Source organism: Ambystoma mexicanum, chromosome 10 (genome assembly GCF_040938575.1).
Source record: "Ambystoma mexicanum isolate Mex_15411 chromosome 10, UKY_AmexF1_1, whole genome shotgun sequence".
In the NCBI taxonomy this organism is placed as follows: domain Eukaryota; kingdom Metazoa; phylum Chordata; class Amphibia; order Caudata; family Ambystomatidae; genus Ambystoma; species Ambystoma mexicanum.
The window spans coordinates 1159990871-1161144303 of record NC_090932.1 but is presented as its reverse complement, the minus strand read 5'-3'; the positions used below and the strand labels follow the sequence as shown (position 1 = coordinate 1161144303).

The following is a 1153433-nucleotide window of genomic DNA, read 5'->3' as shown; positions in this document are numbered from 1 at the left end:
GGAATGCAAGAATTGAAAATTACGATGGTCCGTGTGTACTTCTACAGGAAACCGGCCCCCAGAAGGTGATGTCGCCATTCTTCAAAGGCGGTCTTAATGGCCAAGAGTTCCCTTTCAATGACCAGATAGTTATGTTCACTTGCTGTAAGTTTCCAGGAATAGTACGCCACAGGGAACTCCACCCCCAATTCTGGGTCATTCTGTAGTAGTACAGCACCCACCGTGAAATCTGAAGCATCCGCTTCTACAATGAATGGTCTCTCATACTGAGGATGGTGCAAAATTGGGGAAGTACTGAAGGCCTCCTTTAGTTGTTCAAAAGCGGCTGAAGCTTCCAAGCCTCAGACAAAGGGTCTCTTGGGACTGGTCAGACTAGACAGAGGGGGGGTCAACTGAGAAAAGGATGGGATGAAGCGTCTGTAAAAATTGACAAATCCAAGGAATCGCTGAAGAGACCGCAGATTACTGGGAGGTCTCCATTCCAGGATGGCACGTATCTTGGCAGGATCAATATGTATGCCTGAAGCACTGATTATATAACCAAGGAATTCAATGTGATCTTGGTGGAAAAGACATTTCTTCGCCTTGCCATATAGGTTGTTCTGACTAAGCCGTCTGAGAACCTCTTTCACCTGAGATATGTGTTCCTTGGGATCTCTGGAAAAGACCAAAATGTCATCCAAATATACCCAGACTGATATCCCAATCAAGCCAGCAAATGTATGGTCCATGAGACGCTGGAAAACTGCAGGGGCATTGCACAACCCAAATGGCATGACTCGATATTCGTGGTGCCCTGATGGTGTCTTGAATGCTGTCTTCCATTAATCGCCTGGTTTTATCCGCACCAAATGATAGGCCTCTCGAAGATCAAATTTGGAAAATACTCGTGCAGTATGCAATGATTCCATTATACTCCGTATCAGGGGTAACGGATACTGGTCCTTCCTTGTGATGTCATTCAGTTGTCTGTAATCAACGCATGGACGCAAGGTACCTTCCTTCTTCTTGACAAAGAATAATGGAAATCCCGCCAGAGAATTGGAAGGTGTAATATAGCCCTTCCGGATGCATTCCTCTAGGTACTCCTGTAACACCTCGTTCTCATGAGAAGTTAGTGAATACACCTTACCATGAGGTATCACAGTATCTGGTAACAAATCAATGGCGCAATCAAAGGTTCTGTGGGAAGGTAACAGAATATCCTTTGGTTCAGAAAAGACCTCTCGAAATTCTAAATACTCAGGTGGTATCGATGAGACTGAATATAGGCGAGAAACGCCATTTCCATCAGTCTGAGTAGAGATGGACAGTGTCCTCGGAGAGGACTCAGTGCCACAACACTCTTGTACACAACTATCAGAACAAAAAACTGGAGTCCGAGTTACCCAATTGATGTTGGGATTGTGATATAACAACCAAGGTAAGCCCAAGATTATAGGGTATGAGGGTGTCTTGATAACATCCAGAGAAATCTGTTCATGATGCCCCTCAATCTGTAATCTTAGAGTCCCAATGTGTTGACGAACAGGACCAGAAGACAAAGGAGTCCCATCAATGACTATCACCATTGTGGCACAGTTCTTATCCAGCAGGATCATTCCATTCTTGGTGGCAAAACCAGCATTGATATAATTACCAGAAGTGCCACAATCCAACAACCCCAAGACCTAAATAGTCTCTTTTCTGGGCCATGAGACCTTGATGCACAAGGCCATGAGTACCACCGGCTGCATGGGTTGCAGGACTAGCTTGGAATCAGGAAGGACTGGAAAAGGTGAAAGGCCCGTCTTTGCCTTCTCCATACACGACAGGCCATTTAGTTTTCCGATTTCTGAAGTGGTCGTAGAGGGCAGGTACCGAGGTAGTGTCCAGATGCTCCACAATACATACACAATCGGAGATCTCTTCTGCGTTTTCTCTCAGCGTCAGTTAGAGAACCTCTGACTGCTCCCAATTGCATAAGTTCAGAAGTGAGTTCAGGGGAACCAATTGCTTTGACTGGTACTGGCAAATATTTTGGAACTGTTCTCTCCATGCGACGCCTCTCACCTCGTCTTTCTGCCAGTCTATGGTCAATCCGTAGTACTTTTTCCTGAAGGGACTGCAAGGTGTTTGGTTCGGGAATATGAAGCAACTCATCCTTGTATTCTTCCCTCAATCCTCTTCGAAAAAGGGTTTTTTGAGTAACTTCGGGCCATTGGGAGTCGGTGGCCAACTGACGGAAGCGACTAATGTATGTAATGATGTCACTTGACCCTTGTCTTAGATCCATTAGCTGATTCTGAGCCGTTGCAGCCAGGTTGGGAGACTGAAACACTTCCAAAAAAGCCTTTTCAAAGGCCACAAAATCCTCCAAAATAGGACTCTTGGCTACCACCAAGGGCATAGCCCAGGCCAAAACATTTCCAGTTAGGTTTCTCAGGATACATCCGATCTTGGCCTTGTCCTGATTGAAATGCGTTGGGCGACACAAGAAATGAATCCTACAATGGTTACAAAACTCACCAACCCGGCGAGGATCACCATCAACCTTTACTGGAGTGGTTTGAGCCATCAAAGACTCAGCTGAGGTACTGGTACTGGCTCCTTGAGCAACCAACTGTCGTAAAGCCAGGTTTTCTTGATGCAAAGCCGTCATCTCGGTACGTAGAGCCCAGATTTCATTACTTAACTCCTGGGAATCCTCCATCTCAGAATCAGAGCTGGTGGTAAGGCATCTTAATCTGTTAAGATGTGCGTCACGTGGACGCTGCGTAACTGTGTTTCCAGGAGATGTTCGCACTGGAGAAGCCAGACTGGTTGATCCGCGGGCAGGATGAAGAAAAGATGACACAAGGAGTCAATCCCGATTCAGCCCTAATGGTACAGGGATGAACGGGGACCAACTCCCGACGCCACGGATGACACTTCTGTGACGTCAGGACAGTGCAAGCACTGACAGGGAAGGTTGATGGTTGCTGATAGTTCAGGTAGAGAATTGAAGACAAGTCCAAGGTGGTAGACGGAAGTGGAATTCAAATACTCTGTACTCCAGGTAGGCAATTGACAGGTGGCAGGACTTCACAATGCAGATCCAGGAGAGCGTTCAGAGTCAATACAGAAAGAGGTCCCAGTGAGCTGGCACCCAGCTAAGGCAGGTGAAGAACTCAAGCACAGGAGACAAATCAGGACCCTGGAGGGAATGAGACCAAGGGGGAAGCAGGTAACCCAAGGGAGAAAACCAGAAAACAAAACGGGGAATCCAGACCCGGGAAAACCAACAAGGACCCAGGAAGGCGAGGAAGGCAGAGCCAGGGAACGGGGCAGGCAAGGGAGTCCAAGGACAAAGGTAAAGGAGGTAGATCAATGATCCAAGCGCAGCGGAGAGTCAGGAACAAACCGCGTTAAGACGCAGCTTGTATCCAGACTCGGGCGCTATTTATGGCACTCGGCATGAAGCCGAGTTCTGCAGCGCAAAGCAACCCACGCATGCCCAGTAGCCGAACGGGGCTTGAAGCGCAAGCTCGTCCTGCTGCTCATGGCAACCCGTGAGGTGTGCACAAGCGTACGCTTCCGCGTACGAGTCGGAAGCAAGTCTGCCCTTGCAAGCCGAATCCGTGGGTACAGTCGCCAGGCCCGGAAGCGTCCTGTGGAAGGAGCCCAGGTAGGTGCCCTAACAACAAATTGTTTTATGGTCATTACATTTTCTTCTTATGGGTTTGTTTGATGTTTTCTCTCTTTATCTGATCCACAGCATGGAATACACTGCACAGGTTATCTGTGTCTCTGGAACATTTGAAGTTTTTTGGTTTACTTTCTCCAGTATTGTTGACCATAATTGGTGATGACTTGATGTTGAGGTAGTGAAATCTGTATTTGAGTTATAATTTGAGATGCTTTTGTTATTTTTTTAACGAGACTGCGTCATGCCGGGCTAAAATTACTTTTTTTATATAGGACAATAATTGGATGTTTTCTATTTTTGTTCTAGGCATTTGAGGTATTTCCCTGATGATGGCACAAAGGGTCCTGAAACACGTAGGATTTGTGCACCAGCTTGAAACCCTAATTTTTGTTTGTGAAAAATACTACCAAAAAACTGATTGATTTATTTGGCACTAAAGAACTGGAGTATTATTAATGAGTTATAGAATACTTTTGGTTTATACCTGTCTGTGTAATGTAAGGAAGGCATTTTGTCAAAGTAAGACCGACACAAGTGATCACAGTTCAAGGGTGTTTATTAAACTGTAAAATGGGTGAGATAAACACCTAATCTAAACCTAAATCTAAGATGGGATCAAGCTACAACCATCAAATAATAATAATAATAGTAATACGTCCTAGTGGAGTTTAGTCAAATAAACTGGGCCTATACTAATACAACCAATTGCCAATCCTTACCGCTAACTACAAAAGAGTGTGGGATAATGTTCACAAGAAAAGAAAGAAGTGTTCACAAAAGGATAAGTCAGGATGTTATGGCCGGGGTCTCCCTTCCCCAAGTTTTTAGCACGGGACAAGGTGGGACTCTTGAGCACCTGGGCTTCTCCAGCACAAGGTTACAGTTCCTTTTCTCAATATCAGGACCTTCTGTTTCCAAGACTCTGTCATGCAAAGTCTCTTGCTTCAGAAGGCCTGATGTAAAATAAACAACAAAACAAAGGTTCCTTCTACTATTGTTCACGTCGGGTTATTACTCTTCACCCTTAGTTCGCCCTCTGCCGAGCTCCGATCCTTCTCTCAACGTTAGCCTCCCTCAGTCAGGCTCAGACCAAACACTCACTGTGGACATCCCTCAGTCGTGTTCATGCTTGTCATCACAACGTTCACGGGTGTGTTACTGTTCACCCTAATTCTCAGGCATCCCTCATTCGGGTTCACATTTGCCCCCACAACGTGCCAAAGACTTTCGAATGTATAAGGGTTTTGGCTTGACCCATTGTATGACCACTTTGACACCTCACGCCAGCCTCCCTAGGGCTTCTTGGTACTTGTAGTTTACAACAACCAAAGGCTTTCCACTATGCACAGGATTTAACATAACCTGCTGCAGGACCACTTTGATTTCTCAGTGCAACACATTCTCCTTGTACAGGAGCGAGGCACCAGTCAGAGTCCTTCGAATGTGCGCCCACTTGGCGCCAGACCACTCTAACTCTGATACCAATTTGGGCTTACAAAGGACCTTTGTCCATTATTATTCAATTCCCTCCTCGTCGTCCTTTCAGGTGCTGCCGGCTTTCTCCTTCGTTGGAACTACCGTCCTGGAATAGCTAAATCCTCATGCGTTTGGCCTTGCTCAGAGTGTGCTTTCGTGCTCCACCTTTTATCCCTTTGGGGATAGGGAAGAGAAGTCAGGTGTGAGTAATTATTGGCAATTTTGTGGGATTTTGGCAAACACTGGACTAGTGAGGCGCTGGTAGGATTTGATAAGCCACTAGCAGTTGAAAAACAGTTTACACAAATAATTGATTGGTCACGTTTTTAGTGTTTTCATGGTGATTGTCACCCATGAGATCGTTTTATTTTTAACCAGATGTTACGTTTACACAGCCGACGCGCGTTTCAACCTGAGTCTTTTTCAAGGCTGTGATTTTGGTGATATTGTGTGTTAATGTTTTGGTAAACCCAGTGAGGTGCATACATGTCCAAATCGTATTTTGGATAATCAATTCACATCCATTAGGCATACATGATTGGGCAGTTGCACATGGTAGAACAAAACAATTCATGATTTACGTGAAAGCATATTGTGACAACCAGGGGAGGTGAATTACCATGTTAGGTTATGGTAAGTGAGAGTGACAGAAACATTTTTGAAAGTACAGAGCAAAAGAAATCAGTTGTTTGATTAAAAATGCCAATTGTAACATGATTAACATGAGGAGAAGAAGCCATGTACCAAGGGAGAAGAGCAGAAGGACAAAGGTTATGGTTAGTTGGGAGGATGGCTAGAAAATTGTTCCAATTAATCCTTTTAGAAGATGCGTTCTGTGATCTTACCTAAATGAGTTGAGGGTGAGCATCCGGGTGAAGTGTGCTGGTCCTCCCAATTAGGGTGCCAGTGGACTGGTTAGTCGTTTCTGTAAGAGAATGCACCTGGTTGGGGTATATGGCTGTGGAGGGTGGAGGGATACTTGTGGTAGGAATAGTAGTAGTATGGCGCGTTTAGCATGTTGGTTGGTGACCCCTGGTTGAATAGATGGTTTGCCGTGATTTATATGGTGTGATTGGAGGCTATGGACAGTGCCTATTGCCTGAAGTATATAGAATCCGGTGACTAGGCTGATGAAGTGGTTGGCATTCTCGGGGGAGGGGGAATGTGCATGGTGCTTGTGCAGCCGGTCCGCCTGCCAGTTATGCGCATATGTGCCATTTAGTGGTGCCTCGTTAGTGAGGGGAGAGCTAGGATCGACAATGGCGGTGGCCATGGTCTAGGTACCAGACGATGTTATATAATTGATTGAAGCGCTTGTGATTCGTAGGCGTGTTCTGAAATTACTAGCATTAGTTAGCAAAAGCAATAGAGGAGGTAGAGATCAGAGTTGTGGCGCCTGGTGATGTGTTTTAAAAGTGCGAGTGGTCGTTGACTTAATGTTTACGATATGCCGTTTATTTTAAGCAAGTTAAAGAGTAGGTGTCGTGAGCGTGCCCGGAGATCGGTAAATCCGACAGAGGTTCAGAACACACGTGTGCGTTAGCTTGGGAGGTGCCTGCCGTGGCGCTTACCTGGTGCCGGGTTCGGCTGTGCTGCTGCCGGTGGAGTCGCGGGTCGTCTAGTGTTGAGGTGCACTTCTTCCTTGTAAGACGAGGAAGGTGTGCTGTGATTGGATAATGCAACGAACGAAGTGATTCGTTCGTTGCATAGTGCCCATTGATTGGTTGATGGGCCAGTGTGTCATGATGTTGGGAGAAGGCGCATAGCTTTGTGTGAGGTTGCGATCAGGATAGCGCGATCATGCTGGGGAGTAGTGTCTACACGAGTGCGAGGTTTGAAAGCCTGATATGTTCGCGGTATTGTATGATGTAGAACGCTCTGGTTAGAGGTAAATGGTTATGGACAAAAATGAACTGATCAACCCTGGTGGTTGAGATGGAGGGAGAAGGGGGGATTGCCCGAAGCAGGTTGACACAAGAAGTTGGAGGAGGCCCGAGGTGCCCATGTCAGTAGTTGAAGGTGCATAGTAGTGGCACTGCACTGTGTTGATAATGAAAAGGGGTTGGAATTTGGGCACAGTCAATTGATAAAATGGTTCTAGAATAAGGATGGGCGGAGTACCAGATGCTGAGATGGTGTGGTAGGAAGGTTGGTGTCCTGGGTAAAAGAGCCAATAACCAGTTCCCTGTAGAGTGTGTTGTTTGAAAATGATCCCAGAATGTGCAGAGTACTACATTTGTATGTGTACATATTTATAAGAAAACATGAAAGTCATGGTCACTGTTCAATCCAAAGGTGACAGCTTGAAATTTGCATATCAGCTTGGCTTCTCTCTGACGTAGTTGGAGTTCTCTGTCTCCACCTCTCGTATTGATTGGTATTTTCTCCAGACCCATGAAGGTGATGTCTTCCCTGTTGTCCCACTGGTGTTTTTCTTGCCAGTGTAATGCCAGCGGATATCTGGAGTCTTGCGAGTGCAGGGAGTTCAGATGTTCCCTGATCCTGGTTCTGAGCTCTCTTTTTGTGCTTCCAATATACTTGCGATTACATACACAGTTGATAGCATGTACCACAAATTTAGATTTACAGTTGATGTATTGCCCAATTTTAAGCGTGTCGGTGGTGCTGAAAGTCACAGTCTTGGTTGTGGTGGCAAATTTACACATGGAACAATTTCCACATTTGTAGAACCCTACTGGTTTTTTGCTGGTGAACCAATTGGTATCAGTTTTTGGGGTTGGTGCCAAGAATGATGGACTAAGGATGTTCTTGAGTGTTCTGGCCTTGGTATAGGTAAGTGTGGGTTTGTCTGGGATCCATCCCTTGATATCTTCATCAATTGTTAGGATATGCCAGGGTCTTTTGAGGATTTTTTGTACTCTGTAGCTATCACTACAGAATTGGGTAATGTACCTTATCTCGCTGTCCTTCGTTGTCTCATTGCTGGTATGTATTTTGGGGGTAAGGAGTGTGCTGCGTTGCCAAAATCCCACAAACTTTCCAAACAACCAGGAACCCCGGAGTTGGGTCCTTGACAAACTAGGACGCAGGCAGCAGGTTCAACATAGTCAACAACTGACTAAATAGGTGCGCAGGAGTGAGGGAGTCCCGCCTTTCAAAAACTCCTCCCATGCTAAAACTACTCTTCAGGGACCGGATCCCCCGCAGCATCTGACCAAATATGGCTGACTATCTGGAATCAAGAAAAACTGATACTTTGAATCTCTTCGCACCAAAAGGTTCCACAGTGCATGCATTCCCCTCTACCCATAGGGCGCCGGACAACCTAAGGAAGCAATTTATCAAATTAGAAAGACTGTGTACCAAGGAAATAAATACATTTTGGGAGAGATTTACCCTCCAAACTTACCTGGAACAAGAAAAAATCCCAAGGGGGTTAAGAATCATTATCTTTCCTGACTTCACTGACCCAGATGACGCGGACCTGGCCGCCAAATGGGAAGAAAACCTTGTGATGGGCTCCAAAATTATGATGGAGTTACTCCTAGAGCATGCAGATAGAGCACATGGGAGATTGGTCATACTGATTGACCAACTCAAAGATGACATTGCGAACAACAACGGCCCTGCAGCTACAAAAGACAAAAAATACAAAACTATGTATGAAATCTTGCGAATCCACCAAGATGAAGTCAAAATCCGAAAATGCAGGAAGTTCGCCAGAGACGAGAGAGATTATCAAGACAACAGAGTTTTCACCTTCCAACCAGAATTTGACAAAATACAGGGAAATAATTCAAGAGATAGCTCTGCATCCAGCTCCCCAGCAACATCAGACGCTGACAGCAAACCTGAACCATAACAAGAACCAGAAGCTAATGAAACGTGTGACCAGGCACTGGAAACAGCACAAGGAGAAACAGAAGGAGCTACGATCACAATTGAAAATGAAAAAGCTGGAGACACAGCAAGACTGTCCAGACAGCATGATCTGAATAGAAGCATTGGCTACAACTTCCTTGACGAGATCCAGCGGTACAGGAAAGGTACCAGAGCTCCACAACAAAATCAGCAACAACAACAACAAAAAAATAACAAACATGTTCATTTTTTAGAGCCTACTTGGGCCAACATACCACCAAGATTTGAACCAAGAGAGGAAAGAGAGCGGGGACCAAGAAACGCCCAAGAAGAACAGGAAAGCGCTATCAGACTAACAAGATCAAAAACACAACGACAGCAACAAGCGCCACGGTAATACATCTTGTGACAAACCTCTCCAAGTATATCATATCTGAACATGATATGGAAATTCTGAACAAGGGTCTTTCCTTTGCACCAGCCAAACACACCAACTTTGTAGACGCTCAAATCGATCTATTCAAATATATCAGGAAGCTCAAGTTAAAGAAATTCTTCTCCAAACAAGTCAAGTGGAAAAAACCCAAAACGGTACCAGTACCCTTGAGTACTTTTGATATGGAACACCTCGAATATACCCATATTTTGACAAATCTGGACCAATCACCAGACAAAGAAATGCAGACCATGTCACAAACCATGCTTGATCTGAATATCGAGGAAAGTAACCTAATAATACCAGGAATGAAGCAGAAATCCAAATTTACTCCCAATCTTCAAGGGGACAATGCTATAGACATCTTCAGCCAGGCAGTCACAAGAGACCTCCAAGCATTAGAGGACCGTTTGAGATCAAACCCCTCGAGGAGAGCAGACAACATCACTAGTAAAGAACGCTTTGCACTGAAAAAATTACAGGACAACCATCAAATTGTAATTAAGGAAGCAGACAAAGGCGGCAACGTGGTTATTATGGACCGAGCAGACTACGTCAAAATGGCCACTACCCACCTAAACACTCCAGGTTGCTATGACAACATCAACAAGAATCCAACAAATGAGATTGTAACGGAAGTAAGCAGCATGCTGGCCAAATGGCACAGACAGGGTTTTTTGTCAGACGAGGAATTGAAGTACTTACAGCCCTCGCATCCAAGAATGGCAACTATATACTTCTTACCTAAGATACTGTCACGCCGCGGAGACCGTGGAAGTTATGGGCAAGATGGAGGCGTTATTAGGTCACGATGGTCTGTTGGTGAGCGGTCTAGTCTTTTGGTGGTTTGCGGCTTAAAAGGAAGCCACGCCCTCCTTGCTAGTTGCGTTGCAACTCGCTATGCTGACTTTCGCTTTCGTGTCTACGATAGCCAACCAAGCTCCTCTTTTGCTTCCTTGTTTGTACTCCGCGGTTCTTCGCCTTCTCGCAGGGCGAGGGCCGTTCTCTCTTGCCTTCCTTTAGTCCCTCGATCCTTCTATTTCTCTCATTCATACCCTCTCGCATTTCACACAATCTCGCACTCGCGCACTCTCATAGTCATTCGCTCTCTCATATTTACTTTCTAGCATTTCACTCAATCTCGCATTCGCGCACTCTCACAGTCACTAGCTCTCCCTTTTCTACTCTTTCGTGTTTTCTCTCCCTCTAATACTTTGGGCGTCACTCCTCTATTTCTTGCAATTACCCTCCAACTTACTTTCGTCAGCTGTTTCAGAGTCTGTTTTTTCCTTCCGGAAGCTGACAAGATATTCCTTCGTGACTCCCCAATCTAGCGCCTCTTCCAAGGCGCCCTTCTCTCTGTCAAGGAACCACAGTTCTGCTGTGGTTCGACTGTGGATCTCATCCGGACATTAGTCTCAAGACTCCTAAAGGCATCTGGATCAGCTATTCATCCAATCTATCCTCGCCAACGGCCTAACAGGGTTTTTTCAGCCTTACTGGCTTTTTCCCTGTCTTGGGAGGGGCGGACTCCCCAGGGTTCACCTGACGGTTTATTCTATAACGGTCAAGGTGGCCTCCGGAGGAGACCGTCCCTATCTCTTCGAACGCAAGAAGGGGAAAGGACTCCTTAAGAAGGACATTGAAGAGGAGAAGACCCCGAAAGACCGGAGGAGAAGACAGAAAGCCACCAGTCAAAGTGAAGATCAAGGTGAGGAGACTCCAGGGTCAGGAACTTTGGGAAGTGGTTTTGACAGTTTGCAACTCCAAACGAGTACAATGGCCTCCTTGGAACAATACCAGGAGATGGTAACAGCGATTCAGGGCCTCCAGGCAGAAGTTCAGAACCTTCGAACTGAAAACATCAACTTACGACAGCAGGTGGCAACCCGCGAGGATTCCCGAGGAGACCTGCCTCCCTTGACGTTCTCCTTCGGGAAATATGATGGCAGTCCACAGCTCCTGAAAGAATTTTTGGATGCCTGTATGATTTACTTTACCTTCCGACCTAAGGCCTATGAACTCGATAGGGCCAAAGTTGGGTTTTTGGTCTCCAACCTAGTGGGTAACGCCTTGGCATGGGCTACCCCATTAATAGCTCAAGCTAGTCCTGCGGTTAATGATTACGCACAGTTTCTTCTATTGATGCGGAATAGATTTGAACGACCAGAGGTCCAATATTCCTCATATGAAGCCCTTCTGGATCTCCGTCAGGGGAATCAAGGTGTACAGACATACGCCTCCGCATTTCTGAAGTTGGCAACGGAGGCAGGGTGGCCAGATACAGCCCAGCAGACCCTCTTCCGAAGAGGATTACATGATGAACTTAAGGATGAACTAGCCAGGATGGCACGTCCTGCTTCCTTCCCAGAGTTGGTCACGCTGTCTCTGCAATTGGAGTTTAGATTGCAAGAGCGAAGATTAGAACGAAGGAGGTTCCGACCAAATCAGACCTTTGGAGTAACTGCCTCAACCCCTTCTAATCGATCACAGCCAGAGGAACCTATGCAAATAGGATCGACTAGGGGTCCGTTGACTCCTGAGGAACGAAAGAGACGCAGAGAACTGGGTCTCTGCATGTACTGCGGATCATCTAAACATCTGCTTCGGAGTTGTCCCGAAGTTCCCCCGAGACGGTCGGGAAACGCGTCTCCCCGGTCTTAAGCAGGGAAAGGCACCGGGTGGAATCGATTGATCCCTGCAATTCCAGGCAACAGGATAAATCTAAGGAGGACCATAGGCTCATGGTTTTTACAGTCCAACTAACTTTCGGATCTCTAGCTTCAGTGGAAACCTTGGCGATGCTGGATTGCGGTGCTGCCGGGAATTTCATAGACATTCAGTGGGTTCGAGAACAAGCCATTCCTCTGATTCAGAAGGTCTGTCCTTTACCGGTAGAGGGTGTAGACGGAGTTCCTCTCTCTTCTGGACCCATCATTCAAGAGACTAGTCCAGCCACTATGTCTTTGTTCCAACACCAGGAACAAATTACCTTTGATGTCATCAGAGCCGCCCATTTCCCAGTCATCCTGGGCATACCCTGGTTGCGCAAGCATAATCCCAGGATAGACTGGGCTACTAATACTGTAAGTTTTCAGTCTTCATATTGTTTCACTTCATGTCTTCCCCAGACGATTCCTGTCAAGGGAGAGGGAGCTGCTATTCCGACCTCCTCGGCTGTGGTGCAAACAATCCCTCCGTATTATCAGCAACATGCCGAGATATTTGAGGACAAACTACCCCGCACCTTGCCTCCTCATCGAGCTGAGGATTGTGCCATTAATTTGAAACCTGAAGCTTCCGTACCCTTTGGACGCATGTATCCGATGTCCCTACCAGAAAGAAGGGCATTGAAGGAGTATCTAGATGCCAATTTACAGAACGGCCTGATCCAGGAATCTCATTCTCCTGCAGGGGCTTCAATGTTCTTCATCCCAAAGAAGGGCTCTACTGAACTCAGGCCGTGCATAGACTATCGAGGATTGAACAGCTTGACCATACGGGACAGATACCCTATGCCGCTCATAAAGGAGGTACTCGAAGCAGTCGAAGGAGCCTCTATATTCACCAAATTAGATCTTCGTGGAGCCTACCATCTGTTGAGAATAAAGAAAGGGGATGAATGGAAGACTGCCTTTCGAACCCCTCTGGGACATTTTGAATATAGAGTTATGCCCTTTGGCCTGGTGAACGCCCCCGCTGTCTTCCAGCGCTTTGTAGATAAGATTTTCTCGGACTTACTGTATGCCTCGGTGGTGGTCTATTTGGACGATATTTTGGTTTTTTCCTCCTCTCTCTCAGAACACCGAAGACATGTCTCCCTAGTCCTCCAAAGATTAAGGGAAAATCAGCTTCTGGTTAAGCCAGAAAAGTGCATTTTTGAGGCCACCTCAGTGTCATACTTAGGTTTTATTGTCTCCAAGGAAGGGATACAGATGGATCCGGAGAAGGTAAGGGCAGTTCTTAGGTGGTCTGTTCCGAAGAGTCCTAAAGACATACAGAGGTTTTTGGGTCTTTCCAACTTCTACAGAAGATTTATCCCAAGCTTCTCGGACATAGTCTTACCCATCACCCGTCTTCTAAAGAAAGGCCAGAAGTTTGAATGGGATGAGGATGCCGACCAAGCCTTCATGGTACTCAAGAAAGCCTTTACGACTGCTCCCATTCTGGTACAACCTAACCAGTCTCTCCCCTTCGTGGTTGAAACAGATGCCTCCGGAGGGGCGATCGGAGCTGCCCTTCTTCAAACCGGCAAAGATGGAGTGGAACATCCGGTGGCTTATTATTCGAGAACCCTTACATCTAGTGAAAGGAATTATTCGGTTCTGGAACGAGAGTTACTGGCTATCCGGCAGGCCTGCATCGAATGGAGACATTTGTTACAGGGGGCTGCCCATCCCTTTCTGGTTCGTACAGACCACCGGAATCTGAAGATATTGCAGCAAATGGAGTGTCGCAACTCCAGACACGCTCGATGGGCCTATTTCTTTTCCCAATATGACTTTGAGATCACATATCTTCCCGGGAAGGAGAACGCCCTAGCAGACGCTCTTTCTCGGAGCCTGGAATACCGAGAGGAAGAGGAACAGGGCCATGATGGGATACTTGCTGGCAAGAGAATCCTGGGAGTGGTCAGCTCTTTTCTACAAGAAGTAGAGCTTGCCACTAACCATATCGAGGTGGCTTCGGAGTATCAACCTCTTCTGGTGAAGAAGGGTGGATTGTACTTTCATCAAGACGCTCTATTTCTACCATCTAAAGAGTTCCAAACACAGGCTCTATATTGGTGTCACGACCTACCGTCGGCGGGTCACAAGGGACAGAAGGCAACCTTAGGCCTGGCTTCTAGATATTTCTGGTGGCCGACAATGGTAAAGGACATTAAGACTTATGTTATGAGTTGTCCAGTCTGTGCCGCCAACAAGAATACCACTCACAGACCTTTGGGTCTGCTCCAACAAGAGCCTCTACCATCTCAACCCTGGATGCATGTTTCTACCGACTTCATTGTTGATCTTCCCCCTTCAGGGGATTACACAGCTATTATGGTGACGATCGATTCCCTGAGCAAGATGGCACATTTCTCTCCCCTACAGGGCTTGCCTTCCGCCCCTGTGACTGCCGAGGTGTTCCTGAGAGACGTAGTGAGACTACATGGCTTGCCTCGGACCATTGTGTCTGACAGGGGTACCCAATTTACTTCTCGTTTTTGGTCAGCCTTATGCAACTCTCTGGGGATTCAGAGGGCATTGTCTTCTGGTTATCATCCCCAGAGTAACGGCCAGACCGAACGCCTCAATGCCACAATTGAACAATATCTACGTTGTTTCTGCAATCAAGAGCAGGATAAGTGGCAGTCCTATCTAGCTCTGGCTGAGTTTACATACAACAACACCCAACATTCTGCTACAGGTATCAGTCCCTTCTTTTTTACCTACGGGTATCATCCGAGACATATACCTCTTTTCGAGAGTTCTTCTACAACTGTACCCTCGGTAGATCAACGTCTTCATGATCTCCGTGTCATCCAAAAGGAAGCGGTACAGAACTTGGAGGCTAGTCGGATAAGTTACAAAAAATATGCGGATAAGAAGCGAGCTCCTAACCCTAACTGGGTGGTAGGAACCAAGGTGTGGTTATCCACCAAATATCTCCCACGTTGGGTTCACCCCGGAAAATTCTCGGCCCGCTTCATAGGTCCGTTCCCCATTGCAACTCAAGTAAATCCGGTGGCTTTTCGATTACATTTACCACCCAAGATGAAGAGGATCCATCCTGTGTTCCATACCTCTCTCCTAAAGGCTTACGTTCCCGATCCTACTAATTATCGTAAACCCTCTTCTTTAAGGATCGATGTCCCGGACCCTGAGGAATATGAAGTGGAGAGGCTGGTGGATTCCCGTTACAGACATGGTACTGCACAATACCTGGTCCATTGGAAAGGATATTCCACAGCAGAACGATCTTGGGAGCCCAGACGTAACATCCATGCCCCACGTCTTCTCAGACTGTTCCATCGCCTTCACCCAGGGAAGCCTGGGGGAGAAGGGGTAAGGAGAGGGCATACTGTCACGCCGCGGAGACCGTGGAAGTTATGGGCAAGATGGAGGCGTTATTAGGTCACGATGGTCTGTTGGTGAGCGGTCTAGTCTTTTGGTGGTTTGCGGCTTAAAAGGAAGCCACGCCCTCCTTGCTAGTTGCGTTGCAACTCGCTATGCTGACTTTCGCTTTCGTGTCTACGATAGCCAACCAAGCTCCTCTTTTGCTTCCTTGTTTGTACTCCGCGGTTCTTCGCCTTCTCGCAGGGCGAGGGCCGTTCTCTCTTGCCTTCCTTTAGTCCCTCGATCCTTCTATTTCTCTCATTCATACCCTCTCGCATTTCACACAATCTCGCACTCGCGCACTCTCATAGTCATTCGCTCTCTCATATTTACTTTCTAGCATTTCACTCAATCTCGCATTCGCGCACTCTCACAGTCACTAGCTCTCCCTTTTCTACTCTTTCGTGTTTTCTCTCCCTCTAATACTTTGGGCGTCACTCCTCTATTTCTTGCAATTACCCTCCAACTTACTTTCGTCAGCTGTTTCAGAGTCTGTTTTTTCCTTCCGGAAGCTGACAAGATATTCCTTCGTGACTCCCCAATCTAGCGCCTCTTCCAAGGCGCCCTTCTCTCTGTCAAGGAACCACAGTTCTGCTGTGGTTCGACTGTGGATCTCATCCGGACATTAGTCTCAAGACTCCTAAAGGCATCTGGATCAGCTATTCATCCAATCTATCCTCGCCAACGGCCTAACAGGGTTTTTTCAGCCTTACTGGCTTTTTCCCTGTCTTGGGAGGGGCGGACTCCCCAGGGTTCACCTGACGGTTTATTCTATAACGGTCAAGGTGGCCTCCGGAGGAGACCGTCCCTATCTCTTCGAACGCAAGAAGGGGAAAGGACTCCTTAAGAAGGACATTGAAGAGGAGAAGACCCCGAAAGACCGGAGGAGAAGACAGAAAGCCACCAGTCAAAGTGAAGATCAAGGTGAGGAGACTCCAGGGTCAGGAACTTTGGGAAGTGGTTTTGACAGATACACAAGAAAGTTGACCCCTTACCTGAAGGACGACCAATTCTGAGCGGAATTGGTTGGATCACTGAACCTCTGAACAAATACATTAACAATGTTTTGGCACCAGAGGTACCCAAGAGACCGACTTTCTTACGAGATACTATGCACACTTTGCTGATCCTACAAGAAATTGTATGGAACAATGAATACACTCTGGTTACTCTCGATGTCAAAGCCCTGTACACATCAATAGACCATGGACTAGCTCTCAAAGCCATAGACTTTGCCTTCACGAAGGTTTCTGCTTCGTATTGGTCACATCTGGAACTTACAAAAGAATTTTTGGAATTCTCACTAACTAATACCATCTTTTTATTTAACCAACAGTACTACAAACAAACAAAAGGCATAGCCATGGGGGCTACTTATGCACCCTCCATGGCTAACCTTTTCATGCACCACTATGAGCAAGTACATGCCTTCACTAATCAGAACTTCAACAAACTGATCCACACATGGATAAGATATATAGGCGATATCCTGATGATCTGGCGTGGAACAGAAGAAGAATTAGAGTCATTCAAACTCTACTTGAACCAGAACAATTTCGGCATTGAACTATTAGGATCTTCAAGCAAGGATAACATTGATTTTCTTGACATTACCATCACACCCGCTGGTGCAAGGCTCACAACCTCGACTTACAGGAAACCAACAGAAGTCAACTCATTTCTACATGCTTCCAGCTGCCATAACAAATCTGTTATTAATAACATCCCCAAGGGGGAATTCCTCCGAGCCAAAAGGAACTGTAGTGACCTGCCAGCATTTGGAAAAGAATGCACAACACTCAGCAAGAGTTTCCATGAGAGAGGCTATCCGGAACAAGCAATACAAGCAGCTGCACCCATGGCTAACAACAGAGAACGCAGCACACTCCTTAACCCCAAAATACATACCAGCAATGAGACAACGAAGGACAGCGAGATAAGATACATTACCCAATTCTGTAGTGATAGCTACAGAGTACAAAAAATCCTCAAAAGACACTGGCATATCCTAACAATTGATGAAGATATCAAGGGATGGATCCCAGACAAACCCATACTTACCTATACCAAGGCCAGAACACTCAAGAACATCCTTAGTCCATCATTCTTGGCACCAATCCCAAAAACTGATACCAATTGGCTCACCAGCAACAAACCAGTAGGGTTCTACAAATGTGGAAATTGTTCCATGTGTAAATTTGCCACCACAACCAAGACTGTGACTTTCAGCACCACCGACACGCTTAAAATTGGGCAATACATCAACTATAAATCTAAATTTGTGGTATATGCTATCAACTGTGTATGTAATCGCAAGTATGTTGGAAGCACAAAAAGAGAGCTCAGAACCAGGATCAGGGAACATCTGAACTCCCTGCACTCGCAAGACTCCAGATATCCGCTGGCATTACACTGGCAAGAAAAACACCAGTGGGACAACAAGGAAGACATCACCTTCATGGGTCTGGAGAAAATACCAATCAACACGAGAGGTGGAGACAGAGAACTCCAACTACGTCAGAGAGAAGCCAAGCTGATATGCAAATTTCGAGCTGTCACCTTTGGATTGAACATTGACCATGACTTTCATGTTTTCTTATAAATATGTACACATACAAATGTAGTACTCTGCACATTCTGGGATCATTTTCAAACAACACACTCTACAGGGAACTGGTTATTGGCTCTTTTACCCAGGACACCAACCTTCCTACCACACCACCTCAGCATCTGGTACTCCCCCCATCCTTATTCTAGAACTATTTTATCAATTGACTTTGCCCAAATTCCAACCCCTTTTCGTTATCAACACAGTGCAGGGCCACTACTATGCACCTTCAACTACTGACATGGGCACCTCGGGCCTCCTCCAACTTCTTGTGTCAACCTGCTTCGGGCAATCCCCCCTTCTCCCTCCATCTCAACCACCAGGGTTGATCAGTTCATTTTTGTCCATAACCATTTACCTCTAACCAGAGCGTTCTACATCATACAATACCGCGAACATATCAGCCTTTCAAACCTCGCACTCGCGTAGACACTACTCCCCAGCATGATCGCGCTATCCTGATCGCAACCTCACACAAAGCTATGCGCCTTCTCCCAACATCATGACACACTGGCCCATCAACCAATCAATGGGCACTATGCAACGAACAAATCACTTTGTTCGTTGCATTATCCAATCACAGCACACCTTCCTCGTCTTACCAGGAAGAAGTGCACCTCAACACTAGACGACCCGCGACTCCACCGGCAGCAGCACAGCCGAACCCGGCACCAGGTAAGCGCCACGGCAGGCACCTCCCAAGCTAACGCACACGTGTGTTCTGAACCTCTGTCAGATTTACCGATCTCCGGGCGCACTCACGACCCCTACTCTTTAACTTGCTTAAAATAAATGGCGTATCGTAAACATTAAGTCAACGACCACTCGCACTTTTAAAACACATCACCAGGCGCCACAACTCTGATCTCTACCTCCTCTATTGCTTTTGCTAACTAATGCTAGTAATTTCAGAACACGCTTACGAATCACAAGCGCTTCAATCAATTATATAACATCGTCTGGTACCCAGACCATGACCACCTCCATTGTCGTTCGTAGCTCTCCCCTCACTAACGAGGCGCCACTAAATGGCACATATGCGCATAACTGGCAGGCGGACCGGCTGCACAAGCACCATGCACATTCCCCCACCCCCGAGAATGCCAACCACCTCATCAGCCTAGTCACCGGATTCTATATACTTCTGGCAATAGGCATTGTCCATAGCCTCCAATCACACCATATAAGTCACGGCAAACCATCTATTCAACCAGGGGGCACCAACCAACATGCTAAACGCGCCATACTACTACTATTCCTACCACAAGTATCCCTCCACCCTCCACCGCCATATACCTCAACCAGGTGCATTCTCTTACAGAAACGACTAACCAGTCCACTGGCACCCTAATCGGGAGGACCAGCACACTTCAACCGGATGCTCACCCTCAACTCATTTAGGTAAGATCACAGAACGCATCTTCTAAAAGGATTAATTGGAACAATTTTCTAGCCATCCTCCCAACTAACCATAACCTGTGTCCTTCTGCTCTTTTGCCTTGGTACATGGCTTCTTCTCTTCATGTTAATCATGTTGCAATTGGCATTTTTAATCAAACAACTGATTTCTTTTGCTCTGTACTTTCAAATATGTTTCTGTCACTCTCACTTACCATCACCTAACATGGTAATTCACCTCTCCTGGGTGTCACAATATGCTTTCACATAAATCATGAATTATTTTGTTCTACCATGTGCAACTGCCCAATTATGTATGCCTAATGGATGTGAATTGAATATCCAAAATACGATTTGGACATGTATGTCACCTCACTGGGTTTACCAAAACATTAACACACAATATCACCAAAATCACAGCCTTGAAAAAGACTCAGGTTGAAACGCGTGTCGGCTGTGTAAACGTAACATCTGGTTACAAATAAAACGATCGCATGGGTGACAATCACCATGAAAACACTAAAAACTTGACCAATCAATTATTTGTGTAAACTGTTTTTCAACTGCTAGTGGCTTATCAAATCCTACCAGCGCCTCACTAGTCCAGTGTTTGCCAAAATCCCACAAACTTTCCAAACAACCAGGAACCCCGGAGTTGGTTCCTTGACAAACTAGGACGCAGGCAGCAGGTTCAACATAGTCAACAACTAACTAAATAGGTGCGCAGGAGTGAGGGAGTCCCGCCTTTCAAAAACTCCTCCCATGCTAAAACTAATTATCGGCAATTGCCTCACTCTACCTGACCCTTGTGTTGGGACATGTCAGGTATACGGCTTTGGTGTTAGTTTGTTGTCTTTCATGGTAATCGGTCCGTGAGAAAGTGTTTGTGTCAAGGAAAGGGGGGGGGGTGAGTTTTTAGATATCCTATGGGGTAGGATGGGGAAAAGGTGTCATAAGGAAGGAGGTACCACGTCTCACCCCTCGGTATCCCACTTCCACTCCCCGAAGACCCTTCACCCAGGTGATCCTCCCGCACTGCTCCACCACCAGGAACTGGATCCAATAGTGATGGCCATGTCCTGGCCACCTGGATGACAGATCCCCAAGGACTAGCGATTGAGACATCTTCAGATTTCTCACAGTGATGACAGAGGAACTTATTAGAGTGTGTTATCTTTTGTATAGGTGTGCTAGTCAATATTGTATTTTCCTTTTTTATGATTTTTTTCAATAATTAATTTAGAATAAGGACCAAAATAATATATTTTGTTGAGTCTCCAAGAAGACTGTATTTTTCTTTTCTACTTGTCTGTATTAAAAACTCTGTATTTAACAGAACCTCATTGTATAATATTATTTGAGTGTTGTGCTGGTAGTGTTCTTGGCAGATCAGTCCAGACATAATTTTTGTAGACTTTACTTTAGGGTTTGGGAGCTAACCCCTCTTGTACTATTAGCACAACGATTAGAATTGTTTATATATATTTTTTACTTTGTAGTAGTTACAAATTGGTACAATTTATTTGAGATTTCAAGTGCACTCCCCACCTTATATATTATCTCTTCCACAAGCCCAACATTCACTATGGCTTGCTTGGGTAACGGTAAGCCCTTGCAATCAGGATCCCCTTTCCTATGGCCCAGCTCCTTCCACCCGAAAAAACCTTTGGGTGGTGTGAGAAACCTGAAGGCACTCTCCCAACTACTTCCCAGGGATCTTCTGCTCCGGTGGCCAGGAAAGGTCCATGGCTTTTGGATCCTGATCCTGGGGGTGGACAAGCGAGGGAGGATCACCTGGGTTGAGGTTCATTGGGGAGAGGGGGCTGGACGACGAGACATGGTATCCCCTCTTCCCTAACACTTACTTACCCTGCCTTCCCTCAGCCTTCATGGGCTACTTCTATTTATGCCTTATTGTTTCTTGTAAGTACCCACCAAGTACTGAGCAAATGAAGACGCAACTAGAAGTAAAACACCACTCTAGTACTGAGACGAAGAAGAGGGGGTATGAAGGCATCCAGAACTGAATGGCAGGCATTCCCCATTAATTGGGTTCATTATGGTCCGGCAAGACAAGCCAACGACTCACACCCAAGGCCTCTTAATAGGGTTCAGGTGTATAAAGGGAGGAGAGCCAAGCAAGCAGAGAGGAAAACAGCCATGGTGGAATGAGACCAGGAGCTCTGAATGCCGGCAATCATCCCGGAGGACCTGCAGGACCTAGAGCAAACGAGTCAAGACCGGGAGCCCTCGAACCAGAAGGCAGGGAGCTGGAGCTGCCAAACAGCTGAGAAGCAGAAGGGACGCAGTCCGCATCCAGTTTGGACACCAGCATGTGCAGATAAGTGCCAGGTGAGTACACGGCGGCTAGGCGGTCTGCTTCCTGGCTACAGAGAAGGTGAGCCGGAGCAGCAGAAATCACCGCTGTCGTGAAGAGCCGGTGAGTGTCAGAGGACACTGGAAGACCAGAGCGCTCCAAATCTAAATGAATATTAACTATATTGAATACCAAACTGAATGGAAAGTGAGGTTTTAATGGAACTACATTATATTGAATATCGAACTGAATCGAAATTGCTATTTCAGTAAAACCCTGACATATTGAATACTGAACGAACATTTGAAGTTAAACAGACATATTGAATGTCAAACTTTATGTGAGCAGCACTGTGAGCCAAATGAAAGCATATGGAGAGTTGAATAATCACTTGAGTATTCTAAGAAACAATGTGAGAAAGAACCATAAGACCATGGTAAAGCAAAAGACTGAGTGTTACACTAAACAAAGACAATACAAGTGTGAGAAGTCAGAAGCCCGAGCCAGAAGAGCCTGTGAAGGGGCCAATCAAGGCTAAAGGAACGTATGGTTGTGCGACGTATGATGGGTGAACCATGTGGTCTGACAACTGTGCCTAGACCAGGGAGCCCTAAATGGTGACAAGCAACAGACATTGGAGATAAAGCACAGAGAACTGGGAACTGAATGCGAAAGCCAGCTGGAAGGCCGGTCAAGTGTACCCGTTGTTTTCTTATAGTAAACTGTGCAAGTGAAAGCAGTATAGGTGTTACAGTGAAATCTTGGGGAAAGGAACCCTGAGAACCGAAAGAACTGAGAAACCCTGTCTTGGTGATGGAAACCTCAAGACATCCTTATTGTTGTGTGTACTGTGCTAGATTGAACTTGGGAAAAGGGATCCTCAAGAACTCTCTTTTGTATAAACTATGCTAGATTGAACTTGGTGACGGGAACCTCAAGACCTGGCGGAACATTGGTAAGGCAAGCAGCTATTGGAACTGTTTTGAACTTGGAATAGAGAACCTAAGAGGAACTGTTGAGACTTTACTTTTAAACACTATTTTGTTGGCTAAGAACCCCACACCACGTTTTTCTAGATGTGATGTCAAGCATAGGTTTTGACACAGACAGACTTTGATTTGGATTTACAGACTTCCCTTAGTTTCCTTTAGGCAGGAGAAATCCCTACCTTAGTTATATGGAAAGTTAGACCCTACACCATCCGAATATTGAAATAAAAGATTATTTGAAACTTGAAATCTGTTGTCTGTGTCATCTCTTGAAACCATGCCTGTCTCACATTGGTGAGAACGTAGGTGTCCCAGTGTTAGGGGTTCCTGCACTCTTCTTTTCCATGTGTATGGCTGAACTAGAGTTTTGGGATTTCCCTTCATTCTTTTGGGGACCTCACTTTGAAGAAGAGCGGGTTAGACCTTTCTCCTTCCCATTCTTGTTAACTTTTTTGTCCGAAGATTTCTCTTCTGGTTTAGGTGTGCTCACCTGAGCCTTTTTCTGGACTCGAGTACTCACAAACCTGTCAGCAGACTTTGCACACTGCCTAGGGTCTGTAATAGTATTGTCCACAAGATGCTGGTGTAGGTCAACCTCACAATTCTTCAATACATGCTCACACGCAATCAATTTGTACATCCCTTTAAATGTGTTAACTTTGTTACCAGACACACACCCACTCAGATATTTCAGCGACAAGTGTGTGAACGCTTCAAATGTCTGCCCACTTTTCTTTCCAAACCCTCTGAAGCTCTTAAGATACTGTTCAGGGGTTTTACTGAACATCCTGATGACGGATGCCTTAATGCTCTCATAAACGGGCCTTTCCTCAGGAGTTAACAGAAGAATTGCATCAGTCCCTGGTGTCGGTAAGCGACTTGTCAGGGCTGCACCCCACAGTACCTCGTCCACCTCTTGTAGCTGAGCACTTCAAACCAGTCAAAAATATCCTTCCCCACTTTGAAAGCATGCACTAAGTCTTTGGGGATGCAGCGCCAGGGCTTATCCCAGGAACCCTGGTTGGAGCCACTAGTGCCGCTTTCGCTAGGGGTGGATCTGTTGGCCTCCTTCTCTTCAAGCACCAACTTGCTCAGCTCTATGGTGATCTTGTTCCACTGTTTATTATTATTTTTATGGTATTTCTGTTTCTGGCTGTTTCTGTTCCTCTAGTGCTAGTCTCCTTTCCTCCAGCAGGAGCTTTCTAGCTGCTGTCTTGTTAACAGCCGGAACAATTACAGGGCCACTTAGAGACCGTGCCAAGTCCTGGGAACTGCGGGATGCCGCAATAACCCCTAACCTCACTGACACTCTTGAGTGTTGGGAAACCAATCTTGCCCCCGGAGGGATGGTTGGCAAGAAACACTACTCATGCTGTCTTCCTTGTCATCTTCCACTACCCCTTCCAGAAGGTCTTCTTTATTCGGGTACACAGGGCCTGCCCCATCCCCTGGGATCTGCTCCCTAACCGCCCTCGCTTCTACCCAAGCTTGGAGGTCGGTCAGCAACTCAGGTTTATTAACCTTAGTGCTGTGGGGAAGTCCCCTCTGTTGACAAAGGACTCGCAGGACATCGTTGGTCATGCCTTTCACAGTCTCTATGTCAATATCCATCATTGTTACAAATACCTAGCAGTGTCTAAAGATTGCCTGCAACAGTACTTTTATAGTTGGATGACGAAGCTGTGCGCTAGGCTCCAACTAGATCTGGCCATCTGCCACCAATGTGACGAACCAACCTCCGGGGCACCAGCGGTCCAGGGATAAATATCGGTTTCTAAACCATTAATTAACCCCACACCTCTAGTGCACCAGAAGGGATCCAAACAGATTGGAAACACAAGCAAATTATAAACCTCCTTGTCCAATTATGGTAACATGGACATAATGGCAGGCTTATCTCAGAAAGGTCTTGGATCGTTGGTAAGTTGCAACACAGCGAAAATACAATTATTACCCAATGAAAAAAGGGACTGTCCAGTCAAGGTCGTATACAAATATCTACTTTATTATTATCACTACAGACAGTTCTAGCAACACTACGAAATATAATCCAACCTGTAAAGGATTGCAGAGGACAGACAGTTTCAAAGAAAGAAAGGGGATGCACTCTGGATACTGACAGGAGGGTAGTCTGTATAGTAAATAATCGCAACAGTTCAAGGATGCTTGGTTTCAGCACAAATGGAGCAATGGGACCTAAAATGTCTCTAGGGGCTTTCAGAAAAGGACCAGGGGGACAGAACTACAATGTACCTTGAGCTGGAAATGTTCTTGGTGCTCAACAGAGCCAAGTCAGTTTCAGGGTGCTTTGCAGCTTCTGCGAAGGAGTTAAAGATGGGAGACAGCTGCGGGCATCAGGCAGCAGGCAGTTTGGTGAGCAAGGCTGTACAGATGGCTGCAGGCTGACCTACACAGCGGCTCGGGGTCAGGAACTGTTTTCGGAGTGCTGGTTGGCGGTTCTGAAGCACTGGCCCAGGTGTCTCGGACAGCTATAGCGACTGCAGCGTAACAACTGTGCAGTCGGTTGCAGCTCAAGGGGCTCGACTGGCTGGAAAATGTCCTTTAAGGCAGACATAGGTAGATGCTTGTCGGTGCACTTCTCCTAGCTTCTTCACTGGGCTTGTGTTGTCCTTTAAGGCAGACGGCACAAAGCTGAGGAGAGTATTGCTGGCAGCTGCCTTGTCCTTGGTTTAGGGTTCAGAAAATTGCTGCCACTTCCTACCTAGGAAGCTTGCTGCAGAGCCTAGCAGGGCATGCTGTGTGCTGGCTGTGTACTGGTTCTGGAGCTGCTGGAGGGTCCTCTGGATTCAATATCTTCCTCTGTTCCCTGTGAGATGTTTAGGGGAGGGATCTTGCTTCCCTCTTGGAGGTCCTGGCCTTCCTTCACTGGCGGAAGATGTAAGGCAAACTGTACCTTCAGCCAGGGCCCAATAATGAGTTCTTCTTTCAGCCCTCGTTTAAAGCCAAATGGACCAAAGAGATTGGTGTAGGCTAAGCCTACCTTAATGAACCAATCCTGGGTCCCCACCAACAATCTCTCGTGAGGTCATAATCAGACTTCTTTGTGAAAGAAAAGGGAAAGGTGTGAAAACATGTAATACTAACATCTTCCTGTCTGTTGTGGATCAAAGGGTCCCTCTGGTTAATGGAGCTCTGTGGTCCCTGATTAAAGGGGCAGGTCTCCCTTGAAGATGCGACTTTCTGGCTCCCTCAAGCCACATACTCATCCACCTGCGGGGATGACTACTGTAAACATGCAGTCCCAGATATGACATTTCACTATCAATCGATACTGAGAGCAGGAGCAGGCTTCAGATTGACACAGTGCATATGAAAGGGTGTTGGAGTTACCCGTCTCCTTTGTTAGCCTCTGCAGCCAGACCCCATGTGAGGCTGTTTGAATTAAACTCTGATAAGTATGCAAATACTGCCACCTGCTACAAGGCTCAACAAAAGGACAGGGCAGATCCATGGAACCTTTGTTAGTTAATTAAGCTGGCCATGGCAGGGGGAAGGTTAGGCCCTCCCCCTTCGGGAGATGCATTGTGTACTCCACCTGTCAGATCCCAACTAAATATGACAGGGGGACTGCGCCTGTAGGCTGTGTTCACCCAGAGTACACAGGTCTATGCCTATGTCATGCGGTGAGCATAGGAAAATGTGTGCAGATTTAGCCCCACACATTTTCCATAGGTTGATCTACCATCATTCAATTTCTTTTTTTTTTTTTAAACAGGCGAGCACACTCCCACCGGGTGGATGATCGAATTCCTCACAATGCCCTTTCGCAGGAACACAACCAAAATCACTTTATATGTGACGATACCTTTCAACATAAAACACACCTCAACAACCAGCCATCCATGATCACTACAATGACACAATGAAGGATGATGGAAACAAGGGGGTGCGGATAGAAGAAATATAACTGAACCAGGTGACTACAACACACCCTTAACTAAAAACTGTGAAGATAACCAATTTGACCGACACAAACCTACAGACAACACCGAAAAACACATCAACCCAAAACGCAACCTTCTCAAAATACTTATTGAAGAAATGGAACCAACGAAAATCTTGCGTACAACTCAGGGACCAAAACCTAGCACAGAATCGCAAGGAAAGACAAGCCCATGCCAAATCAAATTATACAACACCACCCCCAAAGGACAGACTAAACTCAATAAAAAAATAAAAATCACTGCAACCCAGTCCAGTGGTAATCAACCTCATGTCCAGGGGGTCTCACACCCACAGTTTGAATTAAAAAAACAAAAACAAATTTAATGTCTTTTTTTTAATGCAATTTAAAAAAAAACAATCTAGAATCTAGACAGTAGTCTAGATGCTATACTAAAAAACAATCTGGTCTTCAGCATGCAACAAATATCATGTGTAATGGTACCATTTACTTGCACATGGCTATCATTACTCACAATATTCATTGCATGCTGAAGATCAGATTTAGCATATATTATAATGTTGCTTCTTTTCTTCTACTGACTCACATGATGAGCCTTGCTCTAGAAAGACTTATTAATAAAGCTGTGCCATTTAGAAATGGGAGTAACAGTGGTAAACAGGGTTAATTTTAAAAGAAATCTGCTCTAAAAGGCAGCATTTTAACCCATTATTTTAAAAGATTTCTCGGGGGAGAACCCTTCCCCTCAAGCCCCACTTGATTGGTTCGAACTCCCTCACTATGCTCAGTAGCAATGGCGTATCTGACAGAAAAATGAATGTCCCTCCATTTAAAAAATTCACCAGTCGCAGCTGGCACTAGGACTGTACTGGGAGCAGGGTGCAGGGAGCACAGAGACTGTGTGAGAGCAGGATGGGGGGAGCCATGGGATCGAGGTGGGAGTAGGATGAGGAGAGCCCAAGGTCTGTGGTGGGGTGGGGATAGCCCAGGGACAGGGCTAGGAGTGGGATGAGAGAGCCCAGGGACTGTGATGGGAGCAGGTGGGGGAGCCCAGGACTATACTTAGAGTAGGGTGCAGCGACGGCACGCGATAGTTCATAGCCATTTGGACTGGCTGTCCATTTGTTATTTTTAGGGGGTCCCGGCCTGCCCACATTTTGCTCAGGGGGGCCCAGGCCAGAAAAGTTTGAAGACCACTGACATAGTCAAAGGCCAGATCGATGTCACATCACAGAGATATCTGAGCCCCCTCAGCGATGGTGGAACGGACATACTGTACCTGACCAAAACACTAGCTAACTGAAGAATTCAAGGTAGTACCCCGCACTAATCCCTACCCAGCAACCTTAATCTGAAACAAGCAAACAGAAGGAAAAGGAGTAAGAGGCCTCACCATTGCACACAAAAACTATCCAAAGATCACACCATCACTACATAGCCCAAATTGTGAATCACTCCAACCCCACCAAACCAATTTTAAATTCCTCCAGATCTCCCACATACAATCTGTCTTTCGCAGACACATTTGTAGATGCCATAACCAACATTGCCATTAAATAGGACCAGCTGATCATATGAGGAGACTTTAATATATGGTTTGAAAAAGAATATGAACTCCGCTAAATCACTAACATCTCAACTAGCAACAATCCAACTACATCAAATGGTGAAGGGAGCAACCCACTCAGCAGGGCACACCCTAGATGCAATTTTCTGCATTGGAGGTTTGAAGATGATCAGATACCATCATAGTTCCAATCATAAACAATGTTGACTAGCGATCCAGCAGCATTATTCCCATGAACCGCCAAGAATCTTCTGGGAAACCAATATTTTTGAGTCCCAGAGGAGGGGAGAGCATTATTTGTATAAACCGCCAAGCAGCTTCTGGGAAACCAATGTTTTTGAGTTCCAGGGGAGGGGAGGAGTATGGTTGCAAAACTGAAAATTGAAGAAACCTGGTCACCACTTCACCCCCAATGCACTCTCTGTAGTGGCCACCTTAAATTACCCTTCGTAATCCAGGCAACACAAATACAATCCGACCATCTAAAAATCCCTACAATTTAGAAAATAAACTGGAAACCCCTTAACACCATGGACCTCAACACCAGACTAGAATACACAAAACCACTGAATGCCATCCTAGGGACACTTCTCTTAGAAGAAAGAATGGAGACACACTGAATATGGATCACAGAAACATGAAAAGCTATTGCACCACAAAAGACTTTCAATCCTTCACAACAGAAAATGACAGCGAGATGGATCACACCCCAACTCAGAGCCCTGAAGAAAACAAACAGGAAACTTTAACACGCATGGATGAAAAATTACAAAAAGCAAAATAAATGTGAATATTACAGACAGGACTTTATAAAATGGAAACCCTCAAAGCAAAAAACAATGAATGAATCGCAAAAGCAAGCAATACCCAGAAAGAGATTTTCAGTCTCATAAACGAGCTAAGAAACCAGACAGCCCGCAACAATGCCCCAACTCCCTCCCAGAAACTGTGTAACCTTGCAAACCACTTCAAAAACTAAATCATAACCATCCAGCAAGTCATCAAGAGTATGCACAACAACACAAACAACAATGCCACCAACCACCCAACTCTGAAACTAACTACAAGACTAAACTATTTCTTAGCAATCTCGAAAGAAAGGTTTACCAACCTAGTGGATCAAAGCAACAAAGCAGGATCACCAGCAGACCATTGACTTCCAGACATCCCCAAGATCATCCTCCCCCAAGAGACACCTGCAGAAAGCTTTCAGAACCTCATGAACCATTCTCTGCCAACAGGAGTTGTACCGCAAAGTTTCAAAGCAGTATACATTAAACCACTCCTCAAAGATCCCTCGGGAAACACAGAAGACATAACCAACTACCGACCTATCTCAAATATCCCTCACCTGGTGAAAATACTAGCAGCCTACTTATATGAACAAATCTTCAAACAAGTAGAAAGCAATCGGCTACTTGATCAGGCACAAGAAGATTTTAGATCCACAAGAGGAACAGAAACTGCACTATGAACTTGGGACAATCTGAAAACTAACTCTGACTCCAACACCACCACAGCGCTAATACTACACCTTTCAGCAGCTTTCGACAAAGTCCACCATGAAACTCTCATCACTATTCTTCAATATATGCATGACCCCACTCATTAAAAGACATGGATTCACCTGCTACAACTATGCAGACCACACACAGATAATTTATAAAATCAACACTAGTGGAGAACAAGACCATACCCTCATTAACTGCCTCACACAATCAAATGAATGAGCACCAACAGCCTTCAACTCAACTCGGACAAAGCATAAATCATGATCACACCTGTTAGAAAATATTTCTCTTTAGGCAACTTTCCCTTCAAACATTTTGCTTTTGTTTTTGAATCTGTACTGATATTTTACAGGGAAGTGAAGCCTTCAGCTTCACTTCCATGGCCTTTTGCTCATTTGTCATGGGGAAACTGACCAGTCCTTCAGCCAATCAGTCTCTCTTGGTTTCACTCTTTCCTCTCCAATCGCTCTCAGTAGCTATCTCTTTAGTCTTCTTTCTCTGCTCTATCTTCCTTGGTTTGTGGGGTTCCTCAGGGCTCTGCTGTAACGCTCACCTGACTCCCACGGAGGCGCTGGCCTGGTTCGCGCTGCTGTGACCTCTTCTAAGGTGATGCGCAGGGTTCGGAAGACGGTCTGGACCGGGCCCGCAAATCTGGCTTGTCTGGCCCGCAGAAGTATCCTTCTGTAGGCGAAAATAGGGGATTAACTGTCTGCGGGGTAATGCAATCAGCCTCCCACTTTCCCCTCTCACCCTCCTCAAAACCCTTCTGTGATTCCTCGTAGCGTCTCACCTTAGGGTCTGGAAGGACGAGCTCTCCATCCTGCTTCTGATGCAGGGGCGCGTTGGTATCCAGTTACTTCACTGGATTTTCGGATTGGTGAGAACCAAACTTGCTTGGCTTCCAGGTAAGTTTTTTTGATAAGAGGTTTCCCTTGTGTCCATGCATTAATGTACTAATGCTAGTGTCTTTTTCCCCATAGGGGCCGGGGTACGGAATGCCGGGGAACAGGCACCGACCCGAGATGAGAGGTGAAATCCTTGTAGAAATCAGGTAAGTCTTTAATGAGCGTTTTTTGGTAATGTCTTTTCATTCGCTCATTAACGCTGATGTCTCTTTTTCCCCTTAGGGGCCGGGGTCCGGAAATGCCAGGATGCGGCGCGGACCCGAAATGAAGAGGGAATGAATCAACAGGTAAGTCTTAACATGGAGATTCAGCTTTCCTTATTCCCTTCCCTCTCTCATCTTTTGTTCTGGTCTTTTTCTCCCTATTCGCTGGGGCGTGACTGCAAATCCGGATGATCGCTGCTGAACATGGAGGCGCCCTGTAAAGGTGAGTGGAAGGCGGCGCTGCAGCGATCGACGCGATGAGCTTTTAAATAAAAGTCTTCCTTTTCAGGATTGTCGGCGAGATGTCTCCGGGATGCGGATTTAGCAGGTGAGGACTTTTCCTTCTTCTGTTCTCTTCTTCTCTTCCTTTGCAGGTGATCCAGGATGCTGGCAGGAGTGGCAGAAGTCAGGATGCAGGAGCAGACACGGTGAGCGTCCAGCTGCTAGATGCAGAACAACGCGAAGCACGTGTGGCTGTTCGGGTGGGGTTTAAATAGCCTTGGAAGAAGTTCCAGGTATGTATCCTTCCTCCAATCAGGTATGTATCCTTCCCCGGCCACGCCCGGATGGTAATTAGTCCCACAGGTAAAGTAGTTCCTTTCAGGCCTCAAGGAGGCCGGGATCCTGCAGCATGGTCTGCATCAGGTAAGTGCACCCAAGCACTTCCATAATGAGCCTGGTGCCTATGGCGCCAGGACTGATGTCTTTTATGAGCCTGGCGCCATAGGCGCCAGGACACTGTCCAAAGGGCCCCTATATGGGGTTGCTGGGTCCTTCCTTGGGGACTGGATGTCCGCTTTCGGGGACGCAGGGCTTGAACCGGCTCCCCGGGAGCGGGCATCATGACAGCACTCCCCCCAAGGCCCCTCCCAAGGTTGTTCCCTCCGGGGGTTTTGGTTTGTCTGGGAAGAGTCGTGGAATTTCCTGACTAATCGAGGTGCATGCACATGGTCGCTGGGTTCCCACGACCTCTCCTGAGGTCCGTACCCCTTCCAATCAATTAGGTAGAACAGTTTTGACCTAAACATTTTTGAGTCTAGAATGTTCTTCACTTCGAATTCGGGCTCCCCATCTATTAGAATAGGTTCTGGAGGTTTGAGTAGTCGGGTTCCGGGTACCACTGGTTTCAGAAGTGACACATGAAAAACAGGGTGAATATGCATACTAGCTGGTAAATCAAGTTTAACAGCCACTGGGTTAATTATTGCCGTAATAGAATAAGGTCCCAGATATTTTGGGTTAAAAGTTCGAGGCCCTTTGAGTGGTAAATGTCTGGTAGCTAACCACACTTGATCCCCAATCTGATACGGAGGTGCTTCACTCCGATGTAGATCAGCATTCTCCTTGTATTTTCTCTTGTCTTGTTGTAAATGCGTGGTTGCCTCTTTGAAGGTTTGGGTAATTGTAGAATGCAGATGCTCTACTGCAGGCATTCCGAGGTTCTGAGGTGAGTCAAGGTTTGAGGTTCGAGGGTGATGCCCAAACAAAGTATAAAAAGGACTGTGGCCAGTTCCAGAGTGTACCGAATTATTATATGCGTATTTTGCTATCCAAAGAATGTCTTCACAGTTGCTTTCAGATTGCTGTAACATACACCGTAAGTATTGCTCAAGGGTCTGATTTGTCCTCTCGGTCTGACCATCGGTCTGAGGGTGGTGACTGGTCGATAATCTTACGTCGATCTGCGCCATTTGACAACATTTGCGCCAGAAGTGGGAAATGAATTGGCTTCCCCGGTCAGAGATTAGTATAGATGGGAATCCATGTAGCCGAACAATATTTTCGAGGAATTCTTTGGCTAGGACAGAAGCTGAAGGTAAACCTTTCAAAGGAATAAAGTGGGCCATTTTGGAAAACAAATCCACAATTACCAGAATAGTATTGTACCCCGAACAAGGAGGCAGGTCTGTAATAAAATCCATTGATAGGGTGTGCCAGGGTGCTGGCGGTATGTCTAGAGGTTGAAGGAGACCGGCTGGTCTTTTCTTTTGACTTTTATTTTGGGCGCAAACACCACAGGACATCACAAAAGATTTAACATCTTTTCGCCAAGAGGGCCACCAAAATTGTCATTTCACCTTTTCCTCTGTGTTGGCAATACCAGGGTGTCCCTCTATTAATGCATCATGATAACCGGAAATAACTAGTTCGTGTAATTCCTTATGTGGCAGGAATAAGCGTCCTTGGAAATAAGGTAAACCATTATCTATGGTAAAGTCTGATCCCTTTTGTATCCAATCCTGTAAGGTTGTAGGGTCCAGGAGTTGTTTCACTCTGGCTTGAATGTCTTCAAGCGTCTGTAACGAAGTCATGCCTAGAATCCTCTGTTCGGGAATTATTGGTACTGGTTCTGAGTTTGTATCAGATTCTCCCATTCCAATTCGGGATAAGGCGTCTGTTTTGCCATTCTTGCAGCCAGGTCGATAGGTAATCACAAAATCAAATTCAGCGAAAAACAAAGCCCATCGGAGCTGCCGTGATGATTGAGCCTTGGCAGTTTTCAAATACTGTAAATTCCGGTGATCAGTGATCACTGTGATGGTATGTCGAGCGCCAAGCAGATAATGCCGCCAGGCTTTAAAAGCGGACTTAATGGCTAACAGTTCTTTGTCCGTGATTGCATAATTAACCTCGGGTGCCGAGAATTTTCTGGACCAAAATGCTACAGGATGCAGTTGGTTGGTTTCGGGATCTCTTTGGGACAGAACAGCTCCCATGGCTAGGCTGGATGCGTCAGTCTCGATGACATAAGGGAGATCTGGACGCGGGTGTTTCAATATAGGTGCGGAGGTAAACTTAGCTTTTAAATCCTGAAAGGCCTGCTCGGCTTCTTCAGACCATTCAAAACGTTTATTTTTCCTCAAGAGTGCAGTCATGGGTTGTACCACGCATGAAAATTCCGGGTTAAACCTGCGATAGAAATTGGCAAAGCCGAGCATGCCTTGAACCCCTTTTACAGAGCTAGGTGATGGCCATTTGAGGATGGCATCCACTTTTCTTGAGTCCATTCGGACTCCTTTGGGTGTCAGGATGAAACCTAGAAACTCGACTCCTGTGGTATGGAAAACACATTTCTCCAATTTAGCAAATAGTTTGTGTTGGCGCAGTTTTTCAAGTACTGCCCTGACGTGTTTTCTGTGATCAGATTCCGAAGAGGAGTACACCAGAATGTCATCGATATATGCGACAACACAAACATTGATGAGTTCCCGAAGGACATCATATCATTCATGAAGTATTGGAAGGCAGCCGGCGTGTTACACAATCCGAAAGGCATCACCTGGTACTCGAATAATCCGTATTTAGTACGGAAGGCAGTTTTCCATTCGTCGCCTTCTTTAACTCGTACCAGATGATAAGCCCCCCGGAGATCTGACTTGGTGTATATGCCAGCGTCCTTCACCTGGTCAAGGAGTTCAGGGATCAGAGGCAGAGGATAACGGTTTTTAACCGTTATCTGGTTCAATGCGCGGTAATCGATACAAGTTCTAAGGTCGCCTTCTTTTTTGGGCACGAAGAACAAAGCCGAGGATGCCGGGGACTTTGACGGGCGAATAAAACCATTAGCTAGGTATTGATCCAAATATTGTCTCAAATGCAGATTCTCAGGTTCGGTAAGGGCATAAATCCTGCTACAAGGGGGTTGTGCACCGGGCACCAGATCGATTTGGCAATCGTACGATCTGTGAGGAGGTAACGTGTTGGCCTGTTCCTTTTGGAAGACGTCCTGAAAGTCTTGGTATTCCGGAGGTAGTTGCATGGAGGCAGAGGTTACAGATGCTAGATTAATCTTCAGGTTTTCTGGGTAGCAGGTTTGTGTACAATCCGGGAAGGTTTTTCTCTTAGCTCGCCAATCAATTCGAGGATTATGTGTCTCTAACCAAGGGATTCCAAGAATAACCTGAAACTGTGGAGCCTTGATTACATCAAACACAACACCCTCCCGATGGCCGTCGGGACCAATAAGAGTCACCTCAGTAGTGGAATGTGTTACCGGTCCAGAGGAAATTTCAGTTCCATCGACTGTGGTGATGACATCTTTGCTGGTTTTAGGACGGAGAGGGAGGTTAATCCTAGAGACCAATTCACGATCCACATAGTTTCCAATAGCCCCACTATCGATGTATGCCTTTATTGCATGCAACCGCTTAGGCTGTTCTGGATCTACGAGAACCATTGGCACAATGAAATGTGAGGTCTGAGAGTTAGTTTTCAAGCTCGGCAAGCGGACCCCTACACTTGTCGGGCGGAGTCGTTTCCCGAAACAGAGTCTTCATGGTTTTTATCAGCGGCTCCTACCGCCTTTCGTGGCGGTTTTGCCGGGCAATCTCGTAGAAAGTGTCCTGAATTCCCACAATAAAGACATAATTTTAACTGCCGCCTCCTTTCACGTTCCTTTTGAGTTAAGGGTCCTTTCACCCCTCCAATTTGCATAGGCTCAGAGACATCAACTCCCTTGGGATTAGCATGGGTCTTGACCAACACCCGGGTCTCAAACCTGGACCGATCTGCTTTTCTGTTTTGAAGTCTGTGATCCAATCGGACCACTAAGTATATATACTCTGTGCATTCTTGGGGCGGATTTACAACTTGGGCCAAGACATCTTTAAGTTCTCCGCGTAGGCCTCGATAAAACAACGTTACTCTTTTATCCTCTGGCCATCCCGTTTCCACAATTAGTCTATTAAAGGTTGCAATATAGGATAGGAGGTCCTGATTGCCCTGTTGCAGGGATAGAAGTTCGTCATCCAGAGCCTGCCCCTGAGAGTGTCGAGCAAATAACCTTTCCATGCTTGCTTGAAACCTTTGAAAATCACGGAGAATCGGGTCATCTTGAGTAACCAGTGGAACTGACCAATTGCAGCGCAGCCGCTGAGATATGACAATACAAAGGCTACCTTGGTCTGATCATTAGGGAAGGCCCCAGGTCTGCATAGGAAGTGCAAACGACACTGATTCATGAATACGGCGAATTGTTTGGGGTTCCCAGCAAAGCGTTCGGTTGGGGCCAGCGGCATGTTTCCAGATAGATTAATCTGCACAGGGTTACTGGAAACCACAGGAGTGGGGTTCCCTCCGGAACCAGGTAGAGGAGTTTGCCCAGCTTGACCTTGCAAAAGCTGTCTGGCCAGGTCATCAGTTCTTTCCTTTGATATTATTAATTCCCTCCTGAGGGCATTAGTCTCTTGACGAGCAGCATGTACTTCGGCCCGTAATTCCCCCAGTAATTGGGCCAACTGATCAGTCTCAGAACTTTCCATAGCGCCTGGGTGGGAATTTGTAGGAAGGCTTCGCGTTCTGTAACGCTCACCTGACTCCCACGGAGGCGCTGGCCTGGTTCGCGCTGCTGTGACCTCTTCTAAGGTGATGCGCAGGGTTCGGAAGACGGACTGGACCGGGCCCCCAAATCTGGCTTGTCTGGCTCGCAGAAGTATCCTTCTGTAGGCGAAAATAGGGGATTAACTGTCTGCGGGGTAATGCAATCAGCCTCCCACTTTCCCCTCTCACCCTCCTTGAAACCCTTCTGTGATTCCTCGTAGCGTCTCACCTTAGGGTCTGGAAGGACGAGCTCTCCATCCTGCTTCTGATGCAGGGGCGCGTTGGTATCCAGTTACTTCACTGGATTTTCAGATTGGTGAGAACCAAACTTGCTTGGCTTCCAGGTAAGTTTTTTTGATAAGAGGTTCCCCTTGTGTCCATGCATTAATGTACTAATGCTAGTGTCTTTTTCCCCATAGGGGCCGGGGTACGGAATGCCGGGGAACAGGCACCGACCCGAGATGAGAGGTGAAATCCTTGTAGAAATCAGGTAAGTCTTTAATGAGCGTTTTTTGGTAATGTCTTTTCATTCGCTCATTTACGCTGATGTCTCTTTTCCCCTTAGGAGCCGGGGTCCGGAAATGCCAGGATGCGGCGCGGACCCGAAATGAAGAGGGAATGAATCAACAGGTAAGTCTTAACATGGAGATTTAGCTTTCCTTATTCCCTTCTCTCTCTCACCTTTTGTTCTGGTCTTTTTCTCCCTAGGCGCTGGGGCGTGACTGCGAATCCGGATGATCGCTGCTGAACATGGAGGCGCCATGTAAAGGTGAGTGGAATGCGGCGCTGCAGCGATCGACGCGATGAGCTTTTAAATAAAAGTCTTCCTTTTCAGGATTGTCGGCGAGATGTCTCCGGGATGCGGATTTAGCAGGTAAGGACTTTTCCTTCTTCTGTTCTCTTCTTCTCTTCCTTTGCAGGTGATCCAGGATGCTGGCAGGCATGGCAGAAGTCAGGATGCAGGAACAGACACGGTGAGCGTCCAGCTGCTAGATGCAGAACAACGCGAAGCACGTGTGGCTGTTCGGGTGGGGTTTAAATAGCCTTGGAAGAAGTTCCAGTTATGTATCCTTCCTCCAATCAGGTATGTATCCTTCCCCGGCCACGCCCAGATGGTAAATTAGTCCCACAGGTAAAGTAGTTCCTTTCAGGCCTCAAAGAGGCCGGGATCCTGCAGCATGGTCTGCATCAGGTAAGTGCACCCAAGCACTTCCATAATGAGCCTGGCGCCTATGGCGCCAGGACACTGTCCAAAGGGCCCCTATATGGGGTTGCTGGGTCCTTCCTTGGGGACTGGATGTCCACTTTCAGGGACGCAGGGCTTGAACCGGCTCCCCGGGAGCGGGCATCATGACATCTGCCCTCTCGCCCACCCTGTTAATATTAACATCCAGCCTCTTGTTGCTCTCATCTGCTCCCACAGTTTCAGATGCTACTCTTATGCTGATGATACTCAGATCATAGTACGGCTGGATCTTCTCCACCCTTCCCATGCCACTCGGCTGAGGGACTGTTTGCAGGCCGTTGGGAGCTGGATGAGCGACAACAAGCTCCCTCTGGCCTCCCTCCTTTTGGCCTTTGTCTTTTGGTTCTTTCCGTGTCTCTGCTGCGGTTGTTAAAAATCTTGGTGTTACATTTTCTGCCTCCCTCTCCATGTCTTCCCAGATCAGCTTAGTGTGCCAGGCGGCCCGTTTCCAGCTGAAGATTCAGAGAAAGGTGTTGCAGTTTATCCCATCATCTTCGTGCCCCGGTGGTTGCAGCCTAAGTTCTTAATCGCATTGACTAATACAACTCCCTGTATCTGGCGCAAAGGGATTATCTGGTTCAACGCTTACAAATCTTACAGAATTCTGCTGCCTGGCTAGCTACTGGCACTCCTTTCAGGGATCACATCTCCCTTATTCTGCGTGCTCTTCTTTGGCTTCTTGTGGTCAAGCATGTGCACTACAAATCTATGTCTCTGTCTTGTACACAGGGTCTTTCATGCTGTGGGGCCTGAGTACCTGCAGCATATGTTCCAGCCTTATGTTCCTGACTATCCACCTCGATCGAGGGACAGGTTTCAAATTTTGGTGCCTATAGTTCGGTTTGTCCGAATTGGTGGCCTTTCATTCTCCCAATAGTACTAGCAACATCGCACAGAGGCCTACAGCAATAGCTGATCCACAATAATAAATATAGCTCTACATTCTCTCAATCGTGCATCTGCGCCTCAGGTCCCTACTTAACAAATTATTTACATTAGTCACATCCATCTTCTTCTCTCCTGAAATAGAAGCACAGACACACGAGACAACGAAAAGGGAGAAACGTACAAGACGCAATTTGTACACAAAGGAAGAAGGAACAAGGGTTAGGGGAGGAGGGAAAGAAAGAGAGAGAGAGAAAAAGTGAAGAAAGCGCTCCCAAAAAAAAGGAAAGATACAGAGCAAGCAGCTAAGCTTAGGCCTGCCACTGCCACATGTATAGTCCCTGGACAGGCTGGTGAGGTAGTCTGGGTACACGTACTGCTACACTTGTTTTAAGATAACTGATGTGTTCTCTTAAGGTGCCCTACAAACATCAGGGAGGTGGACCCAGTAGCACAATTCCTTGAGACTCACAGCGAGGGGAGTACAAAACAGCACCTCATAAAGCCCTCGGAATCAAGGGTTATTCCATCTGCGACACAATTGCAGACGTAAATGAAGTCCCCAGGCAGCAGTGGTCATATGCTCGGGATCTGTCACTGTACTGGCATCTCTGTCGTCACAATCCTGGGAGGTGCAATCTGTCAGGATACATACTTAATGTCCTAATTTGCATAGTCAAATACACTTTGTACACCTCACCTAGCACCGCTGCAGCCCTATGTGCATCAGAAGCCCTTCTTACGAGGGATACAGGCGTATGCACACGCCGGCCAGTGACCACTAAGTAAGGTGACAAATGGTGGTCTTCGCTTGGCTGCGTGTGTAAACTGAAGAGGGCCAGGGGTAAACCGTGCACCTAGGTTTTCTTCGACGTGGTACACAGTTTGCACAACCTACTTTAATGGAGCCCATTTATTCTCTCCACAATGCCATTGGCCTGTGGGTGGTAAATCGAGCACATCCGATGCTTGATGCAAAGTAGTGCTGTAACATGCTGAAATAACGTATTGAAGAAATGTGTGCCATTGTCTGACCTTAAATCATTGCACACACCCCATTGTGGAAGACTACCCGCACTAAAAACCTTGCAGCACACTTGGCATCCGGGTGTGCACATGGCCCTGTTCCACCCACCTTGAGGACAGACCACCACAATAAGGTACCAAGATCCATTAGAACGCTCACCCATATCAGCATAATCTATGTGTAATTCATGGAAAGGTCCAGTAGGGTGGGGCAAGGTGCCCCGTAACGTCCGTAGTGTCATCCTTGTACTGAAACCTTGACATGTGGTGCAATGTATGACCATTGTATGATCATTTCGGCCCCCAACGGACTTTCGGTTACACGCGATCGAACGCAAGACAGATGGTAAAAGGGATCTAACCCGACATTGGACGAGCGGACAATCTCTGCTAAAATAAAATAAAGGGGCACTAGAGAAACCGAGCCCTGATTTGAGAAAGGACTATAAAGGGACTGAAACACGTGTAATCATAAAGGGCACTTCTATATATTAAATCATCTTTTGAAACTGGGCGCAGTCTCATCCTGGGTCTTTTCTTTTTTATGAATGCTTACATGTGGTTTTCTCTTGGCTAAACAACAAACCCAGTGAGACGCGACCTTAGCAAAACCAGTTTTTTGAAAATAAATTGAACTACAATACCAAGTTCGAATTGACATGTCGCTGTGTTAGACCAGACCAACATAGCCAAGATTTGGTGAAATTTTATCATTTCTGTAATGATTTCCTAGATATTTGGTATAAACCAGTCCTCCTGTATATCTGCTGCAATGTGCTGCTACGAACTGAGGGGTGGGTAATGTAACTAATCAAAGGCTACTGCTAGCAGCTCCTAAGGCATTACTGTCATCCCAGAGCTCTCTTGCCTCCATAACAGAACTGTCGGGGTTGCTTACATGCGTCTCCTTAACCTCAACTCTTTATCCCTTTCAGGTGCCCTTCCTTGTGGTTCGATAATCTGATAATCTGGGAGATGGACAATGCTGTGTAAGGTATTGGCTACTCGCTTGCCGGTGGGACAGTCACAATATACTCCACGGGTATTTCATTTGGCAGATGCACCACAATTTCGCTGCCATATCGGAGGCTGCATTCCCCATCAATATTTCGTCTGTCCCGTTAGTGCGGGCGGCACACTTAACAACCGCCACAACAGATGGCTGTGATAACGCTTCTATCAGTATTTCTAACAGTGCTGCATGCTGCACTGGGGATCCATCCGCCTTCCGAAATCCCCTCTTCTTCCAGTGGGATAGACCGTTACTGTAATGTACGGTGAGTCAGAATATATTGTGACATGGCACCCTTCAGACACTCTGTGCTTCGATGAGCAACACGAGTTCTGCTGCCTGTGCAGAATAATACATAGTGAACCTTTTCAAGACCAACATCTTGTACTCCCCTTCCTCAAGTCCTACCACTGCTGCCCCTGTCCGTCTTTGCCCAACCTCCTGATCAATTGTGCAAGACCGGTCAACGGAAAGTATCTCACTCTCTGTCAATGTACAGTCCCTTGCTTTGGGAATGTCATCCTCCTCCCCCCTCGTATGTGGCACAGTTGTGCGCCGTAAAGTCCTCTTTAGTAGGCATGTCTCCCAAAAAGGTGGTAGGGTTCACTGTTTTACACCTAACCACATGAATATGGGGTTTAGAAATAATGATCTCATATGCCGAAGACCTTTGCATAGTCAGGGTAGATTTTGACCTTTCTAGAATGGCAAACAAAGAATGTTCCACATACAACGTGACTGAACACCCCATTACAATTGTAGAACATTTCTACAAAAGCAGCTGCTGCTAAAGCTGTATCCAAAGTACCACTATAGTAGGCCAAAGGCTTTTGACCCAAAGTACTTTTGTGTGTCAACACCGCTGTCATAAACAGGCCATCCAAATGTGAAAACAAATAAAATTCCCACATATAATCTGGGATGGCCAGTACGGGTGCCGAACTAATGACTTCTTTTAAGTCGTCAGACTGTTTCATCATTTCTGTCGTCCACTGTAACTTATGGTGGTTTGTTGCTTTGTCTTTTGCACTTCCCTAAGGGCCTGTAAAAGTCCCACTTTTCCTCTCTGCAGCCCTCCTTGTTGCCACTGTGGGCCGGGGTACTGTTTCCCCCCGCCCCACTGTCCTTTTCCTCTTTCAGCCCAGAGTGCTGCAATAGTGGCACTCACAACTGTCTGGGTCTCTCTGCTTCTTCCACCTGTACTGGCGTCGATACAGGCACCTGGACTGCAATCATTGCAAATATTTTCTCCACCAATTTCGCTTCTTCCCTCTGATGTCTTTGGAAGGTTTCCCTCTTCTGCTTCTTAATCCTTTTACAATGATGCACTATTATACTCTGTATTTCCGGCCACCCCTTCGCCTCAATACCCACAATCTTATCCAATGCCTTCTGCACTTCCTTCGGCAAGCCCCTCTTAACAATAAAATAGCAAAATGGTATTGACTGATCCCAAAGCCCACCCGTCTCAGCTCTCCACTTCTCTTGCATTTTAAGAATAAATCTAGCTGGGTCCTCCTCATCACCCATAGTATATTGCATCTCAGACTGTAAATCAGGGGTATCTGCGCAGGCCTTCTCTAGTGCGTCCCATACAAGTGCCCTAACTCCATTGAATGAATGGTGCTCCATCATATGCATCATCCCCCAGGGTTACTCCTGGGTATCCGGCCTTAACCCACACATCCCCCAGCCTGGTCCTCAATTATAGCAACCAGCAGGCTCTTAAGATCCCCTATTGCCAGGGGCACCCCAGCTGTTTGTTTTTCAAATTTGTATATCCACTTACTCGCCCCTGCTGTGAGAGTGCCTTAATTAAATGATTCTTATCCATTTGCGGCCAGAGCACATACTGTGCCCCCTCTGCCCCCTTATGTATAAGGAGCATTTGCATCTTTCCCCTACTTCCCACACCCTTCTTCAAAATTGCTCTTCTCTTTACCATTGCCATCCGGTCAGCCCTGTTTCTCATCCTGCCCCCGCCCATGGACCTTCTACTTGGGTGATATTCCCAGCCACCTCTTCACCCCTCCCTTCTTCTTCACTCTGATCCTCAGTAAACGTATCAGCATCCTCTTCCTCCACATTCTCTCCCAATACCGTATTCTCCTCTCCCAGCATAATTCACACACCCGGGTGTCTTTCTTGCTCCACACCTACACATCTTATTCCTTCAGTATCCATCCTAAGCAGCACTTCCCCTAATTTCCATTCTCCCGACCCTTCTCTTGATGTCCCTTTATCCCTTACTGATCTTGGGGATGTCTGTATCATTCTCAGTTCTGTTAGTAATCCTGTCAACCTATCCTCGAATTTCTTAAACCTGTAACCCGCCAATGCCGGTACTTCAGGCGGGTGAGTATATGGAGGTGGCGGAGCGGAAGCCTGCATTGTTACTAGTGCTACACGGGATCCCACCCTAGCAGAAGGGGTCCCTATCGCAGCAGGAACCTAGCTTGGATTAGTGTAAACTTCTGTGGGATATATTGTCAAGGGGTATATTCCCCCATGTTCCAATGGTACCCCGCCCTCTCCTTCTCCCTTTCTGCACTTCTCATCTCTCTGTCTCTGCGCCTCTGTTCCGTTCCCTTGATTTTGCATCTTCAAACATACGCCAGAGATCTAGAATTTCTTTTCTCATCTGTAGCTGCTTCCCCTTATATATTGCCTCCAAAAATGTGGACATGTGACCCTCTTCCCTCCTCCTGTCTCTGCGATCCACTGTTTATGATATTTTTCCACCCTGTCATGATACAGTGGCAGGGCCTTGTACATATGTTCTATTGGCATTCTACCCCCATTCTTAATGATATTTATCTCTTACTAACCCTGCAAAGTCCTGCAGTGCATGCTGCCGCTTGCTCGTAACAAAAAAGAAAAAATCAATACCATCCCTTCTCTATCACCCCTCCTTGCGCGCACACACCACTCCACAGAATTGTCCAACACCACACCGCACCACGACGCACACAATTACTGCCTCTTCTAGGGCCTGTTCTTCACCCAAAAAACGGGAACACAAACTAAAACAACACGCTAAACTAACAACCACTACTTTCGTTCGAGGCCTGCTACTTATACGAGACCACTACTTTCTATTTCCATATACTTAAATACTGCCTTGTGGTACCACCTTCCCTCCCCTTCCGAGGAAGGCCTCCCTGTCTTACCTTTGCCTTACCTTGTAATACCTTACCGAAACACTTCATTCATAGTACGAATTTAAACAAATAACCCTGACTTTATTCACGTCCCATTGACGACCTCGCTCTCCACGTGCTCACACCTTTCACACTTCCCTCACGCATCCGTCGCCTACTTCTTACCTACTTCTTACTTCTTACGAGAGCCTACTCAAATGTGTATGCTCACCCAAACTCCTCAATCACAGGGGTTTCAACACCGGCCTGCACACTCTTCAGAGCCACTCCCTGCTTCAAAGAGCACAGAGGATTTCTCTTAAAATGGCTCCTGCTAAACCACTCTGTACACATGTTTTTTTTGGTACCGGTCGCCACGGCCGGACTGGGACAAGAAATAGGCCTGGTCAGCCAAAACAAAGTGGCCCACCACACGCCTCAAAAAAAGTGGCCCACCCCTCGCGACCCTTGACCTCTGATGTCATCACTGGAAGTGATGTCATTTGACCCCACCCCAAAGTGACATCTCGCGAAGCGTTGAAACACGACCTTTCACACCTTGACAAAAAAGGAAGTGGCATCAAATAGCATTGTTCCTAAGTACACTAAATTACTGTGAATCCAAGCAGACGTCCAAGGCCAAATGATAATATGTTATTGTATAGCACTTACGCTTAAGTTCTTTTTTATAGAACAGATATGCATACAATGTCACCCAACCTGTGTTGGTACTCATTTATCGACCTAATAAGGATGAAAGGCTTTTTGAAAAGAAATTATTTTTTGAAAAAACAAATTTGTTTTTTTCATTTTTTCTTTTCAAACTGGCACAGGCATGGCCAGAAACCCGGCACCCACTCTCCAGGGATGATTTTGGCCTGGCCACGGGCCGAAAGGACAAGGTGCCAATCCGACCCTGCCGGTCGCTGTAAGTGAGTGCGGCTCCTTCTGGAGAAGCGGCCTGGAAGCCTCTGTAGGTACACAGGGTGCTGGGATCATGTCAGGGCCACCAATAGAAGGCACGCCCCAAAAGCTCACACCAGAGAGAATACAACCCGCTAGGGAAGAAAGGCCCAAGTTAATCTTGTAAGGATAACAAGTTTTAATCTCACACGCAGATGAGAGCAACAGCAAAGAACTCTGCTGCTAAGAACATTCTGCCGAAAAGGGGTACATGCAGAAACCTTTAAAGATACACAGAATCATAATTGAGCAACAGCATACAGTAAAAACCTGTGCGGCTGATTGGATGGACCCTATGCATGTTGCACCTTTACCCATAAGGGGTGCCAGTCTATTGGTCCAAGCCCAGTCTGTCCGTCTTCCATCACGTGGGTGCTGCACGGATCATCTTCTCACGTCGAAGGTCAGAGAACAAATTATTTTGCCTACCAAACAAATATTCTATTGCTCATGCTGTGCACTTGACGGACCGAAAGGAGGTTCTGGGACACTCTAACCTTCACACACACATTTTACTCACTCCCCATCCGGCTCAAATGTCACCACCCTCGTTTTGAACTATAATCTATTCCTCCGAGCACATCGCAATACAAATCACGCGATTGTCGCTTCATTGATATGCCCTGTCCGTCCTCTTTGAAAATTCCAGGACTTGTTACTTTGGAGTTGGTGGTCAAAGGGCACCTGGTGCCATGGAATTCAGGGATCTTACGGTTTAGTCAGTTATATGGGCTATAACTTGTGGTCACCCAGGAAAGGGTCCAGTCATGCTTTTGCCAGTGTGAGATAACATGCACACCAGGTGCCGGTCTATGATCGCAGCCTTGTAGGGCACATTCCTCTTAGGTAAAAACACATCTTTGCAACGCTGTTAGAACAATGAATTGATGTTGTGGTGGTAGGGGGTGTGAGCTGTCCTCATGGGAGCTTGGGCATGGCTGCGAATTTCTGTGGTCTCAGTGAATTTGGGCCTAGTGCATGCAATGCACATTTCCCCGTACAGGCCTTCCCTTCTTCCTATGATTACTAATATGTACGCAAAATAGCAATGCTGCATGCGCCTTAGACTGTATTATGTAGTTAGACTATATTTGGTTATATTAAAATAGGGTCCTGCTAAACAGGAAGGCGTCCCTCTCACTGTCCCCCCCTTTCACCTGGCCCATCATAGTCCCTCTAATGCATCTTGTCTCACTCTAAAGTGTCTAGGGGGTGGGACGGGGCTGTCCCTTTCCCAACAGACGGGCAGCCCCCAAGCAAGCGCAGCAGAGAGGAGCACCCCCAGTAGAGCAAGGAGAACAACAAGATGGGGAAGGACTAATTCCAGGGTTAGACGCAACCCATAGTGCCTTCATGAGGCCGTTCGATCCTTATGCAACGGGAGCAGCACTGAAGTGGGAGCTGTGGCTCCAACAATTTGAGCTCTGCATCAAAGCCAAGAAAATCACAGATGCAGAGGAGCGAAGGACGTTGCTAATGCTCAATTTGGGCACACTAGCCCTGAGACTATTAAATTCCCTGCCTAACAGAGGGCAGGCTAATGAATATGAAGCAGCGGAGACAGCCCTGAATGGGAAATTCAAACCAAAACTAAACCCAGACTATGAACGGTTTCAGATGAGCATGGCCTGGCAACGACCTGGAGAAAGGATAGATGATTTTCATGCCAGCATCAGGGAAACGGCACTGGGTTGTGAGTTCCCAGACGAAGATTTTTCAGTACATCAGCAGAACATTGATGGGATTTCATCAGAGAAACTGCAGAGATCGCAATTGTATTGGAGAAGAAACTACTGTTAGATCGAATCCTGGTGAAGGGCCGACAGAGGGAACGCACCCACAAGCAGGACGCAGCAATGGAAGTGGTGATGAGTAGACTGCAGATCGATAACTCCAGTGAAGAAGGAAACATAGCAGCCATCTGGTCCAAGTCATAAGAGAAAAGAACCACCAAAATCCCACCTCCACAGCAAAACAGGCGGCAACAAGCCTTTAACTGGTGTGGAGGCCCATGGCATAGAGGGGAACGCTGTCCAGCGCTAGGAGCCACCTGCTGAAAATGCAAACGCCTCAATCACTTCACAGCCATCTGCCTCAACCCACCCCCTCAGAGGGAAACAGGATGAGCAAGCGCCAACATGCACAAACAGAGAGACCAAGTGAAAGCGAAAGCCGTAGCAGTGGACCAAAGACAATTCAGTGATAGCGAAGGGGAAGACGCTTTGGAAGAAGAATCCTCACCAGAGAGGCCAATAAATCGGGCCAAGAAATGCAGTGAGCGCACCTACATGATATTGAAACGAATTGATATTTTATCTATATCGTGCTCATACACAAGTGTTTCAGAGCACGACAAGGCAAGGGAAGGGCAAACAGGGGAGAACAAAACAACCATCTTACTAGGCCCAGTGACATTGATAACGCGCAAGTGCATGGGAGAGGGGGAGCGGGAGGGGGAAAAGTGCATGGAAGGGGGGAGAAAAAGGAGAGTGCAAAGCAAGGAGAGCAGATAAATAATAATACATTAATAAATAAAAGGCAACAAACAATGATAGTGCAGCCAGCCAGTAGCAGGTGCTGGGTTTAAGACAGCAGACTGAGTAGGTCTGAATAAGTGCAGGAAGACAGAAAAAAGGGGGGAGAACTGTATGGGTATAGATACAGACCCCAGTGCAAGGGGTGGCCTGGAGGCAGTGCGGGAGGGTGGCAGGGTGAGCAGGTACCTGGGCCCGGAGGACAGAGGGTGGCCAGGTGCAAGATGCTGAGGGAGAATCGAATCAGCAGGGTAGAGGGGGTGCGAAGGCAGAAGCAAAGAGGAAGGTCTTGAGAAGCTTCCGGAACCAGAGATGGTTCTCCTCAAGTTTTAGAGTGGCAGGGAGGATGTTCCAGAGGGAGGCACCAGCCAAAGACAGAGATCTACCCCCAGCTTGTTTCTTTGAAAAACGACTGACCCTTAGGGAGTTAGAGGTAGAGGAGCTGAGAGCTCGACAGGGGAGGTATTTGCGGAGGGATATCGACCATGAAGCCAAGCAGGAAGTCACACAAGAGGAAAACGTCTCAGCCAACATGCATGATTCTGGCAGACAGGACCCCCATGAAGGTAGTGATAGACACCGGAGCGACAGTGAATGTGATGCCCCTAATGAAATTTGAAGCGCTAAAACCATTACCTCGGCTCCAGGACAAGAAGGTACAGCTTTTTACCTACGGTTGTAAGAAGCCCATACCGGTAGTAGGATCATTTTGGTCAGACCTGACCCACAATGGAACCAGGTGCAGAACCTGCATCAGGGTGCCGGACTGCTGAAAAGCTGAAACTGATACACTTTGCATTCAGCATCCGCCCACCAGAAATTGACAAACTGCTAGAAAAGCACACCAAGCTATTCCAAGGAATTGGATGTCTGAAGGGACGGATGGTCAAACCACACATTGACCCGACTGTTGAACCCAGAGCAGTATGGCACCGCCGTGTCCCTTTCCACCTACGAAAAGCCGTAGAAGCCGAGCTGGAGAAGTTGGAAAGCATGGGGATCATTGAGAAGACGCCTGACCACAATCTGTGGGTATCTCTCATGGTGGTTACACAGAAGCCCAAACAGCCAAACACTGTTTGCATCTGTATAGATATTTGGCGATAGAGCGTGAATTCCACATAACACCAACCATTGACGAGCTGATCGTAGGTCTGACAGGAGAGTGATGGGGTTTAGTAAGCTAGACCTACGATCTGGCTATCACCAGATACGCCAAGCACGTGAATCAAGATACATCACAACGTTCTCATCCCATCTCAGCCTCTGGAGGTATCTCACAGGCTGAACTTTAGGATATCCTCAGCGGCCAAGGTTTTCCAGAATGAAATCCAAAGAGTGCTGCACGACCTAGCAGGCACGACACCACACCCACCAGCCAGATTGGAAAAGTGGATGCTACAACTGCAGCCTTTTGACATAGAAGTCATATACCGGACAGGAGCAGATAGCCCTGCAGACTACAGCAAGAGCAGGAACACGCACAAGAGACGGAAGAATATGTGTGCCATGTAGTAGCGTGTGCCCGCCCGAAAGCGATGACCCTACCAGAGATAGTAGAAGAAACGGAGGACTCATGCCTGCAATGAGCAAAGCTTATGATATATTTGGGTGACTGGAAGAACTTTCTGTCGGCCATGGCACACCACACTAAGGAAGCACAAGAAAAGCTACAGACCCTATTCGGGATCAGAAACAAACTAACGTTCTCTGCAGAAGAAATTGTCCTGAAGGGGCACTGCATTGTGCTACCTAAGGCGCTGGAAGAACAGGCACTCTGATTGGCACACAAGGGATAGTGAAGACTCAGGCGTACCGAAAGTCCTGCATCTGGATGCCCAAGATTCAGCAGGGAGTCCTGAACCTCGTTGAGACCTGCGTGACATGTCAATCCGCTCAACAGCAAATGGCACCTGAACCCATAGCCAGCGCCCCCAGAAGCCAAAAACAATGAAAATCGATCAGTGTGGACTTCTGCATGGTAGTCAACAAAGGCCACCTACTAGTGGCCATAGACGCGTTCAGACAGTATCTGGAGGTCGAACATGTCAAGTCCATCAACGCAGCATCAGTCATCACTGCCATGGAGAAGATGTTCGCAGTTCATGGCCTACCAAGCAAAATGAAAAGCGACAATGGACATCCATTCACCAGCTGAGAGCTGCTGAACTTTTTATAGAACCTCGACATTAACCACCACAAAATGCCCCTGTGCTTGCCACAAGCCAACAGCGATGCTGAAAGATTCATGGGGTCGTTACACAAGACCATTCGAAGTGCCAAGGACCAACGGCAGCCATGGTTACCAGCAGTATATCGTTTTTTACGGTCTTCCTGGCAGACCCCCCACACAGCCACCCAAAAAAACACTGCAGCGCTGATATTTGGAGTGCAAATTCAATACACAAAGGCCCCTGTCTGGCCTTGTCCGGCGCTGGAAGGAGCCCGTCCATGCCACAGCGCCTGCAATCCTTCCATCTGCACACTGAATAAACTAACTACATCCCTGCAGTCAAGTGCATGAACAATTGGCCACCACCCCTGCACCGTTAAGCACACCGGATCACTTGCTTTGGGCATAAACTCTCCACCTAGTTGCGTGCCAACTCTTGACTCCCCTGACTCACAGCATCCCTGCTAACTGCTTCCCCCTTCCGCTTGACATGGTTCTTACTGTACATTTAATTTCTTAGCCTGTTTCTGCTACCTACCTGTGCCTAACCCTTCTTCTTTATACCGCACTGCTGCTCTTTGGCAAAGTGAATTCTAGGTGTGCTTTTTAAACTGTTGCTTTCTGGCAAAGTCAACTCTAGGTGTGCTTTTTAAACTGTTGCATGCTGCCAAAGTCAATTCAAGATGTGCTTTTAAACTGCTACATTCTCCATTTTGTACTATTTTAGTGCATTTTGCCAAAGTCAATTCTAGGGTACCGTTAAATTACCTACTACCCCCAGCTGCTAGGCTGCCTGGCGATTGTAAAGTGCCTATGCTAAATCTACTACTGTCCCTTTTCTCCCCTCTCTACCATCCTCTAATTCTCCCTCCATCTCTCCTATCTACTCTAACTGCTATTCTATCCCCTATCCCCCCCTCTATCACTAAGTCTTGAAAGAAAAAGTTCAAAAAAGATCTCCTATCTTGTAATCCTGGCTTACCTATTGCAGACACCTTTGTCAGTGTCACTTCCAGACAGATTGTCACTGATATTCTCTTTTCAGTCCCCACTCCAGACCTATGGACTCTGCATCTGATCTCCACTCTCTCCCCATCCTCACGTATTAATGGCAGCACTGGATGGGAAGTTCTCTTGGCTGCCTTCTCATCCTCATGGTGCATCATTAATGTCTATCACCAATGGCACTATCATGGCTCAGGGTCTTCAACCCAATCTCCTCCTCTTTGACCGGTGCCTGCCACCTCTCATCAACTTTTCCCCAGAATCTTAATGTCTCCAGAGCTCTGGTACTCTCAAGGCTAGACTACTGTAACAGCCTCTTCCTTAATCTACCTTCTTCTCTCAGCCCCCTCCAGCTAATTCATAATAGATCTGCAAGACTTATCCTTGGCTTCAAGCCCAGGGATCGTATCTCTCCAGCCCTAAAATCTCTCTACTTGCTCCCAGTTGCTGCAAGGACCATATTTAAATCCCTCTGCATCATACATAAAGATGGCCGGGGCCGGGGACCACGCTATCTGCAACTTGCTCTCACCAAATACACTCCTTTCAGAACACTCCGATCCTCCGGCACCAACTCTCTGCTTGTCAAGTGCTTCACTAAAAAGAGAGCAGCCGGCCGTTTCCTTTCTTCAGCTGGCTCCCTCTGGAACAGCATCCCGCTTTCTCTCCGTCTTGAACTGGATCTTCTCAAGTTCTGCAAGCACCTTAAGACTTTCCTCTTCTCCTCCTCCTTCCCCCTCTCCCTCCCGTGCTAATACCCGCAGTCGCTGTGATTGGTGGCCTGGGCCCTTATGTGTCCTCTTGGGTCCTGGTCTTCAGTCCAATTGCAGCATCCGCCCCCTGCTGAGAACTTCCCTTCAGGCACCTCTGTTAGCTCACTGGCCCTGCACTTATTGCATTGACTGGTGACCCCTCCTCCATCATACGGTCACTGCCTAGCACTTCCCTGTTGCCTTTGCAACTAACACTCTGGCACTTCCTCCCTCTGTGAAAACTCTTGCCCTTACCCCTTGCCCTTTCCCTTCTCTCTCTCTGCACTTGCATGCTCTGAATGCTCACAAGGCCTAGTTGGACCGTTCGTGTATTTTATACATCACTATGACTATATTCCATTCTCTTATTGTTCCCTTCCCTTTTCCCAGTGGGTGCTTTGAAACAATTTCTTTATGTATAAGCGCCTTACAAATGCCCAATAAAATAAATAAATAAATAAATAAATAAAGCAGCACTTCCCCCTCCACCCGAATTGGGTGGTACCAGAAGTGGATGTGGAAAGTACCAGGCAACAGCACAACGAGAAAGAAAGTTGTGCCTCTCAGGCACAACACCGAGAACTCCAGACAGGAGCCACTGTGCTGGTAAAGAATCGATCCCCGCCGAAGAAGATGAAAATGTCATACGAGTCACACCCCTGGACAGTAGTAGAGACAGACCATAGCATGGTGACAGCCAGAGCTCATCACCCGAAACACATCCCACATCTGGAAGGTATCTCCGACCTTATGGAAAGAGCAAGCAACAGAAACCTCTGGGAGGGATGAGGTGTATCAAGACGAAAGCCTGGGTGGAGAAGTAACGGCTGAAGTGGACAAAGCCACCGTAGCACCTGAGAGCCCTGGCCCTTACACCACCTGAAATGAAGAAGCCAACTCCCCAGAGAGGAAGCAAGGATCGGTATGCACTGAGAGAATGGCCTCAGCCATCCTCCAGACTACGAGGGCACGTGCCTAATGGGGTATACCATCGGGAGGAGGTGCCTAAATAAAAGGACATGTCTGAGGCATCAGGACACACACCTTGTGACGCTGCCCGATGACGGGACGCGCACGCGGCGGCATGATGTTGCACGCCGCTGCATATAGTATAAATAAACGGGGCGTGCCCGGCCGCGGCAGTGCGACCGGGAAGCCCGAGCCAGAAGGACGTGTGTGTGTGAGTCCTTCATGTGCTTGGGGGCTTACGGGAATCGCCGGGGGTCTGGACACACCCCCAACAGTGGCAACGAGTGGGGATGTGATGCCTGGGCCCAGCGGTGACGAGTCTGCAATTTTTCTCTCTGAAACAGAGTATTGCTGAAACTTCGTTTCGTGCTGTAGGCCGTGCATCACCCACGCGGCTGGCAGCCAGTTTGAAGACAAGGCCGTGGGACTTCACAGAGCTTCGGTTTGGGCAGTGAGGGGCATCCAGGCCTAATTTTTGGACACACTGCTAGCAGGCAGTTATACCTGCATGCCTATGCCCGATTTTTGATTTCTTTTCAAATTTTGGGTCTCCTACGTCAAGTGCAAGCAAGAAGATGAGCTACAATGGCTGGGCCTGCATAGCCCACAATTCCTTCTTGACTCAGTTTTTGGGCCAGCTGAGGGCTGAGGCCTTCTTCATCCTCTTCATCATCTGACTGGTGGCTCTGGTTTTCTTCATCTTCTTCATCATCACGGAGATGTGTTGCAGTTGTGTTTTTCACATCATCTGACTGGTGGCTCTGCTGTTTTGGTCCTCTTCATCGTCACGTGGTGTGTTGCAGCTGTTTTTCTCCGCTGGTGAACTTTCCTGTGCCTGGATGGGGTCGGAGTCTGAGTTGCGGCCCCCATTTCACATGCTGGGGGTGCCAGACTCATGAGTGACAATGAGGATTTGGACAGCGGCCAAGCAGCAGCGGTGCAGCAACCTCCGATTCAGCAGCCTCCACATGCTCAACCAGGCCCTCCGCCGCCAGCGCAGCCGTTGGCTGCACTTATTGTCCAGCCGTGACTTCCTGCCATGGACCAGGTACGTGCTCATGCGGCCTTGCAGCCCATCCCGGAGTTTGATGTCTCGGGCCTACCTTCTGGCTTGGGGCCCAGATGGAAAAGGTGGGTGGACCGCCTGGACATGTACTTTCGAGCTGCTCAGGTGGCAGACGATGACAGCATGCTGGCAACCATGCTGTACTCGGCAGAGCCCTCAATCCAGGAAATCTTTGAATCACTTCCACCAGAGGATGGGTCATACGGTCAGACAAAAGCTGTGCTTCAAGCTCACTTTCTGCCTCTTGCCAACGCGGACTATGAACGTTTTGTGATGTTGTCCGCCAAGCAGAAAGAGGATGAGACTTTGGACACTTTCTATGGATGCCAAGCGCCTGTCGCTGGCCTGTGCATGGGGAGATGCGGACAACATGATTAGGACCATGCTCATCCAGGCGTGCTCCTCCGGCAAGCTCAGACGCCAGGTATTAAGGGAGCCCGGGCTCACGCTCCAACGTATACTCGAACTGGGGCGGTGCTATGAGGTGTCTGAATCAAGGGCAGCCAGAATGGAGGCTGGGTCGCGCCCCATCAAGACTGAGGAGGTGTGTGCCATGTGGCGAGGCAGCAGAGGCACCAGAAGGCCTGGCGGTGGACCCCGTGACAGAGCTGGAAGGGCAGGGTAGCCCTGCCAAAAGGGTGGGTACGATCTGCCCCACCCAACGGAGTGCCCCGCGGCAGGAAGAACATGCGGAAGGTGTGGGCTGCCGGACCATTTCTCGAGGGTATGCAGGGCGGCCAGGCCAGTGCTGGTGCCGCGAGGCCCACCCCGATCCAGGCTTCTTCATCAGGGTAGACCGCCGAATGTTGCCCAGGTGGACCAGGGTGAAGAGGAGGCCCAGGCAGAGGAAGCAGACGAAGAGGAGGAAGAGAATGTTTTCTTCGTCTCCAGTGTGGCGGTCCTGAAGGGAAAGAACAGGCGACAGCCGAGGTGTGTGGTGGAGGTTAACCGGTCTACAGTCCCAGTCTTGGTGGACACAAGGGCGTCAGTCAATGTAATGGCCCGGGGACACTGCGACGCCATGGTCCTGCCCCCCCAAGCTGGTTGCACCAAAGGCGCTCATATTCGCCTTCGGTGGTCTGGACCCCATCCCTCTGGACGGAGCTTTTGTGGCAAAAGTGGAACACGACGGCTCGCAGATCACGGCACGCTTCTATGTGACGCCGGTGAGCATCAACACCCTGCTAAGCTGTGCAGCGGCAGAGGCCCTCGGCATCGTAAGTTTTGCGTACTCCGTCTACCTGGAGGACATTAATGACCTGCTGGAGAAGTATGCCGCATTGTTCAGTGGATTTGGACAGATGGCTGGTGATACAGTAAGACTGCATATTGATGAATCCGTGCAGCCCATCGCCCTGAAACATCGCAGGGTACCCTTTCACCTTCGTGAACTTGTGGACAAGGAGTTGGACAACTTGGTCGATTTGGACATAATTGAGAAGGTGGAGGGTCTGACTCCCTGGGTGTCCCCGATTGTGGTGGCACGGAAGTGCAAACAGCCAGATGCCATCAGAATTTGTGTCGACATGAGGCTGCCGAATAAAGCGATCAAGAGAGAGAGGCGCCTCACCCCGACAATCGATGACATCATTGCAGAGGTGCAGGGCGCTCGTGTCTTTTCGAAGCTGGACCTACGTGCAGGCTATCACCAGGTGGTTCTTCACCCCGAGTCGAGGTATATCACCACCTTCACCCCACACTGAGGACTTTACCGCTACAAAAGACTGAGTTTTGGTGTGTCCTCGGCGGCTGAAGTTTTCCGGGGCGCCCTGGCAGATCTGGAGGGCATCTTGAAAATCAGTGATGACATCCGGGTGTTTGCAAAGACTGAGGTGAACCACCTGCGGTGGCTGTTTGAGAGGCTGCAGTCACTGGGCCTCACCCTCCATAAAGAAAAATGCGAATTTCTGCGACCATCGATAGAATTCTTTGGCTTCGTGTTCAAAGAGGGTGGGGTGTCACCTGATCCAAAGAAGGTCCAAGACATTAAAAAAGCGCAGCCTCCGGAATCCGTGTCTGATGTGTGGAGCTTCCTGGGTATGGTTACATACTGTGCACGATTCATCAAGAATCTCGCCTCCAGGTCGGAACCACTCAGAGCCCTGACAAGGAAAGAGTCCACCTGGAACTGGGGCCCGCTTGAGCAGGCGGCCTTTGACGACATCAGGAGTGCGCTAACTGCAGAGGACACCATGTCATTCTTTGACTCTGCGTTACCATTGGAGATCATTGTAGACGCTAGCCCATTCGGCCTGGGGGCCGTGCTGACGCAGATTGATCGTGATGGGGGTGTCCGCCCGGTGGCCTACGCCAGCAAGGCACTGTCAGATACTGAGCAGCGCTAATCGCAGATCGAGCGTGAGGCGCTGGCGGTGCTCTAGGGCTGCAGACACTTCCGGCTCTATGTTCTTGGACGCCCGGTGACGGTGGTGACAGACCACAAGCCGCTGATTCCTATCCTGGCAGGGTCATCATCCAAGCCGCCGGCGAGGATTGAGCGGTGGATGCTCGCTCTCCTGGAATATGGAGTCACGCTGGTGTATCGGCCTGGTGCGAACAATGCAGCGGACTATCTTTTGCGACACCCGAGTGCGCCTGGGGCAGGAGTCCAGGGAGACCAGGACACATGTGGAGAAGAGGCAGAGGAACATGTCCGTGTGGTGGTGGAGGCAGCCACGCCTAATGCAATGCCCCTCGAGGAGCTGGAGGCAGCCGCAGCAGAGGACACGTGTTTCGGAATCCTGAGGCACTCCATGCAACAGGGATCCTGGAAGTCAGTGCTGGAGGCTCTGGCAGGTCGTACACAGCAGGCCAGAACCAGTCTGGAATAGCTGTGGAAGGTCCGGGAGGAGCTCTCCTTTTCAGCATCCGGCCTTCTGCTCTGAGGAGACCGCATTGTCGTGCCTCAGACCAAGGTGAAGGATGTGATTACTCTTGCCAAACGTGGGTGCCGCCAAGACCAAGGCATGCCTCAGGCGGAAAGTATGGTTGCTGGAACTGGAACGGAAAGTGGATGACTTTGTGGCGGCCTGCGTCTGGTGTCAGGCGGCGTCTCCTCTGCAGCGTGAGCCAGTCATCGAAGCCATGCCTCGAGGGACGCGACCATGGGAAGTCGTTCATGCAGACTTTGGCTCCACCACGATGGGCACCCACTTCCTGGTGCTGGTCGACAAATACTTTCGATACCCGGAGGTGGAGTTTGTGGAGTCGGTGGCGTTTGAACATGTCGTGGTAGCCGTGGAAAAGGTGTTTGTGGCCCACGGATTCCCCCACACACTGTGCTAGGACAACGGGTCACCGTTCCAAAGCGAGCGGTTATCAGAGCTGATGGAGAGCTGCGGGTTAATCCACCGGAAGATCATGCCCCTCTGGCCGAGGGCCAATTGAGAAGCCGAGCGGCTAATGAGAACCCTAAACAAGACCTTCAGAATTGCCCAAGGCCAGGGACAGTCCCTCCAAAGGGCTCTCTATCAGTTCCTGAGGGTATACCGCACCACTCCCCATGCCTCCACTGGGGTGGCACCGGCTGAGGCGTTATTCAAGCGGTGCCCTCGTGGACTGTTACCACAAGTGGGTGAGAAGGAGCCGGGGGAGATCGACAACCAGCAGGTCGAGGCAGACCGGCAAGCGAGGATCGAGCAGGAAAACATCCGGCAAGGGCTTCGACGGCAGCGACTGGAGCCGGGCGATGAGGTCCTCATCCGAAACAGACACCCCCATGGAAAGCTGTCCCTTCCACATGAGCTGGAGCCGCTGGACGTCATTGCAGTCAAGGGTTCTATGGTAACTGCTTCCGACGGAAGGTCTGCTGTAACACGCAATGTGAGCTTCTTCAAGAAGCTAGGGGACCCGAGGACTGACCCGCCCCCCGATCCGGACTTACTGGTGGCCCCGGAGGACGGAGGAAATGCACCCTGCCTGCCTGGATCCCCGGCCTGGGAAACGACCATGGACAGATCACCCATGCCGGAGGTGAGCGGGAGGTACCCCCAGAGGACTGGGCGAGGGAAACCCGCTCACCTCAGCGACTACGTATTGGGACACTTATTTGGTCGGCCCGAGGCTGAGGACAATTAAGTAAGGGGACCCGGGCGAATGTGAATAAAGGGGTGTTCTTGAAGGTGGGTATTAAAGTTGTATTGTTGTGTTGGTTTGCAGTGTATAGTTCTTAAATGTTTTGTTGTTTGTCCTCCTGAAAAAGGAGGAGTGTGGCGCTGCCCGATGACGGGACGCGCACAAAGCTGCATGACGTTGCATGCCGCCGCGTGCAGTATAAATAAACAGGGCGTTCCCGGCCGCGGCGGTGTGACCGGGAACCCTGAGCCAGAAGGACGTGTGTGTGTGAGTCCTTCATGTGCTTGGGGCCTTACGGGAATTGCCGGGGGTCTGGACACACCCCCAACACACCTGAACTGTTAACTAACCCCGCTGTTGATTAAAATACAAGTTTTGGAGGACTATGGTATTTTGCCCTGACATCACGTGATGGGAGAGGTAGCCCACCCAACGTGATGGAAGGAAGGAAAGGGAGGAACTAATAAAGTGCGCATGTGCACCGGAAACGGGAAGTGCGGTTACCGACCTCACCACGAGTGAACGGGTGTTTATTTGGCTGTACCCCATCAGGGCTTGTAACACCCACCCCTTTGGTGGCGCGAGAGGGAAGGTTGGAAACATCACAATGCGCATGATTTCTCATCACGATGCTCTGCCACTCAAATTTCCTTTGCAATAGTGGCTTCTCAGTCTGTATGAGGAATGTGCCTGGGCTGGCGTTTTCAGAAAAATGCATGTTTATTTCCTATAGTTATCCATGTACCTATAATTTCATCAAACCACAATGATAATGTGACAGACAGTGCTGTATTTCGCTAGGTCACATGGGTGTGCTTGTCTCAATCGGAAGCAAACAAATACCCTTCGGTTAAAACGACTCAAATATACGGTGTTAAATGAAGTGACACTTGGTAGAAAGATTGGTGAGCCAGGCTTTAATGGATTCAAAATCATGCATGAAGGATCTAAAGAGATTTCAGGCTCAGAAAGCCATGCTTAACATCCTGAGTTAGTTCGCCAGCAGCATGAGCTACTTCGCCAACAGAAAGTTTATTGACATGCACTTCATTGCACATTTCCCATATCTTTGGACACAAACTTAAGACATTCTTTTCTTTTCTTTTTTAACCATGCAGTATGCCCTAGGATTGTCATAGATGGGTAAAAGTTGATTTAGTTGAGGAGCTGCTCTTTTATTGCCTCTACTTGTCTCTAGGAAATCAGACTCAACCACCAACCATCTTGCCTTGTCGAAATAAACACAGAAGACTAGAGTCACTAAAATTCTTGCAAGTTTGGTATTACTTTTAAAGAAATGAAAGTGTTTGAGAGAAATGTGATATTTTTCAATATTCTCATCATAATGATGGAGTGTTGAAAAAGAAGTTTGCAACATGGTACATTTAATCATCACAGTATTTGAACTTTGCTTTTTGTAAGAAACACTTGTTTATATATCACATCTCTATTTTTAGAAAGAGGTCTCATGATTTGTCCAATGTGCACAGCTTCAATTCTGGAGGTTTTCGTTCCCTGGAATGATCTGCCACGTTGAAGCAAATCACGTGGAGTTTGTGTTTGAAAACACGCATTTAGTGACTATTAACCCTATTGCAAATTTGACAAGTTTGTGAAATAGAAAGGCCCCTGGATTTGTTATATCCGCCCTACGTCCCGCAGCGCGGTGACGTAGGGCCGTTTAATAAAAGCCCCGCCCCCGGCAGTGGGAGGCAGTTCCGGGCAAACCCAGCACAGCGTGTGGGTGTCTTTTGTTCGCGCTCCGACTGATGCCGCGCCCCAGGCCGCGCGGCCTCCTGGACCGGTGCCAGCCCCACGTGCGGGGTCCTCCGGAGCACCGGCCTACAACAATGGCGACGAGGGAGTGAGCGAGCAACCACGCGCTCGAGAACAATTCACACGCGGATGCCCCACGGACGTCCCGTACGAATTTTTGGACACCCGGTGGGGGCCACCGAGACCACGTGACCCCCACCGCAAAAAAAAAAAAATAAATAAAATTAAAAAAAATTTCTCTCTCACACCCTATCCTAAGGGGGTCGGGAATTTTTTTTCTCTTCTTCGCTATTTCTCCCGCATGGCGCACATGCTACAAGGCGCCCATCGGTCGGCGCACAAGTGCCAGGGGGCACGTTCACCACGAAAGAACATTCCTCAATGCAAAGTGCGGACAAACCCATAAGGCAGGACACCATCAGACCAGCTCGACAGCACAAACAACAAACCGAGGGTATGTGACACCATGGCGGCTGGGTCATCAACTCCTGGACCCTCCACGCCGTCCAGGATCGCGGCAAACCTGTCGATGGCGTCGCCACCACCCCGCACGCAGGGCAGTTCGTCGACGCTGGTCCAACCCTTCGACCCATTCACCGACCCATCGTCCAGTGGACCCAGATGGCAGTTATGGCTACAAAAGTTCGAGATGGCCATGGAATGCAAGGACATCACGTCATCCAGAAAGATGAAAGCTCATCTACTCCTCATTGTGGGCGACGAGGTGCTACGCATCTTCAACTCCCTGAATGTTGATGATGGCCAAGACGCATACCTGAGTGCAAAGGACGCTTTAACGGCACATTTTCTCCCGCAACTAAATCCAGACTATGAGAATTTCATTTTTTGCACGACCATCCAGGCCACTGATGAGACTCAAACCGCCTACCACACGAGGTTGAGGAAACTGGGCATGTCGTGTGAGTTCACGAACACTGAGAGGGAGATCAGAAGACAAATCATAAATGGCATTCATTCGGAGAAGCTGAGGCGACTCGTACTCAGTGAGAAAGGCATCCCTCTACAACGCATCCTGGAACTGGGTCGACAGAGGGAGCTTGCCCACTCCAGGGCCGCCAACATGGAAGCAACACTACAGAAACTGCAGCCGTCCCTCTCCACAGCGATGGTCGCCCAGATCTCCGACAGACAATTTACGAGAGGTGAAAGTGGCGGCAGCAACACCCAGAACAGGTGGCAACCTCGAGTACCAGGACCCACAGAATGTGGGTGGTGTGGTGGTCAAAGACACGGAAAGCGAAACTGCCCGGCGCAAGGCACCACGTGCAGAGCGTGCGGCAGGAAGGATCACTACGCGAAAGTGTGTATATCAGCGAACACGCCACTGCAGCCCCCACAAGGCTCTCAGGAAAAGGGGTCACCGAAAAAAAAGAAGCAAGCCAGCGCAAGGAGGGTTGCAGTAGTCAACTCCTCGACGGAAGAGGAAGGGGATGATCTCTCGGCCCTACGGCAAACGGCAGGCACGGAGAGCGAAGGAAAGGGCCGAAAGGTATACCTGGTATCTACACTGAACCAGGGGCCAGCACCACCGCAAAGAACCGCCACGCAACGAAAATGCACGGTCTCCATCCAAGGCCAGTACGTACAGATGACCATTGATACGGGAGCCTCGGTAAACGTCATGCCAACCAGTGTGTTCCAAACCCTTACACCACCACCTGAGCTCAAATCCACAGACACTCGGCTGTTTGCCTACAGCAGCCGGAGACCCCTGCCAGTCATCGGGAGGTTCCGCACCACTCTTGAACATGGCGAACAGAAGGTGTGGTCAAAGATATATGTCGTGAAGGCGGGAATCGAAAGCCTACTGAGCGGAGATGCGGCTGAAGACTTGGGCGTGGTCAAATTCATCTGCCACATTGACAACGCAGCCGAAGTCGAGAACTTTCTCAGGCAACACCCCAAGCTACAGAAGGGGATAGGCTGTCTCAAGGGAAAGACTATCAAACTACACATTGATCAATCAGTGCAACCACGTGCGGTGAGACACCGGAGGACACCGTTCTACATGAGGGAACAGGTAGAGAAAGAGTTAAGGTCACTGGAAGCTGCCGGCATCATTGAAGAGGTCACGGGACCAACGCCGTGGGTCTCCCTGATGGTGGTCACCAGGAAGCCCAAACAGCCCGGAAAAGTCCGGATCTGTATTGACATGCTCCTGCCCAATGCGGCCATAAAAAGGGAACGACACATAACACCAACAATCGATGAAATCATCACCGACCTCACTGGGTCATGTGTGTTCTCGAAGGTAGACCTAAAGGCGGGGTACCACCAACTCAAGCTCCACAGAGAGTCGCGCTACATTACCACTTTCTCAACCCACCTAGGTCTGAGGAGGTACAAGCGCCTGAGCTTCGGCATCTCATCGGCCGCGGAAGTCTTTCAACAGACCATCGAGGAGGTCATCAGAGGCATACCAGGGGTATTGAACGTGAGCGATGATATCCTAATACATGCACCTGACACCAAGGAACACATCACGAGACTCAAGACACTCCTGGGCAGGCTGGAAGAAGCCAGACTCACAATCCATCGAGAGAAGTGCGAGTTCCTAAAATCGGAAATAACCTTCTTCGGGTACAAGTTTGACCGCACCGGCATCTCACCTGATCCCCAAAAAGTGGCGGACATCCAAGCTGCTAGTCCCCCAGCGACCCCCACCGAAGTACGCAGTTTTCTGGGAATGGCCACCTACTGTGGCGGATTCATTCGAAACCTAGCAACCCTATCTGAACCGCTACGGGAACTAACAAAGGTCAGCACCAAGTGGGACTGGGGGCAGGAATGCCAGGAAGCCTTTGAGAGCATTAAAGACTCCCTGTCGACTGATACCAAGATGGCCTACTACGACACGGACCTCCCGACAGAACTATTTGTGGATGCCAGCCCAGTAGGACTTGGAGCAATCCTGATGCAGGTCACAAAAGAGGGCGAAAAAAGACCGATCGCATATGCATACAGGGCACTCACAGCAACGGAACAAAGGTACTCCCACATAGAGAAGGAGGCCATTGCCGTACTATGGGGGTGTCGACACTTCCACATGTACCTGTATGGGCGCAAGTGCACGGCAATCACTGACCACAAGCCACTACTACCAATCTTCATCGGGTCATCGGCGCACCCACGAGCCAGAATCACCAAGTGGCTGCTACACCTCCAGCAATATGATTTCAAACTCATCTATCAGCCGGGCAGTGGCAACCCGGTGGACTTCCTTTCGAGACACCCACGACCAGCCACTCAGCAGGAAGTTCTGATCGCCGAAGAAACGGAGGAACACATTTGTCAAGTGGTTCGCACCATGAGGCCCAAAGCGGTAAACATTGAGGACATTGCAACAGAAACCCAGAATGACCCCTGTTGCGACCTGGTAAAAGATGCCATCATGTCAGGCAACTGGAAGGAATTCATGACGGACACCCGCAACAGAACCGAGGGGGCTAGGGAGTTCCTATCCGGCATGTTCACGGTTCGACAAGACCTCTCAATCACCGAAGGAGGGCTCCTGCTACAGGGAGATCGCATCATCATACCCCCAAGTTTGCTAGACAGGATAGTAGCCCTAGCGCATGAAGGACACCAAGGTCTCGCAAGAACAAAGGCCCGGGTCAGACACAGGGTGTGGATCCCTCACATCGACGATCGAGTCGAAGGCTTATTGAACACATGTTTGCCCTGCCAAATAACGAGTGGGCCCCCAGATCCAGAACCGATTCTGTCGGCCGAGCGCGGCCGGGCACGATGGGAAGCGATCAGTATTGATTTTTGCAAAATCAGAGAGGGTCTACATCTACTGGTGGCAATCGATGATCACTCACGCTATCCAGAGGTCGAGATACTGGAGTCCACCGCCGCGGAAGTGGTCATCCCGGTGATAGAAAAGATGTTTGCCACTCATGGTCTGCCCACGACCATCAAGAGTGACAATGGACCCCCGTTCACAGGGGAAGAGTTCAAGCAATATCTACAGGAACTGGGCATCAAATACCACCACATCATGCCGAGGTGGCCACAAGCCAATGGGGACGTCGAGCGGTTTATGAGGACCATCAATAAGGTGCTCAGAGTATCAAGGGCAAACGCCAGCCCGTGGAAGATCGACCTATACCGGTTCCTGCGGAACTATCGGGTCACCCCACACAGCACCACGGGCATACCACCTGCTGACCTCATGTTTGGAACCATCATCAAATCGTCGATTCCCCATCACCCAAGCAGGACCCCCGATGACGTCGATAATGCACGCATGGAAATGAGGAGAACACGTGCCAATGCTCACATGAGTGCCAAAAGAAGAGCAAGGCCGTCCGACCATCGAGTGGGTGACCAAGTCATCATGTTGCGAAACCCCACGAAGTCCAAGCTAGACACCAGGTACGAGGAACTGCCATGGACTGTCAGCAACCGGCGCGGGACCATGATAACTGTGACCCGGGGACGTCGGAAAGTGACAAGGAATGCCTCCTGGTTCAAGCCCGTGCCCTGCACTCTCTGGACGGATTGCGAGGGGCCTCAAGACGACGACAACTTACAACAAGACAGCGAAGAGCTGGCGCAAGACCCAGAGGATGAAGCCGCATGGGACCGCAGCTGGCAACCAGAGAGCCAGCCCGGCAGTGGGGACATGTGCAGTGAAGGTGAGCAGATTCACGAGCCGAGCGGGAACAGCCCCCAGGGGAAGCGGTATGGTCTGAGAACCAACACGAGGCCGCCCGCGAGGCTGAATGACTATGTATGCTGAGCAGGACACCGTCGCCAGGCATCCCACACAAGGGGGAGCTGGTACAGTGTGAAGAGAGAACTGTGTCAGGAGGTTGAAGTTGAGTATGTTGATTGTGTTGATGTTAAGTTTATTTGAAATAAAGGAGGAATGTTATATCCGCCCTACGTCCCGCAGCGCGGTAACGTAGGGCTGTTTAATGAAAGCCCCGCCCCCGGCAGTGGGAGGCAGTTCCGGGCAAACCCAGTACAGCGTGTGGGTGTCTTTTTTTCACGCTCCGACTGATGCCGCGCCCCAGGCCGCGCGGCCTCCTGGACCGGTGCCAGCCCAACGTGCGGGGTCCTCCGGAGCACCGGCCTACAACAGGGTTCAATGTTTTACTGTCTGAGACTAAAAGGAAAGCATAACTTGATATGTTGTTACCTTTGCATCGTATATTCTCTTTGATTATTCTGGGCTTTCTCTGTCAATGCTGAAAGTCTAAAACGGACATTTATGTCTTTGCTTATCTCTTCAAAAAGGTATATGAACAATAAGGGAATGGAATAGTCAACAAATCCAAAAATGGTAGAAAATAGCATGTGCGAAGTGGTTTGCTTTTACACATACACTAAATCAAATGTACAAGGTGCTATATAAAATCCTTCTTACTTTGTCTCCCCTGCCTGTATATATTGAACATTCTAAATATTACAAAAGGAGAAATACTTCCATGATTGTTTGACAACAAGAGATCTCGTGGAAGGAGATGTAATCTGCTGACAAATTCCAAAGTGTACTACCAGGAAAGTTGGGACCCCATCCTGTCTTCCCCTCTTTGCTAAATTATTTTACCCTTGTGGACAAACCAGCATACCACACTGCGCTGCCCAAGGTGGGATGTAGGTGATTTTGCTAAGCATGCACAACAGAAACAGCCTTAACCATGCGTGGTGTATTAGCATATAGTGTTGGTCCATTTATGGCAATTTAAAGAGTGCACAGTGAAGATTGCCCACGCTAACAGGTCAGGAAGTCTTAATTCTATTAAAGACAAGGAGGCGAGCATTATGCATTAACTTTCTTTATTTACTGCCATACCAGCACTTTAAAAGGTAACTTTCAAACTGAACATTTGTGATTTCTTTCAATCTTCTTGAGAAAATCCAAATCAGAGAGGTTTAAAGTTCTTAACAAATAAAAACTCTCAATCCCCAAAACTACATAGCCCATGGTCCTCTGAGGTCTAGTGTCTTTGACCTCTCTTTCTGCACCTATCAGTGCTTGTCTCTATGTATAAGAGCTAGTCTCACTAGGTCCCTTCCTCTTTCTTTGCTTTCCATGCCACTCCTTCGAATATGAACTGTCCTATGTCAACCATGATCTTCCGATCGAACAGATAAATGCATCTCCCGAGCTGAGATGTCATGGTTCAACAGGATAACTTTGCAACTTGTTCTTTCGTACTCTTCATTGCAACACCTTCAGGCGGTTTTCTGGTCATCTCCTGTGAGAAAAGGAGAACATTTTAAGAGGGTGGGAATGCTCCAAGCTTAACATGACATATATTGCATGTACATGCGCATTATCCATTCTGGGTGGGAATATAATGCTTGCCTCCTTGTCTTTAATAGAATTAAGACTTCCTGAGCAGTTAGTGTGGGAAATCTTCATTCTATGACAAGACAGGAGGCTTGCATTATGCTTCTTCAAAGCTTGCAACAAATCTGTTCGTTATATCTGATATAGGCTTAAAATAGAATGTCTTAAAGGTCGATTCTGAAGACCAGTCTGCTGATTTCATTATGTCCTGAAGCGACACTCCCACAGTGAAGGCTCTAGAAGCCATACCGCCTCCAGCTGAATGTGCTCCGAACACTGACAAGTCTATTACTGCCCACTGCATCACTTCTCTCACCCATCTAGCTGTTTTCGCTGTTGCTACGGCCTGATAAGGTTTCCTGCACGCTATTAGCAACGTGGTCACTCCTTGCGGTCTAAGCTGCGCTGTTACCTCTTCGTAATCCTTAATGCACTGAGCTACGCACAATTTCTTATTCTCTGCAAAATAAGGGTATGAGATCACTCGCAAATCTCTCTTAGTTCTTTTAGCGATGGTAAAAGCCACTCCTTCAGGGTAGAAAATCTTCCTATCTATTTCTAATGCTGTGACGTCTGACACTCTATGACATGCTGTGAGGCACAACAGCATTGCTAGTTTGACTGATAACTGTGATCGAGAAAGAGCTGCATTATCTGGCCACCTCATGAGAAGGCTAAAGACTTCTCCGACATCCCACAAAACTGCGTATTTTGGTTCTGGCGGCCTCTTCAGTTTCATTCCTTTCAGTAGTCACAGTACCGTGGGGTGCTCGCCCACTGAACATCCATCTACTTTGTCGTGTCCTGCTGAAATCACCAATCTGTATACGCCCACTGTTCTAAAGGTGCATCCTTCCTGGAATCTGAAGGCTAGGAAGTTCAGCACTTGCACTACAGGTGCTGAACGGGATCCAAACTATGCTCTGAACACCATTGGGCCCAACCGTTCCGTGCACCGCTATAGCTTCTAATGGTGGAAGGCACCCAGGAATCCCTGATGCAGTCTGCAGCGAGTTGAAAAATTCCTGGCAACTCCCATCTTCTCCTGAAAACGTGCAGGCTATCAGCTGCAGCGTTCCTGCTGTGATTAGCGGGTGAAACTGACTGGATGGTCCGAGAAGAAGGTCCAGACGATATGGTACTATTCTCGGAAAATCAGAGGAAAGTTCCATCGCTCTGGAAACCAGGCTTGGGATGTCCAGAAGAGCAGAACCATCACGATCTCCGCTCGGTCCCTGCGGACCTTTGCCAGAGCTCTCGTTATCATGATGAACTGCGGGAAGGCATAATGGATTCCTCCACTTCACGATAGCAGGAATGCATCCGTGCACGCTGCTCCCGGGTCTATCCTCCAACTGAAATATTTCTGGGTCTGTGCGTTCAGTCTGGACGCAAATAGATCTATGTCTAGAGGACCCCCAAACCTCCTGCAATCTCCTTAAAACTAGCCGATGCAGTCTTCAGTCGCTGGAGTCTACAAGATAGCATGAGCTCCAGTCTGCTACATCGTTCAGAGTCCCTGGAAGATACTCTGCTGTAACCGATATTCTGTTCCGAAGGCAATAATGCCAGAAATCTTTTGCCAGCTCTGCTAACATTCTGGACCTCGTTCCGCCTAGCTTGTATACGCAACATCTTATCTTGTCTTTCGTGAAGGCGCGCACTACGAAAGAACCTGCTAACAGCTCGAGGCAGTTTATGTGCAGACCCAATCCTCTTCTGACCACCGCCCTCCTGTTTGGATGTGTTCGCACCTGGCTCCCCAACCTGATCTGCTCGCATCTGATTCTATTACTTGGTCTGGAACGTCTCCAAATATCGCTCTGCCATTCCAGGCTTCAATATTCTGCAGCCACCAGTGCAGTTCTGTGGTGGCTTTGTGGTCTAGAGTCACTAGCTGGTGGTAACCCACCCGTCCCTGGAGGTGTCTGATCATGAGGCGCTGGAGCGCTCGATAGTGGAGCGGTCTGGGAAATATCGCTTGAATGGAAGCTGCTAGAAAGCCCACTACTCTGGCGAGATTCCGAAGCGAAATAGCTTTCTTCGCTATCACTAACTTGAGTTCCTTCTTTATTGCCTTCACTTTGTGGCTCGGAAGCTCGAGGGTCGCTTTCCTCGTATCTATCGTGAATCCTTGGAATTCTATCCTCTGGACTGGTATCATCCGAGATTTGTCTAAATTCACTAAGAATCCGAGCAAGGACAGGAGCGTAACAATCCACTTATGTTCTTGGTGAGTGTTGCTTTGTCTGGACCTAGCACTAGAATGTTGTCTAGGTATATAATAATACAAATTCCTCTCTCCCTGATAGCTGCTGCCACGGGCTTCATCAGTTTGGTGAAAGCCCAAGGAGCGGATGCTAGGCTGTACGGCAGACATGTGAAGCGCCATATCTCCTCGTTCCAACGGAAACGCAGGTACTTCCGAAACGCTATCACTATCGGAACTGTAAAGTAAGCGTCTTTGAGATCTAGCCATGCTAGCCAATCTCCTGTGTGCAGAAGGTCTCGAAGAAGATGGATACCCTCCATCTTGAAGTGATTGTACACAAGCCATTCATTCAGGCTCTTCAAGTTTATTACTGGTTTTATTTTGTCTCCTCTGTGCACTAGGAACATGAACATGTTGCTGCGAAAACTTGTTCCTCCCTGGCAATCACGCTCTATTGCGTTCTTGTCTACTCATTTCTTTAGCTCGCGGTGCAATAGCAATTCTTCCTCTTGCGCCATGTGTATGGGGTGGGGCTCTGATATTTGAATGGGGTCCCCTATGAATTCTAACTGCAGCCCTACTACTGCTTGGAGCACCCATGCATCGCACGACAAGGCTTGCCACCCGCTTAAAAATTAGAATGTTCTCCCACCTACCTGCATGCTGTACTCACCACCTGCCGCATTGGGTTGTCTGTAGAACCCTCTGCCTCGGCGACCTCTGGGAAATCTCGATCTGGTCGGGAAGAAGGTGTCCTGCTGCTTCCCTTCCCAGTACTGGCCGCGCGGCCCCTAGGGTCTGTGGTGAAAGTGGAATCTTCCGGACGCGCGACCCCTGTGGCGTCCGGTCCCAGCAAAAACCTGTCCAGGAAAAAAATTCCGTTTCGAGCTATGGGCTTTCTCAAAAGCAGAGTATGTGCTCACAAACTGGGACATCTCCTTTGCAAATGTTTCGCCAAATAAAAGGCCTTTGGCGCCTTCCCCTGCCTCGTAGGAGGTCAGATCGCTCAATTTACTGTCAATCTTTAACAGGACGCCCCTTCTTCTTTCCAAAGACAGGGTGCAGTTGGCGTTCTGCAGGAGACAAACGGGTCATTGGACCCAGTTGCCTAATGCGAGGGAATCCACCGGCATTCCTGCGTCTTTCGCTTTCTCTGCTAGGTCCATTATTTTCACTAATGACCTGCTATTTCCAGAAGCTTGTCCTGACAACCTCGCCAGGCTCGGTCGACACCTTTTGTTATGTCCCACGCCACCTTTGTCACGAAGGTGGCCATTTTGGGGTTGAGGTCTGGTGTCTCTGCCAGTTTCCCAGGCAACTCTGGTCTCGGGCACTCTGATCTCATAGGCTGCTACTCTGGGTGATGGCACCCACTCCCAAGACTTCGGGTACCTAATGGCCTCTGGATCAAACATGTCTGTGGTGTTATCCACATCTTGGGGGTAGACGCTCTCTTCGGTGTGCTTATAGGGGTCTTCCTCTTCTCCCCCTTCATTATCGGGCGTGTAACCCTCGTCTTGGTCCCCTGAATTATTCACCCATGGGGCAGGGGGGTCTGTCCTGATATTCTTTTTTTCTTCGCCAGGAAGGCTCTTTTTAGCCTAGCGACAGGGTCACTTTGTCCTTGGGGAGCAACATCCTCGCTTTCTGTAGTGCTCGGTGGGGTCAAAGAGTTCTTGCTCTCCCGAGCCACTTTATGCCCCTTTGGTTCGACCCTGTCTGCGGGGTGTCTAGCTCACGTTCTCTCCTCTGGGCTTTCAGCCAGTCTTTTTCTGGTTATCTGCTTCTGCTGCTTTGCCATGATAGCTTCCAGCATTTCAAGTCTTTGCGTTATAGGCTGCACACCTTGCGAGACTGCCTGAGTGAGGGACTCTCCAAGCACCTTTTTAAAACTCAAGGATAATTCTGAATCTTGCTGAATGGAGTCCTCCCCCCACTCTTCTTACTTCCACTCTGTTGTAGTGGACAGTGTTTCTGTAGGGCTTTTGAAAGCCATACTCCTTGTGTTGGCAGAGCCAAACTTGGGGAAGTCAGCTGAGGCTTTGCCCTTAACACCTCCATGGTATTGTGCAGTCACGTGAAGCTGTAAGCTCTGTATCTGTTTAGATTCCTAATAATGCCAGTGTGCACCTAAACCTCCTTTTCTATTTTTTTTTCTTCAAATCACCTAGAGTACTTCGTGTTTGCTCAGCGTTCGTCTCATGAAATGAGCACAAACGTAATAGGAATTCCCAGGGGACGATGAGAAGCCTGTCAGGCAACCGCTCCCCTCGGTTCTGTCGACCGCCGTGTTTGCCGGCACGACCCATGTGTGGAAAAGGAACGGACCGGGAGCCTGAAGCGAGCTATGTTTACTCGCGGCTACGGTCACCGGTTCCTCAATGAAGTTATCCTACTTCTGCTATCCCACTACTACGCACCTTTTACACAAGATGATGCAGTGCTCGCAACGGCCCCTCAACGATCCGACGGGAGCGCACGTGACACATCATGAAAACACGGTTATTCCCTAGTAAATCTACTCGACAACACCTGTTTAACCGGTATAAACCCTGCGCTTGTAGTTATACTAGAAAAGCGCACTCAATTTACTAATATTTAATATACATTATTCTGAAACATCATATACCGGCAGCAAAAAGAAAGAGGAAGGGACTTGGTGAGACTGGCTCTTATACATGGAGGCAAGCACTGATAGGTGCAGAAGGAAAGGTCAAAGACACTAGACCCCAGAGGACCATGGGCTGTGTAGTTTTGGAGATTTAGAGTTTTGATTTGTTAAGAACTTTAAACCTCTCTGATTTGGATTTTCTCAAGAATATTGAAAAAAAATTGCAAATGTTCAGTTTGAAAGTTACCTTTTAAAGTGCTGGTACGGCAGTAAATAAAGAAAGTTAAAGCATAATGCTCGCCTCCTGTCTTGTCATAGAATAAAGGCTGCATTGTTTCTTAGGACAGTCATGGCAACTTCACTTGTGGGCAATAGCTCTTTCACAAAAAAGTATAAGAAATTATTAACTAATACAATGTTCGGGTTGGGAGCTGGAGTCAAAGAAACAACAAAAATAACTGAAAGATATATGGTTCATACTTTCTTAAGGAAAGTCATGTCAGTCAGTTCCACCAAGTGCACTGTATGCGCATCTATACATTTATTTGAGAGTGTGTGGGTTAGGGAGATAATAATGCGTGTGCATGCTCTTAATGGTTATTTTTGGATCAAACTAGTATAGTAGGAGATATATAATTTGGAAACGAGGGCCTTAGTTACATACAATCTCAGCCTGACCACACAAGCAAAGTGGCATGATCTCAGAAATCACCATATCCATAATTTCCTTAGCCCAGAAAAGATCCTGGGATTCTAAACAACAGTAGTTTGATTCTTGTGTTGGGGAGTAGGGCATGCACCACTCACTTCGAGAAGTTGATGAACATATTAGGTTAACCTACCCAATGGTGTCTGCATTGAATATGGGTTTACATTTGTTTGTAGCTGTCTACAAAAACATTTGGGAGGAGGTAAAGGTACATTCTATGCTGTTGAGTTCAATTCACATTAAAATAGAAAGTATGGAGGCTATGTGTATCCATGTTGCAACTATTGTCCAGCTGCATCCCAAATTAAGTCCATCTTAACCGCAGATACAAGGGTTGTAACTCACCAAAAAGATCAGTATGAATGTACTGGTGGGCTTCAATTGTACTCAGAGCCTTCTTCTGAACAGAATGTAAGTGCGGTTGTTAAGGATGCCTGTCCATGGCCAGGCTTGAATATACAAATAAATAAGTTGAATGAGGGAGAATCCCAGCCCGAAGAAAATAATATGTGCAAATTGCTAAATAAACTTGTGTTGCCTGGCAGGAGGGATATTCTGAAAGTCAATTTAGGGACTGCATATAATGAGGTTAAATGTGATTGCTATAAGAAGGTTTGAAAATGAGAAATATCTACCTAAGGGACCTGTGAAATCTATGAACAAGCAAGAACACTATGGGGAAAGTAATCATATTAAGAACGTGGTTAACCAACCCCTTTCAGAGTGCTGAAGTTTGCGAGGAGTAAATATATACATGGAACTGCTTTAGTTGTGGATAATAATAGAAATTCCTCAGAGAGGAGTGATATTGGTATACGATCTGTGATAAACAATAAGTTGACTCTGGCAAGTATGCATTGAGAGCATGCCCAGGTCTGTCCAAATGGTAGCAATATCCTCACAATATTCTCTGAGATCCCATCTTTAACAGCATTGGCTTCAGTGCATCTGGATAGGGTGGCATTTCTGTAACGAACGCATACAAATAAATGCACCCTTCATTTTCCCTCATTGCTGGTAAGGGAAATGGTTTTGTAGGAACTTTTGAAGTTGGAGAAATTGGGTTTCTCAGTTAAGCCTTGTGAGGAATATGATATTGAGGGGACAGCTAACGAGGGTGTGGGTCCTCTGAGAATTAGAATTTGTACCACTGGCATGGCAATTGAATGTAGATTTGGTCATTACCAAAAGAAAGTGGACTGGGTGGGAGTTACCTCTGTGTTGTGGAAGCCGAGGAATCCGTGATCCAAACATCTACTGTGCAGCTCAGCGGGCCCCACTGATTTGAATATATCACATTATATGGTGGGTCTAGGGAGTGCAGAGTTGAGTTCAGGTTCACAGTTTTATGAGGGAACGGACAATTTGATAGTTACTTTATGGAAAGTTGCTATCTTTTTAGTATCTAGGGGTTATAGGTTTATTGACGCATTCTAACTTTATTTTCCTGCAGGAGATGTGGCTCCTAGAAAAAACAGTTTTGGATGGGTACCAGATTTCTTTTCAAGCAGCAATGCCTAGTAGAGGTGGTCGTCCAGTAGGTGGACTTATTACTGCCTTAGGCTCAGGGCATGAAATCTATACTGAAATGGTGCTTGATCTCCCATATGGTATCTTAGCGGTTAAACTATCAGGTCTTGGTGGGGATTTGAAGTTGCTTTTTGTCAACGTTTAGTGGCACAAGGAAGTTTTCAACCTGGAGGTATTTTTAGAAATTATAGTTTGTACCATTCTGGATTGGCAAAGTGGGCATAAGGGGTATTTAGTCTTAGCAAGAGACTTAAACTCTAGTTGGAATGATTATGAGGTTGAAGGCGAACCGTGGGACTGTAGTATGGATGAGAAGTCCCAAAATGTGAAAAAATCAAATGCTAGAAGGTGGTTTGTGGCACTCTCATCAATAGATTTGCAGGTTCTAAATGGACAGGTGAAAGTAGATATCGCTAGTCAACACTCATGGTTCAGGGGAAATTCTAATTCTACCTTGGACTCTGTGTTTGTAGATCATACTCTGTTTCAAAGTTGTACAACATTTATTACTGTGAAAAACTCCTGCAGCGCCCACTCAGTCCTAACGGCTGTATTTGGAGTAAAATGTTGTGACACACTAAAGGGTGGTCCGTCAGATTTAAGCTATGCTACTGACAATCATCTGTTGATTCATCCTGGTAAGACTAAGATCTTGAGGTTGTCGAGGGGAAGGAAAGAAACAAAAATTGGCTGGACTTCGGCAGGCGTGACGATTGTAGGTGTAAGGAGTGTTGTGTATTTGGGTTTTCAATCTAAATGCTCAGCCTGCAAAAGTAAAATGCAGTGCACACTTAATCCAAAAGGCAAAATGGCAAAATGTTTACAGAACCAACTTGTGAGGTTTGACAGAAAGTTTGGTAAATTTCCAATTAGGCCAGCAATCTCGCTTTATGAAGGAAAGATTGCAACCAAGTTGATTTACAGCCTTGAATTATGGAATGATGGTATGTATCAAACTTTAGATCTTGTGGAAACTAATATCTGGCGTTGAGTCTTAGCTCTTCCAAAGTCAATCCCACTCCCGGCTATCCGGTATGAGCCTGGGCTCTCCTCTCTGAGAATAAGAGTCACCTGGAGAATGTTATCTCTATTTAGGTGCATTATGGGTTCTCAGGTAAACACATTGTATGGTGTAATGAAAAACTGTATTGAGCTGGGTGTATGCTCTGGAGGGAATCTTCAATACCTAATACAATTAAATAATTGTTGTGAAAATACACTGATTGAACTGAATCTGGAGTTGGATGACTTGCTCCAAACCCCTGACCGGGTAAAGCCGCGTTGCTTGATTATGACTGGATAGGTACAATCGATGCTTTCCAGGCTTATTCCTCTATGGCACACTTGTGAGAAGAACACAAAAAAGAGGGTGTCTTCCACACTATTTAAATCTGTTTCCAAATTATTACCTATGACCATCATGATAAAATTCAGGTTTAATATTCTCCCGATTAAAGAGACTCTCCCAAGGAGAGGACACATTTCACAAGTAGATGCATGTTGTAGATCTTGTAAAAACAAAGCAGGAGACCATGAAACATTTGATACTCTACTGCACTGTATTAACCACTCAGAGAAAGACGTTTGAGTAAGATACTTACTAAAATTGAATGGTTAAATGATGAAGAGTTTTGGAAACGCTATATAAGTTATGTGACTCGAGCTGATGGGTTGGCCATGGTGGGGTTTTTAAAATCTTTGAATTTGGACTTAGTATGATTGTGATTTCTTAATGTTTTTAATTCTTGATTTTAATTTTTCTATTGCGTAATTAAATTTGATGTATCCATTCTGCCTTTATCCTTGTGAATACTGAAATTTTATGAAATCTGATATTTATATTTTGCTATGTATGCATATATTGTAAAGTGTTTAACCATGAAAAATAAAAAAATAAAAAAGTCGAGCAGTTCGATAGATTGACATTGGGGGTCATTCCGAGGTGGGCGGTAGGGGATACCGGGCACCGGTAAGGAGACCGGTGCCGGTAATCCCCTACCGCCCAATTCCGAGGTCCCTTAGCGGGAACCGTAAGGGACCAGGGCGCAAATAACGGGCTTGCCATTCGCGAGCCCGTTATTTGCGCCCTCCCTATTCCCATTGAGCCCTATGGGGGCTCAAATGGGAATGGGGAATGGTTGGTGCAATGGGGACTTACCGGTCCCACCAGGGTCAGACTAGACCGGTAAGTCCCCATTGCACCACACCGGACTCGGTCCCGTTATTGGAGGCAGTCATGGCGCAAATAGCGCCATGACTACCTCCAATCTCGGAATGACCCCCATTGAATTTTGAAATCTATGTTGGTGAAAACCTTGGTTGTGTTCTTAAAAACACTTTGGTCTTGTGTATCAAGACGAAAGGTTCTGACCAATATGCCAGAAGTTCACTTATTCTTCTTATGGAAGTGATGGCAACGAGGAATGCAGCATTATATGTAAGGTACTTTAGTGGAGCTTTGTTCATTGGTTCAAAAGGTGGACACATACGCTTATATGACACAATGTTTTTATATTCACATGTTTATTAGCTTTTTACAATAATACAATAAAGATTACACATACACAGGCAGGTACGACAAAGCACACGTCCAGTAATCATATCAACTCTAAGAACCTCCTCCAAATTCCCTCATATAGATTCAATTTCTTCTGTTTGATCAGGATCCCCCTTCCCCATCAAAGACACTTTGCATAGGTCGTCAATCCAAGCAGACCTGCAGGGTGGTACCATTGGTGCATATATGCGCTTTACCCTTTCCCTAAAACCCTTGACCACAGAAACTCTCTACCAAAATACCTTGTGTTGGGATGTTGTGCAAGCTGTCAGTGCTGCTGGATACAGCTTAAGTGAATTGTACACCAGACCAATGTCTGGTAGACAAAGAAGATAAGCGAGTATGTTACTAGGTGAGAAATCGATGGATTGATTTGCTCCGTTGTATACCAAATGGCAAATCTTTTCCACATATTAAAGTAAGGGCCTGGTATTAGGCTTGCATGCCTCCTTAAGTATCTCTATTTATCGTGCAAGTAATTACAAATGTCCAGATTCTATGGCCTCAGTAGCCAAGATGGCTGTGAGAGGTGTCGGATGTATGGTCTGCTGGTGTTGTGCGAGTATTTGTGGTGGTAAGTCAGACATAGGAGACGGACCAGATGATATGGTTCAACAATTGATTTCATTAAAGGAAATAGCCTTTCTATGAAAGGGTTCCTACTCTTGAAAATAACAAATGGGTGCTTGTCAGAACGTCTCACAGATAAACAAGGTCCTCTGTCCATATCTATTCTAACCTACTATCTGCCTACCACTATAAAAAAAAAGAAAGACAAGAGAATCTAAGCTTGAGCATAGGTTAGGGTAACTTCCCCCTTTTGATGCATTATTGGTGGTTGATTTTCTGACCCACTCACTCTTTATTCTATGTAAAGTTTTCACCTCCTTAGCCTTGTGTACGCTATGGGCCTACAGTGATGTTTTACTTGTTGTGAGTACCACATTCCATATGTGTTGAGTTGTTGACAATGTGCACCCCTTGCTGTCATGGATGCATCTGTTTTAGTAAGATGTGTATTGGTGGGCTGACTAAAGGTTTTCATTTTGTTAAGTTTTCTTTGGTCCACCATTTTAGTGCTTTGACTAACTTTTGCAAGATCATCTCTTGATTGTCCCACTCTCCTGGTCCGCGACCACTGTTGTGCTAGCCGTTGTGGTCTGGGACATATGTTGAGCCTTGCATGTAAAAATGCCTGATGCCATCGTACAGAGTAGTTTAACCTTTCTGACTGGTATCTGACGACCAGGCACATAACTTGGAATCTGCGCCAGTAGACCTTGCACACTTTCCAGTGAAGGATAATCAATAACCATCTTTGTATTTAGTATTGCCCCTAGTAATAGCTTGTTTTGTCTTGCATTTAGGCTTCACTTCTTTTCGTTGATAGAAAATCACAATTTGCGGAGGAAATTTGTTCTGCAGTAGGCATTGTTTTGCGCTCTTTCCCCTTTATTAACCAGTTAGCCAGATATGGGTACACTGAGATTTCTTTGCGCCACAGGTGCACAGCTACTACTGTGAGCACCTTGGTAAACACATGATGTGCCGATCCAATCGCAAAAGGAAGTACTTTGAATTGAAAAGGTCTTTTGTCTATTTTGAAACTAAGATATCTGCAATGACCTGGAAACTTTGAAATAGGAAAGTATGCCTCTTTCATATCTAGGTGAGGGGGGATAGCTCAGGGGCAAACCGTTTTTCTTGGAAGCAAGACAATGCAGCGCAACACAGGTTCGAAGCCAGATCCCATGCTTAGAAACCAATCTCTGGTATTAAGCGTGTTATAGAAAGAACAATTATAATTAAAGTTGCAATATAACCTTCTTTCTTTAGAAGGGGGATGCCCTCTTGAAGTGTAGTCATTCTGAATTTTTTGGGTTTGACATACGTTTGTCGGACTTTGGTCTAACACCAGTCTTTTTGTCTTGTCTTTTTTTTAACAAGAAAGTAAATTGAATAGATTCCTCTGTTTATCTGATTTAGCAGTACTTCCTTGATGTCTCACTTGGTTAAAAGCGTGTGTATTTTCTCCTGAAGAAGTATGCAGTGACCATACAGTAGTTTTCTGCATCTTTGAGTCAGCATGCACGGTTTGTGTATACACTCTACACAGTCTTCTTCCCCAACTGTGGAAAGCACCCACTTGTCTGATGTTATTCCCTCCCATGTGTAGGTGTATAAAGCGATTTGCCCGCCACTGGGGTGACATGGGAGGGGACCTGTGCCAGCATGTCTTTGTTTGTTGGTAAAGGCATGGTGGCCCTGAGGAAGTTGCATGTTGGGAAGCTTGGCCTGCATATTACATAATGGAACCTGATGGGTATGTGTACTGTGGAAGGGTTGGGGTTGAAAAATGTGTCCGTTAGCAGTGGATCCCCTAGGTGTAAAAGGCTTATTTGTAATTTGCCCTAGATCCTGAATTGTTTTGTGTTTTTAGCTTTTTCAAAAGCACGCCCCGTGTCCTCCCTGTGTCTCCGTACCTTTGTGGTGCCTCCTTCCATCTGCGTGTGGCTCTTCCTGGCCTCAATGCTGTTCGCGTGTCTCCTGGATCTTCTGCCCCCTCAGCGGGCGGTGTTTCGCGTGCTCCTCCTGCGCGGCTGGGCCTCCTCCCGAGACGCGGGCAGCGTTTTCTGCCCTCCTGGGCGGGCGGCGCACTCCTTGGCTTCTCCTGTGCAGGCTGGCTCTCCTCACCGGGCACGCTGTGGGTCTCCGTCGCTCCTCTGGGCGGGCGGCGACCTCTCTGCTCCCTCTTCCGGGCCGCGTTGCAAGCTCCACCATGTCGGACCTCCTCACCAGCACTGCTGTGGCACTCCTGGCTGGTGGCGCCAAGTCCCTCCGTGACTACGGCGACTCCCCATACTCCTCCTTCCCCTCCTTGGTGGCGTGGGTTCTCCTCCGCTTCTTCGTTGCCAGTTATTGTGGGCGTGTATAGGCCCCAATAAGGATGCGGAAACTCAATACGTCTGCACTCTTCTTTATTCTTACATTAACTGCCGTTTCCCTCCTTCCCGCCTGCCTTCCGCCTGCCTTCCTCCCACCCCTCCCCCTTTCCCTCTTCTGCTTTCACTTTCTCCTAAAGGGCCCAGTGCCCTCTTCCCTTCACAACACTCATTCACTGCCTTTCCAAAAAGGCGTGAATCCTCAACAGGCATGTCGAATAATGTTGCCCATGTCTAAGGTCTGAAACCAGACCACCTGAGCCAACCATGTATTTTAATAACGATACTCTCTGCCAACAGTCGGCCCGCAGAATCCAACGTGTTTTTTAGTTATTGCGGTTGCTGGATGCTTTCCCTCAACTAACACTTTGTTTATGGCTGTTCTTAACCGTGCCAGGACTTTTTTTTTAGGTAACCTATTTGATCTCATTGTGCATCGTTGTATCCTGCCACTAAAGTGGTGGCATTTGAAAGGGTCACCTGGTAGGCAGCTGATGTGGAAACATTACAGTTGTGAGTGTGCATTTCTTTGCTCTCCTTGTCAGGGGGATATTCACTTGATGACAAAGACACTCCTCCCAGTTTCCATGTTGTGGGGACAAGAGAATCTGGAGTTAGATGACCATTTATGTTATTGATGTATAATGGCGCACAGGGTGAGGGTTTATACATGTTTCTATTCTGTGGTTGACAGCCTTTATAAGGACTGGATCAGTCGCTTCACCAAGCAACAAGTTGATAGATCTCTCTCTTCGGCTGGGGCCTCCCTCTGGAACAGCCTCCCTGAAACTTGAGGAGAACCATCTTCGGTTCCGGAAGCACCTTAAAACCTTCCTCTTTGCTTTTGCATTCTCTCCGCCTCTCCCCTGCTGAAGTCCTGCTGAAACTTATACTACAGGGTTACCTGGCTACCCTTCTGATCTCGGGCCCAAGTCCTGCCAGTTGCACGCCTGCACTGCCTCCCTGCACCTGGGGACTGTTTTCTGTATCCCTACAGTCCCCCCACCAGCACTTATGTCTGCACTCACCCTGCACTTGCCACCAGCTGGCCGTTCTTTTATTTATCTTGTTATTTACTATCCCATGTATTGCACTTTCCCCTCCCACTCCCCCCGCACTTTCCTTTCCCCCCTTCCCTTGCGCGATCTGAATGACACCTGGCCTAGTAAGATCGTTGTCTGTCTTCCATCTGTTCCCCCTCCCTTGCCTCGTCGCGCCTTGAAACACTTGTGTATAGGCGCGTTATAAATGCCATATCATATCATATTGACTACTGAAGGTGTGACTGCTCTTGATACATTGCAACTAAGGGAGATAATGGGCCACATACTGCTTCCCCAGCAAAAGATCTTCTGAAAAATCAGTATCCTCTTCTGATTAGTCTCTATTCCAAATGTATTGGCTGCCCTGGTTAAAAGATCATTGTAAAATGTTTTATCATCTGTGCGTGATGGTGCAATGGATGGCCCCATCTCATCAGGGGAAGCCATCGGATAAGGCTTGGGCTCAATATTTTCTGGCTCATCTGGGATACCCTGCTCCTCAAGAAAAATAGTCCTCCTGTAGCAGACCCTCATCCTGTTTTGTATGTTGTATGTGGATCTTCGACTTTTTAATGGGTTCTGTATTGTCATTGATGTCCTATTTTAATGAATGTCCTATTTTTTAAAAAATATGTCTTTGTACAAAATCCATAAAGAAGGTAATCCTATTCATAGTTGAAAGTAGCTGTTCGTTTTGTCCAATTCCCTTCACGAACTTCAGATTCAGAAAGATAACTTTTTTCTTCACTGCGTGAAAGTGTGAGCCCTCTCCTTCAACTGTATGTGAAGTATTCTTATGTTTACGTGCATTGTCTGTTTTTGTGTTTCTGAGGTTGAAAATCTTTGCCTAGACTCCTCTGGACATTTGGAAGTGTGACTGGAGTGTTCTGTACTCTTCTTTGATCAACTTACATCAGCATTGAATTTTGTGGCATTGACTCAGAGTGCATTACAGTTGTATTTTTCACAACTGTTTTCCATTTTGTTTTTAGCACCCAGCGTAGAGGATTTATGATTTGACTTTGGATGTTTCTCATCCATTTTTTATTTGGGCTTTATTTTGATGTGTACAGCCTTAAATATGCCAGGTGTTGTCAGGTTGCCCACATCGTTGTGTGGGCGGACCCCTGTTGGGTCCCACAGGACATGACGTCCCGGACGTGACGTCAAGGGAAGGGGGGAGGGACGAGGGCAGGTTCGGCAGTTCCGCCGATGTAGTTAATAAAGTAAGTCGCGTGTAACTCCTGGCTCCCGCGTGTTATTCCGGCGTGAGCAGGATCATCGGCCCGGGTCCGCTTCAGGGCGACGCGGAGACCCAACACTGGCGACGAGCGGGCACGGACCCCGCAGGCACCGTGCCGAGGTCTGCGGCCGAGCAGGTCAGCGCGTCGGCGCACCTCGGGCACGGCTGCCGACTCCGCACGGCCCCGCCTCCCGCATGACAGAGGCCTGGCATTCGGCCTGCAGAAGTACATAAATCACGGGTGCGCCGTGTGAGCGCGGCCCCGGCTCCCGTGTGACACAGCCCACAAGCCGCACAAAGGCGCCCACGGGACACGGGCGCTCCGGAACCGCTGAGGCACTCGCTACGAGCGGCCCCGCCTCCCCACACGCGGGTGCGCACGAGAAGACGTGTCGGCGCATCTGGCATACAGCAGGAGACGGGGGAGTAGAGCAGGACAAATTCCATACACCACGGCCGCGCAGCCCGCGCGCGCCAAGCAACAAGGCCACACCATGAGGAAGCGATAACGTGGGAGGAAACAAAACACTTCACAGAGCAGAAAAGTCGCTGTCCCAGCACAGCCTAGACGCTACAGCATATCGACGCACGAATCTCTTACTGCTGCGCAGTCATGTCGGACACAGCGACCACCCCAGCGTCCTCCTCAGGAGGAGCAGGACAGGCATCTGGAAGCGCTGACACAGCACAGGACAACAACCAGCATGCACACCAGGAAGGAGCAGCCCAAGTCATGCACATGCCCAACCCATTTGAAATCAGAGACACCTCCAACCTGGGGCCCAGATGGAACATATGGTTACAAGACTTCAAGTTCTACACAGGGGCCATAGGATTGACGGACGACACGAGGCTGAAAAATACACTGTTCATGGCAGTGGGACCAGCGGTAAGAGACATTGCGGGGGAGTTGCTGAACGTAGACACCGTCACATATGGGGAGCTACATGCCAAGCTGTCCGAATACTTCGCACCACACACAAACGTGGATTATGAGCGCCACATGTTCCACACAACAAGACAGGATAAAGGGGAATCCATAGACAGTTTTGTGATGCGACTACGCATCAAACTGAAACACAAGTACTCCAATGAAGAGGCGCTCAGGTCCCAAGTAATAGCTGGATGCCTCTCACAGCCTTTCCGCAAACAACTTTTACAGAAACAACGGTCACTAGAAGAAATCCTGGCGCTGGCCCGCATGGAAGCAGCGGTGGACTCACAACTGGACAGCCTCGGCAAAGTGTCCATACACCAACCCAGTGACAATGCTGAAGCAATCAATAAGCTATATACCCACCCAAGTCAGACCAACAAACACCCCGATGCAACATGTTTCAAATGTGGCTATGAATATCCACACACTGGCACATGCCCGGCCATAGGACAAAAGTGTGCCGCGTGCGGGGGAATGGACCATTACAGGGCCATGTGTAAGAACGCCCCGATCCACTCAACGCCCAAACACTGCTACCAAGAAAGGCGCAGGCCCACACCACAGAGCCCGCCCAGGCCGGCAGCGGACAGCGAAAGGCGGCGTGCCAGGAAAGAAGAAGGAGACCGCAGAAATCGATACACCGCGAAGACAAACGGTCATCTGAGGACACTAGAAGATCACACAGGCGGCGTTTCGTAAGGTACGTGGAGACACGATCCCCCACCAGTACAGACACCCTCTCGTCAGAGGAGGACCAGAGAAGGAAAGGGTACGTGTGGGCCCTACAGGACAACACGGCGGCCACCCAACACAGCCCCATCTTGACACTCCAAGTAAATGACACACCACTGAAGTTTCTCGTGGACACCGGAGCGACGGTCAATATCATCAGTGAAAGCGCATATCAGTCCTTGACCACCCTGCCAAAGATCCGAAAAGCCACAGTTGACATATACCCCTATGGATCCAGGACACCCCTGCCATGCAAAGGCATGATCACAGCCAGATGCACACACAAAGGACACTCGGCGAAGATCCCACTGTACATCCTAGACACAGAAGCCAACAGCGGGTGCATACTGAGCTTCCGGACAGCAGTGGACATGGGACTGGTACACATCTTATACCAGTTGATGGCCCACAAGTACTTCACTAAACCGGACTCAATTGAACAATCATTCCCTAGACTCTTCACCGGCCTAGGCAAACTACGCAACCGGAAAGTACACCTCCACATCAACCCTCAGGTCAAACCGGTGGCCCAACACTACCGAGGCATCCCGTTCAATATCCAGAGACAAGTAGAAGTGGAGTTGGACAAGCTCATCAAAATGAATGTTATAGAACCCGTATCAGGCCCGACGACATGGGTATCACCCATCGTCCCCGTCCCGAAGAAGTCACCAGAAGGATCCATACGGCTATGCGTCGACATGCGCAGAGCCAACACAGCCATTGAAAGGGAGCGACATCAAGCGCCCAGAATCACGGACATGATTCACCTCCTCCACGGGGCGAGGATCTTCTCCAAGTTAGACCTCACAAAAGGCTACCACCAAATTGAAATAGCACCGGAATCCCGTTACATCACCACGTTTGTCACTCATCTCGGCCTGTTTCAATACAAAAGGCTCAGTTTTGGCATATCCTCGGCCGCCAAGATCTTTCAGGAGGAGATTCACAAAGTGATCAGGCACGTCCCCAACTGTCTGAATTATTCGGACGACGTCCTAGTATACGGCAAGTCACAGGAAGAACATGACCTGGCACTGCACAGAGTATGTCAAGCGCTAGACGACGCAGGGCTCACCCTAAACAAGGCCAAGTGCGAGTTCTCCAAAGGATCGCTGAGGTTTTTCGGGCACATCTTCTCAGATAAAGGCATGAGACCCGACCCGGAGAAAGTGGAAGCCCTCAACTCAGCCACGCCCCCCCGTAAACACTACCGACCTCAGATCGTTTCTGGGACTGGCCAGCTACTGCTCCAGGTACCTGAAAGACTATGCCACCATCAGCAATCCCCTACGACTACTCACCAGGAAGGACACGCCGTTCACGTGGTCGAAGGAGTGCCAAGCAGCGTTCGAAGCGATACGAAAGGCCATCACACAGGCAGAGGCCATGGCATATTTTGATGCCAACCGTGACACCGAGCTGATAGTGGACGCCAGCCCGGTGGGACTAGGTGCCATATTGACACAAAAAGACCCCAAGGAGCCATGGACCACGCACGTGGTAGCATACGCCAGCAGGAGCCTGACGACCACAGAACAGGCATACTCTCAGGCGGAAAAGGAGAGCCTCGCGGTCGTCTGGGCTTGCAAATACTTTCATCTATTCCTATTTGGCAAAGAGTTCACCATCATCACGGACCACCAGGCACTACTCACCATATACGGCAGCCCGAAGGCCAGGATGCCACCAAGAATTGCCAGATGGGGCCTCTGCCTACAGGACTACAGATTCATCATACAACACCGGCCAGGAAAGGAGGAAAACCCAGCGGACTATCTCTCCCGGCATCCCATGCCCACGACGGCGTCTCAACCGTCCATAGCGGACGCGTACATAAATTACATCATACACCACCTACAACCACTTCCGGTAGGGTGGCTGGAGCTGTCCATCCAATCAGAAGCAGACCCAGCGCTGCGAATTGCCCGGCACTGCCTACAGGTGGACAAGACGGCCCTCATGAAACAGCAGGCCAGAGGTGAATCGGATACCACGAAGGAAGACATCAAGTGGCTGGATCAAGTCCGCGACGAGTTGACCGTGGTGGAGGATAACGTCATACTAAAAGGCTGCAAGGTCATCGTCCCGAGAACGCTCCGGGAGAGGATAATACACCTAGCCCATGAAGGACACAGGGGCGTAGTCGCCACAAAGCGCCTCCTTCGCCAGAAAGTCTGGTTCCCTCAACTTGATCGCCTGGTGGAAAATATAGTGGGCAACTGCCACGTCTGTGCGCAAGTGGCACCCCGCCACACCCGAACCCATTACAATCCTCACCGCTACCAAACAAAGTGTGGGAAGAGCTGGCAATAGACTTATTCGGACCACTGAATAACGGGACACACGTGGTCGTACTCATGGACGAACATTCAAGATACCCGGACGCCCAAATAGTAGAGAGCAGCGCCACAGCATGTGTCATTCCAGTTATCGACAGGATGCTCTCTGCCTATGGCATCCCCAAGATCATAAAGTCCGACAACGGTCCCACATTCATCAGTCAAGACTTTCAGCAATTCGCAAAATACATGGGGTTTCAACATCGACGCATAACCCCCCGATGGCCACAGGCCAACGGCATGGTCGAGAGATTCATGGCCAACATAAAGAGGACCCTACAAATAGCCCACGTGCAAAACAAGCCATTCGAACAGGCCCTTAATCAACTTCTACGAGAATACAGGCACACCCCCCACAGCACGACGGGTGTATGCCCGGCAGACCTGATGTTCCGAAGACCGATCACCACGCGACTACCTGAGGACCCGAGACCACAAGATCCAACACCGCTGGAACAAGAAGTGCAAGCAAATGACACCGCGAGCAAAGCGAAAACAAAAGAGATCACAGACAGGAAAAGGAGGGCTCGGGAGAACATAATACAACCAGGAGACGAAGTATGGCTAAGACAACCCAAGAACAGGAAAGAGGAAGCCACCTTCGCACCCACACCGCTGGTCGTGACACACAAGAAGGGTTCTATGGTCACTGCACAAAGAGATGACCACTCAACGATAACCAGGAACAGCTCGCACTTCAAATGAGTCAGACTGGCTCCAGCAGGCCAAGGGACCTGGGACAGAGATATCGATGAGGACAGACCACGCGAAGAAGCATATCAGGGAGACGGAGAAGAGTCAGAAGGCGAAGCGCCCCGCTCCCCACCCGCCAGGGATGAACCGACCCCGAGCAAGGCAACACGACCACAGAGGAGTCGTATGAAGCTGATGCGACTCATCGAGGAGATGGGGTAAGAGGGGAGCCCCTCAACTAACGTGTTAAAAAGGGGGGAGATGTCAGGTTGCCCACATCATTGTGTGGGCGGACCCCTGTTGGGTCCCACAGGACATGACGTCCCGGACGTGACGTCAAGGGAAGGGGGGAGGGACGAGGGCAGGTTCAGTAGTTCCGCCGATGTAGTTAATAAAGTAAGTCGCGTGAAACTCCTGGCTCCCGCGTGTTATTCCGGCGTGAGCAGGATCATCGGCCCGGGTCCGCTTCAGGGCGACGCGGAGACCCAACAGGTGTGATCTCCACAGCATGGCTTGAGGCATGCCCTATGGAGCTGGGGACTGACTGCATGGAAACAGATGTTTCCTCACTTAGAATCTTCTCTTCAGTTTCACACTCGAAAAAGATGCTGGATTCCAAATATAGCATATGACACACAGTGTGAGTCTTTCCAAGGACACGTAGGAGTTACAGGTGGGGCAAAACTTAAATGGGAGTATGCTCCATGGGAGCAGAATGTAAACCAGGAGCTCACAAATTTAATGGCAGGGGGCGTGTCCTGGAGCTCATCTTGTAAGGCTGCGTTCAAGCTGAGCTCCGGCATTCATTCAACAAAGATCCTGAACACAGCGCTTATATAGCTTCTTACATTTCCCTCTAATTGAGGTACTTAATTTCCAATCTCTGCATACGGAGAACCATGTCGAGCTGAGCATGTTTTCTGCTGCCGAAGCATAAGAAAATTGATCTAGCACCGGACCGACATGCAGCACAATCAGAGGCAAAATGGCAGCTGGCACACGCAGCTCTATTACATTGAAGCCTTGTTAGGAAGCAATAGAGCGGCTGAAGGGCATTGGTGGTTGCGTGGTGGACGGCGGTGAGACCAAATGACAACGCAGACCCCCTTGTGTCTTGTGAAAGCCTGAGTCCTGGGGAGGTTGCACCCTCACCACTCAGGTAGTGCGCTCCTGCGAACTGCCCAGCAGCTTCATTGAGGCAGCGCTAGAGAGCTGGGTGCCGCTTGCGAGCAGAAGGAAGAGCGGACCGTCTGTGTGAACGGTGCTGCTGAGCAGATGGAAAAAAGAGCAGAACTGCAGCTTTTCCTTGTACCGGAGCACCCATCGGTTGACACAGCGCTTCACTTGAAAGACGTGAAGCAGCCAACCTAGGCGGGCACCCAACCGCCAAATCAAACTTAGTCTTAAAGGTTACGGCGGAATAGTTGGCTACCAGCACCTCTACCAGAGGGGGCATTGAATGCAGCCAGTGATTTTGAAACGCCCTGCGAGACTGGTAAACTGCGCTGGGTGACGAGCAGTCAGCGGTTGGATCCCGGATTATTGTTGCCAACAGGTATCCAACGGGCACGCTGTTGCTCCCCTTGAAAGTGGAGAGGGCATCTGGACAAGCTAGCTCGGATTGTGGGCTTGCCCTCCTCCTTCAAGGTTGGCGGTTGCGCCATCAGCATTGCAGGCACGACCAAGACTGTGGAGGACACCAAAGCTGTGGAACCAACTAACAAAGACACCCTTTAACACATGCATAGCGGAAGGGAACAGTGAATTTATCCACAGTGACGAGACTCCCCCCTCCCCTGTGGGTGCCCGGGCCCTTCATAGGCATGCATGGCTGGGCTCTTGTGCCCCCACCGTGTGCCTGCACTCTAGGGGGGCGATTACAGGCTGAGCAATTGCACCAGGGCCCTCCTGAAAACCTGGTAAGTGGCTGCACTGCTTCCCCTGGCGAATATACATTTGCACATTGAACACTGCCCTCTGAGAGGCCCTGGGCACTTGTTCCGGGCACTGAGATGGTCCCTTGTGCTTGTGCGTAGTGGGTTAACGAGTACTTTGTTCAGCCTGACCCACTTAAAGCAAATAGCAGTGGGAAGAGCCTCCCTGCTAAAGAGCACACAACAACAGACTCTGTTTGATTATAAGCCCCTGCCCATAACGTATACGGGAAGAACCGAGAAGGTGATTGGAAGCCCTCGCATTGACATCATAAAACCTGGTCTGGGCTGTCGAACCTGTGAGCTCCAGCGTGCTTGGCTTGACCCTAGAGGCTGCTAGGTCTGTGTGCATTGCATATCATTACAACCAAACAAAGTACTCATGAACTGGGGAGGTACACTTCTTACGCCATTAATTAAGGAGTGGCAGTGCAGAGTGAGAATATATTAGGAGCGGCGCAGCCTGATAAATCGTCTGTGCAACTAGCTTGGACCACAAAGATCTTGCAGGGACCTGGGGGCTCAACCTAAAGTGAAGTTTCAACCGAAGGAGTGACTTGGCGTGCATAGTACTGAAGCACGCAGGCGGCGTTGCAGACTGCAAGCCACCAGGTCAAACATCATGTCTTCATCAAAAAGTAAGCAGAAGGGTAACATCATGGACTCCTTTGCAGGTCTTGGAAGAACACAAGCGCTGACCTCGGCATATTGTGGTATGGGTGTAGCGGCTAAAGAAGTCTGTGCAGACCCTCAAGAGGACAAAGTACTTGCAGCGATTGCAGCACTTAGGACCTCCCTAGAACACAAAATAGACAAGGTAAAAATAGATGTCCAACTCTTATGCCAGGATGTACGGTCCCTGGCGGAGTGAGTCAAGAACACTGAGGAACTTCTAAAAGACACCACTGCCACCACCACTGATCTCACCACCCGGCTAAAAACGCTTGAATCCAAGAATCGCTTCCTGGAACAAAGGGCAGACGATGCGGAGGGCAGATTCAGCAGAAACAATGTCAGGGTTCTTGGCATACCAGAAGATGCAGAAGGCATAGACCCTATGACCTACATTGAAAATCTGTTCCTGCAGGAGGTCGGCCCAGGCAAATTATCGCAAGGATTTGCAGTTGAGAGGGCCCACCGTTCTCTACAAAAGAGGCCCCCACCTGAGTCACATCCCTGCCCTATTATAGCCAAGTTATTGAACTTTCGGGACAGGGAGATGCTTCTGCAGTTCTCCAGAGATGGTGGTGTGATATAACGCGGTGGTTTGAATGTTGCCATCTATCCAGATTATACCCCCTTGATGCAGCAACAATGGAACCGATTCATCTCAGTTAAAGCCAGGCTAAGGAAAAAGGGGATCAGATACATGCTCACATATCTAGCGAGACTTAAAGTGATACATGAAGGAAGATTGAGGTTCTTCGAGAGCCCAGAGACAGTATCAATGTGGCTGGAGCACAATAACTTGGACACATACGAGGATCCAACGCAACAGGAGACAAGGACCGACGCCACTTAAATGGCACATAATCAAGAGCAACACCGCACCCCATCAAGATCAGACGGCAGGACATGGAAGTCGAATGTATACTCTGGTCTTGATAGAGCCAACAACACAGTTACAGATGTTACCTGAGGTTCTGCCTACAGCTGCACACCAACCTAAGACAGTATATATGTGAAGCCGTGGAAACAGCAGCTAGTATGCCGGAGCAAGTGACCAAGCCCCCTGAGCTCTGGAATTCACCCCAATCCATACGGAGAACTGAAAAAGGACATTTGTCAGCTTTTCAGGCAGGTGCCTGCTTCTGGAAGCAGGCACTGGCAAGCCCGAACAGGCTATGAATGTTGGGCATAGTTGGAACCCCACGTTCCGGGTTTGGTTGTTCAAGTTTAGTTCGAGTTACCCAACCAATGCAAGTTTTCATACCTATTGTTCGATACATAGCATGAAGCTGAGAGGTGTGCGAAGCTGGTCACTGTCTGAAATGTGTATGGCGCTATCATCACTTGTACATTTAGGTGTGCCTAGGGATACTGTTTACCAGCGCTTGTTAGTTACAGGAACATGTACAAAAAATGGCACAGACTAATATCATCACATGGAATGTGAGAGGCCTAGGCACATACATATGCAGGAACATAGTTAAATCATACCTCCAGCACAGAAAGATCTCAATAGCCCTACTACAAGAAACTCATTTGACAGTCAAGGAGCAAGAGACAGTAGTGAAATGCTGTGGAGGTACATTGTATGGGGCTCCATACTCCAAATATGTGCGAGGAGTCCTCATATGGGTCAACACTTTGCTTCCTTTTCTGTTCCTAAATTGCGACAGAGACACTGAGGGCCAATATGTTATCCTCAGTGGATATCTAGGTAGTACAGAGGTGGTCATAGTCAATTCGTATTTACCAAACCATGCTATACCAGCACACATTCAAACATTGAGCGCCCGTTTGACCCGCTACAGAGATGTCTTTTTTATATGGGGCGGGGACTTCAATTGTGTTCTCGACATTACATGCGATAGGTCCATACCACTTCGGTCCCGATCTTCCCCAGACACAACATCTCTTGATACCACCTAGAACGGATTAGCCTTAGTAGATGTATGGCGGGAGATCAATCCAGATTTGAAAGAATACTCTTATTACTCCTCTACGCATGACCTCCATACGAGGTTGGACTACATCTTTTTGAGCACTGAACACTTATATATGAGCAGAATATATGGGCCGCGTCATATTGGATCACTCGCCGCTTATTGTGACGTGGAATCGTGAGATACTGCATACCCCTGTTCCAATGTGGCACATGCCTACAGATGCATTGTTAGATCTAGCCTTTAAAGAACAACTTTGCGATACATTAGACCTCTTCTTGAAAGAAAATATTGGCAGTGTGAAAAGCTGGGGGACTGTCTGGGAAACCTTGAAGGTGGTCACTAGTGGAGAAGTTATTGCAGGCACTGGAGGGGTCTGTAAATAGTTAAAAGCGGAGCTGGAAATCCCAGAGGTCAAAGTTAGGGAATTGGAGATATTACAGCCATCAGAGCAGTCCACGGGGCGGGACCTTCGTGAGGCCCGGCTAGACTACCAAGCCACTTGGAAGGGATTAGCAAAGTTTGATTGTCACCAGTACAGCACGTACACATGTGGAGGGGGACAAATCAGGAGACTCCTTGCCTGGTTGTGCCGTAAGTAACATCCCAGAGCTCCGGTCATGCTTTTGCAAGATGAATGTGGGGAACCCTGGAGGGCGCAAACTGCGATTAATAACATATTTGCCACTTATTATGCCACACTATATAGCCACAGTAACCACATACCAGCTAATGACATAGCAGAGGCCTTCACACTAATCAAACTTCCGTGCCTTACTAGCAGTCAAAGCGACCTTCTGGACCAACCCTTCACCTTACAAGACCTGGAGGAAGTGATTACAGTATCTACCTCAGGGAAGACCCCGGGAGGCGACAGTCTCCCAGTGGAGTTTTATAAAACATATCAGAGTACAATATCCCAGACACTTTTAAAGGTCTTTGAGGAGACCTTCGAAACAGGAGAACTCCTGGACACAATGCGAGAAACATAGATAGTTCCCCATCCTTAAGCCTGGTAAACCAGCAGATATTTGCAATTCATACAGACCCTTAGCTATGCTGAATTGCGACGTTAAACTATTGACGACAATGCTTGCCTCCCGACTCCGGCGGTGCCTAACAACGCTCATACACTCAGACCAAACGGGGTATGTGTCTGGTAGCAGCACCACTCTGAATTTACGCAGATTACAACATATAATTGATCAGACAAGAGGGCGTCCATAGCAATACGTAGTAGCATCATTAGATGCGATTAAAGCCTTCAATTCAATGTATTGGGAGTGGCTAGAGGCTGTGGCTACCTTGCCCATCAGCGAAAGAGGTAGCCAGGACCAGAACACACTTTACTTTTTAACTCCCTCTACCACTCTCAATGTGTTTAGGGTATGCGTTTGTTCTGGGGTGTGAGCGACTTGTTTTCCCAAGTACCGGAAGAAATCATGTTCCCATTTCAATCCCCAGTCTAGTGTAGAAGTTAACCTGGTGTTGTTCAGCCCAGCTAGAGGAAATAAGCATGATTTATGATTTAGGGGATTCCAGATAACCTCGCAAAGTCATCCAGTACTTCCAACACTATGGATAAATTGTGATGCGGTTGACATAAGTAAAGTAGTACATCAGCGTACAATGAGAGCGGGTGGTATTTCCTATGCGTACCCCAGCCTCTAGGTATTCCTGTCAGAGATATACCGCTATAGGCTTTAGTACAAGTATATAGAGCATTGGAGAGAAAGGGCACCCTTGTCGGGTTCCCCGCTGTATATCCCACACTTTTGATATGTACCGCCCCAGCCTGACACTAGCAGTAAGAGAAGTGTAAAGTATTTTGACCCATCTTCTAAAATATGCTCCAAAGCCAAAACCCCTCAACGCAGCCTCTAGCCACTCCCAATACATTGAATTGAAGGCTTTAATCGCATCTAATGATGCTACTACGTATTGCTATGGATGCCCTCTTGTCTGATCAATTGTGTTCTGATCCCGGCTACCTCTTTCGCTGATGGGCAAGATAGCCATAAAAAATATGATCATATTACCCTGCCTACTATATGGATTCACAAATGTCACCTACTACATCACACCTCCCTTCTTTCGAGAATTACAGGCCACACTAAGAACCTTTTTATAGGACTCAGGGAGGCACAGTCTGTCCACTCCTATTCTGTCGCTTCCCTTTGAACAAGGCGGAATCCAGCTACCGAGGCTTTAATATTACTATCTGGCGGCCCATCTTAGTTTCATTACCAAATAGCTAGCGGACGAACCCACCACAGAGCATGGTTTGCTGGAAGCCCCAATCAGCCCTATGCGATTACGGGAAGCACTCTGGCACCCTGCAAATAAGCACGTAACCTATCCACTATTACTGTCAGTGGGCAGACGGGTCTGGCTACGGATGCAGAAAGCCCTGAAGCTTATACGTCCGTATTCTCCCAATACGCCCATCCTAGTCAGTACACAGTGGGACCCTGAAGAGTTGAAAGTAGCACAATGCTGGGAGGAGCCCGCCTTTGCAACGTGGGGAGACATGTACGAGAGCGGCACTTATAGGGAATTCCCATACCTCACCCAGAAGGAGGGTCTCCCAGGAGGGCAGTTCCTGAGATATATGAATGTATCCAAATTTGCTAGATGCACCTGGCCGGACTGGCCAACGGAATCCCATCCAAATGCGCTCCTCAAACTCATGTATGATTTAGATAATGGCTGGTGTCCAGGTTGTACAAGGTCCAAATTGAGAGCACAAACATTGACCTTACGAAGCTCAAGACGAGATGGGAAACAGACCTAGGAGCAGATATCACAGACAAACAGTGGCTGTGGGTGCTCAGCCAAGTGAAAAATGTGTTGCGCAATGCGAGGTTTCGACTGCTTCAAATCAACGTGCTTCACCGCACATATATGACCCCGGCTAGGGTTGCCAAATGTAGAAAAGATATACCAACTAGCTGCCCCCGATGCAGTCAGGAGAACACCCACTTATTACGCATGCTTTGGGAATGTGGTACGGTACAAAGGTTTTGGGCTAAAATTAAACACACCTGCGAAAGCGCAGGGATTAGCAGATACGAGTGGACCCCACAAGAATGCATACTAGGGATGCACACTAGAACCAGCAAGCACAAACATGTTTCTAGGTTCATGGACTTAGCCTGTATATTGGTTAAGAGGTGCATAGCCATGACCTGGAAGTCGAGTAGAGGTCCACAGTTTGAAGTATGGCTTAAAGAAATGCAACACTGGTGTGCAGACGAAACTACAGCATGGGGCCAGACTATAAATGTACATGAGGGTGAGGTGGGTCTCCTTTTTGAAGCATGGAAAGCACTAGTCAATGCTGTCCTTTATCGCTCTGACGATAAACCACCATGAACTGCCCTGAAGGATGTCAAGACTTGTGCGAGCCTATTCTCTAACGTTCGTCTTCTGTGATACAAACTGTACACCCCGTTTAATGTGTGAACTGCAATCTGTCCAATATTTGATTCCTGAATGAAGTAGGTTGTAGTATGAAGTGAGAGCTAAATTAACACTTAATACATTTGCACAATTGGTTGGGTATTGGGTTTCCTCTTTTTCCTTTTGTTTCCCTTCATCTCCAACTTATGTTACTCCCTTCCTGGTTCTAGTTCCTTCCTATCAAAAGCTTATTGACTTGTCGTGCTGCATTCTATGGGGTTGCGCATGTGCAACTCAATGTTGTTTAAACACTGTACTTGACAGAATGCCAATAAACTGATAAAGAAAAATTAAAAAATGTAAAATGTAACGGAAAGTGAAGCAAATGTACATTACTATTTCCCCCACTCCATCTACTGTTAGCCTTTCAGCACTGAGATGATGTCCAATGCAGCCAAGTTCTCGTTCTGCTTGTCCAATTGTCTCTTCCGAAGCGGACAATGCATTGTGTTCTGTGTCGAAGTAAAACTAACACTGTTTTTGGTTTCCAATTATAGACCTGCGATAACTAATCATTTTTTAACAAACTGCTCCCTCGTGGGGAGGACATGCGGGCACATGAGATTCTAAGCAGAAACAAGCTACAGAAAGACTATTACTGATAAGCAATACTTGCCTTGTGGAGCTTGCGAATCTGCGTAGTCTCTCATGCTTTGCAAAGTTTAGCAAGCAGTACCCTCTGATGGAGTGAGATGAAGGGGAATATGTGAATAAATGTTTTAGAATAGCCTGACCCACTTGAGAATCTGATATTGCTTGTGTGTCAACACAGTAGTGTTGTGTGAATGTGTGTATGGAACTCTATGTTGCTGCTTTGCAAATAACTTCCAGTGGTAAATTAGTGAGGAATGCTAAAGATTAAAGGCCTTAACTAATGGTACTTTTCACCATGCTATTTTATGTGGTGATGTGGTCCAAGCTAATGATGCTAATTGGGTATACAGTAATCAAATTGTGGCAAAAATTTCACCTATACAAAAAATCGCGGCAAGAATGATGTGGTTTGACCCGGTAAAGGTGTACCCTATTATACCATTTAAGGGGAGCGGAGGTTGCGGGGGTGTCCCCTGCTCCCATTAAATGGTATAATGGGTCTGGGGGTTGTGGGGGTGTCCCCTGCATCCTTTACAAGGATTAGGGGCGGGAAAACTACAGCCTTTTTGCCAGGAATTTTTGTGTAAACAGCAATTCTTGCTGCGATTTTAACACATGGAACCGCTAATTGGACGTTGAGCGTGTTGTAAACAAGACTCGAGTCCAACAGGTATAGCATGTAAATGACCACCTCTGTTGCTGAACAATCAATCAGATTGATGTCTTACACCAGATTATAAATCTTTTCTACTTGCTGAAATAATGTCTGGCGTAGGGTTTTCTTGCTTCACGAAATATATCCATACACCACCTGGGAAATTGTAAGTCAACGCAATTCCAATAGGGAGGGCCTTGAATTCGAAATTTCTTCTTCACTTTAAAGCTTTCCTGGGAACAATGAAAGTATTCATCTTTTATATCCAATGAAGTCCCCTTTCTTTAGCAGGAGTATGACCCCTTGCAAAGTGGCCGTTCTGATTTTTTGCAGTTTTACACATCTGTTTGCTGGCCTCTGGTCTAGAACCAGCCTTTTGCATTTGTCTTTTTTGGGTTCAAGAAAGTATACAAAGCAAATTCCTGTGTTCACTTGATTTCATGGAACCTGCTCTATCGCTCCCTTGAAGAGGAGACCTTCAATTTCTTCTTTTAGTAGAGTTATATGTTCCAGGGGTACCATTCTTGTTCTCAGTGACCTATCACACAGCTTTCACAGCAGCCCGATGCAGTATCCTTTCTTGGCTGTTCTTAACATCCACTTGTATGAAGTTATACCCTCCCAAATGTAGGAGTATGATGTTATGCAAGGGGACCACCACTGGGGAGTCATTTTGGGCTGCCCTTCTGGGGCTTGTATTCTGGCACCTGCCCAGCCTCTAGATGGTTGGTGATGGGCTGTAAAAGATACAGTTCCTCGTGAAAAAGAACCCCAGTAAATTTAGTTCCCTTGCAGATAGCTGGCGTGACCCACTGGATGTGGGCTCGAAAATATTGCCTACTGGCGAATGTCACCCTCTGTTGAAAAGGTTTACCAGTAATCTGACAAGCAGTTTTATGCTCTTTTTTTCTAGATTTTCGAGAGCCCCCTCCCCAGCTGAATCAAATATATAGGTGTCTTCAGCCAGTTGGTACAGTAACTAGCCTATGTTCCAGGTTTAAAACCGGACCCCTTTAGCCAAGTATGTCTTTTAATGATGTTAGACCCTGCTACCATTCTTCCAGCCCTATCAGCTACCTCTAGGGAGTTTTTAGTAATGGCATTTGATGAATGTAATAACTTTCATCATGGCAGATTTAAGTGGTTCGGGCACTTCCTCATTGAGATGTTCTAGTTCTTCCCACTGGTTTCCATAATATTGTACCAAAAGGGCAATAGCATTAGCTATTTGCAGTTCATATGCTGCTGATGTGCCTATCTTTGACCCAAAACTGTAAATCTTTTTGCTTTCTTTGTCACAGGGTACTCACTGGTTAATAGAGTCCCTCCCCTCCTGCTTGCTATAGTAGCCACTAGGGAGTCTACCCCTAAATTCCCTCTTATGAAAAGGAGGTCACTTGGGGCTGGCTTGTACTTCCTTTCTATACAATGCTGAACAAGTTTAGTTTGTACAGGGTTGACTAAAGAAGGTCTAACCCTCTTTTGCATACTTTTAAGTATAGGGATAGATTTAGAGACTGACCTTTTCATTTAAAACCTCCTATACAAAATCGGACTCATGAGTTTGTATATTGAACCGCTGGTGAGGAAGTAATGGAAGGTTCTACAATATGATCGCCTCCTCTGAATAATTGCCTTCCACAATGATGTCCTCTTCATCTTCTATGGACTGCTCTACTTGCACTGGATGCGTGCTTTCTTTTTAGATGGTGTGACATCCACTGGTGTATCCATCCACTGGTGTATCCCCTTTCCCGTTTTTAGGAAGTCGCTCATAGAAATCCCAAAATGACTCCATCTTCCCTGAAATAGATGCAAACTATTCTTTTGACCAAGGTTCCCCGTGTACACTGCCTTGCTGTGTTGTTTATGTGACCTCTCTTTCTCTAACTCCCCCTCAGACACAGAAGAGGTAATACGCTTTTTCTGCATAGCAGCCAAAAGGGTACCTCTCCCCACCACAGACATTGAAGATCATGGGGTGTGTTTTAGGAGTAGAAATCTCTTTGTAAGTGGATTATGCTCGAAACAGATTGATTGGACGTATGCCTGAGGCATGTGTCAGTCTTTGTTTTGGGCGTGTTTTCTGGGAGCAGTCGTATGGATGCCTCCACAGCACGGCCTGATGTCTTCCCTACAGAGAAGGGGGACCAGCTGTGAAGAAACGTTGGATGTTCCTCCTTATCCTACTCCTCAGCCGTGCTTTTGAAGCCAACAGCGGTAGACTCGGCCAATGTTTATTCTGCCTGTATAGCATAGCATAGGCTGTTACGGTAGATTTCCTAAAATACCATTTCACCGAAAATAGTAGTTAAAGTGGTACATGTGTAATGCATAATAGGTGGGGTGTTGGGTAAGGGGGAGCTGTGTGGGGTCCCCACCCCCGCATTATAAAAAAAAAAAAGAAAAGTAGAAAAAGTAAAACGTTCATTTAATTTTTCAGAGAAATTGATTAGGTGAAATCTCCATTAGGTTAAATATTTTCGAAGAAATCACATACATCCAGCATAGGCTGCCCAGCATTTGGTTCTCGCTTTAAAGAGCTTTCACCCTCTATGCTCATAATCATCATGGTCTTTTGGAAGACAACTATTGCACACATGGTGTGTCCCCTTCCAAGGGACCTTGGTGTTGCACAATGGGGTGAATTTAAATGTAGTATTCTACTTGGTGTGGCAAGAAGCGAGCAAGCTTGTGTTCTTGCATGTGGGATCATAGGCATTCTATACACCATGGGACTAAAGTGTGCAATTTTACTGCCCTTCCCCCACTCTCCCCTACTGCATTACCTTTCGGCATTGTGCGGCTTTCAACGTGATGTCTATCTTGACCACTGCCACCCTTGCTGATCATATCGAAGCAGATGAAATATGATCTTTGACCACGAGTGTTCGAGTTTAAGGAATGACAGACTTCGCCTTTTGCGTCCAACCTTATGGCGGGTAAAAAAAAAAAACAGGAATCGACGCGTGAAGGCTCATGGATACCCACACAAGTAGAGTAGGACTAGTGTTGCAGGTACGCCCGTCCACACTCATTTTCGAAATAGAAAAAATGAGATGTCATTCTTTGCACCAACTACCACCTAGCAGCTTATGCAAATCATTGCAATGTAGGCAGATTCACAAGCCCAGAAATATTCATCTATATATGACAACCATTACCCTCCAGTAATCAATAAAATCACCAACCTGGTGGTGGATTAGCTACCGGTCGGTGTAACCGTTTAACTCCTTCAATGAAGGCTTTGATAACTGGAATTCTCCACAAGGAGATTTTATTTTGAGACTCTGTCTAAGCAGACACTGCTACCAGATGAACATGTAAAGAATTAAATAATAGATCTGAGTCGAGAAAATGAAGGATGTATAATAGAATATGTGAATGCAAACAATCAAAAGGATTGATGTTAGATTTTGTACACCATATGACAAACCTCTTCCACTTAATAAAGTATCAATGCCAAGTGTTGGGTTTGCATGCCTCTTAATATTTCCATGCATCTTTCTGGTAAATTGAGGTGATCAAATTCTAGCATCTCAGGAGCTAAGTTTACAACACCATCATACAAGTTGTTTGTATGAAGGTGTGTATTGTGCAGATGGGCCTTTAACCCCTTAAGTGCCAAGGATGAGGTATCTCGTCCTTGGGATTACCTCCCCAGTGCCAAGGACGAGATAGCTCGTCCTTGGCACTTAAGGGGTTAATCACCTTAACCCAAAGCAAGCCCAGCACTTAAGAAGCAAGTGCACGTTTGTACGTAAAGCAAGTTTATTATACAATCGGTGGGGAGGGGTTAGATTATTCTATAGAGTCAAACTAACCACAGTCTCCCTGATCCACACAAGTTGACACATTATATACATTTTTGCAACAGTTAAAACACTCCCATATATTTTATTAGAAACCACCCCCACACAATTGGTCAAAACCTGTACAAAAGAAATCCAATCTTTCTCCAAACCCCCGTTCTCATTGGTCACAGTTATCTTAACTGACATCTGCAGCTCATGTGTACAAACACCCCCCTTTTAGGATTCATCCTTGCTAGGTCATGAACTCACACAGTTATACATTCACATATAAACATAATTCATTACAAGTCCCAGCTGGCCTGAGACCTCCTAACCCTGGACGTAATTGCACATGTTTTGTGAGTACTTCAACAGTATGGAGAGGGAAAGATAAACAGGTTCCCTTTGAACTAGCGATAATCATCTCACACATCCGGCTTGCTGACATCCTCAAAACACTAATTTAAACGACTACCAATTAAACACGCATGGCCTCCTGTCACATCCTGAGAAAACAATCGAAACCCATGAAGTATCGATCAACTGTGGCCTCTGGTGTCCCTTCACCCAAGGTTTATTGCTGGTCAAAACCAAATGGCCAAATCCCCCTGAATAATAACAAGCTCCCATGCATTTAAAAGATTGCATCTTCTTTACGTGATACTGCCAAGCCATAAAAACCCTGGGCCGGCCTGTTGGCTGACATGTGCTTAATGTCACCATTACTCATTACCTTTCTCTTAGCCTCCAAACCCTGCAAAAGTTTTTCCCAGTCACTCTGAATTCACCTCGCAAACACTGACTGCAGAGTTTAACCAATTTATGAAAAGAGCACACTGCATATTGATTTGTAAATTCCCCATGTATGTATATCAGTGCATGCATGTTTAATAACTACTGTGTCTTCTTCACAGTGGGTTCTTCGTGACAAATCCCATTCCTCGCGACAAATACCCTTACTCGCATGCCCAGCTCCTCGTTGCCAAGCTCCTGGGTGCTTCGTGGCACACCATACCCAGATTGTATTTATATTTCATTGGCATTATTGACATTTATCTTGCTGCACACGTGCAAATCTTAAATGTATCAACTTAAACAAAAAGTAAAACATACAGTAACATATCCCATTCTCATTAACTACCCTGGATACATATAAAATTGCAACATCGCACCAACTTTGCCACTCCCCAGTCACAAATATTGCGCATACAACGTAAATCCCTCTCTCATTGGTACCTTTCCTGACCACCCCAAAAATATGTAGGACCCACTGGCAACAGGTTCTGGGTGGGTGTCACTTTTATCATTAGGCCTACAGACATCTTTAGAAGATGGGAGTGCCATGTTTGCCATGCCCACATTGGTGCAATGAGTATTAGCATTAAATGTTCCTGGTGAATCTTGTGGACCACTTTGCCTAAGAGGGGGGTTGGGAAGCATAAGCAGATATCCCTGATCAATTGATCCACAGAAAATTCCCTGTGGGGGCCCTTCTGTGAGCACCTGGAGGCGTAACCTGGGTATTTTTCATTTTTTGCAGTTGTGGAAAGGTCTATTGCTGGTTTCCCCCATTGAGCAAAACTGTATGAGTACATTTGTGTTCAACTCGTACTCGTGCTCTAGCGATTGTGTTCTCCTTAAGCTGTCTGCCAGACAGTTGTGTTCCTCTGGAATATGTTGATGATGGAGGTGTATTGACCTTTTCAAGACCCCACCTCCAAATCTTTTGATCGAGTTTGGAGAACTTTGCGGAGTGTGTTCCAAACTGTTTGTCGATGTAAAACATGGCTGTTGTACTGCCTGTTGCAGTCAGAACGTTTTTCCCCCCTTCAATGTTCTTGGAAAGTATGTAGTGCCATGTGGTCAGCTAGAAGTTCCAGTACATTTATGTGCTGGTTCTTTAGTGACAATGACCATATCCCTTGAGCTGCCGGCAATGGGTGCCCTTACCTGTTAGGGAGGAGTCTGTTGTGATGGTTAGACGATTGGCGGGTTGACAAAAAGTTTCCCTTTTAGCATGTTTTCTTTTGCCCACCATTTTAGAGCCAATACCAATGTGTGCAAAACCTCTACTAGATCGGCCCAATCTCCTTCTGCTTGAGACCAGTGGTTTGCTAACCATTCTTGTAGTGGATGCATATTTAGTCTGGCATGTGGCACGATGAAGAGGCAAGATGCCACCATGCCAAGCAAGCACAAGTCCCTTCAAACTGTTATCTGCTGACCGGCTATGTAACAGGGGATCTGGTTTGCTAAATTTTAAACCCTCTCGTTGGAGATGAAGACTAGTGCTATCTTTGAGTTGATAATGGCCCACAGAAATAGTTTTTCTTGGCTTCGGGCTAGACAGTATTTCTTCTTGTTGATTGAAAACCGTAATCTGTGCAAAAGATGGATTGTGGTTTGAGTATTCATGCAACATGCTTCTGGATCCTCACCCGTTATTAACAGTTGTCCAGATAAGGATACACTGTAATGCCTTTCCTGCAAAGGAGTGCTGCGAACACCTGCAGCACTTTTGTGATCACGTGATGTGCTGAAGCAATACCAAATGTGAGTACCTTCAATTGGTAATGAACCCAACTCAGTTTGAACCTTATGTACTTTCAATGACCTGGGAATAATATGGAAGTATGCAGCTTTCATATACAGAGTTGCCAGATAATCGCCATCATTTTTGTGGTGTTACATATCTGTTTGCTTGTCTCAGATCCAACACTGGTCTTTTTGTTTTGTCTTTCTTTGGAATAAGGAAGTACATAGAATAAATACCCCTTTACCTGCGATTGTGCGACTTGTTCGATTGCTCCCTTTACGAGCAGTGCCGGGATCTCTGCCTGTAGAAGCCGTAGGTGCTCTGCAGGCATTATGTTTTTCTTCGGGGATAGATTGCGAGGTCTTGTGATGAATTCAATGTAATACCCTTTTGCCACAGTGGACAAGACCCACTTGTCGGACTTTATTTCCTCCCATGCGTGGGTGTAAGTTATTTGACCCCCTAACAGGGTAACATGGGAGGGAAGACCTCTTCAATGGCTTCTTCTCTGCCTAAACTGTCTCTGGAATCCTGAGGTGTTGGATTCTGTGGGCCTTGAGATCCAGCTGCCTGAGGATATTGTATAGGTGAACTGAGATGCTGCCCGGGGAAAACTTTGGGAGTGAAAACCACATCGATTTGCGGGAAACGTCCTTTTTTAATAGGTCTTCCCTGCAATTTGCCCCAAAAAAGTGTGGGTCTTATGTTCTTCTTTTTGGCCTTTGCCAAAGCTTCATCAACTGCATTCCCAAAAGAAACATTTTCCTCCACGGCATGTAAAGAAGAGTGGCCCTTGCAGCCAAGCATGCCCCTTAATAACGGTTCCTTGAGCAATTACTCTGCCCACTCTCTTGTATTCTTAATTACCGTATTTTCAGATTGTTTGCCTTCTTGCAGAACCTCTGGGATTTCAGCAGTTCTTGGACCTCCTTAACTAGGTCGTCCATCTGGTCCCATTGTGCTCAGTTATAACTGTCCATAGTGCGTGTTTTTGTATGCAGCAGACTAGCTACCTTTTTTCTGAAAGCATAGATCTTTTTGCTCTCTTTATCGGGTGGGGGGGGGGTCTCAGTAGATGCCAAAGGTGTCACAGCCAGTTTACAATTAGTCGTTACCAACAATGGGGCTGGCATAAGGTGCCCTCTTATATAAAGTCAATCAACCGGTGCAGGCTTAAACCTCTTTTCAATATGGGGTTAACGACTTTTGTGAGAGCTGAAGTAACCAGTGAAGGAGTTATCCACCTTTTTACAGATTGTTACAAAGGAATGTACTGCCCAATTTGTTTTTCCTTTAGGAATTCTTCCACAGAAATCTGTCTCTTCCTTGGACTCATACTTGAAAATGCTCTGCAACCTTCTTTTAAAGTCACTATATAGAATCTGATCATTCGTTGGAGATGATGAAATTGGGGGTTGGGGGGTGGTCAATGTCTGGGGAGGGCAGAGTAATATTCAGGTTCAATACCCTGATCTTTTCTCCAATGGGCTTCTTCCTTATCAGTGTAGTCTTTTAAATCTATGATCTCCTCCTCTACTGGCAATGTAGGTTGTTTTGCTCTTTTAAGTTTCATAGTGTCTTCAGTAAACACGTTTTCTTTTAATGGGGTGCTTATTGATATGATGGGCCTTTATAAAGCACCTGTACACAAGTGTTTCTAGGCGCGACAAGACAGGGAGGGGGGGGGGGGGAACAAAAGGAAGGACAAAAACAACGATCTTACTAGGCCGTGTGTCATTCAGATCGCACAAGAGCAGGGAAGGGGGAAGTGCTGAGGGTAAGGGGAGGATAGAGAAGTGCGGGACAAAGACGAAACAACAATAGTGGAGCCAACGGGTGGCAAGTGTGGGTACTCATAAGAGGTACTCATTGAGAGCACATCTTATCTAATGTCTTTTGGAACCTTTCCTTCGGGGTCATGTGGTTGTAGAGGGCTCAAGTGGGAAAACAATGTCCTCATCAGATTCAGAGTGCTCTGAGGTACTCTTCTCTTTATGGCATCTGATAAGGAGTCCTCCCCTGCAGTAAGGTTGGAACTATGATGTGTGTTTCAGGGCCTGAGATGTTTTTGGAACCTGGGATGAGTGGGAACCACCTGAGGTGGAGCGCTTCTGTTCTGATTTTTGTTTCAGGGTGGACGCTGGAACGAGCCTTGATCGGTTGTGCAAGTCACTGTGTTTAGACTTACTTGGCGTTGATACTTTGACTGTCGACTTATTACGGCTTTTATCTGAGTGTTATGTATTCTTCATTTTCTCGCCAGGTGTAGTCTCAATAAATGGGCGTAGGACATGAGGGGCATGGGGGGGACAAATCCCCACCACAATTTTAAGTGGGGGGATGTAATAGCTTTTATCCCCCCAGATTATTTGTGTCTCTGCTGCTGTAAAATACGACTGCAGGCTGCAGTTGTCATGTAAGCTTGCAAAAGTTAAAGTAGAGTCTACTTTTACGTTTGCAAGCTTACAGTAGACTGACCACTGGCGTAACAGGAGCACCCGCAGCCCCAGCTGTGCGGGGGGGCCCACCAGCACATGTTCTGGGAGGGGGCCCACCAGCACATGTTCTGGGAAGGGGCCCCACTTGGAGAAAAGGAAATGAAAAAAAATGTTTCAACAAAAAAAAATCTTTTTGATTTCACTCTACCTTCATAAAGAAGTTATTTAAATTTCTTTATGAAAGCAGAGTGACTACAAAAAGAAACTTTCTTTTTGAAGTCCGTCGGATCCCCCACCCCATGCCATGGAAGACCCTAGGCTGGAGGAACAGTTTATTTTTGAAGTCACTCTGCATTCATAAAGAAACTATTTCTGTTATGGTTTGCTCCTTAACGGAAATCATTTATTTATGAAGGCAGAGTGACTACAAAAAGAAATAATTTCTTTTTGAAGTAATAGGGCGCCCCCTCAACCCCATGACGTGTACGTGTGTGAGTGTATGGTGAAAGGGTGCACACTTAAATGTATGGATGGCTGCCTGGGTGTGCCTGTATGGTGAAAGAGTGCACACTTAAATGTATGGATGGCTGGGTGTGCATGTGTGTATATGGTGAATGGTGTGTGTGCTTGCGTTCAGGGGTGCTACAAAACCTACATTTTGAGGGGGCTAATCCTTCAAATGTTGGGAGAGGCGCTAACTTCACGGGCGGTGGGGAAGGGGCAAACTTATTTGTGCATCTAATTTCTTTACGCATTTTAATGAGACTATTCTAGTGCAGCTTCAATGTTACAAGCAGTTAACTCACTCCTTTAAGGTTGAAAGCTCCCACTTATGGACTGCTGCGAGAATGCGTGGTCTCCTGTTCCCTCTCTACCCTTCCAATCACTCCCCTGGCATGCAAGTACTAAACCCACATCACGATTTCAATTGCCTTAAACATTTGGCATTTGAATGCAGGTACTAACAGTGAAATGCTTTATGTTAGTAATTGTTGGGCTCTTGTTAACTTGTGTCCTGTTCTGTCCGGCAACTGCTCTGAAGGTCAGCCAGGTCGAGTCAACATAGCCCAACATTCCAGGGGGTTGGGGAGAGTGCTGAATCCCAGTCAACTCGTTGCACCACTACTTCTGTTTAATGCCTTGATTACTTATTGGTAATCTTCATTACTCCTAGCCCTATGCTTCCCTGTCCCAGTACTTGTGTATGAGGCACTCTGCCTCATACACAAGTACTGGGATGTGGTAGAGGTACATGGAGGTAATGCCTGACTTAGCTACCTGTAACCTTCATTACTACTAGTCCCACTCTTCCTCAGCCCATTACTTACCTGTGAGGCAAGGAGTCTCATACGTAAGTTCTGGGACAAGGAAGAGGGACGTGGAGGTAATTCGGGCCCAAGGAGCTGATTTTGGAGGTTGGGGTAGGGGTGGGAGGGAGAGGGGATGTGTGGGGGCTGAGGGGGTGGCAGTATTGTGCGACAAATCATAATGGTTCTCCATGTCCAGACTAAGCAGGCATGATATGTGGTATTAGTGGCTAGAGAGGCATTTTGGTGCAGCCAGTCTAGTCATTCCTCAGTTTGGTATGACTTTCTTTATAACTGGGCATCTCGGATAAAGCAGTCCTGCTAAGTGTAATTACCTGGCTAGACTGGCATTTGGGTGCTGCCAGACTAGCTGTTTCTTACTGCGGCAGTGTATATTTTCCTGGGCATCTATGATGAAATGATATGATAGGAGTCATTTATAACGCACCTGTACACAAGTGTTTCTAGGCACGACAAAACAAGGGAGGGAAGATAGAGGGAGGGCAAGACAAACGATCTTACTAGGCCTTTTGTCATTCAGATCGTGCAGGTACGAGAATGAGAAGGGGAAAGGGAGGGGGAAGTGCAAGGGAGAGGGGAGGGAAACACAGGGAAGCAATGCTCTGATTAAGTGCAGCCAGGGCAGCACAGCTCTGGGTTGTGAAAGGAGAACAAGGGACTGTAGGGTTACAGTTACAGCCCCTAAGTGGTGGGAGGCCCAGGGGCAGTTCAGGGGTGACTGATCAAGAAAGAGGTTGGACTCAGTGAGACTCTGAGGGTAGCCAAGCAACCAGTCTGTACAGCAGACAGGTAGATCGGGTAGGCCAGCAGGGGAGGGAGAGAGAAGCAGAGGAGAACAAGAACGTTTTGAGCTGCTTCCAGATCTTCAGGTGGGCCGGCTTAAGTTTGAGAGGGGCAGGAAGGCCTTTCCAAAGGGAAGCACCTGCAGAGGAGAGAGATCTACCCCTCCCCCACTCTCTGCCTGGAGAAGCGTCTAACCCTTAGAGAGTTGGAGGTAGCTGAGCTAAGGGCTTGAGAAGGAAGGTATTTTGGAAGAGCGCGTTCGATGTAGTGTGGGCCCGGGCCCAGAAAGCTTTGTGGACACTGCAAAGGGTATTGATCTTTATCCTTGCAGCAACCGGGAGCCAGTGGAGGGATTTCAGGGCTGGAAAGATACGATCCCTGGGCAGCAACTGGGAGCCAGTGGAGGGATTTCAGGGCTGGAAAGATACGATCCCTGGGCTTGAGGTAAAGGATAAGTCTCGCAGTCCTGTTCTGGATTAGTTGCAGAGGGTCGAGAGTAGAGGAAGGCAGGTTGAAAAAGAGGCTGTTGCAATAGTCCAGCCTAGAGAGAACCAGGGCTCTGGAGACAGTGAGCTTCTGGGGGAAAGTGAGAAAGGGAAGAGCCCCTTTGAGGAGGAACAGCTGGCAGTGGGAATTCTTGGCTATGTCTGAGATGTGAGGAGAGAAAGAGAGAGTGGAGTCAAAAATGACAACGTTTTTTGCCTCGCAGGAAGGCGAAGGAAGAGGGCCCAAGGCTGGCGGTCAGAGTGCGAGAGGAAAAGCAGGGGCAGGGGTCCCAATGAGAAGGATCTCCATCTTAATGGCATTAAGGGAGAGAGATCGTTGGAGGTGCACCAACCCTGAATCTTGGATAGACAGTCAGGAATGAGAGAGAGAGAGGAGAGGAATCTGAGGGGAGCATGAAGGAAAGCTAAGTGTCATCCACATAAGAGGAAAAGGTAGAGATCAGGTGGGCCAAAGGGGCCAAGGAGAGGTTGAAAAACCAGGGTGAGAGGATGGAGCCCTGGGGAACGCCACAGGTATAGAGAGATGTGGCGGAGAGAAAGGGACCAAGTTGCATCTGGGAGGGGCGGTACAAGAAGAAGGAAGTCAGCCACTCAAGGGCCTGATCCGTGATGCCCAGGTTCTCATGGAGTCGATTGATCAGGATGGTGTGGTTGACCATGTCAAAAGCAGAGGAAATATCAAGGAGGATGAGGACGGAAGGAATGCTGCAATCAAGGTTAGAGAGCAGATCTTCACAGGGGTTCAGGAGAACAGTTTCCGTGCCTCTGGCAGCTCTAAAGCCAGACCAATGGTCATGGAGACAACCAACAGATTCAGTCTGGAGAGTAAGCTGGGAGATGGGCAGTTTTTTCCAACAGTTTGCCCAGGAAAGGGGTGATGGAGATTGGGCGATAGTTTGCCAGGCAGGCAGGAAAGGCAGACAGCTTCTTGGACAGCTTCTTGAGGAGTGGGTGCAGAAGTGAGTGCTTAAGTGGAGAGGGGAATGTTCCAGTGGTGAAAGAGTGATTACAGAAATTGGCCACGGCTGGAGCAAGGGTGTCAATATGGTCCTTGATGGTTCTAAAGGAGCAGGGGAGCACCTGTTCTGACAACACGTTCATAGATCAGACTTGTCTAGAAACCTCATCAGGTATTGTCAGAGAGAAAGAGGAGAAAGGAGGAAGAGAAGTAGAGATGGCCAAAGGGGGGCCAAGAGAGTAAGAGGGAGAGGAAGAGGAGATGAAGGACAGGATGTCCTGAGTCTTAGCGGAGAAGTGAGAGAACATAGCCATACAGAGGGCCTGGGAGGGAACAGTAGATGTAAAGACTGCAACAGGATTGACCAGTTACTTGCAGATTTTAAAGAGTCTGGCTGTGTTGTTAGAGGCCACAGAGACGCAGCCTTGAATGTGTGTTCTCTTCTTGATGAGTGTTATTGCTTCGACTGGCATTTTGGTGCAACCAGTCTAGGTATGTCTAAATGTGGCCTGGCATGCTTTACTGTAATGTTATTACGTGTCTACACTGGTCTACATTGTGTAGACAGTTGGACATGTTTTCATTGTGGCATGGCATTTTTAATAGCAAAGCATTAATGTTTCTGTGCACTGTTGGTGACTTGCATGTATTGGATGGGTGTTACCCTACAAAACCATTGCACACACTATGGCTTTTTAGCCAATTTTTCGCAAAGTGTGCTGTATATTGCATTAAAACACATATTTATATCTTTCATCGAGTGCAGTGTGCAGCATACCCCTTCAACAGCACATTGGTGCGTATTGCGCAAGCGTGATAATCTAGGCCGGCCCAGAGTGTGGCGTGACCCGTGATTTGTTGCTGAGCAGGAGGGCCCCCACATTTTGTGTCACGCCACTGAGACTGACTGTCTGCAACTTCTGCTGCTGCCCCGCGCTGGCACATAATGAACGTGCCCATGGCGGAGAACAAACTGCACGTGCCCTGCCTGCGCAGTGCACTGCTGCGCAGCCTCAGCCTTCGTTTTCCAAAACAAAGGAGAAGCCAGGCAGCGACGCATGCTCAGTGACTCTGTGCTCGTGAATGCGTGTGTTATCGAAGGAGGCACAGTGAGAACAGGCTGAGCAGGCAGCAGCTACCGTAAGGTAAGTCAGTCAAGTGCCCCCCCCCGCCTCCTCTCCCAGGTGCAGGCCGGCATGGGGAGGATTTATTAGAGGGAATGTGGGGCTGTGCCAATGTCAGATATAGTTTCTAAACTCCCGCAGCGCATTGAAAAACTGATCATGGAATCCTGGCCTCTTAATGTTTCATGATGCACATGTTTATAAACTGTATATCTGACGTTGGCAGTGGATTTATTTGGGGTGGATTCAATGTGCCAATGCCAGATATACAGTTTCTAAACACTTGCGGCGCATTGCAAAACTCATCAGGGAATCCTGGCTTCTTAATGTTTCATTGAAACATTAAGAGGCCAGGATTCCCTGATCAGTTTGCAATGTGCTACGCATGTTTATAAACTGTATATGAGACGTTGGCAGTGGCACGCTATAATGAATTGAAAAACCTGAGGCCCTGCCAGTGCTGCCCTCAGGTTTTTCAATTCATGAAAGTGTGCCCCAGCCCCTGACAAAGAGGAACATCCCATTTGCATACTTGCCAACATTCTGTGACCAAAAAGATGTAGGATTTTTCAAGTTTGAAAAATAATAATTCCCATAACAATGACATCACAGGAAAATACAAAACATACAAAAAGCACAACATGGAAAGATGTTGAAATGTTAAAAATATAATTCTGAATGCTAACACCAAAATGTCGGCAGATACTGTGTGATGGTTGTGTGATGGTCCTACACTCTGCCACTTGCTTTCACTGCTGGTTCACCTAAGGGTTGTACCGGCAAGAGTGCAGGACAGAGTCACGCAGCTGTCAGGTCAGTAGATTGGTCCGAGTGCAATCAAAGAAATCGCCTACGAGTCCAGTGTATAGACAGACTAATTAATGTGTTGTATGCTCTGTCCTGGAGCCTGCCTTAGAATCACATAAATTACTTGCCACTGTAAAAAGCAGGAGCGATCTGTCACTGAAATCTGTAGGCAGTAGGGCTTCTTCAAAAGCAGTAGCCTACTGCGTAAATCTGTAGGGTTGGCAAGTATACATTCGGAACGGCTCTTTGTTCGTTCCTTACTGATGGGCAGCCAGGGCTCATATTTAAGCTCCAAGCATTGGCCAACACGGGCTTGCAAGGCCACACAAAAAAATATGTGGGCCATTCACCTATATAGCAGAGGTTCAAGGGTGCACAATGGGAGCCGGTATATATTGACATGTACATGCAGTTTCTATACAAATGCCACAACACCGTTTAATATATTATGTATTGCCTTTTTTAAGGAGAAGGGCGTGACGATTACTTTTGCTGCTTACACTATATTAGTGCCCCTAAACCGCCAGGTTACTTTGAGATTTTTTCTAGTTTATTTCCTTAGAGTTGCATCACGCTGACTGCACCTGATAAGTTTCTCTGCAAAACAACATTACAAATTCTATGTATCTATAACTGCTTCCCAAAATGAGACCCGGTCCCCCAGCTGGAGGTGACATCTATTGCTGTGACACTTTGTCCCTCTTCACACTCACTCAACATGCTTAGCATACATGGAGCAACAAGAAACTCTGTTAGAACATTTACGATTGAGGCATTTCGTTATAGTATACACTGACAACTGAGTCACTTCTAGGTGATCCCAAGTAAACGTATAAATAAAATAATGCACAGTGGGGGGGGGTCAAACGATTCCCCCAGGATCACACAATCTGGCGAAGACTGGATTTCCTCCAAGATGTCCCTGTACCCCAGGCCTGGCTTGCAAAGTGCAGACACTGCCTGAGATATCAGCCTGATATTGTATACGAAATCCTCATGAAACCATATACAGTAAAATGAGGATGAGCCAATCGCAAGAAGGGCCGCTACGTGGGATGTGTGCTCTTTTCCATAGTAATGTCTAAGGTATGCAAGGGAAATCACTTGATGTATACTCTAATATCAGTAGGCCTCACTTAAGGCACACCCCTCCACCTTTTCCCACCAACTCACACCTGCTTGAAGTTTGGATGGTACCACACCTAAAGCTTTGTGACACGAGGGCAACCTGCATTTCGCCAGTTCAAACCCAGCAGCAGGGTCCACTTAACCTTTCATTAATTCAGTACTAATCAAATGAGGGTAATAATACCTGTAATTACATTGCCTCGAAGCTGAAAGCATCTAGCATGAAGCGATATGACCAAAGTGTTATTATATTCCATAGAACAAACTATTACCAGCACAGACCGGAATTCTGTCCCTGCCCAAAATAAACCATTTGTTGGTGCCCATCCTGCGCATCTCTGAAAATAAATCAGGTGATAATCTTCTGTAGGTCTTGGCTAAGCTTCACCCTGTTTTATTCAGCCTAGCTGTTTCTGTCAGCGTACTTGAGCGGTCGCAGTGCGATCATATTTTGGTGGTAGAGCATAGGCAGTATGTGGATTTAGTGACTTCTGTGTCTATCCCCCCCTTCCAAATATTCATGCTTCTGACTATTTCTTAAGAGTTAATGCTTGCAGGTATCAATGGGCCCTCTTAAGGACATGGATCTGGCATGCCTGTTCCAGCTTATTCTGAGAAGCTATATGGAGTGGTTGGTCATGCAAGGCGGGCAAGAGAAAACCTGTGAAATGTAAGCCAGGATATCGAGGGTGCTCTGAAGACTGAGGAGAAAGTGCTGAGTAAGTGTAGATGAGAGTTGTGGGGTGCTGGCCATGGGTAAATGGGAAGCGAGGGACTGGGGTGCAGTAGAGTGTGGGACTGCAAAGTGAAAAAGGGTAGAAAGGGTGCAGAGGACAGAAAAAGAGAGGAGCAAGGGAGAGGAGAGATGGGAACAAGAACAGAGTGCAGATGAAAGATAGGGATGGTTTGCAGCACAGGGTGACCAGTGTGTAGGAAAGACCAGAACACAGGGAGAGTGGTGTAGGGCAGAAATGGCATAGGAGGTGCTTCAGGTTTTGCAAATGAGAGAGAAGTACAGACAAGTGAGAAAGTGCAGAGGGCAGTGTGTCAGAGGAGTGACTTGCTGTCGGGTGCTGGGAAGGGACTTGGGAGAAAAGGGTGTACAGCAGACAAGAATGTGGAGTAGAGAAGGGTACAGAGGGGAGATTTGTACAAGGAAGAATGGTGCCTCGCCTCATGTTCCCAGCTAAAGGGTGCAGTCATGAATGCGTCTTCTTCTAACGCTTGATCCATGCTCACGAGGCCTGCACAAGGACCATTAGAAGCCACTTGTTGAAATAATTGCACATATATACACTTGACCATATCTGTCTGCTCATTGATTGGGCCTGATAATACACAAAGTGGCCCCCCTCTCCCAGGTGCAGGCCGGCATGGGGAGGATTTATTAGAGGGAACGTGGGAACTCGGGCTTGGTGCTCTCCCACTGCCTCAGTGTCATCTGAGCTCCTGTCTGGTTCCTCTCCAGGAAGAGACAGTCACAGCAGGCTGTTCCTCCATCAACTCCCTTTTCACTCAATCCTGCCAGCAGCCTAGGTCTGAAGTCAGGACTAACCTCAAATTAGGTATATATTCACCTCTGACCTGTCCTGTAGTGGGAGCTGGTGCCAGGGTGCATGGCATCTTGCCTTGTGACACAGCATCATGTTATTTAGGCTATCTTAGCAACTTTCATGGGTTTTTGGTGGATGGATGCCACGCGGGCCGCAGACTCATTTTACGCCATAACCTATTCCTTTAAAAAAACACTAGAATGATCTATAAAGGGCACATAAAGTCCCAGTTCTGGTTTAGATAAAGCCACTGATTTAGGGATGTTTACTACAAAGCCCTTTGTAGTTAATAACGTAATTGGAGCTGGGAACATACTATTGGTGTAATACAAATGTCTCATCCAGGGATGCCTTCATCCACTCCTTTTCTCCTTAATTGTTCATTGCACTTTCACTATCTGAAATGTCAGGCTGATTATGATCGTTATTCTTCACATTTTTAATTGTTTCAAGGATCTGTAAGAATGTAACTGTATTTCTCCCATGCTCCCACCCCCCCTTGAAGCGCTTTGAAACACATTGTGTATAGGCGCTATACAAATAAGCAATCAATCAATCAAAAATCAATCAATCACTCTATTAGCACTATGAATTTCCTTCACAGAAGTCCTGCTAAAAACCAGCAATGGCAAGTGTTTGCTTGTCTATACGTATTGGGCATTTGCCAGGCACTGCTATTAAATGTCCAGGTACTTGCACCATTTTGCAGCTGCTACCATCAGTTGGTACCTAATACCACTATGGCCATGCTTGGCAAGTGCCTTTTTCATGCCTACATTAAAGCCCAAACAGTTGGCGTTGCCAACGCTTGTTTTAAAATAGGGATGCAACTGCATTTTTAGGACCCACCACCAGCTGAATAATGAGTTGTAGACAAGTTTTAATAGATGCCACCATAAACCATCTGGGCGACCCAGAAAAAAATAAAGCAGAGTCTCAAATTCAAAACAGCACTTGTTTCACCCACCAATGTACATACAGTGAATACCCTGGTGCCGAGGTATGCTTGCAGCCCATACACTGCCGCAAAGGGGCACACTCATGTTCCAACATTGAGGTTTCAAGTGGAATAGCATAGGATGGGTTGGCGAAACTCCATAAAGCATCTGCACTTTAAGCGCAGGTGAGAGTATTATAAAAGACCTCTCTAAAGGTCCATCACTGGGAATATTTTATACTCTGAACTGCTTTTCTTTTTCTTAATTTTCTTCAGTTTTCTTTTCTCTTGTTTTATACAGTGACGATATATGTAATTTAATACATACTGCTATTTTAATTTTGTGAAAAGTTGAGTTCTTTGACTAAAACACAACAAATAAATAAAAAAACAAAGTCCCCAAGGTGTCCCCTGTACCCCCAGATTTTATAGGTCTCCTACGCCCCTGTCTCCATAGCTAGACCGGACACTTGTCCTTCAGAGCTGGGGACCGGATTATGGGAATCTGAAGGTTCCCAAATGGTGGTCTCCTCGATATCGCTCTCGAAACAGACACTGTCCTAGATAGGCCTCAATGTTCTCAGTGACTGTGGAAGATTCAACGGATGCCTCAGCCTACATCATGAATTCTTAAGTGTCTTTGTCTTCACCCGCCACGTCTACTCATAATTATCATGTGAAGGCAGTAATTGAACACTTTGTGCATGTCCTTATTGGGACATTTGTTTTGCAGGAGGGTAAACACGTAATAGATGTATTCTCCATCGAAGTTGGAGGACAGGGAGATTAAACAGCTGGAAAATATAACAATATCTAATTTATTTCCTTAATGTAATGCCTTAAAGGTCTGGAGTATTAGTCGTCAACAGTCGGTTCTATGAAATTGAGGTGCCAGCCACCAGAGTTATTTTGCTGGGTGTGGAGTCTTCGAACGGTATTCAGTGTTAAGGTAAACTACTTGATATTGAGGGCTACGTTAATAACTATCCTAAACACTGCATATAACAACCAACCCGATGGTGGGGAAAAAAAAATCACATGAAGGATCATGGATACTGTATGCATAACAGTATATAATAGGATTACAGGAACATCCTGTTGCCACCCTCTTTTTTTGACTTCAAAAACAAAGGATGTAATATATATATATATATATATATATATATATATATATATATATATATATATATATATATATTTCTGAGGCTTGTGGAATCTGCTTAGATCACATGCTGTGCATAGGCCGACATCTAGTGGAAGCTGCGGAGTATTACAGTTTGTTTTTCGAAAATCGAAAAAGGGCGTCGACACAGGGCGTGCCAGTAATACTATCCCTAGTGTGACGTCCACTGTACCCATGATCCCTCACGCGTCTAGGATCCCCAGATTGTTTTTTTCCGCCATTCTGGTCGGAAGCACTTCATCGGAGTTCCCTGGCTTTGCCATATTTACACTTAAAACTAATTCTAATTTGCCCCATTTTGTCACCCTTACGTCGACCAGCATCTCGACGCCGAACCGGGGAGGAGATCAACGTCGAAACCCGACGGATTGGGCCTTGAGGCTTCCGCCTCGGCTCGGGCCTGGGCCGCTGGCCTCGGCCCTACAAGTAGGGAGAGTGGGGGGTGGTACACTTCCACACTCGGTTATAGACACCTTCTTACCTACACACACTTGCCCGCTGCCCACAGGCGCGTATGGAGGGTACGCCCTTTCAGTTTTGCCCCAAGTGTAATAAGAAATACCCTTGGGTAGATAAGCACGCTACGTGCAACCTTTGCCTGCCCAGAGACCACCCCGAGGCGGGTTGCAGGGCCTGTAGCAGGTTTAAGACAAAGACTCTTAAGGACCGCTCCACCAAGCGTTGGGCCCACCACGCCAAGCTAGCAGCTATGGAGGCGGAGGGTACCTTCAGCGACGGCAGCGACGCCGGACTTTCGGACGGCGAGGGCACCAAGGCGTCGAAAGACAGCCTAACGCACGTCCCCGGCCTCGGAAGGTCGTCCGTCCCGGCGACTATGGGGAAGTCCCCCGGCGACAAGAGCGTTACACATACACACGCTAAACACAAAAAACCCACCCGAGATTCGACGTCGTCGAAACCTCGGAAAGAGGCACAGAAGGAGCGGTCCGAAAGGACGTCCTCTGGGCGGTCCCGGTCGAGGTCGCCGCACGACGTCAGGCAAGCCTCCACACTTGCACATAGTGCCTCGCCCATTAACATCACGGAAGATCACTCGTCCGGAGACGAACACGGCTTCCATCCCCAGCCTGCACCCCAGGGAAAGGGTACATCACTTGGGAGTGAGGAGGGCCCAGTTTCGAAGCCTAGGTCGAAACACTGGGATTCCACCTCCGATCCTCGACGCCAGGCGTCGAAAGATAAGGGAAAGGGTAAACACACTTCCACCCACGGGGAAGGGGGTAAGCAACAAAGGAAACAACCCTTGCAATCCCCCACAACAATAGAACTGACTTCCCCGTCCAAGTCTTCTCAGGGACAGTCCATAGAGAGTTCCAGCAAGGTCACCCCAAGCTCAAAACTCTGGTCATGCGAGGACATTGACAGAGTAATGTCAAGGATGTCCTCCTTAGCAAATTTCTTCGAAAGACACCCTGACCAACTACTAGCTTTAAACCCTCAGGAATCTTCTCCCTCAGGTTCAAGGGACCCTATCCCTTCAAATAAAAGGCCCCGGGTCGAGACACCAGTAAAGGCTTCAGACCCCTTCGAGGTCCAACCCTATTCTTGCCTTTTCCCTACAGGCCAAGGAGACTCTTCCCTTATAGAGGGCCAGGATTTTGAGACACCAGAAGATCTCGCAGTGTCAGATTATTACGGGGAGGACGAAGACGAGGATGAGCCAGAAAATAGCCCAGATATTTTCAGAATGGACTCACCAGTCGAAAGGGAAGCCCCAGTGTCTGATTCCCCAATAGATAATCAGCCCCTCCTGAATGAACTGCTCTCTCGGGCAGCTAACCACTTCCACATAGACACACAAGGTGTCCAAGAAGAGAGGGACTTCGCGGAGGAACTAATAGGGGAAAGGAAGACAGTAGCCCAGACCATTCCCATCCTGAAATCTATTCAACGCAGAATAGCACCATCCCTTGTCAACCCAAACCTGACAAGACCTGTAAACCCGACAGTAGAGAAGCTGTTTAAAGCAGCCCAGTCGGACCCTCTATATATTAGAGGCCAACTTAAGCCAGACTCTCTAGTCGTAACTAACACCCGCAAGAGAGCTGGAACCCCATTATCTTCCTCGGAGGCTCCCCCCGACAAGGAAAGTAAGAAACTCTATGGTTTTGGTAGAAAAGTAGCTTCCACGGCAGCCTACCAAACCAGAATCGCGAATTCCACCACACTGTTGGCCAGCTACAACTGCCATCAGTGGGAAGAAGTGGCAGCACTAATAGATTCCGCTCCCGAACCCCTTAAGAGCCAGCTATCTCGCATTTGTGCAGAGGGAAGAAACGTCTCAGGCTGCATTTTAAAAGCAACTTTAGACGCCGCAGACAATGCGGGTAGAATTATAGCAGAGGGGACTGTCATCAAAAGACATGCTTGGTTGAGGCAGTCGGGATTCAGAGCAGAAACACAAGCTGCACTCTTAGACAAACCAGTGGAAAGTGATCTCCTGTTTGGAAAGGCAGTCGAGGACGCACTAAAAAACGCTAAGGAGGAATTCGACACCCTCAAATCCCTTGGCCAGTTAACTACAAAACCACCTAACCAAAGAGGGAACGGCAATTTTCGTCGCCCCCGCGGCCAAAATTCCAATAGAGGAAATAGCTATTCCCACACCCAGGGTACACAGTGGAACACCAACTCACAACAGTCTACCCAGGGGTATGGTAGGGCTAGTAGAAGAGGACGTGGTAGAGGCAGAGGCAGCCCCAGTAAAGGAGGCGGCACGCCTCCACCAAAGCAGTGACGCTCATTTCAGGGTCCCTTCCCATGCAACCCCAGTAGGGGGACGAATATCCAGCTTCACCCAGGCATGGGAAGGGATAACATCCGACAGATGGGTGCTGTCGACGGTATCCAAGGGGTACTGTATAGAACTACTGCAACGTCCCCGAAACCACCCTCCAAGACAAAAAGTCCACTCTTTAGAACATCAAAAGATCCTCCTCGAGGAAATCTACAATCTGCTCCTAAAGGACGCGATAGAACTCGTCCCAGGACACCAGGTAAACAAGGGTATCTATTCAACTTACTTCCTTGTGCCAAAGAAAGATTTAACAATGCGCCCAGTATTGGACTTACGACCTGCCAACAAGTATGTCAAGCCCCAAAAATTCCGTATGACCACGCTACAAGAGGTAATCCCACTCCTAAAAAAGGGGGATTACATGGCAACCTTGGATATGAAAGATGCCTATTTTCATATTTCTATGCTCCCGGCGCACAGAAAATACTTGCGCTTCAAGGTGGACAGTCGCCACTACCAATTCAAGGTACTGCCCTTCGGGATAGCTTCAGCACCAAGGGTATTCACCAAGGTACTGGCGGTGGCAGCTGCACACCTACGCAGGGAGGCAATCCCAGTGTACCCTTATCTAGACGACTGGCTCATAACGGGGGAAACCCCAGGAATCTGCAGATCAAACATTCAGAGGACTATCGACCTCCTCCACGAATTAGGCTTCTCTATCAACGAGAAGAAGTCAAGTCTGGTGCCAAGCACCTCAAAACAGTTTCTAGGAGCTATCCTAGATACTCAGAGAGAATTGACCTTCCCTTCGGAAGAAAGAATTCGGAATATACTTCTGCAAATTCCGCATTATCAGTCAGGTCAACAGATAACAGTACGCAAAGCTATGCGGTTACTGGGCATGATGGCGTCATGCATTTACCTGGTCCCCCACGCGCGTCTGCGCATGCGTCCCATGCAGGAATGGTTGGCGAAACATTGGTCTCAGGCAAGTGGTCAGTGGGACGATCTAGTGGTCGTTTCGCCAACACTCGTACAGAGCCTACACTGGTGGACAAGAGAGAATATCGCAAAGGGGAAACCCTTTTACGATCCCGAAGTACAGGCAGTGGTTACTACAGATGCATGCCTGACTGGGTGGGGAGCTCACCATCTCCACCACACAGCTCAGGGTCTCTGGTCTCACTCAGTAGCCAAGAACCACATCAATCTGCTAGAGCTTCTGGCAGTATTCCGAGCGCTGCAGGCGTTCGAGCCCCATCTACTGAACTTGTCGGTGCAGATCAGGACGGACAGCACGACAGCCATGTTCTATCTGAACAAGCAAGGAGGGACTCGTTCGCCAAATCTGTCCAAGCTTGCCCAGAAAATATGGATATGGGCACTCAGACGGAACATCTTCCTGTCATCGCAACATGTTCCAGGGGAGCTCAATTCCCTAGCGGATGCTCTAAGCAGAGACCCCCTCCCAGAAGAACACGAATGGGTCCTTCACAGAGACGTAGTAGAAGATCTCTTCTCTCAGTGGGGTTTCCCCACTATAGACCTATTCGCCACAAGCGAAAACAAACAATGCCCAGGATTTGCATCCAGGTTCCCCCAAACGGACTCCCAGGGGAATGCCCTGTGGATGAACTGGTCAGGTATGTTTGCGTACGCTTTTCCACCAACTCCTCTCATCAGGAAGGTGGTGTACAAGATGAACAAGGAATCAATGACGCTCATCCTAGTTGCTCCCATGTGGGCGAGACAACCATGGTTTCCACACCTACGCAGGATGGCGGTGTGCGAGCCCATCAGACTCCCAGCCTGGTACAACCTTCTGTCCCAGCAACAAGGTCAAACACTGCATCAGGAACCCAACTCTATGAACCTAGCAGCATGGCTCCTGAAGTCATAGAGTTTGGACATCTCAAATTACCACAGAGGTGTATGGACATTCTAAAAGAGTCCAGGAAACCAAATACAAGACACTGTTACTTTGACAAGTGGAAAAGATTCGTTATCTGGTGCCAGAATAAACAAATCAACCCGGTTGATTGCACTCCTTCCAACGTTGTAACATACATGCTCCACCTGCTGGATGCAGGGTTGGTTTTTAACTCTCTGAAAGTACACCTGGCAGCCCTCTCGGCTTACACCACATCCCATAACAGGGTCTCGTGGTGGAAAGTACCAGTGGTTAAAGCCTTCATGGAAGGAGTAAAGAGACTTCACCCTCCTATTTCGAACCCACCGCCAGGATGGGACCTCAACGTGGTGCTAGCTAAGCTCATGGGGCCCCCCTTCGAACCCATGCATAAAAGTAGTCTCAAACACCTGACTTATAAAACGGCCTTCTTAGTAGCCATTACCTCCATAAGAAGGGTCAGTGAAATTCAGGCTCTGTCAGTGCAAGATCCTTTCTTTACTATCCACAAGGACAAACTGGTTTTACGCACACACCCTAGGTTCTCACCAAAATTCATATCCAAGTTCCATGTAAACCAGTCCATCGAGCTTCCGGCTTTCTTCCAAAACCCACAAAGCTCGGCTGAGGTGAAACTACACACCCTAGATGTGCGTAGGGCGGTTTTATACTATGTAAATAAAACCAGACCGCTAAGGAAAACAGATCAACTGTTTGTCTCCGTAGCTACAGGCAGAGAGGGGGATCGCGTCTCTAAGGGCGCTATCTCTAAGTGGATTATCAACTGTATACAGCTGTGTTACTCTCTTTCTAAAAAGACTCTGCCGTTTACACCAAGGGCCCACTCTACTAGAGGCATTGGGGCCACTCTGGCTTTCATTGCAAATGTTCCCCTCGACACCATTTGCAAAGCAGCTACTTGGAGCTCTATTCACACTTTTACTCAGCATTACTGCATTGACACTCATTCCAAGACAGATACACAAGTGGGACAAGCGGTTCTAAGACACCTGTTTGCTCATGACCCTTCTCACATCCCACCTCCTTCTTCTGGTACTGCTCGCTAATCTATGCACAGCATGTGATCTAAGCAGATTCCACAAGCCTCAGAAGGGATACATTACTCACCGTAATCGTATTTCTGATGCTTGTATCTGCTTAGATTCACATGCGACCCACCCTTCCTCCCCTCCGAGAGAAGGCGCATGGTTGCTTGTAGTCTTACCTTTCTGTCTATCTGCTTGGACTATCTGTACTCACGCTACTCCTCATGCTACCTCATGTCAGGAAAAACACAATCTGGGGATCCTAGACGCGTGAGGGATCATGGGTACAGTGGACGTCACACTAGGGATAGTATTACTGGCACGCCCTGTGTCGACGCCCTTTTTCGATTTTCGAAAAACAAACTGTAATACTCCGCAGCTTCCACTAGATGTCGGCCTATGCACAGCATGTGAATCTAAGCAGATACAAGCATCAGAAATACGATTACGGTGAGTAATGTATCCCATATGTGTCTTCAGACTTCAGAGCACTGATATGTATCAGGCAAGATGAGTAGCACTCTCCACATCCATGGAGATGAAAAAATGTCCGGGAGCGAAGTAGTTCTTTTGTAAAAGTTTTACTGTCTTTATTGAAGCCTTACAACTCGGCAAAAAAGTTAAAATCCATCAGTGTATGGCACTCCCAAAATGCATAATAAAGGTGCGCGTTGGAGACGTTAACGCGTATCGCGGCACAACTCGCCACTTGATCACAACCAAGAGTCCCCTTCAACCAGTGAGTTTATAACATGGGTGTAGAGCAACCAGTTAGTGTTTACATAGAAATAGAGAAAGGACTCTTCTGGTTAACCCACTCTCTGCGCAGCAAAAGCATGGTCGCCATCTTTTCATGTTTAGAGCACAGGTATTGTATAGGCTAAATGCTGTCATGTATGAATTACACAAACAGTCCCTGTCAATAACCAGCATTTGATTTGATTACCATATATTGTCATGGCTCCATTATAGGATAAGGTGATCCTTGCCAGTGAAGTTGGTGTTCAGCCTACAACGGTGGTCTTTGAATATCTATGTAATATCTGGATGAATTACACTCTCTTTGGAGGAAACAAGTAAGAGATCGAAATAATGTGTCACATAATGTTATGTAGGGTGTTTGTGAGTGTGTTTCTTCTGCTGACCCACTAACTAAATTTTCTGTAAAAAGGTTAACATGAAAAAAGTAGTTTATGCAATGTCTGGCATAACGAATGAGGTTTATTATTTGATATCAACTTATTAGCTTAGAGCTATGGAGTACCTCTGTTGTAAAATTGTCTCACTTTTAAAAAACTACGACGTAACGTATGAATTGTTATATATGAAGTAATGGCATTCCCCTGTTTGTATTTGTAGATCCATGATGCTCCATCCACATCATACAAAAGACCAAGTGTGAAGAAATCATATGTCCTGAAGATGGCCTTTGTACTCATTTCTGAATGGACATTTGAGGAAATGTTCAATTTATGTGTGGGCCGAAACATGTCGACAACCTATTCCTTAGCTAATGTCCAAAGTTGGGCAATATAGCTCATGAATTCTGTTCCAAAATAGGGTCATTGGTTGACGCATTTATGTATTCTTTTGTGTATTTTATGTCTTTTCAGTTTTTTGTACTTTTTTGAGACCTGGATGTAGGAATTGATTTTGTCTTTTTAATATTTATATGATTAAAAACTTTTATAAGACTCAAAGGGTTTTTTTCAAGTATCTTCTTTGGGGGGATGTTTCTTTCGTGTTGCCTTTCTTTTGTCTTATATGAGTCCTTGATAGTGATGTCTGTTTGTATTTAGTATATGTGACCATTATTTTGTGATCTCTTTATATCTCTACAGTTAGAGTAGTAAGGGGTAATTAATTCTCGGTGCCTTCGGGCACGCTTGTCCTTCCCTATTTCTGGGTCCCGTTTGAGAATTTCTCCCCCGTAAACAAAAAATTTGGGACTGTGCCTTTTTCCTTTTTTTGATCACTCCATGTGTTTACATGCCATAAATTAACTGCTTTTGCTGCAACCGAGTGTGCCCCCAGAAAGCCTTTCAAGGCCCAATGCATACTTAGCACATGATGTGAAAGCGTTATGCAATTCGTATCACAGCATTCCCTTTGCTTGCAACAGATGGGTGCAACAGATGGGTGCCCGAGTTGCAACATCAATGAGTAAGCCCACAGTGCATAATTCGTATCGTGTACATGATGATTTAACCACTGCAATTGTACTTATGAATTGTATGGAGTGCTTCATGCCACTTTTTTCATAAAGTTGCAACTAGCTATACGGTATGTCAAAAACATTCGGCAGCATAGTGCTTTGACTGCCATTTCGTTTATGTTGCTTTTCCTGAAATGATGGATTACATAAAGTGCATTGTGCATAACAACAATAATAGTCAGCATCATACATTAATAGCAGCATGGTTATTAGGCGCAAAATTGCAATGAAATCGTAAGGTGCATAGATCACAATAAAGTGCATAGTGCAATAGTTGCGCTGTGGAAACAGTCACATGTCTGTTCCCTACTGTTAAGTGCAAAGTGCAATCATGTCATAAAGTGCATCAGTCACAATAAAGTGCATAGTGCAATGGCGATAATTCCAAAACAGTCATGTGTTGGTTTCATACAAGCATATAGTGTCAAATGCATAATGCATTTGGCCTGAACAGACACTGTTGGTGCAATTCTATGTTGCAATGCACCCTTACTCATTTCTTGCACTGCGTGGATTTCAAATCCTTGCATTTCAGCGGCTCCCAAGAATACTCTACACCGCATGTTAAAAAGAGGGGTCAAATATCACGTGTATAAAAACCAAATATGAAAAACAATCACCTAATAGTTTAAAATGTTAGAAAAAAGAGATTAAAAAGAGAGATTAAAATGCTGTCCGCCTCTAGCTAATTAAGTGAGCATGTTTCAGCATTTGCGAACTGGACATATAACAACAAAAAGTGGAACATTTTATCTTACTGCATGTACTCACTGAAACCTAGGAGGGAAAAATAAAAAAGAAAGAAAGAAGAAAAGGAACTCATTTCCAATCATTGGCCTAAAAATGTGTAGAGTTTTTCGTCTATATTGTGTCCTTTTGGAAATTTGCTTTCGAAGTCCAAAATACAACGAGTCTCTTTTTGCCGCAGGATTTTTTCTTTGTCTCCTCCTCTGGGTCCTGTCTCGATGTTGTGGATCCCAAAGAACCCAATACTCCCCATGTTTTTCTCATGGCAGTCTGCAAAATGCTTGGCCATCTGGTAGTTGACATCACTGTTAATTATCGCCCGTACATGCTGTTGAATGTGTGTCTTTAATTTGCATTTGGTGCTGCCTATGTACCATTTGTCACAGGCACAAGTGAGCACAGACAACATATTCGGTTTCACAAGTGATTTTGCCCTATATAAAAACCGTTTGGCCAGTGATAGGATGTTTGAAGGAGCCACGGGTCTTAGCATATTGGAAGACGCTGCAACGGGTGCATTTGAAGAAACCCTCCTTTTTGTTAGATAACCAGCTTGTCTTTTTGCTATCTTCCTCTTGGGTCATGTACCTTTGGACCAAGACGTCCCTTATGGAGCGATTTCTTCTAAAGGTTATCTGAGGGCTGGTCTGGAGGTTTCTGCGGAGATCTTGATCCGCCATAAGGATTTTCCAATGATTGTTTAAAATGCACCTAATTAGTTGTGCCTGGGTATCAAAAATTAAAATTAGTCGAGTACTGTCATTTTCAGTTTTCATGATGTCCTTGTGCTCGGTTCCTGCTGTGAGACTAGATCGTTCTTTGGATCTGGCTTTGAGGTAAGCTCTCTCAATGACTCTCTTTGGGTATTTTTGTCATGCAAAGCCATGAGCTGTAATTCTAATCTCTGTATCATAGGATTCCAGTGTGCTGTTATTTCTTCTCAACTGTATGAATTCTCTGTATAGAACGCTCCATATTAGATTTTTCGGGTGTCCACTATGTGCATGTAGTGGTATATTTGACCCCATGGCTTTCCAATGTAGCTCGCAAGTGAACTTGTTGTTCACAATTCTCACATTAACATCGAGAAAGGGAATCAATGTGCGGCTGTGCGTTTCCGTAAATCGGAGATTATTTTCATTGAGATTCAATCGGTTGATGAACTCCACCCATCCCTGCTCAGTTTCTTTCCAGATAATGAAGAGATTGTCAATATAGCTCAGCCATAGGATAACATTGTCTGTGTATTTGCAATTCATATCTGTCCAAACTTCGAGTTCTTCCCATGTGCCCATTGTTAGATTTGCATAGGACGACGCAAAGGTGGTGCCCATAGCAGTTCCCTGCAGTTGTTTAAAATATTCACTGTTGAAGAGGAAAATATTATTTGTGAGGCACAGGTCTATCGTTGAGAGTACAATTTTTGTGTGTTCCAGGTAGGTAAGGGATCTGGTGTGTAAGTAATGTTGACACGCCTGCTTTCCATACTCATGGCCAATAGATGTGTAGAGATAGACCACATCCATACTGACCAAAAGATATTCTTTCTCCCATGGTATGTCTTCAATTCTTGATGGGAAGTCCGTCGTGTCTCTCAGGTAAGATGGAAGTACCGAGACGAAGGGAAATAGGACTTTGTTGATGCATTTGGACATGTTTTCCAATGCTGAACCTATCAAGCAGACAATGGGCCTTCCTAGTGGTTTTCTCATATTCTTATGTACCTTGGGGAGAAAATAGATTGTAGGAGTGATTGAATTGGTGGTCGATAGGAACTTACAACTCACTTCGGTCAGAAGGCCCTTTCCTTCCCATTCTGCAAGGAGCATGCTGATCTTTCTTTCCAGTTCTTTAATATGATTAGTTGCAATCCTCATGTAGCATTTGCTGTCATTTAGCTGTTTATATGCTTCTCTTATATAGTCCGTTCTATTCTGTACGACTATATTCCACCCCTTGTCAGAGGGTTTGATGATACCATTTTTTAATTCATGCAGCTCTTGTAGTGCTTGCCTATCTGAGGCTGATAAATTATCCTTAGATATTCTTTTCTGTTCTTTCCTTCTCCATTTTTTCAGATCTTCGACTACTAGGTTCTGATGTCTGGTTCGTTGAAGTCTATGGATTCGCCTTGGTCTCCTGCGGCTGTTCCCTTTTCCAAACCAACCAAATCTATAAGTGTGTTCAGCTCCTTGATTTTCACCTCGGTTTGGCCTGTTTCTTTTACTTTGGGCGTTTTTTGTATGCATTTGTTGCAAAGAATTTCTTTAGATGTATCTTGCGTATATATTGGTCAAAGTCTATTCTTGTTTGTACATAATTGTTCTTAGTTTTGGGGCAGAAATTTAAACCTAGACTGAGTACCTTTGTCTGGTTAGCGGTGAGGACATGTTCCGATAGATTGATTATCCTGAGCTTGATGTCTTCTTCATCATTTTGCTCAGCTACTTTCCAGAGTGCAGCGATCTGGCCGGGATACCGCTTGTTGCGCTGCCTGCCCCTCTGCCCCCTCCTCGTAGTTTTCGTCCACCTCTGCCTCTCCCCCGACTTTGATTTGATATGTGTGTATATATATATATATATTCATATATATATATATATATTCTTAAGAACGCTACTAAAAACCTATGAAATTCACACAAAAAACTTTGTTAATGGGGCGTTATGGTTCCAAGTAAAACCAAAAAACCCTGAAATTCACCGGTTATGGTAAGCTAAGCAACCATAACTCGCACCACCACTGTGCACTGCTAAGACTAACACCCAGGACATCAAAGATGACATCACAAATGTCATTGATGACATCACTGATGATATTTGAAGGGCACGGACTCTGAAATTGTTCTATCATGCCATATAAAAACTGCACAAGTTTAAAAAGCAGCACATAAACACATTATAAGTAGTAATAAATAAGCATTGGAACCTACACGTCTCACACATGACCCATCCATTAAAATACCATGTATAATGAAAAGGATTATACCATAACAAAAAAAGTTATGCCTCCAATGTAATTACCTCACAGAAACTGCACAGCTAGGAGCGACAGTAGATGAACACAACACAATGAATACAAATTACAAGAAAGTAGTAAGTGAACTTCATTTTTATTGTATGTTTGTATACTTTTTGTATGAGGTGCAGAACAAATAATGTATTTCTGTTGTTTTCACACAGAAATGTGCAGTACTTTGGAGTGGTTGGAGGAGAATTTTCCGCATGGCGAAATGTCGGAAGATAGCGATAATAATGGTACACACTTCCCTGCATAAGCAAATCAATAGTCAGTACTTTATGTGCACTTAACATATATATATTCATTTTTAACAGACCATGCAAAAAGTTAACAAAGTCCACCAAAAGACACAGTGCAAGACACCTTGAAACGCATAGAAGAGAAAGTGGACATGCTTAAAAAGAATTTTAATGGGTTAAGGCAATTTGTGGAGGACCACGTCAAAGGAAAAATTAGATACCACTGTACTACCTGTACCTGTCCCCTTCTCCATTTCCCAGTGAACTATCCCCAAACCCTCAAGAAAAACAAACGTTTCGACGAAACTTCCATCCCTTCATTCCCTCACAACCAGTGCAAACCCCTCATTCCCCTATATTTGTTTCAGTGTCTGCTTCCCCCTCTCTCTCTATCTTAATTGCTGTATATGTGTTTAATAAAAAAAATGTTATGTTAGTTTGAATGGAATTGTTTGCGCCTAATTTGATTTTTTTTAAAAGAGTTAAAATGTCCGTGGACAGTGCGCTTGTTCGGCCTGTCCGTAATTGATAAAAAATGGATGTCCTAAGGACAATACACATACACGTAACATTCGCAACCAAGATAGAACTGTTCTTAGAACACACCAGCTGTCCAAGATGTCCGTAAATCAACACAATGGGGACGTCCTAAGGACTTTATACCTCTCCGTACTGTTCGCAACCAAGATGAAACTGTTCTTAGAACACACCAGTTGTCCGGAATGTCCGTAAAATAACAAAATGGGAGTGTCCTAAGGACACTATACCTGTCCGTACCGTCCGCAGACAAGATGGAACTGTCCGTAGAACAGGCGCGGTGTCTGGCCTGTGCGTAGTCAAACAAAATGGAGGTGTCCTAAGGACACTATACCTGGCCATACAGTCAGCAGAACATCTACGCACATGCGCACCACACCCTTAAGTGCTGCGAACATCGCGCCTGTCCGTAACTGTCCGTCTCACTTGTGTCGCACTTTTAATTAGTTTCAGGACCCGAACACTGTCCGTAGAACACCCACGTGCATGTGCACGACCGTTCCTGTGCATTTGGTGTCCTGCGGGCACCCATTTCCTTCGCGGATGTGTTCACGACATCATCATGTGACTGCACCCACGCTGAGCGTGTGTCCTAATTTGCGCACTTTGTCCGCTTCCGCAACATTTCAAAAGAACTTATGCAGACAAGCCAAATTATTTTACAATACAAAATCACCATTTCACATGTCCCATACAATGGCCCTAGCTTTCCACATATTGTTTGGAACTTTTTGAACGCTTTTGAGGGATCGATATGGTCACGAGGCGCACCCGTCCACCCCTATAAAAGGCCACACCCCCGAGCTCATCTTCATTGTACTTCTAGCGATTGTAGATTGAGCTTGGCTGCCTTTAGTACTCTAGCAGAGATTACCTCACAAACCCTGATGGCATCCATGGCTGCTGTTGGTACATCAGCCTGAGCACCACCCCTAAACCCTCCACCACCACCACCACATCCCCAAGGGCCTGCAGAGGGGAATACACATGAGGATGTAGAGAGCGAGGATGAGGAGGATGAAGATAATGAGGTGGAGGAACTCCCTACTACCAGCACTCGGTGGGAGTCGTGGGTGTGGCAGTTGTTTACCGTTTATGGTAACGTACCAAAAGCACGTGCGAACCAGGTCACCTGTAAACAGTGCAAGTTGGTGCTGAGTCGTGGGAGACCTGGTGCGTACAGCTTTGGAACGACAACCATGAAGCGACACCTAACTTCGTTCCACGGTGCGGACATTCGCAAGGTTGTACCATGTAAAGAACTTAGTAGGTTGAGTTCCTCCGCAGTATCCTCTGTTTCCGATCCTCTCACCACAAGAGACACTCCTGTGGGAGAGCACATCCCTCCAGCAGCTTCGCAGGCCATTCGCGATGCTGTTGACCCTTACCTTTCGAGGGTCACAATATTGTGTATGTACTGCGACGCAGTATTCTGCAGGCGGGAGAGTCTTCGAAGTGCTTTCGAGGCTATGGTCACGGAGCACCAGAAGAGCTGCCACCTACCTAAATAAGGCCCACCCTACATCTTTCTCTCTCCACCTGCCCTTTCTTATCCCCGGGGTTGGTGTCCCTTCCTTACCCTCCTTTCCCCTCCTCTCCTAGTGTGTCGTGTGAAAAAATCCCAAAAAATATAAAAACATTTTTTTAAAAAAAGGCTCTTTTCAGATCCGCCTTTCTCAGTTTAAAAATGGAACTATCAAGTAAACTGTGTAGGCCCCCGCACATTTTTCAAAAAGTCAGCGGACGGTCATAGGACAGACAAAATTTTAGGGTACAACCGTAGCAAAACCAATGCACTTTTCTCTGGGAGTAAGTGGTGGCTCTGAAAAGGGCCTTTTGGTGGTGTTTTGTGTGTGTGAAAAACTTGGATTCGTCAACATTTAATGCAAAATAGGTGACTATAATTTCAAAAAAGGTCGCAATGCATTTTGTACATTTCAAAGAAAAATCTAATTGCCAGCATATGTAAGATGGACTACATCTCTGTGAAAAATGAATGTGCTACGAAACATAATATTTTCATTGTGGAAAAAGGACATGCCAACATCTCTTAGAAAGGCACAAACAGCCGTATTGACATTGCGCCTCACTTTCTCCATTTGTGGACCAAATAAAGAAGAACGGAGCCACATTAGTCTTTGCGCAATACGAGAAAAAATTATTTGGCAAGTCCTTCCTTCATTGCAAATTGCAAAGAAATTCCAGACACATGCCCTAAACTGTTTCCTCCACAATGGATGATAATTATATCAGGATGACGCTCTGTCTGTAAAGTAGCACAGAGAGTTACCAAGTCCAGCCACTTCATTTCACGCACTCCACGCCAGTGCACTTCCACATGAGGGAATTCAAGATCTGCAGATATACTGCAACGTTCTGCATGCACCTTCAACCAATGTATCCATGAGTCTCCCAAAATCCAGATAATCTGTGTTCGAGCACACACAGCCATAGCCGTCTGTTCTCCTCTGAGGAAAAAGACATTCTCACTAAATCTCTCCGTTCACAACACACCCACTGAACTTTACTGACCAATCCCTAGCTCTGCTCATTCTCATTTGCATGCCTCTCCACCCCAGAATCCCCGTATGTAATACGCGCTGCCTGCAGACCACCGCCATGTCCGCGGACATGTAGAGGATCTGAGCGTGATAAATAGTGTTCCTCATTTCCCCTTTAAGATGGGCTCTGAAAAGAGCCGTTTTTTTGTATTTTTTGGGGGGGATTTTCTTCTTAGTTTACTCCTACAATCATCACATAACCTGCTCCAAAGCAAGCCTTACATTCCAAAAGAACATTGCATTTCCCAAAAAAGATAAAGAAACACCATCTGCTTCAAAATAAGCTGCATTACTGGAAACAATGTTCTCGTGACTACAGAAAAACATACCAGCTCTTAACATGAAAGCACGCATCCCGCAATTGATTGCACACCTACCAATACTTTGATCAGGACAAAAAACAGAACTGTTGTTCCATTTTGCTCTATGGAGTAAGCCAGAAAAAATGACTTTCGCAGTTGGAAAGATGTTGAAAACTGCGTGAACCAACTGTTCCAAATCTCCCAACAAAGTAGGTGAACTCACGTAGCCCAAATGGAAAGCACCATAGTGCAAAACTACCACATGGGGACTGTTCATTCTACGCATATCTCTGCAAACTTGGAGAATTGCATCTGCATTGCAGTCAGTCGCAGCGCTCCACACCACCTCCACTCCTCTTACATCGAAATTGTTTGCCACATGGCTACATTCAGAATAGTACTGTAAACCATGGACAAAAATATCTCCGAGCACCAACACCCTGACTGTCTCCACATCTGCCATCTTCACTACACACACACACACTCTCTTTCTACACAAATCAACAATGTCAACATCTGATTGGCTGATCCCTACGGTCCCCTTTCCATGCTGGATTTGCTGTAAAACCCTGTATGTGGCACGCCCTACCCGCGGACAGGCGCGGTTTCCGTGCGGCACTTAACTCTTAGCTAGCCCTTCTACCCTTTCCACATCACTCGCGAATCCATTGCCTCATTGGACACAGCTAAGCAGTCACACAACCATCCACCAATCACATCCAACACCTCTACATCTAACTCCACCATCAGAGTTCGGCACGTCAAATGTACGGTTGATCACTCTGAATACACGTCTCATATCATTGCAAAGCACCTACTACAAAGACTACTGTGCAAGTCTCGAGGATTCCTACTTACAGCTCCATGCATACCCACATGCATGATTACAAAGTACAGGTATGCATATTTTATTCAGAGTACATGTGCAACTCTTATGATTCCATGTAGACAAATTTATGCCACTAAATCTGCATAGCCAATACATACATACCAACGCTCCCGCTTTAAGCGCAAGACTTCCGATTTTTCATAGAAAAATTGCACTACTTCTTACTATCTCCCACATAACCTATACATACATACCAACCCTCCCGATTTACGCGCGAAACTCGATTTTCATTAAAAAATGTCACAATTTTTTACTGTCTTCCGCCTAAATTAATGCTACTTCCAATGCAATCGTATGAGAAAAATAAATGTTCCCGATTGATGTGGTGACATCTCCCTCTCAGGTGCTCCCGATTTTTCGCATTCCTACGTATAACATGAAAGTATTCAAATTTTTCCCATCTACTATAATGACCTATCACTTCCAAACCTCCCTGCTATCTACAACACAGCTGCAAAAAAACAAGGGAATTTCATGAACTTAAAATTGTAGTCATTTGCGAAGCAGGTTCAACTAACATACTGCAAATAACATATAAAGGCTACACATAGTCAAATGAAATCCACGCATACACTGTGTTGAGATATCAAACGAGAATACTTCCACGAAATCTTAAAAATGAAAGTGTACATTAACATCACTGCTTTAAACACACAAAATTACTAACTTCTTCCTTTTACAATTGCAGTGAAGACCACTCTCCTGAAAATCAACAGAATCTACACTACAAACAACATATCCAAAGAAACATGGTCATTCCACAAAACAACTAAGTACAATAGTACCTGTATATTCTTACTGTTCCTCAAAGAGACTGTGTGGGTCATTTATGTAATGTGCACACCAAAAAAAAAACATCGATTTCTGAACCAGTCTGCCCACAAATCTCCATTTATTAAACAAAGATTAACAGGCAGAATGGCACACAAATCCCAGTTTTTTTGGAACACAAATAACAAACAAGCCTTAGAATGTTAGTACTACAAAACAAATACACGTTTTAATTTTATACCTTTACGTTTACTATTAATGCTTCTCCTCACCACTAGCTCACTTTCTACTCTCATCTGAAGCACAGTGTAGTAACATACAAACAGAAATATAGCCTTCCCAATTCATTGTAACTGCCCAATAGACATTCACACACCACCACAAACATCTTCCCCATCAAACTCATACACGTATGCACACAGCACACATACATTGTAAAACAGACCAACCCATACCTTCTTTTTTTTCAACAGACCCCAAAGAATGCCTACCAAAAAGCAAGTCCGTAGAAAGGAATGCAGAAATAGAGCAAATGAAAATAAAAGTGTACCAGAGTTTGTGCAAAATGTTGAAACAAAACAGCTAATGCAGTCATTTAGCGAAACAAAGGAAGCTTCAACTACAGAAACTTTGCCTCCTCTATCAAAATGTGGCACGAAACAGAAAATGCTTAACAATAATTCAGCTACCACTACTGCGAACACTGCTCCTATAAATCCTCATATACTAGCAAGAAACCATAGTAAAAAAAGTATTTTAGCAAAAATGTTCCGTCACAGAGTCCTTCAGAATCTAATAAGAAGAGGAGCGAAATCATCCACAACCCTTAAAACCTACCGTAGAAAATTAATCCTCGAAGCTCTCGTAGACAGTGCAATCCTTCTCAAAAGGAAGTTATTTGTTTTAGTTTTGAACAGGATGAAACCACTAACAGAACTAACTAGTAAACTACAAAAGAAACTTCTCAATAAACGGAATGTCAACAAAAATAACTTCTCAAATATTGTGGAGGTGAATGGAGTCGCACAACGACCACAGAACCATATTTTAATGAAGAAGCATACAAACAAAATCAAACAAACACAATTGCCATCCATAGCAGTGGACGAGGATATGAAAAAAATCAATAATACCATCTTGGAACAAGAAACACTGCTACAAAAGTATCCCCAGAAAACTCAGAATTACCTCTCCATTCGACAGAACCAGACCGTCCATTAAACAAATGGCCGCGCACGTCAATGTGTAACATTTCCAACAAATATTTCAAAGCTTTACGCCAGTTCCTCAATCAGTATGTGAAAGGTAAAGACAAAATCAAAATGAAAGTGCTGCAAAATATGGATACCTGTCCAGTGCGCAAATACACAGGACTACCAGGACATTCATTAGCCTGCATTTCAGGACCTATTTGCAAAAGCACCTTCCATGATATCAAAATGATATCAACACATCATGCAAATGTAAGAAATCTAGTGTATAAACTGTACTATGCTAAAAGTCCAGCTTAGAACTAGCCAATGTAAATAACACTCTTCTGCATGGTACACCCAAATACCTACAAGAAGAAATCGACTGCATCCAGAGAAAATAATTTGGAAGTGAAAGCCACTTACAAAATGCTATAGCTTTAGAACAGACTCGCAACATTTCTGCACATGGCAACCTTCTATTACCCACATACAAAAAAAGAAATACTAAAATTTAAAAGTACATCCGCTGAAGTACCAAACCATGTGTGTGTGTGTTGCTGCAGAACCATTTACAAAAGTAACACAAAAACTATAGACATAACAATCAAAATAGAAGACAATGAAGATTCCAAATGGTTTGAATTAGCTCTCTACCTGTTAGCAGAAAACAAATACAAAATAAGTGAACTCCTAATATGTTGCAGTTACTGCACTACAAAACTTGACAACAACCAAACTCCTTCACGTGCTATCACAAATAATTTGGAATTATTCCCACTACCAAAACCCCTGCAACAACTCAGTTTGTATGAGAGCATCATAATTCAAACAGTACACCCATTTCAAGCAATAATACGCCTTCAACTGAAAACAGCAAAATTACCTCCCTCTGAATTGGTGAAAGGCATTTGTGGCAAAGTAGTTTATTTGCCATTAGATCTGACCGAAAATGTGCCCACTCTAGGAGTACAACGTCCAATAGAGCATTCTTTAATTGTCTTAGTAAATTGTGTACCAACAAAAGACCAAATAATTTGGCAACAACTCGTGGACTTACACAAAGTTAGACAAGCCTTGCAATATCTGAAAGACAATAATGAATACTACAAACAAATAAATATTGAAGAAAGCTTAAGGGAAACAACTGAAATAATTCAAGAGTCATCAGAAACTGGTCAATTTGAACTTCTGGATCCTGCTGCAGTATCCAATCTTTTGGACCATTATACAATTCATCAATTGCACTATAATGAGAGCATAGATGATACACTAGAAACTTACCAAATGCAACAAACCAAAGGGTCACCAATGAGCATATGGGAAAAAAGTATAGAACCACGTGCTTTTCCACTACTATTTCCTACTAGCAAAGGAGGAAGATACGATGATAGACCCACTCAGATAACAGCATCAGAATACCGCTCATTACGAATGTATTCTGAAGATCCCAGATTTAGACAAAATGCGGAATACATATTCCACCTACTCTTTGAAAGTGAACTAGCAACCCTATGTTACGGAGTTGCACACATATTGAAATCTGGAACCCACTTTCAAAATATGTCAGCTATGCAATTAATACAAAAAGTGCAAGAAAAAGATGAGGTTTTACAATCAAGCATAACAAATCTGTTTGCAAACATGCGTGGTACGAAAGAATACTGGTTCCGTCATCACGGAGATGTACGTTGTATTGACCTTCATGGACAAATTGTACAATTTCAAAGACACAAATGTGACAAATATTGTCGTCGCAAATACAAAAGAAAAGGGAAATACTACACCAAATGCCGCTTTGGTTTCCCTAGACCAGTTACAGAAACAGGTTAAGTGAACAAATTCATGTCTTCAGTTCAACATAGTGTTAAAGGTAAATCACCTAAGAACACGTATTACATAAAAAGAACAGAAGAATCAAAATATATCAATGATTACAATGCAATCATTGCCCTCTTATGGAATGCAAACATAAATGTGCAGTATATTGCAGACAATTCCACTGCAGTTGCATGATATGTTACAGCCTACTTAACAAAAGCAGAAAAAACAGCTGCAAGACCTCTGGAATGACCCGTCATCAGACAAAACACTATCTCAGAAATTGTACAGCCTAGGCCTAAAAATGCTCTCTCATAGAGAATGTGGCGCATATGAAGCTGCAGATCGTTTAACCGGTACTGCTTGGTATGGAAAATCTGAAAATATAGTATGGCTAAGTCTTGGTCCTGCTAAATCTAGAAAAAGTGTTCTCAGATCATATGAGGACATAGGAACAATATCCAAAAATGATCCCAACAGCCAAGACATTTTGAAAAACAATTTACTAGACACATACTACCCGAACAGGAGTACCACTTTTGAAACCATGTGTCTATACCACATAGCCCAAAACTTTGCATACAAAAATAATATAAAACCTGATGAAAGCAAAGGTAGATATAGAATGACAGATTGTGAAGGCAGCTTAGTGAAATTTAGCAAACAAAGCTTAATTAATCAGGTCAAACTGTCATTAAAAACCCCTCAACAGAAAGAAATATATTACATGGCCATGCTACAACTTTTTAAACCATGGAGAAAAGAGGAAGAGATACTAGATAACTATGACTGCTATGAACACGCTTTCAAAGCAAATGAAAGCGCTATCACCGATGTGAACTTTACGCAGTACAAAACAATGTTGCACACTGAACAGCAACACGAAGAAGAACTCCAGGCCCAACTAGATAAGGACACTTCCGACAGTAGTCAACCTTCTGTAACAGGAAGCCAAGAACCACTGGGACTGCCACTAATAGCAAATGAGGCAGAATTAGCAATGACAGAAGTGGAAAACACCATGTGTCACTATGAAAAAGATACAGAAGAATTAACTGTAGTATAATCAAAACTTAAAGACCAGCGCGCTATTTTTGAAGAAGTAACAAAAGAAATTGCACATGGTGTACAACACGAAAATAAAGAATGTATCTGCCAAAATTACAAACCTATACTGCTGTACGTCAGTGGTGTAGCTGGTTCAGGCAAAACATTCCTAATCAAAATAATCAGCAAGTTCCTTCAACAATTGACAAACAACAAACTTTCAGCTGTTGTAACTGTCACTTTACACTGATTACTACTCCTTCCAGTAGAACACCAAAACAAATTAGACTATTACAAACTTTCTACAGAAACTGCAATGGAACTACGCAGAGTATTAAAACAAATGAAAATGCTACTAATAGATGAAGTGAGCATGGTCTCCAACCTAATGTTGGCTTCGATTCACCTCACATTGCAAGAAGTACTTAAAACAAACTACGAAGAACTCTTTGCAGGAAAACACATTATCGTTTTCGGAGATCTTTTACAATTGACACCAGTGAAAGGTGAACCTATTTTTAAAACCTTAGGACACAAACTCTGCCGTAAAACTGTTGGCAGCATAGGAAATGTCAACCTTTGGCAACATTTCCAATACAGAGAATTAACAGAAAACATGCGTCAATCTGCAGACCTCACTTACACCAACATTTTAAAAAGTATTAGAATTGGTGTACTATCTCAAAAAGCACAAGCAATATTGAAAAACCAGCACATCCATGCACTTTATGGCGATAACGCATGTGCTACTGATTTTATGGAACAATTAGTGCACAAAAATGTCAATTGTATGGCCTTAATGCCAACTCTTGCAAGCTGTTCCAAATTCAATGAAACAATGTCAAAAAAAGAAATGCAACCAATAATTGAAATTTGCTCCACAGACAAACTGGACGTATATGGTATGACACTACCCATGTGTCAGCAAGCCACTACAAGACTAAATACCTTAGAAAATTCAATCTCCAACACAGCTGGGTTGGAAAAAATATTAAAATTATCCTTAAATTGTAGAGTAATGCTTAAACGTAACCTTGACGTGGAGCAGGGACTAGTTAATGGGGCACTGGGTACAGTTGTTGCCTTTCAAACATACCCACGTGACAACAACATTCAGTTTGTCGATAGGGCGCTCAACAGCTCGATTCCTTCTCTTTAAAGACATGTATGTACGTAGAGAACAATTTTCTCTAACTCTTGCATATGCAGTCACCATTCATAAATCCCAAGGTCTTACCCTAGACAAAGCATTGTTAGATATTGGAAACAGTCTTTAAAGAAGGCATTAGCTACGTAGCACTATCATGCTTACGTACACTTGACGGTCTATTTCTAATCAACTTTGATGCAAGTAAAGTGAACGCTGATATTCCCTACATTTTAGAGTACAATAGACTACGTTCACTGTACACCCCCATCTGAAATCATATCCTGTTCTAGAAAAAGGAAAATGTTGTAAAAGAAAACTAATTCAAACAGAAATGCAACAGAATCTGACTGCAAATCCTTCAAAGAGAGTAAAAGAAGCTAATACTAAATCAACTACCACAAGCAAAGAAGAACCTATTAGTGAAAGTAAATTGGGTACTTCTTCAAAGAAGGAACACAAACTCCGAAAAAAATCACTCGGACACAGAACTATCTGGTCCATTAAAATTTTCAAATGAAACTGGTGTAAGTTGCTACGCAAACGTAGCAATAAATATTCTATTTCAATTGCCACCAATTGTTAACAATATTTACTTACACAGTACAGACCAATTGTGTTTGCAAATGTTAGTCCTTCATAGAAACCAACAAACAATCCTGACAACACGTATAGTGTTCACGGAATAAGACAAGAATTGGACTACTGTGCTGGAATGGTGAGATTCACTATAAACTCACAAGAAGATCCACAAGAATTTCTAATGTACTTACTACAAGTACTGGAAAACAAAAACCTACCTATAAATGAAATCTTCCAGATTTCATACATGTGGAAACATACATGCACTCTCTGCAACAATGTGACACAGGAACAAATCCCTAATGAGCGATTTGTGTATGTATCCATACCTAATTGTGAATCCATTCCATTTCAGCAGCTTGTACAAAATGCAAACCATGGCAGATTATGTACTATCTGCAATTCAGATAATCACTCAACCTTACTGATACAAACACATAGAAAACTACATAATACTAATGCATCTACGTTACAATGCAGATGGTACCAAAAACAACTGCAAGCTGACTGGATTCACACACGTTCAAGTGTCACTTGGTAAGAAAACCTTTACAACAATAGGTATAATCTACCACACAGGAGCCACAACCAATGCAGGTCACTGCATACATTAAAAAGAAATGTGGATGGTCTGAATATATTGATAGTAGCATTACTCTAAAGCAGAGATTACCAGCAAATCTTACAAACTCTTATTTAATCTTCGTAAAGGCAACATGTAATAACTAATGTGTACTTCAACATTAACAAAAAATCAATTAAAAGACTATAAACAGTTAGAATATGCCAACAAGTATCTGCAACAAGCCAACATACATAACATTAACCAGAAACAACAAGCGAGCAGTCAAAGGAAACAAAGAAATAGTTTGTAGCATAGCAAAGAAAGGTTTTTTTTAATCCGACAAGGATTTTTTTCCCCCCAGACCCAATGATTTGAAAAACAAACACAGAAACTGAGCAAAATGCACAGTACACCGGTTTGTAAACTAAATATGAGGGTAAAAAAGCTAAAATGTCTATTATACAATGCAATAAGTCTTTATAAAATACAAACACTAACATGCTCTTTTCTTTTATCACAGAAATTGAAAAAGAAAATTTCCGCCAAGTACTAAAGTCATGTGAAAAATATATTGAATCTCAACAAATTAAACAGTAAGTATAATTTCACACATTTCATACATATTCAAATCTATACGTGTGATCTATGGCTGTAATATGGTGCAGTGGCTGTGGGCAGGGCGTAGAGTCTTGAATGTATAACCTACTGCCTACGCCATGCAACCAAGACTGTAGGTCCTACCCACAACCACCGCAGCATATCAAAACCATGGTGGCTTATAACTTCACTGCTTATAACTTTGGTCTTGGGTGCATAGTCTGCGGCCATGCACCTAAGACTCTAGGTCATGCACACAACCACCGCACCACATCACACGCATCCTGACTTATAACTTCAGTGCTTATAACTTCAGTCTTGGGTGTATGGCCTTCAGCCATGCACCCAAGACTCTCGGTCCTGGCCACAACCACTGCAGCATATCGCACCCATTGTGGCTTATAACTTCAGTACTTACAACTTTGGTCTTGGGTGCATGGCCTTTGGCCATGCACCCAAGACTCTACATCCTGGCCACAACCACCACATTATATAAAACCCATGCTGGCTTATAACCTCACAGCTTATAACTTTGGTCTTGGGTGCACGGCCTTTGGCCATGCACCCAAGACTGTAGGTCCTGGCCACAACCACTACAGCATATCACACCCATTGTGCCTTTTAACTTCAGTACTTACAACTTTGGTCTTGGGTGCCGGCCATGCACCGAAGACACTAGGTCCTGGACACAACCTGTGCAGTATATGAAATCCATGGTAGTTTATAACTTCAGGGCTTATAACTTTGGTCTTGTGTCCGTGGCCTTCGGCTATGCATCGAAGATTGTAGGTCCTGGCCAAAACCACCGCAACATGTCACACCCATTGTGGCTTATAACTTTAGTACCTAGAATTTTGGTCTTGTGTGCATGGCCTTCAACCATGCACCCAAGACTCTAGGCCCTGGCCACAACCACTGCAGCATATCAGAACCATGGTGGCTTATAACTCATTGTCACACCCATACAATGAAACATTTTAACTGCAGCATATACTCAATTTGCACCCAAGACTCTAGGCCCTGCCCACAACCAACTCATAGATATTCGATTCTATAGGTGTGATGTATGGGTGTGATATGCTGCGATGGTTGTGGCCAGGTCCTAGAGTCTTGGGTGTATGGCCTGCGGCCATGCACCCAAGACTCTAGGCCCTGGCCACAACTACCGCTGCATATCACACCCATGGTGGCTTATAAGTGATTAGCACATCCATAGAATGAAACATTTTAACTGCAGCATATACTAAATTTGCACCCAGGAGTCTAGGCCCTGCCCACACCTACCAGATAGATATTCGATTGTATGGGTGTGATATGCTGCGGTGGTTGTGGGCAGGGCCTAGAGTCTTGGGTGTATGGCCTACGCCCATGCACCCAAAACTCTACGTCCTGCCCACAACCACCGCACTATGTAAAACCCATGGTGCCTTATAACTGCAGTGCTTATAACTTTGTTCTTGGGTGCATGGCCTTGGGCCATGTACCCAAGACTCTAGGTCCTGGCCCCAACCACCGCAGCATATCACACCCATTATGCCTTATAACTTCACTACGTATAAATTTGGTCTTGGGTGCATGGCCTTTGGCCATGCACTCAAGACTCTAGGCCCTCCCCACAACCACCTGATCGATGTTCGATACTACGGGTGTATCTATAGCTGTGATATGCTGCGGTGCTTGTGACCAGGGCCTAGAGTCTTGGGTGTATGGCCATAGATATTCAAATCTATGGGCGTGCAGTATATAAAACCCATGTTGGCTTATAACTTCAGTGCTTATAACTTTGTTCTTGTGGCTTATAACTTCACTACGTATAAATTTGGTCTTGGGTGCATGGCCTTTGGCCATGCACCCAAGACTCTAGGCCCTCCCCACAACCAGCTGATCGATATTCGATACTACGGGTGTATCTATTGCTGTGATATGCTGCAGTGGTTGTGGCCAGGGCCTAGAGTCTTGGGAGTATGGCCTACAGCCTATGGCCATGCACCCAAGACTCTAGGCCCTGGCCACAACCACCGCAGCATATCACACCCATGGTGGCTTATAAGTCAGTACCACACTCATAGAAACAAAAAATTTTAATGCAGCATTTACTCAATTTTAATATTCGCTAACACCGCGCGTGTCCTTAGAACAGTTTCAACTTGCCTGCGCACAGCATGGACGGAAATACTATCCTTATGAGACCCCTCATGTTCAGTAATTACAAACATCCCGGACAGCGCAGGCATGGCGAATACATCATTAGCACCTGCCGCCTAAACAAATACAGTATTTCACCCATCTCTTACTCTCTGAACATCCCCAAGCACTCCGACACGCCAAAACACTCCCCAAAACAGCATTTCACCTCTGGTCGGCGCCGCGCTGTCGGCGAATCCAAGATGTCAGGCGCATCCACACAATCTGACGCACATCACGCCTCACTCCAGCCAATCGGAGAACACATCACGCGTCCGCGGCCATGACGCAAGCCCCTTAGCCAATCGTTATCTTGTCCGCGGAGCGAACAGGGAAGTGTGACCGCGGAGCGGACATAGATATCACACATTTTTTGAGACATACTTTTTGGTTGTTTTCAATAGAAACTACTAGACGGATTGCCACCAAATCTACAAAAGCACGCTTTCTGGACCAAGCGCCTGCTCCTGCCGCTAATTTGGTGAAAATCCCTCCAGCGGTTTGGGCTGTAGGCGTGCGCAAAGTTTTTCCCCCATTCAGTCTATGGGGAAAAAAGACGTTTTGGGACCCCCCTATAAGTTCCCCCCCCCCCCGGACCAAACAGAAAATGCAGAGTGGCCCATATACTTTTCTTGCAGTTTGGTGAGGATTCGTCCAGGGGGAGCGAAGTTATAAGCCGCCCAAAAAGTGCTCTTCCTATGGAAACAGCAACTTAACCATAACTGCACACAGCCACTACCGTATATATAGTATTTATTTTATTTATTGTGCATTTGTAAGGCGCTTATACATCCATAAATTGTGTTTCAATACACCCACAGGGCAAACGGGAAGGGAACAAAGGCAAGTAGAATAAAACTGATGAACAAGGAAGAGGCGGTCCTACTAGGCCTTGGGAGCATTCAGGAACGTGCAAGTGCAGAGGGAGAAGGGACAAGGGAAGGGGGTGAAGCGCTAGGTGTTCCATGGAGTTAGTTGCGAGCAACTATTAAGTGCCTGGCAGAGATCACTAGGTAAGGAGTTATCACCTGCCAATACAATAAGTGCAGGCCTGTGAGACAACTGGGCCAGTAGGTGCCCAAAGGCAAGTGCTGGCAGAGGGTGTAAGGCTGGGGGCGATTCGGCAGAAGGCCAGGACCCATAAGGGCCCAGTCCACCTATCTCAGGGACTGTAGGGTTTTAGCAAGGGAGGGAGAAGGAGGAGGTGAAGAGGATTACATTAGTCACCGTAATCATATTTCTGATGCTTGTATCTGCTTAGATTCATATGCTTTGCATAGGCCGACATCTAGTGGAAGCTGCAGAGTATTGCACATAATGTTTTTGAAGTTTTAAAAGGGACGTCGACAGGGTGCGTCTGTGATAATATCCCTAGTGTGACTTATCCTGTACCCATGATCCCTCACACGTCAAGGTCACTCTGATTATTTGTTTCTGAAAAGAGGGAGTGTAAGCTGTAGAGACCGTGAGGTGTGAAAGATCTATGTTTTCCCAAGAACCTTATACTCCAAGAGGGGAAGGAAGGGTGGGCGCATGTGAATCTAAGCAGATGCATGCATCAGAAATCCGATTACAGTGAGTAATGTATCCCTTCTGAGGCTTGTGAATATGTTGGGTGAAAGTGTGTACTGAACTCCAAGTGGTAGCCGTGTAGCGTTGTCCCTTGATCCAGAGTGAACAAATTGTCTGCCCAAGGTAGTTTCATGGGAGGACACAAGGACATAAAAGGTGGGAGAACCAGGGCTGCTGTGCCCACATGGCAGCTATTAGGATCAATGTTGCTTATTCCCTGTATAGCGTATCTAGGGGAACATTTGCTATGAAGGCTAGAGTTGCGCCTGTGCCTCGAGTTGAGTGTGCCCTAGGCTTAAATGTCAATGTTCTCTTAGCAAGAGAATAGCAAAGTTGGATGCAGTTGACAATCCATTTAGAAATTGCTGCCATAGAGATTGGGTCCCCTTCTCTTCCCGTGGCTATAGATACATAAAACGATCTGTTTTTCTGATAGGTTTGGTCTTTTGAAGGTAGAACATGACAGCTGTGCGTACATCTAGTGTACAAAGGCTTTTTTCTGCTGTGTTTGTTGGGTTTTGGATAAACGCAGGAAGTTCTATAGTTTAATTCACATGACATTTTGATGTAACTTTTGGTGCAAAACGAGTATGAGTGCGCAGCACCACTTTGTCCTTGTGTATTTACAAAGGGGTCTTGTACTGACAGAGCCTGTAGTTCACTGGCACTTCTGATATTGTTAATGGCTATAACAAATGCTGTTTTATGTGTCAGATGTAGGCTGGCCTTGTGCAAAGCTTAAAGGGGCCCCCCATGAGCCTTTTGAGTACGATGCTGAGGTCCCAGCCAGGAGTAGGATTTGAAATAGCAGGGTGTCATTTTTTAGCACCGTTCCATGAAGGCTTTAACTACTGGCACCTTCCACCACCAAATCTTGCTTTGAGATGTGGTCTAAGCGGAGAGAGCCGCAATGTGTACTTTGAGTGAGTTAAAGACTAATCCCGAGTCAAGAAGGTAGTTGACTGTTAGTCAGTTGGATTGAGAGACTGTGTCTTGCACCATAACACAAATTGCTTCCATTTGTTAAAGTAGCAGTGTCGTGTGTTAGGTTTATGTGCTTCTTTGAGTATTTCCATGCACCTTTGGTCTAGGTTTAGGTGACCAAATTCTATGACCTCATTAGCCAAACTGCTAAGTTAAATGTCTGAGGGCATGGGTGTAGCGTTGTCCCTTGATCCAGAGTGAACAAATTGTCTGGGCGAGGTGGTTTCATGGGAGGACACAAGGACATCATTTGAAGGTGGGAGAACCAGGGCTGCCATGCCCACATGGCAGCTATTAGGATCAATGTTACTTATTCCCTGTATAGCTTGTGGGGGGAAAAGGTGTTGGGGGGGGGAGGGGAAAGCGTATGCAAATCTCCCTGACCAATTCATCAGTAGTGCATTCCCCTTGGAACATTTCGGGGGAAACCTGCATGCGTAATCTGGACATTGTGTGTTCTCCAGAGTTGCGAAGGGTTAGGGTCTATTTGACCTAATAACATTTGATCAAATTTATTTGACCTTTTTTTCAGTCTAAAATTCATGGGGAGACCCCCTGCAACCCTGCCACACTTCTCCTCAACCTAATCTATACCCTTACCCACCCCATATATATATTTAATTAAATTTGACTGAAAAAAGGTCAAAAGAATTTGATCAAATGTTTTAGTTCAAATGTTTTTAGGTAAATTATGCTAATACCTTTTGAAGAGGTCTATTTCTGAGAATTCCCAGTCTGAGAAGAAGTTGTCTAGCATGTCTGTGTTTAGTTGCCACCCGTGCTCTGAGGGTAGCATTGCACTTCTGCTTAGCACGTCTGACAGACAATTGAGTTCCCCTGGATCATGTTGTGCCACCAGAAGCATGTGATGTAATGCCCAAAGCCTGATGTTCTGGGCTAGTTTGGACAGCCCTGGAGAATGTGCCCCCCCCGGTTACCAGTCAAATGGTCGAAAACATTTGGTCGACAGACAATTTGGTCGACACCGTTTGGTCGAATGCCAAATGGTCGAATTTTTCTTTTTTTTTTTTTTTACCCATTTTTTGTTTTTTTTCCCCCCCCAACCTCCTTTTTTTTCTTTTTTATTTTTTTTCCCCACACGAATACCCACAAAACATATATATATAAAAAAAAAATTCGACCATTTGGCATTCGACCAAATGGTGTCGACCAAATTGCAGTCAACCAGTTTGTCGTCGACCAGTTGACTGGACACCCCCCCCCCTATTTGTTTATATAAAACATGGCTGTGGTGCTGTCTGTTAAAACTAGGACTGTTTTGCGTGCTGAGGGTTGAAGGCTCGAAGTGCTTTGAGGACTGCTAGTAGTTTCAGAAGATTGATATGTTTCCTGTTTAATGCTTGTGTGCACACCCCGTGAGCAGTGAGATGGAGGAAGTGAGCTCCCCACCATGTCATTGAAGCTTCTGTTGTCAGAGTAGCCTCGATCGCTGGTGTGTTGAAAGGCTTTCCCTTTAACAGATTGTTTCTGGTCCACCACTGTAGTGATTGAACCAGAGGTTGCGAAACCACCACTAGATCGACCCACAATCTGCTTGCTTGCGACCATTGTTTTTTTAACCACTCTGGCATTGGACGCATGCTTAGTCTGGCGTGTGGCACTAGGTAGATGCAGGAAGCCATCATTCGTAGCAGGCGCATTGCCTTTCATACCGTCACCTGACGACCGGTTACATACTGAGGTGTTTGAAATAACATGTTTCGGACCCTCTCTTCGGATGGGAAGACCAAATTGCTTGTTTGTCTTGATTAGTACCCCCCAAAACTGTATTACCTGGCTGGGCATGTTTATGGAGAAGCCCAATTGGAACAACCGATTGTTTGTTGCATGTTTTTTAGGAACCTCTGGGGTTTGTCCCTGGTAATGAGCCAGTCATCTATGTAAGGGTACACTGGAATGGACTGCCTTTGCAAGTGACAGCTACCACTGCTAGGACCTTGGTGAATACCCTGGACGCTGATGCAATGCCAAATGGTAGCACTTTGATTTGGTATTGCTTGTCTCCCAATTTGAATCTTAGGTGTTTTTTGTGCGCTGGCAACATTGAAATATGAAAGTATGCATCTTTCATGTCCAATGTTGCCATGTAATCTCCTAGTTTTGTCAGTGGGATGATTTCCTGTAACGTGGTCATCCTGAATATTTGTGGCTTGACATACCTATTTGCAGGGCACAGGTCGAGCACTGGGCGCATTGTTAGATTCTTTCTTTGGAACAAGGAAGTACATTGAATAAATACCTTGATTCTCTTCCAGAAAGGGCACCAGTTCTATTGCTCCTTTTTGAAGCATTTCTTCTTGTATAATGTTGAAATATTCTGAGGACATTTTTCTCACTCGAGGTGGATGGTGGCAGGGTGGATGGTGGCAGGGTGTCTCTAGGCACTCTATACAGTATCCCTTGGACGCTGTGTCGAGAACCCAGCGATCTGAAGTTATTCCCTCCCACTGCTGCGCAAAGTGTGTTATGCGAGCCCTGACTGGGGGGGATGCATGGGAGGTCATTTGGCAGCAGGTTTTGCTGGGCCTCTAGAGGCTGCAATCCTGCCCTGCCCTTTTCCATGGCAAAACCCTCTCTGCTGGTATTGGTAAGAGGTTGATTGGCCCTGGGGCTATAGAAGCAGCACCAGATGTTCCTGAACCAGATTTGTTTGATATGTTGAAGCCTTGTGCTTGAAAAGTCCAGCATGTAGTATACACACCTTTCTGTACAAAAGAATTGTTTGACATCTGGCCCAATGTTTTGATGGTTTCATGTACTTTCTTGATAGTCGCAGTACAAATGAGGTCAAATCAAAACAAAAACAATCCCCACAGCAAGGTCTGTTACATAAACCTACTGTTTTCACCGTCTGGGGACCCCAAGACAATATTTTATAGTATAGAAGAAAACAGTTCAAATTCACATTTTAATGGGAAGAAAAGGTGTAACACACACAAGCTATATCATTAAGAAAAATATTTTTATTATAGAAAAAAGACATAATTCTCATTAAAACTGTGTTAAATAATACACAGATTAAGGAACAACCCTAAAACCAGGTTATCAAAAAACAGGACGATTACATACACAACTTCAATGTAAACATAAAAAACAACCATACCACATTAACTAAAAAAACAACATTTACCATACAAATATCAGTGAAAAATTCATTTGTTGCAATCTATATATAACCCAACATGTTTCTGTCTGTTGACTCTTAGATGTCTGACATTCATCAGGGGTAGCTCTTCTTAAACTTCTACAGTGATCGTCCCCTCCAGTCCTGGTAGGCATGGATCTGAACTTGATCCTTAATGCAATCTATAAAAACATACAACCATATTAAAAATTGCCATATTAAAAATTGTGTGTGCACCAACATTTCCCAAGATTTACCTACTTTTAATGTCATATGTCAACATTAAACAAACACGGAAGCCTGAATTAATAAAGCCACCCGTACCTAGTCCCCATTCGGGAACCCTTAGCACCAAAAATCTGCTGTAAACATATATACCTTGGGATATGTGTATTCAAAGGATCCAATGTCGCCAATAATACAGTCACATCCAGCCGAATATCAGCCGCTTATAATAGTAATCCTTTTCAATGGATTTGAGTAAGAACACACTAGAGAGGAAAACATAACGACACACTGTGTCACACTATAATCATACCGGAGTATAAAAAGTCAAAACACCCCATAGGAACATGCTTGCACATACCTTGCAAAATGCGGTAGCCAAATGTGTTCCCAAAAGAGAATAAGCCTTTGAGGAGAATAATCAGTCTTTTACGTGAAACGGCCACTGTGTCAAGTTTTAACTCTTCAAACACAATCTGTGGAGATTAAACACAATAAGAAGTAATCAACCGCTGTGTTCACTAGTGTTCACTAGGGTATTATTTAAACAAACAATTTTACTGCAGTTCCAAGGCCACTAAAAGAGGCACATAAATGATCTACAAAGTGCGTCCCCAAATAAAGGAATATACGCCAATAGTGAGCCTCAATATACACATCCTAAGCCCGAGCTCAATGTTATTTAGCCCAAAAAACGCATCTCCATTTAGCCTAGCATAATAAAATGCTACACACTGCTGAGCCTCCGTATAGTGTTTATCCCAATAAAAAGGGTTTACATGCTGCCTGTCAAATGTTGTTAAACTTCGTGCCGCCTCCAAAGTGCAATATCACTCCGTATGAAAACAACACATGCACGTTATGCTCCACACTCGTGAGCCTCTGAAAACTGTTTAACTCAAAGACTCATCTCCATATTGCATCGCAAGAATTCTTAAAATCAGTGCTGTATCCACTGTCCAGTTTCTGCTCAGTTTCAAAAAGGAGCCTGCATGCATGTAACCACGTTACCTAAGAACTACTGCATGCATCCCCAAATCAAAGCACAAGTTACAACACCTCATAACGGTAAACTTACCCGATTGCCGTGGTTCAGGTGCCACCATACAATCCTCTCAACGCCATTGTTGTAAACACAAAAAAATACCAGGAAGAACTGTCTACAAGTAGCTTTTACCCATAATGCAAATGGCAAGGTAAAACAACACTAAAAAGGGACTCATGACCGAAAAATAAGTTAAAATCCGTCAGAAGTAGAAAACGAACTGTGAAAAAGGCACTTAACACTTCTACATTTTGAAAATTCATGCCAGCATTCAACCTGACTAAAAAAGAAAATAACTTGGACAAGGAAGAAAACAACCACTAATGGAAAATACTCTAATAGAAAATACTCTGTCAAGGCAATCACCCACAACAAAGGGCATGGAGAAATACCACACTTAGTCTAAAAAAACAGGGGGCGGGGGCAGAGTAATCAAAAATGTTTTTTTGTCCGAGTAATTCAGAAAGACAACTCCTTGGCCTCTCTACACCAATGAGAACAGTGAGACTAGAGCCCCAATCAGGCATGAAACAGGGAAACAAGGCAAGAACTGTATATAAATATGCAGTCATCGACATGAGAAACAACAGAGCATAACAAATGTGTACAATGGATACAGCCAATAATGTCCATTATAACTTGCATGATAAGAAGAGCACGGCAAGCTGCACAGGGAGGACTAGGGCACCCAGAAGCATGGGCCCTCATCATTACATAGCCCTAACATTATGCCACTCGACATCTTCATTTAATCCAACCAAATGGCTACGGGTTTTAAAGATGAGTTTTTGTTCTAAGGTGACTAGTCTCTGATCTATAACTTCTTTGCTGGGTCCATTGACCCGTTTAAGGATCACCCACCTCAAATCTTCGTGTGAATGGCCATTAGCAATGAAATGTTTGACCATGGGTGCCTGTAAAGTCTTGGCCCTGATACAGCTCCTGTGCTCTATCATGCGAGTTTTACATTTACGGTTTGTCTTCCCAATGTAATGCAAACCGCATGGACAAGTTATCATGTAAACCACATTTATGCTGTTGCAATTACAAAATTCAGTAATGTTCCATCTATTTGCCAGCCCTATGTCTACCTCCTTCGCGGAATACGTAAGCTTACACATTACACAGTTACCACATGGGTAATTACCAACTACCGGAGGAAAACCCGACAAAGTTGTTTGTTTAACTATTGGTTGTTTTTTGGCCGGAATGTCATTCCTGATGAGAATATTTCTCAAATGTTGACTTCTTTTGAAAGCCACAAGGGGGGCACCATTCTCCTTACTATGTACTTTCTTCCAGTTCTTGTAGAACACACTTTTGATCTTGTATGACAGGTCAGAAAAAGTGTTGACAAACGCCAAATTATTTTCTCTCTTGTTTTCCTTTGGAGTCTGTTCCAGCAAGGCTTCACGGTTATTATTTTACGCCCGCTTGGCTGATTGTTTAATAAGACTCTCCGGGTACCCGGGTACAATTTTTAATATGGTTGTATGTTTTTATAGATTGCATTAAGGATCAAGTTCAGATCCATGCCCACCAGGGCTGGAAGGGACGATCACTTTAGAATTTTAAGAAGAGCTACCCCTGATGAATGTCAGACATCTAAGAGTCAACAGACAGAAACATGTTGGGTTATATATAGATTGCAACAAATGAATTTTTCAGTGATATTTGTATGGTAAATGTTGTTTTTTTAGTTAATGTGGTATGGTTGTTTTTTATGTTTACATTGATGTTGTGTATGTAATCGTCCTGTTTTTTTGATAGCCTGGTTTTAGGGTTGTTCCTTAATCTGTGTATTATTTAACACAGTTTTAATGAGAATTATGTCTTTTTTCTATAATAAAAATATTTTTCTTAATGATATAGCTTGTGTGTGTTACACCTTTTCTTCCCATTAAAATGTGAATTTGAACTGTTTTCTTCTATACTATAAAATACTTTCTTGATAGTCTCCAGCTGTTCATCTGCAGCTTTACCAAAAAGGACTGCCTCTTCGATAGGCATATTAATAAGGGCTGCCTGTGTTTTGGGCTCAAAGCCTGAATCTCTGAGCCACAAATGTCGTTTGAAGAGTGTTCCCTCTGCCGATGTGTCAGCAGAGTCTAGGACATTCTTAAGAATATTTTGTGACACTTGCTTCCGCTCTGTGGCGACTTTGAGCAAGTGTGAGCGTGTAGGTTCCGGTATGGAATCTAGGTATTAGATTACCTCATCCCACTGGGTGCTGCTATAGTTGGCGAGCAGCATAGTGTGGTCATCTATCCTGGTTATACATGCGCTAGAGGTAGCAATACGCTTGTCCAGAGTGTAGAGCTGTTTACATTCCTTATTTGGCCATACCTCAGAGGTGGAGAGTGGAACACCAGCTCTCTTCTTGTTGATAGTGACTACCAGAGAATCTGGCTTCATGTGTCCTTTGATATAGAGAGGATGGGATGGTGATGGTTTGAATATCTTTTCCACTATTTGGTTTACTGCCCTTGTGAGTGGAGGGAGTCGACCGCGACAGAGACCCTTTTTTGATGGATTAAAGTAAGGGAATAGCCTGACTAAGGGGCCTTTTCTTATTGAGAATGTCCTCGACAAAATCAGTACCCTCAGGGGTTGTCTCATCTGTTTGTATGCCAAAATGGTGGGCGGCTTTTTTTAGCAAATTATTATATAGCAGCTGGTCAGCTATGGGTGAAGTATGACCACTTTCAACTGCCCCAGCATCAGTTGGATCTACAATAGTAAGATCCGGGTCATCCTGATCCTATAGGTAAGTATTGTTGGGATCCTAATCCGGATCATCCTGATTGATAACCCAAATGTCCTGATCTGCTTAATTGGATTGGCCATCTACCTGTTGAGATTGAGACTGGTCACCCTGTTGAGAGTCCTGAAATGCAGGAATGGAAGTGATGGTAGGATTGGGAGTGGGTGGTGACGGGCACTGGGGCTGAGAAGGACCCCCATGCTCCCAGAATTGCTCCACTGTCTTTTGTCCAAGAGGGAACTTGTGCATAAAATCGACAAATGATGATACCTTATCCATGGTTTCCTCAAACATTTCTTGAGTCCATACCCCAGTTCTTGGATTTTCTACCAGTGGGAACACTATGTCTGGGCAGCTTTAAGGGTCTCTATAGGGCTCTCCCTAGGACATTTTTTATGTAGGGATAAAGAAAGCGGGGAACCAGCTTCTTCATAGTCATCAGAGGCACCTAGGGGGTCTGTTTTTTTATGAACATGATGTTTTTTGTGGTGTTTTTTCCAATGACCAATGAGTTTATGATATTTTCGACGGATGTTTCAGCATCTCCACCTGATCTGTCTTGAGAGGTTTATGCCCACTGCCGGAGTACCTTCTTGAAGGCCTTGTGGTAAGCATGGTTGTGGAGCCACAACAGGCTTTGTCAGTGGCAGATCGGTAGGTCAAGAGGCACATACCGCCAGCGGGCAGCCTTCCTTTGCCTGTTCCACTGAGCAATGGCCCTGGGGTATGCGCTTTGGTGTAGGTGTGTGTGCTGTCATCACCAGAGGCCTTCCTCATAGCATGCTGAGACTGCCGTCCAAGGCTAGGGACAGGCATGCAGGAACCAGATAGTTCCTCAGTTATTCCCTCAAGCTCCGAACCAGAGTCTCGGCTGCCTGAGCCTTCGTGATCTGATTAGAAGATTCCTGCAGCGGTCTCTGACTCCGCCATCATGGCGTGTGCCGTCCACCGCTTTGTTCGGTGCTCCTTGAGGGTTTTTGGCCTAAAGAACTTGCAAGATGCACAGAAAGACTTAGTTTGTAACCACTGCCTACCCTGTGATCACTATGTGTGTCTTTCCACAGGAACATCTGATTGCATTTTAACCGAGTACGCTCCATAGTAAAATGTGGACTAAGAGGCAGCAAAACAAAGGCAGTGGAGGCTGCGAATGGGGACAGGCATTCTCAAGATAGAAAGGACCAGTCCCTCCGCTCTCCCTACTGATGGGCCAAAGCCAGGTGTAGACTGAAGCCAGTTGTTGGAACATCTGTCTCAGTATCCAAAACTCAGGCGTTGAGATGGTTCCAAATGTCAGCCGTCGAGAAAGTGAATCGATCAGTAATCAGCAAGTTAATTTAAAAGGTATTAACTCCAAAGTAGCTTTGCTACAGGACTCCACGATAACAACTATCCAATGGCGGAAATAAATAATCTGAGGGACCTCGACGCCTGAGGTTCATGGCTACAGAGTACATCACACTAGGTATTGTATTACAGACACGTCCTGTCAATGTCCCTTTTCGAACTTCAAAAAACCTCATGTGCAATACTCTGCAGCTTCCACTAGATGTTAGCCTATGCAAAGCATGTGATTCTAGGCAGATCCATGAGCCTCAGAAATAAATATATATATATATATACACAAACAAAAAGGAAGGGTGGCAGGGGTGCGACTCTGGGTCCCAGCTACAGTAAGCTTAAACAGTCCAAAGGGGTTCTCCTCCTAATGCGCTTTCATTCCTCAGCAATCTTCAGGGAGGCTGATTGGATTCAGGTTTTCAGGGTTGACTCCCTCTGGTAAGTACCAGAATGTGGCAGCATGGAATTCTGGTAACTGTAGTGTAGAGCCAGCCAGGATCCAACTCTTCCCCCATTTTTCAATATTAGCCAACAGTGGGGAAGGGTGAGTGGGGGGAGTTCTCATCAGTATGGCACTCCAAAGTCAGGCATGTGTAGCCCCTATGAAGCCTCAGACTCCAGTTAGATATGCAAACAAAAAGAAAGGGTGGCACAACCAATCAGCCTCCCTGATTACTGAGGCATGAAAGCGCCCTAGGAGAGGAGAAGATCTTTAGACTGTTAAGCAGATTGCAGGTGGGGGCCAGAGTTGCGCCCCGGCACCACTCTTTTTGCGTGTGTGTGTGTGTGTGTGTGTGTGTGTGTATATGTATGTATGTATGTATGTATGTATGTATATATATATATATATATATTACATATTACACAGCCACAGTAGTGGCTGTGAAGTTATGGTTAAGTTGCTGTTTCCATAGGAACAGCACTTTTTAGGCGGCTTGTAACTCCGCTCCCCCTGGACAAATCCTCACCAAACTTTGCACAAAAAAAAGTATATGGGCCACTGAATTTTTTTGCTAAGTTTGGTGATGTTTGGTCCACGGGGGGAAAAGTTATAGGGGGGGTCCCAAAACTTCTTTTTTCCCATAGACTGAATGGGGGAAAAACTTTGCGCACGCCTACAGGCCAAACCGCTGGACGGATTTTCACCAAATTTGCGGCAGGGGCTTGGTCCCGAAAGTGTGCTTTTGTAAAATTGGTGACAATCCGTCCAGTAGTTTCCTTTAAAACGACCAAAAAGTAGGTCTAAAAAAATTAGTGATATCTATGTCCGCTCCGTGGTCACACCTCCCTGTTCGCTCCGCGGACAAGATATCGATTGGCTAAGGGGCTGGCGTCATCACCGCGCACACGCGACATCTCCACCGATTGGCTGCAGTGAGCCATGATGTGCGTCAGATTGTTTGGATGCGCCCGACATCTTGGATCCGCCGACAGCGCGGCGGCGACCAAAGGCGAAATGCTGTTTCTGAAACTTATTTGGTGTGTCAAAGTGCTTGGGGAGGTTCAGAGAGTAAGAGATGGGTGAAATACTGTATTTGTTTAGGCGGCAGGTGTTAATGATGTATTCCCTATGCCCGCCTTGTCCGGGATGTTTGTAAGTACTAGAAATGAGGGGTCTCATAAGGATAGTACTTCAGTCCGTGCTGTGCGCAGGCAACTTGAAACTGTTCTAAGGACATGCATGGTGTTAGCGAACATTAAAATTGAGTACATGCCGTAGTTACAATTTTAGTTTCTATGGGTGTGCTATTGATTTATACGCCGCCATGGGTGCGATATGCTACGGTGGTTGGGGCCAGGGCCTACAGTCTTGGGTGCATGGCCAAAGGCCATGCACCCAAGAATAAAGTTATAAGCACTGGAGTTATAAGACACTATGGGTTTTATATACTGCACACCCATGCATTCAAATATCTATGGCCTTACACCCAAGACTCTAGGCTCTGGCCACAACCACTGCAGCATATCACAGCTATATATATACACCCATAGTATCAACCATCAATCAGGTGGTTGTGGGAAGGACCTAGAGTCTTGGGTGCATGGCCGCACCCAAGACCACATTTATACGTAGTGAAGTTACAAGCCACAATGGGTGCGATATGCTGTGGTGGTTCTGGCCAGGACCTAGAGTCTTGAAGAACAAAGTTATAAGCACTGAAGGTGTAAGGCATCATGGGTTTCATATAGTGCAGTGGTTGTGGGCAGGATGTAGAGTTTTGGGTGCATGGCTGCAGGCCGTAGGCCACACACCCAAGAGTGTAGACCCTGCCCACAACCACCGTAGCATATCAAATTCACACATCACACCCATACAATTGAATATCTATCTGGTAGGTGTGGGCAGGGCCTACAGTCCTGGGTGCAAATTGAGTGTATGCTGCAGTTAAAATGTGCCATTCTATGGATGTGCTATTGATTTATAAGCCACCATGCATGTGATATGCTGCAGTCGTTGTGGCCAGGGTCTAGAGTCTTGGGTGCTTGGCCGTAGGCCATACTCCCAAGACTCTAGGCCCTGGCCACAACCACCGCAGCATATCACAGCAATAAATACACCCGTAGTATCGCATATCAATCAGGTGTTTGTGGGGAGGGCCAAGAGTCATGGGTGCATGGGCGAAGGCCATGCACCCAAGACCAAATTTATACGTAGTGAAGTTTTAAGCCACAATGGGTGTGATATGCAGTGGTGGTTGTGGGCTGGACCTAGAGTCTTGGGTGCATGGCCTTTGAGGTTATAAATTAGCATGGGTGTGATGTGGTGTGGTGGTTGTGTGCACGACCTAGAGTCTTAGGTGCATGGCCGCAGACTATGCACCCAAGACCAAAGTTATAAGCAGTGAAGTTATAAGCCACCATGCTTTTGATATGCTGCGATGGTTGGCGGTAGGACCTACAGTCTAGGTTGCTTGGCCGCAGGGTGTAGGTCATAGGTTATACATCCAAGACTCTAGGCCCTGCCTACAGCCACTGCACCATATTACTGCCATAGATCAAACGTATAGATTCGAATATGTATGACATGTGTGAAATTATACTTACTGTTTACTTCGTTGAGATTCGATATATTTCTTACATGACTTTAGTACTTGGCGGAAATATCCTTTTTTAATTTCTCTGATAAAAGAAAAGAGCATGTTAGTGTTTGTATTTTATAAAGACTTATTACGTTGTACAATAGACATTTTAGCTTTTTTTTTACCCTCATATTTAGTTTACAAACCAGTGTACTGTGCATTTTGCTCAGTTTCTGTGTTTGTTTTTCAAATCCTTGGGTCTGGGGGAAAAAAAATCCTTGTCGGATTAAACATTTTTTTTTGCTATGCTACAAACTATGTCTTTGTTTCCTTTGAGTGTTTACTTTTTGTTTCTGATTAACGTTATGTATGTTGGCTTGTTGCAGATTTTTTAAACAGTTAGATACCTGTTGGCGTATTCTAACTGTGTAGTTTTTGTTACGGATCTGTGGTATTCATTTATCTGTGTGGTTGTTATACACTCATGGGCAGTTAGATACCTGTTGGCGTATTCTAACTGTTTGTAGTCTTTAACTTGAAATTTTGTTAATGTTGAAGTACACATTAGTTATTAAATGTTGGCTTTAAGAAGATTAAATAGGCGTTTGTAAGATTAGCTGGCAATCTCTGCTTTAGAGTAATGGTACTATCATTACATTCAAACCATCCACATTTCTTTTTAATGTATGCTGTGTAGTGACCTGCATTGGTTGTGGCTCCTGCGTGGTAGATTATACCTATTGTTGTAAAGGTTTTCTTACCAAGTGACACCTGACCGTGTGTGAATCCAGTCAGCTTGCAGTTGTTTTTGGTACCATCTGCATTTTAACATAGAAGCATAAGTATTATGTACTTCCTATGTGTTTGTATCAGTAGGTGGAGCGATTATCTGAATTGCAGATAGTATATAATCTGCCATGGTTTGCATTCTGTAGAAGTTGCTGAAATGGGATCGATTCACAATTAGGTATGGATACATGCACAAATCGCTCATTTGGGATTTGTTCCTGTATCACATAGTTACAGAGAGTGCATGTATGTTTCCACATGTATGAAATCTGGAAGATTTCATTTATAGGTGTTTTGTTTTCCAGTACTTGTAATAAGTACATTAGAAATTCTTGTGGATCTTCTTGTGAGTTTATAGTGGATCTCACCATTCCAGCACAGTAGTCCAATTCTTGTCTTATTCCGTGAACACTATACGTGTTGTCAGGATTGTTTGTTGCATTTCTATGAAGGACTAACATTTGCAAACACAATTGGTCTGTACTGTGTAAGTAAATATTGTTAACAATTGGTGGCAATTGAAATAGAATATTCATTGCTACATTTGCGTAGCAACTTACACCAGTTTCATTTGAAAATTTGAATGGACCAGATAGTTCTGTCTCTGAGTGATTTTTTTTTAAATTTCTGTTCCTTCTTTGAAGAAGTACCTGATTTACTTTCCCTAATAGGTTCTTCTTTGCTTGTGGTAATTGATGAAGTTTTAGCTTCTTTTGTTTTCTTTGAAGGATTTGCCATCAGATTCTGTTGCATTTCGGTTTCAATTAGTTTTCTTTTACCACATTTTCCTTTTTCTGGAACAGGATATGATTTCAGATTTGGGGTGTAGAGTGAACGCAATCTATTGTTTTCAAATTGCAAGGAATATCAGCGTTCACTTTACTTGCATGAAAGTTGATTAGTAATAGACGGTCAAGTGTACGTAAGCGTGATAGTGCTATGTAGCTCATGCCTTCTTTAAAGACTGTGTTTCCTATATCTATCAATGCTTTGTCTAGGGTATAACCTTGGGATTTATGAATGGTGACTCCATATGCAAGAGTTAGAGATAATTGTTCTCTACGTACATACATGTCTTTGAAGAGAAGGAATCAAGCTGTTGAGCGCCCTATCCTTTTCACTTCTGAAAGTTTGTCAAAGCGAATATTGACAAACTGAATGTTGTTGTCACGTGGGTATGTTTGAAAGCCAACAACTGTACCCAGTGCCCCATTAACTAGCCCTTGCTCCACGTCAAGGTTACGTTTAACCATTACCCTACAATTTGAGGATAATTTTAATATTTTTTCCAACCCAACTGTGTTGGAGATTGAATTTTCTAAGGTATTTAGTCTTGTTGTGGCTTGCTGACACATGGGTAGTGTCATACAATGTACGTCGTTTGTCTGTGGAGCAAATTGTCATTTTTGTCTGCTAATTGTTCCATAACATCAGTAGCACATGCGTTATCGCCATAAAGTGCATGAATGTGCCAGTTTTTCAATATTGCTTGTACTTCTTGAGATAGTACACCAACTCTAATACTTTTTAAAATGTTGGCGTAAGTGAGATCTGCAGATTGACGCATGTTTTCTGTTAATTCTCTGTATTGGAAATGTTGCCAAAGGTTGACATTTCCTATGCTGCCAACAGTTTTACGGCAGAGTTTGTGTCCTAAGGTTTTAAAAATAGGTTCACCTTTCACTGGTGTCAATTGTAAAAGATCTCCGAAAACGATAATGTGTTTTCCTGCAAAGAGTTCTTCGTGGTTTGTTTTAAGTACTTCTTGCAATGTGAGGTGAATCGAAGCCAACATTAGGTTGGAGACCATGCTCACTTCCTCTATTAGTAGCATTTTCATTTGTTTTAATACTCTGCGTAGTTCCATTGCAGCTTCTGCAGAAAGTTTGTAATAGTATAATTTGTTTTGGTGTTCTACTGGAAGGAGTAGTAATCGGTGTAAAGTGACAACGCCTATGTTGTAGGCATCTAAACCTGTGGGGGCAGTTACAACAGCTGACAGTTTGTTGTCAATTGTTGAAGGAACTTGCTGATGATTTTGATGAAGAATGTTTTTCCTGACCCAGCTTCACCACTGACGTACAGCAGTATAGGTTTGTAATTTTGGCAGGTACATTATTTATTTTTGTGTTGTACACCATGTGCAATTTATTTTGTTACTTCTTCAAAAATGGTGTGCTGATATTTGTTAAGTTTTGATTGTAGTACAAATAAGTCTTCTATATCTTCTTCATAGTGACACATGGTGTTTTCCACTTCTGTCATAGCTAATTCTGCCTCATTTGCTATTAGTGGCTGTCCTAGTGGTTCTTGACTTCCTGTTACAGAAGGTTGACTACTGTCGGAAGTGTCCTTATCTAGTTGGGCCTGAAGTTCTTCTTCGTGTTGCTGTTCATTGTGCACATCGGTGATAGTGCTTTCATTTGCTTTGAAAGCATCTTCATAGCAGTCATACTTATCTAGTATCCCTTCCTCTTTTCTCCATGGTTTAAAAAGTTGTAGCAGGGACATGTAATATAGTTCTTTCTGTTGAGGTGTTTTTAATGACAATTTGACATGATTAATTAAGCTTGTTTGGTAAGTTTCACTAAGCTGTCTTCACAATCTGCCACTCTATATCTACCTTTGCTTTCATCAGGTTTCTTCTTATTTTTGTATGCAAAATTTTGAGCTATGTGGTATAGACACATGGTTTCCAAAGTGGTACTCCTGTTCGGATAGTATGTGTCCAGTAAATAGTTCTTTAAAATGTCTTGGCTGTTGGGATCATTTTTGGCAATTGTTTCTATGTCCTCATATGATTTCAGAACTCTTTCTAGATTTAGCAGAACCAATACTTAGCCATACTGTTTTCTGATATTCCATACAAAGCAGTACCGGTTAAATGATCTGCAGCTTCATAGGCACCACATTCTCTATGAGAGAGCATTTTTATGCCTAGGCTGTACAATTTCTGAGACAGTGTTTTGTCTGATGATAGGTCCTTCCAGAGGTCTTGATGCTCTGTTTTTTCTGCTTTTGTTAAGTAGGCTGTAACATATCGTGCAACTGCAGTGGAATTGTCTGCAATGTACCGCACCTCTATGTTTGCATTCCATAAGAGGGCAATGATTGCATTGTAATCATTGATATATTTTGATTCTTCTGTTCTTTTTACGTAATACATGTTCTTAGGTGATTTACCTTTAACACTATGTCGAACTGAAGACATGAAGTTGTTCACTTCGCCCGTTTCTATAACTGGTCTAGGGAAACCAAAGCAGCATTTGGTGTAGTATTTCCCTTTGCTTTTGTATTTGCGACGACAATATTTGCCACATTTTGTGTCTTTGAAATTGTAAAATCTGTCTATGAAGGTCACTATGTGTCCGTTGTGAAGGGATTTCCCAAGTGACATATTTTTGGATGAACTGCAAAACATTGGCATCACTGTCCTGACCAAATTTAGGTGCACCTTTGATCCATAAAAGCATGTGAATATGTGGTGCTCCTCTGGCTTGGTATTCTTTTCTCCAAAAGAAGTGTTGCACTTCTCTGAGGGGAAGAACAGTTTTATTACAAATAAAGTTCTCCAGGTGTTAGTATATCTATGTTGGTTTTGTTGTTGTTTGATATGCGTAGGAAATCATGTAAATCTTCCCATGCATACTCTGCACAACTTAATGTAACAAACCAAGTGGGTGGTCCAAGGTTTCTGATCATACAACGTACATCTCCGTGCCGTCGGAACCGGTATTCTTTTGTACCACGCATGTTTGCAAACAGATTTGTTATACTTGATTGTAAAACCTCATTTCTTGCACTTTTTGTATTAATTCCGTAGCTGACATATTTTGAAAGTGGGTTCTAGATTTCAATATGTGTGCAACTCCGTAAGTGTTACACTCACCTGGTATCCACAGGGACGCAACCCAGCCGGGTTACTCGCTGGTATGCTTCTCAGCTCTGCCCAGATGTGGTCTGCAGGGAAGGCTCTGCCTGAAAATACAGGAGGACTGTGTTCAAGACTGACCGACCGGGGTACGTATCCTCCCTCAACCCCCGTATGATTTCAGCCCCTCTGGACCCTCTCCTCACCTGTGGTAGAATTAGCCGTGCTCTCCGTCCTGCCTTCTTTGCAGGGGCGCGTTGTCTTTCTTGGGTATGTGCGGTCCAGTTACTTCACTGACGCCGGCCCGTTTGATATTGTTCAGGTAGGTCTTATTGCTGTTCTTTGGTTTTGTTGCTATCCTGCATGCCTTTCTTTATTTAGAATGTCTCTTTTTCCTCCCTTAGGTATGCAGAGCTTCAGCGCGGTGAACCTGCTTGGTTGAGCCCCGCTGGTAAATGATGGCGCATTAAGAGCGCTATGATGCGGTAAGTAAGTGCTATGCGCAGCTCTGCGAAGTCTTGCCTTTGCTAACCTGTGTTTTCCTTCCTTGTAGGTTGCGGTGTTCTTCAGCGCGAGTAGAATGTCCGGAATGGTGCTAGCCGTGAGGCGACCAGCCAGGTAAGTCTTTTGAGCAGTTTGTAATTTACAAATGTCTCTACTGCTTTTTTTAATGTTGCCTCTATCTTCCTCTTTCAGGTCATGCTGTCCGGGAGGCATGCTGATTCAAGGAAGCTGTCTCAGAAGCTGCGAGTGGTTAAAGATGAAGACTGCAGGTAAGATGCTGCTGCTAATGATGTTCCTTTTTTCTCCTTGCAGGTTCTGCTTCTCCGAGGTTCGAGGGAATAGCTGGACACGGTGAGCGTCACCCTGCAAGCTGCAAAGTAACGCAAAGCGTGTTGTCTTGCTCGGGTGTGGTTTAAATAGCCCCAACAAAATAGTCCAGGTAAAGTAGTCCCTAGGCTACCACACCCAAAACACTAGACCGCATAGCTTGGTTCTTGGGAACCAAGCTATGTGGATGCCTCCATGTTGGCTGGCAACTCAATAAGTAGTTCCCAAGCACCTGTTTCTCATGGTATATGAGCCTGACGCCATAGGTGCCAGGAGTGGCCCCAACAGGGCTTTGAAAAAGGATGCCTGGCTCTAGAGGCCCGAGTCCTGACTCCACCTGGCATCATCTATGCTCTCATTATAGTGCAATGGATGAATTGTATAATGGTCCAAAAGATTGGATACTGCAGCAGGATCCAGAAGTTCAAATTGACCAGTTTCTGATGACTCTTGAATTATTTCAGTTGTTTCCCTTAAGCTTTCTTCAATATTTATTTATTTGTAGTATTCGTTATTGTCTTTAGATATTGCAAGGCTTGTCTAACTTTATGTACGTCCACCAGTTGTTGCCAAATTATTTTGTCTTTTGTTGGTACACCATTTACTAAGACAATTAAAGAATGCTCTATTGGACGTTGTACTCCTAGAGTGTGCACATTTTCTGTCAGATCTAATGGCAAATAAACTACTTTGCCACTAATGCCTTTCACCAACCAAAAACAGCAAAATTACCTCCCGCTGAATTGAAGGCGTATTATTGCTTGAAATGGGTGAACTGTTTGAATTATGATGCTCTCATACAAATTGAGTTGTTGCAGGGGTTTTGGTAGTGGGAATAATTCCAAATTATTTGTGATAGCACGTGAAGGAGTTTTGTTGTTGTCCAGTTTTGTAGTGCAGTAACTGCAACATATTAGAGGTTAATTTATTCGGTATTTGTTTTCTGCTAAAAGGTAGAGAGCAAATTCAAACCATTTGGAATCTTCATTGTCTTCTATTTTGATTGTTACGTCTACAGTTTTTGTGTTCCTTTTGTAAAACGTTCTGCGGCAACACACACACACACACGATTTGGTACTTCAGCCGATGTACTGTTAAATTTTAGTATTTCTTTTTTGTATGTGTGTAATAGAAGGTTGCTATGTGCAGAATTGTTGCTAGTCTGCTCTAAATCTATTGCATTTTTTAAGTGGCTTTCACTTCCAAAATATTTTCTCGGGATACGGTCGATTTCTTCTTGTAGGTATTTGGGTGTACCATGCAGAAGTGTTATTTAAATGGCTAGTTCTAAAGCTGGACTTTTAGCATAGTACCGTTTATACACTAGATTTATTACATTTGAATGATGTATTGATATTCTTTCGATATCATGGAAAGTGCTTTTGCAGATAGGTCCTGAAATGCAGGCTAATGAATATCCTTGTAGTCCTGTGTATTTGGGAAACTGGACAGATATTCATATTTTGCAGCACTTTCATTTTGATTTTGTCTTTACCTTTCACATAATGATTGAGGAACTGACGTAAAGATTTGAAAGATTTGTTGGGAATGTCACACATTGACGTGCACAGCCATTTGTATACTGGACGGTCTGGTTCTGTCGAATGGAGAGGTAATTCTGTTTTTTCAGGGGATACTTTTGTAAGCAGTGTTTCTTGTTCCATGATGGTATTATTGATTTTTTCATACCCTCGTCCACTGCTATGGATGGCAATTGTGTTTGTTTGATTTTGTTTGTATGCTTCTTCATTAAAATATGGTTCTGTGGTTGTTGTGTGACTCCATTCACCGCCACAAATATTTAAGAAGTTATTTTTGTTGACATTCTGTTTATTGAGAAGTTTCTTTTGTAGTTTAGCACTTAATTTTGTTAGTGGTTTCATCCTATTTAACACTAAAATAAATAACTTCCCTTTGAGAAGGATTGCATGGTCTACGAGAGCTTGTAGGATTAATTTTCTACGGTAGGTTTTAAGGGATGAGGATGATTTTGCTCCTCTTCTTATTAGATTCTGAAGGACTCAGTGGCGAAACATTTTTGCTAAAATACTTTTTTTTACTATGGGTTCTTGCTACTATATCAGGATTCATAGGAGCATGGTTAGCAGTACTGGTAGCTGATTTTTTGTAAAGCTTTTTCTGTTTCATGCCACATTTTGATAGAGGAGCCAAAGTTTCGGTAGGTGGAGCTTCCTTTGTTTCGCTTAAATGACTGTATTAGCAGTTTTGTTTCAACGTTCTGTACAAACTCTGCTAGAGATGGATGCTTACTTTGGACACTTATTTTCATTTGCTCCATTTCTGCATTCCTATTACAGACTTGCTTTTTGGTAGGCATTCTTTGGGGTCTGTTGAAAAAAAAGAAGGCATGGTTTGGTCTGTTTTACAATGTATGTGTGCTGTGTGCATGCGTGCATGAGTTTGATGGGGAAGCTGTTTGTGGTGGTGTGTGAATGTGCATTGGGCAGTTACAATGAGTTGGGAAGGCTATTTTTCTGTTTGTATATTACTACACTGTGCTTCAGATGAGATTAGAAAGTGAGCTAGTGGTGAGGAGAAGAATTAATAGTAAACATAATGGTATAAAATTAAAACAGCTATTTGTTTTGTAGTACTATCATTCTAAGGCTTCTGTATGTTATTTGTGTTCCAAAAACACAGGGATTTGTGTGCCATTCTGCCTGTTATTCTTTGTTCAATAAATGGGGATTTGTGGGTAGAATGGTTCAGAAATTATGTTTTTTTTTGGTGCGCAAATTACATAAATAACCCACACAGTCTCTTTGAGGAACAGTTAGAATATAAAGGTAGTACTGTACTTACCTTTTTTGCGGAATCACCAGGTTTCTTCGGATATGTTGTTTGCAGTGTAGATGCTGTTGATTTTCAGGAGAGTAGTCTTCACTGCAATTGTAAAAGGAAGATGTTAGTAACTTTGTGTGTTTAAAGCAGTGATGTTAATGTACACGTTCATTTTGCATCTTTCGTCAGAGTATTCGCCTTTGATATCTCAACACAGTGCATGTGTGCATTTCATTTCACTATGTGCAGCCTTTATATGTTATTTGCAGTCTGTTAGTTGAACCTGCTTCGCAAATTAGTACAATTTTCAGTTCCTGAAATTCCCTTTTTTTTTAAGCTGTGTTGTCCATAGCAGAGAGGCTTGTAAGTGATAGGTCATTATAGTAGATGGGAAAAATGTGACTACTTTCATATTATAAGTACGAATGCGAAAAATCGGGAGAACCTCAGAGGGAGATATCACCACAGCAATCGGGAACGTTTATTTTTCTCATACGATCGAATTGGATGTAGCATTAATTTAAGCGGAATACATTAAAAACATTTGACATTTCTTAATGGAAAATCGAGTTTCCTGCCTATATTGGGAGGGTTGTTACGTATGTATAGGTTATGCGGGAGACAGTAAGAAGTAGTGCAGTTTCACAATGGAAAATCGGAAGTCTTGCACTTAAAGGGGGAGCGTTGGTATGTATTGGCTATGCAGATTTAGTGGCATTCATTTGTTTAAATCAAATAATAAGGGTTGTACATGTTCTCTGAATAAAATATGCATACCTGTATTTTGTACTCATGCATGTGCGTATGCATGGAGCTGTAAGTAGAAATCTGCGACACTTGCACAGTAATTTTTGAAGTAGGTGCTTTGCAATGATATGCGACTTGCATTCAGAGTGATCAACAGTACATTTGAAGTGCGGAACTCTGATGACGGAGTTAGATTTAGAGATCTTGAATGTGATTGGTGGATGGTTGTGTGACTGCTTAGCTCTGTCCAATGAGGGAATGGATTTGCGAGTGATGTGGAAAGGGTAGAAGGACTGGCTAAGAGTTACATGACGCACAGACACCGTGCTCGTCTGCGGGTAGGGCGTGCCACATACGGGGTTCTACAGCAAATCCAGCATGGAAAGGGGACTGTAGGCATCAGCCAATCAGATGTTCACATTGTTCATTTGTGTCGAAAGACAGTGCGTGTAGTGAAAATGGCAGAGGTGGAGACAGTCAGGGTGTTGGTGCTCAGAGATATTTTTGTCCATGGTTTACAGCACTATTCTGAAAGTAGGCATGTGGCACACAATTTCGATGTCAAGAGGAGTGGAGGTGGTGTGGAGTGCTGCGACTGATTGCAATGTTGCGGCACTTCTCCAAGTTTGCAGAGATATGCGTAGGATGACCAGTCCCCATGTGGTAGTTTTGCACTATGGTGCTTGCCATTTGGGCCACGTGAGTTCACCTACTTTGTTGGAAGATTTGGAACAGTTGGTGCAAGCAGTCATTAACATCTTTCCAACTGCGAAAGTAATTTTTTCTGATTTACTCTCTAGAGGAAAATGGGACAACAGTTCTGTTTTTTGTCCTGATCAAAGTATTTGGAGGTGTACCATCAATCGTGGCATGCGTGCTTTCTTGTTACGAGCAGGTATGTTTTTCTGCAACCACAAGAAGATTGTTTCCAGTAATGCGGCTTATTTTGAAGCAGATGGTGTTTCGTTATCTTTTTTGGGAAATGCCATGTTCTTTTGGAATGTAAGGCTTGCTTTGGAGAAGGTTCTGTGATGATTGTAGGAGTAAAGTAAGAAGAAAGAAAATCAAAAAAATACAAAATAACAGGTGTCTGTCAGGCATCTGCCCAAAAAACGGCTCTTTTCAGAGCCCACCTTAAAGGGGAAAAGGGGAATACTATTTAAATGTACAGTCGTCATGCTCAGATCCTCTACGTGTCCGCGGACATGGCGGTAGTCTGCAGGCAGCACGTATTACCAACGGGGTTTCTGGGGTGGAGACGCATGCAAATGAGAATGAGCAAAGCTAGGGATTGGTCAGTAAAGTTCAGTGGGTGTGTTCTGAACGGAGAGATTTAGTGAGAACGTTTTTTTCCTGACAGGAGACCAAACAGCTATGGCTCTGTGTGCTGAAATGAAGTGGCTGGACTTGGTACCTTCTCTGTGCTACTTTACAGATAGAGCGTCATCCTGATATAATTATCATTCATTTGGAGGAAACAGTTTAGGGCATGTCTCTGGAATTTCTTTGCAATTTGCAATGAAGGAAGGACTTGCGAAGGTCATGGACATGTTTCCAAATTGCCACGTAGTTTTTTCCCATATTGCACAAAGACAAATGTGGCTGCGTTCTTCTGCATTTGGTCCACAAATGGAGAAAGTGAGGCGCAATGTCAATAAGACTGTTTGTGCCTTTCTAAGAGATGTTGGCATGTCCTCTTTCCACAATGAAAACATTTTGTTTCGCAGCACTTTCATTTTTCGCAGAGATGGAGTCCATCTCACATATGCTGGCAATCAGATTTTTCTTCGAAATCTACAAAATGCATTGCAACCTTTTTTAAATTCATAGTCACCTATTTGGCAATCTGTTTTTTCAAATCCACAGTTTTTCAAGCACACCAAACGGCTCTTTTCAGAGCCACCACTTACTCCCAGCGAAAAGTGCATTGGTTTTGCTCCGCTTGCACCCTCCATTTTTGTGCGTTCTACGACTGTCCGCTGACTTTTTGAAAAATGCATGGGAGCCTACACCGGTCACTTCATAGTTCCATTGTTAAACTGAGAAAGGCGGCTCTGAAAAGAGCCCTTTTTGTAATTTTTGTTTTATTCAATTTTTTTACATTTTTTTTACACACGACACACTAGGAGAGTAGAGTAAAGGAGGGTAAGGAAGGGACACCAACCACGGGGATAAGAAAGGGCAGGTGGAGAGAGAAAGATGTAGGGTGGGCTTTACTTCGGTAGGGAGCAGTTCTTCTCGTGCTCCATGACCATAGTCTCAAAAGCACTTCGAAGACTCTCCCCCCTGCAGAGTACTGTGTCGCAGTACATACACAATATCGTGACCCTCGCATGGTAAGGGTCAACAGCACTGCGAATGGCCTGTGAGGCAGCTGGAGGGATGCGCTCTCCCACAGGAGTCTCTCTTGTGGTGAGAGGATCGGACACAGAGGATCCTGCGGAGTAACTCAACCTACTACGTTCTTCACATGGTACCACCTTGCGAATGTCCGCACTGTGGAACGAAGTTCGGTGTCACTTCATGGTTGTCGTACCAAAGCTGTACGCACCAGGTTTCCCGCGACTCAGCACCAACTTGCACTGGTTATACCTGACCTGGTTCGCACGTGCTTTTGGTACGTTTCCAAAAAATGGTAAACGAACGCCACACCGACGACTCCCGGCGAGTGCTTGTAGTGCGGAGTTCCTCCACCTCATTCTCTTCTTCCTCTTCTTCCTCGCTCTCTACATCCTCACGCGTATTTCCCTCTGCAGGCCCTTGGGGAGGTGGTGGCGGTGGAGGGTTTGGGGGTGGTGCTGAGGCTAATGAAGCAACAGCAGCCATGGATGCCATTAGGGTTGGTCGGCTAATCTTCGCTACAGCAGTAAAGGCAGCAAAACTCAATCTGCTATAGCCAGACGTACAATGAAGATGAGCTTGGGGGTGTGGCCTTTTATAGCGCTGTATATATATATATATGCAAATACAGCTTTGTTGTTATGCCTTGCTGTCACCATTTTATCTTTTTTAGAATAAACTTTGTTTTAACTACATGTGTGCTATACTAGTGTAATCTAATTATGTTACACTAGCCTTCGGTTGTATGTCAACGTTTACCTAAGCGCTAAAGGGAGAGGTAGCCTGGACACACCTTTTTCTCCATACATTACTCACCGTAATCGTATTTCTGATGCTTCGATCTGCTTAGATTCACATGCCATGCATAGGCCGACATCTAGTGGTAGTCACAGAGTATTACATGGCTTGTTTTTTCGAAACTCGAAAAGGGACATCGACTGAGCACGTTTGTAATACTATCCTTAGTGTGACGTCTACTGTACCCATGATCCTTCAAGTGTTGTGACCCCTCAAGATTTTTTCTTTCAGACATGAGGGTGCATGAAGTCTTTGCATGAGTACAAGAAATATAAAGTAGAAAGGTAAAGACAGACACATCTATGCACCTTCAAACTCCAGGAGAGGAGGAAGCGAGGTCACATGTGAATCTAAGCAGAAACAAGCATCAGAAATATGATTACAGTGAGTAATGTATGCCTTCTCAGGCTTGTGGATCTGCTTAGATCACATGCTATGCATAGATTAGCAAGCAGTACGTGGAGAAGGAGCAACAAACAGATATTTTAATACTGCTGGTCCCACCTGTGAATCTGCTTTAATGTTCGCGTCTAGGCAGTAATGTTGATTAAAAGTATGAATGGAACTCCAAGTAGCAGCTTTGCATATTGCATCTAAAGGAACATTTGAAATACATATTAAAGTAGCTCCTGTTCCTTGTGTAGAGGGACCTCTTGGTGTAAAAGGTAAAGTATTTTTTGACAGTGAGTAGCAAAGTTGGATGCATTTGACTATCCATTTGGAGAAAGCATTTTTAGAAATATGATCTCCTTCTTTGCCAACTGCTATGGAAACAAAGTTGTTCCATTTTCCTTATTGGTTTTGTTTTGTTTATGTAGTGCAAGACCGCCCTCTTTACCATCTAGGGAATGGAGGCTTTTTTCTACTGAATTTAAAGGGTTTTGGAAAAAAGTAGAATGTTCAATCGATTGGTTAACATGGAATTTAGAACACATCCTAGGTTTTCAATAACATTCATTTCTAAGAACCACCTTGTCTTTAAGGATGATAATGAAAGGGTCTTGTACGGAAAGTGCTTGCAGTTCACCGACTCGTCTTATTGAAGTGATAGCCACTAGAAAGGGCATCTTGTAAGTTAAATGCTTCAGACTGGCCTTGTGCAGAGGTTCAAAAGGTGGACCCATGAGTCTTGTCTCAACCTGGTGGTGGATTTGAAATGGGAGGGTATAATCTTTTTACTCCTTCCATTAATGCTTTGATAACTGGTACTTTCCACCAGGATATTTTGTTTGGAGAAGTAGTGTAAGCAGACCGAGTTGCTAAATGTATTTCCAATGGATAAATACTAAACCCGAGTTTAGTAGGTAAAGCATATAGTGAAGGTGATGGTGAACAGTCAATTGGATTTATGTTTTGTGATCTGCACCAAATGACAAATCTTTTCCACTTGTTAAAATAACAGTGTCTAGTGTTAGGCTTTTGTGCTTCTTTAAGGATATCCATACATTGTGGAAGATTTAAATGCCCACATTCTATGACTTCAGGAGCCAAGCTGCCAAGTTCATTGTCTGAGGCCATGGATGTAATGTTGTTCACTTGTGTTGGGACAGCATGTTGAATGGGCAGGGAAGCTTGATTGGTTTGCACATTGCTAGTCTGAGTGTGTGGAAACTATGGTTGTTGCACCCACATTAGAGGTATCAGGATTAGTGTGACTTGTTCCTGGTGCATCTTGTGCACTATTTTGTTCAGTAGTGGTGTTGGTGGAAAAGCTAAGCAAATTTCCCTGACCAACTCATCCACAGGGCTTTCCCCTTGGATCCTGTTTGGGGAAACCTGGATGCAAAGTCTGGGCATTGTGCGTTTTGCTTTGTTGCGAATAAGTCTAGAGGTAGATGTCCCCATTGGGTGAAGATATGGTCTAAGATATCCTTGTGAATTTGCCACTCGTGTTCTGCGGGTAGTAGTAGATCTCTGCTCAGTCTGTCTGCTAGCTAGTGAATGGTTTTCCCCTGGAACATGTCATGACACTAGGAACATGTTTCGTTTGAGCAACCACTTCCAAATCTTTTGGGATTAACTTGGCCACACTTGGCGAGTGTGCACCCACCCCCCCCCCCTTTTGTTTAGATGAAACATGGCAGTGGTACTGTCTGTGAGGGCTAGCACTGTTTGTCCTGCTAGGTGTTGTTGAAAAGCATTCAGGGCTTTGGAGACTGCTAGCAATTCCATTAGGTTTATGGGTTTTATTTTTGTTGTGTCCACACGCTGTGTGCAGTATGAAGGTAATTAGCTCCCCATCCGGAGAGTGAGGCGTCTGTTGTTAGAGTGGCTTGTAATGGTGGGTTGCGAAAAGGTTTCCCTTTGAACAGGTTTTCTTTTGTCCAACAGCATATAGCCTGCACTAGTGTTAGCAACACCACCAGTAGATCATCCCACTGACCGCTTGCCTGAGACCATTGTTTTGCTAGCCAATCTTGCATCGGGCGCATGCCCAGCCGCGTGTGTGAAACAAAATAACCGCATGAAGCCATCATCCCAAATAGGCGTATTGCTTTGCACATGGTTAACTGACGACCAGCTATGTAGTGAGTTACTTGAAATGTTTTGTACCCTCTCGTTTGAAGGAAAGACTAATTCTTCCTGAGTCTTTATAATTGCTCGCAGGAATTGTTTGATTTCACTGGAGACTAGACTTGATTTCCTTTGGTTAATGAAGAACCCCAATTCGAACAACAGATTGCACGTTGGGTGTTGAGATTGCAAATTTGTGCCGTTACCCCTGTTATTAGTCAGTCGTCCAGATAAGGGTACACTGGGATTGATTCTCTGCGTAGGTGCGCTGCTACTACTGCTAATACTTTTGTGACCACCCTTGGCACTGATGCAATGCTGAAGGGGAGGACTTTAAATTGGTAATGATCTTGTGCAATTTTGAAGCGCAGACATTTTCTGTGCGCTGCCAACATTGAAATATGAAAGTATGCATCTTTCATATACAATGTTGCCATGAACAACCCCCTTTCTTAATAAAGGGACTACCTCTTGCAGCGTTGTCATAAGAAGGTTTTGAGGATTAACATATGTTTTTGCTGGACGCAAGTCTAGTACAGGAGGCATAGTTAAATCTTTCTTTGGCACAAGGAAGTACGTTGAATAGATACCCTTGTTTACCTGGTCTGCTGGGACTAGTTTGATTGCGCCTTTTTGCAGCAGGGACTTTATTTCCTCTAGGAGAATTTGTTTTACTTGTGGCAACATCATCCGATGTTTTGGAGGCTGGTTCTGGGATGTTTCTAGAAGTGAACTGACAAATGTGGCCTCCAACTGGAGTTGCATGGGAGGAAACCTGTATTGGGGCATCATTGTTTAGAGGCAGGGCAGCCTCTGGTGGTGGAGGCTCTACCTCTAGATCTTTTATACTCTTTGAAAGTTAGGCTGGTAAGCGGTTCATTGACCCAGTGTGTGGGCCCCAGGATGAGTATTGCCCTTTGTTATATCCCATAATTGGTGGGTAACCTTAAACACCCGACGCTCCTTTTGTGGATAACAACCCTTGTTCAGTGAAAGCTTTGTTAGTTATCTGGCTACAGATTTTAGAGTCTCATGCTCTTCTTTTGCACTCTCTAGTGCATCAACTGCCTTGCCAAATAACACATTAAGTTCTATCGTAACCAGGTGTGCCGTTTGAGTAGGGTGCCTTCCGCAATAATGAGCCCAGCACGACCTACTGCATTTACATTGTTTTTTAGGATGCAGTTGGCAACCTGTTTCCCCGCTGAGATGGTTTTAATGAGCTGAGACTTTAAGGGCTCAGGCAGGGACTTCATTTCACCAAAATGCCAGGGGTGGTGGAAGTGAAATCACATGACCCATGGCCTCTGATGATATCACAGGAAGTGGTGTCATTTGACCCCACCCTGAAGTGACACCACAGGAAGCGATGGAACATGACCTTTCACCCCTTGACAAAACAGGAAGTTTCATCACATAGCATTGTTCCTAAGTACACTACGAAAAATATGGTTACGATATCACTGTAATGTGATATACATTTCATACAGGAATGGAGCACCATATTTATTGTTAATATCAGTGTGCATAGGCCAATATTACCAAATTATTGTGAATGCAAGCAGACGTCCAAGACCAAAAGACAATGATTTGTTATTATATAGCAGATTCGCTTAAGCTCTTTATATAGAACAAATTTACATACAATATCACTTGACCTGTGTTTAGTGCTCATTTATTAACCACAGAAGGATGAAAGGCTGAGTTTTCCTTGTCGGAATTCGAACCTGCAGATCACACACATCGCAGCAGAGAGTGCTCAACCCACTGAGCCATTTTACCGGCCATAGCTATCTTACCGGCTATAGTAAAATGAGCAATTACATGTCTGAATGTTCCCAAAGTCAGAAAGTAAATTACACTATGTAGTGATACCATTAAACTGGTAAATGAGATTTAACAGCAGGCCAGATCATCTGCAGGTCTGGTGCAAAGTTGGCCACATGTCAAGCCTGCATGGATCTACTTTTCAGGCTTCAGAGGTTGGCAAAATACATGCCATTGTGAGGGTTCATAACTGTGTATTAAAGAATTTAAAGTAGCACAGGGCAAGCAGCGCACTCACACTGCATCCTGTACTCTGGGCACTTGTTACTTCATACATGCAAACAAACATCCTGAACAGCATCCCAGGGAGATGGGAAAGATAGACACATTACAACAAAGCATTAATTGTGGCACAATGGTATCAAGGGCCACTTTATGTGCTCTGGTCAAACATTTCTACACTGTACACAATCTTTTAGGCACAAGGATGTTGTCAAGTGACTGAGGACACCGATATGGAATGTCTTGAGGTGTTTAAGTACAGACTAAACCTTTAATGAGTCTAACAATTATTGTGTAGAATTCCAGAAAGACAAATTATTTGTTAATCCTATTCTTTCTTATTTAGGGACACTGTTCAAAGTGTTACACTTGTGAAAACACCTGTTTTATTCACAGGCCTGAACAAGAAAACAAACAGCCATTCAAGAAACAAACAGAGCGCTGGCCACAGACCAGAAGCTTCCATTTATTTATTTTCTTAAAACAATTCGGTAGCAAGGGAGACCCCAGGGGTCGCAGCTGCGACCCCCGGCAACTCCAAAATGATGTCCCTGGGCTCAGAGATAGCATCAATTTGTTGTTGAATAGTATCCCAGACATGGCAGTAATAAGTGGCAAGTAGGGTGTTATTGGCAATTCGGATTTGGTATGCAGCAGAGGGTGCTACCTTCCTACCTAGAGTATAGATCTTTTTACTCTCCTTGTCTGGAGGCACCTCTGCGGAAGCTAGCGGTGTGCCTGCCCTCTTTCTGGTTGTAGTTACTACTAAGGAGTCACATTTTAGCTGACCTCTAATATAAAGGGGGTCTGTTGGAGCTGGCTTAAATATTATTTTGAGATTCAGGATGGTGGCCGGACGGTGAGACCGTGAACATGGTGAGCACAGTCTACGACGAAGTCTAGACAACAAGGCAAGGCACTGGTAGCTGTGATCGGACACCGCCAAATTAAACAAATATGTACTAAGGGCAGCCTTGAGCTGACAGCGACACCAGCTTAACGCAAGACTGCCAACCAAGCAGAGGAGACTCGACTCTCTGGCGGCCTGCACTGGCTACACTGAGATCCCGGTACAACCACTGCAGAAGTAGGCCTGGGAGACATCCACTTGACCCAGGGTTAAAGCAGTGGTAGTGGTGCAGGACACACTTGCAGGATAACAAGTAGCTGGATACACCTGAGGAATCCACGACGCGCTGGCCGACCCGGGAGTCGGCATAAAGCAACGCCCAGCCTGCAAGAAAAGGGCCGATCGGCAGAGAAGAGCCCGGTAAGAGACCACTGCTATGGGTTGCGAACCATCATCCATGCTACAAGTTGCGGGACTGCCGGCATAGCCATGGCCACGCTACCTTCGATGGCAACACCAGCTACGAGGACAGCAAGGTAGGCTTGGTGGATCCAGAGGGGCACTCCTACCTCCATAGACCCCTGCTCCCCAGACAGTGCTGTTTAAGAGTGGAGCCGCAACCCTCTGCCAAATCTTGGGATCCCTGGTGTGCAGTCCCCCGGGAAGAGGCCGGCGAACAACCTCGTAGAATTTGGAGGGTAGTCAGTCTACATAGGAAAACACAACATAAAGTCTGCGAACACAGGTCAGTGGCTCGGCCCTTACACGCTCGCTTCCACCGCTACCCTCCATCAGAAAAGCACCTGAGTGGGCCAGGAGTATAGGCAGAGCCTGACGTATGCTGGCAAACACATTAAGCACGGGGGGAGGGGAACGAAATTGGCACACTCTCTAACTGCAGGCCCCCAAGAGGACATAGTAATAATAGGAGGACGGTGAGCGGAGGGGAAGCCCCCCGAAACAAGGCGACTCTAGCATGTCCCCATGCACAGATACAGCCCACATGGTAGCCCAATGCCAGGAACAGGGGGGGAAGTGCACCCCTAGGAAGCGCCACCCACCTGTGGCACTACGTGACAGTATCATCCAACTTTGCTGGGCCAGGGACACCAAGCTCCAGCCTCAGCAGACCTCAGCACAAGAGTCCCAGGTAGGACCGGTAAGTGACGTGTCAACCACCATGGCTGTGGCCAAACAGGACCTGGAGGCTTGCTTTAATGACTTCCAGAATAGACTCAATGCATCCTTTTAAACACAACTCGCAACATTCACCTCGGAGGTAAAACAAGTAATTACTGACCTCAAGAATGATGTTGCTACACTCGAGGAACGGACGGACACCAATGAAAGGGCACTCCAGGACATTGTAGAGGACAATAGGAAAACTGAAGAAACCCTGGAAGACCTAGCCAGTATATCCCGCAATTTAGAGCTGCAATGTGAGGATTTGGAAAACAGATCTTGAAGATCGAATACAGAAATTACCAGAGGATGTGGGGACTCCGAATTAAAAGAAATCGTACTATGAATTTTTGCAGATCTCCTGGGCGACAGCATGACTGATGATATCCTCATTGACACATGACTGGCCCCAAAAGGCAAGAACCGGGCATGCAGCCAAGGGACACGCTGGTGGTACTAGCGCGTTATCCTCAAAAAGAGCTTATCCTGTGTGCGGCCCGGCAAGCAGAGCCCATAACCTACAATGGGGCGGAAATAAAACTATATCAAGACCTGGCTCAATCCACCTTGCAGAAGCAAAGGGAAATGGGAGCGGTGGTGAGAGTCTTGCAATCCAAGCAGATCAAATATAAGTGGACCTTTTCCTTCGGCCTCTTCTTCACTGGCGAAGGTCAACAACACAGAACAAAACATGGGAAGAAGGAACTCAGATTCTGCATCTCCATGATGAAGACGCATGACCTGAAACAACAGTCAGAGCTGGGCTCATCCCGAAGACAAAACCATGGGAATGGTCACAAGCAACGCAAGGGTGCAGACGGAATAGACAATGCAGAGCTGGTCCACAAGGCAGACATCTTTGCGGCATACACCGCACCACTCAGGCAAAGGAGTGAGTAATGGTTACCCATGCCTTTAAAGAATAGTAAACTAGGTCCGTCTGAGGCCTGCCTCTTAGGGACCCACTTGGAACCACACAAGGGGCTTTAGGATGCCTTGCAAGTTGGCCCTGGAAGTATTGGCAAGCTAAAGCCAAGGGTAGTTCACCCGAGGGTTTAGTCAATCAATAAACTTTTATTAGGTGTGCACAATCAAGTAAAACAGACAACAAACATCAATTGACAGAAAATAGGGAATATACTCAGTAGGTACACAAAGAACAGGTATAGCCAGCACAGAGTTAGTACACAGTTAAAAGGGGGTATATACAATTCATACAGTATAAAATCGAAACAAACTATTAAATATATATTAAACTGTCATCTATGAAACCACTGAGGAGGGCAATGCGCATAGCCTCAAAGTACAATTAAACCAGAGTTTTGAAGTCTTAGGTTAACTACTAGGTGACGGGTACATAAAAAAACCAAGCATTGCACTTACATATTGCCATAATGTGGATTGTCCTTAGGACTGCTCAATTACCCTTACGTTTCAACCCCTTGTTCCTTAGGAGCAAAGTTCTTTGGGTATAACATGCCGACCCAAAAACCACAAAAGGGTCCAAGCTCTGTTTTAACAAAATCAATGCCGATTTAGTATCCCAAACCCCTGAATTCCGTAATACTGACCTGAAATATATTCGCCCAAGGTGCATGGATTTTTGGCACAATAACATAAAATGTAAAACCGTTTCATTTGGGTTCCAACACATCGGACACTGTGCGTATTAAAGACATTCCATGTTTGGGTATTTTACCGGTGGCAGTTGTGACCCAATCTTAAGCATAAGTATAAGGACCTTTTCGAATGCTGCTCAGAGATAGCCCAGATAGCATTATAGCCAAAGGGAGTAAGCTCAAGATTATCCAGGCCCTTCTTTAGTTCCATGGCCATATACAGTAATTCATCTTGCACCTTGGTAGCCAAAGCCACTTTAATTCTTCTCTTGGCACCTACACAGTGGCTCTCAGGGTTGGACCACAGGTTGATTTTGCCAGCTTCACACAAGATGTTTATTATGTGACAGAGCCATACTGTGGAACTCCGACTGTCTAATGACATAAGATGTCTTAGTGCAGACTGTGAATTTTCTAGGCCCTCTTGGGTCCACAGCTTTAGCCAGAATAATACGGGTTTAAGCTTGAACTGGGCGACCACAGGAACTATATCAAGTTCGATGAACACCAATGTAGAGGGAGCACAAGTGGTCAAAAATAACGGCTTTTATTAGGAACTTAGGTTCACTTAAAATTATTTCTTTCACATAGGCATGGCCCCACAATTCAGCCCCATAAAAGGCTGCAGGCAACGCTTGTTTTCCATAAAGGTTCAGGGCGGGGGAAAGGGCTCCTCCTTCATGTTTAACATGAAAGGATTTAATAGACCCACTAAGTTTCTCCAAGGTGATAAGTGTGTGCTTCACCTGCTCTACCCACCCTCCCGTATCTTGAAACCGTACACCAAGATAATCAAAGCATTTAAACCTGGGCCAATTGTGCTCCCTCCACCTCGAGCACCAAGATAGTATATTTTACAAATCGGGGCCTAAAAACCAGAACTTTAGATTTTTCTATGTTTAGATCCAGTTTCCATATACATATTCCCAGGGCTTCCTTCAAGCCTTACGGTGTAGTAGACAAAGGGACTGCGTCTTCTGCATAGAATAAGGCTCAGTATTTATTTGGGGACATTTTCTGGCTATCTTGGCACCGCGTTACTAAATCATCAACAACCTCCTGAATATAGATGTTAAATAATAAAAGGTGACAGGGTGCAACCTTGACTTACCCCCTTATTGATTGGGAATGGCATTGTAGTTTCCCCTCCCAGCCCATAGTGAACAGAGGCACTGTTTTCAGAATACAATAAACTGATGATTTCTATCAGATCGGGAACATTTCATCGAGTGAGAATGTTCCACAGTTTTTCCCAGGACACTGAGTCGAAAGCAGTTTTAAGATCCAGAAATACCACATATAGTTTCATCTTGTTTAATACAACGTATTTCTGGATCACCAAATACAATATGAAACATTGATCTAGTGTGCCCTTTTTCCTCCTAAATCCTGCCTGAAGGTCTGTGATAACATGATTATTATTATCGGCCCAGTCCTGGAGGTGGACCTGGAGGTGGAACAGCAGAACCTTGCCAAATAGTTTGCCCGTGCTATCCAAAAGGGAAATTGGGCGGTAGTTTACCGGAAGGTCCCGCCCGCCCTTCTTATACAACAGGATTATTTCGGCCTTCCTCTGATATTTGACTTTCCCTAATGCTAGAGTTAAAAACTCTACATAGGATAGGTGCCCAGATATCAACCTCATCTCTTAAAAAGTCTCCAGGAATGAGGTCTGGGCCTGCGGCTTTACCGCAGTTCTGAACAGAAAGAGCGCATTCTACTTCCCCCAGGGTAATACATAATACAGGGTCAGACAAATGAGCAGACTCTGACGCGTGAGACAAAGGCTGTGGAACTGCTCAGTTCTGGGGGTCAAAGAGTTGAAAAATGCTGCCACCAGTCCTCTGCAGCAATACAGCAGTCTAGTTTTTGATCTCCCTGTAATACTTTGTCCGTAACCAGTTTCCAGAACAGCACATTCTTTTTGGACTGTAGAGCATCATACAGTGCCCTCCACTTATCGGATACATGTTCCTTTTTCTTCATTTGTGTTCGTTTTTTATACTCTAACCGAGCTTGCCGCAGAGTCTCTTTATTCACCTCCTCGTTCACTGCGGCACAATGATCTTTCTTTTAGCCTTATGACAATCCTCATCAAACTATCCCTCTTTATGGATCACCTAATCTCTTATTTTGCCATCAGTAACAGAGATAAAAGAAAGTATTTCCTTGTTTAGATTCTCGTAAGATTCTAGAATTAGCACATCATTAGCCTCGTTAGCACAGATTTCTTCAATATTGCCTGCTATTGCAGCATAAAGTGAAGGTTTCAGTTCTTTTTCTAGGACTTTTGCCCATGTTATGGATTTACGAGCATGACCAACTATTTCCAGGGGTTGGTTTTGAAGAACAAGTTACTTACCCCTGGTAACGTTCCTTCGACTGGATGTTCCTCCCACATAGTCCTCATCTTTGATATTTGATATCCAGCTTCAGATTTTTTTTTTTCGGCAGAGGGCGCTGTGCATCTACTCAATGTCCCTCGAAGGGCTCAGTCTCAAGGATGATGTCATAGAAGGCATATATAGCACGCGCAGTACCCATTGGCTTCAGTTCTGTTTTTTTCTTACAGTAGAAATACCTGCATAACCACGGGAATGACCATACTCAGCCTTGAAGGAACGAAAGTTATAATAACATGGGAAATTCTACTGTGGGGTAGGTTGGGAGGGCGATGAGGAATACGTGGGAGGAACATCAATTCTAAAGAACGTTACCAGGGGTAAGTAACTTGTTCTTTGAACAGATTGTGTCCTCCCACGTATTCCTCATCTTTGACAGACTGCCAACGCAGTGTTTGAATTAGTGGAGGGAGTAGAATTTATATTTTAATTGTTTTCATGAACTGAGTGCCGGACTGCTTTTCCAAAGCTCCCATCTTGTCCGAGGGAAGATTCCAGGCAGTAATGCTTTGTGAACGTGTGAATAGTAGACCATGTTGCTGTTTCACAAATATTTTTTATCGGTACTCCCCTTTGCATGGCTGTAGAGGTAGCGATGCCCATGGTGGAATGGGCCATTAAACCTTCAGGAGGATCCTTCCCTGCTAGCCTGTAACATTCTGAGATAGCCAGAATGATCCATCTGTATAAGGTCCGTTTAGTAACAGCCTGACCCAGTTTGTGGCCCGTATAGCCAATGAAAAGTTGATCATCAATACAGAGTTTTGACAGTCTAGTTACATAAAAGCTTAACGCTCTGCGAGGGTCCAACCTATGTAACCTCTTCTCCTCCTTTCTAGGATGAGGTGGGGGATAGAAAGAAGGTAAAACAATATTTTGTCCTACGTTGTAATCAGAAATGATTTTGGGTGAAAATGAAGGTTCAACCATTAGAACAACCCTATCCTTATGAGAGATAGCAAAGGGTGGCTTGGATGAAAGTGCATGCAACTCACTCACTCACTCACTCTACGGGCTGATGTTTAAAACCAATAGAATGGTTTTAAAGGTTAACAACCTTAAAGGACATGAGTGTAAATGTTCAAAAGGTGCACACATTAGGAATTTTAGAACCAGATTAAGGCCCCAAACTGGAACTTGGAAAGGAGATGGGGGAACACATGTGTGAGCCCCTTTGAAATGTGTGTCATGAGTGGAATTTTGAAGAATGAACATTCCTCTGACGAGCGCTTAATGATGTACAGCGTCATCAAATAGCCTTTAATAGTATCAATCTGGAACCCCACATTGGCTAAAGATAGTAGAAAGGATAAAACATCCAGAGTTTTACACAGAAAAGGATCTATGTTCTTGTCTTTGCACCAGTTGAAGAATTTGTTCCAACAGCAACGGTACAAAGACTTTGCTGCTGGCCTTCTAGCCGAAAGCAAAATCTCTTTTACATCATCTGGGAGGTCCCAATCCTTGTATCTCAGCCTCTTAGAATCAAGCGTCAAGGTTGAGTGTCATGACCTTGCGAGAGATGGTCCTTTCTTTGTGGAAGACGTATTGGAGAACAGATGGACATTTCCAGAAAGTCCGGGTATCATGTCCTCCTGGCCCAATCCGGGGCTATTAGGATCATGTGTTTCCTGAACTTTCTCAACCTCCTGATCATATGAGGAATGACAGGGACTGGAGTAAATGCGTACAGGAGTGGAAACTCCAAATCCACCCCAAACGCGTCTCCTAGATCTCCTCTTGGGAAAAATTCCCTGGAGCATACAGTTTGCACTTCCGGTTGACACTGGTAGCGAATAGATCCACTTGAGGGGTTCCCCAAAGGGTGAAGATCTCTTGAAGGACTTCCTGGGCTAGTTCCCACTCGTGGGAGACTGCTCTGCCTACTCAGAGCGTCTGCCGCCACGTTCTCTTCTCTGGCTAGGTGCCTGCCGATAGAGAGATTCCTTCTTGAATTGCCCAGTACCAGAGCTGCATTGCCTCTCAGTACAGTGGTAGTAACCCTACAGCTCCTCTTTTGTCGAGGTAGTACATGGACACTGTGTTGTCCGTCATTATCAGGACATTCTTTCCCCGCACAGAGGCAGGAAGACCTTAAGCGCTAGTCTGATTGCCATCACCTCCAAAAGATTGATATATAGTTTGGACTGCGGTGGAGACCAACGACTGCCGACTGTCAGATCATTGGTGTGGGCTCCCCACCCCGTGAGTGAGGAGTCTGTCGCTAACGTTATCTCCAGCCATGGTTGCCAAAATGTTTCTCCCTTCAGAATGTTGTCCTTGCAGGCCCCCCACAAAAGATCCCATGCGACCCTGCTTGGAACCTGAAGTAGGTCTGACATTTTTAATGGTAATTGGGATAATTGAGTTCTGAGAGCCCATTGAAGGGATCTAATTCTCAGGTGGGCCTCTGGCACCAGAAAAATGCAGGATGCCATGAGGCTGAGCAACCTAAAACAAAGATCAAAGGTAGGAAGACGCTGGCCACTTAGTGTGGCAAGCTCTTTCCCAAGGATGTGTCCAGAACAGCTCTGATAACTGGAGTTTCTGAGGTGTCATATGGGACTTCTTGTATTTGAGGGAGAAGCCCAGTCTGTGAAGAGAATGGCAGGTGACGTTGGGATGATCTAGGACTTGTTCGGTAGAACGCGCCCTGATCATCCCTGATCAGCCAATCGTCCAGGTAGGATAGACTTGAATCCCCCCTCTCCTAAGACTCGCTGCCACTACCTCCATCAGTTTGGTGAAAAACCTCAGGGCGGAGGTCAGCCTGAATGGCAGAACTCAAAATTTATGATAACCGCCAACCGCGAACCTCAGGTATTTTCTGTGCTTGAGATGGATTGTCACATGAAAATACGCATCCTGAAGGTCCAATGACACCATCCAATCCTGGAGTTGGAGGGCCTGAAGGATCTGAGAAAGTGTGACCATCTTGAACTTGTCCTTCCTGAGGAACTTGTTCAAGTATCTCAAGTCCAAGATGGGTCTCAGTCCACTGTCCTTTTTGGTATTCGGAAATAAGGGGAATACCATTCCTTGTTCCTCTCCGCTACAGACACCGATTCTATAGCGCCTTTCTCTAGCAGGGTTAAAATTTCATGCACAAGGAGTGGGTCTGGAATCCTCAAAGAGTGGTGGATTGCTCTGAGGTCTCTGTATGAAAGGAAGGCAGTAACCATGGGCCCTGGTTTCAAAGGCCCAGGCATCCAAAGTAATGTCTCGCCATTCTTCTAGATGATGGGACAGTCTGCCCCCCTCTGGTGAACTGTGACTCAAGATCTCAGAAAGGTTTTTAGATGGCTGATGCAGTGGCAGATGGTAAAGATGCCCCTGCTTGAGCTGGCTTTGCACCTCACACTCATCCGCCACGAGGGAATCTTTGGCCTCTTTGACCAGCCATTCTTCTGACCCTTCCAACTGAGGAGTAGTAGCGAAAAGATCTACCCCTCCAAGGCTCTCCACTATGTCGAAAAGGTTGAGGTTGCCCAATAGCGGCACCGAAAGATTTGGCTGCCGCCTTTGAGGTCTAACTTCTCAAGGCTCTCGTCAGCCTTGTTGCAAAAAAGATGAGACCTGTCAAAGGGCACGTTGAGGATTCTGGATTGCACATCCAGTGCAAAACCCTACTACCTCAACCACGCAAATCTGTGCATAATGGTGCCGATGGCCATGGCTCTGCTCATGCTGTCAGCAGCATCCATACCTAACTGAAGAGACTCCCACATGGCTTCTTTGCTGTCTCTAATTATGGCTAAGAACCTGTCTCTTTCATCCCCTTCGGGAATGTGCTCTGCCGCCATGTAAATGCAGTCCCATAGAGTGAATGTACATTTTTCAAGGGGACAAGTGGAGTTGGCTGATTTGAGCGCCATACTCCCTGCACAAAATACCTTCCTTACCCATCTATATACTCTTATCGTCCCTATCTGTAGGGATGCTAGGGTAAGCCACCTGCTTAGAAGTTGCAGTAGCTGCCTGAACCACCGGACTCTCTGCAGTGGGGTGTGTTGACAGCTAGTCGGGGTCACTACTGGAAGGGCAGTACTTCTTAGTTAAGTTTTTATTCACAGCCGATTGGTTTCTGGTGTTTCCCTATTCAACGCCACCCTTTTTTGCATGTGAAAAGGTAATATAGGATCTGACTGAGGACCCTTATCCAGGATGTCTGTCAGATCATCCTGTTCGAATGGCAATGGAGGCCTACTCCACCCCATGTAGTCCACTACCTTGGACATGAGCTGTATGTATGATGCATCAGCATGCTCTCCAGCCTCTGGACTCCCAAACTCCACTAGCCATCTGCAGGTTGTCATAAAGGGTCTCTCAACCGCGACGACTCTGAGATAAAACTCTCCAGTACATTTGGCGTGCCAAATTGGAGGCCAAATGGTGCCTCATTATCTGAGAGCTCATTCCCCTCATATATAGATGTAAGGGACTTAAAATAGTCCTTTCTTTGTAAAGGCACATAGGTCTTCTCAGGTATCAAAGGTTCAATGAACCACGAAAACCTTTTTCACTGGCACCATAGACATATATATGGGGTGCTCAGCGTAAATGGCGCAGCCGGCAATGATGGCGCAACTGGCGTTGATGCCTTCACTGTCTAAGTCAATGGTTTGGGTGGCGTCGAAGGCGCCACTGGTGTCGACGACCTTTACCCATGCTTGTGCTTTCGGCTAGACGGATCCTTCGATGACACGTCATCGGATCGAGGCCTCGACGGCTCCCGATGAGGATCAGGCCTTCGTCCCGGGCTCGAGGGCATGCAGGATTTAGGTTGAGCCCTTTCCTTCCCGGCTTCTTTCGAAGGCGTGGTAGGAGCATGGCTTGGAGGCTTTTGTTTTTCAAATATCTTTAGCATCTCTGCTCTGAAAGCCTCCCAGGATTTTTTAGTGGGGCAAGATACCCTCTCAAGGGAAGCATCCGATAAAGTCGAAGAAGGCGACCTATGGTGCCTCCTCTTGGGCTTCTTCGATGACGATGAGTGGTGGGCGCCACTCCTCGATCTCAAACAATTAACCTTTATCCTCTGAGGAGAGTCTCCTCTCGACTCAACGGTCGAAGGTTTTTTGGTCAGGGTAGATGACTTGGGGTTTCGACCTACTGTCAATTTCCCCTTTCGTTCCTTCAAGGCCTTTCCTTTCATCGACAGGCACTTGGAGCAGTCTGAGGTGTTACGGTCTACTCCGAGGCACCACAGACATATACGATGTGGATTGGTCAATGACATTTTCGACCCACAATCACAACACACTTTGAACCCGGTCTTGGGGGTTGTCAGTATCGAAAAACACATTCTCGATTTCTCAAAGTAATGAAGTCGTCATGAAGTGAAGAAGCGAGCCATATTTCTCGAAGGGATAGCATTCGTGGAAAAACAGAACTGAGGCCGACGGGCGCTGCGCGTGCTATATATGCCTTCGATGACATCATCCCCGAGACAGAGGCCTTCGCAAGACATTGAGTCTACGCACAGCGCCCTCTGCCGAAAAAAAAAATCCAAAGCAGTTGAAGCTGGATATCGAATATCAAAGATGAGGAATACGTGGGAATACACAATCCATTCGAAACGGCCCGTTGTCTCCCAGATCTCCTAGGGCGAAAGTCGTTGTTCCCCTAAGCTGGAGTACCATTGGGTTTACCTATGCCTTGATACTTCTCCTAAAAGAAATCGAAGAACTTCTTACTAAATCCAGCGTGTAATGGGGACTGAAATCTGTACTTCTTTAGGCATCCATCTATTCAAATAGTGTTTGACTGATTTTATTTTTCATATAATTTGAGCGATGGTTTCGTCATTTATGATGCGTTTGTCTGTAATTGTGTAAATGTGTGAATTTTACTTTATGATTTGTCTTTTTAAAGGTTTGTATAAACCAATAAAAAAAAATGGTCCCTTTCTGTTTATTAGAAACTTTAACTCGCACCAGGGGGGGCTGGTGGGAGAGGGAAAAGGGGGCTTGTGTTTGGGTAAAAAAGGAATGGGTGTGGGTGGGAGAGGGGAAGTTAAGGGGAAGATGGGGAAGGGAGGAGGTGTGCGTGCACTCCGTTCGGGTGTTGGAATCACCAAGCAGCAAGAAGGGATTAGATGGGGCAATGCTCCCACAAAATATAGTAATCCGCCTTCAAGTGCCCGATGCTTAATGTATGAGGGCTGAACACCCCTGTTAAAAGGAAGAGACTTGAAAGGTTTCTCTTGCATCAACAACCAGATTTGCTAGCACTAAAAGAAACCCACATAAGGAAACTAGACAGGCATACGCTTAAATTGAAGCATTACCTCCAAATATTCCATGCAAATGGCCAGGGAAAGGAAGCAGGGGTTCTGATCGCACAACAGGCGGGTGTGTCAGCCCGGGGCTTAGAATCGCGAGCAGGCAGGGAGGTGACCCATTTGTTCCTTACACTCCAAATAGGGGTGGTCATGCTAACAGTGGCCTCCATATAGCCCCCAAACTCCAGTCAAGATGGCTTCTCGAAGACAACCCTCACTGATTTATAGATGTTCAGAAAGGGGGAGGTTCTCGTGATGGGGGGACTTCAACTTGGCGTGGGATCCCCACAGAGACAGAAGCACCATTGCTCACTATGGTCACTCCCCCATCACAAGCTCTCGAAGCAAAGATTGGGCACCTAGCTCTGAAAGACGTTTGGACCTTGCTTTGGGGAAGGACAAGGGCTATACCTATTACTTGCATGTACATAACTCCTTTTCCCAAATCAACATTTAGTCATCAATTACACTTCTAGGTAGAATCACATGGGTGGACCTGCACTGCAAAACATGGTCAGATCATGCCACTATCACAATAATGGTTGACCAACATGAGAAGAGGGGACTCGAGCTGGGGGTTCCTACAGGAACTGCTCGCAGACGCAGTGCTGCGCACAGAGCTGGAAAGTAAACTCAAGGATTTTTTTGAAGCTAATACTTCCCCTGAGGCGTGGAGGGCATCCTTTGGGATGCCTTCAAAGCAACATGCAGAGGAGATTTTATTGCGATGAGGGCACGCCAGCAAACACAAATGAGCGCCCTAGAAGTATAACTAGAAAAGGAATTGAGGGCAACTAGGCTAAAAATTGAGACAGACTCAGGAGTTAAATTGTGCAAGGCATATAGGAATATTAGAGGAAAATTGGACTTACTCCAGATGAGAAAAGCAGAAAATAACCTGTTGCACATGAGGCAGAAATGCTATGTGAAAGCTAACAAAGCCGATCGGCTGCTAGCACCGCAACTCAAACAAAGAACGGCCTCACAGATAATCCAGGGGGTTACAGACTCTCAAGGGACAACAGTGACCACAACTCCCGAAATTACTGAACAGTTCAGGGCCTACTACTCCTCCTTATACACATCGGATCACCTTGACCAATCTTTGCAAAGGTCATACTTGTACTCAACCCCTCTCCCCAAGATTACCCCAGCAGAGCAGGAACCACTAGAGGCCGACATCACCACTGAAGAAATGCAGAATGTGATTAGAAGTCTCCCACAAAATAAATCCCCAGGCCCAGATGGCTTTCCACCCATATTCTACAAGACATCAATCACTAATAGCCCCTAAACTGGCCCGCCTATACAACTCCTTCAGTAGGAGTGGCCATATTGCACGAAGGAGGAAGCAAAATTGGTCTTCTTTTCTAAACCCACTAAGGACCCAACTTTGTGTGGATCCTTTAGGCCGATAGCTCTCATACATATAGACCCCAAAATATACACAAAAGTCGTAGCTAACAGATTAAATGACATTTTACAGAAGTTAATCCACCCAGACCAGGCAGGGTTCATACAATGACAGCAAACGCATGACAATATTCAGAGGGCCTGCCATCTCATAGAAAAAGTATGCCTAAAAAAGATTCCGGAGGTCCTCCTCTCATTAGATACTGACAAGGCGTTCGACAGGGTTTAATGGTCCTTCCTATTTAGCACCATGGAAATAATGGGATTTGGGTCTACATTTTTTAAACAAGATCCAAGCTAATTATAGCAATCCAGTAGTACAACTCTTAATAAACTGCCAACTATTCCAGACAATACCACTACGGAGAAGCACCAAGCAAGGTTGCCCCCTCTCCCACCTCCTATATGCGATGCACCTCAAACCCTTTCTAGCCGGGATCCGTGTGACAGGGACCATCAGGGGAATTTCTTTTTTGGGGGTGGGGGGGGGAGAGCTATGGCATATGCTAATATGCTCCTCACTTTGGCAGACCCAGAGGAGTAGCTACCAGAGGTTATTTGAGAGGCTGAAGCATTTGGAGCTGTAGCGGGGTTAAAAGTCAACATCTCCAAATCAGAAATTCTGAACCTATTAGTAGAAGAGAGGGATCAGTTGCAGGCCAAAGAGGCTACTCAATTTAAATGGGTCCCAGGGGGCATAAATTAGGGGTCATCATAACGCAGACATTAGGGGGACTGTACAGAGCGAATTACCAGCCATTGGTGCTCAAACCCAAACAGCAATTGTGCAAATGGGGCACGCTATCTGACTTGTGCGAATAAACACAGTAAAGATAGTCATCCTGCCCAAGATTCTTTATTATTTTCAAGCACTCCCAATCCTGCTGCTGCAGAAATTCTTCTGGATACTTAATAAAATTATTTTCTCCTTTATAAGGAACAAAGCTCCACAGACCGCACTGAAAACGCTAATGAAGCCTATACATAAAGGAGAACTGGGCCTTCCATATTTCCAAAATTATTATATAGCGGCTCAACTGTGGGTCATTAAAGATTGATTCACAGGGGAATCTGGGAAACGTTGGATTCAAATTGACAAGGAAGTGGTGGGGGCCTCATTAGAGGAGATCTTCTGGCTCAGCAGATTAAATAGGTCACAAAATATGCATAAAAGTACGATCATGAAACTAGTGTAGGACACGTGGTATAGGGTTGCCGCACATCATGGATCCACCTTCTTCTCTTCCCCCTTCGTCCCGCTATTTTTAAACCCACAATTCACTCCAGGACAGGCGAGGGGTGCCTTTCCCCACTGGAAAGCTGCAGGCTGCACCAAGATCAGGGACATGTTTCAGGGGGACGAAATCAAGCTGATCGATCAATGTAAGGCATAGCCATCACTAGACCCCTCATGCAATTTGAAAAATGACTCGTCTCTAATCCAGGCGACAAACACCTTATCTCCAGTTTGTAAAAAATAATAGCGAACAAAGCTTCCAACACGCACAGTGCGTACAAACACGAATCATACCCAAACTCACATGTGCCATACAAATCAGGGAATTCCTGGTATAAAGTTGTGACACAATGGCACCTTAACACTGGTGTGCCTACATCACATGAGCACCAAGGTATGCCAGAACTGTTGGAGTTTGGGGGAATCGGTGACTGGTCACATATTTGATGGGGCTGCCCAAAGTTGGCGGGATACTGGGGGTCGATAAAAAATATCCAAACGATTTTTGGAAAACAAACCAGCAGAGGACTGCAAGAATGTCTGCTGGGCATTGGGGACCTGAACAGTAAGTCCTGGCCAAAGCATAGGCGAAAGGCATACACCATTCTAAGCCTATCAGCTCTACTGTTTATCGCACACAAATGGAAATCTAAAGACCCCCCCCCCACACCCCACATGAGCAAGAATGTTTTTCCAAAGTATGGGAAGTTGTTTCTCTAGAATGGATCACATATTTGCTACAAGGAGACTGATATAAATTCTCTATGGAATGGGAAACTGTTCTGGCTTTTCTACACAGCGGCTATAGGGAATACTACTGTCCTCAAAAACGATGCATCTTGAGGGATCAACCGAAGTGCACATATATAACTACTACACCTCGAAACGTGCAATGGGGGCATGGGAGCATGAGGGAAGAAGTTACTTGTTTCTTTTAATTTGAATCTAAATGTTTATATTTTGGAAAATTAAAATAATAACATTTTCCTTTTTCTAAAAACATTGTTTTCGATACGGGGGTTGTCAGGGTAGGTGTAAGTAGCAGTGGCTGAATGCGTCTCTGCACCGACTGGAGAATTGGGATAAACTGGGTTACAGATTTTCTATCTTTCAGGATGTTGTCCAAAAAGTCTGTCATATTGGGCCTCCTTTGTATCTATTTTTTTTTTTTTAAACATATTTTTATTAAGAGAGCAGTTCATAAGCACAACAGTAATTTATACAGTTCCATTAACATACAAAGAAGGAGCATTCAGAAATAAGACGCCACAGCATCCACATTGTAAGTGCAAAAAACATCACTTGTAAAATAAGCAGATATCACAGATCAAGGTGTATGTTCAGATGCTACATCTGAGTCTGGGTCCAGGTCACACAGATAGAAGCGCAACAATGGCCAGATGTCCTTGGGACGAGAGGGCGATGGCACTGACAGTATGAATAATTCCTCATCGTCATTTACCATACAAAGTTCCTTCAAGAAGGAGGCCCTGGTTGGGGCGGTGGGGGATTTCCAGTATTTAAGAATACAACGTTTTGCGATGATGCATGATATATTGAATAACCTCCTCGTGGTTTCCTTTACCTTCCCTATGTCGCCCAAAAGATATTTCAGGGGCGAGAGATCTGCCGGAATGGCTGTGATGTCCTCAAGGAGTACTGCCACTTCCCTCCAGAATTCAGCAACCCTAGGACACGCCCAGTACATATGATAAGGCCCTGAGTTAGGGGAATCGCATTTAGGGCAGGCGCCCGTGCAAGTATTCACAAATTTAGCTACCTTGGAGGGGGAATAGTGGAGTTGGTTCAGTACTTTAAACTGGATTAGTCGTAACCCAGAGTTCATAGACACCGATCGGGTTAATTGACAGTACCGGGCCCAACGGACCTCATCTATCTGGGTGCCCGTGTCTCGTTCCCAGACCTCTCTCATCGTGTTGCGTGACGGGGAGTGGGCCTGAACCAGGGTGTATAGCATGGAGACCCCCTTGCCGCAACTATCCGTGGACACCATTGACCTAATACATTCATGGGATTGGGGTTCTTGTGGGAATTTTGGCCATCTCGCCAAAAAGGCTGCCCTCATTCTATAGTATTGAAGGTGTTTAAGTTGACCCCTGCCCACCACTGCAATGAAATCCGTGCGATCACAGAACTCCCCATCAGGGAACATGTCGCCCAGTGTAAAAAGCTTATTAGGATCCCAGGATTGCTGAAGGGCCCGATCAAATGTGGGGGAAATGCCAGAGAAGTCCCATAAGGGAACCCCCGGGTCATAGGGGGATTCCACGCTGATTCTTCAATATATCTTGGCCCATGCTTGAGTGATTGTATATACTGGGTCAAATGGGCATATGCCACCATAGCGCGGGTTAAGGAGGACTGTCGTATGTCGTTTGGGCGGACCGAGTGTCTTTCCATCAGTATGTGTGGGGCTGTGTCCTCAGGATCAAACCAGTGTTTTACGAATTGTGGTTGTGCACATAAATAATATAACTCAAAGTCCGGTGCAGCAATGCCACCCTTAACAAAAGGTTCCACCATTTTATCCCAACCCATCCTAGCTGTTTTCCCATTCCAAATGAACGAGGAAGCAAGAGATTTAAGTTTAACGAAGAAAGGTTTACCAGGCCAGAGAGGGATATTATTGAAATAATAAAGGAGCTTGGGGAGAACCACCATCTTTAGTAGCGCCACCCTCCCGTATAATGATAGTGGCAGGTTAGCCCACATCTGAAGCTTAGTGACCAGAGTTGACAGCAATTCCCCATGGTTGTGTACGTATAGCAGGTCCCTATTTCTAGCCACTAGTATCCCCAGGTACCTCACCTTGGAGGGGACAAAACGAAATCCCTCTACACCAGCTAGGTCCCCTGTGCTATCCGTAAGGGGGAATATTTCAGACTTGGGCACATTAATTCTGTATCCAGAATGTTTTGAGAATTCCTGTATGTCTGCCATGATGTGTTTTACGTTCTGAGGCAGCAGAGTGGTTACTATTACAGTCTGTGAATGTAAAATGTGATCCACAGTTGGTGATTGAGTTTATTACGATTATTTTACACAACAGTTACTTTAGGTACCAAGACTCATATTTTGCACAAATTTCTGGAACATCAATGGGGTCAGCGATGGCCCCTGTATATGCTAATATCTACATGTACTGGTTTGAAAAACAATTTGTACTAGACAATGTTGAATGGTCCAGTAAGATAATTGTTTGGAAAAGGTACATCGACGACATTTTTGGTGTGTGGTGTGGCTCCAAAGGTGAACTCGAAGTGTTTTTTGAGTATTTAAATACTGTTCATTCACGGATAAAATTTACTTTGGAAATTGGTGACCCCAAGTTACACTTTTTGGACGTTCAGTTAGAAATTGTTAATAATCAGGTCAAAACATCACTCTTTCATAAACCAACTGATGTAAATAATTTATTGCATTTTGCGAGTTTTCATCCTAAGCCAATGATGGCTAGTCTGCCATATAGTCAGATATTGCGAATTAAGAGAATTGTTATGGATACTGATGAATTTAAAGTTGAATGTGAGTCGCTCTCTAAAAAATTCTCTGAAAGAGGGTATCCAGTACAACTTTTGAATGAGGCCCAGAACAGAGCGCTCCCGATTACAAGGGAGCAATTGCTTACACCTAAGGTGAAGAAGGAGTCTGATGCAATTTTGCATATTTCCAAATTCTCTCGACAAAGTTGGCATGTTAAAAGAATCATACATAAACACTGGTTGATTCTCCATCATGATCCTACACTTCTGGGATTGTTTCCATCTCCACCAATGATGGTGTATAGAAGAGGTAGGAACCTGAGAGATAGGGTTGTGAGAGCCGAAAGAGGCCCGAAGGAAATTCAGATGACATTGGTGTCTAAAAAAAAGGGAACATTTCCTTGTCTGTCGTGTAGTCATTGTAACAATGTGGCTAAAGGAGAATACATTCTTCATCCGCAGACGGGCAAAAAAATCACTCTTAGAGATTTTGCCACATGCAGATCCACAGGGGTGATTTACAGCATTAAGTGCCCGTGTGGATTAATGTATATTGGACAGACAGCCAGATCCGCACGTGAAAGATGGACTGAACATAAATCTCAAATACGGTGTAAAAATGAGAAATCTTCAGTTGCTAGGCATTTTAATATGTCTAGACATACTATTGCACAATTGAGGTTTAATGTTTTGGAAGTGGTGAAGAAACCACCCAGAGGAGGTGTCTTTTTGAGAATATTAGCTCAGAGAGAGATGTTTTGGATTGACTTTATCTCCAAGAGGGCTCAATGAAGAGTTCTCTTTGAATTGTTTTGTGTAGGTGTTGAGGTATGGTTGGTGAATGGTTTAAGTCGTTCATAATGCATAAATTTATATGTGTTTGAGGTCACATGGAGTGATTTGTGTTTTCCGGGTGTTACATACTGGTTGTTCCATTAGAGGTGTATGGAAGAGTAGTTATTGGGTTTGTGTAATGAGTACATAACTAGTTTACTTGGTTATTTCTGAATTTGCCGCGTAGTTAGGTATGGTTGATGGACAGCAATTGTTTTAAGGCACTTATTCATTATTTTTTCTATTTTTTCAAAAATGTAGTCTTTCTTCTATGTCTATCTTCTTTTTAAATACACATACATTTATCTTTAGTACATAACTAGTTTACTTGGTTATTTCTGAATTTGCCGCATAGTTAGGTATGGTTGATGGACAGCAATTGTTTTAAGGCACTTATTCATTATTTTTTCTATTTTTTCAAAAATGTAGTCTTTCTTCTATGTCTATCTTCTTTTTAAATACACATACATTTATCTTTAGTACATAACTAGTTTACTTGGTTATTTCTGAATTTGCCGCATAGTTAGGTATGGTTGATGGACAGCAATTGTTTTAAGGCACTTATTTATTATTTTTTTAATTTTCTCAAAAATGCAGTCTTTCTTCTATGTCTATCTCCTTTTTAAATACACACACATTTATCTTTGGTGTCTTTTTTATTTTGTTTGATTTACTCACTCAGTACCTGTGTGCTTAGTTAGCATTACCTGTGTATTTGGCAGGTTGCAGGGAGCTTTGTGCATTCTTTTAGTATTTAGTGCCGGCGGGTCACGTGACTTTATCATGTGACTACCAGGAAACAGTATAAAATGAGCCAGGAAGTGTGTTGTGGGTTGGGATCTGTTACGTGTGAATTGGAGAGGAGCCGGTGAATCTGAGGTGAAGAGGTGCGCTTCTGGAAGTAAGTTTAAGCTGTGTGGATGTGTTTATATTTATTTATGTTTGTATTGGAAAGGTGGTGTTAGTTTGTAAATGGTATATTTTGTGTTTGTTTTTTAGTTGCATTATACATTTCTACAATCAGCAGGATTCTTTACATTGGATGCGGGGTACTGGAAGTCCTGAATTTGGAATGGATTGGCTATTGATTTGCCTTAGGTAAATAATATATGTTGGAAGAGTTGCACAATTTAAATTTTGGGTTTTCTTTGAGGATTTGGGCTTTTTAACTTTCTGTGTTAAGTTGATGTGTTGGCACAAAGATGAGGTGGTGGCACAAGGTTGTGGATTTTGGTGATCGTTGAGCTGCACAGATTAGTTGCCAATGAGTAATAGGTGTTTTTTGAACTAGTTGTTTAGTCATTAAGGTTTGGTGATTTAACTACGTGTAATTGGAGCTGATAGATATGCTTTGGTATTCCAGAGTTCGGCAATCACATTTCACTTGTTAAAGACGGCAGGAGTATTCGCAGGGATCCTGGTTCTGTGTACGTCGTGCACAGACAGATGCACAGACAGAGACTCTATTTTCTTTGACAACATTCCCACTGTGCGGTACATGCGAATAAGTGTTTTAGGTTTTAATGCATTTTGAGATTTACATTTGGAGCCATACCAGTTGTACCACTGTGAATATACAACCACTTGTGTATGTTATGTAGAATTGTGGGTGGATTTATGTGTACATATTTAATTAATGTATCCTCTTTATTTAATGTGTTTAGTTTGTCCAAACTTTTAATGATATGTGAGATGTCCTCTAATTGTATATATATCTATACTTGCAGATATTTTTGCTCCTGAAGAAGGGGATAGTCCCCGAAACGTGTAGAGCTTGAAACTGCAGTTCAAAATTGGGAGCTTATTTCTTTGTCTGGTTTGATTTGTTTTTCATGCTGGCCATATTGGAAGTCAGTTGATACCTTTTTTCTGTACTTTTATGAAGATATTTTGTCACCTATGTTCTAAATTGACAATTCTTTCTATATATAAAAGTGCAAATGTTATGAAATTTGACTGATTTATTTCAGCTTGTAAGGTGTGCAGGGGACGGGAGTGTCTTTAAGTTTAGACACTTTTTGTTTTATGTTTAACACATGCTCCAGTGTCAGGGCGTGTATTCCTCCCCAGCACCCAGAATTGTAATAAAATCTCTCTAAATAGTTATTTAGTTTTTGAGTAATTAGGTGTGCTCTGATAGATACTTCTTTTTGTAATTACGTTCTCAACGGGGTCTCGGACGTATAACAGGGTATCGTCCGCATATAGTGAGATTATCTGCGGCCCAGACATCCTAAGCCCTCTATGTGCGTGGTGTTGGCGTATGTATTCCGCCATTGGTTCAATAGTTAGAGCAAAAAGTATGGGTGAAAAGGGGCATCCCTGCCTAGTCCCCCCCTGTATAGGCGGAAAGCGGGGGAGAGAGTGGTGTTAGTCAAAACCCTAGCTGTCGGCTGTGTGTACAATAAACGCACACAGTTGATGTAGTAGTGACCCAGGCCAAACCGCTCCAACACCAAAAAAAGATAGGTCCAGGACACTGAATCAAACGCCTTCTCGGCATCTAATGCGACCACAGCCGCCTTGGCATTCGGGTCTAACTGTGCCATAACATTAAAGAGGCGCCTCAGATTGAGAGCAGTAGATCGAGCTGGAATAAAGCCCGCCTGGTCGGGGTGGACTAGGATCGACAAGTACGGGAGAAGTCTAGTGGCCAGCACTTTTGCAAAAATGTTTGCATCGGTATTAATTAGGGATAAGGGTCTGTAAGACGCCATGTCTTGTGCCGGTCTGCGAGGTTTCAAAAGGACAGTGATAATTGCCTCCCTCATTGACTCCGGAAGCACCTGCCGGTCCATCGCCTCCCCTCAGACCTTCAACAACAGCGGGGCCAATTCATCACTGAACTCTTTATATAGTTCCGCAGGCAGGCCATCAGAGCCGGGAGAGCGACCATTCGATAAAGCTTTTATGGACTCAACAATCTCTTCCACAGTGATAGGTCTGTCCAGCGCCCCCAGGGTCGCAGTGGTCAGTGTGGGAAGGTCAAGGTTGTCCAGGTATCGGAACGTATCCTCTTTATTTATTTGATCGTGATTAGAATAGAGAGAGGAGTAAAACTCCATGAATGCAGAGTTGATATCCCGTTCTCCGTTCACCAGTGTACCATTAGGGGTGTGTATACTCGGGATCGGGTTGTGGTGCCTGTCAGTTCTAAGCATGTTGGCGAGGAATCTCCCAGCCTTATTACACTCCCCGTATCGTCGCGCTCTGGCCGGTGCGGCCATGTACAGGACTTCTCTGTGAGTCCGTTTATGGAATTCTCGCAGTGTTGTGTGCAGTTGTGAAAGGGTTTCCTTGTTCTGTGTAGTACTGTATTCAGTCTGTAGTAGATCAAGCTTCACCTCAGTAGAGCCCAGTTCCTCCCGCACCGACCTCAACATACCCGTCGACCTGCCCAGGATATTACCCCTGACCCAGACCCAGACCTTAAATGCCTCCCACAGAGTCGCATAAGTTGGAACTGAACCCTTGTTTATTTCTAAAAATTCTGCGATCTCAACATGCAGCGACTCACATACATTAGGGTCTCTTAGGATTGTGGATGGCATCCTCCATCTTCTCGCCGGGGGGAGAGCGTCCCTCAAGTTTATGTCAAGTGTTATCAGTGAGTGATCAGAAAGGGTACGGGGGTGTATATCACACCTAGAGATAGCCCCAGCTAGGGATTGACTAATGATCCAGTAATCAATGCGCGAGTGAGAATCGTGCACCGACGAGTAGAAAGTATATTTCTTCTCGCTCGGGTGTAGTACCCGCCATGCGTCAAACATGCCCATCTGTTCCATCAATTGTTTAACCACTAGTGCCGCCCTGGTGGGAGTCCTGGGGACCGTCGACGAGCGGTCTAAGGATTGGTCTATTATCATATTGAAATCCCCACCCCAGATGACCCGCACCTCCCCAAATGAGATTAACATCTCCGCTAGGGCACAATAGAACTGTGGATCGTCTAAATTAGGGCCATATGTGTTTATCAGGACCGTCTGGTGCCCCGCCAACTCCCCCAATACCAACACGTATCTTCCTTGTGGGTCTATTTTGCTGGACTGATATTTAAAACACAGTTTAGGGTGTATAAGAGTCAACACTCCCCTGGATTGTGTCGAATAGTCAGTGTAATACCTGTGGGATCCCCATCTAGGCAAAAATTTAACATTGACCTGTCCAAGCGCATGTGTTTCCTGCATAAACAGTATTTGGGGGTTGGGTTGTGTCGTACCACGTACGCTGAGATCTTTCTTGCCTTAATTGGGTTATTTAACCCCCGGATGTTCCAAGAAAGGAGCTTGGCGTCTAGTCCTTTATTGCCCCGTGTCATGTTCATACCACAAATCAAGTGGAAGCCCACACTCTCGTCCCCCCCGCAAGAGAAACGGAGGCCCTGCTGTAGAACTGCTCTCAGGTTTAATCATAACAACTCTGAACGTACAATTCCTCAAACAGGACCGGCATAAACCCCGGTCTAACCATACCAATTTTCCACCCCCAACCCCCACCCGCATCATCAACCCCAACTGGACGATGTACCCTTAGAACCATAACCTAGGAACACTCCTGGGGGGTATGAGCGACACTCACACGGCCTCCAGCCCAAGAGATCTGCATAGCTTCGTTAAACCAAACATTAACATTCAGGGCCGACAAATGGCCAACAAGCTGCAACATTATAGTGGTGCAACATCAGGGGAACCACATCAACCCTCGGGGACATTGGGTTCCGCTACACCCCGGGGCGGCAGTTCGCGACCCCCAACCCAGTCCCGAGCCGGCAACGGGATGGAGGCCTCAACGTACAACATGGCTTCAGTTGGATTCTCAAAAAAGTGAGCCCGGCCACCATGCTGTATTCTCATTTTCGCCGGATAAACAAGTGAATACGGGACCTGGCGGAGCCTTAATTGCCTCTTGACGGGTTCGTAAGATCTTCTTAGTGTTTGGACATTCGTGGAAAAGTCCGGATATATGTGTATCCTGTTATTCTCATGTAGTAAGGTGCCCTTTTCCCTGGACATTCGCAGGATAGCGTCTCTGTCCCTGTAGTTTAGGAGGCGGGCGATTATTGTACGAGGCGGAGCGCCCGGTTTGGGCGGAGGTGCCGATGTGCGGTGTGCTCGCTCAACCAGAAAGTGGTCCGAGAATGTATCCGGGCCCAGGAGATCTTTCAAAAGGGCTTCTACTTGGCGCTCCATAGCTCCTTTACCAAAGGTTTCGGCCACCCCGACCAACCGTATGTTATTCCTCCTTGAACGGGATTCCAAATCTTCACACTTATCAAGGGTTTTTCGGAGGTCCCCCTTCAGTTGGGCAATATCGCGGTCATGTTGCGCTATCGCGTCTTCGTTGGTAGCGATTCTACCCTCGGCCTCAGTAGTGCGAGCACTCTCCTTGTCCACCCTCGCCTTAAGGGAACTAATTGTTGCCCCAATGTCATCCAGTTTTGTGTTCACCGCCAAGAAGCCACTCTGGACCATAGCCATCAGTCTATCCACCCTCTCCTCCATTGGTAGCTCGGGTGAGCCAACTGCTCGCTGTGACGGTGGATCCGCGGACCCACTGGGCTGAGCACTTGCAAAGGAGTCCATTGGGCCGGTTTTTTGGAGCGTATTCCCTTCTGATCGTGGCGGCCCATGTGCAAGAGGGAGTGGGCCAGAATCTCTACTACCTCCAGTGTCTCCTGTATCTGCCTGTTCTAGAGGCGCTTTATAGGGTAGGTAGTGTGTTAATCTCAGTCGCCGTGTGACAATTCAGGAGGGTGAGTCCAACGGGGCCGCAATGGGCACCAGCAAGGCAAGGTGGCAGTGGCCCCTATAGGGAGGAGTTGTGGGTAGGCGACCAGACCTTCAGGGTCAACAGTACAGTGTATGCCGTTGTGTGCAACCACCAAGTTCAGGCACACGGATGATAATGTGGCGCGTAGTCTAGTGCCCCAGCTGCCTAAGGCCTCAAGCCCGCACCAAGGAAGCAATCCCTGGTGAGCAGGCCTGGACCCAAAGTGTCACGCTATGTACGTGGCGGCAGCCGGGCCCCGCGATTTCCAGAAGGATTATTGTCCGGGGGAGGCCTCCCCGAAGGTGATCACACCCTCCAATGCCAGTTCCTTATTAAGGACGGTCTTCCCCCCACCAGCCACCACACCCGACCTTACTTGTGGTGGGATTCCTCTGGGGAGGGGGCCCCTCGCCCAACCAGAAACAGCAGATGTCGCCGCAGGTGTCTTCCATGGGTTCCGGGCCCCACGCAGTCTCAGGGAAGGCAGGGGAGGCAATCGTCCGGTAGGGTTAGCGGCCGGCACAGCGCGCAGCGTCGCGGTCGCCTCCTTCCCGTGAAACCGCCAGCAGCGCCCGCCGCCTCAGACCCCCCCGTCCGCAGGGTCGTGACTCGGCGCTAGCAGGGAGCACCCGCGTCCGTCAGGTCCTCCTGTCGTGCCGGCGCTCCGTGCAAACAGGATGGGTAGCCGCGTGAGGCGCCTCCCCCCGCGGCTCCTAATGGATTATGTATGGAGCCCGCAGGCGGCCAGCGATGCCGCTCCAAGCCGCCGGATTTCCTGGGCGGTATATCTACCGCACGGTCCAGTGCCCAAGCCCCAGATTTGTATGAGTGGGGGCCACGACCATCCGCCACACAACGGTGTGCTGATTGTGCTGCCAGGGCGGCCCTGAGCAAGGATGGTCGGTCTTCAGGATTGATCGAAGCCGGAGCTCACGGGCTAGTCGGCCATCTTGTCGTGCGCAACAGCGCCCCCTCCTCCTTTGTATCTATTTTGAAGTGCTGTGCAGCTTTTATGAGCAGCTCATTGTACTGGATCTGGTTTCCAATAGGGGAGTCAGCAATAGGCTGATCCTGGTCTTCTGGGGACAGCAAAATGTAAATGTCTGGATTGTCGTCATAGAACTGATCCTGATTAAATCGGAAATTCTGTGATACTTTGGTGGGAAGGGTTAACATCATACAGGTCATCCGAGGTGTCTTGGCTGAGAGAAGTAAAGGGTTGGTGTGTGGAAGTGCTCGGCTGTGAAGTGTTGGGCTGTGAACTGTCCAATCTGAAGTTTTGCAGTTGGTTCCCCACTACCCTGTGCACCCTGAGGCTGGATGAACTCTTCTGGATGCCAGTCCATAAAGTTGACAAAGCAAGACCTCTTTTTCATTACTTTTTCGAATTTGTCGGTGGTCCACTCAGTGGACTTGGGGAAAGGGTTTTGCCCTGAGGGGAGAAGATTCTTGGAGCAAAGCCTGTCTCTTCTGGTGTAAGGCCTCTGATAAAGTGTCTTCAGAGGGGGTATAGTCCTTTTCCAGTGATTTGTGTGATGTGATGTTGGCGTCAAAATATTACAAGTTTGACGATTTGCCCTTAAGCAGTGTCTTGGGAACATGTTTTAGAATAAGTTGCTGCATTTTCGACGTGCCTGAAGAGTGCAAAGATTTCTCTTTCGGCGTGAACTCTTCGGCGCGTGAAAGGAGGGCCTTTTTAGGCACAGTTTCGGAAATGGGCTACCTCTGCGCCGGTTTTTGGTGCTCTGTCGTGTGGAGAATGCGAAGGCCCAGAGAACAGTGGGCATTTGGATCTTTCCTTCTCCTTCGACACTGTGTGGCTGTACTTAGCCGTCAGCATTCGGCTGGGGGTGTCTTTAGTGTATTTGTGAGAGTGGGTGCTTTTGCCACCTCGTGTCTTCTCCACAACAGGGCTGCCGGCCTGCTTAATGGAGCTGGGGGAATCGCACATGGGGTTGTGTTGAACCTTGATCGTCCTCTGCATCACTATGAGCACCGTAGCTGCCTTCGGCGGATTAACCTGACATTGATGGAGGCCTCTGCCTTTACTGCGTGTGTGGCCCAACGTTTTGTGCGTCGATCTTTTAATGGTCTTCGGTTTAAAAAGCTTTCAGGACTTGCAATGCTTTTCGGGGTGATCCCGTGGGGGACGATGGTTACACACACGGTGCGTGTCCTTCCAGGGTTATTTACGACCGCAAGAAGAGCAAAATTGAAAAGGAGTGTTTTCCATAGCGCAAGGGAAATGCAGCATGACGATAAACAGGAAGTGGAGAGGGAAATAGGCATTTTCTAAGACAAATTGTGTATGATCTCCCCCACTCTCCCTACTATAACAGGCCTGAAGCATGGTGTGGGCCTGTGCAGGCCAGAGTCAATGTCCATCAAACAAGGGTTTCTCTTCGACATAGGCAACGGGAGCGGTCAGTTGATCGTCGTCTAAGATTTCTTAAAAGCGGGAGGCGAAAGAGCGATGGAGCGCAAATGTAATATTAAACTTGCTACAAATCAAGGCGTATAGCCAGGAATATCTGCAACACGCGACCGATTATGATGGCGGAAAAAACAATCTGAGGGACCTCGACGCGTGAAGGACCATGGGTACAGTAGACGTCACACTAGGGATAGTATTACAAACACGCCCAGTCGATGCGTCTAGGTTTTGAAAACAACTCATGTAATACTCTGTGACTACCACTAGATGTCGGCCTATGCATAGCATGTGATCTAAGCAGGTACACAAGCCTCAGAAATATATATGTATATATGGGATACTTACTCACCGTAATCGTATTTCCGATGCTTGTATCTACTTAGATTCACATGCTCTGCATAGTCCGACATCTAGTGGTAGTCGCAGAGTATTACAAGATTTGTTTTTGAAAATCGAAAACGGACATAGACAGGGCGTGTTACTAATACTATCCCTAGTGTTACGTGTACTGTACCCATGGTCCTTCACGCGTCGAGGTCCCTCAGATTGTTTGTTTCTGACATGAGGTTGCATGAAGTGTAGCGTAAGTAAGCAGAAACAGTGACAAACCAGAAAACATCTATGCGCCTTCAACTCCAGTAGGTGAGGAAGGGTGGGCGCATGTGAATCTAAGCAGATACAAGCATCAGAAATACGATTATGTTGAGTTATGTATCCCTTCTGAGGCTTGTGGATCTGCTTATATCACATGCTCTGCATAGATCTGCAAGCAGTATCTGGAGAAGGAGGTGGGATGTGAGAAGGTACAGCGGCAAATAGATGTTTTAGAACCGCTTGCCCCACCTGTGAATCTGCTTTAGAGTGAGTGTCAATGCAATAATGCTGTGTGAAAGTATGAATGGAACTCCATGTAGCAGCTTTGCAAATGGTGTCTAGAGGGATTTTTGTAATAAAGGCCAAGGTAGCTACGGTACCTCTGGTAGAGCGAGTCCTGGGAGTGAAAGGTGAAACTCTTTTGGATAGGGAATAGCAGAGCTGTAAGCACTTGACTATCCATTTGAGATGGCATTTTTTTTCTCTCCCAGATTCTATGGGAACAAAGCGTTGCTCTGTTTTCCTTGGGGGTTTAATTTTGTTCACATAGTACAAGACCGCCCTCCGTACATCAAGTGTATTGAGGTTTCTTTCAGCTGAGTTGGATGGATTTTGAAAGAAAGTAGGAGGTTCCATGGATTGATTAACATGGCACTTCGAAAAACCAGGATGTGTTCTGAGGACAACCTTGACTTGGTGGATTATGAAGAAAGGGTCTTGTACAGATAAAGCCTGTAGCTCCCCGACTCGTTTTATAGATGCAATGGCTACTAGGAATGCTGTTTTGTAAGTCAAATGTTTAGGCTGGCCTTGTGTATAGGCCCAAAGGGCGGATCCATGAGTTTGGAGAGCACATCACAATTCCCAACCCAGTGGAGGGTTAGAGATGGGTGGGTATAGCCTCTTTACACCCCTTCCACGAATGCTTTAATGACAGGAACTTTCCACCAAGACACCCTGTCTTGTGCATTGGTGTAAGCTAACAGAGCCGCCAGCTGTAACTTTGATGAAGTTGAATACTAGGCCGGAGTCTAGTAGGTAAAGCATGTAATGTTGGAAGGGGAACATTCAATTGGATTTAAGGATTATGACTGGCACCATATTACAAACCTTTTTCACTTGTTGAAGTAACAGTGTCTGGTGTTGGGTTTCCGTGCCTCCTTCAGGGTGTACATACATGACTTCAGGAGCCAGGCTGCCAAGTTCATAGACCGAGGCTGTGGATGGAGTGTTGTCCCTCTGTGCTGGGAAAGTATGCTGTAGGGGCACAGGAGTTTGGCTTGTTTGCACATCGCCAGTTTGAGCAGGTGTGAAAACCATGGTTGTCTTGCCCACATTGAAGCTATCCGGATTAGCGTGGCTTGTTCCTGGTGCAGCTTGTGCACTATTCTGCCGAGTAGTGGGGTTCGGGTGGGGGGGGGGAGAGCGTAAGCACATTTCCCTGACAAACCCATCCACAGGGCATTCCCTTTAGACTCTGGTTGGGAAAACATGGATGCAAAGTCTGGCCATTGTTTGTTTTGGCTTGTGGTGAACAAGTCTAAAGGGGGATAACCACACAGGCAGAAGACTGTCTAGAATATCCTTGTTGAGCTGCAACTCGTGTTCTTCAGGAAGAGGATTTCTGCTCAGAGAATCTGCTAGAGCATTGAGCTCCCCTGGAACGTGTTGAGAGACTAGGAACATGTTCTGCTTGAGTGCTCACTTCCAAATGTTTTGGGACAGTCTGGATTGCCTTGGAGAGTGTGTGCCTCCCTGTTTGTTTAGGTCGAACATGGCAGTGGTGCTGTCTGTGAGGACTTGTACTGTCTGACCTAATAGATGCTTATGAAAAGATTGCAGAGCCTTGAGAACTGTGTGGTTTTGGGCTGTGGTGTGTCCCCACTGGCCATGAGCTGTGTGGTGAAGGAAATGGGCTCCCCATCCAGAGACTGAGGCGTCAGTCGTTAGTATTGCTTGAACTGGTGGATTGTGAAAGGGTTTTCCTTTCAATAAATTGTCTTTGGACCACCAGCAAAGAGCCTGTACCAGGGTTAGCGAAACAAACACTAGATCGTCCCATTGTCTGCTTGCCTGCGACCATTGTTTTGCTAACCACTCTTGTATTGGGCGCATGCACAGCCGCGTGTGTGGAACTAGGTAGATGCATGAGGCCATCATCCCAAACAGGCGCATTGCTTTGCGTACGGTTATCTGGCGACCGGCTAGATAGGGAGGTATTTATAGGAGCATGTTCTGAACTCTCATTTGAGGGGAAGCCCAGACCTTCCCTTGTCTTTATAATTGCACCCAGGAATTGTTTTGTTTGACTGGGTACAAGACTTGATTTTTTTCTTTTTGATGGAGAAACCTAATTGGAACAGAAGGTTGATTGTCCTGGGTGTTGAATTTGCAAATTTGAGGGGTCTCCCCTGTTATCACCCAGTCATCTAGATAAGGGTACACTGGGATGGACTCTCTGCGTAGGTGCGCTGCCACTACTGCTAGCACTTTTGTGAACACCCTTGGAGCTGAGGCTTTGCCAAAGGGGAGCATCTTGAATTGGTAGTGTTCTCCCGCTATCTGGAAGCGCAGGTATTTTCTGTGCGCTGGGAACAATGAAATATGTAAGTATGTGTTGTGTACACGAAGCGCGCATGCGCGGCCCAGCGGGCCGGCGCATGCGCGCTAGTTAATAAAGGCGGTGCCCGGGGCAGTTCGCGCTGGAGCACCGGAACAGGCAGACGTCTCCGGCGTGTGTTCTTGCGCGCTGCCTGCGCGCGCTGGTGTCTGGACCCTGGGAGGCCCGCGCACCACCACAGGGCTTCCCCAGGACACAACAGTATGCATCTTTCATATCCAATGTTGCCATGTAGTCACCCTGCTTTTGAAGGGGAATCACTTCCTGACTGGTTGCCATGCGAAATCTTTGTGGCTTGACATACGTGTTTGCTCGACGCAGGTCTAGTACCGGGTGCATTGTTGGGGCTTTCTTTGGCACAAGGAAGTATGTTGAGTAAATACCCTTGTTTACTTAGTTTGATAGTAGGATTTCTATCGCGTCCTTCTCCAGCAGTGATTTCACCTCCTCCAGTAGTATGCGTTTTTGCTCGTGTTGATTTTCTTTGTTTTGGCGGGTGGTTGGATGGTCTTTCTGGAAGTTCTATACAGTATCCGCTCGCCATGGTGGATAATTGATTTTTATTTGACTTTGATATTTTATTTGTACACAAGTGTTTCAGAGCGCGACAAGGCAAGGGAGGGGAACAAGGGAGAACAAAAACAACGATCTCACTAGGCCCAGTGACATTGAGAACACGCAAGTGCATGGGAGAGGGAAAGTGGAAAAGTGCATGGGAGGTGCACGAGGTGGAAAGGGCAGAGCAAAGAAAAAAAGAATAATAATAAGGGCAACAAACAGTGGTAGTGCAGGCAGCAAGTGGCAATTGCTGAGTTTAAGGCAGCAGACAGGGTATGACTGAATAAGTGCAGGAAGAAAAGAAGAGGGGGTTACTGTATGGGTACAGATACAGGCCCCAGTGCAAGTGGTGGCACAGAGGCAGTGTGGTTGGGTGGCAGGGTGAGCAGGTACCTGGGCCCAGAAGGTAGATGGTAGGCCAGGTGAACAGTGCCAAGAGAGAGACAGATTAGCAGGGGAGAGGAACAGAGAAGGCAGAAGCAAAGAGGAAGGTCTTGAGGTGCTTCCGGAACCAGAGATGGTTCTCCTCAAGTTTCAGAGTGGCAGGGAGGCTATTCCAGAGGGAGGCCCCAGCCGAGGACAGAGATTTACCCCCCAGATAGTTTCTTTGGCAAATGACTGACCCTGAGGGAGTTCGAGGTAGAGGAGTGAAGAGCTCGAGAGGGGAGGTATTTACAGAGGGATAGCTGAAGGTATTTTGGACCCAGGCCCCAGAAAGCCTTGTGGACAATGCAGAGGGTTTTGGCATACAGGCAAAGATCGTTGGCGGCACACCAATCCTGAATGGCAGTTAGGCAATCATAGATGAGAGAAGGAGAGGAGGTGGCCGAGGGAAGCCTGAAAATGAGTGGAGTATCGTCAGCATAGCATTGGAAATTGGAGCAGAAAATGGTAATGCAGTGGGCGAGAGTTGCCAGGTATTGGTTGAAAAACCAGTGCGAGAGGTTAGACCCCTGGGGAACACCACAGGTAGAAAGGGAGATAGATGATAGGAAGGACCCCATTTGGACCTGGGAGGGTCGATCAGAGAGGAAAGAGGTCAGCCAGGCCAGAGCCTGATCAGTGATAACCAGGCTGTCAGGGAGACGGTCGAGCAGGATGGTATGGTGGACTGTGTCAAAGGCATCGAGAGATCGAGTAGGATGAGGACAGAGGGAATGTTAGAGTTAAGGTTGGAGAGCAGGTAACACCCACTTGTCTGAGGTGATCCCCTCCCATGCGTGGGTGTAGTGTGAGATGCAACCTCCTACTGGGGTGGCATGGGATGGCACCTGGAGTGTGTCGTCATTGTTTGGGAGGGGTGTAGCCCCTTGCAGGGGAGGGTCTACCTCAGATTCTTGATCTTTCATAGCCTCTCTGAAAATTCGAGGTGGAGGACTGTCCCCGCGAGGTGCCCCATGATGTAGATTGGTTACCTTGCCCATAACTGGAGGAGCATTGTGGGCCCTACCCATGGAACAGTCTTGTGTTGAAAGACCCCGTCTGCACAAACGGCTTGTTGGACAGCTTCCCAAGAGATTTTAGGGTGTCAGACTTTTCTTTGTCACTTTTAAGGGCATCCTCAACCGGTTTACCGAACAGTGCATTTGGTTCATTAGGCATGTTGAGTAACGTGTCCTATGTTTAAAGTTTAGAACCTGATTGCTTAAGCCAGGCATGACGCTTAATAGCGTGCCTTCTGCTATGATACGGCCTGCATTGTCCGTGGCATCCACGTTGTTTTTTAGGATGCAGTTGGCCACTTGCTTGCCTTTGGTTACAGTCGTAGGAGCTGAGATTTTAGGGGCTCTGGGTCGGTCTCAATTTGTAGTTGCAGTTCATCCCACTTATGGCAACTGTAGCTAGGCAAAAGGATAGGATTGTTGGCTATCCTAGTCTGATAGGCAGCCGAGGAGGCCACCTTTCTGCCAAAAGTGTAAATCTTTTTATTTTCTTTATCTGGTGGAGCCTTTGCACAGGCGTGCCTGGCCTTATCCTAGTTGTGGTAACCACCAGGGAGTTGGGTTTCAATTGACCCCTTCGTACAGAGGGTCGGTAGGGGCCACTCTGAACACCTTCTCGATGCTGGGATTGACTGTTCCAGTAAGGTTTGGCATTTGGAGAGAGGGTCGAATGAGCCTCTGAATAGATTTCAGGTGGGGAATGAATTGTGTTGCGGCCCTCTTGTCTCCAAGAATGTCCTCCACAAAGTCTTTATCAACTTATCAACTTGGGCCTCCTGGGTGTCTGTGTTTAAATGTTCTACGGCATTGAGGAGCAGCTCATTGTATTGGAGCTGGTTGTCAACTGGGGAGTCAACCACTGATTGATGTCGATGGTCTGGTGACTGGATGATGTAGACGTCATCATCGTAATATTGGTCTTGGTCGTCGTCCTGGTCATACTGGTCCCCTTGAAAGCCAGGATCAAGTGAACCTGAGGTGTCTACAAAATACAAGTCCTGAGATGGGAGGGGGAGCCGTGGGGTAGCCTGACTCTGGGTGGAGGTGCTGGGCTGAAAAGTGTCCTGGCATGCCTTCTTGGCTGCTGGTTCATCCCTAGCTATCCCTAGTGTGTGATGGGCCCTGAAGTCTAAACAGTTCTGCAGGGTGCCGGTCCATGAAGTCTACAAAAGAGGACACCTTCCTCATGAACCTATCAAAGCTCTCTGGGGGGTGCACTCAGATGACCTTGGAAATACTGAAGTAGGAGTGTCCTGTAAGGGTGTAGATTCCTTGCGGTGCTTGTTGCCTGAACGAGTGTCTAAGGGTGCAGGGGTGTCCTAGAGGGGACACTATCTTGGAAAGTAGAGGGCTTGGATGGTTGAGGTGTCCAATCTTTAGTGGATTTAGACATCTTGGATTTTAAGAGGGCCGGGACGTGTTTCTTAATGAGTTCTCGCATTATTGAGGTAGTGGAAGGGGATGTCAAAGTGCCTTTCGACGCGTGAAAGGGCGCCTGTTTTATGCACGATGTCAGAAACAGACTTGTTGATCTCTTTCGGAAACCTGTCATGCGGCGAATGCGATGGCCCAGAGGACAGGGATGTTTTCGAGGACCTTTACTTTGACACCGCATTGCTTTCAGCGGTTGACGACGTGGTCGACGGTCAGCCATGGGATGTGTGCTTGGTGTGGCGTGAAGTGTGCATGCTTGAGTCTCCAGGTGTAGTCTCTGTAACAGGACCACTGGCCTGCTTAATGGAGTTGGGGGCTCGCACCGACGCTACCATCACTGGAAGCTCCCTCCATGTCAATGGAGGCTTAGGCCTACATGGCGTGGTCAACCCAGTGTTTTGTTCTACAGTCCTTCAATGTCTTTGGTCGAAAGAGCTTGCACGATTTGCAGTTCTTTTCGGGGTTATCCCGTGGGAGACCGTGGTTAAACACCCTGTGTGTGTCTACCCAAGGGTACTTCCTATTGCAGGATGGACAAAGGTGTATTTTTCATGATTAGTGGAAAAGGCAGCACAATGAAGAGAAGGAAATGAGGGGAAGAGATCAGGCATTCTCTAAAAGGAGAAGCATGGCCTCCCCTCACTCTCCCTACTGTGATGGGCTGAGGCCTCTGTAGGCCGCAGCCAGTGTCAGTCGAGACGATTGTTTGGTCGTCGACTATGGCATCGTCCGTCAAAATCCACTGCAGATCCTGCGGCGGGCGATCAGCAGTTAGCGAAAGAATAGTAAGAAAGTCTATAATAAATGTTTTCTAATCAAAGGCATCAGCCTGAAGAACTCTGCAAACTAGCATGCGACTACGATGGCGGAAAAAAAACAATCTGAAGGACCTTGACACGTGACAGACCATGGGTACCATGGACGTCACACTAGAGATATATTACTGACACGCCCAGTCGACGTCCATTTTCGAGTTTCGAAAAACAAATCATGTAATACTACTTGATTACCTTGATTACAACTAGATGTCGGCCTATGCATAGCATGTGATCTAAGCAGATCCACAAACTTCAGAAATATCTATAGAGCGAATTGGAGAGGAAGAGAGAAATACAATCGATCCATAGAGTAAGCAGGACAAAAAGGGGGAATACACAACATTTTACAATCAATACTGTGGCAAGTGGTAATTCGAAACAGTACTGTGGCAAGCAAAGTGGGGGATAAAAGTCATTTAACACACAATTAGCCAGGCACCACCTCAGCTTGAGCAGTTCTTCCCTGATCGAGTAAGTAAATCCAATGTACCAAAGCGTTCAGTCCACAGGTGTGGAAGGGGGTTAGGAAGTCTTAAAAGTTCCATTACACAAGTTTTTGCCTCAGCCAATAGGTAACAAATATACGTTTAAAAACACAATTTAAGGAAAAATAGGTTTAATCGAAATGACAGGTACCCTAACAATTCCACCACTCGCATGGTTGGCCCAGGGGGAAATCCTAGGCCAGAACTCCACCACCGAAATCCAGGAAAGGGTAATGTGCTAGGGAGTGGACGTTCCACCCAGGCAATCCCTTTTGGGTGGGGTGGCAGCAAGCGTGTTATGTACACTTGCACACTGAAAATTATCACCACCAGTCGCTAAATAATTCATGTACTACTTGCAGCGTCTGTACTGTTGTGGCTGTTCCAAATTGCCATTGCAGTTGCGGTTTCAGAAGAGTTTTGGCTGGACAGGCCAAACTCCCATGTCGAGGATGTCCCCCTAGGACAGATCAGACATAGTGAAGCGGCAAAGAAACCAAAGTCTGAGCTCAGCTGTCTCAACTCATGGTGGCAGCAGAAAATGGGCTTCGGGAAGGCTCCTCTTCAGGATGGGGAGCAGCTGCTGGAGGGGAAGACGTTCCTGGGCAAAAGCTGAAGATCCACCAAGTCCCAGGCTACAAGTTGGGACACTGTATGATGCAGCAGAGAGGCCTTGTCAGTGAATGGGCAGTCCGTTGGATGGAATAGGGACATTACCCAAGTCCACAGATGGCAGCACTGTGTGATGCAGGGCACCAGATTGGTTGGTCCCACCAGTGTAAAGGAGGATGACAAAGATGTGGATGATATGGACTGGCTTTGGCAATGCTTTAATGCTTCTGCTGCCATCCGTTGAGTCTTCTCATCGGCGTCTTCTCCCTTTGGATTCTTTGTTCCAGTGGGTGAGCTCCAGAATGGCTCCAGGCTGTCCTCTCATTCAAAATCCAGCTTATGGGTTGACCCAACCCTCTGATACAAACGTATCTGCGTGCTCAAAAAGGCTGTCGCTATCTAGTCATGGACAGCCAGCTATACCACATCTGCCCTGCTTGGGACCAGACATTGCCAATACCCTTTTAAGCCATTTCCAGTCACAAAATCAACTGATTGGGAGTACAGAGCAGGACCCTGTGATGTTGCAAGCCATTATTTTGGGACTTTACCTGCTTGATAGGGCAGGAAGAGTGCCAAAAAAAAAAAAGATGGCCAAATGACAGTTTTTAAAGGAGCGGGTCAGCTGTTTTGAGCATAGGGTACAGAAAACGGCATTGTCGCTGCAAAAAGATGGTGCACAGTAGTGCACCAGAAAACGTTATAAAGCGCGTTTCGCTACCATCAGCCTACCCTAGGTACAAAAAATGTTGCCAGACAAAAAAGAAAAAGGAATTTAAAGTAGTCATTTAATGCTCCTCACAAGTTGGCATGCGTTACACAATGAAAACACAGGGAAACGAATGGGAGAAACTGCCTCTCTATACTGGCAGCCTTATGGACTGACCAGTGCCCCACAATAAATGGAACACTTGTGTATAGGCGCCTTACAAATGCCATGTCATATTTCATATCATGAGTAGAGCAGGCAAGTGAAGCTAAAAGGGCTTTTCTCGCCTCAAAATTCCTACAGGAATTCCATACACACAGATATGCTAAGGGGCCCTATTGCATTCAATGGCGGGAATGCTGCAAAAAGAAAAACTTACCTAACAAGATATGTTAGGGAAAATGTTCTTTTTTCACATTTCCTTCCATAGATTCCAATGGAGCCCCCTTTATATTGTGAACCCTGTCCTAACGTTTTGGAGATCAGGAAAGCCTTCTACTTTATTTCCCTTGCTTGTTTTGCTCATTCTTGGGTGGAAACCGACAAGTCCCTAAGAATGTCAGTACTGGGAGACTCTCCTGCAATTCTTGTATTTTTACAATTGAACACACCACCTTGCAGTGAAGCGCAGTTAGCACACTTTGTATCCCGATAACTTTTTGTACAATTCATTTTTGGTTACTTTGACAATGTGCCCAAGACAAGCTGTGCGATTTTTGCCTTTTGTGCACTTTTGCATTTACCGCAAATGGCTACTAAAGGTGACTAGCATCCTAAGAAGGCTGTGCCACAAGATTGTTTGCTTGTTCTTTGGCCATATTATCCTTTGGCCTTCTTCTTGCCTCCTCCGGTCAGAAAATACTATCTGGAAATCCCCTTCCCTGGGAAATCGGTGCCTTTCACAGGAAAGTGGGTTTTCGTGTGTGGGCCAGAGGAGGGGCCTGGGACTGTCTGATTCCAGTCCACATACTCTGGCACCTGAAAGTCTATTGATGGATGGATGGATGCAATGACCAGTGGTTCTCCAGGAATGGTCAACCCTGGGCTGTTTGAATGGTGCAGATCCATACCATTGCTGGATTTGGGCTTGTTCCCAGCCTGAATCTTGGATAAAGGAGGGTTCCTGCAGCTATTCGACAGATCATCGTTGGAACCACGACTTCTATGAAGAAGAGCGGCCCACTGACGACCCGAGAACGACCCCTGCAGCTTACCAGCATCAACTCCAAAGATTTTACCATTGTGCTTGATCTCAGAAGACCCTCATTGGTTATTTGACACTTGGACCGGTGGTAACAACCAGTCTCGACCCCTGCTTCAGGATCTCAGTCTTGGAAGCATTCAGAAGCAGCTCCCATCTGGGCTACCTCAATGAAGCCCTCGCCGTTCTGAGCAGAGCCATGGAACTTCACAGATCTTCAGCCTGTGCCACAAGTTGCCAGTCCTGGCAATTTCACAGTCTCACTTTAAGGGAAGCTGTGCTGGTGCTGCTTCTGTGTTCACCACTGGACAATCACCTGTCGCCTCCTGATAGTGGTAATCTTAGTTGGAGCAATCCTTTAATCCTGTGAAGTGTCCCAGAGGGTCTGCACCACAGAAGTCTGCATAATTTCCTCATCTGGGGGTATTCTTCTGGAAGCTGACTGGAACCATTTGCTGTGCAACACGACAAACTCCTGACCCAAAAAGTGACCTGTGCACCCGCGACCACTGGGCCTTCCTCACCTGAACCAAGCACATACCATTGTGCCCCCAACCGATTCCAAAAAACCTGCTGTGTCATCTGGAAAAATTGGAGTCAGGGGCAGGGGGTAATTTAACATACCTGTTTCTGCCCCCTTGTCCTCCATAGTGTAACACAGGGCTTTACCATGGAAAAAGGATAAAGTGGGGCACTTACCCGATTTTGAGAAAATACTTATCTGACTTTTGAAAAAGTAACTAAGCAGCACCACCAGCCCACTGCATCATTATGACTTACTCACCTCTTGAAGTTATATTCTGGAACTTGTGACTTTTGGGCTCAAATCAACCGCTCGACACCGGGCCTTGACTCAAACCACCAGAGTCACTTGCCCACTCAGACCAGAGTTTACACCACAACTCGATTCTAGAACTTCCACTTTGCTGAACTACATATTGCAGCAACAGGCTCACCATTTGGACAACCGCCACCCGTCTACTCGAACCACTGGAACGTCACTCATCGACCCTTCCCAGCAGTTACAACCAGACTCGACCTTGAAGAGCTCCCTGGCCTGCATCGCTGAAAGCCACCTTTAAGCTGCACAGAGCATTTGAACTGGCTCGATGCCCGCTTGCTGCTTGGGCTCACACGATCCACCGTGTCCGAACTGAGCTTGATCCGCTTGCATCACTGCTCTAATCCAGGTTCGATGCAGTCAACATCAAACTAGGTACTGTCGACCAATAACTGGCCCAGTTGGTCCATTTGGGCACCAGAGACTGGTGAGGTCACTTTTGCACCTTTTTTCACCCAAAAAGCTATCCTTTTTGTAGTTCTTTTACATCTTTTCTGTCTTTCCACAGGGGGTGGGTTTTGTGCAGTTTTTTCTTGATAGTTCGATTACAGAAAAGGTGTTTGATTTAAATGAATAAAAAAATATATATATATATATATATATATATATATATATATATATATAAAAAATACATTACTCAACGTAATCTTATTTCTGATGCTTGTATCTGCTTAGATTCAAATGCTATGCATATTTATTTTTATTTATGTGTATAGCCACAAAACCCAGAGGTATCTATCCAGGCGCTTAGATTTAAGAGATGGGTTGCACTGCTTCGGGTTACAGAAACAAAGTGCATGAAGGTGATTGCATCATCAAGGAACGTACAGAAGTAATACAACACACGCAAAGTGCAAGGGAGAAGTACAGGGTTAGCACATTCATGGACCCTGACCCCATTTTGCAGGGCGGCAGCAGCACACAAATGCAATGGTCAATTCAGGGGCAAATACATGGCACCTATGTTGCAGGGCGGCAGCAGCACACAAATGCAATGGCCAATTCAGGGGCAAATACATGGAGCCTAACCCCATGTTGCAGGGTGGCAGCAGCACACAAATGCAATAGTCAAACTCGGGCTTACGGCAGGAGTATGGCGTCTGGCCCTGGGGCGTGCTGGTAGTGGACAGGGAGCAGACAGGGGCCTTCATCGTGGGCCTTGGTAGATGTGGCCGGCTCCCACCTCCCGGTTACTGTGATTGGCCTATCAAGGCCAAAGCAACCAATGGGAGGGAGAGTGAGGCCAGGCAGAAAGGAACTGCAGCAGCGGCTGTTACTGCAGAGCAGTCATTTTAGAATGGGAATGAAACCATGATGCTGGAGGCAATAGTGCACAAAAATGCACAAAGCCCAAGTGCTGGGTTTAGGGCAGGTCAGGAAAAACACTCGAATCTCTTCCCCAAGTGCCCTTGTGAAGTATGACAATAACTGCAGCAAAGAAGAAAATATGTCGGCATATGTCCACATCTAGTGGAAGCTGCAGAGTATTACAGTTGTTTTCTAAACTCAAAAAGGGACGTCGACAGGGCAGGCCAGTAATACTATCCCCAGTGTGATGTCCACTGTACCCATGGTGCTTCACGTGTCGAGGTGCTTCAGATTGTTTTTTTTCCTGACATGAGGTTGCATGAAGTGCAGCGTGAGTACTGGTGTGATAAAGCAGATGTATCCGATAAAGCCCAAAATACATCTATGCACCTTCTACTCCAAAGGGGAGGCAGTGTGGGCGCATGTGAATCTAAGCAGATACACGCATCAGGAAATACAATTACAGTGAGTAATGTATCCCATCTGAGGCTTGTGGAATCTGCTTACCCCTACCTGGACGACTGGCTGATCACAGGGGAATCACCCCATCTTTGCAAACAAAACATGCAAAGAACCATAAACCTTCTCTTCCAGTTGGGTTTCTCAATAAACGAGAAAAAGTCTTGACATGTCCCGCCTCTCCTCCCACCCTCTGGCCCTAATTGGACTCTTGATTCTGTGCGTTTAACACAGTCACCTCGACCTGCACGCCACTTCCATCCGGGCAGTGCAGGCGAGTGTGTGAGCCCCCTGAGCCTCTTGGGCCCTGAATTTTGCAATTTAGTAAAATAATTTGAGCCCCAGCTCCTGTTTGCCTCCCCTTGCATAGCTGCATCCTCGCCTGCCTCCCCTTGCTCCCGCCTCCCCTCCCGCCCTGATTGGACCCTTGATTCCATGTGTTTAAACCCTAACACGGTCACCTCGACCTGCACGCCACTTTCATCCGGGCGGTAGAGGTGAGTGTGTGAGCCTCTGTGGGCCCTGAATTTGGCAATTTAGTAAAATAATTTGAGCCCCAGCCCCCGTTTGCCTCCCCTTGCATAGCCGCCTACTCGCCTGCTTCCCCTTGCTACCGCCTCCCTTCCCGCCCTGATTGGACCCTTGATTCCGTGTGTTTAAACCCTAAAACGGTCACCTCGACCTGCACGCCACTTCCATCCGGGCAGTGCAGGTGAGTGTGTGAGCCCCCTGAGCCGCCGTGGTGCCTGAATTTGGCAATTTAGTTAAATAATTTGAGCCCCAACACCCGTTTGCCTCTGCTGTGGGTCACAAAGGTAGTCCTGTTCTAACTTGCATTCAACTTGCACCTTGAAATGTAGTCCTCAATCCGTAAGTCATCGAGGCACCATGTCATTCACTGGCCACACCTGTGAAGCTCCCTGGCACAACCCTGGCCCCACTGAGCCACTGCAGTCGCTCTTTACCCCCCTCTACCACTCAGCTCACCCCCTTCCACAGCGCACATCCAACTGGCGCCCCTCACCATCCCCTTTTCCCCCGCTCCAACCTTACCCCACCCCCTGCTTCAGACTGTCACTCTCTTCCCCTACTCGCAGATCCCACACTGCACAATTAAGAGCAGCAATATGGAGAGAATGATCAGATAGCTCCCACCCTCGGAACACACAATCCCTGACGCAGCCCACTTACATTCCCCCCAACCAACTACAGACCTCTCCCACCTCCCCTCACTTAGCACAGCAAGAGATTCTCTAGCCAACACCCCACTCACCAGAGAACCCCCCCACTCTCTCCCACACTCCCATGACCGCACATAATGCAAGGAAAGGGCGGGACCGCAGACACCTAATGCCCCCCCTAGCATTTCCACTCTCAGACATAGTTCACAATCACCGCCACCACAATACAGGAGCAAAACCTCACCGCCTGCACCAAACCCAGCCCTAGTTCTCTTCCCTTCCTTCCCCTGCCCACCCACTCCAACTACCCCCTCATTCCCACACTCCTCCTCCCCCCCTTCCCGCCCTCACTGCCTCCCTCCACATCAGACCCTACTCTCCCCACATACACCAACCACCCTCCACCCACCCACCCACAAAGGCATCCCTCCAAATATCCTGCACCCTCATCAACGCCAGCTCTGTTTCCAAAAACAAACTCCACATCTACGACCTCATCACAGAAGAAAACCCACACATCCTCTTCATTACTGAGACCTGGTTCTCTGATGACTATGAACCTCTCGCGCACGAGTCCTTCCCACCTGGCTACACTCTCACTGTTCGTAACAGATCTCATAGGGGAGGTGGCCTTGCAATATTACACAAAGACCAATTTAAGCCATTAACCATTGACACCTCCACCTGCACCACTGATTACGAATCCCTCCCGATAAAACACCAACTCGCACCATCCACCACACAGTTTTCTTCTCATCTATAGACCTCCCGGTTATAAAATACATTTTCCAGACTCATTCTGTGAAGCTCTGGCTGCCAATCTCATCCAACACCCAACTCTCAATACCCTAGGAGATTTCAACATATGGTTAGACTCACCATCAAACCCCATGACCAGGTCACTTAGACATTCTAGACCCACTCAATCTGAAAAATCACACATCCACTCCTACCAACACGAGAGGCCACATCCTGGATGCAATATTCAGCACCTCAAACATATCAACCCAACCCTGCGCCCACTGTCATGGTCTGATCACCCCGCACTCTGTTTCACCATACCGCCCAATACTGTGGCCAGCGGCCAACATCCAACACGCCCCCACAAACTGCCTCCTCCTTTTTCGCATTATGGAACAAAGTGGTAATCACCCCAGATCTTGAACTCTCACTCCGCAACTCACTCTGCCTAGCGGAAGGGCCACCGGCGATTGACTCCTTCGACTTCTGGCTTTCCAATGCCCTCAAAACCCTCACCCCATCAAAACGTTCCTCGCAGAGATGTGGACCATCGCTGAGTTGTTTCTCCCCCAATCTCAAATCCCTCAAAACTCTCAAGCACCGTCTGGAACGGACCTGGAGAGCCGACCCTTCAGCTCAAAACAAAAATGCCCTAGCAAGGACAACCAGAACCTACAGATCAGAAATAACAAAAAATGCAAGAAATCATATTATGGTAACCGAATCCAAAATGCCGGCAATCCAAGTAAGGAACTACATAAAATCATAGCAGAATTCAAATCACCATCATGTTCTCACCTGACCATCCCAAGCTCCCAAGCATTATGCGACACCCTATCGCTCGACCTCTATAACAAAGCCAACGAATGACAATGCCATCATTGCCAAATTAAAAATCCTACCACCACCGCCCACAGTGCCCCAAACAAACCCCACCCCAATCTCAAACTTCTTTCGACGCTTTCTCTCCCATCACACACCAAGAATTCCTCTCACTGTTAGTGGGCAGCCGCCCAGCAGGCTCCCTGGAAGACCCGTGCCTACCCACATTGCTCAAGTAAATACTAAGCGCCACCTGTGCAGACAACGTCGCTCACCCAATCCTCAACCACTCATCAAGGTTCTATCACACGTAGCTGTGTGATGCCGCTTCAGTGTTATTTAATTTTGTTTTTCCCTCTGTTTCCTTCGTTCCTCCAATCCCCTCTCCCTCTCACCCCCTACACCCGCCTCCCATCCCGCCACCTCCCGTTGGCGCGGCACCTAGCACTGTGTGGTCAGAGTTCCCCCATTGTTGGCCCTGACTCGGCGAGGTTCTATCCCACGCTGCTGTGTGACGTCGTGCTGCGCGCCCTTTTGCAGGCCTCTGCGAGCCTTCTTGCATGTTGGTACCAGTGACCATGTGGTAGGTGAAACCCACCCCCGACCCACTTCCTTGTTGTTTAATTTTGTTTTTCCCCGTTTCCTTTGTTTCTCCAATCACCTCTTCCTCCACCCGCCTCCCATCCTGCCCGGCACCTCACACTGGCCCATTGGGCCCTCTTATGGAGCCCTCCGTGGGTAGCCCTCTGCCCGGCAGCCCCTGCGGCTAAGGGCCCCTAGGCAAAGGGTGGCACTAACTGAGGCGGTTCCAGCTGGTATGTGCAGGTGTCTGCAGGGGACACCAGTGGCCAGCCATCAACTGGGTTGACCCGCACACTACCCTGTCCACCTAGCAGACACTCACACTCAAACTTAGGTGCTTTGTCTCCGGTTTTAAAAAATTGCAATGGAAGTATTTAAAAGTGCATTGTGAAACCTAGGCCTTTTCCCCACTATTAGGACTCTCAAACTTAGGTGGGTCTTTTTCTCCTGTCTTTAAAATTGCATTGCGATAGTCTTTTAAATCTGAGTGTCTTTCGTCTTGCCCAATTGTTCAACTTGGATGGCCTCTGTCTCGTCTGCTTACACCGTGCCCTGTGTCCTCCCCTAGTGTCCCCTAGTGTCCTCTCCTCTCCCCTCTCACCACCTACTTTATGGTGCTCTCTGTCTCTCCTATTTTCTCTAACTGCTTCTCTATCCACTATCCTGCTCTCCACACTAAATCTGGTAGGAAAAAGTTTAAAAAAGGACATCCTGGTCTCCAACCTAGGCCTCCAACTCCTCTGACATCTGCCGCCTTCTGAAGGAATGTGTCCTCGGTCTCACCGAGACATGGTTCACAGCCAGCTCTGTCACAAGCTTGGATACTCTCCTCCCTGATGGCTACAAGATCCTCTCTGCACCCAGGTACAACCATTCCGGAGGGGGTGTAGCCCTGACCTTCCCTGAGTGGATTCCTGCCTCTGTCATTCCTATGCAGGCCTACTCCTCTTTTGAATGCCTCACCTGCAGGCTCTCCCTCTCCTAGCCATTCCTTTACTGTGGCTACTATCTATTGGCCACCTGGTCAGATCTCCTCCTTCCTCTCTGAGTGGGCGGACCTCTCCTCTTCCCTCCTGGTCTCGACCACTCAACTCCTCCTTCTTGGAGACTTCAACATCCACCTGGATGCTTCCTGCCCTTCCTCTGGACTTTTTCGCGACCTTTGTAACTCTCTCTGACTCTCTATTCTCCCCTCTGGCCCGACTCACACTGCAGGGCATACTCTGGATGTTCTGATCTCCTCAGACCTTCCCCTTTCTATCCCCCTCACCACTCCTCTCTCCTGGAGTGATCACTTTCTCCTTTCCTCTCATCTCACCCTCTCTACCCCTCAGGCCAAGCCAACTCCATCATTGCCGCCCACCTTCTCAGTCATCTGACCCATGAAGCGCGTGTCAGTTAAGGCGTTCGCCACCACTTTCTCTCCCCCCCTCCCCCTTTGGCTGACTCACACCCCGACACAGCCCTTTCCATGCTCCACTCTGCTATATCTGACACTCTCGGTGTTCTTGCCCCTGTCATGAGGATCCGCCTGAAACCGAAAGCCAAGTGCAACTCCTGGTACGACTCAGACCTCGTCACCCTTAAACGCAAGTGCAGGGTGGCTGAGAGGAAATGGCGTGCTTCATGTACATCCTCCGATAAACTGGCCTGCAGCCTGCTCCAAAGGCAATACCGGCTCTCTGTTCGCACTAAGAAGAGAGCTCACATCCAAGCCTTCGTCTCTGGGGCATCCAACAATTCGGCTGAACTCTTTAAAATCTGCAAGGAACTGGCCAATCCTGCCACAGTCTCTACCTCTCCTGTCCCTTCCCAGGCCCTCTGCACGGCACTGGCTTCTCATTTCATCTCTAAAACTCAGGACATCCTGTACGCTCTCTCTTCCTCTCCCCCTTTTCCCTCTACTCTCTGCTCTTCCTCTGGCCCATCTTCGGCCGCCTCTCCTCCCTCCTCCTCTGCCTTTCCCCATTTCTCCCCAGATGAGATTTCTAGACAAGTCCGATCTATGAAAGTCTCATCAAAACAGGTTCTTGCCTGTTCCTCCAAAACCATCAAGGACCACATTCACTCCCTCGCTCCTGCCGTGGCTGATTTCTGCAACCACTCCTTTGCCACTGGAGTCTTCCTCTCCCCCCTGAAGCACTCCCTTGTGCACACTCTTAAGAAACCCTCTGCCGACCCTTCCTGCCTGGCTAACTATCGCCCAATCTCCATCACTCCTTTCCTGGGCAAACTCCTGGAAAGGCTGGCCATCTCCCAGCTTTATCTTCACACTGAATCTGTTGGTTGTCTCCATGACCATCAGTCTGGCTTTAGAGCTGCCAGAAGCATGGAAACTCCTCTCCTGAACATCTGTGAAGACCTGCTCTCCAACCTTGATTCCAACATCCCATGTCCTCATCTTACTTTATCTCTCTTCTGCATTCAACATGGTTAACCATGTCATCCTGCTCAACCGTCTGATAACCTGGGGATCACTGGTCAGACCCTGGAGTGGCTGACTTCTTTTCTCTCTGATCAACCCTCCCAGGTTCAATTTGGGTCCTTCCTCTCCTCTATCTCCATCTCTACCTGTGGTGTTTCCCAGGGGTCTAACCTCTCTCCCTGGCTGTTCAACCAATACCTGGCACTTCTTGCCCACTGCATTGCCACGCTCTATCCCAACTTCCAGTGCTATGCAGATGACACAGCTCATTTTCAGGCTACCCTCAGCCACCTCCTCTCCCTCTCTCATCTCGGACTGTCTGTCCGCCATGCAGGATTGGTGTGCTGCCAATGATCAGACTTAATGCCAGTAAGACTGGGATTCTCATCGGCACACCCACAACCTCCTTTCCCGTCACTTTATGGCCAGCCTCTCTTGGCCCTCTCCCTGCTCCCACCTGTAAGGCTAAAACCCTCAGGGTCATCTTCGACTCCACACTCTCCTTCTCTGCTCACATCGCCGATGTCTATAAGAAGTCAAACTCCCAGCTGCACCTCCTCAGAGGCATCCTTCATTTCCTCTCCTCCCCTCAGAAGCTCACTGTCTCCAGAGCTCTGGTTCTCTCTAGGCTGGACTATTGCAACAGCCTCTTTCTAAATCTGCTTCCTGCTTCTACTCTCCACAACTCATCCAGAACAGGACTGCAAGACTTGTCCTTGGCCTCAAGCCCAGGGATCTCGTCCCTCCAGGACTGAAATCGCTGCACTGGCTCCAAGTGGCTGCGAGGATTAAGTTCAAAACCCTCTGCATTGTCCACACGGCCTTCTGGGGCCTGGGGCCTCAATACCTTCAACTCTCTCTTCCTAGATATCTTCCTTCTGGAGCTCTTCGCTCATCCGCCTCCAACTCCCTCAGGGTCAGTCGCTCCTCCAAGCAACGAGTTGATGGTAGATCTCTTTCTTTGGCTAGGGCCTCCCTCTGGAACATCCTCCCTGCCCCCCTGAAAGTTGAGAACCATCTCCGGTTCCAGAAACACCTCAAAACCTTTGCTTCTGCTTTTTCTCCTCCTCTCCCCTACTGATTCCCTGGCTGAAACTGAAACTGCACTGATTACCTGGCCACCCTCTGATCTCAGGCCCAGGTACCTTCCTCCGGCAGTCGCACACCTGCACTGCCCTCCTGGCAAACCCTGCACTTGGGGACTGTTTTCAGTATCCCTACAGTCCCACAACCAGCCCTTGACACCTGATGCCTGCATTTACCCTTTACCCTTGCACTTGCCACCTGCTGCCCATACTTTACTATTGTTATTTATTCTATTAACCCATGTACTGCACTGTCCCTCCCCCCTTCTCCCAGCACTTTCCCCCTTCCCCCTTCCCATGCACTTGCGTGATCTGAATGACACCTGTCCAAGTAAGATTGCTGTCTGTCTTCCCTCTGTTCCCCCTCCCTTGCCTCGTCGCGCTTGAAACACTTGTGTATTAGGCGTGTTATAAATGCCATATCATATCACATCAGGAACCTTCTCGAAAGCCCTAAAAAATCCTACACCAAACCCATTCTCAAAAAACCAACGCTTGACCCACTTCTTCCCCAAAACTACGACCTATCTCCAATAAGCGTTTCATCGCCAAACTGATTGACCGCGCGGCTTACAAACAGCTTGGCCAATTTGCTGAATCCATTAACCTCCTAGACCCAGCCCAATCAGGTTTCAGACGACTAAGGGGAACAGATGCCTCCCTCGTCTCCATCTGGGACGACCTAAAAAGAATAGCCGACTGTGCAGTTCTCATCCTTCTCGAGCTGTCCGCAGCTTTCGATACCATCGATCACATCATTCTATTAGACAGACTACAAACACTAGGAATCAAAAACACAGCCCTTTCGTGGATCTCTTCCTTCATCTCTAACCAGTCGCAAATCATGCACCTCGACCAATTCACATCCATATCACGTCCAGTCAGTAAAGACGTTACCCAAGGAGCATCCACGTCACAGCTAATCTTCAATTTCTACATATAACCCATTCCCGCAATCATTCGTTCGTACAACCTTACATGCTACAACTACGTATATGATACCCAGATCATCCTCAGAATCCGAAATTCCGAAGGATCCAGCAGCCCGGACCCATCATCGTGCCTCTCTGATATTGATCACTGGATGACGACCAACCACCTCATCCTCAACCCTGGGAAAACCGAAATCCTACTCTGCGGGAAAACCTCCCTCAACCTATCCTTTGGCCCGAATCACTAGGACAAGCACCAGCACCCTCAAACGTGGTTAAAAACCTTGGATGCGAATTACAGTCAGATCTATCCCTCACCAAACACACCACCAACGTATCCAAAACCTGTTTTTCATTTACGTATCCTCAGGCGGATTTTGCCCTACCTCACCTATCCCCACCGTTTCTCGGCCATCAACTCCATCATCCTCTCCCGCCTTGACTATGCAAATTGCCTCTACTTAGGAGCCCCTGCAACTCAACTACGGAAACTCGAAAGAATCCAAAATGCAGCAGCACGCTGGCTCATTAACCTTCCCGCCAGATAACACATCAGCCCTACCCTGAGAGTCCTCCACTGGCTCCCTATTGCTCGACGCACCACCTTCAAAGCCATGTGTATCACACATCGCGCAATTCACAACACTGGCCCTGAATTCCTATGAGACAAAATTGTCCCTTACCAACCATCCAGGAACCTCGGATCTTGTAATGCATTTCGCCTAGTGATCCCACCACATAGCTCCATAAGACTTGGCAGCTCCTCCTCCATCCAAGCGCCAATCATCTGGATATCCATCCCCCTACACATTCGCAACATCGAAAACTACCTGAAATTCAGGAAGTCCCTTAAAACCTGGCTCTTCCCAATACTCTCCTAAGCCACTGCACCCTGTGACTACTCAACTAATCTCCTCTGCTTTTGATCATAACTCAGGGGCCGGCAGCTCTCGCAGCAGTTTCACCCGACACACCACCACTCTCCGCTCAACAACACTGGCCGCCGTCTAGAACTCCAAGTAATGCCAGCAGCTATCGTTGTGGCTTTCCTGTTCCACCAACATCCCACCCACAGCAACATTCCAACCCTACAAGCACCCGGGCTAAGCCAGCAGCCTTTGCTGTGGCTACACTCGCATCACACTCACAGCGAAACCCTGCCCACCAGTCTGTTGGGCAGAATCCTGTGCAGTGCCCTTAGGGACCACTACACACAATTAAGACTACAGGTGGTAATATAGTTTGCCTTTGGTACAAGTCTGTACTACACTGCTAAAGTGGTAGCAGTAGCGGAGCAGCCAGGCCTATCTCAAGAGTAAATGAGCAGTAGTAGAGATTACACAAAGGACCACAATTATTGTGACTCAAGCAAACACTGACTCAAGGTTTCAGGTATAAAATATAAGTACATTTATTTTAAACCATGTGTTCACAAAACACTTCACTTCTATAAGTTCAAAACCACATGTAAAATACACCACACACAACAAATTCCACTTGTTCCAGTAAATTCAAGGTAAGTACATTAGGATTTGACACACCAGTGTTGCGATACTAATGCGTACCTGCGGATAGAAATGCTCAAAGTTAAAACACTTTGTACTTTAGAATTACAGACAAGGGAAAAGTGGATAAAATCACAGGCAATACTTTTGTCAAGGCAAGGAAATCAGAGGGCTCGTTCAAAGATACATATAAAGTCAATAGGCCTGCGCCAGTGTCAATGGAGCACATGCTCAGTTGCTGAGGATCACACGTTGAACAGTTTGAGATGCCAAGAGTACTTCGATATTGTCATATGGAAGGAAAAGTTATAAGAGGGAAGGAAAAAAGTACAAATCTTCGAGGAGGAAAAGGATTTACCCCGATTCCGGACGGTCAGATGGAGAGAACGACCAAATGTGCACAGTACCTTATTCCGTTGGAGAAAAGCTGGTGCCACGGCAGTTGTTCCTGGTAGTTCCTGCAGACTCACGGTTCCTGCGGCTTCAGTCGTGGAGACAAGAAGGACGACGTCTGGAGCGATCTGCACTACCCATGGATGAGGCCAGCAGCAGCGAAAAAGAAAACAATGAATAAAAAGGTGTACTCCTTTAAATCAGGAGAGGGCTCTTCTGATGGCTATCCGGACCAATACAGCACAGCAATGATTTCGACCCAAGAGAGGATTCTCTGACGGAAGAAAAGATGAGCTGGTTGATCCCACCAGGCTCAAGGGAAGAAGACTCCGGACTGATCTTCTCTTGTCGTTGAAGGGTAGATAGCTCGGGACTGCAGCAGGGCTTCATCGGGACTCGGGGTTGCAGCAGCCGTCTTCTTCTCCGCTTCTCTTCGGTTCTTTGCAGTTCCAGTGGCGACTCTGACTTCCAGCCCAAGAGTCCTGCCTTTTATGCCAAACTCCCCCATTCACACAGCCTAGCTGTCAATCACTCAGCAAGGGGGTTGTCCAGCCCGGACAACCACCTCAGCCAATCGATACAAAGTGTGACTTGGGTCTCCAAGGAGACCCTGTGCATGGGGTGACAATATCCCTCCCTCACATTCAGCCCACCTAGACACCCAGACGTCAAAGGAGGGCTTCTGGACAGAAGCCCACCAAAGGTCAGCGAACAAAGGAGGCAAACCTGGTTTGCCGCGCAAAGTAAAACCCAAGAAGGATATTAACAAAAAGAAATGGTGATTAAACCCAACCAGAGCCGAAATAAAAAGTATTTGGGCTAGCGGATATAAAGTTCGAGGCTACTAAAATAGCCTAAAACGTTACCACGTTATGTAATATAATCGCGGTAGGAAAATTAGGGTAGGTACCACTGCCACCAGCCAAGTCTTAAATGTTAAGGGAGCGAAACAATGCTCCAAGAGGCACAGATAAAAAGGGCTAGTGATTAACCCTTTCCAATACTCCATATAAAATGGGATGTACTAGATTTGTGGTTAAAGTGACTATGTAAAGTTAATGGCAACGTTACTCTTTTTGGGGGGACAGTAGTCAGCCCAGAAAAATGGAGTTGGTGGGAAGTCTAAGAGACAACCCTGTGTCACTGCACTGAAGGTGCTGTGTAACACACAAAAAGAGTGGGGCTCATGAAGTGGTGTACTCCAGAGCCCACAATCACAAAAAGAGTAGAAATACACATGGCAAAACACAGGTAAGAGTGGGGGGAAAAGCTCACACTCTTACCAAGTGGAAAAAATAAATGCCAGAAATCCAGCATAGCTGCTGAGGGACTCACTAGGTTACGGAAATTAGCCATAGAATGAGAATTCTCCCTAACACAGAACAAATGAGACAATTAACAATTGGATAAGGGCCCTGGCTAGCACACGCACATCATTAACTATTCACTGCCACTGTTAACCCGCAATGGTTACCCTGGGAAGCTCCCACCACTAGCAACCACCTTCCACAACCCTATTCCCCAAGCTAGGTCCAACAAGCCCTTGATGACCGTTACATTACAGATACTTATAATACAATAGGCTGTAACCTACGGCCTTTCATGCCTAGGCCCCCCTCCACCTACACGAATTGAGGGGTATCCCCCTCCGTTTGTTTTATATGGGGGCCCCCAGCACTGCGAAACCGGGGCCGCCTGCCGACCATAGAGGATTCTCAGTTTAGGCGCATCCTCTCTTGGCTTACTACATGACGAAACACACCTCAAGGACTTTCTACTTAGCCCTCTACTCAAATTGCACTGTTAGTGTAGGATCTAGCTTGTTTAGCCTTGTATTCAATTGCATTGTCAGGTGTAGGCCTCTATCCCACTATACAGGACTCTCGAATCTATGGTACGTTTATCTCACACTACTAGCGTGGACACAGGCCTCAGGCACTGCCAAGCAGCTATGCATGATAGAATATGCCTATGGCTAAGCACATCCGGCCTAGTGCACACATACCCGTCCAGACTGAAACACCCGACGTGCCTCAACACCTCTACCACTAGTATGCGGTGACCACCACCCAAAAGGAATTTGGTGTAGCTGACCCACAAACTCTCTCAACAATAGCAATCTATCTCTAACCCTCAACAGCACCCACCCATGTGTCTGACCTCTCTCGGACTGCTTAGCCGAGCCTTGCCAGCCACCCAAGTCCTAGAAGAGCAACATGAACACACGCAACTCCTAAACTAACCCCCCTAGAACTCTCCAACGACATCGAATACGGTTACCAAGGGCGTTCAACCAAGGAAATAGCACATTGAGGCCACAGCAGTGGGGAAAGAGCGCTATATAAATAACAAAATACAACACAATAAATGCAATGCATAGATTAGCAAGCAGTGTTTGGAGAAAGTGGTGGGTTGTGAGAAGGTACAGCAGCAAATAGATGTTTTAGTACCGCTTGTGCCACCTCAGAATCTGCTTTAGAGTGAGTGTCAATGCAGTAGTGCCGAGTGAAGGTATGTAATGAGCTCCATGTAGCTGCTTTGCAAATGGCGTCCAGCGGGACATTTACGATAAAAGCCAAAGTAGCTCCTGTGCCTCTGGTGGAGTGAGCTATTGGTGTAAAAGGCAGTGTCTTACTTGATGGAGAGTAGCAGAGCTGTATGCATCTGGCTATCCATCTGGAGATGGCGTTCTTGGAAATGTTGTCTCCTTCTCTGCCTGGTGCTATGGATACAAACAGTTGATCTGTTTTCCTTAGCGGTCTGGTCTTGTCTACGTAGTAGAGGACCGCCCTCCTTACATCTAATGTATGGAGTTTTACCTCAGCTGAGCTTGTTGGGTTTTGAAAGAAAGCCGGTAGTCTGATGGCCTGATTGACATGGAACTTGGAAATGAACTTGGGTGAAAACCTAGGGTGTGTTCTTAATACCAGTTTATCTTTGTGGACCACAAAGAAAGGGTCTTGCACGGACACATTTTCCAGTTCACTGACTCTCCTTATGGAGGTGATCGCCACCAAGAAAGCGGTTTTATGTGTGAGGTGTTGAAGGCTTGATTTATGCAAATGCTCAAAGGGCAGGGGGGGGGGGGGGCATGAGCTTTGCAAGGACTACATTGAGGTACCAACCTGACAGCATGTTTGAAATATGAGGGTGGAATCTTTTTACTCCCTCCATGAATGCCTTAATGACAGGGAGTTTCCACCATGACACCTTACTCTGAGAAGTGGTGTACACAGATAGAGCCGCAAGGTGAACCTTTATTGAGTTAAATACTAGCCCGAGTCTAGTAAGTGAAACATAGAATGTACCCCATCACACATTCTACATTACATCAGGTTTATTTGTTTTGAATGGTACCAAATTACAAATCTTCTCCACTTGTCAAAATAACAGTGTCTTGTGTTTGGTTTACGTGCCCCTTTGAGGATCTCCATACACCTTTGAGGTAGATTTAGATGTCCAAACTCTACGACTTCAGGAGCCAAGCTGCCAAGTTCATAGAGTGAGGTTGAGGGTGTAATGTTGTTCCCCCATGCTGGGAGAGCAAGTTAAATGGGCAGGGGAGCTTGATCGGTTCGCAGATCGCCAGCCTGCGTAGATGTGATACCAAGGTTGTCTCACCCACATATGAGCAACTAGGATTAATTTAATCTGTTCCCTGTGCATCTTGTTTACCACTTTGCTCATTAGTGGAGTTGGGGGGAAAAGCATAGGCAAATTTCCCTGACCAACTCACCCACAGTGGGTTCCCTTTGGAGTCGGGTTGGTTGAAACCTGGGCATTGTTTGTTTTCTCTTGTTGCGAACAGGTCTAGTGAGGGGTAACCCCACTATGTAAAAATGTGATCTACAACAATTCTCTCTGGTAATGGATCTGTGCTTATAGAGTCCACTAGAGTGTTGATTACCCCTGGAACATGTTGGGAAATTAGGAATATTTCCTGTTTGAGTGCCCATTTCCATCTTATCTGTGCTAGCCTGGACAGATTTAGAGAATGTATGCCCCCTTCTTGTTTATATAGAACATCGCACTGGTGCCGTCTGTGACAATTTGTACCAATTGATTTGTCAGATGTGCTTCGAAGGCTTGAAGCGCTTTGAGTACTGCTAGAAGCTCCAGCAGGTTTATGTGGTTTTGTGCTGTGATTTGAGTCCACCTACTATGTGCTGTGAGATGAAGGTGATGGGCCCCCACCCTGTTAGGGATGAATCTGTTCTAACGATTGCTTGTACCGCCAGGTCATGGAAGGGTTTTCCCTTCAACAGATTCTCCTTTGTCCACCAGCGTAGATCTTGTACTAGTGTTGGCGAAACGACCACTAGATCGTCCCACTGACTGCTTGCCTGAGACCACTGTTTCGCCAACCACACCTGCATCGGGCGGATGCGCAAACGTTCAAACGCATGCGTTCACTCTGTTCGCCTGATCTACACCACAGTCCCTATAGGACCTTGCGCCACCTCTCCCTATAAACCTGCAAATAGCTGACTGCATTAATGTGTTACCAATGTAAATTATGTAAAATGTAAAATATGTATATTGTACCTCCCTTATTTATATTGTACCTCCCTGTAACTTAGCTCCCTGCAAGTAACTGCGCCGCGATACCCATGGGCTGTTTTGTGCGCTATACAAATGTAACAATAAATAAACATGCGTGTGGGACCAGGTAAACGCATGATGCCATCATTCCGAGCAAACTCATTGCTTTGCATACGGTTATCTGGCAACCGGTTAGATCCAGAGGTAATTGCAGCAGTATGTTTTGAACTCCTTCCTTTGATGGAAAGACTAGACCTTCCTCTGTCTTTACGACAGCTCCTAAGAACCGTTTGATCTTGGCTGGTACAAGACTTGACTTTTTCTCGTTGATGGAGAATCCCAATTGAAAAAGAAAGCTGATCACCCTTTGGGTATTTTGCTTGCAAATGTGGGGGGGTTCCTCTGATCAGCCAGTCGTCCAGGTAAGGGTACACTGGGATGGACTCCCTGAGTAGGTACACCACTGCCGCCGCCGCCGCCACCAGTACTTTGGTGAATACACTTGGAGCGAATGCTAACCCGAAGGGTAGCACCTTGCATTGGTAGTGCTGGTTTGCCATCTTGAAATGCAAGAACTTTCTGTGTGCTGGGAACATTGAAATATGAAAATAAGAATATTGCGTATCCAACATTGCCATGTAGTCCCCTCGCTTTAGCAGTGGGATTACTTCTTGTAGTGTGGTCATGAAAATGTTTGTGACTTGACATAAGTGGACGCAGGTCTAATACAGGGCGCATTGTGAGATATTTCTTGGGCACAAGGAAGTACGTTGAATAGATACCCTTGTTTACCTGGTCCGTCGGGACGATTTCTACAGCGTCCTTTAGTAGCATCGCTGCCACCTCTTCTAGTAGGATGCCTTGCTCTTCCTTCAAGGTGTTTCGGTCTCGGGGATGGTAGGCGGGTCACTGAAGCAGCTCTATACAATAACCGCCCGCCACGGTTGAAAGCACCCACTTGTCTGAGGTGATTCCCTCCCATACTTGGGTGAAGTGTGCTATGCATTGTCCTACTGGAGTGGCATGGGAGGGAACCTGTAGCGGGTGGTCATTGTTTTGCGGGTGTGGATCCACCTCTGGAAAAGGAGGATCTGCCCCAGCCGTGAGATCTTCTCTGGCCTCTCTGGTAACCTTGTGAGGATTGGCCCTGTGGTGAGCCCGAGGAGGAGCTTTGACCATGGTTGTACCCAGATCCTCTTTGAGTATGTTGTCCCCTAAAGCAACGAAAATTATACTCTCCTCTCTACCCGGGTGGTTTATTGGTAAGCTGGCCCAGTGACTTTAAGGTGTCATTCTTCCTTGGCACTTTTGAAGGCATCTTCTGCTGCCTTGCCGAACAAGACATTAAGTTCTATAGGCATGTTGAGAAGAGTCGCCTGTGTCTCTAGTTTAAATCCAGACTGGTGTAGCCATGCGTGGCGTTTGATAAGTGCCTTCTGCAATTATCCTACACGCATTGTCAGCTGCATCTAGATAATTTTTTTAAATGCAGTTAGCGACAGCTTTCCCTTCTGACACAGCGAGAGAGAGAGAGTTGGCATTTAAGGGGCTCTGGGGCAGAGGCCATTCATTTGGCTACCTCGTCCCATTTGTGGCAGTTGTAACTGGCCATCAAGGTGGTATTTCTGGCAATCCTCGCCTGGTAGGCTGCCAATCTTGCGACTTTCCTCCTGAAATTATAGATCTTTTTACTGTCTTTGTCAGGAGATGCATCAGATGAGGCTAGAGGCGTTTCCACTCTTTCTTGTGGTGGTAACAACCAATGAATCTAGCTTTAACTGACCCCTGATGTAGAGGGGGTCTGAAGGAGCTGGTCTAAAGACCTTCTCAATATGTGGGTTTACCGCCCGGGTTGGGGGGTTACCAAAGAGGGTTGTATTCACCTTTGAATAGACTGGATAATAGGGATAAATTGGGTAGCAGATTTTTTGACTCCCAGGATGTTTTCAACAAAGTCTTGGTCTATTTGGGTTTCCCGAGTGTCAATTTGGAAATGTTCAGCTACCTTTAGGAGCATATCGTTATACTGGATTTGGTTATCAACCGGTGGGTCTGTATGATACGGGGATTGTATGACAGACATCTTTCTCGTCAGTGTCATAGCACTGATCTACCTCCCCCATGTCCCCTTGGTCCTCAGTGTCCGACTATGCTCCAGTGTCCTGGAAACCTAGAGTGGAATCATAGAATAAAAGCTGGCTTGGGTCTTGTTGAGAGGTAGCTGTCTGTAAGGTGTCTGTGTGGGGTCTTTTGGTGGAGGGTTGAGCAAGAGCGGGACCACTTGCTGGTGGTGTGCTTTAGAGATTTTCCAAGACCTCTGGGTGGCCGTCGAAGAAATTGGCTAGTGAGGACATGCGTCGCATGACACGGTCTATATCGTCAACAGACTACTGGGAAGAACTTGGGACAGCAGGTGGTGGTACAACGGTTCGAGTAGGTCTGGGAGTTGGCTCAGATGCAGGGTGCTGCCTGCGTTTCATAGCCCCTGAAATGGTCCCCTCCCCCTGGGACATAGTCTCCTTTTGTCTAGAGGACTCATGGGCCTTTGACTTGTGGTGTTTCGAAGTCTGGTGTGGTGGGCCCAGCACTTTGTCTTTCAGTCCTTTAAAGTCTTGGGTTTGAAGAGCTTGCAAGATTTGCAGTGGCCCTCGTTATGGTCCCTTGGAAGACAGATTGCACACCCGGTGCCAGTCCTTCCAGGGATATTTTTTATTGCAAGATGGGCAAAATTTCAAAGGTGCATTCTCCATTTTGTGAGTGGAAGACAGCTTGGCGAATAAAGTGGGAAGAAGGGGAGAAATGCATTCACAGTAGGGAGAGTGGGGGGTGGCTCATATCTAAGATATGAACAACCCCACTCCCTCTCCCTACTGTGAGGGCGTGGGGTGGCTCATATCTAAGATATGAACAACCCCACTCCCTCTCCCTACTGTGAGGGCCGAGGCAGCCTTCCGGAGCCGTTTGGAAAAGTTCGTCGAGGCGGGTTCCGCAGTTGAGCTTGGTAGTCCTCGAAGCCGTCGCTGAAGATATTATAGGGTAACGGCAAAGAAAGGACAGTAAAAGTAACCAGCTCTAATTATCGTTCATAAAATGGCGATAGCCAGAAAGGAATTCCGCTTTCAACATTCAACAATGATGGCCGAAAAAAAACGATCTGAGGGATCTCTCACAGGTGGCCGGGGCACGCCATCTCCTTTGTATCCAGACCCTGGGGGTGGACCAGTGCGGGGGGGGATCACCTGGGTGGGGGGTCTTCAGGGAGTAGGAGGGAAGGCAGACAAGGGCGAGATGCTGTATTCCCCTATTTTGTTCATCTACCCATCCTATTTTGTAGGATTTTCCGAAGTTCCAACTCCCCCCCCCCTTTTTTTTTTACACAAACACTGGGCCGAGGAAGAGGGTGACAGTGTAACCAGACTCACTCTCACTTCGTACTGGAGATGTCCCGTTAATCAGGTCAGGCAAAGTCAGGCACTTTACACTAAGTGCATAGACCTAATACCAATTAATTCTCAAGGCAACACCTAAAGACACACTGAGAAAGGCGGAACACGAGTACGAGAAGAACTTTCGTGATAAAGCCACACCCACTGGAGCATAGCAGCAGACTAAGGGACGAGAGCCAGTGGCCGAAAACCCCAAGGGTTCCCTATTGGAGGTTGTTGCCTCCGACAGAACGTGAAAGACATGTGGAGAAGGCCAGATCCCACAAGTAAAGACAGCATTGTGTTTCAAGGATGCCAGTGACCCTGCCGGGTGAACGGCAGAGTTGGGGAGGGGAGGCCAAGCCTGTGGTACTAACCTTGAATCGTGAATTGGAAATAGCAAAACAAGATAGACGCACACAGCCGATGAGTTGGCAAGTGGCCTGAGAGACCGGTGTGTGTTAAAGTGAATGTAGCAACATTATATCGCAAGTAAAGGCTGCACACGTGTGGATGAGACGCGAAGAAAGGCAGACCTGTGAATGAACTTTGAAGTAAAGACAGCTGTGAGATCAGCAATACTAAGTAACAGAGTGGTCCGGTGAAAGGAAGTAGTCACTCGAAAGTCTCTGTGAAAGGTACATTGAAGCAATAAAATCGAGTGAACAGCAAAAGTGAAGTAAGCAAGAGTAAATGTGAACTTTGAGTCGAAGTGGTCCTGCGGTGGTCTCTAAAGAGAGCCAAGCTCATTCGAAAGTCTTCGACATCCGAAAGTGGTCGAGCCCGATTGCGGGAGACCTGAAGTATAATAGGCTTGGCGAGGGGAGCCTGATTGCGGGTATGTGTTGAACTTCGATATGAGAGGTCTGAGCCCGACAGAGGGGGACCTACGTGAATTGTGTGGTGAAAGGTCTGAGCCCGACAGAGGGGAACCTTTGCGAACTTTGTGTTGAAGTACAATTTTGAAAGCCAAGAAAAGAGACTAACGTGGAAGGCCAGGCGAGCCTCAGACCACAGTTTGGAACCGTTTGTAATGTTGGAACCTGAGCCAGAGTGTGTGCTCTTGCCTACAGGGACAACCTTACTCCGTGAGGTCTAACAAGGGGAGGAGAGCTGGTTCAACCACATTTATTCATTTGAACACTGATGTTTCCTTTGCAAACATTTCTCCTTTTTACACTTTTTGTATAAGAGATAGGGCAGGCATTTGGTCTTGTTAGCATAGGCCATTTTGATTTCACGGACTCTACTTGGAATGTTTTGTTTATCGTTTGATGGTCGAAACTACTCCCATCTTAAATATAGGGCAAAGTAGGAGTTTCTCCAGCCCCAACATTTTCAATAAAGGTTTTACAAATTGTATCCATTGTGTCAATGTCATTCTTCTGATACCATGCCTCCCCTACAGCCCATAGCACCGTAGGGCTGATGTCCTTTTGCTCCTTGCTGAAAACTCCTGGTGTCCAAAAGAGTGCTCAAACTAAATACAAGCACAAGTTGGAGCCGGATGCGTCCCACTAAGAGTTGCGCGCAGAATGTTTGGAGTTTGCTTTGAAGTTAGCAGAGCGCGTAAAGTACAACAGACTTGAAAATATTAGCACCATTCACATTCTAACAGCAAAGGAAAAGCTTATAAGCTGCAAGCTTTGATGCCACACAACACACAAAGGGAGTAGGAGAGGGGCGCAATCCTAATTTCATCCATGCAAAATAAGGGCCTCATGGACTTCTCAGAGGCCCAAGATGAGTGGAAGGAAGAGTAAGTGGCACAGCTAGAGCCATCTCCCACTTTCACTGTTAATTACCAAAAATGGTAATTCTCCTCAAGGTTGGAACTGGGAAGATTTCAATGCCACTGTGGCTAGGGATATGTCATTTAGATAAGAGAATGGGCACAGAGCCCAAAAACAACATCAAGACACAAGCACTGAGGTACATCACAAGAAACCAAGAGCCCCTGCAGACATGCTTTCAGAAGCCGGGATGATTTATTTGAACAGAGAGACATGAAATCTGATCAGAGAGAGTAGCCTCTGCCAGAGGAGTAGGAGGTGGTTAATAACCCCGACAAGTACATTACAAGGCATGGATTAGCAGGGAATGCTAATTAAAATGCTCTTGATTAGCAAACTAACTTATTTGTTCAGCAATTTTGTATTACTATTTAATGTAACCAGAGGTTACTTGTACCTAGCAACAATACAGAATATGTTCTGAAATAAGACAGTGAGTGGAAGGTCTGTAAATGTTTACCTCCATGAAAGAAGAAAATTCTGGTTGAGTGGGCACCGCTAAATATATCTATTTTTCATTTTTAATTCCAAAGATACAGTATTTTCTAGTCCTGTTGCCAGAATAGCCCCACTTGCACTGTGGGTGGGTAGAATCAATGCTAGGGAATTTGGTCTGGGTTGGCACTAATCAGATGTCTGGAAGGACATAGGGTGAATATCTCACATGCGATTACTCTTAATTTGATTTACAAATATACATTTCCCAGCATTCAATGTTAAACATTCATGTTTCAACAATTTCTGCAATCTTCAATTTTTTTTCCATAAAAATGAAGCTTTAATTCTTTTCAGACATAGGCATTTTCATGATGTCCAATGCATTTCAGTGCAGTGGACCATCTTCAGGGACCAATTTCTATTAAAAAGAAATAACCAATCTGTCAATGGTTGGGGCTATTATATTCATAATGCTCATGGGGTGCTAGATTTGTGCATCAAGATGACCTGCCTGTGCTTTAGATTTGCTTCATTTATTTTCTTAAGCACTGTTCGCGCTATTCTTTAGTCTATGTTATAGACTGGTGCTCATCTTCAGTAACCTGGAATTTCAAATGAACATTTTCTGTTTTGGCTTGTATTGTGGCTTTTAAAGATAAGTTCATAATGTTCTGTGACATACCTTGTTTATTCGAGGTGTTCTTCTAGTGCAGCTGCCTCTTACTGTTTACCTGTACGGGGGCATATATGGGATACATTACTCACTGTAATCGTGTTTCTGGTGCTTGTATCTGCTTAGATTCACATGCTCTGCATAGTCCGACATCTAGTGGAAGTCGCAGAGTATTACATGATTTGTTTTCGCAACTCGAAAAACGGACATCGAGACGACGTGATTAGTAATACCAATCCTAGTGTGACGTGTACTGTACCCATGGTCCTTCATGCATCGAGGTCCCTCAGATTGTTTGCTTCTGTCAGGAGGTTGCATGAAGTATAGTGCGAGTACAGATGTTGTAAAGCAGAAACCGTGATAACCCAGAAAACCTCTATGCGCCGTCTACTCCAGTAGGGGAGGAAGGGTGGGCGCGTGTGAATCTAAGCAGATACAAGCACCAGAAATATGATTACAGTGAGTAATGTATCTCTTCTGGAGCTTGTGGATCTGCTTAGATCACATGCTCTGCATAGATTAGCGAGCAGTATCTGGAGAAGGAGGTGGGAAGTTAGAAGGTACAACGGCAAAGAGATGTTTTAGAACCGCTGGTCCTACCTGTGAATCTGCTTTAGAATGTGCGTCAATGCATTAACGCTGTGTGAATGTATAGATGGAACTCCATGTAGCAGCCTTCCAGATGGCATCTAGAGGGACGTTTGCAATGAAAGCTAAGGTAGCCCCTGTACCTCTGGTAGAGTGTGCCCTTGGGGTAAAAGGTAGAACCTTTTTGGATAGGGAATAGTAGAGTTGTATGCATTTGACCATCCATCTAGAGATGGCGCTTTTTGATACACGATTGCCTTCTCTACCATGCGCTATGGAAACAAAGCGTTGGTCTGTTTCCCTTAGGGGTTTGGTTTTGTTCACACAGTACAAGACCGCCCTCTGTACATCCAGTGTATGGAGACTTCTTTCTGCTGAGTTTGATGGCTTCTGAAAGAAGGTAGGAAGTTCTATGGATTGTTTTACATGGAACTTTGAAATGAACTTGGGGGAAAACCTAGGGTGTGTTCGGAGGACCACCTTGTCCTTGCGTATAATGAAAAACGGGTCTTGTACGGACAAAATCTGTAGCTCACTTACTCGTCTTATGGAGGTGATAGCTACCAGGAATCTAGTTTTATAGGTACAATGTTTTAGGCTGGCTTTGTGCATAGGCTCAAAGGGCGGACCCATGAGTTTGGAAAGCACAACATTAAGAGCCCAACCCAGGGGAGGGTTTGAAATTGGGGGGCATAGCCTCTTTACCCCTTCCATGAATGCCTTAATAAAAGGGACTTTCCACCAGGACACCTTGTTCTGGGAAGTGGTGCAAGCCGATAGGGCTGCCAGGTGCACCTTTAAGGAATTAAATACTAGGCCGGAGTCTAGTAAGTAAAGCATGTAGTGTAGAATGTCAGCTGGAGAACATTGAAATGGGTTTAAGGATTGTGATGTGCACCATATCACAAATCATTTCCACTTATTAAAATAACAGTGCCTGGTGTTGGGTTTTCATGCCTCTTTAAGGATATCCATACACCTTTTTGGAAGGATTAAGTGCCCAAACTCTATGACTTCAGGAGCCAAGCTCCCAAGTTAATTGATTGTGGGTGGAGGGATACCCCTTTGTGTTGTGTCAACATATTGTATGGGCACGGGAGCCTGATTGGGTCGCACATCGCCAGTTTGAGCAGATGTGGCAACCAAGGCTGTCTCGCCCACATAGGAGCAACAAGGATCAGGGTTGCTTGTTCCTGGTGCATCTTGTGCACTATCCTGCTGAGGAGTGGTGTCGGGTGAGGGGGGGGAGTGGGCGGGGAGAAAAGCATAAGCAAATTTCCCTGACCAGTTCATCCACAGGGTGTTCCCCTTGGATCCTGGCTGGGGAAACCTGGACACGAAGTCTGGGCATTGTGCGTTTTGCTTTGTGGTGAACAGGTCTAATGGGGGGTGACCCCAAAGTGAGAACATTGTGTCTAGGATATCTCTGTCGAGTTGCCACTCGTGTTCTTCTGGCAGTGGGTGTCTGCTCGGAGTGTCTGCCAGAGATTTGAGTTGCCCTGGAACATCTTGCACTTAAGTCCCCACTTTCCATATTTTTGGGGATAGCTTGGACAGACTGAGTGTGTGCCTCCCTGCTTGTTGAAATAGAACATGGCTGTGGTGCGGTCTGTGAGGACCTGCACCGTCTGAACCTGTAGATGTTGCTGAAAGGCCCGAAGAGCTTTGAGGATTGCCAAGAGCTCCAGGAAGTTCATATGTCTCTGGGCAGCAGCATGTGTCCACTGTCCTTGGGCTGTGTGGTGGAGGAAGTGCGCCCCCCCCAAACCGGCGAGTGAGGCATCTGTAGTTAAGATTGCTTGAGCTGGTGGACCGCAAGAAGGTTTTCCTTTTAACAGGTTGTCCTTGGACGACCAGCGAAGAGCCTGAATCAGGGTTAGCAAAACAACCACTGGATCGTCCCACTGTCAGCTTGTCTGAGACCACTATTTCACTAACCATTCCTGCATTGGACGCATGCACAGGCAAGGAACTAAACAAATGCAAGAGGCCATCATCCCTAGCAAGTTCATTGATTTGCGTACCGTTATCTGATGACCGACGTAATGAGGTACCTGCAACAGCATATTTTGTACTCTCCCGTTTGAGGGTAAAGCCAGCTCCTCCTTTGTGTTTAGGACCGCCCCCAGAAATTACTTTATTTGGCTGGGCACTAGACTTGATTTTTTTCTCATTGATAAAGAAACCCAGATTGAAGAGTAGATTTATTGTCTTTTACACATTTAACTTGCAAATTTGAGGAGATTCCCCGGTGATTAGCCAGTCGTCCAGATAAGGGTATACCGGGATGGACTTTCTGCACAGGTGTGCTGCCACTAATGCAAGCACCTTGATGAACACTTGGTGGAATACCTTGAATTGGTAGTGTACTCCCGCCATCTTGAAACAAAGGTATTTTCTGTGCTCAGGGTGCATTGAAATATGAAAGAATGCGTCTTTCTGAGAGCTATTTTAGAAACATATGCTCCTAATGTGTTCTGCATTACTGAGACCTGGTTTAATGCACACTCAGGTCCAGATATTGTTCAGCTTCTTCCAGCTAACTGAGATATTGCAATTAGATCGGTCACCTCCCAAGAGTGGAGGTAGTGTTGACTTTGTTGTTGAGAAGTCCCTTAATGGTCAGTCAGTTCAATTTGACCATAAACTCTCTTGTGAGCTGCTTCTCAAAGTACAGGTTTCCCCAGAATATGCTGTTAATTTTCTAGCGGCAATCAATTTGTGGTTGACTTTGCGCAAGTCATTGCGGATCTTGCCCTTATCTACCCTAACAGTTTTTTTGGGAGATTTTAACTTCCATCTTCTGCAACCCTTTGAACCTCATGCGCAGAGCCTTGTTGCTTCTCTTGAAGACTATGGTTTTTCTCTTTGCAACCATAGCCCCACACATGTAGGGGGTAATCAGCTTGACTTGATTTTTAAAAATACTATGGACCTCCAGGTTTCTAACCCCCTTCCTATGTTATGGTCATCATTTTTTGATCCCTTTTTCTTTTCCTTATATTTCTCCTAAAATCAAGTCCCTACCGCCAATGAAATTTCTACGACATTGGTCCAAGGTTTCTACTGACATTTCTAACACGTTTGTTGCTATACTCAACAGTGTAGTCACAATGGCATGAATATTTGCGATGCTCTGGTCACTGCTTTTAACCACAGCTGATGCTTTGGCCCCTCTTCAGCTGCTCCCTACTCGCACTGTGTCCTCCGCTTCGTGGTATTCTCCGGAACTGAGGCTACTGAAACTGAAGTGCTGTTGCTTGGAGCTGAAATGGCGCCTGCTGTCTGATTCCCCTACTAAGGTGGCTTATATGCAAGCTCGGAATCAGCATCAACGCTGTATAAAAATAGCCAAAGCTCAGCACTATGCTGATCGTATTATTAAGGTCCCTTGCTCTTCAAAAGAGCTTTTTGTGGTAGCCAAAGGAGACTCTGCTCCTGTACAAACCCCTTCTATGGTCACCCATACTCAAGCGCATTGTGACCAGATTGCTTCTTTCTTCCAAGATAAAATACATATGATATGGGAGAACATTTGTGTGGAGGGACCAATCTCCTGTCTGTCAAACTTGAGTTGCCCAACAGATTGTTGTCCCAGCACCTTCTGTTTTGTGACAGTCATGGAAAATCTTATGACAGATGCATTACTGAAGCTTAAATCTGCTTCTCCTACAGGCTCTATCCCTTTGCACATTCTGCAGTATCCATCTATGAACTTGGTTCCTTTGCTCACTGAGGCGCTCCAACACATGTGCTACAGGATTTATTGCTGTTCCCCTCAAGCATGCTATGGTTCCCCCTTGTTAAGAACCCCCACCCCCTCGATCCTGCAGTGGCTGAAAACTACCACCCCATCTCGCTTCTTCCGGCCATGACTAAGCTGCTGGAATCTACATCACTCCTCAGCGGTCGGCCTATTTTGAGTCCAATAATATTCTCCATCCTTTTCAGACCGGTTTTCGACCTGGGATGGGTACAGTCAGTTATGATCGCACTCCATGACGACATCGCTCTGCCCCTGGATCGCGGAGAGAATAGTGTTCTTATTCTACTCTATCTCTTTGCTGCCTTTGATACTATTGATCACCAGAGGCTTCTGCAATGCCTTGGAGCCTGGAGTTTCAGGAATGCCTCTGAAATGGTTTGCATCGTTTATCAGATCGCACTAAGGTGGTGTCTCCCCTCCTTTTTACCTCGCCTCCAATGGTGTTTGACTGTGGAGTCCCTCAGGGTTCAGCACTTTCCCCTTTGCTTTTTAATTTATACCTGGTGGCACTTGCCAAGCTCATTGCTACTTTTGCTGTGCATTTCTTTATGTATGCAGACAACACTTTTTTACGTCTAAATGCCCCAAGTGAAAATCCTTCTGAGCTTCAGAGAGACTGCATTTCGACTGTGTGCCAGTGGATGTCCGCAAACTGGCTAAAATTGAATGGGGAAAAGACTGAGGTACTGGTTATTGGCCAGGCCCTCAGTAGCTGGACCTCAGAGTTTTGACCCGTCTGCCTGGGACCCACCCCAAAACCTTGCACTGTGGTGAAGAGTCTCGGGATTAAGATCATGTCCTCAGGCTCCAGAGAGGCACAGATCTCGGCGGTCTGCCAGAGCGGGTTTGCAAAACTGAGGGTTTTGAGGAAAGTGCTTCCATTTCTCCCAACTGAGGCTAGGAGCAAAATTGTCACCGCCGCCATCTTGGGTCCAATTGATTATTGCAACAGCATTTATCTTGGCCAGTCAGAAGCACTACTTCAACGCCTCCAGATCTTACAGAATGCAGTAGCCAGGATTGCTCTTGGTGCCTCGAGACTCTCCCATTCTCACAATCTCTTCCAGTGCCTTCACTGGCTGCCCGTAACAACTGAGGTGAAATTCAAGGTCTTATGTACGGTTCATCGAGCCATTCACTCTGTGGGGGCTGAGTTTCTACAGAGAAAGCTCTCACTTTACCAGCCTAAGAGACCTCTTCGTTCATCCAATCAGTTTTTGCTGGACGTCCCCCACTGTCTCGGGGAGGCAGATCCTTTTCTACACTGGCACCTTCCCTGTGGAATGCTCTCGCTTTTCATACTAGGAGCATTCATTCATGTTTTGTCCATCTTCCGCAAGCAGCTAAAAACCTAAATGGTGTTGTACCCCTCTCCTCTCTGGTGACATTTTCCCACTGGTGCCTTGATGCCTCCAGGTCTTTGCCACGCTTTATAAATCCTTCATTAAATTACAAGATCGCCATGAAGTCCCCTCTTGTTTCAGGAATGGAACCACCTCCTGACGCGTGGTCATGCGAAACCTTTGTGGTTTGACATTTGTTCGCGGGGCGTAGATTTAGTACTGGGCACATGGTCAGATCTTTTTTTGGCACAGGAACTATGTTGAATCAATACCCTGGTTTACCTGGAAGATTTCTATTTCGTCCTTCTCTAGTAGCGCTTTTATAACCTCAACCAGTATGGCTTTTTCTTCTGTTGGTTTCTTTGGTCTTCACGGGCGGTATGGTGGTTTCTGAAGCAACTTGATGCAGCACCCGCCTGCCACGGTGGACAACACCCACTTGTCCGATGTTATCCCCTCCCAAGCATGGGTGAATTGAATGATTCAGCCTCCTACTGGAGTGACATGGGAGGGGACCTGAAACGCTGGGTCATTGTTTGGGAGAGGCTGAGCCCCTCCCAGGCGAGGTTCTGCCTCTACCTCTTTTATTCCCCCTTTGAAAGCTGGACCTTGAGACTGGTTCCAGGACGAGGACTGTCCTCCGACTAGCAAGAGGAACGTTGTCCACTCTGGCCCCGAAATCTCTTCGTGTTTGGGGAACCCCATTGGGAATAAGGTGTGTTAGCTGCCCAAGGGACTTAAGAATGTTATACTCATCCTTGGCACTCTTTAGGGTGTCCTCTACGGCCTTAACAAATAGTATGTTTGGCTCTACTGGCATGTTCAGGAGGGCTGCTTGGGTCTCTAGCTTAAACCCCAACTGCCTAAACCAGGCATGCCGCTTAATGAGCATCCCTTCGGCTATGATGCGTCCTGCGTTGCCTGCTGCATCGAGGTTGTTCAAGATGCAGCTTAAGATTTATTTGCCTTCTGAAACAGTCTTAAGCAGTTGGACCCTTAGTGGTTCTGGGACGGCCTAAAGTTGATCCAGCTCGTCAGATTTGTGGCAGCCGTAACTAGCCAACAGAGATTTATTGTTAGCAATTCTGGTCTGGTACGCTGCAGAGGAAGCTATTTTTTTAAATCTCTTTACACGCCTTGTCTGGCGGGGCTTCTGCTGACGCCAGGGGAGTGCCAGCCCTTTTTCTGGTGGTGGCGGTAGCTACCAGAGTCTGATCTGAGCTGGCCTCTAATGTACAGGGGGTCAGTGGGCACAGGTCTGAACAGTTTTTCTATCCTTGAGTTGACCGCCCTTGTAAGATTAGGTGTTGTCAGAGATGGTTGAACACGTCACTGGACTGACTGCAGTTGAAATGTTGAGCTGCCTTCAGTAACAATTAGTTGTACTGGAGTTGGTTGTCAACTGACGAGTCTGCAACCAGCTGGTCCTGATGGTCTGGTGACTGTACTATGTAAATGTCATCATCGTAGTACTGGTATTGGCCCTGGCTATAGAGGTCCCCTGAGACCCTGCTTGGTCGTCATGAGTCCTGAGAGGGGTCTTGGTACTGAGTGATGTCTTGGGATGCCGAGGCCAGAATGCCTAGAGCAGAGGTGCTTGGCTGTGGTTCAAGGCGAGACTTCTTGGCAGGGGGTGGCTCTGCCGATGGCCCTGGCTGGGAGGCATCTCGAAGTACTGTTAATTGCTCGGGGTGGTTGTCCATGAAGTTCACGGTAACAATTGTATTAAATTGTTTTGGAGTAAAATGATATTCTGGTGTGAAGCGCTTTGAAAACATTGTGTATATACACTATATAAATAAACTATCATATGGCTGAGCTGACAGGCCCTGGGAGGGGGGCGACATCTTAAGTAGGGGTAGGCTTTGAGGGAGTGCTATCTTTATGGCCCATAGCCCCACAGGCGTATCTAAGAGAGTAGATAACTCTGTCAGGGTGACCTTGGGGGTTAAGGGCCTCGACATGTTATGTTTTTCTGGTGACCTTGCTTTTAGTAGAGAAGCACTAACGTGTTTTTTAATTAACGCTTGTATTTTCTGCACTTTTTTTTAGGAGACGCCGAGATGTCTTTCGACGCCTGTTTTTCGGCACGTGAAAGGAGGACCTTTTTATATGCAGTGTCCGGACCAACTTCGTTTTCGGGAACAGTCATTAGGCGAAAGTGTGTGTGATGGCCCAGAGGACAGTGAGGAACCTGAGGCTTTATTCCCGATCCCTGAATGGGCCTCAACGCTAGACGGTGTCGTCGAGAGTCAGCCGTGGGGAAGGTCCTTAGCGTGCTTGCGTTTGTGTGTGCCGTGGCCGCCGGGTGTCTTCTCCATCACAGGACCGCTGGCCTGCTTCTCATAGTTGGCGGGCCTGCACTTGAGGTCCCGACGGATCCAGATCGGCCTTAGCGTTACTCATGATTCCGTAACTGCCCTCGCTGGAGTCCTGCGTCACGTCTATGGAAGCCTCGGCCTGCATGGTGTGAGCGGCCCAGCGTTTTGTCTTCCGATCCTTTAGGGTTTTTGGCTGGAAAAGCTGACAGGTTTTACAGTGCTTTTCGGTGTGATCCCTTGGGAGACAGTGGTTGCACACTCTTTCTATGGGAATTAACGGTTGCAGGAGGGACCGCATTTAAATGGGGTTTTGTCCATTATGTTTTAACAGGGCAGTTGAGCGAAAATAGAAGAAAGGGGATAGTGGGATAAACATTCTCTAAAAGGAGTCAGTATAGAGAACCTCTCCCCTCTCTCTCTACTGTAATGGGCCGAAGCCCGGAGAGGCCTGTGAGGCCGCACCTGGGGGTCGATTCTGTGGGTGTTCATCCGGAGCCGTCGAGTGGGTGAGCAGTCATGAGGCAAGGCGAACAATAAAAGGAAAGGAAGACATTCTACCAGTATAACTTTAGTAATTCAAAGGCATCAGACTGGAAGAGCATTTACTACAGACTTCGATGGCGGAAAAAAAAACAATCTGAGGGACCTCGACACGTGAAGGACCATGGGTATAGTACACATCACACTAGGGATAGTATCACTAATAACGCCCACTCTACGTCAGTTTGAGCTTGTACTCTGCGACTTCCACTAGATGTCAGACTATGTAGAGCATGTGAATCTAAGCAGATCCACAAGCTCCAGAAATAGTTTTATATGGGATACATTACTCACCGTAATCGTATTTCTGATGCTTGTATCTGCTTAGATTCACATGCTGTGCATAGGCCGACATCTAGTGGAAGCTGCGGAGTATTACAGTTTGTTTTTCGAAACTCGAAAATGGGCGTCGACACAGGCGTGCCAGTAATACTATCCCTAGTGTGACGTCCACTGTACCCAAGATCCCTCACGCGTCTAGGATCCTCAGATTGTATTTTTTCTGACATGAGGAAGCATGAGGAGTAGCGTGAGTACAGATAATCCAAGCAGATAGACAGAACGGTAAGACTACAAGCAATCATGCGCCTTCTCTCGGAGGGGAGGAAGGGTGGGTCGCATGTGAATCTAAGCAGATACAAGCATCAGAAATACGATTACGGTGAGTAATGTATCCCTTCTGAGGCTTGTGGAATCTGCTTAGATCACATGCTGTGCATAGATTAGCGAGCAGTACCAGAAGAAGGAGGTGGGATGTGAGAAGGGTCATGAGCAAACAGGTGTCTTAGAACCGCTTGTCCCACTTGTGTATCTGTCTTGGAATGAGTGTCAATGCAGTAATGCTGAGTAAAAGTGTGAATAGAGCTCCAAGTAGCTGCTTTGCAAATGGTGTTGAGGGGAACATTTGCAATGAAAGCCAGAGTGGCCCCAATGCCTCTAGTAGAATGGGCCCTTGGCGTAGCAGGCAGAGTCTTTTCAGAAAGAGAGTAACACAGCTGTATACAGTTGATAATCCACTTCGAGATCGCGCCTTTAGAGACGCGATCCCCCTCTCTGCCTGTAGCTACGGAGACAAACAGTTGATCTGTTTTCCTTAGCGGTCTGGTTTTATTTACATAGTAGAGGACCGCCCTACGCACATCAAGGGTGTGTAGTTTCACCTCAGCCGAGCTTTGCGGGTTCTGGAAGAAAGCCGGAAGCTCGATGGACTGGTTTACATGGAACTTAGATATAAATTTAGGTGAGAACCTAGGGTGTGTGCGTAAAACCAGTTTGTCCTTGTGGATAGTAAAGAAAGGATCCTGCACTGACAGAGCCTGAATTTCACTGACCCTTCTTATAGAGGTAATGGCTACTAAGAAGGCCGTTTTATAAGTCAGGTGTTTGAGACTACTTTTATGCATGGGTTCGAAAGGGGGGCCCATGAGCTTAGCTAGCACCACATTGAGGTCCCATCCTGGCGGTGGGTTCGAAATAGGAGGGTGAAATCTCTTTACTCCTTCCATGAAGGCTTTAACTACTGGTACTTTCCACCACGATACTCTGTTATGGGATGTGGTGTAAGCCGAGAGGGCTGCCAGGTGTACTTTCAGAGAGTTAAAAACCAAACCTGCGTCCAGCAGGTGGAGCATGTATGTTACAACTTTGGAAGGAGTGCAATCAACTGGGTTGATTTGTTTATTCTGGCACCAAATAACGAATCTCTTCCACTTGTCAAAGTAACAGTGCCTTGTGTTTGGTTCCCTGGATTCTTTTAGGATGTCCATACACCTTTGTGGTAAATTGAGATGCCCAAACTCTATGACCTCAGGAGCCATGCTGCCAGGTTCATTGAGTTGGGTGCCTGGTGCACTGTTTGACCTTGTTGCTGGGACAGAAGGTTGTACCAGGCTGGGAGTTTGATGGGCTCGCACACCGCCATCCTGCGTAGGTGTGGAAACCATGGTTGTCTCGCCCACATGGGAGCAACTAGGATGAGCGTCATCGATTCCTTGTTCATCTTGTACACCACCTTCCTGATGAGGAGTTGGTGGAAAAGCGTACGCAAACATCCCTGACCAGTTCATCCACAGGGCGTTCCCTTGGGAGTCTGGCTGGGGGAACCTGGATGCAAATCCTGGGCATTGTTTGTTTCCGCTTGTGGCGAATAGGTCTATAGTGGGGAAACCCCACTGAGAGAAGAGATCTTCTACGATATCTCTGTGAAGGACCCATTCGTGTTCTTCTGGGAGGGAGTCTCTGCTTAGGGCATCCTCTAGGGAATTGAGCTCCCCTGGAACATGTTGTGATGACAGGAAGATGTTCCGTCTGAGTGCCCATATCCAGATTTTCTGGGCAAGCTTGGACAGATTTGGCGAACGAGTCCCTCCTTGTTTGTTCAGATAGAACATGGCTGTCGTGCTGTCCGTCTGGATCTGCACCGACAAGTTTAGCAGATGGGGCTCGAACGCCTGAAGCGCTCGGAATACTGCCAGAAGCTCTAGCAGGTTGATGTGGTTCTTGGCTACTGAGTGAGACCAGAGACCCTGAGCTGTGTGGTGGAGATGGTGAGCTCCCCACCCAGTCAGGCATGCATCTGTAGTCACCACTGCCTGTACTTCGGGATCGTAAAAGGGTTTTCCCCCTGCGAGATTCTCTCTTGTCCACCAGTGTAAGCTCTGTATGAGTGTTGGCGAAACGACCACTAGATCGTCCCACTGACCACTTGCCTGAGACCACTGTTTCGCCAACCATTCCTGCATGGGACGCATGCGCAGACGCGCGTGGGGGACCAGGTAAATGCATGACGCCATCATGCCCAGTAACCGCATTGCTTTGCGTACCGTTATTTGTTGACCTGACTGATAATGTGGAATTTGCAGTAGTATATTCCGAATTCTCTCTTCCGAAGGGAAGGTCAACCCTTTCTGAGTATCTAGGATTGCTCCTAGGAACTGTTTTGAGGTGCTTGGCACCAGACTTGACTTCTTCTCGTTGATAGAGAAGCCTAATTCGTGGAGGAGGTCGATAGTCCTCTGAATGTTTGACCTGCAAATTCCTGGGGTTTCCCCCGTTATGAGCCAGTCGTCCAGATAAGGGTATACAGGGATTGCCTCCCTGCGTAGGTGTGCAGCTGCCACCGCCAGTACCTTGGTGAATACCCTTGGTGCTGAAGCTATCCCGAAGGGCAGTACCTTGAATTGGTAGTGGCGACTGTCCACCTTGAAGCGCAAGTATTTTCTGTGCGCTGGGAGCATGGAAATATGAAAATAGGCATCTTTCATATCCAAGGTTGCCATGTAATCCCCCTTTTTTAGGAGGGGGATTACCTCTTGTAGCGTGGTCATACGGAATTTTTGGGGCTTGACATACTTGTTGGCAGGCCGTAAGTCCAATACTGGGCGCATTGTCAAATCTTTCTTTGGCACAAGGAAGTAAGTTGAATAGATACCCTTGTTTACCTGGTGTCCTGGGACGAGTTCTATCGCGTCCTTTTCTAGCAGAATGGCGATCTCCTCGAGAAGGATCTTCTGATGTTCTAAGGAGTGTATTCTTTGTCGTGGAGGGTGGTTCCGGGGACGCTGCAGTAATTCTATACAATATCCTGCGGACACTGTTGACAGCACCCATCTGTCTGAGGTGATCCCTTCCCAAGCCTGGGTGAAGTTGGAAATGCGTCCCCCTACTGGGGTTGCGTGAGAAGGGACCCTGAACTGAGCATCACTGCTTTGGCGGAGGCGTGCCACCTCCCTTGTTGGGGCTGCCTCTGCCTCTTCCACGACCTCTCTTGTTACCTTTACTGTAACTTTGGGTAGACTGCTGGTTGTTGTTCCATTGTGTACCCTGTCCTTGGGCATAGTTGCCTCTATGTGAATTTTGGCCGCGTGGGCGACGAAAATTACTGTTCCCCCTCTGGTTAGGGGGTTTGTTGGTAAGCTGGCCAAGGGATTTGAGAGTATCGTACTCGTCCTTGGCATTTTTAAGTGCGTCTTCGACCGCTTTCCCAAACAATAGATCTGGTTCCACCGGCTTGTCTATTAATGACGCCTGTGTTTCTGTCTTGAAACCCGACTGCCGTAACCACGCATGTCTCTTGATAACAGTACCTTCTGCTATCAATCTTCCTGCGTTGTCTGCAGCGTCGAAAGTTGCTTTTAAAATGCAACCAGACACGGCTCTCCCTTCTGCCGAGATCCGAGCCAACTGGCCCTTTAACGGTTCAGGAGCAGAGGCTATGAGCGCCGCGACCTCTTCCCATTGATGGCAGTTGTAACTTGCCAACAGGGTGGTGGAGTTAGCAATCCTTGCTTGGTAGGCGGACGTTGAGGCTACCTTCCTGCCAAACCCGTACAGTCTTTTGCTCTCCTTGTCGGGAGGAGCTTCCGACGACGATAAGGGTGTCCCAGCCCTCTTCCGAGTGTTGGTAACCACTAGGGAGTCTGGTTTAAGATGACCTCTTATATAAAGAGGGTCAGACTGGGCTGCCCGAAAAAGTTTTTCGACTCTGGGGTTGACGGCTCTGGTGAGGTTAGGATTCACCAGGGATGGATCGATTCTGCGTTGGATGGATTTAAGGATAGGGATGGTCTGAGAGACCGGCCTCCTCTCTCCCACCAACTCTTCTGCGAAGTCCCTTTCCTCCTGTACACCGTGGGTGTCGATGTGAAAATGTTCTGCTGCGCGAGCAAGAACTTCATTAAGGAGGGGTTGGTTATCAACTGGCTAGTCGGTAACTGGGGCTTCGCTCTCTACCGGGGAATCTACTCTGTAAATTTCCTCATCTTCTACCTCCTCTAGGTCCTCATCCTCCGCATAGTATTCCGACCCGGTTCGTTCCTCCATAATTGAAAACTCCTGGTCCCCTTCAGGGAAAGGTTGCCCTTGGTATCTGGGGTGTGGAGTAGAGTATGGAGTAGAGTAAGGCTGCACCTCGAAGGGGGTCAGGTCTTTCGACCCGGGCCTTTTTACTTAGGGGGATAGGATCAGAGGAGCCTGAGGGTGTGGCCCCTTGAGGGTCATACGAAAGGAAATGTTCTGGGTTTTTGTCATAAAAATCCGCTAAGGAAGACATTCTTGACATGACCCTGTCTATGTCCTCACTGGACCATTCTTTGGAACAGGGTATGGCTTTAGTAGGCAACTTAGAGGACTTATCAAGGGTACCCTTGCTGGATGTTGCTGTCCCAGTAGATTTATGTTTATCTGTCTGCTTGGGGTGGAAGGATGGTCTTACAGGAGTGGAAGGCTGAGCTTTCCGCTGTTTCCCTCCCTCCCCGTGCGTGGAAAAATGTTTTCCCTGCCCTTTAGAGGCCCCAGAGACTTTCGACGCCTGGCGCCGAGGGTCGGGAGAGGTATTCTGTTTGGAGCGTGGGGCCTCGCTGGTGTTAACTGCGCTCTCGGTCTCTTGGAGCGCGGCCTGGGGGTGGAAGTCGTCTTCGTCTTCCGACGATCGAACTTCCGTTAATCTAGGGAGCGAGGCACTCTTGGCAAGAGTGGATGATTGCCTTGCGTCATGAGGCGATCTCGATCGAGAGCGCCCAGAGGACACCGAGTCGGACCGTTCTATCCGTGCCTCTTTCCGAGAAGTCGACGTCGTCGACGAGGTTCGGTTGGACTTAGTGTGCTTAGTGTGTGTAGGTGTAGCGCTTGCGTCGCCGGGGGTCTTCCCCATAGCCGCCCTGCCGGACAACCTTCCGAGGTCGGGGACCTGCGCTCGGCAGTCTTTCGACGCCGTAATGCCCTCGCCGTCCGAAAGTACGGCGTCGCTGCCATCGCTGAAGGCGCCCTCCGCTGCCATGGCTGCCTGCCTGGCGTGCCCAACGCTTTGTCGAACGGTCCTTAAGTGTTTTAGGTTTAAACCTACTACACGCTCTGCAGTTCGCTTCGGGGTGGTCCCTCGGCAAGTAGAGATTGCACGTGGCGTGCCTGTCGACCCAAGGGTATTTGCGATTGCACTTGGGGCAGAATTGGAAAGGGGTACCCTCCATACGCACCTTGAGGCAGCGGGCTGATAAGTGTAGGAAATATATATATGTACCTATATACCAAGAGTGAAGAGTATGTACCACCCCCCACTCTCCCTACTTGCAGGGCCGAGGCCAGCGGCCTACTAGGCCCGGGCCGAGGCCAGCGGCCTTCCGAGGCCCAGATCCGTCGTGCAGCAGCCGACGGTCGATGTCTTCTCCAGCCGTCGTCGAGATCGATGGTCGACGTTGGGGTGGGGAAGGATGTCAATAAATAATTTTAAATTGCAATATAATAGCAAAAGTATGGCTAAGGCCAGGGGACTCCGCAAGATGCTTCCGACCAGTATGGCGGAAAAAACAATCTGAGGATCCTAGACGCGTGAGGGATCTTGGGTACAGTGGACGTCACACTAGGGATAGTATTACTGGCACACCTGTGTCGACGCCCATTTTCGAGTTTCGAAAAACAAACTGTAATACTCCGCAGCTTCCACTAGATGTCGGCCTATGCACAGCATGTGATCTAAGCAGATTCCACAAGCCTCAGAAATATATATACTTGTGAGTTTCTTGACGTGTCTTAACAGGACATAACATCTCGTATTAATTAGTTTTGAGTTAGGCCAAAGTGGTAATTTGGAGAGAATCTCCATGTACTTCACAAGTAGATGCTCAACTTAATTTCACTGTTCTATGCTCTGGACAGCAGGATCCGGGGAGTGTGGATCTCTGCCTCCAGAGGACAGAGATAAATACGGAAATAGCACCAGCAATTGCGTGCATGACGATGTCATCAGGCCAGTGACTTAATCGCACGCTGGTTGCCATTTTGTTTATTTTTCTTTGGAGTCAGATCTAACACTCTCACCACATCAACACTGTATCCACATTTCCACCTCTGCATCCTCAGACAAAGCTTCCCTTATCTCTCCTACCCTCAGAGTCTCACCAATCTCGGCTTTCATCCTCTCCCGCTTAGACTATGTCAATTCCCTCTATCTGGGTGCTCCCGCCTAACAGCGCAGAAAGCAAATTCCTCAAACACAAGCTTAAACGCTACCAACCCATCAGAACCCTTCGATCTACCTCTAGAACCCCCCCCCCGTCTGTAACTTCTTGCACGCAGCATCTGCTCTCCTTCAGGATTTGCTCTGCTTTAGGAAAGCCCTCAAAACCTTGTTAGGCACTCCAGCAACCTGACTAATATTTCCCATTTCACACATACTTTCATGACACATAGGCCTTGACACAGTTAGTGCCTCCCCAGTATATTCTCCAGAGCAAGGTAAGGTATAAGTTCAAAGCAGACCAGATGATCAGATTACACAGCTACATCAAAAGCAAAGCTCCAACTGTGGCTCAAGGTACGTAGTTACGCACTATTTTGTTGGATACTAACCACAGGAACAGCCGCTCACTGCATGCATTTGCCTCCATACACCAGACTAAAAGACAAAGCACAATATCTCTGCCATCAGAATGCAGCTACTTCCTACGACACAAAATGAGGTCTAGCTGGACACAACGAGTCTCTCATATTTGTACTCTCCTGACCACTGCTCAGCACCCATCCACATGCCTGACCATCATGGGTAGCTTATTGGGGCTCGACCATCCCACCGAACTCCCTATTTTGGACAAATGCACGCACGCATTCTAATCCTTCTGACAGTTCTCCCATAGCATGGACTTTGTTCCCCCCACTAGCACATTGAAGCCATATTAATGGGATAAAGGCACTATATAAATGACAAATACTTATTGCTATAAGGCCCCAAATCCACTTATGTTCAGCGTTATTATATGTTAGAGAAGCTTTTCTTGTGGTGGTGTGCCACCTATTTTCTCCTTCTGACTATTTATCTGTAGTGCACTCTATATCTAGGGGTGAATGTATATATGTTACATATGTTTTTGATTGACAATACTTGCCTGTGAATTTGTATGTGTTAGTGTGTACATAAACAATAAATAACTATTGTTATATACTTACTGTCTAACATGAATTATTGGGGTTCTGGTTGGACTCATTGTAGCCCTAGACCACTATCACACTTTTCCTGAGACCAAGCCTTGGCTGCTCACTCGCCCAACTTGACTGGGTTTTGGCAAAGCTCTTTGTCTTCCCAGTTTACCATATATAGGGTGGCCTCCTGAAACCTTCCCACAAGGGCTGATTTTGGAAATCCATTTTAACAGTATAAAACCAAAGTTTATCGGGTGAAGTGTGGAAGGACAAATGGGAGAATCAAACAGTAGGCAATGACAGTCTCATTCTGTCTTTACAAGGACAAACTTGTCCGAGAAGGAAGTCCTTTTCTAACAGACTGAATGCTCCCTGCAGAAGCACTAAAGACCATTGTGCATGAGATATGGGAAGGACCTGTGGGACGAAAAGCATCTCTACAGAGGTTCAAAATGAAGGGTCTTGACAATAGTCAGAGGGACACAATGAAAGGTTTAAGTTACTTGCCTGTAACCCCTGTACTTCAGCATGGGTCTGGCATGGATTTACATGCTCATTAATATTCCCTGTCAGGCTGGGAACCCTCAGTAAAAGAAAAACAGTTTTGCTGCAGCTTGAAAACTGCATTTCTCCTCTAAACCAATCATTGTACTCTGAGGCATACTGCCCCCATCCAATGAAAGCCCTGTACCTAAGCTCCACCCCCGGTGGCCATCTTCAGATTTGGTAAGCACAAAGTGTCAGTATGAACCAAGAAGAGCCACAGAGGGGAAGGAGGGCGGGTTCACATGTGAATCCATACCAGAACCACGTAGGAGAACAGGAATACAGGTAAGTAACAAACTTTCTCCAGCATGGGGTCTGGCATGGATTCACATTCTGATAAGGAATATCTTACTCACCGCAATCGTATTTCTGGTGCTTGTATCGGCTTAGATTCACATGCTATGCATAGGCCGACATCTAGTGGAAGCTGCAGAGTATTACAGTTGTTGTTTTCGAAATGGGACGTCGACAGGGCCCATGATCCCTCACACGTCAAGGTCCCTCAGATTGTTTTTGTTCTGGCATGAGGTAGCATGCGAGTACAGTTTTATCTAAGCAGATCTATACAGAAGCTCATAACATCTTTGCACCTTCTCTCAGGGGAAGAAGGGCAGGCACATGTGAATCTAAGCAGATACAAGCACCAGAAATACGATTACGGTGAGTAATGTATTCCTTCTGTTGCTTGTGTAATCTGCTTAACAAGCAGTGTTATGAGAAGGTGGTGGGTTGTGAGAAGGAGCAGCGGCAAATAGATGGTTCAGAACCGCTTGTTTGACCTGTGTATCTGTCTTAGAATGTGTGTCAATGCAGTAGTGCTGAGTGACGGTGTGAACTGAGCTCCATGTAGCTGCTTGCAAATGCTGTCTAAGGGGACATTTGCAATAAAGGCTAACTTAGCCCCAGTGCCCCATGTGGAGTGGGCTCTTGGTGTAAAAAGCAGTGTATGGTTTGATAAAGAATAGCATAATTGTATACATTTGACTATCCATCTGGAGATGGCTCTCTTGGAAACGCGCTCTCCTTGTCTGCCTGTAGCCATGGAGACAAACAGTTGATCAGTCTTCCCAAGCGGTTTGATCTACGTAGTAGAGAACCGGCCTCCTTACATCTAGTGTGTGGAGTTTGACCTCAGCTGAGCTAGTTGGCTTTTGAAAGAAGGCCAGAGGCTCAATTGATTGGTTCACGTGGAAAATCAATTTAGGTGAGAACCTAGGATGTGTCAGTAAAACCGATTTATCTTTATGGATGATCAAGAAAGGATCCTGTACTGACAAAGCTTGTGGTTCACTGACTGTTGTTCTGGAAGTAATAGCCACTAAGAAGGCAGTCTTGTAAGTAATGTGTTTAAGAGTAGCTTGGTGAAAAGGCTCAAATGGGGGGGGGTCCCATGAGTTTTGCTAGTACTACATTGAGATCCCAGCCTGGTGGGGGAATAGAGATTGGAGGGTGTAGTCTCTTTACTCCCTCCATGAAAGCCTTAATGACTGGCACTTTCCACCATGAGACTTAACTTTGAGAGGTGGTGTAGGCTGATAATGCTGCTAGGTGGACTTTTAAAGAGGTAAAGACCAACCCTGAATCCAACAAGTGGAGCATATAGGTCAGAATGTGTGATGGAGACCATTCTATGGGGTTGATCTGCTTAGACTGACACCAAATGACAAATATTTTCCACTTGTGGAAATAACAGTGTCTGGTGTTTAGTTTACGTGCCTCTGCGGATATCCATACACCATTGTGGAAGATTAAGGTGTCCGAACTCTGATTTCAGGAGCCATGCTGCCAAGTTCAAAGAGTGAGGCTGTGGGTGTATCGTTGTTCCCCTGTGTTGGGTTAACAGGTTGACCTGATACAGGAGCTTGATGGGATTGCACAGATGTGGATACCATGGTTGTCTCGCCCACATAGGAGCAACTAGGACGAATGTTATCCGTTCTCTGTGTATTTTGTTCACTATTCTGCTGATTAAAGGTGTCCGGGGGGGGGGGGGGGGGGAGGGTGAAGCATAAGCAAATTTCCCTGACCAGCTCATCCATAGGGCGTTCCACTTGGAGTCCGGTTGGGGGAGCCTGGACACGAAGTCTGGGCATACCTTGTTTTCTCTTGTAGCGAACAATTCTAGAGAGGGGTAACACCATAGAGAGAAGATGTGGTCTACTACGTCTGTGTGTAGTTGCCACTCGTGTTCTTCTGGTAGAGGATCTCTGCTGAGCAAGTCCGCTAGAGTGTTGAGTACCCCTGGAACATGTTGGGAGGACAGGGACATCCCTCATTTGAGTGCCCACCTCCATATTTTCTGAGCCAACCTGGACAGATTTGGAGAGTGTGTGCCTCCCTGTTTGTTGACATAAAACATGGTAGTGGTGCTGTCTGTAAGGACTTGGACGACTGGTTTGTCAGATGGCTCTCGAAAGCTTGTAGGGCTTTGAAGATTTCCAATAGCTCCAGTAGATTGATATGGTTCTGTGCAGGGACTTGTGACCACATACCATGTGCTGAAGGTAGTGCCGCCCCCCCCCCCCAACCTGGAAAGTGGTTGTATACTAATTGACCTTTTCACAATTGACCTCGGGAGAATTTACCTAATTTAGAAGGTCAATTTGGACATATATGCGGGGGGGAAACCCCCCCCGCAACCTCCCCCACCGAATCCAAAACCCCCTGAAACCCCACACCTAATCCCCTTATATTATTTATAATACAAAACCAACCCAATACATATATGAAATAACTAAAATAATATAAAGGTCAATTGTGCAGAAGGTCAATTAGGACCACTATAATTACGTCAATTGCGCAAAAGGTCAATTGTAAAAGGTCAATTTGAGTAATACCCAGAAAGTGACGTGGCTGTTGTGACGATCGCTTGCGCCTCCGGTACGTGGAAGGGAAGAGTTTTCCCTTCAGCAGATTTTCTCTTGAGCACCAGCGTAGGTTTTGAACCAGTGTAGGCGAAACAATCACTAGATCGTCCCACTGACCACTTGCCTGAGACCATTGTTTCACCAGCCATTCCAGCATTGGTCACAGGCGCATGTGGGGGACCAGGTAAATGCATGCCACCATCATGCCTAGCAGACGCATTGCTTTGGGTACGCTCATCTGTAGACCGGCTTGATACTGGGGTACTTGCCGAAGCCCAATTGAAAGAGAAGGTCTATGGTCTTTTGCGTGTTTAACTTGCAAAGATTCTAAGTCTCTCCAGTGATCAGCCAGTCATCCAGGTAAGGCAACACTGGGATTGCCTCCCTGTGTAGGTGCGCTGCCACCACCGCCAGTACTTTGGTGAACACTCTTGGAGCCAAGGCTATCCCGAAGGGCAGCACCTTGATCTGGTAGTGCTGGTCTGCTACATTGAATCGCAAGAATCTTCTGTGCGCTGGGAACATTGAAATATGAAAATAAGCCTCTTTCATGTCCAATGTTGCCATGTAATTCCCCCGTTTTAACAGCGGGATTACCTCCTGTAGTGTTGTCATGCAGAATTTTTGTGGCTTGACAAATTTGTTTGCAGGGTGCAGGCCTAATACCCGGCGCATGGTTAGATTTTTTTTTTGGAACAAGGAAGTACGTTGAATAAATACCCTTGTTTACCTCGTTGCTTGGAACAATCTCGATGGCGTCTTTGAGGAGGAGAGCTGCGACTTCCTCCATCAAGATGAGCTGTTTTTCTTTTGATTACTTTATCTGGCGCAGGGGAAGGTTTGATGGGGTCCCAGAAGCTTTATGCAATAACCTCCCGCTACCGTAGACAACACCCACTTGTCTGTGGTTATCCCCTCCCATGCGTGGGTGAAGTTTGTAATTCATCCCCCGACCGGGGAGGCATGGGAGGGGACCTGAGCGGGCGTCATTGTTTGGAGGGTGTTCCCCAACCCCTGGAGGGGGAGCCTCTCCCTCGGCTGCGACCTCTGCATTGGCCTCTACGGTAACCTTGTGACGCCTGTTGGTTATTATTCCATAAGGAACTCTGGGTTTGACCATAACCGGAGCCTCTCTGTGCATTTTGGCTGCGAAAACAGCGAAAATTGTTGCCTCCTCTTTGTCCTGACTGCTTGTTAGTTAGCTGACCAAGGGACGAGAGTTTCATATTCATCCTTGGCTGATTTCATCGCATCTTCTACTGCTTTGCCAAACAAAACATTTGGTTCTATTGGTATATTTAGCAGTGTAGCCTGTGTCTCTAATTTGAACCCATACTGACAAAGCCAGGCATGACGTTTGAGGATGGTGCCTTCTGCGATGACTCGTCCGGCAGTATCTGTGGCGTCTAAATTGTTTCTAAGTAAGTTGTTTGCAGTTGCTTTGCCTTCGGCAGCCACAAGGGAGAGCTTAGATTTAAGGGGTTCCGGTGCTGACTCTACTATGGTTGTAACCTTGTCCCACTTAGTGCAGTCATAACTTGCTAAGAGGGTGGAGTTGTTAGGGATTCGGGTTCAATAAGCTGCCGAAGATGCTATTTTCCTTCCCACTGTATAGAGTTTTTTGCTCACTTTGCCCAAGGGAGCTTCGGCCAAGAGGCCAAGGGAGTACCTGCTCTCTTCCAGGTAGTAGTGACTATAAGAGTCTGGTTTGAGCTTGCCCCTTATGTACAAAGTGTCAGAAGGTGCCAGGCAGAAAAGTTTTTCTATTCTTGGGTTCACCACCCTAGTTTGATATGGCATCTCTAGGGAAGGTTGAATACTCCTCGGTACCAACTTTAACAAGGGAATAAACTGCGTGGCAGATTTCTTGTCCCCAAGATGTTTGACGAAATCCTTATCCTGCTGGGTTTCTTATGTGTCGATGCCAAAATAATCAGCAGCCTTGAGTAATACATCATTAAACAACAGTTGGTTGTCTACAGGGGAAATCAGGTAGGGGAGGGTCCTGTGGGACTGGGGAGTCCATAGCAAACACCACTGACTCGTCGTCACCATTATTGTCTCCCTCTCCGATGTCAACCCCGACATTATCATCATAGTAAGTGTCCTTGTCTAGGTACTCATCCGCTTCTGCATCTATGTCATAAAGATCAGTGCAGAAGCGAGGTGCCTTTTGGACTGGTGCCTCAAACTTCTGCAGGGGGGGGGGGGAGAGAGACCTCTTCCCTGACGGTTAAGACAACATACGGGACTGAAAGGGCATAGTCATAGAGCCTGACGTCTGGGTGGTAGAAGGCGTGTTTGCTAAGCTTTCAAGCGCCTGGGGGGTGCTCCTCAAAAAAGTTAGCAAAAAGGTTCATTCGACTCATAACTCTGTCTATATCCTGGGAAGTCCAGGTAGGAGAGCTGGGAATAATCCCAGGGTAGGTAGAGCCAGGACCAGAGGGTTTAGGCAGATTACTGTCTCCCTCTTCTTCCTCGATCAAGGTTGTACCATGATGATGTGGAATGTCCTGTATAGGAATATTATCAGATACCAAGGAGGTGACATTAGCAGGGACAGGCTCTTTACTAGGTGTATCCCTATTTTTATCTTGCATGTCTTTATTCCTGTCCTTCTGGGAGGAAACCCTGGTCTTATGTTTATCCCTGTGATCTAGGCTCTTAGAAGTTGACTTTTTAGCGCTAAAGCTCTTAGTAAGGCCCGTGTTTTTCCACTAAACGTGACATTCCTGACTCTTTGGGCTTCTTTCCTGGCGTAGGTCGAGTTTCGACACTGGGTGTTGTCTTCGCAGCGTCTTTTGGGGTCAGAAGAGGGGGTCTTATGTCCGGCGTCCTGAGGCAGCCAAGGCTCGGAGTGCCCAGAGGACAGCAACTCTTTGCCCTTAGATGTCGACTCTCGGCGTGTGTGACTCACATCGCCGCAGGGTATGTGCTTGGTGTGGGAAGGTGTAGTGCCCTTGCCGCCGGTTGTCATCCCCACAACAGGGCCGCTGGCCTGTCTACTAGGGTTGGGGGCCAGCACTGGAGAACGCCGAGGTTCCCCGTCACCCTCGCTGTCCAAAAGGACAGAGTCACTGCAAGCTCCCTCTACAGCCATGGCGGCCTCGGGCCCAACGTTTCATACTACGGTCTTTGAGGGTCTTGGGTCGGATCAGTTTACAGGCTCGACAGTGAACCGTTATCCTCTGCCTCGGATTCCTGAACTCCTTGACCAGGTGAAGGACGCTTGCATATACACCAAGTTAGATCTCCGGGGGGCATATCATCTGGTGCGAGTAAAAGAAGGCGACGAATGGAAAACAGCCTTCCGTACAAAATATGGATTATTCGAATACCAGGTAATGCCTTTCGGGTTGTGCAATGCGCCTGCTGCCTTCCAATTCTTCATGAATGATGTCCTTCGGGAACTCATCGATGTTTGTGTTGTCGTCTATATCGATGACATTCTAGTGTACTCCTCTTCGGAATCTGATCACAGAAAACACGTTAGGGCAGTTCTGGAAAAACTGCGCCAACAAACTATTTGCTAAACTGGAGAAATGTGTTTTCCATACCACAGAAGTTGAGTTTCTCGGTTTCATCCTGACACCCAAAGGAGTCCGAATGGACTCAAGAAAAGTGGATGCCATCCTCAAATGGCCATCACCTAGCTCTGTAAAAGGGGTTCAAAGCATGCTCGGCTTTGCCAATTTCTATCGCAGGTTTATCCCGGAATTTTCACGCATAGTACAACCCATTACTGCACTCTTGAGGAAAAATAAACGTTTTGAATGGTCTGAAGAAGCCGAGCAGGCCTTCCAAGATTTAAAAGCTAAGTTTACCTCCGCACCTATATTGAAACACCCACGTCCAGATCTCCCGTATGTCGTCGAAACTGACGCATCCAGCCTAGCCATGGGAGCAGTTCTGTCTCAAAGAGATCCTGAAACAAACCAACCAACTGCATGCCGTAGCATTTTGGTCCAGAAAATTCTCGGCACCAGAGATTAATTACGCAATCACTGACAAAGAACTGTTAGCCATAAAGTCCGCTTTTAAAGCCTGGCGGCATTACCTGCTTGGCGCTCGACATACCATCACGGTGATCACTGATCACCGGAATTTACAGTATTTGAAAACCGCCAAGGCTCAGTCATCACGGCAGCTCCGATGGGCTTTGTTTTTCGCTGAATTTGATTTCGTGATTACCTTTCGACCTGGCTGCAAGAACGGCAAAGCAGACGCCTTATCCCGAATTGGAATGGGAGAATCTGATACAAACTCAGAACCAGTACCAATAATTCCCGAACAGAGAATTCTAGGCATGACTTCGTTACAGACGCTTGAAGACATTCAAGTCAGAGTGAAACAACTCCTGGACCCTACAGTCCTACAGGATTGGATACAAAAGGGATCAGACTTTACCATAGATAATGGTTTACCTTATTACCAAGGACGCTTATTCCTACCGCACGAGGATTTACACGAACTAGTTATTTCAGGTTATCATGATACATTAATAGAGGGACACCCCGGTATTGCCAAGACAATGGAAAAGGTGAAACGACAATTCTGGTGGCCCTCTTGGCGAAAAGATGTTAAATCTTTTGTGATGTCCTGTGGTGTTTGCGCCCAAAATAAAGGTCAAAAGAAAAGACCAGCCGGTCTCCTTCAACCTCTAGACATACCGCCAGCACCCTGGCACACCCTATCAATGGATTTTATTACGGACTTGCCTCCTTGTTCGGGATACAATACCATTCTGGTAATTGTGGATTTGTTTTCCAAAATGGCCCACTTCATTCCTTTGAAAGGTTTACCTTCAGCTTCTGTCCTAGCCAAAGAATTCCTCGAAAATATTGTTCGGCTACATGGATTCCCATCTATACTAATCTCTGACCGGGGAAGCCAATTCATTTCCCACTTCTGGCGCAAATGTTGTCAAATGGCACAAATCGACGTAAGATTATCGACCAGTCACCACCCTCAGACCGATGGTCAGACCGAGAGGACAAATCAGACCCTTGAGCAGTACTTACGGTGTATGTTACAGCAATCTGAAAGCAACTGGAAAGACATTCTTTGGATAGCCGAATAAGCATAGAATATTTTGGTACACTCTGGAACTGGCCATAGTCCTTTTTATACCTTGTTTGGACATCACCCTCGAACCTCTACTCACCTCAGAACCTCAGAGTGCCCGCAGTAGAACATCTGCATTCTACCATTACCCGAGCCTTCAAAGAAGCAACCACGCATTTACAACAAGCCAAGAGAAAATACAAGGAGAATGCTGACCTACATCGGAGTGAAGCACCTCCGTATCAGATTGGGGATCAAGTGTGGTTAGCTACCAGACATTTACCGCTCAAAGGGCCTCGAACTTTTAACCCAAAATATCTGGGACCTTATTCTATTACGGCAATAATTAACCCAGAAGCGGTTAAACTTGATTTACCAGCTAATATGCGAATTCACCCTGTTTTTCATGTGTCACTTCTGAAACCAGTGGTCCCCGGAACCAGACTACTCAAACCTCCAGAACCTATTCAAATAGATGGGGAACCCCAATTCGAAGTGAAGAACATTTTAGATTCAAAAATGTTTAGGTCAAAGCTTTTCTACCTAATTGATTGGAAGGGGTACGGACCTCAGGAGAGGTCGTGGGAACCCAGTGACCATGTGCATGCACCTCGATTAGTCAGGAAATTCCACCGACTCTTCCCAAACAAACCAAAACCCCCGGAGGGAACAACCTTGGGAGGAGTGCTGTCAAGTTGCCCGCTCCCGGGGAGCCGGCTCAGGCCCTGCGTCCCCGAAAGCGGACATCTAGTCCCCGCGGAAGGTCCCAGCAACCCCTTATAGGGGCCCTTTGGACAGCGTCTTGGCGCCTATGGCGCCAGGCTCATAGAAAACGTCAGTCCTGGCGTCAGGCTCATTATGAAAGTGTTTGGGTGCACTTACCTGATGCAGACCATGCTGCAGAACCCCGGCCTCCTTGAGGCCTGAAAGGAACTACTTTACCTGTGGGACTCATTTACCACTCGGGCGTGGTCGGGGGAAGGATACATACCTGATTGGAGGAAGGACACATTCTAGGAACTTCTTCCAAGGCTATTTAAACCACACCCGATCAGCCACACGTGCTTCGCGTTGTTCTGCATCTAGCAGCTGGACGCTCACCGTGTCTGCTCCTGCATCTTGACTTCTGCCACACCTGCCGGCATCCTGAATCACCTGCAAAGGAAGGGAACAAGAGAACAGAAGAAGGAAAAGGCCTCACCTGCTAAATCTGCATCCCAGAGACATTTCGCCGACAATCCTGAAAAGGAAGACATTTTTAAAAGCACATCGCATCGATCGCTGCAGCGCCGAATTCTACTCACCTTTACAGGGCGCCTCGATGTTCAGCAGCGACCATCCGGATTCCGCAGTCGCGCCCCCGCACCTAGGGAGAAAAAGACAAGAACAAAGGTGAGAGAAAGAAGGGAAAAGGGAAGCTAAAACTCCATGTCAAGACTTACCTGTTGATTCATTCCCTTTTCATTTCGGGTCCGCGCCGCATCCAGGCATTTTCGGACCCCGGCCCCTAAGGGGAAAAAGACATCAGCGTTAATGAGTGAATGAAAAGACATTACCAAAACACTCATTAAAGACTTACCTGATTTCCACAAGGATTTCACCGCTCACCTCGGGTCGGTGCCTGTTCCCCAGCATTCCGTACCCCGGCCCCTATGGGGAAAAAAGACACTAGCATTAGAACATTAATGCATGGACACAAGGGGAACCACTTATAGAAAAACTTACCTGGAAGCCAAGCAAGTTTGGTTCTCACCCATCCGAAAATCCAGTGACGTAACTGGATACCAACGCGCCCCTGCATCAGAAGCAGGATGGAGAGCTCGTCCTTCCAGACCCTAAGGTGAGACGCTACGGGGAAGCACAGAAGGGTTTTGAGGAGGGTGAGAGGGGTAAGTGGGAGGCCGATTGCATTACCCCGCAGACAGTTAGCCCCCTATTCTCACCTACAGAAGGATACTTCTGCGAGTCAGACAAGCCAGATCTTGGGCCTGGTCCAGTCCGTCTTCCGAACCCTGCACATCACCTTAGACGAGGTCACAGCAGCGCGAACCAGGCCAGCGCCCCCGTGGGAGTCAGGTGAGCGTTACAGGTTGATACTGGAGGACATCATGCCCAACAGCGACTTGACCGCTCCTACTCTAGGTGACGGCGCTGATGAAAGGCGCTGCACCTTTCCTAGGATGGCCGACACCCTCTCCTCCGAGGGGGATGCCAGATAAGCAACCGTGTTGAGTCAGGCACCCAGAAACTGAGCGTTCTGCAATGGCTCCAAGCAGGAATTCGGATAATTTATAGAGAATAGCAGATCAGTCAGCAGACGCACAGTCCTCGTCGTGTTTTGGCTCGCCAGTGCGGGGGAGTGGGATTGAATGAGCCAATTGTCCAGGTATGGGTAGACGAGGATGCCCTTGAGCAAAGATGCACCACCACAGGAGCCAAGCACTTCATAAATACCCTTGGGGACGATTTCAGACTGAAGGTGAGCACCTTGAATTGATAGTGCCGTCCCTGGACCACGAATCACAGGAAATTCCTGGGCCTTTAGTGGATGGGGAAAGTAAGCAACTTACAGGTCCAGCGATGCCAGGAAGCTGCCTTTCTCCAGTTGGCCGTGCATGTGCTGCAACGTGACCAACCTGAACTACTGGGACTTAAAGTAATTGGTGAAGCTCTGCAGATCCAGGATCAACCTTCACCCTCCTGACTTTTCAGACCAGAAAGTATCTGGAGTACACTCGAACCCCGGAGGCGATGGCCTCCATCGCCCCCTTTCTTTAACATGGCGTGGACCTCCTGCAGCAGTTGCGCCATGTGTTGTTCTGGTCGACCCCCAGGAGGAATACGGGGACACCTGCACTGGAACTCCAAGGTGTGCCCCCGTTTGAAAATATCTAGCACCCATCTGTCCATGGTGATTGTCTTGCACGTGCTGACAAACCTCGCCAGTCGGCCTCCTACTGAGGTGCACAAGTGGGGACCCAAGTCTACAGCTGGTTCAGGCCTGTTTCAGCGGCGAGGCCCTGGCCTGCAGGCGGCGCAGACACTGTCCTCCGCTGCTATATGCCTGTGAGCGACCTCTGTACGCCTCTTGAGTCGTGGAGCAGGAGGTTTGTCTATTGTCTATAAGGGGTGGTAACCCTTGGAGCACCTGCCAGACTTTCCTCTAAAGGAATGAAAGAACGACGATCGACATTGGTGTAGGGTTCCTAGCGAACGTGCCATTTCTGTGTCCATCTTGATAGTTTGCAGAGACTCGTTGACGGTCTTGCCAAAGAGGTTTTCTCCATCCAACAGCATATCTACCACTCTGGACTGAACGTCCGGTCTGAAGTAGGAGGCCTTCAGCCATCCGCATCGACGAAGAGACGCTGTTGCCCATTTGGTAGAACCGTGTCTGCGATGTCCACCACCACTGTATGGCCCAATTTATACCATAGTTCCCAATCATACAGGACTGGTCTCATACGTACCCATGCGGTCAGTTAATAATAGTTCTAATTGCATCAGTCCAGAACTTTTGGATGAAGTTGGTAGGAAAGGAGTGGTAGCTGACTTGTATGAATGGCCTTGGTTTGGCTCTAATGAATGTGTTTTTCTTCTTCTGCCGTAGCATTCACTTGGACAAATGGAAATGCAATTAAGACAAAAGAAATTTTTCTGAGAAAAAACGTGAAAAAAGCACTAACGCTCGAGAGCAATAGCACGAGGATCCCAACACTTGAACGTGCGGTAAAAATCTGAAGATGGCTGCCAGAGGCGGGGCTTAGGTAGAGGGCAGTCATTGGCTGTGGTCAGTATGACGCAGAGATCAGTGATTGGTTACTACTTCGAAAGACAGATCAGAAACGAAACTGATACTGATTTTTTCTTTACCGAGGATTCCCAGCCTGGCGACAGGGAATATTCATGAGCATGTGAATCCATGCCAGACCCCATGCTGGAGAAGTAGGCGCATCACAGCAGTCTTTCGGAAACCAGTGCAGACACGATCGGAGACACAGCGCAGACACGATCACGAGGGAATCCATATTCCTCGTGGATTTTCGCGCACAACGGCACGAACGCCACAGCGCTTACTTCCACTCCTACAACATGCAGGAAACTGGCACTTGGGGTGACCACCCCACCATTGAATAGCACAGCTGCAACAAGCATGCTATCTGAGGTCTGCGGCAACAACATGCTGATATCTCAGTCCTTTACCAGCCTCGCCCTTTCCTTCAGTCAAGTATACCCAGAGGCCACCAGATTCGTTATGGGCTTTACCTCTACAGTTCGTCCTGAACATGTGAAGAATCCTTTGTTTTCCTAGCACGACACAATACACACACAAAACATTTAGTTTGTTCTCTCGTCCCGTCCTGATGAAGGCCCGTTCCAGATCGGCTGGCACAACAGTCATTGAGGGCCGAAACACAATTGTGTAGACAAGTCTTTAATCACCTTCGCAGTGTCTGTTAACACTGTTTTGCTCTTTTTTCAAGTGTCTTGTTGTGTTCCTCTCACCTGAAATGTTGCAATCACAGTATTGACGGCTGTTGTGATTTCACACAATAGTAGGCTTCTGCTCTCCTCCATTGAATGTTATTGAACTCCTGGTTTGAATTCATCCAAACTATTTGTGTTAACATTTGTTATATATACTGATATTGACAACTCCTGTTTATGTGTGTGAATAGACCAGTTGTGTGTACTTGTAAGTATATATATATATAACTTGTAAATATGTACACCTTACACTAACTCAACACAGTGTGTATTATACTTGATACAGAACTAATAGTTTGGGCAAGGGTGTAGGAATGGTAGACCCATTCTTTTGTCTTAATTATATTTAGCCCTCCTGGGCGAATAGGGCTGTTAACCAGGAGCCCTCACATACTCTAAATGGAAATGCATCCTCCACATTGGACACAGAGGGATTCTTTGCATACCAGCAGAAGGATTGGAGACAGTATGGCAGCATATTCCTGGTAGAATTCGGCCATCAGGCCGTCCAGGCCTGGGGCCTTGCTTTTGGGGAGGGCACGATTTCCTCTAGGGTGATCGGAAGTTAAAATTCATCCCGGTTTGAGCACTAATGCAGGATAACGGGATGTTGTGGCAGAGTGTATGAACGGTGTGTTAATCACTTGGTTTTGGTGCAGTGTACAGCGTGTGGTAAAAGGTGCCAAATACATCAACTACATATATGTTTGACCACTTGTTATTCCCATGCATGGCTAGCATGCAGTCCACCTGGTCTCTGCCGCGTTTGGCTCGGACCACCCTCGCTAGTGTCCTCCCCGGTCTATCACCTTCCCCGTACTTCCTGGCCGCAACCGGTCGAGAGAAGTACTGGGTTTCTCTCAAGGGGTGGCCCTCAAACCTTTCCAGCTCTGAACAGATCTGAGCAAGCAACGCTGGGTCGGAGGTTCTAGAGTGTTCTTGCTCAAGATTTTTGAGTGTCCTTTCAGAGTTTTCAAGGTCCCTTCTAATGCACTTAAGTACCCCGGCCTCTTGACATCGCTATGCCCCTGATGTATACCTTAAAAGCCTGCCATCTGGTGCTGTGAGAAGTGGCATCTGGTGCATTGGTGGCAATGAAAGTGTCAATATATCGGATTTGATGTCTGCTCTGACCACCACATCCTGCAGCACTGTGGATTTAAACCTCCAAAAACAGCTTGCTCGCCTGTTTTTAATTTCAGGGTTAGTGAAATCGGGGAATGGTCAGGGTACGAGGTCCGATTTCTACATTCTGGACTTTCCCCATTAATGAGGCCGAGATAAGGAAGACGGGACGACATGTTGCGAGTAGAAAGTATATTCTCTTAATAGCAGATGTGTGGTTCACCATGCGTCCAAGAGTTCAAATGCCTGCATGATGGATAACAGTTGGCGAGCTGCTCGGATTTGGGGCTGAGGGACTTTGTTGGATCGGTCTAGTGTGCCATCGAGAATTAGGTTCATGTCGCCTCCCCATATTAGAGGCAGCCCATAATAGCCGGTTAGGGTATCTTTTACATGGTCGAAGAATTCCAGTGAGTCGATATTGGGGCAGTAGGTGTTTATGAGTATGAGCGCCAGGCCCTCCAGGACGCCATGCACCACCAGGAACCTCCCGTCTGGACCTACATGTGTGTTTCACAACTAATTTCAGGGATTTGTGGATAAGTATCATAATGCCTCTGGATTGAGTGGAGTATGAGGTAAAGCATCTGTTCCCTCCCCATGAAGTGGCTATTTTACGGCAAGTGTTTTCTTTGGCATGAGTTTCTTGTAGGAATAGTATATTGGCCTTTTGTCTATGAGCATAAGGTATTATTTTGCATGACTTGAAGTTCCCCACACCCCGGATGTTCCAGCTTAGTAACTTTACCTGTTGTGCCATTCCCATTTAATGGGTCCTGATTATCACTAACTGCGATGTGTCTGCCCTCGTAGTCTGTATCCAGTATACCTCTGAGCCCAGTCACCAGGTTTTTATTGGTTTCCTCCCGATTTACCATTAATGGAGCGCAACTGGCGCTTTAATAGCATCTTGGGTCGTTTGGACCCAGTGCCTTCTTTCCCGCCCCCTCACTGGACCCCCTAACCCTGCAGTGTATGGATCCCACCCTCTCTTCCCCCAGAACCTGCCCTTTATGCCAACTGGGCTTAAAGGTTAAACACAACATAATCCACACGAGCAACTGCATATGGGAGCGCTGTTGCCACATGGCGTGGATCAACACAGGGTATCAGGTAATATCCCCATATATATGGTCGCCATATATAATATCGCTGGGAAAAGGTTAAGGTTGTGGCGATATTATATGGGTAACCATATATATAGGGACAGAGGCAGCAAAAAAAAATAAAGAAAAAAGGGTTTGGGGGTGCGGGGGTGTCCCCCACATGTTCCATGCAATAATGTCCCCACAAAAAACGGCCATTTTTATGTGACATTTTTGCATGGTGATATTTTTGATGGGACATTATTACATGGAACCCAACAAAGGACATTCTCGTCCGGGCTTAACATGTGTCGAGGTGGCTTTGACTTGCAGTAGGTTGCTATATGCGTATATCATAACAAGGGTCTTGGGATCATAGCTCAAGTATCACATATAGACAGGGTTGCTTAGCTCACTCAGCTGGCACTTCCGCAGGGTCCGGCACTGGACTTTGTGCCTCAATTAATTTTACGGCTTCGCTGCGGACCATAGAAAAGTACAATTTTCCCCGATATTGTAGTTTAAAGCGAGCTAGGAATAGCATTGCGTATTGTATGTTCCTCTGGCGAAGCATCTTTTTAACTCCCATAAATTGACGAAGTTCCAACTGTACAGGGATAGAAAAGTCAGGGAATATTTTGATAGTTTAGGATCCTAGCCTTAATTCCTTCGTTTCCCGGGCCAATTGGAGGAGTGCATCTGTCACGATAAGACATGCATTACTTACCGTAATAGCATTTCTGATGATTGTATCTGCTTAGATTCACATGCTGTGCATATGGTCCGACATCCAGGGGTAACCGCAGAGTATTGCATCTTGTCTTTCGGGGACCGAAAGGGGACGTCGGCATAGGCGTGTCTGTAACACTATCCCCATCATAACATGTAATGTACCCAAAATCCCTTACGCGCCGAGGTCCGTCCAATTGTATGTTTTCTGCCAGGCGGGAGCCCAAGGCTATTGTGAGTGAGTACATGAAGAGGGAAAGTAGTAAGACGTCAATGTTCCTTCCACCACGAGCAGGGAGGTAGAGAGGGCGAATGTGAATCAAAGCAGATACAATCATCAGAAATGCTATTCCGGTAAGTAATGCATGTCTTCTGATGCTTGTTAATCTGCTTAGAATCACATGCTGTGCATAGACTAGCGAGCAGTACCCGGAGGTGGGTTGTGAGAAGGAACAGTAGAGAAAAATGTGTTCGAGAATCAGACCTAGAATGAGTGTCTAGGCAACAGTGTTTTGTAAAGGTGAGTACAGAACTCCAGGTTGCCGCTTTGCAAATGGACTCTAGGGGAACATTTGCAATGAATGCTATGGACGCCCCAGTGCCCAGAGTAGAATGTGCTCTAGGCTTGAAGAGCAGTGCTCTCTTAGCAAGAGTGAAACAGTGTGATGCATTTGACAATCCACCTTGATATAGCTGATTTAGAGACAGGATCTCCCTCTCTACCAGCTGCCACTGAAACGAAAAATTGATTGTTTTAATCAGTGGTTTCATTCTTTCCAGGTAGAACATGACTGCCCTGCGCACATCTAGTGTGTGTAGGCTTCTTTCGGCCACCCTAGTGGGATTCTGGAAAAAGGTAGGTAGTTCAATCGATTGGTTCACATGGAACTTCGGGATAAATTTAGGCGCGAATCTGGGATGAGTGCGCAGAACTACCTTATCCCTGTGGACTATAACAAAAGGGTCTAGCACAGATAGGGCCTGTAGTTCGCCAACCCTTCTGGTAGAAGTGATAGCCACTAGGAAGGCCGTCTTATAAGTCAGGTCTTTCAGACTTGCTTTATGCATTGGCTCAAAGGGAGATCCCATGAGCCTGGTTAAAACCACATTTAGATCCCTTCCAGGAGCTGGGTGAGAAATGGGAGGATAAATCCTCTTAACCCCTTCCATAAAACCCTTGATCAGCAGTAGCTTCCACCATGACACCTTTTGTTGTGATGTGGTGTAGGCTGAAAGAGCAGCCAGATGAACCTTTAGGGAATTGAAGACCAACCCTGTGTCCAATAAATGGGTTAGGTACAGCACAATGTGTATGGGTAAGCAATCGATGGGATTGACACCCTTGGTATTACACCAGATGACAAAACGTTTCCATTTGCTGGCATAGCAATAACAGGTGTTAGGTTTTCTAGCTTCCCTGAGTATGTCCATGCACCTCTGCGGGAGCTGTAGGTGTCCAAACTCTATGACCTCAGGAGCCATGCCAAGTTCAGAGTTTGTGGGCATGGGTGTAGGGTCTCTTCCCCCCCCCCCCCCTCCGAGACAACATGTTGTACAGGTAGGGTAGTTTTACTTGTGGGGAGAGGGACATTTCCATTAGATGAGCGAACCAGGATTGGCGGGCCCACATGGGGGCCACCAGTGTCATGGTAACTGGTTCCTGGTGCATCTTGTGCACTATCTTGTTGAGAAGGGGAGTCGAGGGGAAAGCATAGACAAATTTCCCTGACCATGTTTATCCATAGACCGTTCCCCTTGGAGCGGTTCTGGGGGTACCTGGAGGCGTAGTCTTGGCATTGGGCATTCTCCTGAGTCGCAAACATGTCGATCTCTGGGAAGCCCCATTCTGCGAAAACGTTGGACACAATGTCTTCGTGCAGACGCCATTCGTATTCTATGGGCAGAGGAAAATCGCTGCTGAGCACGTCTGCCAGAACATTGAGTTCCCCTGGAACATGTTGGGACAACAGAAACATCTTGTGTTTGAGAGCCCACATCCAAATGTTTTGGGACAGCTTGGATAGCCCTGGAGAGTGGGTGCCCCCCTGTTTGTTCAGGTAATATATGACTGTAGTGCTGTCCGTTAGAATCAGTACTGTCTTCCCTTGTAGTTGCATCAGAAAGGCCTTTAATGCCTTGAACACTGCTAATAGCTCCAGTAAATTTATATGGTTGGACGCTACTTGTGGGGACCACACTCCATGCGCTGTCTGCTGAAGCAGGTGAACCCCCACCCCGTGAGAGATGAGTCTGCCGTTAGAGTGGCTTCCACTGCAGGGGTGGTGAAGGTTTTCCCCTTCAAGAGGTTTTCCCTTGACCACAACTGCAGAGAGAGAACGGGGGCTGGCGAGACAACTAACAGATCTTCCCATTGTCCGCTGGCCTGACCACTGGCTGTTGAGCCACTCTTGCATGGGACGCATGCTCAGCCACGCGTGGGGAACCAAGTATATGCATGACGCCATCATTCCTAGCAAACGCATGGCTTTGCGCACCGTCGCCTCCCGACTGGCTACATATTGAGGGATCTGAAAAAGCTTGTTCTGAACACTCTTGTTGGAGGGGAAGATGAGGCCGTCAATCGTCCGGATTAGAGCTCCCAGAAATTGTTTTATTTGACTGGGGACTAGACTGGATTTTTTTCTTGTTGATCGAGAAACCCAGACTGAACAGAAGGTCTACAGTCTTTTGGGTGTTCAAAAAACATGTGTCGTACGAGTCCCATGTTATGAGCCAGTCGTCGAGGTAAGGGTAAACCGGGACGGATAGTCTGCGCAGGTGTGCTGCTGCTACTGCCAGGACCTTAGTAAACACCCTTGGCGCCGAGGCGATGTTGAAGGGGAGCACCTTGAATTGGTAATGCCTATCCTCTATCATGAACCTTAGATATTTCCTGTGCGCTGGCAACATTGAAATATGAAGGTATGCATCTTTCATGTCCAATGTTGCCATGTAGTCTCCCTGTTTCAACAGTGGGATCACCTACTGTAGCGTTACCATGCAAAACCTTTGAGGTTTTATGAACTTGTTCGCTGGGGGCAGGTCTATAATAGGGCGCATGGTGAGGTTGTTTTTGGGTACAAGGAAGTACACTGAATAAATACCCTTGTTTACCTGAAGAATAGGGACGGCTTCTATGGCATCCTTTCCCAGCAGCGCTTGCACCTCTTGATTCAGGATCTTGAGATGGTCCGGTGAGGGGCACAGGAGCGCGGTGGTCTGAATTGTGGAGGTCGGGCGAATTCCACGCAGTACCTGTGGGCGACCGTCTTTATGACACACTGGTCTGAAGTTATCCCCTCTCATGCCGTGAGGAAAGATGTTAAGCGCCCCCTGACCGGGGTGACATGGGAGGGGATCTGGATCTGATGATCATTTCTGACCTGAGGCTGCGGCTCCTCTAGGATTGGGGCCTCTGCCTCTGGCTTTGCTGCATCGCTGACCCCTTGGTGGGTAATATGCAGGGCTTCCTGATGTTTGTCAAGGATTAATGTTTCCTGTGCTATAGTTGTTCTGACTTGCATGAGACTGCCCTCAAAAGGACCGATGAGAATTACTTCCCCTTTGGGGGAAAAGTTTTTGAGTAAACTGTAACAGGGACTTAAGAGTCTCATGCTCGTTTTTGGCCGTTTCCAGGGCCTCATCGACCGCCATTCTGAAGAGGTAAGTTTCTTCAATGGGTTTGTTGATGAGAGCGGCCTGTGTCTCAGGCTTGAAACCGGAGTTACGAAGCCAAGCGTGCCGCTTAAGTAAAGTGCCCTGGGCCAGAGAACTGCCTGCTGTCTCAGCAGTGTCCAGAGTGTTCTTAATCGCATTCTGGTTTACTTGCCTGCCTTCGGCCACAATGGTGAGAAGCCTGGACCCGACGGGTTCTGGGACCTCCTCGAGATCTTCCTGTACTAGGTTCCATTGAGCGGGTGCATAACTCGTCAGAAGCGTAATGTTATTCGCTATGTGTGTGGTATATGCAGCAGCCGAGGTAACCTGCTTACCTAAGGCATACAACCTCTTGGATTCTTTAGCCGGAGGCGCCTCCCCCGTAGCAAGGGGTACTCCTGCCCGTTTCCGGGTGGTAGTCACTACAAGGGAGTCGGGGTGGCGTGCCCTTTAATGTATTGAGGGTCCGAAGGAGCTGGCCGAAACAACTTCTACTTTTGGGTTCATTGCCCAGGTCTGAGCTGGCGACACCAGGGAGGGGGCCAATCTTCTTTTAACAGAATTAAGGAGGGGAATGGCCTGGCCTGAGGGGGGTTTCTCCTTGAGAACGTCTTCTACAAAGTCCTGCTCGGGTACTGCTTCTCGAGTAGTGATTTGGAAGTGATCTGCTGCGTTCCTTAACATGGCATCGATGGCCATTTGGTCGTCTACAGGCGAGGCATGGCGAGCCGGGGGTCGACAGAGGAGAATCCAGGCACAGAACGTCCTGATCTTGTTGGGGGGGGTCCATGGGTCCGTCCCCACTTGCTGGGTTTCTTCCCAATTGTCCGTGGCATCTGCCTGGTCCTCATTGTAGCCCTGCAGGAAGGAAGGTTCTTCATTTTCACTGTAAATGTCCCGATAAGTATCCATCTGGACGATGTCTTCATGATGGACGGGGACGGAGGGCTGATCTTCTTGGAAACGTGAAGCCGATTTAAGATTAGGTTCTCCACGAGATCTTTTCGGGGAAGGATGTTCAGGAAAAATTGATCATTTTTTAAAGACGATCCATGCACCCTTCAAATCTCTCCCTTGTCCACTTAGAGGAACCAGAAGGGCCTACGGGTGGAAAAACGAAATCTTCCGCCCCTTGACGCCGAAATTTGTCAATCAGGGTGTTGGAAAGAGGCTCCCGACTGTCCTCGTAGGTCTCACGAGAATCGGGTCACCATGGCGTATCTATAGATTTGTCCGCGGCCTGCCCCATGTTTTTCAATGGAATAGGTATCAGCCCAACCGCCAAAGTAATTCTTGCGATACTGTGTTCAATCACCGCCGAATCGGTGTGAGTTAGTGGGTCCGAAGGTCTAACGGTAGATTTACCGCCTACTGCGGCGTTAGAGGGCCTTGAAGGGTCGAGGACGGGCGTGGCAGACCTAGAAGTGTCCGCCTCGAGGTCTAACATCCGCAACAATTGTTTGGTCATCGGAGGTGCCCCTGTCACTGTCGGCGGGTGTGGCGGTGGGGGAAGAGGGTTCTGCCTGCGACATACCGTACGCGGCCCACCGCTTTACACGGCGCTCCACCGCTTTACACGGCGCTCCTTAAGGGTCTTAGGCCGAAGGAGTTTACAAGCCGCACACCGCTTCTCGTCGTGATCTAAGGGGAGACAGGAGTTGCATGTCCTGTGCTCGTCCTTCCACAGGTATCTGACCCTACATTTAGGGCAGAACCTAAATGGAGTCCTTTCTATAGTGAAAGGTGTAAACAAAGATGACAAGACTTACAGGGTAAAGAGGGGGAAAGAGGAAAGACAAAGATATGGCCATCCGACCCCACTCTCCCTACTGTGAAGGCTGGCCAGAGGGCCCCGCCACGTGGATGCTTCAGTTGCCGGATCTTAGGTGCCAAAAACCACTGCCATAGACAAATACCCTGTAGTCTTCGTCAAAGTTGTTCCTGCCATCGAAATGACTTAAAGGGGGGGAATAACCGACAAGTCGGTTTAAGATAAACAATGTCTCTTATGTAAGAGCTCCGCTATAGGAGCTTTGTACCCAGTTATCTGGGTGGAAAAAACAATCTGAGGGACATCAGCGCGTGAGGGATTTTGGGTACACTACACGTCACGATAGGGATAGTGTTAGACATGCCTATGCCGACGTCCCCCGAAAGACTAGATGTAATACGCTGCGGTTACCACTGGATGTCGGACCATATGCACAGCATGTGATTCTAAGCAGATTAATAAGCATCAGAATTTAGAATCTTTGCAATCATCCGTCTGGGGAAGTCGTCTGGTTTCGGCTTGGGTGAGAGGGCTCAGTGTGCTTGCTCCACAGCAAAGAATGGGTAGAGAGGTGGATGATCCAGCAGGTCCTTCAGAAATGTTCAACTGCAAGCTCCATATTCCCAGTTAGAGAGTCCTCTGGAACCCCCACAATCCAGATGTTATTTCTTCGGGAGCGCGACTCTAGGCAGTCGCACTTGCTTTTGACTAATTTCATATCTTTAGAAAGGGTATCTACTGTACCTTGCGGCGTGCAGATTTATTCATTGGTTCCGATTCTTCCCACTGCTTCGGTTATCCGGGCGCCCTTGTGAGCTAGTTGGGAACGCATAGAGGCCACACTAGCTATAATGTCTTCGTTTTTCGTGAACTGCTGCAAATCCCTTTGCCATTGCTTCCATCATGCCTGTGAGGTCTGGCACCTGTGTGGGATTTGGAGGTGGGGATGAGGGTGCAGCTGGGGGCTGTGGCTGCTAGGTCGGCTCATCGGGAGGGGTTGCTTTTGCAAACTTGTCCATTTTGCCAGTCTTTTTCGCTGCGGCGGCTCCCTTGGTCATCTCAGCTATAGTAAGGTGAGTGTGGGGTGTTGTACGGGTGTGGGGTCGGTGATGTGGAGCATCACGGATGGATCCTGTGAATTCCTGGATACAGAGAGATTGACGGGTGCAGCTGGGTGTCAATCAGGTGTTCCGCCTGGGGGTAGTATTAGTTCTGCAATGTTCCACAGTCCTCCGTGGTATTGGGCCGTGGCCAGGTCCCCTGTGATAGTGTAGCACAAAGACAGTGTTGTGGCGGGTCGGTGGTGTGCAGATGGCCTTTTAGAAAGTTACTTCAGGAGTGGAACCCTTCCCAGGGTGGTGCAATAGGGTTGTTTGGGTTCCGTGTTTCCTTTATGCCACCTGCTCATGGGAGACCCTGATGCGGACCTGGTTTGGGGGGCAGGGGGTTGACCCGTCTCCTCTTTTGGTCCTCGGGTAGGTGTATCTTAGTTTGGCAGCTGTGAGCGGTGGTACATCAGTAGGGACCAATCCCGTGAGGTGTTATTTGCCTGCGCTGGAGGTTAGCTCTGCTGACTGCAGTTTCGGGGATTATATGCCGGTATGGATGATCCAGCACTGATGGGTAAGGCATCCGTTGCAGGGGGCCAATTCTCTTGCATGCAGCTGGTGCGGATTGGGTATGTTGCTGTGCAGCCTTATGTGGAGTGGGGACGATTGCCCACTGGGATCCACCTTGCAGCGACACTGGGGGGGGGCTCACCACGCTAGGGTTCTGCTTCCATGGAGTGAGTTGTAGCCTGGGGGTTCCGGATCCTCTTATGTGGGCAGGAGATTCCGTTATGGGCTGGCTTGTGCAGGATGGTAAGGAGTGATATGGAGTATGTTGCTGCCCCCAGCGAGGAGGAGTGGGGGCTCGGGCCTCTACAGCCCATTTGCAGTCCGGGATGGCCAGGGATTGTATGTAGGAGCTGAGTTTGGAGATTACTGAAGGGGTGGGGGGGGGGGCGGGGTGGTGTTGCCTCCCCTTCTGTACCGCTCCAGCAGCAGGCGTCGGACCATTTATCTAGCAGCGGTGGAGTGCAGGAGCAATGCAGCGAAGTGTCTAGTCACCATTGGCTCCCATAGATGGCGGAACTCTGAAGGAACAGTGTCCCAGGGCTGCCACACGGCCGGAGGGCCGCCTTCGCAACAGCATGGTGAGTGGTTGCGCTGCTGGTGTCGTCTTTGGCAGGGCCTCAACCATTCCTCTCGTATGAAGCACAGAGTCGGGCACCAACAGTGGATGATGAGGGTGGTGAGGAGACAGCAGCGGTGAGCCCTCAGCACACCAGCAGCAATAGTGTGATCAGGGCCGAAGATCACTCAATGGGTAGACGTTCTTACACTCAAGCAGGTCTGTGTGGGAAGGTGTGCAGGTCTCCAGCGAAGGGCTGCCGCATGTAAAATGTGGAGGGGAAAGCAGAACTCCCAAGGGGAGGAGGCGGCGTAGCGGGCTCGCTCGGCATGGGGCCGCCAGCTCCCCGATCACAGAGTCCTTGCAGGAGGTGCCCGCTCACTGCAGCGGGGGCAGCAGCAAAATCTCCTGAATTGGGGTGGGCGAGAGCAGGTCCCAGCGGAGGGTTGCGATTAGAAGCTGCGCACGGTGTGGATCCCACGGTGCAGTCTCCCCCACGAGCCACGTCCGGTCAAAGGCTCTGGGGTAGGCAGAGTCCCCAGAGTGAGGGGGTTTGGGGGGAGGGCAGCTTGTGGTGTTGGGACATCTGATGCCCAGGGTGATCCAGCGCTGCTCCACAAGAGTCCACTGCAGCCGTTCGGTGCCTCTCAACCAGGCGGTGTGCGTCGGGTCATTCTGCAGAGGGGGTAGGACATGGGATTTGTTCGGGTAGGGCTCTGGCAATGTCAGCTGTGCTTTTGCGCCATAACAGTGTTCCTCAGCCGGGCCTCCGCAGTCCCTCTCCACCGCCAAGGCAAGTCCACAGATCAGTCGGCTGGGGCTCAGCGATGCGGATTCCTCCGAGGTCGAAACTCTGGCCAGTTATTCCCCAGTAGTACAGGAGCAAGTGGTCGGAGATGTTTGCAGTATATAGCTGACACCGTATGGCAAAATGTTCCGTGTTGCAGAGCTTAACGCTAATCGGCCATGTTTGTTGGTTGCTCAACAGCGCCCCCCCATATTTTCAACTTTCCACAGAGTTGACAAATACCTTATGTTTTGAAGATTGTCATTTTGTTCAATCCCACTGAAGAAGAGGAATATAACTCAGTGGTCTAACATTACCAATACAACTACATCCTCCTAAATTAAGAAGGTATTTTCGGGTGGAGAGAGAAACAGCTGCTATGGGGTACTGTGCATCATTAAGTTCGTAGATTTAAGATTGCGAGAGATTTGCCACATTCTTTGAGACAGGATATCCAGATTTGTGGTCGTAAGTCATAGAAGTTACTAATCCATCAATCTTACAAGAATCAAGTGAAATTGACAGCCAGCATATCACAAGAAATGTTCAGACAAGCTCAGAATTTTTTTTAACAACTTGACATTTATTCACACAGATAAAAGCACCACACACATCCATGAAAATGCATCAATGTCAGAACTGCTAAATAAAGCTTCAGGTGTTAACCACCACATACAAGACAAGGTGAGTGAATGATTAGGAGAGACTGAAGATGAGGTCAGGGGTCATAGGTCACATTAGAAAAACTTGCATCTTCCTTCAGATCTTTGGACAGTTGACTTGCAAGTCTAGGCCACTTTATTCTTTATGAAAATCCAGTGGCTTTTCACAATATTAAATGGGCCTTCAATCCCTCTGGGACATGTACATGGTAAAGTAGAACAGATCTTACATGGTTACAAATGACATTAACCTGTACCCTGAAATCCAAGGGAGGCGGGCCAGAAAAGGTAAATGCCTCACGAATGGGGCAGAGTTAGAGCTGGACATAGAGCACAGTTATTCAGCGACAAACCAAGAACCAGGTAGACGCTCTGGGAGGAATGGATGTCTCGGGGATAGTCATCAGCAAAACAATACCAAAATGGCTCTCCTAGTGGCCCATTTATTAAGGCCTATACCAAGCTATATTGTAGTCAGCACATTATGCAGCATCAACCCAGAGTGGGTAGGTGGCACCTTCAGATTGCGACAAGTGGTAAGGAAGTGATTGGGGTGGGCAGAGTGATACTGGGTGAAATCTGGATCTATGGTGGACTGGGTGTCATCACAAAAAGTTCTCTCAGTATCATGGCACATGCTTGGTGGAAGAACAGTCATACAAGAGAGTTAAGCTGGCAGAAAGAAGATATTTAGAGTCCAGTTTTTGTTAATAGACCCTAGATCAATCTGGACCCTGATCCATCAAAACACTTTAAAAGTTATGGGTCGATGGAGATTTTGGGTTAAAGTCTTGTTCCATCTGGCTCTAGTGTCTCCAGTACAAAGCACCACAACCACCCATCAACCACATAGAGAGCCAACAAGTGGGTTCAGCCATTTGTATTTAATAAAAAAGAAGCAGATTTCAATGTTTTTGAAGCATGTCTTACCCTACAAAGAAGACATTCTTTATAGCTAACATCCCTTAATGCGGTGGGAAAATGTGATTCTTCATATTCAAAACCTTGGACTGGAGTGCAAGAAACACATACATATCATGCTAGTTTAATCAAAAAACTGAAACCCAATGACATAAAAGCAAATTGATCTGCAAAATTCCTCAGACTTACTACTGCAAGATAATACTATGCCACTTCCCAGAGGTCAGCAGTAGGATTCCTGCCGCTGCAACATAACTTTTCAGATGCAGAGTCCGCAGGGATTCCCTACCACCATAGAGATCACGCCTAATCTCACTCCCTCCAACATCCAGTACAGTGAAAATCTGAATTAAACCAAGGCAACCTAGTTCGCACAATACTGATAAAGCATTAGCAGTTTGAAAAAAAACATGCATTACAAGTGCTGCGCTCAAAGGCCAGTTATATGGTTAAACCACAGGATTTCTGGCAACGCAATGCTGAAATGTATTTTTATCTTGTGTTTGTACGTCACTGCTGCAATTTTGTCAGCAGTGAGTACACGGGTGTGAACATGCCAGCCATTAGCTCTTGGACTAGCTGTTCATCCTGTCTTTACCGCTACTCATTGCAGATTGGCCCTGGCCTTCACTGCCGAACCACAAGTCACAATTACAGAGACACCTAATTTGAATCTGGCAATGAGATTCCATCTTGCATGTTCACTCCTCCGCTAAGGCGTTTAACCCCCAGCCCACGCAGATCAGCCTTAAGCACCATATTATTTCTGCTAATAATTTGGATGTAAAAAAATAATAAAGCAGGCCCCCAAGTTACGGCACAAAGCTCATTCATATTCAAGATTGAAATGAGCATACCAAACAACGTCACCACTTAACATTATGAAAACCTGCCTGTAGAACACCAAAACTTACCAATACGAGATACATCACTGTAGTTCTGTACCTTTCATGGATTAAAAGGTGCCCCTGTTCATAAAAGATTGACTACTGCAGCAACTATAGAGGCTCACACTAGCATGGACAAATGGGCGCTTGCAAAAGTGATGCACCTAAAGGAGCAGCTACATTGCTCTTAAGGGCTACATAATATGCATCACAGGAGCACTCTCCATACCTGCGAGGTCTATGGCATATACATCTCTACACAAAAAGAGGCAGGCTCAATAAATGTGTATTTTTCCGGATGGAAAGATCAATTGCTTGGTAAACCGATGCATTGGTTGTTGTGCTCAAATGTTTAACTTACAGAACTGCTGCATCTCAGCTACAAGGGACATAGCCTTTCAAGCTGTAGACTTAGGAAAAAAGGACAATTTGCTTAATGCAGACCTGAACACATTTAAGAGCTGTACATGGTGGAAGGAGACCTTTTGTACACGTCACAATTAAATCATAACGGAGTGACCAACTTTGCAGAAAGAAGTTCCGCAAACCTTTCACACTTGAACACGAGGGAGGGAAGTCAATCCTGCACGCATGCACACACGGACAGCGACTTCGGGGGAATGTTTGCATTGCTTCCTCTTCAAACAAAGATAAACAAAGAAAGGTTATGACAAATCATGGCTGGTCTCGCAGAGAGTCAAGTTGGTGAAAGATTAGCAAGGCCCTGGAGTTGCTAGAAGCACAGAGGCTAAGGTGCGCATTAGCAACGAAAAGGCCCCCAAGTGGTGCCTCCATTGCTAGTCAACAATTCGAATGGCGTCCCTTTAATGTCTGTTTCAGTGGCGCATGCTCGATTGTTGGATGGGTAGCAGTCCACAGCACTACCTCAGTGTCTGACACATCGGCCACAGAAGACTACAACTTGGCACAGTCCTCCAGTCTATGCATAGCCCATCTGCCCCGAGCTGTGGTTGTTGTCGTCATTGTGATCTGAGCTCTGTTTGACCTCAGTGTTGCTGATGCTAGCTTCCATAGGTCGGGGCACAGAGATGTAATCCTTCACTTTAATCTCCATGTTTGTAGCTCTCACTGCTGCCATGTGAAGCTTGTCCAAGAAATCTGGCATCCCTACAATGAGAAAAAGATTGTGAAAATCTAGGCCATCCAAAGCCAACCATAACATTATCCCCTCTATATACAATGCCAAACCCTCTACCCTCATGTGCCTTCCCAACATCCCAACCCCACAAAGTCATCCAAAACCTACTCTGCATATCCCAAAGTTCTTCAGCTGGGATGAGGGATGTCCATAGCCAGCACTTCCCCTGTGTACAAAGAAATAGTTACAGCTCAGGCTGAACTCCGAGGATAGGGGGACGAATGGAGGAGGCAAAATGTGCCCTGGGACCACTGCATGGTTCATAACTTAAGGCAGTGGCCTACATCCTGCGGCTGTCCAGAAGTTGTAGACTGACTCATGATCCTTCACCAATGATTATATGTTGGCGATGGCTGATGGGAGTTGTAGTCCAAAACATCTGGAGAGCCAAAGAATGCAGACCCTTGACTTGAGGCATCACAGCAGTGTGCCGATGGTCACTGCTGAGCTTCACATACTTCCGTCGTGTGAGGCGTTTTGGCAGGAACAGTTAAGCATCTTTTATTGAGGCTGGGGAACAGAGTGCCCTTGAACACCTGCATGACTGGCCTGCTCTAGAAGCCCAGGCCACAACTCACTCAAATGAAAGTGGCACAGAGCGAAGAGGATCAGGGACAACAGCTAAAGTGGAAGCAAACCCATGACCATTGCTCCAGAAATGTCATTGAATGAAGATACTTTCCTCAACTTGTTATCATTGATGGACACTCGACAATGCTTGATAACGTAAACTCTTTTACTTTGCACTTAGACCAGTGTCCTCGCCATTGATGTAGCACTAGGGATTTAGTTTATTATTTGTAGCGCACTCCAGACCCGGGGGTATTCAGGCGCAAGGCATAAGGATATTCAAAGCTTGGTTACAACATGAAAAAAAGCATGTGTGTGCAAGTGCCGATTGGTTACACGTTGGCACAATCAGGTTTCGATGTATAAGGGCAGGTACATTGAAGCATGCATAGGCTTACAAGGTAGGTTAGAAGGTGCTGCTGGTGCCTGCAATGTGGAGAGGGTAGCGGGCAGAGTCAGTGGGTATGTGCCTAGATGTCGGCTTCTTTGAGCCACCTAGTGATGCTATGGCGGAACTTGTGATAGGTTTGATCGATTCTTAGAGGGGATGGTAGCGAGTTCCATAGGATTGCTGCCTTGACCTGGAAGTTGCTGCCTCCGATTTTGGCAAGTTTGTATCTGGGGACCCAGAGGTAGTTGGTGTTGGCGAGTCTGGTGATTCTTGTGGTAGGCTTCAAGGTGCATCTGTCGCAAAGGTAGCGGGGTGCTGCATTGTTCAAGCATTTGTGGGTGAGGGATGCAGTTTTTAGTTTTATCTTATCGTGGGTGGAGAGCCATTTGTTGGCTCTCCTGGTATTAGAGATGTGTTCACTCTTACGGATACCCAAGGCTGCTCTCAGTGCGTTGTTTTGTAGGAGTTGGATTTTTTTGATGGTTTGTTTGTTGGCTCCTATGTATAGAGCGTTGCAGTAGTCCAACCTGGATAAGATGAGGGCTCTGGCTAGGGTGATGCAGTTGTCCTGTGACAAGAAGGCCTTGCCAGCTCTAATCAACTTGCATGTATATGCCGTGGCCGAGGCCAAGGCATTGACCTGCTTGTTGAAGGAGAGAGTGGAGTCCAAGTAGAAACCCAGAGTTTTAACCTCTTTGGCGACAGTAATATTATTGTCTATGTTAAATGCTGAGTATTTGGGGCTGAGTTTGAGGGTCGAGGGAGTGCCCAGGATGATCTCTGTTTTGTCATCATTCAGGCGTAGACCGTGGGTGGCCATCCTTGCCTGGATGATGAGATATATCCTGTTCACCAAGGCCAAATCCTTGTCGTAATCACAGGTAAGCGGTAGGAGGATCTGTGCGTCACCTGCATAGTTAGTGTAGGTGACACCCAGAAGGTCCAGAAAAGTCACCCTGAAGGCTCCCAGTATAAGCTATCAGAAGGGCCTCAACTATCCAGCAGGCACTATTGGTATCAAACAGACACTTGCGAAAAACTATTCATAACCATCTTCAAAAGGCTGCAGGGGAACTAGAAAGCAAAATTCACCAAGTGTTGCTCATGCTGTGACTAGGCTGAGTCAGCTCAATCAAACTACCACATTTAAAGACTCAGAAAACTGATGAGGCAAGATCCTTGAATGTTACAACTCTGGATGACATACAGTGCACAAAATGTGGCGGTTTGCCTAGCCCCTCTTATGCTTCAACTTTAGATTCAAATGATTTAACTGTAGCAACCCAAACAAACCAACTGTGGAACATGCTTGAAAGAGATGCTAGAGAAGGTTTCTAATCCTTCAAAAGACAATGCTAGATCACCACTGAATCTCACTACTACGCTACAAAATCTTCTATGTTTCATCCCTGCAAACAAAGCCCAAGCAAAGGCCTCAGTAAGATAAAAACGACACTTCTATCAACCAGGAAAGTACATACAAGTTCAGGAAGGTAGAGCTCTCTGCATATAAAATATTGGGCCATACTCTACTTGTACGGCCTGTACAATTTTGAGCAGCAAATTCACAGCCTGTTGCTTGCACTCTAGTAGCTACAATTCAAAAATCACTCACTAACTGAATCATTAGCAAGATTTTTATCAGAATGAAGGAGTACTGTAGAAGATGTTTGAAGACAATCCAACCATGTTGGTCCTCTCACTACATCCAACATTGCTGCAAACACAAAATGTTCACATCATGCTAGTTTAACACATGGGGAATGTGTGCTTTCTTGCTAAAAACTCTACACATTAAATCTCCACCTTCATGCTCGGCAAACCAGACTACTGCTTGAATTTACTCCTGGGCCTTGCCCTCTACTCCTTCCTCTCTTTTATTTGAACTTACGACATTGTTCATTAGCAAGAGAGATGGCTGTTGGAATCTCTAAATAGATTGACACACAGCTTACACAATCAAAAATCAACAGGTTGGAATGTGGAGGGAGGGTTTTGTATATGGGTGGCCACTGCACTAGCTTATGAAATTGTTACAATCACCCCAGAACAGTAAGACGACTGCAAAGATTTGCAACAAATAGGCCCAGACAAGGATTTTTTGCATTTGGTACATTTCTTCAATAAGCTTGCATTCTGAACAGTTTAACCCCCCAGTTAGATATCTTCAGCATGCTTTAGCTTGCAAACTGATGAATTGGTAGTGTGAACAAGATATTTGCTTGGCTCTGCATAGAGGTCCGGGAGTGGTTTTGGGGGACAGGCACTTTCAAGCCAAACCAGCAAGGGATGGATGGGGTGGACAGCCAAGACACTGCCCCACTGTTTGGGCTGCTTGGCAGGGAACAATCACAGCAGCACCAGTAAAGCATCTCCCCCAAGTGTGGCGAATACTAGAAACCTCCTACCCGTGGGCGCCACAGGTGTTCCAGTATGGCCTGCAAATGCTTATGAAAATGACAGGCTAAAAACAGAGCACTCGCAGAACCGTGTGTTTAAATGTGCAAGAGATCTCCAATCTTTGACAGGCTTGCAAACCTTCTTGCGACTACCACAAGCCCGCCCACACAGCCTGCGAGTCTGCAAACTCGGGAGAGCTATGCAGAAGCACCAAAGAATTCGACAACACACTGAGGGACAAACCAGATATCTCAGAAACACAGTTACTTACACACTTGAAAGTCTAGATTACACCCTCTACCATGCACTACTCAATGACCAGGCAAAATCCAAAGGGCCGAAATGGCTCATGCAGCCTCAGGCTGACACCCACAGCCTTATTCTTGTACGACAAGAAGAAAGCCGATTCTGGAGGAGGGGAGGCCACAACAGGAGGTATTGGAGAGAGGGCGACAGAGTAGGTTACAACGGAGGTAAAACACTGGAAAAGGTGGTAGTAGGAGGTGGTGGAGAAAGGGACATTAGAGGTTACATAGGAGGAGGATGTAGAAGACTGGAGGTTCTGGTGGTGGAGCAGATGTGGCAAAAGAGGTAGCATTGACCCACTGGGGACGGCAACAACTAAGCAAGAAAGATGAGGTGGTGGATAGCCAAGGAGGCTTTGAGAAAGTACCAACAGGAGGCAATGTATTGGATTCGGAGGTAGAGAAGAACCCCAAGGAGTGAAACCCCAGACTAGGAGGGAACAAGGTCATCCTAAGGCAGGTAAAAGTGGGGGGAGAAGGTGTGAGACTCAGGCAGGAAGGTCAGAGTATTGAGGATTAAGACACCAGTGGGATCTCTGACATCTGGAGCAGGACCAGGACCTGGGAAGCAGAGGACAGGATAGAAGTTCGAACGCAACCTGTACCTGAAGAAAGCAACCCAGAGTACCCTTTCAAATGGTCACAGCAGTCTACGAGCTTCAGACCTGGATGGTGGAACACCAATATATAGCTGAGGTTACATGACCCATGAATACCACAACAAGGTAGCCAACTAGGGAGAAAAGGGCAAGGAACTGGATTGGCCAGACAGTGAGTGGTTCCTTCATTGGAAAGCAAGGGCATTGTCTGTACACAGTTTGCCAAATAAAAAGACTTATACTACAAGATACTTGTCGGATCACCCACCTTAACACAGACAGCACTTATGGGTGGAAACTTTAATCTTAAATTTGGGAATGGATTGGCAGATAGTTTCTTCCTATGACAAGAATCTAGCTTGGAATATCCTGAAAGCAGACATTCTATATCTGCAATAGAGTGAGGTTTTAGGTTTGTGTTAGTTTTCTCCAAGAGTGGCAATTGGGTGCAGTTATTGTGCATTCTGTCGCTGAGTCACCGGGGAACATAACTTTTAAAGGGCATTGTCAATTATTAATTATTTGCAGATTCCAAGTCAACCTCTGACAGCTTGGAATGGTGTGGAACAGCAGAAACTGACACATATTGCAGAGGCAAAAACAGTACTTCCCAAAACTATTAGGGGTTCTCAAAAATAAATAAATAAAGCAGGTCTCTAAAGAAGGAAAGAAAAGAAAAGCTTAGAAGCTGCTTCAATAAGGTCTCAGATTTTGGAAACATTTTATTTTGTTTATTTATAAAGCGCTTACGCAGAATCGCTGTACAATAGTATAAAAGCAGTACAATAGCAGTTGAAGTGTGACAGTAAAACAAATAGTTACTAGGCTGCTGAGGAAATGAGAAGGTTTTAGACCGGAGCGAAAAAGGTTAAGGGAGGATGAGGCGTGAATAGAAATGGAACTAGAGTTCCAGGTTTTAGGAGCCAGGAGTGCAAAGGAGCAAAGCAAGATTGAGTGCATGGTGGTTTGGGGATGGTAAAGAGAAGATTGAGATCAAAGGGAACGGGGTGGGAGGGCGGAATGGCAGAAGTAGCTGAGTCAGGGATAAATAAGGTGGAGAAAGACCATACAGACATTTGAACATTAGGCAACAAAAGTGAAAGAGAATCTGATATACAACAGAAAGTCAGAATAGACAGAGCAGAAGAGATTGAAGATCAATCCGAAGATTAGAGATAGGATGACACTGGCTGAGTTTTTGTAGATATAGCAGAGAGGGGCCAGACAATATGCTGTGAGGAAAGTCAAGAGGGAAAAGCAATGAAAAGAGAACACAAGGGCAGTGACCAGAATTTTCGTGGCACGGATGGAAAGGACAGGTTTGATTTTACAAATGTTAAACAGTTGACAACGGCAGCTCTGAGAAATGTGCGCAGAAAAGGTGAGGAGTCAAAGATCCCTCCCAGGTCGAGTCTGGTGTCAATAGGGAGGGAAAGAAAGAAGAGATAGGGTGACATAGAAGCTGGAAATAAAAACGTCTGTTCAGATTTTGGCAAATGTTAGCCCAGGGCACGTATCAAGCACTGTTAACGTTGCATAGAAGGCTTCAGTTGATGAACTTTTATGAGGTTTTTTCACAACCTTTTGGGGATGGAAAGTGTGAAGCCACCTACATTAAGTGTGTGCACAGAGTGACCACCAAAAATGTATCAAACTCTCTCTACATGGTAACGTAGAAGAGCAGTTAGTGTCATACAGATTACACAACAGAAGACACTACACAGATGTATTGAAAATTAGATCTGTGGCCGGGAGGCTAGCTCCGGGGGGGGCAAAGCATTTGTCTTGGAAGTAAGACAAAGCATAGCAACACAGGTTTGAATCCCGGGCTTGCACTTAGAAATCATACCTGGTATTAAAAGAACAATTATATACACCCTTTATTATTAGTATTGTCACTAAGGTAACCAAAGTTCAATAAGTACTAAGAATAAAAACAAGACACAGTATTTTATAAAAACAGTAAAGGGTCTCAGAAGAGAAACTACCCACTAAAATAATGAAGAGCTTTGCTTGAAATACGTGCAGGCTTACCCGTATTCTAAAATTGTGTTAGCACTTAACATCACTGCCGGAAATAAACGGATCCCATTGAATTATTCTACTTTTTTTAAAATGTTTAAGTTCAGCATGACATGGCTATGTAACATACAGTCAAATGAAAAGTGAGATTACAAGGTAGTACATGACACTTTGGCACAATCAGCATTTCACCTTCCCAGTGTCTGGTCTAAAGCGGCAATACTTTTTACAAGGTTAATCTTTAGACAAGTAAGCTCTAAATTCACACCAGATATCTTTTGTCAGGATGCGTAGGGCAATTTCAACATATATAGTTCTTCACACTCATTGATCCAGGTTAATTATTTGAGCCACTCGCTAAAAGGTAGGTGGACCACAAGACCTCCATTTCTTCAATATACACCTTTTTGTTACCATACAACCAATATTTAGCAGGGCACAGCTTTCTTTCCAGTATATCATGCCATAATCCAAACATAGCGACATTGGAGATTCGTTTATCTAGCTACCAGCGATACTAGATAGTTCGACGGACATTGACTCCCAATATTATACAAAACTGGCCAGTTCCACAACATACGTAGAGTACCTGCATTTAGCGTCCCAGATCTCGGGCATTGACCGTTGCACTCTGGGTATATGTTTTTAGGTTGAAGAGGCATATAGTGTAGCATGTGCAGTATTTTATATTGGATCAGTTTGTCGCATGTACATGTATACCTATGTTGTGAATTTACATTTGCAGCCTATTGCATGCCTGACAACTAAGCTTAATTCTGCATCCCATATTTCCCAGGATGGGTCCATTCCCCTAGGGGTCGTGGCCAGAATTTCCCTGTATTGAGTGGCCAGTACATGGTAGCACCCTTCAGAGTAGAGTAGGTAATCTATGACAACAGTTAGGTGTCTGGGGGTTCTTTTGGGTAGTCTGGCCACTGATCTTGTATCGCTGCTCGCATTCTGTAGTAGCGTAGTACATCAGTCAACGTTACCACATGTTTATTTTTAATGACATGAATTTGCCCTCTGAGAATAAGTCTCCAATAACCAGGTATCCCCGGGGTTCCCATCGCTGCTTAATCGCCAAGTCACTTGTAAGGGTTAACAGGGGATCGCTCCATAGTAGAAGCCAGCAGTAATATGGGCTCCTAATTCAAGCTAATCAATATGCGCTTCCACGCTTCCAACGTGCACAGCACCGGTTTGAATTGACAATCATCAGTGTACATTCTATCAAGTATTAGTGTCCTCAATTCCATTCCGCTAGTTGCTTTCCTCTCTAGTTTGACATGCGGTGGGGCAGCATCAGTAAAATACCATTGGGTGGCATGTTGAGATTGGGCAGCCAACCAGTACACTTCCATATTGGGCCAGTTGAATCACCCCAGTGTATATGGTAGCATCAGTCAGCCATTTTTTCTGTACCGCTCTGGCATGCCACAGAAACTGGGCCATGTTTATGGAGATTCAGAAAAAATTGCTTCCCCGGCAAGGTTGGAATCTTCACAAATGTGTACAGCATTTTGGGTACCAATATCATTTCTATTAAGGCCATTCTACCCTTAGGGACATGGGTATACGAGTCCAGGCAAATATTTTCGCATCTACATATTTTGGCAGGGAGGTATAATTGTCTGCAATAAGAGTATTTTTAGCTCTAGACACCATCACCTCTAAGTATTTCAGCTTGTCCGGGGACCACTGTATTTGGGGGCGGAGCATATTGTCTGTCAGGGGAAATTTTTCTGACTTCACAGTAAATCCAGAATATGCACCAATCTGGGCTCTGTTATGCATTACTGGGTCCAAGTTATGTTGTGGGTCTCTAACATAGTAATACGTCGTCAGCGTAAAGTGATGTGATTTCCGACATGCCTACTGTTCGAATGCTTCTATTACAGTGACGGGAGCAGATCAGGTACACCATGGGTTCTATAGCCAGAGCAAAAAGCAGGGGTGACGGGGACAGCCCTGTCGAGTGCCTCTGCCAAGTTCAAATGAAGCAGACTGAGTAACATTTTTGTACAATAGTTTAATATAACTCATGAATGTGTCCCCCATACTGCATTTCTCCAGGACTGAACAGAAAAGGCCATGCGACCATATCAAATGTTTTTTTTTTTTTTTTTTAGGAGTCTATGGCTACCGCCACTGCACTTGTTTCTGGGGAAATACGTGCCAGGATGTTAAATAAATGCCTCAGGTTAAGGGATGTTGCTCTGCCTGGCATTAAACCCGCCTGGTCGTAATGGATCAGAGCAGGCATTAGAGGGAGCAATCTTGGCTAGGGCTTAGCGTACATTTTGGTTTCTAGGTTCATTAATAACTGCCTATAAGAACCGCATTCATCGTGTTTTTCCCCCTGGTTTAAGCAAGACTATCACTATAGCTTCAAGAAGAGACCATGGCAGTTGGCCAATCGGGACAGATTCTTCCCAGAGTCTCAATAACGAGGGTACTAGCAGAGCGCTGTATTCCATATAGAACTCAGCAGTGAGCCAGTCAGGTCCCGGTGCTTTGTTTCTGGGTCGGTCATTAATCACCTGCATAAATTCTGCTGCTATCGGGGCGTTCAATTGGGGCCTTACCTCAGGGGATAGAAGGGACCTAGGGATGTCATTTAATAGATCTCCCAACCCATATTCATCTAGCTCCCCATGTTTTTGGTATAGAGTAGTGTAGAATCCTGTAAACACGTCATTGATGCCCTGTTCTGTATATACCATTGTCGCTCGTCTCAAACCCAGACTATATGATTCCGCCCCCCACCGCCCCATAATCCTCACCAGGTTGGCCAATAGTTTCCCAGGTCTATCGCCTTCTCCGTATTTCCTGGCAGAGGCTGGTTTGGCAAAGTACTGTATCTCCCTATCCGCCAACTAAGGCCTCAAGTTGCGCTTGGATAGCCGCTAAAGGTATTTTAGGTAGGTGCTGCAGCATACTGCCGCTCCAGTGTCTGGAGTAGCCCCTCACATTTAGTCAAGTATGGTGCGTAACACTCCAAATTCACATGACAGCCATTCCTCTTATATATACTTTAAATGCTTGCCACAAGGTGTCCACCGACACGGTTTCATTATGATTGGATAGAAAGTATGTACAAACGTCTTCCTCGAGGTCGGTTCTAAAAACCAAGACCTGCAGCGCCAGTGACTGGAAACTCCACATACCACGGTCTATCGGGATATTGCCCTACAACAACGATACTGTAATCAGGGAGTGGACAGAGTAGGTTTGTTGTTGCATATCAGCTTCAGTAACTTGCCCCACCAAGCCATCTGATACAAAGAACATAACTATTCTTGATGACATGTCGTGTACAGTGTAGTAGGTACAATGTCTCTCCCCTGGGTGTAACGTACACCATATGTCATGTAAGTGTAATCTGTCAAGTATAGTATTAATACAGCTGGCTGCATTTGATAACGGTCTAGCGCTGGAACCAGTGCGATCAAGATTTAGACCCTGTATGGTATTCATATCTCCCATCCAAGTAAATGCAGCAGGCATATATGGCAGTACAAGGTCCGCTACTTTCTAATAGAAACCAGGGTTGTCCACATTGGGTCCATATGTGTTCACCAGTAAGACCTCTCTATTAAGCAGTTTGCCGTGCACAATAACAGTCCATCCGGGTCTATGTGCGTATTTAGTTGCGTAAAAGCAGATTTCTTATGTATCAAAGTTAACACTCCCCTGGATTGTGTGGACTATTCTGTATAGTACCTATTCAGACCCCACGTTGCTGCAAAAGAAGTGTTTCCGAAACCAGCTGCCTGAGTCTCCTGCAGAAGCAACATCTGAACATTGTGGGGGTTCACATAGGCAATCATTCTTCTTGCCTTAGTATACTTCCCTAGCCCTCTAACATTCCAGCTAAGAACTTTAATAGTCTCCAGGGTGGCTTGTGTATGTAACGCTGATGTGCAAGTGCCATTTCTCTTCCATTAGATTCTGCATGCTGCTCTGAATCATTCTTGTTGGACAGCCATGGAAAAATCTGGGTATAGATGGATTGTGGTGTTAGTGTAATAGCCCCATTTCTCTGGCGAGGCACAGCGATGCGTCACCGTCTCTGTAGTTGAGTAATTTCACCAAAATTGCTGGGGTGAGCCCCAGGTTTGGGACATGTGGGCGGTGTTCTGTGGACTCTTTCCACCGCAAAAAATGAGAAATTTTGCATGTCGAACAAGTCTTTCAAAAGATTCTCAACACTTACTTCCATGGTGCCTCGACCAAAGTTTTTATCTGGCAGGCCAATCATGCGTACATTAATTCTTTGCGAGCGAGATTCAAAGTTACTGCATTTGGACAGAGCTCTATTCAGATCAGTGGTGAACCTTTACATTGCAAAGCATTTATATCATCTTGTTGACCCAATACGGATTTCTGCCTCAGTTATTCGGGTACAAACTTTGTCCATTTTGCCATTCAGTGTATTTATATTAGATGTGATGCCACCTAAGTTGTCGGTCATGGAGGAACCTGTTTGAGACTTAGTGGCTCATTGGGAGTCTCGGAGGAGGCCATTTACACATTTGAGGTTCGACAGGTCTGTCCGGACAAGATGGATTAGTTTGTATCGCGAAAGCATGCAGCGTGTTCTGCTTTTTTTGATTAGTTCCGCCTCTGGGCATGGTTAGCTTTGTCTCCGCGGAGCAAGGCCTGACTTTTTATAAGTGGATTGCGACAATGTAGTAGAGCAATGGTCTCTGCATTGAGGGCGTCGTCTGCTGGTTTGTATGGTGAATGTAATCAGCTCAGCGCAATTGCCAGTCTCGCAAAGCAGGTGCAACAGGAATGCATTCAGTCTAGAGGTTTCAGCACTGCTCACCGCCACCCATGGGGCAGTATTTAGTCACGTCACTGGGAGCCAAGACCGAAGAAATTAGCACCGTATCCCCAGTTAAGTGGGTAACAGCAACAGTTAAGTCCAAAATGGGCTTTCTGAACCACCTCCCAATGGCCCACAACAGAGCTCTCATGTGCCTTGTGCACTGTTGTACTTGAGTATTCCACGTCACATTTGCATGAGAAAACCACGTCACATTTGCAGGAGAAAACCTCCTGATCCTGGATGGGGGAAGTGAGAGGCGCTCAACTAGAGGCGGGCTACTGTCGCTGTTCTCACAATGTGCATTGCCGCCACCTCCACAGACCAAAAGCACCGTCTGTTGGCAGGAGAGTAGTATGTGCTCATGTGTGTGTGCGCACAGTATGCGAAAGTTGAAAGGTCAAGTGTCGAGGCTGGCCACAGGTGGGGGAAACTCAAGGTCAATGGTTCCCCCATGCGCAATATTCACTGCCCGCTCCGAACCTTATGGTTGATGAACGTGGAATCGCCCACCTTTGAACCGACATCCGGATCTTCTCCGCCGTAGTCTACGGCGTTCTAGCATGTGCACAGTCCCGGTCTTAGGTCCCCAGAGTGCAGCCGGCGCTTCCGTTAGCGCTTTCCAAAGCTTAATTCGCAGATCCCACTACGCTAGTATCAGAGCGGTTACGTCCTCATACATGTCCCCAGGTTCGCATAGAGGATGAGTAGTCGGCGCTTCGCCCACCGGTATATACCGCCAGCTATGCATGTCTCACTACAGCTACCAGATCTCCGGCAGCTCGCGTCCTCTCCAAGTTCAGCATGCGTATGCCGCTGCAGGTTGACTGAGTCATAACTCCGGAATCTCAAGGAGTTTTGTGACAGTGATTTACCACGTTATTGCAGGATACTTCCGACGCCGGTGCATGGGCTTAGCTCATGGCATTTCTTCCCAAAAAAATGGGTTTACCTATTAATTCGTCGGCAGCACGCACAGGAGCTCAGAAAGTTGCAGCCATCTTGTTTCTGCTCAACACCCCCCGCCTGTTAGGACAGTTTTTCCAAAGTAAAACCATTCAACTGAGGCAGTAAAAGACTCCACTCTTAGTATAAGGCTGTACCAGCTGAGTTCATGGTAGAATAGACATAGCAGCCAGGCTTATCTTGGGAGGGAGAGAGGGCTGTAGATTCAGTACAAATGAAGACACACCAAGTATGTAAAAAATAAATGATTTAAATACAAGTAGGCCAAGATAAATCTAGGGGTAAATAACTACTATCACACATTATATGCAATCACAATTATAAAAACACAACACTATACTTGAAGGTGCACAGACCAAAGTATAAACCTTATTTGGAACACCTAACAATAGGCTCTAGGGAAGTCAAAACCTTTTCATACACATTCAGTATAGGTCACACCTATTCTTGGGGAGTAAAAACAAATTGTTACTTTCACAATTACATTCACTAATGCAAGGGCAGTAGACCCTACCAGTTGTACAGTGACTCAGTAATAAATCACAGTCACTCAACTGGACAATATACATTTTGAGAATAGTGGAACACTCATTCCAGGTACAGTAAAAACCTCTAACTACTTTTGTGATAACATACAGCTGTACTAGGTGAGTAAACCCTAGGGGATGTAATATTCAATTGCAGGTGATTTTTGAGATCAGTGGAACACAGATAGAGATAAGCAGTAACTCTAGTAACTTATTTTTGGATGGCACACAGCTAACTTACGGTAAGTAAAACCCATATACTTTTTAAATCTCACAATGAAGTCCATGTTAGATCTTTCCGAGTTATACAAGTAACATATGTATGACTTATAAGTGACAGTTAGAACCCAAAGACTCTTCTTGTGTCTGTCTATAACAGTACAGGGAAAGCAAAACCCAATGTTACACTTTACTGAATCACAACGTTATTCTAGGTAGGTAAGATCTAATGCAGACTTATTCTGGACAGGCTAGCAGCAAGTCAGGGGAAGCAAGGCCCAGTTGGGGGACACTCATACACTTATCCTAACAGGAATAATCTGGTGAAACCAACACATTACTTTTGGCAAGAGGCAGAACCAAATCACAGGTCAGTAATATAGAGAGATGTTGGGCCTTGTTAGCAACATGGATCGTGTTGGTATTGGGAGATGTGACAGAAGGGTGTTATGCAATGCAAGGACCAATTACTCACTTATTGAATGTGGCCAGGTTAATGCTGGCACAGTTTTGGAAGACTAAAGAGGGACCAGTCCTGGCATAATGGTGGGTAAGGATATGCTGGGTTCTGGCGATGGAGAAAATAACGGCATTAGCGAACTATGAGTTTCAGAAGTACATCAACGTGTGGCACCCATTCCAGTGATATGTTCAAACAACTCCTGCAGCCAATCAATGGATACTTGTTGGAGCCAGGATCCCTTCAAAAAGGAGCATCCTGTGTAGAAGACAAAGCTGGTGGCGGCAAAGTCAAGATCCAGCTCTGTCGGCCAACCACATTGTATTCTTCGTCCCGGGAAAGTCCTGCTATCACCAGAATGCCTCATCAGCGCTTCGACCGCTAGACCAGTGAGAACAACCAGTCTCTACCCTTGCAAGCCTCTGGAAGTGCCCCGGGAACCTCTCTCACAGCCCCAAGTTTGGCCTTGTAACTCTGCAGACCCTCAACTTTTAGAACAATTCGCCCTTCCCCTGCAGCTGCAGCTCACCAGCACAAAGGTGGGCCTTGCAGGACCAACTTCTTTTTTTCTGCCACAAGGGTATTCATACACTGTTGGATCAATGGTTATAGCGGTCTCCCACCTGCATCGTGTCCGGGAGTTCGCCAAGATAGTAGACACACTGGTGGTCCCTTCTCCATCGTGCCAAGCATGGTCCAACTGTATTAGAGCAAGTAACCATCCACCCAGAGCACGGAACTCCCTAATAGCTGGACCTAAATCCCAAAGACAAAAGTGACCGCTGCACCAGCAACCACTGGGCCTCCCTCGATGGAACCAAAGCAAAAAGTAAGTGGTCCAGCAAATTCACAAGCCTCAGAAGTGGTCCCTGAGAAGAACAAGTTACTTACCAACTGGTAACGTTTTTTTGACTGGATGTTCCTCCAACATATTCAGTAATCTTTGACATGTAATGTCCACAGCTATGCACTTTGGAAACTTTTTCGGCAGAGGGCGTCCTGCGTCGATGACGTCGGGTCGATGTCCCTCGAAGGCCTCCGTCGAGGGCGACGTCACAGGATGTTATAAATAAGACGCACAGCGCCGGTAGCCCCCGTTTACATTTTTTCCCCTCAGAACGTGTGGCACCAGTCTCATGCCTGCTTGACTGCACTTAGCCTTGCAGAAACGGAAGCTGCAATCGCATAGGAAATTCTCCAGAGTGGCAGGCTGAGAGGGCGATGTGGAATACGTTGTAGGAACATCCAGTCAAAAGAAAGTTACCAGTTGGTAAGTAACTTGTTCTTCGAATGGATTGTGTCTTCCAACGTTTTCCACATCTTTGACAGGCTCCCAAAGGAGTACCAGTAAATGGAGGAGGGAAAAGAGTACCCAATCAGATTGCGGAATAAAGAACCGCCTTCCCAAAGGCCATATCCTGCCAATGGATTGTATCCAGGGAATAATGTTTAACAAAGGTGTGGATGGAAGCCCATGTAGCGGCATCACAAATATTCCTAATAGGAACACCCCGCTGGAGGGTGGTGGAAGAAGCCACTCCCCTAGTGGAATGAGCTCTCAACCCTTCAGGAGGGTCCTTACCCGCCAACACTCCGTAATGGTAAGGATAATCCACCTGGACAAGGTCTGTTTGGTAACAGCCTGGCCCAATCGATGGCCAGCATATCCTACAAACAGTTGATCGTCCACTCTGACCCTGCACATCCTAGAAATGTAAAAGCTTAGAGCTCTCCTAGGATCCAACCGATGGAGTCGCTCCTTCCTTACCAGGATGAGGAGGCAAGATGGATGGAAGAACCACCTTTTGACTAAAATGATATTCAGAAACCACCTTAGATAGAAAAGAGGGACATACTCTCAGTACAACCCTGTCCTTCTGAAACACAGTAAAGGGTGGCTTAGATGAACGTGCCTGCAATTCACTCACTCTGCGAGAGGAAGTAGCCGCAACCAAGAACACAGTCTTGAAGGACAGTAATCTCAAAGGACAAAAGTGCAAAGGTTCAAACGGAGCACCCATGAGAAATTTCAAAACCAAATTCAAATCCCAAACCGGCACCTGGAAAGGGGACAGCGGGAATACATTAGTCAGTCCTTTAAGAACTGAGAAATCAAAAGGAATCAAAGTAAGAACATTCTGCAGAGGAGTGCTTAAAGCTAGACAGCGCTGCCAGGTAACCTTTAATGGTACCCACTTGAAGGCCCCTTTGGGCCAAAGAAAGTAAGAAAGATAAAACCCTAGGAATGGAGCGCTGAAAGCAGATCCTCTCAGTAGGGAAGACTGCATCCTATCCCAATTCGGAGAAATGAGGATTATGTGGGAACCGAACCTCAGTAACCTCTGCAACACTTGAGGAATGACTGGGACTGGAGGAAATATGTGCAGCAGTGGGAATGACCAATCCACCACGAACGCGTCTCCTAAGGCTCCTCTTGGAGGAAATTCCCTTGAGCAAAATCTCTCGCACTTCCGGTTGACACTGGTGGCGAAGAGATCCACTTGCGGGGTTCCCCAAAGGGCTACGATCTCCTGAAGGACTTCCTGAGACAACCCCCCAGTCCTGGGAGACCACGCTCTGCCTGCTCAGAGCGTCTGTCGCAAAATGTTCGTCTCCGGCCAGATGAACTGCCGAGATCGAAATCTCCTGCTGGGTGGCCCAGAACCAGAGCTGCATTGCCTCTCTGCACAACGGAAGTGAACCTACACCACAGCCCCTTTTTATGTTGAGGTAATGCATGGCCACTGTGTTGTCCGTCATGATCAGGACACTCTTCCCCTGCAGAAAAGCCTTCAGGGCTAGCCTGATGGCCCTCAGCTCTAACAGACTGATGAGTCTGGACATAGACCGAGACCAACAACCGCATGAGACCCCCATCCTGTGAGGGAAGCATCCGTCACTACAGTCTCGCCCGGCTACGGTTGCCAAAACTGTTCCCCCCCTCATCAGGTTCCCTTCGTTGGCCCACCACAGAAGATCCTGGGAGACGGAGGGTGGAATCTGAACGGGACATGACATCTTGCTTGAGAACTGACCACTGCATCTTGAGAGCCCACTGCAGGGATCTCATCAACAGCCAGCCCTCTCGCACCAGAAAAATTCAGGATGCCATGAGGCCGAGTAACCTTAAAAAATTGAAAGCCGGGAGACTCTGGGCATGTTGAAACTTGTCCACCATCTGCACAATGTGATGAGCCCTTGCCTGGGGAGGCGAACACTTCCCCAAGGACGTGTCTAACACAGCCCCGATGTACTGGAGCTGTTGGGAAGGTGTCAGATGCGACTTCTTGAAATTCAGGGAGAAGCCCAGCCTGTGGAGGGTGCGGTAGGTGACACAGATGATCCAGCACTAGCTCGGGAGAGCGCGCACAGATCAGCCAGTCGTCCAGGTAGGGGTAGACGTGAATCCCCTTCGCCTGAGGTACGCCACCACCACCATTAGCTTGGTGAAGACCTTCGGGCGGAGGTCAATCCGAACGGCAGGACCCGAAACTGAAAATGCAAGTCGCCAGCCGCAAATCTCAGGTACTTCCTGTGCGCGGGAAGAATCGGCACATGAAAGTAAGCATCCTTAAACCAGAGACACCAACCAATCCTGAAGTTGAAGGGCCTGGAGGACTTGAGAAAGAGTGACCATCTTGAACTTGTCCTTCCTGAGAAGTTTGTTCAACCAACACAAGTCCATGATGGGTCTCAATCCCCCCGTCTTTCTTTGGGATAAAAAAATAAAGGAGAATACCATCCCTTGTTCCTCTCTGCCACAGGCACCAGTTCTATAGCGCCTTTCTCCTGCAGGGACAAGATCTCCAGCGCAATGAGCAGATACGGAAGCTTCAAAGAGTTTCCCTGGTGGATTGTCGTGAGGCCGCTGAAGTAAGGGAAGGCAGTAGCCGTGGGCTATGGTATCCAGAACCCACGCATCTGAAGTAATGGCCCGCCATTCTTTGAGATGCTGAGACAGTCTGCACCCAACCGGCGAACCATGGGACATGGCCTCATGACTGTTTGGAAGAGGCTGCGGCAGTGCCTGAAGGCAAAGAGGCAGCTGCCTGAACGGCTTTGGCACCATGATTGCCCCGTCCACCACGGGTACTTTTTTGCTGGCCCCTTTGACTGGCAGCCCCTCTCGTTCTACCAAAGGAGGAGTAGTAATGAAAAGAACCTCCCCTCCATTGCTGTCCCATAGTACGAAAAGGCGGAGGTTTACAAACTCTGGCGCTCAAAGATTTTGCTCCAGCTTTTGAGGTCTGCAACCTCTCAAGGCTCTCGTCAGCTTTGCTGCCAAATAAATGTGCGCCATCAAAGGGCATGTTCCGAAGACGGGCCTGCACATCCGGAGCAAACCACGACTTCCGCAACCCCGCAAATCTGTGTGTAATGGTGCCCGCAGCCATGGATCGGCTAATACGGTCGGCCATACCAAAACCCGACTGAAGGGATTCGCACATGGCATCCTTGCCGTCCTGCACGAGAGCAAGGAACCCATCCCTTTCTTCCCCATCGGGAATATGCTCAGCCACCAAATAAACACAATTCCACAGAGTGTGAAAACCTTGCCAAGGTACACGTGGAGTTGGCCGATTTCAAAGCCATGCTCCCAGCAGAAAATACATTCCGGGCCCAACCGTCGAAGCGCTTGTCGTCCCTATCCGGAGGGATGGTAGGGTACGCCGCCAGCCTCGAGGTGGCCAAAGCCACCTGAAGCACCAAACTCTCGGGAGTGGGGCGAGTAGATAAATAGCTGGGGTCGCTAACTGAAGGGGAGTATTTCTTGGTCAAAGACTTATTAACACCCGGAAGAGATTCCGGGGACTGCCAAGCAGCTGCCACCCTTTTCTACAAGGTAAGATGAAATGGCAAAACAGGGTCAGAGGACAGACCTTGACCTAAGATGTCTGTTAGATCATCCTGAACAAAGTCTTCAGGAGGACTGGATCAGCCCATATACTCCGAGACCCGAGCCATGAGCCTCCTATACAAAGACTCTGCATGAGCCCCAGGCTCAGGTCTATCAAATTCCACTTCCGGGGAAGTGTCCAACCCACTGGCATCATGGAGAGTCTGCCGCAACTCCTTTTACTGATCAACATAATCTGAGTCGGTGATTATGACCAGTTCGTGGAGTTGGACGGCAGTGAGGATGGCCTGATGAACTGCCATCAACTCCGCCACCTGACTACTACGGGGACAGATTTTGTACCCAATGGAGGGTTCCAGGGCATCATTCACCCAGGCATTCCCAACGCCAGCCACCAGTTCCTTTTCCCCCGTTGTTGTCAACATGGTAGGAGCACCCGCCCACATAAACTGTGGGCATTCCCTGGCACTTTTCTTCACAGACCTTGTGCGGGGAATTCAGGCACGCCTCCATTTTGTCCTGGGTTTCAAGACTTTCGTCCTCTGGAGTTTTCTCTGGCACATTCTTGCTTTGGCCATATATGCCCTCCACAGGAAAACGATGCATTGACAGAATCCAGAAAGTAATTCTGGAATTACTCACATTTCCGGTCCGGATTCTGTCACTTTGGAGATATTGCAGAGGCTGGTGCGGAGTCTCCACTATGATGTGTTCCCACTCGAACGGGCAGTAATTTTTCAATGCCCACACCGTTGCCAGAAGTGCCTTCTCACAATCGTTGAATTTTTCCTCCACAGAGGATAAAGTCTTGCTTGCATAGGAGATGACTTTATTGACCTTGTGATGCTTTTGATATAATACTGCTGTCAAGCATGTATTCGAGAACCCTGTCTCCAAGAAGAACCTTATTTTTGACAGGGTAAGCTAGACAAGACACTTGTGAGAGACTTCTTTTGAGTTGTTTTATTGCCTCGGCTTGTTCAAGACCACACTCCCACTTGACCTCCCCCCTTCAATAGATGGATCAGGGGTCTTGTGATATCTACATAATCCTCAATGAACTTCCTACTGTAATTAGTCAGTCCAAGGAGGCTTCTTAGCTCACGCAGAGTTGTGGGGTCTTTTAGTTTTAGGAGTTTCCAGTTTCTTCTCCTGGGGACAGAGACCCTCAGGAGTTATTTCATTTCCCAAGAAGTTGGCACAGGTCCTGCACCAATGTGCCTTTTGGAAGGACAGTTTTGCTCCGGCAACGATCAACTGGGTCAGAACATAACTGATTTCCGCTATGTGTTCCTCCAAAGTTGAGCTTATCAGAACATCATCCACATAGGCCAGGTTGCCCCTTTCACCGAAGTCGGGCATGGCCTTATGTAGCAAGATGTTGAATTCGTTGCCAGAGTTTACGTATCCGAAGGGAGTCCTGGTCCACGTGTACTGCTGCCCCGCGAAGGTAAAGGCCAGCTTGTATTGGTCCTTCCTACTGATGGGCATGGTCCAGTACCCATTGGTCAGGTCAATGGCAGTGTATACCTTTGACCCTGGATCTGAGCCAGTCCTTGGTCAATGTACGGGAGAGGCCATCGGGACATGTGAACCCGTTTATTGAGCTCCCTAAGGTCAGCATAGTGTCTCCACTGGCCGTTTGGTTTTAAAATCCCCAGTACCAGATTGTTAAAGGTGCTGTGGACTGGACGAATTATCCCACGGGACTCTAGATTTTTGATGATTTCTGTCAGGGACTCCATGAATGCGAGAGGCAAGCGATATTGCTTTGCAAATACTGGAGTCATTCCGGGTCAGTGGGAATTTTAGTATGGATTTCAGTGCCACCACAGTCATACAAGTCCAGAGCAAAGAGATCTTGAAAATCTAAGAACACCTGTTTCAACTTTTGCTCCAGAGTCTCACAGGCATCAGCTAGGTTGACCCGCTCTTCAACCATTTGCCTGAAACCTGGAAAGATTTTGGGTTTTGCTATCTCAGCGGCCTCCTCTAATTGGGTCGAGGGGTCTCTGGTTAGAGTATTGACCTGGACAGAGGGTTTCAGGTAGGAGAGGCAGTCACTGTGGACCTGGAATATCACCTCATCCTGCCTGATGTCACAGGTCACCTCTTCCTCACCGTAAGGGCAGGAAGAGTACACCAGGAAATTCTTGCCTTGCCGGGTGGAGATCCTGTCTGGTGGCAAGTCATTGTCAAAATAGTCATTGGGGATTGGTCCCATCAGTTCATTTCCTAGATCCATGGAAAAAAGTCAGTCATCAACCGCCATTCCAATAATGGTGCCTGAGCCCACAGTGATACTCCTGAGGTCGCTGTTATCCACCACTATTGGAATGGTGTTGCGTTTTACATTGACTAATGGGATTGGGTTTAACCCCAACCCCTGCTGTTGGAGATGGGCATTGAGATGTACATATGCGTCAGGTTTTGCCGTTTGTCTTAATTTTTAATTCAAGTGGGAATTGTTGGGTCCGTCCTGGGATGGGGACAACTGCATACGGCAGCAATTGGGCTGACCGAAATGCTTTTTCATAATCAAAGTCCATGGGATTGCCCACTAGTTGGGACCAGGCCTTGTTTTTTATCAGGTCCAAATTAATGGCAAACCGATTGAGAATGCCACTGCCTAAATAGAATGCAGCAGGCACATCTCGCACGAACCAGCAATTATGTTCTATGCTTTTTTTACATATAGACATTTTAAGCATACACCTGCTAGGCAGGAGATGTTTGGAATTGGAGGTTTCCAAGCCCATTCCCACTTTTCGATTAATTTAAATGTGGGAATGGCTGGATCTTTTGGGAGCTTTCGGAACATGGCTTCGCTGATTAAGCTCTTTCCGTTGTTCACGCACACTCGGGCGAGAACAGGCTCCTTCCCCTCATTTAACTGAATAGGGATGAAGAACTGTTCTCCAATTTTCTGAATGTCAGCTAAACTTTGAGCTTGTTTTTCATCACTTGACTATAGAATTTGGATTTTCAGATTGGGGATCAGTATAACATTTCAAAGTTTTTCCTTCCTGTGTGGAATGCCACTTAAAACTTAAAACTGGAAGGAAGGATGATGCTTTGCTAACTGATGAATTTTCCCTCCTATCACCATTTACCCATTGTTAGATAATTTTGAGAAATACTCATTGTGTTTATGAATTTGAAGGGGCATGGGAAATGTATTATGGAAGAGCATGAATTGTATTGCCAAGTTTTATGAATTTAAATGTTGAAAAACAACATAAAAAGTGAAGGGTTGATTTTCAGGAATGGAGAGGAGTTCCCATCACCAATTTGTTGTCCTATGGCAATCACTGTCACGTCAGGTATTTGATTATTCTGGAAATGAAACTCAAGATTTGTGTTTAACCATGTGGCATTTAAACTAACATGGTTAACACTCTGCTTTAATTTTATTGGCCTGCTAGTCTGAGTCCAGAGGACCTTGTTCACACAATCTAATCACAAAATGACCGGGTGTTTCACCTTGTGTCGCCCTATTTTTATTTCCAAATCCACAGTCCCCTCGACAGGAATTTCATTCACGAAGTTCTGGAGTTGTCCAGGAAGAGGTGTGAGAGGGATCTGTTATCTCTCTCCCCCTTTCTGAATTCAGCTGCTCAAAGGCCCTTTTTGACAGAAGAGTGGCTTGGGATCCAGTGTCCACCAGTGCTGAAATTGTACATTGCCCTTGCACTTTAAGAGGGGCATAAAATCTCCCCTCCTCCTCAAGAGGGCAAAGGTAATGAGCACTTCGGGCAAGCTCGGTGGTCAATTTCTTTATTTTGGACTCTTTCACAGTGGCATTTTGGACTATTTTCTGTGTCGGAGTCTGGGGATCTGTAATAAAAATTTGACATCCTGAAATAGTGCAGATTTTCGACTCCCCTGTTTCTCCTAGCTCTGTGCTGCCCCCTTTTACCTGGAGGCAGTTGCTAGGACCAGTTTGTGAGGAGGATCCCGCCTTTACTATTTTACTCTCAGAATGGCAATTCTGGGGTTCAGGGATGGGTGACTGAATCAGTCCCCACACCCATCCAGTATTCATTTAAATCTCTTGGGACCCATCTTTCTGTGGGAGGAGTTTCCCCCATCCCTGAAGGAGAAGATTTATTTCCCAGAATCCTCTAAGGATTCTTCCCCTTCTAACTGGAGGACACTCACTTCCTCAACAAAATGGGCCTTTTTAATGTCTATTTATCCTACCCACCCTCTGTTCCCTGGGTTGCAGATTTGAGGGGGCAAGAGATTTTTGTTCCGGTTCCGGGGTGTCCAGGGGCTTTTCACAGGTGAGGAAGGAAGCTTCCTCTAGGGTTTAATACCCACCTTCCCCCCGTGCCGCCTCCTCTGGAACCACTGAATTGTCGGGGTTCTCTTCCCAGTCATTGTTCTGGGGTGCCAGACCCTTGGTTTGTGGGGTTCTGAGGTGTTTGTTGAGCCCTCAACATGCGACCCAGATCCTGGGTGAGGTTCTGGACCTGGCACTCCAGTTGGAACACCCATTCCAGCTGGTACAGGGATCTTTGTTCGTACCTAGGGGGTTCACGGGAAGGGCAACTATCCCTTCTCCCGGAGTACCCTGGGTATTGGGGGTGTTGGTAACCCTCCACCCTTGGCCTCCCCTCTCCCGGATTGGGTTGTCTGGGCTCCTGAAACTGAGGAAAGAAAGGAGGGTTGTCCTGCAGGTTGGGGTTTTTTGGATACCGGGGAAAGAAAGTTCACCCGGGATTTGGGGGGATTACTGTCCTCCTGCGGGAAGTTAGGGGGGGGGGGAAGTTTCATGGGGGAGTACTCTTACCTGGCGGGACACCCCCTCCCCCCCTTGGACTGGGGGAGGAGTCCATACATATCCCATGATAGGTTGGTTGCCCTTGTATCTAGGATTTACATAATCAGGAGAATTAGGGGTCCCACCATTGGTGGGATTATCTCGTTGATTACCACCTGTTTGATTGGCCTGAAGGCCTTCTTGGCCTCTGGTTTTGCTTGTGTGGGATTGGTGCATTTGTAGGCTCCCCCATTTCTAGGTCTCAAATGGGGGCAACCTTCACCTCTGCCACCTTAGCAGCAGCAGGGGTGTTGGTTGGGTTGGAGTTTTTAACCTGATTTTTATTTTCTGCAGGTTTTTGGACTTCATATAAACGGGTAGCCTGCTCTATTACCCAGTCCAGAGATCTTTTATCATGGAAATCCCTGTATTTTGCGAGCGCATTAAAGTAATTGTGATAAATTCTCTGCTATCCGTGCGCACCCTCCTAGTGGTTTATGCAAAGGCGCGTTTTAACTCCTGCACAAACTCTCTTGGGGCCTGAACTTCTCCACACTGTAGATTGTAGGCCGCTTTGCGAGCCTCTTGGGGGTTTCTTTGGGTGGAGAAGTGCTTCAAGATGGCGGCCTTGTAGGTGGACCATCTTGAATGTTTTTCGTCTTTCAGTCCAGCAAAGAAGCTGGAGTATTCTGGAGAGAATGTCCATTTGGCATAATCTATACAGTTCTGTCTATCTTTTATGTGAAATGTGTCCATTTGTTTATAGAGATCCAAATGCTCCCAGACAGAATATTTTGTGTTTTTATTGTACAGTGCCATGAAGTTCCTGATGGTCTTAATCTGCCTACTGGGGTCTTTTCACCAGAACTCTTGGTTTATCTGCCTTCTTACGCTGCGTCACCCGAGTCCATTCGCCCTCAGACTCAGAGGCGCTGCTATTGGAGTCCCCTCATGATCATCTAGGCGCTCCCCGATTCTGTGAGCTTGGGAGGGGCTCGCATGAATGGTGGGGCCTAGTTTCTTCTCCTCTGTGGCGCACAGGAGAATAGTCTGACTCATCCCTGCTTGCAGGGTTGGTGGAGTATCCCCCCACGGCCCTGATTGGGCAGAGTGCTTCAGGATGCTCTTTTTGGGCCTCTTTTCCTATTCTTGTGCAAATCGAACCAACTGGTCTCTTTGGAGGTAGCGATTCTGGTCAGAGACATCAGCCATTATATTTTTGTATCCGTACAGGGACGCCCTTCTATCAATTTCTGGGGGGCGCTGACCTGTCAGCTCCATCATGCTAGGCCTAATCATGCTAGGCCTATTTAATTCTGATGGCCTCATGGTTTCTGGCTCATGCGAACCGATAGCCATGAAGTCAGCATTCCACAAAGTATTAAATGGGTTTGAGTCTTAGTACAGAGATCATCATACTATGATCAGTGGTTGCCCTGTACCTACCTGTTCAGGGTCCCTCCAGTTTGGATTAAATCTAGGATACTTTTTCTCCAACCTCGCTAGATTTTCCTTCTCAGCCCCCATCTCTTGATAATAGGCAAAGATCTGAGCCTTTTGCTCGGCTATCAGAGCTTTACAGGCCTCTATGACCCGCGCTTGAGCTGCCACTTGCTTGTGGAGCCCCAACTTTCTCCTCACAGAGGGCCTCATCTCTTTGTGCTGCCTGTACAGTTTGGGAACACAGCCAACTTTTGTTGCAGGAGACTCACCTCCTGAGTTTGTGCATTTTTAGGTTGGGTGCTCTCTTCCACAGCACCTTCTACCTGTCTGGTGTGCTCCAATAACTTTCCATATTCTGTTTTTAGTTCATTTAGTTTCTGGAGGCCCAACTAACTTTCCTGTAAATCTGTTTTTAGATTGTTTATTTCCTGACGTAGGGCATCTTGCTCCCGATTTAAGGTGCCCCTCTGTTCAGACAGTTTATCCCTTTGTTGCTTGATGGGATTTAGTTTTTGGCGTTCTTGATCGAAGTTTGCCTGGAGGTGAAGCTCTCTATTAATTCCTTCCTCTCCTCTTTCAATTTGTCAACCTGCTTTTGTAAAGCGGTTACTTGCTCTGAACAGGCTCTGTTATGTTATTTGTGGTTTTAATTTCATTTGACCCTCTTCCAGAGAGTCAACCTTTTCTTGACCCTCATTTTTAAGGCATTTAATTGGGCCTCTTGGTCTATATTTTTTTGCTGTTGGAGAGTAAAGTCCTCTTAATTTAATATAATTTCCATATTCTGTTACAGAATCTTGGCTCTTTTGCAATTTTTGGTCTGCTAATTTCAGTTCAGTATGGATTTGAGCTAAGAGTTCGGATTGATTTTGCGCAAGAGTTCTATTTTCCTCATGCTTTTCCCGCATCACTCCCATATGGAGATACATGTAGGCTGTGATTCTGACATTTTTAACCTGCTCCTCTTTAATTTTCGGAGTCATGTACAACTCGCTCAAAGCTTGATGTAATAGGCCACCGTCCTGCCACGTGTCCATGTCTATGGCGGTGGCCTGTTGCATTATAAATGACATAATTTGTGCAGAAGGTGCTCCCCTAGCTATATTGAGCTCTACAATGGCCATTTTGGAAAGTGTTCTTTATTAATTTATTTATGCAAGGGTAATCTGTATTCTGTTGCTTTTTGTCTATTTTTGGGGTTGATTTAGCTTTAGTTTATACCCAGGCCTGGTATACATTTGTTTCGGGGAGGCGCTTCTACAGTGCAACCCAGTGTTCCAACCACACCAAGTATCACTCCCTTGCAGGTTAGTCTGCTGTGTTAAGCTGTCACGGGTAAATAAACAAACCCAAATCCCGGCCCAAGCCCCCAATTTGTTAAGGATTCCAATCGGGCGTCACACACCGGACCAGGACCTTCGCCCTCAGCCTTAGATGTAGCGCGCGATTAGAAGGCTTTTACTTTATTTTCTACGAATTCAATTGAGCCGATACCCGACACGTCTCACATCCCCTTTTACAAATACCCCGGGTCACAATGGACCATGAACCAGGCTGGTAACACAATATTTATTTTAAATTCAAAGACAATCACACAATTTTTATATTGCGCAGCAATCACCAATGGGGTGATTATTACATGAAAACCACTAAAATAAACTTGGGTAACTTTCTACAAGAACATATCCCAAACACAAATGAATAGGAGCACTTTTTCAATTAGGATAGATAGCACCCAAGTTAAGATTTCCTGCTGCAATGTTCCCTCAACCCACCATTAATCGAATTCCGAGTGGCTAGAAAGAAGCAGCAGATAGTCAAGGATATGAGGCAGCAAACAATTTAAATTATTCCAAATGCTGCTAAGGAGTTACAAGATGAGGTGAATGAAAGAATTGCGCCAACGCTAGAAAAACAAAGACAGGGTGCATAGAGAATTCGAACAGTTTTGGACAGGTAACCAGGGTAGGGATAGGATTACTTCGAGAGTAGAACAAAGACAATATCAAGATGGGGTAGGCAATGTGTTGCTATGGGAGGGGAAATACTCACAATCCACTCTTGGATTTGGGATTAGGAACAGTCAATCGGGTTCCGGTCACCAGACGGCGGACTCTCCTGGCAAAAGACAGCTGGGCAAAGGTCTGGTCACGACACAGCGACACCTCAGCGGGATGGAGTGGGTAAGCAGGGCAAGCAGGCAGCACTGGAGAATCCCAAAGCGGGCTCAGCCACATTTCCACTTTCTCCCTGAAGTTAGTGGGAATTTGTTATGGGGTTTTTAGTTGGATTTCTGGATCAAGGCCTTGCTGGATAGGATCAACTATGCTTTGGCCTTGCTGGGATAGGATCAGCTATGCTTTGGCCTTGCAGTAGAGTCTGGAATCTTGCAAAGGTGGATCTGGAATGTTATGATACACAGGCGCTGGAAATTGAGGAAAGTTTAGAGTTCTGTCAGGCTCCCTTATTTAAAGGCATGGTAACCTCATAGAATTATATGGTGGGGCAGGCTTAGCTTGGCACGCCTCTAAACAACTGGATTGATCAAGGTGATTGTTACTGCCTTGCTGTCAGCTGGTTGGATTCTTAAGGACATGACGACAGCTTTATGATGTGGGTTTACTATGTCCAGAACCTCCCACAGTTAATTTTGCCACAACCCAGTTTTGACAAATTACACATTTGTGCAGTTGTGGGAATTTAACCAATTACATAGGCAGATTATATATTTTATACAGAGCATGCCAGTCCAACTCTACAGTTTGTAAGACCTTGTTTCGTCCGCTTAACCATTTTCTTTCGTTTTCAGTGAGAAATATTCAGCCTAAAATTCTACAACTTTAGACATGTGTATAGATCATAAGGCATCTTTCCATTAATTTTTAACATTCCATCATATGTCCTTTGCTCATGATTCACATTCTTTTGGCGTTTGTGTCCCATACATGCTATGGACGGCCCCAATATCTTGTTTAGAAGCCATGAAAATCACATTTAAACTGTACAACTTTTACATTTCTGCGCTGTCTGGTTACAAAATTAACAGTCTTAAAAGTTTATTCATCACATAGTATTTTGAGACAAATGGGCAGCCTTTGCCCTTCAACTGGGACCATTTTTTTCAAGCTACCCCTCAAATGTCAGCTTAGTCCAGCGTTGTCATGGAGTTTTTTCTTTGAAGCTCCTTGGTTGAAGTTGCAGGGACATGTGATTTTTAATTTCGCACCTATGCGTCGCAGAATTTCTATTGTAAGAGCCTGGAGCACAGACAAAAAGTCTGACGAGCGTGTGATCTTTCTTTGTCTTGGTCATTCAGTTTCCAAAGGTAGCAATTTTCAGGCATGTGTCCCAAAACTCCCTTGTGGCTCCCGTTGGGGGAAGGCCTCAGTTTAGTCAGCAGAAAACCCTGTTTGGGCAGATTTCCCGCAATTTGATTGGATTTTGAAACAGAAGCAAACCTCTTGAATAAAACATCCCATATGTGTTTCCCAGCACGAACCCCATTTACATTGCTAGGCCAAGACAGGGCCTTCTTTCAACATTACACTTTTAAAACAGGCTTTTTTTTTTTTGTAAAAGCGCATTTTAACACAGGGTGAAGTCTGCTGGGCTGTTCCTTTCAAAAGCTTCCATCTCAATTTCCCACATTGTTCTGCAGCCCCAGTCAGTTTCTCTTTTGCAGCAATCTGTTTAAGACACAGATCCACTGAAATTGACATAGGCCCAGAGTGCCAGGGTCTCTTTGGAAGCAGTGATTTTTGACATTTTGTAACTCGAAAGTAAAACTTCTTTTGATTTCTCAGATTTGCCTGACACAGCCCGTCATTCAGGGATAATGTTCTATTTTGCTGGAGCACAATCTGGATATGGGTGGGCATGGCAGGGCCTCATTGATGAAAGCACAGTAATGAAGAACAGATGAAGAGCATCAGAGCGGCATCATTTAAAATGTGAAATATTTCCCTTGTTCAATGGGAAACTTTGGGCTTGCAGCAAAGCAGCGCTGTTTTGGCACTCTGCTTCTTTAGTACACACAAGAACACACCCTGGCAGCCTTTCTCGGGGTGCTCCCTGTTCCATCTTGCCAAATGGCGCTTGGCAAAACAGTGCAGTCATCCTTTTGTAGCTGCAAAACGCAGTTTTGATGCGAGGCAGTGGTGCTCAAAGGACCCAGCGCAGCCATTTTGCCGTTTCTGCTGAAGTGCAGCTTGGTGATGTGGGGAAGTACTGCTGAGTGGGTACATATATCCCACAGTATCTGCTTAGATTCACATGCTGTGCATATAGTCCGACATCTAGTGGTAATAGAGTAAAGCTTTTTTTTTTTTTTTTAAGATCGAAAATTTACATCATCCTGGGTGTCTCTTGAACACTATCCCTATCGTGACGTGTAATGTAGCCTGAAGAGAATGCGTGAGTGAGTACCAAAGAATAGAAGGCGTAAAATGTCTATGTTCCTTCAACTCCAAGAGGGGTGGGCAGGGTGGGCGCATGTGAATCTAAGCAGTTACAAGCATCCGAAATAGGATTACAGTGAGTAACGCATGTCTACTGATGCTTGTGAACCTGTTTAGAATCACATGCTGCGATTAGACTAGCAAGCACCAGGTGATGGTGGTGGGATGTGAGAAGGAACAGCAGCGAAGAGATGTCTCAACACCGCCTGTCCAACCTGAGAACCGGTCTTAGAGTGTGCATCTAAGCAGTAGTGTTGAGTGAAGGTGTGTACAGAACTCCAGGCCTTGCAAATAGAATCAAGTGGAACATTTGCAATGAAAGCCATAGTAGCTCCTGTGCCTGTATTAGAATGTGCTGGACGTGTAAAGGGTAAATCTCTTAGAGATATGGTCCCCTTCTCTTCCAGCGGCAACAGAGACAAAGAATTGATCAGTCTTTCGTAGTGGTTCTGTTTTGTCAAGGTAATACACCACTGCTCTCCTAACATCTAGTTTATGGAGGCTCCTTTCAGCTGAGTTAGTGGGATGCTGAAAGAGAGTTGGAAGTTCAATGGACTGGTTTACTTGGAAATGAATTCAGGCGCAAAGAGTGGGTGAGTGCGCAAAACCACCTTGTCCTTATGAATAGTAACAAATGGGTCTTGAACTGAGAGCCTGCAGTTCACTAACTCTCCTAAGAGAAGTAACAGCCACCAGAAAAGCTGTCTTATAGGTGAGAGCCTTAAGATTAGCTTTGTGCCCTCGCTCAAAAGTAGGACCCACACGTCTACTAAGGACAACATTCAAGTCCCTTCCGGGAGTTGAATTAGAAATAGGCGGGTGAAGTCTTTTTTTTTACCCCTTTCCACGAAAGCCTTGATTAAAGGGACATTCCACCAGGAGACCTTGCTTTGAGATGTGTTGTAAGCAGAAAGGGCAGCAAGGTGGACCTTTAGTGAGTTAAAAACTAGTCCTGAGTCTAAGAGGTGCGTTACATAAAGGACTATGTGCTTGGGTGAACAGTCAATGGGGTTGTTACGAGTACTGCAGCAAATGATAAAACGTTTCCACTTACTGGAATAACAGTGCCTAGTAGTAGGTTTTCGTGCCTCTCTAAGAATGTCAATACACAGTTGAGGCAGCTGGTGATGCCCAAACTATGACATCAGGAGCCATGCTAAGTTGAGAGTTGTAGTGCAGTGTTGTTCCCCGATGATCCCCATCTTACAATAGGGTGCTGGAGGGGTTACTTAGTATCCCCTTTGTCTATATTCTCATGTAACAATGTTATGTTACCCATTCTACAATTAATGGATGGTGGCAGTGGTTTACTTTTTCCTACCATTGTTTGTGTTTACCACGGGCTGCGTTCGCAGCTGCAGTATAGCGCCCCTGGGTGCCCTTTTTTTCAAAATGGCCTGGTCGACTTTTTTCACCATTTCCTGTTGGAAAGGTCTTTCTTGAGATTTACTCTGCATGCCAAAACATGTTTGGTCCCTTTGTTCGTTTTGGCTTTGGTGGGATTCAATGGTGAAGCCTGCCTCTGGTTCCAGCGTGTCTGGCAGGGCAGGAAGCAAGGGAGGATCCAGAAACTCCCTTGCTTAGTCTCCTTGGTTACAGGAATGCACCCAAAGGCGATTGGCCAGCTCGATGTCCTTGCAGGACAGCACACTGCTGTGCGAGTGACAGCTAGGCTGCGAATAAATGGGAATGACTTGCATTAAAAGAGGTCTTTTGCAAGGAAGGCAGAGTCGACCACTGGACGAAGGAATCTGAAGAAGAACTTGGAAGAGAAGCTTGCTGAAACTCCTGGACTGTTGGTTTGCCCGGTGAAGCCCTGCTGCAGTGCTGAAGCTCCGAATTCACCTCGACTAGAGAAGCCCTGCAAAGGACGACTTCTTCCCTTGGGTTGGTGGGACCAATGGACCCCAAGACGAACTCGACTGGAACCCCTTTCTGTGCTTGCTGTACTTCCATTGCTGCTGCAGGCAACGAGTGCCAGGGGACAGGAACACCAGAATCAAGTACATCGTTTTTAAGCAGGACCCGAGCTCCAAGATCTTCTTCCAGACTCCCTCGAAGCAGGACTGGCCAAGCCTGAGCCACCTCAACGGAGTGTTGGAGCCCAGAAGCAAGGAAAGTCCAAAAGGTGTCCGAGAACCGTGGTGGTGCTATTGCTGAGTAGCTGAAACCACAAAGTGCAGCTGATCTGAACTTTGCCCATTGCGGCCGCCGACGTTCAAATCGTAGTGCAGGAGTCCCCAGACATCCACCCTCTTGTGCCCACGACTGAGGCCCAGGAACACAGGATCTGCAGGACCTACAACAGGAACAGAAGCCAGCTGGAAGCATTTCTTCAGACCTAAGGTACTGTGAACTAAAGGGTACTTACCTCTTGTCTGTGTAGCTTGCTTGCTCTCTGTTGAGATTTGCATTGGCTGCCCTTTGCAGAGTTGCTTGCATCTTTGCCTTTCACAAGCCTCCCATCTTGTGACCCAACAGTGATTTCTTTTTCAACAAAAAGAACATTCTGCAAGACTTTTTACTTACCTTCAAGAACTGCATCAGCTCCCCTAGACTTTGCTCAAGTGACATGGGCTGTCCTGGCTCCCTGAAACTCTAACCTGTGTTTTAACAATCCCTCCAAAAATCATACATGCCTTACTTGTATAGCTGGGAAAGGGTTAACTTACATTGCATCGGGGGAAGGGCAGGATGGGAGGTTAAAAAGTGCTTACCTGTTTGAGAAACTTGTTAACCATTGTTTTCTTCCCTGTTTTTACCACCACTTCAGTATTACAATTAAAGGGTAATAAGTGATATATGTCCACATTGTCCTAGCTATTGAAGCCACCTGAGGGGGTAGGAAATTCTGTGTGCCATCCCAAAAGGATATCTACTTACTTTATTGAACTGAAGGAGTGTACTTATGAAGTATATATTTTTTATTGTTGCCAATTGCTCCCCTCTAAAGAAGGCTCATTTTAAAATGGACTGTTAAATTAATACATAATTATCTTAATCAAAAAACCTTGAGTATACCGGTCACTGTGAACTATGTTCCAACCCTACAGCTCACATTGACCCCTCTTGTGATAAGCCTGGCTGCTCAGTCTACCAATTTCTGTAGTACAGACTTATACCAAAGGTTGGGTTACCTATTGCCAAGAGGACAAGGCTGATTTAGTCTCCCACAGGGTTACTACATACATCTTGCCTAACACCATTCATGGCGCACTTTGCGGTTTCAGCTACCGGTCAATCGCACCACCGCGGTTCTGGACACATGGAGGGCTCCCCTTGCTTCTGGGGTCCAGCACTCTGTTGGGGTGGCTCAGGCTTGAGGAGTACTGCTTCAGGAGGGTCCTCAGTATCTTCCTGGAGCTTGGTTCCAGCTTAAAGAAGATGCATTCGTTTCTGGTGTTCCTGACCCCTGGCACTCGGTCCCAGAAGCAGCAAGGAAGTACAGCCAGCAGGGAGAGGGGTTCCAGCAAAGTTAGTCTTGTGGTCAGTTGGTCCCACCAACCCAAGTGAAGAAGTTGTCCATTCCGGGGTTCTCTAGTCAATATGAAAATTGGAGCTTCAGCACTGCAGCAGGGCTTCACCGGGCAAACCAGCGGTCCAGGAGGGAGCAGCAAACTTCTCTTCCAGTTTCTTTCTTTCAATGTTTCGTCCAATGGTCGACTCACAAGCAAGAAATGGCGAAAAAAGACTGGGGCCTTTTTGACAAAATGGGCACCAATGGGTGCATTACTGCAGTGGAGGATCCAGTCTGCGGTAAAAACGCACAATGGTAGGAAAATTAAACCACTGCCACCAGCCATTAAATGTAGTGAGGGTAATATAGAAAATGTTACATAAGTAGGAAAAGGGGCTACTAAGTACCCCCCCCCCCCAGTACTTCCACATAAGATGGGGTGTAGTGGACCTAAATAGAAATAACAGGTATGTAAAGTCAATTTCACTTTACTACTCTTGGGAACAATAGTTCACCCAAGAGAAGGTATCTAAACCTTATGAGAAATCCAAAGGACTTCTCTGTGACACTACACTGAGGGTGCTGTGTGTCACAATACAAAAAGTAGATGCCTATGGAGTTTGTCAGACTCCAAAACCAGATAAACACACACAAGAGTGGGGAAAAAGGTCTCTGTCTCTCCAGGATAACAATTAAAAGTCCTAAAGTCCAGCAAAAGAGCTGGGGGTCGCTAAGGTTGAAGGGAATTAGTACAGAAATGAGAATTCTCCCTAACACTGAACATCACCGAAACTAGCAGGAAGAGTGGTACTGTTAGCAATGCAGGCACTGTAGGCCACAGAAGAAGTGATTCTTTTGCCCAAGGCGTAGAGTTTCTTGCAGCCTTTTCTGGGGCGACTTAGATGAAGACAGGGGAACTCCTGCACGTTTTCTAGACGTGGAAACAGCCAGGGAGTCCAGGATGGAATGAGCCCGGATATAAAGTGGATAAGAGGGCACGGGGCAAAACATTTTTTTTTGGATGCGTGGATTCACCGCCCGAGTAAGGGAGGTCATAAGCAAGAAGGGGGCAATGCGCTTTTTAATGGAGTTAAGAAGCAGGATAGTCTGGCTGACAACTTTTTTCTTGAGGGTGTCTTCCAAGAAGTCAGAGTCAGGCACTGCTTCCGGGTTGACAAATTTAAAATGGTCTGCTCCTTGCCGAAGAATAGTATTGAATAGCATTTGCTCATCAATGGGGTGAGGGAGTGTGGGGGGAGGGGGAAGTGTCCCTGGTTTGGTGTACATGAGGGGCGTCCCGAAGGATCATCAGATTCTGCCTCCTAAGCAGGGGTAGTGGGCCAATTCCAATGATAATCTGCAGGAATCCAATCATCTGGGTCGTGAGGGTCTTGGGCGCCATCATCATGATCTGGAACATAGTAGACGTCTTTGCCCTGATCATACAGGTCATCCTAAAAATTGTCTTCAGCGGGAACAGGCAATTTTTAGTCCAGGTGAAGCAGAGTGAGCCTTAGGGGACTGAAGCCTCAGGGACTTACTTAGAGCCTTCTTCAAAGGAATGGGACCTCTTAAGAATTGCATCAAATTTATCTAAGAGCCCAATAAATTCAGACACTTTCTCCATGCAGTGTTCAAACCTTTCTCTTGTCCAGGATGTGGAGGTTTCTGGAAGAGGAAAAGCAAACTCATTTGGAGCAGGACCTTTGGGTCCTTGTAGGGAATGGGACAAATGAGGAGTCCTTGATATGCCCTCAGGAAGAGAAGGGGCTTTCTGTGGTCCAGAACCATGAGATGGGGCCTTAGAATGCTTTTCCCTCAGTTTGGGGTGAGTTTTGACTAAAGAAAGGAGTTTCAACGCATCATAAACGCGTCAAAGCTTTAGGGGAGCCACCCTGGGCTGGGTAACAAAAGATTTGGTACCATGTGCCAACCGCGACAGCAGAGGCGCAGTGGGCCCTGAACTATTAGGTTTACCAGGACCCATCAGAACTTTCGACGGGCATGCAGGTGCCGAAGGCTTTTTCGACAGGTCTGTTGAAGGAGGCTGAGGGGTTATGTGCTTGGCCCTGGAGAGAAAGAGGGTGTGCCCCTTTCGCAAGGGGGGTCAGGGAGGGTAATTTCCCCATAGCAATGCATTGTGCATGCCTAGTGGGGCTGGGGATGTGGGATTCAGCCAACTCCACAATGTCGTCTTCGGTCTCCGAAATGGACACGTGGCAACTACAGGATTCCTCCGATGTGCCGGCAGGAGAGACTCTTGGCCTGCATAGCATAGGCCACCCACCGCTTTGTGCACCTTTCTTGAAGCGTCTTGGGCCTAAAGAGTCAACAAGGCTTGCAACGCTGCTCGTCGTGATCACGAGGTAGACAATTACACTCCCTAGGAGTGTCCTTCCACAGAAACTTCTTGTTACAGGAAGGGCAACATTTAAATGTAGTTATTTCCATCATAAAGTGGAAAAGGAGTAGCCAGACAAGTAAAGGAAGAGGAGGGAAATTAAAGAAGAGGCATTCTCTAAAGAGAAGTGTCAAGAAAAAGGCCCCCCACTCTCCCTACTGCAAGGCTGCAGCCTGAAGGCAAAGGGCGACAACAGCCGCTAAATAGTTTTTTCAAACAAAGATTCACAGGACGGCAAACGGAAACAGTCGAAGACGCGTGGAACAGCTATAAATCTTGGCAACACGAGCTCTGCATTAAAGCGACCAACCAGAATGACGTTAAAAAAAAAAAAACAATCTGGGGTACTTCGATGCGCGAGGGATCTTGGGTACACTACACGTCACGATAGGGATAGGGATAGTGTTAGACAAGCCCAGGCCAACATCCCTTTTGGATCTTCGAAAAAAAGATGCAAAACTCTGCGATTACCACTAGATCTCGGACAGCATATGATTCTAAGCAGGTTCATCAGCATCAGAAATATTTGTTTATGTGGTTTTTAATTTACATTACTTACCTGCGATATTTATGTATTTAGTGTGTAAAAGGCCTAATAAAACAACTGTTTTGATATACTAATTGTCCAGCTTCAATTAATAAATGTTGTTCTGTGTGAACTCATTGTAGACCACAGTCAGACTTGATTGGATTTTCACTAACCTCTCAGTCTCTTCCCAGTTTACCATAAATAAGATGGACTCCTAAAATCCACCCCACAGGGGCTGATTTTGGAAATCCATTTTAACAACTCAAGAAATCCTGAAAGCCCTGAGGAACCAGTTGTTGAAAGAGGTCTACCCAACAAGAAAGCCAGGAAGAGAAAATGCAAGGAGAGAGCAACACACAGAGCAGTCACTTGTGCCAGTGGCCTTACACTGTAGGCACAAGTGGTGTGCTCCGCGGAAGAAAAAACGACCTGCCGAAATTATGACAGAGAAGGCGTCCCCAGAAACAGAGCATAGGGGCATACTGGCAAAATAAGTAGTATTCCGCAAGTGGTAGCATTAGGCAAGAAAACAAATTGTGGTGCACTGCAAGAGTTGTCCTCACCAGTCCGTGTCGAGAAAAAGACTGGGGGTTAGAGGCAAAGGAGCATCTGAGGGGAGGGTCCAACATGCACACATCCAAACACATGCACCTTTTGCCATTTAAAGACTGCTGTGCAGAGAGATCTGGTTTCATCTCTGTAGAGGCAACAACCCAAGCGTATGCAGGAAAGGAGATGGACATAGGAGTATTTGTTGTAAAGCACTTGCTATAGCAATTCTGCAAGTAACACTATTCAGATCTCCCTTACACTTCGTCCAAATTTCATGAACGCAAAGTTTACAGTTGTTTCACACATTACCCTGAGGTTTATTCCAAATGTCCCTGTAATCCCATATTACTGTCCGATACTCCCTGCAAATGTCGCTGACATTACCTGTAAATCGCTCCTGGTGTGTGGATATTCCAATACCCAAGCCTGCTTCTGTGAAACCTCTTGCTGTAATGCTACGACGAGGGTCCAGAACCAGTTGGTGTTTCACTTACTCTGATCACAGGTTCGTTATGACAATGTGGGTAACTGGGAGATGGCTGCAAGAAGTGAAATGGGAAAATGTATCTAGAGGTCCCGGTTAGGAAAGATATTTCTTATTGCAACTTTCCTTCCATTGAGATCAATGAAACCTCCATGTATTCACAATAGTTTGAACCAAGTGCTGACGTTTGGAGAACAGTAGTCATTTTGTTTACTCCCCTTGCCTAATTCGAGGGGCACTGGTCATCCCATTAGTTTACCAATGCAGGGGGGGGCTATCCCCGGTGTAAGATTCCCGTTTGCTTTACTGTAGCATACATCACCTTTTAGGTTAAGTGCTGCAGAGGCACTCAGCATCCCCTTTTCTATTGGAACATAGTTTCCTTTTTGATATACCTAGAAGGGGCTGGTGATGGCAGTCTACATTCTACAATTTTTTCGGTGCACTCATGTTTATGTTTATTTTTTACAGCATAATGCCATTTTGAGTGCCATTTTGAGTACCATATGCTCAAAACAGTGCCCTGTGATTTGCACCCGGACCTTTAGCCACACCGTTATTTTGACCACTTGTGGTCCTCGTCATGTCAGCAAATGCCACATAACAAATGCACTTCAGCAGGATCCAGCTTGGATTACCAGGCAAAGTGAGGGCATGTGTGTGACCTGGCTAGTCATGGGGGTTTGGACTGTCTTGTCCGAATCCACATTCCAGCCAAGGAATGTCTTTTGCTGGGCAGATGTTGGGTTTGTGGCTGTCCCGGATTGGGCAGCCCTCATCTGTTAGAATGGTGCAGATCCTTGTCATTGGTGGACTGGGGTACAACCCAGCCCGAATTTGGGACACAAAGTCCTGCAACTGTTTGTCAGATTGACCACTGGCGCAGAGGCCCTGCAGAAGAGAAGCCCATGCTGAAAACCTGGAAGCTACTGCAGAGGACAATCAGCATAGCCAAAGTCAAGTGAAGCCCTGCCACTCTTGCTGCAATGATACCTTAAGGCACTTGTTGGGGCTTTGGTAAGACCAACCATTCCAGACACCTCCATGAGAAACCTGGGATCAAATCCTTTGGGCTATACCAGGGCATCATCAGTAACCGTCCTGAGCTGAAGCTTCGGACTCAGCAGATCAACGACTTGTGGATGAAAAACATTCCCCTCCTGTTTTTCTCAAGAACAAAGAGGGGTTTTCCTGGAGCGAAGTCAAACTAATCATAACGAATCTTGACTGCTGCCCTGTCTGTCCTTGCCACATCCTGGGGCTCTCGTCTCATTGTGGGATGTGCTGTGGCTGCGATCCTTATGTTCCTGTGCAGTCCTGCTATAAGTTCTTCGTAACTTTCCCATTGGAGCATAGAACCATGGTTTAGCCTAGACTAATCCCAGCTACAATATCCGAGGCCCCTGAACCCCATGCAACTGGACCAACAGAAGTAAGCAGCCCCAGCAATTCCAAGTACACTGCGGGTGGTCACTCAGAAAATCTGAGTATGCGGTGCAAGCCTGCAGACCGATTTTTGATCCCCTCCTTCTGACAGAGATTGTAAGGGCATGAAGTCCACCCCCCTTTTCTCCACTGCCTGGTCGGGAATGGTTGAGGTTAGGAAATCTTTCTCTTTTGGCAACTTTCCGTGCTTAGTTCTATGGACCCCCAAACATTTTGTTTTTGAATCTGTCCTGACTTTTCTGCAGGTAAGTGAAGCTTTCAGCTTCACTCCCCTGGCTGTCTGCTAATTTTGTTATGGGGAAACTGGTCTTTTTTTACACTTTATAAGTTTTCAACATTGCACACAGCATCTTACAAAAGTATCCCCATTGCACTGCATTATATCACACTAGTCTTTTACACTTGGGATTTTTCCGTACTTTTATATGTGCCTAAAGACAAGATGGTGGCAGCAATTATATTTTTTTGTAACCATTTTTGTGTTAATTTTAGGGTGCACAATCGCGTTTACGGCATATGGCTACTAAACATGGCTAGTGCCCAAAAATTGGCATGCCACGAGACTTTTGCTTATTCTTTGGGCATATTGTTGTTTGGCCCTCTCCCTGCCTTGCCAGGTCAGGAAATTCGATATACGGTAATACATTTGCCTGTGAAAGCCCCAGCTTTCATTAGCCGGCTGGATTTTGGATAAAAGGAAGACTCCTGCAGCCATTTCCTCAGATCAGCGTTGGAGCAAAGAATCCTGTGTAGAACACCACCTGGACTGAAGATCCGAAGAAGACTCCTAAAGAGGCCCAGTATCCATTCCTGCGTCTGGCCTGCTGAAGCCCCGTTGGACTACCTGATCTGCCAAGGCTGTGTGTGGTGCTTCAACACCTGGAATGGTTGGACTAACCAGTCTCGACATTTTCTAGTATCCAGCCGTCCAGAGCCTTCGGAAGGGTCCCTGAACCACCCAGTGGAATGACAAGCTCTGCAGTGGTCTACCTTACTAGAACAATCGCAGTTCCACGTTAGCAGCCGGAACTTGTGTGGTTGCCAACTTGTGGTGTAAGTCGCCTTCCTGACAAATTTCAGCCTCCCAGCTTGAAGGGATCATACTCTGGAAGGTCTACTTCAACTGCAACTGGAAGAATGCCTGCCGTCGCCTGTGTGCGGTGGCCGTCGCTGGAACTCTCCTTCCCCCTTCTTGTATAGTGTCCTGAAAAGGTCTGCATCAGTGCTTTCTGCATTTCTTCCTCGCCAAGGGTTGCACTCTGCTCCTGGACCCGATTGGAAGAATCCTTGGCACATTCCACTGGAACCAATGGCACAAAATCCTACCTCCATTTACCCCCCCCCTCTCCCCACCCCCACAGTTGATCCATTCAGTCCTCTGGGAAAATTGGAGTCAGGGGGGTAAATAAACGCAAAGCATTGGTCTCCCCCTGTCCTCCATAAGATAACATTGAAATCAAGTCTCTTTGTATCCTTTCATTCCACTGCTTTTTTGTCATCGCACTTTAGCAGCTTTACCTGAAAGATAACACATTTTTACTTACCAGTAACTTTGTTGCATCTCTTCTCTTGAACATTTCACCAAGTACTTTAACCAGCATCAGCTACATTCTGGGGAGAAGCATTGACACATGGGCAAAAGACCCACTCGTCATAGCAATTTGACTTCTGAAGCTAGGGCTTAATTCTTGTGACTTGGTTCCATCTTACTGCATCACTTAACTTATTTCATTAACTTAAGTCATTGAATGCATATTATAACCTATGGTGACTGCGTGTTGTGCGATACCGCCCTATTGTTTCATTTTTTAGTGTGTGTTTTAGTCCTATACTGTATTCTAGTACATTCTGGTCTAAACTGAATTATTGATTGCTTCACTGTGTGGACTCATTGTGGATCTCAGACCTCCAACTCCCCCTCACATTCTCCTGTGAATAGCCTTGACTGCTCTCCTTTGCTACCTTGATTGGGTTTTGGCTAACCTCTCAGAGTTCCCTTGTTTATTAGAACTAGGGTGGCCTGCTAAAATCTGCAAACTGCGCCAGATTCTAGAAATCCATATTAACAGTGGACCTCTGGCCAAGTTGCCAGCCAACTTCTCAAGGATAATCCCTAGTGTGGCGGGGTTGGGAGAGGGTTTATTGTAATTTTAACAAAGCCTTTTTTACAGAGGTAAACTTCACTTAAAATAATAAAATACTGATTATTTTTTATTGGGGGTTCCGCCCAAATGCCCCTTTCACTTAAGTTTTAAACCCCACCCAAATCCCTCCACACCCCTTTTAATACCTTTGCGCCCTCCCCCTATACAATTCAATTTTGGTATTTTTTCGGAAACATTTAAAAAATGTTACGGTCAAAGGACTGTGTACCTTAGGGGAGAGTACCCCCAAAACCTTTGACTTATCTTTCTAAACTCTCAAAGCGCTTGATTATAGAACTGTACTCAACCCATTGAGTGAAATACATATTACATTGACTGTAGCAGGACAATTGATTACTAAATATTTGATAGATTCGATATTGCTAGTAGAATTTCACAGCGTGCAGGTTCTCTTAGATCTTTCTAAGCCTAAGCGCGGACCTATTGTGGGCAACATTGACCCACTAAACGGAATTTCTCCATAACCAAGCTGAGCATCTGCAGTCACCAGCAAAATGGCTGTGATGGCTCCTGTGAGCACCATTGCCTCAAAACTGCGTTTTTCAGCGACATAAAAATGGCTGCACCATCTTGCCAAGCACATATTGGGCAGGATAGAACAAGGGGGCACATTGAGGAAGCCTGCCAGTGTGTTCTTCCATATACAAAAGAAAGTGAAAAAGCAGCACTGCTTTGCCGCAAGTCCAAAGTTCCCATTGAAAAAGGGAATATGTGACCTCTAAAATGATGCCGCTCTGATGCTATTTTTCCCTGTTTTCACAAAACGGCTTTTCTCAAAAAGACCCTGTCACGCCCAGCCATATTCACATTGTGCTCCATCAGAAAAGAGCCTTATTCCTGAATGACAGGCTGTGCCAGCCAAACCTGAGAAAATCAACAAAAGCTTTCCTTCAGCTACATGGGAAAACGCTTAATTTGTGCTACAAAATGTCAAAAATCACTGCCTGAAAAGAAAATCATAGCTTTCTGTGCACTTGTCTATTCCAGGAGACTGTTACCTTGGACAGACTGGTGTGTACAAGAAACTAACTATGGCTGCAAAACAATGTGGGAATCTAGATAGAAAAAACGGATTTGCAAGAAAAATGCAACTTTCAGTCACCACATGTGAAATGTACTTTTGCAAAATAAAGGAAAATATCGGTTTTAAAAGGGCATGTTGGATAAGGCCCTGCCCTTCTCTAGCAATGTGAAAGGGATCGTGATGTGAAAATACATGTATGAGATGGTTCTATTCAGCAGGTTTTCTTCCAATTCAGAGCAAAAATAAATACAATTGAATCAAACTGCAATGGCTGCCTGGAGGGGTGGGGGGAGGGGGTCCAGGAGTCAGCCGAAAAATAGGTTTCTGCAGTGGCTACATGGGGGCGAACCAGCCAAACAAGTCTGCTGGGAGGATGCTAGCAACATAAAGACCCCCACAGTAAACTCCTTGAACACACAAGTGATAATTGCTAGGTTGGACAGACTTGTCTGTGCTCCAGCCTCGTACAATATAATTCTAGGACACTAAAGTGAGAAGTGAAAATTCACACCTCCTCGTGATTTACACCAGAAGCTTCAAAGGAAATCCCTGCGACAACCTGGGGTGGGGGGGTAGCCTTGGAAAGGCATGCTCATACATGGAGACCAATACTGACATTTGTTTCAAAAGACTATTTATTAATAAAAATGTTAAAGACTTATCTCTGTGATTTTGTGGTTCATAATTTAAGACATTGTAGCATTCACTGACCCCATGGGAATAGAAATGGCAGAGAATTGGGTATTATAAGGAAAGTATCCATGATACCACTGCAAATTTTATTACTCACATGCCCAATAATAATCCACACCCATGTATACATTTTAAGTAATATAATTCTCACTGAAAAGTGCGAAAAACTGATAGAAGGGCGAAACAATGTCTCACAAACTGTGGGATTGGACTGGAATTGCCTGCATAAAATATGTAACCTGTTCATGTAAATTTTTAAGAGACTTTATAAATGTACCATTTGTGGCAAAATCGGATTTTAGCTAAAGTAACTGTGGGAGGTTTTTGAACATTGTAAACCTCACATCATAAATCTGACATCCTGCCCTTGAAATCCAACCAGCTGAGAGCGAGGCGGGGACCATCACCCCTGACCAATCCAGGGGTTTAGAGGTGCGTTTAACTAAGCCTGCCCAGCCATATACTTCCTATGGCGTCACTATGCATTATAAATAAGAGTCCATGACAGGACTCTAGAGAGACACTGTTCCCGATTTTCCTGCTCCTGTGTTCCTGATCTGCTCGACTCATCTTGCTGACTCCAACTACAAGGCCTAAGCATTGCTGATCCTATTCCAGCAAGGCCTCAATTCTGAAATCCCACTAAAACCCCAAATAACCAAAGAGAAAAAGCAGTCAAAGCATCCTGAACCAGCCTGGCTTGCTGCCCCTTAACTACATTCCCTCTAACTGCATCCAGTGGTACCTGTGCATTCCAGTGACCCGAATTGCCTAGCTGTTCGCTACCCGGTGACCAGACCTTGCCCAGCGGACTTGCCAGGCGCACCGCCGCGTTGTGACCAGACCCTGTTGACTGTCCAAAAATCCCAAAACTAAAAAGTGGACCGAGTATAATCCCCACCCCCTAGAAACACATTGCCTTTGTCCGTATCCCACGCTCTAAGTAGTCATATTTATACCTTGGTAACTTGTTGAAACTTAAAATTATCCTCGTGTCCTGTCTTTAATTTAAAGTGCTAGCGGCATATCTCTTTTCATTTCTGTCTGGTGTAAATCCTAAGCCCTTAGTTATATTTGGAGTAATCAAAATAATTTCCATATAGTTTATTGTTGGGGTTGAGCACTGGGGTGACTAGGTTGACCTCGCGAATCAACCTTGGAGCTTACTGTGCTCCTCTAACAATATAGTCTAGATCATTTTGTTTTAAGTAACCTTCGCCTTTCTTTTAAAACCAATGTTTTTCATTTTAACTGCTCTATTTTCCTAAAAACTAACCACTCTCCCTTCCAAATCTCTCTTAATTCACCAGCTAGAGACCCATTTCCAACTCTATAGTGTCCCTGTGATATACCTATATCCCCAGCCCAAAAACTGCACTCCAAATCAGAGTATTTCACCCGTTTTTATTAAAAACCGTTTGGGTAATTTAAAGCAGGAATTGAGTAAATTGCTAATTATTCAACGGGTCATTTGGCTGCAGCTGTTTTTTCGAATTGTATGTTCCTTGTTGATCCTTTGCCTTATGATTGCTAGTGTTTATGCATGCATGCTTGTTGTGGTGAGAAATCATATTTGCCTCACACATTTTCCCTCTTATTTGGTGAGGGAAGGTCGGATTTTGGTTCAGTTTACAGCCTCTTATTCCCGATTAGCGGCTGCTTCTTTCTATCCACTCAGAACTCGATTATTTGTGGGTCGAGGGAACATTGCAGGGGGAAACCTTAACTTGGGTGCTATCTTTCCTAAATCATAAAGTGCTCCTATTCAATTGTTCTGTGTATATGTTCTAGGAGAAGGGTAACCAAGTGCATTGATTTCATTGTCATTGTAAGTATAACCCCATTGGTGATTGCTGCCCCATATTAAAATCGTGTGATTTCTTTTGAATTTTAAAATAAATATATTGCATTTCACCAACCAACCTGGTTCATGGTACATTGTGACCCGGGGTACTTGAAACAGGGGGGTGTGATACGAGTTGTGTACCATCTCAGTTTGAATCTGTATAAAATAAAGAGAAAGGCATCTCTGTTGTGCGCTACATACTAGGCTGAGACCAAGGTATGCGTCACCTGATTGAAATCCTTAAACTCGGGGGCTTGTCGCCGGGATTTGGGTTTTGGTTGCCACCCGTGGCAGTCTAACACAGCAGACTAACCTGCAAGGTAGTGATACTTTGTGTGGTTGGAATAATGGGTTGCACTGTACATGAGCCTCGCCAAACAAATACTCTAAGCACCAGGCCGTTGTCTAAAAGTAAAACTAAATCAACCCCAAAATAGACAGAAAGCAACAGAATACAGGTTACCCGTACACAAATAAATTAATGAAGAAAGAACATGTCCAAAATGACGTAGTAGAGATCAATATGGCTAGGGAGCACCTTCTGCACAAACTATTTGTCAGGGGGGAATGGCCAGAACAAGATGAAAAGGTCTGGCTAGAAGCAATAACACAACAGGTCACCGCCATAGACATGGATACATGGCAGGACGGTGGCCTATTACAGCAAGCATTGAGAGATATATATGACCCCAAAAATGAAAGTGGAGCAAATTAAAATTGCCAGAATCACGGCCTACATTTATCTCCACATGGAAGTGATGCAGAAAAAGCTTGAGGAAAATACAACTCTTGCGCAAAATCAATCCGAACTTTTAGCTCAGATACAGGTTGAACTAAAATTAGCAGAACAAAATTACAAAAGAGCCAAGAGTTTGAGGCAGAATCTGGAGATAACAAGAGGAGTTGGTCTTCCAACAACAGAATAATGTAGACCAAGAGGCTCAATTAGACGCATTAAGACTAGAGTGTCAAGAAAAGGTTGACTCTCTAGAAAAGAGTCAACAGAAGCTGACTCAACGATTAACCTATAACAGGGTCTGCTCAGGACAAATAACCATGCTGCAAGAACAGGTTGAAAGGTTGAAAGAGGAAAATAATAAATTAATTATGAGAGGCCTCCACTCTCAAGCAGAATTTGATCAAGAACGTCAGAAATTAAATACCATCAAGAAACAAAGGGATGCCAGGTAGTAAGCACATTAAAAACAGAGTTACAGGAAAGTGAGTTATGCCTCCAGAAACTAAATGAATTCCAAACAGAATATGGAAATCTACTGGAGCACGCCAGACAGATAGGTGCTCTGGAAGAGAATACCCAAACCAAAAATGCATAAACTCAGGCGGCGAGTCTCCTACAACAAAAATTGGCTCAGGATGCCCAAACTATACAGGCAGCACAAAGAGATAACTAGGCCCTCTGTGAAGAGAATGATGGGCTCCACAAACAAGTGGCAGTGCAAGAGCGGGTCATAGAGGCCAGTAAAACCCTGATAGCCGAACAAAAGGCTCAGATCTTTGCATATTATCAAGAGATGGGGGCTGAGAAAGAAAAACTAGCAAGGTTGGAAAAGGGGTATCCTAGATCTAATACAAACTGGAGGGACCCCGAACAGGTAGAGAGGGGCAGGGCAACCCCTGATCTTAGTATGAGGACCTCTCTACTAAGGGACTCGCACCCATTTAATCCTTTGCGCACTGCTGACTTCATGGCTGCCGGTTCACATGAGCCGGAAACCATGAGGCCATCAGAATTTAATATGTCAAACATAATGGAGCTGACAGGTCAGTGTCCCCCAGAAATTGATAGAAGGGCGTCCCTGTGCAGGTACAAAAATATAAAGGCTGATGTCTCTGACAAGGAAACCTGCTGTGAGGAGAGAGAGTCAGACCTACAGGAGCACTACCTCCAAAAGGAACCAGTTGGTTCAATTTGCAAAGGAACGACAGGAAAAGAGGCCCCATAAGAGCATCCTGAAGACCACCACCCAATCAGGGCAGTGGGGGGATACTCTTCCAACCCTGGGAGCAGGGAGGAGTCAGACGACTACTCTCCTGTGCACCGCAGGAGTGAAGAAACTAGGCCCCACCATTCTGCAAGCCCCTCCCAAGCTCACAGAATCAGGGAGCGCCGAGATGATCATGAGGGGACCTCAAGTAGCAGCACCTCTGAGTCTGAGGGCGAGTGGACTCGGGTGACTAAGCCAAAGAAGGCAAATAAACTCAAGAGTTATGACAAAAGACCCCATTAGGCAGATTAAGGCCATTAGGAGTTGCATAACCCCATACCACAGAAACACAAAATATTCTGTCTGGGAACACTTGGAACTCTGAGCAGATGGACACTTCATCTGAAAGACAACCAGAACTGCATAGAGTATGTTAAATGGACCTTCTCTCCCGAGTACTCCAGCTTCTTTGCTGGACTGCAGGACCAGAACCATTCAAGATGGTCCACCTACAGGGCGGCCATCTTGAAACACTTTTCCACCCACAGCAACACCCAAGAGGCTTGCAAAGCGGCCTACAATTTGCAGTGCGGGGAAGATCAGGCCCCATGATAATTTGTGCAGGAGCCAAAACGCGCCTTTGCACAAACCACTAGGAGGGTACGCACGTATAGCAGGGAGTTTATAACTACCTTCTTTCATGCGCTCCCAAACTATATTATGACCCAGCTGGTGAGGGACTTCCACAATAAAAGATCTCTGGACTGGGTTATAGAGCAGGCGACCCGCATATATGAAGTCCAATCAACCTGCAGAAAACAAAAATCAGACCAAAAACCCCAAGCCAGCCAACATCCCTGCTGCTGCTAAAGTAGCAGAGGTGAACTTTGCCCCCATTTTAGACCTAGATATGGGGAGCCTAAAAATATACCTACACAAAATCAGAGATCCAGAAGGCCTTCGGGCCAATCACAAACAGGGGGCGGTCAGGGAGGCAATCTCACCAATGGGACCCCTAACTCCCCTGATTATATAAGTCCCAGATACAAGGGCAACCGACTAATTTTGGGGTATGCATGGACTCCCACCAGCCCAAGGGGGAGGGATCCAACCAGGTAAGTGCTGCCCCGGGAAACTTCCCTCCTAACTTCCCCCAGGAGGGCAGTAATCCCCCAAATGCTGGGTTTAGTTTCATCCCACGGTACTCACAAAATCCCAACCTGCAGGACAACTCTTTCTTTTCCCGCTTTCAGGAAACCAGACAACCCAATCTGGGAGAGGGGAGCCCAAGGGTGGAGGGTTACCAAAATTCTCACTATCCAGGGTACAACGGGGAGGAGGGATAGTTACCCTTCCCGTGATCCACCTAGATTTGAACAGAGACCTCCGTACCAGCCGAACGGGTGTCCCAACTGGAGCGCCAGGTCCAGAACCTTATCCAGGATCTGGGTTGCATGTTGAGGGCTCAACAGAACCCTCAGATGAACATGGTGGCTCAGAACCCCATAAACCAAGGGTCTGGCACCCCAGAACAACGACAGGGAGAGAACCCTGACAACTTAGGTTCCAGAGCAGGCGGCACAGGGGCTGGGGGGGGAAGGGGGTGTAAAGCCCTAGAGGAAGCCCCTGGTCACCCAGGAACCAAACAAAAATCTCTTACCCCCGAAAATCTGCAAGCCAGGGAACAGAGGGTGGGTAGGAGAAATAAAGACCTTCAAAATGCCCATTTTGTGCAGGAAGTTCGTGTCCTCCAATTTGAAGGGGAAGAATCCTCAGAGGATTCTGGGAAAAAAACCTTCAGGGACAGGGCACTCCTCCCAAAGAAAAATGGGTCCCAAGAGATCTAAATGAAGACTGGGTGGGAGTGGGGACTGATTCAGTATCGCCCATCCTTGAACCCCAGAATGAGCATCCAGGGAATCAAGTATTAAAAGAGGATTCCCAAACTCCCTAAATCAATTCTGGTGACTGCCTCTAAAAAAAGGGGGGGTGTTGGGTCGGTAGCCCAGAATCAGAAAAGAAGGAGCCGGAAACTCCCCAAATATCAGAATGTAAAATTTTGCTTTCAGATTCCCAAACTCAAACACAGTATTATGCCAAAACTACCCCTGTGTCCGAGTCTAAAATAAAGAAATTGACCACCCATTTTACCCGGAATGCACATTACTTTTGCCCATTGGAGGAGAAAGGGTAGATTTGTTGCCCCGGTCCAAGTGCAAGGGCAATGTACATTTGCAGCACTGGTGGACACTGGATCCCAAGCCACTCGTCTGTCAAAAAGGACTTTTGATCAGCTAAATTCAGGCAGGGGGTGGAGGTACCAGATCCCTCTCACCCCTCTTCCTGGACAACGCCAAAACTTCGACGGGAATGAAATACCTGTCAAGGGGAGAGCGGATTTGGAAATAAAAATTGGGCGACACAAGGTGAAACAACCGGTCATAGTCGTGACTCCAGAAGGCACACCCGGTCTACTAGGGAATGACATCCTGCGCAAGCTGTCCCCACTAGTAGACTGTGTGAATAAGGTCCTCTGGACTCAGACTAACAGGCCAATCAAATTGAAACAGAGTGTCAACCATGTTAGTTTAAATGGCACATGCTATATGGTTGAACACAAACCTGATCATATTGAGTTTCATTTCCAGAACAATCAAATACCTGACATGACAGTAATTGCTGTAGGACAACAAACTGGCGACGGGGAGTTCTTCTTGGTGACAGGGTTCTCGAATACATGGACAGCAGTATTCTATCAAAAGCATGACAAGATCAATAAATTTATCTCCTACGCAAGCAAGATTTTATCCTCTGTGGAGGAGAAATTCAACGATTGTGAGAAGGCACTCCTGGCAACGGTGTGGGCATTGAAAAATTACTGCCCGTTCATCTATGGGGAACACATCAAAGTGGAGACTCCACACCAGCCTTTGCAATACCTCCAAAGTGACAGAATCTGGGCCAGAAATGTAATTCCAGAATTACTTCCTGGATTCTGTCAATGCAAGGCTTTCAAGTGGAGGTCAGATATGGCCAAAACAAGAAGAGTCCCCTTGCGCAAGGTCTGATTGACTTGCATAATTGTGCCACAGATAACTGTCCCGAGGACCAAAGTCTTAAAACCCAGGACAACATGGAGGCGTACCTGAATTCCCCGGACAAAGTATATGAAGAGGACAAGTGCGAGGGAATGCCCACAGTTTATGTGGATGGGTGCTCCTACCATGTTGATAACGGGAAAAAGGAACTGGTGGCCGGCGTTGGGAATGCCTGGGTGAAGGATTCCCTCGGAACCCTCAGCTGGGTACAATATCGGTCCCTGCAGTAGTCAGGTGGCGGAGTTGATGGTAGTTCACCAGGCCATCCTCACTGCCGTCCAACACAAACTTCACGAACTGGTCATAATCACTGATTCAGATTATGCCCGGAAAGGATTTGTGGAGCACCTGGTTAAATTGGAAAACCAGAGGCATGCTATTTGCTAACAACAAACTGCTTAAACATGGCAAGCTAATCCAAAATATTGATGATCGGGTCACTTCTAGTGGGATGACCATCTACTGGAAGAAGACCAAGGGTCATTCCAGAATAGAGGGGCCAGACAAAACTGGAAATGACCTGGCTGATCAGCTAGCCAAAACCAGAGCCATCCAGGGGGATCTCCTTGAGGTAGAGTCCCTGTTGGGGGAAATCTAGGTCACTGCTATCACTAGGTCCCACACAAATGCTCACAATTAACTCTCAACTGCCCAGTGGAGTAAGGAGATCCCAGATGCTCATTTAATCAAGGCACAAAAAGGGGATCCGATTATTGGTAAATGTTATCAACACATTGAGGACCCTGAGAACTTTCCCCTGACGGAAAACGATTACACTGGGAAAGAGGACCTCAGAGTGTTGATGAAATGTCCCAAAAATTTCTGAATCCAAGACGGTTTGTTGGTAAGGAGATCCATATCTGGCTGTGACCAGTGGGTGGTCCCTACCTCATTCCGAAGCCTGATGCTAAGTCACGCCCATGATGCGGCCACAGCCGGTCATCCGGGGTTTCACACTACTTTAGAAATCTTGCGAGAGGTTGCATACTGGCAACACATGGGGCAGGACCTCGACCAATACTTGAAGGGGTGTCTTGTGTGTGCACAATTTCAGCCAACTTCACTCACACACCGAGCTCCCCTCCAGAAGAGGGGGATGACACTGCCTTGGTCAGATTTACAAGTAGATTTCATCGGGCCAGTGATTCGCTCCTCTAGGGGGAACAAATACATTTTAACCGTAACATGCTTGTTTACCAAATGGGTGTAATGTCTGCCGGCCCCAAATTGCAAGGCAGAAACAGCAGCTGCCCTGATCAACCACATCTTCTCGCGTTTTAACCTACCCCAAAGGATTGAGTCAGACCTAGGTAATCACTTCACCAGCAAAGTGATGACAAAGATGTGGGAGATACGTGGGGTAAAAAGGAAACTTCACATTGCATACCGACTGTCCACTAGTGGTGGCGTTGAGAGGTACAATAAAACCATTGTGAGCATTCTAAAAAAGTTTGTGGCAGACACTGAGCCAAGTTGGGACATCCGATTACCGCTTGTCCTGATGGCCATCAGATCTACACCACCTTCTGCAACCAAGATGTCTCCATTTGAGCTGATGACTGGACGAAGGATGGTGCTACCTCAGCATCTGCTCTATAGAACACAAGAGCAGACACTGATAAACGCCTCTGCAACTCATGAGTATGTTGAGAATCTAAGAAAACATCTTCAACATGCTTTTGCGTACGCTCAGCAGAATCTGGAAAGATCGGCAGAGGGTATGAACACTCAATATGATTTAAAAACAACCAAAAAGGAATACCAAGTAGGAGACATGGTCTACTTGTACAATTTCCCAAGGAACCAGACCAAAGAGCGTACATTTTTGCCAAGCTGGCGGGGTCCTTTTGAAATCTCACCTGCCGCCTACAGAATCCGTATCCCAAAGGAGACCTGACAAAAGAGAAATGGGTCCATATTAATCAGTTAAGGAGTTGTCACCCTAGGCCCACTTTGCAGCAAATTGAGGAGTCAAGAGATAATCAAATAGGAGACATCTGAAGCATGAGAATAAGAAAAAGAATCAGAAGGGAACGATGGATTTAGAATTATAATTATATAACAAGGAGTATTTTCTTCACTATCGATTGTCATTATTGAATGCATGCGTGTCCCACTGCTGTCAATCCTATTGGAAGGCAGTTAGGGGGAAAATGAAGTCAACAGTTCTTATTTAATTGATTTGTACTGGTTGCGCCTATTCAAAGATCAAGGAGGACTTCCCTGGCGACCTGGAAAGGAAATTTCTAAGAAAATCTGGGGGTGTTGCTCAACACCATAAAGGAAGATCCAAGAGAAAGCTGTGGGTGTCGTTCCACGCTCCAAAAAGAGACAGCGAGAGGATCATGGTGTACAGCTCTCTGATGGAAGGACTCCTAACTGATGAAGCCCACCTTGCCCTACTCTCCCCTCGACAAGGATCTCAGAAGAGTCGGTGGGTGGGGGGGAAATTTGTGGGATACATTGACCCACTGAACAGAATATCTCCATAACCAAGCTGCGCATCTGCAGTCACCAGAAAAATGGCTGCGCTGGCTCTTGAAAGCACCATGGCCTCAAAACTGCATTTTGCAGCGACATAAAAAATGGCTGCACCATCTTGCCAAGCACATATTGGGCAGGATGAAACAAGGGGGCTCACTGAGGAAGCCTGCCAGTGTGTTCTTCCATATACAAAAGAAATAGAGTGAAAAAGCAGCGCTGTTTTGCTGCAAGTCCAAAATTCCCATTGAAAAAGTGAATATGTCACCTCTAAAATGATGCTGCTCTGATGCTATTTTTCCCTGTTTTCACCAAACTGCTTTTCTCAAAAAGACCCTGTCACGCCCAGCCATATTCACATTGTGCTCCATCAGAAAAGAGCCTTATTCCGGAATGACAGGTTGTGCCAGCTAAACCTGAGAAAATCAACAAAAGCTTTCCTTCAGCTACACAGGAAAACGCTTACATTGTGCTACACAATTTCAAAAATCACTGCCTGAAAAGAAAATCAGCTTTCTGTGCACTTGTCAATTCCAGGAGACCTTTGCCTTGGACAGACTGGTGTGTACAAGAAACTATGTCTTCAAAACAATGTGGAAATCTAGATAAAAAAAACAGATTTGCCCTGTCCTTATCTAGCAATTTGAAATGTATGAGATGGTTCTATTCAGCAGGTTTTCTTCCAATTCAGAGCAAAAATAAATACAATTGAATCAAACTGCAATGGCTGCCTAAGGGCAAGTCAGCCCAAAAATAGGTTTCTGCAGTGGCTACATGGGGGGAGGACCAGCCAAACAGGTCTGCTGGGAGGATGCTAGCAACATAAGGACCCCCACAGTAAACTCCTTGAACACACAAGTGATAATTGCTAGGTTGGACAGACTGTTGTCTGTGCTCCAGCCTCGTACAATATAATTCTAGGACACTAAAGTGAGAAGTGAAAATTCACACCTCCACGTGATTTCCACCAGAAGCTTCAAAGGAAATCTGACAACCTGGGGTTATGGGGTAGTCTTGGAAAGGCATGCCCATACATGGAGAACAATACTGACATTTGTTTCCAAAGACTATTTATTAATAAAAATGTTAAAGACTTATCTCTGCAGCAGGACTTTGTGAAAATGTCACCATTTAAATGTGATTTTGTGGTTCATAATTTAAGACACTGTAGCATTCGCTGACCCCTTGGGAATAGAAATGGCAGAGAATTGGGTATTATAAGGAACGTATCCATGATGCCATTGCGAATTTTAATACTTCCATGCCCAATGATAATCCACACCCATGTATAAAGTTATAGAATTTTAAGTAATCTAATTCTCACCGAAAAGCACAAAAAACTGGTAGAAGGGCGAAACAATGTCTCACAAACTGGAGGATTGGACTAAAATGGTCTGCATACATAACCTGTTTATGTAAATTGTTAAGAGACTTCAACTGTATAAATGTACCATTTGTGGCAAAATTGGATTTTAGCAAAAGTAACTATGGGAGGTTTTTGAACATTGTAAAACTCGCATCATAAATCTGACATCCTGCCCTTGAAATCCAACCAGCTGAGAGCGAGGCAGCAACTATCACACCTGACCAATCCAGGGGTTTAGAGGTATGTTTAACTAAGCCTGCCCAGCCATATACTTCTATGATGTCAATATGCATTATAAATAAGAGTCCATAACAGGACTCTAGACAGACACAGTTCCTGATTTTCCGGCTCCTGCGTTCCTGATCTGCTCCACTCATCTTGCTGATTCCAACTACAAGGCCTAGGCATTGCTGATCCTATTCCAGCAAGGCCTCCATTCTGAAATCCCACTAAAATCCCAAATAACCAAAGGGAAGAGGCATTGTTATTCTGGGAAGCATCCTGAACCAGCCTGGCTTGCTGCCCCTTAACTGCTTGCCCACTAACTGCATCCAGCGGTACCTGTGCCATCCAGTGACCCGAAATGCTCAGCTGTTCGCTACCCGGTGACCAGACCATGCCCAGCTGACTTGCCAGGCGCGCCGCCGTGTGGTGACCAGACCCGGTTGACTGTCCAAAAATCCCAAAACTAAAAAGTGGACTGCGAGTATAATCCCCACCCCCTAGAAACACATAGCCTATCTTGTCTTGCCTCTGTCCGTATGCCACTCTCCAAGTAGTCATATTTATACCCTGGTAATTTGTTGAAACTGTTAGAATTATCCGTGTATCCCGTCTTTAATTTTAAGTGCGAGCGCCATCTCTCTTTTCATTTCTGTCTGGTGTAAATCCTAAGCCCTTAGTTATATTTGGAGTAATCAAACAAATTTCCATATAGTTTATTGTTGGGGTTGAGCACTGGGGTGACAAGGTTGACCTTGCTAATCAACCTTGTAGCTTACTTTGTTCCTCTTTAACAATATAGTCTAGATAATTTCGTTTCAAGTAACCTTTGCCTTTCTTTTAAAACCAAAGTTTATCATTTTAACTGCTCTATTTTCCTAAAAACAAACCTCACTCTACCTTCCAAATCTCTCAATTCACCAGCTAGAGACCTATTTTCCACTCTATAGTGTCCCTGTGATATACCTCTATCCCCCAGCCCAAAACCGCACTCCAAATCAGAGTATTTCACCCGTTTTTTATTAAAAACCGTTTGGGTAATTTAAAGCTGGAATTGAGTAAATTGCAAATTTTTCAACGTGTCATTTGGCTGCAGCCGTTTTAACTTTCCACTCATTTCGAATTGTATGCTCCTTGTTGATCCTTTGCCTTAGTGTTTATGCATGCTTGTTGTGGTAAGAAATATTTGCCTCACATTTAACCGCACATTAATTATTTATTTGTCCATTTCCGAGTGTCATTTCATAACATTGCAAGGGTTTTTTCCTCTTATTTGGTGATGGAAGGTCGGATTTTGATTCCATTTACTGCCTCTTATTCCCGATTACCGGCTGCTTCTTTCTATCCACTAAGAATTTGATTATTTGTGGGTCGAGGGAACATTGCAGGGGGAAACCTTAACTTGGGTGCTATCTTTCCTAAATCAAAAAGTGCTCCTATTCAATTGTTCTGTGTATATGTTCTAGGAGAAGGGTAACCAAGTGCACTGATTTCATTTTCATTGTAATTATCACCCCACTGGTGATTGCTGCCCCATATTAAAATCGTGTGATTTCTTTTGAATTTTAAAATAAATATTGCATTTCACCAACCGGCCTGGTTCATGGTCCATTGTGACCCGGGGCATTTGAAAAAGGGGGTGTGATACGAGTTGTGTACCATCTCAAACTGAATTTGTATAAAATAAAGACAAAGGCATCTCAGTTGTGCACTACATACTAGGCTGAGACCAAGGTGTGCGTCGCCTGATTGAAATCCATGACACTATAATCTCCAAAGTTGGAACGAAGAGTTTGAACCTCATGAATTGTTCTAGCTGTACTAGAATGTAAGAGGTGTATATATGTATCTGGAAATATTACACCTGGCCCTACAAAAGCGAGAGTACTCAATAGAAATGTTTAATGGAGATTCTCCAATCCCACTAAGTTTCCTTTTTAATTCACAAAGGATAATCAATTAGTTTAAGTGCCTGAGTGAATTTATTTTAGTAAATCCTGTTGAGACTTTCCAAATTTGGTAAGGGAAGGAAGTGATTCATCCTCCACTGCTTTGCTAGTTAAGATCTTCGAAGAGGGAATTAGGAGGCGGGCTAAGATTGTTTACATACAAACAGTTTTATTTTCCAAAGAACCATGCTCTTGAGGGTAATGAATCCCAGTTGATGGCAAAGGAGGCAGTTGGGTAAACCAGGGGGGAATGCAAAGGTCTTGTTCCATAAGATACCTTCCAAAGACTCAAGAAAGGTCCCAAGATTATATGTAGTGAGGTCTAATACATGTGTTAGCGCCAGAACTATTTTCATCTAGTAATATTTTAAAGTGGGAATTAGTGAACATTTAGACAACCTTACGTAGACCCTTTTAAGTTGGGCAGACCGATTTGTTTTTATATCAAGGACACTTTTACAGATAATGATATTAAGTTGGCCTAAATATAATAGTCAACCCGCTGCAAATCAATTTCAGAAACATACTAACTCCAAATCTTGGGAGCTTTCTTTTTGAAAAGAAAACTATTTTTGACGATTGACTACATGATTGTTTAATTTAGCATAGGTTAAAAAGGCTTCCAAATTATGTTCTAATCCTAACAATGATGTCCGATCAAACAAAAGGAGATCCTCCGCAAATGCAAGCCAATGCAGGGACATATTGCTCAATTTAACACAAAAGCAACGGAGATCGCCCCAGAGCTCATCAATATCCGCAAAGTACAAATTAAACAACACCTGGGCTAATATGCAACCCTTTCTAAGCCCAACACAGGAATCAAAGGCACAGGAGATAGTTCCCTGACTATTAAATCTTATCAGGATTTGAGTATTCTGATGAAGAATACTGACAATTCAAAGTAAACAGTCAGGCATACCACATTTGAAAAAAATGTATACCATAATGTTTCTCTATTCACCGTTTCAAAAGCACTAGATAAACGGTAGCAATGGATGTCATTTTCCCCGAGTTTACCATGACTCCAGGTATGTAAATGTGCTAAAATAAGGCCATTCAACAAAGTACCCAATCTTTTTACGGAATCAAACATTACATTTTCTTAATGAGTTCAATTCCTGTAACCACAGTTCTAGTTCCTTCAGGATAAGAGATGCAACAATTTGAAGCGACATCTAATATTGCAACAGGTTGATAGTTAAGGGGATTGTCTCTTGTCACCCTTTTTGAAAAGAGGGGTAAGATAGATAGGGAAGGTGCCATGCAGGAGGTTAAGTGTCCATCTCTATAATGTCAAAGAGTAACTAGAATATCAGATCAAAGTATGCGTTATGCCCGATACTGATGGGAGCCAACGCATCAGGTATTGGGGTTATAGTTGTGATTTTCTTTATGAATGGCATATAGGATATCCTCTTTCGCAAATGTGCCTTCCCATGTGGTTAAATTGTCTCCGATTATGAACTGGGAAAAGTCTCTGTGCCAGGGGAGGGCATAGATTTTTTTAAAAATACGCAACCCATGTAGCTTTATCAATACAACGTCTTGTGATCAGATCACCAGATTGGTCAATGGCAATTAAAACATCCCAGAAAAGCTTGTCACCTTGAGATGAAGTAAGATAGATTGGCGGATTCAAATTGTTAGCATATATTTGTGGCCTTACACCAATTACAATAAGTTTGACAAATGCTCCTACTTGCTTGACAATACATAAGCGGATCGTCAATAACCGCTTTCCTGAGGGACCTTAACTTGGCTCTTTGTTTCCCTTTTTGTGTTGACGGAGTCAACATTATAGGTATGTCCAAGCCTGCCTTCTCTAGAGCACTCTGCTTTGCCAGTTCTTTTCTTCAGACACTAACCATTTTGTTTATCTGGGTGACACAAAAGTCTGCCTTGAGAGCTGGTCCGCTTCCATCAACCAGAACTCTCATACAGCTCGTAAAATTCCTTATGGCTGTGAGGTTCCATCGTACCCCTTTTACCCCGCTGCGGGGCTTTACAAGTGCTGAAAAACTCTTCCTCTGTAACCTAGAAAAAGAAATTAATCAAAAGGATAAGGTAGCAAGGTCACCGAGCCCATTAAAGAACAATCTAACAGCAGAACACATATCCATCAACACTTTAGAGAAAAATACATATCAGTGAGGCATGTGGCCTCTTCTCCATGACGTAAAGTGATGTAGCTGTACATCAGGGTAAGGTAACAGCATTTCAAGTCCCCACACGTCCATGAACTCCATCCAACAGTTTCCTCTTCGGATACTGTTAATGTTAAAGGGTCTTCTACCATACACTTGCGTGGTCTCTTAGCGCTCTATTTAACTTGTACTGATTAGTGCTATCAGCTGCGAGCCCCAGAGACCACGCCTTCCTTCCCGTTGCAGAGTCAGCATAAGACAGGCAGCCCGCCTTTGCAACGAAGCCCAGGCGGTAAAGCCTGCTTAGCTGTTGTGTGCTGTTGGGCGCATGGATGGCTGAGTCAATATAACCCCAACTGCTGCAGAAGGGGGAGTAACATAGGAGTTGTGTGTGGCCTTTACTCACTCTTCATGGAATGGCTCCATTGTGGGAAGGTGTCGGCCAACAGATGGCTCCTTTAGTCAGTCGGACGTGCCCCTCTGCCCTAGCGTTTGGTATAGCCTATACACACTGTACACCAAATTGTTACAAGGAAAGCACTGATTTGCACGCGACTCGTATTTGATTTCAGCTAATCATTTAATTGTGTATTGTTACTAGATGTATATATTGAATATATTTGTTGTCCTTTACATTCTCTTTCAGAAGTGTATGGTTGTGTGATTGTATGAGTAATTGAATAATTGTGTTACTTTGTCACTGAACAATTGAGTGATTGTGAGTGGCTGTGAGTGACTGAATAGGTGTATAAAAATCCCAGTATGTGGACAATGTACTGCCTTTTACACTTGTATTATTGAAACAAGTGGGGAATCATGTTAAAAAGAAAAGCTTCCACCTCCAGAAGTTAGGCAGAAGAAAATATCCTGGATGTTTAAACCGATGACAGAGGTTAATACACTTATAACTGAGATTAAAGATTTATTAAACGACAGATGGCCCAAACGGTAAAAACAATTTAGCAGATTAAGTGGGGATATTCACAAAAGGAGCAGAATTTAATTGTGTGGCTGACTATCTGAATGGTGGCCCCTTGTTAATTACCTTTGATAAAGCCCCACTGGGTTAAATTTCTGATAGTATACCATAAGTATGTATAACAGGCATGGGCTCGCTTGATCGCTTTGAGTTTGAAAAAAGACCTTGTCAGGAATGTGGAATAAATGCGATCCCAATTGATAAGGGGAGCGGGTATGGAGAGTTGTAATATAAGAAAAAGATAGAGCGATGGATAGAATATTGTAAATTTGACTGAAGAATTTGGCATGGAGCTGGGAGGTAAAACACCACCCCTGGAAGAAGTTACTGAGGTCAATCCTCAGATAATGCACAGCAATACATTTTCAGTTTTAGCTGATAAAGATGATTCAGCAAAGATCTTGCAAAAGAGCCAGAAAAGATTGTAAAAGTAGTTAACAGCTCCCAGGAAAATTGGCCCAAAAGCGAGGAAACAAAATGTTAAATCTGCAAACACCTCTAAGGGGAATTTGGTAACAAATGGTCAGGCACAAGAGATCCCATTAGACTGATTTTTCCAATCCACCAGGTATAGAGGTCAAGGGCCTTTTAATAAAAATGAAGTCCCTATTTGTTGATAAATTAGGTAGCTGCCTCCGAGAATTGGTAGGTGCAATGAAAACCCTAAAAGACAATGTGGCTATATTATCATCTACAATTAATGATGGGCAGCGCTTCGAATGGCAAACTGTCCAAGGTCCTGCAAGAATTCAGAAAATCAACATTTTCCTTGCCCGCCACTTTTGAAAATAAAAGGTCCACATCTAGTGGCCAAGGCAACCGCGGTCCTGCCAGTTTAGAGAGGACTACACTTAATCCTGGACAGGGTCATAAATATAACCTACGGATTTAAGGTCCAGCCTAAGTACTAGTAGAGTGCCCAACATACTACCTGTGGCTTAGAATAACAGTACTTTCACCGGCGAAAGATTTGTAAATGGGACTAGGGCGTGGCTGAAGAATCCACCCTTTGTCACTATGGTCAACGTCTCTAAACTTTAACGTAATTCCTTTGAGGAGGAGGATGCAGCACTGAAAAACAAAATGTAATTTTGGATAAGACATGTCAAACGCTGTCTATCAATTATAAGATCTGCTATAGTAAGATGCATCAGGGTGCCTATGAAAAACTATTCTGCTGACTAAAGTCAGAAATGAAAAAACTGGAAATTTCTACAAGGAAAGGATTGGGCTGGGCTGAAAATCAAGCTTCAGTATACAAACTGGCTAAAGGGGCACAGAATCCCACTTCATATTGCCAATAACCAATCTTTTTTCAAACGTTTGGTGGAAAAGGATACCAGAAGTATATGGAGGATACTAAATAGCACTCAGGAAAAACAATCTGCCCTGCAATCATGCTGCATATCTGAGGCAGAGTGGTGTGCCTTTGATCATAAAAAAAATAATATGGATAACCCTGGTACAATTCAGCAGATGTCCAATGTCGGCTCTGCCGTCCCTTGGACTTGCGAGTTTGATGCTGCGGATAGCTTGATTGCCATCCAATCCCTGAATAAAGAGCCAACGGCCCTGACGGAGTCTCCAATAAATTCCTCAAGGCGGATCCTATTTTATGGTCCGATATATTATGTAGACTATTCTGTCACATTGCTAGTGGTATAGAGCGTCCGATCTCCTGGTGATCTGCAACTGTTGTCCCCATCTATAAGAGCGAGGACCGACCATACCCACCAAATTATCACCCAATAGCACTGATTGACTCGGCAGCTAAGATCTTTGCCACGCTGGTCTAAAGATCTAAGATGATTGATGGGGAAAATATTCTTAGCCCACCACAAACAGGCTTTAGGAAGAAAGTAAGCACCCTTATGAGTGCAGCTGCCCTGTCCATCTGTACCTCAGACATTGGGGTGAACACTGGGAAATCGCTGTACGTGGCAGTTCTGGGCCTTAATGCTGCCTTTGATGATGTTAACATACAGAGGCTCTGGGAGAAACTCAGAAGATGGGGTATCAACGAATGTCTCCTCAGTATGATCCTATATGGAAAATACAATAACAATTAATCTAAATAATCAGGGTGAAGTTTCAAACCCCATTCAGATCCACAAAGGGGTAAGACAAGGGTGTGTGGTTGCACCAACAATTTTCAACCTATATTTAGTGGACCTATGGCACAAAAGCTTACAGTGGGTGGGGCGGGGGGGGTTTACGCACTGAGGTGGCAGAAACTGAGTTAATATCATCACCTATGTGGATGATTTAGTTTTAATGGATTATACGCCTGCAGGTCTGCAAAGGTTACTAGAGGGTCTAAAATCTCATCTAGCAACTAACCATATTAAAATTAACACCTTCACAACCAAATCTAACACCAAGAGGTATAGCTGGAAGGTAAATCAATCCCCGATCAAGGAGGTTATTAGCATAACGAATCTAGGCTTTCCCATCTCTACTAAACAGCACCTAATGATTCAAAAGGGGAAAATGGAAGCTAAAATAGGTACGTCCATTCTACTAATGAAAGTTCTAAAGAACAAGCTCTGTGCCTATTCTCTGCTTTCTCTAATCTAAGTATACAAGTTAAAAGTCACAGTCTTATATGGCTGCGAAGGAATTTTGTTTGGAAAGCGCACCTTCCTCAATAAACTGGAGGGTAAAATCTGGTCATCAGTATTGGGGTTTGCCGAAGTCTACTCAGATTAGTGGAATCCGTTTAGAACTGGGTCTGACCTCTTGGTGGGTGCAGCACATCAAGAGATCCCTATCGCTTCTGACCAAATTGGAGGAAGGGGAGGTAAACTCTTTGAATGCCTGCATTTATGCGCAAATGAGTAATGGCCAACATTGCAGCTCTTGTATTCATTTTCCAGGAAATGTATTGCTTATCAGAATCTGATCGAACTGAAGGTTTCCGATACTACTTATACAAGGAAAAACAAGATCAAGAGAAGAGATAAAAATAGTGATTATCAGAACTTAAACAGACTTCATCTGTACCAAAATAATCACTACCTACATATTCAGTAGAAGTCCCTAAGATCCTATATACAAATGTTTCTCTCTACAAAGCATCGACATCTTTAAGATTTAGTCTCCAAACTTTGCCAACAATGGAAGTTATGGGTCCAAAATTACAGGTTCCGAGGGAAATGCAGGACTGCTCAGTGTGTGGCTTGGTGCTAAGCTAATCACTTTTCCATCTGCTTCTTGAATGTCTGGGCTTTTCGGGGCTACGACCTATCTTTCTTGGAAGATTTTTGCACTCAACTGCGAGTGTCCTCACCGGAAAGTTTTGGATCAGAATGATAGACTGAAAACGAGGATTTGATTGTTGCAGTGAGTTCCCTGTTGAAGATTTTTCTCGAGGAGATGGGCAAGAGGACGCTCGAGGGGGAAGCTGATCTGTGAGTTTTGGGGAGAGTAGTCAATGCCACAGGATGTTGGTCATATATTTGTATGGCCCCATTGTGGGGATGGGGCAATGCTGGACACCCAGACTATCTCAATCTGTATGACTTGCTTTTACTTTACCCGATTTTGAATTGTTAGTAGGATACTGATGTATGTTGGAGCTGGCGATTGTTACTAAGGTACTGTGCCAGTAGAACTCTTAACTATTTTTCTGTTTTCTAGGTTTATAATTATGTTTGTTATTAGTGTAATACTTTATCCTATAAACTAAAAACACTTTCTTTTAATTGTTCTTCTGTAATGGGATATTGATGGTATTTTGGCAATTGACCTTCGGGCATTTCCGCCAAAGGCATGTGCTATCTCGATTAAATCTCATGTCCCTATATCTAACAATCAGGGGACGGTTGATAATCGGGAATGCAGAAATCAATCACTTCAGTCCAGGGATCCCCAACTCCCTTAACAAATCAGGGGTTAGGTAAAGCAGCAAACGAAGTAGACGGGGGATCGTTGGAAGCTGTGGACTGACTGGGACAGGGTTCTAATAGTTATGCATCGGACACTGGATGTCATCTACTGTCGTGGAACATTGCTGGCATTGTAAAAAACCTTGTGGACTCAAGTTGGATTGATGTTGATAAATTGATCCTTTTGCAAGAAACTTGGGCCATTGAGACAGGTTGTCATGCAGGGATATCAAGTTTTCCAGGTACCTACAAGAAAACACCCTTGAGGTAGGTAAAGTGGCGGTCTCCTTATTTCGCTGGTTACTCTATTAGATTGGTGGGTGATTGTTCGACCAACAGAGCTAGTTGAGCTTCAGCATTTGGCCGTTTGTATTGGGGAATCATTGGATTCTGTTATGTAATTTATATAAGAGTGTGAGGTAGCATCAGACGGGTCCCGGGTCTCATGCCTGGTAGAGCACACGCAACCCTCAGAACAAACAGCTCCTACAGGTCTAGGAACAACTGACAGACCGGATACATCTGACCATCCAGAGGGGAATGCAGCATGGGCTTGACCAATAGACAACCGCACTGCAGTCCAGCACTAATTGCAACCACAGAATGCCTAAAACAACTACTTCCAGTTTCAGCAGAATATGTAAATCTCAAGTCCCAGGGAAGCACCTTAACACTCGACCCCCAGGGGAGCAACCATTTTGTTCATTCAAGTTTGGAGGAACCAAAGTCTATAACAACGAGAAGTACAGATCCCATAAAAAGCCAAAAGTTAACTTCAACCATAGCAGCAAGAGGACAGCACCTACCGTATTCACGTAGTTGGAAACGGAGGCCCGCCCGAGAGGAGGGACCCGGGGGGCGGCAGGAGAAACCGGGCGAACAGGAAACATGGTGGGTGGCGGGAAAAACAGAAGGGGCCAGGGTAGGAAAAGGGGAGGGATTACACCAGCGGATTGAATGGGTTGGGAGTGCCTGCTGATTGCAGGGGAGGAGTTGTGGGATGTTAAAAACCTGTGAGCGCAAGATCATGGCCATTCTCTATTTTTCCGAATCTACACAGCCTGAGGACTGCAAGGAATGGAGTGAGGACACGGCCAGTTTCCACTGGGTGTATTAGGACGGTGAGCTCCCGATAGCGAGAAGGACCGTACTCACGTCCCAACTGCAAAGAGGAACGCTGAGCTGACAACCACCCGCTTGGGGCACCTTTTTTTTTTTTTAACATTTCCCAAACATCGTGCAAAGAAATTAGTGAGCGTAAAAAGGTTCACACTCACTCAGGGGAACAGACCAAAAAAACAGTAGTCGGCAAAAAGTGCTGGGGGACTCGCATTTGAAGGGGATTTCATATAAAAATGAAAATCTAGCCAACAGATCTTACCTAGAAAGGGAAGATGGGTGACAGGGCAGTAGGTTCCGAGATAGCTGGGGTCCATTGTTGGTTTCTTAAGAAGTGGGAGCATTTGTCCAGTCTTGAGGGTCGAATGGAAGGTGCCATAAATCAAAAAGCTGTTGATTACCAGGTAAGGGAGGTTAGGGTGATGTGTGCAATGGTGTGCAGTCATAATGTCGACAGTCAAAATGTCGACAGTCAAAATGTCGACAAATAAATGTCGAAAAACAATAATGTCGACAAACAAAAATTTCGACATTTTTCGATATTTTTTCGAAATTGTGTAATTAGTGTAAGAATAAATAAATAAATATATAATAGATTGTGTTGAGTATGAGGGGTGGGAGGGTGGTTGGAGGGGGTGTGGGGGGGTGGCAGGGGGGTGTTGGGTGAGGGGGGTTGGGGGGGGACCCCCCCAATAGTAAATGATACTCTTTTTTGTTATTTATTTATTGTAAAAATAAATACATAAATTATAATTAGAATGTGTTGAGTATGAGGGGTGGGAGGGTGGTGGTGGGGGGGACCCCCCCAATAGTAAATGATACTCTTTTTTGTTATTTATTTATTGAAAAAATAAATAAATAAATATATAATTAGGATGTGTTGAGTATGAGGGGTGGGAGGGTGGTGGTGGGGGTGTGGGGGGGTTGCAGGAGGGTGTTGGGTGAGGTGTTGATAGTTTTAAGGGTTTATAGTCATAATGTCAACAAAAAAAAAATGTCGACATTTTTTTTTCGAAAAAATGACTTTTTACATTATAAGTATAGGATGTCGACATTATTATTTTCGACATTTTTTTTTCGACATTATGACTATAAACCGTGTGCAATTGTAACAAATGAAATTCACTACGAGATACGTAGTCTCTGTACTGATGGTCTCATGACTTGTTTTAGAGTGGCAAACCCCATTTTACAGCAGAGTGCTGCAGGGGTACTTTGTTTCCCATTTCCCTTTTGTCTGGTAATATCTTTTTGCCTTCGTGATGCGCCCAAGATGTGCTGTTGGCAGTGAACTGCGTTTTTCATTTTTCTTATTTTAGTGCACTATTGTGCACCATCGCCTTTTACTTCATAATGCCATTTCAACTTCTATATACTCAAACTGTCCGTCCAGTGTGGTAATAAATCCTGTCCATTTTGCTTTTTGGCAGCCTTCCTGCCATCTCAGGTCAAGAAGCTCCATATAAAAAGGCATGTGACTGAACTGGTTAGGACTGAGTTTGGGACTTTCTAATTCCCAATCCACCTCCTTCCCAACTAGTGTCTTGCTAGGCAGAGGTGGAGTTTGTGGCTACACATGATTGAACAGCCCCTTACCTATCTGAACAGTGCAGCTCCTTGTCATTGGTGGATTCGGGCAATAGGAGCCCTGCCACCATTCTGGATGCAGTGCACTGGAACAAAGTCCAAAGACAAGAAGCTTGCTGATGAATACCTAGACTACTGCCATTGAAGTGGACAAATGCTTGCCCAGGTGCTAGGCTGGACGACTTCTGTCCATGTTGGGGTTGTGTGGTTTTACCTAGGTATGTCTTAAATTAACCACTTTTTCCAGCCCACTATTTGCGATAGAATTGTAGAACTATTCTTCTATTAAAAAGTGGGGCCTGTGATGTACAGAAACCCACACAAAACATAATTTACTCAGTAATAGTCTTTCTGGAGCTATTTAGAGTCACATGCTTTACAAATTTCATCATCTAGAAATTGGTCTAGAGAGTTACAAGTTTAATTCAAAAGCAAAAGTAGGCATCGACAGGGGTGTTCTTGCTAATCTATCCTTCTCCTACATGGAGAGGTTTTCAGAATGCCCCTCCATGCCTACGCCTTCAGATTAACTTCTCTGTAATTGTGATGGACTGAGAACTGGTTGTGCTAGTGCAAAGAACAAGTTACTCTTTTACCTGTTAAGGTTCTTTCGATGGGATGGTCTGACGACGTATTCCATATCAATGACATGTAATAATCACATCTGTGCTGCTTCGGAAAATCTTCGGCGTCTGCGTCCATGACGTCGATATGCCGCCCTCGAGGACCTCCTCCGACGGCCCACGTCACTGGATGTTATAAGTAGGACGCACAACGCCCATAGCCTCAGTTGTAGTTTTTTCCCAGAACGTGTGGCACCAGTCTTCTGCCAGTCTGACACACAAAGCCTTGCGGAAATGTAAGCTGCAATCGCATAAGAAATTCTGTAGCGGGGAAGGCAGGGAGGGAGCTATATGGAATACGTCGTCGGACCATCCCATTGAAAGAACGTTACCAGGTAAGAGAGTAACTTGTTCTTCAAGGGGATTGGGTCCTCCGACTTATTCCATATCAATGACAGACTCCCAAAGCAGTACCAATGCAAGGAGGTGGGAAAAGAATTTAGAAAACACAAATTTAGAATGCCCAATCCAATTGGGGCATAAAGGACCGCCTTGCCAAAGGCCAGATCCTGCCGACGGATTGAATCAAGGGAGTAGTGACGTAGAAAAGTATGTACCGAAGCCCAGGTGGCTGCATCACAATTGTTATGAATAGGAACACCCCTCTGTAGGGCAGTAGAGGCAGCCATACGCCTGGTAGAATGGGCCCGCAAGCCGACCGGTGGGTCCTTCGCCGCCAGCGGTAACACTCTGAGATAGCCAAAATAATCCAGCGAGACAGTCTGTTTCATCACAGCTTGTCTCAAACGCTTTCCAGCGTAACCAATGAAGAGTTGATCGTGCACTCTGACCCGGGACATGCGTGAAATATAAAAGCTTAACGCTCTCCTAGGATCAAGCCTAAGGAGCCTCTCCTCTTCCTTACCAGGATGTGGAGGAGGATAAAACGCTAGAAGAACAACCTTCTGGCCTAAATGAAATTCCGACACCACCTTCGGAAGAAAGGACGGACGAACTCTAAGGACAACCCTGTCCTTATGAAACGGAGTGAAGGGTGGCTTAACTGAAAGTGCCTGTAACTCACTCACTCTGCGAGCGGAAGTGACCGCAACCAAAAATACAGTTTTAAGAGTTAACAGTCTCAAAGGGCATGAATGCAAAGGCTCAAACGGAGCACCCATCAGAAACCTGAGAACAAGGTTCAAATCCCAATCGGGCACCTGGAAAAGTGACAGAGGGAACACATTAGTGAGCCCCTTCAGAAACTGAGAAATTAAAGGAATTTTAAAATAGGAACACTCTTCAGACGAGCGCTTAAATATGGACAGCGCCGCCAGGTAACCTTTAACGGTACCCACTTGCAAGCCCCTGTGGGCCAAAGAAAGCAAAAAAGACAGAACCATGGGAATGTCACATGCAAAAGGATCCACATTCTTAACGCTGCACCAGTCGCAGAACTTACGGAAACGGTACAGGGACTTTGTTGCGGGCCGTCTGGCCGAGAGCAACACCTCCATCACGTCTTCAGGGAGGTCCCAATCCTTATACCTCAACCTTTCAGAAACCAAGCGTGAAGGTTGAGGGATCTGACCTCTGGATGGAGAACCTGACCCCCCTCCCGTGAGAGAAGATCGTCTCGGTACAGAAGACGACGTGGAGGGCAGATGGACAAGTCGAGAAGGTCCGGGTACCACGTCCTCCGGGCCCACGCCAGAGCAATGAGGATCATCCGGGAACCGAACCTCTGCAGTACTTGCGGGATGACGGGGACTGGAGGAAACGCGTACAGCAGTGGGAATGACCACTCCACCACGAACGCGTCTCGTAAGGCTCCTTTTGGAGGAAATTCCCTCAAGCCGAACGCGTCTCGTAAGGCTCCTTTTGGAGGAAATTCCCTCAAGCAGAACCTCTCGCACTTCCGGTTGACAGTGGAGGCGAATAGATCCACTTGAGGGGTCCCCCAAAGGGCAAAGATCTCCAGGAGAATCTCCTGAGCCAACTCCCACTCATGAGAGATCGCGCTCTGCCTGCTCAGAGCGTCCGCCGTCTCGTTTTCGGCCAGATGAACTGCCGAGATCAAAACTTCCTGCTGGATTGCCCAGAACCAGAGCTGCATCGCCTCCCGGGACAGAGGAAGTGACCCTGCCCCCCCCCCCCTTTTTTTGTTGAAGTAGTGCATGGCCACCGTGTTGTCCGTCAGTATCAGGACATTCTTCCCTCGCACAGTCGGCAGAAAAGCCTTCAGGGCTAGCCTGATGGCCCTCAGCTCCAACAGATTGATATGGCGTTTGGACTCCGACGGCGACCAACGACTGCTGTCAACTCGTTGGCATGAGCTCCCCATCCCGTGAGGGATGTGTCCGTCACGATCGTCACCTCCGGCCAAGGTAGCCAAAATGGAGCCCCCTTCATAAGATTGTCTTCGACGGACCACCACAGAAGGTCCTGGGCGACCGAGGACAGCACCTGAAAAGGGTCCGACAACCTGCCGGAGGACAGACCACTGGAGCTTGAGTTCCCATTGCAAAGATCTCATCCGCAACCTGGCCTCTGGCACCAGAAGAATGCAGGATGCCATGAGGCCGAGCAATCTCAAGAACTAACTCTGGGAGACACTGGGCAAGCTGAAACTTGTGGACCATCTGCTTAATGTGATGAGCCCTCACCTGGGGAGGAAAACACTGCCCTAGGGACGTGTCAAGCACAGCTCCGATGTACTGGAGCCTCCGAGTTGGTGTCAAATGGGACTTCAAGTTGAGGGAGAAGCCCAGCTTGTGGAGGGAGTGGCAGGTGGCTGACAGATGATCCAGGACTTGCTCGGGAGAGCGCGCCCTGATCAACCAATCGTCCAGGTAAGGGTAGACGTGAATCCCCCCTTTCCTGAGGTGCGCTGCCACCTCTACCATGAGCTTGGTGAAGACCCTTGGGGCGGAGGTCAATCCGAACGGCAGGACCCGAAACTGAAAGTGCGAGTCGCCAACCGCGAACCTCAGGTACTTCTTGTGCTTTGGATGCATCGGCACATGAAAATAAGCGTCCTTGAGGTCGAGAGACACCAACCAGTCCTGAAGTTGAAGGGCCTGGAGGACTTGAGAGAGAATAACCATCTTGAACTTGTCCTTCCTGAGGAGTTTGTTCAAACTGCGCAAGTCCATGATGGGTCTGAAACCCCCGTCTTTCTTGGAAATCAAAAAATAAGGGGAATACCATCCCTTGTTCCTCTCCGCTACAGGCACCAGTTCTATGGTGCCTTTCTCCAGCAGGGATCGAATTTCCTGCGCAAGGAGCGGATCCGGACTCTTCAAAAGAGATTCCCCGGTGGATTGTCTGGAGGCCTCTGCCGGAAAGGAAGACAGTAGCCATGGGTTATGATCTCCAGAACCCACACATCTGAAGTAATGGCGCGCCACTCTGCAAGATGCTGCGCCAGCCTTCCCCCAACCGGTGAACCATGAGACATGGCCTCATGACTGAGCTGAAGCAGCTGCGGCGTTGCCTGAGGGCAAAGAGGCCACAGCCCGAGCGGCCTTGGCACCTCGAGTACCTTGCTTTCCACCTCTGGCACTCCTACAGTGGCCCCTTTGACTGGCAGCTCCTCTCGCTTTACCAAAGGACGAGTAATAACGAAAGGAACCTCCCCTCCAGAGGCGTTGCTAGGGGGTGGCTAAGGGGGCTATAGCCCCGGGTCTTTTGGTTGTAGCCCCGGATAGCAGCTCAGGTGCTACAACCAAAATGCTAGCTAGCCCAGAGTCCCGGCTGTCCCGACATTAGCTTAGCCCGTAATCTTTTCCATACCTAGCAACACCCCTGCTCCCCTCCATTGCTGTCCCCTAGGACGAAAAGGCGGAGGTTGGCGAACTGCAGCACCCAACGACTTCGCTGCAGCTTTGGAGGTCTGCAACCTCTCGAGGCTCTCATCAGCCTTGCTGCCAAAAAGATGTTCCCCGTCAAAGGGCATGTTGAGGAGCCGGCCCTGCACATCAGGAGCAAACCCCTGCTCGCCGCCATGGACCGGCCGACGCAATCTGCTATGTCCAAACCCGATTGAACGGCCTCACACATGGCGTCCTTACAATCCTGAACCATGGCAAGGAAACCATCCCGTTCATCCCCTTCGGGAATATGTTCAGCTGCTAAGGAAAAACCGTTCCATAGAGAGTGCGTGAAACGTGACAAGGCACATACGGAGTTGGCCGCCTGAAGCGCCATACCCCCTGAAGAAAACCCTTTCTTCGCCCAGCCGTCAAAACGCTTGTCATCCCTATCAGGAGGGATGGTAGGATACGACGCCTGCTTTGCCGGGGCCGTAGCCGCCTGCACCACCAAACTCTCCGGAGTGGGGTGCTTGGTCAAGTAGCAGGGGTCGCTACTGGCTGGGCGGTATTTTTGCAGCAAAGACTTGCCCACTGCCGGGAGACTCTCCGGAGCAGTCCAAGCCGCCGCCACCCTCCACTGTAGAGCCATATGGAACGGCAGTACCGGGTCAGTTGGTGGACCTTGGTCGAGGATATCCGTAAGGTCACCCTGAAGAAAATCCCCTGGGGGAGCAAACCAACCCAAGTACTCGGTGACCCTGGACATAAGGTGCCGGTACGAGGAGTCGGCATGAGTGCCAGGCTCAGGCCTACAAAACTCCACCTCCGGAGAGGTGTCCAGCCCACTAGCATCATGCAGGGATTGCTGCAAGTCTTCAATCCGGCTATGGCCCGAGAAAATCTCGTCCGGTACTGTATCCAGAACCATGCCATCATCAGAGCCCTCATCCACCTCCGAAATAAACTGAAGCTGGCGGAAAGAAGGCACAGAATGCGGAACAAAGCCATGCTTGGCCTTTGCCAGAGCCTTTCTAGGCGGTTCCACCGAGCCCCGGGGAACCCCCGTCGAAACAGCCTGGAAATGCGTTGAGGGCGTCGAGTGAATCTGCGTCGAACGCGGCGCCGACAGCATCGATGGCACCGACAGTCCTCGAGGCCGGGGCCCCAGAGCATGTCCCTCGACAGCAGACAACGAAGCAGAGAGTCGCCTCTCGAATCATCCGTCAAAAGCCCCGCAGACCTTGACTTCCGTGCCTTAGACACCTTACCTACCGATAACAACTTCTTGCGCTCCCGCAAGGCTTTGGACTTGAGCGACTGACAGTCGACACAGTCATCCGTGTCATGAGCCTCCCTGAGGCACCAGAGGCAGGCATCGTGCGAGTCCGTAACCGACATCTTGGACCCACAGTCCCCGCACTTCTTAAAGCCCGGACGCAGTGTGGAAGACGAGGTAGACATCTTCACGAAGAAAGACTTCACAATACGAAACAGGTTCGAAGAACCGAGAAAGAACAAGAACTCCAAAGAGTCGAGGCGCGTCGAGATCTCCGAAGCGAACACGTTCGCGGAAAAAACGGAACTGAGGCTACGGGCATTGTGCGTCCTAATTATAACATCCAGTGATGTCGGCCGTCGGAGGAGGTCCTCGAGGGCGGCGTATCGACATCGACGCAGGACGCCGAAGATTTTCCGAAGCAGCACATCTGTGGTGATTACATGTCATTGATATGGAATACGTCGGAGGACCCAATCCCCTCGAAGTGTATTGCCTGCATGGGGAGGGTAGGGGCACCCGACTCTAAACCGATACAACCACCAGAAAGACTATACTGGGTAAGTAACGTGTCTTCTATTGCTTATGATATGCTTAGACTCGCATGCTTTCCACAGACTAATGAACAGCGTTTGCATGTAGTGGTGGGAAAGATGAAGGGATCTCTCAAAGTTACAAAGCACTGCTTGATCCACCTTTGCATCTGCTCTAGCGTGCCTATCTGTGCAATAGTGTTGTGTAAAAGGGTGCACTGAACTCATTGCTGCCAAATTGCAAATAATGTCTAGCAGAACATTGGCTAGGAAGAAAAACCTATGCATAACCTCCTCTTGTAGCGTGAGCCCTTGGGGTTGCTTTCAGTGCCTTTTGTGCAAGTGTGTAGCACTCCCAAATACAATGTACAATTTATCTGATACTATATTTAGTTACTGGACTGCTCTCTTGCCCTATAGCAAAATAATAACTGCCTAGTTTTTCATATTTGTTTTGTTCTGTCCATTTATAACATTATCTCATTCTGTCCATGTGTAACATTATCTCATTGCTCTTCATGCATCTTGTATGCAAAGATCTTTCGACCCAGGATTCTAGCTTTCGAAAAATGCCATGCAGTTCAATTGATTGGTTTACATAACATTTGGATATACATTTCCATTAAAACTTTGGGCAAGATCTTTAAACAACATGTGTGTGTACCCCCTTGGGGATGTGAATACAACTAAAAATGCTACCTTGTATAGAAGATGTTTTAGTAAACTCATGGACAGATTTATATTGGGGAAGCATCCGTCTGTACAAGACTACCTTTAAATCCCAGCTTTGAGCTGGTTGGGTAATTGGTGGGTGTAAATATTGGAAACATCCAAAAAGACTGTATCCATTCGTACGAATGGTACAAAGGACCGAAAAAGACCTGTACCATTTCGTACAAATGGGAAAATACTGAACATGAGGAGTGGGGGTTGCCCCCCGCTTCCCATGTTCGGTCTTTTGGGTTTTGGGGGATGTAGGGGTATCCCCTGCATCAGGGAAAGCCTCTATGTAAAAAAACGACAATATAAAAGGGGGAAAAAAGGAAAGGACCCTGCAGCTCTGGTTCCTAAGCACATACGTGAAGGGAACCAGCTTCGCAGAGGGAAGTAGGAGATGGCAGCACACAAGAAGGTGTGATGGCCACAGTTAAGTTAGTGGGGTGGGGCAAGGACAAAGTCTGAAATGTTCAGGGGAGAGAACACCGAAAGTTAATTAAAAAAAAAAATAACTTTTCTCCCTCGAACATTTCAGCTACTGTCTTCCGACCCAAATCCGACATTTTACTCCTTTCGTGAAAATGGATACTCTGGACCATTACAAACTTATGTTGGGATTTCGTTTCTGCAGCAAGGGATCCAAGACATACCGTAAGAGTTAGAAATGAACCCAGAGAAAAATATGACAGAAGGTACCATGGCAATATATTTAAGTGAAGAAAAACAAAGATGTTCCCAGTCTCACTGCGCCAAGAAATTATAATTAGTTGTTTGTGCAAAGAGAAGCCTTTATTGTTTGTGCGAAGAGAAGCCTAACACGTGTTTTAAGCTGTGTACAGCTTTTCATCAGAGGCTTAGGTTGCAGCAATAAGAACTCCACATTTAGAGTAGGACAATGCCAGATACAGTTCTCAAAATGCCTCGCAGTTGCGGAAAGCTCAATGACCGTTTGTTTCAGTCTACTCGTGTTACCATTGGTTACAAGGTGAAATGGTAACACGAGTAGACTGAAACAAACGGTCATTGAGCTTTCCGCAACTGCGAGGCATTTTGAGAACTGTATCTGGCATTGTCCTACTCTAAATGTGGAGTTCTTATTGCTGCAACCTAAGCCTCTGATGAAAAGCTGTACACAGCTTGAAACACGCGTCAGGCTTCTCTTCGCACAAATAATAAAGGCTTCTCTTTGCACAAACAACTAATTATAATTTCTTGGCGCAGTGAGACTGGGAACATCTTTGTTTTTCTTCAACTATTCCTGTGGATGTGTATTGGCAGTACACCCACACCGCCCAGATACCCGCAGCCTTGATGTTTATTTTCTTAATCACTGTATAAGCGCTGTGGACTCGCGACTTTTTCTGCCATAACTTTGTTCTTAATATATATAAGTGTGCAAGCCGAAGGATTCACTAGGTTTTCCAAATAAAATGAAACCTTTCCTGCTTGTTATAGCATGTACAAGAAGTATTTGGTTTGCATGCATTTTTGAGTATGTCCAAGAAGCTTGTTGGGAGATTTAAGTGAAGGTGCTTTATGAACTCAGGAGCCAGACTGCCCTATGAGGTTTTGAGCATTCGGATGGGTAATGGCTAAAACTTTTCTATCAGCTAAAAATGATTGCTGGTTTCAATGCCATACAAAGCAGGTGGGGATACCACACTTGAGAAGCCCATGTTTACGCAATCAGGATTAGCGTCATGATCTCATGTTGTAATTTCTGTACTATTCTGGAGATTAAGTCGGATTCCACAGGAGACATTGTTGCAAAACCTGAGAGAATAGGCACTGAGGGGCATTAAGTGAATATGCACACATAGGAGAGAGATGGAGTGACAGGAGCACCCCTGTCAACACCTATTTTAACTTTTGAAGTAAACCACCAACCACTAGTGTTACAATGCATTGGTAGAATTTGGCATCAGGGCCCTCGGAGAGGTTAGCCAAAACCCAATCAAGGTAAATGTGGAGAGCAGTTAAGGCTATTCTCAGGCGAGAATGAGTGGGGTCAAGGGCCCGCAATGATCCACACAATAGAATACACAATAATTCAATTTAGACAGGAATGTGACATGCATTACTTACCGTAACAGCATTTCTAATTGTATCTGCTTAGATTCACATGCTGTGCATATCGTCCGACATCTAGTGGTAAACGGAGAGTATTGCATCTTGTCTTTTGAGGATCGAAAGGCGACATCGACATGGGCGTGTTTGTAACACTATCTCTATCGTGATGTGTAGTGTACCCAAGATCCCTCACGCGCCGAGGTCACTCTGGTTGTGTTTTTTCTGCCATGAGGGAGCCTTATGACCAACGTGAGTGAGTACAGTTAAAAAGAGAAAAGGTAAAGCATCTATATACCTTCTACTCCGAGCGGGGAGGAAGGGTGGTCGCATGCGAATCTAAGCAGATACACAATCATCAGAAATGCTATAAGTAATGCATGTCTTCTGATACTTGTGAATCTGCTTAGAATCACATGCTGTGCATAGACTAGCGACTAGTACCCAGAGTTGGAACTGGGGTGTGAGAAGGAACAGCAGTAAAGAGAGGTCTTCGTACTGCTTGTCCCACGTGAGAGTCTGAACTAGAATGAGTATTTAGGCAGTATGTTTAGTAAAAGTATGAATAGAACTCCAGGTTGCAGCTTTGCAAACGGATTTGAGAGGAACATTTTCAATGAATGCTATGGAAGTCCCAGTGCCTTAGCAAGAGTGGAGGCGGGGGAGCTACCCTTGGCCTGCATCATGGTGTAGGCCACCCACCGTTTAACTCGCCGTACTTTAATCGTTTTAGGACGGAAGAGCTGGCAAGACCAACAGGACTCCTTGTGGTGATCTCGAGGGAAACACTTATTGCACCTCCGGTGCTTGTCCTTCCAGGGATACTTGCTTTTACAAGAAGGGCAACATTTAAAAAGGTGTCCCGTCCATAGCTCAGGTTTATAGCGACAGCAAAACCAAAAGGGAAAAGAGGGGAGAAGGAAAGGCATTCTTGAAAAGAAACAGAATCCCGGACCCCACTCTCCCTACCGTGTAGGCCTGGCGTCGACCCGAGTAACAGCCGTTTAAGTCTGGCATAGTCTTCTGCGTTCCTTGGCGTAGGCTGTGCAGTCTTCATCGGTTAAGGGGACGAATATATACGACCGTAGGTCGTGGACAAAGTTATCTTATCAGCAATTTTTTAGAGCTCCGCATAAGGTGATCAGCTAGCTGGGTGGAAAAAAACAATCAGAGGGACCTCGACACGTGAGGGATCTTGGGTACACTACACATCACGATAGTGTTACAAGCACGCCCATGTCGACTTCCCCTTTAGATCCTCAAAAGACAAGATGCAATACTCTCCGTTTACCACTAGATGTCGGACTATATGCACAGCATGTGATTCTAAACAGATTCACAAGCATCAGAAATAAAAATACAATATTTATTCTAGGCCTTCTACAAAGACAAATGAAACTAGCAGGTCATACCTCACAACACTCCATAATAAACATACACACATTCATAAACGCATTAAAAGTCACTTATTCAACAGGCAAGTAAGTATATAAAATGCAGTAATGATGGAACCAAGTCTCAAGTAAATCTTCAACAGTCCAATCCCCTAAGAATGGAGCCTTGTGCCCAAAAGTCACAGGAGCCACAATGCTTTTTCACCAGAATAAATCTTTGCAGGCGAGTTCTAATTTACTTGCGTCGGTGATGGTTGAAAAATGGTAGTCAACTAGTGTACTCTGTCTTTCAGAAAATACTACCCATGCTAGATGACCAAAATGCAGTGGAATGGAAGGTTTAGGAAACAAAGTGACTTCGTCCCAATTTTATCCTATGGAGGACGGGGGACAAATACATTGCCTTTAATTGCCCCCCAATTCCAATTTTTACAGATCACTTGATGGGTCGACTGGGGATTGCTGGAGTTTGGATTACCCGCTGTTGGTTCCAGTGAGCGGTGCCCAGGAGCTGCGGGTGCAAGGATTCTTCCGGCCAGGTCCAGATGCAAAAGGCAATCCCAAGCGATGAAGATAAGCAAGATTCAATGATGTACGCCGCTTCAGGACACTTCACAGGCTCGGAAGAAGAGTTCCATCAACAGTCTCAGCACACAGGAGAAGAGTCTTTCCAGTCGTGGTTGTAGAAGCTTCTCTAGAACAGGATCCCTTGATGCTGGGACGTTGAAATTTAGCAGGAAGGCGACTTGTACCACAAGCTGACAACTACCAAAGTTCTGAGTGCAACCGCAGAACAGTGACGCTTCTGGTGAGGAAGCCCACGATAGAGCTGGTCAGTCCAGCGGGTGATCCATGGACACTTCCGAAGGCTCGGACGTCTCGATCCTCGAGAAGGCATAGAGACTAGTTGGCCCCACTAGTCCAAGGGCTGAAGCAGCGTTCAGGGTCTTCAGAGATCAAGTAGATCAACAGGACTTCACTGGGCCAGAGACATGAAGGGATGTTAGGAGTCTTCTATGGATCTTCAGTTGGCTGCTAGTCTATGAAGGATTCTTGGCTCCAATGCCGATATGAAGAAATGTCTGCAGGAGTCCGCTTTGTATCCACATTCCAGGCTGGAAGCAAGCCCACCCCCACTCATGTTAACAATCTGCACCATTCAAACTGCCAGTATTTGTCCAATTAGGGACAGCTATTGGTTTCACTCATGCACCACACAAGTTCTCTGGTTCCATGGATGTGGAATGGGACTAGACAGACAGACTTAACCCGTGAAAGCAGCAGCTCTCCCACGCAACTGCATAACTTTATAAGTAGTTTCTTGTTTTAGGGGTCCTTTTTTTTAAATTAAATTTTTTTACTTCCAGGGGTGTTTTTCTAGTGTTTTCAAAGATGTTCCGAATCTGTGTTTGTGTTTTGCCATGTGCCCCCTTCAAAAAAATAAATCACAGATACATGTTTTTTCCAGTGTGAACACACAAATGAGAGCTTTGCTGTGCTCGCCTTGCAAGCTGCATTCGCTGGAGTTCCTGCTGTCACTTCCCTTGGGGCATACAGAAGTGTTATCCCCTTGTTGCCTTTATCACCAGTTCCTCTGCATCAGCCACAAAGAATGTCTTTCAACTATCACAACGAGTCACATTTCCATACAAGGGCCTGCAACTTGCCTGATACTATGAAACAGACGAATAGCATAGCATTATTGACATTCATGAAATTCCACTCATGACATTTAGCGCTGCAAACCTTTTATTTCATTTCAATAAGATGTTTCAAATAATGGTTTCAAAGTGCGCTGCCTACTTTAGTATGCACTTTTATTTAGTATTCAATGGATAAGGCCGGAGCTGTAGAAGAGTGAGTCTTGTGTGCAGGAGCTCAGATTCCAGAAAGCCTATTTTAACTGTTTCTTTTTATGAAAATCAAATTTTATTGGCATTTAGGTTATAACATAACAGTCATACATTACCACCTAGTTTCAATTATAACATTTCCCCCCTCTACATCCCCCATCTAGCCATGGGTCACGCACTTTAGATCCCTTCACTTCCCATTCAGGATAGCTCTACTACGTACGCTAGAACATTGGGCGTACCCACATCAGCATCTCATTGTTCATCAAAGGTAACATGTCCCTTCAGCACAGTGCCCTCCCCCAAACAACTGCACTATCAGGTCCCTCCTGTAGTCGTTCCCCAATCCCATCAAGCGGATTGTCCGTATTTTTCAAAAAAGGGGAGCCAGATTCCATCAATGTTAGACCTGGATTCATCTATGAGATGAGGTAGACACTCCATTTTGTAAATTACACAGACTTTGGCTATCCACTCTTTCTCTCCCCTCTCATTCGTGGCCTTTTCCACCTCTGAGCAAGGCAGCACCTGGCCACCACCAACATAACCTGAAACATATGGCCTTGTGCCTCGCCATGGTCCCCTTCCATATTAACCCCTAAGAGAAGAAGCCATGGGGACAGGGCCCTCCTTATCTCATCCACCACCTTTATCCATGACAGGACCTCTCCCCAGTATGTCTGCACCACCGAACATTTCCACCACATGTGTGCATAGTCCCCCTTTTCAGTGCGACACTTCCAACAATGTGGGTCGTATCCCTCCCTCACCCGGGCTTTCCTGTGTGGGGGATAGTGCCATCTGTGCAGCAGTTTCAGAGCCTGATGTCAGTACTGGAGCGAGGCAGTTGAGCGATTGGCCTGTCTGCACATAATGGTCTACCTTCTATCATCGATATCCTCACCTAGATCTTGCCCCCACTACACCCGCGCTGGAGGAGGATCCCTCGGGGACGCCAGGAGTATGAGTTTATAGAGTCTAGCTATCACTCCCTTGGATCCCTTCTGCAAAATCAGGAATTTTTCAAATTCTGTTAACTCCCTCCTAAGGTTGTCCCCCCACCTGTTTTTGGTAAGGGGCCCCCTTTAGTTGCAAATAGCGAAAGGGTGAGAGGTTATTCAAGCCCAAGGCCTCCTTCAGCGACATGAAAGTCCCCCCCCACCCACAACTGTCCCGCCCTACTAAGACCAGCTACGTACCACTGTGGGAACGCAAGTGGTTCTCCAATCCTGTCCCTGAGCGGGGGAGCCCAAATGCAATTCAAAGGTGAGGGCCATGTTGTGAGCCATCTATCTTCACCACCTTCCTTCCACACGGACCACAAAATGCCCAGCACTGGGTGTTGCAGGACTCTCCCTGGGATGCATGTCTTGGGGACCCATAGACATTCATCTAACGTGACCGGGGGCTAGGACCTCATTGTCCATTGCCACCCATTGTTTCCCAGTCCCTGGAGTAAAGTGATCCACCAAGATCCTCAACTGAGACGCCCTTTAATACGTGTCTAGGTCAGGGAGTCCCACTCCCCCTTCCTCTTTTGGTCTCGTCAATACCTTGTACGAGATGCTGTGCTTTTTACCTGCCCAGAGGTAGTGCAGCATGGCCCGTCTGACTTCCATCAGAAATGACTTGGGCACTGGTATCGGGAGCATTTGAAACGAAACAGGAATTTGGGGAGAGTTACCATTTTCACCGAATTGGGGCGTGCCATCCATGAGAATCCTAACCCTGCCCACTGCTCAATATCCCCCTTCACCGCCGACCAAAGAGGGAGGAAATTACTGGCGAAAAGGTCCCCAGGGTTCTGTGTCACTTGAATTCCGAGGTAACAAAACCTGTCTCTGTATAGTGAAGGGGAGCCACTGCACGTATTTCCCTTTGGTATCCGATGTGTTTCCGGCCATGAACGCCACCGACTTCCCCAAGTTCACGATAAAACCGACAGCTTCCCATATTGTTCCAAACTTCACAACACACGTGGTACCCACTGGGATGGTTTGGTTACATAAAGTAACGTGTCGTCCGCAAACAGGTTAATCTTGCAATGTGTGTCCCCAACCCTTACCCCACTGATCTACCCATCATTCCAGATAGATGCCGCACATGTTTCCATCACCAATGCATATATATGAGCAGGGAAAGGGGGCAGTCCTGTCGTGTGCCTCTCCCCAATGGAAACGATCCAGATTCCTTTTCATTCACCACAACCCTCTGAGGGGCCGGAGTACAACGCTGACATCCAACTCATCCAATCTCGGGCCCATCCACAGGGATGCGAAAACTTACCCCATGAAGACCCAGCTCACCCTATTGAAGGCCTTTTCGGCATCCAAAGATAACAGAAGAGCCCCCTCTTCCTGCACAGCCCTTGAGTTCAGCACGTGGAGGGTCTTCCACATGCTGTCTGCTCCCTGCCTGTTCAGCACAAATCCCACCTGTGACGGATGGATCAGTTGGGGAAGGTATCTCTACAAACGTGTTGCCAGGATCCTGGCGAAGATCTTTGCATCCACATTTAGGAGGGAGATGGGCCTGTATGAACCGCATTCCACCAGGTCCTTCCCTGGCTTGAGCATCAAAGCGAACAGGGCCTGAAGGAATGTCAGTGGTATTGTGTCCTGCCCCCTGATTCGGTTAAACAACTTGGACATTGGTTTCACCAGGATGGATTGGTATGGTTTAAAGAAGTCGGCCGTATAGCCATCCCCCTTAGGGCCTTTCCTGTCTTCAGCCTTTTAATAGCTCCCTTCACCTCCTCCTCTGATATCTGCCACTCCAGGGCCTCTCGTTCTGAGTCCGTGAGTTTGGGAAGGGAATGCCCAGCCAGATAACAGATGCCCTCTACCGACTCCACCAGCCATTTAGTGTACAGCTCTTTATAGAAATCTACAAAGCATTCCGCTACCTTCTCCTCTTTACACACACCCCCCCCCCTTGTCTCGGATACCACCCACCCTCCTCTCCATCCTACAGCCTCTCGTTCTATGCGCCTGTAGGGTCCCCGCCTTGTTTCTCCTTTCGTAATACCTCTGCAGCGTATACCTCATCTTTTGGACCACTTCCCCAATGAGAACTGTATGCAGCGCCTGCCTTTTATCTCTCATTTCTCCCAAGAGAGCTCCTCGATTCTCATCTTTACGGGTGAGTTGCACCCGCATAGCCCTCAGTTCATCACAAAGACTGCCCTCGATCAATGTCCTTTCACGCTTCCTTCGTGACCCCTCCGAAATGAGGCGACCCCGAAAGGTGGCCTTCGCCGCTTCCTACCCTACCGTCATCCCGGTATTGTTGATCTCAAAGTAGGCCTCCATTTCTTTCCTCAGGAATTCTCTAAAAACGTGATCCCTCAATAGGGTATCATTACAACGCCACCTATAATTTCACGTGGCCCTTGGCAGATGCCAGTCCACCACCAACAGCTCATGGTCCGACCAGGTGATAGCCTCCACACGCTGCACCCCAACCTCACCCCCATCCTCCTCCGATATCAGTAGAAGGTTGATGTGATCAGCATATCCTCACACGTGCCCTTAATCCCCAAGAACCTCCCTCCGAAGCCCTGTTTGGTCTCGACATCCATGAGGTGTAATGACTTGCCCAGGAGTATGCCCACCCCTTCTTATTTAGAGGATTTATGGGAAGCCCAAAAGTTCCTCCCGATTTCCTTACCCTTTATTGGCGATTCCGCCCCCTGCCTGTAATATGTTTCCTGTAGAAAAGGGACCACTAATTTCTGTTTGCGGAACATGTTGCTAGTAAGGGACCGTTTATTTGGTGAATTCAGGCACTTAACGCTCAGCGTACCCACCTGTCCTTCAACCATTTTCATTGCTTACCCGTCTTCAAAAGTTTCCATGCGTCCTGCTCAGTTCAGGGCCTTCCATAAACTGAAGATCCATGGCTTTACCCATCTAACCCACCCCCCATTTTATCCCCCCCCCTTACCCCAAGCCTCACACGCCTCACCTCCCTCTCCCCTCCCTCCTCCCTCCCCTCCCCTCCCTCCTCCCTGACCCCCACCCCTCCATCCCTTTTGCGGCATCCGTCACCATCTCCCAGGATAGCTGGGATCGGTTGACGAACCAACAGGGACTCGTGCTCTGCCCCGGGTTACTCATCCAACAGGGATTCCGCTCCTACACCCCTAAGTGGAACCGTAGCATTCAGTGTGTCTCATTGGCCCTGGATAGGGGTCCCCAAACTCCGCCCCCCCCACCTCCTGCAACAGCGTCAGAGAACTTTTCGGCCCATCACGTGAACAGGCACAACCTTACAAACAGTGCATCACCAGTCCCAGCGGTGTCGACACAAACACAGAGAAAAGAACAAGTTATCCGTGGCAATTTGCATGGGCATTGCATTCCCCCTCAACCCTCAGAGTTCCTGTGGGGACAGCAGAGAGCATATAAATGTGCAGATCACCTGTGGAGAAATTTCATTCCACTTCACTTTAAATGCCCCCCAAAGGCGGCGTGGGGGGGTGTTTATTTTTTGGAAATTTCCAGGTCCCTTTCACCCTATGTTTCCCCCTGGCCGAGTCCAAGCCCCTAGTACTCAGAGTGGGATCCAGGTCTCCTTTGGCCCGCTCCACTGAGGGGCCCGCACGGCCGCCGACCAAGTCTTCCGTGATTCTCTGGATGTCCTCAGCCACAAGGTGATGCCTCTCCCCCTGCCATTCAAAAACCAAATAAAATGGGTGCCCCCCCCAGCGGTATCTGACCCCCTTCTCCTGTAGCCATTTGCTGAGGGCCCCACATTGTTTCCTCATCAGCAGCGTAAGGGCTGAGAGATCCTGGAAAATGGACACTCTAGAATCTCCATATTGTATTCCATGAAGGTTCTTCGCCTTCTCCAGAATCCTGGCTTTGTCTCTGTAGTAGTTTAGCCGTGCCAGCACTAAGCGAGGGCCTCTCCCACCCCCACTCTCCCCGATGGACTCTATCATGACCTCTTCCCCAGCATCTGCTCCAAGGACGATCCGGATTATGTCCTGCACCTTGCCTTCCAGAACCAGCGGGGTCTCGCCCTCTGTTTCCACCAGGCCAAAGAAGCGTAGATTTAGCCTCTCACGGTTCTCCATGTGGTCTACTTTGAGGCGGAGCTCCTCCTCCCAGCACTGCTCCTCCTCCCGGCACTGTACTGCCATGAATCTTGCCTCCATCTGTGTCTCCAGGTGTCCAGCGGACATTTGGTTGTTCTAGACATCGTCCATTCTATCTTCCAGCGTGGACACTAACCGTGAGGTCAGCCAGTTTGGCCCCCATGTCCATTCGTTCTCATCCCCCTTTTCTCCTCTAGAATCATTTGGATGTTTTGTATAGAGCCCAGGTCCGCCGCGGCCGTGGGGGGGGCCCCGCCATCCATCTCTGTGCCTCCTTCCTGGAACTGGTACTGTGCCAGTGCCTCTTTCCAGCTCATAGGTTGTCCTCCCCCCGGCACACCTGTGCCCGCCAGGTGTTTGCAGCTCAGTCCCGCTGAGGTGTGGGTCTGTCCCCCGGAGCCCACTTCAGTGGTTGTAGGTGGTGAGGCCTGTTGCCCAAAGAGGGGAGGGTGGCCGCAATGTGGTTGGAAGTGACTATGCGTCAGTGTGCTCTCCGCTGCTGTGTCCGTTCCTCAGAGGCAGGTTCCTACCAATTCCTCACCCCCCCCCTATGAGTGTCCGTAGTGTCTCCCTCGGCGGAGTGGTGGGCCCACGACCTCTCTGCGTTATGTATATCGTGAGGGGGGGGTGTTTGTTCCAGCCTCTGCTGGGCAGGACGTCTCAGTCTGGTTACCACTTCCAATGTAGGGCAAGCGTTGGTGTGAAAGTTGGTCTCCTATCAACGAAGAGAGCGGAGCCCTCTCTGGTGCATCTCCCACAGAGCCCCTCTAGTGTTGCATTGCACTGTGGTGGGCTCAGCTCACCTCCCCAGGGCCTGGGTTGGTGGTCTCCCCTGCAGTTCACTGCCTCCACAGGACACTCCTTACCTTCCTGGCGTGCACGTGTCCTGGCCTCCTGGAAATCTACAGTCTCCTCACTACATGTCTCTGGGCCCTGTATAGTTGCAGATCAGGTCTCAGGATACTGGGCCTCCTGACTCTGTGTTCGCCGTACATTCTGCCTTGAATGTCACCCTCCCGAGGGAGAGGGGTGCTGGGCTCACGTACTTCCCCACTGACTAGAGATCAGCACTTATCTCTCCCAGTGGGGCTCTCCGCTGGTTGAGGGCGCACCGAGGTATGTAGATCCCCTCCCCACAAAGTGCTAGCCTTCCGCAGTCTTAGTCTGAGCCCCCGTGGGTGTTGTGAGGGCCCCAGGGTCTCCAATCTATTCCCCTGCTGTCCTCGCCTGCTGTATGGCCCTACACTTGTTCCCCCTGCCAGAGTTGTTAAGGGTGCGCTCCCGCGACGGCCTAGGCTGGGGGAACCTTTTTTAAAAAAAAGGTTTTTATTAATTGGTTTATTCAAACAAACAATACAAACCAAACTTGCAGTTCATAAAATAACATTTCAATTATACATCGCTTAATTATGTTCACTGCTTCCCTTATCCCACCCCCCCACTCGAGCCTATTACTTCTCACTTTCTGTTCCTGCATCTTGTGGTAGGGTATCCCTTTCCATGGGTTCCGTTGGGTCTTGCATTGACCCAAATAACTGCTATTAATAATTTCCAGGCCATCACGGTCTCCGTCTCCTCCTCCCCCCGCACTGCTCGCTTCTTGCCACACCATGGTTTCTGCCTCCGCCCATTTCTGCAAATCCTTCCACCATACCTCTAGTCGTGGTCTATGACATTTCTTCCACCCCGTAGCAATTCTCCTTTTTGAAGTGCATATGCCAGGTCCTTTAGTTTGCTCACATGCTTGAGTTTCCGTGGTCTAGGGAACCCCCCCAGCAAGCAGGCCCACACTATCAACCACAATCTTAACCCCTCTCTGTTAGTTTGTGTATGACCAAAACATATGCACCATACCCGCATTTTCTTCGTCACATTTAGGGTACGCTTGCCGCCCTGCATTTTTTAAACCTGGATATCCTCTGGGGTGTCATACGCCCTGTGCGTAATGTACTGCTGCATCTGCTGTAGCCTTGCATACCTCGAAACTTTATGATACCGTTGGGCTCGTTCCCACATCCCATCATCCATCGGGGCCCCCACTTCCGCCTCCCAGTCTTGTCTCAATTGTACTACCTCCTTTCCTACATCATCTCGTATATTCTAGATATCTCGTGTCCACCCTCTGCTATGTCATATAATATATCTATAGTATCGTCTGATTCTTCTTCCAGTACCGCTTCGGGCCATGTTCTCTTAATTCCCTGCACCATTCTGTGGTACGTGATATATTGGCCTGCATGTAACCCGGTTTCCTCCCCCAACAATTCAAAATCTATTATAGTCCCCTCTTGCCAAATATCATCCATTGTTGCTATCCCAACCGGTTCCCAGTGGTTTCTGATTATCATCCTTAGTTGCTTCTCTCCACCTGTCAGTGCAACTAGTGGTACTTGCGGGGAACACGGGGATGGGTTCTCCATCTGGCATGCCCTGCGCCACATCTTCCATCCAAGTACCATCATCTTTGGACACCCTTCCATTTCTGTCTTGGGTAGCCACATAATGTCTCTTAAATAAAATGGGGCACAATCTTGGCCAAACAACCTGGGTTCAGAGGTCACCTCCTCCAAGAGCCATTTCGCAACATAGCTTGCTATATAATAGCCTTCATAATTAGGCAGTTTTATACCTCCTTTCTCATAGGAATTCTGTAGCTTCCAGAGGGCCACTCTGTTCCGTGTGCCATGCCACAGGAAATCCCTGCACATACTGTCCAATCTAGTGAAGAACATCTTTGGTATCAAGTGCGGTATATTCCCAAAAGTAGTGCAGGAGCCTAGGTAGGACCACCATCTTCAACATTGCCCCCCCCCCGTCCCATCATTGCTAAGGGCAGTTTCACCCAGAACCTCATGCAATTTTCGATTTTCTTAATGGCCACCTCAGTGTTACACTTATGCTCTTCTTCCACCGTGTGGTATATATCTATCCCTAAATAGCGAAATGTGCTAACCGCCCATCGTATCTGTAACACCGGTAGCTGTTTCAATGGGATCCCTTTAATATCCACCCAGTGGGAACATGCTAGATTTCTGAGGGTTCACTGCTATACCAGACAGCCCCGCATATCTTTCCATCACTTGCAATATGTATTGGAGGTTTTCCTCCGGGTGTCGCAAGTACAACATGTCGTCCGCATATAGGGAGACCAGATGTCGTTCCCCCCTCCCACGGCAATGCCTACCGTATCATATTGTTGCCTCAAGTAAATAGATAGGGGTTCCAGGGCCAGTATATAGAGCATAGGAGACCATGGACATCCTTGTCTGGTACCCCTACGGAGTTGCCATCTTTCCAATATCACTGCTCCCGTTTTAAATCTGGCCAGCGGTTCACTATATAACATTTTCGCCCACTGTAGATACCAGGCCTCATCCCATAGCCAGCCAAGGCCTCCAACAGCCATGGCTATTTCACTGAGTCGAAGGCCTTTATTGCGTCCAACGACACAATTGCCAATTCACCTTCGTTTTCGTTTCCATACTCAATAACTCGATAGAGTCGTCTGTGATTATTGGATATGTTCCTATTCGGGACACAGCCCGTCTGGTCAGGATGTGTTTGCCAATAACCCTCCTCAGTCTGTTTGCCAAAACGGCCATCAGTATTTTGCTATCTTGATTTAACATTGACAGGGGTCTAATATGAACCGCAGCTATGCCCAGGCTTGTTAGGTTTCGGAAGCGGTATTATGATCGCTTCTCTAAGTGACTCTGGCAGTCTGCCCCACTCATATGCCTCATTCAAAATTTCTAGCAGTGGGGGGAGCACTTCTCCTTTAAATAATTAATAGGGAGCCCATCAGCCCCCGGAGTCTTACTGGTGGCCAACTGTCTCACCACCTCTTCTAGCTCTTTTAGAGTGATCGGTGCATCCAGCTCCTCTCTTTCCTCAGCACTGATCTGCGGCAAACCTATATCCTCCAAAGTTTCTACTATCGTCGTGCGATTACACTCCCAATCATCTCCATATAGTAGCCTGTAATATTCTACAAACTCATGGTTAACGCCCTCCTGGGTATCAACTACACTACCATCTTCCCTCGTTATTGTTCTAATCATGGGTCTGGGGGTTTCACTCTTATATAGCCATGCCAAGATCCTTCCCGGTTCATCCCCTCCCGCATGCTGTCTCTATATAATTTTTGTAGTTAAGGTTGCACAGTCTTTCCCAGTGCCCAGCACATTTCTGCTGCAGCTTGAGTATCAGTTCAGTATCTTCCTTGGTATTATTTTCTTCCCTCAATGCCCTTTCCAATTCTCCCTCTGTTTCCCGAAGGTCAGCCAGGATCCCTCCTTGCAATCCTTTAGGTTTTGCTATAGCTACCCCTCTCATCACAACTTTAAAAGCTTCCCACAACGTGCCCGCCGAGTCCACGCTGCCAGTATTCGTCTCAAAGTAGCTAACTATCTCCTTCCTCATATCCTCGCTAAAAAAGGGGTCTCAGCGCCTCTGCTCTGAGGCGCCATGTCAGAATCCTCGCTCTCGGGGGTCGGTATTGCCATCCGAGGATCAAGGGCGAGTGGTCCGAAAGGACCCTCGCTTTATATTCTGCTTGCGTTATCTCCGTCAACACCTCCGGTGTGACAAAGACATAGTCCAACCTTGTATGTAACTGGTGCGGGGCAGAATAATGCGAATATTGCCTCTCATGGGGGTGTCGTGTCCTCCACACATCTTCGAACCCAAAGTCATTCAGCAGTGTCTGCAACGCTTTAGCGGCTGGGGCTGGTCTATCCATTTTCCCATCCGATCTATCAACCTTAGGGTTTAGTACGCAATTAAAGTCTCCTCGCCAAATCACCGCGCTCCCACACACATGCTAAGGTTGTTGCAGTGTCCTGAAATATGCCGCTGTATTTTGATTTGGGGCATACGTATTTACAATACTTATCTCCCTATTTTCCACCAATCCTCATTATGACTATCCTCCCATCCGTCTCAACTATCGTCTAACAGCTGAAACGGGACACGTGGCGCCACCCAAATAAGTACTCCCCTAGCATAGGCCGAATAGGATGAACCCACCACCGTTCTCTTCCATTTCTTCCCAATCATCTCCATCTTATCCTGCGTCAGGTGAGTCTCCTGCAACAGAGCTATGTCTATCTTTTGTCTACGCAGGTATAACATAACCTTGTTCCTCTAAGTAGCTATTGAGCCCCCTAACGTTCCAAGTAATTATTTTAAGGTCCCCCATGGCCTATTAGAGTCCTCCCCACCCCCCCATCGTTGCAGTCCATATCCAAGTTTATTCCCCTTCTGTAAAGGCTCGATTCCCAACTTAAACTCCCCTTAACTAAAACCACCTCAAACACCCCAACCCCCCTCCCTCCCACTTCCCTTCCCCGCCCCAACAATGCCCTCCCCAACTGTTGCCCAGCTCCATCCCTGGATCTCAGGCACCCCCGCATCTAGCCCTTTCTGGCAATAGCCTGTACTCGCAGCTCAGCAGGGTAAAGTCACCCTATTGGCTGCCTTACTACTACTTCTCAGGGATAGGGTGCCTTCATCCTGCTGCTCCCGTTTGCTTCAGATTCACCACGCTTCATGCTATCCAGTTTACATGTACACTTTTATGCTCTATAATCCAGTCCATCAAGTTCAATGAGTCCCAGAGCATCACAATACAACTTCAGCGTTACCCGTCTATGCCCTTCCTCTGCTAACTGTACCACAGTCTCCTCCGGGACTCCTCCCCAATTTATCATTTATCGGACTTATCGTGCTCCTCACAGTCTTGCTCCCCTTCTTGCTCCGGACAGCCCTGCAAATCCAACCAAGCTGTCGCTTCCTCTGGAGAGTAAAAAAAAAAAACACTTTACTTTTGGGCAGGACTTTGCTTCGCAGGATACAATAGCATGTAATTAATTCCAGCCGTGCGCAGCCTCCTCTTGACTGCCACATAGCTGTAACGCTGTCTCTGCACTAACAGTGTAATCATGATACGCTGTGACGGTTGCAGATGCTCTATCGATCCTCCTTTGCGAAAATACTCCAGAATTTTCCCTCTGTTCTTATAATTCAGGATCTTAGCAATTATTGCCCGAGGGGGAGCCCCAAGCCGCGGTCTCATCAAGGCCCTGTGCGCTCGCTCGACAACAAATCCCTGTGGAAGTTTGTCGGCCCCCATCTCTTGCAGGATCATATTCTCTACATAGTCCGTGGGGTCCTGTCCTTCTTCCCCTTCCGGCAGGCCGACCACGCGAATGTTACGTCTCGCCATCCCTTCTGCTCGGTTCTCAAGGTTGCCCACCTGCTGCTTTAATATATGGACCTCCTTTGCGTTGCTTGCACTAGTTTCTGTGTTGGTTTTCACTGCACTCTTCAGGCCACTCGTTCTTTCTGCTAGTGCTCCGACATCCTGTCACAGTAGGGCAACTTCTATTCCCACTGCATCTATTTTGGTCTCCAATGCAGCTCGTACGTCCGCCATTGTTGTTCCCCATGAGGACTTGGCTGGGGGAACTTTGCACTCTAGGTAGGCGGGACCGCTGATGCTGCAGCCCCCGTGTGGTCGCCTCCAGGCCAGTGAGGCGCAGGCGAAACGGCCCCCAATATGCTGGGGAGGTGGCGACTCGGCACCTCCCGCTCTTCCTCTTCCCTCCAAGGGATTAGCCTGTGCGCCCTCTCTCTCTGCCGCGTGTAGTGCAGCTGCCGCGGAGAAAGCGCCCGCAATGTCCGGATCGCACTGCACACCCCCTCTGAGGGTGTGTAGGGCCTTGTGGCAGGGGGGACAGCGGTTCCACAAGCGCCGGCGTGTATAGAAGTGGCCCTCCCGCTGTGGGTTCCCCGAACGCCCTGGGTTGGAGCACCTCGTTCTCTCCCACTGCCGTGTGTTGACTGGGGGGGAAGGGGCACTTCCAAGTAGCAGGAAGCCGCCTCAGAGTCAGGGAGTACCATAGAGCCCTGGGATTTCACCCCTCTATAGGTCTCTGGTTCAGCCAGCGATTCAGTCACCTCTCTGGAGCATGAAGGGACCCTTTCACCAAGTTTTCTCCACAGGTTTCCCGGGGTTAAGGACAAAGAGTACAGCTCAGGCAGCCATCTTGCCTGCGCCCCCTGGTGGCCTCCCGGATCTTACCTGCGTTTCTTAACTCTCATCTGTCTCTCTTAATCAACGTCAGAGGTTGCTGCGCGTTGCAGTCTCCTGGCCTGTACAGTCTCCTAACAGGGCACGTTCTGGGCTACACAGCTCCCAGCAAAAACACTAGCCTGCACCCTCCCCCCCAATATTGCCAATAACTTTTGCATGCTTTAGCTCAAGTGTGAAGGGACTCAAACCCACAATCCCTGGCTAACCGTCTTGCTTTTCCTCTTCTCTCGCTGGTGTCACCTGTACTGAGCCACTGATGGCTACAGGCATGTTTGCTCACGTCCATAGCCGCACTGCCCCAGCACAAGCGTACAACCTGCAACTGCTTGCACTCAGCGGGACACTTCCGCTTTATGGGACAAACAATGGAAAGTGGATGCAATTTCTAGACCCAACCTCTTTTCCGTTTTTGTATTCGGATGCTCTATTGGAAAATATGTCAAATTGGTAAAAATGACAAACCGCACTCCAACACTTCGCCTTTGGCTCCAAGCGGTGAGCAAGAGGCCTAAAACAGCAATAAATACAGAGAGAAAGAACGTGAGAAGCAAGCTCCTTCTCAATTCAGCTCTCAGGTCTATGGGGTTGGTGTGCAGCCTCTTGAGCACAAGCGCAGGTCCAACGTGAAAGGGCATGGGAGTGGAGTCACTCTGCTATTAATACTTAGCTAGCCTTTTATCCCAAATTGGAAACTAGAAGAAAAAACAGCAACTGAGCTTTTAAAACGACCCAATCTAAACAAGGAGTGAGAAATTGAAGGTGTGCCAAACAAAATGAAAATCAGCCGCGTTATGGGATGCTGGCATGCTTGGAACTCGTGGCTAAGCTACACCCGAGCGTGTGCCAGGAACACAGCAATGCGGAGTGAAGGCCGGCATTAACCATCATGCTATGAGAGGACCACAGTGAGTAAACTAAGAACTGAATATTCACAGTGGCACGCAGATTTGGGCTAATAGCTGCAATTTCATTACGAACTGCTGAATCAGAGCGTTTGTTACTTGGCTAAACTCAATTACAGTGAAATGGAGATATAAGCAGTGGCTCACCAGCTATGATATCATAGGTTATTTATAACACGCTTAATACCCAGAAGTTTCTAAGCGCAGACCCGGGATCGAACCTGCATTGCTCCGTGTCGTCTTGCTTCCAAGGCAACCACGTTGTCCCTGAACTATCCTGCAGATCTGTCTTTGAAGCAAGACAATGCAGAGCAACAGGGTTTCGAAACCCGCTCCCGCTCTTATACCTTGTGTGAGGGCGAAATTAACCAATTAAAATACTGGTGTTCATCAGACCCCCAGAAGAAGGAAATCAATCCCAGCAGTCAAATTGCAGATTTTTTCAGAATTTACCGAAAAACAGAAACCCTAACTATAAGGGATTTCCTGACCTGAGATTGCATGGCAGGAACAAGGCTAAGCTACAATATGGCCAAAGAACAAGCGAAAATCTCATGGCATGGCCATTTCAGAGCACTAATCACGGTAAACGCGAATGTGCACACTAAATGCAAGAATGGTCAAAATATCTGCAGTCACCAGTTTGTCTTTAGGCAAAAAAAGTAACCAAAAATCCCAACTGTAAAAAGCTAGGGTGATACAAAAGTATCCCCATTGCACTGATGCTGTGTGCAATGTAAAAAAGTCAAAATACAAAAGGGGAACAGTTTCCCAGTACTGATAGTCTGCAGCTTTCCCTGGGAAAGGGCTTACCACATATGAAAAATCTGGTCACTCCAAGGCCGAAGAGTCAAAGGGACAGGCAAAAATCTCGTGGTACAGCCATTTTAGAGTTTATGGTCCTCTAAATGGTATTAAGCAGTAAAATGCAAAAGACAAGACTATATAAAAAAAAAAGAAACCCTGCAAAAGCATCTGCTGCCAGCAGCCAAGCCTGGACACATCATGCAAATAACATCAAAGTTACCAAAAACAAGGTAACGGGGACACAAGGATTCCCTACCACACGTGATGTATGCAGGAAAAATAATCCAAAAACGTTACTGTGGAGAACAGTTCTCCGGCACCGATCGCCATAGCGACTGATCGGTGCCCTCAAAACAGATGAGCTTAGCAAGATAAGTAGAGTAAAAATGCTTCAATTGCCTTCAAAAGTAAGGAAATGTTAAACCCAATAGCAAATAGTAAGGTGTCCCCTTGATGTCTATGGAGGGATAGCAGCAATCTGTAACTCTGCTTCTTTGTGAGCAAAGAAGAGTGATGTGTGGACCAGTCGCTGGGAACATGCAACCTCTTCCTACGCTGCTTCTTTCTGTCCTTGCGGACCAAATAACATTCCTCCACTGGTTCATCAACCGTGGACTTTTTGGGCTCTACTAGTGGGGGTTTCAAAAGGTAATCTTTCCACTCATGTGGAAATAACACAAGATTTTTGCAGCACGATCCAAGATGGCCATGGAGGGCATAGACCTGCAATCCCCTGCGTAGTCGTCCTCAGGCAGTATAAGCGCATCTTGTGGGGATCACACAGATAGTTGCCTCACGTAGTCCAAGCAGCCTTGAAGCTGGAGGCCTTTTGGGTGGCTTGGCATGATGCAAGAGCAAGTAAAGCTAGGTAGAGTTCCAGAAGCATACCGAGTGTGTGGCCAAAGGAACTGAGGTCATGCTTAAAAGCTGGCTCTAAATACACTGGCCCCAAGGTCACGTCCAGTGTCTGGGCATTCAATGGTGCTGGGCGGAGCCACGCTTTACCTACTGGTGGCTGATAAGTTTCCGAAGACTGCTTGCACTGGAAATCCTAACATGAGGGAGATAGGAATCCCTTAAACCTTGTTTTGTTGTGCCTTAAAAAAAAATGCAAAATAACTACCTGTCTGGAAGAGAAACTAATATAACTACCCAACATTTAGAGGGAAATCAAAGGCGCTGCTCGTCAATGACTTTCAATTCAACCTACAATGCTAGGAGACTCAGGAGAATGTATTGTTCTATATAAACCCCCCACAAAAACATACAAACATTTGCATCTTGAGTAGTGGAGCGGTTTAACAGAATCATGGAAAGAAAATGCTAAAAGTAAGGGTAATCTGAAGTCTACTTACAAGCAAACAAACAAGGGGCCTTGGTGAGGGCTTTCAGAATTTCACAACACAAACAAGTAAAAGGCAATTAAGAGTGCATCCTTATTTTGCTCAGCACACCTCGGTTTTAAAATATGCCCCCTGGAAGGCACTATAAGGTAAATCCATTAGATCAAGAAGGTTAACACCATCGTCATCCATCCAGAAATTGCAGAATACTAGCCTGTCTGCATACAAGGAAATTCTGCCAAGGCGTATGTCCAAATAGAAGTTCAAAGATAAATGGTGGACAAGTTCAAATGCATCCCTGCTTGTGCCTTGCTCACTGATCAAGTAGATGCAGCCATTGGTGGAGACGGCAAAGGCCAGCGCACATTGTAAAGTCCAAGAGTATGAAAAAGTCTAAGATTTTCATTTTACAATAGACACAACTGAGAGGTTTAGTGGTAGAGGTGCTACATGGCTGTGTCCTCAGATGCTCCTAGTAACATGCCGAATGTGAGCAAATCCAGCCAGGTGTACTTCATGAAGCAGGAGCCCACACAGCTCAACCACCCACCCTGCTACAGCTCATCTTCCCTGTCCACGTCAGAGTCCGCTCGCAGGAATCTGGGTGCAAGCAGGTACTCCTCTGCCCCTTCATCAGCAATGCCAGAGTTCCCCTCACATAGAACAAATGCACTATGAGCATAATTTCAAGATAATAGGCAAAATAATAACCCAACCCAACGCATGTTACACTCACACAGAAATGTGATGAATCCTGCAGTCATCACTGACCCCAGCCTAAAGTCTCCTCCCATGTGGCCTGAGGAACGCAGTCACTACCTGATCCTGACCCTGGGGGCGGTATTCTGCGGGTGGATCAAATGGGTGGAGATGGCCATCAGAGGAGAGTGGTGCCTCCAGCAGGAGAAAAGTGATATTCTTCTCTTTCTTGCAAGGAAGATCCCTGAACTCCAGTTTTTAATGGCATGTTGTCATTCAGAACCATCCAATATAAAAACACTGAAAAGTGACTTTGTTCAAATAAAACCCTATTAAGTCTTCATGTGTGTAGATGGTAAACCTAGAAAATATCCAACATCGGATGTTTATGGTGATTGTACTTTGAAAGCAACTGTTCAACAATGTACCATGGAATCAGTTGAAACTTCCTTGGACTCCAAGTCCCAGAAAGCCTCAGGTAATGAGACGAGGCAGAGGAGCAAGGAGTCCATGTGGAGGAAATATGACATCAAGTGTAACGTGCAGTCTAGTTGTCAAGATCATAGTCAGCTGCACGGGACATTTAAACCTGAAAATCACCTGCAAGAGCGCAGAAGCAGAGAGGGAAGAGAGTATGGAGGCAGAGGCAAACTCGCAGAGAAGAGCCGTGGGTAGAGCAGGGCACGTCGGCTGGTAGCAGGCTGGCTGCGTTCAAGACCGGAGAAGAGGAACTCTGGTGAAGTTAAGGTGAAGTTAAGGTGAACGGTATGCAGCGGGGTCAGGGGAGATGCAGTCCTGCAGAGCTGCGCTGGTTCTGTTGGGGGAGGACTCAGGAACCAAATGAAACTCTGCCAAGAAGGGGAAGCGTGCCCAGTGAAAACTCCTCGCAGCAGCCGCACAGTGAACCGGTGAGTCAACATAGACTGGTAGTGTGGCTCGGTGATGTGCGAACATGTTTAACAGTATTTGGTAAACATTTTCCAATACCGACCAAACAGAACTGTAACGAGAAGGCAAATATGGTACAATTCTCCCAATACGAGATGTCAGTTGGGGGAAACTGACTAGGAGAGACTTCTTCTTTGTTATATTCCAACTAGTGTTGTGGAAGAGACATTTGTTTGGCCATCCTGAGGAAAGTATTAGGTAAAAGACATTTGCATTGCCTTGAAGGGACAGGTCTTGAAACAGAACATTTTGAACAACTTTCCTGAAATAATCCAAGGGAAGGGAACCAACCCCTGGACATCAGGATAGTTCTGGTTGAATTTATAGGTTTATGTTTTTGCACATTTTTGTTGAATTGAAATATGAAATGTTTGATTTGCTGTTAGTGTGAGGGTCAGATTTAATTTTGACACAATAGCGTGTTTTAGTTTCATAGGAAGGGACATTTGCTTTAGGATAGGGAAAGTTGGCACAATATAAAAAGCAGTTCAAGTTTCCTTCATATACAGAACAAATACTCACCGCTTGAGACCATCCAGCTGACACAGTATCTCGGGAACACAGTCTGTGGATTATCGCTGTAGGTCAGCAGGTAATCAAAGCCATTCTGTGAAGAGAATAATAGTTTAGATGCTCTACGAAAAAGCTGGCACCCTCCCCTGTACTCAAATATATTTCTCATTTACCGAGAACCATACACCATATATTTCTGGTATAATAATTCTCATATGCCTCCCATACAACTTGAAGTTCAGCTTGCTATTCCCGATTGTGGAGAATCACAGGTACAATGTTTGCATGTTATTTCACCATCTGTGAAAGGTACAGCGAGCAAAAAGTGTGTGCTGCAAACTCATCTCAGAACAGGTTATCATGCCATGTTCTTTCTGGAGAGGAGCGCCTGCTACCTTTTTTTTAAAATATATACATGTTCAGTTTATATACACACAGGCAAAGAATTATTTAGAAGGCAAGTGCTATCATAAGCAAATAACTCAAAATAAAAAAACAATACAATACTTCTGGTAAGTAATCCACAGTGTAAAAGATTTAGAATGGCAGTATGCAATTCAAAGGTGAGTAATAATGTTGTAGCACTTGTAACTTATTCTGTTTCAGGCATAATGCAGTTACACTTTTAAAACTTCTAGAATAGTAGACAATTCAAATGTTATTAAGAACTTAGCAATTCCTTTCTAGAAGGGCAGTATGCGATTCAAAGAGGAATAACCTAGTAATACTTTTCAGAATGGCAGTATGCAATTGATTGATTTATATAGCGCCTATGCACAATGTGATTCAAAGCGCTTTAAGACGAGGAGGGAACAAGGGAGAATTCAGTGAAGTCCTTGATACATTAAGAATGAGAAATAAAACTTTTGTACACAGCCTAACGACATTTCTGATAGTGCAAGAGCATTTGACAATAAAAAGGAGGGGAGGGGGTGGGAAGGAGCAGACCAGCGGCTACCTTACTAGGCCTGATGACAATTGAGGTAGTGCCGGAATTTAACAAGAGGTTGGGGGTGGGCGGGGCGGAATCAGGAGTTGCAGGGAGAGGGAGTAGTACAAAAAGAAACATCAATCTTACTAAGCTTGATGACATTTCAGATAGTGCTGGAGTTGGGAGAGGAAGAAACAATGGAGGGGGGGGGGGGGACAAACGAGCTGCTATCATACAAGTCATGCAACATTTCTGATAGGGTAAGTGCTAGGGCTGAATACAGTTTCAAGAGGAGGCACAGGACACCTGAAGGAGGGGACATACAACTCAAAACAAGCAGTGAGTAAGTCAAATAAAACGCTGAGTACTAACTTTGTAATACTTTCTACAATAGTAGACAATTCAAAGGTCAGGAAGAACTTTGTTTCAGATCCTTAAAACAGAAACATGAACACAAGGCAAGTTAATTAATCTCTTCACAGAACCTAGGCTTTAGGAGTCCTTCCCCATCTAGTTCGGAGTCTCTTTCAGGGTCAGATTGGAGGTCAAAAGGGCAGGCACAAACTGTAGAAATTCTTCTGTAGCAGTTCATTTATAGTTATTGCGGGTAAAAGGGTTCAGGGACTTCATAGAAGGCTTCCTGAAAGCATTCCAGTGTTAGGCCTGGTTAAACACGGATGGTCAAACTCCCAATTACACAAATTACTCCACCCCCGCCTCCTTAGCTAGACAGGAGCGACAGAACGACTAAGTATTAGCTCGAGTCTCACAGTACCTCAGCAATGAAGAGGTTGATGCAGACGGATGCCCTCAGGATGCAGCAATTGCAGGACCCGGTCAATGGATTTTTGGTCTTCATGCGAAAGAAAGGACACTGAAGGGGATTTCTTTGTAGCAGTCAAGTGGAAAGGCTCCCAGCAAAGGTTTCTTTGTAGCTTCTTGTGGCTCTGAGGATTTGGCGCCCTTTTCAAGACTCCAGATGAATAACGGTTGTAGTAAGATCGGTTTGCCTCGCTTTTACTGTCCAGCACTCTTGAGAGGGGACTTCCAAGGAGTTGAATCTTGCTTCTGGAGGTCCAGCAGGAGTCCACCGAAGTTTCAGCGAGATTCATTCTTCAGAAAGCCTCGAGGTCCCAGGGTATTGGCGGTTTGCACCCCAGGAAGACCGCAGCTCGTTGTGGGATGGCTCGAAACGCAGGTCTTGTTAAGACTTATTGGTCACACCAGTCCAAGGGAAGGAGACGTCCTCTTCAAGTCTTCTCTGTCGCATGGAAGAAAGGGTCAGCAAAGCAGCGGTCCCTTAGCAGGCATCACCGGTCGCTGAAGTAGCTACAGTCAAACCAGGACCTCCCCAACCCAGCATGGCAGAAGGAGGACCAAGAAAGAACAAGCACACAAGAAATGAAGAAAAAAAAAGAATACAGCCATCATTTTGGGTCAGTGACACTTCTGTGCTTTACCGGGGCTGTGAACAAAGCCTGCAGGTAAAAATAACACAAAAGTCGGTAGAACACATCCACTGCCACCAGCCACTCAGGTATGCTCGTCACTGTAACAAATGTTACAGGAGCAGCGAGAAGGAACAAGTTACTTACCTGTAACTGTTGTTCTCCAGCATGCGTCTGGCATGGATTCACATGCTCATGAATATTCCTCGTCGTCAGGCTGGGAATCCTCGGTAAAGAAAATAAATCAGTATCAGTTTCATTTCTGATCGGTCTTTCTTAGTAGTAACCAATCACTGATCTCTGGGTCATACTGCCCCCAGCCAATGACTGACCTCTCCCTAAGCCCCGCCTCTGGCAGCCATCCTCAGATTTGGTAGCACACAAAGTGGCAGTACGACCAAGTGAAGAGCCGCAGAGGGGTAGGTGGGAGGGTTCGCATGTGAATCCATGCCAGACCCATGCTGGAGAACAACAGTTACAGGTAAGTAACTTGTTCCTTGTCCAGCATGGGGTCTGGCATGGATTCACATGCTCATGAATAAAAGAATACATAGCAGTATACACATGCACAACCACGGGAGGTGGCAAAGGCTCAGCATTAAGCATTACGTCCAAAACTCAACATTAAGCAATTTTTACCTCCTCACCAGGCTCACCTTAGGCGAACAGGTTGCGCAGCACTGCTTGGCCAACCCTGGACTCCTCCCTGGAGTCCCGATCGACGCAGTAGAATCTTGTGAAGGTGTGTGTCGACCTCCACGTAGCAGCCCTGCAGATGTCCAGCAGGGGTACACCAGACAGGAACGCCGTGGTAGCAGCGATCGCTCTGGTCGAATGGGCTCTCGGACGGCTGGGCAGTGGTCGGTTTGCCAACCGGTGACAGTGCATGATGCAGCCGGAGAGCCATCTGGAAATGGAAGTCTTCGAGAGAGCCTTCCCTTGATTCACAGACCCAAAGTTCCCAAACAGTTGGGACGTCTTCCGAAAACTCTTTGTGCGGTCCACGTAGAACTTCAGCGCTCTAGCTACATCCAGCAAAGTCCTCTCGGCCGGCGTCGAAGGCGACGGGAAGAAAACTGGTAACGCCAAGGGCTCGTTGAGGTGTAAGTCCGATGGCACCTTGGGCATGAAGAGTGCGTCCTCAGCACCACCCTCGTGTCATGAAAAGTCAAGTATGGAGGCTTGCAAGATAGGGCCTGGATCTCTCCCACTCGTCGTGCGGAGGTGATGGCCACGAGGAAAGCAGTCTTCCACGACAGGAACTTCAAATGCGCCGAATGCATAAGCTCGAATGGGGCCCCCATGAGACTGGTCAGCACCACATTACGCTCTCACGCCGGGACAATAGCCTTCACCGGCGGGAACGATCGGAATAGTCCCTTCATAAATTCCTTCACCAGGCGATGAGAGCACAAGGACGCCCGTCCCGTAGTCCTGGTATATCAGGAGATGGCAGCCAGATGTATTTTTATGGAGGCGTGAGCCAGTCCAGCTTTGGCCAGCGACAGTAGGTACGGCAGTACTTGAGGGGCCATAATCCACAGAGGGTTAATCTTCTGTGCACGGCACCAGACAGAACCTCTTCCACTTATGAACGTAACACTTAAGAGTTAAGGACGCCCTGGCTTTTGCAAGAACCTCTCTGTAGTCAGCCGGGATATCGTACCTTCCAAACTCTAGTGCAGCAGGAGCCAGTCCTGCAAGTTCAGCGACTGTGGGTCGTGGTGGAGAATGGCGCCTCCTTCTCTGGAGAGAAGATCTGCGTCTACCAGCAGCTTGACTGGTGGGGACGTTGACAAGTCCAGAAGGTCCGGGAACCAGATCTGCCTCGGCCACGCCGGTGCGACTAGGATCATTCTGCATCTGGACTTCTTGAGTTGGTTGATGAGGCGGAGCGGCAACGGAGGGAACGCATATAGAAACAGGCCGTCCCAGGGGAACGAGAAAGCATCGCCCATGCTCCACGGTTGTGGGAACCTGCTGGCGAACCTCTGGCACTTGGAGTTCGTTGCCGTCGCGAAAAGGTCGATCAGGGGTTTGCCCCATCGTCGAAAGAGCCGGTCCACCTGGTCCTGACGTAGTTCCCACTCGTGGCACGAGCGCAGCTCCCTGCTGAGTGAGTTGGCGATGGTGTTTTTTATTCCTGCCAAGTGAAAGGGAACCAGAAACATCCCCTGGGCGACGGCCCAGTGCCACATATCCTGGGCCTCGTTGGATAGGGCTGGGGATCTGGTGCCCCCCTGCTTCCGTATGTTGAACATCGTGGTGGTGTTGTCGGTGAAGATCCTCACCACTTTGTCCTTGAGGGATGGAAGGAACGACTTGAGCGCCCAGAAAACTGCTCGGAGCTCCAGAATGTTGATGTGGAGAGACCTCTCCTGCGGGAGCCAAAGGCCTCTTGTGTGGAGGTCTCTGGTGTGGGCCCCCCAACCCTTCAGAGAGGCATCCGTCGTCACCACCTCCTGAAACGCCGGGGTCTGAAAGTCCGTGCCTGTAGTGAGGTGAGCACGGGTACCCCACCATAGGATCGCCCGACGTAACTCCTCGTCGAGAGGGATCCTGTTCTCGAAGCAGCCCCTCGCCTGAAACCAGCGGGCGTCGAGGAACTCCTGTAGCGGACGCATCCAAAGTCTGCAAAGGGGCACAAGATAGACGCATGAGGACATCATCCCGAGGAGGGACTTGATGGACCTCACCCTGGCCACGTCCATGGCTAGCAGGCGCCGCACCTTGCCCAGGATGGTCTTCGTCCTCTCCTCCGAAGGGGAGGCCAATTGCCCCACTGTATCGAGCTTCGTTCCCAGAAACAGTGCTACTTGAGACGGAACCAGGTGGGATTTGGGGTAGTTGATGGCGAACCCCAGTTCCGTGAGCAGACGGACGGTCCTCGCTGTGTGCTCGACGGCGAGGTCTCTTGTCCTTGCCTGGATTAGCCAGTCGTCCAGGTAGGGGTAGACGTGGATCCCCTGCAGGCGTAGCCGCGCCGCCACTGGTGCCAGGCACGTGGTGAATACCCTGGGTGCCAACTTTAATCCGAACGGTAGGGCTCTGAATTGGTAGTGGCGTCCCTGAACCACGAACCTGAGAAACTTCCTGTGCCCTTTTAGAATGGGGATGTGGAAGTAAGCGTCCTCCAGGTCCAACGACGACAGGAAGTCGCCCTCCTCCAGATGTCCCAGCACGTGCTGGAGGATGACCATCCTGAATTTCTGCGCCTTGATGTATTTGTTTAACCGACACAGGTCCAGGATGGGGCGCCAACCGCCTGTCTTCTTTCGGACGAGGAAGTACATTGAGTACACTCCGGAGCCCCGGAGCCTCCTGGGGACGAGCTCGATGGCACCTTTCTTGAGCATCGCCCTTACCTCCAACAGCAGTTGAGGGACGCGATTCTCCTTCCTGGCCACGGGAGGAATGCGAGGGCACTTCTTTTGGAATTCCAGCGAGTGCCCGTTGGCCAGGGTGTCCAGCACCCAACGGTCGGTGGAGATTGACTCCCACACGCTGACGAACTTTGTCAGCCGGCCTCCCACCGGGGTGCTTCGGTGCTTGGAGGAGGCCTTGCCGACGACGGCGGGATCCCCCTTGCTTGCCGCGACCTCTGTAGGCTTCCTGGGAAGAGGAGTGGGCCACTTGGCGGTATGTGGAAGAGCCACCGCTGGATCCTTTGGAGGCACCCTGTCTGCCTCTGGAGCGCCGAAAGGGCCGTCGTTGTTGAAGTACCCCTAAGGCCCGGGCCGTCTCCGAGTCGGTCTTGATGGCCTGTAGGGACTCATCCACCGCCTTACCAAAGAGGTTGTTGCTGTCGAACGGCATATCCAACACTCTGGTCTGGACGTCCTGGCGAAAGTCTGTCGCCTTGAGCCATCCTCGTCGTCGGAGGCAAACTCCGTTGCCCAGTTGGCGAAATCCGGTATCGGCAATGTCCGTTGCCATCGTTATGGCGTGATCTGACGCCACCTCGCCTTCCTGTAGAATTTGTAGGGCCTCTGCCCTCTTGTCGTCAGGAAGTCTAGCAGGGGAGCTATCTTGAACCAGAGCTCCCTGTCGTAACGGGCTACGATCGCTAAGGCATTGGCCGCCTTAATCGTCGTCGCCGCCGACGAGATGACTCGTCGTCCCATGGAGTCCAACTTCTTGCTCTCGCTGTCTGGCGGAGAAGTGGAAGGTGAAGCCGCCACACCCGCTGCTTTCTTCTTAGCTGCTGCCGAGACGACAGAGTCCGGCGTGGGCTGGGCCTGAGGCACAAGGGGGCGGCATCGGGGACACGGTACTTCTTCTCATACCTGTCCCTCTTGGCGGGTGCCGTGAAAGGGTTCTTGAGGACAGCAAGCCCCTCGTCCCAGATGTCGTCGAGCAAAGGCACCGCAAGGACAGTCTTCCTCTTGGCCTCTCGTCGTTGGTAAAGAAACCCTTCCTTTTTTTGTTCTGAAGGGCAGAGCTGGAAGGGCTCGGATGCCCTGGTTATCGCGTGAAAGGAGCCAATTTCGTCGGCTGGAGAAGCCCCAAGGGAGGGGGGTGGGGGGGACGGGGGTGATGATGGGATGTCCGCTGTGTCATCGCCGTCCCCGTCGCCGTATCCTCTCTAGGGTCCGGCGTGGGGGATGAGGGGTCCACAGGGCTCACGGGCACGAAGGGCGGAGAGGGGTGGACTCTCCTCCACTTGTTCGGAGCGTTTCCCCGACGGGCCATGTTCTGGCTCCTCCGTCCGGGTCCGCGGTAATCTCATCCTTATCTCGGTACATAAGGATTGGATTGCCAACAAAATGGCCGCCGAGCTATCCTGGGGCTCAGGCAATGGCTGCGACGGATGGGATGGCCGCTCCCCTGGGCCCTCTTCGTCGCCATCTTCGATCACGTCAGCGGATACCGTCCCCTGGGATCGAACCTTCTCGAACCTCTCGTTGAGGCCTATGAACCTCTCCTTGAGGCCCTTCTCGGCTTCCACCAGCTCCTCCTCAGAGGCTATTTTGAGTCTGTAATGGCCACCGCCGCCCCCCCCCCCTCTTTTTCCGCTGGGGACTTCACGGGGGTCTTAACAATGGGCTAGAAAGAGGATTCCCTCCGCAGTGGCAGGGATACTCTGGGCCCAGAGGTTGTTTCCACTGGCGTAGTTTCAGCCAGCTTCATCAGGGTCGCAGCGACCACTTAGATAGAGGCCTTTGCCGGCTGGATCAAAGCCCTCACCACCTTAAATGCGTCCTGGGCCTTCGCCTTGGGGGGAGGGTCAGCGCCTCGCTCCCCCTTCAAGATCGACCGGAGCCGCTCCAGCAGCTTACCCGGGTTCTCGGACTTCCTCTTCCCCGAACCAGAGCGCTGGCTCGTGGTTGAGCGTGCCGGGGGAAGACGCGCCCTGCCTGGCAGCCGAAGAGCCTGACCTTTCGGCGCTCCCGGTGCCCGCGGACTCGCAGTGCTTGGCCTTCTGTTGGGACCCCGTCGCTGGGGCGCCCTCACAGGACTTAGAAGCCCGCTCAGACTTTTTCTTCGCCTTCTAACCTACTGTGCCCTTCTCCAGCCAGACGGCGAGGCGGGAACGACGATCTTGTTTGGTCCGTTCCGAAAGGTTCTTGCAGAACGCACAGTCCTTCTCCACGTGCGTCTTGTCCTCATGAAGGCAGTAGAGACATCGCGAATGCTCGTCCTCCTTGAAAACGTTTTGTAATCCGCATCAAGGGCAGCACCTGAACAGCTTGGATCCGGGCGTCGAGCTTCCCTTGTCCTGGGCCATGTCCGTAGAGGTAGGCCTCAGATCTTCCGGAATCCTCCAAGAAGCGTAAACTCGACGAAAACCTCACCCTTGAGGGGCGTAGAAGAATTCCGAAACAGGTCCCTGTTACGGAAGTAGAAACGGTGGAGCTTGAGGCTCGATTAAACCAAAAAAATTAGAAAATCTCCTGAAAAAGTGCAAAAACGCAGCAAAAACTCGAGAGCTAAAGCACGAGGACTCCCAACACTTGAGCGTGCGGTCAAAATCTGAGGATGGCTGCCAGAGGCGGGGTTTAGGGAGAGGGCAGTCATTGGCTGGGGGCAGTATGACCCAGAGATCAGTGATTGGTTACTACTAAGAAAGACAGATCAGAAACAAAACTGATACTGATTTTTTTCTTTACCGAGGATTCCCAGCCTGACGACGGGGAATATTCATGAGCATGTGAATCCATGCCAGACCCCATGCTGGAGAAGGGGGATACTATGTAATACCTCAGCACTCCTAAACTTCTCGAGATACACCAGGAAAAAAGTTGAGGGTCGTACCTGGAACTATAAAAACGATATAAAAAAAGAACCCAAAGAATGCTGCACTGTCCATGTGGCCAGTAGATACCATAGGGAATCATAATATCCCTGTTAATATTCAATATCAATTTTAGAAAATATGTTATTAACATTCAATTGTCATTAAAACACATGCATACAAAATATAATTTTATAGAAATGTACAAACTAACTATGCCGCAAAGTGACTCTAGCAACGAATAAAAGTGACTTGTGCAATATTATTCCACAAATACATGCAGTACTCAAAAGGATAATAGCTAAAATGAATAGCCTTAGCTCAAAACTATCTGCTACCCAACACACAAGGTTACGTTTAAGACACTTCTTAGTTGTATGTGTATGTCGTGTCACCCTATTTTAGATTTTACAATACCAGGGCTACTGCTATGTAGCTTGCAGTAACATTCGATGTGTGATTAATACGTCTGCTCTAAAATGCAGTACATATATGCCCAACATGTTTCGTTCCTCCTTGTGTAATCACTATTGGTAGAACTTCTTCAGCTGACAAATCTCAACATTATAATAGCCTTCTCCAAGACACTCAGATCGATATATTCTTGGTAACAATCATTAGAAATAGATTCCTTAATCGTAATGTGTGAAGCCCCACCGATATTCAAACTGTTTGATACAATTCATTGGACTAGGACCTGATGAATTCATTTCTCCACACTCATGCCAGAGAAGATGCATCTAAATAATTCTGCTCAATAAATCCAGCGGAGGCACACCTTTTCATGGCGTTGCTGGAGTGGCCAAAGGCAGGATAAGGAAGTCAATGGACACTGCTGTTAGCTACATCAAAAGCGTTGCTGCGTGCACATTGCCTCTTTATTGAAGCAAGCTTTGGCTCGCTACGTCCACAGGTCGCTCTCCACATTTCCTTGTGGTTGCCAGCACTGCAACATAGGGTGGGGTGTGCTGATCCCATAATATAATATGTATAAGGGATACAAAGTATCCCTCTTCTCTTGGGGACAGTAGTTCACACAGGAATAAAAGAAAATACAAAGGGAAGCCCAAGGGGCTCCCAGCCACACTGCACAAAGTGCTGTGTGTAGCAAACGATGCTTGGAAAAGTTGGAGGAAAACATGACTCCAAACGAAGTGTGGAGAGACATAAAAACGAGTAAAAGAAAGGGTGAGTGGGGGGCGGGATAAGTTCCCACTCACCCAGGAACATAGAAAAGAAATCCAGAAGTCCAGCACAAAGTGCTTGGGATCTCACAAGTGAGGGAGATTTGGCATAAATTGAAAAATATAACCAAACATTCGCCACTAACACACAAATTCAACACAGCTGTAGAGGTAGGCTGTGCATGATGTCATTTATTGGATGCAGGTAATTTCTGCATGATTTGGTCATGTCCTGAGCTTGTGAAGTATCGGTTGCATGTATGCACAGAACTATTGTTAATGGTTTGATATACCATAAAGGTTGATACTTGTTGGGCTCTTAGGTCAAGGTGCCCAAAGTCGAGAGTAGATTTCTTCAGCTTGGCATTTTACGATCTAAGTGGGTCATACTGAAAGGTTGGAACTTACGTAAGCAGCCCACAATTAACTCCAGTCCATGAGATTTGACATGGGCAAACAATGACGTCTATATCTCATTAATGCAGACAATTACTCATCCTAAAGATATGTGGAATTATCTTGCATATTTATCATCTCACAATGGACTAAATGAGTATTGAAAACTAGCGCACCAAGAGGACTTAAAATATGCCACTTGACTAAGATGTAATGGTGATCAATTACAGAAATCAATATGAGCAATAAATGTATATTATGCCAAGATAAAGATATGCATTGTGCCAAGTGTTTTAAATAAAGTTGGAAAAAGGCAACCAGTTTTGGGGAGAAATGGAAACAGTATCAAAGTTCTTCCATATGTTTCAGTAGGGCGCAATGCAATAGTCTAGTGTACTTGGAAGAGTGACAAGTCTTAAGACATAATTTGTAGGTGTCCTGTGGCTGCAACTAGCACCTACCAATCCTTGATGTATACAGATTCTTTGCAGGATTCCTTACCCAAGTTCCACCATCAACGGTAAGGCCAAGTGAAGGACTTTGGGCCATATTAGATTCCATTGGGAAATGGGGACGACAAAACCAGTATGCAGTATGGCTCCTCAAACCCTAAGAAGACCAACAACCCCAGCTAAGTGCATGCTGTTTGGGATGTTGGCTCTCAAAATTGATTCAGCTTTGGGGGTCACGGATCTGAGATGGCTTTGGACAGCTGCTTCCAGATTGGATGCTCCATCTCTGGTTCAGGATACCTCCAGGCTGCATTTCAGGCTTTTGGTAAAGGTAAACCTATGCTTTGGTACCAACAACGAAGATGTGCCCCAGGAATGCAGCAGATGAGAAAAGCAGTCTTGACCCAGCATGGGTCTGCAGATGACTAAGGAGGTACACACAAGTCTGTCGCCAGGAAAGCTCCTCTTACTGATGGAGTAAGAGTAGAGCCTTGGAGCATGTGGCCATTAAAGAAATAACCCAGCAAGATGCACCACTCGGGAGGCTGCATAGAGTCCCCACTTAGGAATGTGCAAGCTAGCAAAAAGAACCACGACTACCACGGGCATGCAGAACAAGTTCAGAGATGTAAAGGATAATGAACCGGTTATTTCCACTGGCTAAAGGGAGACAGACAGTGCAGGCGTCCCCTGGTTGATAGAGCGCAGAGATTAGCCATCCAGGAGTTAGCTTTGGTAGCACTTGGCAGGTACAATTTCCATATGTCCCTCTGTGGCCTCTCGTGCTTCAGATCCTTGCATGCAGTGGTGGACGTCCTGAATGGCTCCAGAACCCTCCTTAATATCCAGAAACCTGGGCTGGTGACAACCCCAGCACACTTAACAGATGATCTGGAACACACCTTGAATGGCTAACCAAGCATGGATAGCCAGCTCAGGTACAGTCATAACATCACTCTGGTTGGAATGTGCATTGGAGCGGTCTGTAGCCCCCTATCCAGCCCAAACCAGTCCCAGTCAACCCTTTTTCTAGGCTTGGTCCATAGCCTAGAAAGAATATGACCAGATATGGTAATTGCCCACCGGTTAGAAAGATTTTCTTTTTGCTGCGTTCCTCCCATTTAGTTCTATGGGACCCCCTTTCTTTTTGCTATGGTTGGCTGCTGACTGGACTTTTTGGGAGCTTTTTAAAAAAAATGATTTTACATTTGTTCCGTTACGTTGCAGTGCTTCAATCAATATTCAATATCAGCACATTGTTATTAACACCCATCCCTGCAATACAACCAACCCTTACTAATTAACTACAACTAGTAACTCATGGCTTGTAACCCACAGAAGTTTCACCTGGGGCACTCCCCTCTTCCCCCCAACCCCCTTCAGGCCCTGCTCATCCTCACTTCCAAGTAAGAAGTTTAAGACCCTCTGCATCGTCCGCAAGGGTTTATGGGGCCTGGGACTGCACTACCTCCAACTCTCTTCCTAAACATTTGCCTTCTCCAGCTCTCCGCTCAGCCAACTCCAACTCTGAGGGTCAGTCACTTTTTTCCAAGCAGAGAGCTGGGGGCAGATGTCCATCTTCAGCTGGGGCCTCCCTCTGGAACAGCCTCCCTGCCTCTCTCAAACTTGAGCAGAACCACCTGCAGTTCCGGAAGCAACTCAAGACCATCCTCTTTGCTTCCACTTTCTCTCTTCCTCTCCCCTGCTGATGTCCCGACTGCTCCACGCACTGGTCACCTGGCTACCCTCTGAACTTGTGCCCGGGCACCTGCATGTCCAGTTGCATGTCACACTGTCACCTGGCTCCCCTTGCAATTGCGTTCTGTTCACATTTTGAGCTTCCTGCACTGAGACACCCACTGGCTGCACTTTGAGTTACCTGTGCTTCTCCCTTCCCCTCAGCACTTCTCCCCTTCGACTTCCCTGCACTTGCCCTACCTGGATGACACAGGGCCTAGTTAAGATTGTTGTTTTGTTCTCCCTTCTTGTCTTGTCGCACCTAGAAACACTTGTGTACAGGCGCGTTATAAATACCATATCATATAGGCTCTATGAAGAAAATAAAACTGGGTCAGCTTAATCCTGGCATTCCTTGAAAACGTTGAGGTATAACGGCACCCTGGACCACTCTTGAACGTCCTGCCCATGTCCAACTCCCATTTGCGCCTTACCTTGGTAATATCATTCGATAATACTACCACAATCCCTGGTACAACCTGGCCACTCCATACCCACCTTCGGATACATCGTACAACAGCCCCAGTATGCCATCTTCCTCCAGGAGACTCTGGGGAAACCCTGCCGCCACCTCTGTGCCTCATGCACCAATCTAGAGTATGTCAGGAACTGTCCCCTGTGCACACCAAACCCCTCTTCAATATCTCGAAACTCCAGGGATCCCTCGGGGGGGGGAAAGCAAATCCCCCACAGTTGCTCGCCCCTTCTCCTCCCATTGGGACCGCATCAATGCCAGGTCCCCTGCACCTTCTCCATAAATTGCCAGAGGGGGTACATGGGGAGAATAAGGTTCTCCCAATTTTAGCAGCGCCTTGGTCCTGGTCCAAATCTTCCTACCCAGCTGTAAGGGGGATGGGGGGGGGGGGTCTCGGATTCTACCCTTCCTCAACCACAGCACCTCCTTCAGTAAATGCGGAGCAGACACTGCCCGCAGAAGGGTGCGTTCCAGTGTCTCTGTATCAAACAGCCACGTGTCGCAGTTGCCCTGCCAGATAGTATAACTCGAAATGCGGGAGCCGTACCCCTCCTTCTTTCGTAGTCGCTGCACAAAGTGTCTAGGGCCAGCCTGCGCCTGCCAGATCCCCATATGAAGCCCCCTACTACTGTATGCAATTTCTTGGAAAAGGACCTCAGTTTGAGATACGGAATGTTCAAAAAGTAATACAATAAGCAGGGGATAGCGACCATTTCCAGTAGCGCAATTCTAGTCACCGAGAGAGGTAATTTCTCCCAAAACGTTATTGAGCCCTCTAGTCCCATCCTGGCCCGCAGTGTATTCTTCTGGTGAGGACATATCCCATCTGGTCCGGAGGGAATAATGCCCCCATCACCCTCTTAAGCCTCTCCGCTAGGACCGCCGTAAAGATCTTGCTATCCTGGTTAATCAAAGATATCGGTTGATACAATTCGCAATACTGCCCCACTTTCCATGGCTTCAACATCGGGACAATGATGGATTCCTCCATGCTTGGGGTAAACGCTGCGCCTCCTCAAAGGTTTGCAGTAGCTTCGGAGCCACGCCATCCAGAAATTCCTTATAAAACTCTACCGGAAGGCCATCCTCTCCTGGCATCTTGCACGTGGGCAATGCCCCAATCACCACCCTCAGCTCCTCCATCATGAGCGGCACACCCAGTGCCTCTGCCTGCTCCATGCTTAGGGTGGGTAAGCCCAACTCCGACGGGGTCGCTGTGATCTCCCATCCCCTATTCACCCCATGTGCCCCATATAAATCTCAGTCAACTCTCGGAAAAACATTGTTAATTTCCTTCTGCGACTTCCATAGCTCCAGCACTCGTCCTCCGTCTCGTTAATCCCAGTATGGTTTTCTTCCCCACAGAAAAGCCACGATAGCAACCTGCCCGGTTTATCCCCTAGCCCATGTAATTTTTCTGTGTATTTCACATAGCTATACCTCACCCAGTCATTCCCACTATTCCAGGCATTCCTGCCTAAGTGCGATGATGCTCCCCTTCCACATCGTCCTCCCATTGGAGAAGTTCTCTCCACTTGTTTGATATTCACCTCCACTTCCGCGCTAGCTCCCTCTGAATCCCCCCCCACCTTTGCAATGGCAGCTCCCTGCATCACCACCTCGAAGGCGTTGCATAAGTTCCCCCGGCAATTGCCACTCCCCTCATTGATACAGAAGTACTCTTCCATTTGTTCCACCATGCCGTCCTGGAAGGGTCCATCCCACAGGGTCTCTGCTCTCAGTCTCCACATGGATACCCAGGCAGGATGGTTGCTCATCACCCAATCTACAATCAAAGGAGAGTGATCCGAGAGCGTCCTGCTTCTTGTAACTCCAAATCTTCCAGCAGCGTCCTTAGGACTTTTGCTGGTGGAACTGGTGTGGTGAGCCTACTGCCTCATTGGTCCAATGTTGGGTTTAAAGTACAATTAAAGTCTCCACCCCAAAACCAATTCATCCCCTGAAAAAGGGGCCAGCCTGGCATAGAAGGAGCGGAAAGTAGACGCATCATGGTTGGGAGCCTAGGCGTTAATAAGGCACACCTCTTCCATCCATAGACCCATGAACAAACACCACCCTCCCTTTGTAATCTGTGCAAACTTCCACAATCCGAAAGGGCACTGTTGGGGCTACCCAGATAAGTACTCCTCTTGCATAAATGGAAAAGGCTGACCCATATCCCACCCCTCCCCAATTTTGAAGCGCCCCCAGGCCTGTTTCCCTACTGTGAGGTGTGTCTCTTGTAGCATTACCACCCCAATCTCTTTTCGACATGGATACAGAGCCGCCCTGACCCGCTTAACAGAATTGTTCAGTTCCCTGACGTTCCAGGCGGATACCCTCAGCAATTCAGCAATTTAACCATTCCTTGACCCTTACCCTGTCCCTCCTCATCGTAGGTATCCAGAGCCCCCTTGTTTGTCCTCCCTCATCTACACCTGTGAAACACCAGACTTCTTCCTCCATACAATATCAAGCCGTGTTGTAACCAAAACAAACTATACCAAACTTGAACTAACAACCCATCGGAACCAATCTGTAGAGGTTTAACCGCCACCCCCTCTTGTGGAACCCGATGGCCGGATACCACCAAGTATCCGTAATTTCAACCAAGAGAAAAAAAGACAAGTCGTGCGGGGCCAGCTTCCCAGAACCACCAGTCCACAGGGCCCCAGATCAAAGAAATAGAAATCGAATATACCATGCTACTCAACGTAGCTCCCAAATTAGGACGCCCTCTGCTGTCTGTGCATCCTATGTATCCAATGCCTCGCAGCTTCCCCCCTGTTGACATTGCATCAGGTGTTGCATCAAGTATTGTTCCTCTGGTCTGCCATAGGCGCCATGCGGTTATCGTCCATCCAACAGAACCCTTCCCTTATGTATCACTTTCAGCTTTGCTGGATATAGGAGCAAGTATTTAATGCCCTGCTGTCGCAATCTCTTTAGTCAGGACAAATTGTCTCGGGACTTGCCAGGTATAGCACGTGTAAATTGCTAGCACAGCCGACGCCTGCCGGATTTTACCTCCTTCACTGGAGAAGGCCAGGATCCTCTTGCCTTTTAAGTTTTGAAACTTAGCGATGATCAGTCAGGGCGGTGCCTCCCCCCTGCAGGGTCAGGGGGTCTCCTTACTAATGAACTGTGGGATCGCTCTACTGTGAATCCCTGTGATAATGTTCTCGTAGAACAACATATTTTCAACATGTGTAGTGGGGTCATTGCCTTCTCCCTCTGGCAGCCTCAGAATCCGAATGTTAATCCTCCTAGCCCTTCTTTCCGCCCGGTCTTGCAACATCCTTACCTTCGTCGTGAGATCCTGGACCTTCTCCTGCAGTTCCTTTGTGGTGACATCTCTTCGAGCCTTTCTTCAGTCTCCACTACCCTGCCAGCCAAATTACTCACATCTTGTCTTAGGAGGCCAACGTCACATTTGATCTTGTCTACGCGGAACTCAATTGATGCTCTCAGGGCCACAATCATCTCTATTATCCTGCCATTGGTTCCCCCTGTCATCAACCCCTGGTTTTCTGCCACCGGCTGCGCCTCGGAGTCATAGGATCCAGCCTTTGCTCTCCCTTCTTTGTAAAGCATCGATCTTCGCCTGCCTCAGCTTCGCTGTTTTATTTCCCAGTCTGTCAAGCGTCCTCAGAGCACCTTCTGGGCCCTCACTGGATTAATCTTCCTGTACCAAATCCTGTCTCTCCAGCATCTATGGTTGTGGCCGTTGCACTAGCCCCACTGTGCCCGTCCTGAATATACCTACTTCGTTCCCTAATGATGCAGCACCCAGCTCAATACAGTTCATGGGGGACCACGGTCCAGGCTCAATGCACCACCCAGCCCTTGGGCACTTCCTCCACTAGCAAATCAATAGCTGCATGTTCGTTCAATCCGCCAGATTGTCTACTGCCCTCCAGCAGCTCAGATCAATCAGGTCTCCGCCCACACTGCTCACTGTATCGCTTTCCTGCCCTTCAGTTTACTCCAGATCAGACGGCCACATCCCGGCCCAAAATGCCATTGGGTCTGCCCTCCTTGCTCCGGGTCACTCAGCTATCTATCAACTAACCTCTGCAGCAGGTCTCCTTGCTAGTCACCAAGTTTTCCTAGTCATGCCCGCCATCTTGGATCAGTCTGGTCCCACTGCACTTCACTTTCTACTTCCCGGTAGTCCTGGAGGATAGTCTCTCAGTCCGGAGACCTCTCAGACCCCTCTTTGGTGTGTGATGTTACAGGGGGAGTGTTTATCGGCCCAATCGGAAAGCGCTCTTCTCTCAGGGAGCTCAGTGGAAGCATGGTTTTCCTCACATCCCAGCTGGCCACGCTCACTCAACTAGTTGCTTTTTGCTCACTTTTATGGGGAAAATGATCAGTCCATATGAGTAGCATTACTCTGAGACTATGCCTCCTGTAGTGGATTTCTTGTATTTTCAAAAGCAGCACCCATCCCCTTAACGTGAAGTGCTTACTTCGTATCCCTTTAACTTTTCATTTTTTAACTTTTCGTTTTGGGGTTACAAATACAATGTGTGCAGGATGGGCTGGTGACAGCGGATATGCTTCTACATTGTTTTTGACTTTTTGCTCGTACACTTTTGCATTTTACAGTATAATGCTATAAAGGGTCACATACAGAGTCCCACACGCTGTAAAGGGGCCCGTGCAATAGGAGTCTTGCCTGCCCTTTAGCTATTATGTACTTTGGCCTTCTTCCTGCCCTCTTGGGTCCAAAATTGCCATATATGGAATGCCCTCTCTCAGGGAAAGCTCCAGCTTTCCCAGGCAAAGGGGTGGTCTGTGTGTGGCTAGATGTAGTGACTGGTAGTCTCTGGGCAAGGTCCACATTCAGGTCAAGTAGTGTATTGCTTGGCAGAACGTGTGGCCAGTGGCTAACCATGGTTGGATAGCCACTGCCAGTTTGAATGGTGCAAATCCTTACCATTGGTGGACCTAGGCGAGCTTTCAGTTCAAATCTTGAATAAAAGGAGGACTTCCACAGACATTCCACAGATCTTTGGACCCAAGACCCCTGTGAAAATGTGCAGCAGCTGACGAACAGAGGATGATCTTTGCAGCGGACCATAATCAACTCAAGTGAAGCTCTGGTCCTCTACCTGACCTCAATTAGACCCTTGTTAGTGCTTCAACCTCTTGACTGGAGAGAACAACCAGTCTCGACCCCTGCTCGAGGATTTGTGCCTTGGAAAGTTTCTCTGGACCAATTGGTGGACTGACCAGCTCTCTTGAGCTAACTCACTGCATCCTTTGCAGTTCTGAGTGCACCTTTGGAACTTTGAATTTTCCACTTGTGCTACAAGTCACCTGCTCCTGCATTTTCAGCCTTTTAGTCCTAGTGGAAGCTGTGCAGAGCCTGCCTCTTTGTTCGACCCTAGAGGTTCGGCTCTCACCGCCTGATCGTGGTGACTCACATTGCAATCAGTCTTCTTCACTCCCTGGTTTCCTGTGGTTGCCTACTCTGCAGAGGTCTTCTTCATTTCAAAGGTGTTCAGCTGGAAGATGTCTGGCACTGAGACCGATCAAAATTAAATCCGGTGACTGAAACAGACTCTGCACCCGCAACCCCTGAACTTCCATTGAACGGACGGACCAAGCACATAACCTGAGCACAATGGAATCCTGAACCTCAGCACTGGTCTCTGGAGAAACTGGCGTAAGGGGGGGGGGGGGGGGGGGGGGTAAATTAACACACACCACCCCGCACAATCCTCTATAGGGCATATTGGTGTAAGGTCCTGTCCCTAGATTTCTCTTCCTGACCTCGATCCTTGGTGGCCTAGTCAAGGATTCCCTCTTGTGCCATCCCCAGTGCAGTGGGATTCAGAGAGTTAAACACAGTTGAACTTGTCTTACTTTTCGGAACTCTGAATTGCAATCACTGGCATCGTCCAATCACATATTAAACATACATGAACAGTAATCTTTTGGAACTGGTGACTTTAGGGCACTAGGCAGCAATCGCGGAAGGATAGCTCAGGGGCAACACGCTCGCCTTGGAAGCGCGATGCAGAGCAAGAAAGGTTCCAACCCCGGGTCCGCGCTTAGAAACCTCTGGTTATCAAGCGTGCTATAAATAGCCAATTACAATCCACCACTGGGCTGAACTTAACTAACAGCGAACTGTTTTATGTTTAGGTTTATTGCATTTATATAGCGCTTTACGCCAAAACGCTTAATTTTAGTGTTGCTCTAAAGGGTTTCTACTGTGTTTTATGCATCCGACTACTTACCTATATTGCACTGGTTTTGAATCATTTGCTTTTCCATCTTCTCACACAAGCAAATGTATATATGTACTTTATAGTTGGTGTGTGTGACAATATCTGCCTAGAGGTTTCATTACTTGGTGTGCATGTTAAAGGCCTAATAAACCATTCTATAGTTCTGTACTTATCTAACTGGAATTGCTTTGCTCTGTATGAACTCATTTTATCCCTAGATCACTCTCACACCCCTCCTAAGGCCAAGCCTTGCCACTCTGCTACCTACCTTGATTGAGTTTGGCTAGACTTCAGTGTCTTTCCTGTTCACCATATTAAGTTGGCCTCCCAACCAACAACCCCGGGAGGATTTTGGAAATCCATCTTCACACTTCCCCCTGCATGTGTGGAAGGCAGTGAGCCACAAAGCCATGGTTGGTTTACACAATACGGTCAGCCATTTTCTACACTGCATTGGTGAAATGCTTGCCATCTGGTAAATGGCAAAGGTGCAATACAGCACACCTAAAAAGTGTACAAATAAGGTACCACTGCCAACTACACCAATTAAGGGGAAAATGGCGTTAAAATGAAAGAAAGGGTAAGGCACAAGTTACATACCTAACTATTGTTCTCAAGCATGAGTCTGGCATGGATTCACATGCTCATGAATATTCCCCGTCAGGCTGTCAATCCTCGGTAAAAGAAAAAGTTTCACTTTCAAACTGTATTTCTCCTCTAAACCAATCACTGTCCTCTGGGTCATACTGCCCCGACAGAACTCTCCCTAAGCCCCCCTCTGGCAGCCATCTTCAGATTTGGTAAGCACGTAAAGTGGTAGTATGACGAAGAAGAGCTGCAGGAGGGTTTGCATGTGAATCCATGCCAGACCCATGCTGGAGAACAATAAAGGTAAGTAACGTGCTCCTTATCTAGCATGGGGTCTGGCATGGATTCACATGCTCATGAAAAACAAATACACAGCAGTACAACATTACACAACCACGGGAGGTGGCAAGGCTGAACAGAAGCAATTAACCCTTACCTTGGAACACTCACCTCAAGCTAACAGGTTGCGTAGCACTGCTTGGTCGACTCTGGACTCCTCCCTGGAATCCCCGTTGACGCATTAGAACTTTGTGAAGGTGTGCATGAACCTCGACGTAGCAGCCCTGCAGATGTCCAGGAAGGGCACCCCAGCCAGGAACGCTGTCGTCGCAGCAATCGCTCTGATGGAGTGGGCTCTCAGACGACCAGGCAGAGGTCGGTTCGCCAACCGATGATAGTGCATGATGCAGTCAGAGAGCAACCTTGACATGGAAGCCTTGGACAAGCCTTCTCATGGTTCACAGGACAAAAGTTCACAGACCGTTGTGAAGTCTTCAGAAAACGCTTTGTGCGCGTCACGTAGAACTTCAGGGCGCGAGTGCAAGGCCCCTTCAGCTGGGAACAAAGGTTTCGGGGAAAAAAAAACAGCTAACATCAAAGGTTCGTTGAGGTGGAATTCCGACGGCACCGTCGGCATTGAAAGAGGGGTGCATCCGCAACACTACCATCGATTCGTGGAAAATCAGATATGGCTGTTTGCAGGAGAGGGCCTGTATCTCACCCACCCTCCTGGCGGAGGTGATGGCAACAAGAAAAGCTGTCTTCCACGAGAGGAACTTTAGGGGCCTGATGCATAAGCTCGAAGGAAGGCCCCATGAGCTTTGTCAGAACCACATCGAATTCTCACGCCGGGGCAGGAGCCTTCACCAGCAGGAAAGATCAAAAATGTCCTTTGAGGAATTCCTTGACTAGTCAATGAGACCAAAGTGAAGACCTTCCCGAAGACCTGGTGTAGCAGGCGATAGCCGCCAGATGTACCTTGATCGAGCCATGCGCCAGTCCGGCCTTGGCCAAGGATAGCAAGTATGGAAGAATATGCGGCGCCGTAACCCTCAATCTTCTGCAATCGGCATTACGTAGCGAAACGCTTCCACTTGTGTCCGTAGCATTACAAAGTAGACGATACCCTGGCCTTGGTGAGGACCTCCCTGCCGTCCGCAGACAACTCATATCCTCTAAACTCTAAGGCTGCAGGAGCAAAGCCTCAGGTTGAGCGATCCTGGGTCGTGATGCAGGATTGCGCCTCCTTCACTGGTAAGAAGATCCGGGACTGCCCACAGTTTGACAGGAGGCAGCGCTGACAGGCTGAGAAGGTCTGAACACGAAATCTACCTCAGCCACGACCAGGGCGATGCGTATCATCCTGCACTCACACTATCAGAGTGTGCTGATGACTTGTAGTAGGAGCTGTAATGGAGGCAAGGCATACAGAAACATCCCTTCTCAAGGAAGGAGAACGTGTCCCCCAGGCTCCTCGGTTGGTGGAATCGGCTGGAAAACTTCTGGCATATGGAGTTTGCTGCCGTCGCAAATCAATCAATCGATCGATCTGGGGCCTGCCCCACTTGGCAAAGATGCAGGCCACCTGATCCTGCCGAAGTTCCCACTCGTGGCAGGAGCACAACTCCCTGCTGAGGGAGTCCGCAATGGTGTTCTTGACTCCCGCTAAGTGAAGGGGGACGAGGAACATTTCTTGTCCGACAGCCCAGCGCCACAAGTCCTTCACTTCCCTGGAGAGTGCCGGGGATCGAGTGCCCCCTTCTTTCCTGATAAAGAACATTGTGGTGGTGTTGTCTGAAGATCCTCACCACCTTGCCCTTCAGAGACAGAAGGAACGACTTGAGGTGCCAGGCACTTCGTGAACAATCTGGGGGCCGACTTCAAGCCGAAGAGTAGGGCCTTGCACTGGTAGTGCTGTCTCTGCACTACGAAGCGTAGAAACATTTGTTGTTTCCTGTGAATGGGTACGTGGAAGTAGGCATCTTCCAGGTCCAGCAACGTCAAGAAATCCTCTTTCCAGTTGGCTGAGCACGTGTTGCAACGTGACCATTCTGAATTTCTGAGACTTGAGGTACTTGTTCAGTTCAGACATCGCAGGTCTAGAATGGGACCCCAGCCCCCCCCACCACCCTCTTTTTTCAGACCAAAAAGTATCTGGAATATACTCTGGAGCCCCGGAGTCGTTGGGCAACCAGCTCTATTACCCCTTTTCATAGCATGGCCAGTACCTAATCTCCCCCCCCCTCCCCCCAAGTGCCGAGGGATGTGCTGCTCCTGATGGGCCACATGAGGGATCCGCGAACACCTGTGCTGGAATTCCAGGGTATGTCTTTGGGCGAGAGCGTCCAGCACCCATCTGTCCACTGCCACTGTAGGCTTCCTGAGTCGATGTGGAAGGCTGACGGCACGAGGAGGAGAAACCTTTTGAAGACCTGCCCAACTTTCCTCAGGAAGAGTGAAAGGAATAGCAGTGCACCTGGGGGGTGTCCAGGGAACGGGCTGTCTCCGTATCCGCCTTCATGGCCTGTAGAGACTCCGACGACCTTCCCGAAAAGGTTCTCTGTCGAAAGGCATGTCCAGTACCTTCGTTTGGACATCCTGATGGATATTTGTGGCCTTCATTCTGCCTTGGCAACGAAGGCAGACAAAGTTCCCCATCTGTCAGAACCACGGGTCACCAACATCCAGCGCCACTGTGATGGTGTGATCAGACACTACCTTTCCATCCTGGAAGAGGGCGATCACCTCCATCCTCTGGTTGTCCAGGGCCACCTCCAAGCTTATACCACAGCTCCCTGTCGTACCTGGCTAAGATCACCAGTGCATTGGCCGCCTTGATGGTGGACGCCACTTTGTAAATCACCTTCCTCCCAGTGGCATCCATCTTCTTACCCTTGCTGTCCGGAGGGACTGAGGACGACGAGGACGGGTTAGTTGACCGTTGCCTCGCGGCTTCCGAAACCACCAAATCCGGTGATGGTTGCAACCTCAGGCACTGATTCCAGTACCCGGCACTTCTCCAGCCTATCCTGCTTGGCTGGAGCCGTGCAAGGGTTCTTCAAGAGGGCCAGGCCCTCCTCGAACAGGTCATCCAGGAGGGGCACCGCCATGATTGTCTTCTTGGCCTTGCACCCCTGGTACAGGAAATCCTCCTTCCTGGTTTCTTTGGGCACAAGCTGGAATGACTCAGACTCTGGTGATCATGGAGGCTGCGGGGACCCACCACTCGCCGCAGTGATATAGTCAGTTGGCGTGGCCGTATCCGTCCCAGTGTCTGGGTCTGCTGGGGGAGAGGAGGCCAGACACAGACGTGAAGGCTGAAATGGGGGCGTTGGATGGTGCTTCCTCTTCTTCGCTGGCGGTTGGTCGGAGGCCTGGGGGACCATTGCAACTGGCTCTTGTAGCATCCTCTTCTGGATCTCCGACACCAAGGTGTGGAGGGTTGATCGATGTCCAGAGACACATCCATCGGCGGAACTGGCGTGATAAAAACTAGGCCCACGTCATCGCCGCCATCCTCTTCCACGTCCTCATGGACCGTATTTAAAGGACTCCAGGTCCTCATCGTCCGTGGATGAAAATTTCCATGGCTTGGGCCTTGGCATGGGATTGATCCGGGGCCTCCTTCTGCCCCCCCACCCTCTTTTTTCCACATGCCGGCAGACCATGTCAAATTCACTACGGCATCCTCACACCTCGGACAGCAGGATACCTTCAGATCTTTGGGGGCTACATTCTCAGGGTCAGCACCCTTAGCTTTCAAGAGAGCAGCCGCCACTAGCTCCATCGTCGACAAAGACTTATCCTGTGCCGCCTGGGCCTTCTTGGGCAGCTTGGCCTTCTGCGCCTCCGTCCACGGCTTCGCAGGTTTCTCCCGCAGTTTAGTCGGGTTGGACGACTTTCTCTTCTAGGACGAGCTCGATTGCCAGCTGGCAATGGGGCAGGAAGGTGATTTCGATCGCGCCCTGTCTGACGTGGGATCTGCTTCCGCAGCAACCCCAGTGGACCCAGACTTTCCGTTCTTGGCCTTATCTTGGACCCCCATGGATGAGGCGCCCTCACAGAACTTCAAAGACCGTTTCTCGGACCGACCGGCCTTGAGTGAGGCATGCCACTGCTTGGAGCACGGGGCGGAGGCCTTGGCATTCAGCCATGCCGCCAGTGTACTGTGCCAGTCCTTTGTCGTCTTCTTGGAGAAACCACAGCATATCTCGCAATCTCCTTCCTTGTGGTCCGGATGCAGGTAGTAGAGGCATTACAGGTGTTTGTCCTCCACAAAACACATTTCGAAGCCCGCACTTGGTGCAGGACTTGAAGAGGGACCCTTCCTTCCTTCTCCTCCGTCATGGTCGGAGGGCACAAAGTGGACCCGATGACCTTCTGGAAACTTCGACGATTTTTGCCCTTGATGGGCACTGAACTTCACCTACAATGGATCCTCCCCTAACGGCAGATGGAGAGAAGAGCACACAGGCCCTTTCCTAACAAAAATAGAATCGCTTTCCATGAAAAATACGAGAAAACGTAGACATAGCTCGCAGAGGAAACTGGAGGACTCCCAACACTAAAGCGTGCAGTAAAAATCTGAAGCTGGTGCCAGAGGAGGGGCTTAGGGACAGTACTCTCATTGTTTATTTGTCTTGCGTGCCAGACCCGAAGGTATCCGGGCACAGAGGTTACAAGGAGATTTACAGCTTAGGTTGCAGAAATAAATTACACATGGCAAACAAATATGAAACAGACAGGCACAGGTAACAATTATTAATCTTTATAAACAGAAATGGGCGCACAAGCAAAGGAGTGCTATGTTCGAACATAATGGCAAGATCATAGCGGACTGTGTACAAAGTGGTAGGGGGGCCAGGCCTTAATGATCTGTTGACTTGAACCAGTTAAATCTTAAGTTCTGGTATGATTGATCTTCACGGATAGGGGGCGGCAGGGAGTTCCATAGCTGGACCGCTTTGACAGGAAAGCTGCTGCCTCCAAACTTTTTAAAAAAAAAAAAATTATTAACTTTTTTCCAACAATCAATCCATCACATAAAACAAACTTAGCGGTATATGTTGTACATTTTACATAGCACGTGTCATGTTTAAGTTATAGCCGCAAAAAAAAAAAATACCTTTGCCCTCCCCCACAACAACATGAGCCTATTCCGTTTCGCCTTCTGCCATATTCTCTAGGGATGTACCATCTTCCGTGTCTCGGGAGGTCTCAGCTGCGCTTGGATTTTCCTGGGTAGACCCTGATAATGTGGCCACCAAGTGCCTCCAGGCTGTCAATGTGTCGGCCTCTTCCTCCCCTACTCTATGCTGCCTCCAACCTTAGATAGTTTAAATCTGGGGGTGGAGAGGCAGTTCTTGTTGACTAGTCTGGAAGATCTAGTAGATGTTCTTCTGTGGAATCTCTCAGAGAGATAGCTGGGAGCTGCGTTATTCAACGATTTATGAATAAGTGATGCCGTTTTTTGCTGGATTTTGTCGTTAGTCGAAAGCCAGTTTTGTCGTCTGATCTCTTATATGATCTCTCCTAGCTACACCGAGGGCCGCTCTGAGGGCATTATTTTGGAGAGTTTGGATTCTCCCGATGGTAGATTTATTGGAACCAATGTAAAGGGCGTTGCAATAATCCAACCTGGACAGAATGAGGGCTCTGGCCAGGATGATGCAACTGTTGTTGGAGAGAAATGGTTTGCCGGTTCAGATAAGTTTACAAGTGTAAGCGGTAGCAGAGGCCAAGGTATTCACTTGTTTAGTAAAGGAGAGAATGGAATCAAGGTAAAAACCTAGGGTTTTTACCTCGTTGGCCACTTTGATGAGGTTGCCATCAATTATGAAGGAGGAATATTCATGGCCTAGTTTTTTTAGGTTAATGGGGGTACCCAGGATGATGAGCTCTGTTTTGTCATCATTCAGGCATAGACCGCGAGTTGCCATCCATGCCCGGATGAGGAGGTAAACTCTAGTCACCAAGGCCAAATCCTTAACGTAATCCCCAGAAAGTGGGAGGAGAATATGAGTATCATCTGCATAGTTGGTGTAGGTGATACCTAGATGGTCCAGATCATCGAAAAGGGGCTTACTGAATATGTTATACACTGTGGGGGAGACACAGGATCCCTGGGGCACCCCACAGGTAATGGGAATGGGTTCTGCCGCTGCTGAAGGAGAGAAGACGCTCATGGTCTTATCACTTAAAAATGACTCAATCCAGACTATGGTCTTCTTGGAGAAGTGTGCAGCTGAGTCTAGATGGCTGCATAAGACCTGTGGTCCACAAGGTCAAATGCAGCCGAGAGGTCGAGGAAGAGAAGGAGGGCCGATTTCCCCTTATTCCTTAGCTCGTCGACTTGGGCCTTCAGGTCGATGAGGGCGGTTTCTGTGCCGTGTTGGGGACGGAAGCCTGATTGGCGTGCTCCTAAGAGATGGTGTAATTCCAGATATTTCTGAATTTGTAGCTATGCTACATTATCTAATATTTTGAAGAGAAAAGGTACTGTTGTGTTAGGCCGGTAATTGGTTGGTATTAATGGTTCTAGAGTTTGGTTTTTTAACTGTGGAAGCATCCACGATTCTTTAAGGTTGGTGGGGATTGTGCCAGATGCGAATGAGGCATTGATGAGCTTCGATATAAAAAAGGGAGCTAGATCCCTTGCTGCATCCTTGATATGCTGGGCTGGACAAAGGTCACCCTGGTAATTGGATGGTTTGAGTGAGAGTAGGACTTTTTCTACTTCAAAGATCGAGGTTTTAGAAAAGTTGAAGTGGATGAGTCGGATGTCAGAGGTCGGAGGGGTATTGTTAAGAGATGTGGAGTTTAGGGAAGCTTTTTCTAAGCCATTTTATTTTGGAGGGTGGTTACTTTGTTAGAGAGCGCATGCTGGATGTCAGAACACCAGCTTTTGTCTTTAGTGCAGGTGTCTGGAGTGGGGGGTAGGGGTCTATAATTTTTTAAAGATCGTAAATATTTCCTTCATGCTGGAATTAGCTTCAGAGATCCGGTTATTGTAGGATTCGTGTTTGGCCAGGCAAATTTCTTTTTTGTAAAGGGAAGAGATCTTGGAAAGTTTGATTCTGTTTGCTTCAGAGGCTAGTAGTCTCCAGGAAGCCTTGCAGCTTCTTTCTTGCAGCAAGTTCTTTAGATGTGGTGTGAACCACTTGTTCAGATGGGTTGTAGGCTTACTTGGTCTCACTTTAAGTGGGGCAATGATATCTAACAATGTTGTCATGATTTTATTATACTCGTCGACAAGCGTTCCGGGATCAGTGCGGTCTGGAAGAGAATTGAGGGTTGGGAGTATAGCGGGAATAAGTCTATCCACTGTGATATTCTTTTTCTTCCTGGTTAAGGTGGGAGGCACGGAAGGGTTGTGTATGGGTAGGGGTCTGGTGGTGGTGAGTGTGAATGACAAAAGGGAGTGGTCCGTCCAAACTTGTGGGGAGATGGAGGTGATAAGCGTAGCAGTTGTAATCAGCCGCCCAATCTAATATTCTCCCTTTATTGCGAGTAGGCGCATTAATTCTTTGGGTCTGGCCAAGTTCAGACAGGATGTTGGCTGCAGCGTGCAACATTGACTCGGTGATGGCGAGAAAGTCGAGATTTTCTGCCAAAATCAGATCAGCAATCTCTGCGGCATGTGCTACCAAAGACCGGTGTTTATTAGGGCCCCCTTGAGCGGAGGAGTAGGGAGGTCTGTGGCAGATATGCAGGGAGTTAAGGAGTCTATTCTCTTAGGTTGATGAGCAAGACTGTGCTTGGAGGAAATGTGGAGAGGTGAACGATTGTTGGAGGGTTTGGCGCTTGTAGTATTTTGGCTAAAAGGGGGATGCTTTGTTTTCAGATTAGAAATGGGCATAGATCTGACGAGAGGTTCAAATAGTTTGGCTAGTCTAGATCGTAGTCTAAAATTCCTAATATCTGTATTACAGGGATTGCTACGGAGTAAACCCAGAGTAGAGATGCTAGGTTGGATTATGTTCGATAAAGCATCTGTAGTCATAGTAGGGTTGGTCAAGCTCAGGGGATCAAGAAGGTAGGGGGTGGAGGGTCTAGCAGAGCACAATATATTGAATAACTAATGTGGCTAGGGCGCCGAGGTTAGGGGCTGTGGTAAACATACTGGGCTAAGAATCTCAGTCGATTCTGCATTAGCATAGGAAAGTACAAACAATGGAATGGGCAGGCCTGATAGAAATAGCAGAATAGGCTAATCCAACATTAGCATAGGCAAGTACAATCAATGGAATAGCATAGGAGAAAACAATCAATGGAATGGGAAGGCATGAGAAAATCAGCAGAATAGGCTAGTCTGACATGTAAGTGTAGTCATAGCTACTAGTGTGGTCAGTATGTAAGTTGGTGTCAAGGGTTGCTATCGTGAGTCAAGGGGCGGTTAATAGCATTAGGGCCTTCCTGAAAATCAGTGATCACAACCTTATATCTCTTGAACAGTTGGCCCTGGAGACTGCTAAATCAGCTAGTTTGCAGTGCAACCGGTACTGAGGAGCAGAATGGGCAACGACATACTAGGACAGCTATGATACGATACTGCGTGCCTTGGATGAGGTGCAAACAGGTTTAGTTTACGATACAAGGCAAGAGCAGATAGCGGGTGTAGTAGATACATAGGCAATTAGGCAGCACTAACACATACTATTTGAACAGTACGGATGGCATTTGGTATAGAGCATGACATAGTGGCGTATGATCTGTGTGTGCTTACCATGTGTCAAGTTTAGAGGAGGCAGTTGGTAGGCATCAGCTCTATGTTTGCGGTGCTGCTCATGTCCGCTGCAGTCTTTGGGCTGGATTCATAGACTGAGTATGGCAGCGTAACGTGCCGAATGGCTGCACGGCCCGGACAGGCTCAGATAGGTTGGGCCTTATGCTTTCGGGGCCCTGGGCGAGGGGGGCCGGCAACCCTTCCGCCTATAAAAGCACGTTTAAAAAAAAAAGGTTGCTAGGCAACCATGTATAAAAAAAAATCTTTGCACCAGTTACTGAACTTGTTCCAACGACACCAGTACAGAGTTTTAGTTGCTGGCCTACTGGCCGAAAGCAAGATCTCCATAACGTCATCTGGAAGGTCCCAATCCTTGTATCTCAGCCTCTCAGAAGCCATGCGTAAAGTTTGAGTGTCTTGACCTCTGGATGGAGAACGTGACCTTCCTCTTGCGAGAGAAGATCTTTCAAAAAGAGGACGTATTGGAAGGCAGATGGACAAGCACCACGTTCTCCTGGCCCAATCCAGGGCAATTAGAATCATGGTATTCCTGAACTTTATCAACCTCCCTATTACTTGAGGGATCACAGGGACTGGAGGAAACGCATACACAAGTGGAAATACCCAGTCCACTACAAACGTGTCCCCTAGTGCTCCTCGGAGGAAATTCCCTTGAGCAGTACTGTTCGCACTTCCTGTTGACACTGGTCGCAAACAGATCCACTTGCGGGGTTCCCCAAAGGGCGAAGATCTCTTGAAGGACTTCCTGAGCTAGTTCCCACTCTTGGGAGACTGCTCTGCCTGCTCAGAGCATCCACCGCTGTGTTTTGCTCTCTGGCTAGATGAACTGCCGACGGAGAGATTCCCTTCTTGTATTGCCCAGACCCAGAGCTGCATTGCTTCTCTGCACAGTGGTAGTGACCCTCCTACTCCTCTCTTGTTGAGCTGGTACATGGCCACCGTGTTGTCCGTCATTATCAGGACATTCTTTCCCCGTACAGAGGGCAGGAAGGCCTTCAGTGCTAGTCTGATTGCCCTCAGCTCCAATAGGTTGATGTGTAGTTTGGACTCCGATGGAGAGCAACGACCGCTGATTGTGAACTCGTTGGTGTGAGCTCCCCACCCTGTGAGTGAGGCATCCACCACTAACGTCATCTCCGGCCATGGTTGCCAAAAAGATTCTCCCCCGAGGATAGGTTCCCTGCAAGGCCACCATTGAAGATCCTGCGCTACTCTGGTTGGAACTTGCAAAAGAGCTGACATTTCCCCTGAAAATTGGGACCTTGGAGTCCTAAGGGCCCATTGAAGGGATCTCCTCCTCAATCTGGCTTCTGGCACCAGAAAAATGCAGGATGCCATAAGACCGAGCAACATGAGAAAAATCTAAGGCCAGTTGATACTGGGCATTCTGGAATTTTATTACCATCTGCAGAATGTGGTGAGCTCTCTCTTCAGGAGGCAAGGCTTTGCCCAAACAAGTATCCAGGACTGCTCCGATAAACTGGAGTTTCTGTGATGGTATCATGTTTGACTTTTAAATTCAGAGAAAAGCCTAGTTTGTGAAGGAAGTGGCAGGTCTTGGACAGATGTTCCTGGGCTTGTTGTGGAGAACGTGCCACGATCATCCAATCGTCCAAGTAGGGGTAGACGTGAATACCCCCTCTCCTGAGAAAGGCAGAACTCGAAAACTGATAGTGAGAATTGCCAATAGCGAACCTCAGGTACTTCCGGTGTTTGAGATGTATTGGCAAATGAAAGTAAGCATCCTGAAGGTCCAATGATACCAACCAGTCTTGGAGTTGGAGAGCCTGAAGGATCTAAGAAAGTGTGACCATCTTTAACTTGTCCTTCCTGAAGAACTTGTTCAAGCTTCTCAAGTCCAAGATGGGTCTCAATCCTCAGTCGTCCTTTGGTATGAGGAAACATGGGGAATACCAACCTTGTTCCTCTCCGCTACAGGTACATGTTCTATTGCGCCTTTCTGTAGCAGGGTTAAGACTTCCTGCAACAGGAGCGGGTCTGGATGTTTGACAGTTGTATTCCGGCAGGTGTTACTGAGGTTTCTTTTGAAAAGGAAGGCAGTAACCTTGAGATACTGTTTCCAGTGCCAAAGCATCTGAAGTAATGCCCCACCATTCTTCCAGATGCTGTGAGATCCTGCCTCCCACCGGGGTCTTATGGGTCGAACCCTCAGTGGTTTTGTGGCAGCTGCAGCTGAAGGGACAGCTGCTGTTGCTGGGGCAGATCTAGTACCTTTTCCTCGCCCCCTGAGAAAATGTGCTTTGTCCTCTTTGACTGGTCTGTCCCCTTCCTTTTCCAAATGAGGAATAAAATCGAAAGGGATGACCCCCTCCAGGAAGAGGAGCCTGTGTAGGGGTGTTGTTGAGGTTGTCATATAGCAGCACTCTGGTTTTGCCGCCGATTTGGAGTTCTGCAGCTTCTCCAAACTTTCATCTGCCTTGCTGCCAAACAACCTCGAGCCGTCAAATGACAGAGAAGCCTGGATTGCACATCTGGTGCAAAACCTGACTTCCTCAGCCACGCAAATCTGCGTAGCACCGTACTAGACGCCATGGACCTACCGATACTGTCAGCTGTGTCCAAACCTGATTGAAGGCATTCCCCCGAAGCCTCCTTTCCATCCCTTACTATGGACAGAAACCCTCCACGTTCCTCACCTTCAGGGATGTGTTCTGCTGCCGCTGTCATATCGTCCCAAAGGCTATATGTAAATCTTGCAAGGGTGCAAGTTACAGTTGTAGATTTTAAAGCCATGCCCCCTGGCGTAAAAATCTTTCGGGACCATGCATCAATCTTTTTATCATCCCCATCTGGGGGAATTGTAAGGTATGCAGCATTTCTAGTAGAAGTAGCTGTCTGAATTACAAGACTTTCAGGTGATGGGTGTTATTCGGCATCTGAGGAACAGGGTCTGTATTTTGCCACATATTTTTTATTTACTGCCGGAATAGATTCAAGGTTTTGCCATGCAGTGTTAACCCTCCTTTGCAAGGCTACATGAAAAGGAAGTATGGGGTCTTGCGGAGGTCCTCCTGAAAGGATGTCCTCCTGATAGACAGGTTAATTTCTACTCCATCCTATGAATTCAGTTAGCCTGTTAATTAATTTTCTATATCCCGCATCAGCATGCTCAGCCGGGTCAGGCTTTTCAAATTCATATTCTGGAGATGTATCCACACCACTTGCTGACTGCAAGCACTCATAAGTCTTGCATCTTAGATTGAGGGTCAATTAACTCCTCAGGGACTTGCTGTGTACCGAATTTCACACCAGCAGGTGAATCATCATCTGCTGATGAATCTCCTTCATATATGGTGGACATGGTTCGAAAGAAATTTCTATTTTCTGGATGAAATACCTTTTCAGGTGGCATAGACTTCGACACAGGAGTCGATTTTTTTATTGGAGTGAATGAAGACGTCGACAAAAGCGTTGATGGCGTCGATGTTTTAGTCATCACCTTCGATATCGTTGAGGTAATCTTCGACACCTTCGAAGGAATTGTCGACCCCGTTGAAGGAATTATCAACACAGTCGACTGCACTCAACATAACCTTTTTGGGATGGGTTGTCGACACCTTGTGCCCGACCACCTTCGTTAGAGGTTTCAAGGACGTTTTAGACGAGGACTTTGATGGCGTATGAGAGTCTGACGCCGTTTTCTTGAGTTCGACCGTCGATTTTTGCACCGGTAGGCGTTTATGAGGCGTCTGGGAAGATTCCCTGGACGATACCCTCGACGATTTTTCTGTCACATTTTCTCGTCTTAGATCTTCCACTGTCACTTTTTTTTTTAACCAACTTTATTTTCATTTTTAACTTAAGACAATGGTTGGGCTTTCGTCACAACATGTGTTAAGAACATCGTTATCAACATGAACCTTTTATTCAGCACCCTTGAACTTTCTTGTAGAGTCTAGTATTGTCTTCATACTTTTCCCCACCCCACCCCCCCTTCCTTTTATTAATTGAACCAATCAAAACCATGGTTGTAACCAGAACAATTCCAAGAGGCAACCCCTCGCCATATCTTCTGCTGCCTTTATCTGATATGGATGTTTCTAAGAGCCTGGGGTTTAAAGTATTGATTCTCCCGCTCCCCCCACATAGTCCTGAAGTGGGTCCCATATGGCCAAGAATTTCAGATATGACCCTGATTTTGTGGCGCAGATGTTTTCCATTGCCATAACTCCACACTTTCACCCACCACCATGGAGTTGTAGGGCCCTCCACTCTCATCCTTGCTGCAGCCAGAAGGTGGGTTATGAGGGCCGCTCTGTTTCCTGAGGCTGCATAGTTCCCTTCTGCCACTGCCCCCAGCAGAATGACTTTCGGGGACCATGGTAGGTCTGCGCCCGTTATGTCCCTGATCAGGCTCAGTATTTTTATCCAGAATATTTTTATCCTTGGGCACGACCACCACGTATGGAACATGTCTCCTCTATCTCCACACTGACGCCAGCATTCTGGGGGGGTATGTGGGGATCATTCTGTGTATTCTACTTGGGGGTAAATAACAGCGGTAACAGTTTGTATGCCGATTCTTTAATTGCTGTGGATATGGATAATTTGTGCGCCCTCCTCCAAATTTGACTCCATTCTTCCTGCGTAATCTCCTCTTCTATGTCCCGCTCCCAATCCTTCATGTACTGGAGGGGGGAGTCTGTTTGTGCCTTATCCAGTAGCTTGTATAGTCTAGTGATCCCTTTTTCATGTGACCCCTCCTGTATTGTTAGTTCTAGGCCTACCGGGGGTCGTAACCCTGCTCTTTAAACCTCTGGGTGTGAGATCCAGTGACGCAATTGAATATATTTGAATCTGTGGTTTTCGACGAGGCTGAATCTATGTTTACATCCTTCGAAGGTGAGTGGGGCGTCGTCCTGATACATATCTTGTAGGGACAATGTGTCTGCTTCGTTCCAGCCTTCCCAGAATCTTTTGTGAAGCCCAGGTGAGAAATCTGGATTATGCGCGATAGGGGATAGTGGGCCCAGACCTAGTTTAACCCCCCCCTGCTACGGATAGCCTTATCCCAGCTGTGTAGGGTCATTTTAGTGGCTGCTAATAGGATACCTCCCGTATCGCTTGCTTTTGTTTTTAGGCATGGTAGCTTACTCAAAGGGATATCTGTCGCAGTCTGTTCTATTTTCCCCCAACCTGGAAGAGGGTCTTTACCCGCCCATTTCAATGCTGGTGCTAATTGAGCTGCTAACACGTATCTCCCCATATCCGGGACTCCCAGCCCCCCAAGTAGTGTGGGCCGCATCAGGATCCTTTTTTGGATCCTCGGCTTCTTATTTCCCCAGATGAATTTAAACACCGCCTTTTGGAGTTCTAGGATCTGTTTTGGGGGGATGTCCACTGGGGTTGATCTTACTACATACAGTACTTTGGGTAGCAAGGTCATCTTTATCGCCGCTATTCTAGCAAACCAGGACAATTCTTGGGCCTCCCATCTCTGCAGGTCTTCCTGCAGGCGCTTCTATAGAGGTGTAATGTTTGCCTTGAGCAGATTCTTGACGGTTCTATTGATATGGATTCCTAGGTATTCGAGGGACTGTTTTCCTCATTTCAGGGGATAATGTTCCTTCAGGAAAGCTATGTCCCCACTACCTTCGGTTATATTCAACGCTTTGGGTTTTGAATAGTTTATTGTGAACCCTGATGTCTTTTCGAACTTCTGCAGTTCTCTGATTATTCTGGGTAATGTGTGTCTTGAGTCTGCCATATAAAGCATGATGATATCTGCATAGAGGGCTATCTTGTTTTTAATCTCCCCGGTGCGCACCCCTCTAATTCCCGGGTCTTCCCTTATTCTGCAGGCAAATGGTTCCATTGCCATGGCAAATATGAGCGGGGATAGAGGGCACCCCTGCCGAGTACCCCTTCGGATATTGATTCTTTCTGAGGTGTAGCCATTTACCATTATTTGCGTAGATGGATGCTGGTAATTTGCCAGAACCATCTTGGTGAATATTGGTCCACAGCCAAAACCCTCCAATATCAGTTTTAGGTACCTCCAGTCTATGCTGTCGAATGCTCGTGTGGCATCTAATGCGGCGATCGAGAATTTTTGGGGGCCCCTACCCCCCAGTCTATTATGTCAATTACACGCCGGACATTATCCTGAGTATGTCTCCCCCTTACGGAGCCTGCCTGGTCTGCGTGTATTATCTCGGGTAGTACTGCTGCCAATCGATTAGCCAGTATTTTCGCATACAGTTTTGCATCTGTGTTGAGGAGAGCTATGGGGCGGTAACTGGTGCATTCTACTGGGTCTTTCCCAGGTTTTAGGGGTAATATCGTGGTCGAGTAGGGGCGTGGTCGAGTAGGGGCATGGTCTTCGTTAGGTGGTCTGGGCCGCATTCTCAAAAATTTTAGCATAGATACTCTGAACGCTTCCCACTTTCTTGGGGAATCATGTTTTGACGGACATGTCATGATTTCCTCAGACGTCGAGGAAGAGGGAAACCGGGGTCGTCTTTTCTCCGCCTTTTTTGAGGAAGAAGAGGACCTACTCCTCGACCTAGATTTTTTTTGACGTTTTGATGAAGACTCAGCCGAGTCTTTTCTCCCTCTCGAAGAAAAGTTTGAGGATTCCTCCCCCACAGCCAGTTTACCTCGCCGTTCCTTTAAGGCATTATGGGTCATCGACTGAGAGGAACCGCACTCGTCTATACGGTGGTCGGAACGGGGGCAACAGAGGCAATTCCGATGGGGATCAGTCAGCGACATCTTTCTCCCACATTTCTGGCATTACTTGAATACAGTCTTCGGTGTGGAAGGATTAGATGAAGACAACATCCTAATGAACTGAAGCACTGTTTTATTGAATCCGAAGCGAAGCTAACGGAAAAACGGAAACAAAGGCCAACGGGCGCGCTCGCGGCATTTATACAGCGAATGATGCCGGCGCTCGACAGTTGCCGCTGAGGGACATAGACGCCGCAGCCTCGAGTGGAGCGCCCTCTGGTAGAGACATTTTTTTCCAAAGCAGCAAAGGGAAGGATATATCGAAGATGAGTAATACGTGGGAGGACACAATCCATTCAAAATCCAGTTTGTAAGTGAAAGTGAAACAGTTTTTCTTTTACAGAGGATTCCCAGCCTGACAACAGGGAATTTTCTTGAGCAAGTGAATCCATGCAAGACCCCATACTGGAGAAACCTGCACATGAAAAACCTTGGGCGGGATCACAAATCAGTCAGCAGATATGCTGGGTACACCACTTGGATGTGAAAGCAACAAACATCCATCTTTCCCAACAGACAGTGCACAGGCATCAGGGATCGGAGTATGTCAAAGATGTGTACCTCAGCCAGATACTCATTTTGTTTCTGTGGTGTTGCTGCCACATCTAGTTATCTCAGCTGTTAGAAGTTGTGTATAACTTCAGTGAAGAGGTGAAGGAGTTCTGCACCATCTTATCAGCCTGAGACGACCTTGCCCAGTCATAAAAGTTTGGGTAGCCACACTAATGAAAAAAACACAATACCTTGCCAAGGTCTGCAACCTTTGTTTAATGCTTTGAAACAGATTATGAGATGAACTTTACTCTCTTTGTGATTTCATAAAGGAGGGTTTGGAATGACTGTACAGACATGGCAAAACTATGCTTTTTCGGCACTCAGTATAACCCTGCCACTAAACCTTCCAGATTATGCGTTTTGACTATAGGTTAGATGGTTCCAAGGCCACTTTTGCCAAAGGCCAGGTTCCTGTGCCGGTTTTAGTACTGTGGGAACACTTGTGTGCCTGCCCTCCCCCATTTCCCCCAATGAGGTAACACCCCCAAAACCCCTATTGTCTCCCATAGTCTTCCTTCACCCATTTCCCCAGTGTTTCGTGGGGCACCCTCGCAAACTCCGGTCTCAGAGCAGGTCCACTGTGTCTCCCCATCAGTCACTCTACCTCTTCCACTCACATCACCTTGTGCCTCCCTGACATCCTAAACCTTTCTTCCACACCCTGCTTCATCCCTCCTTACCAGTCAAGTCCAGCCGCCACTTCCTGGCCCCTCTTAAGTGCATGTGCTAATTTCCAGACAGGCCACTGTTTGGCAAAGGCGGCCGGTTGGGAAATGTAGTTCACGCATGTTAGGACCGATTTCCTATATTCTGGCCTGGTGGACAGATGTATAGAAGACCTACCTAGTATTGTGACAGGGACAACCCTGGGAGCTGTAGCAAAACCAGTTGAATGTAGCAAGGCGAGTGGTCTATGCTAAGTCTCAAGAGGTGGTGAGCTTGTAAGGGGTCCACAATGAGCACACAGTGAAACAGTCAAGGAACACACTTAGACAAACAGGTATAAAAAATACTTCTTTACTTATGGCCCTATAAAACAGTGAAAAATGCCCACTAACAGCTAATACTATCACACAACACTTATAATAGATAAAATACACAATTACTGGAGTATGGGGGAAAAATACATATCAAACCCCTGAAAAGGAAGGTATGATTAGTATAAGCACTACATGTCTACAGAGATACAATCCTAACTTCAGGTGTCTATCCCCAAGATGTATGGGGCCCTGTGCTCAAATGTTCAGCAAAGTTCCAAACAATTTTATGAAGCTGGAAAAAATGAAGGTAGTGTCTTGGGGTCTAATGAACAGCTCCAAGTGTTAGGGACAAGTTAATCTAACAAACAAACAAACATGTCCCCAACTTTCAGAGTATTTGTGTGAACAAGCATTGGAAAAGCCAAACTATTACAAAAGTAATACAAGTTGTCAAAACTTTTAAGAGGGAGTTAGGGGCTCAGGTAAGTATCGCTACAACTCACCCCCCTGTACTCTGATTCTTCGTAGGACTTGGCAGGGTTCGAGCACCCCTCCGGTCAGCGACTAATGCTGGTGCAAGGTCTTCCAGTGGAGAAATGCAAAAGAACCTGACGCGGGGCTCCTCAGGACAGGACTGGAAGCTGTTAAGCAGTTTGAAAGACAGTCACTGATGCACGGCGACACAAAGGGATTCAAATGCCGTAGTTGGACCTTTCTCCTATCTCAGGCCCCCTTGATGCTAGGACCACGGAAATTAGCAGAGGTAAGTCTTGTTGCACAAGCTGAAGATCCCCCCCAAGTTCCAGGCCTCAACTCAGAATGGTAACATCTGTAGAATGGTAGCCCAAACTAAGAGCTGGTCAACCACTGGGCATTCCAGGGGCCCTTTCGAAGGCTCTTCTTTGCAGGACTCCGAGCTGACGTCGATGTTAGGCAGAGTTTGTATGCAGTACCCTGTGGGACCACTACACACAACTAAGACTACAGGTGTAAGCAAACCAACCTTTGGTACAAGTCTGTACTACACAGTTTTGGTAACGTTGCTGAGCAGCCAGGCTTATCTCAAGAGGGAACGTGAGCAGTAATGTTACAGAGCTCTACAATCACAGGTGTTCAAATAGACTCTTACACTCAAGGTTTCTTGGTTAAACACTTATTAATTTATTCAACAGTTATAAAACATTCACTAGAAGGAGGCAGTTAAGTATTATACACAAATATACTTCAGTACTGTACACTAAGTTTCTGAGGCATTCAGACTGCTTTGAAGGAGGAGCAAAATGGCATTCAGACTACTTTGAAGTAGGCGCAAAAAAGCATAGGTTATCAGAACATTAAAAGAAATTACAATTATTCTTAGACAATGCAGATACTTCGAGTTCACCAGAAGAGTCAATTCAAATTCAATAGGCTAGGCCAAAGTCAATGGGCTAAAGTCTTGGATGGGATAATAACGGTTCTGGCAAGTAAACGGTAAAGTCTCTGTAAAAGTTCTCAGAAGTAGTTTGTAAAAGGAAGAATCGGGAAGAACGCCACTGACCAGCGAAGGAGCAGGCAGGAGCCCCCCCCCCCTTTACCCTGCTCACCTCGACGACGGATACTAGCAATGCAGCCGCAGCTCTTCAGTACGGATTGAACATAACTGCATGCTTTTGCCTCATCAGCTGCCCAGTTTCTACCTTTGCCAGCATTTTGCATGCCATTTATTAAATCATTGAGCCCAGAATCCCTTGTCCGCCATTATCCCCCATCCGCCACTTTGCGACGGAGCAGTTTGCCACTTCCAACCAAGTGAGGCCGTGTTTGCATGTTGCTAAGCAACACACGCCTCCTTTATCCAATCCGGGCCACCGTAGGCGGGAGCTGTCCCGCGGGAAAGGCCAAGGATAAGGCCTCCTGTTTGCCGCACTATGCCGACTCGCGTCCCAGGACTATACCATTATAGGACTCTTTGATGCCCACCTCCTCTTGCGCAATATCCAAGAGGATGGACCTGGACTCCCCCGTAAGTACATTCCCCTGAGCAGTCTGCGTCTTCCCGCACCCACATAACAGTTTAACGTCAGATCCCTTTTTGCTCCGCATACTTGCACTACAGCGGTCCTGCCTACATGACGTGTCCGCCCTTTCCAAGGAGACTCGGAGGTATACCTGCCCACCCACGGTTCCGGTTATGCCTTCACCTCCTCTAGTGCTGCGAACTGCACGCACAAGTGTCGCCACTAATGCTATAATTGCGCCAACACCTTCTTATTAGTATCGCATCCCTCAATTCTTGTGCCACTCATATGTAAAACGGCTGCTGCCGGTTCACTTCCTGCCAGCTCCACAGCTATCAAGTTTATTGTCTAGTCATCCCTAACCAAGCCTCGACTATGTATGCCACTGATATTCACCTTTTACATTGAGGCTCCAGCTACTGTATGGAATATAACTGCTGCCACTGCATTTTGTTACATACCTGAGACCCTTTGGTCGGCTGCCACTGCATTTTGTTACATACCCGAGACCCTTTGGTCGGCTGCCACTGCATTTTGTTACTTACCCGAGACCCTTTGGTCGCCTTCCACTGTATTTTGTTACTTACCCGAGACCCTTTGGTCGGCTCAGTGAAGTCTCCCAGTACTATGTGCCCCTCTGACACAGCCCTCTGTTAGCTATTGGAGGTCGTAAGATTGGCCAATGCCTAATGTCAACTACTGCGAACCTGCCTACTTGAGCTGCGCTCACAACTTAGTACACTTGGTACTAGTCCATGCCCCTTGCCTAACCTGCGCTAAACTACCTTGCTCTCCACTACTACCCACTACGAGATGGGTGGGTAGCCTTGTAGTCCTAGCTGTTACATAATCTGAAACCCGGTGCGAACGCGCCGGCGCGAAGGGGGCAAGCCGGTCTGTGCCGGTCCGTGGCCGGACGTGTCGGCGTACGGGGGTAAGCTACTCCTGCCTTTTGGTCAGTCATTCCGCACTGTGATTCTTCAGGGCGGCTTTTTCGCCTTGCAGACAGGGTCCATAGGGGAATCCTACCTGATATATATATATACCTGTCACATAATTTTGGGAGCAACATAGGCTAAGTGCTGTTATTGGTTCACTACAAATCCTCCGCCAGTTAAGGAAGGTTTCTACCTGCATATGCAAACAAAACCGCAGGAAGGGGGGGGGGGGGCTATAAATAACGAGATGGAAGGGAAAACGAACATTGAACCAACACAGGGGGGTTCGGGGAAGTTCCTGGACATTAATATTGGCCTACTCAATACACGCTCCTTAACTAAACACGCGACAGACATCAAAGACATGATTAGATCCAACAATTTTGACATTTTCTGTGTAACAGAAACTTGGCTTAAAGACCCAGTGGGGCCTGCCTGCGAGCAGGCCATACCAGATGACTATACTATTTACTTTGACAACAGACTGCAGGGCAGGGGAGGTGGGGTGGCAATTATTGCAAAAAATAGCCTCAAACTTTTTAAAGTGAAACTGGGATTCAGTGGATGTGAAGCTCTGCACCTGAAACTGGTGTTTTCACCTAACAACTGCCTCAATCTAATAGCTATATATAGACCACCGGCACTGGTCTCAGACTTCTCACTGGAACTCTGTTCATACCTAAACACGCTAAGATCTGTTAACGTATCGACGGTCATCATGGGAGACCTGAATCTATGGCGAGGGAATAAGAAGGACAAAGGAGCCATCGCTCTGGAAAAAGCACTGAACAACCTAGATTTTAATGTACTTAACAAGGATCCCACTACCCCTCAGGGTAACCAGTTAGATTGGTTGTGTGGATATAACATATCCCTGCAAGACTGCAGAACCACACCATGTATCTGGAGTGATCATTTTCTGATATCGGCTCACTTAAAATTGCCTTCATACGCACATAAGTATAACCCGCATATTAAAATAGCTGCTAGAAATTTCAAAAAGCTAAATAAGCCACAGTTAAAGACATGCATTGATAAAATACTGAGTTCCTTTCAGGTTCACGACACATGTGATACTCTTCTAGACAAATATAACAAGCATCTTCTCGAGCTGGTGGAGTCTGAAGCACCCCTCACTACAAGGTTTGCTAGGAAAAACAACAGCCAAACATGGTTTACACCAGAGCTCCACTCACTGAAGAAGGAAAAACGGTCCTTGGAAAGAAAATGGTCCATAGATAAATCTGAGGTTAGCAAAAATGAATGGAAAAGCAAAGACAAGGAATATAGGGACAAAATTAAGACAGCTAAGGCGGAATTTTTCAATTCTGAAATAGAGCATGCAGACAACAAGACCAGCAAACTCTTCAATATTCTGAAGAGTATTGAGAAACCTGCGTCCATCACTCCTCCTTTTATGCCCACAGAGGCAGATTGCAATACGGTCCTAAATGCTTTTCAAGCCAAAACGGATAAAGCCAGACAAAACATTATTAAGGCTAGATCCTCTGCTAAACAGGATTTGCCACCAACACAAATGAGGGCAATTATCAGAGAACAGCTTTTCAAATTTGACCCCATTTCGGAGGCAGATATGCTTGAGCTGCTGATTAATATGAATCCTACTACTTGTGCAGAAAACATCCTACCTCCTAGTATCATCCTCCAACACAGACATTTTTGCCCCGGTCCTTCGGAGAATAGTAAATGCATCTTTCCAAGAGGGCACAGTCCCTAGAGATCTGAAGAAAGTCACTATCACACCGCTTGTAAAGAAAGCTGGCTTGGATCCCAAGGACCCAGCTAACCTTCGTCCGATAACTAACTCCAACTTCATACTTAAACTCCTAGACAAGGTCGCAACACAGCAACTCCAACATTTTGTAGAAATCCAGGAAGTCCTGCACCAGCAACAGTCAGGCTTCAGGGCGTCTCACAGTACTGAGACAGCCATGCTGGACCTGCAGAATCGGATGCTGAGTTTGCTCGATAAGAACAAGTTAGGGTTGTTAATGCTCCTTGATCTAAGTGCCGCTTTCGATCTAGTGGACCATCATCTACTCATCAAGGCACTTAGAGAAAACGTGGGGTGCTCTGAAGGAGCCCTGGACTGGCTTTTGTCATTTCTATCTAACCGCCAAGCCAGAGTCCACTGGGGTAACAGTTTTTCTGATCCCTGTGACATCCTTTTTGGAGTTCCCCAAGGTGCTAGTTTATCTCCCATGCTATTTAATATATATATGCTCACTTTGTGTAGCTTATTGGTTGAAGCAGGTGTGTCGTTCACGAATTACGCGGACGATACCCAACTCATACTGGAACTGGGGGGCAGACACCACGCTATCGACAGTGAACTGATCGCCAGGATTTACATGACAATAGACGACTGGATGCAGGCAAACTGGATGTGCCTGAATGACTCAAAAACCGAATTGATGATGTTCGGTTCCAGCCGCCAGCTGGCAAATTTGGGGCCCGAGTACAATTCTTTTCTAATCAAAAATGCCACCATTCTGGTGGCTCCTACAGTGAAAACACTGGGTATGATGGTCAACTCTGCGGCCGACTCCCATGCCCAGACCAGCTACCTGCAAAAGAACACAGCGTATTACCTGAGATTAATGAAAGCTATCAAGCCGTTCCTTAATGAAGGTAACATGGCCACGATAGCGAGAGCCATTATATCTATCACGGCTTGATTATGGTAACGCTCTGTTGTTGGGGGCCTCTTCTAAGGACTTATCTAGCTGCCAAGTGATCCAGAATAATGCGGTCAGGCTTGTCAAGAACTTAAAGAAGAAAGACCACACCACAGCAGATAGACTATCATTGCACTGGCTCAGGGTTGAAGAGCGTATCAAGTTCAAGGCCCTCTGCTTGGTGCACAAGTGCTTCTACGGCTCAGCGCCGGTATATTTGAAAAAGAGCCTAGTGCCCTACATACCGAGGAGAAGTTTACGCTCGGAGGGAAAATGTTTGCTGTCAGTCCCTAACTTCAAGCTGAAATCTGGCTTGGGCAGATCATTCGTGGTGATGGCCCCCAAATTATGGAACAGCCTGCCCGAAGTGCTGAGGTCAGAGGTGAACCACCTTACTTTCAGGAAGCACCTGAAGACATACCTCTTCAGATGAAGAGCCTGGGGAAAGCAATGTTTCGGGGTCCTTAATAGGCCGCAGTGTTTGTTACTTTATGTCTGTCTTGTTGTTGCTGTATTGTAAGTGCAAGCGCCCTGATGCCCACGGGCTACCGGCGCTATATAAAATAAAATACATACTACATACATACATATACATACATATGCCTTAAGACCCAGATAGCATCTCTGCTGTGCCTTACCATATTCAGCATTGTCATTATTATGTCTTCCTATAAATACGCACTGTGTCTCACAATGGACAGAAACAACAGACTTCGAGCTAGACTACCCTGCCTTTATGAGCTCATATGTCATTGCAACAAGGCCTTTAATCCACATCATAAACTTACCTCACGGTACACCAAGCCATATCCCAACCCAACTATACCCTGCAACAATACTACTCAGCCCAAACTCATTCCAATAAAAATCCTACACACACCTAATGTAACCATACTATCTAGTGCATTGATCAGATCAATGCCAGATCCTTAGTGGCCCATGCCACTGAAATAGCAGACACTCCATCATCTGATAACCTTGACCTCTTGGCCGTCACTGAATCATGGATGCACGAAGCTGCAGGTCCAGCACTCACCCTAGCTATCCCTGAAAATGTCCAATTAATTAGAATGGATAGACCTAACAGCAAAGGAGGGGTTTATCTATTATAGCTAAAAACCAACCTTGCTATTAGACTACAAGCCTTAACTCCTCTCAAATCATGTGAACTCCTCATAGCCAAACTGCCCATCTCTAACTGCCACACACTATCTCCCTAATATACAGGCCACCTGGCCCCATTGGGACCTTCAAAGAGGATCTATCCAGTCTCCTAGCCAATAACACCAAAGACTCGTCAAAAATCCTATTACTAGGCGACCTTAACCTAGGATTTTACGACAGTTGACAAACCAGCCCAATCTACAGCCACTATGTTAGCTGAACACGGCTTAAACCAAAGAGTTGTCACCCAAACCCACAACAAAGGAAGGACCTTGAATTGGGTCGCTACCCTGAATTGTGCTACAGCTATCACCAAAATTACCCCTCAACACTGGACAGACACTACCTCATCAACTTTACCTTAACTCTTAATGCACAAACCACCAAAGAGAAAATCATGGCACCCCCTACCCACTAGAGCCATAAAGAAAATAACTCCAGACAATCTCCTACCATTGCTACTACCTACTATCAATGCTCTTCCAAACAACCAGCATCCTGAGATCCTAGTAGAAAGCTACAATAATGCTATGAAAATCGCATTAGACACCATTGCTCCTTTAAAACTTTAAACAAGTAAACAAGCTCACCTAAATGCTTGATTCAGCCCACATCTAAAAGTATTAAGAATGCAAAAAAGGAAACTAGAGTCTAAATGGCACCATAACCCATCTGAAGAAAAACTGCAACTTAGACTTTTCGCCAATAAATACAAAAAAGAAATCCTACTCTCAAAATAAAAATCTCTTTAATGAAAGAATTTGTAACGCAAGCTCCAACACTAGAGAATTATTTACCATCCTAAGGGAGCCGGAATCCCCCGTACCACCACCAGACAACATTGCCAAAGACAAACCATGGTGCACCAGCATCCAAAATGCCCTAGCATATAAAATGAAGACACTCCAAACTAAAAAAAAAAAAAAAGACTCCAACTCCCAATGAAACATCACTCATCACCATCCCTATGACTACGAACTCAGCTGGCCTCAACCCCTTCAAATTAAAAAAAATATCCATCCCGGAAACTGAAAAGTTCATCGCCTCCCTCAAACCATCCAACTGTAAGGGAGACAGCTGGCCAGCCCAGTTAATTAAGGACGCCGCAAGAGACCTAGCCCCCTTCATAACTAAACTGATCAATGCCTCCTTCTCCTCCAACACCATCCCAAGTAACCTAAAAGAGTCCTGGGTCCTACCCCTCCTCAAAAAGCAAACCCTAGACCCGTCATTCACACTAACTATAGACCCATCACCACGGTACCATTTCTCCTCAAGATAATAGACAGAGTAGCATACCTGCAAATCCAGCACTATCTTGAAACTAACCAACTCTTAGGCACTCACCAATCAGGATTCAGACCGAAGCACCGCACAGAAACAGCCTTAATTGATCTTAAAGTACAGATTGACAAACTCAATGACAAGGGAAACATCGCCATGCTACTCCTCCTTGATCTGTCGGCGGCCTTTGATCTGGTGGATCACGCAGTGCTGTGTAAACACCTGGCATCGGCTGCCCACTTTTCAAATGAGGCCACAGCCTGTATCCAATCATTTTTGGACAACCGCACAATGAGAGTTTACTCAACATTGGCATTAGCAGACCCTATCAAGATAACTTGCGGTGTACCTCAAGGTTCTTGCAACTCGCCAACTCTATACAATGTCTTTACCGAGCCCCTATTTGACAAATTGGACAGACTGGGTGTCACCTACACAAATTACGCAGACACCCAGATCCTCATTCCCCTTTCAGGCAATTTCGACATGGATACGGCCTTTGTAAACAAAATATATCTCATCATTCAGGCCTGAATGATGATAAAACTGAAATCCTACTCCTCGGATCCACTGCCAACTTAAAAAAACTTAGCCCTGACTACTCAGCATGTAACATTGATGGCAATATAATCATAGTTTCCAAAACAGTAAAAACACTAGGCTTTCACCTTGACTCAGCCCTAACACTAAAGAAACAAGTTAACTCCCTTGCATTCTCTACAGCTTACACCTGTAAGCTTATTAGGGCAAGCAGAGCTTTCGTCACCCAAGCCAGCTGTATCATCATTGCCAATGCCGGAATACTCTCCAAACTTCACTATTGCAATGCTCTGTATTTGGGAGCTAACAAATGCATCATTGACAAAATTCAAACATTGCAAAATAACGCCCTTAGAACTGCCCTCAATTTACCTTCTAAAGAATACATTTCTAACACTAGAAGAAAACACAATTGGCTCAAAATTTGCGACAGAATCTCACGTAAGACAGCATCAATCACCTTCAAATGTCTTAATAATGCAGCCCCCCCCCCCTTACCTGGTAGCAAGAATTGTGAGAAAACTTCCACTCGTCCCACCAGAACCGCCAACTCCTACTGCCTTCAGATACCGAAATTTAGACAAAAAAAACAGGCGGCAGCAACTTCCCAGTTAAGGCAGCCCAATACTGGAATGCCCTCCCACTTGACATCAGAACAGACCAGTCCTACTACAGCTTTAGACGGAATATACTTGCATGGCTACATTCCAATGACCCCCAAGATTAACCATGGGCCAATCCATACCTACTAACCTGACTGTAAATATGTATATTCTATAATTGATTTATCGTGATGTCATGTATATGTTTATACTCAACATTGGCATGTAACTGATGTAATGTACATGTTTATACTGTGCCTTGTAACTAAGTTTCGAAGGGATTGTGTCCTCCGACGTATTCCTTATCTTTGATATACGTTTCCAGCTTGCTGGCCTCGGAAGTTTCTCTGTAGAGGGCGCTGCGCGTTGACGTCCGCCGAGTCGATGTCCCTCGACGGCCACCGTATCAGCGCCGACGTCACCATGCCCATAAATAGACACGCGCTGCGTCTGTTGCTCAGTTCCGCTTTTCCGCGCTTCGTGGGGCCTCGGAACGTCTTTGCTCAGTTCAGTCAGTTTATCTATATCTAATTCGACGAATATTCCTTATCGTTCTCGATGGCTTCTTCATCAGAACCGACGCCGCCGCGATCCGGCTTCAAGAAATGTCGAGACTGCGGTAAAAAAAATGGCAATAACGGATCGACACAGGGTCTGTTTATGGTGCTTGGGGTCCGAGCACCATTGCTCGAAGTGTGAGGACTGTATGTCCATGACAGTGAAAGCCCTGAAGGAGCGAAAGGGGAAGCTCGAGAGAGGTAAGTCAGCCAAAACCTCCTCGAAGGTTTCGTCGGCAGAGTCGAGGCATTCGTCTCCTCGCCGTCGAAAACACTCCCATTCTAGATCTCGAAGCAGCTCCCACCATTCGTCGAGATCTAGACACTCAAAAAAGAGACGTCGAAGGTCCCATTCCTCGTCGTCTTCGGTGTCCCCAGAAAGAGACTGTCCCACCAAACAATTCTCAAACCGAGTGGGAGGAATTCAGAAAGAAAATGTTAAGCGTCTTCGAGAACGCGGCCTCGACCCCCTCGAAGACAGCTGAGGGTGATACCCTGGGTGAAAAACCCAAAAAATCAAAACGCCATGAGTCGCAGCACCCGGCGAAACATTCCACCCGAGAGCGCCATGAGCCATCGGGTAAGAAGGCACCGTCTTCGACGCCGAGGGTTCCTTCGATGCCGTCGAAGATTTCCCTCGACGGACGGGTCGGCGCCATCGACGCCGTTGTTGAAGGGTTCTTCGACGCATCGGTCGATCGATCGACTCGACGCCGACGAGAGGACCAAGGCTCCCACAGCCAACTGTGTTTTCAAGGGCCTCCGGCACAACGCCGAGACAGTCGTCGATGCCCTCGAGTAGGATCCCGATCCTCTCGAAATCTTCGAGGCCCCTTCCAGTTTTTTCGACACCATTTTCGGCACCTTCGAGGCCGGTTACATCGGCGTCGATGGCGTCGACATTTTCTCGTCCGATAACGACGAGTTTGGCTCCTTCAGCCCTAGAGATGGGCTTTACTCCATTTCAGAGAGAATACCCTGCTCTTTCTTCAATTTATGAAGAAAGAGAAGACTCTGACCAAGAAACTTTTGGTTTACAGAGATCCTCACTGCCTGCTGCAGAGGATTTCACCTCTGAAGAAAGGAGGCTGAAGGAACTACAGGACTCACTTCATGAGGCCAGTGGACTTGGCACTTCCCCAGAAGTGGAATTTGTAAAGCCAGACCCAGGGGAACATGCAGAAACACCATATAGAACCCTGATGGCAAGAATAATTGAGTTTATGGGTTGGTCTGCGCCTTCACCCGTTTTCCAACAGGATGATCTAACGGATATATTGGACAAAGGCCCACAGGAGGACCCGGTGGTCCCCTTCCATGCAGCCCTACAAAATAAAATTGCTTCCAATTGGGAGACTCCCGAAGTCATCCCAGCAGTCAATAAAAGACTGTCGACAAAGTATAGGGTAGCGGCTGCTGACCCTGAATACCTGTCAAAACACCCGACCCCAGAGAGCCTGGTTGTTCATAGGGGCAACTTCATCCAGCAGTAGGACTGCTTACCCTACTGTCCCACAGGACAGGGATGACAAGAGGTACGACTCTATGGCAAAGAAAGTCTTCTCTGCCTGTAGTATGGCGTTGAAGTCCATCAACGCCACCTGTACGCTCGCCAGGTTCAGTCACACATTATGGGAGTGTGCTTCATCCGCGACTGACTGCATACCCGATGGAAAGGAGAAGGAAGCCTTCCTTAACACCATTCAAGATGGCAAAGATGCCATGTGCGAGTCTCTTCAAACTGGCATCGATTCCGCTGACAGTATCAGCAGGGCCATGGCGGCTAGTACAACAATCCGCAGGCATGCGTGGTTGCGAAAGTCTGGCTTTGCTCCAGATGTACAGGCCAGACTTTTGAATATGCCCTTTGACGGCTCTTCGTTATTCGGAAAAAAGGCCGATGACAGTCTGGAAAAGTTACAGACTTCTAAAGCAGCGGCAAAAATCCTTAGGAGCTGCTATCCGCCAAACTCCTTTTCGCCCCTCAGGAACCTCTGGGAGAGGAAAGTCCTTTCGCTATTATTCCACATTCGGAAAAGGCAGAGGACAGCCGGCTCAAAGGGGCCAAAGAAGATCCACCCGAGGTGGACGGGTCAAAGGTACTAAGACCGCAGCAGCAGGTGCCTCTTTTCCCTCGGCATCTGCATCAGCCGCCCCCAAACCACTCTGAGGCCTTTGCACACAAGACACCTGTAGGGGTAGGTTAACTGACCATCTGACGGAATGGCAGGCTATAACGTCAGATGCTTGGGCGTTGGAGACAGTTGCCCAAGGTTACTGCCTACCCTTTCTACACATCCCTCAGAGTCATCCACCAGGGAACAGCTCCCGAAAAGTTCCAGATCCGCTCCTCTTGCAGGAAATTATGGACCTGCTAGAGAAAGGTGCCATAGAACCGGTACCTGTAGCGGACAGGAACAAGGGCTGGTACTCCCCCTACTTTCTCATACCAAAGAAGGACTGAGGACTGAGACCCATCCTGGACTTAAGAGAATTGAACAAGTTCCTCAGGAAGGACAAGTTCAAGATGGTACCTCTCTCTCAGATCCTTCAGGCCCTCCAGCTCCAGGACTGGCTGGTATCTCTGGACCTTCAGGATGGTTATTTCCATGTGCCAATCCATCTCAAGCACAGGAAATACCTGAGGTTCGCAATTGGCAACTCTCATTTATCAATTTCGAGTTCTGCCATTTGGGCTGACCTCCGCCCCGAGGGTCTTCACCAAGCTGATGTCGGTAGTGGCGGCGAGTCTAAGGAGGGAAGGGATCCACATCTATCCCTACCTGGACGATTGGCTGATCAGGGCCGTATCTTCGGAACAGGCCCGGACCCAGCTAGATTAGGTCTGCCTCTTCCTTCACAGACTGGGCTTCTCCCTCAATTTAAAGAAGTCACAGATGATACCATCTCAGAGACTCCAGTTCATTGGAGCGGTCCTAGACACTTCCCTGGGAAAAGCCTCGCCACCAGAGGGTGAGGGCTCAAGATATTCTACAAGGAGAACTGTTTTGGCAACCATGGCCGAAGATAACAGTAGTCACAGACGCCTCGCTCACAGGGTGGGGAGCCCATGCCAACGACTTGACCATCAGCGGTCGTTGGTCTCCATCGGAGTCCAGACTACATATCAACCTAGAGCTGAGAGCGATCAGACTAGCGCTGAAAGCTTTCCTGCCATCAGCACAGGGGAGAAATGTCCTGATAATGACGGACAACACTGTGGCCATGCACTACCTCAACAAAAGAGGCGGCGTAGGTTCACTACCACTGTGCAGAGAGGCAATGCAGCTCTGGTTTTGAGCAATTCGGGAAGGAATCTCTCTATCGGCAGTCCATCTAGCCGGAGAGAAGAATTTGACAGCGGACTCTCTGAGCAGGCAGAGCACAGTCTCCCACAAATGGGAGCTAGCTCAGAAAGTCCTTCAAGAGATCTTCGCCCTTTGGGGAACCCCTCAGGTGGATCTGTTCGCAACAAGCACCAACAGGAAGTGCGATCTGTTCTGTTCAAGGGAATTTCCCCCTTCACGCTTGGCTTCCGAAAGGTTGAGGTACAAGGATTGGGATCTCCCTGATGACGTCATGGAGGTGTTGCTTTCGGCCAGAAGACCAGCAACATAAAGTCTTTATACCGCCGGAACAAGTTTTGCAGCTGGTGTAGGGAAGAGAATATCGACCCTTTTTCATGCGGTACACCAACGGTGCTATCGTTTCTGCTCTACTTGGCAAACTCAGGCCTTCAAGTTGGCAGTGTAAAAGGCTATCTCGCAGCGCTTTCTATCTTCAAGCGCACTGCGGAGGAACCATCGTATTTCAAAATTCCTCTAGTGGTACAATTTCCCAAGGGTCTGACTAATGTTTACCCTCCAAAATCATTCCAGGTTCCATTATGGGACTTAAATTTAGTCTTAAACTTCTAAATGGGCACTCCATTCGAGCCACTTCACTCTTGCGCATTAAGATTTGTCACACTTAAAACTGTCCTACTTGTAGCACTAACATCGGCTAGAAGGGTGAGTGAGCTTCAAGCTCTCTCCTGTAAACCCCCACATACAATCTTCCACAAGGACAAGGTTGTCCTCCAGGTGAAGCCCAATTTTCTCCCAAAGGTAGTTTCTGAATTCCATATAACTCAGAAAATTACCTTGCCTTCATTCTACCCTCCTCCCCATCCGGGGAAAGAGGAGGAAAGGCTACACAGGCTGGACCCTAGGCAAGCTCTCAGCTTTTACATCAGCAGAATGGCTAGAATCAGGCAAGCAGACCAGCTGTTTGTAGGATACTCAGGTCACAAGTTGGGACTACCCATAACAAAACAAACCATCTCCAGGTGGATTATCTTGGCTATCCTGGAATGTTATAGACTAGCAGGGAAAGAGCCACCCCGAAACCTCAGGGCTCATTCAACCAGGGGTATCGCAGCTTCTTCGGCTCTCCAGAGAGGGGTACCGGTCCGGGACATATGTGCGGCTGCCACATGGTCGTCCGCACATACATTCACAAAATTTTACAACCTGGATTCCTCCACTGCTCAAGAGACCAGATTTGGCAAAGCCGTATTACACTCGGTCCATCCCTAAAGGGATATATAACACTATCACTCCCTCCTCCAATTACATACCACTGCTATGGGAATCTATCAAAGATGAGGATTACGTCGGAGGACACAATCCCTTCGAAGAACAAGTTACTTTCTTACCTGGTAACGTTCTTTCGACGGGATGTTCCTCCGACGTATTCCTTATCGCCCCTCCCATCCATCCACGCAGTGATAACTTCCCGTGTGGTTGCAGCTTTCGCTCCTTCAAGGTTACTAACCAATTCAGGCATGTCTTTCTTATACTACAAAACAGAACTGAGCAACGGACGCAGCGCGTGTCTATTTATGGGCATGGTGACGTCGGCGCCGATACGGTGGCCATCGAAGGACATCGACTCGGCGGACGTCGACGCGCAGCGCCCTATACAGAGAAAAAATTTCCGAGGCCAGCAAGCTGGAAACATATATCAAAGATAAGGAATACGTCGGAGGAACATCCCGTCGAAAGAACGTTACCAGGTAAGAAAGTAACTTGTTCTTTTAAGCAATCTTGTTTTCCTGTTCTCGTTAGCGCCCTGTTACCTTTGGGTTTGGCGCGCCATACAAAATCAATAAACAAACAAAAATACATATGTTGGTCACAAGCCGATTAGGCCTGCAAGTTGCAAAAGTTTCAAGCACTTTCAAAGCGAGAGGTAAGTTTTCTCAGTCTTGTTTCACAGTACCTTTCAAATGAAGAAAAAGATGCAGCTGAAGACTTCTGTTCCTGACAGTTCCTGCAGATCTCGCTGTTCCTGAGCCTCAGTCATGGGGACACGAGGGAGGACGTCGGGGGACTCCTGCACTGGGACTGGTCAAAGGCTGGCACTTGGCAAACTTCAGTTTCGGTTCCTGTGAGTCAAGCGAACAAACTGGTGTCCCTCTGCCTGGTTATATGGTTTCCTGCAGCACTCTGAGGAAATTCAACCAGCTCCGAGATAAGATGTCCAGGTGGCTTACTGTCAAGTTGATTGGTCCCACCAACTCAAAGGAAGAAGTCGTCCTTGCAGGACTTCTCTGTCGAGATGAACTTAACGATTCGGACCTGCAGCAGGGCTTCACTGGGGAAACCAATGGTCCAGGAGTTGCAGCAGCCGTCCTCGTCAAGCTAGTCTTCGGTTCTTTCGTTCCAGTGGTCGACTCTGCCTTCCAAGCAAAGACACTCGCCTTTTATTCAGTTCTCTCCCATTCATTCCAGCCTAGCTGTCATTCACCCAGCAGGGTGGCTGTCCTTGCTGGACAGTCAGCCAGCCAATCACGCCAGAGTGCATTTGGGTCTCCTAGGAGACTAAGCACAGGGAGTTTCGGCAACTCCCCCACCTGTGTAACAATGCTTCTTGTTAAATAACAAGGCATCTGGTAACTGTGAAGTTATCTATAATTTATACATATGTCTTCAAGACTTGAACTTCGTTTCAAATTCAAGTAAGGACAATTTTTATCCTTTTCAACAAACCCGATTGTATCCACTTTTATTGTTTACAGACACTGAGCTATTCCAGTCTTTTGTGAATTTTTCTATGGATCTTTTCCATGTTGGAATACCAATCTGTGGTCGAATAACTATACATAGATGTGAACTGCTGTCCACATTTTAGGAGCTACTTCCAAGACTTCATCACATTTGCACCCCCTTCTCCCTTTAAATTACAATTTTATTATCATTAATGGTAACATTTATATGTATAAATTTCTTTCAGCAAGAATCATGGGTTCACCAGATTGCCGTCCTCTTTTAAGATGATTCCCCGTCCATTTTTGATCAACAGGAACACAGATATTTAAGTAATCACAAGGTCAGCTCTCATTTTCTCCAACCTATTTTTCCCATGATGATATACTAGGAGTATAAGCTTTCACGCTACTAATCGCAATGGTGGTCATAATCATCATATGTATTGTGATGTTAAAGCATCTCATTTCCAACACTGCAATAATCTTCTTTAAACACTACATAGACCTGTACGGTCTATATGTAGACATGACATACATTATGTCCTTGGGTATGATCATGACACTTCTCTATTGTCTTTTCTTGACTTAAATGATTATAGATAAAAATGTTGAATGGTTGAAATGTCAAAAATGTACAATCTTTTTTTTATTATTTGTTTAGTTGAATTACTAAGGTACTAAGTGCATATACCCTAATTGGGTTTCTTTGCATTTTTTCCAGAATTTATCAATGATATGATTATGCCCCTGAAGAAGAGTACTTACTCGAAACACATTGGGCCAACAATACAATACATTTCTTGTGATTATTTTGTAAAAACTGTCATATGAAATCTCTTTGTTTATCATTTTAAGGTACATTTGATTTATTGTCAAAAACGGTTGAATTTTCACTAAACATTGTAGAATTGGGTAATGGTAGCCGCCTTCCCCATAGAGGCATGACCATGCCTAATACATACCACACACACATTATTGGTTTGATTGATTCAGACAATCGATAGTGTGCTGGGGACACTTTTCTGTTTTCCCCTCAGCATAGCTAAAGTAACCAAAAATCCTCTGAGTTTTAGTCTAGGGCAAAACAAAACGTGTACCCCATTGTACTACATTGTAAAATGCATTGTACAACGATAAAAAAGTTACCAAAAGTAAGTTAACAGTAGTAACAAAGTAACAAGACTAAGGGAAACTGTTTCCCAGCACTGACAACCTGAAGGACATGTCAGTTTCCCCATGACAGATGTGCAAAAGCCAGTGTAGTGAAGCTTAAGGCTTCACTGCTGTGCAAAAAGAGTAGGTCAGATACAAAAATAAAAGCAAAACGTTTAGGGGTCCATAGAAATGTAAGGAAAGGTGCTGTAAAGAGAAATCTTTCCTAACAACTCTAAGTGAGCAATACCATCCCTCAGCATAAGTTTAGCTAATTATTTTCCCTTTCACCCGAGGTTCAGCCCTTCGTTCATTCTGCTACTCACCAACCCAAAGAGGCCAAATATGTTTAGTGTCCCCTTTTGGGGTCCAGATCTCAACTCACCTCATCAAAAGTGGTGTGTGGCCGGATCACCATCTGAGACTCGTACGTCCGTACACGAACAAAGCTTGGCAACTCTGGTACATCAGGGTGTTCAACGGCTCTGAAAAAATAAAACACCCCATATAATACAAGGCTTGCAGCAATTCCATTCCCATAGAGGAACAATTGCAGCACTGTTTAGTATCAGTAATGATTAAGCAACTCACACCATCAGTCCTCAAATTCAGCTAAACTCTACACCATCTCCAGATATCTGCAAAGCAGGACTATTATGTACACTAAAACCTAGCTATTATCAACAACTCCTGAAGGACATGGGTCTAACATGTGGTTGATGGTAGTTTTGGTAACAAGCCTGGTGATTGCGTGCTGCATCAGCAGTAGGAGAGTTTGGTGGATAAGTGCATTAAAAGTACTTAGTAAGACATTTCTAAAGGAGTCGATGCAGAAAGGGTTGTCGATCATTTGGAACGAGTCTTGTAGTACCAAACACTCTGATCAGTGTTCATCCTGAGCTACAGACAGACCCAAGACTCGCACTCATGGAAAGCAAATAATTTCCTTTCAGTACTAGCAGTCACACCATGCAACACTTTTAGGTATGAGGTCCTTGCAGGCTCAGCATGATTTGCAAAATGTTAGCGGAGCTGCATGCAATTAATATGAACGATTAAAAGGGATTGTTCTGAATGTGGTACATGAGATGTGTTTGGCTTCTTCCTTTGAAAGAAACTCAACTAAACCTATTTTGTAAGTTAACCACATGTCACCTGCTGAAAGGGACAACAAAACAAATGTGTTTGCTCATAGCTACACAAATCAAGCAAATATTTAAACTTGTTGAAACTGAAAAATCAAGAAAAAGTGGACGCTTTGGTAAAGATTCTATTCTCAAGGTTATTCAATTTACTACCTCATCTGGAATTCAATTTATTTTATGCCCGAATCTTTTACTGATGTTGATGCCTTAAAAATACTCTGGAAGCTACTCCACTTCTGTGCTCCTATTCTAAGGGTTTGTCTTTATGCCATTCCACCTTTCGAGTCGTTTTTTTTTTAGATCACATTCATGCTTCCAGCCTAGAAGCCACTCATATTTTGTACTCCTTAAACAGCAGTTTGTCCTGTTCAAAGTCTATTTGTCTGGCTTTATATGCTCGGATTGAAAAGGAATAGATTACTTACATGCAACAATACTTTTCACATTACATAACTTCCAGTGAATATTCTTGCGGTCTTGTAAGTTCATCTTGTGGGTTTTGACAAAAGATGACTAATAACTCCACATGACATCGACCCAAGTGAACAATGCCTCACATAATTTGAGATTTGTTTTCTCTGTACAATGTAGGTCGGTACCAAAGAGTGCATACTGAGCTGTAACCATTCTAAAAACCGGGGGGGGGGGGGGGTGGAGTGAATGGTTAGGAACATGTGAATCTATGCCATATGTCAATGTGCAAATCTAACATTACAGGGAAGCAGCTATTTGTTTTCCAGTGCAAATCTGTTATAGATCAACATGAAGTTAATAGATTTCATAGGAGTGGTGTTCTCTACCCTATGGAGGCAGCTGTAATGAGGTTGCAAAATGATTTAAGTGCCGTTTGGCCTACTAGGAAATATCTTGATTGTATATCTACACAGCAATGTTTTGTGAAATGTGTAGAAACCTCAGTGTTAAATGTCTTGTAATTGGATTTTTCACAGAAATGTTTCTAGCAATGTGGTGCAATTGAAAGTTCTCCGTTAACAGTTTGGTGGAAAACCTGAACATACGGGTTGATCTAAAAAACACCTGCCTTGATTATGGAGTAATCTTTATCAATGTGCCCACAAATGACAAAATATATACTGGAAGCTTCTTGCCTATAAAGAAGCTCCTAGCCCTACTGACCCTAGATGCATGTGGTTGTTTTTCAAATGCATACTCTGGATGTGGAAAGAAGGTTAGCTACTTTGCAATAATTAAATGGTGTCCCTTGTTTGGTAAGCATCTTGTGTGTTCCTAGTGTTACCTTGTCTTTCAGAATTTGAACAATTAACAGAGTATTTGCACTGGACTATGTGTAGTAACAGTAATTAAGACAGCCAATACATGTGCAAAGTTTCCTGCATTCACTGTTCATATTTTGAGAATTTTGTTGGCGGTTTTCCAGGGATTTCAAAAATGCAAAGAATCTGTCTTTTGCATCGCCCATTCAATACAAACAATTGTGGCGCGCAGTCCTTGTGAAGTCCATCGAGAAAGGAGGTTGGTTTCATTACTGCATGCATGCATGCATGCATATTTCCTCAGATGCAAAAGTATTGTTAGGACGGAATTTCTATATCCTGGCCTGGAGGACAGATGTATAGGAGGCCAAAATAGTTAGTGAACAGGGACAACTCTGGGAGGTGTTGCCAAACCAATCAAGGTAGCATGGAGACTGGTCAAGGCTAAGTCTCAGGAAGGGGTGAGCCTGGTCAAGGGTCGACAATGAGTACACAAGGTAAGTAATCGAGGATTACAGTTAAACAAGTAGTTATAAAAATACTTCATTTCTGACCAAGCAAACATAAAATTGACCACAAGCAAATAATATCACACAAACTAATAATAAAATACATATATAGAGTCCCAGTAGCCAGTGTAATAAAACCGCAATACCCCCACACCAACAACCCTATCTTCAGAAGTCCAACCCTAAGTTGATTGGGGCCTTGTGCCCTGAGAGTCCACAAAGTCCAAAGTAGTTTTGTAAGGCAGGAAAAGGTTAGGAGGGTCTTGTGGATAGGAAAACAGTTCTGAAGTCAGGGAAGTGTCTATTTTAGCGAATAAAACTGTCCCCAGCTATCGGAGTGCTTGCGCAAACAAGCAATGGCAAAGCCAAAACTATTGTAAAAGTTTTAAAAGTTAGGAAATCATTTAAAAGGGGAGACGGGGTTAGGTAAGTACAATTGTAACTCACCCCTGTACTCTTAAGTTATTTACGTATATATCGCGCACCACTGAACCGGAGGCTTAAGGGCGCACCACACAAACATGTAAGCTGGACAGTCAGTACAACCACAGGGTCAGTTCAAGGAGGTAAATCAGACTGAGATCAAAGTAGTGCTGAGGTCTTCCACTGTCTAAACAAGAACAGTTTAAGTTTTTTTCTGAAACAGAGCTATAGATTTCTTTCCTTATATCAGGGGCTAAGGGGGTATCATTACATGCCATGGGAGCCGCTGCAAAGAATGCTCCCTGTTTTACTTGGTCATTTTATATATTGGAACTCTCAGTTGATTGGTATTGTTAGATCTAAGATAAGATTGCGTGCATTTAACTTAGTCTCCAACACTTCACTCGGGTATAAAGGGGACGAGCCGGTCAAACATTTATGTTATCACCAAAAGGCGAAAAACTATTCTAGCCTCTATGGGAAACCAATGTATGCTCCTGCTAGCCTCCGAGACATGAGTTCCAGAATAATTGCATTATTCTGAATCCCTTGAAGGCAGCCTGTGTCGGACTTAGCTCTGGTTTCTCTTGGGACTTTGCAGGTCTTCAGAGGGTCGGAGATCGTGTAAACCGACGTTTCTTCCGGACCTCTGTGTCCAAGAAACGTAGGTTCGAGTGAATCCCTGTCGACCACAGACGCTGGTGTAATGTGTTCCAGTTGAAGAATGCAGCTCACTCGGGTGCAGTCCTCCTCTCAGCACACAACTGAATGCGGGCAAGCCATTTCTGGCGATTGTCACCGTTGCACAGCGACAGGAAAGGACACAAATGTCGCTGTCAGCCAGACTTGTATCTTGGGTCCCTTAGATGCTGGGATGCTGATATTTCTCAGAGACGACTCTTGTAGGACTAGCTAGCAGTCTGCAAAGTTTCAGGCTGAAACGCGGAACAGTGACGTCAGCAGTGTGGTAGCTCAAAAGTCAAGCTGGTCAGCACTGGGTGGTCCAGGTGTACCTCTTTCCAGGACACTGTGCCGCCGTCAAAATGATTGGTCCCATCACTCCAAGGGTCGAAGGTCCACTAAAGAACTTCTGAAGATCCCCAACCAGACAGAGCTCCGCCAGGACTGTAGCAAAAGTTGGTCACCATGCATTCTTAGGATGGGGTCCACAGTCTTCACAGCTGGGCAGGATACTTGGCTCCTTGCAGGATGTCTCCAGGAGCTCTGAGGCATGGCAGCAGGACTCCTTTTCTTATCCAGAAACTCAGGTGAGACAGAAACTTTGCTCTCTCAATGAAGAACTGGCCCAAACACACCTCAGCAGTGGTCCAATCTGGACCACTGATGGTGAAACTCATGCATACACTCTACAGATACAAAAACCAGTATGTGGATTGGGAGCAGAGAGACCCAGCCCACTTCCTGGGAATGAAGAGTGTTAGGGAAAATTCTCAGAAATGTGCTAATTCCTCTCTACCTTTGAGACCCCTAGCTCTTTTGCTGAACTCTGACTCATTTTTTACCTGGAGAGAGTCAGACCCTTTTACCCACTCTCTCATGTATTTTAATGTGATTGTACTCTGTTTCTTTTGGTTTTTGGAGTCTAACAAACTCCATAGGCATCTTTTTACATTGTAGCACACAGCACCTTCAGTGTAGTGCTACAGAGAAGTCTTCAAGATTTCCCCAAATGTTTAACTACCTTTCTCTTGGATAACTACTGTTTGAGAGCAGTAAATTGAAATTGACTTTACATACACTAACATTTCTAGACCGAGCACACACTACCTTACAATAGGATGCTGGAGGGGTTACACATAGTATCCACTTTGTCTAGCTTCTCATGTAACATTTTATGTTACCCTTTCCTCGATGAATGGCTGGTGGCAGTGGTTTACTTTTTACTACCGTGGTGTCTCTTTACCGCAGGCTGTGTTCGCAGCTGCAGTAAAGCACCCTTGGGTGCCATTTTTGTCCCGTCTTCTTTTTTCGCCATTTCTTTGTGGAAAGGTCCTTCTTGAGATTTACTCTGCGCACCAAACCAAGTTTGGTCCCTTTGTTCGTTTTGCCTTTGGCGGGATTTGCGAGTGAAGCCCGCCTCTGGCTCCAGGGTGTTTGGTGGGGGCAGGAAGTGAGGGAGGTGCCCAAAACTCTGTGCTTTGTTTCCTAGGAGACAGGAATGCACTCCTTGGTGATTGGCCGGCTGGCTATCCGGCAAGGACAGCCATCCCATGACAGCCAGGCTGGAATGAATGGGAGAAACCTGCATAAAAAGGTAGGCTTTTTGGCTTGGAAGGCAGAGTCCACCACTGGACGAAGGAATCAGAAGAAGAATTTAAAGAGGACGCCTGCTGCAACTCCTGGACCATTGGTTTGCCTGGTGAAGCCCTGCTGCTGTGCTGAAACTCCAAATTCGTATCGACGGAGAAGCCCCAGCAAGGACGACTTCTCCCTTTGAGTTGGTGGGACCAATCAACTCCAAAGAAAGCCACCTGGACATCCTTCTCGGAGCTGGTTGAATTTCCATTGTTGCTGCTGGAAACTGACGCCATGGAGAGGCACACCAGTTTGTGTGCATTGCTTTTAAGCTGCCCATGAGCTCCAGGAAGATCCTCCAGACTCCCAGGAAGCAGGACTGACAGAGCCTGAGCCACCTCAACCCCAGATGCAGGGAAAGCCCATCTCGACAGCCAGGAACCGCAGTGGTGCCGTTTGCGGTAAATGCAAGGAGCTGAAACACTGAATTGCCACTAGTTTGAAGATTGCGGGTTGCTGTCGGTAACCGTCCCATTGCAGTGCAGGAGACCCCAGAAGTCCTCCCACTTGTCCCCACGACTGAGGCCCAGGAACACCAGGATCTGCAGAACTGCACAGGAACAGATGTAATCTGCTGCATTTTTCTTCTAACTAAAGGTACTGTAAAGTCTAGGAGAACTTACCTCTTATTTTAGATTTGCTTCTACTCTTCACAAGCCTTGATTCTTCTTCACTAAAGACTTCTAAAACATTGTGCAAAGACTTTTTTTTACTTACCTGCAAGAGGTGCTTCAGCTACATAGACTTTCGCCTATTGACTTTGGCCTAGCCCGTCATTGAAAGACTCTTCTCTCCTCCAACACTAAGGGAGGGTTGAAAAGTAGTTGCCTGCTTAAAAATATTAGTGATCTTTTGCTTGTTCTTAATAACCTTTTCTTTAACACACCTCAGTGCTATTCTAAATGCTAACAGTAACATATCAATGTGCACAGTGTCCTAACTATTGATGTCACCTGAGGGTGTAGGAAGTGTGTGGCATCCCAAATGGGTGCTTGCTGATTTAGGAAATAAGAGTGTTTTTGAAGGTATTTGTGTGTTACTAGTATATTGCTCCCTTCTAAAGAAGGCATTAAACAACTGGCTGCTAAATAAATAATTGTTTTATCAAGACACCTTGAGTTTAAGGGTTTGTTTGAATACTTGTCACTGTGAATCTTTGTGTAACCACTCTACAGCTCACATTGACCCCTCTTGAGATGAGCCTTGCTGCTCAGCCACACTACCAACCTGTGTAGTTCAGTTTTGTACCAAATGTTGGGTCCTATTGCCAGGAGGCAGAGTTTTTTTTGTAGTGCACCCTAAGGGTGCTACCCCAAATCTGTACCCATCTCTCTCTCACACACTCACACACACACGAAAACCAAGACTTTCCTGGGCAATGCAGGAGCATAAAAAGATTTTCCGGGCAGGAAGGCGGCCACACAAAAGAACAAGCAAAAACCTTGTGGCACGGCCATGTTGGGACGCTAACCACAATCAGTAGCCATGCGTGGAAGGGTGAACGAAAAATATTGCAAAAAATAGTCCAAATGCAACTGCTGGCACCAGCTTGTCTTTTAGGCACATCCAAAGTAACCAAAAAAGATTCAGGCGAGTGATCAAACTCAGCCCTCCAATAGCAAGGATCTGCACCACTCACGCAGCCAGCAGTGGTCCAATCGGGGACCAATGTCGGTTTCTTTTGTGCATGCACACTAGACATTCTGGCACCAGTTTGTGGATTGGGACCAGACAGTCCCATCCCACTTCCTGGGTCCACACACATGGTATGCACTAGCCTGTGAAAGCAGCAGCTAGCCAGGGCAAATGCATGGCCATTTAGGGTTTTACTGACCAGAGAGGGCAGAAAGAAGGAACGGAAATATGGTCAAAGGCCAAGTGAAAAATCTCATGGCATGACCATTTTGGGACACTAGCCATGTTTAGTAGATAGATGAGGTAAACGTGAATTGGCACACTAAAATAAATGTCAATATTGTATCTATGCATCTGCCGGCACGAGCTAGTCCTTAGGCACATAGAACAGTAACTAGAAATCCCCAGTGTAAAAGTCTAGGGTGAAATAAAAGAATCCCATGCACTGCATAGCTGTGTGCACTGTAAGAAAAGGTACCAAAACAAGTGGAACATAGGTTTCCAGTACTGTTAGTACAAAATGAACAAAACAACCTGTGAAGTGAAACCGAATGTTTAATTTCTCTATGAAAAGTCAGACCTGGTTAAAAACAAACATGTTTGAGGGTCCATAGAATATGGAGGGAAAGTTGCCTAAAAGAGAAATCTTTAACACTTCATTGAATCCCCTATCAGATGTTTATTCTCTCCCATTTAGAGCCAATCCTACCTCAGTCTGCTCGGATCCTCGATGGTTCCTTCCGTCTACCCCCCTTCTTATTCTGTTAATCACAGCTCTCTTCCAAAGGCTATAGTCCCTTCTCCTTTTAAACATGCATCTATCTTATCTATTCTCAAAAAGCCCTCCCTGGATACCTACTCTCCATCCAACTTCCTTCCCATTTCTCATCTGCCGTTCCTTTCCAAACTTTTTTTTAAAAAGATTTCTTTATTGAATTTTTAGTAAATCACATCAACTTCGCATATATTCAACAGAATTTTACAATAAACATTTATATCCACAATTCCTCAACAAATGTACTCACTACGACACACAAACAAAACAAACATAACCAAAGGAAAAGAAATACTACTCTCACTATTATCATACTTCTTTCCAATTTCTCTATTAATTCAATCATACAGGTCTTCAAACGGCCCCCATAACGACAAGTATACCTCTTCTTTACCTTTATTTTTCAATGAGACTTTTTCATATTGTGACGGTCTCTGTAATTCTATCAACCAATCTTCAACATTAGGTTTCTTTCTCGTCTTCCAAATTCTGAGTATCAGCTTAATTGCAATCATCACAGCCCTGTCAATCCATAAATTGTATTTCCTAGTTCTCATACATCTATCTTCATGTCAGAGCAAGATTAGGTTTGCTGCAGATCTTTGTAAGCTTATTCCAAAAACGAAATCAATCCTACCTATTACATCTTTCCAAAATGTTTGTACCCTTGTGCATTCCCACAGCAGATGCAAAAGAGTACCTTTACCAGTACCACAGCTCCAACACAAGTCATCCAATCTCAGTTTCAACTTGAACATTTTAACCGGTGTCCAATAAACCCTCCCAATAATTTTCTGTCTGATTAAATGCAAATTCATGTCTCCTCTCAATTTCATGGTTACCCTTAGAATATCCCTCCTATCTTTTTCGGATATGATCTTACTCACATCATTCGCCCGAGCCCCCTTCACACCATCCCACGCTAAAACATGTCCAACTTCCATGGGCCTGAACTGCATGCAAGTCTGTACACTATACTCCCGTTCCTCTAACAGTTTACTAATTTCAGGTTTCACTCCAAGTGAACCACTAGCCATATTCTTCCTCTGATTAATTAGGGCAACCAGATCCAAATATCTATTTCTCTTTGACCTAGATCAAATTTACTTTGTAATTCATCGAAATTCAGCAACCTGTTTCCATCCAATATATCTCTCAGCCTCAGAATTCCTCTCTTGACCCAACTCTTCCAGCAGAGACATCTATTATTCATTTGTAATGTTTCATTATGCCAGATAGAGGCATCTGAGCTGAAACAATAACTCTGTCCATTTTCCCTAAACCATAATCCCATGGCTTGTCTAGTTGCCACTATCGTTGGCAGTTTTAGCCTTTTATTAGACAACCTTCCCATACTATAGATGTTATCCAAATGAAACGGTGCACCCATCTCCCTCTCCATTCGCAGCCAAATCAGTTCCTTAGCATTTTCTTCTTTAAAATAATGCGAACTCTTTTTAAGCAAAAATGCATTGCAGTATTTCATTAAATCTGGATACCCAAATCCACCTTCCTCAACTCCTTGCATTAGCATGAATTTTGGAACAGAAGGTCTTTTATCAATTCCCCACAAAAAGTATTGAAAAAGTTGAAACTTAGACAATTGCTTTCTATATATTCGCAATGGGATTGAATAATATATAATAATTTAGGTAGCAAAACCATTTTAATTGCATTGATTTTTGCCCACAGATTTAAATTTAATCTCTCCCACTTTTTAATAATCAATGATATTTTGGGTAACACTTTATCCAAATTGCACTGAACTATTTTATTCAAATCCCCAATAATATGCATTCCTAAATACGTGACACCTCCAGGCGACCACCTACAATTCCAAGATTCCAGGATACTATTATCACATGTTCTAGATAACAGATCTCAGTTTTTCCCCAATTAACTGTGTCCAGATATTATTCCTACTTCCTCAAACATTTTTCAGTATAGATCCACATTCCTCTGGAATAGACAACAAAATCAACATATCATCTGCGTAAGACAAAATTTTAACCTCAGTTTTCCCTAAACTTAACCCTTTTATCACATCACATTGCCTGATGTATTCTGCCAGAGGCTCTAATGCCAAATTAAACAAAAACAGTGAACACGGGCAACCTTGACGTATTCCCTTCAAAAGCAGAAATGACTGAGATCTCCCCATTAACCTGCACCTGTGCCCTAACATCATGATGGATACACTACCATTTTCATAAATATTGACCCAAATCCCATTTTCAACAACGTGTATTCCATAAATTTCCAGTTGACCCCCGTCAAAGGCTTTTTCAGCATCAAAATAACAACAATTTCATTTGAATCCTTTCCATAATGTGTCCCAATCATGTCCTTATATCATCATATCCAAACCGTCCTGGAGTAAAACCTACCCGAGACCCATCAATCAGTTCACCTTTACAACATTTTTAGGTCAGCATTTAACAAAGAAATTGGTCTAGAAATCCCGCACCTTTTATGATCCTTGTTTGGTTTCGGAATTACAATGATCAATGCCTCTTTCATCGAGTCACACATTATTCCTGTTTGTAAAAAAATCATTATAGACTTCACATAAAATTGGTGCCACTTGAGAATCAAACCTCTTATAAAACTCTGCTACTAATCCATCCTGCCCAGGTGATTTCCCATCCTTCATCTGCGAGATAACAGGATATACCTCAGCAACATCAATCATAGAATCCAGCATGTTTTTTTTTTCCCTAGATCTAACTTAGACATTTTTTCAAAAAAAGTTTTAAAATTCTCAGCACTAGGATGTATTTCCTCCTTGTATAACTGCTCGTAGTAACCTCTTAAACATTCACAGATTTCTTTTGTCATATGCAAAGTAGCTCCTCCATCTGTTTGAATAGAAGAAATAAATGTGTCTGTAATCATCCCTCTTAGCCTATTAGCTAATAGTTTGCCATTCCCGTCACCATATTCCCAAAACCGTTGCCTTGAATAAAACATACCACTATTTGCCATCTTTTGTACACGGTCATTAATTTCAGCTTCCAGTTTCAATAATCTAATCCTATTCTGATCCGAATCACCAGTTGCAAACCTTCTGCATGACCTTTAACCTCCGCCAATTTACTAATCTCCCTCTGATTTGTCCTTTTAGCATGTGTAGTTCTACATATCAACTCACCCCTTAGCACTGCCTTAAAACAATCCCAAACAGACTTAATTCCGGCTGTATCTATTATCTTCAAAATAAAATCTTATAAAATCTTCAACCCTTTGTGACTAGATCATCCTTAAGGACGGTTTGCTTGCATCCTCCATCTTTTGTACTTCACTCATATGTTATTCAAATGAATTTGCATATCAAGCAAAGCATGGTCTGATATGCCACGTTCCCGAATATTCGAACCCACTACCTGGTTAATTATTGTTTTACTGACAAATAAAACGATCTATCCTTGAATACGAGTTATGGACAGGTGAATAAAATGAAAATTCTTCTTCCCCATTGTGAAGCTCCCTCCATACATCTGCCAGCCCACACAAACACAAAAGTTTGTAATTCCTCACTAACCTTTTCACTATTATATATACAGTCAGATTTCCGATCTATTTTACTTTCCATCACTATATTCAAATCTCCCACTAACACTTCACCCTGCATTTTGTCCAGTAATGATCCTAATTTATTGAAAAACTGTACATTTGGCGAACATGGAGCATAAACTCTCCCAATTGTCATCCTTGTCCCATCATAGATTATGTCAAGTAACAAAATTCGGCCCTCATCTGTCAATGTCTTTTCAACTCTTACCGGAAGACCTTTCCTAAAGAATATGCTCAGCCCACCTCGATCTAGAGTCATAATAATTATTTGAAATTACTTCAGAATATTTTGGACTAGATAAGTAACTTCCACTTTGTTCAGTTAAATGAGTCTCCTGAAGATAACTCACATCAGCTCTACTCCTCCAGATCCTAGCTAAGACCTTACGTCTTTTGATTGCATTACTAATCCCCTTAACATTCCATGAAACAAACTAACTGATTCGTCTCAATCTTTAACACCAACTCCTTTCTAAAAGAACTATATTCATGAGGGGACCATTGGATAAAGCAAAAGGAAAGAAAAAAGGAGAGAGAAAAGAGAAAAAAAAACTGCTAAAGACACACACAAAAAAAAACCTTAAACTTTGTTTAACCCCCAAAGCCTGATAATCATCAGGCTTAAAATTAGCAAAAGTATATACATCTAACATAGTATTCTGAACCATATCTACCAGATACCCTATGCCCTAACAAATATTTTATACCTCAGCATATCCCTTAAATTATCCATTTGCATTCATAAAAAAATTGATATTTGTCCTCATTCCCCCCCAACCCACCACAAATGTTAACTCCACCCTCTTTTTCTTTCCTCCATTTTGTGACCCTTGCCGTCAGTAAAAACTACTGTACATTAACTACCCACCACCACAGTTCTCCATAACTAATATCTCAAGCATTTATATTCTTGTTGACAGTGTCAATAACCAACCATCAATTCCAGTAAACGTAACACCTTAACCATCTGATTTTATTTCCAGATCTGTATGTACAATGATCCTAACCTACATAATCGCTGTAACCAATAGCCAAGCCAGTGTCCCAGTAACGTCAACCTCTATCATTTACATACATAGCACAATGTGTAACATTCATATTGCACTATATCAACCTATGCTTATGGGAAGCCACAATGAAATCACCTTAGTAATGCATTATAAGGCATATACAACAGGTTTTCTTTTTTTTAATTGTTTTTGGTTTATTCCATTAAAAACCTTTACAAAATCAATTTTACGTTTTTCATACAATACATAAAACAATTAAAAAGGAAAAAGAAGAAATTAAACATACTTCTAACACAATCCTAAATGTATTCATAAAACAATCCAAGTATTAAAGCGTTAATACATATTTGATATACAAAAACCATTAGACTGAAAACAGAAATTATAGACTGCAGACAGTGTTAAGGACTATGATTTTCACTTATTATAAATCTGATACCTATATACTTCAGAGCAAAGGAAAAGAGCAAGATGATCTATTACTTAGTACAAGTAGATCTATTATCTGTATTAACTTTCTTTACTCCATATAAATTATACAGACATTTAGTCACTTCACAGAGTTAGCACTGGATGCCTAGTTATACAATAGGCAGTTCCTCACACAGTTTTGCCTCAATGATGTCAAGGAAGTCAATCAGTTTTAAGGAAAGTCGTTGACTATATCCTTCCATGCATCGCTTCCATAAGGACTCCCCTAACAATAGGAGATTTGTTCGATAAATGGCAATCAAATATTCGAGTTCGGGGTTCTTCAAAGAATTTACAATAAATCACCAGATATTGCAAGGTTTCGATCTCATCTGACATGCAAAAACAACATTCCCGAGCCCATAATCCCATGGCATCTGTGCCAATACTTGGTTCTTGCATAAGTTGGAAATTGATTTAATCTAAAACGCATGTGCATTTTTCTAGTGACTGCAGAGGGGAACTGAATAAGATAGATGGGTCTATCACCCCATTTCCTTCGAAAAAAGTTGTATTCATAGAAAGAGGAGTAGGTCCCCATCAGATCCAACATACTGCACCAACGGAATCTTTGAAATGTTTTATTTTGACTGGGTAAACACATGCTCCTGGATTCTGGGGTTTCGTTGATGGCGTTGAGAATTATCTGAAGTTTTGAGGTGAGTTTTTTCAGAGATCGAATGCTGGAGTCGCCAAGAGATTTATGAAGCTCTACATAGAGTATTTTTTGGCGGATCCAGCATTTTTATCTAATTATTTATACATCTCCAGTTTCGTTTGACAGAGAGGTAACAGGTTTAACTCATGGCATATCAATGCGTTGGGAATAGAGAGTGGTTGTAGCGTGGGTTCACCACCTTTAAGCAAGGCAAAAGAGTCAGGTAGTTGAAATTTTGCTTTTATATGCGACACCCAGATTTCCGCAGTGATTATGGATTCAACCATAGTGGTAGAACCGGAAGTCAAGGTGCGCAGTATGGACCACACTTGCCTGGTGATATGTTTTAAGATAGTTTATCATTTTTTGGTTGTCCTCGTGATGCAGTTCTCTTCTCATCCATTTAAGTTTGTTTTTATAGGTTTGTTTAATCCTTCTTATTTGTTCCATCAGTGCTTCCAAATGGAATTTGGTTCTTAGCAGATGCCTGATGAATGAATTTTTTTCTGTTTTAAGAATGGCTAAGCGCAAATTGAAGGAATGAGATTGGGTTTAATAATTCCTTCAGTTGTCAATCTTTTCAAGTGACTTTGGATTCTAGTGGTGTTCTTGGTTTCAATTTCCAACAGACTGGGTCCCCCTGAAGCTATCTTGGTAATGATTTCACTATCTAATTCAATGTATTTTAAAAGCCTGTTACAGACTCTGATGTTCCATCTTACAGATAGATATTGGCGGTCAGGTTCTATGTAATAATTTGATAATCAAATGGTCTCCCAGAGCCAGATTGGTTATCGTTACAGGATTGGAGTACTGGTAAAGCCCTGATGAGACAAAGAAATGGTCAATCAATGAACTGCTGTCTCCCCTTGCCCAAGTGTAATTGTATGGTTCCAGAATAATAGCCGGGGCTTGCATGTCCCAATCTAAGAAAAAAGTCAATCCACATTTGCCCATTTTTCTTTGACATTTTTGAGTGTTTTTTCGCTAAAGCTTCTGAGTGAAGTGTCACATCATAGCAAAACGAATTCAAGTCACCACCTACAATTACTCACAGATGGGTTTGCTATCAGTGCTCCTTCCAACAAAAGATTCAATTCATCAAGAATGGCAACAATTGTCTTGGTGCATTTGTTCCAATAGATGCAAATCAATAGGAGAGTGATGGATGGATCCTCATCAGTTACTTGGATCGCCAATATTGTGTCAGAATTACTAACCAATTCGGTAGAGTATTTACAGGTGGTATTAATCAAGATAACAAGACCGCCCGACAGTCTTCCCAAGGAACCCCGACTAGCCACCTGAATATAGGCATAATAGCCCTCAACAGTAAAGTATGTTTGGTGCATGGTTTATTGCAGAAAAATAATATCAGGCTTATGGTGAGTGTTGGTCCTACACCACATCTTGAAATTATTTAATCCGCAAGAACTCCAAGAAATAATGTGGCAATTAGCAGAGCTATGATTCTCACATCAAATCAGACTGAATGCCTGTTTGCTCTGTGTAGGGATCCATCATTGTCATCCCTTTAATAGCCGACACAAAAGCCATAAATTGTTTCATTGTATTTGCGTCTATATTAGGGGAACACCTTGAGCAGTTCTAATAGAAGCATCCTCAACTGGAGGAGGGATAGTCGGGATAGTCTCTAGAAAACTTGTGGCATCTTCAAGTGAGGAGAATAGATTAGACAATAGACCAATTGATTTGAGATCATCCCTTTGTTCCCAAATAAGTTTCACTACAAAAGGGAGATATGAATTTACAAATCCTATTATTTACAGATGCCAGTTTTACCCAATCAATATCATTAGATCTTATGATACGTGGGGCTGGGATCTCCTGTATGTTAGGCAGAAACCTGTGCAGTTCCCTCTGGAACCACTGCAAAAGATTTAGGACTACAGGTGTTTGGCAGTAAACCCACTTGGTAGCAGTCTGTACCACACAGATTCACTTGGTAGCTGTGGCTGAGCAGTCAGACTTCCCTCAAGAAGAGTTAGGCAGTATACAGAGTATTCACAATAGGTCAAGAGAACACAGTAGAACAAGTAAACACTGACCAGGGCTTGGTGTAAAAGAGATAATTATTTATTTAAAACCACATCTAGAAAAACACACAGGCACTAATACTAAGCAATTCAAAAACATGGTCACTAAAAGATATACACTCCCTTAAAAGAATATTAGACCAGTCTTAAGGAAAGCCCGACTTATTTTCAGACAGCGGTGAACGCTTAACGTAGATGCACACTAATAGTTCGTTTTAAAAAGGGAGAGAAGAGCAGAGAACAAGTTGAAACAGATCCCAACACTTATCAGAACATAACAAGAGGGAAAGGCAAAGTAAAACCGTGAAGTTAGAGTTCAAGAGGCCGGATCCACTTTCAGAGGATCCAAATGAAATGTGTCCAAGGTCACACGGTTGCAGTGCACAAAAGTCTTGTAAAGGTTCAAAAAGGAGTTGGACCAAAGAAAGGGACCAGTTAGAGGGTCAAGGCGGCAAGCCCAGTCCAGAAGGTTAAGGGGTTATTATTACCTTGTAGCAATCTTTAGAAAGGGAGGCCTGGCAGACACGGTACCTTAAAGTGGTGAGAACGCTCCAGCGGGGGCAGTTGTTCCTGGCAGCGGGTGCATGTCGGTGTTTCGTCCAGGGGAAGAGGGGATCTCGTCGTGGAGGAAGACATGAGTCAGTTGCACTGCCAGGGAAGAAACCAGCCGCGGAGTTTCTCAGGTACAAGGAGCGGTCCGGTGATTCGCGGTTCAGTGGCGAGTGGCTATCCGGCTGCCGGGGTGCTTGGCACGGGCAGTTCGACCACAAACCGGGCTGGGGATGCGAATAAAGGAAGGTAAACTGGTTGTGCCCACCAGTCAGGGGAAGAAGCCTCTCCAGCCGGGAGATCTTCTCTCTCGTCGGGAAGTGGTGAGTCGGTTCTGCAGGGCTCCACCGGTGGTGTCGTCGTGGTAGGTCGGCTCAGCTTCTCCTTCGTCGATTCTCAGGTCCTGTGGCGACGTCTGAAGTTCCAGTCCCCAAAGCCCTGCTTTTATGCAGAAAACCCCCATTCACTCAACCTAGCTGTCACTCAAACATGCTAAGTGGTGAGCCGGCTGGCTCACCACTTGGGCCAATCACACAAGAGTGCGACTTGAGTTACCAAGGTAACTCCCTCCCACACCCCCTGTGGTACCCAGACAGAGTGGCACCACTTTAGGAGGCTTCTGTGGAGAAGCCGGCCAAAAAGTGGAACAAAGGGCTCGACTTGGGTTGGAGTCACAGAAGAGAACACAAACGCCATTTTAGAATCGAGTCTTGGCAAAAAATACCAACCGGCGAATGAATATTAATTAAATAAACCGGCGGTATGTTCGAACCTATGAGGATTAAATAATTAAAGTTGGTAGCCTCGAACAATGGGAAAATCCCATAGGAAAATATTTGCGGTCGAATATAAAAAGTAGTTTCCACTGCCACCAGCCAAAACTCGATCAGGGGGGACGGAGACGTGCCCCCTCGACTAACAGACCCCAGGGCAATCGAATTGCCCCGACCAGTACGTTCACAATATGATGGTTTGTACTGGTTTCTGTTAATAATTTGGGACTAGTAAAGCCAATGGTGACTTTACATGCCCTGGGAGACAGTAGTCAGTCCCAGGGTATGGAGTCTATGGTGGGGTGTCACTATGACACCCCTGTGTTACTGCACGGAGGGTGCTGTGTAACACATAGGAAAAACACATGAGACCCTATGGAGTAAAGGACCCCATAGCTCATAAAACACATTACCAGTCAAAGGAATACCATAAATCATGTCCAAGAGTGGGAGAAAAAGAGTCTCACTCTTGGCAGGAGGAAATAAAAAAACTCCAGAAATCCAGCAAAGCTGCTGGGGGATTCACTAGGTTAGGGAATTCAGCCTAAAGAGAGAATTCTCCCTAACACTGTAGAGTAGTAAGCAGAAAGGCACGGTTCAACCGAGCCTTTCCATGTCGGGTTGAGTCACTTTCCCATCCCATCAGGATAGCAGATTTCAGGTCATTTGGATTATCGCAGGCAGTAGAACATGGTGGTGCAGATGTCGAAGCACCACCACTAATCACTAAAGGGATCATATATCCCTGTCCATTCAGTGCTCCGTAAGAGGGCAGGCTTGCAAGCCCTTCTTCGCTAGTTTTAGCATTTCCTCCATCAATTTTGGGCGTTCGATCAACAGGAGCAGTTTGTTGCCCATTTTCTTTGATTTTAGTGAGTTTGCTTTTGGCTTTTATACATAGATCATTTGCTGTACCGATAATTACTCTGTTTTTTTTATACCCAGCATTGGATAAAAGTTCGATGGTACAGTTTGTTTTTGAGTAGAAGTTTTAATCTCCAAAGGAGATGCAGGAGGCTCGGTTTCTTTTCCATCAGTTAAACAAGCATCCACTTTATTGGATTTGGTGTTGGTTTTATTTCCACCCTTATCCATTTTTGATGGATTTGAACCTACTGTACCGCTAATACCTTGAGAGAATTTTGAGTCAAGTAATACCTTTTTCGTGGAATGACCCGATTGATTTGGCTCAGAAAGCTTGAGCAGTGCTTTTGATTCTTCGTTCAATTGGTTCAGATCAATGATTGTGACTCCCCCAGACAGATGACATATGTCTTTCATGTGTGTGTTATGTTTGTCTGTTGCTTGATTTTTTTTTTTTTCTGCTTTGCCCTTCATTCTTGTCATATTTTACGCTTTTCTGCTCTTGCCATAGCTCTTTTCTGTTTTCTCGTTTGTGGAAACATAGGAGGCCCTCCTGAGAGATTGTCTAGAACCAGCAATTGTTGAGTCTCCTTTAATTCGATGCACTCCCCAGTTAGATCAATAAGGTCAGTAAGCGCAGAAGGGCTGTCCAAGGGAACCTTCTCATGGTTGTCGATGAGGGCAGTAACTTCCATTTTATTTGTACTTGATTGGGCTTCATGAATGGAGACCATCTCTTTGACAACCAAAGTCAATTCCACCGTTTTTTGTGGCATTCAGAGCCACTATTTGCGGAAGAGACGGATCTAGGCCCAGCTCTGCGCGTGCCTTGTGCTGGAAGCTTGAGCCGCTACCTCAGCAAAGGACTTTGTCTGAGTGGCAATATTATTAGTTGTTGCCCTTTTATCGTGCGTATGCGTCAGCATGGAAATCGCATCGCAAGTGAAAAACAGTCCCTCCATTCTACTTAATTTGCCAATTAGTTCTGTCATTTGCAGTTGTAATATTTTGACTTCCCCATGAGTTTGTTCATGGCCCTTGTCTAGTAAATTAAGGATCCGGGTGATTACTGGAAAGGATTCTGGTCTATATTGCTCCTCTTCTGGTCTACGAGTCGACCGTAAAACGGGGACAAGGTTCATTGGCTCGTTATTTTGAGATTTTTGGTCTATGAAGCATTCAGGATTGAGAGAGGCTTGAGTCAACTGTCCGATAGATTTTTCGGAAATGGGGGAACTGTTATTCTGCACATTTCTGGCATCCACTGTTGAAATTCTTGGGGACAAAATACTCCCAATTTCCCGAACTTTCTATGAACAGTGTAGTGGGAAGGCACTGTGTATGAATAATTGGGAAGGTTGTTAATATGGGGTTGAAAATGTCTCTCTTTTTTACTTTTAGTTACAGGGGTAGATGGTTCGTGTGATAATCTTATTCGCTTCCCTAGCTCAGATTCAATTGCAGGAGTCAACATTGAAAAGTCAGCAAAGTCGTTGCCGAAATGTTCCACTCATTTCTTTTCTAATTTCGTCTCTATCGAGACTTACATCCAAGTTCACATCATCATTAGTCCATCCTCTTGGAGAGATTTTATTAGCCTCTTTTTACAGAAAGAGACCCCATAGCTTTCATATGATTCAAAGTTTTTTTTTATTAGGATTCGGCATTTCACAAGCAAAATAAGTGTGTACCTCATGTAGAGGACTGCTGTTGGTAGTCTTGACTTCAGATTTAATTATTTCAACTTGTTGTGGAGTGGAGGTCTGTGCTCCAGACTTATTGTGGGCCCGATCAGGAGAGATTGGAGGGGAAGGTTCCTTCATTGTATCAAGGAGAGGGAGGCGATTCACCACCTCCGATTTGATGGTAACCGGATCAGCTTTCCCCTGTTCGCATATGGCAGCTTTCAAAGGCGTAACATCTTCTTTCCTGCTAAGTGCCCCTCCATCTATCAATATGGTGGAAGCCGAACCATTTTCCTCTTCAGAAATAGAGGGATTATCCACTATGTCAGCTATAGGCAGAAGCGTAGAGCACTCAGCATCTGAAGTTTGCCCATGTTCAGTTTTTTCCCACTTCGCAAACCATTCACCATTGTCAGGGAATAATTTCAGTTTCCTCGCACAGCTAATAATCACTGTACAAGGTAGCAAATATTCACCTCTAAGTCAAGTTAGACCCAAGCAAGTAAAAATGTTATATGGTTGCTACGATTATACCAATACCTAGATGACAATTTAAATGATAATGCCCTCAGCTCACCAACAGCCCAACAGCCCCTTTGGATCGCACTTCGGATGCGCACGCACCGATGTAGAAATAGAAGTGATGCGGTGGGGGGGCGGGATGGGGGGCGTGCAAGAGGCAGAGTCAAAAGGAACTAAAAAGAAAAAGAAAGTATGCTCAGGTAAGCTATGGGCGGGACGCGCTTAAACACAGTGAGCCACGGTGGAGCCGCAGCTCACAAGATAATAACAGCTTAACAATGTCAATGTCCCATAAACAATTACTTGAGATGCAAGTCCAATGAGCTTCACAAGTCCATGTTGCGGCAGCAAGCGTACTTCTACTCGCGGATGGTGAGTTTTTCGGGTTACAGCAAGGAGCCCAACAGCCACTTTGGATTGCACTTCGGATGCGCGCGCACGATGCGAGCGCACCGATGTAGAAATAGGAAGTGATGCGGTGGGGGGCGGGCAAGAGGCAGAGTCAAAAGGAATTGAGATGCAAGTCCAATGAGCTTCACAAGTCCGGGATTCGGCAGCAAGTGTACTTCCCCTCGCGGATGGAGAGTTTTGCGGGTTACAGCAGGGCAGCCCTCAGTCCTCTGCAGCCCAACAGCCACTTTGGATCGCACTTCGGATGTTTTCATTTTCCTTCAATCTACATATAATTAGGATCTTACCCCCAACACAACACCTACAAATATTGTAATCAAAATATGTACATTGCCTTTCCATGACATGAGACCTATTTACTAAAATAACTGCTTCAATCAAGTACCATTGCACAAATTACCATTTCCATTTTTATCAATGTGCAATCATAAGACATCAGTATTGCATTTCCATATATAACGCTTCTCCAACACTTGTAATCCTATCACTGCATTGTTATTAAACACAGGCCAGCATGCAGTCCCTTTCAACTGCGTTATTGTTAGAGACAATACTAGTCTGTCATTTAAAAAAAAAAAATCCAGCTGACTTCCACACCTCATTATGGAAAAGTAAACAGTTAGTGAAGGCCATTATATGCGCCCCGGTGTACTCCGAAACACACACGGTATGCGGAAGTCTCCATACCCATCATAACGCAGTACCTGCATAACTTATTTCACCTCATTCATGCGACGATAGGGTCCAGCAGAGAGTATGCTAGGGCCGCTGCGGGCACACACTGCGAGATATCCCGCTGAACTTCTTACGTACAATCTATTCTCAGATGTTGCTGCACGTCATTTTGAATGCTCTTCTTCCCCCCCTAATCAATCAGGATTTTGCCCACTTCACTCTACAGAAAAGGCCTTCTTGCGGTTACTAACTTCTCTCACAGGAAACTATGCTAAACTCACTTCTCTTCTAGTCGTCCTTGATCTTGCTTCAGCTTTTGACAAGATAGAGTATAATTTTCTCCTCCCCGTCTAAACTTGGTTTCTGTGGGCTTTCTTAAAATGATTTGCTTCCTACCTTTCTGCACGCACCTTCTCTGTATCTTGGCATAATTAATCTTCACCTATTTTCCACTCACTTATGGGGTTCCTCAGGGTTCCCGTCCTAGGGCCTTTACTCTTTTCTCACTAAACAAGTCCCTGAGCCTCCATTATTGCTTCCTTCAGAGTCTACCAACACCTCTACGCAGACAACTCTCAAATCTTTCATCTCCACTTTCTCTTCTGAATTACAGTCTAACCTTTCAGCTTGCCTTCTCGCCATGCAATCTTGGATGGCCTCCCATTCCTTGCACCAAATCCTTCTAAAACAAAAGGTAATTTTCTTCAATGCCTCTACCATTTTGTTTTCTTTATTGTTTATGGTTTAGAATACACCTTTACAAAACATTTCAAAATACTAGATCGCACAATTCATACCTTTCAATTCATATTTCAGTAAAATCGCTCAGTTCAAAACAGAAACAGTTAAACAATACAATTATCCTCGATATTACAAATAAACTTTTAGGTAGGCCTGTGCCTCTTATAAGGAAATTCATATGATAAATAAGGTCAAAATTCCCAACATATAAAACATTAAACCTTCCATTGGCCTCCATATAGCACATCAATTTTCACTGGGCCTAAGCCTCATGGTTAGAATTTGCAATTACCTGGAAATCTCCCATAATTGATAGACTATCGAGTCGCCTCCCTATCGATTTTTGTTTTTTGGGACAGTGCATCCTCCAGAATGTCTAAAAACGTTGTTAGTCTAAGCAACAGCTGTTGGCTGTTCCCCCACATACATCGTTACCACAAGCTCTCTCTCCACATACAGGATGATGTAATCAAAAAGAAGCCAGAGATCACTGCCCTTTGTATTTCAAAAAATGTGCAGTCAATTGTCAGATGTTTGAGTTTCCAACTCATTGTAATGACTACAAAAGCGACATCGACCAGACGACATATCAACCACTTTCTGATCCCAGTATTGCACTTTTTCATTAGTCATAAGTTGGTTTAGTTTGAAACGGAGATAGGCTTTTCTTGCTTTGTTGCACAGAAAGCGTTCTAAATAGCGTGCACGAACACCCCATTTTCTTCTAAATTTAGAGTATTCATAGTAGGTTTTACAAGTACCTATTTTATCCAACATGATGCACCAGTAATAGGACTGAAATTTCCTTTTACATGCTGGAAGGCCGGCCACCAAGTCATCTTTTGCAATCATTGTGTCCTCTAATATTTTCTCCATTTTGGTTTTAATTCTCAGAATGGACGTCGCTCCTTTATCAGCCCAGCCAGATCTTCGTATAAGGACTGTTTCAGTGGCACAAGCATTTTGACATAACCGTTCAGCATGCGCACTTCCATTTAACAGACAGGGGGAGACCACCAAATTCATGACAAATCAACATCTTTGGGATTGACTGTGCCAATCTAAGTACCTGTTTCCACAGTCTGCCCTGGGCACAATCCAGGAAATCTTTCATCTCAGATGTGCAGATGTCGAGCGCATACAAAAGAATAGGTTCCACTTTTAAAAAGGTAGAACTGAATACTGGGCAACAGTGAGAATTTACTGTGGCAGTGATATATGATCTTCATTTGGGAGGTCAATGACTTAAGTTTTCCGTTGAGAACTTCCTTCCACATCGCCACAGAATAATTAGATGACAGATGATAGCCCAGATACCTGATTGATTGTGCCTTAGGTATTACAACCTCATTCAGAAACCAGGAAAATGTTGATGTTTGTTTCCTGCCATCTGCAAATATAATGATGAAGGATTTCACTGGATTAACTTGTAGGTTATTCTTAAAAGGCATAACATTGAAATAATGAAAGTTTCGCTTGGAGGCCAAATGGGGTACGATCCATAAACAGCAGATCATCTGCAAAGCCTAAACAGTTCAGTACCAACCAGCCCAACTTGACCGGATATAGAACAGCCTCACGCCAGGCTAAGTCTGCTAGATATAGATTAAAAAGTGTAGCGGCCAGATTACATCCCTGCTTAAGCCCCATCTCAGTGGTTATCGCATCTGTCACAACCCCATCCTTGGTCAACCTGAATCTATAGTTAGTGTTTTGGTGGAGAAGAGCAATCATAGCCACGAGATGGATCAGAAAACCCAGAGCAATCATCTTCTCCCATAAAACAGATCTAATGACAGTGTCGAACGCTGCTGCAAGGTCGAACACTGCCATATAAATTGGGCCACTGTTTGAGAATTTGGTTTGATCGTACAAATGGGCGGCCATAATGGTCGCATTTAACAGGCACCCCAGGTACTTGCAGAATCCTACTTGGAAACGCGGCAGCATATCAAGTTGCACAATATAATGCTGTATTGTCTCCAAATGTAGATATGTAAAGATTTTGGCCGAAGCGTCCATCAGGGCAATGGGCCTAAAGTTATTCGTGTCATCTAAACTGCTTTTCTTGTAAATGGGTTCAATGATTGCAGAGCACCAGGAAGGCAGGATGACGCCTTACCGATGGATATTATACTTATTCTGTAGGATCTTGGCCCATAGTACCAGGTCGGTTTTAATTAAACAAGGTGGAATTCCATCAGGGCCCGGAGCCCTAGAGCTCTTGATCTTCGATATGGCCCGAGTAATATCAACCGACCACAGAGGAGTTCTCAAAATCAGCTTCTCAAAGTTCCTAGCTCGCGCACTAGCAAACCACATAGGAAGAGCATATTTGTTTTGCATAAATTTGACCCAAGTTGGAGCAGCCACTGCGGCTTCCTTCAATGGTTCCCCTGATCCTACAATGGCTCTCAGCATGGACCACACCCGTCGCGTATCGTTTTTTTTAGTATATGATGGAACATTCTCTGGTTATCGGCCATCAACAGATCAATTTTTAGCATCTTCATCCTATTGCGGTAAACCTGGTTAATTTTGGCTTTATGATGGATGTAACTACACCAGTCATGTTTCAGTGAGCCTAGACAGCGTATTTATTTTCCTTCATCTTTTCGAAGATTCACCACAGATAAGTTATAACAGTGCCGATGCTTGGGCACCCCATTTCTAGCTTTCTGTGATATCAATTCAGATACATGTGCCCGAATTCTCCTGCTATTTTGAGATTCAGCCAATATGCAGTCTAAACCCGATCTTTCAGCTGGAAAAATAATCAGGGGATCGTCCCTTAAACTAGACACCATCCTATGGCACAATTTAAAGTCCCATCTCAAAGAGATGGAAGGACGGCCGGGTACAATCAGCCTCAAGGCTCTCTCAGAAGTGTAACGCCTTAATTTAAAGTCCCAGGAAGGACGGTCGGGTACAATCAGCCTCAAGGCTCTGTCAGAAGTGTAACACCTTATAGGTTCCTTCATGGATAATCTCAAGCCAAATGGTCACCAAGGAATAGATCAAATATTACCCTGTCCACTTCTCCCAGAAGTGCAGTGTAGAGAAAAAAATAGCCAAATGATCGGCACACCCCACGTGACCATGTGTATTCAGGCGATCCTACATTAGGCTGCACTAATTGAATAACCCATGCCAAGAAGTAGTTGACCCAGCTCTTCCCGTTACGTCTCGAAACGGCACCGGAAGAGCAGGGATAACCACAATCAACACCCATCTCAATGCCTGTGAAATTGAAGTCACCCCCTCAATAACCCTGGTACCAGTATTACCCGAGAAAGCATCTTCAAGGATCTTATCTAGCTGTTCAGAGACTTCAGTAAACGCTTTAACCGCTTTATTCCAACATACGCAAATAACCAAAATCCTCTCCGTGTTACCGCCGGGAAAGCTTAGATTAACTTCCAAAATGGAATAATTTTGAAACACTCAGAGGAAATTCTGCGGGCTTTATCAATCAATATTGCCAAACGACCTGAAGGGCACCCTTGTACTCCTAATTGCTGGCTGAGCATACATTTCATAGCAATCAACTTCATATTGCCCCAAGTGCATGGTCTCTTGGATCAAAATGACCCCCGGGCGTGAATCCTCGTCGAGTTGTGCGGCCCATAGCTGAAAGTTCTTCAAGCTGCACACATTCCATGACATCAGTGCCACCCCCGGACCATCACTCTAGTTGTCGTCAACTGGAGAGAGCACCTGCGACTGAGGTCTGGCATTGCCCCCCCCTTGAACCAGAAAAGGCTGCGGCAAGAGTCATAAATTGCCTAAACCGCTCAACACTCGAGTTGGGATTGCTCATTACCCAGCGACTGACCCACTAGCAACTCAGGCTTTGGTGGTGGCTTTTCCACAAAGGTGGTAGCTTGCTCTTCTGTATGGAAAATAGATGGAGTCAAACCAATCAATTCAAAATCCCATCTTTGGGCACAAATCAGTTTCATGATGTGCGAGTGATACCCACATATCATCCTGGTGTTATTTGAGGATAGGTGCACCCAATCAATGTCATCAGATCGGATCATTCTCAAAGAGGGTATGGCCTGAAATGCCTTAAGAATAGCCGATCGATTAAGACTCATTTTCCCCATTAGTAGATGCCTTACATTCACATCCCATGATCAACGGCATATCAGTGGTAAGAACTAAGCACGCCTCATCAAGTCTGGTCTCATTGCGGCCCTCCCCCCATTGTGGGCCACCACATACTCCCGCCGACTTAGGGGGTATCTCTGGGGAAGGTATTACATGACATTCTACATTCGCCCCTCCCACGGGTCCTGCCTCTACTATACCCCAGCTTCTTTCTCCTCCTTAGGTTTTCTTTTCTCCCATTTTACCATTGCTCTTTAATCTACTGCCCGGAATCTAGGTGTAATTTCTGATTCTTTGTCATCCTTTTCTTAACATATTTCGGTCGCATTGCATTTCGGTCGCTATCATCTGTAAAACATTTGCAAGTTCAGCCCGTTTCACACAACACATGCTACTAAGATATTGATTTTGTACATGGGGTTTTCTTGACTTTTCTACAGTTCATCCATTATCTTTGGTCTTCCTGTTTCTAGACTTGCAGCATATATATATATATATATATATATATATATATATATATATATATATATATATATATATATATATATATATATATATATATATATATATATATATATATATATATATATATATATATATATCCACTATCCATCTTCTCTTTTTACTCGCTCCCAATCACCCCACTTCAGACAATCTCTCTGCTAGCTTTCTTTTGGTACAACAGATTCTGAATTAACAATAACATTTTGATTAGTGATTGGCTAGCTGTTTCCTTCATTGAGCCAATCACCTTTGCTGGAAGGCGAACGCTGACCCCCCACTCAAGGCCCACAACTAGGCCTGGCACACTTCCTTTGTGCTATTTCATTAATTCGTCAGCAACCTGTGGGGGGAAACAGCTGATGCTGCAACGTGTGCATGCTCAGACCAAGGCAAGCCCATGCAAGCACTGAGGGACATTACAAATCCTTCTGTACTCCATTTTTCAATGGTGTGCTGGTGATCACTTCCCTGATGCTGAAAGTTGGGGGTATCTAAGAAAAAGAAAACAAACAAGAAAACAGACTCTGCATGTGCGAGGCCTCGCTGACTCGTTCGTCATCCATTTGCTTTTTAACATCCTGCTGGCCTTGCTTTGGCGGAGCATGGCCTGCCCTCCCATCATGGCCACCGCTCTTGCGAGTGCTTCATCTACTCCAGCCCGCAGTGATTGGCCAGCTGTTTCCTTCATTGAGCCAATCACCTTCACCGGCAGGCGAACGCTGGCCCCACTCAAGGCCCACAACTGTCCAGGCTGAGAAGGGCCTGGAGAGCCACTGACTCGCACCCCTATGATCCGCCCCCAGACTGATTACTGGACAGCTATTGGTTCATAGGCCTTCCGCAAACTCCAGCAGTCATGATTGCGAGTGTCTGTCCTCCACAACCAACTCTCCTGAGGTGTCTTCAATGTGCATCTCCTCCTGCATCCTCGCCTAGCTAACTCCATTCCTTTCACTGCATTTGTTACTTCATTGTTTAGCATTACCTGTGCACCATCGGTTTGCTGCATCCAACTTTAAAATCAAATCTGGGTGTGCTTTAACATGGAATTTCTGGTGTTTTAGCATTACCTGGGCACCATCTGCTTTGCTTGCTGCCTCCATTTTAAATTCGATTTTTTGTGTATAGTTTATACATCTCTATCACCTATCCATTGTAATTCTATTCCTTCTGAGTTTTATTCTCTCCGACTCAATCTACTAGGCATCCTAGTGAATTTAACCAGAACTGCGCAGTGCAATGCTGCCAGTATTACCTCACTCCTTGGCTAAACCTCAGCCCTCCCATGCCTCTCGCCCATATTCTCCAACTGCTACACTATCACCTATCCACCTCCTCTCTCCAAGTCCGGAAGGAAAAAGCACAAAAAGATATCCCGAGTGCAAACCCTGGACTTTCCATTGCAGACACCTATGTCAGTGCTTCCTCTAGAGAGGTTTTCCCAAATATCCTTTTCTCTGTCCCCTCTCCTGCTCGCTGCCCCCCCCCCCCCATCTCATCTCTACTCTCTCTCCTTCCTCACACTCCATTAACGGTGGCACCAAGTGGGAAGTCCTCTTGGCTAGCTTCACATCCTCTTGTTGCTTTGTTAATGTCTATCACACTGGCACCATTCTGGTTCAGGGTCCTCAACGCAACCTCCTTCTCTTTGACCGCATACTGCCTTCTCTCATTAACTTACTTCCTACGCCTTCATCTCCCCCTTCAACGCTCTCCCTGCCTACTCGGAATGGTGTACCACGCCCCTGTATCCCACCTCAGAAATCCTTCAAAAGCTCAGACCACCTCCAACTGGCGACTCAATGTCTGCTCAGCCAACAAACACGCCTCTGACATTTGTCTCCTTCTTGAAAACATTGGCCTCAACATACTCGCTCTTATCAAGACTTGGTTCAATGCCAGCTCAGTCACTGCTTTTGGCTCCCTCCTTCCTGATGGCTTAAAGATCATCTCCCAAGCCTCTACCTCACCGCTCTGGCCGGGAGGTTGCCTTTATCTTCCCTGACTGGGTTCTTGCTTCCATCTTACCTACCCAGACCTATTCCTCTTTAGAAAGCCTGGTTTGCAAATTGACCTCTCCCACCTCCACCCTGACCATTGCTACCATCTACCAGCCTCCAGGCGCCTCCTCCCTATTTCTCTCCGTATGGTCTGACCTCTGCTCTCATTTTCTTCCACCTCTAACCTTCTCCTCCTGGGTGATTTCAACATTCAACTGGACTCTCCTGGCTCTACATCCACTCTATTCACTCACCTCTGCTCCGTGCTTACCCTCTCCATTCTCCCTTCTGGGCAACCCACACAGCTGGACACACGCTGGATGCCCTCATACACTCTGACCTCCCTCTCCCCCAATCCATCACCCCTCTCTCTCCTGGACAGACCACTCTCTCCTGTCATCCCATATGGGTCCCATTGCCCCCCTGACCGCCCCTCCAAAAGACGCTCGAACCTCGTTCACCAACACCCACCCTATGAAACTAGTGACTGCCGCTGCCTTTGCCGCCAACTTCACCCCCTCACCTCTGACTCTGCCCTCAGCAACTGCCATCTTTCGATCACCAACCCTCTTCACATTCTTGCCCCAGTCATGAGGATCAGTCTGAAACCTGTCTCTAAGCGTACCACTTGGTACAACACCGAACTTGCAGCCATGAAACGAAAGTGCAGGTAGCACAACGGAAGTGGCAAACCTCAGGCACATCCTCTGACAAACTAGCCTGCCACCTGCTCCAAAGGCAATACAGCCACTCCATCCGTGCAAAGAAAACAGCCCACATTCAGGCACGGGTCTCGGGCGCAGCCAATAACTCTGCTGAACTTTTCAAAATCTGCAGGGAACTAGCCAAACTTTCCGCAGTCTCTTCCTCCCTTTCTCCATCCCAGGGCCACTGCAATGAACTGGCCTCACACTTTGCCATCAAAACTCAGGACATTCTGACCACCCTCTACTCTCCCTCACAACCCATGCCTCACCCCCCTCCACACTGCCCCCCTGCCCTATTCCTCCTTTTCTCCTGTCACACCCGTGGAAGTTACCAGAGTTGTCCGCTCCATGAAGGTCTCTTCTAAACAGGTCTCCCCATGCTGATTCAAACCTTGCTCTGACCCTACCTCCCCTGGCAGCTATCGTCTTATCTCGTTCACCCCCTTCCTGGGGAAGCTACTGGAGAAGCTGGCCTTGCCCCAATTTAACTCACACTGAACTTGTTGGTGGCCTCCACAACCATCAATCTGGATTCCGAGCATCCAGAGGCACGGAAACTGCTCTTCTGAATACCCGTGAAGAACTGCTCGGATCTCTGTACTCCAATTCCCCAGCAGTCCTTATCCTCATCGATCTCTCCTCTGCATGACACAGTTAACCATTCCATTCTCATACAAAGGCTCCATGATACACTTGTTATCTTAGAACGGGCACTGGATTGGCTGTCCTCTTTCCTCTCCAACCGCTATTCCCAAGTCATCCTGAGCCCTTTTTCCTCTACTACTTTCATCTCCTACGGTGGTGTCCCCCAGGGCTCTATACTCTTCCCCCTGGCTCTAACATCTACCTATATATACTGAGGACTTCGGTATGCCCATGGTGACAAGTAGCAGACTCGGGCATAGGAAATACAAAACCAAAAAGGAGGTAGAACTGCTACTGCCAAGGTTCACCACCAATTTCTGTCAATAAATGAAACAAAACATGTAATTTAAATTGGGGAACCTGGTATGCTAGTACTAATGGATTGAATCCCTAAGTTCATAACCCATGAGATTGTCCAGAAGGGAAAAAGAAACTCACACACATCAAAGACTGGATATACATAATTTGTATTGAGACAAAAACATCAAAAAGCAATTGTGAAAACATACATATAGCAGAATTCAATATTCTAAACACAGACAAATGGTGAAGTCAAAATTTAAAATCGTCTTCGGTACATGATTAATTTGGAGTACAAAACATAACCCGTGAGGGAAAGGTACATGATTAACTTGAAGTGCAAAGCATAACCCATGAGGGAAACATGTGGAAATCATAAGCATCAGTAACTTGGCGCTCTTGTGGACCTGTAATCATCTAGGTCCTAAAGTAGCTTATATACGGAAAGCATCTAATCTTGCAGGTGCCAACGTGGCAGGGGGAACTTGGCCAGGATAAAATGTTGAATTCCAGCCAACAAAAAATGGTAGAGATTATATAAACAATATATAATAACGGAACCCCAAAGAAATGAGATTATACATCCCCCTTGCACATGGTACATGTTTCGGCGGCAAAAATCATCCAACTTTAAAATACATCAGAGGGATATGTATTATTGTACGAGAACCGCCTAACTGACTTTCCTTGCACGCCTCATCTTCACCTTCTCCTCCAACATCCAGTGTTACGCAGACGACAACTCTTCATCAGACTCCCTGCTGACCCTCTTTCACCATCCAGCATCCATGACTGCCTATCTGCCATCCAGACCTGGTGCGACTCCGATCTCTGCCTCAAAGCCTGTAAAACTGAGATCCTTCCTCCTTGGTAACCCCTGCTCGCTCCCTCCTTCCCCTCACTGTGGCCTTCATTGGGCTCTTCCCTACTCCTTCAACTGAAGCCAGAAACCTTGGAGTCATCTTCAACTCCTCTCTCTCCTTCCTCCCTCACACTTAGGATGTTGCCAAGAAGTCCAACTATCAGCTCTTCCTTCTCAAAGGAATTCTACCTTCTCACTTTTCCTCAGAGGTTCAATGTGACTCAAGCCCTGGTTCTCTCCTCTAGACTTGACAAATCTAAGCCTCATCCTGAATATGCATTCTTCCACTCTGTGACCCCTTCAGCTTATCCAGAATAGGGCAGCAAGACTTACCCTTGGCATTAAGCCCAGGGACCACATCTCTCCTGCACTAAAATTCACTGGCTCCCGGTTGCTGCATGGATTAAATTCAAATCCCTCTGCATTATCTACAAGGCTGTCTGGGTCAGGGGACAACACCATCTTCAACCTTATCTCACTAAATATTCTCCCTCTAGACCACTTCACTCCTCTGGCACCAACTCCTTGTGTGTAAAGCGTTTTGCTAAACAGAGGGCAGGGGGGTCGCTCTTTCCTCTGCAGGCTCCCTCCTTTGGAATAGCCTTCCCCTCTCCCTGCGCCTTGAGTAGGATCTTCTCAAATTCCAGAAGCTCCTCAAGACTTTCCTCCTTTCCTCCTCCTCCTCTCCTAATCTCTCAGGTGCTGTATTTGTGTCCTTGGCCCTTATACATCTTCGTGTGCCTTGACCTCCCACACCAATTCTCCCCAGCTCCTGTCTATCCACTGCACTTTGCATCTGCACACCCTCCGCCCTGGAGGCTCGCACTTACACCTCACGCGGCCAAGGCCGTGCAGCACTCAACATCCCCATCACTTGATCCATGGCTCACCCTCGAGCTCGGACTCCCCAGCAATTACCCCCTCTTCCTTCTTCCTCTCTGCACTTGCAGGTTCTGAATACTCACAAGGCATAGTAGGTTTGTCCCTGCCCATCTTCCCGCCTCAGCTCATAATATTGTGTTGTAATTTGTATTTCCCCTCCCTCCCTGCCCTGTGGGCGCTTTGAAACAGTATATTCTTTTTGTATAAGCGCCTAGCAAGCAAACAATAAATAAAATAAATATTAACTTAAAAATCACAATAGAAAAACACTATCTTGCCCTATACTATAATGGGTTTTCCCTAATAAAGTTAAGTAAAGTCAAAGTCCAAGAGTTTAACTTGGGAATCTGTCGGTGTTCAAAACATATACTTGCCCTCACAACTAATCTATACAATGTCCAGGGATGTCAGCAACCAACAAAGCAGTATTCAACACAAAGTTTGGAGCCCTGTCTAGCTCGCAGCTTTCTTTCAGCTCCCTTCCCCAAGTATAAAGCAGTTCCAACCAAAGTCTCAGGATTGCCTTAAATTCAGGATAATGTAGAGTTAAGCACTCAGGGGTTCCCTTCCCCAAGTTTCAAAACACATTTCAAACACAAAATAACTTGAGACTCTGTCCTCAAGTCAATAAAGTAGTTCAAACCTCAGGGTTCCCTTCCCAAAAATGTACTTTCAATGGTATACTGATATAATGATGTATCACAGTGTTCTTAAAGTTCTGTGCCACACTTGCGCCCTCTGTATATGGTTAGTGTTTGTACAAAAATGTTTTCATTGAAAGTTGCAGTTAGTTTTGGTCCAGTTTAAATTTCCTCTCCAAAGTTCCATTCACTTTGGAGTCCATATATATTCAATTCACTTGCATTATTAAAGTTCTGCTCACTTTAAAGTTTAATACATATTGGTTTCTTTGGTTCAAAGTTTGGTTGACTTGTAGATTCAACATACATTAATGTTGCTTGCATTTAAAGTTTTCACTTTTGATGTTGGCACACTGGGTTTATTTGAATTTTAAATCTTCATTCCTTTATAATCTCTATAGATAAGTTTTCTTTCAGTGCAGTATTCAATTAGTATGAAGATATATTTGTTAAGCTTTGCATTCGGTTCTGGATTCAATAATTGTAAAAGGTTTTCATTTAATTCACTTAGTTATTTCCGTTCATTTCGTTGTAATATGCCTTTGTAGATGGTCTTAACGTGGTCAGCACTCGAAAACTTACCTTCATGTACACTCGGCTACAGTATTCTCAATTGTTCAATGATTAACGAGAATTCGGATCGGAGACCATCAAAAACGTGTTCATTCACGCGACCTCTCCGATACAAAATAACCTCCCACGTAAGTTCAAACACTAGCATACCTGGTTTCTGCTTTCATAGAAACTCACTTGTTGCTTCTTTGGGAGATTCCCGAAGTGCCTTCTCTTCCCTCAGGGGTCCAGCTCCGGCTCGTCAGGCACTCCTGGGTCGGCTTCTGTCCCCAGGAGAACAAGCACTTCAAACACCAGAAAAAGGGCCAGCCGCCCTGCATGGCTCAGCTCCCCTTCAGTGTTCATTCTGTTCCACAGAGCTCCAGCTCCCAGCCGCTCTCCCGTGAACTGTTAGCGTGCTGCACACATACAGCTCCCTGCTGCTTCTCTCCTGCTGCTCCACTATCACTGCCACTGCTTCTCCCTACAATATCATTTGATTGGGCTTTGTATACACCTGCAACCCTTTAACAGGCTGCAGGTGCGAATGTGCAATTAGCCCTGCCTGTCCATCATTAAGGGGACATGTCTGACCTCTACTACTCAGCAGGCACCTTCTTCGTCCCACCTAGTCTTCATTACTCCCAGTTGTCTCTTCTTCGTCCCAGTACTGTTAGTAGTACTATATGAGGGAGTCATGGCAGTTGACTCAATACCCCATAAAGGTGGGGTAAGGGTTAGGTTAGTCATTAGTAGGACAAGGGGGATGCATTGTCTCTCCCAAGGGCATCACACTCCCATTCCCCACATACCCTGCACCCAGGTGATCCTCCCTTGCTTGTCCACCCACAGGTTAGGGATACAAGAGGGATGGCCTTTCCCTGGCTACCTGCGCAGAGGACCCATGGGGAATAGGAGTAAGAATACCCTCAGGTTTCTCACAGTAGTCTCTTTAAATGTCTCAACGATGTTGCCATTAATTTCTTTCCATAACCCTACGTGTTTACTTGGATCACAATCTGTTTCTTCGCTCTGTCCCATGCGTGCCTTGCAGATTCTGGTCCTCACTACTAGCCCCCAAGTTCTGGAACGTCCTTCGCCCTTTTCTTCGTTATATAACTTCTTTACCTCACTTTAAAGCTTGTCTTAAGGAGAAACTTCTTTATTCCTGATTCCTTTTCCATTATGATGTATGCATTACTGTTTTATATGCTTGTACAGTGCTTTGGGGTATAGGCACGATATAAATCAAAGTAAAAACTACAAATACAAATAATGACCCTGAAGTGCAGATGCTACCTTTTTTCTGCATAGCAGATGATAGTGAACTTTTCCCTTCCATGGATGCAAGAATGGATATTCACTTGGTGTGGAACTCTAATTGTGTTTAAGACGCCAAAACGTCCTTTGAGATGTTCGTCCCCATTCAACCTTTAAATTAGTTTGGGTGTCTTGTGTTCTGGTTTCGACGCACTCGTAGAGTATTCTGAAGTACCTTTGTGTTTATGTGCACTCCTCACCTTGTTCCGTCGACGGCATACACTAAGGCGCTGAACTGGACAGTTCGTGTTTTTTGATTTCGGTGTTGAAACTGAAATGTCGGATGAATGTTTCATTCAGGGTTTGTCCAATTTAGTTTTGGGGTCTTGTGCAGCCTTATGGACACCAGGGGTTTGCTCAACAGCACAACATGAGGTTGGCCCCATGGAGAAGGGTACCGGCTGCAAGGAAACGTTCCACGTTTATTCTGTATGCTGCTCTTCAGCATCACTCACGAAGCCGATGCCTGCTTCCTCTGCCTTGAAATCTTCCACTATAGCAGTAGATATCCCCCAGCTTCTTTTCAGCCTGTATGGAGAATGCTGCCCACCTTTTTGCACAACGCTCTTTCAGGGTCTTCGGTTTAAAAATCTTGCAAGCTTTGCACAGTCTCTTGTCATGATCCTTTGGAAGATAGCTATTGTACACACTATGCAAGTCCTTCAAAGGGAATCTCGTATTGCACCCAAGGCAGAATTTAAATGGCATTTTCACAGTTGAGTAGCCAGGAAACGGGTGGTTTAAATATGACATGCATTACTCACCATAATAGCATTTCTGATGATTGTATCTGCTTAGATTCACATGCTGTGCATATGGTCCAACATCCAGTGGTGACCGGGGAGTATTGCATCTCGTGTTTCGGAGACCGAAAGGGGACGTCGGCATAGGCATGTCTGTAACACTATCCCTATCGTGACATGTGTAGTACCCAAAATCCCTCACGCGCCGAGGTCCCTCCGATTGTATTTCTTCTGCCATGAGGGAGCCCAAGGCTATAGTGAGTACATAAAGAGAGAAAGTAGTAAGACGTCTATGTTCCTTCCACTCCGAGCAGGAGGTAGGGAAGGCGCATGTGAATCTAAGCAGATACAATCATCAGAAATGCTATTACGGTGAGTAATGCATGTCTTCTGATGCTTGTTAATCTGCTTAGAATCACATGCTGTGCATAGACTAGCGAGCAGTACCCGGAGTTGGAGGTGGGTTGTGAGAAGGAACAGCAGAGAAAAGATGTTTTGGTACTGCTTGTAACCAAACAATACGGCAAGTTCTACAGAGTTAACAGGGTATTACCCTTAGTAGATAATGTTCACACAAAAGGAGTAGGCAACACACGTCTGTGCTCTAGGCTATTAGCAGCCGAAAGGGACCCAAGGAAGGTCCAGTTGATAAAACCAAACCCAAGAGTTACTGTGGTATGGACTCTAGTGTATTAATAGAGTAGAGAACAAGGCTGTGACAGAAGACAGAAGGATAGAGCAAAACAGAAGTACTATACCTGCCTACTGTGCACTCTCAACTAGGTTGCGGTGTTACAACGCCTGTCTAATAGTGACAGAATAAGAATGAAATTACCAACTTCTATGATGTGTAATGCATTCAGCCTTGTGAGTCCAATGCCACTCTCCTCCAGTTAATTTAAATCGGAAGAGACTACAAGTAAAAGCAGCACACCAGCGAGGGTAAAGAGGATAAATTCTTCCTCTTTTAGAATTTGTGTGGCATCTAATGGGATAGACAATTCTTTAATAGCCCATTGATTGTGTCATTTTTACCCTAGCAACCCAGGGTTAGTGTGACAAAAAGGAAGAGGATACATTCCTATTCCGACAACAACAAAGACAATACAGTTACCACTTTCCATACAGAGCTTATTTTTACTAACGGGAAGTTAGTAAAAATACAATATAAAACGGTTTGCTCAAGCTAAAGAATAGGCAAAATGGTGCCTTTTTAGATGTAACAAACACCGTCGACCGGTTTCAATAGCCTAACTTTGATAAAGCCACATTCATCAGGACAGTCGAAGCTTCCTCAAAAGCTGGTATAGTTCGTGACTCGAAAACCGGTTTGTGAGAGAAGTAAAAAAAAAATGGTAGATGCAGTAGTATGTTACCACCTTGCCGTAGGTGTCATAACTGGAACTGTGGGATCAGACAAAGTAAACGACAGTCACTAGGCGGCTGCTAAATTCCATGTATTGGATTATGGCTTGACACTATAGTAACGTGCCATCCATGCAAAAACAGTCAGAGGCTGTCCCAAAACACCACTTGCTCTTTCAGTCTTAGTATATAATTCTCGTCTCCTTGCTAAATAGCATAACACCTGCATCCAATAGCTACAATACTATGTTAGAAATCAGATGTTAGTTAAGAATGTTATTACATCTAAAAGAGGAAGAATTTATCCTCTTTACCCTCCCTGGTGTGCTTCTTTTACTTGTAGTCTCTTCCGATTTAAATTAACTGGAGGAGAGTGGCATTGGACTCACAAGGCTGAATGCATTACACATCATAGAAGTTGGTAATTTCATTCTTATTCTGTGACTATTAAACAGGCGTTGTAACACCGCAACCTAATTGAGAGTGCACAGTAGGCAGGGATAGTACCTCTGTTTCGCTCTAGCCTTCCGTTTTCTGTCACAGCCTTCTTCTCTACTCTATTAATACACTAGAGTCCATACCACAGTAATTCTTGGGTTTGGTTTTATCAACTGGACCTTCCTTGGGTCCCTTTCGGCTGCTAATAGCCTAGAAACAGACGTGTGTTGCTTAGTACTGCTTGTCCCACCTGAGAATCAGACCTAAAATGAGTGTCTAGGCAATCGTGTTTTGTAAAGGTGTGTACAGAACTCCAGGTTGCCGCTTTGCAAATGGACTCAAGAGGAACATTTGCAATGAATGCTATGGATGCCCCAGTGCCTCGAGTAGTGTGTGCTCTAGGCTTGAAGGGCAGTTCTCTCTTAGCAAGAGAGAAACATAGTGTGATGCATTTGACAATCCACCTTGAGATAGCCGATTTAGAGACAGGATCCCCTTCTCTACCAGCTGCCACTGAAACAAAGTATTGCTTAGTCTTCCTTAGTGGTTTAGTTCTTACCAGGTAAAACATGACTGCCCTGCGCACGTCTAGTGTGTGAAGGCTTCTTTCGGCCAGGTTAGTAGGGTTCTGGAAGAAAGTGGGTAGTTCGATGGCCTGGTTCACATGGAACCTCGAGATAAATTTAGGCGCAAACCTGGGATGTGTGCGCAGAACGACATCTTTGTGGATTGTAACAAAGGGGTCTAGAACAGAAAGAGCTTGTAGTTCGCTAACCCTTCTGATAGAAGTGATAGCTACCAAGAAGGCCGTTTTATAAGTCAGGTCTTTCAGACTTGCTTTATGCATAGGCTCAAAGGGAGCTCCCATGAGTCTGGTCAAAACCACATTCAGATCCCAACCAGGGGCTGGGTGAGAAATGGGAGGATAAATCCTCTTAACCCCTTCCATAAAGGCTTTAATCACCGGTATTTTCCACCACAACACCTTTTGTTGTGACGTGGTGTAAACTGACAGAGCAGCCAGATGAACCTTCAGGGAATTGAATACTAACCCAGTGTCCAACAAGTGGTTTAGATACAGCACGATGTGTGAGGGTGAGCAATCAATCAGATGACAAAACGTTTCCATTTGCTGGCATAGCAATAACGTGTATTAGGTTTTCTCGCTTCCCTGAGTATGTCCATGCACCTCTGGGGGAGCTGTAGGTGTCCAAACTCTGACCTCAGGAGCCAGGCTGCTAAATTCAGAGTTTGTGGACATGGGTGTAGGGTCTACCCCCTGTCCTGAGACATGTTGTACGGGCAGGGTAGCTTGACTGGTGGGGAGAGGGACATTTACATCAGGTGCGCGAACCAGGGTTGGCGGGGCCACCAGTATCATGGTAACTGGTTCCTGGTGCATCTTGTGCACTATCTTGTTGAGAAGGGGAGTCGGAGGGGTGCGGGGGGGGGGGGGAGCGTAGACAAATCTCCGACCATGTTATCCCCTTGGATCGGTTCTGGGGGTAACTGGTGGTGTAGTCTTGGCATTGGGCGTTCTCCTGAGTAGCGAACAGGTCGATCTCTGGTAACCCCCATTCTGCAAAGTAGTTGGACACGATGTCTTTGTGCAGTCGACATTCGTATTCTTCGGGTAGAGGGGAATCTCTGCTGAGTACGTCTGCTAGAAGATTGAGTTCCCCTGGAACATGTTGGGACAACAGAAACATCTCGTGTTTGAGAGCCCATATCCAAATGTTCTGGGACAGCTTGGATAGCCCTGGAGAGTGAGTGCCCCCCTGTTTGTTCAGGTAATACATAGCTGTAGTGCTGTCGGTCAGAATCAGCACTGTCTTCCCTTGCAGTTGTACCTGAAAGGCTTTCAGAGCTTTGAACACGGCCAACAGCTCCAGTAAGTTTATATGATTGGACGCTACTTGAGGAGACCAAACTCTGTGCGCTGTCTGTTGAAGCAGATGAGCTCCCCACCCTGTGAGAGATGCGTCTGTCGTGAGAGTGACTTCCACTGCAGGGGTGGTGAAGGTCTTCCCCTTCAAGAGGTTTTCTCTTGACCACCACTGCAGAGAGAGAACGAGGGCTGGCGAGACAACTACCCGATCTTCCCATTGTCCACTGGCCTGACACCACTGGCTCTTGAGCCACTCTTGCATGGGACGCATGCGCAGTCGTGCGCGGGGAACCAACTATATGCATGACGCCATCATTCCTAGCACGCGCATTGCTTTGCGTACCGTCCCCTCCCGACTGGCTACATATTGAGGGATCTGTGAAAGTATGTTCTGAACCCTCTCGCTGGAGGGGAAGACTAAACCGTCTTCTGTCCGAATTAGAGCTCCCAAAAATTGTTTTACTTGGCTGGGGACTAAACTGGATTTCTTTTCGTTGATCAAGAAATCCAGGCTGAAGAGGAGATCTACTGTTTTTTGGGTGTTCGAAAAACAAGCGTCGAATGAGTCCCCCGTGATGAGCCAGTCGTCGAGGTAAGGGTAAACTGGGACTGATAGTCTGCGCAGGTGTACTGCTGCCACTGCCAGGACTTTGGTAAACACCCTTGGCAACAAGGCGATGCCGAAGGGGAGTACCTTAGAATTGGTAATGTTTGTCCTGTATCATAAACCTTAGATATTTTCTGTGCACTGGCAACATTGAAATATCAAAGTATGCATCTTTCATGTCCAATGTTGCCACAAAGTCCCCCTGTTTCAGCAATGGTATCACCTCCTGCAGTGTTACCATGTGGAACTTCTGGGGTTTTATAAACTTGTTCGCTGGGCGCAGGTCTAGAACAGGATGCATGGTGAGATCCTTTTTGGGTACAAGGAAGTACACTGAATAAATACCCTTGTTTACCTGAAGAATAGGGACGGCTTCTATGGTGTCCTTTCCCAGCAGAGCTTCCACCTCTTGGATCACGATCTCCAGATGGTCCGGTGAAAGGTGCCATGAGCGCGGCGGTCTGAACTGTGGAGGTCGGGTGAATTCCACGCAGTAAGCGTGGGCGACCGTCTTTAAGACCCACTGGTCTGAAGTTATCCCCTCCCATGCCCTGAGGAAAGATGTTAATCGCCCCCTGACCGGGGTGACATGGGAGGGGACTTCGACTTGGTGGTCATTTCTGACCAGAGGCCGTGGCTCCTCTGGGATTGGGGCCTCTGCCTTTGCCGCGTTTCTGGCCCCTTGAGGGGTATAAGTGGGGCTTCCAGAAGTTTGGTTTGAGTTGAAATTACCTGTGCCGTAGTAGTTTTGGCCAGCACGGGCTTGCTCTCGAAAGGACCGCCGAGAGTTATTACCCCTCTGGGAGGAGGGTTTTTGTGTCATTTGATGCAGGGATCTAATAGTCTCATGCTCCTTGGCGGTCTCCAAAGCCTCATCTACCGCTTTTCCGAAGAGCTTAGTCTCCTCTATGGGTTTGTTAATGAGAGAGGCCCGAGTCTCAGGTCTAAATCCTGATGTACGCAGCCAAGCGTGCCTTTTCAGTAGGGTCCCTTGTGCAAGAGACCTGCCTGCAGTTTCCGCAGTGTCCAGTGTGTTTTTCACCACATTCTGGTTAACTAGTCTTCCCTCCGTTACAATGGAGAGAAGCTTTGACTTGGCGGGTTAAGGAACCTCTTGGAGGCCTTCCTGGAGCAAATTCCATTGGGCATCAGCATAGCTTGCTAATAGAGTAGTATTATTAGCAACCCGTATGGTGTATGCAGCTGTTGACCTGACACGTTTGACCAGGGCATACAGCCTCTTATTCCTTGTCCGGTGGCGATTCTCCCGTGGCAATGGGTAACCCTGCCCTCTTACGAGTGGTAGTCACTACCAGTGAATCTAGGATGGCGTGCCCTTTGATATATAGATGGTCAGAGGGAGAAGGTCGAAATCATTTTTCGACCCTCCGGTTCACTGCCGAGTCTGAGTAGATGAGACCAAAGAGGGAGCTACCCGTCTCTTAACAGAGTTAAGGAGGGGGATGGATTGACTCGCTGGAGGCTTTTCTTTAATAATATCCTCCACGAAATCCTGCTCAGGTACTGCCTCTTGAGTGGCAATTTTGAAGTATTCAGCTGCTTTCTTCAACATGGAGTTGAATGCCATTTGGTCATCCACAGGAGAGGCCTGGCGAGCCGGGGTGGACGGAGGAGAGTCTAGGCACAAAACAGTGTCCTGATCTTGCTGTGTCCATGGGTCTTGACCTTCCTGCTGGGTTTCCTCCCAGTTGTCGTTAGTATCCTGTTGATCTTCCTCATAGTTTGAGAAAAGAAGCTTCTTCATTATATATGTCTCTATATGTGTCCATATGGACAACGTCTTCCTGATGGAAAACCTGAGACTGATCCATTTGAATTTGGAGGTTAGGGTCTACCCGAGCCCTTTTCGGCAGAGGATGATCAGAAGAAATGATAATCTGCTCCAGCCGATCTATACACCCCTCGTATTTTTCAGTAGTCCATTTAGAGGACCCAAACGGGCCTACGCGAGGAGAAACTACGTTCTCCGCACCGCAGCGTCGAAAGGAACCTCTCAGGTTATCGGAAAGAGGCTCTCGACTATCTTCGTAAGTCATCGGAATCGGGAACCCAATCCGCAAAAAAAAATTCCGCGGCCTGGCCCATAGCTTTAGGTGGAACCGGGGTGAGGTCCACCGCTGCTATGATTCTTCCGATACTACTTTCAATAGTCGCCGAATCGTCGTGAGACATAGGCTCAGATGATTTGTCGGCAGTTGTAATACCATCCGCGCCACTAGAGGGCCTAGCAGTCAGTTTTCCGGGTAGAGGCCTAGCCGTAGTTTTCGGGCCTACTGAGGCATTGGAAACAGTCGAAGCGTCGGGTTCCTGCACTTCGACGCGTGTAGGTTTTGGAGTAGCGCCCTTAGTTTGTTTACATTGCCCAGTCGCAAAACGCTGCTGCGGATGCGGGGAAGGCTTTGGATCTGAACGATCCGAGGGAACCGGTGAAGTCTTCAGAAGCCACGTTGGCGCTTTCGCTTTTTTCGACGAAGGCGTCGAAATTGGCGTAGGGGTTGTGTGCTTGGTGCGATGTGCTTGTACGCCCCATGTCGCCGGGCGTAGTCCCTGTAGCAAGACCAGAGTCGAGCCTGGAAGGGTCGGGGACGGGCGTGGTGGACTTAGAAGCTTCCGCCTCGAGGTCTATAACATCCGCATTGGATGTTTGGTCATCCGAAGTACCCCCGTCACTTTAAGCTGGCGTGGCGGTGGGGGAAGGGGGCTCCACGTGTGACATGCCGAACGCGGCCCACCGCTTTACACGGCGCTCCTCAAGGGTCTTAGGCCGAAGGAGTTTGCACGCCGCTTTTCGTCGTGCTCTAGGGGGGAGACAGGTGTTACACGTCCTGTGTTCGTCCTTCCAAGGATATCTGACCCTACACTTAGGGCAGAATCTAAAAGGAGTCCTTTCCATAGCAAAAGGGAAGGATGACCAGACCAACCGGAAAAAGAAGGGAAAGGAGCAAAGACATACTAAACAATATGGCCACCCCGACCCCACTCTCCCTACTGTATAGGTCGGCCAGAAGGCCCGACCACGTGGAAAATCTGGCCGCAGGATCTTAGGCGCCAAAATCCACAGCCGTAGACGATTCCCCCGTAGTTTTCATCGAAGATGTTCTTGTTGGGCGAAGTGACTGAACGGGGAATAAACCGACAATTTGGTAAAGATAAACAATGTCTCTAGTAAGAGCTCCGCTATAGGGCGACCAGTTATCTGGGCGGAAAAAAACCAATCTGAGGGACCTCGGCGCGCGAGGGATTTTGGGTACTACAGACGTCACGGTCCGGATAGTGTTACAGACACGCCTATGCTGACGTCCCCTTTCGGTCCCCGAAAGACACAATGCGATACTCCGCGGTTACCACTGGATGTCGGACCATATGCACAGCATGTGATTCTAAGCAGATTAACAAGCATCAGAAAATAGGTGTACGTGAAACTACAGTAGGGGTTAAAGACATTCTCTAAATGTGTATTTAGAAAAATCTAACTTAGCCCCCGCGTCCACCGCCCCCCCCCCCCATTTTATCGCCTTGCCAGCGTGATGCGCCTTTCAGTATTGGGAAACGTTGCTGCTCTGGCCCTCGTGCTTGATGCCGACATTTTCTGAGGTGCACCTCGATTAGACCTCAATGATTTCAACTTCACGCTTCTTTACTGAGATTCTGCATTTGGCATCCGACCGTAATGGCAGAAAAAAAGCAATCTGAGATGCATGAAGATCATGGGTATCTGTACATGTAGGATAGGAATAGTGTTACAAGTACACCCCTGTAAACGCCCACTTTTTCGAATTTGAAAAAAGATATGTAATCTACACCAGCCACTAGGTGGTCTATGCAAAGCATGCAAATCCAAGCAGATTCACAAGTTTCAGAAATTATATTTCCCAACCGGAGAAGGAAGGAAAAGGGACAAGGCAAAAACTCCATGGCACAGCCATTTTAAATATATGGTACTCAAAAGAGGATGTGGTAAAAAAATAAACTTACACACTAGTGCACAGCAAAACTGTACAAATACAATCGGCTGCTAGCATAGCCTGCCGATCAAAAAGGTAACAAAAAAAATGATTAGCGCAAAAGAAATATGGGGTACATAGTACCCCTACAGCACTTCACTGTATAAGATGTTCATGGTATAGTAAAACAATGCAGGAATCACAGAGGGAACAGAGCGCTCCTGCACTGGCAATTGGAAAGATGAATATCCAAAATCAGCCCTGGTGTGAGGCTTTTGAGAGGCTATCCTATGATGAACAGGGAAGACAGAGGTTAGCCAAACCTAATCAAGATGAGGTAGCAAAGTGGCAGGGCTTAGTCTCACAAAGGGTGCAAGTGTGGTCCAGAGCTACAAAGAGTCCACACAGAGCAACAAAAGTTATACAGCAAGTATACAAATACAATTATTTATTAGGACTTTAGTTGACACACCAAGTACATAGATACCAGGCAAATATTGTCGTACAAAACGCTTATAAAACAGATCTATATGTTCACCCTTGGGAGAGCTAGATTAGCGTTGGATACAATGACCAGTGCAACATAAGAAAGTAGCTCAGATGCATGTAGATAGAAGGAACAAGTTACTTACCTGTAACTGTTCTCCAGCATGGGACTGGCATGGATTCACATGCTCATGAATATTCCCCGTCAGGCTGGGAATCCTCAGTAACAGAAAAAAAAAAAAATCAGTTCCAGTTTAAGTTCTGAACTGTATTTCCTAACAATCACTGAGCTCTGGGTCATACTGCCCCCAGCCAATGACCGCCCTCTACCTAAACCCCACCTCTGGCAGCCATCTTCATATTTGGTAGCACGTAAAATGACAGTAGGACCAAGAGAAAAGCCGCAGAGGGACAGGCGGGAGGGTTTGCATGTGAATCCATGCCAGACCCATGCGGGATAACAACAGTTAAAGGTAAGTAACTTGTTCCTTCTCCAGCATGGGGTCTCGCATGGATTCACATGCTCATGAATAAAGAATACATAGCAGTACACACATGCACAACCACGGGAGGTGGCAAGGCTCAACATAAGCATCTCTTACCTCCTCACCAGGCTCGCCTTCAAGCAAACAGGTTGCGCAGCACTGCTTGGCCGACTCTGGCCTCCTCTCTGGAATCCCTTTCGACGCAATAGAATCTGGTGATGGTGTGCGTCGATCTCCACGTAGCAGCCCTGCAGATGTCCAGCAGGGTCACACCAGACAGGAACGCTGTAGTAGCAGCGATCGCTCTGGACGAATGGGCTCTCGGACAGCCAGGCACCAGTCAGTTTGCCAACCGGTGACAATGGGTGATGCAGCCGGAGAGCCACCTGGAAATGGAAGCCTTGGAAAGGACCTTCCCATGGCTCACAGGGCCAAAGTTCACAAAGAGTTCAGACGTCTTCCGGAAACTCTTTGTGCGGGTTCACATAGAACTTCAGCGCTCTAGCCACATTCAGAGAGTGCAAAGTCCTTTCAGCTGGCAATGAAGGCGTCAGAAAAAACACAGGTAACACCAAGGGCTCGTTTAGATGAAAGTCTGATGGCACTTTGGGCATGAAGGAGGGGTGTGTCCACAGCACCACCCTTGTGTTGTGAAAAGTCAAATATGGTGGCTTACAGGACAGGGCCTGAATCTCACCCACTCATCGTGCAGAGTTGATAGCCATGAGGAACGCTGTCTTCCACAACAAGAACGTCAGTGGAACTGTCTGCATAGGTTCAAATGCAGCGCACATGAGCCTAGTCAGTACCACATTGAGTTCCCAAGCCGGAGCAGAGCCTTCACTGGCAGGATCAAGCGGAACAGACCTTTGACAAACTCCTTAACCAGACGGTGTGACCATAACAGCGACCGTCCCAGAGATCTGGTTTAGCGGGAGATAGCCGCCAGATGAACCTTGATGGAGGCATGGGCCAGCCCGCTTTGGCCAACGACAGCAAATATGGAAGCAACTGCGGAGCCATGACTCGTAGAGGGTCGATCTTCTATGCACGGCACGAAACAGCGAACCTCTTCCATTTATGTCCATAGCATTTCAAAGTAGACGATGCCGTGGCCTTGGCAAGCACCTCCTTGCAGTCTGCTGGGAGATAGTAACCCCTGAATTCTAACGCTGCAGGAGCCAGACCTTCAGGTTCAGCAATCCTAGGTCTTGGTACAGAATTGCGCATCCTTCCCTGGCGAGAAGATCTGCGACCACCTGAAGCTTGACTGGCGAGGATGCTGACATGCTGAGAAGGTCTGGGTACCAGATCTGCCTCGGCCATGCTGGTGTGACGAGGATCATCCTGCACCGGGACTGTTTGAGTTGATTGATGAGTCGAAGAAGAAACAGGTGGGGGAACGCATACAGAAACAGGCCATCCAAGGGAATGAGAATGCGTCCCCCATGCTACTCTGCTGGCGAACCTCCGGAACTTGGTGTTCATCGCCGTTGCAAATAGATTGATTTGGGGATTGCCCCATCTGCGGAACTGGTGATTCACCTGGTCATGCCGAAGCTCCCACTCGTGGCAAGAGCGTAGCTCTAGACAGAGTGTCGCTGACTGTTTTCTTTACTCCTGCCAGATGAAACATAAGGAGGAACATCCCCTGGGCGTCGGCCCAGTGCCATAGGTCCTGCGCCTCTTTGGAGAGTGCTGGGGGGGGCGGATCTGGTGCCCCCCGGCTTCCTGATGTTAAACATTGTGGGGGTATTGTCTGTGAAGACCTGTACCACCTTGGCCTTGAGGGACGGAAGAGACGACTTGAGGGCCGAAAAATACTGCCCGAAGCTCCAGCACATTGATGTGCAACGTCTTCTCCTCCAGCAGCCACAGGCCTCTGACATGAAGACTTCCGGTGTGCGATCCCCATCCTTCCATCTTGCCAAGCGTGATCTAGTCTTGGAAGCTTCCTGACACTTGTATCCAACGGTCGTCAAGGAACTCCTGCAGTGAACGCATCCGTAGCCTGCACAGAGTTGGATGAGATAGATGCATGACAACATCATGCCGAGCAGAGACTTCATGGTCCTCACTGTGGCGATCTTCTGTGCTAACAGCCGTTGCACCTTGCCCAAGATGCCCGCTATCCATTCCTCAGACAGTGACGCCAGGCACAACACAGTGTTGAGTCAGGAACCCAGGAACAGCGCGTCCTGCGATTGAGTCAAGCAGGACTTTGCATAGTTCACTGGAGAACCCCAGATCCGTCAGAAGGCGAACAGTCCTCGCTGTGTGGTCAATGGCGGCTTCCCTCGATTGGGCCCAGATGAGCCAAATGTCCAGGTAAGGGCAGACATGGATCCCGTGCAGTCATAGGTGGGCTGCCACCGGCGCCAGGCACTTTGTGAAGACTCTGGGTGCCGACATCAGCCCGAAGGGAAGGGCCTTGAATTGGTAATGTACCCCTTGAACGACGAAGCGTAGGAACTTGCGGTGACCTTTGTGAATGGGGATGTGGAAGAACGCATCCTCCAAGTCCAGCGACGACAAAGTTTCGTTCTTCCAGTTGTCCGAGCGCGTGTTGAAGCGTGACCCTGCAGAACTTCTGGGACTTTATGTATTTGTTTAGTCGTCGTAGATCGAGAATGGGCTTCCACATCTCGGTGGTCTTTCGTACGAGGAAGTACCTTGAGTACACTGCAGAGCCGCTGAGGAACAAACTATCGCCCCTTTCTTTAACATGGCCCGGACCTCCAGCAGCAGCTGAGGTAGGTGATTTCCTGCCAGGCCACTGGTGGTATTCGCGGACACTTCAGCTGGAATCCTAGATTGTGTCCTTGGGCGAGAGCGTCCAGCACCCATCGCCACTTCACCTTCCTGAGGAATCTCCAATACTTCTGCCTTCTTATCGTCGGGGAGAAAATCCAGCAGGGTGGCGAGCTTGAATCACAGCTCCCGGTCGTAGCACGCCATGATAGCGAGGGCGTTTAAGGCCTTGATGGTTGTTGCAGCAGAGTATATCACCCGCCTTCCCATCACACCCAACTTCTTCCCCTCTGTCAGGATGGTGGACGCAGCCGAAGACGTAGAGCCTGAAGACCTCTTCCTGGCCGCTGCAGAGACCACGGAGTCCGGCGACAGTTGGGCCCGCAAGCACTTGGGCGCAGAGTCCGGCACCCTGTACTTTTTCTCCAGGCAGTCCCTCTTCGCTGGAGCTGTAGAAGGGTTCCTCATGAGCGCCAGTCCTTCGTCCCCAAATGTCATCCAAGAGAGGGACTGAAAGAATGGCCTTCCTCTTCGCTTCGCAGCATTGGTATAAGAATCCCTCCCTCCTCCTCCGGCGGGATTTGCAAAAGCTCTGATGCTCTGGAGATCATAGTATGGAAGGATCCGTCTGGAGGGGACAATCTGGGTGGGGGGGGCGACGGGAGGTCCTCCATCTCACCGTCGTCATCCGTGCCCATCTTCGCTGTGTCCGGCTCCATCTCATCCCTAGGAGGGGGAGAGGGTGGTGAAGGGTGACGAGGCAGTAGCTGCCTCTTCCTCTTAGTCCTCGGTTCGCCCGTTTCCAGCAGGTCGGCTGGCACCAGAGTAGCAGGTGGGGGTAACCAGCTGTCACCACATTTGCCCAGCAACACTCCGATGTGTGCCCCCTCTGTGCCCACCACGCAAAATCCACAGCTTTCCACTGGAAAGGGATTTCCATTTAAGGCCTGACCTGGGAAGGCAGGAATAAGGCCAAACAACGATATGGACAAAATAAACAAGCGTAAAACCTTGTGGCACAACCAGCTTAGGGTGCTAGCCACCTTTAATAGCCATTTTTTTATAAATGCAAAAATATAATAAACAAAAAAAAATCTCACAGGTTCCACCAGCAGGTCTTAAATACATTGTAAAAGTAACCAAACGGGGGGCGTGGCCTGGAGCGCGGACTATGCAGTCGCCTCCTTGATGGCCTCCGTGGGAAGCCCGCTGCATCCCAGCTTGTGAAGGTTCCCAGGCAGCGTTTTCGGACCCAACTCGGTGAGGGGATGTGAGAAGGTCCGGAGCACCGCCGCTGAGCTGCTGGGACCCGGATTCGCCGAGACAAAGATGATCGAGCCGCCTGCACTTCGCGACCCCTCCGCCGCGTAATCCAAGATGGCGGACGGGACCCAGCGACGACGGCCGAGACGCGGCCTCGCCATCGGAGCTCCTCCTATGGACCCCTGAGCACTCTGGCGATCCAGCTGACATCCCGGGCGGCGGGAGACGAGGTAGGAGCTTCGGGCCCCGGGCCCCCTTTCGCTTCCCCCTCTGTCCCGGACGCCCCCAGGAGAAGAAGACCTTGCAGATACACCGGGGGCGCGCCACACCACGCAGCTGCGGTCCCTCGGCTCTCGCCCTCCGCTACGCCCCACCGCCACTTTGGAGGAGGGGGCCGGGGCCATAGAGTTCTCGAGGGCGAGCCTCGGACCTCCATTAGACTTTGCACCCCTGCAGGAACAGACCTCCTGGCCCATAGTTCCGGATAACGGCGCCACGCTCTACTGCCCTCCTAACGGTGACATAAACCCTCTACTGCCACCATTACCACCAAGAATCCGGCGGGCACCCGTGGCGATCTGGACCCGCGCCCTCCTCTCTGAGAGCCCAGCCTGAACTGGCGTGCCCCGGCACCTGAGCTGCTCCCGCTCGTCCCTTTGTTTGCTTCCTGGGGCGCCGCAGCCCACGCCCGCCATCCCCCCCCTGCCCAGCTTGGTACCAGTGAGACCGGGACAACACTTTAATCCTCCTCCCCTTCGCACTAGAAGCCCCTGCGTGCAACCAGGACATCGGAACAGCCACTTTTGCGTATGAACTGCCTGTGGCCCTGACCCACGCTTGCCAGGCCACACCATGTCTAGGCAACCGAAATCCGCCAAGTCCTCAGATATAGCAACAATGCTAATGTCGTCCGACAAAGCAAAGAAACTGGACACTCTTCCCCCCGCCTCACGAGAATCTCTGGACAACAGGGGACCGTTAGCAACTAAGGAGGACATTCGTGATTTCATGGCTGACATTAAAACCGAATTTCGATCATGTATGTCGGAGCTTACGGCCAAGTTGGAGACTACCGATAAAAGGGTCTCGGAGATAGAACAGAGAGTGGGGGAGATTGAGGATCGAGCCCAGGACCACGCCTCCTCCCTGTCTGAGATTCAGCGCTCCATGGGGCTTTTGCAGGACAAATGCGAAATCCTGGAGTATAAGCAGGAAAACTTGGAGAACAGAGCCCGGCGCAACAACCTCCGCATCCGAGGGGTTCCTATGTCAGTCCCAGACCAAGAGCTTGCCGGATACGTGGGCCTCTTCTTTCAGTCTCTCCTCCCAGATATGGAGGATTCACTGCTGCTACTGGATCGCACCCACAGACTAAACCCCCGCCGTGGAGTTGAGTCAGACGGCCCACCTGATGTGATCACCAGGGTGCATTTCTTTACAACAAAGGAAGCCATATCAGCAATAAGTCGCTCTGAGAACGAAATCACCTTCCAAGGGATCCCTCTTCAGATCTACCAAGACCTATCTCCGTTGACCCTCCAGAAAAGGCGAGCCCTTCGCCCGCTAACCACCTTCCTTCAAGCCCAAAAGGTTCGCTATAAGTGGCTCTTTCCTACAGCCTTGCAATTCTCCTATAAGGGTACCATACGCAGGATCAATCATCTAGACGACGCTGGAAGTATATTGCAGCCGGTCCCCGCTAACTCCTCGCCCTCACAGGCCACTGAAGCGGCAACTGACTCGGACCTCATAGCCTCCCCTAGATCCAAACAAAATACATGGTCGAGGGTTCCGAGATTCAGGAGGAGAAGATAACTTGGAACGACCTTGCAAGGGACCCTTCCGACCCCCTATGACCCAACTCAGCGATACTGGCGCAGCGGAACCAACCGCCACTCTTGTAAACATGGATGGACTTCATCCCCGATGCAGCGGACCCCCCCCCCACGGCTCATGCCCAGCTTCAAGGTACATTCCACCTATGAGTCCTTGGAGCAAACCACTCACATTTTCAGCCATGTTGGCTATTCTTTGGTTCACGGCCCCGTTGGCCAGGGGAGGGCCCATCCCCAGAATGGGTCCTTTATCCCCAGTTAAAACTTGGACTTCCCGTTGGCGGTCCGAGCAAAAACCCCAGAAGCAGGATAACAGATGGTCACATCTCCCACGACATAATGGCTGATCCCTCAGTAGCTCCCCCCCTCCCACAAGCTTCATCAGCGACCCCAGGTCCCGCTCCGGAACAGCAAACCTGGAAGTTCGTCTCTCTAAACGTCAAGGGCCTGAACTCACCGGCTAAACGCAAATCAATTCTACAAAAACTCCAGAATGAGGCCGCCGCCGTGGCCATGCTACAGGAAACTCACCTGCTACCGGCAGACTTCAGCCGCCTACACTCTCGCGACTTTCCAAAACAACTCTTCGCATCCGGCAACTCCAAGCGAGGTGGCACTGCAATCCTGTTCCGGAGGGGGCTGAATCCCCAGATTCTGGACACCATAAGCTGCCCGGAAGGACGCTACATAGCAGTGAAATGCCTACTAGCGGGACAACTGTTCTCCCTGGTCTCCGTATACGCGCCGAACCTGGGCCAAGCACCCTTCTATGATTCGCTCACCACAACTCTTTCGCCCTTTCTGGAGGGCCAGATAGTGATCGGTGGGGACTTCAATGGGGTCCCGGACCCCGTAAAAGACAAATCGCACCCACCCTCCCCTGGAGACTTCACCACAGCCTTAGCCCTCCTGCGCTTGTTCAGGACTTTGGGAGTGGTGGTCTCATGGAGAGTGCTCCACCCATCTGAAAAAGACTTCTCCTTCTACTCTTATGTTCACCGGACATTCTCCAGGATAGATCTCCTTCTAATATCCCCGCAAATCTTCGCCTTCACTGAAGAGGTGACCATAGGCTCCAGAATCCTATCCGATCACGCCCCAGTCACCTTGGAACTCCGAGTTCAGGGTCCCCCTGATCCCCAGCGACGCAGATGGACACTATACGACCCCATCCTTAATGAGATGCCACTCAGAGACGCTATCGCAACCACGATCGTCAATTTCTTCAAGGAAAACCCTAGCGAAGATACCTCCCTAGCTAACACCTGGGATGCAATGAAGGCAGTGGTGCGGGGAGAACTGATTGCCAAAGGGGCAGCCTATCATAGACAAACAACAAATTTGTCAGGGCCTTGAAGAAGAACTGGAGAAGGCAGAAAAGATCCATAAGGAGAAGGGCTGGACCCCTAAAACGCAGCGAGCTCTCCGAATAGCAAAAAAGAAAATTGAAGCCCACTATGCGGAACATACCGCCCATCAAATGACGAAAGCCAAACAGTTCTATTATGCCAAAAATAATAAAGCAAACAAACTACTGGTGGCTAAACTGGCTAAGATAAGAAGAAACAACACAATCGTGGGCCTACGGGACCAGCAGGGCAAGACGCAATACTCAGATCACGACAAGCTTCGAATTGCATCGGCCCACCTGACCCAGGTAATGGCCGCCCCGCCTCGGAAGGTCGAAGAACAGAGGGAATACCTGCAAAGCGCGGCGCTCCCCCGACTAGAGGATGCAGCCCGGGACTCATTGGAAGCCCCAATCACCGGCGAGGAAGTCGATGAGGCGATAAAATCCCTCAAGTCCCGAGCCCCTGGCCCGGATGGCTACACAACGAAATTTTATAAAATTTTCAAACCCCAACTCCTCCCACCTCTGGTACAGCTGTTTAATTCATTCAGAACCACGGGCACTATAACCCCGTCAATGCAAGAATCAATCACCGTCTTGCTGCCTAAACCTGGCGGCGACCCAAAGAATCCTGCGTCTTACAGACCGATTGCTCTGCTCAATATAGACGCCAACATATACTCCAAAATTCTGGCAACCCGCCTGTCCCGGACCCTACCAGAGATAATTGACGCCGACCAGAGTGGCTTCATCACACACCGTTCTACAGCTGATAATATTCGCAGAGCTTTGAACCTGGTGGAACTTGCCTCCCGAGACTCCCGAGAGCTGGTGCTTCTGGCCCTGGACGCAGTTAAGGCCTTTGACAAAGTGGACTGGAACTTCATGAGGCTTACTCTCGAGGCCTTTGGCTTTGGTCCAGAGTTCTGCGCCATGGCTTTGGCTAACTATTCTGCGCCCAAAACCCTTCTCAGAGTCAATGGCATCCTTTCTCCCCCTATTGGCCTGACCTGCGGAACCAGACAGGGCTGCCCGTTATCGCCACTGCTTTTTGCGTTAATCATGGAACCATTCGCCCAACGGATCAGGCGAAACCCGGAAATCAAGGGCTTCCAATCGGACACAACACACCATAAACTGGCCCTATATGCAGACGACGTCTTACTGACCATCACAGAACCTCGCACTTCCTTCCCTCAGGCCCTAGCTGAGATAGAGAGCTATGGAAGGGTCACCGGCTTTGCCATCAACTTCCGGAAATCAGCTGCCATGGGGGTGGCCCTTTCCCGAGAGACTCGAGAGGCTCTGGCCCCGCTATGCCCGATACAATGGTCAACTAAGAGCATCAGCTATCTGGGGGTCCAGATCCCAGCTGACCCGGGGGAAGTTTACCGAGCAAACTTTCCCCCACTGTTCACGGAACTCGTGGCGGACTTAAAACGGTGGACGGCGCAAGAAATCTCACTGATGGGCCGTATCACGGCCTGTAAAATGAACTTGCTTCCGAGATTCCTATATGCTTGCTCTTCGCTCCCAGTACCGATCCCGGCACCGGCCCTTCAAAATCTGCAAAAGGAAATGTCACGGTTCATTTGGAAAGGGAGAAAGCCTAGAATCCCTAGGACCACGATGCTGGGCAATGCTAGACTGGGTGGCCTCGGAGTTCCAGACCTACAAAAATATCAGATGGCGGCCCAACTCGCCTGTATCCGAACATGGCAGATACTTACCAACCGCCCGAGATGGGTGGACCTTGAACAGGCGCAACTGCAGCTCCCGCTACGCTTTCTCCCACATATCAATGTCTCCGAGCGCCGCCAGTGGCAGAACCTCCTGAGGTCCACCAAACACACTGTGGCTACCTGGGACAAAGCACTGAAACAAAAGAAAATCCCAGTGGGACTCAGCCCCTCCTCACCGGTGTTCCTGAACCCGGCCTTTACACCTGGCTGGGCCACCCGGAACTTCAGATCCTGGATAGCGGGAGGCCTGGTGACCCTGGGGCAACTTTTCGAAGGAGGACAGCCCTGCACTTTTAGGCGATGTAAAGAACTCTTCCAACTTCAGGAGCAGGACAGATTCACGTATATTCAGCTGCGCCACTGGTGCTCCCATCCACAGACCCGCCAAGCTGCCACCCGCCCCCCCACGGCCATTGAACTGACTCTAAATGATCTCCCAACTAGGGGGAGCATCTCTACCTTATACAAACGCCTCCAACCTGACTTCCTAATCTCTAAAACTCGGTATATGGCCCAATGGGAGGCAGACCTGGGCCACCCAGTCGAGGACCAGCTGTGGGTTGACATTTGGTCGCGGGCTCATACTTCATCTTGCATTACGAACAGGGAAGGCGCCTATAAAATCCTCCTCCGATGGTATTATTCTCCCCTAAGACTACACCATATGAACCCCACGCTCAACCCGAACTGCTGGAGGCAATGCGGCCAAGTAGGGACTCTCTTCCATATGTGGTGGTCATGCCCGAGGGCCCAGGCTTTTTGGGAACAATGCCTAGCAACAATCACAGACATCACTCAGGTGCGACTTCCCCTGGAGCCCGAGCCCATCCTCCTGGGAGCCCCAGTCACTGGAATCTACCCCAGATCTGGCCCTATGGCCAAACTGTTATCTCAGTGCCTATTGGCGGGCAGAAACGTAATAGCTCGCACTTGGAAAACAGCAGAAGGACCGTTAATGCCCTTTTGGTGGGTAAAAATCTGGGACATCTTAATCGCAGAGAAGGTGACGGCTGCCGGGGCAGGCCGCCTACATCGCTTCGAAAACATTTGGGGCCCAATCCTAGACTTTGATCGGAATTATCCAGCCCTGACATACAAGCCCCAACTAGCCAGGAGGACTTTACGGGACGATAACTCCCAGCGGCGACAGGAAGAAGAAGAATGTTAAGACACAGGGGAGGGAAAGGGAGAGTAATCTACTGTGCTTTCTTTATGCCATTTGTCGTGATTGATCACTTTGTATTGCCTAATCCTGCCTGTTTAAAATAAATATTTTAAAAAAAAAAGTAACCAAACGGCCAGAATATAAAAAAGATAAATGATCCTAACTACACTTCACTGTTAAGTGATGTGTGCAATTCTAATACCAGCATTCATAAAGAGCCAGTCTCTCAATACTGACAGTCTTAGGGACTAGTCAGTTTCCCCATAAGAATGTTCAAAACAGGCAAGGGAAGTAAGCCAAAGCCTTTATTTACCTCCAAAAAGTCAGGAGACTGTTCAAAATAAGCAGAAAGAAAGGGTGTTTCACAGAATTATATAGAGGGAAAGTAGCAAAAAGGAAAGCTGTCCCAACAGTAATCATAAGTGCTGTCTCATGATTAGGTTTCCTGCTCTACTCATCAAAGGTGAATTGAGCAAGGCAAGTGAAGCTAAAAGGCTATACATACCCCCCCCAAAGGTCAGGCTAGGGATCAAGCTATAGCAAATAGCCGGGGGTTCCATTGATGTTAATGGAAGGAAAAGTTGCTAAAAGATACAAATACCTTGAGAAATGTGCAGCTTCTTCTGGTTGATTAATTTACTTTTATTTCACTCTAAAGGGCGTTTTACTTTTGCCTCTGTGTTGCATCGTCTTTGCAACAACACTGTTAGATGTTCAGTTGCTGTTTTTAGTCTGCAAATGGGTTTTACGTCACCTGGTAGGCTTTCCAAGATGACTTTTTTCCCCCCCAAAAGGGTTGTCCACATAAAGAGATTGCACAAAGCAGTGAACCACTTGTTGATAATGGAGATCCCATGGAGGACAGCAATGGAAATAGTTTACTCAAAATATGCTGCGTTTCAATTTGCTGCCAATATCTTGTTATTAATGATTACGAGCACAGATTTATGTTGTGCGCTATACTCACCGAGATACCAGTATCATCAAATTGTTTTCTCGGTCCACATGATAACGGCGGACATAGACATAATCTCTGGAGTACATGGGATACTGAAATGAAAAACAAAACTGCATTAGTATCTAGAAAATAAAATCTCAATGCATCTACGGGGAGTAGAGTCTCCACCCCCACATCAGAGGTCACAAAAAACAAATCATTGGCGGTACATCGAAACTGGTTTGGATTTTAATATTAGTCATTGTATGTAGGGATTTCTATGGAGATTGATTGGAATATTAAAGATTCATTTGGCGAAATACACACTGGCATGTACAATTGATTGGGAACACTAGTGATTCTCTGGGTGCAAGCATTCCCAGAAAAAAAGTAATTGTGAGATATTAATGTAAATTACGATTAAAATGTTGTATTCGATTTTGAAAGATTTGTAACATGAATTAAGGGATCAAAAGTATTTATAGACAGTTTACGTTACATGATCCTTTATAAATGTAATTTGTATTAAATGGATTATGAAGTAATTTTGTTTTGTGTTTTTGTATTGAGACTGAACTGCTCTACCGAACATTGAAGGTTTCAATACTAATTAAATCAAATTAAGCGCATCATTTATCTAGTCGATATCTTTGTGTATGCTGATTTATTTCCCAATTGAGGGTGATGGGACTCCCTTTTTCTAGTTAGGATTGTGTCAAAGATGTGGATATCCATGTCCTTAAGAGAACAGTTAAACTACTAGGAGTAGCAGAATCATAGCAATCAGGGATTCTATTCTACAAACCATATTTTATGTTCTTACTATGACGGGATCTAATCTTAGCCACTAAATGTCTATAATTTCAAGGTTATTACATAGCCAAAGTACGTTATATCTTTATACTGAGTTAAAATGTTTGTGTAACGTTTTGTGTAGCCTCATACACAGAACATGTGGAAGACCACAGAGGGCACTATTGAGCACCCTTAGTCATTTTTCAAATAGCTGTTAGGAAGGGAGCTAGGGAAGAAACCACATGAAAATCCAGCAAAGAGTCAACACATTGTAGTAAGAGAAAAAGATCCACATGAGACACACTATGGCAATCACCCCGTGTTGGGGAACGAACATGGGCAGTAACGGTTTGCCATCCTGAGCAAAGCAAGGACCTTGGTGAGGGCTGTGGGCCATTAACGGCCATGGCCACCCCCAACCACCCCCCCCCCCCCCCGGGACAAGGCAGTGATCGCCATTTGCACCACAGGGTTCATCAGGGGTGCAAATCATTTTTCTTCTTTTTTTTTATAATGGGAAATGAGCTGCACAAAACTCCGGCCAGTAGGTAAATGAGAAGGGTACGATGTCTTTGACGACCATTTTTACCATGGCTGTTTTACTGCAACATTTTTGCAGAAAAAGAGAAAGGGCATATAAACGGTTGGGGAGTCCGGGGGATGGGGGGAGGTGAGGGGGTCGGGAATAAAAAAATACGTTAAATGACAGTGGGTTTGGGGGGGGGAACCCCCCCAAAAATATTTTTAAAAAAATCCAAAATGTTTTTGGGTAAACATTCTTTGGAAAAACATTCAAAAACAGGTGTCGATGAAATTACATCGAACCGGGATGTGGGAAGGCAACAGGGAGAGGCTCCCTGTTGCCTCCCCACAATCAAGATGGCAACCCCCGGGTGGCTGGTAATAGCAGGCTGTACACAGTGTATTCTCGCACGCTCTTCCAGCACCCCGGGAGAAAATTTCAGAACCATATATAATGAAATAACATAAGGGTGCACTAGACTGACACAGCAGGCAATGAAAGTCCAAAGTGGCACATTTAGAGTCTGCAACAGACTCTGAAACAATTAAAGAGAAGAAAACCTACACTAGAAACTCCCTCCAGAATGACAATGAAAGGAATGAAGACAGCATAAGAATCAACCCACAACAGAACAATGAAAGATTGTAAGGGTAATAAACCACCACAGCCACTCCCAAGTGGAAACAATGGCAAATCGTTGCACTGTAACAGAGAAGGAAATCAATGAGCCAGAAGCTAGAAAAGAATTCAAAAAGACGCTCAAATGGGGTTTGGAAACTACCCGGGACCAAAGACCTAAATGCTTTCAATGAATAAGAGGACGATAGAACTTACCGGAAAATGTGTCACCCAGTGAAGGACCTCAGATCCTGTGACAGCATCTCGCTCCAGCACTTCAAGCTTAATAACCAACGCATCCCACTTCTTCCGATATTCTGTGTCAAGCTGGAAAGCATAATAACATGGTATTGCTACTTGCTGTGAGGACAAACATGATGCTAGACGACAGTCATAGGACCATGACACTGTGCCTCCCATCAGGATCGAGAGAACACTAATTTATTTTTTATACTGCAGTTTTTAGGAAGCTGTTTTTATTTGCATTGTTATCTCTATTCATTACGCTGGAGCACACCACATACTTTACATCTCGCACTTAAACTCTGGCGCCTTTCTAGCAAGCTCAGTGTCCACACAGAGCATCTGTGCTCACGTTTGTGATTTCTCCGGCTGCTGATTAACTTATATGTGGGAAAAAATGCCTTTCACCTAAACATTTACACATTTGTTTTAAATGACCCGCTGCTGCATTCTCGTGAGGTGTTGAAATATCATATTTCTAGGCATTTATACATGCAATTTGGTCGCCTCAGAGGAAATGTCTGAGCTGACAAAATGAGTCTTAATTTGACAAAATGTGTTTGTTCATTTTATCCTGTTTTTTTTTTAGAGCTTTATACGCTTCAAATATTTCCATGTTCTCATTTGCATTTTACTGACGTATTTCGAGCAAAGTTCTTTTTCAAGGTGTTATTGTGATCGTTCTTTTTGCCAATCTTACCACTCCTTCCTTTGAGCCTCCCAGCACTACTACTGGACTTTCTGATTTCTGGTTTTGAGGGCACTGGTTCCACTTTATTGTGAAATGCATTCATAATAATGTTTTCACATTAAGAACACTTAAAAAAAAGAGCATCCAAGAACACTTTAAAAAAAAAAAAAACAATATTCTGGTTTCGAAGTAAAAGTTTAAAATCAGACAATTAGTTTAGTTAAAAACATTTTTTTAAACGTATTACTGTTAAACCCCAGCGATTACTTCCTGAGGTCAGGATTTGCTGCCATATAAAACCACAAGATGGAGATTTAGACCACGTAAAAAAAGATTCAAAGTGCTAAATCCGCCAGTCCGTTAGGGACTCTCAGTCCAATAACACATGCGTGCGTGACTGTTTCAATGATAGTTGCAAACTTACAGAACCTGCAAGTTCTGTATTAACGCTCGAAAACCTTCACGAGCCCAGGGATCGAAATTGAGATTTGATAAGCAGGAGCTAAAAGCAGCTCCTGGATATCCAGCATTAACCAGTGACCAGGAGCTACCACTGGAGGACCAGGAGCTAGTAGATCATGTTCTGCAAATTGAACTTCCACAGTCTGAAATGCGATTCTTTGTCAATTATGTATGTCCCCTTATGCTTTAAATATCATACCGAGGTGTCCTATTTATTTATAGATTGACCCAAACGCGCAGAGTTAAATTCACATAGGTGCGTTTGTTCAGCATCCATTTGCCTGGAGAGCCAAAAGAAGCTACTGGTGCTGTTGGAGTCAGGCTAACCAGGCTCTTCTAGGCTACAAGCAGGAGCTAAATAGCTCCCAGCACCCTCAATTTCAAACCGTCTGAGCCCCCAAATTTTATCGAGTGGTGAGGACGTTTAGGCATAGATGCAGCAGCTGGGCTCTTCAAGACGAACACTGAAACCTAGACAAGTACATGGTAAAACCCTGAATAAACATTGATAAGCACTCCCGAAACTGTCTTAGAAGCACGCACCTCATCCATCGTAAAAATCCAATCCTGCTCCCACACTTTATTTGCAGGGTGCAGTTTAACCAACATTAGCACTAAGATTACTTCAGCATAAGATTCGTACATTCAACAGCTCATTTGTTAATCGAAGAACAAGATTTCCCCTCCAACAGCTGCCTCAACTCCCACCACAAAGTAGGTTTAATTCCGGTCATGTTTATAAACAAATTTGTTTCCATGCAACGTGCGCAGGGTTGGACTATAGTCCCAGCTCGTAACACAAAACAGCTGCCAGCATTCCTGGGGGCAATCTCAGCACCATCCCAGTTTTGCCAAATTCTTAAAAGGGTGCAAGAACAAACTTTCAGCCCTATAAACCATTACCGGCAAAACCTTTGTTATGTAACTACGACAGGGGCCATTAAAAAAAACATTTTGTTAATTACAGATGCTTTTGCAGCCAATGTGGTAATCTTGGTTCTCTGAAAGAGAAAAATGTCATTGCTAGTGTGTCCCTCTGTTAGATAAAACTCCAAATAAACAAAGTTAGGGACTTGATCCAGGATTGATTTCTCTAAAAACCACCAATAATTAGCATGATACCTCCTCTTACCTGACCGGAATTAGAAAGATCTTAGTTTTGCCAGTATGAATAGCAAGTTTGTTGCTTTTCGGATATTCTGACAAATCAGCAAGTTGCCGCTGCATGGCCAATCAGCGTAAAATCTAGCAAAACTAAGTCATATGCATATGAGGAGGAAATGAACTCTGGCGCCTGCAAAATTGGGAGAAAAACAAGTATTTTGAAAAGCATCAGCAAGGTCAGAGATAAAAAGGTTTAAGGCCACGAGAGCTCTGGATTGTGCTTAAAAGAGTGCCAGAAGTATTTAGTCAAACTCAGACTGATCTATTGGAGTAGAGAGCGATAATCATGCTTAAAAGATGTAAGGGACAACACCAATTAAAGAGGTTCCGCCAAAGAAGATGCCTGTCGACACTGTTGCATGCCATTGGAAAAAAAAAAAAATAAATAATGTAAACCGGATTACTTTATCTTGGCTTCCTGTTCAACAGATTCAGAGTGAAACCATTTGCGTTGGTCCTATGCCCTTCGTAAAACCAGTTTGATGTGGGTTAAGCTTACCCGCCCCTCTAGCCCATGCCAACAGGTCCCGTAGCAAAAGTGATGCGAAAACATTTGAAGCCACATTTCAACAGGGCTACCGGGCAGTAGTTACTTGGATCATTACGAGGGCCCTTTTTATGTGTAGGGACAAAAATTGAAGTTAACCAATATGACAGGACTTTTTTTGTCTCCAGGATCTTTTCAAAGACTTAATAGCAGTCCCGTTCAAGACCATCATAGACAGCCCATCTGGGCTGGGGGCTCTAGAAGTAGAAGACTTATTTATTTTGACATTTGTATAGTGCATCTAACCCGCAGGCATCTAGGCTCTTTTTGCTTAAGAAGGATGGTTACATTTGTTGCTTGCATAGGTTTTAGGCAAACAAGGTTTCTGGCAGAGGTTACAGACATTGGTTACGCTAAATGCATCATCATTGGGTTATCGTGATTACATAGAAAACATCTAGGATACAGTTGAAAAATTGCTTTTCGGTAATCTTGTGAGCAGAAGGCGGGATGGGGTATGGTTGTTGTAGGATGGTGGTGCTAGGTGCAGGTAAGTGCATATGTGGGATATATTGACCCACTCAACAATATTTCCCCACGTCACCAAGCTGCATGTGCGCAGAAACAGCAAAATGGCTGTGCTGGCTACTCGGAGCGCTATGGCCTCAAAACTGCGTTTTTGCAGCAACACAAAGATGGCTGCACCTTCTTGCCAAGCATACATTGGCCAGGATGGCACAAGGGGACACGCTGAAAGAGTGTGCCACTGTGTTCTGACATGTACAAAAGAAATGGAGTGAAAAGGCAGCACTGCTTTGCTGAAATCCCAAGATCTCCATTATAAAGGAAACTTTTCACCTATAAAATAATGCTGCTGACGCCATTTCCATCTGTTCTTCCTTAAATCACTGACTAATAAGGCCCTGCCATGCCCAGGATCTCAATCTGCCTCAGCAAAACCAGGCATGATTTTAGAATGACAGGCCCTGTCAAACCAACTCAGAGAAATCAACAAGGACTTTCACTTTTACTTACACGGGAAAACGCATTAATTTCTTTACAAATGTATCAAAGCTCAGTAGTTCAAAAGAGACTCCAGCTATCTGAGCCATGTCAGTTTCGATGCATCTTTGCTTCAAATAAGCTACTGCCTAGAAGAAAATGACTATGGCTACAAGGCAATATTGGGATGGCAAAATCGAATTTGAAAGGAAATGCTAGCAGTTTAACACATGTGTAAAAATTGGCTTTTGCAAAACTAAACGAGAAGAATGCCCATTTAAAAAGTAAACTGTTGAATGAGAGCCTGCCATTACCTAGCAATGTGAAGGGGTTTGTGGCTGGTGAAAATACATAAATGGGTTATTTTATTCCACAGGTTTGTTTTAATTCAGGACCAAATATCAGAAAATAAAGGTTTTAAACCGCCTTGGCTGGATTTGCAAGCTGTCAAAAAACAGGTTATTCCGGTTGGCAGAGTTAAAGCTTCCCCCCAGGAAGGGAGCCACACCATAAACTCTCAGCAGAGACTAACATCCCACTGATAATTACAGGGTGGGAAAGAATCTATGCTGGGCTGAAACCAGACAAGGGAACTCCCAGGGCCAGTGCTTATCCTATTCCACGCAAGGCCTCAATTCTGAAAACCCACTAATCTCCCATTAAAAAGGGGAAAGCTGTGATACTCTTTTGGGCAGTATGCTGAACCAGCCTGGCTTGCTGCCCCCTAACTGCATGCCCGTGGCAATCCTGTCATCCAGCTGACCTTTAGTATCCAGTGACCAGAATTGCCATTCCACTCCAGTGCCATCGGTGACCAGAACTGCCCCGCTGTTTGCCAGGCGCGCTGCCGTGTGGTGACCAAAACCTATTGACGGTCCAAAAATCCCAAAACTAAAAAGTGGACTGCTAGTATAATCACCACCCCATAGAAACCCATAGCATATGTTGTCTTTGTCTTTATCCCACTCTCTAAACCCTCCTATCCTTATCCTGGTAACTTATAAAACTGCCAGAACTATCTGTGCGACCCTGCTCTTGATTTCTAGTGCTAGCGCCATCTCTTCAGTAATTTTGTCTCGAGTAATCCTAAGCCATTAGTTCTATTTCGAGGGATCGGACCGGTTTCCGCCAGGGTTGGGTGCTGGGGTGGCGGGGTTGAAGTCTCAAATCAACCCTGGCTCTTACTGTGTCCATCTTTGGTGGCCTAGCCTGAATACTCTAGTGTAAAGTAAAACTGCTCTTGTCACAACTGATTTCCTTTCCTATTTCACAGCTCCATTTTACTCAAAGCGCACCTTTCTAGATATTGCATAACTCATCCAATTTACCAGCTAGATACTTAATTTCACTTCCATATTGTTCCTGTGATATATCTCTATCCCCCAACCAAAGAAACCGCACTCCAAATCAGTGCATTTCACCCGTTTTTATCAAGAATCATTTGGGTAATTTCAGACGGGAATTAGAAAAATTGCAAAGTTTCCAACGTGTCATTCTGCTGCAATCTGTTTTAAACTTTCCATTCATTTTAGAACTGTATGCTCGTGGTAATCCATTTTTTGTGATTATTAGTGTCTTTGCATTGTTGCTTTAATGATGAATTATATTTGCTTCAAGGTTTTTAACACGCATGCATTATTTATTTGTCCATTTCCAAGTGTCATTTCATAACAATGCAAGGGGTTTAAAATCTGTTTTTCTCTCTTATTTGGGGAGGGAAGGTCAGATTTGAATTCCGTGTCCTGTTTTATTCCCGATTACCTGCTGCTTCACTTTATCCACTCAGTATTGATTATTTGTGGGTTCAGGGAACATTGCAGGGGGAAATCCTAACTTTGGGGCTAGCTTTCCTAAACCAAAAAGTGCTCTAATTCCGCTGTGCTTTGTCTATGTTCCACTAGCAGGTTAAACCCTGTGCATTACTCACATTCTCATTGTAATTATCACCCCATTGGTGATTGCTGCCCCATATTAAAAAGTGTATTTCTTTTGAATTTTAAAATAAATATTGTATTTTGCCACCCAGCCTGGTTCATGGTCCAGGGTATTTGAAAAGGGGGTGTGATATGAGTGGTGTACCATCTCAATATTGAATCTATACATATAAAGAGAGATCGGCATTTCAGTCGTGTACTGCATACTAGGCCGATACCACGGTGTGTGTCGCCTGATTGAAATCCTTGACAAATTTGGGGGGCTCGTGCCGGGGATTGAGTTTGGTTGCCACCTGTGACAGTCTAACACAGCAGACTAACCTGCAAGGTAGTGATACTTTGTGTGGTTGGAATACTGGGTTACACTGTACAAGCGCCTCCCAAAACAAATACTTTAAGTACCAGGTCTGTGTCTAAAAGTAAAACTAAAATCAACCCCAAAATAGACAGAAAAGCAACAGAATACAGGTTACTCTTATATAAATAAATTAATAAAGAAAGAACATGTCCAAAATTACCATAGTAGAAATCAATATGGTTAGGGAGCACCTTCTGCACAAGCTATTTGTCAGAGGCGAGTGGCCAGGACAGGATGAAAAAGTCTGGCAACAAGAAATAACACAATAGGTCACCGCCATGAACCTGGATTCATGGCAGGACGGGGGCCTATTACACCAAGCTTTCAGTGAATTATATATGACCCCAAAAGTAAAGAGAAGCAAATTAAAATTGTCAGGATCGCATGTACCTCCACATGGGAGTGATGCAGGAAAGGCATGAGGAAAACACGACTCTGGCGCAGGATCAATCTGAACTATTAAATGAAATCCAGATTGATTTAAATTTAGCAGAACAAACATTACAAAAGAGCGAAGAGTTGGAGGTAGACTCTGCAAACTACATCATAGAATTAAAAAGATTTGGCTCTCCAACAGCAAAATAATGCAGATCAAGAGACCCAATTAGACGCAGCAAGACTAGAGTGTCAGGAAAAGGTTGACTAAAGTCAACAGAAGCTGACTCAACAATTAACCTATAACAGGGTCTGCGCAGAGCAGATAGTTACCCTACAAGATCAGATCGAGAAATTGAAAGAGGAAAATATTAAGTTAATTTTAAGAGACCTCCACTCTCAAACAGAATTTGATGAAAAGCACCAGAAATTCAATACCATCAGGAAACAAAGGGATGACCTGGCTGAACAGAGAGGCACCCTAAGTCAGGAGAGAGCCGCCATAGGCCAGGAAGAAAGCAAATAAAAAATAGCGTTACAGGGAAGTGAGTTAGCCCTCCAGAAACTAAAATAACTCAAAACAGAGTATGGGAATCTACTGGAGCACGGCAGACTGGTAGAAGATGCTCTGGAAGAGAACACCCAGACCAAAGATGCAAAAACACAGGAGGTGAATCTCCTGCAACAGAAATTGTCTAATTATTCCCAAACCATACAGGAAGCGCAGACACACAATGAGGCCCTCTGTGAAAAGAATGATGGGCTCCACAAACAAGTGGCAGCGCAAGAGCGGGTCATAGAGGCCAGTAAAGCCATGATAGCTGAACAAAAGGCTCAGATCTGTGCTTATTATCAAGAAGCAGGGGTTGAGAAGCAGAAACTAGCGAGGTTAGAGAAAGAGGGTGCTAGATTTAATCCTAACTGGAGGGACCCCAAACAGGTAGAGAGGGACAGGGTAACCCCTGATCATAGTATAAGGACCTCTGTACTAAGGGACTCAAACCCATTTAATACTGTGAACACTGCCAACTTCCTGTCTACCGGTTCACATGAGCCAGAATCCATGAGGCCGGCAGAATTCAATAGGTTTAGCATGATGGAACTGACAGATCAGCACCCCCAGAAATAGAACGACGGGCGTCCCTGTATAGATATTCAAACATTAAGGCTGATGTCTCTGACAAGGAAGACTCCTATGGGGGGGGGGGGGTTTAGAGTCAGGGAATTAGACCCACAGAATACAAGGGACCAGTTGGTTCAATTTGATGAAATACCGAATTAAATGAGGCCCAAAAAGAGCATTATGAAGACCTCTACCCAATAAGGGCAGTGGGGTGGGGGGATACTCTGCCAACCCTGGGAGCAGGGAAGAGTCAGAAGACTACTCTCCTGAGCACCACAGGAATAGAGAAACTAGGCCCCTCCATTCTGCGAGCACCTCTCAAGCTCACAGAATCAGGGAGTGCCTAGATGATCATGAGGGGACCTCAAGTATTAGCGCCTCTGAGTCGGAGGGCGGGTAGACTCGGGTGACTAAGCCAAATAAGGCGAACAAACTCGAGAGTTATGACCAAAGACCCCATTAGGCAGATTAAGGCCATTAGGAGTCTCATAACCCCATATCATAAAAACGCAAAATATTCTGTTTGGGAACACTTGGAACTCTATGAGCAGATGGACACTTTTCATCTGAAAGACAACCCGAACTGCATAGAGTATTTAAAATGGAACTGAGTACTCCGGCTTCTTTGCTGGACTGGAGGACCAGAACCAAACGGGGCGGCCATCTTGAAACACTTTTCCGCCCACAGAAACCCCAGAGAGGCTCTCAAAGCGGCCTACAATCTGCAGTGCGGGGAAGATCAGGCCCCACGAGAATTTATGCAGGAGCTCAAACGCGCCTTTGCACAAACCACTAGGAGGGTGCGCACGGATAGCAGGGAGTTTATAACCACATTCTTTCATGCACTCCCCAAGTATATCATGACGCAGCTGGTGAGAGACTTCCACGAGAAGAGATCTCTGGACTGGTTCATAGAGGCGGCGACCCGCATTTATGAGGTCCAAAAACCTGCAAAAAAAAAGAAAATCTGGCCAAAAACCCCAAATCAGCCAACACCCCTGCTGCCGCTAAGGTGGCAGAGGTAAAGGTCGCCCCCTATGCAAAATCAGCAAAATCAGAGACCCAGCAGGCCCTCAGGGCAATTTTAAACAGGTGGTAGTCAGGGAGGTAATCCCACTAATGGGACCCCTAACTCCCTGATACAAGGGCAACCGACCAATCTTGGGGAACGTATGGACTGCCCCAGCCCAAGGTAGAGGGATCCAATCAGGCAAGCACGACCCCATGAAACTTCCCTCCTAACTTCCCTCAGGAGGGCAGTAATTCCCCAAATGCTGGGTTAAGTTTCTTCCTCCGATACTCACAAAACCCCAACCTGCAGGACAACCCTCCTTTCATTCCCAGATTTCAGGAAACCAGACAACCCATTTCCTTTAAAGTTAAAGTTTTGAATTTGATTCAATCCGAACCGGCAGCCAGTGGATATTCCGTCTGGCTGAGAAGATATGTTCTTTTTTTTTTTTAGGGATATTGAGGGTGGCTCTAATTGCATTATTCTGGATTATTCGTAGCTTTTTGATGTTTGTAGCATTGGAGCCTGCAAGGAGGAAGGTGCAGTAATCAATCCTAGACAGAATGAGTGCTCTGGCGAGGGTGATGCAATTGTCAGAAGTTAAGAAAGGTCCACAGGCGGTGTTAAGTTTGGCGGTGTAAGCCGCTGCCGTGGCAATGGCATTGACATGCTTTGTTAAGGAGAGTGAAGAGTCCAGGTAAACTCCTAGTGTTTTTATCTCTTGCTACCACGATGATGTTGCCATCAATGGTGAAGGTTTTATAGGCTTGAGGTAGGTTGTTTAGCCTATGTTGACTGCCAATAATGAGATGTTCCGTTTTCTCGTCAGTAAGACATAGCTCATGTTGTGCCATCAAAGCTTGAATGGTGAGGTAAATTGCGTTCAAAGATTTTGAGTCAGTGTCGTGGTTTCCAGTGATCGGTAGAAGTATTTGGGTGTCGTCCGCGTAGTTAGTATACGTGACTCCCAATTTATCTAGGTCGAATAGTGGTTTAGTAAACATGTAGTGTTGGGGAGACACAAGAGCCTTCAGGAACTCTGACTGGTGCAGGGTAGGGCTGCCGTAGAGGTGGAGAAGACTCATGTTGTAGTTGGAAAGGAAGGATTCAATCCATTTTATGATGTTGGTCGAGAAGTGGGCAGCTAGGGCAAGGTGTTGGCAGAGTATGTTATGGTTGACTAGGTAGAATGCTGCAGAGCAGTCGAGTAGGAGCAGTATGGTCAGGTACCCCTTGTATTTGATTTGGTCCATTTGAATTTTGAGGTCCAGGAGGGCAGTTTCTGTTTCGTGACCCGGGCGGAAGCCAGATTGGCTGAGACCTAGAAGGTTGCGGGTTTCCAAGTATTTTTGAATTTGCACGTATGCTACTCTGTCAAGTATTTTCAAGAGGAAGGGTACCGCTGTGATCGGTCTGTAATTTGTGGGGACATTTGGGTCTAGTGTCGGATTTTTGAGCAGTCCGAGTGCCCGGGCTTCTTTCAGATTTTCTGGGACATTGCTAGAAGAGAAGGAGTTGTTAATCAGAGTTGTGATAAATGGAGCAAGCTCGTCAGCACATTCTTTGATCAGAGAGGCTGAGCGAATGTCTCCTTGGCATCTAGAAGGCTTCAGCCCTTATGATTTTTAAAGTTTCGGCGGAGGTAACAGGGGTGAATGCGAATCTGGGAGTGGAGGTAGGTAGCTTGGATTTTGTTTTGGAGTAGTGCGATTTTGTCACTGAGGGCATTTTGGAAGTTCGTACACCAAGGTAGATCCTTGATGCAGTGGTCTGGGGATGAGGCTGGTGATTCAAGCTTCCGTATTATAGTGAAGAGCTCTCTTGTGCTCGAGTTGGCATTTGCGATTCTCGCATTGTAGCAGTTGCCCTTCGCTAGGATGGTGGCTTCCTTGTATTCTGAGGCAACAGTGCTAAATTGCAGTTTGTTTACGTGGGGTTTTTTTTTTCCCAAACATTCTCAGCAGTTATTTTTTGGGTGTTTAGGTTTTTGAGGCTGGCAGTGTACCACGCATTTGTGTGAGCTATAGGTTTGGCTTTGAGATTGCCCAAAGGAGCAACTTTGTTAATGACAACCTGGAGGGTTTGGTTGTAAAGTGTCACCATAGAGGTGGGATCAGTAGTGGTGTTTCGTAAAGTAGTTATGGTAGTAGCATGTGGAGTATGCTGTCTAGGGTTATGTTCCGATGATTTCTGGAGAAAGCCACTGGGGTGAGTTGGGGGGTAGAGGAGTGTTGGCTTGGTTTGCAGCACTAGTGGAGAATAGTATGACATTATGGTCCGACCATGGGCATGGGTTGTTAGCCATTATGTTGGTGTGGCAATTGGGGTCTGCTAGCCAGTCTAATATACGTCCTTTCTCATGCGTAGCGTTGGAGATCCGGTGGATGAAACCATGCTCTTCAACCGTGTTAGCGAGAGTGAGAGCCTGGGTGTCTAGTGAGTCATTGAGACCTAAATTGAAGTCACCCAATTTGATGATTTTTGGCAGAGGCTTGGTGTTGGATGCGAGGAGTGATGGTATGTCTTCCTCAAACGATGTCACAGGGCCTGGGGTTCAGTAGGTAAGGTGGAGAGTGATGGTGGTTGTGGCAGAGAGGGATATTTTGATAGAGATCAGTTCTCCGATTGGGAAGGCTTGATTGGTGGTTTCTCTCAGTCGAATGTTATTTTTGGCAATGATCGCTACTCCGCCTCCTTTGGAGACCGTTCTGCCTTATCTGAGGATGGTGTATCCGTCGGGGATGGCCATTGAGAGGGCAGGGCCAGCTACTGGGTGCCGCCAGGTTTCTGTGATTGCAAGGATGTCCAAGTCGTTGATAGTGATAATGTCAGCAATGTCCAGGATGTGTGCTAGGAGAGATCTGGCATTGATAAGGGCTCCGTTAATGTAAATTGTGTTATCTGCCTTTGGGTTGCCCATGGTGGCAGTTTTCAGGTGGTTAGGCTTTAGTGGTTTTTCCTTCGCATATGAATTGCGTTTTAAGGCTTTGCTTAGTTTTGAATGTGGGTTGGTGGTCTCATGTAGGCTTGCCTAAGTGACCCAGGTAGAAGGCATGCTGATGCGCCTGGCTGAATGTTGACTTCTGGTCGTTGGGAAGTTTTTCAATCTGGTATGGAGTAGTTCATTTCTTCATGTGATGGGTGGAGTGGTGATTGGTGTTTTTTTTTTTGACATATTGAGGCGGGAGGCTAGGCGTTTGTTTCCGTGTTCTAGCGAGCAGGTTTTTTTGAAGAGATGGGCAAGCTTATGGTCTATACTACAGGTAGTAATTACGGTACATATCTGGTGGGTGGATGGGTGGGGTGCAGACAGCTCGCTCTTGTGCTCCAATGGGTCAGGAGTTTTCAGAGGTGAGGTAGTCATGTGTGTGGTAGTTGAAGAGTTTGTTGCCAAGGGGAAAGGACACACCTTGGGAAGGAACAGGGAGGGTGGAATGGCATGCGAGTTGGGGAGTACCTGCGCCATTTGCAGTGGGCATGCATGTTTGGGCTGGGGGTGTTAAAGCCAGCTAGATGGGTAAAGGTCTCCATCGTTTGGTGGGCTCGAACAGGTGATTTGAGTTGTGGCCAGGAGGGACTCTAGCACATGTTAAGATCACACCAAGATTTGAACAGTAGCCAAAGGCTTCTATCATAAGTAAAAAAAAAAAAAAACTAGATTTGAACGGCAGCCAGTAGTAGCTAGTAGTAGAAACCTGAAAGCCAGAAGGCCTCTAGCACATGTTAAGCACAAACCTGGTTTTGAAAGGTAGCCAGAGGACTACTAACACATGCAAGGAGCACATGTAGCATTGAGCGGTGGCCAGGAAGCCTCTAGCACATGTTAAGAGCACATCTGGGTATGAGCGGTAGCCAGAGGGTTTCTGACACCCATGTATGGGGCACAGCTAAATTTGCTAGGTAGCCAGAGGGCCTGTGATACAGGGAGGGCACAGAGATCTGGATATGTAGGATACACATGGTTTGTAACGCCTACTATAGGCATGCCTGGGTATATACGACGGTCAAGGTTTGGTACACTTCTGGGAGTAGCCTTGCGTTGGCGAGGATAAGGTATCATGAGAGTAGCAGACAGTAGCTTGTAGGGTACAATCGAGCATTCTCACCAAAACTAGGGTCAGTTGAAATCCCATACCTTCTGTATGCGGATGACCTGGTTATTCTCGATAAGACAGCCATTGGACTGCAAAGGAACTGGCCATACTTGGCTCTTATGCCGAAGCAAACCAACTCATGATTAACACTCCAATGTGCTGATTTTTCACCGCCTACCCAAATCTGGGTATACATTTAAATGGCTTCTTGCAAAAATTCCTGTAAGCCAAACCTTGCAGTATAAATATCTGGGTGTCAATCTCAATACCCATATAAGTGATCAACCCTATAAAAGTTAATTAAAAAGCTGAATGAGACTTCTGGCCACCCAAAGTAAGGCCCTTCAGAGAAAATATGGAAAGTTCTCCATTAGACCAGCACTGATATTCTATAAACAAAAAGTGGTGCCCATTACCAGCTATGGTGCCCAGACTAAAGGTTTAGCTGACCCACCAAGGTCGGATATTCTGGAAGGCATCCTCTGAAGAAATAAATATTAGCCCTCCGATCTAGTATACCAATTGCTATAATTAGATTAGAGTTAGGCCTCACCTGCCTATCCACAATCGTAGCCTGGCAAACTATATCAGCTTACAGAAAATGCCTATTTCTCGCAAATAATTTGCACAACCTATTTCCCCCTGTAAAAATCTTATTAGGAGCATCGTTTTCTGGCACCTTGCAATCATGGAAGATAACCTGTCTAAAGACAATAGAAATCACCGATATACCAGTTGAATTACTTTTACAAAACCCTGAAAAAGCAAAGCTAAAGCTATACCAACAAGACTGGATTAACACCTGGGAAAAATGCAACACATACGTAGCGTTTAAAGCTGGCGCTTTCAGGCACAAACCTATGAATGAACTACCATCTTATCTAATCAAATTGCTGGATCCTATATACGCAAACTCGATCCTTTGTATGCGATTCGACTTATAGCCCACAAAAGTCAAATCAGCGACCTTGAATAAGTGCACACTCTCTGATACCATATGTCGTTTCTGTAAATTACAAGAACAACCAGAAACCCTTCGACATCTGATGACTGAATGTACCGCTCTTAGACATTAGACAACGATTCCTTTACAATCAATTCAAGCGCGCGACACCAGTAACCAAAGAACAACTTTGAGATGCTGTTTTTAACACAACAAACATTTCTCTGAACAGACAGTGCAGACCCATGCCTAAATAAATATTATGAAACTAGAAACTTATGGAACACTTCAAATCAAGTTGCTGATGTTCTTACTTGATACATTCAAATGATTTAGACTCTAAGGTCTGAAGATCGATCTTTATAGTAGCTCTCACAAATCAGATTTTTTAATATTTGTTAAGACTATGTACAATGGAGTTTTATCTGAAATGAATCTTGTTTTTACTATGTTTATAAAGTTAACCAAAGATTATTGTAGTTAAATGGGGAAATATTAATTTTACCACTTGTTTTAATAACTCATTTTATCACACAATTATGTTTAGACAACAGGTATACTCAAATAACCATACTAACAATTTTATTGATAAAGAAGAAATCATAGTTACACTGCTTATTTAAAATCTGAGATATAGTGATGGTAATGATTCAGACACCACACAAATGAATAACCACCTAACTATTACAAAAGTCTTGAAGCTAACCAGGTTATGATATTATATGGTTATCAGGAAATTGTGTTCACTCAAAGGAACGGTTGTCGTTCAAATGTAGAAACTGACCATCTAATAATGAAACTGAACAAGCTGAAATTCAACTAAACCAAATTAAAAAAAAAGTTAGGGCACATGAACTTGATCGAGTTGCATATCGGCAGTTTGAGCAGATGTGGAAACCAAGGTTGTCTCGCCCACCCAGGGGCAACCAGGATTAGAGTAACTTGTTCCAGGTGCATCTTGTGCACTATCCTGCTGAGGAGTGGTGTTGGAGGAAAAGCGTAAGCAAATCTCCCTGACTAGTTCATCCACAGGGTGTTCCCCTTGGACCCTGGTTGGGGAAACGGGACGCAAAGTCTGGGCATTGCGCGTTTAGGCTTGTGGTGAACAAATCTAATGGGGGATGACCCCACTGCGAGAACATTCCATCTAGGATATTTCTGGAGTTGCCACTCATGTTCTTCTGGTAGAGGGTATCTGCGTAGAGTGTCTGCCAGAGCATGGAGTTCCCCTGGAACGGGTTGAGAGTTAGGAACATATTCCACTTGAGTGCCCACTTCCATATTTTTGGGGATAGTCTGGACAGACTTAGAGTGTGTGCCTCCCTGCTTGTTTATGTAGAACATAGCAGTGGTGCTGTCTGCGAGGACCTGCACCGTTTGATCTGAAAGGTGTTGTTGAAAGGCTTGAAGAGCCTTGAGAACTGCCAGAAGTTCTAGGAACTTGATGTGTATTTGGGCTCTAGTGCGTGTCCACTGGCCTTGGGCTGTGTGGTGGAGGAAATGAGCCCCCATCCCGCGATATCCTACAAATATCATGTTTAGACTCCTTTGATAGAAGATACCCTCGTGGTTGCAACACACTTTCTATTGATTTCAAATCATTGTTGTGGAGTTATGTCAATAATGGTTTTCTAAATGCATTTCTGGTGCTAACTTTAAATGTGTCATTTCCTTGAGTTATAAAATCGTGTGTCCAGGCATGCCTTTTAGATTAACCTACTAAGCAGACAAGGGCCTCTTGTTTAGAAAGCCTCTCATGGCTTGGCAGATGGTGGACTTTATTACCAAACTGATGTCAAAAGCGGACCCCATCTGCATTTCGACCTTTTGAATTCCTGAACAACAGAGCTTGCGGTTATGTATTTAGCCCAGATTATAGGAGTCCCAGGTCTATGATTTTGAATTTCATTGCACATTATATTTGTATTTAGGTGAGCCTTGAGCAGATGGTGTTACTACTATAGGATCTTTAATCAGTTTTGTTGATGTTGGATAAATAATCCTTGTTTGTCTTTAATCTCTGGCAATTCCAACCCAAACTCCCCATTAACAAAAGGCAGAGCTGCACTTGAGTTCAGCTTGTGGTTATGTTCCCTTGAAAATCAGCATGGACTAAGCCATATTAAAAAAACAATGATTTCCTATACAGATTAAACAGTAATATATTCTCTGCTTTAAAGTCACGTGTTTCTTCGCATATTTACAAAAGAGTTCTATTTGCATTTATAAAGGCATCACTTATATTCAATATTATTTCACATTCTGAATTAAATGCACTGCAAGCCTACTTGCCTGGTACAATATGCTTCAATTGAAATTGGCAAAAATGAAGAATTGCTTTGTAGGTCATGGGCAGCTGTTCTGAAAATGTATAAATTATACGTACATTTTCAGAACAGCTGTGCATGACCTACAAAAGCAGTTTTTCATGTTTGCTAACTTCCGTAGGTTAGAGCATAGCCACAGCTTTTTGTAACTCGTGCAGCAGCCAACAATCAAGATCTGTATTTAGGCACACAGTACACTTTATAATTGACCAAACCTTTCAATTGAAATTACATGGCAACATTTTGGTTTATAAAATTACAGGTGAACACATTAAGCTTGGTTATAAACTTAATATTTTCTATGTAATGTCAGAACCGGTGGCACGTTTTCTTCTATGCTGGTCAATATTTTCCAAATAACATATACACTGTTGTCAGTCCTTTGGCTGTCATTACATTGTTCCAGTGCAGCCAGGGACCATTTTAGATGACTGTGGAATGTTTTTATTTCATCAGAATGGGCTTTTAGTATTTCTTGCCGTCAGTATTTGGGCCATAAATACATTTTCGCCTACGATGTTCATAGGAACGTTCCTGGTGTGATGCAAAATCTGCATTATATATCGGGTGCGGTCATTGAAGTGAGCAGGCAACCTATCTCTATCCAAATCAGTGATAAGTACTATTCTTTCTGCTTTTCTTTTTTCTCAATGAACAAAATATATCTCAATAAGGTTTTAGAATCATAAAAATGGAGCAGCCCCATTTTTGAAGCATAGATTGATTTCTACAATCTGGCCTGGTGGACGGATTATAGAAGGTCACCCTTGTTCTGGAGAACAGGGATACTCAGAGGTTAACCAAACCCAAACAAGGTAAGCATGGAGAGTAGTCAAGGCTTAGTCTCAGGAGAAAGCAAGTGGAGTCAGGGGTCCAAAATGAGTCCACGCAGTGATGCACACAATAATTAAATTTAGACAGGCAAGTACTTATTGTGGGCGCAAAAATAAACAAAGAAATGAAATAAGCAAGTAACAATATCACACAACACTCAATTATAAGACATATATACGGTTTCTAGGAGTGCATACAATAACTTAGTCAACACAACAGTAAGTAGGTAATGATGCAGTAGAATGGAACCAGTTCACATGAATACCGTAACTTTAGATGTCCGTAACTTTAGATGTCCGTAACTTTAGATGTCCATAGCGCCAGGGGACCACTCCGGTGGTGATAGTGCGGGGTACAAATATCCTTTAACATTAACATGATGTATGGGGCCTCGTGCCCAAAAGTCACAAAGCTTCTCTTAGGGGAGGGACAGATGTAGGAAGAGTTCTTTTGGTAGTAGAAAATGTTCCAGAAGATACTTAAACAATGTTACAGGTCAGTAAAATGATTTACCTGTCTTTAGTTACAGCTTTTAGATCAAACGGTCAAAAAGTGATTGAATGGAATAAACTAAAGTTTGTTGTACTGTACAATGCTATCAGGTTTTTCCCAGTTTTTCTCAACTGTTCTTTGCAATGCCCTATGAAAGGGGAGAACTGGATCTTTCCGGGGTCCTCTGACTATAATATCCATCATATCGTCTTGTTCAAACATAGGGGAGGCCCTTCCCCAACCCATATACTCAATCACCCTACTCATCAAATTCCTATACCCCGAATCTACATGTTCTGCAGGATCAGGTGTAGCAAACTCCAATTCGGGTGATGTGTCCACACCACTAGCAGAATGCAGAATTTCAGATAGATCTCTCATTTTTGTCTCAGGATTTATCAGTTCCTCAGGAACTTGTCTAGTCCGATATTTTACTCCAAGAGGAGTGACATCATCTGAACCAGATTCCTCAAAAATTGAAGACATGGACCTAAAGAAGTCCGATCTTTGTAAAGGTGCAAAACTTCACTCTTCTTCCTCATAATTTGTCGAAGGAATCTGTTTTCTTCGAGGGAGTCGAAGGAACCTTCGACACACTCGACAAAGCCTTCAACAAAGGCGTCGAGGATAAAGTAGGCTTCCTTATCGGAGCAGTCAGCGCCGATGGCGTCGAAGAAGTTGCACCCGACTTCGACAATTTTTGCTTCTTATGAGGAATCTGAGAGGCACTCGATCCTCAGGGATCTCTCGACGACTTGTCGACTCGAGATCTATGGGTACTACTAGGCTTAACCGTTGTAGTTCCCGACTTCCCTGCATCGTCCAAAGGAGCGACCGTGGTCTGGCTTTTCTGAGGTTTCTTTGAGGGGGTCAAGGCCGCGTTTTCAAAGACCTGCAACATTCTTTTTCTAAAGCTCTCCCACTTTGAAGGGGAATCCGATCTAGTCGGACATCGAACCAATTCTGTCGACGAATCGGACGATGACGACGGAGATCTAGTCTCCTTTTGAGCTTTTTAGAGGAAGACTAAGAAGATTGTCTCGACCTGCTACGAGATTGGGATCTCTTCGAGTGCTTTTTATGGCGTTCCGATTCCTTAGTGTCGGATGATTTTTTATGTTTTTAGATGAGGCTTTCGAAGAGCCCTTCGACGCCTCACGCCCCACCGCTAACTTACTTTTCCTCTCACGGAGGGCCTTCTCCGTCATAGACGGACAGAAGCCACAGTCGCCGGTTCGATGGTCTGAGCCCAGACACCACAAACCGATACAGTGAGGATCAGTGATGGACATCTTCGATCCACAGTCATTACATTACACTTCTTAAACCCAGTCTTGGGAGTCGAAGCGGTCGATGAAGACATTTTCTTGGCAGAAAATCTCAAAGCGCGCTGTTCACGAGAGCGAAGCAATTGGAAAAACGGAACTGAAGCCAACGGGCGCGGCTCGAGCCATTTATACCATCGGTGACGTCGACACGGTATGGAGCCAGTCGAGGGACATTCGACGCCATGACCTCGAGCACAGCGTCCTCTGCCGAAAAAAAATTTCGATGCAGCGAAGCTGGCCAAACGAATCACCACAAGATGAGGAATACGTGGGAGGACACAATCCATTCGAAGAGATACTTCATTTCACAGGATTTAATTTTGGTTGGTCACAGTGCACAGGAATCTGTTTGATAGCTTCCAGTTGAAGACCCAAACAAAGACAAGTGAAGACTTCTGTGGGAGGGATGGCCACAGGACCAAAGAGGAGACAAAATCCAACGAAGGTGACCATGGTCAGGTGACGACAGGGGATGTTAGAGCAGCAAACACAGAAACAACCCCAGCACAGCACAGAGTGAGACGGCTGAAAATGCAGGAGCAGTCAAAGGGTGGCACAAGCTAAAGATCTGCCAAGTTCAAAGGCTCAGTGGAAACGACGAAGGCTGCAGCGACGTAGCCAGAAGAGACGTAGCCAGGAGAGAGCTGTTCAGTTCACGGTTTGGTCCAGGGACACATCCGAAGGCTCAGCAGGAACGGATGCTTGAGCAGGGGTCGAGACTGGTTGTTCCCATCAGTCAAGGGGTCAAAGCACCAACCAAGGTCTTCTTGAGATCAGGTCAGAGGAGCAGGGCTTCACTGGGACAACACTGGAGTCAATGCTGGTCAGCTGCAGGGTTCGTCTTCGGGTCATCCCGCGGGCTGCTTGTATTCGTAGAAGTCTTTGTTCCAACGATGATCTGCCAAACAATCACATGAATCCTCGGTTTATCCAAAATGTGGACTGGAAGCATCTCCAGGTCACCAATGGTAAGGCTCTGCACCAAACAGCCAGGAGTTGTCCAATCATGGGCAACCATTGGTCACCACATCTGTCCAGCAAGAGACTTTGAGGCACCAGAGGATGTGAATTGGGAGTAGACAGTCCCAGCCCCTTCCTCTGGTTCACGCACACAATTCCCCTTAGCCAACAAAAGCCACAGCTTTCCCCAGGAAACGGATTTCCATACAATGTATTTCCTGACTGAGAAAGCAGGAACAGGGCCAAAGAATAATATGCAAAGTGTCATTTATATAGCACTTTTCACCATTGGTATGGTCCCAAGGCGCTGTAGGTTGATTGCCCTCGGGGGACTGTGGACCAGGTATGAGAAATGTCAGGTTTAGAATGTGTGTGCATTTTAGCCAATATGAGGTAGGTGGGGGTGGCCAAGTCCCTGCTAGCCACCCATGTCAAGCTAGCATGTGGATGGTGCCTAGAGGTAGTCTGATGAGTATGTGAGGGCAGGAGAGTAATTATATATGTGCATCTAGACCTTTTTTTTTGTTCATGGGGGTTGGGGAGATAGCTGCATTCTTATGGAAGTGTTGTGCAATGTGTCTTAGAGTAGTGCTTGTAGTGGATGGGTGCTGGGTGAATGCGCATGGATTCAAAAACATTAACTACCCTCAAAAATTAATCTAATTGCAATACATTAGCTGCCCTAAAAATTCATCTACATGCAATATATTGGCTGTCCTCGAATTTCATCTGAATGCAATGCGATACGTGGGCTACACTAAACATTCTTCCAGGTGCAAAACATTGGCTAGCTTTGCAGTGCAGCGAGATTCAACAGTGGTAAGAATTTTGTGGTACTGTTAAGGTAATAGGTTAGTGACAGGGTTTAGGAAGCACAGCGCTGGCCATTAACCCAATTCCTACCATCTTACTTTTATGTAGCAATAGATTATTTATACAGCGCCTATGGTAAACAGGCAATGGGAGATGCTGTGCCTCTGAAAAAAAAAGTCTTCCAGTGACGAGGGGGGGGTGGGGGCTGCAGGACCCATCCGGTTGTAGGTGGGCAGGTAGGGGGCGAGGGAGGCCAGCAGGGGTCTGGATGCATGAGGGAGAGGCCAGGAGAGAGTTTTTAGACCAAAGGAAAATGAAACCAATGGAGAAAATGAAGCGCTTACCAAGAGGTTTGTTGTCTGCAGAAGAACAAGTTACTTAGCCGTGCTAACGTTCTTTCGACTGGATGTTCCCCCCCATATATTCCTCATCCTACGATATCTCAATATCCAGCTTTAGCTGCTTCGGAAAATATTCCCAGCAGGGGGCACTGGGTGTCGATGCTGGTCGACGTCTCGAGAGCCACCATCTCTGTGCCAATGTCATCGACGGTATATAGCATGCACAGAGACCGTTGGCTTCAGTTCAGATATGTACGTGTATTGGTTTATCCTACACGCGACAGCTACTCGCCCTAAAAGAGCGTAAACTGTAATAGCATGGAAATTCAACTGCGGGGTAGGCTGGGAGGGGCGATGAGGAATATGTGGGAGGAACATCCAATTGAAAGAATGTTAACACGGGTAAGTGACTTGTTCTTTGAATGGATTGTGTCCTCCCACGTATTCCTCATTTTATGACACTCCGAGAGCAGCGTTTGTATTTCTGGAGGAGGGAGTCAAATCAGTTTGAAATTAGAATGTAGGAGTTCCTATTGGCCTGTGTGTACAGAATGTAACACTGCCTTCCCAAAAACACCTTCCCAGCCTGTGGAATAGTCCAGACTATATGTCCGCAGAGTCGAGACCAGTCTGGAGGGATTCGCACATCACATCTGTCCCATCCTTGACAATGTTTAAAAAGTCGTGTTGTTCTTCCCCTTCGGGGAAATGTTCAGCCGCCATTGCTATACAATCCACTATGTAAAAGTGAACTTGGCCAGTGCGCACGTGGCATTTGCTGATTTAAGTACCATTTAAGCGGCAGAGAAAACCTAGCCCAAGCGTCATAAGGCTTGTCATCTCTGTCCAGGGGGTAGTTGAGTATGCCTGTTGTCTGGATGTAGAAGTGGCAGCCTGAACTACCAAGCTTTCAAGAGTTGGATGTTTTGTTAGATAGTATGGGTCACTACTTGACACACAGTACTTGCTAGATAGTTTTTTGTTCACAGCTGGCAGTAACTCGGGGGTCTCCCAGTTGGCAACAACTCTCTTTTGCAGAGCTACATGGAATGGTAGAATAGGGTCCTTCTGGGGTCCCTTGTCTAAAATATCAGTCAGGGCATCGTGCTCAAAATGTGGTGCAGGCCTGCTCCATTCCAGATATTACATCACTCTAGATATCAGTTGTGTAAGATCCATCGGCATGGTCCAAGGGATCTGGCCTGCCATACTATTTCTGGGGAATTGTCCAACCCACTTGCAGTTTGCAGGGTGTCATGTAGGTCTTTAATTCTTGAGTCCTCTGAAATTAAGGCCTCTGGAACATTGTGTCCCATACTGCAAACCAAAAGGGCGAGATTCATCTGAAGATGGTTCATCCTCATAAATTGAGGAAAAGGATTTGAAATAATCCTTCCTTGGCAGTAGAGTATATGTTTTCTCGACATCTGAGGATTTTGGGACTTGCGTCGCCTTTGATGTGGGTGGCTTTGACATAAAGGTTTTTTTTAGGGCTTGACGTGAAGTCTTTCGAAGGAAATGATTTTGGCTTTCAAGGAGCCTTTTATTTGAGGAAAGCTCTGAGGGTTCTTGAGTTTTTTTCCTGGACACCTGGGCCTGAGGGAGCACAGGTTTTGTCCCTTGCCTTCTTTTTGTCCTGTTTGTCGACACTGGCATGGCTCTCCTGTTTCTTCAAAGGGGTCGAGGCTGCTTTCTCGAATACTTAGAGCATCCTTAGGCTGAACTTCACCCACTCAGCCGGTGAGGCCTATTCGGTCAGCACGAGACCCGCTCCGGGAGGAACTCGGCGAAGATGATGACATGTGCCGCCTTCTCTTCGACCGCCGTGAGGAAGACGAGTGGTGTGAGCCATTTTGTGATTGTGATTTTTAGCTTTCTTCCGACGAGGAGAGTCATCTCTCGACTTGTCGGGGGGGATCCCCTTTTTGACAGAGTTGTTGAAGGGGATATATAGGACGGACCTACCTGCAGCTAGCTTCCCTTTTTGCTCTTTCAGGGCCTTCGCTGTCATCGATAGACAGGACCCACATTCCGACTTTGAATGAAAGGATCCCAGGCACCACAGACCCACCCGATTGGGGTCCGTGAGGGAAATTTTCTACCCACAGTCATGGCATTTTTTTAACCCCTATCTCAGAGATGCAGGCGACGATGCCATCACTAAACGAAAGGTTAGTCAAAGAACCGAAGCGTGCCGATAATCCGAAGCATGAGCTCTCGTGGAAAAATTGAACTGAAGCCAACGGTCGCTGCGCGTGCTATATACCATTGATGACTTTGACACCGAAACATAGGCCCTCAAGGTACATCGAATCACCAGGCAACAAGGCGGAGTGCCCCCTGCTGGAAAATGTTTCCGAAGCAGCTAAAGCTGGATATGGAGAGATCATAAGATGATAAATATGTGGGAGGACACAATCCATTCCAAAGAGCAATTCAAATGCGCAGGTTTACAGGCTTAGTTTGAACTGGGATGGTTAGTTATGGTGCAACCCTTTTGAGTATACTCTTTAACAAGGGTAGATTGTGAGATGGAAGACATTTTAAAGGAAAGAAAATCTATTAAATCTAGTACATCCATCGACACCAGAGTCTTATTGTTAAATCTTACAGCAGCTCTCCTAAGGTATATAGCCGATTACGCCATCTCATCAAAGGGACATAATTAGCACAAACGGTATGGAAGTTATGCTCAAAATCACCACATAATTACCTGGTTCCAATGTCATCCATGATTTTCCAGAATTCACCCACAAATCTAAACAGCGTCCCGTGTGCAAACATGGCTGCATTTTATTATTTTTATTGCTGCAGTGACGTCACGCATACGCCATGCAACCTATTCCTTTACATATAAAATGGCATTGAACAATTGGCTGCTATCAAAATGGCCATGTGTGGATAGTATCCGATTAAAAACTCTTTTGGTCTCATATGGGATACATTACTCACTGTAATCGTATTTCTGATGCTTGTATCTGCTTAGATTCACATGCTGTGCATAGGCCGACATCTAGTGGAAGCTGCGGAGTCCACTGTACCCATGGTCCTTCACGCATCGAGGTCCCGCAGATTGTTTTGTTTCTGACATGAGGTAGCATGAAGTACAGGTGTATCCAAGCAGATATGTATCGAACAAGCTCTCCCCTCTCCAAGGGGAGGAAGGGTGGGTGCATGTGAATCTAAGCAGATACAAGCATCAGAAATATGATTACGGTGAGTAATGTATCCTTTCTGAGGTTTGTGGAATCTGCTTAGATCACATGCTGTGCATAGATTAGCGAGCAGTGTTAGGAGAAGGTGGCGGGTTGTGAGAAGGTTCATGGGCAAACAAATGTTTTCGAACCGCTTGTCCCATCTGTGTATCTGTCTTGGAATGAGACAATGCAGTAGTGCTGAGTGAAAGTGTACTGAGCTCCATGTAGATGTTTTGCAAATGCTGTCTAGAGGGACATTTGCAATGAAAGCCAGAGTGGCTCCTGTGCTCCTTGTGGAGGGAGCTCTTGGAGTGAAAGGCAGTGTCTTGTTTGATAAAGAATACCACAGTTGTACACATCAGACTATCCATCTGGAAACAGCATTTTTGGAAATGCGGTCTCCTTCTCTGCCTGGTGCTATGGAGACAAACAGTTGGTCTGTTTTCCTTAGCGGTCTGGTCTTGTTTACATAGTAAAGGACCACCCTCCTCCTATCTAGTGTGTGGAGTTTTACCTCAGCTGAGCTGGTGGGTACTGGAAGAAAGCTGGTAGCTCAATGTACTGGTTTACGTGAAATTTAGAGATGAATTTAGGGGAGACCCTAGGATGAGTACATAAAACAAGCTTGTGTAGGAGTTTGATAAAGACAGGATCCTGCACTGACAATGCTTGTAATTCACTAACTCTTCTTATGGAAGTAATAGCCACTAAGAAGGCAGTCTTGTAAGTCAGGCGCTTCAGACTTGCATAGGCTCGAAACGGTCCCCATGAGCTTATTAAGTACTACATTGAGATCCCTTTCTGGCGGTGAGTTAGAAATGGGAGGGTGGAGTCTCTTTAGTCCTTCCATGAATGCTTTGATCACCGACACCTTCGACCATGATACTTTACTGTGGGAGGTGGTGTATGCTGATAAAGACGCCAGGTGGAGCTTTATAGAGTTAAATACTAACCCTGAATCTATCAAGTAGAGCATATAATTTAGAATGTGAGATGGGGTACATTCTATGGGGTTCAATTGTTTTCACTGGCACCAAACTACAAATCTCCTCCACTTGTCGAAATAACAGTGTCTAGTATTGGGTTTTCGGGCCTCCATAAGGATATCCATACACCTTTGGGGTTTGTTATGATGTCCAAACTCTGACCTCACGAAACATGTTGCCAGGTTAATCGACTGAGCTTGAGGATGGACTGTTCCCCGTGTTGAGTGAGGAAATATGACTGGCACAGGAGTTTGATGGGATCGCACATCGCCTGGTTGCGCAGATGTGGATACCATGGCTGTCTTGCCCACATGGGAGCAACTAGGATGAGCGTCATTTGTTCCCTGTGAATCTTGTTCATGAGAGGAGTGGGTGGAAAAGCGTAAGCAAACCTCCCTGACCAGTTCATCCAAAGGGCGCTCCCCCTGGAGCCGGGCAGTGGGTACCTGGACGCGAAGTCTGGGCATTGCTTGTTTTCGCTTGTAGCGGACAAGTCTAGCGTAGGTTAACCCCATTGAGAGAAGAGATGGTCTACAACCTCTGTGTAGTTGCCATTCGTGTTCCTCTGGTAGGGGGATCCCTGCTTAGAGAGTCTAATGAATGGAGTTCCCCTGGAATGTGTTGAGAGGCTAGGAATATCTTCCATTTGTGTGCCCATTTCCAAAGCTGTTGTGCTAGCTTTAACAGATTCGGGGAATGTGTGCCCCCCCCTGTTTCTTGATGTAAAACATTGCTGTAGTGCTGTCGTTGAGGACTTGAACCGACTGTTTTGTTTGCTGTATTTCGAATGCCTGAAGGGCTTTGAATACTGCCAGCAGTAATAGCAGATTGATGTGGTTCTTCGCTGTGGCATGAGTCCACAGACCCAGAGCCGTGTGAAGAAGGTAATGAGCCCCCCACCCGGCAAGCAGCGCATCTGTCGTTACTATTGCTTGCACCTCTGGATTGTGGAAGGGTTTGCCTTTCAACAGATTCTCCCTTGTCCACCAGCGAAGGTTCTAAACTAGGGTTGGCGAAAAGACCACTAGATCGTACCATTGACTGCTTGCCTGAGGTCACTGTTTCGCCAACCACTCCTGCATGGGGCGCATGTGCAGACGTGCGTGCGGTACCAGGTAAATGCAAGATGCCATCATGCCAAGCAAACGCATAGCTTTGCATACGCTTATCTGGCGGCCGGCCTGATAATATAGTATTTGCAGTAACATATTTTGGACTCTTTCTTCTGAAGGGAAGACTGAAGCCTCCTTTGTGTTCATGACAGCTCCTAGGAACTGTTTGGTTGTGCGTGGCACTAGGCTTGATTTGTTCTCGTTTATTGAGAAACCCAATTGAAAGAAGATTTATAGTTCTTTGGATGTTTGACCTGCAAATCTGGGGGTGGGGGGTCTCCCTTGTAATCAGCCAGTCGTCCAGCCAAGGGTATACTAGGCTTGCCTCCCTGCGCAGGTGAGCTGCCACCACCGCCAGTACCTTTGTGAATATCCTTGGAGCAGATGCTATGCCGAAGGGTAGCACCTTGAATCGGTAGTGCTGGTTCGCCATCTTGAATCGCAAAAATCTTCTGTGCGCTGGGAACATCGAAATATGAAAATAAGTATCTTTGATATCCAATGTTCCCATGTAATCCACCCACTTTAGCAGAGGGATTACCTCCTGTAGCGCAGTCATGCAGAATCTTTGTGGCTTGACATATTTGTTTGCAGGGCGTAGGTCTAATACTGGGCGCATTGTTAGGTCTTTCTTTGGCACAAGGAAGTAGGTTGAATAAATACCTTTGTTTCCCTGGTACGCCGGGATGACTTCTATGGTGTCCTTTTGGAGCAGCGTTGCAATTTCCTCAAGAAGGATGTGTTCTTCCTTCGAATCTGCCTTTTGGCGCGGGGGATGGTTTCGCGGTTGCTGGATTAGTGCCACACAGTAACCATCCATTTGTCTTCGGTGATTCCCTCCCATGTTTGGGTGAAGTTTGAAATAGGTCCTCCTACTGGAGAGGCATGGAGGGCACCTGAAGCGAGTAGTCAGTGTTTTGAAGGTGCTGCTCCACCACTAGAAGTGGAGGACCTCCTCCGGCCGTGAGATTGGCGCCGTCCCCTTGGGTAACACTGCGAGGCCTGGCCTGGATTGTTACCCCAGGATGACCCTTGGTTTTGACTATACCCTGAACCCCTCTGGGAATTTCGTCATCTGAAGCGACGAAAATTACTATTCCCTCTTTGGCCTGAGAGTTTCTCTTTAAGCTGTCCCAAGGACTTCAGAGTATCGTACTCGTCCTTTGCAATCTTTTGTGCGTCCTCAGCCTTTTCAAAGAGGACGTTGAGCTTGATCGGCATATTTAGCAGTGTTGCTTGTGTCTCCTGCTCAAATCCAGATTGGCGAAGCCAAGCATGGCACTTCATAATAGTGCCTTCCGTAATTATTCTTCCCGCTTTGTCAGCGGTGTCTAAATTGTTCTTCAGAACGCAACTAGCGACAGCTCTGCCCTCTGCTGCTAGCTGGGCCAATTGTGTTTTTAAGGGTTCCTGGGCGGACACCTCAACCCACTTAAGAGAATTGTAGCTAGATAGGAGAGTAGTATTGTTAGCTGTTCTAGCCTGAAAGACAGCAGAAGAGGCTACTTTCCTGCCCATGGTGTAAAGGCATTTGCTTTGTCAGGTGGTGCCTCAGAGGTAGCTAATGGTGTGCCAGCTCTTTTTCTTGTGGTTGTGACCACAAGAGAGTCCGGTTTAAGCTGTCCCCCAATGTAGAGGGGGTCCGTGGGTGCTGGGCGGAAGAGTTTTTCTATGCGTGGGTTAACCGTTTGGTATGGTGTCTCCAGAGAGCTGGATCCTCCTCTGGACATATTGCAGGATAGGAATAAACTGATTTCTTATCCCTCAGGATATCCTCAACAAAGTCTTTGTCCTGCGGAGCCTCTTGTGTTTTGATCTGAAAGTGCTCAGCCGCCTTAATGAGCAGGTCATTCAGAAGGGGCTAGTTAATAGGCGAATCAACCACAGGGGGGTCTTGGGTGACGGGAGAGGCTATATTGTACATATATCTGCTGCTTCTCGTCACCATAGTTTTCTTCTGTGCCCTCTTGAGCTGTATAAGTATCTACAGCATCATCCTCATAGTCTGTCAGATCAACGTAGGGAGCTTCAACCTGTGATGAAATATCCAGGGTGTCTGGACGAGAGAGGTGGGGTTGAGTAGTAGGGGCATTTGCAGTGGCTTGAGAGCCAGAGGCAGCTGTAGTAACAGTTTTTTGAATGCTTTGGAAAGCTTCTGGGTTTTTCACAAAAGAATTCCCAATAAAGGTCTTCCTCCTCATGATCCTATCTATGTCTTCACATGCCCATTGGGTTGGGCTCGGAATGGACATAGGGCCTAGTGTGGAAGGCGGAGGAGTCGCAGTGCTTACTAAGGAGTCCTCTGTAATAGGAGTACCTAGGCCTGGTGAGGAATATTCTTCATAAGGTTGAGAGCCCTTGTGAGGTTGAGAGCCCTTGTGAGGTTGGGAAGCCCTGTCCTTAGAAGAAGAAAGTGACCTATCCTTATGAGGCATGACTTCGACTCCTTCCCCTTCAGTAGCCTTTTCGGGACGTGTTTGTCTACCAAATGGGCTAAGCCTGACTGCACTGAGCCTTTTGCCGATTCCGCCGAAGAATGTCGAACCTCGGCCGTGGTGCGTCCCAACGCCTCGTCAGCCGTTGTGCAACATTTGGGTGCGGATTTATGCATGCCTGCTGCCTTTCAACAGTCAGGGCCTGTTATGTGGCGATCGGGATCGCGAATGCCCAGAGGACAGTGAACCTGTGGTCCTCTCCCTAGACGTCATGCGTGTGCCTTTAGTCAACACCCGCGTGGAGTCTCGGCCTTGGGTTGTGTGTTTAGTGGAAGTAGGGGTTGTGTGAGCGCAGGTGCTCGTCCTATAACAGGGCCACTGGCCTGTCTGTTGGGGTCGGGGGCTTGCGCTTGGGATACTGTCTCCCCATCGCTTTCGGCGTCCGAAACAGCGGCGTTGCTGCTATCGCTGAAGGGCCCCTCCCTGTCCATGGTGGCTTCGGCCTGCATGGCATGGTGGGCCCAGCCTTTCATCTTACGGTCCTTCAACTTTTTCAGCTTGAAGAGCCTGCAGGCTCGCCAGTTCTCCTCAACGTGATCTCATGGGAGGCAGAGATTGCACACCAGGTGCTTGTCGGCCCACAGGATTTTTTTAAAAATTTTTTTTACACAACTGGGGCAGAACTTGAAAGGGGTTCTATCCATGATAAAAATGAAATGGCAGCTAGGCGAGTATAGTGTAAGAAAAGGGGTATGTACATTCTCAAATGTCCCCCCCCCCCTCCCTACTGTGTGGGCCGAAGCCCAGTGCGGCCATCCTGGGCCAAACGATCAGTCAATAGAGCCTTTTTCAACGGTTGTTTTCGTTCACCATTGTCGAAGATGATCCTGATAGTTACTCTTCCTTTCCTATCTCTGATCACAGACTAAATAAAATAATCAATGGCGGTATGCCGAAAGAGAACTCTGCGATTTTGCATCCATCTACGATGCCGGATAAAAACAATCTGAGGGACATCGATATATGAAGGACCATGGGTACAGTTGACATCACACTAGGGACAGTACTACTGGCAGGCCCCGTCAACGTCCCTTTTCGAATTTTGAAAACTACTGCAATACTCCGGAGCTTCCACTAGATGTCAGCCTATGCACAGATGTGATCCAAGCAGATTACACAAGCCTCAGAAATGTGGTTACACAGCTGTTTGGTGGGCCAAATGTACATCTTCACCATCACAATATATTTATACATTTGATCATGCCTCTTGTTAGTGCATGTTTATGTCCATATGATGAGATGGGGAAATGGGCTGATGACAACATATTATTTTAGGGACACAAGAAGACTACTACTGAATTACAAATTGAAGATTAACTGATGAGGACACAATGTTGAATACAATTGGTGAGCAATGAACACATGAATAATTTAAACTGGATAAAGTAATGCAATATTACATTGAGCGTATCATGATTATACAATATAATAACAGCAATAGCTCAACAGTAAGATTTGATACAAAAATGATCTCCACAGATAAATAGCTGCAATGGATGTGTATTGAACAACACAATACATTTATGAAGGAGGTCTATAGGTTGAGTAGATATTAATTACATGAATATGAGAGTTATTCATTAGCACAAAAGGCACAATGAGGTATATGGGTGGTCCACCTAGTGCATGGAATAAACACCTACTGTTGTAATTTGATAATTAGCGAATCCAGGATGCATTCTGTATGTTACACAGACGATTTAGGGATCTACAACCCCAGGGGTGCTTAATAATCTAATTGAATAGAGTAATGACAGAATATCCTTGCATGAATCACTAGGTAGTGCAGATGCACAACTTCACTACATCTTTATGTCACAAAAGAGTGCACACCTTTCTTTTGACCATGGAAGCGAAATGAGGGCGAATTGCATGCAACAGCATTGTTGGCGTCACTCAAGAGCATCAGGTGGTGATAGAATAACAATGTTATTGATTACTATAGAGGCAACAGAATTTTGGAAACATCTCATTATTTTAATTATTTGTCTTTCTTTACCCACCTGATTTCTCACTTCCTACCCAATGATGGCATTATGGTGTGATATCTATTTTGAATATATTGTATACACATACTTGGTGTTGCTTAACCATGGATCATGGTATAGAAGTTTACCAGTTTTGAGCCATAAAAAAGCCTTGATAAAGACCAAAGGTCGAAACGTTTGTCCGCTGAGGCAGTTGTATAATACGTTGAATAATGTTCATAGAATCTTACTGAAGATATGTGAATGGATTGAGAGTAATCAAAAATATTGTTTCAAATAAAAATCGAAATAAATTGGTTTAATGGGACATAGAATATTGCATATGTGATTCATTAGTTATTGTGCCATGGATGGTGAGAGGAAAAGCGCACTCACATTGGTATACACATTTTTGCTCGTTAACTAGATAGGCGGGGGCAGATCCTCAATATACCAGTGAATTAAGCTATCCGGAATATTTATATAAAAGCTATATCTAAATATTGAAGAGGGTGTAATAAACCCATAGCACACTAGAAGGCCTACATGGGGTTAATCCTGGATACCAGTAACTATTTTATATCCCAGGTCTGTGCAGATAGGACTAGAATTAACCGAAATGGCTAAATACTTACAGAACTGCAAAGAGGACAGGGCTTCACCGTTTGCTCCAAGGGGGAGCATCAGTAATGCCTTTCGATCAGACAGCAGTCAAACAAACATTACGTCTGAAATTTGTCAGACTGGAAAGACTCTCCAAGAAAGAAACTAATAAGTATTGGGAAAAAGCTTCCATGACTAAAACAAAAAAATACCAAGGGGCTTAAGAATTTTAATCTTTCCTGACTTGAACAGTGAGGATCAGGATTTAGCACAAAAATGGGAACATAATTTGTCAGAGTTCCAAAATCATGATGGAACTATTACTGGAACACACAGAAAGAGCATGCAAGAACCCTTACCCAAATTGATGAACTCAAACAAGAGACTGCTGATAGGAGCAATCTTCAAAGCACTAAAAAAATATAGATGACACTAAAACTTATTGCATATTAAAGGACTGCCAAGATGAAATTAAACTATGGAAATCCCAGAAATATTTTCACGATGATCAGTATTATAAGTAGTGTGTATACATTTAAATCACGATACGGTGACAATCGGAAAGGAACATCCAGAGAGTACGCCTACTTCCACTCCAGGGAGCTCCGATGTAAAATCTGAAGGGGAAATTTCATTTGGCACAACCACATCTATAACTAGTACATCAGAACCAACTCATGGGTTTACCAGTCTGAGAAAGGTTTTTGGAAGAAACAAAGCGATACAGTAGAGGGAACCAAAGGACATGTACCAAACCTGCAAAGAATGCCCTCAGAGGAAGAAGAGGAGGAGGCAGATGTAGGGGTAGGAAGAAATCAAGATCAGACAAAGACTAAGCAGATCCAGTCACAAGAAACTACTAACGCAAGGGCAGAACAGAGTCAGGTGATCAATCTCTCTAATAGAACTAACGGATTCAGAGATGTGTTCAATAAAGGACTTTTGTTTGCCCCAACAGCAGGAACCAATTTATTTTATTTTCAGATAGCATTTTACAAATTCATCAGAAAGATTAACCTTACGAAATTCCGCCATCAGAGTATAAACTTACAAATCAGCTGTCACTTATCTACCAAAGAGCAAATACACCGTAAGAGACATAGAAAACACACATCTACTCTTATCATTGGAAACAGGTAGTGACAAGAGTCGAGAGGAAATCTGTAAAGAGTTAGGGATTCATCCCAGGAATTTGGAGATTCAAGAATTAAATGCTTAATCCAAGTTTAACCCACAATCAACATCAGAAAGTGTTCTACAAACATTCCACAAAGCAGTTAGAGGTGAAATAAAGCGCTACATGGACAAGACAAGCGCTAAATATGGCACCAATAATTTAAGCAAAGAGGAGAGCCAATCACTTATGACTCTGTCTAAAGGCAACTTAATTGTGATAAGAGGCAGGCAGGGGGGGCGATGTAGTTGTCCTCAATAAGGAAGATTATATCAGTATGGGAATGTTGTAACATCCAGGTGTGGATAAATGAAAGAAACTCACAGGTAATCCTACCAAGACAGTAGTAAAGGAATTGTTGCTATTGATACAAAATTGGCATAAAACAGATCTGTTAATAGATGAGGAGAAACATTATCTAAGCGGAACAAAGGCAACAATGCCGACAATTTTCTATCAAAGGTCCACAAGTCATTTGAGACAATGCCAGAGGTACGACCCATAATGAGTGGCATAGAATGGGCTACGGAGGACCTTTCATAATATATAGATAATGTTAGACAGCTAGTAGTCCTATATTAGAGACTCCACCCAGATTTTGCAGATTTGTGAGAATACTGGTTGTCAATGCAACTATTTATTGGTTACACTGGATGTGAAATCATTGGACAATCATAGCCAATTGGCAGTCCGAGCATTAGACTATACATTTGTTGATTTTTCCGCGTCCAACAGACATGTAGAGATGGTCAAAGAGTTTCTAAAGTTTACTCTTAAACACAATATCTTTGTAGTCAATGATGATTACTACTTACAAACCAAAGGAGTGGCAATGGGAGCCCCATCACTAGCCAAACTTTTCATAGGTCAATTTGAACAAACACGCCCTGAACAATATGGTCTATGCCCAATGAATCTTTTCATTAAAACGATTTATAGATGACATTCTGGTCATCTGAAACGGTAATAAGGACACATTTATGTACTTTGTTGGATACTAAATAAGGACACATTTGGCAGAGAACTGACAGAGCAAAGTGACTCTGCAGCAATAGATTTTCTAGATCTCCATATCTATGTAACTTCTAGAAAGCCTACAATAGTGAATTTGTCTGTACACTACCAGTTGCCACAAAAAAATCTTTCTCCAATATACCCGTTTTACAGGGCACATAAAAATTGGAGTGACAACACCATTTACAAACAGGAAAGTGATTTGCTTTCCACTAGATTTTGCGGAAAGAGGATATTCCAGAGACTTATGAGCACACAGAACAAAATCAATTTCATTTTAAGAAAAATGTTGAATCCCATTCAAAAGACACTATAAAACAAAGTGTGAATATCATTACTAAATATTCCAAGGACAGTCAAGATCTGTTAAAAATGGTATGCAAACATTGGCATGGCCTGAAGATGGATACAGACTTGCAGGACTATATAGATAAACCTAGGTTTCACCTACAGGAGCGCACCTTCTAATAAAAACATGGTGAGCCCATCCTTTCCGAGACCAAGCCAAGATGCTTGAATTGGATATGATTGGCTGAGACAGCTGAAGGTTTTTTTTTTTTTTAAGTGTGGCACTTGCAGCATGTGCAGATGTGCGAATCCTGACTGACAAATTGTCTCCCGAACGCTTGCTCCTGTGTGCTTTAATTTGCCTGCAAGCAGCACTGCAAGCGTAGCTCTTGCTGCCAATTCTGCTTCCTGGAGGGGGCGGACCCTATCTTGCACACGTGACGGATCACGTGTCACTAATCCGACACAAATTGCCGGCCCAACCACCCTTGCGGCGTTAAGCCCTGGAGGCAGAAAGGGCTGGAGTCGCTGTTGTGCTGTTTGGCTGTGATCTGTGAGTAATCCGGATTGAGGCCTTCAGCTGCTAACTTTACTTGCACGTATTCTATTAGCTCTCAGGGTTTGGGGTGGAGAGTCGGACTCTGGCAGCGCCACAAGCTGTCGGGCGTTCCCTTCCCTGAAAACTGAACAGCTGCCTTAGACTATTCGGATGAATGATACCACTACTAAAAAAAAGGAATTTACATAACTGCGTATTGACTAAGAATACTATTAATTTAAATTTTTAATACATCTGGCATTAGTCTGTGTAGCACTTTGCGTGTGGCGCCAAAGTTTGCCTTTTTTTTATACTCTATCTTTTTAAAAATAAAAAAAAAAATGTATTAACAAATTCACCCTTTTTAACTGAAATATTAATCCAAGTGCTTTTTGGGTGGCGTATTAAATGCGCCGACGCTTTAACTATCTTAGATCAAGCAAACTGGCGGCAGTTCCATCTTCCCCACCTCTTGCTCCTCAGAAAAGGAAAGTAATGGCCAGTACGCCGCGTCCGCATGCGGCTTCAGCTTCCCGAGTTCCTAAAATCGCAAGATTTAAAGCAACAGTAGCGTCGCGCGATATACAGGTGATGCTCGCCACTATGGGCAAAGACAAAAGGGTATGTAGCAGTGATTTGCCCGGTAATTGTGCTGCGCCTGATATTCCATCTACCATAATGCAGCCTAAATCCAAGTGCTCTATTTCAGATATAACAATGTTGAAGGATAGCGAAATTCCAATACAACCGGCCCTTTTGCCGGATCCCAATACTGATCTGAGAAAATTACCATGTGACAAAGATACACAGGCTACAAAAGAAGTGAGCACACTGTTGCCGCGGAGTGATAATTGTACGCCCACTAGCATGCCTTTAGTTATACCTGGGTCAAATTGTTTATTAACTCCTGCTGCTTCGTGTATTCCTTCTATGTGTGGTACATCTTTTAATCCTACGGTTGTAGTATTGGCTGACGAGTTTATAAAGGATCAAGACGAACTTGATCACTGTTCTAATTCATCCTTTATTGATAATAATGTGGCGCCTGAGGCAAACTACGAATTACCAGAAATCTCCCACATTTATTCTGATGACGAGAAACATATGTCAGTATCCTCATATATAGCGCCTACTCCCAGACGGTCTCATATTATTCCGAAACCCATCCCTTCTCCTTCCATGCCCCTGCTTTCTTTGCCACCTCCATCTACTGCATGTTTTTCTTCCACAATATTAATTGAAACCACCTTGCATGCTATGAATCTGGCTATATCATCATAGTTTAAATTATGTGAGACCTTGGATGAAAAACTTAAAATCCAGGATAAACGACTTACTAAATTAATTAGATGGCAATCACAGTTACGCCTACAACAGTTGAAATCATTAAATGACATTGCTCTCATTTCTCCTAAAAAATCAAAGTTATCTCCTGCTAAATTATTACAGCAGAAAGCAACCAAGGATTCTCCATTTAATCAATTGGAGAAACCGAAATTGGCCATGGAAAATACGGCTACATCTGCCCAGTTTACCCTACCTACATTCCCACATATTATTCGAGAACTTCATTCCCCTGTTGAGAAGTGTGCTCCTGTATGTCCATTAGCTAATACTGTGTTGCCTTCAGCATCAGTGAATGTATTACAATCTTCTAAAGAACTATTCACAATTTTTTCAGGTGCTACCCCTGCTAAACAGACTCATACAAGCCCCTTAAAAAAGAAAACAAAAAAAAAATCAAAAAAAAAAAAATAAAAAAAAAAAATAAAAAATCGACCAAAGCAGCATATTCCCTCCTCGATCGCTAAATCATTCTTGAAAGGGCTAAAGCTACCTGCCAAAAATAAAATGACCATAGCTGCTAAAGTAGTACGGGATACATATGCAAAAATCGCTGCAGAGAAAAGCCTAAAAGGGCTTGTAAATGTACAACTTTCAGTTGAACACTCGCCCTTAAAGAACATTGTGGCCTTGATTGACAATGAATCTGTTGTAATTGATAATCACCCGAAATTAATCACTGCTCCAAGAGTGAATGATCTATTGGATGCTGAATTGTGTTTAAAACGTGCAGAGTTGCGCAAAGAAATAGACCTTTATCTAGACGCTAAAAGCCTTAAACTTCCTTTAGCTGAATCTAATATCACTGATGGATCTAAATTTAAAGATAGTTCTCTTTCTCAAATTGGAGCAAATAAGCCATCTCAACTTAGATTGCCCTCTACAATAAAATCTGTACCACAGCTGCCTTCCCTTCCTTTCTTGGCAGTTGCGAATAAAATGGATCAATGTAATTTATCCTCCATGCCTCCAACCTTAGATTGTATCATAGCTGCAGCCATTGAACAATACATGTTAAAATATCACCAGACTTCTGGTAATAGTGCTGTTACATGTGATGAAGGCGGGCAGAAATTACCTTCATCTATTGTTACTTCAAATCTAAACCAAACTGTATTCGCTGCTTCTAATTTAAAGCAAATTCCGTTTGGCCTTACTGAACAGGTAAGCTCCCATGCGATACCCACTACGAATTCGGAGAGTACTCAAAATAGACAGAAAAAACCTGATGTAAAAAAAAATCTCCATTCACTAATTATTAAATGTAGGCCTTTGCCTTATCATTCATATGATTTGAATCGTGCTAGCCTTTTAGCCATTTTTGGTGATATATATGCATTGGAGGATATTAATTCGGGTGACATTGAACAAGTTGAATCCTTAAATAACAACGACCTGTCTTTAGTGCGACTCTGGCTCCGCTCAAGAGTGGTTTTAAATACTCTTTGGGCCGCTCGCGCAGCCTTGTGGGATCTGGGTTTTGATCTAGCTATTGACCATCAAAGAAGCTCTGTTATTTCAGTTCCATGTAAAGATGCACAAGTAACATTGGGCGCCTCTACTAAAGCGGATTTGAGTGGTTCACAATGCAAACAACAGTGTAAATGTCGGTGCTCTGCCTCTCAAGCTTAACGTCTCCCCTAGTAAGCAACTTTCATTATTAAGCTGGAATACTAGAGGCTTCAAACATCTTCTTTCTGATGCTGCCATTAAACTAAGAGTACAATTTTATATTATTACAGGAAACATGGCTAACTAACTGCCCGTCGTGGGATGGTTATTATCCCATCCTAAATCCTGCTATTTCTGCTATTAAAGGTCGCCCAATGTCTGGTCTGTTGATGATGTTGAAAACAACTCCATCCATGAGTGTTATCTCACATGAAATCTTGACCCCATATATCCAGTTAGGTCAACTATCTATTGACGATTGTCAGTATTCTCTGATTAATACATATTGGAATCCAGCTGCTTTCTCCACCGATTCCTACTTGCGCTCTCTTGAGCGCTTATGGGAAAAAATATACCAATACAAGAAACAAATGCACATAATTTTAGCGGGAGATTTAAATCTCCATTGTTTAAATAATAGTAAAGCATTATCGGACGATCGAGTATGAAGCTGGAATGCGTTTATACAGTCGAAAGATATGTTCATGGTAAATGGATCATTTCCTGAGGACTCTCCTCCCCACCCGACATGGAAAAGGGGCAGTTCTGTGGCTACCATTGACTTCATTTATGTTAGCTGTTCATTGTTCTATCTCCTGAAGGGGTTTCAGGTTTTGCCATCCTCGGCTAGTGATCATAATATGCTGCATCTCCACTGGCCACTGAACTCTGGTGATCAAGGAATTGCTTCACTTGTGTCTTCTATAACAATGGAAGGTACTATTGATGTAAATCCTGGTCGAAACCGCTTACGTTGGACCAGTACCAAACTATTGCATTTTACAGATTGTCTTAAAATATCATGTAAAACCTCGCTAAATTATTGGAATTCTGATATTGATTACACAAAACTAATGTATCAATTTGCCGGTTCTACTAAGATAACAAGATCTTCAGTTGCAGCACATTCTTATAATCAAGATATGCAGAAAGCAAAAGCTCCATTTCGAAAAAATAAGAAAGCGGTCCAATCTCTACCAGTTGATCAACGCTGGCCTGCTCTTAAAGCAATTAAAACCAAACATAGGAATTGCAGAAGAACTTATCGCTCGCTATTATATCAAAAAGATGGTGAGGCAATGTTGGTTAAAGTGTTGACAAAAAACTCTGCAGGATGTTGGTCATTAATAACAGACACATAACACCACTCAATGTCAAATGCAGATTAATGATGTTGCTTCTTCCATATGGATCTCCCATTTTGCTGGTCTTTATGCTCTTCTCCCTTCTACTAATTGCGTACTTTCTGTAAAACCTGAGGGATCCTTCTCAATAGATTTTACAACAGACGATATTCTTTATCTTATCCACAAAGCTAGTAGATCCCGTGCTCCAGGCCCTGATGGGCTTTCTAATGCCATGCTAAAAGAATTTCCGGATTTATGGGCTCCCATCCTGTTTGAAATCTTCTCTCAAGTTGTAATTACCCAAAAGATCCCTAAATCGTGGTGTACTTCATTGATTGTACCCATTTATAAAAAAGGCGATAGACAAAATCCCGCAAACTATAGGCCAATTGCCTTATTAGATGTTCCAGGGAAAATCTTTGCTTCACTAATTTTAAGAGATCTCCAACAATGGATCAACTCATCGAACATGAGAGATAGGTTCCAGACAAGATTTGTGGCTGGTAAGGGAACGGCTATAAATATCGTCTCCTTGACTGCAATCAAGGCTCTCTGCTGTCAGCACAGGCAACCGTTATTCGTTGCCTTTGTAGACTTCAAGGAAGCATTCGATTCTATAGACCGCAATCTAATGCTGCATAAACTGCTGCTGTTGGGTTGCCCTTATTCACTGGTCAAGCTGATTTCTATCTTTCATGAAAATACATCAGTTCATATCCGTCTTACTCGCGATGGGATGCTAACTCCTCCCATCTCAACATATCGAGGACTGAAGCAGGGATGCATCCTGGCAGCTACTATATTTAACCCATTTATCCTTGATATGGGTGAAAAATTTCAGAATGTTAACTCTGATGCTCCCAAACTAGACCAAGAACAGATATCATGGATCCTTTATGCAGACGATCTTGTTCTATTGTCAAAAACTCTGGCAGGTTTGCAACGTTTGATTAATGGGTTATCGGAGTATACTGTAGAAAATGCCATGACTATAAACTTAACGAAAACTCAAATTATGATATGCCAAAATCGTAAAATGACAAAATACTCTCAATTCAAGTGGTATATAAAAAAGGAGCACGTTTTCTCAACTTCGATATATAGATACTTGGGTATTATGATCAGCCAGGGTAACAATGATAGTGTTCCAAAAAGAACTTGAATTGAAACTGCAAACCCTAATCTCCCAATCTAGGGTTATTTTATATAAGTTTGGAAAGTTTACATGCAATCATATAATATCATTCTATTCCATGAAAGCAAAACCCATTATCTCGTATGGCTCTGAAGCTGTATCGATGTTGCCCCGTTTAGTGTGGGATCGATTAGAGGGTAAATACTGGCGCTCAATTCTTAATTTGCCTACCTGTGTCCCCATTGCAATGATTCGTTTTGAATTAGGGCTGCTATCGTTATACAGTACTATTGCATGGAAATTGATAGCTCTGTTGAGAAAATGCATCCTGTCATTACAATGTGTAGATATATCCTGTATTTTGGGTAAAAATTTACTATATTCAGATCATCAATAGCCAAAATGCTGGTTAAATACAGCTATAAATATCCTTTCTGATGCGGACATCTCTTTAGATACTTTAATCCACAATCCAACGCAAGCTAAAATTAAACTGTATCGGCAAGATTGGATATATACCTTGGAAAAATGTTCCCATTCTAAAGACTGGAACATTGCCCAGTTTGGCCACAAAAAATGTAGAGTTGTAGAATCTTATATCTTAAAATATCCATCTCCAAAATTTAGAGATGACTATTCGTTTTCGTCTAAATTTGTGGCATACAAAGGATATTTTATTTAGGCGAAAACTAATAGATGCCAGTGAGAACATCTGTCGATTTTGTAAGGACCCTGATACCGCAGAAACGTTGAAACATGTCATCGCCTACTGTCCTGCATTATATGCTATACGTCGTAAATACTATTTCCACTGCTTTAAAGCGCAAATGATAACCGATATGGAAGAATTATGGCTACTGATTTTTTGTACAAAGAGAATGTCAATTAGATTAGCAACAACAGGTTTCTTAAATGAATTATACCCAAAGTAATTGTGAATGCTTTTATGAGGGGAAGGTGATGGAAAGGAAGGAAAGAAAAAAAGAAAAAAAAAAACAAGAAGAAATAAAATGCTGCTATTAAGGTTTTATATACATTGGGTGCCAGGCGTAAAATATTGAAACGTGTTATATACTGATGAATTGAATTGTAATATGTTTATATGTTTTTATTCATTTTTGTAATTATTGAAAGGTTGATTCATACAGCCAAACAATAAATAAAATAATAATAATATAATGTAACTAATGAGGGAATGGAAATCAAAATACATGATTGTATTAACTGTCGCACGAAATGTGGTGTATGTGATTATTTGTATCTGCCAGAAGATTTACGGGTCAGCACCAGATGTGAATTACGTATTGGAATCAGGCAACACATGTCAAGCCTGGGAAATCAAGACAACAGATTACCATTGGCAAGAGTCACACCAATTTGGAGACTAAACTAATATTAGATTTATTGGATTGCAAAAAGTGAAATGTGGTAGCCGAAAGAGCGATCAAAAGTTGATCCTTAGGCAGATGGAATCACAAATGATTTGTAGATTGCGATGTACCACTGCTGGCTTGAACAGAGAACACGAGAATGTTTTTTTAAATATAGTCTTACAACAATGTATTTAAGTAAAGTTGCTCATTGGATATTCATGACAATTTTGATTATTAATATTATGTGGCATCTCACAATATACACCAAAATGTGAAGTACCTCTCGGGAGGATAGCTCAGGGGCAACGCGGTATCCTTGGAAGCAAGACAACGCAGAGCAACATAGGTTCGGTCCATGCTTAGAAACCTCTCAGTATTAAGCACGTTATAAATAACCAATTATGATGATAATGAAGTAATCTAAACCAGTAATACTATTTTTTGAAAACTTTGGGTGACCATGTGACTTATATAACATTTGTACTCATATGTCAATCAATTCCCAAAATCATGGACTCACAAGAGTCATGATCAAATGTATAAATATAGTGTGATAGTGAAGCTGTACATTTGGACCATCAAACAGCTGTGTAACCACATATATGAGACACAAACATGATTTTTTTTAAATCTAATACTATCCACATATGGTCATTTTGATAGATGTCAATGGTTCAATGTTATTTGATATGTAAAGGAATAAGCTGCATGGGTACAGAAGAATAATTTAGTTACATGACACTTACATAGAGGCTAAAAGCAATGTCATTTGATAGGATGCATTAATGATGAATCAGGAAATTTGGACTGGAAGTTATAATATTGTGCTCTTCACCAGATGTAGAATAGGTCAAATAGATGAGGATTGTAAATATAAGTGCATGTCAGTTATTAAATAGGGAGAGACCTCCAAGCTGAATATCTTACTGAAATATATAATATCTGGATCATGTATAAGCAATCAGAATAGGTTACTTTTGTGAGAAGCCTGAAGGTCTCTCACCGGCTAGTCCCCAGAGATCTGTCGTCCAGGTGGCCAGGACACAGCCATAGCTATTGGATCCAGTTCCTGGGGGAGGACCACCTGGATGAGGGGTCTTCCAGGAGTGGAAGTGGGACACCGAAGGTTGAGACACAGTACCCCCTTCCCATTAACATCTGTTCCCTATCCTACCCTGTAGGGTATGTAGAAGCTCTACCCCCGCCCCCTTTCCGGCACAAACACTTTCTTACACCATGAAAGACAACGGACTAACACCAGAGCCATTTAACCTGACATGTCCCAACAAAGGGGGGGGGGACAGACACACACACACGCACGCCCACACACACCCACACACGCCCTTTCTCTTCCCCACAGGGATAAAAGGCAGAGCACAAGAACACACTACGTGCAAGGCCAAATGCATGAGGAAGCAGCTATTCCAGACCAGCACTTCAAACAGAGAAAAAAGGAGGCAAGACCTGAGAAGGGGACAATGAGGGAAGTGTCCTTGCCCTTTTCAAACCAGACCCGCGAAGCCTCTGTGAAAAGACTCATAAGACCGGGATTTACAGCAGGCGTGTGGTGTAACAGATGTAAACGGTGCACAGGGGCCTCCTGCATTGATAACCCAGACGGGGAGGCACGCTTGCTGGCGTGGTACCATCTTTGACTCCAGAGGAAAGACGAGCCAACGGTATCAGCACAGCCAGTGAGTCGGAGAGAGCTGATAGAAAACCGGACTGTGTTGAGCCAAAAGTTGTATGAACTTTTGAACAAAGAACTTGTGTGTGAAAGCTTGAAAGAAAGTCCAGTGAAGGACCAGCTGCAGAGTGGACAGGCACCACAGGGTTGCTCATTCGAAGGACTCTGGCGGGTCCCCTTTGTTGAAACTACAAGCTCCAGGAGGGCCATTGGAGAGGCTGGCGTGAGGAGTCAAACCCCTTGTACAATCAAAAGTCTGACACCTTGACAGGAAGGAAAACAAAGGGAAGTGAATCCCATATTGTGAGAAAGCAAAGTGTCATGATTCCTGCCCCTCACGTCCCCAGCCCTCCAAGATGTCATACGAAAGATGATACGAAAGGGGTGCATCGCGCTCTCACTCACCTTCAGCGCTACTCATCTCAGCAGCATCCACGCTGAAAACGTTGCGGCACCTAAAAGACACAGAAAACGAACTCAGTTCAATACAAATACGAAAGGGGTGCATCGCGCTCTCACTCACCTTCAGCGCTACTCATTTCAGCAGCACGCTGCTATCCCCGGACGCCGGGCATCATCTAAGGAAGGAAAGGAACGAAGTTAGAGAGCTGTTCAAAAGACTCATTATACTTACCTGTCGGACTCTTGCCAGTGAAGTAACTAGGCAGCAACGAGCCTGAATCGATCAATGCGCCCCTGCGCTGAAAGCAGGACGGAGGGCACACTATCCAAGAAAACAAGGTGAGCTGTGGATCAAAGGGACGGGTTGGACCCCGGGGAAGAAGGGGTTCAAGCACACAGAGACAATAGGGAGTTAAACTCTACCAATCCTGTGTTTCAGGCCAGTCTCCAGTCAAGTAGCCTCCAGGGAAGGGTTCGAGGTTGTAAGAGGTCAGAACAGGCTGAGTGACGTCCCCGTGGATACCAGGTGAGCGTTACAAAAAGTGAACTGTGCATTTGACCAACGTGAACCCGGCTGAGGGATGCTTGCGAATTGGGGTGAACAGTAATACACCCATGAACATTGTGTCAACAAGAGTGAACCTGGCTGAGGGTTGTCCACAGTGAATGGTTGTTTAAAAAGACCTTGAGACTCTTTAATGTTACATTGTGAATGAAAGGCCCTAGTGAACTTGACTGAGGAAGGCCCATGTTGCACGAGGGATCAGAGCCCGGCAGAGGGGGATCCTAAGGCGAAGAGTAATCCCCCCATGAAGATTTATTGAAGGAATGTTTGTTTTTGTTGATTGCAACACATCAGGTCCTCTGATGCAAGACACTGTGTGATAGACTTGATTTTGATTTGATTTATTGATTTATAGAGCGCTTTACTCCAAGGCGCTGTACAGTGGAAAAATATAATACATAACATTAACAATGTAACAGTGGAAGCAAAATTACATCATGAATCATTCGACAAAACAGTGAAAAGCGCAAGTAACTGAAGGGGAGTGGGAATAGGGGAGTGGGATTAGGTGGGGGTGGTGAAGAGTTGGAGGAGGGAATTGAAGGGAGAGAGAGGAGGGGTAGGAGATGGGAGAGAGAAAATCAAGGGGAAGAATGATGGGGGAGGGGAAGCAGAGAGGGCAGAGGGGGAGGATTCAAGGAGGAGAATGGAGGAGGAGGGATTTAAGGGAAGTGCGGAATGAGGGGAAGGTTGTGGTGGAGCAGATTGTGAGAGGGAGTGAGTTCCAGTGCAGGGGTGCAAGGAGTTGGAAGGAGCGGAAACGGCAGGACGCACAGGGGGATGGAGGTATAGTGAGAAGGAAGTGGTCAGCGGAACAAAGGGAATGGGAGGGGGAGTAGAAGGAGAAGGGAGGAGAGATAAGGAGGAGCAAGACCATGGAGGGATTTGAAGACAAGGCAGAGAAAGTAAAATTTTAGTTGTGAGTGAAATGGTAGCCAATCAAGGTAAGAGCGATGTAGAGATGGAGTCACGGGAGGTGAGGAGACGAAGGGTACGCACAGCAGAGTGGTAGATGGATTTAAGGGGGGCAAGAGGAGATGCTGGTAGTCCAAAGAGTAGAGAAGAGCAATAGAAGAGGCAAGAAAAGATGAGAGGAGATTGAGTTTGGTAGCGTGGAAAGTGAGGGAGGGACGGATTTTGCGAATGTTGTAGAGGTGGTATCGGCAAGTGCGAGTGGTGAGTGAAATGTGCTGGGAGAAGGAGAGAGAGAGAGGAGTCAAAGAGAACGCCTAAATTACGAGCTTGGGGAGAGATAGGGAGATTGGAGGGAGGAAAGTGAATGAAAGGGGGAGGAGAGGGAGCGGGAAGAGAGTTGGAGGGAAAGAAAAGGACTTCGATTATATCGGTGTTAAGAGAGAAAGCTGGGGGACATCCAGTTCCTAATGGCAGTAAGGCAGGAAGAGTTTTAGAAGAAGGTCAGTTGAGAAGGAGGAGCAAGAGAGAAAGAGTTGAGTGTCGTCGGCATAGAAATGGTGGGAGATGCCAAATGAGGAGATAACAGGGGCAATGAGGGAGGTGTAAAGAGAGAAGAGGAAAGGACCAAGTACAGAACCTTGGGGAACACCGTAATCAAGAGGAAAGGAAGGAGAGGTATGGCCACCCCATGATACAGCAAAGGAATGGGAAGAGAGATAAGAGGATAGCCATTTGAGAACATGACCTTTCAACCCAAAGGAGGAAAGAGTGTGGAGAAGGAGAGGATGATCGACAGTGTCAAAGGCTGCCGAGAGATCAAGGAGAATAAGGATAGAGAATTGCTTGGCATGGTGAGCAGAGAGGAGTTGCCACAGAAGGCCCATATATTTACGAAACAAACTAACATTGTGCTGGCGAGGCCCAGGAGTGTGCTTTGCTCAGGAGTTCTGCCTTGTGCAGTGCTAAAAAGGTGGGGAAGGGAGACCCAGCCATACCATCCTGATTTATTTTGAGAACACCTTTCTTTTCGGATGAACATAATCCCTCAGTATTTTGTAATTTAGCAGTAAGGATTGGCAATAGTTTTTTTTTTAAGTATAGGCCCTTTTTATTTGACAAGACACCGCTAGGACTGCCTTATTTGATAGTCATGGCTTGCTCCATCTTACATTTAGGTTTAGATTAGGCGTTTAATAAACACCCTTGAACTGTGATCACTTGTGTGTCTTTATTGTTGCCACCATGAGTTCCTTGCACTGTGAGCAGAGCAAGGCTAAGCCATCATAACAAGACTATGTCGTTAAGAATAACGTGGGGACATCACTGCACCAATAAAAATAATAAACAAAATGGCGGCTGCGTTTGCACACAGGACCCGGTTTCGATTTGCGGTTTGTTAATGGTGCCAGTGCTTCAGTGAATGATCTGCCGTATGGGCCTGGACTACCAGCAGGTCAGGCCGGCCGGTAGTTCATTGCCCCTACCGGCAGACTGAGTATGCCGGTCTAGAAAGGTGCCTGTACACGTTACCGGCACCTTTTTACAGAACGCCATACTCCTAATGACCCCATAGTCTCTCAAACTGATAGACTTAGGGACTAGTCGGTTTCCCCATAAGAATGATCAAAACAGGAAAGGGAACTAACTGGTTTATACAAAACCTTTACAACTCAACATGCATAACAATCAAAGCAAGTCATTCTCAACGGTACAAAATATAAAACAAAATTCATATCAAATTCATAGTTGTAATAACCAATCAAACAGGAGACGAAGTGGAGGGGTGGCTAAAAATTATACATCCTTTACAATTTGCATCACACTCTCCCCTTCAAGTGCCCCACAGGCTTTTCTTTATGCCATCATATAATCTTTATGGTCTTCAAAAAATTGACTACAATGATCAAATGTGTTGATGACGAGTCTTGCAGAATGTATCTTCAAAAGTGTTCTGAATTCAGAGAATCTATTTTATACACAAATCGACCAAAAAGCTCTTCCCTCACATTCTGCAAGGAGAACACAATCATTAGATGTTTTAAAGTTTCTATTGAAGAACCACAAAAGCGACAAATTGCAGTTTCCCCCAGACCTAATAACACCTCTCCCATTCGCAAGAGATTTCTATTTTTATTTTAGAAAGATCGGCCTTCCACCCCTTTCATGTGTTGTGCTACAGACAAGACCACCCCATGTTGAGACCTGCCCCCCCCACCAATTGCAAATATCTCCTCAATCTACAGCCTGTGACCCAACGCACATCCCTGGAAGAACGTCTCCTGCACGTACCCCTAGGGGCTACGCTTTGACACAAGGGGTTAGCCTCTGATCGGAGGTCAATGCTGAGGGTTGGGCCCCCATTAATGGGGCATGTGCCCTCCTCTGCGTAACCCAAAACCAGTTGCCCCCGCTGAGAGCAGCACAGGCGGACCATCAATAAATGCAAACAAAATACCTGAAAGGTGAACCCCTGAACCTCGCCAAGGCCTGAGCCCTCAGCTACAGGACCCACCTATCACGATTCCTCTCGAACACACCAAAAAAATTGGCCCATGCACTGGACCCCTCTGGTATTACAGAGGTCTCGGACCCGGAAAACGATGCAAGCGGAGGGAACTGCCCCTGGTCCCGGGGCGTGTGCCTCCTCCCACCAGCACGATCTCACCATCCTGGACTCCTTGAATCACATTCCACTACGTACCTTGAGAACTCCATACTACGCCAGTGCAGAGGGTAAGGCCCCATTCTAGGGGCGTGTGCCTCCTCGCATACAGGTATCAGATGAACATCCAAAGCAAGCTGGCCAGGTTCGCCTACGCCCCACCACACCTGGAACCGGAAATAAACGAGTCGGAGACAGGAGCGGCAGCCACGAAGGGAGACATCGCCGCCCTCTTGAGCGAAATTCGAAACATAGGCGCAAACCTTGGTGGCAACATTGATAGGATGACGCAAAGAGTGGACAAAATTGAAGAGAGATTGGAGGGTGTCGAAAACAATCAAGCCTCAATAGATACATTAGAAACCCAACTAGACCTCAGAATACGCAACAGAGAGGAGGGAGGACGAAATTTGTCTGAAAATTGACGATTTAGAAAATAAAGAAAGGAGAAATAACCTACGATTTTATGGAATTCCAGAACGTGAAGGAGAAACAGAGGAAGATCTCAAGCAAACTGTACATGACATCATACGAATCTTAGCAGCAGATGAGAACATCGATGAACCGACAATAGAGAGAATACACAGAGCCGGAGGTCCCTCAGGCGGCCCGAGATCCGTCCTTGTCAGATTTCACAAATACCAAGACAGAGCCAGGATACTCACGAAGGCCAGGTCCTGCAACGTTCTCACCCTAGGGGGAGCCCAGATAACCATTTTTCAAGACTTCTCCTCGCTCACCCTGGCCCTGCGGTGTCTCTGTAGCCCTCTAACGAAATGGCGTAAAGCACAAGGGACTAGATATAGGTGGGGATACCCCTTGTCCCTCACATTTGAGCATGGAAGTAGGAAGATAACCCTCTGCTCCGAAGAAGAAATCCGTGAGTGCATCGCAGACCTTCTCGGAACTACCCCAAGCAAGGGTATGCAAGAGGAACCACCACAAAACAGAGCGAGATGGGGACCACAGGGCCCGAGAAGGAAAAAAGTCAAGGGATCAAGGAAGTACAGACGACCCAATGACACACCAGACAGCAACAAATGAAACCGCATTAGTTGGTCCTTCACCGTGGCGAGGCACGACTTGACACCATTGTTCAGCGACCACCAGCATTTCGGAATTCAGTCCAGTGGCCCGGTCTTTTCTGGCACACGATAAAACCGCCATCCGAAGCGCAGAGACGAACAACTCGTGGAGATGAATCCTGAAACTGCATGTATTGATGCACTAAGTTTACGGTAACAGTTATCATTGTTTGTTAATGTGTTGCTAGGAGCAAAATGGAAAAGAAATGAAAAGGGGGGCTCAAAGTTACATAGATGATAGCCGCGGTCGGGGTCGTGCGGTTATGACCCTCACTACTGGTCCGACAGTAGACCGGCTGTGTGCATCTGGTCCAAATCGGACACCATCTAACTGGGACACAGACCCCCATGAGGAAAATGAGGGCCGGACAGCTGAAACTGGGGACAACGGGTATGAGGTTTAATATCCGGAGGGGGAAGGGGGGGGAGGGGACACCAAATCTTAAAGCCTCTGTTAATTAGGGGCAGCTATTACACTACTTCCATCATGGCAATTTCCTGCAATGGGCAGCGTGACGTTGCGACCGATTTCTATGAACATAACAATGACCCACAGTCATAACGAATTAAGTGACAGGCATAGCATACTCAAAATTGGCACGCTGAATGTTAAGGGACTTAACTCCCCCACCAAAAGATAGCTGGTAACAAGAGAGTTCAAGAGGGCAAAACTAGATATACTCTTTTTTACAAGAAACCTGATACAGCAAAGGAGGAGAGGGGAAGGTTTTATACGCTAAACTAGGCTCAGAATACTGGTGCTCCGGCCCACTAAAGAAAGTGGGAGTCGGCATATTAGTCAATAAAATGATCCGATTTGAACTCCTGAAGTCCTGGATGGACGTCAGTGGCAGAGCACTAGTATTAGTGGGCAAGATACAAGGCACCGTCATCACCCTTGCGTCAGTGTACGCACCCAATACAGGACAATCTAGATTCCTGCAGCAGATAATCCCGTAAATCATGAACGAAGCAGAGGGCGACGTAATACTGGGGGGTGATCTGAACACGTGGATGATTCCGAATCAGGATAGACAATCGGGCCACGCCTTTACGGCCCCTTCAGCGGGCTCCGGACACCCACCGGCTGCAGATATGATGGATGCCTACAATCTCACTGATGCATGGAGACATATGAACCCCAACCGAACTGGCTTTACCTTCTTCTCAGCACCGTATGCAACGTTTTCCAGAATAGACTATATATACCTAACCTCAGACCTCACTCCGGCGATGACTGAAGCCACCATAACTCCTGTCACATGGTGAGACCACGATATGGTCATTCTCTATCAGATGGCTCTCCCTCGAAGGAGCTCCAAATGGCGCTGCAACAAGACTCTCTTTAAGGATCCAATCTTTCGGGAACAACTTGAGCAGGACATCACCCAATACTTTTAGCATAACGCGGGCGAAACCTCCATGAACACAGTTTGGGAAGCTGGCAAGGCTACCTGGAGAGGGCTACTCATTAAGGAGGGAGCAGCGAAGAAAAGAGAATGCCAACTGATAGAAAATAGGCTCCGAAACCAAATTACCCAACTCAACCTCATGGCACAATCAGCAGACCAAGATAGACCACAAAAGATTAAGGAGGCCAACAACGAGGGAAGAACTACGACAACTGGTGGCGGGTAGCATCGCGCCCAAGCTCCAATGCCTGAAACAGAAGCATTATGAACACGGAGACAAAGCAGGCGCCCTGCTAGCCGCAAGACTCCGCGGTCAACGCCAAGAGCGGTGGGGGCCCACGATCCAAAACGAAGGAGATCCCCGCAACCCGTATCCCCCCCAGTGTCCCTGAAGCCTTTGCCGATTTCTACGAAGAATTATACACGTCACACGCTGCCCCGCACCCAGAAGCGATAACAGATTACATGAACAAAATACCCTTGCCCACTCTCCCGCACGATACAGTACAAACCTTGGAAGCTCCCATCACAGGAGAAGAAATTGAAGAAGTAATCAAAAGACTTCTAACAGGGAAAGCCCCCGGGAACGACGGGTACACAGTGGGGTTTTATAAGACTTTCAAAGATGCTCTTCTCCCATTCATGGTTGACCTATTAAACAACATCCTTCAATCCGGTGTGGCGCCCGAATCCTTCTCAGAAGCACTGATAACAGTCATTCCCAAGGAGAGTAAGGACCCAAAGCTGTGTGCCTCCTACCGCCCAATATCCCTTCTAAATATCGATGCTATAATCTACACGAGAATCCTCACTGCAAGGCTGGAGTTACACATGCCCGCAATAATCCACAACGACCAAGTGGGCTTCATCTTAGGCAGACAAGGTGCAGATTCCACCCGGAAAACCCTGCACTTAATTCACGAGGGCCAAAAATCGTTGAACACGCCAGCGTTATTTTCAATTGATGCCGAGAAGGCGTTCGACAGAGTCGAATGGCATTTCCTGGAGGCCACGCTAAAGAAGATAGGCCTAGGCCCCACCCTCTGTCGAGGGATCAAGGCTGTCTATACAACCCCAAGAGCATCGGTGACTGAACTCTCAATTCTCCCGCTGGTTTCCTCTCAGTAGGGGTACGAGACAAGGTTGTCCCCTTTCGGCAATACTTTTCGCACGGTCCGTGGAGCCTCTCGCCGTAATGCTCCGAGCAGATCCTGCTGTGGAGGGGATTCAGGTGAATGGCAAAGAATATAAGTTAGCCTTGTATGCAGATGACATCCTGCTCCATGTGTCAAATCCAACGTCCTCAATCCCACGAGCGATCCACTTGATAGAAGAATACGGCACACTCAGGTTTCAAAATTAACAAAACAAATCCATTCTTTTTCCACTCCACGATCCATCTCCCGAACATCAAATAGCTCTGGAACACCTCAGGCTGATCGGAGGCCCGACACAGATCCTTGGGGATCAATTTAACGCGGCACCTCGACAACCTCTACAAAGCAAATTTTCCTCCCCTTCTTGAAGCCCTCAAGGCTGATCTTATGAAATGGAAACCACTGACAATCTCCTGGATGGGACGCCTAAACACAATCAAAATGGTGACCCTCCCACGGTTCTTACACCCCGTTCAGGTCCTGCCCATCACGATCTCCCAACACTTCTTCAGACAAGTCAAAAAGGCCATACTAGAAATCCTGTGGAATGGAAAGAAACCCAGAATCCCCTACGACGTCTTAATACTACCAAAGGACTTAGGCAGAGTGGGCCTACCAGACATAGAACGCTATTATCAAGCCACACAACTCAGAACTCTGATCCCACACTTGCGATATAGAAAGGACCTCCAATGGGTCCAACTGGACAACAACATTCTAGCCACCGTAACTCTCGCAGAATGGCTATGGGTCCCCAGACCGAAACTCACTAGAAGACTGCGGGATCACCCGATATTGGGTACAATGTGGAACATATGGAAGAAGGGGAAAGCGATGTTGGGGGTCACCACGTGGCCTTCACCCCTGAGCCATCTCTGGTCCCCCGGGATCAGAGAAGAAATCCCAGAACACGCTAGATACCAAACCTGGTTTGATGCCGGCCTTGAGAGAGTCGATCAGCTGTGGAGAAAAGGGAAATTTATCTCAATTACGGAACTAGAGGAAGCCCTCCAAATTCACCCAATACCGGTCTTCTTGTATTTGCGACTGAAAGGCATACTATCCAGAAGGGAATGGAAGGCCACCACACAGACAGAACTAACGCCCTTCGAGACGATGCTGGACACGACCAACACTTCCAAAGGCCTAATAGCGCGAATGTACAGGGCCCTAATCACTAAAGACGACGTGCCGAGTCTCCGTCTCAAGGCAAGATAGGAAAGAGACTTTGGCAGAGTTTGACCAGCAGGCTTGGGACAAAATTTGTGAGACGCCATCCAAAATATCAATCGCAGCTCAGTACAAATTACACACCATAAAATTGCTCCACAGATGGCAATAGGACGCTGTCCAAAATGTTCCAAACCTCCAGCCCGAGATGCTGGCGATAATGTGGTATGGATGCAGACTACTGGCACATGTGGTGGAACTGCCGCAAAGTCTGCATCTATTGGCAAGAAGTCCTGGGATGGATTAAGCAGCTGGACGGCATAGAGAGGGAATCATCACCCCTCCTGATTCTTTTTAGCCTTGAGGAAGACGACGAACTGATTAGGGTGAAAGGACTAGTATCCCCCCTGTTACTCGCGGCGAGAGCAGCCCTCATTATAAAATGGAAATCCCCACGCCTTCCCGATAAAAAGGACTGGATACAGGCTGCCACAAACATTTATACAATGGAAAAAATAACGGCAATACTCCATGACAAGGCCCCACGACAAGAGGAAGCCTGGTGCGACTTCACCGAGCAATACATCACACGCCCAGCCACGGATGACTCAACGCAGCAAAGAAATTAGCACCCAGCCTACGCCACCAATGGCAGAACACTGCACGACTCACTGCCATCCACCCATGCCCGTCACAGACCCCAATGGAGATTTATGATCTAGGGATGATTAAAGATGAACGTCACGCAGCCCACTACGGTTCACCACAGCAATGCCACGAACAAAGACGACTCAAGAGCTGGGAGAGGGGGTGGGGGGAAGGGGGGTAGGGCTTTCAATTTCCTCTCATTGGAACTACGAACGTTAATGTTGTTAAGTATTGTTAAGGTGGACGGTGGACCAGAGCAATCTCTTGATATAACTGTTAACGCATAATATATACCCACCTGTATGTTCACTTCCAATGTCAAAATCAATAAAATTTAAGTTGGAAAAAAAAAAAAAAAAGGCGTTTATGACCTCTGGTGTTCCAAGAACAGAGGGATGCCCTACTCGATGGGTATCTTTTGCATGTTGATTGTTATAGGTAGGTCTTCATTCGGGGACTCAAGGTTTCACCTAGTACATTTGCTTTTCTTTTGTTCTGAGAGTTCAAATGCGAGTCACGCCATGTTTCTTGTGTTTTCAGAGCATCATGTGGATTTATCTGGTGATTATTCTTAGTGATGTCTCTAATCTTTGGATCAGTATTGTTTGCTGGCTTCATATTATTATATTTCGGCAGGTATTTCATTGATTTATTTCGGGAATGAGAATCGTATATAGCAAATTTGTTTATTCATTTTTTGGCAGCCATTGATCTTGTTACAAACACTTCTTCCGTTTTGAAGCCTAATCTTACTAGCTGTGTATTGGTGGACAAAACACATTGCATTGTTTCTTGGGTATAGAAGTCAATGTGGGCTGTTTCCATCTGAGTCTTATTAGGAAAATGTATCACCTCAATGTCACTAGAACTGATTTGAGCTAATTGTGGAACAACATTGAATAGACGCAGGATATTTGATCTATTCATGATAAGTGAGTAATCAGGATTTGCAGTAATTGGGGATAAAGATACTTTAAATACAAAAGTGCTTTCAGCGGATCGACAGAGTTTGGTCTGATAAGTGGTGTTTCATCTTGTTGGGACAGGATGTCAATGGTCTTAGGGCCTTTTTGCGATTCTGATGACGACCAGGATTCGTCATTTGACACCGTTGAATACACAAAAGAGATATTAATTGATGTGTTCTGGTTAATTGGGGTCATCAGAGATTTCCAAGGAGGTTTCATAGCATTCACCTAATACCATCAATAGATCATCTTGCGGGTCTATGGGATTAGTGTTATGTATGGTAGGGTGGACAGAGGTTCCGATATGGGTAACAGCCAGAGACCATCGATTGAGTTGGTGTCTCTTGATTGATCACAGCTAGAAATGCATCAAGTGGTTCGTCCTCCGGGTGGAGTAAAATTTCATGTTGTTGAGTTGGATTAGTTGTCGTTTCTCTAGTTGGAAGTCTTGATTCAACATGTTTTGGGTCGGACAATTCAGAGCAGAATCGTTTTTGGTAGGAGCAGTTTTGTGATGTAGGTGCAGCTTGTGAAAGACTTTTGGACTGATTGTATTTTTCTCAAGAACGCTCGAGAACCTGTCTGGGTTTTTTTTTTTTAGGTCTTTATTTTTTTTCAACATCGGTTGGTTTCCCACATGGCCTCGTTTTGTTAAGTGGAAAATATCAAAGGGAGTACATAATGCAGGTTCGGCATTAGCAAGGCTCGATGATGATGATGGTGGGTCCAAGGGTCCTAAAAGAGGAGTTTGAGTTTCATATTGGATAGTCTGATCTAATTTGGTTATATCTACCTGCACTGAGATCTCAGTTTGTGTTTGTTTGATAGGTTGATCTAGTTGGGTACACGCGTGAGGTTGCTTTTTTACCTTGTTGTCCATAAGTTTTATTATATCCATCAGATTATGTTTGTCGCTCGATCTACTCTTGCAACTTCCGCAAGGTGGCTTTGGTATATCCTGGAAGTTTCAGCTTCGTAGTTTAATCGCTCTTGTATAGTTCCTATGAAGCCTTCTAGTTGGGTTTGTTTGGTCATGATCATGGCTAGCAGTGTTGCTTGGTCTTTGGCTGCATCTACCATTGCTTCTTGAATTTTTAGGAAGGGTAGCATTGCTACTAGCGTGTTCTAGAGATCAAGCATCGTAGTAGGAATTATTTCAGGAGTGTCAGGTCTATTGTCCAAGGGGTCGACTATCTTTAGTGGGGAGAGGATTCTAACTCTAGGTCTTTGCTGTCAACTGAGTAGTCGTTAAGTCTTGAGTAGATTTTGGAGAGATTTTTGAAGTCGCCTAATTTTCCTTAATTACAATAGGCGTGGATGTATTAATTTTCTGATTTGGTTTGTTACTAGGCATCTCACCAAAAACTTCTGTTCTTTTTTCTTGGGAATCCCTGATTGCGTCTATTTCCGTTATGTCAAGAGAAAGGTGAGATATACGAGCAGCCAATGGTTTGTTTTTATAGCATTGTGGGGAGTCAATAGGGTAGTACATTGATTGCAATTGTTGCTTGGACGATCTTGCTCTTTCTTGCAGACTTGGTGTGAAGCAAGAATCATCGTGAGCAGTTTGAAGCTTTTTTCCCTTTGTGTTTGGGAGTGCACAGGTAAGGAAAGTGCTCGATTTGAGAGTTCAGCTGATTTTGTGTCAGTGGTGGGATGAATAGTCAATTTAGGCGACGTGATCCCTTGACTCTCTTGTTCTGATGTTTCGGAAGAGTCTAGAGGGTTGGAAAGATGGGATGGTGAAGTGTCAAGAATTGGTGGAGATAGAGTGTCTCTCCGTTGTTGGGGGGTTGAGAGGGCTTGGGAACCAAGAGACAAAGGATTCCTTGCTGCAGGTTTTGTGATTGCAGTTTTTGGTGATAGTTTCGGTAGGGGTAGCACTTGGTCTTCCGGTCGACATATTGCCGGAGCTCTGTCCGTAGTAGATATCGTAAAGGGACTTATCCTCCTTTTTCGGTTGCACGCGCAGTAGCCGTTAAGTCTGCCGTCTTTGCGTCGGTATTGTTTGGGTTGCGTATGAGATTTAAGTGTGGCTCCAATAGGTTAGTGCTTTTAGTTGAAATTGCTAATGACTCCAAGTTTTTCTTGTAAGCGCGTACGGGGCTTTATAGAGTCCATTAGTAGTTTGTTTGAGCGTGAGGGTATTCTAAGTGAGAGATGGTTTATGAAAATAATGAAACAACAATACAAGGGCAGGCACTTACTGCGTATCCAGCCGGAAACAGCAGTTAACAGTACAGGTCAGACGCCCTTGACTCCTCAGCGGGCTTCACAGATTAAATCAAAACCTTATAAAAGGTATCCCTGTACCGACTATCAGGACACTGTGTTGAGTACTTCTGGAGGATTACCTTCTTTTAACACTCCATAGTTATTTCTCTACACAAACTATACTTCACCAATCCGTATCCAAGATTTTCTGTTTCACCTGTCCGGGATTTTGCCGCAATAGATCCAGGGGCACTTCATAAAGCTCCATGATCAATTTACAACTCCCTTTGAACTCACAGAGAATGCCCTCCCCCCCTTAGATGCCATGTGGCTCGCCATTAGGGCGTACAGTGAGTTTTTTTCCACAAACCAGTAGTTTCCGATATAATAGGAGGGTCCTCAGATTTACAATTGTCAACAGGGAGTTCAACCCTAACGCAAAATGGACCATTGTCAAGGATAATAATAATAATAATAATAATAATTAGGCTTTTATATAGCGCTACAAACCCTCAGGTATCTGAGCGCTGCTTATTATTACCCACGGTGTGTGGTGCTCATTTATCGACCTCGGAAGGATGAAAGGCTGAGTTTGGCCCCGCCAGGATTCGAACCTGCGTTAACAGGCTCTGCACGGGTGTCAAAGCGGGCGCTCTACTCGCTGTGCCACTTGACACAATTAGGTAACCTTAATGCCTTTCGCAGTATAAAACCTTCCAGTTTATCCAACTCCAATTTGTCAGTCCAAGTAATAATGTCCAGACCATTATCAGACACAGAGGATAGAACTGGGATCACCTTTGATATATAGAATTGCATAAGAGGTTTAATAGTAAAGCGGGAATATTATTTGTGCCACAAGTTGGCAACCTTTAGCCCACAAGTCCTTATTATTAGTTATTAACTTCCTTTGGCCTTGTTAATCGAAAGCACATGTATTTCATAGAAAGAACTACCAGTACACAACCCCCCCTCATTGACACCTTAAATTCACAAGTTGAGTACTTGCTTCCTTTAAAGCAGTTGTTAGAATTTTTAGGGTTAATGGTCAAGCCATTTAGTGTTGCATATTCCTCAAGGCGCGAAAGCAACCTCCGTAGACCCACCTGCGTTCTATCTAATAGCAGGATGTCGTCAGTGTAGGTCACACAAAAGAATCTTTTATCATTTAGCTTAGGTGCAATAAAGTATGCTGCCTTCAGGAAATCCCACAAGTCTGCCAAGTACAAATTAAAGAGGCAAGGGTCAAGTATGCACCCTTGTCTCAATCCACAGAATGTAATTATGGGTTTAGAAACATCCCCTTTCGAATTCAGCATTTTACCATTGTGCCCCTATGCAACTGGATAAGAATGTCCAAGATGTATTGGTATATCCCAGTTCAAAAGCTTAGACCACAGCCTTGCTCCGTCCACGCTCTCGAATGCCAGGCTCATATACGCTGGCCACATGTAAGGGATCCTTACCCACCTTACATGCCTGATCAATTAATGATTGTATGAATAGGCCACTGGCATCAGTAACCGTTTTACGGCTAAACCCAGTTTGGAATTTTGAAGGTATTATAAAATCTCTGCGCCAAGCTTCAATTTCCTTTAGTACACATCTTGCAAAGATCTTGCTTTCAATATCCATCAGGGAAGTGGGTCTGTAACTGGTTCGTTCATTGCAGTTTCCCTTTTTGTAGATTGGAACAATTATTGACAAATCCCATGAGGGTCAGGATGGTTTTGGTCAAGAACATTTTGAAAGAATATGGAGCACCTTAGCCCACGCTACCCATTCTTGTTTCAACACCACGTTACACAAGCTGTTTGGGCCAAGTGCACGTGAATTTGACCCAGCTTTTATGTATGTTTGTTTTAATACTTGTATTGCGCACAAGACCCGTAGGTATTAGGGCACATTGCATAAGAACAATCACAGCTTAGTTACACATAAACACAAGCAAATTATATACGTACAGGATATATACAAACATGTGATTCAGACTAAGGGCTGAGACCAAGCACATGGGAACTTGGGAGAGTCGTGGTTCATAGGTGGTAGACTGTAAGGTGTAGGAAACAGTAATATGACCAGCTAGGATATTTGCAGGATGGTAGGCCAGTTAGTCTGGGTGTCATAGGCCGACCTAGAAGTCAGCGTCTTTAAGCCAATTTATTATGCTCCGACTGAGGTTTTGGTACGAGTGATCTACTCTTAGTCAGGAGGGTAGCGAGTTCAACAGTTGTGCTGCCTTGACCTGGAAACTGCTACCTCCAACTCTGGACAACTTAAATCTAGGGATCAAGAGGCAATTCGTATTAGAAAGTCTAATTGTTCCTGTCGTGCTTCCAAGTTGCCCTCTGAAATGTCCAGGTCCCAGCCCGTGCCGATTCTCTTGTTATTTTCTAGGTATGTCCCTCTTTATAGTTTGGAAAGGAGACTCGCCCAAATCTTCTCTGATACTGGATTTGTCAGGACATGCTCAGACACCCCTCCCCCCACCCTTCCAATGATTTATTAGGTTCCAGAAAGGTTTACTATTTTTAATCAGCATTGCCTCACCATGTCTTTGGAGGCGGAGACATCTGTGGCATTCAATCCGCTTTTCATAAGCTTTTTTTTTTTTTTAAACAAGGTTTTAGTCGACTCCTTTATCTTGCTAGTTTTCACTTTCCTAATCTTAGTTTGCATCTCCCTTTTCCTAACTTGAATCTCCTCCACATACTCATGGGGACGTTTAGAGTGGTTACCCCACCCCTGCTCTTAATACTCAAGTCTACTTCTCCCATAAGAAAAATGGGGAACCTTTGTCTCCAGTGTTGTCTCCCAATAGTATGTTCCATGCCCTACTGGCTCCCACCAAACCTATTGTTTTTGGTATTTGCAATTATGTTTTTACAATTTGTCAGGTAGGATCTATAAGTTAATGATTAAGCTTAGTTGATCATGATCGCTTACCAGGCTATTACCTCTAACAGGGCTACATCGTTGCAAATGCCATCCGAGGCCACAGCTTAATCCAGCCATGATCTGGAGTCATTTCTATGCCATGTGGGTTTTGCTAGGATGTCTCCAAGCGTTTGACCATTTAATATTGCCAACCCTCACCCTTCACAAAATGTCCTCCAAAGTGTACGGTAGACAATTTGTACACCCGCATGTGGGCTTTCAAAGAACTAATCCTCCCCCATCGCCATGCTAGGAGGAAGCCAGTATGAGCTGAAGTCCCTTACAATTAGTACCTCAGACTGTGTTCCATTTTAAAAAGGTGCCTATTCGATCATCCAATACGATAAGCATGTCCTTATCGCCACAATGGGCTGCAAGCCAATATAGGTTTGTCACAAGAATGGAGTTGCACACTAGGTTCTGATACAGCTCCAATAGCACCCCCCAAGATGCCTCTCTGGTCATTGGAAATCAGGTTCCCTTAATGCCTACCCCCTACATGATACAGATGCAGAGACCGCCCCCCTCCCCCCCCCAAAGGTTGGCCGGCATTCGGTCTAATAGCGGTTGGTTGAAAATAAACACCCATCCCAGGCCAGCTCATCAATAGCACAGGTTTCCTGAAGGCACACTATTGAATATTAATTAAAAAAATAATCCCTCACATTTCTGTTCACTAGTTTGCCATCACCCCTAATATTCCATGTAACCAGAGAGGCACAGTGAAAGTCCTATTCAAAACCAGCAAAACAGTTGTCCTAAGGCTATAAATGTTTCCTGTTCCTTCTTGGCCTTTTCCAGCCTTTTTGCTCATTCAATTACAGCTGCCACCAGCCTACTCTACATCACAAGTGTATGTAGATATAATCACGCTAGGAACAAAATAAGGTGCAAAAAAGCAACCCTGTCCTACAAACCATACAGGCATGTAATAAAGTGTTGTAATGACAAGGAGGCTTCAGTAGAAGTCCATCCAATATCAATACAGTAGAGCAAAAAAAACAAATGGGGGGGGGGGGGAAGCCAAATGTTTCGGAGGAGGTGGCGGGGAGCTGGTCCTATAAAATTAGATGGCAGAACACACAAAAATGTAATTCTGCCCTAACACAAACTAGACAGTTGAACACACAATGCATCTCAATCTAAACAGACCAACAAGCCCCCAAAAGTAGAATATTTACTTCAGGACATACTTCCTGGATCATTTTGTTTTGTACATCTGTGTGTCAGATTTGTACCTTTCACTAATTCACCTCCAAAAAGGGAACCCTTACTACTCAGTCACATTTACCAGTGAGGGTTTGGATTAACTTGAAGAAATGTCCTGCAAATTACTAACAGATGGTACCTCTGAACCCCACAGAAATGGTTTTCATAAAAATCTGCATAACACTGTTAGCTCAAAACCAATAAAAAGGTGGACAAGGACACGCATCCAATGTATTAATCTGAACAGCAGAGTAACTATGTTCTTATATTCCGAACTTCAAGGAAGGATCTGTAAGTGATCCAAGACACAATTCTGAGAATTTGCGTAAGTTTTAAAAAGGAGAAGTACAGGCGTCCCCCTCCCGTTTCAAACATGTTGAATTATTTTATTTCTAGTCAAGTCTTCGAAGGTAAAACATATGGTACTGAAAATACTGTGATACTGTTTCTATTCAATTGAAGATACCCTTCAGCATGAAATTACTTTTTCTTAGGCCTACTGTTTGAACCGTACGGCTCCTATTGCTCCTCTTTACAAACTTATTCAGAGCCTGCAGCACTCACCCTGCCCAAAGTTGAGAAATAGGATTTGAGCATGGTTGTTGACGCCCCAACTTTGGTGCATCTAGTGATCTATATTGGGGCCCCTGGCCATTCTGAGCAGATTCTTTGTGTATATTCCAATCATGTTTAAGCCAATAAACAAATACAAATTCAGACAATTGGGAACTACTTACTTGTACATTAAAAAACTGCCTCGGCGTGACATCTCTGTACGTTCCAAAAACTGCAGGGATAAAAAGTGAAGGAAACCGTAAATAGACAGGTCAATTTGAGGAACCAGGTATGTTTGGATGAATATAAAGTAAGCGACTTCAAAAGGTTTTGCTATTCAGTTCAACAATCTAGAATCTGGCCAAAATAAGATTAGCAGATAAAAGACCTCCAATAATACATAGCAAGGTGTGAGCTTATATTACTCTGTGCAGGTCTGAGCAGTATCTGAAGATCAGACACAGGGTCACTAGTGGGTAACATCCTATCTTTAGGTAGTGTTCACAGGCCAATCGGATGACAAATTTATTTTTTAAGCAGTTATTGGACTGTTTCGAAATGTGCCATCACTATTCGGTTTACAGCTATAACTGGTGAAGAAAAAAAGCACTTTGCACATCCAGGCCCTTTCTTCTTCATTCCCACCCTTTCCTTTATTTATGCAACACAGCATTGTACAAAGGGATACAAAAATAGGATACAATAGTACAATATTGCCAGTCACAATAGACAATTGAAGAAACAGGAGAAAAAATAATTGAACTAACAAAAACTTTCTAATGACATCTGGACAACATAGGATGATTCTCCTGGATGGTCATGTAGGTGGGTTGGGCGGACATTCACTGCAGCACGATTGATCTAATTTTAGTTACATTTATTCAAGTTAAGCAAAATTATGTGTTTATCATTTTGTTTGTAATAGATAATTCTCTGTATGAAATGTAATGGCTAAAAGGTTTTCATTTTTGTAAACCAAATTCAGCTAATCAAAAAAAAAAAAAAAATAGTACAATTAGGACAAAATATTATGGGTACTGTTAGAAGGCTATGCCGATAGAGATACAGAGGGTTCCAGGCAGCGGGTGCAGGTTAGTGAAAGAAAGATGGGTACAGTCTGAGCTCAGGCAAACCTACTAGTTTATCAGTCCATGAGATGCTCGTTAAACAGATTAATCTTCAGAAAACATTTCTCTGAATTGCGAGAGGGGTGAGGCAGTTCGATGTCAGGGTTAGGGGAGTTTTCCTAAAGTCACACTTGGAGTTAAAACTTTAGTAAGCTATCCCAGTGGTTTGTAGATCCCCCCTATCCCCCAACTCTTAGTTTAGTCTGTACTAAAGAATCTTGGTAGAGTGGCAGAGCAGTCTGGCTTATCTTAAGAGGAAGATGTGATCTGTAGGTAAGTACACTGGACCCAGACAGTAATGCACCTCAAAGAAAAACGTAAACATAAATGTATATTAAAATATAGATTATATACACAAGAGTCATTGTTAAATAATTAGCACAATAGACCAACACACATAGGCATATTTCTCAATACTTTCAAAGGGTTACTTCTTTGTTGCTGAACATCAGTGTCTGATTGGCCCATCGCCCACTCGGCCCGTGGCCGGGCCGAAATCATGTGTATGCGGGTGAGTCCCTGGGGGCCGGTTTGAGAAAGTTTTTTTTCTGCTGTTGTCGATCATTACAAGACATTCCATCTCGGTGTCCTCGGTCACCTGACAAAATCTTTGTACCTAAAAGCCTCTGTACAGCGTAGAACTATTTGACCACAGCACATCAAGTGGCCATTGACTTCATTGTGCCACAATGAATGCTTTGTTGTAATGGTTTGAAGTGCAAATTGAAAAGCAAACTAGTGTCAGTAGTAACACCTAATACTGTGGGCAGGCATGATTTTGGCCACCACGGCATGCTGCGGGCACAGAGCTGAGCGGCGCCACTGTGCTACCAGGACCAAGCGAGTCGGAGGAGCTGAGTGGCCGCCAGTGCCACTGTCCACCACAGCAGTGCTGCTGGCCTGCTGTTGTAGCACAAGAACATCTGAATAAGTAAGGGATGAGTATGTGGGCAATGGGCATCCACCACAGAGGAGGAGGCGGGCGGTTGGGGGGGGGGGGTGGGGATCAGGGGACCTCTGGCCTCGGCATATGTCCTGACCATGTCCTAGGAAAGACGATGATGCCGGACCCTGGGGAAGGGGCGTACTAGTAGTAACATGCTACGACTGTATTAGGAAGTGAACTGCATGAATCATGATGTACGTGCGTTTATCATGGGATATGTTTATACTGTTACCAAGTACTTCACGCTGATGGCAGCCTATGAAAGCGATGGGTTGTCCTCCAGATAACAGAATATTATGTGGACAACGGGTACTAAAGGGACTCAAACCCTCGGCCTCTGTTTGCATAGCCTAGACATTACACTGTCTGCTCTGTTCTCCCGTTTACAATTTCGGAAGGGTCCCTAGTAGAGGGCAATTAAAAAAATGCAACCGTAGGACTGAACTTTTCAGCACCAAGCAGCAACACCATGCCCGACACATCCTAGGCACTCAGGCAGTCATGGACGGACTCTGGGGCATACAACTGTCTCGGGCAACTATGAAAAAGTGTCCAACAGTGCAACTCGCGATTCATTCCTTGTGTGTCAGAGTATTTGAGTAGTACCCACGAGGGAGATTTTTGATAAAATGGGCGAGTACCGGATTGAGTACCGCTTACCCGCGCTGTATGCTGCTTGTGCTCCTGTGCTCCTGCTTCTTCCGTGCTGACTTCGCCTTGGTCCCTGTCACTGGACGTCGGACGCTCAACTTGGGAAGTCAACTTTGGCGTTATCGGCGCCGACTTCAGTTCGAGCACTTTTGGCTCCTCCCCACACTGTGGCGATTGGCTGCGTGGCGACACAGCCTTTTCAACAAATATCCAGCGCACGCGCACAGCGCGCGCGCACTCGGGCGAGTACCGGATTGAGTACCGCTTACCCGCGCTGTATGCTGCTTGTGCTCCTGTGCTCCTGCTTCTTCCGTGCTGACTTCGCCTTGGTCCCTGTCACTGGACGTCGGACGCTCAACTTGGGAAGGTGAAGCAAAGACTTTCCATTCAAAATAACTTTATTGACACTTTACATACACAGGGGAAGTGACACTGTGTTTGTTTGTTTGTTTTTTAGTCAACTTTGGCGTTATCGGCGCCGACTTCAGTTCGAGCACTTTTGGCTCCTCCCCACACTGTGGCGATTGGCTGCGTGGCGACACAGCCTTTTCAACAAATATCCAGCGCACGCGCACAGCGCGCGCGCACTCGGGCGAGTACCGGATTGAGTACCGCTTACCCGCTTTGCCGCGTTGTCGGTAGACGGTTGGCGTGAGTTAAACTATATCTCGATCCATTAGTAAGTGCCCTTATATAGCTTCCCCTCGGATTTAGCTTATAAATTGCTCTGAGCACTTTGTTCTGTCTTAGCGCCACCCAGTTGTATTATTTGGAATTCTATTTAGCCATTTTGCAATGTCGACGCGCGGACGGCTTTATACATTAAAAACCAACATGCCAACAATTGTAAATGTTGGTAATAGTTTTAATGGTCACCAACACAATCCGCAAAAAAAAATGACTTCACATAAGTCTATTGTTTTAACCCCCTGCCCTATGACCCCGAAGGGCCCCAGTACTACCGTGTTTCGCCCTGAGTGCCTGTCAACCCCTAATCAAAGTGCCCAACCATCAATTCAATCCCTATGGGCCCATAAGTCACTCAAGTCTACCAATAACCACGATCTCCCACCGCAGCGACCCGCTATTAAATCTATAGCTGAACTTAAGACTCCATGTGAACTCTCAGACAACACCATGTTAAATTCTCCTTGTCAAGCTCAACCGGTTGTAATAGACCGAACTATTCAATCCTCTACGTCTTTCGAGTCCAGCTCAGATTTAAATGACCTTAACCAGACCCAAGAGGTATCTCTCCATGCGAGCCAGTGCGAATCCCCAATTCCGATTAATAACTCGCAGAATTCTCATCAAAACTCTGTGTCTCGATCAGCGTCCATCCACTCACTGTCTGCAATATCATATGTGCACCCTACACCGCGTCGCCCAAGTACCCTTCCTCAAGGTGACCCTGTCGTGGCTCATCCCCCGCTGTTACAAACCACACTGACAGCTATCAATACTACACTAATGTCTTTGTTTAAACTCTTTGAGGTATTGAACTCAAAAATAACAAACCAAGAATCTAAATTAGATGATCTGTTGCTATGGTCACAGCAAGTGAAATTGGCGCCTACATCCCTCCCATGTTCAACAGAAGGGCTACAAAGCGGCGTTTCCTCTGACATGCAGATGGCAGCTGCCTCAGTCCCTCTAACTCCTAAGTCCACGCCTTATTTGGCGCTGCCTTGTATTGCACAGATTATCACAGTAAGTCCCCCAACAGTGGATGCTCCTGCAGCCATGTTAAATCAGTCCTGGGTGAGTGTACAAGACTCTCCAATTTCTGATCCTATGTCAGAAAATGTTCTACCTGCTATGAACTCTACAATTCCAGATGAGTGCCACTCTGCAGTCCCTCCGATCCCTAGGAAGATTCCTAAAATCACTGCTAAAAAGAAAAAGATTAAGAGCATGCCTGCTGCACGAATGACAAAAGCTTCCATGCATGCCTTTTTCAAAAAAATCTCCATGGATCGACCTGTGACTGCAAAAATAGTTAAACCTCTCCCAGCCTGTCCTATACTTACTAACCTTGATGAACATGCACTTTCTGTAATACCTGTGGCTCATGACCCATTGGACGCCCTAGTTGAAGCCCTTGACTGTGGTGATACTGATAATACTGGCGTTCGGACCCGGACTGATACTCGGCCTAGATCATCTGCTCAACCGTTACCAGTTTCTATCGGTCTAGAACCTGAAACACAACGGACAGCTATTATGAGTGAAATGCGTCACGCTCTGGACGCTTATATAGATGAGCGTTGCTCGCTAGCGAGCCAACTCCGTTCAAATCCGGCAGTGGATTCTCGGACCAAATCAGTTTCTTGGACCTCTCCGGTAGTTCAACCTAAAATCCTCCCACATCGACCACATAATAGAGGTCAGCCAGTATTGAAACAAGTATCATCCTTGCCTCCCGAACATCAACAATATACTGTGGAAAAAAATAACATTCCATACAATAATTTTGAGATGAAAAATGGCAGCAATAAGCAATCTCACAAATCTACTACTAATGTGCCAGCTTACCACACACTCATCTTAAAATGCCGTGATGGACCCTATCCTAAATTCAATCTAAATAGGCAAAGTGTCTTGAACATTTTTGGCGATATATTTGAACTAGAAGATCTAACTTCACATGATATAGCCCAGGTTGAATACATTTCAGATACCACCACAGCAATTGTGAGACTATGGATCCCTTCAGGACTAGTCTTAAATACTATATGGCTTGCTAAAATGTCTTTATTTGAAATGGGTTTTTTGCTGACACAAGACCCGGAGCGAATCACTAAACATGTAGATGCTCCATTAATCCCTCAACCACAAATTTATTTGAGCTCCCGGGATGATACGCAGACAACTTGGTCATAACCACTAGTGACTTCACAGCCCCATATAATTAAAATAGCTTCCTGGAATACTCGTGGCCATTCACACTTACATATCTCACTAAAAGCACTGACAGATTATGCTATAATTGCTTTGCAAGAGACTTGGTTTCTGGAATCCCCAACATGGGACAATTTCGATGTTATTTTACTACCTGCAAAGTTGGGAACACGCGGTCGGCCCTCGTCAGGGCTCTTGGTGGCTGTTAATAAGAAATTGGGTTTTAAAATCAATGCCTGGAAGCATGTTAGCAATTATATGCAGTTGGTGAAAATTGCCTGTCAAAATCATACAATAGCCCTTGTCAACATCTATCGTAACCCGGTAGGGCTATCAGATGTGACTTTCTTTGAGGGCTTGATAGCTTTCATTGATTTAATCTCAGTCACACCTGGCATTACTGACTTCTTTATCATGGGTGATCTAAACATGGATTGTTTATCCCTAGCTAATAGAAATCAGACGAGGGCGATTACCATGTGGTCACGCATCATGTCTAATTGTAACATGTGTATGATGAACGGCTCTATAGAAGGTGACATCCCACCGAACCCGACCTGGCAGCGAGGCACTAGTCAAAGCATAATTGATTATATGTATGTTGAGCGAACCATGCTTACTCACATTCTTTTGTTTGAGATAATAAAGGGAACCGTAAGTGATCATCATCTTCTCTCCCTCCAATTAACCTGGACACCTATGAATTCTCCTAGACAATGGCTTGACCAACATTTCATGGTTAATAATACTAAAAATCGGCTGAGATGGACGCATGGAAATCTTATGAAGTTTACGCAGGCAGTTCACCAGTATTATAAATCACCCAAATTGATTGAATATATTGATTTCCTCGATCCTTTTCGGCAAACAATTGTCCCAAGCCCCAAAGCAAAAACTCACAAGCATACATTTGACTATGTAATTAAAGCTCGCAAGTCTGAATACCGCAAAGAAAAAAGAGCAATTCTTATGTCAAATAATGCTAATACTAGCGCAATGCTAAAAACAGTTAAATGTAAATATTTGAATTGGATTCGAGGACATCGAGCCAAGCTTTACCAACAAGATGGTGAAGCAATGCTATCTGCTATCTGGTCTAAAAACTCAGCAGAAATATGGCGATACCTCAATCAAAAACCAATTGTGGCCCAGGCCTATGTTCAATCAAATCCTGTAACTGAGGCCGTTTGGATATCCCATTTCTCTGAACTTTATAGCGATTCAGAATTTGACGCAAATAGTTACCAGATTCAGTCCTCTAAACCTTGGGACATTCACTGCTCCCCTGACCTTTTAGAAGCAATGATCAAAAATTTAAGCTCATCCCGAGCTGCAGGTCCCGATGGCCTCCACAATGTCACTTTAAAGGACAATCCAAGACTGTGGGCATTAAATCTTCATGCAATCTTTATACAAGTGATGATTAATCGCAGACTCCCAGCCTCTTGGCTAAGTTCTGTGATAGTCCCTATTTACAAGAAGGGTGATCGCTTAGATCCTTGTAATTATCGACCAATTGCCTTGTTAGACACCCCAGGTAAATTGTTTGCAAAACTAGTTTTGTCAGAATTCAACCAGTGGACAGAAACCTGTGGTAAACGTGATCCTTACCAAACAGGCTTTGTTGCGGGCATGGGTACCTGTATTAATCTTCTTACATTGAACACAATTAAAGCCCTATGTCAGTCCCATAAGCAGTCAGTCTACTTTGCATTTATCGACCTGCATGCTGCATTTGACTCTGTCTCTCGACCATTATTACTGGCGAAATTAATAAGAGACAATTGCCCATCAGATCTTTTTGATATCATACTTGCATTTCATGGCATAACCTCAATTCGTGTAAGACTTACTTTGGAGGGATTGCTATCTGCTCCTATCCAGACCGCACGAGGTTTAAAACAAGGCTGCATATTAGCGGCAGCAATTTTTAACTATTTTATACATGATTTGAGTATTTCATTTTCACAGATATGTTCTGATGCCCCTGTACTAAAAGGAGTCAAAATTACTAATTTGAACTATGCTGACGATATTGTCCTAATTTCTAAGACGCCGAAGGGCTTGCAGAATCTTATAGATGTGTTTGACCAATATATATGTATGAATCAACTGGTGGTCAATACTAAAAAAACCCAGATTGTAGTATATCAAGCTAACAAATTTAGTAGGACTGGGTTGGTGTGGTCAATAAATAACACACCACTAGATACTGTACCAACTTACATCTACCTGGGTGTTAAATTTGATGGCCTAACCAACTCATGTAACCAGATCGAGCGCATGGAGGCAAAGTTGACTGCGGCTATTTCGCAGACCAAAATAATACTGCATAAATTTGGAAAATTTACCATTCAACCGGCAATAGTTTTTTGGACTGTCAAAGCAATCCCTTCAATTATATATGGAGCAGAATCCATTTTGAATTGTAAAAATCTCAGAAAATTTGTTTTTGATAAATTCGAGGGGAAATATTGGCGAGCAGTGCTATCTTTGCCGAACGGTGTTCCAGGTCCTTGGCTGCGTTATGAATTGGGCCTCATTTCAATGCATGCTACTTATACATGGCGCTGTTGTATGTTGTTGCGTAAATGTATAGTGGCATCTCGAAAAGTAACCATATTGTCGATTATTTCTGATTATATGTTAACATCGGATAAATCATTTGTGAAAGTATGGATTGATTTCTGTCTAGAGGCTCTTGCGGTTGCAAGCATACCGATAACCCTCTTAATCTCTAATCCAACAAAGGCAAAAAATCTTTTATACCAACTGGACTGGATTAGGACCTTAGAGAAATGCCAAAAATACCATCAACCATGTAAATACCGATTCTGGCCTAAAATGGTAAGAAGCCCCGAATCTTATCTATTAAAATTTCCATCAGTTGTACTGAGATCAGGAATAATGAGGGCACGTTTTGACCTATGGCCTACTCATCAAGTTCAAATGAGACGCAATTTGAGAGCTCGATCACTTTTTTCATGTAGATTTTGTAATGACTCAACTACGATCGAAACTCTTGAACATTTGGTCTGTAACTGCCCTCAACTATCCTTATTAAGAACAAAACATTTTTCAAAGGTGATGAGTATGCTAACATTTATTGCCTATGATATGCGCTGGTCTTTTCTATTATGTTCCAACAAACATTCTGTCCAGGTAGCCTTAGCTAATTTTTTGATGGCTATAAATTGGAATACTTCTATCGGAGAAGAGGCCATAAGCTCAAACAGTGATTGGATTGAGGAGGAGTAAATGATTACCATGACACCTACCAGATAATTCGTGTATTATGATTATTCTGGCTGTGATGTAATAATTAGACTGACTGAAATTTGTTAATTTATCTATATGTCTTCTGTGATGATAAAGTAATAATAGCTCTGGCGCTGTTTGAGTCGGCATAACCAACATGAATTTTAAATGCTTACATGAATATGATTGCTTTTTTAAAAAATGTTTAATGTTTGTTGTCTAAATTTTGTATATTTTGTATATTGAAAAGTTGTTTTTAACAGCTAAATCAATAAAAAAAAAAAAAAAAAAAAAAAAAAAAATTATGTATTTTATTTTGAAGTAATATTCATTCACGGTTCCTATGACCAACTCACCGGTAAGTCCCATCCCCTACAAGTCCCTCTGCCTGCCACTGGAGAAAGTGCAGCATCCCCTGGCAACAAATGCTGGTCCCTTACACAGAGCGTGCCTCCAAGTTCAGGAGGCGGCTTGTATTTTTGCTAAATGAGCTGGGAGAATTCAGTTGTCCACCTGGTCTTCAGCCACTATACATAAACTTTACATAGCGTCTCTTTTGTTAGGGGGCCCTCTTTGCTAAGGGGCTGTTGGGAGCGTCTGGTAGTGCTGTAGGGTGCTTTCCTGTAAAATACGAGGAGCTGGAAGCGTTCAAGCCTGGAAGCTGATGGGTTTTGCATAGCAGCCAGGTGGTGGTGCAGTGATGGCAGCCCCACTCAAATGCCACGAAGACAGACAGGTCAGGGAGCAGTAGATTTTGGGGGATCCTGCATTCCCTTCTGAGCAGTCCCAGAGGATGAGGCTGGCTCCTCGAGAATGATTGGACGCAACAGGAGAGTGAGAAGGTAGTAGGAGACCGATGTGTGTTTGGTGCAGCATGTTATTCCCGTCTATGCCCAGTGGCAAAATATTGCCAGTGTAAAATAGTATGCAGGGCCACTGAATGTTGGAAGATGAAGTTTGTTGGTGAACAGAAGATGTACACCTGTTTGCCTGCTGGGCACTACAACTCAGAATGCCAAGCGCTTGGCAGCAGGCTGTCAAGGGAGCTGCAACATCATTGCATGCCTTTATAGCTCTATGGAGGAATGGGTTCAGATTAGTCTCTGGCCCAGTATTGTTAAAATATGATTTTTTACAGACTAATTTCCATAAATAGACAGAAGGGCCAACTCTGCATAATGTTGACTTGCATCACCCACCGTTTTGAATTGTCAAATATAATGAAATAAATGCAGAAAAAGTCCATTGGTATGTTGGGAAAGCCAGGTTGCTGCGTTTTGCATTTTACTGACATAGTGCCCAGGGTCCTTGCATTAAAAACATTCAGCATTTATCTGAACTGTGGCTTTTTCTGTTCCGCCTGTTAGGAATCAGATTTGGCCATTACACCTAAAATGTCAATTGGCTTGCTTAGGATTGGGGGTGGGGGGGGGAGAAAGTGGGTGGGCATGACCACAGAACTCCCTCTCCACTGCCCACGTGTAGAGAGTTAGGCAAGTCCTGAAATCTAATATTGTATATAGGTTTCGAGCCAATATTCGAACTCATTACAAGCGTAATAATGGATACTGATGAACTTATAAAACTGAAAGTCCAAAGCTATTTCACAATTGAAATTTGAACATCTAAGTATATGTTGCGATGTGCAATTTCTTGGATTGAATACATTTTATTTATTTCTTAGTCTCAAGAAACAGCCGACACGTGTTTCGCCAAGCTTAGTTGTTCAAGGCTGTACAGTGCCATGATGATATGAAAACAAAATGATTTGGAAAATATTACAAAAAATTGTAATCCTACACATATCCAATGTACAATCAAAATAAAATAATGATAAAGAAACACATACCACACAGGATGTTTTAAGTGAAGAATGCACGCATCATGGTCAAAAATGTAAAAAATAAAATCTCATTTAAGAATCAAATTGGCTGTTCTCATTAAAAAAAAACAAGCAACTTAATTGGCGAGTATCATATTGGAGCAAAGATGCCTTGTATAATAGTAGGTTAATCATTATGATTAACGGTTATCCGATGAGGTGACCAGAGAGGTGTCGTTCATATTATAGGTAAGTGATTGACTAATAATTCTAATGGTTAAGGCACCCCCCAGCTGAAAATGGTAAAACATTTTTTGAATTGTTTGGTGAGAAAGCTAAGAAAGAAGCTTACCCCGATCTGTGTTGAACTTGTTCCAAATCTAAAAAATATAGTATTGAAATCCAGCATAATGCTGATTTATACTTTGTGCAACTTTAGATCAGATTTAAGCCTGAAAATCCCTATTTTCATGAATAGTCTGCAAAAGAAACATACCTCAGGGACCAATTTGTCCCAATACTGTGTATTTTGTGATTGTCTTCTACTGGAAATGTTTTTCAAATATTTCGATGCTGTGATGCTGTTCTTAATAGATGAATGGTGAATTACCCCATCATCTGTGTATGGTCGAATGCACTTCAAATTAGCCAATTTGCCAGGCTCACTTGAAATGTTCTTTCAAAATAAAAGGGAAAATTCTAATAATGGCCATATCCTCCTATTGCGTTGGCCCCCCTATATATGTTGAGCTCATGTTATATGCCCTTGAATTGGTGGCAATATCGCTAAATTCGCGTTACTTGCATTTCTATGAAATGCATTAAAAAATTAGAGATTAGTTTCATAAGTATTAGTCTTGGCGTCAAATTGAGAAACCGACTTGAATCCGAATTATGTGAACTATAAGTCGTCCCCAAAAACGTTCGGTATGAACAATGAAATGTGATTGTTGAGACAAAACTGGTGCTTACCTGATATGCATAGAGTTCTTGTTCACTACAAATAAATGGGTTCAATCCCTTCCGCTTTCATACATGCTGAATGGCGTTCTTCCATGCAACGGTCTCTGTGTTTCTGGTTACAGAGTCATCACATTGAAAAAATCCCGTTTTGGCGTGATGACGTCACCCGTACCGTGCGTGCGACGTCATAACTAAACAAATCGCGTAATTCTTTAAATGCTCGCAAGTTGCGAGTACGTTATATATTTGGTGTAGATTAAATATTTGTCATTCTGATTATTTACGATTAGAATAGACTCCAATGTACTGTTACAATCATTAAAGAATGTTAGGCAGACAGCATCCTATTCTAGAATGTCAATTTCAAAAGTGCACTGCCAAGAATGGTTTGGAAACATAATCTTGGTGTCATATGCTGCAATTGTGTCCACTTGGAGGATATGGGCAATAAAGTGTAATTTCTATTGGTAATAAAACAAATGTGAATGGCCAATGATTGATGCACACTGGATACTGGATAGTATGTATAGTATGTTGGCCAGAAACCAATCGCATCATGCGACAAACATCACAATCCTAGAATCGTCATTGTAACCAGAGGGCATCGATTTTGTGAAATGTCGGCCATTTGCTTTTTTCCTTTCTGTCAAAACGCTTTGCAAAATGTATTCTATGCTTCGAGCTCACACATGGTGCGAGGCCACGGCTTGAACGCTGACAGACAGGAATGTCAAACTATGCAGAAACACATTGTTTTTCTCTTTCGCCAAGTCCTTGAGACCGAGCAGAAGCCGCATTTAATCAGTAGTTCAAGTGCCAGCCTGTCTTGCAAACGCTGTAGTAAAAGGCAGTTAAACCATGAATTATATTCTTCTAGCAGTGTTCCTTCGAGGAGAGTGGTATTTTCTGTTTCAGAACTGTCTGACCCTTAGTTCATGAAACGAGACCCACAGATAACGTGTTAAGGAATGTTTCTCTGCTACGAACATGATATCTGTGCCGAGCTAAGAGCTCTATGTTCCCCATAACAGAAGGATGTGTCATCTGCTATTGCTAGAATAACTATGTTTAGACTGAATGAACTTGTCATAACGTGTCATAATTGTCATAACTGTCGATCACCGAACCCTAGCCTGAACGACACGTTTACGGGCGATCGAATTGCCTTCGTAAAAATGATATGTAATGCATATGTATATTACCGCTTGAGCGTTGCTCGCTCTCTTGCGTCTCACGAGGTTAGGGAACACACGTTGCGAGACGTTGAGACCCAGTCGGCCGACTGAGATACTTTGAAATAAACCAGACTTGTTTGGAAAGCGAACCTGGTGTCTGACGTGTAACTCTGGTATATAGTTATTGTGCCTTAGTTTCCATATGCGGTCTTTATGGCCTAGCAAATATGGCGCCTGAACAGGGACCCTCCCACTAATGCTCCATCGTATACGTGGAGTTTGAAGAAGGCAAAAACGTGTCTAGGACGAAGCAGTCGAGCAAGGATCGAAAGGTGTTCGGGGCACCCCTGTAGAAGTGATGACTCCTCCGCAGATCTGTACACAGCCGATTCCTGATCGACTAGCAGTGCCCAGAGCATCAAGACGAGGGTCCTGGAACGAGGCAGATTAAGCCAGACACACAGTCACAACAAATCTTGGTTGCGTCTGTATACCGACGAATTGCGCCCTCAGTGACAAATTGGTTGATTAGGTGAGTCGTGCCCCGATTCTTATACGTCCTGATATTGGTTAAGACTTGCTCTTGCAAGATCAAACGCCTAGGGTGATGATGACGCAGCTGTGCAAAGTTCCATATCTGACAACAGAGGCCTTGGTGAACAGCATGTATTGTTAGAATGCATGGGGAATTATCTTGTGAAAATGTGGAGTGATTTGACCGATAGAGTGGTAACGCAGGAGTTGCTCGATTAGTTTGTCTTTTCGAATTTGCGAGATGATGCGACGAAAGTACGAGAACATGTAGGCCGGATATTTGAGTTTAAGCACAAACCTGATCCAGTTGCATAATGAATTATTGAAAAGAGATAAACCGCATATGTCATATGTCCAGCAACAATTTTTGCCGCCGTTGAAACCTGTTGTGAAGAGATGCAAATTTGTACGCGAGATGGGCTTAGATGGATTACAGATGGATTAGAGATGCCGGCATTTCCCCAATAGAAGTGCATGATAAGTTTAGTCAGTATACATCAGAAATGCAGAGAAATGTATCGCAGGTCATGGTAGAGTACTTACAGGATGAATTTATGAAGAATAAGATGTTGTCCTGCTGATTTAATGACAATTTATGAAAGAGCATTTTCGCCTGAAACTGGAATGGCTGTTTCTCTTGATCTAGCTTTGTTGCTTAATAGACAAACAAATGTAGAATCGCCTGGTTTGCAGTTACCCATGAGGGTTTGTCCCAAAAGTAGAAGTTGCTGCCGATGGAGCGACTCCATGAATGATAGAAGCTCATTATATTGCACAGTTTGTACATGTCCCTTTTTTGAGACACGAGGTAAATACTATAAAGCAGACGATCCCTGATATTAGGAAGAACCAGTCAGGATTTTATAAAGAAATTGAATCTGTTTTGAATTCATCTGTTTTTACATTGATTTATTGTTTCCCGCGATTCTTCCTGTAGACATATGGAAACAGGTTAGAAATATAAATGACGCGCCAATATCAGGTGATACATGGGAGAGTTTGACTAGAATTGACAGTGAGACAAAGGCTGGAGAGAAGCCGCCGTTACCAAATCCGAATAGTAGAGAAAATGAAAACTTTGGTACCCGAAAAGAGAATAGTTTGGGATAAATTGACTGCTTGTTTGCAGGGCAAAGAGGTAGGAGCGACGGTTTATTTTAATCGATTTGAAGTAGTATTTGCACATTTTAGTGGTCAAGACTTAAGTACTGAACCCAGGAAGAGATGGTTGATAAATTTGTGCGAGGGTTGCTGCCGAAAATTCAAAGTTTAATAATGACATCTGAAAGTGAATGGCAAGCAAAAACACAAAGTGAAGTATTACATATTGCCCAGTATTATGAGAATAGCGTACATTCAGAGAAGGACAAGGAACTAAGGGATCAAGGGAATTTGAAGACAAGAGTATTGTTACAGCAAGTAGCGAACAATAATAGAGGTGGTGGGACCGCGCCGTGCAGAGTCCAATTTGCATTAACGTCCAACATGCAAGGTGGTCCAATAGGGATTAATCAGTGTGCCTATTGTAGACAAGGCCATTGTCGAGCACAGTGCCCGCATATACAGAATCGAAATGGGACTTTCCTGAGAAGACAGAATAGAGGTCGCCCGGGAATACAAGGACAGAATAGAAACCAAAGAGCACCACAGTTTCAGAATAACAAGGGTAATCAGAACCAACAGCGAAACAGTACAAGTGATGGGAATATTTTTGACAATCAGTTCAATGCATATTATTCTGGCAAATTTACATTCAACGATGTACTGTTCTACTAGGACAGCCCGAGACAGAGGTTGGAACCAGTAGTTATTCCCGTAGACCAGAAAGGGCCCTACGTAGAAATCAAGGAGCACATTTTTTTAGTGGACACAGGTGCACAAAAATGTTCAATTGGCCATCAGCAGGTTCCAGATATACCACTGTCAGGGCATAAGAATGTCTCAGTAGGGTTCTCAGGTACACCAGTAATTAGTCCAGTGTCACAACCAGTCTATAACACTAGGTCCATTCACCAATTCTTGCCCATTTCTTTTGACTAAAAATTGCGGCGAAAATTTGTTGGGATTAAATTTGTTGAAGAAATTGAATGCAGTCATTTATTGTTCTCCTGATGGAGTGTATTTGACAATATCGCCACAAAAGAATCCTGTATCGCAATTTTAATCCAAGCCATTACCGATTGAATTGAGTGAAGTACCAGCTTGTATATGGGCAGTAAATGAAAATGATGTTGGTTGTTTGAAACTAGAGCCAGTGAAAATGGTTTTGAAAGAAGGAATTACATTGCTGCGAAATCCACAATATAAAATTTCGACCGAGGGAGAGAAAGCATTGAAATGTATTATATCAGATTTAATTAAGAGACACGTAATTGAAGAAACTTCTGGTAGTACTTGCAATAGTCCGATTCTTCCAGTTTATAAGAAAGGAGGAAATGACATACCGTACCGTTTTATAATTGATTTGCGCGGAGTGAATAAAGTTGTTGATCCCCAATTACCATTAGTCCCGGATGGGACTACAATTTTGACTACGATTCCAGCATCTGCATCGTACTTTAGTGTTGTAGATTTGAAGAATGTGTTAAGTATTCCAGTGCATCCAGATAGCAGATATGTGTTTACTTTTACTCTAGAACGACGTTCATTTACATTCAGACGAATCCTGCAGGGCTACACTGAGAGTCGAGTATTTACAGTAGAGCTTTAAAAGATAAAAGAACAGCTAGACATGTTAGAACTACCGGCTGGTCGTGTTTTATTACAGTACATTGACTATTTATTAATAGCAGCAGACAGAAGAAATTTGTAAAGTACAGTTGCACCGACACATTTAGCAGCACATGGACACAAAGCTTCGCTAAAGAAATTCCAGTATTGTCGAAAGGAAGTGGCCTACTTGGGCTACCTCATTTCGAAGGAGGGAAGAAGATTGACACCAGAAAGAATAGCAAGCATCTCTGATATGCCTATTCAAATACGCAGAAAGAAGTCAGGGCTTTAATTGGCATGGCTTCATATTGTAGGCAGTGGATCGCTAATTTTTCTATGATTGTGAAACCAATAGTGACATTGACAAGGAAAGTTATTACCTTACCTTTGCCATGGAACATGGAATGTCAAGAAGCATTTGACCTGCTCAAAGCTGCATTGTGTTCAGCTCCAGTGTTGGGCATGCCAAATTATGAAAAGAAATTTAAGTTATTTGTGCATGAAAATAATTGGCTGTTTTGAGGCAGGAACAAGGAGGGAGAAATAGACCATGCGGCTACTTCTCTTCCACGTTGGATCCTGTTGCATGTGCTTTGCCGCGCTGCTTGCGAGCTGTTGCTGCAGTGTCAGTAAAACAAATCGAGGAAATGGTTTTAGGTCACGCTTTAACCATTATGGTGCCCCATTCAGTGGACGTTCTTTTAAATAGAACGCAGACTGAACACCTTAACATCAGCCAGATTAACAAGGTACGAAATAGTTCTATTTGCACCACATATTCAAATTATGAGGTGTAGCGCTTTAAATCCGGCCGAGTTAATGCCCCCTCCCAATGACAAAGGGGGTGAAAAACAATTCCCCCATGGATTGCTTAATGGTTACTGAGCAAGAGAAAAGGAATAATTGATCTAACTGATACCCAACAGAAAGAGCCAGATGGAGAAGTGTTTTGTGACGGTTCTTGTTTTAAATAACCCGATGGTACATCAACTGCTGCATATGCCATAACTACACTGAAAAGTATTGTAGAAAGCAAAAGAATCCATATAACTCAGCACAAGCTGCAGAGATAATAGCATTAACAAGAGCATGTGAAATTTCTGCAAACCTCAATTTTTTATTTATTTATTTATTTAATATTTGTATTGCGCCGGTAGCTCGCGAGCCTCGGGGCGCAGAGACAAGAACACGATAGACAGACGGACAAGAACAAACAGCAGAGACGGGACAGAAACATGCAGAGATTACTCCAGCTGGAATTTAGACGTATGGTAATTTATTTGAAGAAGTGGGTTTTTAGCGATTTGCGGAAGCGGATGTAATTAGGCTCTATTCTTAGGTGGTCCGGGAGGTTGTTCCAGAGATTGGCTGCGAGGGACGGAAAGGCTCTGCCTAGGCCGCTTTTAAGTTTATGTGGGGCTATTGCAATTTTGCCGAGTTGAGATGATCTCAGTGTTCTATTTGGAACGTATGGTCTGATTCTCGTTTTTAGGTATGTTGGTGCTTTTCCGTGGATGCATTTATGGACAATAGTTCGGGTCTTGAAGTGCACCCTGTCTTCAATTTTTAGCCAGTGAAGCTCCCTTCTGGAGTCGCTGATGTGCTCTGTTCTAGATTTAAGCTTCACAGTTCTTACTGCGTTGTTCTGTACAACTTGGTAGCTTTGTAGGCACCGTTTGGAGGCACCCAGAAGTAAGGCATTGCCATAGTCGAGGCGAGACAAGATGGTGGCTCTAGCTATGGTCGCGCAATTTTCCTCTGATAAGAAGGGTCTGATGGCTTTTATTAGACGGAGGTGGTAAGCACAGTTTTTCTTAACGTATTGTGCTTGGGCCTCTGCCCCCAAGGATGCTTCAAGCATCATACCGAGGGTTTTGACCTTGCCTAATACTGGTATAGGTGTGTCTTTGATCTGAAAGGATGCGTAGGATGTAGGTAACTTAGCTCGGGCGTATGATGAGCCAAAAATCATGAGCTCTGTTTTTTCCCATTAAGACACATCCAATTGGAGTCCATCCATTGCTCCACGTAATTATAAATCGTGTTGAGTTGCTCACTGTCCTTCTGATAATCGCCACTTAGTTCAAATACCAGCTGCGTATCATCAGCATAGTTAGCGAAGTAGGTATTAATATGGTCAAGAACTAGGCATAAGTACCTCAAGTAGATGTTAAACAGCAATGGTGACATGCTTGCCCCTTGGGGGACTCCACAGAGGATTTCTTTTTCTAAAGAGAACTTGTCCCCCCAGTGCACCCTGGATATTCTGTTTTTTAAGAAGGACATTATCCAGCTGATGGCTTCATCAGAGCAATTGGTGGACTTTTTCAATGCATCCTGGAGTAGGTTGTGATCAAGGAGGTCAAAAGCGGCACTGAGGTCGAGTAAAACAAGAAGGCCCGTCTTACCCTTGTCAATAATGCCGAGCATTTTGGTCTGGAGATCTAGCATGGCTGTCTCAGTACTGTGGGCGGGTCGAAAGCCAGATTGTTGTGGGTGGAGGGCGTTTGACTCCTCCACATATGTCTGAAGTTGCATGGTGGCAATTTTGTCCATAATTTTGAGAATGAAATTGCAATTAGTTATGGGTCTAAGGTTGTTCGGGTCCCTTTGGTCCAGATTGTTTTTTTTTTTACCAGGGGGGTTACTGTTCTGATCTCTGAAGGAGGCATTTATGATCTTTGTCAAGGTGGGGGCAAATATGTCAATGTTATCCAGTATTATTTTGGGAGGGATAATGTTCTCTGCACAAGTCGTAGGTTTCATTGTTGTCAATACCTTGATCATGTCACTACTGTTGATCTCTGAATTTAAAGGTTTCAATACCTGGTGTTGAAATCTCGACTGGCAGGGTCTCTATCATTTGTTTCTTAGACAAAGAGTTAATAATTGAATCCCTGGCTTTGGCAATTTTATTGAAGAAGGCGATCTGAGTAGTGTTGCATTCTTCTTGTGAGGGTGAGAAAGGAGGGGTGATAGCTTTTGGTTTTTCTATAGATTTGAGAATATTGAACAATTTGCTTGTGGAGTTGGCTGCTGTGGAAATCTGTTTGTTATAAAAGTTTTTTTTAAGCCATGATTATCAAGTGTTTGTATTTTGTTTCACTTTCTTTCCAAAGGGCTTTATTGGCTGACGAGGGGTCTTTAAGCCAGGCATTTTCTCTGTTTCGTTTATCTCTTTTTTGTTCTGCTAGTTCTTTGGAGAACCATTGTTGGTTCTTTTGGATAGATCTGGTTGACTTGGTTTGGAGGGGAGCTACTTGGTCTATAAGTTTATCGAGGTGACCAAGTAAATTTACTAGCATGGTTTCACATGTGTCATTCTCAGCTTGCTTTTTTTCAACCTCAGCCAAGCAGTGTATGAGATGGTTCCTGTCAATGTTTTTGTAATTCCGATAGGTCGAGAGAATGGGGCTGTTGGGGATTTTAGGTTTAGGAAGGGGTAGGCTGATGTGAAAGGATATGCTGTAGTGGTCGGACCATATGCATGCTTCCGTCTTGAACTCTCTTGTTTCTAGATTGTTAGAGATGACCCAGTCAAGAAGGTGGCCGTTGTTCATTGTGGGCTCTTGATTATTGATCTCAAAGTCAATGGGATTTTTGTAATTTTCTAGCTTCTTTGTCTTTGGGATCATCGTACCAGCGACTGAAATCTCCCATCACTAGAGTGGCTGTATTGGGTCCTTTAAGCATGTTAAGTTGGTGAGTTATTTCGTCATTAAAGTCTGGCATGGACGTGGGAGGCCTGTAGAGTACTATCAAGTTTAGGCTACTATTGGCCGTGGGAGTGTGTTTAAGGTGAAGTATTTCACAGCCTGTGCAAGCTATGCTGTTTGGGAACATGTGGATGTAGTCTCTAGCAATGACTGCAACCCCTCCCCCCTGTCCTTCTCTATTGGAGTAGAAGATAGAATAGCCTTCTGGTACTGCGATATCGCAGGTGGGGCCGATGGGGTCCTTAAGCCAGGTTTCAGTGATGCAGAAGATGTCTATTTGTTCGTCAACAATCTTGTCGTGAACACATTGTGAGTGTTTATTGATTGAGCGTGTGTTTAGTAGGCAAATTTTTAGGTCGAGCTTTGTTGGGGGGTGAGTGGACGGTTTTTCCTTTTTTGAGGGCCTTTTAATGGCGAGTTGTTCTCTAGTGTCTTGACTGTTACGGTCAAGGACAGAGTCCACCGCTTTTTTGACCAGGTTAATGCGCGCAAGTTTACTAAGGTCTGATGTAAGCTTGTCAAAAGGGAACATCCCCATGGTTGCCTGTGCGGAGGAAACTTACGTTTAGTGCAGAATTGAGCAGCGGTTTTCCCCTGAATGCCGCGGACGGCGTGGACCGGCGTAGACCGGCTTGCCCCTGAAAGCGCCGGCGCTGAAAGCGCCTGACGTGTCAAGATGTAGGCGGCAAGGGCACCTGGGAACAGTAGTTCCAAAAAGAAATGCAGCAAAGTTGCAAAATAAACAAAATACGAGTGCTTGCTCGTTGCGCTTATTATATAAGGAAAACTCTTAAACAAACAAAGCAGTTACAAGTCTTTCTGAACATATACACCGACAGTCAGTATGCCTTTGGGGTGGTACACAATTTTGGTTGATTATGGGCTGAAAGGGGTTTCCCGACATCACACGTAACCTAAATCCAACATGGCACTTTGATAATGAGACTGTTGTCAGCACTTGCACTTCCCAAACGATTTGTATTTGCTTCACATTTCATTATTGCTAAAGTAACATGTAACATTGGAAAGGGAAACGCATTTGCAGACAGAATTGCGAAACAAACTGCCACCGATTTACACACGAAAACGTATGTTGAACTAATAAAAGTAGTACCCTGCATGATCGAAAATAGGATTGCCACAGTTAAGGAAATGCAAGCAGAAGCTACTGTAGATGAAATAAAAAACTGGTCTGAGGGTCCAGCAGAATTAGATTCTGAAGGTTGTTGGGTGGACAAACAAAACAAGAAATGGATGTTGCCAAATGCCTATGTAATGGCAATGGTGACAATGGCCCACAGTCCAACGCAATATGTGCTAGGAAAATTATTCAACATCTGGATTCTGTATGGCAGAATCCACACATTAGAAAAACTGCCGACAGATTGGTACAAAATTGTATTCCTTGTTTAGAACATAACATTAGAAAGGGAACAGCGACGCCAGTAGGAAGTTTTGGCCCCCCATCTATGCCATTTGAAGTCATCCATTTTGATTTCATAGAAATGGAAAGGTGTCAAAACCATAAGTATGTTCTCATAGTGGTCTGAGCATTCAGCAAATGGGTAGAAGCCTATCCCCTGAAAGATTGTACAGCTATGTCCACAGCTAAAGTCATGCTAAAAGAGTACTTTTCCCGTTTTGGACTACCACGTGTCATATGGTCAGGTAACGGTCCGCACTTTATCGCAGCCGTGATATTGCAAATTTGTGCAGGCCTCCAAATTAACAAACGATTCAATTCGGCCAGACCCGATGAGTGCCGGTTTGGTGGAACGTCAGAACGGTATCTTGAAAAATAAATAGAGTAAGATCTTTGAGGGGAGCAATTTGAAATGGCCCAATGCATTATCACTAGCTTTGCTATGTATGAGAACAACTGTACAGGCTAGGACTGGTCTCTCCCCTTATGAAATCGTGATGGGGAGACCAGCGAATGTTTGGAATGCCCCTCAGCCGAAATGGCTGAGGGATATAGAATACCCGTTGCTCATCAATTACTGTAAACAGTGAACTCAAAACTTGCGTTTAATTCATCAGCAGGTGCAGGAGGCTCTTCCTGTCAGATATACCGGCCCAGGACATTGTCTGCAGCCTGGGGACTGGACCTCGATTAAAAATTTTGAAAGAAAGTCTTCACTCGCACCGTGATGAAAGGGGCCCTACCAGGTATTGCTGGCCACGCAGACTGCAGTCCGAGTGGATGGGCGCAGACGCTGTATCCACGCAACACACACGAAAAGAGTGTGGCTTTCTTTGCCACATGAGAAAGAGCTTGATCCTGACGTCGAACAAAATACAGCTGCACTTGATCAAAGATATCATCGCCAGTTCTCTGCCAGAAGTGCTTCCTAAGCCCGAGAAAGGGCCTGGGGAGATTGCAACGAAGATCGAAAGGCCAAAGGTGCCTCAACCGTGTCCGACCTCTGCCTCATCATCATGCACTGCATCGCAAACTAGCACTGATCCTGCATCGGGAAATGAGAGTGCATTGTTCATCGATCATACTGCACCTGGAGCTATAAGGTAAAATCTATGTTCACAAAATCGGAAGCGATCAGCGTTTTGTTTTGCCTTTGTTCCCAACATGGATGAAGTGGTAACAGAGGCTTAGGGAAAAGGAGCGTATGAGCTGTATCAAGCTGCATCAAATTGAAAGCTCTGAAACGCGGTTACCCGGTGCTACCATTGAAAAGTGAAGGACCGGTGCAACCTAGCGTGAACAAGCGGGGGCAACTGGTACCGACACTATCGAATTGATGCTCACTCCTGCCTTTTGTGAAGCTCTGTGCAAATTCGCATTGCCTTGCTGTCATTTGTTAAGCAAGCTAGCCTGAACGCTTTGCTGCTAATGTGTGTTGCTGTGGAGAACTTTCCCCGACGGACACTGAAAACTGTTCCTGAGATAAACATTGCAAGACAATGCCTATATTCCTTCCTGCTCCCTCCTGAACCAATGCTGTTGATGATATAGAAATAGAGACTAAGCCTGTTCCTAGAAAGACTTGGTTCGGAATGAATAATATGCTAATGATTATGATGCCGCTTTGCATTTCGATTACACTGGTCCCAATATTTTGCTATCTAGAAACTGTTTGAACTCTTAACTGCTACCGATGCTCTTATTACGAGCAGCTCAGTACATGTGCTCTTCTACTCTCCCCTCACAGGAAGTGAAACATCGAAAAGGTTATGACAATAATACATTGCTATTATGAATATGACACATGCTATTTTGAATAGGTCCAATTGTTGGGTCTGTTCCCATTTACCCCAGCACGAGGAAAAGAGGAATGGCTTGGTACGTACATCCTTTGCCACTTAATACCGCCTGTTATGCATCATTGAAAGCACTATTTTCCGAAGATGGAATGATAGTGTCACTGATCAGTTTGATGGAACAAATATAAATGAATTTGAGAGATTGGTGTTAGAACCGTTAGGTTGTTCCGTCTTTACAAGCAGAAGCAAAATAAACTCACTAACAACAAGTCCAGTAGATAGGCTCTCCAGGCCTTACAATAATCACTTTTAAAATTGCTCCAGTAGAAAACAAAGATGCTCTTCCTCCCTCCTATACCATCAATCACAGTCCACATTCTGCCCCGTTTTGCCTACGGAAAAAAGGGCTCCTATCCAGTGGGAACGTTTACTAGATGCATGAATACTGCCATACTTGAGCAAGAAGAGAAACCTTTATATAATAGTTGGTTCTGTCTATTTTGTATGTGGAAATCAGGCCTACCCATGGTTACCTAGAACCTGGGAATGGACCGGTTATTTAGGTATACTTTTACCTGGTGCATTTCTTTCCAAAACTTCTGAGATAGCAAAACTATCTAGATCTCGACCACGACAAGATGATACCGCAGGGAAAATAGTAGGGGATTAGGGGATATAGGGAAATCATTTATACCATGTTCAGCCTAGTTCAGTCCTAAATTCTGAAATTCATGTCCCTAAAGGTGGTTGGAATTTGAATATAAGTTCAAGGTTTTGGGAACTGATGCGCTCATGGGGATGGAAACTAATTGCAATTTTGGTCATGATATTTGGAATCCTCATGTTCCGCTGTTGCATACAATGCCCGCCAGTCCTCTGATCCCAAATTACAAATGAATGTGTACATGCGATCAAAACAAAACCTCCTCGCATGCTAAGTGAAGGTGCACAACACGAAAATGAAATTAAAGAATTTATGGCAATTCATATTTCTGATGACGATTACAGCAGTATGGGTAGTTCGGAATTGGACACGTGGTCCGATGAAGACGGGATGTATGGATGATGCTCTTGGCTTACAGCCAAAAGGAGGGTTTGTTAGACCAGAACTGACCCTATAGTATGTATAGTATGTTGGCCAGAAACCAATCGCATCATGTGACAAACATCGCAATCCTAGAAATGTCATTGTAACCAGAGGGCGTCCATTTTTTTTAAAACTTTTTTTTTATTTGACTTGACAGCATACCAGAGAGCAGAGGGAGCCACACGGCACCAGCAATGAAAAACAAGCAACACAGATATTGAGCAGTACATACTGAGTAGACTGAAGCGTATTGAAAAAAGGCAATATACAAGGTATTAATAACTGTACCAAAGGGGGTGAACATCTACGGGGAACCTCCCGGGGAGGAAAGGGGGGGGGGGGGTTGATGGTGAGGCCATGGCGGCCATAGTCTCGGAATCTCAGCCAGATGTCCCTCGGCCTTAAATGTGAGTGCTGCATTGCGTTCCAGGACTGCTCTGTGCTATGAGCCCATGTGACTGACCTGAGCCACTGTGTATAGGTAGGCGCCGCAGGGCGGAGCCAACATAGTAATATGCAGCAGACTACCAACCGCATGCAGAGACCTGCTAGTTTCTTAGAGTCGCGGTACAACTGAGGAAGGTCATGGAACAAGCAGTGCAGTGGGGTGGGGGCAATCGTGTGTTCCAGATAATGTCAGACAGTGTGGAGCAGATGTCCAGCCAAAATTGGGTCAGGTGGGGACAGTACCATAGCATATGGATATAGGAAGCTTGATCCATGCCACACCTGGGGCAAGTGGGAGGGACGGTACAGAACATGCAATGAAGTCTCATTGGTTTATGATGGTACCTGTGCAGGATCTTGAACTGGATAAGTTTAAATTTGGTGTTGTAGGACATCATGGGTGCGGGCACACATTCGGGTCCATCTCTCGTCGGTGATCTCAGCCCAGAGATCCTCCTCCCATCTGCGCCTTAGCTCGGTGAAGGGGGGGGGGGGCAGCTCTAGTCTGCAACAAGGAGTAAAGTCTCGACACCTTGCCCCTGAAGGAGAGAAGGAACAGAGCTCCGCCACTATAGGCTTGTCGGGCGGTAAGGCGGGGAAATCAGGATATCTGGACTTGAGATTCTCACTGAGTTAAGAGTATTGTAGCCACACCGAGGGCCGGCGTCTCAGAGAGGGCGATCAGGCCATTCGATAGTTTCCTTGTTCGAATGCATTACGGAGTGTCAGAAAGCCGGCATCCGCCCAGTGAGAAACCACTGAATGTGTGGGACATGAGGGAGGAAGTTCCATAATGGCAGATCCCCGTGAAATGGGTGGAGTGCGTCGACCATTGTCCAGAGTTTGGTCAAAGCCAAGGCTGTACTAGCTACAGGGTCTGTAGAGTGAGTCGGGGGGGGGGGGGGGGGGGGGGAGAGGGGGCATTGGCTCGAGGACCAGGAATCCAATCACTCGGTCACAGACCGTTAGTTTCTCAAGGCAAACTTGTGGGGGGGGGGGATAAATCGATGATATTGAACCAATATGCAGCAAAGATTGGGCCACCACCCAGTATCTGATGAAATCTGGTGCGCTTAATCCGCCCAATACCTTAGGGGCGGTCAGCGTAGATAATTTGAGGCGGACTGCCCCCGAGTGCCGGAAGAAGGTGTTACTTATACAGCGCAGTGTTTGGAAAAAAGCATTCCAGGGCCACAGAGGCAGATTGGAGAATCGGTACAGTAATTGAGGTAATACAACCATTTTAAGTATTCCAATTCTGTCTGCTAGCGAGAGGGGGAGTTTAGTCCAGCTGGAGGTTTTTGCCGCCAGGTTAGTTGGGTAGCCCCAGGTAAGTGAAGCTAGACGGAGACCAGTTGAACCCATGTAAGTCGGGCGGGGGGGGGGGGGGGGTTGTGTTGAGTCTGTGAGTGGGAATAAGGTAGACTTGTAACAGTTTACTTTCAAGCCAGATATGTCTCCAAAACGGGCTACATCCGCCAGTATAGGGGCAAGGTTGGTTTCATAGAGGGAGACTATATCAAATTGGCCGGCTGTGCGCAATCCCCCGTGCGAGTGATTGCCGAATCATGTCAGCGAAGGGCTCCATAGCTATGGCAAAAATGAGTGGGGAGAAGGGGCATCCTTGGCGTGTGCCTCTGGTTATCTGGAAGGGGGCAGAGCATCTGTCTTCCGTGCAGACTCTGGCCGATGGAGCGGTGTAGAGCAGTTTTATCCAGGTTCGGAAGTTGGGGCCGAATTTGCATTTCTCGAGAACTCGCCATAGGTATTTCCACGAGACTGAGTCAAATGCCTTCTGCATATCCAACGTAGCTGCAACCGCCTGTGTGGCTGGGCTGATCCTGCTGATTACATTGAAGAGCCTTCTTAAATTTAGGGAAGTGGACCTACCAGGGACAAAACCAGCCTGGTCGGGGTGGATAATGTGGGGCATGTACGGGGCTAAGCGGTTGGCTAGCAGTTTGACGAATATTTTAATATCGCTGTTAATCAACGAGAGTGGTTGGTATGAGCCGCACTGAGTAGGGGGCTTACCAGGTTTGGGGAGCACTAATCAGACCCCCCCGGAGGGACGGGGGGGGGGGGAGGAGTATTCTCCTGTCGCACGATTCCTCCCATAGGGCCAGCAGGTGTGGCGCCAGTTGGGACTTGTATTATTTATAGAAATCCATCAGGAGCCCATCCGGGCCAGGGGCCTTCCCGGATGCCAGCGACTCGATGGCCTCGACAAGTTCCTAAAGGGTGAAAGGTCTCTCAAGGAAGCGGCTTGTCTCGGCTGACAGGACTGATCGGGGAAGGTTCTCTAAGTAGGAGTCGATTACGGGAACCTGGGGCCCATCAGTTTCCGAATACAGGGAGGTGTAGAACGAGAGGAACTCAGAATTGATGTCCTGGGGGGAGGTGGAAGTGAGCCATCCGGGCTAGTTATGGCCGGAATATTGGGGGCACCTAGTTCACGGCGCAGCAGTCTAGCTAGCATCCGGCCGGGTCGCTCTCCTTCACCATATTTCCTCATCGACTGAGGGGAGTCAAGGAACTTAACCTCGCGCTCGGCAAGGCCACGGAACCTGTCCAGCACAGATCCCAGCGCGGCAAGGGTGGCCGGGGAGTGATCTACAGCGTATTGGGATTCGTTGATGGCCAGGGCTGATTCACTTAGCGGCAATATCGGCACGGATGCCCCTCAGGATGCCATAGTTTTTGGAGATGGCGATCCCTCTTGTGTGCGCTTTGAAGGATTCCCAGAGTACAGCTTGTGTAGACACAGAATTTGTGTTGATCTGAAAGTATTCCTCGATGGAGGATTCGAGCTCTGACGCGTAAACCTGGTCAAGAAGCGAATGGGGACTCATCCTCCCACTGCCTGGTTTTATTGGCATACAGTCCCCAGTTAAAGGAGATAAGTACCGGTGAATGGTCAGATAGTGTCCTGGGGAGGATGGCCAGGTGAGACAGGCATCTGACCAGCATGTCTGTAATAAGCCATCTGTCTATTCTAGAATGGGAATCATGTACTGAAGAATAAAAGGAGTATGTACGGGCTTCAGGGTTCATCAGAGGCCAGGCATCCACCAGTGCCAGACGGGGAAGCGTGGTAAGGATAGTATATGCTGCTTTAGACAGTTGGCGAGGCCTAGATCCCGATCTATCAAGGGTGACATCCATTATTGTATTAAAATCCCCGCCCCATAAAATAGGAATCAGGGGGTAGCCCTACAATAGAGTGGCCAGGTGCAGGTAGAAATCGGGGTCGTCAGCATTGGGACCATATATATTCAGGATGACGACCTCCTGATGTTGTAGTATACCAGTGATTAATACATACGTTCCAAGTGGATCTATGTGGGAGTGGTGACATGTGAACTTCAGGCTCTTGTGTATTAAGGTGAGGGTGCCACGGCTTTGAGTGGAATAGTTGGTATAGTACCTCTGGGGCCCCCACTGCTTGGCGAATCGTTCACATTGCTCCGAGCGAGCATGGGTTTCCTGTAAACATAAGATTTTAACCCTGTGGCGTAATCTGTCGCATCTTTTTGTAATTGCCTAATCCCCTGGTGTTTCAGCTCATAAAGGTCAGGTCGGTATTAGCCATATTTCAGGGGGTAATGATTGAATGACTGCGAGGGGATTCTCAGCAAATGAAAGATGTACGATCTGGATGTATGCGGTTGCACATCTACATATACAAGTGTTTTGGTGTGGCGCATGCAGCGTCTCCGGTGGCTGTCAAGACTTCTTTTAACCATAACGTCCTCCCCCAATCAGAGGGACGAAACCCAACCAGAACCAAAACAACCACAAGCTTTTAGGCATCAATGCCTGGGGTTCTGTTAGCAGCCTGCGCCGGACAGGGGAGAGTGTCAGGAGAGTTATGCTATGCAATAGGATTAACCAAAGTATTTAGAGTAGGAGCAGGGTGCAAAGGGCCCAGGCCTTTAGTTAGAGGACCAAATAGAGCATAGGGGTGTAGCCATGGGCCCCAACACACCAACTCTAGGGCAGAGTGTAGTCTCAGCATGGGCAAATCAGGGTCCCAGGGTATGACCACCGGAGGGGCCTGGCCATAGCGGCAGGGTAGTCACCAAGCTGGGAGCCCAACAGGAAGCGGACATTACTGCATACAATGCAACAGTGGGCCACTTACGCAAAGGAGTAATGGAGCAACTTTAACAAAACTAGCAACCAGTGAACTACAGTTAATAAGTGGCCATCATGGAGGGGCATCGCCGTGGCGGTCCCACCTGTGGCTTGGGTACAGCAATAACCATTGAGAACATGAATCTTGTATTAACGATGCTTGGATCAACCGGGAATGTGTTAGTCTATACATTTCGAGGCCTTTTCTGGGAAGGTGAAAAAGAATGTTTGGTTGGAGTGTTCGATCCTTAGTTTAGCGGGAAAGAGCATGGAGTACTTAACTCCTAAGTCCCGAAGTCTCTTTTTGACCGCAAGGAAGGTCTTACGCTTGTTGCACAGCCACAGAGAAATTCGGGTACGGGTGTATCCTCGCCTCCCCAAGACGTAGCTCCCCGTTGGCCCTGGCCGCTTGAAGGGTGTCGCGAACACGGAAATTTAGGATTCTGGCTATGATGGGACAAGGCGGCGCACCCGGCCTGGGCCTCGCGGTCAGGGAGCGGTGAGCTCTTTCCACTGCAAACTGTGCCAAAAGCTTGGGGTTATCAAGGAGTGTTAGAAGGGTACATTCCACGTAATCCTCCATGGGTTCTTTGATGTTGTCCTCAGGTATGCCGACGATGCGGAGGTTATTCCACCTAGAGCAGGATTCGAGGTCATTTTTCTTTTCGACCGCCGAGACCCGGTTGTTGAGTAGTCACAGCGGCGCAGACGGAACCCAGGTCGTCCTCTGCGGTGCCAACCCTTGTTTCAATCTCGGCAACCCTACTGTCTGTTCTTTCGATATGGGCCTTTATAGATGAGACGGTCCCATGCATATCGTCCAGTTTAGTGTGCAGCATGGTGAAGCCTTCGTGCATATACTCCAGCATTTTCTGCGAGTCATTGGGGGTTGAGGATGCCGCGGCAATCAGTGATTCCTCTGGAGGGTCGATCAGCGGCTTGGAGGGTGTTTTGCCGAACATATATAATGAGCTTTGCTTCTTGCCAGCCCCAGCTCCTTTGGTCATGGTGACAAGCCGTGTATGGCGCCCAGGGCCTTAGATGGAAGCAGCGATTAGGAATACCAATTGCCACCCTGCTGAATGCCCCAGGGGGGGTGACTCAAGGACAGTAGTTAGGCACGTTGGAGGCAGTGTTAGGGAGATTCCTCCAAGTCCTGCAGGGTCAGAGGCGAGCCCCCGGCAGCCAAAGGGGAGACCAGACGTGATGGTACCACAGGATCGCTGGTTCAGTGAAATAGTGCAGGAAGATATAGCTCGGATTGATGGCAGCATGGGGCCACGCGGATCAGTTCAGTGAAGCAGAAGGTAATGTGACTCAGCCTCTGCGGGGGAGCTATGAGCAGGGCAACCCAGGCGCCCACACGGGCCACCATCCCTAGACTGTGGGGCGCATGTATAGTTAGCGCAGGCGGGGGGTTGCGAGTGGGTCCACGGATCTAGTTCAGTGAGGGGGGCAGGAGCCCTACGGATCCAGCCCAGCAAATTATGATGACCAGTACTCAAGTCAATGAGGCCACACAGGTCAGCCCATTTATATAGTTGCAATGCTGTAGGGAGGAGGAGAGCCAACGCTCAAGAGGCAGGGGGATGGAGGCGTTCAGCAGAGTATTTCCTGGTGGGCTGCCCAGTGCAGGCCCGAGTTCACTGAGATGCGTGCCTGGGATGCACGCCCGGAATCTGCTGGTACATGTGCAGGGGGAGCGGAGGAGAGAACAGCGGCGCCGTGTGTACCAAGCAGCAATTAGGAGGGTGCCCCTGAGGTCTACAGGAAGGGGGCCGCCCTACCTCAGTTCCTACAAGGGGGGCCCCGTGTCGGCCCGCGTCACCAAAGTCCGGTCAATGCATCGCCGCCACAGCGGGGGTGCAGGGCGGCCGGGCCAGACAGGACGGAACCAGCAGCCTGGGCCAGCCACCAGGACCAGCGGCGCCCGCCACACTTGTCGCCCCCGCACTCCCTAACCTGCAGCTGTCTGGACGTGTTCTTGTAGAGGGGGCGACGGGGAAGGCGGCCAGCGATATGCAGAGGGGCCACCGCGGAGTACAAGGAGGCGGCGCAGGAGATCCAAGCCTCAGGAGAATGCTGCTGGCGGTGAAGGAGGCCGCGGCCCCTGGGGGGGGGGGGGGGGGGGAGACAGGGGGGCCAAGGCTGGCTGCAGCAGGGTGACAGTATGCGATGGGCAGCCTAGCTGGTCACAGCAGCCCGGTACGTCTCGGGGCTCAGCGCCCCTCCCCCACAGCAGGCCGCCACACCGCGCCTTCGGGTGGCCAGATGGGCCGCGGTCTCTGGAGCCTCGGGGCGGGCGTGGAAACCCCAGCCCAACCGGGAGGCGTAGCTCGGCGCCCAGGGTACCCCCGAGTCCGGGACCTCGAAGGGATGTTGTAGAGAGGCTTCTGCAGAGGCACCGGGGTTGTCGTGCAGATTAGCAAGGGTTGATGGCGTAGAAACGAGGATCGTTTGCTCTCCCCGTCCGGAGCTCCACACTTAAGCGACCATCTTGTTTTGGCTCAACAGCGCCGCGCCACCCCCCCCCCCCCTCCGAGGGCGTCCATTTTGTGAAGTGTCGGCCATTTGCTTTTTTCCTTTCTGTCAAAACCGTTACAAAATGTATTCTATGCTTCGAACTACCACGGTGCGAGGCCACGGCCTGAATGCTGAAATACTAACAGACAGGAATGTCAAATTATGCAGAAACATATTGTTTTCTCTCTCACAAAGTCGTTGAGGCCGAGCAGAAGCCGCATCTAATCAGTAGTCCAGGTGCCAGCCTGTCTCGCAAACGCTGTAGTAAAAGGCAGTTAAACCATGAATTATATTCTTCTAGCGGTGCTCCATCAAGGAGAGTGGTATTTTCTGCTTCAGAACTGTCCGACCCTTATCTCATGAACCGAGACACACAAATAACGTGTTAAGTAATGTTTCCCTGCTATGAACATGTTATCTTTGCTGAGCTAAGAGCTCTATGTTCCCCATAACAGAAAGATGTGTCATCTGCTATTGCTAGAATAACTATGTTTAGACTGAATGAAGAATTGTCATAATTGTCATGACTGTCGATCACCGAACCCTAGCCTGAACGACACGTTTATGGGCGGATCGATTTGCCTTCGTAAAGATTACATGTAATGTATATATTACTGCTTGAGCGTTGCTCGCTCTCTTGCGCCTCACGACATCGGGGAACACACGTTGCGAGATGTTGAGACCCAGTTGGCCGACTGAGTTACTTTGAAATAAGTGAAAGACTTCAACTTGAAGCGAAAGACTTCAACTTCTCCACCGAAGCTACTACCTGGATCAAATCTTTTCTTGCTGACCGCACCTCCAGGGTCGCCATAGGTAAAGAAGCCGCCAACCCCATCATAGTACCCATTGGTGTCCCCCAAGGTTCCTGTCTCGCACCAACATTATACAATGCATACACTAAACTCCTCTTCTCAGCGCTAGACGACATGGGTGTCATCTACACCAACTTTGCAGACGACACCCAGATCCTCATCCCTTTATCGGAGACTACACTCAAGACACCGACACTATCAACAAAATATATGCCATAATCCAAAATTGGATGGCACTAAATAGCCTCTGTCTCAATGATGAGAAGACTGAGGTTCTCATTGTGGGCTCCCAATCCAAAATAGAAGCATTACATGCTGATTACTCATCCATCAACATCGATGGCACAAACATATCAGTACTCAAACAAGTAAAAACACTAGGTGTCTACCTAGATGCCAACCTCACCATGACCAAGCACATTAACGCCCTCTCTTCCTCTACCTCCTACACCGCAAAACTTATTGCTCTCAGTCGCCAATTCTTGACACCCACCAACTGTATCACGCTGGCAAGAGCCTTAATCTTATCCAGGCTCGACTACTGCAACGTACTCTACCTGGGTACCTCAAAAGCCAATCTAAACAAACTACAGCTTATTCAAAATAAAGCCCTTCGGGCGGCCCTTGGATTAAGGAAGTCAGATCACATCTCAAATATTAGAAGAAACCATCACTGGCTCCCCATCAAAGCCAGGGTCACATTCAAAGCCCTGTGCGTCACATTCAAATGCATCCACTCTTGTGCCCCCATCTACCTCAACCACGCCATCACCAAAAAAGTATCAAAGAGGCCCCTCAGATCCAACAGTCAACTACTCCTAGCCATCCCCCGCTACAAGACAACCAAGGCAGGAGGCAGTAGTTTCCAATACCTCGCACCCACATATTGGAACACTCTTCCCCTCCCCATCAAAAATGAGCAAACTTTCTCAGGTTTCAAGAAATCCCTGAAAACGTGGCTATTTAACCAAGACTAAGGAAATATCACTGTACTGAAGCCCTGCATTAAATGTCTCCGTGTATGATTATTTTGTATTCACATGCACTGCGCCCGATTGGCAATTTCTAAGAAATGTTTTAACCAAGCTGTCTAACATCGCTGTGGTACCCAAGGGTTTGGGCGAGTAATAAATGCAATAAATAAAATAAATAAAATAAACCAGACTTGTTTGGAAATCGAACCTCGTGTCGGTCGTGTCACTGAAGTATATGGTTATTGTGGCTTAGTTTCCATATGCAGTCTTTAGGGACTAGCGATACTTCTCATTATAAATTTACAATGTATTATTTCTTGTTCTTGGGTTCATTGCTGCAGCTATGAGTTGTCCACATGAACTAGTAGGTTATAGAAATAAATACATTTTGTGGTCTGTATTTAGACCGTACTGTGTAGACCTTAAAAAACAAATAAGTTTGGATTCCATTTTGCGCAGTTTCAATGGCAAATTTCCACCCCTTTTCCCCTTTTTAACTTTCATCAGACCAACGAAACGTAGATCGTCTAGGTAGGCCATCTGGTGTTTCAGTTGCCAGTGAATGGCCAATGGAAGTTAGGGATCTGGATTCCTTAAACTGGATAAATGTTCACGTATGCGTACCCGTAGCTGCCCAATGGTGCTGCCTATATAATTTCTACACATACACACATGTCGGCTGTTTCTTGAGACTAAGAAGCAAATCTAATTTACTCAACCCAAGAAATTGCACATCGAAACATTTATTTGGCTGTTCAAATTTCGATTGTGAAATAGCTTTGGACTTTCAGTTTTATAAGTTCATAGGTATCCATTATTACGCTTGTACTGAGCGCGAATATGGTCTTGAAACCTATATACAATATTATTCATTATAATCCTTAGTGGGTGGTTCCAATGTTTTGAGTTTTTGGCTGCTGGTTAAATCATTTTCAAAACAGCATGGAGAATAGTGCACAGTAATTTGTATCAAACCTACTAACCGTGAATCCAAGTCCTGAAAATTGAACCAGCATAGCCACTCCCAGTAGGAGCAACACACAATTTCAACTACTCCAAGACACTCTCACTGATTAGACGCCATAGAAAGAATATATTTAATTTTCATAAAGGGATGTGGTAGGGTGTTAAGGGCAATACTGCAGACAAACTGGATTGACGAATAGGGAAGGTGGACCGTTAGATGGAGTCATGTTGGGTCAGCAAAAAGGTACTCCGTAGAAACAAATGAAGTAGAAGAGATACTTCACCTACACAGTTGGGAAGAAGGCACTACCTGAAATGTCGTCAGGCCTAGTACGATAGTCGCCCGTCTGTTTCCATTTCCTTCCCACTCTTCCCCCCCCCTCCCTTCCTTATCTATGTCTTAGCTCTTGCACTATCTGAAATGTCGCCAGGCCGAGTACGATAGTTAATTTCACATCCTTACTGTTCATGGCCTGTAAGTGTGTCCTTGTATTTTTCCTTGTTCCCTCCCTTGCCTTGAAGCGCTTTGAAACACATTGTGTATAGGCGCTATATAAATAAACGATCATATCATGTGTCTATCTTTCCCATCTCCCTGGCATGCTGTTCAGGATGTTCGTCTGCATGTATGAGGTAACAAGTGCTCAGAGTATGGGTTGACCTGTGATTGCGCTGCTTTCCCTATTTTGCCAACCTCTGAAGCATGAAAGTAGATGCACGCAGGATTGCCATGCGGCCAACTTTGCACCAGACCTGCAGATTAACTTAACAGGTCTGTTAATTCTCAGTTACCAGTTTAATGGTATACACTACAGAATAATTGCTTGTTTTACTATAGCAGATATGATAGCTCAGTGGATTGAGCGCTCACTGCTCTGTGTGTGATCTGCAGGTTGCAGGTTCGAATCCCAGCAAGGCCATCTCAGCCCTTCATCCTTCTGAGGTCGATAAATGAGGACCAACACAGATTGGGTGATATCGTATGCATATTTGTTCTATTAAAAAAAAAAAGCTTAAGTGTAAGTGCTATACAATAACATTATCATGTGGCCTTTGGACGTCTGCTTGCATTCACAGTAATTTGACAATATGGATCTATATACACAGATATTAATGCTACATATGGTGATCCATTATTTTTTTAAATGTATATCACATTAGTGATATCAACCATATTTTTCGTACTGTACTTTAGAACAATGCTATTTGATGCCACTTCCTGTTTTGTCAAGGGGTGAAAAGTCGTGCTTCATTGCTTCCCGGGATGTCTCTTTCGGGTGGGTTCAAATGACATCACTTGCAGTGATGTCATTAGAACATTAGAAGTCAAAGGTCACGAGGGGTGGGCCACTTATTTTGGGTGTCCAGGCCTATGTCTTGTCCCAGTCCGACCCTGCTGAACATATACAATTGTTAAAGGAGTTTGACAGTTCGATCGGTAATATCGCGCAACCAGAAAGTAATATGGTAATTGTATTTAGTCTGCATAAACCTACAAGATAGTGATTTTTGGAAAGGAAAACAATTGGTTAGTAGAGCTTCAGGTTCTAGAGGGAGTTTCGTGGCACAGCAAGTCTTTCAAAGTCAAAAATGTAACCCTAGCTAGCTAAAGGGCAGTTCGTAGTGGCTTAAAGTCTTGCAAAGCAGAAGAAATCAAACGTTCCTGTGGTCACTGTCTAGTCTCTAGGAAGGACACAAGTTAAGTTACGGGTTGGGTCAGAGATAAGAGGGGGGTTGCCCTGGACACCTCAATGTGCAATCAATGCTTTGGAGCAACTTTCTGGAATAAGGTAAGCAATACCTTTTTTCCCCACAGTCCATTAGGTTAGAAGAAAATGTTCGTGGTGGATGCTCTGCGATGTTGCTGCTCTGGACTAGACCTCCGGATTCCTTGGTCTGATGACTCTACGCAGAAGTATCAAGGGAGGATCAGTCGCACAACTTTCACCAACTTCTGTGGTTACTCTGCAGTTTTGCTGCCTTTTCTGCAGCACCAACAAAGGACGCGATTTGCCCGGTCAATCTTCTTCACTTCCTGCAGTGCCGCACTCTGATGAGGGGGTCTGGGCGAGTTGGATCAGATATCTGAAGTGTCCTTGAGGGCTCAGCAAAGATCTGGACAGATTCGGCCTTTCTGTGACAATGCACTCAAAATGGGCAGCAGGTCTCCTGGTATTGGGGTTCCACAGTTCTGGAAACTCTCAGGACCTCAGTAGATGGCTCAAATTAAAGTTAGTCTTGGGACTGGTTCTTCCCACAAGCCAAAGGGAAGGAGTCGTCCACTTCGCAGCTCCTCTGTTGCACGGAAAATGGGGTCAGGACAGTAGTGGTTGCTTCACTGTGTTCCAAAGGGTCTGCAGGCATCTCTGGTCATTTTCTTCTTCAGGTACTTCAGCTTCCAGTGGTCGACTGACTTCACTCCAGGAGCCTCACCTTTTATACAGTTCCAGCACACACTCCTCTGCAATCTCTTTTTACAGAAAGGGGTGTTTGGCTGTCCAATTAGGACAGCCAGACCCCCCCAGTGGGAGCTGGTTCTATTTTGGCACTTTAGCAGAAAAAGGACAGGGGGATGGAAAACTCCTGCACACTTCCTGCCTGCCCAGACGCTCTGGAGCCTCGGCGGGGACACCCAAGGGTTCCCGCCAAAGGCAAACCACACACACTGCCCCCACCCCCCAGAATGGTAGAAGGACCAACTAAGAACGACGACGTTCGTAATGGCGAAAAAAGAGGGGAGGCCCCAAGTTGGTACTTGGGTGCCCCTATGGTGCACTACCGAGGCTGTGGACATAGCTTGCGGTACAAAAATGACGTTGGTAGAACAACGTCCACCGACACCAGCCATAACTAGGAGATTGTCTTTGTAACTAAAAAGTCACAGGAGTAGAAAGAAGGGGGATACTATGTATCCCTTTGACACTCCATATAAGGTGTGTATGCCAAGGTGTGTATGCCAATCTCTCAGACTAACATTTTATGAGAGATACTCTCTCCATACATAGGAACTGTAGTTACTCTAGGATAAAGAATATAATCTCAAAGGAGGACCCCAAGGGTCCCCAGCAACGCAGTCCAGAAGGAGCTATGTACTGCCATAGAAAAATACAGATGCCTTTAAGAGTTATGGTGGAAAATGGACTCCCTAGTACAAGTAAAATACAAAGAATAGAGTGCCGAAAGACAGAGCCCATAACAATTAATGAAAGGAAAAAGGATCCACTCATTCAGGATTAAAGAAAAAGTTCCAGAAGTCCAGGAAAAAGCGCTGGGGGTCTCACTAGGAGAGGGGATGAAGCATCAAAATTATAATCTCTCTAACAGTCAGGTGGAATTTTGTACTCACTGGGGTGGACCCCCAATGTTTTGCTTTGTTTTTAAACCTGTTCTGACTTGTGAGGGGAAGTAAATCCTTCAACTTCACTTCTCTTGCCTTTTGCAGATTTCTTAGGGGGAACTGATCGGTCCTTCTGACTATCAGTACTTGGAAACTAGGTGTCCCTTTTACTTTTTGACATTTCACACATCTTGCAATGCAGTGCAATAGGGGTACTTTTGTATCATCCTAGTCTTTTATATGTACGTAAAGACCAGCTGATGGCAGCAATTCTATTTTTTACAATGTGTGTTATTTCTAGAGTGCACATTCACGTTTGCTACTAAATGTGGCTAATGACCACGCGATGTTCGCTTGGAGCTTAAAGCTGGAGGTAGCTCCTCCACTTTGCCTTAAAAAAATAACCTTTAAAAATCTTTTACAAAATAAAAGGCCAGTATTACCATCCGGTATAATACCGGCAAACTTGTAGCATGGCTGTGCAGGAAAAATTGAGGTAAACGTTATTACCCTCCACTTCGCAATGGGCCTCTATATCCTTTGCGGGTTAGAAGGGCTCCATATACCATATAGGCTGAGAAGGGCACCATGTCGTTGGTAGTTATCAGGTTCCTATAACCCTGAACCAACAAGAAGTGGACCAGGTGCTGTACCCTAGGTGTGGATTACAAATAGTATGCTAGGTGTTATACCCCTGTGAAGAGGACTTGTAGCAAAGAAGTGGCTCGGTGATATGTACCTGCGGCTAGAAAATGCATTTGGGTGCAATAACCCTGGGACTGTAATTCTCAAGTAAGGAATAGCTGAGCAGTATATTTCGGAGACACTGGATGCGAATACGAGAACCCAGCAGAGGATATTATCTCCATGATGGAGAAACCAGTGCTCTTTCATTTGACCCATCCACACACTGCTGACTTGAACTAATCTCACCCATAGTCATGAATCCTAACCATCCTCACTTGTGCATAAATCACATTTGAACCTTGATTTACAGAGTTACTTGTGTTGTTGATCTGCCACAGTACATAGTTTATTCATGTGAACATTTTCAGGATCAGGATGTGATGATGAAGAAGTAGTGAGAATAAGAAATGCTGGCACTGATGAATGAAAACTAGTGAATTTTGTAATCGGCATCCCTCAAAGGTCTTGGCTTGATATTAAAGCGCCCCCCCCCCCCCTCAAACTATACCATATTCTGTACAGTTATATGCACAAGGCAGGCCTCCTGGTTTCATTATACATTCCCTATTGTTATTCAATGGCATACATTAACAAACATTCTTGAACCAAGTACAGTAATCAGCTAGATGGTTGGATTCAAAGCAGGATTAAAGCATTTACTTACAAGTGACAAAATAGAATGCAAAAAACACTGATTAGTGAAGAATTACTTGGAGGTAGCTGTAACCATGCTTCGTGCACTAATTTCGTTTGTGTAACTGCTGCATAGTTCCTTTCTGGGGAGACAGCTAAAATGGATTTTTAAAATCAACGCTGGGGGGTGGAATTTAGGAGGCCACCCTATTATGGTTGATGGGGAAACACAGAGGACTAGTAAAAATCCAAACAAAAAAAGGTAGACTGCAAGACTTGGTCTCAGCAAGGCTGTGAGAGTGGTCTCGGGCTACAACTAGTCCACACAGAACACCACCAATACTTAAGTTAGACAGGTAATGGTCACACTGGTGCAGGCCACCTTAAAATAGTCATGTGGAACGCGCCGGGGCTGGGTGGTAGCGGGAAGAAGCTGAGGTGCATAATACTTGAAGAGGCACGCCATACAGCTGGTACTGCTGCAGGAACCTCGCCTGCGGGGCACGGAGCTGAAGATATTGGAATCTAAAAGGGGAGGGATGGTGTATGGCTCCTCATACTCCATGTATGCTAGAGTACCACCAATCTGGGTGGCCCTGGGAAACGCCCTGCAGGTGGAGCACACGCTAGGGGACACAGAGGGGGGGAGGGGGGAATACAATAGCTGTGGTGGGAAACCTAGAAGGCCAGGATATGTGTCGTTAATTCTTATGCTCCAAATGTGGATGACTAGGATTATTTCCTATGAGTGCTGAAATTGACAGGGGGTTGTAGATCTGGTTTATACATCTGGGAGGCAGATTCGAACAGTGTCTTGGACCCCGATCTGGATCGCACGCGCAGAACGGGTTCAATTAATCATCAAGCGAGGACGGCACTGTGTCAGGTCATGAAAAGGATGGATCTGGTTGAGATATGGCAAGAGTTGCACGGACGGAGAAGGGGTACTAGTACCGCTCCAGGGTCCATGACATACTCAAGATTAGATTACCTGATGGTTGGGTGGGAGCACTACCATTGGTTCGCCGATCCTACATATATATAGATGGAGTCATTTCGTACCACTCCCCACTAGTGGCCACCTTGGTAGACCCGCGTCGCGGGCCTGCGGTGGGGCTGTGGAGAAGGAGGTCGGGTCTCCTGGACGATCGGGCACATGCAGGCCATACGGGAGGCCATCGTCTCCTTTGAATTAAACAAGATATTGGTGGAGGAGTGGGGATGCAATGAGAGGGGTTCAAGGGGACCTTCAGTGGAATATCCAGGTCTCAGGCAGAAGGCGTTGGATAATTAAGGAGCCTGGAGGGGGAGATTCAGCAGCTGGAAAAGGACTGGAGGGGAGGGGAGCCTGCTGGATCTCATATTACACAAATCTGAGATTCAACAGGCGATTTGATGTCCTTGCAACAACAGAAACAGGATACATCAGGGGTGCTATATAAAAGGTTGTATTCATCGGAGGGCACCTACTCAGACCTGGACACCTCGGATTGGTTTGATCTGGCGTGTTTGCTCAGACTGGAGGGGGAGGCTAGGGACAGGCTGGAGGCGCCCATAGAGAGAGGGGGAAATACTGAACGCGATACGGTCCATGCAGACGAGCAAGGCCCCAGGGAGGGATGGGTTCCCGGTAGAGTTTTACCAGGAATTCGCAAAGATTCTGGTCCCCATTTGAAGAGGGTATATGACTATGACAAAGACACTCCATAAAGGGGAACTGCCAGTGACAATGAGAGAGGCAATAATTACGGTGCTTCTGAAAAGGGATAAGGACCCGGCCCAATGTGCCTAATACAGGCAGATTTCTTTATTAACGTGGATGCAAAAATCCTGGGCAAAGTGCTAGCATCCAGGCTAGCCCCTAGTCTGGTAACCCCGGACCAATGCGGGTTTGTGTGAGGGAGAGATACAAATATAAACTTACGCCGTCTGTACCATGTATTGATCTAGTTAAAGACTCACGAAGAGAAATGGCACCGGCTGCGCTGGACGCAGTCAAGGCGTTTGACTCCCTTGATTGACTTTGGTTGTTTATAGTACCAGAGGCCCAGGGGTTGGGGAATGTGATCTTGAGGTGGCTGTGGCTGTTATAGGAGAGCCCAACAGCCAGGGTCAAAACAGGAATAGTGGGTCGCAGGGATAGACCGTGGAGTGGTGTACGCGACAGGGCTGGCCAGTCTCCCCAATTCTATCTGCACTTGCACTGGAGCCATTGGCCCAGTATTTCTGATTGTACATCCCAGAAACAGGTATCCTAGCGGGTTGGGTGGTCCATAATATTTGGCTTTCTTTTAAATGTATTTATTTATTGTGTTACAGCCTACAAAACAAGCCTTTCACAACAAAACCATATTCCAAACATAAAATATCACTTGCGAATAGCCATTTGCTAATAACATTTAGTTCAAACATTTACATATTAAAATTCATCTAGTTTCATTAAAAATACACATAAGAAAGCATACAAAGCCAAAATCAATTTCACTGTGTTGCCCCACATCAACCTAACCCAGAACATTTCAGGCAGGGTTGATGCACCCATCTAACGCCGTCTCTCCTGCCTAAAGGCCTCACAATGCAAAACAATGTACTTTAGCATTTCCTTGGATTTTTCCCAAAAAACTTGCAGTCGCTACTCATTACCGACTCATCCCATTAACTCCTCCGGCTCAAGAGTAGCAAATTGGTTGAGGCGAGAGCACAGATAGACCCCGCAGATTTTCGGGCAGGGAAACAAGAGAAACATACATCAGGATATCCGCTCTTGTCAAATCTGCATATTGTCTGTAGAGGGAGAAAGTGGCCAACAAATCCAGGGTTTCAGCCCATTCAGCTGCAAACAATTTCCCCTGGACCACCCCCGCGTGACCTTCAGTTCATCCTCTGACGAACCAATCCAGTGCAGAACCCTGCACATGTTGACCTTAAGGTTGTCGCTGACTGTAGGCTTGACAAGTCACCCAGGCATTGGTAAAGAGAATCGTTAGGAGGATTTAGGAACTTAGCGTATTCGGCCAGCTTCTTCCACACAGCCCTTGCTGCCAGAGAGGTAAGGCCCAACTCGTACCTCACCACAGAGTTGTTTAGGCCCAAGGTTCTTCTCCAGAGCTGACCCTGGAGTATATTGAGGGATGTCCCCATATCAAAATTGCACAATAGCAAGGCCACAGAGGATTGTCGGTTTGACCATATGCAGATAAAATGTAATCAAGGGCACCTATGAGTACCAACATAACAGAGTACACTTTCATTTTCGATAGGAGACGCAAAAATCCTCCCTTGAAGAGAGCATTCCAAGCCCCTATGGACCGAGTATTGGTCACATTATAGCCTAGATATCTCATAGACAGTACCCTTTCAAGGGGTTGTTCCCTCCCCCCCCCCCCCACCTGCCACAAAAAGGATTACTTTTTGTTTTTATTTTTTTTTAAAATCGAAAAAATCCCCACCTTAGATTTTTGCCCATTGATCTTTAGGTTGTTTAGAACAGCATAGTGGTGGCAGAGGGCTAACTTTCAACGAAGTCGAATGGGTGTCTTATCAAAAAGGATAATATCTGCAAAGGCCAGCCAGTCCAGAATCAGTGACCCATTTTTACGGGATTTGTAACTCCCGTCTCCCACACTGAAGCCAAATCTGGCATGTAAAGTTTGAACAAGGTGGCGGCCACAAGCAACCCTGTCTAAGCCCCACAAAAGTGGGGTGGGGGTCTGGTGCAGAGATGGACCCCTCCCTGATCAACCTTACCCTCAAGTAGGAATTGCTGTGCAACAATGCCAAGATCTGAACCATTCTCATTGGGACATTCCTCCGCAGAAGTTTCTTTCATAAAGTCACCCGGGTCACTGTGTCAAAGGCATTAGACAGGTCTAAGGATGCCATGTAAAACCGGGCTCACAACTCCCCTTTTATTATTTATTTGATTTAATCAATTTAATGATTTTTACAAACAGTGTAGAAGAAGAAACTGCAGGAAAAAAAAGATGTATAAAGAGTCCCTTTTTTACTGCAGACGATAAATGGGAGACTATTCTGGCATTTAGGGAAGTCCCCATGCCCGATCGAAACCCCACCCGGTACCTAGAAAGTAGATTTAGTGATTTTATCTGCTGCGAGAGATATGCGAGTAAGAGGGAGGCGAAAAATTTACTAAATGCGTCCAAAAGGGCAATAGGCCTAAAATTCCTAGAGTCAGCTCTGTTCCCCGGTTTATAGATTGGTATGATAATTGCTGCCAGGTAGTGGGGATACTACCAGTTTGGTAAATACTCTCAAATAGAGAAATTAAGGGCTCCAACCAGACCTACAGATCTTGCTTTAGGAGCATCAGGTGAATTCCATCGGGACTGGAGCTCTGGAGACTTTAGCTTTCCCTATGCCCCCACCGTATATCTTCTCCCCATGACACGCACCCAAGTCCCACTGGCCCATTTCAAGAGACGAATACGCAACTTCCCCTTTTGGCAAAGAACATTTCTCCCTCAAATATGCGAGCCAGATATGTTCTGGTATCTCACAACCTGTCTGGCTAGGAAAGCCGTCCAGTTTCCCTAACCATGGACCAAAAGTTGCCATGATTGTTATCCACCAGAGTTTGGAGTATAGCTTGGTTTGATGAAATATGGACCCGTCGCTTGATTGATATAATAAGTCCCTTATAACAAGCTTGAATTTCATTTTTTCCCGTTTTATACTCAGGACTGTGAGCAACCCCAAGTTTCTCAAATCCTGGCATTGTTTTTTTAGCCCAAGCTATTTTACCCTCATAACTAGGACGATGGACTTTATCATTGGCATACTTTCCTTTCTTTGCCAGTAGTCCAAGATAAATCACTCCATGCAAGGCTAAATGCCTCTGCAGAAAAACGTCCCGCCAAAACTCCCTCAGACCTGACCGTTTGATCTAATATGTTCATGAAATTTCTGCACGCTGTAGCATTCCATTTCACCGTCAATCCCCCCTCCCCCCACCTCACAGGCGAAATGAAAGCCAAAGTGGGCTCAATCGGGAGAAATTAAAGGTTTACTCGCAGCATAAGTATCAAGGGCAGATTGCCAATACCTGTAGGTGGGGCCCTATCAAGCGACTCACACCGAGCCAGCAAGGACAAAGACACAAAGAAGTGATCAATCTACGATCTCTTGGTTCCCAGTTGTTCAAATGGGTTACCCACACATTTGCCGAGGACTCCTCTCCCAAAGGTGGATTAAAGGACCACGCCTCCGATTTTTGAAATTTCCTCCATCTACACAATTCACATTGAGTGTGTAGATCCTTTGGACTTAGGATCAGAATCTCTTGAGAAGATTGTGCCAGCACTGATGGATCCTCCTCTTCCCCCTGGTCTGGCAAGCTCCTTGAATGGATTAATATAGTTGGTACAGAGTTCCCCAAGAATGTTGTAATCTTGCTTTGTTTTTAAAGACCCTTTTTCTTAGATCTCCCCGTTTGAGTCATGCCTGTAAGGGAGGTATGTTATCACAAGTATGACACTGACACAAAAGCTACAATTTGTAAAACCTTCATTTGATTCTCTGGGTTTGGAAAAACTCCTATGCCCTACAGCTAAGATGGGAGTAGTCTCTACCATTAAATAATAAAGAAAACAGTCATAGTCACACTGTCAAATCAAAAAGGCCAATACTAAAAAACCTAATGCCTTATACAAAAAGTGTGTAAAGGAAATATGTATCCAAAGAAAATCTATGGGAAAATACAAAGAATCAAAGTGGCTGAGTCAGCTTGCCGCCCCCACATTGGCCAGCACGGAGTAAGTCGGTCCCCGTAGACAGGATAACACTGACTCAGGTTCTCAAAACAAAGTAGTTCAAAATGTGGATCGAGGCCCACCTGGCTTTCCACGTTAAAGTCAATTTTCAAAGTTAACTAAAGTTCTTTCAACGTTCAACAAAAGGGTTCACAGTTCAACCAAAGGTTCACGTAGGCCTCCCTCAGTCGGCAAAGACCTCTCATGCACAGCACTTGCGGGGGTTCCCTTCCCCAAGCTTTATTCACCTTTGTTAGGGGTTCCCTTCCCCCAACTTCTCACTTAATTTCCGGTCTCCTCAGTCGGGCTCTGACCTTTTCCCCGATATCGAAGACTTTCGAATGTGCAAGGCTTTTACTATAGACCTCTGCAGGACCACTTCGACTTTCCCTTCAACTCGCACTCTTGTGCGATTTGCTCCATTGTTACTTGGTCTACTGAGTTCAATCTCAAAAGCACAAAAGTTCAATATTCACTCTCTACTTCCCCTTTTTGCCAGTGTCAAATCTTAATCATCACGCTCTTTAAAGTTCATTCACTTTGTTGCTTTTTTAATAAAACATTTCACCTTTCGCTGAGACATTCGAGTGGGCTACTTTCATTCCCTGGACCACTCCGCTACTCTGTATCACTGCCTGCACAGTTATCAGTAATTTAAAGTTTACCACAGGTCTGCTTTTCTTCGGGTCTCATCCAAACGCTTGCAGCCTTCAATTGTCCGATTTACTTTTGCAACTTCAATATTCCCTTAACACACACCGGTCTATCATGTCATTCGCCAACTTGCAGGCTGTGTGCATTCCTTTCTTGCCTTTGTCTTTTAATTCATTAGCCAAATTTAATACCATAGGCTTGGCCTCGCCTTCCCAACTCCGTCGTTCACCTGAGAGTCGCAGGCGCCTTTGAAAGACAGTGCAGTCTTCTTGTCGGGAATTTGGCCTTCTCCACGTATCTCGTAAGATTCTTTGGAGGCAACGACTTCCTGCTGGGAACGCCCGAGTTCCTACACCCCTTGCTCTCGGCCCTCGATCCGTCGCTCTGCTCAAGAAGATTCGCCTTTGCCCCGGAAGTTCTGCTGCTTCTAGTGTTCCACCTTGCTCAGAGTGGGTCTCTATGTTGCGCCTTTTATCCGTGTGGGGAGAGCTAATGGGTATCGCATGTATGTGATTAAAGTCAAGTGCCTTTGCCTGACCAGATTAGCGAGACATGTCCAATGGGATGTGTTCTGGTTAGCCTTGTTCCTCTCAGTCACACTCTTCCTCGGCCCAGTGTTTGTGTGGAAAAGGGTGGTTGGGGGGATGAAGGGGAGGAGGGGAGTTGGGACATTGGAGACTCCTATGAAATAGGAGGGGTCATGGATACGGGAAAGGCGGGAATACTGCGTCTCGCCATTGGTCGCCTCATCCCCACTCCCAGAAGACCCCTCACCTAAGTGATCCTCCCGCACTGGTCCACCCCTAGGAACTGGATCCAAAAGCGATGGCTGTGTCCTGGCCACCTGGATGACAAGTCTGAGGAACAGCGGGTGAGACACCCTTTGGTTTCTCACATGCCGGAATGCCTGGACCCATTTGGGACTACAGGCAGGTGGGAAGGGGAATTGCAGCTGTGCCACTGCGATCATTGACTGAATCAGTGTCCGATAGTGTGCTTATAAAGTTCTGGATCTTTTTTCCCTTGTTTAAATTTGGGGCCAGGAGATTTTTTGTTTTTTTCTTCTCTAGCTCCCTTTTTTTTCTTCCGATGTCTTCTGGATTTTTCTTGCTGGAAGCCCTCATTATTCAAAGGGAACATTTCTGTGATTACCACAGGTTCTGTTTCCGTGTTTTTTTTTTACCATCTCTATCAGCAGGTGCTATCTCTGCCTTCTGGGACTGGAAATCCAGTAGAGCTGTTTGAGTATCCCAAGTCTCGCTTTGTTCCAGTATATCAATTCTATGCTGGAGCAGCACATTTTCTTCTTGTGCTACCCAAATGACCTCGGAAGCAACAGCAGCCTCAGGAGAACCGATTTCTGAAACCCCAGATGTCGGGACAGGCACACCAATAAGGCAACCTTGGCTTCAAGAGTTCCCAGCTTAGTAGCATTGTCCTGGACAATAGCTTTAAAGATTAATCATACAGCTTAAGCAGGGACTCTAGGAAGAGATGCAATGCTAAAATAGACGCTGGCCCCCAAGGAATCCACTTGTGGCAGCACCATTGAATTCCATCTCATTTCCATGTTGCTAGGCGTGAAAAAGTCCTTGCTCACAGGTTAAGGATGGATTTCGGATTTACTGTTGGGAGAAATCCCCATTGCCTAAAACAGGACTAGACTGCCGATCTACTTGCTTTCTGGAGGGTCTTGCCCCCAAAGTATTTGATCTGTAGCCTCTTAGTAATGCATTTCACAGTCGCTCGAAAGAATCATCCAACACTGTGGATGCCTCCAGGATTACCTCCTAGACCATCAAAAGAGCCGACTGTAGACCGCACAGTTCTTCCCCCACCGTGCTGGCTTCATGCCTATATACCCCTTCCTTTGTCAGGGTCATGGTGCCGGCCACCGGGGAACGGGAGCTTGAATTTTCCAATTCCACCAACAATGTAGAGCGATGTTTAGACCCAATAGAGCCGATGCCCACCACTGTATTCAAGGGAAGATTTACTGCGTCTGTATAAACTTGCGAGGGTGCCAACATCTGTTTGAGCCTTAGTCGATGAAGTACCTACCACTTGTGAAAACAGGGGGGTTGGGGGGGACTGATTTGGATATCAACATAGTCCCTCCCCACCCTCAATGGGTTTCAGCTGGTTGGCGTCTGCACTATTCAGTGCCGTAGACTACCGTGGGTGGGGCGTGTAGCCTCCTTCCCTTTCCTTGAGCTCCGCCAAACACTTTTCAGTCATCAACAAGCATCCACTCCGCAATTTGGGTATTGACATAGCAGTTGTACACTATCCTTAACCAACAATCGTCAAGAAACTATGTCAGTAGCAAGCTCACTCCTCACTGTGCTTAACATGCACAGGAACACAGTCACAGAAATCTGTCAATCGTCCGGTTCTGCTTTCCTGCACCCCTAGAGCCACAAGATCATAAGACCACTTTTCAATCCACATCATGATCCGCACTGTTTTGAAGGTTATGAGCGACTTGGCAGAGCGCCAGTAGCAGTAGCTCCTCCCTGTGTAGTAGAGTGGAAAAAGACATCAAGCAGGATACCGTTCTCTGTAGTGTGCCTGCAAAGCAGTCTGCGGCCATAAGACCACTTTACAATCCATTACACAATTTTGCTTTATGCGGACGATATTTTGCTGTGCATAGATAGCCTGTTAGACAACATAACCATTCTCCTGGAAGTACAAGATAATCCATCTAGACAAAGTCTGCTTCGTAACAGCTTGTCCCAAACGCCTTCCAGCGTATCCTATAAAGAGCTGATCGTCCACTCTGACCCAGGACATGCGTGAAATGTAGAAGCTTAAAAGCTCTCCTAGGATCCAATCTATGGAGCCTCTCCTCGTCCTTAACAGGATGCGTAGGAGGATAGAATGCCGGAAGAATGACCTTCTGGCTCAAATGAAATTCCGATACAACTTTCGGAAGAGAGGACGGACGAACCCCAAGGACAACCCTGTCCTTTTGAAACACCGTGAAGGGTGGCTTAACAGAAAGTGCCTGCAACTCACTCACTCTGCAAGCAGAAGTAACCGCAACTAAAAATACAGTTTTAAGGGTTAACAGTCTCAAAGGACAAGAATGTAAAGGCTCAAATGGAGCACCCATCGGGAATTTTAGAACCAGGTTCAAATCCCAACCAGGCACCTGGAAAGGTGACGGAGTTTGTTTGTGTGGTTTAATCACTTGTAATGCGCACCAGACCCAGAGGTTACTGGGCGCAGCAGTACAGAAAATGCGAGACTTGGGTTGCAGGTTACAAATAATGTACAGTGACAAAGATAATATACAGTTATATACACGTTACAAATAATGTACTTAGTGAGCCCTTTCAATGTAATTATAATGTAATTTATAATGCAATTATTGAGCCCCTTCAGAAACTGAGAAATTAAAAGGAATTTTAAAATAAGAACACTCCTCAGACGAGCGCTTAAATATGGACAGCTTTAAATGGTACCCACTTGCAGGCCCTCGTGGGCCAAGGAAAGTAAAAAAGACAGAACCACAGGAATGTTACATGAAAAAGGATCCACATTCTGAACCCTGCACGAGTCGCAGAACTTTCTCCAGCGGCAACGGTACAGGGACTTTGTTGCAGGCCGTCTGGCCGAAAGCAACAACTCCATCACGTCTTCAGGGGAGGTCCCAATCCTACCTCAACCTTTCAGAAGCCAAGCGTGAAGGTTGAGGGAGGTCCCAATCCTACCTCAACCTTTCAGAAGCCAAGCGTGAAGGTTGAGGGATTTGACCTCTGGATGGAGAACCTGACCCTTCCTCCCGTGAGAGCAGATCGTTTCGATAGGGAAGACGGCATGGAGGGCAGATGGTCAAGTCGAGAAGGTCCGGGTACCACATTCTCCAGGCCCATGCCGGAGCAATGAGGATCATCCGGGAACCGAACCTCCGCAGTACTAGCGGAATGACGGGGACTGGAGGAAACGCGTACAGCAGTGGGAAGGACCACTCCACCACAAACGCGTCCCCTAAGGCTCCTCTTGGAGGAAATTCCCACGAGCAGGACCTATCGCACTTCCGGTTGACACTGGAGGCGAAGAGATCCACTTGTTGGGTCCCCCAAAGGGCAAAGATCTCCAGGAGATTCTCCTGAGCCAGCTCCCACTCGTGAGAGATTGCTCTGCCTGCTCAGAGCGTCCGCCATCTCGTTTTCGTCTCCAGCCAGATGATACTGCCGAGATCGAAATTTCCTGCTGGATGGCCCAGAACCAGAGCTGCTTGGCCTCTGCACAGAGGAAGTGACCCTGCCCCCCCCCCCCTTTTTGTTGAGGTAGTGCATGGCCACTGTGATGTCCGTCAGAATCAGGACATTCTTTCCTCGCACAGTCGGCAGAAAAGCCTTCAGGGCAAGCCTGACGGCCCTCAGCTCCAACAGATTGATATGCAGTCTGGACTCCGACGGAGACCAACGACCGCTGAGTGTCAACTCGTTGGCATGAGCTCCCCATCCCAAGGGGGATGCGTCCGTCACGATCGTCACCTCCGGGGTAGCCAAAATGGAGCCCCCTTCATCAGATTGCCTTCGACAGCCCATCACAGAAGATCCTGGGTGACCGAGGGCTGCACCTGAACGAGGTCCGACATCCTGCCGGAGGACTGCGACCACTGCATCTTGAGAGCCCACTGCAGAGATCTCATTCGCAGACGGGCTTCTGGCACCAGAAGAATGCAGGATGCCATGAGGCCGAGCAACCTCAAGAACTCGAACGCTGGGAGACTCTGGGCATGTTGAAACTTGGGTACCATCTGCTGAATGTGATGAGCCCTCACCTGGGGAGGGAAACACTGCCCCAGGGATGTGTCGAGCCCTGCTCCGGTGTACTGGAGCCGCTGTGTTGGCGTCAAGTGGGACTTCTTTAAGATGGAGGGAGAAGCCCAGCCTGTGAAGGGAGTGGCGGGTGACGGACAGATGATCCAGGACTTGCTCTGGAGAGCGCGCCCTGATCAACCAATCGTCCAGGTAGGGGTAGACTTGAATCCCCCCTTTCCTGAGATACGCTGCCACCACCACCATGTGCTTGGTGAAAACCCTCGGGCAGAGGTCAATCCGAACGGCAGAACCCGAAACTAAAAGTGTGAGTCGCCAACCGCGAACCTAAGGTACTTCTTGTGCTTGGGATGGATCGGCACATGAAAATAAGCGTCCTTGAGGTTGAGCGACACCAACCAGTCCTGAAGTTGAAGGGCCTGGAGGACTTGAGAGAGAGTAACCATCTTGAACTTGTCCTTCCTGAGGAGCTTGTTCAAACCACGCAAGTCCATGATGGGTCTCAATCCCCAGTCTTTCTTCGCAATCAAAAAATAAGGGGAATACCATCCCTTGTTCCTCTCCGCTACAGGCACCAGTTCTATGGCACCTTTCTCCAGCAGGGATTTGATTTCCTGCGCAAGGCGCGGATCCGGACTCTTCAAAGAGAGATTCCCTGGTGGATTGTCGGGAGGCCTCTGCCGGAAAGGAAGACAGTAGCTGTGGGCTATAATCTCCAGAACCCACACATCTAAAGTAATGGCACGCCATTCTACCAGATGCTGCGCCAGCCTCCCCCCCCGCCCCCAACCGGCAAACCATGGGACATGGCCTCATGACGGACCTGAAGCGGCTGCGGCAGTGCATGAGGGCAAAGAGGCAACTGCTCGAGCGGCCTTGGCACCTCGAGTACCCTGCTTTCCACCTCTGGTACTCCTACGTTGGCCTCTGACTTGCAGCTCCCCTAGATTTACCAAAGGTCGAGTAATATCGAAAAGGAACCTACCCTCCATTGCTGTCCCCTAGGACGAAAAGGCGGAGGTTGGCGAACTGCAGCGCTCAATGACTTCGCTGCAGCCTTCGAGGTCTGCAACCTCTCAAGGCTCTCGTCAGCCTTGTTGCCAAAAAGATGGTCACCATCAAAGAGCATGTCGAGGAGTCGGGCTTGTACATCTGGAGCAAACCCCGACTCCCGCAACCACCCAAATCTGCGCATTACGGTGCTCGCCGCCATGGACCGGCTGACGCAGTCTGCCACGTCCAGACCCGACTGAACGGATTCACACATGGCATCCTTGCCATCCTGTACAAGAGCAAGAAAGCCATCGCGTTCCTCCCCCTCGGGAATATGTTCAGCCGCTAAGGAAACAATTCCACAGAGTATGAGTGAAACATGCTAATGCACACACAAAGTTGACTGCTTTCAAAGCCATACCCCCTGAAGAAAACACTTTCTTCGCCCAACCGTCAAAACGCTTGTCGTCCCTATCAGGAGTGATGGTAGGGTACAACGCCTGTTTAGCCGTGGCCACCTGCACCACCAAACTCTCCGGAGTAGGGTGCACAGATAAGTAGCCGGAGTCGCCACTGGCTGGGCGGTATTTTTTCGGCAACGACTTTCCTACTGCCGCGAGACTCTCCGGAGCAGTCCAAGCCGCAGCCACCCTTCTTTGCAAGGCCATATGGAATGGCAGAACGGGGTCAATTGGTGGACCTAAGTCCAGGATATCTGTCAGGTTATCCTGCAGAAGATCCACTGGGGGCGCAGACCACCCCAAGTGCTCCGACACCCTATACATAAGCCGCCAGTACGAAGACTCGGCGTGCGTACCAGGCTCAGGCCTACCAAACTCCGCCTCCGCGGTGTCCAGACCACTGATTTCGTCGTGCAACGACTGACGCAGGTCTTCAAACTGGCTATGACCAGACAATATTTCGTCAGGTAACTCATCAGGAACCAAACCTTCCTCAGCCCCTTCTTCCACCTCAGAAATATAATCCAGAGGCTGGAATGGGGGGCACATAAAAGGGACAAATACATTTTTAGACTTGGCCAGAGCCTTTTTCGGGGTTTCCACCGTGCCACGGGGTACCTCCGACAAAGCATCCTCGAAAGGAGTCTATGGAATCGGTGTCGACGCCGAGCGTGTCTTTCGACGGCCTCTGCGCCAATGGCGTCAAGGGTTTCCTCGGAGCCGGAGCCTCGAGTGAACCTCTCGACGGACATGGCGGTGATGGCGTCGAAGTCTTCGAAGATGACCTCACAGGCTCCGACGGTCTCGAGGGCGTCGAGGACCGGGACCTGGAGCGGGCATGGCTAGAGTGATCTACCTTGTCCGATCTAGACCTCGAAGGTTCTCGATGATCGCGCCGACCGCCCAAGCCGGAAGGCGTGCGAGTGGTGGCTCTAACAGGGTCACGGCCGGCTTCTCTCGAAGGCGCGGACGGACCGGAGCCCTGGGATTCGAAAGTCACCAACATTTTCTTGCGAAATGCCTCCCATTCCGCAGGAGTCTAATGCTTGCTCGGACAAGCATCCCGTCGTCGGGCAGAGTCCTCGAACGAGGACGGCGATGGCGCTTCTGTGAGGCCTCGACGAGACAGAGGAATGGCGGGAACCACTCCGGGACCGAGATGCCCTGGACCTACGCCGACTACACGGAGAGTCGCCCCTCGAATCGTCGGTGGAAAGTCCAGTGGACCTCGGGTTACAGGGCTTGGAAACCCTACCTACCGAAAGCTTCTTCCGCTCCCGCAAGGCCTTAAATGTGAGCGACTGGCATTCATCACAATTGTCCTAGTGTGGTCCTCCCCGAGGCACCAGAGGCAGGCTTTGTGCGGGTCCGTCAGCGACATCTTGGAACCACAGTCCCAACCCGACCGCGGGACGGAAGAAGAGGAAGACATAATACAATCTTCACAAACCAATTTCGAAGAACCGAGGCGCGCCGAGATCTCCGAAGCGAACACATTCGCAGAAAAAATGAAACTGATGCTACAGGCGTCATGCGTCCTACTTATAACACCCGGTGACGTGGGCTCAACTGAGGCTCTCGATGACAGCGTATCGACGTCATCAACGCAGAACATTTTCCGAAGCAGCACAGCTGTGGCGATTACCTGTCAGATATGAAATACGTCGGAGGACCCAATCCCGAAAATACATTAGTATCCTTATGGCTACCATACTAGTGCATTGGGCTACTAATGCAGTAAAGCAGACTGCACAAAACATACATAAACATACCGACCAACCCTAAAACCAACCAGACAAGGAGCCAGAGCACAAAATCCAAAACTTCCCAGAAATATCAGTAGAGACATTAGTCAAGCTGGTAAAACATAGCAAGAAAGCAGGATCGCTCATGGATCCCTGCCCCCTTGAGATCTACAAATCAATCCTCACACAAGGAACGCCATCTGAACACTACAGAAATCTCCTGAATCGGTCGCTCACGGGACTGTACCACGATCCTTCAAATCAGCATATATTAAACCACTTCTAAGAACACAAGTGGCAACATGGAAGAGCTCTCCAACTAGAGGCCGATTTCCAACATTCCCTACCCAGCAAAACTCCTAATAACACACATATACAAACTAACCCAAGAACACGTAGAAAAACACCAGTTGCGACCAAGCACAAGTCAGTTTCAGATCCGCAAGAGGAACAGAATCGGCACTCGTATCCATCTAGGACGACCTAAAAACAAACGCAGACTCCCAACACAACCTCGGCCCTGATTCTACTCGACCTCTCAGCAGCTTTTTACACAGTAAACCAGGACACACTGATCAAATGATTAGAAGATAAGCATAACGGACATGGCACTAATCTGGATTAAATCATTCCTAGCAAACAGAACAGAAACTGTATGGATAAAACAATTAAAGTCTACTCCACGAGTTAACGACTGGAGTACCACAAGGATCCTCACTATCACCATCACCACTATACTTCAATATCTACCAGACTCCGTTAATTAATATTTTCAAAAAATACATTACATGCTACAAAAAAAAAACGCAGATTACACTCCAATCACCTGCTTGTGTATCTTCGATTTTGTAGATCACTCAACTCTAGTAGAATGTCTAAAAGAAATCTATGACTGGATGAAAGCCAACAACCTAAAAATCAACCAAGGAAAGTCAGAAATCATGATCATATCCATAAACCAAGAGAACACCACCTACATTCCCAGGCCGATTTAATTGGGAACCGCGCCAACACCATCAAAGGTAGTAAAAAACCCTGGGGTCCTAATGGACAACGCTCCAACCTTGGAACCACAAGTAAACACTATAATTAAGAAATGCTTCTTCCTCCTTCACTTATCAAAAAGAATCCTACCTTTCCTCTCCTTCACCCACAAAACTGACAAGCATCGCCCTCATGTCTAGAATCGACTACGCAAACAGCCTCTACCTCGGAATGCTGGAATACCTCCTGAAGAAATTACAACACATCCAAAATGCAGCAGCTTGACTCCTCCACAAACTATCTAGAAGAGATCACATCACTCCAGCGCTAAAAAACGTTACATTGGCTCCTGAACAAACATCTTATCACGTTCAAAAATATGTGTGCACAGGGCAATCAACGGATAGGGTGCAGAACTCCTATAATCTACAAGCCAACAAGACTCCTCAGATCAAGCCAAACCAAAACCATACGCCAAGAAAAAACTAGCAGGCTCCTCTTTCTCCCACCTAGCCGCAAAAACCTGTAACAACCTCCCCAAAGGAATAAGAAATACCAATATCACCTAAAAATTAGAAAACTACTAAAAACCATGGCTCGTCAACACTTTGGGTCCAGACGGAAACAACTGAAACAAACCGAAAATACAAAAGAACAGGTTGACAGAATATATGATGGCACAGACTACACCTAGGACCGACTAAGGGAAACTCCTACAACAAGAAAATGCTAGGTGGAACAGAACACGAGCGATAACCCCATCATGATATAACAACAACAAACATACCTAACACAAAGGCACAACCACCAACCTTACCCACTGAGACAGGGTGTAGGTCGCAAGTAGCTCGATCTGAAAAGGACTAACTCACACCAACCACTAACTGGGATGGAGAGGTTGGCAAAAAACAAAAGATAGAAATGCAAAGTCTAGCCAACTTAACATATTGACAGAGAGATGAGACAGCCTTATCATGTTGGAATTTAATCACTGAAAGGAAGACAACCCTGTCTAAATTGCCAAACAGACACAATAGGAGTGTGCATCTCTCTGAGCTACAAGGATACTAACCAACCCCACAAAAACTTCTAAAAACCTCACCACTCATCACACAGCTCTCACACTCTACTAAACACAACACCTCAGACTGCAGCAACCCGCACACACTTCACCACACTGCAACAACACACACTACACAGACCCTCATACAACAGCACACGACAGACTCAGACCGGATACCACGCCAAAAAGCTCCGCTAACAGTGTTAACCGAACTGAAGCTGCCAACTGTACATCACAGCTCCCTTGCTACTCTCCAAACTTTGTCCTACTAAAATGCACTAAACTGCCCCTTTTTTCTTTCAGATCCGGCAAGGGACCATTCCGGTGGCGATAGTGCACAATACAAATATCCTATAACATTAACATGTGGTGAAGCCAAAACTAAATTGCAGCAATGAAAAAGAAAAACGTTTAGGTGTCTCATAATAGGACAAGGAAACACCAAAAATGAATCCTGCCTTAACTTGGAATCTTAGAGCAGCATGAGCAGGAAACGTGACCGGCTGTCTGGGATGGACCTCTGAATCCACATCCTGAGCATTCATCTAATCAGGTTTGAATTGGGTGGCTGCAAATTAATTGTGGAGACATTTTTGTATGCTATTGAAGTGGGAATACTTGGAGTGATAAGAAAAATGTGTATGCTTTCTAAATGTATGTTCCTTTCCAGAACTGACTATTCTGACAAACTTTTAGGACGTCTATTTTTATTCTAAAAAGGTTTTGTAGATCAATGTTTTCGATGTACAATTTTAGGAAATGCAAATCGTTTTTTGGGATTCACTTATGAATCCACATTGAGCGCTTGCCTGGCTGCTAAAGTTTTAAACAATGCAGTGCTCTATATTAGAAGCTAGAAGTGAATCCAGCCACCAAAATCTGCTTTGGAATATACACCTTAACCATACATTGGTTAAAACAGGTAGGGATTGCCACACAGCTTGAAAAAAGTTATTTCCGAAAAAGGATAAACACTCCACAATCTAATGGTGAAGTACTACTGTAATCGGCACATTCCAGAACATACCCCAGATGAGAGGGAGCCACGATGATGCTCCCTTCTGCCGTGACTGATGGGCACAATCAAGTTACCTACCTCCAAGACTCTGTCTTGTCTGAAGCTTCCTTTGTGGGCTTTGCCTCCCCTTCAAAGTGTGATTGGAAGCATGAAGTTAAGAAAAGGGAATGAGATGAAAGGAGAGGGGTGAAAAGCTATCCCTTTTTATTAACCACCAGAAGGATTCAGGGTTCCATTGTGATCTTTCAAGGAACAGAAAGGATAATATCCAGCAAGAGAAGGATGTTGCAGGGGTTGAAGCAAGTCAATTCTTAGACTTTGATCGACGGAGGAGCTGCCAAATAAGATGCCTGTGGTGGTCCACTGACACAAATGTAACGTAAAAAGATCCACTCTTACACAACTGAAATGGTTTGGTGGTCTTAAGGAATATAGTGAGTCTGGTCTACTGGCTTGTATTCCTTCTGCAAAGCCCACATAGTGTGCTGCTATTACCAAATTTCGGGCTGTTTGCTTGCTGTTAGAATGCATTTCTAAACTCTGGTCTGGAGGACAGATGTTTAGGAGGCCACCATTGTTATAGTGAACAGGTAGTAACTTCATGGAGTTTAGCCAAACTAATCAAGGTAGCAGGGAGAATTGGGATAGGGGTCCACAATGAATCCACAGATTGAGCCACCAAAAATTACACTTAGTTATAAAAATAACATTTCTTACAGGCCCAGAAAACGCATGAAAAATGACTAACGGCAGGAAATACGCTCACACAATACTAAACACTATAAAACATATGACATGCATTACTTCCCGTAAAAGCATTTCTGTATCTGCTTAGATTCACATGCTGTACATATAGTCTGACATCCAGTGGTAACCACGGAGTATTGCATCTTGTCTTTCGAGAACCGAAAGGGGACGTCGACATGGGTGTGCCTGTAACACTATCCGTGACGTGTAGTGTACGCAAAATCCCTCACTCGTCGAGGTCCCTCCGATTGCATTTTCTCAGCCGTGAGGGAGCCTATGACTATCGTGAGCGAGTACAGAAAAGAAAAAGTAGTAAGACATCCATGTTCCTTCCATCAGAGAGGGGAGGGAGGGTGGGTGCATGTGAATCTATGCAGATACAATCATCAGAAATTCTTTTGCGGTAAGTAATGCAGGTCTTCTGATGCTTGTTAATCTGCTTAGAATCACATGCTGTGCATAGACTAGCGAGCAGTACCCGGAGTTGGAGGTGGGATGTGAGAAGGAACAGTAGAGAAAAGATGTCTTAGGACTGCTTGTCCCACCCGAGAATCAGACCTCGAATGAGTGTCTAGGCAATAGTGTTTTGTAAAGGTGTGTACAGAACTCCAGGTTGCCGCTTTGCAAATAGACTCTAGGGGGACATTTTCATTGAATGCTATGGAAACCCCAGTGCCTCGAATAGAATGTGCTTTAGGCTTGAAGGGCAGTTCTCTCTTAGCAAGAGTGTAACAGAGTGTGATGCATTTGACAATCCATTTAGAGATAGTAGATTTGGAGACAGGGTCTCCTTCTCTACCTGCTGCCACTGAAACGAAAAACTGATTTGTTTTTCTTAGTGGTCGAGTTCTTTCCATGTAAAACATGACTACCCTGCGTACATCCAGTGTGTGCAGGCTTCTTTCTCCCATGTTTGAAGGGTCCTGAAAGAACGTTGATATTTCTATGGATTGGTTCACATGGAACTTTGAAATTTAGTGCGAGTGCGCAGAATCACCTTATCTTTGTGAACTGTTACAAAAGGGATCTAGAACTAAGAGCGCTTGTAGTTCACTGACTCTCCTAATGGAAGTGATGGCTATTAAAAAGGCAGTTTTGTAGGTGAGATCTTTGAGACTTGCTTTATGCATGGGCTCGAAAGGAGAGCCCATAAATCTAGTCAACGTCACGTTTAGGTCCCATCCGGGAGCTGGGTTAGAAATGGGAGGGTGAATTCTTTTTACTCCCTCCATGAAAGCCTTAATAGCTGGCATCTTCCACCACAACACCTTTCGTTGTGATTTAGTGTAGGCCGAGTTAAAGACTAGGCCCGAGTCAAGTAAATGAGTCGGGTACAAAACGATATGAGTAGGAGAGCAATCAATGGGGTTGATGCTCTTAGAGTTGCACCTGATAACAAAACATTTCCACTTACTGGAATAGCAATATTGTGTGTTAGGTTTTCTTGCCTCTCTCAGTATGTCCATATATCTTTGTGGGAGTTGCAGGTGCCTGAACTCTAGGACCTCAGGAGCCAGGCCGCTAAGTTCAATGTTTGCGAGCATGGGTGAAGTGTGTCTCCCTTGTCTTGCGACATGTTGTACTGGCAAGGCAGTTTCAATGGAGGAGATAGGGACATCTCCATCAGATGAGAAAACTAGGGTTGGCGGGCCCACATGGGAGCTACCAATATCATTGTGACTGGTTCCTGGTGCATCTTGTGCACTATCTTGTTGAGTAGGGGAGTCAGGGGGAGGGGTGACGGGGGAACGTAAACACATTTCCCTAACCATGTTATCCAGAGTCTGTTCCCCTTGGAATGGTTCTGGGGGTACCTGCAGGCGTAATCTTGGCATTGAGCGTTTTCCAGAGTTGCGAACAAGTCAATCTCTGGTAAGTCCATTCTGCAAAAAATGCTGGAGACGATGTCTTTGTGTAACCGCCATTCGTACTCCATGGGTAGTGGAAATCTCTGCTGAGTACGTCTGCCAGAAGATTGCGTTCCCCTGGAACATGCAACACCAGGAATATCTTGTGTTTGAGAGCCCACTTCCAAATGTTCTGGGACAGTTTGGACAGTCCTGGAGAGTGAGTGCCCCCTTGTTTGTTCAGATAGTACATGGCCGTGGTGCTGTCTGAGGATCAGGACCGTCTTTACCGCTAATAGTTCCAACAGGTTTATGTGGTTGGATGCTATGTCTGACGACCAAACTCTGTGTGCTGTCTGTTGAAGCAGGTGAGCTCCCCACCCTGTGAGAAATGAGTCTGTCGTGAGAGTGGCCTCCACTGCGGGGGTGGTGAAGGATTTCCCCTTCAAGAGGTTCTCCCTCAACCACCACTGTAGCGAGAGAACAGGGCTGGCAAGAAAACCACTAGATCGTCCCATTGTCCGCTGGCCTGACACCACTAGCTGCTGAGCCACGCCTGCATTGGACGCATGCACAAGCGCGCGTGAGGAACCCAATAAATGCAGGATGCCATCATTCCCAACAGTCGCATAGCTTTGCGTACCGTCACCTCTCGACTGGCTACATGTTGAGGGATTTGAAACAGCATGTTTTGGACCCTCTCGTTGGAGGGGAAGACAAGGCCGTCCTTTGTTCGAATTAGAGCCCCTAGGAACTGTTTGACCTGGCTGGGGTCTAGGCTGGATTTCTTCACGTTGATCGTGAATCCTAGACTCAATGAAAGATCTATAGTTCTTCGGGTATTTGACAGGCAGGTTTCGTAGGAATCCCCCGTTATGAGCCAGTCGTCGAGATAAGGATGAACTGGGATGGATTGCCTGCGCAGGTGTGCTGCTGCCACTGCCAGTACCTTTGTAAATACCCTTGGTGCAGAAGCTATCCCAAAGGGTAGTACTTTGAACTGATAGTGATCGTCTTGAATCATGAATCTGAGGTATTTTCTGTGCGCCGGCAACATTGAAATATGAAAGTATTCATCTTTCATGTCCAATGTTGCCATGTAATCTCTATGGCGCCCTTTTCCTGCAGGGTCTCGACTTCTTGTAGCAGGATTCGCAGATGTTCTGGCGTCAGGCATCTTGCTTGTGGCGGTCTGAACAGTGGGGTCCGGCTGAATTCTATACAGTACCCTTGGGCAACAGTCTTTAGCACCCACTGATCTGTAGTTATTCCCTCCCATGCTCGAAAAAAAACGATGTAAGCTGGCCCCCGAGCGGGGATGCATGGGAGGGGACACAGAACTGCGGGTCATTTCTGGCCTGAGGCCGGGAAGCCTCGAGGGTTAGGGTTTCAGCCCTTTCCTTTACCGCGTTGTTGCCCCCTTGTGGGGTATGGGGTGTTGTAGCTGCTGGTTCCCTGGGGATACGACCAGTTATTCCACGAGCTGTATTGATTTTGAGGGAATCGTTGCCCACAAAAGGAACATCTATTCCCGCTCCCCCTTCTTTGTGAAGGTCTCTGGGTGATCTGATCCGGAATCTTAAGGGTGTTGTGCTCTTTTTTTGCAGTTTCGAATGGCTTCATCCACCGCTTTTCCAAATAAATTAGTATCCTCCACTGGTTGGTTTATAAGTGAAGCTTGTGTCTCTGGCTTGAACCCAGAGTTTCTTAGCTAAGCGTGACTTTTCAGGAGGGTACCTTGAGCCAAAGACCTTCCAGCAGTTTCTGCTGTATCCAAAGTATTTTTATGCATACTTTGGTTAACTTGCCTGCCCTCCGTCACTGTTGAGAGCAGATGGGCTTGCAGTGGCTTAGGGACTTCTTAAAGGCCTTCCTCAAGCTTGGCCCATTGTGCATCAGCATAGCTGGCTAACAACGTTGTGTTGTTGGCGATGCAAGTTGAGTAAGCCACCGCAGTGATCCTTTTCCCCAAAGCATACAATCTCTTACATTCCTTGTCAGGGGGTGCCTCCCCAGTGGATAGGGGAACCCCTGCTCCTTTCATGGTAGTTGTAACAATCAATGAATCTGGAGTAGAATGGCCCCTGATGTAGAAGAGCTCAGAGGGGCAGGGTCAAAAAAGCTTCTCTACCCTCGGATTCACTGCTGTAGTAAGTGCAGGTGTTAATAAAGAAATGTCAACCTCTTTTTAATTGAATATAGTAGAGGAATAACTTGGCTGGTAAGAGGTTTTTTTCCCCCCAAAATCTCCTCCACAAAATCAGCCTCTGGAACTGCTACCCGAGTAGCAATGTTGAAGTGTTCCGCAGCTTTCCTCAATATGGCATTGAAAGCCATTTGATCGTCCACCGGGGAGGCCCGTCTAGTGGGGGTGGTAGGAGGGGAGTCAAGGCACAAGGCATCAGGTTCCGAAGTTGGAGTAGGTGACTGCCAAGGGCGAGGATCTATGGAGTCCAGGTCTACCCCCCCCCCCCCAACCCTCAGTGGGGTCTAAATGAACCTCCTCAGTCAATAAAGGGATCTTCATTTTGAGCCTCCTCCTCAGTGTGGTCATAAATGTATTCCTCCTCTTTCTCATCTTGAGTAGGGTCAAAGACCCTCTGCAGCTTAGCCAAAGGGAGAGGGGGGGGGGCGTGGGAGCGGGGGAGTGCTGCCCTAGACCTCTTGGGTGTGGACTTCAGACTTCCATAAATCTCTCTAGCCTATCCATACATCCTTTACATTTGTCTCTGGTCCAAACAGATGAACCAGAGCAGTCCAGGGGTGGAAAGGGCTCATCTAGTGGATCCTCTGTTGGCACACGTCGAGATTTGTTATTCAACGCTTAAGAAATCCCTTCAGGAGCTTTCCTAAAGTCTTTTCGGGGATCCGACTGTTGACACGTGTCCTTTTGTTTGTCTGTAGGCCTTTCCGCAGGTTCCAGTAAATTCTTCGGCCTAACCTTAGATTTCGACGAATCCTTGTGCTTGTCCTTGGGTTTCGATGAATCTTTGGACCCATGTTTGTGAGAATCCGCCAAAATGATCCTGGCGATGCTCTCGGTAATCACTTAATCATCGGGAAGTTCTGAAGTACGGGCCTCTGGTTGCGCAACTACTTTCGGCAGTACCAGGGCCTTTTCGGCCATGGACGCCTTCTTCCGATGCGTCTTGATGGGATGGTGGATATTGGGGTCAGCGCCCTTTGATTTAGTAGGCCCAGTCGCAAGGCACACCTGCGGTTGCGGGGAGGGCTGCCAACCCTGACGGTCAGCGGGCAGGGCTGAAACTTTCAGTGTGCCCGTTGGCGCTATGGACCTCTTCGACTGTTTAGTCGAAGACGTCCCTGGGGTTGTGTCTTTAGCGTGGGGAACATATACGTTTATGTCTCCAGGGTGTACATTCCCCATAGCAGGACGCAAGTCTTGCCTACCGGGGTCGGGGACAGACTGCACAGAGCGAGAGTGCTCCGCCGAAAGGTCAATAGCCTCCGAATCGGAGGCTAGTTCGTCACTCAACTGCTCGTCACAATCGGCGGTTGTGGCAGCGGGAGAACCAGACTGACTGCGACATTCCGTAGGCTGCCCACAGCTCGACACAGCGCTCCTTCAAAGTTTACAGGCGCAGGAGCTTGCAAGCCGCACAAACTGACTAGTCATGATTGATGGGGGGGTAAACACCGGTTACACTTACGGTGCTGATCATTCCAAGGGAATTTTGCCCTGCAAACAGGACAAAACCTGAATGGAGTCCTCTCCATAGCAGAGGAAATAAACTAACGAATAGACCCAGGGAGCAAAGAGGAAAGGGAAAGGCAAATGTCCACCCCAACCCCACTCTCCTTACTGTGTAGGCTGGCCAGAAGATCCGTGGACCGTCTTTGGTGGAGTACTGGAACAGCCATCGAGGGACAGGACGGTAGGGTAGGATAGGATAGGGTAATATCGATTACGTTCAGTCATGCAGCGTGACTACGGCCATGGGGCCTATGGCGGCCAGAACCAGCCTGCTTCTTATGGAATGGAAAGTAACGACCGGTAAGTATATATTTAATTCTCCTGCTTGAGTATTTAAGCTGCAGACGCGAAGGCCCCAGTTTAGTCTCCTACCTTAATTCATGATCGCGTTGCCTTTTTAAAGCAACCTTTAAGGTTTTTAAATTATATTGTTAGAGTGTATAAACAAAGCACTTTTTTTGGTGCTGTGCCGTAAGCAAACGGTTAGTGTCTACCATTGAGATGTGCGTATATGCTGACTTTTGCGGGTACAAGTACCTTCATGTAAGATTCGGCCAGATTTTCAGATGACTATCATACTCGTGGGGAGGAGGGGTGATGTACTAAGTGTACGCTTTCCCGTTACAGCATAACTTGTTTGAGTGGCTGATAATGCACTTTTACAGCCACACTTAATATTTTAATCAGTTTATTGTATATAGGTTATCCTCCAGTTTCGCGCAAAGCGACAGTGACCTCCGACTCACTTTGACAGTTTGTTGTTGCGACGTTAAAGTTGCTTTACGCACCTAAAAGCATGACATGGCCTCACCGACGCCTTCAAAGTGCAGCTTGCGTTTTTAAACCACAAAATTTATTTAAGCCTCATGAAGGGGGACCGCACGTTGGGCCTGCAGAAACATTCGCTTCAGCCACTGCTGCATTACTGGAAGAGCTGGTTTAAATCAGAATTTAGTCCACGGCTGTTGCTATTCACTAATCTCTGTATGATCAACATAGTAAGAGGGCCTGTGTGATGCTCGCATATCAGGCTGCAATTACTCTGGAACAATGGCTATTTTTAAGGTGTTGACAAATGGACCAGGCTGTGGCTGCTCCTTGGACAACACAATTCATTTAAATGATTCTACCAAACTTGCATGAAGGCATGGAAAGTAATTTAAAATCATATTGTATGTCGCCTTTAATGTAAGCCATAACCACGTGGAGCATGTTTTCTGATGCGCTTGAAACTGTTTGGAGGGGGGTGGGTAATGCTGGTTTTACAGGGGGAAGTGAAATGTATGCCATAAATGGAAAGCTACATGCTCCCTGCTGTCACCCTAACCTTGGGTGGCATCAAGGGGGTGTATGTGCTTTATAGTAATATAAAGGGTAGCCTCTTTGCAAATGTGTAAGGCCTGTCCATTCCATGTGTAAGGCCTGTCCATTCCATGTGTTCATAATTTATGGTCTAAATTTCCCTTGTACCGGACTATTTGGATGAATGTGACTGTTCAATATTAAAATAATGCAAATGTCAAACGTTACTTTTAAAAAAAATATATATAATTTCCTTGTCACCGGGCATATCGTGCAGTGACCTAGTTGAGAAATGGTGTGTGCCTTGGGATTTCGTCTGGTTATGTCCACGAGTATGCTGTCCATTCACTGACGACCGAGACAATGCTTGTAGTAGTGTGGACTAATGTTTAAAGTACACGCTTTTGAATCAAAACTAAGCTTGGGGTAGATCCTGTCGATTGGGGTGGGGAAAAACTCCTTGGCCTACTTGTAATTTCTCAAGATCACTCGGGCCGTGGTCTTAACATGTTTAGCAGTGGCTGTCGTTTTTTGCGGTAACCCTCCCATTAGAAACTGGTTTCAGTTAAGGTGCCGTCATAGTTTTTGGGTGCTATTGTGCTTTCCCATAGCAAAGAACAGGTTTACACACCTCAGTCTGCAAACTGATTCGGTCCTGGAATACTGTGCCTAAAACGTAACTTTACGAGCGTGCCACGAAACAGCACATAAGGTGTGCTTTAAAAATTGTCTGATGTAAAAAATATAACGCTACTTCCTAGTTCACTAATATCACCCCTCCTGCTATCTGGCTGTAAGGTTCTCGGCTGTCCTCATTAGCAGCACCCATCCTGCTGTCTGTAACCTACTGACTAGCTAAAAGAGCCTAGACACCCATGGGTTAAGTGCGCCGTTAGTAAAAGTAACTAATTTGACCTCCCCTTTTCAAATGCTTGATATCGTTTGTATAACAGTGAGAAATGTAGTTCTCGGCAGTCGCTTTTAAGCTCAGTGGACTTTCGGTTAAGCAAACTTAAATGAAGCCTGGCATTCTAATTGTCCTTTGCACCAAAGTGGAGGAGGCTATAGAGTGGAGGAGACTAGAGAGCAAATGAGTGTATAGAGCAAATGAGTGTATAGAGCAAATGAGTGTATAGAGCAAATGAGTGTATAGAGCAAATGAGTGTATAGAGCAAATGAGTGTATAGAGCAAATGAGTGTATAGAGCAAATGAGTGTATAGAGCAAATGAGTGTATAGAGCAAATGAGTGTATAGAGCAAATGAGTGTATAGAGCAAATGAGTGTATAGAGCAAATGAGTGTATAGAGCAAATGAGTGTATAGAGCAAATGAGTGTATAGAGCAAATGAGTGTATAGAGCAAATGAGTGTATAGAGCAAATGAGTGTATAGAACAGGATTGCTGCGTATTAACAAATGACTCTAAGGGACTAATGAGTGCATACTAATGTTGAAGCCGGGAAAGCATGAGTGCATAGAGCGGATGAGTGTGCGAAGCTGGTGAGTGCCGGGAATAGGTGAATGCGGGGAGCGGGAGCCTGCGCACGGTGGGTGAATGCGAAGTACAGGCCCAGACAGGATGCATGCGAGGGACAGACAGGAGTGGTGCGGGTGGCAGTCAGGAGCGCGCGGGGCGGACTGGAGTGTGTAGCACTGACGGGGACACATGAAATGAATAAAAGTCCATAGAACGGACTGGAGCACATAGAACTGCGCGACGTACATAGTATGGTCCGGAATGCGGAGAACGTATGAAAGAGCATGTAACCCATCATATCACACCCCACGCTTACTCTCTTCTTTACACCACCACTCAAGTAGAACACAGAGATACTATGACACCATTCGGTATAACTGTTCTCATACCAACACCTCCCGCTCACTCCCCATCACTCTAAGTAAACACTGCTGGTCACACACCCCCCAGCCAGGCGTTCTCCTGAGGCCTAACGCAGCCCCAGTCGGTGTGGATAAATCCTGCCAGAACTAACACATACCCCTGATCTCAACCACCACAACTACCACTAAGAAGCAGCTATTAATGAATACCGCACCAGCTGCACACATACCCAGTGCGCACACACGCCGTTGACTCTCTCTAGTCTCTCTACTGACCTGAACTTCGGTTCCCAAGGGCCTTCAACCTACCAGCGCCTTCAGACCATACCAATGGTATATAACGCGCTAAGTGCAAAATAACAAATATATTTTATGACCAAAGGTCGAAGAGAACAAAAGCAATTTCTCTGGACGAGCTCCACATAAGGCGATCAGTATGCTGGGCGGAAAAAAACAATCTGGGGGGACCTCGACGTGCGAGGGATTTTGTGTGCACTACACGTCAAGTTAGGGATAGTGTTACAGGCACGCCCATGTCGACATCCCCTTTCGATTCTCAAAAGACCAGATGCAATACTCTGCAGTGAACACTGGCTGTCGGACTATATGCACATCAAATGTGGACATTACCACCTGGACGGTCCGGCAACTTATTATGGCTATTAGCACCACAGGCTTTCATCCTGTGGTGCCAATAGGCATTTACTGAATAAAAAAAAAAAGTGAACGCGACAAGCGTGCAACCCGATCTTTCAAGAAAAACACTACTCTAACAAGGCTGCCATGGAAATGAAAGCATGGCTCCAATAGGAACCAGTCTTCCATTTCAATGGCAGCTGTTGGACTTGACAGGAGCGGCACCACAATCTCTTCAGGTAAGTGGAAGAAAGGGAAACCATGGGGTTGGGAGAGAAGAACAAGTTACTTTCTTACCTGGTAACGTTCTTTCGATGGGATGGTCCGACGACGTATTCCATATCTATGACATGTAATCACCACAGCTGTGCTGCTTCGGAAACTTTTTCGGCGTCTGCGTCCTGCGTTGATGACGTCGATGCGCCGCCGTCGAGGACCTCCTCCGACGTCCGACGTCATCCGATGTGATAAGTAGGACGCACGACGCCAGTAGCCTCAGTTGTAGTTTTTTCCCCCAGAACGTGTGACATTAGTCAACTGCCAGTCCGACACAAAGCCTTGCGGAACGTAAGCTGCAATCGCAACAGAAATTCTGCAGCGGGGAAGGCAGGGTGGGAGCGATATGGAATACGTCGTCGGACCATCCCATCGAAAGAACGTTACCAGGTAAGAAAGTAACTTGTTCTTCGAGGGGATTGGGTCCTCCGACGTATTCCATATCTATGACAGACTCCCAAAGCAGTACCAAATCAAGGAGGAGGGAAAGAATTTAGAAACAAAATTTAGAATAGCCAATCAAATAGCAGAGCAAAGGACCGCCTTGCCAAAGGCCAGATCCTGCCCTCTGATGGAATCGAGGGAATAATGCCGTACAAATGTATGTACTGAAGCCCAGGTGGCAGCATCACAGATGTTGCGAATAGGAACACCCCTCTGCAGGGCAGTAGATGCAGCCACGCCCCTGGTAGAATGGGCCCGCAAGCCAGCCGGTGGGTCCTCACCCGCCAAGCGGTAACACTCCGAGATGGCCAAAATAATCCAGCGTGACAAAGTCTGTTTCGTCACAGCTTGCCCCAAGCGCTTATGCGAGAAACATAAAAGCTCAAAGCTCTCCTAGGATCAAGCCTATGGAGCCTCTCCTCTTCCTTACCAGGATGCGGAGGAGGATAGAAAGCCGGAAGAACAATCTTCTGGGCCAAATGAAATTCCGTCACTACCTTCGGAAGAAAAGAAGGACGAACTCGAAGGACAACCCTGTCCTTGTGAAATACAGTGAAGGGTGGCTTAACAGAAAGTGCCTGTAACTCACTCACTCTGCGAGCGGAAGTAACCGCAACTAGAAACGCAGTTTTCAAAGTCAACAGTCTCAAAGGGCAAGAATGTAAAGGCTCAAACGGAGCACCCATAAGAAACCTAAGAACAAGGTTTAAATCCCAACCGGGCACCAGGAAAGGCGACGGAGGGAACACATTAGTGAGCCCTTTCAGAAACTGTGAAATTAAAGGGATTTTAAAGTAAGAACATTCTTCAGATGAGCGCTTAAAGATGGACAGCGCCGCCAGGTAACCTTTAATGGTACCCACTTGCAAGCCCCTGTGGGCCAAAGAAAGCAAAAAGGACAGAACCATGGGGATGTCACATGCAAAAGGATCCACATTCTGAACTCTGCACCAGTCGCAGAACTTACGCCAACGGCAACGGTACAGAGACTTAGTTGCGGGCCTTCGGGCCGAAAGCAACACCTCCATCACGTCTTCAGGGAGGTCCCAATCCTTATACCTCAACCTTTCAGAAGCCAAGCGTGAAGGTTGAGGGATCCGACCTCTGGATGGAGAACCTGACCCCCCTCCCGTGAGAGCAGATCGTCTCGGTAGGGAAGACGACGTGGAGGGCAGATGGACAAGTCGAGAAGGTCCGGGTACCACGTCCTCCGAGCCCACGCCGGAGCAATGAGGATCATCCGGGAACCGAACTTCCGCAACCTCCGCAGCACTTGCGGGATGACGGGGACTGGAGGAAACGCGTACAGCAGCGGGAATGACCACTCCACCACAAACGCGTCGCCTAAGGCTCCTTTCGGAGGAAATTCCCGCGAGCAAAACCTCTCGCACTTCCGGTTGACACTGGAGGCGAAGAGATCCACTTGAGGGGTCCCCCAAAGGGCGAAGATCTCCAGGAGAATCTCCTGAGCCAACTCCCACTCGTGAGAGATCGCGCTCTGCCTGCTCAGAGCGTCCGCCGTCACGTTTTCGTCTCCGGCCAGATGAACTGCCGAGATCGAAACTTCCTGCCGGATGGCCCAGAACTCGAGCTGCATCGCCTCCCTGCACAGAGGAAGTGACCCTGCCCCCCCCTTTTTGTTGAGGTAGTGCATGGCCACAGTGTTGTCCGTCATGATCAGGACAGCCTTTCCTCACACAGTCGGCAGAAAAGCCTTCAGGGCTAGCCTGACGGCCCTCAGCTCCAACAGATTGATATGGAGTCTGGACTCCGACGGAGACCAACGACCGCTGACTGTCAGCCCGTTGGCATGAGCTCCCCATCCCGTGAGGGATGCATCCGTCACGATCGTCACCTCCGGCCAGGGTAGCCAAAACGGAGCCCCCTTCATCAAGTTGCCTTCGACAGCCCACCACAGAAGGTCCCGGGCGACCGAGGGCGGCACCTGAACCGGGTCCGACATCCTGCCGGAGGACTGCGACCATTGCGTCTTGAGTGCCCACTGCAAAGATCTCATCCGCAGGCGAGCCTCTGGCACCAGAAGAATGCAGGATGCCATGAGGCCGAGCAACCTCAAGAACTCGAACGCCGGGAGCGTCTGGGCATGCTGAAACTTGTGCACCATCTGCTGAATGTGAAGAGCCCTCACCTGGGGAGGAAAACACTGCCCCAGGGAAGTGTCGAGCACTGCACCGATGTACTGGAGCCTCTGTGTTGGCGTCAAATGGGACTTCTTTAAATTGAGGGAGAAGCCCAGCCTGTGAAGGGAGTGGCAGGCGACGGACAGATGATCCAGGACTTGCTCGGGAGAGTTCCCCCTGATCAACCAATCGTCCAGGTAGGGGTAGACGTGAATCCCCCCTTGCCTGAGATGCGCTGCCACCACCACCATGAGCTTGGTGAAAACCCTCGGGGCGGAGGTCAAACCGAACGGCAGGACCCGAAACTGAAAGTGCGAGTCGCCAACCGCGAACCTCAGGTACTTCTTGTGCTTGGGATGGATCGGCACATGGAAGTAAGCATCCTTGAGGTCGAGTGACACCAACCAGTCCTGAAGCTGAAGGGCCTGGAGGACTTGAGAGAGAGTAACCATCTTGAACTTGTCCTTCCTGAGGAGTTTGTTCAAACCGCGCAAGTCCATGATGGGTCTCAAACCCCCGTCTTTCTTCGAAATCAAAAAATAAGGGGAATACCATCCCTTGTTCCTCTCCGCTACAGGCACCAGTTCTATGGCGCCTTTCTCCAGCAGGGCTTGAATTTCCTGCGCAAGGAGCGGATCCGGACTCTTCAAAGAGAGGTTCCCCGGTGGATTGTCGCGAGGCCTGTGCCGAAAGGGAAGACAGTAGCCGTGGGAAATGATCTCCAGAACCCACACATCTGAAGTAATGGCACGCCACTCTACAAGATGCTGCGCCAGCCTTCCCCCAACCGGCGAACCATGGTACATGGCCTCATGACTGAGTAGGAGCGGCTGCGGCGTTACCTGAGGGCAAAGAGGCAACTGCCCGAGCGGCCTTGGCACCACGGGTACCTTGTCGTCCACCTCTGGTACCCCTGCGTTGGCCCCTTTGACTGCCAGCTCCTCTCGCTCTACCAAAGGACGAGTAATAGCGAAAGGAGCCACCCCTCCACTGCTGTCCCCTAGGACGAAAAAGCGGAGGTTGGCGAACTGCAGCGCCCAACGACTTCGCTGCAGCTTTTGAGGTCTGCAACCTCTCAAGGCTCTCGTCAGCCTTGCTGCCAAAAAGATGTTCACCATCAAAGGGCATGTTGAGGAGCCGGGACTGCACATCAGGAGCAAACCCCGACTTCCGCAACCACGCAAACCTGCGTATCACGGTGCTCGCCGCCATGGACCTACTGACGCATTCAGCCAAGTCCAAACCCGACTGAACGGACTCACACATGGCATCCTTACCATCCTGGACCATAGCAAGGAAACCATCCCGTTCGACCCCTTCGGGAATATGTTCAGCCGCTAACGCAACACAGTTCCACAGAGTGTGCGTGAAACGCGACAAGGCACAAACGGAGTTGGCCGCCTGAAGCGCCATACCACCAGAAGAAAACACCTTCTTCGCCCAGCCATCAAAACGTTTGTCGTCCCTATCAGGAGGGATGGTAGGGTACGACGCCTGCTTTGCCGGGGCCGTGGCCGCCTGCACCACCAAACTTTCCGGAGTGGGGTGCCTGGTCAAGTAGCAGGGGTCGCCACTGGCTGGACGGTATTTTCGCGACAAGGATCTGCCCACTGCCGGGAGACTCTCCGGAGCAGTCCAAGCCGCCGCCACCCTACGCTGTAAAGCCATATGGAACGGCAGTACCGGGTCAGTTGGGGGACCAACATCAAGGATGTCCGTCAGATCATCCTGCACAAACTCACCTGGGGGAGCAGACCATCCCAGATACTCAGACACCCTAGCCATAAGGCGCCGGTATGAGGAATCGGCATGGGAGCCAGGCTCAGGCCGACCAAATTCCACCTCCGGAGAGGTGTCCAGTCCACTGGCATCATGCAGCGACTGCCTCAAATCGTCAAATTGACTATGGCCCGAGACAATGTCATCCGGCACCTGACTAGGAACCAGGCCATCCGAATCCTCATCCGCCTCCGAAATATAATCCAAGTGGTGGAAAGGCACCCGAGAGTGCCTGCTCTTAACCAGAGCCTTCCTAGGGGGAACACCCGAGACACGGGGCACCTCCGACACGAAAGGCGTCGATGGCGTCGAGCGAATCGGCGCCGACGTCGAGAAAACCGGCAACGGCGCCGAGAGGATCGGCGTCGACGTCGAGGAAATCGGCGTCGACGTCGAGGAAATCGGCGTCGAGGAAATCGGCGTCGACGTCAGATGCAGCGCCTCCAGTATCGGCGGCGTCGACACAGCCCTCGAAGCCGGAGCTCCGAGCGTGTCCCTCGACGACCTGACCGTCGACGGCTTCGACGACTTCCTCGGAGCCGGAGCCTCGAGAAAGCCTGTCGACGCCCTCGACGCCTCAGACGTCGATGTCTTCCTCGAAGACATCACAGGTGCACACGGTCTCGATCGCGTCGAGGACCGGGACCTGGAACGGGTACGGCGAGAACGAGCCCCCTTGTCCGAACGGGACCTCTCCCGTGACTCGCGCCGACCACTCTTGCGAGCGGTGGCTCTCGACCTCTCACGGCCGACCCCACTCGGGGGCGCGGACGGTAGAGTACCCTGCGACTCAAGAATCGCCAACATCTTCTTCCCGAAGGAAGCCCATTCCTCCGGCGTCGCACGGCTGGTGGGGTAACCGACGTGCCGGGCAGAGTCCTCTGAAGAGGACCTGGAAGGCGACCGGTGTCGGCGCTTCCGAGAATGCCTCGAAGAGGCCGAGGAGTGGCGAGACCGACTCCTAGAAGAAGACCGACGAGACTTCCGACGATGACGCGGAGAGTCACCCCTCGAATCATCCGTCGAAAGCCCCGCCGACTTCGACTTCCGGGGCTCGGACACCCGACCTACCGACAATTTCTTCTTACGTTCGCGTAAGGCCTTGGACGTGAGCGACAGGCAGTCGACACAGTCATCCGTGTCGTGGGCCTCCCCGAGGCACCAGAGGCAGGCATCGTGCGAGTCAGTCACCGACATCTTGGACCCACACTCCCCGCACTTCTTGAAGCCCGGACGCGGGGTTGAAGACGAAGTGGAAGACATCGTCGAAGGAACAATTCACAAACGAACAGGTCCGAAGAACCGGAAAGAACAGAACTTTAATGAGTCGAGGCTAGAACCGAGAAACACGAAGCAACACGTTCGCGGAAAAAACGGAACTGAGGCTACTGGCGTCGTGCGTCCTACTTATCACATCGGATGACGTCGGACGTCGGAGGAGGTCCTCGACGGCGGCGCATCGACGTCATCAACGCAGGACGCAGACGCCGAAAAAGTTTCCGAAGCAGCACAGCTGTGGTGATTACATGTCATAGATATGGAATACGTCGGAGGACCCAATCCCCTCGAAGTGAGGACAGCAGGGGGAGAGAGGGAAATGGGAAAGCAAGCGCTGGCAGCTCCGAAGTTGCTTGGAACGCAGGCTTATACCGTGAAGTTCAGCCAGCGTTTCGAGAAACCGGATTGGCTGCGCTGCTCACCCCAAGTGCGAATACTGAATATGATGAATGTCAGTTGGTTGATGGAAGTATATAGGCTCCTATTGACCACTAGCCCTTGTTAGGCAAGTTTTTCCAAAGTCCGACTCTACACAGCTTATCCCTTGGTTTCAGAACTCCAGCTTCTAATACAGGACTGAACAACTCAAGGTTGGTAGAATGGCAGAGCAGCCAAGCTTATTTTAGGAGGAGGCACGTGCGCTGAATCAGTACACAGAAATCCGAACATAAACAGATCCAAGGAAACATTTACACACAAAGTTATATCAAAATTATATATTTTATATACACACACAAGGCACATCAGTAACTAAAGAAATACGGTATCAACTACCATCATCAAATGCACCATTAACCTCTTCAGTGCCAAGGACGAGCCATCTCGTCCTTGACATTACGTTTGCAATGCCAAGGATGAGATAGCTCCTTTTTGGCACAAACCTTAAATCCAACCCCCGGGCTATGAGGGGGAGGTTCCGCCTCACGGCCCAGGGGTTGGATTTCTTTCAGTTTCACGTTGCTGTGCGTAACACACGCCGACATGAAACTGAAAGCAATTTCTGTGCGGCAGCCATTTTCAGCTGTCGCAGTGAAAGAGAGAAGGTGAGTGCCCTTCTCCCTCTATCTCTGGCTTTATTGAGCCTTTGAAATCAAGGGAGGTATCGTTGGAAAGGGGAGACTCTTTTCCAACCTTTTTTGAAGCATTGCTGGTCGCGGATCGGGCCCAGAGCGCTCGATTTGTGGCCAGCAATGCCACTGGACCACCATGGATGTGTTTGTGACGTGGGGGGAGGCGGGGCTGCTTGCTATGTAAGCGGCCCTCTTCCCCACCCGGCCCCCAATGCATGGGGATGCATGTTTGGTCCCATCTGCCCCTAGGGAAGGACCCCCATGAAAAGGGTGGGTGTCCCTCCCCCCCCACCCAAAATGGAGGGAGGGGGATCTCATGCAGCCCTCCCTGGGGGCAGATTTGAGATGCCCCCAAACATTTGGGGTGGGGGAGAGGGCCAGTAGAAAACTTCACACAGGGCCCCTAAAGCATGGGGCAGTGCGTTTTGCCCACCCTGAGTGCAGATAGCACACTTATGTGCCCATCTGCCCCAATGCGAGGGGGCAAAACAAAAATAACAAAACTCTCGTTTTTTTCTGTTCGTGTTTTGGGGAATTTGAGGCGCACTAGACACCAGGGATTATGATGAATGGAAGTGGGCTGGCTGCTTTGCAGGGAAAGCAAGTGCAATGCTGGGTGTGGATTGCTGGATCTGCACCTAGCAATGGCACAGCACATTGGTGTGGTGCTTACTTCCTGTGCACAGAATTCGGACAGGGGAAGTGAGCAACCATAGTAAGTGGGCATTGGGCATTTTGAAGGAATTAATGGTGCGAGTACCCCCACCACGGTGGTCAGTAGCAGAAGGTGATGGGAGCATGGCAGTGTGGGTTGGTTTTTGCTGGGCTGACACTGATAATATATGTGTTTTTTTCCCGGTTTACAGGTCTTGTACAGTTCAAGCTTCTCCTTTGTAATGCAAGTATGGAATTTGCATTTTTTCAACATTGTATATTACACAGGGGGCGGATTGTTAGTGGGGTAGGTGGGAACTGGGGCTGGAGTGTTGGTGTGAGCAGGAGTGGGTGCTTGGGGGAGGTATTGTGGTGGCCTGGGACACACTTGCAGGGGCAGGCCACGTATTGCCCCCCCCAGACCAGCTAAACAGTGCTGTTCCCCTGCGAGGGCAGTTTGCCACTATGCCATATGCACAATGTTTACTTAGTGGTTGGGGTTTCCATACGCCCTTTGATCTTATTCATTTCCCATCAGTGTGCAGTTCACGCTTCCGTGGTGGTAGATGACTGGGATGTGCCATGCATCTGGTTGAAGGAATCTAAAAGTTTGCAGATAGCAGCCTGAAACTTTGGATGTATTATTGGTGGACTGAGTACAGATTGTAATTCTTTTTTGTTTCCTTTGCAGTTGTGGCTAATCGAAAGATGTCGCCGATTTATGTTATTAGTACAAAATTTCCTTTTGTTATTATGCATTGTAATGTGGGGGTGGATGGTTACTGTGGTGGGAGGGACTATGGCTGTAGTGTCAGTGGTATGGGTGGGAACGGGTAGTTGGGAGGTAATGTGGGCAATGATGGGTGTGGCCTGAATAGAGGAAGTTGGCTGCTTTGCAGGAAAAAGAATTTAGTAAACATGACTACCACTTTCTGAAATATGTTTGCACTAGTGTTGCAGATGGCAATTTCTTCTGAGCATGCAATGAGCAGTTGGTATGGAGCTCTTTCCTTTTATTGGAACAGTCACCATTCGTGTTGTCGAAGTCCAGCAGTGGTCCCAGTGAGCCCCGCCAGGGTCCCCATCCTTTTGGAGGGGGTAAAGCTGTAACACAGGCCAGCCAGAGGGCCAGGACAGTCAGGGGGGTGGGGTGATGTCGCTGGCCTTGGGCGCCCGTCTCCCATGTGGGTCTTTTGTCCCCCAAGTTCAGCAGTGGTTGCAGGGAGCCCCGGCAGGGTTCCCTTCCTGAGAGGAAAGCTGTAGCGCTGGCCAGCCAGAGGTCTAGGATGGTCGGGGTTGATGTGGGCGCCTCTCTGCCTTGTTGGTAGAGTGCCCCAAGTTCACCAGTGGTCCTGGAGCTTTAGCCGAAGCTCTCACAATGAAACTGTCCAAAATTGTATCCATTTGTGATGACTGGCAAACATTCGGTCAGGGTGCCTATATTCATAGACCATCCATTGCACACTTGCTGTGGAGTTCATTTCCTCTGCCAAACTATCACAGTGCAGTACATGCAAGTCACCCTACCACCGTGCAGTACAATTGGTGGGCCACAGGAACAAAAACTTTCACTGATTATAATTGTACCAGCACAACTGTGTCATTGGCACAAGGTGACAGCGTGTCCTTCACCTCTTTCTCAGAAAAGTATGTGCCAATTACGTATTGATCTACTGTTCTCTTACATGTGAAGTGCATGTGAGATTGGGGCAAGTGTGTGTGTGGGATTGTTGCAAGAGACATGTGTTGAAGCAATAGTTGTGCTAATTGATAAACTGTATGTTTGGCCATATTCATGGGGGGTTCTGGTTTCCATTTCCTAGTGAGGATGAGGGTTGTGTGGATTATCAGCCACTCATTCATCCAAAGGGCTGCATGACATTTCAGAAGGCCAACCACATCTGGGTCTCGAAGGGATGCTCTCTCGGTCCACTGGTTTGGGGGTGGGGGAATGCACCTCCAGCAGCTCAGAGGAGCCATCAGCGATGCCAAGGCAAAAGGAGATTTGTCCCCCTGACCTCTAGTGGTGCACCTCGGAGGAAATTATTTGGCCTCTATGGGACGGAAAGGGGTAGCTATTGATGGCAGAACTGGAATGAATATCACAGAGGTTTCCAAAGACTGCGGTGGCCTGGTCCCAGACGATTCCCAGGAGGGATTGGAGAACTCCAGAGAAGGAAAGGGCCATCAACTCCTCAGTGAGTAAACTGAATAGCTAGCTGGCAAGACTGACAAAGGGAAATTATAGAATTCGGACAATTCACCATGGCTTCATAAAAGGTGAACTGATGTTTCAACGAGACGGGGTGCACCTTTCAAAGAGAGGCATGGGCATTTTCATTGCAAATATTTTGACATTTGCCCAAACGCTATGTTGCGGGGGGGGAGGCCAGTATGATGGACTTACTGGATTGTGTGGCATTTTAATAAATTGTGATTAAATATGTTGAGTGATTAGTACATTGTGTTCATGGGATGTCAATGTGTTCAATATGTCGGTGCTGCTTATTTCTTTGCAAACCATCACCACTTTCAACAGCATGATTCCACTTGCTGGCCCTTGCAGTAGTTCAGTCCTTGTGACCCTCCCCTCTTCCAACACAGAACTCTATGTGAATGAGCAGGGTGTTTTGTTGAAAGCGTGCCAACAATTGTCTGGAAGGGCCTGACATGTACTTTCCTGATCTTCACTGTCTGCGTCTAGATCGCCTCTGCCTTTTCACCTCACCCAATCACTAATTTACGTGGTTGCTTCTCACCTACATCCCATGGATGCGGGGAGGTTGCAACGCACGTTAGCTGTCTCTGAATTGGTACTGTGGGTTCCATCCTCGTCCCCACACTTGTATTTGTGTAATGTATAGCTGAAGTTGACATCTTGCTTAGATTTGTTGGTCTTCGTTGTAGTGCAGGTGTGTTGTAGCTGTCTACCCACTTTTTAAGAAAGCAGTGAGCTGGTCCTTAGCATTTCACCTGACTGTTTGCAAAATAGTACTCTGTTTTTTGTACCGTGTTGAGAGTACATCACATTGCAGCGGGCTGCTACAGTTTGTGAGCATAGTCTGGACATTTTGGCGTACTTGTGTGGTCTAGGTTTGTGGCACTGAATACCACTTACTCTACTAGGTTCCATACTTTGAGAAGCAAACATACTTATTGTTTCAGTCTGTTCTTTGGGCAGTGAAGGGTTCCATAGAGACAGTAGTCATGGCTTCTCGTCGAACAATGTCTGGTGCAGAGGCTTTCACTGCAGCGACGGAGTCCGGCTCGGAACAAGACAGAGCCGGATGTGCAATCTGAAACGGATAGTGCTTCGGGAAGGGAAGGGGGAGTCCTCCTCCTCCTCGTCCTCCTCCTCGGATGAAAGAGTACATGCATCTTTTCCAACACTTACCAAACACAGAGGACCTGTAAGGGTGAGGGGACATGAAGGATGTGCAAGGAAGGAACAAGTTACTTACCTGTAACTGTTGTTCTCCAGCATGGGTCTGGCATGGATTCACATGCTCATGAATATTCCCCGTCGTCAGGCTGGGAATCCTCGGTAAAGAAAAAACCAGTATCAGTTTCGTTTCTGATCTGTCTTTCGTAGTAATAACCAATCACTGGTCTCTGCGTCATACTGACCACAGCCAATGACTGCCCTCTACCTAAGCCCCGCCTCTGGCAGCCATCTTCAGATTTGGAAGCACGTGAAGTGGCAGTATGACCAAGTGAAGAGCCGCAGAGGGGTAGGCGGGAGGGTTCGCATGTGAATCCATGCCAGACCCATGCTGGAGAACAACAGTTACAGGTAAGTAACTTGTTCCTTCTCCAGCATGGGGTCTGGCATGGATTCACTTGCTCATGAATAAGGAATACATAGCAGTACACACATGCACAACCACGGGAGGTGGCAAAGGCTCAACATTAAGCATCACATCAACTCAACATCAAGCATCTTACCTCCTCACCAGGCTCACCTCAGGCGAACAGGTTGCGCAGCACTGCTTGGCCGACCCTGGACTCCTCCCTGGAATCCCGGTCGACGCAGTAGAATTTCGTGAAGGTGTGCGTCGACCTCCACGTAGCAGCCCTGCATATGTCCAGCAGGGGCACACCAGATAGGAACGCCGTGGTAGCTGCGATCGCTCTGGTGGAATGGGCTCTCGGACGGCCAGGCAGCGGTCGGTTTGCCAACCGGTGACAGCACATGATACAGCCGGAGAGCCATCTGGAGATGGAAGCCTTCGAGAGAGCCTTCCCCTGATTGACAGGTCCAAAGTTCACAAAGAGTTGTGACGTCTTCCGAAAACCCTTCGTGCGGTCCACGTAGAACTTCAGCGCTCTAGCTACATCCAGCGAGTGCAAAGTCCTCTCAGCCGGCGACGAAGGCGACGGGAAGAACAGAGGTAACACCAAGGGTTCGTTGAGATGGAAGTCCGACGGTACCTTGGGCATGAAGGAGGGGTGCGTCCTGAGCACTACCCTCGTGTCGTGGAAAGTCAAGTACGGGGCCTTGCAGGAAAGGGCCTGGATCTCTCCCACTCGTCGTGCGGAGGTGATGGCCACAAGAAAAGCTGTTTTCCACGATAGAAACTTCAACGGGGCCGAGTGCAGAGGCTCGAACGGAGGTCCCATGAGCTTGGTCAGCACCACGTTGAGCTCCCACGCCGGGGCCGGAGCCTTCACCGGCGGGAACGATCTGAACAGTCCCTTCATGAACTCTTTCACCAGACGATGAGACCACAAGGACGTCCGCCCCGTGGTTCTGGTGTATCGGGAGATCGCAGCAAGATGAATCTTGATGGACGCGTGTGCCAGACCAGCTTTGGCCAGCGTCAGCAGGTACGGCAGTACTTGGGGAGCCGTAATCCGTAGAGGGTTAATCTTCTGTGCGCTGCACCAGACAGAGAACCTCTTCCATTTGTGTCCGTAGCATTTAAGAGTCGAGGACGCCCTGGCCTTTGCAAGAACCTCTCTGCAATCGGCCGGTATGTCGTATCCTCCAAACTCTAGCGCTGCAGGAGCCAGGCCTGCAAGTTCAGCGATTTCGGGTCGTGGTGGAGGATGGCGCCTCCTTCCCTGGAGAGTAGATCCGCGTCCGCCGGCAGCTTGATCGGCGGGGACGCTGACAAGTCCAGCAAGTCCGGGAACCATATCTGCCTCGGCCACGCAGGTGCGACGAGGATCATCCTGCACCGTGACCTCTTGAGCTGGTTGATGAGCCGGATTAGCAGAGGCAAAGGAGGGAACGCGTAGAGGAACAGGCCCTCCCAGGGGAACGAGAAAGCATCGCCCATGCTCCTCGTCTGGGGAAACCTGCTGGCGAACCTCCGGCACTTGGTGTTCGTCGCCGTCGCGAACAGGTCGAACTGGGGTGTGCCCCACCGTCGGAAGAGGCGATCCACCAGATCCTGCCGTAGTTCCCACTCGTGGCACGAGCGCAGCTCCCTGCTGAGTGAGTCGGCGATGGTGTTTTTTATCCCTGCCAGATGAAACGGCACCAGAAAAATCCCTTGGGCGACGGCCCAATGCCACAGGTCCTGCGCCTCCTTGGACAGCGCTGGGGACCTGGTTCCGCCCTGTTTCCTGATGTAAAACATGGTGGTGGTGTTGTCGGTGAAGATCCTCACCACCTTGCCCCTGAGGGACGGAAGGAAGGACCTGAGGGCCCAAAACACTGCACGGAGCTCCAGGATGTTGATATGCAGGGACTTCTCCGTCGGGAGCCAGAGTCCCCTTGCGTGCAGATTTTCGGTGTGCGCTCCCCACCCTTCCAGGGAGGCATCCGTGGTCACAGTCTCCTGGTGGGCTGGGGCCTGGAAGTCCATGCCCGCCGTCAGATGCGCGCGGGTGCCCCACCACCGTATAGCTCGTCGGAAGCTCTCGTCGAGCTTGATCCTTTCCTCGAAGCTGCCAGTCGTCTGGATCCAGCGCGCATCCAGGAATTCTTGCAACGGGCGCATCCGGAGCCTGCACATGGGAATGAGGTAGATGCAGGAAGACATCATCCCGAGGAGGGACTTGATGGACCTCACTTTGGCCGCGTCGGCCACCAACATCCGTTGCACCTTGCCCAAGATGGTCCTGGTCCTCTCCTCCGACGGGGAGGCCAGAAGGGACACTGTGTCGAGCCTCGCTCCCAGAAACAGTGCGACTTGCGCGGGCACCAGGTGGGATTTGGCGTAGTTCACAGAGAATCCCAGGTCCGTGAGGAGTTGGACGGTCCTTGCCGTGTGGACCACGGCGAGCTCCCTCGTCTTGGCGCGGATGAGCCAGTCGTCCAGGTAGGGGTAGACGTGAATCCCCTCGCGGCGCAGCTGCGCCGCCACCGGTGCGAGGCACTTGGTGAATACCCTGGGTGCCGACCGTAGTCCGAAGGGAAGGGCTTTGAACTGGTAATGACGCCCTTGGACCACGAACCTGAGGAATTTCCGGTGCCCCTTTAGGATGGGAATGTGGAAGTAGGCATCCTCCAAATCCAACGACGATAGGAAGTCTCCTTCCTCCAGCTGACCGAGGACGTGCTGGAGGGTGACCATCCGGAACTTCTGCGCCTTGATGAACTTGTTCAGACGTCGCAGGTCTAGGATGGGGCGCCATCCTCCCGTCTTCTTCTTCACGAGGAAGTATCTCGAGTAGACTCCGGAGCCCCGAAGCCTCTTTGGGACGAGTTCGATGGCGCCCTTCCTGAGCATCGCCTTTACCTCCAGGAGAGGTTGAGGGGCGTGAAGTTCTTTCCTGGCCACGGGGGGGACGGCGCGTGGCCCCGGGCCAGGGCGTCCAGCACCCAACGGTCGGTGGAGATGGACTCCCACACGCTGACGAAGCCCGCCAGCCGGCCTCCCACCGGGGTGCTTCGGTGGGGGCCCGACCCCACGGCCGGTTCAATCCTGCTTGGACGCGGCCTTGCCGCCTTGACCTCCTTGGCGACGACGGCGGGGGGGTCCGCTAGACTTGCCTCGTCCTCTGTAGGCCTCTTGCGACGACGAGCGGGCCGCTTGACGGTAGGAAGCGAAACCGCCGCCGGAACCTTTGGAGGCGCCCTTGCCTCCGCTGCTCCGAAAGGGCGTCCGTCGTTGCTGCAGAACTCCAAGGGCCCGGGCCGTCTCAGTATCCGCCTTGATGGCCTGAAGGGAATCGTCCACTGTCTTCCCAAACAGATTGTTCCCGTCGAAGGGCATGTCCAGGACTCTGGTCTGGACGTCCTGCCGGAAGTCCGTAGCTTTGAGCCATCCACGACGTCGAAGGCAAACGCCGTTGCCCAGCTGGCGGAACCCAGTGTCGGCGATGTCCGTCGCCACGGTGATGGCGTGGTCCGAGGCCACCTCACCTTCCTGCAGGATCTCCAGGGCCTCCGCCCTCTTGTCGTCCGGCAGAAAATCCAGCAGGGGATCTTGTACCAGAGCTCCCTGTCGTAGCGAGCCACGATAGCCAAGGCGTTGGCCGCTTTAATCGTCGTCGCTGCCGACGAGATGACTCTACGTCCCATAGCATCCAATTTCCTTCCCTCGCCGTCCGGCGGGGAAGTCGATGTGGAGGCCGCACCCCCCCCCCGCTTTCTTCCTGGCTGCCGCGGAGACGACGGAATCCGGGGTAGGCTGCGCCCGGAGGCACAGGGGGGCCGTGTCCGGGACCCGGTACTTTTTCTCGTACCGGTCTCTTCTAGCTGGCGTCGTGGAAGGGTTCTTGAGGAGGGAAAGGCCCTCATCCCAAATGTCGTCCAACAGAGGCACTGCGAGGACCGTCTTCCTCTTGGCCTCGCGCCGCTGATAAAGGAAGCCTTCCTTTTTCTTCTCCTCAGGGCAGAGTTGGAAAAGCTCGGAAGCCCTGGAGATCATGGAGTGGAAAGATCCGATCTCGTCGGGCGGAGAAGCCCTGGCGGGAGGCGACGACGGAAAATCCTCGTCGTATGCCTCGTCGTCCGTACCCGTCGCTGCCGTGTCAGTCCCCGTATCATCCCCTCGGGTGGACGGGGAGGAGGGCTGGACGGGGCGCGACGGTTGAAAAGGAGGTGGTGGATGGATCCTTCTTTTCTTGGTAGGGGGGACACCAGAAGGTCCCGGTTCTGGATCCCCCGACGGGAGAGGTTCCTCCATCGGTAACGGTAGCCTCGTCCTTATCTCGGAGCATAAGGACTGTATGGCCAACAAAATGGCCGCCGAGTTGTCTTGCGGCGCTGGCAGAGGGGAATCCGACGGGCGAGCAGGGGCCCCGTCGGTATCCTCGACGATGTCGTTGTCGTCACCTGCGTCGGGGTCCATTCCGACGGGCTGGCCTTCTTCCACGCCTAGGCCGTGGCTTAAGACCTCGATCAGCTCCTCTTCTTAGGTTGAGGCCGAATCTACGACGACGCCCTGCCCCCCCTTCTTCCCCACGGAGGGTTTCACGGGGGTCCTATCGATGGGCACAAAAGAAGACTCCCGCCGAGGAGGCAGGGAGATTCTGGGCCCCGAGGTCGCCACCACTGGTGTAGCCTCCACAGGCTGAGCCAGGGCCGCCGCGACCGTTTCGATAGAGGGCTTGGTCGGATGGATCAAGGCCTTCACCACCTTAGGTGCGCTCACCGCCTTATCCTTGAGGGAGGGGGCACTGCCACGCTCCTCCTCTGCCTTAGAGCTCGACCGGGGCCTCTCCAGGAGCTTCGCCGGGTGCTCGGCCTTCCTCTTACCCGACCCAGAGCGTTGGCTCGTGGTTGATGGTGCCGGGGAGGGTGCGCCCTGCCTGGCGCCCGTAGAGCCCGACCGTTCGGCGCTCCCGGTGCCAGCGGACTCGCGGTGCTTAGCCTTATGTTGGGCCCCCGTCGCCGGGGCGCCCTCAAAGGTCTTAGAAGACCGCTCGGATTTCTTCTTCTTCTCGCCAGACGGGCTCTTACCCTCCAGCCAGTTGGCGAGACGTTGATGGCGGTCCTTCATGGTCCGTTCCGACATGTTGCCGCAAAACGCACAGTCCTTCTCCACGTGCGTCTTGTCCTCATGAAGGCAGTAAAGGCAGAAAGAGTGTTCGTCCTCCTTAAAGACGTTCTGCAGCTGGCATCCAGGGCAGACCCTGAACAGCTTTCCGGGCGTCGAGCTTCCCTTCTCCTGGGCCATCTCCGAGACCGGGCCTGAGAAGCTTCTGGAGTCCTCCGAAGTGTAGCTCGACGAAATCTTCACCCTTGAGGGGCACAGACGAATCCGACACGGGTCCCCGTTGATCGGATGTAGGATCGGTGGAGCTTGAGGCTCTTTTGACCGAAAGAATCGAAGTTTTTTGTGAAAAAGCGCGAAAAATAGCACTAACGCTCGAGAGCAATAGCACGAGGATCCCAACACATGAACGTGCGGTAAAAATCTGAAGATGGCTGCCAGAGGCGGGGCTTAGGTAGAGGGCAGTCATTGGCTGTGGTCAGTATGACGCAGAGACCAGTGATTGGTTATTACTACGAAAGACAGATCAGAAACGAAACTGATACTGGTTTTTTCTTTACCGAGGATTCCCAGCCTAACGACGGGGAATATTCATGAGCATGTGAATCCATGCCAGACCCCATGCTGGAGAATGTGCCAGATCCTGACATGGTTTATGAGTCGCAGTGGGTGCCTCCAGCAATGGCTCAGCCTGTTACAGAAGTCAAAAGGGGGCACATCAGGGTGCACAGTGAATAGAGATGAGTTTCAGCCTATTGACTTTTTCAACCTTTTTGTTGATGATGGGTTCATTGCAGATATGTTTCGGCAAACCAATGTGTACGCTGCACAGTTTCTCGAGGTCACGGGGTCCCACTCTGAAACCCCAATCCAGAGCACAAGCATGGGTTCAAACGACCAATGTTGAAATGGGGAAAAGTTGGGGTCTCATTCTGCACATGAGAATATCGCCGAAGCCGTCTATCTCAATATACTGGTCTATGAAGCAGTATTTTCAACCCTGTTTTATCCATCAACAATGAGTAGAAATAGTTTGAGCACTGCAACGTATGTTGCATTTCAATGTCAACTCGGCAGCATTATCCAGAACAGACCCAAATTGTGATAGGCTACTTAAACTTCAGCCATTTCTAAAGCACTTTACTCAGGGATTTTCAGAGGTGTATGTTCCTAGCCAGAACATATCCATTGATGAATCATTGATATTGTTCAAAGGTCGGCTAGTGTTCAAGCAGCACCTTCCGAGCAAGCGAGCACGATATGGGATCAAGGTGTACATGTTGTGCGAAGTACCACTGGATATGCCTACAGCATGAAAGTCTACTCCGGAAAAGACTCGACCTTAAACCCTCGGGGCTGCCCAGCCCATTTAGGGACATGTGAGAAGATTGTTAGGGATATTCTCAAAGCATTGCTCCACAAGGGTCACCCTTTGTATGTGGACAATTTCTACACAGGAATTCCACTCTTCAAGGAATTGTACAATGTAGGCACACTGGCATGTTGTACAAAGGCTTCCCCAGAAAACTTGTGTGTAAGAAGCTGGACAAGGAAGCATGTATGGCATTGCGGCGGGATGAACTGTTGGCAGTAAAATACTGCGACAGAAGGGATGTGCACATGCCAAGTACTATTCATGATGAAAGTACTCCAGTAGACACTGTGCGCGGGCAGGCTCAGCAAGTGCGGAAGCCCAACTGCATTCTGGACTACAACAAGTACATGGGTGGAGTTGATAAAGCAGACCAATTGCTTCAGCCATACCATGCTGAACACAAGTCGCACATGTGGTACAAAAAGTTGACCATACACATTATGCATGTAGCTACGCACAATGCTTATGTTGTATACCGTGCAGCTGGTCCACAAAACAGCCTCTCGTTTCTAAACTTTGAAAAAGAAGTTGTACAATGTCTGACCATTTCCAGAGGTAGAAAATGTGGCCAGATTGAAGGTCGACACTTGGCTGATTATGTTCCTGCCACACCCATGAAGACGCAACCTTACAGAAAATGTAAGGTGTCTACAAAACAAGGAATGAGGAGGGATACTCGGGTGTACTGTCCCCAATGCCCTTCCAAGCCAGCCCTCTGCCTACAGCCTTTTTCCTTTTCTATCATACAAAGGAAAAGTATTGGGAAATTGACCGATTTCCGGGAATGCCCATCATTCCTTGATAGGGACCCATAGGCTCTGTATTCGTGCATGCCTTACAAAGGAACGGCACGCATGCTCCCTGCATCGGAGGTGTACCTTCAATAAAAATACAACATTTCAACTCACTTCACTTTAGTGTGCCTTCACGAGCATTGCTAGTCCTGCTCCCTCCACTTGAGGCCTGCCTTGGAAAGGCACACCACTCCTGTACCTTTCACTTGAGGCCTGCCTTAGAAGGAAAGGTCAGTATACCTCCCTCTGCGTGAGGCGTGACTTGCAAAGGAACGCAATTCAGGCTCCTTCCACTTGAGGCGTATCTTGGAAAGGAATGCCACTCCAGCTCCCGCCACTTGAGGCATACCTTGGAGAAGAAGGAACACCAGTCTGGTTCACTCCCTTTGGGGTGTCTTGGCAAGGCATGCTAGTGCAGCTCGCTCCACTTGTGGCCTGCCTTAGAAAACAACATCAGTTAAGCTCCCTCTGCTTCAGGCGTGTGTGCTGCAGGACCCCCAAGCGGCCCATAGAGTTGGGGTTTGCCCGGAAGCATTTTAAGACAAGTTAGTATCACCCTTGAGATGGATGGGGGTGCAGATTTAATACTCCACACCAATCAATAGGGACAACTCAACGGTTTGGCAAAGGGAGTCTGTTTATTGACAAGTACAAAAAACAGGGAGTCATGAATATCAGCAATGGTGCGATCTTCCTTCCCGCTTAAACTGCAATAAACTTCATGAAAATCCTAACATTTATACTAAAAACTCGTCATCATTGACGTGTAAAAGTTGACATGTAATTCTATTGGTTCGGAAAAGGTAGCTTTACTATAGGCACTATATCTGTATATGGTAACAGAGTGAGTTAATTAGGTAAACACCGTCAGGTGGGCATCTAAGCCCTTCCTTCAAAAATGACTACTGCAGACGTCACTAAAAGTACGGCATCTCATTAGTTCTACTAACTATAGGACCCTAGATTATTTGGTCCACTGTGATTGGGTTGGCACCAACCCCATTCATACTTTTTCACTTTGCTTAGCAGCACGCAGAATGGTCGGCAAGGTGCAGGGTGCCCCTCAACTCACCCGGCCTTCCTTCAATCAATCATCACTTTAGTGGCCATGTGTCAATTATTTCGATGTGGTTGGCCTCAAGACTGCATCTTCTGCCTAAATATCTTCTCCTGGCTCACAGCCATGCGTAGGTGTGGGGGGGTCTTGCTCTGTTTGTTCGGCTGGTCACACGATTCAGACACTGGATTTGCCTTTTCTTCAACAATTTGTGCATTTGATTTTATGTTCGCCCACCACTTACCTTCGCCTTCTTATCTTGCCCCTTCAAAGCAGTATTTTCTGGTCCTTGCTTCAGTTGATTGTAGCTACTGCTCGTTCATTTCGATGGGTGCGACCGTGGTTCCTTAGGGACGAGTTGCCTCTGCAGAGTTTCGTTTCTGCCGCTCAGCTCCTGATTCCGTTGAATGTGAAACCCTTCTCGAATGGTCTTAGTGATTTTTGTTGATTCTGCTTTTGTGCAAAGTGGAAATATACTTCATATAAAGTGCTTTATTTAAGGTAGATCTGTATATGGCGCTTGCCGCACTATTCCTCTACTAAGCATACCAAGCCGCACGATTCTCTTAGCTTTCTTGCACTTCCAAGCATATGTACACGTGTAAACTGGTCAAATGTCTTTGCCATGCTTACAGTTTAAGCTTCTTTCATTTGACATTGCCTTCACACTCCAAGTTCATAATATCCTTGTTCATGGCGTTTCGTCTCTTTATGTCATTCTCTGGTCGTCATTTCTTCTACATGCGAGTCAGGTTTAGGTTCTGGTGATGTCACCATTCATCTTCCATTAGGACCTTTTTGGTTTCTTCAGGGACTGTACTCTGGCGATCTTCGGTTCGTCTCATTTGTTGAGGTCCAAGTGTCATGAAAATGGTACTTGGACACCATCTATTTGGCGGCGGTGTCTTGTGTATCTTGTACCACACAGCCTTTTTTATTGTTTGAAGTGCACTATTGTCATGTTTGGAGGGACTGAAATGTCTTCTCTAGGAATTACTTGGACACAAATGGTGTGCGAGTGAGGTACAGCTACGTAGTTAGTACATGCAGATGTGATTTCTGGGAATGCACTTTCCCAGCACTGCAGAAATGATTAGCATGTTAGTGGATGTGTGTTTAGTGTGGGTAAGGTTGCAGCTATGAATGTCTCAACATGAACGGTGAATACAGGCATACTTGCTATGGGCGTACTTGAAGTGTGTGTGAAAGACAGCGCCTGTAGGGCAGGTAGCCAAGTGAGCCAATGTCCACTTGCTATCAGTGTGCAGATACGTTTGGAGCCACATGACATTTAAATGCAGACACAGTTGATCTGCAAGTGCTGGAAAATGGTGTGAAAGATATTGCTAGTGACACAGTCGCATTGTGAGCAGATGTCTACATGCTATAAGTGTGCAGATGGAACAAGTTACTTACCTGTAACTGTTGTTCTCCAGCATGGGTCTGGCATGGATTCACATGCTCATGAATATTCCCCGTCGTCAGGCTGGGAATCCTCGGTAAAGAAAAAACCAGTATCAGTTTCATTTCTGATCTGTCTTTCGTAGTAATAACCAATCACTGGTCTCTGCGTCATACTGACCACAGCCAATGACTGCCCTCTACCTAAGCACCGCCTCTGGCAGCCATCTTCAGATTTGGAAGCACGTGAAGTGGCAGTATGACCAAGTGAAGAGCCGCAGAGGGGTAGGCGGGAGGGTTCGCATGTGAATCCATGCCAGACCCATGCTGGAGAACAACAGTTACAGGTAAGTAACTTGTTCCTTCTCCAGCATGGGGTCTGGCATGGATTCACATGCTCATGAATAAAGAATACATAGCAGTACACACATGCACAACCACGGGAGGTGGCAAAGGCTCAACATTAAGCATCACATCAAACTCAACATTAAGCATCTTACCTCATCACCAGGCTCACCTCAGGCGAACAGGTTGCGCAGCACTGCTTGGCCGACCCTGGACTCCTCCCTGGAATCCCGGTCGACGCAGTAGAATTTCGTGAAGGTGTGCGTCGACCTCCACGTAGCAGCCCTGCATATGTCCAGCAGGGGCACACCAGATAGGAACGCCGTGGTAGCTGCGATCGCTCTGGTGGAATGGGCTCTCGGACGGCCAGGCAGCGGTCGGTTTGCCAACCGGTGACAGTACATGATACAGCCGGAGAGCCATCTGGAAATGGAAGCCTTCGAGAGAGCCTTCCCCTGATTGACAGGTCCAAAGTTCACAAAGAGTTGTGACGTCTTCCGAAAACACTTCGTGCGGTCCACGTAGAACTTCAGCGCTCTAGCCACATCCAGCGAGTGCAAAGTCCTCTCAGCCGGCGACGAAGGCGACGGGAAGAACACAGGTAACACCAAGGGTTCGTTGAGATGGAAGTCCGACGGTACCTTGGGCATGAAGGATGGGTGCGTCCTGAGCACTACCCTCGTGTCGTGGAAAGTCAAGTACGGGGCCTTGCAGGAAAGGGCCTGGATCTCTCCCACTCGTCGTGCGGAGGTGATGGCCACAAGAAAAGCTGTTTTCCACGATAGAAACTTCAACGGGGCCGAGTGCAGAGGCTCGAACGGAGGTCCCATGAGCTTGGTCAGCACCACGTTGAGCTCCCACGCCGGGGCCGGAGCCTTCACCGGCGGGAACGATCTGAACAGTCCCTTCATGAACTCTTTCACCAGACGATGAGACCACAAGGACGTCCGCCCCGTGGTTCTGGTGTATCGGGAGATCGCAGCAAGATGAATCTTGATGGACGCGTGTGCCAGACCAGCTTTGGCCAGCGTCAGCAGGTACGGCAGTACTTGGGGGGCCGTAATCCGTAGAGGGTTAATCTTCTGTGCGTGGCACCAGACAGAGAACCTCTTCCATTTGTGTCCGTAGCATTTAAGAGTCGAGGACGCCCTGGCCTTTGCAAGAACCTCTCTGCAATCGGCCGGTATGTCGTATCCTCCAAACTCTAGCGCTGCAGGAGCCAGGCCTGCAAGTTCAGCGACTTCGGGTCGTGGTGGAGGATGGCGCCTCCTTCCCTGGAGAGCAGATCCGCGTCCGCCGGCAGCTTGATCGGCGGGGACGCTGACAAGTCCAGAAGGTCCGGGAACCATATCTGCCTCGGCCACGCAGGTGCGACGAGGATCATCCTGCACCGTGACCTCTTGAGCTGGTTGACGAGCCGGATTAGCAGAGGCAAGGGAGGGAACGCGTAGAGGAACAGGCCCTCCCAGGGGAACGAGAAAGCATCGCCCATGCTCCTCGTCTGGGGAAACCTGCTGGCGAACCTCCGGCACTTGGTGTTCGTCGCCGTCGCGAACAGGTCGATCTGGGGTGTGCCCCACCGTCGGAAGAGGCGATCCACCAGATCCTGCCGTAGTTCCCACTCGTGGCACGAGCGCAGCTCCCTGCTGAGTGAGTCGACGATGGTGTTTTTTATCCCTGCCAGATGAAACGGCACCAGAAAAATCCCTTGGGCAACGGCCCAATGCCACAGGTCCTGCGCCTCCTTGGACAGCGCTGGGGACCTGGTTCCGCCCTGTTTCCTGATGTAAAACATGGTGGTGGTGTTGTCGGTGAAGATCCTCACCACCTTGCCCTTGAGGGACGGAAGGAAGGACCTGAGGGCCCAAAACACTGCACGGAGCTCCAGGACGTTGATATGCAGGGACTTCTCCGTCGGGAGCCAGAGTCCCCTTGCGTGCAGATTTTCGGTGTGCGCTCCCCACCCTTCCAGGGAGGCATCCGTGGTCACGGTCTCCTGGTGGGCTGGGGTCTGGAAGTCCATGCCCGCCGTCAAATGCGCGCGGGTGCCCCACCACCGTATCGCTCGTCGGAAACTCTCGTCGAGCTTGATCCTTTCCTCGAAGCTGCCCGTCGTCTGGATCCAGCGCGCATCCAGGAATTCTTGCAACGGGCGCATCCGGAGCCTGCACATGGGAATGAGGTAGATGCAGGAAGACATCATCCCGAGGAGGGACTTGATGGACCTCACTTTGGCCGCGTCGGCCACCAACATCCGTTGCACCTTGCCCAAGATGGTCCTGGTCCTCTCCTCCGACGGGGAGGCCAGAAGGGACACTGTGTCGAGCCTGGTTCCCAGAAACAGTGCGACTTGCGCGGGCACCAGGTGGGATTTGGCGTAGTTCACGGAGAATCCCAGGTCCGTGAGGAGTTGGACGGTCCTTGCCGTGTAGACCACGGCGAGCTCCCTCGTCTTGGCGCGGATGAGCCAGTCGTCCAGGTAGGGGTAGACGTGAATCCCCTCGCGGCGCAGCTGCGCCGCCACCGGTGCGAGGCACTTGGTGAATACCCTGGGTGCCGACCGTAATCCGAAGGGAAGGGCTTTGAACTGGTAATGACGCCCTTGGACCACGAATCTGAGGAATTTGCGGTGCCCCCTTAGGATGGGAATGTGGAAGTAGGCATCCTCCAAATCCAACGACGATAGGAAGTCTCCTTCCTCCAGCTGACCCAGGACGTGCTGGAGGGTGACCATCCGGAACTTCTGCGCCTTGATGAACTTGTTCAGACGTCGCAGGTCCAGGATGGGGCGCCATCCTCCCGTCTTCTTCTTCACGAGGAAGTATCTCGAGTAGACTCCGGAGCCCCGAAGCCTCTTTGGGACGAGTTCGATGGCGCCCTTTCTGAGCATCGCCTTTACCTCCAGGAGAAGTTGAGGGACGTGAAGTTCTTTCCTGGCCACGGGGGGGACGCGCGGGCACCTTCTTTGAAACTCGAGCGCGTGGCCCCGGGCCAGGGCGTCCAGCACCCAACGGTCGGTGGAGATGGACTCCCACACGCTGACGAAGCCCGCCAGCCGGCCTCCCACCGGGGTGCTTCGGTGGGGGCCCGACCCCACGGCCGGTTCAATCCTGCTTGGGCGCGGCCTTGCCGCCTTGACCTCCTTGGCGACGACGGCGGGGTCCGCTAGACTTGCCTCGTCCTCTGTAGGCCTCTTGCGACGACGAGCGGGCCGCTTGACGGTAGGAAGCGAAACCGCCGCCGGAACCTTTGGAGGCGCCCTTGCCTCCGCCGCTCCGAAAGGGCGTCCGTCGTTGTAGGACTCCAAGGGCCCGGGCCGTCTCAGTATCCGCCTTGATGGCCTGAAGGGAATCGTCCACTGTCTTCCCAAACAGGTTGTTCCCGTCGAAGGGCATGTCCAGGACTCTGGTCTGGACGTCCTGCCGGAAATCCGTAGCTTTGAGCCATCCACGACGTCGAAGGCAAACGCCGTTGCCCAGCTGGCGGAACCCGGTGTCGGCGATGTCCGTCGCCACGGTGATGGCGTGGTCCAAGGCCACCTCACCTTCCTGCAGGATCTCAAGGGCCTCCGCCCTCTTGTCGTCCGGCAGAAAATCCAGCAGGGGAGCTATCTTGTACCAGAGCTCCCTGTCATAGCGGGCCACGATAGCCAAGGCGTTGGCCGCTTTAATCGTCGTCGCTGCCGACGAGATGACTCTACGTCCCATAGCATCCAATTTCTTTACCTCGCCGTCCGGCGGGGAAGTCGATGTGGAGGCCGCACCCCCCCCCGCTTTCTTCCTGGCTGCCGCGGAGACGACGGAGTCCGGGGTAGGCTGCGCCCGGAGGCACAGGGGGGCCGTGTCCGGGACCCGGTACTTTTTCTCGTACCGGTCTCTTCTAGCTGGCGTCGTGGAAGGGTTCTTGAGGAGGGAAAGGCCCTCATCGCACATGTCGTCCAACAGAGGCACTGAGAGGACCGTCTTCCTCTTGGCCTCGCGCCGCTGATAAAGGAAGCCTTCCTTTTTCTTCTCCTCAGGGCAGAGTTGGAAAAGCTCGGAAGCCCTGGAGATCATGGAGTGGAAAGATCCGATCTCGTCGGGCGGAGAAGCCCTGGTGGGAGGCGACGACGGAAAATCCTCGTCGTATGCCTCGTCGTCCGTACCCGTCGCTGCCGTGTCAGTCCCCGTATCATCCCCTCGGGTGGACGGGGAGGAGGGCTGGAAGGGGCGCGACGGTTGAAAAGGAGGTGGTGGATGGATCCTTCTTTTCTTGGTAGGGGGAACACCAGAAGGTCCCGGTTCTGGATCCCCCGACGGGAGAGGTTCCTCCATCGGTAACGGTAGCCTCGTCCTTATCTCAGAGCATAAGGACTGTATGGCCAACAAAATGGCCGCCGAGTTGTCTTGCGGCGCTGGCAGAGGGGAATCCGACGGGCGAGCAGGGGCCCCGTCGGTATCCTCGACGATGTCGTCGTCGTCACCTGCGTCGGGGTCCATTCCGACGGGCTGGCCTTCTTCCACGCCTAGGCCGTGGCTTAAGACCTCGATCAGCTCCTCTTCTGAGGTTGAGGCCGAATCTCCGACGACGCCCTGCCCCCCCCTTCTTCCCCACGGAGGGTTTCACGGGGGTCCTATCGATGGGCACAAAGGAAGACTCCCTCCGAGGAGGCAGGGAGATTCTGGGCCCTGAGGTCGCCACCACTGGTGCAGCCACCACAGGCTGAGCCAGGGCCGCCGCGACCGTTTCGATAGAGGGCTTGGTCGGATGGATCAAGGCCTTCACCACCTTAGGTGCGCTCACCGCCTTATCCTTGAGGGAGGGGGCACTGCCACGCTCCTCCTGTGCCTTAGAGCTCGACCGGGGCCTCTCCAGGAGCTTCGCCGGGTGCTCGGCCTTCCTCTTACCCGACCCAGAGCGTTGGCTCGTGGTTGATGGTGCCGGGGAGGGTGCGCCCTGCCTGGCGCCCGTAGAGCCCGACCGTTCGGCGCTCCCGGTGCCAGCGGACTCGCGGTGCTTGGCCTTATGTTGGGCCCCCGTCGCCGGGGCGCCCTCAAAGGTCTTAGAAGACCGCTCGGATTTCTTCTTCTTCTCGCCAGACGGGCTCTTACCCTCCAGCCAGTTGGCGAGACATTGATGGCGGTCCTTCATGGTCCGTTCCGACATGTTGCCGCAAAACGCACAGTCCTTCTCCACGTGCGTCTTGTCCTCATGAAGGCAGTAAAGGCAGAAAGAGTGTTCGTCCTCCTTAAAGACGTTCTGCAGCTGGCATCCAGGGCAGACCCTGAACAGCTTTCCGGGCGTCGAGCTTCCCTTCTCCTGGGCCATCTCCGAGACCGGGCCTGAGAAGCTTCTGGATTCCTCCGAAGTGTAGCTCGACGAAATCTTCACCCTTGAGGGGCACAGATGAATCCGACACGGGTCCCCGTTGATCGGATGTAGGATCGGTGGAGCTTGAGGCTCTTTGACCGAAAGAATCGAAGTTTTTTTGTGAAAAAAGCGCGAAAAAAGCACTAACGCTCGAGAGCAATAGCACGAGGATCCCAACACATGAACGTGCGGTAAAAATCTGAAGATGGCTGCCAGAGGCGGTGCTTAGGTAGAGGGCAGTCATTGGCTGTGGTCAGTATGACGCAGAGACCAGTGATTGGTTATTACTACGAAAGACAGATCAGAAACGAAACTGATACTGGTTTTTTCTTTACCGAGGATTCCCAGCCTGACGACGGGGAATATTCATGAGCATGTGAATCCATGCCAGACCCCATGCTGGAGAAATGGTTGCTGTGCCGCATGTGATTTGGTAGAGGTACGACTGCTGAAATGGATGCCTACTGACTGCAGAAACGAAAGGTGTATGAATGACCAGTGAAATGGTTGGTGCCTTGACGTGGCTTCACGGCTCACAATAACTTTACTCCTTCTGCTAAACCACCCCTGCCTGTCCGACTGCATTGTGAACTATGTATGAGAAGTGTGAGCAAAGGCGCATGTGAATGGGCTTCCAGAGAAGAAACAGGGTGGCAGTGGGTACAACCTAGTGATTCTTGTATTCCCAGAGCTTTACCCATTCTCACCCAGGTGACGACACCCACGCATACGAGGTCTGCCTCTCATTGGGATACCTGTGGGAACGCGGGAAGGTAGGCCATGTGTTGTTGGCTGCGTGTTTCAGTCGGGTGGTGGGAAAGGTCAGGAAAAATGTCTGACTTTGCTGGGGCTTGTGGGTAATACATTCTGGGGTGATTCGTACAAGGCAGACCTCTGAATTCCCACGGGTGTCCCCTTTTCAGAAATGCATGGGGTTTCTCGTTTTCCTTGATGGCTTCGACACCCCAGGCCCAAATATGTAGGTTGTCCACATGAGCAAAATCCCGCAAAATCTGCTATGCCGAAAGACTTGGGGTTACCAGTGGTTTAGCCTTTTCCCTTTGCGCCCAGGTAGGTGCACCCACACATGTGAGGTACCGTTTTAATCGGGACACCTGTGGTAACGCGGGATGGTAGGACATGTGTTGTTGGCGGCGTGTTTCAGTCGGGTGGTGGGAAAGGTCAGGAAAAATGTCTGACTTTGCCGGGGCTTGTGGGTAATACATTCTGAGGCGATTCGCGCTAGTCAAATCTCTGGATTCCCACAGGTGTTCTCTTTTCGGATATGCATGGGGTTCCCCGTTTTCCTTGGTGGCTTCGACACCCTAAACCCAAATCTGTAGGTTGTCCACAAGAGCAAAATCCCGCAAAATCTGTTCTGCCGAAAGACTTGGGGTTACCAGTGGTTAAGCCTTTTTCTTTTGCGCCCAGGTAGGTGCACCCACACATGTGAGGTACCGTTTTCGTCAGCGGGACACCTGTGGGAATGCGGGATGGTACGACATTTGTTGTGTTTGCGTGGTTTTAATAACATTTTGACACATTTGCTGCTGCACTTTGTCACACAACCCTTTCATTTCCCAAATGTGACCCACATTTAGTTGCTGCTTTAGGCGCTATACACTTTTGTAACCTGCACAGTCAACTACCCTTCAAAAGGTCTGCATCTGCTCTTTTAAAAAAATCGATGCTTGCCCTTCCTCACCACATTTGTTTTCCTCATTTACACATGCCAAGTACGTCCGTTTAGGCCGTAAGCATAGAAATCCTGTGTACCATGGCTCTGTTTTTGGCTAGTGGTGTTGCTTGTTTTGTGAAACATTATGAAAAATGTGCGATTTCCTAACTGGAAGAGTCGGGGGAATGTAGCGTAGCATTGTTTTTCTCAAAATTCACAGAAAGCCATTGCCTTACTGGGACAACCATGTCCACCACTTACCTTTTTTTTCTGTTATTTCCCCCAAACTATGGACTTTTTCCCTACATAGTTGTTGCCTGACCTGCGCACATCACCCGTTCCTAAACTTGGAATTTTGTCTACTTTTCAGAAATGTATGCCTTTCTGTCTTACCATTCGGCTTTCCTCCCCTTCTCTTCCATTCCATCCACGCATGTCATATTGGGAAAAAAAAGCCAAAATCGCCTACCTCACAAAAAGGCTGGTAACCATATCAAAATACATGTTTTTGTGGTTTCCACTCAACCTGTTCTTGAAAGCCTGGGAAATGGGGACTTCAGCACAGCTAACCATTTGTTCCGAGCATTTACAGGGAAAAACCACAGGCTTCTATGTACATCATTTTATTGGCATTTTCTGAAAAAACCCAACATGTTCTCTCTTTTTGGTTATTTTCTCTCACCCCTCACCCCCCCCACTCCCCACTCCCCACTAGGATGTGGGGAAACTAGGGGCCAAATTTGGCCAAGATATCTCATGTAACAAAAAAGTTACAAGGGATTGAATGCCGACATACCCAAAACACCAAAAAAGGCCTTGGCACTGGGGGGGAAACCATGGCAGTTAAGGGGTTAAACAGATAAGCACTGCTGTAGCAATTATTAGCGAGGTTTAAGCAGTCTTTTCCCTAATTAGAAATGACTTCTCAGTTCAGGTTTTAGAGGGAAAACAAGCAAATCCAAAGCCAGTAGCAATAGAAGATTGACTGCAAGGGAACCAGCAATGCCAAATTCAAGAGGAATCCAACAGTTCTGGTGAAAATCTTTTAGCACAGGTATGCAGAAATTTAGTTGTTCTTTAAAAGATTACAGTAGCTTAGGAGAATCCTTCCGGTAGGGGCACAAACTTAAGCCAGGGCGGCTGGAGTTGAGTGAACACCCAAACAACAAAAACTGTACTCCATGAACACTGGGGTGACAAATGCCTCAAGGTAATTTTACCCCGACTCCCACAGTACCCAGAGAATGAAAATGATGAGGCAGCCGAACGCCTTCTGGATGCACGCCTGCAAACCCCGGTCACCTTGTCCTTGGTCGTGGCGACTAAAGAGGGGACCCTGGATGGGATTCTGCAGCAGTAGTTGAGGGACTTGCCAGCAACGAATTAGTAACTCCTGCAAGAGCGAACGATCACGGCAGGCCGGAATCATCATCGTTTCTCCATCCTGCACTCTGGTGAGAGGTCTCTGGAGCGGATTTGTGCTTCTGGGGTCCACACAGATGCCACTGAAGTACCAACAAGATTAGTCAACGGCAAGACGATGCACTTCAAGGTGGTCAAGGTACCCTAGATATTTGGATTCTGCAGCCATGGAAGGTCGCAGGACGTCGGGGGATGGCTCAAATTGAAGAGTGTCTTGAGGCTGGTTATGCCCACCAGCCAAAGGAGGAAGTCGTCCTTGTAGGAGCTTCCCTGTCAATTCAAACACAGGGTCAGTACAGCAGCAGTGCTTCTGCAGTTACTGGAGGTGCTGCAGGCGTCTCTGGTCATCTGCTCTGGAGCTTCAGTTCCAGTGGTCGACTTAGCCTTCTGTCCAAGAACCTCCCCTTTAATGCAGGAACCCATTCATTCAGTCCTATGGATCCGACAATCACGTGGGGTGGCTGTCCTTGCAGGACAGCTAGTCTCCCAGTTCAAACTGGTTCCAGCCAGGCATATTCTCAGACAAAGGCATGCAAGTTCCGGGCTCCTCAGTCACTTCCTAACTCAGCAGAGACACTGGAGCCTCGTCAGGCTTCACAAAGTGACCCCGCCAAAGGCAACACTCGGGAGGACCCACCCCCGCCTGGATTGGTAGACGAAGGCCAAAGAAGGAACATACAAATGGAAAATGGCGATAAAAAGACAGGCCATTTGGGTAAAATGGTCACCCATGGATGCTGTAATGCCGCTGTGAAAACAGCCTGCAAGCAACTTCAACACAAAAGGTATAAAATGCATCCACTGCCACCAGCCATTTAGGTTTGTCTGTTACTGTAACTATAAAAGTTACAGGCGCTGTGGGAAAGGAGTTACTGACTAGCCCCTCAGCACTCCACATAAGGTGGTGTGTGCGGATCTCACAAAAGAAAGGTAAGCAAGAGGTATCCTACTATTCTTGAGTACTGTAGTTCTCATGGGAGAATACAAAATAAAAATGGAAGCCACAGGGACTTCCCAGCAACATTATGCAAAGAGTGCAGTGTGCTGCAGCAATCACTTACAGATGCCTGTACTAAAATACATGGAGGATAGCATGACTCCATTAAAGTACAAATGAATTAGAGAGCAGTAGAACAGGGTTCTTATGTCAGAGCCAGACTCATTCAGGAGAATAAAAACAAAAAAATCTGAGAAGTCCAGCAAAAGTGCTGGGGTCACAGGTTGAGGGGAATTGGCACAAGAAATGAAAATTCTCCCTAAAATCCCTTATCCAAGATTCATTCAAAGCTAGCCATCTTGTTTGATCAGCCCGAACCGAGGTAATCGATTAAAGACAAAACAAAGGTGTTCTTAAAGACACTACGTCCAGTTATTAGTTTTATATTTTTTGGCCAAGATGCATACACACATGCCATCAAACCTCCAACAATGTATTACAACCACTGGGAACATATATTGACTATTTTTTACAGCCGTCAATAGAAAAAACATTTACATTAAGGATACAAAACATGTTATATAATGCTATTTTGTTTACTGCTGATGTGAAAGGCTTGTACACGTCTATTCCCCATAAGGTAGGGGAAGAAGAGCAGTTGAATGGTTAATTCTAAGTCAAGACCAGAGGCAACCATTATGCTGAACTCTAATGCTACTCTTCACTGCAGCCGTATTAAAAAAAAAAAAAAAAAAAATAAAAAATAATCAATTTATTAAAATATTTCGGTTTTTTTAAATAACTAAGTCAAACACAAACTATCCTCACAAGGGACTACAAATCCCCAGAAGTCCCTGAGCTCCTGTAGGAGTGTCTTGTGAAAACCTCCAATCGTGGCTCAGCACTCCTACCACATCATGTCCTGTCCTCCACTCCTCCTGTTTCTTTGCTGCTCTTCAAGCAGATAACTCCTATTTCAATGTACTTCGCATTAGTGCAGTGCATTGTGATATTATACCAGAATGTTAATGTAGGATACAGTAATGACGTTCAGCATATGAGGTTTATTAGTTGGAACAAGGTTTGGCAGGTTAAAGTAGCAACCGGGTCAGCGTTGCCTTAATATCGCCAAGTAGCATTGTGTAGCGGCAAATGGAGCGCTACAAGCAGTGGCAGCAAATTCATTAGTTTGCCCCATATGATCCGGGGAGCGCAACGGATCTGCGAGTCACAACGCTCGTTTTAGGTTATCGGTGCACTCCCCGGTGAGAAAAAGCAGGCGTGTCCACACTCACTAGGGAGACTTCTCCCAGGACGCACGCAACCCCAGAAGACAAACGTATGCCGGCTGACGTCAGAACAGATGAGGAAAGCACCCTCGGATTTAGCGCATGAGCATGCACAATTGAGAGGGGCAAAGTTTCTGAATGAACGAAACAATCTGTTGTACTGCCTCTGAACACTACGCTCCTCGGGGAGCAAAATAAAGTGCCTGCTGTCTCCCAGCAGCCTGATAAACTCAGGCCCAGATGTGGCACCAGGCAGACAGTTAAGAGTGCTCACAGCTAGGCTGATGGCACAGATGGAGCCAGAAAGCTCTTCACCCGAGCAAGGTGAGGAGGATGAAGGGCAGGACAGACACTGGTTCTTAAGTTTTAAAAGAGTGCTAGGTGACTCGCTAGTATGGCAGTGGCAGAAGGTGTAGCCCATACACGAGCGCTTACAGGCACTCAAGTCCCCGATTGCAACAAAGCACACTGCTCCATGCAAAAGAAAGTTCAGCCCAGGTGAAGGTACCTCGGCTGCACACCCCAGAATGAACGAGGTATCCAAGGGGGAAATACAAGACCCAGAAGAGCCCCCACTCTTCTACCCCTCTCGGGTCACAAAGATGAGTCTGCAAGCACCCCAAGAGGTAGCCGACCTGTTTAACAAGCTGAAAAATGCTTTTCTGAGAAAACCTGCCAAACATCAAAGCCAGTACACCAGGGGCAAAGAATACAGGCAACGCTGACGAAGGTGAGACTTCCACAGACGAAGGGGAGGAGGCTGAAGGCCATCGGGAAGATCGCAACGTGGTGGACCATAGTAGCAAGGAGGTTGACCAAACCCAACGTAGTAGCAGTTACCCAGAGCTACCCCAGAGGAAGGGGACAACATGGGGGACATGTTTCATCCCGACAGAATAGCTGCCATCGCCAAGAGTAGCCCAGTATATGGTGCTGCGTATTAGGGAGCAAATGGAAAAAACGGGTGCGCTTCCGGATGAGGGCGGAGTGCCCAAGGCCAGACCTACCTGGCAAGGTAATGGACACCTGAACTTGACACATAAATGGTCACCTTTGTTACCAAGACTACCAAAGCTCTCGGGCGAGGGGTGGACCACACCCGGAAGAATGGCCAAAACAAGGCCCTTGACCTCGCCAGACCCCTGGCCAAGATAATGGACTTGGCAGAAAGAGCCACGGACACTGGTGAACCCGTGGATGCTCACAGCCTGGCAAGTTGGGCGCAGAGAGCGGTGTCTCTTCTTGGAAATACCAGCTGGGCTCCGAGAGAGAAGTCTTTTGCTAAAGATAGACAGCAAGCTGGGGATCTTGCTACCTATGAAGCAGGCAAAGCTGCACAAGGGCTGCTATTTGGCGAAGCCTTCGCTAATGAAATGTCCCGATTCGTAGAAACTTGCTAGAGAAAGCGCACTCCTCAATCCGCAAAATATTCCCCGGACGGGTGTTCGCAGGGACCAGCGCTTCAATTCAACAATCAGGCCCCAAGGCCCAATATTGGGAGAGTCGCCAAAATTACGCTTTCTTCCCATCCAGAGTGCGAGGCCCGCAGGGGCAAAGAGGACGTGGAGGCTATAGACAGCAGAACAGAGTGCAAAGCACGAGCGGTACCCCAAAGTGGGAGGAAGAACAATACAATATTTGGCCAAATGAGGTTTTGCTGTGTAACGCTGGAGTAGTCTTCAATGCAGTGGAAGGATATAACTCACACTGGAGTGGTGTGTGAGTGGAAGCAGTCATTGCAGTCTCCAACCTTTTTACTTCAATTCCTGTGCAGCTGCCTTGTTTTGGAGTCCTACCTTACTGTCTACTATTTGCTGGAGGAGAAGCAGTTAAAAACTCCTAGGACCGCGGAGCGGAGTGGTGTGCGAGTGGAAGCCGTCATTGCAGTCTCCAACCTTTTCACTTCAATTCCTGTGAAGCTGCCTTATTTTGGAGTCCTACCTTACAGTCTATTATTTGCTGGAGGAGAAGCAGTTAAAAACTCCTAGGACCGCTGAGCGCAGCGGAGTGGTGTGTGAGTGGAAGCAGTCATTGCAGTCTGTGCAGTCGGCGGAGGCAAGGCGGGGAGCTTTGATTTGCCTCTCACATTACCAGCTAAAGCTGTTCTGAACTGAAGTCGCTATACTGCCTTGACATTTAATACCGGCAAACTGAACTACATCTCGGCAGTTCTCGGCAGAACATTGGAACATTGGTAGCACGCACAGTTCATTCAGCTCAACACAACTGTAACCTCGTCTGTGCGGCTGCTGGGGCTCTTTGTTCTTGTGCTCCGTGTCATAATTATTATCGGGGGCGGCGTGTGCGGGGAGTAAGTGGAGCTCCGAGCGGCGACTGCAGGCTTTTTAGCCTTTGAGCCGCTCGGCTGCCACGCGTTTTGAATACACACGCGTTGGAACTAACAGACGAGCATTCCTTCGTAAACAGGTGCTCCGTCTAAAAAAACCTGTGCGGTACCTGTGGGCTCATAGCCTTTGAGCTGCACGGGGGTCCTGCTCTTTATCTCTTCCCCCCCGTCTTCCTCCTCCCTCTATTTCTCTCGCCCCCCCCCCGCTTTTCGGATCAGTGTGTTCCTTTTGGTTCATACGCAGGATCCAACGGACCTATGAAACTAAGGAGCAATTTGTTACATGATGATCCCAGAGCTCCGGAATGGGAGGAGCCCAAAATAGCAAAGTGCCATTCAAGTATGGGCGTTAGAGGCCCTGTGGAGGACATCAGTGTGGGTCAGCCTACGGGGGTGGGGGTGCAGCAGACTCAGGCTCTAGTGCATGCGGACGCTTGTCTCCCCTCTGTTTCCACTCCGGTGAGATGTGTCGGGGTCCTGGACACTGAATTGTCTCTAGCCGACAATTGGAAAAAGGGACTTGAATACACAATAACAAAAATTCTGAAAGAAATCGAGGAGCACTTTGGGGAAAACAAAGTGGCACATGAAAGAGCAACTCACAGAGACATTGATATGCCATCAAGCCCCTTAAGAAATAATAGACAACCTAATGAGACCATCAAGCCCCCACTTGTTTTGGATACAAGTATCCCTATTTTGAGCAATTTGAATCTGTCGGGTATAGAAACCAATCAAGAATCTACGAGTCTGGTGCAGGATGATCCGCCAACTGAATCATCAGTTATAATTGCAAGTGAAACGCAGGAGGCAATTATGGTTGTGGGGACCCAGCCGAATGCGAACACATTAAGTGCGCTCAGTTATGTGTTGAATTCGCTGGTCTCTGTCTTCGAGCTTTTGAAAGCTGAAGTACAAATCCAATCTGGCTCCTTAATGGAATTGACGAAAGAGGTGGCTGCACTGGATGGCTCTATAGTGGGTTGTTGCAATGTTGTCAATTCAAACATGTTGCTAAAATTACAGATGATGCAGCTCGAGTGTCAAACAAGGGCTGGATATCTCTGCAATTCAGGAGGTCCATTGCAGACATAAATAAATCAGAAGAGGCTGATAGATCCCTAAACAAAGCTCTACTAGCCCAATTGCAATTGTACAATCTGAACCCACAAGAACAGGCGGTGCCAGAGCATAAAGAGGGAGTCCCTCAACAAATGGATGATACATCTCTCTCGGCGTCAACTTTAGAAGAATTCATGAGATTGGCCAATGTGGAAGAGGGTCTTTTTGATGTGGTCCCAGTGGAGAAATCCCCCATGGTAAACATTGACGATCAGTTGGACCCCCAAGAGGGAGCAATTGAAGAAGTCAGTTTCATAAGTCCAAACTTAGGTGGCAAAAAACTCCGAAAGAGGGAAGCAAGACGGATAAAAAGACTCAAAGAAAAAAGATCTAAAAAAAAAAATCTGGAGAAAAAGTCAAAGAACCAACAGAGAGTAAAACAAAATAATTCAGAGACTAACTCATTCCTAAAATAAATTGGAACCTCATCCTTCAGTGGCGGAGGAGGACCATGAAATTATTGAATTGGCATCTCCGGATAGACCACAAGTAAAAAAGGGCGCAAAGAAGAAAGATATTCAAGAAAGACCTCTACAAGTTACTCACAAAGCCAAAATAAAACCCTGTTCCAACAGAAAAGAGGCGAATTACAGTATGTTCTCAAAAGGATCACAAACAGAAAAGCCTCTGGAGAAACAAGATGTGGGCCAAATACTGTCAAATCCGAAGAAGGGAGTTACTTTGGCTCCTATTTTTTTGAAAGTTAGATCAAATATGGGCCCTAAATCATCGAATGAGGTTGAGCTTGCGGTAGCACCAAAATCTAACATGAAGATCGCCCCAATCTTTGTAAAAAAAAAAAGCATCCGGTGCAAAAAAAACTTATTGTCAAATGATTCCGAGTTGAAAAAGTCTCCAAATGTGCCCAAGAAAATTGTAAGTCCACCATATTCACCTTTAGATGCATTGGTGAATGAAATTTCGCAGATCAAGCCACAGAGGTTGCAACATCAAACTGCAGTGCCTGTAATTAGAACAAGTAATCTCAGTGAAAGTGTGGACACAATCCCAGACAGTAGAGGGGAGGCTAGGTCCCATAGATCCGAAATAAGGAAGGCAGTAGATGCCTATATGCAAGGGCATTTTATTCCTCCACTTGTATTACCAATTCCGACTACTTTGCCTTGCAGATCTATAAACAGTGACAACAAAATTGTGGGCTCTTGGGAGCAAGCCTCGAGGGACATTGAAACAGGGGGGGCGGGGGGGACTGTCTCTGTGAACCCCGTAGTTGTGACACCTGACATTGCTTCTGTAAGTCCGGGAAGAGACCTTCCGGTGGTGGTCAATCCTGCGGTTGCTTCTAAATTGGCTTCACGATCACAAATGAGCTTACCTAATGATTTCTCTAAAGAAGTATTATCGCTCATCAAAGATGCTCTAGGTGAATTGGGTCCGAATTTGAAAGATGAGTACTGTTGCCTCTGGTAAGCCATTAAAAGTACAGGAGAGCATGGGAATTGAAAAAGTTATTCCTCGGCCGGCTTTGTGTTCCATGATTCTGAAATGTAGGCCCGCCCCATGCACTCAATATGATTTGAACCGAAGAGCCATTTTGGCAATTTTCTCTGATATTCAACTATTAGATATTACATCTGCAGATTTGACTCTGGTTGAATGCACATCTAATCAAAATTTGAATGCAGTACGGGTGTGGATGCAATCTAAAGGGGTTCGCAATCTTGTATGGCAGGTTAAAAATTCTCTGTTCGATCTGGGCTTTCTGCTTAGTTTAGAGGTGGATAGTGTAATAGAACCAGTCGTGGCAAGTAGTATGGAATCTGTGACAAAAGCTAAACCTAGGACTCTGAAAACAAAGCAACGATCGCAGGAGAGGAATGTTTGTGCTTGTAATTGTAATGCAAATTCGAACTAGCTAATCAGCCCTTCAAACTCTATTCTCCTTGCTTTGGTCAGTTGGAACTCGCGGGGATTTAAACACCTGTTGAATAATGATGAGTGGTTTAGGCAAGTTTGATGTAATTTTACTCCAAGAGACCTGGTTAATAAGCCCTATAGTTTAGTCAGGGTACCAGATACATCTGAACCCAGCCCGGAAAGCTGTAGCAGGTAGACCTTCAGCGGGTCTTGTGGTGGCCTTGAAAGATGGACCAGGATCCTCATCAAAACTTTGGGCAATGCCAAATGCGCATATGTTGCTTGTTAGGGCGGTGATCCATGGTGTTGTGTATGCGATTTTGAACATATACTGGAACCCGGTAGCCAGCTCATCGGAGTGTTTTTTTAGGGATCTCAACAATCTATTTGGTATAGTGATTGCGATGAAAATATTGTTTACTTCATCCTAGCGGGAGATCTGAATATGAATTGTCTGGTAAATAATGGTGTGCAAAAGAGTGAAAGATTATTGCAATGGAAATCTGTAGTTGCTCTTAGAAATTTGCAAGTTTTGAATGGAGCGTTTAAGTCAGTTATTCCGCCAGTGCCGACTTGGAAGAGAGGAAATTCCTCTTCAACAATTGACTTCATTTATGTAAATTCTGCGCTATGTCAGCGATGCGATCCTTTTGTGTGACTCCAACCATGGCAAGTGATCATAATATGTTGTGTGCCAGTTGGCAAGTAATGGTAGAAGCCATTGACGAGCCAAAGACATCGAAGGGTGGTGGTTTAGTGGTAAATGGTGGGAAGAACCGTTTATGATGGACCGAGAATGCCTTGATGCACTTTAATCAAATTTTATATGACTCAACTTGAATAATTGGCAAACGTCTGACATAGGCCTAATATATAGTAATGTCATGCAAACGTTCAGTCAACAAAAGATAACTAATTTGCAAAGAGAAAGGCATCTTCATACTTTCGATAGAGCCATATATATGAGGAAAAGAGCATATCGTGCCGAAGTGAGAAGTCTATCAAGGCATCCCCTCTCTGTCAGAATGGTTCTCATTAAAAAAGTGCGTTTGGCCTATAATAACTGGCTGAAAGGACATCGAGCCTCACTCTACCAAAAAGATGGAGCTATTAGGTTATCAACTTTAGCTGAGAAAAATATATAAAAAATGTGGGCCTTACTAAATCAAACGAACAACGTCCACCAATTAGATTTACAAACAATAGCAGTTGAGGTGCATCAGTGGGTGGAACACTTCCAACAACTGTATGCATTACCTACAAACATGAAGCCCATGCTAAACCCTCAAGAAGAGTTGAGTTTTTGGCTCCGCTTTGATCAGAATGAAATAAGGCAACTAATTATGACCTCAAGTAATTCACGCGCTGTGGGCCCTGACGGGATCTCAAACTCTGTGATGAAAAAGCACCCTGAAGTGTGGAGTTCCATTCTTTGTAAAATATTTTCTGTCATAAATAAACATCAAAAATTGCCTAAGTCGTGGACTGAAGCAATTACAGTTCCTATTTACAAAAAAGGGGACCGTCAACTTCCGATGAGTTACCGTCCAATCTCCTTATTGGATGCTCCTGCTGAGATATTCTGTAGAATCATATTAAAAGAGCTTAATGAGTGGGTGGATAAAAATCGGCTAAGGGACCCTTTCCAGTCTGGTTTTGTGAAGGGCATGGGCACGATACCAAACATCTTGGACCTGACAATGATACAGTCTGAACAAGTTGATGGTCGACTCCCTCTATACTTAGGGTTCATTGATTTTAAATCTGCCTTTGATTCTATAGATAGATCGATGCTCCTAGCTAAACCTAGGCCACATCAGTGTCCCACATCTCTAGTAAATCTAGTGATGTTACTACATTCAACCACATCTATGCGAGTGAAACTAAATATGGAAGGAAAATTATCTCCAGCCATCCTCACACAGAGGGGTGAAACAGGGTTGTGCTCTCGCATCGTTCCCGTTTAATTTCTTCATCCTTGATTTAGGTTCTGCCTTAATGAACTGTGCAGTAGATGCGCCTCGTATAGGTCACCAAAAGGTTGCCTATTTACTATACGCAGATGATTTGGTTTTGCTGTCTCGTACACCTATTGGTTTACAAAATATGCTAAACCAACTAGGTTCTTACGCAGTGGCAAATAACGTCATCAATACAGCTAAATCTCAAATACTATTCTGCAATAACAATATCTCTAAAAAATACCATTTAAGTCTCTTCAAAACTGTGAACTTGCCGAAGTTGTGAAATACAAGTATCTTGGAGTATACATTGAACACAAGAAAACTTTAAGCACTATGACTAGTGAAATTAGGGGAAAATTGAGTGCCTTGATATCTCAATCGAAAATTCTCCTAAGAAAATTTGGGAAGTTCTCATTGAAATACATTGTGTATTTTTATAAGTCCAAGGTAATACCGATTATTTTGTATGGAGTTGAGGCGTTGGTGCCGCAAAATCGCAAGTTTTGGGACAGCTTAGAAGCTAGATATTGGAAAGCTGTCCCATCACTTTCGCCTGGAACACTATTGGCAATATTACGATTCGAATTGGGATTGGTGTCTCTGTATGCTCACTTGGTATGGAAGCAGTGTGCCCTTTTACGAAAAATGCTGGATGGTTTAGGGAAGCCCAGCTTCATGAATGTACTGGGCCAAAATCTATTAACAGCAAAAAATGGCATATCAATGAAGTGGAGAAATCACATTGTAAATGCGGCATCCGATGCCTCAGTATCGATTGAGCTTCTTCTGACCAATCCTGATCGTGCAAAAAGTAAAATCTATCAAGCTGATTGGATTGGTAACATGGAACTTTGTACAAGACTTAAAGAGTTCAATTATGATGCATTTGGTATTAAAAGATATGGTGTTATATCTGATTATCTGTTGAAATTTCCGTCACATGCATGCCGACAGAAAGATCTAAGATTTAGACTAAATCAGTATGAAACAAATGACATCTTGTTTAGAAGGAAAGTAATATCAAAGGAACAGAACTTCTGTCGATATTGTCAAATTAAGGACCAAAGAGAAACGTTACAACATCTTGTAATTGAGTGCACTGCATTACATGATATGAGAATTAAATGTTTTGGGAAAAAATTGTCTGTTCAGAGCAATACAGATCATACACAAATATGGAATCTTTTATTCTCTAACCCGAGAATAACTATACAGATTGCAATTGTACAATTTTTAAATATAATATTTCCTGAAACTAAAACTTGATAAGGAACAAGTTACTTACCTGTAACTGTTGTTCTCCAGCATGGGTCTGGCATGGATTCACATGCTCATGAATATTCCCCGTCGTCAGGCTGGGAATCCTCGGTAAAGAAAAAACCAGTATCAGTTTCGTTTCTGATCTGTCTTTCGTAGTAATAACCAATCACTGGTCTCTGCGTCATACTGACCACAGCCAATGACTGCCCTCTACCTAAGCACCGCCTCTGGCAGCCATCTTCAGATTTGGAAGCACGTGAAGTGGCAGTATGACCAAGTGAAGAGCCGCAGAGGGGTAGGCGGGAGGGTTCGCATGTGAATCCATGCCAGACCCATGCTGGAGAACAACAGTTACAGGTAAGTAACTTGTTCCTTCTCCAGCATGGGGTCTGGCATGGATTCACATGCTCATGAATAAAGAATACATAGCAGTACACACATGCACAACCACGGGAGGTGGCCAAGGCTCAACATTAAGCATCACATCAAACTCAACATTAAGCATCTTACCTCCTCACCAGGCTCACCTCAGGCGAACAGGTTGCGCAGCACTGCTTGGCCGACCCTGGACTCCTCCCTGGAATCCCGGTCGACGCAGTAGAATTTCGTGAAGGTGTGCGTCGACCTCCACGTAGCAGCCCTGCATATGTCCAGCAGGGGCACACCAGATAGGAACGCCGTGGTAGCTGCGATCGCTCTGGTGGAATGGGCTCTCGGACGGCCAGGCAGCGGTCGGTTTGCCAACCGGTGACAGTACATGATACAGCCGGAGAGCCATCTGGAAATGGAAGCCTTCGAGAGAGCCTTCCCCTGATTGACAGGTCCAAAGTTCACAAAGAGTTGTGACGTCTTCCGAAAACACTTCGTGCGGTCCACGTAGAACTTCAGCGCTCTAGCCACATCCAGCGAGTGCAAAGTCCTCTCAGCCGGCGACGAAGGCGACGTGAAGAAGGAACAAGTTACTTACCTGTAACTGTTGTTCTCCAGCATGGGTCTGGCATGGATTCACATGCTCATGAATATTCCCCGTCGTCAGGCTGGGAATCCTCGGTAAAGAAATAACCAGTATCAGTTTCGTTTCTGATCTGTCTTTCGTAGTAATAACCAATCACTGGTCTCTGCGTCATACGGACCACAGCCAATGACTGCCCTCTACCTAAGCACCGCCTCTGGCAGCCATCTTCAGATTTGGAAGCACGTGAAGTGGCAGTATGACCAAGTGAAGAGCCGCAGAGGGGTAGGCGGGAGGGTTCGCATGTGAATCCATGCCAGACCCATGCTGGAGAACAACAGTTACAGGTAAGTAACTTGTTCCTTCTCCAGCATGGGGTCTGGCATGGATTCACATGCTCATGAATAAAGAATACATAGCAGTACACACATGCACAACCACGGGAGGTGGCAAAGGCTCAACATTAAGCATCACATCAACTCAACATTAAGCATCTTACCTCCTCACCAGGCTCACCTCAGGCGAACAGGTTGCGCAGCACTGCTTGGCCGACCCTGGACTCCTCCCTGGAATCCCGGTCGACGCAGTAGAATTTCGTGAAGGTGTGCGTCGACCTCCACGTAGCAGCCCTGCATATGTCCAGCAGGGGCACACCAGATAGGAACGCCGTGGTAGCTGCGATCGCTCTGGTGGAATGGGCTCTCGGACGGCCAGGCAGCGGTCGGTTTGCCAACCGGTGACAGCACATGATACAGCCGGAGAGCCATCTGGAGATGGAAGCCTTCGAGAGAGCCTTCCCCTGATTGACAGGTCCAAAGTTCACAAAGAGTTGTGACGTCTTCCGAAAACCCTTCGTGCGGTCCACGTAGAACTTCAGCGCTCTAGCTACATCCAGCGAGTGCAAAGTCCTCTCAGCCGGCGACGAAGGCGACGGGAAGAACACAGGTAACACCAAGGGTTCGTTGAGATGGAAGTCCGACGGTACCTTGGGCATGAAGGAGGGGTGCGTCCTGAGCACTACCCTCGTGTCGTGGAAAGTCAAGTACGGGGCCTTGCAGGAAAGGGCCTGGATCTCTCCCACTCGTCGTGCGGAGGTGATGGCCACAAGAAAAGCTGTTTTCCACGATAGAAACTTCAACGGGGCCGAGTGCAGAGGCTCGAACGGAGGTCCCATGAGCTTGGTCAGCACCACGTTGAGCTCCCACGCCGGGGCCGGAGCCTTCACCGGCGGGAACGATCTGAACAGTCCCTTCATGAACTCTTTCACCAGACGATGAGACCACAAGGACGTCCGGCCCGTGGTTCTGGTGTATCGGGAGATCGCAGCAAGATGAATCTTGATGGACGCGTGTGCCAGACCAGCTTTGGCCAGCGTCAGCAGGTACGGCAGTACTTGGGGAGCCGTAATCCGTAGAGGGTTAATCTTCTGTGCGTGGCACCAGACAGAGAACCTCTTCCATTTGTGTCCGTAGCATTTAAGAGTCGAGGACGCCCTGGCCTTTGCAAGAACCTCTCTGCAATCGGCCGGTATGTCGTATCCTCCAAACTCTAGTGCTGCAGGAGCCAGGCCTGCAAGTTCAGCGACTTTGGGTCGTGGTGGAGGATGGCGCCTCCTTCCCTGGAGAGTAGATCCGCGTCCGCCGGCAGCTTGATCGGCGGGGACGCTGACAAGTCCAGAAGGTCCGGGAACCATATCTGCCTCGGCCACGCAGGTGCGACGAGGATCATCCTGCACCGTGACCTCTTGAGCTGGTTGACGAGCCGGATTAGCAGAGGCAAGGGAGGGAACGCGTAGAGGAACAGGCCCTCCCAGGGGAACGAGAAAGCATCGCCCATGCTCCTCGTCTGGGGAAACCTGCTGGCGAACCTCCGGCACTTGGTGTTCGTCGCCGTCGCGAACAGGTCGATCTGGGGTGTGCCCCACCGTCGGAAGAGGCGATCCACCAGATCCTGCCGTAGTTCCCACTCGTGGCACGAGCGCAGCTCCCTGCTGAGTGAGTCGGCGATGGTGTTTTTTATCCCTGCCAGATGAAACGGCACCAGAAAAATCCCTTGGGCGACGGCCCAATGCCACAGGTCCTGCGCCTCCTTGGACAGCGCTGGGGACCTGGTTCCGCCCTGTTTCCTGATGTAAAACATGGTGGTGGTGTTGTCGGTGAAGATCCTCACCACCTTGCCCTTGAGGGACGGAAGGAAGGACCTGAGGGCCCAAAACACTGCACGGAGCTCCAGGACGTTGATATGTAGGGACTTCTCCGTCGGGCGCCAGAGTCCCCTTGCGTGCAGATTTTCGGTGTGCGCTCCCCACCCTTCCAGGGAGGCATCCGTGGTCACAGTCTCCTGGTGGGCTGGGGTCTGGAAGTCCATGCCCGCCGTCAGATGCGCGCGGGTGCCCCACCACCGTATCGCTCGTCGGAAACTCTCGTCGAGCTTGATCCTTTCCTCGAAGCTGCCCGTCGTCTGGATCCAGCGCGCATCCAGGAATTCTTGCAATGGGCGCATCCGGAGCCTGCACATGGGAATGAGGTAGATGCAGGAAGACATCATCCCGAGGAGGGACTTGATGGACCTCACTTTGGCCGCGTCGGCCACCAACATCCGTTGCACCTTGCCCAAGATGGTCCTGGTCCTCTCCTCCGACGGGGAGGCCAGAAGGGACACTGTGTCGAGCCTCGCTCCCAGAAACAGTGCGACTTGCGCGGGCACCAGGTGGGATTTGGCGTAGTTCACGGAGAATCCCAGGTCCGTGAGGAGTTGGACGGTCCTTGCCGTGTGGACCACGGCGAGCTCCCTCCTCTTGGCGCGGATGAGCCAGTCGTCCAGGTAGGGGTAGACGTGGATCCCCTCGCGGCGCAGCTGCGCCGCCACCGGTGCAAGGCACTTGGTGAATACCCTGGGTGCCGACCGTAGTCCGAAGGGAAGGGCTTTGAACTGGTAATGACGCCCTTGGACCACGAATCTGAGGAATTTGCGGTGCCCCTTTAGGATGGGAATGTGGAAGTAGGCATCCTCCAAATCCAACGACGATAGGAAGTCTCCTTCCTCCAGCTGACCCAGGACGTGCTGGAGGGTGACCATCCGGAACTTCTGCGCCTTGATGAACTTGTTCAGACGTCGCAGGTCCAGGATGGGGCGCCATCCTCCCGTCTTCTTCTTCACGAGGAAGTATCTCGAGTAGACTCCGGAGCCCCGAAGCCTCTTTGGGACGAGTTCGATGGCGCCCTTTCTGAGCATCGCCTTTACCTCCAGGAGAAGTTGAGGGACGTGAAGTTCTTTCCTGGCCACGGGGGGGACGCGCGGGCACCTTCTTTGAAACTCGAGCGCGTGGCCCCGGGCCAGGGCGTCCAGCACCCAACGGTCGGTGGAGATGGACTCCCACACGCTGACGAAGCCCGCCAGCCGGCCTCCCACCGGGGTGCTTCGGTGGGGGCCCGACCCCACGGCCGGTTCAATCCTGCTTGGAAGCGGCCTTGCCGCCTTGACCTCCTTGGCGACGACGGCGGGGTCCGCTAGACTTGCCTCGTCCTCTGTAGGCCTCTTGCGACGACGAGCGGGCCGCTTGACGGTAGGAAGCGAAACCGCCGCCGGAACCTTTGGAGGCGCCCTTGCCTCCGCCGCTCCGAAAGGGCGTCCGTCGTTGCAGGACTCCAAGGGCCCGGGCCGTCTCAGTATCCGCCTTGATGGCCTGAAGGGAATCGTCCACTGTCTTCCCAAACAGGTTGTTCCCGTCGAAGGGCATGTCCAGGACTCTGGTCTGGACGTCCTGCCGGAAGTCCGTAGCTTTGAGCCATCCACGACGTCGAAGGCAAACACCGTTGCCCAGCTGGCGGAATCCAGTGTCGGCGATGTCCGTCGCCACGGTGATGGCGTGGTCCGAGGCCACCTCACCTTCCTGCAGGATCTCAAGGGCCTCCGCCCTCTTGTCGTCCGGCAGAAAATCCAGCAGGGGAGCCATCTTGTACCAGAGCTCCCTGTCGTAGCGGGCCACGATAGCCAAGGCGTTGGCCGCTTTAATCGTCGTCGCTGCCGACGAGATGACTCTACGCCCCATAGTATCCAATTTCTTTCCCTCGCCGTCCGGCGGGGAAGTCGATGTGGAGGCCGCACCCCCCCCGCGCTTTCTTCCTGGCTGCCGCGGAGACGACGGAGTCCGGGGTAGGCTGCGCCCGGAGGCATAGGGGGGCCGTGTCCGGGACCCGGTACTTTTTCTCGTACCGGTCTCTTCTAGCTGGCGTCGTGGAAGGGTTCTTGAGGAGGGAAAGGCCCTCATCCCAAATGTCGTCCAACAGAGGCACTGCGAGGACCGTCTTCCTCTTGGCCTCGCGCCGCTGATAAAGGAAGCCTTCCTTTTTCTTCTCCTCAGGGCAGAGTTGGAAAAGCTCGGAAGCCCTGGAGATCATGGAGTGGAAAGATCCGATCTCGTCAGGCGGAGAGGCCCTGGTGGGAGGCGACGACGGAAAATCCTCGTCGTATGCCTCGTCGTCCGTACCCGTCGCTGCCGTGTCAGTCCCTGTATCATCCCCTCGAGTGGACGGGGAGGAGGGCTGGAAGGGGCGCGACGGTTGAAAAGGAGGTGGTGGATGGATCCTTCTTTTCTTGGTAGGGGGAACACCAGAAGGTCCCGGTTCTGGATCCCCCGACGGGAGAGGTTCCTCCGTCGGTAACGGTAGCCTCGTCCTTATCTCGGAGCATAAGGACTGTATGGCCAACAAAATGGCCGCCGAGTTGTCTTGCGGCGCTGGCAGAGGGGAATCCGACGGGCGAGCAGGGGCCCCGTCGGTATCCTAGACGATGTCGTCGTCACCTGCGTCGGGGTCCATTCCGACGGGCTGGCCTTCTTCCACGCCTAGGCCGTGGCTTAAGACCTCGATCAGCTCCTCTTCTGAGGTTGAGGCCGACTCTACGACGACGCCCTGCCCCCCCTTCTTCTTCCCCACGGAGGGTTTCACGGGGGTCCTATCGATGGGCACAAAGGAAGACTCCCTCCGAGGAGGCAGGGAGATTCTGGGCCCTGAGGTCGCCACCACTGGTGCAGCCACCACAGGCTGAGCCAGGGCCGCCGCGACCGTTTCGATAGAGGGCTTGGTCGGATGGATCAAGGCCTTCACCACCTTAGGTGCGCTCACCGCCTTATCCTTGAGGGAGGGGGCACTGCCACGCTCCTCCTGTGCCTTAGAGCTCGACCGGGGCCTCTCCAGGAGCTTCGCCGGGTGCTCGGCCTTCCTCTTACCCGACCCAGAGCGTTGGCTCGTGGTTGATGGTGCCGGGGAGGGTGCGCCCTGCCTGGCGCCCGTAGAGCCCGACCGTTCGGCGCTCCCGGTGCCAGCGGACTCGCGGTGCTTGGCCTTATGTTGGGCCCCCGTCGCCGGGGCGCCCTCAAAGGTCTTAGAAGACCGCTCGGATTTCTTCTTCTTCTCGCCAGACGGGCTCTTACCCTCCAGCCAGTTGGCGAGACGTTGATGGCGGTCCTTCATGGTCCGTTCCGACATGTTGCCGCAAAACGCACAGTCCTTCTCCACGTGCGTCTTGTCCTCATGAAGGCAGTAAAGGCAGAAAGAGTGTTCGTCCTCCTTGAAGACGTTCTGCAGCTGGCATCCAGGGCAGACCCTGAACAGCTTTCCGGGCGTCGAGCTTCCCTTCTCCTGGGCCATCTCCGAGACCGGGCCTGAGAAGCTTCTGGATTCCTCCGAAGTGTAGCTCGACGAAATCTTCACCCTTGAGGGGCACAGATGAATCCGACACGGGTCCCCGTTGATCGGATGTAGGATCGGTGGAGCTTGAGGCTCTTTGACCGAAAGAATCGAAGTTTTTTTGTGAAAAAAGCGCGAAAAAAGCACTAACGCTCGAGAGCAATAGCACGAGGATCCCAACACATGAACGTGCGGTAAAAATCTGAAGATGGCTGCCAGAGGCGGTGCTTAGGTAGAGGGCAGTCATTGGCTGTGGTCAGTATGACGCAGAGACCAGTGATTGGTTATTACTACGAAAGACAGATCAGAAACGAAACTGATACTGGTTTTTTCTTTACCGAGGATTCCCAGCCTGACGACGGGGAATATTCATGAGCATGTGAATCCATGCCAGACCCCATGCTGGAGAACTGTGAAGAGTAACCAACATGTGACATGTAAATTGAGAGAGACTATGTATGCATATTTGTTGTCTCAATTTTGTACAATTAGGTTTAAGCCATTTATAAGTATAGATGTCTGATTATGTTTTATGAAAATGAACAGAATATTTGAAAAGTTGGTTTACCAGCTATAACAAAAAAAAAAAAAATAAAAAAAAAATATGAGCTATCAGGCAATGCCTGGGTCTTGTAAAATGTAGCAGGTTTAAGGTTACAGTTTATGGGGCAGCCACAGCAGAGGCAGCTTCCCATAAGAATCAGTTTGGGGAAGGAGGGGGAAATACTCGACAGAGAACTACACAGCCTAGTGGGGAAAGGAGCGATAGAGAAATGCTTGTTGGTGGAACTATTGTTGGTGGAACTAGCAAAGTATTTCTGGCATCATTACCTAGACGGGAAGTTACCAATCACAGCAGAATAACTGCCTGGAAAGCAGACTGGAACTCCAGATACCTGGAGGACACCAGCGATTGGAAGTTGCACAAACCCATATTCTTGCAATTACAGTAGTGCTGGGGGCTGATGGACATTGAGCATACAACCTGATCAAACGCCCACGTATTTCACCTGGAGCCTGGACCCGGGGGCGCTGGGCACATACGCGTTCCTTCACAGTTGGATGGGGGTGCTGCAATACGCCTCCCCTCTCACCCCGCCCCCTGTTTATCATGCTAGCGAGGACATTAGCGAAGGTGCACAGAAAGCAAGCAGAGCTAGTGAATGTGGGTCTGCTGTGGAAAATGCAAGCCTGGTTTCTGATTCTGATGGAACTTTCCTCAGATTTCCTGAGAGCGATTCAAATCCAGCAGAGTTTAATGCACAACCCAAGGTGTCAGGAGCACCCGTTAGTGATGGCATGGACCCTACAGCTTCTGGCGTGCAGAATTTCAAGCAAAGCTGGGCGTTGCCAGGCATTTCAGAGGTTGCTACTGATTGTATCAGAGTCCTGGGTGCCTTCCACTCTCCGCTGCTTGCACCAAGTTGGAAGAGTGGTGCACGCTGCAGCGTATTCATCCTATTCTGCCTCTATAGTACATGTCCTACATTTCTTAGCGTAGCTGGCGCCTGGAGGGCGAACATTCCACACCATAGGGGTGTATGGGTCGGCCATCTCAGCGGGGCATGAGAAATGGGACAGGGTGCCAATTGGGGAAGGCTCTTGCGGGGATTAAAGATGCGGAAGTCTCCAGCAGCCAAATATTCGGTGCTCTGGGATGTAGAAGTGGTAATCCACCTCCTTAAACAATGGCCATGAAACAAACAGTTATCAATCCATCATCGGTCCAGTAAATTGGCCATGCTGTTGTGTTTAGTATCATGCAGGAGGGTGTCCTATGTGAAAGCTCTAGAGATGAATAGAAAGATCTTTTTTATCCGGAGGGAGTAGCTTTTCACATAGCACAAAGGACTAAGAGTGAGTCCTCCATTATGTCATACCCTTATTTGCCAGAGAAGACCAAGCTATGTGTGGTCCAATGTGTTAATGGGTTTATAGTGACTTTTTCAACAGTCACTATTTCGAAATACCAATATGTTGGACCAAAAGTGCTGAACATTTTTTTTTCGAATGCCTTTTTCATTTTTTTGGGGGGGTATCCCACCACCCTCCTCCCCCCAACCCCGTGTTTTTTTTTTAAATATTTTTTTTTTTTGCTAACAAAACAAAACTAAACCCTATAAAATAAAAAAATTAATTTGAGAAAAAAAAATTCAGCACTTTTGTTTCAACATTTTGGTATGTCGAATAAATGTTTTAGAAATATTAACTGGATACTGTATTAAAGATGAGACAAGTGCCTCTGAGTGCCTGTTGGCCCGAGACGCTGTTCCTTTGAAGCTCCCGCAGTTCACGTTGCCCTTTTATAGTTTGGATTTTTCCATGACTGGATATTGATGTTGGCCCTGCCCCCAAACTAGCTCAGACATCTGAAATACCCGGGCACGCGCGCCACTGGGAGTGCCTCGAAGTGCCTGTTGGCCTGAGACGCGGTTCCTTTAAAGCTCCTGCAGTTCATGTTGCCCGAGGATTCCATCTTTATATTTTGAACTTTTCCGTGACTGGAGTATGATAATATGGTCCCTTAAGTATACATTTATTTATGTGTTACAGTAGCATTTGTAGAAATAACTGAGTATTTACCTTCCTTTTTTTTTCTTTTTTTGTTTGTATTTGGTTTACACATAATAAACCTTTACAAAACGTTTACAATAAAAAAAGAACCGATTAGAACTCAAATGATAAAAATACAGATAAAACATTTCAATCAATATGTAAAAACACATCATTTTAACTTTAAAACATGAAATAAAATCAGAAGATTCCAAACAGAAACACTTCATCATAGATATACATTTTGGAAAAAGAACACCTCCCACCCACCTCCCGTCCAGAGGTTTCAACAATTTTATCATGTTATTACCTTTTTGCCCACCGAGTTCACCACATAGCTTGCCCAGGATCATTAACTAGGTTAAACAAGGGGTTCTAATAGCCCACACACTTCAGATAAAAATGTAACTATGGCCAATTTCAATGCAATCAGTTTCCCATGTAACATATTCCACCATAGGTCCTCAGTGTCCACCCTGGAAAGATTGTGGACAAATCTACCAAAAGCTACTAAACGTTGTGATACAAGTATGGGACATTCCAACAATAGATGTTTTAATGATTCATCTATTGCTACTATGGCAAAAGCGACATGAGATTTTTTGTGTCGCCCCTGAGCAAATATTTAGAATTTCGCCCGCAAGTAAAACGTTAAAGTGAAATCTCAAATATGAGACTCTTCTAGCTGGGTCCGGAAATTTATTGAGATAGGACTCAGGGGTTCCATTTTCTTTCCATCATGAACAAGGTGACAAAATATCCTAGATACCCTCACAGTCTCCATCGATCGCATCCAATCCCAACATTGGAGGCGGGACTTCACCCTCTCCGGATTCGATATTAGAGTTACTTGTATTAGACCAATATTGTCAAGAGATTTCATACAGTCGATCTGCAACGTCAATAGCCATTTAGATACTGTGGTGTCCTTTCTCAATCCATTTCCCAAAAGGGAATAGAAAGAGTGTTCTCGTGACATTAGAAGGTTTCGATAAAGAGCCAATCTTCTCCAGCATACTCTGCAGTCCAGAGATAAGAGACCCATCTCGAAAGATATGGCACTCATAGGAACATCCTTCGGGAGATGGTAAATAATCTTGCGCCATATTTTCGTTTCCAACTTCTCAACCAATCGAAAGGGAAGAATTTCCAAACTATAAATTAGTTTCCGCACAACTTTAAAATTATAGTACCTAATTAATGAAATAATCGAATATTTACAGTATTTTCCACCTTTTTCATTTGCGAAATCAGTTTATCCGCTTTATCCAGATAGAAATTCCAATACATAGATATTATTGATCTACTAAAGATTGGGAAGCCCAAGTAGCATAAAGATCTTAATTTGGTTAGAAGACAGGCATTTATATTCCATTTAAAGGAGGATATTTCTTTCCTATTGGTTAGGCAAACTACTACAGATTTCTTTTCATTAATAACAAGACCGTTTGCCCAGACATAGGTCGATAGGGCTACTAAGGCTGATCTGGGTGCCGTCAATGAGTAGAAGATCGTCAGCATAGGCACTCCAGCAAATTTGTATCCCCTCGATATTCGGTGAAATCAAAGAAGCTTCTACCATTGGCCCAGCCACATCAGAGATATATAGGTTGAAGAGTGTAGGTGCAAATAAACAGCCTGCTCTCAAACCACTGCAGGTTTGGATCTGCCTAGATAGATCACCAGCCGTGTTCATCCGGATCTGAATGGCTGACTCCTCGTGCAGACGTATGAGAATAGTCAATAGACCAGAGGGCATTCCCATCAGGGCAACCTTAGTCCATAGTCTAACCCTATCCACCTCGTCAAAAGCAATGGAAAAGGTCAATGGAGGCCAGATAGATAGGACTCACAGATTTCACAGATGCCTTTTCGAGTAGTAGAGTGAAGAGCAGACCACCTATTTTTGTGCCCATGCCCTTTCAGAAACCAAACTGACAGTCCGACAAGATGTCATTTGCCTCAGTCCATTCCACTATACTACTCCATACTAGGCGCGCAAAAATTTCATTTTTTCTAGTATTGATGTTGGCCATGCTCCCAACTAGCTCTGACACCTGAAATACCCGTGCGCACGCGCACCACAGGGAGTGCCCGTTGGCTTGTTTGCAAGCGGCAGAGGATCTACTTATTTTTATTTCTTCCATTCTTTTTGCTTTGTATTAATATACTTTGTCTGGTTGTGGAAGTAGAATATTAACAAATCACTGGCAGTGAGTCTGAGCCTACCATTGGACGCAAACTGTTTCATGCTTCTCAGGCTGATAAGACAAGGTATTGTAAACTAGTAACATGTTGTCTGGGCCTCGTACGTGAAGCATCAAGAGGCGCAGATGTACAATGCCACCTTTCCGCGCCTCTTGTGTTCACGCCAGTAAAAAATACAATGCGTATGGCGTCAACTATGCCACACCCGCCATCACCCCCAGCTATTAGTGATTCTTTGCTGCTGGAACAGGTGGAGGGGGAACCATGCCCAGTCTCAGAGTCTGGCGAAAGGACGAACGGAGGAGTGGGCCTGTGCAGGGGACAGCATAGTGTGGGGGCAGGGGGATGCATGAGGCAAATGGCCAGGCGTTGGATCAATCTTTTCTGAATACCCCACCGGCTTTTCAGGCGGGGAAATCACTCTACTTGAATTGTCTCAGTATCCCATGGGTGTTGAAGAGGTGGCAGATGACTTTATTCCATCGGCCCAAACGAAGGTAGATCTAGTCGGGGAATGGTTTCAAAGCAGGAAACCAAGTTGTTGCTTCCCATTTTGTCTGAATTGAGAATTCATACTACATGTTTGCACAAGATAATTGTGCTTTTGGGAAAACGTTTAAATGTAGTGTGTGGAATGGAGAAGTGGGGAGTAACTCGGATACAGTACTAATTGGAGATTGTGCCATTTTGGAACCAGCCATCAATGAAAATAGCATTGCACACTCAGTCTCCAGTCCCTCTCTTAATTCATCTTTAAGGGGGGGCCTCGAGTGTCAGGGAACTGGACAGAGGTAATCCTGGTCCGCCATCCCAGGCTCCCTTAAATGAAAGAAAAAAGGAATAAAAAGCACTCCCGAAATCGGCATCCACATTTGAATAAAGGTGGGAAGAAAGTGTCACAGAATAATTGGAGATCCCTAGTAACAGAGGCAGTCGTGGAAACTGAATCTTTTGGGGAGGGCTTGAAGGCTGACTCAGAAACAGAATCAGTAATAGATATGGGTGAGGGAGAGCTGGCAAGAAAATCCCCCCTCAGATTAAATGAATCAAAGGGTCGAAAAAATTTTAAAAAAGGGAAAGCAGTACAAATATGAATGCCCGTTAGTTGAAAAGTCAGATAATTGTAAGTCTCACCTAACATCTGAGATGGGTGGGAATCAAACAGAAAAGGGGCTGTATCAACTAATTACTAAGAAATCTAGCAAGCCACCTAGCTCACCAACGCCTTCTACGCCTCAAGTGGAGAAGACTCCAATAATTAGGGATATGCAAATTGGTCCCACAACCTTTGAGGAGGTTTTTAGGGCTCAGATTGGGTCCACACAAGTATCTAGTGAGACGCACTGTTCCATGCAATCGTAAGTAGCATTATTACAACTTGCATCAGCGGGTATGCAGGGACACAGGTCTAGCGATGAAATGAACGTGTCACAAAATGAAAAGGGTCCCGAGAAACTTCCCGAATTGGTGGCCTTTATTCGATCAACCATAGCAGAGAGGATACTCCAAAATCAGATCTCCAGTGAGTGTACCTTACCTTCTAATTCTGATATTGCCCAACCAAAGGTCAGAGTAAATGGAGAGGGAGGTGGGGGGCGGGTAATCAGAAAATTTGAGGAAGTGGTACATTTAGCGAATGCCCCCATTTTGTTGGGGGCAGGGGAAACAAAGGAGTGTGATGTTGGAAGTGAAATCCACTGAAAAGATGGAGGGAAAACATCTGAACAAATAATCTCAGATTTATCTGGGAAGGTTCCCAATTCAATATTTCAGAGTGACCTTAAGACTATTCACTGGAGTCAACCCACCTTTCTAGATAATCCGAGCATCATCTTATACTATCTGTTCGATTATGGGGGTCCTCCCTCATTAAATCATGAACCGAGTTCTAGCTCTATTAAACAAGATACCTGCTCTTAGACTTCTTTCCTCTGCAGATTTAAAATTGGTCGACTACATACATCCGGAACGATATGATCGTTTAGTATTTCATGCTCGTTCCGTGTATGAAGCCATTCTTCTGGAAGCCTCTCAGTTCAATCGTCTAGGTTATAACATTTTGATTTTTAGTCAGGACTGCTAAGGATTAATCAAGAAGAGAAACAAATAAGACTCTTAAGGAGAATCACGCATGGACAGCTTCTATGAATAGCAATAGGCGGACCTCTAAGGTAGAGATGAAAATAGTTGGAGATGGTTAGCCCTCTCATTGACGGACTCTATATCTCAGTTGAAATCCATGAAACAAGATCTTTAACTGTAACAAACATTAACGAGATGTTATTGGCATCATGGAATTCCAGGGGTATGATCCACCTTTCCTCCGCCAGAGAGCAGTGTACGAGATTAAAAAATGTATATCGTGCGTATTCAGGAATCCTGGATGATCTCTGAATTCTGTTTTGATGGATTTAACTGCTGGTCTCAACTTGCAACAAGGGGACATAGGTGTCACCCATCCGGAGGTCTCCCGATTGCTGTAAATAATAGGGAGGGCATTAGAATTCTGGAAGCAACCTCTCTTCTTACGAGAGCCCTGGCGGTGGTCTTGGGAGTTAAAAATGGCTAGCCTCATTACTTATATGCTTATTATACATATATATGGGAACCCGGTTCAAGATCTTACTTCCACTATTGGGAGTTAAATTATTTCCTAACCGAGATGACCATGAAATACAGGAGGTTACATATTTTGATGGCAGAGGATTTAAATGTTGAGATTCCACAAGGAGTACATTTGAATTGTGATCTGGAATCGGATTTAGGATTGACAGTATTGACCGTGGAGGGAAGACTAAGAATAGTAGGTGGTCCGGCAGGAACAACTAGGAAACGCCTACAGGGACACACATGGCATTACCTATTTACTAATTAGGGACTGTCTCATGTAAACCCCAAGCAAGACCTTGATTCACATACGTGGTGTGATAGCTCAAGGGTCTCAACAGTAGATCCTATCTTCATGTCCCAGCGATTATTTGATGCCTGTGATAAATGTACTATAATGGATACTAACAAGTGATCATTGAATGCCGAAGGTTGTGATTAATGTGGACAATGAGATTACTTGCTGGAGTCGCATTCCTCTGCACTTTGAATTAAACTCATAAAAAACAGAATTACATGGCACGACAGGAATGTAAAAAAGTTTAATATGGTCTTTCTGGCAGATTTTTATAAAACTCGCAGGAATTCAGACGGTCTATTTTTACGTATGATAAATTCCCTGGGTATCTTAACAAGATGGTAACCAAATCAATAAAAGTAAGCTGGGGCTTTGCATCCAAACCAATACGCTGGCATGCCTAGGACACTGGTTAACTCTCAAAAATATCTGTAAAAAGGAGTTAAGAAGATTTCTGAACAGCTCTTTAGATTGGAAGTTAAAATATCAAGAATGCACAGTCAGAAGCAGAAACTGAAAGACTGGCTAAATGGCCATAGGCACATATGATGCAGGCTGATAATAAAGCTATGTTTGATCCGAAAGATGGTACTGCACTGCAATTGTGGCGTTTGAAAAACATCGTGTCCTTCCAAGTCTCAGCACAAACTAATTGCATTTCAGAGAATACACAGGCAGGCCATTTTGGGCGCTTCTATGCATAAAATCATCACTTGCCAGATAAAATTGAGACATTAAGGACCCCACCCTGGGACTGCAACTTCTCGATATTAGCCATTACAATGCAAATCCAAAACTAGTTCATCTAGAGCCTCCGGTCCAAACAGACTAGCTAACTTAATATTGCAGGCCAATCGGGAGTTATGGGCAAAAGCACTGTCGAGTTATGGGCAAAAGCACTGTCGATTTTGTTTTAAGATATTAATGTGAATAGAGACATTCCAGCATCATGGCATTTATCGTACATCATTCCAGTTTATAAGAAAGGGAATAGAACCCTTCCTGCAAAACTACCATCCCATTGCCCTAATGGATGCTGACGCCAAGATTTTTTCAGGGCTTGTTCTTAAGCAGGTGGTGGAATGGTCAGAATCCAACACTATTTTGTCGAATAGGCAATTTGGCTTCCAAAAGGCAGTGGGTACAGAGATTGGAGGGCTATTATTCACCTTATTGCAAGAAAATGCCTGCAAAAAAGATGCTATCCCAATATACATTGCAGCTATGGATCTGTCTCTTGTATTTGATCTTGTTGATAGTGTATTGTTATTGTCGGAACGTCTGTCTTTAGGGATTCCTAGGCAACTTCTGACCATATTAATGCATCTACATGAAGGATCCCTAGTGCGGGTGAGACTCAATAGTGATGGTCAACTCTCCTTTCCAATCAAAGCAATGAACGGGTTGCGCCAAGGTTGCATTTTTGCTCCAACCCTTTTTAAAATGTGTACATGTCGGATGCTGGAATGAACTTCGATGCTGCTTCCCTGATCTCCCTGACAATTGAGGGGCTCAGAATAAATTAGTGCACCTAGGCTGATGATTTTCTATTAATAGCTAGCACGCCTGTAGGTTTACAGCGCCCAATCAAAGCCTTTTCTAATTATGTCAGCATTAACGGTCTTGTCATAAATGAAAAGAAATCAGTGATTATGCGCCTGAGTAACCGTCAGAAGCCATCTTTATTTAGCTGGTTTCTGAATAAACAAAAAGGCAACAAGGAGATCATTGCGGTATTTGGATTTTCCAGTAATTGATACCCCGAATAAATGTCTATACTGGAACAGACTGGACTCCTGATTTCACAAATGAGAAAGGTGAATCAGAAATTCTGCAAATATTTCTTAATACCTTTGATACGTTTTTATAAGCTAAAAGTAATTCCTACGTTATGGTTTAGAACAGTTTCCCTTACGGTTGCAAATGGATCTTCATAAAATAGAGGCAAAAATGTGGAGATCACTCTTGTTTTGTCTACCAAAATGTATCCCATTGGATGCCCTGGGATTTGAACTATGGCTACAATTGGTGGCTAATTTGGTAGAATGGAGGAGACTATCCCTCTATAGAAAACTAATATTGGACTCGAGAAACAGTTTATATTCCGACCTGGGTGGGAATTTAAGAGCAGGGAAAGCTGAGTCACTATTGTCGTCTGCTCTGCATGAAGCCTGCTTAACTATGCTGGGAAAAAAATAGGATTGTCTAAGGATGATCTCTTGGTAAACCCGGTGCGAGTTCAGCAATGGAGCAAGTGAATAAATCAGCACTATATATCGACTGGTCTCGAATTGGAAGTCTCTGGGCAATGCGGAATATTTCCCGATCCGGATTGGCGATTTGCATGTATGAGGTTTATATTCAATGTTTTGTTAACAGGGGAAATCATGGAGATTAGGGATCCGTCGGGGGGGGGGGGGGTTGTCATGTGCCCTGTCGATTTTGTAAGAGCATGAAAGTTAAGTAAACCCTCAGATATCTTCTGGATTGTGAATCAATCAGAATGTAACGTTTGAACAGTTTCAGTAAATTTGTCACAAACCCCAAGAGAGTTCTCCGATATAATCGGGTGGGAAATTATGCATGGTAAATCAATGGCACTAAAACTAGCATGTATTCAATTTTTGGTTGGTTTGTGGCCCAATTACAATAAGATCTCCTATTTTGCCAAAGCAATCCTAATTTCAATCTGTTTATCTGGTAGGTGCTATCAAATTTGGTAAGACATCAGAATCAATCTTTTTGTATCAGGAAAGGGGCTGACATGGTGAATCATTTGGTCTTTTCAGATGCTATCTTATAGGATTCTTCAGTTTTATTTTAAATGTTTGGAGAATAAATATTGTATTTTATCGAATTGGGTATGTATATTTTTTTGTATCCAAGATTATTTTAAATGCTTGATTTTGTCAAATGTTTTATTTGTTCTCATTTGTATATGGTTGCTTTTAGTCAGTACAGTGTTAACTGTTTGTAAATAGAGAAAAATGTATGAAATTGTCTTTGTAAAAAAAAAAATTGGAAACAAAAAACCAAAACAAATAAAAAAAAAATTACTATGAGAAAGTGATCAAAAGCATAAGGCCCTGCAGAGTACACAAGCTATTAGTTGTGCGTAGAAAGACTTTCCATGCAGTAGCATCCGCCACCATTGCTAGATGGGTTAGAGAGGTCATGCATATGGCAGGCATAGATTTGGAATTGTTTGGAGCTCATTCGTTTAGAGGGGCAATAGCATCCAAGGCATTTAGTGTTGGGGCTTCTCTACAGGATATTATTAAGTCTGCAGATTGGTCCTTGCAGGTGACTTTTAAGGCATTTTATTTTAAGCTTGTGTCATCAGTGGCAGCTGTGGTATAGGATAGCTTTAGACAAGCATAATGCTTGCCTCCGGTCTTGACATAGAATGAAGATTACCCAGCCTTATAGCACCAGGTAATCTTGATTCTATTGAAGACACAAAGGCGAGCATTATCCCACCCAGAATACACAGGTGGGGAGAGTTGACAGGAGGGCTGGTGTAGCAGTCAAGTTATGATCTATAATGTTAATGAAGAAGGTATGCACTTGTGCGCATTTCCCTCTCCTAATGGTGATCCTTTGTTTGATACCTAGGTGATGACCACAAGAATAACTGAGCGAGAGGTCCATCCGTGACTGCAGCAAAGGGGTTCGAGAGTGGAGGACACGACAGGCGTGCTGAGCCAGGATTGGATGTTTTCACAGCACACAAAACTACAGGAGCTCAGGGACTTCTGGGGATTTGTAGTCCCTTGTGAGGATAGTTTGTGTTTCACTTAGTTGTTTAAAAAAATATATATAATTTTAAGAAAGTGATGTTATAAAAAAAAAAGGCTCCTGTGAAGAGTGGCATTAAAGAGTTAAGCATAATGCTCGCCTTCATGTCTTTAATAGAATCAAGAGTACATGGCGCTATAAAGCCTGGGTACAATTGGGCTCACTTAAGTTATTCACTAAGGCGCTTTCGAAATGTATTGCACTATAACATGCATCCAGTTGCCTGGAGATTTAAAAGCGGACGAGTTTCACTTACAAAACTCCAGGCAACTGGATGCATGTCATAGGATAAACTGCTACACTAATTCGATTACTAGGTCCTCTAAGCCTTTGGTAGAACCATATGTCGAATATGTTTTGTTTAGATTGATTTGGACTCCACAGGAGCAATTGTGAAGGAGACTGATGTTGTCCCTGAAGAAGGATTTGTTCAATTCTTTATTTTTGGTTGCACATACAAAATGTTCAACATCACTCAATTACTTATTCCACATTTATGTCATTATGCATGCATCGTTTTCACATTTTACAACAAAATTATGCCCTCTCCCTCCACGGCAAATCATGTAGTTATTGAACGCTGGGCACAGGATGACGTTCTCATTCTGTGATGAAGTTGTGCGTTTCCAAGTGTCCCTTTCGTGCCATCACTGACTGTACACCCCCCTGTCCTATATTTATAGGAGCGAGCAACAGACAGGACCACATCAGGCAAAGAATTTTATTGAGAAGATGAATGTCGAAAGGTGCGAGAATGTGAACCAGATGCGCCTAAGAAGCAAGTGGAGTTGGACTTGGGATGCTCTGTGAAAACAGAGTGGGTGTGAAACTTACCTTTGAAGGAGAGTGCCTTTTCCAAGCAAGTCTATGACCTCACAGTAGGAGAAGTCACGATTGTGGTGGTTAGGGCAGAATTACATTTTCAGGGATCATTTAGTTAACCAAGTCCCCTAAACTTTGTCTTTTTCCTTTTGTTTAGACTTCTTTTTCTGTCAGAGTGACTTCTACCTATGTCTCCCTGCAGATGCAACTCTTTTCAGGTGAGCTGCCCTTACTAGCCCATATTGCTACCAGGGCAGGGCTGCTCCTTGAGCACCCATTGTGTCCATGGTTGAATAACGCAGAAAGTGTTAGGGAGTAGACTGGTCTCAGCTATAGCCTTTTTGCTGTGTTAGTAGCCAAATGCCCATATTTTGGTGCCATTTACAAACTACAGCATTCCTGCACCACTTTGTGTGGCCTTTCTTTGTTTGAATGGGCTATTAGACATGCTGGGAATGGCTATTCTCCCTACATTGGGTAGGCTGTCGAGAGCCTATTCAAGTGCCCTTTGACTGCTATCCATGTTATGTTGTGTGTATGGAAGTTTGTCTAGACAGTCCCGAGAGGTAGCCACCAAATCTTTGAATGCTGCATGGTTGTAGATTTGTGGGCAGTACGGCATGTGTGTGAGTCAATAACTAGAGAGAACCCAATCTGTTGTGCAGATCGGTCCTGGAACTTACTTTGGCAACTGCTGGAAAGATGGGCTGCTGCTAGGGATCCTTATCCTGCTTTGCTGGCTGGCTGGCTGGCCCCTGTACATTTGAGGCTGCATTCCTGTAACTCTTGCCTGAAGAATCCATTTGCCAGCCGTTCTACCTCTCCCTCGCAGTGTGCTGAACTCCAAGCCTGCAGTCTCCAATCCTCTCAGAGAAACTGCCCTTGAAACCTTCACTGGACTCAAGGGGGGAGCCACTGTGGTGACTGGTTGGACCCTAGGTCGACTGCTGCTCTCTGCCTCATGCCTGCTCCAGCATGGGACACTTTGCATAGACTCTTGAAGCTGCTCTCCATCATGGAACCCTTCCTGTTTCCTTGGCCGATACTTTGTAACCTTGAACTGCCTCAGAGCACCTTGGTGGGTCACGTTGATGCTTCATCCCTGATGTCACTGCCTGGGTGCCCTACGCTTTGTGGGAAACTGAAGTGGTTTTTTATAGGTTTACTGTTGCTTGGGTTCCATTTGCATGTGGGACTGTTAACACTGTCCAGGGACCCAGAGACAGGACTGTGTGTAGTTGTCCATGAATCCTAAGAGACCAAATCCGTTGTTGGTTCTGTCCCCAGGAGCTTGCCGCTTGTAGGAGCCGCCCTTTGCCTGGGATGATCATATCGATACCTTGAATGTCTCAGTGACAAACTTTTGTACGTCAAAAAATTGAAGATTCCTAGCCGTATCTAATTTTAGAATATGTAAGCGCGGTTCCTCTGTGGAAGGTCTGGTTACATTATTTAAAACATGCCTTATCCTTTGTATGTCGTATGGTTTAGAGATACTCACTGTAAAAGAGTGTTCTTGGTTAACAAAAATAGAAAGGAAGATATGGTGTAGAGAGCACTGTCTCTTCCAAAGAACACCACAGTTGAGGGATTGGCTTTTGAACTTGGTTTGATATCGCTAAACGCCCAAATGAGAATAAAGATGGGTATCTTTAATGTACAAATGTTATTTAAATGCAAGGACCATGAGTCACTCTTTATAGATGTTTTCTCCATTTTGACAAATAGTAGTAGATGTGCATTGAATTAATGGAAACAAGATATGTTTAACTAAATTGGTTTTACGATGAATAAGGAAATGCAGACCTGGAACTTACTCCTCACCTGTAAAGGTGAGGAGTAAGGAGGCCGGTAGTTCGAAACTTAGTACTCCCCAACTCACTCCGGCCCCCCCTTGCCCCTTATGCTGTTACAAACATAGGCAAACATGACCCCATAATAAACATGAATCCCTCGGAATTAAAGTCTTTTAAATACTGGTTCTCTTGTTAAGCACTCAGTGGAAATTGCAGATAAAATTCAGGAACTGGATCTCGATATCCTATTTCTTACGGAAACCTTGATGTCTGAATCCACACAGCATGCTATGCTTCTCGCTATCAATGCGGGCTACCTTACTGCTCAAACCATGCGAGAAAATGGCACAGATGCGGGGGTGGCTATTATTTTCAAACAAAATCTGAAAATGCTCATCACTAACCTGCCTAATACAGAGAATTGTGAAGCTCTTTTGGAAAAATGGAATATCAACGCCACATCCTCTATCAGCATACTACTGATATACCATCCACCTAGAGTATCTATTGGATTTGAAGAACAATTATTGGCCACTATTGGCAATATATCTACCTCTTTTCTTATTCTTGGAGATTTTAACTATTGGTACAATAATCCTCTTGAGAAAGTCTCCTTGGACTTCGTCCGGTCGCTGGAATCCATTGGGTTCCAACAATAAATTGGTAGTGCCACCCACAAAGATGGCAACATATTGGACTGGATTGTTACAAAAATGTACAAACCAGTATCTGCCATTACGGAATGTATCTGGTACGATCACTATCTCATTAATTTTGAATGTTCAACACAAAGACCAGTAACTCGCATCAAGAATAAAAACATTCCTTTGAAGAATTGGCGTAACAAAAAATAAAATGTGACGCATGCTGCATTTAAGGAACTGGTTATTCCTCTTCTTCCCCCCTCTATAAAAATACCACCCCCTTGATGAATTCACCAAAATGTTTAGGTTAGCTAATAACACAGCTTTTGACACGCTTGCCTCCCACAAACCTGCTAAACTGAACAAATCTACCAATCAGAATAAATGGTTTTCTGAAGACATTCCGACAGCGAGACACATTAAACGTGCTGTTGAAAGATGCTGGAGAAAAGTTTCGTCTATGGAAAAGAAAATTTAAGTGTTATAAACAGGCTGTAATAAGCTATAAGCAAACCATTTTTGATGCCAAAGCAAACCATTTTAACGATAGAATTCATCAGGCCAAATCTCATAGTAAGGAAATCTTCTCCATTCTGGAAGAATTAAAGAACCCTGTGGTCACCAATCAGTCACAAAAAACCAATGCTTGGTGTCAAGCCAGCCATGATCGTTTTATTAGTAAAACCGAGAAACACCAACAGGCTATCAAAGAGCAATTGAATACTCTTCTTAATCTTCCTGTGGTACTGGAGAATTTGGACCCTGGCATTAAACCACCATTGGAAATGTTTTAGTTTAAAAAAGTATCCGAATTTGGAAGTTCTGGAGTTCATTCATAAATTAATTAAAGCCATCTTCCTGTAAAGGCGATGCCTTTCCTGCAAAACTCTTTAAAGATTTTGCTGCTACCATAGCCCCTTGGGTCACACACTTTGTCAATCAATCTTTTGAAAAGTAAGAGAACCTTGATCCAGCGATATCTGGTAATTTTAGACCCATTACCAATGTACCGTTCTTACTGAAGATCATTGACAAGATTGCCTATGAACAATACTAGAAATGTGTAGAAAGTAATATCCTTGCTGAGGAACAGTCTGGGTTTCGGACCAACCACAGCAATGCGACAGCCCTTTTGGACCTTCAGAACAACATTGTGTCCATTATAGAGAATGGAAATCCGGCTCTCCTCTTGTTGGATCTTTGTTCGGCATTTGACTTTATCAACCATGAGCTTTTGGGGGGTGGGGGGGTGAGGGGGGCGTGGCCAGCAGGCGGCCGATGAAGACGTGAGCCCGCGCTGCTCCCGTGCCGCCAGCCAGATCCCGTCATAATCCTGCCTTTCTTTCGTTTGTAAATGTGCACCTGAACTGCCTCCTCGATGTGGGAACCTGCGCGGCACATCTCCGTCTGATCCAGGAGCAAATCGGTGCCCAGAAACCTAGTTTGTGGAGTTTCGAAGCGGCGGCTCCACGCGCCATATGATCAACAAAATGGGCACTGCACACCGCGGATGAGCGGCGGGTGCCGTACGCCAATAACGAACTCTGCCTGCGGGTCGGCGACGCTCCGGGGGAGAGGGAGCGACTGCGCCGACTGTGGGAACACATGCGGCGGCGCACGGCCGGCGCCGCTCCCTGTTTGGTTGGGCCGAGCGGATCCCGGCTGTGGACTTCCCGCCTCCCGCCCGCCGATTCCCCCCCTGAGACGGAAGATCTCCCTATCCAGCTGCGCACCCGAGTGTGGAGGCGAGGAGGTGGGCTGTCCCTGTGGGCAGCCGTGGGTTCCCCATCGCCCATCTACGGCCGCGGACACACGGATCGGCTGCCTTTCACCACTGCTGTGCCCGTGGCCTGCTGGCGGCTGCCTCGAGAGGGGAGAGGTAACGGCATCGGACCGCTGGAGCTGCGACGGCAGCGTGGGTGCTCTGCGCGGCATTGAGCGCCTGGCGATCTCTGGGAGCGGCTCCTACCCACTTCCCCGGCTGTTCCGAGGCGGCCCAGATTGGTGGTAAGGAGAGGGGGGGGGACGAGAGATTGGAGCCTGACCCCCCCCCCTAATTGTACTACGCCAAGGAATCTGGCCTTAAGCATACGCATAATACATTCCAAGCGCAGCCCCAAGCCCCGGAGGGGTACTACTGCTGTGTGGGAAGATAGCACGCCACAGCGAGCAACTTTACGCTACTCCAGCCATATCATAAGGAGCTGTAAGCATCACGCTACCCCAGCCGAGCCCTGCGTGAACACTATCTGTGAGCCGCCCTTGCCTAGAATGAACTGTTGCAGATAATCCACTGGGCCCATGCCTGTATAACCTGCCGATACCCTCCTCCTTGACCGCGCTGTATGCGCATCTACACAACAATATGAGCTGTATTGGGTGAAGCACCTATTCATACACGGTGCACGGAATCCTCGACCCACAGCAGACTTAGATCCAACGGTGGGCTTCTCCTCCATACGAATTCAGACGAGGGCCTACGGCCTGTAGACATTCCTCCCCTAGAGTTACACTGTTGCATTTAAGCGACAACTACCACGGCTCTCAGCCCTGACACAGACTGCATGGAGGAGAACATCTCCCTCAGGGACATCATGAGTGCCATTGCCAATTCAAGAACTACCATGGAGAAAAAGATGGACAGTATTGGTGTGGACGTATCTTTGTTAAGGCATGACCTGCAGAAGCTGACCTCACGCACCGGGGAAGCGGAGATGCGGATCTCGGAAACCGACAGTCTTCGCGGAGTGAACCGCCAGATGTCTGGCATGTTGGCACGCATAAAACTCCTGGAATCAAGAGCGGATGATAGCGAGGGTAGATCAAGACGCAACAACGTCCGTATACTCCGTCTTCCAGGAAAGGCAGAAGGAGATTGCATGGAGCCATTCCTTGAGGGATGGCTCGCGGACATATACGATCCACAGTCTTTCTCCAAGTTCTTTTCCATTGAGCGAGCCCATCGCATCCCTACCGGCAAGATCGTGCTAGGGGCACCGCCACGTACAGTCATCGCAAGGTTCCTAAACTATAGAGAGAGACACAGTACTGCAATTAGTAAGGTCTAAAGGAACCGTTACGTACAATGGTTCAAGAATTGCTTTCTTCCCCGACTTCACCAGAGAAGTACAGAAAGCACGGCAATCTTTTGATCCCCTCAAGAGACGCTTGCAATCAATGGGAGTTAAATATGGGCTAATATTCCCCGCCCAACTTAAAATATTTCACAAGAATGCAATGGTGCACTTCACTAATCCTAGGGAGGCGTGGAGCTGGGCTGAAAGGCACATAGACGGCGATTGGAGCACCGAGGGAAGAAGGAGAGGAGAACGGAACAGACCACATCCTGAGAGACCACCTGATCTGGATCCGCAGCAGCAACAGATTGAGAACCCGCAACATGCTGAGGCCTGAAAACAATGTCAGTATTTCAGACATCCAGACCATTACTAATGTACCGCATATGTGCTGTGTCGCACACTGCAAACGTAGAAATAAAAGCAATTCCGGCTGGCGGTCACCCAAATAGCGGGTCTCCACCCCCCCACCCCCCCAGACGTAAAGCGAACCCGGAGTACCGTAAGGCGGAGTTCCGCTGCCCTGCCCCGAGATACTTTCTGTGCCATACCGCCCGGCATACTGGTACTCTAGATCCGGATTGACTTGGGGCAAGCAGATGTAGAAATCAGTTAAATTGTTAAGAAGTTAACACTGGGACGACAGAGGCTTCAGTTGGGGATGGAGTATGGGGAGATGGGGGGGGGAGTTAGATTTCTTGTATTTATTCAATGTTTAGCATACAAAGACATGAAGAGCATGCTGAGTGGATCAAACGCGACAGAACTACCGCGAATGCAACCAGGGGTACACATCTGCGAAAGCAAATCCCAAACTGTTAATGGCAGCTGAAATCGACTCAACCCAAAGAAAGCCCAAACTCCTGGCATGGAATGTGAATGGGCTAGGTGCCAGCATCAAGAGGCGACTGGTTCTGCAACATCTAAATAGACATTCCCCGGATATAGCCTTTCTGACCGAAACGCATCTAGCTGGAAATGTATGCAAATTCTTCCAAAGATCAAACTAGCGCACCGCGGTACATGCCGGCTTCTCCATGGGTGCGAGAGGGGTGCTCATACTAATTCACAAAAGGCTTCCGCTGGTGATCACGCACATGCTACAGGACAGAGGAGGCCGATATGTACACATTCAAGCAACTCTTTGGAATCAAACACTAGCACTCATGGCAGTGTACTCCCTGCCAACTATCCTCAACGACCTGCTAAACGAAATTACCCCCATCCTGGCAGCTAGACCTGCGGACACATGGGTGATAGGGGGACTTCAATGAGGTCATGGATAATACCCTCGATCGCACACACCTGAGAGCCAGGAATCCCACCATCACAACCAAATTGGCTTCCTTCGCGTCAGCATTAGGCCTATGTGAAGCGTGGAGAGTCCTTCATGCTGAGGCTCGACAATATTCCTTCCACTCGGGGGCCCACGCCTCGATGTCAAGGATAGATTACTTCTTCTTACCACACCAAATCATTCATAAAGTAAGCAATGCATCCTTCCTCCCGCAAGGAATCTCCGACCACTCCCCACTGTTGCTCGAACTGGAAACGGCGAGACCACGACCGCCCCCTTCATGGCGGCTGAACTATTATTTGGGATTCCCGGAATTTCTAGAATTGTTGGAGACAGCCACTTCCAACTACTTTGAACTTAATGCAGACTCGGTCGATGATCCTAGTACACTGTGGGAGGCGTACAAAAAGGTCCTACGCGGAGAAATCTTATCATGGACATCCCATAAGAAGAAGGAGCATTGTGAGAAAATTATCGAAACCGAAAGTGAAGTCATGTCCAAGGAGTTAGATCGCATTGCCAGCGACAACCCGGAGACGAATAGAGCCTTATTAATGGCACAGAAGAAGTTGCACAACCTATACCTAGACTGCGCCAAAAAAGCACATGCTGCTATTAAGGCTCGTATATACGAAACAGGAGACAAAGCAGGCAAAATGCTTGCATGGCTAGAAAAACGCGACGAAGGTCAACAGAAGGTGAAATGCATAAGAACTCTAAACACAAACCTAGTCCACACCGATGCTGAGATTGCTGACCGCTTCGCTGAATTCTATGAGAACCTCTATAAACCCCCCACCAATGCCATAGATAGCGCCATACTAACTGATATTGACCTTCCAACACTCACCACAGGGCAAGCCACTCTAGACAGCAAAATAACTACTGACGAAATATCGATTGCCATTGCGCAACTCCAAGCAGGCAAGACCCCAGGCCCGAATGGGTTCCCACTTGACATCTGGAAAAAGCTAAACCACCTAGATATTCCCGTTCACTTACTCAACGTGTTTGAACACTCCCTAGATCAAGGCGAGCTTCCACCAGATCTCCATAAAGCCACCATTATAGTGATCCCCAAAAAAGATAAACCCCCAGAGGAATGCACCTCCTATCGACCCATATCCCTCATCAATAGTGAAGCCAAAATACTAGCCAATAGATTACAACTAGTCATCACGTCACTGATTCACCCAAACCAATGCGGCTTCATGCCCCCAAGGGTCGACCAGAATGAACATTCGCAGATTGCACCTCGCACTGGAGAGAGCACCGACCCTGCAGCAATCACTAGCTTTGTTGGCCGTAGACTTTGAAAAAGCATTCGATTCAGTTCACTGGAAGGCATTATGGGCCATATTGCGTAGGATGCACTTTGGGGAACCGTTCATAAAATGGCTACAACTCCTATACAATAATCCAGTAGCAGAGGTTAAAGTAAATGGGTGGTCATCGCGTACTTTCCAATTAGGGAAAGGTACCAGACAAGGTTGCCCGCTCTCGGCGATGGTGTTTGCGCTTATTATAGAACCATTGGCAGTCCTCTTGCGGAACACTACCACGTGGTCTGGCTTCAGATGGGGGCCAAATTGGGAAGACAGAGTATCCCTCTATGCAGATGATCTCCTAGTATACCTGGGCGACCCAGCGTCATCCTGCTCTGTGGTCACACAAATTCTAATTGAGTACGGAACCTTTAGCGGACTTAAAGTAAACTTGTCCAAATCCGTGCTGTTTCCGGTAAAAGGAGTAGATTGCATACCAGCGTCGGGTTCCCCATATAAGGTCGAAAACAGTTTCGATAACTGGACATTCTAATCACCAATTGACTAGATAGCTACATAAAACAAAACCTGCACCCACTTGTTAAGATATGAGCAAGATGTAGCCCATTGGCATGCATTACCACTGACACTGCTAGGCAGGGCGGCACTCTTCAAGATGTTGGCCTTAGCTCGTTTCCTATACATCCTCCAAAACGCCCCCCTACATGTCCCCACCGCAGAGTTTCACAGAATAGATGGCACAACACGTACACTCCTGTGGGGTGGGAAACGCCCGAGAATTTCCCTCAAAACCCTCCAACGCTCAGTTTGGGAGGGGGGAATAGGACTCCCGAACATCCAGATCTACTACTGGGCGACACAGATGGCAACAGTCAACGACATACTGCACGGACACCCAACCATTCCTCATATAAGAGCTGAACTAGCGGCGAGAAATGGCATGTCCCCGATTGAAAGCCTCTATTGTAAACAGACTCGCCAGTCTGTATGCACGATAGCAGCACACACAGCCCTGGTATGGAAAGAAGTACACCAACACCTAGGCTGGGACAACAAAATTACCCCAGTCCAACCCATTTGGAACAATGCTCACCTCCCAAACCTAAGTAACCTCCCAAGTGGCCAAACTGGGCTACAGCTGGGATACAGCTAATTCAGCAGATAATCGTGAACGATCGACTGATACAGTTCCCAGAGCTTGTTGCAGCACACAACCTCCCTGAGTCTGAACACTATCACTACGGACAGTTACAGCACGCAATTACTGTGCATAGGGCCCAACTGGCAGGCATGCCGGTATGCACGCCTATAGAAAGGAACATAGTTATTGACAGTGTAACTAATAAGGTCACGTCTACCATGTACAATGCCATCTCCTCATTTGCCACGAAGGAACTACTGTCTCTAAAGACGAAATGGGAAAGTGATATTGGTCCTATAGAACCTGAAGATTGTATTACGACCCCGATGTATCCGAGAGACTGCGCAATCTCGGCTCGAATTAGACTTGTTCAGCTCAAGATACTACATAGGATATATTATCCCCGAATAGACCTGTATAATTGGGGCAAAACGACCGACCCCAGATGCCTACGCTGCAAGCAAGCAGGATCCTTTTACCACATCCTCTGGCAGTGTACACGTATACAACGCTTCTGGCATAAATGTAGCGCGAGACTCTCCAAAGTCATATGTCGCCCAATGCCGACAGACCCCAAATTCCTCCTTTTGGGCATTGAAGACACAGTAGAACTGTTGCGCTTTGAAAAACTACTCGTCTCGACTGCCACAGGAACTGCCAAAAGGAACATCGCGCAGTTGTGGGGCTCAGAAAACACCCCGAAATATGACCATTGGGTATCGGACGTAGATACTGTCATCCTAATGTTACGCAGAGTCTATCAAGCTAGAGGATGTCCGGGCAAAGCAGATAAGCTCTGGGGAAAATGGGAACAGACACTATTATTCTGCTGCTACATGGATATTGTGCATTGTCACGTATTTCTGCTAAACTGCATGTGTCAATATCAGTCTTTGGGGCGAATTGAATAACATCAGTATCCCAAACTACCCGCTGTCTTCACTACTAATATACCTTACAGCGCGTATGTCTCTATGGTTGCTTATATCTAAATATATCCAAATATGTCTACTCGTACTGCTCCATCACCTGTATGCAAACTCTTATGGTTGTAGTTTGAAAGTTGTTGTACTATAGCATAAAATGTAATAAAATGTGTTAAAAAAATAAAAACCCATGAGCTTTTGGCCGAAAGACTTATTTCAGTAGGTAGATGCTCCCAGGCCGCAGCAGACTGGTTTAAATTTTCGAAGAGAATACCTGAGAGACAATTTAGTTCCCCTGGGTCTTATTGTTCGCAATGAACTTGCTCTCTTCCTGGATGACAATCTACACGCAAGGATTCAACAGAATAGCAACGAAATGTAGCAGGGACCTCATGGTGCTCACAATCACCACGGCTCAAAGGATACACCAACAGATCTCCATTGAACTTAAAACTGAAGAAGCTAAGTTCCTTAATGATAACACTATAGATAATGCATTAAAGGAAATAGACAAAACCCTGGACACATTCATGTCCAACACATTGGAAAAGAAACACAAAAAATTAGCCAAGGGTATAAAAAACAAACTGGAATTAGAATATCCCTATTTGGCAGTGGACTATAAAGAAAACAAAGAAAAAGAAAGACGGCAGAACCAATCAGGACCAACCAGGAACAGACGCAAAATGGCGTCCTTCTGGGACACTTCTAGCTCAGACTCTTCAGGAGATGACCAAGGTGCAACCAGAGGCAGCCAAGCCACTCGCAGTCAATTTCAACAACCACCCATGATGCCTTTTTTAGGACAAGGGGGTCCCCAGAGGAGGCTACTGGGGCCCACAACAATGCCAACCAATGCCTTATTACAACTTCCCTCAATGGAGGGCACCCAATTGTGGCAGGAGACGGAGGAGATTCTAGAAGAAATCCCAATCTTTGACCTATCAGAAATCACCTTAACCAAAGCAGAAAAACACCCTCTTAGCCAAAAGCCTCTCCTTTGTTCCCACCAATCATACAGACTGGTTCAAAATGGATCAAGAACTGGCCAACTTCTACAGGACCATCCGCAGAAAAGTTTTTTCATGACAAAGACAACCCCAACCAGCCAGAGGACTCAGGGTCAAATCAGATTTCAAACCTAAAGATAATGAGATGCCACCATCATTTCTAACATTCGAGAAATGCATCAAAGAGGAAATGAAATAAAGAACAAGTGAACTCTGTACCCAAAAGACAGAACCTCAGCTTGAGCGAACGTAAAACTTTGAAAACATTGGCTGACAAAAAATCCATGGTTATTAAAATCGGCCGACAAGTGAGGAGGGATTGTTGTCCAAAGTAAAGAACAGTACCAAGAAATGGTCATGACTCTTCTTAACAACAAAGGGAACTACAAAAAAAACTTAAGAAAGATCCTACTGAGGCCATAAAAAGGAAAATCCAGGAGATTACACAGTTTGCAGTTGGCAAAGACTGGATCTCTGATAAGGAGGAAGACTTTTTGAATACCTCTGAAGGCAGGACCCCGGCGTTCTAAGCCCTGCCTAAACTGCACAAGAACCGTCTACTACCCCCGGGAAGGCCCATCGTCTCAGGGTGTGGGTCTGTTTTAGAACCTGTCTGTAAATTCATCGATTATTTCCTTAAACCACTCAGTCAGAAAACACCCCCTTACCTCAGAGATACTATGGCCACTATATTGAAATTCAAAAATCAGCCATTTAACACCACAGAAGATCTACTTGTCACTATGGATATCAACAGCCTATACACAAGTATACCACAAGACTCTGCAGTTGAATGCATCAGATTGCACCTTACCCACCACATGAATCCCAAAAAAACAAAACTATACTAACTTTATAGTAGAACTGCTGGAGTTGGCACTTGCGCACAACTTTTTTGAATTTGATGATATCTTTTACATGAAAACATGTGGGACCGCCATGGGGGCAGCATTTCCACCCAGCATGGCCATCATCTTTATGGCTGAATATGATCATAACTTTGTACTCCATATTTCCAACCCCTTCCTTGACAGCATCATACTCTGGCACAGATACATAGATGACATGATCTTCATTTGGAAAGGTGAGAACAACAGCTTGGCAGACTTCTTCAACTAGATTAACAACCGCACACAAGAAATCAAATTTACCATGCACCACAGCAGTTCAGAAATACATTTTCTGGACCTCACCATCAGGCATCCGAACAATAAATTGGAAGGTACCCTATTTAGAAAAGAGACAGACCTCAATACAATCATACATTACCAAAGTCACCATCCTAAAAATCTCTGGGACAATTTGCCATATGGTCAATTCCTACACATCCTTACTGCACAACAAACTGTCAGCAAGAGGATACCCCAAGAAACTCTTGAGGAATACTCAAAAGAGAGCTAGATTTACACCTAGAGAATCCTTATTTAACATCAAAGAAAGGGCTACCTCTGGTGAGAACAACATTACCTGTGTCATTACTTTTTGCCCTAATACAATTAAACTCAAGGGGGCCATAAAGAAATTCTGGCTTCTGGTCCAACTGAGCCTACCTGATGAACCTCTACCGAGAATGGCCCTCAAGAGATCCAAGAACTTAAGACATGTTGACACATGCCAGAATAAGCAAAACCAGCACACGATCCTCTCTTTGGCATCTTAGAGAGATCGTAGGCCACCACCCGTCTGGGAGCTGCACTGCATGTAAATTCACTCGTAAAATGACCTCATTCCCCATAGGCAGCAAGGACTGGCAATTACGCCACTTTTCCAATTGCAAATCCTCAAATGTTATATACATAATTGAATGTCCGTGCGGCCTTAGATATGTGGGGCAAATCTCCAGACCTGTCCACAAAATAATCAGTGAACATAGATCTAGAATCCGGTGTAAAAACATTACTGCACCACTGGTATTCCACTTCGTAGAATTCCACCATGGCCCAGACAACTTCCTATGGTGGATAGTGGACAAAGTCACACGCATGAACAACCTGTCTAACTCAATGAACTTTAAGGAAGCCTGGTGGATGTTCAAATTAAATTCCATATCGCTCGGACTTAATGAGGCACATCCAGTTGGCCCTTGGACTCGAATCACCACCACCCACTTTGTATCGACCAAACACCTCAGTCGTCCACCTGGGGACCTTGAACCACCACCGGGCTGTCAAGTATGTAGATATCAGGGATTCATTCCGCTTAACCCTTTACTTAAGTACAGCATCATCCTATTAGTCTGGATGCTGCTACACCCACTGCCTTGTAGGGTCCCTTCCCTGGGTGACACCACCTTTGATAGACTTTCCAGTGGCCCCCTCTTTCCAGGGGGTGCATGTCCTAGGGGGTAACCTAATCTTTGGCCAGTTGCAGACACATCTTTAGGCTGTAGCAGTGTCCATACTAGTCGACAGCCCTGTCGCAGAGAGCCACCGTATCTTCATCTGCATTTCTATACATAATTTTTGTATAAATTCATTTTTATTACTGTTGTGACCTGCTGTAGGGGTACCCTCATGCTCCACTACACGTATCTTGCACACACAGATCACTATACTCACGGAAGCATCCGCCATCGGGGGTCTGGACATGCCTCCGTACTATTCTTTTCAGCAGATGCTGATGCCTACGTGCCCCTGCGACTGCGCTGAGGAGAAGCCTTTAGTCTCCTGCACATGCGCAGTCACACACGCGAGACAGCTCGACGTACATCCACTTTGATAGAGGACGCACATCAGGGAAGCTCCGCCACCCCCACAGCATTCCGGGCCCAAGTCAAGGCTACTTCCATGCACACAGGTGAGCCCGAGCTGCTGTATGAATGGACAGCTGGCCCTTTATTTATGCACATCTATGTTCACTCTGTGTTAGGCTCACCTGGTGTCCACAGGGACGCCACCCAGCCGAGTTACTCGCTGGTATGCTTCTCAGCTTTGCCCCGATGTGGTCTGCGGGGAAGGTTCTGCCTTGTGGTAGAATTAGGCGTGCTCTCCGTCCTGCCTTCTTTGCAGAGGGCGCGTTGTCTTTCATGGGCGAGTGCGGTCCAATTACTTCACGGACGCCGGCCCATTTGATATTGTTCAGGTAGGTCTTATTGCTGTTCTTTAGTTTTGTTGCTATTCTGCATGCCTTTCTTTGTTTAAAATGTCTCTTTTTCTCCCTTAGGTATGCAGAGCTTCAGCGCGGCGTACTGGCTTGGTTGAGCCTCGCTGGTAAATGATGGCGCATTAAGAGAGCTATTATGCGGTAAGCGCTATGCACAGCGCTGCAAAGTCTTGCCTTTGCTAACCTGCGTTTTCCTTCCTTGTAGGTCGCGGTGTTCTTCAGCGTGAGTGGAATGTCCGGAGTGGTGCCAGCCGAGAGGCGACCAGCCAGGTAAGCCTTTTGAGCAGTTCGTAATTTGTAAATGTCTCTACTGCTTTCTTTAATGTTGCCTCTATCTTCCTCTTTCAGGTCGTTCTGTCCGGGAGGCGTGCAGATTCGAGGAAGCTGTTCTCAGTACCTGCGAGTGTTTAAAGATAAAGACTGCAGGTAAGATGCTGCTGCTAATGATGTTCCTTTTGTCTCCTTACAGGTTCTGGTTCTCCGTGGTTCGAGGGAATAGCTGGACACGGTAAACGCCATGTTGCAAGCTGCAAAGTAACGCGAAGAGTGTTGTCTTGCTCGGGTGTGGTTTAAATAGCCCCAACAAAATAGTCCAGGTAAATTAGTCCCTAGGCTACCACACCCAAAACACTAGACCGCATAGCTTGGTTCTTAGGAACCAAGCTATGTGGATGCCTCCATGTTGGCTGACAATACAATAAACTAGTTCCCAAGCAAATTGTTTTTCATGGTGTATGAGCTTGGCGCCAGGACTGGCCCCACGAGGGCTTTTGAAGAGGATGCCAGGCTCTAGAGGACAGAGTCCTGACTCCACCTGGCCAATGGGTTTGCCAGAGGGGGTTTTGGGCGAGGGTCGTGACACTCTGCCCCAGCCAACACGTATTGTGCAGAAACTAAAACAGCATTATTCTTGCTTTACAGCCAAACGCTGCTGTCTGCCCACAGTGCTGCCTCAGCCCAGCATCTCAACCCCTGGGATGACAATGGCCAGCCTTTTCTCGGCTCGTACACCATTATGGACATTAAGGTATATCATTTATAAACCTTGACAATAATGCCAGCCTTTAGGTAGCCTACTGAGTTTCCTTTTTTAATCTCACGTTACCTAGGCACATATGCTCTTATTTTTTAGTGCCTCACTCCCAACGTTGGGTTAGAAGGACCTGTAGCAGTTCTCCTCAATGGCCTTCCTCTACCCCCATTGTATTTACTAAGCCAGTAGGCAACCACACCTGTTGCTACCACCGTTAAGGTCACTGCTAAAACTGAAGTGTATTTTCTAGACATTATTTTACCCAATTTTTTTTTTTTAAAGCCTGTGCACTTACTTCTCTGTCACTCATGTAGCTTTAAGTACTCATTAGATTACTTCATATATTGCTCCATTGTTTTACTTACCTTCCCCTCCTGTGCCTTGGGTGCAGAAGGCGGCTCTTTAACTACACATGCCGAAATGTCTTAGAACCCTGTCACCATTTGCTGCCCTTGTGTTCCACCCCGTTCGGGGTCTTTGATTCATCTTCCTGATGTCATAACAAGGTCACCCTTTAGCCTGGCTCTAGTAGACCTCCCCAAGTTCCAAACTCCTAGACAAACTATATTAATTATAACTTTACTAGGAGGATACATATTTATAAAAAGACAAAAAACTATACAAAGCTCCAGTGTCCGTCAAAGACATTACCTAACAGTATTTGTTTATCAATGTAAGGTGTAAATGTGTGCGCACCAAGTCCATTCTGACACCTGTGACTTTACTTTGTATGCATCTACAATGTATGTCCAATCGGCATGAATTAATGCCTTTCTGTATTTTTTTTTTTATTATTTTTTTTGATTTTTTTAAAATAATTCACACTGTTGAGATAACATTGTAACTATCTGTACCTCTTGAACCATGATATACCTTGCACTGTGATTTGTGAACCTCCTCTTGTCTTTGCTTACAATGTTCACAGTCTTTCATGTTTATATTCAAAGAAAATTAAAATAGTGTAGCAATAGGAAAAACTGATCCACCTCAACTATACTGAGTGCCTAGTTGTATTTTACACAGCAGCACATGACATGGTAGCAAAATAGTATGCAGGACCCCTCCCAGTTTTCAGCTTTTGTTAGCCCATAGTCCTGTCCCTGTGCTGGGCTCTCCCTTCTGTTACCTCAAATCTTTTTTAGGCCCTACATCGGCAGCTGTCATCAAGGGGAATTTCTCCTCCTTAATCATCTTACTTTTATGTGGTGTCCCTTAGGGCTCCCTCTGGGTTCCTGCTTATCGCCACTTCTGTTCAATATCTTCTCTAAACTCTTATGTGATATGCTACAATCCATGGGTTTCAGTTTTACAAATTATGCCGATGACACCCAGCTGGTGTTTATGCTATCCGGACACTATGAACAAGATGCCTGTAGAGTAAGATGTTTTTTCAGCGATACAAACCTGGATGGCATCAAACTCACTGGCTCTGAATGAAGCTAAAATGGAACTAATGATAATTGGTACCCCCAGAGACTAAAACCTATTGAGGATAAGTACCATAGTTTCAAAATTAACAACAGTATCAAAGTTTCTGATCATGTAAAAACCCTAGGGGTTTACATGGACTCATCTTTCGTACAAAAGATATGCATCTTATCTTAAATCAACCTGTGCTTTCTTCTCCAACTTCCTCTGTCAAATTCGCCCTGATCTATCCAAGCCCAACTTGGCTATAATAGCCGGTGCAATTGTTCATTCTAAACTCGACTATTGCAACAGCTTGATGATGGGTACTTCTAAGTCTAACATAAGCAAGCTGCAGACTAACCAAAATGGAGCCGTTAGAGCAGTCAATGGTTTAACCAAATACTCTAAGGTATATCCAAGAAGAGGAGTCTGCATTGGCTCCCAGTCGGACAACAAATTAAATTTAAAAGTGCTGTAACTGTCTTCAAATGTTTATCCGGGATGGCTCCCAAATACCTCTCGGATAAAATACAGAAAGCACCCATTAGGAGATATTTGCGATCCAACAGTAACATTGATTTGTTACAACCTCGCCATATCCTTAAGATTTTGTAGTATTACTTTCAGCTTTTGGGCTCCAAATCCTGGAACTCGCTTCCGCTGTCTATAAAAGAATTGTGGATCCATCAGTATATTTAAAAAAACAACTCAAGACGTGGTTGTTCGATGGAGGCACCGAGTAATCCATGCCTTCTTGCTTTTGGTTGTTGCCTGCTTTCTGTTATCTGTGGTGTTTGTCCACGTGAGCGCTCTGAGGCCTTTGTATAGAAGGAAGATGGATAGAAGGAAGATGGATAGAAGGAAGATGGATAGAAGGAAGATGGATAGAAGGAAGATGGATAGAAGGAAGATGGATAGAAGGAAGATGGATAGAAGGAAGATGGATAGAAGGAAGATGGATAGAAGGAAGATGGATAGAAGGAAGATGGATAGAAGGAAGATGGATAGAAGGAAGATGGATAGAAGGAAGATGGATAGAAGGAAGATAAGATAGATAAATAGGATTATGATGGAAAAGCAAATTATGAAGTTAGCTCATGTTTGGGACCTCGATGCTAATCTACCAATTCTTGCTAAGCATCGAAAATATGCACTTATGTTAAGCAAGAATTTACAGTAAATTGCCCTTGTTCATACCTTACCAATCATTTTAATACTAGGGTGAGAAGGTTCCTTATGATGCTAAAACTGGACAGGTTACCCACTAACGAGAATTGGCGTTTGGAAGGGTATATAGTATCCCAAAAGGCAATGCAGATTTTGCATGGAGGAGATTGAGACCACAAGACCCCTATTGAGTGGCTGTATCGAACTGGGTGTAATATATAATAGGGGATACTTTAGGATGAAATCTGAGCTAAAGAATTTTGCGTCAGACCAATCCTGGGGCGTAATTTTGTCGGGTAACTCCCAAAAAAAAAAAAAAAGTGTATAACTAGTCTAGTGCCTTTGTATGGATGTTCGAATACATATGCTATAGGTATCATAGGAACGCTTAGGATTGTTGTACTTGATGTGAACAAACGTGGTTGTTAAATGGATCTGGTTGTAAGCACTGTACTTAAATCTCTAAGATTTAGTATTTTATTTTAAAGTTACGCAACTAAGGATAATATTGTGATTTGTATGCTATATATTTTGATATATCATGTTTATCTTTTTCTTATGTATCTGTTAAACCGTTTATTTAACCATAATAACAAAATAAAAAAAGTTAGCTCAAGACAATGCAATGCTGAACTTGCCATGGCTACTACAGGGGCAAACCATCAATATGCCTTGGACGTGCATTCATTTTAGGAGGTAGAACATTCCTAGTAATAACACATGGGGCAGGTTCCAAGTCTCAAAATCTTGCAGGACTACACAATTCCCCACATAAGTGTTTTTGTTTTAAAGCTAGTAGCATAAGGGCACAATCTATATTCCTTTGCAAATGAAACTCCAAACAAGATAATGATTCTAAAATGTATTATTAACAAGAGTGTTCACTATTGCTGGGAAATCTCCTGGTTTCAGCCTAGGAGAGCCTGGTTGGCTTGAGACGAACAGCTACTAGGAGCAACTTTTGACTCCGAGTTAACTGGTGCCATGCACGCATACCTATGTGGCATTAACTTTGTGTGCTTGGGAATGGGTAAAATCAAACATTGGAGCACATTTAGAAGACATTTGTAGCACAATGTGTCATATATAAAAGAGGTATATGGTTTGAATTGAACGTGGAAGATTTTCAGAACACTGGTTTGTAGGACCCAGTTCCCCAGATGTGGCTCCTGTGGGATGTTCATGAGCCGCTTTTAGCACCTGCTCATCAATTTATTTCAATCCCTGCGCAATACTATTAAAGTCCATCCACCTTGGAACCACCAAATTCAGATTAACAGTGAATGCATGCATTTATTAGAAAACCGTATGCATTTACTTGTCACGCTGACAGGTCCTGCGTGCAGGCCCTGTCAGCAGAGGGAGGGAGCCCAGCCTGCAACATCCAGACAGCACCAGAGTGCAGGCCCCCTCGTAGCCCCAACTTAACTGAACACGGTGGCAGGGCAACAGCGAAGAACCCAGGAATTCTGGCAACACTGCCACCATCCAAGCAGCAGGAGGCTGCCAGAAGAGTGGCGCTGCGCCCAGAATGGCCACAGGAACCAGAGGCGGCAGCAGGTCGATGCCTCCAGAGCAGGACTTTGTTGGGTGCAGCCGTAGTCGTGAACACCGACTGCCGAAGGAGAACATGGTGCAATTACACTGCACGATGCAGAGAGCGCCACAACACCAGCGCAGCATCCCACAATTGAATGCGGCTCCAGCAGACAGTGTCTGCTGTAGCCAGCGAGAAGAGAAAGTCCACCACTAAACAACCAGGGATCATTAATTGTTAAAAAAGGCCTGTGGATGAAACCCCACTAAACCACCAGCGATGGTTTTATTAGAAACAGAAGGCCTCCACAAAGGCCAGGTTAATAAAAACATGTTTTCTTCCATGGTAGAAACGCTGCAAGATCACATGAAGGGGACAGGGCTTACAAGGCCTCATCATAGCCAGCCCACGTCATACCCCAGGAGTCAGGCAAGTCTATTGGTCAGGGTAAGTATACAATCATGGGAGGGGTGGATTACTTAAGGAGGTGTGTGCAAATTCTTGAGTGCGAGTTAGTTGGGCGAGGACAGGAGGTGGAGGACGTCAGAGAGCCCCGCGGAGGTGAAGACGACCGGAGTGCGAAAGCTATTGGAGAGAGGGTATCTGTAAAGTATTTGTGTGCGAGAATGGAGAGTGTAAGGTGTAGACGTAGCAAAGTAGCAGGGTGGTAGTGGTAGCAAAGTGAGTAGGAGGTGGTCACTGCTAGCCGTGGCCGGTAGCGAGCCTTCATGAGTGGTAGTCACAGTAGAAAAGGAGGTGAGAGATAGTCGTAGCAGAGAGGTGGTAGTAGTGACAGGGAGTGGTAGAAAAGTAGTAGCTGTAGGGGTAGCAGTAAGAAAGGAGATGCAGTAGTGGTAGAAACCAGGAGCTATCATAGGAGGGAGGAATTTATAAGAGTAGAGGTATCAGCGAAGTGGTAGTTTGAGGTCAGATTGATAGTAAGAACAGAAGTAAGAGGAGAAGTAAGATCAAAGGGTGGCGGTGGAAAGACAGATTGGTGGGATAGCAACGTGGTGGGAGGAGAACACCTGGGACCCAGTGTAGTGAAGTTTCTGGTAAGAATGTTTTTGAGAGGAGAGAGTGACACCGGGTGGAAGAAGGCACTACGTTAGGTCAGAGAAAGATTAGAAGATCCCTACAGAGTTAGTCAGCCACTGTCTTAGGGGACACAGACCAAGAAGCCAGCAAAAGACACATCTATTACCATTGGCAAGCATCAACATCCATGTAATGGATGCATGGGCTAGGGGAGAGGGTAACCGGCAGGAGCTAATGAGAGGGGGAAAGCCATAGCGCAAACTTCCCTGAAGGCCCCAGTAGACTAACGTTTCCCTAAAGAAGCCCTAGCCCAAACTACCTGTAAAGTCCCAATAAAAACCCTTGGAACATCTTTTGAAGTCAGCGTGGTTCTTGGCAACAGGCCACCCCGGCACACACATGAATTCTGGCCATTTCTATAGACACATTGTCTAATAATTAGTATTTTTTTTTTAAAGCATCAGGAAACAAGCATTAGAAATGGAAGATAAGTCAAGGATCAAACTATAAATAGCACAAACCAACTAATTCAAAGTGTGTGATTAAACCTTAAACTTGAAGCTGCTACAGTGCCTAGGTTACATTAACTCATATCAATAAAGAACTATCGATTTCTATCCAGTTTCTCTTTCTCGAATGGACGCAGAACTTTCTTGTTCATTGTGATCATTATTTTTGTAACCCGATTTGATCCAATCACGGACTTCAGCAAATACAACAGCAAAAGAACTTCATTTTAATGCACTACATTAGAGCCTGGGGCCTACCCAGTCATCCTCAGAGCAAAGTAATCAAGTTACGCCGAGTGATGCATGCAGCGTGTTACGTACCCCTATACTGATAAAGAGATGACCCTCCAATCGGTCGCCGCCACAGCTTGAACTGCTTCTTGCTGATCACGATCTCCCATGCCACCTCATCAGGAGCAGGTTGTGGATTCAGAGTCTGGAGGTCACTCCCTTCCCAGTTTGAGTTACCAACTGATCCAGAAAGATATAACATCTCAGCCGCTGACCTAATAATTGGAGAAGGGAAAGAGTAAGAACTCAGTTATACCAATCTGGACTGGCCCATGTGCATAAAAGTAAGTTTGAAGTAAACAATGCCTAATTGAAGCACTCTTCTAGACCCTTGTTTATAGGTTAAAGTGGGATAAGAAAAGAGGCTACATGGGCGAGAGGTAGGGGAACACAGCGCGACGCATACAATTTCAATCACTGCAATCAGCACCGAGCATGGTGCATGAGGAAAGAAAGGTGAAAATGGATCCTTACTCCCTGCACAACTCTGCAGTGGCGATGAGCATTCAGACCTTAACTTTGCACCAATTGTGGTAGGGTTAAATCATAATTTGCACACACCATCTAGATGCCTGGACATCATTTAGCTATTGTTTAACTACTACCCCGATGCAGTGGTCAGGCCAGCTAGTCTAAAAATAAGCTCTAAACTCGGTGCTGGCAGATTGCTAGTAGTACAATCGCAAAGTATACTTTGACTGCAAAGCTTTCTCAGATTTTGAACTTTACATATAACTCAAACAGAAGTGAATACGGAACTCAATTTGCATTCAACTACTGCATGCTTCTTAAACTGCTGAGAGCAAGGGCAGTTTGACACCGTTTTTATTAACATGTAATTTCCCAATAAATGTCACAAAGCTACACCTGCAGTGAGCTACCATTAAAGCATTCAGCAATTGGATGCCTTACAAAATAGGCGGCCATGGAGCAAAGACACTGTTCTCATTTTTATTCCAATCCCTTTTTCAATTACTAGCAAAAAGCATTTTAAAAAGTGTACTTTTTAAATAACGGAGGTATGTTTTTATCATACTTTTTTTGTTACCCTTTTTTATGTCAAGTTGTTTGGGGTAACTCGCGTCAGTCATTTTTGCAGTGTTTGACTGATATTGTGCCGACGTTTTCACCTACATCATTACGCTATATTGAGGACACTCACAAACTCATCCACATCATACAATCTAAAACTGTCTGGATGAAAGAAGCTGCCTGAGGGAGACCTTGATCCATGGATTTTCCCAACACTACTGTAAAGACCTTTTTTCTTATGTGGGAACACCACCTGAGAAATAAAGGCCCAGAAGGCTCTGTAAACAGATCACTGCAAGAGGAGTTTTGAAACAATGGACCAAAAGGCTCGTGCTATAGACTAGGTGTTTTCTTCCATCTTATAGGCTACATGCAAAAACTGAAACTTGCTCCTGCAGCACTCGTCCACCCCTCGTTCTCATACTGTGAGCATGGGAGTGTCTGAGGTGCTGAGCATTATGATTTAACAAAGGGAAAACCATGTGCATACATGTGAACACTTGTGTATGGCCGTACCCAACTCCAGCAACCAATGGTTGCAATCCCTTGCTCAGTTCTTTTCATCCATTTCTCTGGAACAGACACTTAACTGAGTAGAACAGTGTGCTTCCTGTTGGAATTCCACCTTCTAATTGGCTTGCCAAGTCCTCATGGTTTACTTCCTCCACAAAATGTTGTATTCATAGTTCGGACTTTCAGAAGTGCATGTCTTCATTTATTTAATAATTTACGGTGCATTTGTATGGTGCCTATACAGAAGTGTTTCCAGGCACCACAAGAAAGAAATGGGGGGCCGGGGGACATAGAAAAAAGAAAACAAAGACAGTTATATTGGCCTCGAGACAATCCTACCGTGCAAGTGCAAAGACAAAGGGGATAAGTGTAGGGGCGGGAGGAGTAGGGGACAGGAGGAGAGGGGAGGGGGTGAAGGGCAGCAGTGGGGTGGTTGAAGGGGGGGAGCAAGTGCTGGGGTGGCAACGAGGGAAAGTGCCAAGGGAAAAAGGGGGGGTGGGGAGAGGGCAGATACGTGTGATCGGCAGGGTGGACCAAATTCTGGCTAGTCCGGGGAAATGCTGGTAGGGGATGCAGGGGGAGAATCAGAAGGGATCAGGCACCATTCGCAGCAGCAGAGGGACATTAGCGCGGGAGAGGGAAGAGGGCAAGGAGGAGGAGAAAAGGAGAGTCTTGAGAAGTTTCCGGAACTTAAGATGTGGCTCAAGTCTTAGAGGGGGTGTTCCAGCTGGAGGAACCTGCTCAGGAAAGGGATCTATCTCCCACTCTCTGCTTGAAGAAATGTCTGACTTGCAGAAAGTTGGAGCTAGAGGACCAGAGTACTCCAGCAGGGAAGTATTTAGTAAGAGAAAGCAGGATGTAGAGATGTCTCAGGTCCCAGACAGCCGTGTTGATGTTGCAGAGGGTCTCGAATTTGATCCTTGCGGTCACCGGGAGCCAGTGGAGAGATTGTAGGGCTGGAGAGATGCAGTCCTGGGCTTGAAGCCAAGGATAAGTCTTGAAGCCCTATTCTGTATTAGTTGAAGGAGATGAAGGGAGGAAAGTGGCAGATTGAGGAAGAGGCTATTGCAGTAGTCCATCCTAGAGAGATCCAGAGCTCTGGAGACGTTGAGCTTCTGGGGAAAGGTGAGGAAAGGGAGAAAGCCTCAGAGGAGGTGGAGCTGAGAATTGGACTTCTTGGCAAGGTCCGTGATGTGTGGAGAGAAAGAAGAGTCAAAGATGACCAAGGTTTTTTTGTCTCACAAGAGAGTGAGGGGAAGGGGCCCAAGTAGGGTGGCCAGATTTGGGGGTGGGAGGACAGGGAGCAGGCTTCCCAATGAGAAGGATCTCAGTCTTACTGGCAGAGATCATTAGAGTACCACGCTTGAATAGCAGTCAGGCATGAGAGAGTAAGGAGAGGAGGAAGACGAAGGAAGCTTAAAGGAGAGCTGTGTGCTACTCGACACCACACTGTCACCATATTACTAGATACCATTCTCTGTGGTACGAAAATACAACTGCCTTTCACATTGTACTGCATAAAACTCTAACCTGTACATCCAAGTATGACTAGCAACAGTAAGTCTGTAAGCCTGTAACCAATTCTTAAGCCTGCATGACTTGTAGCCATCTATGCAAGCCTGCATGCCCTGTAACCAGATTCTTAAGCCTGCATGACTTGTAGCCATCTATGCAAGCCTGCATGCCCTGTAACCATATTCTTAAGCCTGCATAACTTGTAGCCATCTATGTAAGCCTGCAAACCCTGTAACCATATTCCTAAGTCATGCACCCAGATGCCAGGGCTAGGCGCGCAATACAAATGTAATAATAAATGAGGAGAGAAGGTGGAGATCAAGTGGGCCAGAGGGGCTACGTAGATGTTGAAGAGCCATGGTGATAGGATAGCGCCTGAGGGACGCCACAGGTAGAGAGTGAGGTGGAGGAGAGGAAAGGCCCATTTGCACTTGGGAGGGTCGGTTTGAAAGGAAGGTGGTCAACCACACCAGTGCCCGGTCTGTGTTGCCTAGGGTATCAGAGACTATTTATAAGGATGGAGTGTCAAAAGCAGAAGCGACATTGAGGAGGATAAGAACAGAGGAAATGTTAAGAGTCCAGGCTCAAGAGCAGGTCTTCACGGGTGTTCAGGGGAGCAGTTGCCGTGCTTCTGGATGCTCTGAAACCAGACTGGTGGTCATGTAGGCAGCCAGCCAATTCAGTGTGGAGTGTCAGTTGGGAGCTGACCAGATTCTCCATGAGTTTTCCAAGAAAGTGGTGATAGAGATGGGGCGATAGTTAGCCAGGCAAGAAGGGCCAGCAGATGGCTTTTTTAGGAAAGGATATTATATGATTATGATATGGCATTTATAATGCGCCTATACACAAGTGTTTCAAGGAGTGACGAGGCAAGGGAGGGGGATCAAAGGGAAAACAGACAACGATCCTACTAGGCCATGCGTCATTCAGATCGCGCAAGTGCATGGGAAGGGGGAAAAGGGAAAAGTGTGTGGGAGAGGGGAACGTGCAGTACATGGGATAGAATACATAAGATATAAAAAAACAGCCAGCTGGTGGCAAGTGCAAGGTAAGTGCAGACATAAGTGCAGACATAAGTGCTGGTAGGGGGACTGTAGGGATACACCAAACAGTCCCAAGGTGCAGGGGTTGCCAGGGAGGCAGTGCAGGTGGGCAACTGGCGGGGCCTGGGCCTGGGATCAGAAAGGGTGGCCAGGTAACCAGTGCAGTTTCTGTCAGGAATTCAGCAGGGGAGAGAAAGCAGAAGCAAAGAGGAAGGTTTTGAGGTACTTCCGGAACCGGAGATGGTTCTCCTCAAGTTTCAGGGTGGCAGGAAGGCTGTTCCAGAGGGAGGCCCCTGCCGAAGCGAGAGATCTACCACCAACTCGTTGCTTGGAGAAGCGACTGACCCTGAGGGAGTTGGAGGCAGATGAGCGAAGAGCTCTAGAAGGAAGATATTTAGGAAGAGAGAGTTGAAGGTATTGCGGCCCCAGAAGGCCGTGTGGACAATGCAGAGGGTTTTTTAAACTTAATCCTCGCAGCCACCTGGAGCCAGTGCAGAGATTTCAGTCCTGGAGAGATACGATCCCTGGGCTTGAGGCCAAGGACAAGTCTTGCAGTCCTGTTCTGGATAAGTTGCGGAGAGTAGAGGCAGGCAGATTTAGATAGAGGCTGTTACAATAGTCGAGCCTAGGAGAACCAGGGCTCTGGAGACGGTGAGCTTCTGGGGGAAGGAGAGGAAAGGAAGAATACCTCTGAGGAGGTGCAGCTGTTAGTGTGACTTCTTAGAGTCGTCAGAGATGTGACGAGAGGAGGAGAGGAGTCGAAGATGACCAAGGTTTTTAGCCTTGCAGGTGGGAGCAAGAAGAGGGCCAAGAGAGGCCGGCCAGAGAGCTGCAGGGAAGGAGGGAGTGGGTGTGCCTATGAGTAGAATCTCAGTCTTACTGGCATTAAGACAGAGGTCATTGGCGGCACACCACTCCTGGATGGCAGACAGTCAGGATGAACAAGAGTGCTTGAGAGGTTGTGGGAAGGAGCCAGTGGCAAAGGAATGGTTACAGAGGTCAGCCAAGGCTGGGGCAAGAGAGGCAATGTTGTCGTTTATGGTTCTGTAAGAACAGGGGAGCACCTGTTTGGAGGAGACTTTCATAGAGCGGACTACTCGAGACCTCGTCCGGTGCAATGGGAGAGGAGGCGGCGAGTAGGGGGGAATGTGGGGGTGGTGGCAGGAAGAAGGGGGGAGGGAGTAGATGACAGTGAGGACAGGATGTCCAGAGTTAGAGGAAAAGTGGGAGGCCAGTGCAGAGGGCCTGGGAGGGAGGAGGAGTAGGATTGGCAAGCTCCATGCAGATTTTGAAGAGTTCAGCCGTGTTATTAGTGGCCCCAGTAATACGGGCTTGAACATGAGCCCTCTTCTTGGACTATTAACCTGGAGAGTGGCGACGCATGCTGTAGTGGTCTGCCATCTGATTTTTTTTAACCCTCTTCTACGCCATCTAGATAGACCTGAATGTACTGTGATGGGGACATATGCTGAGCTGAATCCGAATAAATGGCAACCATGCTCCCCTGGGATAGTTCAAACGAAGGGATGAGGGCCACAAGCTCCGCAGCTTGAGCAGAGTAGTGTGAGGGGAATGGCACTTTCGCTATCACATGGTATTCTCCAGATTCAAGTGCAACTACTGCTGCTCCCGTGTGCCTGATCAGTGTTCTGATTAATCGTTGATGAACCGTCAATGAAGAACACCTGCGCTTCTTTGAGCGTATCCTCCAATGTATGTCCATTCGTCAGTGGTGCCATCGTATGTAGTGCAATCATGTACTTGGTCATTTCGCTGTACTGGTTCTGCGATAAACCTTGCTGGATTGACAGTGTGGCACCTGACCATGTGAATGTAAAGATTGGACATAATTACCTTATACCCTGATGCTCATTGTGTGGTGAGAGTGTGTGAGGAATTCGATCATCCGCAGGGGGAGAATGCACTCACCTGGGCTTTTTTGATCTTTTAATAATGAAAATGAATGATGGGAGACCAACCTCCAAGAAATGTGAAAGGCAATTCTGTGCACATTTCATCTGCTTCCTGCACAAAATACATAGTCACATGTACTCTGGGAAGACAGCCTACAGGCGACATCTTCCCCAGTCATATTCAGCTGGAATGTGACAGCCCCAGGTACATGAAAGCAGTCCAAGAAGGGGAAGGCACACCTTGCTCCAGCCATGAGCAGCCCAATTTAAATATCAAAGGCTCCATGGATCTGCATGCCTTTTGTCTAAATTCGGCTGGTTGCAGTGCAAACTATCGAGATAATTGAGGCAAGCCTGAAGGGGCTTGGTGGCCGAATAAGACAACAGGAAGGCAGGACCCATTGGTATGCAATGTGTCAACTTGAAGCTAGTTCCCACCTCTCTGTATGAAAGGCAGTGAATGGCCTGTCTGGGTCCAGCAGTTACCGCAGGTGTCCGTGCAGAGCAGAACCCTTTCAAACCGTTACAGAGGAACGAAGGTTGTGGTTTGGGAGAGACAAAGTCTGCTCCCAGCACATACTTGAAGGGACGCCTGCGCTTTAATCAAGAGTCACAGAGGGCTCAGTTAACCAGGGAGACACTTAGATCTACAATAGACAGGAAGATGGGTGGGACTTGGGTATATGTTTTTACCCCTTGTCTGTCCTGTTGCTTAACACCCTGGTCCTGACCTCATGCATAACAGAAGATTGTTGGTGGGGACCCAGGATTGGTTCTGCCCCAATCAATGGGGCCCATTTGGCTTTAAAAGGAGGGTTGAACCCCTCACATAGCAGATCTGAAGACTTCGAAAGGAGTAAGGAGGACTTAACTGGATTCGAGCTGAAGGTAGTCTACCTTACATATTCCGCCAGTGAAGGAAGGCCAGGAGTTTCAAGAGGGAAGCGCGATCCCTCCCCTAAACATCTCCCAGGGAACAGAGGCAGATACCAGACTCACCCATCCAGCAGCTCCAGAACCAGTACCCAGCCAGCACACAACGTGCCCTGCTAGGTTCTGCCAGCAAGCTTCCTAGTTCGGAAGTGCCGGAGAGTCTGCTGAAACCGGTAGACCTTTAGTGAGTTCAGGCTAATTCCCTAAACCCCTGGGACACTTGTATTATTTGGGAGCCTGGGTATTTAAGAACACAATATTTTTAAACATAGCAGAAGAATCTACATGTTTAATACACCAAAAAGGGAGAATTAAAGTATATTTCACTCCCGCTAGTTTGGGGGTTTTAAACCTTGCGATATTGGGAAAGTAGTAGTAGTGAGTTAGTCTAGGGCTAACCCTCTTTCCAACCCCTTTCCTAGATTGTCATGTTTTCAGTTAAAGACTTATTTAAAGGAAAATTGGTTGGGAAAATGCCTCTCTGACCCTATTATAAAAGGAGGAGTTTCCCTACCTAAAAACCCCAAAACGAAGTGTCAGTCAGGATGTCAAACTAAAAAGCTGTCCTTGTGTTTAAAACGTCCTATCCTGACCCTCACACTTTAACAAAATAAACTGAGAAAGGAAATGTCTTCAACCTGATATTGGCAAAAAGTGTACATAAATGAAAATGAGAATAGCTCCAACGAAGATTTTGTCCAAGGTGGTTCCATTCCCCTGGATTCTTAAATGGGATGGCAATGTCTCTTTACTAACAGTTCCTTTGTCTCTCTCCTTGATTCACAATACTCCAGTTAGGCAACAAGTTATGTAACAGACTTTCTTTAACACATGTTACTCCTTTATCTAACAAACACTGTCCTGCTTTAACATTTCTTTGCAAATTGCCTGGTGTACTCTACTGCCAGGACTGCTCTTGTGTTTTCAAGTGCCTGGTATCCGTGTCTTGCCAGGACTATGTATTTTCACAGTTCCTCTATATCACCAAAACTGCATATACCGTTCTTGGCTGAGTAGATCTGTCTGCTTTAATGTCACTCAAACTTTGCCCCACATTTGCATCTTATGCATTCATATCTTATTTGGGTTTGATCTGTACTTTGTCTTTTCTGCTTTCAAACAGTCTTCTTGTGGTTTCTCTATTAACAATTCAAATTGTCGGTGCGGTCGCCGGAACGCCCTCGGGTCCACACTTGCTTTGGGCGGACTCGCCTTTTCACGCCAGCATCACCAGTGTTGTTCGCACTTCTGCAGCGTGGCTCTGCCACTCGCTTCCCACTCTGGGTTGTGCAGATGACCTTCCGGCTTCCTACCCCACTCTGCTTTCACACGCCCCTGCTTCCCTTCAGATCCCGATAAGGAGAACGCTGCCAATTCGAGCTGCAGAGCGTCCAGGAACTCTCTCGGCTCCCGGCAGCTCCATGGCACATCCTACTCACGCACTGCATCTCTCCTTCTGGCTCGGTGAACTCCACTGCTCCACCACACAAGCGCATGTATTCAGCGTTCATAAGCCTCTGCAAAGAAACCAACGCCTACTCCTGCCCTGCCACACACCGTAGTGCGGTTGCCATCTTTAAATGGCCAGCGCACAAGTGGTTTCGTAGAACAAATAGTCAGGACACAGAGCTTTGGGCTCCCGTTAACCTTGCATCAACTCTTTCATCCTCCTCATCTCAGTTATGGGATTTGGGGGTCCATGGTTGTCATTGGACATACAGTATTTGGATAGTCTTTCTCAGTGGTTTTACATGAAAAAACAGTCCACATAAAGGCACACCAGAAGCAAAAATGTATGTTGGCGCTTTGATTGTTCAGGTCATAGGTGGGAGTTTGACCTAAAGAATAATTGGAAGAGATTTCTTTACTTCCTCTACAAGTGGGACAAACACCTAGCAATAGGCCATTCGGTCTTGGGCATTAGAGGGTCTTCCTCATGGGAAAGATGGGGGGAGGGGGGAAATACCGCATCTCGTCCAATGAAGTCATGGCATCTTGCGGGTACGTCTCCTCCCATGTGATCTTCCCTCATATAGCTGCCCCCGGGTCAGGATCAGGTAGTGGCTGCCGTCCCCTGGTCACATCGGAGGAGGTCACTGCCGGGGAATCCGTGATGATTCCATTGGATTCATCACATAAGACATGCATTGTACACTCAATTGGAGAAAGGAGGGGGTGCGTGAGCGGGAGGTGGTCGAAGCCATCACGATCCTGTACCAATCGATTAACAACTTTACAGCAAATAAATTAGATCAAGTTAGAGCAAAGTGGGGAAAAAAAACCTAGGAGCATTAGGAGGAGGAGTGGGTAGAAGTGCAGACAGTGGTCAGAGAGGTTAATATGTCTACAAGGCTCAGACTGGTAGAACTTAAGGTGCTACATCGAGTGTACTATTGAAGGGCCAAACTACACGGAATGGGAAGGGCATCAGATGAGTTCTGCTTGAAATACAGGCGGGAGGGGGGTGTTGTTGAGCACACTGCTGAATGGAGCATTATATGTGAGCTCTGCAGGCAAGCCTAGGTCCAGGGTCAAAAACTCACATTATCGCCTTGTTTCCTACCAGATTAACTGAATTGATGTGTGAAGATGTCGTCCAGTTGCGTGCCAAGAACTGAGTAAATTGATGCAGTATCTCCTGTGTAACATCGTGTGTTTCAAACAGCCCCGAACAGCCTCCTGAGAAGGCCAGATCGCCACGCGAGTTCGAGAGCGGTGGCTGCACTTAGTATTACAGTTGAGGTATCAACGGCACGCCCCACCTCCACCCCAGTCTGCAGACAAACGAAGTGGCCGCGATACGGAGCAACATAGAGCCGGCGACATATCCTGCGATGGCGCTCCGGTAAATGTCAGTTGAGTGCCTGCACATACACGGACATATGGGGAGAGGCTCCAGCAACCGCGATGCAGAACATTGCACGGGACCGCTCTATTGCAGGTGAGGCCAGCCCAGACCCTCCCCCCGACCGAGCCTACATCGTAGAACCCCAACCGCATACAACTCTGCCGTGCCCGCGACAACTCAGCGGGTCGGGCAGTGGAAAGAACTTTGGGGCTAAACATAATAATGTGACACGCCAGTCGGGAACGAGTACCGAAAAGAGCAGACACATGGCTGGCCTGAGGAGAACGGACAGCCCTCCTCCTCCCTGCACAAACTGAGGGCTCACCAGCAACCGTTCGAGGGCCACTACAGTAACTCGACCCATGGGCTAAGGAGCATAGGCCCCCCCACAGAGTGAAATAGAGCTGCACAATCGACTGGAGGGCCAACACTCTCCCTGCAAACTAACGCACCCTCACGGACCGGCCTGCAGTAACTGCAACTGTGCCCTAGCGGGACACGCTTTTACGCCCAGGCAGCAAGACTGCAGCCCTGCAGACACCCCGGAGGCTCGAGGGGGGACGAGGCGGCCAACACAAAGCGGCAGAGACATAACGCATCAGCAAACTATAGCCGCTAGCACATATAGAAGTAGACCCCTGCCACCCACTGCAAAAGTGTTATAAACTCAGCTGCACACCACTCGTGGGCCACCGAGAGCAGGAACCGAAGGGTTACACTGCCAGTTGTAACGCCCCAACACACTACGTGGCCCATACTACATGTGCTGGCTACGTACTACAGGGAATATAGTGCCAGTAGTGGACAATAACCCACAAAGGGCTACGAGAGCGCCTGGTGCCACAATGCATGGAATGACCCAATATCTTGAGAGAACAACCGAAGGAGGCTCAGGGCACAACATACACTGACTGTAAACGGCCCAAAATTCACCCTGGTCACCACTGGGAGAAGTCATTGAGAGCAGGGAGTGAGCAAAGAGTTCAGACCCATAAAGGACCGAGACCTGGACCCAACAAGAGCCAGCACTGCCTCCGGTTAAAACCAAGAACCAGACACCTTGGCACAGGAAGCACAGTCAAAGCAACATAATGCCGAGGAGGAGGGACTTGACACCACTCTCCCAAAAGACCTCCGTCAAAGAGACACAAGGCCCTTGTAGGACACAGAGCAGTAAGGGACACTTGATTACTATTGATCCAACCAGAAACTGTGCCGAGTATGGCTGAGAAAGACCCAAATGGATTTAAATTAATAAGTTGGAATGTATGGGGACTGGGAATGCCGGTGAAAAATAAGGAAAATAATGGCATAGCTTAACAGATCTGGAGCCCAGATTGCATTTCTTCAGGAGACACATTTACTGGGAAAAAAAGCAGAAAAGATAGCTCCGGGATGGGGCAGTCACCATTTCTACACAACTTACTCGAACAGAGCTCAGTGGGTACTAACTTTAATACATAAAACGTTACCATTTACACACTTTGCGACAGTGTGTCCCGGAAGGGCGATACATGTTGGTCCACGGGAAGCTATCTGAGATCTAGGTACTCCTTGTCAATCTCTAGGGCCCAAACATTGACGATCCTGACTAATATAACAAGATCTTCCAGGAATGTGCAAGATATCCTACAGCTCACATAATTATGGGTGGGGATTTTAATACAATACTAGACACCCAGAACAGCAGCACGTACGATACATACGCATATAACTGATCTGGATCTACGCGATGTCTGGAGATCGTTGCATGGAGAAAAGCGAGCATACACTTTTTACTCGACGGTGCACGACATGCACTCTAGGATCGATATCTGGTTGGTATCACAAAGAGTCCTGGGATGGGTGTCCGTGGCGACGATATTATCCAGAACATTGTCAGACCATTCACCTGTAGTGTTAACCATGCAAATCCCCAAGGTCTCCCCACAAAGATCCCTGTGGGGATTTAAAGCGGCCCCTCTATCTGATCATGTATATAAGACTAACCTGACCCAACACACAGACAAATATTTCGAAAATAATGACGGCTCAGTAGAGAGTTAGGCGATGCTATGGCAAACCTTTAAAGGCATATATAAGAGGCGTCGCCATGTCGACCAAGTTTGGGGTGCATTAAAGACATACGTAGGGAGCTCGGGAGGCGAGAGAAGCACATAGCACAACTACAGGAACAATACGCCATTAACCCAACAGCCCAGACTAAACTAGATATCAAAAGTCAACTAGAAGGCAGGGTATGCTGGACCACCAGTTAATATTTACAAATTGAAACTGCAAACAGATGATTTATGCTGGGGTTGTGTAAATGACAAGGGTACCCTATTATACCCTCTTTGGAGCTGTCCAAGAGTTCAAAGCTTCTGGAATGAGGTGATTGATAGAGTTGAAATGATTTTAAATATAGTTTTACAGAGATCAGCGGTGAATATAATCTTACTTCTACATCGGGATAGATGTAAAAACTTGATAAACTACAACAATTGGATAGATAAGGTTATGTTATTGGCAACGAGACTGATTCTCTGGGTCTGGAAAACTAGGAAGAATCCTTCAGTGGAAGACTGGTTAGTGGAATTGCAAACTTTATGGAATTATGAAAAACTCATTCAAGGCAGGGGAGAAAGAGGAAGAATAGCTTGTGATATGGGGGCCATTCAATGCCTTATATGACTGAATATTTAAGATACTGATGAGGAGTGGGTTACTTCTTGTTTTTCTCCTCTTCTCTCGCTCTCTCTTCTCTTTCTATTTCTTCTTCGCTGATAGCTTAGTTTGGTGTTTGTCTGAGTGAAGTCCTGTATTTGTGTCTGTGTCCTAAAAATAAAATTGTGTTTATATTTGTCATTTTTTTACTGCTTGCAAAAATTGGAAGTTGCTTAGTGTGTCTAAGGGGGGTGAATTTAATTGTAATGTTTACTTACTATTGTGCAATTAACAAAATGCTGTTAAACTGGTCATTTATGATTTTTTAAACACCGCTGTAATATACTGTGTAGAAATATATTTGTTGACATCCTAATAAAAAGATGGTTAAAAAAAACGTCAACTAGATGAGTACAAAGACACAGCAGAACGGGAAATTCGCTACTTTGACAGACGGGCTGCTGCTAGGCGGCATGGAGAGCTAGAGCACCCAGGTAAACTTCTAGCTAAGATGGTGAAAGGGGAATGCGGAAACCCCAACATCCCCTGTATAGATGGACCAGACGGGACAGTGGTTACCGATCAGGCAGAAATAGGGAAGGTCTTTAATGATTTTTACTCCGACCAATACTCTCACCAGAGTGTGGCCACGGAGGAGGAAATAGACAGATGCCTTGCAGGGATACCCACCACACTATTGTCGGCGAGACGAGGGATGCCCTGGAAAGTCCCCTGACCCAGGCTGAGATAGCAGAAGCGGTCAAATCCTTGCCAAACGGGAAAGCACCAGGATCTGACGGACAGGGAGCTGAGTTCTACAAAGAATTTGCTGAGATCCTGGTGCCCCGACTATATGCCGTTTGGACCGAGGCCTTAAAAACGGGTAAGCTGCCTGAAACATGTGAAGCAACCATAACCTTGCTGTTAGAGCCCGGGAAGCAACCTGAAGAATGCAGGTCTTATAGGCCCCTCATTAATAAATACAGCCGCGAAAATATTCACAAAGATATTGGCGACGCGATTGAACCGATTATGCCGCATATGGTCCATGAAGACCAGACGGGCTTTATACTGGGCAGGTCCACGGCAACGAATATCCGCTGCTGCTATAACATACTCACAGAGATCCCCAAGGACACTCAGGGAGTGGCATTGCCACTAGATATGCAAAAGGCCTTTGACACAGTCTATTGGCCTTTACTATTCAGGGTACTCGCCAACTACGGATTCGGGCCAAATTTTTTGAGCTGGGTGCAGATAGTCTACACGCAACCGTACGCCAGAGTCTCTCAACGGGACCCTATCGGCGATCCTTGAGCTGGCTGGGGGTACCAGACAAGGCTGCCCGTTATCCCTCTATTATTTGCATTGGTTATTGAGCCACTAGCAGATTTACTAAGGGCTTGATACAGTAAGAGAGGAATTTCACTGGCGGGCAGGTAATCATGCTGATGACATAATGGTGTATTTAAAAAAAACCTGAAATTAACCTCAGCAGAGTACTGCACTCAGTCAAGGAATTTGGAGAATATTCTGGGCTGAAATTGAACTCAACTAAATCTGAGATTTTTTCCCTAACTGAGGCCACCCACAAACCCACCAAGCTACATGGGCTTTTATGGGCCCCCATGCGGGTGAAATACATAGGCGTTGAAATTGCACGCATATCACAAATCGTACGCACTTTGAACTATGTAACAATTGCAGACGCGCTATGTGCCAAACTTGAACGTTGGCGGTCCCTGCCAATCTCACTTATGAGTAGACTCGCCTTGATCAAAATTATCATCTTACCCAAATTATTTTATTTAGCACTGTCCCTGTATGGCCAGCCAGATCATTCTTTACCAGAGTCCAGGGAGCATGTACACCGCTCGCCTGTAACGGACAGCCCAGAGTGAGCTGGCAAAGACTCACCCAAACTTACCCACAGGGTGGACTTTGCTACACATTTCGAATTATATTATCTTGCTGCACAGGCAAACTATACTACATACTGGATAGAAGGAAACCCCTGGGCACCACACTCTGCGATCGAAACACATACACTGGGCCCATTGAAGCTTATACAAAGAGCGGCTGAAGCCAAAATCAGAAACGACAACACCATCAACCCGGTACTGGTAACATGCACAGCCTGGAACAGAATGGCAGGGCGCCCCAGACACAAGATCTTATATCACCCAAACATGCCCCTGTGGGAAGCCCACTACCTCCCCCAACACAGGACAAGACACTCGCTGCACATTGGCGGGACAAGGGAATACACCGGTTTGGAGATTGTTTTTAGATAAACAATTTGTCACCTGGGAAGAGATCAAAAAGACCATAGGGGCAACCCTGTACAGAAGTTACAATACTTACAATTGCGCTCAGCCATGGCGGAAGTGTCCCTGCTGAACCAAGGGTGCATTTGGGTCTGTGATACATATTCACCGCTAACGTAATCAAGACATCCATTTCTACATTATATAAAATTGCATTATCTACCAGAGAGGCATTACCCCCTAGATGCTAGAAGGAAATGGGAAAATGATCTGGGCCAGACTATCAATGACCAGCAGTGGACAAAACTGTGTACACTGTCGAGGAACATCTCGTATAATTCACGGTATCGGCTGATACACTATAAAAAAAGTATTGCATAGGGCCTACTACATCCTGGCCAGGCTAAGCACCATATATCCGACGGGAAATGTCCCAGATGCAGAAGTGAGGAGGCTGGCATGCTCCATATGCTGTAGTTGTGCACGCCGCTGTCTAAATACTGGGCGGACGTGTGTGGCGTACTAGACGAAATGTCAGATCAGCCCATGGTGTCGGATCCAGGTATATGCATGTTGGGTGTAGTGAGTGGAATGAACCCCGCTTGGCGCAAGCTACTTAATCTTAGTTTGATACTAGTGAAACAAGCAATATTCATGCGATGGAAGGGTAAAGAACCACCCACGATAAACGATTGGGAAATAGATATGATATGGGCGAATGATTGCGAAGAAGTGTATGCCAGACTACTACCCGTACACAGCCGCCCCAGAGACATATGGACATGGGCGTAGGACTTCGGGGGCGACAAATCCCCCCCCACAATTTTAAGTGCGGGGGATGTAATGTCATTTATCCCCCCCAGAATGTGTTTGGTGTGATGTGCAGGGATCTGTTTTTGAAGTGGGGGGAGGGGCTGCTTACCTGCTGCCCTCTCCCCCCTGGCCCCCAAAGCATGGGGGCAATACCCTGGGGGCAGATGGGTGATCATCTGCCCCCAGGGAAGGGGGGCACACAAAACCAAAAATATATGGGTGGGACCACTAGTCACCAGGGATTTTTGCAAGGGGGTGGCCCTCTCCCCCCCCCTCCCTAAGTGGATGGGGGGCACCTTATGTAGCCCCCCCCTGGGGGCAGATTTCTACCCCTAGGAAGGGGTACATGAGATGCCCTCCATCCATTTGGGGTGGGGAGGGAGAGGCCACTGCAAATATTGGCAGAGCCACCCCCTCCCAAGCCTGGGGCAGTACGTTTTGACCCCCCCTGGGGCAGATGGCCACACACATGTGCCCATCTGCCCCTAGGGAAGGGCACAATAAATATATATATATATACAATAAGTTGATTTGGGTGGGGTCGGGGGGCCACTAGACCACCAGGATTTTTTGTGTTTGAAAGTGGAGTGGCCATCGCCCCACCCCAAGTGGATGGGGGCACCTTATGTAGCCCTCCCTGGCGGCAGATTTCTGCCCCCTAGGTAGGGGTACATGAGATGCCCCCATCCATTTGGGGTGAGGGGAGAGGCCACTGCAAATATTGGCAGAGCCACCCCCCCCCAACCCTGGGGCAGTACATTTTGCCACCCCCCTGGGGGCAGATGGTCACACACACACACACGTGCCCATCTGCCCCTGTGCATAGGCCGACATCTAGTGGAAGCTGCGGAGTATTACAGTTTGTTTTTTGAAACTCAAAAATGGGCCTCGACACAGGGCGTGCCAGTAATACTATCCCCTAGTGTGACTTCCACTGTGCCCATGATCCCTCACACGTTATATATAAGTAGTTTTGGGTGGGGGTCGGGGGCCCACTAGACACCAGGATTTGTTGTGTTTGAAAGGGGGGGTGGCCCTCTCCCCCCCCCCTAAGTGGATGGGGGCACCTTATGTAGCCTTCCCTGGGGCAGATTTCTGCCCCTAGGAAGGGGTACATGAGATACCCCCATCCATTTGGGGTGGGGGGAGGCCACAGCAAATATTGGCAGAGCCACCCCCCCCCCCCTCAGCCTGGGGCAGTACGTTTTGCCCCTCCGGGGGTAGATGGCCACACACATGTGCCCATCTTCCCCTACGAAAGGGGCAAAACAAAAATAAAACAAATTATAACTTGTTTTTGGTGGGTGTGGGGGGCCACTGAACCACCATAGATGTTTTTAGTGGAAATGGGGGTGGCCTTCCCCCCCACCCCAAATGGGAGGGCTACATGAGATGTCCCCATCCTGGAGGCAGATTGCTAGCACAATCTGCCCCTAGGAAAGAGGCAAAATAAAAAATAAAATAAAAACAAATTATTACTTGTTTTGAGTGGGTGTGGGGGTCACTAAACCACCATGGATGTTTTTAGTGGAAAGGGGGTGCCCACGGGTGTCTTCTTTTCGGAAATGCATGGGGTTCTCTGTTTTCCTTGGTGGCTTCAACACCCTAGGCCCAAATCTAAGTTGTCCACATGAGCAAAATCTGCTTTGCCGAAAGGCTTAGGGTTATCAGTGGGTTAGCCTTTTCCCTTTGCGCCGAGGTAGGTGCATCCACACATGTGAAGTACAGTTTACGTCGGGGCACCTGTGGGAACGTGGGAAGGTAGAACATCTGTTGTTGGCGGTGTGTTTCGGTGGGTGGGCAGAGGGAAATGTCTCTGAAATTTGGTTGAAAAAACAATTTTCAGATATTTCACTCTGGCCACCCACTGAAACACACCGCCAACAACACATGTCCTACCATCCTGCGTTCACACAGGTGTCCTGACAAAAACGGTACCTCACATGTGGGTGCACCAACCTGGGTGCAAAGGGAAAAGGCTAACCCACTGGTAACCCCAAGCCTCGGCAGAGCAGATTTTGCTCATGTGTACAACATACAGATTTGGGCCTAGGGTGTCGAAGCCACCAAGGAAAACAGGGAACCCCATGCATTTCCAAAAAGAAGACACCCGTGGGAATCCACAGAGGTCTGGCTTGCACAAATCGCCCGAGAATGTATTACCCACAATTACCAGCAAAGTCTGAAATGTAGTGAAAACACTACAATTTTCAGACATTTCCCTCTTGCCACCCACTGAAACACGCCGCCAACTCCACATGTCCTACCTTCCTGCGTTCCCACAGGTGTCTTGACGTAAACGGTACCTCACATGTGTGGGTGCACCTACCTGGGCGCAAAGGGAAAAGGCTAAACCACTGGTAACCCCAAAAGGGTTTGGGGTGACAACTTACAGTTTTGGCCCTAGGGTATCAAAGCCACGAAGGAAAACAGGGTACCCCATGCATTTCCGAAAAGAAGACACCGTGGGAATCCACAGAGGTCTGACTTGCATGAATCGCCCCAGAATTTAATACCCACAATCCCAGACAAAGTGAAAATTGAGTTTTTTTCCACCAAATTTCAGACTTTGTCAGGGATTGTTATAAATTATGGGGCGATTTGCACACGTCAGACCTCTGTGGATTCCCACGGGTGTCTTCTTTTTGGAAATGCATGGGGTTCCCCGTTTTCCTTCGTGGCTTCGACACCCTAGGCCCAAATCTGTAGGTTGTCCACATGAGCAAAATTCCTGAAAATCTGCTGTGCGAAAAGACTTGGGGTTACCAGTGTTTTAGGCTTTTCCCTTTGCACTCAGGTTGGTGCACCCACACATGTGAGGTACCGTTTTTGTCGGGAAACCTGTGGGAACGCGGGAAGGTAGGCCATGTGTTGTTGGCTGCGCGTTTCAAGAAGCATTCAAGAAGCACAGGGCACCCTCTTACCAACGACATGTCATGCCCAATCATTCTGATCACGAATTGCCATTTATCTGGGGTCATGTTAAATGTATTTATTGATTTTATTTATTACATGTGTGGCATCACGCAAAACCCCCAAGCATCAAGGCACAAAGTAAACTGCATGGAGTGGACCACATCCGTGGGCGCACGTTCTTACTTTTCCGCCACAAAATGGAACATTTTAGTGTAAAAGGCAGGTGAAATCACATTGCTTTTGCACTGGAGTGTAAATACCTTGCGCAATTAGCAATTGCTGGCAGAATTGACAATGGCATTTGCATAGCGCTACGAACCCTCAGGTTTCCTCTGGACTCCGCCCGCTTTTACCAGGTTTCATTTCCAAGCAGATCCCAGAGGAATCCCTTTCCTTATTTCCAGCATGAGAATCCATGCTGGCATTAAGGCCACATTTGTCTGGTGGAGCGGGAAATACAGGGGGTCCTGGTATGTCCACTCTGCTCCCGAACTCCACCCAGAAAATGCACAAAAATCTGGCCAATTAGAAAAAGTAACAGTAATAGTGTTTTCCACCACTTTTTCTGAACCAATTGACCTGGAAAATGCTGTGTTGCATCGGAAGCTGAATGCATTCACTCTGCCTATTATACCACTGGAAGATTAAGCCAGGAAGTGAACATAGGTATTACATATTCCTGTGCACAATCTGCATTTGGAGCATTAATTAACTGAGCTACCTTACAAATGATATCTCCTCTGTGGCTTTACCATCTTAACCCCTTAACTGCCATGGGTATTTCCCCTCAGTGCCAAGGTCTTTTTTGGTGATCTCGGTATGTCGCCATTCAATCCCTTGTAACTTCGTCACATGAGATATCTCAGCCAAAGTTGGCCCCTTTTTTCCCCACATGTAGGCGTTCGTAACGCCACCCAGGAATCCAAGTTTGCTGTAGTGGGGTGAGAGAAAATAACCAAATAGCAGAACATTTGTTTTTTTTCCAGAAAATGCCAATAGAATGTTGTACAAAGAAGCCTGTGGTGTTTTCCTTGGTGTTAAATGCGTTGGCAAATGCCCTTAATTGCCATCTCGCGTTAAGCAGGGGCTTAAACCCATCAGTGTGGGTTGTGCAAGTCGACAGAGGTATTTCAAATGGCCAATTTCGCTCTTTGGGTGAAATTGTCAAAGTGGGAGAATGTTGCCCAGCATGTGTCACTTTCTCTGCGGAGTGAATTGTACCCACACCGAGAAAGAAGTGTGAAAAACCCACAAGGGCAATGTCCCCTGCTCTTTCTGCGTGCGTCTTCCCCACAGGGCGACAGATGCAGACTCAGACATGGGTAAGTCTCAGGTGGCAAGCCTGTACCCTAGTTGATGTGAGAAAGGATTCCAGACTTCTGGGGCTGATAACATTAGTAGCATTGAATTACATGCCACCTGACAGGTATGTGTGATAAAGTTGCAGAGCTGTTAGTGGGCTAAAGCAGGAGGCAATGTCTGCTCACCCTCAAAGGGTACGTACAACCAAAAGTAATAGGCCCCTCCCCCCCATCATGGCTGTAGGGGCCAGGCTCCAAACCAGGGCAAGAATGCCCTCCAATCATCCATGCCCACAAGTAAGGTACCCCTTGTGCTGCAGGAACCCTGTTGAGCAACCTCTGTGCTTTCCAGGTGATACTAATGTTATTTAAAGCCAGAAGTCTAAAAGGTAATCGCTTAATTGCAGCTGGAAATTAGCTCCTGGCATGATCAAAATGCCTTAACCAAGTGTGACATCATCCCCTTCAATTATAAGCAATATATTTGTTCACACGTTTCTTCATCCACTGAATTACTGTTAGAAACAAAGCCAAGAGTTGTCTCTTGTATAGGCATTAGGAAGGCAGTTGCCAGCCTCTGGCATAATATGCCCATGTTCTTCCAATACTGGCTAGCTGTTGCCCTCTTCTGGCCAGGTAGAAACATCATGGCAGTGACTGGCAAATGCCTTTCCGCTGCAGACAGAAAAGCGGAAATAAGAGGCCAATTCAAGATACAGAACAAATGGAAGTTAAGACACACTGCAGTTGCCATTGCTGTGTTAGGGGGAATATGTTGGTTGTTCAAGCTAGTAGGCATGTATTAAGCAAGCAAGCAGTGAGACAAGGGAGAAGCAAAGAAAGGCCAGAGGAGCTCTTTGAATAATGTATCAGGCAGAGGACCCATGCTCTGCCGTCCTAGTAACATATGAGAGAATCAAATAGATCAGGCTTTGCAGTAAATGTTAAACGAGAAAGGAACAGAGTCTAGCTCTGCATTCAGAATAACAAAGGCAAAGAAAGGCTAGGCTCTGAAGCCAGCATGAGATGGAATAAGATGGACCAGATTCATCGTGAGAGGCTGGCCCGGCCCTCGCAGGGGCGCTAGAGGGGCAGCCCACATAGCGGGCTGCCCCTCTGGCCACCCCCCTGGGTCCACATACACCCCAACTACTAGGCATCCCCCGGGTCCGACACATCCGGCTGCGGGTCTCGGAGTGCTTATAAGGGGGTTGGCTTGCGATCGCTCATCCTCCTTGTTTGCTGTACCGCCCCCCCCCCCCCCCCACTCGGAGGACAATCAAAGCAGCAACATCACACACCTGGTCCCTCTACTCCCATAACAGGGCTTACTCAGAGGCACAAACAAGATTTCCTCTTTCTTTGAAACCACCATCCTTCCATTCCAAGAGACACACACAGTAGCAACTTGCAGTTGGTAGAAAAGGCTGCAACTCCTTTATTTGGCAGGAGTCCACTTACAGGTCTGCCTCTTAACGAGCTGGCGTCTGTAACGCTCACCTGGTTCCCACGGAGGCGCAGCGTCGAAGGCGCAGAACTCTGAAGATGGACAGGAAGGGCCCCTCTATTCTGGCTTCCCTGGCTCGTTGGATACCCTCCTGTGCGTGAAAAGGGAGTATTACCAACTGTGGAACAATGCTCAAGCCTCCCACTCCCTTCCAACCCTCCACGATACCTCCTCCACGATTCTCCGTGAAGCCTCACCTTAGGGTTTGGAAGGATGAGCTCTCCATCCTGCTTCTGATGCAGGGGCGCGTTGAAACCCAGTTACTTCACTGGATTGAGGATTGATGGGAGTTCAGGTAAGCTTGACTGTTCAGGTAAGGCGCTGTAAAAGTTCTGTTCAAAAGTTCAAGCTTAATAATAATGTTCGTTGTCTAATTGCAGCAAGCGCTAATGCTTATGTCTTTTTCCCCTTAGGGGCCGGGGTTCAGAGTGCCGGAGATATGGCGCCGACCCGAAGTGAAACAGTTCTGGATGAGCGCTCAGGTAATGTCTTTGCATTCGCTCATTCAATGTCTTTGTCTTTGTCTTTTTTCCCCATAGGGGCCGGGGTCCGGAGATGCCAGGAAGCGGCAGGACCCGAAATGCAGTGGGAATAATCCAACAGGTAAGACTTAAAAGGAAACTGAGCTTTCCTTATTCCTTTTCTGCCTCTCACCTTTGTTCTCGTCTTTTTTCCTCTAGGCGCCGGGGCGTAGCTGAATCCGGAAGATTGCTGCTGAAGATGGAAGCGCCTTGCCAAGGAGAGTAAAATGCAGTGCTGCAGCGATCGAAACGAAATGCCTTTAAAATGATGTCTTCCTTTTCAGAGCCGTTGGAGAAATGACTCCGGGATGCAGATTTAGCAGGGGCTTTTCGTCTCCTATTCTCTTCCTTTCTCCCCTTGCAGGTGTCCCAGGGTGCTGGCAGGCGTGGCTGAAGTCAGGATGCAGGAGCTGACATGGTGAGCGTCCAGCTGCTAGGTGCAGAACAACGCGAAGCACGTGTGGCTGTTCGGGTGGGGTTTAAATAGCCTTGGAAGAAGTTCCTGGTATGTATCCTTCCACCAATCAGGTATGTATCCTTCCCCGACCACACCCGGGTGGTGAAGTAGTCCTACAGGTAAAGTAGTCCCATTCAGGCCTCAAGAGGGCCTGGATGAAGCAGCAAGGTCTGCATCAGGTAAGTGTGCACCCAAGCACTTAAACACATATCCTCTTCTATGAGCCTGGCGCCTAAGGCGCCAGGACTGGGGTCCGCTATGAGCCTGGCGCCAGGACTGAGTCCAAAGGGCCCCGACTTGGGCCCGCTGAGTCTTCCCAGGGGAAAATGATGTCTGCCTCTGGGGTTGCTGGGCCCGGCCTGGCTCCTTAGAGGTAGGCATCATGACAGCGTCCTAGCTGTGGCCCACTGAAAGTAGTTATTTCCTCTTGCTTACCATGAGCTCATAGTCAGATGATTAATCCAGAAATGCAACATGTTCATTGCTGCTGCATCCTTTAATTTTCTTCTGTTTTCTTTTGTCTTGTTTTATACAGTGATATTTTTAATTTAATACGTACTGCTATTTTAATTCTAATTTTGTGAAAAGTCGAGTTCTTTGACTAAAAACACAATAAATAAATAAAGCAAAGTCCCCTGTCCCCCCCAGATTTTATGTGTCTCCTACGCTCCTGCATATGGAGCTGATACAAATAGTACCTGTCCGATAAATTTACAAGGGAAGGAAACAGACACAATGTAATGTATGCAAAGTGAACCCGCTTCATGCGAAGCAAGCAGAGTGACAATGATAAAGTAATGTCAAGTTGCGATATTATGTCTGTGTACGTTAAAATAAAAGTTTAAAAAAAAGAAATACAGGTGGGAGGTGGGGTGGTCCTTCCATCTCATAGGGGACTGCCCAAAAGTTAAGACCTACTGGGAGAGGGTGTTGCGGACCCTATCAAGAAAGGGGGGGGGGGGGGGGGGAGTGAGATCGCGAGATGCTCCAAGGTGGCCCTACTGCACATTCTGAAAAAGGGATTTGGCCAAAAAATGGTGAACGGAGGACATGCAGAAAACGGCCACATGGAAGGAGGGGATTGACCACTGTAAGACCCTGGAGAAGATTGTATATAGGCACAGAGGATGTCTGGGGAAGTTTCAGAGGATATAGGGGAAATGAGATCTGGCAGGATGAAATGAAGTCTGGGAATCCAGGAGTAGAACAGGGAAGAGATAGGGGAATCTTGAAAAATGGGTGTTACAGCTTCAGTAGGGGGAACAAAAAAAGATTGGGTGGGGGTGCAAACACCAATTGCAGGAGGAAGGGAAAGGACTGGGGGAATTCTGAGGTTGTATCTGTGGGCGGGGGTATATCTGATTACGCAAAGAATATTTTCTGCCATGCTGTTTGTGTTTCATTTGATAAAATGTAATGGTTTATAAAAAAGAAATGCAACATTAAAACATATTTACTATTGAGGTATAGTGGTTAGTGTACAGATTTCAATCACAAAATTAACCAAATCATAAGTGGAATGCTTTTCCAAAGGAATGGGAAAGCAACATGTGCCTTAATCTGCTGCTCTTTTCTCTGCACAAAAACACTTTATATTAAAACCCAAAATATGACACTAGTTTACAAAATAACAGTCAAACATTATGCTAAGCAAAGAAGTTTAATAGGTAAAGTTTCTGAGGTGGGCATATATTGTTGGGCAAGAGGATAGGAGTTGAGGGTTAGGCTGCACAGTCACATTGCAGATGACCTTCAAACAAGTTCTGGAAAGTTGGAATCTATTAATATGAGTAAACTGATCTACACAAACCAGGTACTTCATACCACCATTGGCCGTTCCCACCGCTGAAGTACTTGAAAGGTCAGGTGATGGTAAATATCTCCGTAATCAAACAGCTGATGCTATGGCGAGTTCTCTCTCCTACACTGTGGTGTATTCAGCACCAATTTGTCTGGAAACAGTTGTCGGACATAAAAAGTAGGAAGCTGTCTCTTCGAGTACTTGTGGCAAAATCTTTAAATAATCTTTTCATAAATTTGATTCCAATGAATTATAGGGACTGTTTCAAAGCAGAGAATGCTGTTCTTCCTCTCTGACTAACTGCAAAATAACCATTTCCTATGGCTATGGCTTACTGTTGACAGATGTGTTTTTCGGTTTGATTTTACTTGAGGTCTTGTATTTGCAAATGACAACAGATCAGGATGTCACACTGGGGTGTGGTACAAGTAGTTTACGACAGCACTGCCCTCTTCTTGGCACCATTTTAGCTTGATCTTGGCATGTAACTTTGCATGCCATTGAGCAATGGGTCAATTTGCTTGCCAAAAGATACAATGGATTCAAAGTTGTTCAAGAATGTATCCACATTCGCAAACAGCAGTACACTTTTATCAACGAATAAAAAGCTTAGAACTGCCCATCAAGAAAGATTATGCCTACATGTTTCATAACCACATCCAAATCACAGTCTATAAAACAGTATCTGCTTCCAAATTTCATTTGTTACTGCAAATTCAATTGGGTAAACTGTACTAGCTAAAACAGCATTTTTCTTCGCCACTAATCATGAAAGTTAAGCAACTTTTTTATTCACTTGTTTAGGGGCTAAAATTGCACCTACATGCTAATATTTTTCTTCATCCTTGTTCTAAATTCAATGACTTGCAAACAATAATTTTTGCTAGGGCCTGCACAGGATGGAATTGTGATCTTGATCATTGAGGACGGCCTGTAACAAAATGACTACTGCTCTGCAGGATTACAGAGTAGGGGACTTAAAAGCCTAAGACATTACTACTAAACCAGCAGTGATCTCAATCAGAAAGATTAAAGAGGCACAGTCCAACAGGTATACTGTCTTCGACTCCAAGGAAGCACGGGCAAGGACGGTTATACTCATGGAGAGATGTGAGCCAACACAGAATTGGAGGAAACAACAATAGCAGCTTATTTTGTTTAAAGCACAGACCCTACCTCGAGAGCAGTAGAGCACAGTACAGGATGCGGGTAGCCAGCATTTGGGCTGGCATATCGTAACAGTAGTGCAGTACTGTGAGTGTCAATTTGTGTGCCCATTGGGATTAGTCATTGGTCAGGTGCAGTTGAAAAAGCCATGATTTGGAGAGATTTGCAAAATGTGTGAATTGTGTGGGCATTCAGAGCGGATACCGGCATCAAGTTACAGAGGGTGGGTGCGTGACGAGAAGGATTATTTGGATAAGTTTGATGACGGTTGGTCAATTTGCTGCTGTGCAAGGAGGGCGTGCCACCAGTTACGCTGTTGTGCTACCCCGACTGCTTTGTAGATATAACATGCAGTCTTGAAGAGTATCCTGGCCTACAGAGGAAGCCAATGTACTTTGTGCAGGACAGATGCGATTGTTTCAAATTTCAAAGCCCTGTAATAAGACGTGCTCTGGTAGGGTGAACTGCTTTTTATGGGAGCCAAGTGAGTGGCTGAAAGCCCCATAAGAAGGCATTCCCCTCATCGATGTGCAAGACCACAAGAGCCAGCTCTATGGATCGGAAGTACTGTGGTGGGGTAAAGGGTTTGATTTTGCAAAGGATGGAGATTAGGAGCCATGCCGTTTGGATCTTCTCTATGTGTTTCTGGAAGGACAGGTTCCCGTCAATGGTGAAGCCCAACGATTTTGCTGAAACCGAGAATTGCAAATCAAATCCTTCTAGGCACATATCATTCAGACACTGCTGGACAAGTGGTTTGGCAGGGGAACCGATGAGGGCAAATTCGGTCTTGGAGGGGTTAAGGTTTGAAGTAGGCAGTCCATATCCATGAAGCCTGATGTACTATGGGCCTTTTACACTAAGTACAACGGAGTATCATCTGTGTGTTGGAAGATGGTTAGGTCAGGATCTTTGAGTGTGCCCAGAGGCTCTGTGTAAAGGTTAAGTGTGTAAAGGTTACTGTGGTACCAAAATATATTCATGTTCAAACAAGGTTCTACAACAGGATATTTTACTTAAATTACATACAAGAGATTTCAAAATGGCAGGCCGTTGCGTGAAGGCGTATCTCCCAAGCTCCGGCAGACCGACTTTCAGCAAGCCCGCGGGCTGGCGATTTTAAATGAATAGATGACGCTGTGGAGACCCCTGATGAAGGCGGAGACTGAGGCAGCGGAGTGACCACGAGAAAACGTACAATCAAGCTGGGAATATTTCTGAACATTGAGTAGGGCGTGGGCCAGGCACGAGAGGATAGGATCTGGTGACAAAACAATCAGTGTGCCTTTGTGGATTTGTGATGTATTTCAGCCAAGATTAAACAAATCAATGAGGCAGGTACAGCAGTGAAGCCCGAAGCCCGAAACCCTGCACTCAAGAACATTTTGGAAAAGGAAAACTGTGGGGCTGACAGCCGGTGAGTGACCATATTGGCATACAGCTATGGTCGCAAGAGGACAGGTGCATGTATAGAAAACACCAGCCTGCTTAATATTTATGAAGCCACCCCTCCGGCACCCCCCCCACCCCCTGTGACTCAAAGTGACTACAAGTGCAACATCCGTTTACGGTAAAAGGGGGTTGGTGTCCCGCATCCAAGGATATTATAAGCACTGCTCTCAGGGGCTGGAAGAAGGGGTGCAAAGATACACTGAATACATGGGAGCATTCATAAGATAATGGCGGAACATGCAAAAGAGACAGACTTAAAACAGATGTGAGGCAATACTGGGGGAAAATGTGAGGAACAGCCCTAAGGAGTGAAATAAGTATAAGAGACAAGTAAGGCTCCAGTGTTTGGGAGTCATACAGTGATTTCTCATTGGTCAACGTGAACCATGACTGGGAATTTACTTCGGTCAAGGTAAACCACGGATTAAAGTTGTAGTGGCAGATGCAAAAAGATGCAAGATTGGGCAATCAGATGCAAGATTGGGCAATCCAGTTGGCTTCAATTTATACCCCCATTCAATTACTTATCATCTGGACAAGTAAGGGTGGTGGCACAGTGACAGAAAAGCGAAAGAGCGTTCTGGAAGAAGAGGGGGACACGAGTAAGATTCATATTAGTACTATTGCAGTGGACTAATTGACTAATTTTTAAATTAGCAGTCGTTCAAGGATGGTGCATCCCCCGACCTAGAGGATACTTTTCAATTCCAGATGCCAGGTGCTAAAAGGGAAAACTCCTTCAAAGTCCAAGGCGCCTGTCACTTCTCAAAGGGGCCAGTTGGAACGCTGTTGAAAGCCTCGCACAAGAGACATCTCTTTGGGAGAGGAAGTATCGCAGTAGTCTTTAGGAGAAAGTCAATCCGACCAGAACAAAATGGCTTTAAACAAGGAAGATCTCCAGGATTGTTTAAATGTTTAAAAGGAATGGAAGAGAGGATGATGAATTAGATAACAGATACTGGGAAGGGGTCTTCCCGAATCTAGCTATCAAAGCTAGTTTCACACTTTCGTACTCTTTCCTATCCTCCTCCCCCAACTCCATTACCACATCAGTTACAACAGGGGGGAGCCTAGAGAACAGACAGGTAAGTAGCTCATTACCTGTGATGTTCTGGAGCCCATGATTGTACTCAAACAAACTCAGCCAATCCAACACATCCAACTTTGGTTCATCCATACCAATTAATTCCTTAGGCATCCGGGGTCTTTTGGGACTGGAACTTCTAGAGGAGCCAGAGACCGAAGCAGTTTCGACAGACAACTTTTTCATTTCTAACTCATGCTTAAGCTCCATTTCCCTGAGCCTAAGAATTTGTTGCATTTCTTGGTGTTTCTGTTCAGTTTGAGCAGTAATCCTTCTGAATTCCAAGTCTATTTTCATTTTTTCTAGTTCAAGGACTTGAGGACTTAGTGTGGGACCTGCTATAGGCCCAGTAGGTACAGCTGGTAAGGCAGACAGAGGAGATGGGGAGACAGTTTCATTAGCCTCTCCTTCCTCTTCAGCCTCGTTAGCACTATCATCCGAACTTTGATTTAGATCAACACCATTACTGTTACCTACCTTTGCTGGAGAAGTTGGTTCTTCTGAACCAGTACCCAGACTTTGGTTTTCCAGCAATCTCACTATCAGTTCTACTTTCTTGCCCCTTACAGACAGATTCTCTTGTCTACAGAGAGCTCTCAAACTCTCAGTATTTTCGCCTGACAAGGACACTTGACTGTAAACTTCCATAGTAGACATGTTTTTTTAAAGTTGCTTTTTAGTGCTAAGCTTTGTGGTTAGTTATCCTAAAGTGTCGAAAAGCACTCTAAACTGTATACTCGATACAAATCCCACCGCTGCCACCAGTGTTAGGCAGAAACCTGTGCAGTTCCCTCTGGGACCACTGCAAAAAGTTTAAGACTACAGGAGTTAGCAGTAAACCCAATTGGTAGCAGTCTGTAGCACCCAGATTTACCTGGTAGCTGTGGCTGAGCAGTCAGACTTCCCTCAAGAAGAGGGAAGCAGTATTTGGAGTATACAAAATAGGGCAATTTACACAGTAGAACAAGCAGACACGGAACAGAGCTTGGGTGTAACGATATATAATTATTTATTTAAGAACACATCTATGAAAAACACACTAGCACTATTACAGCAAACAACTTCAATCACAATTACTACAAGTATATCAATCCCCTAACAATATTTCAACAAGTCTAGGTTCACCGGCACCACTTATTTGCAGACAGAGGTGAATGCTTTAACCTAGATGGCACTCTAATATTCGTTAGAACGGGAGCGAAAAAAAGGCAGGGTATGAAACCAACTCGGTACCAACACTTTTACGAAGCAAATGCAAGACAAGCAAGGCAGGGTCTACTGTAGATCAAAGTTCAGAGGCCAGGCCCACTCGGAGAGAGGCAAGGCGGTATGTCCCAAAAAGTATCACAGTGGAAATGCACTTCAAGTCTTTGTAGCAAATTTTCACAGAAAGGTTGGACCAGTTTAGAACAAAAAGTTAAGGTCTGGAGGCGACCCAATGGAAAGGTAAGGATTTAAGACACCTCACGCTAACCGTCACAAGGGAAGCCAGGCGGACACGGTACCTTGAAAGTGAAGAGACAGCTCCGGCGGGGGCAGTTGTTCCTGGTGGTGGATGCAAGTCGGGGCTTTGCCAGAAGATGAGATGATCTCGTCGTCGAGGAAAGTTGAAGATCGTTGCACCACCAGGGAAGAGACCAGCCGCGGAGTGCTCCGTCACAAGGCACCACCTTTTGGTCGTGGTACAGTGGTTAGTGGCTATCTGGTTGCCGGGGTGCTCAGCACGGGCAATTCGACCACTACGTCCTGGAAGCGAAGAAAAAGCAAGGGACCGGTTGGTCCCACCAGTCAAGGGAAGAAGACTCCAGCAGGGAGATCTCCTCTGTCGTTGGGAAGTGGCGAGTCGGTTCAGCAGGGCTCCACCGGCGGTGTCGTCGTTGCAGGTCGACTCAGCTTTACCCTTGTCGGGTTCTTAGGTCCTGTGGCGACGTCTGAAATTCCAGTCCCAAAAGCCCTGCTTTTATGCAGAAAACCCCCATTCATTCAGCCTAGCTGTCACTCAAACGTGCTAAGTGGTGAGCGGGGCGGCTCACCACTTGGGCCAATCACACCAGAGTGCGACTTGAGTTGGCAAGGCAACTCAGTCCAGGGTGCCTAAACCCCCTCCCACACCCCCCCTGTGGTACCCAGACAGAATGGCACCACTCTGGAGGGCTTCTGTGGAGAAGCCCGCCAAAAGTGGAACAAAGGGCTCAACCTTTGGTTCGGAGTTACAGAGGCGAACACATATGCCATTTTAAAGTTTGAGTTCTGGCAGAAAATACCAACCGGTGGATTTATTTAAGATAAATAAGCCGGCGATATGTTAGAGACCAACGTGAAAAAGTATTAGCCTCCAACAATGGGAAGAATCCCATAGGAATATATTCGCGGTCGAATATAAAAAGTAGTATCCACTGCCACCAGCCAAAACTCGACGAGGGGGGGACGGGACAGTGCCCCCTCGAATAACAGACCCAGGAGTAATCGAATTACCCCTACCAGTACGTCCACAATAGGATGGTTTGTACTAGTTCTGTTAGCAAATTTAGGTCTAGTAAAGCCAATGGTGACTTTACATGCCCTGGGAGACAGTAGTCAGTCCCAGGGTATGGAGTCTATGGTGGGGATCACCTAGGACACCCCAGTGTTACGGCACGGAAGGTGCGGTGTAACACACATAGCAAAACATATGAAGCCCTATGGAGTAAAAGACCCCATAGTCCATAGAACACATTGACATTCAAAGGAATCAACCACATTCATGTCCAAGAGTGGGAGGAAAGAGTCTCACTCTTAGCAGGATGAAAAAAACAAACTCCAGAAATCCAGCAAAGCTGCTGGGGGACTCACTAGTTTAGGAAATTCAGCCTAAACAGAGAATTCACCCTAACAGGGGCACTGGATTATTGCAATGGAATATATCTGGGACAACCCAAGTATCGGATCCAGCACCTGTAGATTCTCCAAAACTCAGCAGCAAGACTGACTCATGGTGCCACGGCAGAACCCCCGAGCAGCTCTTCTGCATCGTTTGCACTGGCTGACATTGGCATCACGCACCGAGTTAAAGACACTTTGCGTTGTTCACCAGGCTGTGCATAACGCTGGTCCTGAATATCTAAAAAAGAAAATAGAGCGGTACTGCCCAGCCAGACAACTACGCTCTGCGTCACGTCTACTCCTCAAGATACCTAAATGCCAGTGGAAGCGACTGGGTGGACGTTCCTCGAGGCCCCATGTCGATGGAATGCACTCTTGCTATCTTTAAGAGCCATTGATGACCATCTCCCCTTCCGGAGAGTTTTGAAAACACATTTGTTTTAAATTGGTTTTCTCTGTAGTTTGAGTGTGAAGGATGGTTGCGTAGCTGGTGTCTTTTAGCGCCTAGATGCCCTAGGGGCTTAGTTCTACGCTTTACATGTTTTCTAATAATAAAAATAATAATCTCCAATAATGTATGGGATCACTTATGGCGGCAAGGACATCTTTCAGCGCGTCCCTCTCTAGTCCGCTCTTTAAAAATCCCCAGTTTTCTCCAGCGATGGTCCAGGGTTCATTCAAGAAATGGAAGGAAAAGAAATGTAGCAAAGTAGGGGATATGATAATAGAAGGGGAAGTAAGATTTTTTGAACATTGTAAAGAATGTATAGGGTTGACGGAAAGGGATAGGATGGAATATTACCAGTTAAGCCATTGGCTGAAGCAGCCAGACTTCAAAAAAGCCTACCAGAGGGTTTTAACGCCATTCAAACTTTATTACCACCAATAAAGGAGAAACAATTGATGTCCAAACTATATTCCACGTTTCCCAATACGGTATAAGAATGCTGAAGAGGATGTTTGGGGAGAGGGGGGGGGTGGTGGTGGTGGTGGTGGTTGGAGGCATGTTTGGTAGGACTGCCCAGAATTGAAGGTATTTTGGTGTAAAATAGTAAGGCAGGTACAACTGATGTTGATGGTTTCTACTGGATGTACTCCAAGGGAACTGATGTGTTGAATGTTTGACCCGTAAAAGAAATTCCCTCTGAAAACCCAACGCAAAGCATTCATGGTGTTGGTAATACTAGCCTGGCTAGTAATAGCAAAAACACAAACAAACATAAATCACCACCTACGATCTTAGAATGGCTGCATAAGGTGTGGGGAATATTGGCGATCGAGTGGGTAACTTATAGATTACAAGGGGGGCTGCTGCATTTAGGACGGATTGGGGGATCTTAATTGAATATCTAAGGGGAGAGTATATGCTGCAATGGTGCCCCCAGAACTTGAAAAAATTGGACATATTGTAGAGGACGGTCCATTCCTCAGTTATGTGGACATATTCATATCAAGGACTAACGTATTCTCGGCAAGTCATGCGGAGGGGTGAAGGGTTTGTTTTATTTACTGGTTGAATATGTAAATTTGAAATGCCAATAAAAATTAAAAACATTACAACAAGCAGACTTCCAAAACACTACAAATAGCCACCCCCCACCTGCCGACCATCCTAAAAACGCAAAAACAGAATATGCAGACTTTGAAGATTAAGGTTGCACAGACAATGATTTCAGGATTTCAGCAGCAAGGCCTGGAAGGGGGGGGGGGGGGGGGGGGGAAATCACTTCAAATATTTCTAATGCTGGTTCTTGGGCCCCAACAGCATCGTGCCAGGCTTCCAGGAGCTTTGCAATGAGTAGAGTTGATTGTTCCCCAATAAATCACAGGCGTCAAGACAATCGAGACAACTGGAGACAGTTAAGTGTTGTCCTGTAGCAGGGATGGGCTCGAAGTGGGCAAAGAACAGGCAGACTAGTCAAGTCGCCATCTCAAAATCTCAAATTGGTTGAGTTGGCTCGAAGAGGTGCATCATTTCAATGTGGTTCTTCAGTGGAGATAAGCTCGAAAACATCTTTTGAGGAGCAGACCTCTACCTAAGGAATGAGAAAGAAAAGATATACATACATACATACATACATACATACATACATACATACACTCGGGGCCATGATGTCCCAAGAGATGTTGGCCTCTCGCCAACAGTTTAGAAGACATTGGTCTGTGTCAGAGAATGAAAGCAGTCAAACAAGAGATCAGCCACAGCATTGCTCGATGAGGCAACAACCAAGGCTTGCATTATGCCGCTCGCATTATGCCGCTCTGAGGATAGATAAAGTCCTTATTTGAGGAATTGCTCTTCCATGACAGAATTAAAATCCAAGGTTGACAAAAGTGAGGTTAAGATTGCAGCACTGGAGAACACCCAGCAGTGGACCTCACCAAGATGAAGCATTGTGCGCGTAAGAAAAATGTAAAGGTCAAGGAATACGCGTTAGCACTGAAAATAGACTCTTAAGAACTATTAGACGCAATGTGAAGTCTGGATCCTGTGAGTTACAAAGAAAGAAGCAGAGATCCTATAGAGCTTGATAAACAGAGTCAAGACACTAATAAATGTATAAATGTATTCCAGGACTAAAGCAGTGATTACCTTTGACAGAACTCGCGGGGGAGGTTCCCCCACCTGGTGGTCCAGGATCTATACTAGCAAAATGTCATTAATACAAAGTAAAGATGGACACTTGGAGAAAGCAATGCTAAAAGAAGATGGGTCTTTGGAAGGATAAATGTTTCATATTTACCAGGACCTCTCAACATTGACATTAACAAAAGGGAAAGGGTGTCAACAGTTAACCAGTACGCTCACGGTTGTGTCAGAAGGTAGGCGAGTAAATCATAATATCCTTAAGAAACCTCTAGATGCTGCAGAGACAGCAGGGAGGACTCTGGCCCAAGGTATCCTTTTGAAGAGGCACGCGTGCTTAAAGAAACTCAGGGTTCAAGCCAGAAACACAAGCTTCTCTCATCAACAAACCGGTGGAAGAAGCTAACCTGTTTGGCAAAGCTGTAGATGAGGCGCGCTAGCAAGTGCGAAGAAAGAACATGAGACTTCAAAATCTTTAAATAAGATAACTTAAAGGCACTTTCAGCAGCCAGGTGGGAGTTCTTGCCGCTCCTTTCGCGGACAATCCTACCCACGGTCCCCACACAACCAATATGGCACAGGCAACACATGGTCCTCAGGAAAGAAAAAAAAAAAGGGGGGTGGGGTGAGTCCGTGCCTCAAACCAGTATCCACCTAGAGGACAGCGCTGTGGCAAAAGAAGGGGTCGCAATGCCACTCCTAGAGGCTCCCCGGCCTCCAATCAATCGCATGGGAGGGAATTACCACAAGATCGTCACCCAGGGCTACTGCATCGAGTTCAGCCGGCTACCTCGATTCAGACCACCAAAGTCCAGGCATCTCACACGCAACACCTGAAGATCCTGCTGCAAGAGAACGAGATCCTGCAGGAAAAGGGCGCAACCGAAGTCATCCCTGTTCTACAGGTAGTCAAGGGTATTTATTCAGTGTATTTCCCTGTACCCAAAAAGGATCGCACCATGAACCCTGTGCTAGACTTGCGCCCAGCGAACAAATTTGTCAGACCACAAAAGTTTTGAATGATAACGCCCCAAGAAGTAATCCCTCTGCTAACACGAGGGGATTACATGGCAACATTGGACATGAAAGATGCATACTTTCATATTTCAATTTTGCTGGCACACAGAAATATCTAAGGTTCATGATAGAAAACAAACACTATCAGTTAAAGGTTCTTCCCTTTGCCTCAGTCCCAAGGGTATTTACAAAGGTGCTCGCAGTTACAGCAGCTCACCTGCGCAGGCAGTCCATCGTAGTTTATTCTTACCTCGACGACTGCTCATAATGGGGGATTCTTCCGCAACATCCCTGTCCAACACCAAAAAGACGAGACACTCTTCAGCCTAGACCCCAGCCAAGTCAAGCAGTTTCTGGGGGCTCCAACGAGAGGGTTCAAAACATGGCGTTTCAGATCCCTCAATATGTAGCCATTCGGGAGGGACGGTACGCAAAGCCATGCGACTGTTGGGGATGATGGCAACCTGCATTTATTTGGTCCCTCACGCACGTTTGCGCATGCGCCCAATGCAAGAGTGGCTCAACAGCCAATGGTGTCAGACCTGCAGACAATGAGACAATCTAGTGATCGTCTCGGCAGCCCTCGTTCTCTCTCTGCAGTGGTGGTCGAGGGAAAACCACTTGAAGGGGAAGACCTTGACCACCCCCGCAGTAGAAGCCACTCTCACTATGGACGCATCTCACGCGGGGGGGGGGGGGGGGGGGGGGGGGTCACCTCGATGTCGCTGTATAACCCCAGCCCCTCGGGTCCCGTGATGTCTCCTTGTACCTCTAGGCCCTGCATGCTTGCTGTTTGCCCCTACCCCAGTCCCCCTATATGTCGCTGTGTCCCCCATGTACCGTTCCCAGGCATGCCCTCCTATCCGTGCCTTAGCACTTGCAGTCTGGATGTCTCTAGATTGAGTGCAGTAGCTAGTCATCGCATTTGCGCTGCCCATGACCTGTGGGAGTATCTCCGCGTTCTCCCCCGTTCCTTCCCTCGTCAGCGAGCACTTCGAAGCGCATGGTGCTTAGGCGCTCTGTAGATTAACCTTCATATGATTCACTACAATTACTCTACACCATCACACAATTAGAGTACAGCTATAACCCTCGATAAATTCGGCCTAGCTGCTCACATACGAACACTACCCCATGAACACCTCATCACTCCTAAAACGAAGCTATATCCCATGACAAACCGGGCTAGCTGCACACAAGAGTCATACAGGCCTAACGCAGCAAGAACCCAGTCGGGGTGTCCACCCACCAGACTGCACACATTAAACGGATATCACCACTACACCTAATGCTAGGATGCAGCTACCATCAGGCAATTACACCAGCTGCACACAACTGGTGCACCCACGTACCCTACGACACTTTCTCTCTCTACTGACCTGGACTGTGGTCTGTGGCGTTCAACCTACTAGCGCTTTGGAGGCAAAGTGGAATTGCCAAGAGGTGACTGTGCGATTTGTGAAATGAATGTGAAGGAGGCTGTTTGCTATAAGATAAGCCTGGTGACGTGTACCCCCTTTAAGGATCTGAAGGCTGTGCTGGTGACTGCGTCCACCCTCCCCCTGTAAACTGTACTCCTCTATATTACCTCACTTCCTCCGCAAGGTGGAGTTGCCAGGAGTTAAGTGGAGAAGCGCCCTAGCATCAATTGAAAATGCCATTGGATGCCTTCCCCATCTCCCCCCCTCCAACCCCAACCCCATCCATGAGCGCTAGAACTCGACAGCAGGTAAGGCGGGGGAGACAAGCGATGTTTTTGTACAACGGAGTTCAGATACTCCAAAGAGAGGAAGAAGCGGAAAGGGAAGCAGATGGGTTTAATGACTCGGCTGCTCCAGTGGAGGATTGGACAGCAACTGCCCATACGCAGGAGAGAATGGGCAAGAGGGAGAGGGATGGTTGCGAGGTTATCCTATTTTTGTGTCCAAGGGACCTAGCCAATGAATCTGTATTGGCGCTCCAGACCCCACAAATAAACTCGATTGACTATTCCGATCCATAGATATGAGAACGAGCGAGAACTTGGAAATGTGGGCAAACAATTCATCTCCATAGAAGTTACAGCGGAAGAGGAGAGTGTGGAGCTATCCGACTCGACCAGGATTGCATCCCTGGGAGATGTGGTAACCAACCATCCTAATAAAGAACTAAACAAGGCCGAGGCTAGGCTGCTTGGGGATATCAAGGATCCTCCTGGTGTTGGGGATATGGGGGGGTGGGGGGGCGGGTTAACATGAATTTAGGGCTTGCAGCTCATCTGGCTAAGGAGCTAGCGGACTTGTCAATTAAGATTGCCAAACAAAAACATCAAGTATAAGAGTGAATGATTGTCTCCGAATTCTTGTTCTTGACCAATCTTTGGTGCAGGCAGACAAAACTGGAGAGGCTGGAAAGGGAAGGTAGGGTCCCTCCCCATAGCCCCATGGTGAACCAAACGGGTGGGGTAATTGCCTCTGATGCAAACAATATGGACCTCCCACTGGAGGAAACTAGTAGGGAAGGCGCTGATGTGAACAAATTAAAGATTCTGTCCTCCCCTCAAATAAAGTGAGCGTTAAAGGAAAATGCCAGACCAAGATCAAGACATGCAAGACAGGACTCTGAATGGGAACAAGATGCGGATGTGGTATTTGAAGGATTGGGTTCTAGTTCTTCGTCCTCAATAGGATCTTCCTTAGTTGAGAGTGTGGATTTGGGGAGAAGGATAAAAAGGGAGAGTAGGAATGTTTCCGGAGTTTAGGTAAATGAAGAGGTGCAACAGTTGGTGATTGCTTCATTAACAACTGTTTTGGCCCCGTTTACTGAACTATATGAGGCCATTCATAACTCCCCTCAGGACCATTATGCTCCATTATCTACCATTAGTAGCAGGCTGTTAGGATTGGAAACCCTTGCTAACAAAGTTGAAATGATGCTTGATAGAGAAGCGGAAATTTCGGCATCCTGGCAAAATAGACAATTGGCTCGGAGAGGAATGACGGATAAAAGCTTGATGAGGCGTTACTCCAGGATTGTAAATGGATGTGGGCCGATTTCAAGGAGTACCAACTAGCCCCTAATGTTATGCCTACAAAGCCAGTAAAGGCAGTGGATCAGTCTGAGACGAGAAAGGATAACCAAGAAAAAAAGTCTAAATATGCCAGGGAATTAAAAAAGGCGATCCAACGGGCCCAGGACGTTCTTAAGACATCTCCGCCCACCTCCAGTGATGGAAAATGCACGTGCCCCATAAAAGGCAATGAAAGAACGACACTAAAAGAGCCAGGAAAAAATATTGCAGTGGTGGATAGCCCAGACAAGGAGGAAGCGATTGAGAGTAACTCTGGTCCCTCAATGGATATGAGTGATCGGATTGAAGAAATTGAAAATGATTGAGGAAGATGACAGGTGACAGGTGGAAGGAGTTGAGTCTTTCAGAATGGGAAACCATTGAAAGCCAACTTACACTTGCACCAAAATCCCTGACTAAGTCTGGAGTGATTTTATCAGAAACGCTTGGCTGCAGATGTTTGGTCTAACATGGCGACATTAGTCTTGTTGAGATTAAGTATTTTTCAAAACTTCATTAGATGCAACTAGTCGCGTCTCACTGGATTCTGGGTTTTACCAAGAAAAAAAAACCTTGAGCATAAGTATAAGGTATAAATAACCCGGAAAAAGACTGCGCCCAATGTTCAAAGAGGTTGTTGCGAGCGTTCGCGTTAGCCACACTAAAATAAGGCGGACAGTGTCTGTTCACAATTAACACTGTCCCATGATTTCTAAACTAGTCAGAAAGGAGTAACGTTACAGTTAACATCTTGGTGTATGTATGCAAAGATCAAAACGTAATCTATTGGTCTAACGGCATGCAGAATGGCTATATATGGGGGAAAGAAATCCAATCTCTTATTTAATTAGACACATAATGAGGTAGTTGCATGGTTTTGCAGTGAGCATCCACATGGAAAAAACAACAATAGGTTAAGTTTGCTATAAAACTAATTGTGTATAAATTCTAGGTTATTCAAATAAAGAGCAATGTGGTGATAACACACTAAACATTATATGAATGTTAGCTAAGACCATTTCATTGGCCTTGTTAAGGCCAAATATTGTAGAATTAAATTTGCAAATTATTTTCGCCTCCGTTTGTTTACGTTTCTTTTCTTGGTCTCCTCCATGTCTTCCTAATGTCACTCTTTGGAGATCAATGAACTGGATGTCCGCCTTATTATCCATTTGATGTTTCCCTTGCCAGTGGCATGCAAGTGGCAGTCTGGGATCTTGGCTTCCGATTTTTGCTAAGTGTTCTCGTATTCGGGTCCTGAGTTCTCTAATCGTACTGCCTATATACACCAACTTACACACACAGATAATTGCATAGACCACATATTTTGTCCTACAGTTGATGGGTGGTCTGATTTTCAAGGTCTTATTATTGCTGCTTGAGAATGAGTCAGTTTTCTTATGTGCCAACCCACAAAATGGCCAGAATTGTGGAATTTGTGGGGGAGAAGCTAACGGACTGGGTTCTTTTACATCTATTTTCCCAAGTTAAGAAAGATTAACTCCTGTCAGCACAAGAAACATTTCATATGAAGTGAGGGACTATCATGAAAAAAATCACAGATAGTTGGAGGGAAGCAACTGTACCAAGGGAAGTAAAGAATAATACCCTCTCTAAAAGTAAGCCCTCACAACGGGATGTAGATAGGAAGAACCTGCAGAAAAATGAGAAAACTGAAGTGTTGCTACCTGCGTGAGGGCTGATCCGATTGCAATGGACTTCACTGTTTCTAACATTGAAAAAAGAAGAGAAAAGGAATTGGGGCAAGATGGTAAAGGTGGGGGGTGATGGGAGTTCGTGGGCCTGGTTGACAGGTACAATTAACAAGCCTAGAGGGAAATAGACTTGCAGGGAAAAGAGTCAGGGCATATTGAAGATTGGATGTTGTAACACCAGAGGCTTTCGATCCTTATTTAATTAAAAGGTCCCTGATCTGGAGACGTTTGAAATTTTGATATTCAAAGAAACTTGGTTAATGAAAAAAAACACAGATTGTGAAGGATATGTAGCTTATTTAAATCTGTCTCCTAAGGGAATAACAGGACGTCCCTTTGCTGGATTGTTGACATCGATCAAGTTGGAATCAGGCTGGAGTGCGACAACTGTTAAATGCCCAAATCCTTATGGCTAGGACCCATTTCTAAAATACACAAAGGATGTAGTAGAGACTTCATTGGTGCTAATGTTTACTGGCATGTGAATATGATGAGATGAAGATGGTAGCTTCAGTGATGGAAATTGTAGATGCAGCAATGTGTGAATGGGAGGAGGCAAAAGTGGTTATCTGTGGTGACCTAAATAGAAGGCTGTTGGACAAAATGGGCACGCCCTTGGTGGAAAGTCAGTGTAAAGAAAGAGCGAGAGTGGATGTGCAATATGAAAATTAGAGAGATGCACTTGTTAAATGCCCAAGCTAGTGGGAATATACCTGGAGCCCCCACTTGGAAATGGAGAACTAGTCGTGTATAGATTACTGCTTTGTGTCTCAACCTTAGAGAGAAGGTGGAGTGATTTTCTATTATGCCTCAGCGATTTTTAGCAACCACAAACTGTTAACAATTCATATCTCAGGATGGGATTGTTCTAATCCCTTAAAAAGATGGGAGAAGTGGAGCTAGGCTGGGGTGGTAATAGAGTAAAATTGAAACAAGGTGTCAAAAGCTATTTGTCTATACTCTGAGCAAATCCAGGAAGACCCCAATAAGATTGACTATCTGGAAATCCTTAAAAAAAAATTCACTCGAAAAGAAAATCCCCATGGAAAAACACAACTGGGTCCAGAGGCATGTGTATGACACGGAACTAGTAAATAGGCGAAGGTCATTGAGAAAAGAGATAAGAATCATTAGACGAGATGATCAAAACGCTAAACTGATAAGAATAAGGATAATTCAGCAAAAAGAAAAGAATTGGTGTAATAGCTCCAAGACAATTAGAGCGCAAAATGATGCCAAAATGATCCTTAGAGCTGTATGTGCTAAAAGTTCCAAAAACATCTGGGAATTAATCAATAATGGGGGTGTGTTTCGAGAGGCTAGCACCTCGGCAATGGTGTCAGAGAGTGACTGGGTGCAGCATTATTCCTCTCTGTTTGAAGATCCCAAGTGGAGTGGTGGTGAAGCGAGTGAATCCTCTCTGTCTAGGTGGAACTTTTTTATTTGATTAACACAATGCAATAATGATGAATGAGTTCCTCACGGGCGGCGGGGCCCGACAGTTCAACTATGAATAAAAAAAAAAATAAGGAGCAGTGGGGCAATTTGCTAGTCATCCTGTTTTCACAAAGTATTGCTATCAACGAAATTCCTGCATCGTGGAGAGAGGCCAATATAGTTCCCATCTTTAAAAAAGGTTGCTGGGCAGAGCCTAGGAATTATCGCCCCATAGCCTTGCTCGATTCAATTGGGAAACTCGTTGCTACAGTATTGCTTAGAGATCTGTGAGTTTGGGCAGAGAAAAGGGAGATCCTGGACCCTAGACAGACTGGGCTCATGAAGGGGGTTGGTACGGCTCTTAAGCTTCTTGTTATTAACCTTCTAAAAAGAGAGGGCCCTGGATACGGGGAACACTCTGTACCTCGCCTTCATGGACCTTAAGAGCAGGCCTTTGATTGAGTCATCAGGTCCAAGTTGAGAATATGGGGATGCCCTGTTGACCTCGTTGAAGCCATCGAAGCCCTCAATACCGGTACGTCTGTCCGGATTAGATTGTCAAGTAAGGGGCTCCTCTCTGAAAAAATCTACACATTCCGTGGATTAAAACAGGGGTGTGCCCTAGGCCCACCCCCCCCCCTTCTGTTTTGTCTATACATAGCTGATTTACCTGATTCACAGAGCGAAGTAAGGGCTTTCCCTCCGGAGATTAATGCTAGGGAAGTGCTGTGGCTCTTGTTTGCGGACAATCTTGTCTTTTTAGATCAGGTCTGCAATGAAAATGGGGTGCCTTTGAAGTCTTGAGTATGAATGGCATGAAGGTGAATATCAAGAAATTGAAAATTGTGACTATGAAGTCTGCATGTAAAAAGAGGGGTGGAGATTTTATATGGAGAATTGCGGGGTTACCATTGGAACCATCAATAGGAGCCGGTGTGAAAGGGAACATTACTGCCATCTGAGATCTAGGCTAGTGACATTGATAAACCAAGGAAAGTCTTTCCATCGTAAATTTGGGAGGTTTACGCTTATACCCATGATTTCCTTCTACAAAACAAAAAGGGGGCTCAAATACTCAAATACGACTCTGAGGCTACCCTTCACCTATCATGCCTGGTGTGGAATCAGAGGGTATTTTTTTGGAGTACTGTGTTAAACATTCCCAATGGCCTCCCTACCCACGCGATCAGACAGGAATTCAAGCTACAATCATTGAAATCCATTGTAATATGGAAAACTATGTTTCTGTACAGAAAATGCGTGCATGCTGCTTTAATTGGGCCTTTAGAAATTTTGGACATAGGTTCGGACACTTCTGACAAACATTTAAATCTCTGGAAATTAAAAGTGGAGAAGATTTTGAAGGGAAGTGATATTGAGGTCGAGGAACTAATGGGGAACGCAATGAGGGTCAAAAGGAAGTTGCAGTCTTGGGACTGGATAGAACCATAGAGCGGTGTGAAAGGATACGCTTGGGTGTATTTGGATTGAAGAGGTTAAGGGCCTTAATATGCTTCCCCGCTACTTGCAAACATTTCCTTCACTGAGATACAGATATGTTGCTCAGGTGCCGCTTAAATATTCTGGATACTCGAGAGGTACAGTGGTTAAGGAAAACACCAGGGGTGGTTAAATCGCAGTGACGATTCTGTAGGGCTGAGAACTCAGTGGCATCGCCCGGGCACATCGTAATGACCCGTCAATCATTAAATCAAGAGAATGACCTTCCTTGAAAGATATAAGAATTGGGGAATAACCCCAAGTCCAATGGACAGGTGGAAATTGAAATTGATGGGTGACCATGTAGGCTTGGTAATTGCGGTTATGAAAATGCTGAAGTTCTATCTAGAACATGTGAGGTTTTCCTTTATTCTTCTTAACTGTAAGTGTTTTGAAAGGTTGGCTGAGGGATGTTGAAAGGATGGAGTTAATTTATGTTAAAGGTTTTTATGTCTGTGAACAATGCATTTGTTTTAGACCATGAAACCAATAAAACATTAAAAAAAATTAAAAAAATATATGCAATTGCCTGATGGTAGCTGCATCAGCTGCACAACACTGGTGCACCCACGCACCCTACAACACTTACTCTCTCTACTGACCTGACCCGACTGCGGTCCCCGAGGGCGTGCGTACCCACAACCCCTTAGACCGCCACGTTCCACTGTTGCCCAGACCATCTCGTCACTGCGCCCAAAAACCACCAGTCCACTATGATGCCACTGTGTGCCCAGCCCCTGATCTCCCTGCGGTGTCGCCATGCGCCCCCTGCTTCAGGCCTGGTCCCCTAAGATATCACAGTGTACCCATGCCCCTCCAGTGTCCCATGTAGTCGCTGCGTGCCCCCCCCCTCTGTTCCCCCTTGATGTCGCTGTATACCCACAGCCACTCTGGTCCAGTGATGTCTCTCTGTAACTCTAGCCCTTCTTACTTCCAGTTTCCCCCCTTCCCCCGCGATGTCGCTGTGTACCCAGCCCCTCCGGTCTCCATGTACCATTCGCAGGCATGCACTCCTGTCTGTGCCTTAGCACGTACACGGTCTGGGTTCTCCTGACTGAGTACAGTAGCTAATCTTCACAATCGTGCTGCTCATGGCCTATGGGAGTGTCTTTGCATTCGCCCTTGTTCCCTCCCTCGTCATCTAGCGCTTTGAAGTGCACTGTGCTTAGGCACTTTGTGGATGAACCATCATATCACTACACTTACTCTCTACACCATCCCAAAATTATAATACAGCTATACCCCTCGATAAATGCGGCCTAGCTGCTCACATACGAACACTAACCCATGAACACCCCATTACTCTAATAAAACGCAGCTATATACCATGACAAACCGGCCTAGCTGCGCACATAAGTGTCCTACAGGCCTAACGCAGCCAGAACCCAGATTGGGGGGGTCCACCCACCAGACTGCACACATTCAACTGATGATATCAACAGAACACCCAACGCTAAAATGCAGCTACCATCAGGCAATTACATCAGCTGCACACATAAATGGTGCACCCACACAACCTACAACACTTACTATGTCTACTGACCTGGACTGCGGTCCCCGACGGCGTTCAACCTACCAGCGCTTTGAGGTCATACCAATGATATATAGAGCGCTATATGAATGCCAAATAACAATGTCATGGTTGCAAGAGCATAACATCAAGTACATGTGTGAATATACCCTTTTTAGTCATTTGAATATCTTGAGGGGAATATTGTTTATTTATAGCGCGCGCCAGACCCAAAGGTATCAGGGCACGAAAACAACAATACTTTAAGCTTACATGGTTAAAGGGTTACATAGTCACAGATACAGGTCAATACAGCAATACATTGCATAACCTCTCAGGAATAAGCAGGAGGTGCATTAAGCCAATTGAAATAAAAGTTGCTGGGTGGCTGTGCATCCCAGCATCAAGGTGCGAAACAAGTGCAAAGGAGTGAACTGCAAAGTTTCAATCAGAGGTCCTATCAACGGAATAAGAAAATTCAGGAGGTTTAATACCTCACCAAAGAACAAGTTACTTTCTTACCTTGTAACGTTCTTTCGATGGGATGTTCCTCCGACATATTCCTCATCTTTGATGTTAATACGTCGGAGGACACAATCCCTTCGAAGTATGAATACTGCAGTTTTGGTGAACGAAACAAGTCACTTGCACATTGGGGGATCAATTTACTTGTTTGTGGGGAGCAGGCATATCCATTGTTACCCAAAGATTGGAAAGGAACAGGTTACTTGGGGATACTGTTACCAGGGGTTTACTTGACATCAACATTAGAAATATTGAAACACTGTCCTAGTAGATATATCGATGAATATATAGCTTGTCAAATATTAGGAGTTGTCAGAAGCGATAATTCCCTTTTGGCTCCCGACGATGAACTCCCGAGACATCAGAAGGTTGGCACGAGTGTTAGAAAGAACGATTAAGGAGATTACCAATATACTATTCAATATGAGATTAGAACAGAGAGCGATTAGGCTGGTTGCACTTCAGAATAGGATGGTATTGGACACAATGTTGGCTGAAAGAGGAGGGGCTTGCAAAATGGTCAGGTCATCTTGCTGTGTTTACATAGACTACACCCCTACTGTGTTTCAGGCTATTAAGAGGTTGCACACATTGGGGTCCGAAATTCATGGTAATGAAGGTAGCTCGGACATCGGTACCTGGTTTTGGAATTTGTTTACCACATGGGGTTGGAAAATGCTTTCTGTCCTTGCTATGATCGCTGTTGCCATTCTCTGCTGTTGCTGCAAACAATATTTACCTACTTTAGGATCCATGCTATGCCAGTGCTGTTCAAGAGCTCCAACACTTACAACCTGAACGCGTGACCCCTGGGAATGTGACAAATGCACTAATTATGCAGGATATGGAAATTCTGAAATCTATGAATATCGATATACATGCATTTGATGATGTATACAAAAAAAGTTTAGCTTCGGCTAAAAAGGAGGTTTTGTGAAAATGCATTTATTCAGGTTGGCCTTAAACTCATCCATTTTTCCATTTCATGCACTCACTCCATCTTGCAAAATCTCCTATTTAGAGCTAAAAATAACAACATGTTTGCGGCATAGAAGTGCTGAGCCACATAGAAATGTTTTTGTTTCAAAGATATGAGCTCATTGTTATGACAGCCTTGGATCTTGCACAGGCCGGACCAAGTGCAATAAAGATATTCTCATCTGCAGCTGTTAACTGCGTGGGTCTCACAAATGCACATAATAAGAATAGTTTGTGACACAGAAGATGGTCTGTTTGTACCAGGAAAGGGTTATTCTAAAGAAACTGTATAACATGCTGCTGCACAGTAACACTCGGTCATGAAAACAAAAAGATAATGTTGGTAGGAATGCCTCCTTTCAGTGAGAACAGTCTTGTCTTGTAAGGTCAGATATCTAGAATGTACAAGCATGAAATCACGGACATGTATGTTTTCACAGAAAACACTATATAACAGGGAGCTGTAAACTATCTATTACATCTATGACATCTATGACATCACACTCCCAGCAGAACTCGTGTAAAGTTGGATGCATAAAAGGATGTTATTTTCCTTCTGTAATTTGCTCACTTCTGCACAGCTATTGTCGTTTAAGAACCTGGGTCCGCTTGATGCGAATAAACTTTGCTTATACTCATCTCTGTGTCTGTTGGTCTGCTCTTGTTTGCAGTACAGTTACCAGATTTTGGTTTTACAAGGAGAAATGCTGTACTACAGCCCTACTACTCTTTCCAGCCCTATAATGAATGTTATATTAACAATCTGGCAGTACAACATTAAAACGACAAATTATGGACAAACTGAGGAGACATGCAATTTAATATATTAGAGGGGCCAAACGGAATCATACAATATTACCCGAAAGAGAGGCACCATTAATTCCCTGACATGAAGAGAGACACATTACTCACCAGGGTTTAACCACAACCATGTTCCTAAAAGCATGGCTGTATGATCTATCACTATATGTGATCTCAAGAACATGTACTTCAATACCCCTTGATTCTGTCACTAAGCTTGGTCGCTCTGTCTACAAAGGCACACATCAGCCAACCCATAATTAACTACACAAAGACAGCAGTGCGTTTGTCCCATCTAATGTCGAAGGACCCCACAGAATTACCTCTGAAGCTCTTCCTTCTTCACTCTCTCCTCCTCCCACATGAAGACGCCAGTCAGGGCCGCTATTAACTTGCATGCACCACCTTGACGGCCACGAAACCGGCGCCACAGGCAACTGAAGAGGCTCTTGCGGGACTGCTCGGAGTAGAGGTTGTTGTATAGCTGCCCAATCTGCTGGGCTCTCCATACTCGCTGCCCGGTGACATAGCTACAGTGGCTGGCAAGAAGAGAGACCAAGCTCTTCTTCTGCTTTGGACCTTGGGAAGATCGTTTCTGGAACCAGCTGAGAACCCATAGAAACACTGGGGTCTCTGGCAGTCTGACATCCGCTGGTTCAGGCCGTGCCACTCCTCGACTGGCAAAGCGGACAGGGTTTAGGTAATAGGAGTAGAAACCTGCCGGAGGTGTCCTGTGCAGAGAGTGCCACATATCTGCAACAGTGCCAATTCTGAAACAAGAACACAAGAAGGCATTTAGCACAGAATTCCTTTGCGTCCACACAGATATATAGCAAAACATCATTTACACCTTGTTTTTTTTAATTCTGAAAGACATTTTAACAACTGTCCCCAAATCAGGCCACACCCCTCCCACCTGCAAAGTTAGGAATCAAGCCAAAAAATAGCATCCAGCTGTCAGACCATTTCAAGATTGATGGCCCAAAAAGCCTCAAACCCCTGAAAGAAAGGTGAAGTTACACACATCTACAGAGTGACTTAAAGGAGAAGGTCTCTCAAAAATGCTATAGTTGAAAAATATTGCCCATAACGAAAAATATATATGGACTTTAAGAAAAGAAAGTTAAAATGTAAAATGTAAAATAAGCAGCAACTCTGCCGTAAAGTCTGTTTTAAAGAGTCACTATGCAGTTAGTCTTGTATATCGGTGCAGTTGCGCCCGATACTCAAAAACTGCCCAAAGGGCAAATTTTCTCTTAGTGCTTGGGGATGCCAGCTGTTAAATTGCAAAAGGGTATTTTTTGGGTGGGTTTCTTGAAAAGACTGGTGCCGATGGATTTATTCGGCATAAATCCATCGGCACCGATATACAAGACTATAAACTGCATAATGACTCTTTAAAACAGGACCTGAAAGACAGAGATTACCCATCACACATCATAAGAAGAGCCTATAGAAAGGCAAAGAACATACAGAGGAGAATGCCTTCAAAAACAAACAAAAACTGCTTGACAAAAACACATGCGTTTCGTCCTTTACTCCCATCAGTAATGATTTGAGGAAGTCTATTTTAAAAAATTGGAAGATGATCAACACCGAATCTTTCAACATACTCCCTCCCCGTTTTGCTTTCAAAAGACTGCAAAACCTTGGTGATAAATTGGTTCATACATACCCGCAACAATGAGATGTGACGAATACACAATCTACATTATGGGATCTCCCACCGGTCACAGGTCACTTTGGGTCCACATCCTCGTGGCGGTGATAGAGATTTGAAGCTCCGCAGACTGGAACAAAAATGGATCTATAATCTGGATTCAGTGAATAAGGGTCTCAATCTGTACATCGACTGGAACCTGTTTTTGCGAAAATAATGCCCTTGTGTCTCTAGTCTAGCGTATTCACACTAATTATGTATCCATCATACTGACACACTTATTTGAGTAGCTAACACTCAACCTTTGTCGGTGCTACATCTTAGGAACCCACGAATCACGCTGCCACCTTTGGGTATGTGATTTATTGCACATAATATCGGATGCGTAATACCCGTACATATGGGCACTCCGATTAAATGCATTTTGCTTTTGCACACCTGAACCAGGGTGCATCACTTGTGGTGAAGCAAGCATTCGTTTTTTTCCCCAGGTCATTTCTAAAGTCAAGTATCAGTTGTTCGCATTCGAACCATTTTTGTGTTCAGGTCCTTCCCATTTATGAGGTTTATATCGGCGGGCACTTTTCCGTCAGGCAGGGTGGCCGTCTGCTGCTAAGCATTTCCACCTAAATCACAGGTAGTTCTGAGCTGCGTTTGTAGTTTTTCTTCAACAAACGGAACTAAGTCACGCAGCATGCGCTCACGTGACTAGCACTTCCAATACTAGATCACGTGTTGCCCGTGCCGACAAACGCTGATTTACTCGCTACAGAGACACCGACAAAGAAACAGCAAACTGCTGTGTCTGCCAGCCTCAATCACCCAAGTAAGTTTGGAAACCGTTAGTTTTGCTACATTTGTTTAGCTAGCTACTACTGGTTGCTCCACGTTACCGACTGGTCTCTCCAACAGCTTTTCCCTCCTGTTCCCCCAGGTCAAACGGGAAACCGGTACACACTCCAGAAGCAGACGCGGTTTCATCCACCGCCAAGTGCCATCTTTGCACTCTCCGGTCTGAATCACCAAGGACTTATGCCTAGATATCGCTGCTTTTGCTTGATTGGTATGCAGCATTCACCTACCTGTCTCCGCTATAGGTAGGCTTCCACAATTATTTAATAAATAGAGTCAGGAGACAAAAAATAAAATCAGGCTACAATTCCTAAAGTGGTTACACTTGTTTTCTCCCCCCAGTTAAATGCACAGAAGACTTATGCTTTGTGTCTTGGCCATTATACATGGCCCTTTGAAGCAAAAGAATTAAGATTGCTGACAGTGGTCAGTATCAAAAAGGTACAGTCTCATTCTGTAAATGTTTGTTTACTGAACTGATATGCATAGAAGGGTTTAAGTCACTCAATCCCTTCTCTCTTTTCTCCCCTTCCTTCCCCCTCCCTTTCCCTTTCCCTTCCTTTCCTCCCTCACCATGTTTGGGCACAATTTTTCAAAATGCCATGAGCCGTTTGTTAATGGAATGAAATAAGGTGACAAATGATGGTTGTCACATGTACCTAATTTAGGTTTTTTCTTGAGCTTGTTTATAAATAAACTAGCATGTTGATATTCTTTGGCTGTTTAATGTATAGACTGTCGCCTATACATGAAAGGACTACATTTCTTTGATTTTTTGAATATGGTCAGTGAAAACTTTGTGTTTTTTTAGAATTGCTGGTTATAAATGAATATAGACCATCAACACGACATCTAAAAAACTTACCTATTTGGATCACAAGTGTCCTGATGAAAGCCTTAACGGGAAAGACACAAATCTACTATCGACCCTGAATTGTGGGGTACTAGTAGCTACCGTATCAACGCTGGAAACAGATATTGTTACTGTCGACACTTTTCTAATGGGCATTTTTGCTTTGTGTAAAGAAATGTGCAAAATATATATATATATCTTTTATCTGTATGGACATCACTCCTTATGTCCATGTTTTAAAAAAATAAAACTGATATTTTTTGGTAAATTCCGACCTCATCGTCTTTATATAGGTTTGGAAAGACGATTTTTCACCTTTCTCTTGTTCTAGGTGCGATGCTAATTTTGCAGCCAAATACGACATTAGCAGGTAGTTTGTTGTGGACCCTGGTTGTTTAAACATGTTTTTAAGTCCTCTCCCAACAAGATCCTAACAAAAAAAAAAGGACACCGCATTGCTTGTTTTATGATTGCACTGCAATTTGTCACAGAGAGCTCAATTAATCAGAGAGACACTTTGAACCACAACAGACAGGAAGATGGTTGGGACATAGTACGTCACCCCTTAACTTTCTTGTTGCAAAGCACTCTGGTTATGACTTCACGCACTACAGAAGATTGTTGGTAGTGACCCAGGATAGGTTCAATAAGGTAGGCTTAGCCTCCACCATTCACTGGGGCCCATTGATATGATATTTATATAGCGCCTATACACAATGTGTTTCAAAGAGCATTTGGTTTTAAAAGAAGTTTGAGCCCCTCTTTTTGCGATCATCTGACGACTTCGAAAGGAGTAAGGACTCATTTGAACCCTGGCTGAAGGTACAGTCTGACTTACAGCTTCCGTCAGGGAAGGAAGGCCAGGATTGCCAAGAGGAAAGCAAGATCCCTCCCGTAAACATCTCCCAGGTAACAGAGGGCGATGCCAACCTCAGAGGACCCATCCAGCAGCTTCAGAACCAGTACCCAGCCAGCACACAACGTGCCCTACTAGGTTCTGCCAGCAAGCTTCCTTGGTGGGAAGTGCCAGAGAGTCTCTGAACAAGGACAAGGCCGTTGCCTGCAAACTCTCTCCTCAGCTTTGGCCCGTCCGCCTTAAAGGACGACACAAGCACTGCAATGAAACTAGGAGGAGTGCCACAACAAGCATCAACCAGCGTTCATCTTTTAAGGACATTTTCAAGGCAGTCGAGCCCTCGAACCGCAACTGCCTGCACCACTGACTGTTGTCACGCTGCAGTCACTAAAGCGTCCGAGATGCCTCGACCAGCGTTCCAGATTCCCCCAACCAACACAGAGACAACGATTCTTCACCCAGAGCTGCTGCGTAGGCTAGCCTGCAGCCGTCAGTCCAGCTTCGCTTGCCGAACTGGCTGCTGCCGGATACCCGCAGCTGTCTCCCATCTTGAACTCTTGTCGCAGGAGCTGCAAAGCTTCCTGGAACAGACTCAATGCTGTCGAACATCAAGATCATCTCATGCACCAGGTAGATTGTGGTTCTGTCCCCTGGTCCTTCTCCGAAGGCCCCTACTGACATTTACAACCCCATTCCTCCCTTGGCGCCGAAACCAAATAACCTTGAACAGTTGCGACCGATTGCTTCACCGACTACCCTCCGGTCAGTATCCAGAGTGCATACATTTCCTTGATGAAACGGTCTGTCCTCTGTTCCTTTACAGGTGTATTTTGTAGTGTGCTAGAATGGTCTGTTGTAATAATAATAATAAAGTAGATATTTGTATAAAACCCTTGACTGGACAGTACCTTTTATCATTGGGTAATAATTGTATTTCCGCTGTGTTGCAACTGATCCACGACCTTGTGGAGGCAAGCCTGCCATTCCGTCCATGTTACCAAAATTGGACAAGGAGGTTTATGATTTACTTGCGTTTCTAATCTGTTCGGATCCCTTCTGGTGTACTAGAGGTGTGGGGCCAATTGATGGTTTGGAAACGGATATTCATCCCTGGACCACTGGTGCCCCAGAAGTAGAATCGTCAAAAAATAAAAAATTAAATTAAAAAAAAGGCTGGTATTCGAAGTCAGGTCATGTGGCTGAAGGAGCCAAACCTTCACCACAAGACCACGAGTCCCTTTGGAGGCGTAAGGCAAACGCACCTGGTTAAATAATCAGGACATGTAGGCCTCATTCACAGGACAGGTAGTCCTCTGAATACCACCCTAATACAGCAAACGCTTTTCAGCAAAATGATTCTGCTGAAAAGAGTTTTTTTGTTCCATTAAGATGTCATTCATAGGACTGTCTGACCTGTAAATATTTCAATTCTCTGCTCTACGGCTTAACAAGCACAAGCTACCATAGCATTGAATTAAAGAAACAGATTTCTGCATACAAAAGGGATGCCGCCGATTCCTTTAAAAGCTGGACTTTACAGCAGATTTGCTGCTCATTTTACATTGAACTTAAAGTGAATAAAAATAATGGCCATAACAAAAAATATATAAATGATAAAATGTGAGAGAACTTCTCCTTTAAGCTCAAACTACATACAGGTGACTGAAGGAAAAGAAGAAACGCTCTTCAGAACATGTTAGACTACACAGCTAGCAGAATGGCAAGGGAAACTAAGAAACTAGTAAGGGCTTGCCTCAAAGAGGATGGATATTACTATTGCATGGGCTGACGGGGGCTGGGCGGAGCAATCAGGAAATCTTGCTTCCAAAAAGAGCAATGAACGCACCAAGTGATTTCAGTTGAATTCATGGTCAACTCAGTAGCAGAACTAAACCAGCATTGTCAAAAATTAACAGTTTTGGCTTTTGTATGGTGAAAAATAAAGTATGGTTCAAAACAGACTCAGGCGGGGTGGGGATATGACTAGGAAGAGGCAAGTAAAGGTAGTAGAGGGTGAAGGAGGAGAGGGGAAATGTCACTGCACGCCAGGGCAGCAAATGTAACTAGGACAGGAGGGTTCCATGTGTTAATATTCCCACAAACATATTGCCATACAAGGATGGTGCCGTATTTTTGCGGCAATATTAACCCACTGAACCTGTGAGGGACACACCCGCAACCCCCATATTATTTTAAAGGGAGCAGGGGACACCTCTGCAACCACCGCTCCCATTTACCACCAAAATTAATCCCCACTAAAAATATCACCTACAGCCGTTCCAGACACTATATATATATATGGCGATATTATAGATGAGGATAATATTACCCAACTGACAGGAGGTGGGAAGAATACAAGTGCTAAAGAAGAGGGGCAAGTCCGAAGAAAGGGCTGCAAAAGAGAAGAAGAAGCTGGTTGAGAATAAGAAGAAGCTATGCAATCGCAGGTTCCAAGAAAGCTCTTAAAACATCTGAGAATATAGGTTTGAACATTTATGCTGATATTGAATGAAAATGCTGTTGAAACCATGGGCATGTATACATATTTCTGGGTAGAGGGTAGTTTGACACTTAAGTGTGGAGTATAGAACATAGGTCTGTGTATGTCATCCAGTTACCAATGTGGGAGATGGGGCTAGTATTACTGTTATGTATTGCAAGGGTCGTGTGTGTGTGTGTGTGTGTGTGTGTGTGCGCATGTGCGCGTGTGTGCATGTGTGTGCGTGTGCATGTGCGCGTGTGTGTGTATATGCGTGTGCGTGTGTATATGCGTGTGCGTGTGTATATGCGTGTGTGTGCGTGCGTGTGTGGGGCAAGGGCACTTCATGCGTGTCTGGTATGCCTACATGCCTAGAGCGTCACTGTCTGTAGCAGGGGCTCAGTTTGAGTTTAGAGGATTGGAGGACATTGTACTACTGTCAAAGGAAGCATGTATGGATTGCTGAATGTGTGTGCAGGGAAGAGGAAGCTACGTGAAAGGTATCAGGGTGTCAGATGGGTCTCCTCCAATCGAAATGGGACATTTATGCAGAGGTATTTCCATGGCGAGTGGTGACAAAATCGGTGCAGGGTGCCCCCGAGGATGACCGAGTTAAGGTGCTCGTGTGTGGGAGCATGGGGTTGAAATTGGTTTCGTGTATTGGTTGGCAGCAGGGCAGAGGGTTATTTGGAAATATCGAATAGCCATGTTGCGATTTATATGGTCCCAGCACATGAAATGCTCCCCTTCTAGTGGCGGCTTTACCACTTTACCATGAATTGTGATACTCGCCTAATCAATTTACCTGTGTGTACCAATTTCTTCGTTATATGCCAAAATAGTTTATACTTAGAAAGGAGTCAAATGTCAGATAACGCATGAAGAAAGCATAAATTGCGTCCAGACTATTTGCGTGTTAACTGGTTACATCTCAGACACAAAAATAAGTGTGCCTTCCTGGTACATAAAATAAATTATAAATGACTGTGTGGAACAGAAAAATTACATTTTAAATGTGCCAATGAGAGTGCATATCATCGTTACCGAAAAAGTGCATCCTAGTTCTCCATGTGCATTTAGAAAAGTACATCCATATTTGAGAGAAAAATATGCCTCTCAATGTGAGAGCAGATTTTTGCTTTGAAGGTCCTACAGAGGCCTTTTTAGATTGGTAGTGATGTACCCCCTACTTAAAGAGTTTCATTTTTACAAAACATGCAACAGCTTTTCTGCTTTATCCGATAAGATGGCAAGATCAAGATTCACAACGCATTTTCAAAAGAGACTAAAATGACATGGTGCAGTTTAACCCAAACATCAAATACATTAGTTTCGAGCTGATGGAAAACAGCTCTCCATTGAAAGCAAGGCCTTTGTGCACATTCCGTGATGGAGCCAGATAATTCCAGCAACCCACATTTACATGAGATCACCATCCATTGGTGTCAAGCCAAGGCACCAGTGGACGCCAGATCACAATACAAGGAGTGGGGGACGGGGGTGGCGGCGACAGCAAACTGGAGACAAAGGCGCTGTTGGGCATAAGAAGTTACGAGTGGAGGTACACAGTGAACGAGAAAAGGGTGTGTGGAGTCGCATAGCATACCTCAGAGGATGTTATACATACAATAACGGGTTCCATAATAAGAAGCTGCACATCTGAGCACAGTATTTGTCATAGTCTATATGTATGTACGGAATAGAGAACTCTTACTGGATAAATCTGATGAGTTAGGGAGAGGTAGATTTTAAAGTTTCCTTCATGAATTCTTAGGAGGGTGGAGAACCTTATATTGGTGCAGTACTGTCAGTCTAGAAATACGGATACCTCTACTTTGAAACCGCAAACGCATTTTGGTGGCCGTGGCCCAACCAAAATATAGGTTTTCAAGTTTGCCAATGAACGGCCATTTTGATGCAACAAGAATCGCCATTTTGTTTTCTAACCATTGCTCATTGCTTTCTGTTCCTATTGCTTCGCAGTCTATTTTCCGCTAACACTGCTCGACTGTGAAACATTGTTGTCTGTATGTGAAAAGGACAAGGCCGCAGGGCCGTGAGGATAACAAGAGTTCGCTGAAACAAACGTAGGCAGCGCCAGGAAGAATGCCCGGCTCCCTCCCGAATGTAGCCTTGAAGCAGAGCTGCAGGGCATTTAATAATTTCACAGCTGCCAGTCAGTCTCGTTATATGGTAGAATATGTTAGAATAATACCGCTAAAGGCTTGAATTATGCTTTTCTTACGGCCCCCCCTTTGCTGAGCCCGCTAGAGCATACCGGCTCCCAGGACGCGAATAGCACCTGATCGATAGCAAGGTCCGGAATGCAACTTCCCCCGTATGTAGTTCGCTTCCCAGAACAGAAGCGCTGTGTTCTATTCAATAACCGAAAGATGCCTTCGCACTCACAAATTGCAAATTGTTACTAGAATAGATGTTTCAAGGTGTCATAGTGGTCGGAGATGTCCATCATCATACCATGTTCAAAGAAACCCAATAAAGGGGGGTGTTAAACATGTCATAGCTGATTGTTTGATATGCATTTTGTATATATGTAACTGATGTACGTAATTCACTCTTGCGTCCCTCGAGGTCTAGAGATACACGTTGCGGGGAGTGAGAAGAGTGGAAATGTTTTCGATACACAGCCAAACACGTATTACAGTAATAGTAATGATTACACATCGGACGATGTGTTATTTCCCCAATAGGACAGCCCAGGACAGGGGTCAGAACCAGTGTCTATTCCCGTGAATCAGAGGACCCTACGTAGAAATGAGAGTCGGGAATGAGGAGCACCGCTTTCTTGTAGATACAGGAGCACAGAAGTGTTCAATAGACCATCACTTGGTTCCGGATATACCACTGTCAGGGGAAAAGAATATTTCCGTAGGGTTCGCAGGTACACCAGTTATAAACCCAGTGCCCAAACCAGTCCCAGTTACCATAGGACCATTTACTGAACATTGTCCTTTCCTTCTAACAGAACGTTTGTTGGGATTAAACTTGTTGAAAAAACTAGGTTCTGTTATACATTGCACGGCAGACGGAGTGTTTCTAACGATATGGCCACACGATGCCCCTGTGTCAGAATTCATGTCTGAAGCGTTACCAGGGGAACTAAGTAAAGTACCAACCTGTATATGGGCAATGCATGACAACGATGTGGGATGTTTAAAGATAGAGCCAGTAAAGATTATTTTGAAAGAAGGTGTTACCCTACCGCGAATACCCCAATACAAAATATCGGTTGAAGGTGAGAAAGGATTGAAGAGTATTGTTACAGATTTGGTGAAATTAGGGGTAATCGAGGAAATCATAGGCAGTACATGGAGCAGCCCGATTCTTCCGGTTTATAAAAAAAGGGAGGTAATGAGGTACCATACCGTTTCATAATTGATCTACGCGCATTGAATAAGGTAGTAGATCCGCAATTTCCTCTAGTGCCAGACGTCATTAAAATATTGAAAATGATACCTGTTTCAGCAGAATATTTTAGTGTAGTAGATTTGAAAAACATATTTTTTAGTATTCCAGTGGACAAGGACAGTAGATATTTGTTCGCGTTCACATTAGGAGGATGATCATTTATATTTACGCGGATTCCGCAAGGTTACACGGAAAGTCCAAGTATTTACAGTAGAGCATTAAAAGAGCAGCTAGACATGCTGGAATTACCCGTGGGTTGTGTACTTTCGCAATACATAGACGATCTATTGCTAGCTGCAGACACAGAGGAGATTTGTAAAGAAAGCACTGTATTACTACTGTCACACCTAGCGGCACATGGCCATAAAGCTAGTTTGAAGAAATTTCAGTATAATCGAAAGGAGGTGGCTTATTTGGGCTACCTACTTTCGAAAGGAGGGAGAAGACGAACGCCAGAACGCATAGAAAGTATTTCTTGTATGCCTATGCCAAAGACACAAAAAGGAGTCAGAGCCATAATAGGCATGGCTTCATATTGCCGACAATGGATTGGTAATTTTGCATTAATTGTGAAACCATTAGTGAATTTAACTAGAAAGGATGTGGTTATGCCTTTGCAGTGGGATGAGGAATGTCAGAAAGCATTTGATGGATTGAAAACTGCATTATGCTCGGCTCCAGTTTTGGGTACGCCGAACTATGAGAAAATGTTTAGACTATTTGTGTGTGAAAGTGAAGGATGTGCATTGGCGGTTTTGACACAGGAACAAGGTGGAAGAAATAGGCCGTGCAGCTATTTTTCTTCTGCGCTGGACCCTGTAGCGCGCGCATTACCACGATGTTTGCGATCTGTCGCGGCAGCTGCTGCGTCAGTGACACAAACGGAAGGGATGGTATTGGGGCACACTTTAATTCTGATGGTGCCACATGCCATAGACGTTCTATTAAATAGGACACAGACGCAACACCTCACCTCTGCTAGATTGACAAGATATGAGATTATCTTGTTTGCGCCCCATATCCAAATTATGAGGTGTAGCGCTTTGAATCCTGCAGAATTAATGGCACTAACCATAAAAGAAATTGGGGAGAATGAATCACCCCCCATGAATGCTTAATGGTCACTGAGGAAGAAACCAAGGGAAGAGTTGATTACATGATATTTCACAGAAAGAGCCCGATTCACAGCTCCGTCCCGTGAGACACTTTCCATCCGAAATTCTCCTGTTTGCCCCGGCACTGCGAAAAACCGACCCATTACTGGGATTGCTGGTGGGACCGGGAGTCTACCACGCGAATACCGCCCGCTGAGCCGCTCCTGCTGCGAGTTACAGCCCGCTGTGAGAGGTGCGGAAGCGTGTGCTTTCCGGCCCTGCTCTCGGCTCCAGGTGATCCCGTGTGGGTCACGCGGCTTGCGGCCTGCTGTGGGGGGAGGGGCGCACTACTCGCCCTGCGCGGCAGCCCTTTCCCGCCTAACACCAGAGGGGGCTGGCCTGCGCTGCCACCTCGTCCTCCGCATTGGTGCCGAGACCTACACTGGATCCCAGAGCGACCTGCTCCGCTGCCCTGGGCGGTGTGCTGACCAAGATTGAGTGTACATCGATCCGGCTCCGGGCGGTGAGTGGTCCGGGCCTCGACAACATCTGCGCCCGCCTCACTACAGCGGACCCGGTCCTACACCTCCTTGATTTTGGAAGCCTTGGGTGAAGCTTGATTTCCCCCCCCCCTCCGATACACGGTGGGTCCTGGGGTGCCCCGCGTTCCACACTGGACCCCTGCACTCGTGGCTGGCTGTGGGCGCTGCACGCGGGACTGGCTGGTCACAGCAACCCCATTCTTTCTCCCCTGGAAACCGCTGGCTCGGAGTCGCCCCCCGGTGGGTCTCCCCCCCCCCTAAACCTTCTGGCTGTGGTAGATGGTTTAACTACCTTATAAACTGATACGGAGACAACCTCAACTGTCTACTCCCTCCGTACCACCCGTCTGTTGGGCCTATTGCTACGTCTGTTCCCGGGCTCCGGGCCCCTCCATTTGCCCTTGACGACCTCCGCCTATTAGACCGAGTGCCGACCACCTTACTGCCTCATACAGTGGTGTACCCCTGCACTACCTCAGTACATCAACACCCAAGACTCCGGCTCCTTCTGCCTCTCCTGCTGGACATTGCTTCTTGGGCCCTGACCCCCCTACAGAATTTCTTGGGGCCGCTTGCTGTTCACTGGTTCCTACATAGAATAGCTGGCCGGGGAGGCCCCCCATTGGTTCCCCCCATCTGGAACGGAGACGCCATATTCTGTCCTGGTGTTCGGCTCGGCCTCCGCTCATACGCCACCTGCAACGATCCTGGTGCCTCCCCTTGGGGCCCTATCCACTCCCCCGTTTGGTCTTCTGGACTTAAGTTCATCCCCCACCGGCAACATGTCGACGCGAACTGGCAAGAAGCAATCCTCTATCAATGTGTTCACAAAGCCCTCGGGAGGCCCCGGGACGGAGACATCTGCACAGGAACCTTCCCCTTCATTGGCGCTGGAACCATCCGACTCCCAGAAAATGATGGAGTTCATCCGGGAGGGGTTCACCACAATTCATAGTAAACTGGATGTCATGAACGGCACGATATCCTCTATTAAGGCACATATGGAGAGAACTGATAGTCGTGTTGCCGAGATTGAGACGCGGGTGAGCACCGCCGAGGACGGCCTAGGTTCCCTCCGTGCGGAGGTCTCCACGCTATCCGCCCGCGTTACTGAGGTGGAGAAGAACGACGAGGACCTTGAGTCTTGCTTGAGGCGCAACAACCTCCGCATTGTCGGGGTACCGGAGGATGGTATACAAGAGCCCATGGAAGAGTACGTGGAGGGCATACTACTCCAACTTCTGGACTCCCCAAAACTCTACCCACAGTTTGCGATCGAGAGGGCCCACCGTGCACTCACGGCGAAGCACAAACCTGGAGCACCTCCACGCCCTATTATAGCCAGGCGAGAGTCAAGGGGGACCTTCTCTTGGGCGCAGCCAGGATCCACCTATATCCGGATTTTTCGGTGGCGGTTCAGCGTGAACGCAAGACCTTCCTGGCAGTGAAGAGGAGACTACGCAAACTCCAGGTTAAATATGCCATGCTATATCCCGCCAAACTGCGTATCGAGCATGCAAACCGAGTGTACTACTTCACGCTGCCTGAGGAGGCCTCCAGGTTCATAGATGAACACTTCCCCAGCTGAACTGTACTCGCAACAAGCACCGTCAGGGTCTTCCCCCACCCCCCCCCCTATTGCATCGGACCACGCGAGGAGTCATTGGCTTGTCACAGCATAGGCTAATTGTTGTATGGATGCCGTTGTATCCTGCCTCAGAACTTATCTGGACTTATGACGTTCTGTCATTACCTGATGTGGCTCCCATGAGGCGACATGGTCACACCTGTAACAAATAATGTTATTGTCTCTGCTGTTTCTCACTGTTATTGTTCCCTGACATACCACAGTATGGTCGGGCTGTTGGGCAGTCGATGGTGCGGTCTGATCCCCCATCGATGTGCCCCAGGTACTCGCTACATGCACTCTTTGCTTTGATTGCCCGGGAGGCCCGTTGAAGCCCCTTGGTCCCAGTGTTCTCTGTCTTTTCGAACTGCACTACTTTTAATGTTATTTATCCACCACCATTGTATTCATTGAGATATTGACGTTCCAGGCAATCACCTTTCATTGGGAGACCCTACTGAACGGCCATAGCCCACTAGCCGATTGTGCACCGTTGTGGCCCTTCCGGGCAGCTGCGACGTACACCCGACAGTCTCCTGTTGGGTTGTCTGATCTCGCCCTGGGCTCCCCCGCTCGCTTCTGGGCTCTGCTTGGCTCTGTCTCCCCTTCCAGGGGCTCCTTTGTCACTAGGGCACTCTCTCAGTATCTGTGGCTGAGCCCATACACCATCTCGGTCCAGTTTATCGGGAATTTACTTCTTACAATCCCGTTATATTGGTTCATTATCTGTTGACCATGCCCGCCCCTCCCCTACCCCCCCATGGCACCTCCCCTGGGTGGGAATGGATATTATCGGGCACTATGTTTATCCTAAAATTGCCTCATGGATCGGAGCATCGCCGCCAGGCCAGTTCGCAGGCCCCCAAGGCGTCGATGCCATTGTTTTGGATTTGGTTGTTTGGCTATGGGGTGCTCATCCCTGTTTGGGGGAAGGATGTGGGAGGGGAGGGGGGAATGGGGTTATACGTTAAAAAAAGCTTGGTATTCGCAGAGAAGGTAGAGTTCAGAACACCATGGTCCCAATGGCGTTACAGATCTGCCCGCACTGGGCACCGTCCATGGGGGGCACATTTCCATCCACCCGTATTCCTCTATGGCTACCCCTGGAGTGTTGAGTGAGGAAACTTTGACATTTATGAGCTGGAATGTACGGGGGCTGGGTAATTACAAGAAAATGAGGCTACTACAGCTTCAGGCCGGGCGACACGGGACTAAAATCCTGTTCTTCCAGGAGACGCATGCATGCACAGAGTATTGTGAAAAATTTGCTAAAACATGGGGTCCCCAAAGGTACTTTACCGCCTACTCTACCCAGAGCCGCGGCGTTATGACCCTTATTCACAGGAGCCTGAGATTCAACCACATTGCTACGATAATTGATCCCCTGGGCAGATACGTGCTACTCCATGGTACCCTACAGAATAGAGAAGTGGTCCTGCTAAATATCTACGGTCCCAACATTGACGATCCCGAATTTTACACACACCTTATAACTCTCTTAGATGGCTTCCCGCTGATACAGATTCTCTGGGAAGGCGATTTTAACACGATATTCGATGTGGATCTTGACAGATCTGGTTCCAGACCCCGTCAACTCTCCAGAGCTGCATATACTACACTCTCCTCCCTTCCCCGCTTGGCCCCGGATTGACGCATGGAGGCTTCTCTACCCCGACTCCCGCTCTTATTCCTTTCATTCCTCGGTTCACGATTCCTTTTCCGAGATTGACAGATGGTTGGTGTCTGATGTACTGATAAGGAGCGTATCTGGCATGGCAATCCTCCCCAGGACCCTCTCTGACCACTCCCCAGTGACTGTCACCCTATGTTGGGGTCCAGACCGGGACCGAAGCAGATGCTGGAAAATGAAGCCACTTTCTCTCCTCGATCAGGTCTTCAGCTCGGAGATGGAGTCGACGATCGAGGAGTTCTTCGAGATCAACACCAACTCCGTGTCTTCACAGGCCACTCTCTGGGAGTCCTTTAAGGTCTACATCAGAGGCATTGCCCTTTCCAAGGAAAACGGTATCCTCAAAACTATTCGTAGGGAAATCGCTGAGAGTGAGGCCACATTATCTGCGCTGGAGGCCCAGTATACTCTAGACCAAACCCCTGAAATCCTTGCGTTAATTGGCACGGAGTTGGACACCTTCCGTACGCTCGCGGACCGCGAGCTAAGGTTTCTTGATAACCCCGGGCATGCAAGGAAGTATGGTGAGGGTGAACGCCCTAGCTGTCTCCTAGCTAGACTTCTCCACCCTGAGTTTGGTGCCCCACCCATTCCTGGAGTTGAGAGACCTGACGGATCCCTGGCCACTTCGCCTGGAGAATGCTGAATTCCTCTCCTTCCATCAATCCCTATATGCATACTCAGACTACGGCAGAAATTGATGCCCATCTTGATAAACTTCCCCTCTCGGTCCTTTCTCCCGATACCATCGGATCCCTTGAGAATCCATTCTCCCCTGAGGAGGCTATAGACTCCCTCTCTTCAGGCAAATCCCCAGGATCGGACGGTATACCTGTCGAGTTTTATAAGCATTTCAAATCACTCCTACTCCCTCCTCTGGCTGCTCTTTGGGAGGAATCGGTGGAGGTAGGCCAGTTGCCCCCCCCCTCCTCACTCCGCGAAGCCACCATAACAGTCCTACTAAAACCCAATAAACCCCCCACTCAATACGGCTCTTACCGCCCACTCTCATTGATCAATTGTGACGTCAAGATTTATGCAAAATTACTCGCTCTACGACTTGTCCCCTTCATGCCACATATCCACCCAGACCAGGCGGGCATCCCGGGCCGCTCCACCTCCTTGAATTTGAGACGCCTTTTCAACATTATAAGTAGAGTGAGCCCAGGTGTACACGCGGTGGCCGCGACACTTGATATGCAAAAAGCTTTTGATTCGGTCTCGTGGAGGTATCTCTGGCGGGTACTCGACAAATGCAAATTTGGCCCCACCTTTGTCTCCTGGGTCAGGCTACTTTAGTCCAACCCCGTTGCCAGAGTCCGCACCGAGGACCGTTGCTCCCCCCTCTTCCATATAGCATGGGGCACTAGACAGAGTTATCCCTTCTCACCCTTAATCTTCGCTGTGGCAATGGAGCCGTTTGCGGACATGCTTCGCCAAAACCATGCACATAGGGGTCTACGTACTGCCGGTTCCTCAGATATAGTCTCTCTGTATGCTGATGATGCTCTCCTCTATATACGCTCCCCCGAAATTAACCTGGCCCCAATACTAGAGGATATTGTTCTCTTTGGACGTATCTCTGCTGGTCTCACAGTGAACTGCTCTAAATCAACCCTCTTTCCGCTCACTCCCAGCACACTCTCCCCCCCCCCCCCCTCCCGATACCATGGGATTCACATGGGCCCCATCTAAATTTACTTATTTAGGCATAGTGGTGTCTCGTCACACTGAACGGGTCTTGGAGGAGAATTATCAGGCATACCTTACAAACCTTATGATAAAAATACAGGGCTGGAACAAACTTCCGATTTCACTGGCGGGTAGGATAGGGGTACTGAAGATGGTGGTGCTTCCCCAACTCTTGTATAGATTTGCTAATGTTCTGCAGTGGCCAGGAGCTGACTTCTTTCAGGCATTGACACGCACCCTTAACACCTTCCTCTGGCACTCGAGTGCGGTCCGCCTTAAGCGCAAGACCCTTGCCGCCCCGATGGAGGCCGGCGGCTTTGGGGCACCGGACTTCCTCAAGTACTGGCTGGCGGCACAACTCCAGCACACTGCGCACTGGTTTAATATATCAGATCCCCCCCTCCCCAGGTCAGACTAGAAAGGCTGTCAGTGACCGCGACATTCGATCTCTGGTGATCACACCCATGCCAGTGGTATCAGACTCACTGGATCCAGCGACATGCACATCCTTGGCCTTATCCAAATCTTGGCAAATATTGGGCACCGTCCATCCCTTCCACGGTAACTTCCCAATTTGGAATTTTCTTCCGGAGGTCCCACAAGTCCCTCCCTCGGTGGTTCGTACATGGGCTGAGGCGGATTATGAATTGCTGCGTGACATATTCGAACGGGGTTATTTCATAGAATGGCCTGACCTCCCAGTGCCCCTTAGACGGAGACCCTCCGTTTGGCTTCAATATTCATCCCTCTGTAGAGTACTCAAACACAAGTACACGTGTTTCCCAGCACTGCCACCTGATGAACCTGCAATCACCGAACTTTCCTCACCTTTCCCTATGAGGGGGCAAAATTTCCAGATTATACACCTTGCTTCAAACCAGATCACCCCCCACATTCTCCAAACTAAAGCGATCCTGGGAGACAGATCTCGGCCTCGAAATGTCCGATGATCGTTGGACCCATATGTGTGCACGTATCCAGGGGGGTCTCCTTCAACTCCTGATTCAAATTAATTCAAGGTGCTCCACAGGTACCACTACACCCAGACTAGGCTACATCGCATCTCGAGTGACTCCTCCCCTAGGTGCCCTAGATGTGGCTATGAGGATGCTGATTATATCCACATGATCTGGTCTTGTCCCCGTCTCACTCAATTCTGGACTTCAGTGTGTTCCACTATGTCGTCCATCCTTGAATGCCCCATCCCCTCCATCCCCAATGAAATGCCTATTTCACGATTTCCCCGAGCTCCACCGTGACTCCAGGAAACTGGCTGGCCTCTGTATGCTACTAGCTGTGCGTACAATTCTACTTTGCTGGCTTCAGCCTATCATCCCTACTCACGCACAGTGGCTCAGGGCAGTTACGTGGGCCTCCGACACCGAAGAGTCCTGGGCGATACAACAGCCCGCCCGTTCCAGACCTAGAGATATTTGGCTTAAGTTCCGCTCATTTATGTCCCCCACTGACACCGACTCAGATCCTGCATCCCAAGCTCTTTCTCCTAGCTCATCCTTAGTTGGTCCTTGATTTATTTTCCACCTGCCTTTGTACCGACCTTCTATGTGTCCCCCATGTGCATATGATGATTCTTTTTCCCTTATGTATTTCGTTTGTATGTACCATATGAATCTGTGACGATTGCATTGTTTTGATTCCATATGCTTTATTGTTACTCACCTGTATCTGTGTTGCTGAGCTGAATAAATAATAGTTTTAAAAAAAAAAAGAAAGAGCCGGATGGAGAGTTTTGTGACGGCTCATGTTTTAAATTACCAGATGGCACGACAACTGCCTCATACGCCATCACTACCCTAGAGAGTGTTGTAGAAAGTAAAAGAATCCCCTATAATTCAGCACAAGCCGCGGAAATAATAGCATTGACCAGAGCCTGCGAGATTTCTGAAAATTTGAATGTGAATATATATACTGATAGTCAGTATGCTTTTGGAGCGATTCATAATTTTGGTCGACTCTGGGCTGAGAGAGGGTTTCCGACATCACATGGCACCAGAATTCAACATGGCCCTTTGATTGTACGATTGCTGTCTGCACTCAGGTTTCCAAAGCGCCTAGCAATAGTGAAATGCGAGGCACATAAAAAAGTAACATGCAAAGTAGGAGAGGGAAACGCGTTTGCAGACAGAATTGCGAAACAAACTGCCACGGATTTGAATACCAAAATGATGACGGTTCAGACAGAGGAAGTACCTTGTATGATAGAAGATGGAGTTGCGACTGTCAAAGAAATGCAGGCCAAATACAGGGATGGGCAGAGGGATCTGCTGAGTTGGATCTGGAGGGTTGTTGGGTGGACAAGGGAACTAGAAACTGGATGTTGCCAAATTCGTATGTGACTGCAATGGTCACAATGGCCCACAGCCCTACGCACATTTGTGCGAAGTAAATAATACAGCACCTTTCTACAGTTTGGCAGAATGTAAACATAAAAAAGAATGCAGAGAGGTTGGTGCAGAACTGTATCACGTGTTTGCAACACAATGTAGGGAAGGGAACGGTGACTCCAATAGGCAGTTTTGGCCCGCCCTCCATGCCATTTGAGGTAATTCATTTTGATTTCATAGAGATGGAGAGGTGCCAAAACTTGAAATACGTCTTGGTGGTGATCTGTGCATTGAGTAAGTGGGTGGAGGCATATCCTTTGAAAGACTGCACAGCAATGAGTACGGCAAAACTAATGTTGAAGGAGTACTTTTCCAGATTTGGCTTGCCCCGAGTCCTATGGTCTGATAATGGACCACATTTTGTGGGTGCAGTGGTATTACAGTTATGTGCTGGTCTCCAGATTGATAAGAGATTCCACAGTTCAAGGCATCCGAGTTCTGCCGGTCTTGTGGAGAGGCACAACGGGATTCTTAAATCAAAGATTAAGAAGATTTGTGCTGGAAGCAAGTTGAGTTGGGTGGATGCATTACCAATAGCACCATTCTGCATGCGTACGTCTGTACAGGCTAAAACTGGGCTCTCCCCGTACGAAATCGTAATGGGGAGGCTGGCAAATGTTTGGTGCGCACCTCAGCCAAAACGGCTTAGTGAGATAGAACATCCTGTCCTTAGTACTTATTGTGGCCTTTTAATGCAGAAATTGCGTTTGATTCATCAGCATGTGCAGGAGGCATTACCAGTGAGATACACCGGTCCGGGGCACGCGCTGGAGCCAGGAGACTGGGTGCTGCTAAAGAACTTTGAAAGGAAGTCATCATTAGCACCCAGGTGGCGCGGGCCCCCATCAAGTACTTTTGGGAACGCAGACGGCAATACGGGTGGATGGAAGGAAGTCGTGGATCCATGCCACCCATGCCAAGAAGATTCCAACTACACTGAAAGACTTGCCCGACACTGATGACCGGAAAGAGACAGCGGTCCCAGAAATGAAAGAAACTGTTGCCAGTAAGCAGCCACCTAATCTGCCAAAACGAGAAGTGAAACTCGAAACAAAGCCTGAGCCGATTGCCAAAGAGGGGGAAGGGCAAAGAGTGCCCCAACGTTGCCCAGCAGAATCGACATCACTGCTGACCGACGCAAAATATGCCTTGCAAATACCAGCAAAACCAAATCGTGTACCCCTTTGGCGCCCACCAGCACACCAAAGAACGGATCTGCATCATTGGCGCGGCGCACACCAGCACCTGCAGTAGCACCACAGGCTGACTGAGCCTGAATCTGGAAGTGCACCGGCACTGTTCACGGATCATATGATACCGGGAGCAAGGCGATACAACCTGCGGCCTCGGAAGACAAAGTGATCCGCAGTTAGTTTTGTTGTTTATGTCAACCTCTGGTTCAGCTCATGGACGGAGAAGGAACCAGAGGTGTAGAGGAGAGAAGTGTGAGAATTGTGCAAGTCGGACAATTCAAGACTCGCGGCTCCTCGGTGCGATCATAAAAAGTACATGTGTCCGGAACCAGAGCGGACAAGCTGGGCGCACATGATACTGAGGCGATAAATAACTGATCAAAGGTCCTCTGAGCAGTATCCGAAGGAACAAGTGATCTCGCCTAAAAACGAATAATCAAATCCAGGCTAAAAGGGACAGGCAGAACTGAACTGTGACAAATCCATTGAACTTATGAACATCAGAGCAAGCGCGACGAAGAGAGATATCCACAACAAACTGTGACAAAAAAGAAGGACGACGAGAAACATGCCGGGACCGGTTCCAGCCTCCTCCTGCACCACTACCGCTGAGAATGAGTCAATTATAAAGACTAAGCTTAAGAAAAACGCATGGTAAAACGAATTGTATGCTGGTACTAACGATAATAGTGTGCTTTATGAGCGTGGTAGCACCAATATCAACAGCCTTAACATCATGGTGGGTAGAAACAATACACCCATTAGAAATGTTTTTACCAATAAGTAATATATCCACTACTGAAAACCCGGTTCAGGTGATGCACTTATACCCTACCCCCAATGGAAGAAAAACACAGGGAAGGTTTTGGAAATAACACCTTACTGTTGGATAATGAACATGACACATGCAATCCTGAAGAAAACAAACTGCTGGGTATGGGCCCATTTACCACAGCATGCCGGGAAAGGAATAGGGTGTTATGTGCAGCCATTACCATTAAGTTCTGCATGTAGTGCATCTTTAGGTGCAATGTTCTATGGGAAATGGAATGAGAGTAATACGTGTCAATTAGACAGAACCAACATGAATGAGTTTGAGGAGATAATAATGAAGCCTGTGGGTTGTTCCATTTTCCGTAAAGCACAAGTAATAGCCCCAGAGCCCACGAGAAAAAGTACACGAAAGAGAACATGACAAAATAGACGAGACAGATTGTCCCCACCAGAAAAAACATCTGTAATGACGTTTCGTGCAAGAACAGAAGGGGACAAAGATGCAATTTCCCCCATCTTACACAGTGAATTATAGCCCAAGAACTATCCCTTTTTGTCTAAAAAAGAAAGGCTCTTTTTCAGTCGGAACATATGCTGGTTGTATGAATACAGTGGTACTAAAATGGGAAATAGAACCAGTATACGTAGGTGATCCAGTTTATTTTATATGTGGAGAGAAAGCATACCCTTGGTTGCCCAGAAACTGGGGAGGTACATGTTACCTAGGGCTACTGTTCCCAGGAGTATTCCTCTTAGAAACAGCAGCCTTGGCCAGATTATCCAGAACTAGAGTCAAAAGGACTGACGAAGGTGTTTTAATAGCAACAGATGTAGCGAAATCATTCATTCCATTCTTAGGGCAGATAGTGAACTCCTATAATATAAGGCAACTGTCCAGAATACTAAAGAATACAATAAACACAACAGATATATTATTTAACATGACGTTGGAAGAAAGAGGAATCAGGTTAATGACGCTGCAAAATAGAATGGCTCTCGATGTGATCCTGGTTGATCGTGGGGGAATTTGTAAAATAGTGGGATCAGCATGTTGTGTTTATGTTCCCCCACGATCTTTGAAGCAATAAAGAAAAGGCACGTTCTAAGCTCTGAACTGCCTACTGGAGAAGGGAGCTGGGGAATAGGATCTTGGTTTTGGGGAATACTACGATCTTGGGGATGGAAGTTGATCTCATTATTAGTAGTGGTGTTCGGAATATTCCTAACATGCTGTTGTTGTATACATTGTTTACCCATAGTTTGCGCTGAGGTAACTGAGGGATGTACGGAAGGATGCATGCATATGATAAAGAAAAAAACCTCATTATCGAACTAGCCCAGACCCAAATGAGATGAGAGCGGTAAAAGAGTTGATGGCAATAGATATTGATGAAGACGATGATGTCCACAATAGCATGCAAGACTCAGACATAAGTACTTCAGATTCATCATCACTAGAGGAGGTTTCAATAAATAGATGAGACGTTTGGCATACAGCCAAAGGAGGGTTTGTCAGTCTAGAAATACGGATACCTCTACTTTGAAACCGCAAACGCATTTTGGTGGCCGTGGGCCAACCGTCTCTTGCACGATATGACAAAATATAGGTTTTCGAGTTTGCTAATGAACAGCCATTTTGTTTTCTAATCATTGCTCATTGCTTTGTTCCTATTGCTTCGCAGTATATTTTCCGCTTACACTGCTCGACTGTGAAACATTGTTGCCTGTATGTGAAAAGGACAAGGCCGCAGGGCCGTGAGGATAACAAGAGTTCGCTGAAACACAAACGTAGGCAGCGCCAGGAAGAATGCCCGGCTCCCTCCCGAATGTAGCCTTGAAGCAGAGCTGCAGGGCATTTAATCATTTCACAGCGGCCAGCCAGTCTCGTTATATGGTAGAATATGTTAGAATAATACCGCTAAAGGCTTGAATTATGCTTTTCTTATGGCCCCCCCTTTGCTGAGCCCGCTAGAGCATGTCGGCTCCCAGGACGCGAATAGCACCTGATAGCAAGGTCCGGAATGCAACTCCCCACCCCCCGTATGTAGTTTGCTTCCAAGAACAGAAGCGCTGTGTTCTATTCAATAACCGAAAGATGCCTTCGCACTCACAAATTGCAAATTGTTACTAGAATAGATGTTTGAAGGTGTCATAGTGGTCGGAGATGTCCATCATCACACCAAGTTCAAAGAAACCCAATAAAGGGGGGGGGTGTTAAACATGTCATAGCTGATCGTTTGATATCCATTATTTTGTATATATGTAACTGATGTACGTAATTCACTCTGTTGCGTCCCTCGAGGTCTAGAGATACACATCGCGGGGCGTGAGACCGAGTTGGCCAACTGAGACTTGCTTTGCAATAAAACCCTCGCTTTGGGAATACAACCTCGTGTCTGGCGTCTATCGTGTGTGTGTGTGGTGACTTGACTCGCCTTGTTTCCATAGACGTCAGGGTCCCCTAGGGCCCCCTTTCAGTACGGGCTTGAAACACTGGGAACAGAGAGGATTCTAGTCTTTGCATTAGTTGGAGATGGCAAGACTTCGCTCATTACCAGGGAATGGCAGTTGCGACTAATCTTGACAATTCGTCCCTTCTCCCCCGAGGTGAGCCACCCCCTTAGCTAACTAGAGAGGTGAGCCCGCTATGCAAGACCCTCCCTAGGGGTCGGGGCAAGTGGGAACTCACTGGGATAGACTCCCCTCTTGGGGACAAGGACTGTTATTTTCTGTATGTTTTGTGTTCCAGAACCCTGTTGATTTTGGAACAAAGGGCAGTTGAAGGGGAGCTTGGGCTGGGGTGCCTGCTGCTCTCGGTGCTTAAACTTAATAAACCTTTTTAACTTCTACCTTCTGCGTGGTGTGTAACAGCAACTCATCAGTGGCAATGAGGTTGTGGAGCCGTTCCGCACAAGGGGGCGGAAAGAAGGAAAAGCACAGAGGCCCCTCCTTGAAACATCAGTCACTGCAGTGGAGAGAGGAGGATTACTCCAGCAGCAAGGTGAGAGGGGCGCAGTGTGGCTCTGCATGAAAGCGAAGGGTGGTGGACGAACTAAGTGGAACAGAAAAATATAATAAAAGTAAAGAAGTGGGACGCCACAGATCGTCAAGCGCTTGTGAGCAACGTTGCGCTCATGAGCACCTACCTCACAAATAGAGTGACGTGCAACATTATGTGCAATGTCCTCCTCCACCAGCCAAGCATTGTGACGCGCTGCTAAGCAACAACGCCTCACGGTTCTGCAAGAGTTTCCCAGCCCAGCATTGTGACGTGTTGGCCAGGCAACACAAAGGAGATAGAACAAAGGTTCCCAGCACTTGATAAAAGCTGTACAAGGGATACAAGCAACGTGCAGAGTAAAAGATAAGGAAAAAGGTGATAACACGTCAGGAAGTTCAAGACACCATGAGTAAAGAAACCAGAAAGTGAATACAGCACTCTCTATAACTGCCAACACTATTTGAAAAGCACTCTATACAAAATACAGAAGGCGATATCTTTTAAAGTGCAGAACAATTAAGAAACAGGAAGGTGCAACAAGCAAGTGCAACCATGGCTGCTGCAGCAATACCTCCTCCACCCCCATTCCAGGCGGAACCAGGAACAGCACCAATAAGATGGGAGATGTGGAGAAAAATGTTTGAGTGGCCATGGGTGGGGACAAGTTTAACCCCTCCAGGAAATGAGCACTGTTGCACAATCTAATCCCAGAGGAGTGCAGTGTTTTCTATGGTCTCCCAGAACCACAAGGTGAAGGAGCAGGGGACCTAGATGAGTTCACTGTGGCTGTGAGAAAAATAGATGAGCATTTTGAACCAAGGAAAAATGTGACCTTCGAAAGACACATTTTTTCAAAGAACTCAAGACCCGTCGGATCAGTAGACGTCTACGAGGCTGTGCTGAGAACATTAAGCCACACTTGCAAAATTGGTGCCCTAATAAATTCATTGATTCACGATCAACTGGTGAGATGCACCAATAATCCCAGGGTGCAAGAGAAACTACTGGCAAAGGACATGACTCTGGAACAAGCAGTAGAGCTAACCAGGAGTATTGAACAGACAACTGAATATATATGAACGAAATTAAAATAGAAAGGAATTGTGCGCTGTAAAACAAAAAAGATCATTTGGGTCAAGGAAAGAGTGGATGGGGCACAAGTGCTTCAGATGTGGCAATCCTAGACATTCAGCAACCAGTGTATTCTGCCGCAGCCAGTGTATTCTGCCCATCTAGAAATGCAGAATGCATCAAATGCAGACGTTAAGGGCATTTTACACACATGTGCAAGGATTCTACCATTAGCGCTGTGGAGCACAAGCAAAACCATTGTGAGCAAGAAAGTGCCCAGGTTATCCAAGGTGGTGAGATCAAGGCTCGACACATTTGAATTATCAGCAATGTCTGGGAGAATAGAAGGCCCTATGGATGTATTTCAAATTGATGGTTCAAAGTTATTAATGAAGGTAGACTCTGCCTCCCATTGGACCATTGTATCGGAGGACACCTTCACGAGAACTCTGTCGAGAGATTTACAGGAATTAACACCATCTCAAGTACAGCCTTGTGGCTATGGTGAGAGTGAAATAGAGTTGATATGGACATTTCAAGGGCTTGTGGGTTATAAAAAGGTAGACAATGTGTAGCAAACATTTTAGTGGCCAGGAAAGGATCATCCTTGCTAGGATGGGAAGAGCAAAGAAACTTGTGCGTTCTCGAATTCAAGCTAATGCACCAGTTCCAGTGTCAATAGCAGAGGTAGTCGACAAATGGGCTGCAGACTTCCCCAAGGTTTTTTTCCGAGAATCTGGGGAAGTTAGGACTTTGAACATTGTATCAAAATGTAGACTAATTCTCGGCCTGTGGTGTATAAGGTGCGACCAGTTCCCCACAATATGAAGCAACAATTGCACAAGGAATACATGGTACAGAATGGCCATCTCCAGTGGTCCTAGTGGCAAAGAACAATGGGAAGATTTGTTTGTGCGTTGACTTGAGAGAGCTCAACAAGAACATTTTGGTGGAGAGGGACCCTTTCCCAGTCATAAAGAAAGCTCTATCTGTGTTGAGAGAGTATAGTATGGATTTATCAGCAGCCTATCACCAAGTACTGTTGTCTCATGAATATCAAGATGTCACAGCGTTCATCATGGCGGAGGGAACTTTTAAGTATCTTAGGATGCCATTTGGTTTGGCATTGGCTGCAGCCGTCTTTCAGCGGGTGATGGAAAAGGTACTAGAAGGGGTCAAAAATGTGATTGTGTTCCAGGATGAAATTCATATTTTTGCCGATTGCATGGAACATGCTAAAGTATCGAGATGAGCGTTGGAGAAATTGGGCGAGGCTAGTCTGACAGTACAGCATAGAAAGTGTGGAGTGCGTCAGGTGGAGTATTTAGGGCACAAGATCTTGTCTTAAGGGATTTCTCCCAAGCACAGTCTGGTGGAGATTATAAGGCCCCAGCGGGATAAAGATCAATTGAGGTCATTCATGGGAATGGCAGAGTTCCATCACAAATTTGTCAATCTTTTTGCCATCATTTCAACATCATTAAGAGCGTTGCTAAAGAAATGACTTACCTTTCTGTGGTTGGATGAATGTAATGAAGCCTTCCAGCAGATAAAGGAGGGAATAGCAAAGGCACTTTCTTTAAGGAGGTTTGAGAGTGGACGAAGGACAGTGTTGCGAGTGGATGCTAGCATGCTGGGTCTGGGGGCATCATTGTCGCAGTTGGACTGCAGGAAGGAGAAGCATGTAATTGCATTTGCGTCTAGACCATTAAGGGGTGCAGAGAAAAAGGATTCAGTTGTGGAGAGAGAAGCATTAGTAATGTTTTGGGCTGTCATGCATTTTCAATTTGTCTTGTGGGGCCAATGATTTATGGTGAAGACTGACCACAGACCGTTGATGCAAATGTTACCTGGTGGGGGCTGGGCCAAGTGGTCGCCCAGAATTTCAAAATGGATGTTGGGATTGCAAAACTATAACTTTCAGATGTATTATGTCCCTGGCAAGGAGAATGTAGTGGCAGAATGCCTCTCGCAGCTCCCAGTGGAGGGGGACCATGAAGCTATAGGAAAGGTACAGGGAGAGGAGATGATTGTTGCCAATATCGTGCAAGGTGCCTTGGATGAAGAGGCTTGGATGGTAGCAGAGAGAGATGAGACAGTGCTTAGTAAGGTGAAGGAGTGGACTGTGGAAGGTTGGCCTTGTAAAAGTAGAGAAGAAATGTGATTGATGGAATGAGTTGTGTTTGTCCGTGTCTGGGGGAAAGCTCAGGAGGGGGCATAAGGTAGTTCCTCCTGAGGTTATCAGGGAGCAACTAATAGATATTGCTCATCAAGGACATTGTGGAATGAATAGTACAAAAAGGAGATTAAGACAGTTACTGGTTGCCAGCTATGGATAGCAGAGTGGATAGGAAAATAAGAGAATGTAATGTTTGTCTAGCATGTGACAATAGCAAAGTGGTGTGGGAGATGCCACTTTGGCCTGTGCGAGTACCTGAAGAGCTATGGCAGAAGGTAGCAGTGGACTTGATGGGTCCCATCCGGGGGCTGGGTGAAGGGATCAAATGTATTGTGGCGTTTGGTAGATTATCACTCGAAGTGGAAGGAGTGGAAGGGCCTAAGAGGCTACAACGGCAGGGTTAGTGACATTTTTTGAAGATTTATTTTTTCAGGAAGGGCGTTTCCCACAGAAATTGTGAAGGATAATGGTGTGCAGTTTTGTTCGGAAACCAGGAGGACATTTTTGTTACGGTTTGGCATTTTGCACATGCGCACTGCATTGCATCAACCCAGGGCAAATGGGCTGGTAGAGCGAGCGAACAAACAGGTTTCTAAAAGGGGGTATTCCGTTGGTTATGAGGTCAGGGTTGCCATGCAGTGAGGTTTTGAGGGAAATGGCGTGGAGTTCCTGTGTTACACCTCATTCGGTCACAAGAGTGCCTCCCTTTGTCTCGTTAAAGGGACCCCAACCTGGTACCAAATTATGTCCAAGTTGGGTAGGGTTGGCTTGCAGTGTGAATATCAATCGCAAGGAGGTGATGAAATTGGTGGAAGACGCTCAAAGAGAGCATTTGATGAAGCTTCTAAAGTAAAGGAGCGGGTATGGGTGATTGGAGATTTAGCCCTTATTAAGAATCCCAGATATGGTCTCAAATATTTGGCAAGTACATTTCTGGGACCAAAAAGGATTGCAGCAGTGAGGGATAGTGTGGCGAAGTATGGTCAAAAGGTAGGTTGGTGTTGAGCAAGGAACAGAGTCAAGAAGGGAGAGTAGTAGTGATGAAAGTAGTACAGTGATGTATGGGGGATGTGGAAGAAATACTGTGCTGGATGGGGAAGCGTAAGTAGTGTGTGATGGTGGAAGTAGTACAGTGATGAATGGGGGACGTGTCAGTGGAAGAGTCGGGTTTAAAGATTTTCTTTGTGTTTTACGGCACACTCTCAGTGGTCATCATTTCTCTTATTACTTTCTTGGTTGTCATGCATTGTTAAGGGGGTTTTCTGTTGGGTTTTTATGTTGTTCTTTACTCATTATTAAGGGGGAAGATATGTTATGTTCTGTATGTTTTGTTGTGTTCCAGAACCCCGGTGGCTCTGGAACACATGGCAGTTGAAGGGGAGCTTGGGCTGGGGTGCCTGCTGCTCTCTTTGCTTAAACTTAATAAACCTTTTTAACGCATACCTTCTGCGTGGTGTGTATCAGCAACTCATTAGACTATCGCTGTCCAAACCATCCTTTCTGCATACATGGGTGTCAGAAAAAACATGGTGTTCCCTGTTACAACTATAATGCATGGAGACTGTTCCTCGACTATTGGCTTCAGGTAATGGTGAACCTCCCCCCCCCCTCCCCGAGTGCCATGATCAAGGTAGACCGACATAATTTCATTGATTCTAATGACGTACATGGAAGAGAAACTACGAATTGAAGAGGAACTCCCCCACTGGGAGGAGTGCAAGTGCTATGCAGAGGCGTGCCCCTGAACACAGAGGTCCTGGAGGGGCAGAGATGTCGAGTCGCGGAGCCAGCAGTGACGTGCTCAGCGAGAAACCCGCTGGCTGGTACCTTGACCGAGCAAGCAGCTCCAGTCAAGGGGAAGGAAAGTAACTGAAAGCCAACCGTCTTCATGGGTGGCTTGACTACTGAAGAGCAGTGGTGGGCCTGACACCCAGCAACCAACGCCGAGACCCTAAGGAAGAAAAGAGCCTGAGGCTCAGAGATCCTTCAGACAAGTGCCTTTCCCGCCACCAAAGGTACGGATGGGGAAGAGACACTGCGGACGTGGAGGCGAGCGAGACATACGACTGCGAGTTTCCAGGAGGAGCGAAACCGATGCAGGTATGAAAGACAAAATCAATGCAATTGGCACTAACCAAGAGTTAAAAGGGATATGAAGACTAACCAAGGCTGGAATAGCAGCCAAACGTTGCGGGCACCCTGCCACACTAATCTCAAGAAAAGGGGCTATGAAAACGAATGCTTGGTTAGAATAGCTGCCAAAGGTATGAGAAGAGAAGAAAACGAGATAGACACAGCCCCAATAAATGAGAGTGGAAAAGATAGACAGACACAGTGTATCCAAGCTGAAACAACCGCTAAGTATCAAGGAGGCGCAGGCACAGGGCTTATGTTGAAACAGAGGGAAAGGAAGGTGAACACTAACCCTGATCGCAAAGTGCATGAAATCACGGGGGGCCGTATTCCCAGTCTGGGCATAAACCCCAAGCTATGTTCGTACCGAGAAATAAAACTAAGTCTGAAAGTCGGTGGGAAAGGAAGGGAGAGGGAATCCCAGACTGACTCAATTTGTTAAAGGATTTGATACTATAGCAGTGAATATAATCTGCAAGAACTGTGAGACTGAGAACAAGTCGAAGACAAGTGTGCCAGGCAGAAGCCCATACCGAGGCAATTTTACAAGCCTCTCTTTTATTTTTAGTTAGTATTTTTCTAAAGTGGTAGGGCCAGTTGGGTACTTACAATTCGGACCAAAGACTTTTTGTTTGGACTTGACGTGCACCCTAGGTAGAGAACTTCCTTTCTAGAGATAGGCAAGTTAGGAGTTTCTTTTAATTTAAATAAATCTCTTTTTGAACATATCACCAAGTTGTCCGACTCCTCCTGGTTCACCACATAGTTTGTAAGGGAGTGTGATTTGTTTGGGAGTCTAGTATCGTAGATAGGATATAGGCATGGTATGTTTTGAATAGGATGATTACTGGGAACCAATTTAATCAACTAACCGTAGTGGCTAACGTTCGAGTCTAGAGTTCCCTTTACACTATACCTATGGGGACATTCCATCCATCAGGACAAGACTGGGCACTTTTTTTGTAGCCCAAAAAAATTATTTTAATTTTATTTCCATACGCGAGCCAGTGCATGTGGGGCTTTAGCTCTGCCTTCGTATGCCCCCAACCCAAGCTTCACCCTTCAGTCCTTTTCCGATCGCTAAGCATGGTGATCTAATAACTAAGGATAATTTAAGAGAGGAAAGGGGGTGAGCGGGAAGGAGAGTGGGTTTGTCACTATGGTAACCTTTTCTTACTCCTTAACCTTCACCTTTCCTCCATACTTGTGGCAGATTCTGAAACACTGGAACTGGATTAATGGGTGGATGGTCCCAATGTCATATTACATAAAGGAGGTTTTTGAGAGCTGCCTGCCCAAACTGAGCATCTCAAGTCAGGCTTTAGTGTTTGCAGAAGGCCAATGGGGTAGCCCAAGTAGCTGCTTTTGTGACCGACTCCCAAGTCACATGTTTTTGGAAGGCAATTGAGGATGCATTAGCTCTCACTAGGTGCACATGAAGACCTTTTGGTGGTGGGAGACCTTGCACAGAGTAAACCTCCCAGGATGCAAGGAACTATCCACCAGACTTGAAGATGCTCTGAAGTCCTTTGTTCGGTCAAGATACTTGTTAGGAGAGAGGTTAAATTCTACGTAATGGAGGTCTCCATCTGCGTCAGACGACGGCTCGGGAACAAACAACAGTAAGGACTTTTCAATGGATAGATGAAAAGGTGTGAAAGGGTCATCAGCGGACAGGGCCTCAAACTCTCCATCTCTTCTTGCAGACGTCATAGCAACAAAGAATGCAACCTTCCAAGGAACCAATTTATTATTGGTAGTAGTCATGGGTTCAAGCGGTTTATTGAATATTACATGAAGCACAACAATAAGATCCCACATAGCATGAGGGGATTTGACAGGAGGGCAAAGGTGACAAAGGCCATCAAAATGGCACTTCATTACCAGATTTGATAAGGAGAAAGACTAATATTCCAAACTTGGGTAAACTACCAAAGCCGGTAGAAAGGGCCTACACTAATCTAAATTCAAATAGCAACAAGTTCTGAAATCAACAAAATAACCCGATCTAACTGAGGGGGCAAGGGATTTATCCCCTTTTCTAGGCTCCAGTGGCAAAACCGAAGCCATTTGCTTTTAAATTAAGCATGCATAGAGGGCTTGCATGCCACTTAAATGATATGAAGGTTCTCTTCTGAAAGGACAAGGTGACAGTGACTTGATCTCAGGAGCCACGCCGCCAAGTTCAGCGATTGTGGGAAGGGATGTAGTATTAGACCACTGTTCCGATGAAGTAGGATTGGAGGTTCTGGCAGACAGACTGGCTGATGAAAGTAAAGGCTCATCAGATCTCAAACACAGAATCTCACTGCCCACCAAGGGGCTACCAGAGGAATGCAGTTAGTTGCTTTCCCGAGTTTCAATAAAGCTTGGTGGACTAGCGGTAGAGGAGGACATGCTAACACGGATATATTGTTCCAGTATACATTCAGGTAATCTCCCAGTGAATTCAGTCCTAGACCAGCTCTTGAGGTATACATTGAAACTTTCTTGTTGACGTTTGTTACGAATAGATCGACCTGTGGGACATCGCACTCACTGAAATTCGGATTTAGGGCCGATTTAAGGATTGTGCTCCGATTCATTGTTTGCTGTTGCCCAGCGACTGAGCGAGTCCGCAGATGAATTCTCCAATCACAGAATGTTAAGCCATATTCCTCTCTGTCGCCCATTCCCACATCTGTACTGCCAGAAGAATTATGGGGTAAAACTTGGTCCCGACAATATTGCAGGCAGGCCAGTCTGGTTGGGTTTGGGGACTGTTTGGGACTACAATCCGTCGCCTTTTCCCGTCAGTGGGAATTTTTCCATTGCTTTCATAGAAAGACATTTCTCTACTTCCTTCAGTAGAGCTGGGGTTCCCTTCTGGGATAGAGGTGGACAGAAAGGAGGAAGGCAGACACCTTCAAACAGCGAATGAAAGAACCTATGCATGTGGGTTGATGGTCCTCCATGAATCCAGGTGGTAGGAAATGCATCCTCCCACTGGCATTCCATGGGAGCAGCCCCGACCACCACTTTGTTCAATCAGTGGGGGCAGAGGGTCTCCTAATGAGGAGGGGAGAAAGATCTACCTGCAGTCCTTTGCTGTTTTCACCGCTTATCACTGGGGTTCCAATCCGGTAGTCTGGATTTGCTGTCCTGAAAACCTCCAAATCCTGCAAATGATCGAGAGGAGAAAAAAAAAAAAAAAAATAAAATCAAAATCAGGCCTCTGTGGAAAGGCAGACTTCTGAGTCGTTGGTTTAGTGAGGATTAACAGATTTAGCATGCATGGAAATGGTCTTCCTTTTTGGAACTGTGAAAGATATCCTTTCCCCTCGAAGGGTAAAGCTGGCACTGTAATCTAAATGTCTTTGGCAAACTTTAAACCATGCATCCATGCCTGCCGGCAGGTATTCACTCGAATTATTATTATTATTATATTTATTGAGTGTGGACCTAGCTTCAGGAAGCAACAGAGGGCTTTACAATCATAGGGTGAAGAACACAATTGCAAGCCCCTTAGAAGAGGCATCCACATGAGGGGGCAGGGACATCCTTGCATCCGATAGGCCGCTATTGAAATGTTCATGTCAGCGGATGTATCGTCCAAATTCCGACAGCTCTTGCCAGAGTTTAAAATTAGCTGCAGCTAAGATCGCCTTAGTATTTGCTTGAAAATATTACCCCCACTGCTTCTAAAATCTTATTCTATTTAAGAAGAACCCTTTGAGTAAACGGTAGCCACAGCTACGACTGTTGAAGACGGTTGAGGGCATGTAGTCAGCAGGGAGGTTCTCCAACCAAAGTAGTCTGTATCTAAATCAATCTTACGATTGATGCGTTCCCGAATGTGGCTTCTTGCACTGTATTTTGGCTTCAGAGGAAAGGAGAGTCCAAAACATTTAGATGATTTGGAGAGAAGTCAGCCGTCAATATCCCTACTTCAACCGGAGGCGATTCTGGCCTCGGAATGTCAATCTAAAATTAGGTCAAAGACCCGACCCGGACATGAAATGCACACACTGAAGAGGAAGGTTCATCTCAATCTTGTATCGGTGTTGCCTTTATCTGAGGCCTCCATCCACTCTCCAAAAATCATCATTAATGGCCATCTGAACTGCACCGTCTTGGTCCAGGTCCCTCATTCCAATCTCCGCCTAGTTAATGGGAGTCTACCGTGTCTTATCAACTTCCTTCTGCTACTCGTACTAGCACCTTGCTGACTCCTCAGTCACCCCTTGCTTCCACCACTGCCCACTCTCGGTTTCCACTTCCGCTTGGTGTACCTCAAGCCTGTACTTGTTCAAATGTGGCAACATGCTCCACGTTGCTACTCTCAATTCTCGCTCTGCGCTCAAGCATCTCCTCGAAGAACTTGACCAGGATATCCTTGCTCTCACGGAGACATGCTTTGCTGCCAGCTCTGTCACGAGTTTGGACACACTCCTCCCTGCTGGCTACAAGATCCTCTCAGAGCGCAGAACCAAACGACCCGGAGGTGGTGTAGCTCTGATCTTTCCTGAGTGTCTCCCTGCTTCTGTCATTCCTACGCAGGCCTACTCCTCCTTTGAACGCCTGGTCTGCAGGCTCCCCATCTCCCCTGGCCTCTCTGACTGTGGCCACCATCTCCAGGCCACATGGCTAATTTGCACTCTTCCTCTCAGAGTGGGCTAGTCTCTCCTAGTCTCAACCTCTCAACTTCTCCTCATTGGAGACCTCAACATCAATCTGGATACTTCAAATCCCTCCTCTGGGCTTTTCCGCAACTTCTGCAACACGCTCTCTCCATTCTGCCCTCTGGTCCGACACAATCTGCTGGACATTCTTTGGATGTTAGAAACACTTGTGTACAGGCGCGTTATAAATGACTTGTATCATATTAGACATCCCCCTCTATATATCCCTCTCACCACTCCGCTCCCTTGGACTGACCACTTTCTACTTCTTCTCACTTGAAACTCTGTCCCTCGGGCAAAGCCCATCCCAGCACTGACCTCTACCTTCACGGTCATTCGGCCCATGAATCATGCGTCAGTGGATGCCTTTGCCTCTACTTTCTCTGCTCACCTACTCCTGTGGCTGACTCACACCGACAACAGGAGTCTCTAATCTCCAACACTCTGGATCTCCTTGCCCCCGGATGAAGCCCACCTCAAAGTTCAACTCTTGTATGGCCCGGACCTCACCGTCCTGAAACACAAGTGCAGGGTAGCTGAGAGGAAGCGGAGGGCTTCAGGCGCATCCTCTGACAAACTGGCCTGCCACCTGCTCCAAAGGCAATACAGACTGTCTTGTCCAAAAAGAGTGCCCACATCCAAACCCATGTCGCTGCAGCCTCTAACAACACAGCCAAACACTTCACAATCTGCAAGGAACTGGCCAATTCTGCTGCAGTCTCCACCTCTCCTGCCCCCTCCAGGCCCTCTGTACGGCTCTGGCCTCTCACTTCACCACTAAAAATCAGGACATCCTGTCCTCTATCTCCTCTCCCTCTCCCAACTCTCCCTCTCCTCCTAGTTTCTCCTCTTTCTCTCAGAGTACACCTACTGAGGTTTCTAGACAAGTCTGATCTATTAAAGTGACGTCCAAACAGGTGCTCCACTGCTCCTCCAGAACCACCAAGGACCATATGGACACCCTCGCTCCAGCCTTGGCAGATTTCTGTAAATCACTCTTTCGCCACTGGAATTTTCCCCTCTCTCCTCAAGCACTCCCTTGTGCACCCCCTCCTTAAGAAGCAGTTTGCTAGACAGGTAGGATCAGGAGACAATCGCCTGATCTCCATCACCCCTTTCCTGAGCAAACTCCTGGAAAAGCTGGCCATCTCCCAGCTTACTCTCCACTGAATCTGTGGGTTGTCTCGACGACCAGTCTGTATTCAGAGATGCCAGGGGCACTGAAATTGCTCTCCTGAACACCCGTGAAGATCTGCTCTCTAATCTGGATTCCAGCATTCCTTCCGTTCTCATCCTCCTTGACCTTTCCTCTGCTGTCGACACGGTCAACTACACCCTCCTGATCAATCGACTCTGAGAACCTGGGCATCACGGATCAGGCCCTGGAGTGGCTCACCTCCTTCCTCCTGGACCGTCCCTCCAAAGTCCAACTTGGTTCCTTTCTCTCTGCCACCACTCTCTCACCCTGGTTCTTCAATCTCTACTTGGCCCCTTTGGCCCACCTGATCACTACCTTCTCCTCTAACTTTGTGTCATGCAGATGACATTTAGCTCTCTTTCAGGCTCCCCTCAGTCTCCTGTCCTTTCTCGCTCATTCCAGACTGTTTATCCACAATTCAGGATTGGTGCGCCTCCAACAAGCTCTCCCTTAACGCCAGTAAGGCTGAGATCCTTCTCATTGGGACCATTGCTCCCGCTTTCCCCCCTCCAACGCTGGCCGCCCTCCTTGGGCCCTCTTCCTTCGTCTTCCTGTGAGACAATCAACCTTGGTGTCATCTTCAACTCCACTCTCTCCTCTCTCTTCACATCTCGGACCTCGCCAAGAAGCCCCAATTCCAGCTGCACCTCCTCAAAAAGGTACTCTTCCCTTTCTCACCTTCCAGATGGTCACTGTCTCCAGAGCCCTGGTTCTCTCTAGGCTGGACTCCTGCAACAGCCTCTTTCTTAATCTTCCTTCTGCTACCCCTCCGGCATATGCAACTAATCCAGAATAGGACTACGAGACTTAATCCTTGACCTCAAGCCCAGGGAACCGCATCTCTCCACTGGCTCCCGATGGCTGCAGACCCTTTGCATCGTCCACAAGGCCCGCATTACATCCAACTCCCAAAATACCTTCCTTCTCAAGTCCTTTGCTCAGCTACCTCCAACTCGCCAAGGAGGGTCAGACGCTTCTCCAGGCAGAGAGTGGTAGGGGCGGGGGGGGGGTAGATCTCTCTCCTCTGGAGGTGCCTCCCTCTGGAAGGGCCTCCCTGACCCTCAAACTTGAGCCAGACCACCTGAGGTTCCGGAAGCAGCTCAAAAAATCCCCCCTTGCCCCTTCCCCTCCCCCTTCCCCTCCCCCCCTTCACAGACTGGTTGCTTGGCTACCCTCAGTTTCACTGGGTACTAGGCTTCTCATAATCAGTCACCCCTTCACTGCCTCTGGGCCTACCATGCACTTAGGGGCTGTAACTGTATCCTCTACAGTCCTGTGCCTCCATGCACTTACCCAGGGCCGCACTGCCCTGGCTGCACTTAGAGCAATTGCTGCCCTGTTTCCCCTTCCCTCTTCCCAGGACCCACCCCCCTCACCCCCAAATCCTTGCACTTCTCGTTGTCGCACTTGCACGATCTGAATGCCACAAGGCCTAGTAAGATGTTTGTTCTGCCAGTCTTCCCTCACTTGTCTTGTCGCGCCTAGAAACACTTGTGTACAGGTGCGTTATAAATGACTTATGATATCATAGGTTGCCGCAAAGGCGCTCCTAATCATGGGTCCACAAACCATAAAGGAGAGGAAGGATTATTGTAGATGGCAATGACATCCTGGTATGTGCTAACCATTCCACCCTAAGCGCAAAAGGTATGTCTGCCCAAGGATGCAGTAAACTGGCATAAGCCTCGTACCAACTTGCATAGGTGACGAAGACATGAAGTTAATGGCCGCCATCAAAGTGTCCTGAGTGGCCACCATTTTGAGAGCTGATGCTGTGAACTGTCACAGATTTAACCGAGGTATCTGATGATTTAGGCATCTACCTGGAAACTTTTGACTGCACCTTCTGAGGATTCGAAGCTTGTATGGAATCCTTTTCCAAGGAAACATGTTTAGCCGTTTTAACAGAATCCTCAGCAATGCTGTTTTTTTAGGTCTATGGGCGAGCCTCTGACCTTGGCATGACTAGTAATTTGTTTAGCTCCTTTGTTTTGAGTCAGAGATCAATCCCACTAGTTTCAGAGCTAGGCATGGATCCCCTCTATTGCCTGAACTTTTTTTCTCAATTTGATTTACATTTTCAAGAACAGAGTAAAACATTCAATGCAATCTTCTACAATATTACAATAATCACATTGACAACTACAAAATCGTCAATTCACATATAAAAGGAATCTCACCAAAACAAACAAGGAAAGAAATGTAAAAAACACTAGAGCCAGTCATGCACAAACATGTGGTCAAGAGCCATAACTCAATCCACCATCAGATTCACTATATAATTCATTAAAGGCTGTCCAAATGTTGGCATAATCATCAAAGCATTCTCTTCTTTTAAACATCACCTTTTCATATGTGGACAGTACAACCAACTCACTCAACCAATTATCAATTTGCGGCTTTTTCCTCGTTTTCCATATTTTTTGGATTTGTTTGTGCAATCACCAGCGCTCCGACAACCCACATCCTCAAATGATAGTCCACTCCCATGCAACATCCACTCAGCCTCAGCAAGGTGCATTTGGGGCATCTCAAAACCTCTTCATTCACAACCAATTCAATTTGACCAAGGACTTCTCTCCAAAACAACATAACTCTCTACCATCCCCAGAACATGCGTATTAGAGTTCCACCCCAATCCCCACAACCATCATCATCTTGGCAATTGCTTCCTCTCAGATGTCCAATATAACTTGCATTTTGCGACAGGTGCGGGTCCCCTGATGCTGACTTCCTGCACCTAGTGTGGAGCTGCCCAACAGTGTCTAAATTCTGGTCAGATGTGCTCGACGAAACTGACGCAATAATTGGCGAGAGGGTGGGGCACTCCCCCACTAGTGGCACTCCTTGGCCTAACGAGACCTCTGTCCTCACACGTTAGAAAACTGGCAAGCATGCTATTGGTTCTGGCACGTAGAAGAGTGGCCATGGCGTGGGGACGTGGCACACCCCCCACTTTTGCGAACTGGAGGAGAGACATTACATACTGCCAAGAAACAGAATCAGAATTTATAAAGACACTTCCCCACCACGCAAGACCCCCAGATATTTGGGGCCCGTACATCTCGCACCTCCTCTCCAGCGCAGCACCAACCGAGCCATCTGATCAGCCACCACAGACTTCACCCGAGTAAATCAAATGCAATGACTGCTTGTTGTGTGATGGGACTGCCGGAGGGTGGCGGGGCAGGCGTGGGGGGGGGGGTCACTGTCTCCAGAGCCCTGGTTCTCTCTAGGCTGGACTCCTGCAACAGCCTCTTTCTTAATCTTCCTTCTGCTACCCCTCCGGCATGCCTCAAGAGCATCGCCTATATTTATTATAACCTTCGATATCCAACTCTTACAATACAACAACTTGTTATTTCATTGAAGAGCCAGATTATTCCACAAGGACGCCTCCTTATGTAACCAGACAATTTGATAATTCTCAGTCGACCATGCCAGCAATACATCACTTGGCATTCTGATGCTAGGCTAAAAAGGAATAGCTCTTAGCATCTTACACATAGAATAAGCACTCGTAAGACAGATTGGAGATCTTGACAAAGTTTCCATAGTAACCCAAATTGGTCTATTCACGGGTTTAAGTGCAAACCCCCTATAATATTTACCAAGGTCTGGGTATCCAAAAACCCCACTTTTGAAATTCTGGGCTAAAACATATTGAGAAATGCATTTAATCTTCTTATCCGCACATAGAAATTCTTTAAAAACTTTATCCTGTTCAATAATTGCTTTGAAAAAGGCAAGGGTAATACTGAATACCAACACTTTTGTTAACAATTTCATTTTTAATGCACTAATCTTTCCACATATGTCCAAAGAAATAATCTTCCACTTAGCTTTCCCAATGCCTGTAATCACCCTTTCAACATTAACCTCTCTCGTCCGACCATTTGCAATTCCATCTCTCAAAGTCAATTATTGAACTGTTGTCCATTAATGGGAAGATCTCACATTTTGACCAATTAATATTGTGACCAAATAGTATCTCAATTTCATTAAAAATATTCTTCAGAAGTGAACATGATACCTGAGGTTGCGAAAGTGCAACTGCCTGTACATTTTGTAACCCCTGTAAGGAGAACCTCAAGGTTGCCTCCGGTAACTTTTGCATCTAAATTTGGAACCCTCCACACTACAGCTTATTCCCATTGTGGGGTACCTCGAACAAGTGCTAGTAAGAGTGGGGGGGGTTTGGGGGGGGGGGGGTTCGGGGTACATGACCACTCCATGCACCAGAAGTCCCTGGAAAGAGGTCACCAGGCCAGAATGCCCTGAATAGTACTTACCACACAATGATGCTTCCCTTTGATCAAGTCCTTCAGTTGATCCGGAGGAATGCAGTGAAAAACGTCCTCCTACCAATGTAATATTCTCTCAAATACGCGTAACAATAGTGAGTCACAAATACAAGCAGTCCACCTTTAGTCCAGACCGAGGCACAGGTTATGCGGATTCGCCACCGCATAATGGCCCAAACCATTTATGCTGTGGCATAGGTGCAGAGAAACAGACCATGGGAACGGGCAGAATACATTTGACAGGAGAAGAAAATAAGCAAGGAAAAAAAGCGTGCAGGTGCTACTGCATTTCTGATTCCAACCGCCTGGAGAGAATAATGGTTCTGTGTGGTTGAAGTCCACTCAGGAAAAAAGGGTGATCAAGAACACCTGGTGATCTTGTGCTATGAATGCTGCACACAAGAGTAGAAAAAGCAAGCATCAACCTTTATTGTGTAAGATTAAAAAAAATGGGTCTTCAAGGCCTAATGCCATTGCTGTTTCAGTGTTGCACCCAGGTAGAAACGCGACGGGTAGGTCTGGAGCAAGTGGTGCTCATCGACCAATGCATGTTGTTATTGTGACAAATGGTGTTCTTAATGTTGACCAAGCTGAAGTGTGTGAGATCAGGTAGATCAAAATGTTGTCTGGGTTGCAGGGGTGAAAGTTTCAAGTGGCATGCAAATAGCCAGGCATAAAAAGGAACTCCATTCTCCATGTGCAAACAGCATACCATTTATCGCCAAGAGTCCATTATTACTCAGCACTGGCTGGTGACGTGCACATTTTTAAACCGTGCAGAGTTGTGATGAGGCTTCTCCAGAGAAGGAGTGTGGCTTTTTTTGTGTGGACAATAAGGTCCCCTTTAGAATATAGTATTATGGGGCATATTTATTTATTACATTTGTTATACACCCAGACCCTGAGGTATCACGGTGTAGTAGTTCGGTTAATACATTTTCACAATTAACAGTAAGGAAGTCAGGGCAAAACACAGAAAAGAAATACAATATACAAATCAAGATTACATCGGCAAGGAGGAGGGTAGTCATCGTGGACAGATAAAACATTAATAAGGTAGGAGTCTAGTTAGGCTACATGGGGCGAGTTAGAATTGGTTAAATAGCCATGTTTTTAGTGATTTTTTAAAATCGCTGGCAGGATTCTTCGTTCTTGATGTTTATCGGGAGAGCGTTCCAATGTCTAGGAGCCAGGACTTTGAAGCTGCTGCCCCCAGTGCTGGAGCTTTTGTAGCGTGGGATTTCCAGGAGTGAGTTTTTGCTAGATCTGAGAGTTCTGGTGGAGGTTTTCTTTTTGTGACTACATTATTAATGTATTTCGGGGCTTTTTTGGCGATGCATTTATGTGTAATGCGTAAAGTTTTATAAATGAGTCTCGCCTTGATGGGTAGCCAATTGTTTTCTCTCCTGATGTGGGAGATATGATCAGTCTTTTTTTTATACCTAGAGCTGCACGTAGTGCTTTATTCTGCATAAATTGGAGTTTAGCGAAGTTGGTGTTAACGTGCCTAGAAGGAGTACATTGCAGTAGTCCAACTTTGAGAGTATTAGGGCTCTTGCTAGGGTGACAGTTTTTAGGTTGGAGGAATTTACGACTTAGGGCAATAAGCTTAACCGTGTAGGAGGTGGCTGAGGAGAGGGTGTTTATTTGTTTCGCCATAGTTAGATAGGCATCTAGGTAAACGCCAAGGGTTTTCACCTGTTTGAGTACAGGTATTGTGGTACCATCAATATTGAATGCAGTATAGTCAGACTGTAATGAGTTGATTTTAGTTGGGGACCCAACTATAAGCAGCTCTGCGCTTTCGTCATTAAGACAGATTATTATGGGCCATCCAGTTTTGGATTAGTGCATAAATTTCATTAATCAGTAAGGTGTCCTGCTCGTAATTACCCGATAGGGGAATGAGGATCTGGGTGTCGTCTGCAAAGTTCGTACAGATGACACCCATAGCATCGAGTGCTGTAAATAGTAGCTTTGTGTAATTATAGAGGGTGGGTGATAGGCAGGATCCTTGGGGGACGCCTATGGGAACTTGTATGGGGTCAGCCGACTCTTTGCCGATAGAGACTTGTGATGTCCCCTCTGCTAGGAAAGATTTTACCCATTGGGTTGCATCCTTAGAGAAGCTAAAGTCCTTGGTTAAAGTGGCACACAGTTTGTCATGATCTACTAAATCAAATGCCGCAGAAAGATCCAACAACATTAGTAGACAAAGTTTGCCTGCCTCTCTTGTGGAATCCCTCTAGATTTTCAAATTGAGGAGTGCCGTTTGAGTACTTTGGTTCGGGCGAAATCCCGATTGTCTACCACCTAGGAGTTGGTGTTGCTCTAAATGATTTTGGATGTAAGCTATTTTGTCTATTATTTTTAAATAGGAACAGGACCTTAGTTATTGGTCGGTAGTAAGTGGGGACTGATGGGTCAAGTGTTGGCTTTTTCAGAAGAGGAGTAACCCATCTGTGCAACAGATGCTCAACCCATGAGCTGATCCCAAACCTCTTGACATTCTATCGTATCACCCTGTTGCTTTATACCAGCTACCCTGAAAGTGAGATGGTCACAAACTACAATCGTTCACCTAGTTTGCCCAGTTTGCTGCCTAAGCCAAGCCATCAAATCTGCTTATTCCATTTCTTTCCTGTTACATAACGAATACACAAAGCTAACTAGATGTTTAAGCAAAGTAGTGTTCAATAGTTCCATCCAGTCTATACATCTACAAATCTACTGCAATACCATGCACAGTAGTTGGCCCGCAGAGCTCGCTTTGCTTCAAGATTATGATTGCTTTATATATTAACAAGTGCATGGAGAGGTTGGGAGCAGAAGAAGAATCTGCAAGTAGCTGCCCGCATTTCATGCCGGACTGCTGCACCTCGCCAAAACCTGTGCTTGAAGGCGGTGCCCCTGAACAAGTCTCCACTGGAGTGCCCCCCCCTCTTGGCTCACATCCAGGACCTGAAAATATTTATTTCCAATTAGACATCTATGCAATTTCATTGCAAGGGAAGCATGAATTGATGGGGCTCCGAGTGCTTATAGCAATAAATACTGCTTTCATGGGTGTACAGGGTTGGTATTCTGCGCTTGGGCTTTCCTCGTTCAGGCTTGAGGAACTTTAGAGGCCCTGTACCTCCCCCAAAAGTGGTATTTAATGCTATATTGAAAACAGTTGATCTCAATGGCAGGCAACTGCCATCTTGTCCATCTGAAGATCACAATTACACTGACTGCCGCTTCACCATACTACATACTTAGTCTCAGGCTAAGACTAACATTGTGAACCTTTTGATTTACAAAACTTCTGAACTTCTCCTTACACAACAAATGGGTGAAGCATATAATATATACGGGACACTGCCTTGTTCAACACCAGATTTAAATAGCAAACTCAGCTAATCATTTTTTTTTTTAAACTAATTTATGCCATGAATACTCCAAATACCTACTACATAGGCAGTCACACAAGCTCGCCAGGCAAGAATGATCTACTGGGAGTTCAATTGGAGTTTATGTACAGTAAGGATTCCAATTGATGCCCAAATGAAGTGACATTGACCAAAAAAAGATAGCAAAAATGTATTCTGCGGTCCTAGTTCCCCACATCCAAGAGATGAACAAAGTGATCTTGAGAAACCCTGATGACAGGAAGATCACTGAAAGCTTGATCGCACTTGCAGTGGCAAACTCAGGAGACTAAGTTATAACGGTTCTTATACGGCGCACCGTTGCCCCCTCCGTTGTCTCTTGGCGCTCTGGCAGATCTGTAATGCATGGTGGGGGGCTCGTATGTTAGTATTATTCAGCAGAAAAGAAAGCAAGAGAGCTGTGATGTGCTGTTGGCAGCTTCAGTTCGATACACCGGTAACTGAGCGTCGGTGTGTTTTTTCAGTTGGTTGCCGGCATTTGGTGTTGGGCGAGATCACGTGTGGTTTGCGTTGTCGTCGTGGTGCTGTAAAGTGCGTGCGGTTTGTGGTGCTGTATAGGGATGGTTGCGTTTAGTTCAGAGTTTGAGAGGTTTATGCAGAAGGGTGGCTTTGTTAGTGGCAGTACATTTCCTTTGCAGGATGACTATCTCACACCCTAGGGGAAAAACAAAATATCACTATCTCATTTGGGCTAGTTGTGAAAAGAGACTACCTCACAAGATTAGGGTAAGCACAGAATTTGACTACCACAGTTTGGAGAAATGGGTTGAAAGCTAGCTATGGCTGACCAACACAATTGGCCTAAATGCAAGATATGGAGGACTGACATTAGCAGTCAGTCTTCTAGTAGGTAATAAGAGTGGTAGGCCTTTACTGGAGTACAGTAATGGCTGTACTCCCCACCCAACCACACTCATCTGTCGCTGCTGGTTGACTGCAGCAGAGTCTAAGGAAGAGACACTAATTTAAGGCCCTCCCTGCCGAATTGCCGACCACCCTGTAATGTCACGTGTATATTCACAAGGTGCCAGTTGTCAGGTCAAAAATAGCTCCACGAAGTAGTACATGGTAAGCTAACAAGGATCTTCGATGCAACAAGCAGGAACAAAATTCCTCCGAGCTTGCAATTACTTTGATCTCAAAGGTTTGAACCTCCTCCAAGTCAGCCCCATTTGGGAATCGCACCCTTCCAATAAGAAGATTAGTACAACATGTTGCTAGCGTTTCCAATTCCAACTGTACCCTTTACCTCATCAGCTTTTAGCCAGCAAGAGAGACTGGGAAGCATCCGTTTGAAGGTCAGGGCATTGTGTGGCAGGTTCTATGCATAATTCCTAGTCGCTTATCTCCAATTTCACCACTGCCTCTTGTTTGTTTGCTGTTAGGCAAGAATTGATGTAATAACCGTGTGGGACACTACACAATCCTTGTCCTCTTGGTATTAGGTAACCCCACCTTTTGGTATAGGCCTGTACTACACAAGTTGGTAGTGTGACTGAGCAGCCAGGCTTATCTCAAGAGAGGTAAATGTGAGCTGTAGAGGTGTAACAATGAAAGCCACCAATACAAGTTGCCAATACTCAACGTTTGTTATAAATGTATTTAACTGTAGTTTTTAAATAAGCATTCTTTAAAAAGGGCAATTAGTGTAACAAATAAATACACTTTAAAATCAACACAAAGCTAGTAGATACTCTTTAGGGATGCTTCTTACACACTTCCTACACCCTGAGGTGACTTCACTAACTCGGACAGTAATGGCGGTAATATATCTAGTACACTTTCTAGATCCTGAGGTTTGTAGAAAGGAAATGTTAAGGGGAGGAAAATCCGTTAAAACAGGTTCTCAGAGCATGTGAGCACTTTTAAATCTTCCAATGAAGTCTAGATAAAAACATTTCACAGCAATAATAAAAACCCAAGGATCACCTTTGAGGAACAGTAAGTGTCAAAGTCAAATGGACTAGAAGAGTCTTCAGGGAGCCAGGATAGCAAAAGCCAATTGGATCACAGTCTATGGTACTGAGGCACTTCTTGGATGGCGAAGTCTTGCGCAAAGTTGTTTGCTGAAGAAAAATCACTGTAGGGTCACAAGCGGTTACACTTGTGAAGGGTAGAGTTGAGATCAACTCTAGAAAAGTAGCTTCTGCAAGTCTCAATGGAGAAGAGCAAAGCAACAGACACTGTGGTAAGTACCCCAAGACAGAACAGTACCTTCGGTTAGAAGATGAGTGGTCCAACTGGCTTCTGTCTGGTTGTGCAGCGATGCAGATCCTGGGCCACAGTCGTGGGGACAGGAGGGAGGACGTCTGTGGACTTCGCGGCAGCAATTCGGAGGCAGCTACAGGTTCTTTTCAGCCCAGTGGCACTTCACGGTTTCAGGGCTCAGTAAACAGCACCACCACGAACCTTGGATACCAGTTGTGCTTCCTTCACTCCTTGAAAAAAGTAGATGCCTGTGGAGTTTGTCAGACTCCAAAAAACAAAGAAAACAATCCAAATCAGGTCAAAATACATGAGAGTGAGAAAAAGGGCTCACTCACTCCAGGGTTAAAATTAAAAAGTCCTAAAGTCCAGCAAAAGAGATGGGGGTCTTTAAGGTTGAAGGGAATTAGCACAGAAATGAGACTTCTCCCTCACAGTTGCCAACTCATTGTGTTTCCTTTTCACACTCTTCCACTGAGTAAACTGGGTTGTGGGTTGCTGTTGTAGTGCTGGCTGGAGCACTTACCCAACTCCCCCACACCCGTCCACCCTTACTCTTGTACAGAGTGGTGTGATGTTCGTTGAGGGTTCTAAAACTATTGTGCATCTACAGAAGCAATTGGTCTCTAGTCGGTCTGCTTCCATTTTGCATGTCGTCTCAGGGCACATGATATGAAGCCTCATTCCCTGCCACTGAAAGTTCCAATTATGGTACGCAAGTGTGTTACGCTACGTTAGGGTCACTTGTAGAGTGCTCATACACTGCCAAGATGGTTTATTAGCATGAAGCGTCAGCAGGGCAAGTAAAGGGAGAGGTGGATAATGTAAACTAGGAGAACAGCAAGGTTTGCAGATGACCGCAGATATAGAGAGGTGGCACAAGAGAGCCATGACCTAGCAGGAGCTTTTGCCAAGCGAGGGAGCAAGAAATTAGAAAGAGCAACCATCTTTACAGCAGAGACGAAAACAAAGAATGTCGAGACGATGGTTAGAAGAATGTAGCTTGAGGAAAGGAATAATGAGGAGTAAAAGATGTCTATGTGAATAGAAAGAACAGTGAGTGAGATTATGTTTCATGGACAGCCAGTGAAGTTTAAATAGACAGGGATATACGTGTTCATTTTAATGAAGGCCAAAAATGAGACATGCAGAAGCATTCTGAAGGAGCTGAAGATGATATAGGCAGGATGGAAGCCCAATACAGAAAGAGATGCCATAGTCTAAGCAAGGCTGGACTTGAACAGTCACTACAGAAATTGCTGCTGAAAAAGAGAAAAGTGGGGAAATGAAGGTTGTAAAAATAAACATATAACACACAAGGGAACTTATTTAACTTGGGGGATGAGAGTGAGTTGAGAATACAATTTTACACCTTTTTCACTAAAGTGACTGGGGGTGAACAAGGTGGTCAAAGACTGGGCGTCCAAAGAGAAGGGTTATTGCCTATGACCAGAACCTCCGTTTTATTGGAGACAAGTTTCAGATAGTTGTTAATCATCCAGTTAGAGATTGGAAGCATACAGGAGGGAAAGCTAAAGATTAAACAGGACTGCAGCCCGTTGAGATTAAGGAGGAGTTGGAAATCATTGACATATCTATAGAAAGAAAAGCAAAAGGACTGGATTAGGGAAATAAAGGGTTGAATATAAATATGAAAGAGAAGGGGAGAGAAAGAGGAACCCTGTGGGACACCGCAAGTGATGGGGCAAAAAACCAGTGAAATGGGGGGTTGCAGAGACTGCTTGGGACCTGCCAGAGAGAAAGGATGAAAACCTGAAGGGGACACTCCCAGAAATGCCTATGGCACAGAGGCAATCACCGAGGATGAAATGGTTGAACATATGAAATTCCACTGACTAATGCAAGAGACCTAGGGCAGCAGTTGAGTCATTGTCTGCCACTAGGCGAAGCTCGTCAAGGGCAGTGGTAAGGAAGGATTTAGTGCCATGACCACGGCGGAAAACCGACTTGGATGGGGTGAAGGAGAGACTGAGATTCAAGGTAGCATTGAAGTTTGGCAGAGGTATGGGATTCCAGTAGTTGGCCGGGGTGGAGAGAATGTAAACTTGACAGAAATTGGCAGGTGGTGGGGGGCCAAGGGAAGGTTTTTTGTCAATAGGGTAGAAAATATGTCAGCACAAAGCCAATCGAAACCGAAGAGTTAAGATTGGCTAAGAATGAATTAAAAGAATAGTGGATCCAAGCTTAAGAAGTCAGATAGGTACACCGCAATGGGATAAAATACTTAGGGGTTGCAGTCACCATCTGGGCGACCTCTATAAAGCTAACTACCACCCGCCCCCCCCATTAATGAGTACTTTGTTTGAAGAAATGGTGTGGTCTCAGCGGACACTTTCATGGGTGGGGAGATTAAATGCAGTGAAAATTATGTTGCTGTTTAAGATTCTATATCTAGATCAGATCCTCCCCATAGAAATCCCAAAGGAAGACTTTTCTGAGTTGAAGCATAGGACAGTGCGGTTCATCTGGTAAGGTGGAAAACAGAGTGGGTTACACCACTCTGATAATGCCACGGATCGAGGGGGAGGGGGGGGGGGGGGTTGGGACTGCCGGATATGAATCTGTATAATAGAAATTATGCACACAAAAAAACAAACAAGGGGGGTGGGGGAGGGGTTCTGGGAGTCCCTCTGCCGGACATATTTTTTTGCATAATTTAAGAAACTTTGGGTCTCACCTTAAGTTACTAGGGGAATCCAGACGTGGAGAGGCACAGCTCCCCACCCCCGTACTGATGAGGTCCAACCATACCGAAAAATGTGTCTGGGGTTGCTGTTGGTACTCTTGTTCAGAGGAGAATTGCCTAGCATTTCGGTGCTTGACTGCCCCAGGGCAGGACAAAGACCGATATGGTTTGGGTATTTCTCCTCTGTGAAAGATAATGAGCTAAAGACTCTGGGTAAGGCTCTCGTAACTGTGACCAATTTCTGGCAGAGGGACTCGCAGGACGCCCCCCCTCCCTTGTTTTTTGCAATGACACCAATATACAAGTATTGCCGGCAGGGCCTCCTCCAGGTGCAAATGGCCAGGCTACGCAGGGGTTGTTGTTGCACCTAGTGGCCCAAGGGTGTAACCATAAATATCCTATCACCACTGACTGGCCCAGTGAGGAAAATAAGCGGTACATGTTAAAGAGGCAATTCAGAACAGAGAGCATGCTGTGAATGAGGCAGTTCATGTAGACTAAACGGAACATATGGGGGTGGTGCCACTGTCAACCAGAAACAAGATTATAAGTACTGCCCTACCCGCATATAAAAGTGTCATTATGACTATTAGTAGGTATACCTGGCATTCCAACGGATGAGGTGGTTGATGCAATTCGGCAACTGTCGGACCTGGGTGAATGGGACAAAGGTGAGGACAGAGAGACTGGCGCAGTGAGAGAAGAACGGATAGTAGACTCCCGGGTGTCAAGAAAGGAAATTGAGTTATACAAGGCTTGCAAGGAGCCCTATAAACAGGTTAAGATGCAAGTGGCGACCAAGCCAAAATAAAATCGTTTTTTTTTAATTATTTTTTTTTTAAAAAGGAGACCCTTCACCTTTGGCTCCTCCTGAGGAGGAACCGGAAGAAGGGTCTATGGGAGTCCCTTCCCAGTACCAGCCAACGTATGGCGATTTGATTATGGGGAGAGCAATGTTAGAGTCCGATTCTAGATATGATAATTCTAAATTTGACTAGGATAATGGCCAAGCCCCGGCAGCGTCCGCTCATACAAAAGTTGACAGATGACCACGTGTTAGTGTTAAGGTATTTTGGAAGCATAGAAACACACAAGAGGTCGGAGCTTGGATAGATACCGGGGCGGAGGCCCGATTGATTCTTGGAAAACCTTCAAGATTTAAAGGTCAACACTTCACTATTACCGGGCTTGGGTGTGGGGGGGGGGGTGGTTGGGGGGGGGGGGGGGGGTGGAGAGGAAACGCCAGCAGTACAGACAGGAGTGGAGATGAAGATGAAGATGGGCAATTTGCCAAAAGCAGAAATGTCAAGTGTTGATTGTCCCGATGCCAGAGTATAAAATTGGTTTTGGCATTATGGAGGGGTTGACTTTAGGACTGGGAGGTTAAAACCTATCAGTTTGGAGTGAACACATGAACTTGTACGCGGGTTATTGTAGGCAAATTGAAAATCCCTCCGGTGCATGCGCCTTTGGCCACAAAGCGTGCATCTATGAAGCAATACTGCATTCCCAGGGGACATAGGGAAACTTCAGACACCATTAAGGAATATGTAGAAGCCGGAGTGTTGCGTCCAGTTACTACTGCTTCAAATAACCCAGGGTGGCCTGTGAAAAAGGGGGGGCGTGGGGGAAAATGGGAGCTGGAGAATGACTGTGGATTATAGCGAATTGAACAAATACACTCCCCCCTCAGTCCCTGCAGCCCCAGATACCATCACGTTAATTGAGAACATACAAAGGTTTGAGGGAACCTGGTATGCGGTATTAAACCTAGCAAATGTACCAGGAACAGTTTTCATTTTATTGGAATGTGCGTCAGTAGATCTTCACGAGGTTGCTTATGGGGTACTTGCACAGCCCAACCATTTGTCACCAGCTGGTGGCAGAAGATTTGGATAAAATTACTGTCTAAACCTGACATACAATTTTCGCATTACATTGATGACATTTTGATTCAGAGCAAAGATGAACGATTTTTCTAAATCAGTTGGAAGTTATCATTGATTGGCTGAAGAAGTTGCGGGAGATTAACCCTAACAAAATACAAGGGCCAGCTGGGACTGCTATATTTCTGGAAATTCAGTAGCATAATGGGCATCGAGAGATGGTGCTGAAAGCTTAGCAAAAGATACTTGAGTTTACGACTCCTGTGAACAAGAAAGCTCAACAGTTCATAGGGCCGTTTGGGTTTTGGAGACAGCATACACCACATTTAGGGCAAATATTGGCTCCACTCTACAAAGTGATGGGAAAGAAGTAAGAGTTTGAATGGGGAGAGGAACAAAGAGTGTTTGACTTAGCAAAAGACACTGTGCATGCAGCATGTGCTCGATTTGCAGCCTTTGAAGTCAGGAGAAGTGGAATTAAATGTGTCTGTTCAAGAAAATTATGCCAACTGGAGCTTGTGCCAAATGCAAGACAGAAAGCAGGTTCCCTTGGGATTTTGGAGTTGCAAATTACCCGAGGCTGTTGATAGATACACTCCGTTTGAGAAGCAATTGCTAGTGTGTTTTTGGGTTCTTGTTGATACTGCACAAACGACGGTGGGTCATTATGTACTGACCAGGCATGAAATCCCGATACATGCAATTGGTTTTAAGTTTTCCTAAAAAAAACACAGGATAGGACACGCCCAGGAAGCCAGTATAATCCAAGTGGAAATGGTATATCTAAGATACAGCAAAATCAGGAAAGGGTGGGGTTGCAAAACAACATGCGCAAGTGGCTAGTGTACCAGCTGGAGACTAATGCGTGACAGACGTGCACGAGTCGCCAGTAAAACGGGGAGTACCTTATGGGGATATGACAATGGAACAGACAGAACATGCCTGGTTCACTGACGGCTCTGCTCGCTATATAGGAACTGAGCATTATTGGAAAGCTGGGTCGTATAATCCCAAGACAAAAAAAAAAAAGATCTGAACGACAGGTAAAAGGGAAGAGCAGGCAATTTGCAGAACTTTATGCAGTGTATCAAGCTTTGAAACAAGAAATACCTTGTCAATGCCATCTGTACACACATTCATGATCCGTGGCTAATGGGCTAGCTATGTGGCTGTCGACATGGCAAAAAAATAAATGGGTGGAAAATTCATTCAAATAAATTGTGGGGAAAGGAGCTGTGACAAGATATCTGGGAAATACTACCACAAAGTGAGGCAACAGTGCATCACGTGGATGCGCATTGTACTACTGAATCATTGGGAACGTTGGTTCAATTCTGTTGCAGACGGACACACCAAGATTTCCTCTGTGGACACGGAGGCTCAGGAGGGCGATCTCGAGGGGTTGGCAAAGTGGGCACACCAGAAATGTGGACACTTGAAAAGGCTACTTGCGGGTGGGCACAAGCTCTCAGGGGATTACTATCCCTTTAGAAGTAGCGAAGATGATAATTCTTTAATGTCCGCTGTGTCAACATCAGCAGCACAAACCCATCCCTCATATTGTCTAGGACACTTCACGAAGAGGTAAATTGCCGGGTCAAATCAGGCAGATCTATTATATCGACCCTCTTCCAATCAGTAAAGGCTGTCGGTACACATGCACGATTGTGGACATCTGATGGCGCTGCCATGCAAGCGAGCCACACAAATTAACACTATTAAACTGTTAGATCAGATGACGTTGTATTATGGTGAGGCGTTGCAAATCCAGAGCGATAACCGGTCGCACTTCAAAAAGGTACGTTAATATTCTGAAATTGTCTAGGAGTTCCCCCCCTTCTCACCTGGATACGGTGTTTGCTGGCGTGGTTCGATCGCTGCCTTCTTGCGAACGCTCCTGGTCTTGAACAGCGCTGCTCGATTCTCGTCTGGTTCCAGGTTGCGTTTAGTTCCGGGAGCGCGAGTCCAGGAATCCGGGAGTCTTGGAATAGCTAGTAATGCTCGGAATCAGGAAGGAGGAAAGGGTCAGGAGCGGGTAATAGCACTGGGACAAGGAAACAATACCGGGAGCTACAAACACACGTCTGAGGCTACTCTACAATAGCATTGAGACGCGGGGAGCCGCGGAAGGCGTGGTCTATAAATAGATCTTGCCGCGTTCAGCGCATGGAGCGAGCAAGGGCTTCAGCGCTTGACAGCCATGTTGGAAGTAGTACGGAATGTAAGCCCAGTTGAGACAAGGAAGTCCAAAAGGGGCGTGATCTGAAGTTCATGACAGAAATACTGTCAACAGAACACCATGGAGTGGCTTTATCATGTACCATATCATCCCCAAGCGGCCGCTTTGATTGACGCATGAATGGTTTGTAGAAAGAACAATTGCACAATCTGGCAATGGCAGCCTGAATGACTGGCGTGATCGTTTTTGATGTTCTGCACATTTTGAATAATAGACCATTGACTGAGAATGAAACATTGTTGATGTGAATGTTGACACCTGCATTGCAGATGCAACCTAATCCAGCTGAAGATACTTTATTGTAATGGGAGATAATACCAGGTGCTTTAGCTCCATACTGCGCAACCCCAAAATCTGCAGGGGTAGATTGCATTCTCATCAAGAAATCATGTTAGAACCAAGAGGTATAATACCAATTGTCCATGATCAGACTAGGGGAGCCCCCTACAGCGTTAAATACTCGTGGGGACTGTGGTTTTGGCTCATCAGACAGCCTGGCACAAGGTGCGAAGGTGTGGGTAGAAAAACGAATGGCCCGCCCTTACCCGCCGACGTCATAGCATCCAGCAAGGACCAAGTAGTCTTGGTAATGGAGCCTGGCAAAGAGAAAATGGATTATGTGCCAGCAGACAAATGCTATTTAAGAGAGGGTTTATCAACACTGATGGTGAAATTGTGATGCTAAATGGACTCCAAGAAGGTTTAGTGGCAAACCACAGCAAGGTGCATCTGTGCAGCCAACCAATGCAAGTCTGACGATGCAGAGGAATGTTCGGAGACCGCTTGATGCTGACACCAACGCACCCGCCACAACAGGCACGAAGAACAGGATACAAAGCGCTGATAACACACAAGGTGCTAGCTCAAGAAACCATGCTGCCAGCTGTACATTTTTAGCATGACAGATATTTGCCGATTATTGCGCAAACAAAAAACATGTGGGCGTATCTCACACAAAAGGTTCTGAACATTTCACATTTCTGTTTGACGGACGTGCACAATGCAGGAGACCTGCCGACTACATGTTTGGAAGCTGTGCCAACGCCCGTTTCAATTTTGAGACAGATTTTGGGAGTTTTGATTCTTTAGTGGAGGATTCCTATTTGCAGCAATCATTCTCCATCTACAAGTCCTGCAGGATTACTTCTAGTTTGCAATTATTTGAAATACCTTTTCTTGCCTAGCACTCCCACACAAGCTTGTGGAGGAGAGTATTACTGCTGCACTTTCTCTCCATTCGCTCCTTTGAAATTGCAGAGAAACCAAGGGTAGAGAACCCTGAAAGCAAAAGAGGAATGCAGGATGAGCTGAGCTTTCATTTAACAGGGTAATATAAATAGCTAGTTGTGCGACACAAGTGTCAATTTCATTAGCAAACCTACAGAATTGCATAGCAAATTACAATGCGACAGGGCTTACTTTATGCCTCCAATCATATATGAATTAAATATGTTTGCTGTAGAGTGTGTGTCCATCGGTGAGGTAATCTGTGAGGTTATGCGCCATGAACAGTGTAGATCGGTGCCCAAGTTATTCTTCCTTTGGGAACCAGAACTGGTGATTTTTGGGAGTTTTGTTTTCTTGCAATAATGTCCCTTCAACAAAGTTTTATAAATTAAGTATTGCAGGCCACAATTGGCAAGTGATAATTGACTCTTAGCGAGTAAGAAAGCATGTTCTGCATGTGCATGCAGAGAACTGAGGGAGCAAGTGACATTGTATGTCTACCTAGTGGACTCCAAGTCGCAATTCTTTTTCATTATGAACATTAATTAATCTAAGTTTTTTTGTTTTATAGGGGAAAGAAAATAAGGTACATTTCATTGGAAACTCAAGAACATCATGCTAGCCTCTTTATTTACCTGGGTTTTCACATAACATCCCTCTAAAGGTATTTGAAGAGATCCAGGATCACATTTTCTGCATTTATAGGGCAGAGTAAACGGATCAAAAGTTAAGTATGGATGATTTTCCTGTACTCCAACCGGTCAGTTTTAATAAGCAGAAAGTGGTGCCAAGCCCAATTTATGAACTGAAAATGGTTTTACACAGCGATTGGAAATTACTCTCTACATTGGAAGATATTCTCTGGATGAAAGTTCTCTTCCTACCCCCTGGTGTTCCGACTGGGATCCTGAGGTACGAACTTGGTCTGTTGTCTCTACCAGCTTTCATACAATGGAAACAACTGACATTATACACAAAGCTTCTGGACCCGCTTCCAAATACTTTGTGGACCTGCATGATGTTGTGGTTATTCATTCTTCGAGGGTGCTCTCCAAGTGGACAGACCAGTGTGATCAACTACTCCAGTTCCTTGGAGTGAATGCAAATAATCTATAGGTAAACCTATTTCCCAACAGAATATATAGAAAAACTTTGAGAACTTGCTTCAGTCTACTTCCAATATTGGATTGAGAAATAAATGGGCTACCCTACCCGTGTGTACACCTGTAGATTCTGCTCTCCATGCGAACACCTAGAGTCGCTGGAACATCTCTTGACACAATCCACCTACTTAAGTTGACATAAGAACGTGATACTTGTCAAATTTGATACAGCTCAGTTCATCAACTTCAAATGATTTTTAGAACTGCCTCTTATCTGGGGAACACATTTCTTTGGTTAGATTTATGTACTACTGCCATCAGAACTAATTCTTAATGTCAAATTGTTCTTTTTCTACTTTGCATTTCTTGTATGTTTATTTAATGCAATTGTGTAATGACGTTTACATTTTTGGCGCTTGGGACTCAACATTTGTTTTCATTGTATGCAGATGTGTCAAACAGTGAAAACAATACTTGCCACAGAATGTTTTCAAATCCAAAAGGCTCATAGGCGCGCACACACACACAGGTTATGCTGCTCCAACAACCGACATTAAGTTAACCGGAAGTTTCGGTTATTCTGTACCATTGGGTTCCCCATCAGTGTCAGATAACCAAGGTTTTACTGTACAACTATATAGAGGGTGCAAAACTTGCACTCGCAAATAGCCATTGGCGAATGATATTTGACTCTTGGCAAGTAGGAAAATGGTGTCGCGAGTGACTTTATGGCTGGCTAGTAGCTTGAATTTTTGATATATGTACACACTGCTCAGAATTGTGGCAAGTGACTTATTAGCTGGTTAGTAACTTGCAACTGCAATTTTTTACCTCTGATGTGTTATATATTGCCTCGTTACTAGCACAAGACATAGTTAAGGTTAAGACAAAATCTTTATGGCGTTTCAGAAAATTACTTTCCTCACTTTCGAACGAGTGCATAAAAAATAGGAAAATATTCCAGAGTAACATTTCGAGGCAGCAGCCTGCGCATGCACAACTTCGGATTTGTACATAACGGCTTCATAGTTTATAAAATGTTTATATTGATCACTGTTTGCCCAGTTTTTAGCATGGGGTTTTCCCATAGGAAAATAACTATCTTTTACGGCCCAATTGGCCGCTTCAATTTTCCTAATTTTTTGCAGGCATGTAAATTTTATCTGAAATTGTTGCACTGAAGAAAAAAAAAAATTCAAATCGACTTGGCCAATTGAAAGATATTAACGTTTGAAATGTATCTATATATGATGCATGCACGGAATGAATGCACATATTTCATATGGAATCTGGACTACCATCTGTGGCCAACCCTCGAAGGTATATTCTGGAGACGTATCCTTAAACTGCCAAAGGGCGTTCCAATGATTTCCACAAGATACGAACTTGGAATTGAATCAATGCACAATATAGTTATCTGGAAATCGTTGGCCATGTTACGGAAGATGTCATTAAAGGATCAGGCACCGGCCTATCAAATCTTCTCAAACATAGCCCAACAACAACACTGTAGTATTATGCTAGACTGGTCCAGCGGCCTAAAAACGATCCTAGACTCTGCAGACATAAAGTGGGAAACACTTATAGCAACGCCACAAATCGCGAAACAGAAATTAAGAAAGTGAAATTGGATCCAGAATTTAGAACAAAGAAATCTATCTTCGTCGATCGACTTAGGTCCTTTAACAAATTGTCTAGACGGTTTACCTAGATATCTCCAAAAATTTCCTTCAAGAAAAAATCGCAACCAATTTATGAGACTGCGCCTGAACGCACACACAACAAAGGAGATCCAATGGAGACGAAGAGTCATCAACATTGAGAACAATCTCTGTAGGTTCTGTGAAAATTCAGTTGAATCGATAAAACATCTGATCACTGAGTGCCCTAAAATTACGCAGCAACGAACACGCCATCTGGGTTCTTTTGCTCCAGTTGATGAGGATATGGACAAATGGTGGTATTAGATCTGGAACAAACGTTTTGCTCACGTGTGCAGTCTGTGAATTTGTGGAAAGCATTCTGAGCGAGGATTACCCTTAATTAATTATAAAATTTGGACAGTACTTTGTGCTTTTTCTGAGGGTTTTCTGTGTGTGCTTTCCTGTTTATTTATGTATTTCTATGTGAAAGTTGGATTACTTTATTGTAATTGAAGTTTATTTATAAATTGTTACAATTAAAATAAAAATATGAAAAAAAATTACACAATTAACATCTTCTAAAAACTCACAAAGACAAGTCTCTGCTGACTGAGGTCAGTTTGAAGGTGATGGAATAAATGTACACTTTTCATACGAAAACAAACACTTTAGGAGGCATACAATGTATGAGAAGAATGAAGGTACATTTAATGTCACACGCTCCTACGGTCGTTAGGAAATAAGCAGGAGTCCTACCTGGTAGATTATGGCCGCCTACCTGGACCAGAAGATATGAAATTGCCAGCATCAATACCTATACACGAGAAGCTGGTTCCCCTTTCAAGATGGCCACCAAACTTAGTCCCTTCTCGCTGTTAATTCTTTTCAAGACGACGGATTGGCACCTTTACAGGTTACAGAACCTCCCGATCCAAGATCGCCGACAGACGCGGTCGAACACTCGTTGACGCAGCACTGAAGCTGTTCACATAAAAAGGAAAGCGAGATGCAGAATGCGCATCTCGCCACTGTTCTCCATATCCCTGTCCTGTTTGCAAGTAAATAACATTTTGCAGTCAATACCTAGAATTGCCTAGGACCGCTCTCTTCTTGGTTTTGTATCTTGCCATGTTCCCTCCTCTGGTCTGAACTAGAGGAATCCATGTTAAATAGGAAAAGCCCCGACTTAAAGGGATTTTTGCCTGAGAACAGACTTAAGCACTGAAAGGATTTCTTCCCAATACCTTTGTGGGCCTTTCCCCTGTGAGGTAACAGGGACCTTACGTCCCAGGTGGTTTTAACAAAGCTCTTCAGGAGCTTAGCATTTCCTTATTTTTCTTGTGTACAACCCGTATTCCATTTACAGAGGTTAGCCTTTCCTGCTTTCTCACCCTCAGTAGCTCCTGAGCTGGTTACGCGAGGCTGCTGATATCAGGGGGCACGTAACATAAGTCACTACTGCCTGGGGAGTGGGGGGGTGAATCATTCCCCTACTTTTTTAATTACCCAGAGGAAGGTCTTGCTTTCCCCCCCATAATTGGATTGACTCTCCTCTGTGACTCCTAAGAGGGCTTGGATATCCCGCTACACATCCATGCGCGACACACACGCTCCTATGGTATGAGCTGCTACAACAACACACATTCCTAGAATACAGGCTCCGATGACAAGCACACCTACGACACATGCTCCTACTACATGCTCCTGCACACGACATGCACTCCTGCACATGTGCTGCAATCACATACGCAGAGCGTATGAGATTTACAGATGGCACATTACACAATTAACATCTAAAAACTCACATCAAAAGGCAAGTGACAGATAGCTTTGATGTCAGTTTTAAAGTGATGGAAGTGTACACGAAAATGCATGCTTTAGGAGGCATACAATGCAGAAGCTGAATGGAGGTCAATTTTTTCTTTAACACCCTACACATACATATGTAATATTAACATTGTCTATATCAACACTAATAACATGTTCCTACAACATGCACACCTAATACGAAGGCGCTTACTACACAACATGTAGATGTACACCTATGACACCCGCCGGTACCACACACGCTAACCGGACACTCTTACGACACACACACACACACACTCAATGACAAGTGCTGTTATAAAATGCACTCCTAAAACACACTTCTATAATTAAGGTACATATTCCGATGACAAGCACACCTACTATACATAGCATGGTCCTACGACACATGTGCTGCAATCACATAAGCAGAGCATATCAGTTTTACAGTTGGTACATTACACAGTTAACATCGCTTAAAAACTCACATAAAAAGGCAAGCAACAGGCGACCGATGTACATTTATTCCATCACTTGAAAATGGACACTTTAGAAGCCATACATTGCATGAGAAGAATGGAGGTATATTGTTTTTTTTTTTAAATGGAGGTACATTTTATATTAAAACCCTACACATACATTTGTGATATTAACATTGTGTATACTAACACTCCCAACACATTCGACAAGCGCTTGTCAATGAACTCCTAAAACATGTGCTTCTACAACACACGGTCCTAAGACAATCTTACTTCTATGGCACGCGCACCTACGACATGCAGTGCTATTACTCACTTTTACGACACACTATTATCTCCCACAATCCTGACAAATGCACCTACAACACGTGCACATACAACGCAAGCTCCTACAGCACATGTTCGCATAATAGACCATCTGACAATACACACTCCAAGGCATAAAATAAGCAGCGTCGTATAGCAATTAGCTATGCAATTCTGTAGGTTTGCTAATTAAATTGACACATGTGTAGTACAGATAGCTATTTAAGTTACCCTGTTCAGTGACAGCACAGCATTCCTCTCTTGCCCTCGGGCCTCTCTCCACCCTTTTTTCCTCTGTTCACTCATCCAGGGCACGCAAAGTCTACCTGCCCACTCATAGTCAAGTAGATTTTATGAAGGGTAAGTACCATTTCCAGGGGATGTTTGAAAACTTTTATTTAATATTTGCTTTGCTTGCAATAAATGTCAAATAAAGGTTTAACTGTGCATGGCTGGCCTCTGGGTGGCAGCAGCGTGCCAAACGAAGTGGGTTTTTGGTGACATGTACCATTTTACAGAAAGCGCAGTTACATTTTTTGTCATCTGTTGCCAAGGGTCGAGTACAATTCTCTTGGGTCGAGTAGGTAAACCAAGTTACTAGACATGCAGGTCTAGCGGAATTGTGAAGAATTTGCAAGTTCTGACTCCTTTTCACTATTGTTTCACTTCAGCGGTACACAAAAATGCTGTATTGTTGCCAGTTTTAGGTCTTGGCTACAAACAACTTCTGGTGACATTAAACATATTGGTATACCATTGCTAGTCAAATTGGTTTGTTTGCTAGTCAAGAACATTTTAATTATCAAACTCTGCTAATCAATTTTTGAAAACTAATTTATGCCTTGCACTCTTATAATACACACTATTCTGACACACACTCCAACAGAGAAACATACAAACCACGTACTTACGACACATACAAAAGGCATAAATTAGTTTTCAAAAATTGATTAGCAGAGTTTGCCAATAAAAAAAAAAATTCTCATTAGCAAACAGACCCATTTGTTTAGCAAATCTGCACCAATATGGTTAATGTCACCAGACGTTATTTGTACCAAGACATGAAATGAGCAACAATACCAGATTTTTGCAAACTGCTAAAATAAGACATTAGTGAGAGGAGTGACACCTAGCAAATTCTTCAAACTTCAGCTGAACCTAGTTTACCTATTCAACCCAAGAGAAATGCACCCAACCCATAGTAACCGAGGACAACAAATTCAAAATGCTATTTCCGTAAAATGGTCCATGTCACTACAAAACTACTTTGTTTGGCACACTGCTGCCATCCAGAGGCCAGCCATGGACAGTGAAACTGACATATAGTGCAAACAAAGTAAATGTTAAATAAGAGTTTCAAACATCTCTGGTAAATTCTACTCGCCCTTCATAAAATCTACCCAACTATGCGAGTGGGCGAAAAGACTTTGCGAGCCATAGGTGAGGGTTTTTAAAACGTAAAAGGTTAGCTGCATGAATGGGCACAAATAGATATGATAAAAAAAGCTTCTGAAAACAGTTTGGCCAGTTATCTCCTGCAGGTGGTAATATATAATACAATCATAATGCAAAGCAAGCTCTTCAGCCCAACTACAGTGTTTGGTATTGCAGTAGATCTGTAGATGTACAGACTCGAACTATTGATCACTACTTTGCGTAAGCATCTAGTTCTAGTGTATTCATTATGTAAGAGGCAGGAAAGAGACTAAGCAAAGTGGATTGTGTAGCAGGCAGAGAACTGGACAAACTCGGTGGAGTACTGTAGTTTATGGTCATCCCACCTTCAGGGCACCTGTTATAAAGCAACAGGGTGATGATCTAGAATGTCAAAGAGTATGGGTTCGCTCATGGGTTGGCCCCAGTTGCAAGATTTATGCAAACTGCAGGTTACAGAACTAGGTCTAACAGCAAGAGCATTTGATCATGTACATTTTCAAAAGTGTTCACTCGTCAACATGATGCATCTTTCCCAACAAAATGAAATATATTTGACACTATGAAATTTAGATACACTAACCTAAACTTTACTGTAAAGCATGGAGATTATGCAGTGTTCTACAGTATCAATACTGTAATTATGCATTATGTAACAAGTTACATTTTAGGAATTAATTGCATGACTGCCTTTAAAAATAAAAGTTGACACATACTGGTCTTTGCCAGACAGAATATAGAAAGCTTAATAAAAGTATCATCCCGATTACTTCTGGATTGCAATTATTTGAAAAAGAAAAATTCTTGCCTAGCACTCCCACACATATGGTACTTACGAGTGGAGGAGAGGATTACTGCTGCACTCTCTCTCCATTAGCACTTGAAGTGACCAGAGAAAACGGGCGACCTGTACTTGCATTGAAGAGGGCAACTAAAATAGCTAACTTTGCTATACAAGTGTCCATTTGATTTGCAAACCTATTGAATTGCATAGAAAATTGCTATGTGACACCGCCTATTTTATGCCTTGCATACACTTATGCCACGAGCTGTATGAAACATGCTCTTATGCCACACAAAAACACTACCATTACATTATTTGAAGAGAAAAAAAGAAAGAAAAGTCTACAAACATCAGAAATAATGTTAAAGTAAAAACAATCAACTTGATTAATACATATATTAAAAGCAAATACAGTAACCTTAACTCACACACTTAGAAGCACACAATATTAACATACACTACAATTTCAAACATAAAAACAAGTAATGGTATAAAATGTAACATTCAAAAGTACATTAAACGTACACCTATAATATGTTAAAACGAATAACATTTTTGTAACACGAAATAAATACATACTAACAAAGTTTAATAGACGAAAGCATAATTCTGCCACTAAATTGCAATTAAAAAATACACACTATTTTAAAAATAAATCTCCAAAATATACATGAGCATTCATGTGTCAAACTTTACATATACAACAATATCAATTAACAAGGCACATGCGATTGTAAATACATATAATTTACTAAACAAAAAGAAAACACTAAACTAAAAAAGTATTAAAATACATACATTAAAAGCATAGTAACATTTACTAGTAAAATACCTCAGGCATATAAAATGCAAACATGTAATGTGTGCTAAATTAAATTCAGTAAATGATGCAAGCTGTAAATACTAGCAAAAGAAGCACAAATGTAATTCACATTAAAAACAAATAAAAAAAAGTTAATTTAATAATATTCACACAACACAATATTCACACAACACATTACATTAAACGATAAAGCATTTTAGAGAAAAACAAAATATTGCAAAATAATAGCAGGGTGAGTTAAGATATTTTCATACACTTTTTTAAATGTATGAATAACTATTATGTGGTTACCTTAACATTATTATTTCTGAGGTTTGTAGGCTACGTTTGTGTTGGTTTATCCTTAACTCCGTAACATTTGTTTTCCTTCAAATAATATATGTATGTATATGGGCCGGGAAAAGGGGGGGGGGGATATCTCAGGGGCAACGCGCTTGTCGTGGAAGCAAAATAGTGCAGATCAACAAATTTGAATCCCAGTCCTGTGCTTAGACACCAGTCTCCGGTATTTAGCGCGTTATAAAATATGAAATATATATATATACACACACACACACACACACACACACGCTTACATTACACACGAGAGAGTCTGTGCCCTCGCCATCGTGAAACACACACTGCTACTGAATCCACATATACCAATACAAAAGATATATGAGGAAAGTAAACCAAGCACCACTTCAATAAAGGAAAAGACATTTTAATAAAATAAATGCTCATGGTTCCTTACCTTTAATGTGTGACACAACATACACACAGAAAATACACCCTAACAACTGTAAACATTAAATAGAAGACAATTTCCCTGGGTAGTTACCATGAGGAGCGTTGACACGAGCAGTACATGGCAGTAGCCAAGTTAGGATTGTATTACGGCGGCAGTGGCACAGTTATGACTGATTTCAAAGCCATAACTGGCAAATCTTCTGGGGTTTCTCTTATTGCACTGAACCCATACCGAAAGTATTTACTAAATTTCATTGTTCTTGAATGATATAAAAACATATCTACAGTAGCACCCAATAATCCTCCAAAATTGACCAATGTTGCCATTTAATGCCCATTGTGGGTCTCTGGCCAGTGCCCACTTTTTCGTGGAGCATGGCTGAAGCAAGGCCAAGTCTTCACGTGAGCCCCATTGTGGATCCAAGGGCTAGTCACTACACCCTGTCCAAAGGGCCACTCCGAGTCTAGGCCCGGAACAGGGTCTTGGCTGAACCACGTACTGCGAGAGCTGCACAATAGGGACATCTTCCACACCTGCTTTCTTCCCCCCCCCCCATCCCCCTTTAGGGTTGTGTGGATCCTATTGGCCAGCAGAACGGCATATAGTATTTGTGAAGCGGGATTCACAAGACCTGCTAAGAGTTCACAAAAACAAAAAGGTGGCAATTTAAAACATTTTCTAGGTCTGCAAACTAGCGCCACAAGTGGTCAATATGCTCTATGTGGGACTGCGCACTGTACCCGAAAAACCCAGATATCACCATTTGATTTTTTTCCTACTTTTGTGCACTTTTAAAAGAAACCATTGGACGGATTTGCATCAAACCACTAAAGGTTGGGAAGCGAGACCAGACCCAAGGTCCTTGGAAGGTTTGATGCAAATCCATTTACCGATTTGGGCTGTAGGTGCCTTAAAAGACATGTAGGTACAAAGTGAGAAAATAAATATTTAGGAAATTCCCTCCAATTTTGCCACCCCACCCCTTTGCAAAACCACATAAAACTTTTCAAAATAATTCATAAATTCAATATTTTCTATCAAGGCTTTGTGCAGATTTGAACAGTGAAAAAACAAATCACAATAACTACTGGGTTGCTCCAAGTTGGTTTTGTTTAGTTATAGAAACTTAGCCACAGGCCAAGTGAATCTTTAACACAAATTATTATATACTTTTTTTTTTTAAATAAGAACACATTAACTGTGGCTGTTCAAAGACAAAAAAACAGGACTCATATTTACACACGTCTTGCTTGGTTTAAGGTCATGCAGGGTTCCAAATTAAGGTTCGATGAGCAGGAGCTAAAACCAGCTCCTGGGTGTCAGGCATCTCCCAGTAGACAGGAGATTCGTTTGGGGAACCATTAAACAGCGCACTGCAAATCTAACTGCCACATAAGATGCAAACTAACTTTTTACCCATTATGTTTAAATGTGTCCTAGATGGGTCTTCATTAACATTGAATACATATATATATATATATTTATATTTGAAAAGAAGGGAAAACAGCCAGACCTCCGGCACCCCAAGAGGGGACCTGCACATCTGTGCTGCGCCAAATCTTGAAAAACCAGCCTGACTCGGGTCGATTTCCTCACAATGTCCAAAGTTTATTAGATTGTTAAACCATTAAAAAAAATTATAAAAAGAAGAACGCCCGTATGCCGCGTTTCGCAGCGTGCTCGTTCTCATACAAATGTTTTAAAGCACCAAAAGGTGATACATATACACACTAAGTCTCTATGGTTTCCACTCCACAGTTGTCCTTTGTCCATTTCCTCTTTTCTCCAAATTCAATGCAGCGTTTGATGTTTTACACACAGATACCATGGCGGCCATTTTAAGCTGGTTTCTAAACCACTGGTGGTATATTTGTAGAGCTCTTATAGATGCTTAATTATAGCATGCTTTCTCGCTAATATAATTGGCTATTTTTAGAGGCTATTTTCCTGAGGAGAAAATAGTTTTGCAAAAAGGACATTTTCACATGGCTAAATATATCGGAGCCATGACAACAATAATCGCTATTGATCCAATACAGCGCGTAGTGCTTGAAAAGTGCTTAGTTTGTCAATAAGCTCATGGCAGCAGTTTTTTTTTCGCCATTATGATCATAAAGTGCTAAATGCGAAAGGGGAACATAACTATTCTTATTTTCGTTCCGATTATAAAGTGCTTAGTGCCTCGGAACCATAACAGCAGCAATCTCTATTTTCATAGTAAAGTGCATAGTGCTTGAAGTGCTTAGTTTAACATAGCAGCCACTTTTTTGTCATCACAATTAATGCATAAAAGTAAAATCATAGCTGCCCATATATTTTTTTCTTCTGTTTGTAAAGTGCTCAATGCCTTCTTTGCTGGGGGGTCACATAACTACAAATTATGTATCCTACAATACATCATGCATAATCATAGTTGCCATGAGGGTTTGTTGTCATAGTGGGATGCTCCATGTCAGGAGCATATGATGCTTATATTAGTGCCTTTCAGTACTATATATCATATGAGAATAGACTAAGCGTGCATTAGACATTTCAACAATAGTCTATATTTGTACTCAAGATCCCAGCTATCACCAGCATTGCACATCTCAACCACATGGATATATGCCATGACTCTAATTTAGCAACTGTGGACAAATCAAATAAGAAACCAAAACGAGACTGTGCTGCCCCACCTAATCACCAATAAAACCAGAGACTGGCATACAGCCATCTCTGTGAATTCTGAAGTGAAACTACAACCATACTATAAAGAAAAATTCTGACAATTTCATTAGCATCAGTTTGCTATTTGCTGATAGGACACACTTTTTTCTTTTTGTGTTTCTTAACCATACTATATATAGACGCAAATGAAGACCTGTTTAAGGAAAAGATAATAACAGCGACACTTGCTTCAGACTTGTATATCAATTTAAGTTCCTAAAAACGTGCACAATTCTTCATCCAAATTGTGTCCCTTTGGCTTTTTCATTTCAAAATCTATAATGAATCTTGTTTCCATTTGTCTGAATTCTAATTCTCGGTTGCCTCCTTTTGGGTTTTCTTTAACGCGATGTACACCATAGTCATATGGCCATGTGATAGATAGCTGAGTGATGTGCTGTCCAAGAAATGTTTACACGCGATTTTTCGATCGCAGTGATTGATTGATGTGTATGACGACACTAAGTCTAGTGTTGCAAACATAATTCTCCTCCCATATGATTCCATTGATTTTACTGAGGAAGTCCTTTGTATCCCGTAGGTACGATGGTAGAGTGAACACCAATGGCAGAAGGGTCTGATCAATATACTTGGACAGGTTTTCCAAAGCTGCACCATTTAACATGACAATGGGTCTAACAGGAGGATGTGAAAGATTTTTGTGCACCTTTGGAAGGAGGTAAATAGTAAGTATTGTGGGGTATTTGTTGAATAAGAAATTGCAGTCATCTGTGAGAATATCTAGGTCCAGCCATTTGTCAACTAGACACTTTACTTTCATTGTAATTTGTTCAGATGGATTAATTGCCAATTCTTCGTAACAGCTAGTGTCTTGCAATTGTCGATAAGCTTCCTTAATGTAGTCATCTTTATTTTGGATTACTATATTAGTTCCCTTGTCTGAGTCTTTAATCACAATTTCCTTTATATTTTGTAATTCGTGTAGGGTCCGTTTTTCTTTAAGTGATAGATTTCATTTCATTTGTTTCTTTGACCTAGCTTTTTTAAGGTCATGGGTTACCAGATCCTGAAATGCCTCTAGGTGCCCCTGCCCCCCCAAACGGTTAAAACATAGGGTTAAACTTGGATTTGGATTTCAGATTGCTACTAATTGACCAATCTGTGTCAATATCAAGCATTTCCAATGTTACTTTGGTTTTATTTTCATTGGCTTGTGCCATTAATTCTAATTGCGCCAAATCTAGTAACCCTTCCAGATCTTCAATGGGTACTGTTTTTTTGCCTTGCGGTCGCTTGCTGAGTTTTTCCTTTTGGAGGATTCATGATGAAAAATGTCTTACGTCTTATCTTCCACATGTATTTATAGAAGTCTTCTCTTGTTTCAGCATAATCATAGCTGGCCATTGGGCAAAAGTTGAATCCGTGTTGAAGCACTTTAATTTGTTCGTCAGACAATTGATATTTGGACAAATTGATGATGCCATTCTGTGTTTTTGTGGCTCATTCTGTGTTCTTCTTGGCAGAGCGAATTCTTGTGTTCCCATCTGACTCTGAGCTGCTTATTCCTTTGCTTCCATGTCCTCGTGCTCTTCCCCGGCCTCTTCCTGAAGTCTTTTTGGTGTTGTTGCATCCGTCTAGTCCCAACATTCCCATTTCGTCTAAAAAATGTGTTTTTTGGGCTGGTTGTCACTCTCACTAGCAGTGGAAGTATATATTTGTGAAAGTGTGTTTGTATGTTCGGGGTTGGCTCCAGCCACATAACAGCTGGTGGGCTGAAATGTTGGCACCAGGTCGGCATACCAGTTTGGGGTGTACTGGCAATACTAAAATCTGACCAACCCCACCCATTCTCCAAGCACAGGACAGGGTCTGGCCCTGTGTTATCAGTATAGGGGATTCCGGGAGAAAACCAATTTCCCGATTTTTCACAAATATGCAGTTAGGACACAATATGACATCCACAAGGATATAGCAGACACCCATGTGCATGTCAGCTACAGACCCGGTCAATGCCTGGTGGTATGGCTAGTGTCACATTTGCAAGGTACGACTTGACCTGGGGAGCCAAGGATAACTCCCGGTAGTTATTGATTTCAACTAACCGGGCTCACCGGAGGAGGAAGCAGGAGCCAAGTAGCTCCCAGCAATTGCAAACCCTGCAATGTACAGAATCACAACAATGTGATGCAAAACCCCACCATACCTTGCTCAGTGGACAGAGGTGGCACAGTATTTCAGGAAGGAGACACGGCCAAAGGTTCACAAAAAGGATACGTTTAATCAGTGCTCCAATTAAGATTTTGAGGTGGGAGTATTTTTCTAATTTTTAAACTTTGAGAGTAAACGCAATCGCAAGGGAGTAAAAATTATTCTCCTTTGCATTCAGAAGACACGTGCAAAAAGTTATCTGTATGGAAATTACCACGTGACAGCGGTCGACATTGTGACAGAAAAGCATGTTTTGCTCACAATTTTACAGATAAAGCACATTAGCACAACCACTCTCTCACCAACAGAGCAAATGAGAACACCAGAGCTTCCTTTGCATGCAAATAATTTCATGGTCAAATGCTGGCTGGGCAGTTAGCCTTGAATCCTTCAGAAGTCAGTAAATTATCGACGGCAACAATAATCACAGTGCTTAAAAGTTAAAGGAAGTCTGCATAAACCGCTACCAAAAGATTAAATACCTGTCAGGATTACCTCTAGAGGGGCATGTTTTTATTTGTATGCATTGGAGATTTGTAATGCGCCTATGCAACAAATGGTATTTCAAGGCGCCTATACAACAAATGGGGTTTCAGGTCTTGCTTAGTTTTCATTCCATTTACAAATGTAATCGTCTTTGTTTTCTCAGAGCACTTGCACAGGTTGGAGAGTCATGGTTTGAATTGTAGCCTTGAAGATCTGAAAGAAGCTATGAACAATGACTGCAATTACACCATTCACTCAAACTAGAACAAGGCCCTGCTGCCGCTGACCATTTACCACATTGGCTCCAAGTCAAGGTTGGTCGATGTTTAAACTAGACATTCCATACCCACCCTGAGCCTCGGTTAAGGTTTTGAGCCAGGAGTATTTTACACACCTTTTATAATTAGGGTGTTATTAAATTGTAAAGGTATAAGTGATTGCCTGAAGAAGAGTGTAAAATGTATCACAGGCAATTAAAACATGGCTGAACTCACTTTCCAAAACAGAATGACCTCCATTTTATTAGTTTAAAAAAATCAACAACAAAAACTCAGGCTAATTCACCCTTGCAGATGGCACTCCACACACAGAACCCCTTAGCCAACATCATGGAATCCTTGTCTACCCCTTTTCAGTTGTATGCAGATGACACTTCAATTGCCTTCAGGCTATCAAATACTTTTGACATCACTTAGATAATTTCGCCCTGCATAGTATCCGTGCAAGATATGGCAATTGAAAACGTCCTTTGCCCGAATGCCTCAAAACTGAAGTTGTCAGATTTCAACTGCCCTGTGCCACTCTGCTTCAATTGACCTCCATTCATGGGGCCTCCACCTACTCCTGCCATTGAAGCCAAGACCCTGTGTGTTTTCTTTCAACCATGAGCTATCCTTTAACAAACAAAGAAATATCTAAAGCTTGTCACTACCAACTCCACATGCTTAAAAACATCCTGCCCTACCGTCACGTGCAACTTAAGATGGCAATGGCGAACACTAAAACGCTGCCTAGGCATGATTACTACAACAGCTTTTTTTCTAAAGTACCTTGTCCTCAATCGTCAATGTATCCATAAGGTATCCTGATGCTTGCTCTTTTTATCCCTAGACCACGTCTAGGAGATTATGCGTTCAACGGTCGATCGGCGCACACCTTCCAAGCACAACACACGAGGGACCTTTCAAGCACAACACACGAGGGTGATGTCACATGGTTTTGGAAAGTAATCTCTCTCTGAGGTCATAGGAGATATTAAACAATTTTAGAGAGTAAAAAAAGGAGTTGCAGTAAAGCAGATCGTATTCAAGTCAAAAGGGAGGCATTTACCTTTTCGGGACGTGAAAAAGAACCTTAAAATAGGCCGGCACAATCGAAACAAGGGTTTGCTGGGGATGCTCGCTTCATAAACGAACACGTCCACTGTGGCTCAAAACCAACACCGATAAAAAACACCTCCGCCCAAAAATCATAATGTCCTCCCACCCATAATAAATTAAAGTCACACCCCTACCATGACCCCCGTGACCTAGCCCTGCCAACCTCCAATCCCCTACCATGATTAAGGGGTCTCTTCATGATGCAGGGACTCGTTCGCACATAACACCTGTGCACGCAATTCCATACAGAAAACCGCCCACCCCTTAAACTCCACTTCTCTCCTATTAGAGACCCTCGCCGACCCTTACCTTTTGCTAACTTGTCACACCCCCAGGCCGCGGTCAAAGCCAACCACCACGAACAGTAAGGTGGTTTGTGTCTAGTTCCTATTCGAAAAACGGACCTACGCAAGACGTCTGCCCCATCACGTGACGCGCAACACGTTACGTTCCCTGGCGTGTATGCCTGATCTACATAGATGACAACTTTTTAGAGTGAATCACTTGCGATGCCTACATACCCCGCAGATATTTGCATAACCACACCCATACCTTCAAAAAGATATATTATGCTATGAGCCCACTACATTGAGGACTTTTTGCAATAGAATCAGGAACAAGCTCTGTTCAGTTTTGTTTACCTTTTGTAATAGTGTTTAATACTGTTTATAAGTGTATTTTCCCAAAAAGAGATGATCTGTCCTTAAGTGACTGACATTAGTTTTGGACAGAACATTTAACCTGATTTGCATATCTCAGTGGAAGTGTGCACTGCATTTAACTTTTAACGTACCCTTTAATTCGTGTTACAAAGTGTTGAGATTACGGTGGCCAACTTTACAAAATGGGTTCGCAGGACTTTAGACGTGGTCACACACCAGAAGCGGCCTGCAGTGCGCACTGTTGCATACAGTGTCATTTGTGCCCCCGCCCCATCCATTTTTTTGGTAAGATTTGTGGCAGATGATATTTTAACACAAACAGCACAAAACAAGCATTGGCAAAGGCAATAGTGTTGGTGTTTATTGATATTAATTTTGCATTTGTAGGCACCAGGGTGCGAGGAGGATAGGGCAAAGTTTCAAAGAAGGATACAATAAGGTGGACAAGAGCATGAGAAGGAAGGGGAATAGAGCAATGGAGAAAGCGATTGAGAGAGGATGCCATCGAAGATGAGCAAGAGGGAATATGAGTGAGAAGAGGGTAAGATATAAAGAGAGTGTGAGAGGAAGGATGCGAGGGAGTAGAGAGTGGGGGTGGTGTGGGTGGGGAGTAGAGAGTGGGGGTGGTGTGGGTGGGTGGTAGAGAGAGATTGTTGGGCTAGAGACATAGCTCTCAACTCACCCGCTTTTGGCGGGTGTCTCCCGCCTTGCAAAGGGCTGCCTCACCCGCCAAGCCTCCTGCACGCCCATTCATTTCAATGGGCGTCTCACCCGCCAAAAACAAAATCGGGTGATTTCACCCGCCTTTGCGAGACAAATGGTTGAGAGCTATGCTAGAGAAGTGAGTGGGTGGGGGTAGAGAGGGTGGGGTAAAGAGAGTGGGAGAAATTGGGTGGTGGTAGAGAGTGGGGAGGTTGGGTGGCGAGAGAGAGCAGGGTAGGGTGGGTGGAGATAGAGAGAGTGGGGTAGGGTAGGTGAAGATAGAGAGAGTGCTGGTAGGGTATGGTACGGATAGACAGAGTAGCGGTAGGGTGTGTGGGGGAAGAGATCATGGAGGTAGGGTGGTTGGTTCTGTAAAGAGACTGGGTACGGTGGGTGGGGATAGTGGGGGTAAGGTGGTTGGGGTAGAGATTGGGGGTACTTTGGGTCGGGGTAGAGAGCAGAGTTAGGGTGGATGGGTGGGAGTAGAGAGTGGAGGTAGGGTGGGTGGGGTAGAGACAGTGGCGGTAGGGTGGGTGGGTTAGAGAGAGTGGTGGTAGGGTGCGTGGGTGGTGGTAGAGAGAGTGCAGGTAGAGTGGGTGGGGGCAGAGAGAGTGGAGATAGAGTGGGTGAGCTAGGGAGAGTGGGGGTATGGTCAGTGTAGGTAGAGAGAAAATCGCGGCAAAAATGGCTGTGGTTACAAAATATCACAACAAAAAGGCTGTTGTTTTGCCGCTGCAATCCATGTAAAGGATGCAAGGAGCACCCCTGCAACCCCTGGACCATTATACCATTTAAGGGGAGCAGGGGGGACCCCTGCAGCCCCCGCTCACCTTAAATGGTATAATGGGGTACACCTTTACCGGGTCAAACCAGAGCATTTTTGCCCCCATTTTTTTTACAGGTGACATTTTTGCCACGATTTTATCACTGCATACCGTAGAGAGTGGGTGTGGGTGGTGGCAGAGAGGGGTGGACGGGTGGGGGTCGAGAGAGTGGGGACAGGGGTACAAAGAGTGGGGGAGATTGGAAGGGATGGAGAGTGGGGAGGTTGGATGGGGTAGATAGATCGGAGCTTGGGTGGAGGTAGAGAGAGCAGGGGTATGGTATGTATAGACAGTAGCAGTAGGGTGGGTGGGGAAAGAGAGCGTGGAGGTAGGGTTGATGGTTGGGGAAAGAGAGACTTGGGGTTATGGTCAGTGGGGATACGGTGGAGGTAGGATGGATCGGCGGGAGTAGAGAGTGTGGAGGTAGTGTGGATGGGGATAGAGAAAGTGAAGTAGAGAGTGGGAGTAGGGTGGGTGGGTGTGGTTAGAGAGGGTGGTGGTAGGGTGCATGGGTGGAGGTAGAGAGTGGGCATGTAGAGAGCAATGTTCCCTCTAAGCTGTGCGCATGTGCGCTTGCCCAGCTTCCTTCTGGGTGCCGCTCAGATGAATTTTAGCAGTGCACACAGACAATTCTCACATGTTCAAAAAGATTTAATAAGGCACAAGCCACAGCAATTGCCCTGTTCTTTCTCTTAAAATAAGCATCTAGTCTTCATATTCTGCTCATTTGGATTTGCAAGGGTAACTGTAAACACCCAAAATCCCTAAAAGCAAAATACACACAAAATAGGTTAAAAACGAATATGAAAAACTGCCTCCATGAACTGAAGAATCTAACCAAGATATGCCTGCACACATTAACCAAATAACATTCGCTCCCCACACGACTCCTAAACTTGACTACCACACTTTCACCTTATGACTCTAACTTCTGCCCCAGAACACATTAAGATGCTACTGGTGTCATGATGCCTGCCCCCGGAAGACCAGACCAGGCCCAGCAGCCCCGGAAGCAGGCATCATGCCACTTGGAGCATGCCCAAAAGCCCCAGTTAGGGGCTGTTTGGGTGCAGTCCTGGCGCCTATGGCGCCAGGCTCATAAAGATAAAGTCAGTCCAGGCGCCATGGGCGCCAGGCTCATTATTGATAACTTACCTGAAGCAGACCATGCTGCATACTCACCTGAGGCAGACCATGCTGCATGAAGACTCAAGCCAAATGAGGCTTAGGAGGGACTATTTTACTGAAGGGACTATTTTGTTACTTGGGTGGGGCTGTAGAAGAATACTTACCTGGAACTTCTTCCAAGGCTATTTAAACCACGCCCGGACAGCCACACGTGTTTCACGTTATTCTGCTTGCTGCAGCGTAACGCTCACCGTGTTTTCAGCAGCTCCAGTCTTCAGCCACGCCCGCCTCAGTCCTGGGACTCCTGAAACAAGAAGAAAAGAAGGATAAAGGTTAGAACAGGAGTTTCAACTTTAATCCTTACCTGAGTCCTGATCCATTTTGCCACGGAGCTGAAAGACAGAAGTCTTTGAAGCATCGCTTCGCATTCCTACGGCGCTGCGCTGAACTCACCTGCTTGGCGGTACTTCAGCATTCCATCACGCTCTCTCCATCTCACGGCCGCCCTCCGACACCTAAGGAGACAAAGACAGCAAGGTGAGCAAGGGAACTCTCTAAGGCTATACAAGCTACCCCAAGGACTTACCTGATTTACCACGGGGGGTACTCACCTCATCTCGGGTCGGCGCAGTCAACTCTGCTTCATCGCCGTACCCCGGCCCCTAAGGGGAAAACCACAATAGACTTACCTGAATCTTACCAATTGCCATTTGGAAATCTTCGAGTGGATTAATCGGCAACCTGCAAGGAATCGGACAGAGTGAAGATCAGACATTTGAACTCTTATGAACAATTGGACTTTAGAGTCATAACTGGAACTCACCAATTCCTCTACGCCAGTGAAGTAACTGGTCATCAACGCGCCCCTGCGGTCGACGCAGGTTGGAGAGGTCATCCTTCCAAACCATCAGGTGAGACTAAGGAGGGGACATCAAGAGTGATCTGTGGGAAGACAACGGGAGTGGGAAAGGTGGGTTGCCACTCAATTCCACGGGTGGTTAATTCCCCTTCTCCTTTGCAGAAGAATTTTCCTGCGAGCCAGACAAACTAGGCTGAGCGGGCCAGTCCAGTCAGTCATCTCGGCGCTACACGTCACGCTGGTGGAAACAACAGCGGCCCAGTTCCGGTCGACGCCCCCGTGGGAACTAGGTGAGCGTAACAACTGGACAACCTTGACTCTTCCTCTCTTGGCTCTGCAAAAGGCTAGCAGACGTGTAGCTACATCCACTTGTTTTATGTTTTTTGTGATATGAATAACGTTCACCCGCCAGAATTTCTGTTACTCATTGTGCCTTACCAAAAGCGTCACCCACACTATATAATCGAACTACCAGCTCAAATATAAGATACTGACTATAAGTAAGCAGGCTACTTGGATGTTTAACCTTATCCCATTCTGCCTCTTCTTTGTACATATGTCACACAAGTGCTTTGAAGTAGCCCCCTTGAAAGTTAACACATTATAAACCTTAAATATTAATTTGCCCTTTAAGGATTTTGAGAAAACAAATGTGATGCTCAGCATCTTCTACTTTAGCATTGCTATCATTACCCTATAAGTGGAGAGCAAAATTGCAATATCATTCACTTTGCCTACAAGGGATAATGGGTATGGACTATGCCTGGAATTACTCGTCCATAGTATCAGGGCACTGGATATTCAGACAGGAGAATGCTTTTCACACAATCTGCATCATTTCCAAGTGTTCAGTGTTCCCTTGGGCATAAACCATCACACATTATATGGTAACTCGCTGCTATACAAAAACGGTTTCACTGAGCACTAGTGTAATCCTACACAATGATATAAGGGGAGGATATGTTGCAAACAATCTGGTATGCACTGCAAAAGAATTGTGTACATGCACTTAATATGTTGAGGCATATAATATGCATTGCTTGCAAAGTACTGTGGGTCTGCAAATATCCCAGTGGATATTTACTGCTACAATCCGTCACTTTTTACAGTGCTCTCAACTAGTATTGGAGTCTAGCACAGGGACACTCCTTGCGTGTGATGAACAAAGCTGCACATTTGAAAAACCAAGGCAGACGTTTCGGCAGTACACTGAAGGAAATGTGTTGCTTGTTTGCTGAAGGATAGGACATTTTAGTACCTGTCTCAACAGTTCCATATGATATTTTGGCATTTTAAAGACCAAACACAAAAAACACTTTTTTTTTCGGCCCTTTTTGTGTTGGCTTTAAAATGCAGAAATACCACATACTACCCCCGCAAGTTAATCCCTTCCCCACCTCCAACCTCTCCCGCTGATTGTTTTGTTAATCAAGGGTTTTAAGCTCCCCTTGCCCCGAATACCCTAATTCTCCACCCCTTCCCAGCATAACACACACTTACTCGCCCACACATACGTACACAGACACAAAGACATACACAGACACTCAGCCAACACTCCTGCAATGACTCCTCTGGGTCTCACCCTGCATGTCAGCCCATGCACGCACTTGTGTGCAGCAGGGGCATGACAGATTTAGAAAGACCACTCTGTGTGGTCAGAGAGCGGTCTTTCTAAATCGATTTTTATTTTTCCTTGGTAAGTGAAAACTATTTTTCACTTAACACCGTCTAGACAACAGCACCTTCTTTTTCTTTCAATGCTCAGCTGCTGAGGGCTTTTCAATGTAACCACGTGTTCTGTAATTCTTTGTTATCGGTTAAATAAGATGCAGGGAGATGCTAGAGACGATACACACAGAAGAGGGATCCATAGTTACAGAAGAAGACACTCAATCAGTTGTATCTCTGATGAATTGATGCCATCAACTTGAAATGCATATATATATATATATATATATATATGTGATTTTCTTCAATAGGGCTACAAAATAAACCTCAGTAAGGCTCTTGTTTAAATTTGATCTAGGCTGTGGTGCGGAAGGGTTGGCAAAACTATAGCCTTTATTATGTGTCCTGTAATTTCACTCCCTATGTCAGGGGTACAAGTAGGGCTCTAATCAGATTTTACTCCCTAACTGGAGTGAAATGATTTTTGAGGGAGTATAAAAGTAATTAGCTTTGCCAATAGGGATACTTTCTGTGTATTAAAAATGTCCTTTCCCCTGAAAATTTCTCTTGAAATCGGCCATTAATATTATTCGAGTTCCTTCCTATGCCGCTGCACTACTGGTCACTAATTCAAAAAAATATCAGTGGAGCTTTGTGGGTTGAAGCAATGATATGTGTAGTATCTTGGGTAGCAGGAAATATCAAGTAGTAAGCAGGAACCACTCCAGAGCCAGATATGTACAAAAGGTAAGCTTGCTTTATTGTTCCAGTTACAGGGAGGAAGGTGAGTAAGGAGAGCAGGTAACCAGCTTCCACTCCCTCTGGCTCTCTATCTCTTTCCCCACCAACCATCATCCCTGGAACCTAGGTGCCACCTAGGTTCTAGACCCCTCACCACATTCCAACCTCCAATCCATTTACACACACAGCTCATCCTGCCAGGTACTAGGCCACTACAATATGTTCATTGTTTCTCGTTTTTGTTAGGCACCTTTTTTTAGGGTGTAAAAATGGATGGTGCATATGTCTCTTAGCTGTAAGGCTGGTGTTATCACTACCCACAAAACAACATAATGTGGATAGTAAGCAGAGGCACAGGAATTTGTGATCATCATATTCTGAGATGCAGTTATTTTGATGCAATTATCAGCCTTACACACATCATTAGAAGCCTGTTCTCTTAGCCCTTGAATTACCTCATTAAAGTGGCACTTCAACTCCAATCAGCATGTTTTTTGACCCATTGTTTTTAATTGCCATTTATCCATCGGCAAATGTTGTATTCTTTCTGAATTTCTTGACAGCCACATCAGTTATGACACGAGATATTTGTGTTTTAGAATACACGTGACATGAGTGATTTTCCAGTGGCATAAAACATACATTTTTCTCTGCATAGAAATATGTTTGCAAGGTACTTTGGCAGATGTTGAAGTCTTGGACTGGTTGATGCGTTTTCTGTATAATCACATATGACTGTATAATCACATATGACATTTTTTATTTAAGACTATGTGTTTGGAAAAAGTGTCTTAAGATTTGTAAAGAATTGCAGTGGCTGGGAAGAAGACATTCCTTTCCAAACTCTTTTCTGCGAAGGTAGTTCACTAAATATGCATGCTCACAAAGTTGCTTACCTCATTAGTTAGTTGCGCACATAGAAAATAACGTGCGCACAACAGCCAACCATTTCCGCACAAAGAAAAAAATAATTAGAGGGATCATTGGCTGTGGGTGTTGAATAAATCACGGTATGTGGGCCGGTGAAGCGCTCCTCCTTCCATTTGCGAACGTGATTCTTGACAAATATCTTCTCCCCTGGGAAAGAGGTGCTGCTTGTGGAAATTGTCCTGATTGTCTGGTTTTGAGTTTTTGGCCTCGTCTGTAAGGATATGTATCGAAGGGATTTTGTAAATTCTTTGTGATACGTATCAAATTCCCCCCCAAAATGCAAGAAGAAGAATGTGCATCAGAGATTGTACGCAACGACGGAATAGGTGCATGCATTCTCCGCCCTGTAACAATCTTCAGAGGAGTCGAGTTGTGATCTCCTTCAGGCATATTGCGCAGTGCAAACAAAGTAAGAGGCAAGCAGTGCACCCAGGATTTTACAAGCATTTGCGGTAATCTTTTCCAATCGCATCTTAAGCAGTCAATTCATCTTCGCTACCAAACCACTTGTGGATGATAAACCATGCATAGTTTATGCTTTATCCCGAGGAGTGTTGTTACCTCCTTTATTAAATCATTAGCAAAATGCTGACCCTTGTCGGAACAAATTTCATCTGGAATCCCCCACCTTGGGAACACCTCCCTCAAAAGGAATTTGGCCGCAGAGCGGGAGTCATTATGGGCACAGGGACCAGCCTCAAGCCAACGTGAGAATGGACACACCACTACAAGCAGGTACCTATAAGAGGTACATCTCTCTTGCATATCAACATGGTCAATTTGCAAGTGCCGGAAGGGGCCTTGCTCTCGCAGCAACGTTCCCTGCACAACTCTCAATGTGTAATCTGGCAAATACTTTTGGCATATCATGCAGTTATTGACAAACTCCACAACATTCTTATGCAAATTTGGTATGAACCAGTCTTCACTTATCCCTGCAGCCACATGCTCTTTCGATATGTGGGCAGAGTAGTGAGCTGTTCCAATGCAACCCACAATAATTTCCTTGGCATAACCACTTTTCCTGTGCTATCATACCACCATACCAAATCAGTTGGGGATAAAGAGCATCTCTCCTCTTCCACAACTCTTTCTCCTCATATGATGCCTTTCCCTGCAACTCGATTATCTGCCTGGATAGGGGGTCCTTGGGGAGTGGGACACCGATGGGTGAGACGCAGTATCCCCCTTCTTTCAATACCTTTTCCCCATCCTACCACGTAGGACATTCGAAAACACAACCCCCCTTTTACGACACAAACACTTTCGCACAACATGAAAGACAACGGACTAACACGAGAGCCATTTACCTGACATGTCCCAATACAAGGGTCAGGCAAAGTCAGGCAATTGGCCAGATTCACACAATCCTGACAACCCTTTCCCTTCCCCACAGGGATAAGAGGTGGAGCGCGAGAGCACAGTACGGCCAAGGCGGATTGCACAATTTAAGAGCTAACTCAGCGCAGCAGTTTGAGAGGAGGAGAAAGACGGCACATACAGAGAGGGTGACAAGGAGAGAAGCGACCTTGCCTTTTCTCTCCAAAGCCTGTGAGACCTCTGCAAAAGAAATCGTAAGACCACGAACAATAGCCAGCGTGTGTTGCAGCAGATGTCAACGGTACACGAGACCCTCCTCCTCTGATAACCAAGCTGGGGAGAGACGCTTGTTTCCGTGGTACCAACCTTGACTCCAAAGAGAAAGAAAGCCAAGCGGTTCATCACAGCCAGTGAGTCGAGGGGAGAATCGTTAAGAAACCGAACTGTGTTGAACGAAACGTAGCAAACGGCTAATTGAACTGTGAAAGCATAAAAAGCTATTGATGCTAGAAGGGGGGAAAACCAGCAACAGAGAAGTCCGGCACCACGTGGGTGCTTCCTCAGGAAACTCTGGGAGATTACCCGATTGTTGAAAATTCCATAACCAGAAGGGGTCTTGTAAAATCCTCTGTACAGTCGAAAGTCTTTGACCGACAGATGATTGTGAAGCTAAGGGAAATGAATCCCACATTGTAAAAGTCAAATGAGTAAAGCATGATTGATAAAGTTGGCAAGAGTGAACCAGGGGCAAAGCTTGAAGTCTCTGTGAACAGTGTGTTGACACGAGTGAACCCAACCGAGGGATGTCCACAGTGAAGAGTCATGAATGCAAGAAAAGCCATAGTGAACCCGAAGAAGGGAGGTTGACGTCTGAGAGGGGTCAGAGCCCAAAGGAGGGAGATCCAGGGGTGGAAAGTCATCACCCAAGGTCCATTGGAAAGGAACTTTTCTTTGTTTTGTTGAATTCATCAGGCCCTCTAAGGTAACAGAATTTTTGTTGAAAAGAGACTTAACCATTGAAGAACCTGACAGCTGGTAAGGAACTGTCGGCTCGTGCTGGGAAAGCTTGAGTATGTGCTGTGCACAGGAGATCCACCTTGTCTCGTGCGCAAAACATGTGGAAGGGAGACGCCTGGCAATCACATCCTGACTTATTTGTCAACACTTCTTTCTTTATTGAAAACCTTATCCCACACTCTTTCTGTAATTAGTTATAAGGATTTGGTAATAGGTTTTTTAGTATAGGCCTTTTATTTTGACAAGACGCCACAAGGACTGCCTTATTTTTCGTTTGAGGGTCAAAGCTTGCTCCCATCGTAGATTTAGGTTTAGGTTAGGCTTTATTCCGCACTGCATTTACAGTTTAATAAACACCCTTGAACTGTGATCACTTGTGTCTGTCTTTACTGTTGCCACCATGAGTTCCTTACAGGGATTAATACTTTATTAAAGCTAGTTCTAATGGAAGTGGTAACATTTCTAGTAATTTACTGAATAATCCTGCATGCTGAACAGGTGTGTGTGAGAAACCAGAGGGTGTCTCACTTGTTAGTTCCCAGGAATCTCTCTCTCAGGTGGCCAGGGCACGGCCACCGCCTTCGGATCCAGACCCAGAGGGTAGCCAGTGCGGGAGGATCACCTGGGTGGGGGATCTTCAGGGAGTAGGGGTGAGACAACCAATGGTGATACGCAGTATCCCCCATTGCCGTACCATACCCAATCCTATTCTATAGGATTCTCTGACATTGCAACTCCCCCCTTTTCAACACAAACAATGGGCCGAGGAAGAGGAGGACTGCGAGTAAAGAGGCTAACCCTTTCATATCCCATTGGACATGTCCCGTTAATAAGGTCAGGCAAAAGCAAGCACTTGACCTTAATCACATACATCTGATACCCATCAGCTCCCCCACACGGATAAGAGGCAGAACAAGGAGATACACTCTGAGCAAGGTGAAACACGAAAATGAGCAAATCTTCCAGGGTGAAAGCAAACGCACTGGAGCAGGGCGACCGATCGAGTGACCAGAATGAGGGGCGTGGAAACCCTGAACATCCCTGCAGGAGGTCGTTGCTTCTGGGAAACTGTGAGAGATACGCAGTGAAAGCCAAAATCCAGACAGGAAGAAGCCTGCATTGTGTTTCAAGGATGCCAGCAACCCTCCCGGGTGAGTGGCTGAGTTGGGGACGTGAGGCCAAGCCTGTGGTATTAACTTTGACTTGTGAATCAAAGCCGCAGAGAACAGAAAAGAATGCACACAACAGGTGAGTTAACGAGAGACATGAAAGGCCGGTTTGTGTCAAGTAAAGATTGAAGCCGCAACAGTGTATCTCCGAATTGAAGGTTGCGCACATGCAGATGAGACGCAAAGGAAAGCAAACTGTCATGATCTCTGCTTCCAAAAGGTCAGGGTTTTCCCAACTCCCTTGGAAGCAGATCCATAACCCAGGTTCCGAGTGCCAACCAGTCCCAATTGGGACCTTTTGGACCCAGTCCTGGCGCCAGTGGCACCAGGCTCATAAATATGCCCAGTCCCAGCGCTGGAAGCGCCGGGCTCATAATGCTTGGGTGGACTTACCTGCAGCAGACCATGCTGCTTACTTGCCTGCCAGTTGAGCCTCTGATCCTCTTCTGTTTGGAACTACTTTTCCTGTTGGGTGGGGCAGGAGCCACTCCCTAGATTCAGAACACTGGAACTCTTCTGGAAAGCAGGAACTCTTTTCTTACCTAGGCGTGGCTGTGGAAGGAGACACCTAAGCACTACAGGAGGCTATTTAAACCACACCCGATGGATGAATCTTGCTTTGCGTTATTCTGCATCCTCTGCAGCAGAACGCTCATCGTGTCTTCTGCATCTGATCCTGGGCCTAAGGAAAAAGGCTTACCATCCTGAATCCAGTCTTCAGCAACACCTATAAAGACAAGAAAGAACAGGTTAGCATTACGGTCTTCAGTGACAGCTCTTCACTTACCTGGTCCATCGGCTGTCACCAACGCCTCGCGCTGCATTCCGGCATCTGAAAGACAAAGGCTTACCTACTCTTCGTGCGCTCCGGAGGTCTTCACACTGCATTCCGGCATCTGAAAGACAAAAGCTTACCAACTCTTTGCACGCTCCGGAGGCCTTCGGCGCTGCATCCCGCATCTGAAAGACAAAACAAGGTGCGTTTAAAGACATTGGGGAACTTTAATACTCACGTGCCATTACTCCTTTCCACATCTAACCCAGTGGGTATTCCGGCACCCTGCAGCCGCTCCGAACTTGTACCTGCAAAATAAAAAGACAGTTAGAGCGCATCGTGAAGCAGGCAACAAGCGCTTACTTACGTGCTTCCAGGCGCTTCTATTCATCACACAGGCTCCATCTTCAACTCACTTCAGCCCGTCATCCGCCATCGCCGGAACCCTGCAAAACAAGAAACATCATTACTAAAGACTTTAAAGACATTAGAATTACTCGAAATTTACCGTTCGTGCAGTAAACGACGGACAGCAGACCTCTGAAGTCAAGAGGCCTGCTCCCCTTATCCAGTGAAGAAACTGGTTACAGCACCCTGCCCCGAGGCAGATGGAGAGCACGGCGTTCACTTACCTAAGGTGAGAGCGTTAACCTTTGGGGTTCTACAGGAGAAGAGAAAGGGAAGAAGAGAGAGACATTCAATAACCCAGTTCCTTAATCCCATATTTTCTATCTGCAGACATCTTACCCTTCGAGTCAGACATACAGTGCACAGAGGTCCAGCCCAAAGAGCCAGCCGTGTGTTACACATCACCTTTGAAGATACGGTATACGCCCAGTCAAGACCGGCGCCTCTACGGGAATCAGGTGAGCGTTACAGAACGCAAAGCCTACCACAAAACTCCCGTCCAGGCGCTATGGAAACCTCGGATACCGACCAGCTAGCCCAGTTACTTGGGGAACTAAGGGCAGAAGTGCATGCAGCCCGTCAGGAAACGAACGCTCTAAGAAGGGAACTGATTATTTCCAAGGAGCGAACAGATGATCTCGCTAGACAATTGCTACAGTCACAAGCCGGACAGACCCCGTTACCCGCATCTGGGGGAAATCTTCCTTCTACATCCTCTATGAATCCAGTGCAGATCAACCTACCTGGGAATGTACCTCTGGCTCCGCCCGAATGATTTTCTGGTGACCCAAAGAGGTTTGCAGTATTTATCAATCAGTGCCGGTTGCATTTCTTATGCCGGCCAGCAGCCTTTCCAACTGATCAAACTAAAGTAGCTTTCGTGCTTTCGTACCTTAGTGGCAATGCGGCAGACTGGTCGATCCCTCTAGTAAATCAAGATGATCCGGTCCTCCATGATTTTCAAGCTTTTCAGCTCAGTATGGAAAAACTGTTCGCAAGACATTCACAGGGGCAGGCCTTGGACAATGAGCTTCTTTCGTTGCGACAAGGTAATCAAGACCTTTTGGCTTATATTGCGTCTTTCAACAGACTGATAGTGGAAACTCAATGGCCTGAGGACAAAAGGATTACGCTGTTTTATAGAGGTCTACGTGGAGAGCTCAAAGATGTGTTAGCCCAAGTAGTGAATCCCCCACAAGATTGTTCGGACTATATAGACTTAGTCGTTCAAATAGATCACAGACTGCAGAACAGGAAGGCCGATCGTTCCAAGTTTGATGCTCGAGTATTTTCCAAACCGCCAACTCCTTCCAAAGGAGTAGACTCCGGGGAACCCATGCAAATAGGGGGTCTGAAAGGTCCTCTAACACAAAAGGAGCGGGAAAGGAGAAAACAGTTGCAATTATGCCTCTATTGCGGAAACTCAGGGCACTTTCTTCGAGACTGTCCGGTGAAACCTGCCAAGAAGGCAGTAGGAGCTGCAGTTACCAAAGTTACAAACTCTGAGCAGGGAAACGACCTCGCCCGACAAGAATAGAGGTCCTCTTGCCGAGCGTGAAAACCAGTTCCGTGACCTCGCATTTCGTGATACCTATGGTCCTCATTAGCCCTGATAATCCTGATCGATTACATGCAATTGAAGCTTACGTCGACAGCGGTGCCATCGGCAATTATGTGGATCATGAAATGGTTTTGAGGATGAATCTAACTCTTTGTCCCAAGGCTGTAAAGGACGTCATTACTACGGTGGATGGTACGGAGATAGCCTCAGGGCCAGTAACGCATACCACTCAAGAGGTGACGCTAGTAAGTCAAGATGGACACCATGAGAAGATCGTGTTCGATGTGATCAAGGCCCCTCAGTTTCAGATTATTCTTGGAATACCTTGGTTAGAGAAACACAGTCCTCTGATCGATTGGCGAGCAAGAACGGTCCAGTTTCCAGAATGTGTCTCTACTTGTCACCCTCCACCTGGTGTTGCACTGGCAGCAATTTCTTCAGAGACTCCCCAGTTACCTCCCGAATACCTAGAATACCAAGATGTTTTTCGGAAGGATCAGGCTAACTCTCTACCTCCTCATAGGTCTTATGACTGCCAGATAGACCTGATACCTGGATCTACTCCTCCTTGTAGTAGAATTTATGCCCTCACCGAGCCTGAGAACCTTCACCTTCGACAATACCTGGATCAATACCTGGCAAATGGGTTTATTCGTCCTTCCAAGTCCCCTGCTTCTTCAGCTTTGTTCTTCGTTCCAAAAAAGGAAGGAGACCTTAGAACTTGTATAGATTATCGCTCCCTGAACCAGATCACCGTTAAGAATAGATATCCGTTACCTTTGATCCCTGAACTCCTGGACCAAGTCAGAAAAGCATGCATATATACAAAGCTGGATCTTAGAGGAGCTTACCACTTGGTACGAGTAAAAGAGGGCGATGAATGGAAGACGGCCTTCCGCACCAAGTATGGGCTATTTGAATATCAGGTCATGCCCTTCGGACTTTGCAATGCCCCGGCCGCCTTTCAATATTTTATGAACGATGTCCTCAGAGAGCTCATAGATGTGTGTGTTGTTGTTTACATTGACGACATCCTCGTTTATTCTTCATCGGAATCTGAACATCGGAAACACGTGAAAATGGTCCTCGAAAGATTGCGTCAACACAAACTTTTCGCTAAGTTGGAAAAATGTGTTTTCAAAGTGACTGAAGTTGAATTCTTGGGATTCATATTATCACCTGGCGGAGTGCGTATGGATTCAAAGAAGGTCGATGCAGTTCTCAAATGGCCATCACCATCCTCCGTAAAAGGTGTGCAAAGCATGTTAGGCTTCGCTAACTTTTACCGCAGGTTTATCCCCGAATTCTCTCGAATAGTCCAGCCCATCACTGCCTTGTTAAAGAAAAACAAACGTTTTGAATGGTCTACCGAGGCGGAACAAGCTTTCCAGGATTTGAAGACTAAATTTATCTCTGCACCAATCTTAAAACACCCTCGCCCCGAACTCCCCTACATCGTGGAAACTGATGCTTCAAGCCTTGCCATGGGGGCAGTTCTATCACAAAAGGACCCGGTAACCAATCAGTTGCATCCCGTGGCATTTTGGTCCCGCAAATTCTCGCCTCCTGAAATCAATTACACGATTACTGACAAGGAACTTCTGGCTATCAAGTCTGCCTTTAAGGCTTGGCGGCATTATCTGCTGGGGGCCCGACACACCGTTACTGTGATTACGGATCACCAAAACCTGCAATATTTGAAAACCGCAAAAGCCCAATCCTCTAGACAACTCCGTTGGGCATTATTCTTTGCCGAGTTTGACTTCATAATTACCTATCGACCTGGTACAAAGAACGGTAAAGCTGATGCCCTTTCTCGGATGGGAGTGGAAGAACACTTGATCAACCCTAAACCTGTACCAATCATTCCCGAACAAAGAATTCTGGGTGTAATCGCCACAGAATCCATAGAGGAAGTTAAGGATAAAGCCAGGCAACTTGTAACTCCAGCAGACATACAGAATTGGCATCTGCAGGGAAAGGACTTTGCAGTAAAGGACAACTTATTGTATTTCCAAGAACGATTATACCTACCCAGCACAGATTTACAGAAAAAAGTAATCTCTTGTTATCACGATTCTTTAATGGAAGGACATCCCGGTATGGCCAAGACCTCAGAAAAGATCAAGCGCTACTTCTGGTGGCCGTCTTGGAAAAAAGATATCAGAGACTTTATAATGTCCTGTGGAGTATGCGCCCAAAACAAGAGTCAAAAGGAAAGACCAGAAGGCCTCTTACGCCCTATTGACATCCCACCTCGTCCTTGGCATACGCTTTCTATGGACTTTATCACCGATCTACCTCCATGCTCCGGATACAATACGATTCTAGTAATCGTGGACTTATTCTCCAAGATGGCGCATTTCATTCCGCTCAAAGGCTTGCCAACAGCAGCAACTCTGGCCCGAGAATTTCTCGAAAACATCGTCCGACTGCACGGTTTTCCTTCGGTTCTAATTTCGGATCGAGGTAGTCAATTTATTTCTCATTTTTGGCGAAGTTGCTGTCGGTCGGCTCAAATTGATGTGAGACTATCGACCAGTCACCACCCTCAGACCGACGGACAAACCGAGAGGACCAATCAAACTCTGGAACAGTATTTACGCTGCATGCTGCAACAAACTGAAAAAACTTGGAAAGACATCCTTTGGATAGCCGAATATGCCTACAATAACTCTGTCCATTCGGGAACTGGGAAAACCCCGTTTTTTCTTTTGTACGGCAGTCACCCTCGAACCTCGGAGTTGGATCTCCTCATAGATCTTGAAACACCAGCAGTAGACTACCTGCATTCTACAATCACCCAAGCCTTTAAGGAAGCTGTTTCTCACCTTCAAAGGGCTAAAGAACAATACAAGAAAGGAGCAGATCAACATCGGAAGGAAGCCCCTCAATATCAAGTAGGGGATCAAGTCTGGTTATCCACCAAATATCTACCTCTAAAAGGGCCACGCACATTCAACCCAAGATACCTTGGTCCCTATTCCATCACTACCATAGTAAACCCAGTAGCGGTCAAGTTGGACTTGCCCCCGCACATGAAGATACATCCGGTCTTCCACGTCTCTCTATTAAAACCCGTGCAACCTCAAACCCGACTAACTAAATCTCCAAAACCTATCCTAGTTGATGGAGAACTCGAGTTTGAAGTCAAAAGCATTCTGTACTCCAAGATCTCCAAATCTAAACTATTTTACCTAATTGACTGGAAAGGCTACGGCCCCCAAGAGAGATCCTGGGAACCTGCTGAATATGTCCACGCTCCTCGCCTAATCAAAAGATTTCACCGAACATTTCCTGACAAGCCAAAACCCCCGGAGAAGCCCGGTTTGGGAGGGACCTTGAGGGGGGGTACTGTCATGATCTCTGCTTCCAAAAGGTCAGGGTTTTCCCAACTCCCTTGGAAGCAGATCCATAACCCAGGTTCCGAGTGCCAACCAGTCCCAATTGGGACCTTTTGGACCCAGTCCTGGCGCCAGTGGCACCAGGCTCATAAATATGCCCAGTCCCAGCGCTGGAAGCGCCGGGCTCATAATGCTTGGGTGGACTTACCTGCAGCAGACCATGCTGCTTACTTGCCTGCCAGTTGAGCCTCTGATCCTCTTCTGTTTGGAACTACTTTTCCTGTTGGGTGGGGCAGGAGCCACTCCCTAGATTCAGAACACTGGAACTCTTCTGGAAAGCAGGAACTCTTTTCTTACCTAGGCGTGGCTGTGGAAGGAGACACCTAAGCACTACAGGAGGCTATTTAAACCACACCCGATGGATGAATCTTGCTTTGCGTTATTCTGCATCCTCTGCAGCAGAACGCTCATCGTGTCTTCTGCATCTGATCCTGGGCCTAAGGAAAAAGGCTTACCATCCTGAATCCAGTCTTCAGCAACACCTAAAAAGACAAGAAAGAACAGGTTAGCATTACGGTCTTCAGTGACAGCTCTTCACTTACCTGGTCCATCGGCTGTCACCAACGCCTCGCGCTGCATTCCGGCATCTGAAAGACAAAGGCTTACCTACTCTTCGTGCGCTCCGGAGGTCTTCACACTGCATTCCGGCATCTGAAAGACAAAAGCTTACCAACTCTTCGCACGCTCAGGAGGCCTTCGGCGCTGCATCCCGCATCTGAAAGACAAAACAAGGTGCGTTTAAAGACATTGGGGAACTTTAATACTCACGTGCCATTACTCCTTTCCACATCTAACCCAGTGGGCATTCCGGCACCCTGCAGCCGCTCCGAACTTGTACCTGCAAAATAAAAAGACAGTTAGAGCGCATCGTGAAGCAGGCAACAAGCGCTTACTTACGTGCTTCCAGGCGCTTCTATTCATCACACAGGCTCCATCTTCAACTCACTTCAGCCCGTCATCCGCCATCACCGGAACCCTGCAAAACAAGAAACATCATTACTAAAGACTTTAAAGACATTAGAATTACTCGAAACTTACCGTTCGTGCAGTAAACGACGGACAGCAGTCCTCTGAAGTCAAGAGGCCTGCTCCCCTTATCCAGTGAAGAAACTGGTTACAGCACCCTGCCCCGAGGCAGATGGAGAGCACGGCGTTCACTTACCTAAGGTGAGAGCGTTAACCTTTGGGGTTCTACAGGAGAAGAGAAAGGGAAGAAGAGAGAGACATTAAATAACCCAGTTCCTTAATCCCATATTTTCTATCTGCAGACATCTTACCCTTCGAGTCAGACATACACTGCACGGAGGTCCAGCCCAAAGAGCCAGCCGTGTGTTACACATCACCTTTGAAGATACGGTATACGCCCAGTCAAGACCGGCGCCTCTACGGGAATCAGGTGAGCGTTACACAAACCTGTAGTGACCTTTAAAGTCAGCGGTAACTGTGAAGCCAGTGATATAGAGTAGCTGGGTGGTCCGGCGAAAGGAAACAGCCCACTCGAAAGTCTGCGCATAATGTTTGATGTTTGTTATAAAACAACAAAGTGAACGAACTTTGAAATACGCGATAGTGAAGATGAACCCCAACGAAAGGAGAAGTTAAAAGGTGATTGAATATAAGAGAAAGAGCTTTGAACTTTTCTGATTGTGTTGTGGAACTACCCAGACCAAGAGACACTGGGGCAAATACCATAAGGAAGAGCTGAAGTGAAAGTCAAAGTGGTCCTGCAGAGGTTTATGGAAAAGCCTTGCACATTCGTAAGTCTTCGACATCAGTGAAAGGTCTGAGCCCGGCTGAGGGAGACCAGGAACATGAAATAAGTTAGGGGAAGGGCACCCCTAACGAATGTGACTAGAGCTTGGGGAAGGAAACCTCCACAAGTGCTGTGATTGCTGGGTCTGAGCCCAACTGAGGGAGATCTATGTTGAATCAGGTACTTTTGTTGAGAGGTCCGAGCCCAAATGAGGTAGACCTACATGAACTATTGATGCCTTGAGAGGTCTGAGCCCGACAGGGAGACCTACATGAATTTTGTTTCACTGTGAAAGAACATTTTTGTGAATTCAAGTGCCTTTAACACGAAAGGCCAAGCAGGCCTCGACCCATGTTTTGAACTACCTTTTTTTGATAGCCTGAGCCAGAGTGTGTCATTCTCTCTTCAGGGACTGCCTTACTCTGTGCTGTCCAACGTGGGGAGGAGAACTGACTCAGCCATCTTAATCCTTCATGTTATAACACTGACTTTCCTTTGCATACACATTCCCCTTTACACACTTTGTATATAAGAAATAGGGCAGGCATTCGTTTTTTTTCAGTATAGGCCATTTTGATTTAACATAGACTGACTAGGACTATGTTTTCTTTATTATTTTATTATTTGATGGTAGAGACTACTCCCATCATAGCTATAGGACAAAGTAGGAGTTTTTGCAAACCCCAAGAATTTAATAAAGGTTTTGAAACTCGTACCTCTTGTGTCAGTGGCGTACTTGTGATACCATGCCTCCCTTACAGGTGCCATCACTTCTTTTGAACCCTCTCCTCTCCCACCTTGCTAGTCCTGAGTGCACCGTGGAAGGAACATAGGCCAAATCAGACTTTTATTTACTACCTGGCCCTCTGACATATCCAGTGCCTCAATCAAGGCCACCAGTTCCGCTGCCTGTGCAGACTAATGGTCTGGTAGTCGTGTCTGTGAGTACACTCTCAACTCATCTCCTTTGTGTACTCCATGTCTGTGCCCCACTACTGCGGAACCTGAATGTCTTTGTCCCATGGTTTGATCAATACCGGAGCATACATCAATGAAAATCATGGCCCTCTTCAATCACCTCTTCTTTAACCAGGGGGCTTCCTTTTCTTCTGTCTATGGATAATATGCAGTCATGTATGTAATCTCCCACCTCAGTTTGTTCAGCCATGAACTCTGCTGGGTTTACAATCCTACATCTCACCACTTCTATTGCTGGGTTTGTCAGTATTACCTCATGCCCTGAATATCTCGGAGTTGTCAATGTTGATTTAGTTTTTTCCAGTATTGCAAATAGTGCATGCTCCGCATATAAATTTACGGGGCACCCCATAGTTATTGTCGAAGCCTTCTCAATTGCAAATGCAGCAACAGCAAGTGCCTGCTCACATGGGAAATGTCCCAGCATCACTGCATCTTGGGATCCACTGTAATATGCAAGTGGTTTGTGTCCCTGTCCTTTATTCTGCGTCAGCACAGCTTTCATTATTTTTCTATCTGAATGGGAAATGAGATGAAACTTCTCTTTGTAATTGAGTGTAGTCAGTACTGGTGCATGTGCTAACTCATATTTTAGTTCACAAAGCTCTTGCCCATTTCAGCTGTCCATTTCATGTTATTTTCATGTTTCTAAGCTTATTTTAATGCTTGTAGCAATGGCCTGGTGTAAGTGGAGTAATCAAAAACCCATGCTCTGCTGCATGATGAACTGATGCATCTCTTTCACTTTTTTTGGTTGTGGAGTTCTATGTATGGCCTCTATTGTTTCTGGTGTTATTTTTCTCCCATCTGCTGACACAATCTGACCCAAGTACACCACTTCTTTTTGACAGTAATGCAATTTCTCTTTGTTCACTATGTATTCTTTGTCAGCTAGCAAAGTCAGTAGTGTCACTGAGTCCTTTCTGCACTCCTCTTCTGTCGTGCTACAATAAGTTGTCATCATACTGTATCACTGTGCTTGCAACCTGTAAGTTGCTCAAATCCATTTGTATAACTCTGTTAAAGATGCTAGGTCCCTCACAGTACCCTTGGGGCATTCTACAGTGTTCGAATCTGATCCCACGATAAGTAAACACAGGGAGATACCTGGAATCTGGGTATAGTGAAATGGAGAAAAATGCGTTCTTCAAAACTACCACGGTAAAAAAGTGTTCTTCTGCTGGAATGCTACAAAAAATCATCACGTGATTTGGGGCCAATAGATACTCTTCCTCAATAATATTGTTAAGAGGGCATAAATCCTGTACAAAACACTGCGCCCCTCCTTTGCTTTCTTGATCAGATAGATAGCCGTGTTGCAAGGTGATGTGCTCTCCTCTATTATACCTTGCTGCCATAAGGCATGCAGTGTCTCATAAATCCCTTCATCTGCTTCTGGAGAAAGTGGGTACTGATTTAATCATGACAATAGTGCTCCTTTTAATTTGATGTGTACTGCCCGTCCCCTTTTAGTATCCCTACATCATGGGGTCCTGTTGTCCATGAGCTGTTTGGAACCTTTTCCAAATCTTCCTGCAAATATTTGGTATTTTATTTTGTTATCTGAGTAATCTGGGAAACTGCCCTTTCTTTTATGTGTACTGGACAAGGTATGCCCAATTCAAACACTACCTCTCCTTCTTCATTGGACCTCATTACGAAGCTGGCGGTAGCCGTGCCTGTACTACAGGCACGGCTGCCGCCGGTAGCCATTTCTTTCCGGCACCCGCGAATTGGCAATTACCGGGTCATGCCGAGTTTGGCAGACCCAGTAATTGCCCATTCGTGGTGCCTGTAATAAGGGACTCCCCATCCCCATTTGGCCCCATAGAGCTCAATGGGAATGGGGAAGGTGGTAGCACCGGTAATGTTAATAATGGTACCTGTGCTACCATCATGTTCTGCTCGCGGGTGCCGGTACGGCCACCAGGTCAGACCTGGTGGCTGCAAGTGCACCCGCGAGCAGAACTCCTAGTATGGCGGTACGTTAGCAACGGTGCCGGTAGCGCAATTGTTACCTTAGCGCCATAATTGTAATGAGGCCCATTGTCTTTTGTTGCAAACAACTCTGTGTCACTCCTTTTAACGTCAGTGTGGGCTAAATACATAATATTGAACGCCATTCCATGTTGTCTTATCAGTGGCAACCAATATGATCATGTCCTTCCGTACCACTACTTCCTCTAGGTAGAGCTGCGTGTGTGTGCCTGAACTAACAGAGGAGGGACACCGTGGCCTGAACAAAAACGCATTGGACTGCAAAACACCCTTCCTCCAAATCCTGGTGTAAGGAAGGCATGATATCAACAGCAGACACAGACACAATAGATGCAAGTTTCAAAAACATTTATTTTCCATTTTGGTTAGGTTGGGAGAATTTCTAACAGGCCCTAACTCTAGAATGGCAGTAGTCACGACCATTAAACAAATAACAAACTAGTCCAAGTCAGTTTATTTAAAATTAAAAGGCCTATACCAAAAAAAGCGAACCTTGTGCCTCATTACGACCATGGCGGTCCCGTAATGAACGGTGCCGGTACGGGACCGGCACCGTTCATTACGGGATGCCCTATTATGAGGTTCCCTTGCGGGACCCGCTCAGAACATCTGGTCAGACCAGACGTCCTTAGTGGGTCCCGCAAGGGGACCAGGGAGCTAATAACGGGCCCGTTATTAGCTCCCTCCCCATTCCCATTGAGCCCTATGGGGGATCAAATGGGAATGGGGATGGGTTTTTTCAATCAGTAATTACCGGGTCCTCCAAGGTTGGAATGGCCTTTCATTGAAGGAACCCAGAGCTGGAACCCAGTAAGGAGGCAGCCATGCCCTTATTAAGGGCATGGCTGCCTCCATACTCGTAATGCGGCCCCTTGTCTACAAATGTGTAAAGGGGATATAACAAAGGAAAAATAGTGTCTTAAAAGAAATGTCAGAATGGCTTAGGTAACAACTCCTTTCCCCACATTCAGAAGCATGGGGTCTGAAGAGTTTCTTAAAAGGATAGGTGGTTGGCATAGTTCTATCAGTCGTGCCTACTTTGACTTACTGGTACAATTCAACAGTTCAGGCTTGGGCTTCAAGCTTTTGACAGTTCAATAAGTTCTTTATGCTTCGTCTGCCTTACCACAAATACAGTTCCACTCTTGATTTTTACTTTACCACAATTCAACACAGTCTTCCTTCCGACGGGCTTGAGCCTATCTGTCTTTGCACATTTAACTTTCACTTTGTCACAGTTCAACCCAGACTTCCCTCCACCGGGCTCGAGTCTGTCTTTCTTGTCACACTTAACTTTCACTTTACCACAGTTCAGCACAGGCTTTCCTCTGCCGGGCTTGAGCATGTCTTTCCTTTCACATACGTTTGAAATTTCAGTTCTCACATGGGTCTCCATCCGCTGGGCTCAAACCCTCCTTTCTCTTTGTGGGGGTTCCCTTCCCCACATTTTGTTTCATCCAACGTTTTACTGTCGAAGAGTTTCGAAACTGCAAGGATTTTATGTAGACCTCTGCATAACCACTTCAACCTCTCTTTAAACAATTTATCAATCAACAATCTACATCACCTCGCAACACTAATGCTTCTTGGTACTTGTAGTTCCTTATTCTCTTCAAACATATAAAGAGATTGTTCCATGTACATGCGCTGATATTTGCAAAGCAAATCATATGACAGAAATAATCAGCATTGGTGAATTAAGTCGTCAATGTTTATTCATTGTCATTGATGAACAAAAAATTGTGCGACACGTGTTTCGTCCACATCCGTCTTTTTCAAGGCAAATGATTAAGTCTATAGTCAGAAAATTCCACAAACATTAAACAAATAGTCAATTATATATCAAGTTATAACAAAAAAGAAACCAAATTAAATATAAAATTGAATCCAAAATTAAGTATCCATTTGACAATGTGGCCATTATTGGTTACAAATTCCATTGAAAGAGGAAAGAAAAACAGGGATGGGGAGGAAACAAAAAACAAAAAAGAATAATGAACATAAGTAGAGTTAACAAATAATGCACTTAGCCAACTACTAAGTCGGCAAAAACAGATATTGGAATGTACTGTTCATATCATCAATCTTAAAGCGCCATTTGGCTGCCCCAGAGAAAAGGCAGAATGAAACTCTGCGAATCCAAGACTTGAAAACATAAAGAACATCTAAAGCATCTGTGTGACTGGCCACAGAGAATGCCAAACAGGATAAATACTTGCCATAAATGTACATGGCAAAAATGCTGTAAATGAACACTGCTCCTTACCCTCTTGTCAACTGATCAGATTGCACGGATGTATATCGAATTCTTGATGCTGCTAAAATGCAGCAGTCTTATAAAACCATGTCACTAGAAAAAGCCTCCAAAGAAAAAGAAGGAGGGGTTCAGTAAAGAGTATTAGCAGTATTGTATGATTTCAGTAATCAATTTGTTTGGTGCCTGGTACGTTGCTGCTGCACAAAACAAAACATACAGTTGAGTGATTTGGTCTCAGAAAGTGCGTGTGACAAAAAATGCATGTGACAAAAAATTTCAACCGAGTTGTATCAGTTAGGGAACCTGGTCAAACAGGTCATGTTTACTGGGGATTAGCATGGGATGCGGATGTGTTCCTCTTAAAGTGCTGTGAAGTCCATGCTGTGCATAATTTAGCGCTGTGAATCCGCAAATTGGTGTTACCAAAAAGTAACTCAAGATACGTTGCATGCGGTGGAGATGACCCTGCAAATGATTTGGTTTAGCTACAAAGCTCACTTATTGCAAATGGTTACGTAGGCTGAAACTGCTTGTAGCGCGGTTCCCCGCAAAGGCAATATAGGTTGCCAATATCTTTAAAAAAACACATGGTACATGCTTTGGTTACTCACTAAGTGTACGACCGTATTAGCGACAAAGATGTGATAACAAATCAGTCTTGAAAAGACTTGCCAGTAGTCATTTCGGGTCTGTCCAGCTCCCGACCCTACCATTGTCCGGCGTGAGCGTTGGTTGATAACGTGGGTGCCGGAGCAGTGTTCATGGATATAGTTCCAGGATGGTTCAGAGAACACGTGGTGTCGCATAAGCATTGTGTTGTAAACTGCATGCTTTATAGCCATGATGGCCACCGGCATCCGCCCGCCCAGAATGATTGTGTTTATGCGTGTGTGAGGTTCGTGTTGGAATGAGATAGTGAGAGTCAGTTGAAGAGAGTGTCTTGGGCGGCGGATGCAGGTGGTGCGCTGGGCTGTTCATTAAACAATAAACTTACCCTTAAGGTTACGCAGGCCTCATCGTTGTCAATTATCACAGTTGGCGATGAGGACGGCCCGGCGTGTAAGAGTACCCACGTGACACTTGAGACCTGGAGCTCCGGGGGATGTGTTGTGTCCCCTGTGCTGAGGCAACTAAAAGAAACCGGTAGATATTGCGCACAGTAAGAATTATAGGGAGCCAGTGTAGGAAGACTACAGCCCTGATCTCCTACATTTATACAAACAACATGAGGATGCAAATGAAGGGAAGCTATTAGTGGAGTGAAACCATTAGAAAACAGGACCTTACGGAGGCATGAGACCTGACTCCATTTTGTCCCATTACAGGAAGACTGGAAATAATCTTCATGACCAGGAGGTGATCAAGCTCTTCTTCGTGACAGTACTTCGGGGGAAAAAAAGGAATTCCCGTATTGTAGCTTCTTGTCTGTTATAGAGAGACTGTGCCCTGAACTCACAATAATCATTGACAAGGCACACAACAGACACATTAGATTTTACAGACACAAAGATACATACCAGGAACAGCCTCAGATGAGAACAGGGATGCAGATCCACTGGCTGAACATTGCAGTTTTGAATTTCAGATGTCTTGGAACCTCACAGAAATACAGCTTCTTGGTTGTAAGTGCTTACCTTTTGAGGTTGAAGTTCTGTGAAATAAACAACAACTGTGGAAGTGTGTGTTATAATATTTAGGGAAGGATTGCATTTGAGCATCAGGAGTTGGCCTTACATGAGTTCTTTCTATTTTTATTTAGTTAGTAAGTGCTTCCATGTTAGGTGAGCAATTGTTGCAATATCTCCACTACAGAAAACCATCTCTTTACAATGTCAAAATCTTCACCAAGCCAGCTCAGAAAAGAGCGGGAAAAATGTGGGAGGAGCTACTTAATGGTTTGGTGCCTTGTGGGCCATTCATGGGATAAAAAAGGCAAGCACTTCTTCCACAGTGCCCATACCAGGAACAGCCTCAGATGAGAACAGTGATGAAGACCCACTGGCTGAACATTGCAGTTTTGAACTTCAGATATCTTGGAACCTCACAGAAATACAGCTTCAAGGTTGGCATCTGCATTTTATATATTTGTAAGTTCTTCCCTTTTGAGGTTGAAGTTCTGTGAAATATACAACAACTCTTGAAGTGTATGTTATAATATTTAGGGAAGGATTGCCCTGAATCATGCTGTTCCCATCTTCATCTTGTATCCTGGCTTGCAACATTATGTGTTACTACTGACTTCTACAATTGTATTCGCTCTCCCCTCTTTTTGACTGCTTACTCTCTATCCTCCCCGCCATTTTCCTATCTCCACCCCTTCTCCGCTTACTTGCTTCTAAGCACCTACTCTCTCAAAATTGTCCTTGGACCTAGTATGATAGCAACCTCGTCTGTCGCTCCCCCATCCCCTTACTGCCCCCCCAACCCTCCCTCCAGCACTATCTGAAACGTTGTCAGGCCTAGTACGATAGTCGCTTGTTTTGTTCCTCCCCTCCCTTTCTGCACCCCTCTCCCTCACCTTGTGTTTTCCTCCGCCTCTGCCAGAAATGTCGTCAGGCCTAGTACGGTAGTCACCTGTCTGTTTCCATTTCCTTCCCACTCTCCCCTCCCTCCCTTCCTTATCTATGTCTTAGCACTTGCACTATCTGAAATGTCATTAGGCCGAGTACGATAGTTAATTTCACATCCTTACTGTTCATGGCCTGTAAGAATGTCGTTGTATTTTCCCTTGTTCCCTCCCTTGCCTTAAAGCACTTTGAAACACATTGTGTATAGGCGCTATATAAATAAACTATCATATCATATCATTGAGGGTATCACTATTCAACCACCTGCAAATTCTTTACCAAGTTCGGGCCAACTAGCAGTAGTATGGTTAAATTACATCAAAACAGTTGAGCACGAAGGGCTGACATCTGACAAGAAGAAACTGTTGTTATTACATGCCCTGGGTTTGGAGGGTCAAAGAAAATCCAGAGAACTACCGGAGCTATCAGCAGATGAGGCAGGAGACACAGATGAACATGAAAAGGCTCTGAGACAGTTAGACAAACACTATGCCCCTGAAGTTAATGTAGCTATCAATAGATATAATTTCTATACCAGAACACAAAAGGAACAAGGATCCATTGAGGAGTACGTATCGGTGTATCAGCGTTAAGGACATTGGCCCATACATGTCGATTTGGTACAGGCATTACTCTAGATGAGTTGATCAGATAATCATCCACACAAAAGACTCTGTAAATCAAGATAGACTTTGAATGGTGGGAAATCCTTGGTTACCTGAAGCCATCGCAATAGCTAAAAGAGTAGCACATACTCAGCTATGCTCCAAGGAAATGAAGAATAAGAAATTGGAGGCCGCTCAGAGCAGGACCTGGAGGAACAAGTAACCGTAAATGCTGTGCGCATCAGAAGAGACAGAGAACGGGCAGATAATTCCAATAGCAAGGTATACAGACCTAAAAGAGTGGATTATAAAGAAGTGAGGGGTAATCCCAGAAGACTTTGGACAAAGAATGAAGGAAAAATGTATTTCCCACAGGAAGAGACAGGTATAGATGTTTTAACTGCGGCAGATCTGGACATTACGCCAACTAAGGAATTGTCCTGCAATTGGACAAACATTTAGAAGCTGCGGGGAAAAAGGACACTTTGCAGTAACGTGCAGGCATAGGAGGAGAATATCTGTGGTGCGAGAAGATGAAGAATCAGAGGAAGAGAGAGTAGTAGTTGTTCGAGAGCCACCTGAAGAGTGCCCACTATGTGAAATCATACTAGACAACTGGAAGCTTTTGGTCATGGTAGACAGTTGTTCGCCATATACCATCATCACACGCAAGACTTGGGAAAGACTCACTCATGAAGGACTCAAGTTTAAGCTGCGACCACCGGACATCAAGAATCCTGGAGGGTTTGAAGGTTCGAGAATCCACATAACAGGATGGTTCACCAGCATTGTTCAATTTGAGGATCGCCAGGCCCAAGTGAAAGTGTACGTAGCGGAAAAGGGAGTAAATGTGCTTGGCTGGAGAGATCAGGCAACTTTGCGAATAAGATTAGATCCATGTAAGAGTGAGCCCATTCTCTTAGTAAAGAGCAATAGTGAATGCACAAGCAAGCATGGAGGTGGCTCTGAAGATGTATTTCAGTCAAGTTTAGGCTTATTAAAAAAATGTGCTCACAAAGTAAGAATGAAACGAGGAGCAATGCCAGTATCACACTACAAGGCTAAGCCAATACCGTTTGCCTTGGTAGACAAAGTGGAACAAGAATTAAGAAGACTTGAGGAAGAAGACGTGATTGAAAAGATTGAATTGTCGTTGTGGGTGAGCCCCATTGTCGCCGCTGTGAAGAAAAATGGCAAACTAAGAATCTGTGTAGACTTAACGGATGTGAAAAACAACTTTGTGGTAGATATGTATCCTCTACCGATTATATCAGAAATGCTGAACTGTATTGAAGTGGCGAACACGTTCACCACTTTGGAGTTGTCTAGTGCTTACCATCAGATACTTTTGACAGAAGGTTGTAGAGACTACACCGCGTTTATCACATCTTTTGGATTGTAAAGATATAAGATAATGGCATTCGGGCTGGCCTCTGCAGCGGCTGTGTTCAGAGAGTGATGTTGCATGTGTTGAAGGGACTGGAAGGAACTTTGTTCTACCAGGACGATATTATTTGTTTTGGGAAGGGTGCAAAAGAGCATGATGGAAGGTTGAGTGAGGTTTTGTCCAGGCTGAGTGAGACAGGTTTGAGAGTGGAGCAGAGCAAATGTAAATTCAAGATAGCAAAAGTTGAATATCTGGGACACGTAGTCAATGGTAAAGGTTATAAACCAAAGTTAGAGGCCATGAAAGCGATCAAGGAATCGCCTGACCCCAAAACAAAGGATGAGTTGAGGTCATTTCTTGTGCTATGTGAATTATATAACAAGTTTGTAGAAAATGTTGCCAGTTTGACTGAGCCATTGAGAAGATTATTGAAAAAAGATGTTAAATTCAGCTGGAGTGTTGAGTGCAAAAGGTCAGCTGAATGTATTAAGAAGAGTATCTGTGAATCCATTGAATTAGGTGGTTTTGTGTTCGGGAGGCAAACTAAACTTACCATGGATGACAGTGGCATTGGATTGGGAGCTGTTTTGTCACAATTTTTAGAAGGTGGTCAAGAGAACATTATATGTCATGCATCCAGGGCAGTCTCTGACATTGAAAGTAGGTATTCTGTAATAGAAAGAGAGATGTTGGCTTGTGATTGGGCGATCAATTATTTCAGGAAGTACCTGTGGGGGAACAAATTCATAGTACACACTGATCACAAACCTCTTGTGGAGGTGCTTTCAGTACGTGGCATGTGCAAAGCATTGCCCAGATTAGCTCGGCTGAGTCTCAAACTCCAAGATTACCATTATGTGGTAAAATATGTGCTAGGCAAGAGAAACCAAGTTGCAGATTTTCTTTCAAGGTTGCCATTGGAAGAGCCAGATGTTGGTCAATTCGAAGATGTAGAAGGGGTGGCTGCTGTAGTTGAAGTGACATCTAAGGAAGAGTGGTTGCAAGAGCTCATGAAAGATCACACATTAATCAAGGTGATAGAGTACCCCAGATGTGGGTGGCCAGAAAGGAAGGTAGTGGAGGAGGAGTGTTTGAAATTTGGGGAAGTTAAAGATGAGTGCTCATTAGAAGAAGGTTTGTTGTTGAGAGGGGATAAATTGGTTCAACCCCAAAGATTGAGGGAAGATTTTGTGGAAAAGGGTCATCAGGGGCATCCTGGTGTTTCGGGCTTTAAGAACAATGTACAAGCTAAATCTTGGTGGCCAGGGATGGACATTATGGTGGAGAGGTTTGTGAGGAAATGCTGGACGTGTCAAAACTGTGACAAAAGTTGTAAGATATTCAATAATGCGCCGATGAGTATACGGAAGGCTGAGCAACCATGGGAGAGAGTTGGCATTGATATAGTGGGACCGTATGAGAATTTAGCTAATGAGAAAAGGTTTGTGGTGGTTATGGTAGATTGTTTCTCCCAGTGGATGGAGGTCAAGTTAGTGAACAGAATAGATACTAATGAGGTCATCAAGTTCATGTTACAGGTTTTTAGGAGAGAAGGGTGCCCAAGGACATTGGCGTTCAGTTCAAGAGCAAGGCGATGAGAGATTTTTCCAAACGCATGGGGATTGAATGGAGGTTTTCTGCGTATTGTCATCCTCAGACAAATGGCATGGTAAAGAGGTGCAACAGGGTTGTGGTGGAAACCATAGAACAGGCATTAAGGAATAATATGTTGGTGGAAGAAGTTCTTCGGGAAAAACTGTGGAGCAGTAGGATTGCAATCAGTGGTGTTACAGGCAAATCACCGTTTGAAATTATGAGGGGCAGGGAGCCTAACACGATGTTGAACCATGAGTGGGTTAACCATAGGAAGGTGGAAGAGAACATCAGGGAGGATGATGAACGTAATAGTATGGTCAAGTTGAGAGTTTCTCCAGGTGATTTTGTCATGATAGAAAAGGGAAGAGTTGTCAGGAAAGGATAGTCTACATTTTCGGACCCAGTGAAGGTGGTGGAGGTGGTCAAGCGTGCCGTCAGAATTCAAGATGGAACTATTTGGAATCTCGACCGCATCAGTAAGTGGAGATGGCAGGGGGGTGGTTTGCAGTCATATCTGAGGGACAAGAGGACAGCTAAGAGTGAGGGAAGGAGAGCTTTTGAGTTGTTTGACAAAAGTGTACAATTGGATAGAGGGTTGGAGAGTGCACATGCAGTTGAGGGTTTGGGGAGTGGTGGTAGTGGTGAAGAGCAAACATTTAGAATTAGGAAACGTCCGGTGTGGTCCAGAGATTATGTGATGGATTAAGATGCTCATTAATGTGTGTAGTATTGTTTCTGTAGACCATATTTCAGAATGTTATCCTGTTCTTTGTTATGTTCCAATTTTCTATGTTTCTAATTTCCTTTATTGCTTTTGTAAATTGTTCAATGGTTTATGGGGAGGGATTGTGTTGTAAACTGTATGCTTTGTAGCCATGACGCCCACCGGCATCCACCCGCCCAGAATGTTTGTGTTTATATGTGTGTGAGGTTTGTGTTAAATGTATGAGATAGTGAGAGTCAGTTGGAGAGGGTGTCTTGGGCGGCGGATGCAGGTGGTGCGCCAGGCTTTTCATTAAACAATAAATTTACCCTTAAGGTTACGCAGGCCTCATCTTCTTCAATTATCACATGTTGTTTGGTTTGAGGCTTAAGAGTTATAAAAGCGCCAGTGTTTGTTTACACGGCTGCAAAATATAAAAACACAAAGGGCCTCATTCCAAGTTTGCCAGTTTGGTAACAACGGTACGGGTAAGCTTGCTGTTACCGTTGTTACCGGACCGGCAAACTACATGGTCTGCTTGCAGGAGCCTGTCCACCCGCCAGGTCTGACCTGGCGGGCGGAACTGCACCCGCGAGCAGACCTACACGGTAGCACCGGCACCGTTAACAACGGTGCCGGTGCAACGGGCCTCCCCATTCCCATTGAGCCCTATGGGACTCAGATGGGAATGGGAGCAATTATTCCCGGCATCCGGCAATGGACAATTACCGGGTCTGGCGGGGCCAGAATGCCCTGGTAATTGCCCATTGCCGGATGCCAGTAAATTCATGACTCCGGCGGCAGCTATGCCTGTATTTACCGGCATGGCTAACGCCAGACTCAGAATGAGGCCCAAATGCTCGTTGTACAAACCGAATATGCAGACGATATTCCTGATCCTATGTTCAATTATAGGTATTCCTGATACATATTTCAAAACCTGACTATTGTTGTGTTCGGATTTATAGACATGGCCTCCGTGTACAGAGATCACATGGTATTGCATGCGCATTGTTTATATTAGGGCTTGAAAGTTCCTTAAATGCCCAAATATGCATAGTTGCAAAATGTGTATTCAGATTCTTCTTATATCAAACAAAATGCAATAGGTATTATTGACATGAAGTTCATGGATATCAGCAAAAAGTAGCATTTGGATGCTCTGGAATGGGTAACATGAATATGTAATCGATGAAAGTGGCTGGTGTTGCGTTATGCAGGATGGGATAAGGGATCTTAAATATAGATATATGGAAGGAAAGCTTATATCTATCTGCTGCAAAACAAGTAAGTGTGAATCTACAGACTCGTTAGTACCAAAAAATGCTGATAAACGTGAGTCGTTTGCCATACAAACATTGTTTAGCACAGAATAACGTTGAATGTGTCAGATGAGTACAGCTTATGTACAGGTAGTCCAATCTCACAAGGGCACATTGCCCATGTTGCTAATGTTGGTTGAAATCTAGGATATGAGTGGTCACAGTGGCAGTTGATAATTTCCCTATTTCATATTCCTTATATACCTTTCTAGCCACAGCGCCCTTATACCTGGTTTCCCCAATATTATTTACCTTATTCTGTTTACATTGCCCTGTTGGCATCTTTCAAAGTTCATATACAGAGTTCATATATTTTGCTTTTCACTCAATCAACTCTTGTTCGGGATCGCGGTTACTTTCTGTCTTCGTTTTCTGCTTTATCACAACTTCAAACATTTTACAGAGACTTTCAAATGTGCAATTCTGCCTCGCAGGAGCACTCTGTTACTTTGTATACTTTCATCACAATTCAGCAATTATCCTTTCCATTATGTGTTTTATCGGCACACGCGCAACCTTCAATTCTTGTTATAGTCACTTTTGCTTTTAACACAAACCAGGCCTTTGTTGCCTTCAACAACTCATCGGTCATGTTAATTGGCTTTCTTTCTTCAATGCCTTTCATGTAACAGTCAAGGCCGTTACCAACACCTCCTCTACAACTCCCCAACTCCGTTGTTCACCCGGGAGGATAGCAGACCGCCTTCAAGTACTTTGAAGGTGTCTCCTTTCTGCTCACTCGGTTTCTGTCTTGGAATGCTTATGGCTTTCCGAAAGTGTGGAAATCTCGCCTGTCTCTCTCTCTCGTTCGCTGCAACTGCTGATCAGCCCCTTGGCCTTCCAACTTCGATAGCCGGGATTGCATCAGCTCTGGGAGAACTGCTCATTCTCGTACCCAGCCTTGCTCCCCGTATGCCTGTGCGTGCCACCTTTTATCCTGACAGGGAGTGTTAACAAGTGGCAGGTGTGTGTAGTTAGGATTACCTGCCTGACTCTGTCTGGTCTCATTAAAGGGACACAGCCATTGCAAGTCAGTTGAGGTTATCTTCCTGCCCTTATTCCTCACCTTTCTTAGCTCAGTAGTGTTGTCAGTGTGAAGTGGGCAGGAATTATGGGAGCTGTAGTTTACCAAAAAATAGGTAGCTATAGGGGTTAGATGGGTTGTGGAAAAAGGGGCATACCATGTGTAGGGAAGGCATGGTATCCCGAATGAAGACAGACACAAATAAGGCACAGTTCAAGGGTGTTTATTTTGCAAAGATGGAGTGGTAGAACGCCTATCTAGCCCTATGTCTACGTATGGGAGCAAGTTCGACCACCAAATAATAAATAACGCAGTCCTAGTACTGTCTTCTCAAATCAAAATGGCCTATACTAAAATAAAAATATTGCTAATCCTTACGCTATAAGAAATGTGTGTGGGAAAAAGGTGTATGCAAAAGAAAACAATGTTCAAGAAAGTGTGTATCAGGATGACTGAAGGGTGGGGTCCCTTCCCCACATTTTCAGCACAGGACAAGGGGCACACTCGGGCTTTGGAACACTCTCTGGCTTCTTCGACTACAGGATGCAGTTCGGGACATAAGCCAGGGCCTTCGGCGACAAAGTCTCTTTCCAAAACAAAGTCTCTCCTTCGCAGAATGCCTGGACACACACACAAAAAGGTCCTTCTCTTTAGGATCTCAAAGTTCTCAAGGCTCAGGTTCACAGTTCATGCTGGATCTCCCTCGATCGGGCTCGGACTGCATTTTTAAACACAAAGTCTCAATAGGACTCACTTGGTCAGGCTTGGACCCTTTTAAAGCAAAATTTCACGTAGGTCTTCCTGAGTCAGGCTCATAGGTCTCCCTAGGTCGGGCTTGGACCTTTCAAAACAAATGTTCACGTAGGCCACCCTCAGTTGAGCTCAGACCTTTCAAAACAAACGTTCATGTAGGTCTCCCTCAGTCAGGCTCTGACCTTTCAAAACAAAAGTTCACATAGGTCTCCCTCAGTCAGGCTCAAACCTTTGACAAGGGATTTAAAAGTTCCTGTAGGTCTCCCTCAGTCTGGCTCAGACCTCTTTCAACAAGAAGCACTTGATTCCACATAGGTCTCCCTCAGCTGGGCTCGGACCTCGCAATCACAACATTGGTAGAGGTTTCCTTCCTCTAAACTTCTAATCCCTTCAATTGACAGTTTCTCAGTCTTAAAGGTTATTCTAAACAGAAACTTTCGATTGGGCACTTTTATTATGCCGGGCCACTCTGCTACTCTGTAGCACAGTTCACAAGTTATAGACAAGGTGCAGATGTCTTCGGGGTTGTATTTTCCCTACATGTCCTCACAAGAAAAGTTCATATATTTCGGTCAAATTCCTGCTTCACCCTCACACGCGTGCTAGGTACCCCTCAGAAACTCTCCGGCCACGCAATGCTGTCGGGCAAAGACTTGCCGCTTTCAGGTCTGAGCTTGGGTCTCGCTACCTGCCCCTCTGTCTCCCTGGGGATCAGCCTCCACCCAATGGCCTGTATCTGGCCTGCTGCAAGCAGCTTTCCTTGCTTTTTGGCTATCTCTCCAGGCTGCAAGCCTCCAGCCATGGTTTACCTACAGTATTTCGAATGACATTTTTTTGATTAACCCTTTTTTACTCACGAAACCAAAAAAAACATGTAAATTAAAAAATAACACATTCGAAAAAAAAATATTCAGCCAAATGTTTTCGACATGGGCCTCATTACGACTCAGGCGGTAAGGGTTTTACGGCGGCGTAAACAGCGCCGACCCTTACCGCCTGAGTACGAGGTCCCTTAGCGCCATGGCCGACTTAACACCTGCTTTTAGCAGGTGTTAAAATCCATGGCGCTAAGGGACCATGGAGTTAATTACGCCACCGTAATTTACGGTGGCGTAATTAACGCCTTCCCCACTCCCATTATGCCCTATGGGGCAAAAATGGGAATGGGGAAGGGTAAATGGGGATTGGGGACTTACCGCCCCGCCAAGGTCGGAATGGGGCGGTAAGTCCGCCAACCACCATGGCGTAAACGTAGTTTACGCCATGGTGGTAAAGTCACGGCCCAGGCGGTAACTTACCGCCTGGGTCGTAATGAGGCCCATTGTCATTCGAAAAAATAAATTCGAAACATTAACTGGGTACCTCGAGCCACACATGCCGCCTCCCTTCAGTTCTCCCAACTGCTGCTCTCTTTTCTGTCAGGAACTCCACCTTTTATGCACCTGGGTTTCTTTAACAGGTTGTAAGTGTGAGTTCTAGGCTGGGTCTGCATGTCCTTACCTGACTCTATTAGTGGGACAGTCCAGTATTAACATGGGGCAGTCTGTCTTCTGTCTCTCAGTGTGGTTTTGAGTAATCTTTATTCTTCTTACTGATTTTCGAAATTGGGAAAGGGGAGATGTGATGAAATTGTCCTTTAAAGGCAGAATGAGTGGGATTGTGATTGAGCGCTTGACCCTGCTGGGTCTCAGTGGGGCAGGCCCACTGCATATTACTAGAGGTATTCTTTCTAGTTGTAGTACATGGGTAACTCAATGGGTTAAGAGAATTATGGGAGTTTTAGTTTCCTGTTGTGATGGTAGATAGCTTGTGTACGGACACGTCAGAAAAGGAGGGATATATTAAAACTCCTCTGGGTTTAGAAGAGGGGAGACTAGGTTACCTTTAAGGGTCAAAAAATAGTTTAATTTCCCATGGTGTTTTCTTTTTCACTTTTCTAAGTTAAAGAGATGTGGTGCGACAGGATTCTACTGACAATATCCTCCAAAGACAGAGGGGATATCGGGTAGGGGCGTGTCAGACAAAAGGGGGGGAATACTGCATCTCACCTGAGGGCATTCCTCCAACAGTCCCCAAGGAGCCCCCATCCAAGTGTTCCTCCCGCACTGGTCCACCTACCCCCAGGGTGGTTCCAAAGACGATGGCGGTACCCTGGCCACCTGAACAAATAATCCATGGGGTCTATATGTGAAACCACCCTCAGGTTTCTCACACATGTCTCACCATCAGGTGCTTCTCCCCCACTCCTGAGGACCCCCTATCCATGTGATCCTCCATCGCTTGTCCACCCCCAGGATTAGAATCCAAAAGCAATGGCCTTTCCCAGGCCACCTGAGTACAGGATCCCCGGGGACTAGGTTGTGAAACACTCTCTGGTTTTTCATATACCCTTCCCCTATGCGATGTGGACGAATCTGTTTCAGGGGAGAACCGAGAAAGGAAATCCACATTGCTCTGATCTTTAACTTTCCGATATTCTCCTGTGAAACAGTATGGTTACTGTTCAGGAACCATCGCATAACACGTGGTTTGGATTCCTTTTGCTGACTTATCCAGACAAGGGGAGAATGGTCAGTAACTAGGATGAATTTTATTCCCAAGAGGTCATATTTGAGAAAAAGGATGGCCCATTTGGTGGCTAACGCTTCTAATTCTAACACTGAATAGTTCCTCTCTCTGGGAAATAATTTGTGACTGGCAAATAATATAGGGTGTTCTAAACCGTTGTGTATTTAGGACAATACAGCCCTAAATCCAGTCAGAGAGGCGTCAGTCTGGAGTATAAACTCTTTTGAGAAGTCTGCCACTTTCAATATGGGATTTTGACATAAAGTTTGTTTTAAACTGTTATTACAGACTTCATCCTCATCCTTACAACAAATCATTTGAGGTTCAACGTTTTTTAGCTTGTCAGTCAGTCAGAATGTTTTTTTTTTATGAGAAATTGGGGACAAACCTGCAGTAGTATCCAATCAGATGCAAACATGCTCTAAGGTCTCGTATGGTCTTAGGTGCTGATGCATTTATAACGGCTTTTACTTTGTCTTTCTGAGGCTGTATACTACCATTTCCTACAAAAAACCCTAGATATTTTACAACCGATTGAGCTAGCTTACATTTTCTAGCGTTAGCTGTCAGCCCGGCTTTTCCTATGGGCTCTCATAATGGTGTAAAGATGATAGAGATGGTTTTCCCATGTTTGGCTATAAATAATATCATCAATATACGCTCCACAGAAATCAGAATAGGGTTGTAAAATCCAATCCTTTAATCTTTGGAAAGTCGCTGGTGCACTGTGTAAACCAAAGGGTCTGACCTTGAATTGGAAAAGTGCTATCAGTGTTGAAAAGGCAGTTTCTTCTTTATATGGGTCATGTAAGGGAACCTGCAGGTATCCCTTAGTTAAATCCAACATTGATAAGAAAACTGCATTGCCTAAAATATATACAACATCTTCAAGTTTGGTCTGGTTTGGTCACCAATACAATGGCGGATGACCAAGGACTTGAAGGTTCGATAGCGTTAGCCCTGAGCATACTTTCCACTTCGTCAATAATGATCTTTTTCCTTGCCTCTGGGAGTCTGTACGGTTTTAAGTGAACTACTTTCCCTGGTGGAAATGGAAAGTCTGGCTTTGAGGTAAGTTGCTCTGTAGGGCGACACCTTATAATCCCAAAACTACGAAGTCGAAAAACTGGTACTGATGAAATATTGTATCTGTGAGTACATGGATGTCGCAGGTCTCTGGAACCAGACGGTAGTAAAGCCTAACCGTCACCACAAGGAATGTAGAAAAGAAAAAATTCCAGGACTCAGCGCCACCTGTTATATGATCATTTAATTGTGTTGTATTGTCACACATTAAATGGTGAAGTAGAGCCCATAAACGATAACATGTTTCGGCTCGCTCTGAGCCTTTTTCTAATCTGGGCTAGTTTGACATCACATACAAATAACAAAAAAATGTGTGACAACAGCAAAGATACATTCATAGAATAACAAAAAAGTTAAAGCATCATGCCACAATGAGCATTGTCAAATCACAAGATTAATAAATAGACAGAAAAACAAGGGTTGGTTGAGGGGAGGATGCAAGGGTCTAAAAAAGCATATCAAAAAGTATTGAACACATTATAACGAAAAACAACCCACAAAATGACATGAAACAAAAGGAGAGACAGCACAAAAGAATGAGAGAGAAACAGAAAATGTTGGTGATTAATGAATGAGTAATATTTGTGTCAATGAGAACAATTAATCAACAAAGTAAGTTCAAGGAAAACGCCATGATAGCGCTTACCCAGATTACGATGAACCAATCCAAAAGACTGTATGTCAATGTAGTAGTAACGGGGTTAGATCCCCCAAACTCAATCTGAAAACAGGTAAATGTAATTTCAAACTTCATTATAACAGAGCGCTTGTCATTCAGCAAATAGACATTGCGGCCAATGAACCTCTATTACGTGTAAACACTGTGCCAATAACATAATGTGCTGGCTCAAGTTAATGTGACATCTCACTGTATTCAGAAATGTTCATGGGCTAGGGTTTAAGACAGAAACCTGATAGAAAATAAATTCTACAAATGCTGGACAATGCGTACTCAACGCTAGCGTGTGTTAATAGAAAATTAACCATCAAAACGAAACCAAAAATCTTGTTGAAGCGGATCGAAACGTGGAGTGACCTGGTATTACGTTTCCTACATAGTGCATTTGCTAACACAGCATTAGAGGACCTAAGATACTTCTGGCTTACCTTGATTCTACGGCAAGAAAATAACACGCGTCGGCAAGAATGGAAAGAGGGCCCATGAACGCCATTTTATCAACTCTAACAAAGACGTTGTCCATGGCAACGCGTCCAGCGGAGATCTGTATATGTCGGAGCGTTCAAATACGTCCGCCGTAAAGTGATTCCTCCATCTTGGAGGTACCGGCCGCTATTTTTAAAGGAGGGCCGAATACACGGAAAAATGATTAACCCCAGCGCACATTAAGCAAATTAATAACCTTGTGCTGACACTGTCAAACATAATAAAATTAAAGGTAAGTACTCTGCATAATGCAAACGTAACAGGCAGATTAATTGCATGAAATCATTCAAGTTTGTATAGATGCAAGCGGAACAAGCAAATTAATTGCCAGGAGTCATTCAAATGTGCATAATAACACAGTCAGGGTGTCAACTTGCTAGCCGCACTGTAATCTTCAGAAAAGAGTGCAATTCACGATCAAATAAAGTAAATGCTGATAAAGATCGAAACACAAAGATGAAGAAAAGTAAGCTAAGGGACAGTTGACCAACACTACAAAAAAGAGACCATTTCATTGTCACTGTTGAGACCTGTGGATTTGGAATTGGTGTTCCCTGGTGGTGTTCTTATATAGTGGTAAGTTCTGTGTACCCTCCCTGGTGTCTCACAAAATACATCAGTAAATGCGGAAACAAGATCATTCAAACTTTCTTTCTTATCACTGGGAAGTTCTTGGAGTGTAAGTTCTACGTTATCAATTTCTTGAGGTCCAAACAAGAAAATATAGGAGTGTGGGAGGATGCTGGATTTTCCTTCCACTCCTTTAGAAGGTTGGTATGGTAGATATGAGTCTTTTGGCGTCTCTCTGGTTAAGATACTTTGTATTTGCATGTTTCCATCTGTTCCAATACCTTATAAGGCCCGTGCCAATTCTAGATTAATTTATTCTCCGAAGTGGGCAAGAGAACCATAACTTTTTCTCTGACTGAAAATGTTCTTAAATGTACTTTCTTATCATATGGAAGCTTCTGTTGGTGTTGAGCTTTCTCCATGTGGGTATGGACTAGAAATCTGACTGGGTTCACGTGTTCTCGTAACCGATTTGCGGTCTGAGGCCTCCTGCCTCTCTTCTCAGGTTTCCCTGAGCATGTCCAAGACATCCCTTGGCTCTCTGCCATATAGTAGCTCAAAAGGTGAAATAAGGTAGATGCTTGAGGGGTGTTTCTCACAGCAAATAATGCCCATGGAATCTTGCGATCCCAATCTTTTCCGCCTTCATCAACTAGTTTTCTTAGAATGGTTTGAATGGTCTTATTAAATCATTCTACCAATCCATCAGTTTGAGGATGATAAACTGAGGTTCTTTACGTAGTGATATAAAGTAATTCTTTAACTTCTCCCATGAGTTCCTATATAATTTGTTCTTTTGGGAACCCGATCCAGGAAAAGAATGGTAGCAGATGTTTTAATATTTACTGGCTTGTACTAATGCTCATGGGGAAGGCCTCAGGATACCTGGTAGCACAGACAACGACCACTAAGACAAATGTATTGCCAACTTTAGAAGCTGCTAGAGGTCTAATGATGTCCATCCCGATCCGGGAGAATGGAATGTCTATTATAGGTAGTGGATTCAAAGGGGCTAGTGGAGAAATATTTGTGCTGGTCTTTTGACATATCTCACATGTCTGCACAAAGTTTTTAATGTCAGCATATATTCCTGGCCAATAAAACTTTCCACTGATATGGGCTTGGGTTTTAAATTGTCGTAGATGTCCCCCCGTTAAGTGTGAGTGGGCAATTTCCAGAACTATTTTCAAATGGGTTTTGGGTATTACCAACTGTGTTTTACATATTCCTTCCCGTGAGGTTTCCGTTCGATATAAAAGTCCCTGTTTTAGAAAGAAGAAGGGACCTCCTTTATCACTACCATCAGGCTCTGGCATTACTTTTAAGAAAGCCTCTGCTAATAATGGATTGTTTCTCTGAACAAAAGCCATTCTGGGAGGACAGCTGGTTCATCATCATGGCTATTATTGATGTGAGGTATTTCATCAGCCTCTCCAAAACTAGCTATCCTCTCTCCATCACCTCCTGTTCTGTGTCTTCTTTTAACTGGGGAAGTAAGGCCCTTTCGAGAATCCCTTGTGCTATTTTATCCCCATGATGAATGTTAAATGGTGTTTCCCCATGATTCTGTAAAAGGACTTTCACATCTCCTCCGAATTCTGGGTCAATAACTCCTGCAAGTATATCTAGTCTGAATTTCCAAGCTAAACCAGATTTGGGGACTAGTCTGATGTAGAATCCAGGGGGAGGTATCAGAATTAAGTCATTGGGAATCATACTTCTTTTCCCTGGAGGAATGAATGCTTCCCTACCACTGCAGATGCTGAATCCAATAGAACCTTTTGTAGCTATAGTGGGTTTGCGGCTCAGCAACTTAGTTTTTGAAATTGTAGGGTTCCCCAATTTGTTTCAATTGAGTTGCATACCGCCCCTGACACCATATGTAAGGAAGGCATGGTATCAACAGCAGACACAGACACAATAGATGCATGTTTCAAAAACCTTTATTTTATATTTTGGTTAGGTTGGGAGAATGCCTAACTGGCCCTAACTCTAGAATGGGAGTAGTCTCGACCATTAAACAAATAACAAACTAGTCCAAGTCAGTCTAGTCAAAATAAAAAGGCCTATACTAAATTTTAAAAGCTTGCCCTCCTTCTCAAATGACAAATGTGTAAAGGGGATGAAAAAAGGAAAACTAGTGTCTTAAAACAAATATCAGAATGGCTTATGTAACAACTCCCTTGCCCACTTTCTGAAGCACAGGGTCTCGAGAGTTTCTTAAAAGGATAGGTGGATGGCTGTCAGAATTATCCTTCATAAACTTGACCCCGTAGTGTAGAAGCAGAAATCTTCCCACTAATGTATCCCTCTGGATGTATGAATAAACATACAGAGAGATCAATTAATTGAAAGACTGGATTCCCTCGAGACCTCGTGGCTGTAAAGAGAGACACGTAAGATTAATATCTTGAATCAAGACTGTAGTATAAGCGTACAAGATTAAATAATAACACTCACCTGTGAAGCCAGTGACAAAACCAAGATATTAGAATGGGAATCTAGCCAATAGTCTTGAAAGCTCCTTTAACACAAAACAGGACAGAATAGTTGGATATAGTATTACAGTATATGATACAGAATGAGCAAAAAGGCGTATGACAAAAGACTAAACAAGAAGTATGATGGAATAACAAATCACTAGGACCTGAAGTAATCTGAACTATTGGGTTTCTCCAGATACTATACAGTAACCAAGTGTTTACTGTGTGAAAAACCCACCAGAACCAGAACTAAGGAGTAGAAGGCAGAATCACTATGTTAACACACCAGAATTAGTTCCATGAAAAAACTTCCACGTCGCAGCAGATGCTGACTGAATCCCGTGGAGCAGCTGAGGCTGAAAACAACTCCCACGTTGCAGCAGAGGCTGAACTATGTTCGCGGTACGAAGGTAAGTAAACCAAGGATAGCACAAAAAATAGAAATAAGCGGAAGTTCAAAAAAGTTAATGTTTCAGTACGGGTACCAAAATACACCAGGTCAGGCAATGAGCAAGTCGAGACAGTCCAAGTCAAAAAACACAGGCGGGCGGCTTCAAGACCAAGGAGCAGGCAAAAGACAATCCAGGGACGTAAGCCGATAATTCTAATAACCAGGTAGTTCAGGGTACAAAGACAGACAAGGAAGATCCAAAATGCAGGTCAAGAAACGTTAGCCAGAAATACGAAGGAGTACGAAAAAACCACAAGACAGAAAAAGCTCAGTCAGAAGCACTGAAGCCTGGACAAGGCGGGGCTAAATAGAGAAGGTCATGTGACTAGCATTCGCTTCCTGGACGCCGGTTCCCTCCCCTTGACAACAGCTTCCAAAGTTTCCAAGGTAACCTCCAACCCCTACTGTAGGAAAAAAGCTGAATCCTTTGTTGTTTTTGGCCGTTCTTCCGTGCTAGATAAGTTTTACCAGGGTATTTGGCAAGCCGTGAACTTCTTGAATACTGTCTCGAGTACAGTGGCGTGACAGTACCCTCCCCAAAAGATAGACCACCACTCAGAGAAGCCCAGAAATCGGCAATCAAACGAGGGGCTTAGATATGACCAACGGGTTCCCACGTATGGTCTTCCGGACCATATCCCTTCCAATACACAAAATACCATCTAACACCCTTGGAAACTTTAGTAGAGAGAATCTTGTGACCTTCATATTCCTCACCCTGCACCTGCAGGGGTAGTGGACGGGAAGGAAGACTGGTGTCGGGTGGAATGGTTTAAGAAGGGAAACATGAAAAACAGGATGTATCCGCCACTTGGGAGGAAAATGCAGACGCACCGCCACTGGGTTAATTAATGCGTGATCTTGTAAGGACCCAAAAATCAAGGAAAAAGGCCATTCCTCCCTGGAAGGTGTAGATTTTTAGTCGACAACCACACTTTCCCATCCACAGTATAACTCGGGGCCGGAAAACGATGAGCATCAGCAAAATGTTTAGCACGTTCCTGAGCCACCTCTAAATGTTGTTTAACCTGGCTACGGATAGACACCAACCGTTCCACACAAGAAGAAGCCGCTGCAGGAGGATTAGTAGGACAAGGGGGAGACAAAGGAAATGACCTAGGATGGCAACCGTACAAAGCAAAGAAAGGCGAGGATTGAGTGGAAGAATGAAGGGAATTATTATAAGCAAATTCCGCCATAGTAAGAACCAAGAGCCATGTGTCCTGGTATTGATGGGTCAGACACCTAATGTATTGTTCCATGGTTGAGTTCAAGCGCTCCATCTGCCCATCAGTTTGAGGATGATATGAGCTGGAATACCTATCATCTCTTCCAAAAGAAGCAGTCAGTGACTTCCAAAAATGAAAGGTGAACTGCGAACCCCTGTCCGAGACAATAATCGAGCGGAGACCAAAGAAACGGAACATGTTCCTTAGAAATAGATCCGCTAAGACAGGAGCTGTTGGTACACCTTGACAAGGTACAAATAAGGCCAACTTAGTTAAGTAATCAATAATGACTCAAATGGTATCAAAACCAGATACAAAAGGTAGTTCCACTACGAAGTCCATAGATACCATATACCAAGGCTGATCCGGGATTGGCATGGACTGTAGCAACCCCACTGGTTTCGCATTAGAACTCTTACACTGGGCGCAAACATAACAGCAAGCAATGTATTCAGTAACATCCTTGACCATGGACGGCCACCAACACCAACGATGTAATAGGTTCATGGTTTTCTTAGTACCAGGATGTGCTGCCACCCTAGAATCGTGACACCAGCTCATAGCTTTCTTTCAAGTATCATCATCTGGCAAATATAACAGACCCTTGACATATTGGAGACCCCGTATGATATCAAGGTTCAACTGTTTAACCTCATCTGGATTTCTCCTCACCCAATCCAGCAGCTCCGAACGAAGCGTGGGTTTAAGTGTACAACCACATACCACCTGATGAGGTAGACGCAAAGGACCATCGGTTCGTATCAACGAAGGGACACCATGCATACGTGACAATGCATCAGCTTTAATATGTAATGATCCAGGTCTGTATGTGATGGTAAAATTAAACATTGAAAAGAATTCGTGCCACCTGGCATGTCGAACTGTGGAACACTTCACAGATAGCAAAGCCAGTAGGTTCTTGTGATCCGTAAATTCCTGAACTGGTAACGCTGAACCCAATAAATGATGCCGCCAAGTCATAAAGGCATCCCTTACTGCCAGCAATTCCTTCTGTGTTATGGTATAATTACTTTCATAAAATGTCAATTTCCGGGAATGAAAGGCCACCGGATGTAACCCATGGGTTTCCGGGCATACCTGGGATAATATTGCACCAAGAGCAATGTCCGAAGCATCTGCCTCGACCACAAAGGGAAGAGCGGGATTTGGATGCTGAAGAATAGGAGCAGTTGTGAAAGCCGTTTTGAGATTGACAAAGGCTTTCGTACAGTCCTCTCCCCATAAAAAAGATAAAAAAGACCTTATACTGCTTGTAAAAGCAGTTAAAGGAGCTTCCACTGTAGAGAAATCCTTGATGAACCACCTATAGAAGTTTGCGAACCCCAAAAAAGACTGGAGAGCTTTCAGAAATGTGGGTATTGGACAATCCAAAACCGCCTTTACCTTAGATTGACTCATTTGGATTCCCTTACACGTTATGTCATACCCAAGAAATTCGACTTCAGTGGCATGGAAAATACATTTTTCCAATTTTGCAAACAGTATGAGTATCGCAAAGTCGTTGTAAAACCTGGGTAACGGGTCGTACATGGAGTTCATATGTTTCTGAATAAACCAAGATATCATCCAAATAGACGACAAGAAATTGATCTATCATATCATGAAAGACATCATTTATGAAATATTGAAAAGTAGCAGGAGCATTACAGAGTCCGAATGGCATGACCCTGTATTCATACAAACCATATTTTGTCTTGAAAGCAGTTTTCCATTCATCTACGCTACGAATCCTGATCAAATTGTATTCACCTGGGAGGTCTAACTTGGTAAATATGACTGATGAACCAAGCTGATCCATTAAGACAGAAATTAGTGTATGGGATATTGATTCTGGATAGTTATTAGATTCAGAGCCATGTAGTCAATACATGGATGAAGATCCCCTTCCTTTTTGGGGACAAAGAATAGAGGGGAAGCTGCGGGAGACCGAGACGGACAAATAAACCCAGATTTCAGAGCCTGATCAATATATTCTTTGAGAACCTGGCCTTCTTTATGTGTCAATGAATACATTCTCCCAGATGGTATCTTGGCCCCAGGAATGAGATCAATGGGGCTATCATAGGGTCTATGAGGCGGTAACACCATGGCACCTCCTTCATCAAACACGTCTTGAAACTCATCGTATTCTTTCGGTAGTTCCCCCGTGATCACAGCTCCAATTATGGATGCCGCATCTAGCAGAGGGCGACATGGATTGTCAATGGGGGGTTTTGACCGCCAACACTGGTTTTCACAGTGTTCCGACAATAATTCTATATTATTCGTGAACCAATCGATGGTTGGATTATGCACTCTGAGCCATGGGATCCCAAGGATCAACTTGAACTGCGGAACGGAAATGAGATCAAACCCCATGGTCTCAGTATGGCCATGAACTGTTTCCATAACAAGGTCAACAGTCTGATGGGTAACCATGCCAGATAATAAAGAGGAACCATCTACTGCATTGACCACCACGGGTTTGTCTTTCTCAAGGATAGGTAAGTCTAACTCTTTGGCATATTGTGTATGAATATAGTTTCCCGTGGCACCAGAATCAAGCACTGCAGTAGCTGGAACTATATTCCCAGGAGGGACAATGAATGTAACTGTCATAGTAAATGGAAGTACCAAACTTGGGTCCATTAACAGGGAAGAGCTTGGCAACTGGACTCCTTTCATTGCTGAGCTTTCAAGTTCCCCTGTTTCCTCATGGATTTTTTGGTACAAGTTTTTAAGAGATGATCGGAAGCACCACAATAGAAACACAAATGGTTCTTTTTTCTATTTTCTCTCTCCTCCTGAGAAAGGGGTCCCCGTGTAGCCGCCTCTATCTGCATGGGCTCTGGTCCCTCTGTAGCCGGAGTAGGGTTAATGGGGACTGGAGGAAACAAACCCCTCTTCTCACCCTTTCTGGCGGCCTTTCGGGCACCAATCTGCAGAACCAGTTACAATAATCCTGGAAACGTGCTTGTGACAACAGGTACCATAGCAAGAGTATCTTTCAAATAATCGGATAACCCTTTGTAAAAAAGCGAGGCTTTTTTTATCATCAGGCCAGCCTGTTTCGGCAGTCAACTGATTAAATTTGGCCAAATAAGCCAGAAGTGTTGAATCACCCTGTTGTAAATTTAACAACTCCAACTCCATAACCTGAGCCTTGTATCGTGTATCGAAAGCCTTGCCCATGGCTTCAATCAATGCATCACAATCAAACAGCAGCGGGCTACCCTCCTCCAAAAGAGGGTTAGCCCAGGCTGCTGCAGGTCTCCCAAGATGGGACAATAAGAAAGCGGCTTTGGTTGCTGAATCATGGAAAGATCCTGGTCTGCACAAGTAGTGCAACCGACATTGATTTAGAAATGTCCTAAAGTGTTTAGGATCCCCATGAAACCTCTCAGGTGGAGCCAATGGAAATTGTGAGGTAATGTAGACTGGCCCTGCCTCGGCCTGTGCTGATGCAACACCTGAACCCGAAGGGGCTGAAGGTGAAGGATCCGGAAAAGAAGGCGGCTGCATGGCCGGTTGTAATTCCAAAATGTGTTGCTGGGTAGTGGCATGTGCTGTAGCCATGTCAGTGCGCAAATCTGCCACTAACTGAAGGAGGTTAGCCAGGGTCTCGTTAGGATCCATTTATGAGGCTTTTGATTATGTCAGAATTCTCCTTCATAAACTTGAACCCCGTAGTGTAGAAGAAGAATTCTTCCCACTAATGTATCCCTCTGGATGTATGAATAAACATACAGAGAGATCAATTAATTGAAAGACTGGATTCACTCGAGACCTTGTGGCTGTAAAGAGAGACACGTAAGATTAATATCTTGAATCAAGACCGTAATATAAGCATACCAGATTAAATAGTAACATTAACCTGTGAAGCTAGTGACAAAACCAAGATATTAGAATGGGAATCTAGCCAATAGTCTTGAAAGCTCCTGTAACACAAATCAGGACAGAATAGTTGGATATAGTAATAGAGTATGTGATACAGAATGAGCAAAAAGGCGTATGACAAAAGACTAAACAAGAAGTATGATGGCGTAACAAATCACTATGACCTAAAGTAATCTGAGCTATTGGGTTTCTCCAGATACTATACAGTAACCAAGTGTTTACTGTGTGAAAAACCCACCAGAACAAAGGAGTAGAAGGCAGAATCACTAAGGTAACGTACCAGAATTAGTTGCATGAAAGAACTCCCACGTCGCAGCAGATGCTGACTGAATCCCGTAGAGCAGCTGATGCTGAAAACAACTCCCACGTTGCAGCGCAGGCTGAACTATGCTCGCGGTACGAAGGTAAGTAAACCAAGGATAGCATAAAAAATAGAAATAAGCGGAAGTTCAAAAAAGTTAATGTTTCAGTACGGGTACCAAAATACACCGGGTCAGGCAATGAGCAAGCCGAGACAGTCCAAGTCGAAAAACACAGGCGGGCAACGTCAAGACCAAGGAGCAGGCAAAAGACAATCCAGGGACGTAAGCCGATAATTCTAATAGCCAGGTAGTTCAGGGTACAAAGACAGACAAGGAAGATCCAAAATGCAGGTCAAGAAACGTTAGCCAGAAATACGAAGGAGTATGAAAAAACCCAAGACAGAAAAAGCTCAGTCAGAAGCACTGAAGCCTGGACAAGGCGGGGCTAAAATAGAGAAGGTCATGTGACTAGCGTTTGCTTCCTGGATGCCGGTTCCCTCCCCTTGACAACGGCTTCCAAAGTTTCCAAGGTAACCTCCAACCCCTACTGTAGGAAAAAAGCTGAATCCTTTGTTGTTTTTGACCGTTCTTCCGTGCTAGATACGTTTTACCAGGGTATTTGGCAAGCCGTGAACTTCTTGAATACTGTCTCGAGTACCGTGGCATGACAATGGCACAGTTCTATCAGCCTTGCCCACTTTGACTTACTGGTACAATTCAGCAGTTCAGGCTTGGGCTTCAAGCTTTTGATAGTTCAATAAGTTCTTTAAGCTTCGTCTGCCTTGCCACAAATACACAGTTCTACTCTTGACTTTCCCTTTACCACAATTCAACATAGGCTTCCCTCCGCCGAGCTCGAGCCTGTATTTCTTTCCACATTTAACATTCACTTTGTCACAGTTCAGCACAGACCTATGTAAGGAAGACATGGTATCAAGAGTAAGACAGACACAAGTGACCACAGATCAAGGGTGTTTATTGAACTTCAAAAAGGGTTTGAAAAACACATATCTAATCCTAAATCTACAGATGGGAGCAAGCTACGACCATCAAATAATATTAACGCAGTCCTCATAGTTTCTTGTCAATATAAAAGGGCCTATACTAATAAACCTATTGCCAATCCTTACCTCTAAATACAAATAGTGTGGGAGACAATGTTACAAAAAAGAAAGAAGTGTTCGCAAAATGATATGTCAGGATGTTCAGGCTGTTGGCCTCCCTTCCCCACGTTTTTAGCACGGGACAATGCAGTACAATGGAGCTTAGCACAGTCTCTGGTTCTAGCACGAGGATACAGTTCCATCATTAGCATCAGGGCCTTCCGTGCTGTAAGGAACTCCTGTTGGAACAGTAAAGACAGACACAAGTGATCACAGCTCAAGGGTGTTTATTAAACTGCAAAGGTGGGTTTGAAAAACGCTTAATCTAAATCTAAATCTAAGATGGGAGCAAGCTTCGACCATCAAATGAAAACTAAGGCAGTCCTAGTGGTGGTGTGTCAAAATAAAAAGGCCTATATTAAGAAAAACCTATTGCCAATCCTTACTCTAAATACAAAAAGAAGTGTGAGATAATGTTCTCAAGAAAGAAGGAAGTGTTCACAAATGATAAGGCAGGATGCGGTACTTGAGGTCTCCCTTCCCCACGTTTTCAGCATGGGACAAGTTGGGACTTTGGAGCACAGCACACGCTCAAGCTTTCCCAGCACGAGCCAACAGTTCCATACCAGCTATCAGGTTCTTCGATGGTCAAGTCTCCTTTAACAAAAGTCTCTTTTAACAAACAAACACAAAGTTCTGTTCCATGTATACCTTAATGTCCCTGGATCTCCCTCATTCGGACTCTGACCCCTTTCAGACATCAGCCTCCCTCCTTCGGGTTCACTATGGCTTTATTTACTTTCACAAGTCTTAATGTCTTTTCAAACAATTCACTGTGGACATCCCGCGGTCGGGCTCACTCTTGTCACCACACTGTTCATAGGGACTTCAGGCTTTGCCCCTTTTTGTCAGCATCCCCCCCGCCGGGTTCACTCTTGCCAACTTCTGTAACACACTGTTCATTCGCTAATTTCACCAAGCAGAATTAATTTCCCTTCGCTTCACAATCATCTGTTGGTCAAAGACCTTCGACTGTACAGAGGATTTTACAAGAACCCTATTTGACCACTTTGGCCCCATTTTCACCTTCTTCCAAGTGTTACACATTACCAACAATGGTCATGGTGGCAGAGCAGGAGAATAGGAAGAACGGCTCATATTGTATTCATGCAGGCTCCCAAAGCGACGGTTCTTGAGGTGGAAGACAACGGTCTAGTTGTTTCACGTACATCTGACGTACCTGTTCACGTGACTCCTGATAAGGAAGGAAGTGTTGCTAGCTTACGCGTCGCTACTGCCTTTACCGACGCTCTGTAAGTTCGCATCTAGGATTTCCATCTTCTGAAACTGCAGACTCCCATTACCTTCTGATTTCTAACTTCTGCCTTCTCTCTGCATCTCATACCCACAGGCATATACTCTGGCCGTATTCCACATTCACCATTAGTTTTGTGTCGGGAGTTCCGCCCTTGTCAGTGAGTGCAACAAGACTATACTTCCCCTCCTGCTCTCTCTCTCCCGCCGTGCCTCACACTTCCCTCTCCATTTCTGTTCGCTTTAGCACGACAGCTCTAACAAACCTGAACAGACTCCTTGGACTTCCGGACATCTCGGAGAATATCCGGACCCCATTAAGGACCCCATTCTAAATTCCTTGTACGTCACATCTCCTATACTCAGTGGTCTTCTTTCCTCGCAGTCTTTCTTGCTGGCATTTACCTGTTCTGTCTTGTTTCCTTGGTAAGGTCTTCGATCCTCTTCGCGTTCCAGCTCGTCTAGATGGACCCGTTCAGGCTTCTACCGTCAAGTCCAAAGAGTAACAGCCACCCAGCGTTTTTTTCTCCAGGAAGGTTTCCCTGGGGGTCCTGCCTTCCTCCTCACTGGTATTCTTTACAGGGAGAGAGGGAGCAAGATTCCCACGGGGGATTTTCCAATTTCTGCCAGTTGCCTCCGTTGCGGACCGCAGTCTGCCCAGGTTAGTGATATTTACATCGATAATTCAATATCAGCTGACAGCAAGGCCTTCTGGTTATCGCAGTTTCAACAATCGGGTAATCGCCAGAGTTTCTTGTGTGAGCACCCACATGGTGCGGGACTCTTCTGTTGCTGGTTTTCCCCCGCTAGCTTCAATAGCTCTTTATGCTTTCACAGTTCAATTAATTGCTTTCTACTTTTAATTCAACACAGTTCGTTTTCTTATCGACTCACCGGCTGTGATGAACCGCTTAGCTTTCTTTCTCTTTGGAGTCAAGGTCGGTACTCAGGAGACCAGCATCTTTCCCCGGCTTGGTTATCATCGGAGGAGGGTCTTGTATACCGTTAACATCTGCTGCAACACACGCTGGCTATTGTTCGCAGTCTTGCGATTCCTTCTGCCGAGGGTTCACGGCCCTTTGTCGGAAAGGGCAAGGTCGCTTCTCTCCTTGTCACCCTCTCGGTATGCGCCATCTTTCTCCTACTCTTGAACTTCTGTGCTGAGTTAGCTCTCATGCTGTGCGGTCTGCCTTGCTCGTACTGTGCTCTCGTGCTCCACCTTTTATTTTATCCCAGTGGGGAAGGGAAAGGGCCGTCAGGTGTGTATGATTCTGGTCAATTGCCTGACTTTGCCTGACCCTTGTATTGGGACATGTCAGGTAAGCGACTCTGGTGTTAGTCTTTTGTGTTGTGCGAAAGTGTTCGTGTTGGAATAGGGGGGGGGCGTGCTTTGGAATATCCTAAGTGGTAGGATGGGGAAAAGGTATTCAAAGAAGGGGGATACCGCATCTCACCTGTCAAAGACCCACTCCCACTGCTCAAGGACCCCCTCCATCCAGGTGATCCTCCCTGACAGGTCCACCCCCAGGAACTGGATCCAATAGCATTGGCCCTGTCCTGGCCACCTAGATGACAGATCCCTGGGGACTAGCAGGTGAGACACCTTCAGGTTTCTCACACTTCCTTCCTCCGGGCTCAAGCTTGTCTTTCTTTTCACACTTTACTTTCACTTTACCACAGTTCAACACAGGCTTCCCTCCACACGCGCAACCTTCCACTCTTGCTACAGTTACTTTTGTTTTTAACTCTGGCCGATCCCCGTCTGAGTGAAACTACAGATAGCAGAAGGCCGTAGGGGAGCCGCCAAGATAGGCCAAAGTGGTCATACAGGAGGTCAAGCGAAAGCCTTTGACCTAAGAACTATAAAGAAAGCAAGGGATGTGAATCCTGCCACATGAAAAAGCAAGGGAAGTGAATCCCATGGACATTGAAAGTAAATGTGAATGTGAAGGTGGCAAGAGTGAATCCAGAAGAGGGATGCTAACGAGAAGTCAGCAAAGTCCAAAGTCCCAAGAAACAGTGGGTCTCATTACGAGTCTGGCGGTAACTGTGGCGGTAAAACCGCCTGGTTACCGCCGGACTCGTATCATTCTGCCTCCGTGACTCCCGGAAATACCAGGGCATTACGACCCTGGTGTCCTGGGAATCCCAGAGGCAGAATGGTGTAAATCCCCATTCCCATTGAGTCCCATCAGACTCAATGGGAATGGGGAAGTGGAAACACCGGCACCATCTCGTGATGGTGCTGGTGTTTCCACGTCCGCTTGCCGGTGGGAGTTGTTCAACCTGCCAGGTCAGACCTGGCAGGAAGATCACCTCCCGCCTGCAGGACTCGGGATCGGGCGGTCTGGAATTAACAGTGGCGGCGGGTTTACCGCCACTGTTAATTCCGGACCGCCCGACCTGTAATGAGGCCCAGTGTGTTGATAAGGGTGAACCCGGCCGAGGGATGTCCACTGGAACTGTTTAAAAGACATTAAGATCAGTGAATGCTGGAAAAGCCATAGTGAACCCGGTGGAGGGAAGCTGAAAGCAAAGAGGGACGGCACCCGGAAGAGGGGGACCCTCGGGTGAATCCATCACCCGAAAAAAGCCATAGTGAAACCGGTGGAGGGAGGCTGTAAGCAAAGAGGGGTCTGCGCCCGGAAGAGGGGGACCCAGTGGTAAAGCCATCACCCAAGAAACACATAGAACAGAACTTTGTGTTTGTTAGTTGTTTTTGTAAACCTTTCATGCCCTCGGAAGCAGGAAACCACACTGAAAGCCTTGCTATCAATAGAAACGGTTTAGGATCCAAGCTCAGAAGAGGGAGATCTAGGGGGTGAAAAGCTATCACCCGACACCACGAGGAACAAGGGTTAGCGCCCGGAAGAGGGGGACCCAGGGGTGCAGAATCCTCATCCTCAGTAAAACCAGTAACAAACTTTAATTTTGTTGAAGGAACTTTTGTTTTGTTTGACTACATCAGGCCCTTGAAGGCAAGAGACTTCAGGAGAAACAAGACTTGGCCATCGACGGCCCTGATAGCTGCAAGTGGAACTGTTGTCTCGTGCTGGGGAAGCTCGAGACTGTACTGTGCTCCAAGATCCCACCTTACCCCGTGCTTAAAACGTGGGGAAGGAAGACCCAAGCTACCGCATAATGACATATTATTTGTGAACACTTCTTTCTTTTCTTGAGAACTATCCCACACCCTTTTTTGTATTTGTTGGAAGGTTTGGCGATAGCTTTCTTAGTATAGGCCCTTTTTATTTGACAAAATGCTACTAGGACTGCCTTATTTTCATTTGATGGTCGACGCTTGCTCCCATCTTAGATTTAGGTTTAGATTAGGCGTTTTTCAAACCTGCATTCAGTTTAATAAACACCCTTGAACTGTGATCACTTGTGTCTGCTGTACTGTTGCCACCATTAGTTCCTTACACTAATTTCTGCTCAGTCGGTCTTGGAACGCTCACAGCTTTCCGAAAGTGTGGAAATCCTGCCTCATGCTCTCTCGTTCTCTGCAACTGCTGATCAGCCCCTTGGCCTTTCAACTTCAATAGCCTGGTTTGCACCAGCCCCGGGAGAGCTGCTCCTTCTCTTACCCAGCCTCGCTCCCTGTGTGCTCCACCTTTTATCCTGATAGGGAGTGTTAACAAGTGGCAGGTGTGTGTAGTTAGGATTACGTGCCTGACTCTTCCTGGTCTCATTAAAGGGACAGAGCCATTGCAAGTTAGTAGAGATAATTTTCTTGGCCTTATTCCTTATATTCCTCGGCTCAGTAGTGTTGTCAGTGTGTAGTGGGGAGGAATTATGGGAGCTGTAGTTTCCCACAAAATAGGTAGGGATAGGGGTTAGATGGGTTGTGGATGAAGGGGGATAACATTTCTCACCATGAGGTGCTTCTCCCTCACTCCCCAAGGACCCTCTACCCAGGTGATCCTCGCTCACGTGTCCACCCCCAGGGTCGGGATCCAAAAGCGATGCCCTTTCCCTGACCACCTGAGTACAGGATCCCTGGGGACTAGATTGTGAAACAACCTCTGGTGTTTCACACTGGTAACCATCCCAACAACACATGCACCCATACAAAAACACCTCCATGTGTTTGGGTGAATTGTGCCTGTTTGTTTTTATATTTTAACTGTCCACATTCCCAGCTAGTCAGACAGTTATAAATGCTGCTGCCCAGCAAACTACAATCCCCAGGGGAATTGTAGTCTGCATGATCATTTTAGCAGTTGTCAGGCAGCCAGCGTTACTTTATGCCTTTTATTGATAGACGCTGTCTCATCTGCAATCTTTGCACCGATTAGCTTGCTTGCACCTTTTTGTCGAGTTGATTGAATTCTTAAAAACATATATTTTAAATCTCTCACATAGATTTTATTTTATTAAGTATATCCATTTTAGCTTGTTAGCATTTGAATTGTGCCTGTTTGTTGTATTTTAACTGCCCTCGTTCCCAGCTAGTTAGACAGTTATAAACGATGGTGCTCAATGAACTACAATCCCCAGGGGAATTGTAGTCTGTGCGCTCATTTTAGCAGTTGTCAGGCGTGTCAGCGCCGGCACGTCAGGGACTAGCAAGTCTGCGCAGGTCCGCCCATGACGCGCTGGACAGTGACTCCACGCTCTGCTCCTGTATGTGACTCCTCAGCTGAGCGTGTGCATACTACATCCTCCTCTATTGCTGGGACCTGGCCTGTGATTGTAACATCCCAATTCAGGTGAGAGTTTGCAGGGCTAAACAAGCAGGTGCCCTGTTTGTGCGAGCAGAGGAGTTTCAGTGATGTCTCTGGATAGTGGAAGCAATACCTTATCAACGGGCCTATGCCTGAGGACAGATCCGCCCCCTGCGAGGTGCGGGTAGAGGACTCTGCTGTCAAGGTGGCTGGAGAGAGGGGAACTCAAAGATTAAATCCAACCATGCCTATTAAAATAACCTTGCTCAACACGAGATCCCTAGATAAGAATGCAAACAATGTAGGAGAATAAATTGTGGACCAACAGATCGATATAATGTGTCTGACTGAGACCTGGATGTAAGATTCCAGTGGCCCCAATATACAGCTTGCCACGCCCCCAGGTTACACCTTTTATGGACAAAACAAAGACGCAGGAGGGGTTGGAGTAGCATTAGTTGTCCGTATGGACCTACACTTTTTCCAGACACCCATTAGTTGTAAAAACTGCGAAATTATGCTTATCAAGGTCACCCCTACCCTGAGAAACTGCATGAATATTGTCCTGGTCCGTTGGCACTCTAATGATATGCCATCCTTTACCGATGATCTCATAGAAATATTGTTGTCCCTTAATAAATCTGGTAATGCAACCTTAGTGTTGGGAGACTTCAATAAATGGTATAATAATCCTCAAGACACGTACACCACTTGTGGCTTTGAGGTTCATAACAAGGACCCTACCCATAAGATAGGGAATATCTTGGACTGAGCTGTTAGTTCAAATGTAGCCTTAACCCCACTGATTACTAGCCCGTGCATTTGGTCTCATTCATTCAGTTTGAGTCGTCCTTTTCTCACCTTAGACAAAAAAAACACATTGAAGAAAGTGACCAGCAGGAACTATAAAAAATAAGTCAGGAAGACCTGGTGACTAGTCTCAGTAGTCTCATGGGGATTACCTCAGCCTTCGACCCACCTGAACTGCTGGTAGCAGAATATGACATGGTGATGACCAACATTCTGGACCAGGTAGCTCCCCTTAAAACCAAAATTCTTAGAGAGAAAATCAACAATCATAAGTGGTACACGACATCACTGGCTAACCAAAGAAAAGAAGAACAAAAGGCAGAAAGACTCTGGTTTAAAAATCCTTCACAAATTAACAAAGATACGTGGAAATTACTAGAGAAAACGTATCGTGCAGAGATTCTCCTGGCTAAAAATAATTACTTTGAATGCCAAATCGCTAGTGCGAACAATGACTCTAAGAGAATATTTAAGATCCTTAGAGACTTAGAAAAGCCTAAATCTGCGATGTATAAAATCATGCCTTCCAACTCTGAATGTCAAAACATTCAGAAAGCCTTCTCAGACAAGATAGCTAAGGCCCTTGCTTGCATTGCCCTCAACAAGGAACGGTTAAACCTAGAGGCATGCATAGAAAACAAGAAGAATTCTGAACAACCAGAACAACCTACATTTTCTTTCAGACCCCTTCATGATGATGAATTGGAGAAGGCCCTGAAATCCATGAGACCATAGACCTGCATGGCGGAAACTCACAATCATTCTCGCAAATAGTAAACAGTTCATACCTTTTCTGACCCGCCTTACTAATGTCACTTATAGAGAGAGCAAAGTCCCCACTCCTCTCAGAAAGGTAGTAGTTAACCCATTGATAAAAAAATGTGGTTTGGATCCCAAAGACTATTTGAATTTGAGTCCTATTTCAAATGCTCCTTTCCTGTTGAAAATAATAGACAATATAGCAACGGATCAACTATAGGAGCATCAGGAAAGTGCACAGGTTCTGCATTGGAGGCAATCTGGGTTCAGAGCTCACCATGGCACTGAAAGTGGTCTGGTGGACCTACAGACAGAAATGCTCCTGTTCATGGATAAAAGCAAGGCAGGGCTGCTGATGATACTCGATCTTTCAGCAGCCTTCGACCTTGTGGACCATGCAAAACTTGTGAGCAGGATGAAGACTGTAGGAGGCTGCTCTAATGAAGCTGCAGCCTGGATAGCCTAATTCTTGGATAACAGGTCATCCAGGATTGTATCGGGTGATGCCTTCTCGACCTCTGAAGTGCTGAAGTGTGGTGTCCACCAGGGTGCGTTCCTCTCGCCATCCTTATTCAGTGTTTACTGCCAACCACTACGTATCCTCTTGGAGGACTTGGGTGTTTGTTTTACAAATTTTGCTGATGACACGCAGCTCGTTATTGAGCTGTGTGTAGTATACAAGGAAGAGGCTGAGAGCAGGGCTGGTCTTTGCATAAGGCATCCCAGGAAATTGCCTGTGGTGTAAACATGAATGGAGCGCCAACAACAGGGTGACAAAGTTATTCAAGTCCAGTGTTCTCTGTAAAATGCACGGCTGGGCTCCCGCGTTCTAAGGCTGTGTATTAAGTGTTAATTACTTCACACAGTATCTTTCTTCCCAACTTGTTACGTGTATAGCCAATCAGAGCTGTACAATTACAAATCCTGCGTTCACTCCGGTTGGCTGCAGCGGTGCATAACTGTATGTCCTGCGTTGCTGCAGCCAATGAAACACAGCCCCCTTCAGTCCTTATGCAGCATGCCAGGCATTTTTGACTTTGGTGTGAAAGGCTTCGTGATTAATGCAGCTCTGCTTTTCTCCCTCTGACGAAGTCATCTTGTAATTTTTAGGCCCATACATTTGCCAGATTACCAGTGTTAGGGGGAACTATTTCTGGAACCGACCATTGCATTTTACACCGAGCAGGGCCATCTCTTCGCAACGGGAGTCAACACCTTCTATTCGGAAGGGCAGGCATTCCCTGAGCTAATTTCAGTGGTTGATCGCACATTAGACAGCAATAGTAATGCAGAGCATGCTGATTTGGAAAGACAAATGGTGAATCACCAGAGTGAAAGGTGAACACATTTCAAGGTATGTGGCAGCAGTGGGGTTTCCTGCTAAAAAAGCATTTATCTCTGGATAATGAACCCAACACTTGGTACGCTTTGCTCTAATTTTAGATGGAAAAAGATACATCAAACAATCTATGGTGGTTGCTGGAGCTTTTGCCGTGGAGCGACATTGTGATCGACGACGGGAGGCCTGATGTGGTAGATTTGAAATGTTGGGCCTTCTCAGTGTATTTGGAACAACTGTTGATCCAAACAATGTCTTGTTTTTAATGTCTGAAAGCATTTTACATGAACGTTCTTCTTGTGCCCTGATGTGCCGAGCCCTGCACATGTACACTGCCCCCTTTGGGGCTGGAGGAGCCCGGAAAACTTAGAAAGAAAACCACAGCTTTTAAAACGTTGTATTTATGTTTGCGATGGCTTCAGCTTTGAGTCCCCTGGGCTCCAAGCTTAAGCTACCGTAAACATAAATGCAACGTTGTTGTATTTAAAAACGCAGCGGTTTTCTTTCCAAGTTTCTCGGGCTCCTCCGAGCCAAAGGAGCACGAGAAATTTGGAAAGAAAACCACTGTGTTTTTAAATACAACCACCTTGTATTTCTGTCTGCGGTGGCTTTCACTTGGAGTCTCCTGGGCTCCATCAGGAGACTCCAAGTGAAAGCCGCTGCAGACAGAAATACAACACGGTTGTGTTTCTAAATGCCATGGCATTTCTGAGTTCGGCGGCTTTCACTTGGAGTCTCCTGGGCTACCCCAGGAGTCTCAAAGTGAAAGCCGCTATAGACAGAAATACAACACGGTTGTCTTTCTGAATGGCGCAGTATTTCTGACTGCGCCGGCTTTCGCTTGGAGTCTCCTGGCTCCCCCAACCCTGGGAGCGCAGGAGACTCCAAGCGAAAGCCGCCGCAGTCAGAAATACAACGTTGTTGTATTTGTAAATGCCCCCGTGTTGGAGGAGCCCAGGAGACTCCAAGCAAAAGCCGCCGCAGTCAGAAATACAATGTTGTTGTATTTATGATATCTGTGGTTTTCCAATCATGGCAATCACAAATACAACAACTTTGTATTTATAATTGCTGTGCCTTTGCTTTTTGCCTTCATTTTACGTTTTCTGTGCTTCCCTTGGCTTGGGGAGCACCGAAAACGTAAAATGAAATTGAAGGCAGCCTGCTCAGCTCATGTTGAGCTCTGCTCCAGCTGCAGTAAGCAAAAGCTCCCACTAGGGGGCTTTTGCTGATTGTTTAGTGGCGCCAGGGCAGAGTTTAACATGAGCTGGGGAGGCTGCCTGAAATGGCAAAATGGATGCTCACATGTAAACTCTTTGAGCCTCGTTTGCTCAAAAGTTTACATAGGAACATTCTTTAAAATTATGTTTAATGCATGCTTTTGATTATTGCCCATCTTTTGGGACAGTAATATTTTTGAGCGAACTATTCCTTTAAGCAAAAAAGCCAGGGAGTGTCCATCACCCCAGAGTGAAAATGGTAATTTCCTCCACAAGGATTTGTTGTTAAGGGGTCACACTGATTAAACAAGGAATGCTGTGAGATTGAACAAACAGTCAATGTGCCCTGTGCCTTTATCTACTGCAATCATGCCAGCATGCTATATCCCACCACATTACTTGGAGGCAGTAACTATGAGCTTTAGTAAAGTATGGTCTCTGGTAAATAGTAGGCTCACCTCTCTAATGCAGAAAGGGTTCAAGGCATTTTTTATCAAGTGTTAATAAACTGTTCCTAACAACGATTCAAATAGAAGCATAGTTCATAAAGGGACCGGATACACGAGATATTGCTCATGTAAGGCTGCCTTCTTTGTACTGCAGACAGCACTAGATCATACCAGATTCCCTCTCACTTGGACTTGGTAATGCTCAGTCATCCCCTCTCTGTTAAAACCCATCTGGTTGTCAGAGACAGGTTTTACAGAACTGGCATGTATGTTCGGTGACCATGCCGTTTAGTCTTGAAGATGTTTTAATAGAAAGTAATCAGTAAAATATTTGCAATTAATGGATGTTGATGGCTCTGCGCTGGTGTCTGCAAGCAAAGGACTAACACGTCTAGGGTCAGAAGAGGCACTGTACATTGCATTTCTGAAAAAATATTGTTTGCAGCTTCACCATTTCCGATCTGTATATAATTTAATTGTATGAAAAGCAAGCAAATGCCAACATCCACCGCAGTTCTTACCTTTTGAGAGTGCAATGTATAATTAAAGTCAGTGTAAAGAGAGTAGCGCCTGTCCGTCCTTGTGTCCCACTATTCAGAGACAGCAATAGAAATGCAATGCGGGCTGCTTTGGAATGACAACTGGTGAGACACTGAAGTGAAAATAATTCCTATAAAGTATTAATTGCACATTATTGTAAGAATCAGTACAATGAGCATGATAGCCTAATGAAGTATTGCATGAGCGCCACAAAAGGGAGCATGCTGTGGCCTTTGTGATCAAAGCACACCATAACACAATATATAGCCATATCATGGATGTTAATGTTTCATGAGCATAGACAACAACCCCTCTGACCTTTCTGTTAACTGTGGGTACACTGCGCTCACTGCCCAGACCTCCCCACAGAGATAATAAATACGTTACTTTTCAACACTTTCTCTCCATTTACAATTCGACTATCTTTACCACCACTATATACCCCTCTTCCTCATGACTTATTCAGCAGCAAATACAGGGAAGGGTTTTTTTTCTACATGTGCACCTTTAACGAACATTTAGTGTGCGACTATGGAGTCAGGGAATCAAGTCACCCTCCTGTTTATAAATAGCATATTTTAATTTGAGTTTTACAACCACAAATGTGTAACTCACTCTAGCTGGTTGAATAATACAGATCTTCATTAGTGTATTTCTATGCTGGTTGCTGCTCCATACAGCCAAACTGTGGCCATGCTTAAAGGTGTGGCATCCCAGTGGGGTAATGCATATGCTGCAGCCTACATTACTTTGTGTGGCAAGCTGGTCACAGATGCAGGCCCTTACAGGAATAGGGTTATCTTCCATGTTTTTGAAATTATGAACAGTGCACCAATAAGTTGGATAAAGAATCAACTTAGATTTATGATCCTAGAAGAATTTAAGAGTTATACAACAATGATGTACTTGCATTTAACCAGATTTAAAACTGTGTGGTAAGGTATATTTACAATAATTGCATAATACATTTTTTGTGGTCATTTTGGAGACCTGTCAGCGGGGGGAGCGCCAAGGATGCTTATTGCCTGCGGTGCAGTCTGGTCTGAGACCGGCCCTGGTTGAGAGAGTATCACTGGTTTAAAACGCTGTACAGAACTGGATGACTTGTAATGGCATGTGTCTGAATGCGCCAATACTAAGCTGTTACTTTTGGTTAATCACAGGCCAGAGGGAAGTTAGAAGACTTGAATGCAGGATTCACCATTGAACATCATCATATCCCTACAGCTTCCAAGGTGAAGAGTCTGGAAGTTATTCTTGAAGCGTCTCTTACCTCAGAAGATCACATCCGAAACGTGGTTAACAAAACTCAGTACCACGTTAGATTGTCGAGACTGGTGAAACCTTACGTATCAGAAACTAATTGCACGACCCTCGCCCGAGCATTAATCATGCCCAGGATTGATTACTGCAATTGCCTTGCACATTGGTGCCAGCAAGGGCAGCCTTGGTCGGTTGCAGGTCCTGAAAAACAATCCCATGCACCTGGGAAAAATGTGCATATATACGAGCCCATCACGGAACATAGGAGAACCCTCTACTGCCTCCCTGTGGTGGCCAGGATCCAGTTTAAGGGACTTCCCATCGTACATAAATGCTGTTATGGGCAAGCCCCAGGATATATAAAGAAGCGCATGAAGGTGCTTCCCCCTAAAAGAGTCACTAGATCTAGTGATGAAATGCGTATAATGGTTCCCAGCAATAAGCGGTTCAGGGGATACGGCCTAGAACAAATTGCCAAAAGAATTGAGTGCCGAATCCAATCTTCGAAATTTCAGAAAGAGCTTGAAAACACTTCTCTTTGAATAGCCATGTACTGTGGGATCTGACTCTGACTTCTGAACACTTACCTCTCTCTCTTCTTCTGCGTCCTGATGCCTGCGGGCTCCGGCATTATACAAATGGATAATAAATAAGTGGCAGTAGTCTTGGGGTATACATTCCCTATGAGGAGTTGGGGTTTCCTGCAAAAGACTGGAGAATGCAGGGAAGCCCCTTCCCACAATGACTTCTTCGGGAGCCCAGGAATGATGGCTGATGATATCACACATGACTCGCCACTGATGTGAATGTACATGGGTATCTTGGGGTATATCTCGTTATCTCTGTGTACACAGGTAACTCTAGCTAGCAGAGGTCCCAGATAACAGTTTTTAGATTGTCTTCCTATCCCAATTGCTCGGCTAGTCATTCGAAATTCTGAAAGAAATTCCCTAGATCTTCGCCCTCTCGGAATGACTCAAGTATCCCTTGCGGTAGCAGGAGTCTTGTTTGTAACTTGACCAATTTTGTCAATTCCTCTTGAAGCCTAGCTTCAGCCAGAATTAGATGGGTGGCCAACTAGGCCATGACAGCTTCCATGTCCGCCAGTGCTTCCGTTGGGGCAAGGGTTCCTTCTGTATTTATTTCTGAATCAGATATGAAACAGTCCTTGACTGCCTCTGATAGAGTTTCAAAGTCATCTGACCCTTCTGAGTCTGATTCTGGTGAGGGGACAGAGCTACATAGATTGGTTTCTAAACCTGATGGACCAGGGACTGACGGTAACTTGGTAGTGAAAAAAGAGTTTCGGGACAAGGGGGATTTAGGGCACTAGGTCTAATGAAGGTATGGGCTGGCTGTGTTTTAAATATTATTCGATCCCATTGTTGGATGTTATAGTGTGAGAGTGGGAGGGTATCTAATAACAACTGGGTTTTAAAAAACAAATCTTGTTGACCAGTTGGGACATGCAGCTGAGAGAGCAAAATCTCTTTAAGAGTGGATACTTTTTTTTTTTTTTTTTTTTTTTTTTTTTTTATTAAGCATATAGAGTAAATAAATACAAACTTTTGCTTGTTTCGCTCACTTACAAAGCCAAACCATATCTTGAAGTCTTCCTTATATTTCTATTGCATTTCCTCCCATACTTGCCACTTTTTAATTGTTTATTCAAGTCCTCTTTGGTTTGGCCTAAGTGTAGACATATATCAAAGGTTATTCTTTTTCCTTCGTCGTGAGATCCTTTTCTATTTCACTGTGTAATTCCTGTTTGTTTTCCAATTTGACCATCATCGTTTGGAGAAAAATTCCAAGAGCTCTCGTGGTTTTCTGATTAGGGTTAACGTACAAAGTTTCCCACCATAAATCAGAATCCACCCCGCACGTTGGAGTTAATGCTGGGTGTAGGAATAAATCTCACAGTCAGAATCAAGGAGTTCAATGATTGTATTTTCCCCCTCTGGTGGTACAACGATTATCAGCATGGATTCTCAATTTTTATCAATTGAATCATATCCCACTCCTGACTCCACATGTAAGAAATGTATGGTATCAAAAGTAAGACAGACACAAGTGACCACAGTTCAAGGGTGTTTATTGAACTTCTAATCTGAAATCTAAAGATGGGAGCAAGCTACGACCATCAAATAATAATAACGCTCTCCTAGTGGTGTCTTGTCAAAATAAAAGGGCCTATACTAATAAACCTTTTGCCAATACTTACTTCTAAATACAAATAGTATGGGAAACAATGTTATACAAAAGAAAAGTGGTCAAGAAATTATATGTCAGGATAGTCAGGCCATTGGCCTACCTTCCCCACGTTTTCAGCATGGGACAAGGAGGTACTCTCGAGCTTAGCACAGTCTCTGGCTTCTCTGGCATGAGGGTGCCGTTCACACATTAGCATCAAGGCCTTCTGTACCCAAGTCTCTTTGCCTTTCAAAGTCTCTTCTTTCAGAGGGCCTGATGCGACAAACAAATAAGTTCCTTTCCTGTTAGAATTTCACACATATTCAATTTCTCAGGCTCAGATTCCCTTTAACACAATGCTCATAGGATGTTCATGTATCCAATTTATGTATCCAATTTCTCAGGTGGTTCAGGGTTCACCCTAGATCCCCCTCTGCCGGGCTCAGATCCGTTTCAACACAGTTAGCCTCCCTCTGCCGGGCTCGGACCAATTTTAATTTACTTTAACACAAAACTTGCTTTAACCAAAAGCTCTCAGCTGATCTCCTTCATTCAGGCTCAGATCAACTTCATCTACTTTGTCATCAACTTTCTTTACTCTATAAACATCGAAGATTTTCGATTGTGCACAGGATTTTGCTTGGCCCGTTGCAGGACCACTTCTATTCACACTCCTTTGTCACTCTTTCGCTTTTGCCACCTCTCAGTTGGATACCTTACAGAGACTTTCGAATGAGCATGCATACTGTGCTGGACCACTCTGTCTAAGATATCGTATCTTGGTTTCAAAGTTCAATCACACATCTGTTGTCCAATTTTACTCATGTTGGTTATCACATGCACTTCATACACTGTTTACTTCGTCGTTCACCATACAATGTTGCTGCTTGCAACCTTGGCCTCAACACTGACCAATATGGTATTGGCCTCCCCAACTCACCGGCTGTGTTGATTTCACTGGCGCTTCTATGTTGTAGTAGCCAAGGACAGTACCACGGCAACAGGCAATGAAGGTTACCCCTGCTGTTTGCGCCGGGAGTATTAATTCTATTAAAGACTAGGAGGTGAGCATTATGCTTCAACTTCTTTAATTCGCTACTCTTCAGCAGTTTCAACAAAACTCCACAAAACCATAACAAAACACTGAAAACAGTCTGAACAGACTTTTCATCTCTTTGAACTACAATACCCATAGTCTCTGTAGTCCATCACACTCCATGCCCAGTAATAACCACTTCCTGTTCCCGGGCTCCTCCTCTCTTTTACTCGCTCTGAAAGTCCCATTACGAACACCACACTAAGCCTTGCAACTGGCAACGACTCGAAACACTCCAACCAAATATCGAACTTCCTCGATTCCAGGTGACTACTGCTGCTAGAGTCCTACATCAGTTATTTTTCTGCTCCTCTCCTAGGCATAAAAGAAATCAGAAAAATCAGGGTGGCGTCCATGTATTGACACTATTACCATATCATTACTTTATGCAATCTCATAACCTCTTATACAATACATTACATGGGTGGGAATTTAATGCTCGCTTTCAAGTCTTTCATAGAATTAATACTCCCTGCGCAGATAGCAGGGGTAATCTTCATTCTATGACAAGACTGGAGGCGAGCATTATACTTGTTCAAAGCTTCCCAACACTGTGACCGCTAAATTCTCGGTCGGCTTAAAATAAAATTCTTTAAAAGTTTGATCATTCGACCAGTCTGCTGTTAACATAATATCTCTAAGTGACACTCCTGTCCTAAAGGCTTTAGACGCCATAGCTCCTCGCACTGAATGCGCCCCATATTTCTCTACATCTATCCCTGCTGCAAGCATGATTTCTTTAACCCATCGGGCTATCGTAGCTGTGGATACACCCTTGAAGGGTTTTCTGCGCGCTATTAGCAATTGCTTAGTATTAGCTGCTCTGAATTCTGCTGTTCTACCCTCGTATTCCTTCACGCAGATTGCTACGCACCATTTAGCTCTGCTTGGGAAATATGGGTAGTACACTGACTAAGTTCCCGTCTTAGTTCTTCCCACTATAGAGAACGTCACACCCTCTGGTCCAAATGACCTTCTGTCTATATCCAGCGCTCTTATGTCTGACACTCGTTTACAAGACACTAAGCACAACAACATTGCCAACTTTCCTGATAATTGTTTCAGAGATAAATATTTGTTGCTGTGCCAACTCTCCAACAGCGTAAGCACCGATAGAACATCCCAGACGGTCTTATAACGAGGCTCCGGAGGCACTCTAAACTTTGCTCCTCGAATAAGCCGGACTACTGCTGGGTGCTCGCCCGCTGGCACCCCTTCGATAGGGAGATGCCCTGCGGATATGGCGGACCTGTACACTCCTATGGTGCGGAATGCTTTCCCGTCTTGCAACAAATGAGCTAAAAAGTTCAAGACCATCACTACAGATGCAGAAACGGGATGAACACTTCTCCCTCTGCACCAGCTCGTCCACTTGGCCCAAGCTACGTTGTAGTTCCTCCTAGTGGATGGAGCCCAGGACTCTGCAATGAGCTGTGCAGCTTGAGACGAAATGCCTGGCAACGCCCAGCATCTCCTGATATCCTGCACGCGACAAGCAGGAGAGCCCCCTTCACTCTCAGAGGGTGATATGACCCAGCTGGGTCCATGAGCAGGTGTTCCCCTTCTGGGAGCATCCTCTGGTAATCCACTACTAGCTCCATGAGAGCTGGGAACCACACTTGCGACTTCCAACACGGCGCTACTAATAGCAATTCCGCCGTCTCCCTCCGACACTTCGCTAGAACTCTGCTCAGCATCATAAATTGGGGAAACGCGCAGTGTGGACCTCCGACCCATTTCTGCAGGAACGCATCTGTCCCTAGAGCCCCCGGGTCTAGTCTCCAGCTGAAGTACTCTACTGTTTGGGCGTTCAATCGCCATGCAAAGAGGTCTATGTGTACTGGTCCCCATCTCTCGGTCATCCTCCGAAATGCTGCTGGATCCAGCCTCCAATCGCTGGAATCCGTGAGGTATCGAGAGTTCCAGTCCACTATGACGTTCAGCGTCCCGGGAAGATATTCCGCTGTGACTGACGTCTCTGACTTCAGGCAGAAGTGCCAGAAGTCCTTCGCCAGTTCGGCTAACATCCTGGATTTGGTGCCGCCCAGGTGGTTTATGTACCGTACTGCCGATATGTTGTCCATCTTCAGATGGACACAAGATTTTATCCTCCCCTTCGTGAAGGCTTTGATCGCAAAGGATCCTGCTAGTAGCTCTAGGCAATTTATATGTAAACGGAGCTCCTTCTCGCGCCATTTCCCTCCTGTCTGTAGGTCTCCGCACCTTGCGCCCCAGCCTAGCCGGCTGGCGTCGGACTCTATGACCAGATCCCGTCTGTCTCCGAAAATGGCACGACCATCCCAGGTGTCCATATTCTGTAACCACCATTCTAGTTCCGTCTTAGATTCCTGATCTAGCGGGACCGATTGGTGATACCTCAGGCCTTGCTGCAGGTGTTTTATCTTTAGCCTTTGAAGCGCTCGATAATGGAGCGGTCCTGGGAAAATGGCCTGAATCGAAGCCGCTAACAGCCCTACAATCCTCGCTAGGGTCCGGAGAGACACTATCTGGCTCCGCAGACATCCTCTGATTTCTCTCTAGATGTCGCAGATTGTCCGAGCCGGAAGCTCGAGCGTTGCTTTTCTGGTATCCAGGATGAAACCCAGAAAGTCTAGCCTCTGCGCCGGTACGGTGTCTGACTTCTCCTTGTTCACCAAAAACCCTAGGGACGCTAACAGGTCCAGGACCCATTTTGTCTGATACTTGAGGGTTTCTCGCTCTTCGGCTAGAAGCAGGAGATCGTCCAGATAAATGATCATCCTTATTCCTTTCTCCCTTATAGCCGCCGCTACTGGTTTCATCACCTTGGTGAAGGCCCATGGCGCTGACGCAAGCCCGAAGGGCATAGTCTTGAATCGCCAAAGCTGTCCTTTCCAGCGAAAAGCTAGGAAAGTTCTGAACTCTTCTGCCATCGGGATAGTCAGGTATGCATCCTTCAGGTCTAGCCTCGTCAACCAATCTTTCTCTCTGAGCGAGTCTCGGAGCTGGTGGATGCCCTCCATCTTGAAGTGCCAGTATACTATCCACCGGTTCAACTCCTTAAAGTTTATAACTGGTCGCACTTTCTCCTTTCTGTGCACCAGGAACATGTTGCTTACGAATGCGGGGTCTTCTGGGAACCTTTCTATGGCGTTCTTCGCTGCTAGCAGACGCAGCTCCTGATCCAGAAGGCTCTGCTCTGCGTGCTCTAAACGCTGCTGGTGGGGCCTGCGCTCCTGCACGGGTGGCTGAACGAACTCTAGACGCATGCCCCCAACGGCTTGTAACACCCAGGCGTCGCTGGAAAGCTCGCGCCAGTTTCTCAAGAACTTGCTTGTTCTCCCCCCCATTGGAGGATAATACGCTGCTCTCACCTTGAGTGAATCCTTGTCCACGACCCGCTCCTCTTCCACTGTGACCTCTTGGGAAGCGTCCTCTGGACGGGAAGAAGGAGTCCTGTTGCCTATTCTCCCAGTACTGGGCCCTGAGTTTCTGAGGTCTTCTTCCTCCCGACCAGTCGAGCGACCTCTGTGGCGACTGGTACCTCCAAAAACTCGATTGGGGAAAATCTTCTGAATGGAAGCCTGCGCCTTCTCCAGAGACGTGTAGGTGCCCACGAAGCGACCAATTTCTTTGCCGAAGGTTTCCCTGAAGAGGAGTCCTTCCGCCGCTTCTCCGGCTTCGTACGAAGCAAAATCGCTTAGCTTTGAATCTATCTTCAATAAGAGGCCTCTCCAGCGCTCTGATGCGATAGCGCAATTTGCGTTCCCTAGGAGGCACACTGCTCTATGTGCCCAGCTTGCTAGGGCATCGAGGTCCACTTCCTCACCGGTATCTTTGGCTCTTTCGGCCAAGTCCATTATTTTCTCAAGAGGCCCTGCCAGGTCTAACACCTTCTCCTGGCAACTCCTCCAAGACCTATCAATACCCTTCCAAGGGTCTTTGCTAGTTTTCAATACAAAAGTCAACATTTTAGGATCCAGTTCAGGTGTCTCGGCCACCTTCCCTGGGAGATCTGGTCTCGGGCATTCCGCTCGGAGCCTCTGGCGGACTTCCTTGTCCAGCGCTTTACGCAACCTCTTTGTCATATACTGAGCCACTCTTGGCGAGGGCTGCCAGTCCAAGGATCTCGGGTTCCGGATGCTGTCCGGATCGAACATGTCCTCTTCTACCTCCTCGAGGTGCTTTTCTTTGCGGATTCTCTTTCCTCTGCTAGGTTTGATTTCTATTTCCTCTTCTTCCTCTTGGGAGGGAGTTTTGCCTTCCTCTGGCTCTTCTTCGGAGCCTGGGTCTTCTTCTCCATATTCTTTGTCCCCTGGAGAGGGGGTTGTGAGGTCCGGCACAGTCTGACGCTGCAAAAATGCCTGAAGCAGCTTTGCGAAGGCGCCAACGACCACGGGGCCTTTTCTTCTGCCCCATCCGAAGGGCCCTATGGGTCAAGAGGGGCTTTCCTCTTTCGGGCCTTAGTACTCCCCATAGACCCTGCTTCTGAGGGTTCGGCGGTCTAGCTTCCTCTCCGTCCGGTATTGTCCAAGGGCTGGTGTAATGTCGCCTCTAGGGACTCCAGCCTGTCTTGCAGGGGTCTTACTCCCTGAGCCACCGCATCTATAAGCGAACTTTCCAGCACCTGTTTGAAGCTGGCAGCCAGATCTGACATCTGCTCCTCTTTGCTCCATTCAAACTCATACATCTTGCGTGGGTGCTGTGTGCCTGTTGTACCCTAGCGGGTGTCGCTGCACGCCCTTTCCCTATAGATGCTTTGGGGTCTGTATGTGCGACCCTTCTTTTATTTCTTAATATCCCCAAAAATATATATATATTTATTTTTCAAACTATTTATTTTTTTTTTTTTAAATATTATTGTGGCTGCACCGGAAGGGAGATAGTTAATATATAAGAGCCTTGGATGGGCTGTTTTTGTTGAGTCCTCTTTGTTAGAGGAACGATCAAAGTGACTCTTGCTCTGTCACTATTAGCCTCGTGAGGCTCTTTTACAGCAGACAGCTTTCTGAGAGTTCTTTCCTTCGTTGGCCGCGTGCTTATCAGCTGCTTTAGCGACCGTAATGCTGCTTATGGAGAGGCTGAGCCTCGTAGCTTCACAATTACAAATCTATTAACGCTGTATCACCGGGCTCGGCTCCTCCTGTGTGCACTGCTCCGTGTCGCATATATGAATGCGAACACGGAAGCAAGGCACTCGTCGGCTCCGCCTTCCCAAAGGTGGGGGCTGAGAGGATTCAATTTCTCACGCGCTGCCGCTCTGACTCCGCCTACCCGAGGGAGGGGGCCACTACACGGCACGCGTATCCCTCGCTGCCTGGGAGAGGGAGAACCGGGACCCTGCTATTGTGCGATCCCGCTGACCGCATATGCTTTCCTCGATTGCAGTTGATCCCCTAATGTGCCGGCCATACGGCATAGGGTGCGCGACTCGCGGGAAGGCCACCCGAACGCACGGGCTCGCCAAATTTTAGTTGTAAAACACTCAGTTACAGTATATGACGCGCCACTGTGCTAAAACACACATGCACTTGCAATAAAAGCTCTGAGGATTAAAACCTTATTGAATCAACCTCTCTGAGTGCTCTATCCTGATCTACCACACTCTGTGTCTAACCCTAAGTCAGCTGGAGCTACACCCTTTCCACATACAGTAGGGAGAGAACCAAAATAGTACTTATCTGCTTGAAGAGCAGTAAAAGAAGAGGAGGAGCCTGGGAACAGGAAGTGGTTATTACTGGGCATGGAGTGTGATGGACTACAGAGACTATGGGGATTGTAATTCAAAGAGATGAAAAGTCTGATCAGACTGTTTTCAGTGTTTTGTTATGGTTTTTTGGAGTTTTGTTGAAACTGCTGAAGAGTAGTGAATTAAAGAAGTTGAAGCATAATGCTCGCCTCCAGTCTTGTCATAGAATTCTCTTTGCCTTGATTATCAATGCAGGAAAGCTCCATGTACCTCCACACACAATGCAGAATTCTTCAGCCTAGCTTCCTGGTCTTATGGTTTCAACTCTCTAGGTTTCGTGAAAGTAATGGTTCCTTGTCGAACAGGCACTTCCCTCCTTGCGATCCCCTTCTGTTTTGCCGTCTTTAACATCTTACTAACTGCAATATTGGAACTGATGTTTCCTTGTGTGCTTTGCCTCGCTCAGAGTGTGCTCTTGTGCTCCGCCTTTTATCCATTTGGGGAAGTGTAATGGAATTCAAGCGTGCGTGATGGTCAGGAATTGCCTGACCCTGTCTGGCCATTGTATTGGGACATGTCAGGTATATGGCTGGGTGTTCCGTTTTCTCTCATAGCGAGCTGTCCGTGAGAAAGTGTTTGTGAAAGGGGTGGGGGTTGAGTTCTCAAGTAGCCTATCTGTTATGATGGAGTAAAGGTGTTACAGGGAAAGGGGATACCGCATCTCGCCATCTGGTGTCCCACTCCCACTCCCCAAAGACCCCTTACCCAGGTGATCCTCCCACACTGCTCCACCCCAGGAACTGGAACCAAAAGCGGTGGCACTGTCCTGGCCACCTGGATGACAGATCCCTGGGGACTAGCGGGTGAGACACCTTCAAGTTTCTCACACCCCCTTTAACAGTTTCCGGGTCCGTAGATATTTCAGATTAACCTTTGTTTTTCTCAGTATTTTCTTTTTCTGCATTCATGAAGCCTGGAAGATTGAAATATCAGATTAGGCACCACAGATCTGCTGAACCCTCATTAGTTCATTATCTTAAGCCCATCATACACAGATGCAACCCATAAACGCTGGCTCAGGATTTAAAGTCAGGTCTAGCCATCCCGTGACTAGGTTGCAGGCCAGTTTTATCTTTATGGCTCTAGCCCCATCCGTTCATCTCCGGGAGAAAGCCTGGGATCTGTTTTCACATATCATTTTGAAGGAGGTGGAATGAGCAGAATACAGATGTGAAGAGTTCAATTCTGGCTGATGCTTGATTCAGGTTGCTTTTTCTGCATTGCCACTTTTAAAGTACATTTTGCTGTGCTCTTAGAGGTTACATTTTCCATGTTACATTCTCCATGAATGTAGTTTATCCACTTTAGTAAACAGTGTGAAAAACCTGAAGGTGTTTCACGACTCAGTCCCCAGGGATCCCTTATTTAGGTGGCCAGGGAAGGGCCATCGCTATTGGATCCTGACCCTGGGGGTGGACAAGCGAGGGAGGATCACCTGGGTAGGGGGTCCTCTGGGAGTGGGGAGGAGACACTGGAAGGTGAGGCATGGTATTCCCCATTTCCTGACAACTATTTAGCACATATTCCCTCTACCTTTATGGGATTCTACAACTCCCAAAACCCATCTCCTTTTCTAATCAGCCCAACTACTGAGCCTAGGAATAGGAAGACTGAGGCTAGGAAGATTACCACTAGTAACATGTACTGGCCATGTCCCACTAATAAGGGTAGGCAAGGTTGAGCACTCAGTCACAATCTCACACACTTGAAACTCATGGACCGTTTTTCAACCTATAAAAGGTGGAGCACAGAAAGACACAGGGAGGAACGCAGGAGCCAAGAAGGGCAAGCTGTTTGGCGAGACGGAGGAGCAGCTGAGAGAGAGCTGCAGAGAACCAGACCAGGCAAAACGGGACGCTGAGACGCTGACAGGATGCGAGTTGAAGCAGGAGAAAGCGTGGCTAGTGAGCAGTGTCTCCAAGAAGCCAGAAGAGTTCAGAGAAGGGAGCCAAGGGGCCGGCTAGTCCCTTTTCTCCATGTACCAGCAGACTTCTTGTTTCCTCTCCTGGGCGCAAGGCCGCCCGGAGTGTCTGAGGGGCAGGTGGGCAAGACCATGACCTCGACAAGCTGAAAACAGAAGCACATGCGAAAGCAATCACAGCCAGTGAGGTCAGAGAAAGGGAGTGCCCTGTTTGTGATATGCGTGATTGTGGAAAGCTACAGTGTTACATGCAAAGCTACACATTGAAGGATAAAGACATTTAACTGAAAGATTGATTGTATTTGACAGCCGATGGAGCCAATGAGAAACAAAGTAACGGAGCAGTGCTGTGTGAGAAGGCACATTGTTAAACGCTTTTTGAAGGATAACAGAACAGTAAAGAATGAAACAAAATGTGTTGAAAGCCACTGAAGGGAAGGGAACGTGGGACAGAGAGCATGCAGGTATCCCAAAAGGCTAATGTGAAAGTAAATATATATTTATGGTGAAACGAGGAACAGAGTCGCTGTGGGCCCATCCTAATGAACTATATGCTTTTGTGAAAAAAGGAACAGAGTGGCCGAGGGCCCATTCTGCGAAACCAAGTGCTAGAGGTACGGAGAGTGCAAGAGGGATGGATATTAAGAAACCAACCCTATTGTACGAGTGGTCACGCATAGGGTGAGAATACTGTGCAACTACGAAGGTCTCTGGCAAGGCGATAATAATAAGTACCCAGCTGTCAGAGTGGTCACGCATGGGGGTGATAATACCATACAGTTGCGAAGGTCTCTGACAGATGAACATTGTGAAAGAGAAGTACAAAGGTTAGGGACGGGAGTTCTCCCAGAGCTCTGTGAAGAAGAGCTGTTTGGCTGGAAAGTGTTTCAGCTGTGTATAATTGTTGGAAGACAGGCAAGGGCAGCCTGTGAAAGTAACCAAGAAGGAACTCTGTGTATACCTGTTTATTTGACAATGTGAAGCCGGGTGAGGGAAACCCAGAAGAATCAATTGAAGAGAACTGTGATGTATATTGAACTGACATTGAAATAGGTGAGGGAAGCCTAACAGATTTGTGGGAAATCTTTGAACTGTGCATACTGCCCACCTTGAAGGAACTTTGTAAAAACCCTGTTGAACTGAACTTGGGGAAGGGAGTGGTGAGCCACTCTCATGGCCATTATGACATTCTTTTGACACACTCTTTATTTTCATACCTTTTCCCACACTCAATTATTGTGAAACTTGAGGGCAAGTATAGGTTTTTAACAGACTTTTTCCTTTGTTTGACTGACTGACCTGGACCATTTTGTTTTACTTTGATGGTCAAGACTACTCCCACTATAGAATTAGGGCCAGATAGAAAGTCTCCAACTCTAGTCAAACTTAATAAAGGTATTGAAACATGTGCCTTGGTGTCTGTGCCTTACTTATGATACCATGCCTGCCTCACAAGAGTTACATAATGCTTTCTAGTACTCGGACATCTTTATCTATGGCCTTGTCAATTATACTTTTATTTGAGTGACTGCAAAACATTGCACATGTGTTTGTGAGTGCTGTGCAGAGGCTGCAGCTTACGTGTTGCTGAACACAGCACTTTGCTCTGCATCTTTTCTTATGAAATACATTTCCCTACAAATTCTGCCCCCTTGCACTTATTCCTTGCAACAGCAACAAGGGGAAGGACAAGGGAGTTGATCTAAATCTTTTTTTTCCCGTTTCAGGTTAATCTTGGATTTGTCTTTTCTGGTGTTGTCTTCTGCTCGAGGAACTATAAAAGTCTTCTTTTCCAACCAGATCTTCTCCATCCTCTGTTTGTTTGTTTTTTTCCTTGTTGGGGTCCATTTTCCTGGTCCACAGGTACTGGAAAGAGTTCTTCATTAGTTGTCAACAGAGAGGGGTAATTGAAAAACCGGCTCCTGGTGGTGACCCTATTCTGCCCAGGAGGGCTATCTAATCATCAAATACAAATGAACGGGTCAGTAGAACCAGCATGCCTCCTTATTGCCACACTTGAATTGTTGTAATACTTCTTTTTATGATTTGTAGCATTTGTAAGAGAGGGATAGAAAGGCTGGTTTAGTGACACGTAGGGACACATATTTTTATGAACACAATACCTCTTATCATGGATTTCTTACATTTCTTATTAATTAATAGTAATATTTTCATCCATTCATTCTCTCACACTCTAAGTTGATTACTTACCCATTCATTTTCCTGATGACTACTTTTTCTTTTTCTGTTCTTCGATTTCATACTTCTTCATTTTCTTCAGGCCTAACTTCAGATGGCTTCTCAATCATTCCCAAAGCTGATCTAGTGTGACAGCTTTTCGATTGATTGATGTGAACCCATTTTCACTCCACCAAATCTCCTTTTGGGATTCAGATCTTATATGCGACCAGAGAAATGTTATCAATAATCACAAAATCCCCTCACCAAGAAGGTAACAACTTATTTTCCTTGGGTTGGTTTTTCTGAAAATTATATATATATAAAACTGGTCATCTACCTCGTACTCCTGTTTTGTTGTTTTGAGGTCGTAATATTCCCCCATTCATTCAGCAGATTTCTCCAGATTGCATTGGGCACATTCAAAAGCATTTTGTAGATGCTTTCTCAAGTTCTCAATGCACTCATGAGTAGTTATATCAACGTCTGCTCCTGAGTTCAGTAAAGCATATGTAGAGGTAATACCATTTTTCATCTTTTCATTAATTCAAATGGAGACATCTTGGTGGCAGAAGAAAGGGCAGATTGAATGGCCAACAGGACCAGAGGCAATTGGATGTCCAAGATACTGTGGTGGGCCAGAAGGAGGACACAGACTCTGATTTTCCATCTCACTGATATTTTATTAACTAAAATAGGTGAAAAACTCCTAACTTTCCGTAGGCTAAAGGACTTCTCTACACAACAAAACTAACAACAGCACTCGTCAGGCATCAGTGAGAGTCCAAATCAAGTTCAGTCCACTGTCCACAAACGAACCTACTCTGACCCGTTCACTATTTAGAATAACTAAGGAACAGGAGAATGACTCCCTTCTCCTGTTACGTGGATCTTCCACCAAAAACAGTTCAACCAGGTATTTTCCAACAGTTCTTGGTAATTATTTTCATTAAATTATACCGTTCTGATATAGGGCTTTTCAAGGTCTCAACCTTCTCAGTCATTTTATTATTCCTTCTTTCCCTTTTGTTTTCCTCTTGTTTAATTCTAGACAAATTGGTCCTTCTTCTCTCATTGAATGAGTTTTCTTCTTTCCTTTTATTAAAAATATGGTTTCCTCTTTACTAATTGTCCACTTTTTATCTTGACTAGAACAAATCTGAGAGTTCCAGTATTGACACTGACAGGGTAATTCATAGAATTTCGCAGAAAAGTGTCGCAAGCGGCTGGCGCAGAGTGTCCGCGTGCGATTGTCTGCGCCAGGCACGTGCGCTAAAACCGATTTCCGCGCACAGCGTATTCATGGATTTTAGGCTCCCAAACCAGCCGTGGCGCAGAGTATCGCAGCGACCCTGCAGCAGCGCCAGTAACGCCCCCAAGAACGCCCTCGCGCAAGGAAAAGCCATCAAAATCGCTAAACCATCGCAAAGGGCTGCGCTAACCCTGGACCAGTCTACAGGGCTGCCAAACAAGGAACGCAAAGCGGGTAACGTGCATATCAGGGGTACGCGTGAAGTTATACACGCGATTAGCCAGGGTACGTGTATTACAGGGGTACGCGGGAAGTTCTACACGCGATTGGCCAGGGTACGTGTATTACAGGGGTACGCGTGAAGTTTTACACGCGATTAGCCAGGGCACGTGTATCACAGGGGTACGCAGGAATTATCACACGCGATTTGGCTGAGTACGTGTATTACAGGGGTACACGGGAAGTTCTACACGCGATTTGGCTGGGTACGTGTATTACAGGGGTGCGCGGGAATTCTCACATGCGATTTGGCCAGGTACGTGTATTACAGGGGTGCGCGGGAATTATCACACGCGATTTGGCTTGGTACGTGTATTACAGGGGTGCGTGGGAAGTTCTACACGCGATTGGCCAGGGTTCGTGTATTACAGGGGTACGTGGGAATTATCACACGCGATTTGGCTGGGTACGTGTATTACAGGGGTACACGGGAAGTTCTACACGCGATTCGGCTGGGTACGTGTATTACAGGGGTGCGCGGGAATTCTCACATGCGATTTGGCCAGGTACGTGTATTACAGGGGTGTGCGGGAATTATCACACGCAATTAGGCTGGGTGGGTCCTCACAGGTGTTCCCTGTACACCCTCCACGGCCCCTGCAGGCAGCCCACAAAACAGGGGACTACCCTGCACACCTGCTCATGTCCCCCTGCACCCCCACCCCCCAGCAGTGCAGGGGCAGCCTCCACCAGGCCCCCACCCATGTCTCCCACCACCCCCACCCCCCAGCCACCAGGGGCACCCTCCACCAGGCCCCCATCCATGTCTCCCACCACCCCCACCCCCCAGCAGTGCAGGGGCACCCTCCACCAGGCCCCCACTCATGTCCCCTATCATACCCACCCCCCAGCAGTGCAGGGGCACCCTCCACCAGGCCCCCACTCATGTCCCCTATCACCCCCACCCCCCAGCCACCAGGGGCACCCTCCACCAGGCCCCCACCCATGTCTCCCACCACCCCCACCCCCCAGCCACCAGGGGCACCCTCCACCAGGCCCCCACCCATGTCTCCCACCACCCCCACCCCCCAGCAGTGCAGGGGCACCCTCCACCAGGCCCCCGCTCATGTCCCCTATCACCCCCACCCCCCCGCCACCAGGGGCACCCTCCACCAGGCCCCCATCCATGTCTCCCACCACCCCCACCCCCCAGCAGTGCAGGGGCACCCTCCAGCAGGCCCCCACCCATGTCTCCCAACACCCCCACCCCCCAGCAGTGCAGGGGCACCCTCCACCAGGCCCCCGCTCATGTCCCCTATCACCCCCACCCCCCGCCACCAGGGGCACCCTCCACCAGGCCCCCATCCATGTCTCCCACCACCCCCACCCCCCAGCAGTGCAGGGGCACCCTCCACCAGGCCCCCACCCATGTCCCCTATCACCCCCACCCCCCAGCAGTGCAGAGGCAGCAGGCAGTCAGGCAGCAGCAGGTGGGAGCGTGCTCGGGGCTCTGGGGGGCAGTAGTTCGGCCTTCCGGGCAGGAGCGTGGTATTCCGTGTGCGTACGCGTGGCCAGCTTGGTACGGAGTGATTTGGCACGTGAAAATCCTGCACGTCAGCGTGAAAACCGAGGAAAGGCCCTCAGCGCGTAAGCGCGTCTGTGACGTGACCCGCACGGGTGTTTCCCACACAGCACGTGATGACAGAGCACACGTGGAAAGACTGCACGTCAGAGTGTAATCGCGTGTGATTGGTGGAAATGGCCCTACACGCAGAAGTGACAAAGCGTGTGATTGGTGGAAATGGCCCTACACGCAGAAGTGACAAAGCGTGTGATTGGTGGAAATGGCCCTACACGCAGAAGTGACAAAGCGTGTGATTGGTGGAAATGGCCCTAGCGCATACACGCCGCGTAAGTGACGCTGGACGTGTGGGCCTGTATAAAAGGTACGTGTAGAACACGTTTTCCTTGTACGTGCTTTTCGTGGAGAGCGAGTGGGTGAATTCTGTACTTCTTGTCGTTTCACACGCGATTTACTTCACGGCGTTTCAAGTTCGTATTCCCTGTTACCTCTGACAGCTTTTTCTCTTTTTTCGCTTTTACTGGTTTACCTGGGCCTGTTCCCTCAAACAGTGTTCCCTTCTACTGTTGTCCTGTCTCCTCAGACAGCGTACAAATCTTCTTTTGGCGGGGGTGTTGCCAACCAAACGTGCTCCTTTTACACGCTCGTTTACCAGGCAGACGGTAAGTCACGCACGTATCTAACATCTGTGCTTGCCCCGTGTGTAGCCTACCCCTTCAGAGGTCATTCTAGGCTGCGTGTGACACGCATACGTTCATTCTTGTGTTACTGGGTGCCACAGCGTAGTGCAGGTTTTTCTTTCTGCACACGTGGTCTAGGAGGGGTTGCGTGCACGTCATCTCCCTTTTTTGGGGCTCCTGTGCGTAGCGTGACCCGTCATCTTTCCCCAGGGGTTACAATCAGCCTTGCAAGAGCACTAGGGTACAATTACCATCTGGTACCCAACCCCTTTGACCCCCAATTGCCCAGGACAATAGTTTACAGCCACTCCCATACGCACATTTACATCAGTGCCATGGCTGGGAGGCGAGGATTCCGTAAGGGTGGCAAAGGTGGAAGAGCCACAAGTGGTGGCCGTGGTGGATCCGGTAGGGGACGTGGTCGTTACTTGCAGGGTGAGCCTGTCCCCCCATGTGTGGAGGACCAGTCAAGGGCACCCATAATCCCCCCCCCTCCCGTTGAGGCTGATGTGGCTGACACCATCCATGCTCAGCCCTTGTTGGACCAGCCCATTGTGGCACCAGATCTGGCTGACTCCATGGCTGACTTCCAGGTCAGCAGGCCTATGACACGTGCGCTGGTGCACGTTGATGTCACCATGCCACGTGCATCTGGGCCAGCAAGGTCATCTGCTGCACCAAGGAGGCAAGGCGGAGAGGCTGCAGGGGCAGCTGCGGCTCCATCCACCCCAGCCCTCACACACCCAGCCAGGACAATGTCGGTCCTAGTCCATGCTGCTGACATTCCCCCTGACACCATCACACTAGAGCCAATGCCTGCACCAACTCCCATGTTGAGTGTGCAATCCCACACTCCTGATACAGAGTCCACCAGGGCTCCTGCCCCTAGTGTCCAGAGCGGCGCAGGACACTCAGGATCACCACCACCTTCCAAGCGGAAGAGGAAGAGTGCTCGTCCGGCACAGGCTGATGCCCCAGACACGGCTACACAGTCCGGCCCGTCCAGGAAGCCCAGCTTCACGGATGACGAACTGAATGCACTTGTCGAGTATGTGTCCGGACATGACAACGAGATGGTCATTGTTGCAGGATCCAAGACCACACCTGCACAACGCCAGGCACACTGGCAGACCGTTGCGGACATCGTAAGTGCCCTTGGAATCTTGAGGCGCACAGCCAATGATTGCTATAAGCGCTGGAATGACCTAAAGCGCAGGGCAAAGAGTAAGCTGGCCTCAAGTCATGCCGCAACTCTAGTGACTGGAGGTGGGTCTCCAGTAGTAGACATGGAACTCACTCCACATGAGTCAGTCGCTGGGACCTACGTCACGGAGGAACAGATCCAAGGCGTGGGAGATCTGGCTGATTACGAGGCATTGTCCGGTGAGTACACATGCATGTGTGTGTCATCCATGTGCATGGTGTGTGTGTGAGGGCTTCTGTTTGTGTGCCAGGTGAGAGTGTGTGCGCCTGAGTCGTATGGGTCAGCCATGTGCTTCATGCAATACTTCCTGCGCAGCTGCATTTGGCCATAGCAGTATCCCTTCTGCCAACAGTAGACATCTAGCCCAACTGCACGCCAGTTGCCCTTGAAGTGTCACCTTGCCACAACATAGTTGCTTATTTTTCACTGTTCATTCAGTCAGATTGTTTGCATTCCCCCACTTTTACTAGGCATGTCGCTGTCCACTAGTCACATGTCTGACATGGCTATGGTAAAGTGGAGTGACTTTGTTACCTGGATATCATTTGTACACACATGTCCCTGTGCAATTGGACCATTTCTGACTGGCAGCTCCAGGTGAAAAATCTGACCTGTTAGAATTAGAAAAGCGATTACATGCAGGAACTGGACTGAATGAATAGGTGCTGCCCTCCTCTCCATCTTCACTCAATAGCAATGGTACATGCCATCTGTGTGATGGCATGTGTGTTTCACCTGGCAATCACAGGCCAATGTGTGATGCCACTGCCAGGCAGCATGCAGAAAATGTGTTCATCTTCCATCTTGGTGTCATCAGTGTGTGCCATTTGCCTGCACTTCATACGCAGTGAGGGTGCATGCATGGGAGGGTTTTAGTCATGTGGGACATGTGTCAATCAAGTACTGGTTCTCTTGCTTCTCAGCCCTCATTGTGTGCCATGGTGCTAATGCCTGTTTCCATTTCTTTGTTTTCATGTCTTTGCAGGGGAAGACGCACCTGATACTGCTGGGGGGTGGGGGTGGTGGGAGACATGGGTGGGGGCCTGGTGGAGGGTGCCCCTGGTGGGTGGGGGTGGTGGGTGACATGGGTGGGGGCCTGGTGGAGGATGCCCCTGCACTGCTGGGGGGTGGGGGTGGTGGGAGACATGGGTGGGGGCCTGGTGGAGGATGCCCCTGCACTGCTGGGGGGTGGGGGTGGTGGGTGACATGGGTGGGGGCCTGGTGGAGGATGCCCCTGCACTGCTGGGGGGTGGGGGTGGTGGGTGACATGGGTGGGGGCCTGGTGGAGGATGCCCCTGCACTGCTGGGGGGTGGGGGTGGTGGGAGACATGGGTGGGGGCCTGGTGGAGGATGCCCCTGCACTGCTGGGGGGTGGGGGTGGTGGGTGACATGGGTGGGGGCCTGGTGGAGGATGCCCCTGCACTGCTGGGGGGTGGGGGTGGTGGGAGACATGGGTGGGGGCCTGGTGGAGGGTGCCCCTGGTGGGTGGGGGTGGTGGGTGACATGGGTGGGGGCCTGGTGGAGGATGCCCCTGCACTGCTGGGGGGTGGGGGTGGTGGGAGACATGGGTGGGGGCCTGGTGGAGGATGCCCCTGCACTGCTGGGGGGTGGGGGTGGTGGGTGACATGGGTGGGGGCCTGCTGGCAGGTGCCCCACAGTGCTGGGGGGTGGGGGTGGTGGGAGACATGGGTGGGGGCCTGGTGGAGGATGCCCCTGCACTGCTGGGGGGTGGGGGTGGTGGGAGACATGGGTGGGGGCCTGGTGGAGGATGCCCCTGCACTGCTGGGGGGTGGGGGTGGTGGGTGACATGGGTGGGGGCCTGGTGGAGGGTGCCCCTGGTGGCTGGGGGGTGGGGGTGGTGGGTGACATGGGTGGGGGCCTGGTGGAGGATGCCCCTGCACTGCTGGGGGGTGGGGGTGGTGGGAGACATGGGTGGGGGCCTGGTGGAGGATGCCCCTGCACTGCTGGGGGGTGGGGGTGGTGGGAGACATGGGTGGGGGCCTGGTGGAGGATGCCCCTGCACTGCTGGGGGGTGGGGGTGGTGGGTGACATGGGTGGGGGCCTGCTGGCAGGTGCCCCACAGTGCTGGGGGGTGGGGATGGTGGGAGACATGGGTGGGGGCCTGGTGGAGGATGCCCCTGCACTGCTGGGGGGTGGGGGTGGTGGGTGACATGAGCAGGTGTGCAGGGTAGTCCCCTGTGGCGTGTGCTGCCTGCAGGGTCCGTGGAGGGTGTACAGGTAATACCTGGGAGCACACAGCCTAATCGCGTGTGGAACTTCCCGCGCACCCCTGCAATCCACATACCCGGCCAAATCGCGTGTGGTACTTCCCGCGCACCCCTGAAATCCACGTACCCGGCCAAATCGCGTGTGGTACTTCCCGCGCACCCCTGAAATCCACGTACACGGCCAAATCGCGTGTGGAACTTCCCGCGCACCCCTGCAATCCACGTACCCTGCCTAATCGCGTGTGGAACTTCCCGCGCACCCCTGAAATCCACGTACACGGCCAAATCGCGTGTGGAACTTCCCGCGCACCCCTGTAATCCACGTACCCTGACTAATCGCGTGTGGAACTTCCCGCGCACCCCTGAAATCCACGTACCAGGCCAAATCGCGTGTGGAACTTCCCGCGCACACCTGAAATCCACGTACCCGGCCAAATCGCGTGTGTAACTTCCCGCGCACCCCTGAAATCCACGTACCCTGACAAATCGCGTGTGGTACTTCCCGCGCACCCCTGAAATCCACGTACCCGGCCAAATCGCGTGTGGAACTTCCCGCGCACCCCTGTAATCCACGTACCCTGACTAATCGCGTGTGGAACTTCCCGCGCACCCCTGAAATCCACGTACCCGGCCAAATCGCGTGTGGAACTTCCCGCGCACCCCTGAAATCCACGTACCCTGACAAATCGCGTGTGGTACTTCCCGCGCACCCCTGAAATCCACGTACCCGGCCAAATCGCGTGTGGAACTTCCCGCGCACCCCTGCAATCCACGTACCCTGACAAATCGCGTGTGGTACTTCCCACGCACCCCTGTAATCCACGTACCCGGCCAATTCGCGTGTGAGACTTCCCGCGCACCCCGGTATACACGCACACGTTTTTTTTCTGTCAGCGCGTGTCTGTGTTTGTGGGTACCCCTTTGCACGTCATTTGTCCTGGAGGGCCACAGTATTGGGCATTCATCATGGCTGTATATAGGTGCTATTTGTTGATGCACCTTTTGGCGCACATTTCTTCCAGGCGCAGAGACGCTACCGCCTGCTTTCTTGTGGCGGTCGTGTTTGTGCCTGTGCGCTGGTTTGAGCGTGCGCTTTTTTGCCCTATTCTATTCCATGAATACGTGTTGTAGGCGAGCGTGTGGGCGTTCCGCGCACTTGTACCCTGTGCTTCCCCCGTGACGCCCACATTTTGGCAAGTTGTTCCCCATTCCGCCTACTTTTGTTGCGTGCGCCGCGCTATGTGCGATTTTCGCTGTGGCCTGTGCGATTTTCGCTGTGACCTGGCGCACGCTGTTTGATGGCCTGTGCACCAACGTGCGCCGCGCACTTTTTTATCGCACATCCGCTGGTTTTCTCGCGCACGGACTTCCATGAATCGACGTGCGCTGCTTTTCGTGCGATTTTCGCACTTGCACTGCGATTTTCGCTATTCCACTGCGAATCACACGTTTTTGCCCACTTGCGCCGCGCTAATTATTCCATGAATCGGCCTCTGAGTATCTTTGTGCTCTCCTTGCACATTATCTTCACTAGAAGAAGTAGAGACATTCCAGTAATGATTTCCACACTCTTTTGGTATTTTTAATACTTTTTTTTCGGGACTGGGGCAAGTATGAGCGTTCCTGTAATGGTTCTCACTTCCTTCAAGTATTTTCAATACTTTATCTTGACTAGGACGAGTAGGTGCTTTCCAGTAATGATTCTCACTTTCTTTAAGTATTCAAGAAAAGAGGTTGTGGGAGTAGGGCCCTTATCAGAAATGCGCACAACAGAATTTTTTAAGAGGAAGTTAAGTAATGGTTGAGGTGCTGTCGTGTAGCTGGTAAGGTGATCTACCACTATCACCTTATAGTAAATCAAAATGTTGAGGATTACCATCTACACAGGCTGCACTTGGTAACCATACAGAAACCACTAGATGTGGTGAGTTTGAACAAAATAGATGGGGAAGTGGTCACAAATATGTTCAACTGGTATTTAATTCAAAAAGAAGAATTATACATTCACAGGCAAAGTGACACACATTCCATGTGTTTGTTAGGTCAAAACTTAAACAAAGTAAACACCTGTGTATACACCGTTGAGTTTCAACATTTGTAAAAGAAAGGGTTTATACTAGAGACATAGTATATAGCCATGTAGTGTCAGAACACATTAGTGAAGCAGGCTTTGTGCCAGACAGCGATAATCAACCTGAATTTATACAATTGCAAAAAAGTGCTTTATACTAAAGAAGTGCTATAATCCCATGTAAGGCCTGCCATGTAATGCCAAGAATTGCCAACACGTGTTTCAACCAAATAGGCCGTCCTCAGGGCATACAAATACATGTGTCGCTTGAACTGTTATATGATTGTTAAGCCTTAGCTTGTTGTGATTATGCTTAATTAATTCATGATTGTGCTTGGGATAGTTGGGAATTTGTAATTCCCAAAAGCGTGGCTGGCCAGGTCTGTGACCAATCTTACAAATCAAGCCGTAGTTGTTACTCGACTGGTGTGCCGCTGATGCAGCAGAAATGAAGTATAACGCACGTATTTAGCGTGCTTTCCCTTTAATACCGGCCGTAATCGGCGTATGCTCTAAATATTCATGTGCACAATGGCGGATGGTTTCTCCAATGCTGAATGCATTAGCGGCACACCAGTCGAGTAACAACTACGGCTTGATTTGTAAGATTGCTCACAGACCTGGCCAGCCACTCCCTATATCCATGAGGGGTTTCTCTGCCTCACCTAAAGTGCTAATGGGTCTGTCAAGATGTTTTAGCAGCTTAAACAGTCCACTATCTTGTGTCAAAATGTCCCTACATCTGTCCCTTACACTTACAACTAAATTAAACAGTTGTACCAAAGTACCTTGGCCCAGGAGAATGGCTCCCTCCTCCTGGACTGGGTGGGGCAGTTCTCGTTATAAGTTCTCCACCAGGGTTAATGACTCCATTCCCCTGGTTTTAGTACTTCATAAACAAACAAAAGGGTAGAAGATCCTCTGATACTCTACGTCAGAAAGTTCAATATTTTGCTTTCCCGGGGCAATGACTCCCTTCCCCTGGCCTTTCTCAGGCTTTATCTCACAGCTCGCAACATCAAGGGAAATGTCTCTCTTCCCTTGGCCTTTCTCAGGCTTTCTTTCACAGTTCACAACACCAAGGGGAATGTCTCCCTTCCCCTGGTCTTTCTCGGGCTTTCTTTCACAGTTCACAACACCAAGGGGAATGTCTCCCTTCCCCTGGCCTTTCTCAGGATTTCTTTCACAGTTTACAACACCAGGAGGAATGTCTCCCTTCCCTGGGCCCTTCTCAAGCTTTATTTAACAGTTCACAACACCAGGGGGAATGTTGCCCTTCCCCTGGCCTTTCTCACAAAGCAAAGATCCAATTGTGATGAGGGTCCCAGACCCAGGTTTCTTTTCTTCCCCCAGGAGTACTTGGTGCAGTCTCCTCCCAAGAACTGCGACACAGACGATGGTTCATGATCTTCTTTTCTTGTATTTGCAGGTCTCAGACCCATACTTATCTGTGGCTTGGTTTTGGCAGACCTGATTCACTCTCTTGCCAGGTGCCATGAGCAAATTGACTTTTAATGTACTCTCTCTTACTTTTATCTTCAGCAGTGGTTTGCAACCAACCATTTTGCCAATGAAGATGCCTCCAGAGGCCCTCTTTCTTATGATTAGCTTCTGCAGTGTTCTAGCAACCAATCACTGTGCCGAGGAACATGGTTCCCAACGCACTCTGTCTTATGGTTGGCTTCTACAGTGATTTGCGACCAACCACTGTGCCGAGGAAGATGGTTGCTGAGGAAGATGGTTTCCGATGCAGTCTCTCTTATGGTTAGCTTTTGCAGTGGTTTGCGACCAACCACTGTGCTGGTCTAATTACTTCTGTCAGACCTGCTCCCCAACCAGGCTTTCTCTTTCTCCCGTTACCCGTTTCCAAAGAGCTCTTTGTCGGTTATTGACTGGGCTTCAGGTCTTGGCTCGCGCTGTTTCCTTCTGCTCTGTGCGGTCCTGCGCATCTGTGCTGAAGGTTGTGGCTGGCAGTCACAGTGTTGTTCTGCAACCGTTTGGTCTACCCGCTTCGTGTCACGCCACCGCCCTTCAGCTTCCAGCTCTGCCTGTGGCTTGTCCCATGGCACCGGATCAAGGATTGCCCTCTCCAACCTCTCAACTCGGGGAGTGTGCTGCTCTCAGCTTCCTTGGTGTCCTCTCCTTGAACTTCCCATGCTGAATTTCGTCTTGCGCTGGTTGGCTTTCTCAATTCTTGAAGTCCTTTGTCTATTTTTACAGCGGTTGGTTGGCAAAGCTTGGGATTAGGCTGTAAGTTCTTCCTCAATGTCTTTGGTCCTTCGATCTTTATTCCTCTGTGCCTCCTCCTCATCCCAGTACTTCTATTATCAGTCTCCCTTGGTTAGTCCATTCCCTCTCTCATCTCAGTAAAAGTCAAGTTCATGGTCCTACACAGGTACATGCGTTGCTTAGGTGTATGACTGGGGTTTTCAAAGTGGGGAGATGTGTAGGGTGTTGGGTGAAGGGTATTATACTGTGTTTCCCTTAGATGTTCATCATTGTGCTTAGAGGCAGAGTCTCTTCCCATTAGATCCTCCCTTTGAGTACCACCCCCAGCGGGACTATCGGATAGCAGCATGTCGTGACTCACTGTGATGTAGCTCCAAAGACTGATGGACATACAGGTGGACATTATCTGGAACCCGACCAGATCAATAGACTCTTCTCCTGGACACAACCCTGGAACCTAGCCAGACCAGAAGGCTCAGGTCTCCTCCGTAGGGAGGGAGATCTTTCTATCAATGGATCCCTTTCCTGCTTAATGTTACAAGCGAGGGATTAATTGATCGAAAGAGCAGTGTGACAATTCAGGTACGTCACGGACACCAGCTGAAAACCAAAAAGACAGGTATCAGCTTAGGAACACCCAAACCATACAGTGTAGCACCAAACTGTATTGGTATCAGGTAATATTATCCCCATATATATGGTCGCTGTAAATAATATTGCCGGGAAAAGGTTGTGGCGATATTATATGGGTGACCATATATATGGGGACAGGGGCAAAAAAAAAAATTGGGGGATGCGGGGGTGTCCCCCGCATGTTCCATGCAATAATGTCGCCACATGGCGACATTATTACATGGAACCACTGTATTGGACTAACCTGTATTTTTCCAGGACCTTCTACAGACCGAAATGCCATTTGGCTGGTTTGAGGGACGGGGTGTTGGTGTACTGGCTCTTGTCGCAATGCAGACCCTGCATGAACAAAAAACAGGTAAGAGCCAATCCAGACAAGAGACTAATGGAAGAGACAAGGAGTGTCCCTTCCACAAGGTCACTGGACAAGTCCGATCTATGAAATCCTCGTCAAAACAGGTTCATCCCTGTTCCTCTAAACCCATCAAGGACCACATTGACACCCTCGCTCCGGCCCTTGCTGATTTTTGCAACCACTCCTTTGCTTTGGGATCCTTCCCCTCCCGTCTGAAGCACGCCTTTGTGCATCTTCTTCTCAAGAAACCCACAGCTGTTCCTTCTTGTCCAGCTAATTATCGCCCAATTTCCATTACTCCCTTTCTGGGCAAACTCCTGGAAAAGTTGGTCATCTCTCAGCTTAACCTTCATTCCAATTCTGTTGGCTGTCTCAATGACCACCAGTGTGGCTTCAGAGCTGACAGAAGCACGGAAACTGCTCTCCTGAACATCCGTGAAGAACTGCTCTCCAATCTTGACTCAAACATTCCCTCTGTCCTCATCCTAGATCTCTCTTCTGCCTTCGACACGGTCAACCATACCATCCTGCTCAACCGTCTCCATGAAAACCTGGGTATCACTGATCTGGCTCTGGCCTGGCTGACCTCTTTCCTCTCAGATCGACCCTCCCAGGTCCAACTTGGGTCCTTCCTTTCATCTATCTTCCTCACTACCTGTGCTGTTCCCCAGGCGTCTCACCTCTCGCCCTGGCTTTTCAACCAATACCTGGCAACTCTCGCTCACTGCATTGCCATTTTCTGCTCAAATTTCCAGTGCTACGCTGATAAATCTCAACTCATTTTCAGGCTGCCCTCTGCCACGTCCTCTCCCTCTCTCATCTCTGATTGCCTAACTGCCATTCAAGATTGGTGTGCCGCCAATGATCTTTGTCTGAATGCCAGCAAGACGGAGATCCTCCTCATCGGCACACCTTCACCATCCTTTCCCCTCAATCTCTGGCCGGCCTCCCTTGGCCCTCCTCCTACCCACACCTGCGAGGCTAAGAACCTCAGGGTCATCTTTGACTCCACCCTTTCCTTCTATGCCCACATCTCTGAGGTCTCTAAAAAGTCAAATTTCCTACTGCACCTCCTCAGAGGTACTCTGCCTTTCCTCTCCTTCCCCCAGAAGCACATGGTATCCCAAGCTCTGGTTCTCTCTAGCTTGGTCTATTGTAACAACCTCTTTCTAAATCTACCTGCCTCCACTCTCTGCTGTCTGCAACTAATCCAGAACAGGACTGCGAGACTTGTCCTTGGCCACAAGCCCTGGGATCGTATCTCTCCAGCTCTGAAATCTCTCCATTGGCTCCCAGTGAATGCAAGGATTAAATTCGAAACCCTCTGCATTGTCCACAAGGCTTTCTGGGGCCTGTGTCCAAAATACCTTCAGCTATCCCTGAAGGATACCTCCCCTCTCGAGCTCTTCACTCCTCCACCTCCACCTCCCTCAGGGTCAGTTATCTTTCAAAGAAACGAGCTGGGGGTAGATCTCTGTCTTCGGCTGGGGCCTCCCTCTGGAACAGCCTCCCTGCCACTCTAAAACTTGAGGAGAGCCATCTCCGGTTCCGGAAGAACCTCAAGACCTTCCTCTTTTCTTCTGCCTTCGCTCCCCCTCTCCCCTGCTGATCTGTTCTCTCTTGGCACCTGCACCTGGCCACCCTCTGTTCTCCGGGCCCAGGTACCTGCTCACCCTGCCACACTCCCGCACTGCCTCCGGGCCACCCCTTGCACTGGGGTCTGTATCTGTACCCATACAGCCCCCCTTTTTCTTCCTGCACTTATCAGACCTACCCTGTCTGCTGCCTTAAACCTAGCGCATGCAAATTGCTGGCTGCATTACCACTGTTTATTGCCTTTATTATTTATTTATTGTTATTTATCTGTTTCTCCTTTGCTTCGCACTTTCCACTTTTCCCCCCTCCCATGCACTTTTCCCCTCCCCCTCTCCCATGCACTTGCGCGTTCTCAATGTCACTGGGCCTAGTAAGATCGCTGTTTTGTTCTCCCCTGTTCCCCTCCCTTGCCTTGTCGTGCTCTGAAACACTTGTGTACGAGCGGGATAGAAATAAAATATCAATATCAATATCAATTACCTATTTGGTAAGAGGTTGGAATCAGTAATGCGCTGTGGACGTGGTAATCCAAAGGTTAAAGCCAGAGATAGTGAACAATGGCAGGGGAAGGAAGGTTAATAGGGTTAATGGTGGGTGTTGAATAAATCACGGTATGTGGGCCGGTGAAGCGCACCTCCTTCCATTTGCGAACTTGATTCTTGACAAATATCTTCTCCCCTGGGAAAGAGGTGCTGCTTGTGGAAATTGTCCTGATTGTCTGGTTTTGAGTTTTTGGCCTCGTCTGCAAGGATATGTATCGAAGGGATTTTGTAAATTCTTTGTGATGCGTATCAAATTCCCCCCAAAATGCAAGAAGAAGAATGTTCATCAGAGATTGTATGCAACGATGCAATAGGTGCATGCATTCTCCGCCCTGTAACAATCTTCAGAGGAGTCGAGTGGTGATCTCCTTCAGGCATATTGCGCAGTACAAACAAAGCAAGAGGCAAGCAGTGCACCCAGGATTTTACAAGCATTTGCGGTAATCTTTTCCAATTGCATCTTAAGCAGTCCATTCATCTTCGCTACCAAACCATTTGTGGATGATAAACCGTGCATAGTTTATGCTTTATCCCCAGGAGTGTTGTTACCTCCTTTATTAAATCATTAGCAAAATGCTGACCCTTGTTAGAACAAATTTCATCTGGAATCACCTCCCTCACAAGGAATTTGGCCGCAGAGCGGGAGTCATTATGGGCACAGGGACCAGCCTCAAGCCAATGTGAGAATGGACACACCGAGGTACATCTCTCTTGCATATCAACATGGTCAATTTGCAAGTGCCGGAAGGGGCCTTGCGGTCGCAGCAACGTTCCCTGCACAACTCTCAATGTGTAATCTGGCAAATACTTTTGGCATATTATGCAGTTATTGACAAAGTCCACAACATTCTTATGCAAATTTGGTATGAACCAGTCTTCACTTATCCCTGCAGCCACATGCTCTTTCCATACGTGGGCAGGGTAGTGAGCTATTCCAATGCAACCCACATAATTTCCTTGTCATAACCACTTTTCCTGTGCTATCATGCCACCATACCAAATCAGTTGGGGATAAAGAGCATCTCTCCTCTTCCACAACTCTTTCTCCTCATCTGATGCCTTTCCATGCAACTCGATTAACTGCATGGATAGGGGGTCCTTGGGGAGTGGGAGTGGGAAACCGATGGGTGAGACGCAGTATCCCCCTTCTTTCAATACCTTTTCCCCATCCTACCACGTAGGACATTCGAAAACACTACCCCCCTTTTACGACACAAACACTTTCGCACAACATGAAAGACAACGGACTAACATGAGAGCCATTTACCTGACATGTCCCAATACAAGGTTCAGGCAAAGTCAGGCAATTGACCAGATTCATACACACCTGACGACCCTTTCCCTTCCACACAGGGATAAAAGGTGGAGCGCGAGAGCACAGTACGACCAAGGCAGACCGCACAATTTAAGAGCTAACTCAGCACGGCAGTTTGAGAGGAGGAGAAAAATGGCACATACAGAGAGGGTGACAAGGAGAGAAGCAACCTTGCCTTTTCTGTCCAAAGTCTGTGAGACCTCTGCAGAAGAAATCGTAAGACCACGAACAATAGCCAGCGTGTGTTGCAGCAGATGTCAACGGTACACGAGACCCTCCTCCTCTGATAACCAAGCGGGGAAGAGACGCTTGTTTTTGTGGTACCAACCTTGACTCCAAAGAGAAAGAAAGCCAAGCGGTTCATCACAGCCAGTGAGTCGAGGGGAGAATCGATAAGAAACCAAACTGTGTTGAACGAAACGTAGCAAACGACTAATTGAACTGTGAAAGCATAAAAAGCTATTGATGATAGAAGGGGGAAAACCAGCAACAGAGAAGTCCGGCACCACGTGGGTGCTTCCTCAGGAAACTCTGGGTGATTACCCGATTGTTGAAAATTCCATAACCAGAAGGGGTCTTGTAAAATCCTCTGTACAGTCGAAAGTCTTTGACCAACAGATGATTGTGAAGCTAAGGGAAATTAATCCCACATTGTAAAAGTCGAATGAGTAAAGCATGATTGATAAAGTTGGCAAGAGTGAACCTGGCGGAGGGATGCTGACAAAAAGGGGCGAAGCTTGAAGTCTCTGTGAAGAGTGTGTTGACAGGAGTGAACCCAACCGAGGGATGTCCACAGTGAACTGTTTGAAAAGACATTAAGAGTCATGAATGCAAGAAAAGCCATAGTGAACCCGAAAAAGGGAGGTTGACGTCCGAGAGGGGTCTGAGCCCAAAGGAGGGAGATCCAGGGGTGGAAAGTCATCACCCAAGGTCCATTGGAAAGGAACCTTTCTTTGTTTTGTTGAATTCATCAGGCCCTCGGAGGTAAGAGAATTTTTGTTGAAAAGAGACTTAACCATTGAAGAACCTGACAGCTGGTAAGGAACTGTCGGCTCGTGCTGGTAAAGCTTGAGTATGTGCTGTGCTCAGGAGATCCACCTTGTCTCGTGCTCAACACGTGTGGAAGGGAGACCCCTGGCAATCACATCCTGACTTATTTGTCAACACTTCTTTCTTTATTGAAAACCTTATCCCACACTCTTTCTGTAATTAGTTATAAGGATTTGCTAATAGGTTTTTTAGTAAAGGCCTTTTATTTTGACAAGATGCCACATGGACTGCCTTATTTTTCATTTGAGGGTCAAAGCTTGCTCCCATAGTAGATTTAGTTTTAGGTTAGGCTTTATTCCGCGCTGCATTTACAGTTTAATAAACACCCTTGAACTGTGATCACTTGTGACTGTCTTTACTGTTGCCACCATGAGTTCCTTACAGGGCTTTATACTTTATTAAAGCTATTTCTACTGGAAGTGGTAACATTTCTAGTAATTTACTGAGTAATCCTGCATGCTGAACAGGTGTGTGTGAGAAACCAGAGGGTGTCTCACCTGTTAGGCCCCGGGGAGCTCTCTCTCAGCTGGCCAGGGCACGGCCACCGCCTTTGGATCCAGACCCAGAGGGTGGCCAGTGCGGGAGGATCACCTGGGTGGGGGATCTTCAGGGAGTAGGGGTGAGACAACCAATGGTGATACGCAGTATCCCCCATTGCCCGTACCCAAACCCCATCATATTCTATAGGATTCTCTGACATTGCAACTCCCCCCTTTTCAACACAAACACTGGGCCAAGGAAGAGGAGGACTGCGAGTAAAGAGGCTAACCCTTTCATATGCCATTGGACATGTCCCATTAATAAGGTCAGGCAAAGTCAGGCACTTGACCTTAATCACATACATCTGATACCCATCAGCTCCCCCACACGGATAAGAGGCAGAACATGGAGACACACTCTGAGCAAGGTGGAACACGAAAATGAGCAAATCTTCCAGGGTGAAAGCGAACCCACTGGAGCAGGACGACCGATCGAGTGACCAGAGTGAGGGGTGGGGAAACCCTGAACATCCCTGCAAGAGGTTGTTGCTTCTGGGAAACTGTGAGATATACGCGGTGAAAGCCAAAATCCAGACAAGAAGAAGCCTGCATTGTGTTTCAAGGATGCCAGCAACCCTCCCGGGTGAGTGGCTGAGTTGGGGATATGAGGCCAAGCCTGTGGTATTAACCTTGACTCGTGAATCAAAGCCGCAGAGAACAGAAAAGAATGCACACAACCGGTGAGTTAACGAGAGACATGAAAGGCCGGTTTGTGTCAAGGAAATATTGAAGCCGCAACAGTATATCTCCGAATTGAAGGTTGCGCACATGCAGATGAGACGCAAAGGAAAGCAAACCTGTAGTGATCTTTAAAGTCAGCGGTAACTGTGAAGCCAGTGATATAGAGTAGCAGACTGGTCCGGCAAAAGGAAACAGCCCACTCGAAAGTCTATGCAAAATGTTTGATGTTTGTTATAAAGCAACAAAGTGAACGAACTTTGAAATACGCGATAGTGAAGATGAACCCCAAACGAAAGGAGAAGTTAAAAGGTGATTGAATATAAGAGAAAGAGCTTTGAACTTTTCTGATTGTGTTGTGGAACTACCCAGACCAAGAGACACTGGGGCAAATACCATAAGGAAGAGCTGAAGTGAAAGTCGAAGTGGTCCTGCAGAGGTTTATGGAAAAGCCTCGCACATTCGTAAGTCTTCGGCATCAGTGAAAGGTCCGAGCCCGGCTGAGGGAGACCAGGAACATGAAATAAGTTAGGGGAAGGGCACACCTAACGAATGTGAATAGAGCTTGGGGAAGGAAACCCCCATAAGTGCTGTGATTGCTAGGTCTGAGCCCAACTGAGGGAGATCTATGTTGAATCAGGTACTTTTGTCGAGAGGTCCGAGCCCAAATGAGGTAGACCTACATGAACTATTGATGCCTTGAGAGGTCCGAGCCCGACAGGGAGACCAACGTGAATTTTGTTGAACTGTGAAAGAACATTTTTGTGAATTCAAGTGCCTTTAACGCGAAAGGCCAAGCAAGCCTCGACCCATGTTTTGAACTACCTTTTTTTGATAGCCTGAGCCAGAGTGTGTCATTATCTCTTCAGGGACTGCCTTACTCTGTGCTGTCCAACGTGGGGAGGAGAGCTGACTCAGCCATCTTAATCCTTTATGTTATAACACTGACTTTCCTTTGCATACACATTCCCCTTTACACACTTTGTATAGAAGAGATAGGGCAGGCATTCTTTTTTTTTTTTAGTATAGGCCATTTTGATTTAACATAGACTGACTAGGACTATGTTTTCTTTATTATTTGATGGTAGAGACTACTTCCATCATAGCTATAGGACAAAGTAGGAGTATTTCCAAACCCCAAGAATTTAATAAAGGTTTTGAAACTCGTACCTCTTATGTCAGTGGCATACTTGTGATACCGTGCCTCCCATACAGGTGCTATCACTTCTTTTGAACCCTGCTCCTCTCACACCTTGCTAGTCCTGAGTGCACCGTGGAAGGAACATAGCCCAAATCAGACTTTTATTTACTACCTGGCCCTCTGACATATCCAGTGCCTCAATCAAGGCCACCAGTTCCGCTGCCTGTGCAGAGTAATGGTCTGGTAGTCGTGTCTGTGAGTACACTATCAACTCATCTCCTTTGTGTACTCCATGTCTGTGCCCCACCACTGCGGAACCTGAATGTCTTTGTCCCATGGTTTGATCAATACTGGAGCTTACATCAGTGAAAATCATGGCCCCCCTTCAATCACCTCTTCCTTAACCAGGGGGCTTCCTTTGCTTTTGTCTATGGATAATATGCAGTCATGTATGTAATCTCCCACCTCAATTTGTTCAGCCATGAACTCTGCTGGGTTTACAATCCTACATCTCACCACTTCTATTGCTGGGTTTGTCAGTATTACCTCATGCCCTGAATATCTCGGAGTTGTCAATGTTGATTTAGTTTTTTCCAGTATTGCAAATAGTGCATGCTCCACATATAAAATTACGGGGCACCCCATAGTTATTGTGGAAGCCTTCTCAATTGCAAATGCAGCAACAGCAAGTGCCTGCTCACATGGGAAATGTCCCAGCAACACTGCATCTTGGGATGCACTGTAATATGCAAGTGGTTTGTGTCCCTGTCCTTTATTCTTCGTCAGCACAGCTGTCATTATTTTTCAATCTGAATGGGAAAAGAGATGAAACTTCTCTTTGTAATTGGGTGTAGTCACTACTGGTGCATGTGCTAACTCATGTTTTAGTTCATAAAGCTCTTGCCCTATTTCAGCTGTCCATTTCATGTTATTTTCATGTTTCTAAGCTTCTTTTAATGCTTGTAGCAATGGCCTGGTGTAAGTGGAGTAATCAAAAACCCAAGCTCTGCTGCACGATGAACTGCTGCATCTCTTTCACGGTTTTTGGTCATGGAGTTCTATGTATGGCCTCTATTGTTTCTGGTGTTATTTTTCTCCCATCTGCTGACACAATCTGACCCAGGTACACCACTTCTTTTTGACACTAATGCAATTTCTCTTTGTTCACTATGTATCCTTTGTCAGCTAGCAAAGTCAGTAGTGTCACTGAGTCCTTTCTACACTCCTCTTCTGTTGTGCTACCTACCAATAAGTCGTCATCATACTGTATCACTGTGCTTGCAACCTGTAAGTTGCTCAAATCCATTTGTATGACTCTGTTAAAGATGCTAGGTCCCTCACAGTACCCTTGGGGCATTCTACAGTGTTCGAATCTGATCCCATGATAAGTAAACACAGTAAGATACCTGGGTTCTGGGTATAGTGAAATGGAGAAAAATGCGTTCTTCAAATCTACCACAGTAAAAAAGTGTGCTTCCACTGGAATGCTACAATAAATCGTCACGGGATTTGGGGCCAATACATACTCTTCCTCAATAATATTGTTAAGAGGGCATAAATCCTGTACAAAACACCACGCCCCTCCTTTGCTTTCTTGATTGGATAGATAGCCGTGTTGCAAGGTGATGTGCTCTCCTGTATTATGCCTTGCTGCCATAAGACATGGAGTGTCTCATAAATCCCTTCATCTGCCTCTGGAGAAAGTGGGTACTGATTTAATCATGACAATAGTGCTCCTTCTTTTGATTTGATGTGTACTGCCCAGCCCCTTTTAGGATCCCTACATCATGGGGTCCTGTTGTCGATAAGCTGTTTGGCACCTTTTCCAAATCTTCTTGCAAATATTTGGTATTTTATTTTGTTATCTGAGTCATCTGGGAAACTGCCCTTTCTTTTATGTGTACTGGACAAGGTATGCCCAATTCAAACACTACCTCTCCTTCTTCATTGGGCCTCATTACGAAGCTGGCGGAGGCACGGCTGCCGCCGGTAGCCATTTTTTTCCAGCACCCGCGAATTGCCAATTACCGGGTCATGCCGAGTTTGGCAGACCCAGTAATTGCCCATTCGTGGGTGCCTGTAATAAGGGACTCCGCATCCCCATTTGGCCCCATAGAGCTGAATGGGAATGGGGAAGGTGGTAGCACCGGTAACGTTAATAATGGTACCTGTGCTACCATCATGTTCTGCTCGCGGGTGCCGGTACGGCCACCAGGTCAGACCTGGTGGCTGCAAGTGCACCCGCGAGCAGAACTCCTAGTATGGCGGTACAATAGCAACGGTGCTGCTAGCGATACTGGCACAATTGTTGCCTTACCGCCATACATGTAATGAGGCCCATTGTCTTTTGTTGCAAACAACTCTGTGTCACTCCTTTTAACGTCAGTGTGGGCTAAATACATAATATTGAACGCCATTCCATGTTGTCTTAACAGTGGCAACCAATATGATCATGTCCTTCCGTTCCACTACTTCCTCTAGAAAGAGCTGTGTGTGTGTGCCTGAACTAACAGAGGAGAGACACCGTGGCCTGAACAAAAATGCATTGGACTGCGAAACACCCTTCCTCCAAATCCTGGTATAAGGAAGGCATGATATCAACAGCAGACACAGACACAATAGATGCAAGTTTCAAAAACCTTTATTTTACATTTTGGTTAGGTTGGGAGAATTTCTAACAGGCCCTAACTCTAGAATGGCAGTAGTCTCAACCATTAAACAAATAACAAACAAGTCCAAGTCAGTTTAATTAAAATTAAAAGGCCTAAACCAAAAAAAAAAAACCTTGGGCCTCATTACGACCCTGGCGGTCCCGTAATGAACGGTGCCGGTACGGGACCGGCACCGTTCATTACGGGATGCCCTATTATGAGGTTCCCTTGCGGGACCCGCTCAGAACGTCTGGTCAGACCAGACGTCCTTAGCGGGTCCCGCAAGGGGACCAGGGAGCTAATAACGGGCCCGTTATTAACAGGCCCGTTATTAGCTCCCTCCCCATTCCCATTGAGCCCTATGGGGGCTCAAATGGGAATGGGGATGGGATTTTTTCAATGAGGAATTACCGGGTCCTCCAATGTTGGAATGGCCTGGTAATTCCTCATTGAAGGAACCCGGAGCTGGAACCCGGTATGGGGGCAGCCCGGCTGCCTCCATACTCGTAATGCAGCCCCTTGTCTACAAATGTGTAAAGGGGATATAACAAAGGAAAAATAGTGTCTTAAAAGAAATGTCAGAATGGCTTAGGTAACAACTCCTTTCCCCACGTTCAGAAGCATGGGGTCTGAAGAGTTTCTGAAAAGGATAGGTGGTTGGCATAGTTCTATCAGTCTTGCCCACTTTGACTTACTGGTACAATTCAACAGTTCAGGCTTGGGCTTCAAGCTTTTGACAGATCAATAAGTTCTTTATGCTTCGTCCGCCTTACCACAAATACAATTCCACTCTTGACTTTTACTTTACTACAATTCAACACAGTCTTCCCTCCGACGGGCTTGAGCCTATCTGTCTTTGCACATTTAACTTTCACTTTGTCACAGTTCAACCCAGACTTCCCTCCGCCGGGCTCGAGTCTGTCTTTCTTGTCACACTTAACTTTCACTTTACCACAGTTCAGCACAGGCTTTCCTCTGCCGGGCTCGAGCATGTCTTTCCTTTCACATACATTTCTCACATGGGTCTCCATCCGCTGGGCTCAAACCCTCCTTTCTCTTTGTGGGGGTTCCCTTCCCCACATTTTGTTTCATCCAACTTTTTACTGTCAAAGACTTTCGAAACTGCAAGGATTTTATGTAGACCTCTGCATAACCACTTCAACCTCTCTTTAAACAATTTATCAATCAACAATCTTCATCACCTTGCAACACCAATGCTTCTTGGTACTTGTAGTTCCTTATTCTCTTCAAACATATAAAGAGATTGTTCCATGTACATGCGCTGATATTTGCAAAGCAAATCATATGACAGAAATAATCAGCATTGGTGAATTAAGTCGTCAATGTTTATTCATTGTCATTGATGAACAAAAAATTGTGCCGACACGTGTTTCGACCACATCCGTCTTTTTCAAGGCAAATGATTAAGTCTATAGTCAGAAAATTCGACAAACATTAAACAAATAGTCAATTAGATATCAAGTTATAACAAAAAAGAAACCAAATTAAATATAAAATTGAATCCAAAATTAAGTATCCATTTGACAATGTGGCCATTATTGGTTACAAATTCCATCGAAAGAGGAAAGAAAAACAGGGAAGGGGAGGAAACAAAAAAACAAAAAAGAATAATGAACATAAGTAGAGGTAACAAATAATGCACTTAGCCAACTACTAAGTCGGCAAAAACAGATATTGGAATGCACTGTTCATATCATCATTCTTAAAGCGCCATTTGGCTACCCCATAGAAAAGGCAGAATGAAACTGCAAATCCAAGACTTGAAAACATAAAGAACATCTAAAGCATCTGTGTGACTGGCCACAGAGAATGCCAAACTGAGCGCGACAGGATAAATTCTTGCCATAAATGTACATGGCAAAAATGCTGTAAATGAACACTGCTCCTTATCCTCTTGTCAACTGATCAGATTGCACGGATGTATATTGAATTCTTGATGCTGCTAAAATGCAGCAGTCCTATAAAACCATGTCGCCAGAAAAAGCCTCCAAAGAAAAAGAAGGAGGGGTTCATTAAAGAGTATTAGCAGTATTGTATGATTTCAGTAATCAATTTGTTTGGTGCCTGGTACGTTGCTGCTGCACAAAACAAAACATACAGTTGCGTGATTTGGTCTCAGAAAGTGTGTGTGACAAAAAATGCATGTGACAAAAAATTGCAACCGAGTTGTGTCAGTTAGGGAATCTGGTAAAACAGGTAATGTTTACTGGGGATTAGCATGGGATGCGGATGTGTTCCTATTAAAGTGCTGTGAAGTCCATGCTGTGCATAATTTAGCGCTGTGAATCCGCAAATTGGTGTTACCAAAAAGTGACTCAAGATACGTTGCATGCAGTGGAGATGACCCTGCAAATGATTTGGTTTAGATACAAAGCTCACCTATTGCAACTGGTTACGTATGCTGAAACTGCTTGTAGCGCGGTTCCCCTCAAAGGCAATATAGGTTGCCAATATCTTTAAAAAAACACATGGTACATGCTTTGGTTACTCACTAAGTGTACGACCGTATTAGCGACAAAGATGTGATAACAAATAAGTCTTGAAAAGACTTGCCAGTAGTCATTTCGGGTCTGTCCAGCTCCCGACCCTGCCATTGTCCGGCGTGAGCGTTGGTTGCTAACGCGGGTGCCCGAGCAGTGTTCATGGATATAGTTCCGGGATGGATCACGTGACCTCTGTGTTCAGAGAACACTTGGTGTCGCATAAGCATTGTGTTGTAAACTGCATGCTTTGTAGCCATGACGCCCACTGGCATCTGCCCGCCCAGTATGTTTGTGTTTATGCGTGTGTGAGGTTCGTGTTGGAATGTATGAGATAGTGAGAGTCAGTTGAAGAGAGTGTCTTGGGCAGCGGATGCAGGTGGTGCGCCGGGTTGTTCATTAAACAATAAACTTACCCTTGAGGTTACGCAGGCCTCATCTTTGTCAGTTATTACAATTGGCGATGAGGATGGCCCGGCGTCTAAGAGAACCCACGTGACACTTGAGACCTGGAGCTCCGGGGGATGTGTTGTGTCCCCTGTGCTGAGGCAACTAAAAGAAACCGGTAGATATTGCGCACAGTAAGAATTATATGAAGCCAGTGTAGGAAGACTACAGCCCTGATCTCCTACATTTATACAAACAACGTGAGGATGCAAATGAAGGGAAGCTATTAGTGGAGTGAAACCATTAGAAAACAGGACCTTACGGAGGCACGAGACCTGACTCCATTTTGCCCCATTACAGGAACTCTGGAAATAATCTTCATGACCAGGAGCTGATCAAGCTCTTCTTCGTGGCAGTACTTCGGGGGAAAAAAAGGAATTCCCTTATTGTAGCTTCTTGCCTGTTGTAGAGAGACTGAGCCCTCACCAGCATTGTTCAATTTAAGAATCGCCAGGCTCAAGTGAAAGTGTATGTAGCGGAAAAGGGAGTAAATGTGCTTGGCTGGAGAGATCAGGCAACGAATAAGATTAGATCCATGTGAGAGTGAGCCCATTATCTTAGTAAAGAGCAATAGTGAATGCACAAGCAAGCATGGAGGTGGCTCTGAAGATGTATTTCAGTGAAGTTTAGGCTTATTAGAAAAATGTGATCAAAAAGTAAGAATGAAACGAGGAGCAATGCCAGTATCACACAACAAGGCTAGGCCAATACCGTTTGCCTTGGTAGACAAAGTGGAACAAGAATTAAGAAGACTTGAGGAAGAAGACGTGATTGAAAAGATTGAATTGTCGTTGTGGGTGAGCCCCATTGTCGTCGCTGTGAAGAAAAATGGCAAATTAAGAATCTGTGTAGACTTAAGGGATGTGAACAAAAACATTGTGGTAGATATGTATCCTCTACCGATTGTATCAGAAATGTTGAACTGTATTGAAGGGGCCCACACGTTCACCACTTTGGATTTGTCCAGTGCTTACCATCAGATACTTTTGACATAAGATTATAGAGACTACACCGCGTTTATCACATATTTTGGATTGTACAGATATAAGAGAATGGCATTCGGGCTGGCCTCTGCAGCGGCTGTGTTCCAGAGAGTGATGTTGCATGTGTTGAAGGGACTGGAAGGAACTTTGGTCTACCAGGACGATATTATTTTTTTTGGGAAGGGTGCAAAAGAGCATGATGGAAGGTTGAGTGAGATTTTGTCCAGGCTGAGTGAGAAAGGTTTGAGGGTGGAGCAGGGCAAATGTAAATTCAAGATGGCAGAAGTTGAATATCTGGGACACGTAGTCAATGGTAAAGGTTATAAACCAAAGTTAGAGGCCATGAAAGCGATCAAGGAATCGCCTGATCCCAAAACAAAGGATGAGTTGAGTTCATTTCTTGGGCTATGTGAATTCTATAACAAGTTTGTAGAAAATGTTGCCAGTTTGACTGAGCCGTTGAGAAGATTATTGAAAAAGTTCAGCTGAATGTATTAAGAAGAGTATCTGTGAATCCATTGAATTAGGTGGTTTTGTGTTCGGGAGGCAAACTAAACTTACCGTGGATGACAGTGGCATTGGATTGGGAACTGTTTTGTCACAATTTTTAGAAGGTGGTCAAGAGAAAATTATATGTCATGCATCCAGGGCAGTCTCTGACATTGAAAGTAGGTATTCTGTAATAGAAAAAGAGATGTTGGCTTGTGATTGGGTGATCAATTATTTCAGGAAGCACCTGTGGGGGAACAAATTCATAGTACACACTGATCACAAACCTCTTGTGGAGGTGCTTTCAGTACGTGGCATGTGCAAAACGTTGCCCAGATTAGCCCAGCTGAGTCTCAAACTCCAAGATTACCATTATGCGGTAAAATATGTCCTAGGCAAGAGAAACCAAGTTGCAGATTTTCTTTCAAGGTTGCCATTGGAAGAGCCAGATGTTGGTCAATTCGAAGATGTAGAAGGGGTGGCTGCTGTAGTTGAAGTCTATCAACAGGAATGCCACTAAGTACAGCTACCCGCCCATACACATGCTAGATGTGCTTGGTTGCGCTAAGTGTTAGCAGTCATATTGGTCATTGGATCCAAATAGAACAAGAGAGAGGGATAGAGATCAACATATTTTAATTAGTCTATAGAAGAGACTGACATGTTAAAACACAATGATGCATTTTATTTACACAAAACATAAGAACACTGTTTTTCCTAACCAAGAGAGCAGCAACTGTAATTGACATATTTGAACAGTTGAGTGAGGTTAGTATAAGTGTAATATTGACATTGCATATATCCACAGTTGCTATTTTATTAGTCCTTGACTCTGTCGACACAGAGAAATGTGTTTCTGGGTATCAGCAGGTGTGATTTGAGAACAGACACTCTCTAGCTGGCTTAGTCAGTCATGAGACATGTGCTGAACCCGTCTTCAGGACGATGGATTTTAGGGACACAGCAACTAAATGATGCAGCTAAAAACCAAAAAACACGAAAAATGTGTTAGTGGCGCCTTTAAAAGCTAAATAGGGATCTCTATGGGTGTACACACGCAACCATTCGCACTGACCTTTCAATTTCTTTGTAGCAGTGTAGGGCGTCGGAAATGGTGACCTTGGACCAAATTCGAAAAACTGTGCGAACTCACAGTTGAACAAAAGCTAAAAGTAAAAATTTTTGTTTTTAGCTGTTGATGTTTTCAGGTACCATTTTTGTTTATGTTACATTTTGGTACGCGGAAAAGCATATACACTGGATCATTTAACACATTGAATTTTAGTGGAACTTAATGAATCAATATATTGACGTGCCAGAATTGGCAAGAGAGCAGGCAGTGGTTGTTACCTTAATTCCATAAGTTTGTGCATGGACAGTAGTTAGCCGTGTTGTTGTTATTAATGGAAGGTTGAAATACATTCCCCGAAAAACACGGACTGGAAAGGGTGTCGTTCGTAGAATTGACACGAATCCTCAAGCAGGCGCCGTGTAGCTGTTTTTCGGAGAGAAAAACACACGGAGCTGTCGTTAGATAATTGAGCGACGTAGGGATCGTGATTCATTTCTCTGGTTTGTCCCAGCCATTGTATTCGCTTACCTACGTCTTTGCGAAATATTCTGCCGAAAGGGTGCGGGCTGTCACGATGTCGAACAACGAGTGAAACGCTGGTTGCTGCCGACCAGGTGATTTTAATGGAGCACCCGACAACTAGACCGTAAGTATGCTTGTAGTTAACATAGCATTTAACGCCATATTGGATGGAAAAATGGCCGGTTTCAGTATTACCACGTCTAGTGAAGGAAATAAGACGTATTTTTAATGTAAAAAATTCGAAACCAATTAGCCACGTTATTTATCGTGATGCTATCGATGCTTGTTGCTGAATTAATGTTTCGTGACCGATTGAAAGGTCTTTACTGATTATTGTGGCCAGCGAAAGATTGAATAATGGCACTGTGCAAAAAAATTTTTTGAGAAATAGCAGAGTGTCATGGCAGTGAGGCCCAAGTGGTTTAAAGACATTATCACGCAACCAGCAGCGTTTACAAAAGTGAACTGTGTGATTGAGTAAGCTACTGTGGCCCAAGCCAGGATGTGTTTTAAGGCCACTAAACGTGTGAGCAGAAGTTATTTACGAAGGAACAGACTCCATTCTATTCCAATGTTAAGGCCGGCTTGTACTGTGTTTAAATTATAAATCCACTTTTGTTCGAGCTGTCTTAGTTTTCGGTCTCTGTCCCCACCACGCGGATGTGGTGGTACTGTTTGAAGTATGACCCACTGGATGTCTTTTACAGTGTGTTTAGCTTTCACGAAGTGGGCCACTAGTGGTTTTTCGGGCACTGCATTTTTTACACATGAGCGGTGCTCGCATATTCTTTGTCTTATAGGTCTCTTCGTTTTGCCAATATATACAAGCCCACAGGGGCAAGTGATGGCATAAATAGCCCAAGAGGTGTTACAGTTTGTGAATTTATTGAGATGCCAGATAAACCCGTTAAGAGTGACAGTTTTAAGGTTATCTGTTAATTCACATACTGAGCATTTGCCACATTTAAAATGCCCAGTGACTGGCGGTAGATGCCATAATGTAGTTTGTGACGAAGTCTGAGTTGTTTTTTGGATCTTATATGTGTGTACCAATTTGTCACGTAAATTAGGCATACGTTTAAAGGCAAAGCGTGGTTTCTGTACAAAGAAATCTTCAGTTTGTATTAAGGACCAATTTTTCAGAATGCACCGGCGCAGATCATTGCTGATAGGCGAAAAAGTCGAAACACAGGTGATTTTATCCTCTTGTGTCTTTGCTTGTTTTTCCAGACACCGAGATCTATCTGTGTTTCGTGCCCTTTTCATAGATCGTCTAATGATGTGTGGGGGATATCCCCGTTCTTTTAATCTAAGGGACAGATTTTGACTGTGACTGTCAAAGTCTTCTTTAGTCGAACAGTTTCGCCTAATTCGTAGAAATTGGCCAAAGGGAAGATTTTCCCGCAGTGATTGTGGATGAAAGCTTGTAAAAGAAAGCAGAGTGTTCTTGTCCGTGGGTTTTTTGTAAAGGGTGGTGTTCAGGGTGCCTAACGTTGTTTTGTAAATTTCTAGATCCAAAAACGCTATTTTGTGGTGATCATAATGCATGGTGAAATTTATGCATGGGTCTTGTTTGTTTAACCATTCTAAAAAGTTGGTCAATGTTGTTACATCACCACGCCAAAGTAGGAACACATCATCTATGTAGCGATGCCACGTGATGATTTCCGTTGTGAAGGGATTATTATTGTGGTAAACCGATTTGTGTTCTAAATCATCCATGAATAAATTGGCCAAGTCAGGTGCAAATGTGGCCCCCATGCTTGTCCCATGTAGCTGTTGAAAAAATGTATTGTCTACCATGAAGAAGTTATTCACCAAAGCTATTCTAATGCATTCACATATAAAATCGGATGGCGGTGACAAGTCCGCTCTTTTCTCGAGATATGTGTGTATTGTCTGGATGCATTGCAACTGAGGAATACTGGTATATAACGATTCTACATCCAATGTGACCAAAATGTCATCGGGAGAAATCACAAGGTCGTTGACAATTTTTATCATATGAGTGGTGTCTTGAACATATGACTTCATTTTGAGCACAAATGGTCTAAGAAAAAAATCCGTGTAGATAGACAAAGGTTCTAACAATGAGCCGATAGCAGCGACAATGGGACGACCTGGTGGATCTACCGCATTTTTATGGATCTTTGGAAGGCAGTATAGAGCAGGAGTAATGGGATGGCTAATGGTAAGGAAAGACTTTTCTTCATCGTCGATCCACCCTTCATTGAATGCATGAGCCAGAAGACTGTTAATTTCCTCTTGGATAGTTTCAGTTGGGTTGCCTTTTAGTTGTTTGTAAAATTTTCTGTTCTCTAATTGTCTCCTAATCTCAGTATCGTACTTTTTTGTGTCCCATAAAACAACCCCTCCGCCCTTATCTGCTGGCTTAATCACAAAAGAGTTGTTGTTTTCCAAATTGGTAAGAGCCGATTGTTCCTTTTTAGAGAGATTACTTCTACATTTGTTTTTTGTTTTAATAAGAGTTTTCATCTCTCGGAGCACTTTGTTTTCAAAGCTAATGATTTCAGGCGAAACCATAGAAGACAATGGTGTAAAGGAGGAGGGGGGTTTTAAACCTGTTATACTGTTAGATGGTCTGATGTCAGAATTTTTTTCCCGAAAGAAATACTTTAATCGTATAATGCGAAAGAAATTTCGCATCTCCATTTCGGTTTCAAACAGGTTTGCACTATTTGTAGGTACGAAAGAGAGACCCTTACTTAAAAGGTTGGTTTCAACTGGTGTTAAACTGTGTTGGCTCAGATTAAAAATGGGAATTTTCGAAGATGAAGTTACCAAGTTTGTGGTGGCGGTTGCCACTGGCGTGTGCGCATTCCGTGGTTGCCTGGTTGTCGCATTTTGCCTCTTTTCCCCCGTCCCTGAAAAAACTGGCCTCGTGGGGGATTTCCCCCTCTGTTGTTGGGAGCACCATTCACAGATCCCGAATCACTACTGTTGCTTGAATTTGAAAAGGAAACAAATTTTTTATAGGGTCTTTGCCAATTAGTGCCCCGAACGGGGCCTTGATTAGCATTCATTGTTTGAAAAAAACCGGGGACCAAGTATGGATAAGTGGTCTCCTCTTTGTAATTTAGTATATCTTTTTTCAATTTCCATATTTTCTTGTCTAAGGTGAACGTCTTAAACTTCACCATTTCTTCTTGTATTTTCTCCAGTAGTGTTTTGGTCTCTGGAATGATGGATTCGTCTAAAATCTTTTTCTCTAGGATGGCAAGTTCTTTTTTCTGTGTTTTAGCCTCCTCTTCTGCCGTCGATATCACTAGAATCACCCAGTCCCTGGAGCACTTGTTGCCCACCCCACTAAATCCCACCATAAATTTGGGATTATCTAAAAACACTCGCGGAATGTTTTTAACCTGTAGGCCTTCCGGGATAACTCCTGCCTTAAGGTATTCGACCATTAATTGGCCGTGTGACTCAGTGCGAATGAGTTTCTTTTTCTTCTGAGTTAACAGGTCTAGATCATTGGTAGTAGGTGGGGGTGGTGCAGCAGTGACACCAGGTGTGGGTGTGTCTAGGATTGATGGAAGGTCGAAACATTTTCTATATTCGTCATCAGTAAATGATAGAATATTCACGTTTTCCATTGGTGCATTCTGAAAAATTGGTCCTTAATACAAACTGAAGATTTCTTTGTACAGAAACCACGCTTTGCCTTTAAACGTATGCCTAATTTACGTGACAAATTGGTACACACATATAAGATCCAAAAAACAACTCAGACTTCGTCACAAACTACATTATGGCATCTACCGCCAGTCACTGGGCATTTTAAATGTGGCAAATGCTCAGTATGTGAATTAACAGATAACCTTAAAACTGTCACTCTTAACGGGTTTATCTGGCATCTCAATAAATTCACAAACTGTAACACCTCTTGGGCTATTTATGCCATCACTTGCCCCTGTGGGCTTGTATATATTGGCAAAACGAAGAGACCTATAAGACAAAGAATATGCGAGCACCGCTCATGTGTAAAAAATGCAGTGCCCGAAAAACCACTAGTGGCCCACTTCGTGAAAGCTAAACACACTGTAAAAGACATCTAGTGGGTCATACTTCAAACAGTACCACCACATCCGCGTGGTGGGGACAGAGACCGAAAACTAAGACAGCTCGAACAAAAGTGGATTTATAATTTAAACACAGTACAAGCCGGCCTTAACATTGGAATAGAATGGAGTCTGTTCCTTCGTAAATAACTTCTGCTCACACGTTTAGTGGCCTTAAAACACATCCTGGCTTGGGCCTCAGTAGCTTACTCAATCACACAGTTCACTTTTGTAAACGCTGCTGGTTGCGTGATAATGTCTTTAAACCACTTGGGCCTCACTGCCATGACACTCTGCTATTTCTCAAAAAATTTTTTTGCACAGTGCCATTATTCAATCTTTCGCTGGCCACAATAATCAGTAAAGACCTTTCAATCGGTCACGAAACATTAATTCAGCAACAAGCATCGATAGCATCACGATAAATAACGTGGCTAATTGGTTTCGAATTTTTTACATTAAAAATACGTCTTATTTCCTTCACTAGACGTGGTAATACTGAAACCGGCCATTTTTCCATCGAATATGGCGTTAAATGCTATGTTAACTACAAGCATACTTACGGTCTAGTTGTCGGGTGCTCCATTAAAATCACCTGGTCGGCAGCAACCAGCGTTTCACTCGTTGTTCGACATCGTGACAGCCCGCACCCTTTCGGCAGAATATTTCGCAAAGACGTAGGTAAGCGAATACAATGGCTGGGACAAACCAGAGAAATGAATCACGATCCCTACGTCGCTCAATTATCTAACGACAGCTCCGTGTGTTTTTCTCTCCGAAAAACAGCTACACGGCGCCTGCTTGAGGATTCGTGTCAATTCTACGAACGACACCCTTTCCAGTCCGTGTTTTTCGGGGAATGTATTTCAACCTTCCATTAATAACAACAACACGGCTAACTACTGTCCATGCACAAACTTATGGAATTAAGGTAACAACCACTGCCTGCTCTCTTGCCAATTCTGGCACGTCAATATATTGATTCATTAAGTTCCACTAAAATTCAATGTGTTAAATGATCCAGTGTATATGCTTTTCCGCGTACCAAAATGTAACATAAACAAAAATGGTACCTGAAAACATCAACAGCTAAAAACAAAAATTTTTACTTTTAGCTTTTGTTCAACTGTGAGTTCGCACAGTTTTTCGAATTTGGTCCAAGGTCACCATTTCCGACGCCCTACACTGCTACAAAGAAATTGAAAGGTCAGTGCGAATGGTTGCGTGTGTACACCCATAGAGATCCCTATTTAGCTTTTAAAGGCGCCACTAACACATTTTTCGTGTTTTTTGGTTTTTAGCTGCATCATTTAGTTGCTGTGTCCCTAAAATCCATCGTCCTGAAGACGGGTTCAGCACATGTCTCATGACTGACTAAGCCAGCTAGAGAGTGTCTGTTCTCAAATCACACCTGCTGATACCCAGAAACACATTTCTCTGTGTCGACAGAGTCAAGGACTAATAAAATAGCAACTGTGGATATATGCAATGTCAATATTACACTTATACTAACCTCACTCAACTGTTCAAATATGTCAATTACAGTTGCTGCTCTCTTGGTTAGGAAAAACAGTGTTCTTATGTTTTGTGTAAATAAAATGCATCATTGTGTTTTAACATGTCAGTCTCTTCTATAGACTAATTAAAATATGTTGATCTCTATCCCTCTCTCTTGTTCTATTTGGATCCAATGACCAATATGACTGCTAACACTTAGCGCAACCAAGCACATCTAGCATGTGTATGGGCGGGTAGCTGTACTTAGTGGCATTCCTGTTGATAGATTGTTTGCACTTGGTCCTCAGCCACACAGCCCCCTAAAAAAGAGGACTTTTCTAGCTCAAAACCCTTAAACCTACTGCTGTAGTTGAAGTGACATCTAAGGAAGAGTGGTTGCAAGAGCTCATGAAAGATCAGAGATTAGTCAAGGTGATAGACTACACCAGATGTGGGTGGCCAGAAAGGAAGGTAGTGGAGGAGGAGTGTTTGAAATTTTGGGAAGTTAAAGATGAGTGCTCATTAGAAGGAGGTTTGTTGTTGAAAGGGGATACATTGGTTCAACCCCAAAGATTGAGGGAAGATTTAGTGGAAAAGGCTCATCAGGGGCATCCTGGTGTTTCGGGCACTAAGAACAATGTACAAGCTAAATCTTGGTGGCCAGGGATGGACATTATGGTGGAGAGGTTTGTGAGGAATTTCTGGACGTGTCAAAACTGTGACAAAAGTTGTAAGATATTCAATAATGCACCGATGAGTATACGCAAGGCTGAGCAACCATGGGAGAGAGTTGGCATTGATATAGTGGGTCCATGTGAGAATTTAGCTAATGAGAAAAGGTTTGTGGTGGTTATGGTAGATTATTTCTCCAAATGGATGGAGGTCAAGTAGTGAACAGAATAGATACTAATGAGATCATCAAGTTCATGTTACAGGTTTTTTGGAGAGAAGGCTGCCCAAGGACAATGATAAGTGACAATGACGTTCAGTTCAAGAGCAAGGAGATGAGAGATATTTCCAAACGCATGGGGATTGAATGGAGGTTTTCTGCGTATTGTCATCCTCAGACAAATGGCATGGTAAAGAGGTGCAACAGGGTTGTGGTGGAAACCATAGAACAGACATTAAAGAACTATATATTGGTGGAAGAAGTTCTTCGGGAAAAACTGTGGAGCAGTAGGATTACAATCAGTGGTGTTACAGGCAAGTCACCGTTTGAAATGATGAGGGGCAGGGAGCCTAACACGATGTTGAACCCTGAGTGGGTTAACCATAGGAAGGTGGGAGAGAACATCATGGAGGATGATGAACGTAATAGTATGGTCAAGTTGAGAGTTTCTCCAGGTGATTTTGTCATGATAAAAAAGGGAAGAGTTGTCAGGAAAGGAGAGTCTACATTTTCGGACCCAGTGAAGGTGGCGGAGGTTGGTCAAGCGCTCCGTCAGAATTCAAGATGGAACTATTTAGAATCTCGACCGCATCAGTAAGTGGAGATGGCAGGGGGTGGTTTGCAGTCATATCTGAGGGACAAGAGGACAGCTAAGAGTGAGGGAAGGAGAGCTTTTGAGTTGTTTGACAAAGGTGTACAATTGGATAGAGGGTTGGAGAGTGCACGTGCGGTTGAGGGTTTGGGTAGTGGTGGTAGTGGTGAAGAGCAAACATTTAGAATTAGGAAACCTCTGGTGTGGTCCAGAGATTATGTGATGGATTAAGATGCTCATTAATGTGTGTAGTATTGTTTCTGTAGACCATATTTCAGAATGTTATCCTGTTCTTTGTTATGTTCCAATTTTCTATGTTTCTAATTTTCTTTATTGCTTTTGTAAATTGTTCAATGGTTTATGGAAGGGGGTTGTGTTGTAAACTGTATGCTTTGTAGGAATGACGCCCACCGGCATCCACCCGCCCAGAATGTTTGTGTTTATATATGTGTGAGGTTCATTTTGAAATGTATGAGATAGTGAGTCAGTTGGAGAGGGTGTCTTGGGCGGCGGATGCAGGTGGTGGGCTAGGCTTTTCATTAAACAATAAATTTGCCCTTAAGGTTACGCAGGCCTCATGTTCTTCAATTATCACATATTGTTTTGGTTTGAGGCTTAAGAGTTCTAAAAGCGCCAGTGTTTGTTTACACGGCTGCAAAATGTAAAAACACAAAGGGCCTCATTCCATGTTTGCCGGTCTGGTAACAACGGTACCGGTAAGCTTGCCGTTACCGTTGTTACCGGACTGGCAAACTACAAAGTCTGCTTGCGGGAGCCTGTCCACCCGCCAGGTCTGACCTGGCGGGCGGAACTGCACCCGCGAGCAGACCTACACAGTAGCACCGGCACCGTTAATAACGGTGCCGGTGCAACCGGCCTCCCCATTCCCATTGAGCCCTATGGGACTCAGATGGGAATGGGGAGCAATTATTCCCGGCACCCGGCAATGGACAATTACCGTGTCTGGCGGGGACAGAATGCCCCGGTAATTGCCCATTGCCGGGTGCCAGTAAATTCATGACTCCGGCGGCAGCTATGCCGGTATTTACCGGCATGGCTAACGCCGGACTCAGAATGAGGCCCAAATGCTCGTTGTACAATCCGAATATGCAGACGATATTCCTGACCTTATGTTCAATTATAGGTATTCCTGATACATATTTCAAAACCTGACTATTGTTGTGTTCGGATTTATAGACATGGCCTCTGTGTACAGAGATCACGTGGTATTGCGTGCGCATTGTTTATATTAGGGCATGAAAGTTCCTTAAATGCCCAAATATGCATAGTTGCAAAATGAGTATTCAGATTCTTCTTATATCAAACGGAATGCAATAGGTATTATTGACAGGAAGTTCATGGATATCAGCAAAAAGTAGCATTTGGATGCTCTGGTATGGGTAACATGAATATGTAATCGATGAAAGTGGCTGGTGTTGCATTATGCAGGATGGGATAAGGGATCTTAAATATAGATATATGGAAGGAAAGCTTACATCTATCTGCTGCAAAACGAGTAAGTGTGAATCTACAGACTCGTTAGTACCAATAAAAGCTGATAAACGTGAGTCGTTGGCCATACAAACATTGTTTAGCACAGAATAACGTTGAACGTGTCAGATGAGCACAGCTTGTGTACAGGTAGTCCAATCTCACAAGGACACATTGCCCATGTTGCTAATGTTGGTTGAAATCTAGGATATGAGTTGTCACAGTGGCAGTTGATAATTTCCGTATTTCATATTCCTTATATACCTTTCTAGCCACAGCGCCCTTATACCTGGTTTCCCCAATATTATTTACCTTATTCTCCTTACATTGCCCTGTTGGCATCTTTCAAAGTTCATATACTTTGCCCTCTTGGCGTATTCAGAGTTCATATGTTTTGCTTTTCACTCAATCAACTCTCATACGGGATCGCAGTTACTTTCATCACAATTCAGCAATTGTCCTTTCCATTATGTGTTTTATCGGCACACGCGCAACCTTCAATTCTTGTTATAGTCACTTTTGCTTTTAACACAAACCAGGCTTTTGTTGCCTTCAACAACTCATCGGTCATGTTAATTGGCTTTCTTTCTTCAATGCCTTTCATGTAACAGTCAAGGCCGTTACCAAGACCTCCTCTACTCCTCCCCAACTCCGTTGTTCACCCAGGAGAGTAGCAGACCGCCTTCAAGTACTTTGAAGGTGTCTCCTTTCTGCTCACTCGGCTTCTGTCTTGGAATGCTTATGGCTTTCCGAAAGTGTGGAAATCCCGCCTGTCTCTCTCTCGTTCTCTGCAACTGCTGATCATCCCCTTGGCCTTCCAACTTCGATAGCCAGGTTTGCATCAGCTGCGGGAGAGCTGCTCATTCTCGTACCCAGCCTTGCTCCCCGTATGCCTGTGCGCGCCACCTTTTATCCTGACAGGGAGTGTTGACAAGTGGCAGGTGTGTGTAGTTAGGATTACGTGCCTGACTCTGGGCCTCATCACGATTTGGGCTGTAGCCCTTAAATGCGGTGGTAACGGTATTACAGCCGCATTTAAGGGCTGGCCCTATCACGAGTTGGGCGCTAAATGGGCTGTTTTACCTCCAGCCTTTCTCTGGAGTTGAAAATCCCCTGTTTTCGGCTGTATTACCGGCGGCTGTATTAGCCCGCATAATTAGCGCTGAAAATACCCCATTGAATCCAATGGACCCAATGGGGAATGGGGATTTACCGTTAACACCCAACTCGTGATCCGGCAGTAATACTGCCGGACCGGTCGGTGCTAGGGCTATTACAATCGGCGGTATTACAGCCGGGAATACAGCCCAACTCGTGATGAGGCCCTCTGTCTGGTCTCATTAAAGGGACACAGCCATTGCAAGTCAGTTGAGGTAATCTTCCTGGCCTTATTCCTCATCTTTCTTAGCTCAGTAGTGTTGTCAGTGTGAAGTGTGCAGGAATTATGGGAGCTGTAGTTTACCATAAAATAGGTAGGTATAGGGGTTAGATGGGTTGTGGAAAAAGGGGCATACCATGTATAAGGAAGGCATGGTATCATGAATGAAGACAGACACAAATAAGGCACAGTTCACGGGTGTTTATTTAGCAAAGATGGAGTGGTAGAACGCCTATCTAGCCCTATGTCTACGGATGGGAGCAAGTTCGACCATCAAATAATAAATAACACAGTCCTAGTACTGTCTTGTCAAATCAAAATGGCCTATACTAAAAACAAAATATTGCCAATCCTTACGCTATAAGAAATGTGTGTGGGAAAAAGGTGTATGCAAAAGAAAACAGTGTTCAAGAAAGTGTGTATCAGGATGACTGAAGGGTGGGGTCCCTTCCCCACATTTTCAGCACAGGACAAGGGGCACACTCGGGCTTTGGAACACTCTCTGGCTTCTTCGACTGCAGGATGCAGTTCGGGACATAAGCCAGGGCCTTCCGTGACAAAGTCTCTTTCCAAAACAAATTCTCTCCTTTGCAGAATGCCTGGACACACACAAAAAAGGTCCTTCTCTTTAGGATCTCAAAGTTCTTAAGGCTCAGGTTCACAGTAGTTCATACTGGATCTCCCTCGATCGGGCTCGGACCCCGTTTTTAAACACAAAGTCTCAATAGGACTCACTTGGTCAGGCTTGGACCCTTTTAAAGCAAAAGTTCATGTAGGTCTCCCTGAGTCGGGCTCAGACCTTTTAAAACAAAAGTTCACATAGGTCTCCCTCGGTCGGGCTTGGACCTTTCAAAACAAAAGTTCACGTAGGCCTCCCTCAGTTGAGCTGGACCTTTCAAAACAAAAGTTCACATAGGTCTCCCTCAGTCAGGCTCTGACCTTTCAAAGCAAAAGTTCACGTAGGTCTCCCTCAGTCAGGCTCAAACCTTTCACAAGGGATTTAAAAGTTCCTGTAGGTCTCCCTTAGTCTGGCTCAGACCTCTTTCAACAAGAAGCACTTGATTCCACATAGGTCTCCCTCAGCCGGGCTCGGACCTCGCAATCACAACATTGGTAGAGGTTTCCTTCCTCTAAACTTCTAATCCCTTCAGTTCACAGTTTCTCACAGTCTTAAAGGTTTGTCTAAACAGAGACTTTCGATTGGGCACTTTTACTATGCCGGGCCACTCTGTTACTCTGTAGCACAGTTCACAAGTTATGAACAAGGTGCAGATGTCTTCGGGGTTGTATTTTCACTACATGTCCTCACAAGAAAAGTTCATATATTTCGGTCAAATTCCCGCTTCACCCTCACACGCGTGCTGGGTTCCCCTCAGAAATTCTCCGGCCACACAATGCTGTCGGGCAAAGACTTGCCGCTTTCAGGTCTGAGGTTAGGGTCTCGCTACCTGCCCCTCTGTCTCCCTGGCGATCAACCTCCACCCATTGGCCTGTATCTGGCCTGCTGCGAGCAGCTTTCCTTGCTTTTTGGCTATCTCTCCAGGCTGCAAGCATCCAGCCACGGTTTACCTACAGTATTTCGAATGACATTTTTTTTTATTAACCTTTTTTACTCACGAAACCAAAAAAAAACATGTAAATTAAAAAATAACACATTCGAAAAAATAAATTCCGCCCACATTTTTTTGACGTTATTGTCATTCGAAGAAATACATTCAACACATTAACTGGATACCTCGAGCCACACCTGGTCAGTGTTCTGGCGTCTCACTTGTCCTTGGCCCAAGTAGCAAGTGGGGCTGAAATTGAGAAGAGATACCCTGCTGGACTCAGCCATGCCGCCTCCCTTCAGTTCTCCCAACTGCTGCTCTCTTTTCTGTCAGGACCGCCACCTTTTATACACCTGGGTTTCTTTAACAGATTGTAGGTGTGAGTTCTAGGCTGGGTCTGCATGTCCTTACCTGACTCTATTAGTGGGACAGTTCAGTATTAACATGGGGCAGTCTGTCTTCTGTCTCTCAGTGTGGTTTTGAGTAATCTTTATTCTTCTTACTGATTTTCAAAATTGGGGAAGGGGAGTTGTGATGAAATTGTCCTTTAAAGGCAGAATGAGTGGGATTGCGATTGAGCGCTTGACCCTGCTTGGTCTCAGTGTGGTGGGCCCACTGCATATTACTAGAGGTATTCTTTCTAGTTGTAGTACATGGGTAACTCAATGGGTTAGGAGAATTATGGGAGTTGTAGTTTCCTGTTGTGATGGTAGATAGCTTGTGTGCAGACACGTCAGAAAAGGAGGGATATATTAAAACTCCTCTGGGTTTAGAAGAGGGGAGACTAGGTTACCTTTAAGGGTCAAAAGATAGTTTGATTTCCCATGGTGTTTTCTTTTTCACTTTTCTAAGTTAAAGAGATGTGGTGCGACAGGATTCTACAGACAATATCCTCCAAAGACAGAGGGGATATCGGGTAGGGGAGTGTCAGACAAAAGGGGGGGGATACCGCATCTCACCTGAGGGCATTCCTCCAACAGTCCCCAAGGAGCCCCCATCCAAGTGTTCCTCCCGCACTGGTCCACCTACCCCCAGGGTGGTTCCAAAGACGATGGCGGTGCCCTGGCCACCTGAACAAATAATCCCTGGGGTCTATATGTGAAACCACCCTCAGGTTTCTCACACATGTCTCACCATCAGGTGCTTCTCCCCCTCTCCTGGGGACCCCCTACCCATGTGATCCTCCATCGCTCGTCCACCCCCAGGATTAGAATCCAAAAGCAATGGCCTTTCCCAGGCCACCTGAGTACAGGTTCCCCAGGGACTAGGTTGTGAAACACTCTCTGGTTTTTCATATACCCTTCCCCTATGTGATGTGGACGAATCTGTTTTAGGGGGGAACCCAGAAAGGAAATCCACATTGCTCTGATCTTTACCTTTCTGATATTCTCCTGTGAAACAGTATGGTTACTGTTCAGGAACCATCGCATAACACGTGGTTTGGATTCCTTTTGCTGACTTATCCAGACAAGGGGAGAATGGTCAGTAACTAGGATGAATTTTATTCCCAAGAGGTACTATTTGAGATAAAGGTTGGCCCATTTGGTGGCTAACGCTTCTAATTCTAACACTGAATAGTTCCTCTCTCTGGGAAATAATTTGCGACTGTCAAATAATATAGGGTGTTCTAAACCGTTGTGTATTTAGGACAATACAGCCCTCAGTCCAGTCAGAGAGGCGTGAGTCTGGAGTATAAACTCTTTTGAGAAGTCTGCCACTTTCAATATGGGATTTTGACATAAAGTTTGTTTTAAACTGTTATTACAGACTTTATCCTCATCCTTACAACAAATCTTTTGAGGTTCAACGTTTTTTAGCTTGTCAGTCAGTCGGAATGTTTTTTCTGAGAAATTGGGGACAAACCTGCAGTAGTATCCAATCAGATGCAAACATGCTCTAAGGTCTCGTATGGTCTTAGGTGCTGATGCATTTATAACGGCTTTTACTTTGTCTTTCTGAGGCTGTATACTACCATTTCCTACAAAAAACCCTAAATATTTTACAACCGATTGAGCTAGCTTACATTTTCTAGCATTAGCTGTCAGCCCGGCTTTTCCTATGGGCTCTCATAATGGTGTAAAGATGATAGAGATGGTCTTCTCATGTTTGGCTATAAATAATATCATCAATATACGCTCCACAGAAATCAGAATATGGTTGTAAAATCCAATCCTTTAATCTTTGGAAAGTCGCTGGTGCACTGTGTAACCCAAAGGGTATGACCTTGAATTGGAAAAGTCCTATCAGTGTTGAAAAGGCAGTTCCTTCATTATATGGGTCATGTAAGGGAACCTGCAGGTATCCCTTAGTTAAATCCTATCCCTTAGTTAAATCCAACATTGACAAGAAAACTGCATTGCCCAATTTGTCTATCAAGTCGTCTATACGAGGCATGGGATATGCATCAAAGGCTGAGATGGCGTTAACTTGCCTAAAATATATACAACATCTTCAAGTTTGGTCTGGTTTGGTCACCAATACAATGGCGGATGACCAAGGACTTGAAGAAGGTTCGATAGCGTTAGCCCTGAGCATACTTTCCACTTCGTCAATAATTATCTTTTTCCTTGCCTCTGGGAGTCTATACGGTTTTAAGTGAACTACTTTCCCATGTGGTGTTCTTATATAGTGGTATGTTCTGTGTACCCTCCCTGGTGTCTCACAAAATACATCAGGAAATGCGGAAACAAGATCATTCAAACTTTCTTTCTTATCACTGGGAAGTTCTTGGAGTATAAGTTCTACGTTATCAATTTCTTGAGGTCCAAACAAGAAAATATAGGAGTGTGGGAGGATGATGGATTTTCCTTCCACTCCTTAAGAAGGTTGGTATGGTAGAAATGAGTCTTTTGGCATCTCACTGGTTGGGATACTTTGTATTTGTATTTGCATGTTTCCATCTGTTCCAATACCTTATACGGCCCGTGCCAATTCGAGATTAATTTATTCTCTGAAGTGGGCAAGAGAACCAGAACTTTTTGTCTGACTGAAAATGTTCTTAAATGTACTTTCTTATCATATGGAAGCTTCTGTTGGTGTTGAGCTTTCTCCATATGGGTATGGATTCGAAATCTGACTGGGTCCATGTGTTCTCGTAACCGATTTGCGGTCTGAGACAGTGATATTGAGGCCTCCTCCCTCTCTTCTCAGGTTTCCCTGAGCATGTCCAAGACATCCCTTGGCTCTCTGCCGTAAAGTAGCTCAAAAGGTGAAATCCGGTAGATGCTTGAGGGGTGTTTCTCACAGCAAATAATGCCCATGGAATCATGCGATCCCAATCTTTTCTGCCTTCATCAACTAGTTTTCTTAGAATGGTTTTAACGGTCTTATTAAATGGTTCTACCAATCCATCAGTTTGAGGATGATAAACTGAGGTTCTTTACGTAGTGATATAAAGTAATTCTTTAACTTCTCCCATGAGGTCCCATAAAATTTGCTCTTATTAGAATTTGTTTTGGGAACCCGACCCAGGAAAAGAATGGTAGCAGATGTTTTAGTATTTGCTGGCTTATACTAATGCTCATGGGGAAGGCCTCAGGATACCTGGTAGCACAGTCAACAACCACTAAGACAAATGTATTGCCAACTTTAGAGGCTGCTAGAGGTCCAATGATGTCCATCCCGATCCGGGAGAATGGAATGTCTATTATAGGTAGTGGATTCAAAGGGGCTAGTGGAGAAATATTTGTGCTGGTCCTTTGACATATCTCCCATGTCTGCACAAAGTTTTTAATGTCAGCATATATTCCTGGCCAATACAACTTTCCACTGATATGGGCTTGGGTTTTAAATTGTCATAGATGTCCCCCCGTTAAGTGTGAGTGGGCAATTTCCAGAACTATTTTCAAATGGGTTTTGGGTATTACCAACTGTGTTTTACATATTCCTTCCCCTGAGGTTTCCCTTCGATATAACAGTCCCTGTTTTAGAAAGAAGAAGGGACCTCCTTTATTACTACTGTAAGGCTCCGTCATTACTTGTAAGAAAGCCTCTGCTAATAATGGATTGTTTCTCTGAACAAAAGCCATTCTGGGAGAACAGCTGGTTCATCATCATGGCTATTATTGATGTGAAGAGCTATCCTCTCTCCATCACCTCCTGTTCTGTGTCTTCTTTTAACTGGGGAAGTAAGGCCCTTTCGAGAATCCCTTGTGCTATTTTATCCCCATGATGAATGTTAAATGGTGTTTCCCTATGATTCTGTAAAATGACTTTCACATCTCCTCCGAATTCTGGGTCAATAACTCCTGCAAGTATATCTAGTCTGAATTTCCAAGCTAAACCAGATTTGGGGACTAGTCTGATGTAGAATCCAGGGGAAGGTATCAGAATTAAGTCATTGGGAATCATACTTCTTTTCCCTGGAGGAATGAATGCTTCCCTACTACTGCATATGCTGAATCCAATAGAACCCCTCATAATTGTATTGTATGATGTATTATGTGATATATCTGATCACAGGTCACTGCCTTACTGTAACCCAAGGCACAACCTGCTCACATTGTAACTAAGTCTTCCTTGCAAGTAACAGTGCCACAATGCCCCTGGGCTGCCTGCGCGCTATATAAATTTAATAAATAAATAAATAAACCTTTGTAGCTATAGTGGGGTTTGCGGCTCAACCACTTAGTTTTTAAAATTGTAGGGTTCCACAATTTATTTCAATTGAGTTGCATACCACCTCTGACACCATATGTAAGGAAGGCATGGTATCAACAGCAGACACAGACACAATGGATGCATGTTTCAAAGACCTGTATTTTATATTTTGGTTAGGTTGGGGGAATGCCTAACTGGCCCTAACTCTAGAATGTGAGTAGTCTACACCATTAAACAAATAACAAACTAGTCCAAGTCAGTCTAGTCAAAATAAAAAGGCCTATACTAAATTTAAAAAAGCTTGCCCTCCTTCTCAAATGACAAATGTGTAAAGGGGATGAAAAAAGGAAAACTAGTGTCTTAAAACAAATGTCAGAATGGCTTAGGTAACAACTCCCTTGCCCACTTTCTGAAGCACAGGGTCTCGAGAGTTTCTTAAAAGGATAGGTGGATGGCTGTCAGAATTCTCCTTCATAAACTTGACCCCGTAGTGTAAAAGAATAAATCTTCCCACTAATGTATCCCTCTGGATGTATGAATCAACATACAGAGAGATCAATTAATTGAAAGACTGGATTCCCTCGAGACCTTGTGGCTATAAAGAGAGACACGAAAGATTCATATCTTGAATCAAGACCGTAGTATAAGCGTACAAGATTAAATAATAACATTAACCTGTGAAGCTAGTGACAAAACCAAGATATTAGAATGAGAATCTAGCCAATAGTCTTGAAAGTTCCTGTAACACAAAACAGGACAGAATAGTTGGATATAGTATTACAATATGTGATACAGAATGAGCAAAAAGGCGTATGACAAAAGACTAAACAAGAAGTATGATGGAGTAACAAATCACTAGGACCTAAAGTAATCTGAACTATTGGGTTTCTCCAGACACTATACAGTAACCAAGTGTTTACTGTGTGAAAAAACCCACCAGAACAAAGGAGTAGAAGGCAGAATCACTAAGTTAACGTACCAGAATTAGTTCCATGAAAAAACTCCCACGTCGCAGCAGATGCTGACTGAATCCCGTGGGGCAGCTGAGGCTGAAAACAACTCCCACTTTGCAGTGGAGGCTGAACTATGTTCGCGGTACGAAGGTAAGTAAACCAAGGATAGCACCAAAAATAGAAATAAGCGGAAGTTCAAGAAAGTTAATGTTAAAGTACGGGTACCAAAATACACCGGGTCAGGCAATGAGCAAGTCGAGACAGTCCAAGTCGAAAAACACAGGCGGGCGGCGTCAAGACCAAGGAGCAGGCAAAAGACAATCCAGGGACGTAAGCCGATAATTCTAATAACCAGGTAGTTCAGGGTACAAAGACAGACAAGGAAGATCCAAAATGCAGGTCAAGAAACGTTAGCCAGAAATACGAAGGAGTATGAAAAAACCACAAGACAGAAAAAGCTCAATCAGAAGCACTGAAGCCTGGACAAGGCGGGGCTAAAATTGAGAAGGTCATGTGACTAGCGTTTGCTTCCTGGATGCCGGTTCCCTCCCCTTGACAACGGCTTCCAAAGTTTCCAAGGTAACCTCCAACCCCTACTGTAGGAAAAAAGCTGAATCCTTTGTTGTTTTTGGCCGTTCTTCCGTATTAGATAAGTTTTACCAGGGTATTTGGCAAGCCGTGAACTTCTTGAATACTGTCTCGAGTACCGTGGCATGACAATGGCACAGTTCTATCAGCCTTGCCCACTTTGGCTTACTGGTACAATTCAACAGTTCAGGCTTGGGCTTCAAGCTTTTTTAATAAGTTCTTTAGGCTTTGTCTGCCTTGCCACAAATACACAGTTCTACTCTTGACTTTCACTTTACCACAATTCAACATAGGCTTCCCTCATCCGGGCTCGAGCCTGTATTTCTTTTCACATTTAACATTCACTTTGTCACAGTTCAGCACAGACATATGTAAGGAAGGCATGGTATCAAGAGTAAGACAGACACAAGTGACCACAGATCAAGGGTGTTTATTGAACTTCAAAAAGGGTTTGAAAAACACATATCTAATCCTAAATCTACAGATGGGAGCAAGCTACGACCATCAAATAATATTAACGCAGTCCTCATAGTGTCTTGTCAATATAAAAGGGCCTATACTAATAAACCTATTGCCAATCCTTACCTCTAAATACAAATAGTGTGGGAGACAATGTTACAAAAAAGAAAGAGGTGTTCGCAAAATGATATGTCAGGATGTTCAGGCTGTTGACCTCCCTTCCCCATGTTTTCAGCACGGGACAATACAGTACACTGGAGCTTAGCACAGTCTCTGGTTCTAGCACGAGGATACAGTATCATCATTAGCATCAGGGCCTTCCGTGCTGTAAGGAACTCCTGCTGGGAACAGTAAAGACAGACACAAGTGATCACAGCTCAAGGGTGTTTATTAAACTGCAAAGGTGGGTTGGAAAAACGCTTAATCTAAACCTAAATCTAAGATGGAAGCAAGCTTCGACCATCAAATGAAAACTAAAGCAGTCCTAGTGGTGTTGTGTCAAAATAAAAAGGCCTGTATTAAGAAAGACCTATTGTCAATCCTTACTCTAAATACAAAAAGAAGTGTGAGATAATGTTCTCAAGAAAGAAGGAAGTGTTCACAAATGATAAGCGAGGATGCGGTACATGAGGTCTCCCTTCCCCACGTTTTCAGCATGGGACAAGTTGGGACTTTGGAGCACAGCACACGCTCGAGCTTTCCCAGCACGAGCCAACAGTTCCATACCAGCTATCAGGTTCTTCGATGGTCAAGTCTCCTTTAACAGAAGTCTCTTTTAACAAACAAACAAACACAAAGTTCTGTTCCATGTATACCTTAATGTCCCTGGATCTCCCTCATTCGGACTCGTACCCCTCTCGGACATCAGCTTCCCTCCTTCGGGTTCACTATGGCTTTATTTACTTTCACAAGTCTTAAGGTCTTTTCAAACAATTCACTGTGGACATCCCTCGGTCAGGCTCACTCTTGTCACCACACTGTTCATATGGACTTCAGGCTTTGCCCCTTTTTGTCAGCATCCCCCCGCCGGGTTCACTCTTGCCAACTTCTGTAACACACTGTTCATTCGCTAATTTCACCAAGCAGGATTAGTTTCCCTTTGCTTCACAATCACCGGTTGGTCAAAGACTTTCGACTGTATAGAGGATTTTACAAGACCCCTATTTGACCACTTTGGCCCCATTTTCCCCTTCTTCCAAGGCCTTCTGGTTATCGCAGTTTCAACAATCGGGTAATCGTCAGAGTTTCTTGTGTGAGCACCCACATGGTGCGGGACTCCTCTGTTGCTGGTTTTCCCCCGCTAGCTTCAATAGCACTTTATGCTTTCACAGTTCAATTAGTTGCTTGCTACTTTTCATTCAACACAGTTCGTTTTCTTATCGACTCTCCCCTCGACTCACCGGCTGTGATGAACCGCTTAGCTTTCTTTCTTTTTGGAGTCAAGGTCGGTACTCAGGAGACCAGCATCTTTCCCCGGCTTGGTTATCATCGGAGGAGGGTCTTGTATACCGTTGACATCTGCTGCAACACATGCTGGCTATTGTTCGCAGTCTTGCGAGTCCTTCTGCCGAGGGTTCACGGTCCTTTGTCGGAAAGGGAAAGGTCGCTTCTCTCCTTGTCACCCTCTCGGTATGCTTTCTCCTACTCTTGAACTGCTGTGCTGAGTTAGCTCTCATGCTGTGCGGTCTGCCTTACTCGTACTGTGCTCTCGTGCTCCACCTTTTATCCCAGTGGGGAAGGGAAAGGGCCGTCAGGTGTGTATGATTCTGGTCAATTGCCTGACTTTGCCTGACCCTTGTATTGGGACATGTCAGGTAAGCGACTCTGGTGTTAGTCTGTTGTCTTTTGTGTTGTGTGAAACTGTTCGTGTTGGAAAAGGGGGAGCGTGCTTTGGAATATCCTACGTGGTAGGATGGGGAAAAGGTATTCAAATAAGTGGGATACCGCATCTCACCTGTCAAAGACCCACTCCCACTGCCCAAGGACCCCCCGCCCCCCATCCAGGTGATCCTCCCTCACTGGTCCACCCCCAGGAACTGGATCCAATAGCAATGGCCCTGTCCTGACCACCTAGATGACAGATCCCTGGGGACTTGTTAGGGAGACACCTTTAAGTTTCTCACAGTGCCCATGTCTCTTTGCCTTTCAAAGTCTCTTCATTCAAAGGGCCAGATGCGACAAACAAACAATATGTTATTTTCCTCTTTCAGATTATCACAAGTACTCAAGTTCTTAGGAGATTCGCTATTCACCTCGGATCCCCCTCAGCTGGGCTCAGATCCTTTCACCACAATGTTCGTACATTATTTATGCATCTAATTCCTCATAGGGTATTCTTTCTCGGTGACTCACGATTCACCCCGGATGCCCCTCAGTCGGGCTCAGACCTCGGATCCCCCTCAGTCGGGCTCAGATCTCGGATCCCCCTTGGTCGTGCTCTGATTCCTTTTAACACAATGTTCATAACTTTACACAAACTTGCTTTAACCGAAAAGCTTTTAGCTGATCTCCCTCAGCCGGGCTCAGACCAACTTCCTATACGATTTCATCAACTATCGAAGACTTTTGAATGTGCGCAGGGTTTTTGCTTGACCCGTTGCAGGACCACTTTGATTTCGCAATTCATTATCACTCTTCACATTTGCCACCTTTGATATGATATGGCATTTATAACGCGCCTGTACACAAGTGTTTCTAGGCGCGACAAGACAAGGAGAGGGAAACAAGGAAAGACAAAATAACGATCTTACTAGGCCTTGTGTCATTCAGATCGCGCAAATGCAGGGAAGAGTGAAGGGGAGAAGTGCCAGGGGGGAGGGGAAAGGGGAAGTGCAGTAAACTCACAAGTGCAGCCAGCGGGTGGCTCATAAGTGCATAGAGAAGGGACTGTAAGGTTACAGATACAGACCCTTATGTGCTGGGGACCGTGGAGGCAGAGCAAGGGCAACTGGACATGCAGGTGCCTGGGCCCGAGTTCAGAGGGTGACCAGTTGAAGAGTGCGCGGAACAGTCCGGTGCATCAGCAGGGCAGAGGAAGAGAGAAAGCAGAAGAGAAAAGGAAGGTCTTGAGTTGCTTCCAGAACAAGAGAGAGCCAGGGAGGCTGTTCCAGAGGGAGGCCCCAGCCGAGGAGATAGATCTGCCCCCAACTCTCTGCTTGTAGAAGCATTTGACCCTCAGAGAGTTACAGATGGATGAGTGTAGAGCTCGAGAAGGAAGATGTTTTGGAAGAGAAAGTTGGAGGTAGAGCGATCCCAGGCCCCAAAAAGCCTTGTGGACAATGCAGAGGGTCTTGAGCTTGATCCTTGCAGCCACTGAGAGACAGTGAAGAGATTTCAGAGCTGGAGAGATATGATCCCTGGGCTTGAGGCCAAGGACAAGTCTTGCAGTCCTGTTCTGGATAAGTTGTAAAAGGTCAGAGAGTAGAGGCAGGAAGATTTAGAAAGAGGCTGTTGCAATAGTCCAGCCTAGAGAGGACCAGAGCTCTGGAGACAGTGAGCTTCTGGGGAAAATGAGAAAAGGAAGAATACCTCTGAAGAGGTACAGCTGATAGTTTGACTTCTTAGAGACGTCACAGATGTGAGGAGAGAAGGAGAGGGTGCAGTTGAAGATGGCACCAAGGTTCTTAGCCTTACAGGAAGGAGCAGAAAGAGGGTCCAGAGTGGGTGGCCTGAGAGAGAGAGGAAAGGAGGGAGCGGTGTCCCAATGAGGGGGATCTCAGTCTTACTGGCATTAAGGCAGAGATCATTGGCAGCACACCATTTCTGAATTGTGGCTAGATAGTCGGGTATGAGAGAAGAAGCAGAGGTGGATGAGGGGAGCCTGCAAGAGAGCTGAGTGTCATCCGCATAACATTGAAAATTGGAGCAGAAAGTAGCAATGCAGTGGGCAAGAGGGGCCAGTTAGTGGTTGAAGAGCCAGGGAGAGAGGTTAGACCTTTGGGGAACAAGACAAGTAGAGAGAGGGATAGACTAGAGGAAAGACCCCAGTTGGACCTTAGAGGGCCAGTCGGTGAGAAAGGAGGTCATCCAGGCCAGGGCCTGATCAGTAATACCAAGGTTGTCCCGGAGGCAACTGAGCAGGATGGCATGGTTGACTGTTTCAAAAGCAGAGGATAGATCAAGGAGAATGAGGACAGAAGGAAGATTAGAGTCAAGATTGGATAGCAAGTCTTCACAGGTATTCAGGAGAGCAGTTTCCATGCTTCTGGAGGCTCTGAAGCCGGACTGGTGGTCATCGAGGCAACCAACAGATTCAGTATGAAGATTAAGCTGGGAGATGGCTAGCTTTTCCAAGAGTTTGCCCAGGAAAGGAGTGATGGAGATCGAGCGATAGTCATCTGGATACCTAACAGAGACTTTCGAATGAGCACCCATGTGGTGCCGGACCACTGTGTTTACGGTATTGTATCTTGGCTTCAAAGTTCAATCACTCATCTGCTGATTAATTGTGTTCACATCGCTTGCTACATAAGCTTCATACACTGTTCTCCTCAGTTTTCTCTATACAATATTGCCGCTTGCATCATAGGCTTCAACACAGACCAGTTTGGTATCAGTCTCCCCAACTCACCGGCTATGCTAACTTCACGGGCACTGCTTTGATGTAGGAGCCAAGGACAGTACCATGGCAGCAAACAATTCTCCCCGCCTTGACTATCGACACGGGAGAGCTCTGGGTACCTTTGACACACAATGCAACGTTCTTCAGCCTCGATTCCTGGTTTTACAGTTACTATTCTCGAAGGTTCAATTCAGCAATTGTCCTTTCCATTACGTGTTTTATCGGCACACGCGCAACCTTCAACTCTTGCTACAGTTACTTTTGTTTTTAACACAAACCAGGCTTTTGTTGCCTTCGATAACTGACTGATCATGTTAATTGCGTTTCTTTCTTCAACATCTTTCAGGTAGCAATCAAGGCCGTTACCAAAGCCTCCTCTACCCCTCCCCAACTCTGTCATTCACCCGGGAGGGTAGCAGGCCACCTCAAAGTACTTTGAAGGTGTCTCCTGTGAAATATCTGAAGGTATCTCACTTAGCGAACCTCAAGAAACCTTTAGTCATGTGGACAACGAAGGGCTGATCTGCTCAGATTCCAACTCTATGGGTTCAAGAGCAAGAAAGACTCACCAGGATGGGGAAGCCCAGGCTGTACTTGAGGGAATAACCCAAGGAGACCCAGTATTGTACCGGAGAAGGAGAGGAGGGCAAGATCCCTGAAGCTTTCGTAGGCTGTATGATATCTGCCTCCCTTCCTCACATTAGATCTCTGCTGGCCCAACCCGACGTCCCCTCTATGTCTGGTAAATACCCTAGGAGCACGAACCCCCTTTCTACCTGAATACTCCCAACCATTCTTCTTCCCGCCCCTCTAATTATTATTTTTGCACTTTCAACCTGCTCAAATAAAGCAGTACTGTTCCCACAAACCCCTCTGTTCATTTCATGATCCTAACTATTTCTGTTTGCCTCACAAAACCTCATACTCATTTCAAAATCCCTCTAATACGAAGGTTGTAATACCATATAGCACTGTTTCCCCATCCTACCGTGCAGAACACTCAGAAACGCTACCCCTCCCCTTTTCTGACACAAGCACTTTCTCCCGACATAAAACACAAAGGACTAATGTGAAACCTGTTTACCTGACATGTCCAGACGGAAGGGTCAAGCAGAGTCAGGCAATTGACCAAAATCACACACACCTGAAAACCCTTCCCTTTTCCCACAGGGATAAAGGGTGGAGCAAGAGAGCACAGTACAAACAAGGCAGACCGCAATACGAGACAGCTATCTAGATCTGGCAGTTCAAGAGGAGGACAAATGCAGCAAATATCGAGAGGCTGACTAGGAGAGACACGGCCTTGCCCTTCTCGGCAAAACTCAGCTAACCCTACCGCTGAAGGAATCGTAAGACCAGGGACAATAGCCCAGGTTCACTGCAGCAGATGTCAACGGTACACGGAGCGTATCGACGCTGATAAGCTGGAGCGAGGGAGACTCCTGCTTCCATGGTACCGGCCTTGACTCCAGTTAAGAAGAAAGCCAAGCCGTCCATCACATCCGGTGAGTCAAGGGGAGAGCCGATAAGAACCTGGCTGTGGTGAATGAAAGTCGCAAAGTGGCAAATCTCAAGAGGGGCCAATGGGAGCTGCAGGGCACAGATGGCACGAATACAGAAGCTATTCCAATGGACATGACCTCAGTCTCCCACCAAGAAACGCACGCAAACACAGGCACCTGTGACCAGCAATATTCCGAAAATCACATCATTCCACCAATCCACCTGGCTGACCGGCATCTGTTACACAAAAGCTAATCCCCCGCCCCTGAGCATGACATCATTAAAACAGTCATATTGGCAGCCCTTATCCCTGACCTCACTGGGCTTCGTAGGCAAACGCGCCCAGCACAGTACCACGCAACTATACTCCGAAGCTGGAACCCAATGCAGATCTCCTCACAATACATCGCTCCCCAAATAGGAATATGCCACATCACTTGCAAAGAAGAACGCTACACGGTCCATATCAGAATAGAAATTTAATGCACAACAAATTCACCAAGCCCATACAGCCATTAGGCCATGAACTCCAAAACACATTTCACCATTGTGGGCTGCATCCGCAATAAATGACCAGCTACTTCTTGTGTGACGCCCTGTTCCTTCATGGTACACAGGGGCTACATTCTCGTACGAAAAGGCAACATGGAAGCGCCTAGAACCGCAGGGCCGTCCCAATAGGGAGGCACTAGTCCAGCTGAAAGGCCGAAATGTTGCTCCTAGCCACTAGTACTGCGTAAGGGCATGTGGCCCATTGGCGATCGTCCCATAAGATCGTAATGCTGCTCCACTGATTAACACGAAGCAGCAGGTGTCGGGAGTAAAATCCATCTGCAGGAGTGGCATACAGATGGCAGTGGCAAAAGGGGAGGAGATACCTGTCAACCAAATGAAATGAAAAAGAATAGTATGGCCATCAGAAATACATTTGAATTACTCACTTCAATGATCACACCAAATCCACAGCCATATGCATGCTAGCCCACTCCAAAGGATCATCACCACCCAAAAACCACTTGCGAATCATAACTATCTATATCGAGGTGAAAACACCATCACAAACGAGTGTACCTGTGCATGCGTCTGTTAAAACAGAATCCATCAGATGGGATTGGTAACGTGCATAGACACAAGTGTCTGAAGGCGCGTCGAGACAGGGAGGGCTCAACAAGGCCAGATAGACGATGGTCCCACTATGGCAGCCCTGCATCACATAGCGCAGGGGAGGCGGACAGATTCCAAGAAGCCCTGTACATGGCAAACTCTGTATCAAATCATCTGTCCATGCATCCATTCATCATTCCCTCATCCCGTAATGAAAACGCCTGTTTCCATACTCACATAACATGTGAAATTTCCATTGAGTCTGTGCGTTATGCAGCCTGCAAAATCCACTGTGCCCCAGCCCGTAATTCCAGTGTTGTGAAGTAACATGTATTTGGGAACGTCCGGCCTCATCGTCCACTTCGCTATTGCGCATCCCAAACTATTCATATCAATCATTGCATCCTCGCCATGGCCCCTGTCCCAAGGACATTGAACAATAGAACGTTATATTTGCAGTCAGACCTGTGGGCATCTCCTCGCCGCTAGCTGAAAACCGAAAGCGCCGCCCTTCGAATTCCTCATTTGCAACATCACGTCGAAAAGGCATCTGTGGCCGCTTGAAATCACAAATTAATCCATCTAGTGCGGCTGTGTGTGAAAATGGCAACTGCCTTCACTCACAAATGGGACGCCCCGCCCGTCGTTGAACCTCGGTACAGTGATGCATGAGGGTCCACCGTTACTCGAGTACTACGTTCCACTGACCCTTCACAAGTCTGTTCGCGACTGCAAAGATAGTATGTGAAACAATGGGACCATAGCCGAATGAACAAATCAACCAATGTTACACTGCCATCGGGTACAAATACATGATTGTAATAGCAAGATGCCATTCGTCGAATTGCAGCGTTGTGTGCGGGACGTGCTCGCCCAAAGGGGAGAGCAGCTTGCACAGGTGGAATGAATCACCACAGGTGGAGGCCATACAGCCTGAAAACACATAAATTGCACACCCAGTCTCCTCCCACAACCACACCCACTCCAAAATGCTACCGGCAGGACTAGCTATGTTGGCCCTGGGGGACCTGATAGCACTGCAAGTACTCCAACTTCAAGAAGAAGACGAACACCAACTACAACCGGCCGCACGGAGGAGACGCAGGAGGAGGAGGAGGGCAAGGCAGGGCCAGCAAGAGCCGCCAGCACAGCCACTACCACCACGCAGGCAGCCCGCAATCCCACGCCTCCGAGCACATCCGTTCAACCTCACTGATGAGCAGATCCACACCCTCTACCGTTTGGACCGGGACACCATAACCGCCATTGTGGACATGACACAGGCTGACCTTGTCAGCATGATAGATATCCCAACCGCCATCCCACCCCTACTGAAGGTGGTGTCTGTACTCCACTTCCTGGCCACAGGCACCTACCAGCACACAGTCGGACAGTTGCATGGCATTTCACAGCCACTGTTCTCACGGACACTATTGCAAGTGCTCGATGCCCTCCTGCAGCACGCAGACGACTACATCTCTCTACCACGCTCGGAGCAGGAAATTACCAACACAAAAGTGGGATTCCATGCACTTGCCGGCATACCGGGTTGCATTGGTGCCATCGACTGCACCCATGTGGAATTGGTCGTCCCACATGCCATGGAGGCCCAGTACCGCAACCGAAAACAATTTCATTCTCTGAATGTACAAATGGTGTGTGACTCCAACAGGATCATTACACATTGTTGTGCCCGATTCCCTGGATCAACCCATGATTCTATGGTCTTGAGGAACTCTACAATACCACGCTACATGGAGCGACACGCAGGGAACAGATCCTGGCTACTCGGTGAGTCTCATTTCATGCATGATGATGTGGGGTATGTGATGCGGCAATGACCTGGCAGGAAGGGGGGGGGGTGCGTACGTAGCAATGGCATTCCACATAATTCGTTTATCGTCCACATACAGGTGATGCCGGATATCCACTGAAGAGATGGCTCCTCACACCAGTCCGGAACCCACGGGACCAGCATGAGGAGGACTACAACCATGCCCACTCACGTACCCGTGTAGTCATAGAACAGGCATTCGGCCTACTGAAGACTCGTTTCCGATGCCTCAGCAGGTCTGGCGGGGCACTCCTGTACCGCCATGTGAAGGTTGCAAAGATGGTGATGGCATGTGTCATGCTACACAACATGTGCGTACGTAGAAATGTGCCCATGCCCCCTGACGCAGAACTGCAAGCACCTGAAGATGGCCATGATGAGGGTGGGGATGTGGCAGCACCTCAAGGAGTCTGCGAGGCACAGGAGGGCCGTGTCATTCGTCAGCATCTCATAGATGCATGCTTCTAGCACTCACGCCTGGTGGCTGATACATGGACACGGGACTCGTGGCACTGTGTGTGTCTGGTACATGCACAATATGGACTGTACGCCTATAATGACCTCGTACACAAAGATCGATGTCCACACATCTCATTGGTTGATCGTGCATTGTTTATGGCATATGTGATATCATGTTAAACACCCTATCGACCCGCCACCCAAGTGAGCCCAACACACCCCCTCCACCCTCCTACCTCCCCCCCGAACACCAGTGTCCAAAGATGCTCATTGTCAGTGGGCAGTCGCTATTGCAAGCCCCCTCTGCGGGTATCAGGGGCACCCCTGCCTGTGGAGCGCAGGTTCCTCCCAGATCTACGTTGGGGGCAGCCCTGGACGGAACTTGCAACGGATGATGTCTCTGCCTGCTCACGTCCATGCATGTCCCTAAGGGTTTGTGAGAGCTCAGTGAGCACACGGCGCACTGCGGCAAGTTCGGCACATACGTCTTTGGACGTCGCATGCAGTTCCCCCCTCAGGCTCTCGGTGCTTCTCTCCATTTGTACTCTCAGGCTCTCGGTGCTACTCTCCATTTGGACTCTCAGGCTCTCGGTGCTACTCTCCATTTGTGCCCTTAGTGTCTCTGTACTTCTCTCCATTTCTGCCCTAAGTGTCTCAGTTGATGTTTCTATGTCTGCCTTAGTGCCCCCACATTCATCGGCATGGTCCTTGAGGAGCGTGGCCAGTTGCTGCTGTTGCACGATTAACTGGTCGAGGGACTGTTGCCTCTGCTGGGCCATGGCCCTTTGCGGTGGTGTCACAGAGTGGCTGTTCGCCTCATGTTGCCCTGCCACAGGGCTTGTGGGGGATGGCCAGTCGTCGTCTTGTGGGTGCCCCTGCGTGGTATCCTCATGGTGTACGGGATGGAACAGACAGGGGGATTGGGACAGGTCATGGATGGATCTGACTTCGACATCCCCGTTTTCTGTGTCGGAGCATGCTGCCATTAATGCAGTGTCACCTATGGTGCTGCTGCCACCAGAAGCAGTGCCTACTGTGGCATCCATTGGGGGGACCTGTGGTGGTGGTGTTGTGGGCATGCTGGCTGCTGGGGTGCCTGTTGGAGTTCCCTCCTCTGTGCTGCCACTTGATTTGTGCTGCTGCCGTGTCTTGATGCGTGCAGCTGAGGTGGAGGGTCTTTGGCCGTTGGTCTTGGCCCTCTTTGCAGGTGTGCTGGTAGGGGTGTCCTGGAGCTCGTCGTTTGGATCGGACCCTGTGGTGGAGTAAAGGAGGGCGAGCGTTATTAATGGGTCTGTGGGAATTGGAATGGCAATGTATCACATGCATTGGGGTGGTACCTGAGGGTGATTTGGGTCGGGGCCTTGGAGGTGGTTTCATTTGTGTGTGGAGTGAGGGTGCAGTTGTTTGGCAGCCTGCAGTTAGGGTGTGCCTGCTGCACGTGTAGAGGGTGTTTTTAGGATTTTTAATTATTTATGTATTTGATGTGAGTTTTGAAGTGTGCTATCAGGCCTATGTATGTGGACGTTCTCCTGGACATGTGTTACTGTTGCACTATGTGGGCACGTGGTACTTCACATGATTGGACATTGTGGTTTTGGCATTGTTTTATTTGGGCCACCTACCTGATTCTTCGGATGTCTGCACTCCTTTCTCCATCCCTCCGACTCCCTCTATGCTCTCCATTCTTATGGTGGAGGCACAGATTTCTTCCCAGGGGGTCAACTTGATGGGTGATTCCGTACCTCGCCCAGTGGCTGTGGCAATGTTGCGGTTGGCAGAAAGTATGCTACGGACGCGTATCCGCAGGTCGTCCCATCGCTTTCTGCATTGCTGTGGGTTGCGGGGTGCGGTCCCCACCGCACTTACCCGCTGTGCCACCAGGGCCCATATGGCCTTCTTGTTCGCAAGTGCCGTCCTGGTCATTTGCGTGGAGAAGACGACGGCAGCATTCTCCTGGAGGGTCTCTGTGAGCACGGTGAGTTCCTCACGGGAGAAGTGGACCTGCCGCTTGCGGTCGCACGCTTTCTTCGCTACTTTTCCCATTTTTCTTGGTTTCACTAGGGTGGATGACGGGTTGGGATGTGTCTCAGGGTAGTATTTTTAATGGTTGTGTGGATTTTGTGGTTTTATAGGTGTACGGCGTGATGTTTCCCGTTCCGGGACCATGCTTTTACTTCCGTTTCCGTATATTTACGGTCACCGTACTTTCCGGTTGGCGCTCACTGCGGTGTCCGCTAAGATGGGTGGCGGTATGGCACCTAGGGCGCCGTACGGCGGCGGTGTGGGCCGTTTTGGGGTCATTTCCGCCATCGCGGACTTTGCACTTCCGCCATGGCGTGGTGCTCGTGCCCGATGGGTCGGAATGAGCCGCACTTTGCTCCATCGTGCAATGGCGGAAACGCTATTTACGCTGTGGCGGTCCGGTCAGTCACTTTCCGCCAGGGTCGTAATGAGGGCCATTAAGATTAGTGAATGCTGGAAAAGCCATAGTGAACCCGGTGGAGGGAAGCTGAAAGCAAAGAGGGGTCTGCACCCGGAAGAGGGGGACCCTCGGGTGAATCCATCACCCGAGAAAAGCCATAGTGAAACCGGTGGAGGGAGGCTGTAAGCAAAGAGGGGTCTGCACCCGGAAGAGGGGGACCCAGTGGTAAAGCCATCACCCAAGAAACACAAAGAACAGAACTTTGTGTTTGTTAGTTGTTTTTGTAAACCTTTCTGGCCCTCGGAAGCAGGAAACCACACCGAAAGCCTTGCTCTCAATAGAAACGGTTTTAGGATCCAAGCCCAGAAGAGAGAGATCCAGGGGGCGAAAAGCTATCACCCGACACCACGAGGAACAAGGGTTAGCGCCCGGAAGAGGGGGACCCAGGGGTGCAGAATCCTCATCCTAAGTAAAACCAGGAAACAAACTTTCATTTCGTTTAAGGAACTTTTGTTTTGTTGTTTGACTACATCAGGCCCTTGAAGGCAAGAGACTTCAGGAGAAACAAGATATGGCCATCGACGGTCCTGATAGCTGCAAGTGGAACTGTTGTCTCATGCTGGGGAAGCTCGAGACTGTACTGTGCTCCAAGATCCCACCTTACCCCGTGCTTAACACGTGGGGAAGGAAGACCCAAGCTACCGCATAATGACATATTATTTGTGAACACTTCTTTTCCTTTCTTGAGAACTATCCCACACCCTTTTTGTATTCGTTGGAAGGTTTGGCGATAGGTTGCTTAGTATAGGCCCTTTTTATTTGACAAAACGCCACTTGGACAGCCTTATTTTCATTTGATGGTCGACGCTTGCTCCCATCTTAGATTTACGTTTAGATTAGGTGTTTTTAAAACCTGCATACAGTTTAATAAACACCTTTGAACTGTGATCACTTGTGTCTGTCTGTACTGTTGCCACCATGAGTTCCTTACACTAATTTCTGCTCACTCGGTGTCTGTCTTGGAATGCTCACGGCTTTCCGAAAGTGTGGAAATCCTGCCTGATGCTCTCTCGTTCTCTGCAACTGCTGATCAGCCCCTTGGCCTTTCAACTTTGATAGCCTGGTTTGCATCAGCCCTGGGAGAGCTGCTCCTTGTGCGCCACCTTTTATCCTGACAGGGAGTGTTAACAAGTGGCAGGTGTGTGTAGTTAGGATTACGTGCCTGACTCTGCCTGGTCTCATTAGAGGGACAGAGCCATTGCAAGTCAGTAGAGGTAATCTTCCTGGCCTTATTCCTTATATTCCTCAGCTCAGTAGTGTTGTCAGTGTGAAGTGGGGAGGAATTATGGGAGCTGTAGTTTCCCATAAAATAGGTAGGGATGGGGGTTAGATGGGTTGTGGATAAAGGGGGATAACATTTCTCACCATGAGGTGCTTCTCCCTCACTCCTCAAGGACCCCCTACGCAAGTGATCCTTGCTCACGTGTCCACCCCCAGGGTCGGGATCCAAAAGCGATGCCCTTTCCCTGGCCACCTGACTACAGGATGCCTGGGGACTAGATTGTGAAACACCCTCTGGTGTTTCACACTGGTAACCATCCCAACAACAAATGCACCAACAAAAACCCTCCATGTGTGTGGGTGAATTGTGCCTGTTTGTTTTTATATTTTAACTGTCCACATTCCCAGCTAGTCAGACAGTTATAAATGCTGCTGCGCAGTAAACTACAATCCCCAGGGGAATTGTAGTCTGCATGATCATTTTAGCAGTTGTCAGGCGTGTCAGCGCCGGCACGTCAGGGACTAGCAAGTCTGCGCAGGTCCGCCCATGATGCGCTGGACAGTGACTCCACGCTCTGCTCCTGTATGTGACTCCTCAGCTGAGCGTGTGCATACTACATCCTCCTCTATTGCTGGGACCTGGCCTGTGATTGTAACATCCCAATTCAGGTGAGAGTTTGCAGGGCTAAACAAGCAGGTGCCCTGTTTGTGTGAGCAGAGGAGTTTCAGTGATGTCTCTGGCTAGTGGAAGCAATACCTTATCAACGGGCCTATGCCTGAGGACAGATCCGCCCCCTGCGAGGTGCGGGTAGAGGACTCTGCTGCCAAGGTGGCTGGAGAGAGGGGAACTCAAAGATTAAGTCTAACCATGCCTATTAAAATAACCTTGCTCAACACGAGATCCCTAGATAAGAATGCAAACAATGTAGGAGAATACATTATGGACCAACAGATTGATATAATGTGTCTGACTGAGACCTGGATCTAAGATTCCAGTGGCCCCAATATACAGCTTGCCACGCCCCCAGGTTATACCTTTTATGGACAAAACAGAGACGCAGAAGGGGGGAGGAGTAGCATTAGTTGTCCGTATGGACCTACACTTTTTCCAGACACCCATTAGTTGTAAAATTATGCTTATCAAGCTCACCCCTACCCTGAGAAACTGCATGAATATTGTCCTGGTCCATTGGCACTCTAATGATATGCCATCCTTTACCGATGATCTCATAGAAATATTGTTGTCCCTTAATAAATCTGGTAATGCAACCTTAGTGTTGGGAGTCTTCAATACATGGTATAATAATCCTCAAGACACGGACACCACTTGTGGCTTTGAGGTTCATAACAAGGACCCTACCCATAAGCTAGGGAATATCTTGGACTGAGCTGTTAGTACAAATGTAGCCTAACCCTACTGATTACTAGCCCGTGCATTTGGTCTGATTCATTCAGTTTGAGTCTTCCTTTTCTCACCTTAGACAAAAAAAAAAAACATTGAAGAAAGTGACCAGCAGGAACTATAAAAAAATAAGTCAGGAAGACCTGGTGACTAGTCTCAGTAGTCTCATGGGGATTACCTCAGACTACGACCCACCTGAACTGCTGGTAGCAGAATATGACATGGTGATGACCAACATTCTGGACCAGGTAGCTCCCCTTAAAACCAAAATTCTTAGAGAGCAAATCAACAATCATAAGTGGTACACGACATCACTGGCTAACCAAGAAAAGAAGGACAAAAGGCAGAAAGACTCTGGGATAAAAATCCTTCACAAATTAACAAAGATACATGGAAATTACTAGAGAAAACGTATCGTGCAGAGATTCTCTTGGCTAAAAATAATTACTTTGAATGCCAAATCGCTAGTGCAAACAATGACTCTAAGAGAATATTTAAGATTCTTAGAAAAGCCTAAATCTGTGATGTATAAAATCATGCCTTCCAACTCTGAATGTCAAAACATTCAGAAAGCCTTCTCAGACAAGATAGCTAAGGCCCTTGCTTGCATTGCCCTCAACAAGGAACGGTTAAACCTAGAGGCATGCATAGAAACAAGAGGAATTCTGAACAACCAGAACAACCTACATTTTGATTCAGACCCATTCATGATGATGAATTGGAGAAGGCCCTGAAATCCATGAGACCATAGACCTGCATGGCGGAAACCCAAAATCATTCTCGCAAATAGTAAACAGTTCATACCTTTTCTGACCCGCATTACTAATGTCACTTTTAGAGAGAGCAAAGTCCTCACTGCTCTCAGAAAGGTAGTAGTTACCCCATTGATAAAAAAAATGTGGCTTGGATCCCAAAGACTATTTGAATTTGAGTCCTATTTCAAATGCTCCTTTCCTGTTGAAAATAATAGACAATATAGCACCGGATCAACTACAGGAGCATCTGGAAAGTGCACAGGTTCTGCATTGGAGGCAATCTGGGTTCAGAGCTCACTGTGGCACTGAAAGTGCTCTGGTGGACCCACAGACAGAAATGCTCCTGTTCATGTATAAAAGCAAGGCAGGGCTGCTGATGCTACTCGATCTGTCAGCAGCCTTCGACCGTGTGGACCATGCAAAACTTGTGAGCAGGATGAAGAATGTAGGAGGCTGCTCTAATGAAGCTGCAGCCTGGATAGCCTCATTCTTGGATAACAGGTCATCCAGGATTGTATCGGGTGATGCCTGCTCGACCTCTGATGTGCTGAAGTGTGGTGTCCACCAGGGTGCGTTCCTCTCGCCATCCTTGTTCAGTGTTTACTGCCAACCACTACGTATGCTCTTGTAGGACTTGGGTGTTTGTTTTACAAATTTTGCTGATGACACGCAGCTCGTTATTGAGCTGTGTGGAGTATACAAGGAAGACGCTGAGAGCAGGGCTGGTCTTTGCATAAGGCATCCCAGGCAATTGCCTCTGGTGTAAACGTGAATGGAGCGCCAACAACAGGGTGACAAAGTTATTCAAGTCCAGTGTTCTCTGGAAAATGCACGGCTGGGCTCCCGCGTTCTAAGGCCGCGCATTAGGTGTTAATTAATGCACACAGTATTTTTCTTCCCAACCTGTCACGTGTGTAGCCAATCGGAGCTGTACAATTACAAATCCTGCGTTCACTCCGGTTGGCTGCAGCAGTGCATAACTGTATGTCCTGCGTTGCTGCAGCCAATGAAACACAGCCCCCTTCTGTCCTTATGCAGCATGCCAGGCATTTTTTACTTTGGTGTGAAAGGCTTTGTGACTAATGCAGCTCTGCTTTTCTCCCTCTGACGATGCCAGTTTGTAATTTTTAAGCCCATACATTTGCCAGATTACCAGTGTTAGGGGGAACTATTTCTGGAACCGACCATTGCATTTTACACCAAGCAGGGCCATCTCTTCGCAACGGGAGTCAACACCTTCTATTCGGAAGGGCAGGCATTCCCTAAACTAATTTCAGTGGTTGGTCGCACATTAGACAGCAATAGTAATGCAGTGCATGCTGATTTGGAAAGACAAATGGTGAATCACCGGAGTGAAAGGTGTACACATTTCTAGGTATGTGGCAGCAGTGGGGTTTCCTGCTAAAAAGCATTTATCTCTGGATAATGAACCCAACACTTGGTACGCTTTGCTTTAATTTTAGATGGAAAAAGATACATCAAACAATCTATGGTGGTTGCTGGAGCTTTTGCCGTGGAGCGCCATTGTGATCGACGACGGGAGGCCTGATGTGGTAGATTTGAAATGTTGGGCCTTCTCAGTGTATTTGGAACAACTGTTGATCCAAGCAATGTCTTGTTTTTAATGTCTGAAAGCATTTTACATGAACGTTCTTCTTGTGCCCTGATGTGCCGAGCCCTGCACATGTACACTGCCCCATTTTTTAGCTTTGTGGGAGCAGGTCATGTGGGGCAGTGCTAGGGTGACCAGACATCCCCATTTTCCAGGGACAGTCCCAGGATTTTGCCCTCCGTCCAGGGTCCCAGGATTTTTAAAATTTTAAAAACCCTGTCCCGGGTTTGCAAGGGTGGGTAGCTATCTCGTAATCGGGACCGGCGCAATTCTTCCTGCATGAATTTCACACCCCCAATTCCTCCCCCAGTCTGGCAACATAGAAGTAGGACTACAGTTGTATTTGTATTTACTGTAGTCCTACTTCTATGTCTATGGCCTGTCCCGTTTAAAAAAATAAATCTGGTGACCGTAGGCAGTGCACATTAAGGTTTAAAAAGATAGTCTGTAGCCGCCTATGATTGCACATGCTGCGCTACTGCATCCAATTAAACCGACTCATTAGGCAAGGCTTTAGACCGCTCACTCCATAGTGGAGGGTAGGCCAATGGAGCTGTGCAGCTCACCAGCTGGCCTACTCCATCCCAGTCAGCTTTTTCTCGCTTTCTCAACCGATGTTGTAGGACTTGGAATTTGCTTAGTTTTATGCTAAAATTCTTAACAAGCACAGTAACTGCTACCCCGCTAGGTGTTAACAAACTAATTGCAGGAGGAACGTAACATTTCACATTTACCATTCACTCAAAAATATTATTGGCCCAAAAGATGGCTCATAATCAAAAATATATATAAAAAATATTTTTAAACAAAGTCCCTATGTACATTTTTGAGCAAATGAGGCTCAAACTCAAAAATCTTAAGCACTAGGAGGCATCCATTTTGTGAAATGGATGAGCCTCCTGTGCTTCTGTTAAGCTCTGCCCTTTTGGCACTAATGAAGCAAAAGCCAGGCAGCTGTAATAAACAAAAGCTACCATTGCGTGGGTTTTGCTTAATTAGTGCCGGAGACCAGAGAATGCAGGCAGGAAAGCTGCATTTAAGTAAGTGCTTATTTTTTAACTAAGCACTGCAAATATTATAAAAGCTGCGGTTTTCTTTCTAAGTTTTCCGGGCTGGAGGAGCCCGGAAAACTTAGAAAGAAAACCACAGCTTTTAAAACGTTGTATTTATGTTTGTGGTGGCTTCAGCTTTGAGTCCCCTGGGCTCCAAGCTGAAGCTACCGCAAACATAAATACAACGTTGTTGTATCTAATAACGCAGCGGTTTTCTTTCCAAGTTTCTCGGGCTCCTCCGAGCCGGAGGAGCACGAGAAATTTGGAAAGAAAACCACAGCGTTTTTAAATACAACCGCCTTGTATTTCTGTCTGCGGTGGCTTTCACTTGGTGTCTCCTGGGCTCCATTAGGAGACTCAAAAGCCGCTGCACCCAGAAATACAACGCGGTTGTGTTTCTAAATGGCGCAGTATTTCTGACTGCACCGGCTTTCGCTTGGAGTCTCCTGGGCTCCCCCAACCCTTGGGAGCCCAGGAGACTCCAAGCGAAATCCGCCGCAGTCAGAAATACAATGTTGTTGTATTTGTAAATGCCCCCGTGTTGGGGGAGCCCAGGAGATTCCAAGCAAAAGCCGCCGCAGTCAGAAATACAATGTTGTTGTATTTATGATATCTGTGGTTTTCCAACCATGGCAATCACAAATACAACAACAGTGTATTTATAATTGCTGTGCCTTTGCTTTTTGCCTTCATTTTACATTTTCTGTGCTTCCCTGGGCTTGGGGAGAACCGGAAACGTAAAATGAAATTGAAGGCACCCTTCTTACCTCATGTTGAGCTCTGCTCTAGCTGCAGTAAGCAAAAGCTCCCACTAGGGGTCTTTTGCTGCTTGTTTAGTGGTGCCAGGGCAGAGCTTAACATGAGCTGAGGAGGCTGCCTGAAATGGCAAACTGGATGCTCGTTTGCTCAAACGTTTACATAGGAACATTCTTTAAAATTATGTTTAATGCATGTTTTTGATTATTGCCCATCTTTTGGGACAGTAATATTTTTGAGCAAACTATTCCTTTAAGCAAAGAAGCCAGGGAGTGTCCAGCACCCCAGAGTGAAAATGGTAATTTCCTCCACAAGGATTTGTTGTTAAGGGGTCACACTGATTAAACAAGGAATGCTGTGTGATTGAACAAACAGTCAATGTGCTCTGTGCCTTTATCTACTGCGATCATGCCAGCACGCTATATCCCACCATATTACTTGGAGTCAGTAAATATGAGCTTTAGTAAAGTATGGTCTCTGGTAAATAGTAGGCTCACCTCTATAATGCAGAAAGGGTTCAAGGGATTTTTTATCAAGTGTTAATAAACTGTTCCTAACAGCGATTCAAATAGAAGCATAGTTCATAAAGGGACCGGATACACAAGATATTGTAAGGCTGCATTCTTTGTACTGCAGACAGCACTAGATCATACCAGATTCCCTCTCACTTGGACTTGGTAATGCTCAGTCATCCCCTCCCTGTTAACATCTATCTGGTTGTCAGAGACAGGTTTTACATAACAGGATGTATGTTCGGTGACCATGCCGTTTAGTCTTGAAGATGTTTTAATAGAAAGTAATTAATAAAATATTTGCAATTAATGGATGGTTGATGGCTCTGCGCTGGTGTCAGCAAGCAAAGGACTAAAACGTCTAGGGTCAGAAGAGGCACTGTACATTGCATTTCTGAAAATATATTGTTTGCGGCTTTGCCATTTCAGATCTGTATATCATTTAATTGTATGAAAAGCAAGCAAATGCCAACATCCATCGCAGTTCTTACCTTTTGAGAGTGCAATGTATAATTAAAGTCAGTGTAAAGAGAGTAGCGCTTGTCCGTCCTTGTGTCCCACTATTTAGAGACAGCAATAGAAATGCAATGCGGGCTGCTTTGGAATGACAACTGGTGAGACACTGAAGTGAAAATAATTCCTATAAAGTATTAATTGCACATTATTGTAAGGATCAGTACAATGAGCATGATAGCCTAATGAAGTATTGCATGAGCGCCACAAAAGGGAGCATGCTGTGGCCTTTGTGATCAAAGCACACCATAACACAATATATAGCCATATCATGGATGTTAATGTTTCATGAGCATAGACACCAACCCCTCTGACCTTTCTGTTAACTGTGGGTACACTGCGCTCACTGCCCAGACCCCCCCACGGATATAATAAATGCGTTACTTTTCAACACTTTCTCTCCATTTACAATTCGACTATCTTTACCACCACTATATACCCCTCTTCCTCATTACTTATTCAGCAGCAAATACAGGGAAGGGTTTATTTCTACATGTGCACATTTAACAAACATTTAGTGTGCGACTATGGAGTCAGGGAATCAAGTCTCCCCCCTGTTTATAAATGGCATATTTTAATTTGAGTTTTACAACCACAAATGTGTAACTCCCTCTAGCTGGTTGAATAATACAGATCTTCATTAGTGTCTTTCTATGCTGGTTGCTGCTCCAGGCAGCCAAACTGTGGCCATGCTTAAAGGTGTGGCATCCCAGTGGGGTAATGCACATGCTGCAGCCTTCATTACTTTGTGTCGCAAGCTGGTCACAGATGCAGGTCCTTACAGGAATAGGGTTATCTTCCATGTTTTTGGAATTATAAACAGTGCACCAACAAGTTGGATAAAGAATCAACTTATATTTGTGATCCTAGAAGAATTTAAGAGTTATACAACACTGATGTACTTGCATTTATCCAGATTTAAAACTGTGTGGGAAGGTATATTTACAATAATTGCATAATACATTTTTTGTGGTCATTTTGGAGACCTGTCAGCTGGGGGAGCGCCAACGATGCGTATTGCCTGCGGTGCAGTCTGGTCTAAGACCGGCCCTGGTTGAGAGAGTATCACTGGTTTAAAACGCTGTACAGAACTGGATGACTTGTAATGGCATGTGTCTGAATGCCGCCAATAATAAGCTGTTACTTTTGGTTAATCACAGGCCAGAGGGAAGTTAGAAGACTTGTACGCGGGATTCACCATTGAAAATCATCTTATCCCTACAGCTTCCAAGGTGAAGAGTCTGGAAGTTATTCTTGAAGCGTCTCTTACCCCAGAAGCTCACATCCAAAAGGTGGTTAACAAAACTCAGTACCTCGTTAGATTGTCGAGACTGGTGAAACCTTACGTATCAGAAACTAATTGCACGACCCTCGTCCGAGCATTAATCATGCCCAGGATTGATTACTGCAATTGCCTTGCACATTGGTGCCGGCGAGGGCAGCCTTGCAGGTCCTGAAAAACAATGCTGTGCACCTGGGGAAAAAAAGTGCATAGTACAAGTCCATCACGGAACATAGAAGAACCCTCCACTGCCTCCCTGTGGTGGCCAGGATTCATTTTAAGGGACTTACCATCGTACATAAATGCTGTTATGAGCAAGCCCCAGGATATATAAAGAAGCGCATGAAGGTGCTTGCCCCTAAAAGAGTCATTAGATCTAGTGACGAAATGCGTATAATGGTTCCCAGCAACAAGCAGTTCAGGGGATACGGCCTGGAACAAACTGCCGAAAGAATTGAGTGCCGAATCCAATCTTCTAACTTTCAGAAAGCGCTTGAAAACACTTCTCTATGAATAGCCATGTACTGTGTGATCTGACTCTGACTTCTGAACACTTACCTCTCTCTCTTCTTCTGCGCCCTGATGCCTGCGAGCTCTGGCGCTATACAAACGGATAATAAATAAGTGCCAGTAGTCTTGGGGTATACTGTTACGCTCACCTGGCTCCCACAGGGCGTCGATCTGAACAGGACAGCTGCGGTCTCCACCAATGTGACGCGTAGTGCCGAGATGACGGACTGGACTGGCCCACCTAGCTTCGTTTGCTTGGCCCGTAGGAATATTCTTCTGTTGAAGTTGAGCGTTAACCCCCCCGCCCCCCCACTCCCACTGTTCTCCCCACTGATCACCTTTGGTGTCCCCTCTTATAGTCTCACCTGATGGTTTGGAAAGATGAGCTCTCCATCCTGCATTGAGCGCAGGGGCGCGTAGATAACCAGTTGCTTCACTGGCTCGAAGGAATTGGTGAGTTCCAGAACAATATTGACTCTGAGATTCCCGGCAAGACGCTGTAAGTATGTAGTTCGTAAGAGTTCAAATGTCTGACTTTCACTCTTGTCCGATTCCTTGCAGGTTGCAGCTTGACCCCAGCGAAGAGTTCCTCGTGGCAAACGGTAATATTCAGGTAAGGATTTGTATTATCCAACACAGTTCGATAAAATAATGCCAATATGTAACCTGTTGCTTTCTCCCTTATTCAGGCGCTGAGAGAAAGCATGAAGTCTCGGGGAATAATGCCTCCGGTGGTAAAATCAGGTAAGTCTATTGTGGTGAGGAGGTTTCCCCTTGTTTGTCCCTTTGTTTAACCTTGCTGTCCTTTTGTTTCCCCTTAGGGGCCGGGGTTCGGCGAGGATGCAGTGGAAGCTGCGCCGACCCGTAAAGAGGAATAGTACCCCCGGTGGTAAAATCAGGTAAGTCTATGGGGGGTAACTAATATTGCCTCTGTGTATTCCCTTGGCTCACCTTGCTGTTCTTGTCTTCCCCTTAGGTGCCGGAGTGCGGCGGGAGCATGCAGAAGGATGCAGTGGAATGTGAAGATGCTGCGAAGGCCGGCGAGTTCAGCGTGGCGCTGCTGCAGGCGAGGCGACACGCATAAAATAACTTCTTTCTTCCAGCTCGAAGGCGCGATGGATCGGGAATTCAGGTAAGGATCAAAGGTATTGCTCTTGTTTTAATCTTTTCTCCTTCTTTCTCCCTTTTTCTAGGAGCTCCGGACTCGAGGCGGGCGTGGCAGAAGACTGGATGCAGACTTGCAGGCACGGTGAGCGTTACGCTGCTGGATGCAGAATAACGCGAAGCGTGTGCTGCTCTTCGGGCGTGGTTTAAAAAGCCTCCAAAGTAGTCCCAGGTAAGTATTCCTCCCCAGCCCCACCCGAGTAAAAAATAGTCCCTAGGTAAAGTAGTCCCTTCCAAGCCTCCTTTGGCTTGGAGCTCTTGCAGCATGGTCTGCATCAGGTGAGTTTGCAGCATGGTCTGCATCAGGTAAGTTTTAATCTATGAGCCGGGCGCCTATGGCGCCAGGACTGGCTCTCCATATGAGCCTGGCGCCATAGGCGCCAGGATTGCACCCAAATAGCCCCTAGCAGGGGTTGTTGGGCTTGCTTAGTATAACTTGATGCCTGCTTCCAGTGTTGCTGGACTTGGTCTGGGTCCCCGGGGGTAGGCATCATGACATATACATTCCCTATGAGGAGTTGGGGTTTCCTGCAAAAGAGTGGAGAATACAGAGAAGCCCGTTCCCACAATGACTTCTTCGGGAGCCCAGGAATGATGGCTGATGATATCACATATGACTCGCCACTGATGTGAATGTACATGGGTATCTTGAGGTATATCTCCTTATCTCTGTGTACACAGGTAACTCTAACTAGCAGAGGTCCCAGATAACATTTTTTAGATTGTCTTCCTATCCCAATTGCTCGGCTAGTCATTCGAAATTCTGAATGAAATTCCCGAGATCTTCGCCCTCTTGGAATGGCGGAAGTATCCCTTGCGGTAGCAGGGGTCTTGTTTGTAACTTGACCAATTTTGTCAAGTCCTCTTGAAGCCTAGCTTCAGTCAGAATTAGATGGGTGGCCAACTAGGCCATGACAGCTTCCAGGTCCGCCATTGCTTCCGTTGGGGTAAGGGTTCCTTCTGTATTTATTTCTGAATCAGATATGAAACAGTCCTTGACTGCCTCTGATAGAGTTTCAAAGTCATCTGACCCTTCTAAGTCTGATTCTGCTGAGGGGACAGACCTACATAGATTGGTTTCTAAACCTGATGGACCAGGGACTGACGGTAACTTGGTCCTGAAGAAAGAGTTTCGGGACAAGGGGGATTTAGGGCACTAGGTCTAATGAAGGTATGGGCTGGCTGTGTTTTAAATAGTATTCGATCCCATTGTTGGATGTTATAGTGTGAGAGTGGGAGGGTATCTAATAACAACTGGGTTTTAAAAAACAAATCTTGTTGACCAGTTGGGACATGCAGCTGAGAGAGCAAAACCTCTTTAAGAGTGGATACACAGTCAGAGTCAAGGAGTTCAATGATTCTATTTTCCCCTTCTGGTGGTACAACGATTATCAGCATGGATTCTCATTTTTTATCAATTGAATCATATCCCACTCCTGAGTCCACATGTAAGAAACGCATGGTATCAAAAGTAAGACAGACACAAGTGACCAGAGTTCAAGGGTGTTTATTGAACTTCTAATCCGAAATCTAAAGATGGGAGCAAGCTACGACCATCAAATAATAATACCGCTGTCCTAGTGGTGTCTTGTCAAAATAAAAGGGCCTATACTAATAGACATTTTGCCAATACTTACTTCTAAATACAAATAGTCTGGGAAACAATGTTATACAAAAGAAAAGTGGTCAAGAAATTATATGTCAGGATATTCAAGCCATTGGCCTACCTTCCCCATGTGTTCAGCATGGGACAAGGCGGTACTCTTGAGCTTAGCACACAAGGGTGCAGTTCACACATTAGCATCAAGGCCTTCTTTACCCAAGTCTCTTTGCCTTTCAAAGTCTCTTCTTTCAGAGGGCCTGATGCGACAAACAAATAAGTTCCTTTCCTCTTAGAATTTCACACATATTCAATTTCTCAGGTGATTCACTATTCACCTTGGACCCCCCTCAGCCGGGCTCAGATCCCCTTTAACACAATGCTCATAGGATTTTCATGTATCCAATTTATGTATCCAATTTCTCAGGTGATTCATGGTTCATCCTAAATCCCCCTCTGCCGGGCTCAGATCCGTTTCAACACAATCAGTCTCCCTCTGCCGGGCTCGGACCAATTTTAATTTACTTTAACACAAAACTTGCTTTAACCAAAAGCTCTCAGCTGATCTCCTTCATTCAGGCTCAGACCAACTTCATCTACTTTGTCATCAACTTTCTTTACTCTATAAACATCGAAGACTTCCGATTGTGCACAGGATTTTGCTTGGCCCGTTGCAGGAGCACTTCGATTCACACTCCTTTGTCACTCTTTCGCTTTTGCGACCTCTCAGTTGGATACCTTACAGAGACTTTCAAATGAGCATGCACTCTGTGCTGGACCACTCTGTCTAAGGTATCGTATCTTGGTTTCAAAGTTCAATCGCACATCTGTTGTCCAATTTTACTCATGTTGGTTATCACATGCGCTTCATACACTGTTTACTTCAGCGTTCACCATACAATGTTGCTGCTTGCAACCTTGGCCTCAACACTGACCAATATGGTATTGGCTTCCCCTGCTGTGTTGATTTCACTGGCGCTTCTATGTTGTAGTATCCAAGGACAGTACCACAGCAGCAGGCAATTCTCCCTGCCTTGATTATCGATGCAGGAGAGCTCTGTGTACCTCTGACACACAATGCAGAATTCTTCAGCCTAGGTTCCTGGTCTTATGCTTTCAACTCTCTAGGTTTCGTGAAAGTAATGGTTCCTTGTCGAAAAGGCACTTCCCTCCTTGCGATCCCCTTCTGTTTTGCCGTCTTTAACATCTTGCTAAACTGCAATATTGGAACTGATGTTTCCTTGTGTGCTTTGCCTCGCTCAGAGTGTGCTCTTGTGCTCCTCCTTTTATACATTTGGGGAAGTGTAATGGAATTCAAGTGTGCGTGATGTCAGGAATTGCCCGACCCTGTCTGGCCATTGTATTGGGACATGTTAGGTATATAGCTGGGTGTTAGTCCGTTTTCTCTCATAGCGAGCTGTCCGTGAGAAAGTGTTTGTGAAAGGGGTGGGGGTTGAGTTCTCAGGTAGCCTATCTGTTATGATGTAGTAAAGGTGTTAAAGGGAAGGGGATACCGCATCTCGACATCCGGTGTCCCACTCCCCAAAGACCCCTTACCCAGGTGATCCTCCCACACTGCTCCACCCAGGAACTGGAACCAAAAGCGGTGGCACTGTCCTGGCCACCTGGATGACAGATCCCCGGGGACTAGCGGGTGAGACACCGTCAGGTTTCTCACACCCCTTTTGACAGTTCCCGGGTCCGTAGATATTTCAGATTAACCTTTGTTTTTCTCAGTATTTTCTTTTTCTGCATTCATGAAGCCTGGAAGATTGAAATATCATATTAGGCACCCCAGATCTGCTCAACCCCCATTAGTTCATTATCTTAAGCCCATCATACACAGATGCAACCCATAAACGCTGGCTCAGGATTTAAAGTCAGGTCTAGCCATTCCGTGACTAGGTTGCAGGCCAGTTGTTATCTTTATGGCTCTAGCCCCATCCGTTCATCTCCGGGAGAAAGTATGGGATCTGTTTTCATATATCATTTTGAAGGAGGTGGAATGAGCAGAATACAGATGTGAAGAGTTCAATTCTGGCTGATGCTTGATTCAGGTTGCTTTTTCTGCATTGCCACTTTTAAAGTACATTTTGCTGTGCTCTTAGAGGTTACATTTTCCATGTTACATTCTCCATGAATGTAGTTTATCCACTTTAGTAAACAGTGTGAACAACCTGAAGGTGTTTCACGACTCAGTCCCCAGGGATCCCTTATTTAGGTGGCCAGGGAAGGGCCATCGCTATTGGATCCTGACCCTGGGGGTGGACAAGCGAGGGAGGATCATCTGGGTAGGGGGTCCTCTGGGAGTGGGGAGGAGACACTGGAAGGTGAGGCATGGTATTCCCCATTTCCTGACAACTATTTAGCACATATTCCCTCTACCTTTATGGGAATCTACAACTCCCAAAACCCATCTCCTTTTCTAATCAGCCCAACTACTGAGCCTAGGAAGAGGAAGACTGAGGCTAGGAAGATTACCACTAGTAACATGTACTGGCCATGTCCCACTAATAAGGGTAGGCAAGGTTGAGCACTCAGTCACAATCTCACACACTTGAAACTCATGGACCGTTTTTCAAACTATAAAAGGTGGAGCACAGAAAGACACAGGGAGGACCGCAGGAGCCAAGAAGGGCAAGCTGGTTGGCGAGACGGAGGAGCAGCTGAGAGAGAGCTGCAGAGAACCAGACCAGGGAAAACGGGACGCTGAGACGCTGACAGGCTGCGAGCTGAAGCAGGAGAAAGCGTGGCTAGTGAGCCTTGTCTCCAAGAAGCCAGAAGAATTCAGAGAAGTAAGCCAAGGGGCCGGCTAGTCCCTTTTCTCCATGTACCAGCAGACTTATTGTTTCCTCCCCACGGGCGTAAGGCCGCCCGGAGTGTCTGAGGGGCAGGTGGGCAAGACCATGACCTCGACAAGCTGAAAACAGAAGGACACGCAAAAGCAATCACAGCAAGTGAGGTCAAAGAAAGGGAGTGCCCGGTTTGTGATATGCGTGATTGTGGAAAGCTACAGTGTTACATGCAAGGCTACACATTGAAGGATAAAGACATTTAACTGAAAGATTGATTGTATTTGACAGCCGATGGAGCCGATGAGAAACAAAGTAACGGAGCAGTGCTGTGTGAGAAGGCACGTTGTTAGACGCTTTTTGAAGGATAACAGAACAGTAAAGAATGAAAGCAAAATGTGTTGAAAGCCACTGAAGGGAAGGGCACGTGGGACAGAGAGCATGCAGGTATCCCGAAAGGCTAATGTGAAAGTAAATGGATATTTTTGGTGAAACGAGGAACAGAGTGGCTGTGGGCCCATCCTAATGAACTATATGCTTTTGTGAAAAAAGGAACAGAGTGGCCGAGGGCCCATTCTGCGAAACCAAGTGCTAGAGGCACGGAGAGTGCAAGAGGCATGGATATTAAGAAACCAACCCTATTGTACGAGTGGTCACGCCTAGGGTGAGAATACTTTGCAACTGCGAAGGTCTCTGGCAAGGCGATAATAATAAGTACCCAGCTGTCAGAGTGGTCACGCATGGCCGTGATAATACCATACAGTTGCGAAGGTCTCTGACAGATGAACATTGTGAAAGAGAAGTACAAAGGTTAGGGACGGGAGTTCTCCCAGAGCTCTGTGAAGAAGAGCTGTTTGGCTGGAAAGTGTTTCAGCTGTGTATAATTGTTGGAAGACAGGCAAGGGCAGCCTGTGAAAGTAACCAAGAAGGAACTCTGTGAATACCTGTTTATTTGACAATATGAAGCCAGGTGAGGGAAGCCCGGAAGAATCCATTGAAGAGAACTGTGATGTATATTGAACTGACATTGAAATAGGTGAGGGAGGCCTAACAGATTTGTGGGCAATTTTTTGAACTGTGCATACTGCCCACCTTGAAGGAACTTTGTAAAAACCCTATTGAACTGAACTTGGGGAAGGGAGTGGTGAGCCACTCTCATGGCCATTATGACATTCTTTTGACACACTCTTTATTTTCATACCTTTTCCCACACTTAATTATTGTGAAACGTGAGGGCAAGTATAGGTTTTTAACAGACTTTTTCCTTTGTTTGACTGACTGACCTGGACCGTTTTGTTTTACCTTGATGGTCAAGACTACTCCCACTATAGAATTAGGGCCAGATAGAAAGTCTCCAACTCTAGTCAAACTTAATAAAGGTATTGAAACGTGTGCCTTGGTGTCTGTGCCTTACTTATGATACCATGCCTGCCTCACAACAGTTACAGAATGCTTTCTAGTACTCGGACATCTTTATCTATGGCCTTGTCAATTATACTTTTATTTGAGTGACTGCAAAACATTGCACATGTGTTTGTGAGTGCTGTGCAGAGACTGCAGCTTACGTGTTGCTGAACACAGCACTTTGCTCTGCATCTTTTCTTATGAAATACATTTCCCTACAAATTCTGCCCCCTTGCACTTATTCCTTGCAACAGCAAAAAGGGGAAGGACAAGGGAGTTGATCTAAATCTTTTTTTTCCCGTTTCAGTTAATCTTGGATTTGTCTTTTCTGGTGTTGTCTTCTGCTCGAGGAACTATAAAAGTCTTCTTTTCCAACCATATCTTCTCCATCCTATGTTTGTTTGTTTTTTTCCTTGTTGGGGTCCATTTTCCTGGTCCACAGGTACTGGAAAGAGTTCTTCATTAGTTGTCAACAGAGAGGGGTAATTGAAAAACGGGCTCCTGGTGGTGACCCTATTCTGCCCTGGAGGGCTATATAATCATTAAATACAAATGAACGGGTCAGTAGAACCAGCATGCCCCCTTATTGCCACACTCCAGTTAAGAAGAAAGCCAAGCCGTCCATCACATCCGGTGAGTCAAGGGGAGAGCCGATAAGAACCTGGCTGTGGTGAATGAAAGTCGCAAAGTCGCAAAGTGAGAGAAATTCAAAGAACTATAAAACTGTAAAGGGGAGACCAGCTGCAGAAAGGGGACCGGCAACACGTGGGTGCAGCTCCGAGAAACTCTGTCCAATCCCCGTTTGAGTGAAACTACAGATACCAGAAGGCCGTAGGGGAGCCGCCAAGATAGGCCAAAGTGGTCATACAGGAGGTCAAGCGAAAGCCTTTGACCTAAGAACTGTAAAGAAAGCAAGGGAAGTGAATCTTGCCACATGAAAAAGCAAGGGAAGTGAATCCTATGAACATTGAAAGTAAATGTGAATGTGAAGGTGGCAAGAGTGAACCCAGAAGAGGGATGCTAACGAGAAGATGGCAAAGTCCAAAGTCCCAAGAAACAGTGTGTTGATAAGGGTGAACCCGGCCGAGGGATGTCCACTGGAACTGTTTAAAAGACATTAAGATTAGTGAATGCTGGAAAAGCCATAGTGAATCCGGTGGAGGGAAGCTGAAAGCAAAGAGGGACTGCACCCGGAAGAGGGGGACCCTCGGGTGAATCCATCACCCGAGAAAAGCCATAGTGAAACCGGTGGAGGGAGGCTAAAAGCAAAGAGGGGTCTGCGCCCGGAAGAGGGGGACCCAGTGGTAAAGCCATCACCCAAGAAACACAAAGAACAGAACTTTGTGTTTGTTAGTTGTTTTTGTAAACCTTTCAGGCCCTCGGAAGCAGGAAATCACACCGAAAGCCTTGCTCTCAATAGAAACGGTTTTAGGATCCAAGCCCAGAAGAGAGAGATCCAAGGGGCGAAAAGCTATCACCCGACACCACGAGGAACAAGGGTTAGCGCCCGGAAGAGGGGGACCCAGGGGTGCAGAATCCTCATCCTAAGTAAAACCAGGAAACAAACTTTAATTTCGTTTAAGGAACTTTTGTTTTGTTGTTTGACTACATCAGGCCCTTGAAGGCAAGAGACTTCAGGAGAAACAAGATATGGCCATCGACGGTCCTGATAGCTGCAAGTGGAACTGTTGTCTCATGCTGGGGAAGCTCGAGACTGTACTGTGCTCCAAGATCCCACCTTACCCCGTGCTTAAAACGCGGGGAAGGAAGACCCAAGCTACCGCATAATGACATATTATTTGTGAACACTTCTTTTCCTTTCTTGAGAACTATCCCACACCCTTTTTGTATTCGTTGGAAGGTTTGGCGATAGGTTGCTTAGTATAGGCCCTTTTTATTTGACATAACGCCACTTGGACAGCCTTATTTTCATTTGATGGTCGACGCTTGCTCCCATCTTAGATTTACGTTTAGATTAGGTGTTTTTAAAACCTGCATACAGTTTAATAAACACCTTTGAACTGTGATCACTTGTGTCTGTCTGTACTGTTGCCACCATGAGTTCCTTACACTAATTTCTGCTCACTCGGTTTCTGTCTTGGAACGCTCACGGCTTTCCGAAAGTGTGGAAATCCTGCCTGATGCTCTCTCGTTCTCTGCAACTGCTGATCAGCCCCTTGGCCTTTCAACTTTGATAGCCTGGTTTGCATCAGCCCTGGGAGAGCTGCTCCTTGTGCGCCACCTTTTATCCTGACAGGGAGTGTTAACAAGTGGCAGGTGTGTGTAGTTAGGATTACGTGCCTGACTCTGCCTGGTCTCATTAGAGGGACAGAGCCATTGCAAGTCAGTAGAGGTAATCTTCCTGGCCTTATTCCTTATATTCCTCAGCTCAGTAGTGTTGTCAGTGTGAAGTGGGGAGGAATTATGGGAGCTGTAGTTTCCCATAAAATAGGTAGGGATGGGGGTTAGATGGGTTGTGGATAAAGGGGGATAACATTTCTCACCATGAGGTGCTTCTCCCTCACTCCTCAAGGACCCCCTACGCAAGTGATCCTTGCTCACGTGTCCACCCCCAGAGTCGGGATCCAAAAGCGATGCCCTTTCCCTGGCCACCTGACTACAGGATGCCTGGGGACTAGATTGTGAAACACCCTCTGGTGTTTCACACTGGTAACCATCCCAACAACACATGCACCAACAAAAACCCCTCCATGTGTGTGGGTGAATTGTGCCTGTTTGTTTTTATATTTTAACTGTCCACATTCCCAGCTAGTCAGACAGTTATAAATGCTGCTGCGCAGTAAACTACAATCCCCAGGGGAATTGTAGTCTGCATGATCATTTTAGCAGTTGTCAGGCAGCCAGCGTTACTTTATGCCTTTTATTGATAGACGCTGTCTCAGCTGCAATCTTTGCACCGATTAGCTTGCTTGCACCCTTTTGTCGAGTTGATTGAATTCTTGAAAACATGTATTTTAAATCTCTCGCATAGATTTCATTTCATTAAGTATATCCATTTTAGCTTGTTAGCATTTTAATTGTGCCTGTTTGTTGTATTTTAACTGCCCTTGTTCCCAGCTAGTTAGACAGTTATAAACGATGCTGCTCAATGAACTACAATCCCCAGGGGAATTGTAGTCTGTGCGCTCATTTTAGCAGTTCTCAGGCGTGTCAGCGCCGGCACATCAGGGACTAGCAAGTCTGCGCAGGTCCGCGCATGACGCGCTGGACCGTGACTCCACGCTCTGCTCCTGTATGTGACTCCTCAGCTGAGCGTGTGCATACTACATCCTCCTCTATTGCTGGGACCTGGCCTGTGATTGTAACATCCCAATTCAGGTGAGAGTATGCAGGGCTAAACAAGCAGGTGCCCTGTTTGTGTGAGCAGAGGAGTTTCAGTGATGTCTCTGGCTAGTGGAAGCAATACCTTATCAACGGGCCTATGCCTGAGGACAGATCCGCCCCCTGCGAGGTGCGGGTAGAGGACTCTGCTGCCAAGGTGGCTGGAGAGAGGGGAACTCAAAGATTAAGTCTAACCATGCCTATTAAAATAACCTTGCTCAACACGAGATCCCTAGATAAGAATGCAAACAATGTAGGAGAATACATTGTGGACCAACAGATTGATATAATGTGTCTGACTGAGACCTGGATCTAAGATTCCAGTGGCCCCAATATACAGCTTGCCACGCCCCCAGGTTATACCTTTTATGGACAAAACAGAGACGCAGAAGGGGGGAGGAGTAGCATTAGTTGTCCGTATGGACCTACACTTTTTCCAGACACCCATTAGTTGTAAAAACTGCGAAATTATGCTTATCAAGGTCACCCCTACCCTGAGAAACTGCATGAATATTGTCCTGGTCCGTTGGCACTCTAATGATATGCCATCCTTTACCGATGATCTCATAGAAATATTGTTGTCCCTTAATAAATCTGGTAATGCAACCTTAGTGTTGGGAGACTTCAATAAATGGTATAATAATCCTCAAGACACGGACACCACTTGTGGCTTTGAGGTTCATAACAAGGACCCTACCCATAAGCTAGGGAATATCTTGGACTGAGCTGTTAGTACAAATGTAGCCTAACCCTAATGATTACTAGCCCGTGCATTTGGTCTGATTCATTCAGTTTGAGTCTTCCTTTTCTCACCTTAGACAAAAAAAAAAAACATTGAAGAAAGTGACCAGCAGGAACTATAAAAAAATAAGTCAGGAAGACCTGGTGACTAGTCTCAGTAGTCTCATGGGGATTACCTCAGACTACGACCCACCTGAACTGCTGGTAGCAGAATATGACATGGTGATGACCAACATTCTGGACCAGGTAGCTCCCCTTAAAACCAAAATTCTTAGAGAGAAAATCAACAATCATAAGTGGTACACGACATCACTGGCTAACCAAGAAAAGAAGAACAAAAGGCAGAAATACTCTGGGATAAAAATCCTTCACAAATTAACAAAGATACATGGAAATTACTAGAGAAAACGTATCGTGCAGAGATTCTCTTGGCTAAAAATAATTACTTTGAATGCCAAATCGCTAGTGCAAACAATGACTCTAAGAGAATATTTAAGATTCTTAGAAAAGCCTAAATCTGTGATGTATAAAATCATGCCTTCCAACTCTGAATGTCAAAACATTCAGAAAGCCTTCTCAGACAAGATAGCTAAGGCCCTTGCTTGCATTGCCCTCAACAAGGAACGGTTAAACCTAGAGGCATGCATAGAAACAAGAGGAATTCTGAACAACCAGAACAACCTACATTTTGATTCAGACCCATTCATGATGATGAATTGGAGAAGGCCCTGAAATCCATGAGACCATAGACCTGCATGGCGGAAACCCAAAATCATTCTCGCAAATAGTAAACAGTTCATACCTTTTCTGACCCGCATTACTAATGTCACTTTTAGAGAGAGCAAAGTCCTCACTGCTCTCAGAAAGGTAGTAGTTACCCCATTGATAAAAAAAATGTGGCTTGGATCCCAAAGACTATTTGAATTTGAGTCCTATTTCAAATGCTCCTTTCCTGTTGAAAATAATAGACAATATAGCAACGGATCAACTACAGGAGCATCTGGAAAGTGCACAGGTTCTGCATTGGAGGCAATCTGGGTTCAGAGCTCACTGTGGCACTGAAAGTGCTCTGGTGGACCCACAGACAGAAATGCTCCTGTTCATGTATAAAAGCAAGGCAGGGCTGCTGATGCTACTCGATCTGTCAGCAGCCTTCGACCGTGTGGACCATGCAAAACTTGTGAGCAGGATGAAGAATGTAGGAGGCTGCTCTAATGAAGCTGCAGCCTGGATAGCCTCATTCTTGGATAACAGGTCATCCAGGATTGTATCGGGTGATGCCTGCTCGACCTCTGATGTGCTGAAGTGTGGTGTCCACCAGGGTGCGTTCCTCTCGCCATCCTTGTTCAGTGTTTACTGCCAACCACTACGTATGCTCTTGTAGGACTTGGGTGTTTGTTTTACAAATTTTGCTGATGACACGCAGCTCGTTATTGAGCTGTGTGGAGTATACAAGGAAGACGCTGAGAGCAGGGCTGGTCTTTGCATAAGGCATCCCAGGCAATTGCCTCTGGTGTAAACGTGAATGGAGCGCCAACAACAGGGTGACAAAGTTATTCAAGTCCAGTGTTCTCTGGAAAATGCACGGCTGGGCTCCCGCGTTCTAAGGCCGCGCATTAAGTGTTAATTAATGCACACAGTATGTTTCTTCCCAACCTGTCACGTGTGTAGCCAATCGGAGCTGTACAATTACAAATCCTGCGTTCACTCCGGTTGGCTGCAGCAGTGCATAACTGTATGTCCTGCGTTGCTGCAGCCAATGAAACACAGCCCCCTTCTGTCCTTATGCAGCATGCCAGGCATTTTTGACTTTGGTGTGAAAGGCTTTGTGACTAATGCAGCTCTGCTTTTCTCCCTCTGACGATGCCAGTTTGTAATTTTTAGACCCATACATTTGCCAGATTACCAGTGTTAGGGGGAACTATTTCTGGAACCGACCATTGCCTTTTACACCAAGCAGGGCCATCTCTTCGCAACGGGAGTCAACACCTTCTATTCGGAAGGGCAGGCATTCCCTAAAGTAATTTCAGTGGTTGGTCGCACATTAGACAGCAATAGTAATGCAGTGCATGCTGATTTGGAAAGACAAATGGTGAATCACCGGAGTGAAAGGTGTACACATTTCTAGGTATGTGGCAGCAGTGGGGTTTCCTGCTAAAAAGCATTTATCTCTGGATAATGAACCCAACACTTGGTACGCTTTGCTTTAATTTTAGATAGAAAAAGATACATCAAACAATCTATGGTGGTTACTGGAGCTTTTGCCGTGGAGCGACATTGTGATCGACGACGGGAGGCCTGATGTGGTAGATTTGAAATGTTGGGCCTTCTCAGTGTATTTGGAACAACTGTTGATCCAAGCAATGTCTTGTTTTTAATGTCTGAAAGCATTTTACATGAACGTTCTTCTTGTGCCCTGATGTGCCGAGCCCTGCACATGTACACTGCCCCATTTTTTAGCTTTGTGGGAACAGGTAATGTGGGGCAGTGCTAGGGTGACCAGACATCCCCATTTTCCAGGGACAGTCCCAGGATTTTGCCCTCCGTCCAGGGTCCCAGGATTTTTAAAATTTTAAAAACCCTGTCCCGGGTTTGCAAGGGTGGGTAGCTATCTCGTAATCGGGACCGGCGCAATTCTTCCTGCATGAATTTCACACCCCCAATTCCTCCCCCAGTCTGGCAACATAGAAGTAGGACTACAGTTGTATTTGTATTTACTGTAGTCCTACTTCTATGTCTATGGCCTGTCCCGTTTAAAAAAATAAATCTGGTGACCGTAGGCAGTGCACATTTAGGTTTAAAAAGATAGTCTGTAGCCGCCTATGATTGCACATGCTGCGCTACTGCATCCAATTAAACCGACTCATTAGGCAAGGCTTTAGACCGCTCACTCCATAGTGGAGGGTAGGCCAATGGAGCTCTGCAGCTCACCAGCTGGCCTACTCCATCCCAGTCAGCTTTTTCTCGCTTTCTCAACCGATGTTGTAGGACTTGGAATTTGCTTAGTTTTATGCTAAAATTCTTAACAAGCACAGTAACTGCTACCCCGCTAGGTGTTAACAAACTAATTGCAGGAGGAACGTAACATTTCACATTTACCATTCACTCAAAAATATTATTGGCCCAAAAGATGGCTCATAATCAAAAATATATATAAAAAATATTTTTAAACAAAGTCCCTATGTAAATTTTTGAGCAAATGAGGCTCAAACTCAAAAATCTTAAGCACTAGGAGGCATCCATTTTGTGAAATGGATGAGCCTCCTGTGCTTCTGTTAAGCTCTGCCCTTTTGGCACTAATGAAGCAAAAGCCAGGCAGCTGTAATAAACAAAAGCTACCATTGCGTGGGTTTTGCTTAATTAGTGCCGGAGACCAGAGAATGCAGGCAGGAAAGCTGCATTTAAGTAAGTGCTTATTTTTTAACTAAGCACTGCAAATATTATAAAAGCTGCGGTTTTCTTTCTAAGTTTTCCGGGCTGGAGGAGCCCGGAAAACTTAGAAAGAAAACCACAGCTTTTAAAACGTTGTATTTATGTTTGTGGTGGCTTCAGCTTTGAGTCCCCTGGGCTCCAAGCTGAAGCTACCGCAAACATAAATACAACGTTGTTGTATGTAATAACGCAGCGGTTTTCTTTCCAAGTTTCTCGGGCTCCTCCGAGCCGGAGGAGCACGAGAAATTTGGAAAGAAAACCACAGCGTTTTTAAATACAACCGCCTTGTATTTCTGTCTGCGGTGGCTTTCACTTGGTGTCTCCTGGGCTCCATTAGGAGACTCAAAAGCCGCTGCACCCAGAAATACAACGCGGTTGTGTTTCTAAATGGCGCAGTATTTCTGACTGCACCGGCTTTCGCTTGGAGTCTCCTGGGCTCCCCCAACCCTTGGGAGCCCAGGAGACTCCAAGCGAAAGCCGCCGCAGTCAGAAATACAATGTTGTTGTATTTGTAAATGCCCCAGTGTTGGGGGAGCCCAGGAGATTCCAAGCAAAAGCCGCCGCAGTCAGAAATACAATGTTGTTGTATTTATGATATCTGTGGTTTTCCAACCATGGCAATCACAAATACAACAACAGTGTATTTATAATTGCTGTGCCTTTGCTTTTTGCCTTCATTTTACATTTTCTGTGCTTCCCTGGGCTTGGGGAGAACCGGAAACGTAAAATGAAATTGAAGGCACCCTTCTCACCTCATGTTGAGCTCTGCTCTAGCTGCAGTAAGCAAAAGCTCCCACTAGGGGGCTTTTGCTGCTTGTTTAGTGGCGCCAGGGCAGAGCTTAACATGAGCTGAGGAGGCTGCCTGAAATGGCAAAATGGATGCTCGTTTGCTCAAACGTTTACATAGGAACATTCTTTAAAATTATGTTTAATGCATGTTTTTGATTATTGCCCATCTTTTGGGACAGTAATATTTTTGAGCAAACTATTCCTTTAAGCAAAGAAGCCAGGGAGTGTCCAGCACCCCAGAGTGAAAATGGTAATTTCCTCCACAAGGATTTGTTGTTAAGGGGTCACACTGATTAAACAAGGAATGCTGTGTGATTGAACAAACAGTCAATGTGCTCTGTGCCTTTATCTACTGCGATCATGCCAGCACGCTATATCCCACCATATTACTTGGAGTCAGTAAATATGAGCTTTAGTAAAGTATGGTCTCTGGTAAATAGTAGGCTCACCTCTATAATGCAGAAAGGGTTCAAGGGATTTTTTATCAAGTGTTAATAAACTGTTCCTAACAGCGATTCAAATAGAAGCATAGTTCATAAAGGGACCGGATACACAAGATATTGTAAGGCTGCCTTCTTTGTACTGCAGACAGCACTAGATCATACCAGATTCCCTCTCACTTGGACTTGGTAATGCTCAGTCATCCCCTCCCTGTTAACATCCATCTGGTTGTCAGAGACAGGTTTTACATAACAGGATGTATGTTCGGTGACCATGCCGTTTAGTCTTGAAGATGTTTTAATAGAAAGTAATTAATAAAATATTTGCAATTAATGGATGGTTGATGGCTCTGCGCTGGTGTCAGCAAGCAAAGGACTAAAACGTCTAGGGTCAGAAGAGGCACTGTACATTGCATTTCTGAAAATATATTGTTTGCGGCTTTGCCATTTCAGATCTGTATATCATTTAATTGTATGAAAAGCAAGCAAATGCCAACATCCATCGCAGTTCTTACCTTTTGAGAGTGCAATGTATAATTAAAGTCAGTGTAAAGAGAGTAGCGCTTGTCCGTCCTTGTGTCCCACTATTTAGAGACAGCAATAGAAATGCAATGCGGGCTGCTTTGGAATGACAACTGGTGAGACACTGAAGTGAAAATAATTCCTATAAAGTATTAATTGCACATTATTGTAAGGATCAGTACAATGAGCATGATAGCCTAATGAAGTATTGCATGAGCGCCACAAAAGGGAGCATGCTGTGGCCTTTGTGATCAAAGCACACCATAACACAATATATAGCCATATCATGGATGTTAATGTTTCATGAGCATAGACACCAACCCCTCTGACCTTTCTGTTAACTGTGGGTACACTGCGCTCACTGCCCAGACCTCCCCACGGATATAATAAATGCGTTACTTTTCAACACTTTCTCTCCATTTACAATTCGACTATCTTTACCACCACTATATACCCCTCTTCCTCATTACTTATTCAGCAGCAAATACAGGGAAGGGTTTATTTCTACATGTGCACATTTAACAAACATTTAGTGTGCGACTATGGAGTCAGGGAATCAAGTCTCCCCCCTGTTTATAAATGGCATATTTTAATTTGAGTTTTACAACCACAAATGTGTAACTCCCTCTAGCTAGTTGAATAATACAGATCTTCATTAGTGTATTTCTATGCTGGTTGCTGCTCCAGGCAGCCAAACTGTGGCCATGCTTAAAGGTGTGGCATCCCAGTGGGGTAATGCACATGCTGCAGCCTTCATTACTTTGTGTCGCAAGCTGGTCACAGATGCAGGTCCTTACAGAGGTCCTTACAGGAATAGGGTTATCTTCCATGTTTTTGGAATTATAAACAGTGCACCAACAAGTTGGATAAAGAATCAACTTATTTTTGTGATCCTAGACGAATTTAAGAGTTATACAACACTGATGTACTTGCATTTATCCAGATTTAAAACTGTGTGGGAAGGTATATTTACAATAATTGCATAATACATTTTTTGTGGTCATTTTGGAGACCTGTCAGCTGGGGGAGCGCCAACGATGCGTATTGCCTGCGGTGCAGTCTGGTCTAAGACCGGCCCTGGTTGAGAGAGTATCACTGGTTTAAAACGCTGTACAGAACTGGATGACTTGTAATGGCATGTGTCTGAATGCCGCCAATAATAAGCTGTTACTTTTGGTTAATCACAGGCCAGAGGGAAGTTAGAAGACTTGTACGCGGGATTCACCATTGAAAATCATCTTATCCCTACAGCTTCCAAGGTGAAGAGTCTGGAAGTTATTCTTGAAGCGTCTCTTACCCCAGAAGCTCACATCCAAAAGGTGGTTAACAAAACTCAGTACCTCGTTAGATTGTCGAGACTGGTGAAACCTTACGTATCAGAAACTAATTGCACGACCCTCGTCCGAGCATTAATCATGCCCACGATTGATTACTGCAATTGCCTTGCACATTGGTGCCGGCGAGGGCAGCCTTGCAGGTCCTGAAAAACAATGCTGTGCACCTGGGGAAAAAAAGTGCATAGTACGAGTCCATCACGGAACATAGAAGAACCCTCCACTGCCTCCCTGTGGTGGCCAGGATTCATTTTAAGGGACTTACCATCGTACATAAATGCTGTTATGAGCAAGCCCCAGGATATATAAAGAAGCGCATGAAGGTGCTTGCCCCTAAAAGAGTCATTAGATCTAGTGACGAAATGCGTATAATGGTTCCCAGCAACAAGCAGTTCAGGGGATACGGCCTGGAACAAACTGCCGAAAGAATTGAGTGCCGAATCCAATCTTCTAACTTTCAGAAAGCGCTTGAAAACACTTCTCTATGAATAGCCATGTACTGTGTGATCTGACTCTGACTTCTGAACACTTACCTCTCTCTCTTCTTCTGCGCCCTGATGCCTGCGAGCTCTGGCGCTATACAAACGGATAATAAATAAGTGGCAGTATTCTTGGGGTATACTGTTACGCTCACCTGGCTCCCACAGGGCGTCGATCTGAACAGGACAGCTGCGGTCTCCACCAATGTGACGCGTAGTGCCGAGATGACGGATTGGACTGGCCCACCTAGCTTCGTTTGCTTGGCCCGTAGGAATAGTCTTCTGTTGAAGTTGAGCGTTAACCCCCCCCCGCCCCCCCCCCCCCACTCCCACTGTTCTCCCCACTGATCACCTTTGGTGTCCCCTCTTATAGTCTCACCTGATGGTTTGGAAAGATGAGCTCTCCATCCTGCATTGAGCGCAGGGGCGCGTAGATAACCAGTTGCTTCACTGGCTCGAAGGAATTGGTGAGTTCCAGAACAATATTGACTCTGAGATTCCCGGCAAGACGCTGTAAGTATGTAGTTCGTAAGAGTTCAAATGTCTGACTTTCACTCTTGTCCGATTCCTTGCAGGTTGCAGCTTGACCCCAGCGAAGAGTTCCTCGTGGCAAACGGTAATATTCAGGTAAGGATTTGTATTATCCAACACAGTTCGATAAAATAATGCCAATATGTAACCTGTTGCTTTCTCCCTTATTCAGGCGCTGAGAGAAAGCATGAAGTCTCGGGGAATAATGCCTCCGGTGGTAAAATCAGGTAAGTCTATTGTGGTGAGGAGGTTTCCCCTTGTTTGTCCCTTTGTTTAACCTTGCTGTCCTTTTGTTTCCCCTTAGGGGCCGGGGTTCGGCGAGGATGCAGTGGAAGCTGCGCCGACCCGTGAAGAGGAATAGTACCCCCGGTAGTAAAATCAGGTAAGTCTATGGGAGGTAACTAATATTGCCTCTGTGTATTCCCTTGGCTCACCTTGCTGTTCTTGTCTTCCCCTTAGGTGCCGGAGTGCGGCGGGAGCATGCAGAAGGATGCAGTGGAATGTGAAGATGCTGCGAAGGTCGGCGAGTTCAGCGTGGCGCTGCTGCAGGCGAGGCGACACGCATAAAATAACTTCTTTCTTCCAGCTCGAAGGCGCGATGGATCGGGAATTCAGGTAAGGATCAAAGGTATTGCTCTTGTTTTAATCTTTTCTCCTTCTTTCTCCCTTTTTCTAGGAGCTCCGGACTCGAGGCGGGCGTGGCAGAAGACTGGATGCAGACTTGCAGGCACGGTGAGCGTTACGCTGCTGGATGCAGAATAACGCGAAGCGTGTGCTGCTCTTCGGGCGTGGTTTAAAAAGCCTCCAAAGTAGTCCCAGGTAAGTATTCCTCCCCAGCCCCACCCGAGTAAAAAATAGTCCCTAGGTAAAGTAGTCCCTTCCAAGCCTCCTTTGGCTTGGAGCTCTTGCAGGATGGTCTGCATCAGGTGAGTTTGCAGCATGGTCTGCATCAGGTAAGTTTTAATCTATGAGCCGGGCGCCTATGGCGCCAGGACTGGCTCTCCATATGAGCCTGGCACCATAGGCGCCAGGATTGCACCAAAATAGCCCCTAGCAGGGGTTGTTGGGCTTGCTTAGTATAACTTGATGCCTGCTTCCAGTGTTGCTGGACTTGGTCTGGGTCCCCGGGGGTAGGCATCATGACATATACATTCCCTATGAGGAGTTGGGGTTTCCTGCAAAAGAGTGGAGAATACAGAGAAGCCCGTTCCCACAATGACTTCTTCGGGAGCCCAGGAATGATGGCTTATGATATCACATATGACTCGCCACTGATGTGAATGTACATGGGTATCTTGAGGTATATCTCCTTATCTCTGTGTACACAGGTAACTCTAACTAGCAGAGGTCCCAGATAACATTTTTTAGATTGTCTTCCTATCCCAATTGCTCGGCTAGTCATTCGAAATTCTGAATGAAATTCCCGAGATCTTCGCCCTCTTGGAATGGCGGAAGTATCCCTTGCGGTAGCAGGGGTCTTGTTTGTAACTTGACCAATTTTGTCAAGTCCTCTTGAAGCCTAGCTTCCGTCAGAATTAGATGGGTGGCCAACTAGGCCATGACAGCTTCCAGGTCCGCCATTGCTTCCGTTGGGGTAAGGGTTCCTTCTGTATTTATTTCTGAATCAGATATGAAACAGTCCTTGACTGCCTCTGATAGAGTTTCAAAGTCATCTGACCCTTCTAAGTCTGATTCTGCTGAGGGGACAGACCTACATAGATTGGTTTCTAAACCTGATGGACCAGGGACTGACGGTAACTTGGTCCTGAAGAAAGAGTTTCGGGACAAGGGGGATTTAGGGCACTAGGTCTAATGAAGGTATGGGCTGGCTGTGTTTTAAATAGTATTCGATCCCATTGTTGGATGTTATAGTGTGAGAGTGGGAGAGTATCTAATAACAACTGGGTTTTAAAAAAGGGAGGATCATCTGGGTAGGGGGTCCTCTGGGAGTGGGGAGGAGACACTGGAAGGTGAGGCATGGTATTCCCCATTTCCTGACAACAATTTAGCACATATTCCCTCTACCTTTATGGGAATCTACAACTCCCAAAACCCATCTCCTTTTCTAATCAGCCCAACTACTGAGCCTAGGAAGAGGAAGACTGAGGCTAGGAAGATTACCACTAGTAACATGTACTGGCCATGTCCCACTAATAAGGGTAGGCAAGGTTGAGCACTCAGTCACAATCTCACACACTTGAAACTCATGGACCGTTTTTCAAACTATAAAAGGTGGAGCACAGAAAGACACAGGGAGGACCGCAGGAGCCAAGAAGGGCAAGCTGGTTGGCGAGACGGAGGAGCAGCTGAGAGAGAGCTGCAGAGAACCAGACCAGGGAAAACGGGACGCTGAGACGCTGACAGGCTGCGAGCTGAAGCAGGAGAAAGCGTGGCTAGTGAGCCTTGTCTCCAAGAAGCCAGAAGAATTCAGAGAAGTAAGCCAAGGGGCCGGCTAGTCCCTTTTCTCCATGTACCAGCAGACTTATAGTTTCCTCCCCACGGGCGTAAGGCCGCCCGGAGTGTCTGAGGGGCAGGTGGGCAAGACCATGACCTCGACAAGCTGAAAACAGAAGGACACGCAAAAGCAATCACAGCAAGTGAGGTCAAAGAAAGGGAGTGCCCGGTTTGTGATATGCGTGATTGTGGAAAGCTACAGTGTTACATGCAAGGCTACACATTGAAGGATAAAGACATTTAACTGAAAGATTGATTGTATTTGACAGCCGATGGAGCCGATGAGAAACAAAGTAACGGAGCAGTGCTGTGTGAGAAGGCACGTTGTTAGACGCTTTTTGAAGGATAACAGAACAGTAAAGAATGAAAGCAAAATGTGTTGAAAGCCACTGAAGGGAAGGGCACGTGGGACAGAGAGCATGCAGGTATCTCGAAAGGCTAATGTGAAAGTAAATGGATATTTTTGGTGAAACGAGGAACAGAGTGGCTGTGGGCCCATCCTAATGAACTATATGCTTTTGTGAAAAAAGGAACAGAGTGGCCGAGGGCCCATTCTGCGAAACCAAGTGCTAGAGGCACGGAGAGTGCAAGAGGCATGGATATTAAGAAACCAACCCTATTGTACGAGTGGTCACGCCTAGGGTGAGAATACTTTGCAACTGCGAAGGTCTCTGGCAAGGCGATAATAATAAGTACCCAGCTGTCAGAGTGGTCACGCATGGGCGTGATAATACCATACAGTTGCGAAGGTCTCTGACAGATGACCATTGTGAAAGAGAAGTACAAAGGTTAGGGACGCGAGTTTTCCCAGAGCTCTGTGAAGAAGAGCTGTTTGGCTGGAAAGTGTTTCAGCTGTGTATAATTGTTGGAAGACAGGCAAGGGCAGCCTGTGAAAGTAACCAAGAAGGAACTCTGTGAATACCTGTTTATTTGACAATGTGAAGCCAGGTGAGGGAAGCCCGGAAGAATCCATTGAAGAGAACTGTGATGTATATTGAACTGACATTGAAATAGGTGAGGGAGGCCTAACAGATTTGTGGGCAATTTTTTGAACTGTGCATACTGCCCACCTTGAAGGAACTTTGTAAAAACCCTATTGAACTGAACTTGGGGAAGGGAGTGGTGAGCCACTCTCATGGCCATTATGACATTCTTTTGACACACTCTTTATTTTCATACCTTTTCCCACACTTAATTATTGTGAAACGTGAGGGCAAGTATAGGTTTTTAACAGACTTTTACCTTTGTTTGACTGACTGACCTGGACCGTTTTGTTTTACCTTGATGGTCAAGACTACTCCCACTATAGAATTAGGGCCAGATAGAAAGTCTCCAACTCTAGTCAAACTTAATAAAGGTATTGAAACGTGTGCCTTGGTGTCTGTGCCTTACTTATGATACCATGCCTGCCTCACTACAGTTACAGAATGCTTTCTAGTACTTGGACATCTTTATCTATGGCCTTGTCAATTATACTTTTATTTGAGTGACTGCAAAACATTGCACATGTGTTTGTGAGTGCTGTGCAGAGGCTGCAGCTTACGTGTTGCTGAACACAGCACTTTGCTCTGCATCTTTTCTTATGAAATACATTTCCCTACAAATTCTGCCCCCTTGCACTTATTCCTTGCAACAGCAAAAAGGGGAAGGACAAGGGAGTTGATCTAAATCTTTTTTTTCCCGTTTCAGTTAATCTTGGATTTGTCTTTTCTGGTGTTGTCTTCTGCTCGAGGAACTATAAAAGTCTTCTTTTCCAACCATATCTTCTCCATCCTATGTTTGTTTGTTTTTTTCCTTGTTGGGGTCCATTTTCCTGGTCCACAGGTACTGGAAAGAGTTCTTCATTAGTTGTCAACTGAGAGGGGTAATTGAAAAACGGGCTCCTGGTGGTGACCCTATTCTGCCCTGGAGGGCTATATAATCATTAAATACAAATGAACGGGTCAGTAGAACCAGCATGCCCCCTTATTGCCACACTTGAATTGTTGTAATACTTATTTTTATGATTTGTAACATTTGTAACAGAGAGGGGAAGAAAGGCTGGTTTAGTGACACATAGGGACACATATTTTTATGAACACAATACCTCTTATCATGGATTTTTTATATTTCTTATTAATTAATAGTAATATTTTCATCCATTCATTCTCTCACACTCTAAGTTCATTACTTACCTATTCATTTTCCTGATTACTACTTTTCTTTTTTCTGTTCTTCGATTTCATACTTCTTCATTTTCTTCAGGCCTAACTTCAGATGGCTTCTCAATCATTCCCAAAGCTGATCTAGTGTGACAGCTTTTCAATTGATTGATGTGGACCCATTTCTACTCCACCAAATCTCCTTTTGGGTTTCAGATTTCATATGCGACCAGAGAAATGTTATCAATAATCACAAAATCCCCTCACCAAGAAGGTAACAACTTGTTTTCCTTGGGTTGGTTTTTCTGAAAATTATATATATAAAACTGGTCATCTACCTCGTACTTCTGTTTTGTTGTTTTGAGGTCGTAATATGCCCCCATTCATTCAGCAGATTTCTCCAGGTTGCATTGGGCACATTCAAATGCATTTTGTAGATGTTTTCTCAAGTTCTCAATGCACTCATGAGTAGTTATATCAACGTCTGCTCCTGAGTTCAGTAAAGCATATGTTGAGGTAATACCATTTTTCATCTTTTCATTCATTCAAATGGAGACATCTTGGTGGCAGAAGAAAGGGTAGATTGAATGGCCAACAGGACCAGAGGCAATTGGATGTCCAAGATACTGTGGTGGGTCAGAAGGAGAACACAGACTCTGATTTTCCATCTCACTGATATTTTATTAACTAAAATAGGTGAAAAACTCCGAACTTTCCATAGGCTAAAGGACTTCCCTACACAACAAAACTAACTACAGCACTCGTCAGGGATCAGTGAGAGTCCAAATCAAGTTCAGTCCACTGTCCACAAACGAACCTACTCTGACCCTTTCACTATTTAGAATAACTAAGGAACAGGAGAATGACTCCCTTCTCCTGTTATGTGGATCTTCCACCAAAAACAGTTCAACCAGGTATTTTCCAACAGTTCTTAGTAATTATTTTCATTAAATTATACAGTTCTGATATAGGGCTTTTCAAGGTCTCAAGCTTCTCAGTCATTTTATTATTCCTTCTTTCCCTTTTGTTTTCCTCTTGTTTAATTCGAGACACATTGGTCCTTCTTCTCTCATTCAATGAGTTTTCTTCTTTCCTTTTATTAAAAATATGGTTTCCTCTTTACTAATTGTCCACTCTTTATCTTGACTAGAACACATTTGAGAGTTCCAGTATTGACACTTAGTATCTTTGTGCTCTCCTTGCACTTTATCTTCACTAGAAGAAGTAGAGACATTCCAGTAATGATTTCCACTCTCTTTTGGTACTTTTAATACTTTATCGGGACTGGGGCAAGTATGAGCCTTCCTGTAATGGTTCTCACTTCCTTCAAGTATTTTCAATACTTTATCTTGACTAGGACGAGTAGGTGCTTTCCAGTACTGATTCTCACTTTCTTTAAATATTCGCAATGCTTTATCTTGACTGGGACGAGTATTAACATTCCAGTAATGATTCTCGCTTTCTTTATGTATTCTTAGTGCTTTATCTTGACTGGGACGAGTATAAGCGTTCCAGTAACGATTCTTACTTTCTTCAGGAATTCTCAGTGCTTTAGCTTGATTGGGATGAGTATGAGCGTTCCAGTAACGATTCACACTTTCTTTAAGTACTCACAATACGTTATCTGTAATGAGACGAGTATGATTCTTGGTCACCCTCCGGGTCTCCCATTTTCCCTGTTACCTCTATTCTTCAGGGTCAATGTCACTGCGGCTCGCATGCAACTGGGACTTCTTCATGTCAGGCTGGCTTCTTGTTTCTCTCTCAGTTTTTCGAACGGCCTCTCCATTCCTTCCTCATTTGGTTGGATCAAAGCTGCTTCACTGGCAATTGTATCAGCATCGTCAAGGGACCTCTTAGTCAACAGCGTTGCATTAGCGGTCACGTCACCACCCGCTTTTGGCTCAGGACACTGTGTGTTCTACTCGGTCTCCTGCGTCTCTTGTCTTCTTTTAAGCCAAGCGCTGGGCTCAGTATCTAAGTGCCGGTCAAGCATCGGATGCTGTGCGTCCAGTCTCTCCTCAGCACTTCTTGAGCAGTTGATTTGAACTTCCCGACTTCTCTCCATGATATCTCCACCTCTTATTTTTATGAAGTTTCGGTGGGGCTTCCCCAGCAGGTTGTGTAAGTCCTTTGTAAGGGTGTTGAAGGAGGAGACTGACACACAAGTGGCATAGTGATTGTTATATACTTTTATATGAGATGAAAATAAAAGTAAACCCATCCTTCCCTATATCCATGAGGGGTTTCTCTGCCTCAACTAAAGTACTAATGGGTCTGTCAAGATGTCTTAGCAGCTTAAACAGTCCACTGTCCTGTGTCAACATGTCCTTACCTTGGTCCCTTACACTTACAACTGAATTAAACAGTTGTACCAAAGTTCTTGGCCCAGGAGAATGACTCCCTCCTCCTGGACTGGGTGGGGCAGTTCTCGTTATAAGTTATCCACCAGGGGTAATGACTCCCTTTGTCATGCACCAGCCCTGGAAGCTAGTTTACCGTTGGAAGTACTACTAACATGGATTCCAGGAGCAAACCCAACGGTCTAGTTTATTCCAAGATGGCCGACGGAACCTATAACTGGCTGATCAAACTAGCGCACGGCGCGTTGTATCATAATTGTTACTTGCGCTGCCAGTCTCTTACAGTGACTTGCCTTTATCCTCTTCCCGTATCGCTGTGCTCTAGCCTTTCCTGTTCTTTGCCACTCGTGGTGTCCTAAGGTCTTGAGGTAAGGTGATCGGGATCTTTACAAGCTACTTTCGCTTTCACTACACGTTTTCTATTTACCGCGCGTATCCCTTGTACGTGTCTATCTCTGCCACCCACCTTGGTCTCCGCTGTCAGAACCCGCTCGAGTGGAAGGGAGCCTCTGTTTTTACTCCGTTCTATTCTATTTTTCTTGTTTCCTCTATTGTTTACCTTCTCTGTTCTGTACTTTTCTGCCTCGTTCCAGCGGTGCAGATACTTTCCGTTTGGATCTACGGTCTCACTACACACCTATTATCCCTGGGTCCCGAAGGGTACTAGAGACCCAGCAACCAGCCTCTTCATCCAAGATCGGAGGGTAGCATCTGTGTAATCGGCAGACCGGATTCCCCACTTCAGCTAGCCTTCTAGTAATTATCTGGACCTTCCCATCACAACAGTCTCGTGATCTTCGGGGTTTTTTCTGCCTAACGGCTTTTTCCCCGTTTTAGGGCGTGCTCCTCGGTTTACCTCCGGATCTATACTGTATTCAGACCACGGAGGCGGCCGAGGGAGCGCGGCCCTACTTACGACAAAAAAAAGACAAGAAGCCTGAGAAGAAGACAAAGATCAAGACCAAGAAGAAGAGCTCAGTCAGAGTGGAGGAAGTACCTGAGCAAACAGGTGAGGAGGAGTCTGGGGAGGAGGAGACCCCGCTTGACACCCTTCCCCTGGTTTTAGTACTTCATAAACAAACAAAAGGGTAGAAGATCCTCTGATACTCTACGTCAGAAAGTTCAATATTTTGCTTTCCCGGGGGAATGACTCCCTTCCCCTGGCCTTTCTCAGGCTTTATCTTACAGCTCACAACATCAAGGGAAATGTCTCCCTTCCCCTGGTCTTTCTCAGGCTTTCTTTCACAGTTCACAACACCAAGGGCAATGTCTCCCTTCCCCTGGCCTTTCTCAGAATTTCTTTCACAGTTCACAACACCAGGAGGAATGTCTCCCTTCCCTGGGCCCTTCTCAAGCTTGCTTTATTTAAGAGTTCACAACACCAGGGGAATGTTGCTCTTCCCCTGGCCTTTCTCACAAAGCAAAGATCCAATTGTGATGAGGGTCCCAGACCCAGGTTTCTCTTCTTCCCCCAGGAATTCTTGGGGCACTCTCCTCCCAAGTACTGCGACACAGAAGATGGTTCATGATCTTCTTTTCTTGTAGTTGCAGGTCTCAGACCCATACTTCTCTGTGGCTTGGTTTTGGCAGACCTGATTCACTCTCTTGCCAGGTGGCATGAGCAAATTGACTTTTAATGTACTCTCTCTTACTGTTATCTTCAGCAGTGGTTTGCAACCAACCATCTTGCCAAGGAAGATGCCTCCAGAGGCCCTCTCTCTTATGGTTAGCTTCTGCAGTGTTCTGCAACCAATCACTGTGCCGGGGAATATGGTTCCCGACGCACTCTGTCTTATGGTTGGCTTCTACAGTGATTTGCGACCAACCACTGTGCCGAGGAAGATGGTTTGCCGAGGAAGATGGTTTCCGATGCAGTCTCTCTTATGGTTAGCTTTTGCAGTGGTTTGCGACCAACCTCTGTGCTGGTCTAACTACTTCTGTCAGACCCGCTCCCCAACCAGGCTTTCTCTCTCTCCCGAGGGAGCGCGGCCCGTTATCCGTTTCCAAAGAGCTCCTTGTCGGTTAATGACTGGGCTTCAGGTCTTGGCTCGCGCTGTTTCCTTCTGCTCTGTGTGCTCCTGCACGTCTGTGCTGAAGATTGATGCTGGCAGTCACAGCGTTGTTCTGCAACAGTTTGGTCTACCCGCTTCGTATTACGCCACCGCCCTTCAGCTTCCAGCTCTGCCTGTGGCTTGTCCCACGACACCGGGTCAAGGATTGCCCTCTCCAACCTCTCAACTCGGGGAGCGTGCTGCTCGCAGCTTCCTTGGTGTCCTCTCCTTGAACTTCCCATGCTGGATTTCATCTTGCGCTGGTTGGCTTTCTCAATTCTTGAAGTCCTTTGTCTATTTTTACAGCGGTTGGTTGGCAAAGCTTGGGATTAGGCTGTAAATCCTTTCTCAATGTCTTTGGTCCTTCGATCTTTATTCCTCTGTGCCTCCTCCTCATCCCAGTACTTCTATTATCAGTCTCCCTTGGTTAGTCCATGCCCTCCCTCATCTCAGTAAAAGTCAAGTTCATGGCCCTACACAGGTACATGGGTTGGTTAGGTTTATGACTGGGGTTTTCAAAGTGGGGAGATGTGTAGGGTGTTGGGTGAAGGGTATTATACAGTGTTTGTCATGATCTCTGCTTCCAAAAGGTCAGGGTTTTCCCAACTCCCTTGGAAGCAGATCCATAACCCAGGTTCCGAGTGCCAACCAGTCCCAATTGGGACCTTTTGGACCCAGTCCTGGCGCCAGTGGCACCAGGCTCATAAATATGCCCAGTCCCAGCGCTGGAAGCGCCGGGCTCATAATGCTTGGGTGGACTTACCTTCAGCAGACCATGCTGCTTACTTGCCTGCCAGTTGAGCCTCTGATCCTCTTCTGTTTGGAACTACTTTTCCTGTTGGGTGGGGCTGGAGCCACTCCCTAGATTCAGAACACTGGAACTCTTCTGGAAGGCAGGAACTCTTTTCTTACCAGGAACTCTTTTCTTACTTAGGCGTGGCTGTGGAAGGAGACATCTAAGCACTACAGGAGGCTATTTAAACCACACCCGGTGGATGAATCTTGCTTTGCGTTATTCTGCAACCTCTGCAGCAGAACGCTCATCGTGTCTTCTGCATCCGGTCCTGGGCCTAAGGAAAAAGGCTTACCATCCTGAATCCAGTCTTCAGCAACACCTATAAAGACAAGAAAGAACAGGTTAGCTTTCCGGCATCTGAAAGGCAAAGGCTTACCATCCTGAATCCAGTCTTCAGCAACACCTATAAAGACAAGAAAGAACAGGTTAGCATTCCGGCATCTGAAAGGCAAAGGCTTACCTACTCTTCGTGCGCTCCGGAGGTCTTCACACTGCATTCCGGCATCTGAAAGACAAAAGTTTACCAACTCTTCGCACGCTCCGGAGGCCTTCGGCGCTGCATCCCGCATCTGAAAGACAAAACAAGGTGCGTTTAAAGACATTGGGGAACTTTAATACTCACGTGCCATTACTCCTTTCAACATCTAATCCAGTGGGTATTCCGGCACCCTGCAGCCGCTCCGAACTCGTACCTGCAAAATAAAAAGACAGTTAGAGTGCATAGTGAAGCAGGCAACAAGCGCTTACTTACGTGCTTCCAGGCGCTTCTATTCATCACACGGGTTCCATCTTCAACTCACTTCAGCCCGTCATCCGCCATCGCCGGAACCCTGCAAAACAAGAGACATCATTACTAAAGACTTTAAAGACATTTGAATGACTCGAAACTTACCGTTCGTGCAGTAAACGACGGACAGCAGTCCTCTGAAGTCAAGAGGCCTGCGCTACCTATCCAGTGAAGAAACTGGTTACAGCACCCTGCCCCGAGGCAGATGGAGAGCTCGGCATTCACTTACCTAAGGTGAGAGCGTTAACCTTTGGGGGTCTACAGGAGAGGAGAAGAGGAAAGAGATAGGGACACCCCAATAACCCCAGTTCATTAACCCCATATTTTCTATCTGCAGACATCTTACTCTACATGTCAGGCATACAGTGCACAGAGGTCCAGCCCAAAGAGCCAACCGGGTGCTACACATCACCTTTGAAGATACGGTAGTCGCCCAGTCAAGACCGGCGCCTCTGCGAGAATCAGGTGAGCGTTACAGAACGCAAAGCCTACCGCAAAACTCTCGCCCAGGCGCTATGGAAACCTCGGATACTGACCCCCTAGCCCGGTTACTTGGGGAACTAAGGGCAGAAGTGCATGCAGCTCGTCAGGAAACGAATGCTCTAAGAAGGGAACTAATTATTTCCAAGGAGAGAACAGACAATCTTGCTAGACAAGTGCTACAGTCACAAGCCGGACAGACCCCGTTACCCGCATCAGGGGCAAATCTTCCTTCAACATCCTCTATGAATCCAGTGCAGATCAACCTACCTGGGAATGTACCTCTGGCTCCGCCCGAACGATTTTCTGGTGACCCAAAGAGGTTTGCAGTATTTATCAATCAGTGCCGGTTGCACTTCTTATGCCGGCCAGCAGCCTTTCCAACTGATCAAGCAAAAGTAGCTTTTGTACTTTCGTACCTTAGTGGCAATGCGGCAGACTGGTCGATCCCTCTAGTTAATCAAGATGATCCGATTCTCCATGATTTTCAAGCCTTTCAGCTTAGTATGGAAAAACTGTTCGCAAGACATTCACAGGGGCAGGCCTTGGACAATGAGCTTCTTTCGTTGCGACAGGGTAATCAAGACCTTTTGGCTTATATTGCATCTTTCAATAGACTAATAGTGGAAACTCAATGGCCTGAGGACAAAAGGATTACGCTGTTTTATAGAGGTCTACGTGGAAAGCTCAAAGACGTTTTAGCCCAAGTAGTGAATCCCCCACAAGACTGTTCGGATTATATAGACTTGGTCGTTCAAATAGATCACAGGCTGCAGAACAGGAAGGCCGATCGTGCCAAGTTTGATGCTCGAGTATTTTCCAAACCGCCAACTCCTTCCAAAGGAGTAGACTCCTGGGAACCCATGCAAATAGGGGGTCTGAAAGGTCCTCTAACACAAAGGGAGCGGGAAAGGAGGAAACAGTTGCAATTATGCCTATATTGCGGAAACTCAGGGCACTTTCTTCGAGACTGTCCGGTGAAACCTGCCAAGAAGGCAGTAGGAGCTGCAGTTACCAAAGTTACAAACTCTGAGCAGGGAAACGACCTCGCCCGACAAGAATAGAGGTCCTCTTGCCGAGCGTGAAAACCAGTTCCGTGACCTCGCATTTCGTGATACCTATGGTCCTCATTAGCCCTGATAATCCGGATCGATTACATGCAATTGAAGTTTACGTCGACAGCGGTGCCATCGGCAATTATGTGGATCATGAAATGGTTTTGAGGATGAATCTAACTCTTTGTCCCAAGGCTGTAAAGGACGTCAGTACTACGGTGGATGGTACGGAGATAGCCTCCGGGCCAGTAACGCATACCACTCAAGAGGTGACGCTAGTAAGTCAAGATGGACACCATGAGAAGATCGTGTTCGATGTGATCAAGGCCCCTCAGTTTCAGATTATTCTAGGAATACCTTGGTTAGAGAAACACAATCCTCTGATCGATTGGCGAGCAAGAACGGTCCAGTTTCCAGAATGTGTCTCTACCTGTCACCCTCCACCTGGTGTTGCACTGGCCACAATTTCTTCAGAGACTCCCCAGTGACCTCCCGAATACCTAGAATACCAAAATGTTTTCCGGAAGGATCAGGCAAACTCTCTACCTCCTCATAGGTCTTATGACTGCCAGATAGACCTGATACCTGGATCTACTCCTCCTTGTAGTAGAATTTATGCCCTCACCGAGCCTGAGAACCTTCACCTTCGACAATACCTGGATCAATACCTGGCAAATGGGTTTATTCGTCCTTCCAAGTCCCCTGCTTCTTCAGCTTTGTTCTTCGTTCCAAAAAAGGAAGGAGACCTTAGAACTTGTATCGATTATCGCTCCCTGAACCAGATCACCGTTAAGAATAGATATCCGTTACCTTTGATCCCTGAACTCCTGGACCAAGTCAGAAAAGCATGCATATATACAAAGCTGGATCTTAGAGGAGCTTACCACTTGGTACGAGTAAAAGAGGGCGATGAATGGAAGACGGCCTTCCGCACCAAGTATGGGCTATTTGAATATCAGGTCATGCCCTTCGGACTTTGCAATGCCCCGGCCGCCTTTCAATATTTTATGAACGATGTCCTCAGAGAGCTCATAGATGTATGTGTTGTTGTTTACATTGACGACATCCTCGTTTATTCTTCATCGGAATCTGAACATCGGAAACACGTGAAAATGGTCCTCGAAAGATTGCGTCAACACAAACTTTTCGCTAAGTTGGAAAAATGTGTTTTCAACGTGACTGAAGTTGAATTCTTGGGATTCATATTATCACCTGGCGGAGTGCGTATGGATTCAAAGAAGGTCGATGCAGTTCTCAAATGGCCATCACCATCCTCCGTAAAAGGTGTGCAAAGCATGTTAGGCTTCGCTAACTTTTACCGCAGGTTTATCCCCGAATTCTCTCGAATAGTCCAGCCCATCACTGCCTTGTTAAAGAAAAACAAACGTTTTGAATGGTCTACCGAGGCGGAACAAGCTTTCCAGGATTTGAAGACTAAATTTATCTCTGCACCAATCTTAAAACACCCTTGCCCCGAACTCCCCTACATCGTGGAAACTGATGCTTCAAGCCTTGCCATGGGGGCAGTTCTATCACAAAAGGACCCGGTAACCAATCAGTTGCATCCCGTGGCATTTTGGTCCCGCAAATTCTCGCCTCCTGAAATCAATTACACGATTACTGACAAGGAACTTCTGGCTATCAAGTCTGCCTTTAAGGCTTGGCGGCATTATCTGCTGGGGGCCCGACACACCGTTACTGTGATTACGGATCACCGAAACCTGCAATATTTGAAGACCGCAAAAGCCCAATCCTCTAGACAACTCCGTTGGGCATTATTCTTTGCCGAGTTTGACTTCATAATTACCTATCGACCTGGTACAAAGAACGGTAAAGCCGATGCCCTTTCTCGATGGGAGTGGAAGAACACTTGGTCAACCCTAAACCTGTACCAATCATTCCCGAACAAAGAATTCTGGGTGTAATCGCCACAGAATCCATAGAGAAAGTTAAGGATAAAGCCAGGCAACTTGTAACTCCAGCAGACATACAGAATTGGCATCTACAGGGAAAGGACTTTGCAGTAAAGGACAACTTATTGTATTTCCAAGAACGATTATACCTACCCAGCACAGATTTACAGAAAAAAGTAATCTCTTGTTATCACGACTCTTTAATGGAAGGTCATCCCGGTATAGCCAAGACCTCAGAAAAGATCAAGCGCTACTTCTGGTGGCCGTCTTGGAAAAAAGATATCAGAGACTTTATAATGTCCTGTGGAGTATGCGCCCAAAACAAGAGTCAAAAGGAAAGACCAGCAGGCCTCTTACGCCCAATTGACATCCCACCTCGCCCTTGGCATACGCTTTCTATGGACTTCATCACCGATCTACCTCCATGCTCCGGATACAATACGATTCTAGTAATCGTGGACTTATTCTCCAAGATGGCGCATTTCATTCCGCTCAAAGGCTTGCCAACAGCAGCAACTCTGGCCCGAGAATTTCTCGAAAACATCGTCCGACTGCACGGTTTTCCTTCGGTTCTAATTTCGGATCGAGGTAGTCAATTTATTTCTCATTTTTGGCGAAGTTGCTGTCGGTCGGCTCAAATTGATGTGAGGCTATCGACCAGTCACCACCCTCAGACCGACGGACAAACCGAGAGGACCAATCAAACTCTGGAACAGTATTTACGCTGCATGCTGCAACAAACTGAAAAAACTTGGAAAGATATCCTTTGGATAGCCGAGTATGCCTACAATAACTCTGTCCATTCGGGAACTGGGAAAACCCCGTTTTTTCTTTTGTACGGCAGTCACCCTCGAACCTCGGAGTTGGATCCCCTCCAAGATCTTGAAACACCAGCAGTAGACTACCTGCATTCTACAATCACCCAAGCCTTTAAGGAAGCTGTTTCTCACCTTCAAAGGGCTAAAGAACAATACAAGAAAGGAGCAGATCAACATCGGAAGGAAGCCCCTCACTATCAAGTAGGGGATCAAGTCTGGTTATCCACCAAATATCTATCTCTAAAAGGGCCACGCACATTCAACCCAAGATACCTTGGTCCCTATTCCATCACTACCATAGTAAACCCAGTAGCGGTCAAGTTGGACTTGCCCCCGCACATGAAGATACATCCGGTCTTCCACGTCTCTCTATTAAAACCCGTGCAACCTCAAACCCGACTAACCAAATCTCCAAAACCTATCCTAGTGGATGGAGAACTCGAGTTTGAAGTCAAAAGCATTCTGGACTCCAAGATCTCCAAATCTAAACTATTCTACCTAATTGACTGGAAAGGCTACGGCCCCCAAGAGAGATCCTGGGAACCTGCTGAATATGTCCACGCTCCTCGCCTAATCAAAAGATTTCACCGAACATTTCCTGACAAGCCAAAACCCCCGGAGAAGCCCGGTTTGGGAGGGGCCTTGAGGGGGGGTACTGTCATGATCTCTGCTTCCAAAAGGTCAGGGTTTTCCCAACTCCCTTGGAAGCAGATCCATAACCCAGGTTCCGAGTGCCAACCAGTCCCAATTGGGACCTTTTGGACCCAGTCCTGGCGCCAGTGGCACCAGGCTCATAAATATGCCCAGTCCCAGCGCTGGAAGCGCCGGGCTCATAATGCTTGGGTGGACTTACCTTCAGCAGACCATGCTGCTTACTTGCCTGCCAGTTGAGCCTCTGATCCTCTTCTGTTTGGAACTACTTTTCCTGTTGGGTGGGGCTGGAGCCACTCCCTAGATTCAGAACACTGGAACTCTTCTGGAAGGCAGGAACTCTTTTCTTACCAGGAACTCTTTTCTTACTTAGGCGTGGCTGTGGAAGGAGACACCTAAGCACTACAGGAGGCTATTTAAACCACACCCGGTGGATGAATCTTGCTTTGCGTTATTCTGCAACCTCTGCAGCAGAACGCTCATCGTGTCTTCTGCATCCGGTCCTGGGCCTAAGGAAAAAGGCTTACCATCCTGAATCCAGTCTTCAGCAACACCTATAAAGACAAGAAAGAACAGGTTAGCTTTCCGGCATCTGAAAGGCAAAGGCTTACCATCCTGAATCCAGTCTTCAGCAACACCTATAAAGACAAGAAAGAACAGGTTAGCATTCCGGCATCTGAAAGGCAAAGGCTTACCTACTCTTCGTGCGCTCCGGAGGTCTTCACACTGCATTCCGGCATCTGAAAGACAAAAGTTTACCAACTCTTCGCACGCTCCGGAGGCCTTCGGCGCTGCATCCCGCATCTGAAAGACAAAACAAGGTGCGTTTAAAGACATTGGGGAACTTTAATACTCACGTGCCATTACTCCTTTCCACATCTAATCCAGTGGGTATTCCGGCACCCTGCAGCCGCTCCGAACTCGTACCTGCAAAATAAAAAGACAGTTAGAGTGCATAGTGAAGCAGGCAACAAGCGCTTACTTACGTGCTTCCAGGCGCTTCTATTCATCACACGGGTTCCATCTTCAACTCACTTCAGCCCGTCATCCGCCATCGCCGGAACCCTGCAAAACAAGAGACATCATTACTAAAGACTTTAAAGACATTTGAATGACTCAAAACTTACCGTTCGTGCAGTAAACGACGGACAGCAGTCCTCTGAAGTCAAGAGGCCTGCGCTACCTATCCAGTGAAGAAACTGGTTACAGCACCCTGCCCCGAGGCAGATGGAGAGCTCGGCATTCACTTACCTAAGGTGAGAGCGTTAACCTTTGGGGGTCTACAGGAGAGGAGAAGAGGAAAGAGATAGGGACACCCCAATAACCCCAGTTCATTAACCCCATATTTTCTATCTGCAGACATCTTACTCTACATGTCAGGCATACAGTGCACAGAGGTCCAGCCCAAAGAGCCAACCGGGTGCTACACATCACCTTTGAAGATACGGTAGTCGCCCAGTCAAGACCGGCGCCTCTGCGAGAATCAGGTGAGCGTTACAGTGTTTCCCTTAGATGTTCAACATTGTGCCTAGAGGCAGAGTCTCTTCCCATTAGAGCCTCCCTTTGAGTACCACTCCCAGCAGGACTATCGGACAGCAGCATGTCGTGACTCACCGTGATGTAGCTCCAAAGACTGATGGACATACAGGTGGACATTATCTGGAACCCCACCAGATCAGTAGACTCTTCTCCTGGACACAACCCTGGAACCTAGCCAGACCAGTAGGCTCAGGTCTCCTCCGTAGGGAGGGAGATCTTTCTATCAATGCATCCCTTTCCTGCTTAATGTTACAAGCGAGGGATGAATTGATCGAAAGAGCAGTGTGACAGTTCAGGTACGTCACAGACACCCGCTGAAAACCAAAAAGACAGGTATCAGTTTAGAAATACCCAAAATATACAGTTTAGCACCAAACTGTATTGGACTAACCTGTATTTTTCCAGGACCTTCTACAGACCGAAATGCCATTCGGCTGGTTTGCGGGACGGGGTGTTGGTGTACTGGCTCTTGTCGCAATGCAGACCCTGCATGAACAGAAAACAGGTAAGAGCCAATCGGGACAGGAGACTAATGGAAAAGACAAGGAGTGTCCCTTCCACGAGGTCGCTGGACAAGTCCGATCTATGAAAGCCTCTTCAAAACAGGTTCATCCCTGTTCCTCTGAACCCATCAAGGACCACATTGACACTCTCGCTCCGGCCCTTGCTGATTTTGCAACCACTCCTTTGCCTCGGGATCCTTCCCCTCCCCTCTGAAGCACTCCTTTGTGCATCCTCTTCTCAAGAAACCCACAGCTGATCCTTCTTGTCCAGCTAATTATCACCCAATTTCCATTACTCCCTTTCTGGGCAAACTCCTGGAAAAGTTGGCCATCTCTCAGCTTAACCTTCATTCCAATTCTGTTGGCTGTCTCCATGACCACCAGTGTGGCTTCAGAGCTGCCAGAAGCACGGAAACTGCTCTCCTGAACATCCGTGAAGATCTGCTCTCCAACCTTGACTAAACATTCCCTCTGTCCTCATCCTCCTAGATCTCTCTTCTGCCTTTGACACGGTCAACCATACCATCCTGCTCAACCGTCTCCGTGAAAACCTTGGTATCACTGATCAGGCTCTGGCCTGGCTGACCTCTTTCCTCTCAGATCGACCCTCCCAGGTCCAACTTGGGTCCTTCCTTTCATCTATCTTCCTCTCTACCTGTGCTGTTCCCCAGGGGTCTCACCTCTCGCCCTGGCTTTTCAACCAATACCTGGCAACTCGCACCCACTGCATTGCCATTTTCCGCTCAAATTTCCAGTGCTACGCTGACGAATCTCAACTCATTTTCAGGCTGCCCTCTGCCACCTCCTCTCCCTCTCTCATCTCTGATTGCCTAACTGCCATTCAAGATTGGTGTGCCGCCAATGATCTTTGTCTGAATGCCAGCAAGACAGAGACCCACCTCATCGGCACACCTTCACTATCCTTTCCCCTCAATCTCTGGCCGGCCTCCCTTGGCCCTCCTCCTATCCCCACCTGCGAGGCTAAGAACCTCAGGGTCATCTTTGACTCCACCCTTTCCTTCTCTGCCCACATCTCTGAGGTCTCTAAAAAGTCAAATTTCCTACTGCACCTCCTCAGAGGTACTCTGCCTTTCCTCTCCTTCCCCCAGAAGCACATGGTATCCCAAGCTCTGGTTCTTTCTAGCTTGGACTATTGTAACAGCCTCTTTCTAAATCTACCTGCCTCTACTCTCCGCCGTCTGCAACTAATCCAGAACAGGACTGCAAAACTTGTCCCTGGCCTGAAGCCCTGGGATCGTATCTCTCCAGTTCTGAAATCTCTCCATTGGCTCCCAGTGGATGCAAGGATTAAATTCGAAACCCTCTGCATTGTCCACAAGGCTTTCTGGGGCCTGGTTCCAAAATACCTTCAGCTATCCCTCCGCAAATACCTCCCCTCTCGAGCTCTTCACTCCTCTATCTCCAACTCCCTCAGGGTCAGTTGTTTTTCAAAGAAACAAGATGGGGGTAGATCTCTGTCTTTGTCTTGGGCCTCCCTCTGGAACAGCCTCCCTGCAACTCTAACACTTGAGGAGAACCATCTCCGGTTCCGGAAGCACCCCAAGACCTTCCTCTTTTCTTCTGCCTTCGCTCCCCCTCTTCCCTGCTGATCTGTTCTCTCTTGGCACCTGCACCTGGCCACCCTCTGTCCTCCGGGCCCAGGTACCTGCTCACCCTGCCACCCTCCCGCACAGCCTCCGGGCCACCCCTTGCACTAGGGTCTGTATCTGTACCCATACAGCACCCCCTTTTTCTTCCTGCACTTATCAGACCTACCCTGTCTGCTGCCTTAAACCTAGCACATGCAAATTGCTGGCTGCATTATCACTGTTTGTTGCCTTTATTATTTATTTATTGTTATTTATCTGTTTCTCCTTTGCTTCGCACTTTCCACTTTTCCCCCCTTCCATGCACTTGTCCTCTCCCCCTCTCCCATGCACTTGCTCGTTCTCAATGTCACTGGGCCTAGTAAGATCGCTGTTTTGTTCTCCTCTGTTCCCCTCCCTTGCCTTGTCGTGCTCTGAAACACTTGTGTACGAGCGCGATAGAAATAAAATATCAATATCAATATCAATAACCTATTTGGTAATTGATATTGTAATATGCTGTGGACGTGGTAATCCAAAGGTTGAAGCCAGAGATTGTGAACAACGGCAGGGGAAGGAAGGATAATAGGGTTAATGGGCCTTATTCCCGGGCAGCACGAGGGCGTACTAGCAACGGGGTGGAGCACGTGGAAAAGGCAGGATAGCGTTTTTAGTTCTGTGCTCAGATGAAAATCAAGAAAACAAAATCCAAAGGAATCCGTGGAGACACTGGAGGTTTGGCAACGTGCTGGCAGAGTAATCACCAAGAGTTCAGCAAGCGGAATCCAAGAAATGTAGCAGAGGTCTAACAGGTTGTGAGCAGGTAAGGTACAGAACGTTATGATATGATATGGCATTTATTATGCGCCTATACACAAGTGTTTCAAGGCGTGATGAGGCAAGGGAGGGGGAACAGAAGGAAGACAGAGACAGCGATCTTACTAGGCCAGGTGACATTGAGATTGCGCAAGTGCAGGGGAGGGAGGAAGGGGAGAAGTGTGGGGGTAAGGGGGAGGGGGCAGCACAGTACATAAGATACCGTAAAAAATAAATAAAGATAAATAAATAAATAAAATAAAGATAGTAAATACGGAGTGCGGCCAGCTGGTGGCAGGTGCAAGGGTAAAGACAGACATCAGGTGTCAAGTGCTGGTAGGGGGGCTGTAGGGATACAGAAACAGTCCCCGAGTGCAAAGGTTGCAAGGGAGGCAGTGCAGGTGTGCAACTGGTGGGAAGGGGACCTGGGCCCGAGATCAGAGGGTAGCCAGGTAACCAGTGCAGTTTCAGTCTCAACCAGGAGATCAGCAGGGAAGCAGAGGAGAGAAAGCAGAAGCAAAGAGGAAGGTCTTGAGGTGCTTCCGGAACCGGCAATGGTTCTCCTCAAGTTTCAGAGAGGCAGGAAGGCTGTTGCAGAGGGAGGCCCCAGCAGAAGAAAGAGATCTACCACCAACTTGTTGCTTGGAGAAGCCACTGACTCTGAGGGAGTTGGATGCGGATGCAGGGCCATTTTAAGCACTTTTGGGGCCCTGGGCACGGACACCTTTGGGACCCTCCCTCCATCAAACCAAAGAAATTAAGGGATCTAGAATATCTGGTCAGGACCCCCCCACCCCCCCGCTCCCCCATCGTGATCACAACACATAGCTTGACATGTTGCCTCGCAATGATTAAATCCAACGGTATTCCCTTTCAGTCCCTTTACCCTCTTCATTCTGGCTGTAATAAGAATGCGAAATAAGTAGCATTTTAAGGCCAACATCAGCAGTCCATGACACGGCTACTTGCATATTAGCATAGATAGAGGCCATTTCTCATCATTAGCAGTCACGAGGAAGTTACACCAGTCATAGTATACATTCAGGCCACAGATCGTATTTAAAAGGTGCACATAATCCAGAATAGACAGACAACTCAGATTAGCTCCCTCACAGAATGCAAAAGTGCTCAAAGAGACCAATGTACACCTACCATAGCATAGATAGCGGATGAAGGTTAGAAGCTACCAGGAAGGTGCAAGTGGCTGTGGTGTGCAATATGTCAATGCTCCCTATTATTATAGAGGAAGCAACACTATATCCAGTGAAACCATGAGTGAAGCTGTTTTGAAGATCATACACTGAGAACAAACTCACTCCGAAGGGTGACAATTGTGAATGATTTAGGGACTGGCAATGTTGCCAGATTACGCAATGCAAGATTGAATAAAATGGTCAGGATTACACATTAGTTAAAAGTAGATGCTGGGATTTGCGCCCACTCTGCAATTTCTGCACTTTACCACTTGCTTTTCTAGTGTGTACCATGAAGTAAAATAATCCCATTTTATAGATCTCCCTTGGAGAGTGGACAAATCGCATTTTAAAAACAAAACGTTATAGAAGCTTATTATGCAAAATGGGAATGATTCTAGCTTAATTATCTCCATCATCAAGGGCAGTATATAAGTACCAACATACCAATGGATATGAACCTAAGAGATTACATCTGGGGTTCTGCTCTGTATTTTAAAGCTTTAAATTGGCCCAAAACACAGGCTTTTAAAATTGTTCTTTATAAACATGCACAAAAACCTTTGAGATTATTTATTTATTGGTCACTTGTTTGGCGTTTATACAATTAGCAACACTGTTTTGAAGTGCCAACAGGGCAATCAGGGTGGGCACAGGGGATGGATGACAATGAATTACCGCAAGGATAAATAATTAAGTTAATAGTGCAAACAATATTTAGAATAAAGGGAAGGGGAGATGAACCTACTATGCCTTGTGAGTGTTCCGAAAGTGCAAGTGGAGAAGAGGTAGGGGTGAGGGAACGGTGCTTTGATCCTCAGGGTAAGTGCTAAGAGGAGAAGAACGTAAGTGCAACCACCCATAGGTAGGGTGAGCCCAAGTAAGTGCAGCAGAAAGACAGCAGCTGGGATGAGAGATGTGGGGAGTCAAGGCCCCGAGGATACATATGGGCCCTGCACATCAGTCACACTGCTGTAAGATTAGCAGGGAAGAGAGGAGGAGAAGGAAAAGGTAAAGAGAAAGGTCTTGAGGATTTTTCGGAACTTAAGGAGGTCATGCTCAAGACACAGAGGGAGAGGGAGGCTGTTTCACAGGGTGGAGCCACCCGAGGAAAGTGATTGCCCACCAGCTCTCTGTTTAGCAAAACGCTTAACACGCAGGGAGTTGGTTCCAGAGGAATGGAGCAAACCATTTTTTGTGCCAAATAAGCAGACCTTAAAATATGCTATCCAGAGGCCTGCAACATTTGATCCGCTCTCTTCTGTCTAGGACCCCTTCCATTGAAATGGCCTACATAAAAGGTGAGATCAGGTAATGAATGGGCTAGACAATACCGCGAGCATGTGAGAAGCAGACCTTTTCAAGGAAGACAGTACCGTAATGTCAGTGAAATAAGATTATTTGTCCAGGATCACTGTATCGTCTGCTGGCAAAGCCAGGATAGAAGCCTGAACGCTGTGGTTGCACAGTCTTGAATTTGCATACCTAATCATCTCTCAGACTAACACTTTACAGTTTTCATTGATGGTAGCTGCTACGTTTTATACGCCTCCATCTGAAGAAACCAATTTCAAGACCTTTCACCAAACTGATGCTATATTCGTTTTTTTTATAGCAAACACAATCCAGTACTGGTACACTGCTGATAATAGCACCGGTTGCATTACAAAACAAAGTCCACAAACACGCATATTTATCAATTTCAAACATAGGAAAGGCTGAGTTGGCCTTGCTGGAATTTAGTATTATAATAACACTGAGCTATCTACTGAACCAGCGCGGCACTCACATTTAGCAGTATGCATTTCAACTTTGGCTATTGCACATAATCAATATAATTCCCATAGAAAGGTGAGAATACTGTGTCATAGTGAACGCAAAACCTATGTGCAGGACAGTGAACACAGGATGCATTACACGATCAATTGATCAGAGCAGAATGTATTTGTCAACAAAAGACAGGCAATAGGTTCAGAGGCTCAGCAGCACACCATAACATATATTGATGTGTGCTATTTAGGTTTTCTAAACAATGGTCACTGACTTCTTTAGATTAGGTAGTCTTGTAGGGCCCCCCTCCAAGGTGGGGGCCCGGTGCAAGTGCTCCTTTTGCCCTCCCATAAAGACGTCTCTAGGCGGATGAGTGAAGAGCTCGAGAAGGAAGATATTTAGGAAGAGAGAGTTGGAGGTTTTGAGGGCCCTGGCCCTACAAGGCCTTATGGACAATGCAGAAGGTTTTGAACGTAATCCTCGCCGCCATTGGGAGCCAATGCAGTAATGCCAGTCCTAGAGAGATACGATCCCTGGGCTTGAGGCCAAGGACAAGTCTTGCATTCCTTTTTTGGATGAGATGCAGAGGGCAGAGAGTAGAGGCGGGCAGATTTAGAAAGAGGCTGTTGCAGTAGTCCAGCCTAGAGAGAACCAGAGCTCTGGAGACAGTGAGCTTCTGGGGAAAGGAGAGGAAAGGAAGAATACCTCTGAGGAGGTGCAGCTGGTAGTGTGACTTCTTAGAGAAGTGAGAGATGTGAGGAGAGAAGGAGAGTGTGGAGTCGAAGATGACCCCGAGGTTTTTAGCCTCAAAGGTGGGAGCAGGAAGAGGGCCAAGAAAGGCAGGCCAGAGAGGGACAGGAAAGGAGGGAGCAGGTGTGCTGATGAGGAGAATCTCAGTCTTACTGGCATTAAAGGCAGAGATTATTGGCGGTACACCACTCCTGGATAGCAGACAGTCAGAGATGAGAGAAGGAGAGGAGGTGGTGGAAGGGAGCCTGAAAATGAGTTGAGTGTCATCCGCATAGCACGGAAAGTTGGGGCAGAGAGCGGCAATGTGGTGGGCAAGAAGTGCCAGGTATTGGTTGAACAGCCAGGGAGAGAGGTTAGACCCCTGGGGAACACCACAGGTAGAGATAGAGATAGAGGAGAGGAAGGACCCAAGTTGGACCTGGGAGGGTCGATCAGAGAGGAAAGAAGTCAGCCAAGCCAGCGCCTAATAAGTGATACCCAGATTATCACAGAGACGGTTGAGCAGGTTGGCATGGTTGACCATGTTAAAGGCAGAAAAGAGATCAAGTAAGATGAGTACACATGGGGTGTTGGAATCAAGGTTGGAGAGCAGGTCTTCACGGATGTTCAAGAAAGCAGTTTCCATGCTTCTGGCAGATCTGAAGCCAGACTGATGGTCATGGAGACAACCAACAGATTCAGTGTGAAGATTAAGCTGGGAGATGGGCAGCTTTTCCAGGAGTTTGCCCAGGGAAGGAGTGATGGAGATTGGGCGATAGTTACCTGGGCAGGAAGGGTTGGCAGAGAGTTTCTTAAGAAGAGGATGCACAAGGGAGTCCTTCAGGGGGTAAGGGAATACTCCAGTTGACAAGGAGTGGTTGCAGAAGTAAGCCAGAGCAGGCGGAGTCCAGGAAACGTAGCAGAGGTCTAACAGGTTGCGGGCAGGTAAGGTACAGAACGTTATGCAGGCGGAGTCCAAGAAACGTAGCAGGGTCGGCTTGTGTAATCCAAAGGCATGAACGGAGGGACAAAGAAGGAGCAGTTCGGAAGCACTGCTGCTTTCGTAACCGGGAAAACACAAGGGAACAGGACTGAGAAACAAGGTCAGAGACAAGGGAACACAGGACGATCAGGAACCAAAATGTCGAGCTGCAACTTCAATCAGAAGGAAGGATGCTTACAACCCGCCATGTTTTTAAAGAGAGCAGGAGGCGGGCGAGAGATGTCAACCGCGATCATCTGAACAAGCTTGTGTTGTGTTCCCCTGGCAATGGTACGTGCAGCTGAGCACCCAGCTGCGCACCCAGCGAGCCACATTCCTGATACAGCCTCACCTCCCTGGCCTTATGCGAAGGGGCTCCCCCTTGGGGAGAAGTGACGACATCTAAGGTTTAATCACACCTTCTTCTATGTTGGTCTCAGATTCTGTATTGCTCCCTGGGGTTTCTTTGTCCCAGTATTATATGAGTTTTCCTTTGCAGGTATTATTAATGGACTTGAACAACAATAGCAGACTCTGAGGAATTCTTAATCCTTTTCCTCAGAAGATGTCAGTAAGGGAAGGTTAATGATGTGTGTTTTAGGGAGTTCTTTACTAGAACAGGAGTCCTTGTCCCCAGAGGGGGAGTCTGTCCGGGTGAGGTCCCACTTGCCTCTACCCCTAGGGAAGATACTGCATAGCAGGCTACCTCCCTAGCCTCACAGGGAAAGGCACACCCCTTTGGAGAAGTGACAGAATCATGCGATTTGTTGTAATACTCACAATTGTTTTGTTGTATGTCTCTGCACACCTGCTTGATGCCGGGTGGTAGGCAAAGTGGAGTTTTCATTTCACTCCTAAAATGTCCCACATCTTGGCCATAACCCCAGTGGTAAAATGACTACCTCTTTCAGAATCACTCCTTTGTAGAAGACCGGATTGAGAAGTGGTTAATCATCAAAGTGGTGGCTGTCTCTACCTTACAATTTGGAACAGGAAGGCACTCAATCCACTCTGTGAAGAGGCATATCACCATCAACACGTATTTTGGAAGAACGGGTTACTGGTCCTATGAAGTCGACTTGCAAAACAGACCATGGTAATGTAATTACTCTTTTCTGTAAAGGAGCACTGTGTGTGAAAGAACTTGATTGGAAATAAGCACACACAAGACATCACTTTATATATGTGTTAAGATCCTGGCCCATGTCTGGCCAGTAAACGACTTCTCGCAGTATTGCAAGGGACTTTTGAAATCCCCTATGGCCGGCAGTGGCTACGCCATGGGCATGGTTCAGCATCAGGCTTTGGAATAAGGTAGGTACAACCCACTGGTCATACCCAGCTTGGGGTTTCCTCACCAACAGCCCGTCTTGAATCTTAAACATATTCTGAAATTGGGGGGTGTGGCTTAGAGCCATGGTGAGTGGCATGGCTTTCTAAGAGCTCTGCAGCCGACAGTATATCACTAGTAAAACCGTGCATTTCAAAATGCCTTTAAATGATGTGAAAGGGTGCAATGCGGAGAGTAGTTCGCTGAAGTTGGGGCTCGCTCGGTGGCCCGATCAGGCGATTCAGGAGTCGCAATGGAGCTGAAAAACATCCACTGAGGAGGACAATATGGCGGATGAGGCCCGGATCGCTAAGGCTTTGGAACACTGGCAACACGCGGTACGGAAAGACCCAGAAAGAGCCGCCTAATGCAACCCGAATCATTCCCAGATGGCCGCACCGCACAAATAGCACCAACCTCATGCGACATGAGGGAATAGCTGAACCAGCAATGCAATACAGAGGACAGGAAGATAAGCCCTCCGTGCAGCACACTCACTGTCAAAACAACCTGCGGCCAGCCCGCTGAAACAAGGCAACCCTCGGGAGGGAGTAACGCCTCACGTCCAACACCCACAGACGGCCTGGTAGCCCGCGACTCCAATTGATTCTGCAGCGATATGCCCTACATGGACGGCAGTGGGGGCGGCACTCCACCTCAGAGGGGGAGGACAAGCCATCGTTGAAGGTAGTACCCAGGGTGGCACTTGACCAGCACTCCGTGGGCCCCCTAACTCAACTCTATCCACCGGGGAGCCCCCTCTCCATATACGGAGTGGGTGTTCCACATGGGGGCACCGAACCTCCACAACCTTTGCCACCCCAGCGATACCCCAAGCAGCATCAGTGCCACCCCGGGAACATCAGCCCCCTTCCTCTCCCTTCCCGGAATCCCAGTCGGGAGGGGCATAACTCAGCAACACTACGGGGATCTACGGGCAGGAGGGGCCCAACTGCCTGGGGGGCCCCACCACAACCTGAAATAAGTCTCAACTCTGCGGCAGCAGCTCTGGTCCAGGGCCTCAAAGGAGATAAATGTATCCGCCTAATGAGCGCTGCCCGACCAATGCACAAGGACCAGTAGCGTGGCTAGAGCACTGGAAGTAGCCACATGACTGTGCCCCCCAATTAAAGAAACCTGGGGCTGGGAACGGGTTCCCGGGGGTAGAGCGTGCCCCTCAACCCATGATACCATCCAACAGCTCTAGTGAAACCACACAATGAGCGCTGCAGACCTGAGCATATAAGCAAGCAGGACCGCTGGAGGTGTACCAAAGCCCTCGCCTGGGAGCACGACGCTGAGTGCGCAAACATACAAGGCATGCCAACATCAGTAAGACTGGCAGCCCCAAGCAACGAGCAGTGACTAGGGCACAGCGCAGAAACCACATGCTTTTCCCAAGCGGCATCAGCACAGACATGCGAAACAGAAGGAATCCTAGGCTAGGTAGTGGAATCCACCAAACCTGTGAATCCAGATAAACAAAGTTAAGCGTCTACACAAGAGGGAACCAGCAACCTGCATACAATCAAAGGTAAAACCAACACCCTGATGCAAGCAGCCACAGCAGAGGGGCCTGCTTAAACACTGCCCCCTCCATACACGGGATCAACAGGGGACAAACCCTAGCTGCGGCGCTCAGTCTGAAAATTCCGAGAGGAGAATGGCAAAAAAGTGTTAGAACAGCAAAGCAAATGGACATTTCCACGATGCTGGTAACGCCCAACATGGAAAAAGCGAAGAGGGGGGAACGGATGGAAACACAGACCATGGAGGAGACCTAGACCCTAATAATAATGCCCCTACGCAAGCAGTAACCAAGACAGACCTCTAGAAACTACTAGTAGCAATGACTAAAGAATACCAAAAGGGCACAGAGAAAGTAAGAAGGAAAATCAAAACCCTAGACAAGCGCATAGAGGAAATCAAAAGCAGAATGGTCCAGATCGAGAACACATCACTATACTAAGTTCATCATAGATAACAATACCATCGTAGTAGCCAAGGAAGTTAAAACTCTCGGTTTCTACTTAGATTCTACTCTCACCTTCAAAAAAACAAGTAAATTCCATGGCCTCAGCCACCGCTTACACTTTTAAGCTAATCAGAGCAGCTAGACCTTTCCTTACACACAATTATTGCATCACCCTAGCAAGAGCATTGGTACTATCCAAATTGGACTCTAATGCCCTATATGTAGGGTGCAACAAAGACATTACCAACAAGATTCAGATCTTACAAAATAATGCTCTGAGAGCAGCTCTCAACATTCCCAAGAAAGCCCACATATCTGACCTCAGAAGATCGAACAATTGGCTCTCCACCAAAGATAAAATCTTCCTTAAATCAGCCTCCCTGACTCATAAATACTTACACATGGCCGCCCCACAGTACCTTACCACTAGATTCCTACGACAATCCACCAATCGCCCCTCTAGAACAGCCACTGCTAACCTACTTCAAGTGCCTATATTCAAACGCATGAAGACAGGTGGTAGCAGTTTCCCGGTCAAAGCTGCCCAAAATTGGAATTCACGTCCACCCCCTTTAAGGGAAGACATGTCTTATGCACGTTTTAGATCTAACCTTATCCTATGAATTAAGGAACATGACATTTGACCTCCTACCACTACTACTGTATAGAATTGTTGTCTGTTATCTCCAGCTACCACATGCCTATTTGTATGATATTTGCCAGCACTGTTTATTAATGTTTTGTATTGTATTGTAACGCACAGCAATGTAACTTAAGCTGAGCAATCCTTTTGCTTTTCTGCACCCTAACACCCTCGGGTCTGGTGCGCATTATAAATAAAAAACCAAACAAACAAACATGCGAGCAAACATTTGAAATCGGAGAAGCAGACAGAATAACAGCACTTGAAGCTAGGTGCGAATCCCTGGAACTAAAGAAAGAAGTCTCAGAGAATCGCTCCCGGCGCAATAACATCTGCCTGCGGGGCATTCCAAACTCAGTCACAGACGCCGAACTAGGCGACGTAAGGCGGGCCTATTCTGCTTTATCTTGACTTTGCCCGATAGCGCCCCGCTGGAAATTGACAGAGTGCACAGAACCAGACCAAAGCAAGGCTTCTCCACTCCCCTAGATGTACTGGTGAGAGTGCAAATCTATAGGGTCAAGGAGGAGATAATGCAGGAAGCAAGAAATTCTCCACGCATCCAATTCAGGGAAGCATCCATCATGCTCTAACAAGACCTAGCAGCCAGTATGCGCCTGAAGAGGCCAGCCCTAAAGCCACTAACTGAATGGCTGCGGGAAAAGAAAGTGCTATATTGCTGGGGGATTCCCACCTCACTAAACGTCACCTGGGAAGACAAACAGTGGCAAATCCCCACCATGAAAGAGGCTGAAAAACTCCTGAACCCAGAGGGGAAGAGCGAAAATGCTGAAAAGGGAACAGCGTTCAATGAATCCACGCTGAGGGGCTGAGTGACACCTTGGACCAGGGTGGATCGAAATGCAGGATCAAAGCCCCCCCCCCCCAATAAAGCAAGAAAACTGATAAGGACTGAGAGGGGGGGGGTGCCCCAGAAGTAGGTCACAGCCCACTCAGAAACCACAGGACTGGGACTTCAAGATGGCCGCCGTGGAGGGAGGACATGCGTGAGTTTAGCTCTGTCTCCCCTCCCGGACCGTAACAGATGCTACATAAGTAAAGCGGACTCATTGAGCCCCATCGGGCGAGGACAACCCGGGGGACCAGCATATGAAGCATATGATGCGGTTTGAATCCACAACGTAACAAAGGAAGCCACAGAAGATCGACCGATCCCCGGTGCCTCCATGTAGGAAGAGGAAGCACATAGGAAATGGCGGAGGCTCCCGCGCTTCACGTATTGCAAGTTGCATGAGAATAGACGGAGAACCGGGGAGGAAACCGCCCATCAGAGCGCTCCACTGGCACCAGGAGCCCCAGCGTCCCCAGGTCAGTTGGAACCCACATCACTGAGGCTGCGGTGGAGAGCAACAAAGTGCGCTCCGGCGGGGAAAGGGAACGGCGAGGGAAGTCCCCAGGCAAAGCCTAGCCAGGGAGGGTGAAGTGCGGATTGACCCGCAGCGGAACAAGAACTCAAAGCCCCCGGGGGAAGCAGCAGTAGGCGCCCTCGCCGGCAGTCGGCATACGAGGTGAGCCCCCCTCCAAAAAAAAAAAAAAAGAAAAAGGCAACCCGCCCCCGGACCGCGGGGAGCAGTGATATGGGCCCGGGAGGCGGCGGCTGTATAAGAGCGGATGCCTGCGGCCTGGGGGCCACGGCAGGGGGACAGAAATTGAAGCACTGCTCTGAACCCAGAGCTACAACACCACGGAGGGGGGACAATGGGGAAACAGCGCTAGGAAACCCGGTGCACACACCGGCAAGATATCACCCGGACCTGCCCCCATCCCAGTAATTAGACCCACTCCGGGACCCCCCGGCCATAAGGCGACACAGAAGAGGGATTCTCTCGATCAACCCCCAAACAGAGACTGATCCTCCCGTTGGGACATAAAGGCAACTCAACACAGAGTGGGGTGATCTCTCATGCGCTAAAGAGGTGAAACATCACAGAGGAGAGACGCCGCAGCAGGGGGGCCACGAGTGATCCAACCCCCTTCGATGGGAATAGCAGGTGATCCTTGACCCCGTGGCAGCTGAGAGGGTAAACGCGGCAGATGCGGACGTCCCTCTCCCGCCCACCCGCCCAAATGTCAAAGTCCAGAGGGAAGCAAGCTCAGACAAGTATAACGGCCCAGCAACAGAAACAAGACCAGAACCTGGGGCACCTCTGGGGAGGAGACAAAGGGCTCACAGAAAAAGTAAAGCCACACAAAGGTCAAAAAAGCGATCAGCATACGGATCCCCCCTGCGACGAGATGGCCACAAAGGAAGATCTGAAGGCGTGGTTCAGGGAATTCTAGACGCAATTTATGGACACAATGAATACGCACATGGAATCCAAGAAGGGAGAGTTCAAATCGACCTTGCAGGAACTGAAGAAGGACGTGGCTGAGCTAGGCGATAGAACAGATACCCTAGAGAAGGTTGTCCAAAACATGGAAGAGGAGACGCAACAAGTGGCTGAAACCCAAGAGCATCTGGTCCGCCTAACGCATAACTTGGAACTCCAATACGAGGATCTAGAAAACAGATCGCTAAGATCTAATATAAGAATCAAAAATATGTCGGAGACAGTGGAGGACAAAGATCTCAGATCGGTGGTACAACAGGTGTTTAAGGAGATCGTAGACCAGGAGGAGGAGGAGGACATCTCGATTGACAGAATTCACAGGGTGGGTCCAAAGAGAACAACAACTCAAACCGCCTGCCCGAGAGACGTACTGGTGGACCTTTCCAGGTATACCCAAAAGCAAATGATCCTCAGGAAAGCAAGGGCATTAGACCACATAAGAATGAACGGGGAGGACATCCTTTTATTTCAGGACTTGGCTCAGTTTACGCTCCAGAAAAGAAGAGACATGTCTCAGGTAACGAAGGAACTGACCGCACGCCAATTTGGATATAAATGGACATTCCCCTTTGACCTGTGGTTTACATGGGAAGGGATGCAAAAAAGTATAACGTCTAGGGGCGAAGGTCTGAGACTGCTGAACATTCCAGATCAGGAAGATGAGCTCCCACAGGCTAGTGGCACAGACCCTACTCCCAGAAGAAACAAATGGGAATGGCAATCGACCAGCCTGATAGGACGACCACCAGGGTGAGACGTCCTATCAGGAAAAAATTATAAACAGGGCACCTCCTGAAAGCAGAAGCAGACATCCGACACCGCTGCGAGAGCAATGGATCAAAACCGTAATAGGAGAGAAGCAGAGAGTCCAACTAACAGGTGCTGGGTGGGGAAGGGGGGGGAATGACCCGGTAGCCACAGAAGTCTTGGGGAAGGGTTTAGAATCCCCTTCAAAGTTATCCCTGAGAGTTTTATAGGGCGTGACGCACAGGGCGTGACGCACAGGGTGATACGCCTGAGCGACCGTAGGGAATCATGCCATCCTCAGGACAGTTGGGGGGAGGGGACCGCGCCAGTTGGGGGTTGCGTGATTTCAGGTTGGGGGAGGGGAAGTAGGGGTCAAGGGATGACTGGGGGAAAGTCTGACTTTACTAAAGGGGGGAAAAACCCAAATGGGAAAATCCTTGTTCAGACAAAGGGATGGGGATGAAAATACTCACATACAATGTTAGGGACCTAAATTATCCAGTCAAGCGGAAAAAGGTGGAGCAGTTCCTCAGGCAGGGTGCCTACGATATTGTAATGGTCCAAGAGACACACATAAAAGCTCAAGACAAACATAAAATACATTTCAAAGAGTTTAATATAATCCAACAGGTGAATGCACAAGAGAAAAAGGCAGGGCTATTAATAGCGATTCGGGACTCCCTGCATGCGCAAATAAAGTACACTTGGGGAGACAAACAAGGAAGATTCTTGATAGTGACAATAACGATAGATGGCAGGCCCCTGACAATAGCCACCGTCTATGCCCCCAACTCAGGACAGGAAGGCTTCTTAAGGGTTGCACTAGACAAATTAGAACTCCAAGTAACAGGGACATCGTGCTGGGAGGGGATTTAAATTTGGCCTGGGATTCCTCACTAGACAGATCAGGACATAACCAACACGTCCAAGGCACCCCTTCCAAAACACTGAAGCAGAACATGACAGATTTAGGATTGGTAGACGCGTGGCGCAATCTGAATGGGACACTGAAAAGCTACACCTACTTCTCGCATGTCCACAACATGGCCTCAAGAATAGATTATCTGTGGGTACCGGTGGGACTTCTAGGCAAAATTAAGCAGACGGAGATAGAACCAATAACACTCTAGGATCATGCTCCCCTGTGGGCTTCCATTGACTGGGTTAGGAACTACCCCCGACTATGGGCCTGGCGTCTTCCATATGACATCATTAGAGACCAAGTGCTGGGACAGACTCTCAGAGAAAACATCATAGAATATCTGACAGATAATGATCTCCCCGACACAAATAAGGGAACACTGTGGGATGCCCTGAAGGCGGTAACAAGGGGTCAACTCATAGCACTCAAATCCCAGAAAGAGAAAATGAATCGCCAATGGGAAAAGGAATTAGAGGCAAAAATAGGCGTGATCCAAGCAGAATTGATAAAGACCCCAACCAGGAAACTCACGTGATCTCTTAGACACGTCCAAGGGCAACTGGAAGCACTCCGTACCAAAAAAGCGGAGAGGGCTCTCCTCCAAACCAAACATTGGTATTATCGATTGATTGATTGATAGTTTATTTCTATCGCGCTCATACACAAGTGTTTCAGAGCGCGACAAGGCAAGGAAGGGGAACAGGGGAGAACAAAACAGCGATCTTACTAGGCCCAGTGACATTGAGAACGCGCAAGTGCATGGGAGAGGGGGGAGGGGAAAAGTGCATGGAAGGGGGGAGAGGTGGAAAGTGCGAAGCAGAGGAGAAACAGATAAATAACAATAAATAAATAATAAAGGCAACAAACAGTGGTAATGCAGCCAGAAATTTGCAAGTGCTAGGTTTAAGGCAGCAGACAGGGTAGGTCCGATAAGTGCAAGAAAAAAAAGGGGGGGCTGTATGGGTACAGATACATACCCCAGTGCAAGGGGTGGCCCAGAGGCAGTGCGGGAGGGTGACAGGATGAGCAGGTACCTGGGCCCAAAAGACGGAGGGTGGCCAGGTGCACGGTGCCAAGAGCGAACAGATCAGCAGGGGAGAGGGGGAGCGAAGGCACAAGAAAAGAGGAAGGTCTTGAGGTGCTTCCGGAAACAGAGATGGTTCTCAAGTTTTAGAGTGGCAGAGAGGCTATTCCAAAGGGAGGCCCCAGCCGAAGACAGAGATCTACCCCCAGCTCGTTTCTTATAAAAACGACTGACCCTGAGTGAGTTGGAGGTAGAGGAGCGAAGAGCTCGAGAGGGGAGGTATTTGCGGAGGGATAGCTGAAGGTATTTTGGACCCAGGCCCCAGAAAGCCTTGTGGACAATGCAGAGGGTTTTGAATTTAATCCTGTCATGATCTCTGCTTCCAAAAGGTCAGGGTTTTCCCAACTCCCTTGGAAGCAGATCCATAACCCAGGTTCCGAGTGCCAACCAGTCCCAATTGGGACCTTTTGGACCCAGTCCTGGCGCCAGTGGCACCAGGCTCATAAATATGCCCAGTCCCAGCGCTGGAAGCGCCGGGCTCATAATGCTTGGGTGGACTTACCTGCAGCAGACCATGCTGCTTACTTGCCTGCCAGTTGAGCCTCTGATCCTCTTCTGTTTGGAACTACTTTTCCTGTTGGGTGGGGCAGGAGCCACTCCCTAGATTCAGAACACTTGAACTCTTCTGGAAAGCAGGAACTCTTTTCTTAGGCGTGGCTGTGGAAGGAGACACCTAAGCACTACAGGAGGCTATTTAAACCACACCCGATGGATGAATCTTGCTTTGCGTTATTCTGCATCCTCGCAGCAGAACGCTCATCGTGTCTTCTGCATCTGATCCTGGGCCTAAGGAAAAAGGCTTACCATCCTGAATCCAGTCTTCAGCAACACCTATAAAGACAAGAAAGAACAGGTTAGCATTACGGTCTTCAGTGACAGCTCTTCACTTACCTGGTCCATCGGCTGTCACCAACGCCTCGCGCTGCATTCCGGCATCTGAAAGACAAAGGCTTACCTACTCTTCGTGCGCTCCGGAGGTCTTCACACTGCATTCCGGCATCTGAAAGACAAAATCTTACCAACTCTTCGCACGCTCCGGAGGCCTTCGGCGCTGCATCCCGCATCTGAAAGACAAAACAAGGTGCGTTTAAAGACATTGGGGAACTTTAATACTCACGTGCCATTACTCCTTTCCACATCTAACCCAGTGGGTATTCCGGCACCCTGCAGCCGCTCCGAACTTGTACCTGCAAAATAAAAAGACAGTTAGAGCGCATCGTGAAGCAGGCAACAAGCGCTTACTTACGTGCTTCCAGGCGCTTCTATTCATCACACGGGCTCCATCTTCAACTCACTTCAGCCCATCATCCACCATCGCCGGAACCCTGCAAAACAAGAGACATCATTACTAAAGACTTTAAAGACATTAGGATTACTCGAAACTTACCGTTCGTGCAGTAAACGACGGACAGCAGTCCTCTGAAGTCAAGAGGCCTGCTCCCCTTATCCAGTGAAGAAACTGGTTACAGCACCCTGCCCCGAGGCAGATGGAGAGCACGACGTTCACTTACCTAAGGTGAGAGCGTTAACCTTTGGGGTTCTACAGGAGAAGAGAAAGGGAAGAAGAGAGAGACATTCAATAACCCAGTTCCTTAATCCCATATTTTCTATCTGCAGACATCTTACCCTTCGAGTCAGACATACAGTGCACAGAGGTCCAGCCCAAAGAGCCAGCCGTGTGTTACACATCACCTTTGAAGATACGGTATACGCCCAGTCAAGACCGGCGCCTCTACAGGAATCAGGTGAGCGTTACAATCCTTGCATCCACTGGGAGCCAGTGAAGAGATTTCAGAGCTGGAGAGATACGATCCCAGGGCTTGAGGCCAAGGACAAGTCTCGCAGTCCTGTTCTGGATTAGTTGCAGAGGGCGGAGAGTAGAGGCAGGAAGATTTAGAACGAGGATGTTACAATAGTCCAAGCTAGAGAGAACCAGAGCTTGAGATACCATGAGCTTCTGGGGGAAGGAGAGGAAAGGCAGAGTACCTCTGAGGAGGTGCAGTCGGAAATTTTACTTTTTAGAGACCTCAGAGATGTGGGCGGAGAAGGAACGGGTGGAGTCAAAGATGACCCTGAGGTTCTTAGCCTCGCAGGTGTGGGTAGGAGGAGGGCCAAGGGAGGCCGGCCAGAGATTGAGGGGAAAGGATGGTGAAGGTGTGCCGATGAGGAGGATCTCCGTCTTGCTGGCATTCAGACAAAGATCATTGGCGGAACACCAATCTTGAATGGCAGTTAGGCAATCAGAGATGAGAGAGGGGAGAGGAGGGACAGGATGTCCTGGGTTTTTGAAATGAAGTGAGAGGCAAGGGCATTGCAAAGAGCCTGGGAGGCAACAGGAGGGGTAGAGACTGCAGCAGGGTTGGCCAGCTCCTTGCAGATTTTAAAGAGTTCGGCCGAGTTGTTAGATGCCGCAGAGACACGAGGTTGAATGTGGACTCTCTTCTTGGTGAGGACAGAGAGTCGGTATTGCCTTTGTAGCAAGCAACAGGCCAGTTTGTCAGAGGATGAACAGGAAGTCCTCCATTTCCTCTCAGCTGCCCTACACTTACGTTTAAGTATAGCTAGGTCAGAGTCATACCAGGAATTGCACTTAGCTTTGGACTTCAAACAGATCCTCATGACAGGCGCAAGAACATCAAGCGTATCAGAAATTGAAGCGTACAGCAGAGACAGGGCTGTATCAGGATGAGAGACAGCCAAAGGTGGAGGGGGGCGAGAGAAAGTGGCGTCAAAAGCCTCAACTGACACACGCTTCATGGGCCGGATGTCCGAGAAGGTAGGTGGCAGTGTTGGGGTAGGTTTGGCTTGGGGGGAAGAGAGGGAGAGATGAGATGAGAGGAGGGATTGATCGCTCCAGGAGAGAGGAGTGGTCAGAGGGATGGAGAGGGGGAGGTCAGAGGAGATCAAGACATCGAGTGTGTGCCCTGCAGAGTGAGTCGGGCCAGAGGGGAGGATGGACAGGGAGAGGGAGTCGCAGAGGTCACAGAAGAGTACAGAGGAGGAGCAAGGAGAGTCTAAATGTATATTTAGGTCACCGAGAAGGAGGAGTTGAGTGGTAGAGGCCAGGAGGGAGGAGGAAAGGTCTGCCCACTCAGAGAGAAATGAGGTGATTTGACCAGGGGGCCGGTAGATGGTAACCACAGTAAGAGAATGGGTAGGCAAGAGAGAAAGCCTACAGACAAGGCATTCGAAAGAGAAGTAGGTCTGAGTGGGAATGATAGAGGCAGGAATCCACTCAGGAAAGATCAGGGCTACCCCCCACCGGACCGGGAGGATCTGGGTGCTGAGAGGATCTTGTATCCATCAGGGAGGAGAGTGTCAAAGCTTGTAACAGAGCTGGCCGTGAACCATGTCTCAGTAAGACCAAGGACATCAAGGTCTAGTTCTTCAAGGAGGTGGCAGATGTCAGAGGAGTGTTTGACGGCAGAGTGAGAGTTGAGAGTGGCAATATGAAGAAGGTTGCCAGCCTTAAGGACCTTCCGGGGAGGGGTACAGATCAGAGGTACGCCCTGTGGAGGAGAAAGAGCCTTAGGAGGGGCAGAGGAGGAGGAGAGAGAGAGGGCAAGGTAGCCCAGGGGGGAGAGGAGGGGACAGCAGGAGATGAGAGGAAATTGATGAGGCGAGGGAAGCGCCTATCAAAGAGGAGGAGATTGGCCTGAAGGCCTTGGACCATGACAGTGCCATTTAGGTAGACATTAATGATGACTTTAGAGGAGTCGAAGGAAGCCATGAGAACTTCCCAGCGAGTGCCACCATTAATGGGAGAGGAGGAGATAGGGCAGAGCACAGAGACCATATGAGGAGTCCATAGATCTGGCGAAGGAACAACAAAGAGGATGTCAGTAAGGGTCTGTCTGGCGGAAGCATTGGAGTAGGTGTCGGCGATAGGAAGACCAGGATTAGAGGCCAAGATATCCTTTTTGAACTTCTTCCTACCAGACTTAGTGAGAAGGGAAGGATAGTCAATGGAGAAGCAGTTGGAGAAGATAGGAGAAACAGAAAGCGCCATTGGGGTGGAAGTAAGGAGAGGATGGCGATACTGGGGGGGCTAAGGCAGGTAGGTGTGTGACAAAAGAGAGTGGTGAGGTCACTAGGCTGGCAAGTTACAGAGAAGAAACTGTATACAAGCAAAATACAGAGAATTTCGCACTGGGCAGCAAGATATGACTTTTAAGAGCAAAGCAAAAACAGCAAGATTTGACTTTTAAGAGCAAAGCAAAAACTACAAGATTTGACTTTTTAGCACAAAGCAAAACTGCAAGATTTGGCTTTTAAGAGCAAAGTAAAAACAGCAAGATTTGACTTTTTCAATCTTGGAATCGGATGTTGGCAAAGGGTTTAGGAAGCACTGCACAGCAAGATGACAACATGGGAGCAACAAGCAGAAAGAACAGTGATAGTCAAAGGCAGTAGAAGTGAGTCCATAAGGAGGGAACTAACCCATAGTTCTGGAGGTGGCAAAGTCAAGGCAGTCCGGATTTCTTAGAGGAGAGAGGTGGCCGCATCATTGTGGTTAAGGTGCAGGGAGGACCCCAATTAGCGTTCTGGAAGTGGACAGGGAGCAGACAGGGGCCTTGGAAGTGGGCCTTGGAAGTGGGCCTTTGCTGAGAGGGCCGGCTGAAGCCTGCTGGCCCCTGATTGGATAGAAGACAACACTCAGCAACCAATGGGAGTGCAGCACAGGGAGAGGTGATTCAGCCCAGCCTGTCTACACAACAAAGAAAACCATGGCGGCCATCTTGGAAGGGCCAAAAACAGTCAAATAAGCAGCAATAGGAGGAAAAAACTAGTGCTTTCAAAATAGCAACGCAGCTCCAGGTATTAAAAAGCTAAAAAAAATGGCTGCACAATGAAAATACCAAATAAAACAGTCCTTTCCAACAATATTATGCAAATTTCCTCTATTTTTCTTTTTCTTCTTTTTTTCAAATTTCGATTTTTCAGGTTCAATAATTCCCCAGGAGGTGCAGTAATGCACAGAAAGTGCACCTGCCTAATGGAATGGTCAGCAGCCAGGCACAAACTCCACATGTGCAGGAGAACAACAGATGGCCAGGAGGGTGGAAACAGGACCTCACTCCCAGTGAAAAGCAGATGAAAGAAACCAGTTCCAGCCAGTGGGCCTTGCTGAGAGGGCCGGCTGAAGCCTGCCGGTCCCTGATTGGATGGAAGAAAACACTCAGCAACCAATGGGAGTGCAGCACAGGGAGAGGTGATTCAGCACAGCCTGTCTACACAACAAAGAAAACCACGGTGGCCATCTTGGAAGGGCCAAAAACAGTCAAATAAGCAGCAATAGGAGGAAAAAACTAGTGATTTCAAAATAGCAACGCAACTCCAGGTATTAAAAAGCTCAAAAAATAGCTGCATGATGAAAATGCCAAACAAAACAGTCCTTTCCAACAATATTATGCAAATTTCCTCTATTATTTTTTTTCTTCTTTTTTTTCAAATTTCGATTTTTCAGGTTCAATAATTCCCCAGGAGGTGCAGTAATGCACAGAAGGTGCACCTACCTAATGGAATAGTCAGCAGCCAGGCACAAACTCCACATGTGCAGGAGAACAACAGATGGCCAGGAGGGTGGAAACAGGACCTCACTTATGTGAAGGAGAATAAGGCCGACAAACTTTTAGCGAAACAACTGAAGGGTAAGCAGCAGGCTCAGTCAATAAAGGCGTTGAAAGATGAGGCAGGCCAACTAAAGACCCAAACCACAGACATAGGCAATATATTTCAAAGATACTATCAGAAACTTTATTCTTCGGATCACCCGAGAGAGAACCAGCAAGAAGCCTTCTTAGCAGGTTTACAGCTCCCGTTGATAACGGAGGCTGAAAAACAAACTCTAGACAAGGATATCACCATAGAAGAGGTATATGCAGCAATTCAGTCCCTCCCAAAGAATAAAGCCCCGGGCCCGGACGGATATACCGCACTATTTTATAAAACCTATAAGGATTGGACAGGGTGCATCGAACAAGGACCAGAACGAACACGGATACGCCACTGGATGTCCTAGCCAGAGTGCACTTTTACAAAGTTAAAGAGGAAATCATGAGAGAGGCCAGGGACTCCCCCCGCGTCCTCTGCAGAGATGCTTCTATCGTCCTCTACCAGGACCTAGCAGCCATAACACTAGCAAAAAGAAAGGCCCTTTGGCCCATCACGGACTGGCACAGGGAAAAGAAAACCCCTTACCACTGGGTGTTCCCCACTGCCCCAGCGTTCTCTTGGGATGGGAAACCCTGCCTGATCCGCACCCTGCAGGAGGGAGAGAGGCTTCTAAACCCGGACCCAGAAGACGACATCCAAGCCCGAGATACATCAGCGCGAACACCCTGAACAAGGGGTGCTGACCCCGCTTGGACCAAAGTGAGAAGATGCCGAAAACCTCTGGGGACCACCAATCAAAAACAAGCCAAATGGCTAGATCTGGGCTCGCCTCCCAACAAAGAATTAAGAATAGGGAGGCCAAACAGAAGCCCAGGAAAAGGGGACAATACGATCTGGGCACATTAGAGACTCATCGTTTCACCAAATAACAGTTGAGGCACTGTTGCCTCCAAGCCGCAAGGATGCGTTGGCCCACCCGGATGCCCCGTTGGCAGATAGCTGACTTTCAAGGCCTTAAAGACTTGGATTGTCAGATTGTTTGGGGTGGGGCTTCAGAACCGGGGGACAGCGACCAAAAACCCAGCAATACACCGGGGAACCAAAGAACCGGAGGGATCGCAACAAGAACAGCCGTAAGGACACAGAAGCGACATCATCTCAAAAGATGGAGACCACTAAGGAACTAACCATGATAACATGGAATGTACAGGGGCTGAACGCACCTAGAAAACGGAAGTCAGTGGAACAGAGACTGAGCCATCTAGAAGCCGACATCGTGTGCCTCCAAGAAACACACCTTCTGCAACCGGACGAAAAGAGAGCAAACTTCTGCCAATACCCCACAAACTTCTTTGCCTCTTTGGGCCATAAAAAAGGAGAGCTAGCAATTCTTTTCAGCTGGGCGGTGCAGCTCACCCAAATCTCGATTAAACGCGACACAGCGGGGAGATACATACTGCTCAAGGGTCTCCTGATAGACCTACCGATCACCATAGCAGCAATATACGCTCCAAATTCTGGGCAGGACCGCTTTCTCAGCAGTCTTCTCCCCACAATCATCTCCATCACGGAAGGGCGCCTCCTAATAGGAGGAGACTTCAATCTCACCCCAGACCCCAACACAGACAATACACTTCTGCCCTCTAGGGAGGACTTTGCCCGGGCACTGGGGATGGCAGAATTCCTGAGAAACACGGGCACCGTCGACACCTGGAGATTGGCTCACCAGGGAGAGCGAGACTATACATTCTACTCCCACGTACACAGAGGCTATTCAAGGATAGATCTTCTGTTAACGACCAGCGCACTCTTCCCCTGTATTGAGGACATTCAAATTGGCCGCAAAGTAATATCCGATCACGCCCCAGTCATAGCCAAGCTGCAAGTGGAAGGCCTCCCAGCACCCCCTCAGAGAGCCTGGAAACTCCAGGATTACATCCTAGCAGACATAGCATCAAGCACCGAGCTACAGGTTTCCCTGGAGAACTTCTTCTCAGAGAACGCAGCCAAAGGCACCTCTGAAGCCATGGTCTGGGACGCAATGAAGCCAGTCATCAGAGGAGCGGCAATCAACTGCACAGCTGCACAGAAGAGAAGGCACCAAATCCAACTCGCTAAGCTAGAGGCAGAAGTGGGCGAAATAGAAGCACGATACAAATCCGCCAATCCGTGAAAGTAAGCAGAGAACTTAAAAGAGCGAAGACAAAACTGGAAATGCACCTGCAGACAAAACGGCCCGAGCATTAGCCTACACAAAACAATTCTACTATATAAACAGCAACAAGGCCAACCGCCTATTGGACCAAAAACTGAAGAAACTGCCCTCACGAAACATGATACTAACGCTTCCGGACCAAGGAGGGAGACTTTGCTGCACAGAAGCGGAAAAGATGGAGATCCTCACTAAACACCACATGGGGATCATGACGGGCCCTGCCACAAGCAAAGAAGCTCAAGCTCAATACCTGCACCCAGTCCGGCGAGACCCTCTGCCCTCACAGCTCGACTCCTTGGAACTACCATTCTCGGCTGAAGAAGTAGCTGAAACAATCCGGTTCTTGAAAAACACAGCCCCAGGCCCCGACGGCCTGACTGCCCAATTCTATAAAATGTTCTCCCACATCCTGGCCCCTTGCCTTGCCTCGCTATACAACTCTTTTCTGGACTCAGGCTCCGTCACCCCCTCTGATATGATATGATAGTTTATTTATATAGCGCCTATACACAATGTGTTTCAAAGCGCTTCAAGGAGGGAGGGGACATAGGAAAAATACAGTTACATTCAGCAAAAGTCCTTGAAACAATACAGAATGTGAAAATAACTATCATAATAGGCCTGACGACATTTCTGATAGTGCAAGTGCATAGAACAAGTAAGGCAAGAGGTGATGGAAAGGAAGGAAACAGAGCAAGCAGTAACATTACTAAGTCTGACGACAATTTACGCAGTGCAGGTGGTAACAAGAGGCGGGGTGGGAGGGGGGGCAAGTGGACGGAGGGGGGAAGGAGAACAAGACATGCTACTGATCAAAAAGTCAGTGACAAATTGAAAAGTAGGGGAGGGGGGAGGGGGAAAACAAAAAGGAGGGGGTGGACAGACAAGCTGCTATCAAGAGTCACGGAACAGATGATAGGAGTAAGTGCTAGGAGGCGGAAGTCTAAGAGGGGGGAGAAAAGGAGGGGGGAGTAGGAGGGAAGTTGAAGAGGATGGAGATGAGGAGGGGGGTGGAGCGCAGAGCATGAGGGGGGGCAAGCAGGGTGAGGGCACACAGATACTCACGGGGGGCAAACAGACACTCACGGGGGGCAGGGGGGGCACACAGATACTCACGGGGGGCAAACAGACACTCACGGGGGGCAGATGGGGCACACAGATAATCACGGGGGGCAAACAGACACTCACGGGGGGCAGGGGGGGCACACAGATACTTACGGGGGGCAGGGGGGGCACACACATACTCACGGGGTGCATGGGGGCACACAGATACTCACGGGGGTGAAACGCTGGGTGAAACTAGAGGAGGACTGGTGCCGTAGCCCCCTGGAAGCGCTTCCATACATCATCAGACCCATTGACCTCCTCCAGGGAGGGGCCCCTAACCGCAACCAAGAATACAGTTGAGAGCTGGAGGAGGGCAGCCAGGCGGTGGAATCGCAGAAGCACAATTGGCCCCCTGTTCCCGATCTGGGACAACCCGGACTTCACCCCCGGAATAACGCCCAATGACTTTAATCACTGGAAAACCGGAGGGCTAAAGCACGTGGGAGACTTTTACGAGGAGGGCGCCCCACTAACTTTTGAAGAATGCAAAGTGAAATTCGGGGTGCCGGAAACAGAAGGATTCTGCTACACTCAGATTCAACACTGGCTCTCGCACGAGCCCATGAAAACTCAGGGCTGCAGAGAGCTAACGTCACTGGAACAGACGCTCACAACGACTCCCCCCTGAGGGAAAACATCGGCCCTATACGGACTATTAGACAGAACTGATCCCGACAAAAAAGAGGCATACATGGAAAAGTGGGAAAGGGACATCGGCAGGACAATTGATAGGGAAGAATGGGGGCACATCTGGACCAGAACGCAGAAGAGCCTGTAGTGCGTCACCAATAAGGAAGGGGCGATCAAAACCTGCTATAGATGGTATCTAACCCCAGAGACTCTGAACAAGAGCAACCCAGCTATCTCCCCTCTATGCTGGAGAGGATGCACAGACACAGGCACGCTATTGCACTTACTCTGGTCATGCCCAAGATCCGTTAAATACTGGAAGGAAATCCTGGACCTAATCAAGCAAATCACAGGGCTAACGATTCCATGGGACCCAGGAATAGTCCTACTGGGCAGCACAGGGGAGGGCCAATTTCCACTCACCGGCAACCTAGCAAGCCTGTGCACACAACTTCTCACGGTGGCAAAGATAGCGATAACAAGACTATGGAAACATCCAGAGGGCCCCGGCGTGAGCCTGTGGTGGGCCAAATGTTGGGACATCGCAGCCGCGGGAAAAATAACCACCATCCGCCTGAGGAACAGAAACAAGTTTTTCGACACCTGAGCCCCCTTCCTAGACTATGCAGATCAGTTCCCAGGCATGGCAAGAAAACCGCCGCCCCTCTGCTGGATGGACAAATACGATTAAAATAATCCATAGACAAGTCCTGCGGCCCGCAGTGAAGTGGCCCCCACAAATGTCACTAACCCGGAATCAAGAGCAGGAGAGGGCAAGACGAACTCAGAGACACCCAGCCTCAGTCTAGTTCTAACCAATACCTCCCCGCAAAAGACAATTAGTTAAAACAATTTCCCCCAAGGACTACAGCTCCTCGGATGGACTGTCCCCCAGGGTTGCCCCTTTGCACCCCTACTCCCACCTAATTATGTTCTGTTTATGTTTATGTTGTGGTTTAATATGCTCATTTCAAATGAACTATGAAATATGTGAATTAACGCACTTGAGACAGTAGGTTTGATGACAAAATCAAATAAAAAGAATGTTGGAAAAAAAACAACCTATAAGGATATTTTGGCCCCACCACTCACAGCCTTATTTAACACGTTCAAAGGGGAGGGAAATGTGACCCAAACTATGAATGAGGCAAAGGTGCTAGTGTTTCACAAAAAAGGGAAAGAGGAACTACTTCCCACTGCGTATCGCCCTATAGCCCTAATTAATCTAGACGCGAAAATGTACACAAAAATCTTAGCAACCAGACTGACTCCCCTCCTTCCCAAATTGATTCACCAAGATCAATCCGGGTTCGTCCCTAATAGGCACCCATGATAACATACGGAAAGTAATACACTTGGTGGAAAAAATTGGTATAAAACAGTCATCAGCCGCTCTGGTAGCCCTAGACGCAGAAAAAGCGTTTTACAGAGTAGAATGGTCATTCCTTTTTTGGGTGCTTGAGAAAATGGGGATGGGGAAAGGATACATAAATATGATTAGAGCCAACTATAACTCTCCGTCCATAAGGGTAGCAGTAAATGGAGGCCTTTTGGAAACAGTGTGATTAGAAAGGGGGACGAAACAAGGGTGCCCACTCTCCCCCCACTCCTATACGCAATATAGAACCCCTACTGGGAAAAATAAGAGAAACCCCGGACATACAGGGCATAGAAATGGCGGGACGGACACACAAAGCCATAGCGTACGCAGACGATATGCTGGTGGCACTGGGGTACCCGGGGAAATCCCTCCTGCATTTAATGGGCATAATAGAAGCATTTGGAGAGATTTCCGGGCTCAAAATAAATAGGCAAAAAAACGAAATTCGGATTCTGGCGGGGAACAAAGATGAAATCCTAGCAGCAGCTTTGGTGCTCCAATTAAAAATAGCGACAACCGGAATCAGATACCTGGGAATCACACTAACGGGAAGAATGGACCAATTATATGCCCACAATTATCCACAGCTTTTAGCTAAGGTCAAAAGTGACCTCCTTAGGTGGAACATGCTGATGACATCCTGGTGGGACAGAATAACAGCTGTGAAAATGACGATACTCCCAAAACTAATGTACCTATTCCAAGCCCGTCCGATTAGGCTTCCCCCGGCGTTCTTTAAGTCTCTCAGGAAAATGGTGACACACTATGTGTGGCGGGGCAAAACCCCAAGAATCTCAACCGCGGTCCTGACGGTACATAGAGGGGAGGGGTGGTGTGCCCTGCCTCACTTTAAGAAATACTATGAGGCCACTCAGTTCTGGGTTTTGAAGGAGTGGATTCCGGGAAGTGGGGAAAAAATCTGGGAGGAGCAGGATAGGGCAGTCGCAACAACCTCCACCAGTCATCTCTTGTGGATAAACAAAAAATACAGACATGTCAATACACACATCAGTGAGATAATGAGGGCGGCTCTGGGGGTATGGGACGACGCCACAAAAAAAGAAACTCTAACAAAGCACCCAGTCCCGTTTATGCCACTGTTTGGGAACCCAGAATTTCTACCAGGAATGGAAAAGGGAGCATACTGGAAATGGGAGGAGGCTGGGTGTAAGATGGTCGCAGATATGCAGCTGGAACACCAGATTAGGTCCTTTGAGGACTGCACAACTCTATTGAACCTAACTTCTAAAGACCTTTTCAAATACGAACAATTACATCATTGGTTAAGTACAACCCACATAAAAGAAGCTGCATCCAGAGATCTGACTCCCTTTGAAACATACGTTATGACGCACACAGGAACGTGCAAGTTTGTCTCCAACACATTCAAATATCTAAACGCACAAGCCGAGCCAACCACTTGGCAATATATGAAATGGTGGGAGAAATCCTTGGGCTATACACTCCCGAGGGAACTATGAGAATACATATGGCGCATGATTCCAAAGCTGTTGAGAACTATCCAATCCAGAGAAATGTGGACGAAAGTAATGCTACAGTGGCACTACACCCCGGAGAGATTGCATAAAATGTACCCAAACTCCACAGACAGCTGTTGGAGAGAGTGTGGCGGGAAGGGTGATTGGAGGCATATATGGTGGGACTGCCCGAAACTGAGGCCTTACTGGGATGAGATTAAAGGCCAAATGGGGAAAATGTTCCCGGGGGCGGCACAGATAGGAGAAGAAGTGTGGCTTGGGGGACTATGGGATCCCAGGGACAAACAACTGACCGTCACACAGAAAAGGTGCTTCATGGGTCTTCTCATTGGGGCATGGTTGGAAATAGCATACAACTGGAAACAAAAATCCCCTCCACGTACAGTCGATTGGACGAGAAGGGTGTGGACACATCTGGCCCTTCAGAAATGATTGGGGCCCGGTCCTGGAATACCTCTAAGCAGACTATAAAGAACTGTGGTGCCCACATAAAATAAGGATTTTAGACCTATTTCTGTGAAAGGTATAAGAGACTTCCATGAGAAGAAGGACAATTCGCACAGTACCCGGTCGAGGGGGTGGGGGGCGGACACTTTAGGGGTGTTTGATGATGTTCTACTGTTGTAACCCAATATGTTTAAAATTTAATAAAAATATTTATTAAAAAAAAAGAAACCACAGGACTGGCTCCTCAGCGAATCATGTGATCTCTACCCACCAACAGGCGGAGATACGCCACGCTGGATTCGGATATCCCCCACCAAAATCATCCTTTCTATACTTTGGGACAAAGGACCAGAACAGGGGCAGATGCATCTATGGAAGGAACTGCCGAGGGCCACCCAACGGAACACAAACTAATCTGATTGCAAGTATAATGTTTTACCAATGTTGACAAGGGGACCTGTTGGCCCCTAACAAGGACGGTTTGTGGGCTTGAGTCGGATGCCCCGGAAGGTGAGGGCTGGGCTCAACCTCTCGCATTAAACGGGGGTAGGGGGTTGGGGGAGGTCAGGGAGGGAGGGCTCGAAAGTGGAAGTAGGAGTAATAGTGGCACCAGAGACAGCAGAGCAGTGCCTGTGGAACTTGAACGCTAGTCAGTGGGAAGCACGGCGAGAAGGCAGTAGCCTGGCTTATCCATAACCACACACACGGGCAGGAAGATGAAAAGAACTGGAGAATAGGAAATTACAGACCCCGGAAGATACATGTGTTAGGCAGAAAACTGTGCAGTTCCCTCTGGGACCACTGCAAACGATTTAAGACTACAGGTGTTTGGCAGTAAACCCACTTGGTAGCAGTCTGTACCACACAGATTCACTTGGTAGCTGTGGCTGAGCAGTCAGACTTCCCTCAAGAAGAGTTAGGCAGTATACAGAGTATTCACAATAGGTCAAGAGCACACAATAGAACAAGTAAACACTGACCAGGGCTTGGTGTAAAAGAGATATAATTATTTATTTAAAACCACATCTAGAAAAACACACAGGCACTAATAGTAAGCAATTCAAAAACACGGTCACTAAAAGATATACACTCCCTTAAAAGAATATTAGACAAGTCTTAAGTAAAGCCCCACTTATTTTCAGACAGCGGTGAGCGCTTAACGTAGATGGCACTCTAATAGTTCGTTTTAAAAAGGGAGAGAAAAGCAAAGAACAATTTGTAACAGATCTCAACACTTTTACAAGAGCAGAACAAGAGAGGAAGGCAAAGTAAAACCGTGAATTCAGAGTCAGTAGGCCGGATCCGCTTTAAGAGGATCGGAACGAAATGTGTCCAAGGTCACATGGTTGCACTGCACAAAAGTCTTGTAATGGTTCAAAAAGGAGTTGGATCAAAGAAAGGGACCAGTTAGAGGGTCAAGGCGGCCAGCCCAGTCCAGAAGGTTAAGGAGTTATTATTACCTTGTTGCAATCTTTAGAAAGGGAGGCCTGGTGGACACGGTACCTTAAAGTGGTGAGAACGCTCCAGCAGGGGCAGTTGTTCCTGGCAGCGGATGCAAGTCGGTGCTTCATCCGGGGGAAGAGAGGATCTCGTCATGGAGGAAGACAGGAGTCCGTTGCACTGCCAGGGAAGAAACCAGCCGCAGAGTTTCTCGGGTACAAGGAGCGGTCTGTTGATTCGCAGTTCAGTGGTGAGTGGCTATCCGGCTGCTGGGGTGCTTGGCACGGGCAGTTCGACCACAAACCGGGCTGGGGTGCGAAGAAAGAAAGGTAAACTGGTTGTGCCCACCAGTCAGGGGAAGAAGCCTCTCCAGCCGGGAGATCTTCTCTGTCGTCGGGAAGTGGTGAGTCGGTTCTGCAGGGCTCCACCGGTGGTGTCGTCGTGGTAGGTCGGCTCAGCTTCTCCCTCGACAGATTCTCAGGTCCTGTGGCGACTTCTGAAGTTCCAGTCCCCAAAGCCCTGCTTTTATGTAGCATACCCCCATTCACTCAGCCTAGCTGTCAATCAAACATGTTAAGTGGTGAGCCGGCCGGCTCACCACTTGGGCCAATCACACAAGAGTGCGACTTGAGTTACCAAGGTAACTCAGTCCAGGGTGCCTAAACCCCCTCCCACACCCCCTGTGGTACCCAGACAGAGTGGCACCACTTTTGGAGGCTTCTGTGGAGAAGCCCGCCAAAAAGTGGAACAAAGGGCTCGACTTAGGTTGGAGTCACAGAAGAGAACACAAACGCCATTTTAGAATCGAGTCATGGCAAAAAATACCAACCGACAAATTAATATTAATTAAATAAACCGGCGGTATGTTCGAGGCTATGAGAATTAAATAATTAAAGTTGGTAGCTTCGAACAATGGGAAAATCCCATAGGGAAATATTTGCGGTCGAATATAAAAAGTAGTTTCCACTGCAACCAGCCAAAACTCGATCAGGGGGGACGGAGACGTGCCCCCTCGACTAACAGACCCCGGGTAATCGAATTGCCCCGACCAGTACGTCCACAATATGATGGTTTGTACTGGTTTCTGTTAATAATTTGGGACTAGTAAAGCCAATGGTGACTTTACATGCCCTGGGAGACAGTAGTCAGTCCTAGGGTATGGAGTCTATGGTGGGATGTCACTATGACACCCCTGTGTTACTGCACGGAGGGTGCTGTGTAACACACATAGGAAAAACACATGAGACCCTATGGAGTAAAGAACCCCATAGCCCATAAAACACATTACCAGTCAAAGGAATACCATAAATCATGTCCAAGAGTGGGAGAAAAAGAGTCTCACTCTTGGCAGGAGGAAAAGACAAACTCCAGAAATCCAGCAAAGCTGCTGGGGGACTCACTAGGTTAGGAAATTCAGCCTAAAGAGAGAATTCTCCCTAACAGGTACACACCATTGGTCTCCACAGACACAGTTTGACCCATAGACGTATGAGTCTATTTTAAATGGAAAGAAGTTGTATATTGAACACCTGGATGACACGCACTACATATCAAGCTGAACTATGCTAATATGAACTGGTTTTTGGTATCTAACAAATGTATGTCCTGATGAGGTGCACCAGATAGAAATAGCATATGTCTATTGTGGAGCCCGAAACTCAAGTAGACAACACCATAGAGCCCACTGTGTTTAGTTGGGCCGTCTTGAGTTTTCAAAGAATATGGCAATTGACACATGTTCACAAGCAAGTTCTCTTGAACATTTGCCTTCTTTAATTCTGTGAAAGAAAAACTTAGTGTTTAACATGCTTTTGTAAATATAGAACAAAACTTTAGCCCTAATAAATGGGTGTTCTACTTTTAGAACACAGTTATTAGCATTGCAGTTTTCTGCACAGTACGAATGGTGGATGGTATGAATGTGGATGAAAGTGGATGTGAGCAAGAATGGGTGAGATGTTATCACTGGTTTTGATATGATATGTGTTTTTGCTAGATGTGAGATGTGTATCTTTAAAATTGGCTTTTAATATATGAAATGTCAATGTGTTATATGTGGTTTTTCTTATAAATGAATGTTTTATAATGAAATTTGAATAATAAATGTAATAAATGAACTTTAAACATACACACCGTGATTTGTCTACAGTATATGCCCTTTGAGTAAGGCTATGCTTTTGGAAAGGATGTTTGTCAGCGCTCTGATGCGTGAAGTATTTTATAAATGAATGTAGGGTTTGCACTTATCCACTGATAATTGCAGTTTTGTATGGAGTAGGAGTAAGCAGCAGAAATAAGGCATCAACCAAGCAGAGAAGTGACAGGGCAACCAACTGGGGCAACCTGAAGTACACTTTGGGGCATGCAGATGTAGCAGGGGGACAATGAAGTAGAAAAGCTGAAGGTAAATATGGCAGCTGACACGGGCAAAGGACTACGGTTAGTAACATGGAACGTGCAGGGCCTTAATTTCCCTGGTAAAAGAAAGTCAGTGGAACGAAGACTAGCCCAACTCTCCGTCGACATAGTGTGCTTACAGGAAACACACCTCCTGGCGGCAGATGAGAAGCAAATTAATTTCAACAGATACACAAGGTGTTATTTAGCTACAGCAGGCGGGAAACAGAGGGGTGTAGCCCTATTGCTTAGCTGGGAGGTTCCCCTAACACGAGTCACAGTAAAGTGGGGTCCTATGGGGAGATACATCTTGGTAAAGGGACTCCTTCTCGAACAGCCACTAACTGTGGCCTCCATATACTGCCCGGACAATGCACAAGACTGCTTCCTCCACAACATCATCCCAATCATAATAGCATTTACAGAAGGCCACCTCATGATAGGGGGTTACTTCAACCTAGTCCCAGACCCAAACAACGACAAAACGCTACCACCTACAAGGGTAGACTTTTCCTGGGCTATAGAGTCCGCCGAATTCATGAGGGATACAGGACTGGTAGATACCTGGAGACTCGCCAACAAGGGCACCCTCAACTACATATTTTACTCACACGCACACAAAGGGATGCTCCAGAATAGACCTAATCCTGATGTCCAGTGCTCTCTTCCCATGTATTGAAGAGGTCCAAATCCACCCCAGAGCACTATCAGATCACGCCCCAGTAACAGCGGACATGCTAGTTCATGGCCTCCCAGACCCACCTCAAAGGCTCTGGAAACTGCAACTCCCTGATTCATGGAATTATTTGCGCGTAAAATGCACATTTGCGTGCCATTGTGCCTGAAAAGCCCTGTATGAGGTATGGGGATTTTCGGGAAGAATGGCGCGCAAATGTGTGTTTTACGCTCAAATAATTCCATGAATTAGGGTGCAAGACTCTATACTGCAAGACACCGCAATCAAGAGTGAGCTGGCTGAGACACTCATATGTTACTTTAGTGAAAACACAGCAGTGGGGTGCTCCGTAGCAACGGTTTCAAAAAGCTTCAAACTACTAAAATAGGCAGAGTGCTTAAAGCAAAAACCACTCTGGAAATGCACCTGGATGATATATCAGTGTGAGCACTAGCGTAAACACCAAACAATAATATTACATAAACAGCAATAAAGCAAAACGACTATTAGTTTGCAAATTAAAAAAGCTGCACACTCGAAATAATATTCAAAAACTTAGAGGCCCAGATAGAGTAACCTGGTACGCGGAGGAAGACAAAATGGAGGTAATGGTAGGACATCACAAAGAAGACCTGTTAGGAACCCCAACGGAGATAGAGGCACAAACCCGCTATTTGCAAGCCACCCGGAAAAGGACCCCTCCCACCTCAACTGGATGCCCTCGAGCTCCCGATTACAACAGAGGAGACTTCGGAGGTGATAAAAGCCCTGAAAAACACAGACCTAGGCCCCGATGGGCTCACGGCACGATTTTATAAGACATTCATCCACATCTTGGCCCCCCAACTTGCGATTCTATTAAACTCTTTCCTGATGATAGGCAGCATCACTCCCTCTATGGAAGAGTTTTTGACGGTGCTTATCCCAAAGCCGGGAAAGGACCCAGAGCAATGTGCCTCATACCTATAACACTAATGAACAACAACGCTAAGATTTTCTCGAAGATCTTAGCAATTAGACTGCCAAGGACTCTGCCCGAAATAATTCATCCAGACCAAACAGGGTTTATAACGGGATGTAACACGCAGGACAACATCAGACGCCCCCTAAGCCTAGTAGAGAGTGCAACCAGGACAGGGACAGAACTAGCGGTTATCTCACTTGACGCACATAAGGCGTTCAACCTGCTAGACTCGGGGTACATAAGCCAAACACTAGCCGACTTTGGATTTGGCCCAAGATTTACAAAATGGACCCTAACCAATTATCAACACCCCACCAACTCTCTGAGCATAAACAGCACTAGATCACCCAAAATCAACATCTCCAGAGGCACACGTCAAGGTTGCTCCCTCTCACCACTAGTATTTGCTCTCTCCATTGAACCATTCCCTATTGGAATCCGAGAAAACTTGCGCATACAGGGCCTGAAAGTTGGTGGCAGCTACTATAAAGTGCCCATGTATGCGGACGATGTCCTACTCACACTAACCCAGGTAGATAGCTCTATGGAAGCCCTCTGGTAAGAAATCGAGGCATTCGGCAAAGCATCAGGGTTTAAGGTTAACTACACTAAATCAGTAGCCTTGGGTGTCAACATTACACAAAAGCATAGAGCAGCACTGGCAGCTAAGCACTCCGTCCCCTGAGCTAAATCCAACATTAACTACTTGGGGGTACAGATCCCAAACAAAGTAGAGCAAGGATTTCAGTCCAATTTTCAATAGCTATTCAGGGAAATGCGCAAAGACCTATAGCGCTGGCACAAACAAGAGGTGTCATGGCTAGGGAGAATTACAGCCGTGAAAATGAACCTGGTCCCAAGACTAATCTAGCATTGCTTAGCCCTCTCAGTCACTATCCCTGAAGGAGAACTACAAAATCTACAAAAAAGCCTACTGAAATACATATGGGGCAGGATAAAAACACGAATAGCCAAGTGAATTATGCTCCGTGGTACAAACATGGGCGGTCTGGGGTTCCAGGTGTCTCCAGGTACTGCCAGGCAGCGCAGCTCTCACACGCCTTCACGATGGCGCACAACCACCAATCCACCCCACTGGAAACAACTAGAGGAAGTTTGGAGCGCAGCCCCACTTGCAACCCTCCCACACATCGCAACACCCTGAGGTCCCTCAGACACAGGTCCGCTAACATCCACCAAAAACATGATACATTGTTGGAGAAAGGCAGCTCGCAAATGAGGCTGCAAAGGTACCCTGGGTCCCTTATCCCCGATCTGCAACAACCCTGATTTCACCCCCGGATCACCGCCGGTAGGCTTCGACAAATGGAGGGAAGGGGGACTAACCCAGATAACAGACTTTTTTTCTCAGCAGGACCCCACTAACATTTGAAGAGTGCAAAACAAAATTTCGGATCACAGAGGCCAGAAAGATTCCAATACATGCAACTCGGGCACTGGATGTCCACAGCAGTACAAGAACACACGGGGGGAGGGAACTAACCGCACTAGAACACACCCTAACAACATCGGCCCCCAAGGGGAAAGTATTAACCCTATATAGGCCACCTGACAAATTCGACCCCAAGAAAATGATATGCTCAAATGGGAAAGGGATTTGGGACGAGACCTAAGTCTGGAGGAACGGGGACGGATATGGCCCGAATGCACAAGCTCTCTAAAGGCATTACGAACAAGGAGGGGGTGGTAAAGGTGTGCTTTAGGTGGTATCTAACCCCTGAAACGCTAAATAAAAGCAACCCAGCAATATTGCCGCAATGTTTGAGAGAGTGCCCAACCACTGGCTCACCACTTCATTTATTATGGTATTTCCCGAAGTCAACCAGATTCTGGCGAGAGGTATTGGAACAGATTCGACTAATCACGGTATTGACTATCCCATGGGACCCGGGGATGGCTCTGTTGGGGGACACAGGAGAAGGAGCAGACAGGGCACCAGGAAAACCTATGGACTCATCTACCGATAGCAGCCACAATCACTATAGCACAGGTATGGAAACAGCAGTGATCAAGTCCTCATCAGAAGCATCTCTACTCCACTGAGCAGCCGTAAATTCACTGTCAGTGTGAGTTTGTGATCTGGTCACTGGCGTGACCTGAATTTTTCCCAGGAAGTGTTCCATATCTATGAGTTGCCCCTGTAAAGCCCCTGTTTCGGCCAATTGATCGGCCAAGTTATTTCCAGTTTTATCAGGCCCTCTATCTTGCAATAACCTTTGATCTTCTAAAATGGTCATTTCATTAGATGTCACCAGATCATCAATAGTCTTGATCAATCTACCATGTTTTAATGGTTTGTTATTTGCACAAAGCATGCCTCTGTTTTTCCAATTGATCAGGTGTTTTACAAACCCATTTTGCACATAATCAGAGTCAGTGATAATCACCAGTTCTGTCAGTTGGTGGTTTACTGCAGAATGGACTGTAAGGCAGAAAACTGTGCAGTTCCCTCTGGGACCATTGCAAAAGATTTAAGACTACAGATGTTTGGCGGTAAACCCACTTGGTAGCAGTCTGTACCACACAGATTCACTTGGTAGCTGTGGCTGAGCAGTCAGACTTCCCTCAAGAAGAGTTAGGCAGTATACAGAGCATTCACAATAGGTCAAAAGAACACAGTAGAACAAGTAAACACTGACCAGAGCTTGGTGTAAAAGAGATAGAATTATTTATTTAAAACCACATCTAGTAAAACACACAGGCGCTAATGTTAAGCAGTTCAAAAACAGGGTCACTAAAAGATATACACTCCCTTAGAAGAATATTAGACAAGTCTTAAGTAAAGCCCCACTTATTTTCAGACAGCGGTGAGCGCTTAACGCAGATGGCACTCTAATAATTTGTTTTAAAAGTGAGAGAAAAGCAGAGTATCATTTGAAACAGATCCCAAAACTTTCACAAGAACACAACAAGAGAGGAAGGCAGAGTAAAACCGTGAAGTTAGAGTTCAGAAGGCCGGATCCACTTTAAAAGGATCAGAACGAAATGTGTCCAAGGTCACACGGTTGAAGTGGCCAAAAGTCTCGAAAAGGTTCAGAAAGAGTTGGACCAAAAGAAAGGGACCAGTTAGATGGTCAAGGCGGCCAGCCCAGTCCAAAAGGTTAAGGGATTATTATTACCTTGTAGCAATCTTTAGAAAGGGAGGCCTGGCGGACACAGTACCTTAAAGTGGTGAGAATACTCCAGCGGGGGCAGTTGTTCCTTGCAGCGGATGCAAGTCGGTGCTTCGTCCGGGGGAAGAGAGGATCTCGTCGGGGAGGAAGACAGGAGTCCGTTGCACTGCCAGGGAAGAAACCAGCCGCGGAGCTCTCAGGTAAAAGGAGCGGTCCTTTTATTCGCGGTCCAGTGATAAGGGGCTATCCGGTTCCCGGGGTGCTTGGTACGGGCAATTCGACCACAAGACGTCCTGGGATGCGAGGAAAAGAAGGTAAACTGGTTGTGCCCACCAGTCAGGGGAAGAAGCCTCTCCAGCCGGGAGATCTTCTCTGTCGTCGGGAAGTGGTGAGTCGGTACCGCAGGGCTCCACGGGTGGTGTCGTCGTGGCAGGTCGGCTCAGCTTCTCCCTCGTCGGATTCTCAGGTCCTGTGGCGACTTCTGAAGTTCCATTCCCCAAAGCCCTGCTTTTATGCAGCACACCCCCATTCACTCAGCTTAGCTGTCAATCAAACATGCTAAGTGGTGAGCCGGCAGGCTCACCACTTGGGCCAATCACACAAGAGTGCGACTTGAGTTACCAAGGTAACTCAGTCCAGGGTGCCTAAACCCCCTCCCACACCCCCTGTGGTACCCAGACAGAGTGGCACCAGTTTTGGAGGCTTCTGTGGAGAAGTCCAGCAAAAGTGGAACAAAGAGCTCGACTTGGGTTGGAGTCACAGAAGAGAACGCAAACGCCATTTTAGAATCGAGTCCTGGCAAAAAATACCAACCGGCGAATGAATATTAAATAAATAAACCGGCGGTATGTTCGAGGCTATGAGAATTAAATAATTAAAGTTGGTAGCCTCGAACAATGGGAAAATCCCATAGGGATATATTCGCGGTCGAATATAAAAAGTAGTATCCACTGCCACCAGCCAAAACTCGATCAGGGGGGACGGAGACGTGCCCCCTCGACTAACAGACCCCGGGGCAATCGAATTGCCCCGACCAGTACGTCCACAATATGATGGTTTGTACCGGTTTCTGTTAATAATTTGGGACTAGTAAAGCCAATGGTGACTTTACATGCCCTGGGAGACAGTAGTCAGTCCCAGGGTATGGAGTCTATGGTGGGGTGTCACTATGACACCCCTGTGTCACTGCACGGAGGGTGCTGTGTAACACACATAGTAAAACACATGAGACCCTATGGAGTAAAGGACCCCATAGCCCATAAAACACATTAACAGTCAAAGTAACACCACAAATCATGTCCAAGAGTGGGAGAAAAAGAGTCTCACTCTCGGCAGGAGAATAAAAACAAGCTCCAGAAATCCAGCAAAGCTGCTGGGGGACTCACTAGGTTAGGAAATTCAGCCTAAAGAGAGAATTCTCCCTAACATGGACGTCTTGATAAATTGCCACCAGCTCTGCCACCAGACTTCTCAGGGACCTATTTTGTAGTCAGCAGAGGGTTTGGGGAGATCATTTACCCAAGCATTCCCCATGCCAGCAACCAATTCTTTCTCCCTATCTTTTGTAATATGGTAGGAACATCTGTCCACATAAACTGTGGGTATCCCCTGACAAGTGTTTTCTTCATATCCCTTGTGCAGGGACACCAGGTATGCCACCATATTACTATTGATAATTAGACTTGTGTCCTCAAGACAGTGTTCATCAGCACAACCATGTAAGTCTGCCAATCCTTGAGCTAGAGGGCTCTTCTTGTTTTGGCCATACCTGACCTCTACAGGAAACACCCTGGATTGAATTTTTCTTCATCAGAGGATAATGTTTTGCTCGCATAAGAGATTTCCTTGTTCACTTTGCCATGTTTTTGGTATAACACAGCCGTCAAGCAGATATTTTAGAAACCAGTCTCTAAGAAAAACTCCTTATTTTTGATGGGGTAAGCCAAACAAGGAGCTTGTGGCAGGTTTCTTTTCAATTGCTTCACTGCCTCGGATTGTGCTCCCCCCACTCAAACTTTGCCCTGGCCTTCAATAACTGGACGAAAGGTTGAGTGATCTCTGCATAGTCCTCAATGAATTTCCAACTATAATTAGTCAGTCCAAGGAGGCTTTGCAACTCCTGCAGAGTTGTGGAGTTCTTTCATTTGAGTAAGCCTCTACCTTTTTATCTGGTGATGGAGGACCTCATCTGTAATTTCGTGTCCCAGAAAGTTCACTCTGTTTGTGCACTGTTGTGCTTTCTGGAAAGATAATTCTGCACCAGCTTTTTGCAACTGGATAAGAACATATCTGATTTCTGCCAGATGTTCTTCTACTGTTGAACGGTTTATCAACAGATCATCCACATATGCAAAGTTTACTCTTTCCCTCAGATCAGGCATGGCCTTGTGAAGGAAAATGTTGAACTCATTTCCTGAATTGATGTATCCGAAGGGTGTATGGGTCCAAGTATATTGTTGCCTCCCAAAGGTAAAGGCAAGCTTCTACTGATCGTCTCTATTCACGGGAACTGTCCAGTAACAGTTTGCCAAGTCAAGGGCTGAGTAGTTTTATTGGCATTTGATAATTTTTAAACATTAACAATCCACACCCCTCTCAACCCTCCCCACCACCCGGTCCCCTTCTCCTCACCCCCTGGATCGCTGAAGCTCGTCCTGTCCATAGTTTTAATGTTTTTAAGCACCCATCATAGCCAAAGCTATAGGACATCATGCAGGCAAATTCTTTGGGGACACCATTGTTCTCTGTAGTCCTTATGCAAGAAGTCCAAAACCAGGTCCCAGTCGTCCTTAAACTTGTCATAATCACCCTGAACTGTGCATGTCACCCAATTGAGTGACGTGTAATGCCATATTTTGGCTATCCATTCTTGCTCCGTGGGGCTAATAGTTTGTTTTCATTTTTGTGCTATCAAGGAAATAGCGACCACACTCTGGATCATATAGGCTTTCCTCTGGGGTTTAGTAGTGAGTATATCTAGGTAAGGGTAAAGAATATAGGGCGCCTGGCTAAATCCTGATATGCCCAGGAGGGTTAATAGTCATTCAAACAAAGAATCAGGATGGGAGAACCACACAGTAAGGATTAAGGATTTTAAATTTAATCTCAGAATTCTCGTGATAATATACAGAATAAATCACTTATTCACAGAGTAACAGATAGACGGACAGTTCTGATTTAGCTTGCTGGGGGTACCACTGTGTACCTCGCTCTTTGGTGTAGAGGGTATTAGTCTAAAAAAGGTGCAAAATCTCTCGCACACAATTTGAACACTGATTCACAAAACAAGAGTGAGTGCTACCCAGGACCTCTGTTGGTCCATGGGTATTGTCATAGAAAACACAAGTGTGAACAGATGCACCTATGACTATGACTGTTACTCTGTGAATAAGTGATTTATTCTGTATATTATCATGAGAATTCTGAGATTAAATTTAAAAATCCTTAATCCTTCCATCCTGATTCTTTGTTTGAGTGAGTATATCTAGTACATTGTCCAGACCCAGCAAACCTTCCTGGCACTCTCTTCTAATTTCTGGGCCAAATATCTCTTTCATTGCACCATTCACAGAGTCCCACAACAGTTTCAGCAATGGGCATGACCACCAGATGTGTAGCCATGTGCCAACCTCCTTGCAACCTTGCCAATATACCTGAGATATCCAGGGGTAGAATCTATGGAGCTTCGCTGGTGTTAGATGCCACTGTACCAACACCCTAGTCCACATTTCCCCAATCTGTAACCCCCTCATTAACTTTGGGATCCTCTGCCACACTTCTCACCATTGTTCCTCAGAAATTGGTAGGGGGAGTGTGTTAGCCCATTGTTTCATGTAGGACGATTGTGTCTGGGCCACAGGTATGGCAAACATTTCATACAGTTTACTAATCACATGGCGATCTCCCAAGCTTGTCAATAAGTATTTTTCCAGAGGGGTGAATTCCCTGGTTATCATTTGTTTCATACCCAGCGCTGACAACCAATGTCTCAACTGGGCGTATCGCAGCCTATCCTCTTCCCTCTGCCCTATGACTTGCTTGCATTGGTGAAACAGCATGACCTCCTGCCCCTCCATCATGTCCCTTGCACGCAAATAGCCTGCTTTTTCCCATCTGGGGATCGTGCCCTTCTCCAACACTGGTGTGAACTGGGGCTTACGCAGCAAGGGGGTAAACAGGGACGGATATGTTATGATACCTGTTCTCTTGACCACTCCGTCCCATGTGTCACCTACTAGGGCCGTTATCTGGCTTCTATACATATTCGGGGGTCTATCCGCTCTGGGAAACCACAGGACTTCATCAAGGGGTCTGCCCACCATTGCCCTGTCCATCCTTCGCCATATCCTATCTGGGTTCCTGCTGAACCATTCTCATATAACCCGTAGTTGGGCTGCATGGTAATATATCTGGAAATTCACGACCCCCATATCCCTCCTAGTGGGGCTGTTATGGCTTTCCATGCCACCTGGGGCCTCTTCCCTTGCTAAATGAAGTTGCCCACTAATTTGTTTAGGGTCCTAAAGAATTTATGGGGGACCACCAGGGGGAGGGCCTGAAAGTAATATAGCTCTCTGGGTAGGACTATCATTTTGATGACATTGATCCGGTCCATCCAAGATATGCTGAGAGGGCCACGCTCGACCAGCCATGCCTTTATTGAGTCTAACAGGTGTGGGTAATTAGTTTGGTCATATTGTCTAAGGAATGCGTGATTGTGACCCCCAGATATCGCAGGGTGCCATCTGATCACCCAAATAGCCCTGTGTCTAGTGTGCCAGATGTTGTGGGCCCTTCCCCCTGTAGTACCATTAGCTCTGATTTCTGGTTGTTAATCTCCAGGCTCGCCACTTTACCAAATTCCCCCAGATGTGCCTTTAGATTCAGGAGTGAACAGTTTACATCTGTTAGTTTAACAATAGGTCATCCGTGAAGGCCATTACCTTAAGTTCCTTCCCCGAATGAAAACCCTTTTATTCCCGTCTCCTGTCTGATCTTGGCTAACAATGGTTCTAAGTATACCGCGTACAACACCGGAGATAGAAGGCAGCCCTGCCTAGAACCCCTAGTTACCCGTATCTCCTGGGATATATGCCCATTTATGGCTAGCCTTATAACAGGTGTCCCATAGCTGGCTTTAACCAGGCAGAGAAAGACTGGACCAAACCCTATGACCTCCATAGTGAGAAACAGAAATGACCATTCTGCGCGGTTGAAGGCCTTCTCCGCGTCCAAGGCCAATACCCCCACCTCTTTTTCTATCAGGTGACATATTCGCCTCGTGTTATCAAACGTTTGTCTTCCCCTGATAAAGCCTGCCTGATCTGGGTGAATTAGCCCCGGGGTTAATTTGTCCAGCCTGGAGGCCAGTATTTTGGTAAAGATCTTGGCGTCTAAGTTTATTAATGCGATAATGTGGTTTGAGCTGCATTGGTTTGTGTCCTTTTTAGGCTTGGGGAAGAGGACTACCTTCACCTCTTCCATGGTTCCGGAGACATGACCTGAGGCTGAGAAGTCGTTAAAGAGTGATGTCATTGTCTGGCCAGGGTATCTTGAAACTTTGTATAGAACATTGCTGGGAAGCAGACAGGGCCGGGGGCTTTGTTAAGCGGTAGGGATCAGATCGCGACCTGCAACTCATCCTCCGTGATCTCTGCATCCAGGGCATCACTTTCCATTTGGTCTAATGTCTGCAACTGTCATGTCCTTAAATAGGTCTCCTGTAACTCCCTGTCTCAGGATTCCGAGGAGTACAAAACGGAATAATACTCTGTGAAGGCTTGGAGTATCTCTTCACACACCGAGGTAACGTTACCCCTAGATGTCTGAATATGGAGGATCGTTCTGGCCACCTCCTTTTTCCTCACTTTTCGCGCTAAGAGCCGTTGGCATTGTTTGCATGGACGTAATATTACTGTCTTAAAAATAGTAGCGATCTTTCCCCCTGTTTAGTTTGTAGGGCATTAATTTGACCTTTGAGGTGCATATATTCCTTCCTAAGCGATATCCCTTTGTCCATTTCCATTTTGGCCATTACCCACATTAAGCGTTGTTCTAGGCCTTCTTGTAGGGCCCTTTTCTGTTTATCACACACTGGCTTTTCCCATCCCAGAATACCTGTTCCTACTGTTCAGGGGTCTTGTTTCTTTCAAAGAATTCTCAGATTGAATCCTGTATTTCATTACAAAACACTGCATCCCTCAATAAGTGTCAGGGGAACTGCCAGCGCCACATCCCTGACCCCCCACCTCTCCCATTGGAGTTCCAGCAGTAGGGGAGCTTGGTCCGATATAGTTATGGGTCCCAGTTCCATGTTCCGCACCCACCCAATTAATTTAACGGCGACCCAGATATAGTCGATCCTTGAGAATGTTCAGTGCACGTGGGAAAAAGGTGTACCCTATGGCCCCCCTTTGTGATTCATGCCAGGTGTCTACCAGGGCTAACTGATCCATGCTGGCCCGCAGACCCTGAGTCAGGCCTTTAGCTGTGGGGGTCGTGTTGGTGCTTCTATCCACCTTAGGGTGCCATGCCACGTTGAAGTCCCCAGTTACTATGAGTTGTCCCACCATATAGCACTTTAACTTTTCCATCACCCCCTGCAGGAACCCGTCCTGACCCGTATTGGGGGCGTACACCGTGGCAAAAGTAAGCAAGTTGCCCCCCCACTGGACTTGGATAAAAAGGAATCTGCCTTCTTTGTCTGTCTCCACCCCTTTTATTCTCAGATCTGTTAAATCTCTGAATGCTATAAGGACCCCTCGCATCTTGCACTTATCATTCGCCTGCAGCACCTGAGTGTAGCCTCTAATCTTTAGTTTATTCTGGTCTGTCATATGGATGTGGGTCTCTTGAAATGTTACTATTTCGGGTTTTGCCTTCTGCAGTAGAAGCTCTACCTTCCGTCTCTTAGCGGGTGTATTCAGTCCCCGAACGTTTAGTAAAAGCAGGTGGATTCCCTTTTTGCTACCCATCCCCCTTAATGTCTTGTGTGCTCCTAGCATGCAGTGATCCCCTTCCCTCCCTGGCCCCTCTCCCTCTCTTGTTCCCCCCAACACCCATTCCCAACCCCTCCAGCTAAACTCAGCTCACCTTCCTCCTCCCATAGGCTCGGCCATGGGTACTGAGTCTCGTTTAACATCCGGAGATCAAAGATGCGGGTTGGGCTAATCCCATGCCCTCCCCCGGTTCCAAGTACTGCAACCATCTAACTCCTCGCCCCGTTCGATCCCCCCTTTCTAAGTGTACATCACCTATTTGAGTTGCCCCTTTCAACTGTAAACGGCCTTGAATATAACCTCCTTCAAGGACTTTTCATTTGAGCTGAAGGCTTAAACCATTGACCCACCGGCCATTGAGGAGGTTTTCATCTTATCTTTGAGTCTCCGACTTTCTGCCATTCCCAGGGTTTCTCTTGAAGCTGTTCGTGGGTGACCTCCTGGATCGCCCTCCCTGTAGCTCACCCCCTTCATCCTTTGTGTTCAGGATCTTGAGCCGTTCCTCCAGTGTAGTGATGCGATGTTGCTGGCTCTCCCATGTGAAGACCAGCCCGAATGGGAAGGTCCATCTATATCGGATCTGGGATAGTGCCCTAGCCACCAGGCCCATTTGCATCCTCTTCACTAAGGTGGATTTGGCCAGATCTTGGAAGAGCTGAATTTCGGTGCCGTTGACTTTGATGGGGGTCGCTTTCCTCGTCGCATGGAGGATCGCCTCCTTCTGATTGTATCTTTGCAGCTCCATCACCACTTCCCTCGGTCTTGGGCCAGTTCTTTTCTTATTAGGCTCAGCTGTGTTTGCAAGGTCTCCGTCATTTGATCACTAAAAGCTTTGAAGCACTGTTGGAGCACTTCACTCGTGACAACTTGCCCTTGTATTTGCGCTGGGAGCACCTCCGTTCCTAGCTGTTCTGTTAGGGTCTGATCGTTCTCCGTCGGCGTGTCCCCCTCTTTCCGCCACAGTTTCTGGAGGGTTCCATCCTACTTTTTCGACATCTTGGTCACAAGGTTCCCTTCCTTGAGTTCTTTGGGTTTGTTTCGCGACATTGGTGGGTTGTTGCCTGCGTTGCTTAGATTCTTGTCGCAGACCGCTTCTCCCTCTGAGGCCTTGAGATTGTCCCTCCTGTCTCCCCACGGGGTCTGAGCCACTCCTCCTGCCCCCTGAAGCCGTTGGTGGGGTCTCACCCCTAGTTCTCAATGTCCCTTAGGGGCGGGGACTCTCCTACCCTGCTCCTGGGCCTATGTTCCTTGGGTGCACCGCCTGCTATTCGCGCTGTAGTGTTTTCCGTTGCTCAGAGAAAGAGTCTACTTGCTATCTTCTGGGACTACACCCCTTTGCTCTCCTGGCCGTGGAGGTTTCCAAGCATTCGTATAGTCTGTGGGAACTCAGCCCTTGGGTTGCATAGCACGCGGGAGGGTCTGTGCTGATCCTCCAGTCTTTACTGGGGCCCAGGTTCCAGAACACCCAGCCCTTGTTCCTCGAACAGGGCTCTTCTGAAGCTCCACCCCAATGATCTAACCAATATTGCCCTCTTCGGCGTGTGAGCTGGCTTGCTCTCTGTTGCCTCCAGCTCCTAATTATGCTTTCCACTTAGCTCTACTTTTTGTACGATTGTCCCAGTAGATCTTGTTCTATATCCCAGCAATTTCCAGTCTCCTAGGGAATAGGGGGGTGTGCGGCTGCGTCCTCGCTCTCCGGTGCACCCTGTGCGGAGTGGTGACTTAAATGACCATTACTGTGCTGACTCTGTGCGTGGTCTGGTATTACCGGTCAAAAATGTCAGAGTGTTGGGGGAACATTTTGGGGGTATTTTTATTTAAAATGGGATCGCTCTCCTGCCTAGTTCAGCATCCGTTAAGTCTGCTGTGTGTGCCCCTTGTTCCCTGATGGACCCTCCACCTCACCGTTAGGGCGCGTGGCCCTCCTTACTTGAATTACTTGAATTATGCCAGGCCCAGCTGTCCTCCGACACTCTGAGTCCTCTTCCACTCGCCCACCCCTGTGGCGGGGGAGGCCCGGCGGATCACTGTGCATGGGATCCCCATGGTTCGTCTGCCTCTGTGGCTGAGTGGCGCCGTCTGTAGAGCCTGATTCCTGGTCGGATCTTCGCTCTTATGCCCCCCTCCGAAGCCACAGACGTAGGGGTCCTTCCTCATTCCTCCGATGTTCGTCCCAGTCAAGTCGGGTTCAGAGTTGCTTCTTGCAGTGTTGCGGTCTGCTGCCCGGCGCCTTGCCTGTTCGTCCCTCATGTTGATGGCACATGTCGCTCCTCTCCAGCCCTTCATTCCTTGTTATTCCGCATTCGTCAGCTTATGGAGGTTCTCCCGGAATTCATATTGTTGTACCCCCCTGCATTAGGGGGTCTCTTCCCTTATTGCACCTTATTGTTGAGATCGGCAGGCCAGAGCGCACCCTTTACAATGTTGCAGTTGCGGCGGCCATCTTGGAATCCCCAAGTACACTTTTGATACTTGGATCTGTGCCAGTCCTTGATCAATTTAGGGAAGAGGCCACCTTGACATGTGGACCCCTTTATTCAACTCCCTCAGGCCAGCACAAAGTCTCCATTGTCCATTAGATTTTAGGATCCCCAGTACTTGGTTGTCAAAAGGATTGTGGATAGGATGAATTGTGACATGAATGATTCCACAGAAATGAGAGGCAAACTGGTATTGTTTTACAAACACGGGAGCCATTTCAGGGTCCGCTGGTGGCGTCATAGACTAGATAGTTGTATGCCCACAATCATAGGAGTCAACTGAAAAGATACTCTGAAAATCATGAAATGGCTTTCTCATTTGTTGTCACTGTTCATCATCTCACAGACATCGGCCACACTGATCTGTTCTTTGATCATCTGCTGGAAACTCAGAAATACCTCTGGTTTTGATATTTCTGAAGTATCCTCCAGTTGAGCGGAAAGATCTCTTTTAATGGTGTTTACCTGGATAGGGGTTTCCATGTACTCGAGATGGTGATTATGAACTCTAAATATTACCTCATTTTTCAAGATATCACAGGTAACGTCTTCTACCCCGTAAGGGCATGAAGAATACACCAAGAAATGTCCCCCGGTTGGGTGTTGATCTTTTCTGGTGTGGATACCATCAGTCTTGTTGTAGGAATCTTCTGGAACTGGGCCTATGATTTAATTTTCTAAATCCATCAAATAGTATTGGGAATCGACCGCCATTCCAATAGAGGTGTCTGCGCCCAAAGTGATACTTTGAGGGTCACTGTTATCCACCAATATTTGAATGGTGACGTCTTTTAAATTGACCGGTGGTGTTGGATGTAGGGACAATCCTTGTTATTGGAGGGTATGACTCAAATTAATGAATGCTTCCTGATTTGTCAAGGTTTGTCCTCTTTTCATTTTGATTGGTACTGTAAATTGTGACACCTGTCCTGGGATAGAACCCCTTCTTTTGCTTCGACTTCAACAGCATAAGGCAACAATTGAGCTGACCAAAATGCTTTCTCATCATTGTCATAGTCCATTGGGTTACCTCCAGTCTTTCCCAAACTTTGCCAAACTAAATTAATTGCAAAGCAATGGAGAATTTCACTATCCAGATACAATTCAGAAGTGACATCTCTAACACTCTAACAAACCAATAATTATGGTCAATCATTTTATTGCCAATCGAAATTATTAACATGCACCTGCTATGTAGCACATGTTTTTAAGTTTGGGTTTCCAGGCCAACTTCCCATTCGTTTGCCAAATTAAAGGAGGGAGTGGTCTGATCTTTTTGGAGTTGCCGAAACAGTGCTTCTCTAATGAAGCTTTTACCATTGTTCAAACAGACTCTGGCAAGCACAGGATCTTTCCTTCCATTTGTCCGAATGGGGAGGTGTCAAGATTCAGGGTCCACGTTGACTATGAATACCTTCGTCCCCAAGCACCAGTCAGGGAGATACACAATATAACTCACTGACCGGTTATTGAGGCCACAGGTGACTGGAACAAGAGCACCGGGTTCCCAGGTAGCTGCAACGGAAACAGGCAATGTATGTGTTAGACAATGCAAGACAATGCACCCAGTTATGTATGGTAATATCAATAACAGGAGACACCTACTAGTGGACTACGTGGGAGTTGTATACCTGGAGGGACTTGTCCCCCCCTAGTCGATGCAAGGCTTGATCCCCAAGATGATGGAGTGCCGCTGTAACAGGAAGGGACCAGTTGGAATAGATCCCAGGGGCACTGACAGGGTAGTCACCTAGTTCAATGTTCCAAAAAAGGATGGCCCCCATGGTAGCAAATAAGAGCCAAGGTGGTACCAATGAAAACAGGATACAAGGTTGAAAAAAAAGAAGTTCCAGAATGCAGATCGTAGCAAAATCATAATAACAAGGCAATCCGTTAGGCTGTTGAAAAGCGGACATATCTTTTTGAAAACCTCTTTCTTTTTCATAACATTATTTCCCATACTATTTTTATTTAGAGGTATGAATTGGCAATAGGTTTTTTAGTATATGCCCTTTTATTTCGACAAGACACCACTAGGACTCCCATCTGTCGATTTAGGTTTAGATAGGTGTTTATCATACCCTTTTTTTGAAGTTCAATAAAAACCCTTGAACTATGGTCACTTGTGTCTGTCTTACTGTTTATGAAGCTTCATGGGATTCACATGCAGGAGAAATTAAGAAAGCAAAAGGAGAAACAATTCTAGAAAAACTCTTGGTAAAGACCAAAACCTGGTACCCTTTGAAACACCATCTGGTCTATGAACACCTAACTCCCCAATATCAAGGATAGGTCAAAAGGCCTTACAAAATGAACCAGTCTCTATTTCTCAAAGGAAGGAGAACCATTCTCCCTGAGTTTATAACCACTTATTTAGGTGTGGAAAACCCCCCCTCTCTGGAACGCTGCCTATTTTATGGGAATTGGGGTCATATTATGGAACTTTGCCCAGAGAACTTGGAAGAAGGGGGCACTGTTGAGCAGCTGACAAGATGGCCACTTGGTGTACTTGCTCCGCAATTCGCCCCGCTAAATCCTTTTAATTATTATTCTTTATTTGTTTAGTTTCATAAGAAACTTTACAAAATATTCATAGAATTTAACAAATTACATTATATTTTCAAACACCAAGTCTAAAACATCTACTATCATGATACATAATGCAATACAATACAATACATTAAAATAAATCCAATAATTTTTTTACAAAAAGATTTCATTACTATTTTACTGAGTGTGCAATTTCAACAAAATAATTTCTATCTTAATTCCTTTATAGTAACTGCGTTCAATATACCTATACTTCAGACCTCACATTTCTTAGAAACACAGTATAAATTTCATAAAAATATCAAATGTATTATCTATGCTATTAAAAATTAAAAAATCTAAGGCTCTTAAATAAAAGCTTTACCAATAAAATACCTCATCAGTGTGATTCCAACTTCTGTTTAATACTACTGGGTTGAGATACGTCTATCGTTGCATCTGGTAACAGTCTCAAGTCTCTTTTTGGCAATTTCCTACACCTGGTAAAGAGCAATGTGTACCTTTTGGTTGTCTGTATTCAGACAGTATACCCAAAAATCAACACTCTTGATGTAATCGTAATTGAACACAAAGGATCCTAATCGAGTCATACAAACATTGCCCGTGGTTCCACATTCTGTCAGGAAATGCCTTGCTGTCTCGATATATTTAGGTATTTTACAGAGACGGCAATATCTCTCACTTCTGTGGAGTCCCAATTGTGGACCCACTAACGCCAATACATGGAGCTCATTTGTCCGCAGCCTCAACCTAAAGTCACGGACCTTCAAACATGGGCATTGTCTGATATACAGTTGTGGTTTAAGATAGCTATACAATACCCCCTCCATAAAAATATGGCTACTCAGGGTCTCCACATGTGAATAGGTGGCTACCCAGTCTCATTGCTTTATTTTTCATGTAAAGACACATTGCAATGTTTCATAGGAAGAGTCCCTGGAAAACTCTGGGTGCCAACCTATGTGATCAAAAAGGTCATTGACCAAACATTCAAAACTGTATTTTCCATGGCCAAGGGCAGCCAATAGACCAAGTAACTCACATTTGGGACCTGCCTGAATTTTCATACATAGGGCCTCATCACACGGATGGCGGTAATGGTTAACGGTCACCGTTAATGGTAACGGTGACCGTTAACCATTACCGCCTTACTACGAGGTCCCTTAGCGGGTTGGTGCTTTAACACCTGCTTTTTGCAGGCGTTAAAAACCAACCCGCCAAGGGACCTTGGTGTTAATTACGGCACCGCAAAATTGCGGCGCCGTAATTAGCACCTTCCCCATTCCCATTATGCCCTATGGGGCAAAAATGGGAATGGGGAAGGGCAGTGGTGTAAGGGGGAATTACCACCCCGCCAACCTTGGAATGGGGCGGTAATTCCCCCTTCCACCAAGGCGGTGCCGGTATTTTACCAGCATGGACCAAGGTGCTAACAGCACCTTGGTCCATGTGCGAATACCGCCATCCGTGTAATGAGGCCCATAGTAAGCCCTGTTTTCTCAGGAGCTCACCTCTTAATGATATCAAGCCCAGTTCTAATCTAATATATTGGCCCTCATTACGAGTCCGGCGGTAGCCATGCTGGTAAATCCGGCAGGCTGCCGCCAAACCCGTAAACAGTTACCGGCGCCTGGCTTGCCGGTAACACTGGGGTATTATTAATAACGGTGCCAGTGTTTCAGTGAAAGTCTGCGGGCGGGTGCCGTTCCGCCCGTCAAGGCAGACCTGGGGGCCGGACGGCAACCCGCCCGCAAACTCGTAGTTTGCTGGTCCGGAATCAACAGTGCCGGTAAACTTGTAATGAGGGCCATTGCCCCGGCTTTAAATCTCAGCATCCGTTTCCAGAAGCCACCTTCAATCTTATCTAGCCAAGCTAGATCTTGCATGACAAGGGCTTCTAGTCCATAGAGCACCATAGGGCAAAAACAGTGGGGGTCATTCTGAGATTGGAGGCAGCCATGGTGCTATTAGCACCATGGCTGCCTCCAATACCGGGTCTGGGTCCGGTCTGGCTAAATGGGGACTTACCGGGTCATTCCGACCCTGGAGGACCCGGTAAATCCCCATTCAGTAAACCATTCCCCATTCCCATTTGAGCCCCCATAGGGCTCAATGGGAATGGGGAAGGCGCTAATAACGGTACCGCAAATTGTGGTACCGTTATTAGCTCCAAGGTCCCTTAACGGGAACCGCAGAGAACGTGTGGTCAGACCACCCATTCCTGCCGGGACCCACTAAGGGACCTCGGAATAGGGCGGTAAGGGTTTACCAGCACCGGCGTCCTTACCGGTGCCCGTAAACCCTTATCACCCAACTCGGAATGACCCCCAGTGTTTGTATAACTTAATATACCCTCTAGGGAATAGCCAGCTTGTATCTCTGACACATTTCAATATCTGCTGGGCAAGCTCTTGTCTTCTTAGCTTCTACAATGCGTTTATATGTTTTGGTGCCACTTATATCCAATCCTAGATAGGGATAAGAGACAACAGGTCTCATTACAAGTTTGCCGGTCTGGGACCTATGGTACCGGTAAGCTTGCCGGTACCGAAGTTCCCAGTCCAGCAAACTACGAGTTGTGCTCGCAGGTGACTTTCTGCCTGGCAGGTTGGACCTAGCGGGCAGAAAGGCACCCGCGAGCAGAGCATGTCGGATGGACCAGCACCGTTATGAACGGTGCCGGTGCATCCAGCCTCCCCATTCCCATTCCCGAATGGGAACGGGGAGCATCTTTTTTCCAGCGCCCGCGAATGGGCAATTACCGGGTCCGGCCGGGTCATAATGAACCGGTAATTGCCCATTCGCGGGTGCCGGAAAATATTGCAAGTTTGGCGGCAGCCTGCCGGTTTTACCGGCAAGGCTTCCGCCAAACTTGTAATGAGGCCCAACATATTCTAAACTTCCTAAAGACTTGTAAAAGGTAGGGTGCATTACTTTTTTCTGCACACACGACCAGAACTTTAGTCTTCCCCATGTTGATAGTTAGTTTGTTAAGTGTTGCGTATCTACACAATGGGCCTCATTACGAGGTTGGAGGTAGCCATGGTGCTATTAGCACCGTGGCTACCCCCTTACCGCATACCGGGTCCGGGTTCTCGGAATGGGTACTTACTGGGTCATTCCAACCTTGGAGGACCCGGTAAGCCCCCATTCTGAAAACCATTCCCCATTCCCATTCGAGCCCCCATAGGGCTCAATGGGAATGGGGAAGGAGCTAATAACGGGCCCGCAAATAGCGGGCCCGTTATTAGCTCCCTGGTCCCTTAGCGGCTCCCACTAAGGGTGGCTGGTAAAATCAGCCGGCCTTAGTGGGGCCCGCTAAGGGAACTCGGAATGCAGCGGTAAGGGGTTAACGGCACCAGCATCCTTACCTGTGCCGTTAACCCCTTACCACCAGCCTCGTAATGAGGCCCAATGTCTCGAACATGGCCTTTGCACCAGAGTATGTGTGCTTTAAAAGTATGAGGTTGTCCACATACAGAAGACAAGGAAGAGGGCGACCCCCCCACCCTAGGACAACATCCCACCTCTGTATTTAGCCATTCTGGTAGATCCGACATGTAAAGGTTACACAGAGTCTGGGTCAAGGTACAACCCTGTTTCACTCCCCTCTGCAATTCTACCATGGCCGTTACCATACCTTCATCCGTAAGCCTTACACCGGCCTTTGTATGCTGATGAAGACTCTTCAGGACATTAATCAACCAGGACTGGCACCCACCTGCATTTAGCTTCTCCTAGAGGCGTGCCTGATCTACACTGTCAAAAGCGGCCTTGAAGTCCATAAATATTAAGTACAAAGTCTGGCTCCCTGAGTCCTAAGTGCCTCTAATTACTGTGTCAAGTGCTCTGAGGTTGTGGCTCGTACCCGAGCCAGCACAAAACCCAGTCTGAGTGAAGTGTAATATCTTAGTTTCTTCCACCCATACTTGCAGTACTTCCAACACAAAGTTCGAAAATATCTTACCCGTTACATGTAACATAGATAATAATCTATAATTTTCCGGGAGATTCCTGTCCCCCTTTTTGTAAACCGGTAATATTATCGCCTGCTGCCACGATAAAGGGATGAGCTTTGTGTAGCAAACCATCTCAAATAAAACCTTTAATATAAGGGCCCACTGATCTGGGTTTTTCTTAAGCACAATATTTGCCAGACCATTAGGGCCTGGGGATCTAGAGTTTTTCAGATTAACAATCACTTTATTGACTAACTCCTTAGTTAATTGGAGTGGCCAACCCCCAATTTCATAATCTGGGTGCACGTTCGATGCTTGCGCGGGTGGCCCATCCTCCAGGTTTTTGCCTGTATAGGGTCTACTGTCAGTTTTCTTACCTCACCTTTTACTTTTGACAGTTTTGCCCAAATTGTTCAGGGGCTGTTACTCCAAAGATCTTTAAGCATAGACTGCCAGTCTACATTTCGTATGGAGGCTCTCCAGCGTCTAAGCCATAATTGATATCTATTTCTGATCGCTTTACATCGGTGTAGCCAACGCCAAACACTTTACCCCATTTCTACGGAGCTTTCGTAATTCACTACGCATCTTGCGTTTTTCATCCCATATTGTCTTATCATAGCCATGGATGGTTTTAATACAGATAGCAGGTCCTATATTCTTTGTGGTCCCGCCTTTTTAGTTAACTGTTGGATCCTCCTTTCAATCTCATCAGCACTCCTTCTTTCGATATTACTTAAAAAGGGCTCAAGATAATCCCCTAATAGATCGTCAATCCTTGTGAGGTTATTTTCTGTCCAACGTACCATATTTCCAGCATGATTTACCACAATGTTCTTACCCCCACTGAACCTCCCCTACTGTGAGCGTATATTAATTTCTAGTGCCAATACATCATGATCACTATGTTCTGTGTGTAATACTGATACATTGTTCACCATCTGCAAAAACACATTATTTCCAAATAGGTAGTCCAAGGAGGCAACACCTTTGAAACCCCTCCATGTATAGGCTCCTGGTATGGCACCCACTGTCCTACCATTCAACATCCACATTTCCCACTCACTTAGAAAGGAAATTAATTTTTCTCCTTTATTATTTCCTCTCGCCTGTACCATCACACTCCTTGACACAATGTTATTATAAGTTGCTCTGAGTTTGGTGTCAACACAGCGGGAATTTAGGTCACCACCCACTATTTTCAATTGTGTCTCCCCCGCCCCCTCTTGTATTGATAATACATCTTCAATACTATTTTGAATATCCTCCGGGCCCTTCAAGCCCGGCGGGGCGTACACACTTATCAGAAGCAACTCCCAGTCAGTGGACCCCTCTTGGTCCACCACTACCGCCATAAGGCTACCGATGGCTGAATCCACTAACACACGTCTCGATCGATATTTCTGACCAACTTCTATTACAAGCCCACCAATGGGTCTGCCTTTATCACCCTTTTTTGCAAGTTCTTGATGAATATAATAACCCTCAATACACAGGGAGCAGTCCAAACATGTCTCTTGCAGCATAAAGATGTCATACGTTTTTAAATGCTGCAGTGAGTCGGCATTATTCAGCAGGTGAGTATATCCTTTTGTGTTCCAACTAGCAAGGCTCAAAGGACAGTGGGCCAGTTTTTCCCTGCTTTGATATGGCACACTCTTCTTTTCGGCTTCCCAGGCCATGGTGCCGTGCTCTTGTGTGTTATATTCGATATGTTGCCTTTCTTCGTGCCCCATGTGTGGCAGTCTTGAGCAGTCTCCCTGTATCTGGTCCCCCATCTTCTGGCCTTTCTGAATGCAGCCATTTAAATCATTGCTAGCGTTATTCTGGGGCCGGGCCTGACATAGTGTTAATTTAAGGCCAATTTTTAACAATGCTTGGGCGTTTTCACATAACAGTGATTCTGCGATGTTATTAATGAACTGAATGACAGTCCAATGTGTTGGACTTCCCACTTCTGGGAAACATAATCTGCGCTATGTCTTTTGTTGTTATTAAAGATAACCATGGCATAGTCGAGCAAAGCTGATCTATTCATAAAAGGTCTTGCGTCAGTGGTGTCAATCTCATCCAGCCTGACCGACATGCCCAATGTCTCCTGGTCATACTTAAAAAAAGGCACTTGTGTCGTAGCCTTTTCACTGGCCTTGGGGGACCCTTGATACATACGTATAGGTCCGGTTGTGTATCCCTGATAGCTCCTTGGTATTGTCTTATGGTTCACATCACTAGTTTGTATTGGGGAATTTGTAGGGCCAGGAGGATGGCACACCAATACTCCTTGTCTGAGTTCACTTTGCTGTGTGGTCTTCTTCCATGTTCCTCCCAAATTGGCCACCTGGTCCCTCTTCAAACCTACACCAGAAAGATCAATTTTTCCATGGCTCTCCCTATTCGACATAGGTAGCTGTGATTTTATAAGGATTCACTGTTTCAGGAACTTGAAACTGGACCCATTTATCTAGAGGGCCATTTAGTACCACTGATCTTCTGGTTCCTTCCTGCTGTATCTTAGTGAACTCCCTTTGGCCTGTTACCAAGGTCTGGCCTGATAGCTGTTTGTTGATAGCTGTCACTGTTTTACTTGTTTTCTCACAGCTCTGCTTGCATAAAATGTTGGATAGCTGCGTGTTGGGTGGCCTTAATGACCTTAGGTGTAGCAGCTTCCACCAAGGAGATTTCTGCGCATAGGGCATCTATAGCGTCCTCCTCTGTCTCTGCCGCAATATTCATTGATTCTTGGGATCTCCATATGTTGTTTAATGTGTCAGGTATTGTAATAATATCAGGGTTTACTACCGGCACCGAAAAGGGTCAAGTTCTGTTTTCAGATATACTATGAGATTGACCCTCTGTTTTGGCCATTGTTTTTATTGGTTGTGGATTAACCTTGCCAGGTATAATAGACTGGAAATTTGGAGATCTTCCTGGAATATTTGGCAAAATCAGCTTCGTAATAAGAGAATAAAGTCTTTGTTGGTCTGAAGCCATAGCCGAACATAGGGGGAAAAAAAGCTTCTACTTTCTATGTCAAAGACTCTATCATAGCTTGAGTTGTATTTTTGGAAACGGATGGCCATCTGTCTCTGTCCCTCCTTTCTGTAGCCGATCCATCTGCGCAAGGATCCTGATTTGACGTTGGCCGGGCCATAAGATTCATATTGGGACTTGCCGATAGGTTAGAAAATGGTGTCTCTCTACTATTTCCCTGTACCCCCAGTCCCATGGATTTCCTTACCACGTTCACACATAAGACCATTAACGACCCATTGCTATCCAATGAGCCTTCGTTGAATAGAGATTGTCCACCATCCAGTACCGTTTGGTTATCTCTTTCGTTGCCTGTATCTGCACGTCTACTGGCTCTGAATAATGTTCCACGTTTGTGCCAGATTCCTTATTTACTTTTGCAGGCCCTATGCTAGAGCCTTGGTTTCCTTCTTGCCCCTTTTTCTTTTTGTGCCATCGCAGGTGCGTTTTGGCTGTTTTAATTTAATTTTAAATCAGGTCGTAAAACTTCAGCGATGATTATTAGTTTTGAGCTGAAGCGTTGCACACTGTACTGTTGTAATCCTCATAGAATGCAGCGTGCCGTTTGCTTGCAGTATCTTTCATTTAGTCACAAGTCTTCGCTTGAGAAAGTGGTTTTAACCCTTTGAAGCTAGCGAGAGGCAGGAGCAGCTGAAAACATAAAGAGGACTGCAACAATCCGCACGTAGAGGCGTTGTGGTTGCAATAATTCTGGCCAAACACTCCTGCACTCTTCGCCTTTTAATGGTGGCAGTTCTATCAGACACTGAATGCTGCAATCCTGCGAGTCGCTCCTCCAAGAGGTGGAGACACCGGAGGGAAATCTGAGCCTCACCTGTCTCACCCTGAGCCTGAGCCTGAGAGCGGGTGAGTGGAGAGAGTCGGCAGTGCCTGCTGTGCCGGGATCGAGCAGACGGTGGTGCCCTACTCCTGCGCTGGTCCTATCGTACGGGGCGGACAACAGCAGAGCCCCGTATCCTGGGCGGGTGTTGGAGCTGGGCAGCTGAGCTGCGGCTCAGCAACGATTGGAGACTTTAGACATGGGGAGTGATGGCGGATGCACACATAACTTGGTACAAGGCAGAGTGAGGCAGCCCCAGGTGAGCGCAAGGGGTAAGCGCCCAGCCCCACTGGTGAGTGAGCCTGCTTGCGTCCCCCTGGGCGGGCAGGTGGGCTACGCTGCAGATTCCCAAACCCTGCCTACTGTCAGGCTCACACGAGGGGCTGGGTGTGAACACTTCGCTCTGACCCCAGGCTGTGGGGCGCCCTATCCTACACACAGGCCCAACTTGCAGCTGGCGGCAGAAGATCCACCTACTACCAACTTAAATCAGGTGCACTGTTGCGGGGACAGTGCCCCACATCAGGGGTACTGTAGAGCTTCATAGACCACTGCAGGTCTCGGCCTGATCCAGGACTTCATATTATACGCTTGGCGCCCACATGCCCTGAAGACGAGGAGGCATACACGTGGGGGCCACTTGCCTGGGAGACGGCGGGAGCGCTCCGTGCCCTATACTGTAGCCAACAGGTGGGGGGTGCAGGCTCGGGACCTGGCTATAACTCTGGAGTGGTGGTAGGAGTTTGCCCGACTGGGAGATTCCTTATCTGATTGATCCTGCAAATCTGACGCATCCGCCCATCATGCCCAGGGTCACCGGCGGCGGGAAGAAGTCAGGAGCCATGGATACATTTGCCCAGGTTCCCCCGTGAGAACCCGACCCTTCCTCTGGCTCGTCGCTGGAATTGGCTCTACCCACAATGGCATCCACCACAGACCTAACACACATGATGGAAGCAATGGCCAAGGGCTTCACTACAGTGCATGAAAAGCTGGATGATATCACTGCTAACGTGGCATCCATGCGGTCACAACTGGCAAAGGAGGTGGTGTGCATAACAGAGGCGGAAACAAGGATTGGGGTGACGGAAGACACAGTGTAGGGGTTCCAGATCACAGTTGCGTCCCTGGCGAAGGAAATTAGGGTAGTTAAAAACAAGTGTCAGGACCTAGAATCACGCTCAAGGAGGAACAACATCCAGATAGTGGGGGTCCCTGAGGATGCACTTTTGGGCGGCATGGAACAGGCAGTGGAAAACCTCCTTAAAGATCTACTAGGGACGGGGGCACTAGAGAGCCCAGCCAAGATGGCCACGGGCCGTGAGCTCCCGAGCGACCCAATCAATCTGAACACAATCCTGTCTCATTTTGCATGTCTACATGTGTAACGCTTACCTTGTCTCTGCAGAAGCGTAAATGGCCTGAAAACTCTTTGGACTGCTGTTGCTGGTCAAAAAGTTCCCCCTGTTTAAATGAGAGATGAAAGAAATAGGAATGATTCTAATGTGGACTCGACACTCTATGGTGGTCTCCCCTTGCCTCTGCTGTGAGCTCTTACAATTTGACTTTGGTGCCCGCTTCCCTTCTCACCTGTGATTTGGTTTTGGGGAGCTCACCATCCTGCTATCATGCAGGGGTGCGTTGGTAGGGAGGCAAGACTTTTCCAGAATGAAGATTGCTGAGGAACTTCGAAAGTGGTAAGTATCTTGACAATTCTGGGCTTGCTGTAATCTTGCTTTGCATTGTAGTCTCTGGGGGACAACAGTGTTCTGAGGGGATGTTTTCTCTTGTCAAAGTCTGATCTTTTTCTGTCTCTCTTTTATTTGCAGGTTTTGAAGAGAGAAATAAATCACACGTGAAGATTCACAAGCGTTTTAGAAAGAACACCACAAAGTCTTGCAGTCCTGAGGTAAGGTGGCACGCGTCGAGAAGAAAGGCGTGCGGTAATGATGGGCTTCGTGGCCTGCTGCTGGACTTCACTGTGAGGCCGGGTCTCGGAGAACTCAGAAGCAGCGTTCTTCAGGAATGCGGTAAGTAAGCATGTAATTTGTATCTGCGCGCTTTCTGTGATTAATGTCTCTTTTAACCAAAAATACCTTATCTTGCAGGCTACGGAATGTCAGAGGTCGAAGAAGAACGTAGTTGTCTGTGACACGGAGTTCAGAGAAAAGCTCCTCTTACTTGGAAAACTGCTGCAGTGAAAACTTCAGTCAGGTACGTAGGATCTTTGGTCTGTGGAACTTCCTGGTACTTCGATACGTTTATAACATGCTTTTTCTTTTGTTTTGACAGGTCTGTGAACAGAGCACCAGTAAGGGTTACACCGCTGTCAGCGGAAGCAAAGCGCAAGCCAAGGCGCAGGCAGGGTTTATGTAGTCCTCCAATCCCAGCTACTAGTTCCTTCAAGCTATTGTGTCTGTAACCCACTAGGCGGCCATCTTGCGCAAAACCTTCTACCATTAAGCTCTATGGGGGCTCACTGTGGATTCTAACACTAATGAATGAGAGCAATGTTTGGCACTCCATGCTGCTAACCATCTGGTCCCTGCATGTCTGCACAATGAACCCTTGATCCTAGAGTTGATCATGACAGTTTTCCCCCTCAAGGCCCCTCCTAAGGATGGACCTTCTGGCCATGGCTTAGTCGGATGGTTTTGATGAAACCTTCTAAGTAGTTGGGGAGCATGAACATTTTTGCTGGGTTCCCACGTTCTGTCTTGCAGGCCAAACCCCTTCCAATCTACTAACTAAATCAACTTCCTCCTGACTACCTTTGAATCTAAAATTTCTTTTACTTCCAACTCAGGCTCCCCCTCTACAATCACTGTGTCTGGGGATTCTTGTACTCTGGTCCCAGGGCACACGGGTTTCAATAGAGAGACATGGAACACAGGAAGTATCCTCATATGAGGTGGGAGAGTCAACTTCAACGCTACAGAGTTGATGATTGCTTCCACTGGAAATGGGCCCAAAAATCTAGGTTGGAACTTTCGTGGCCCCTTGAGTGCGATATTCCTGGAGGCTAACCACACCTTATCCCCCACCTGATAACTTGGAGTGTCTCTCCTGTGCTTATCTGCAAATTTCTTCTGGCTCTCTTTTGCTGCTACCAGATGTGCCAAGGCTTCCTCTTTTGCTCGAGTGATGTTTTCATGTACATTCTGCACCGTTGGCATCTCTAAAGGTTCTGGTGGATCAAAAGCTGAGGTTCGTGGATGGCAACCATTCAGGAGGTAAAATGGGGTACAACCGGTAGAGGCGTGCTCAGAGTTTTTATAAGCATACTCAGCAATCCATAGCAGATCCACCCAAGTGTTGTCCGTTTGATGGAGGGGACATCAGAGATATTGCTCTAGGGTCTGACCATCGGTTTGTGGATGATGACTGGTGGACAAGCGCATCTCAATCTTGGCCATCTCACAGTATCTCTTCCAAAACTGGGATACAAATTGGCTGCCTCTATCAGAAACTACTACGGACGGAAAAACCATGTAAACGTACAATGTGGTCTAAGAAAACTTTAGCCAAAACTGATGCTGACGGAATTCAGGGGTACAAAGTTGGCCATTTTGGAAAACAGATCCACTACCACCAGAATCGTGTTATAACCAGAACAAGGTGGCAACTCTGTAATGAAATCCATTGAGAAGGTGTGCCACGGGGCTGGTGGAACAGCTAAAGGTTGAAGAAGTCCTACAGGTTTTTGCTCAAATCTTTATTCTGAGCGCATATTCCACACGTTTGAACAAAAGCAATGATATCCTTACGCCACGTAGGCCACCAGAACAACCTCTTAATCTTAGCTGCAGTCTTGGCTGTTAGGGAGAATTCTCATTCTATGGCTAATTTCCCTTACCTATGGAGTCCCCCAGCAGCTTTGCTGGATTTGAAGGGTTTGTTTTTTTCTCCTGCTAAGAGTGAGACTCTTTTTCCCACTCTTAGGCATATTTGCTATGTGTGTTCTAGGCAATTTTTTTGTGTTTAATGTCCATGGGGTTTATCTCACCCTCAAAGGAACCATCTTTATCCACATGTGTTACACAGCATCCTCTGTGCAGTGACACAGGGGTGCATAAAAACAGGGTCCCGACGACTGGAAGACCAAGACGTTGCCACTGGAACTAAGAAGCCGAAGAGGAGAGAAGCCAAATACATCTGCACCAACTGAACCACCGGTGAAGCCCTGCTGCAGCGTCTCACCACTTTTCTCCACACGACGAGAGAAGATCTTCATTTGCAAGAGCCTTCTTCCCTTGAGCTGGTGGTGCCAACCAGTTTGCCAATCGCCTTCCAGGACCTGCCTTGGTCGAATCGCCAGCGCCCTGTACTCGGAGACCGGATAGCCAGGCACCCGTCCACCCGGACCGCGATTTAAAGGAGCATACCTTTTATTTCGTTTGGCAGCACCGCGGCTGGTTTCATCCCTGGGCAGTGCAGTAACTCAAACCTTCCTCCATAACGAGAATCTCTCTTCCTCTGCTGGATCTCCCGAACTGCAGGAACTGCCAGGAACAACCGCCACCGCAGGAGCCTCTTCTACATTTTAAGGTACTTTGTTCCGCCAGGCCTCCCTTTTCGTTTGGTAGTGCTAAAGGTGTTTCAAATCCTTTACCTACCTGCTGGGTTGGCCGCCCCTATCAAAAAACATTATCTTTCACCTTCTGCAACCACCTTTTCAAATCGTTTAACAAAGACTTGACTGCAGCTACAAGAACATTTTGCTCCTGGGCTCTTTGCCCTGTACCACTGACTCTGGCACAGGCCTATTGACTCTGGTTGAATCTGTTATAACTGCCATCTCTAGATTGCTTCTCACTTAGAAATATGATGGTGCACCTAGCTCATATAACCACCTTTTCCTTCCCACTTTTAAAACTTATGAAGTGCCATTTTGCTCGGTTTTCACCTCAGTATTATACATGCTAAAGTACTGCCTTGCCTAAACTTGTTTACAATCTTATTGGGAAGTGTTGCTAGGGTGCCTAAGAGTATATTCCTGTATAACTTGTCCTTTCCCTCCTTTGTGAGAAATTGATAGAGTGCCATTTGTGTTTGGTTTTCACTGTGCCGTTTTACTCAGTTTTCACTCTTGCTCAAACTTGTCTACAATTTAACCAGGGAGTTGTGTATACTTTTCTTGACTGATTTTAACTTGCTTTAATAACTGTGATTTATGTGTCGAACTAGAAGTGTGTAAAATAAATATATATATTCTTTTTAATACAAAGCTTTGGTCAGTGTTTCCTTGTACCATTGTATTGTAGTCACATGGTGTAAACCCTGAATACTGCTCATCTCCCTCTTGAGATAAGTCTGACTGCTTAGCCACAGCTACCAACTAAATCTTTGTGGTACAGACTGATACGAAAGGGGATTTATTGCTCATACCTGTAGTCTTAATCTTCTGTAGTGCTCCCTAAGGGAACTGCACATGATTCTGCCTAACACTGGTGTACAGCGGTGAGGATAAAAGTATTGGATTTACATTTTAGAGTGCTGCTAGTACCTTGGTTCAATTAACCACAAGGCTAACAATCACAAAAAGTTTATTGTAAACAAAGTCAAAGTATGGAAAGTTACAGTCAGGAGACCCTCCTTACTAATACTGCTGATTATCTAAGGGATCTGTGCAGACAGAAAGGTCTTCCTGTCAAAGGCAATAAATCATAAATGATTGATAGACTGTTAGAAAAACAAAGTCTGGATAGTGGGACTGTAGTGCCTACTCTTCCAGCAAATGTATCAAACATTGAGGATGATAATGTTGATGATGTTATTGTTGAAGCAGATGAGGAAGAGGAGGATAACAATGTCACCCGCTCTGGCCCTCTGCCTGCTCAAAGGCCTCAATCTGTGGCTACTGGACCATTGTCAGGTCCCATATTAAGTCCTGAATGTATCACCCTAGATAAAATGAGACTTGGGCTAGAATTCAAAAGAATGAGTGCCCAAACTGAACAGGGACACCAAGAACTAAGGATCAAAGAATTGGAGCTCAATCATGAGCTAGATATGAAGAAATTGTCTTTGGAAAATGCTTCTCTCCCCAAATCCTCTAGATCTTCCAGTCCAAAAAGACAGTGGATACCTAAAGAGATTGTGGGTATGTATGAACCCAAGTTGGATGTATTCGATTGGTTGGCTATGTTTGAATACAATCATGGGCTCCAGGATATCACAGGGAATCAGTTGATCCCCTGGTTATTCTCTAGGCTCCCCCCTGTTGCATCTGATGTGGTAATGGAGTTGGGGGAGGTGGATAGGATGGATTATGAATGTGTGAAGCTAGCTTTAATAGTTAGATTTGGGAAGACTCCTTCCCAGTACCTGAAGAGGTTTAGGACCCTCAAAAAGCATGATAGTACCCCTTGGGCTACTTGGGTGAATGAATGTTTGAAGAACTTAGAGGGATGGATTAAGGGTTAAAGAGTAAACACTTATGAAGGAATGAGAAATCGTGTAATGTTGGAGTCTATCTTTGATGCCTGCTCTCCTGAGCTCAGACAGCACTTGGCTGATTCAAAAGAACTAGATTCTAAGAAACTAGCTAAGGCTGCTGACTTGTGGGTTGCCAACAAGGCTACTCACAAGGATTCAGGGGTCACTCAGAAAAAGGATGAGGGAAAGCAGCCTAAGAAAGACAACAAAGAGAATTCAAATAATTCCACTTCCAAAGAGGCCCCCAAACAAAATTCTAAAGGTAAACCACAAGGGAAACCTAATCAGGTTAGTCCACCTTCTGGTCCCTTCTGGTCAGAACAAGCCCCCATTCATAAAGACATTTGGAAAATGTTATGTTTCTGGCTCTACTGATGATGTGAAAGGGGATCCCAGATGTAAGGGTAAACCTTTAGGGGTCCACACTGTCTCCTTAGCCTTCGCTCCAGAGGAGGAAGTACATATGGCCAGTGGGAACTTTCAACTACTAGCTGAAGACCCCATCATAGTCTCAGCTAGTGTATCTTTAGTATCCCTAGGGTTGTAGGAACAACAGAATTTAGATGTGTATAATTCTATCCCTCCTAATACTAAAGAGTATTATAAAGACAGTGTCCTAGTAAATGGTCAGGAGACCCCTGCCATTAGAGACACTGGGGCCAGCATAACTGTGGTGGATGAATGTTTTTTCAAGGTGAAGGATGTTGCTAGGGCACCCAAATGCCTCACCAAGTTAGCTGGAGGGCCTGTGCAGATGCTTCCCCAATCACCAGCTCTCATCCAGTGCAATGAAATGACTGTGAGGATACCTGTTAGTGTGCAATCTGACGTGCCTGGAAGGGTTCTTTTAGGGAATGACCTTAAGGAGCTGGGAGTAGTGTCAAGTACTCCCAGACCTCCCAGCAAAAGATTGCAGGAGCTCACCAGACCTTCAAGGGAGAGGACCTTGAGGGGCTCTCCTGAGGAGATGATTGACAAATAGATAACTCCTACTCCACTGGAGTTACTAACTGCTATTTCAAAAACACCAGAAGCAAAGGGGAAACCCAAGACGTCTAAGAAGAAACCTGCAGAAAGCAATCCAGTGCTTCCAACCAGGAAATCTCCTAGGTTGTCCAAAATCACACCTGTGATTCCTCCTCCAGCTGAGGCTGAGAGTGAGGTACAACCCTGTGTGGTTGAACTAGAGCCTGAACATTCAGACCTAGTAGGAGGCCAGGAACTCATTGGAGATCTTGATCCTGTGGACCATCCTGAGCTGCAGTCTTTACTGGCAGAAGGTGGCCCCAACAGGGCAAACTTCAGTAGGCTACAAAGAGAATGTCCAACTCTGGAAGGTCTTCGCCACCAGGCAGCTTCTCAGCTTGAAGGGAAAGAACCTGGGAAGTATAGGTTACATTGGGAAGATGGCCTCTTCTATAGTTAACCAACAGAGTCAATCCCTGGAGACTACAAAAGACTTGTAGTGCCCCAAGAGAACAGACTCCAATTCTTGCAACTAGCCCATGAGATACCTTTGGCTGGTCACTTGAGTTTCAAGAAGACCAAGGAAAGGCTCTCTCTCTACTTTTATTGGCCTAAAATGGGGGCTGAGGTAGATAAGTATTGCAAGAGTTGCCACACTTGCCAAACCTCTTGTAAGAGTGGCTCCAAGAATGTGGCACCTTTAGTGCCTCTCCCTGTGGTGGGAGTACCATTTGAGAGGGTGGGAATCGACATTGTCGGTCCTCTTGACCCTCCAACTTCTTCAGGCAACAGGATTATACTTGTTGTAGTAGACCATGCTACTAGGTACCCTGAAGCAATTCCTATGAGAACTGTTACAGCTCAGGCTGTAGCTAAGGCCCTCCTTGGTATTTTTACCAGGGTCGGGTTTCCTAAGGAGGTAATATCCGACAGGGGGTCACATTTTATGTCCCACTACATGAAGGCCATGTGGAAAAACTGTGGAGTTACCTACAAGTTCTCAACTGCATACCAACCTCAGACAAATGAGTTGGTAGAAAGGTTTAACAGAACCATGAAGAGCATGATAGGAGCTTTAGAGGACCCCCTTAAGAAAAAGTGGGATCTTCTACTGCCATGCCTTCTCTTTGCATATAGAGAAGTCCCTCAGGAGGGAGTGGGTTACAGTCCCTTCAAACTTCTCTATGGCCATCAGGTCAGAGGTCCATTGGCCCTGATCAAGGAGGGGTTGGAGAGTGCTCCTTCCCCCACACCAGTCAGAGTCACTGACTATGTGATAGGACTCCGTAGGAAAATGTCACACTTGATGGCTGAAGCAAGTGATAACTTGAAAGCAGGCCAGGCTCCGGTTAAGCATTGGCATGACCAGAAGGCGAACATTGGTTGAGTTCGCTCAAGACCAGCTAGTTCTTGTTATGGTTCCAACAAGGCAGAGGGCCTTGCAGGACAAATGGATGGGATCCTTCAAGATTGTGGGAAAACTTGGGGAGGTGAACTATCTGGTGGACTTAGGCAATCCTAAGGAGGCTCCTAGAGTCTTTCACACCAACCGTCTAAAAGCTTATGTCTCGAGACCAGAACTGGGAGCTTTGCTTCTAGCTTCAGCTCAAGAGGAGGAGGAGAGTGAACTTCTACCTGAGCTCCTCAGAGGCAAACCTTTAGATGAAAAAGTAGAAGGAGTTAATCTCTCTTCTAATCTGACACCTGAACAACAGGAGGAGTGCAAAGTTTTGTTAAATCAATTTGCCCCTCTGTTTTCTCTAGCACCAGGCTTGACCCCTTGGGGCCAGCATGATATCAATACTGGTGACTGTTTACCTGTCAAAAGCAGGGGTTACAGGATATCAGAAAATGTAAGAACCCACATCAAAGGAGAGGTCAACAAGATGCTTGATCGCGGGGTAATAGAGCCCTCTACTAGTCCATGGTCTAGCCCAGTTGTGTTAGTACCAAAGGCAGGATCCAAGGAGTTGAGATTCTGTGTGGACTATAGAGCCCTAAATGCAGTCACTAAGACTGATTCCCATCCTTTGCCAAGGACAGATGAGCTGGTGGATAGACTTGGTTCAGCCAAATTCCTCAGCACATTTGATCTCACATCAGGCTATTGGCAAATAGCCCTGACTGACCATGCCAAGGAGAAAACTGCATTCTCCACCCCAGTTGGCTTATACCAGTTTAAGGTTATGCCTTTTGGAATAAAGAATGCACCTGCTACATTCCAAAGGATGGTTAATCAGGTTCTGAATGGGATGGAGGACTTCTGCATGGCATACTTGGATGACATTGCAGTGTTCAGCCCTACTTGGAAAGAACATGTTGACCACCTAGGATATGTTTTGCAGGCTCTTGAACAGGCCCATCTGACCATAAAGGCAAGCAAATGTCAAATTGGTCAGAGTAAAGTGGTCTACCTTGGCCATGAGGTAAGAGGCGGTGAAATAAGGCCTTTGCTCAGCAAGATTGAAGCTGTGCAAAATTGGACAACCCCTTCTACTCAAACCCAGATGAGAGCCTTCATAGGCCTCACTGGGTATTACAGGAATTTCATTGAGAACTATGGATCTATAGCTTCTCTTCTGAATGTAATCTCCTCTCCAAAATTCCCTAAAAAGGTCAAAAGGAATCAAGAGTGCAATCAGGGCTTTGAAAGTCTGAAGAAAGCCCTTTGTCAAGCTCCAGTTCTCAGAGCTCCTGACTGCCACCAGCCCTTCATTGTGCAAACAGATGCTTCCAATATAGGTATAGGTGCAGTCCTCAGTCAACTGGATGAGAAAGGTAGGGAGCACCCTATTTGCTTCATCAGTAGGAAACTGAAGGAACCTGAAACAAGGTGGGCAACTATTGAGAGAGAATGTTTTGCCATTGTGTGTTTTTTAAAGAAGTGAAGACCATACTTGTATGGATCTACTTTCATTATTCAAAAAGACCACCAGCCCTTGAGATGGTTGATGCAAATGAAAGGGGAAAACCCAAAACTGCTAAGATGGTCAATCTGCCTCCAAGGGTTTGATTTTACCATTGAGCACAGGTCTAGATGTCACCACCAAAATGCTGATGGTCTTTCTAGGATGTTTATAACCGACTACAGGTAAGAGACTCATCCAGGAGTGGATTAAATCCTCCTGTCCCTTTGTCTGGGGGGCTAGTGTTAGGGAGAATTCTCATTCTATGGCTAATTTCCCTTACCTATAGAGTCCCCCAGCAGCATTGCTGGATTTGAAGGGTTTGTTTTTTTCTCCTGCTAAGAGTGAGACTCTTTTTCCCACTCTTAGGCATATTTGCTATGTGTGTTCTAGGCTATTTTTTGTGTTTAATGTCTATCGGGTTTATCTCACCCTCATAGGAACCATCTTTATCCACATGTGTTACACAGCACCCTCCGTGCAGTGTCACAGGGGTGTCGTAGCGACCCCCAAACATAGACTCCATACCCTGGGACTGACTACTGTCTCCCAGGGCATCTAAAGTCCCCATTGACTTTACTAGTCACTCTTCATGAACGAAACCAGCACAACCCATCTTACCTTGGAGGTACTGGCAAGGGTTAATAGTTTTTCCCTTATGTTCATTTTCGAGAGGGTACCGTACAGTCCCTCTCTCAAATGTTTCTGGCTGGTGGCAGTGGTTACTACCAAAAATATTCGACCGCGAATATTTCCATATGGAATTTTCCCATTGTTCGAGGCTACCACATTTACTGACAGCCTCTAACATACCACCGGTTTATTTTTATATTAACTTTGCTCCGGTAGGCTTCATTTGCCAGAACTTTTATATAAATTCTTTCTCGTGTCTTTCTCTAAGATCCTAACCCAGTTCGGGGATCCTCTGTTCGTCCTTTTGGCGGGCTTCTGCCAAGAAGCCATCCTTTCGGCACCACTGAGTCTGGGGTGGACCCATTGTGTGGGAGGGGGAGTAGGACCCCTGGACAGGGTTGCCTCAGCAACCCATGTCGCACTCTGCCCTGATAGGCTAGACGGTCTCCTGCCAGGATGACCACTCCACTGTGTGAGTCACAGCTAGGCTGTATGAATGGGGATCTTTTTGCATAAAAGCAGGGTCCTGAGGACTGGAAGAGCAAGATGTTGCCACTGGAACTAAGAAGCCGAAGAGGAGAGAAGCCAAAGACATCTGCACCAACTGAACCACCGGTGAAGCCCTGCTGCAGCGTCTCACCCCTTTTCTCCACACAACGAGAGAAGATCTTCATCTGCAAGAGCCTTCTTCCCTTGAGCTGGTGGGGCCAACCAGTTTGCCAATCGCCTTCCAGGACCTACCTTGGTCGAATCGCCAGTGCCCTGCACTCGGAGACCGGATAGCCAGGCAACCGTCCACCCGGACCGAGATTTTAAAAAGCATACCTTTTATTTTGTTTGGCAGCACCGCAGCTGGTTTCATCCCTGGGCAGTGCAGTAACTCGAGCCTTCCTCCACGACGAGAATCTCTCTTCCTCTGCTTGCTGGATCTCCCAAACTGCAGGAACTGCCAGGAACAACCGCCACTGCAGGAGCCTCTTCTACATTTTAAGGTACTTTGTTCCGCCAGGCCTCCCTTTTCGTTTGCTAGTGCTAAAGGTGTTTTAAATCCTTTACCTACCTGCTGGGTTGGCCGCCCCTATCATCTAACATTATCTTTCACCTTCTGCAACCACCTTTTGAATCGTTTAACAAAGACTTGACTGCAGCTACAAGAACATTCTGCTCCTGGGCTCTTTGCCCTGTACCACTGACTCTGGCACACGCCTATTGACTCTGGTTGAATCTGTTATAACTGCCCTCTCTAGATTGCTTCTCACTTAGAAATGTGATGGTGCACCTAGCTCATATAACCACCTTTTCCTTCCCACTTTTAAAACTTATGAAGTGCCATTTTGCTCGGTTTTCACCCCAGTATTATACATGCTAAAGTACTGCCTTGCCTAAACTTGTTCACAATCTTATTGGGAAGTGTTGCTAGGGTGCCTAAGAGTATATTCCTGTATAACTTGTCCTTTCCCTTGTGAGAAATTGATAGAGTGCCATTTGTGTTTGGTTTTCACTGTTCCGTTTTGCTCAGTTTTCACTCTTGCTCAAACTTAACAATTTAACCAGGGAGTTGTGTATACTTTTCTTGACTGATTTTAACTTGCTATAATAACTGTGATTTATGTGTTGAACTAGAAGTGTGTAAAATAAATATATATATTCTTTTTAATACAAAGCTTTGGTCAGTGTTTCCTTGTATCATTGTATTGTAGTCCTTGCTTAGCCACAGCTACCAACTAAATCTTTGTGGTACAGACTGATACCAAAGGGGATTTATTGCTCATACCTGTAGTCTTAATCTTCTGTAGTGCTCCCTAAGGGAACTGCACAGGATTCTGCCTAACATTGGCAATGCCCGGATGACCTTCCAACAGGGCACCCTGATAATCTACTAAGACCTGCTCTTGCAGGGCCAGCGCGGCAGATAGAGACGCCTTTGAAAATACAGTAACTTCTCCTGTTTGAAGATCGAGGCCCTTTGGACCCCCCAAGCCTCCAACTCCGTGGCCGTCATAGAGAGCCGGATCTTAGTCTTCAAGTCTTCGAAGGAGCAGTCGATAACATTCACTGCTCCCAACATTTTTTCTTCACAAATGATATTCATTGAACTTGGAGCAACAAAAACATGTTCACCTTCCCCTGTGCGTGATAAGGCATCCGCCTTGCCATTGCGCACCCCGGCCGGTACGTGATGACAAAGTCATATTCCGCAAAAAACAGAGCCCAGCGAAGTTGCCGCGATGACTGGGCCTCGGCTGATCGCAGATACTGCACATTTCAATGATCTGTAAGGACAGTGATAGTATGCCAAGCTCCTAACAAGTGATGTCTCCATTCTTTGAATGCATTCTTAATAGCCAGTAATTCTTTGTCTGTGATAGCATAATTTAATTCAGCTGCAGAATACCTCTAAAACCAGAAAGCTACTGGGTGCAACTGTCCGGTTTCGGAATCATTCTGGGACAGTACCGCTCCCATAGCAGCACTTGAAGCATCGGTCTCCACCACAAACGGCAGGTCGGGTTGAGGATGCCTCAACACTGGTGCCGTAGTGAACTTATTTTTTAATGCCTGGAACGCTTCTTCTGCCTCAACTATCCAATCAAATTTTTTGTGTTTCCGAAGCAATGACTTAATTGGATGGACCAGTTGAGAAAAACCCGGTACAAAATGATTATAAAAATTGGTGAATCCCAGGAAACTTTGAACTCCTTTTACTGATGTGGGAGATGGCCAGGTTAGAACTGCTTCTACCTTTCGGTTATCCATATGAATGCCCTGCGGTGATAAAACTAATCCCAGGAATTCCATAGTGGTCACATGAAAAGAGCACTTCTCAAGTTTAACGTACAGTTGATGTTGCCGCAACTTGGTAAGTGCAGCTCGAACATGGGCAATGTGTTCCTGAACTGAGTAGATTAACATATCATCAATGTACACCACAGCACACACATCTAACAACTCACGTTGTTCATGAAATTTTGGAAGGCTGCAGAGGCATTGCACAGGCCAAAGGCCATAACTTGATACTCGTACAATCCATAACGGGTGCGGAAAGCGGTTTTCCACTCGTCACCTTTCTTAACCCGCACCAGATGGTAAGCTCCTTGATGGTCTAACTTGGTGAAAACTTTAGCATTCTTAACTTGGTACATCAACACCGGAATGAGTGGAAGAGGGTATCTGTTTTTTACTGTGATCTCACTGAGCGCGCAATAATCGAAGCAGGTGCGAAGGTCCCCTTCCTTCTTCGCACAAAGAATAGGGGAGAGGCTGCAGGCGATTTCGAAGGTCGGATGAATTCATTAGCAAGATACTTTTCCAGGTAGGCCTTCAAATGCGTGTTTTCTTGTTCAGTCAGGGCATAGGTCCGACTGCATGGGGCTTGGGATCCAGGGAGCAGATTAATCTGGCAATCGTATGGTCAATGAGGTGGCAAAACGTTAGCTTGTTCTTTTTCAAAAATGTCCTGGAAATCTCAATATTCTGGGGTAGGATGCCCAACAATCCCAGTGTAGGGCCTTCCCCTCTACAGCCGTAACGTTTTCAACCACTGGCTTAGGGTACACAGCGATACCAATCTTGCTTGCGAGTTCGTGATCCATGTAGTTGCCTATTGCACCACTGTCCACATATGCTTCTAAAGCATGCAGTTTGGAGGGTTGCTGATAGCCACTCAGGATGACGGGTACAACGAAATGAGAGATCTGAGATTCCTTCTTCTGCCTCGACAAGCCGACTTCTATGCTTGCTGGACTTTGGAGTTTTCTGCCTAATGTTCCATGTCAGCCTTATCCACGGCACCGACCGGTTTCCAGAGGGGTTTCACTGGACAATCCTGAAGGAAATGTGCTGCCGAACCACAATAGAGGCATAAGTGCTGTTGTCTTCTTTTTTCCCTTTCCTCCTTTGAGATGAGGGCGGAAATTCCCCCCAATTGCATAGCTCTGGATGACCTTCAGATGCATGACGGGCCATGTTTTCTTTTGGACAAACATAATACGATCTGTTATCTGAGTGAAAGCGATCCACTCGCCGATCTTGCAAGCGGTGGTCCAACTGAACGGTAAGATCAATGTATTCAGCACATCCAGCGGGATGATTCACAACCTGGGCACGAATATCCTTCAGTTCCCCCCGCAGACCACGATAGAAAAGTGTCATTCTCTTTTCTTCGGGCCAGTTAGTTTCTACTACTAGTTGATTGAAAGTGGCCACATAAGCCAGCAAATCCTGACTACGCTGTCATAGGGATAATAACTCATTGTCCAAGGCTTGCCCTTGAGTGTGATGCGGAAAGAGTTTCTCTAGTTCCCACTGAAAACCTGGAATATTTCGTAGCAAAGGATCATCCCTGTTTACCAGAAGAATGGACCAGTACGCAGCATGTCCTCCCAAATAAAACAGTACAAATACCACCTTCGACTGGTCTGATGGAAAAAACCCTGGTCTACACAGGAAATGCAAATGGCACTGATTAATGAATACTGTGAAATGCTTAGGATCCCCCATAAACCGTTCAGGGGGTGGCAATGGAATGCTTCCTGAAGCCACCACCTGAACAGGGGCTGATAGTTAAGGAATTTGAACTGGTGGAATACCCTCGGGAAGTGGGGCCTGGCCTGCATGTGCTTGGAGCAGCTGCCGGCCTAACTCATCTGCGCGATCCCTATTAACTACCAGTTCCCTTCTCAGGGAATTGGTTTCAGACCGTCCTGAATGTACTTCAGCACGTAACTCCCTCAACAACTGGGACAGGTTATCTACATTGATGGTCTCCATTACACTCGGGAAAAGTATTTTTAAGTTAATGGCTTCGCGTTCTGTTAAGCCTACCTTGTCTCTGCAGAAGCGTAAATGGCCTGAAAACTGTTTGGGCTGCTGTTTCTGGTCAAAAGGTTCCCCCTGTTTAAATGAGAGATAGAAGAAATAGGAATGATTCTAATGTGGACTCAACACTCTAAGGTGGGCTCCCCTTTCCGCTACTGTGAGCTCTTACAATTTGTTTTGGGTGCCTGCTTCCCTTCTCACCTGTTATTTGGTTTTGGGGAGCTCTCCATCCTGCTTTCATGCAGGGGTGCGTTGGTAGGGATGCAAGACTTTTCCAGAATGAAGATTGCTGAGGAGCTTCTGAAGTGGTAAGTATCTTGACAATTCTGGGCTTGCTGCAATCTTGCTTTGCGTGGTAGTCTCTGGGGGACAACACTGTTCTGAGGGGATGTTTTCTCTTGTCAAAGTCTAATCTTTTTCTGTCTCTCTTTTATTTGCAGGTTTTGAAGAGAGAAATAAATAACACGTTAAGATTCACGTTTTAGAAAGAACACCACAAAGTCTTGCAGTCCTGAGGTAAGGTGGCTCGCGTCGAGAGGAAAGTCGCGCAGTTATGATGGGCTTTGTGGCCTTTTGCTGGACTTTGCTGTGAGGCTGGGTCTCGGAGAACACAGAAGCAGCGTTCTTCAGGAAGGCAGTAAGTAAGCACCTAATTTGTATCTGTGCGTGTTCTGTGATGAATGTCTCTTTTAACCAAAAATACCATATCTTGCAGGCTACGGAATGTCAGAGGTCGAAGAAGAACGTAGTTGTCTGTGACACGGAGTTCGGAGAAAAGCTCCTCTTACTTGGAAAATTGCTGCAGTGAAAACATCAGTCAGGTACATAGGATCTTTGGTCTGTGGAACTTCCAGGTACATCAATATGTTTATAACATGCTTTTTCCTTTGTTTTGACAGGTCTGTGAACAGAGCGCCGGTAAGCGTTGCACCACTGTCAGCGGAACCAACGCGAAGCACAAACCAAGGCGCTGGCGGTGCTTACGTAGTCCTCCAATCCCAGCTACTAGTTCCTTCAAGTTATTGTGTCTGTAACCCACTAGGCGGCCATCTTGGGGGAAAACTTCTACCATTCAGCTCTATGGGGGCTCACTGTGGATTCTAACACTAATGAATGAGAGCAATGTCTGGCACGCCATGCTGCTAACCATCTGGTCCCTGCATGTCTCTACAATGAACCCTTGATCCTAGAGGTGATCATGATAACATGCTGGCCGAGGGACAAATGTGCAGCTGGATCCCACAGTGAACGCCTGGCACCAACTCCCGTTTTCCACTGTGCCTGAGAAGTGGACCTGCAGACCGTGTGGAGTCAGAGCGCCCACGGCTCTCCTGCATGGTGTGGGGCAGAGCGGACAGCCCTGCCTCGCTGCTGCGGGAGGCGGTGAGTGAGATACCCCCATCAGAAGCGGCCTGCCACACTAATTACCAAAGGGGGAGGACAGCTGCTGCATAATCAGAGGTGTAAGGCACAGACTGCTGAAGCAGGAAGCCCCAGAAGGCTCACAGATCCCCGGCTGGGGGTCGGAGAGGAGACCAGAGCCGAAATCCGGAGCAGGGTGACTGCTGCAGATACAACACACACCGCGAAGTGAAGAGGAGACGGGAGAAGAGCCGCAGAACACTGCTGGGATCCACTGACCAGGGTGAGTGAGTGCGGCGACACCCAGGAACACATCTTAAGCTAGGTGACTGCTGCGGGGGAGCGGTCGCCCCCCCACTTCCCCGAACAGAGCGCAGCAATACTGCACAGGAGTGGTCAACAAAACCATCTGGGGGAGGCAATAACACTTGGGAAGGGACGCTGCCTCTGTGATGGGCCCTGGAGAACTGCCCAGGCTGCTTGGCGCCCCATGCAGTGCATGAGAAATACAAAAGAACGTGCTGGGAGGCAAAACAATGCTGCACATAGTCATACCTGGGATTGGGCCCAAAGGATTGGAAACAGGTCAGGAGACAAGGAGGACACCTTGGGTGTCATTATAGGGTGCCGGACCGGTAACAACGGTGCCGGTAAGCCTACCGGCAATGTTGTTACCGGTCCGGCAAACTACGGTGCCGTGCTTCCGTGTTCCCCATTCCCATAGAGTCCTATGGGACTCTATGGGAATGGGGAATTACAAATTAACGGCACCTTACTTCCCGGCATGCCGGGATTGTAATACCTCAGTGTTACCGGCAAGCCAGGCACCAGTCATTTTTTTCAGGTCTGGCAGCAAGCCACTGGTATCACTGGCAGGCTTACTGCCAGACCCGTATTGAGGCCCCATATACCTTTATGTGTGAACCCAATGACTGAGAAGCAGTCATGACAAGTTGGTTGTGTCATCTAACTACTATTGTCATGGGCATCTGGGAGTTGCTTGTGAACTTCTAGAATGGAAACAGAGAAAGTGGGTTCCAGCCTGGCTGGGGTTGTCAGCCTTCATCTTAAATAAAGAACCCAATGTTATTTTGTACTCAAGTGGTCAGAGTTTCACTCCTAACATCCCCCCAGATACCATTGCCTGTGGAGGAGGGCCTCGAGGAGGCGGTCCCTCAGCCTACACTATCGGACCCAGGAGGAGTGCTGAGGTACATTAAACAAATGCTCTGCCAGGTCCAAACCAGCATTCAATCCTTGGACGGGAAAATTGACACTTTAACCTGCAAGGTGAATCACACGCAGGTCCGATGAGATAGACACAGGGTACGCTTGGATGTAGAAGGTAGAGTTCCACACTGGAAGATGGATTCAACTCCGCAACAAGGGACTTAACAGAGCTTAAAAGGTTGATGAAAGAATTATTAGACAAGCAGTATGACCTCGAATCTAGGTCCCGGAGGAATAACCTATGAATAATTGGGGTACTTGAATCAGCAGACAAACGCAACATGGAAGCGATGGTGAAAGAATACCTGAAGAAAGACCTGGATGAAGAGGGACTTTCTGCGGTCTTTTTTGTGGAAAGGGCCCATCGCATACCGAGCGGCAGGAAACTTGTGCCGGGAGCTCCTGCTCGCCCACTACCGAGACACGGATACAGTCTTGCGGAAGGCGAGAGAGAAAGGTTCCCTAAAATACTGCGATGCGCAGATCCGGATCTTCCTGAGTTTCTCTGATAAAGTACAGACATCCAGGAAAACCTTTAATCGACATGAAGAAAAGACTCTGAGAGAAAATTATTACATACGCAATGATGTTTCCCTCTAAACTCAGAATTGAACACAGAATTGAACACAATGGCAGTGCTGTTTTTTCACACTCTGGGAGCGTCAAATACCTTCCTGGATACGATGCCTGGAGCCCCGCAGAGCAGGGACAACAACAGCTGAGGGTGTCCTCCCTGTAACAACCCAAGGCCACCACGAGATGGGAGCACTGTTTGAAGGCGGACAACTCTGGCGAATGAGACAACAACCGAGAACCGGTTGCTGGGTTGACTGGGTCCTTCTGGTCCCCCAAACGTGAGCAAATTTGTGTTTTATGGGTGGACAGGGGGAGGGGAGCTGGCAGATTGGGGTTACTGGTGAGAGTAGGGGTGGAGTGGGGTTGTTATTGAAGTATGGCATGGTGGGGGTGCCGACAAATGGGTCGGAGGGAAAGGGGGTTATGTCATGGTTAATACAGCACAGAGGACTAAAAGGTTACCTGGCTTCAAAGACTATGGGTGGGTTTTGGCAACCCAGACTACACAAAAAAGAAAACCCTGGAACGCAACTAAATGGAGGGTAATTCCTGACTGGGTCACTTAGAAACATCACATGGAATGTGAGGGGCCTAAACTGCCCATCCAAATGCTGCAAAGTATTGTTATATATGCAGAGACATGGAGTGGATGCTGCCTTTTAACAAGAAATGCACTTGCTGCCCAGCAGGGAATCGAAATTTGCCAGAGATTGGAGATTCCGCCGCTACTACTCCTCGTATTCGAGGAGCGTGTGTATTCTCCTGCACAAATCGGTTGGGTTTCGGTTGATCAAGATGGTCAAGGATCAACAGGGGATGGGGCTGGTGGTACATGGTACAATTCTAGGTCGGTTATATACCCTAGTCAATTACTATGGCCTGAATCAAGACATGATAGATATCCTGCAGTGGATTAACCACTAGCTAGCCGAGTTACCATCGGGAAAGGTAGTGTGGGCAGGTGATTTCAATGAAGTCATGAAACCAGACCTGGATCGCTCTGGGGGTATCATTCGTCCGATCTCTCGAACCACAAGCAAACTACAAGACATGTGTTGGGAATGGGAAGTCAATGTTGTCTGACGCTCCAGACATGCACACGACAGGGAGTACACATTCCACTCGTCAGTTCACAATTCTGCATCCAGGCTAGACTACTTCTTGCTCTCCAATATATTGGTGGGGAACGTCACTGAGGTGTCCATCATGGTGTGTACACTGTCGCATCATGCCCCAGTGCTACTGAAGATCAAACTTCCTGGGCGAGATATGGGGAGGCCCCCATGGGTGTTCAAAAGTGAAGGGCTGACGGATGGGGTGAAATTGGGAGGGACTAACGAAGACAATAGGCATATTGTTTGAAATTAATGACGGGTCAGTGGAGTCAGCAGCGACATTAGGGGAGAATGCATCTCTAAAGAAGCTTTGTGGTGGGAGAAATACATATAGAATGTACAGATACTGAGGCCCATATACGTGGGCTACAATCGGAAACGGCCAGCCACACATTATTAGAACAGGTGGAAATCAAAAAGCAGATACACACATTTAATGAACTAGCTCATAGGGAGGTGAAATTTCTCCAGGGGAAAAAGCTGTGTGACAATATGAGAGGGGCAACGCCCAGGGAGACTACTGGCGAGAGCCGCCAGGCCATAGGACTCCAAAAATCGAGTGTTGTCCATAAAGGACGCAATGGGTGATGAGAAAATTGCAGACTCAGACATACTTCAGGAATTCTGTAGGTTCTACAGTCAGTTGTACTCCTCTCGCCCATCGGTGGTCCCAACGGGAGATAGGTGATTACCTATATCAAGCGGCCCTGTTGTCATATTCCATAGAAGGAGGTGGTCGTTGTGGCGCCGTTGGTCCCAATCACGGGTGGCGGCCATTATTTCTCCCAAGATGGTGGCGCCATCCCAGGGCGGTATTCCAGCCTTGCAAGAGTTGCTGGCTATTGAGGCTCCTCCTCCTCAGCAGAGATCCGGTTATCTTGCGGCAAGCACAACGCTCGAGTGCGTTGCTACTCTCCCCAGTCAGCGCTTCGTAAGTTCGTCCCTAGGCTTACCCTTACCTGAATTCTCATTTGTACCTTGCTAAATATCTTCTTCTGTTTTCTGTCTTTTAGAAGCCTTCTTGTTGTACTCCAAAGGCAGAGACTCCGCTTCGTAACCTTTATTTTCGAATGCCAGTGCAGCTCGAAACAGATCCTTCTCCCTTCTACTGTAACCGCTTCCATTCGCACCGGGTTGGACACTTCACATACATTGATTCTATTCAGCTGCTTCACTCATTTCCCAGCTGCGTTATTCATTAGGTTTTTGCTTCAAATCTAATCTGCCGCCAGGTACCCTTCTCTCCTTCTCTTCTATTTTCGTTTTTAGAAAGATCTGCCTGTTTCTACCTTCTGGTCTTTTCATGTTTCCCTTTTATATCGTATTAGACTCCCGAAGTTACATCACGTTATCCACGAGTCCTCACTCTCAGTGTCTCACAGATGAAACCCGAACGTATGCAATCATGAGACAATGTAGATCACAATCTCCTTTATAACGGGTAACTATTAGGCAACTGATATCCCACATCTACTCTGTATTTCAGTGCAAACTTACCTTTCTCTAATCTATGCCTTTGTTATTTTTCTTTGCGGTACCTGCATTCAGTCACCTGGAACTGTGCTAGAGACTCGCCCTTCCCTACTCACAGAGAAGAGTTCCAACAACTGAGGCGGTCAGGGTTTTCTTCCCCAGAGGGTTTCCCTGGGGAGTTCATTCCTTCCTTGTGCAAGCTATCACGGGATAGGAGGGGATTCCCCTGGGGGGCTTCTCAATTTCAACACATCCGGGCTACAGGATCAGGTCAGTGGGTGCATGTTTACAGGGAACCATTATTATTTCTGGAAACTACAAATACTAGAACAGAACCATTACAGTTAGCAACGCCTAAAAGGAACATATAGAGATTATCTTAGTCTCTTTTCTCACATTCATTCTGTTTCCAGACATAATTGTTTTTCCCCTTACGCTCACACTGAAATGGATCCGGCTCAACAACAACAATTATTGGCGGCAGTCCAGTCACTAACGGCCGAAGTCCAGGCACTTAAACAAGAGAATGCGGTGTTACGGCAACACATGGGGAGGTCCCCTAGTTGTTCCGAACTTCCTCCTGGACCTTTACCAGGGGGACGCTTTGATGGAGACCCGCATAAGTTGAGAGAGTTTTTAGAATCTTGCACGGTGCAGTTTACATTTAAGACTGCATTCTTTCACACTGATAGGGATAAGGTGGGACACATGATTGCTCACCTTACCGGTCCCGGTCTAGCCTGGGCTACCCCTTTAGTTACTTCAAATAATCCAATTCTAGATTCATATCCCGCCTTTGTGAATAGTCTTAAGACCATGTTCGGGAGGCAGGAGGTCACAGTGTCAGCTCAAGAACAACTATTAGACTTCCATCAGGGTTCTTTGGATCTCTTGGTCTATATTACTCGTTTCAAACAATTGGCAGCAGGAACGTCTTGGGCAGATGACGCCTTGATTACGCTTTTTAGGCGGGGTTTAAGTGAGGAACTAAAGGATGAGGTCTCTAGAGTTCCTCGCCCGCCTAATTTGGCCGAATTAATATCGATGGTTATGCAGATGGACTACAGAATTTTGGAAAGACGTCAGGAAAAGAGACGGCAAAAGAATTTTCGGTCTCAGCCTGAAAAATCAATGGTCTCCCCCAAGGGAAACTTCTCTGACGAACCAATGCAAGTAGGTGCTGCTCGGGGTCCTTTATCCGCTGAGGAGCGACTTCGACGTCGCACCTTAGGGCTATGCATGTACTGTGGTTCCAAGGAGCATTCTTTACAAAATTGTCCGATCATTCTCTCTCGGAAGCAGGGAAACGCCCGAACCCGACCATCAGGGGAGCCGCGGTTAGGGAATCAGTGAGCGGTTCCCCTTCTTCCTCCATTTCATCCCACAGTACGGAAGTCCCTGATACCTCTATGTTGGTTCTAAAGGTTACTTTTTCTTGTGATTCCTTGGGTTTAGTCGAGGTTCCAGCATTGGTGGATTGTGGGGCAGCAGGCAATTTTATTGACGACATTTGGGCGGCCAAATTTAGAATTCCCCGCTCTTCCAAATCTATGGCTATTCCCGTTGAGTCAGTTGATGGGAGTCCGTTGGTCTCAGGTCCCATTAAGGAACAGACAGTTCCTTTACAGATGTCTATTGCTAATCATAGGGAAGTCATCACGTTAGACATTATCCGGACTGCCCATTATCCTGTGATATTGGGTTTACCTTGGCTTAGAGTGCACAACCCCTACATCAATTGGTCAGCTGGAACATTTTTTCTGGGTTCTGTTCACTGTCAAGCCCATTGTTTTATTCGTGGTACTGGTGAACTACTTTCTGCCTCGTCTCGCGAGGGAGAGGGATTGAGAACCACTGTGCTAAATCAGATTCAGGGGATTCCTGAACCTTATCAATCTTTCCATAAAGTATTTTCCAATACTGAATATGCTGAACTGCCACCTCATCGTAGGGATGATTGTGCCATTGATTTACTTCCGGACCTCCCTATCCCATTTGGTCGCTTGTATGTGCTATCCGCAAGAGAAAAGGAGGTTCTTAAAGAGTATCTTCGCAAGAATATGCACAATGGTCTCATTGCCGAATCCACCTCCCCTGCTAGGGCTTCCTTATTTTTTATTCCCAAAAAAGACTCTGCTGAACTCCGACCTTGTATAGACTTTCGCGGATTGAACAGGATTACGGTTCCTGATCGTTATCCGATGCCCCTAATCGCTGACATCCTTGAAGCCATTAAAGGTGCCAGGATTTTCACCAAGCTAGATTTGCGAGGAGCCTACCATCTCATCCGTATCAAATCGGGAGATGAATGGAAGACGGCCTTTAGGACGCCATTTGGTCATTATGAGTACCGCGTGATGCCATTTGGATTGTCCAATGCACCGGCAGTGTTTCAGCGCTTTATGGACCATCTATTCTCTGACATTCTCCTGCATTCAGTTATTGTATATCTCGATGATATTTTGGTTTTTTCTAATACCCCCACTGAACACATTGGTCATGTTACGGATGTACTACAGCGCCTTCTAGATAATCATTTGTTCTGTAAGCTGGACAAGTGTGAATTTCATCAAGACAGTGTGGCATATTTGGGATTCATTCTATCCGCTCAGGGGGTTTCTATGGATCCCCGGAAGGTTTCTGCTATCCGAGACTGGGCTTCTCCAAATTGTGTTAAGGATATCCAGCGATTCCTGGGGTTTGCCAACTTCTATCGGCGATTTATTCCCAGATTCTCTGAGATCATTTTACCGTTAACGGCTCTCCTCAAGAAAGGGGTTCCGTTCCATTGGTCCAGGCAAGCAGAAGAAGCTTTCACCTCCCTGAAAGACTGTTTCATGACAGGGCCTATTCTACTCTCTCCTGATCAGGGAAAGCGATTTATTGTAGAGTCAGATGCCTCCCACTTTGCCCTTGGAGCTATCCTTCTTCAAGAAGATGAACAGGGGGTGGAGTGTCCCGTTGCGTATATGTCTAAGACCCTTTCTCCTTCAGAACTGAACTACACAGTCCTTGAGAAGGAGTTACTTGCCATCAAACGGGCTTTTGAGGAATGGCGACATTTGCTGCTAGGAGCCCAATTTTCGGTTGAGGTTCGGACAGACCACCACAATCTTCGAGCCCTTCAGAATGCACAAACACGGAATAGCAGACAAGCCCGTTGGGCTCATTTTTTCTCTCCTTATGAAATCGTGTTTACCTTCATTCCTGGCAAAAGTAATTTAAAGGCTGATGCTTTATCTAGGAAAGAATCTACCGAGTGGGCTCACTTCCGGGCCGAACCTTTATTTCCCAATGCTCGTTTTGTGCATGTGATTTCTAGTTTTCTTCAGTCCGTAGCAAACGCTACGTTGGTTTTCCAACAGGATAACCCTGACCTGTTTCGGGCACTGGGACTCACTGTATTTCAGGATTGTGCTTACCGACATCAGAAACTGTTTTTACCCTCGGCGGAACTCCAAAAGTCTGTTCTTACAATGTGTCATGACTCACTCATGGCTGGTCATCGAGGAGTCAACAATACTATGGAACTGGTCCGCCGCAACTTCTGGTGGCCTAGTCTTGTGGAGGATGTTAAACAATATGTGGCTGCCTGTACCGTCTGTTTACAATCAAAGGCACCTCGATGTTCCCCCTTGGGTCTACTCACGAGAATGCCCGTGCCGGTTCGTCCATGGCAGATCATTTCCACGGACTTTGTAGTGGACCTTCCTAAATCAGCGGGATGTACGACCATTATGGTCACTATTGACTACTTCACTAAGATGGCCCACTTCGTGGCCTTGCCTAAAGTACCTACCTCAGCGCAGATGGCCAGGATCTTTATTACGCACATTTTTTCTGTTCATGGCTTACCGGATACTATTGTTTCGGATAGAGGTCCCCAGTACACGTCTAAATATTGGCAGCAACTGTGCAAGATGCTTGGTATTACCCGCGCCTTGAGCTCGGGTTTTCATCCGCAAACTAATGGACAGACGGAACGATTGAATCAGACCCTTGAGGGCTATCTCAGATGCTATGTTTCAGCATCTCAAGACAATTGGACGGAGTTATTGTCGTTGGCTGAATTTGCTTATAATAATGCGCATCACACATCATTGGGATCCAGTCCTTTTCATTGTTCCTATGGGTTCCATCCTACCTGCTTCCCGGAGGGGGTATCGTCTGCATCTTCTTTCCCGGATGTAGTCTGTCTGCTGCAGGATATCCAACAAGGTCACCAGAAGGCTCTGTCTTCTCTTCAGAACGCTCAGGAACGGATTAAACGTTTTGCTGATCGCAGACGCTCTCCAGCTCTGGTTTTTGCATCCGGGGACAGGGTGTGGTTGGCCTCTCGATTTCTTCCTCGACATCTGGTGCCTTCCAAACTTTCTCCTAAGTACTTTGGTCCATTTCCTGTGCTTCAACGTCTGGGTGAGGCGGCCTATCGTCTACGTCTTCCTCCTTCTTGGTCTAGGATTCACCCAGTATTTCATGTTTCTCAGCTTAAGCGGGACGTGGCGGATCGCTTTTCTCATCATCTGGTTGCTCGTCCTCCTCCTGTTTCGACTCCTTCGGGGCCGGAGTTTGAAGTTGCCGGCATTTGCGATTGCCGTTACCACCGGGGCCGTCTTCAATACTTGGTGGATTGGCGTGGGTATTCGCCGGCTGAACGGTCCTGGGAACCGGCTTCTGCCGTTCATGCTCCACAGCTGGTTCGCCGCTTTCACCGTTCTCATCCCGGCAAACCGGGTACGTCAGCTCTTTGGAGGGGGCATACTGTCATATTCCATAGAAGGAGGTGGTCGTTGTGGCGCCGTTGGTCCCAATCACGGGTGGCGGCCATTATTTCTCCCAAGATGGTGGCGCCATCCGAGGGTGGTATTCCAGCCTTGCAAGAGTTGCTGGCTATTGAGGCTCCTCCTCCTCAGCAGAGATCCGGTTATCTTGCGGCAAGCACAACGCTCGAGTGCGTTGCTACTCTCCCCAGTCAGCGCTTCGTAAGTTCGTCCCTAGGCTTACCCTTACCTGAATTCTCATTTGTACCTTGCTAAATATCTTCTTCTGTTTTCTGTCTTTTAGAAGCCTTCTTGTTGTACTCCAAAGGCAGAGACTCCGCTTCGTAACCTTTATTTTCGAATGCCAGTGCAGCTCGAAACAGATCCTTCTCCCTTCTACTGTAACCGCTTCCATTCGCACCGGGTTGGACACTTCACATACATTGATTCTATTCAGCTGCTTCACTCATTTCCCAGCTGCGTTATTCATAAGGTTTTTGCTTCAAATCTAATCTGCCGCCAGGTACCCTTCTCTCCTTCTCTTCTATTTTCGTTTTTAGAAAGATCTGCCTGTTTCTACCTTCTGGTCTTTTCATGTTTCCCTTTTATATCGTATTAGACTCCCGAAGTTACATCATGTTATCCACGAGTCCTCACTCTCAGTGTCTCACAGATGAAACCCGAACGTATGCAATCATGAGACAATGTAGATCACAATCTCCTTTATAATGGGTAACTATTAGGCAACTGATATCCCGCATCTACTCTGTATTTCAGTGCAAACTTACCTTTCTCTAATCTATGCCTTTGTTATTTTTCTTTGCGGTACCTGCATTCAGTCACCTGGAACTGTGCTAGAGACTCGCCCTTCCCTACTCACAGAGAAGAGTTCCAACAACTGAGGCGGTCAGGGTTTTCTTCCCCAGAGGGTTTCCCTGGGGAGTTCATTCCTTCCTTTTGCAAGCTATCACGGGATAGGAGGGGATTCCCCTGGGGGGCTTCTCAATTTCAACACATCCGGGCTACAGGATCAGGTCAGTGGGTGCATGTTTACAGGGAACCATTATTATTTCTGGAAACTACAAATACTAGAACAGAACCATTACACCTGTATTGGTGCACGGACGAGGAAAGGGAATGGCTGGGCAGGCCTGTGCTGCTAGAGGAGGTACTCCTGGCAATCAAGTCCCTTGCATTCAGGAAGGCACCAGGGTCTGATGGATACACAGCTGAGTTCTATACATTGTATGTTCAGAAGTTAGCACCCTATCTGTTACGAGTGTATCATCATAGTCTGGGAAGCCAGCTTTCCGGAATCTATAAGGGAAGGAGTGGTATTGGTGTTACGCAAGCCTGGGAAAGAAGCGGATGACTGCTCATACTACCGACCCATATCCCTTATTAACCTAGACACAAGATCCTGGCTAAGATACTTGCGTCTAGGCTGGCACTGCTGATGCAAAGAATGGTGAGGGTGGATCAATCCGGATTCATTCCGGGACATTCCACCTCCTACAGCCTGTGCAGAATGTTTGGGATGATGAAGGCTATACCAAGGGATGACGCTGTAGTGGCAGATCTTCTGGACGCCATAAAGGCATTCGACTCAGCTGAATGGCCGTTTCTGATGATGGTACTGCGTAGAATGGGAATGGGAGAATTGTTCATATCACTAGTCTCACTGCTTTATACACAACCATGTGTGAGGATCCAGGTGAATGGCTGATTAATATCGGCCATAAAGTTGGAATGGGGCACTCGACAGGGATGTCCCCTATCACCACTACTATTTGCATTAGCAATTGAGCCACTGGGTGGTGATCTCCCTCTATGCTGACGATATGGTACTCTTTGTCAAAGATCCCAAGAACAACCTAGACCTGGTGATGCAGGATGTAATGACATTTGGTGACTTCTCTGGGCTAAGAATAAATGCTGCTAAGTCGGTCCTTTTACCACTAAATGTCAAGGTGGAACAGTGCATAGACAAGTGGGGGTTCCAATGGCAGGGAGACAATACGCGATCGTTAGTCAAGATGGAACTATTAGCTTGGTTCCTATACGTCTTCCTTAATATCCCACTAACGGTGCCTGCAGAATATTTCCGGAAACTGAAGTCGGTGACCCTTAGGTTTATTTGGGCCGGGAAACAACCTAGGATTTCTTGGGATAGGCTCACTATGCCAATAGGAGAGGGGAGCTTAGCACTCCCAGATTTTGAAACATACTACGAGGTAGCACAAGCAGGGTTTCTGCTATGCTGGTACTGGGACAAAGCAGATAGGAGACATGCAGAGGTGGAGAGGGAGTTGGAGTCACTGTTTCTCTTAAGATCAATTATTCTGATGGCACCCAACAGGGTTAATCAAGTAGATAATATGGTGGACCTGACCTGTAGAGCATGGACTTGGGTCAAACATAAGTCCAACAGCGAAGTTATCTACTCCCCGACTCTGCCGGTTGTTAGGCAGAATTGCATGCAGTAACCTCCGGGACCACTACACACAATTAGGACTACAGGTGTTAGCCAAACCAACCTTTGGTATAAATCTGTACCACACAGTTTTTGGTAGCGAGCTGAGCAGCCAGGCTTATCTCAAGAGTGAATGTGAGCAATAAAAGTGGTTACACAGAGGACTTTCAATCACAGTGGTTCAATGTTACTCACCGCTCCGGTGGTAGGTCAGGAATGCTGGATTCTAGGACCTTGGAGACGATAGTAATACAGGAATCGATGTTCAACCTCCAACGTTCCTGCTCCCCTGAATACGAAGATTCAGGCTTCCTCAAGGAGGGACTCTTTTCTACAATGTACCTCTCTGCTATTTCGATCTGAACAGGCAGAGATGTCAATTGGATAAAAGAGCGGGGAGAACACACACCGCCAAAACCCAATGCTGAAAAGGAATACAAAGAGGATTAGCAGTGTTGTAAGAACCAGTAATGAAACTCAAACAACAGTAGCAGAGAATATACCTAGATATGGTTTGGAGTGGAATTTCCCCTGGGATGGAGTTTGTCTACAAAGGAAGGTAAACCCAATTATAGAAGGAATTAATAGAAAGAGGTTCTGATTGAAGAATACCAACTAAAGCAACAGACCTGAGTTGTGGGGTTCTCAAGGGTTAATGAAGTCCAGGATGAAGTAAAAACGACAGGATAAAATAATAAACAGGTAAGTTAGTACAGGGAAGATACCCCGGGTGGCACGTGGGTCGCACTAGATTCGGGTTGGTGCAATCGCTGGAAAGCGTCAATATTGCACTTAGAAAGCGGTTCAGAAAGTCTTCCTGAGTGTCCCAAGAAATCAACTAATTGGAGAGGCTAACTGGAGAGGTCCAAGAACTTCCAACAGGGGTGGTTAATACATGTGGCGCAGTAGCAGTAGGGCGACACTGGCGGGTAATCAATATCATGTAACACAATAGTATCTCAGAGAGTATAATAGGAGCCTGTCGGAACAGCTGAGGGATTCTGGCAAGCTCTGCGAGTTGACTGCAACGGTAGTTGAAAGAGAAAACAAAACGCAGAGACGTACCGTGTTGTTCCCGAGGGGTGACGGCTACAAACAGGCAGAGAGAGAGAGGAGGCAGTCTAAGAGCGGTCCGGGTCGGTGCCGTAGATGAGGAAGAAACAATGCCAAAATCAGGAGCGGAATCAATCCAGGAGATGGGCATGGGTCGGTACCAAGAAATCAGTCGGAAAATATAGTCGAACAAACAAACGGACGTAACCGTGGCGGCGAGCCAAGCTCAATTAGCAGCAATGAGCCCACGGAAGATGGCAGCTTTTAAGCCGTAAGGGGGCGTGGCTTACATGCACGTTTACTATGTGCAAGGCGAGTCAGCTGACCCGAAGACAGCCGGAGGTTACACAGGCACCATGGCAACCTGTAGCGAACCCACAAGGGTGTCCGTGAGTGCGAAGCGGTCCGCAGAGGAGCCAATCCCTGCCGAACCGTAACATTCAAGTAAGCACTTATACTCAAGGTTTCTTGGTAAAACACTTATTAATTTATTACAGAATCATTTGGAAAACATTTCACTTGCAGAAGACAACTTATTATTATATGCCAATACACTTCAATACAAAACTCTCAGATTTTGAGACAGTTTGAGCTCCCCTGGAATAGGAGCCAAATGGCAGTTTAGTTACTTAGAAGTGAGCAAAAAGGCCAAAGTAAGTAGAATAGATCACATATACTTGTTAGACAGTGCAAATTGTTGTGATGTCTTATGGGAAGCAGGGAGCCTTCAATGCTTTCCCATATGATGTTGTCACAGCCCTGTGTGATGTCATGGAATGTTCTGGTTGCATCTTGCGATAATGTTCTAAGTTGGTCAGTTGGAGGAAAGTGCTGAAGGAGAGGAGCCTCTGAGTGTTGGGGGTCTTCTTCCTTTATATGTAACCTAAATAAATACTGTTACATTGCTTACCTGACTGCGCCAGCCTCTTCATAACAATGGCGACGAGGATCGGATAAGAGGTCCCCGCAGACAGGTCAAAGGAGACCCCCAGCATCTGCCGGTGTCGAGTTGCGGCCTGCAGCGGGTGATTGCATCGCTCCTGACGTCTGCTTCGCCCGTGCCTCCTGTGAGCAGCCTGGAGGACGGAGTTGGGAAGTGCTCCGTGTGGTAGGAGCCCCCACTGGGGAGAAGTTGACGGCGCCGCCAGAGAAGAAAGTGACAGGCAGTGGGCTGCTGCGCCCCCCCCTTGCATCAAGCGGCCCGCCACAGAGAACGGCGGATGCTGAGGCCCCATTTCGGCGTCCCTGAAGAAACGATCGAAGCGGCCATGGGGGAAGGCTCAAGGAGGGCTGCTCCGCTCCCTAGTAGCGAGCCGAGCGGCCGTCGAGTGATCACGGCCTCAGGGAAGGTCGCTCCGCTTCCGTAGTAGCGTCGAGCGACCGCCGTGTCCCTGCAACATTTGCGCAAGTAAGTGCCTTTAGCTCCGGTTAGCGCCCCTGCTGATCCCGGCCCGCGACCCTGCGCACATACTCGCCAGCATGGGGAAGACGCCTGACTCCGCTACCGTATTCCCCCTAGCAGATGATCTGCGTGGGAGGGATGTGAGATACCGTAAAACTCTTAAAAGAGGAGCAAGTGAATTGGATTGTAGACTGCACTCGCAGTGCAGGAATATACCCGGGGGAAGGGACTCACATAGAGTAAGTCTATGTGAGCCTGCAGTTGAATTTGGCCATCCGAAATATGATTTCTTACCGCATTCAGTCCCAGATGTGAACTGTCACTGCGGATACACGCCTTGTTGAACTGGTGCAACAAACTTTGCAATGATTGAGCTGGAAGAAGTATACTTTGGCCACACTATTAAAAAAAAAAAAAAAAAAAAAAAAAAAAAAAAAAAACGGGGTGGGCGGGTGGCTAACAAACCTGATACAAAGACATGGCAGCTTTACCTGGCATATCTGGCCCGCCCATTTTCATACCCACTCCAGGTGCGGCGAAGATTGCTTGGCCCCAGTGGCGAAAAGGATTTATGCACTATATGAGGGCAGCTGGAGGAACAGCATATTCTAGTGAAAGAAAAGTGGCATTACTATTGCACTTCCTAGGTTATGAGGGACAGAGGATTTTCGAGACACTTCCTCAGTTGGAAAGGGGTGGAAGCGGGGATGACTTGAATGAATTTGAATCGGCTCTGCTCAAATTAGATAAGCATTTCAACCCCAAGAGAAGTACAATTTTGGAGCGATATAACTTCCACATGCGGATCCAGGCTCACGGGGAATCTGTTGAAGACTATGTCACTGCTCTCCGTCACCTTGCCCTGACATGCAAGTTTCAAGGAAGTTTTGATGAACATATCCGCGATCAATTCATGGCGCATTGCCACTCAAATAAGATACGTGAAGAACTTTGGCTGAAGGACGAGCCAAATTTGGATGAAGTACTGGACTTGGCCAAGCGTGTGGAGCACTCGCTGGCATGTGTTGCCAAGCTCTCCAAGACTGAGGGAAGTGACTCTAAGGAAAACAAGCAGGAGGTGCTGAATGTGGGTGAAGGGAAGAACAAAAGGAAAGGAAGGAACAGGCAGAAGGAAAGGAACAACGCAGAAGAAAAGAGAAGCCAAGTGTCGGCACAGAGAAGCGAAAAGATAGAGGAAAAAAGGGGCGAGAGATTGTGTTATCGATGTGCCAGTGCGACGCACTTTGCATCCTCTGTAGTGTGTCCAGGGCGAAAGGCTGTATGCAATAAATGCAAAAGGAGAGGACATATTTTCACGTGTTGCAAAAACTATCAGTTTGGCCAAACGGGCCAAAGGAAGATCTTGTTTGTAGATGATGAGGATGATGGAGCATCATCAGAAGAAAATACTGCATTGGCATTGACAAATGTTATTGTGAACACAGTTAATGTTGTAGCCAGTGGTGGAAACACGGATGATTGTGAGCGTCCCTATGCCGTGTTGACGGTGAATGGGTGTAAGGTGTCAATGATGGCAGATTCATGGTCAAAAGTTACGTTAGTGTCCAGGAGTGCTTTTGAAGGCGAGATGAAGGGGAAGGTATCAGCATTGTCTGAACCTGACATAAATCCGGGAGGCTACAACCAAGATAAAATTGATTTACTAGGATATGTGTGGAGTAGATTTGAATTTAAAGGTCGCAGTTGTGATGGGAAAGTGTATGTAACAAAAAAAGGAAAATCCTTATTAGGATGGAGAGAGCATAAGAATTTAGGAATCAGACTAGACCCAAACCACCCGGAGCAAGTTTTACAAGTATCAGAGGCATCCACGATGTCCTGCAAGTATGTGAGAGAGTTTAGTAAAGTGTTTGATGAGACTTTGGGAAGAATAAAGGGTTTTCAACATCAAATATTGCTAAAGAGGGGTAGTGTGCCCACCGTAGCCAAGCTCAGACCGGTGCCTTTTGCCTTACGGGACAGTGTTAAACAAGAATTGCAGAAATTGTTAAAGACAGGGGTGATCAAGAGAGCTGGGGGTGTTGAATGGGTTTCCCCAGTTGTAATAGTGAAGAAAAGTTCAGGGGACATAAGATTGTGCGTGGATATGCGTGAGTTGAATAAATGTGTGTTGGTGGACAGGCACCCGCTTCCCAACATGGGTGAGTTACTGACCATGGTCGGTGGGGGGAAGTATTTCTCCAAACTAGATATGACGTAGGCCTATCATCAGGTGGAGTTAGAGGAGACATGCAGAAAAGTTACAGCGTTTGTGACGCATGAGGGGGTGTTCCAGTTTAGGAGAATGCCTTTTGGGTTGGCATCTGCCTCCTCTGTGTTTCAGAAAATAATGGATCGCCTTTTGAGAGGGGTGAAGGGCGTGTTCTGTTTTCAGGATGATGTCTTGGTGAGTGGAGTGACTTTGGAGGAGCATGATGGGAGATTATACAAAGTGTTGAAGATATTTAAGGATAGGGGTATCACGCTGAGAGAAGAGAAGTGCAAATTTGCCGTGACAAATGTGGACTATTTGGGACATGAAGTATCGGGGGATGGGATCAGACCCAAAGAGGAGATGATAAATGCCATAAAGAGAGTTGAGAGACCCTGTAATAAGAGTGAATTGAGGTCTTTTCTCGGAATGACGGAATTTTATCAAAAATTTGTGGTGAATTATGCTGACAAAGTGCAAGAGATGAGAAAAGTTCTGAGGAAAGGTGTTGATTTTGTGTGGAATAGTCACTGTGATTTGGAATTTAATAGAATAAAGGAAGATATAAACTTAGCCCGTCCTTTGGGATGTTTTGACACGAGAAGACTGTCTATCATTACTGTAGATGCTAGTGAGTATGGACTTGGGGCGGTATTATCCCAGAAGCAGGATGATGGGTCTGAAGAGGTGATAGCACATGCATCGAGAGGTCTCAAGGGAGCAGAGATGAGATATTCGGTTCTCGAAAAGGAGGCATTAGCGTGCTTCTGGGCTGTAGAACGATTCAGGAATTTTGTGTGGGGAGTAGAATTTGTAATCCGTACAGATCACAAACCTCTTAAAGCTATATTCGAAAATAAGTTTCCCGCAGAGTGGCAGGCTGGGTCACTAGGATGCAGACACATTGTTTTAAGATGGAGGTCATTCCAGGAAAGGACAACATATTCGCGGATAATTTGTCGAGGGTGAGAGTTGCTGACTCTGATGTTGTGGACAGTGAAGAAATGGAATTAGTGTTTATTAATACCGACGGTATTGTGTCCAAACAGGAGTGGTTGGATGAGGTAAAGAAAGATGAGATCATGAGTAGGGTAATTCCATATGTGATGTCAACGGCATGGCCGAATAAAGGGGATCTGGCAGAGGGGGTGAAGCCGTTTTGGGAAGTGAAGGATGAGTTGTCTGTCATGGATGATATTTTATTCAGGTGGGGAAGAGCAGTGGTCCCGATAGGGTTGAGGAAAAAGGTGATAGAGCTAGCGCATTGTGGTCACATTGGCGTTACCAAAACCAAGGGGGTGTTGAGAGAAGAATATTGGTGGCCTGGGTTTGATAGAGAGATTGAGAATTACTTAGCTAATTGTCAATTTTGCATCAAGAGTGGAAAGGGAGTTGTGGCCAAGAAGCAGCCATTGGTGGATGTGGGCCTCCCATCAAGGATATGGAGCGAGATAGCCATGGATATTCTAGGTCCTATGGAGTTAGGTTACGGACGTGGAAAATTCATTGTTCTGGTTGTAGACCTGTTTTCTAGATGGGTGCATTTTAAGGTTGTGAGAAACATCACCGGAGAAAGTATGATAAAGATATTGCAGGAGATTTTTGCCAATGAAGGCCTACCGGAAAGTGAATTGACGGACAATGGTCCCCAGTTCATGGGTGGTAATTTTACCAGCTATTTAAGGAAGTGTGGAGTTGACCACAAAAGAACTTCATTGTACCATCCCGAATCCAATGGGGTAGTTGAAAGGATGAATAGGTGTGTGATGGAGAGTATTCGGATGGGTGAGGAGTGTGGTCTGGCTAAAGTAGCCATGATACAAAATAGGATCTGGGCTTTGAGGATGGCGCCACATGCGACAACAGGTCTGTGCCCGTTCGAGCTTATGAGGGGCAGGAAGCCATATTCCGTGGCATGTCCGCCATGGCTTGGTAGGAGTAGAGAAACGGATCTGGTTGTTGATGAAGTGAGAAAGTCATTGGTGAAGAAGAAATGCGAATGGGTCATGCGCGAAAATCTTAAGAGAGGGAAGAAAGAATTGCGCGTGGAGTGTGGAGATTGGGTCAGGATAAGGAAGGGAGTTCTCAAGAGGAAAGGAGAATCCCTTTATTCGGATCCTGTCAGAGTTGTGGCAGTCATGAAAGGAGCTGTACGTGTGACCGGAGGGCAAGTGTGGAATAAAGATAGAATTGCCACTGTGAGGAGAGCCCATGTATAGATGTGTGGAACGTCATGGGACTGTTGCTGGAGTGTCTTGTTGTTAGTTGGTGTGTCTCGGTTGTTTGGAAATAGTGCGTGTGGTTTTTCAATTGAATTAAACATTTAAGCTCATAGGGTAAGTTAAAAAAAAAAAAAAAAAATGAGAGAAAGGGAGATGTGTTGTGATGTCTTATGGGAAGCAGGGAGCCTTCAATACTTTCCCATATGATGTTGTGTCAGCCCTGTGTGATGTCATGGAATGTTCTGGTTGCATCTTGCGATAATGTTCTAAGTTGGTCAGTTGGAGGAAAGTGCTGAAGGAGAGGAGCCTCTGAGTGTTGGGGGTCTTCTTCCTTTATATGTAACCTAAATAAATACTGTTACATTGCTTACCTGACTGCGCCAGCCTCTTCATAACACAAATAGTTTCAGTTCACCAGAGGAGTTCAATTCAAGTCGATAGGCCAGGCCAAAGTCAATGGGCTAGTGTTCTGGATGGGAAAGAGCAGTTCTGGTATCAAACGGTAAAGTCTTTGCAAAAGTTCTCAGAAGTAGTTAGGCGAAAAATAATCATATGTTGGGTCGCAAGCTGATTCGGCCTGTAAGTTTGGAAAGTTTCACGAACTTTCACCGCGAGAGTGGCGCTCTCTCAACCGGGTTGGCACAGTACCTTAATATGAAGAACAAAATGCAGCTGAAGATGTTGGTTCCTGGCAGGTCCTGCAGATCTCACTGTTCCTGAGCCTCAGTCGTGGGGACAAGAGGGAGGACGTGAGGGGACTCGTGCACTGTACGGGGTCGTCAAAAAAGCAAACAAGATGGAGTCACTTCAGTTCCAGTAGCTGTAGCTTCAAGCACACAAGCTGGTATCCCTCTCCCTGATTAATCCTAACCAGCCTTGAGAATGGTATCCAGGTGGCTTACGAGTTGATTGGTCCCACAAACTCAAAGGAAGAAGTCGTCCTTGAAGGGGCTTCTCTGTCTAGATGAACTTGGCAATTCGGACCTGCAGCAGGGATTCACCCGGCAAACCAACGGTCCAGGAGTTGCAGCAGCCATCCTTTTCCAGCTCTTCTTCGGTTCTTTCGTTCCAGTGGTCGACTCTGCTTTCCGTTACAAGAGACTCGCCTTTTAAGCAGTTTTCTCCCTTTAATTCGAGCCTAGCTGTCACTCACCCAGCAGGGTGGCTGTCCTTGCCGGACAGTCAGCCAGCCAATCATGGCAGAGTGCATTTTGGTCTCCTAGGAGACTAAGCACAGGGCGTTTCGGGCACCTCCCTCACTTCCTGCCTTCCCCAGACACTCAGACGCCAGAGGCGGTCTTCAGTCCTGAAGACCGCCAAAGGCACACGAACAAAGGGACCAAACCAGGTTTGGCGCGCAGACACAAACACTAAGAGGACCTTTCCAAAAAGAAATAGCGAAAAAAAAAGACCGGGATCTGTTTAAACAAAGGGGCTTAAGGCGCCATCTTCAAAAACATGGCTCCCGTGATTTTTAGCTACCGGTGTTCGTGGTCGGGAAAAATCATGGTAGTTCGTTGTAAAACCACTGCCCCCAGCCTTTTCAATAGGAACGGGTAGCATTTGACAGCTACATGAGTATTTAGACACAGTGGATACTATGTAACCCCTCCAGCACTCCATTGTAAGATGGTGGGTGCTGGGTCTACGAATTTGGAAAGACTAGTAAAGTCAATTTCACTTTACATTCTCTGGGAAACAGTAGTTTATCCCAGAGAAGGCATTTAAACCTTTGGGAAGTCTAAAAGACATCCCTGCGTCACTGCACTGGGGGTGCTGTGTAACACACATGAAAAGATGATGCCTATGGAGTTATCTAAAACTCCATAATCAAAGAACACAAGTGAAAAACACACATCAAAATACATGAAAGAGTGGGGAAAAAGCTCACAGTCTATCCAGGTAAAGAAATCAAGTCCTCAACATCCAGCAAAGTTGCTGGTGGTCTCTAAGGAGAAGGGAATTAGTACATTTATGAGAATTCTCCCTAACAGCGGTCGTACACATACCAGGAATCCCACTGACGAGCGAAAGAAGCTATATCACCTTTATGAATAGGATGCAGGTTTCCTGTTTCCATGTCCTCTTCCAAAGGAAAACTTTTATAATGCTGGAAGAATTCAATGAAAGGGAAGAACTCACCTCTCTGGATGTGTTTCAATACTTTAGATTGAGAAGCTCCCTGAAACAGAAGTTCCCAACCTTCCCGGAGGAGCCTGAGGTGGCTCCGATATTAGACAAGATGCTCCAGGGTGGCCATATGTGCAAAGTAGTCTCCACCATGTACAATGTATGCCTTAATAGCAAACCACAAACAGGTCTGCCTCGGGTAAAATGGGAAATCACCCTAAGAAGCATGATCTCAGATGAGATGTGGAAATATTGCTGTGAAGGAACAAAAAGGGTTGCACTTAACACTAGGTACAAACTGATTCACTTCAAGTACTTGCACCAATTTACTACACACCTGCTGCTTTACATAAGTACTACCCAGATATCTCGGAAACCTGTGTAAAATGTGAGGACTCACCGACTGATTTCCACACCGACTGATTTCCTACATATGGCATGGGATGTCCATCGATCTAATCCTTCTGAGAGGGGGTCTTCATAGCTCTAGGGGAGATTACCGGAGAAAAACTCAAACTGTGCTCCAAGATGGCTCTGCAGGGTGACACACGACACATCCCAGAGGCATGAGACAACTAACAGGGCTGCTTCTGCTCCTCGCAAAAAGACAAATGGCAATCCTGCGGGTAGAAACAAGATCCCCAAGATTAGATCAGTGGCATGTAGATACCTAATATTGTAACGATATGGAGGCAGAATATAGCAGATTAACACACCTTCAAGCTGGTCCGAAGAACATATGGGGACCATACATACACTATTTAATTGCTCAGTCTCAAACTCCCTCACCTCCAACTGAAAGAAACAATAGTGATGAGGACTCTGCAAGATGAGAGAGTAGTTGAAGAAAAAATGCTAAGGTGAATGGGCCTATGCACTATATTGTACTCAAAAAACTCTACCTCAATTGTCTGTGCTGTATGTTTTTGAATTGTTGAATATTGCTGGTTTTCTCCTGTAAGGAGCTGTTTTTCATGTCTGGCTTGATTGTTAGCACGAAAGGTGCCACTGTACTGTTAGAAAAATGCAAATTAAAAGAAAAAAAAGATCTACTAGGTGACCCTGTGTTGTCACCCGTTTGCAGTCGAGTGAGCCCACCGAGCCCTAACTCCCAGGCCAAAACCTGGGGATATTCCTAAACCAATAATCGCAAAGCTCCTTAGTTATAGAGACAGAAACCATCTACTTCACCTCGCCAGAGACAAGAAGGAACTGCGCCTAGGCTCTCAAACTATCTGGATCTTCCCAGATTGTTCACTCTCAGTACAACAGGAGGGACGCCAATATATTGGGGTCAAGAAAATGTTGCGTGACCGTAGCATACAATATGCAATGTTGTTTCCAGCTCACCTGAAACTCCAGTTCCGGGGCAAGCTGTATTTTCTCACGGTTCATAATGAGGCGGTTAAGTTTATTGAAGCACAGATACCGATCCCAGATCAAGAAGAGCATGAGGCAGTCGGGCAACAGCCGGGCTGATTGAACCAGCCCTGGCTGCATATCAGTTAACTCCTTCTGTCTGATGAGCAATTCGTATCAATATTGTAAACGACCGCTGCCACTTAATTGTATTGTTGTGTGAGCCGATGGTATTGTGTGGTGCAGGCTCAAGCGGCAACAGTTAGCCCCATAGCAGCTGCTTAGTTAATGTTGACCCATTGTTGGTCCCCTGGACCTATCCGGGGGGAGGGGATGGTGTGTGGGAGAGTAGGTTTGCACTGCAGGTTGGGGGAGGGCAGTGACGGTGGGGGGTGGGGAGTTGGGATCTATGCACGCACTAGATCTGGTCAAAGGTTTACGCACCAGTTGCGCACGTTGGGTGGGGAGGGGTGAACAGCGTGAAAACAAGTTGGCAGCAGGGTACATGGATGTAATTGGTTGGAAGTTGCATTGGTAGAATGTGAACCGGGATGACCATGTGGGGCATAGACACGACAAACACAATAATGTAATGGCGCTGAAGGTGATGAGCTGGAATATTAGAGGGCTAGGGAATTTGACTAAATCACGAAAGGTAACATCTTACGCAAAAAGGCATCAAGTGAATGTCCTTTTCCTGCAGGAGACACATGCTAGAGAGGGGATGTGCCGTGGGATCACTCCAGCCTGGTGAGGTAACAGATACTTCACTTCATACTCAGCTCAATCTAGGGGGGTCATGACACTAGTCCACAAATCTGTGAAATTCACCTTAAAGAAAAAGTACCTAGATTCCGGGGGACGGTATGTTATCCTGCATTGTATCCTCGAAAGGGACTACTACTGGTGAACACGTGTGGGCCGAATATCGATTCCCCAGAATTCTTTGATGGGGTGGCTGCAATCATTACTGGTTATATTCGGGTCCAGATCCTTTGTGGGGGAGATATTAATTTGATCCTTGACCAAACCATGGACAGGACGAGTGTAGCCCTCAAGCCCCAATCTAAGGCAGCTCCACAACTCTTGTCCCACATGGAACACTTGGAACTTGGAGATGCTTGACGCCTCCTACACCTGCGAACGCAAGAGTATACATTCTACTCCTCAGTGCATGATATGTCTTCACGCATTGATATCTGTCTGCTCTCTGGGTCAATGATGGGCAGAGTAGAAGACCTCGTAATTCTGTCCTGCACACTTTCTTACCATTCTCCGGTGGTACTGATGCTGAAAACAGAGAAAGCCCCGATGTCTGGCAGCTCCAGGCATTTCAAATCGTAAGCACTCCAGGACATAGTATTCAAGGCCGACATCAGGTCAGATATTGAGACCTTCTTTGCATGTAATACAGTGGGTGTGACTTCAGTTGGTGTTAGGTGGTAGGAATTTAACCTACATCAGGGGCATGTCGATCTACAGGGAAGCCGGGGTTCTGAGGGCTATTTGGGGTGACCTTGTGAAGCCAATTTATTTTGTCTAAATATATTTATTATATTTTGCGTTATAACCATGAACGATAACAAAACAACACAATAGTGATCATGATCATATTCCTATATCTACTCTCTATATTCCCTTCCACCTGCCCAACCCCCCCCCCACAAACATGCCTGTGCATAATGACTTTTACCTATACTTTTATAATTACACTGCATTTACTTCTTCTGATGTAGCTTGCAACGCCACTGCCCCTTTATCATAAGTAAACAGAGTCACAGTCAGAGCGATCCAGCTTTGTATGTCCATTCCTAATTCTTGCTTCTGTTCACCCAGTGCCTTTTCCCAAACACAGTTTCCGCTGTTACCCACTTTTTCAAATCTTCCCACCATCTGTTAATGCTTGGTTTCTTTGTGTCCTTCCACCTCATGGCTATGGTGCGTTTAGCTAGTATATACATTAGATCCTTGATCTTATTCAATGGTTTATTCTTCGCACTCTTCTTGTAGTGTCCAAGCATGAATGCCTCCGGGGATTGTATGACAAGTTCTATACCTCTTTGGGCCGTTTTGTGTGCTACCTCCCTCCAGAACTCCTGCACTATTGGGCATCCCAGAACATGTGTATAAAGCCTGCTTCTACTTCCCTGCATCTAGGGCATTCTTGTTTGCCTGCTCCCTTGAATTTTGCAATTGCAGCTGGTGTAAGGTAAGCTCTTTGTGTAATATAGAATTGTATCAATTGAAGTCTGGCATTTCTGGAGACCTTTTTGTCGTGTACTGCTATATCCTTCCATTCATTATCTTTGAACGTTTTGCTCAATTCCCTTTCCCATCTCTCCCTGCACTGCAATTCGATCTTCGAGTTGCGTTCTATCAATATCTCGTAAATCCCTGAAATGGCGTGTACTCACTCTGATACAGTAAGCAATGCCTCTATTTCCTCACTCTCTATGGTCTCTTCATTGATTCTCGGCCACCTGCCCTTTTAACACCCTTATCACTGTATTATGCAGCAGGAATTGACCCTTATTTAAACCTGTAACCTCCTGTAGCTCAGCGAGTCTCATCAGCCCTTGTTTGTTTCGCAGGTCACCCACCGTGGCGATGCCACATGTTTCTCATTGTGTTCGCACCATTGCCCCACTGCCTGGCTTATCTGCCATTGTTGCTGCTATAGGGGTCTGTGGCGAGAGCAAGTCCGCAATTCCCATGACTTTACAGATCCTTCTCCAAATTTGTAGGCCCATTTTCACCAAGTAAGGATGACTAATTTGTTCTCTGGTGGGAATCCAAATTAGGTCCCTGAGGTATCCCTTTTTTATGTCTGGTTGTAAGAGGGTACTTTCTGTCGTGGGATCATCCACCATCCATTGCACTGCATACTGTAACTGTCACGCCAGAAAGTACAACTCAAAAAGTGGTATCTTCAAACCCCCCATGTTCATGGGGCCTTTGCAATATACCCAGTTCCACCCTGTGCCTTCCTCCCTGCCAAAGGAAACCCCTACCTATTTTATCTAATTCTTGAAAGAATTGTAGTGGAATATTATACAGGACATTAGTAAAACAATGCATGAGTCTCGGCAGTACCACCATTTTTAGTAATGCCGCTCTTCCAACCATAGACAGGGGTAATTTGCTCCAAAATTCCATTGATTGATATTGTAACCTCCAAGTATCTGAAGGAGGTTGTACTCCATGGCAGGGGAATGACCGGCAGATCCTCTCTCGTGACAGTCGCTGTCTTGGCTAGTGGGAACAGGCATGAATTGCTCTTATTTATTCTAATCCCTGTCAAGGTACTAAAATTGTCTAGCACCTCAAGCACATATGGCAGGTTTATCTCTGGATTGTACAGGTACAGTAAAATGTCATCAGCATACATAGATATTATATGCTTCACCCCATCTAGCTCGATTCCAGCTTTGCTGAATTCCTGCCTCAAATAGGCTGCTATGGGTTCCGCAGCTATAATATGTAGCTTAGGGGACAGAGGACATCCCTGTCTAGTGAACCTATATAGTTGCCACTTGTTTGAGTATGTGCTCCCCGTCCTGACCCTGGCCATCGGTTTAGTGTAAATCAGCTGCACCCACTTCATGTACTGGGCCCTATGACAATTTTTACCATTGTGGCATACAACCAGTTCCAATGAACAGAATCAAAGGCCTTGGTCGCATCCAATGCAGCAACCACACACTGTGTTGCGTTATCGTTTGTACTATAAATCACGTGGTGCAGCCTTATCAGGTTCTCTGCTGTATTCCTCCCTGGTACATACCCTTTTTTGTCTTCTTTTATCAACACTAGTATTACTTTACGAAGCCTGTTTGCCAAGATTGCTGTGAGGATCTTACTGTCTTGGTTCAACAGTGATAGTGGTCTGTAGGATCCACAGTCCCTGTCTACCTTGTGTGGTTTTAGTATTTTAGTAGCGATATTGTCAGGGCTTCCCTCATGCTATCAGGGAGGATTCCCACTTCATAAGCCTCATTATACACATTGGCTAGGAGTAGCACCAACATATCTGCATAGGCTTTATATAATTCCCCTGTAAGCCCATCTGTGCCAGGGGCTTTCCCGAAAGGCAACGTTCTGATGGTGGCTAAGACCGCCTCTGGGGTTATGGGCACTTCCAGTATGTCTGATTGTTGTGTATCTAGTTGCGGCAGCGCTATAAGATCCAGGGGATCCTGCAGGTCTCTTTCATTATCTAACTGGGGATCTGCATATACTGCCTCATAGTACTTAGAAAAGACTTCATTTATGCCTGTCTGCATATTTACTTCTGCTCGGTCTGTGCTCCGGACGGTGCATATGGGGATCTTTTATCCTTTTATTTATACAGCCAGGCTAGCATCCTACCAGGTTTATCACCTTGTGCGTGACTCCTTTCCAGGTATCTTGCATAATTACATTTCCCCAGCCTGTCCCACTGCACTAGGCATTCTTGTTTCAGTCTAATTTACTCTTCCACATGTTCCTTGTCTACCTTCACCTTCCTCTCCAGTTCCAGCAATTTCTCTTCATTGTTTTTTAGGTCATTCACAATAGTTTTCGTGACTCCCCCAGACTCCGCTATCATTTCTCCCCTGATGACTACCTTATATGCTTCCCAGACCGTGCTCACTTTTTGCACACTTCGTTCGTTTACTACCATACTGTACTTTTCCTAATGTGTTCATAAAATACTCTAGTAATGATTAACTTCTCAACCTCCAGGTGGGTATGGGTGGTCTTGGAGCAAATACTCTTCAATTTACTGTAAGAGGGGAGTGATCTGACAGGATCCTAGCTAAATATCCCACCTCAGTGAATTCTGCCACGTGTTCCTTTACCGTGAACAGGAAGTCTTGTGTGGGCAGAGTAATGGGAATTTTCCCTACTATCACCATGTTGCGCTCTCCATAGATCTCTCAACTGGAAGTGCTGCAGGAGTGAGCTTAACACTTTGGCTGGGGGGAGACGGGCGTTTGTGCTTGGCGTCAGATCTATTCCTGGTGGGGTCCAGAGTGCAATTGAAGTCCGCTCCCCATATCACTATGCCATCTCTATAAGGGCTCAGCCTAGCATGCAATGATCGGAAGAAGACTGTGGCGTCATGATTTGGTGCATAGGTATTAACAATGCATATTTCTCGGTTCTCTAGCATACAATGTACCATGGCTATTCTACCTTTTTTGTCAGTCTTAGTGGTCAGGACCTTAAATGGTATGGACGGGTCCACCAAAATGAGGACGCCTCTTGCATATGACGAATATGTGAACCCACCATCACTCCTCCCCTCATCCCCACCAGGTTCTTCTGTTTCTGTGCCGCTAGGTGTGTTTCCTGCAATAGTGCAATCCCCACTTTATTCCGCTTTATATACATGCTTACCCTTCTGCGTTTAACATATTTATTTAGTCCATTGTATTTGCGTACCCAGGGTATTAATGGGACTTCCAGTCTGATGCGAGCTGCGGTAGTAATTATATACAGCGTATTCCCATGCAGGCCAGGCCTCCCTCAACTGTCCCTCCCCCCATGCCCCTTCAACTAACCCCAACCAAACTCAAACATAACTTGTCCAGACTTCCCCGTTTCCGCTACATTCGGCCTAGTCGATAGACTAGTCTCCTGCCGCCCTACAACTAACTTTTGGGGGAGTAGTGGGACTGCACGTAGCAGTCCCCCTACTGGGTTTCTGTGGTTACACTGTACTGCTCCTGTTATTACTTAAACAATCCATCGCTTCAATTTGTCTTGTTGGAGACTTTCCCAATCGAGTCTAAGCATATTGCCTTCTTAATGTACTTGTTAGTGCATCCTCAGGTATGTAATGGAGGTCTACTCATGTTCTTGACTAGGTGCGTTGACTCTAGGCTGTAGTCTGTGGGATTTGGGCATTGTCCATCCAATCCTGTGCTTCCATCAGTGTCTCGAAGAAAAGTACTTTGCCATTATGGATAACCTTCAATTTCGCCGGGTATATTAACATATACTTGAGGCCTGCCTTCCTGAGCCTTGCCTTCGTCGTGATGTATTGAGCTCTTCTCTTTTGGACTTGGAAGGTATAGTCCGGGAACACTGAGATCTTCGCTGAAGCCCTTTGTATTGTCCCTCCAGTCCTGGAAAAGGCAAGGATTTTCTCGCAGTCTTTATAATTTCGAACCTTAGCTATTATGGGACTGGGTGGTGCGCCTGGCGGTGGCTTCCTGATGAGGGAGCAATGCACTCGTTCTATCGTGAACCCTTGCGTTAGTTCCTCAGCTCCTATTTCTTGTATTAACAGGTTCTCCTCGTATTTAGTGGGGTCTGACCCCTCTGTTCATTCAGGTAGCCCCACAATTCTTATATTTCTGCGGCATGCACGCCCTTCCGCGTCCTCAGCTCTATCTTCCAATAATGTAACTTTCTGTAGGAGGATATCAATGTCCTTCGTTCTTTGCCCCCTGGCCTCTGTGGTTTCTTTGACTTGATCTTCCAACTTTCCGGTTCACTCCGCTATGGCCTGCACGTCTTGTCGTAATAGTCCCACATCGATGCCCACTGCATCAATCTTAACTTCCAATGTCGCTTTTAGCGCCGCAATAGCCTCAAGGATTCCTAGGCAGAATCATATGCAGTACCCTTTGGGAACACCACACACAATTAAGACTACAAGTGACAGTACAAATTCACCTTTGGTACAAGCCTGTACTACACAGCAAAGTGGTACAGACTTATCTCAAGAGTAAAGTGAGCAGTATCAATAGTTACACAAAGGACAGCAATTACTATGGCTCAAACAAACACTGACTGAAGGTTTCTAAGTAAAAGAATATGCATTTATTTACACATCAGTTATAAAACATTTCACTATTATCAAGCAGTTGAAAAATCACAATCTTAAACCACTACACCACACCCAATAGATTCTGGACAAGTTAAGCTCAAAAATGAAGTGTGAGCAAAATGGCACTCCAGTAATTAAAAAGGGAGGGAAAGACAAAGTTAGACAAAAGTTGAGCAGCACCAACAAGTAAGTAAGCAGGGCAATCTGGAAAAAGTAACTACAGTGAGGAAATCAAATCAAGAGGCCTGGGCCAAAGTCAATGGACCAGAGTCTTTGCAGAGGATCACCCAGTTCAGATTAGTTTGCGGTTAAGTATTTGCCAAGAGTTCAGAACGAAGTTGGTCGGACGAAAAGTTATTTTAAAGAATAGAGAAGGACAAGCCCTCGATTGGCAAAAGATTTCAAACACTTTTACTGCGGTCGGACGGAACGAACGACCGAATTTGAAAAGTACCTTAAATGGAGACGAAGGCTGTTGCTGAGGCAGACAATCCTGGCAGGTCCTGCAGGCTCATGGTTCCTGAAGCGACTATCGGACTGACATGAAGTAGGAAGACTGGAGGGTTCTGCACTGCCCAGGGAAGAAACCAGCAGCAGAGCAAAGCAACAAATAAAAGATGCGCTCCTTAAAACCCAAGCAGGGTCCGTTCCTCCTGGCTATCCGGTTCACTGTAGCTGTGCACAGCATATTCGACCAGAGGAGGGAGGCCTGGCTTGCAGTTTGGCAAACTGGTTGTTCCCACCAGCTCAAGAGGAGAAGATTCCTTGCAGATCTTCCCTGTCGTCGAAGTTTGGATATTCGGACCCGCAGCAGGGCTTCACCGGGAGGTTCAGTCGTGGTAGAGGTCCTCTTCTGGCAGCTTCTCTTCGGTTCTCTCGATCCAGTGGCGACTCTGCCTTCTCAGTCCCAAAGACCTGCTTTTTATGCAGTTTTCCCCCATTCACACAGCCTGGCTGTCAATCACGCAGCAGGGTGGCAGTCCCGCCGAGACAGTCACCACAGCCAATCATACCAGAGTGCGACATGGGTCTCCAAGGAGACCCTGTGCAGGGAGTCTCAAATCCCTCCCTCCCATCCTGTCCACCTCAGATATTCAGGCGCCTAAGGAGGGCTTCTGTGCAGAAGCCCGCCAAAGGACGGCAAACAAAGGAACCAAACCTGGTTTGGTGCGCAGAGTACAACACGAGAAAGATTTTTACAAAAAGAAATGGCAAATAAACCCAGCCAAAACCGTATAAAAGTAGATATGGTCCAGCGGGTTTAAGTTTGAGGCTACAAAGATAGCCTAAAACAATACCAAGGCTATTGAAAATAACCGGGGTAGGAAAAATAGGTAGTAACTCTATGTAAGATAGTTTGTACTGGGTCTGTGATTGAAAAAAAAACGAACAAAGTCAATGGCAACTTTACATGTTCTGGGAGACAGTAGTCAGTCCCAGAAAATGGAGTTTAAAGTGGGAAGTCTGAAAAGACAACCCTGTGTCACTGCACTGAAGGTGCTGTGTAACACACAGTAAAAAGATGATGCCTATGGAGTAGGTGAGGCTCCACAGTCTATGAACACAAACAATGTTAAACACACACAGTAAAACACATGTAAGAGTGGGGAAAAAAGGCTCACACTCTTAGCAGGTGAAAAAATAAATCCTAGAAATCCAGCAAAGCTGCTGAGGGACTCAGTAGGTTAGGGTAATTAGCCATTCTGGAGAATTCTCCCTAACAAGGATCTGTTGGTTCCCTAAGTCTGCTGTGCCATAGGGGAGGCCCATGTTCTCTTTCTTTGTCTCTGCTGTCTCCCTCCTGTCGGTGTGCTTGGCCTTTCGCAAGGGTTTCCATTGTCGTCTGCCTGTTCTTGGATTTATTTCCTTTGGCTGCCATTGCATTCCGTTGGCTTAATTTGGACTGCCTATATCCGGTTCTTCCGTGTGGACTGTCTCCTTATGTGGTCACTTGTCCTTGATCTTGGACCCCTTCCGTTGACGGCCTTGTTCTGTGTCGCTTGCGTGGGTGGCTTCCTTGCAATGTGCCCAGCTGGGGGCACCAGATGCAGTGTTTGTTGCCACCTACCATTTTCGCAGAGTTAGAGTCTCTCCCTCCTTGCCGCTAGCCAGCTGGCTATTTTGCCTTGTGTTGTGGTCCAAGTGCACTGGTCCTTCTAATTCAGGTGCAGAGCTAGTTGCAAAAGTCAGGTGTGTCTTCCCGTGCTGCACTCTTCTAATATGTCCTCTGTACTCCCTGTGCCGGTTAAGGCTGGGATATTGGGGCAAGCCGTGATGGTCTGTCCCATTATGTGTGGGCACTCTGCTTTCTCTTGGCTTTTTTCAGCTCCTCGTCACTTCTGTGGGCCCTCAATCCGCTTTCTATCACAGGATGCAGCTCTGTTGGGGCATACTCTATGCCGTATGTGACTCTAGGCTGTATCTAGGCTGTATGTGGCTGTTTCTTGTCTTTGCATGCACTATGCGCCCTGTGTCAGGGGGATCTCCTATTATGTTGCCTGTGTGTGGTACTTTAGCTCAATGGCGGTTAAGTAGGGTGGTATCTTCCACCAAAGTAGTGCTGTCTTCTAATGCGCCCTTTGTTGTTTCCATACTTGGTTCCCTTTTGGCACGTTTGCGCTAGGGCCTTTGTTGTATTGCAGCGTGTGTGCCTCTCTTCGCTTGGCCTTCCTTGGCTGGGGTCAGGGCGTGCGGGCACCGGCACTCTGCCTGTCCCCCCTGCTGATCGCGTCTGAGGGGGGAGTCTATCCCTCCGGGAGGCATTGTCCCCTCGGGCCTGTTTCATTTAGCGCCTACGTAGCATGGCGCTGAGGTTCTGAGGGCGGCAGGGGAATGGGGCACTGTCATGATACCTACCCCCGGTCATCCAGACCAAGTCCAGCAACCCCGGAAGCAGGCATCATGTTACCCAGAGAAAGCCCAGCAACCCTTGTTAGGGGCTATATGGGTACAGTCCTGGCGTCTATGGCACCAGGCTCATATGGGGGAACAGTTCTGGCGCCATAGGCGCCAGGCTCATATGTTAAAACGTACCTGATGCAGACCATGCTGCAAGAGATCCAAGCCCATGTGAGGCTTGGAAGGGACTACTTTACCTAGGGACTATTTTGTTACTCGGCATCGCCAGCAGCAGCGCCGCGCCATACTCACCGTTCCTCGCAGCATCTCTACGATCCGGCGCTGTCTCCATCATTAAGTTGCCGCATTCCAGCACCCAAGAGGGACAAGAAAACAACAAGGTGAGCCGAGGGGAAACAAATAAGGACAATCTCTTGCCACCATATATTTACCTGATTTTACCGCCAGATGTATTATTCACCAGCTTGCCAAATCTTCTTATGCTGCACCTGTAAGAAAAGAGACAGCAGCGAGTTAAACTTTGGCATCATTTAACGGACAGTGTGGGATAGCACAGTCTCTTACCAGAACGCTTTCAGCTGCCACAGAACTATCTTCATTTGGGTCGAAGCTGCAAGATAAACAAAGGAATTGGACAAGTGTGATTATTCAGACATTTTTGAACTCTTTAGAACTATATACTTACGGCCTTTCGCCAGGAGTTTTGGAGCCAAGATTTGTCTAGAACTCTTCCAATATCCTCAAGCCAGTGAAGTAACTGGCCATCAACGCGCCCCTGCGTTCCTCGCAGGATGGAGAGCTCATCATTCAAAACTATAAGGAGACTACTTCTACGGGTCAAGCAGACGAAGCTAGGTGGGCCAGTCCAGTCAGTCATCTCTGCACTACGCATCATGTTGGTGGAGACCGCGGCTGTCCAGTTCCGCCCGACACCCCTGTGGGAACCAGGTGAGCGTAACAGAACGCGAAGCCTCTCTACAAATCCTCACCCGGGTGTCATGGATACCTCAGAAACTGACCAATTGGCCCTATTATTAGGGGAATTTAGGGCTGAAGTACATGCCGCTCGTCAAGAAACTAATACACTCAGGAGAACTGATTGTTTTGTAAGGAACGCACTGATGATCTTGCTAGACAATTATTGCAAAACCAAGCTGGGCAAACACCATTACCTGGACTCGGGGGGAATTCAACTCCTGTTTCATCAAGCAATCCTGTGCAAGTGGTTCTACCAGGGAGCATTCCTTTAGCCCCGCCGGAACGTTTTGCTGGGGACCCGAAAAAGTTTGCCGTGTTTATGAACCAATGCCGCTTGCACTTTTTATGCAGACCTGGAGCCTTTCCAAACGATCAAGCCAAAGTAGCCTTTGTATTATCATATCTCAGCGGCAGTGCAGCGGATTGGTCAATTCCACTAGTCAATCAGGATGACCCTATTCTTCGGGATTTTCAGGGTTTTCAAATGAGCATGGAAAAACTATTTGCCCGGCATTCCCAAGGACAGGCCCTGGATAATGAACTTTTGTCTCTACGACCGGGTAACCAGGACCTTTTAACCTACATCGCAACCTTCAATAGGTTGGTGGTGGAAAGTGGATGGCCCGAGGTAAAACGGATTACGGTATTTCATCGAGGACTTCGAGGAGAACTCAAAGATGTTTTGGCTCAAGTTGTGAACCCACCTCAAGACTGTGCTGAATATATAGACTTAGTGGTCCAGTTAGATCACAGACTTCAGAACAGAAAGGCCGACCGAGCCAAGTTCGAGAACCGGGTGTTGGTTAAACCCAACACTACCCCCGAAGGAGCAGATGCCTCAGAACCCATGCAAATCGGAGGGGTAAAAGGACCCTTGACTCAGAAGGAAAGAGAAAGGAGACGGCAAATGCAATTGTGTCTATACTGTGGAACTTCGGGACATTTTCTACGGGATTGCCCTGTAAAACCACCCAAGAAAGTGGTAGGAGTTGCTGATAAAGGCCATATGGAGTCTGACTCAGGGAACAACCACGCCCGACAAGCGTAGAGGTCCGCTTGCCGAGCTTGAAGAATGATACTCAGACCTCGCACTTTATCATACCAATGGTCCTTATAGATCCAAGGCAACCATCACGTATGCACGCAGTAAGGGCATACATTGATAGCGGGGCCATAGGAAACTATGTGGACTATGAATTGGCTTCTAGGATGAATCTACCTCTCTGCAGAAAGACCACTTCGGATGTCATCACCACAGTCGATGGAACTGAAATTGCCTCTGGGCCTGTAACTCATTCCACCGCAGAGATGACACTATTGGGTCAGGGTGGGCATCGAGAGACTATTGTGTTTGATTTAATCAAAGCCCCGCAGTTCCAAATAATACTGGGGATACCTTGGTTGGAAACACATAATCCTTGTATTGATTGGCGAGAGAAGAGAATAACCTTCCCGGATTGTGCACATACTTGTTACCCGAAAAAACCCTTGAATGAAGGCCTGGCCGCAGTCGCTACTCTAGTCGTGCAGTTACCTCAGGTATATCAAGAATTCCAGGATGTTTTCCAAAAAGAACAGGCAAACACCTTACCACCTCACAGATCATACGATTGTCAAATCGATCTCATACCCGGTGCACCACCTCCATGTAGTAGGATCTACGCCTTTACTGAACCTGAAAACCTTCACCTACGACAATACTTGGACCAATGACTTCATTAGTCCAACCAAGTCCCCTGCATCTTCAGCTTTGTTCTTCATGCCAAAAAAGGAAGGTGACCTCAGAACGTGCATAGACTACCGCGCATTGAATCAGATCACGGTTAAGAACCGATACCCATTGCCTCTGATCCCCGAATTACTAGACCAAGTAAAGGATGCTCGCATTTACACTAAATTAGATCTCCGAGGGGCATATCATCTGGTACGTGTGAAGAAAGGCGACGAATGGAAGACTGCTTTTCGCACTAAGAATGGGTTATTCGAATACCAGGTGATGCCCTTCGGGTTGTGCAATGCACCAGCAGCCTTCCAGTATTTTATGAACGATGTCCTTCGTGAACTCATTGACGTCTGTGTTGTCGTATACATAGACGATATTCGTGTGTACTCCTCTTCAGAATCAGACCATGTGAAGCATGTTCGTGCAGTCCTAGAGAAATTACGCCAGCACAAGTTATATGCAAAATTGGAAATATGCGTTTTTCATGCTACGGAAGTTTTTTTTTTTTTTAATTTCTTTTATTATTTTCTTAACAATAAGAACATACAAACATAGTATCCTCTTAACCCATGGAGGATTGATTCATTTCCTTCCCACCTCCCCCCCGACCAAGCCCATAACCACACGCTGCAGTCTTGCGCCTCCAGGTCAGTTTGCGCTGTCTATGTCTCCTTCACTGGAGCTGCCCTCCTTGGGGTGGAACAGGGATACCGTAAGAGCCACCCACTGCAGAAGATCGTCTGAGGTGTCGATTTTCTGGTGTCTTTGCGCCAGTTCCCATGCTCCCGTCTCGGCTGTGGTCCATCTGTGTAGGTCCTCCCACCACAACGCCACCCCGGGTGCCCTGGGGCTTTTCCAGGCCATAGCAATTCTTCTTTTTGAGGTCTTTGAGTCTGTTCAGTGCCCTGTTTTTTTTGTTCCTGGGGTATCGGCCCAGGATGCAGGCTTTGGGGGATTGCACGTCCAGCGTTATATCCGCATTAGCTGCCCTGGTTTGGATCTGTGACCAGAATGTTTGGATTGCCGGGCATCCCCAGAACATGTGGGTCATTCCCGCAGAGGGATCCAGGCATTTGGGGCAAGTTACGGCGCTCGTGTCGTTGAATCTGGAGATGACTCGTGGGGTGAGGTAAGCCCTATGAATAATGTAAAATTGTATAAGCTGGAACCGTGCGTTCCGGGAGACTTTCTTGTGGTAGCGCATCACTGCATCCCACTCTTTGTCCTCGAATCTCTCGCCGAGTTCGAGTTCCCACTTATCTCTACTCTTGAGACTTTGTTGCGTGGCACAGTTTAGTAGGGTTTCGTAGAGCCTCGAGGTTTCGTGGCCTCCCTCCGCCGCGCTTAACAGGTTCTCGATGGGTTCATATCCGGTGTCAAGGGTCTCTATCTCTGGCCATCGTTTTGTAAGTTTGTTCGCTACTGCCCCGTGTAGGAGGAATTGACCAGTCGGCATTCCCGTAGCCTCTTGCAGTTCGGTGAAACTGAGAATGCCTCGGTCGTCTACCAGGTCTCCCAGGGTGGCTATGCCCAGGGGTTCCCATATGTTCCGGATCACTTTCAGGTCTTCTGGTCTGTGTGACATCATTGCGACTATTGGAATTTGTGGGGAGTAGGGGTCTGCCAGATTGGCGATTCTGCAGGCCCTCTTCCAGGTACGGATGCCCAGGTGAATTAGGTATGTGTCTCGATGACTACTTTCCGGCTCAGTCCAGAGTAAGTCTCTAAGCAGCCACGGGGAGTTTCTGGGTTGTAGTAGGTGGGTGTCTGTGGTGGCATCATCCGCCATCCATTGTATTACATGTTTCAGTTGGGCCGCCAGATAATAGAGCTCAAAGTTGGGGATTTTGAGGCCTCCTTTGTCATACGGTCTTTGTGTGGTTTCTAGGGCTACTCTGCATCGCCCCCCGTGCCATAGGAATTTTCGACAGAGTTTGTTAAGTTCTTTGAAGAATTGTGGTGGGATGCAGAACGGGACATTGGTGAAGTAGTACAGCAGTCGCGGTAGTGCCACCATTTTGAGTAGCCCCGCTCTACCAGCCACCGAAAGGGGCAGCTTGCTCCAGAAGTCGATTGATTTAGCTAGGCCCTCCTTAGCCCGTACTGTGTTTATCATGTGCTCTGTTTTGGGGTCGCGGTGGATGTTGATGCCCAGGTATTTGAATGTGGTGGGTTCCCACCGGAGTGCCAATGGGGGGAGGTTTTCTTTCCTGGTATTGCTTAGGGCTGCCAAGGGGTATAGGCAGGATTTATCCTGGTTAATTAGGATCCCCGTGCATCTGGAGAATCCCTCTAGGGTCTCAAGTATGTTTGGTAATATGTGCTCGGGGTCTTTCAGGTAGAGAAGCATATCGTCCGCGTACATGGACACCAAGTGGGACACTCCGTTTATTGTTATGCCCCCATCTCCGTATTCGAGCCTAAGGTATGCCGCCACTGGTTCAATGGCCAGAATGTAGAGTAAGGGGGATAGGGGGCACCCTTGCCTGGTTCCTCTGGAGAGGCACCATTTATCTGAGAAGGTGTTGTTGGTTCGGACTCTGGCGGTGGGGTGTGCATAGGTGAGCTTGACCCAGTTTAAGAAGGTGGGCCCAATTCCCATCTTGGTCATGGTGGCATAGAGCCATTTCCACCTGACCGAGTCGAACGCTTTAGTGGCGTCGAGGGACACCACTGCACTCCTATCAGGCTTGTTGACCGTGCTGTGTATGACGTGGTGTAGTTTCTGTAAGTTCTCAGTGATGGACCGTCCATGCACATACCCGGTTTGGTCTCTGTGTATCAAATGTGGGATGGCCGCCTGTAGTCTCTTTGCTAGCAATGCCGTTAGTATCTTATAGTCTACATTGAGCATGGATAAGGGCCTGTATGCACCGCAGTCCAGGCTATCTTTGTTAGGCTTCAGCAGGGGGATGATGACCGCTTCGTTCATGGTGTCGGGGAGGTGGCCTAATTTGTATGCCTCATTGTATACCTGGGATAGCAAGGGGGCCAATATATCTTCGTAGTTCTTATAAAACTCCCCGGGGAGCCCGTCGGGTCCTGGTGTTTTCCCCGTGGCTATTGATCTAATGGTGGCCATGACCTCTTCAGGTGTGATGGGGTTATCTAGGGCCTCGGTTACATGCTCGTCCAGGTGTGGTAGCCTGATACAGTCGAGGGCATCCTCTATGTCCGTGTCCCTGGGGGGGGTGGGGTCGGAATATAGGGCCTGATAATACTTTTGGAACGCTAGATTAATCTCGGCTTGCGTGTGGATGTTCTGGCCTTCCTCGTCTCGGAGTAGGCAGATGGGTGTTTTAGGGGTCTCACGTTTATATAGCCACGCTAGTAGTTTGCCGGGTTTGTCACCTAGAGCGTGGTTTCTTTCGGTGTATTTCGCGTGACTTAGCTTCCCTAGTGTCTCCCAGTGTTTTAGACACGCCTGTTTGAGTTCGATCACTTTATGTAAGTGGGAGGGGTCAGGGGATGGTGCAGATTCCAGGTCCTTCAACTCAGTTTCGGTGCGCTCAAGTAGGGATGTGATGTGCTTTTGGGCTCCTCCCGTGGCAGCTATCATTTCACCCCTTATTACCACTTTGTATGCCTCCCACGCTGTGCTTATATGTTGGACACTATCGATGTTAGTTTGCCAGTAGTTCGTTGTACCCTGTCGTATTTGTTCATTAAAGGGTTTGTCGAGGAGCGCCTCACTTCTTAGCCTCCATGTTGGGACAGGGGGTCTAGGGGTTGTCAGGGACCCTGTGGTGATCAGCGGTGAGTGATCAGAAAGCACCCTAGCTAAGTATTGGGTGTGCTCAAAGTGAGGCAGGTGTTCCTCGCTGACAAAAAGGGTGTCGATTCTAGTGTGCACGTTGTGCGGTGGGGAGTAAAAGGAGTAAGCTCTGGCGTCAGGGTGTTGTGTTCTCCACAAATCTTTCAGGGCGAGTTGCTGTGTTAGGGCGTTGAGTACTTTGGCTGGGGGGGAGGGGTGGGAGTGTTTGCTATCTGCTCTGTCTATGCGTGGGTCTAGGGTGCAATTGTGGTCACCTCCCCATAGTATTAGGCCTTCCCTGTAAGGGCTCAGGCGAGCATATAGTGAATGGAAAAAGACGGTGGCGTTATGATTGGGGGCGTAAGTGCAGATTAGGCACAGGTCTTTTCCTTCTATGGTGCCTTGTATCAGGGCCATTCTGCCTTCGTTATCTGTTTTGGTGTGCGTTAGGGCAATGGGGACGGATGGCGCAATCCAAATCAAGACTCCTCTTGCGTATGAGGAGAACGTGGTGCCAACACAGGTTCCTCTCCAGGCTTTGGCCAGCGCAGCGAGTTTGGGTGCGTTAAGGTGTGTCTCTTGGAGGAGGGCAATACTAATTTTGTGTCGCTTCATGAAGGAAAGGATGCGATGCTGCTTGACATAACTATTTAGACCCCGGACATTCCAGGACATTATTCTAATTTTGTCAGCCATGGTCTATGCCTTGATTGCGGGTGGCTTCAGCTAACCTCGAGATGGACCTGCAGCGGTTGGGCCTGGTCTGTAACCCTTGTAACCGTAACTGGGTACCTCTTTTGGGATACCCATTTAAGCGAACAATAACCACTAACTTAACGTTCGTTACTTTCCAACTGAGTCCTCTAAACTGGGATTCCCTTCCCAACAAACTTAAACTTCCCTTTAACAGAACACGTCTAGCGAGGTCCCCCTCGTTCTGACTCTCCCGTTTCCGCACCATTGACCAAGGTCTTCAGGCGCCCTACGGGCGGGTTAATGCACCCAAAATTCTGGGGGTCCTTCAGCAGGAGCTCTCCGGTTGTTGCCTTGTGGGGAGTTAACAAACTCCCATATCGCTCCTGTGGGTATCGATGCTGCTGCAATGCGTCTCGATTCACATGTCGGACGAGCTCCAGGGTTGAGTGGCCTGTGTCATCTGGGGCGTTGCTTCCGCGGCTTGTGCTCTCTGGGTTCAATGTCTGGGATTTGCTCCCTGTCCATCCATTCGCTGGCTTCTATTGTTGTGTCGAACAGTAGTGTTTTGCTGTTGTGTAGCACTTTCAACCTGGCCGGATAGAGTAGCATATAGCGTAGGCCTGCGTTTTTCAGTCGTGCCTTGGTGTTGATGAATTGGGCTCTCGCCATTTGGACTTGGAATGTGTAGTCCGGGTATATGGCCACTTTGGCTGAGTCTCGTTGTATGCGGCCACCCGCTCTCGAGAATGCGAGGATCGCCTCCCTGTCTCTGTAATTGAGTACCTTGGCTATTACAGGCCTGGGCGGGGCCCCGGGGGGTGGTCGTTTGGTGAGGGAACGGTGCGCCCGTTCAATGGTGAAGCCCTGCGACAGCTTGCCGGCTCCGATTTCTTGTAATAAGAGGTTTTCGATATAGTTCGTGGGGTCATTCCCCTCAATACCTTCAGGAAGTCCGAGGAGTCTAACGTTGTTGCGACGCGCCCGCCCTTCGGCCTCCTCTGCCCTGTTTTCTAAATTTTGCACCTTTTGCACCAAGGCGTCCATGTCATTAAGCAATTGGGTTTTCGCCTCCGTGTTTTCGCGGACTTGGGTCTCCAGTGCTTCGGTGCGATTAGCTATGGCGCGGACATCCTGTCGTAGCAGGTTTAGGTCGATTGCCACGGCGTCAATTTTGGTCTCCATGGTCTTCTGTAAGGCTTTAATGGCTTCCAGTAGCTGTGAGTTTGCCGGTTCCAGGGTCTTTTCCGGAGGAGATGTTATACTGGTGGTGTCAGTGTCCTGGTTGGCTGGGCCGCAGGCCGCATATGTTTCCATAGTTGTCTGCCGCTGTTTGTTTTTGTTGCCTCTTACTGACATTTTGATCTGCTGGGCCGGGCAGGCCGCTGCGTACTGTAGGGCCAGTGGAGTGTTTTGGCTGCAACACCCTCAGTCTATGTGTGCTGTGCTTCTTGGTCCAGTGGAGGAGGGGCGCGCCTCCAGGCTTGGCGTACGTGCCCCGGGCGGTGGCCGCAGTCGTAGGTCAGCGACCAGCTGGGCCGAGGGCCGGCCTCCCAGTGCGGCAACCCCGGGGTAGGCTCCCGGTTGGTGTCGCACGGGTCTCAATTGTCTCTGCGGATGATGTGGTGCAGCGAGCTGGGGCGCCTATGCGGGGGGGGGGCACTTATTCTTCTTGGGGTGCCAGTGGTGGCGGTTGGGATCCCCTTTTTCCCTCTCCTTACCGCGTGTGTTGGGCGGTCCTCTCCGCGCTCACTTCCTCCCGGGTGTGGAGCTGGTCCGGTCCGTGGGGGCTCCGGTGACTCGTGTCGGGCCGCTCGGAGCCGGGTTGCCGTCTGGTCTCCCCAGCCCTTGCCAGCAGCTCCGGATTACGGGTCCTCCTCTGTGGGCGGGCTCGGTGGGGGCTTTCGCACTTCTTGCTCCCAGGGGGTCTTGTAGCGCGTCGCTGGCCGTTTCCGTCGGAGTCCTCCAGAATCCCCCCGGGGTTCGGGGGGGGCACCGGTGTACACGACGCCGCCGCGGAGGGCGCACAGTCCTCCCCCCAGGTGCTGGTTCGGTGCACGGCTTTCCACTCGGGTGTTGGTCTGGTCCCCGGGGGCTCCGGTGACCCGTCTCGTCTCGGGCCGCTCGGGGCTTGGTTGCCGTCCGGTCCTCCTCGCCCGTCGCCGGTCACTCTGTGTCGAGCCCCGCAAGAGTCTCCACGGGACTCGGGGGGGACTCCGGAGTGCAGGCCGTTGCCGCGGGGGGTGTGCAGTTTCGTCTCGGGTGTCGCAGGCTTCGCCAGTCCACGGTGCAGTCAGTTCATGCGCGCCGTGTCTCCTGTGCGACGTCCTCGGTTAGGTGGGCGCCATTTTCCGGGTGCCGACGTAGTTCAGTACTGATCGGATATCTTTGCTCCCGACGGTCGTAGCGTCTCCAGACTTGGCATGCAGGTGCTCTGGGTGCTTAGCTTCGGGTGTCGCGAATTGCAGCGGCAGTGCTGGGGTAAAGTCGCAGTTCGGCAGCAGAATCAAGGGCACATCATACGGAGCTACAAGGAGAGAGTCCTGCTTACATGGCGGCTAGCCACGCCCCTCCATGCTACGGAAGTTGAATTCCTTGGATTTATCCTGACTCCAAAAGGAGACCGAATGGACTCTCGAAAGGTGGATGCAATTCTCAAGTGGCCATCACCCAGTTCAGTTAAAGGAGTACAAAGCATGCTCGGATTTGCTAATTTCTACCGCAGATTCATTCCGGATTTCTCACATGTTGTACACCCTATCACAGCACTCTTGCGAAAAAACAAACGCTTCTTGTGGACTGAAGAAGCTGAAAACGCCTTCCAAGAGTTGAAAGCGAAATTCACGTCTGCACCTGTATTAAAGCACCCACGCCCTGAACTTCCATACATAGTTGAAACTGATGCATCCAGTTTAGCCATGGGAGCTGTCCTGTCCCAGAAGGATCCTGAAACTGGTCAACTTTACCCAGTAGAATTTTGGTCCAGAAAGTTTTCAGCACCCGAGTTAAACTATGCGGTTACCGATAAAGAGATAATAGCCATCAAATCCGCCTTCAAGGCTTGGCAGCACTATCTTCTCGGTGCCAGGCATACCATTACTGTAATCACCGATCACCGGAACTTGCAGTATTTAAAAACAGCCAAGGCCCAATCGTCATGCCAACTTCGATGGGCATTATTCTTTGCCGAGTTCGATTTCGTGATCCCTTATCGACCAGGCTGTAAAAATGGCAAGGCAGACGCCTTATCCCAAATAGGGATGGGAGAAGCATATGTGAACCCAGAACCGGTACCTATAAACAAAGAATTATTGGCATAACTACTCTACAGACACTAGAGGATATTCAGGTAAAGATCCAACAACTCTTCGATCCAACAGCCCTGCAGGACCGGGTAAAGAAAGGCCCGGACTACTCAGTCATCAATGATCTACCTTATTATCAACGGCGACTATTTCTGCCACACAAGGAACTACAAGAACTAGTCATCTCCAATTATCATGACACCCAGCGGCTGTCCAGTTCTGCCCGACACCCCTGTGGGAACCAGGTGAGCGTAACAGGCACTTCTAACCATTTCACTGTGCTGGCTTGTGCTCCAGGCACCTCCCGCCCCCCGACTCCTTGCCGCTATCTGTTGAGTCCGATTTCTTCTCCCCTCACCGCTCCTCTTCGGTCTCTTCGTCAGCGGTCGCTGCTGTAGTACTCCGGGGGAGGGCCACTGTCGCAGGCGTCTCCCTGGATATTATATTTTCCCCCTGTCGAGGTACTCCTGCTTACAGCCTCCTAGTACCCTCCGGGTCCCCCGATTGTGTTTCCGGTCTTCTTCTGTGCTTCCGCCTTATCAGCAGCTGCCGCCTCTGCTTCCCCTTCCCAGTGCGTCTACCACTTCCCGGCTGCGCACACCGCAGGTCTCTGGCATCCCTTTGTTCTGCTTGCGGATTCTACCATAGCCTCGCGGCCACCCTGATTTACTGTCCGACGTAGCTGCTCGCTCCTTGGGTCTTATGAGCGTCTGTTACACATATTCATCCCGGCTTCACTGCTTTCGGTCTGTGTTGGAGTCTCCCGGCCCGCTCTGTAGAGGAGGAGCTAAGTACCCCCACTCCAACTGCCCCGCCTCCATTACCTGAAAAATGGGAACCAAAGTATGTGACCTATACAGTACAGCTAAACCAGCAAAGAGCAGAGCGGGGGCTCTGTGCAGTACCCATAAGAATACCCATACCTGAGAGAATTTTGGAGGTAAAGTACCCATTGAGAAAACCATACCTACATACAAGACAATATGATGGTCATTTGAATGAAAATCCTGAAGAAGCAAAGATGAATGATGCAGACGAATGGTGATGTCAAACAAAACCGAATTGACACCCATATAAGAGATAAACGGACTAGAGAATGCAGACAATGTATAAGACATTGAGGAAACACCAAGGATAAGTGACATCTTGGGATCAAGGTGAAGAAGCTTATGCGACAGATCTGATGAAGATACTTAGTTAGTTTTAACGTGTATAGATGCAACAGAAATGCAAGCAGCAAAGCAATCATGAAGCTAGCCATATGCTTTTAAATAGATAGACAGCGGCAAGCGCCAACATATACATACATAGATAAATATGGACAAGTATAAGATGGATGGTTCCACTACGTATTATAAGTAGTACTGGACAACGCAAGAAGGCCTCAATTTTCAGTGTGACGCAGTTAATAAAGCAATTGGATTTACAAGATGAATCTCAGCTGAAGGAGTTGACTGAGCCAAGAAAGCCAAGGTCTTATCAAACTGGAATTGGCTGACATTGGATATAATTTGTGTGAAGGAACGGAAGCTCCTGTTCAGAGAGGTCAAGCAAAACAAAAGACGTCAGAGGACTATTTGAGAATCAAATCAAACACACAAAAAGCTCGATTTCATGGTGTCCAGTCACGTGGTAGAAGTAAGTTGGACGATCGAGGTGGTCACACCTACGCACGAAGGCTGGCTGTGCCCACACCCCCTAAAATTCTCAGAGCACAGTACAAACTCAAGGCCATTCTTCAAAGCACTAATTGACCCTGGACCATTGAGGTGATGATGGATTGATACAGTAATTGGTGGGAAGCTAATGCTAAGACAAGCTCACCCGCACCTGGTTGTTCAGTCTGCATGCTGCTAGACATAGGTGGAAAAGTACTGACGGGGGTTAGAAGCCAACCAATTATAGAGGACCGCGTAATTAACGGTCCTATAGTTTGTGTAGCCAATGGGATGTCGTACATTTAGTGACGTTCATAGTGGCCATTTTGAGGGGAAGGCTTAGTTGGTAATGATGCAGGTCAAAACTTCAATGATGACCAATTATGGGTATAAGAGCCCAGTTTTTTATAAAGTATTGAGAGTTAGAGGATCAAGCGTTTGCTGATGTTCGTTGTACTCCCTGTTTTATAGACTTGTTAATAAAACAGCCTCACTTTGCCAAACTATTTGAGTCGTCTTGATTATTGATGTATGAATAAAGTCTGCATCCCCGTCTATCGCCAGGGTATTGCTACTCATCATAAAGGGCTGTCTGAGAACACCCAGCTCAGCTCTGTTTCGCAGCCGCTCACTGTCTCCTCACCGCCATTTTCTTTGATGGAAGGGGGAACCCCTAATGGGCTGACTGGGAGATACTCAGTATGTTCTGTGACTTCTACGGATCTCTTTATGCTCCGAGCCCTCCTTGTGGCCCCCAGGCTATACATTCCCTCCTTGAGGGGATCCCATTGTCCCATCTTAATTCCTATACCAGGGAGATACTTGAGGACCCCATTTCTATGGTGGAAATTCTTGCAGTACTTACCAACCTGTCTAAGGGTAAGGCCCCGACTCAGACGGACTGACATCGTACTTCTATCAAGAACATGCCGCCCTACTGGTCCCACGGCTCTTGTAAGTATGGGAGGGGCAGCTATGTAATTCCATTTTACCCGCATCCCTACGAGAGGCCACCATAACCATCCTGCTTAAACCTGACATGCCAGGAAATTAGTGTGGATCCTACAGACCTCTCTCACTCATGAACATGGCCACCAAAATATACACAAAGACACCAGCAAACAGGCTACTCCCATTAATGCCCCATATGATCAACGATGATCAAGCAGGTTTTGTCCCAGGTATATCCACATTGCTCAATATCAGGCACTTATTTGATGTGATGGCCAGAATAGACCCGGCTGCAGAGGCTGAGGCTGTGAATATCGACACCCAAAAGGCCTTCAATATGGTCTCATGGGAATACCTATCGGTGGTGCTTGAGAAGATGGGTGTAGGCCCTGAGATGCTCTACTATATCAAGCTTCTTTATACATCCCTATCGGCCACAGTGCTGGTCAATTCATGTGTTTCTGGCCCCTTTGTACTGGGGAGGGGGACCCGCCAGGCTTTCCACTTTCCCTGATCCTTTTTGCTCTAGTTATCGAACCAATGGCAGACATGATCCGAGCCCGCCACGGACATCGCAGGGTTTGGCTCAGTGGGTCGCCTGAGATAGTTTCACTTTATGCAGATGACGTGCTATTGTACGTTAGGGACCCTCAGATGAACCTAGACCCAATCCTCTTGGAAATAATACAGCTGGGCGGTTTCTCTGGATTCACAATTAATTATACCAAATTGGAGATGTTCCCTCTTACAAGTGTTACAAAACAACTGCAGGGCGAATACCCTCTCCGTTGGTCCCTGTTTGGGATTAAATATCTGGGTGTGACGGTTTCAGGTGCAAAGTCCATCCTACTGAAAGACAACTATCTAGCGGTGGAGGGTTATATGACTAGCAAGCTGAACAGATGGAGGGCACACCCACTCACGATGGCTGGCAAATTATCCTTGATAAAAATGGTGCAAGTACCTAAACTTTTACATATATTTGCTAATGTCCTGGTTTGGCCTGACAAGCACTTTTTTACTAGACTCCACGGGCACTGTGCACTGGGACCACCTGCGTTATAAAGCAATGGCTGATCTATTCCCGGAAGGGAAATTTATCTCTCCGCTAACCTGGTTGCAAAGGCACGCGGGCACAGGGGTGGAAGATATGCAGCTTTATAGAATACGGGCAACTGTGAAGGCGCAATGGCTGGATTTTCTGACTAAACCCCCTAAAACTGAGGAATTGGTATATATTGCCAGCTCCAGTGGTAGTCGGCGGCTACTCTCGACACTAGACAAAATTGTGTTGAATAAAGAACCAACCCTGACCTCTGTGGGATGAGGATTAGCTGGTCTGAAAGTGTGTGGATTGAACTATCGGATGTGCAGTGGAAGCAAATGTGTGCTCATAACAAAAATGTTTCTCTAAATTTCATATTTAGATGTATGCAATATAAAATGCTGAACAGACTGTATTATACCCCTATGAAACTTAGCAAAATGTACCAAACTGCTGAACACTGTTGTCCTAGATCTCGTTGTGACCAAGCTGACCATCAAGCACATGTTCTGGTCCTGCAGCCGTCTGCATGCGTTCTGGGACTCGGTGTTGAACACTCTGTCGGAAATTGTGGACACTCCCTTAGCACGCTCCACCCTGGGTGGATTGTTTAGTATCTGGGAGAACCTACCAAACAAAAGACTCTGGTCCTTTGTAAATACAGGCTGTATGATGGCTAAGAGATGTATACTACAGCGATGGAAGGATGCATCCCTGCTCAATAGCAAAGCATGGTTGGTAGCACTCACCTGGGCTCAAAACACTGAGGAACTGTACATTGCCTTGTTGCCTTCCACATCTCGCCCCAGAGATGTATGGGCTGAATTTAAGACCTACCTGTCTAACCTTACTCCCACTGCTTGAATGCTCATTGTAACTGTGTATATTTGTGATATACCAACAACCTTCTATGTTCACCAGATGCTTCTCGATCTGTGTCCCGAATAGAATTGCTAAACTTGGTAAATCTCGTACGATATGCGGCCGATTGTAATCCAATGTACTCTTGTTATACTGCCAATAAATAAAAGTTTTTTTAAAAAAAGAACTTGTAAGAAGAAAGAATGGAAACACTTGAGAGAAAAGAAGATAAGTTCCTCAATTCCCCAATCAGGTTCCACAAGCAGAAAACAAGTGAATCTACCCCTTTATCACCAAAGTATGACACCTGTAACCCGGTTGAGAACTCCCTTGTCCCACCAATCTCTTCAGACAATTAATATTTATTTTTTAAAACCAGACCCTGCAACTCCGTAATGGTCAAAGAAATTGAAACAGAAGTTTCTATAGGTCTCGGGAGGACAGCTTAGGGGCAACGTGCTCACCTTGGAAACAAGACGACACAGAGCAACACAGATTCGATCCCTGGGTCCGCGCTTAGAAACCTCTGGGTATTAAGCGTGTCATAAATAATCTATCATATCATATCATAGAGGAACAAGAGGACAGAACTAGTCGCCACTCTCTTGAAGAGAAATATGAATATCATTTAGAGGTACCATCCTTCCCAGGAGTAACTCTTGAAGAGTCATTAGAATCAGAGTCAGCGGATGAACCCGAAACTGGTAAGCAAGGATGGAAAAATAGCCAGAATAGGGATAGATGCTCTCTTCCCTCTTAAGATCACAAGAGGTGGTAAGATCCAGCTATCCACCTGAAGAGGTCAACCCTGTAGATGAACCTCCAGAAGCAGATAAAATGACATCAACAACTGAGTACAAGAATAAGAATAATCCTGAGCTGGGAGAGAAAGGAAAAACATCAATTTTGAGGGAGGAAAGTCCAGAAAATGATCCCTTGGTGAAAACTGCCCACATCCTCCTAACCCAAATAAAATCCCCATTGTCATATGCTACCAAAGAAAAAACTGGTATATCAAATAACAGTGAGGTGATACTTTCTGACTCGAAATTCAAACCCTGTTATTCCTGTCAGAAAGTTGGACATGTAAACCGCGAGTGCCCCTTAATAAAATCAATCTTATCCCTACCTCGGTAAAGGGGGTCGGTCGGGAGAGAACAGGTAGGAAAAGTAAAGTTGAAGTTTCGTGTGCCAACATCGTTTATATCCATTCCAATTAAACACCAACTGAGAAGGAAATAAATCATCTGAAACCCCATTTCAGAAAATAGCCATATGACAAATGGCCCTATAGCAGATGGCCTTTATCATAGGAGAAAGGTATGTGAGAAACCTGAGGCGTTTTTGCCAGATTATTCTCAGGGATACTTGGAAAACGCAAGCAGGGAAAACGTTGGTAAGATAAGGTATTCTTCTTTTTCCAGAGAAAAAACATATCAATACTCCCCTCAAAGTTTCCGGAAACCAATAAGAAATGCATTCTTTCCATTTTCATTACACAACAATAATCCTGGTTATTCCCTCGACAGACTTACAAACTATTATTTTACAGATTTTTCTAATTAATTCCACAGACACTACAACTCCCCAGATTCTCACCCTTCTGAGTTTACCAACCTTCCTAGGATGAGGAAAAATGAACCAGGAGACAGAAAAAATCCTCATAGGAAAATTAGGGCTATAACCGCCTATGAGAGCCCTGCATCTAGTCCCAATTTTGAGGCCAGGCAAGATCAGGCAATCAACTTTGATTGCACACACCTGTCTTCCCTTTCTCTTCCCACACGTATAAAAGGCGGAGCACGAAAGCACACCTGGGCAAGGCAAAGCACATGGGGAAGCAGCAGTTACAAGATGGCAGTTTAATACAAGGCAGAAGACGGCAAGACCGAAGAGGATTGCAAGGAGGGAAATACCCTTGACCTTTTCAACGACAAACCGCATCTTTCATGAGCCTTCAAAAGTAGAAAACGTAAGACCTAGAATTAAAGCTAAAGAATCCTGCATTGTGTGTCAGAGGTATCTGGGGCTCTCTCTCAGCCGAGAGTCAAAGCGAGGAGAAGCGCTTGCCGCTGTGGTACTGTCCTTGGCTCCTACAACAAAGCAGCACCAGTGAAGTCAGCACAGCCAGTGAGTTGGTGGGAATACTGATATCAGACCAGTCTGTGTGGAAACCAAGGTTGGGTTGCAAGCAGCAACATTGTATGAAGGAGATTATTGAGACAGCAGATGATTGAATTAACTTTGAAGATAAAAAACGATAGCGTAGACAGAGTGGTCCAAAATCACATCGGTGCTCATTCGAAAGTATCTGTTAAGTATCCAACGAATGGGTGTGTACGTTAAAAGAAAGAAAATTGTGAAATAAAAGTGGTCCTGCAACGGGTGCAGCCAAACCCTGTACACATTCGAAAGTCTTCAATACTTGATGTTAAATTGACATTGGTCCAAGCCCGGCTGAAGGAGACTAATTGGGTTTGGATGGGATCTGAGCCCGGCTGAGGAGGATCCGGGGTGAACTGTGAGTCACCTGAAAAAGAATAACCCATGTAACATTGACATCCGCAATGCTGACAACACATGGTGTGCGAACATCCAAAAAGCGCTCCTCGATAAAATCTCGACACTACAAATCAAAATCAATACCAAAAAAGGTAGCCTATCTTTGGACCCACTACCCAACCTTCCCGCTAACAATCATCTGACTCCTGCACACCCTGTCAAACCATTTCATTTTTCACTGTTGTCCATCCTGGAAGTGGAAAATATCATTAAAAAACTCAAACCATCTAACTGTCAAGACGACTCCTGCCCAGCCACCGTCATCAAAGAGGCTGCTCACGAACTTGCCCCTTTCATCACCACCTTTATTAATGCATCATTCAAATCAGGTACTGTCCCAGACAACCTTAAGGATGCTTGGATCATCCCACTAATAAAAAAAACCACGCTAAATCCCAGTAACCCCTCAAACTACAGACCCATCACCACAGTGCCCTTTCTATTGAAAGTTTTAGACCGTGCTGCATTTTTACAAATTCAGGACTATTTAGAATCCAATAAACTCCTTGGTCTCAGACAATTGGGCTTCCAACCTAGGTATGGAACAGAAACCGCCCTCATAGATTTAAAAACACAAATCGAAGAATAACAAGGGTAAGCTGTCCCTTTTACTCCTACTTGACCTCTCGGCAGCATTTGCCCTGGTAAACCATCAAATTCTCTGCCACCACCTTAAAATCACTGGCCACTTCTCTGATAAAGCCCCTTCTTGGATTAGATCCTTTTTGGCAAACAGAACCATGAGGGTCTTCTCTCCCCCCCCCGCTTTGGCTGATCCATCGCCTGTACCATGTGGCGTGCCGCAAGGGTCCTGTATCTGTCCAACACTCTACAACGTGTTCACATAGCCACTCTTTGATATTCTTGATTATCTGGGTGTCACCTACACTAATTATGCTGATGACACTCAGATACTCATCCCTATCACTGGTGACTACATGACCGACTCTAAAGCCCTCAGTGACGTCTATACAGTCATCCAGGCTTGGATGGCGCATCACAGGCTCTGCTTAAATGATGAAAAGACGGAGTTACTCATTCTTGGCTCTAACCTCAGACTCAACAAACTTGATCCTGCCTTCAAATCATTTGTTATTGATGGAAACACCATCAAGGTGTCCAATGACACAAAAACACTAAGCATTTACCTTGACTTCACATTATCCCTTGCTAGACAAACTAATGATGTAGTCTCTGCATCAGCTTACACATGCAAACTCATCACAGCATGCAGACCCTTTCTCACAGTGGCTAACTGCATTATTCTTGCCAGAACTCTCATTATGGCTAAAATTGACTATTGCAATGCCGTCTACTTAGGAACCAGCCAAAGGAGCATTAACAAGCTACAGATAATACAGAACAACGCCATCAGGGCTGCATTCCATATTCCCAGAAAACTTCACATCTCTGACACCAGACGTAGTCTGCATTGGCTCCCTGTTACGCACAGAATATCACTAAAAACCCTTGCACTTACCCACAAGTGCCAGGCCAACCCTGCACCTGAGTATCTAGCAGACCGCTTTACTGCTTCACTCGTCACACCTTGGCCGCTCGCTAAGATTGGCCCAAGCCCACACCCTATACATGCCTAGATTCAAGCCACAGAAAGCAGGCAGCGCTTGCTTCCCAGTCCTCGCAGCCAAATTATGGAACACACTCCTCAACTCACTCATAGTGGAACCGTCCTTTCACTCTTTTAAAAATAAGGCCAAAACTTGGCTCTTTGAGCAGGATTAAGCTGCCATCTGCCATTCATAAATAATGCTCAGCAGGCACTGGGCCCAAATCTGGCCCCTCTAAACGTGAACTGTAACTGTAAGTTTGTATCATATCGTAAATTCACTGTTTGCACTTTTGTACATTACTTTATTATGCCTTCATTGTGTACTATGTAATGTTTAAGCTTGTACCTTGTAATGTGAATTATCTGTAACCTATGTATCCTTAATAAATGCGTCCAGATGCCTCAGGGCCAGGTGCACAATACAAATAAAATAAATACAAATACAAATAGAGGGGTTCAACTTCATACACACAGGGTGGTGAGCTCCCTCTATGCTGATGATATGATACTCTTTGTCGAATATCCCAAGAACAACCTAGACCCGCTGATGCAGGATGTAATGACATTTGGTGACTTCTCTGGGCTAAGAATACATGGAGCTAAGTCGGTCCTTTTCCCACTAAATGGCAAGGTGGAACAGTACGTAGACAAGTAGGGGTTGCAATGGCAGGGAGACTATACGCGATACTTGGGGATATTTATTGCTCGGACCCCACCCCCACACAACCTCTATGTGCATAACTACCAGAGAGTGCTTGAACAAACTCATTATCGGTGGAGGGATGGAAAAATCTCCCTTTGAATCTATACAGAAGGATATCGTTAGTCAGGATGGTACTATTAGAACGGTTCCTATACGTCTTTCTTAACGTCCCACTAAAGGTGCCTGCAGAATATTTCCGGGAACTGAAGTCAGTGACCCTGAGGTTCATTTGGGCCGGGAAACAACCTAGGATTTCCTGAGATAGGTTCACTGTGCCAATAGGGGAGGGGGGCTTAGCACTCCCAGATTTTGGAACATACTATGAGGTATCCCAAGCAGGGTTTCTTCTATACTGATATGGGGACAAAGCAGATAGGAGACATGTAGCGGTGGAGAGGGAGTTGGGGTCACCGTTTCTCTTAAAATCAATTATTCTGACGGCACCCAACAGGGTTAATTAAGTAGATAATATGGACCTGTCCTGTATAGCATGGACTCGGGTCGAACATAAGTCCAATGGCGAAGTTATCTACACCCCGACTCTGCTGGTCATACACATACCAGGAGTCCCACTGACGAGCAAAAAAAGCTATATCACCTTTATGAATAGGACGCAGGCTTCCTGTTTCAATGACCTCTTCCCAAGCAAATCTTTTATAACGCTGGAAGAATTCAAAGAAAGGGGAGAACTCACCTCTCTGGATGTGTTTCAATACCTTAGATTGAGAAACTCCTTGAAACAGAGGTTCTCAACCTTCCTGGAGGAGCCAGGGGTGGCTCCGATATTATACAATATGCTTCAGGGTGGCCAGATGTGCAAAGTAGTCTACACCATGTACAATTTATGCCTTAATACCAGCAAGCCAAAGGAGCATTAACAAGCTACAGATTGTTACCCGAGGGGATTCCCACAAACAGGGGCATCCCCTCGGGTAAAATGGGAAATCACCCTAGGAAGCATAATCTCAGATGAGATGTGGAAATATTGCTGTGAAGGAACAAAAAGGGTTGCACTTAACACTAGCTACAAACTGATTCACTACTTGTACTGGCACCAATTTGCGGGGACACAGTGACTGATATCGTACATATGCCATGGAGATGTCCAACGATCCGATCCTTCTTGGAGGGGGTCTTCATAGCTCTAGGGGAGATTACAGGAGAAAAACTCGACCCGTGCACCAAGATGGCTCTGCTGGGTAACACACGACACATCCCTTGACGCATGAGACCACTGATGGGGCTGCTACTGCTCCTCGCAAAAAGACAAGTGGCAATCCTGTGGGGAGGAACACGATCCCCAAGATTAGATCAGTGGTATGTAGATATCCAATATTGTAAGTATATGGAGGCGGAATATAGCAGATTAACACACCCTCAGGCTGGTCCAAGGAACATATGGGGACCATACATACTCTTTGCTCATTCTCGAACGCCCTCACCTCCAACTGAAAGAAACAATAGTGATGAGGAATCTGCAAGATGAGAGAGTAGTTGAAGAAAAAAGGATGAGATGAACGGGCCTATGCACTATACTGTGCTCAAGAAACTCTTCCTGAATTGTCTGTGCTGTATGTTTTTGAATTTTTTAATATTGCTGGTTTTCTCCTGTGAGGAGCTGTTTTTGTTTTATGGCTTGATTGTTAGCACAAAAGGTGTCACTGTACTGTTGGAAAAATGCAAAAAAAAGAGAAAATAAAAAGATCTACTAGGTGTCCCTGTGTTGTCCCCCGTTTGCAGTCGAGCGAGCACACTGAACCCTAACTCCCAGGCCAAAACCTGGGGATTTTCCTCGACAAATAATTGCGAAGATCCTTAGTTATAGAGACAGAGACCATCTACTTCGCCTCGCCAACTATCCGGATCGACCCAGAATTTTAACTTTCAGTACAACAGGAGGGACGCCAATATATTGGAGTCAAGAAAATGTTGCCTGACCGTAGCATACAATATGCAATGTTGTTTCCAGCTCGCCTGAAATTCCGGTTCTCGGCCATCTGTATTTTTTCACGGTTCCTAATGAGGCGGTTAAGTTAATTGAAGCTCAGATACCGATCCCAGATCAAGAAGAGCAGGAGGCGGTCGGGCAACAGCCGGGCTGATTGAACCAGCCCTGGCTGCATATCAGCTACCTCCTTCTGTCCGATTAGCAATTTGTATCAATATTGTAAACGACCGCTGCCACTTAATTGTATTGTTGTGTGATCCGATAGTATTGTGTGGTGCAGGCCCAAGCGGCAACAGTTAGCCCCATAGGAGCTGCTTAGTTAATGTTGACCCATTGTTGGTGCCCTGGACCTATCTGGGGGGATTGGGAGGGGGTGGGGGAGAGTAGGTTTGCACTGCAGGTTGGGGGAGGGCAGTGACGGTGGAGGCGGGAAGTTGGGATCTATGCCAGCACTAGATCTGGTCAAAGGTTTACGTACCAGTTGCGCACATTGGGTGGGGAGGGGTGAAAAGCATGAAAACAAATTGGCAGCAGGGTACATGGATGTGATTGGCCAGAAGTTGCATGGGTGGAATGTGAACCGTGATGACCATTTGGGGCATACGAACGAATGACAAACACCAACTGTAATGGTGCTGAAGGTGATGAGTTGGAATATTAGAGGGCTAGGGAACTTGACTAAATCACGAAAGGTAACAGCTTACGCAAATAGGCATAAAGTGAATGTCCTTTTCCTGCAGGAGACACATGCTAGAGAGGGTGTGTGCCATGGGATTGCTCCAGCCTGGGGAGGTAAAGATACTTCATTTCATACTCAACTCAATCTAGGGTGGTCATGTCACTAATCCACAAATCTGTGAAATTCACCTTAAAGAAAAAGTACCTAGATTCCGGGGGACGGTATGTTATCCTGCATTATATCCTCAAAGGGACTGAATTACTACGGGTGAACATGCATGGGCCGAATATCGATTCCCCAGAATTCTATGATGGTGTGGCAGCAATCATTACTGGTTATAGTGGAGTCCTGATCCTTTGGGGGGAGATATGAATTTGATCCTTGACCAAACCATGGACAGGACGAGTGTAGCCCTTAAGCCCCAATCTAAGGCAGCTGGACAACTCTTGTCCCACATGGAATACTTGGAACATGGAGACGCTTGGCGTCCTCCTACATCTGCGAGCGCAAGAGTAGACATTGTACTCCTCAATGCACGATATGTCTTCACGCATTGATATGTGTCTGTCCTGTGGGTCAATGATGGGCAGAGTAGAGGACGTCATAATTCTGCCCCTCACACTTTCCAACCATTCTCTGGTGGTACTGATGCTGACAACAGAGAAAGCCCCGATGTCTGGAAGCTCCTGGCATTTCAAATCGGAAGCACTCCAGGACATAGTATTTAAGGCCGACATCGGGTCACATATTGAGACCTTCTTTGCATGTAATACACCGGATGCAACCTCAGTTGGTGTTAGGTGGGAGGCCTTTAAGGTTTACATCAGGGGCATGTTGATCTACAGGGAAGCCGGGTTTCCGAGGGCTATTAGGGGTGACCTACAAAGTTGCGAAACCAAACTTAAGTCCTTAGAAGTAGAGTACTCCCACCACCCAGACCCACAGGTACTTGCCCAAATTTGTTCTGAATTGGAGAGCTTCGAAATGCATGTCGCTCGGGAGGTTCAGTACTTCTCCCGACTACAAGCAGCTAGGAAATATGGGCAAGGGGAGAGACCTGGGAGGGTGCTGGATAGACTGGCTACAGCAGAAGCTGGATGCACCCAGGTGGATTGCATCCTTGATGGAAGTGGGAACCCCCAATGGGCTGACTAGGAGATACTCAGTGTGTTCCGTGACCTCTACGGATCTCTAAATGCTCCAAGCACTCCCTGCGGCCCCCAGGCTATACATCTGGTGTTGCAACTTAATTCCCAAACCAGGGAGATACTGGAGGCCCCCATTTCTATGGAGGAAATTCTTGCAGTAGTTACCAACCTGCCTAAGGGTAAGGACCCCGGCCTCGACGGATTTACGTTAGCATTCTATCAAGAACATGCCACCCTACTGGTCCTGCGGCTCTTGGAAGCATGGGAGAGGGCTATGCAAGTCCATTTTACCCGCATCCCTACGAGAGGCCACCATAACCAACCTGCTTAAACCTGGCAAGCCAGGCAATGAGTGCGCAATGTACAGGCCTCTCTCACTCATGAACGTGGACACCAAAATATACGCAATGGCACTTGCAAACAGGTTGCTCCCATTAATGCCCCATATGATCCATAATGATCAAGCAGGCTTTGTCGCAGGTAGATCCACATCGCTCAATATCAGGCACTTATTTGATGTGACTGCCAGAATAGACCCCAGCAGCAGAGGCTGTGGCTGTGACTATCAACGCCCAAAAGGCCTTCAATATGGTCTCATGGGAATACCTATGGGTGGTGCTTGAGAAGATGGCTATAGGCTCTGATATGCTCCGCTATATTAAGCTGCTTTATACATCCCATCAGCCAGAGTGCTGGTCAGTTCATGTGTTTCTGACCCCTTTGTACTGGGGAGTGCGACTCGCCAGGGTTACCCACTTTCCCTGATCCTTTTAGGCCCAGTTATTGAACCAATGGCAGACATGATCCGTGCCTTCCACGGACATCGCCTCAGTGGGTCGCCTGAGATAGTTTCACTTTATGCAGACAACATGCTATTGTACGTTAGGGACCCTCAGGTGAACCTAGACACTAACCTCCGGGACATAGTACAGCTGGGCGGTTTCACAATGAATTATACCAAATCGGAGATGTTCCTGCTTACCAGTAGTACAAAGAAACTGCAGGGCGAATACCCTCTTTGTTGGTCCCTGGATGGGATTAAATATCTGGGTGTGATGGTTTCAGGTGTACAGTCCACCCTACTGAAATACAACTATCTATCGGTGGAGGGTTCTGTGACTAGCAGGCTGACAGATGGAGGGCACTCTCACTCACGATGGCTGGAAAAAAATCCTTGCTAAAAATGGTACCTAAACTTTTATATATATTTGCTAATGTCCCGGTTTGGCCTGGCAAGCCCTTCTTTGCTAGACTCTGTGGGCACTGGGCACAATTTGTATGGCACTCTGGAGCGGTCTGGAAAAAGTGGACCGATATGACCCTCTCCTATGACAGGGGAGGGTTTGGGGCCCCACACCTTGTGTTGTACTGGGTGGCAGCACAGGCCCATTCCGCCACCCACTAGTATGTCAAGAAGTTACAACCCCCTCAAACTCGAGCACTTGAAAGCGGGTAGGTCTGATTTTAGGACGCTGATTATGGATCGCAAATACAAAGATAACTGTCTGTCCGACCCGGCGGCCTCCATGGTGCTAGCTTGGTGCTCTATTTTTGCTGCACACGGTACTGTGCATCCGTATTATAAATGGCTCTCACTGTGGAGATTCCCTGGGCTCGGATCGACCTGAGATGCTGTGGTAGCAGTGCACTCGGACCACCTGGGTTATGAAGTAATGGTTGATCTATTCCCAGAAGGGATATTTATCTCTATGATAACCTGGCGGCAAGGGCACGCCGGCACAGGTGTGGAATTTATGCAGTTTTATAGATTACGGGTGGCTGTGATGGCCCAATGGCTGATTTCCTGACTGAACCCCCTGAAACTGAGGTATTGGTATACATTACCAACTCCAGTGGTAGTCGGTGGCTACTCTCGACACTAAACAAAATTCTGTTGAATAAACAACCAACCCCGACCTCTGGGTCAAGGATTAGCTGCCGGAAAGTGTGGGGATTGAACTATCGGATGTGCAGTGGAAGCGAATGTGTGTTCATACCAAACAAACGTTTCTCTAAATTTCAGAATTAAATATATGCAATGTAAAATGCTGAACAGACTGTATTATACCCCTATGAATCTTAGCCAAATTTACCAAACTGCTGAACACTGTTGTCCTAAATGCCGCTGTACCCAAGCTGACCATATGCACATGTTCTGGTCCTACAGAAGTGTGCGGGCATTCTGGGACTTTGTGTTGAACACTCTTTTGGAAATTGTGGACACTCCCTTAGAACGCTCCTCTCTGGGAGCATTGATTGGTATCTTGGAGAACCTACCAAACAAAAGACTCTGGTCCTTTGTAAATACAGGCTGTTTGATGCCTAAGAAATGTATACTACAGAGATGGAACGATGCCTCCCCCCCAATAGCAAAGCATGGTTGGTATCACTCACCTGGGCCCAAAACTCTGAGGAGCTGTACATTGACTTGTCGCCTTCCACATCTCACCCCAGAGATATATGGGCTGAATTTAAGACCTACCTGTGCAACCTTACTCCCCATTGCTTAAATGCCTGTTGCAACTGTGTATATTTGTGGGGTGTCTGGTCAAAGGATCGAATCCAAAGGGTCAAATGGTCAAAGGATCGACACCAAAGGATCGAAAACCAAAGGATCACATTTTCTTTTTTAATTATATGTTTTTTGGGGGGTTTTCGTTTAGTGAAAAAAGTGGTTTTTACCACAAAAACAGGGGTTGGGGGAACCCCTCCCAAAAAAAAAAAAATGTACAAAAAAAATAAAAGAAAATTCGATCCTTTGGTTTTTGGTCCTTTGGTGTCGATCCTTTGACCATTCGACCCTTTGGTTGTCGATCCTTTGACCTACAACCTATTTGTGATATAGCACTGAGAACAACCTTCTAAGTTACAAGATGCTTCTTGATCAGTGTCCCGAATAGAATTGCTAAGCTTGTTAAATTTTGTACGACATGTGGCCGATTGTAATCCAATGTACTCTGGTTCTGCTGCCAATAAATAAAGTTTTTTTTAAAAAAGAACATGGAAGAAAAAAGACTGGAAACAATTGAGAGAAAAGAGGATATGTTCCACAATTCCGCAATCTGTTTCCACAAGCAGAGAACAAGTGAAACTACTCCTTTATCACTAAAGTATGACACCTGTAACCCGGCTGAGAACTCCCTTGTCCCACCAATCTTTTCTGACAATTAATATATATTTCTTAAAACCAGACCCTGGAACTCCCTAATGGTCAAAGAAATTGAAACATAGGTTTCTATAGAGGAAGTAGAGGATGGAACTAGTTGCCACTCCCTTGCAGAGAAATATGAATCTCATTTAAAGGTACCATCCTACCGAGGAGTAACTCTTGATGAGTTATTAAAATCAGAGTCAGCGTATGAATCCGAAACTGGTAAGCAAGGATGTCATAATAGGGACAATAGGGATGGAAGCCTCTCTTCCCTCTTAACATCGCAAGAAATGGTAAGATCTGCTATCCACCTGAAGAGGTCAACCCTATAGATGAACTCCAGAAGCAGATAAAATGACATCACTAACTCAGTACAAGCATAAAAATAATCTTAAACTGGGAGAGAAAGGAAAAACTGTCACGACTGCTGGCAGCTGGCAAGTCTGGCGGAGGTGGAAAATCTGACGCCATTAGACTGTTCCGCCACGTTTCCTTGAAACGCTATCGCGCGGTCTAGTCTTTTTCCAACATGGCCGCCGTCATGTATATAACCATTAGTTAATCGGCGGCTCAGCGCGTTGCAACTGTGCTTTCCCGTGTTGCGTGTGCTCCATTCTGTGAATCCTTCTGCGGTTTTAGTCCGCCTTCTTTTCCCTTTCCCCCGCTTCCATACTTGCTACCAGTCTACCCGTTTTTCCTTGCCTCTTCCACCTGGTTCCCTGCCTCTCCACCTTCTTCTTCGTTTCTGCTTGTTTGTGGCAGTTGTGTTTTTCACCCTCACTCCCGTCTTGGAGAGCTCCTCCGGAGACTTCTGCTTCAGTTACGGAAAGTTACCTCTCATCGGATCAGCCTATTCGTCAGTCCTCTTCGAAGCATCGTGGGGGGTTTTTATGCCCTCGTGTCTTTTTCCCCTGAAACATATCTGGCTGTCGCGGAGAGGAGTCATTGTGAATTTCTCTATATAGAGTCACAGTGGCTTCCTTTCGAGGCAGACTGTATCTGCTCACAAAGAAGAAGACTCCAGCGCGACAATCCTGAAGAAAGAAGCTGAACTAATCTACCTCATCAGGTGAGGAGGAGGAAGGGATTTTGGGGCTGTGCAGTAATTCTAGCAGTGCGGAGGACATGGCAGATTCTGAGGTCAATCCTGTAAAAGAGTCTGATAGTCCTGACAAAAACATCAATTTTGAGGGAGGAAAGTCCAGAAAATGATCCCTTAGTGAAAACTGCCCACATCCTCCTAGCCCAAATGAAATCCCCATGGTCATATTATACCAAAGAAAAAACTGGTATATCAAATAAGAGTGAGGTGATACTTTCCGACTCGAAATTCAAACCCTGTTATTCCTGTCAGAAAGTTGGACATGTAAAGGGCGAGTGCCCCCTTAATAAAGTCAATCTTATCCCTAACTCGGTAGAGGTGGTCGGTCGGGATAGAACATGTAGGAAAAGTAAAGTTGAAGTTTCATGTGCCAACATCCTTTGTATCCATTCCAATGAAACACCCATTGAGAAGGAAATAAACCCTCTGAAACCCCGTTTTAGAAATAGCCACATGACAAATGGCCCTATGGCAGATGGCCTTTGTCATAGGGGAAGGGTATGTGAGAAACATCAGGCGTTTCTCCTAGGTTATTCTCAGGGATACTTAGAAAACGCAAGTTGGGAAAAAGCAGGCAAGACAGGGTATCCTTCTCTTTCCAGAGAAACAACATACCAATACTCCCCTCGACCTTCTCCAGAAACCAATAAGAAATGCATTCTTTCCATTTTCATTACACACCAATAATCCTGGTTATTTCCTCGACAGACCTCCAAACTATTATTTTACAGATTTTTCTAATTCATTCCACAAACACTAAAAAATCCCCAGCATCTCACCCTACTGAGTTTACTAACCCTCCTTGGATAATAGAAAATGAACCAGGAAACAGAAAAAATCCCCATAGGAATACAAGGGCTATAACCCCCTATGAGAGCCCACCATGTTGTCCCAATTTTGAGGCCGGGCAAGATCAGGCAATTAACTTTGATTACACACACCTGACTTCCCTTTCTCTTCCCTCAGGGATAAAAGGCGGAGCACGAAAGCACACTCAGGGTAAGGCAAAGCACACGAGGAAGCAGCAGTTCCAAGATGGCAGTTTAACACAAGGCGGAAGACGGCGAGACCGAAGAGGATTGCAAGGAGGGAAATACCCTTGACCATTTCACAGACAACCCACATCTTTCATGAGCCTTCGAAAGAAGAAAACATAAGACCTGGAATTAAAGATAAATAACCCTGAATTGTGTGCCAGAGGTACCCGGGGCTGTCCTTGAGCCGATAGTCAAGGCGAGGAGAAGCGCGTGCTGCAGTGGGAATGTCCTTGGCTCCTACAACAAAGCAGCACCAGTGAAGTCAGCACAGCCAGTGAGTTGGGGAGACTGATACCAGACTGGTCTGTGTGGAAGCCAAGGTTGGGTTGCAAACGGCAACATTGTATGAAGGTGATTATTAAGACAGCAGGTGAGTGAATGAACTTTGAAGCTAAAATACGATACCGCAGACAGAGTGTTCCAGAATCACATGGGTGCTCATTGGTAAGTCTCTGTTTAGTTTCCAACTGAAAGGGTGCGAAAGTTAAAAGAAGGAGAATTGTGAAATCGAAGTGGTCCTGCAATGGGTCAAGCCAAACTCTGTGCACATTCGAAAGTCTTTGATACTTGATGTGAAATTGACATTGGTCTGAGCCCGGCTGAGTGAGACTAATTGGGTTTGGATGGGATCTGAGCCCGGCTGAGGGGCATCCGGGTTTCACCGTGAGTCAAGTGAAAAAGAATAACCCATGTAAAATTGACATTGGTCCCAGCTCGGCTGAGGGAGACTAATTGTGTTGAAGGGATCTGAGCCCGGCTGAGGGCGGGGTGAACCCTGAGTCACCCAAAAAAGAATAACTTACGAACATTGTGTGATAAAGTGAAAGGTGAAAGACAGGCTAGAGCCCGGCATAGGGAAGCCTGTACAGAATATTGAAAATAACGTGTTGTCTTTTTGGTTGCATCAGGCCCTTTGAGTTAAGGGACTTTTGAGAAGCAAGGAGACTTACGCTCCAGAGGCCCTGATGCTGATGAGTGAGCTGTTACCTCATGCTAATGAAGCCAGAGACTGTGCTATGCTCGAGTGAACCACCTTATCTCGTGCTATAAACATAGGGAAGGGAGGCCAACAGCCTGAAAACCTGACCTATCATTTTGAACACTTCTTTCTTTTTCATAACATTATTTCCCACACTATTTGTATTTAGAGGTAAGGATTGGCAATAGATTCTTTAATATACGCCCTTTTATTTTGACAAGACAACACTAGGACTGCGTTATTATTGTTTGATGGTCATAGCTTGCTGCCATCTGTAGATTTAGGTTTAGATAGGCATTTATCATACCCTTTTTGAAGTTCAATAAAATTCCTTGAACTGTGGTCACTAGTGTCTGTCTTACTGTTGTTGCCATGTCTTTCTTACATGTGGTGTCAAGAGTGGGATATGACTCAATTGATACAAATTGGGGTCCACACCAGATTAAAGACCAGTATCACTCAAAACTAACCACCCTGACAAACTTAGGATATAAGGAAAGAATTAATACCTCCCTCACAACCTATAGGATGGGAATTACCTTTCATCCTCTATCCCCACAAGTAATCCATCCAGAGAGGAAAAGTGTAGAGGACAAAGCTTATAATCTCTTCTTCCCCGAACATTGTTGGATATCAGAAAGAGACAAGGTGATTATCTCTCAATCTACATACAGAATATCCATCTAGTTGGGTTGTCTATATTTTTCCCTATTACTGGGGAAATTTAAACATCTTCCCTAACCTCTCATGTGGAGACTAACTCCGATTTATCCTCTTAAATTTCACCTCTACTTCCATAAAAATCAAACAAGGAGAAAAAGTAGGGACCTTACTTTACAAAGCTACATGGGATTCACATGCAGGAGAAATTAAGAAAGGAAAAGGAGAAACAATTCTCGGAAAGTCTCTTGCTAAAGACCAAAACCTGGTACCCTTTGAACCACCCTCTGGTCTATTAACAGACCCCTCCCCAATATCAAGGATAGGTCAAAAAGCTTTACAAAATTAACCACTCTCTATTTCTCAAAGGGAACAAGGAAGGAGAGCCATTCTCCCTGAGTTTATAACCACCTATTCAGATGAGGAAAAATCCCCCTCTCTGGAACGCTTCCTATTTTGTGGGAATTGGAGTCATATTATGGAACTTTGCCCAGAGAACTTTCAAGAAGAAAGACTGGAAACACTTCAGACAAAAGACAATCATTTCCTCAATTCCCCAATCGTTTCCACAAGCAGAGAACAAGTGAAACTTCCCCTTTAGCACCAAAGTATGACTCCTGTAACCTAGTTGAGAACTCCCTTGTCCCACCAATCTCTTCAGACAATGAATATTTGTTTTAAAACCAGACTCTGCAACTCTCTAATGGTCACAGAAATTGAAACAGAATTTTCTATAGAGGAAGAAGAGGACAGAACTAGTTGCCACTTCCTTGAAAAGAAATGTGAATCTCATTTAGAGGTACCAACCTTCCCAGGAGTATCTCTTGATGAGTCATTAGAATCAGAGTCAGCGGATGAATCCAAAGCTGGAAAGCAAGGATGGAATGATAGGGAGAATAGGGATGGAATTCTCTCTTCCCTTTTTTTTTTAAAAATCATTTTATTTATCATTTCGAGAATAAAACATACAAGAGAAAAGTAACATGTACATATCCATTACACCAGAGATATGCATTCAATTTGCATAATACTTATAATAACATTTGACTGAACCTAACCAATCTTAAATCCAAAATTTAAAACCCAAACACACTACCACAAATCCCTATCTTATAGTAGAAAACCAAACATCTCAAGACACAAGACAATACAACACCAACAAATACAATACACAACATCGAGTACGAAAATAATAACCTCCATCTATCCCAGTCAAAAAATGAAGCATGCAATCAGTAAACCTCAACTGTATAAGTCATTGAAGGAACCCCAAGTTCTAAGGTAATGCTCCTCCCTCTTCTGTTTCGCTAACATAATTCTCTCGTAATCAGACAAAGTACGGACATCACTCAGCCATTCTTCCACAACTGGCTTTTTCCTTGACTTCCAAACTTTTAATATTTGTTTAGCCGCTACCACTAATACCCTATTAATCCATCCCGTTCTCACACTGCCCATGTCCCCTCTCTCTCTACTCGACAATAATATCGTTGAGTAAGGTGTTTGCGGTAGGGAGTGCCCTATCACAATATCTAAACTGTTCAAAACATCCCTCCAAAAGATGGACACCCTTGAGCATGACCAAAGCATATGAAGCAGGGAGCCCCCACTAAGACCCTAACCCAAACAGAGATCATTATCCAACAATCCTAGCTTGGCCATTCGAGTAGGGGTCCAATACAATCTACATAAAATTCTCTGTCTAACATACCTCAACCCTAAATCCAATTTGGACTGCACCCCTATACCAAGCAGACTTTCCCATTCCCCCGTAGAAATACCCATTCCAAGTTCCTCTACCCAATCCCGGCGCCATTTTTCCCATGACTCAACATGCGAGTTATCCAACGGCATAAGTCTCATGTATGTTGATACTCTGCATGGAAGAGAATGCATAACATCACAAACCATAGGCCTCTCCCTCACTGGTTCCCTTAACATTCTCCGTCGTTCAATTAAAAGAGATGGTAAGATCCAGCTATCCACCTGAAGAGGTCAGCCCTCTAGATGAACCTCCAGAAGCTGATAAAATGACATCACTAACTGAGTACAAGAATAAGAATAATCTTGAGCTGGGAGAGAAAAGAAAAATATCAATTTTGAGGGAGGAAAGTCCAGAAAATGATCCCTTAGTGAAAACTGCCCACATCCTCCTAGCCCAAATAAAATCCCCATTGTCATATGATACCACCAAAGAACAAACTGGTATATAAAATAAGAGTGAGGTGATACTTTCCGACTCAAAATTCAAACCCTGTTATTCCTGTCAGAAAGTTGGACATGTAACGCACGGGTGCCCCCTTAATAAAATAAAACGTATCTCTACCTCGTTCGAGGGGGTCAGTCAGGAGAGAACAGGTAGGAAAAGTAAAGTTGAAGTTTCATGTGCCAACATCCTTTGTATCCATTTCAATGAAACACCCATTGAGAAGGAAATAAACCCTCTGAAAACTCATTTGATAAATAGCCATGTGACAAATGGCCCTATAGCAGATAGCCTTTGTCATAGGGGATGGGTATGTGAGAAACCTGAGGCGTTTCTCCCAGGTTATTCTCAGGGATACTTGGAAAACGCAGTCAAGACAGGGTATTTATTCTTCTCTTTCCAGAGAAACAACATATCATACTCCCTTCGACCTTTCTGTAAACCAATAAAAAATGCATTCTTTCCATTTTCATTACACAACAATAACCCCGGTTATTCCCTTGACAGACTTCCAAGCTATTATTTTATGGATTTTTCTAATTCATTCCACAAACACTACAACTCCCCAGATTCTCTCCCTTCCGAGTTTACCAACCCTCATAGGATGAGGACAAATGAGGGCTATAACTTCCTATGAGAGCCCGCCATGTTGTCCCAATTTTGAGGCCAGGCAAGATCAGGCAATCAACTTTGATTGCACACACCTGACTTCCCTTTCTCTTCCCAGAGGGATAAAAGGCAGAGCACGAAAGCACACTCACAGCAAGGCAAAGCACATGAGGAAGCAGTAGTTCCAAGATGGCAGTTTAATACAAAGCAGAAAACGGCACGAACGAAGAGAATTGTAAGGAGGGAAATACCCTTGACCTTTTCACTGACAAACCGCATCTTTCATGAGCCTTCAAAAGTAGAAAAGTAAGACTTAGAATTAAAGCTAAAGAATCCTGCATTGTGTGCTGGAGGTACCGGTGGCTCTCCCTCAACCGATAGTCAAGGCGAGGAGAAACGCTTGCCACTGTGGTACTTTCCTTGGCTCCTACAACAAAGCAGCACCAGTGAAGTCAGCACAGCCGGTGAGTTGGTGAGACTGATACCAGACCGGTCTGTGTGGAAACCAAGGTTGCAAGCGGCAACATTGTATGAAGGAGATTATTAAGACAGCAGATGAGTGAATGAACTTTGAAGCTAATTACAATACCGTAGACAAAGTGGTCCTGCATCACGTGGTTGCTCATTCGAAAGTCTCTGTTAAGTTTCTAACTGAAAGGGTGCGAACTTTAAAAGAAAGAGAATTGTGAAATTGAAGTGGTCCTGCAATGGTCAAGCCAAACCCAGTGCACATTCGAAAGTCTTTGATACTTGATGTGAAATTGACACTGGTCCCAGCCCAGCTGAGGGGGACTAATTGGGTTTGGATGGGCTCTGAGCCTGGCTGAGGGGTATCCAGGGAGAACCACGAGTCACCCAAAAAAGAATAACCCACGTAAAATTGGCATTGGTCCAAGCTAGGCTATGGGAGATTAATTGTGTTGAAGGGACCTGAGCCCGGCTGAGGGGGATCCGGGGTGAACCAAGAGTCATCCGAAAAAGAATAACTTCCGAACATTGTGTGATAAAGTAAAAGGTGAAAGACAGGCTTAAGCCCGGCAGAGGGAAGCCTGTGCAGACCTTTATGCTACTAGGATCTGAGCCCGGCTGAGGGGGATCCGGGGTGGACAATGAATCACCCGATGTGGATACTTGTGAAAATCTAGAAGGGAAAAGAACTTGTTGTCTATTTGGTTGCATCAGGCCCTTTGAGTGAAGGGACTTTTGAGAAGCACAGAGACATACGCTCCGGAGGCCCTGATGCTGATGAGTGAACTGTAACCTCATGCTAACGAACCCAGAGACTGTGCTATGCTCGAGTGAACCGTTTTATCCCGTGCTAAAAATGTGGGGAAGGGAGGCCAACAGTCTGAAAACCTGACATATCATTTGGAACACTTCTTTCTTTTTCATAACATTATTTCCCACACTATTTGTATTTGGAGGTAAGGATTCGCAATAGGTTTTTTAGTATAGGCCCTTTCATTTTGACAAGACACCACTAGGACTGCGTTATTATTGTTTGATGGACGTAGCTTGCTCCCATCTGTAGATTTAGGTTTAGATAGGCATTTATCGTACCCTTTTTGAAGTTCAATAAAAACCCTTGAACTGTGGTCACTTGTGTCTGTTTTACTGTTGATGCCAGTTTTACTGTTGATGCCATGCCTTCCTTACACTGCAAAACATTGCCCGTGTGTTTTGTAATGCTGTGCGCAGGCTGCAGCGTACATGTTGGTTTTGAACATGCGCCTTGCTCTGCAACTTTTTTTATGAATTAGATTTCCCTAAAGGCATTTTCAATTCTTCATCCTCCCTTTTGGCCTCTGAGTAACCCCAAGGCTGTTTACAAAGCCATCGGCACTCTTGGTGGGATAACTGCAGCAAGAATGCCTTATGCTTTACTATTATGTGGACAGCCTGCTGTTCCAGGGCTCTTCCAGGCTAGTGTGAACAGGATATCTATATATGTATACTCGTTTGGCTTTCTGATCAACATCATGAAGTCATATTCGACTCCTATGCAGGATCCTTTCGGTTCCATGTGATAATGTCCCAGCAAAAAGGCTGCGTGGCAATAAAGTCACTGAAAAAAGGCTGTGGTTTACGGTGACGTTATCACTGTGAACATGCGCGAGACACTCCCACAACACCTGTTTTTAAATTATAATTTTTTCCCCCCAAGGTGATCTGGGGACAGCCCTGCTTCCCTTAGAAATGGTCACCATACATAATGTCGCCACTGCCTTTTGCCGGCGACTATATGTATGGGGATCATTTGTGTGGGGAAATATTACAGGATACCATATTTTCTTCACCAGTGTCTACTTACTGACTTGCCTGGGTCTTGCATGTGTGTCTTCTCCGAGTCAGTGACTCGTCTCATGCAGCAAGTAGGTCAGGTCTGTCAGCTACAGAGCTCGGCTGTTCAGAGGTGGTTGCATATTGAAGTTCTCATGGCAGCAAATGAGAATGTCACTCCTTGGGCAGGCCTTCATCCATCTCCTTCTCTCGATTTTGCACTATCATTGGTCCCCAATTGCCATGAATTTCAAATTGGTTGTTCAAATATCATCTCTTGTAATGGATGGATGGCAACAACCTTCTCAGGGCTCCTCTCAATCCCCCCCATCCTTGCAGCCATCACCAGCAATTCTAATCTTTGGGGATGGTGTGAGTATCAAAACTATGCAGAGTCGCTGGCTGGTCTATCTGGATGTTTGCCGGTCCACCAGCTGGAGGGAATTGGAAACCATCCATCATGCTCTCCAGAGTACAACCCCCCAAACCTCCCTCTGATCAGGTCCCAGTCTGTTTGACTTCTCTCTGGCAACACAACAGCAGTGTCCTGTGTGAACAGACATGGAAGATGGGTTTCCCTTCTCTGGCCCAAATTACCCTTTAGTTGAGTTCCTGGGTTTAGAGGAATGTGTTATCTCTGGAAGCTTTCCACGGGATCAACAACACCTAGACCGATTCCCTGAGCAGGATCTTCCCCTCCAAGGAACTCTCCTTTGGTCCTGCAACTTTTCAATTGGTCACTTTGGCTGCCTGGATATGAGCTTGTTCGCTTCTTGCTATCACAAGCTTCCCCTGTTTTTTCTTTTGGAACCTAGATCTAGGTCTTGGGCCTTCAACGCTCTCGCCATTCCTTGGCTTGCTATGTTCCTCTAAATGTGAACCCTGATCTCCAGGGTCCTCAGGTGGGATTGTGTCCTCCTGGGCTCATGTACTAATCATTACTCCCTACTGTACTCAGAGGTCCTGGTTCCCCAACCTACTTCCACTATCCTGGTCTCCTCCTCTCATGTTCCCCTGGCTTCCTTCAGTTCTGCCAGAGGAATCCACACCTGTCAAGTAACTAGCTCTGGGTAACCTGTACATTGAGAGGGAGGGACTCAGAAGGCAAGGTCTCTCAGTTCTCATCTCTTTAGTGGTCCTGCAATCCAGTTGCCCCTCTAATATCTGCTCCTAGGCCAGGCACTGAGCTACCTTTTCAGGATGGGCAGTAACATTCACTTGTTCCTTTGGAGTGTGGTGTGGATATTACCAGATTTTTGTAGGTGGGCTTTCCACTGTACCGTTCTCTCTCCAGACTCATGCCCTCTGGCCAGCAATCAGGGCCTTACGACCCAGCTGGGCTGAGGCCAGTGCGGCCAATTTCACTGTCACCAGACTGTTTCATAGCCTTTCCATTGCTCATCCTAGGGTCAAGTCACTGACCTCCATCCCATGGGATTTTCCTTTGGTACTCTTTGCTCAGTATGGGCCCCCATTTCAGCACCTCTGCTTATGGATTTGAAACATCGTACCATGAAAAGCACCTTCTTAGTGGTGAAAACATTGGCCAGACAGATCAGGAAATTGGGGGCTTGTCTCTGCCCTCTTCCCTGTTCAGAAGCTAGTTCCCTACACTGTGACCCTACCTACAGACCAAAAGTGGTCTCCATGTTCCATTTCTCCGAAGAGATCCTTCTACCTTTGCTCCTCCAGACCTGTCTGAGGTTGATAGGGCTTTGAAGGGGAAGTGAAGTCTAAGTGACAGCTAGGCAGTGACTGTCAGTCCTTTTCCTTGCTAAAACGAAACGGCTCGTGATTTCTACATCCTTAATTCTGTCTTTGACTCTGGTGCCTGGCTTGCTCTGGCTGTTCTGTCATCTACTGGCCTAGTCTGGGAGCTCGGTGCTCGGCTTGGGCTGGCTGCTGCTTGGCCCATTTTCCCATAAAACCTGGAAATAGCATGAAGCGCGCACAAAGGGGAAGTGAAGGCTAAGTGACAGGCAGTTTGGAGTGAGGAGCGAGGCGCTGGTGAGTCAACTGCTGTGAGAAATGTTCTGCTAATTGTTGTTGGTTCTCATTACAAGTGATACTTTGGAAGGAGTGGCCTTATTTTAGCTGACATTACCAGACATAAACAATGGGTCCTTAACTCTGTTCTCAAAACATAAAATGAAAGAGGAGAAACTGTCATGTGACTTTCACAAGTTCTCCCTCTCTGTCGACATGTGCACAAAGCAAGAAAAGGGGAACAGGACTTGGCAGAACAAATATAGTGGGATCCTGTAAGGAAGGAAAAGAGAAACCTATAATGGAACAAACGAAAATTTCTGTTTTTTTATGGTACCCCTGGTAAAAGAAAGAGAAGAGGTTATTGAGGTTTTCCACGATAGTGGGGCAATTTCCTTAAGCAATAGCTCCGCGGTGGATAATAATTCACAGTAATTTAGACGACAATCTTTACGGATTCCATCGGTGCCTGTGAATGATTTAGATATGGAGGCTTTGGATAACAGGGACAATGTTATTAGATCTAACCTATCAGGAATGCCGGATTTGGAAAAATGGGCACATGATTCCTCAGTTCGGAGTGATGAGACTAGCCTGTGGGAAGTTTCGGAAACCATGCAGGAAGAGTCAATTAATACTGCAAACAAATTGGAGGCCATTGCAGTGACACTGGATGCAGTATTGGGCCATTGCGCCTCCCTTATGAAGGAACATTGGGAACATCATATGGTAGTAGCTAAAATTGTCGACATCGTGCTGCATAATAGTTAATGTGGTGAGAAACAGATGGTGAATAATGAAGTTAATGTAAGTCAATATGCAGACACCCTGAGCGACCTTTGTACTGCGATAGAAGATGATGAATTGGCGGGGTTAGCATGATATTATGTCAAGTGAGGAACAAATATCTGGTGCCAGCTTAGAGCACCCGGTCAACACTTTGGAAGGTGAGCAAGGCTCTCTGTATGGGAGTAGAAAGGTAGGGGAGGAAGGCTCTTCGTATGGGAACAGAAAGTGCTCCCGACAGAAGCATAACAATAACAAATGGGCAAGGAAAAAGTACAGGCATGGCACTGCTGCCGCCTGAATCCCCCTGAAAAGAATAGTGCATCATTGGCTGAGACACATAAGAAGGATTTAATATGTGTAACATAAGGCAATAGATTCGATTTAAGGTCTGGATCTAATGATAAATGCAAAAAAGGACAGATGCCTGATAAAAATGTGGAACCCATGGATAAATGGTTGAAGGGCATAGAGAAGGATGACAACAGGAATGTTATAGTAACAGAGATGTATACAGCACATAGTCCAGTCAAAGAAGTAACATCGGGAAGGCAAGTGAGCTATGTTAATATAACTACAAACAAGATTATAGAATCACTGTCTTCCAGGGAAAAAGCAATTTATTATGACGAAATGGAAAGATTGGCTGTGAGTAATAGCAATAATGAAGGTAATGAATTAGATTTGCCAGGAAAGGAGTTAGGAATAGCTAATGGCTCCAGACTGAGTAAAACAATGAAGATCATTGAGATCAATAGTTCTGAGGAGAGCCCCTATTTAAATCAGAACTGGATATTAAAATTGTTACATACTGTTCCACAACTACTAAATATATAAATCGACAGATATTGAAACAAATTAGGTACTCAGGATAATTGAATAATTTCTCAGTTTGTCTCGCACATTATTGTGGAGCTTATTAGGGTACACTCCGAACCATTAATGAGGAGGGGCTATACAATTATTTGCAAAAGAAATTTCAGTAACACGAAAGGCAAATTGCGGCTGTGCCATTGTGGACAGAAAAGAACCGAACATAGGCAAACAAGGGAATCAAGAGAACAGGGATATGTGGATCCCGGATAGTACATATTTTTGTGAGCAATGAGTAACGGGGGAAGGTTATGCACCTGTATTAATCTCCTGGAACTCTAGGGGGTTCTGCTCCTTCTTACATACTGAGGGCATGCCATTTATAGATAACTGCGATGTCTTTGCATTTCAGGAGACTTGGGTTAGTGGAACTTTCCTGATTAATGTTTATAATGTTTTGGTAAGACCTGCAGTTACCATAGGAGTAGGATGCCCGGTTGGTGGGCTCTGTATAGGAGCTAAGTCACCTCTGGTGGTAAAGGAGTATGATAAACATGGGAGCTCACTTTTGTGCTATGTGCAATTTTTGGAAATATGGGCAAGTTTGATTATTTCCTACTGATTAATGTGTATTCTCATCCTGGAGACAGTAACTTAAGTGATCTCGCATACTATTGAAGGCTGGATGGGGGAGTTCCCCAATTCTGAAATTATGGTGGTGGGAGATTTTAATTCCTATTGTGACATTGCCGCTAATATAGTGAAGGAGTGGAAGGAATTATGCGGTACATTTGAGATGACTGCACCTATAGAATTGGGTAGAGGTGGGAAATATCGATCTTCCTCTGTGCAAATAACCAATGGGCTAAAATGGTGTGAACTGTTCCAAACTTGGGGATTATCTTATCTGAACCCTAATAGCACCAAGGGGGAAAAGGAAGAATACACCTGGACCAATGGGAAAGTCCACTATCGAATTGACTACATATTTGCTAGCCAGGGTACAAGAGGGCAATTGAAACAATTTGAACATATTTTGACTACTCTAAGTGACCATACAGTGTTAAAATGTACATTACATGAATCAAATAATAGAAAGCATTACAAAAAAAGTAAAAAAAATGTATGTTCAGTTTACAGCAGGAGGCAATCGGATTGTATGGACAGATATAAATCTGATGAATTTTGATAATATGTTTAACTCAATTGTTTTTTTTAAATACTTTATTTTTCTGTTTTCAACAGCTACAAACAGTACAACAAAGAGTCTGGTTCTCCTCTCACCCAAACCCTGAATTTCCCAACAATCATCTTTTGCAAGTTTCACATTCAGATTACAATCTCGAATACGTAAGGAATCGGTTGGCTTTCACTGCTACTTGGTGTTGTATCAGTCTGTATCTGTCATCAAATAAAGAATATACAGGCCCCATCCGCCTGGGGGGCATGTGTACAGGGGCAGGGACATTATGAACGATGTTTCCATGTCGTGGCGCTAGGTAAAATCTTGGAGCCACATTTGTGTAGTGGGTGGGCGGCCTCTCCCCCATGTTATAGCTACCCTCCTGCGTGCCAAGACCAGTAGTAAACCCGCCAAACGTCTCACCGCTGGTTGAAGGGTAGCGGTGCATCCCAGCAGTGCTAAGAGTGGGCTCAGTTCCAGTTGTTCCCCTATAATCAATGATATCTTGAATATCACTTCCGACCAGAATTGGTGAACTCTCAGGCATTCCCATGCAAGGTGGAGGAAAATCACTGGGGCGCGGTCACATCTGGCGCATGCATCTGAGACGGATTGGGAGTATTTGTGTATTCTGGCTGGGGAGTGGTATGTCTGGTGGACAAAGTTGAAATGGATGAGTTTGTACCTGGAGTTGAGGGAAACTTTCTGGTTCTGTTTCAATATGTAGGCCCAGTCCTCATCGACGATTGGGCCTCTTAGGGATGTTTCTCACCTTTTCCTCTGAGTCACCATCCCGCCTGTCTTGTCCACCACCAGGTCCTTGTATATCTGCGAGCTAGGCGACCCTCCCCCTGTGACTGAATTACCCCGTGCAGTAGTTGCCATGTGGGTGGCTGTGCTGGGAACGAGGGGAAGAGAGACTTGAGTGTATGGTGAACTCGGAAGTACACAAATATATCTACGCTGAATCAGCTCCCCGTTCCCTTACTTGTTGGATAGTGATGAACATTCCATTGATTAACAGATCCCCTAGAGTTTCTATCCGCAATTTTTCTGCCCACAGTAGATATACTCGCCTGCTTGTTATGAGTATCCCTGGGATATGTTTTGCTGGTAGGAGGGGTGAGTACTGACTAGTGATGGCACTCTTCCCTGCTATTTTCCTCTATATTGCATACATGATCAGGACAACATTTAGTGTGTGGGGTGGGACTAGGATTTTGCCAATGATCGTCATGCGTAGCAGGTTGGGGGTCATCAGGGCTCGCTCAACCTGAATGTGCGGGCGAACAAAGTAAGTTGCATACCAGTGGCCTAGAAATTGTGCGTGTGCTGCCCAATAGTAGCGTTCCAGGTCTGGCAAAGCCAACCTTCCCTTTGACATCGGTTGTGTCAGCGTTGCGTGGGCTACTCTTGCTGTTTTGCCGGCCCATAATAATTCTAAAATCCGGCCCCGTAAATTCCGGAAAAAGCTTTTTGGCAGTAACAGGGGGACATTAATGAAAAAATAGAGAAGTTTGGGTAAGCGGATCATTTTGAAGATAGCAATATGCCCAAGAAGCGTGAGCGGGAAGTGTTGCCACCTTGCTATTTTCCTCTGGAGCGTTTCAATTGTTTTCCCATAATTGTCCCAAAATAGTTCCTCATGATTTCTGGAGAGCATCACCACTAGATACCTAATGCCTGAGTTTTCCCACCTAAGATTGACGTCATCTCGGAATACCCTGGTCTCCCACGTGATGGGGAACACCACTGACTAGCTGTGGTTGATTTTCAGGCCAGAGAACACCCTGAACCTGAGAACCTCTCGCATCACTGGACTCAAATTGGTTTCCGGGTCACTTTTGAAGAGGGCCACATTGTCAGCGTATAATGATATAATAAGCCTATGCGGGTCCAGGCAAAGTCCCCTCTTGATTTGTCGCTCTCTGAGGCCTGCTGCGAGGCGTTCCATCGCCAGGGCGAACAACAGCGCCAACAGAGGGCAGGCCCCTCTTTTCATTACGAATTGCGCTGATCGTGTTCTTCCCAGAACAATTTTAGGGGATGGGTTCTTCTAAAGGAGGGAGACTAGTTTGATAAAGTAGTCCCTGAGACCCAGTTTCAGCAACACTGCGAAGAGATAAGGCCATTCGACCGAGTCAAAGGCCTTCTCTGCATATAAAAGGACTGCGACTGCATGGGTTGAAGGGCTCAGGGCTTCAATGATTCCGAATGCCGAAGATCGTGTTTCATCCTGGTATGAAGCCCGTCTGATCTGCCAATACCAAGCCGGGCATCAGTGGGTGCAGCCGTCTAGCTAGTATTTTGGTGAATATTTTGTCTACATTTATTGAGGAGATCACCCTGTAGGTGGCAGAGTCTTCAGGGGGTTTCTGTAAAGCTCACCTTGTATCCACAGGGACGCCACCTGACTGGACTGGAGCGCTTCTGAGTTGGATTCACCTCCCCCTGGGACTCACACTGCCGTGGGTCTATTCTGGAAGATAGGAGTTCAGTTTTAGCCACAATCACCTTCTCTCGCGGCCCGCCTCCCAAGTGTTCCCCTTGCGACCCTCTTAGAGCCTCCCTCGCCTTGTATTTTGATAAGGTGCGCTCTCTGTCCTGGCGTTCTGTGCAGGGGCGCGTCGTGGCTGGGCACCTTTCGGCAGAGTTACTTCACTGGTGTGGGCCCGGGAGTCCAGGCCGGCTGCGACTCCACACTTGAGGTAAGTCTTTAGTTTTAAAAGGATGTATGTCCACAATTGTTGTTGCCCTGTTAACCTCCTTCTCTCGTAGATGCAGAAGGGGTGATGAAGACGTCGAGCTGATAGAGAGGGCAGTGCTCGAGAAGGTGAAAGAATGCAAAAAGCGCGGCGCTATGAGCGTCCTTTGAATAAGGCTAACCTGTGCTATTCTTCCTTGCAGGTCGCCGACAAGTTCCTGGAAGAGTGCGGCCAGGTGGAAGCGGAGCGTAGTGTGGAAGATGTCCGGACCACGGTTGAATTCCAGGAGAGCTTCGGTAAGTAAGCAGAGTCTGAAGGCGATGGAGTCGGAAGACGAACGCTTACTAATTGTCCTCTTCTTGTCTCGCCTCTCTAGGATGTTGCTTGCGGAAGAAGACGAGCTCCAGGGAAGATTCCGGAGCGATTGGAGAGCTGGATACGGAACAGGTAATGAGGATTAATGGTGTTCTTCTTCTCCCTGTAGATGAAGGCCAAGGATGCTACGAGCAGGCCTTGGTGAACGTCACGCTGCGAGTGCAGAACAACGTGAAGCGCGTGCCTCAGCTCGGCCGTGGTTTAAATAGCCAGCAGGTATCCCAGGTGCCTCCAGGGTGGACCACGCCCTAGATGGTAGACTGCATGATGCAGTTCCACGCCAAACCTTGTGGGGACAGCCATGTTGGTCCATTCCCCAATGGAAACTCCAACTGCCATATGAGCCTGGCGCCAAAGGCACCAGGACTGGCTCCAGGACAGCCGATAGGGGCATGATTGGGCCCTTGGGGCCTTGCAGGAATACTGTGGCGATGGCCAGAGACCCCGAGTTCCCAGGCCAGTGGTTATGGTCGTGACAGTTTCCCAGGCTTATGTATTAGAATCACATTGGCCTCACACATCGTGGGGGGCAGAGTTTCCTTGTCAAGTGCCTCTTTGTATACTAGAAGGAGTGAGGATATGGCCTAGGGCCTTGTAAAATTCCCCTGTTAGTCCGTCTGTGCCTGGTGATTTGGACCCTGGGAGTTCTTTGATTGCCGCTAATATCTCATTGAGCATGATCAGTGTATTAAGGGGTTCTTGTAGGTTCTCCTCAACCCAATATAATTCGGTTTCCTTGAGGTAAGCACAAAGGGCTTCCGGGTCGCTCTGGCATTTGGAGCTGTACAGTTCCTGATAGAAGGCACAGAATACTTCTGCAATGTCCTCTTCAGGGTGAACCATTTCTCCCTGTGGGTTCAGTATACTTTCCACTTGGGGCGGGCATCTGTCCGCTGCAATCAGCTGTGCCAGGAGCGCTCCTGGTTTCTGGCCTTCGCCGTACTGTCAGACTTGATGTACCTGTGCCAGAAAGCGGATTTCGCAATCTGCATTTGTCCTGAATTTATCTAATTCTTCTCGCAGGTGGGTCAGTGTTTGGGGCTCTTTTCTTTCTATGTATTCCCCCTCTATTACTTTGATCTAGGTTTCGCTTTTGGCGAGCTCCCTCCTGATGGTCCGTAGGATTCTGTTTTCCTTCGACATACAGACCCCTCTAACGTAGCATTTGAGAGCTTCCCACAAGACTCCACTAGAGGAGACTGACCCCTCGTTGTATACGAGGAAGGACTGAATTTCCTCCTGCAACTCTCGAGAAAACGCTGCATCCTGGAGTGCTTCTGATTTGAACCTCCAAGAATGGCCTTCCCTCCCCCCCATTTCAGGTACACACTCGAGCATCACTGGGGAGTGGTTGGAAAGTGTTCTGGGCAGAATGTGGCTGTCTCCCCAGCGATATCCCCCCTCCCGGGACATTAATAAGTAGTCTAATCTAGAGTTAGAACCGTGGACCCATGAGTGATATGTGTAGTCACGGACTTGGGGATGGCGGGTTCTCCAGGCATCTATTAAATTAAATTATACTCTGTGCATATTTCTTATATCTGGAGGGCCGCTTTGGTCACCCCACTCAGTGTCGCCCTTGACTTATCCCACAGGGGATTCAGGGTAATGTTCAGGTCTCCTCCCCATATGATCGTGGCTGTTACCCAGTCAAATGCATTTGTGCCGTCTATGTTTGGGCCGTATGAGATCACCAGGACTACTGATGTTCCCTCAAGTATCCCATGTACCAATAATGCTCTCTCCACTTCATCTGTGCGTACCGATATCAGCCGGAACTTCACTCCACTACCTATTAGAGTAGTCACACCCCTGGCGTAGGATGAAAAGGAAGAAAAGTATCTGTGACATCCCCAGCGTGCCCCCCACCTCCCCTCAGAGGATGGGGTGAGATGAGTTTCCTGTATTAGTGCCACATCTATGCAGTGTATTTTAAGATATTGGGATATTCTCTGAATCTTTGCAGGGTTATTCCCCCCTCTTATGTTCCAGGTTGCTACCTTAAATCCCGTCGGACCCCGATGCATCTAGTCAGAGTGTCGTGGGAGCCGTTTCCTTCTTGGGCCAAGTGAGACTTGCTTGTTTTCGTATAATATGCTAGTGGAGTGGGCTGGTGAGGACCAGACTCCCAATGCTCATAATTACCATTAACAACCCCTCCAACGTGTCCCTCAACCCCCGACCCGCCCATTGTCACGTCCCAACCCCCCAACTCGATTCTCAAGAACATTGCAGAGCTCGGGGCGCCAGTGCCCGGCCGGGACTGCCGGCTCCATTACTAACTAGGAATTATGTGCATCTGGGCAAAGAACAGTATGTGGTATTGGTGTGAGCAGTACAGTTTGAGGTTTGCAGTGTTATTCCCCCTGTGTGTAGACGTGAAGAACTGTGTTTTCCCTGCGTGCTGGATCCAGAGTTTCGCTAGGAACAGCATGGCGTACGGGATCTTACTGTCTCTCAAACGCCTCTTTACTCCTATAAAGGACCGGCGGGATGCCTGCACTGCCGCTGAAAAGTCCGGGAACACCTGTATTTTGCCACCATCATATTGGAGCTCCCCCTTTTCTCTGGCTATTCGCAGGATTGTGTCGCGGTCTCGGTAGTTTAAGAGACGTGCGATGACCGGACGGTGGACTGAGCCTGGCACTGGGTGGGTCGCTGGCACGCGGTGGGCTCTCTCCACTACAAACAATGGGTATAGTTCGGTCTCTCTGAACAGGTCTTTACACAGGGCCTCCACGAATTACTCCATCTTGGGTAGGCCCTGTCGCTCTCTAATACCGATCAGCCGAATGTTGTTGCAGTGTGCTCTGCCCCAAGGTCCTCGTTTTTTGCTACTACTGACTTGACCTGGACTTCAAGCGCCGACACCCTGGCGGCCAGGGAGGTGTTCCCATCTTCTATCCTGGAGACTCTCTGCTCGACCTCATCTAGTCAGTCGGTATTTTTGTCAATCCTGTGTTGCATCAAGGCAACTTTGGAGGATAGGGAGTCTAGCTTGGTGTCGAGTCCAACGATGCCCGCCTTTAGGTCCAATAGAATCTCCTGGATGTCCGCGTCAGGCACCTGAGTTGGACTTGTATCTGATTCTCTCGCTGGCTCTGCCGGTTCTTCATGGGGATGTGCCCTGGGTGCTCCGCTGTCGAAGTTGAGCTTTCGCTGGAGCTTGTCTGCTTTCCCCATATTCAGGGAGTGACTCTTTCGGGTCTGCGAACATTGGTTCAGGATTGATGATGGAAGGCTCAGAGAGTCCGCCAGCACTCAAATCCCAGAGGTGATGCTTCTAGGGTGTGACGGTGTCGAAGTTGGTGGGTTAGTGCTGATAAACTTATGGGCGGTGACTCGCCCGATTATCTTGCCCCCCCCCCGGTTGGGCCAGGTTGTTAAGTTATTCAGGAAGCTTATTTAAGCACCGTCTGTGGGGGTGTGTCAAGTCTTATGATGTTCGGCACGCCAATATCTGGTCCTGTGATCCCCCTATGGTGTCTCCACTGCAGGGGTGTGGTTTTCCGCTCCTCGCAGAGATAAGCTGTGAACTCAGGAGCATAGGGAATGCAGTTCCACTGCCTCTCCCTTGCTCCTTAGTAGGCACGACTCTCCGTTGACAAGGGGCAGCGTGGTATTCTGCAAGTGTTCCCAGGCCTATGGGAGATTCAGTTCTTACGGTTACTGTGATAGTTCTGTGATTATTTGCAAGGTGTTCACAGGGGGAGTGACGATGCAGCCACCGCCCCCCTTTACTGTGTGTTGGGGAGGGCGGACGTCCGCAGCAGTCCTCCGGTCTCGCTTGTGATGTCTGGTTTCTGTTGGGTCGTGAGAACCCTTTCCCCTGTGGTCTGGTCGGGCGTCAGTGGGATCTATTACGGCCCTGGCCGACTCACCCAGCCCTCCTTCAGTTCAGGTCGTGTCTGCTTGTTCCACTATATTGTATCCCTTGCTGGGGGAGGTACAGCTTCCCAACCGCCTCCGTCTCGCTGTGGTTAACTGTTCTGTGAATGGGTGTGGTGGCCTCGCCGGGACTTATTGCTCTGTCAAAGCACTGTATTCTCTCCCTGCGCTGGCCTATATTCGGGAGGGTTCTTGCAATTCTCTCTGGTCAGTGTAGCCGTCCATGCCGCCTTTGTCGTTGCAGTTATGAGTGGACCGGGGGAGGATGAGGAGGCTGCAATGCAGTGGTGTGGTGACAGCTCAGGTGGCGGCACTCAGGGGTCGCTAGGGAAATGTGTTCTTGACGTGCAGTGGTCCTAACCATGTCTGCCCGCTCCCGGTGATCTGTGCTCAGCACAGCTGCTTTTGGCGTGGTATTGCGAGGTCGCCGCCGGTTGATGTGAGCGGGCCCTCTCCCATCCGCACTCTGAACACCGCAGGTCTCCGGTGAGTGCCCACCACGCCGCTGGTGGACTGCGCTCTGTGCGCCCCCAAGGGAGATCTCGGATGGGTCCTCTCGCCCGTCCGACGTCGTCCCCCAGTCTGCAAATCTCACGGGGGGGGGCAGAGCAGGAGCCGTTGCGTTGTGGACACACTCGTAGTTGCATTAATTCTCCCATTTTCCGAATGCTGTGGGGCTTGTAGCTCCTCTGATGTCAAAAGCCCGCTGGTGCCTGGGCGCGCCGCCATACACGCACTTCCACACGGGGCCATCTGCCATGATGTCGCGGGCGGGACTTCACTGTGCTGCGTTCTGTGGTGAGGTCATTGATCAGGAGGGGCAACCCTTGCACCGTAGCTGCGTTGTCTGCAACCAACGGAGGCTGGGCTCTCTTTTGCTCGGCCTAGGGGGCCGTGTAAAAACAGGTCGGGCCACCTCCTCACACCGTGGGTCTATGGGTCCTCCCCCTCTGCTCCATGCTGTCTGCAGCTGCGTAGAGGCGGATCTCACCATCTGTTGGTTCGCGACCGTGGACACTCACTCGTTGCCTGGAGAGCCTTGTCTGCATTTACAGCTTTACACGTGTTTCCAGGGATCTTCGTGATGACTCTCACACCATCAGCTAGAGTTTATGTGCCCATCCGACGCGATTTATGTCAGGATTGTTGGAGCTCGGGAAGGAGCTCACAGGAGAGCCGCCATCTCTGTCGGGCTCTCTAGCGCCCCCCATTTAACTTAATTGTCAATGAATCCCTGGAGACTCATCAATTGGGGCAGATGGACATAATCGAGATGCTCAATAGGATATTAATGAACATGAAGAGAATTAGCATTACACAAAACACAGGGAAACAGCAAGATAATATATATGATAGAGAGGTGCATAATGAAAAAAATATAATGAATGCAGAGGTGAAGAGTATTAAACAGAATTTGGACCTGGACTGGGATCAGAAAGGTAGAATGATAGCAACATTGCACATGAAATTTAAGAAATGGCTGAGGTCATATAGGCATAATATAGAAAAATGCCAATTGGAGAAAGATCCACAAATTATGTAAGACCAATGATGAAAAGAAATGTTGGTACCTGTATAGACAGTACTTAATGGAAGATGTCAATAAGGATTTGAATGTGATCACTGTCGAAGAATGGATGAAGTATGGTGGCCTTCTGTGTTATGTGGAGTGTAATGAACATCGGCCGAGTGCAAATTTGTGGGAGGATAATTTGTTAGAACCCCCATTTGATTACAAGGATATCTTGCAGATAATCACTACATTGAATTTCTCTAGAGCGCCTGGACCAGATGGGTTGTCAAATGCTGTCATCAAACAAAACCCAGCGAAATGGGCAAAGCTATTAATGAAACTGTGTACCTTGATCTGGCAAACAGGGAAAAAACCTGATAGCTGGTGTAAAGCAACTCTAGCGTCTATTTTTAAAAAGGGAGCCAGAGCTACCCTGGCAAAATCTGTTGGCAATGACAGACTCAAGTTGCAAGATTTTGTGCACACTGGTACTGAAAATGATTAATACTAGGATTACAGAAAAAAAAGGTATTATCCTCTGAGCAAACGGCTTTAGGGCTGGCTTCAGTTCTTTGGATAATGTGTTTACGCTGAACCATATCATCTCTGACACATGGTAAACAAGGGCCAAAGTGTGTGCATATGCTTTATTGATTATTCCAGAGCCTTTGATTGTGTCAACAGAGGCAGGCTCTGGAACAAATTGCAGAGCTGGGGAATTTGCCCGAATGTTTTGCATTTTTTAAGAGCAATGTATACAGACACTACTGCGAATATCTGTATGGATAAGGGATCTATTATCACTCCTTCTCTTGTTACTAACACAGGGTTGAAACAAGGCTGTGCTATCTCTACGGTACTTTATAACTTATATGTAGTAGATATGAAATAATCTCTAAGAATTGTACACTGTCACCCCCCTAAAATTGGTAATACAGAAATAAGATGGATGACATATGCTGATGATACAGTGATTATGGATAACATACTGATTGGGCTGCAAAGACTGCTCAACGCACTGCACATATATGCAATTAATCATAATCTGTGTATCAATGTCAAGAAAACTAAGATCATGATAATCAGGGCTCAGAAATATAAAAACAAAAAGAAAATATTTAATTGGAAACTCAATAAAGAAGTACTGAAAGTAGTTGATATCTATCCGTACTTGTGTATACCTATAGTGAATAAACCACCTAGGACATTCTATAAAAAATGTATTAAAAAAGAGATGTGAGTAAGTGGAATGTTATTAGGAGATACTTGGCAAGAAATGGGGGATATTCCATTGAGTTTTTTTTAGAGATCTACAGAAGTAGTATAGTGCCACGTATTTTATATGCCTTAGAAACCCTTGAACCAAATATGTGACATGGTTCAACAATTTGGAGGGGAAATTATGGAAATCGGTGCTATGTTTATGCACGGCGGTCCCATTAGAAGCAAACATATGTGAACTGGGTGTTACAGCGTATTACGCACTTGTAATGCGCACGCGTGAGCCTCGTTTTGGGCCACGCATGCGCGGTTAATAAAGGAAAGCCTGTGCGTGCCAGTTGCTGCCGGGGCCCCTCACCAGCAAGACATGTCTGCGTGTTTTCTTCACAGGTGCGTGCTTGAGTGGAGGGGCGGCCTGAGGTTCCTTACATACCAACATTGGCGACGAGGATGGGATCTCCCCGGATCCAGAAAAGATACGCGCCATCAAAGAGGCCACACCACTATAGTCTCCTTCAGACATCAGACGTTTTCTGGGGATGGTGAATTATTATGGTCGATTCATCCGAAATTTAGCATCGCTTTCAGAACCTTTAAGAGCCCTCACCAGAAGCGATGCTGTGTGGGAATGGTCTGCTAGGGAACAGAAGGCGTTTGACGATATCAAAGCAGCCCTTACGGGAGACGAGACAATGGCTTACTTTGATCCTAAAAGGGAGTGTGAACTAGTTGTGGATGCTAGTCCCGTAGGGCTAGGAGCGGTGCTGTTACAACCTGATGCACAAGGCCAAATGCACCCCATAGGTGATGCCAGCAAGGCCCTGACGGACAATCAAAAGCGATACTCTCAGATTGAGAGGGAGGCCCTTGCAATCTTATGGGGCTGTAAACATTTTCGTTTGTATATCTTGGGCAAGCCTGTGACAGTAATTACGGATCACAAACCATTGATCCCTATCATGGCGGGTGGATCTTCAAAGACTCCACCACAGATCGAGAGGTGGATGCTCTCCCTGATAGAGTATGGGGTGAAACTTCACTATAGACCAGGAACAAACAATCCGGCAGGCTATTTATCCCGACACCCCGGCTCTGGCAGTACATAGGCAAGGATCGAAGAAGAGGACTGTGCAGAAGTTATTTGTCATATAGTGGAGGCGGCTATGCCTAGAGCCGTGACCATCCCGGAATTGGCAGATGCATCCCGAAACAGATGAGGTACTTCAACTTGTTAGGGCTGCCATGGACAGTGGGGACTGAAAAGATATATTCCTCACATACCAACACTGGTTCTTGTTTCTTTGACCACTTTGTGGAAGATACAGTGTAGTAAAATATACACTAAGATAATGCTAAAACAAGAATCAGGAAAGTCTCATGGGGATGATAGCTACGAACATGGATAAGGAAAAGCAAAATCAGCTCATGCAGAGCTTACAAACCACAGCACTCTGCTTCTACAGTCTATCCACCTGAATATGCCACAAGAAGAAAAGGAAATACCTAGTTTCCATGTTCAACTTAAAAGAAATGCTATGGAGTGGGATGTGTCCAATAACTTGATGATATTAAGTAAAACTAAACGATATGAATGTTATATTATGCAAGGTTTTAAAGCAGAAAAACCTTTTAATTATTTATTAAAATTGTGTAATCAGGATTTAATATATTACCCTGCTATGAGTATATGGGGCCTGGTCTTTAGTACCCTATGAAGAAAGAATTTGTAGATTCTGTAAGTATGAAGTGGAAACAACTAGACACCTATTAACAACATGTGATCACTTACAGGCTTGCTATTATAAGGGGTATAGGGACTTGGTCAGTGATATTAGAATGATACACACTGATCAATTTTGGGCCGTCATTTATACAACGGAACCTTTGATATATGTAGAAGCAGCTTATTATATCTGGAAAAAAATGCTCAAAATGGCATAATGAGGAATTTGTATACATTGCATTAATGTGTGTATCTAGTAGGATGATTTTTAATTATTTTAATTATGTTGTGATGTGATAGTTGAATATTAATTGTGTGAGATTGCAAATGGAAATATCTAAAATATGTGATTTTATTGTGGGGATTTCTAATAGATGATGTACATGATGCTTTTTTAACTATTTTGAGTATAAGGTTTTAATTAACCAATAAGCACGTTAAACTAAATAACAAAAATAAAAAAAGATAGGGCTTTGTTGGTTTCTTTGGACAGCAGATCCTCTCTTTTCACCTAGTTCCACAGGACTTCTCAGTTCTGTTATTCTAACAGTGTTTTGTGACTTTTGAGTGCACTAACTAGGGTCAAAAGGCCACCTCTACATCGAGCAGGCGGTGGCTCAAAGATACAGTTTCTCTGGCCAATTGCATGTCTGGTGTGGCTCTTCCTGGGTACCTGGTTGAACATTCTACCCAGAATGTTTCCACATCCTGGGCAGAGGCAAATGACGATTCATATCTTTTTTCTTTTTTTTCTTTATTTTTATTTGAATAACCAACACAACACATTAAAGTACATATGCATCCATTACATCAACATGTGACAACCCCATTCCCAACACCCCCCAACTCCCCCAACACCTTGGTTATAGTTCAATGTCACTTTACATAGGGTCCTTAGTCTCATCTTTTATTGGTCTAATGTCCTCAGGTGCCGTGGCTCCTGCAATTTCTGGGTTAAGCAGTCAGGGCAATCCATTGTTGTAGGTCTGTGCTCATTGCCTGTTTCTGCTCTTTCAGCGCTGCTTCCCATACCCCAGTTTCTGCAGCCACCCATTTTCTTCAGGTCTTCCCACCAACGAATGACATTTGGACATTTGGCATCTTTCCATCGCATGGCGATGCAACGTTTGGCTCATATAGACATTAAATCTTTAAGCATATTCAACGGTTTATTCTTCGAGCTTGTTTTATAGCTGCCTAATATGCATGTTTCTGGAGGTATGTATGTCTAGGCATAAGCTGCCCTGGGCAGCCCTGTGGGCTACTTGCTCCCAGAACCTCAGTATCTCCCGGCATTCCCAGAACATGTGTACCATACCCACTCCCACTTCCTTGCATTTGCGGCATTCTTGTATGTGGGCACCTTTACATTTTGAAATTTTTGCAGGTGTAAGGTATGCCCTGTTTGTAATATAGAACTGTATCAGTTGTAATCTAGCATTTCTCGAGACCTTCTTGTGGTATACGGCTATGGTGCCCCATTCTTTGGCCTTGAAACATTTACCCAATTCGGCTTCCCACCTTTCTTTGCACTTTAATTCAGCCCTCGTGGTGCCCCCTAGCAATACCTTGTAAATTCTAGAAATTGCATGCCCACCATCCGCAGTATTGAGAAGGCACTCCACATCCTCACACTCCAATTCTCCCTCAGAGAGGAGGGTCCATCTCCTGCTAATCACTTTCAGCACTGCCCCGTGTAGTAGAAATTGTCCTACATGTACACCCGAAACCTCTTGCAACTCAGCAAACGTCAGTAGCCCCTTCTCATTGCATAGGTCCCCCAAAGTGGCTATCCCACAGGGCTCCCATTTGGCCTGTACTACTGCGCTTCCCCACGTCCCACCCATCATGGTTGCCACAATAGGGATCTGTGGAGAGAATGGGTCTACCCACCCCATGAACCTGCAAGTTCTCTTCCAAATTTGGATACCCAACTGCACTAAGTATGAGTGACCATATGCTTCTTTACCAGGGACCCAAAGCAGGTCTCTGAGGCACATACCCTGGATGGCCGGTTGAAAAAGTATTGTTTCTGTCGTGGTCTCATCAGCCATCCAATGCACCACGTGCCGTAGTTGGCATGCCAGGAAATATAGTTTGAAATTAGGTACTTTCAGTCCCCCTCGGTCATAGGGTCTTTGTAGCACAGATAGCGCCACCCTGTGTCTCCCTTCCTGCCACAGGAATCCTCTACACAATTTCTTGAGGTCTCGAAAGAATTGCCTCGGGGCATCGTATGGGATGTTACTGAAACAATGCATCAGCCTGGGCAATGCCACCATCTGCAGGAGTGCGGCTCTTCCTGCCACTGACAGCGGAAGCCTACCCCAAAAAACCATTGATTTCTCCAACCTCTCTTTGGCTCGTATCGTGTTACAAGCATGCTCTGTCTTGGGGTTGTGACATGTGTTCACCCCCAGGTATCTAAAGGAATCGTTGCACCATGGCAGGGGCAGGGGCAGGACAGGCACATTGTCTTTCCCCATGGCCACCATCGCAGCCAATGGGAAGAGGCATGACTTATTTTTGTTTGAACTGATCCCTGTGAATGCACTAAATCCATCTAGCACCTCCAGTATATATGGTAGGACGGTCACTTTAGATAAAGCAGCATGTCGTCGGCGTACATAGACACGACATGTGATATTCCATTTATTTCAATGCCCACATCACCATATTCCTGTCTTAGGTAAGCGGCTGTAGGTTCTGCAGCTATAATGTATAACATTGCCCTTGTATAACTGTCACTTTTCTGAGTATGCCTAGCCATTGGTTCGGTGTATACAAGCTTGACCCACTTCATGTAGGTCGGTCCTATACCCATTCTGTCCATGGTGGCATATAACCAGTTCCAACTAACTGAATCGAAGGCCTTGGCAGCGTCTAGTGAGCTTCTGTGAGCCATAAATGACATGGTGCAACCTACGCAAGTTTTCAGAGATGTTTCTGCCAGGTACGTATTCCCTCTGGTCCCGGGGTATTAGCAAGGAGATCACTTTCCTGAGTCTATTTGCCAGTAGTGCTGTCAGGATCTTATTGTCCTGGTTTAACATGGATAGCGGTCTATAGGATCTGCCGTCTGTGCTCTCCTTATTAGGCTTCAAAAGAGGTACTATGACGGCTTCTCTCATGGTGTCTGAAAGGATCCACGTTTCATAAGTTTTGTTGTACACGCTGGCGAGGTGCAGTGCCAGAATGTCCTCATATGCCTTGTAAAACTCTCCCGGCAGTCCATCGAACCCCGGGTCTTTACCTGAGGGGAGCGTTCTGATGGTGGCCAATAATTCTTCCGGGGTAACCGCGCTTTCTAGCATTTCAGACTGCTGTTTTCCTAGTCTAGGCAGTGTTATAGTGTCTAGAACATCCTCTATCGCACACTCCTCTTCTGACGGGGAGTCAGCATTTAGTGCTTGATAATACTCAGAGAAGACAGCGTTTACACCTACCTGTGTATTCACAATTCGTGATCTGTGAAGTGCATAGAGCATATTGGGGTTTTAGGGGCTTTCCGTCTATATAACCAGGTGAGCATCCTACCGGGTTTATCGCCTTGTGCGTGGCTCCTCTCCATTTGTCTTGCATAGTTGAACTTCCCTAGCCTATCCCATTGTTGCAAACATGTCTGTCGCAATTCAATCTCCTTTGTTATATGCTTTGGGTCCGCTTTTTCCTCGGTCTCGAGGACCTGCAATTCTTCTTCGGCGCCCGCAAAGGTTGCGTTCTATGGCCTTCTGCGCCCCCCGCCCCCAAGGCTGCTATCATTTCCCCTCTTATGACCACCTTGTAAGCCTCCCACACGGTACCCACTGTATCAATGCTTCCCTTGTTTGTGTTTATGTAGTCCAGTGTGCTTTTTCTCATCCATCTGCTCTCGGAACCCCCCATCAAGAAGCGCCTCACTTCTCAGCCTCCAAGTGGGAACGGGCGGCCTGGCAGCGGACACTGTCCAAGTGACAGTGAGCAGGGCGTGGTCAGATCAGATAGGACCCTTGCCAAGTATATCACATCTGAGAACATTGGTTCATGGTCCTCTCCAACAAACACATAATCTATTCTAGTGTGTACCTTGTGAGCAGCAGAGTATTAGGAATATTCTCTAATGTCCTGGTTCTGTACGCTCCACAGGTCTTTAAATTGGAAGCACTGTAGCAGTGATGGTAACACTTTGGCGGGTGGAGACAGTCGTTTATGTTTGGCATCTGAGCTATCCTTGGTAGAGTCTAGCGTACAATTAAAATCTCCTCCCCATAGTAATGGGGCATCCCGATATGGGCCTAGTCTCGCATACAGTGATACAAAAAAAATGTAGCATCATGGTTAGGTGCGTACATGTTTACTATGCAAACCTCGCGGTTCTCAAGCATGCCGTGTAAAAGGACCATTCTACCCTCGTCATCAGCTCTGGTTGTAAGAACCCTGAAGGAGATGGCCGGGTCTATCCAGATTAAGGCCCCTCTAGCGTAAGTAGAATAAGTGGAGCCTACGAGTATACCCCCCCATGCTTTCGCCAGATTCAGTTGTTTTTGGGCATCTAGGTGGGTTTCTTGTAAGAGCGCTATCCCCACTCTTTGTCTCTTAATGTACATATGTATCCTGTGGCACTTGACATAACTGCTCAACCCTCTGACGTTCCATGTCATAACTTTGATCTCTTCAGCCATTCTCCCAGGGAACCCAAAGTATCATGCTGACCACACAACCACAAATGTCCTTGCAAACCTTGTATCGCGCTTTGCCCATCAGGGATCCCACCTCCCCACTCCCTGTTATCCCAAATAACCCCCAAAGCCCCTCCCGCCCAAACCCACAAACCAAACACACACATAACTTGTCCACCCAAGCTACACCAACTAAGACGACCCTGTTTCCACTCCATTTGACCACGTGCTAGACTAGTCTCCTACGGGCAGGCGAATAGGTGCCCGAAACAATTTCTTTGGGGGGTAGCGGAACATTGTCAGCATCCCACTACCAGGAATTTGTGTCTCCTCGGGTAGCTCCTGGTGTACTTATCGGATCAAGTTGCCATTGCCTACTAACCCAGTGTTTACTTCATACGGTACAAGAAAGATGATATATCATAGGCTTATATCTACAGTATCTGGTGCCAGCCGCAGTCCAAGGCAGTCTCGACTGTCCTCAATTCGATGAACTCTGCTCTTCCGAGTATGGCATCTGTGTTGTATCCATCCACTCCTGTGCCTCCGCAGCTGACTCGAAGAAAAGGCTCTTGTTTTTATGGAACACTTTTTTAGTTTGACTGGATATATCAGCATTTACCTCAGCCCAGCGTTCTTAAGTCTCGCCTTCGTAGAGATGAATTGTGCATGCTTCATTTGGACTTGGAAAGTGTAGTCAGGATACACCGCAATCTTCACAGAGTCTCTTAGGATGGTGCCCTGGAATAGGCCATACATTTTTCCCTATCTTAATAATTCAGTACTTTAGCTATCATAGCTCTGGGTGGGGCTACCGGCGGCAGTCTTCTAATGAGGGATCGGTGGGCTCTCTCGATCGTAAACCCATGCGTGAGATTCTGCGCCCCAATTTCCTGAATCAGCAAGTTCTCTGCATAGTCAGTGGGGTTCATTCCTTCGATTCCTTCCGGTAGGCCTACAATACGTATATTGTTCCTGCACGCTCGACCCTCCGCATCTTCCGCTCTATCTTCTAATAGCTTGACTTTCTGCATGAGGATGTCCACTTCCTTAGTTGTTTGTATACGCACATTGGTGTTCTCTTGGACTAGTTCCTCCAGCTTGACAGTCCTCTCCGCTAAATTCCGGACGTCCTGGCGTAGTAGTGCTAAGTCAATTGCTACAGCATCAATCTTGGTTTCCATTGTGGCCTGGAGTGCTGGTATAGCCTCCAGGATCTGCTGATTTCCCAGTTCTGCTGCACTCGCAGCTGGCAATGGTGTTCATCCCCTTTGTATTCATGGCCTGTGTCTGGCCGGTGCGTTGCTCCTACTGTAAAGGTTTCCAGTGTAGTTTGCTTAGACTTGGTCTTGCCCCCTTTATTGGCCATCTTGTTCTGCAAAGCCTCGGTCCTTAAAGTGGCAGCTCGAACCCGGGGAATCTACCTCGTGAGGCGGGGGGCAGCCGTGGGCACTGCTGTGTCCCACCGAGGGTCAGATTGCTGTGGCCGGTACTATAAGCAATGGCGGGGGGGCGTGTGTTAAGTGGGATTGCTATCCTGTGTCAGTCCTTCCCCTCACACGGCTCCTTACTGCTGTCGTAGGCTCTTCTGAATCAGCAGCTCTCAGCTGCACAGTCCAGCGTCACACGCCTCCACAAAAGCGTCCGATCACGGTGGGATTGCTCATGAATAGGGTCATTGAGTGCTCCTCTTCGTTCGCTCCGTAGCTCCTCTATGGATGCTGCAAGTCTTGATACGCCAACCACGAGCCGTGTTATTCAGAGCCCGCGCCGGGGCTTTTGTTTTAACAGTACCTCAGGCTGACGAGGGAGCTCTTCTCTCCGGTCTCTTTAGTTTCACCGCAGAGCCTCTGAGAGGTGTGCCCAATGTTCGACGGGCTGCCTTCGAGGCTGCACTTCGGTCGCTGTAGCCTTTCCGTCCCAGCCTGGGAGCATGAACGCAGCTTACCCCTTCAAGTCAGTTCGAGGGCAGGTCCACTATGTGAGGCGCATTCTTCCTCTACAAGTCAGCTCAGCCGCTCCAGCATCAAGCACTCCGCTCCCCACTCTGCGTCCGAAACGTAGTTTAAGCTGCGGCCGCCATCTTGTAGTCTGCAGCATGGATTTCGCGCTGGGAGTTCGCCTCGATTACCGTCTCATCAGGCAATCTTCTCGTGGCACAAGCATTATCAGCTTCTTCTCGCCATCGCACACTGCATTTTCAGTATTTTGAACTTTGTAGGCAATGGATTATGTCAGATCTTTGCTCGGATCATCAGGAGTTCCTGTAAGATATGTCTTCCTTACATGGCTTTTAGCCACGCCCCCTCAATGATGATTCATATCAACATCTGTAGGGTTGCCATCTGGGCTACCCCAAACATGGTTGTTCATCACTACCCTCTTTGCCTCCTCAGCAATGCCTTTGATTCAGCAGTCTGGCAATCCAACCTTGTGAGATGGGTCTTTTTGTGTTGTTTGGTCATAAAAGATGCAGTGGGTTATACAGTATCTTTGAGTCTGTCCTTTTTATTTCTGGTAATTCACTGATATTCGGTGCTTCATTAGTTGGGACGAGGAAGGAAGGTTATGGTGGTAATGCCCCAATTACTTACCAGTAATGTTCAAGCAACAAATAAAGTTCAAGGCCATGTGCATCACGCACAGAGCAATACACAAACAAGGCGCAGAATTCCTAAGCGACAAACTATGCCTACACCAACCGACAAGAACACTAAGATCAAGCACCGACATACGCCTGGAACCAAAACCCTACAACAGAAAATAACTTAGAGGATCATCTTTCTCTCACCAGGCACCCAAAACCTGGAATGACCTACCTAAGAATATACGGAATACAACAAACCACCTAGCATTCAGGAAACTCCTCAAATCATGGCTCTTCAAAGCGTAACCACAACGGAGACGCACTAGAATGCCCAGACATTACAACAATGACGAAAATAACTCCAACCTTGACCACTCTCAAACTGGATAAACACTCAAACCAAAGAGCCAACCATTCGACAGAGCATAAGACATCATGGAAAATAGCCACAAAGGAAGGCTGCAGAAACTGACCACATACCTAGACCCAGACGAAATCCCCAAGTGACTCTCCCACTCGTACGTACCGGACGAACATATCCAGACCGGCAGATGCATCCAGATAGACGTTGGCCTGCGTCACATCTGGATAGGAGCGATTGAAGGATAACATGCCCGCGCCCAGAAAAAACGTGAATGCTAACATGTGCCACACCTAGGATTGCGAACACCGGCCTGCGTAGCGCTCAGATGGAGTTGTGAATGTTAGCATGCCCACACCTGGACGGGCCTCTGGACACTGGCCTGCGCCGCATCTGGATGGGGGTGTGAGGGTTGGCATGACCACACCTGGATGGAAGCCTAAACATTGGCCTGCGCCGCGTCTAGATGGGAATGTGAGGGCCAATAGGTGTCACACTCAGACAGAACTATGAATGTTAGCATGGTAAAGGTCAGGTAACCCACTAACCAATATAAGCTCAAACTCTGCACACTGATCTCACTCAAAAAAACTCACACAACCATCTCTCGCACAACAAGCCGCACGCACTTCACAACACTGCAACAACACATAAGCCGGAACAACAGCACACGCGGAATGACTCCAATCCAATACCCGCACCAAAGCTCAGCACCCGGTGTATACTGAGTTGAAGCTGCTAACAGAACACCACTCCTCTCACTATCCTACTCCCTTCTTCACCTTACTAACCCATCCCACCTTTATCGTTTAAAGATCCGCCCGAGCGCCTGGGGACCAATTCCGTTGGTGACGGTGCGCGGTACAAATACCTTTAACATTTAACACCTGTCGTGGAAATATTCACCACACAGCAAATATGGAGCTTGTCTGCTCAATGTGTCTGCTCAATGTAATAAACATTCATCCTTACCCAATTCTACTTGACCTATCAGTGGCTTTTGATACGGTGGATGACACTATTCTTTTTTGTAGCCTTTCCTGTTTCAGTATCACTGGTAGTTTAGTTTCACAACTCGTTCCTCTCCTATCTCACTGGCCGTACTTGCTTTGTATCTTGGGCTGGCCACTCTCCTGCCCCCATCCGCTTTCTCAGGGCTCAGCAGTTCGACCTCTTTGTTTCTCACTGTACACTATTCCTCTGTCTGCTATTAGCTCCTCTTTTCATTTTTCTTAACATTTTGCACACAGAGGTCTCTGAAATCTTTTGATTTTCATCTGTTTCTGAGTCTCTGCATTCTAATCTCACAGCTGTTTATCATCTATTGAAACATGGATGACTGCCAACTTTCTTCACTTACATACTGTAAGGGGAGTTTTCCTAAAGTCCCACTTGGAGATAAGACTTTAGTAAGCTATCCCAGTGGTTTGTAGATCCCCAACTCTTAGTATCAGTCTGTACTACTGAAGGACCTTGGTAGAGTGGCAGAGCAGTCAGGAAGATGTGAGCTGTAGGTAAGTACACTGAACCCAGTCAGTAATGCACATCAAAGAAACACTTACACATACATTTATATTAAAATATAGATGTATTATATACACACAAGAGTCACTGTTAAATACTTAGCACAATAAACCAACACTCATAGGTATGCTTTTCAATACTTTCAAGGGTCACTTCTTAGTTGATAGTTGCTGAACGTATACAATTGTTACAGGAGTTTGACAGTTCTATCAGTAATACTGCGCACCCACAAAGTAATTAGGTAATTGTATTTATTATGCATACACATACAAGATATTGATTTTTGGGAAGGAAAACAATTGGTTAGTCTTATCCTAGCAGAGCTTCAGGTTCTAGAGGAAGTTTTGCGGCACAGCAAGTCTTTCAAAATCAAAAAACGCAACCCTAGCTAAAAGGCAGTTTGTAGCGGCTTAAAGTCTTGCAAAGCAGTAGAAATCAAAGGTTCCTGTGGATCCTTTCTAGTCTCCAGGAAGGATGTTACAAGAAGGCTTAACCAATGTTGGAGATCCTGTTAAAGGACTCGCAAGGGACAAAAAAAAGCAGCTTGAGTCGGAGGTAAGAGGGGGTTGCCGTGGACACCTCAATTTGCACTCCAAAGTTCTGGAGCAACTTTCTGGAATCAGGTAAGCAATACGTTTTTGCCCACAGTACCTTAGGTTAGAAGAAAATGTTTGTGGTGGATGTGCCGCGATGTGTAAGCTCTGGACCCGACCTCTGGATTCCTTGGTCTGATGATTAAAAGCAGGACAATGGACGTGATCTCTCAGCAGCAGTCTTGAGGGAGGATCTCTGGCACGATTTTCAGCAACTTCTCTGGTCACTCTGGTTTTGGTGCATTTTCTGCAGCACAAAGGACACGATTCGCCCAGTCAATCTTCTTCGCTTCCTGCAGTCCCGCACTCTGATGAGGGGTTCTGGGTGAGTTGGATCGGATGTCTGGAGTGTCCCTGAGGGATCAGCAAAGATTTGGACAGATTCAGCCTCATTTCCACGACAATGCACTCAAAATGGGCAGCAGGTCGCCTGGTATTGGGGTTCTGCAGCTCTGGAAACTGAGAGAAACCAGATGGTGTCTCACCCACTAGTGCCCGGGGATCTGTAATCCAGGTGGCCATGACACAGCTATCACTTTTGGATCCAGTTCCTGGGGGTGGACCAGTGCGGGAGGATCACATGGGTGAGGGGTCTTCAGGTAGTGGGAGTGGGACACCGGATGGTGAGATGCGGTATCCCCTTCCTTGTAACACCTTTACCCCATCCTACCATGTAGGATATTTAGGAACTTTACACCACCCCCCTTTTACAACACGAACACTTTTGCACGGACAGCCCGCAATGAGGGAAAACAGACTACCACCTAAGTCATATACGTGACGTGTCCAAATACAATGGTCAGGCGAGGTCAGGGAATTACTGACCATCACACACACACCTGTTTTCCATTAAGCTTCCCAACACGGGTAAAAAGGCGGAGCACGAGAGCACACTCTGAGCGAGGCAAAGCACACGAGGAAACAGCAGTTTTGAAATGGCAGCTGAGCAAGAGGGGAAAGGTGGAAAAACCAAAGGGGATCGCAAGGAGGGAAATTCTCTGGACCTTTTCGACGGGGAACCGTTACTTTCCAATGACTTTGACAATAGAAAGCGTAAGACCAGGAAACCAGGCTGAAGAATCCTGCATTGTGTGTCAGAGATACCCGCGGCCCTCCCGCACCCATAATCAAGGCAGCGAGAATCACCAGCCGCTGTGGTTCCGACCTTGGCTCCAAGAACAAAGCAGTGCCAGTAAAAGCAACACAGCTGGTGAGTTGGGGAGACCGATAGAAGACCAGTCTGTGTTGAAGCCAAGGTTGCAAGCAGCAACATTGTATGGCGAGTGCTGGAATGAACATTGTTAAAACAGGAGTGATAAGAAGCACAAGTGAAGTCAAACTGCTGATGAGTGATTGAACTTTAAAGCAAGCTACAATACCTTTAACACAGTGGTCCGGCAACACGTGGGTGCTCAATCGAAGGTCTCTGCAAGGTACCCAGCTGAGAAGTGAGAAAAGTAGATAAAAGTCGAAGTGGTCCTGCGACTGGTCACGCAAAATCCTGCACACATTCGAAAGTCTTCAATTTTGATGAAATAGAAAATGTTTGGAAAAGTATATGAATTTGATCCGAGCCCGGCAGAGGCAGATCAATTGAAGGTTTTGTGTTAAAGTGGGACTGAGCCCGACAGAGTGGGGCCCAGGGTGAATAGTAAAACACCTGTTGAACTGTGAAAATACTGTGAAGAAAGGAACTTTAATGTTTTGTTGTATTGCATCAGGCCCTCTAATATAAGAGACTTTGAATTGCAAAGAGACTTTGACACAGACGGCCATGATGTGGAAGTCTGGAACTGCATCCTCGTGCTAGAGAAGGCAGAGAGAGCGCTAAGCTCGAGTGTGCTGCCTTGTCCCATGCTGAAAACGTGGGGAAGGGAAGCCAACGGCTTGAATATCCGGACATATCATTTCTTGAACACTTTTCTTTTGCATGACATTGTTTCCCACACTATTTGTATTTAGAAGTAAATATTGGCAATATATTGGTTTGTTAGTATAGGCCCTTTTATTTTGACAGACTCGACTAGGACTGCGTTATTATTATTTCATGGTCGTAGCTTGCTCACATCTTTAGATTTAGGATTAGATAGGCGTTTGTCAACCCGATTGAAGTTCAATAAACACCCTTGAACTGTGATCACTTGTGTCTGTCTTACTGTTTGATACCATGCCTTCCTTACAAAATTAACAGGACCAAGGGAGATGGCTCAAATCAAAGTTTGTCTTGGGACTGGTTGTTCCCATCAGCCAAAGGGACGGAGCCGCCCTCTTCAGAGCTCCTCTGTCGCACAGAAAACGGGGCCAGGACAGCATTGGTCAATTCACAGTGTTCCAAAGGGTCTGCAGGCGTCTCTGGTAGTCTTCTTCTTCGGTTACTTCAGCTTCCAGTGGTTAACTTGCTTTTCTCTCCACGAGCCTCACCTTTTAAACAGCTCCAGCACACATATCTCTGCAATCTCTATCGATAATTTACAGAAAGGGGCATGTGGCTGTTCAATCAGGACAGCCAGACCCACGGTGGGAGCTGGTTCTATTCAGGCACTCTGGCAGACAAAGGACAGGGGGTGGAAAACCCATCCCCCACTAACTGCCTGCCCAGACACTCTGGAGCCTAGGCGGGGACACCCGAGGGTTCCCGCCAAAGGCAAAACACACACATAGGCCTCCCCGTCCCAGAATGGTAGAAGAAGGGCTAACACAGGACAACCATGCTAGCAATGACAAAAAAGAAGGGAGACCCCAAGGTGGTACTTGGGTGCCCCTATTGTGCACTACCGAGGCTATGGGCATAGCCTGTGGTAGGAAAATCACACAATACTTGGTAGAATACGTCTACTGCCACCAGCTATAACTAGGAGATGGTCTATGTGACTAAAAAGTCACAGGAGCAGAGAGACGGGGATACTGGGTATCCCATTGGCATTCCACATAAAGTGGTGTGTGCCAATCTCTCAGACTATAATGTTTTTGGAGAGATACTAAGTATCTTTCTATCCTGAAGAACTGTAGTTACTCTAGGATAAAGAAAAAGAATCTCAAAGGAGGACCTTAAGGGTCCCCAGCAACACTGCCCATAAGAAGCTGTGTGCTGCAATAATAAAATACAGATGCCTTTAAGAGTTACGGAGGAAGATAGACTCAATAGTACAGGTACAATACAAAGAACAGAGTTCCAAAAGACAGAGCACAGAATAATGAATGAGTGGAATAAGGCTCCACTCATTCAAGAGTTCAGGAAAAGGTCCAGCAAAAAAGTGCTGGGAGTATCACTGGGAGAGGGTATGAAGCAGAAAAATGATAAATATCCCTAACACATGCCACAAAAACAGAAATCATGTTCTTCCCTTCTTCCCAATTTCCCCATCCTATCTCATCTTCCTCTTTCCACTTCAGCTCGCAACCGTGGCTTCATATTTGATTCTTCTCTTTCGTTTTCCCCTCATATCGCATTGGTCGCTCGGTCATGCTATTTTCACTTATTTACTATTTGCAAAGACTGGTCTTTTCTTACCTGTAGCACTACCAACCGACTAGTCTCCAGCTTCATTCTTTCTCATCTTGTCATTGTTCTTCAGTCTACCTGCCTGTCATCTTGCCCCTCTCTGATCTATTTCCATTTCTTCTGTCTGTCTCATATGCTCTTTTTCTCCTTGTGAGGCCATCTCTGAAGCTCTTCATGCACTACAATGGTTATCCTTCTACTGTCGCTTTAAATTCGATTTTATTTGCATTGTTTTTAAATGTCTGCATTGAATGGCCCCATCTCTCGGCTCTGATTTATTAGTACCAACTTACTTGGTTTATGCACTCACAATCCCAATTTCTTGTATATGTCCAGCGCTCTCCCTGTGCCCAGTCAATCTTTTGCTCCTTCTCTCTTTTAGCATC

The 1153433-nt window shown here is 46.5% G+C and overlaps 1 protein-coding gene across 3 annotated transcripts; it reads right to left on the bottom strand.

The window, feature by feature from the left end:
• Nucleotides 1-272508: 272508 nt before the first annotated feature.
• STARD7 (StAR related lipid transfer domain containing 7) lies at nt 272509-804048 on the bottom strand. Of its 3 annotated transcripts, XM_069619097.1 has the most exons (10): nt 803866-803964; nt 779659-779917; nt 734644-735090; nt 688641-688825; nt 541650-541699; nt 481091-481201; nt 478969-479051; nt 423750-423849; nt 369406-369490; nt 272509-275544 (listed from the first exon to the last, which is right to left on the bottom strand). In XM_069619097.1, exons 3-10 carry the CDS (start codon nt 735069-735071, stop codon nt 275357-275359), a joined length of 1230 nt encoding a protein of 409 aa, XP_069475198.1. In that variant the 5' UTR covers nt 735072-735090; nt 779659-779917; nt 803866-803964; the 3' UTR covers nt 272509-275356. The 3 variants fall into 3 exon arrangements, with proteins under 3 accessions (XP_069475198.1, XP_069475197.1, XP_069475199.1); XM_069619096.1 differs by lacking the exon at nt 779659-779917 and having other exon boundaries at nt 803866-804048; XM_069619098.1 differs by lacking the exons at nt 779659-779917; nt 803866-803964 and adding an exon at nt 803507-803527.
• Between the last annotated feature and the right edge of the window lie 349385 nt (nt 804049-1153433).

What these genes read in the sequence shown, in the direction of transcription:
- STARD7 (XM_069619096.1), bottom strand. Translation starts at nt 735,071, where the DNA reads ATGTGGCACTCTCTGCACAGGACACCTCCGGCAGGTTTCTACTCCTAT. An exon ending in ATCTCTTTATCAGTATAGGG is followed by an intron (nt 541,700 to 688,640) that starts GTACGTAACACG and finishes TTATCCCTGCAG; the next exon opens with TTTTTGGAACGTACAGAGAT. An exon ending in CAGCTGGATGGTCTCAAGCG is followed by an intron (nt 275,545 to 369,405) that starts GTGAGTATTTGT and finishes TTCTCATTGTAG; the next exon opens with GGATGCCAGATTTCTTGGAC.